At 38.5% G+C, this 850,084-nt stretch overlaps 82 protein-coding genes, 12 long non-coding RNA genes and 8 other non-coding genes across 225 annotated transcripts; 47 read left to right on the plus strand and 55 right to left on the minus strand.

The window, feature by feature from the left end:
- Window positions 1-2,568: 2,568 nt before the first annotated feature.
- Window positions 2,569-7,727, minus strand: Bcat (Branched chain amino acid transaminase). Its single transcript, XM_017068755.4, has 6 exons — window positions 7,382-7,727; window positions 5,494-5,919; window positions 4,515-4,745; window positions 4,143-4,449; window positions 3,538-3,692; window positions 2,569-3,472 (listed from the first exon to the last, which is right to left on the minus strand). The coding sequence occupies exons 1-6, from the start codon at window positions 7,409-7,411 to the stop codon at window positions 3,284-3,286; spliced, it is 1,338 nt and encodes a 445-aa protein (XP_016924244.1). The 5' UTR covers window positions 7,412-7,727; the 3' UTR covers window positions 2,569-3,283.
- Window positions 7,728-18,429: 10,702 nt separating this feature from the next.
- On the minus strand, window positions 18,430-19,521 carry LOC108005169 (mpv17-like protein 2). Its single transcript, XM_017068344.3, has one exon. It carries the CDS (start codon window positions 19,259-19,261, stop codon window positions 18,527-18,529), a length of 735 nt encoding a protein of 244 aa, XP_016923833.2. The 5' UTR covers window positions 19,262-19,521; the 3' UTR covers window positions 18,430-18,526.
- Window positions 19,522-19,934: 413 nt separating this feature from the next.
- Window positions 19,935-22,018, plus strand: Ype (yippee zinc finger protein). 2 transcript variants are annotated; one of them, XM_017068665.4, is made up of 4 exons: window positions 19,935-20,125; window positions 20,285-20,511; window positions 20,569-20,728; window positions 21,486-22,018. In XM_017068665.4, the coding sequence occupies exons 2-4, from the start codon at window positions 20,394-20,396 to the stop codon at window positions 21,571-21,573; spliced, it is 366 nt and encodes a 121-aa protein (XP_016924154.1). In that variant the 5' UTR covers window positions 19,935-20,125; window positions 20,285-20,393; the 3' UTR covers window positions 21,574-22,018. The 2 variants fall into 2 exon arrangements, with proteins under 2 accessions (XP_016924154.1, XP_016924153.1); XM_017068664.4 differs by having other exon boundaries at window positions 19,937-20,130.
- Tim9a (translocase of inner membrane 9) lies at window positions 22,013-22,680 on the minus strand. Its single transcript, XM_017068666.3, has 3 exons — window positions 22,522-22,680; window positions 22,321-22,416; window positions 22,013-22,263 (listed from the first exon to the last, which is right to left on the minus strand). The coding sequence occupies exons 1-3, from the start codon at window positions 22,579-22,581 to the stop codon at window positions 22,132-22,134; spliced, it is 288 nt and encodes a 95-aa protein (XP_016924155.1). The 5' UTR covers window positions 22,582-22,680; the 3' UTR covers window positions 22,013-22,131.
- A 141-nt stretch (window positions 22,681-22,821) lies between these two features.
- Window positions 22,822-27,504, plus strand: Rbp1-like. 2 transcript variants are annotated; one of them, XM_036821212.3, is made up of 2 exons: window positions 22,822-23,394; window positions 24,090-24,797. In XM_036821212.3, exons 1-2 carry the CDS (start codon window positions 23,021-23,023, stop codon window positions 24,436-24,438), a joined length of 723 nt encoding a protein of 240 aa, XP_036677107.1. In that variant the 5' UTR covers window positions 22,822-23,020; the 3' UTR covers window positions 24,439-24,797. The 2 variants fall into 2 exon arrangements, with proteins under 2 accessions (XP_036677107.1, XP_036677108.1); XM_036821213.3 differs by lacking the exon at window positions 24,090-24,797 and adding an exon at window positions 26,781-27,504 and having other exon boundaries at window positions 22,826-23,394.
- Window positions 27,505-28,168: 664 nt separating this feature from the next.
- LOC108005350 (alanine aminotransferase 1) lies at window positions 28,169-41,318 on the minus strand. 2 transcript variants are annotated; one of them, XM_017068589.4, is made up of 7 exons: window positions 41,288-41,318; window positions 36,174-36,417; window positions 35,885-36,029; window positions 31,170-31,259; window positions 30,843-31,105; window positions 28,962-29,785; window positions 28,169-28,905 (listed from the first exon to the last, which is right to left on the minus strand). In XM_017068589.4, exons 1-7 carry the CDS (start codon window positions 41,301-41,303, stop codon window positions 28,757-28,759), a joined length of 1,731 nt encoding a protein of 576 aa, XP_016924078.2. In that variant the 5' UTR covers window positions 41,304-41,318; the 3' UTR covers window positions 28,169-28,756. The 2 variants fall into 2 exon arrangements, with proteins under 2 accessions (XP_016924078.2, XP_016924079.2); XM_017068590.4 differs by lacking the exon at window positions 41,288-41,318 and adding an exon at window positions 40,759-40,901.
- A 505-nt stretch (window positions 41,319-41,823) lies between these two features.
- On the minus strand, window positions 41,824-45,094 carry dmrt11E (doublesex-Mab related 11E). Its single transcript, XM_017068591.4, has 3 exons — window positions 45,005-45,094; window positions 43,640-44,369; window positions 41,824-42,233 (listed from the first exon to the last, which is right to left on the minus strand). Exons 1-3 carry the CDS (start codon window positions 45,092-45,094, stop codon window positions 41,926-41,928), a joined length of 1,128 nt encoding a protein of 375 aa, XP_016924080.3. The 3' UTR covers window positions 41,824-41,925.
- Syt12 (Synaptotagmin 12) lies at window positions 45,068-54,073 on the minus strand. 2 transcript variants are annotated; one of them, XM_017068595.4, is made up of 6 exons: window positions 53,898-54,073; window positions 50,746-50,986; window positions 49,139-50,418; window positions 48,925-49,069; window positions 48,510-48,863; window positions 45,068-47,514 (listed from the first exon to the last, which is right to left on the minus strand). In XM_017068595.4, exons 2-6 carry the CDS (start codon window positions 50,932-50,934, stop codon window positions 47,128-47,130), a joined length of 2,355 nt encoding a protein of 784 aa, XP_016924084.2. In that variant the 5' UTR covers window positions 50,935-50,986; window positions 53,898-54,073; the 3' UTR covers window positions 45,068-47,127. The 2 variants fall into 2 exon arrangements, with proteins under 2 accessions (XP_016924084.2, XP_016924083.2); XM_017068594.4 differs by having other exon boundaries at window positions 50,746-50,991.
- A 24,245-nt stretch (window positions 54,074-78,318) lies between these two features.
- LOC108005164 (nuclear speckle splicing regulatory protein 1) lies at window positions 78,319-80,262 on the minus strand. The gene is made up of 2 exons (XM_017068339.4): window positions 80,114-80,262; window positions 78,319-80,049 (listed from the first exon to the last, which is right to left on the minus strand). Exons 1-2 carry the CDS (start codon window positions 80,233-80,235, stop codon window positions 78,885-78,887), a joined length of 1,287 nt encoding a protein of 428 aa, XP_016923828.2. The 5' UTR covers window positions 80,236-80,262; the 3' UTR covers window positions 78,319-78,884.
- Window positions 80,263-80,656: 394 nt separating this feature from the next.
- RpS15Aa (Ribosomal protein S15Aa) lies at window positions 80,657-82,658 on the plus strand. Its single transcript, XM_017068341.4, has 3 exons — window positions 80,657-80,764; window positions 80,832-80,867; window positions 82,045-82,658. Exon 3 carries the CDS (start codon window positions 82,047-82,049, stop codon window positions 82,437-82,439), a length of 393 nt encoding a protein of 130 aa, XP_016923830.1. The 5' UTR covers window positions 80,657-80,764; window positions 80,832-80,867; window positions 82,045-82,046; the 3' UTR covers window positions 82,440-82,658.
- A 4,072-nt stretch (window positions 82,659-86,730) lies between these two features.
- Window positions 86,731-89,000, minus strand: Prx2 (Peroxiredoxin 2). The gene is made up of 2 exons (XM_017068346.4): window positions 88,842-89,000; window positions 86,731-87,595 (listed from the first exon to the last, which is right to left on the minus strand). Exon 2 carries the CDS (start codon window positions 87,593-87,595, stop codon window positions 87,011-87,013), a length of 585 nt encoding a protein of 194 aa, XP_016923835.1. The 5' UTR covers window positions 88,842-89,000; the 3' UTR covers window positions 86,731-87,010.
- A 10,009-nt stretch (window positions 89,001-99,009) lies between these two features.
- LOC108005225 (uncharacterized) lies at window positions 99,010-101,339 on the minus strand. The gene is made up of 2 exons (XM_017068415.4): window positions 100,614-101,339; window positions 99,010-100,552 (listed from the first exon to the last, which is right to left on the minus strand). Exons 1-2 carry the CDS (start codon window positions 101,005-101,007, stop codon window positions 99,135-99,137), a joined length of 1,812 nt encoding a protein of 603 aa, XP_016923904.2. The 5' UTR covers window positions 101,008-101,339; the 3' UTR covers window positions 99,010-99,134.
- Window positions 101,340-101,740: 401 nt separating this feature from the next.
- Window positions 101,741-131,603, minus strand: IP3K2 (Inositol 1,4,5-triphosphate kinase 2). Of its 6 annotated transcripts, none has more exons than XM_036821100.3 (6): window positions 120,022-120,291; window positions 115,885-116,520; window positions 104,621-104,870; window positions 104,170-104,438; window positions 102,663-102,773; window positions 101,741-102,599 (listed from the first exon to the last, which is right to left on the minus strand). In XM_036821100.3, exons 2-6 carry the CDS (start codon window positions 116,296-116,298, stop codon window positions 102,249-102,251), a joined length of 1,395 nt encoding a protein of 464 aa, XP_036676995.2. In that variant the 5' UTR covers window positions 116,299-116,520; window positions 120,022-120,291; the 3' UTR covers window positions 101,741-102,248. The 6 variants fall into 6 exon arrangements, with proteins under 6 accessions (XP_036676995.2, XP_016923982.2, XP_016923984.2 ...); XM_017068493.4 differs by lacking the exons at window positions 115,885-116,520; window positions 120,022-120,291 and adding exons at window positions 105,946-107,005; window positions 112,821-112,967; XM_017068495.4 differs by lacking the exons at window positions 115,885-116,520; window positions 120,022-120,291 and adding exons at window positions 105,946-106,728; window positions 106,794-106,931.
- Window positions 131,604-136,851: 5,248 nt separating this feature from the next.
- Window positions 136,852-139,748, minus strand: LOC108005123 (pre-mRNA-splicing factor 38B). Of its 4 annotated transcripts, none has more exons than XM_036821101.3 (6): window positions 139,588-139,748; window positions 139,373-139,525; window positions 139,166-139,290; window positions 138,938-139,073; window positions 137,979-138,085; window positions 136,852-137,896 (listed from the first exon to the last, which is right to left on the minus strand). In XM_036821101.3, exons 1-6 carry the CDS (start codon window positions 139,697-139,699, stop codon window positions 137,168-137,170), a joined length of 1,362 nt encoding a protein of 453 aa, XP_036676996.2. In that variant the 5' UTR covers window positions 139,700-139,748; the 3' UTR covers window positions 136,852-137,167. The 4 variants fall into 4 exon arrangements, with proteins under 4 accessions (XP_036676996.2, XP_036676998.2, XP_036676997.2 ...); XM_065867971.2 differs by having other exon boundaries at window positions 137,767-137,896; window positions 137,968-138,085; XM_036821103.3 differs by lacking the exons at window positions 139,166-139,290; window positions 139,373-139,525; window positions 139,588-139,748 and having other exon boundaries at window positions 138,928-139,073.
- Window positions 139,749-140,121: 373 nt separating this feature from the next.
- On the plus strand, window positions 140,122-142,358 carry LOC108005295 (N(G),N(G)-dimethylarginine dimethylaminohydrolase 1). 2 transcript variants are annotated; one of them, XM_017068497.4, is made up of 5 exons: window positions 140,122-140,281; window positions 141,037-141,359; window positions 141,419-141,516; window positions 141,910-142,134; window positions 142,207-142,358. In XM_017068497.4, exons 1-5 carry the CDS (start codon window positions 140,247-140,249, stop codon window positions 142,330-142,332), a joined length of 807 nt encoding a protein of 268 aa, XP_016923986.1. In that variant the 5' UTR covers window positions 140,122-140,246; the 3' UTR covers window positions 142,333-142,358. The 2 variants fall into 2 exon arrangements, with proteins under 2 accessions (XP_016923986.1, XP_065724044.1); XM_065867972.2 differs by lacking the exon at window positions 140,122-140,281 and adding an exon at window positions 140,334-140,476.
- Window positions 142,359-142,879: 521 nt separating this feature from the next.
- On the minus strand, window positions 142,880-149,544 carry Remo (Remoulade). Its single transcript, XM_017068491.4, has 3 exons — window positions 149,045-149,544; window positions 148,755-148,973; window positions 142,880-148,308 (listed from the first exon to the last, which is right to left on the minus strand). Exons 1-3 carry the CDS (start codon window positions 149,407-149,409, stop codon window positions 143,415-143,417), a joined length of 5,478 nt encoding a protein of 1,825 aa, XP_016923980.2. The 5' UTR covers window positions 149,410-149,544; the 3' UTR covers window positions 142,880-143,414.
- A 354-nt stretch (window positions 149,545-149,898) lies between these two features.
- Window positions 149,899-151,818, minus strand: LOC108005168 (putative inositol monophosphatase 3). The gene is made up of 2 exons (XM_017068343.4): window positions 150,975-151,818; window positions 149,899-150,731 (listed from the first exon to the last, which is right to left on the minus strand). Exons 1-2 carry the CDS (start codon window positions 151,501-151,503, stop codon window positions 150,193-150,195), a joined length of 1,068 nt encoding a protein of 355 aa, XP_016923832.2. The 5' UTR covers window positions 151,504-151,818; the 3' UTR covers window positions 149,899-150,192.
- Window positions 151,819-152,292: 474 nt separating this feature from the next.
- HDAC4 (histone deacetylase 4) lies at window positions 152,293-178,299 on the plus strand. Of its 7 annotated transcripts, none has more exons than XM_017068525.4 (14): window positions 152,293-153,058; window positions 155,838-155,901; window positions 163,446-163,558; window positions 169,604-169,711; window positions 170,448-170,717; window positions 170,800-170,870; window positions 171,767-171,897; window positions 172,739-172,885; window positions 173,783-174,723; window positions 174,791-176,002; window positions 176,065-176,184; window positions 176,250-176,684; window positions 176,756-176,889; window positions 176,954-178,299. In XM_017068525.4, the coding sequence occupies exons 2-14, from the start codon at window positions 155,868-155,870 to the stop codon at window positions 177,006-177,008; spliced, it is 3,771 nt and encodes a 1,256-aa protein (XP_016924014.2). In that variant the 5' UTR covers window positions 152,293-153,058; window positions 155,838-155,867; the 3' UTR covers window positions 177,009-178,299. The 7 variants fall into 7 exon arrangements, with proteins under 7 accessions (XP_016924014.2, XP_065723932.2, XP_016924016.2 ...); XM_065867860.2 differs by having other exon boundaries at window positions 152,293-152,757; window positions 170,418-170,717; XM_017068522.4 differs by having other exon boundaries at window positions 152,294-153,058; window positions 170,418-170,717.
- Window positions 178,300-179,451: 1,152 nt separating this feature from the next.
- On the minus strand, window positions 179,452-183,523 carry comt (comatose). Its single transcript, XM_017068528.4, has 6 exons — window positions 183,285-183,523; window positions 183,116-183,204; window positions 182,822-183,040; window positions 181,122-182,750; window positions 180,903-181,061; window positions 179,452-180,185 (listed from the first exon to the last, which is right to left on the minus strand). Exons 1-6 carry the CDS (start codon window positions 183,291-183,293, stop codon window positions 180,053-180,055), a joined length of 2,238 nt encoding a protein of 745 aa, XP_016924017.1. The 5' UTR covers window positions 183,294-183,523; the 3' UTR covers window positions 179,452-180,052.
- A 1,802-nt stretch (window positions 183,524-185,325) lies between these two features.
- On the plus strand, window positions 185,326-243,905 carry mew (multiple edematous wings). Of its 2 annotated transcripts, XM_017068597.4 has the most exons (9): window positions 185,326-186,023; window positions 231,928-232,055; window positions 233,259-233,291; window positions 237,412-237,524; window positions 237,865-237,998; window positions 239,505-240,898; window positions 240,973-241,112; window positions 241,189-242,268; window positions 242,334-243,905. In XM_017068597.4, the coding sequence occupies exons 1-9, from the start codon at window positions 185,809-185,811 to the stop codon at window positions 242,577-242,579; spliced, it is 3,483 nt and encodes a 1,160-aa protein (XP_016924086.2). In that variant the 5' UTR covers window positions 185,326-185,808; the 3' UTR covers window positions 242,580-243,905. The 2 variants fall into 2 exon arrangements, with proteins under 2 accessions (XP_016924086.2, XP_016924087.2); XM_017068598.4 differs by lacking the exon at window positions 233,259-233,291.
- On the plus strand, window positions 189,082-191,666 carry LOC108005354 (kinesin-like protein KIF23). The gene has a single exon (XM_017068600.4). The coding sequence runs from the start codon at window positions 189,082-189,084 to the stop codon at window positions 191,101-191,103; it is 2,022 nt and encodes a 673-aa protein (XP_016924089.2). The 3' UTR covers window positions 191,104-191,666.
- Window positions 219,048-219,756, plus strand: LOC108005355 (uncharacterized). The gene has a single exon (XM_070997615.1). It carries the CDS (start codon window positions 219,148-219,150, stop codon window positions 219,577-219,579), a length of 432 nt encoding a protein of 143 aa, XP_070853716.1. The 5' UTR covers window positions 219,048-219,147; the 3' UTR covers window positions 219,580-219,756.
- Window positions 243,906-244,441: 536 nt separating the features above from the next.
- REG (proteasome regulator gamma) lies at window positions 244,442-246,364 on the minus strand. Of its 2 annotated transcripts, XM_017068345.4 has the most exons (4): window positions 246,286-246,364; window positions 246,092-246,136; window positions 245,519-246,022; window positions 244,442-245,288 (listed from the first exon to the last, which is right to left on the minus strand). In XM_017068345.4, exons 3-4 carry the CDS (start codon window positions 245,898-245,900, stop codon window positions 244,921-244,923), a joined length of 750 nt encoding a protein of 249 aa, XP_016923834.1. In that variant the 5' UTR covers window positions 245,901-246,022; window positions 246,092-246,136; window positions 246,286-246,364; the 3' UTR covers window positions 244,442-244,920. The 2 variants fall into 2 exon arrangements, with proteins under 2 accessions (XP_016923834.1, XP_070853673.1); XM_070997572.1 differs by lacking the exon at window positions 246,286-246,364 and having other exon boundaries at window positions 246,092-246,154.
- Window positions 246,365-246,696: 332 nt separating this feature from the next.
- sno (strawberry notch) lies at window positions 246,697-266,033 on the plus strand. 2 transcript variants are annotated; one of them, XM_017068586.4, is made up of 13 exons: window positions 246,697-247,258; window positions 253,659-253,776; window positions 256,989-257,423; window positions 258,153-258,467; window positions 260,429-260,899; window positions 260,978-261,363; window positions 261,429-261,835; window positions 261,904-262,338; window positions 262,401-263,601; window positions 263,663-264,149; window positions 264,223-264,361; window positions 264,420-264,807; window positions 264,935-266,033. In XM_017068586.4, the coding sequence occupies exons 1-13, from the start codon at window positions 247,256-247,258 to the stop codon at window positions 265,163-265,165; spliced, it is 5,016 nt and encodes a 1,671-aa protein (XP_016924075.2). In that variant the 5' UTR covers window positions 246,697-247,255; the 3' UTR covers window positions 265,166-266,033. The 2 variants fall into 2 exon arrangements, with proteins under 2 accessions (XP_016924075.2, XP_016924076.2); XM_017068587.4 differs by lacking the exon at window positions 258,153-258,467 and having other exon boundaries at window positions 246,698-247,258.
- On the plus strand, window positions 258,811-259,833 carry LOC108005348 (uncharacterized). Its single transcript, XM_017068588.4, has one exon. It carries the CDS (start codon window positions 258,942-258,944, stop codon window positions 259,692-259,694), a length of 753 nt encoding a protein of 250 aa, XP_016924077.2. The 5' UTR covers window positions 258,811-258,941; the 3' UTR covers window positions 259,695-259,833.
- Window positions 266,034-266,316: 283 nt separating the features above from the next.
- Window positions 266,317-268,323, plus strand: Coq5 (ubiquinone biosynthesis protein COQ3, mitochondrial). The gene is made up of 3 exons (XM_017068366.4): window positions 266,317-266,588; window positions 266,650-267,068; window positions 267,889-268,323. Exons 1-3 carry the CDS (start codon window positions 266,393-266,395, stop codon window positions 268,189-268,191), a joined length of 918 nt encoding a protein of 305 aa, XP_016923855.3. The 5' UTR covers window positions 266,317-266,392; the 3' UTR covers window positions 268,192-268,323.
- Window positions 268,324-270,187: 1,864 nt separating this feature from the next.
- LOC108005181 (uncharacterized) lies at window positions 270,188-273,934 on the plus strand. The gene is made up of 3 exons (XM_036821201.3): window positions 270,188-271,347; window positions 272,015-272,975; window positions 273,649-273,934. Exons 1-3 carry the CDS (start codon window positions 270,547-270,549, stop codon window positions 273,822-273,824), a joined length of 1,938 nt encoding a protein of 645 aa, XP_036677096.2. The 5' UTR covers window positions 270,188-270,546; the 3' UTR covers window positions 273,825-273,934.
- Window positions 273,935-275,028: 1,094 nt separating this feature from the next.
- On the plus strand, window positions 275,029-304,947 carry Lgr4 (Leucine-rich repeat-containing G protein-coupled receptor 4). Of its 3 annotated transcripts, XM_017068745.4 has the most exons (18): window positions 275,029-275,264; window positions 290,933-291,376; window positions 291,577-291,688; window positions 291,828-291,899; window positions 294,020-294,097; window positions 294,272-294,343; window positions 297,728-297,799; window positions 297,864-297,935; window positions 298,010-298,153; window positions 298,226-298,297; window positions 299,433-299,576; window positions 299,668-299,784; window positions 302,883-303,118; window positions 303,201-303,315; window positions 303,611-303,755; window positions 303,813-303,967; window positions 304,060-304,133; window positions 304,193-304,947. In XM_017068745.4, the coding sequence occupies exons 1-18, from the start codon at window positions 275,246-275,248 to the stop codon at window positions 304,480-304,482; spliced, it is 2,433 nt and encodes an 810-aa protein (XP_016924234.2). In that variant the 5' UTR covers window positions 275,029-275,245; the 3' UTR covers window positions 304,483-304,947. The 3 variants fall into 3 exon arrangements, with proteins under 3 accessions (XP_016924234.2, XP_070853968.1, XP_070853969.1); XM_070997867.1 differs by lacking the exons at window positions 275,029-275,264; window positions 290,933-291,376; window positions 291,577-291,688; window positions 291,828-291,899 and having other exon boundaries at window positions 292,787-294,097; window positions 294,219-294,343; XM_070997868.1 differs by lacking the exons at window positions 275,029-275,264; window positions 290,933-291,376; window positions 291,577-291,688; ... (3 more) ...; window positions 298,010-298,153; window positions 298,226-298,297 and having other exon boundaries at window positions 292,787-294,097; window positions 294,219-294,343.
- On the minus strand, window positions 280,351-284,843 carry LOC108005455 (chaperone protein DnaJ). 4 transcript variants are annotated; one of them, XM_070997869.1, is made up of 3 exons: window positions 284,772-284,843; window positions 284,241-284,711; window positions 280,619-280,686 (listed from the first exon to the last, which is right to left on the minus strand). In XM_070997869.1, exon 2 carries the CDS (start codon window positions 284,693-284,695, stop codon window positions 284,312-284,314), a length of 384 nt encoding a protein of 127 aa, XP_070853970.1. In that variant the 5' UTR covers window positions 284,696-284,711; window positions 284,772-284,843; the 3' UTR covers window positions 280,619-280,686; window positions 284,241-284,311. The 4 variants fall into 4 exon arrangements, with proteins under 4 accessions (XP_070853973.1, XP_070853970.1, XP_070853971.1 ...); XM_070997870.1 differs by having other exon boundaries at window positions 284,812-284,832; XM_070997872.1 differs by lacking the exon at window positions 280,619-280,686 and adding an exon at window positions 280,351-280,596 and having other exon boundaries at window positions 284,274-284,785.
- On the minus strand, window positions 282,145-283,190 carry LOC139353495 (uncharacterized). The gene is made up of 3 exons (XR_011604799.1): window positions 283,043-283,190; window positions 282,338-282,416; window positions 282,145-282,284 (listed from the first exon to the last, which is right to left on the minus strand). It is a non-coding gene; the product is annotated as an uncharacterized lncRNA (long non-coding RNA).
- On the minus strand, window positions 304,763-306,657 carry LOC108005454 (26S proteasome non-ATPase regulatory subunit 5). Its single transcript, XM_017068746.4, has 2 exons — window positions 305,416-306,657; window positions 304,763-305,359 (listed from the first exon to the last, which is right to left on the minus strand). The coding sequence occupies exons 1-2, from the start codon at window positions 306,561-306,563 to the stop codon at window positions 304,990-304,992; spliced, it is 1,518 nt and encodes a 505-aa protein (XP_016924235.2). The 5' UTR covers window positions 306,564-306,657; the 3' UTR covers window positions 304,763-304,989.
- Window positions 306,658-307,234: 577 nt separating this feature from the next.
- On the plus strand, window positions 307,235-309,322 carry Bap60 (Brahma-associated protein 60). Its single transcript, XM_036821122.3, has 3 exons — window positions 307,235-307,469; window positions 307,536-308,819; window positions 308,880-309,322. The coding sequence occupies exons 1-3, from the start codon at window positions 307,362-307,364 to the stop codon at window positions 309,033-309,035; spliced, it is 1,548 nt and encodes a 515-aa protein (XP_036677017.1). The 5' UTR covers window positions 307,235-307,361; the 3' UTR covers window positions 309,036-309,322.
- Window positions 309,323-309,365: 43 nt separating this feature from the next.
- On the minus strand, window positions 309,366-311,867 carry LOC108005427 (lipid scramblase CLPTM1L). The gene is made up of 2 exons (XM_017068705.4): window positions 310,856-311,867; window positions 309,366-310,730 (listed from the first exon to the last, which is right to left on the minus strand). The coding sequence occupies exons 1-2, from the start codon at window positions 311,750-311,752 to the stop codon at window positions 309,951-309,953; spliced, it is 1,677 nt and encodes a 558-aa protein (XP_016924194.2). The 5' UTR covers window positions 311,753-311,867; the 3' UTR covers window positions 309,366-309,950.
- Window positions 311,868-312,057: 190 nt separating this feature from the next.
- On the plus strand, window positions 312,058-314,295 carry Sap30 (SIN3-associated polypeptide 30). Its single transcript, XM_017068761.4, has 2 exons — window positions 312,058-312,603; window positions 313,264-314,295. Exons 1-2 carry the CDS (start codon window positions 312,211-312,213, stop codon window positions 313,390-313,392), a joined length of 522 nt encoding a protein of 173 aa, XP_016924250.1. The 5' UTR covers window positions 312,058-312,210; the 3' UTR covers window positions 313,393-314,295.
- Rrp45 (exosome complex component Rrp45) lies at window positions 314,117-315,970 on the minus strand. The gene is made up of 4 exons (XM_017068760.4): window positions 315,424-315,970; window positions 314,646-315,239; window positions 314,424-314,576; window positions 314,117-314,356 (listed from the first exon to the last, which is right to left on the minus strand). The coding sequence occupies exons 1-4, from the start codon at window positions 315,878-315,880 to the stop codon at window positions 314,316-314,318; spliced, it is 1,245 nt and encodes a 414-aa protein (XP_016924249.2). The 5' UTR covers window positions 315,881-315,970; the 3' UTR covers window positions 314,117-314,315.
- Window positions 315,971-316,726: 756 nt separating this feature from the next.
- On the plus strand, window positions 316,727-320,814 carry LOC108005125 (HUWE1-associated protein modifying stress responses). 2 transcript variants are annotated; one of them, XM_036821305.3, is made up of 5 exons: window positions 316,727-317,367; window positions 318,996-319,085; window positions 319,152-319,338; window positions 319,406-319,636; window positions 320,409-320,814. In XM_036821305.3, the coding sequence occupies exons 1-5, from the start codon at window positions 317,187-317,189 to the stop codon at window positions 320,530-320,532; spliced, it is 813 nt and encodes a 270-aa protein (XP_036677200.1). In that variant the 5' UTR covers window positions 316,727-317,186; the 3' UTR covers window positions 320,533-320,814. The 2 variants fall into 2 exon arrangements, with proteins under 2 accessions (XP_036677200.1, XP_036677201.1); XM_036821306.3 differs by having other exon boundaries at window positions 316,730-317,367; window positions 319,409-319,636.
- A 223-nt stretch (window positions 320,815-321,037) lies between these two features.
- LOC108005311 (NECAP-like protein CG9132) lies at window positions 321,038-326,622 on the minus strand. The gene is made up of 4 exons (XM_036821307.3): window positions 326,421-326,622; window positions 324,768-325,164; window positions 324,169-324,374; window positions 321,038-323,981 (listed from the first exon to the last, which is right to left on the minus strand). The coding sequence occupies exons 1-4, from the start codon at window positions 326,501-326,503 to the stop codon at window positions 323,930-323,932; spliced, it is 738 nt and encodes a 245-aa protein (XP_036677202.1). The 5' UTR covers window positions 326,504-326,622; the 3' UTR covers window positions 321,038-323,929.
- Window positions 326,623-326,898: 276 nt separating this feature from the next.
- On the plus strand, window positions 326,899-328,209 carry LOC108005309 (rab-like protein 3). The gene is made up of 3 exons (XM_017068519.4): window positions 326,899-327,011; window positions 327,091-327,609; window positions 327,673-328,209. Exons 1-3 carry the CDS (start codon window positions 326,966-326,968, stop codon window positions 327,948-327,950), a joined length of 843 nt encoding a protein of 280 aa, XP_016924008.2. The 5' UTR covers window positions 326,899-326,965; the 3' UTR covers window positions 327,951-328,209.
- Rai1 (Rat1 Interacting Protein 1) lies at window positions 328,108-329,603 on the minus strand. The gene is made up of 2 exons (XM_017068517.4): window positions 328,828-329,603; window positions 328,108-328,757 (listed from the first exon to the last, which is right to left on the minus strand). Exons 1-2 carry the CDS (start codon window positions 329,517-329,519, stop codon window positions 328,328-328,330), a joined length of 1,122 nt encoding a protein of 373 aa, XP_016924006.2. The 5' UTR covers window positions 329,520-329,603; the 3' UTR covers window positions 328,108-328,327.
- Window positions 329,604-329,947: 344 nt separating this feature from the next.
- Window positions 329,948-332,261, plus strand: LOC108005310 (uncharacterized). The gene is made up of 2 exons (XM_017068520.4): window positions 329,948-330,259; window positions 330,320-332,261. Exons 1-2 carry the CDS (start codon window positions 330,030-330,032, stop codon window positions 331,497-331,499), a joined length of 1,410 nt encoding a protein of 469 aa, XP_016924009.2. The 5' UTR covers window positions 329,948-330,029; the 3' UTR covers window positions 331,500-332,261.
- Window positions 332,262-332,941: 680 nt separating this feature from the next.
- Window positions 332,942-337,612, plus strand: ppk28 (pickpocket 28). The gene is made up of 4 exons (XM_065867862.2): window positions 332,942-333,135; window positions 333,989-334,655; window positions 335,880-336,474; window positions 337,055-337,612. The coding sequence occupies exons 1-4, from the start codon at window positions 332,942-332,944 to the stop codon at window positions 337,420-337,422; spliced, it is 1,824 nt and encodes a 607-aa protein (XP_065723934.2). The 3' UTR covers window positions 337,423-337,612.
- Window positions 337,613-340,638: 3,026 nt separating this feature from the next.
- Window positions 340,639-362,437, plus strand: LOC108005475 (scoloptoxin SSD14). Of its 3 annotated transcripts, none has more exons than XM_036821071.3 (7): window positions 340,639-340,944; window positions 356,265-356,474; window positions 357,223-357,326; window positions 357,702-358,269; window positions 359,457-359,870; window positions 360,155-360,796; window positions 361,593-362,437. In XM_036821071.3, the coding sequence occupies exons 1-7, from the start codon at window positions 340,886-340,888 to the stop codon at window positions 362,092-362,094; spliced, it is 2,499 nt and encodes an 832-aa protein (XP_036676966.2). In that variant the 5' UTR covers window positions 340,639-340,885; the 3' UTR covers window positions 362,095-362,437. The 3 variants fall into 3 exon arrangements, with proteins under 3 accessions (XP_036676966.2, XP_036676968.2, XP_036676967.2); XM_036821073.3 differs by having other exon boundaries at window positions 340,642-340,944; window positions 358,017-358,269; XM_036821072.3 differs by lacking the exon at window positions 340,639-340,944 and adding an exon at window positions 349,423-349,663.
- Window positions 345,664-347,202, minus strand: LOC108005267 (uncharacterized). Of its 3 annotated transcripts, none has more exons than XR_010654888.2 (5): window positions 346,633-347,202; window positions 346,516-346,574; window positions 346,243-346,302; window positions 345,823-346,181; window positions 345,664-345,764 (listed from the first exon to the last, which is right to left on the minus strand). It is a non-coding gene; the product is annotated as an uncharacterized lncRNA (long non-coding RNA). The 3 variants fall into 3 exon arrangements; XR_010654889.2 differs by having other exon boundaries at window positions 346,516-346,550; window positions 346,633-347,200; XR_011604694.1 differs by lacking the exons at window positions 346,516-346,574; window positions 346,633-347,202 and having other exon boundaries at window positions 346,243-346,463.
- A 764-nt stretch (window positions 362,438-363,201) lies between the features above and the next one.
- Window positions 363,202-373,485, minus strand: LOC108005488 (uncharacterized). Of its 2 annotated transcripts, none has more exons than XM_017068794.4 (3): window positions 373,262-373,485; window positions 364,844-365,252; window positions 363,202-364,104 (listed from the first exon to the last, which is right to left on the minus strand). In XM_017068794.4, the coding sequence occupies exons 2-3, from the start codon at window positions 365,249-365,251 to the stop codon at window positions 363,898-363,900; spliced, it is 615 nt and encodes a 204-aa protein (XP_016924283.1). In that variant the 5' UTR covers window position 365,252; window positions 373,262-373,485; the 3' UTR covers window positions 363,202-363,897. The 2 variants fall into 2 exon arrangements, with proteins under 2 accessions (XP_016924283.1, XP_016924282.1); XM_017068793.4 differs by lacking the exon at window positions 373,262-373,485 and adding an exon at window positions 366,218-366,279.
- Window positions 373,486-373,631: 146 nt separating this feature from the next.
- On the minus strand, window positions 373,632-374,090 carry LOC118878364 (uncharacterized). The gene has a single exon (XM_036821075.3). The coding sequence runs from the start codon at window positions 373,722-373,724 to the stop codon at window positions 373,632-373,634; it is 93 nt and encodes a 30-aa protein (XP_036676970.2). The 5' UTR covers window positions 373,725-374,090.
- Window positions 374,091-378,190: 4,100 nt separating this feature from the next.
- RSG7 (Regulator of G-protein signaling 7) lies at window positions 378,191-386,393 on the minus strand. Its single transcript, XM_036821332.3, has 7 exons — window positions 385,066-386,393; window positions 384,020-384,267; window positions 383,781-383,964; window positions 382,861-383,147; window positions 382,671-382,784; window positions 382,457-382,582; window positions 378,191-381,781 (listed from the first exon to the last, which is right to left on the minus strand). Exons 1-7 carry the CDS (start codon window positions 385,753-385,755, stop codon window positions 381,454-381,456), a joined length of 1,977 nt encoding a protein of 658 aa, XP_036677227.2. The 5' UTR covers window positions 385,756-386,393; the 3' UTR covers window positions 378,191-381,453.
- Window positions 386,394-386,706: 313 nt separating this feature from the next.
- LOC108005385 (uncharacterized) lies at window positions 386,707-436,839 on the minus strand. Of its 3 annotated transcripts, none has more exons than XM_036821330.3 (6): window positions 436,700-436,839; window positions 414,773-414,839; window positions 404,928-405,312; window positions 392,801-393,417; window positions 389,331-391,383; window positions 386,707-388,615 (listed from the first exon to the last, which is right to left on the minus strand). In XM_036821330.3, the coding sequence occupies exons 3-6, from the start codon at window positions 404,964-404,966 to the stop codon at window positions 387,758-387,760; spliced, it is 3,567 nt and encodes a 1,188-aa protein (XP_036677225.2). In that variant the 5' UTR covers window positions 404,967-405,312; window positions 414,773-414,839; window positions 436,700-436,839; the 3' UTR covers window positions 386,707-387,757. The 3 variants fall into 3 exon arrangements, with proteins under 3 accessions (XP_036677225.2, XP_036677226.2, XP_036677224.2); XM_036821331.3 differs by lacking the exon at window positions 436,700-436,839 and adding an exon at window positions 429,826-430,330; XM_036821329.3 differs by lacking the exon at window positions 436,700-436,839 and adding an exon at window positions 427,711-427,988.
- On the plus strand, window positions 436,472-437,988 carry LOC108005384 (ketimine reductase mu-crystallin). Its single transcript, XM_017068645.3, has 3 exons — window positions 436,472-437,445; window positions 437,506-437,703; window positions 437,803-437,988. The coding sequence occupies exons 1-3, from the start codon at window positions 436,644-436,646 to the stop codon at window positions 437,874-437,876; spliced, it is 1,074 nt and encodes a 357-aa protein (XP_016924134.2). The 5' UTR covers window positions 436,472-436,643; the 3' UTR covers window positions 437,877-437,988.
- Nprl2 (Nitrogen permease regulator-like 2) lies at window positions 437,934-439,625 on the minus strand. Its single transcript, XM_017068644.3, has 3 exons — window positions 439,294-439,625; window positions 438,723-439,229; window positions 437,934-438,589 (listed from the first exon to the last, which is right to left on the minus strand). The coding sequence occupies exons 1-3, from the start codon at window positions 439,477-439,479 to the stop codon at window positions 438,035-438,037; spliced, it is 1,248 nt and encodes a 415-aa protein (XP_016924133.2). The 5' UTR covers window positions 439,480-439,625; the 3' UTR covers window positions 437,934-438,034.
- A 144-nt stretch (window positions 439,626-439,769) lies between these two features.
- Polr3I (RNA polymerase III subunit I) lies at window positions 439,770-440,888 on the plus strand. Its single transcript, XM_017068301.4, has 4 exons — window positions 439,770-439,913; window positions 439,983-440,097; window positions 440,163-440,315; window positions 440,380-440,888. Exons 1-4 carry the CDS (start codon window positions 439,906-439,908, stop codon window positions 440,812-440,814), a joined length of 711 nt encoding a protein of 236 aa, XP_016923790.3. The 5' UTR covers window positions 439,770-439,905; the 3' UTR covers window positions 440,815-440,888.
- On the minus strand, window positions 440,824-442,004 carry DENR (density-regulated protein). Its single transcript, XM_017068640.4, has 3 exons — window positions 441,757-442,004; window positions 441,414-441,675; window positions 440,824-441,085 (listed from the first exon to the last, which is right to left on the minus strand). The coding sequence occupies exons 1-3, from the start codon at window positions 441,874-441,876 to the stop codon at window positions 440,898-440,900; spliced, it is 570 nt and encodes a 189-aa protein (XP_016924129.1). The 5' UTR covers window positions 441,877-442,004; the 3' UTR covers window positions 440,824-440,897.
- Window positions 442,005-442,503: 499 nt separating this feature from the next.
- LOC108005377 (uncharacterized) lies at window positions 442,504-445,413 on the plus strand. Of its 2 annotated transcripts, XM_017068637.4 has the most exons (3): window positions 442,504-442,618; window positions 442,761-443,303; window positions 444,185-445,413. In XM_017068637.4, the coding sequence occupies exons 2-3, from the start codon at window positions 442,815-442,817 to the stop codon at window positions 444,785-444,787; spliced, it is 1,092 nt and encodes a 363-aa protein (XP_016924126.2). In that variant the 5' UTR covers window positions 442,504-442,618; window positions 442,761-442,814; the 3' UTR covers window positions 444,788-445,413. The 2 variants fall into 2 exon arrangements, with proteins under 2 accessions (XP_016924126.2, XP_016924125.2); XM_017068636.4 differs by lacking the exon at window positions 442,504-442,618 and having other exon boundaries at window positions 442,655-443,303.
- Window positions 442,710-452,212, minus strand: LOC139353344 (uncharacterized). The gene is made up of 2 exons (XR_011604588.1): window positions 447,502-452,212; window positions 442,710-447,430 (listed from the first exon to the last, which is right to left on the minus strand). It is a non-coding gene; the product is annotated as an uncharacterized lncRNA (long non-coding RNA).
- On the plus strand, window positions 445,544-447,472 carry LOC108005378 (uncharacterized). 2 transcript variants are annotated; one of them, XM_017068638.4, is made up of 3 exons: window positions 445,544-446,261; window positions 446,479-446,841; window positions 447,112-447,472. In XM_017068638.4, the coding sequence occupies exons 1-3, from the start codon at window positions 446,190-446,192 to the stop codon at window positions 447,271-447,273; spliced, it is 597 nt and encodes a 198-aa protein (XP_016924127.2). In that variant the 5' UTR covers window positions 445,544-446,189; the 3' UTR covers window positions 447,274-447,472. The 2 variants fall into 2 exon arrangements, with proteins under 2 accessions (XP_016924127.2, XP_016924128.2); XM_017068639.4 differs by having other exon boundaries at window positions 445,558-446,255; window positions 447,112-447,471.
- Window positions 452,213-460,090: 7,878 nt separating the features above from the next.
- On the minus strand, window positions 460,091-464,531 carry LOC118878365 (uncharacterized). 4 transcript variants are annotated; one of them, XR_010654867.2, is made up of 3 exons: window positions 464,142-464,531; window positions 463,023-463,397; window positions 460,091-460,979 (listed from the first exon to the last, which is right to left on the minus strand). It is a non-coding gene; the product is annotated as an uncharacterized lncRNA (long non-coding RNA). The 4 variants fall into 4 exon arrangements; XR_010654868.2 differs by lacking the exon at window positions 464,142-464,531 and adding an exon at window positions 463,624-464,127; XR_010654866.2 differs by lacking the exon at window positions 463,023-463,397.
- LOC139353343 (uncharacterized) lies at window positions 463,892-469,531 on the plus strand. The gene is made up of 3 exons (XR_011604587.1): window positions 463,892-464,026; window positions 466,559-466,964; window positions 468,232-469,531. It is a non-coding gene; the product is annotated as an uncharacterized lncRNA (long non-coding RNA).
- A 3,080-nt stretch (window positions 469,532-472,611) lies between these two features.
- Window positions 472,612-498,591, plus strand: LOC108005458 (UNC93-like protein). 2 transcript variants are annotated; one of them, XM_036820998.3, is made up of 6 exons: window positions 472,612-473,619; window positions 488,403-488,528; window positions 493,770-493,904; window positions 494,583-494,988; window positions 495,370-496,223; window positions 496,825-498,591. In XM_036820998.3, the coding sequence occupies exons 2-6, from the start codon at window positions 488,481-488,483 to the stop codon at window positions 496,999-497,001; spliced, it is 1,620 nt and encodes a 539-aa protein (XP_036676893.1). In that variant the 5' UTR covers window positions 472,612-473,619; window positions 488,403-488,480; the 3' UTR covers window positions 497,002-498,591. The 2 variants fall into 2 exon arrangements, with proteins under 2 accessions (XP_036676893.1, XP_070853371.1); XM_070997270.1 differs by lacking the exon at window positions 472,612-473,619 and adding an exon at window positions 484,792-484,957.
- Window positions 497,013-501,331, minus strand: wus (TM2 and DnaJ domain-containing protein wurst). Its single transcript, XM_017068374.4, has 2 exons — window positions 500,987-501,331; window positions 497,013-500,374 (listed from the first exon to the last, which is right to left on the minus strand). Exon 2 carries the CDS (start codon window positions 500,354-500,356, stop codon window positions 499,136-499,138), a length of 1,221 nt encoding a protein of 406 aa, XP_016923863.2. The 5' UTR covers window positions 500,357-500,374; window positions 500,987-501,331; the 3' UTR covers window positions 497,013-499,135.
- A 252-nt stretch (window positions 501,332-501,583) lies between these two features.
- Window positions 501,584-503,399, minus strand: LOC108005128 (zinc finger C4H2 domain-containing protein). The gene has a single exon (XM_036821209.3). The coding sequence runs from the start codon at window positions 503,095-503,097 to the stop codon at window positions 502,084-502,086; it is 1,014 nt and encodes a 337-aa protein (XP_036677104.1). The 5' UTR covers window positions 503,098-503,399; the 3' UTR covers window positions 501,584-502,083.
- A 997-nt stretch (window positions 503,400-504,396) lies between these two features.
- RhoGAP15B (RhoGAP_ARAP and RA_ARAPs domain-containing protein RhoGAP15B) lies at window positions 504,397-519,617 on the plus strand. 2 transcript variants are annotated; one of them, XM_070997473.1, is made up of 9 exons: window positions 504,397-504,919; window positions 511,920-512,637; window positions 514,410-516,687; window positions 516,749-516,875; window positions 516,944-517,584; window positions 518,005-518,100; window positions 518,164-518,298; window positions 518,371-518,894; window positions 518,949-519,617. In XM_070997473.1, the coding sequence occupies exons 2-9, from the start codon at window positions 511,928-511,930 to the stop codon at window positions 519,082-519,084; spliced, it is 4,647 nt and encodes a 1,548-aa protein (XP_070853574.1). In that variant the 5' UTR covers window positions 504,397-504,919; window positions 511,920-511,927; the 3' UTR covers window positions 519,085-519,617. The 2 variants fall into 2 exon arrangements, with proteins under 2 accessions (XP_070853574.1, XP_070853575.1); XM_070997474.1 differs by having other exon boundaries at window positions 504,398-504,919; window positions 511,920-512,514.
- Window positions 510,810-511,544, minus strand: LOC108005394 (uncharacterized). The gene has a single exon (XM_017068657.4). It carries the CDS (start codon window positions 511,234-511,236, stop codon window positions 510,910-510,912), a length of 327 nt encoding a protein of 108 aa, XP_016924146.2. The 5' UTR covers window positions 511,237-511,544; the 3' UTR covers window positions 510,810-510,909.
- Window positions 519,618-519,973: 356 nt separating the features above from the next.
- Ubr1 (Ubr1 ubiquitin ligase) lies at window positions 519,974-535,219 on the minus strand. 3 transcript variants are annotated; one of them, XM_017068561.4, is made up of 11 exons: window positions 535,081-535,219; window positions 534,005-534,251; window positions 527,843-527,860; window positions 526,927-527,261; window positions 526,102-526,434; window positions 525,345-526,032; window positions 524,130-525,276; window positions 523,966-524,077; window positions 523,775-523,903; window positions 522,313-523,711; window positions 519,974-522,250 (listed from the first exon to the last, which is right to left on the minus strand). In XM_017068561.4, the coding sequence occupies exons 2-11, from the start codon at window positions 534,180-534,182 to the stop codon at window positions 521,106-521,108; spliced, it is 5,484 nt and encodes a 1,827-aa protein (XP_016924050.2). In that variant the 5' UTR covers window positions 534,183-534,251; window positions 535,081-535,219; the 3' UTR covers window positions 519,974-521,105. The 3 variants fall into 3 exon arrangements, with proteins under 3 accessions (XP_016924050.2, XP_036676959.2, XP_036676960.2); XM_036821064.3 differs by having other exon boundaries at window positions 534,005-534,432; window positions 535,081-535,218; XM_036821065.3 differs by having other exon boundaries at window positions 534,005-534,437; window positions 535,081-535,218.
- On the plus strand, window positions 527,257-533,018 carry LOC139353387 (uncharacterized). Its single transcript, XR_011604674.1, has 3 exons — window positions 527,257-528,976; window positions 529,065-529,320; window positions 532,078-533,018. It is a non-coding gene; the product is annotated as an uncharacterized lncRNA (long non-coding RNA).
- Window positions 535,220-535,347: 128 nt separating the features above from the next.
- On the plus strand, window positions 535,348-540,405 carry LOC108005374 (uncharacterized). 18 transcript variants are annotated; one of them, XR_011604666.1, is made up of 6 exons: window positions 535,348-535,380; window positions 537,138-537,296; window positions 537,355-537,413; window positions 537,612-537,686; window positions 537,748-538,091; window positions 538,150-538,245. It is a non-coding gene; the product is annotated as an uncharacterized lncRNA (long non-coding RNA). The 18 variants fall into 18 exon arrangements; XR_011604668.1 differs by lacking the exon at window positions 535,348-535,380 and adding an exon at window positions 536,618-536,895; XR_011604662.1 differs by lacking the exons at window positions 535,348-535,380; window positions 537,748-538,091; window positions 538,150-538,245 and adding exons at window positions 539,937-540,229; window positions 540,289-540,405 and having other exon boundaries at window positions 536,911-537,296; window positions 537,631-537,686.
- A 341-nt stretch (window positions 540,406-540,746) lies between these two features.
- Window positions 540,747-649,580, minus strand: LOC108005373 (inactive dipeptidyl peptidase 10). Of its 3 annotated transcripts, none has more exons than XM_065867938.2 (10): window positions 646,881-647,248; window positions 625,910-626,198; window positions 548,669-548,882; window positions 548,514-548,608; window positions 548,350-548,435; window positions 547,147-547,692; window positions 545,373-546,542; window positions 545,112-545,306; window positions 544,890-545,050; window positions 540,747-544,820 (listed from the first exon to the last, which is right to left on the minus strand). In XM_065867938.2, the coding sequence occupies exons 2-10, from the start codon at window positions 626,018-626,020 to the stop codon at window positions 544,474-544,476; spliced, it is 2,925 nt and encodes a 974-aa protein (XP_065724010.1). In that variant the 5' UTR covers window positions 626,021-626,198; window positions 646,881-647,248; the 3' UTR covers window positions 540,747-544,473. The 3 variants fall into 3 exon arrangements, with proteins under 3 accessions (XP_065724010.1, XP_036676963.1, XP_036676964.1); XM_036821068.3 differs by lacking the exons at window positions 625,910-626,198; window positions 646,881-647,248 and adding exons at window positions 557,690-557,819; window positions 562,113-562,313; XM_036821069.3 differs by lacking the exons at window positions 625,910-626,198; window positions 646,881-647,248 and adding an exon at window positions 649,481-649,580.
- LOC118878363 (protamine-like protein 99C) lies at window positions 571,221-682,098 on the plus strand. Of its 48 annotated transcripts, none has more exons than XM_070997477.1 (7): window positions 571,236-571,385; window positions 571,461-571,532; window positions 571,591-571,649; window positions 571,865-571,888; window positions 571,941-572,000; window positions 572,062-572,393; window positions 572,453-572,671. In XM_070997477.1, coding segments are annotated over exons 4-7 (396 nt in total). In that variant the 5' UTR covers window positions 571,236-571,385; window positions 571,461-571,532; window positions 571,591-571,649; window positions 571,865-571,885; the 3' UTR covers window positions 572,454-572,671. The 48 variants fall into 48 exon arrangements, 20 of the variants coding, with proteins under 20 accessions (XP_070853595.1, XP_070853587.1, XP_070853592.1 ...); XM_070997482.1 differs by having other exon boundaries at window positions 571,615-571,649; XM_070997478.1 differs by having other exon boundaries at window positions 571,253-571,385; window positions 571,439-571,532.
- LOC139353333 (uncharacterized) lies at window positions 582,848-583,546 on the plus strand. The gene is made up of 2 exons (XR_011604583.1): window positions 582,848-583,050; window positions 583,129-583,546. It is a non-coding gene; the product is annotated as an uncharacterized lncRNA (long non-coding RNA).
- LOC108005129 (probable serine/threonine-protein kinase fhkB) lies at window positions 612,527-613,749 on the plus strand. The gene has a single exon (XM_017068303.3). It carries the CDS (start codon window positions 612,706-612,708, stop codon window positions 613,690-613,692), a length of 987 nt encoding a protein of 328 aa, XP_016923792.2. The 5' UTR covers window positions 612,527-612,705; the 3' UTR covers window positions 613,693-613,749.
- Window positions 614,382-615,067, plus strand: LOC108005372 (uncharacterized). Its single transcript, XM_017068630.4, has one exon. The coding sequence runs from the start codon at window positions 614,433-614,435 to the stop codon at window positions 614,826-614,828; it is 396 nt and encodes a 131-aa protein (XP_016924119.2). The 5' UTR covers window positions 614,382-614,432; the 3' UTR covers window positions 614,829-615,067.
- On the plus strand, window positions 626,846-632,158 carry LOC139353491 (uncharacterized). Its single transcript, XR_011604795.1, has 2 exons — window positions 626,846-627,171; window positions 631,625-632,158. It is a non-coding gene; the product is annotated as an uncharacterized lncRNA (long non-coding RNA).
- LOC139353388 (uncharacterized) lies at window positions 674,488-676,454 on the minus strand. Its single transcript, XM_070997498.1, has 3 exons — window positions 676,300-676,454; window positions 675,991-676,248; window positions 674,488-675,611 (listed from the first exon to the last, which is right to left on the minus strand). Exons 1-3 carry the CDS (start codon window positions 676,366-676,368, stop codon window positions 674,568-674,570), a joined length of 1,371 nt encoding a protein of 456 aa, XP_070853599.1. The 5' UTR covers window positions 676,369-676,454; the 3' UTR covers window positions 674,488-674,567.
- On the plus strand, window positions 676,922-677,774 carry LOC108005371 (uncharacterized). Its single transcript, XR_010654843.2, has 3 exons — window positions 676,922-677,194; window positions 677,256-677,596; window positions 677,654-677,774. It is a non-coding gene; the product is annotated as an uncharacterized lncRNA (long non-coding RNA).
- Window positions 682,099-683,717: 1,619 nt separating the features above from the next.
- Window positions 683,718-693,511, minus strand: wcy (WW domain-containing adapter protein with coiled-coil wacky). Of its 6 annotated transcripts, none has more exons than XM_070997786.1 (15): window positions 693,321-693,511; window positions 692,617-693,099; window positions 691,436-691,472; window positions 688,369-688,732; window positions 688,023-688,307; window positions 687,876-687,950; window positions 687,732-687,807; window positions 687,545-687,630; window positions 687,387-687,482; window positions 686,877-687,295; window positions 686,585-686,814; window positions 686,044-686,519; window positions 685,794-685,975; window positions 685,580-685,701; window positions 683,718-685,513 (listed from the first exon to the last, which is right to left on the minus strand). In XM_070997786.1, the coding sequence occupies exons 2-15, from the start codon at window positions 692,655-692,657 to the stop codon at window positions 685,435-685,437; spliced, it is 2,568 nt and encodes an 855-aa protein (XP_070853887.1). In that variant the 5' UTR covers window positions 692,658-693,099; window positions 693,321-693,511; the 3' UTR covers window positions 683,718-685,434. The 6 variants fall into 6 exon arrangements, with proteins under 6 accessions (XP_070853887.1, XP_065723625.2, XP_070853886.1 ...); XM_065867553.2 differs by having other exon boundaries at window positions 685,580-685,707; XM_070997785.1 differs by having other exon boundaries at window positions 685,580-685,707; window positions 693,316-693,511.
- A 673-nt stretch (window positions 693,512-694,184) lies between these two features.
- LOC108005207 (uncharacterized) lies at window positions 694,185-695,652 on the plus strand. Its single transcript, XM_017068395.4, has 2 exons — window positions 694,185-694,358; window positions 694,436-695,652. Exons 1-2 carry the CDS (start codon window positions 694,284-694,286, stop codon window positions 694,952-694,954), a joined length of 594 nt encoding a protein of 197 aa, XP_016923884.1. The 5' UTR covers window positions 694,185-694,283; the 3' UTR covers window positions 694,955-695,652.
- LOC108005131 (uncharacterized) lies at window positions 695,236-703,750 on the minus strand. The gene is made up of 6 exons (XM_017068304.4): window positions 701,006-703,750; window positions 699,908-700,355; window positions 699,257-699,771; window positions 696,434-696,795; window positions 696,150-696,339; window positions 695,236-695,976 (listed from the first exon to the last, which is right to left on the minus strand). Exons 1-6 carry the CDS (start codon window positions 703,674-703,676, stop codon window positions 695,813-695,815), a joined length of 4,350 nt encoding a protein of 1,449 aa, XP_016923793.2. The 5' UTR covers window positions 703,677-703,750; the 3' UTR covers window positions 695,236-695,812.
- On the plus strand, window positions 696,976-699,088 carry LOC108005210 (uncharacterized). Its single transcript, XM_017068399.4, has 2 exons — window positions 696,976-698,229; window positions 698,404-699,088. The coding sequence occupies exons 1-2, from the start codon at window positions 697,121-697,123 to the stop codon at window positions 698,930-698,932; spliced, it is 1,638 nt and encodes a 545-aa protein (XP_016923888.2). The 5' UTR covers window positions 696,976-697,120; the 3' UTR covers window positions 698,933-699,088.
- Window positions 703,751-710,617: 6,867 nt separating the features above from the next.
- LOC108005396 (proton-coupled amino acid transporter 1) lies at window positions 710,618-718,196 on the plus strand. The gene is made up of 6 exons (XM_017068659.4): window positions 710,618-710,918; window positions 714,948-715,081; window positions 715,929-716,289; window positions 716,357-716,808; window positions 716,878-717,050; window positions 717,111-718,196. The coding sequence occupies exons 1-6, from the start codon at window positions 710,907-710,909 to the stop codon at window positions 717,365-717,367; spliced, it is 1,389 nt and encodes a 462-aa protein (XP_016924148.2). The 5' UTR covers window positions 710,618-710,906; the 3' UTR covers window positions 717,368-718,196.
- Window positions 718,197-721,939: 3,743 nt separating this feature from the next.
- On the plus strand, window positions 721,940-727,206 carry LOC108005398 (proton-coupled amino acid transporter-like protein CG1139). The gene is made up of 5 exons (XM_017068660.4): window positions 721,940-722,092; window positions 723,881-724,405; window positions 725,177-725,634; window positions 725,735-725,910; window positions 726,677-727,206. Exons 2-5 carry the CDS (start codon window positions 723,926-723,928, stop codon window positions 726,916-726,918), a joined length of 1,356 nt encoding a protein of 451 aa, XP_016924149.1. The 5' UTR covers window positions 721,940-722,092; window positions 723,881-723,925; the 3' UTR covers window positions 726,919-727,206.
- A 187-nt stretch (window positions 727,207-727,393) lies between these two features.
- Arpc3B (Actin-related protein 2/3 complex, subunit 3B) lies at window positions 727,394-728,856 on the minus strand. The gene is made up of 3 exons (XM_017068434.4): window positions 728,700-728,856; window positions 728,431-728,604; window positions 727,394-727,894 (listed from the first exon to the last, which is right to left on the minus strand). Exons 1-3 carry the CDS (start codon window positions 728,703-728,705, stop codon window positions 727,550-727,552), a joined length of 525 nt encoding a protein of 174 aa, XP_016923923.2. The 5' UTR covers window positions 728,706-728,856; the 3' UTR covers window positions 727,394-727,549.
- Window positions 728,857-729,842: 986 nt separating this feature from the next.
- On the plus strand, window positions 729,843-760,318 carry LOC108005412 (pleckstrin homology-like domain family B member 1). 3 transcript variants are annotated; one of them, XM_017068672.4, is made up of 11 exons: window positions 729,843-730,355; window positions 745,394-745,508; window positions 746,786-746,870; window positions 747,959-749,534; window positions 750,329-750,504; window positions 750,570-751,249; window positions 751,743-751,878; window positions 753,939-754,122; window positions 757,799-758,253; window positions 758,316-758,448; window positions 759,227-760,318. In XM_017068672.4, the coding sequence occupies exons 2-11, from the start codon at window positions 745,394-745,396 to the stop codon at window positions 759,401-759,403; spliced, it is 3,717 nt and encodes a 1,238-aa protein (XP_016924161.2). In that variant the 5' UTR covers window positions 729,843-730,355; the 3' UTR covers window positions 759,404-760,318. The 3 variants fall into 3 exon arrangements, with proteins under 3 accessions (XP_016924161.2, XP_016924162.2, XP_036677223.2); XM_017068673.4 differs by lacking the exons at window positions 729,843-730,355; window positions 745,394-745,508; window positions 746,786-746,870; ... (2 more) ...; window positions 750,570-751,249; window positions 751,743-751,878 and adding an exon at window positions 753,298-753,464; XM_036821328.3 differs by lacking the exons at window positions 729,843-730,355; window positions 745,394-745,508; window positions 746,786-746,870; ... (3 more) ...; window positions 751,743-751,878; window positions 753,939-754,122 and adding an exon at window positions 756,422-756,610.
- On the minus strand, window positions 759,860-769,306 carry LOC108005441 (uncharacterized). 5 transcript variants are annotated; one of them, XM_070997731.1, is made up of 7 exons: window positions 767,783-767,923; window positions 767,404-767,559; window positions 766,061-766,327; window positions 763,775-765,983; window positions 762,150-763,717; window positions 761,854-762,086; window positions 759,860-761,790 (listed from the first exon to the last, which is right to left on the minus strand). In XM_070997731.1, exons 3-7 carry the CDS (start codon window positions 766,234-766,236, stop codon window positions 761,471-761,473), a joined length of 4,506 nt encoding a protein of 1,501 aa, XP_070853832.1. In that variant the 5' UTR covers window positions 766,237-766,327; window positions 767,404-767,559; window positions 767,783-767,923; the 3' UTR covers window positions 759,860-761,470. The 5 variants fall into 5 exon arrangements, with proteins under 5 accessions (XP_070853832.1, XP_036677222.2, XP_070853831.1 ...); XM_036821327.3 differs by lacking the exon at window positions 767,783-767,923 and adding an exon at window positions 768,964-769,114 and having other exon boundaries at window positions 762,150-765,983; XM_070997730.1 differs by having other exon boundaries at window positions 762,150-765,983.
- A 2,517-nt stretch (window positions 769,307-771,823) lies between these two features.
- On the plus strand, window positions 771,824-774,242 carry LOC108005240 (uncharacterized). Of its 2 annotated transcripts, none has more exons than XR_001767269.4 (3): window positions 771,824-771,976; window positions 772,105-772,327; window positions 772,746-774,242. It is a non-coding gene; the product is annotated as an uncharacterized lncRNA (long non-coding RNA). The 2 variants fall into 2 exon arrangements; XR_001767270.4 differs by having other exon boundaries at window positions 772,751-774,242.
- On the minus strand, window positions 774,094-779,064 carry RpS5a (ribosomal protein S5a). The gene is made up of 5 exons (XM_017068797.4): window positions 779,026-779,064; window positions 777,479-777,881; window positions 775,626-775,742; window positions 775,215-775,313; window positions 774,094-774,281 (listed from the first exon to the last, which is right to left on the minus strand). The coding sequence occupies exons 2-5, from the start codon at window positions 777,878-777,880 to the stop codon at window positions 774,213-774,215; spliced, it is 687 nt and encodes a 228-aa protein (XP_016924286.1). The 5' UTR covers window position 777,881; window positions 779,026-779,064; the 3' UTR covers window positions 774,094-774,212.
- On the minus strand, window positions 774,364-774,502 carry LOC118878416 (small nucleolar RNA psi28S-1192). Its single transcript, XR_005014977.2, has one exon. It is a non-coding gene; the product is annotated as a small nucleolar RNA psi28S-1192 (small nucleolar RNA).
- LOC118878415 (small nucleolar RNA psi28S-1192) lies at window positions 774,540-774,675 on the minus strand. Its single transcript, XR_005014976.2, has one exon. It is a non-coding gene; the product is annotated as a small nucleolar RNA psi28S-1192 (small nucleolar RNA).
- Window positions 774,711-774,846, minus strand: LOC118878414 (small nucleolar RNA psi28S-1192). The gene has a single exon (XR_005014975.1). It is a non-coding gene; the product is annotated as a small nucleolar RNA psi28S-1192 (small nucleolar RNA).
- On the minus strand, window positions 774,875-775,015 carry LOC118878420 (small nucleolar RNA psi28S-1192). Its single transcript, XR_005014981.2, has one exon. It is a non-coding gene; the product is annotated as a small nucleolar RNA psi28S-1192 (small nucleolar RNA).
- Window positions 775,446-775,589, minus strand: LOC118878419 (small nucleolar RNA psi28S-2876). Its single transcript, XR_005014980.2, has one exon. It is a non-coding gene; the product is annotated as a small nucleolar RNA psi28S-2876 (small nucleolar RNA).
- Window positions 775,849-776,002, minus strand: LOC118878417 (small nucleolar RNA psi18S-1854). Its single transcript, XR_005014978.2, has one exon. It is a non-coding gene; the product is annotated as a small nucleolar RNA psi18S-1854 (small nucleolar RNA).
- On the minus strand, window positions 776,192-776,345 carry LOC118878413 (small nucleolar RNA psi18S-1854). Its single transcript, XR_005014974.2, has one exon. It is a non-coding gene; the product is annotated as a small nucleolar RNA psi18S-1854 (small nucleolar RNA).
- LOC118878418 (small nucleolar RNA psi18S-1854) lies at window positions 776,535-776,688 on the minus strand. Its single transcript, XR_005014979.2, has one exon. It is a non-coding gene; the product is annotated as a small nucleolar RNA psi18S-1854 (small nucleolar RNA).
- A 783-nt stretch (window positions 779,065-779,847) lies between the features above and the next one.
- On the plus strand, window positions 779,848-781,728 carry Chchd2 (Coiled-coil-helix-coiled-coil-helix domain containing 2). The gene is made up of 2 exons (XM_036821059.3): window positions 779,848-780,036; window positions 781,031-781,728. Exons 1-2 carry the CDS (start codon window positions 779,990-779,992, stop codon window positions 781,491-781,493), a joined length of 510 nt encoding a protein of 169 aa, XP_036676954.2. The 5' UTR covers window positions 779,848-779,989; the 3' UTR covers window positions 781,494-781,728.
- A 1,805-nt stretch (window positions 781,729-783,533) lies between these two features.
- Window positions 783,534-792,042, minus strand: xmas (RRM_XMAS2 and SAC3_GANP domain-containing protein xmas). The gene is given in 7 exon segments (XM_070997300.1): window positions 783,534-784,730; window positions 785,525-786,552; window positions 787,066-787,161; window positions 787,164-787,277; window positions 787,713-790,185; window positions 790,244-791,798; window positions 791,876-792,042. Coding segments are annotated over 7 exon segments (6,507 nt in total). The 5' UTR covers window positions 791,920-792,042.
- A 1,385-nt stretch (window positions 792,043-793,427) lies between these two features.
- On the plus strand, window positions 793,428-794,150 carry LOC108005133 (trypsin alpha-like; the record flags this gene model as incomplete). The annotated part of the gene is made up of 1 exon (XM_017068306.4): window positions 793,428-794,150. A coding segment is annotated over one exon (708 nt), but the record flags the coding sequence as incomplete, so codon positions are not given.
- A 668-nt stretch (window positions 794,151-794,818) lies between these two features.
- On the plus strand, window positions 794,819-802,634 carry LOC108005480 (type-1 angiotensin II receptor-associated protein). Its single transcript, XM_017068781.4, has 4 exons — window positions 794,819-795,415; window positions 797,407-797,553; window positions 801,695-801,764; window positions 801,862-802,634. Exons 1-4 carry the CDS (start codon window positions 795,368-795,370, stop codon window positions 802,074-802,076), a joined length of 480 nt encoding a protein of 159 aa, XP_016924270.1. The 5' UTR covers window positions 794,819-795,367; the 3' UTR covers window positions 802,077-802,634.
- LOC108005479 (uncharacterized) lies at window positions 802,463-813,046 on the minus strand. 2 transcript variants are annotated; one of them, XM_017068780.4, is made up of 6 exons: window positions 812,884-813,046; window positions 805,040-805,348; window positions 804,306-804,422; window positions 803,441-803,727; window positions 803,226-803,385; window positions 802,463-802,893 (listed from the first exon to the last, which is right to left on the minus strand). In XM_017068780.4, the coding sequence occupies exons 2-6, from the start codon at window positions 805,246-805,248 to the stop codon at window positions 802,731-802,733; spliced, it is 936 nt and encodes a 311-aa protein (XP_016924269.2). In that variant the 5' UTR covers window positions 805,249-805,348; window positions 812,884-813,046; the 3' UTR covers window positions 802,463-802,730. The 2 variants fall into 2 exon arrangements, with proteins under 2 accessions (XP_016924269.2, XP_036677043.2); XM_036821148.3 differs by having other exon boundaries at window positions 812,878-813,046.
- A 1,803-nt stretch (window positions 813,047-814,849) lies between these two features.
- On the minus strand, window positions 814,850-816,099 carry LOC139353458 (uncharacterized). The gene is made up of 2 exons (XR_011604741.1): window positions 815,999-816,099; window positions 814,850-815,942 (listed from the first exon to the last, which is right to left on the minus strand). It is a non-coding gene; the product is annotated as an uncharacterized lncRNA (long non-coding RNA).
- Window positions 816,100-817,234: 1,135 nt separating this feature from the next.
- Window positions 817,235-839,433, plus strand: Chpf (Chondroitin polymerizing factor). The gene is made up of 6 exons (XM_017068740.4): window positions 817,235-818,009; window positions 831,459-832,121; window positions 835,408-835,563; window positions 836,204-836,806; window positions 836,865-837,360; window positions 837,806-839,433. Exons 1-6 carry the CDS (start codon window positions 817,587-817,589, stop codon window positions 838,141-838,143), a joined length of 2,679 nt encoding a protein of 892 aa, XP_016924229.2. The 5' UTR covers window positions 817,235-817,586; the 3' UTR covers window positions 838,144-839,433.
- Window positions 822,081-824,083, plus strand: Fer3HCH (Ferritin 3 heavy chain homologue). The gene is made up of 2 exons (XM_017068741.4): window positions 822,081-822,292; window positions 822,875-824,083. Exons 1-2 carry the CDS (start codon window positions 822,158-822,160, stop codon window positions 823,298-823,300), a joined length of 561 nt encoding a protein of 186 aa, XP_016924230.2. The 5' UTR covers window positions 822,081-822,157; the 3' UTR covers window positions 823,301-824,083.
- An 849-nt stretch (window positions 839,434-840,282) lies between the features above and the next one.
- On the plus strand, window positions 840,283-843,004 carry LOC108005228 (inward rectifier potassium channel irk-1). Its single transcript, XM_036821202.3, has 5 exons — window positions 840,283-840,603; window positions 841,001-841,199; window positions 841,395-841,787; window positions 841,877-841,983; window positions 842,436-843,004. The coding sequence occupies exons 1-5, from the start codon at window positions 840,395-840,397 to the stop codon at window positions 842,827-842,829; spliced, it is 1,302 nt and encodes a 433-aa protein (XP_036677097.2). The 5' UTR covers window positions 840,283-840,394; the 3' UTR covers window positions 842,830-843,004.
- A 139-nt stretch (window positions 843,005-843,143) lies between these two features.
- Window positions 843,144-845,824, minus strand: LOC108005208 (probable alpha-aspartyl dipeptidase). The gene is made up of 3 exons (XM_017068396.4): window positions 845,278-845,824; window positions 844,088-844,648; window positions 843,144-843,475 (listed from the first exon to the last, which is right to left on the minus strand). The coding sequence occupies exons 1-3, from the start codon at window positions 845,376-845,378 to the stop codon at window positions 843,415-843,417; spliced, it is 723 nt and encodes a 240-aa protein (XP_016923885.2). The 5' UTR covers window positions 845,379-845,824; the 3' UTR covers window positions 843,144-843,414.
- A 413-nt stretch (window positions 845,825-846,237) lies between these two features.
- On the minus strand, window positions 846,238-849,399 carry lic (dual specificity mitogen-activated protein kinase kinase lic). Its single transcript, XM_017068334.4, has 5 exons — window positions 848,996-849,399; window positions 848,533-848,923; window positions 848,319-848,451; window positions 848,056-848,258; window positions 846,238-847,045 (listed from the first exon to the last, which is right to left on the minus strand). Exons 1-5 carry the CDS (start codon window positions 849,049-849,051, stop codon window positions 846,827-846,829), a joined length of 1,002 nt encoding a protein of 333 aa, XP_016923823.2. The 5' UTR covers window positions 849,052-849,399; the 3' UTR covers window positions 846,238-846,826.
- Between the last annotated feature and the right edge of the window lie 685 nt (window positions 849,400-850,084).

The following is an 850,084-nucleotide window of genomic DNA, read 5'->3' on the forward strand; positions in this document are numbered from 1 at the left end:
AACCACAAAAAAATGAGTATTTTTGGCCAAAATCAGAATTCCAAAAATAACTGGTGTACCCCCTTATAAAAAATGCGAAAATGGGTCAAAAAATAAATGTTCCTTACAGTGATGGGGATCGATAGCATTTGTAGCAAGGTGCTCAAAACAGTCGGTCTTTTAGCTGTACGCCTGGATTTGGCTGAAATTCCATCAGAGAAATTATGAAAAATTAAGGAATTTAACTTCGTTGTCAAATTCCAAAGTCGTGGGCAATGGTTCAAGATAGGGACTACTTTTTAGCAATGCCGTTATGTATTGAGTGTGTGTCAGCGAAAATATTTAAGATAAGCTTAATTATATAGGCCACATAATTCAAAATGTGGGCATCGGTTTTTGTATTCCTAGCTATATCGCGGAACCTGTATTTTGTGCTTGTGTGTTATTACTTAAATTTTTGGTATATTTTTTCATATTTGCAGTCCCGATAGCGATTTTAACTAGTATTAATCGAAAATGGATGGATTTCGAGCGTAGCAGATAACGGTCATATCGTTTTTACAGGACTCCAGTCTTGATTTGACTCAGTCTGAACAAGTCTCTTAAGCACTTCATTTATTTTCCTCACCCATCAAATATATTTGCTACACAGGAGAACGGCCTTTCAATTTATATTTTTCTTTTTGGGACCTTCTTTGAAATTCTTATTTTTCTAATATTTTCTAATAAGTATGGTACTCAATTTTTCTCTCGACAGTGGCAATTGTTCGCAACAATTTTAAAAGCTGTATGCGAACTGGTCCCCTGATATACAATCGCTAAAATGCAAGGCCTTTCAATTTATATTTTTCTTTTTTGGATCTTCTTTGAAATTCTTATTTTTCTAATATTTTCTAATAAGTATAGTACTCAATTTTTCTCTCGACATTGACAGTTGTTCGCAATAATTTTAAAAGCTGTATGCGAACTGGTCCCCTGATATACAATCGCTAAAATGCAAGGCCTTTCAATTTATATTTTTCTTTTTTGGATCTTCTATGAAATTCTTATTTTTTAAATATTTTTAAATTATAGTTACTCAATTTTTCTCTCGATAGTGACAATTGTTCGCAACAATTTTAAAAGCTGTATGCGAACTGGTCCCCTGATATACAATCGCTAAAATGTAAGGCCTTTCAATTTATAATTAATTACGAAATTAATAAATTTTATTAAAAAAAAAAACTTCAATTAATTACTTAACAGGTTAAAAGGTTAACAGGTCTTCTTTTTTGATCTCAGCTGTATGCTTAATTACGAAGTTAATTAATTTTATTAAAAAAAAAACTTCAATTAATTACTTAACAGGTTAAAAGGTTAACAGGTCTTCTTTTTTGATCTCAGCTGTATGCTAAATATGTGGAAATTCACATAAATTCTTCATGCTATTCTTAAAATTCTATGCTTATTAACCAATATAGGAATCTATAACATTATCACACTTCATCAAACATCTTTTGAGACTCTGAATTCGTGAGCTCCGAAATCTTGTAGTTGCAAAGTTGAGGTGTTGTTGTGGCTCCGCGGACCACGCAGTATTATTAACTTACAATAATTTGATGTACTTTTGGTGAAGTTCATTAAATGTTTTCATTTCCGACGTAATACTGCTGGTAAGAAGCAGTGATCCCGCAGCAATTTTAAAAGCTGCATTCGAACTACTCCACTGAAATGCAGTCGCTGAAGCGTAACCAAGTGGAATATTTTTAAAATCTTTTGGAATTTGCGGAACGCAGCAATAGGAATCTGACTCATTGCTGGTGATAATTGCGTATCGCCGATCCTCCGGCATAACTTTTGTGGATGTATGGGAAGGCTCCTCCCTCACAGCAATCACTGTCACGTTCCTTTAAAGGGCAGACCTAGAATTAAAAAAAAAACATGTTTTCATACAAAAAAATCCTAGAAATCTAGTTTTTCCTGATAGCTACTTAATTAAAACGCTTCAATTTAAGTAAGCCCGTAAACGTAACCGAATTAGTTATATCGGTGATAACCGATAAAGCAACTTGAACGGATATTTGATTCGGTTTAAGTCCTTGATATTTATCCAACACTATCCTCCTGAGATAGCGAATACACTCTCCTGTTAGAGAATTCTTCCACCTAAGGTGCCAGCCACCTATTGGAGGAATCAAAAAACAGAAAAAGAGGTGGAAAATCACCTACTTTCCAGATACCCTACATTTTGGCCAGATGGTAAATGGGTTTGGCTGGAAAGAGCGGGTTTAGTAAAAGCTTGAGGTCTTCCAGATATTTTACTATATTTTGCTGTTTTAAATCGTATAATCTGCAAGGGTAATACAAATTCGGATTGCCAAAAGCTTAAAAGAAAAATAATTTGATTACGTCGTGTAATAAAATTATTAGGCAAGGCTTTATCTTCTGGCGAGAAGGATCAGTTGCATTAAAATTAAGAAACTGGATATTATGGACAAATACCCAGCTAATAGCCCTAAAGAATAGCCAAACATGATTTCAATTCGTGTCTAAGATATATCACATTTTTGAATCAAAAATCTTGTTTATAAAAGATTACACCACGACATATTTTCGTTACTTTTCATCGTTTATTCATCGCATGATTCGCTTAATTTCTAGATTACAGGTATGGTATACAGCTTGATTCGGTTTAGGATCTACAGCCTAGGCCTAGGTTCTACTGACGGGTTCAGGTTCAGATTAGCTTTAGTCACAGCTCTCACTGCTCTCGTGCCGCTTTTACCTCCAAGAACGCTTCGATTTCGATCACTTACTGACTAATAAATGCATTTCGCCTCCGGTACGTTTTCAACTAATTCCGCCCACCTTTGGGGAATTCTTCTCCACTCGATCTCCTTTTTTTTCTAATCTAAAATTTGTAGTTGGTAATTTTGCTTCGCTTACGATGCTGCTTGGAAGTAAAAGCGCAAAAAGACGATTCATAGCTTCAAGAAACATATACATAGAAAAAGTTAAAAATATAAAAAAAAAGTAAGAAAACTATAAATAACATTGAACCAGTTGGAATTATGTACAATTTGAATTTCTGACATAAATAAATAAATATACAATTAAATGCAACTTAAACGAATCGGCCCTCGACTTATCATACTATATTATATATATATGTATATTGGTATATGCATGCATATAGCTAAATGCACAATAAACGAAACAAATTCGAGCACATTGGCAACCCACAAAGCACTTGTCAACTAAGTCCTACTAATACACGGTACGGGGAAGGGGATAAGGAAGGGATAACAGATGTGGGGTGGGTCGATTAGTCGATCACCACCGACCACGGGTGGTCCACCCGACCGTACTGGATGTCGGTGAGCGTCTCGCGGATCAGCTCGTGAATGGGCTTCTCCTGCTCCATGGTGGGTATGTACAGATCCTGGCCGAGGTAGTTGATCCTGTTCACCGGACTGACCACACACGCCGTTCCCGCACCGAAGAGCTCCAGTAGCTGTTGGTGTGGAAAAACCATATTAGTTGGTTCCTCGGGAGGTGCATATCTCTAGGATTACTTACTCTTCCCTGGTTGAGGAGGTCGCAGACCATGGGCATGGTGATCTTCGCCTCGCTCACCTTGAACTTGCCCCACTGACGGGTCATGTGCAGGATGGAGTCGCGGGTGATTCCGGGCAGGATCAGGCCACTCAGCGGCGGGGTCACCAGTTCTTGTTCTGTAAATGGAAAAGGGTGGACCATTAGGTTATATCTATAATAGTAAGTTTAGTTTTTAATTCTGATGAACACTTTAGATATATATCATGTATTATGCTTATCAGGTCCAAGAGATCAGTGTAATCATCTTCTACTGAGGTAACTTTATTTAATTTCTCAAAAAATATCATAGATTATGCTTTCTAAGGTCCAATATATCAGTAAAGGTTGAGTAAACTGACTTGATGGTATTTAATTTCCCAAAACATTATATATATTATGCGTGTTAAGTTCCAATAGATCAGTGTACTTATCACTTACTGAGTTAACTGTTTTAAATTCCACTAAACCTATCACATATTATGCACCTATCATATTATATTAATCCTTATTTAGTTTCACAAAGAAGAACACGGGTTCAGTCTATAGTTTAGTAAACTAACGATTCACTCATAAAGAAGACAACCTACCTCCTTGATCGTTCACGTAGAACATGAAGATGTTCATGGTGCCCACTTCGGTTAGCTGGTGATCCTCGCCGTAGAGCCACAGAACCTGCTGCAGTCCCTTGGCCGCCGCTTCCTTCTGGACATTGATGGTGGGTGCATAGTTGGAGCCCATCTTCCGGTTGCCAACGCCGCCTGGCCAGGCACGCACATGGCTGGGATCGGCTAGGAGGGAAACGGCTCCGTTGGAGCCCGTCTTGAAGTAGCTGCCCACCGGACTGAGGATCGTGTAGAGCAGGGCCGAGTCCGAGGAAGCCACTCCCAGCGTGGGCTGTAAGTCGAAAAGATTCAAGTTAGCCACGTTAGCCGGTGTTTAGCCCAGTAAGCTATACTCACATCAATGCCAATGAGTGTGGGGCGGATGTACAAGCTGGCAGTGTTGGTGTGGGGAACCCACTCGGAGTCGATGGTCAGCAGGCGGGACAGGCACTGGACGAACTCCTTGCCCTCGAAGGTGGGCAAGCCGGATCGCTGGGCAGCCAGGTTCATGCGGTTCATGTTCATGTCCGGCCGGAAGATGCGGATCTTGCCGTCGACGCCCCGGTACGCCTTCATGCCCTCAAAGAGCTGCAATGGATCGAATGGCATGGGATTGATAAGACAACATGGCACCATTGGCAACAGTCTGGTTTTGATTTGGATTCGGATTCTGATTCTCTACTATACTATATATAATAAGTCGGATGACGTCAGCTTACGGGCCACACGTGCGACTTGTTTACAGAGATTACGGGCTGGGGATTACGGGATTTCAAGTCGCTTTCAAGTCACGTATGTAAATACTCGAGAGTTCAAGAACAAAAAGTTTCTTGTGGTTGCCATAATTAAGGTACTCAAAAGAAGATCTAAGCAGTTAAGTTATGCAGGATATTTAAAGAAGTCAAATACTCTCAGAGTTTTGGAAATCGAAATACTTATTTTATTAATATAATAAGAGTTCAGAATTGGTTGAATCTTTTCTAGACCGTCTAAAATGTACATACATCTACGAAAATGCTTACGTTATTTATTTTTGGTTCTCAAAAATAAGACACTTCATTAAAGTTTTATATACAACATTTTAAGACACTATTATCTAATTTCATATGATACTTTTGAGTATCCCTAGTTAAGATCCTCTGAACTAAAAAGTTTTATTAAAGCAGTTATTCTGAAATCAAAACTAACTGCACTTTTCCAATTCAAATCCTTTTGATTGTTCTTTAAATAAATTGGCGCCCAACGTGGGATTTTAAATATAGAGGAACCGAAGCAAATCTATGTTGTGTTTTATCTTGGGTTTAGGATCTTTGGTCTTTTTGGTGACCCCGCTTACCTCAACGGCGTAGTGCAGGACCTTGGCGGCCGGATGCATGACTAGGTTCTCCAGCGGCGTGATCTCCGGCCTCTGCCAACCGCCCAGGCTCTTGTGGTAATAGATTTTGAGCATGTGGTCGGTGAAGAGGCGTCCGAAGCCTAGCTCCTCGTCGTTATCCGGCTTGGGCTGCAGTTGCTCCGGGGCGGCCAGTCGAACGGAGAGCTGGGAGGCGCGGAATTGGTGACCCAGATTCTTGTCATGCTTGATAGGTTCTGGGGCACTGGTGTATTGGGCATCCACCGAGGCGGTGATCTGGAAGTCCGCCGACGACTTCTGTTGCTGCTGCAACTGGGCAGCCTGGGCCGCCTTTAGGGATTGGTTGCTGCACAGCCGGATTGACTGGGCGATGAAGCGAATCAGGCGGTGCTGGTTGCGGAAAATATCCTGTAAATAAAAAGCAGATACCACGTTAGACACTCAATGATTAGGTACTTATAGATACGATTTTGAGATGGGAAAACAATAAATAGAAGTATTTATTTTAGGATCAGCAACATAAAAATTCTATATTTTACAAAAAAAGCTATAACCTTAAAATTAAAATCGTTGACATAAAAAAAATAATTTTTTAAATCCTAAAAAAAAAGTTTTTAAATAGTATTCAAAAAGGGTTCTAAACTACATAGGAGCTCTATTCCTAAAACTAAAATAAAATGTTTACGTTCACATAAAAAAAACATTTTTTTAAAGTTAAAAAAAAAACAATACAGTTTGTTAACCTTTAAAGAAATGTAAATTATAAATTGTTCACTTTATTTATAAACGTTAAGTATATGTACCCAATATCTACCCTTTCCGCCTCTGATAGTATGCTAATTCGGGTCTAGACCCTAACCAAAATCGTTGAACTGCCGAAAATGATTTGCACATTAATTAATTTTCAATTTGCAAGGCAGACGATCTTGTTTATGGAGCTTGGACTGATGTAACCCCCGGCTATACGGTGTAGTCTACATTCCAGGTCAGACGAGAAGTCAGCAGTTTAGATTCGATTCCGGCTCCGCTGCGAGACAAGATTTAATCAACAATAGTATATGTCATTTTGTTTGATGTTATTATACTCCAACCGATGCCGTTCATCTCTCCTTGGCCGATGGCTGATGAAATCGGCCAAACTATCGACTAAGCCAAAAGCCGACAGCCGAAAAAGAAAAACGCCAAGTTGACATCGGTGGTCGTCATTGCATCAGCCAAAAAGAGCTGATTTAAAATACTTTAAAAACCTAAAAAAACCACCAGCAGAGCACGTTTGAAAACTCGTTCGAAAATTGGACTACAAAAGACCCGAATATGTCGTCTACAAGTCTGCCTGCCCATATGGCTTATCGCTGATTTTCGAGTGTGTGGGGAGTGGGAAGCGATAACAACAGGCCATAAATGTCCAAAATAAAGCATTAATGGGTTCTATTTATACGTAAAGTGGTCTGGAGAGCTGGGAGCGTGGCAGGTTGTTCGAAAATAGTCTATCTATAAAAAAGAAAAGTCTGGAGATAGACCATCCATCGGATGCCACAGCATTCCAACTTTTCGTAGCCGCTATGTTTTATTATAATTTAAATGAATTCCTATTTATAGATAAGGCAGACATTATTTAGAACTAGAATTTTTTGAAACGACAAAATCGAATAAAATAAATGTTAAAATGTTTACGTTTAAAGTGCAAAGTTTAGAACGTTTTAAAACAAGATTATTTATTGGTTCTTCAATTTTTGTTCAAGAAAACCAAAGGATCTGCCTAATTTATAAGGGCTATAAAAATATTCCGAATTGAGTATGTTGCTAGCTTGTCAAAATGTTGATTTCTGGGCGGCGCTACCGATAGTGATCAGAACTTTTGATTACAAACCTTAGCGTTAATTGCCATTTTGGTCGTCATCTTGTTGATAAAAGTTGTGGAACTTTCTTTCCCGTTTTTTTTTTTTTGTTAAATATCTTTGTGTTTGGACTCTCTTTCTTTGCGAATCGCTCTTTCAGCGTCTCTTGCACTTGCACTTTGCCGCACTTGCGCGTACCGGTAGATATTGTATTTCTTGGTTGTATTTTGCAAGAAAGGAACTGCACTTTGCACAGTAAAAAAAATTTGTTAAGCACGCAGTTGTATTTATTTCGGTTATCGATTGGCTTTCTTTTTCGGTTGGGTTTCTTTTCTTTTTAGCTCGATCTTTACGGCACGAAGTCTCTGCAAGAAATGAGCTGCCTCCGCTGATATAGTAATATATATAGCCGATCCACGGGATGTGTGTGTGTGTGTGTCCGAATCGTATGATTACCGTTGGAGCGCCATTTTAAGAGCATTGCGCAGGAATGACCGCTAAGAGAGCGGAAGAGAGGCGGAGTACACTGCGATAAGAATCATATACTTCTACTGATACATATATCAGTTAGCTGTATTTATATAGCTACCGAATCATATATAATATTAAGGTTGGAAAAACAGTTTGTCAGCAATTTTAATTATTTTATTATTAATAATAAATATTATATGGTAGCTTATGACTGGCAAAATAATATAGCTGACATTTTAGCCACAACCTATCATCTGTTTAAATAATCAAAATATGCATCTATAGGTTAGTATATATTTACATACTTGTAAGCTTTTTTTATAACCTTAAAAATAATTAAATACCTACCTTCTCTAACTTTTAAATCATTAAAAAAATTTTTTTTAAAATATATACTATGTATTTCTACTAATTTTTTCAGGCGGCTTTAAGCCTATAAACTGATTAATTGATTTCGTGACACAGCCATTAAAGAATTATACAGAAGCCCTTGGTTTTAAATTCAAGTAGTTTACATACATAGGTGCTAAAACTTAATTTTCATATGGACACTGAACAAAAAGTTCTATAATAAACATTAAAAAAAAATATTAACAAATTATTAGAGCTCAAAATAAAAAAAACGATAAAATCATTCGATCTGCAGTTCTTTAAAAGACCAACTTCATATAAACAAACTAGAATTAAAATGTATGCTAAATATTTTATTGAATTACATTTTGAGCAGTGTAGCAAAAACACAATCTGCCGAAAATCGAATGTTTTTTTCGCTCCCTTAGCGAATCTCTTGCTGAGACTTTTCGGGTTTTTACGATGGATCGATCGGCTCTACGTCTTGTTGCTGCCCCCAAAAAATGGGGCTTTGGGAGGGGATAGGGGATTCACCCCACGTACCCCCCATGGGCTGCGTACTTATTTGGGCGCAGCGATCGGCAATCGGCGATCTCAGCCGACAGCGTGCTTTTATTTCTCGTTTTTTAGCTGCCTTCTTTTATTTTGTTCGCTTTTTTTTTGCCTCAACAATTTCGGGCAATTATTTTCTGGTGAATTTTTTGCCTTTTTGACATATTTGCTTCGAGTTGAGTTTCGGATTTTTCGATGGCTTCTCTTCTGGTTCTAGTTCTTTGTTTGCGCCGCCCGATCGGGTTTACTTTTCCATTTAATGTGAGTACACAACGATGTGTGTACATAGGTACCAGGGGATATCTATATAAGTAAGTATCTATATATCTGGTTAAGTTTGTATCTGAAAGATAGTTCTTCGTTTATCATTGCGTTTTATTTTATTGTTATAAATATATATTTAGCTATCTATGTATCTGGTTAAGTTTGTATCTGAAAGATAGTTCTTCGTTTATCATTGGGTTTTATTTTATTAAATTTAACTTTATATTATATTTTGTTATAAATATATATTTAGCTATCTACATATCTGGTTAAGTTTGTATCTGAAAGATAGGTCTTGGTTTATAAAGGAATATCATGGGATTTTTAATTTACATTAAATGTTATATTACATTTTGTATCTGTATATGAAAGATAGTTCTTGGCTTATAAGGGAATATCATTGGATTCTTAAATTAAATTAAATTTTATTTGATATTTTTAAACAAATATATGTATAAGTATCTACATATCTGGTTAAGCTTGTATCTGAAAGACAGTTCTTGATCTATAAAGGAATATCATTGGATTTTAAAATTAAATGAAGCTTTATATTATATTTCTTTGGGGTTTTTTAGGCTGAGAAGGATTGCAAGCTTAAATTTGATCAAAAAAGTGATTACTTTGTTGGAGCCAAAATTTTTTAAAGTTTAAAATCCTTTAGCCTATACTTTTTTAAAGACATTTATTAAAATTAATATTTTATAATACATTTGTTTACACATTTGTTTTTATGAAGCACTGAAAGTGATAAAAATAATTCAAAAGATTTAAGAGTTCCTAAGTGCGTCTGTTTAGATTTTGTTTTGGAAAATTTGCTTTTTATGACGCACACATGGTTCAATATCAGGCACTTCCTCCTCCACTTCCTGCTACCTGCTCAAGTTCTTGTTCTTTTTAACCACGCAAAAAGATTGGATGGTACATGTGGAAAACATGACGTGCACGTTTTTTATTTTCCTGTTTTCCTGCTCGTAGTTTCCCAACTGATAACGTTCCTCGGTTTTGGATCTGTTGTGTTGTGAGTTTTAAACAGATTGTGCAAAAAACACAGAGGTGAAATCCCTCTCTAATCCTGGCTGATGCAATATCTAAATTAGCTACATCACGATCGTTGGCTGTCGCTGATAAGAGAAAATCGGTGTTTTCCTAAGGCGATTTTTCACACCATGTGGCTGTAACTTAAGAGCGAGACGATCTGGCGGAAGAGATAGGTTAAAAAATATATACATGTGCGTATTACATGGCTCTCTTGGTATAATTGTAATGCTAGATGCTTCTCCCTCGCTCTCGACTGGTTGATAAACAAATAAATTAGTGGCTTTCAATGTCAATGTACGCTCTACGAGATAGTTGTCGATGGTCGATGGTGCTCAATCTCACTCGGTCACCCGGTGACCAGTTTTATTTCTTTTTATTTTTTTGGTTCCCTGGTCACTGGGTCATCCGGATATTCATCTTTTTTGGCGGGTGACCTTGTTGCACCTTTTCATAAGGACCTGTATTTTTTTTTTTTTTGCACCACATGTTCAAGGTAAAAATATACATTGAAGAAAATATTATTTTCCTTAAAATTGGTTTTTTTGGTCCTTTTTTGAAGATCTTAAGAAAAAATATTTTTTTTTAATCATCATTACAAAGAATCTTTACTTTTTTTTAAGATCTTATGAAAAAATATTTTTTCAAAAATCAGATAACCTTTTTTTCCCGGTTTAAAATCTAAAACTTTTTATCATAACAAAGAAACTCGATGGGTTTCTCATAAAAATATGGTAAAAATGGTATTGGCAAAAAAAAATTTGAGCAAAACTAAAGACTCTTAATTTTCAGAAGGGGTTACCTCTTTCATAATTTTTTTTTTTGAATACCGAATCCACTGCTTTATATGGCATGATAATTACAACTTTAGAATAACAAACCCAACTTATATGCGACTGATTTTTGAGAGTGGTCAACAACAACAGCAGAATCTGGTAAAAAGAAAAACAAGTTGATAAAAAAAAACGATTTCCAGCGAAAACCAAGTAACAAACAAGGCAACTTGCCTTCACTGAGAGAAAAATAGTTGTTTTTGGTTTTGGGTGGGTTCTCTTGGAAATCACTTCCCAATCGGTTTGTTACATTATAATTATCTGACCTGTAAAACGAGAGCAAAAGTCATTGAACCCCATTACATTGTTTTTGTGAACGATCAAGGACGCTTTAAGAAATACAAACGAGTGTGGGTTTTTGTATCTGTGAGATGAAGGGGTGTGTCCCGTATCTCGCTCTCTGTGTGTGAGTGTTTTGGAGGCCCGCTCGCTGAAACGGGCCCACTTTTCGTACATTCACAGATACAGATACAAACACAGATGCACAGATACACACAGCTATGTGCAAAATAATAGTATCTGCAAGCTAGGAAAACTATATAGTTTCATAGCAATTTCAAACTATTAGTATATGTTATGGGTTAAATATAAAAAATTAAAGATTGTAAAAAATCAGTATAATTAGTATATATTATGGATTAAATATTTAAAATGAAATATTGTACAAAATCCCTTTGAAAACGTACTAAAATATATACAATTTTAGTCAATTTTGTATTAAAAGTTTTAAATTAAAGTTACAGTAATATTATAAAACCAAATATTGGATGATAGAAATAAAGAGTTATTATATAATAAAATAATTATAATATTGCATAGACCCTTTACAACTATTAACTTGCAGTTAGGTGTATGTATCGTTATTGATCGCGTACCAAGCGGCGTATACGCAATATGATCGCCTTAACCCGTTGGTCACCTTTATTTTTGCCGGGCTTGGGTCGATTTGTTTTCATCGTTGGCGTTACAATCATTCTGTTATTGTTATTGTTTTGATGCCTTTCTGCGAGAAATTGTTTTCGTTACCTTGACGGCCGACGACCGCGTCATTCGAGCCCCTTGTTTTCTTGTGGCACTTGTTCCCTTAGATATTTCGTAAATATTTTCGACCTGTGTCGCATCGCTGTATTTATCCCACTGTACATCAGTGGCAAAAATTACGCACTCGCAAAAAGGGAGCCTTCGGGGGCCAGGGGCGGACCACCGGTGACGTCAAATCAGAGCTCTCAGTCGCTTTAATCGCGCCCAACTGTGTCGAGGTAATTGCAATTGCAATTGAATCGAAATCGATCACGCGTCGCTTAAATTCAATTCACAAATTCAAAACACAAAATACCCGGGGACTAAAGGGCTCTCAGGGTTCACTGACAACGGCGCAGTTCCAATCGGCCGCCTGTTATACAAGACTTAATATCCAAGTCTTGAGGATTTCAGCGAAGAATTTCACATCCTATAAGCTCAAACTTCTTCCAATCATTATAATTTTCAATTTGTTAATGTTATTATGACAATTAGACATCTAAGACATCATACAAAACCAAATAATTAGGGGTTTGTTATTTAACTATATAATACTTCTGTAGTTTATAACATTTTATAGAAGAAAAAATAGGGTTAAATTTGATATTTGCATGGAAATTCTATTTAATTTACTAAATCATCATAAGCATCAAAGTTCTCTCAAATCATATCTTATCAATGGTTTCTCTGTGTAGAACAAAGTTTTGAATTTAATTTTAAAACATACTTATATTTTGTACTGTTTAAAATAAAATGTTCTTAAATAAAAAATCAAAATGATTTGTATGTAAAAGAAAACAAGACTGTACCAAGTAAAATTATATATAAAATATTAACATTATATTATAAAACAAGGAAGAACGCTATAGTCGAGTACCTCGACTATCAGATACCCGTTACTCAAAGGGAAATGGAGATTTGCAAGCAGCAAAGCGAGATTAAAATGCGCCACCTACCGGCGGTAGACAGATTTAAGCGTTATGGGCGTTAGAGTGGGCGTGGAAAATTTATTTTTGGATCAATCGATAGGTATTGACGACACCAATACATTTCAGTTAAAATTTCTTATCTAGCATGCAAATTGTGGGCGTCACAGGTTTTCGCGGTTTGTGGGCGTTTAAGTGGGCGTGGCAAACTTTTTTTTAGGTCAATCGATAGGTATTGTTGAGAACAATACATTTCAGTTAAAATTTTCTATCTAGCATCAAAACTGTAGGAGTTACAGTTTTGGGCGGTTTGTGGGCGTTAGAGTGGGCGTGGCAGTCTACTGAAACAAACTTGCGCTGCGTAAGAAGCTCAGGAATCTGTACGCCAAATCTCAATAGCTTAGCTCTCATAGTTTCCGAGATCTCAGCGTTCATCCGGACAGACAGACGGACAGACGGTCAGACGGACAGACGGACAGACGGACAGACGGACAGACGGACATGGCTAGATCGACTCGGCTAGTGATCCTGATCAAGAATATATATACTTTATGGGGTCGGAAACGCTTCCTTCTGCCTGTTACATACTTTCCGACGAATCTAGTATACCCTTTTACTCTACGAGTAACGGGTATAATTATAGGCAACTCCAAAGGACTTACATTTCTGTTATTATCCCAAATGGAATGTCAAAGACTCACAGAAAAAATTTTTAATTGCGGTCATGTTAAGTTTTCAAAGACAGAACCTTTATCAAAAATTGTATTTGCAGTAGAACACAAACAGATGGTCTTCAGAGTTTTTTGTAAGCTTCTCTGGCAGGGTAATCATATCTCTAGGGGGGCTTATCGATCCATTGACGTCAGGGTCTGGCACGCCCCCCGAAAAAATAACTCTGAGCAGTTCTTTAAGTTATCAGTTATCACCTCGCTGCTCCTCTAACTGCCACTCCCTCGTACGATCACAAGATACACGTTTCCGGGGCTTTGACTGTCATAAGAATAGAAACCCTTCAAGCCGTACCACCAAATACCAGGAAAAGATATACATAGGTACATACGGTTAAGGGAGCAGCTACAGGAGCACATGATCGTGATCGGTTAGTTAGGTTGATGAATGCGGTTTTATCGCCACACAGATAATACCCACTACTGTCCCATCCCCCGAATAATCATTCACGGGCAAAACAACAGTGATAAGGCATTTAGTCATCCGCTGTGATTACGGATTCGCAAGTCATCTTCGGATATGAATACGGATGTCAAGCGGCGGTAATTTTGCTCAGGCGATTTCTGTGATTTATTTGCTTTTCTCTGAGACCGGCTGTTATGGATTGCGAATTTATTCCGACGTTTATTAGGCAGTTATTTGTCTTTACCATACAAATGTGTTGAATTTAGATGTTCTTAATACGCTCTTATGGGGTTTGTTATGTGATATCAAATAATCCCTTAAACTACTTGGTTACTTTGTATGCCTTTGGTTAAGCGGGATAATTTAGTCTTTCCTTGATATAAAATAAAATTATTGTTATTATGGTTATCGTCAACGGTTATGGTTACCATTAAGTTAAGATCTTGCTTATAACTATTAAACTCTTAAGTAGTTTGCTCTTAAAACTTTTATTAAAAAACATTTTTAGCTGCCTTAAAAGTAATTTGTAATTCAATTAATTTCTTGAAATCCTTAAAAATCCACAGATCTGGAAAAAAATCCCTTAATACTTTTTCCTTTCACTTTTCGGTCAAAACACATTTTTAAGAAAGCACATACACATGTATTCCAATATTTATGATGCTCAAATATCGTGGGCGTAGGCAAGAGATTTATCTGCTTACGCGGGCTTTCTTTATTTTCTTGTCCGCATCTTCGAAAAGATTTTTTACCGCTCAAGGTCCCAGGCCCCATTAGAATTTTCACTGTCGATCTTTGGCATTCAAAAATAGCGCAGTGCAAACAAAACGAAGAGTTGCGATTCGGGGAAAAAAACTGAGTTTCTGCTGTTTACCAGCTGCCCCGACTATCTCTATAATTGATTTCATTTCTTTTTTGCTAATGCATACCCCCCCGAAAATATTGCTTACCCGTTTTCAAGGTTGGGGACGGCTACCAAAAAAATAAATAACTATATTATAGAAGAGGTAGATAAAAACAATAATAATAACAATAATACCGCCACAATCTTAACTTTTTACGATCTTTTTAACGATCACTCTTTGGGGCTCAACTCGTGACTAAGTCGCGTGCTTGAAACAAGCCCCGAAAAGGAGTAAGTTCCATTGGGTGATATTTATGTTATTGGATGATATTTATGGGCAAGTTGGCGGCACGTGTTGCTCTCCAAGTCTAAAAGTCTAAAAGGAACACCAAGAATTTGCCAGAAGTATACATACCAATATTTGTTTTTATGCTCAAATATACGGGTCTGTTTGTAGGTGTGCTATCTGCTATAAGGCTTTTAGTTTTTGGCCGACTTTTGTTGCCGGCATCTGAGACTTCTAGGGTATTAAAAGGGAGTATAGGGCAAATTAACCGAAATGATGACTAATTCATAATAAATATAATATATATATTCGTACATTAACTAAGAAATATAATATCTTATGTTTTTTATTTATTATTTTTAGTAGAAGTTGCAATAGTAGTAGTAGTAGAATTAGTAGTAGTAGTAGTAGTAGTAGTAGTAGTAGAAGTAGAAGTAGTAGTAGAAGTAGTAAAAGAAGTAGTAGATGCAGTAGTAAATTTAAAAAAAAAACTAATATTTTGCCAGACTACTGATATGATAAATCGTTGGAACATATTGTTTAAGTTTGAATTTTAAATTTAATAAAATACAAATAATATTTGTATTTTCTTTTATGCATACATAGCCTACTTTTGAGCATCCCTTCGATAATTTTTTTAAAAAGTTTTATTTTAAAGAAAACATGTTAAATAGTGATATGTTGTTCTATAGCCTACTATTACTATGAACAGCATCTTAAACTTCAATGAGAAATTCTTCGATGCTTTTCACTTCTACTTAAATGATCTTAGTATAGTAAGAACCATTTAGTTCATCATTCTACTTCAGAAAATCTCCCGCCATCAAAATGTATGCTAAAAAGTTACACACACACGCCCACCATTTTGCCGGAGTAACAATATTACTTGCGCGTGGCTGCCCGGCACTCGAATTATACCACAAAAAAAAAAATAAAATATGTAAAAAAAACCCGAACCCACAGAAAAACGAACACCAAGGCACCACAAAAAAATTTGCCAGCTAGCAGAGTCAGTCGATCAATCCGTCAAACCGTCGGATCGTGGGATCGTGGGACACTAGTGTCCAATTTGAATGCTATACATAGACGCCGAAGCACCGCCATCGAGATCTCCAGGGGCTAGAGTACGGGTAGTGGTAGGGGCACCTGTTCACCAGTTGCGTAAATTTGTATACTTGCTTGTATATATAATCACGCTCTTTGCCCGACGCGACTCTTTGAGCTCTTTTACAAAACTTTTCGCAGTCTGGCTGCGCGTGTGCTGCTCTCCACTTGCCGCTCTTGGCTTTTGTTATATAACCAGCATGCAATATAGCCATACACAGCAAGAATTAAGATTATTTTAGATCAAAAAATATCCAGTGTTGAAAAATTTTAAAAAAGGTGTTGCAAATTACACTACGAAGCAGGAAGATGAAGTTATATTTTGTACAGCATACTTTCAGACGCATTTTAAAGTGGTTTGAAATCTCTAAGGATGCCCAACTTCATAATGTTCCTTTTAAGATCAGTTAAAAATTTATATATTTAAAAGAATTTAAAAATTTGAATAAAATTTTTAAAAATTTGAAACATTTGAAAGTTTTTTTTAAAAAAAATATATAATATTGAACTTTTTATGTTTTGTGAACTTTCTGCACATATGTTAGTAAATATCAATATTTCTTTCTGTGTATTTATATTCTGCATCTGTATATTCGTATTTTTATCATTATGGCGAGAATAACAACCGGACGAGCCCTGAATTCCGACCAATCCGCGAGCTCTGAGCAAAGGCAGTAGCTTATCTCACGCATTTATGCATGACAGATGACGCAGTGCGTCAGCAGATATGATCCAAAAAGAAATTGGGACAGATGACAAGTGAAACCAAAGAAGTCTTCAGAATGTGGTTGAACCAACCGGTTTTGATTCTCATTTACTAGGATGATAACCATGGTTTACTCATCAAGTATACGCCCAGTATGCCTGAACATGTGTGAACTTCTCAAATATTTAGCTAGAATATAACACCTATACGTTAAGCATTATTATATTTAGAAAATTTCAAAAAGAAAAGGTTTTCTTTAAATGTTATGAATGTTTATTTAAATGTTCGTTGAGATAACGGCAAGCAAACTCTCATTATAAATGAAATTATATATTCCAAGCGGATTCGATTACAATTTTTTGCACAAAGCGGCCCCAAACAAACAAGATTAGGTTGCTAGATAGCGAGACGAAATCGAGAACTAATCTTCTCAGCCAAAAAACTGGTTCGAAATGGTCCCAACTGGTCTTGTTTTCTGATTCGCAAGATCAGACACAAATACATTTATGCAAAAAATTAAGCAAAAACTAAATTCAAATAAATTTCAAACGAAATACATAGAAATCAATGCGAGGCAAAGACAAAAAACTTGGAATTTTTATGGTTTTTTTCAAAAGAAACTCGATTTCGTTGCCATCCACATGGCATTGAATTGAGTCTCTTTTTTATTTGGCAACTTTCATTATCAATGTCAAGCACGATTCTAATTAAACGCTCTTGAAATAAAAAGCGAACTCAAGCAGATAACGTCTGGCAGCTGCTCATTTCATAAATGGATATGAGGAAGAAACACTTTTTATAGTACATAGATGACAGTCGTGCAAACGAAGGTGCTGGAGACTGGATGACGTGTTGCCAAAATATTTTTAGGACTTGATAAGATTGTTTTAGATGTAGTAGTTACATTAAAAAAATATAAGATAATGTTATCCAGCGCACAGAAATTTATTAGGATACTAAATAATAAATAACAAACTATAAAAGCTTTTTCATTATTTATTTTATTTGATATTTTAAAATTTTTTCGCCATGTGTAATCTTTTACCTCCTCGAAGCACCTCTAATTAATTTCACTTAGAATCTTTGAAAGTCAAATCAGCAGAATTGGAAATTCGTGAGTTCAGTTATAGCATAGAAACCCTCACGTGTCCATCTATATTTATAGCTATAGATTTTCTAATGATGCGTTCCCTAGCCCCTTATCATTGCAATGGTTATTATTTCTGTAAATTATTTTTAAGGCGGCTGCTAAGCAGAGCTTATCAGGTGAAAAAAACTCTAGAGGTAGGCCTGGCAGCACCTCCAATCTCATCGCATCACACCGCATCGCCTGTTTGTTAGCACGACTGTTGCTAGAGGGAATCTTATCACCTCCGACCAGCTAGATGTGCGTCACCGGCACGGGCTTCCTTTTCTGAGTTTCTTCCTCGCTCAAGATCATCATTACTTGTTGGTCAGTTGTGGCCAAGACTTTCAACAGGTTGCCAGTGATCAAAATTCCAACCGAAAGCCAATATGTAATGTAACCGCATGAATAACATAATGCACACTTGCTTGGTCTCTGTACACGGTCTCGTCTGTATTTACAAGGTTTTCGCTTTGATAATAAATAGTTACAAGGAAAGGAGGAGAGGCAGAGGCTGGCGCAGGGTTAGGGAACCTTCTTGAGGTGCGAATGCGACTGTTTGTGCTTGACCTTCGAGGTCAGCACGTCGTAGCCCAGACTGATGATGTTGTCGTAGAAGATGCGGTAATGGGTGGGGATCCAATAGAAGTTCACAAACTGCGCCACCGGCCACACCGTCCATTCGGCAGCGTACAGCTTCCAGGCCTTCTCCTTGATCTCCTCCCACACTTCGTGCTTATCCTTCCGCTCCAGCAGGCCCAGGGTGACGAAGAAGGCCGTAATGTAGATGGGCGAGCAGATCAGCTGGTCGAGCACGATCTTTTTCGCCACCACGCGCATACTGCGACCGGGTAGTCGTTTGTCCAGCATCTTGTACCAATAGTGACAGATCACGCCCACCGTCACACCGCTGGTTGCCATGTGGGCGGTCCGGGTGGACTCGAAGCGTTCGATTTCGCCGCAATAGATCTCCAGATGCTGTTCGAGGATGTCGCCCACACAGCTGAGGGTCAGGGAGATGCCCACGTTGGTGAAGAGCAGGAAACGGCTGCTGAAGGCATTTGCATGCCATTCCCGCAGCTTCTGGAGCGCTCCAAGGCCAACGGTGGTGGTGGTGGTGGTCCCGCCACTGGGTGCTGCTCCACCGGCTCCTCCGGCTGTGCCGCTTCTCCGTGGCCAACTCATCCGCAGGCTGCGCTGATCGCGAATGGCCCTGGAGAGGATTAGGCCACGGGCCGGGCAGCTGCGCAGGGATTGCATTGCTGTCCGGCTGGGGATTTCTCAATCTTCTAGGGGGTTGTGTTGTGTTCTTCTCTTCGTTCCGGTGGTTTTTCAATATTTACATGCCCTCCGCCGGCGGGCCAGCCATAATGTCAACGGTGTCCAAAAACGGGATGTACTTTTCGGGTCCTGGGGTGAGTTTATAAAGGTATACACATGGTTTTTCGAATTTTGTTATTTTGATTTGACTTTTGAAAGGCAATTCGGACACACGCAACAGCAACAACAACAATAACAACTATCACGTGTAGCGCACAGCTGGGCTGACCAGGGCTGGCTCAAATGTGTTATCGATAGTTGAACAGTCGCGGGCAAATCATTTGAAAACTATTATATCGCGGGTACCTATTTGGATTGTTTTTCTGTTAAGAATATGTATTTTAAATGTTTCGATATTTTTACAGAAATCAAATAATGTCATAACTAAAAAATTTATGTTTTAGGAAGCAAACAGTTTGTTGCAAAACAACCAATTAAAAGAATAAATTACAAATTAAGTAAGTAAAAATATATAACAAGATGACTTAAATGCAATTAAGCAAAATAGATAGCATATAAAGCAATTTAATAAATTTTTAATTGCAAGTGTCCTATGTGCCATCCCTGAGCCCACTCACTTTCGATAGTCTTGCATCGATAGCGCAGAACACGGCGACAACCCTAGAAAGCATTCCACAGTGTTTTGTTGTTTTTTTGTGCAAGCGTCGCATTAGCTCTGTTCTAGACCCAAATCGTGGATATATATCCAGCCTATATCCGATTGCAAGTGCGCAGGAGCCTAGGGAAAGTGCCCGCGAACCCGTGACGAGGGTTCTCCTGGTGGAAACAACACCAAACAGCTGAGTAAGGTACTGCGTTGTTGTTGTCATTCCTGGGTTGTGCAAGTGGGACGCAATTAGTGGTGGAGTTCCAAACAAAAGCGCATCGCAGATATTGATAAGGAGTATTACAAGGCCAGGAAGTAATCGGAGTAATACCCGTATTATTCCCCGCATTTAATAGGAACAAAGGAACACCAGCACACACACACACACACACGCAAACGCACGCACCAGAGAGAGCGAGTGAGACGGGGCGAGACTAGAAGAGCGAGAGAGAGAGAGGAGGCACTATGGGACGCATATTTCTGGAACACCTCGGCGGCCTGAAACTCTTCAATTGCGCCCAGTGCCACACGAACCTGACCAACCGCAGCCAACTGATCAGCACCCGATTCACGGGCGCAACAGGTGAGTCCACCACCCCAACTCTGGTTATGCAACATTAACACCTTGCCATCTCCACAGGACGCGCCTATCTGTTCAAGCGAGTGGTCAACCTGACCTTCAGCAACATCCAGGAACGGGTCATGCTCACGGGACGCCACATGGTGCGCGACGTCATGTGCAAGAACTGCGGCGCCAAACTGGGCTGGATGTACGAGTTCGCCACCGAGGAGTCCCAAAAGTGGGTAAAAGCAGGCGGGAAATCCGAAGTCAGGGATTCTAGAAATTCAGGCATCAGATTAGAACTTGTCGTTCGCCGTTTTTATCGTCAATAGCTTAAAATGTCCTTGCAGATCACGGATCTTGAGGTTCAGATAGTGATGTTAAAGTAGTTGCTCATAGTTAGTCATATTGGTCAGTTTTCTCCAGCAGCTACGACTCTCTTACTAATTATCTCCAATATTTCGAGCTACTTTTGCATTAGGACTTTGTCCTTCATTATTGAATCAGTTATCTTTGGCAGCACCGCTTCTCTCACTAATGATCTCCAATATTTTGGTCTACATTGCATCTGTAACGTGTCCGTATTAAGGATCTCCAATATAAGATCCCTTAAAAAACATAATGGGATCTGCAGGAAACAGAGTCTAGAAGCCGTACATGCTTAGTTTAACCAAGGACACATTTGTATGCATTTCAGCCAGTATTTTTTAATGGAACTACAGAATATATCTATACCTATTGAGGGACATACAAAAAACATTGTGAACCGCATCGAAGTGTTTGATGACGGTTAAAAAAAACCAAATGTTGAAGATTTGTTAGAATCATTTGATGAAAACTACAATATAGAAATTTAAATCATCCGAAGGGTTAACGTTTTAGTTAAAAAGTTAAAGTACTAAGAGTTTAGGAAGAGAATTATTGTTCACATGGCTTTTGCGACTGGCGGCCTTATCAAACGAGAATCCTCACTAATTCCCTATTCCATTCCCCAGGTACAAGGAGGGCCGTGTGATTCTGGAGTACGCCCTGATCACCGAGGCGGAGGGCTTTCCGTCGGAGGCCGCCACTACGAGTCATTGAGCCGACTGAGCACCCAGCCGGAAAACGAGAACCACGCATTGGCGAACCGTGTGTAGCCCTAAGTATTGAGTAGAAGGCCACAGGCGATGGCCTCTATGCATTAGACCTAGTTTAGAGATTGCCGTAGTCAGGCTCCGAGGACCGGATACCGGAGTACACGCTGCACATCCGGCACGGAGCATCTACGCCTACGGCTCTGTCTTAACGTGACTTAAACGTAGTTATAGGCACATCTAGCACGTAAGCAGCTGCGGCGCCCGATTCTATCATTAACATGTCATGAGGCTGAAGTGCTAAAAAAAAAGATAGGTCCTTTAACTCAGTTCGAACTGATCCGCAACTGATGATCCGATGATCCACACTTGTGTCTTTTTCAAACAAGATCTCTAGACCGTAATCAATCACACCAATCAAATCAGCAATAAAGTCGAATAGTATATAATAATCGTCGGGGTACCGTCAACTCGTTTCTTTACTCAGCTATTTTGACAAATGCAGGAAAAATGCATCATCTCAGTTGTCTAAACTAGTTAAGATTGATAATAACAACTAAAACACCTATAGTTTGCCAGTCTTTTGGGCCATGGCCAGGGCGTTTTCGTTGGCGATGACCTGGAACTCCTGGAAGCGCTGCGAGACGCGCTGGTTCATCTTCAGGTACTTCTCCATGCAGTTTAGCGAGCATTTCTCCTGCAAAATGGATGGGTTATTGAAGTTGGGATCGCGGTTTGCCTCATTTTGACTCACCTCGGAATCCTTGACATCACGCGACGTAAAGTCGCGCACACAATCTGTGAAGCACATCTCGGACAGCTTATTATAGGACATCAGGAAGTCGGAAAACTGAAAAATAGAAGAATATAGCAATATTAAATAAAAACCACATTGCATCACTTGGCAGAGCCGGTCTTTTGTGGTATATGAAACCTCCACGCCCAACCCACTCACCGTCTTCATTTGGTCCTTGTCCAGCTGATCCAGCGCTATGTTTTCCGGGCTCTTGGCCATCTTGTGCGGCAATATTTGATTCAAGTTTCTTCAAACGAAAGCAAAGAGCAATAATAATGTGCCTATATTAAATAATAGAATAGAGGTGGCAAGACAACGATAACATCGATAGGCTGTCACTCAAACGTCAGGTAGGTGTCTTTGCTCACATAGCCGTGTCAGCCACCTGACTGTTTTCAGCATGACCGTTTATTGAAGCCATAATTCACCGCAGCCATTTGCAACACTGCAAGGCACGCCATCTTTTTTTTCACCACAAACATTTTTTCTCGTCCTGCTTTTGGGTGTGTTTGCTGCGTAAAAAAGCGATAAAATCCGATTAAAACCAGCAGGAAAACCCTGAAAATAAGTGGAAAACCCACAGAGAAAGCCATTGGGCAAGGATTTACATATTAGAAGGAGCACACACACACACACACACACACACACAGCGAGCATAATGCCACGCTACCGGGAATGGGATTTGGCCTGCAAAGTGTACGTGGGCAACCTGGGCTCCTCGGCCTCCAAATACGAGATTGAGAACGCCTTCAGCAAATACGGACCCTTGCGCAACGTCTGGGTGGCCCGCAATCCGCCCGGCTTCGCCTTCGTCGAGTTCGAGGATCGTCGCGATGCGGAGGACGCAACCCGCGGCCTGGATGGCACCCGCTGCTGTGGCACCCGCATCCGCGTTGAGATGTCCTCTGGGCGATCGCGAGAAGGTCGCGGCGGTGGCGGCGGAGGCGGTACTCGGGCTGGCGAGGGGCGTGGCGGCGGCGGAGGCGGCTCTGGAGGCGGTACACGGGCTGGCGATGGCGGCGGTCGCTATAGGTGAGTACAGCAAATGGCAAATCCACATACATATGAACAATCCCCCATCCAAACCAAACCAAACCAACCCAACCCAAACCCCCTCTCGATTATGAAACATCATAATTTTGGCCATTATATGCAAGAAAATATGCAGAAACACATAGATATATATATATAATATATATATTTGATGATCTGTGTCGTGTGTGTGTATGTATGCATGTGAAAAATCGATTTGCGTATACATACAAAAGCGGGGGCCAGCCAAATTACACACTCTCCCATTTAGTGGGGACACCACTGTAAGCCACACATAAACACACACAGTGGCGTCCGTAAAAACAGTCCTAAAGCACCGCGCGGCGCGCGCCAACCACACAGTGGCGTCCTCCTTGGCAAACAGTCCTGGTTGTTTTTGCTAATCAATCGATTTTCTAGCTTGTCTTTTTTTATGGGAAATCTAGATATTATTACTACCCCATTTCATTGCTCATTATATTGCACCCCGAGGTCCATAGTTTCAAGTTCAAAGAGTATAGCTTTTACCTAGAGAAAACGTTTTGTTTGTTGTTTTTTAGTAAAAAAAAAAAAATATACAAAAAAATATAATATATTTTTATATATTTACAAAATATAAAAAAAAATCATAGTAAAAACAAAGTAAATCGAACGCTTGGAGCCAATTTTAATGTGGTCTCACAATCATTTTGCAGGATAAAGTCTTCTTCTTCTACTACAACAAGCACAACAAGAACTACTACAACAACAACATCAATAAAAATAATAATAATAATTAAAAGAACAACAAAGAAAAGAACAGCAACAGCTACTACTACTAGAACTTCTACTACTCCTCTTCCTTCAACAAGAACAACAACAACAACAATAAGAACAACAACAGCTACTACAAGAACAACAACAACTAGTACAACAGCAGCTCCTGCTCCTCCTATTACACACATTTCACCAACAACAACAGCCACCACCACAACCACACCACCATGCAATAATTTGTTGTGCGGCCCTAGTCTGAAATTCAACAAATTCGATATATTCCGCTGACCACAGAACCGAGAACCAGAAAAAAACCGAACGACTGCAACACTACACCCCCTCCACCACCACCTGTTCAGCTTCAGCTCGACCCAGGCCAAAAAATATAGAAAATGCATCATCAGCAACGTCTCCGGCTGCGCAGCTATAAGAATAATGCACCCAAGACCAGCCCAAGCACACCCACAGCCACCCAACTACATCCCACTACAGGGCAAACGATCATTTCATATTGCATTTATTAATAACTTAGAGACGAGGGAACTTTGATGGTTTTTTTTTTCGAATGAATAGAGTACTTACATTTGTTTTTGTATAATTAAAGTTTCATTAATATGCTGAAAAGGATTCAGAATCAAAAGTTTAGTGCTGTTGTTGCATAGAAAATTAATCGTTGATTTTAAATTTAAATTAGCAGAAATGGTGTACTCTGTAGTCTAAAATGTTAAATTTTGTAATTTTATCAAACATCTTTCATGTAACTTAGACTAGCAATTTTTAAAAAGAGTCCTGGTTTGGTTAACAAACGTGATCGTATGCCCCACAGTGCAAACAGTTTCACATCATTTCTAGTCTGTTAGTTGACAGCATCTTCTGACTACACCACGAACACACACACTCTGCCATTAACCACACTAATCACCAAGAACCACAGCGAACCGGGCAGCATCGGCGGCAACAGAGCAACTCCATCAAGAATCTAACTCCAATATGTATCTATGCATATATATTTATATATATACACACTCACCAGTCCAGCAACGCTTCAGAAAGTCAACTTCCTACGCCTCCACGTTGTGCGGTTGTCTTCAGCCTGCTTCCTTCGTCCCCAACAAACCAACCAACCACCCACCACCTCATCATCCGTCATCTTCAGTGCAGCTACAGCATCAGCAACAAGCTACAGCTACAAAGACCAACTGCAACAACAACAGCTTCTACTACTTCTACTACAACATCTGGCAGCTAGTCAGCAAAAGTATCTCAAGGGGTGACAAGCCCTGCGTAGATCTTTTGTTGGCTCCACCACTCAGTAGTTGCACCTTTCCCTTGCAATCAAACAAGATTGAGGCTGCTTCACGCTAATTCCTTCAATCGCAGCAAGTATGAAACCTTTGGCAGCCACCAACCAACACTCTCCTTCGAACCGAAACGAGAAACGTAACGTCTCTAACAAAATCCGTTTGTTATATTTCTAATTATGGTTTCTGCTAATGTTTTTTTATCTTTCGTTCTTGTACTCTAACCATCTACTGAGATAATGTTGTTCGCGCTAACTGTCTGCTCTCTGTGTATATATACCGTGTTTACTGTGTTTATGCATTGATCCGATCAACCCGAACTCAAAGTCAGACCAACCAAAAGTTAACCAACCAAACGACCCCACCACCAATCGATCAATCGACCAAGCACACCAGCAGCATCAGCAGGGCAGGGTCTTCTTCAAGCTCGCCTCTCCACAGCGCGGATGGTAGGAGCAGCACCGCCACCACCACCAAACCACAACCACCACCTGATCCTCTCTTGCTGCTAACTGATGCTTCCCCACCAACTGCTTCTTCATACGACCTACGTTCTTCGGCTGCTGCAACAGAATAGAATGATTCACCAATATATATCTCCACCTCAACAACACACACCAAAAAAAAAAAAAAAAAAATTAAACACAACACAGCCACCCTAGTCACAGTCAATCAGCTCAGAATCGTATCGTATCAACAGCCCAAACTACAACAATTCAACAACAAGAACCTACTACTACTACTACAATTCAACAACAACTACAACAACAGTCTTCTCAGTCTGCTCTGCTCATCAACCAACTAAGCAACCTACCAACAAACCAATCAGCCAACCAATCCAACCAACCACCACCAATTACTTTATGTAAATGTCACACCAACGCTTTCGTAAAATGGGGCCAAAAAAAAAAAAAGAAACTGAAACAAAAAATATATCAGCTATATCTCCACCACCTTCAAGCACCTTCAGCCACCAAAAAAAAAAAAAAAATTACCAGAATACAGCCAGCTCTCCGCTCTCAGCTCCGCTCCGCTCAGCTCAGCTCAAATTAAAGCTCCAAAATCAGCTCTCCGATCCGTATCCGATCCACCAGATCCATCAGCCCAAGTTGTGTGTTGTTTGATCGAGACCACTCTATCAACTTTACGTATCTTAAGGAATTGTTATCTTACTACACGTCTAGTTAAGTTACTTGTTAGTGCAAAATCTATTTAATTTGTATTTTCTCTCTTTCTCTCCTCTTTCTCTCTCTCTCTCTCTCTCTCTCTATACCCTGTCTGTGTGTCGTGCCCAATATGCTTTCCCCAACGCCACCCATTTCTTTGCAGATCACGCTCACCCCGCCGCTCCAGGACACGCAGCCGCAGCTTCTCGCGGGATCGTCGCAGCCGCTCCGACTCCAGGGATCGCCATTAGATGAGGATCTTTAGGAGCAGCCCCAATCCGGACTACACACCTACACACAGATATATATATATATATATATATATAGAGAGATATATAACATAGCCACAGCGTTGGGGCCAAATGTGTCTGTTTTTTTGCCCACAAAGAAAGGTCCACAGATTCCTTAGTTTGACTCAAAAAAAAAAAAATTCGTCCTATATCTATCCCCCCTCCCCAAAAAACGAAAAGTGAACGAGCAACTCCACAAAAGACCACCACACAACCCAGCCATCTCCGATCTGGACGGATCGCAAGTATAGCCACAGTACAACTACGGTACATATTGGTATTTAGGCTTTAAGACTTTGGTAGATTTTAATTAAAAACAAAACAAAAACAAAAACGATTAATGCAACCACTACAACACACAAAGAGTGCGGCATCCGGAGAGTAAAAGTTGAAGGTAAATGCTATTCTACACGCATCCGCGGATCCACATTCTTTATCCATTGGTTTTTCTTCGAATCTGTCGCAACACAAAATGTCAAAAGGAAAATTGATGAAAATAAGTAAGAAGTTTCTATATACATACGATTGATTGACGAAAGTGCAAGTAATTAAGACGTGAAATGAAATCAATAAATTGAACATAATTTAAAACCAAAATACTTCAAGTGGCTTCTTTATTTTCGTTGGGAAAAGGTACTTTCTGTTGAAGCTTGCAGCTTAAATTAAGAAGTTACATAGGGCTTTAAAAAAATATATTTTTTAAATTACTTTAAGTTGTTTTGTTTACACTTCGAAAACTAATTTAAGATAAATAGTCTTTAAGACCACGACTTTAAAACCGGTGGACACAATAACTTAAAAAGTTATGAACCGATGTACAAAATATTTTTTTTAAATATTCAGCATCTCAAAAGCTACTGCCTTATAGAAGGATTTTGAAATAGATTAATTTTTACTAAATTTAAAAACCAAAAAGGCTTCTTAAAATCCTCGAAAAAAATTTTTTCCTAATTACTTTGTTCAAGGTGTAGATTTTGAGATACACTAAGAAATAAATGTACAAAATTTTCTAATGATCCTGTCAGCAGTTATGTCCACCAGATGGGTACTTTTTTTTGAATCTCCGAAAAAATGGTGCCTGTATATTAATAAAAACATGCATCTAATACAAACATGTATCTAATTTTTAGATTCTAAAATGTTCCAAATAATGTTATCTTAAACTATCACTCGATATATATAAAAAATCATGAAAAAGTTCTACTTTTTAAGCAAAAATCCCTTAAGAAATCCTCCCAAACAATGTTGAAAACGGTTCAAGGCTTGTTTAACAATAATATTTATTTTCATATTTTTTTGATTCTTTTCTATAACAATTAGTAATGACTTGAACGCACACACATCGCATGTTTTCGTGATCGATTTGGGATAAGCACATGCAGGGCTATATATATGTGGATAAATATGTAGGTATACGTATACACAATGCAAATAACATTCGTCTAGAACAATATCAGAATTTTTAATTTTGCGCCGACCAACAAGTAATAAACAACTTTTGGCTCTAACAAAAATTATTGTCACTTCTCCGCCAGGAGAATTCAATTCAATTCAAAAACGAATCAAGGACTACACATAGGTAATTGGGTTAATTGCTAACTGGAAACCTGCGCGGTATGGGTGTACAAATCAGAGGGATGTCAGAATTTCACACATTTTTATATATATTTAATATATAAAGAAGAGTATAGTAGCGTTTCGTTATGACACATTAACAAAGAGAGAAAAAAAAACAAGTATGGTATTTCATATTTTAATCCTAAGCTGGAGGATCGACACTTTTAACACAGGGATGGTGGGGGGACGGGGGGGCGTGGCGCAGGAAGTGGACAGCGGTTGATTACCGAGTCTACTTGTACTTCTTCATGAAATCGGAGTGGAACACGCGGAACTTCTCCATCATCAGCTTCAGCTTGTCCGTTTGCGGGAGGATGGTGCTGCGGAAATGCCAGGTGCCGGGCTTTTGGCCAAATCCGCTGCCAGGAACAATGCAAATGCCTAAGGAAAATCAGAGATTATATAAAGGAAACCCACTTATAGCAAAGAACACTTACCGCTCGTCTCGAGCAGCTCAAATGCGTAGAAAACGTCGGGGGCCATGCCCTTGGCCTTAGCGGCCTCGACGGCCTTGGGCGGGATCTCGATCTGGGGGAAGACGTACATGGCGCCCTGCACGGGGTTCACCTTGTAGCCCTCGAAGCTGCTGAGCGTCTTGTGGACGAGCTCGGCCCGCTCTTTCAGGGCGGCCAAGATTTCGTCACGCTCCTGCTTGAACAGCTCGTAGGAGGGCTCTCCCGGCTGTGGCGGATTGACCAGGGCACTCACGGCCACCTGGCCGGCGGTGGTGCTGCAGAGCGCCGCCGTTATCGACTTGGTCAGCATGGCCTTGACCTTGGGATCCAGATTGAGCACCTCCATGTAGCCACCACGGATGCCGCACTCGCCCAGGTAACCCTTCGAGGTGGACAGGAAACTGACCATCTCCTGGCTGCGGTAGGGTTCGCCCATCTCGTAGGCCACCTTCTTGAACGACCAGAACTTGGAGTTCTTGTCGTACACATTGTCCTGGTACACCTCATCGGCCAGCAGCAGGACCTTGTTGTCGTGCGCGAACTTGATGATCTCCTCGATGTTCTCGCGGGTGAGCACCTGTCCGGTGGGATTGCCCGGATTGATCACGACCAGGGCGCGCGGATTGCACGTCTTCTTGGCCTCGTCGAAGGAACGCTGCAGCTCCTTCCTGCCCAGACTCCAGCCGGTCTCCTCCTCCAGGTAGTAGTCCACCTTGGTCATGCCGTACTCGGAGATGGTGGCCGAGTACAATGGGTACTGCGGAATGGGCACCATCACACCTGGAGGCTTGCCGTCCACCTCGGAGCTGAAAGGAGAGGAATGGGTAAGAAATTGTTTTTAACTAACTTATATTATATTAAATGGCTTCATTAAAATTAAATTTAAACTCTTAATATGTCACAATCAATTGATAAAGCTTCAAATAACATGTTCTATATTAAAATCAAACGATCAAATGAAATAGGATTTGAACCATATAAACATAGATACGATTTTGGTAACTTTTTTTTGGAAATCTCTTAAAAGCAAACCATCTCAGTATTATAAAAGCAAAGGGAACAAGCTCATAGTCATCTTAATTGCTAACAAAACTTATAGTAAATGTTTAGATATACAAATTTTTAGTTGATATCTAGGTAAAGTTTTTACAAAAAGCCCTAGCAATTTTGAGGCTCTTCTGTAAATCTATTAATAGCCCATTTAGATAAGAAATCCAATACCTATTATATGTTTTTATAATATTATGTATGATTATTTTAAGAGCTGTTGCAGTCTTTATCGTTATATCTTTATGGATATAACAATTTTTAATTGATATCAGGGTCAAGTTTTTACAATAAGCCCCTAGCAATTTTAAGGCTCGTTTGCAAATCTAACAATAACCCATTAAGTTTATAAATTCAATACCTATTATATGTTTGAATACCCCATTTAGTTAATAAATTCAATTCTTATTATATGTTTAAAAAACCCATTTAGTTATTAAATACAATTCCAATTATATGTTTAACTAACCCATTTCCTATTCCTATTATGTATATGTTTCTTATAATATTTTCCTTTATTATTCTAAAAGCTGTACAAGTCTCTCAAATTAGATAAGATTCCCTGCTACTAAAATTGTGGGAACACCCAGTAGTATTCCTACATATACCAAAATGAGGTAATAATACCCTTAAGCTATAAATCCGTAAAAATTATTATCTCACAGGCTGCCTTAAAGAGTAAGTCTGCTAAAAGTGGGACACTTTTGCCCAAATATACCCATATCTCTGGCCTTATGAGATATCTCCCGAGAGAAGCGTCTTATCTTGAACCATCAAAAAAGTGTTTTTCCGGAATTGAGTCGACCTTGGACCTACTTGATCATGGCGAGAATGCTCTTGATGCCGGGAGAGGCGCCGGCGGTGAGATAGATGTCCTGCCAGTCGCTAGCGATGCCGCCATCGCGCCTCTCGATGTACTGGGCCACCTGGCGACGCACCACCTCCAGACCAGCGGAGTCGGTGTAGGAACCCACCGACTGACCTTGGCAGCCGTCCAAAATGGCACAGGCGCGCTTCTTCACGTCCTCGGGATAGTCGGGTGAGTCCAGCAGACGTGTCTCGAAGGTCAAAGCCATCAGCTAATAAATAAATCAGTATATAGTTTAAATAGTTGCTAATTAACTCAATCAAAAGCCCACTCACCTGTCGCAGGAAGGTCAGGGGCTGCTGACCCATGGCATGGCAATCGCCAATGTTGGCCCGAATCACCTGGTCGAACGGCTTCTTTGCTCCCTGCAATCAAATTCAATCGAAATGGGTTGGTAAATTACTCGATTGTTTACTCGGTGGTTCAATTGAATTACGATATATACCCCCGGCAGGCAAATCAAATGAGCTTTTAATCTGTGGCTTTCCCTATGCAAATTACCCTCAAGTGGTTTCAAATCGGAAATAGAACAAACCCTGTAATTGGTGACAAACACTTGAACGCATGGAATATTCACAAGCAGGGTGAATTAATCGATTCAACTGCAATTTTAGTTAAATATTTATCAACAATGTGTCATTGGGGAAACAGTTTTCTATTTGGAGTTACTTTTTTTTTACTTTACTTGTTATCCACAATAACTAGGATAACAAGTAAATTAGAAAAATTATAATCAATATGGCTATCGATGGAACTGCAACTTTAATTAATTTTTCTAATCACTAGTGAGTCATAGGGGGTTAAAAAATACTTTATAATGGACTTAATGTGGATTATACTAATAATTAGACATCGGATAATATGCAAAACAGTGGTATTAACATTCGAGTCTAAGCTAACTTTGGTGAAACATGTACAATTATTTTTCAAAAAATCATGGTCTTGAATCTAGATATGAATTTTATAAGAACAATTTCATTTTAACCAAAGCTTTGCTTTAATTCGAATGTTGCAGAAAAAAATTTTGAATATAATTCAATGTCTTCTTATAATAATAATCCAAATTTTGCACGATTTTATAAAGTTTTTTAAATTTTTATTAATGTCTACTGATAATGAATACCCACATTTGACAGGGTTTTATAAAGTATTTAATTTTCCTTACTATGGCTAAGAACATATTGGGGTTCCACTGTTTTAATAGAATAGTGCATTAAATAAAACAAAATTTGAATACTTTAGAGTACACCCTTTAAATCCATTTCAGTGGTTTCGTAGAATTGATTATACCCCCTAATTGCTATCTAAAAAAATAAGTAAATACAGCGAAAATGGATCAGTGGCATACAAATTCAGTTCATTTTAAAGAAGACTTGGGAAAGTAAAGTTACGTTGGAAGATAACCAGATTATTATAAAAAAAGGGATGTAAAGGGGTGTTTTATTTGGTTCTTAAATATATTTCTAGTGTTCCCAGTCAACTTCAAAGAACACCCAGTGGTATTCCCATTCCAAGCTAGCCTCATTATACCCCCAAACACCCATCACTTTCCCGCACGAATAGAGGTCACACTAATTCGCTGTGGAAACTGTCAACAGAGTAACACACAATTTGCAGGGCACATGCAAGTTGCATTCATTAAAGGCCCCATCGTCTCGGGTTCCATTTTACCACGCTCGACTGGGCAATTTACCACATAATATCACAGAGGGTGGAGGAGCTTGAGCTGGGATATTGTGTGTGTGTTCCGGGGCCTAAATAATGGAAATTGCGCCATGTAAGTGAGCTACATCGCAGTCGTTGACGTCATTAGGTACTCGAAGTGTGTGCCTGACAATGTAATTATTGGAAAATTAAGGAATTCACAGCTCAACACGGATGTATAATAACCAAATATTATGATACTCAAATGGGTAGCATTCTTCGCAAACTTCTCGCGGTGCAAACGTGTCCACAAAACCCATCGCGCCACCTTATCGAACCTAGTTAATTATTTCTTTTTTAATTTCGAATATTACTGATAAACGACTCGTTGCCAAGTCGCGGCAAATGGATTGCACCAGCAGTTTGCGGTGTGCTTGTATTTCATATTTCACTTGGAAATATCTATAGAAATGGGCTCTATCGCACCTCACAGAGAACAATGCCGGTGGTTTTACTAGACCAAACGAGGGATATACTAACTTAAAACTAAAAAAGGGTCCCCAACCACAGAGGTTTTACTTAAATTACTTGCTTAAAGATCAATTTACAAGCCATACAAAATACTAGTCAAGTTATTAGCATCATTTGGTTATAGCTACTAATCAATTGACCCCCGCTGTTTGCGCTTCTAGAATTATTTACAGATTCGCTCTTCCATATTTTCTTGCTACTTATACCAACAACCCTTCAATCATTTTGCACTTGAAATCGTTGTAAACAAACGTTTTTGTGCTAAGTGGCAATATAATTGATAACTATATACCCATAGACTCGTATATAATCGTATAATCATATAGGCCTTGTATAAAAGGCGTTGGCAACCCAGACTTTATCGCCGAACGAGCCAAAAGAATAATAATATAGTATGTTATACCGCTCAACGTAGCGTATTTTAATGTCAAGTGGAAGTGAAAACAAAGTATATACTGCTATGTTGATAATAGAACCAGTTATAATATGGAATAAGGCATTGTATTGTTTGTTAAAAACGGAAATATAAGAGATACAAATTGTATCTTTGGGATCAATTAAGATATGATATTTTAGATAAAGTTTCTCTGTGATATATTACTATTTAACCAATTGAAAATGGGATTCTTCATTGGGAACAGGATAAAAACCCATAAATTCAAGTGATAAGAATGTCTGCTGCTGTCAGATGATGGGTTTTCCTTGGCACTTTGCCAAATCTGTATCGTGCATCTGTGCACAAGCGGAGGAATTTGATAAAACGCAGAAAGAACAACACCAGATTCAGTCGTGCGGATAAGGAAATCAATCGCAGCGGGAAAACTGGGGGGAAATCAACTGGCTGTCAGCGGCATTAAAGCACACAAACACACACGTTGAATGTGAAAAGTCAGCGGGGCCAACAATGAATTTAAATATGTGCACAATATATTTTCTTATATATTACGTACATATGTACGTCTTGGGTCAGCAAAGTTCGAAGAGAATTTTGCGAACAAGAAACATCCAAAGAAAGCATGGTGTGTACCACATATTCCCATGGCTCATGCGCATGTTCTGCCTTTGTTATGATTTTTCACTTTCCCACTGATAAGGAAGAGCTCCACAGAATCATACCGCCCACCCAGAATTTCCGCGCTTATGTAAGCCAAGTTGAAGGTCGTTCAGTGAACTTGTTTTGGGTAAGATACTCCTCTACTTTTATTAAAGAGTGCCAAAGTCTAAGAAACGAAATTTGGAATAATTAATCGCCTTCATTATCAATTAAGTTTTGGTCTCGTTATGAAAAACGGAATAAAAACTCGGGTTTTGAGATGAGAAAACGGGTAAGCGGCCTTTGGCGAGCTCCCTGGGGAAATATCATTCACACATGCGAGCAGTGCTTAAGTTAATTAGTTTATTGACTTGTTTACTCTGCCCCAAAAAGTGTAATTCCCCCAGCTCAAAGTCCACTGCAAACATTTTCGGCATTATAAAGAATATGCTCCGTTTCAGATAAGTTTCGATAATTTTATGGCGGCGGGAATACAATTGCCCCGGGCTATCTGAACTTTTGGATTACTTTTGATAGCTTTAACTACCTTACATATTTTTGTTGAAAAATTTGTTTCGTTTTGGCACAACCCTTAATTTAAAATTTAAAAATTACTAAAGTTTTTGAAAACTTTGCTTTCACTTTTAGGTAAATTATGTTCTGGTTTATTTTTGGCATTTTTATTTTGCTTCAAGTGGTTAAGTTCAACAAAAAACTCATATGTATAATAGAAAAAAAATACTTAAAGCTTAAGGCTAATTAAATTTTTAATGATCAATATTAACTAATAAATTATTTCTAGTTTCAATTAGATATGTATATTTCTTAGAGTGCCATACATTTCTCCTAGTGTACATACATATGTATCTACTAAAAACAAACAATTGTTTTGATCAACTTTGTATTATTCTTTGGTGAACATTTTCGCTCAAAAAAAAAAGATATTAAACATATGGCGAATAAAAACAAGTAGGTTCCATAAATGTTGAGCACGTTGTTTTTGTAGGCTTTTTTTTCAAACTTATAAAAAACATGACATTTTTGGAAGTGCTTTGTTTTTATGTGAAGTTTTATTTACAAAACAAAATCGTATCACTCAAAATCTTTGGAACAAAAACAGTATTATTATGTGGAGCTTTTTTTTAAAATAGTTTAGAACAATATAAAGGAATATTGGGACGAAGGTCTTAAGTTTCCAGCGCCTCTTCCTTTACAAATATTAATTTTAGTATTATATACTAGCTTTAATTTGTTAAATAAAAATAATAATAATAAGGGAATATTTTATGAAACTGTTTTGAATGTTTTTTTGGGAACCTATAATAAAACTAAAATATATTTTATATTATATCTCAGTAAGCTCTACATTTTGTGGAACCGATTTGCGTGTTTTACCCTTGAAATACTTTGATAGACTTTAATTACCTATTTTCGTGGGTAGACTTTCAACAGGTGTCCTTGAAAGTGGGGCTTACAACTAAGCAGTGAATGATTCAGCGCAGCGTTCCCGCCCATTCAAGCGTGAATGAAAAAATAAAAGGGCGGCAAAGCGGCAAAACAAACACAGGCACAGCTCACACTTTGTGTACATATGTACACACAGCGACATACCTATATGTAAAGATATAGCGTGCTTAGACATTAAAATGCGAGCTTTGAATTGCCATTAAATTGGGGGAATCAAAGGGGCATGAAACGCTAGATAATGGCGTCGCATTTAGCGCTTTGTTGGGCCCTAGTTTTGGATTAATTCCAGTAGTACCCATGTAGTATAGTACTCACCTTTGCCAGCTCTCTCTCGATTTCTCCGGCGCGAATCACCAAAGGACCGCGAACCGCATACTCCATGGCTATGAAGTTGGGATTGATGTTATTTATTTGCAGCGCTTTCGACGACGACGGCATTTTGTGGCTGGTGGCAAACGAACTGAGAAAAAAAAGGAGGGAGGGAATTCACGTTTTATCAACACCTTTGTGTAATGTTATTTTGTTTCATATATAGGATATAGGATAGGATATCTTTATAATATCTCTTTTCCACTGTCTTTTTTTTCGAGCGAGCGAAACTAACCGGCGGACGTCTAACGGTTGAATGAAATCGCCGCTTTTTCGCGTCGCTGCCGCTGCTGCTGCCGCCGTCGACGTCGTCGTTGTCGATTTCGCCGCACGTCGAGTGGCATTGTTGTTGTTGCTGTTCTGCAGGAACGATTTCCAGCGGCGAATGACGTACTGCTGCTGATGGCGCTGCTGCTGCTGCTGCAAAGCGGCCGAAACTGTGGCAGCGGCGGGCTTAATTAGCATTCGACTCATTATTTCTGCAACAAGAGAAAACCAGTTAATTGTTACTAAAGGTAGAGCTTAAAAAACCAGCGCCTAAATGGCAAAAAATTAGCACAAGAGGAAGAGGAAGCGAATGAGGAACCGAGGGTGTATGTGCGTGTATAAGAGACCAGCTCACGTTTATAAGAGCGGCGAATTCGGCAGCACAGCTGTTATCACTACACCGATAAAAAATAAGCTGCACATTAAAACAGAAATTTAAGAAAGTCCAAGAAAAAACAATTTTACGTATAATACTCGCCGTAGAAATATATATCTATTCCAATGGCTATATAATATGGTTGGTTTTAAAAGTTTAAAAAACATGCGTATTTCAAAAGCGAAAAATTTAAACCTTTTTCTTGAAATGCTGGTATGTGATAAATATTCAATCGAAATTCGCTATTTATTTAGACAATTTTTCTGTCATTATAAATTGTTTTGTTACGTTTAAGAAATCACAATTTTCTCTGTGTGTAACATTTTTGATCTTATCAAACCGGGACAAATTATCAGTAACATTTTTAGGGCTTATCAATGCCAATGCAAGTGGTTCGATAATTTATGAGGTTTCTGCTTATATGAAGTCAAAAAGCAAATATTTTTGAACTTCGGGAATGGTTCCACTTAAATTTGCCGCTCTGTTGCGGCGAAATGCATTTAGTTAAGACGCAAACCCCAATAGATGCAGTTGGGCGCGCATTTCGTATTATCATGACAGATTTTGTACAAAATTAATTTCTAACTCCTAGAGTAAAAGGGTTTAGTGTATTAGTGGGAAAGTATAAATATATAAATATACATATATAAATATACATATATAAATATATATATATAAATATATAAATATATACCTATATAAATGTTGAGAACAGTATTGCATTATTACTTTAAAAATTATAACTAAGTTAAACAGACTTTGATATGGACAGTGGCATCGCCATCCTCCGCTAGGTGGCGTGGCACTGACATCAGTAGGAATTTTATTTTAATGGCAATTTTAAACATACCAGATTTTAGCCTACTGACCTTAAATTTAGCAATACAAATAGGTTTAAGTCCATATAGACTGCTATATGGTCTTAAACTTTTTAAGGTCAAGTTAGTTCCTAAATATAGGCACATTTTTGGGCCATGTACAGCCATTTTTAAACATTTTTAGTCAATTTTTACCTAAATTAAGGTCAATGGACTAAAGTCAGAAATTTGTTATGGGTGTGAAGGCACTTGACTACAGCGATTTTTCTAGTTATAACTGCAAAGTTTAATCTAAGCTAGAAAACACGTGTGGTGGTCTGTATGTAAGTACATATGTACATTTGCACATATGTATGTATATAACTTAATCCCATAATATTTATGATGTTAAGAATTTACGCACAGGAAATAATAAAAACAAGGAAGAACGCTATAGTCGAGTACCTCGACTATCAGATACCCGTTACTCAAAGGGAAATGGAGATATGCAAGCAGCAAAGCGAAATTAAAATGCGCCACCTACCGGCGGTAGACAGATTTAAGCGTTATGGGCGTTAGAGTGGGCGTGGCAAAATTATTTTTGGATCAATCGATAGGTATTGACGACACCAATACATTTCAGTTAAAATTTTTTATCTAGCATGCAAATTGTGGGCGTCACAGGTTTTCGCGGTTTGTGGGCGTTTAAGTGGGCGTGGCAAACTTTTTTTTAGGTCAATCGATAGGTATTGATGAGAACAATACATTTCAGTTAAAATTTTCTATCTAGCATCAAAACTGTAGGAGTTACAGTTTTGGGCGGTTTGTGGGCGTTAGAGTGGGCGTGGCAGTCTACTGAAACAAACTTGCGCTGCGTAAGAAGCTCAGGAATCTGTACGCCAAATCTCAATAGCCTAGCTCTCATAGTTTCCGAGATCTCAGCGTTCATCCGGACGGACAGACAGACGGACAGACGGACAGACGGTCAGACGGACAGACGGACAGACGGACAGACGGACATGGCTAGATCGACTCGGCTAGTGATCCTGATCAAGAATATATATACTTTATGGGGTCGGAAACGCTTCCTTCTGCCTGTTACATACTTTCCGACGAATCTAGTATACCCTTTTACTCTACGAGTAACGGGTATAAAAATATATGAAATTAAAAATAGCAGCAATAAAAAGTAACTTGATGTGCCATCTTTAATTAAACTTCTTATCGCAGTGGACGCTTAGTTTCCAGCGGCAGTCAACGGATTTTTGGGCCATTTACTCTGGCATTATGTATATGATTTAATAGCTCTATTTCTCCATAAAATTCGTGGGGTATCATTGGTTGCCCCTATCAGTCTAGTGTACTTTTGACTTTGAGCTAAATCCTAGGGGCTTATCAGTGACGTCCCATTCCCAGCTTGCGATTCCTCAATTCAATTTTATACATATAGTGTATTTAACGTTTCTGATTTTTGCACTTTGGATCGCTAATTGCGTAATGCAAAAAAAAAGAAGACGAAAAACGGACAAAGAATCTTTTAGAAACATGACAATGACCAGAAATCGCATTACCTCCAATATACTATAATTTTTCGCACTGAAATCAAGCGTCAATCAGCCGCAGATTGTTTGCTTTCTTTTTAGCAACAGCGAATTTTTAGAAATTAAAAACATACTAAATACAAGTCTGAAAAATACATATTTATGCCGCTCTATATATATTTGTATGCATGAAAATAAATTTATACATAGGTGGCATATAAAAGCCGTTTTGTTTATTCAAGTCAAGTCAACACACTCAAACTCGTTGGGGAATAATTTTTCGGTACGACATGAAGATTCTTTGAAAACCGGTTGCTTTTTAGCTGGGATAGAAAATGGAAAAAATAAAGGGGAGTGTGTTCAAATTTGCGATCTAAAGAGGGGGACAAACATTTGAACAGTGATCTCTGCATAAGTTATTCCAAAGACTATCGATGAATATGCAAAAAAATTAAAGTATATTATTGTATACTTAATATAAAAAAAAGAATTGTCATTTGGTTATGAATTATTTATTAGATCAGCCAATTAATTATTGGATATATTAAATATTTAGAAAACTTGAACTGAAATGTGTATATTTGATTGATTTAATTTTAAAAGTATTATAATACTTTATAAGTATTATATACTTAGTATAATATACTTATTATGCATATGTACTTATAAAGTATTATCAAAAATTTGAACATGAAGACATATTTATTTATAAATTAAATTAAAAGCCATTTATCATAACGACTATATGATTTCAGAACTTTTCCTCTAAGATCACTCTTTTTGGGTTTATAAAGTTTTTAAAGAGAGCAATCCTTTGGTTTAAAGATTAGATACCTTTGTGAATATATCTTCAGCACTTATCTTGTTTATCACTGGATATATGTATATTTATGAGTATATGATTTTTTTGGTATACCAGATTGATTTTTAATAAATATGATTTTTAAACTATTGTATATATTTTAGGATCCACTAAAAAATATTTCTTTTAAACTTTTCTTTTAATCTTGCGGCTGCACAACTTTTGGACGCACTGTACCCCTTTTGTTTGTGATTTGTTTTGACAACAAACCGCCTTATGCAACAAACTTAAAAACATGTGAATATTATGTATGTGGACCTAGTGCACTTTGCTCCCTAGCTAACCCCTGCCCCTGCCTCTGCCCCGCCCCTTTAACCCCCCGCAATCTGGATTATCAGACGTATTTGCCCGCATCCCAACTGGATAAGATAGTAACGATAAGCAATCCAATTAGAACCTGGTCATTTGGATTCACTATATTTGTTCTAACCAACTTGTAACTTTATTTATTGCTAAACGTCAGCAAATTGGAATTAAATTGTAACTCGATTGACACGTAGATGGGTGCAAAAACAACAAAAAAAATCATAATATAATAGATGAAGGGGGTGTTGCGATGTGCTAATTGGCTTGCTAAACAGCTGTTAACGCCGCACAAATTGAACAAAAAAAACAAAAAACAAACACGGCACGCAATTCAATTAAGGAAACACGCAAAACGATAAACAAAATCAGTGAACTACTGTGTATTTATTATTTTGGGCGCACAAATCACTTTCACTGTCACTTCCTCAGCGCTCCCAATTAGAATTTCTCGGCCACGGTGTTTAAATACATATGTAAATATATCCACACATATATATATATATATCTAAACATATGTAGTTCAAGAGCGGAAAATCGATTTTTCGCTGCACTTTTTAATCGGTGTTCACCTTGATGGGCGTAGCGCAATAAGTGGGCGTGGCGGTTATCTAACGGCGTTTGTTGTGATCCCAAAAACTTGCAATAAACTTATTAATAAACATATTATATACCTAGTGTGTGTGTGTGTGCGCTGGGCGAGTGTGCGAGTTCCAATCAGAATCGAATCAGAAAATCAAAGCTCCTTGGCCGCTAGACGCAATTAAACAACTGAAATGAAACTGAAACCGAACCGAAATCGAATCGAGGGTGCTGGCAATGTTTTTAGTTGTTGTTCTTAGTTGATTTACCGACTATGTGTTTTTCTTATTGTTGCAGCGCGCGTGGAAAAGTCACGATAATTAGGTTTTAAAAATATCACGCCTGCAGCCCTCGTTAATGGGGCTTTCGATAGAATGCGATAGATCGATACCCGATTTTTAATTGCAACATTGGAAAGCTCGAAATGTATTTCAAAAATAACGGAAAGATGTAAAAATATCACTAGTTTAAAACATTTCGCAATTAAATGGATATTGAAATGTCACTATTTTTTTAAACAAATCAATTAGAAATTTGGGTATTTTTTTATATTAAAACATTAATGAACATACATTTGAATATCACAACACACAAGTGATCGCTTGTTAAAGATATATTTACCTCGATTTTTAAACATCTTTGCTCTTGTTGCTTCCAATCATATATTTATACGAGTCATAAAAATGGTTAATTTTGTAGGAGGTTCCAAAATATTAGAGGATTGTCGTTAGCACTTAAGAGGTATAGATCCATTTACGTGTTCCAATGTTTTGTATCCAGAGCCATGAGGTTCAATAGAATGACGGGGCCCACAAACTCAGGGATGTTGTTTGGACCTCTCTAATTTTATGTTTTTTCCCGATCTGTGAAGTGTCGATCCTGGTCTGTATAATATAAAAATTTGTAAAGGTGACAAACAGCCCTTAAAGGCCTACTTTGGTCTGAACATAAATGTATTGGAACTAAAAGTTTGCTTGAAATATTATTATTTATAAATTGGATTGTATCAGTATTTTAATTCAATGGGTCTTCTGGTAGAGACTATTATTTTTGTTGCTAAAGAAACGTCGAAATTTTCCATATAACGTTCTGAAACAGGTGATGTCAAATAAATATGATATGCAATATAAACGTTCTCATTTCCCATTGTTTTATTTCAATCGAAACTTATAGCTAGTCAAAAAAAGTCGTATAATTCTAGGGCTATGTACAGAGTGTATTTTTGGATGGGGATGATGATACACCCGCTGGAACCTTGGCTACGTGCTGATCCCCATGATGGACTCAATGGAGAAGCTCAGCTTGGGCTTCTTTTGGGAGACGGATGAGGGTGTTCCTAGGGTCGGGGGATTACTGATGGGCGGGATCGTCGGCGGCACTGGTACTGGGTGATATAGCTGCTGCTGTTCCTGGTGGACCGCGGCGGCGGCAACGGTGGCAAAGTACAAAGCGTTCCCGCCCAGAGTCGCCTCCATCACGTGGTTCAGTTCCGGATCGGCGAACGCCCGTCGTTTGCGCATGCGCTCCATCAGGGGCGAGCTAAACGTGGGAAATCGCTGCTTGTATTCTGGAAAGAATCATAGAATGAAAGGCAAAATTAGTGAATGTTACTAGGGGGCGTTATCACTACAAATTGCCGCGATTCGTCATGAATTGAACCCATTTATTATTGGGTAACCCGAGACACGCGACGTCGAGCCAGACAGTCTGGCACCGGTTCGATTTTTAGGGATCGCCTCGCCACTTATTCGGAAACCAGATGGAAAACCCAAAAAGAAGTCAATTGCTCTGGCTGTTGCCACATTTTTGCTCTCCTACTCGAAGAGGTTTTTCCGTTTTGGTCGCGTCTCAGTTTACCGAATGCGACTCCCTCAAGTGATTGGAAAATGTGCGTACACACACATTTCGAGGCATCCGATTTCAATTGTTTTTCGTCAGTGGGAATAATTGCTATTGCTATTGTTATTGTTGCCAGTGTTGTTGGGCATCAGTCATTTCCTGTCCACGTCCATGGATGCCCATGGACAGCAGACAGAAGACGAATGGTAGGAGAGGATCTCCAATTACGGACGGGCCAGACAGTCTGGCACCGTATGGAAAACCAGGGGGAGTAGGGCCCTGAATATCTATCATTTCAGCTGGGCTATCTATGTAACTGAGTCCAGAGATTTACAAATTGGAAAGTGTATTTCGAACATTTTATTAGGTGTCTGGGATTTAAAAAAAAAACCTATTTTCGAAAGTTCTCCAGTATTTTAATTTTTACTTATACCGAGATATGTGAGGGTTTCAAATTAATAGTTTCAGGAATTAATCTTAAGACATTTTAAAAGGTTTTTTAATTGGGCAATAATAGTTATGTTCAAGATTTTCCAAACACTTTAAAAATCAATCTGATAAGCAATTATAAATTTCCATTTAGGCATCCATTTATCTTTCATGGTATTATATCTCCTATTTTCTTTTAAATATTTGCTTAAAAGGTCAATAGTATGTTAAAGATTATTTCAAGAGTTACGCTTTTTGAACTTCAATAATAATGTGTTTAATTTTCTTTTTTTTACTATTAATTCTTAAATATTAGTTTAAAAATAAAAGGTAAATGAAATGTCAAAGATTATTCCAAGAATTACGCTTTAAGAACTTCAATAATGATGCATTTTAAATTATTTTGTTGTAATTAAATTTTAAATTTTAAAAATTAAATAATTTTATATTTAAATAAATTTTATACCTTAGGAGTACTTAAATAATTTTATACTTTAGAATTTTTCAAATTAAAAATTCATTCCTTTTATGATCAGTTAATATTCTAAATGTAAGTTGATCTCAAAAATGAAATAAAGTCAAAATAGGCAATAGCTGGAAAAAACCTTTGTTTTTTAATCCACAGTCTAATAGATCACTTTTTTCAGGGTTGTAAATGGGAATTTCCAATCCAATTTCTTAATCCAAATGATGTAGTGTACTAACCTTCCATGGCAGCCGTGATGTGGAGCGTGGACTGCTGCAAACTGCGTAATCTCTGCTTATAGATCCTCTTTTGGGCCATGAGGGCTTGTCGGGTGGCGGATGAAGAGGAGGTGGTCACAGATGATGCAGGATGTAGATGTAAATGTGGGTTTGCCGGCGGTGGTGAAGTGGAGGCCAGGGAGTCTTCGCCCTCGCTGCTGGAGGTGGCATTCACCGGCGGCATTCTCGGTGGCCTCGTGGATGAGGACGTGGTGGCCTCCAGGGCCTCCATGGTTTGCTGGCGGCGCAGGGCCACCTGGGCGGCCATGACCCGCTGGCGATCCACCACCAGTTGGCAGTTGGGGCAGCAGCACTCGCGCCAACGGCACAGTCGCTTGTGACCCTTGACACAGGAGATCACGCCGTGATTGCGGCACCTGGCACACTTGGGCGTCCTCAGGAGACGTCGCTCCCGCTGGCAAATTCTGGCACTGGCGTCCTTGCTCATCCTGACTCGCTGATCGACTAAAAGGATGCGAACTGGGGCGCGAACATTTAAACACTGGCCACCGCAGCTACTTGTCGCCGTCAGACAGTCTGGCAGCGTCAAGTGGTTTTCGGTTTGGTTTCTTTTCTTTCGACTCTCCCAGGGGATCCGAGGTATACGCACGTATTGCCCGAGTATTCGAGTATCTGAGGGATCGCGCTGGGTATTGGGCTCTCGCCTGCCATTGGCTGCTAATCGCTGGCTCTAAATTTAGACGATCCAATGGCCGCACAGATGTCTCCCATCAGCATCCGAAAGATACGTTCTGCTACAGGAAAACCTCTCTAAGATCGTCTAAACATTTTTGAGACAATATATCCCACTTTCTTTCCTGATAGCTCTGATAAATTGAAAATATTGATATGATATTGGTTCAAAAGTGCTTAAAAGCTATTCTACCTATCAATATACCTTTAAAGCTGTTATATACTTTTTAATCGCAGTTTTTATAAAGGCACTAATTTTTAATAAAGTATTTTTGGGTTTTACTTGATAGTATTGAATATCTGTATATAAAAATAAAAAGTTCTACATTTGTAAATAATTTAATTACCATTTAAACATTTGAATATATATATGTTTTTAAATTTTTAACAATAATTCAATCGTAATAATCATAAATAAATATAAAAGGATTATAAAGTAGACTAATAAAAATTTTACAATAAATAATTGGTATTATAATTCTCGTGTTAATGAAATACCGTATGATTTTTACTTCTTATACTCCGTATTCCCTTTGGTATTTTTTTTCAAACATTACCTGAACATACGCAAGCCAAATTGCTCTATAATTCCATATTGATCATCTGGTTCGACTTGAAGAAGCTTGACCGTACTTTTCCCATTCGGACGTCTTTGTTTGGACTCTGTATTTCGTGAAAGTGCATATTGATTTCTGGCTGTCTTCCTTTAATATCTTTATTCATATATTTGACTCAATTTTGGTTTACTTGTATAACAATTTGTAGCATTATCTTATATAGCACGTACATTTATATATATATATTTATATCCGTATAAATACAAATTCAACACGAGTTAGCTTTATCGTTTCATTAGCTAATAGTATGTAAAAAAAGAAAAAAAATTCTCAGCGGTTTATATTCTAGTAAGTGTTTTTGGGGGGAGGACTTTCCATTTGATGCCTTTTAAATGCCTTCTCTATATATGTTTGTGTATATATAGTTATATATTTCTGGTGCAGAGCGTTTCACAAGTATCAGACAGCTAGGCTTTAAAGTTTTCGGAAAAATTATGGCCAACTCTAGGCGATTGTCAAATATTAACGAATTCAGCCAGCTTTTAATCAGGATATGTAATCGAACTCACCATTAAAAGGTGTAAAACTGGAAATCTGGTTCTGCAAAACCGAATAAATATATCATCTCATCTCACTCTTTGCTATTGTGAAACGCACTGTCCCCGTAAGTATATAATATACGTTCATTTAGTAAGTGTAATTCAAAAAGTTGACCGAGTTCTATTAGAGGATTACGTAGATTAAAGCTTCAGCTAGAAGTGTGCCAGGTTTTCGATTCGATTGGTTTGGTCAAAATACAGGTGCGACTAGGAAAGGACTGCCAAGTGCGTTCTATTAAATTCTACAAAGATCCAGCGGACAATCTGGTGATGGTAAACAGCGAACTTTGATAAACGTTCGATAATTGGAATTATAATTACTTGATTTACAAAGAATCATAAATGCTTGCAAAGTTATTGTCCTTTACTGTTCAAAAAACGCTCTCTAAATGGAAATCTATATGTGTCCGTATTGGTGTGTGTATATATATATCCCCGTTAAAAAGTTTTTTGATCCTTGAACCAACTAAATCTAATTACAAAACACGCGGCTCTACAAAATTCGAACGAACGCAAATCACAAAAGTACAAACTTCACGCACATATATATAAGTATATGTATTATACGATATCATAATATATCTCGGCTATGGATTGTAACTACCGTAAATACTTTTGATTTCCTTTCGATACGATTCATCGCTCTTGACACAGACGCACTCTGAATTCACTTCATTTGCTATTATATCACAATGCTTAAAGGGCTCACCGCTTCTCGATTTTCGACTTTTAATTTCGATTTCGATCGGGCTTCAAATTCAACAACGATTGATTGCCAAACGACGATCTATCTATAGAGTTTACTAGTATAACAGGCTCACTGGTCGCTAATCTATATCATACAGCTCGCGAAATAATTGTATTACCTTGGTTTAGTGGTCTTTTATGATTTTACCACGATATCCCTTAGTTTCCTTTGGGTTTTCTTATTGAAGAACTATACTTAGGGAGTGGGTATACCATTAAGTGGGAAATTTGAGAGCCCAAGTGGCAGATGATCTTCAATTATGAAAACAATTTGAGAATGGAACTGTAAGATTTGTAGGGTGTTTTGGTTTTTACTTTAACATTTTGCCTTTTAAATCTTGTAATCATTTGTTTGCTATAAGAAAAACCCAGCAATACCTAAAATTCCAGACCCTTCAAGTTCTGCAATTATTTCGCTTGTTGTATGCGACAAATTTCAACAAATGTGTGTGAGTTTTTTGATCGAGGCTGCATCTATCAATAAAAATCCTTACATCGAATTTAGTGCACGACAATATGGGTATATTGTATAACTAGTTAATAGGCTCGTTTGTCCTTTGGTGCGGGTTTTTAGATTACATGGCTCTATAATAATACTTCTGGTTGTGTTGGTAAGCAGTAGAAAAGTAAGAAATTCTCATGGCTAAAGTGTGGTAAATGCAATTTTCCACAAGGTTTTCTGTTTTCTTTCTTTTTTTGGTTTTCCCTCAAAAGGTATCTCAAAAGGGGTTTTTCCAACTAAAAGGCGGTAAATTGAGTGCCAGCTAAGCGGAAAATTTCGCAGTTGGTGCGGGGAAGCCGCCTGTGATCTCGGTGATCTCGATGATCTCGGAATCTCGGGATCTTCTGATCTCTAGACGATGCTGTTCCGCTTGGCGGTGGAGCGCTGCAGGGTGTTTTGCATGGCGGCCACCACCGCCTCGGCGCCGCCCGTGAAAATCGGCTGATTGACCGCCCGCCGCAGGACATGCCACATGGCCACCGGTTTCCTCAGCGAGGAGAGCATCTGGTGCCAATGGCGCAGGCCCTTGCCCACCGCACAGCTGCCGGCCACGATGTGTCCCAACGGGGTCACCCCGTTCGTGGTCACCCCGAACACGGTCACCCGCAGCTGGGCGGTGGTCAGACTGGGTGGCGGCACGCTGAAGATCATCGACTCGTTGAAGATCGGACTGCGATCCTTGCGCTTCAGCGAGGTGCGCTTCTTCAGCACCTTGCGGTCGTTGTCCATCAAGTAGACCTGTAGGCAAAGGGGAGAAATAAGGGATAATGAGTACTACAGGTCGGAAAATCCATTTACGAAGTGAGTTGATCAAATAATATATGTAACAAGGGTCAGAAATTGGGAAACTCATCTAACTCCCATAAGCCAATCTGTGAATCAGCTGAAAATTGTAATTGGTGACCCCGATTCTTGTTTTACTAATTCTGTTAGTTTAAAAATATTTGTAGGGTCAAAGAATGAAAAATAATTCCATTGCATTATTTAAATTAACTAAGACTATCTATGGTAGCTAAAGGCTGCATTTGGTGACCCCGATTTGTGTTTTACTAAATCTATTGGTCCAAAAATATATGTACTAAGGGTCAGAAAATGAAAAAGAATTGCATTCCATCATTTAAATTTACTAAAACAATCTATGATAGCTGAAGGTTGCATTTGGTGACCCCGATTCCATCACATGAGTTAATTAAAAGTACACAACCTAATCCCAATCCAAATCCAGTTGATAAGACTTGATACATATATTGTAGTTATGTACTAATTCCAATAAGATATTGGGAAAGAGTAACATTCAATCTGTTAACTCCTTTAAGCAAGTCATACGCAGTTGAAAATTGTAAACGGTGCCCCATATAATGATCTTACAGTGTTTAGCCGATATAAGAGCGGATGATATAAAGTACTTAAAGTCAAAACGTGGAAACAAATGAAGATAGTTAGTAGTGACTTATAGTCTTTCTGGAGTTTTCTAAAATTCCCAACAAGCCCCATTTATAAATATTCATAAATCATAATTGAGCGGAAATCCGAAATCTATTTAGGCAACAATAAAAATATATATATAGTATAGCAATTCATAGCTAAGATGGAAAGTAACATTCTGTATTGGGTTTCATCTTCGATCACCTGAAGTTTATAGTTGGTGACCCCGACACTAGTTTTTTCTTCCCGATGACAATAGTATTTTACCAGTTTCCAAGATATAGTAGAGGTAAAAATTTCGAACCCACCTTGACAAAGACGCTGTGCACGGTTTCCGAGGACTCGGGCGCCGGTTGATCCCCATCCAGCTTGAGGTTCCTGGCCTTGACCACCACGATGGTCAGCCGCTCCGCCGTGGGCAGGTAGCTCAGGGAGAACATCAGCTCGCCCCACCGGGCGTTGCACTTGCGGGAGTCGGAGAGCGGTATCCAGGTGGTGATGGGGCGTGGCAGCTCCCCGATCTCCATCTCCGCCTCCCCGATGAGCGTGTGGGCGGGGCCGTTGTGGTACAGATGGAACCACAGGGAGTGGCGAGCCTGTCGCTTCTGCAGCCAGAAGTTGAAGCTTTCGTTGTAGCTGGGTGTTAGAGCGGCCTTGACCACCTGGATTAAAGTGTAATTTAAGAGATTATGAACTATCCAATAAATCTAGACCAGTTCCCACCTTGGTTTGCATGGCACCGGGATGATCGGGCACTAAGTAGATGCGCACAAACGTGTCCAGAGACTCCACGCTGAAGGGACATATGAGTCCCTTGGCCTCCAGGACACTAACAGTCAGTTCCATGCCCTCGTTGTTAATGCTGTTCCTTAACGAAAACGAAAGAATGATCTGTAAGATCTAAATTTCGAATTGGTATCTCTGGGCAACAACTCACTTGTCGTAATTAAGGCCAATGCACAAGTAGCCGGTTATTTGAGTGTACGGCTGATCTAATTGCTCCAGGAAGAACGTTGAGTCTGAAGTCACGGAATCGCACGAGATTGCCCTCTCCAGATTGATGCCCTCCATCGAATTGGCCACCGATCCCGAGCCGGAATCCAGGGATATCTGTGAGCTGTTCCTTCGGCCCAAGCCCATGCCCAGACTCAAAGTGGAGTCCTGTCGCAGCAGAGAACGTCCAAAGGACCAAGTTCCATTGCCATTTCCGTTAACATGACCAGATCCCGATCCGGATCCGGTTCCATTGCCATTGGCCATGGGACTGAAACCATTGATGCCCAACTTCCGGAACAGATAATCCTCGGAGATGGTTTTTTGCAATAGATGCGGACCTTTGACTCGTTGCGAGAGACCAGTAAAGGGATTCGTGGTGTTGTGGAGCTTAAGGAGTCTACTGGAGAGGCTTTGGGTTTCCACAAAGGGATTGCCATTGTGATGGGTGGTTGGAGGTTCTACTGGAGCAGGAACAGTTGGAGCAGGTGCCGTGTCAATTGGAGGTTTTGGAGTAGCATTTGGAATTCCGGAAATGGTGGCATTCTGCAGAGAAGCTACGGTGACTTCTAGAGGATCGGAAGTGGGATTACTGGGCAACTGCTCCGTGGACTCGCACAGGAAGGGATTGGTGCTGGAGTTTCGACGCTTCAACGCGGGGGCTTTCCTCTCAACCTCCGGCGTCGGGGTCACCACGGTCTTCTCCGGCTGACCACCTCCATTGATGCCCTGTTGCACGGACACCTGTCGCTTGGCAATGGGTCTGGGTATGGCCGTGCCCGAAAGGTTCACTGGCAAGGCGGTGGTGAGCCGAGCTGGAGGAGGTGCCTCCAAAGGCTGGGGCAAGACACCACCACCACCACCAGCTCCACCCACAGTTGCAGCATTTAGACGAAGGCAAGAGCGACGCTCTTGGTCAACGGGATTCGGCATTTCGCTCGTCGTGGTCACCGTGACCTCGTTGACCTGGCTAAGGGCAAAGGTCACCGTTTTATTCGGATGCGGAGCCGGTCGATTGGGCGGCGGAGGAATTCGGATATTCGAATGGGGCAGGTGCCACATAGGTGTGGTGGCCTCCAGAACGCCACCGTTCATCAAGAGCAAGTGCGTCTGCGTCTGTGCTTGTGCCGACTGCTGGGAGCGATGGTAGTCCTCCTTGTCGATGGTGTCGAAACGCTTGAAGCTTCCACTGGTGCTCAGCAGGAACTCCGAGCCGGATTGGATCTGTAGGGGGTAAATGGGGAATGGGATTAGCCTATTAACTCATAAATCAGAACTTAACTTAACCTATGGATTGTAGAAGTTAAGCTAATGAAATTCTCAACTAAAGTGTACTTTGCGTTTGGTATTATTGGTACTGTCATACAATTTAATTTTGACCTTATAAACACTCTTATAATTCTCAACTTCTTTTTTCGATCATAAAGGAAAATATTATTTTGTTAGTTCATAATTAAATAAGTTAATTTTTGATAGAAGTAATATTTGTAAGATATATTGTGGTGTCCCAAATATCTTAAAGTCTTAAAAATACCAAGTTAGAACACCTACACTGGCCATATAACCGTTGGCATGGAAGAGCTTTTGCTTGTGGTTGGACAACCCGATCTTCTCCTCCTTGCTGGATCGCATCCGCATCCAGTTGGCGGCCCTCGGACCAAGACAATGGCAGGCGAACAGGATGCCCAGGATCAGAACTGCCAGGAGCAGTAGGGCCAAGGAAATGGTGAAGCTCATCATATCCAAGCGAGTGCCATGCGTGTATCACTATCAATACAGATTCATCACACAGCTTTCCTTAAAGAAATAGAAAGAAATATATTTGATTATTTTGCTCATTAAATAAAATAGTTCTTTAACATTCTATATATTTTTAATGCTTCTAATGGTAATTTAGATAGTTTTTACACTTTTTATCAATGAAACAAAACCATTGTATTAAACAAATTGCACAGTTTGGTATATTGGTTACTTGGTCTACAATACTCTTTAAAACTATAATTGGTTTATAAAATAACAGAGCGGATATTTAAATAAGCGAGTGAGATTTTAGTGAAGTTATGATAGAGAATCGAGGTCACCATACTTAATACACCAGCAATCAAAGTGCATTTCCTAGTTCTACCGCACAAGTAAGGCAGCTGACAATGATTCATTTTTCAACAGTTTATCCTCATCAAAAAACGAAAATAAAACCCAAATGTTTTCATCGGAAACTGATGACAATGGGGGTGGAGGTGGGGTTGGTATTTTAGAGATTTTGAAAACACTTTCATCTAGCATCGCTTTACACTGAGCAATTTGCCTCATCATTGCGAGGTGGGCGTGTTTGTGGGAGTTCGGACAGGTGCTCGTTCTCGTTCTCAATCACAGACTTTGACAGTTTTTCAATTGAATTTGTAACCGAAGACGCAGCATTGCCACTTCAAAGCGGAGGCGACCAGAAAGGGTGATGAGAAGAGGGGATGGTCCACCATGACATGACAATGGATCATCCGCTGACAGACTGCCGAAACTCTTTATCACATACGTTATCATCCGCATGGTACTGACGTCGGCGGGCCCTCAAGGAACTTAGGTAACTTGGAACTTGGGACTTATGATGGATTACAGTAGAACTTCCTTAGAGTGATAAAATAACTGGCACATGACAAAACCTACTTGGAGGTGCAGAAAGATATATAATGTAAGCCAACCCATAAAGTATTTGTCACAAATACAAAGTGGAAATAACACATCTACCCATTTAAATACATATAGGTAATATTATAAGATGTCTTAAAATTTCTTAAGTATATTACTTTTTGAAGGTGATTTTAAAAACAGCAGATATTTGAACTCTACCTTAAAGGAAAAGCTTTTATTTTCAAAGTCAGTCCCTAGATACTATTTTAATTACGATTAAGAACAATTTTAAATTAAAGAAACAGTTCAAGTTATTTTAGTTTCACTGTACTTGGCCAAGTTCATTAGGTGGAAGTGTTCGCTAAGCCTTGGTACTTATTTTCCCACCATTCTGTCCACATTAATTTGCCCGGTAATGCCCGCTAGTGCATCGCATCCAGTTCATTGAGCTGGGCATTAAGTCGGCTTAATTAAATGCCTCGGCATAAGTGCAACACATTTAAAAGCGAAAACGGGGGATCGTACAGCGGATACCCTTTAATAAGGGGCCAGGGTTCCTTCAATTAGCATGGTACACCCGGCTAACTAAAATGTGTAATAAGTGCTTAATTGGGCGTTCACCCTTAAGAGTGTTTACAGTGCGAAAAAATGCTGTGATATATTTTTTTTGAAGAAAAGATTAGATGGTAGATTATAAAAAAAAAACCAATTTAAGAAATTCATTACAAATAACAAGGCTACGATTTATTATAATTAAGGAAACAATACAAAATAGGTTGATTTTAAACCTTAGGACGATTTTAAAGCTTAGAATTTCTAAGAGTTACATTTTATGATAGGGTATATTAAATATATATGTATATTATAGATAGTGTTTATTATAGAGTTACAATAAATAAGGGTAAAAAAAGAACAAAGCAATTTACTATATGATAAACAAAATACATAAAACCTTAAGCTATATTATACACTGATTATTATTTATTACTTGTAGCGTTAGGAAGCCTAAAACAATAAATAATAATAATTATTATAAACTGATTAAAAATAACGTAGCAAACGCTTTGATTTTATATTGTTAAATTGGTAAATGCGTTAAGTAAATATAACATTATTGTGTCTATTATTCACTACCTTAATTCCAATATTATTATATATAATTAAGACAAGCAATTTAGTATGCTTTATATTATAAAAAGCTTTGTGTAATATTTTTATTTTTATTAAAATACAAAATACGAAATTTTCAATGCGACATATATGTATTTATTTAAACAAATTAATTTTTTTATAACAGAGCACATTAAAAAATAGTGATGAGTTAAGAAAATAACTACTGTGAAGGGGTATAAAAAATCTGGGTGCCTTACCTTAAATAAACGTACTAAAACGTAGGTAGTCTAGGTAATTGCTGTCGTAATTGGCCGTTAAAATTTGGCTAGTGTAGGGCCGAGATGGCCGCACATCGTGGTGGCTTAGGAGGTCTTTTAGCCGGGCCAAGAGGCAGCAGCCAGCAGAAGTGGCACTTTTCATTAACCTACTGGGAGGTCATTCCACTGGCTCCGCTCTGTCTTTTGTTGCTGCAGGTGCACACACTCACGCACGTCCCCCGATATCTCATATATATATACACTACACTATATACTATATATACTATGACATACTATATATGTACCATAGTTTTGGGCCTGAAAGTGTCGCCCCGAATTAGCCAGAGATGACCTCTTTTTGGCGTCCTCAAAAATGGGACAAACTGGGAAAAATGAATGCCAGTCACGTCAGCGAGAGACAACTGTAGCCCTTAGCCCATTTCACAGGGAAAAAAAAACGAAAACAAAGAACGGAAATCAAAAAGTTTTCACTGTGAAATGGAGAGTGAAAAGCAGGCGAAAGTCAAAGTAATCAGAAATGGGGAAAGGCAGGAGATGGAGGCTCAAGATAAAAGGCCAAAAATCTAGAGCAACACACACAGACTCACACACACACACACACACATATACAAAATAGCAGCTCATTTGGATTTCCCTGGGCTTTCCCCATTTAGTTGTGCACTACAAAAAAAAAGAGCATCGCCTTACCTTATTCAAATCAGTTATTATTCATTTGGCCACTTTTTAGCAACAATTATTGTATCACTCTGATTTAACAATAAAAATAATAATAACAAGTAGCAGCGCTGCGGAAAGAGGAAGAGCAGGAAGCGGAAGTGCGGGCGGAAAATTCGCTCATTTTCGTAGACCGTTCGGTGCCAAAACTCGCGGCCAACTGGGAGAAAGCTGGCCAAACAGCAACAACTTTGGTCCACTTTCACCGCTTTTCGCATGCTCTCTTTGAAATTGGTTATCTGAACTTTAAGCTTTGCTTTGAAAGCAATTTTAGTTCCTATTTTGAGGTTTTAGTCTAGGTAAAAGCCTGATTTCGTCCTGTTTCAGAACAAGCTTTTGCCATAAAGGATAATTATGGTAGCGGTCGACTTGGTAAACAGCATGATTTCGTCCTGTTTTCAGTCCGAGGTCAAACTTTTGATATAAAGGATGATTATGGCAATGTTCACCCTGGTGAAAAACTTGGTACAGTGTTTTTTTACATTTGGACAAAGCTTTCGCCATAAAGGATAATAATGGAAGTGGTCACCTTGGTGAGAAGCTTTATATCGAATTATTTCAAATTTGGGCAAAACTTTTGCCATAAAGAATGATTGTGACAATGGTCGTCTTTAATTTTTTTCTGTTTTCAGTTTTAGGACAAGCGTTTGACACAAAGAACGATTATGGCTGTGGTGAATAGTTAAATTTCGTCCTATTTTCAGTTTTGGGAAAATATTTTGCCATAAAGTCAGGTAGTGGTCGCCTCGGAAAAAGTTTTCTTTTATTTGGTCCTGTTTTCAGTTTTAGGACAAGTTTTTGGCATAAAGGACGATTATGGCAGAGGTCGCATGGGAGCAAAGTTTAATATCGTACCATTTTAAGTTTTGCGACAAAGTTTGGGCAGTATAGTAATATTTTATCATATATAATTTTTGGGACAAGCTTTCTATATAAAGGATAATTATGGCAGTGGTCACCTCTTTGAAAAGTTTAAGTGCATCTAGTATTCAGTTTTGTGAAAAACTTCTGCCATAAAAGATGATTATGGCTGTGCTCTCCTCGGTAAAAAGCTAAATTTCTTTATATTTTGGGACAAGGTTTTGCTATAATGAATGATTATGGTAGTGGGTGAAAATTTTATTTCGTTCAAGTTTCAGTTTAAAAACTAACTTATAAATTTACAAAAACTTACCATAAAATGTTCATAAACGGGTGATGAGAAATTTTTAAGATAAGCTTTTCGTCACGGAAATCGGCTGCGATTTTAGTTAATATTTATTTGGGATAGGTTAAAAAAATTGTAGATAAGAGAAAAATTTCTCAATACTTATCTAATATAATAGTTATATAAATAAATCTCGATTTGCATAAAAATAAGAAATACAATGAACTTCAGTTTTTTTACCAGTTAATCAACTTTTGACACTCAATGCTAAGCACTTGGCATAATGTTTTAAATTAAAAGACGAAAAGAATTTTTTTTGATATCAAAATATTTTAGTAAAATCAAAATGAGACAATAAAACCAAAGTTGGAAAGATGTGTTTTCGATGAGGCGATATTTTCCAGTTGCCTCGTGTCACGCCCTTCCACGGGGGCATCTTCCTCGGAAGTTGCTTGCTACAAAGGGGAAAGGTCAGCATGGAAGGCATATAACAGAAAGCTCTACCGTTATACCCGTACCTGTACAATGCACCCGGGAAGAGCTGTTAAGCAACCGGCTTCGGGTGGTCTAGGTACTAGATAATACTGCTCTACAGCATCCCCTAGCTCTGGGCCCCTGCGGTACCTGTACCTCTAGCTCTGTTAACCCCATAACATGGGCACTTCGTGCACGTTAACCCCTAGTTAAGCCTTTCTCCTCCCTGTAAACGCTGGGGAATCTTTTTTGGATCGCAAGCTATATAACACTTTGACCTTACTCAATGTTACTGCACTCTCCCTAATCTTGGAATTTTAACATTTGCCGAATCGCTTAAAGCGGATTAAGAAAAAGCGAAAAAAAAATGAAATGATAGGGGTAGGCCAGAGGGAGGGAGGGGTAGGCAGAGAGGGGGGGGGGGGGGGTCTTAAAACCTGAATAATAGATAGATACACACACAAGGGTCGGCCTTTCGGGCCGATAATGGCTTTAATTCGTGGTCAATCTAGCGTGACTCCCCAAAGGATGCTCGGCGCGAAATGTTTTTACATCTCTCTCAAAGCCCCGGAGCGGCTAATAAATTTCACATTTCGCAACTTGCCGCATTTTGATTTTGCGGCCATTACGCAATTTTTGGCAGCACAGCGAAAATCCAGCAAATCCAATACCCAATGCGCCACAAAATGCCAAAATGCCAAAAGTGACGATTAAGAGTATACGCGGTTTTGGATAATTTTGCACAGAATTATTTCACAATTCCTCTGACAGCCGCAATCAGCAGATTGTTGGCCAAATCGAATTGCATTCAATCGACACTTTTGCAATGATATTTCCACCGGAAAAGTGTGTGGGTAGTAGGCTGGTCCGGGGGCTCATTCTCTACTCGATTGTCGGTCAAATCTTGGCCTGCGCCTGCAATAAAAGGAACCGCATTCGAGGCTGAAATGAAACAATAAAAATGAGTGGTTGGGCAAAAAAAAAAGGCAAGGTCTAAATTGAAATGAAATGAAATGCCACGGAATGAAATAAAAAAAAAATACAAATAAAAATATAACAAAAACAGAGGGCATTCCCGAGTTGAAGAGTCAAAGGCAAAGCAAATAAATTGTGCAAATTGTGGTAAATTGCAACTAACACAAACAGCAACTATGTTGTGAGTGCTTCTGTATAGTATGTATAATAATGCCAAATGCCGAAATGATTTCGAATGCAATTTCAATTGAATTTGCAAACAGGCTTTTCCTGCTTTTCCAGCCCGTTCCGATTCCCCTCCCCCCCACGTTCTGATCGGGCATTACGAAAAAGTTTTAGGCCATACAAATAACGGCAAAAGTCCTCCCACAGCCCAGAAGCGCACCCCCCATCGAATGCCTATCAACGAGCCCGTCAATTCATGGCAAAATATTGCACAAATGTTAAGAGACAGGGACGAAAAAAAAAAAAGAAAAAAAAACACAAAAAATGGGGGAAAGAGGAAAGTTAAGTAAAGGAAAGGGGTAAACGCGGGAGAAAAGCGGGTGAAAACATGGAAAAAGGATTGGGATATCGGGGGGTTTTCCTAGGGATACAGCGGCAGATGCAGCCTGCATGGAAACTCGTTGGCCAACAAAGTTTTCCACCCTTTTGGGCCCTTCCAATCCCATTACCATTACCAGCCCCAACAAACCCCGTCCACCATCCCCCATCCACCATCCACCATCCACCGTCCTCCATCCTCCATCCTCCATCCTCCATCCACCATCCACCACTTCCAGTTCCCGTTCCCGTTCAATTGACAGTCCAATTAACCGGGAATTACCCGAAGTATGTGGGCCCATGGAAGTAATCCCCATTCAACGTCCCGAGTCCCATTTATTGCCTCTCAACTGGGCCTCTTAGAAGTGTTGTAATTACATAAGCACTGCCATTTTTTCATTTTCATTTCCCCCCACCCACCCCATTTTTCCCACTGCAGTTTGCACTTTTGCAATTTGCCATTTTCCCGCCCACGCGGAATTGTTATAATTACAAATGAAAAGCTTTAAAAACGGGCACAACACTTTTTTCATCATCTCAACTCAGTAAGCATAATTAAAATGGCACAACACTTAAAATGTATATAAATATATACCTCTATATATAGTATATATATAGTATATATAGTATATGCAAGAGTGGAGTTCATTTTGCCAACGGTTCAATGAACTTCAACTGAGATTTTAACCAACTGCACAGACATTTTTTCATCTCCGCTTTGTCTGCCATAATTATAAATAAATGTTTTTAAAGGAGCTGTGCAAGCACAGGAATTTGAGCAGCTTAAATACACGAAATTGAGTTTACTTTGCCCGCTTCCCGGAGATTCAATAAATGTCAGATGGAACATGATATTTTCCCAGCTTATTTTCCCCCTTTTCACCGAGTGGCCATGGCAATTAAATATTTTCTGAGCATAAATGTAAACACACGAAGTACATACTTATATCTATTTGATTAAAAATAAATATTTCACAGAGTTTTGTGCATAAGCACGAGAATTAAAAATTCAATTCTGACATATCGTATTCATTTTTCAAATCACATATAAATATTCCATTGAAAGTTATATAAACACACAAAAGCAGTTAACTTTGTTCAATTCGCAAAATGTAAACACATGAAATACAAATACAAAATGCATAATATCTCTTTTCGATTATAAATACATTTTCCACAGAGATGCAATTCCCGCATTTGGTATTTATTTTTCAAATCACAAATAAATATTCCAATGAAAGTCCAGTTCGCCAGGGTTCAATGAACTTCCTGTCGTCGTTTTTAGCCAGCTATTTTCGAAAAGTGTCAACAGCGGTAGCCTTTTTTTTATTACTTCCGAATTTAATCAATATTAGCGAGCTGCAGCCATCAAAAAAGTTGGGAATTTAATTTTCCAAGCGAAGGAAAGTGAGTAATTTAAGTTTCTTCGCACAAACTTTGGCTAAGTGATAAACTGTCACGGAAGTGGCCCAACAATTTATCAGTGCGTCCTATTAAAAAACAGTTGAGTGGCTGTTATTAATTTACCAGCCATTCTTCAAAGAAATTGGAATGTTTTAAGTCTTCAAATTTAATTATCTTTTAATTCCTAAAGCCCCAAATATGCAAGTTGTGGTATGAAACATGTGCACACAAAAAAACTTGTAGGTACAATTTACCAATACAATATAATTTCAATGTGACCAACAAAATAGTAACTCCTCCAAAAACAAAATACCACTACTTACAATTTGTTGGTAGTCTAACTATTGAGTTTAATGGAATAAATTTACAAATTTTCAATTTTACCGAGAAAATAGTTACTCTCGCAACAACGAATTGTAAGTGTGACCAACGAAATAGTCACTCTACAAATATTTTTCCATTTTATGGTAGACTTACTATTCAATAGTAATCTAAGCAACAATAAAATACACTTCACTATTTTTAATAGTTGTTAACCTCTTTTAACAGTAACGTTACTATCCGTATTGGTCAATTTTACCCATAACATTTTGTTTTAAGTGTGAAATTCCCAGGAAAGGTGTATATTAAATCCATTGAGTTTAATTGAATAAATTCATAAACTGATCAAATTGTCAATTTCACCAACGAAATAGTTACTCGCTCAACAACGAATTGTAAATTTGACCAACAAAATAGTTGCTCTCCCAACAACAAAATACAGACAACTTACAATTTTATGGTGTTTTTACTATTAAATGGTAACGTTAGCAAAAATAAAATACACGTCCCTATGTTTATTAGTGGTTAACTTTTTTTTACAGTTACATAACTATCCGTGTTGGTAAATTTTACCTATATCATTTTTTTTAAGTGTGCAATTCCCAGGAAAGGTGTGTTTTTAATCCATTGAGTTTGAGGAAATGTCCGTGCATTTCATTGTGCCTATTGCGAAACACAAAACACTCCATGTTGCAAAAAGAAAAAACCGGGGGGGGGGGGGTTTCCAAAGCCTTTCCCCTTTTTAATTTTCCCCAAAAACTAGTAATGTAAGTTTTCACCGGCTCAAAGGCGAATGAATATTACAGAAATTTCTGTAAATTCAATGACGAGCCCACACAGAGCCCTATATATTTTTTAAAGACCCCGAGAAAGCCGGCTCTGTGATAAGCTTTCAGGGCATAGGCGGGATTAGTTTCCATTCATGATAATTCTTCCTTTTTTTTTGCGCCCCCGCATATATATTTTTTTCCCTTTTTTTTTTGAGCTCGTTGCTCGTTTTTGCGTTCACTCAGTGGCACCCCTTTTTGCCGGGCTTACCTTTTGCCGCACAGGCAGACAGGGGTTAAGGGTCTCTCCCCCATGGGCGCGCCCCTGAACGGCCCCCTTTAACCCCCCCTCCCCGGGGCCTTCATTATAAGCGTAATCTAGTCATCGTGCCTTCAAACCCGTCCATTGATGCAGTGACTCTTTGTGTCTTTCATTGCCAGGCGGGCACACACATGCAGGCGGAAAAAATGCGCCCAGAATGCGGGTTAATCTGGTCTTATTTCAGATTTTTCATAAAGCCGGCTTAATATATTTTTAATTGGTGCTTCCTGAAATATTTAAGTAGTTCAATGCGGCGCAACTACTGGCAATATGTTCCTTGTTAATGGGTCAATAGATCATATTAACTTTTAGACATAGCTGGCTGTTGAGATTCCATATTTATTAAACAACGTCAACACTGCGTATGAGTGATATTATTATTAAAGTTCTTTATTGTTGTCTAATAATAAAATGTATAATTTTAAATTTACCAAATATCTACTAAGCCTTCATATTTAAATCAGTTTGAAGGATAACGATCGTTTTATTGTGAATTTTTAGCTATAAGTTTGTTTAGCTTAATATTAAGATACAAATTTGCTAAGAAAAGCCACAATTTTAACAAAAGTTTTATTTTGAGCGTAAAAAATATTTATCAACAATAGTCATTACTTCTAAGATTATTTTTGTTTAGTTGGGAAAAGCAATTAATTTTTTAAGAATTTAGTACAAATATTTAGCTTAATATTAAGATACAAATTTGTTTAGAAAAGCCATGATTTTATTTGGGGCGTAACAAAATATATATCAACAATAGTCATTACATCTGAGTTTATTTTAATAAGTTTAATAATTTTTAGAAATTTAATAAGGGATAGTAATCATCAACATTAATCAGGTGACTGTTTTACAAACTACAAAATCTTAATGGAAATAAATACATTGACCAAAGAGGTTCTTCGTGTTTTCGTTTTCTTTGTTTGTCGATCTTAAGTGGTTGATCTTTTTACTTTTAATATAATTAATTATTATTTGCTGTTCTTTATAAAAATTTTTTGTTAGCATACACATAAATACAAAAACATTACGATACTTTTATTGTGTGTAAAGTTCTAGTAAATAAGTAATATATGGTTAAGTTACAACTTAAAGGTTATTTTTAAATTAACCAGCTAGTTTAAATATATATGGTTGCTTAGAAATAGATTTAAGAAACTGTTTTCACTTCATAAAATATACCCATAAAATATATTTCTAAAATTCAAAGGCTTAAAAGTTTAAAAAACCAGTTATACAAAAAGATGTTTTATCCTTACATATGTATTTATTTTTTGCGATTGACAGATTAAATTGCTACTTGATCTGCGATTACGTTTATTTTTCCGTGTGCAGGTACACATGTAACCAAACTAGTTTTGAGCGGATGAAAACGAGGGGCGATATAGAGAAACTGGGGGGCAGGACAGATGGACAGATGGACAGGTGGACAGGTGGACAGATGGGACAAATGGATGGGAGATTGGCGATGGGAGTGGTGGACCAGGTGGACCAGGTGGACCGGGTGGACCAAGGGGACCAGGTGCATTTCCAAGTGCCAGATGACGTTCCCCCAACATCGGCATATCCGTTGCCCGGCTGGCTGAATGATATACCAGTTGCCCTGGACAATGGACAATGGACAACCTGACTGCGGCTGGCCCCAGCCACGCCCCTCTTTTTCCGCTACACCCCCTAGCCTTACACACACACACAGACACACAGACACATTCACGCATAGAATGATTTGTCAACAAAGGCCAAAAAACGAGAAGGGAACCATATATACAAAAACCAAAAATAGGGAAAAAAAATAAAAGTAGAAAGGAAGCCCCGCAAAGAAATGGCAAAAAGTGCGCCGGAAAGGTGGCAAGGAAGTGGGCATTGTAGGGTCCGTGGCCGGATTCGCATTGCGACTCCGGTCCGGAGACCATTTGTCGTCGGCAGGGAATCGGTGGAGCATCTAGCGACGGACATGTGTCCTCGATGGCCATCGATGTAGACGTCGATGTCAGCCAGATGGCCCCTGATTGTGGCCGCTTTTCATGACGACAGTTCCCGGTCCCCCTCCTTTTACCCCCCCCCCCCCCAGTAGTATCCACTATCCAGAGTCCAGTGTCCAGAGTTACCAATGCCCAATACACCAGTACCAGCACCCCCAGCTGGCTTTTCCCAACCATTTTCATTTTGATTCCAATTCTAGGGGGGGTGTTATGAGAGGGGGGGGGGGGTTGGTGCCCCAATGGTAGCCCCATTCAAACTAATCACTGCTGACGTTGGCGTGACTTTTGTGACTTTGGGTGTGACCCCAACGGAGATGCGATGATTGTTCAAAGGGGGTTTTAGCCATGAGATTTATTCGGCCGGAACTGAGAACTGAACTGAACTGAGCACTGGCACAACTGTGGGGATTTTATATATGTTTGGTCGAGCTGACGAGCGGGCAACAAGAAGAAAAAAATAATAGGACAAAAAGTAGGTGGCTTTTTTGCCGGAACTGAGATTTCATATTCAGCCAGATGGCAATTTACAGCGAACAAAGTTGATTTGTCACACGAGTATCCCGTGGTCTTTATTTACTTTCGGATAAATGCGGTTTTTATTAACTGGGCATTAAGTTGCCCGAATTTTTCGCGTTCCGAAGCGGGTCCTTAAATGTCGAATGTTTATTGTGTACTACAAAGATGTTACAATAAGAGGTTTTTATACCCTTGCAGAGGGTGTGATGATTCTACTCTTTGAAATATCATTTCTTAATATTTCGAGTTAAATTATAAAAGAAATCGAAGGACTATATCATATAGCTGCCATAGGAACCGATCGGATAAATAATGGGAATATATTTATGGCTTTGTTATATTTTATCATACTATATTTTCTACTACTCCAGTATATAGCATTTTTTTTATTTCAGAATTACGAATAAAATTTGATACAAATCGGACTACTATATCATATAGATGGCATAGAAAGGATCGACCTGCAAGGGTCTTCTCTAAACTTGAGAGCTAATATTTCATAAACACTTAAAATATATAATCCTCAAGAACTTAATTTATAAATTTATTTTTGCTTTCAAATAAAGAAATATACGAGGGTGAAACCACTTATAAAGGGGCCTAAAAGTATGCCACAATATTTTTTAATCCTCATCCTTACGTTCACTGCATACTTTTGAACACTTTTATGAATGATTTTAAACAGTAGAACATTTTTTACCCTAAATATACATATATTTTTTTTATTTCTAAAAAACATTTCCTTCAAGAGTTTTTAGTCACACAATCTTTGACTTAAGCCTAAGTGCTTTTGGCATTAGCTTTGTGTTTTCTAACAGCCTTGTTCCACTAAAATATTTTTTGGCACATTCGAAAAGTCAAAAATTGTGCACAGCATTTAATTTTTATTGTCGAAAAAGTCCAGGCCAAATATTGATTTTCCGTATAGAAGGGATACGGAATCTCAGAAGCGGACAGGAAGAGGCAAAATAATTATATGTACTTAGGACTGTTGTCTCAGGCTTCGGTTAAGTTGAAAGTTGAAAGTGTCAGGTAGAGCAGTTTTCGGCTTGCATATACATATAAATGGAAGGCCATAAAGTACAGAATATAAACAATCGGCGGGGCCAAAGGGAATGGGAAGGGAAGGGGAAGCGAATGGGAAGGGGAAGCGAATGGGAAGGGGAAGCGAATGGGAAGGGGAACCGAATGGGAAGGGGAAGCGAATGGGAAGGGAACCCACCTACACATTTCATAAAAATCTCCTTTCTGATATAAAATTGCTGGGCAAAAACACACAGCTCATCGCCGAGCCAAGTATTGTGGTGGGAATTGTCCTGGAGAGGGTCCTCCAGCTGCTCTTCAGCCACCATGGATGTGTCAGCATAAATAACAAGTGCCATACACTTTCTGCCTTTTGCCGGGTTTAACTGCAACATTAAGCCCAGCTGGAGCAGCGGAAAATGGGCCTTAAAATGTAAACAACAAGTTGACAGACAAATGACATAAACTACACTCGAAAGTCGTCTTGCACTAAATGTAACTTTAATTTGATGCTGACTTTTTAGGGGGCCCGTGGGAGGAGCACTCGACATGGATTTTCTACCATTGTGACTGCCATTAAACGTCCTCGTGAGAATCCAACAAAAACCCATTGGGGAGAACGACAAAAAACCGAAGCTAGTTTAATTTATGAAGTCATTAAGTCTTTATAGTAATTTATAGTGCTTACTTATGCGTCGGCTATTTGCAAAATAAAATATATTTTATAATAGCATGTATAATATACTTGAAGATGGCACATGAAATATGGATTTTCAATGATTTTCGTAAGGCAGTACTTGAATACCTTTTACAAATTAAATTCTGGAATTTCCATTAAGTGGAAATTTAATTAATATTTAACTCTATTTATTTTAAGATTAGTCCACCTGCGAAATAAAATATTTTATAATACTATACATCACATACTTGAAGATTGCTCTTGGGAATGAATATGGGTTTTTAATGAATTTCGTAACATGGTACTTAAATACCTTTGATAAATAAAATTCAGGGATTTCCATTGAATAAAAACATAATTAATATTTTATTAAATATAAGTCCTCCTGCGAAATAAAATATTTTATAATACTTGAAGCTGGCACATCCAATATGGGTTTTCAATGATTAAGTACTTAAAAACCTTTTATAAATCAAATTAAGGGATTTACATTAAATGGAAACATTATTAATACTTAACACAATTTAATTAAATATTAGTCCTTGTGTTTATTTTTTCACAAAAAAGCACTTGCTACTAATAAATATTTGATTAAATAATGACTTTGATAAAAAAAAAACTGGTGGCCAGTGCAATTTGTATAATTAAATACAATTACGTGCAATTTTTAATGAACTCGTTTATTAACTTTACCAGCCAAAAAAAAGAAAGCAAACAGAATTTGTGTGTTTATCTTTCATTTTGACAGTTAAGCTCTAATCAGTGAAATGTAATGTAGTTTTATTGGCGCAACCAAATGTCATCATTATTATTTCAGCGAACTGGCAAATTCAATTTATGAAAGTTATTAAGTCATGGCACATTTAAATGCCACCCCACATTTCTTTTTAATTAGAACTGCTAATCATTTTGCATTTGCTGGGGGGGGGGGGGGGGATAGGAGGGCATTGTTATTTGTTATTTGCTAATAAAAAACAGACAACGATGACAGTTTTATTTGCAAATAGGGCGTGTTCCATTTGTTGACTGTCGTTGTCAACAATTTCTATTTCTATTTCTATTTCTATTTCTATTTCTATTTGCTGCGACATGTAAGTAGGCAAGGCAAGTCCCTTCATTAGTTAACCAACTTTTATGCTCTCATAGTCGAGAGCTCTTCTGTTTATCTTTTCATGTAAGCCAATATTCCGGCCAAAACTTTTGCTGGCACCGCATAATAAACGAGGGAAAAATGGGAAAAAATGGGGGAAAAAAAAGGACAAAAATGCGACATACGAATGCGGCAGGCACAACTTGATACTGAGAGATACTGGGACACTGAAATGCTGAAATACTGTAACTGAAACTGAAGTAAGGCGTACATGCTGCATCTTTAATGGGCCTTAGGAAAAATGAGGCGAAATGAAACGAAATGAAATGAAATGAAATGGACTGACAGTAAGAGCAGCTGAATTTATTATACCAAAAGCCGGAATGACTTATGTAAGTGTCGGGGGCAACAGTAGCATATTTAACCCAACTGTGGAGGAGGAGATACAATATCTGTGGGATGCCGCATCTGTGGGATGCAGTATCTCTCTGTGGGCCAACGCCCCGAAAATCCATCGATGAGCGTTGCATACTTATGTGGGCTGGGCCAAAAGTTATTAAAATCAACAGCAATAAATTAGCATATTTTATGCTTTCCATCCCCCCACCCCCCCCCCCCCCCCTGCTGCCGTTTTTCATGTGTGTTTTTCTTGTTTTTTTTTTGTGTGTGCAAAGTTTTGGCTCACTACTCAGTGTTTAGTGCTCAGAAATGTGGCTGGCCAAAAAGCTGGGAAATACTGATACTCTGAAGCCGGGGAAATGGCCAAGAGACCGACCGGGCGACAGAAATGCAGCAGGCACATAAATCAGGACAAAGCAAAGACAAGGGAAAGCGATCGCCCCCCCCCCCCCCCTGGAAAAACCCCCTAAGCACCCACAAAAATATTAGGAAAATGGAGGGAAATGCAGAGAGTTTCGCTCTCTTGCCAATGGACAAACAAGTGAGGATTTTACATTTTGCTGGCCAAAAAAGAATTTATGCAAAACAATTGTCAACAATGAGGGACAGAGTTTTCCCAGCTAGAACAGAGACGGGAGGGGGGGGGGGGGGATTAGTTGGAAAAGCAGGGGGGGGGACTGAGGGAAATTCTAGGGTGGGGCCAAAAACGAGTGCATTGTTCTCGTTACCCAAGCAGCACTCCCACTTCTAAAATCACCAGAAAAATCAACTGCAAATGCGTAACGCCTTCGCAGCCCACAAATAAATTCACCGTCCACCCACATTTTTGCTTTTGCGACCCTAAACCGCACTGCAATGTGACATTATCTGCTTTAATTGCATAATAAAGCACTTTTAATTAGGTTTTTACATAAGAGCCCAGGCCAGAGCACAGCGGCCACGCCCTCTCGAACCCACGCCCCCTTCCCCAAAAAACCGCACAAGTCGTTAAATGCGAAAGGAGTGATGCAGGGGGGGGGGGGGGGGGGGGTCTGGGAATTCGACTATAGGATCTGTGAACATAAAACAGAATCTCATTTAAAAACTGCTTAAAGAAGAAGCGGTTTGGGTGTGGTCGCTGCACCGAAAAAAAAAACAATCTAATTAAATTGATAGGGGATTGTCCAAGAAATTTTGGTTATTCTGATTCTCGATTTATTTTAGATAACACCATCATTTCAAGGGGGTCGCAAAGGGAGACCAAACTTATAAACACTTGGAAAAATAAATAAAATAAAACATTTACCTTAGATATTTTACTCTCATACTTTTTTTAAGAACTTTTAATAATGATCTGTTATAATCCAACAGCCAAAAAAATACTAAATTTGTACCATCTGAAAAAATACTTATTTTCCATCACTAAAACTTGTTTTAAGAACTTTTTAAAATGATTGTTAGACAAAAACACGATCTGTTATAATCAGACACACAAAAAAATACTAAATGGTATAAACCATCTGAAAAAATACTTTTTTTCTATCATGTAGAAAACTAAGTTTACATAGAATTTTGAAGAAATCTCTATACATTTTCGAAATCTTTATAAAAATTCTATAAAATCGACAATAAAATGACAAAAAGTGTAACAATTTACCAAAAATATACTTTTTTTTTTAAAATACCATAAATACTTCTTCGTAGTTTCTCCACAGCTTTGCTTTTCATTTTCTTACAGTTGAGAAACAATTTCCTGATTTGCCACTGTTCACTTGATTTGCAAATCTCCTGACAAAATTGCCACGGCAACAGAGTTTGATTTCTTTCGGAATTTTATGGCAGCCAGATATTTTTCTGTGACAAACCTGAATATTTAATGGACTGCAATCAAACGGTGGCACTCGTAATCTCAAAGTAAAATAGCCAAATAGCACGAGGCGGCTGCAACAGTTCAATTAACTGAAGTGTGCAAAAGCCAATGGAGTTTGCTTCAGTTTTCATTACCCTTAATACCAATCAATCGATTTAAAAGCAGCCATTTTGCATGTTTATTTTTTGCCTTTTGTTTGAAAGAACATGCAAACATGTTGCCGGCAAATAAAAAAATAAAAAAAAGGTAAACAACCAATAACCAACAACCCACAATTCGTGTACATTTTTTGAAGTATTTAACACCTCCTGGCAAACACACAATCCAGTGCTCTTTTATTGACAATTAATTTCGAACCTTTCAGCTGCTTTTGGCATTACATTTTCCATTGTTTATTTATTGCGATTCCTATGGCATGGATGGCAGTGGATGTAGTCTAGTACCAGGGACCCAGCTGGAAAAATAATTTTTATATTTGTCAGCGAGGAAAATCGATTTGATGACAAATTTTCGATGTGGCGAATGCGAGATGGCATTGTTTTTTTTTCGACTGTGTCGTGAAAAGATGCGGGCTGTGGAAAAAGGCGTGACACAAAACTTTCGGCTGTGGCTGTCTATATTCCCATATCCTTTATATCCTTTATATCTTTTCTTTTTCGGTGCGCAAAAAACAACGAGGACGACGAGAGAGCGGGTGAAAAAGTGAAAAACTTAATCCAAGTCCAGTCGAGCTGCATGCACGCAATGTTAACTTTTGCCAAAAGGCGTGGTGACAGGGGGTGGTGTTTGGGATTCAGGACTCAGGATCCGGGGTTTTGGGGTTTTAGGGGGCCAGGGGGGCTGGGTTGGCTGGTTTGGCCCGGCCCAAAACGACCTTGCCAGCCGAGGCTGGAGCTCCGGTTCTGTCGCTGTTTGTGCTTCAATTATGCCAAAAATGCGCACTGACACGTAAAAATAATGCATACTTCAAGGCGCGCCACCAAAACCGCATACTACAATATATATGTGGATGCAGTGGGACCTCCCTAAGTGCAACCCATTCCCTTCGCACAGCAAATCGAGCTTTGGCGTTTTTTTTTTTTCACTTTCTGTTTTTCAGTTATCATTGACATTTAAGGGCATTTCTGGTCCAAATTTATTATTATAATAACATATATTGATATAATATGACATTATATTAGATGCTTAGATAGTAAAACCATTTAATATTAAAGAAATTTTTTCTAGATCCGGTTTCGGGTTCAAACAAATATCTTGTAGTGATTTACAATTTTTTTAAAATATACCTTAGGGACTTCTTTAGATCTTTGTAAGCCTCATTTAAAAAAAAGATACCAAATCTTCTCAGTTATAAGGCAAATAAACATGAAGTTTCTCATTTTAATGTAGACTTTCAAGCCTAACATTTCGTTGCACACTCTTAGGCGGTAAATTAATTTGCATTAAAATTTGCAGAGATTTTTGAGAAGGTTAGGAAGTTCAAAATAAAGTTTATTTTTTTAAAAGATACCAAATCTATTCGGATATACAGAAAATAAACATAACAACATGATGATTTCTGTGGTTCTTTGTATAACTTATATAATAAAATATATGTAATCTACTTAGTTCTAGAGCAAATAAAGTTTCTCATTTAAATGCAGACTTTCAAGTTTACAATTTCGTTGCTCACTTTTAGGCGGGCAATTAATTGCTTTGAAATTTCCAGAGATTTTCAGGCAAGTTGGTAAAACTTTGATTTGCAGATTAGGAAAGTTCGAGTTATGGAAGTTGGACCGTAATACATATACAGAACATATATTTATGTAGCACATGGGCATGGGAAAGAAAGAGGGACCGGGTTGACAATGCCCGAGGAGACGGACGGACACGGGAAGAATCGAGGAAAGGCAGCGAGATGGGAAGGTGGAAAGGAAGGGGTTAAAGAAGGGGTGAAAGAAGGGGGTCGCTGAAGTGAAATGAGGAAAACCAGCACCGGCAGCCATGGCAATGCATATAACATTTTAATTTCCTGCTTATTAGCTGGGCCACACCCACAAAAGGCGGCCCACGCAAACTAACCCGGCTCACAACCACACACTCATGCAGCCACACCCACACGAAACCCACATGCACCCACACTAACACGCCCCTAAGCACACACACTCACACACACACACACACACTGCCAACGCACACATACGGCTAACGAGCCCGCACCCGCACACACACAAGGCACTCACCCATACCCGCACAAATAATACAATACAAACAACGACTTGGAGTGCACTCTGCGAAGAGATTAAAAATAGATTTGAAGAAAGCGCTTAAATGGAGCAAATATAAGCCGAGAAAGCGCAGTGGAAAACCTCGGAGGAGGAATGGAAACAGCAAAGAGACGAAAGCCGATAAGTGGCAGAACAAGAACCTTCAAAGATTTAAGGACAGTCCCTCAAACTATATGATAAACCGAGCTTAAAGTGCGACGACATTTTAAAAATATGGTGCATGGAAAGTGTTTACTATGACACCTTGAAAGTTTTCTAATATTTTTTGAAAAACATGTTGAGGTGCTATCTTTCAGTTTTGAAATATACCTTTAAGAGGTATTTTAGGATTTTTTGAAGTCGATCTTTGGTCAAAAACAATAATTCCATGCTGTATAGATATAAAATTTAACATTGCATACTTTTGAGCACTGCTATAAGTGTTGGAAAATTTCTGAAGATTAGCTTATGGATTCAGGTTATTCATAGTTACCCAATAACGAAAATGCATCAATTAATTATAAAATATATAAACGCCTTTTCTTATTAAATATAAATGAATGAATCCAAGCTGAATAAAAATAAAATATAACATTGTCTACTTTTAAGCACTGTTATAAGTGTTACAAAATCTCTGAAGATTAGCCTTTGGATTTAAGTTACATTCATAGTTAACAACAGACGAAAATGTATCAATTAATAAAAAAAAATGTGTAACAACCTTTTCTCAGTAAATTTCCCTACTCTAGCACTCTTTAAAATACATTCAAATTTAATATTAAGCCCAATTAAAGCCCAAGAACAGGGAGTGGCCCAAGATAAGGCGGAAAAGCGGACAGAAAAAACATGGCCACTCGAAAATCGTTGAGAACAGACGGCACAAAACCGAAGTAGGAAAGAAATCCGATAAGTAGACGGGCAAGAAATGGCAAAGATTACAAGATATTTGCCCATAAGCAGATATCTTTTGCAGTTTTCTTTAAATATTACAAGTGGGCAAGGCAAAAGTAATAATAAAAAACGCAGCTTTAAGGAAGAAACACATGGTTAGTCTATATATGTACATATTTTTAACATATTTTTTCAACTTAATTAAAGCAAAAGGAGAACCTTTAGAGCGAATTTGAAAATATGCAAATAGATACTCTTATCTAAAATTTGCATTTCTCTCGTGTACATAATTTTGTACACCAAAGGGCATGAAGTTTACTCTAAAGTTTTTTTTTCTCGTTTTGGCTCGGGGACTATGTAGTATTTTTTACAAAGTACTACAAAGTGAATGTTAAGAGAGAAAAAGTCTTCAGTTTATTTGCCTTGTATCCATTAGTGGTACATATGTATATTTAGCCATTTCTGCCTTAACCAAAATCAAATAGTTTCTTCTCGAAAAATGTTGTATAAATAAAAACAATGTGGGGTAAAAACATGGTTTTTAATTGGCTGTACAACATTGACCTGGCGTACGTGACGTATGAGTGATATTTATGTGTATTTGTGAATGACTTGCACAAATAGCTGAGAGAAATGGCCGAGAACAAGAGACGGTTAAATGCCGACCAGGAAGAGGAAGGGGATAAAGATGGTGGGAAAAGGAAGGGGTTACGGAAGGGGTGAAGGAAGGTGTTGTGGAAGGGGTTATGGGAAGCAGATGGAGATGGAAAAGGAAAAGGAGCCAACGAGGAGGACGAGAAAATCCACTAGCGAATCTACCCGGTGACCCAGGCGACTAACGGGACATGCGAAGATGCAGTGGCAAAGATACAAGTACAGGCTGACAGGGCTCCTCATGCACACAGATACTCAGCTGCAGGATACACTCACTCACACACACTCGCGCACAGGCGCTCACAGACACACACACACACACCCAGAGCACATAAATGCAGGCATTAGTACACTGCAGAAAAAACGTTGCATAACATTGGGATTATTATAGAAATATATGTATTGGTACTAATATATTATTTAAAATAAATATATGTATCTGTTAAATTGCATAATAATTAAGGATACTAAAAGTTACTAGATACTAAGATACTTTTAGGTATCAGTATACTATAAATATCCCAAATGATTACTCTTAAGAAATAAGTTCTTTCATTGGAGATTCTAATCATCATAACATAACTAAGAAATGGATTTTCTATAAGCTTTTAACTCAACCTATAGAAATCCAATTTTATTTGAACCTGCATATATGTTTTAAATGTTGTTTGTAAGTTTTTATAATCAAAATTCGGAACACTCGATGATCTTAATTATCCATTTAAAAAGACTTACAAACAGATGACATATGATGACTTTTTTATTGTGTTCCAATAAGCATTATTAGGAACAGATTAAGAATGTAAGACGATCACAAGGTGAGCATAGAAGGTCTTATATTATGTTATGGGAAGTAATAGAAAGTGATCTTTGGTACTGAAGATAGTTCCCATCTCCATTATAATGGATGCTATAAGGAAATATACACTTATTTTATTCACTCATTGATATTGCTTATAGGTTAAAGGAATTTAAATGTGAGAAACCTGACGATATGATGGCAGGTAATTTAACTTTTCATATAATTAACCTAGTTTTAAATGCTAGTTTGATACTGATGACAATGGCATTCCACTTTTTTCGCGGTGTGTGCGTGTGTGTGATGCGTTTTGTTTGTCATGAGCGCGGTTGGCATCCAGCCTACGAGACCCCACATCCGCTTCCCGCTCCCCGGCTCCCTGGCTCTTATCCTGGGAGGAGGACCTCCGTCTCCTGGCCACATCGACATCCACACATCCCCACATCCTCACATCCTCACTCCATACCAAATGTCCCTCTGCATCGCTCGTTTTCCTGTCATACCCCACACATTTTTCATTACACACTCTGTCCCTTGCAGCAAACGAAATTTTTGGATGCGCCTCGCGCGTCTTGCCACGGCGGCTTGTACTTTGCCACACTCGCATCCACATCCACACTCACACCGGGGCCACTCTCGCCACACACACAGCATACCCGCACTGGAACAGAACACACACACACACACACACATGTGGCCAAACAATATAAATCACCAGCACTCACACAATCGTGCGCGACAGTGGTGGAGTTTTGAGGGGCGCCGACCAGGAAGTAGGATGAAATATCGATTTAATATAAGCCGGCGAAATGTATATACATATTTGGAGAATTATACCAAAACGTGACTGAAACATATACAAAAAGCGAGAGACGAGCTGGTCAAAAACAGCAAAACGCCCCGTTACGTAATCTGCCGCAATGAATATTTTTTTCCCCATTGGCCGCACAAATTGTGCCATGCGATATCCCTAGATATATATATATATATATATATATATAAATGTTCTATATATATATATCTACAATTTTATGCACGTTTTTCCCCCATTTTATAGGCAATACATTTAGTTTTTATTTTTAATCCGCAGCAATAAACTTTAGTTTTCATTTGAGAGTTGCAAAACAAAAACGGGCAATGTCCAGGTGCAGTTTGTATACACTTTTTATGAACCCTCCTTTTTTTGGTTTGATATTAAAATCAACTGAAATATATGGGAACGGAAAATAAAGACCATTTTTAAAATTTAAAAGAACAGGAATTTTAAATTTTAAAACTTCTAGCAGTCTTGGGAACTCGATGTTTCTCTTGTTTCCACAACATGTTTACATTTAATTAATGCGTACACATGGCTTAAAAGCTGATTATCCTTAATTAGTGTCGTCTTTGGCCACACATTTTACCTGAGAGCATTTGGCGTAGGCCAGATTTCACCTGGCATACGTGGCGTATGAGTAATTTTGGCTCGGTGTCACTGGTATTATTCGTTTCTATGGCAAAAAAAATTGAGCACGCTCTGAAATTAATTGCAATTCCACATTTAATGACGCCATAACATATGTGAAGATTTTAAATCGTAAATCTCCTGAGATACAACGTTTTTTCGCTAAGTGATTTAGCTTATTTGGAAAACCCGAACTAGAACAAGAACACAGAATCGCTTAAAGGATCGAAGTCGTTTTAGAAATCTAATTTTTATTTTATATTTGAAATTTTAAAATAACCATTTAGAATGGAATATTAATATATGATAAAAGTATACATTGCGTTTTCTTAACCTTTGTACAATAATTCTTATTTTAGTATTCATTTTTTGGAATCATAATAATTGAGAGACTAATAAAACAAAACAAATGTTTATTTTATTTATTTGTTCTTTGGAAAAGTAATTTGTTTACTTAACACTACAAGTTTAACCCATCCCGAAAGAGACCATATTTTTATAAATTCCATATGTTTACATATATTTATGATAATCATTAAAAGCCTAATTAAACATTACAATTGAAATATAAAGACTCATTTTTATTTAAGTATCAGAAATCTTAAGTTTTAAAATTAAATTGCCTTATTTATTGTGCCAGTTACGAAAGATACACTATTTTTATAGATCATAATGTTTTCAATAGAGAGTAATATATCATTGGAATGATAATAATTAAAAGCCTAATACAACATTAAAAATGTTTTAGTTAATTAATCAAATCATTTAAAAATGTATTTATTTATTTTATGTGCTAGAACTACAAGTCTACAATATTTTTAAAAATTATAATATTTTGAATGAAAATAAAATGTAATAGAAAGCATTCCAGTTTCAGTAATTTATTTTAAAATTGTACTATGGTGTTGTACCTACTAATAAATAAAAGGATTGTTAGTATTATACTTCATTTCATTTTTACAAACGTAACTACTGGGTACTTTCGGTTCGAGGCTCTTGCAGTCACAGCCTTTTTATGACTTCCTTTCCGGCATCCCCCCGTCGACCACGCCCCTGGACAAATGCATCGTGGCGAAGACTAACTGCCAGGTCACCAGGGTGTGGTGACCGCACTCACTCCGGTTCCGAATCCGTGCTCCCCCCCGCCGGGTTTCCTCTCCCTGTTCCGCTTGGAGTCCCGGGTGCGGAGGCATTGAAAATGTTGATAATTGAATTCACACGTGAACGATCACAATCTTGAAGCCTTTACCAGGGCCTATTGGCCTGCTCCTCTACGGACCAGGACCTCGTCTTCAGCACCAGGATTCGGGGATTCGGAATTCGGGCTGTGGAATTGGGATGGCCGGATGGTTGGTTGGATGGTTGGGTGGTTGGATAGCTGGATTAATGGGTTGGGCTGGACCGCGTGGCCTGGCTGCAGGAGGCTGGCCAGATTGAATCGCTGGCTTTTTGGCAAAGGAGCAAAGCGAAATGCGAAATGCCAAAGCCAAGCCCAAAACCGAGACCAAAAGCCAAGTAATTATGATCGTAAATTGATTAGGCAACGAGAGGCATACACAAACTGGGTGCTCAAAAGGGGGTTTAAGAGGGGGTTTAAGAGGGGGCATTGGAGGTACGGACCGCACAAAGGGGGTTAATGGAATTAGTGTTACATAATCTCTGTTGTTCCACAGCCTGCACTTGCCTGCGGGTCTGATGATGATGCTGATTTTGCCAGCGGGTTAACCCACAAACGGCCCAACGGCAGCCCTTCTTCAAATCACCTAAAAACTTTGTGGATGGCTTAACTTTTTTATATGCACTGCGCTCTGTACAGCTCTATAGCACTTTTCGCATAAAAAAGATAACAACTTTTATTGACCTCAAGAGTCTTACCGAAAATGGAGGTACACAGATTGAGATTGAGATTGAGATGGAGAATGGAGACCACTGAAAACTTCAGCGCAAACAAGTTCAAAAACTTCAAATTGTTTATGGCCGGAGGTAACGAAACAAGTATTTGCCACTTGAACCGGAATTCAACTCTTTGGAAATGGTGCTCTATAAATGAAATGGTAAATATAAATGAATTTGAAAGGATGGAGTAGGTATTGTGTGTAATGTAATGCAACCTAAATTAATTTCCTACAAAAAATATGGTTACCATGGCCTGTGAAAAACTTTTAAAAATTAAAGATTATAAAGATATAAAATCATTCATTTATTATTAAATGTATAAATGGTTTTTAAAATTTCAGTGTTTTTAAGTACATCCATAAAAAAAATTCCATACAAAATCTGGATGAATTCTGAATATATTTGATTGATCTTAAGTATATTTATCAGAAAAAAAACTCTGCTTAATTATAGTATTTGTATTCCTATTTATTATTTAGATTGCCAAGCTTTGCCAAGTTAAAAATGTCACTAATTGATTATTAGAAAGGATTGGGTGTTATTAAGAATTACATTTAATAACATATGGATTTAATTATCCATAAGATAGTTAGATAGATTATGTCTTTATTTTTATTTGTATTTATTTGAAATAAAATATTAAATTAAATGGAACAAAAGCTACAAATATAAAGATTAAAAGATACAAAATATTACTCATCCGCCTTGTGGGCCCTTAGACGATTGTCTTGAGCATTTTGCAAGGGCTTCTTGTGCACTCTATCTATCAAGGGAATTTTTGAATTTATTTCACAAAAACCACGATGCCAATGGGGTAACCTTCGTCGCCTGGCCCACAAAAATAACCTTTTAGCGAATGGCGCCCTGAGAGAAACCCTCGAGACCTCAAAAGGGTTAAGGCATCGCACTTGCAAATGCAGTGTTTTTGCACTCAACTTGAGAGCACTCAATTAGAAACGTTAAGCTAACGACCGCTCCGATTCGATTCGATTGAATTCCATTCCATTCGATTCGAATCCGATCGGATGGTATGATATCGTATCTGGGCGGTACACGAACCCGAGGGGGATAGAGCTCCTCCCTCTCTCTTTCTTCTTCGATCTGCGACAATAACGAATAACGTACATATAACGAATTCCATTCCAGCTCGTATCGAATTAATTTGCCTAAAATGTGGCACAAATCTCAATTGCAGCAGTGCACATCAATAAACAAAAACGCCAGAAAGGAGCAAAAACGACGACGAGCAAAGGAGCAAAGGAGCAAAGGACATGTGAGATTGATGACACAATCGAACAGGTAGAAGCGAGACAGTCAAATACACTCGATGCCAAGTGCAAGCGAGAGGGCCAGAGGATGGGTGAGGGTCGCTGACTGCCAAATGGAAAATGGATTTCAGTATTAATTTCGCTGACGACGACGAGGACGACCAGGAGGAGAAGGACCAGGAGGAGGAGGAGGACGACCAGGACGAGGACGAGGCGAAGGCATGTTGGCAACATCAAAAGCGAGGCATATCCGTCTTGACATTCCGTCCGGGCTGCAGATGCAGATGCAGATGCTGTAGGATGCTGGCGGTTTCCTGGGGGTGTTACATCCCCATCCACGGAGGATGGCGATGGGTATAGGAATGGGGCTAGGATGACGGAATGTAGAGATGAAGAACCGGAGCAAAACTGCGGTTTGCCATCTCTGCAATGCGCCGGACCCCGTGTAGCCGGAATCTAACTTCAATGATGGGAAAAGTACAAGGTATGGGCGAAAAAAAATATACGTGGGTTAGCCAAAAGTGATGGTGAGGGTACCGCCTTTGGTTAAACCCCCAAAAAGGGTACTAGGTACACGGGATGGCAAAAATAGGTAACGTATCTTGATATTTTATCAGATTTACATATACTTTTAATGTTAATTTACATTATTCCATACATACACACTCTTATCTGTTCTAAAATTATACCGAAAACATAGAAAAGATCTTCATATCATAGAAAACTTCAGTGAAAGAATTTAGGTACAATTTGGTTTCGCTATAAAGCTACCACTGTAAGTATATTAATTGTTCAATATTACAATATCATAAACTGTCTTACTATTAACGTATTAATTAATAATATAAAAAGACAGCCATAAAAAGACCTAAAGAATTCGCGTTTTTTTATTTAACAAGGATTTAATACTAGACGATTAAGGTTTCAACACAAATAGGCCATAATATCTAAAGCTGCCTAACTAGCATTGTTTTTTGAAGAAATTGTGTGTTATTTGTTGCATCATAAACAAAAAAACCTAAAGAATTCGCGTTTTTTGATGAAGAAAAAGTTTAAAGCACTGGAACTTCTTGAATGATCGCAATTAACCATGGGTTACAGGATATTTTAAAAAGCATAACATTACCTATTCCAAAAAAAGTTCAAAAACATTAGGAAAAAGTACCTAGCAACCTTCTAGACACCGTCCATCACTGATCCTAACCATGTCAGCCGTGCTACCCGCGCTTTCCGTTCTCCTTTACCGGGGCTCAGGTTCCACCGCGCCGCTACCCTCCTGGTCCATTGGTTTTTCGCTTTTATGGCGCGGGCACACCTATTTTCCAAAAGGATTTCCCAGCATTTGCGGCAAAATGAAGCAACAACAATGTTGCAAAAACAAAAAGGATGGCGAAAAAATAAACTAACGCCAAGTTGGCTCTTTATTATTTGGGCGTTTGGCAAGTTTCTCGGTGCCTTTCCGTTTTTATACCCTTGCAGAGGGTATTAGAACTTGGATTAGGAGTTTCCGGCTCAGTGAACGAGATATTTGTGAACCTAAAAGTCATTTCTGCATAAGCTGTCTGCCTCAGCGCGGATTTGTCCGGGAATATAAAATCAATAGGGATGAATTCTTGCACAGCGTCGTACTTTGCAGCGTTGGAATATTTCGATTGGTATACGTATGTCGAAATCAGTGTGCCCCAAAGGCTATAATTTAACAAGAAGCTTTTCTATTAGAAAACATTATTTATTTATCTAAGTTCAATTAGGTTAAGTACTTCAACAAGAGCTGAAAACATGAGATTTAAATAATAATGAGCGTTCTTTAGACCTACTCTGCATCCCATTTAATTAACCGCCTTTTTATTGACCTACAAGGGTATTTCTAGTTTCGTTTCCCACTGCCAGTAGTTCTTTTTTTGGCTCTCCTACTTGTCGTCGTGTCGTCGTCATACAAAATAAATGGAATATCTTCGCGTTCTGCTCCTTCAGGCACTTCCTCATCCTCCAGTGCTTTTCCCCCCACTTTTCCTGCGGTTCCATCCGTCATGCCTTGTACTTCTTACCTATTTTTTTTCTGTTTTAGATGAAAAGTGGAAGCGGGCTGCGGGCTGCTGGGGACTCTGTTGCAACTTATGCAAAATATTTGCACCGAAAAGGGTTTGCTAAGAGCGCTGGCATACACATAAATAATTTATGAGCACAGGACAAATTGAAATTAGCATAATAAGGAGACAATACAGAAATCACTGGTTTGTTTTTCCATCTACTCGAACTTTAATTGGATGCATTTTAGCCCCGGCGAGCCCGTTTGCGTTCCTGATAGCGAGCCAAGGCAGCCTCGAAGACCTCGCCCACGGTCCTTTTGCGCCAGATGAGTGTGCGGTCCACGGGAGGTTTGGTGACTGTCGGCACGGGTAGATCCTTCTCATCCAGCTCGGCATCGGAACTTTCTTTCTTAGAGGGGGATTGCTCTACAGATGCCTCAGGTTCCTTGGCTTTTGTGGGCTCTGAATTTTCCTGGGGCTTTTCCTTCTTTTTGCCCTGGGACTGCTGCTTCTTATCCTTATCCTTAGCCTTCTCTTTCTCCTTTTCCTTCTCCTCCTCCTCATCGCTGGAATCGTCTATGCTGAAGTCGGAATCGGCATCAATATTGTTGGCCAAGTGAGCCTGGGCTGGCTTGCTTTCCGCCTGATTCGTTGTAGGAGTGGGCTCTGGATCCTGGTCAGACTTAGCCTTGGTCGGCTCCTCCTCCTCGGATGAACGACGTTGCCGATAGCTTCGGTGCTTGGCGGCCTCCGCCTTGATGGGTTTGTACGAGACCTCGTCGGTTGAGGGCGCCGTCTTGGGTTGAACCTCATCTTGCTGGGCGGGGCCGCCCATCTTCTGTTCGTAGAGATGGCGATAGAAGCCGCCCAGATCCTTCTGCTTGGTCACATCGCCAATGGCCTCCAGGTACTCATCGCGCTGCTCCTGCTCCTGCATCTGGCGTATGGACTCGAGTTTCTTGCGATAGGCGGCTGTCACATATGTGTCCTTGTCCTTGTACATTTCGCCCTCGGCCTCGCGATCCTTCTGCACCTGCCGCTCGATGCGCAGCTCCTTCTCCAGCTTCCGGCGCTCGGCGTGCTCCATCAGCCTGCCGATGTACTTGGGTTTCCTGGGCTCCTGGCTCTTCGACTGCTTGGCCTCCTCGCGCTTGCTGTCCATGTCGTCGTACAGCTCGTCGTACTGGAAGATGGTGGGATCCTCGGCCAGGGCTTTCTCCTGCTGCCGGCGGGCCACGCGGCGCTCCATTAAACTGGGTCCACTGGACACTGCACTGGTTTTTGGCTTCAGTTGTGGTGCATTTCGGTCATCGTCGCTCCCGGAGGCGCTGCTCTCGTCGAAAATGGCGGGCTTTACGGCCGGTTTGGCGGGTGCCTTCTTCTGCTGCCCGGGGATAATGAGGCCATATCTGGGTGGGGACGAAACAAGGTTTAAAAGCCTGTCAAAATGCCTGTTATTAACAAATTACTCACTGCTTAGACATTTTTGTTTGTTTATAAATTGTTAGTGCGACCGTTTCTAGTGGACAGGCAAATACAGAATTTTTGCTGCAACACTGATGTTCGGAGCAGCCCTGAAAGAAAATTGCTAACATATCGATAGGGAGCACATTCGATAGTTTGAGTAGTAGAGGTTCGAACCATGAACAATAGAAGAAGTTAAATATTCTTTTAAATAACTTTGTAATTTTCATTGGTCACAAAACCAGCAACATTGAAAATTAGAGAACATGACCTTTATTCGTTTCACATTTTGATTAAGTAAGTTAGTTATTTTCACTGCCAATTAACTTTGACAAGGTAAGAACACATCGAAATCAAATTCAAGATACTACCAGAACAGACCTTATCCACAAAAAATGAATTAATTACTTATATGCATTATAGAGCTAGAGCTCTATGCATAAGTTAGATAATAGTTTTAAACTTTAAGTTAGCTTTATATAAATGAAAAAAAAAAGTTAAATGTTTTTCAAAAAGGTCTGTGCCAAATTAGCCAAGTCTCCAACCTGGGAACTATCGATTGCCGCGCCGATTTTAGCCAGCATTTCGACCGCCCGGCCACACTATCGTCCGTCTTTTTCCTTCCGTTTCCCTTTCTTTTCCCTTTTCACGTTTTCGTGAGTGCGTGTTCTCCGCGATTCTGTTCTCCGAAATTGTACTAAAACCATTTTATTTCCTCTATTTACAGCGGTCGTGTAAATCAGTGTTTGCAAACCAATCCCAGGTAATTGCCGCTTACATTGGACCTGTTTTCTCCGCCAAAATGCAGCCAGATAAGATTTGCGGCGAGCGCCGGCTGAAACATGTGCAAATACTACCCACCTCTTCTATTTTTTTATTACAAATTTTTTTACTGTGGGCCAAAGAGCCGAAATTAAGTTTCACCACTTGGCGCTTCACCAAGTAAACAACACATAAGATGCATATGTATATATATGTACATTATATGCTCTTTTTTTTTTGGTTATATATTTTTTTCTGTGCAAAAAGAGTTCAAGTGAAAAGTTGACCAAAAAGTGTGTTGCACAGTGTTGTTGATGTGCATGTGTGTGTGAGTGGCTAAAAAGTGTGGCAAAAAGTCAAGAATTCGTTGAAATTAAATAAACAACTAAAAGCCGGCTAAATTTATTACATTTTGGAGTACTTGAAATGAAAAACTAACCAAGAAACGTTGTTGTTTACAGCCACTTGCACACACACACAACCAAAGAAACACAGACAGTAACATTTTTTTTACACTGGTATTTTGCACGTGTTTTGCTTGCTGTTTCAATTTTTTTTAATAACCCGTTATTTGCTAAAAAAAAAAAGTAATGCCAAAAAGTATCTATATTCAAGATCATTAAAAACTGATTCTAGATAGCCAAATTCGTCTGTCCGTGCTAACAAACTGTTAGATATCAGTGATCTATAAGACCTAGAATTATTGGAAAATCATATTCTTGTTATAAAGATTGGCCATGCAAGAAAATTCCAAAATCAAGAACCCTTGCAAATAAAGTTTTCATTTGAAAAATCTCACCAGATAATCAAGAATGACATGAGGAAGTTTTAAACATTTGCTGTTTCCTATGAATACTCTATATATTTTAAACATAAAATTGCTATTATAGGCCACATGATAGTCTATCCATCTTAAAGAAAGTAACCATTTTAACTTTACCAGTCAACATGTGCTAGATCTTTTAGGTTCTTTAAAGTACCTTTTTGAGCTTTTTTTCTGGAGATCTCTTACTCCCCCTTCTTATAGAACACTTCATTTGATAGTTTTGATAGTGCAGTGAGTAATGGGTTATCCATAGTCGTGGCGCTCGACTATAGTTTTCTCTTACCACCTTTTTTTTTTCTGTGAATTCTGGACCTTTGGCAATCGACTAATTGTATTCCCAACCCATTTGCAGCCATGGTGCGTATGAACGTATTGGCCGATGCCCTGAAGTGCATCAACAACGCGGAGAAGCGTGGCAAGCGCCAGGTGCTGCTGCGTCCCTGCTCCAAGGTGATCATCAAGTTCCTCACCGTGATGATGAAGCACGGCTACATCGGCGAGTTCGAGATCGTCGACGATCATCGCTCCGGCAAGATCGTGGTCAACCTGACCGGTCGCCTCAACAAGTGCGGCGTCATCTCGCCCCGTTTCGATGTGCCCATCAACGACATCGAGAAGTGGACCAACAATCTGCTGCCCTCCCGTCAGTTTGGCTACGTTGTGCTCACCACCTCGGGCGGCATTATGGACCACGAGGAGGCCAGAAGAAAACATCTGGGAGGCAAGATCCTCGGCTTCTTCTTCTAGAGCCATGAAATTTTTGATATCGAAGAGATCTGTGTGTGCCGAGAGGAGTTCATATGTAGATTGACGTTTTATTTCACCGACATACCATGCAACCAACTACGTTTTGTATACAGCAAACCAGGGACGAAAACGCTGATGCATTCATTTAGACAACCAGCGAAAATGAATGTTCACAAAGAAACGCGAAATAAACTGATTGATACATAATAATTTTAATAACCATTTTGTTTACGATCCATGAAATATGTAAGCCGTACAGTGATGAAACCATAGCGACAGTAAAACGATCTGTTAACATAAACCGACTGTGTGTATAATATAACCTAGAGCGGAGATACCGAGAGCTAAACTTAGTAGTCCTGTTGCTTCCAAAATCGAGGGGTCTAAGAAAGCCACAGGTGGACCATCCCATGCGGTTGCTTTCGCGGCAATTTCACTTAGCCAGATATACGTGCTTGTCATAATGAGTAAAGAAAGCCGAGGACTTGAGTAACTATGTGTGAAAATGTTATTGGAGTTCATACAACATGTATCCTAAAGTACAAGGGAATTAGTTTTTCGGGATTCGTCAGATTTGTCATTCTAATATATTATCGTGCCACTGTGCTATCTCTTTGAGCGTCTCCTTGCAATCTTAATCTTGGCTTTGAATTTACCTCTTTTGTTAGGAAACTAAACATTAAAATCTTTTATGCATGATATGTTCGTAGTGTTGGGCTTAACTTACAGAAGAGTTGGCTTATTCATGTTTTAGCTAAAAATATGAATTAATACAAGATCAGCCTTCCTACCATTATTTTAAACTTTTAAGTAGACGGTACATTTTCAATTTTAATGAAAAAGAAAAACGGTTGAGTCTCGACATTCAAAAAAATTAAGATAATTCATGATATGAAAATAAGAAAAATAAGTCTCAAGAATTAGTATAGTTTTTTTAATCTTCTGTGCATTTCAAATACTCTCAAGTCTACTTCAGGAATATTTCTGTATAAGCATGTGAGCCCATTTCTATTAACCTGTGTATAATAGTTAATACTGACAGTTATCGAAAAAGTCAAAATCTAGCAAAAAAAATAATTATAGGGTTTCAAAGATTTTGTTGTAATTTGAAGAAGGATTTTAAAATACTTTTTTTATAGTCCTTTTTTGAAACTAATGCTTCTTTGAAACTAATGCTTAACTTGAATTTCATACTTTAGGAAATATGGATTTTTGACATTGGTTGCTATCAACATTTCAAAATTGGCGGGCAGTGAATATCTAAAGTAGCAGCCCTCGAATTAAGTGCTGGGTAATACGTTAAAACAGTGTGCTTGAATAACACCAATTACTTTGGTCTTACCCAACACTATTTATCAAAAATTGACAGCATACTTTGCAGCTTGGACAAGATAAGCAGACAGTTAAATTTGAATTGATTGCATTGGAAAATTCAATTATCAAGAGTCCTGGGTCAATTGTTATGCCATTAAGTGCAATTACATTTCATATTGATTACCGATCGATATCTGTGTTGCGTGCGGCTTAGAATAAGTATAATTGATGAGTCTATATGAATGTTATCTTTTTCTGGAAGGGGCCCACCTTTAACTAGCCAATTGTTTTGGCCAACACACCCCGTATACACCCCCGTATCCTTATCGCAGAGGTAATTGAAAGGTCGAGCTTAGCCCAATATGGCGGAGGTTGCCATTTCCAGCATGTCATTCCGCACGACCCATTCCCACTGATATCACTAATACCGTAGAAAAAGCCCCCCGATTACCACTTATCAGTCTATAAAATAATCAAATTACGCCACAGACAGCTCTGTAGCATAATAGTAAATGTTGTTGTCAGGAAAATAGTACCCGCTTTCAAAAGTTTTCATCAAATAATTTAAATTGACTATATAACTATAGTTATCACTCTTTTCCTTCAATGATGTTAGATGATATATCATGCTAAATAAATAGGTATATTTTAAGTTTATAAAAAAAAAAAAACTAAAAGTGTGTGTTTTTACAATATTATATGATATATGTATGAAGAACCTAAAAGTATGAACATATACTTCGACATTTTTAGATATTACTTAAGACCTTATATCATAACCCTTTAAAATGGTCAATACTGATTGGTTATTTTAAATTATAGACGGTAGTTAGAAAAACTATTCAACAGGTGTTCAATAGTGTATGCAATTATTTTCCTAATTTTTTTCTTACCACATTTATGTGTACTTATAATACTATTGTTTTTCCCGGAGCTGTATGTGTATGTACTTGTGTTCCGGGTACTGACTTCTAGCGATTGGCATATTGGAAATATCAGAGTTATTTCCCACCCATTTGCAATTGCTGCAGCATTCGGGTGGAATTTCATTAAAGCAAGTGCGTTTTTTTTTTGACACCCAATAATTATCGATTCGGAATCACATCCATTGAAAGTCACCGACAATGACATTTGCAACGCCCTCAATAGGCCCGTTGGCATAGAAATCGGGCTCAGACTGCGATTATTGTACGTTTCTTTGGCTTTTTGTACCGTTTTGGGTGCAATGATTCAGCAGAAGCAATCTCTTTTTGCAGCTGTCGTGCGGCTGATGAATATGAATAGAGCGTTTTCTGTACAACTGGGCAAACAAGCTCAGGTAAAAACGATTGGGATCCATAAACTTTTAGGGAATCCCGAAGTTGGGGTACTCTTTCTTGTGATTCTCTCAGATAAAACATAAAAATCGTAAAGTCCTCAAAACTCCTTCATAGTACTTTTAATAATAAAAACCCTAAATCCCTAAGACTCGTTTATAGTACTTTTAAAACGAGTCTTAAGAATTTCAGGATTTTTATCTCCTATCAATGACGTTACATTCGTTTATTATCTTTCCATTTTGAAGACCTTGAGTAATGCTTGTTTTTAGGTAAAATACTATATAAATTTAGTTATAAGAAATGTAATATATATAATATAATATTGCTCATACGCAGCGATGTCCCATCTTTTGAACCCCCTAAATAACTTAACTGATTAGAACCTTTAACAGCCTAAATTACAAAAATGTTATCCTAGTCGGTCTCTAAAAATACCACATTCCATTCCAAACTAAAGGGCACTAAAATTTATGAACAGGAAAGCCCATTGTAGGGGCTATTATCTTAGCGTCCATTGTGTGTGAATTGAACTTGAGTTTCCTCGGGCAACCGGCGCAATTAGCAGACTGATAATGATAATGACGGACCATCAAGTCGGCTATACCCCGATCTAACAAAAAAAAATATAATAAAATGGCAAAAACTAACGACGTAACGTTCGCAGCGATCAGATCGCACCACTTGGCGTTGAGAAAGGGTTCTTTTTCTGTTTCCAGTAGGTTCCAAAGCTTTTTCGCTGCCTCGCAGCTGGTCGGTAATATGGTACCAGGTATAAATGTATACGCCCATGTGTGTGACTTGGAGAAACTAGTTTTGGTGGACGAGACCCGATCCGCAGAAGACACGTCGTGTGATTCGCCGCCAACTACACGTAATAGTTGGACCTTAGATCGGGAGGGGGACTCAAAACCGGGAGACTGGGTAACGAATACCTATACCTATATATGTAGAGTCAAGAGCCGCTTAATATGCAAGGCATCCACGTTGACTAGACGACTCTCGCTTGCACTTAACATTGAAATGGTGGCAAAACGGGAATTGTGCACTCGGTTACTGTGTCACCAACAGCTGTTGCGCTGCACTTGGAAAAAATTACACCTATATCAATACAATATTATATACATTTTATACAAATTTCAATCAAATTTCAAATCGGACCATTGTGACTATAATATTGGGAATTTTTTCATAATTTTTTCTTGTAAAGGAATATTATATATCATATCGTATGAAATTAATGAAAAGAAATCGGATGTTTTAAAGGGTTGGTTCTATTTTGAGCCTTATCATAAGATGGTTATAAAAGCGAATTTCACAAAATGTGGCTATTTTTGCTGATGAATCATGAAAACTCTGAGTTCTTGCCAAATAGTGAAATTCATAAATTACCGAATGGTTTAATATGATATGATACTTCATAGAAGACATGCCTGATTTCTTTCTGTGCAGCTGCCATGTCGTGGATGTCTCAGCGGGACATTCTTTTCATTCTGATTCAGTTTATTTCCCCATTTCGCAACTGCCAGCCGCAGACGGTGATAACTCGCTCGCTTCTATTTCTTTCCATTTTTTTTGTGGAAATGTTTACCGGGCTGATAAGCCCAGAGGTTTGAGGCGAAAGTCCGCCCGCCACCCCCTGATAAAGACCCACGTGCGCCTTCTTCTCTTCCGTACAATCGTTTATTGTGGTGAATTACAAAAAAAAAAAGCACACAAAAAATCACTTTCCGCTTTGCTTCTGCAGGTGTTTTCTCATTTCGGATTGGTGGTGGTTGCAGGGAAAAGTGCCTCACAGTTTCCTCTTCTCTCTACGCTCTAGGGTTAATATGTAGGATATATAATATGTATATGTTTTTGGACGAGGGGCGTTGCGATTCGAATCCGCTCCCACTCGCCAGGAGCAGCCCCCCCGTCCAGCAAAACAGATAGATAGCTTCTTTAGGAGGTGGTCTCGAAGTACTCCTTGGACTTGGTGGGATCGGCCACCATGGTCTTCTGGCCCGGCTTCCAGTTGGCTGGGCAGACCTCGCCGTACTTGTCGGTGTACTGGAAGGCCTGGACGAGACGAAGGGTCTCCTCCACGCTGCGACCCACTGGCAGATCGTTGACGGTGATCTGGCGCAAGTTCTGCTTGTCATCGATGATGAACAGGCCGCGGAAGGGGATGCCGGTCTCCTCATCGAGAACGCCATAGGCGCGGGCCACCTTCATCGACTTGTCGGCCAGCAGGGGAATGTCCATGCTGCCCAGACCGCCCTGCTTCCTGGGCGTGTTGATCCAGGCCAGATGGGTGAACTGGCTGTCGGTGGAGCATCCGATCACCTCGCAGTTGATCTTGCGGAACTCGGCGGCGCTCTCCGAGAAGGCAATGATCTCGGTGGGGCACACGAAGGTGAAGTCCAGCGGGTAGAAGAACAGCACCAGGTACTTTCCCTTGTAGTCGCTCAACTTGATGTCCTTGAACACGCCGTTGACGACGGCAGTGCCGGAGAATTCGGGAGCGGTCTTCTGTAGCTGGGGCATCTGTGGAGTAGGGTTCACAAGGGGAGTTAGAAATCAAGTTTCAAAATGGCGACAGTTTTAGAACAAAATGGACACAAACTGCAGAGTGCTCTCAGCGTATTTTGCAAGTCAGCAACTCAAAGTTCCCCTATCTTAAGAGATTGAACTAAAAAATTACACGTATCAAGCTTTAAAATCATGATATGACTAAAATCTTTTTAACTATTTTGTGATTTTATGGACTTACTAATTTCTTAGTTTGATACAATTGAATTTTTTATTTATTGCATTAAAAATTTGTTTAATTTAATTGAAAAAGCGAATTTTAATGAATATGAACAACATACACCCATAATATTCTGACAATACTCCACACTATTTATAATGGGGATATTATAAAGTTCCATAAAAAAATGGATTTTAAAAAAGTCTGTTAGATGAATTTGTATTAAAATAGTAAAACTTATTTTAATATAGTTCAATTAATAATATTTAAATATGCCAACTGTTTTTAAAATATTATTAAAAAAATACTTTTAAAAAATAGAATTAAAATAAATCTATAAAATGGATTATTAAGAAATCAGTAAATCTTCTTTCTAACACTTTTTTTTAAAGTGATAAAGTATGAAAGCTAAGCTAATATCCCACTTAAAGTCGCTATAAACCCAAGTTCTAATGAGGCAATTACTAGAGTTAAAGTGTAATTGCCCTTCCAGATATTTCGCAATAACTAGAGGGGAGGGGGGGGGATCAAAAAGAGAAGAAAAGCTGAACTCTACAAAATGGCCGCCAGACGAAAGAAATGAAAGAAACCCGGAATAATAAATTAGCCAAATTTTCGGCTGTTCCCATTTTGCCGATTGAATTTATTAAACTTTCGGCACGTTCGCCATTGTAATGGGATTCCAATTCGTGGCGAATTAATTACAAATCACAAATATTTCTGAATTGCCAAATATTTTCCTCTCGTTTTGATTTCATTTTGTGCCCTTTTTTCTTATTTGCCGGCTAAGTGTGTGTGTGTGTGTGTGTGCGACGGACGTGCCAATAAAAAAAATAGAGGAAACTATGCTCCCGGTGCTGTGCTAAAACTTGTGAAATAATCTCAAATCTCAAATCATTATCTTTTGCATCCACATCCACATTCACATCCACAACAAAAACACAGAAATGGAGAGATTCCAAGTCCTAATCTTACAGATCTCTCCAACAATTTCTCCCTGACTTTGCCCAGTATCAACGACCTGTTCATCGCAACACTCACTTTAGTTAATTTGCTTGGTAAATTCGGTAATTGCTCGACTTCCGCGTGGGTATTCTTTTTGCAGCGGCAGCTTTTGCACAACCTTCCGGCACGAGTTCGATTTCGTTTTTGCTCGTTCGATTTTGTGGTAGGGAGGTGCAAACTATATCAATATATCGATATCTTATTTAAATATATTTTTCGCGAAACAGACAGACCTGGGTATTTTTTTTGGCAGCATTTTGCAGCGGTTGGCGGATGGTCACACCAGCTGATTTCGAATTTGCCATCCCCTTTTCATTCAACGGAAATGTTAAGATACAACATTGTCGAACATTCTTTTAATAGACCTGCGCTAACACAAAAAAAAAGGAATTTTGATACTAAAATGTGTAGTTTATAAATGAAAATTATTAACTATACATTTCAATATCGAAATTCTTTCTTTTATTTAATTTTAAAGAGACACTTTGCGTCATGCAGCTTCGCGTGTCAGAAAACTATACATATCAGAACCAAAGTTCCATTGTTAGTAATTTAAGTCTCTCACATACGTTTTCAATATTTTTAAATTTGAGTGTTAAAATAACTTTGGTTTTTCCGTATAAATATTTTCCGTATATAATATTAATTAGCATCAGTGGAGACGCAGTAAATAGTTTTACAAAATAAGTTTTTTTAAAAGCATGTGTGTTCTCCCCTTTCAGGCAATCCTTTTAAATAAAATAAATAATAATAATATTTTATAAGATATAACGTTTCTAAATTACTTAAATATGTTTTTAACAAAGTCATAAAACTATGACCTCTTGCGCTTTCGGAGGCTCATAAAGTACACAGTTGCTCAGCACAATTAAAACAAACATTAAGAAATATAAAAACTTGATATAGCGATATAGTTAAAAATATTTTTGAAATATTTGGCTGTTGGCTGCGTCACGTCGGAGAACATCTATCGATAACTTGCCATGTGGCAGCGCGGGAACAAGTGATGTGGTGGGTGTACTCGCTAAAAAAGGTACAAGTATAAGACTGGTAAAAAAGCAAGGATTAAGATTTAAGCCATGAAAAACGACCCGATTTTTGAACAAATAAAAAACAAAGCTTTAAACTCGGCATGTCTTTTTTGACATTATAATTATTTGCTCTACAAATTGGAATGGAATATGGAATGGAGTTAATCAATTGCTTCAAAGCATTGTGGTAATCCTAATTTTTCAAATCCTCTCACACATTCTTAAACCATCTCTTTGGCTAAAAAGTTTGGAGACAAGTACTCGGGAGCCATGACTACGATACAGAACACATCCGATTTTTGCTGCGCTTCAGTCTTCTAAAAAAACGGGATTAAATAATAATAATAAATGTATGTTTCCTAGCTCATGTATGATGTGTAAATGTTGTCTGCAATGTAATTGATGGATAAACTTCCGTTTAGCTCCAACGAACGATTTTGTACAAACTTTCCATATCGACGTGAGTCCTGATTACGGGAAAAATAGTCAAGGTTGGCGCAAATAACGGGATCTTGGAAAATAACTTTAAAAACTGTTATAAAAATGTGAAAATGGTTCAAAAAAGAAATGTTCCTTAAAGTGGTGGGGATCGACAACATTTGTAGCAAGCTGCTCAAAACAGTCGGTCTTTTAGCTGTACGCCTTAATTTGACTAAACTACGACTGAAAAACCACAAAAAAATGAGTATTTTTGACCAAAATCTGAATTCCAAAAATAACTGATATACCCCCTCATAAAAAATGCGAAAATGGGTCAAAAAATAAATGTTCCCTACAGTGATGGGGATCGATAGCATTTGTTGCAAGCTGCTCAAAACAGTCGGTCTTTTAGCTGTACGCCTTGATTTGACTAAACTACGACTGAAAAACCACGAAAAATGATATTTTTTGACCAAAAACTTAATTCCAAAAAAAAACCGATGTACCCCCTTATAAAAAATGCGAAAATGGGTCAAAAAATAAATGTTCCTTAACGTGACGGGGACCGATAGCATTTATAGCATGCTGCTCAAAACAGTCGGTCTTTTAGCTGTACGCCTGGATTTGGCTGGAATTCCATCAGAGAAATTATGAAAAATTAAGGAATTTAACATCGTTGTCAAATTCCAAAGACGGTGGCTATGGTTCAAGATAGGGACTACTTTTTAGCAATGCCGTTATGTATTGAGTGTGTGTCAGCGAAAATATTTAAGATAAGTTTAATTATATGGGCCACATAATTCAAAATGTCGGCAAACATCGGTTTTTGTATTCCTAGCTACATCGCGGAACCTGTATTTTGTGCTCGTGTGTTATTACTTAAAATTTTTGGTATATTTTTTCATATTTGCAGTCCCGATAGCGATTTCGAGCGTAGCAGATAACGGTCATATCGTTTCCCCGGACTCCAGTCTTGATTTGACTCAGTCTGAACAAGTCTCTTAAGCACTTCATTTAATTTCCTCACCCATCAAATATTTTTGCTACACAGGAGAACGGCCTTTCAATTTATATTTTCCTTTTTTGGATCTTCTATGAAATTCTTATTTTTCTAATATTTTTAAATTATAGTTACTCAATTTTTCTCTCGATAGTGACTATTGTTCGCAACAATTTTAAAAGCTGTATGCGAACTGGTCCCCTGAGATACAGTCGCTAAAATGTAAGGCTCCTACTTCTCTAATCATATGGAATCTTTTTAGCAGGAATTGGAATCTTGTTATGTTTTTCATGCCTTTCCTTCCCTTCCTGGTTTTCACAGGCTTTGGTTTCATTATTTTGGGAGAAATCAGTATAGTACTTCTTCGTTTTGGAGGTTTCTTAACCTGAGGAGTATTAGCATTACCACGAATGGAAGTTGGTTTTAGTAATGGATAATCAGTATAATTACTCAATTTTACAGAGGCACGGAACAACGAACGTTCTTTTTCTTTGTCCTTTGCCTTATCCGTTCTATGACCAATCTCTATTTGATGTATTTTTAGCTCAGTAAACTAATTTGGATTGTCGAAGTAATCCTTCTGCGGTTTTCGTCCAATTTCTTCGCATCACAGCAATCACAATCGCAGCAAAAACTACAACCTTCCATATTTGAAATGAGGAAATAAATTCGAAAATGTATTTGTATGTTATAATATTTTTATTTTTTTTGTTTACATATTTTTCGAATGTCAAGTAAATATTATAATATATAATATTGTTTTGTTTTTCTTGCCTTTCCTTCCCTTCCTGGTTTTCACAGGCTTTGGTTTCATTATTTTGGGAGAAATCAGTATGGTACCCCTTCGTTTTGGAGGTTTCTTAGCCTGAGGAGTATTAGCATTACCACCAATGGAAGTTGGTTTTAGTAATGGATAATCAGTATAATTACTCCATTTTACAGGGGCACGGAACAACGAACGTTCTTTTTCTTTGTCCTTTGCCTTATCCGTTCTATGACGTATTTTTGATGTGTTTTTAGCGCAGTAAACTAATTTGGATTGTCGAAGTAATCCTTCTGCGGTTTTCGTCCAATTTCTTCGCATCACAGCAATCACAATCGCAGCAAAAACTACAACCTTCCATATTTGAAATGAGCAAATAAATTCGAAAATGTATTTGTATGTTATAATATTTTTATTTTTTTTGTTTACATATTTTTCTAATGTCAAGTAAATAATATAATATATAATATTGTTTTGTTTTTCTTGCCTTTCCTTCCCTTCCTGGTTTTCACAGGCTTTGGTTTCATTATTTTGGGAGAAATCAGTATGGTAGACCTTCGTTGTGGAGGTTTCTTAACCTGAGGAGTATTAGCATTACCACCAATGGAAGTTGGTTTTAGTAATGGAGTTGCTGGTATAGATAGTGTTCCCGAAATTGTTGGAGTATTGGGTACAGCTTGGAATGCGTTTGTTAGAGCTCTAGGAGACATGGGTGTCACAGGAGTCATAGTACTTAACCTCATTGAACGTCTTTGTGCAAATGTTGAGCGAATAGCATCTAATTCATTAGAAGTAATAGTTAGAGCTCGTCTATCTGTTCGTCGAGTACCTGCAAATTTAGGCAGCTCAGGAAATGTAGGCAGTCTTTGTAAAACAGAAGCATCTATTTCATTAAAAGCAGTAACAGTTAAAGCTCGTCTATCTGTTCGCCGAGTACCTTACAATTGTCTTGTCTTGTATTAATCATCCGAAAATAATGGATATATCGACTATTTTTGGTATTTTTGCTATGCTATGCTATTGTTTTTAGTATTTTTTGGGAAGCTGACCATGGAAAATTTGAAATGAAAAGAAACCTAGATTAAAATACCAACCGTTTATATAGGATTTATCTTTTTCTTTTTAATTTAATCCAGCATTCTTTTTCCTAAGAAATTGCGATTCCATTCCGAAGAATACTTTAAGAATATATAATCCGTTTTGTAATTTCAAAAATGAAATCACAAAAAAAAGAATTGTTGTTGTGTTGTTCGGCATCGTTTCTGATTAGTGTGACCAATTAGGAAATATTAAAAATATATATTCAAAAATAGCGATATTAGGCGAAAAAGAATATCACGATATAAACATATATTTTTGTTCAAAATAATATTGATATATTGATATTTTGATATATTTTTCACATGCCTACATTTGACTAAAGCGTTTCTTTGTGTTATACCCGTAACTCGTAGACGAAAGGGGTATATTGTATTTGTCGGAAAGTATGCAACAGGTAGAGGGAAACTTCTCAGTGACTCGTCTACGAGTTCGGATGATTAATACAAGACAAGACAATTGTAAGGTACTCGGCGAACAGATAGACGAGCTTTAACTGTTACTGCTTTTAATGAATTAGATGCTTCTGTTTTACAAAGACTGCCTACATTTCCTGAGCTGCCTAAATTTGCAGGTACTCGGCGAATAGATAGACGAGCTCTAACTATTACTTCTAATGAATTAGATGCTATTCGCTCAACATTTGCACAAAGACGTTCAATGAGGTTAAGTACTATGACTCCTGTGACACCCATGTCTCCTAGAGCTCTAACAAACGCATTCCAAGCTGTACCCAATACTCCAACAATTTCGGGAACACTATCTATACCAGCAACTCCATTACTAAAACCAACTTCCATTGGTGGTAATGCTAATACTCCTCAGGTTAAGAAACCTCCACAACGAAGGGGTACTATACTGATTTCTCCCAAAATAATGAAACCAAAGACTGTGAAAACCAGGAAGGGAAGGAAACGCAAGAAAAACAAAACAATATTATATATTATATTATTTACTTGACATTAGAAAAATATGTAAATAAATAAAATAAAAATATTATAACATACAAATACATTTTTGAATATATTTCCTCATTTAAAATATGGAAGGTTGTAGTTTTTGCTGCGATTGTGACTGCTGTGATGCGAAGAAATTGGACGAAAACCGACAATCCAAATTAGTTTTCTGCGCTAAAAATACATCAAATAGAGATTGGTCATAGAAAGGATAAGGCAAAGGATAAAGAAAAAGAACGTTCGTTGTTCCGTGCCTCTGTAAAATTGAGTAATTATACTGATTACGTTACACAAAAAAAAAGAATATGATTCAAAACCCTCAAAAAAAAATATATAAATTGAAAGGTCGTTCTCTTGCCAAAATAAAATCATTAAAGTAGCTTAAGAGTCTCGACCTATCCAGACTGTGTTAGACTGGAGTCTGACGACAAAGTATGCCCGTTTAATTGGTACGCTCTAAATCCATGTCTCTGTATCGATGCGGAAAGATATACCAAAAACGATTTGAGACGTACTATCGTTTAAATTGGTAGATTTGTGAAATTTTACGGCTATCTATTTTTATTGTTCCAATGGCAGCTTTATGATATTAAAGAAGCTCTTTACCCCAGAGTAGAAGATAGTATAGTCAAAAATAATACATACATGAATGAATGAATAATGAAGAATAGTTTTTTTTTAATATTTTGGATAATTTCTATGATAGCTTGCTTATACTTATATACCATCTCCAATAGAAAAAAAAACTTAGGGAAAGTTTCATTCCGATAACTTCAATACTAATAGACTAGACGGACAGGCAGGCGGACATGGCTATATCGACTCGTCTTCTTATGCTGATCAAGAACATATATACTATATAGAGTCGAAACCGTCTCCTTCAATGTGGTGGAAACTTCTGACTGAAATCAAAACGCTACCGAAATCTCCTTTATCGCCCTAGTCTAGTAAAAAGTCACTTAATATAAAATGTATGATTTTGGGTACTATGAGATTTGTCATAGAAAGGATAAGGCATAGGACAAAGAAAAAGAACGTTCTTTGCTCCGTGCCTCTGTAAAATTGAGTAATTATACTGATTACGTTACACATAATACATAAATGAATGAGTGAATAATGAAGAATAGTTTTGACAAAGTCCAACTGAAATCAGCTGCACTATACAAGTCGCCCCTTCAAAGGAATGTGCCATTGATTGCTGTACACGAGAGTGATGCCGGAGGATCTGCGATTACAAGTGCGTCCTGCAATTCCAAAGATTCTAAAAGGTTTCCATTTGGTTGGAGAAGAAGGGGGTTCCCTGCGCTTTGGCGAGTGCTTTCCAGGGGAGCACTTCGAGTTCAGCTTTTAAAATTGCTGCGGGATCATTGATAACCAACAGAATTACTTCGGAAATGAAAACATTTCATTTCCTGCACCAAAAATACTTTAAATTGCATTAAACTAATATTGTTCAAAAAATAATTAAATAGAAAAGCCACAAAAGAAAAGTATAAATTGAACGGTCATTTATTTAAGTTCACCTTTTTTGAATGTGACATTGATTGCTGTGAGGGAGGAGCTTTTATTTTTTTATTTTAATTCTTTGAACTTTTATTAGTTATAAATTTATTTGATGGCTTTTGTGGTTTTGTTTTTATTGGCGGGTAAACTCAGAGTCATGAACATGCACTCAATTCGTTTCGTATAATTTTCTCATAAACTTTCCGATCATTTCTATGGCAGCTATAAATATCTCCAATTTAGAAACACATCTTGAATTTCTTTATCTAAAAAATAGTAAGCACTGTAATAGAAATGACAGAAAATATCTCCTTAAGAATTAGATCAACTGCCTTAGCATCTGCACAAAGACTGCCTACAATTCCTGAGCTGCAGGATCGGCGATACGCAGCTATCACCAGCAATGAGTCAGATTCCTATTGTTGCGTTCTGCAAATTCCAAAAGATTCTACAAATATTCCAGTTGGTTACGCTTCAGCGACTGCATTTCAGTGGAGTAGTTCGAATGCAGCTTTTAAAATTGCTGCGGGATCACTGCTACTTTCCAGCAGGATTACTTAGGAAATGAAAACATTTAATGAACTGCACCAAAAATACATCAAATTGTTGTAAGTTAATATTAGACAAAAAAAATATTTAACTGAAAAACCACTAAAGAGAAGTATAAGCTAAACGGTAATTTATTTAAGTTCAACTTTTTTGACTTAAAGAACCAATGTGGAAAAATAAGTTACGTGGCCGTCATATGCGAAGAAATTGGCTGGAAATCGCTGCAATAGCATATATATATTGACTTGTCATGAAAGTAAAAATATTTATTTATTAAAAAACAAAAGTAGCGAAAGAAAGAAACAGTGGATCTGATGAAGCTCCGGGAACTCCGAGAATGGGGGTTCCTGAAAAAAACTTATCATTCGAAACAAATAAAAGATTTCAAAATAGTTGCTTCAAAAGACCTTTAAAAGTGCAGGCGATGGCCCAACTGAAAGAAAGAACATCCTACAAGACTGTCCTTTAAAAGGATGTGAGGGAGGCGAAGTCTTCCTCAACATCCACAAAAGTGATACCGGAGGATCGGCGATACGCAGTCGTCATCAGCAATAAGGAAGATTCCAATTTCTGGTAAAAGATTCCATATGGTTAGAGAAGTAGGAGCCTTACACTTTAGCGACTGTATTTCAGGGGACCAGTTCGCATACAGCTTTTAAAATTGTTGCGAACAATAGTCACTATCGAGAGAAAAATTGAGTAACTATACTAATTTAAAAATATTTGAAAAATAAGAATTACATAGAAGATCCAAAAAAGAAAAATATAAATTGAAAGGCCGTTCTCCTGTGTAGCAAAAATATTTGATGGGTGAGGAAAATAAATGAAGTGCTTAAGAGACTTGTTCAGACTGAGTCAAATCAAGACTGGAGTCCTGTAAAAACGATATGACCGTTATCTGCTACGCTCGAAATCCATCCATTTTCGATTAATACTAGTTAAAATCGCTATCGGGACTGCAAATATGAAAAAATATACCAAAAATTTAAGTAATAACACACGAGCACAAAATACAGGCTCCGTGATATAGCTAGGAATACAAAAACCGATGTTTGCCCACATTTTGAATTATGTGGCCTATATAATTAAGCTTATCTTAAATATTTTCGCTGACACACACTCAATACATAACGGCATTGCTAAAAAGTAGTCCCTATCTTGAACCATTGCCCACGACTTTGGAATTTGACAACGATGTTAAATTCCTTAATTTTTCATAATTTCTCTGATGGAATTTCAGCCAAATCCAGGCGTACAGCTAAAAGACCGACTGTTTTGAGCAGCTTGCCACAAATGCTATCGATCCCCATCACTGTAAGGAACATTTATTTTTTGACCCATTTTCGCATTTTTTATAAGGGGGTACATCAGTTATTTTTGGAATTCTGATTTTGGCCAAAAATACTCATTTTTTTGTGGTTTTTCAGTCGTAGTTTAGTCAAATTAAGGCGTAATATTGATATATTGATATTTTGATATATTTTTCACATCCCTACATTTGACTAAAGCGTTTCTTTGTGTTATACCCGTAACTCGTAGACGAGTCACTGAGAAGTTTCCCTCTACCTGTTGCATACTTTCCGACAAATACAATATACCCCTTTCGTCTACGAGTTACGGGTATAACACAAAGAAACGCCTTAGTCAAATGTAGGGATGTGAAAAATATATCAAAATATCAATATATCAATATTATTTTGAATAAAAATATATGTTTATATCGCGATATTCTTTTTCGCCTAAAATCGCTTTTTTTGAATATATATTTTTAATATTTCCTAATTGGTCACACTAATCAGAAACGATGCCGAACAACACAACAACAATTCTTTTTTTTGTGATTTCATTTTTGAAATTACAAAACGGATTATATATTCTTAAAGTATTCTTCGGAATGGAATCGCAATTTCTTAGGAAAAAGAATGCTGGATTAAATTAAAAAGAAAAAGATAAATCCTATATAAACGGTTGGTATTTTAATCTAGTTTTCTTTTCATTTCAAATTTTCCATGGTCAGCTTCCCAAAAAATACTAAAAACAATAGCATGTTGCTGAGCAACTTTTGTAATGTTGACCAACAAAGATACTTATTTTTGTGGGCTTTAGCCAAAAAAGTAATTGAAACAAAACATACCAAAAATAGTCGATATATCCATTATTTTCGGATGATTAATATTTTACTGACTATTATATGTTTATCGACATTATATTTTATACAAAATCGAATAATCTCGTAACCAAGTAAAAACAAGAAAGTTGCTTAAATATTATCTTGCAATTAAAATCATACATATTTTATAGAAACCCTATATTCGGAAAATGTATATAAAAATACACCAATTATTAAAGCTGTATGACATAGTCGTCCAAGTTCTACATACAAAATTTGAAATTCTGAAATCATAAACATTGCTATACCCCAGAGTAGAGGAGAATATGATCAAAAACAACGAATAATTTTGGCGGTGGCAGCTGTATGATATAGTCGCCTGATTAAAAAACCATTTTAATCTAAATTTTGAAATCGTAAAATTGAACTGTACCCCAGAGTAGAAGCAAACATAATCAACAACAAAATTGCTGGAATTATTTTACCGCTTGTTCCTATGAGAGCTCGATATAGCTGTCGGTTCGACTAATATACCATCTGTTAATAAAAAGAAGAAGTTTGGGAAAGTTTCATAACGATAGCTTTAAAAATGAGAGATTAGTTTGCGTAGAAACGCAATTTTAAACCAGACAGACATTATTACTTTAGAACTTAGAATGGTCAAAGTCGAAGCACACTTTCGACCAACGCGTTTTTTATATTGTTTTTATTAATAGCGCCAAGAATATTTTAAAATTGATTTAAGTACTTCTATCACATTATCGCTGATATCAATGACTGTTTCAGTTTGCTAAAGTTGTGCTTGATATATTTGTTCAACTAACAGTGATTTTTCCAATTCAAATAAAAAACAGTGTTAAACAAAAATACAATACATTTGTAGAGCAATGTTGTCGGATTTACTCAGACTCGGAGCGATACTTCCAGGCTGTGGTCTTCTCCTTAAAGCTGTATTCGTTCAGCATGTTCTTAAAGACCTTAAAAAGTTTTGTTAGCGGAGGTTCGAGAAAATCCCCAGGCAGTGGCTCTACATCCATTCGCAGCTCCTTGTAGTCCTTACTGGCCAGTAGCGAGAAATAGCCACGCATATCGACCGCATATTCTATATTTTCCATTCTGGTCTTTTTGAACTCGATGGTCTGTTGCAACTGGTGGGCATAGAAGGATTGGCCAGCGCCCCGCTGATAAGAACGTCCTGTCCAAGTGTCGTAGGAGCTGCTGATGAGCCACTTGAAGTAGTGCGGCGACTTTGATTCCTTTAGTTCGATTTTCATGGCAAAAAGCTGTGTCAGCACATCCCTGATGACATACACATAGCAGTTCAACCAATTGTAGTATATAGTTAGGACCCCCGCCGGTTTTGTGCAACCGAGCACACCGGACCTCAGGCATTTGAGCTCATTTCTGGTGGGGGTGATCAGGTGCGATAGCCCGATGGTTGGGGCCAGGGCTTTTTCCAATTTGATTTTCTTCCTCCCGTCGCCGGAAACGTCTACCTTTAGCTCCTTTTGCAGAGTGGCCATCTCTGTTTTCTCAGATCCTAACTTATCCGCTATGCCAAACAATAGGTAGTAATATAGCTTGGCTGGTTGCGAAATCAGTGCTCGATTGCTGCATCCTTGGGCGGCCAGGACAAGACACTGTCTGAAATAATGTAGCTTCGAGGGACCCATTGACCCGGCCACGTTGCGGTGCAATTCGAAGGGACTCTGTACACACATGGCCCTATCGCGTCGAAAACCCTTGTCCAGACAGCTGCCCAAAAAGGCGCTCAAAACACTCTTGCCAAAGTCCACCGTAATGTAGTAGTCGAAGAAGTGTTTGATTAGTTTCAGAGTGGTCATCTGTGACGGAATCGTTGGCATCTGGTTCAGATTGTAGGCGACGTTAATGCCCGACATATAGACTGGTGGACAAAGCGTTTGCAGCTCCTTTATGGATGGCACCAGTCGTAGTACTTGCAAACTAACGATGATCAATGTTACCAGGCAGTAGCTTGACATATAGCCCTTACCTATGATCTTGAGCTTTTTGGCCCAGATCTTCAAGAACAGTGTGAGCTCACGAAGTCGCTTATCGTGGGACATTAAATCGCGTACAAATTGGGAGTTATGTACACCATACGGATTGGAAATATTTATGTCTATATCGATTCCTGTGGGCTGATGCCTGCACTGTATAATGGGCACAGCGGCACGACGAATGTGGAACACGTTCGTAAAGGATTTGTTGCGCCGTAGGAATCGTTCAACCTGGCCGAACAGCTTCTTGGGTTGCTGCACGCTGCAGGCCTCTAAATACAAATCGATGTCGCTTCCTAGGGAAGGCGAAGGGGAAGCGTATTGGGCGCCATTTACAACTTAGTGGTAACCACTTACCCTTCACAGCCAAGTCACTGGCCAACGAACCGAAGGAAGTCACCACAACCAATCCCTTCATGCTCTGCTCAATGTAGCTACTCACATAATCAAAGCACAACTCCATTTTGCTCAGATCCGCAGCGAAGAATTGCAACACCTCGAGCAATGGGGCCCCGCGCTTCGACTTATCGAGGGCATCTCGCAACTCATAGCGCTCGGATTGGGATAGTTGGCTGCCCGAGGGGTTCAGTCGTTGGCGCAGCCCCTTCTGCGGCAAGCTCTCATGCTCCAGCAGCTCGTGGACAAGGCAATCCGTGTTCCTCTGGAAGGGTTCGGAGCATATCACGCACAGAATCGGATTATCGGCACCATCCCCAGGCGGGGTAGAGTCATTCGATGCGGAGGCTGCCATTTTTTCTCTCTATTGTAAATATTTAAATTATATTAACGCAAGTTAAGTTGTTCCTTCCGGCACGGCTTTTTCAATAAGAATGACTGGAAACTTGGGGGCTGCCCCGTTTTCCTTCGGAACGATATTATCGACTGGTCCTTATTTGACACAAAAACCTAAAATATATCGGGAAATAGGTTGCTCTAGATGGTATTATTCATAAAATACTATGATAAATAATTTTGGTTAGCCGTTGTGTGTTATAAAACGTTGGTGTGTTGAGGTGTTGATACTGGTAGGGTAACACTAAATTTTAAGTTTAAAAGAAAAAATTCCTTTGCTTTTGGAAGGGATTTTTCCAGAACAGACCTATTCAAATGCACCGTAAATTTGTTGACACTTTAATAAAAGGTTCTTAGCTAAAAACATAAAAAGAAGCTAACCGAAGTGGATATTTATTACCTTGCAGCTAAACAATAACATGCTGATCATACATATATACAGAACCCGTATAATCGGAAGATTTTTATATAAATATTATATATATATATATTATATATATTATTACTAGTCCGATTTTTATTTCAAAAAAATCGGAAGTTCCCCAAAGTAAAAGACAATATGATCAAAATAACTAAGCTATAATTTCATTATTTTCCGGTCGTTCCAATAGCAGCTTTGTGATTTATTCGTCCGACTATATCCTTTAAGCCAATAGTATAGCTTATCCCGCAGATAGAATAAAACAAGTACATTTTCTGGTTTAACTGAATTTAATAGTGCACAATTAGTAGTATTTAGTAGGTAGTCGCATAACCATTATATTAAAACCTTAAATTAAGCTCTTGTTGCTGTTGGGTGTTCTCAGTTACTTTTCGTATCGTTACGATTGACAGTTTTGCCTGCCTGCGGGTATTCTCCAACTATTCGGGTCTCTCGGGGTTCGCCAAACGTGAATTTTTTGGATAAATAAATTACACTACAGTATCAGCACATATACGGCTATATATTTCCTATATAAGTAGGCGTATATCATATAGTAAAAGTATGTATGTGTATGTACTATATATGCTTATTGTGGTTTCAGTCTTTGATTTTAAACTTAAGGGGTTAAATGAAAGCAAATTGTTGTAAAAAAAAAACAAAAAAAAAAAACTAGGTAACTTATCCTAGGAATTGGGGATTAATCGATTCGGGAAGTGGAAATGTCATTGCTTTGGGGCCCAGCCCCAAACCCCCGTAAAAAAAAAAAAGAATTCCCTTCAGGGTTTGCATTCTTCTGGCTCTTCTTTTTCATAATCCCCGCCAGAGACTGGCGATGGAACAGATGCTTCCGCATTCAAAGATGCCTGCAGCTCCACAAAGATATCGATGAGATTGTTGATCCCGATGAGATAACCATCCTCGTGGTTGCCCACCTTCCAGGCTGAGTAGTGATCGATCCGCAGTTGCGGCGGCAACTCCACCGTCTTGGCGAAGTCGATCAGCCAAATACTGGCGTGGGTCTGATCGTGGACGAAGAGCAGGGAGCTGCCGATGACCTCGTGGGTCTGGAAGAACTCCGATACCGCCAGAGTGGCCCTTATCGCACGCAAACGCTGGATGTATCGGGGCTGTATAAAAAAGAAACATTAAAATTCTCATGTTTCGTTATTTTTATATCTTTTAGCACTCACCAGAATGTGGGGATGGCCGCTGAGGAACTCGACAAAGGCCAACTTGATTTGTTCGCGTGACTTCGTCGTCTTGAAATCTTTGGAACTGGTGCCATCGCTCTTCTTGATGCCCTGCAAAAGGCGATTATTAAATGTTATGTTTGGTTTTTCATTTTTAACTTAAAAACAAAGGTCTGCTTTTGATTTTTAGTGTAGCTATATAGATAGACCAACTTCTGTTTTCGAAGCTGCCTTCGGTAGTGTACCAAAAAGAACTTAAGCTTATCAGCGAACATTTTCGGTAATAGAAATAAAGAGGTTATCAAAAATATAGTTTTAAACATGTTTGAAATATGATCGGAACAAAAATGAAAAATATCGATAATAGTGATATTTCGCCCTAATTGCGAATATAAAGTGGTTAACGTTAGCTCGAGGTCTAGTATTGGCTTCGACTTGAAGAAATAAAAAGATTTTGTAAATTTCCGATATTTCAAATTCCGATATTTTTCGATATAATTATTATTTTATTATTATTATCTAATGCTAACTTATAGTTAAAACTTTAAGCTAACAGTGGGTTTATTCTAGATTGATCGTCAATATATCATATCGAACTTTTTTTCTTGACATATTGAATGTACAGTCCAAATGCAAACCTTTTCATGGAGTAGCCATCTATGGCCGCAGTTTTTTTTTTATACCCGTTACTCGTAGAGTAAAAGGGTATACTAGATTCGTCGGAAAGTATGTAACAGGCAGAAGGAAGCGTTTCCGACCCCATAAAGTATATATATTCTTGATCAGGATCACTAGCCGAGTCGATCTAGCCATGTCCGTCTGTCCGTCTGTCTGTCCGGATGAACGCTGAGATCTCGGAAACTATAGGAGCTAGGCTATTGAGATTTGGCGTGCAGATTCCTGAGCTTCTTACGCAGCGCAAGTTTGTTTCAGTAGAGTGCCACGCCCACTCTAACGCCCACAAACCGCCCAAAACTGTAACTCCTACAGTTTTGATGCTAGAATAAAAATTTTAACTGAAATGTAATGTTCTCATCAATACCTACGCCACGCCCACCCTAACGCCCATAAACCGCCCACAAACTTCAAAAAATCGTAAATATGAACGTGGATATCTCGGAAACTATCAGAGATAGAGAATTGGGATTTCAGATTTAGATTCCGTAGCCTTATACGCAGCGCAAGTTTGTTACGCGAATATGCCACGCCCACTCTAACGCCCACAAACCGCGAAAACCTGTGACGCCCACAATTTTTATGCAAGATAAAAAATTTTAACTGAAATGTATTGGTCTCGTCATTACCTATCGATTGGTCCAAAACGCTTAAATCTGTATACCGCCGGTAGGTGGCGCATTTTAATCTCGCTTTGCTACTTGCATATCTCTATTTAGCTGAGTAACGGGTATCTGATAGTCGAGGTACTCGACTATAGCGTTCTTCCTTGTTTTTAATTTATACTTTTCTCTTCCCAAAAATTAAAAATTCGAATAAAAAAAGAACCCACCTCGATGCGGAATCCCAGTGTGGCTGTGCTGGAGATGGTCTCCCGCCAGACCATATATCGTGGCTTGGTCACCGCCTTCGCCGCGTGCTCCTCGGCGGTGGGGGCGTGGCTGTCGATCTGTATCATCTTGTCGTACATATCCTTGCGCAACTTGGGCTTCTCCTTGGCCTTGGACAGCTCCTCCTCCAAATAGGTGCGAACGCCCACTTTACAGTCCATCACGCACGGCTGTACGTAGTCACTGAGAAGATCCTGGAGCTGCAAATAGACTGGACAAATACCAGGATTAGGTGGATAAGGGTAGAGAACATACATCAAATATAAACTTTTAAAAAATAGTTGAAACTATTGTCGTTATATATTATATAAACATATAAATAATAATCTTCAAGAAGTAAAACTAAGGTAATGTAGAAATGAAAAACAGAGGTTATTATAGTTCCAGACTCACGTTCGCCATCCTCGCTGGTCACCTGGCCCTTGTAAACAGGCACATAGGGCCTCAGCAGATCCTGCATGAGGATCTGGAAGCACTCCTCCTCCTTGGGGCATAACTTCTTGAGCACGGTGCCCGGTTCGGGACCCGCCTTGAAGTTGCCCTGATGTCCGGCCAGCTGGACCCATGGATATCGCTGCTTCTTGTACGTCTGAAAGAAGGGCGTCCACTGGACGATGTTGCGGATCTTACGCCAGCCGGAGCTCTGCAAAGGTGAGGGGTAAATCAATTAATCAAAGGATTCCATTGGATTGACTTTTTTGTACACATATTGAATGTTCCTCGGAATGCTGGAACATAGTTAATCTGTGATTTAAAAATATATAAATTTGTATCTTATAGGTCTTATATAACAAATGGTTTATCTTTCTATATGCACACGTATTTTTAAAATGTCAGAATATAATTATTTTACGTAATTACTGAAATATTCACGCCTACTGTGCCTTTTTCTTTTGTTCATCTAATCTTATTTGAACTAGTTTCTCCCTAATTGCTTACAATATTTTCTTTCGTAATAATAGGGTCTACAAAAATGAAAGGGTTAATATAAGTAAAATACATTTTTTACAACACATGTACGAATGTAGGTCAAATTTTCGGGGTACTAAAATGTAGCTTCAGTTTGTTCATTCATTTTAAAATTATTTTGTTTTGTTTATTTAAGTTTAAACAGAGAAACAAATTGCTTGAGACAGCTGACAACTGAATAATGACCCATTTCATGCCCTGATTTTTTTTTGCTGAGTTTTCATTACTTATACTACATGTTTAACACAGGTTTAAGTTGATCAGTAAAAAACTCATGTGGGAAATATTTTTTCTTGGTCTAACAATTTGGCTGCAGTAATAGAAATATCTTAAGATTGATTACTGGGCTGGAAACTTTTAGTTTGTTATCTCTATATTAATGTACAATTATTAATAATATATATATATATATATATATAATATAATAATAATAAAATTGTATGATATATAGTAGTAAAGATCTATAAAAGGTATTTGATATTTTTTTAGTGGCCGTTTGTAAGTCCTTTTAAATATTGACTTCATATATTGATAACGCATATTTATTTTAAATACACCTAAATAATATACCTAAGTAATCTTAAAACTGAAAACGGACTTATAGTAGCTACTTAGATATTCTATAGGTTCTTTTCAAATTCCTTATTCAGTCTGTAAATTAAGGTATATTTATTTAGACTTGCTAGAGAGTTACTTTGAGTCCCTAAGTCCCTTGACGGTATCACTACTTTAAGGAGTACCCATCCTACCTTCTTGCCAGCGGTGGCCTGCGATGAGGAACCCGATCCCGATCCGGCCGAGCCGGCCGCCGAGGTGGACACATCCGAGTCCCATTCGGAGCTGAGATCATCGCTACTGGCGTACCCGTAATCTCTGGGCATGGGCACCTCCAGCAGCGACTTGGAGTACTGGATGTAGCCGGGGCACAGACTCTGGCCCAATGGCGAATGGGATCGTCGGGGTCCCATGTGCGTCGGCGACGGTGAGATGGGTGAGGTGCTCAGGGGCAGCGAGTGCTGCTGCGATAGCTTTCTGCCCAGACCCAGACGAAGGCCACAATTGTGGGCCACATGGTCACCCGAATTGGCCGTAATGCTAATCGTTGGCATCGAGAGTTTCTTCTCGGCCCGCTGCCGGATTCCATGGGCCTGGGCAAAGGCCAAGCTGCATTTCCGGGTCTGCATATTGTTGCCGGATAGTTTGCGGCGCAGGATCTTCTTGGAGGAGCTGGAGGAGCTGGAGGCCACTGTCTCCACTTGACCCCTCTGCGTGTCCGTTTCACTGTCCGCAGAGGTGGGTCTGCGTCCCGTATCGCTATCCTCATCGGCCTCATCACCCCTATCCTCTTCGCCACCATCTTCAGCCCCATCATCCCCACCATCATCATCATCGTCATCTTCGAACTTCAGTTTGGATATCTCCTCGGGCGGGACGTCGGGAAAGTGCAGCAGCTTCACGGTCACCTTCTTGCCCGCCTCATTGTAGTACACCTCTTTGGCACTCATCCTGTCAAAGTCCTCGTAGATCCGAACCTGCGGAGAAGGCGGCGGAGTGGGTGGCGTTACGGAGCCCTTGGCCTTGCCGTTTAGGGTTATACCACTTTCGTTTCCGTTTCCGGTGCCGTTTGCGGTTGTCAGCGTCGGTAATCTCGTTGTCCCGTTCTTTTGTTTCTGATTCTTGGAATTCTTGGGATTCTGCGGCTGCGGCTGGGTGAGGGCGCACACGGACATCTTACATGGAATCTGGCCCAAGGCACTCGGGCAAGTGCATCGGTGGAGTGGAGCGTTTGCGAATGGAACTTAACTACGTCTGCAATGTGGGTACCAAGAAATTCGGAGATATAGATAGAATTGGAGGCACCGAGAGGGAGAAGCCAAAGCCAGAGAGTTTGAGAGACTGTCGCTGCATTTTGATTTCTGCGCATTTGCGAACCCGTTCGCGCCTAAAAACCGCATCATTCCGATCGGGCTATTCCCCTCCCTTTCCAACAGACAGCCCAAGCGATCATAACGATCGATTGGGTCTCCTTGCCACCCAAATACCCTTTAATCAGATCAGGGACTTTAAAGTACTAGATTAGAGATAGAGAAATAGAGATAGAGAGAGATAGGAACTAGAATCCTTGGAGTTTATAACGATCTGCTAACTCTTTGACTGAATGTTTCTTTAAAATGAGATTATAAAGAAAAGTAGGTTTGTACAATTATAAAACGTACGACTTAGATCTAAAGAGATAAGTCAGAACATTAATCAATGATTAAAAAATCATTTTTATTATCTTTATAGTTAATAGTTAGGAGTAGTGGAAAAAATGGCGATATAAAAGTTTACAATCAAGTCACATTGTAAAGTTACTCATACTTTTTAACAGCTAATAAATCATAGATATAAATTAAACGGTTAAGCTATAAATATTATTTTTGTAGGGCTAGTTATGGGAGTACGTTTTATAATTGTGCTGATATAAACGTAATTAAGAACAAAAACAATACTAGAATGAAATCATAGAGAATCTAAATGTCTTAAAACAGTCAGTTTGTATATATTTAATAGTTTGTGGAGATAATAATATTGTCTATCCCTAGAATCAGTTGAAGCTGCTTGTGATATTGTAAATATGATGCTCATTGATGGATTTGAAAGGAATTTCCAAGCGGAAATATTTTTCTTTGGGGATTGCAAAGCTTACTTTCCCATAAGTGTGTAGGATTTCTGCAGAAGTCACTTAGTAATGACCAAGTTTTTTTAAGAACTCTTCAGGGGAAATACCATTTACTTTAGCGACTTGGTAAGCTAAGCTAATCAATCCCTTCCGAATCAGGGTATTATCGCTTCGTTGCAGCTGGGTCTTTGACTTTTGGGTCTACAGAGGTGTTTGTTGCTGTTGCTGTTGTTGCTGCTGCTGCTGCTGTGGCTGCTGTAATGCGCACACATCAATCAAAATTGATTAAATTTAATACATACATATGTATGTGCCATGTAACACGGTCCGCAAAAAGTAAAGACAGACGATACTAAGTAGGCATTGTCGGAGCGTGTTGGCATCTTGGCAGCTCCATCTGCGGCATCCAAAGCTAGAAGCTGGCAAAATGGGGAAACTGGCAACAGGCAACCAGCAACCAGCAACACCAGTAACTAGCAATCAGCAACCAGCAACTAGCAACACCAACCAGCAACTAGCAACCACTAACCGGCGACCACAAGCGAAACCGCCCAGAGTCGGGCAAGGCAATCCAATCCAATCCGAAACCCAAATCGAACAGCACATTATGATAATAATGGAAATGCCAGCGACGCGGCTATCCAGTTACGCCAGTGCACAACAGCAACAATACCGAATATACATATGTACAACACACTTGGGTACAAGTCTGTTGGTATATATACATATGTACATACATATGTATCTCCGGCCATATATACGAACTGAAATTTCTTTATAACATTTGACGTCATTTGCAAATGTTGACGCCGTCGCCGCGAGGCGATAACGAAGCAACAACAGCAACAACAGCAACACCGGCCGAAAGCAACACCAACAGCAACATGAGCAACACGAGCAACAGCAACATCAACATCAACAACAGCAACAACCTTGTGGTTCTGCTGTCTGGAGAACTTTGGTACTCCCCATATCAATAGATCTTAGTCTGTAACGTTCCACTTAGCGGTTGCCTACTATATATATTTGGCTTATCTAATTCCGATTCAAGTCAAGGGTTGGCATTGCAAGGGCTTGAGTACTAAGTGCATGTAAGTAGGACAAGGGTTTCGCCTATAGGTATCAGCTCTTCCAGAACATTCACAGGTCCCATAGATTTAGTGGAAAACGTTGTTTCTATCACTTCATTGAAAGGTATTTTTCTTTGGGTTAATAATTTATGATAATTATCTGGGTATCAGATTATCAAGTAAATGCAAAAGTTCTTATCGGAAAGGTTATCTCATCGAATTAAAGTTTGTGTTAGACTATTTAGAATGCTGATTGCTTGGATTCAAATGTTTTTAATATATTAAGACAGTTTAAAGTTCTACGGTAATTTTATATTTGTCTATGAAGAGCTCCAAGTATTGAAGTACTAAGATCTTCCAGTTAAGGGCTCTACTTACTGATGTTAGACTAAATACTTAAGAGATCTAAGTCTAACTACAGTTATGGAAAGGCTTCAAAAATAAGTTTATGTCGAGGGCTATCTAGCTTTATATAAGTCTTTAAACGTTAACTCTTTTACTAATATATAATGATATATATGTTTTATAAAAACATTTTTACTGATTATAATCGATGTATGCTTTAACTATTTTATAGCTCAAACTTCTTCATATAATTTTGACCGTATACCTACTCTTCTTTATTTGTTTTTTTTTATTAATAGATCCGCCATAAACTACGTATGTGTGATATTTCATTATTGAGTGCTACTTTCTACTGGTGTATATTAATAGCATTTAATAAATACCCAAATGATCTACAATTCAGATAGCTACCAAAGTTGGAAAGCTTAATCCTTATAGATCCTTTCAATTAGTGCATTCCACATTTTTTGATATATCTAAAATATTCCATTCCTTCTCTTATCTTGTTATATCATTTCAATATATTTCCATCTAGCTGGGCTTGGTATCGGATTGCGATCCATCCTTAAGTACAAATTTGCTCGTTATCTAATAAAAACAATTGTACAATCTTCGATGCCGTCAACACCAGCAAAAACAACAAAAACCCAGAGACCGACGTCGACGATAACGACTCGATATATCGCGCTATGTACTGTGCATATATGTAGATACATTAGATCGTGTGCTTGGGTGTGTGTAGTGGGGGGTACGTAATGCCTGCAATCGCCACCCCCACTTGGCTGCCATCCCCCGGAGGCCCCTTATTCCCCGCATTCCCCGCATTCCACGCTCAAATTAACAGCACCACCCACACTCAAAAATGGACACTACGCGCTTAATGCGCCCCATTCACATTCGCATAACAATTTCTCTCAGTATTTCTTCACTTTTTTTTTAACTACCAAAAGCTTAAAATTAATAAAGTAAACAATTTGTTGTCAACCTCCCTCTCCGCTCTTAATCACCTCTGTGCTGTTTCCCTTTCTCTGAGTGTGAGTCTCTGTTTCTCTTCTTCTATTCATACACTGTAAATTGTTTTGGAAGCTTTTTAAATTTTAATTTAAATGTATTTTTTTAAATTGGAAGAAGTTAATTACGATAAAGAGTAGAGAAAATACTTTTAAATTTTTTAATTGGAACTGTTGTTAAAAAGTTTCGAAGATAAGATATCTTTAAGATCTAACATTAAAAAAAGCTGATCTCTCAGTCAGGAAATTAAGTTGACTCATTTTAAACGATTAATTAAATGGATTATTGGAATAGTTATGAATTCGTATTAAAAGGATCTGATTGAATAAAAAAGTATTTTTTCAGTTTTTTATTTTGAATGCTATAAAAGTATTTCGATATTATACTATCAGCATATGGGAGAAATGAAAAAAGGTATTTATCTTATAGCTATCAGGCTGGAAGTTATCACAAATCCATATAAGATGGTAATAATATAAGATATTCAGAAGTAAATAGAATATTTTTACAATATTTCAGAATTATCTTAATAAGTGGTTCAAAACAAATCAAAAACTGCACTTTAAAATGAATCCATTCGTTTTACTAAGTGGTTCTGCCCAATTAAATTTTATAATCGGTTTTTTGAGAGTGATAGCTATACAATCTATAAAATTTGGCATTTTTAATGTACCTTCTAATGGCAACCCAAAATTATACTCTTGATTTTTTTTCCAGTGTGCCATTGACGCACAGAATGGATTTTGGTTTTGGTTTTAGGATTCGGTTTTGGATTCGGATGCGGTTTTGGGCCTCGAAATGTGAGTGGGGCTGTGAATGTGGGTGGTTGGGCGGATGTTATTGAAACGATCAAGCACCAATTAAGGCGGCGGGGGAGGGGTGATTTAGTTCCATTTTCGGCTACTTAATGAGCTTCAATTGCCGAATTCGCTGTTCGTACGCAAATGAACACGATTGGTGAAGGTGCTGTTGCTCTTCAATTATATAATATATATAATTTTTTGGGTTGGGGATGTTGGGTGGGTGGGTGGTTGTTGCTTCCAAATTGCGTAGCACTCAATTTTGGACGGGGTTTATTTGGGCGGGGTGTCTGGCGGTAAGGGGAGGGCGTTCCCATTGACGTCGTCGTTTATATAGTGTGTAAATGTTTACATAAACCTGAATACTCGAATTTTCGGTTCAAAAGTCAGTTCGCTATTTCAGTCATCTAGTATAAGAGTTCTGTCTTCCGTCTCCCTCTCACGCCCTCTCCCCTCTCTTTCGCTCCGACTCTTGCTGTCTCTGTCTCACTCTTCTCTTTGGGGGCTTTTTGGCGCGTGCTTCAATTAACACACTTTACAACGACAGCAGCAACACGAAACAGCAGCAACATCAACAGCAGCAACACATTGCAGATTCCCCAACTTGCCACTTGATTCTTTTGAATTGTTTAATTAACTTACAAATAAAAAACACAGTAAAAAAAGAACACACGCAGACTCAAGTAATTTATTTTGATTAAAAATGAAGACGCCAGAAAGTATTTAATTCATTGTTATTTCGATTTTATGTTTGCATATCCTTCAAAACAATATTTATTGTACATATATTGCGAGTTTATTAGTTATATATATTGTTGCTTTTAAACGATTTGAGATTTTAACTTTTATTTTGAAAAAAGCCTTTTAAAATATTGATCATTTTATTGAAAACAGTAAGTAAACACTTGGAACTCAAATACGGAAATGATGTATTCGTAAAAAATAAAAGACTATATTTTAAGAATTACTGCTTAGCAATTACTTGTTATTTTTTATTTAATTATAATTTTTAAATCTGATTGCTATTGGGCTTAAAATAATGTTTATAAATATTAAAAAGATACAGGATTGTTCTAATTACAAAAAAAAAAAACACGCAATATAGCAGTTAGCGTTCAATTAAGAATGATTATAATTCTTGCGCAATCATTTGTGCTATCTTCTTTTAGATTTTATATACTATTATAGGCATAGGGTATTCACAGTTACATGTAAGTATTTTAAAATAATTTTAATCAAAGAAATTGAAACGATTCTAATGAAATAACGAACTTATTTCAAGAAACATTAGTTTGAAAGCGTAGATCCTTTAGATTTTAGTTCTAAAATAAAAAGTTTAAAGAACACATACACTTTTCAGCAATTAACTGTTGATTAAGAACAATTATAAATTTGGTGTAATTTTTCCAGCTTTCTTCCTGTTGCCCTTTTGTTTAATAAAAAGTGAAAATACATAATACGAAAACCACACGCACATGCCAATCAAAATAAATTTATTTAAAAAAAAAAAACTGGCAAAAAATTATAATAAATTTTGGAATACGGCTCTGGTTAAATGTGCGGCTGCTGGTTTGTGTTGTGTTGCTGTTGCTGTTGCTGTTTATTATTAATTATTAAATTTTTTTTGTTTTTTGGTGGGCCGTTTGACGCGGTCTCTGGCATTGGCTTGACACACAGAGAGGGGCGCTCAGAGCCGCGGTGAAAACACAAACATATAGATATATATATATATATACATATAGAGGCGGCGAGAGATATGTGGAAGCACACGCGGAAAGTCGGCGATACGATACGGGCAATAGCACAGCCAATAGCAATAACAATAACAATGACAAAAACCCAGAGACGAGACCCCGAGCCAGCCGCACGCGATCGCAGCAAAAGCTCAACTGGTCGACTCTGCTCTAAAAAACGGAACCCAAACGAGCCCAACCGAACCGAACTCGCTGAGAGCTCCGCGGGCGATGAGCAGCAGCAGCAGCAGCAGCAGCAGCAGCAACAGCACGGCAGCAACAGCACGGCAGCAACAGCACAGCAGCAACAGCAACACGGGAGCAACACAGCAGCAACAGCAACATCAGCTCTCTGAGACGGGAGTCCTACCAAAAATCAAATCAAAATGCATTTCCAAATCCAAAAACTCAGACTGATAACGCAGATTTGGGGGTGTCACACACACAGAAAAAAATAGTAGTCCACTAATAACAACTTTCAAAAACTATCAAGGGGTATACATTTTAGTTGTTCATATCATCTGCATTGGGAAACAGAAATTCGAGTTCAAGTGGCATCCCTTCCAAAAAATACATCTTTATAATATTTGAAAATCCAATAAAATATTTTTAATCAAAAAAAAAGAATAGCTCATACTGATAAAAAAAACAACTATGAAGAGGTATACATTTTAGTTTTTCATATCATCTGCCTTTGACAAAAAAAATTTGAGTTCAAGTGGCAACCCTGAATAAAGAAACCATCTTTATAATATTTGAAAATCAATTCAAATATTTTAAAACCCTAAAAAACTTCCCCTTAGCTTTAATTTCCAACTGATATAGTCTAAATTTCATGTCAAAACTTGATTATATTATAAAATTAGTTTAATTTGAAAGTATGATTATCAGTTATTAAAACTCCAGAATGAGGGGATTTTTTCTGGGTGTACCCAGACACAAAATTATCACCTGGAAGAGAGAGAGGGGTCCCAACCCGGGGAACAAAGCTCATTAGTTGGCCTAGACTCACCCGCAATGACGTAGTTAAATGATCAAGGCCACCAAGCCGTGACGTCAATGATAACAAGATCCTACATTTGCGGAAAATGCCATTACGATATGGTCATAGCTCCTTGATATTGATCAAGGAAAAAACCATAAGACCTTATGGATTATGATTACGAGATTAAGAATTTAAAGGTTTAGTTTATAAGCCGAAATAGTATATCATTGAGGTATTTAGTAAAATGTATAGTTTGCACAACTTGTGTTTTGTATTTCTTTTCTACGAAAACTTGTAAACACCACCCTATATAGTGTTTTACCCAATAATGTCTGGTCATTGTTAGACACGAATAATTGCATATCATTGTTTATTCGTGGGAACATGGGAAGTTGGCTTTGTAAACCAGCGAACATGAGCTTAAATGTAAATAAATAAAATTGGGCAGTGCGAAAGATGTACAAAAAATTAAGATTCATTGAGAAAAATCCACAGCAGAGCAATAAAAGAGAAAAAAAAACTTTCTTAAGATCGTCAACAAGATCCTTATTAAATATGAGTCACAAATCACTTTCACCAGGAGAAAGTTTAGGGCCATTAAATACGAAAAATATTTATAAATTGCATAAGCAATAGGGATCTCCAGTCGGAGGAATCTTTTTCGCTAAGCTTCCTGGGAAGAAGAGTGTTTCGTAAGATTGCTCTCTTCCGAATCTTCCGAAATCTCTCAAGGCCTCCGCCCACTCCCCAGCCTCCCCCCCCCCCCCTCCATTTCGCTTATCAGTTGAACGATCTCATTTTCACACGATCCACGCTTTACGCATGAGCGGCTTCTCCCCGTCCCGCTCACTCTGTCTCATGCGCTATCTCCGTCTCAGATGCCAGTGACGTCAATGGGATGGAAGTGGAGCTTTCCGGCTGGACCGGTCCAAAAGTCCAAGCTAGCGCTGTGGTTTTTGCCAGAAAATGGCTGTCAAGAAACCAGCTTTTTTACGTTCTAATAAAAAGCTATACTATGGTACATCCGGACTTCTTTTAACATATTTCTTTAAATTCAATTTTCAAACCCAAAGTACCATACATCCCATCCAAAATTTGTATCATCTCAGTTGGTAATGCAGTTGTACTGATGAATTGTCTTCTTAACTTAATATATAATGGGTATTTAAACAGTTTTAGCTATTTTCCTTGCATATGATGATTTGTAGCCAGTAATTTCTGGCAACACTAATCGAAACCCCATACCCGGTAAAGAGCTTAATTATAGCAGAGACAACATCCCAAGGTAAAGCTTTTCATGGGGGCCTATAGTAAGCTTAATAACTTTCGTGGGGATCACAATTAGTTTAAAACGTTAGTTTAAACTTAGATCTCGGAATTATTATAAATACCTCTTATTTCTGATATTTTTGGCTCCTACAAAATTTATATATCTTATATTATAATATCATTTACTACAATATAAACATCTTATTTCGGATATTTTAGACAATTACAAAATCTATATATTTCCTATTATTATATTATTTACTTAAATTTTTAGAGCAGCACAAGTTTACAAAATTAAATCGACCAATTTTTTCCAGAGAACAAAGTTTTGATATCCTGATAAGTTCGTCTTAATTCATAAAATGTTGTGCATGGTAAAGTTTAAAAAAAGTTTCTATAAATGCACGCATACAAATCCAAACTTTTTTTTTTACCCAACTAACATTTTGTATAAACTAAATATATTTACCATATTACCAAATCTATGAAGCTTGGGAAGAACAGAGCTTAATCAATAAAATAGTACAGTTTTTCACAACATTAAACATCTGTATAAAATCGAACCGTGACTAGGGTCTTGTTATTTTGGTCAAAGCTGCATCTTTAGTTAAAAGCAATAACATTAGTTTCGGTATATTGACTACTTTTGACCAAAATTGTAGTACCCATTTCAAAATTGTAAGTCATATTTTTTCGATTAGGGAGTTCTGAGTTTGATGCTATTTGATTAGATAATGGGTGTATTTTAAAAGGAAACCTTAAAGTACACTGTAAGAAATCCCCCCTACTTATGGTATAACCATGATGAATTACCTTCTTCTTGGCCGCCTCGGCGGCACTGATCACGTAGAGATCGACGATGCCCAGGAGGCAGTCATCGCAGCGGCAGACGTCCTCGCCGAAGGCCAGCGAGCCCAGGCTGCTGGTGGAGTCCAGGGAATCGGTGCGCCTTAGCCGACTGACCACGCCCATTCCCAGGCCCAAGCCCAATCCCAAGGTCAGGGGCATGGGCATGGGCAGCTGCAGACCCATGCCCATACCCATTCCCCCAATTCCCGGCGGGTTGGGCGATGTGGGCGAGGGCGTGGCCGAACCGGAAGCGGTAGGAGAGGCGGGGGCAGCGGCAGCGGAGGGAGCTCCGCCCGCAGCGGCGGCCGCCTCAATCTTGCGGGCCAGCAGCTGCTCCATGAGCGTCCGCGGCCGCGAAGAGGAGGGGAACAGAGCCATGTCCGCCAGGCGATTGCCACCCACAACGGCCGCGGCTCCTGCTCCTGCTTCCGCTCCGCCCCCCGCTCCCTCTGCCGCTCCGCCTGGTCCTCCTTCGTCCACCTCCGCTGGCGCCAAGTTCTTTGCCTAAGTCTTTTGTTTGCCCGTTCGATAAACGCTATGTTTCTTATTCCGATCGAGATTCCGGCAATCTCTTTTAGCTAAGCACAAGTTGAAACATACCTGCAAGATAAAAATAAAGAGTTTTAGAAAGTTATAAAAACTATATTTATGAGAGAAAAAGTAATTATAACTATAAAGAATTAAAGAAATCATATAAATCGTAGAAATTCTAATGGAGAATTGCCATCTGTATTGAAAAAATATACCAAAGGATTATACGTAAAGTCATTTTTTAAACATTCATTTTCCCGCGATCCTTGACTGTTTGGAAATTTTTTTTATAAATTGAATTAAGGATAAAATTAATGATGATTATGATAAAAAAAAATGTTATAGAAAATAGGATTGTTAAAAATGATTTTACGTATAAGTGGCCGTCTAGTCTATTTTAAACTAAAATTTTTGGTATAAACTGGTTAAAACGTTCCAAAACCGTTGTATTTATAAGTTCAAAATTGTATTCAAAAGATTTCATTGCTTAAAGTAGTAAAAGTACAAACGTCTTTCAAAAATGTTTAATATCAGTGAACATAGTTCCTAAAAAATACTCCACTCTATATGTTTCTCCCCTCCCAAAAAGGAAATTTTTCAATAAATCAACCTAATCTGTTATGGTTGACATTTAAAATTTCATTATTGAACTCCACAGCCCAAAGATCTCGAAACACACTTATCATCTCATGACTTCTTTGGACAAGCTATAATTTATGGACCACAAGAGATAACTTTAATTGATCAACCATTAGAAATAATTCGTAGACGCCCAAATATGCATTTTTACGTCCCACTATAGTTTATAAAATTTAAATTAATGACTTCCATCTATCTCAGCTGTCTAGCCCTGTATAAATATTATATGCATAACTTAAAAGTTCGTGGAGATCACTTAAATTAATCATTTCAATCTATTTCTTTAGGGGACTTCCATTCAATTTATGACTTTACCAATAATTTCTTTAACTTCTATAGAAAATAAGTTGCCTATTTATTAATGTTTATCTCCCCTTGGCAATTTCACAATCTAAATCTACGATTTTTGAACTGTATCAATATTGTATGAGGTATCTTATAAATGCGGCAAATTAGATTAGCCAACGCAATCTTTTGCGACCGACATGGCCGGTATCAATATGGAATATGGAGTATTGAATTCCGTCACACGATCTCCGCACCCAGGCCAATCTTATCTCCCCGTGGCTTCTTTGGACATTCGAAATTCAACAATTTATGGACCACAATTTGTTGTGTGTCGGCGCTTATCTGAATGGATCAATGGATGGAGAAGTGGAGTGGTGGGCTATACGATATTATATCCGCAGCCAAATGGATAAAGACTCAGAGGGATCTGGGGTTGGGGCGTTAGAAGTGGCATTCGCTTAATCGCCGAGCTGATAAAAGTTTCTTGTTAATTAACATGAAAGTGCAGCAGACACGGCAGAGATTTTTTTCTTTTTCCTTCAAAACGGAAAATTGAAACCCGTCGGTCTGCAAAAATGGGGGGGGGGGAGGGGGGTAGTGGTGATTTAAACTGGCTCGGGCTCCTTAGCCAGTTTTCAAGTCGTCATCGGCATCATATCGCCGCATTTATGCGCACATAAAAGTTAAATAATAGATCCAAAAGATACTTTTGCAGAGCCCGAGCGACTCCAACTCCAACTCCAACTCCAGATCCAACTGCAGCAACTCCAATTGCAGCGCCGACCAGTTGTTGTTAGCCAAATGATTTATAAGCGGCTCTGGTATTTGTTGTTGCCTCGCTTTTTGGCCGTTGTTATACCCTGACCATAAATCCGAAATGGGTAGTACAATTTAATAGCCAGGCCGACGTAGATCATCTAGCCCAATAAATTTAGTAAGTCCATAATTGAGCAGGCAGACACAACCCGGGAAAAAGGTGACCCTTAAATGGTGGGAACACTAGGATTAAACGACTTTGATTTTAAATAAGATCTTATTACCTCTAACATTAAGATTAAAAGCTAATAATTTTGTTTACCAAGCATGCTTTATTTTTTTGATGCTTAGTCTCAGATCTCAAACCTATCAATAACATTAAAATGGAATATTTTATTTTCAACTAAGAAATGTTTATCAATTTTCATTTGTATTATATATTCGCAAGCATGTTTTTCTTTGATGCTTAGTTTTAGGATGAACAACTAAATAATTTAAATATTTTAGTAAACCTACTCCAAAGCCAAAGAGTTTTCGGATAGATGTACCCCCAAAAATATTATAAAAAATATTATATTACACCAATTTGGTAAACTTTATTAACAAACAATTCTCATATAATATCTAGATAATATCATAAAGCTATATTAACTGATAAAAGAACACACCTAGGCAAAAAAAAGGGAATGTCTGGGGCTGGTAGGCCCAAAAAAGGGTTGAGAATAACTAATAACTTTGTAAAAAATTATTTCATTTAATTTTTAAAATATTAAATACCTTAAAATTTATATTTATAATCAAATCACATGATAAACAACTTTTTAATTGAATAAAATGAGAAGAAAAGGCTGATATCAATGCCAATAAAATGGTATATCATCGTATACCATGCTCAATAGAGCACACCCAGTTCGGGTTGTTTGGACTTATAGCCCCCTCTCCATTTCCCCGACATTTCCCCCCGCCAGCCAGCCAACCAACCATTGGCTTCGCTTTAGTTTTTCCAGCTTTTCCAGCCACTCCCCCTCCTCGGGGTTTTTCCCCGGCTCGTTTGTGTTTGTGTTGTATTGCTTAAGCCAACTGTCTTGTACTTTTATGGGCGCTCGTCTTATCAATAATTTATGTCAGATTATACCGTTATGTCACAATAAATTAAAGTTGGCAACTTATTTTCCAGACTCCACACTCGGTTTGTATTTGGCTTTTAAATTTTTTATTATGGCCAAATCTGTCAGTTTAGTGGCACATTTGGAAAAGTGCTTGCTCCCTGTGCCCCCAACCCAACCCTCCCCCCCCCCCCCCTTTCTTTATCGATTTACTGGCTGATCCAGTTGAGATCGGCGGGACATCTTTGGGATACCACTATATATATCTGTGGGATATATGTATCTATATTCCACCGTTGGCGTGCGGTGGCAAATTTCACTGTCACGCCTCGTTTTCAATTAACTTGTTGGCGGTCCGCCGCAGTGGCCATAAATCAAATGAGTGCGCCTAGGTAGCAAGTAGAGCCCCATCCCAAATCCCCCCCCCCCCCCCCCCCCCCTCTAAAAATAAAAATAAAAATAAATACGGCTGCTCCTTTGGCCCGCTTTGATTTATGAAGATCGCTTCATTTGGCTGCCGCTAGCCGATTGCATGTCAAAGTTTATCGACTTCTGATTAATGTTGCCTTTGTCGGCGCCTCACAGAGGCCTCACTGTAGGCTGGTGTCCATAAAAGCCAAAAGGCAACTGCAACTGCAACTGCCACTACTGTTTATGGTAGTTGCATGGCATGTCTGCAGTGGTCAGGCCCCTAGGGTCAGTTTATAAGATATATATCTATAGTATCTGGCAGATGGATAAACCTGCTGCACACACACACACGCTGAAAAAACCCACTCACTGCTCACTGGGAATCCTCCACCTCCGCGGAAAAAAACACTCACAAATAAATATATAAAAAACGAAACACCGCCACGCAAAGTAAATAATAATAAAAAAAAAAAAAAGAGCCGAACAAAAATTGTTTTTCACGAGGTTTGGCTATTTCATTTTTTTCTTTTTTTTTTTTTGGTGGGATCGTATCGTATCGGTGGTTAGACTATATATGTTGTCGTATCGGAACGGCTTGGAGCGGCGGCGATCGACCGCTTGTTGACTTTGGAACGGCACTCGGGCAACTGAGGCATCGCCGTTACAGCGGCAACAAGCAAAGCTCCCCAACTAACAACCGATTGCTGCCGCAAACGAAGTTGAAAACCGAAGTGATCGCCGTGGAAACGATCGTGTGTTTATGTGGGGGATCGTTGGGGGGGGGGACTGAATCCATGGGAGAACTGTCCTTAATCCTGGCCACTTCATATCCCCAGAAGACCTAATCGCCACATAAATCAGGCGGCGACACAGCGAGAACATGATGGAATAATGACGCTGATTGAAACATGCAAAAACCCAGGATACAGAAACCCTCGCTCAGTCACCGGTGCCAATTCCTTTGGTGCACTCAGAAAAAATATTCAAACTGAATTGCATAGTATTTTACAGAACCCAAAAGAAATTGGGGTTACTTAAGGACACTTAAGAACCGTTTATAATAACTTTCAAGCAACTTTGTTTTTTTAGGTATATCTCATTAGGATTTTCCATGCTATAAACATTGTATTTAACAAACGAAAATATTGGGTCTGTCTAAAATAATCTTTAATCATACATGATCTTTAAAAAACGAAATTAAAAATTTTTTTTTAAAAATTGAGAGATATTAAATTTTTTTTAAGCGAAAATATAAAAAATATTTAGATGTTAGACATAAAAGAAAAAATGCGTTGAGAATTTGAAATGTCATAATGAAATAACAGAAATATCTTTATTAATTGGGGGTGCCACACAAATCACAAAGGTTTCAAGTGTCATTTGTAGGTGTCTAAGAATATGCAACATTATATTTTGACCTCAAACGATCCATGAATTTATTTAGAAAGTCCACTATGCTTTGTTCACTGCATACTTTTAGGCACCTTAAATGACATTAAAGAGTGATTTCAAGTATCCCCGTAATATTTTTTGAAGCCCCTATATTTTCTTAATGAGAATTAAGCAAGTAACAATAAAATTAACTTTTAATTCGAACATAAAAATTGAAGATAAATCTATGTTTATATTTTATTAGTTAATCGCTTTCGATTATCAATAGTTAGGCTCAACATAAAAGTCCCCATATAATTATAGACCACAGCCTAGTTTTTTCACCGTGTATGGCCCAACTCAGAGTCTTTGGCTGAAAAGCCCAAGGCGGACTCCTTGTCGCCGATCCTCTGACAAGGCGACTAATTGCGGCGGCAAATTGCCGCTGGCATTTGATTTGCATAATGCAAATTGCCGGCGTCTCTAATCGGTAGCTCTCCATCTTCGCCGCCCTGCGATACATATGTATATATATGTATGTAGGCATGGTTAGCCCCTCTTCCCCAAAACTTTGGGGACCGGGGTCCAAGAACTTGGCTTTATGACGAGCGCGGCTGTCACAATATTTATGTGCTATTAATTGACCACTTGACGTCCGCCCCCTGCCAGCCACGCCCCCCAAATGGGGGCATACTAAGTGTTTTATGGAGTCGCACTGATGGCTTGAAGCGATAAGCAGGCAGCTCAATGTGGCTGTGGATATTGAGACAGAGTACCAATTCCAATTCCAATTTCAATCCCAATCCGAATCCCAAACCCTAACTACGACTCATAGGCTGTCATATGGTCTCGAGTGGATATGGAGTGGAAAGGCCGCAAAGATGCAAAGATACATACGGAATGAGGCAGGGTCTTGGAATGGGAATGGTTCGGTATCGCAAATTGGTTGGAAAATTAAGTGTTCTTTTATCACGACCACGGACGGAAAAGTGTATCATAAAATATGATATATCTGGAGAATGACATCCTATACCATATTTACTATGCTATACTTTACTGAATTTGTATTTGTTTACTTTGTACTGATACTATCATGGCAATAAGAAAAACAGATATTTTAAGTACTCATTATACCTCTGCTTAATATCATGTGATAATATCATAGTTCCAAGTTTACATTAATATAAATTGAACGTTAATAATAGATTATTTTTAAATGATACTATATACCAGTTTGACCAAAATGAAAAGTAGTTTGTTAGTATTACAACCGTGTTTTCCCTGTGTAGCCATAATCATACTTGGAGCCTCATCCCCTCCCTTCTTCGATCAAATAGACCTATCCAATTTCTTTATCTGTTCTCCTGTTATCTCCACTGTGACCATCTAATATTAGAAGACGATATCTATTGCCTTGTACAAGTGCTCTTGTTTTGCCTTATCGGCAATTGCCAGAACATGTTAGCATTTAGGGAGCGTCTTTGGGGGCCTTACTGTACTAGAAGATTCGGTAATGAATTTGGAATAGACCTTCATATATTTGCTAATTATTTTATTGCCTCGTCAAATCACTGAAATGCCATGGAAAAGTACAATATATCTATTTTTGGCACTGTTTTATGATTTCCTACCTACCCATGCGCCGATTTCATTTATTTCCCCCAAAAGTTTTATCTTTTGTAGAATTTGGAGATAGATACCATACAAAATAAACATTCTTTTGACTTTCCCAGTTTTATAATTTTCCTTAAAAGGTAATTGATATGATATATTATCTGAGTACACAGCATTGTTTTTTTTCCGTTTGTTGATGTGAAAGAAAATCGGTTACAGCTGGTTTGGTAAATGTTTTGTTAGCTCTATCTGATTTTGTATAATTTTATTTCCAAGTGTTAGTCCGCTCGCAGTTAATTTACTGCAGCTGCAATTAACTGGAATCGAATAAAGCAAATATTTTTGGTTTGTTTTGGCGATTACGCCCCTTTGGAAACCAGGAAATTCTGGTTATGGCCGAGCCAATTCAGTTAAGAACTAAGAAAAGCTGTAAACGGAAACCCGGCTGTGGAGTGTAAATCAAAACCCACATCCCACATGTATGTTGCATGTCGCATGTTGCTGGTGGCGCGTGTGTTTCGGGTGCCATCGCTCTGGGACATGCGACACAACAACATAACCTTTAAGGGGTCCGAAAAGGGGCAAGAAGGGGTTAAGAGGGGGCAGGAACTGCCTGCACTTACAGGAATGACAAATATGCTGGCACGCAAGCTACATTGCACAGAAAAAAGTATTCTAAGAGAAATATATCACTACCACTTTCAAATATTTGTTTGCCATTAATAAAATGTTGATCTCAAAATCTCTAATGATTTTGAAACTCTCACTGATTGCCCAAAAATATGCTTCTTTATACAATTATAACTATGGTCACACTACATTTTAGTATAAATTTTAGTATTAAATTGGTTACGTTAAGTACTGCGTATCTTTAAACAAAAATTCATTTGAGATTGAGGTATATTTGGCTTCTCAAAAATCAGATCTCCTCAAAAATGAAAATTAGTCAAGGATTTCTTTCTGTGTAGATTTCTGGTCCCACAAGAGCGACGACTCGTATTCAATTCAGTGGAAATTGCAAACGCGAAACAAACAAAACCAGCCATGGAATCGGGGAACCAGCTGAAAAACAAAACAAAAATTGAAACCAACAAACAACTTCGACAAGAGCAAATGACGCAAATTGCGCACACTCGAGAATCGAAACCAACTCCGAAGGGTCTCCGATCTGGGTTTGGGACTGGACCTTGGATGGCACTACAAAACAGCTTCTTGAGTTCACTCAAAACTGTTTTTCAAGATACACTGGGTAAACACGAGACTTAACTTCTGTCAAATGTCTCCTCACTTTAAAAAAAGGTAAAGAGAATGTCTAGTTTAACGATTCATAAAATGAACCTTTTTCCAAAGCTAAACTTATCGAAAATCGCAATTTATTATACATTTTGACAAGATAAAGTCATCGATTTTATTATTTACCCAACGGTTTGGACCTTTTCTAGTTAATCGATCATTCAGTGTCAAATCTGACTTTAATTACCGATTGTTTCGATTGCCGGCACACTAATTGATAAAAACAGATAGCTATGAAATGACTAACTTTAATAATCGATTACTTCGATACGCAAAACAGTCGACAGCAACACATGACCCCATAAATTTATAAAACTCTAACCGATAACTAAAACGATAATATACTTACTTACTTAAAATTCTACTCGATTAATAAAACAAGTCCTGTTGGCACAGTTTTGGGGTAATAAAAGAGATTTAAAAGGATGCTAACTTCAATTGCCGATCATTTCGATAGCCAACACCTAATTCGATAACAACGTTTAGTTTTACATAAAATAAACAAACCTATAACATGATGACTATTTTGCGTAAAGATAATAGGTCCTCAAAGTATAATAATCAACAGAAACCTTAAAATTGTATATCAGATAAACCAATAGACAATGACTAATTGCTATAATGATTAATGTTTCTTTAAGTTCGATAGACTTTTGATTATTCAACGATTTAATTTGGTTTAATGGAATAAATAAAAGTTCGGTAAAACCACGAGTTTAAATTGATATTTTAGGGTATCCCAAGCCGGTTTTTAGTTCCAGCGGTTATTCTCTGCAGCTTCCGGGGGGTACGAAAAGGGCTGGGTGGCAGGGGGGCGTTGGGGGAGGAATGGGTGGAGGGGGGCTTGCGGCAATATAATTTACTTGCGACGATCTTCGCCGCGATCGCTGATGGGCGACAGCTGCTGACGTCAACGGAAGTTGTCGCTTGAGCGAAGGTCAACGGATTGTACCAAAAAGTACTCCCAGATCCCACTTACAACATGGTATGGGGGTTGCGAATGGGGGTGAGATACCAGAGGAGAGATCTCGCCGCTAAATCGATTTCTCACACAATTAGTGGGCGTCATAATTCCCATTTCCATTTCAATTCCTCTGACGAATTCCCCCCGATTACCCCGACTTTATACCCGTCGCTGTCGCCGATGTGTTGATTAGATATGACGCTGGGAATGGGTCTGGGTCTGGGTCTGGAAATGGGAATGGGACTGGGACTGGGTCTGGGACGGGCTGATCAGACTGTGACGGATGTGCACGACCCGCAGAGACCATAAAGGCTATTAAAAAAAAAAAAGAATATAATAAAATAGCACCACACGATCCAATCATAATGGTAAATGCCGTTGGACGTCAGTCACTGATCAGCTACGCTTCTCTCCAAAAGGGTGCTATCAAAACTAGTGTTTACCACATGAATAGCCATTTTTATGATATCTCGAAAATCCTAAAATGGTGTAAACCTTACACAGGAGTACTAACTGATCCAGTTAATAACTGAACAAAACCAATGAGGACCAAGCCAAACCGCTTTTTCCTGCTTATAACAGATGTGTTAAATAAAGCCACACGTGCCTAATTAAATAGTTGCGAATTTAGGCTAAAACTGGATTATATTCTATCCAAAACTAATATATTTTCATAGAACACCATTTAGGAAACTAATTTATTATAGGATTCTATCTATATAGACAGTTTAAATTAAATTGGCTTAAATGCGTGTACTTTGTACTTTATTGTTTATATTATTTATCAGTGTATGATTAAGAATTCCCCATATTGACAATATCTTATAAAAGTATAAAATATAAATCAAATTGTCTTAAAAATTGTTAAATTGCATTCTTATCAAATACAATAAATGAGCTCATCAATCGTGGAAAAGTTTCTGTCTACTTTATCTTATATAAATATAATCATAATAAGTAAATCACAGAGAAGACCTATTTATTTAAATGGAGTGCCATTAATAAAAAAATATAACAATTACCTTTTCTACACAAGCATTTTTTAAGGATGTATAAATATTTTTAATAATGGTAATTTTTTTTCCAATTATATATACATGAAATATGTTTATTTAAAAGGAGTGTCAATGATAAAAAAGTATAACAATTATTTTTTCTACACAACCTTTTTTTTTACGATGAATAAATAATTTTAATAATGGTTATTTCTTTGCAATTGTTGTAATAAAGTTTTATCAATATTTTTCCAAGTGTATCCAAGATGCTTATTTCGTAAGGAAGTTTCTTCAGATTTAGTTTATATTGAAAGGCTGATAAATAATGTACTCTTATGCATCCCATATCTGCGTCATATTTCCTGTTTATTATGATACAATTTGTATCAATATTTTGCGGTCCATAAAGAAGATATTCCCGCCCATGAAGAGAATCTGTCGCTGACTTTGCACTTCAGAGCTGATATTATTAATGATCATGACTCGGCTGAAGAGCAGGGAGTAGATCGGATCGGGGGGATAAACAAAGGGGCCCCAGTGACGTCACAGCGACGTCAGCGGACCAAATGGCGATATTGTCGGTGACTTTGGGGCACCCACACAGGGGCTTTATCTTTAAGTAAGCAAAAGGCATTTTCTATGAAGCCCACGCCGCAGTGTCCACAGAGCCCACAATAACAAAACAATGCGAAGACAGCCTCGGGGCCTTCAGTCCTCAGTTCCCATCTCAATGGAAAAAAAAACAGAAAACCCCATCCATTCCATAAATGGAATGCGAAGAATAACTAAACAAGATCGTCTCTCGGGGCCTATACCCCCCCCCCCCCTTTTTTTGGGGTGAAACCATAATGACAACTGTGATAAGGCGCGGTGACAGGCGGTCGTCGGCTGAGTAGGATACCAGGAAATAAGGGGTCCAAGAATGCCAAACACTGGAGATATCGGGCGAAACTAACAGACGCCCAGCATCATGTGGCTCATGATATATGTATAGTATGTATGGCTGATAATGCCCCGACTTCTACGACTCCAAATATGAATGAAACTTGAGGTCGTTACGAGAAAGTACCAGGAATCGAGGAAAATGGAAAAACCCGTTGAAATATGCCCCAGTAATTGGAATTTCATAGCTATACTTGAAGAAAATAAACCCAATTTGGGATTATAAAATATAAAATCAAAAAAATAATAATACATAGTAAGCTTTTTGATATATTCCGCATTTGGCAAGGGCATATTCACGAGCACATCTAAAACAAATCAAAGGAAATTCTCATAACAAATAGAGGCAAAGACGGAAGTTGAATAAGAATCGTATTCAAATGGGTATGGAACTTGTAATGACATGCTAATAAAATTGGAGTTTATCTTACAAAGCACTGGAGGCTGAATAAGAAGTGTATGCAAATGGTGCTGAAACTGAAAACAAAATGTAGTATAAACTGGGTCAGCAATTAAATGATCCAAGCTAGGATTTGATATATGAGATGAAAATGTATCCTAACATAAAAATAAATATAATCCTATAATGCTGACACCCAAGACGTAATTTAATGTGAAATAGCACTACCAAGCTTGCAGAAATTACTCCATCTCAGAGGCATTTTATCAAGAGTGGTAATCGTAAACATGGAGTAATCCCCTCCGGATCGAGGGCTCGTGTGTCATATAGACATATATACATATATACGGGTCTTAGTGGGAACGGTGACGTATGCGCGATATCGCCAAAGATCGCTTATCGCTCATTACCCAGGAAAATAAATATATCCGTAAGACAGAGGGTTATACAATTGACTTAGTCTGACGGCTGGGATCATCACAGATATAACAACCTATATGGTATATGGTTTTAAGCACACTCCACCCTCGTGGGTTAAAAAAAATAAAAGAAGAACGGGCCATTTCTGGGATCCCTCCGATTATTGCTTTTGTGGCTCGTCGGCGACGAGGGCATATACATATACTATATAAAAATGCCAGAGAGATAAACCCGCTTGATAAGCGCGTAACATTATTAACCAAACACGCACACACACACACACACACACACAGCTCAGACAACACACATATCCATATCTTTTGCCCATATATGTATGTACTTATAGTACATATAGGCGACGACATATCCAGGTGGATGGCTTTATTATCGTTATCACGACTCCGAAAATTCGGTTTCTAATACTTTTATTTGCTTTACAAACTTTCTGCCGTCTGTTGACAACAACAAAAAGAAATAATCACAAAAAAGATGCCATTATATAAAGGTAAATATGTGCTGGCTTATATATGTACATAATATATATCTATAATACAATATACAGTTAAATAAGATAAGCTTTTTTTCGTCGCTGTCGCTGCCGTTGCTTTGTGGTTGTTCCAGTTCTAGATAAAAAAAGGAATGAGAACGATCCGACCCGAGGTTTTCGTATTTTGGTTGATATATGTATGTATGTATTTATTTTTTTATCAAGGCACCCCTTATTTTTTTCAACATCAGCACCACCATATCGTTCTCATTCCATTCATACACGCGCAAAAAAAAAAACACAGAATAATAATAATAATAATTGCAAACGGAAAGCGGAGAATACAAAAAAGACTTCTCCGAGCAACAGAACCTCATATTTTGTGATAAGATAAAAATCAAATTAATTAACAGCCTTTTAAGCAAACGCATACACTCGCACAAATTCCTGCATATACACGGTGAGAAAACGGCACGCTGATAAAGGGGATTACCAATCTTCAGCTGTATATCTTAAAGTAATATCAAAGGAACTCAAGGCTAGAAGATTTGTCTGGAAATTGATCAAAGCAAAATAAGGAATCTTTTCTTCAGCACTTGGTATATTTCCTTCAGAGAAGTAATACAAGGGATTTTCTTTCTGTTTTATATTTAATAGATATATAGTATAAGTCTTATTATAATAGTCTTTTCCTTTTGGTCTTCTTTTTAGTTATAAAGGTCTTGCAGTTAATAAACTAGAATATATGTATAATACTGCTCTAAAACAACATAGATAGGGATTTTCGCACAGTTTCTAAAATAGTTCTGGAACTTAATGGGGATCCCCCTTGAAAGCACCCATTTCTCGCTGTGTATATGCACCAACCTGCTTATCTCTTTCGCTGCCATTCAGACCTGCCCTCATTCACTGCCCTTTTATGCCTTCGAAAGTAACAACAAAAAAAAAAGGTTAACATTAAGATCTACTAGACTGCTCTCCACGTGGAACGTGTCCTCTTGCCACCCGATGCGAAACTAGTCTAGTCTGAGATTTGCCTGATTTGTGACGTCGTTGCGGGCGCCTACCTTCTTGGATCGATCCCGCTGGCGATCGCCAAGCTGCGTGGCGGCCAGGAGCTCGCTGATCTGTCGCTCCCGTTCGCGTTCACGGTCGCGATCCCCCCGCTCGTAATCCTCCTGCTGGAGCAGCTCCTCCTCGTCGCGATCGCGATCTAGATCCTCCACATCGGCATCCTCCTCCTCCTCCTCCTCGTCGCCATCCTCCTCGCCGCTTAGGCTGCTGCTCTGGGTGCTGCTCTTCCTGGCCAGAGCCACTCGGATTCCATTCACGATGCACTCGCCACCGTCTAGGGCGGAAATGGTGGAGCCACAATAGTAGAGGTTGCTGCAACTGCTTGCCGCACTGACATCCGACTGGCCTTCGTCCTTGGCGCATCCCGGCGCCATTCCCGCCGCTCCCACTCCTCCATGTCCTCCATGTCCATGTCCATGGGCTCCGCCATGACCATGTCCCGCTTCCAGGGAGCAGCGCCGCTGGCAACGTGCCCGCTGCAGTCGAAAGTACTCCATCTCCTCCATGCTGATGCCGCAGGCGGTTATGTCATCGGAGTAGTCGCTGACCACCACGGAGGGGGTGCGTACGTAGCGCACTCCCAGGGGCAATCCACTGCCCCCCAGTTCGCTGTAGGAGCTCTGGGTGGATTCGCGTCGCGATCCCGGTGCGGCCACCACCCGCTCCTCCAGCAGAACCTTTGTGGGCACACCCACACTGGAGTTGGCTCCGCCGGTGGGCGATGTCAGGGGTGAATCTGGCAGGGCAGTGGGTTCGGCCAGTGGCAGAAGAGCCGGTCGCAGGGGCAAATCCGTAACGGTTAGAGTGTTTCTCCGCTGAGGTGGTGGTATCATTCCCACATCCATGCAGACATCGTCCACATCCAGACCCAGAGCAGAGTCACTGCTGGCACAGCGTGTGACCTTCAGCTTCCGCTGGCGCGGCGACAAGGTGTTATCCTCATTGTCACTGCTATAGGGACTCAAGCCTCCGCCGGTGACATTGCAACCCTCGTCCGAATTGGATGCAGTGGCTCCGGGCAGCATCTTGGGCTCCCGCTCGTTCAGCTGTTGCTGCTGGACAATCATGGCCTGGAACTGATCGATCAGCTGTTGCACCGGCTTGCCTGGTTCCGTCTTGCAGCTGGGGTAAGTGGTGCGGTAAGCGGTGCTGCCGTAAGTGCTTCTATAAGTGCTTCCGTAAGAAGGGCTTCTGCAGGTGTTACTATCCTCTTCTTTGGTGCCAAAAAAGGCCGCTTTCAATTGAGCCTTGCGAAGGGCCAACTTGTTGGAGAGCTCTTCACATGGATTACTAGCGAAGATCTCGTTTAGTCCAGTTCTCGGTTTCGTCTCCGGTTCCTGGGTGGGTGTTGTCGCTTTAGCTCTGGCTGTGGCACTGGCTATAGCTTTAGTTTTAGCTCCTATCTGCTCCGCTGCTCGCTGATAACTGAACGCCGTTGCCTCTGCCGCCGGCCATTTATTTTCAATTTTAACCGCTCTCGTCGTTTTCGCCCGCGCTGCCGACGCCAGCATAGGCGTCACCGTCGACGGCGGCGTCGTTATCTTTGGCATGACATCGAATTGGAAAGCGGGGGCGTCAGACGTTCGCGAAACCGTTCCCGAACCGTCGCACGCACTCATCTCACATGGATGATAGTTGGATCACGGGCAAGGCGGGGAAGGGGTTTTGGAAGGGATTGGGAAGGGGTTGGGCAGCGGGTGAGGGGAAGGTGTTTGGCAGGCAATGCCAAAAGGAAGCAGTTTTACGTAAGAAAAGAAGGTGATTTAAGGATATAAAGGATAGTGTTAAAGGGAACAGTGAAAAAGAAACATTGACAGGGGCAGAGTTTATAAATAGAATTAGGACACTCGATGAGATAGTTTGGGAAGGAAGGTGAAGAGAGTGGGAGAAGAGTTGATAAAAAAGTTAGTAAATTTGAAAGACTGTGGTGAAAAGGATGTTATCTGAGGGACTTGAAAGAGGTAGAGAGCTGGAAAAAGGGAGGAGTTGGAGATACAAAAAACGTAGAAGTGTGTTTCAGATAAGAACGAGCTAATTTATTAGGAAACAGAGTAAGTGGAAAGAGTGATAGGGGTTAAAGTCAAATAGCTAGTTGAGAGTTAGGGGTAAATGTGATGGAAAACGATTTAAAGCCGAGGTCCCGTAATAACTCGTTGCAAACGCTGGCGTCCGGACAAATTCCACCGGATTTAAAGGTGAAAATGACTGCGGATTCCCCGGCAAACATTCTACGTCCGCACTTTCCGAATGGCACCTGTGCGCTGTCGTCGCAGAACTGAAATCGCTTTCTGCGGCTCTGCAGCTCTGCCCGTTTTCAGAGGGGCGGAGGAGAAGAATCGCGAAGAGCCAGAGGGGTGAAGACGGGGGTGCTACGAAGAATTGTGGAGAAGAATTGTTCGGCGGAGGAGTGGTGTTGGAAGGGGGAGGAAAAGCAGCGAGCAGCTGTTGCGGGCGGGCTTATTATTGTTGATAGTTTTCTTCTATAATTTTTTTTTTTACTTTTTTTTTTTTTTTGGTTGCTTTGCCACTGTTCTCGTAATTCAGAGGTTGGTGCTACGACTGCTACTACTGTGGGGTAATTGTAATTGTGATCTTGAAACGTTGACGCAATGTGCAATGATCCCGCACGTACACACGCACACACCGGTAACTGCTCCAATTGCCGCGCGTAATTGTAAATTGCATTTAAGCACAGAGGCAGACACAGATACGGCACACAGACGCACGCACGCACACCAGCACACACAGTGACAGACTGACAGGCGATGCGACTGAATGCAACAAAGCACAACAGCACCACCACAGGCCCACAGTCACGCAAACACCGACACTAACGCACAATGGGACGAAAAGGTGATTTATCGCCCCGAGTTGAGTCAAAAAAAAAAACAGCTAACTGTGAACTATTCCCAGAAAACAATTAAACAAAAAAATTTTTCTCACGAAATCAGCTTTTATGGCGCTTACGCAAGTAACTGGAACAATTATATTTAAACACTCAACGTTTTTTTCTTTATATTTATTATAGTTTTAAGATCTTATAATTACATCCTCTAAAAATGACTAATCTGCTTAAATAAGTGACTTATGCCATCTGTTGATTTATTAACCTAGTAATAAATGTGAGTACTATACAGTAGTGTATACAAATTAAGTTATTGCCTGTAATCAACACTTGAAACATTTTCAAAAATAGAGATGGGCAACTTTATGTTTATAAATAAGTTTCCAACTGGGTTTTTTCATAGTTATAGCTATTAGACTTTGTGACGCAAATAATAACATTATATTGATTTAATTCAAGTTTTCTGGGGAACAGTATTATTTATATAAAAAAAAGGAAATCAAATGGATCCGATTAAATTCCTCGAAAATAAATCCGGGAATAGTCCACTTGAAACCGTTTTGCGTACATGACTTACGAAATAAGTCGGTACATATGTACGTAGAACTAAACCGCAAAACCAACGACCTACGTCAAAACTGATTGCAGTTACAGAAATTCCGTTGAGGGTTATATAAGTGCCATCAGCTTAAAAATGGTTTTTAGACCTTTGTGATACTTCCCCACAACATATGCTTATGCACTATAAAAAACAATTTCCCATCGACAGGTTTATGGACTAGAGGCCTATGTTTATTATCTGGGGATTTTGACATGCCCTATGATAAGCACGTGATTCACCTGGTGCGAAATGCCCACCCACTCCACGGTGCGATATTGATGATGATGATATGATGGCCGTATAATGTTTATAATGATGATGATGATGGCTGACCCACGGTGCGACATCGCACTTTGTCCAAAACGCCAGCGGCTGTGACGTCAGTCGCCGACGAACAACGCAGACGCAACAGCTCAGACAGAGTGTGTTTTTTTTTTTTTTGGGGGGGGGGGGGTTGTGATTACTAAGTAGACAAGGGCGCGGTGATTACTCAACTCCTTACCAAGCCCCTCACCCCATCGCTTCCTCGTATGTGGTATAAATAACAAGGGGCAATTAAAAAATGCAATTTTTTTTTATTGTTTTATGTGATTTTCTGTGTTTTTTTTTTTTTTTTTGTTCTCGCTTGGTGTGCGTTGTTGTTTCTCTGTCTTTTTCACATATATTTTTTATATATACTTCATTTCTGCCGACTGACAAGACGCACGGACGCTAGTTGCTGACGCTGATAGGCACCGGCGGAATGACGTGGTAACAGCTTAAAGTCAGACACCCCCCGGCTCTTCTGCGGTTGTGAAATCAAAACCACTTTAGGTTTACACACCTGCGATCGAGATCGATATACGGCTAAGTTTTGCGCTCGGGCAATTACGTCAATGCATTTGACGAGAGACGCTGGTGGTAAGCAAAAAAAAAAAAAAAGAAAAAACTTAAAACTGAAAACTGAAAAAAAGGTGAGCGCAAATAAAAATAGTGAAGGATAATGACCAGTTGCATTCTCGCACTCTCGCCTGCTCTCCGAATGCCCCTTCGTAACGCCCGATGATTCTGGTGCCCCACTGACCGAAATCGCGGTTCCGAAGCTCGGAAAGCTTTTTAAAGTCTCCTTAAGATTAGAGCTACCGGGTCGACTTTTTTCCAGATAGATTGCTACACTAATCTGCCACCGTAATGGGAATCACTGTATCTACTTATCTAATTAGAATATTGTTTATAACTTACACACGCCCTCTTATAAAATAATAATATGGTTCTCTATAGAACCTTTAAAAAAACCTAACTCACACTAATTATTATTTCAAGTGATAGTCTAAAAGTTCGCCCAAATATTACTCATACGCCATGTGACGTATAGAACAAAGGCCACCTTGCGTATGAGTAATATTTTTTCAATTGAAGAAATTCCAATGAAATAGCAAAATCGAACTCTCATTATCTTAAACAGTAAACTTATTTAAAGCAAAAAAACACCGCCCTGGATAATACTTTAACGTATTAAAATATTACTCATACGACACGTACGTCAAGTGTGATTTGCTATTTCACAAAGGCGATGTATATATTAAAATGCAAACTCAGGTTTTGGGATAGAAACCTTAATAAGCTTGTAAGCATTATTAAATATAAAGCGACAGTAAACTAACGTTATAAGGTCTTAAGAACTTTTATGACATAAAAAATACTAAAATACAATATAAATGAGGGAAGCTAAATTTTCATATCCTTGCCGATTTAAGAACTTTAATGTGACTTAAACATGTATAATATTTACAAAAGGTTAAGTATTATACAGGGAATTATATGCAGATATCATTAAAAATATTCATATTTTTGATATTCCACCCTATTATTCCAACGCTAGCTAGAATTGGCAAGAATGTGAATCCTTATGCTAGTAACGAATCCAAAATTTAATTGTAGGGGGTTATAAAAAAAAAAGTGTTGAGTGAAATCAAAAATTTGGAAGAAAGTGCATATTACATAAACTTTTTAACCCGAGTGGTTAAGATCTATCCATATACATATATCCTCTACAATCCTAACCCCCTCCCACCCGTGGATCCTCGCATGCCTGATCCATACAAACAAGATTTACAACGTTTTAAAGATACTTTCTCAAAAATCTGGATAGTGTACATATTTAAATGGATAGTTCCTAAGGCAGCTATAGGACATAGTCTCCGGTTCGAAACCCGCTAGAACCAGCTATTTTCCCGCCACAATCCGACAGCTCTGTCTTGAGCCGAGCTTACAAGCCGAGGGGCAGATAGAGAAGAACAGAGAGCGGAGAAAAGGTGCTGGCCCAGCCATAAACTTTGCACATTTGCTTTCGGGCGCTATCCAAGTTTTATGGCCATAGGCATACACACACACGCACACACACTGGGGCACAGCACAGCACACACTCACACACACACACGCACAATAGCCCGTTTTCCCAAAATGGTCAAAACGGGCCATTTGACGCGCGCATTCGCACACGCGTGAATTGTGTGCCGTTTACTGTTGCCCGCTCTATCCACTCCGGTTTTTGTTTTTTTTTTTTGATTTTTTGCTTTTGGCCTGACATTGATATCATATCATGGTGCATGTCTGTGTGTGCTGGCAGGGGCTTGGATTGGATTATGGTTCGGATTTGGTGGCTTAAGTGGCTCTGTTAATGGTGCTGGCACATGCTAATTACATTTGATTCGCCGCTTTTCGACTGCTCGTCGACGGTCCGCCCGGCGAACGCTTTTCAGTAACGGTCGGCGCGAGAGGCGACAACTCGGCGCAGGCGTTGCACACTAACTGATATTCGAATTTCGGCGACTCCGGGGCCAGGAGGCTTGGCCGTTTGGCCGCCTGCCTCACCTGTCTCAGCTGTCGCACCTGACCGATCCGAGCTGCCATTAATCTGTGCGCAGCACTGGCGATTATAATTCAGCTCTCGGCTACACAGCTCGAAAATCCTGCTGCCAGTCGAGCTGGCTTGTTCCCCAACTTTGGAGCAGGATGGGACATACAAATCATAGATAGATCCCCCCATTTGGATTAAAAAGTCTACTCAACACATTTTTTATATATCCTCCACAACCAAATTCAGGATCCGCCACTGATACATACATATATGTATATAAAAAACCTCTAAAACTTTTCTAAAACCGATGGACACTCTGTAATACAAACTTTTAAGTGGCGCCCGAACAGGGACCATTGAATTTTTCTGGGTGATTATAATTAGGCTCTCTATTCCATAGCTCAAAAAATTTTGGAACAGGATGGGACATATGTACAAATATAAATATATATACCTATAAAACTCCTCTGAAACCGATGGATACCCTATAATACAAACTTTACAATGGCGCCCGAACAGGGACCATTAAACCTTTCTAGGTGATTATAATTCAGCTCTCTGCTGCATAGCTCCAAACACTTTTGAGCAACATTAGTTTATCTGTTTAGTTTACACAATCTACGTTCTTCTAATTTCCATGTATTAGATTTTGAGATTCGGAAACTAAAGTCTCAGTCACCACGGCGGTCTTCGTACTTATAATTTGCGCAGCACTGACAATATTCAAACGAAAAGCTTATACAAGCACAGCTTCAAAAACAAGCCAAGCATTTAAAATCCCTGCAAACAAACCAAATAAATATTTGTATGCTCTTTCAGAAAGTATTATAAATCAGAAGTTTGCAACGCGATGAAGGAGACATTGCCGATCGTATAAAGTGTATGCATATATCCTTGATCAGCATCAACGGCCTAGTCGACCTAGGCATGACGGTCCGTTTCTAATCAAACTAGTCCTTAGCCCTAAAGATTTGAGCGGAAAACAATAGGAAAAATGTTTTTAGTTTGTAATATAATCAGTACTTTACTTGCTAGTCGCACTTACCCAAGAAGCTTATTAGCGAAGAGCTTGATCAAATAATATGCATTATAATAAGAAATAAATATAAATCATTACTAGAAAGGGTATTCCCAAAGGCATCCTTGAAATAGGCAGCACATTTATGAAAATACTTAATTGGTGCCTGCTCCCTTTCGATACTTACCTTATTTTATTCCTTTTCGTTTAAAATAACTCATTTTTAGATTCACAATTCCAAAGAAATTTTTTACATAAAATCCTGCTTTTCTGATCCTAAGCATCATACCTACCTATACCTACCTAAGAAATTTAAATAAATTATACTGAGTAACCGTTTTAAACAAATTATTTTGACTTTATTTGCATAAACACAACTTGGAAACTATTTTATCAGCATAAGTGTAGTCACAAATTACAAAATATAGCCTTGCTGCTGTGTCTGAGTGTGATTTAGTCTAGTTTTAGTGTTAGTTGTGGGACATTTTGGGTTTTGTTGAACCTGAGTAAGAAGCGCAACTGACGATGGCGGCTTCCAAAGTGTAGGTAGGGATTGACAAATAAAAAAAAGTGTAGTTCTATGGCGGAAACAAAGTAAGTTAGTAGTAAAAACAACTGAAGGAGTGGGTATGTTTGGTGGGTGAAATCGGTCTCTACCGATGGCGTCGCTCCCGCTCTTCGTAGTGTTCGTTGTGCCGGCTCTTGCTGCTCCGTTCGTAGCCACCTCCACCAGCGCCATCTCGCTTGCGATCGTGCCTTTCGGAGCGGTGGCGACTCCGGCTGCGGCTTCTGCTGCGACTGCGCGAGCTTTGTCTGTGCTTGTGCTTCTTCTTGTGCTTGCTGCGATGGCGGTCGTAGTCCTTCTCCTTATCCCGCACCCGGTCTCTTTCCCTTTCCCGCTCGCCGCCGGCACCGAAAGGCATCTGTGGCGGCAGTGGTGCCGGTGGGTAATCCTCGTAGCCGCCGCGACCACGGGCATAGGACGAACCCGAGGCGGCGGCATAGTAGTCACGATCGTCATGATCGTTGCGGTAATTCATCGGTGGGGGGTAGGCGTTGGGCCGCGAGCCAGAGCCCGCCATGGCATGACCACCGCCACGACCGCCGCCGCCTCCACGATCCATGCCCGCACCTGCCTCCTGGTACTCCTGGTAGTCGACATCCTGCCCAGCGGCTCCTGGGCCGCCACCACCACCAGCGCCCTGACCCGCCGCCGCCCGGCCCGTGCTCAGTTGGTTGACGGTCAGACCCTGCTCCCTGCAGTATTGCTCGATCTTCTTCTCAATCTGCTTCTGAATCGGCACGGGAATGCGCGGAAATAGCGTGGAGAACCAGTCCAGCTTGGTCATAAACTGGTAGACCATCTGACCGATGGTTAGGACCTGCAAATTGCTCAGTTAGTACAGAGATCGCTCCAAAGTGGTGTTGGGTACGTGTGATTGGTGGCTCATACAGTTGACTCACCTGGCCGCCGCCCGCCTTCACGTCGATCTCCTCCTCGTCCTGCAGATAGTCTTCATACCAGTCGTACAGGTCACTCGGTGGTTGCGTGTATCGCAAGTACATGAAGCCTGGGACAAGGAATGAAAAGGAGACACTTGGGATTAGAAGCGTTTTAAGGAGTCGAGCTTGTGGTTGGCCAAAGGAGGATGTGTTTCATGGTAGGGTGGCTCGATTTGTTTGACGGAGAATTCTTGAAACCCAGACAAACAGTATTACTTTAAGATCAATATAAAATATTCGAAGAGAACTCAAAGTTCCTGTGCGTTTTCAAATATTTTTAGTCTTGCAAATTTTATCGATTCCTTCTCATTCAAATTTATTGAGTTGCTCATCCAAGACATGCAACACAAATTATGGAACAGTAAACAGTGGATTTAAAAACGAAAAGCAGTTTTTCAATAAATGTACTTTTTAACAGGCAAATTTTTCTTGGATAGGAAAAGAACTTCTATATGTATATAAGAAGTTCTGTAAAAGCAAGGAAATTCAGGATTGAATTGATGAAATTGAAATTATTAAAGGGCTGAATGAATTACTTGGGAAAACTCAGCACAAATATGGAAGGTAATCGGAATGCTTTATAAAAATATACGTGTTTTCACTTAACAAGTATGATATCGTTTACCTTCGCAGGCAGATGTAAGGAGATGCTAGGTCCTCTTCTCGCACAAGGCACAACTTGAAATTGTAAATGAAACGAGCCTGTTGTTCAGTCCATAGAATACCTTCCACCACGCCGATTCAATGGCCTTTCGGCTGGCCTTCTCTTATGTATGTGGCTTGCAACCATCCAAATCGACCCACCCTGGTTGTTTATTCTTTTTTGGGGTGATGTTTGGTGTGCTTTTGGTGTGCTGAGGGAGCAGGAGCAAGCGACGGCATATGTGACGGCTGAACTCATGCGACTTACCAACACCTACCTAGTGCCCGGATGTAGGCCGAGTCTGTGTGGTTGAGCAGTCCGTTTATCTGCTTCCGGGTCAACCGCAGCGTGTATAGCTTGTAGAGAAGGCAGTATGCCGTGGACACGATGCCGCCGGCGCCAACGCCGCGCACCTGGAAAGGATTAGGGTACAGAAATAAGTATGTTCATGGGGATTCCTCGAAGCATCGCCAACGATTAGCGCTACATTTCATAAACCACTCACACCGCCGCACATGCCCGTTTGTCCGGACGTTTTGCGGGATCCGCGCTCCCAGGGCTCCATGTGCTTCACCTGGTAGTAGATCTCGTCGACCACTTCATGGTAGGTTTTCAGCTTGAACAAGTGGACTGTTTTCGGAGCAGATGGAGGCGGAGGGAGAAAAAGGCGGGTTACACTGGGAAGGCAGCTATGGTTAGAGGTAAAACGCACCTTTGAAGTAGCTGGAGCTCTGGATGTTGGCCAGGATCAGGGGATTCAGGTTCATCGAGGTCTCGTTGCCCCAGAAGGGCAGCGTGTTGTGCTGCTTGCCCACGCCGGCCTTCTTGCCACCGCCGCCGCCGGCCGAAGATGACGCCGAATAATCTGCACGAGACGCCGCCATCAATGAAACGCTCGCGGGGATTGGCTCCGCCATGTCTACTCACCCTCGTCCATGCCTACTGCTTGTCCACAACTGGTCGCATCAATTTCACGGCTGCCGGAGTATTGTGCGCGCGGGAAATTGCGGAAAATGCACGCACTTTTTGCAATTTGCATGCGAGAAAATGCCCAAACCAAATTGGCGATGTGTATACGTTAGTTATCGGCGAGTTATCGATATCGCTAGAGCGGGCTACTTTTAAGGTCACTTCTTTGGACGTGACCGTTCACCCAGAGTCACGTTTTTGTTGATATCACAAAATAAAACGTTTAATTGGTAAATTAGGTACAACATTCCCAACTCAAAATTCTTACAATTGTGGTAAAAATCAATTTTAGGATAGGTTTTTCTCACTGGTTACTGAGAGTTTTCTAAAATTATTATATATTCCAAGTAATCAATTTACTAAGTTATTTGTTTTAAAAAAAATTATACTAAATTTATTAAAGAATAAGCTTATTCATGTGACAAACTGGAAGACTTTGCACTATTTAAATTGTATAATTCTTTTAAAAATATTCCAATAACTTGCAGAGTGACCAGATCAGACGGAGACGTGTTTTTATTAGCTTTCGCCAAGAGGTCACATCTAAATCCGAATCCAATCCGCATCTTCGCATCCGCATCTGCATCCCCGTCGAGGAAGTGGCCAATCCGCCGACCATGTCGCCCAAATACACACATGCGATTGTGGCCAGGTGAGTGGAGCCCAGATCCTGATCCATTTCCTCTGCAGTTCGAGTGGCGGATCCGATCCGAAGGAGGGAGTGCCCCAGTGGCGCGGAATTAGGTCACCCAACCAATCGTTCGTGGGTACACATGCCAGTGGGTGGGGCCACACCTCCACCTCCCAACCACCCAAATCCTAGGAACCAGGCTCTATGATGCATTGGGTATATCTTATTATCTAAAATGTTGTATCCCTGTTATTTTTCCAAGTGATTTTGTTGATTAAATATTATCCTCCCAAGTTATGTCGTTAAAAAGGGTTAGATTTCAAATTGTATTCCTTTAAGTAAATAGGTGGTTAATTATTTCTGTCTATTTTTTGATTTAGTAAATAGAGTTTAAAAATTACAGAAGTTCCTGAAAATCAAAAGGTTCTGTGCTCTAAAATAAATCAAAAACACTCATATCCAGTATTCAACTTCTAACCCGCTTTCTGTACTTAGTTTATATCCTTTTTTTCATATTTTCCAAAACTAAAGCTTCAATTTTATATGTGGTTAGCTCACCCAGATCCATCATAATCAGCCTATTAGCATACTTATAGTTTAAATAGCATATCAAGCTTAATTAGGGTGCAACGACCTGACCAAGACTGTCTGTAATAAGCATACACTTAGGTATATTCGGTACATATCTCTATCAATTACTCGTTTACCCACTCAGACGCTCTGGCATTTCCCCTCAATTGATAGAACCATTGTTAACCGCTTTAAATCCGCCGTAGAATCTCGGATGCGCTGCTGGAGAACGGGAAGTTCGACGTGCAGCTGGCCAAGCAGCAACACGAGGAGTACTGCACCCTCCTGAGAACCATTGGCCTGGACGTGATCGAGCTACCGCCGGATGACCAGCTGCCCGAGGGCGTCTTCGTGGAGAACAGTGCCGTGATCTGCAATGGAGTGGCCTTAATCGGGAGATCGGAGCATGCCAAGAGGCGACGCGAAGCCGAAAGCATGGCCATTATCCTCAAAAAGGAGCTGGACATTCCGGTTATCGAGCTTGACGACCTGAACGCGCAGCTGGATGGCGGGGATGTACTTTTTACGGGTAGGTTTTGTTCAAAGAATCCCATTGGCTGCCAAATTTCATCATAAATATTATTTTAGGACGCGAGTTCTTTGTTGGAATCTCTGGTTTTACCAACGAGGAGGGCGCCAGGGCGGTGGCCATGGCCTTTCCCGAGTATCCTGTGACGCCGATTCGGGTAAACATATTATATATCTTCATAATATTATCTACCAAGTCAGCAAACATATACAGATACTATAAGTATCTTATAGATAAAGTGAATTACTATACCTCTCGTCTATAAATATGATCATTTTAAAATTCTTATAATCATTTAACAGCACGTTTCGTTTGTTCACTATACATATCTTATATATCTTATCATATTATAAGATAAGATCTAAAGTCTGATCTCCATTTCATCTGTTCACTATACATACCTCATACATCTCATTATATTCTGGGACACCTATTTGGATATTAGATTGTCTATAAAGAGTCTCATTTATTTGACAACACGTTTCCTTTGTGCACTACCCATACTCGTACATGTTAATACTAGACCCATCTCTGTACCCATCCCATCCAGGTAAACGGCTCCAAGAGGCTGAAGTACTATGTGACCATGGCGGGACCGGATGTGCTGGCCGTGAGCACTAGTGCCACCTGCCAGGACATCGTGAAGCGGATGGAGCGCGTAGGTAGCTTCACCTACCAAAAGTTGACGTTGCCCGACGAGAAGGCGGCTAACATGCTGTACATCAACGGAACGATCGTACACAGATCGCCGACGGAAATTCCAGAAGCCTACAAGGTCAGCATCATTCGTCACCTCGTATTAATTAAACACCGAGCTAATTGATCTATCAACTTGTTTTTCGGACAGACTATAAAAGAGAAAATCGACATTCCAACACGCAACATAAATATTAGCGAATTTAGCCAATATTCCAGCGGACTGACCTCGTCGTGTTTGTTGCTGCGACGCTGGAAGTCCATACGGAGCTTGTGAATCTCTGGGAGCTGATAGAGAATCACTTAACTGGAGTGAGAAGAAGCATTGCCATGAGAAACATGCACAACAGGCCCGGGGAGCAGGTGCATCCTGCTCTGTCCAGGCATCAGCAATATCGTATTATCTTATTATAGTTTATACACATCTCTTGTTATTGTTACTATTTAAGATTAAACACCTAACGCTAATCAAACTGATTGTCGAGCCGATGCTGCTAATGTTACTTTCCAACTCTGTGTTACTCTATAAGTTGTAACCAGTGTTGGAAAGTGGCGTCATCCCCATCGAGATGATCAGAACTCCTCACACTCCATGACGATGTTGAACAGATATCATTGTATTATTATGATAAAATTGCTATTATAAATTGTATCTACTTTACAAGTAGTTTGTTGAATGTGTTCAGTGTCTGTCCCTATAATAAATGCAACATTTGTAATCTCTTTATAAACCTAAAATCGCTCCTAAAATGTTTTAGTTATTCGTTGAAAGATCATTTGGGAAGTTAACTCTTTAAATACTATATACCTATTAAAAACGTTAGTTATTTTAAGTGAACATTTCATTTATTTATATCTAAATATAAACTTAGCCTACATTTAAATGCATTTTGCTTTATCAGAATTTAAAACTTATTAAATGTGTGTAGGACTTGGTGTGGGATGGTGATTTCTAGACGTTGTGATGAAATGCAGTACGATGTAGCCTAGGGACCAGCTAATGGACTCTGATTGGATGAAGTTTTCTCCGGTGAATTTGAAACTGGGTGCGTTTAGTGGAGTAATACTAGTCATAATAAATAGGGGGGGCCTTACTATAATTACAAGTTCAGTTAGCTGGGTTTTGAGTGGGCGAACTTAGGATATAAGCACTCTGGATATATAAAAGTCTGATCTAGTCTGATATATGTCGGCGAGTGTCAGTGGGTTGAGTACAAAACGTGGTAAAGGAATACTTTGGCATTGGCACGTGAACCATTTGTTTGCCGGCCAAGCGGGGAGGCGGGTGGGATTTCGGGTGTTATACATCTTGTATATATTCTATATACATCTAACTAGGGGTGGGCTGAGTGGGTTGAGCTAGCTGGGGAAGGGGCGTGGCTCGTTGGCTGCCCTGGGATCGATGTACGAGATCACGCTGCTCTGGCTGCTATCGTCCTCCATCGTCTCGTTTAGATTTTCGTTGTGGGAATTGCTCAGCGTTTTGGCTTCCATCTCCTTTTCACGTTCTCGCTCTCTCTCCCTTTCGAAGCGCTCGACTGCCTCCTGTTTGCTCCTCAACGGACTGCGGCACTTGATGGCCTCGTACAGCTCATCAATGGAGGTGTCCTGGTCGTGGTCGTGATGGTGATCCTGCTCGGGATCTCCCGCCACCCTTTCACCACCCGTGGCGGCCACAAACTCGTCGTCGAACTCGTTCAGCACATCCACATCGGCATCGCTGGCATTCGAGGACTGATAACAGCGGAAGTCATCGGTTAGGGTCAAATTTAGATCGTTGTCCGCCTGGGGAGCATAGAGTCCATGACTACGGATGCTGATCTCCGAGTTCTGGTAGTTTAGATCGCTCTCGTTTGTCGGACTGCCGGATAGCAGGCGGCCATCGTCCTCCGTGTCCACCGACGTGGCCGGATGGTGCGCCTTTAGCTGGCTGAGATTGCTACTGGAGCAGGAGTACACCTGGCGTAACTGCTGCTCTTCCAGCGTGCTGGCCTCGTTGACGGACAGCTGGCTGGACTCTTCCTGGTCGCCCAGGTTATCCAATCCAGGCGAGTTTACGCCACCGCCTCCACCGCCAGCCAACATCTCACTGATATTATTCAGCGACTTGGATTGCTGCTGCTGATTGAAACGGAGGAGGACACTAGGAAAGTCATCGTCCAACTGGATGCTATTGCTGGTGGTCACTTGCAGCGAGTTTGACACATATATTTCGTGCTTCTGCAGGAGCGGTTCTTCTAGGCTAACCTCCGGCAGGCCCAAACTATTCATGGCTTCCAAACTGGGCTGCTTGACGGGTGTGGAGCTGATGGGTTGATGGGATGGTCCTCGGTTTCGGAACAGGCTGCTCATTCCGCTGGCTGGTGGCAAGGTATTGGCATACAAAGGAGCATGTTCGTCCAAAGAACTGGCATCTTCCTCCTCGAGTTCGGGCTCGGGTTCCTCGACCGTTGCCGCCGCCTGAGCGTGATCCTCCTCCTCCTCTTCATCGTCATCCTGCTCGTGCAGAGTTTCGTCCAGCACGGAAGGTGTTCTGGTGCGACCATTGGCCCTGAGTTTGATCACCTCATGCTGAGGAGTCAACGTCTCCGGGATATTTGTGTAGATATTGGCCTGCATGATCTTGGACGCCGACGAGGCGCTGGTAGGCACAAAGCGCTTGAACTGCATGGAATCCCCGCCGGAACTCATGCCCATTCCGTGTTCCTTGGGAGCTCCTGCCATGGGCGAGCCTTGGTTCTTGTAGTGCAGATTAGTGTTATTTATCTTGCTGCCGCCCGCCAGCAGAGTCATGGCATTGTGGTGTCTGCTGTACAGCTGCTCCGAACTGGCATCGCTCAGGCTGTGCTGGCTGTGGAGCTGCATTTGCATCTGCATCTGGAGCTGCATCTGTGGCATCGTCTGGCGCTGCAGCTCGAAGTTGTTCCGCTTGGCCAGGCGCTTCTGCTTCTTGAAGAACTTTCGGGCCACATTGATTTGATTGGGATTATAAAAGATCTCCGCCGAGGGTATGAGGTCGTGACTGGAACCATGTAATAGGGCATTTAGGCTGTGAGGCGGGACTGCTCCTCCTCCTCCCGAGCCAGATACTCCACCCGCTGTTGCTCCACCTCCGGCTCCCTGCTGACCGCTGGTGTTGTTAATGATAGTAACTCCCCCTGCTCCATTGGCCTGAAGCAGCTGCTCCTGCTGGCTCCTCGTTTGACTTCTCGTCTGGCTGCGCATGCTCCTCGAACACTGGCTATTCGAGCGTGATCCCGCCGAATTGTTTGCCTCGTACAAGCTGCCAGGACCGGGATTCGCCTTGTAGGCCACAATGCTGTTGCTGATCATGGCCGTTCCGGGTCCGGGCATCATTCCCGACGGGTGTGCGCCCCTCGCCTGACTGCCATTGTTGTAGGTCACCAATTTGGCAGGTCTGCTGCGTCCATCTCTGCCCTGCGACCAGGCCTGACGGGCATCGTTCCGGCTCAGGTTGTAGAAAATCAGTAGGAAAATGCCTAGACACGAACAGCAGCCGGCAAAGGATATAACATAGAGCTCCTGACCACCATTTACGTAAGCGGCGGCGGATAACCAAGCGCCGGCATACAAGACCAGAAAAATGAAGTGACCACGCAGATGGGAAAGATTCGAGCGCTCGAAATCGTCCACAATGCTGCTCAGCGGATTGCTCAGCGTACTGTACTGCTCTTGCATGTGATCCTGCTCCTTGCGCCCGCCGTGGTTGCCGGAACCGCCTCCAACCGCCGCTGTGGTGGCACTACCATTCGCATCCAGCCAATCCAGATCGATGTGCTCCGTGGCCTGCGTGTTGTTATCCGAGTACTGGCGATGCTGCTGCTGTTGCATTTGCAGTTGCAGCACATTTACCGCTTGCTGACTCAGTTGATAGTATATGCACAGAGCCAAAATGCCGCAGAAGATCACGAGAATGACGGCTGGCACAAGGAGAGCGTTCAGTGTGGTGGCACTGTGCAGGAAACAAAAGTCGTAGGTGGCATATTCCGCCAGATTTACGGCACTGCTGATGCCACAGATGAGCAGGGCGATGCCCCAGCCCACCAGGTAGATGCCCAGTATGGGTTTTCGCTCTCGCTCCCGCTGCGGCTCCATATCCTGGCCCTGGCACTGTCCCTGTCCCGAGGTTGTCGTCTTCGTCAGCCGTTTGTACATGCTACTCAGGCTCACACACACCCAAAGCAATACACACAGGCCGAGGTAGTGCATCAGCAATCCCAGCAGGCGGCACTGCGGCTGGCTGGAGGTTTGATAGATTCCCAGCGAGAAGGCCAGAGCCAGAGCACCCAGTGCTAACCAGGTATTGACCAGAGCATGCCGCTGCACCCTGTTGATCCGCACAGCTCTTCCAAAAACAGCAAAGGTCACAGCATTGAAGGCGCAGCAGGCGAAGAGTAGTCCGCATCCAGCGTAGACCGCAGCCGGTGGATGCCGGAATCGGGCGCCCGACTCCTCGCTTCGAAAATCATTCAGATAGCGACTCCTCTGGAGCAGGCCATAGTATCCCGTGCGACTGCAACTGAACATGACCAGGGTGCGATGCTGATAGTGCTGCTGGCAAACGCTCGGCTCCCAACGCTGCTCCTCCGCATCCCACCAAGCAGGTTGGGGCGCACTCAAAGGATTGTGATACGGGTGTGCCCTTAGCATCACGGTCACCCTTTGCTGGTACACGTCCTCCTCCGGATCTAGCTCGTTTTCAGACCGAAACTGAACAGCTTCTCCTTCGCTGCTGTACGCCAGAATACCAATGATGGCGGAGGACAAGGATTCATTGTGGCTTCCCCTCAGATTGGGCAGCAGTTTGCCATTCCTGTGCAGTGAGATCATCAAGCGGAGACTGCGGATGGGCGAGACAGTCGGTGAACTTGCAGAGCTATTTCCAATCACGCTGTAGGGCAGCTGGATGGCAGCATCGATGTCGCCATGCTCGTACATGGGTATGGTGTCATTGGCGCTATTGCATTGGAAACCCCGCGGACTCTGCTCCAGCCAAACGCAGGACAAGCTAACAAAGGCATCCAAACTGATGTTGAAGAACTCCACGAATAGGTTGCGCTGCTGGGCCAGCGATCCACGCCAGGGTATCATCTCTGCGGGCAGCGGTTCCGCCTGGGTGCTGGCCAATGCCAATCGCATGGCCGACGATTCCACCACGTGCAGCAGCCGCTGGCCAGTGCCCTGCTCGGATTGTGCGGCTCGAAAAAGATGCGCCGGTAAGTTGAGAAGCTGCGAAACGATGTCCATTAACAGATGACTGATCTCCTGCTGCTGCTGCGGCTGCTCCAGTTGATCCAAATACTTGACCAATGTTCGAGCTATGTACTCCAGGTCCATGGGATCTCGTATGCGATTCAGTTGGGTCTGCGCCTGCGTAAAGTTGTGCAAACGGCGTGCAATCTCCAGGGCATTCTGACCCTTTGTCAAGGTAAGATTCACCTTGGCAAACTGCTCCAGGATGCGTGTTGTCTCGCTGACGTAGACACAACTCTCCGTATCCAAATTAAGCCACTCCCCGGAGGGTCCGCACTCGTGGGAGGCTCGACGGGCTTGGGTGGCATCGCTGGGCTCCTCCACGCACTCCTGCAGCACAGTCTCGCCCCGCATCGTCCTGGGCCAGTGGTAAGTGCCCTTGTTCGTGTGCACCACTCGGGCCTCACAGTACAGTGTCCCCTTGGCCACCACATGAAGGACGATGGCCTGCGAAAGATTCGCCTGCTGGCTGCGCAACGTGCAGTCCCACATGCCCGTGTGATTCTGGGTGAGGCTAGCGATACGCAGGACCGACTGCAGAATGCCCGAGTCCGTTGAGTGACCCGTCTCCAAGTTCACATCGCCGAAAACCTTGATGGGATCCTGGTAAATGATATCCTCGGTGGAGTTCTTGGCACGTATTTTCTCCGACCATCCCCAAAACACATAGGCCTTGGTGGGCAAATCCTCGCTCTCCCTGGGAGCTCCGATGGCCACGCGCGGGGCATAGCACTTAAGCTGCAGCTCATCGCCCTCGAAAGCCACCTGATTCCGGCTGGGAATCAGCTCGAGCAACGGCTGCAGCAGCGTCTCGCAATGGAAATCCTTGCCCACACGCAGTTTTTTCAGTGGCATGCCGCGAAAGTTGCTGGGGGAGTCACATTTAGGGGGCGGCTGGAGGCGCACTTCTTTGCTGGTCGACCAGGCAATCAACCAGATCAAGCCGCAATCGCAGGCCAAGGGATTTCCAGACAGATCGCTGTGAATGGTAAGGTGAAAATAGATTTAGAGAGCTTATCATAATGGTCGAATTAAGATTTTGGTTTAGGTCTACTTGTTATTGAGATACAAATTATTTTATCAATCGGTCCTTATTAACCAATCCAATTACCAATTACCCAACCAATTCTTAAAAACAGCTTTAACTAAACGTAATAAAAGGCCATATTGTGATGTAAATGCTGTTAGAGTATCCATCATCCTAGCTTTTAGACTGTAAAACATAGCTATCATCGATCTACAATCGTTTTATCTACAACATACATGAGATCACGTTCATTAAACTCAACCAATCTTTAAAAACTGCTTTACCTAAACCAAATACAAGGCTATATTGAGCTGTTTATGCTATAAGAGTATCATCATCCTAGTTACAATCCTTATTTCTACAATGTAACCCACATATATCCGTATTATCCAACTTACAGCAGCCTGAGCCTGGTCATAAAATTGAAGGTGCCCTCGTAGATGTGGCTAATGGCATTCCCCGCCAGCTTCAGCTTCTCCAGATGGCCCAGACTCTTGCCGAAGGTTTCCTTATCCAGTTCGGTGAGGAGATTGAAGGACAGATCCAAGCGCCTGAGTTCCGTAAAGTTTGCAAAATCCAAGGCGGTAATCTGCGCAATGGAGTTCTTGCTGGCATTGCTATAAAGAGGGGAAGAATTAGTATCTTCAGTATGGGGAATCCAAAGGGGAAGACCCAGGTCTTGGCTTACATGCTGACCACGCTGGACAACACATCCTCTCCAAATTCCAGTTCCCGCCAGTTGGTTATCTGCTGCTCATCGCAGCGAACTTTTAGGCTGTGTATGTTTTCGGATATATTGCGGCAGCTGCATTTGCGGGGGCAGGATGAGGATGCCGATCCTGAACCGGTAGAGATGGATGTTTCCGGATTTTGGGGATTTTCCGTTTCTGGTTGCGACTGCACCTGACCCCCCTCTGCCGCCGTCGCAGTCGACGTCGGCGTCGCAGTCGGCGTCTGATTCAGGAACAACAACAACAGCAGCAGCAGGAGGGGCAGCGACGCAGGAGGAGGAGGGGGGCGATCTCCACGCCCCTCGTTCGTTTGGCCGCCCATTTTCAAGCGTGGCGATTGATTACATGCCGGGCGTGGCGCACATTTAATTAATTAATTTTGTAGTTCAACAAATGCATAATAAACAACACACACTGCGCTTTTTTTTTGTACAAAAAAAGTGTTACCCTACGCTTCAAAGGTTCTAAGTTTTAATGGCGGTGGGAGTGTTCTTGTACAGGCGTGCTATCGATAGTTGTGCCTAATCGGTGTATCGATACTTCAGTGCCTCGCAAACTGTGGGTTGTGTCTTTGCTAAGGGTGGTGGGAAACATCGCTATTTGAAAAAGTAAAAATTAATTATTAAAATAATTAAAATTGAAATTGTAACAAAAACTAAATTATACTCATATAATATATTGTCAATACATTTTGTGGAAAGTATGCTGTTACCTGCACATCTAAAAAAAGCTCCCATTATTATTAGATTAATTTAGGGATAATTAGCCACTCTTATTTTAAAAGCCCTATTAAAAGTCGCAAAAAAGGGCGTACAATTTAAAATTAGTTTATTTTGAGCCAACTGGGCGGCTTGGTTCGGTCCGGGTTCATGACCCCGCCGCGCCGCCGCACAACCAACGTAATTATGCAAAAAAAAAGAAGCACACGCACAAACAGATATCGAGATTACGAAAAAACAGGTTTCCATCTTTAGAACTTAGAGCTATTTTTGAATGTTGCCTAAACGATGATCAGTGGAGAGGGGGTTTCCTCTGGAACAGGGGGTGTGGGGAAAGGGGGTGTGGCTAACCCCCTGGGGGTCCAAGTGCTGGAGCTGGCTAACCCCTACGCCAGCTTGCCATTGTGCGCCGCCCGGTACTTGGACAACTTGTCCATGTACTCATCATGCCGCTCCAAGGTGGCCAGCAGACCCTCCGTATTCACTGGCGATTCCTCTGGGCCATAGTTGATCAAGTGGTCATTCAGCGTGGTCATTGTGCCGCCCAATGCATGCAGTATGGCATCACCGGCGCAAATATCCCACTTCTTGATCTTAGAGGTGTGCAGATAGGCAGTGGCATTGTTGGCCACCACTTGGAGCACCTTGTAGCCAGCACCCGCCGCCGTCAGCAGGTTGACATCCTCGCCAAAGATGCCCCGGGCCAAATCCTTGGCACCCGCCGTGTGGGAACGCGACACTGTGATGATGGGCGCCTGGTTGTCGGGCGCATGCTCCGGGTGCAGACTGGCCAGGTACTCCGACATCGAGTTGCCCACCCAGGCCCAGGCTGTTTGGCCATTGAATGGGCTGTGGATCACGCCGATGATGGGTCTTCCTGCCACCGCCACGCACACCATGGTGGTCACGTATTCGTACAGCTCCTCTGCGGAGGGGAAAGCAAGCAATTAGTGGGTTTTATACTTGATATGTCATTTTGCAACATAAAACATGAAGAAAAATAAAACCTAAGAACTCTTTTTAGATTTGACAGACAAACATTGAAAGTTAACATTTTACAAAACATAGAAAACCATTCGAAATGCTTTAGAACATATCGCTTGAAAATATATGCAAACTTAAGGCCTGGCTTTTTGAACTTTGGCGGGAAACCCCTGCCCATCCTCACCGGTGAACTCCTTGGTGGCATCCAGGGGATCCACCCAGACCGTGACATCCTGCGCATTCACAGCCACATCCGGGATCTGTGCGGTTTCGTGGAGCACGGTGGGATCCAGATCGTAGCTGTGCGCCTGCTTGCAGTGCTCCTTGTCCTCCTCGGAGAAGATTTGTACGCGGGGGAAGATGCGCTGCAGGCCCTGCTTCATCACACAATGCGAACGGCCATCGGCGTCCGTGATTGGATCATCGACGCCCTCGTCCGTCTTGCCCTTGCTGCGCTCCTTGAGCTTGCGACTCCTGGCCACATCGAGGACCTCTAGGCCGCCACGCTGGGCCGCCTGAATGGCTGCGATCAGCATCTTGCGAAGATTAACCCGATTGGGATTCTCGCTGCGCAGCATGCCATAGATTGCCGGTCGCTCCTCCTGGTGGAAATTGAGGAAATAGACCAGGACGATGGTCAGCAGGATGGCCACAATGGTGGCGGGCAGCCGGTTGATGCGTATGGAGCGTCCGTTCATCTTCGCCTCGCTCATGGATCGCCGGATTCCTATATGCGCGCTATCTGTGTTTGTATATTTGTGCGCATTTGCCAGATCATCAGATCGCGATCAACCAGATGCTATCTTGAAAAAACCCTCTCGAGAACTGAAAACGAAGTGAAAAACACTCGGTGGCGGCGGCGCGTCGGTGGGCGGGGGCGCACAGGTGTTTCTCGTATCTTCGGGAGGGGGTGGAGCAGGTGTGCGGTGCGCCGTGAGCTATGCTCTGTGCTGCTCTGTTCTAGTCCACGTCCACGTTGCGCGTTTTTCCCCCCAACCAACATAACAAAGGGGGCCCAAACAAAACCAAACAATAACAAGCTGGCGATGGCCTGCAGTCGATAGTTATGCGAGGCTATCGATAGTACTGCCAAAGGTGATTCATTTATTAAATAATTTGAGCATTTAGTGTTAAACAATAATAAATAATAATTATAAAAAATATATACATTTTTCTATGGTCGTAACCTAAATTATTAAATACATAAATATTTTTCCATCTCTATAACACTCAGAGTGACCGCCACCTTCATTCAATCAGAAAAATACCAACTAATATCATTTATAAAATTTAGTGATTCCAGTAATACAGAGAACAAAGAAAGAGATAATTGTTTAATAAAAACAAAATTAAAATAGCTTACATTTATTTTAGGCTTAAACAAAATGAGAGAATACCCTCTTTAGAAATCCGCGCCCAATTTTAAATACCATTATATGCCTGTCTAGTATTTACTCCATTTAGTACATTTTGCTTGCCGGTATTTCTTGCGGCACTGTTGCGGTCACACTCGCCGCCTGGTCACACGAGTATTTGCCTTTTTATTTTAATAAAATAATCAAATAATCGTCGCTTCGGTTTCGGATTCGGAACATAGAAATTTGTCGCCCCAGATAGTCCAACCGCAGATCGCGCGTTTTCCCCCCAAATAAAAACCCGAAAATTCGTCTAGGATATTTTCTTGTTTTTTTTCTGTTTTTCCACGGCAAAAAAATTTAATTTTTTTTGAAACACCAAAACAACAACAACACAAAGTGCGTGCGCGTGCAAAAACGGCGAGAAAACGAGAAAAAATAAATTGTGGGCGAATCAACAAGCAAAAGAGAATGAGCGATGATGAGGAGAAGAGGCAAAAGCAGAGGCAGTTGTCGTAGTACTAGTACCAAAAAGAAACTGCGAAATGTGAAGTGACAAAAATAACAACAGCAACAACAAGTAACGAAAGAGAAAAGCAAAAGCAAAAGAAGGTAAAAAGCAAAAAGGCGAAAAAGAGCGCAAAAATATACGTCTACAAAAAGCAGCAGCAGCAGCAGCAACAACACAAAAATTAACTTAAAAAAGTCGTGAATTCAACGTACTATATATATATATATATATATACGAATACACCAACACACACACGCAGTGTGAGGAGGAGAGAGCGAGAGCGTGCGTTATTTATTTTATATTTTCGTTAATCATTTTTCGCATTTTGTGGAACAAGTTGGAAAAGCGACAATACAAAATACAACAAAAGCAGCAGCAAGCAGTTTGCACCACTTGGAAGAGGTATTTATGTTTGTTTGTTTGTTTGTCCTCGCCCCGTGTATTCTTATTAGATCAGCCAGACTTCTTTTTCGTCTGTTTTGCTTCTCACTCGATTCGCCGTTATTTATGTAACAAGTGTGTGCGTGCTAAATGAAGTGCTCTCGCTCTCTCCCCCACCTCCCCATCTCATTTTATTGCTTTTTCTTTCCCCCTCTCTGCATTTGATGATTTGATTTTGTTCACTTAGTAAAGTTGCTGTAAATGTGGCTGCCACCCAAAAAAAAAAAAGAAGAAAAATAAATAATAAAAGCTCCACCGCAAAGCGCATTGAACTGGTTTATGTTGTGCTCGCTTCTTCTGCTCTTCTCTCTCGCTCTCCTCCTCCTCCTTCTCTCCATCTACTTCTTCTCCTTCTCTTTTCTTGGTTATCAACATGATGCCAGAAAAAATAAAACAGTAACAACAACAAAAGCAACGGCAGCAGAATGGAATTTGCGGATCTTTTGTTGTTGTTGTTTCGTTCGCTTTGAGCCGAACTTCTCATTCTTCTGTTGGATCTCTCTTCGTCCCTCTCTCTATCCTCTTTATCCATTTATTTAAATACAGTGGTCACCCATTAAGCGTATCTCATAAACCCTTTCAATTCAAATTCGAAAATAAAAGTTTTAAACAACTTCAAGTTAAACATTTTCCAATTGGGCAATTGGGCTGTGTTCCTCTTTCAAAAAAATCAATGCAAATTGTTTTTGCAATATAAAAAGATTTTTTAAAATGTTTATATTAAAAACTATATTTTAAAAAAAATGTTACTATAATATATGTATATTAATATTTTAGTAGTAGTATCCCAATTTATTTGCCAGATGTTAAAAGTTTTCGATCTTTATCCCACTGTACACATTAGTTAGTTCAATTGAAATTAGGTCAGATACAAAAGCAATCTTTTGGGAATTATAAGAGCCCGGGAACTGGTCACCTGCAACCAGGATCGTAAATCATTTAACAGGTCCAATCGATTCACTGTTTATCTAATTTTTTCTTACGCTACTTATTTCTGTTTTTAAACTACATATTTTACAACGTAATTTGTTTTTTGCTTATGTCGTCTCAGTGGAAAACACGCATTTCTAGCTCACAATGCAACCCACTGATGACTATAATTAATATGACTTGACTCGCCACGATAAATAGAGGCTGCCAACTTAGTCTTCTAGCCACTCTCCGCCCCTCGACTTAATTTGTTTATTATGTATCAAAAAATTAAAGCTGAGGAAAGTTTCCATCTTGTGCTCTCATGGCGGAAATTTTGTTTTTATATTAAAGTGGAAAAACCACAGGACAACATGTCAAGTCGTATAGTAGTATTAATTTGTAGTATTTAAAGCGGGCACACTCAATTTGACATTTGTAAAATGATAAAATTGAATAAAAGTGAATTAAACTTGTCTTTGTTTTAGTCGTCTTAAATTAAGAAAATGTTATCTGTTATTTTTAAATAGAGAAACGCTCAAGAAAGCCTCTAAACCACATTTAATTGTTTTGTATTTCGATTTGTTTTGCTTCATTGTTGTAGAGCAGGATTTTTTTGTGCGTCCTTACAGTGTGGCCTTGTTAACGTTTATTCGGACTTCATTTCCAGTGTGACCTTGCCTTTGGTAGTATGAGTAAAGCAATTAAATTAAAAGTTAAATTAATAATTATTCTAAACCAAAAGACGTAAAAGCCAAACATTTGAGGCGTTGGACAGTGTTGGCCTTGAATTTATAATCGCCTCCTTTTCTAAGAACTTCCACGTCACCTTCTTACTTTTCTTTCATTGCAAGGGACCTTCTGGAATTAATTGCTTGAATTATTAATGAATAAAGTCGTAAGGTATTGTACCTATTTGAAACCGATTTAACCGTAATTTATTTACAATGCAATTTCTGCCATTTGGGTTTCTGGTTGGTCGCTTATGTTCAGTTTGCTCGTGTAATTAGTGAACGGAAATTGTTTTGTGCGTCACATATGTACATATGTACGTTTGTACATATGTATATTTTTGTGTGGGGTATGTGAAGGTCAATAGGGCATATCGTTATCGTTCTTTTTTTTTCAACCACGCCCCCAAAAAGGCGCACCTAAAAAGAACATTTAAATTATTTCCGATCTGCAAAAATTCCTCTATCAAGTGCACTCGACTGTAAACAAAACAAAAAAAAAAACAGAAACAAACAAGAATTTATTTTTGCATATCATTATCGGAGTTCCAAAAATGACAACAAAAATTTTCCAAATATTCTTGGCTTATCAGGCACTTGTTGTTCGGTTTATTTTTCCATGTTTATCTGCTTCTCAGAATTTATTTTGAATGAAATTTTTGATTCGCATTCTGGCGGAATCATTCATATAAAAGAAATATACACACAAATATGTATATGAAATCTGTTCCTTGTTTTTGTTTGAGTAAGTTCGGAATTTCCATGGGTTAAGATTTTTCTCAGAATGACTCAGGCGTTAAGTGCAGATAAAAGTAATCTTTAAGTTTTAAGATAGCACTGAAATAAAGTTTTTAATTTTGTAATTATGTATTTCACATTTTAAATTTAAAAAAGAAGATATAATTTTAAATTAAAAATTCTTTGTGTTAGGCTATGAATTTATCTAATGGAAAATAAAAAAATGCTTAATGATTGGGGAACTAGATCTTGCAGTGGTTATAATTCCTTTTTCTGGATAATAAAACAAAGCCAATCCTTGTAAAATGTTTAACTTAATTTTTTTGGCATATTGTTTAATTTGATTTTCTGATTTGTTGCAGGTTCCGCCCTCCCCCAATTCCATATGCAAAATGTCTAGTCCCGACGATAGAATACCAATACACGGTAAGTGGGAACGAAGGACCCTGCAAAATGCCCCATCCCCTAGATATATATTGGGTTCTAGTTTAGGGCACTATTGGTTGGTTATTATATTATATCCTCGATTGTTGGCTGTTCGTATGTAACCTGCATATAGGCTATAGCATTAACAACATTCGGAATACATAACTCAAAATGTACACAGACCTCACACATACATGCTCAAACAAAAGCTTACACAGTCTGGCTGGGTGAGTGTTTTGTGTGGCAGTGTGTGTTGGCTTCCAAAAATAACTGTAATAAGCACATACACAAAAGCGGGCCAGAACTGCGTTGTCAATGGATGATGCACATTGGGCTGAGTTGGCAAAAAAAACGGGATTAAAAGCTCTGCACAAACTGGTTGGGAATTATAAGGGAGAATAATGAGCAGCGTATTGTCGAAGCTGGTCACACTAAGCACAGTTTGCCAGTAAATGGACGAAAAGTTATGACCAAATTGCTTTGGAATTAAAAGGCTGAAAGAATTGTTTAGCTTATGTTCAAAAAGTTTTCTATTAGATAAATGCTTTTAGATAATTCAACCTTAAACTAAAACATTTTCCTTTAGATACGAAAAAACAAAAAAAATATAATTATGTTGTGGCTGATTTCTTTATAAATGTAAAATAGGTAGATCTTTAAGTTATATAGTCATTTCAATCTTCTTATCGTTTTTTCTAACCAAGAATTATTTTATCTTCTCTACTTACTTTTTTTTGATTTCAGTCATTGCATAAATTTAGCAAATGTTTAAATCCCCTACATAGGTCGAAAACAATGACTTAAACTCTTTTAATTGTATGCTATTTTATGTGGCAGATGGTCTATTCAAATTCTTTCCCTATCTCGAGAGCAACTTCATTGCCAGCCCTCAATCAAATCAGTTAAATATTTGCACAGCTTGAACCACTGTGCGTTTGTTGCTTCTCCCGGGTGGTTGATATAGGGTGGAGGGGGTATGCCTGTACAGTGGGATCTACTAACTTTTTCGTCCCGGGCAGGCCGAGAGCAACAACAAGAACGTTGTCCATGGTCGGGTCGCCTCTGCGCGGCAAACAGAATAGATATAGGGGGCGGGGAATTATACTTGGGTGGTTGGTCTTGGTCCTGACCAGTGCTGTCGGGGTCTTCTCATCGCCACTACATCAATTTCTATAAGCTTGAAAAATTATATGTCTGCTAGTATCAAATATTTTGTAAATAAACTTCCATTCAGCTTACACTTCCAATTTTTCTTCAAAGTCGTCTCCATTTCCCTTTTTTTGTTGGGGTTCTTGTGGAAAAGAGTATATTGTATTCGTCATGCAGACGGAAGCTTTTACGACCCTATAAAGTATGTACATATATATTTGTCTATCCCAAGCCAAGTTTTTTCGTATGAACTCTAAGATCTCGGAAACTATAAAAGCAAGAAAGTTGGGATTAAGCTTACAGATTCTAAGGGTTCTTAAGCAGTGCAAGTTTGTTTCAGAAAAGTGCCACCCTCTCTCCAAAGCCAACAACGCTAAAGTCTTTTTGGTGCCCACATTTTTAAAGAGTTTATTTAAGTGCAAATTGTAATAGATTTTATTGATCCATACCTATCTAAATGCTGAGAATCGTAACAGTCGCCTAAATTGTTCAAATGTTATGAACAACTAAATTAAAAAGGCTTTGGCATAGTTAATGGTACCGCTAGCCTCCGCTAGGTGGCGTGGCCGCACCAATAGAGATGGCCTAAAATTTTTTTAAAATTGAAATTTGAAAATAGGCACTAGACTTGTTTCTTCAACAGCTCAATAGTTTTTGAAAAAAGCGTAACGTAAACGAGTTTTAAAGTCATTTTCTAGGATACCCAAAATTCGTATATTTCAATGGGTAATTATTTTTATTCTCTATTTTATAGTTTCGAAAATTACTTTTTTTTTTTATATAAATTGACTTATGTATATGAACTTTTATAAAACTAAAAATATTAAAAAAAATTTAACTAATCGAATTCAAGTGAAACATCTTTTTGAAGATGAGTTTTTTTAAGTGTCTTATTGTATCTTGGGGTATTTAAGCCAGAAAATAGCTAACTGCTCAGCTCCAATCCTGGACGCTTTCCTTTTTGGTCATCCATCGAAACCACTGCCAATGCCAAGCACGTGGATGGACTGGAAAATGGGTGGATGGATGGGGATGGGGAAATGCGAGAAAGTGGGCGGTGGTGGGTGGTGGGTGGCGGAGGAGATGGATGGTTTTGGAGCCCCGTAATCTTCGCTTCGTGCTCAGCTCTCTCGCTCCACGATTCTCGTGCTCGCTTCTGCTCTCCGTCCGTTTGTTTGCAACCAAAAAGAAAAACATTCGTTTATCGATTTTCGTCTATTTTTAGACACAAAAGCAACAGCAACAAAATTTACTTGCCTTTCAAATGGATGGTGTAAATGTATGCTGTGTGTGTGTGTGTGAGTGTGGATTGTTGACTGACGACCGGACCCGGAGACCCGGAGACCCGTAAAGCCCGTGAAACCCGGAGAACCGGGCCACGTCTTCCCTCCCTCGTTTTCTCTGTTTTGTTTTTGCCACGTGCAATCCGCCGACGCTTCCATAGATTTCAGGGGATTCCGGGGATTTCGGTGATTCTCTTCGTCGTCTCTAGAATCATTTTCCAATCCGGGTTTTAGGATCTCTGTCTAATTGCTTGGCAATAACGTTTTTCCAGTGAAAGTCCAGCTGGCGGGCATGGATATTACATTAAAAATTAACGAAAATTACATTTTTCCGTGACCAAGAACTTGTTGCAAAAAAGCATTGAATTATTAATCAGTAAGTTTTGCCCTGCCTTGGTTAATAGCTATTATAATCCACTTATTTTGGGGGCGGACATTTAGAACATGCAAATTTCGCAATGTCAAGGGTTGATTTTATAATTAGCCTTTACCTTCATCCAAGGACTTGTTGGTAGAAAAAATAAAAGCGGGGTGAATTTGTAATCATGGGTTTTGCCCACTGTTTGCTAATAGCCAAGTTAATAATTAAATCGTTCAATAATGATTAGCATTATCCACTTATTTCGAACTGAATGGGTCCCTCATCTGAACACAAAATTGAGTTATTGCTTATACAAGGTTTTTGTTGCAAAAGGTCCTTTAATTTGTAGTTCATAGTGCCAACTTTACCCATTATAAAGTTCTAAAAACTATTTTACATTATTATTATTGCACTTTGTCTGCAAAGCTTAACTTTAATATCCAATTTATTAAATTGAAGGCTAAAGACTTTGTTAAACTAAACACATCAATAAACACTTTGCAACTTTTCACAAACTTTGCAAACTTTTGGTCCAGGGGATACTTCTGAACTTTTGTAGTTGGCCCAGTTACCCTTTACTAATTCTTAAGTAAATTAAAACTTTAATAATCTTTACGACTTGTAGACCCATGGACACTTTATTTGTTGACATTGTTATTTATTATATTGAATAATGAGTCTCTTGTTTACAGAGATCTCTTTATTAAATCTATACAATGTTTTTCCTGAATATTTCCTTAGATTAATAATATTTCCGTACTGTTCTGGCATTCTTTCGGAAATGAACTTTTGGGGCATATTTATATATAGAAATTAATTGCCCAGCTTTGCATTAAAGCACACTCACATCGCATCCCCATGTGGGGCAAAATTGATTGTCTAAGACGCAATAAGTGAAAAGTTTTTCCTTTAGCTGTTTTGTTACTTTTGTTTCGTTTGTTGTTGTTCCATTGTGAAACACGCAGCACCTGCAAGAAGGTCGAACCACCCGAACCACCCAAACCTCAACAACCCCACTTATTTTGTTTTCTCCAGTGCCAGTGGAGCATTTATTGTAATGGCATTCCAAGAATAAAACTCGGTTCGCTGTTTGTGCCTGTCTCTGTGTGTTTCAGCTGTTATATAAAATCGTTAGGGTTTATGTATCGCCCTTGTAACCCCCACCCCACACAATCCACAACCCAAAACCCAAACCCCCGCCCAGAAAACCCCGGCACGCCACTGTCTTCACCATGGGGTAGTATTATTGAAAGCGGCGTCGTCGTTGCGTTCATTTATTCATTTCGTTGTAAAGGAAATGTTACCTTGTGGGTTCTGCATTTTGCCACAAATTAGATGAGTCATTTTTGAAAATAAATCCCAAGTTTTAATGTGACAGTTCGATTAGAAGTAAAGTAAATCACTAAATATACTCTATATAGTAATTAATGTTTATTGAAACATATCTACATGGGTTTGTTTCAATATTAGTTCCTGAAATCAAGCATTTCTAGATAAGAAAAATTATTTATATCAACAAGGGGTATGTACTACATATTTTTTATGGTTTTTTTTGGTTATTGTCGACCTTATCTGAAGGTTAGGGGACGGTTACAGCGATACGCCCAATTAAAGTTATTAAAATTATTATATTCCAAAGTTCTATTAATTCAACTTTGACGTGCTCTATTATCAAGAAATTTGGTTTATTGGGTTGAACACATTTCCAAATCTTAAGATCTTGTAATCTATTAATAAAATACGATATTATAACCGAAAGATAAAAGCGGAATAGAATAACTACTCTGGTTATATTTATCTTTTTTATGGTGGGCTTTACATTTGTCAAGGTAAACCCGCAGAATCGGGGTGTTTTTATATTTTGGGTGTTTTTTTTGGTCGAGTTTTATGGCCTAGAACTTTAAAACATACAAAAAACCAACAACAACAACAGGAATGTACGTATTTGTGTTCTTTTTGGCCTGGCCCAAAAGTTTAGCTGTTGTTGTTTCTATTTTTAGAATGCGCGCGCTGGAAATTTACCCACACAATACTCATACAACTGCACACACACAGATACATTGAAACCGTGCTATCACTCAAAACAAACTTATTGAGGAAGGAATAAATGAAAGAGAGACAAAAAGAGAGAGAGAGCGCGAAACAAGGAGTGTGGTGGGGGGAGGGGGTGGTGTGGGTTTGATTGGTGTGGGGGGGGGGGCGTTTGGCGGAATATGTCAAGCTGCTCTCTCACTCTCTGTTTTCGTCGTATCAATTTCCAATTGAATTTCAGTTTCAATTTCAATGACAGCAGCGCCCCTCTCATAAAATTTTATACGGTTTTTATTTTTGTTTCTGTTTTTTGTTGTTGTTGTTTCTTCTGCGACCACACTCATACACGTGCTTTTGTTTTTGTTGTGCCATTTGGTTGCCTGGTTTCTATGTCAACACACGAATTGACCTTGAAGTTGGAAAAAAGTGCTTTAGAAGAGGGGGAGTTAGAGGTAGACAGAAGGAGAAAGAGAGAGATTGAGAGCGAGAGAGAGGGGGCGGCTGATACGCATTTGCATTTATTTAAAACGGCATTGCCAAAAAGAAATAAAAACAGCTGATTGCAAGCCACTCTCTTTCTCTCGCCTTATCCCTCTCCCACTTAGTGCACCTGTAGTTGCACTCTTGCCGTGTCTCTCCTTCGTCTCTTATCATCTTTTTGAAAGGGCTTATGAACTTGGAAGTACCCTACACATGTAAACCAAAAATTTAAGGCTCTCATAAGTCGAAAATGTGGATTTAAGTCGCTTTTTAGTTAATTATGCAAAAATGTTCTTTGTGTTTTTTTTATCTATGTATGTAAATATGTATGTTGTGTAAAAATTTCATCATCCTAACTTTAGATAGGAAGATATTTTAAAATGTATGTAGCTCTTTTTCCAAAAAAGCATTATGTAAAATAAGTTTATAGTTGGCAAAAGGGAATCGCAAATTCGCATCTAATATTCATTTCGCGTTTGATTTCCTTTGAATTTTGCCTGAAATTTCCACTTGGATTTTGTCTTCACGTTTTAAGTTCACACAACACTACAGATACTTATGTACATATGTACCTAAGCGATGTTGTTTGTGCTTTCCTTTGTATTTTATCTCGTTTCACTTTTTGTACTTGTTTCTCTGTGTTTTTGTGCAATATGCACTGCTGTTGTTGTAGTTGTGTCTGTAGTTGTAGTATCTGTGTGTTGCCACTTCTAAATATACTCCCCAAAGCCATGCACGATTTATAAATGCGGCTAAAAATAGAACGGCCAAGCAGAGCGGCAAGCAGCGCAGCAAGCAGCGCAGCAGGTCACGGCCTGTTCAGTTAGATATGCACCGACACACACACACTTGTAGACACCCCACCCACAGCTGCGGCCAAATAAATAAGGCCAAAGGAAAAGCAAAAAGAAAATATAACTTAGTTTGGTTATTTATAGGTCAGGATGTGCGTGATGTCCTTTATTTAAAAGGTTTTACATTTTTAATAATACGTACTGTCAAAATTATATACTCAAAAAAAAACTCCAAATCAATAACAAATCTATTGAAAAATTATTTCGTTTTTGTTACAAAATAATAACGTAGATAGTTCTATTAATTTTAATTTAACTGTAGCATACATATGTACATATTTACATACATTATGCACATGCGTTTGTGCTTTTGTTTTGTTGCTGCTTTTGGGCTTTGCTCTTTTTAATTCTATTTTTAGCCCCACCACATAACAGCTCAATATTCAATTAAAATCAATTTCTAGACCAAAAAACTTGACTTTGCTGATTAGATCAGCGCTTGTCAGAAACAAAAAGAGAGAGAGAGAGAGAGAGAGAGAGAGAGAGGCAATCATTACTAATTGGACTTTTCGGTTAGTCATCTCCGCATTCTTATTGGCGCGCAATTAGTCCAGAAAAAGAATGAAAAGAGAGAGATGGGGAATAACATCTCCTCTCTTTTAGCTTTGCTACCAGTGTTTATCAATGAAATATTTTCCAACCGATTTTTCCTGATTTTTTCGATTTTTGTTTCGTTATTTTTCTTTGGCAGCAAATCAAAATTTTTGAGCGGGCCAAAAGAGAGGAAGACAGAGAGAGAAAGATAGAGAGAGAGGTAAAATAAAAGTTGCTTGGGCGTCACGTGCGACAAAAAAAAAGAAAAAAAGCTTAAGCAAAAGTCGAGAGGAAATCGTTGTAATCGCTGTTAACTTGTACTGTACAAGGTTACTATAAATAGTTATACACTGAGAAAAACTAAAAAAGAAGATCAGTCTAAATATCCCGAAGAAATTCTCCAAAACAATATTTTTTAAATAATCAAAGAGACATTTTCAGTATTCAATAAATGCAGTAAAGTTCTCCCAATTTTTCTTGAATATTATATATCTGGTAGTTTAAAAAAAAACATTTTTAAATAAATTGGTTTTTTTATATCGAAACATAAATAGAATATATTTCTTCCTGTGTAAATACACACATTTACAAACAGAAATACCAACCATCGAGGGTCCAACGCGTCGAAAAAAATACGTTTTAGATTTATTTTTAAAAGCGTCTGATAAGCGCCGCCTTATCTACATAATCGGTTCGGAGAGCCAGTCACACCTCCTCCAAAATCCCGATAGAGTCTCTATCTATATACGTGTATTTATATGTGTATATAAAATATACACGAATCTATATATCCCTCTCCGAAACGTTTCAATTTCGCTTGCTCAGTCGTGTGTTTACATTGTCAATTCGCAGATCTGCCATCAGAAGCCGGAAGCGATGAGCGATTGCTGCACATAACGCCGGGCACTCTGACATTGGACTTCAAGCCCCATTCGGCGGTGGATATCGATCAGCAGATCATGGAGGTGAGTGTTCCCAACATCGCTATGAATCGATCTAGACGTTCCCTGATGAAATACCACCATGGGTAGTTTGATTTCGGGAGGTTTTTTCATAATATCACACGTTAATATACCAGGTTTAGGGATTTGCTACATTTGTAACATTATAAATCATCAGATCATCATAATTACTACAGAATTATTTATAAAGTCATTACAAATGTATGGTTCCTGATGCAGAAGCAAATCCTAATATAAGCTCAAGTAAACACTTGTTTCCATGGGCAGGTTAGGAAAAATCAGTGAGGTTATCAATATTTTATAACTCCGCAGCCTGGCCTGAGGTATTTTAAATATAAAACATGTCGTCATCGTAGTCGTCACAGAATTTCATTAGTTTTCTGCGATTTGTGCTGTTTGAACAATGGGTTTCGGGGTTTCTTGTCATTATATTGTGAAATGTTGATGATAGGAAAGATAGATGGTTTATAAAACATCTGTACTAATAGGAAAGTTATTATCAATAACATAATAATATCATGACAACAGTATATATTTAAAAAAAATAGCAAAGCATCCGAAACTCAAAGATTAGTTCAACTTAAGGATATGTATCTTATAGATACTATCTATGCATACTAAGTTTAAATAAAAATTCCAACTTTTAATTCGGAAAAGTAGTATTCTAGTTTAATGAACTTGCAATCCTGTAGGATCTGGACCACCATTTCGTATTGCTGGCCAGCTCTTTTGTCCAGTTTTTCCAGATGGGTTTTCCACATTTTCCCCTTTTGCTGTTTTATTTTTGTTGAGCTTTTCGTTCGTTTTCCGCTTTATTTATACTTTATTGGCCTGGCTCTTGTGTGGTGCGTGTAATCAAGCGAGTGTGTGTGCCGATGCCGATGCGATGCTGCTCCTCTTGTTGGGAGTCTAAATTTAAACGCGTGTACAACTTAATGATTCTATATTTATTGTTTTCACTACGAAAATATGTATGAGTTTTTGCGCATTTTTTAAATAAAATCATCTAAAAATAGGCAGAAACCGAGTCAAGAGAGCCGCACAGCGAGCGAGAAATGTTGGAGAAGATGCGAGTGCAGAGGATATATAGATGATACTGCCTATAATGGACATACGAGTTTTAAAAAAATATTTAAAATAAGAAAACGATTTAATTGAAATTATTTGGGGGTCGTTTTTTTTTTTGGTACTAAGGTATTATTTTTATATTATAAAAACATTTATGTTAAAATAGATATGATGTTATTTGATTAAATGTGGCAGTGTTTCCAAAGGTAGCATTATATAAAAATAAAAAAAACTAGTAATATTATTTGTAGGATTCAGATTAGCGTATTATTATATTATTAAAAAATACAAAAGAAGTTAATCCTTACAAAAAATTTAAATTAAATTATGGTGTTATATGGGGTGGTCAAGAGATCTCTAGTGATTTAAAACCACATATCAAATAAAAGCGTTGGAAAGAATTATACTATATGTTTTTACACAAATTATAAATATGTGTTTAGAAAAAGAAAAAGAGTTGTTAGTCCTTAAAAATCAATAAAATTAAATCATGGTGTTATATGGGCCTGTCAAGAGATCTATAGAGATTTAAAATCATCTATAAGAGCGTCAGAAAGTATGCTATATGTTTTTACTGGAATGTTAGGAGGATGCCGTCGATCATTTATAAAATCATCCTATCTGTAAAAAGATTTTAGCGGTTGTTTACTGTACCGGGACAACATTTATAGGCATTTGCGTTGTCTCTCTCTGACTTGTGCCCACTGTAGCCGGGCACGATGGCCAGCATGTGCATTTGTAGCAGCCCACCTGCTCGACCCCCTCTGTACCCCTGCCCCTGCTCCTGCCACGCCCCTCCCCCTCCCCCCAACGCCCCTGTTCTTTGAGGAGCGCTGCTGCTTCTTCGTATTTCTGGTACTGCTTGCATTCAATTTATAGTCTTGGGGATTTATTTATGCCTCGATTTTTGGCTGCAGTTTGCTTTCTTATTTTTGTCGTAATTTTTGGTTTTTATTTTTACTTTTTTTTCTCGTCGCATTTCTTTTGTTTTGTTTTCGTTTGAAATCGTTATTTTTAGCGTCAAAGAGTGTTTTATATGCAGCATAATGTTCGACGTGTTCTTTTTTTCTGCTTGCCACAACCCGCCGCCCACCTTTTTTACCCTCACTCTATGCACTAAAAAAAGTAGGCAGCATTATTGCAAAAATTAAATAAAAAATATAATAAATAAATCATTTTCAAGGCAAGGTTTTATTGGTATTTTTAAATATTGGTATTTATTTATTGGTATTTTATATAGTATTTTATTTTAAAAAATTTGGTATTAATTTGAAGTGTTGATAAAAAGTCTATTTAATGAAATAAAAATACCCAAATATCCCTAAAAATTAAGATTGATAACGTTTTTTTTAATATGATCACTTTTTTCTTTTCTGTGTAATTTGCCCATTTTCCTCCCATTTGAACTGCCTTCGGTTTTCATCAACGCGTTTGCCGTTTTTGTTATTTTCGGTTTTTCCTTTGAATTTATTTTTGTTCTTTTATAAACTCTGCGGGTTTTATTTTTAAAAAGAACACACACACACTCACACACACACACTTGGCTGGTTAGATCACGCACACACAAACAATTGCCAATCAGTGAAAATGTTTTATTGAATTCCTCAGTCTATTTTCCGTTAGCATTTTGTGTTCTGTTTTCGTTTTCCGTATTTTTTTTTTTCGGTTTCGGTGGCACGAGCAAAATGCAAATTAGCAAAAATTGATGGGGGGAGTGGGTGGTGGGGTGGAGTGGGAGGGTTGACAAGATCTTAATGAAGATGATCATTGATCTTTGATCTTCGCGCACAAATTGGGCAAGAATAGTTTGGCATTTTGGGAAAGAGAGCGTAAGGATTGGAATTCGATGGCGATGGGAAAGAAAGATTTATAAAACCCAGAAACAGTTAAGATACTTTATAAAGTGGGTGCAGCTAGTCCCATTATAATACATTAATATACAATACAGAAAGTCCTATAACTATTACTCTGAATCATAAAATTCAGAATTTCCGGAATTTTTTTTGCTAATTTACAGCGAATCTTGCTTACAACATGGGCTTGTTAATATTATTAACCTGTTTTTAGATACCACTTGCCATTATAATGATCTTCTTAAAATACAAAACATTTTTTTTAAACAAGTCTAAAAATAGAGCAATCTGTGATCGATTACTAAAGCGTTTCCACTGAATCTATTATCCATCCAATTTCCGGAAATTCCTCATTCGAACCAATCATCGTCATCATCACACTTGGATGATCATTATTGAGTCAGGGCAGACATTGCATTTTTCCGCTTTCATTTCATTTCATTGGATTTGATTTAATTTGTTTGTGTCTCCGCCCTTCTTCTATTTTACATTTTTTTTTGTTTTTAACCCGCTCCGATCCGCACTGTTTCTATTTATATGGGCGTGCCTGTGTGTTGTCTTATGCCCTGCTATAATTATAGCGCAGGTATTTATAATTATAGCATTGGCCATAGCAACTGGCGAATGTTGTGCAAGCGGGCGTCGCTGCAGGGGGTGGTGGGTGCTTTTGGGGGGTGGGGGATTGCAGTTTCCTAGAAATCTATGAGCTATGTGGCATATGGTAAAGACTCTGTTCCTCTGTAGGGAGAAATCTAGTTTTAGCCGATCTGACCTTTGGTCAATCGCATGTTTTGTGCCTGGGTATTTTCGTCTATCAATGTATCATGTCTTCAATATTGAATCAATCTTAACCAGGATGATTATGCTACAATATTTAATCTTGCTTATAGAATATCTTCAATATCCTACAAATGATGGATAGTATATATAATACTTAAATGACTCAAAAATACATTAAATACATTGTAAGAAAATACTTTATTTCAGTTTATAGCTAAAAAATACCGAAATTAAGTATTCTATAGTTAGATGAATCTATACCATTGAAGACTAGAAAATCTATCCAACTATAACCCATAGAGAAAATATAAACCACATACAAAAATGAATTGAATAATTTAAAATAATTTAAATGAAACATATTAACTACTAAGCTCATAAATATTGCAATAAATAGGTTTATTTACGATTAATTCTCCAAAATATTCAAAAAAGCTGACATTTTTGGTATTTATCTAAAACTCTTTGTCTCCAACTTTTGTAATATCAGTGTGCCATTGTAGCTCTATTTTTTTTTTGCCGTGTAAGATGCGATTGTTGAGATGTTTGAGTAATCATTTTGTTGACGATCCTCTATCGAAGAAGCCAAACGCCCATTTGTCTACCCAAGTTTTCTCTCTCTGTCGCCCGCTGTCTTCTGCTTGCCGCTTTCTTCACCTCTCTTCCGCTTTGTGCTCTTCTGGCGGCGCTCTTTCTCTGCCATCCATTCAGGCATCCATCGTAACAGTTTCGAAATTTGTGTTTATATTTGATTTTTTCGCCAGTTGGGCCAGTCGGCCGAGTGAAACTGAAATGAAAGCGCCTCCCTCATTTCCCAGCAAATGCCGAGGCCAAAGCGAACGCGCCAAACACCAAAAGGAAAATACAAAATAAAAATAAAAATACAAAATAAAAATAAAAATACAAAAAAAAAAAACAGAAAAAAAACAGAAAAACTAAAAACAGAACTAACAGGAAAAACTAAGCATCAGAAAACTTAAAACCAAAACAGCATTCAACGTAATCCAAACACGCAGTTTTCGGAAATTCTATGAAAAAGTGCCAAAAAGTGTATAACCAAATATCGAAAGCAAACAGGCAGAAACTACAAAAAAATCTTAAAAAAATAACAAAAGTGGCAGCAGAAACCAAAGATTATTATTTATTGAGTGAAGTAAGCCGAAAAGTGTGAACACCTTTTTTTCCACCTGAAATTCACAATGCAAGAAGACAAACCAAATAAAAACAAGAGATAAACATCAGTTGCTGTATTTATTTATTTATTTTCCGTTTATTTTTGCATGTGTGACTGCGTGGGGGGTGACACTCACACATACACATATAACCACAGAAAGAAAAGTAGAGAGTATAAGAAAGAGAGAGGAGAAAGCATATGGCTAAGGTCATGGGAAATATGCAAATATTATGACACATCCAAAGAACACAAGTGATCAGGAAGATAAAAACCAAAATAACCAGAGGATCAAAAAAAAAATCAAATAACAATCAGTGTTACTTTGCAAATTTAATCGATGATCGTATTTTTGTTATCGCTGATCGGCTTTCTTTGATTAAAATCGATATTTTTATTACACTCTATCGAATAATCATTTATTAGAAACATAAAAAATATGAAGTGCAACTTTATCAAATAATAATTTATTAGAAACAAAAAAAATATTAAGTGCAACTTGTTAAACTAATCGAACGTTTATTAACGCTAATCCTCTATATTTAATTAAAATCGATTAAGTTTCTGATTTTAATCTTAATCGATAAACTTTTGTTTATCTCTGATTTGATTTTTGTAACTGGTAACCTATAAACTTTAGTGAGCAATAAATGACTAAAATATAAAAATTAGTTATCAATGCCTAATCAAAATTCCCGTTTAAACATAAACCAAAATTTCAATCAACCTTTGAGATTAAAATAACATATTTGTGTGTATCTCAAAAATATACAATCCGATTGGGATTTTTTCCATACAAAAAATATTCAAATACATTTTTCTAAGCCGCAATCAATTTAAAATCATATTTACAAAGATGCTGTTATAATATTAAATATTTTATTTGCTAAATAGCTTACAAATTAATGAGCGTCGTATTCTTAAATATGTAATTAAGCATATTACATATTTAAGAATATAAAATCTAACGAAGATATTAATAATATTATCAACTCAGATACATCAGGTAAAAATTTATCTGTTAAATTTCAGATTGATTGTTTGTTTCTAAGATAGCGCAAATTGATAACCGATGAGTATTTCGTCATCTAGCGTGTAGCGATTCCTTCTAAATATATTTTTATACATTTTTCCGTAACACTTACTTTAATTTTTTATTTATTTAATTTTTTACAGCTCAAGAAGAGCCAGGAACTGCAAAAGCAGCGGCTTTTACACACGTTTCAGGAGCAATCGAAGCAAATGGAATTGGAGCATAAACTCCAACTGGAGCACAAGTATCAAGTGAGTAGACGACGCAGCTCAGTTGATGATCTACAAGTCTTTTGGTTGCTGTTGCTATCTATCTACTTATTTTTTTTCTGGCTCGTCTTTATAAATAATAATAATAATAATGACGATGATGATGAGATGTGAGTATGTCTATGGCTGTGTGGGGGCGAAAGACAGAAATTGAAAAAAAAAATATTTAAAAAAATGAAAACAAACGACAAAGTAAAAGAGAATTGAGATGAAATGAAATTATACATATGAAATATATTATATTATCGTGCCGGAAGTGTCGGAAGCAGCTTGTGTGATGACTAAGGCCATCGTTAGCACTCTATATAGCCATGTCACACAGGTCTTTAATGTTCCAGAAAATGTCTCGCTAAATCACTGACGACGATCTCTATTTTGACCCACGTTTATATTTTGCGCATTCAAAGTGTTATAATATCTTTAGTGTGTCGCACGATCTAGAATTAGTCACCTTTCTTTTTTAAAAGAAATATTTCCGGGAAATATCAATATAAAATGTTTAATATCTAGCTAATTTTGAATTTTTTAATTGAATATTTGCTAGATAGATTTACTAAGTAGCAACAGCAACAATCATCGAACTTCACCAACCAAAAATGCATAAATTTCTATTACTTTCCCCAATCACCTTGATAAGAAACAACAAACAAACAAACGATTCTCTCTCGAACTTATTGTAATTATTCAGTTTGCGGTGAATTCACATGGCGCTTTCCAGGAATTGCGAAACGAGAGCATGGTGACAGCCGCCGCCGCAGCCGCCGCGGTGGCTGAGGAGCAACATCGCCAGCAGCAACATCATCAGCAGCAGCAACACCAGCAACATCAGCAACACCAGCAGCATCAGCAACACCAGCAGCAGCAACAGCAGCAGCAGCAGCAACACCAACAGCAGCAGCAGCAACAGCAACAGGGACGCGGCAGGGACGGCATGAAACTCAAGCAGTGTAGCGCCAATGCCAGTCCCGAGGTCAAACAGATTCTCAACGTAAGACATCCAATCTCTAGTCCACATAGTACCCAAAGTCCCCAAAGGATCCGCTCTGATCAAATTCCCATTCCATTGACAGTGCTTCATCATGAGCAGGAAGTCGCAGGCGGCGCAATCGAATGGCACGACCACGTCGCCCTACAGGAATCGGTAAGATGGGTTCTTTTAGACTCTATAAACACCTTGAGATATAGGGTATACATTTCAAAAAATAAATAGAACAAAATAGTACTTCAATTTTTTAATATATTTAGTTTTAATTGATTTATTTCTTTATACTGTACATTTCAATTGTCGAATGGTTTTAAAAAACCTTATTCTTACAACCTCATAAAAAATTCAAATCTTTATTTTAAGAGACTTTTCTATCCCAGATGTTAAACTAAAAGTAGGTTTTAAGTCTAGAAAATGATAGAAAAATAAAAAGTTTAGAGTTTAACAGCGTTCGAAAGCTTTCTATTAAGCAGGCAGAGGAAATAGCTCTAGCTGGTTCTCTGCCGCCACACAAACAGTGTACTAGAGCGGTTAGCATACGCACATCGATAAGCTGTCCGTGCAAATAACTCACACAAATTAAAGCCAAAATGTCATTTTAGTTTAACTTGCAGACGAGAAAATGGTCTTTAGACAAAAACAATCCATTTTAAATTTAAAGTATAAACACCTAGTGGGTGGTTTAATAAATACATATTATTATAATACAAATTTCAACCACATTTTTTTTAAAACAGGTGAAAAATAAGGATGTATCAACGTACTTATATCGACTAGTATAGTTAAGTTCAAAGAAAAATATGAATACATTTTTAGTTACAAATAAGTTTATCACCCCAACGATACTAGTGTTATACAAGTTCATTACACCCAAATGGGCTTAACACACAAGAGATAACTACCGAACACAAAAATTGCAACTTAAATGGGAAAATTCCACAGCAATGACCGTAAAAATTCCTTGAAAATATATCTTTATATGCACGCCCACCATTCCCATCACTCTCCCGCCATGGCTTATCATATATAATCCTTACGTATTTCTTTTGCAGTGGCGTGGTGAAGAGCTCCTCGGGCGAATCCCTACCAGCTGGAACCGTGACCAGTGCGCATCCGTACAAAATACCTCAGCCGCCCTCCTCACTGCTCAAATACGAATCTGATTTTCCGCTGCGGAAGACAGGTGAGTGAAATAACCAGCCGCCTGCCCTTGAATACTACGATGTGTCATCCAGGTGGGATGGGTGAGATTCGAGATTCTTCCGTCTCCGAAAGCCCAAAGTCCCCCTGTGAAGAACGACGCAATGAATGAAAGCCCTCGCCTGAGTTTCTATTAAAATCCGTTTTTTTGCCTGACACTGCTGCTGCTGTAACTTCGATTTATTGTCTAACCACAGAAGATGTTCACAAAGATAGGGGGTAACCAGAAAAAAATATATATTTTGTGGGGGTGCACGTAACTAAAATGCCAGAGAGGGAATTGTTTAGATAATATTCGTTGGGTAATATCTGGTTATAATGGGTTCTGTTTAAATTGGGTAAGATTGGATAAGTTAGCTTATAATCCAGAACAAGAATCGTGTTATAAAATGTGGATTTCTGGTACTTGTGTACATTTAAGTCAGAACTTTGGTCTCAGAACAAAAGTTACCTAAAATTTCTTTAAATAAGAAGGGATTTGTTAAGAACACTATTCATGATCTATAGATTTTCGATTTGTTGTTCAAATCGAATGTATAATTAGAAAAACGGCTATATATTATAATAGTTTACAATCATAAAGCGTATAGGGGTTTAACATATAGGGGTTAAACAGTTCGGTTAAATATTTTGCAAGCTGTTAGTGGTAGATAAAGACTCGTTTCGATATAATTGAAAAGTAGTAAGCAGCAAGCATGGCTTTCAAAGTGAACAGCTAACTACTAATTGCAAGTTTGTTTTAAACGCCCTCACCTGTAATTATAAGCCCAAAGCTCTTAACCCCCGAACTAACCCAACACGTGTGTGAACCGCTCCCAAAACAGCATCCGAACCGAACCTGCTGAAGATCCGGCTGAAGCAGAGCGTCATCGAGCGCAAGGCCCGAATCGGCGGACCGGCGGGAGCCCGGCGCCAAGAACGCCTCCTCCAGGCGGCGCACCGCAGGCAGCAAAAGAACTCCGTTCTCACAAGTACGTATCATCCATCCATCATGTAACATCCATCATCCAGACCCATCAGAACTCAAGTCACATTTTCAGAACCTCGTGACCGAATGATCAGTTCGCTGAGGATATATAATAGAGTAGTAGTGTTCATATTATCATAAATTATTCAAAAACATTACCATTTAAATCAAGAAGTGTAGATCTTGTTAAAACCTATCAGAACTGAAATTAGAACTATCAAATTGATACCAAATGATCAGATCGCTGAGGGTATACAAAAGAGTAGTCTGCTGGTAGAATATTATAAAGCTAGTATTCATATTATCATAATAATTCATACTAAATTATTCAGAAACTTTACCATTTAGATCAAATACGGTAGATCTTCTTAAAACCTTTCAGAACTGAAATTAGACTTATAAAATTGATACTTAACATTTAGGCATATTTCTTTTTTTAAAAACCTTTATCCCTTAACATTTTTTATGGTAATATTTATGTGATATCTAAAAGACTATAAAGTACAGAACCATAGTTTTGGATTTTTAACAAAACTTAAAGAACCTGTGAGTTGTACAAGTTATAGTGAATTATTTGGAGCTGTCATTAAAGGAACCCTGTTCCTCAAAATTATAAGCATAGTAAACACTCAGAACCCAGACAAACGCATAACACATACTCAAATTACAATTAAGTATTCAGAATTAAAGTTAATTTGTAATATATTATAATTGATTAATAATGTTTTATTTTTAATTGTTGTTGTTATTGTTAAATTGTTGTTTATCGCTGTTGTTTTTACTGCTCCTGTTTAACTAACTCTGACCATATCGCTCAGCTCAATAAATGTACTCCTCCTAATTTTATCAAATCGTTTGTACAATCCTTATTAATCAGTGTTTTATAAACCTAAATCCATAGACTGCAACAGTACACCGGATTCGGGACCCAATTCCCCGCCCTCGGCAGCCGCCCTGGCGGTGGGCGTGGTCGGGAGCCGCGGATCGCCGACCAGTGCACCCATCCAGGAGGAGAACGAGGAGGGCAGCCAGTATCAGCCGGGCCAGCGGAGCAGCATCAACGATTTGCCATTGTTCAGCTCGCCATCGCTGCCCAACATTTCGCTGGGGCGACCGCATTTACCCAACTCGGCGCAGGCGCACGCCCAGGTGAATGCCCAGGTGGCTGCCCAGGCCCAGGCGCAGGCACAGGCGGCTCAGGCTCATGCCATGTTCGCTGCACTGCATCAGCATGTGGCTGCCGCCCAAAGTGGCTGTGGACAGCCGGGCTACTACAATCCACTGGGCATGGCCTTTGTGGGTCGCCAGCCGGCGCCGCTGGCCATGATTCCCTCCACGGGGATTGCGCCGCAGCAGCCGTCGCCAGTGGTGCGCAGTGCCTCGGCCACGTCGACCTCCTCGTCGCAGGCCTCGCTGGTGGGCGATGTGGCGCCGCCGCAGGCCCATGCTGCCTCCACCATTCTGCCCTCGTCCTCGTCCTACATGCAGCAGCTGGGCGGCGTGGCCGGCTCGGCGGTTAATCTCCATGCCGCCGCAGTGGCTGCAGCGGCAGCAGCAGCAGCCGCCGCCGGATCACTGCCGCCGACCAATAGCCATGGCCATGGTCACGGCAACCATGGCGGCCACGCCCATGCCCATGGACACGGGCATAGCCATGCCCTCTATGGCGGCCACCAGCACAATGTGCCCATCACGGATGCCCAGGTGGCGCAGGTGCATCTGCACAAGCAGGGCCACCGGCCGCTGGGACGGACGCAGTCGGCCCCACTGCCCCTGGGTCATCCCATGCTGACCGGAGCCGGGCAGCTGAATGTGGCCCAGACGCACTACGAGAATAGTGAGGTGAGTGACCTGGTTTTTTATCCTCTTCAACAAAGAAACCCTTTAATAATGCCCCATTTTATTTCAGGCGGAGCGTCAGGCGTACGAGCACCAGGTGCTGAACCAGAAACTCCGCCAGACCGTCCTGACCCGCAGTGGAGCAGCTGCAGCCGCCGCCGCCGCTGCTGGCGTGAATGTGGTGCGCGAGGCGCAGCTGAAGGAGGAGGATGACGACTCGGCCGCCGAGGTGATGGACCTCACCGACAAGAAGAAACCGCCGAAGACGGTGCTGACCAGCACGATAGCCACCAGCACGTCCCAGAATCTGCCCGAAGCATTGGCCGCGGCGGTGGCAGCAGCCGCCTACCGTGCCCCGCCCTCCAGCAACTCCGCCTCCGTCACCAAGTCCGGCATCAAGCTGCGGGATCAAGAGTATCTGCAGCAGCAGCGGGAGCAGCTATTGCTGCTGCAGCAGGAGGAGGAACTGGCCAAGGGTCTTATGCGACCGCTTTCGCGGACGCTTAGCAGTCCGCTGGTGCCGTTGGGTCCGCATGGTCTTAGCCAGATTCCGGATACCGGGCAGCAGCCGGCGCCCATAGCCACATCCTCGTCGGCCGATCATATACCGCCCGTGAACCTCTCGCTGCCGCATCGCCAGCACCGCCAGCTTATGAGCACCCTGTATGCCAGCCATTTGCGCAACCACCAGCAGCCACCGGCGAGTGGTTCGCCGCCGCACAAGGTCACCACCGGATTGGCCTACGATCCGCTTATGCTGAAGCACTCGTGCATCTGCGGCGACAATGCCCAGCATCCGGAGCACAGTGGTCGGCTGCAGAGCGTGTGGGCGCGTCTGAATGAGACCGATCTGGTGAAGCGTTGCGATCGCCTGCGCGCCCGCAAGGCGACCCAGGAGGAGCTGCAGACGGTGCACACGGAGGCGCACGCCATGCTCTTCGGCTCGAATCAGTGCCAGTTGAGCAGGCCCAAGTTGGAGAACACGTTGTCGGCGAGCTTTGTCCGTCTATCGTGCGGAGGTTTGGGTGTGGATCTGGATACCACGTGGAATGAGCATCATACGGCCACCGCAGCACGAATGGCCGCCGGATGTGTGATCGATTTGGCGCTGAAGACGGCCAAGGGGGATCTGCGGAATGGATTCGCCGTTGTCCGGCCGCCGGGCCATCATGCGGAGGCCAATCTGGCCATGGGCTTCTGTTTCTTCAACTCGATCGCCATTGCGGCCAAGTTGCTCCGCCAGCGGATGCCCGAGGTGCGGCGCATCCTCATCGTCGATTGGGTGGGTGTTTGTTTTTGAATGTAAATCACTAAATCTTTAACTAAATCCCTCTCTTTTTGCAGGATGTGCATCATGGCAATGGCACACAGCAAGCATTCTACCAAAGTCCCGACATTCTATATCTTTCCATACATCGACACGATGACGGTAACTTCTTTCCCGGCACAGGCGGACCCACAGAGGTGAGTTTTGGAACTGCAATGAAGTCATATGTTCAACATTTTAATGGGGAATCTTTTGTTTATAGTGCGGCTCCGGTGCTGGTCTCGGCTTCAACGTGAATATCTCATGGTCTGGGGCACTCAATCCGCCGCTGGGCGACGCCGAGTATATCGCTGCATTCCGTACCGTTGTGATGCCCATCGCGCGGAGCTTCAATCCGGACATTGTGCTGGTCTCCTCCGGCTTCGATGCGGCCACCGGCCATCCGGCTCCGCTGGGCGGCTACCATGTCTCGCCGGCCTGCTTTGGTTTCATGACCCGCGAGCTGCTCCAGCTGGCCAACGGCAAGGTGGTGCTGGCCCTCGAGGGTGGCTACGATCTGGCCGCCATCTGTGATTCCGCCCAAGAGTGCGTGCGGGCGCTGCTCGGCGATCCCGCCGCCCCGATAGCCAAGGCCGAGCTAGAGCGGCCGCCCTGCCAGAATGCCATCAACACGCTCCAGAAGACGATAGCCATTCAGGTGGTTATGAGATACCCCCTCCATTTGGTTATCCCCATCTGATTGTTGTGTTTCTTCCTTGAATTTTTTAGCAAACGCATTGGCCCTGCGTCAGGATGCTGGAACACACGGTGGGTCTGTCTGCGCTGGAAACGCTCAAGGTGGAGCACGACGAGTCCGAGACGATCAACGCCATGGCCGGCCTCTCCATGCAGTCGATGCACAGGTGGGTGGTCCAGAATAAATTGGAAATCTATTCGAAATCTAATGATGATCTATGATTTCAACAGAACCCTATCCCGCGATGATTCCGAGGAGCCGATGGATCAGGATGAAACCAAATAGGAGGCAACGCTGGCGGAGAATGGAGGCGGGGACAAGGAGGCGGTGGGCGTGGCGTGGATATGTGGGCGTGGCACCGGGGCATGGCGAGAGGGCGTGGCCGCAAGCTGCTCAATGCACATTTAGTTATTTGTTGTAGTTGAATTGATTGTTGTTGCTGTTGTTGTTGTGGCGCTCGCTTGCAAATTGTTGTCGTTGTCATTGATCGTCTATAGCCACATCTATCTCTCTCACTCGATCGATAATTATAATATTATATCCCAACCATCCATCGCCCCCCAAAAAAGAAAATGGAGAAACATCGAAAATAAAGTAGGGGAAAATGCCTAAAAGTAGCAGAACAGGGCCTAAAGTTCAAAATGGTGGCTGTGCCTCCAAAAAAGAAATAATTATAATAATTAGAAAGAAGAACCCCTGGGAAACTGGGGAATTTTATATGAATATATATAGTATATATGGTGAGAACTTAGTTGTAGAATTCCTTGAGAGATTTTTTTTTTGTTTTTTTTAGGGTGAGAGGAGAAGAGGTATTTTAACGCACACACGAAACACACGCAACTCAATGTATCTTATTATTATTAATATTATTATTCTTTAAGTATGTGTGTTAAAAGGATATAGAAGCACTAACCTAATGGTAAATCAGTAAACTATATAAAGTTAATGTTAAAAGAGAAGATCAGGTGCAAGAAGCGTGTGTTTTTTTAAGGTAAGGTTCAACCTCAAAGTTCCCAAAAATATAAACCCCACCACGCCCACTTAGCCCGCCACCCCAGATGAAGATCGAGGGAGAGAGAGGATTACGTGTTATGTAGAATGCTTTAGTTGATAGATAAGATATGAGAAAACTTAACAGCTAACAAGTTGAAGAAGGAAAAGCGAAAAACTGAGAAAATCTTTTTGTACAATTTATAGTTTAGTGCAAGTTTCAAGTACAACATACTATTATTTAAAGAATTCTATATATATTTAAATATATATATTGTGCAATAAATGTGAGAAAATGAAAATCGAGTGCAGAGCAAAAACAAAACCACACAAAAACAGAAACTAAAACGAATAAGAGAAAATTGTTGTTAAATGTTGCCGAGATCTTATATACGTATGTATACCTAATAACTGTTACAATAATAACCCTTTATATATATACAAGTATATATATACATAAATGCACACGTGTGTGTAACGATAACGATGTTCAACAAATGTCTGAAATGAAGTAAAACTATTATTATATGTAAATAAAACACAAAACAAAGTGAACAATTTTAATAAAAAAGAAAAACCAACAAAATATACAAAATTCGAAACATTCACGCTCACACAAAAAAAACATAGTAGGTCCTGAAAAGGACCTAAAAAGCGTGAACCGGGAAAATTCTGGAATACCCGTTTAAACGCTAACCGTTAACTGTAAAACCGCTGTAATTGTATTTGTACTCGTGTACCTTTAGCTGTCTATAGCCGTCTCTCTCTAACTCGCTACCTAACAGTAAAGGAGCACCTCAAAAACGGAGAAAGGAGCAACAGACAAGGATCAAAAATTTTGAAAGGAGAAGAGAAAGTGGAGGTATAATGTGAAGAATAAGCACAACGAGAGATGGACCGATTGGCTCCAACTGGATGAAACAATTGTTAACAAATCGAAACAGAAACTAAAAACTAAACTTAAAAATGAAATCACAAATGTAACTATTAATCTAAGCGAAGGAGGAGATGCCATTGTCCTTTTATTTTTGCATGTCTGTCCCGTCCTTTTTTTTTTTTTTTTTACACAGAGAGCGGTATACGAAATGATCATTGAAAAAGGGTTTCTTTCGAAAAAAAACACGTTACTGGAATAAATTAAAAAAAGACCCTAAAAACTAATTTTGGTTTTAAAAAAGTATTGAGACGCTTTAAAATACCAACCTAAAATGTCTTTGTTCTCTGTGTTTAATCTATGATTTTCACTTTTTATTTTTGGTTTTCGAATTCGAATTTGGTAATGGCCCCGAGGGTTATCTTAAATTTCCAACCACCATCCATCCATTTACCTCTCCTCCTGATAGAACGTTTTTGAAAAAAACCTTTAAACTGATAACAAGAAACATTAACAAATTATACTAATAAAAGAAAATATTGTTGTTGCGCACTGCAAAAAAATAAAAAAACATAAAATAATTCCATAAGCTGAGAAATAGTAAAAAATGATTTTAGAAAAATGAAAACAAAATCAAATATTTATATTTATATTTTGTTTATTGTTGCACAAATAAGTCCAAGGAACAAAAAACATGAAACAATTAAGAGTAATATTGTGTGTCGCTTTTTCTAAACGAAATAAATCGAAGAAATCGTCAAGAGTACATTTTATGGAGGTCTTCTTATTTTATTTCTCTCTAGTGATCCGAAATAATTGGACTGTTTCAGTAAGTATACCCCATATTTATAAAAGCGAATCAGCTAAGATGGAATTTGAGATCGTTTTCTTTATTTAAGATATATGTATAACATTGGCGGTTAACAGTATTTGATTTAATACATATTGAATTAATTAGTTCAAAAATTCACAATGCCAGTGGCAAAACATTGGTGTTTTCTCCCGCTCTGAGAATGTACCGAAGCGAATCCTAAAATTAAAGGTAACGAGAAAGATTATTATGCTATTAACGAATTATTAGCTACGCGTGTCATTTATAAATTTAATTGAGTATCTGTCCGTATTTCGCCGTATTATGCTTAATATGCCATCATCTTCAGGTCACGGGTCTCACATATCTGTCTGATTTGATTGAGCTCTGTGGGGGAGAACTCGGAAATATAGGAAACTCCTTCGGGATGTGGATTTTCGATTCTTCTTTTCTTGGTTTGGGACCGAACAAACAACGCGAAGCCTGGATCGTATATATATATATATGTCTTTGTATCTGACTAGTATAAGTTTTTGCGGTGTATAGGTGTACATGGAGTCAACGCTTCTGATTCGGAGTCATCTCCTGCCCGTTCTTCTGCACTTAGGAGCTAATAATTGAGACTGCATTCGGGCACATCCAGTTTCATATTCCTCACTGCCTCGCCACCATGTCCAGGCCACCCTCCTCCTCCATCTTGGACAGGAACTTGATGGCCCGCTGCGACGGCTCCGTCTGACGTGCCATGTCAATGAGTCCCAGGAGCTTCTTGATGCCAATGAAGACGCTGGACAAGATGAAAAGGAAATGAATACTTATAATTATATTAAATTTAGTTTAATATATAAAAGCCTTACTATACAAGGTAAGTTGGTTTATATTTAGTTAAACGAGAGTTTTCTACCAAAAATAACTCTTTAGAAAACAATATTCGGAATTTTAGCCACCAATTAATAAAGTTGCCATAAGATATTTTAGTTTTTTTGCCATTTAATTCAAAAACATGAAAGTTTTCAAAAATTTGTTATCTAGGACAAAATAGGGAACTAAAACCAGAACCGTTAACCGAAATAAACCGATTTGATTACCGGGAACAGAAATTAAATCGGTATTAATTCTTTCATAATAGGTAAATGGATAAAAGATTATTGACCAATTCAAATTTTAAAAAAACCAATTCAAAAGTAAAATAAATAAAGTATGCTGTACCGATAAGTATTGGTTTCAGAACCAAAACTATATAACCAACATGGAATCTAGATAAAACTATTTCATTTTTAAAGAAATTTCCATTTTATAATACAACATTTCTCATTGTTTGTTCAAATTTCTCTTTTTCAAAAAAAAGAATATCTTAAGATATCAAGAACTTGGTTCATAAGGATATCCTAAGGGAACACCTTAGTAGTAGTCATCTATGTATACATTTATAAAAATTGATGTAATCATTGCCTAAGAAATAGTATTTCCTCTCCAAAAATATATGTTGAAATCAAAAACCTACCGTTTTCCAGACATCTTCTTGCCAATCGCCTGGATCTCGCCCTTGCTAAAGATGTCCGTGTGCTCGAGCACGGCCAAAACGTGGTCCGGCTGCGAGAGATTGGGCACGTGGAGCACCGAGGTGAAGGCCGTCAGCATCTCCATCTCCTCCAAAACCTCACTGAAAGAGAAATACCATTAAATAGAGATAATACAAGTGGTAATTCCAATCCCCGCTCACCGTCGACTCGAGGTGCACAGGATGAGCAGCTTGCGACCCTTGGGTGGCTGTTTCTTGAGCAGCACCAGCAACGCCTGCAGTGTCATATTGGAGTACCGGGGACCAATCGAACCGTAGTCCAGCAGACGCTCCACATTGTCCACCACAATGCAGCTGAGCGTGGAGCGATAGGCATCGTCGAAGATCTTTCGGATGTGCAGACACTTGGCCGACTCAGTGTAGCCGACCATGTCCTCGGGTGAGCAGACCTTTACGAACGGAAAGTCGGACATCTTGGCCAGCTGGGCGGCCAGTGCCGTCTTGCCGGAGTTGGGGGCACCGGAGACGAGTACGGAGACCAGGCCACTTGACTCCGGAGCCTTGGCCTGCTGCACGTACAGCATGCCGTCCTCGAGGAGATGGCTAACCGGGGAACCCCAATTGATGACACCCCTGGCCAGCATATTGTCCAGTATCTCCTGGGCGGTACCGAATGCCGGCTTAATGTCGTTCTCCAGCGAATGCATGAAGTCATCCCGATTGACCTTCAACTTCTCCATGGCCTCGGGATCCACAGTGACCTTGGCATCGGCCTTGATCAGGCGATTCATGGCACTGGACTGGGCGGCACGCACCAAACCCTCCAGCTCGGCTCCGCTGAAATTCTTGGTCAGCGCGGCAATCTCCTTGTTGTCCACATCGTCGTTGATCTTATTGAAGTCGCGCATGCGCTTGGTGTGGATATTGAGGATCTGGACGCGACCCTGTTCGTTGGGCAGGCTGATCTCCATTTGGACCTCAAGGCGGCCGGGTCGCAGCAGAGCCTCATCGATCATGTCCCTGCGATTGGTCATGCCAATTACCAGAATGTTGTTCAGCTGATCAACGCCATCGATCTTGGTCAGCAGCTGGTTGACCACGGTATCGTGGACACCACTATTTCCGGCCACGGAGCCACGCTGCTTGCAAATGGCATCGATTTCATCGAAGATGATGATATGTAGCCCACTATTGGGTCCCAGACGCTTCTCCTCTTCCTCGGCCTCGGCGAAAAGGCGTCGCACATTGGCCTCCGATTCGCCCACATATTTGTCGAGGATCTGCGGTCCATTGACGATCTTCGGCTCACGGGCATTGAGCATGGTGCCAATTTGACGGGCCATCAAGGTTTTGCCAGTTCCCGGAGGACCATACAGCAGGATGCCCTTGACGTGCTTGCAGCCCAGTTGCTCGACCAGCTCTGGTGGAAAGACACGGGAGGCAAAGGCTCGCCGAAAGATCGAGTTGAACTCCTTGTCCAGACCACCAATGCCCATCTTGCCGAAATCCCAATCCGGATTTATGATGGACTGACGGACCACCTTACCCTTGCTCTTGCCCTGCAGATTCAGGGAGCTGTTCTCGGCCTTCTCGAACTGCACCACCGTGTTGCCCAGAATCCGACCAAAGCGGACATTACGCATGGCTGTCTCCTTGCCCTCGCCCAAACTCTTGGGATCGAGGGCCTCCAGCGACTTGACGGCCAGTCCAAGTAACTTTTTGTCCTTAAAATTGAAGACCAGGGATTGTCCAACGGTTAGGGCCATACCAGCGAACTGCATGATGAACTCCTTGGCCATTTGATCGGAATCGTAGGGCTCCTGGGAGACACTGCAGGAGATGGTATATTATAATCGATATTACATAATCTCGGGATTTTCTATACTATATGCAAAACTTACGTTTTCTTCTGCAGAAAGTCCGTTTCGAAGGACACACAGGTGATGACATCTGAGCTGGCATCGAAGCGATAGGGACGCACCTCCAGTTCCTGGTTAATGGACACCATGGCCCACTTCCTCTGGACCAGGGAGAAGCCCACATAGCCCCTGGGCACCTCAACGGTCTTCTCTAGGGCGAAAATGAAGTGCTGTCCTGCAGCTGGCGATATGTCCGCATAGCTGGGAATGGGGAGTATACAAATGGGTCTATTTAGAGTACCAGGACACATGTATCCATATCGCAGGAACACCTACTTCACTTCGTCCGGAAAATCGCCAACATTCACTATGGCCCGATTGGTCAGGGAAAGCTCGTCCGTAGGACATTTTGTGGCCTTCAAGCGCTGTGGAAATCAATACAATCCATTAGTAACTACCAAAAAAAACATGACAAATCCTTATAAATATATAAAACGCAACTCACATAAGACATTTCGTTAGATTCTGGGTAATTTTTTCAGAGATTCTTTGGGAACTACCGAAAAATCGATAATCTTTCAAAGGGAGTCCTTTAATGGCTAATAGTCGCACTTTTACGCGCGAATTAACCTTTTCTGATATTTATTACTGCGTCACTGTTTTAACATTACTTAGATTTCAGTCAATACAGAATCAGTACTATATCTTTTCTGAAGTTTCAGGACAAATGGTTTTAATTGTCAATTGGACATGCGCGCGGTCGTTTTCCACAGTAATCGATATTTTTTGGGAAAATATTCTTATCGTCAAATTTTGTTGGCCAAATATGAGGATATCGATATTATTTTGTATTGTTTTTTAAAATTAGAAATGAGCTTCAAAATTAAATGATAAGTTTACGAATTTCTAGCTTGCATTTTAAACTAAAATTTGATTTTAACTCTATATGTCCGTATGATTTCTATATTTAAAACCTAATTTTATGTTAGCATGCGGACGAGAAAACGAGCTCTTAATTTTATATAACATTTTTTTTACAAGTTTTTTTTTTAAAAACAGAGTGTGATACGATTAAAAATATACTTACCATTTTTAAATGTTGTTTTTCGGGACATTCTAAATTTTTTTAATCAGAAAATTTTTGATATTGTCTATTAAAAGCGACATATCATCAATAAGGTACGATTTTTAAATATTTCCAAACGCTTATGTAAAAGAATTTAAATATATGAACAAAAACAGGGTATGTTCTTTATAGTGGATCAGAAATATCATTAAAAAGTATCTATTTAAATTCGTCAAAAAATATATCTTCACAAATAGATAGTTATGAACCAAAATTCATTTAAGTTTCGGTCCTTCTTAGGTGTAAAATGGTCACTTAACTCCAAAGTAATAAACTTTTGAATTTAGGAATCTAGTAGTTACTGCAAAGTCAAAATCTAATGTCAGTTTCTATCATTCGGTTCATTACAGAAACAAATCATTGTCGTTTTAGATTTTAGGCCCTCAGAGCTGTTCAAAATTACTAATAAATTTTATACACGATTTTCAGTACAGAGGACAATAAGATTTGGTTACTTTTCTAAACTAACGATAAGTTTGAGGAGGAATCGCAGTTTACCAGTGCAAAAACAGTGAGTATTGATGGGGCACACAATATATGGTCAACGTAAAAACGGGTTCTTAAAAGAAGTGTTCTTTAAAGTGATATCAGATTGTCCTATTGAGGTCAATAACAATGATTTGCTAGTGATTACACGAATTTTTGATGCTTCAATGAGCGTTTTGTGGTCCGCACTTTAAGCTAACTCCACATTTTCTGCTTTTAATTCAACAAGCGGACAAGAACGGCCCGAAGTAAAGTAAAGTTGTTTAAATTTTTAAGTTTATCGAATAGTTCCTCTTCGCGGCCGGCAAAGTTATCGTTTGACGCAACCAACGAACCTTCCAACGGATTGCTCGCAACATGTTCGCCGTTCGCTTGCAACTGGCTGCAACACAGCATTTTTAAAAGTAAAATAACGGATATTTAACAGAAAGTTTTTGAATATAAGTTTACGTTTTCCTTTTTCGACTTCAAAACTGACAGAAGCAAAGTAAATTTGTTGAATAAATGAATATATATTTTTAAAATATGTAATATATGTATGTTATTATCAATAATGTGCAGTAATATACATATTATTTTTTTATTATTATTTTATTTATATTTTTTTGGTCAAGACTTGTTTTAACTTGAAAATAAAGTACGTTTAAAAATTCCCAAAACCTATTTACAAATTTTTTTTTTTATTTTACCCAATACAATTTTTTTTTTAAGATTTACTTTTTTAGATATATAATTTTTTTTAAGATTTCCTTTTCTAGATATATAATTTGTTTAAATTACTTTATACCTTTCTTTATCCTTGAAAGAATTGTGACCGTGTCTAGTGTAGTTACAAATCCCCGAACTTTGTATCATAGTGTCGAACATGTCGTCATCCAGCCGAATGTTTGATCCAACCCTATATAACATACGTACACTTTTTCGGCGATGTTATTGCTAGTTTCGGTTTCGAGTCGCTTGCGTCCCACAAAAAAAGAAATACCTGCGTCGTGTCCGATTCCGACAATCGGGCGGAATTCGATTAGGAAACCACGAATCTTTATCAAAATGAATGCGTGTGGACTGTGTTTACGTAATAGTATTATAGTATTTTAACTTTTACCGCCAACGGATCTATTATTTATTTTTTTTGCTGTGAGTGCGTGCGAAGAGAGGAATCGTAAAACGATTAAAATAAAAGAAATAGAAAAAGAAAAACTGCAGCGAGCGGAGAAGAGCGTGGAAAATACGCGGACTACCTGTTGATCCCAAGATCCCAAGATCTCTACGGATCTAGTGTTTTTCTTTTTTGTTTTTGCCGTTTTGCCAAAGGTCGCCGGCTGTAAAACCTTTCCATTTGCCGTGCCCGGTGCACGTGCATTTAAAATACAAATATTTTTTGAATATTTGCGTAAAAAAAAAACAAAAAACACAAATCATGGAAGAGTCTTCGTACCGCTCCACACTATCATCTTTATCCATCGGAAGAAGGCTACAGATTTGGTTAATTCTACAAATTGTGATCCCTACTCTCTGCTTTAACCTGGAACAACGATTGCCCATAGTGAAATATGGGCATCCGAAGTCAAATTTTGGCTACTCGGTGGCCACCCACACAATTGGCGAGGTCAATGGGCCCAACAAAACAAATTGGTAAGTGGCGCCCCGAAAATTATTATCTTTTAGAGGTTCCAAAAAAAAAAGGAAACGTACATACTGGTTACGCAACTCAAAAAAGAATCATTAGCAAAAGTTCGATTAGGTAAAGCAGCTGGAGAGTTAAATAGTTTCAAGCGATAAGCAAATTACCCTTAACAAAAGTTGTTAAATACTAACGTGTAAAAAATAACCTTTAGTTAAATTTATATTTGTTGGCAAAACAAAAATTTCATTTTGAAAATATACAAGTTTTCAAATAATCAATTGGGAAGTTTTAAATGCTAAAGATATTTAGTTCACTTTCTTACCTGACCCAAAGTTGTTATATACTAATATGTAAAAAATAACCTTTAGTTAAATTCATATTTGTTAGCAAAACAAAAAAATTATTTTGGAAAATTTACAAGTTTTCAAATAATCAATTGGGAAGTTTTAAATGCTGAAGATATTTTGTTCACTTTCTTAGCTAATATAACATTTGGTTAATTTGTTTAAAAATAGTTACCTTTATTTTACATTATAGTAAATACTTTTAAATTCTTTTAAATTCTATCTTTTTTATTTTCTTTATTTATGAAGATTCAGAAATATTACAATAAATGTATTTAGGAATAACAAATGAAATCAAATTTGTAAATCCATTTTCAAATATAAACGCTCTTTAATGATTTATTTCAAAAATGTCTGGTTGCTGAAACTCTACTTTTCTGAGGAAAAATTTTGGGTAAACAGAAGATCAGTGGAGATCAGGTAAAGCAGAATCGCCAGCAACTTGTCTTCTCTAGGTAAAAATTCGCATACGAATCCGAATTCCGAATTCTTGGCGGCACGCGGGGAATCTCCTCGGTGCGAAAACAGGTTTTTATTTTCGCCAAATCGATTTCAGCTTAATTGACTGGCATTGATTGTTATTAATCAGCAGCACAGACAGCAACAAATAATAATTTGCATTGCAATCTCGTTGTTGTTGTTATTATTGTTGTTATTGCTGTTGTTGGGGCTTTCGATGTTTGCTAATGCGAGAAACTTGTTTAGAATCGTGTTTTCATTGTTGGATTACCATAAAGTGTTGGAATATTGAGTATTTCGAGAGATGATGCCAGGCTTTAAATAGTTTTCCGCCAAAACGCAGTGGATTGGAACGAATCAAAATAGATACAATAATCTAAATGCATTTGCTTAATGCAAGACAGATGTTGCAATATGGAGCAATTAATCAGATTATTTAGTATTTAAATTATCAAAAATAAATCTGCTGAACTTTGTGAAAAAATCGAAACCCATTTAATTATATTCCAATTTAAAGTTCCGTTTAAAGTTCATTTAAGGAAATAAAATAAGAATTCATATAACATATTTCCAAACTTTTTCCAAAAAAAAACCCATTTTATAATATTCCAAAAAGTTTTTGAGACATTAAAAGTTTATTTAATGGTGTAATCTATTTCTAAACTTTTTTCCAGACAGTTAAATATTCCAAATAGTTAGTTTCAAAGCCATTGTAAGTTCATTTAATATAATAAAATAGGAATTCACGTTATCTATTTTAAAAGTTTTTCAAAAGAGAACTCATGTAAAAAAAACCCATTAAAATTAGTCCAAATAGGTAGTTTTATTCACTAAAAATGAATCACTACAAATATTATTTAAGTTCTCTCGATTTATTTTCATCCCAAGTTATATGCTTCTTGGAAATTGTGAGGACTCATCGACGTTTTATGCGATCTATTTATTTAGCGATAGGTTAATCACTTATTTGCCCTCCAGTATTTGAATAAGGATTTGCTCTGTTGGTTTTTGAAATATTTTTTGAGTTTTTGGTTGTTTATTTTACATCTTTTATTTTTGCAAATATTTGTGAGTACGCTTATCGACTTTTTTGCCTGGTATTTTTTTATGGGACAGATAGCGAGCGACAGATAATCGCAGAACAGTCGAAATGTTTGTTTTCCTTTTGAAGAGCCCTGCCCCTTTAATATTTTCCGTACTCAGTTTTTTTATCTTTAACTTAACCCTTTAATGTTTGCTTTTTCTGATTGGAGCGGATGTCGATAAATTTGCATTTTTCATAGGCTTGCGGACTCATTAAAGGTGCCATTGGTCGGGCCTAAATGTCTGCACTCCCGAAATGGCAACTATGCTTGTAAGCTGGCCTCCTCCTTTTTCTCTTTATAAACACATATATATATATTGGCCAAACCAAACTCGGTAGACAAAACGGAGCCAGACGGCAATGACCATAAAAATGGGCAGACAACAAATCTGGAATCAATACAAGACGCGACTTGGATGCGCCAATACACAGCGAAAAATTATTTAGTACTACATTTCAATCTAAACCAATGATCGTTTCCTTCAAAGTAAATTTAGAAGTTTTTAAAAGCTTAGCAAAATCCCAATTTTAAGCATTTTCGATAATATAAAATGGAGAAATTAAAATATTTTGGTTTTAAAAAAAAGTTTAAAACTTTTTCAATGCTGTTTCATCCTGATTTTATTTATTTTATTTATTTACTTACAACAAAATCATTAAATATAAATATTATAGCACTGTTTTTAAGTGTTTATTTCGATAAAACTACATGATTTAGGGCTGTTTTCTCGTCCTCATGTTAAATTTAAAGTAGGGTTAAAACCTTAAACCTATAGGAAATCAGAGTGTAAAGCGTACTTTAAGTTTAAGTGGACAAGAAAAAGGTCCTTGAATAGTCAAAATAAAATTGAATCGAAATAATATTTGTAATAATATTTATAATAATTGAAAACTAGAAATATGGGCCACTGTTTTCCAAGTGTTTCAAAGCAATTGAGACCCCCATTTTGGGATTCCCCCAGTTAATCCCCGGCCAGTTTGTATTTGCAACACTTTTAGAGCTGGTCAACTCCACTCCAGTGGGTTGTCAGTGGGTCAAAGTAATTACACTGGGTGTTGCCCCACCACCACCACCACACCACCGTGTTTGCCATAAACAGAAGCTAATCGAGATATTCCCACCGCCTTGCCCGCAGAGAGATACCTTGTCCAAAAGGCAGATCCCCCACTCCATCCATCATGAATCAGGGAAACAGGCGTTCGCAGAGCGTGAACCAACCCCCACCCTATACCCTCCATCGCGGCATCCGGAATATCTCGGAGTGCCGGAGATCTCAGCGGATCGATCCTAATCTGCTGGATCCTCTAGATTCGCGTCGCGTCCAGCAGCAATTGGTGATGGTCTATCTGCGTGTTCGTCCCGCCATTGAGCCCAATCTGGATTACATGGATCCGGGACTAACGGAGGAGCAGCGAAAGCGGCAACTCATGTACAGTGATCGCCCATGGATGTTGATTAAGCCGCCGCACACCATTCTGGTGACCCGAACTGCTCTGCCGGCGGCTCCGGGTGCAGCCACTGGTGCTCCGGGTGTGGGCACTGGTCCACCGAGGGCCCAACCCAATTATGACATCGAGTTCCGGTTCCGGCGGATCTTCAGCGAGCGGGCCTCGCAGGCGCTGGTCTATAAGCAGATATCGGAGCCGATCCTGCGGCAGATGTTCCTCGGCGGCAGTGGCCTCATCCTGATTACCGGAGCCCCCGGCAGTGGCAAGACTTACTCGCTTCTTGGATCCCGGAATTCCCAGAATGGTGGCATCTTGCGTCGCACCTTGGAGTCCATTTTCCGTTTCGCCGGCTGTGACCTCGTGGAACGCTATCTCGTCCAGGCGGATAAGCTGGGCGCTGGATTCATCTGCATCCCGGCTAGAACTGCCCAGAAATTGGCCGCCCAGGAGGATCGCATGCTGCAGGGATCCCAGGAGTCTGGAACCACGCCGAGTCGTCCGGAATGCCATTGGCAATTGAATGGCGTGAAGATCCAAGCCAGTCATAAGCGGCGAGCCTGCTTTCTGGGCATGATTATCGTACAGGATGGCAACTTCTATGATCTCCTGGACCATCACAGTGAGACCGATGGACGTCCGCCAGCAATGAACCTGCGGGAGGATCGCAAGGGCAGGTGTTTTGCGGTGGGGGCCAACCGCCTGGAGATTCGCAGTGCCGACGAGGCGGAGCTCATGATCAAGGCGGCCCTGACGAAAAGGGAGGCATGGAGCCATCATGGCGGCAGCCACCTGGTGATCAACATATATCTAGTGGTCTACGATAATATCCGGCGAAGTGAGCTCCTCGAGTGCGGTCAAATCACAATTGTGAAGGTCCTGACACCCAGGCTAGGGTCCACGGCCAACACGCGACGTTCCTGTGGAGCCCTGAAGACGGTCTATACAGTGCGCAACTGCATCAGCTGCCTGCATAGCAATCAGTTGGACGTCCTGAAGGGCAAGACGCCCAAGAAGACGCCCCCTTCCAGGGAGTGCAGTCTCACCCAGCTCTTGAGGCACTTTTTCGATGTGAGGAACCTGGCCTGTGTCGTCTGCCTGGCCTCCATTAGCCAGGAACGCGGTCAGGTGCTGGAGAACATACGGGCCTTGCGATTTGCCGAGGAAACCATATACATTCAGGAAGATGGTGCGAATGACCCCGAGGATGAGGAGAAGCCCATGAATGCCGATTCGGGCCTGTTCGCCACATTTCTGGACAAGAACTACAAGCCCAACTACCGGGCCATTCGCACGGTTAGACCCATCGAGCTGCCTCCCTTCGAGCAGGCCCAATCCCTGATCGAGAATCTGAAGTCCCATATAGCAAGACGCAAGCAATTGCTGGTCTCCTCCAAGACCCTCAGCAAGGATTTCCTCGAGCGAATGCATGGTAAACGGGACGAGATCTTCGTCCTGCAGGCCACGGCCCTAAAGGAACTGAGTCAGACCATCTTCGATTCCTCCAGACTGGTGGATCAACTGGAGGTGACCCACGAACCGGTGCGCTATGGCAAGATCTCCGTTCAGGCCCAGCAGGCCGAGAAGCGGGCCCAGATTTCGGAAAACCTACTACACGGACGCAACGAGCAATTGGAACGACATGTCAGTCAGTCAGAGGGCAAGGAGAACTCTGAGCCAACTGGAGATGCCAGATGGCGCAAGGCCCAAAAGGAAGAAGTGGTCAAAACTAAACCTGTCTGGCATCACTACTAAGCACCTATCCTGATCTCAAGTTCTAGTCATGTGTGATCTCATCTTGGAAAGTATCTTCATTTCGAATTTAGATCTCTAAGGAATTTCACAACTATCACTTCTGAAGTCCAGAACAAAGATGATTTATGCTATTATACAGGAGAGACTATCTATCCACGAACCGGTCAAAAATCACCCTGTCTGGCATCACTACTAAACCTAGACACTCAAAAAATTCTGATCGCAAGTTCTAGTCATATGTGATCTTATCTTAGAAAGTAACTTTTCTACGAATATTGATCTCTAAGGAAATCCGTTACATACCATATCCACGATCCGGTAACTTATGGGAAAAGGATGAAGGGGTCAAAACTCAATCTGTCTGGCATCACTACCAAACACCCATCACATCTTGATCCCAAGTTCTAGTCATTTGTGATCCCATCTTGGAAAGTACTCTCATTTCGAATTTAGATCGCTAAGGAATTCACTTCTATATATCAGATCTGGAAAGAATGCTATCATGCTATTATGAAGGACAGACTATCTCTTTGGACTGGAAAATATTGTATTTATCTTGGAGTAACACAGCGTGTTACTAATGATCCTCTGTATGATAAAAAGGTCAATTGATCAAGTACGTTGAAGAGTAACTAGACAACAAATATATATTTTTATTAAAAATAGCACGACTTGTAAATGTTTTTATTGCCACGAAAGCAGTGACACACATTCCCACAGCTCAACGGATCTGAGTTCCCAATTTTTTTTAATCCGGGCCTTTACGTTTGCTTTTATACATCTTCCCTGGGCGAGTGTTCTGCATTCCCAGTTAGGTGGAATGCATTTGTCACATTTTGTCAGGCCCATGATCAAGGCTACGATCGGTAGGTGAGGGGGTCCAGGGTCCACAAAAAAAGAAGAAATATGAAACGGGGCTTGAAAGCCGCCGACTGCAATCAAAAATCCATTTACACGTTCACTCGCACGATCCGTGGTTGTCCGAAGTGGATGGCCCCTTGGCCGCCGGTCATGTGCCATGTGCATTGGGGCTTTTGATTTGCTGACAAGCCAACGTCATGTTCGTCATGCATTGCCCCCTCGACTGTCTGTCTCTTGGACGTGCAGATCACGCGCATTGTGGGGTCGCCGGAATGGGAACTTCAAACGACAAAAAAAAAACCGTCAAACCTGAACCTGAACCTGGTACCCCATTACTCCGGTTAAAGCTCTGGTTAAACGGAACGTGAGTAGTTAGGGACATTAGTCTTGCCTGTCTTCCGTACTCAGACACATCTGCATTCCTGGAAACTATAAACTATAAAACTCTATTTTACTGTACATGAACTTCGGTTAGAGTTCCGGTTAAAGTTCTGGTTAAGCCGAGCATGAGTGGGTAGAGAAAAGGCTTAGCTTATATCCTTTAATTTATTAAAATGTACTTATTACTTGTTATGAATTTCTAGAATAAATCAAGGCGTACAGCTAAAAGACCGACTATCGATTCCTATCACTTTAAGGAACATTTATTTTTTGACCTAATTTCTCGTTTTTTATAAGATTAATTTTGGGATTCAGATTTTGGTAAAAAATACTCATTTTTTAGTGGTTTTTCAGTCGTAGTTTAGCCAAGTCCAGGCGTACAGCTAAAAGACCGACTGTTTTGAGCAGCTTTCTGCAAATGCTATCGATCTCTATTACTTTAAAGAACTTTTATTTTTTGACCCATTTTCGCATTTTTTATAAGGGTTATTTTTGAGATTCAGATTTTGGTCCAAAATACTCATTTTTTCGTGGTTTTTCAGTCGTAGTTTATTCAAATCAAGGCGTACATCTAAAAGACCGACTGCTTTGAGCAGCTTACTTCAAATGCTATCGATCTCTATTACTTTAAAGAACATTTATTTTTTGACCCATTTTTGCATTTTTTATAAGGGGGTGCATCGGTTATTTTTGGGATTCAGTTTTCGGTCAAAAATACTCATTTTGTAGTGGTTTTACAGTCGTAGTTTAGTCAAATCAAGGCGTACATATAAAAGACCGACTGTTTTGAGCAGCTGGCTACAAATGCTATCGATTCCCATCACTTTAAGGAACATTTATTTTTTGACCCAATTTTTCATTTTTTATAAGGGGGTACATCGGTTATTTTTGGGATTCAGATTTTGGTCAAAAATACTCTTTTTTTTAATGGTTTTTCAGTCGCAGTTTAGCCAAATCAAGGCGTACATCTAAAAGACCGACTGTTTTGAGCTCTTCTCGATCTCTGCCGCCACACGAACAGTGTAGGACAAATGAAAAATGTTTATTGTATTTTGTGTCGACCGTTGATTTAAGGTGATTTTCGAGTGTAGATGTTTGTAGACTGTTTGCTACGTGTTTTTAGTAAAGAAATCACACGTTTGTAAAATTATAATAAAAATCAACAGCCCTTAAAAAAAAATTTAAATGAGATGCATAATATATTTTAAGCCTTTATATAAGAGATGGCTTTGTTTAAATAAACCTTAACCTTAAGGGTGACCCATTATTTATCAGTTTGATTTGTGTTTCATTTGTAAATGACGCACTTGAAATCGGAAGAAGTAGTAGAAGCTGCAATATCTCACCGGATGCGGACTTTATTTTTCCTCGAAGGCCGAGACGAATGAATATAAGCGATGCATTCATTTTCCTGACCGATAATGCAGTGCGAAACCTTGAATTTCCAACTCGTTTCATGCCCGCCTTTTGTTTTTTATTTTATTTGCATTCTGCGATTGTCGCATATTTGTTTTATTAATGAGAGTGCAGTACGCCAAAAGGTACACATGCAAATAATGTCACTCGCTTATCGCCGGCCCATCTTAATTTTTTTTTCCAGCACAGGCACATACGTGCCGCAATTATCACCCTCGATGATATAGTACAAATTGAGATACGATGCAGGGACGGTCGATTAAGGTATACGATTGTTTTCGTATACCCTTGCCGGCGATTTTATTAATCATATGGCATTCACAAATCCATTAAACGTATACTCATATATGGGTTGATTTTTTAATTAGCATCTAGAATCAATTTCAATGGTAACTTATTGCGAACTTTACTTAAAGTTTCGAAAATTACATTTTGTTTTATAAAGAGATTAATCTAAAGTATTTTCATTTTAGTTATTTAAATGTGTATTATTAGTCATGGTTTTCTTCTTAATTCAGAGTGGGTTCTTTATCCATATATATACTATACATATAAATACTATTAATTAGCATCTAGAATCAATTTCAATGGGAACTTATTATGAACTTTACTTAACAAGTTTTCTTTTCTTTTATAAAGAGATAAATCTAAAGTATTTTCATTATAGTTATTTATATGTTTATTATTAGTCATGGTTTGCTCCATTATACAATCTGTGTTCTTTATCCATATATATACTATACATATAAATACTATTATTTTGTTGGCTCAACAAACTAAAAAAAAAGAAGAATGATCTCAAATTTTTGTTTCTATTCATACATAAATGTGGAACAACCATATCGCTTTTTTGCTGACTTGTAAATCTCTGGGATTCCGGGGATCTCGTAGATCTTGTATATCTTGTAGATCTTTTTCTGGTTCTGCCACATCTTGTTCTTCGTGCTTATGCCGCCACCATGTGTTCCTTGTTTGCGCCAAAATATAGAAGAGAACTTAACTTAAAAAACTGTTCGGCGAAATGAGGTCAACAGACGCCAAACAGTCGGCAGAAAAGGGGGGGTTTTGGGTGGTTGGGTGGTGCTTTCTGGGGTGGGTTATCCACGGGGCTGGTCGACAGTTTATGGTTATTATTGTTGCTCTTTTCGCTGCTGGTGCGTGTGTCTGTCTATATCTCCGCCAAATAGTTGGCCCAGGCCCACCAAAAAAACGCAGAAAAAATAATAAGAACCCAACCCAAAAGCCCATTCCTCATCTCCCCACTCCACCATGCCCTTTTCCCCAATTTCCCCCTCGTAAACAAATGAAGCCAAAAACGCGAAAAGCGAAAAGCGCCAAACTAACAGCCGACAGGGAAATGGCCAAAAAACACTTGCTAAGGCAATGTAAGCTGGCAGACATGTGTGTATGCCATAAATATGAGCACTGGCACGCACAATTGGGGTCATTAAAATATTGATTTCTTAAGTGAACGTAATCTTATTGTAAAATCAGATTTTATGCTTTACTAAATTTCAATTTTAAATACTATAAATCTACAAAACATACCAACTACTTACATATTCCTTGCCAAAATCTTTACAAAAAATACAAATTACTTGCATAGTACTCACCAAATTTCAAAATAAAATACTGTAAGACCTTACAAAAAATACTAATTATTCATATATTCCTTGCTTAATTGAATGTAGTGTTCATGTTATATCAGATTTTATACTTTTAATAAAAAAGTAACCTTACCAAATTTCAAATTAAAATACTCTAAATCTTTAAAAAAATACCAATGAAAATACCAATAGTATATTCCTTACAAAAAATAATATATAAATAATATTTTCATTATTTAATTATATTATAGCTATTTTTTGAAAATTATATATATACAAAATATTGTAAACAGTTTCCACCTATTTTAGTGACCTCTGCTGTGGTTTTAGATGCCCAACAGCGATCGTGGGGTATTAAGTGCCGATTTTCCTAAGGCTGTCAGAGGGAAAGAAGTAGGAAGTAGGGGAAGGTTGGGGGTGTGACTTCTGGCAGCCAAGATCCATGAGAAAAGTTCACTTGTTCATTTTTAGCTAATCGAGTTCACAGTGTAAATGTATCAAAAATAATGGCTAAGTAAAAATAAGCCTATTTATTTTTGTATATTTAAGTTTCTTCAAAAATTTAGCAATATTATAGTGAAATTTGAAATAATATAATACTTGTTTTGTTAGATTCACAAGAAATATACACATTAGTCATAGATTTTTCTGCAACGTATCTATTTAAAAGTATTATTAACTTGGCCTTATTAAATAAACAAACCCGGAAAAAACCCATGCGTATGATCCAGCTGATGGAACACCACCTTTCAAGAATTAAGATCTTGTAATATTATTGATCCCACTGTAGACGGTAAAACCGCCTGCTCAGTGGAACGTTGAGCGGCCCATAAACATGCGTGAAAATTCAATTGATTTTCCGGGGAGCTGAGGGCAGAGTAGTTGGCATGCGTATTTATAGAAAATAGAGGAAAACCCGAATCCAATGCAAAAGGGGGGAGTCTACGAATAGGAAAAATTGCCCATTTTGGTGTGGGAAACATGAGGCTGGTTCGATTCGGATACGGATTCGCATAGGAAAACCGATATGGGAACTGGGATTGGGTCTTTGCCTAGGCAGCAGCATCTGTCGAGTGGCGAGATACAAGGCGGCGCAGATACTCAGATATTCAGATACATTTGCGAAAACCCAGGGACTTGCAACATAATTTCTGCCAGCAACTAATGAGACCCGAGGCTCCGAAAGTGTTGCCACAGCCTCGACTCCATAGACCTCACTCCATACAGCTGAAAAGAGCGTGTGGGCGGCTCTTGATTTATTGCCAATTGGATGGCAGTCGCACAGAAGAATCGCGCCGAAGAGCTGCGAAGATTTCGGGCGGAGAGTCGCCGCGAAATCCCAAATCCGAATCAAAATCAAAAAAAAAATACAAAAAACCATTGCCGCGTGGGTTAACAGCAGGAAAAAAATCAAACACGAAGTTGTGGCAACAAAAAAAAAAACACTCACGATGATTTTGCGCATAGAAATCAAAGAGCCCACGCCCCCGGGGCCTTTAAAGGGGGCAGAGAAGAATCGGCCCACTAGAAGAATCGGCCGACAAGAAGAAGCGACCTCCGAAGAATCGTCTCCCTGAGCCAACGATAAATCAATAAGCCCCAAAAAAATGTGGCAACCGCTTCCACTCTGCCACCGCTCGAAACTCCGACAAATTGCCCATTGGGCTGGGCAACCGCAATCTCGTAATGACGGAGGATGGGCTAAAGATCAGTGGGTTCGGCAGAGGATCTGCGGATCAGTGGGGAGCCCAAACGACAGAAAGGAGCGACAAAAACTGGGTAATAATCTTAAGTACAGGGTGAACCAACAAAAGCAGCGGATTAATATGGCCTTTAAAACCTAACCTGCACAATATTACTAAAATAGGTATCTCTGCGTGCAATGTATTTTGGTTAAAAAACTGTTTTCAAGAGATGATAAAGAAACTATAAGGTATTACTATCTACTACATAAAGAAAATTTATCTATTGACAAAAAGATATGATCAAGATCAAAAGTTTAAGGATTTAATGGGTCTTATATTATCATCTGATCAATAAAATATCTTATATACTAATGTTTCCCGATCCAAAAACCGGGTTAACAAGAAAGGGCAATATCAACTGGATCGGTTCAGTTAGATAACTGGGTTGTCAATGAAAATATACATAGGTAAATGGAGTATGGGAAAGCTAGACCTCGACCCAGACGAGGTGGCAACCGCAGATCTGCGATCAAATCCCGATCCCGATCCCCGATCGCTTTGGTGGCTCATCTCACGCAGATTCCCCGGCCGTGGCATTAACCCTGTTCGTATCGCAGTCACATGGGTGAGATTTATGGAGCAAATACCGTGGTTACCCCATCCAATTCCCCTCGATGTTTTCTGTTTGCCCCGGGGCTAAAATGAGAATTGTGCGAATGAAACTCGTTACCGGGGAAGGCGAAAGAGAAAGAGGGAGAGCGAAGCAAAGCAAAGCAGGCCAGACAAAGGCCGCAGATGGATCGAACCATTGCCAATACTCGTACCTGCCCCAGTCACCAAGATACACTGCAAGAAATGGGTTAATGTTATTTACCATTTACCAGACAAATATTTCAACACATTGTTATGTAACCTTTTAATACCCTTATGCTATGAAAAACACTTTCAAAAGGACCATTTTAACATTATTGACCAAAATATTCAAGTACCGAGTTCAACACCGACCTATTTACTATTTTCCAGAAATTTATTTCAACACATTGTTATGTAACCTTTTAATACCTTAATGCTGTGAAAAACACTTCAAAAGGAGAATTCTGACATTATTGACCAAAATATTCTAGTACCGAGTTCAACACCGACCTAATAATGGTACTAGTATTTCCTGAACCTTTTTAGGATACCAGATACCTTACTTTATTGCTGATATTTTTCTCTAACAATATTTATCTGATTAAACATATATGTAAATATCATTTCCTATACTATCCCTTTGTGAGAATATTACAAAGTAGGAAATTTTTTTTTTTAATTTTATTTTTGATGTTTTTTTGAAAAACCTTTAAATTTTTTCGTGTGTGCCTTACCAGTAAGCTGAAACTTTGTTGAGATCGCTCTCCATCTCGGCCATATAGCCCCCCCTGGCGCCCTGGTTCGCCGCCCCTGGTAACCTTCCCGTCCACCTCGATCCGGTCCAAGTGGCTTCTTCCCGCTCCTCGTGGCGGATCTGCGATCGTGTTGCTGGCTGTTGCTTGTTTCTAATGAAAAGTGACGCCTTGCTGGTAACTTAAGATTTTTTCATTCGGTTTCTTTCTCCCAGCTCCAGCATTTTTTTTCTTTTTACTGTTTGGCTGTTTTTTTTTTCGGGGGGTCTTTGCGTGCTGGGAGATCGCCAGGCGATCGGTTTTGTTTTTCTCCGCTTTTTTTTCTTATTTTTTTTACGGTTTTTTCGGTCTTTGGTTGTAACGATTTTGGCTGGCAGTTTGTTAAACATTTTGGGCCATTCGGGGTGAACCAAATGAAGATCGTATCGAGCCTTTGGGGAGTTTGCATCTGGAGTTGCTGCGGAGAAAGACCCGAATGAAATTGATCACTTCTGGTGTTATGGCAACTCTACACGAGAGCGGTAACCTTCTTTTGTCGATCGGGGTCACCCTTGGCATTATTTGATCAGCTTAAACGTTTCGGCCACTTAAAGTTGTTGGCATTTGTGGCTAAATGATCTTCACTCGTTGATGGGGTCTAATTGAGATTTTTCTTAGCCTCAACACTTCCATTTGATTGAATTCTTGTGTAACGTAATCAGGCGGAAAACCTGAAATTCATTGGTTATTTCTTTGAGGTAATCCTAAGGCGAAGATTGAAAAAAAATTTTCAACTTTTATATGGGGAAATTCTTCCTATTCATTCTAAAATAACATTTGAGTAAATGACAATCATTCTCAGCCAAATGTTTTATAAAAACAGTAACCTATTTAAAAATATATAACTTATGAAAATATTTTAAGGTCTAATAAAGATTTGTTTTCTTTATAATTTCTTCTACTTTAAAATACAATTTAAATGTTTGAAACCGTTTTGCCGCCATTTTCCTGAGCTAATTTATCCATCATGGAAATGCTTGTTTTGACACCGAAATCTATCATTTGCAGAGTTCTAAATTATTTCTTGGCATTTCCCTGGTCTTCTCACACTCTACTTCGTGTGTTTTTCACGATTTTTCTTCATTTTCCATTGGCTTTTCCTTCTGATGGTCCTATTTTTTTTCTGTTGGTCCCACAAATTATGGCCTCGGCATTTTCCTGCCTTGATTGCGAGCTGTTCGCTCTTGGCACTTTGAGGCGTTTGGCTTCGCGCAATTTGGTTGCAACTGCCACAAAGTTTTCCCCTCATTTTCCCTTGGTTTTCCCTCAGTTTTCCCAAACTGCATCTCTTCACCGGTTCTTTTCACATGCTGCTGCGAGATTTTCGTGGCTCGTTTATTTATTATGATTATTTATTTTGTTTTACTTAGTTTGCGGCTGCCTGCCACAGATGTTGGCAGTTCATCAGCTGGAAAAGGGGCGGTGGGCGGGGTGAGGAGCTACCCACACACACACAACAAGCTAACAAATACACACACACATGGGCTGAGGATTGATTAAATTTGTTCAGTTGAAGATTTCCCCGCTTTTTCTTCAATTTTTTGTTTAACTCTGGAAAGTTCAACAAACGGCTGCCACGCCCGCTGTCGCCCACTTTTGGGACGTCTTTGTTTGTCTCCCCCTTCCCGGCCCCCTTTTCCAGCCAACCCCATTTGCTTCTTGGCACACAGAGAGAAAAAAGGGGAAAATTTCTTTTTAAATTAGGTTTCTTGGACCAGTAGTAGCGCTTAAATGGGTTAGTTCTATCAATAATAGTCCTAAAAAATAAAATAAATATCCCTAATCATTAAATTAAAATTGGCTATTTATTATAAACAACTTTCTATGCCGAGCACTTTTTGCATTCTAATATTATACGTTCAATTATCCTTAAATATGTATATTTAATATTTTTTGTTGGGAAAAAATTGTTAAAAACAAAAACGAAATACTTGTTTATGCTTAGAATACAGATTTTAATAATAATATAGATTACAGATATGGATTATACATAGATTAAAGAATATAAATTAATCAATTTATAGTTCTTTATTTATATTTTACTAGGAAACGGTTTAAAAATGTGATTAATAATATTGAAAATATTCAAAGTGACAAAGAGTGTTGGAAAAGGTTATATATTTGCGATGTGATAATAATTTCCAATAAATGACTTTATTATTTCTCATATTTATTTTGCAATGTAAGAAAGTTTTGTTATATTTCCCACCAGATAGATATGTCTCACATATTTTTAGCTCCAGCCAGTTCGACTTTGCAAATGCAAATCCCGCCGCCAATCGACTGGCCACGCCCACCCGCCTTGGGAAACTGCGGCACGTGGGTGTTTGGTGGCATGTTTGCTTGACGAATTTTGACTTGGCTCCGCATCGAGTTGGGTTTCAGTTTTTCGGTTGGTGCAACTGCAGCCCAGCTGCAACTTCAGCCCCAACACCCAGACTACATAATATAAGGGGGGCCCAGGCTTTGGCTTGGGGCAACAACTTCAGCTTCAGCTTCAGCTACAGCTTTAGCTTTAGCCTCAACTTCAACTTCAAAAGCAACTTCAGCTCCAACATCAACTTCTTCGACTGCGTGTGGGCGCCAAAATCGAAAACTGCGATGGCGACACAACTCTTGATAAGAATAAACGAACACACAGATACACAGTGATGTTGACAAGCCTGCAGTGCGGCACTTTTACCAAAAGGCAGTAACAATACTCCACAAGAAAATAGAGTCGGGTCTGAAGTACTCTATAAGGATTTTAATATTATATTATTATGTTTTCCCTCACAATGGATAATGATTAAATTTTATATTTCGGAAAACTAGAGTCCAGCTGATATGAAATTTAAAATTTTTAAATACATTATAATTATACGTAGAATCATTTTTGTTTTTAGCTGAAATCTCTTAAGAACATCCAAATAGTTTTAAATTACAAAAATACCTTCTAACATTTTTGGCTTTTTAGAACATCAGTTAAAAAAACTTAAACTTAAAAAATTAATGTTCGTTTAGTTAAGACCATGGAAATACCATATATAATTTTACCCTATAAAATATTTTATTTTTGGTAACAATCTTAACTAAAGATAAAAGTACTCGTTAAATAAATTTATGTAAAATGTCCATCTTAATGATCATATATAATACACTATCTTTTGTAACAAATGTTTACTTTGTTTAGTTACAATAATATTCAGTAAATGCCTACCTCAATTAAATAAAATGAACTTTGAATTTTAAAAACTTAAAAATATATGAATCTTCTGTTTAGTTAGGACCGTTGAAATACAATTCATTATTTTTCCTATAACATGTATATATATTATCGATAACAATCTTAACAATACAGAGAAAAATATTGAAGTGCATTGTTCTTGAATTGAGAACATTCGTTCTCAAAAACTTTATAAGTACATTTTTCTATCAATGTTCTCAATATAAGAACGAAATAATGAAAATTTTAACCAACTCACTTAGATACCATAACATTGAGTAAATTCCTATCTCAGTCGAATAATATTAAAATGAACTATCAATTTTACAATACCCCTTCGGAAGAGAAGATCAACTTCAACCCGTTTCGTTGTTGTCCGCGTTGTTGTCGCCGTGTTTTATGCACTTGGGCTCCACTTTATGAGTTGTATTACTTGCAGTCAGTCCATAGACCTGCTTTTTCCGTTTGCTGCCTTTCTGTGGCTTATTTGCTTTCCAGGTAAGTTTATCTGGCGGAGTTGCAGTCATGGCACCAAACTGTCGTATCTGTGTGGGTCTGCAATTCCCCATGGGTTAATTGATAAGGTTATTGTTTTCAGTTCCCTTTTCGGAGGGCGTTTTCAAACCCCAGCCCCCCGTTTCGGAAAATCCAGGGGGCGTACTCGAATGGGGGCGTCGGTGCCAGAGAGCCAGAAAAAGCCAGAAAACTAGACTCTTAAAAACCAGAAAGAGGTGCGATTAGGCCAAAGGCGTTCAAACAGTTCGTTCAACTGACAGTTTTCTGGCAAAGTTCTCGGCTTTTTTTTTTACACTTTTCCATTGATTGATTGCCCTTATTGATGTTTCCTGACTCTGTTGCCAGAGAAACTTTGGGTGTAAAATGGAACAGTTTCTGTCAATCTAAGGTTTTTAATAGTTTTTACAAGTTTTATATATTACAATTTATTCTAACAATACATATATCATATAACCATCCTTTATTAAAATACAAATATGCCATAAATGTTAATGATATTAGGGTTTTTTGTCCTTGGTCCTCTATGAAACCCATGAAAATTCTCAAAATATTTCTCCATTATCCACATGGAATTCACAACTCCTTAATTTAACCAAATTAAGTCGCCAAGATCCACTTTCTTTAGCGGATTCCAGAGTCATCAAATTTACGAACCGTTGACGCCAGACATCATCAACTTCTTTGGGTCTTTTTAATTTTTTTTATTTTTTTTTGACTATTTTGACCGATGCTGGAAAATCATTCTGGCGGAAAAGCGTCTTTCTCTTTCATTTATTCTTTTTTTTTCACCCGTTTGCCGGCTCATTTTAATTTTTATATATTTTTTTCAGGGGCCGTAATTAAAAAGCAAATCACGTTTCGTTTTATGAATTCGTCGGGTTTTCTCGGGCTCTTCAGGCGTGGGCAGAAGTGTTGCTTTCGTTTCTTGTTCAGTGAAAGTCTCCGATTTCCCCCCTCCAATCTCAAACTCAGAGTATTTCCATTTTCCCCATTTTTTTTTTTTCGTAACTTCCGCCTTGGAAAATCTCACAGATAATTAATTACCGAATGCGCAAATCGCATGCAAAACTGAGGAAAAACGCACTCGAGCATGCCGCATTCAATGGGAAATTATGTCACATACTTAGAGTTCGTTTCCATGTGGCCAGTTAATTGGTGAAAATTTGGGGCCAGACGAATTTCCTATTGTCGCCACTAAACGGTTTCGCAATTTGCTAATGGAAAATGGGTATATGGCGAAAATTCATCAAGAGTTATGGTCGCCAATTTGCCACTTTTGGCCAGCTGGCATCATTATTTTGTTTTTTTTTGGACTACCGTTCCAAGGCGAATTCTCAATTTCGGCCCAGTTTCGGTTTTAATTTTGCGATCGCTTCTCGTTTTAATGGGCCATAAACATGATCTACATCGTCCGCAATTCGGTGATCCAATTTGGATGCGGTTAAGTCGGTAATTTTCAGCAGCCAGAGAAAGCGATCCAAATAACTGGGTGCTGTTTATTATTTGTAAAGCCATTTGCGTTTAGGGTCTTGAGGTAGATTAAAGTGATTACTATAAAATAATGATATTTAATGGGTTTGGAAGGGGTCTTAAATAAAGAAATAACTTAATTAGTAAAAGAACTAACTTAATTGAACCTTTACTTAATACTTGTTTTATTAATATTAGTCCATCTATAATATAATAATATGATAATGAATACACTTTCCTACTTCCGTTGAATTAATTTTAACATTTCTTGCGGAATTTTTGTGGGCTTATACAATTTTTTAAGAACAATAACTTTTTAAATTGTCTTTAAAATACCTTACAAAATATTTAGCGGTTTCATAAATAATTTTTTTATGTTATAATATATTTAAAGTTACAAATATATTATATTTTTATCTATAATTATCATCTCTTATATAATAACATTTTTTTCTTCAGCTGAATTAATTTTAACATATCTTGTAATATTGTTATGGGCTTTCAAATTTCCTAAAACAACAACTCAAATTGTCTTCAAAATACCTTAAAAAATATTTTCCGATTTTATAAACCATATTTATATATATATATATTTAAAAATAAAAATATATTCTAGTTTTTATGAAGAATATGATTTCTTTCTTTCGTTGAATTAATTTTAACATTTCTTATATTCTTTTTTGGGCTTATACAATTTTTTTAAAGCAACAACTGTCTTTAAAATACCTTACAAAATATTTATTGATTTTATAAACAATATTTATATACTTAATATATTTAAAAATAAAATGTATTTAAAAATTTGCTTTACGGGAAGCCAGTAACTTTCCATTTCTCCTACCAACTTTTTTTGTGGGCTGATTCATCCGTTGGGCAATTAAGGCGTTGGCAGCGGGTGGGCGTGGCACTTGGCACGACCCAATTACCAACCACCACCCACTCGGACACCCCGCTGATTGAAAAAAACAACAGCGAGTTGTAAGGGTGGGGGGAAAGCAATTAATATTTTCCCCCATTCATTTTCCGTGGCAAACAATTTTCGCATTACGCATACGCCCGGTGGTGCAGGCTAAATGTTATTAAAACTTATTTGTTATTTGGCGCACAGAACTCGTTTGTTGCCAGTTGACTGCTGCTGCTGCTACCTACGTATTTTCCTCTGATTTTGTGGCAGCTGCCTTTTTGGCCAGGACGGAATTGCTGCTGCTGCTGCAGTTGCAGTTGCAGTAAATGTTGCTGCTGCAGCTTCCGTTTCATTGGCATTTTCAACGCTTCGTTGACGCTGACGTTGATTGCCAATGCCGCAGGCAAAATCGCGATCGAGATCCCTGCAAAACCCAGGGCACAGAGCCCATGCCCAAGTCCATTTGCATCTCTCTGTATCTTTTTGCATCTGTGCAACCCGGCAATGGCAGCAATTTGTGGCAGCCACACGAGAAATTCCAATCAAATTGCCGTCGTTTTTGAACCGCTGTGAACCCGCTCGCCAAAGTGGCCCTGGCTAAAAGCAATTGTCTGTCATTTAGCCAGCACCTGTTGCTCTGCCGCCTTGATTGAGAACTTGTTGCCGCTGCAAAACAGCAACTGCAACCAGCAACTGCAACAGCAGCAGCAACAGCAGCAGCAACTGCAGCAGCAACTTCTACAGACGGGCGCGGCACATCAGCTGTCAGCAATTTGTTGTGATCAATTTATTAAAAGTCTCGGCTTGGCTCAGATCGAATGGGATCGGCTGGGGTTGAAGGACGAGGCTGGTCCAAGACAGAGCCTGGCCAAGATAATCACAGAGCCGACTCATCTGCATAAATGCCTTCGCCATCGCCTCCGGACCACAGCCACCCATCCAGTTCCCGGAACTCGCAGCAATTGTGGCACCTTGCCCTGGAATTTGTCATTGTTGTGGCACTACACAAGTACGGGCCTGCAGGTGCACTGAGAAAAAAGTATATATTTAAATATTTACAGCTTTTTATATCATACCATTAAATAATTCTGGCCGGCTATCAAGGAATTTAAATATAGTTATCATATAATCATTTCATTTAAAACTTCATATTCTATGCTGAATTTTAAGGTATTTGGTAGTATCGCAAGAAATAAATAGGAAAACTACGGGCCTGCAGGTGCACTGAGAAACAAATATATATCAGGAATTTATTTATTGTGTGATATCATTAAATAATTCTGGCAAGCTATTAAGGAGTGTATATAATTAGCATATAATTATTTGACTTAAAACTTCATTTGATATGATGAATTTCAAAAAAATTGTTAGTTTCACCAGAAATAAAGAAAAGGATTAGATATATAATATATTTATAATATAATATATATTATATTTAATATATATATATTAAAAAACAACTTTAATAAAGTAAAATTACTTGATTTCATAACTTTAGTAAACAAATATAAACAAAATATCTGACAAAAACCATTTAGGTAATACCATATAAATGTATTCCATAGGTAGTTCATTCCTCATTTTTTTTGTGAGTATATTAAGCAAAAGGAAACTGAACTGATGGCCAAAACTGCATTTACATGTTCGCCAGGGTTGGGCCAAGAACCAAGAACCCAGAACTCAGATCTCAGAACCCGTCTGCAGGGTTCTCTCGAGGGAATGCGGATTGGGGTTTGGAGATCGGTGATCGGGGAGTTAAAAGTGTCGGGCAACTGGGGACCTGAAAAACCTCTTCGATTTGCTACCAGCACTTTAATTCACTGGGATTTCAGTGATTTATACTTATATATGTACATGCTGAGTAATTTTTCTATATATTAGCTATTTCCTGGCAAGCATTGTCTTACTCATTTCTGAATAAATTTACTCATCTCACCTGTTTTATGACTTCTATAAGCCAACGCATTCTGGTGATATCATTAATGACGCTGATCTTATTATCTGGTGTCTTGTTTTTTCAAAGAAGATACGAATTTACTATGTTGTTGAGTAATACAATTGTTTTTAGAGAGTATATTCAATACATTTTCCTCTCCAAATTGTTAAATGTATTTAAGCATTTCCTGTAGAAATCAAGTTTCTAGTTTAAAATACACTTAGCTTTTAAGATATAATTTAAAGAATTTTCCTTTCACCTGCCTGAAATTGATAGAGCATTCCAGGCACTTGTTTTATTTCCAGTATTTCCCCTCTGCTAGCTCCATTTAAATCACTTTTCGCCCATCAATGGTTTCCTTTTGGCTCAGGCCACTCACATTCGCCACATTCCTGTAATGGCCCCCCTTTTTCAATTTCTCAGTTTTCCATCACCATTTCCCCGCTTTCCAATCACAACTTCTCCAATTCACAGCTCGCTAATCACTTGGCCACAGTTTCAGTCACAGTCGGGGTCACCACTTCTCGTTTCCAGTGAAGAAATTAGCAAAGTGCTGGCAAATGATGCGGAGCTGGCTCCGGGAATCAGAAAAATACGAATGCGAATGGGACACTTTGCAGATGGCCCGTCCATTGGGATACGATGCGGATGCAAGTCATGAATGCCACCACATTCATGACCAGTGGCCCAGTATCCAGTGCACAGTACCCAGTACCCAATATCCAATACCCTGCAATATCCAGCATCCAGTAACCAGTGCCAAAAGCAAAGGGCTGTCCGCAATTGATGCCACAGCTGCTGTTTCTGCAGATCGCAGATCGCAGATCACAGATCACGATGGGCTGTCCGCTCACGCTAATGAATGCTGATGATGACGAAGTGCATGCCTGCCCTCTCTGCATACACAGAAAGAAATAATATATTTCTGAAGAAAAAGTACCATTTATAGATATATTTTGGGATGGCACAGATAACGAAAATACTTTTAAAGTAGATCGTTTAGGTTTTTTTGCTACCCTTTTGTATACCTTTATATTTGTTAAAATTTCCTATATGCCTTAAACAACAAAATACTACAAGAGTGAATAGTATTTTTTATAAAACTTTTAATCTTAAGATTCTTTATTAGCTAGTGGTTTTTCTTGCAAATTTAGTTTAGGTACCTGCTTTGTAATAAAAGATATATTCATTGATTTTAGTGAGGTTATGTTTAAATGAGGTTTAAGTGAGGTTATGTTCAAATGAGGTTTAAGTGAGGTTATGATAATTGGGTTAATAATTATTATAAGGGCTTAAAGATGTGCTTTCTTAATTCAAGGGTGAATATTATTTATTATAAAACTTTATACCTTAATATTCTTTATTAGCTAGTAATAGAAGATATATTCATGAATTTTAGTGAGGTTATGTTTAAGTGAGGTTTAAGTGAGGTTATGTTAATTGGGTTAATAATTATTATAAGGGCTTAAAGGTGTGCTTTCCTAATATGAACTATTTTTTTTTCGGTGTTTAGTTGGTTGAAGTTCAGAAAGAGCTGGGTATATTGATGGGGAGACTGGAGAGGTAGAGATATGGGGAACGAACTTGTCCGGTTGATGTTTTTGCGTGCCGCAATTTCAATTTGTTTGGCCACTTGAGGCTTTCCTGCCCCCCAAAAACCGCTGTTGTCACCCCTTTTCCATTGGCATTTTCCCCGTCTGTCTTTCACTTTTGAGGCCGACTTGCGATCTGCAGAGCGACTTGAGCATTTTACTTTATTGGATAGATGCCGACCACTTGAATGGCTCGCTATGGGATCCCCTGAAGACCCCTCAAGGCCCCTGAAAATCCCCGAACCCCCTGATTTTCCACCGTTTGCCTTGACAGCTTGCACTTGAACTAAAATGCCTCAAACTTGCTGCTGCCGTTTTTTTTCAGTTTTTTTTTTTTTCTTCTTGTTGACAACACACAAATGGAAAGTACAAATAGAAACCGAGCACCGCTTCTTCTTTTCTGTTTTATATAGGTGTAGTTTTATTTTTTTTGTTTTTTTTTTTTATTTTGCTAACGGATTTTTGCCTGCTTGGCTGCATCTCAGTGGCTTAGCCTTGAAAAACATACGTATCTGCTGGATTCGACATACATATTCGATTTGGAGATGACTGTAAACGGAAATGCATCAAGCCATTTTCTCACCTCGTTTTCTTTTTCCAACTGGAAACATCGTTCTTGTCGTTTGGCCGGCTTTTTATCCGCTTTGCTTTTTATCTGGCTGACTTGTCACTTCGTGGTTATTGCTCCCGGTGACCCCCCCCCCCCCTTTTTTTTTCTTCTTCTTCGATGTACTCCTCTCACCTGTCCATCAAGGCTTATCTCTTTCTGAGGCAGGGGTGCTGGGGACTCCAGAGTTATAGCTCCATTTACCTGCTGATAAATCCCGACACTTCGCTTCCTCTCTCTACAATAAGATACAATACACAAGAAGAAATATCTCTGAGGAAAGGTCGGGAAAAGTTCTAGACCCAACCAAACTTTTAGGCAAAAATGACCAACATATAAATTACATATAAATAAACGTTCCTAACTCATCGAATTGTAAATTTTTACCAACGAAATAGATACTTTCCCATCAACAAAATACCCACAACTTACCATTTCATGGTAGTTTTACTATTAAACAGTAACCAAAGTAAATAAAATACAAGTCATTTTTTTTAATAGTTGGTTACCCTGTTTTATAGTAAAGTAACTAACCGTATAAAAAAATGTTACCCATAACAGGGAATCGAAACTACAGAATTACCTGCATGTTTTCTAAAAAATATCTCGTAATCCTTTAATGTTTTACTTTGGAATTATTTTAAATACAATTTTTAAAATGTCTTGAAAATGTTATTACGTAGTATTCTCTTAGAGTAATTTCGTCACGACCTTAATAGTTCTCTAAAATATCTTTGCAATATTACTCTTAATATTTCCTCCAAAGACCTTAAATGTATTGAGATACAATATATAATTTCAGGATCTAAAAAGTTTTCAGAATTCTTGATTATTTAAGAAATGTATTAATATTGTAATCTAGGTTTGGTAAGGATGACCCCTTTTTGTATACTGTTTATCCCAGCAAAATAATTTTTCTTCTCTGAAGACCTCATTTTTCTGTATCCCCCTTCTTTTTTTCAATTCCAGTTTCAGTTTCGTTGGTTATTCTTGTATTTCTTCTCGCCTTTGGGCGTTGCACCTTCTTCTGCTTTGCTTTACTTCTACTTCTTCTTTGTATCCACAATTTTTACTTATTTTTTTAATATTTTCAACATGCGACTGGCATTCCTTTCCTAATTTATCGCCAAATTTTAAGGCACATTCAAGGTCATCGAACACAAAAAATTCCCAAAAGTTAAGAATTCGATTAGGATGGCGGGCGTGATAAGTCGAAAATTAACTGGTTTTTTATCCAGAGTTCTCGATTCCGCCCCCTTTTTGCCTTTCAAACGCCCCCTTTTCATTTATATTGCTATTTGTATTTTATTTTTGCTGCTCAGCCAGCTGTGCCAAAATCAACACAGAAATCAATTGACTGACCAACTGACCAAAATCGTTGCAGGCTACTGTTTAATTTTCCTTTTGTCCGCGGCCAATCGAGGGGAAAATCCATCTGAAAGGGGGAAAATTCAGGGGGGAAAAGGGGGTGACACAGACGGAAGCGTCAACATCCATTAGCCACAGGCCAATGAGCCAATTAGCCAACTGCGAGCTATTCAACTGCCACCCCCAAGATCGATGGAAAACCACTCGAAACCTCAGGCACAAAATGCAACTCCAAGTGTGTGCGCAAAATGTTCACTGAAAAAAACAGAATATATTAAAGAATACGCACTTTACAAACGTAGATCAGAAAAAATCGAAAAATCCCAGTAAGATACTCCAAAAATATTATTATACCAAATAAGCATGTAAAATATATATATGTGTGTTTAATCTTTAAAAGATATTGTAAAGTATATTGAAAATGGGTATACCATTATAAAAGGAATAAGTAATATCTATCTAGAAATGGCGAAAAAACATTATAAAAGTTAATTATATATATATATATATATATATTTATTTATGTGTTTAATCTTGAGGAGATATTGTAAAGAATTTTTAAAAGGGGTATACCATCATAAAATAAATCATAATTATCCAACTAGAAATGGCGACAAATATTTTTAAAGATATATGTATATAAAGAAAGTGTTTATATGTTTAATTTTAAAAAGATATTGTAAAGAATATTGAAAATGGGAATACCATTATAAAAGGAATAACTATTATCTAACTAGAAATGTGTGTTATGTGTGTTTAATTTGGAAAAGATATTGTAGAGAATCTTAAAAAGGGGAATACCCTGATAAAAGAAATCATTATTATCTAACTAGAAATGGAGAAAACCCAAAGTTATATATATCTAAAACAAATGTTTAACTTGTTCCTAGACGATATACATATCTTTAAGGTCTTATAAATTGCATTCCCTTTCCAATCAATCTTTTAGCACTATCAATTACGACTGAAATCCGTATTTGATGGCAATGTTTTTCTCCGTGTCCCTGGAGGCCGAGCTGTCATCACTTTCGCTGTCGCCCGAAGGAAAATCTGGCCAATTACCCGAGGGGCGAAGAGGGTTGGCGGGTTTACTGGCTTTTTCGGACCTTAGATGGTCAGCTTTAATTAGCAGCCGGCGACAATCGAATCGCTGCGAATCGAATCGTATTGGATCGGATCGGATCGCAATGGATCGACCGCTTGCGCAGTTATTTCATCAATGACATTTAAGGCTTCATTAAAAGTCCTGCAAACGGGCGTGACCTTATTTGGGGCGGTGAGACAGAGAGGGCGATACAGGAATCGAAGGGATCCACATATATATGTATAAATGGAGGATCTCTAAGGCCGCCGCATAAATTTCATTTGATTGGACTTCGCTAACGAGCTCAGCGATGGTCACGTGAAGGAATTTATTTCTTCATTATTATTTCGATTTAAAGTTAATTTTAAAACATAATATTTGCCATCTGTCATAGAGCTATGTAGGCACTATATATACATTTGCTCTCTGCTCCAGTTTCCCTATCTTATCGCTTGCTTATGAATGTTTACCTTTATCTTGACGGGAATCAGGACAATACATATGTATATGAATCATCATGCGTGCGTAGTTTTCCGCAAATTTCATCATTCGCAAATAGAACATTCCATTCATGAAAAGCTAATATTGCTAATAGGAAATGGTATTCTCATTTATTCCGCATGATTCACGGTCATTAGGGGTAAAAACACAATCATATCATCCAATTCGGTCATAGGTATAATATTTTAATTGTGTGCAGAGTCTTTTCTGTTATCTCTGACATATCTAAAAATATAAATCTTTAATGTACCTTAATCAACGTGTTATTTTTACCTTATCTTATTATTTTATTTTATTTTTACCCTATCTTGACATATTTATAAATTAAATTATTGTTGAAACTAAAGTAACAACTTTATTATTTGATTTTGACTTAATATCAATCCATTAATTATGATTAATCTTATTATAATGGACAGGTTATTCTAAGTACCTAAGTAATGGTTTTTAAAATTCCAGATATTTCCGAAAATATGCAGAAAATTGTAGAACAGCAAAATAAGGTGTTTCAAATACTTAATTTAAAAAAAGTCACTTTCATATTATCATATCATCATAATATTTAAACCACTATAGATAGATGTACTATCGTGTCACGATTTTTGTACCATCGCCAAGGAGCAAATTCAGCTAAGCATCTTCTGGCCATCTCCTTCCAAACCCCTTCCAAACCCCTTCCCAACCCCTTCCCAACCTCTTCCCATCCCCTTCCCAACCCCTTCCCATCCCCTTCCAAATCTCCTTGGCCGCCGCCTGTGGCAGCACCATTAAAAATGCAAGTTGTTCGGCCAGTTGGCTCCGATGGGCTGTTGGCCAAGGAGCTTGGCCACGTTTCGTTAGCCCGTTTCGCTTTTACTTAACATTTGAAGCCTTTGCGCCGCTAATTGGCTGAAAATACCAAAAATGGCAATGCATGACGACTCCGTTGGCAAAAGGAGCAAAGGGGATTACGTGGTGGGAATGGGGAAAGGTATGTTATGTCCATAGGAATCGCTCTTGGGGATGGTCTTTGGTCTGGACACAGCAGTCGATAGTTGGTCCTAAACGCCGATATCCTGGTGGATATGGTGGTATAACCATCAGAAATGAGTAAAATATTTTATATTTCTATTGGAATTTAATATTTTAATGACAAGTTTTCTAAAACTATTTACCACTACAAAAAATAGCAACTGAAGAAACAAAGGAATGCATGAAAACTGATTGTTTCCCCCTTTTTTCAAAAATTCATTTATTTTGTACAATGGTACAATCAAATTGCTTGGCATACTTTCCTCCCCAGGGATTATGGCCCAGTGGAAGGGGAAATATTTATCGAAATTAAGAATATTTTGTCATTATTCAATTGCACAATTAACCAGAACGATAAGGGCCGTCAGCAATTTGTGTGTGTATGTATAGGCCATCCCCAGGGATAGCCACAGATCCCTTTTAATGAGCACCGTATCGTGCCTTTAAAGGGTTTTTATCCGCTCCTAATTGACAGTTCCCATTTCTGGTGGGCGTTACGCTCTGTGTGTGTATGTACTATAAATAAATAATATTTATTCGCGTTTATCGATTGCGTGGGCAGCAAAAGCGTGGGTGCAAAGCTCAAAGCTTGCAGCACTATTCTGCCCGATCGAAAAAAAACCCGAAACTGGCAAATCGCGGGGCGTGCATCTGCAGCATGCAACTTCGATCTGCGATCCGACGATCAGTGTTGCCACAAAAAGTGTCTTTCCTCGATTCTATTTTTTATTGCCATACTCTACCATTGCCACTTTGCTGGCCTTATCTTATCCGGGCTGAGATATCGAACCCTTCAATGGGTATTATCTTAAGATATTGCCACATTCCATGTAAGTAAGAGCTTATTGGAAAAAATATTATAGTTTGTGATATTAGTAATGTTATATTTTATTTGAATTTTGTTTTATGGAAAAGGTATTACTTTTCAAGATCAAATCTAGATAGACGATGTATTAAAAAAAATGTACTAAGTCATTATAGTTTTGCAGATTTTGAGGATCATTATACAGATGTAATTTTAAAATAACTAAATAAAATAAATATTAATGTAGTACATCTACTTAATGGAAAACTTGATAGTTTCTTAAATATCATCGTTTTCGAACACTAACATTTTTAGTATGTTGTGGCTATAAAAAAGCTAAATTTTCACCACTTTCAACAGCTTGGCTTTCTTTATTCTTTGGCTGCTGCAGCTTGTTGCTGTCAATAAAAAAGCGACGGCAAACAATTTAAATTTGAATTTAAATTAGCCTCTGCTGCGTCTGCCAGCAACACCAGAAAAACAAAGCAAAAAGAAAGGGGTTACGATTTGCATTTCCCTGCTGCGATTCTCTTTGAGCCGTTAACCAACACTGCCTATTTCTATTCACTATTCCAAAAATATTAATTGAACATTTTCTCCCTTTTCTTTCAGGTATGTACCGCTTAACCCATTAGCTGCAGCTGTGATTAATTAAGGCACAACCGTTGAGATATCTCATTGTGGGTTCAATAACAATGCAATGAATGAAATTCCAAAAAGAAAAAAACAAAAAAAATACCAGACCCCACTGACAGTTTGCATTTAAATGTCAATCAGCGCCACACAAATACGCACCACAATGGAAAATACTGACAGGGACATGGACTTATAAAGATATATATATATATATGTATAAAGATATACAGTTGGGGAGTGCGGGTGGTGCTGCTTTTAGTGGTAATGGCAACGGTGGTGGTTTCATTAAGTCAGCCGCTTAATGCGATTTTGACAAATAAATTCATCAACACTTCCGCTGACAACTGGCAGATGAAACAGAAATTGCAACTGCAGCAGCAACATCATTCACTAATGCACGTGAAATAAATTCTGGTTGCTCATTTATTTGGTAACACCTAATATTGTTATTTACAGAAATATAGTTTTTGGTTTTTCAATAATTCACAATTTTTTAAAACGGTTTTAAGCCTAAATTTGTTTAAAATATATAAAACAAAGATACAAAACTTTATTTTGAAGTCTTACTTTACAATGGTTTCTGGTACTTTAATTAATTGAAAAATTTCTTAAGAATCCATTTCTAAGTTTAGAACAAACCTTTATATTTGTTAGAATTTTTAAAACATTTATTATCTTAAAATATGCATCTAAAATAAATCGTTGGTATTTAATATATAGAAAAAATATACAGAAAAACCACAAATTTAATTTCAAGATTTATTTCTCTCAGTGCTTAACTTCTGCAAAATGTTAACAACGGCAGCAACAGCCAAACGCATTTGAAATTCAAATTTGAGCACATTTAACGAGCATTCGCTTGGACAGGATTGCAGTTGTAGTTGCGTTTGAGTGGTTTCACTGGAGTGACGATTGGGTGAGGGGGTGGTTCCCCAGGGGGAGGTGGGTGAGCGGGTTAGCCACCGTGGTTGTTGCTGTTCTTTTTGGCCTGCCATGTCGACGCTCATCAGGCTGACAGCTCTGGCAGAGCGATAAATTTGCCAGGCACCCACCGCTGCACCACTGCATACTGCACCACCACTGAGCCACCAAGCCATTCTGCACCACCGTGCTGAAGCAAAAGCACTCAAATTCACTGGAAGTTCGGCGGCTCAAGAATTCACAAAGTTAATTGAGCATGCAAGGGATCAGATTCCACGCCTGTAACACAGAAAAAAATTAATTCTAGTTCTCAATAATACTAAAAGAAGGGTATATTTGTAATTGGCCTGTTCTTAATAATACTAAAAAAGGTATATTTACAATTGGGCTATTACAAAAACTTATCCCCTGAATTTAAAAGGTCCATTAAAAATAGATCTCATAGTCTCTAGACAGTAAAAAAATAAAAAGTATGTAGCATCAAAAAATGTTATATCTGTTTTAAAAATATTATTGTCCTTTTTTGGTGTATTTAAATTCAGAATAATATTTTTTAGGCAATATGAGTTAGGATCTTTATGAATTTTGAATGTTTTCAAAAAATATTTCGCAGTTTTTCTAAACTTTTTAACTTTTTACCTCGTATTATTTTGATACCCTACCCCTAACTACTAATATTTTTTTCACTGCTGAGTTATAGTTACTGCCTGTGATCCATTGAAATTCTTAATGTCGTACTTGCGCCCCCAATTCGCAGAGTCAACAGAATTTTATACGGAAATGTGACAATGTGAGAGCGAGAGAGAGAATTAGGGGTTACGATAGGAGAGAGGGAGATGAAAGGCCCTATAGGGCCCTTAAGGGACAAAACCAAAGGGGTTATTTGAATATCTGAGAACACGAATGCCTGCTTTTTTCGAGTATTCCAGTATTTCAATATCCGTGTAGGCGATTCTCAGATTAGCCCAGCGATCACAGTCACCCATAAAAGTCAGCGGACCTAATGAACTTGCAAATGTTTATGGCTGTCGGAATTTGCATTGATTTCCAAAGCTGGCGAATTTGTAAGAATACGCTTTGATTCGCCATTCAAAGCTTATCGCAGTTCAAATGCTAAACCCACTCTAAAATTTTTTATGGCGAGGCTCTGAATGAAAATTGTCCAAGCTGAGATAAGGCTATGAATGACATTTTTCTGTCGAATAAAAGTTCATTGATAATACTTATTGCTTTGACTTCAATTTTTCTTGAGAATGCGATTTTATTTTCAGCTCATAATAACTATATTTTATGTTTTATCTTTTATCTATTATATGAAATATATCGATATAAGTAGTCTTTTTTTTTGCAAAAAATGGGAAAAGTTAAAAATTTCCAGGTCTGAATGCCAATGGATTGAAACTTAATCAACAAGGTATGACATTTCTCAATCTGACGTTTAGTTTTTTATGGTGCATTTTTAGGGCGAAAAAATGGGATTCCGAATTTGGTCAAAAATACGAGATTCAGATTTTAGTCAAAAATACGATTTTTCTTTCCAGTTTTTCAGTCGTAGTTAAGTCAAATCAAGGCGTACAGAAAAAAAAAAAGACTGTTTTGAGCAGCTTGCTACAAATGATATCGATTTCCATCACTTTAAGGAACACTTTTTTTTTGACCCAATTTCTAATTTTTTATAGGGGGTACATCGGTTATTTTTGGGATTCAGATTTTGGTCAAAAACACTCATTTTTTAGTGGTTTTTCAGTCGTAGTTTAGTCAAATCAAGGCGTACTTCTAAAAGACCGACTGTTTTGAGCAGCTTGCTACAAATGCTATCGATTTTCATCACTTTGAGGAACATTTATTTTTTGACCCATTTTCGCATTTTTTATAAAGGGGTACATCAGTATTTTTTAAAATTCCGATTTTTAGTGGTTTTTCAGTCGTAGTTTAGTCAAATCAAGGCGTACAGCGAAAAGACCGACTGTTTTGAGCAGCTTGCTACAAATGCTATCGATCCCCATCACTTTAAGGAACATTAATTTTTTGACCCATTTTCGCATTTTTTATAAGGGGGTACATCGGTTTTTTTTGGGATTCAGATTTTGGTCAAAAACACTCATTTTTTAGTGGTTTTTCAGTCGTAGTTTAGTCAAATCAAGGCGTACTTCTAAAAGACCGACTGTTTTGAGCAGCTTGCTACAAATGCTATCGATTTTCATCACTTTGAGGAACATTTATTTTTTGACCCATTTTCGCATTTTTTATAAAGGGGTACATCAGTATTTTTTAAAATTCCGATTTTTAGTGGTTTTTCAGTCGTAGTTTAGTCAAATCAAGGCGTACAGCGAAAAGACCGACTGTTTTGAGCAGCTTGCTACATATGCTATCGATCCCTATCTTTTTAAGGTAAATTTATTTTTTGACCAATTTTCGCATTTATTTAAGTCGTCGTTTTTTGCGAAAAATGCGAAAAGGTCAAAATTTCCAGGTTTGAATGCCAATGGATTGAAAATTACACAACGAAGGTATTACATTCCACGATCTGACGTTTAGTTTTTTTATAACATCCAAAAAAGTGATTTTTTAGTGCGAAAAAATGGAATTCCGATTTTGGTCAAAAATACGAGATTCAGATTTTAGTCAAAAATAGATACTACATTTTTATAGATTTTTCAAAACCCTCCCAAATTTCTGAATCAAATCTCTTGTTTTTCAAGTGGAGGGCAACATTGGATTCTTTTGTGAGCTAACTAAAAACCAAACCAACACCAAATCGAATTCAAAATTGATTGCCTCCTCCGGATGCGATGAATTTCCACTGATCGCAGCAACAATAAACGAAGAGCCCTCAAAAATAAACAATATTGAAGGCGTAGTAATAAGTACACTGGGGCATTCCATCCATAAAATGAGGCGATACGGATTAGAGTTCAATCGCGATGGACATAACAATTATGATTATTCCGAATCCAGTGGAATTATTTATTTCCCTTTCACCCACTGATAGTGTCTATCGGGGAAAAAAAGTTGTGCCGTATGGCCCCCAAATGTTTGACCCACTTACAATAAAAAAGGGGAGAATAGGAAGTATCTGGGATGCCATATACAATATCTATTCGTACATATGTTGGCCTAGCCCTACTCCATTTTCGATAATACAGAGCAAGTCCATGGGCCATGTGATATGAAATGATATTGCAGACAATTATGGTTAAGTTTGGGTTATAGATCGTTAGATCTTAAATATCTCAAAAATGGAAAGTCGTTAGCATATTTTTTTAAAGAACTTACTTTTTGTAATATAAATAAAAGAAAAATACATTCAAATGAGGTAGTTTTGGTGTTGCGGATTATCGAGAAAAATATCTGAGTAACACATATCTGCCAGTGTTTGAGGTTGAGTTTTATGTTTAAACAGCTGCCAACTCTCTTATTATCTTACCCCTACTCTCTTCCGCTTTTTTCGATAGCGTTTTGGGTTTTTTTTTTGCATTTTCGATAAGAGAAATACAAATATACGTTCATAAACACACGTTTGTCCTGTATGCATAACCGTTTCATATTTCTTGCAATTCCACAAAATACATATGTACATATATTTTAAATATTTTAAAATAATATACATATAATGTTTTTTTTAATGTACAAGTTTTTTTTTAATTTTGTAAAATGTACAACAGGTAAACTTGTTTATACAATTTTATAACAGCAAAAAAGCCCAGAACAGAATTGCGAAATTTAAAACCAAGTCTTATTGTTTACCTTGCAGTTTTGTTTATCATTTATCTCACACGTGTTTTTATAAACTTGAACTTTTAAATATCAAATTGTTTACTTAATTATATAAGAACCATATCTTTGATTCTGTCAAATGGATTAATTTTTTTATTTTTTTTTTTCAAATATCAATGGTATAATGTCGTGATAAAAATATGAAGTTGTTTTGAGAATATAAAGAAACTCTCGAAACGTTTCACAAAGAATCAATCGTATACTCTTTGGTTAAACCATAAAGTAAAGTCAAACCTTTTCAGAAATAAATGTCACATGTTTAAAAATAACTGAGAAATCAACTTAGCTTACCTGGAAAAGCCAATCCCCCACAAAATTCAGGACTGCCAGCTTAAACATGTCCGACGAGAGTTCACAGAGCGGAAGCGGAAGTGAGAACGGGGAGGGACCGGAAGAGGATGTGGAGCAGGCCAGGACGAGGAGCTCATCGGAGGATATGCGGAGCAATGAGTGGTTGAGCCTTCATGGCTTTCCACCCGGCAGCGATGACCATTTGTTGTCCATTTTTTCACGATTCTGTTCGTTGACCACCTATCGCAAGAGGAACAAGGGTCTGGAGCTGCGTTTCGCATCCGCGGAGCACCTTCAGCGGGGTATCCTGATGGCCAAGCGCCTGGTGGTTGGACAACTACCGATCAGCTGGCATTTGGGTCACCTGGAAGATGATCCATCGGTCCAACCGCCCCCTCAAAAGGGTCGGAATCCGGCGGGCAGCGGACTCAGTGTTTTCAGCAAATTGCGAAGGGCCTTCGCCAACTACTTTCAGTAATCCCAGTTTTTGTTCAGATGAGTTCTCCCAGATTAATTATATTTGTTTAATTTAAAGTACAATACAAAAAACACATTTGAACATTATCAATTTGATGATTATTTATATTTCCTGTGAAAGGCCAGCTTTTATTCTTTGGAAACTTATGTATCATCCACACAATAACACTTAAAATAAGCAAACAAATACAATTTGGGCATTCCCAATTTAATCATTTTTGATCATTGGCCACTGAGTCATTGTTAATCAAAATGTGACAACATTCCAAATAAGAAAATAAATTATAAAAAATCTTGATTTAAAATTCCCAGAACAATTGGCTACCAGTTGAAGTCCTTTTACTTCTTACCCTTAGTAAAACGTTTGGGAAATTGGTCCCTTTGGAAAAATAAACACCAAAACCTTAAAATTAAGTGTGATTTCCACCCACATAATCCATTTAATTTAATGCGCCTAACAACAGTCAACATAACTTATTCACCATATGGAAATTTAAAACCCAGACACCATGTTGCTGATCACATAAAAGTCTTGCTAACCCAGCCAACCCCCATCCCAAATTCCCACCCCCTGCAGGCGCCCACATGAGGCCCAAAATTATATGGAAATTTTTCAGAGGAAAAAAAATTAAAAACCAGCCATAAATTATATGCTCATATTGCGGACTCTTCAATTAAAACTCATTAACATAATGGCCTAAAACAGCACTCGACTAACTGCTGCTGAATGTGACAAAAATAAAGCAATAACAGTGGCGGCGGTTTTTCGGTTTTGGGGGGGGTTGTCTGCCTTCAAAGTGAATTTACTTGTCAGTGTCGACGCGTGTAATTTATGCAAATTTTATGCGCACACCACCAAAAAGCAAAGCACCAAAGCAAAAAAAAAATAAAACAAATTTAACTACAGCCAGCGAAAAACAAGAAAATAAAAACATTTAACGCAAAGCACGCAAAATTTTTCCATTTTTTTCGGGTTTGTTTTTTTGTTTTTTTAGGGGGCGGAGGGGTGTGTCGTTTTCATTTTAGTTTATGGCGACATAAGTAAAATTTATACGTCTTACAGCCCGCAGTTACTGCGAAAACGAAAGAGAACACCCCTTTTTTTGTAGGCCATTACAGTACAGTGATAACACAGCGATGTCATCGATCAAGCTTTGCTTCCCATATCTTATCAAGTATTTGGTAATACCGCCTAATCGAATAGAAGTGAAATCTGGAATAAAGTCATCACTGGCTAAAGGTGAATCTGATCAGTACCTCATTGTAAATTTATATAAATTTATATTTAAAAATATTTTTTCTTTAATACAGAAGATTTTTTTAATTATACCTACAATATTTATAAAGCAAAATCTACTAAAAGATTTTTAGAAGGTAAACAAATTGCATTGGGTAAAATGGTTTTGTTTTTAAGACCATCAATACATGATGTGTTTTTTCATATTATATAATATAATATTAATCAGTTCATTTTTTCTAGTATCTATGTTTGTCTTGACCAGTTCCCACTGTACTTAAATGAGTGGCATCAAAAATTATGTCAAAATATGACCTGAAATTGGGAAATCCTGGACCTACTCATAGTAGTTCCCTCTCTTTCTTTTGTCCTCACTATTAGTTTGGACCCGTCTCCCCATCTCTTTCCCTCCTGGCACTTTTCACCGTGTGTGGCCCCATATGTCAGTTGCTCTCACTCACTCCTCAGTCCTCTTTCTCTCTCAAGATTCTTTCAAATTCAAATCCAAAGCCAGACAAAAACATCACTAAATTATGAAAGAGGCGACTCCAATCATGTTGTCTCGCTCCCCAGCTAAATACACAGAAAAAATTAACATGTGAGGTTTAGTAAATATATTTAAATTAAGGAAAAATTAAGCATAACTTCAGTTATAGTAGTTAGATTCTTCTTACAATCCATTTTATTTACTTTAACTAAATAATTTCTTTAACATCCAGAAACCCAAACATATAATTTTCTTTCAGTGTCTTTCGGCTTTTCTTCCTCTTCATCTGTTGCTGTTTGTAATTTACCTGCCGGCGAGTTGTTTTGTTTACCTATGCCGGCATTTCCCTCTTCACCGGCATTCGCTCACCTTTCCCCTGCTCGTTGTCCTTCGTCTTCCCATTCTCATTCGCTTCTCCTCTGCCTCCTCCTTTTTTACACAGAAAAAAAATCGTTTAATAATATGCCATTAGATTTAATCTTTATAAATAGGACTTGTATTATATCTTTTGGAAAAAAATATCATTGGATATACCAATTTTTTATAAGTTAAATAAGTTTGCCTTGCCTGTTTTGAAAAAAGTTCTAAATTTTTGGTTTCCAGCTTTCAATACTCCACTTCATCATCATAGTATACCTATTTTCTTTCCGTATGGGTCCTTCTTTAGTTGCCTTCCACTCAGCGACCGCTATTAAACGTCATTGTCTCCAAGCCTTCTTCGCCTCTTCTTCAGATTCTTCTGGATATATGGATATATGGATATATGCGTGTATTTGTTTATGGTGCGGCTTCGTCTTTGTCATGAAAGGATAATAAAAAACGAAATTATGTTTAAATATGGCCATGCCCCTCTATATCTTCATGCACCCCCCGCTCTTCACTCTCTTTTGGGGCATAGGCGTGTTAACATTTTTATTGTCGCCATGTCAGTTCCCATAAATGTGCCACACAACACCCGTATAAAGTAAAAGATATATGGACAAGCCTGTTCCCGGACCTTCGTCTTCGTATCCCTCGAAATCCTCACAGCGGAGGGTATGCATACATTAATTTTTTTAATAAAAAAATAAAATGCTAGCAAAGGTTAAAAAAATATCTCAAAAATACAATCACTAACATTGAAAGTATCTTTACCTATTTGGTTACTTAAAATACAAAATCCTTTTTGCAAAATATCAAAATAGATTTCATTTTCATTATATTACCACATCTTAGTCAAACATTATCGATCAAAATTCCCCTTAAAACGATTATATCCAGCAGGTTACGATCGATTAATTGACTTCGATTAAGAGAACCACACTATAATCTTTAGTCTTCCGTATTCACTCTTTAAGGTCCATATCGCAAACAGTTAGAAATTAATTGGATTGCTTCCATTAACCAGCTGGCGATATTTATCGTTTGGTTTATCGAATTAATCAAGCCTCCCCATACTCTCTATTATCCCCCCTTTTCAAAAACTCTTGATCTTTACAAGGCCTGCAGCAACAACAATTTGTTTACCAACAATTTATGAGCAGAGTAAGCAAAAGTCAAAAAGAGGGAGGCGATCAAGTACAGTCAAACTTCATTAGGTGGCATTTTCTGGAACTGAAATGACATGCTCACTTAAATAAAATAATTTTGCTGCCCAAATTTGTAAAAATTAGTTAGGAAACTAATAGAGAGGCATATGAAAAGTTATCTAAAATAAATGCGTGTTTTATAGTTGAAGCAAAAGAGTTTTGACTGTAGAGATAAAGTCAGGCCTGAAGCTGCGCATGCGCATTTGCCAGAGACAAATTTCCGAACGCTGATCCAACCGCTTGACCTTGCCATCAATTCTCATAATGGAAATGGCTCGCGAGTTGGGGGAAATGGAAATGAAACCGCTGGGCCGCTTTCCCAACAGCAACAAAAACCAGAAAATCCAAATACAAAATGCGATAAGCTGCAAAGCCGCGGGCCAATTTGTGCTACTTGGGTTACGTTGACGGTTAAAGGGGCTATGGATCCCACAGTTGCACTGAGAGAAAATATGCTTTAAATACTAATCTTTATTGGGCACCTTTGATATAATAAATAAATAGGAAATTTTTCATTGGGCTTAAAAAAATATATATAAAACAGGAAGCTTTTAAAAGGATGCCCCACGTTGGGCGCCAATTTTTTAAACCAACATGGCTTAGCTACATTTTTCCCTGTGCAGATGGGCGAATGTATCGCTGGTGGGATGGTGGTTTGGTTCGATGGGTAGTCGTGTATCTGGGTAGGCGGTTAAGCGGGCTACCGCGGCAATTTAACGCTCCAGTGGTCACACACACACTCGGAACCATATGTAGATCAGCGAGATATATCCGTATACGAGCAATCATCTGCATCTGTGTTGACCCACAATTAATCAAAGCCGCACAGCTGTGGACGACGCACGAATTTTGGGCAGAGTTATCAGTTAACACTAGGCCCATCGGGGCTGCATTTCCTGTATCAATTTCCCATTTGGTTGGCCAAATTAACGAGCCGTGAGCGATGACCCAATCGAATGTGGAACGAGGTTGGCCCAACGAAATGCGCAGTTTGCTGATTTTCCCAGAGCGCTTTTTTAGGCCTTACTCTATTTTAATTTTAGCTTTAATTAGCCGGTCATTAATGGAAGTTTGTATGAACACAAATAAGTTGTCAACCCAAATACCATTAATAACTTTTATTATTATAATTTAACTGAAATGTATTGTACTTCATCAAAGTATTTCTATTGTAATCAAAATGGGCTTTAGAGCCCATTTAAATGGTAATGGTAAAAAAAGTAATTGTTGGACATGTATTGTGATCTTAACTTGTTAAATCTTTTAATACATTTAGGCATACAAAATTAAGAGACTTTCTAACCCACCGGGTTTTCTGTGTACCGAATACATTCTGACCTGTTTAAAGAGTCATGGGAACTTTATTAAACTACACATTCTGACCAAACTTCTTATGATGGCTTGTTAAGTGCTAAGACACGACTCCACCAATTTTTACGACCAACCGAGTATTTTATCCAGAGTTCTCTAAGGGTATGGTAGTGATTGAACAGGGTGTTAAACATTTCGGTCTTCCTAATTTGCGTTTTTCCGTCTGCTTTTTTTTGGAAGTTTCCGCACTTCTTGGCGGCGCCATCGATGGCGTCATCAACTTGGCCAGATCCCCACATTTTGTTTTTTCTGGCGTCTTGTTCTGCGATTTAATGGACACATTATGTTCTTGACCCGCAACGGAAACGCGTGCCTGCCTCCCATTATGGATTTAGATTTGGATTTGGATTTGGCTCTGTGCAAATTGAAATATCCGCGGATGTCAGCTAATGGGATCCGATATCTATAAACACAGTGCACAACAAAAAAAAACAAAAAAACAAATGATTAACTACCCAAAAGAAAAACAAAAAACAGACGAAAACCCTTGAGAGCCCTACGATTTTTGGGCATGACTTCATTCGGACAAGAAATCTCCGAGTCTTTTTTTGGACACACGCGTCATTGCGACACCTTGACATGCCACGCCCACCAAAACATCGCCGCCCAGAAAATGTATGACTTAACCAAATCCCATCAAATTATGCGCATTCGCTGACTGCCTGTCTTGAATTTTAAGCCCCGGCGACCCCTCAAAAAAAATAAACTCCCCATCAAAATGAAAGAAAACCCGAAAACCGACAAATTTATTGAAGTATGTTGTTTGTCGGATGTATTTTGTAGTTTCAGAAGTGACAAATCTCTCGGGTTATTAAGTTGGGTTAGGTTACGTCGCGTTGTGTTGAGGGATCCGATGATTCGAATAATATGCAGCGGCATTAGTGGGGGGCGATGAAAGGGAGTGCCACATATGGGGTTGAGTTTATAGGAATAATACGAAATCAGATGCCTGGAAATGTTCGGGAACGAAATATGAAGAATGTATTCCCAAACTTATAATGCTATAATGGCATAAAAATATGCTTTCCGAGAATAAAGTGGCATGGGAGATCTTTAAAAAAAGTTATACAAAACCGAGAGGGAAATAAAATAAATAATAAAACTCGAATGTGAAAGATATCATATAATATAATATGATATACTGAAATCAGAAACAAGGCATATTTTCTTCTTTCCATTGCTGTTTACTCCCTGTTTCAGTGCTCCAAAAAAACACAAACTTGATGGATGACTTTGACATTGAGTCCGAGTGTCAATCCTCATCGTTGAGTTGTCGACTTAATGCGCAAATTGAATTAGGCAATGGTAATTCGGTTGCTTCTGTTGCTATTGTTGCCGGCCTTTTTGTATACATAATTCGATTTTGGTTACTTTGGCTGTCAGTTTACAGGCCCCCAAAGCCAAACCCGCAGAGTGGGCAATCCACAATGGACAATCGCATTCCAATTTGACGCAAATGCTGCAAAGGCAGCCAGTTTGGACACAGCCTCACTTTAAAGACCTTGCAGTATGTGGTGTTTTCCTCTGGTTTTCAAGACAGCTGCAGGTAAACGACACCGCATGTCGCCTATCTTCGATTCCGATCGGACAGGTAACAAGAGTTCAGGTAGAGAACTCCCCATCCATCTGCGATAACTTCATCCTGTCACAGCAGGAAGTATCCTGCGAATCACGCATCCCACTCTCCGGCTATTTACCCTTAAAATACAAGAAAATAGAGAGGCATAGAGCGGGACGTGACTAACGCCGATTGGCCTACGGGCATAATTAGGCCCGAATAACATCACCTGGCAACACCTCAGCACAATCGGCACAATCGCCTCGGGGCAAATACCACATTGCAAATATAGAGTTGTAAAGTACGCGATAATCTGGAAAACTCACTGGTAAAAAAGAAAGCATACAAATCCACTGTATTTTTATGGAATATAATAATAATAATAAAATGAAATCGATAATATCGATAATTATCGATAGATTGGGTTCGAAACCAGTTCTCAAGACCAAAGGGAAAAATCTAAAAAATATATATTTCGTTACTAAAAAAATCCTAATTTTTGTATAGCCCCAGATATAAAACAAAAAAAAATCCTGTTTTTATTTGGAGAATTTAGAAATTATGTTGCAGTCTCAGCCAATTTTATTAGCATATATAACTGTTTCCTAAACCTTTACTTTGAATAAAAACTCTATCCACACTTATTTCCTTCCGTGTAACAGACCATTTATAATTGGTAGCACTCTCATCTTATCGCACTGGCGCCATAAGATTAGTTTTCCAAGTAATACACCCAGACCAGAATGCGAAATCGGAACGGCATTCGATGTCCGGAAACAGATCGATCCTAGAAGAGGGTGCTCTTCAGACAGATGAGACATCCCATCCCATATAACCACACATATATGCACACCATATACCATCTTTGTCCCCAGCAGATCCATAAATATTTACACCGCCGCGAGAGGGTTCACAGGGGTCACGGGGAGACGAAAATGAATTGAATTTTTGTGGCTGCTTTGGGGGGCAGACAAATGATAATAAATAAATATGCTGTGGAGTGGAGTCGAGCGATGCTGCACCACTTAAAGATATAATATTGGGGATTGGGCGAGGGCGAACACTTGGGAACACTTGTGATAATCATGACTAATAAGATACACAAACATCGGAACGAGTCTGAGCAACCGAAAAATACGGAAAAGAAGGCAAACACAGCTGGACCAGAAAGGGGCAACCAGACAACAAAGTACTGACAATTCTGGCAAATGCAATTCGGGGAGTTCTTCAGTTTGGAAGGGGGTTACGAAAATAAGTCTGGGGATAAGCTCATTTAAATGGAAACAAAAATCGAAGGGTGAGCAAGTGGAACAGAAAAACTAGAGTCGGGCAATGAATATTTGATAATATCATAGAATATGAGACAATTTCCAAGTCTAACAAGAAAAATAAATGGTTTAACATAAAAACTATATGTTATAAAGTTTACAATAGACAAAACCACAAAAAAAAAATGTTTTATATTTACATTTACTAAATTAAAAAATAGAATTACCATAATGTTTTTTTTAACTAATCTAACAGAGAAAGATATTCTGCATTACTCATAAGAAAGAAATTCTAATTCGTCTCACAGAAAACTAGATTATTCAATTGTTTTACAGTTTAATTTACTAAATTAAAAAATAGAATTACCAGAAATCTTAAATAGTTGTATCATCTCATGATGTTTTTTTACTAATCTAACAGAGAAAGAAAATCTGCATCACCCATAAGAAAGAAATTTTAACTCATCCCGCAGAAGAAGACTTGATTAATTTCTTTATTAAAAAAATACCCATATTTTCTACGATAAAAACAGCTCTACTACTCTTTTATTACCCCTTCCACTCCGCATAAGTAATAATTGAATTTTTCTATTAGAGTCAAGACATCAAGGGATTCGCCTTCTTCGTTTTTTATTTAATCAAACAATCAAATTCTTACAAGAGGCTCTTCAGCTGCGGGTGTTGGGAGGGGTGCATATAGAGATGAATGCATTCAATGGGTTATAGGAGGGGTGGACTTGCAGGGGAACAGCCACTTGAAAGGGTTTTCAAGACCCCGGCAATTGAGGCGACACGCGCGACGCCTTAAAGCGGCAATTAATGTTCAAATTTAATTAAATGCATTCTAAGTCGTCGTCGCCAATGCATCACTGGCATCACTCCCGACCCCTCTGTGCACTATACCCTTTAGATCCAGACCCAGATCCACCACCAAAAGCTAAAGCTAGAGGTTCGGCGTCATCGGGTTTTAATTGCACACGCACCAGCAAGTGGAGCAGTCTCTACACCGAGAAAAAATACCACTAAAGTATTTTATTTAGTGTAGATTTTGTAATATAAGATATTTTTAAGGACAAGGGTTTAAGACTGCATAAAATAAACGATTATAAATATTATTGGCTTATACAATTTTAATATATATTATACCTTTTTTTTATACATGATAAATATTATTTTCTAAATACATTTATTTCTAAATTCCATTTTAATGCCAAAACAAGTTTACTATTAAATGACTCGCTTAAAATTTCTTATAAATATAACCCTCTATAAATTTCTGTATTTAATCATAAAAGAAAAGTAATACTATATATTAGTGATTATTTATTAGAGACTAAGTTTTTTTTTTAAGTGTTCTTATTTGTTCGATTCTACGATAATTGAGGGGATCAATCCCCATTCTAAGCCCCCTTTGCACCCTGTTTCCCACAACTTGCCCGCTAATTGATAAGCTAAGTGGCAAGTGCCATAAAAAAACGAACTCGCTCCAGAATCCCGAAAGCAGCCCTAAAAAATCAAATAGCTTCGTTTTCCAACTCCGCCGCCCATTTCACAATGCCTTCTCCACGAAATCGAAATTCCAGCTAGATCATTAGGGCTGTTTTATGGACTTTGGGCCATGTCAAAAGATTTACAGCCAGCGGCGTTTGGTGACCAGATTTATGTGACTCGTGTTTAATGTCCCTTTACCAAGTATCCCTAGCACCTAGGGAAAATGCAGGCACCTGCTAAATGAGCACAGCCTCAGCAGTCCAAACAAGCTGAGAAAACGAGAAAAAGAGAGACATTGGACCGGGTCAAAAGCAAAGCCGGCCATAAAACCAACGAAAATGAGACAGGGTCAGGTCAGGTCGGTGGGTCTAGGTCTCAAGTCTGTTGCAATCCGAGTGTCAGCGTTAATGACCACAAGACAAACACGTGGAAATTATGGGAAAATGAAGGAAAAAGCAGGTCTTAACCCGGCATGAAAGTCGGACTGGCTTTTGATCTAGTTTTTTGGTTTGAGGGGAAGGGGTTCCCAGGGAACCTGTTCCTTGTGTTTTTCTCATAAAATTTAGTTTAAACATATGTATATAGTTTTTGGAATCCCGGACAGGGAGTTACATCACTAAAATGAACAAGAAAACGCGATAAATATGTATATCCTAAACTAATTGTGTATAAACCCCGTTTTCTCCTTTTATTAAATGTTTAATTGCTTAATTTTTGGGAATGCGTGTATTTCCACATCCAATAAGATCAGTTCCGGAGATTTGGAATGATTTATACTTCCTAATAACCAGTTATTTTTATGGCAATTGTTCGAATTAAAACACTCAATATCTGTATTTCAATAAAGTATCTTAAGATGATTAATTGATCGTAATATCGTTTAAATCCAACGCTGCTTGAGATTTACACTTATTACTTTGTTAAAGTAGTCATTTTCTAGTTATGAACCGTTCTTATAATCTTTTGATCAATCTTGACTCCAAAAACTTGAAGTTACTAAACATTCATTGTAACGTTTGTGGTTTTAAGACCGCCAATCGGGCAAATGTGTCAATTGCGAGGCGACAAAAGCGATAACTTGGAGAACGCCCATAAGCAGCGGCTCCTTCTCCTTAATTCTTTCTTTTTTTTGCACCACCTACACCCAACACACCCAGCACCACCCCCGCTGCACCCCTCACCCACCGTCATGGGCAATTTGGCCACCAGTTTTGCCTTTGGGCACTTAAAGATTTCTTTTATTTTCGATTTTTCTTCGGATTTTCTGTTGATGTTGCTGCTGTGACGGTTGATGGCTGAGGTTTAATGCACAGAAAAAAATTCAATCAAGATTAATTTTATCTATATCTTTTTTAAGAACAAAATGTATTTAAATCTAAAAAAGATTGAATTACAAAATATATCTATCAATACTTTAAGTAAAATTTGTTTACTGCATCACCATCGAGGAAAAATGATGTAGTTACTACTTATATTTCCAAATAAAATGACTTAGATGCGAGTTCGATTCCCACCTAGGCACTAAAATTTTTTTTTACCAGTTTAATAAATACATTATTTTTGATACTTTAATACAACATTAACATTAATTGAAATTCCAGATAAAATGACTAAGGTGCGAGTTCGATTCCCACCGCTTAACACTAAATTTTTATATTTTGTTAGTTTTAAAAATACATTTTTTGATATTTTAATACATTACTAACATTACTTGAAAATCAATATAAAATAACTGAGGTGCGAGTTCGGTTTCCACCGCTTAGCAGTGAATTTTTATATTTTGTTAGTTTTAAAAATAAATTTTTCTGAAATTTTAATACAACATTAACATTAGTTGAAATTTCTTACATGTTTTGAGGTCCTTTAAATTATTTTCCCTGTGCATGGGTCTTTGGTGGTGTGTAGGTGCCACTTAATGGCCGCCATAAACCCAATCCTCGCCTTCGTGTTTTGTAGTTGTCGTACATGCAATTTCAGCTGTTGTTGTCGCAGAAGTTGCAGTTGTTGCTGCAGCAGTTGTTGCACGTTGCATGTTGCTGTTGTTGCTGTGGGTTATGGCTGAGCTTACGGCTGCAGGATAATGAACATTCATGTTAAACACGTTAAGCGAGCGAACGTGGGTGTTTTTTATTTCGGTTTTTTTTTATTTTGTTGGTTTTTTTTTGGCAATTTAACCACCCCCTTTTTGCCGGCCCTACTTTGTTGCCATTTAGCCAGTATTTTTTGCCATGTTTTCGATGGCTTTTGGCAAAGTTTCGCCGGAGAAATGTCTTTCCTCTCGTGGTTTTCATGCATCGGCAATTAGGCTTATTTTAGTATTTCTCTGTCATGTCTTTTCATAATCACTTGCTTTAATTGTAATGTTTATTATACCATTTTGTAAGCTAATATTTTATTTCAGTCTGTACCCCTAAGATATATATTATATTTTACTTAAAGTCTTTTAAATTTTGTTTTGGTTGGCACCAGAACTAAAAGTATCTTTAAGATACCTTACCCTTTTCGCAACAAGTTTTCGACATATCCTGCTGGGATTTTCGCTACTTCTTGGCAATTTGACTGCTCATTAGCGAAATCTCTCGTGCAGACGCACCCAGGCCCCTGAAGACCCCTTCACGAATCTACACCCACCCATTGCACACGTTTATCGCCCGGAGTAATTACATTTCGGCAGGGCCAAGCCCCGAAAATATATAAAAATCCAAAGAGCCAACTGAAGTGCATTGAACCAAGTCGCAATTGTCGCTGAGTCTGAGTTGAACCCACCTAAAATCGATTACCATTCGGAGCCAAAGTGGCGACCCGCAATTAGTCGATAGCCATGGCTCTATATGTAACTATAACCCAGCAGATCCGAAGTGCGACTGACCGCAGATCGCTTGTCTTGGGAGGTTTTTGTGGTTGGCTCAGCTTACCAACACGTTAAGCTCAAATAAACATATGAGCTCAGTAAATCTAGCAGGTGTTTCGCATTTAAATTCTGTAATTTCCAACTTGAGCGGAAATCCCAAATATCATGTTAGTGTTAAAGTCTACAAAACGTTGCTGAAGCGGAATATCTAATGTATATAATCAAAAGTATCAGCCAACTGCAAAAGTCCACAAAGTTTGGCATTGATAAATGCCTAAATACATATTGATTAAATGATTGTGATAAAACGTAGATTGCTAGAAGTTTAAACCCATTATACCTGGCTATATTATGTTGAAAGTCATTTACAATTGAATAATATTATTGAATGATGATGATATGATGAACTTTTTGTGGCAAAAATTTTTATTCCAAACATTTAAACATCTTTTAGATCTTATAGATAATTCCTTCTTATAAATCAATTTTGTAATCCCCATTTTTCCTCCATTTTGTAGTGTTCTTGTGGGAGCCCCATTGGATCAAAATCGACAGCCAAACACCTCACATTCTGGCGCCCTCTGGCGGTGTCCCATGACACAAAGTTTCAGTGACTGCGAACAAGTGATCACCGATGGCAGGCGATGTAAGTGAATCATGTCCACGATGACTAAAAAAAATAACTAGGATCTATAGTCATAGATATAATGAAACTTATGCTCACATCTTAAGTTCCTAGGTTTTTATTTTTAGTTCGAGTCAAAATTACAAAAAATGATTAGAGAGTACGTAAATAATCTCAAGTTAGTCGATAACTCTTAACCAAGCTTTGGTATCTGTACCCCTATTATTTCCTATTCTAAGCCTGTATCCACATCGTTCCATTGGTGAAGGTTGATTGGTTTATACCATTCATAGTTATTCATACATTTACATGCCTGTCTATAGACCTAGATATTAGTTGTAGAGTGTCCGGTTGCGTGGTAACCCCGCTAATCCTGAATCCCGCTCCCAACTGCCAAGTGACTAACAGGAGTGCCAATGGGTCAAGGGTCAACCGGGCCAAGCCAATCTAACCGATTCGCAATTTCAGTTTACCCCAATCTTCTTTTGGATCCCAATTTAGTCTGCGAATTGTACATAAACGATTGCCAAATGCTGTACAAAGATCTGTGACTAAAAACATATCTAACATTTAATTAAACTCTTTTGCTCATAATTTTAAGTAGGAGGGAATGCTGTGATCGATAACCAGGCGACATTGCAAGCGATAAATTCGATAAATTGGAAATGAAAATTTAAGTTTCTCAAATCAATATGGCTACAGAAATTTCGTGTGATCAATCCCCCGTTTATTTAATCGATTTTCCCATCGAATATTTGTTCAATCGCTCTTATCGATCATTTGTTGAATCGTACGATTAACCTACAAAGCGATCAGTCCTTGAATCGTTCGTTCACATGATGAGCACACATTTTAATTACTCGTATATACTCGTATTATCCTCTAGTACCTACTGTATAGATATCCATTTTTGTACTAGCATCTTATCCAAAATATGAAACACAAATAATGTCGAAAACTACATTTAATTTAATTTTTAATTATTTGATATTTCTTTCTCTTTTTTCTTTCTTATGTTTTTTATTTTTCCTTCTCTTCCCCATTATCTATTTGGTTCCGCCAAAATCCAAATTCGTATTCGGTGCGCATAACTGGGAAATTCATTTGTGTCTCTGCCTCAACCTCAACCTGAAACCCTAACCCACCCAAATCCAACTGTCCAAAAATACTGACAAATCTTTTCGATATTTGCCATTCGATAAATCGAACGAACGAATCCCTTAGCGAACGGAACATATGAGATTCAATTAAATAAGAGTAAGTGGTTTTGGGTGCTTTAATTGTTGTATTGCCCACCAAAAACCGATCCCAATTACCCGATTCCCGATCAAGGATCGCCGCATCTCATTGCAACCGCTAACACCCATTCAGTATTCAATCGACCTATAAATATATAACCAGTATGCCGTAATCAGTTTCCATACTTTTGGTTTGCGCTTTGATTCGTTCACTTACCTATTTGATTTTGTGTTGAATTAACCCAGGCATTAAACATACTTTCAATTCAGTGCACCCATTCACGAATTCCTATCCCAAAAAAGTAAATAAATCGCTTGTACATAAATATCTATTTTGCAAATCTTAAATATCTGCGATCACCGAATGTACAGTCACGCACGCATGCCTATGGCCGCCATATTGCTTTCCCCTGCCTCCCTCACTCTTCTTCTGCCTCTCACTCTTACTTTTACTGTTACTTTTACTGACCTACAACGCATGCGCGCACTAATTGCAATCAGATATAATATACCTAAGAGACTTGACTAAAATTACACATCTAACTGTGGAAATACACATATCTAAGAATGTTTGAATATAAATATGCCTTACTATTATATTATATTGTATTATCACTTGTTATTTTTAATAATTAAATATCACATTTTAAATCACTTGGTCGCCAATATAGCTGGGAATGATTTTTCTCATATTAACTATACACTATTACAGTTCTGACATAGTTAGTTCTTGCAAGGGAACACTCAAATGGTTAAATAAGCTTTTATCAAGCTTATACAATAACTTACTGTTAAAACGTAACGTCTCATGAAGCTTTAAGGGGTTCTTTGATAAATGGAAAGTGATAAGTAAGTGATAAGTAGATGCTATAATATTTACTAATCAATCGATAACAATCTGACCAGTATAGGAAATATATGATATCATAAACCACCATTGGAAAGTCAAGATGTCTTTGGTATTGACAAAACTTTAGTTCTACAATGACCACATATGTTTGTTTCCCTAGACCCTTTGTAAATAAATATACCCCATAATTACACCCCGCCATACAGTTAAGCTTAAAATAATTACAAACAAATATACGATAGTATTTTTCAGTTTTCTGTTTGGGGTCTTTTGCACGCTTCGATTCCAGCGACAACTTCATTATAGCCGTCACATGTTAACCATTTCCTTTAGCATGCCCCAACTGATTCTCGGAATTTTCACTCTTTACCAAGGGGGAGTTTGGGGAAAGGGGCCTCTTGAAAAATCCCAAAGCCCCTTAAACGTGGCTTCACATTTTCGGCGGCTTCAATTGGCGACTCATTTAGCGCTAATTATAAAGCCCTGACAACTGGGTTCTTCACCCTAGTAGAGGGTGTCATATGATTTTCCAGAAACGCGCAATGCAGTCACATAAAGAATTGCGTCACTTAAAAATAAATAAGAAATACAAATGTAAACCATTTTTAAATATAATTTAAATAACTTTCCCAGCTCTATTACTTCAGTGCTTTTGGATAAAATCATACACCATTATTTGGTATCGTTTTTAGGAACCATATTTAAAATTCTTTATGAAAGGGTATTCAGTATTTTTGCAGTCTTCACTCGTATGTAAATCCATTTGCGCTTTTACCCTGCTGGGTGTTTATGGCCCCCTTTGTCACCCGAGTGTTAATATGGAACTGGGTCGGCTGCATTTTTTCGCCGCTATAACCGGGGTTCTTCTGTCGCTTCTTCTTCCTCCACTTCTTTTTCTTCTTCTTTGCTCTTTTGGCAATCAGAGCGTGGCCGTTTCAAGAAGAAGCATCTAAAAAAAATCTAAAAAACCTACAAAAGACGAAGAAGTGGGCTTTGCCAACGGCGCCGCCCAAGAACGTGACAAATTTCTCAAACTATGAGCACAGAAAAATACTTAAACGAAAAGCAGAACAACGGCTACACAAAAACAAAATTTACATTAATGCAAGATTATGTTTAACTGAAAATCAAAGTATATAAACTACACAAAAAACAAATGACATTCTAATAAATAAAACTGTTATCTTAGAAATTTTGTTTCATATTATTAATTTTTATATATTTATCCAAGAGATCTTAAATTATAGAAAGATGTGTATATTAAAAAATGTTTAAGTCCTCAGCCATTACCGAAAATATGCCTAGTTTGAGTTTAGTTTATCTAAAGTTCGCAAATTTTTTAAAAGATATTAATCAAAGAACAAATTTAGGAGACATTTTCTTGTAGTGTATGAATGCAATGCAAAACAAATGTTGGCAATGGCATAAAAATAACTGCACATTGTAAAAAATACAGCGCATATGCGAATTCTTGAGCAAAAATAGCATCGGCATTTTCGATGGGCGAAAAAGAGGGCGGTACAAATGGGGTATTTTGGGTGCGGTTTTGTTGCATTACTGCACATTAGCCATCCAACCCCTTTTCCCGCATAATTACCTTCAGAAGTCCGAATTCTTTTCGTCTCTAACCAATGTCAAAAACGCAGAAAAAGGGGAAATTGCTGAGAAGAAAAGTGGAAAGGGGGAGTGACAGTGGGCGAATCGTCCAGCTGCGCGACTTTCACTGCGCAGGCGCGACAGACGGGCGCGTTTAAAAACGCGTCAAACCCGTCAAGAACGACCCACGCCCCATGGCAACCGAAAAGATACGAAAAGAAAACGCTACAGCGAAAGAAATTATGATTCATATAAATATTAATGTTTAAAATTGAAATATTGGATTTATTACCCATAACCTTTGAAAAAATCTTTAAAAAAATGGTTAGAAATTCATTGAGATTATTTATTAACATCATTAACAGTATTGGAATTTACAAAATAAAATTTTAATTTTAAATAAGTTTTTAATCTCAAAATATTGGAATATTTTTTCTGTGCACCACAGCTCCCCCTCTCTCTTTCTCTCGTTTTCTGTCCCTCTTGCAAGTGTAATAATCATTTATCATTTTTCAACACTTTGATGCTTTAAAATGCATTCTAAATCAATTTCGTTCGGCTCTCTCTCGTTCGCGGCTGCGCTTTCCATTTTTGTTTTCCCGCTCTTTTGCTTCGTTTCATGCTTCGTTTAATCAACAATTTTTTGTTTACCTCCCCCCTCCCCTTTTTTTTTTACTCTTTGTGCAACTTGCCGCCAACGTTAAAAAAAAATAATCAAAAAACATGTTGCCTGAGAATCAGCTGTAAATAATTGAATTGTTGGGAGTTCGAAGTCGGTTTGAATTTGCATTTAACTGCTTTCGTTTCAATTTTGATTTCCAGTTGGAGTTGAACATTGGGGTGGACCTTCTGACCTACATTTAATCGTATAGCTTATAATAAATATATTACTATTCTTAAGAAACTACCATTTCTACCAAGGAAGAAAACCATATTTAAAATATATGTAAAAAAAAATTTTAAATTTTTGTTATATACCAAATTTATAAAATTACTATAATCCAACATTACATTAATCATCTTCTGCAAATACACATCCAAGAAAAATTCATTAAAAATGTTTGGTAAAATATAAAACCCATCTTTGTATGTACATTGTTCAATTTCAACCCCACATCAATAGGTACACATAAATATTTTTAAATCTAAAAAATCATAAATGTATATTAAATTGATTCTTCTGGTCTAACACAATTTTCAATTCAATGAAATATGAATTAACTAGTAAAAAATATAACATTTAAAATTAAAAAGACTCATTAAAATTGGTGACTCATACCAAAGGACCATTTATCAAGTAAATATCTTTAAGAAACACCAAGGTCCACCCTACTGTACATATGTACGTATGTAAATTTGTGAATGATTACTGTTGTTTTGCCATATGTATATAAATATACATTTCTGTATACTGTTGATAATGCATACTACTCTTAGTTTTTTAAAGTTATTAATTATTATTACCGTTATTGTTGTTGTTGATGTTATATTATTGTTGTTGCTGACATGCACACACACACACACACATTTGTAAACACACGCACACGAAGACACAATCACACATACGATCACACGTTGCAAATCTTTTTTGGCAATTTCTAACATTGGTATATCTCTCTGCACTCTCTCTCTTCCGTCCGCGATCTGCACAATCTTCGCCCTACGAATTCTTCGTTCTCCGTTCTTCGCTCAGCTTTCGATAGCGAAATCCTCTCACCACCCGGTAACGATGAGATCAAGGAGGACCAATGGATGGGCGTTACGGTACGATCGAGTCCCCTGCAAGCCAACGGTTCCGGAGGAAAGGTACGTTACTAATATCCGTAAACCCAAGAAACCTAGGATTACAAAGTACAAATTTAAAGATCATAATGTATCACCCCAGATCATTTTAAGATATAGCTACTTACTAATATCCCTAAACCCAAGAAAACTAAGATTATAAAGTGAAAAATCCAAAGATCATAATACATTACATTAGACTAAAATATCCAAAGATCATGTCCGGTTAAAATTTTTTTAGACTCTTACCATCAAATGGTATACAAAATCCAGCTCTTTATACCTTATTATCATTCTTAAATATTTCCACATATAGATCTATTTATAAAGCCCATTTGCCTAATTAACCTTTATTATGTCACAGGTGGTCGTATGCGCCCATCGCTATATGTACATCGTTCGGGAGAATCGCTATGGCCAGGGTCTCTGCTATCTACTGACAAACGATCTGCAGTTCGAAGAGGTCCACGAACCCTGCAAGGGACGACCTGTGCAAAGGTGAGTAACTTGATTCTAAAGGCTGATGATCAAGGAATTTAAGAGGTTTCATATTTCTGTTTGGGACCTTATAAAATAATATTTATATGGAACATTTAAGAGTATGCTTTACTTCCGGTTTACCGTCAACAGTATGTATATTTTTTCCAAGAACTTGCATATTAAATATGAAATCTCATTAAGTAGGGTAACTGATAAGGAGTGGTAAAAACCATTTAAAGCTTTTAAAAATTCCAAACAATTCATGAAGTAGGCAAAATATTTATAATCTTAGAAAGGAATCGAGCAATACAATTATTTTGGATACGAAATCGTGTGGTTTTTCTGCCTTAGTACTATACTTTTGAGATCTTAACATATGATATGTATATATTTAGGTCAAGATATTTCGAATGAGTTAATGCCAAAACTAATTTTGTATCTAAGAAATACCAGGTTGAGGTCATCATAACATCCCATTCCGCTTTCCTCCCAGTTGACAAGGGTCAGTTGTTTGTTTGTTTTTTATTCCTGGCAGGGAAACGAAAGACAAAAAAGAAAAGTGTCAAGGTGAATTATCTCCACCGATGAATAATACGGGGGTGTTTCGCCCAATTAGCATTCAGCGTGTGTGGCATTGAGTGGGGGGAGGGGGGTGTTCTACAGAGGTCGGGGCTGGGCCACTTCAAGTGTGACACCGATGACGTCGTTGCAGGCTAAAAACGCACACTCATAAAGGTGAAATTTAATTTATTTAAATGACAGGAACGCGGGGAACGAGAACTTTGGGGGGATCCCACACCCATATGATGACCGAAATCAAGGAGCGGTTGGGAACGGGGGGTCAAAGGTGGCGGGGGGAGGGGGTTCTGAAGGCCTGTCATCATTCTGAATATGCAATTTTTTATCGAGCTAGAAGTCGCGTGTCCAAACTCGATTCGTTAAGCGGCAGGGGTTATAAAATATAAAATATAATAGGGAATAGCTGGAAAGAGGTAGAAAACAGTAGGAAGTTGGATGGTCAACAGGCAAATGTTGACCCTGGTAATCCATTAATGTCCGACGCACAACTCCATTCGGGAATAGACAAATGGCGGGGAAATAAAGATACGCAAAAGAGTCCCTTTTGTTGACCATGGTCATCTATTAATGTCCCAATTCGGGATTAGTCTTAGTCATTGGGGTTATGTGAAAATGGACAAGAAATGTCCTTGGAAAACTGTCGTAAATCAGGAACTAACTAGAATATTAGTGCGAATGGCTTATCTTTATATCTACCATTAAATGTATTAGGAAATCAGATGTTAAGGCATAAATAATATAATATCTAAGAGGATCTACATATATAGTGTAGGTGTTATCTTGGAAACCAATGATTTTTGATGTTCCAAATAAAAATAGAGTTTAAACACTGAGAGTTAGGAACAAATAAAACCAAAATGTATGAGCCAAAATTAGAATAAGGTATGGGGATTATAATGATCGATGTAAAACCTCTTAGCCATCCTAACTTGATCTCACCCCCAGACAACACGAGGATTACGGACTGTGCCAGGCGGGAACATCGGCTGCTCTTTTAGACGATGACACCATGGTGTTGGGTTCCCCCGGACCCTATACGTGGCGTGGATCCATCTGGGTGACCCAGGTGGGCGGGGAGTACCTGCAGCGAGACAAGACGACCTATTACAATGATCACTCGGACACCACGTCGAAGGTGGAGAAGTACAGCTACCTGGGCATGTCCGTGACTGGTGGCCGGTTCTTTGGCCAAATGTCGTATGCGGCTGGAGCTCCACGTTCCCAAGGCCACGGCCAGGTGCTGATCTTCGACAAGTCCACCAATAATCCGATTCCCGTCCATTTGACGCTGGATGGTGAGCAATTCGGCTCGAGTTTTGGCTATGAACTGGCCACCGCCGATGTGAATGGCGATCATCGACCCGATTTAATAGTGGCAGCTCCTTTGTACTTCACCAAGTCGGAGGGTGGAGCCGTGTACGTGTACCAGAATGACCGGGATACGTTGCCCCTGAAGTACACCCTCAAGTTGACGGGTGCGCTGGAGAGTCGTTTTGGCCTGGCACTGGCCAATATCGGCGACCTGAACAAGGATAACTGCGAGGATCTGGCGGTGGGAGCTCCGTACGAGGGTAACGGTGTGGTCTACATCTACTTGGGTTCCAGCCAGGGACTGAATGCCAAGCCGGCCCAGAAGATACAGGCTTCGGAACTGGGTGGCATCCGGCCCACTGGCCAGCCCATTCGCACCTTTGGTATCTCGATATCAGGGAATACGGACCTGGATGACAACTCCTATCCGGATGTGGTGATTGGGGCATTTAACTCCTCGGCAGCGGTGATCCTGCTGGCCAGACCCATCATCAGCATCCAGACGAATGTGATCCGCGACCAGCTGCGCAACATGGATCCCAACAAGCCGGGCTGCCTCGCCGACCCCGCCAGCAATCTCACCTGTTTCACCTTCGAGGCCTGCTGCAGCATCGATCCTTATGATGAGAAGAGCAAGGAGCTCCAGTTGTCCTACAGCGTTGAGACGGAGACCTTCGATCACCTGAAGAAGTTCTCGCGTGTCTTCTTCGATCGGGATAATAAGCGGAGCAATGTGCTCAGCCGGAATGTGACGGTGCAGACGGATGGCAGGATGCACTGCCAGTCGATCACCGGTTACATCAAGGCAAATACCCGGGATATCCAGACTCCGGTCCGCTTCCGATTGAAGTACTCTCTAGTGGAACCACCACTGGCCTCCTCCGCCTTGGTACGCCTCAATCCCATATTGGACCAGACCCAGGCGCACATCGACTTCGAGGGCACCTTCCAGAAGGACTGCGGCGATGATGATCTTTGCGAGAGCAACTTGGTCATCCGGGCGGAGCCGAACATCACACAGTCCTCGGGTGAGTTGGGGTTTGTCTATAAATTGGGGACCAACCTCTCTAACAACTCCTTGTAACCCTTGCTCACTCTTTAGGCAACGATTACACCTTAATCCTGGATGAAACAGAACTGGAGGTCCGCATCAATGTGAGCAACCTGGCGGATTCCGCCTACGAGGCTCAGCTGTTCATCGTCCATCAGGCGGGAGTGTCTTATGTGGCCACCAAGAAGCCGGTAAGTGGTAACCAGGAATGCCTTGACCTGACTCCAAAGACTCTACCCCATCTCTATCTCTTCTTTTAACCCCCAGACGAATGCCACCTGCAACAGCTACAACACCACCCTGGTCGCCTGCAGTCTGGGTAATCCCATGCTGCGTGGCACCACCACTTTCGTGACCATACGCTTCCAGCCAAAGGGACTGGAGCCCAGCGAGAAGTCCATGCTGTTCCACATCTTTGCGAATACCACCTCCAAGTTGGTGGGACGCGAACGGCCCGAACGGGATCTTCTGGTCCATGTGGTGCGACGGGCGAAGCTGAACTTACGCGGTTGGGCCATACCCGAGCAGAGTTTCTATAGTGGATCATTTGTGGCGACTAGTCCGGCTGCCGGCACCGCCGTTTCCGAGATCGAGGGACACGGTCCCATGGGAATGGACGATGTGGGCTCCCAGGTGCATCACATGTACACCATCTTCAACGAGGGACCCTCGACGGCGCCCAAGGTCCAAATGGTCATCCATTGGCCGTACTCACTGTACAGTGATCCCCAGAGCGGGCGACAGCTTCAGTATCTGCTCTATCTGGAGCAGATACCCACCGTGGAGGTTAGCCAGGGCGAGTGCCACGTGGCCAAGGAGTATGTGAACCCCCTGAATTTGGCCAGTGGTTCGAGGGAGAATCCTGCTTACCTCAGTGCCCCGGCCCAGATGAGAATGTTCCCCTCGCAGTCCCGTCATCCGTTCAACAAGAGTATGATCCACTCGCAGAGGTCCTACTTTTCCAGCAGCCATCGGGAGGATCATGCGGAAGAACACTCGCAGGCATCCCGGAATCGGGTGCGTCGCAATTTCCTCGAACGAGTCACCCGCCTGGAGAGGCTTATGTACGATCCCGAGAGCGGCAATGCGGCGGGATCCGGTGGCAAGAAGCAGGACATCGTGGAGCTGGACTGCAACAAGGGCACGACGAACTGTGTGCGCATCGAGTGCGATATCCTCAATATGCCCGCCCTATCCGAGGCCCAGGTGGTGGTCAAGGCCCGCCTATGGAACTCCACGCTGGTCAGCGAATATCCCCGGGTGGAGCGGGTCAGGATCTTCTCGACGGCGACGGCCCAAATACCCGAGGACTATGGCGTCGAGGTGATGGAGCACAACAACATAGAGGTAAGTTCTATAAAGGATAATGAGTTTCAGGAATTGTTTATAACATATACTATCCCCCCTAACAGGTGGAGACTCGAGCCTATCCAGAGCTGAGGAACCAGCAGCGCGACCCATCGATACCCTGGCTGATCATCATCCTGGGCATCGTGGGCGGACTGCTGCTCCTGGCACTGTTCACCTATGTGCTGTGGAAGTGCGGCTTCTTCAAGCGCATCCGACCCACCGATCCGACGCTCAGCGGCAATCTGGAGAAGATGAACGAGGAGAAGCCCTTCCTGGGGCCGGCAAAGAATTCGCATAACGTTTTCTAACAAGAGGGCACCGTCGGCTGGGATTTGGTGCGCCGCCGGAGGCGTCGACGCCGTCTAAAGCTGCCACTTCCGGTTCCGCAGCGGCCACGACATGGCTGGCGGAAAACTGCGGAAAAATCCAAGAGCAGTAATAATAACAACAACAACAATGACAGCGATGTGGACGTGCTTTCGCTGACGCCGCCGCCGCCACCGCTCAGCATCCTTAGCTGGGGAAACGATGGCTACTACCAGGCCAGCGCCGCCTGGTGGGGTCACCACATGTGATCGGATGGGTCACCAGTGGGTCATGTGGGTTGTGGTTCAATGTGCCATTTCGTTTACTTAATGCAGCAGGCTTAGTTCAGTTCACCGGACGGAATTGGTAGCCGGGCTTCCGTCGCTGACATCAGCTAAATCTATTGCTTGGTCAAGGATTTAAGTTATAAAGAATAAAAAAAAACTTGAGACGTCTTAAAAATCAAAGAGATACTGTGTACTTCAAGGCTACAAAAGTAATCATAAGATCTTTAAATATTCGGAACTTGGAAAAATCCACCAGGTTTTAAATTCAAGTATTGCTTTTGCAATGGTCAAAATAGCCTAAAAGTTTTTTTTTTTTAATTAATCAAATTTTAAGATTTTTAAATATTTTTTGCAATAGTCAAAATAGCCTAAAAGTTTTTTATGGTGCTCTTAAAACCTCGACTTACTTAAAAACAACCAAGGAAATGAAATTGACTTTTAATTGTAATGTCCTAAAAAGTCCTTGTAAAAGTACGATCACAATAGTTTATAGCAATGCATTGTTATATGTTCAGCTGATGTCGGTACTGAGCTTTAGTCTAAAGATTAGCTAAGCACCCAAATGTAAAAATGTCCATTGTCATATATAGATTTAAGCCTAAGCTAGACTAAGCTGAAGAGGACGAAGCGAAAATTCCGAATATCTTACAGAAGAAAAAACACTGCCAATAACAACAAATCTAAAGTGCCTCGAAATCGAACCGTAATTCCAATGTACTGGACACGTCTTAAACAAAAAAACGAAAGTATTAGCACAAACTTAATGCATAGCTATAAATAATCCACGAGTAACAGAATTTAGCACACACAGGCAAGAATATATATTTTTTTTATAATTTTTCGCTTTTTTCGGTTAAATTAAGTTAGGATGAGTTTTTTTTAATTGTGAAAAACACCAGAGATGTTGGTTTTTGTTTGTATGTATGTGTGGGGTCAACATGTAGTTAAATTAGTTGTAAATACAAATTCAATAGTACTAGCTGTAAATAGTAATTATGTTTCTTTAACTATTTAATATACGATTCCTTTTTTTTAAGAAAATTTGATTTTTGAATTTTATTATTTGGCGGGAGTTCGAATCGAACATGTTTGAACGGGACATGTTCGACGGGGACACTCAAAAAAATAAAGTCACTATTCTTGGTCATATTATTACGTATTTTGATTTTCTTCAGCAATAATCAATGGCTTTTCTACTTCTTGGTATGTATAAGTGTATACTAATTGGAAAATATATATGTGTTATAAAAAACATACGTATACGCAAGTTTTCAAAACCTTTTAAGCTTGAAAATAAACTTTTGCCCTTTGTAACTAAAAAATAAATTTTTAATTGGTACATTTTGTAGTTTCATAACCAAATTGAAAAATAAGTTGTCTTTTTATTATGGTAATATCAATTATTATTATTTGTTCCAATAAAACTCCATTCAAAAGCCAAGTGCTGCCAGACTTTTGACAACCTTAAAATCCCAAGACATGGCCACGCTATATTTTTTGGCGCGAACTTAAAAAAAAATGGTTTACGCATAGTTGCGAAATCCATTTACCCGGAAGCAAGAAAAGACAACCAAACATTTTAATACTCTGCCAAAAGGTCACAAGGCTTTCTTTTATTACAAATTTCAAGTTGCTCCACCGCGCCGATCTATCAATCGCAAATGTTCTGGTTTTTCTTGCCCTCGGCCGACATCGAAGAGGCAACGTTCGATTTATTTATTCATATGCATAGCTATAGCTATTAGTGGAATCTATACAGCATCGGTTTCTTGTATTCTACGCTAAACTCGACATTACATTCTAGACGTAGTACAAATGGATCAATAGTCGATTGTTAGGCTACAGCTATTGCTTAATGGTTCTCTCTGCTTTTGACTTGACTGACAGCCGAGTTGGATGTCTTTAATGTTAAAACCGAAACTTAAAGGCTGAGCTTTTCGAGTAGCCGCCAGTACCGCCGACTGTCCGCTCTACTGGCTGTTTGTTTATTTGATTGTTGAACAAGTTAGTAGGATGATGAAAAAAAAAAAGTAGAGACTTGGGCTTAGGCAAATACCTAATAGAGGCTTTCGGTGTTGGAGGAGCGCGGCTTCTTCAGCTTCTCCAGGTTCTTAATCACTATGTCGTGCAGCGAGGAGTAGCGATTTCGCACCTCGCAGACGACCAGCCACAGGCTGAGGTACTCCTTCTCGTCCAACTCGACGACGGCGCGCCGATAGTCATCGATGTGCGGATACTTGGCTACCTTGGACACTACCTTGGCGCGCGACAGGAAGTAGCGCGAAATCTGGTCGAAGAAAGCGGCGGCCTCTGACTCCACCGTCTGAATCTCGGCCAGCGTGTCCTCTTGGATGGAGACGCCAAAGTTGTTGCCATCCTCGATCTTGGGGATCATAAAGGAGATCCACATCTTGAGCAGATTGGCTGCGGGAAAGATATTGCATTAGTAAATGATTTTAGGGGTATATGATAATGATATAAATCTTGGGATATGGGACTACCAGGGTTAATAGGACGGAAGGAACAGATTTCAAACGGCTTTTTAGGGATTATAAGGTTTACAAGCAGATCCAAGTCATGACGACTTGTACCGACAAGATTAGTTCTAGGGCTTTCTAGAGTTTCTAGGGGTACCAAGCACCCCGAGTACTTACAATCCTCCACCAGCTTCCTGATGATGGGCTTGACCACCTTGATCATCTCGCAGAGCGGCTTGTTGCACGGCACCGTTCCCGCGGGCAGCGCCAAAACCGGTTGTCCGGAGACGATGATGTCCTTGCGCTGACGCTTGGTTGGCGGATGATCGCCGTCCTCCGACTGGTTGTCCTCGTGGTTCTTAACGAGTACAGGCGGCAGGGCCGGGATGTTCAGGTCCTGGTGCACCTCTTCGAAGTTACGCTCGTTGAACATCGGCGTGGCCAGGAGCTCGTTCAGCTGGACGATCTTCTCGGGGAAGCGCTTGGTGATCAGCAGCTCCGCCTTGAGGATCAGCGAGTCCTTGTACTCCTGCACCTTCACCACCGTGTCATTGGGCATGTTTGGTTGGCTGTGTGCAAACTTCGACCTGCCGGATCCTGTCCTGATTCGTGCTTCCAGATCTTTCTACCGTTCCGTTCCGTTCCTTTCCTTTCTCGGCAGCGCACAGCGTTGCGGACACTCTGGAATCGAATTCTGGTAAGGACTTCTTCGGCGGATGTGGAAATTCGAAGCGGGAAAACCAGACTTACCGACAAATTTTGATGCCAAGCAACAACACACATGTGCTGCTAGAGCTGGGGAAAAAACTATTCGATAATTGCCGCCGTCGATGTTTGCAGAAATTTGGCAAGAATTTGCACGAAAGGGCCAAAAGGGCCGAAAACAAGCCACAGCACGAGATGAGCCGGTGCTTGGGTAGTTTTTATTTTTTTTACAAACTCACCATAAATTTTATGAACTTCTGTGTGGGAAATACAAAACGAAAGTGACAAATAGCAATATGGCATTAGACATCGATATCGATGCCTTTGTATCGATAGCTTGAACCGCGTGCCTTTGGTTGCCAGACGCTCAGCACTAATCGCGAAGCGTTTGCGATAGTTGTTATCGACTATAATCGAGTGGAATTAAATAAAACGTTTAACAATTAATAGAACAGGCTCACAAATATGGAAGCGATTTATTTTATATATAGAAATATTTGTTTTATAGTTATACCCAAGCATTTATTACTTCAATACTTTTAGTTATTTTAGGGGAAAACACGCCACCTAGAGTGCCACACAGATACTCATCGCAGTAACATCGGCAAAGTAATCAATTTGTTCAAGCGCCAATCGATGTTTTTCCAGCTCTATCTAGTTGGCATCTCGAAGTGCTGGCGATAGTTGGCATGTTACGTGTGTTTTCGGCTTCCTCGCTTCCTTCTCGTTCTCGTTTCCTTCCTCCTTGATTCCGATTCCGAGTGTTGTTTGCGTCGAGTGCAGTGATTGTGCGATGCAACAACATCCGAAATATTAGAAGAAGCGAACTTCAAAGTGAATCACCGCGTGCACCAACACACACACGCACGCACACATGCACACATACGGCGAGCAACAACAACAACGACGGGCATTATCGGGCAACAACAACATCTAACGCGTTGAAAACACTTATTGCGGAGTATATATTCTTTTTTTTTCGCTGCATTTGCTGACTGGCTGGCCGCACGATCGTTCCGTTTCCGCTGACGGCTCCGCGAAAGAGTAGCCTTTTGAACTAGAAAAAAGGAAAACACCGAAAAAACAAACAAACAAACAAAAGACGGGGAAAACGCGTGTGTGCGCGCGGTCTGTTGCTTATTTTTTGTGGTTAAAAGACAACGGCAAAAATTGGAGTGACAAACAACAGTTAGCAATTGGAGCTTCAAAATGGTAAGTTTGTTTGTTTGTTGTTGCCACCGCCGCAGCTGGCGTTGTTGTTGCGGCTGGCATGACTTAATACAATTTCTTTGTTGCTAAATTTTGCCATTTTCCACACACACACACACACACACGCACACGCATACCCACACAGGGACACTCACCCACACGCATTAAACAAAAACAAAGCGCCTGCAGAAGCGGAAGAAGAAGGAGAATAATGAGAGGAAGAAGAAGAGGCAACTCATTCAATAATTGTTTTTCTTTTTGTTGCCTTCGCGCTTACCTCTCCCTCTCCCACTTCCACTCTCTGCTACCCCACCACCCATCCACCCACACTCGCTCACCTTCCGCTGCACCTTGTTGTTGTTTCGGTTTTCATTTTTTTGGTTTTTGTTGTTATTTCGAGATACTTCTAAGGACGCATTTCGCTTCGCATTTTCGCGTGGCCTGGAACCATGTGTTTTGCCCTCCCTCTCTTTTTCCTCTTCGCTAGCTCCCTCTCTCTCCCGCACACGTTCGGCGTTTTTTTTTTCTGTTCCGCACACGAGTTAAGCGAATTCAGTCGACAAAGTTGCGCTAGGTTAGGGTTAAGGCCATGCGACTCGGGGGCAACATGTGGGTTAATACTAAGCGGGGGGAGGTGGGCGGAATTGTGCATCATTAAGATATTAGTTGAAAATGCCTTTTTGGGGGCGGAACTGTTTTCAGAATTATCAAAACTTTTAAAGTCTATAATTTGCATATTTGTATGTACTTATTGCTTTGATTAAATGTTGATTATCTTTAGTCTATTCCGGTTTTTGAAACACCTATGGCATTTAAACTTCATGAACTTCAACTTACTTTGTTAAATATAAATTATTAAAACATTATATTTTTTTTAATACCTATCATTATTATTATTTAAGTATACATTTTCAAACAGCTTTGTTTACATAGTTGTTAATTTTTGGGTTCTAAAAAACATTTATAATTTAATTATGAGTAAAGTAAGAAACACTGAAAATATACTCCAATTTTTTAAATAATTAAGTTGACAACTTTGGTTTCCCACAATTTGAAAAGCACTCGATCGTGGAATTGCTTAAATAGAGTTTGTATGGAACAGCTGGTAAACAGCTGACCGAAAATAATAAATTTTTAAGTTTATGGAATACCAAATTATGTACTTAACATTCGATTTTAAAGGAACAACCTTTTATTTTTGTAATATTGTTACTGTTGAGTTTTAAAGATTGAGACGCAAAGATTTTTCAAGGGTCCAACCTAATATTTCCTTATAGAAATGTACATATATATGTATGTATATCTTTTGTTAGTTTAACTTTGTAATTCTTTTGTATTGTACATTTAAACACAAGTTTGTGACCCAATGATAAAAAAAAACAGAATATATCCGTTTTGTCTAAACTTCAAATCGCATTCCATAGCTTATCAATATCGGATGACTTTACTTTATTTTATATTTTTAACATTGTTTTTTAAAGTCTCCAAGTTTTTGTGGTTAACTGAATGTAGGTTTTTAAAATAAAAATGGATAGGATAGATTTCCTCAGTTTAAAACCTATAGCAGACCTACCACTAGGAAATAAAAAGGCATATAAATAAACTTAAAAACTCAAATAGATTTTTAAAAATTGAAAATTATAAATACCCGCAAAAGGTAAAAGGGTATATTGTACTTATGGAAAAGTTTGTGAGAGGTAGGAGGAAGCGTTTCCGACTTATAAAGAATATATAAATACACATTTAGTATATATAGCCGAGTCGATCTAGCCGTGTCCGTCTGTCCGTGCTAACGCTGTTCTCAGAAACTTTAAGAGCTTAAGGGTTGAGATTTCTTATATACATAGATTCCTTAGCTGCTGATTCAGCGTCAGTTTGTTATTTTAATGATCCACGTCCGCAAATCGTCCAAAACAGAAATGTATTGGATTGCCACGACTACTCTAACTTCTATATCGCGAAAATCAGTCTGGCGCCCACATATTTTAAGATTTTGTATCTCCATTCTCTCTATATCTCAATCTCCTTTGCGTTCCCTGTATCTAATAGTCAAGGCACTTGACTATAGCGTTCTTTCTTGGTATAGTTTTTTTTAAAGCTTATCGAAAATATATAAAAGGTGTACTTACTAAATTTCCTTAAAAGCTGTGTAGGTTTCACATTATAAAAAGTATCAAGGTCAGTTTTTAAGGGTACTTTAAATATAGCATGTCTTGCATCGAATTGATCCCATTACGCCCTTATGCAAGGATATATGTAAATACTTTTTTATATTTCATGGTCTAGTTTAAAACAATCTACAGCCCTGAGTTCAAAGGAGTTCCATTAAAAAACACCAAAACTAATGACCTTATTCATCCATTATCATTTCTTCCCCTATTTTTTCTCGTTGTCCTTGTCACTTGTTGCTCAGCGGTGACGGCAACCACAGAGGAGTGAGCAACACCTAGTCGGGACTCGAACCGGTGACATGTACTCCCACTTTTTTGGGGGATTCCCCTGCAAGGGGTCTTCACTGTAGCTCTGCAGCTACTGCAGCTGCATCCGGGAAATGCATCTAGGGAAAAGCGAATTGCCCCTCCCACAAGCTGCGCTGCCTGTCCTCTGCTGCAATTCTGGGCCTTTCTGATTGGGGGGTGGGCGAGTGGTCCTTCGAGCCGTGTTATTTATCGCCATTTCCGCTTTGGCCACTGCATTCCATCTTTTTTGGCGCCTGCGCCTTTCAGCCTTTCTCGGCCTGGTCAACTTCGAATTGCCAACTCCCTGGTCCCTTCAAAAGCTGATTTTCTCCCCTCATTTTGTAACATTTTTCACGTTTTATTCCATTTTCCCTTTGTTTGTGTCCTTTTTTGTGCGCTTTTATCCGCACCTTTTGTTTTTATTTTTAAATTCGCCAACCCCCTTCTATAAGGGTTATTTTTTTTTTCGTATCATCTATTTTTTTTTTCGGCATCAACATGTTGATGTTGCTTTTTGTGTGAGTGGGTGGTGTGGGGGTGTGTTTAAAAACACATGTTTTTGGGCAGAGATTTCCAACATTTCCCTTGTTGCAAGGTCATTCGTTTTGATTTTATTTTGTGTGTCAACAAAAATGTTGCAATCTATAAATGGATTTGAGTGGGTGTAGATGTGAAGAGCTGGGCTTTATGTGGGAGTAAACATTAATTTTCCCTTGAAAACTCAATTGGAAAGGATTTAAAAGATGTCATTTAGGATACATTTAAGTTTCTGAGCTTATTAAACAATATCTAAATATAAATTATATTAAAAAATTATCATTTTATTCATGAAAAAATTAAAAATGATGTTAAAGCTTAGAATTAATATATTTTATAATATTTTAAATAATTTTAAAGCGATATACCTAGGTAAAAATGTTTTCTAAATGTTGCACTAAAATAATACAGACTATGTCGATTTGAAACAAAATGTTTATCAACTTTGAAAAACTTAAATAAGGTTTATATATTAGGTTTTTAAATCTATTATATTAGTATTTAAATTATAATAATATAAAAATAAATTAGATCTATTATTTGTTTCCTTACATACATGTAAGTAAGATTCAAATATATGATCTATGTATTCGGAATTAATTCAGCACCCAAGTAGATTTTATTTCGCTTAGTGAAGGGTCTGCTTTGAAGGTTGTTCTTAGCGAGGGCTCACTGTGTTCACTGCATCCATTAGGTTCGGCTCGTTCTGTTTGCGCTGCTTTTGGGTTAAGTCCCTCGCCAGTTGCTTGATCCCGGAGTACACAGCGGTACAAGGTATATATGGACGCATATAGCCAGCGAACGAGCCAACCAGACCCGTCGCCACCCTCCGGCCCCCTTTCCGCCCTCCTTTCTCCCCCAAGGACATGCCCACATCCACATCCGAATCCACATCCACAGCAGTCTGTCTTGCTCTAATTGCTGTGCATGCGCTACAGATTGCTGCTCCTCCTGTCCTCCAATTTTGAACCTCCCCTAACCTCCTGGCCAACCCCTTGTCCTCTTTCATCTGCCAACTGAGCCAAAACCCTTTTGTTCAAAGGGGTCGAGGGGGTGGTTGGGTGGTTGGTAGGGTTGCCGAAGGTGAAGGGGTGTATGGGGTATGGGGTATTTCTGGGAGCAGGAAACACATGCATATTCCGCATAAAGTAGACAACTTCGTATCTCTGCATGCCAAACATTTTGTTGCTGCTACTTCGTTGAATTTCCACGAGGCGTGTGGAGGTGGGTGTGGAAGTGGAGTGGGGGTGGGAAAATGCCAACCCCTTTTCCGGGCCAAAGTGGAGCACTGTGGTCTGCAGCAATGGTATTTGAAAAAAAGGGAGTTCTCGAAATTATTCAACCAGTGTATTCATTATAAAGTCAATTTAGTAGACTAGATGTGTTTCTGTAAATTCAGTTTATCTTTTTGCACACACATGATAATGAATATAATCATCTAAATAAAATAACATAAAAGTAATAAGCCATTAGGGAAAACTTTTAAAATATTTTGGTAGACATATTTAACAAATTTATTAATATAAAAGATTAATATTTAAAGAAACAACCTGTCTTATTCTAAATTTCTTTAATATTGATACACACAAAAAAATTGTATGGGTGAAATTGACCAATACATCTGGTGTCTTAACTGTAAAAAAGGTTAAAAAACTTTTAAAAATAGTGATGTGTAATATATTTTTGCTTTGTTAATAATTAATAGTAAACTTACCAAAAAATGGTTAGTTGTATTTATTTCGTTGTTGGAAGAGTAACTACTTCGTTAGTCAAATAGACATTTGGATGGGCTGGGACCATTTAATTATTATATGGGTATATTTTACCTTAAAGTTTTTTTTGTGTGTACTATACGGTAGTTAAAGGTTAAACATCGATGTGGATTTCTTAAAAAGAAATAAATATTTGAAGAAAAAATAACATAAATTAATTAAATTAGAATGAAACGCAGGATAATGAAAAATAATTAGGACATGTTGAGTCCACCTTAACCCACAGTGTACTTAGCATTAAGGGGGTGACAAGGGGTGGGCCTCTCGCGTTTGTTTATCGGCCTGTTCCCAGTTCTATGTTCTCCGTTCTCGGTTCTCCGTTCTCCATTCTCCATTCTCTGTTCTGGCTTGCCCTTCGTCGTCCTGACCGTAGAGAGATGTTGGCCAAAAAACCCACCCCATAACGAGCATAACACCCATAACACCCTGCTTAACCCGTTGGTAACCCCGTTTAACCCGCTCCCCTTTCGCTGGCCGCCGAAAAATTGCAGCCCGGCTGGATGTGGGATGTGGGATGTGCTCGCTGGGTGACTGGGTAGCTGAAATTTCCATTTTGGGCTGCTTTTTGGGGGTATTCCAAGCTGGCAAAGTGGCAGGCAAAGTGGCCCGTGGCTGCTCGCTCGACAACAACTCCGGTCTTCGAACTCCGGCCGAGGTTTTTGGGTAGTTGGCTCCCACACGAGCACCGAACCAGTCGCACAATTTCCGAACTCTGAAAAATAGTGGCCATCATTTGTGTGGACAAAAAGAGATTGTCCTTGGTTCTCCAGATCTCAGGAATCCGCAGAACCTCATCGCACCGGCGATGAAAAGCATCTGACCGCTGGTCTTGCGATTTTCCACCGAAACTCTGTGAGTGTGCTTCCCCCTATATATATTTTTTTATGGCCCCCTCACTTTCCTTGCCTTTATGTATATTTTTTTTCCTCTTGTTTGCTTTTCGGGGGTTTCCCCTATATTTTTTTTGAGCGCGGCGTGCGCATTTTTTTGCTCGTGCTTTTTGTGCCGTTTTTTCTAAACAATCGGGGAAGTCCCCCGCTCATTCGTTTGCCCTCAAAAGTGTGCTATGAAAATAAATGCGTTTTTTCAATGCTTTCTGTGTCATTTTTCATCTTTGTTTTCGTTTCGTTTTCGTTGTTTTTCTATGTGTGTGTGTTTTTCAGCTGTTTTTTTTTGTGCGAATCCCCCTGAAATTTTAGTGGAATTTTTTTTGGAGTGTTTGCTTTTTATCTGAACCCAGAAACTATGAAACTATCGATTTTAATTCGCGATGTCGTGGTTTTATGTGGTGCACTAAAAGAAATTTATGTGGACTTAAGTCTAGGCTAAATAAATAAATAAATACTGGTAAAAAAGATAAACAGATAATAAAAAAACTCCAGATAATTATGATCATATATTGTGGTATTTTAATAATTATAATAAGAGGTTAAAATTTATGTTGAAATACAGGTTTTTACCATCTTTGCATATTTTAATTACTTAATTATTCGTGTTTAAAGGTGTGTCACTCAATTAAAACAAGTTAAATGTATAGAATTACATGTTAAAACACATTAGCCTGATTTAAAAATATATTATTTGCTTGTTACTAAAACCTTTAACTTATATTTCCGTAATTCTCACTATTTACAGACATCGAAAAAAAGGAAAACGTTGTTAGACGCCGATGACGACGATGATAATTTTGAAGAGGAAGATTCGGGTTCCGATTTCGACGATGACGAGGATCCAGATCAAATAGAAGTACCCGGTGAGTCTTGGCATTTTGCATATCATTTTCGATGCTTTAAAGCCGAAGCCAAGGATTTTCGCCTGCAGTAAATGCTGAATGCTGAAAAGTGGGTTCATTTCGAAAGGGATTTGGCTGAAGGAGGAAAAGTGGAATGGTGGTGGCAGCAGCACGGCACTCGGTTCTCTATTGTTTAGACAACAATTTTATAGGTAGCCCCATTGTTGTGGGCGGAGTGAGACTCTGGGGGCCTTACTTTCATACAGGCTGTAGTTTTAGAGCCAAGTGGGAAGTTTACATAGTTTTTTGGCCTCCCTGACGGAGGGATTTTCGTTCAAAAATGGGAAAGAAGTGGGTGAAGAACTCCACCTACTGAAGGGTTTGGGGGTTTTGAGCTGAAAGCAGGCAACTGGCTGTTTTGAGGTGGAGTTCCTTTGGCAAGGAATAACTTATTCAGTTGGCGTTTCAATCAACTATACAGAACAAGTAAAGTTTCCGAGCACATTCCAAATGACCAATGCTAGATAAATATTTCCCTTTAGTTCCTAAAATAGTTAGGATATCTCACTTAGCTTGTGGCAGGCATTTTGCGTTTATTTCAAAGTTCTTTCGATTTTGACTTGGTTATATTGTCTAACTGAATAAAATCGTTATTCTAATAAAGTCGAGAGATTAAATATCGCATTACCTTTACTTGAAAGCCCACTTTGCGGTTATCTCAATAAATGAGAGACTTATTATAAATATAGTTAGACTGTTTTTGTTGTTGTCCCTTCTGAATTTTATATCTTTGGATAAAAAGAAGTGGGTTCTGAACCCAAACTTAACGTTGTTATCACTTCTTATTTTCTGCTTAAACATTCAAAGACTTCTTAACTTAATCAACAAGTTCGTAATATTAATAATATTGGAATTTCTTACTAATATATGATTAACTAATCAAAGGAATTTCATATGGACCCATGCCTTTATAGAACCCCCCTGCAAACAATCTCCTTCGTATTGCCCCTAATGAGTTATGCCAACTTGGCTGGAAATCTTGTGCCCATCCCTTGAGGCCCACCCAAGCAATTGATTCGCTATCTAACCACCATTAATTAAAACGCCGCTTGCATTAGACCACTGAAACATTAATGAAATTACCCTGCCCCATTCCGCTGGAGACATATGCAGGTGCACACCTGTCCAGGAGTCCAAGGATGTCCTGTCCGGCTTCGAGCTCTGTTTGCCTCAGATCTGCTAGATATCGGTGTATATATATTTGTATATACAACGGCCTATATGGGAATAATATATGCGCACATATGTGCTTATATTTTCGTCATTGTGCGTCACTCATATAAGGCGAGGGTTCCTCCTCCTGCCTCCCTGCACATAGCCCCGATTATATGGCCTTATCCGGGAGGAGCCGGTGGCTCTGTGCGTCATTAACCGTGGACTGGACATCTCGCGGTAAATTATTAAACTCGATTGCCATTCCCCATCGGTCAGTCGTCAATAATCGAAGGCCAAGTTATGAAGTCCTTGAACAAAAGGAAGAACTGTAATAATATCGTCAATTATTAAGAAAGCAACTTGTAGTTCCTATCGAGGGTTTCGCGAGTGTGAAAAGGGGTACGAGTTCCCTGACAGGTGTGTAGACAGTGAGAATAACAAATCCATATTGAATAATTGAGTTGTTAGTCGCAATTCACCGAGTTTTCAAATTGTTTTCAGTTTGAGGAAAAAGTTATACGTTTTTCCGAAAATCATATGATACTATAGTAAAAACTGTATATTTTAACTGTCTAGTTTAAACAAGATGACATTTGATTTTTGTTTTTTGTGTTAAAATCCGAAATGATATGATATACTATAGTAAAATTGTCTATTTTAACTGTCTAGTTTAAGCAAGATAGCATATGATTTTGGTTTTTATCACATAGTCTTAAGGAGGGTTTTTTCTTCGATAACTTATCGAAAAAATATAAGAATCTTCAAGTGATTATAATTATAAGTTCACAAATATATGAGAAAAAATGTGAAGAATTTTTGAGTTTTACATGACAATAATTTGTTAAAATTCCTATGATTTTGTATTATGATATTGATATCGATACATGGTAAATAACTTCTCATTGAGACCTTTTGACAGCTATGATTGCAGTACCGAGGAAATATTGTTGTTCAATTCCCTTCATCATATAATTATCTTGTATATGATTCCAAACTAAATTCCTATATTATTACTCTGATTTATTATCGTTATATCCTATTACGATATCCAAATTGATATAAACTAAGGAATTTGTGTGCTTTTGATAGCTGTGGTTGCAGTACCAAGGACATATTAATGTTAAATTCCCTTCAACATATAATTATCATGTATATGATTCCAATTTCATATTGGTTATGTACATTTTGGCTTGGTCAATTGTTGATTCACATGTATGTACATTGTACACATGCACAATGCGTTTTTCGTGGTAATGCCTGGATCTGAGTCCTGGGCATTCCGTGTGGATTTGTTGCCATCATCTTGACCGCGACGTCCATCTGGTGGGCGTTCCGGGGAATTACAGGCATTAACGCATTACGATTTCCTTACACGTCCAGTATATATGGTCAAATGTATGTGCGCAAATCTATCTGTCCATGTGTTGTATGCCTATCTGCACACATATAATTATGATTATGTATCAGCCACATGACCTTTCCCCTCTTATGTGGCACATAGAAGCCTTGCACATACTTAGATCCAGCGTATGTACTTCTGTCTTTGCTCATTAATTAGATATTTACCTTAAATGAGGGTGGTGCCGTGCTCTGGGTTTGGGTATGTCTGCAATTTGTGCAGCACACATGGGGAATCTCAGAAGCCTTCGAAGCATATCAATTGGTGGGGGGTTAATGTGTATAAATTTCATCAAGTATTCGCACACAAAAAAAGGTTAAGTGGGGAATCACGTGCTTCTGTGAACAAGGTAGTGATTATAAGGTAGTAATGATTCAATTTAAGCTCACTGACCATGTGGTTTAAATAAAAATATGGTAATGTAAATTGTTTTTTCTAGTTAAAGAGTAATATGTGAAAGATATTTTTGATTTATAGGAATATTTGAAGTTCTTATTAAAAAATGGTAATATTTTCTAAACCTATTGAAAATAAAATAGGAAACTTAAGAACCTTGAAATATATTATAAGACCTATCAAAACTTTCCATATTTAATTTGTTTCTATTTCTTCTTTTTAGGTGGTGGTCGCGATTTAAATACCGCTGTTACGTACGCCCAAAATATCCGAAGTGGGAGCGGAGTGGGCGTGGTTACCAAGGGTGTTACACCCATACCCATAAGTGTATCCAAAATTGTTAAGACCTTTAACAATATCAAGCCAATATCGTTGTTGCGGATCAACAACAATAATAATAACAACAACAACACCATAATTACCAGCGTTAACAGTAGCAACAACAGCAATAGCAACGGCAACAACAACACCAACACCAACACCGCTGTGCGAAAGATAATCACAACAGCAGCAGCAAAGCCAATAACAGGGGGCGGTACGCCAACGCTTGGAGGCGTGGCACTGGGCGGAAAGATCACAGCGATACCGATAAGAAAAGTATCACCACTAGAGAATAACCTTAACAATATGCCAAAGAAACTGAATAACGCAATAACGGGTAAGTTCAAGTTTTTTTTGATGTAATACAAAACTACAGCACACAGGCGAAAGTGAAAAACGCAATAATATTTACAGCAGTGTTGCCAATTCTCTAAAAAAAACTTACTCAAATAAAACTAGTCAAGAATAGCTTTAATAAATGAGTAATATCTATATTCTATATCTATACATATCTCAAAATAATACAAAAGACCTATAAACATATATTTAAGCTTATTAAGAAAATAAATGAAAACTAGTATTATATTGTTGAGCACTTTTTACAGCTATTACCAAAATAAATAAGTTAGAAATCCTTCAAAACAGGAAAACCATTGTTTTTAAACAAAATAATACCAAGTAAAAAATACTAAGATATGTTTTATATATACTTAGGACGTACTACATCTTTGAGAAATTAATAAAAGTTGGCAGCACTGGCTTTTTGGCTTTATAGAGATTGCTGTGATCACACTAATTAATGCTGCTTGTGTTGTTCTCTTCCTTTATCTTTCTCTATTTCTTCACTTAATCACACTGTATCTCTTGCTTTTCTTGATTTTCCCACGACTTATCTATCCCAACCAAAATATATATAATAATTCCCCCCAACCCATTTCGTATGGTTTATGTTCTGTTCTTTTGGAATTGGGAATCCGTTCTTCCTTCCTTTTTTTTTTTGTTTTGTTTTGTGGCTTCTGTTTGTTTTGTTACCTCCGATTTCCTCCTGGACATCGTGGTCCATTAGCCATGGGCAGTCCAGCGGCCAGGAGCAGCGGCAATGCTGGGACGACCGGGTCGTCCGGTGGTGGGGCCGTTGGGTCCACCAGCAGCTACTTGAACAGCCTCAGCACCAACGAACTGATGAACCTGGCCGCCTACGTGGCCGCCAAGGGTAGCAGCGCCCCACCGCCTCCGCCGCCGTCCACAGCCGCCAATTCGGTGAGGAGCTCGCCTCCGGGCGGCAATCCCAATCCCGGTGGCAATTTCTTTGGCGGAGCGGCGGCGTCCACCTCAGCCTCTGCCGCAAATTTCAATATGGCCGCGTCTTTATTGGCGCAGAGTAAGTCGATTAATGTTGGTAACAACCAAGAAAAAAAGCTCCTTTAGTTTCAAAACCAAAAAGTAATATTTGAGTGTGTGTTTGCAAAGTGTGTGAATTATGGTTGTGTGTGTTGAGGAAATTGTTCTATATATTTAATAGGTCCAAAGGTAAGATTGTAGAGAGTCGTATCTAAAGATCTGTAGATCTGAAGGTTAAAAAACTTTTGTTATTAAGAAATACTTCCAATCAGGTCTTCATAGTAAAGTTTAGAAACTAAAATAGCAGCTAAACAGTAGGCGTACGTCTTACATTTCGAGGGTTTACGTATCCAAACCTCAATCCGATAACATGCAGGAAGGTGAACACATCTAAAGAAAAAAAAAAAAAGAGAACAACGTAACGTACAATTTCAAAAAACCCAAAAAAAAAGAGTCAAAATTTCAAATTTGTAGTGGTACAAAAGTTGTAGTTTTTTTTTGTGATTTCGTTGCGATGGAGGACAAAAGAGCTGAGCCAAAGCCACTGGGACCGGAAGCTACGAACCCAAGACCCACGCCTTCTCTGAGCCAGGCGAATTGGAAGCAAGTGCAGCGGGAGATCCACCTGAAGGTGGCCGAGGCCATGAAGGACTTCTACAGTATTCACTCGGAGGCGCTGCTGCGGGTGGAGCGCATTCTCGAGAGGGACCTGTTGCCCAAACTGGAGAGCAATGCTGGTGGAGATCTCAAGGAGATTGCGGATTTGGTGCGTCGACTATTGCTACGGGTGGAGAACCTGCAACCGGTCTTCAAACTCCAACTGGACGAGGGAACAAGAAAGCAGGCGGTGGTCGGCAAGCTACTCCAGGCGACGAGCGGCTTGCCGGTGGCGAGCCCATCTTCGGACGCAGATGAGAAGCCGGAGTGGCAGGGCACTACCGCTGTCACCGTTGCTGTCATCTTCCGGAATCCACGCTGTACCGGCCAGGCTGTCAGCGAAAGGGAGCTACCGGTGGTAAACGAACGCAGGCGTTGCAAGATACAGCGCAGAGATGGCGGTGCTCAGATCCCCGAAACCCAGGAAAGGCGCCTCTACCGGGAACGCGAGCGTGCCCAGTTCGAGGTCAACCTGGTGCTGCTCAAGAAGTCGCTCTTCTCCCTGCATCTCAACCGCAACAATCGCTACTGGCCACGTTCCCGTCGGCCAATTACGGAGCCCAGAGGTCCCATCCATCGACCAATCGATCCAGCTCCGTTTTACGTCTGACCTACTGGAAGGAAATGTCGAATGTTTTCCTTTCAATATTTCACCCGTTCTTATGCTGATCGATTGGTAGCTGAGCTATAGTTAATGTATTGTTTTCTTGTAGTTCACCTCAGTTGAAAATACAAAAGGTTGGGAGGAATTCAATCGTCTATTAATAATGTGGGGATCAGAGATTTTGGGATATACGTCCATTTTCAAGTTGTTACAACTAAAAAAAGGGACTTTTACTTGTATAACCCCTAAAAACTATAAATTTATTGACAGTCTCGTTAGGTTTGTGTGAATGATTGTTGAAATATGGATTTCAATGTATGTCTGTTGGAGGAAATCTTGTATATTTTCAGTTAATGTTTCCATAAAGCAACATTTTGTAACTGATTTTATAAAGTGTGTTAAATCAGAGTGAGTGTTAAGAAAATGTGGTACACCCCAAACGAAACTTGTGTAGATTAAATAGATCGGTGGAATCCGTAGATTTCTTAGTCTCTAGTGATACTGAAAAGTAATGCCATCCTTGTTAATTACTAACTAACAAAGCTCTTTCTCTCTTTCTCCCACATCTGCCTCTGTTCCTCTGTCTCTTTCCAATCGATGTCTTCCCGCACCTACACCTCTCACTCACTCCGGTGTCATATATATATATATATATACAAACTATATATCAACTAACCACATCATTATCCAAACAATCCGCCGCAAAAATCACAACCAACCCGAATCCCTTTACCTTCCAGTGAGTTATGGGGGCGGAGTACCACCCATTCGAGCCATCAAGATGGCCGGAAATCCAGGTGGAATCGGTAACAACCAGAAGCCACCGATTGCCACGACAGCAGCAAGCGGCGGAGGAGGAGTAGGAGGAGGATCTGCCGGCGGAGCAACTGCAGCCGGAGTGAAGGGCAACCTCTCGATGTTGGAGGCCGTGCAGAAGCTGATCGCCATGAATCCGCAATACCTGACCAGCGGCATACCGAACAATGTATTCCAGCTGCTCATGAGTTCAATGCAACGAGCACCGCCGTCTCCGTCGCCCATGCAAAAGATGAATCCCAGCTCACACATGGTGACCAGTGGCGCTGCAGCAGCAGCAGCGGCGGCGGCGGCCCAAGCCTCGGCGGCCGCCTATGTCCAGCAGGAGGAGGATGAGGTCGACTACGAGGAGATGGGCGTGGCCGAGACCTATGCCGACTACTGGCCCGCCAAATGTAAGTGTCTCCCCACCTGCAGTGATTACTATTACACTTGAGATCGCCGACTAACAAGCTGTTTTTCCCATCCCACAGTGAAACTGGGCAAGAAGCATCCAGATGCCGTGGTGGAGACAGCCTCGCTGAGCTCCGTGGAGCCCTGCGATGTCTACTACAAGTTGTCCCTGCCCCACGAGACGATAAACAGCGGACATCTTAGTGCCCTGCAGCTGGAGTCCATTACGTACGCCTCCCAGGCGCACGATCACCTGCTTCCGGACGGAAGTCGGGCTGGTTTCCTGATCGGAGATGGCGCTGGTGTGGGCAAGGGTCGCACAATCGCCGGCATCATCTACGAGAACTATCTGAAGGGCCGCAAGAAGGCGCTGTGGATATCCGTGTCCAATGATCTCAAGTACGATGCCGAGCGGGATCTCAGCGACATCGGAGCCACGCGCATCGATGTCCATGCCCTCAACAAGGTGGGTAACTAGTGTATCCATTGCTCAGCAGCTCGCTTACACATTGTATATCTTTGTATCTGCAGTTCAAGTACGCCAAGATCAGCTCTGATGTGAATAACAACTGCAAGCGCGGCGTGATCTTCAGCACGTATTCCGCGCTGATCGGAGAGTCCAACAACAAGACGGGCAAGTACCGATCGCGATTCCGCCAGCTGCTGCAATGGTGCGGCGAGGACTTCGAGGGTCTGATCATCTTCGACGAGTGTCACAAGGCCAAGAATCTGTGTCCCGTCGGCTCTGGCAAGCCGACAAAGACGGGTCAGACCGTGCTGGAGCTGCAGAATAAGTTGCCCAAGGCGCGAGTGGTCTACGCATCTGCAACGGGTGCCTCCGAGCCCAAGAACATGGCCTACATGGTGCGACTGGGTCTCTGGGGACAGGGCACGGCCTTTGGCAACTTCAACGACTTTATCACCGCCGTGGAAAGACGGTAGGCTAATTTAATCAAAGTCTATTTAAATCCTTTTCTTACATATTCCTCTCTATGTATATTTTCAGCGGTGTGGGCGCAATGGAAATCGTGGCCATGGACATGAAACTGCGCGGCATGTACATTGCCCGCCAACTGAGCTTCAAGGGCGTCAGCTTCAAGATCGAGGAGGTGCCGCTCTCCAAGGACTTTCGCAAGATCTACGATCAGTCCGTGGAGCTCTGGGTGGAGGCCATGCAGAAGTTCACCGAGGCGGCCGAACTGATCGATGCCGAGAGCCGCATGAAGAAGACAATGTGGGGCCAGTTCTGGTCCTCGCATCAGCGCTTCTTCAAGTACCTCTGCATCGCCGCCAAGGTGAACCATGCTGTGCTGGTGGCGCGCGAGTCCATAAAGTACGGCAAGTGTGTGGTCATCGGTCTGCAGTCCACCGGCGAGGCGCGCACATTGGATCAGCTGGAGAAGGACGATGGCGAGCTCACCGACTTTGTATCTACGGCTAAGTAAGTGGTCTTGAACGCCTTCTGTTAAATATTATATAACACAAGTCTTCTTCTATTCGCAGGGGTGTCTTCCAGTCCTTCGTGGAGCGTCATTTCCCGGCACCCGATCGCAATCGCATCAACCGCATCCTTGGCCTCTACGACGAGACACCCTCCATCGCCGACTCCACCTCCAGCTTGGGTACTAATAGCAATAGCACAACAGCGGCTGCCAAGCGAAAGGGAAGTAATAACAATGACAACGGATCCTCCGCGGGTGGCAAGACCAAGAAGAAGAAGCGCAGTGGATCCTGGCAATATAGCGACAGCGACGATGAGGATACGGACAGGAAACGCAATCGGAAGCGGGACGCTGCCAACTCCAACAGCGACAGCGATGAGGCGAATAGTGATGAAGACTTCAGGAGCGACATGGATGACGAGGATGAGGACGACGAAGATCACGACGTGGACAGCGACCGACGGAGCGTGGCCAGCGATGCCAGTTCGGATTTCAATCCCTTCTTCAGCGGCAGCGACAGCGATATCGATCCCTGGGTGAATGCGCGCAGCAAGAAGTCCACCAAGAAGACCCAGAAGAAAACCAAGAAAAAGGTGAAGAAGGAGAAGGGCAAGAAGGAGGCCACCTCATCGGCGTCCAGTTCAGCTGCCACTGATCCCAGTGGCAGCGCGATGTCCGCCACAGTGGTAGCCGCTCTGAATGCGGCCAAGAGTCGCAAGTCACAGCTCTCTACGCAGGACAAGATCCAGGATCTGCTGCAGAAGAAGCAGGAGCTCAAGGGCACAGTTACGCCCGTGGGCGTGAATGGTGTCAAGCTGAACTACGGTCCCCCGCCCAAAGATGCAATCGAGCGAGCCTGCACAATGAAAGAGGAGCTGTTACGCAAGATCGAGCGCCTCGGTTCCCGACTGCCGCCAAACACCCTGGATCAACTGATCGACGAACTGGGTGGTCCGGACAACGTGGCCGAGATGACAGGTCGACGGGGTCGTGTAGTGCAAACCGATGACGGTAACATCCAATACGAGTCCAGAACGGAATCGGATGTCCCGCTGGAAACGCTGAACATCACGGAAAAGCAGCGTTTCATGGACGGCCAGAAGGATGTGGCGATCATCTCGGAGGCGGCATCCAGTGGTATTTCCCTGCAGAGTGATCGGAGGGTCTTCAATCAGCGGCGGCGTGTCCACATCACCTTGGAGTTGCCCTGGTCCGCCGACAGAGCCATCCAGCAGTTTGGTCGTACCCATCGATCCAATCAGGTGGGCTTAGTATAAATATATCCTTTGGTTTTCCGCATACTTATTAAATATTTTCGATCAGGTAAATGCGCCCGAGTACATCTTCCTCATCTCGGATTTGGCTGGTGAAAGGCGTTTCGCCTCCACTGTGGCCAAGCGTCTGGAATCGCTGGGAGCGCTCACCCATGGCGATCGCAGGGCCACGGAGACACGCGATCTCTCCCAGTTTAATATAGACAACAAATACGGTCGCCAGGCTCTGGAGACGGTGATGCGAACCATAATGGGTTACGAGTCGCCGCTGGTGCCACCGCCCACGGATTACAGCGGCGAGTTCTTCAAGGACATCGCTGGAGCCCTGGTCGGTGTGGGCATCATCGTGAATAGCGAGAGCCATCCGGGTGTGCTGAGTCTGGACAAGGACTACAACAACATATCAAAGTTTCTCAATCGCATTCTCGGCTGTCCGGTGGACCTGCAGAATCGTTTGTTCAAGTACTTCACGGACACCATGACGGCAATTATCCAGCAGGCGAAACGCGGCGGTCGCTTTGACCTGGGCATTGTGGGTAAGTGTTGATCAGTGAGTCCCTCATAAACCTGACAACTTGTAATCTTATATATAAACTTCTTTTTCAACAGATCTGGGAGCTGCCGGCGAGAATGTGACCCGCTGCCGACTCATTCGGTTTGTGCGCAAACATGCGACCGGAGTGGCGCCCACAGAGATGCACACGGTTCGAGTGGAGCGTGGCATGATCTGGCAGGAGGCCATCGATAAGTAAGTTAACTAATATGTCTGGGAATATGAACTTTGTATTAACCCGCATACCCTGCAGATATGCCGATTTGTTCAACGAGAACGAGGGCTTCTACCTGTCCCACCAGCTGCGCAACCAGAAGCGAACCGCCATCATGGTGGTGATCTTGGAGCACCAGCCTGCACGCAATAGCAGTTCGACGAGCAGCACCACCGACTCGGACGGTAGCAGCAAGAAAAAAAAGTCGCGCAGCAAAAAGGAGATCATGTGCCAGATCTACCGGCCGAACACCGGTCTCCAGGTGCGCCACGAATCACTCTTCGAGCTGGAGAAGAAGTATCGTAAGGTGGCCAGCGAGGAGGCGGAGCCGCACTGGACGGAACAGTACGATGCGTCGGTGAACACCTGTTCGCACGCCTACTGGAACGGCAACTGCAGAAATGTCAGCCTGGGCAACGACTGTGAGGTGAGTAGTGGGTTCAGGAAGGGGGTTCTTTAATCTGCTTCTAAGCACTCATGTATTAAACTGTTTGGTAGGATTTCCTTTAAGATATTTACATCTCTAACCGAGCGTTTCTTTTTTGCATTTTCAGGTGGGATTGCGTCAGCGGTTGTACCATGTTTTGGCGGGCTCCGTGCTTTCCGTTTGGGGACGCGTGGAGCACATACTGAATACACGTTCCAATAGCAAGATGCAAGTGATACGCATGAAGACGACCGAGGGTGAGAAGATTGTGGGCACCCTGATACCCAAGTCCTGCTTCGAGCCGTTGGTGGCCGATCTGCGCAGCGATTCGGAGAAGCAGGAGGAGTTCAACTACTAAGTGTGTAGGGGCACTGGAGATCTAGTTGTGTGATTTTGTTATGGCTACCCTTTTGAGACCGCTATCCCCCCGTATCTTCCAAATCAAGGCCAAGCAATATTGAATCCACAGCGGATGGTTAGGGAGCATGTGCAGCATGATAGGCTTTAACATAATATATATATATATATATAAATATATAAATACTACTATAGATAAACTTAAATACGTAGCATATGTGTGAAAGGACATGAATTATAAGGCTCCCGGATAGCAGCAAACGCTTGAGAAACCAACATTTTTTTTTTCCTAATTTTAAATAGACTTAACCATGTACAACCCAAACGCACGTACATACCATACCACCCCATCCATGATATAAATCAGACTTTGGCTCGTCATAGCTCATAAAGAACCACACTCTCATACAGACACCCGCGCAACGGAAAGATGATATGATGATATATAAAGAACGAAATGAAAACGCTTATAAATGGACTTTTCTCAATGATTTAAAGATTAATTTTAGTTACGATTAAGTTAAACACAGCGAACCGCCACATTTTGTAAACTATTTATTATTATTACTATATATATATATACACGTTTTTTAAATTGTTTTTAATGTAACATTTTTAAGCACCTTTCGATGGCTGCAGCGCAGCGCAGCAAAGCGAAACCCCCGAGCTAAGGCATTTTTTTTAATCAAACAAAAATTGTAATTAGATATTTACTTGTAATGACTAATCTTAAGTTAAAACCAACAGACATTGAGAGGCATCTGAAGATAGGATAAGAGATCGCGGAATAAATATGTTAGATGGAAACTCATCTGAATTGTGCAAGCATACGTACAATTAATAAATATAAATGTGCGGATTAAACGAAAGTTGTATATCAATTTATAAGGGGTTAAACATACTGCTAATATACATTATGGAAATTTTGGTGTTTAAGCGGCTTCATTTTTGATAACGAAAAAATTATGCAAAAACCGAATCCTGATTTTATTAACAAAATTATTGGAAAATCTGAATTTGACTATTTAAAACAATAAAATTATTTTCAAAGTTTAAATTAGGCGGTACTATCGAAATCGGATTATTGGTTGGTGATGACGTATCGAAATTCGATTGACAAATCGATAGGCTAACATATGGCCGCAGAACTCCCATCACTAACCGGCTGTTCTGTATTTTTGTTATTTCATAATATATTCTTAAGGGAAATCGCAATCAAATCGCCGAAATGCAGGGCACGAGGAGTACCCGTCTGCTGTCCCTGGCCAGGAGATTCGTCCACACCCGGACAGCAGCGCAATCGGCCCGGGAATCCACAGGTTCTGGAGCGGAGAAGCCGAAAGGCACGGATTCCACTTCCGGATCAGAGCAAACCACGCATTTTGGCTTCCAGACGGTCAGGGAAAGTGAAAAGGAGCAAAAGGGTGAGTGGTTATCGCAGGCCAATGCATGGACAACGAAGACTCACCCTCTTTCCTTTGCCAGTGCACGAGGTCTTCGAACAGGTGGCCAACTCCTATGACATGATGAACGATGCCATGTCCCTGGGCATCCATCGCGTGTGGAAGGATGTGTTCGTGGAGCGACTGGGTCCCACGCACGGGATGCGCCTTCTGGACATGGCCGGCGGCACCGGAGACATCAGCTTTCGCTACCTGCGCTACCTGGCCAACCAGCCCAATCCCCAGCAGCGTGGCAGCCATGTCACCGTGTCGGACATTAATCAGCACATGCTAGACGTCGGTGAGGAGCGGGCCAAGCGGCTGGGATTGACCTCCGACCGGCTGTCCAACTGCACCGTCGCCTGGCAGTGCGCCGATGCCGAGAAGCTGCCCTTCCAGGACGAGAGCTTCAGTGCCTACACCATTGCCTTTGGCATCAGGAACTGCACGCATGTGGACAAGGTACGGGAAACTCCACAGATGTACAGCTTCTATAAGCCCACAGCATGTTCTTAAAGGGGATAGAGCTTCTTAGTTAATTCTTTGATATCAAGTTCATCGGAAAGCTACATATGTCCTTCACAAGAAATCACTAGTTTTAATAGAATTTCAACATATTAGTCGTTACTAAGAAATATTAAGTTGAGCAAGCTGTATTCTAAAAGGCAATGCTCTTCTAAAAATATAGAAGGTTTATGTTAGCTCTTAGCTATCAACAAACAAAATCAGTAGAATGCTAGATATATGTCCTTTACATAATAACACTAATTTTAATAGCTATGCCATCATGTAAGTCGCTTTGCTACAAAATATTAAATTGAATAATCTATGTGTTCTATAAGGGAATACTCCTTTAAAAAGATACACACTTAGGGTGCGTTGAAGGGCATATGCTAAAGAAACTTTTAAACGATATTGTAAATTTCCTATTGTTACTTGATCATATATTGTTCGTTATTCAACAGTCGGTAAAAAGTATTAGACGATACAGGGAGAATAAGATGCATAACAATTTTACAAATTTTTTAATATATACATGTATTATTCTTATGATCCTAAAATTGGTGCTAAAACCAATGATTGGTTAAGATTTCCCAGCTTATAAGCAATAATATGATTAAAATCTTAACTCAATGTTAAGTTTTTACTGACTCGACTATTTTTTCTTGAGATGTAAATGCAAATAGGTATTGTTTTAGTTAGTTTAGATACTCTTAAGTTATATGGGCAAATATTTTTGTTATCTAGTGTTTAAAACAGACCTTATTATAACTCTTTTCAGGTTCTTTCCGAGGCGTATCGAGTGCTGCAGCCAGGCGGACGCTTCATGTGCCTGGAGTTCAGCCACCTGACCAACGAGACGATGCAGTGGCTTTACGACCAGTACTCCTTCCAGGTGATCCCGCCGATGGGTCAGCTGCTGGCTGGCCAGTGGCAGGCGTACCAGTACCTAGTGGAGAGCATCCGGCGGTTCCCCAAGCAGGAGCAGTTCAAGCGGATGATCGAGCAGGCGGGATTCGATCAGGTGACCTACGAGAACCTCACCTTCGGCGTCGTCAGCATTCATTCCGGCTTCAAGCTGTGAGATCCACGGATGATCTCCGTTGTTGGCGATTGAGAAACCCCCTTAGATGGGGCTTACCCTCTTTTGGTTTTTCGCTTTTCCCCATGCTGCTCACGTCGGGCAGGTCATAAAGCATCGAATTGAACAAGCTTTTCTGGCGGCTTTTATTTCTGTGTGTTTACATTTTGAGGTTTATGTGGCTCTTTGTCAAATATATGTATTACATGTGCCAAAAAGCCCAGCAACGAATTGATGACATCTCCGGCGGCAAGGCCTGGGAAAGACCTTGAGGATTGTGTGCCAGACCCACTTAGATGACCGGGCGATATGATAGCCAAAAAGCACCGAACTGTACCAGGTTTTGATTGAGTGGAACGATTGAAATTCCAAACACCCCGTGCGCAATTTCCAAAAAAAGTGAAAATCAATGTAGGCTAATCGAAAGTTCATTTACGTTTAGTGTGTGATATAATGCAGCACCAGCACTATGTATCTATGGGTTCAGTTCACCAGCAGATATATGTGGTGCAGGTGAAATTTATGCGTGTGAATGCTGAATTTTAACGAAAACCAAATAATAGCATTGAAATGCCATCAAAATAATTGACCGTGCCATGCTAATTGGTAATTGATGATTGTCGATGGTCTGCTTTGCTTTGCTTTTATTACAATTATGCTTTCACCCGGCGCCTGATTAGAGCGGTTTCAATGGCCCCATCTTGGGCGGATTATGTAAGCGGACGACACTTTTGATTTGTATCTAAATTGCAGCCAAATCATAAACCTTCGACCATCTCCGGCAGCCGAAAGTGAAAAGAGTCCGGCGATAAAAAACAAAAGAAGAAAAACATGCGGAACATGCAGGCCATTGAAAGCAAAAGTTTTGTGCGTGCGGAAACGTGCGGCGCATGCGTAGGTGGATTCCAAACAAATGGGAACAGTGGAGCGGGGCCAGGCAACCTGCCAAATTAAGGTAAGCATTATTGTTAACTCATTGAGTACAGTTTTATTAGTTGACAGGGCAAGATTTGTATATTGTGTCACCTTTTCTATGAATTGTATGGCTCTGAAATATGAATTTTTTAAAAACAAGATTTTCGAATCTTAATCTAATGGACATTGTTCGTAAAATACATTGTACTTATAATGTTCTTTTATTATTTCAAACTTTTAAAACAAACAAATATTTTAGGCTTAGGTTTTTTTTACTTGAATGGCCTTCAATTCCTAGGGTATTTAAAAAATGTATTTTATTTTAATGATTTTTTTAATAGTTGGCAGGGCAACATTTCTATATTGTACTACCTTTTCTATAAATTGTATGGCTCTGATATATCAATTTTTGAAAAACCAGATTTACGGATCTTAATATAAAGAACATAGTACATTAATTACATAGTAATTATAATGTTTTGTTTTGTTTAATTCAAACTTTTAAAACAAACAAATATTTAAGGTTTGGGTTTATTTACTTGAAGTCCATTTCAATTCCCAGGATACCAAAAATTTTTAGTTTGATTTAACGATCAGCTTTGAAAAATTGTGTAATATTATAATTTTTATTTTAAAACTCATTTATCTAAAACTATAAGTCAGTTGAGTGAGTTGTGTACAGAAACAAATTTTTGTGATTTCTATTCCTGGTATCCCTGAATGTCTCTACTAGTTTGGAAAAATTTGACATTTTAACTCTAAATTCTGGGACTTTAAAGCACTTTATATATATTTTTTTCGATAGTAAAGACTTTATCTGTGGTTTGTTTTATGTTTTTTGTTTAATTTACATGTAAAGTATACTTTATTTTTTAAACTTGAAATGTTTAAAAACCTAATAAAATGGAACTGTGCATTTTAGGAAAATATGAATTACGAATTTATTTTATAAATTCCCTATAAAATTAGTTAATTTGTATTGTTGAAACCACAGTGCGTGGTCAGAGGGCTAAGCATAATGAGGTGACGCCTTCGATGGGTGGAGTGGGTGGTGGGTGGTGTGTGATGGGAGGAGGATTGGTGGATCGGTGGTGCCCAGAGGGTAGGGGATTCGGAGGTGGCGGGGTCTTCGATTGCGGCAAGTGAAATGGCGGCGTAAAAGTCATAAACTGCCCAATTGCCGTACTCCATGCCGATGAGCCACCATCTGCGGTGCATTGCTAGCACTCGAGCACCAATATTCGGCGATTGGTATGCACAGTGGGTGCTTTCCGACGACGGTGGCCACTCCACTGTGCCGCGATGTCCGCTTAATAAATACAACAGCGACCAAGGAAGTTCATTTCATTTTCTTGGCGGCGATCGCAGCAATCGGATTAAACACGAAACGATATAACACACATATAGTAGTGCAACATCATCATCATCATCCACAGAAACAAGATGAATCTTTTGACCACTGCAAGGAGCCTCCATCTGCTGATGGTCTTGGCCGTAATCTTAGTTGCCCCCAGAGCAGAGGCGGGTTTACGTTTGCGGCACACCAGTCGATCGGCCTCGCCCCCCGCCAGCACTACGCCCACCATAACAGTGACCTCGGAGGAGGCGCCACCACAGGAAACCGTGGCGGAGAGTTCTTCTGTAGCCGCTGAAGTTACCGAACCGGAAACGGAAGTGGAGGTCACAACCGGAAAGCACAAGCGCGGCATTCTGCATGGCCACGCCCACTTGCACGGCCAATGGCCCGCTCGTACATATGCCGCCCACTACGGCTACAGCCTGCAGCTGCCCGGAGGAAGTGCCTTCCTGGCCGCCGTTCCTCCACATCGCCACTTTGTCAAGTACGGAGGACATGGAGCGGTGAAGCCGCTTACCCTGGTTTCCGGTTCCGGTTTGCTGCCCGCTCTTGGTCCGGCTCCCGGCGCCCTGCTGCCCGCTGTGGGAGCAGCCCTTCCCGCCGGATTGCCCGCTGGATTACCCACCGGATTGCCCACTGGTCTGCCCGCCGGAGTGGCTAGCGCCATTCCCGCCGGAGTGGCCACTGCCCTGAACACCGGCGTGGCCACCGCCTTGTCCACCGGCGTGGCCCCGCCCTCGTATGTCCTGCGACCCGGCAACGCCCTCGTGTCCTCGTACAGCGTCAACTATCCGCACCAGCACCTGCAGAAGCCAGTGGTCTTCCAGTCCGCCGTGAAGCCAGTGCACTTCCATGCTCCCGCCCACGCCCATGTGCACGCCGTGCAGGTGAGTCAGGCTGTATAAGAATATATTAACATACAAAGAATATTTTGTGTTCCTAGCGATGCTGAAAAGGCTTTTCATTAGATACTTTTTTATAATTTTGAGTAATTTTTTTTTTTTTGGTAAAAAAAGACCGTGTTCAATACCCACCCCTGGCCAAAAGATTTTTCAATTTTTTCTAAATATATATTATTTCATATTTTAATATAACATGCTATAAGGCATTTTCGGCATACCAAAATATTTTTTTTTTTTTCTTTAAAAGCGTTTAAGGTTCTGCGCATTATCTTCAAAGTATATCATTCATACGCACTGTTGCCCTCGATCAAAAGTTCATTTTAATCTTACCCAATTATTGGTTTTTTTGGGCTTCCATTATTTTTACAATTGTCCCAACAAAATTTGAACTATATTTTTAACTAACTTCTAAAGGGCATACGTGGCGTATGAGTAATTTTTAGGAACAATTTCAAACCATCGCGCAATGGGTAGATCTTAACAAACAATGTCTTATTATTTGAATTCATATTTAATACTAAAGAGTGAGAATAAGATTCGATTTGTTGGCCCACCCTAATGCAAATATATGCATGTAGGAAGTTAATCAATATTTTCTAACATTTATAGATCCTGTTTTTTAAAATGTTCTTGTATGTTTTCCTTATTGCAGCCAACTTATGTGCAGGCTTTTGCTCCAACGGCTCCCGCTGTGCCCGTCCAGCCTGTTCAGGCCATCCAGCCGATCCAACCGGTGCAACATCTTCAGCCGATCCATCCCATTCACCCTGTGACCCATCAGTACCAGCCCGTTCAGCCCCTGCAGCCAGTCACCCCAGTCCAACCAGTTCAACCCCTGCAGCCAGTTACTCCAGTACAACCCGTACAGCCCATCCAGCCCGTCCAGCCCTCTGTGGCTTTTGGGGTTCCGGCACCACCAGCCGTTGATCTTCCCGTGATCCCCCAGTTCCCTCAGCAGCCGCCGTTCTCCCAGTTCCCCACCTTTAGCTTCCAGCCTGCCCAGCCAGCGGTGCCCGCCCAACCCGCTGTGCCCGCCCAGCCGGCCACTCCGGCTGCTCCCGAAGCCCCGGAAGTGCCCCAGATTCCCCAAATTCCCCAAATTCCGCAGATTCCCCAGATTCCTGCCATACCGCAATTTCCTCAATTTCCGGGATTACCCCAGTTCCCCGGATTTGCCCAGTTCCCACCGATTCCCCAGTTCCCCCAGGCGCCGGCCAATCCGTCGGTTCCATCTGTGCCTGCAGTGCCAACGGTTCCGGCAGTTCCCACCTTCCCCAGTCCGCCCACCAATCAGTTCTTCCCTTCTGCTCCCCAACCGCCGCTGCCCCAGCAACCACCCACTTTTGGCCAGCCGGAGCAACAGTTCCCCGGTGGAATTGTACCGCTACCGGGATCCACGCCCGTGCAGCCGGAATCGGGAACGGGAATAGCCTCGCCGCAGATTCCCCAGTCGCCGGAGGCGGAGAATCCCCCGGAGGTGGCACCCCAGCGACCCCCCAGCCAGCAGCCATGGAAGCCGGTCTTCTATCAGCCACCCACCGAATCCGCGCCAGCTTCGCCCAATCGCCCTTCGATCACTCTGCAGCCGCCCTATGGAAGTTCGCCAGCTGAAGGTGAGATATAATCTACAGATACTGGTTTTCTACAAGAAAATTTCTAACGTATTCCGAATTTATGTCAGTTCCTAAAATTTCGTACTTCCGGAAAACTCCCCTAAAATTCATTCTACTTAAAAAAAAAAAATTTTTTTTGAAATCTTAAATGTTGTTTTCATTAATTTTTTTAATTTAGGCACATAAAATCTTTTAAACGTTTTATTCATTAATTTTATAAATTTAGTCAAACTCTTACCTCCATCTTTTTAAAATTATAAGAGATTATAAACCCCTTAAAGAGGTGCCCATAAGTATGCAGTGGATAGGGGTTAGCAAAATTTAGGTTTAGGATTATACACTAATACTCTATAATTTACATTTTAATTTCTTTAGATTTGGATCGTGTGAAATATATCTTAGGTTTTTTTAACATTCAAAAATAGTTTTCACTTTTTAAGCTTTCCTATAAGCAGGCTACCTGCTACCCCTTCTTAAAATTATAAGAGATTATAAGCCCCTTAAAGAGGTGCCCAAAAGTATGCAGTGGAAAACAGTAGGATTTTTTTCACACTCAAAAATAGTTTCCATTTCTCGAGCTTTCCTACTAGTGTTCAAAAATACATTATTCAAAATATTTTTATATTTATTAAAACACCATTTACTCACCCATTTTTCTCCCGTATTTAACCAGGCTACCTGCCTCCCGTGGGATCGCAGCCTTCGGCCCTGAGTTCGAGCAGTGCCGGAATCGGCAGCCAGGGCGGCATCTTCGACCAGCTGAGCGACGCGGAACTGGAGCACATCTTCGCCCAGGCCAACTTGGCGCAGCAGCAGCACCACCAGGCCCACAACTACCACCACTACTGATTGTAACACTAACTTAGGGATCTTGTTTACATTTTTTTTGTTTTTTTTTCACCGTTCTTTCATTTATATTATACTTGTATTGTAAATTATGTTATTATTAAATAAGCTATTTATCAAAGACGAGGGAAAATTGTGAAATTTGGACCCATATTTGGCATTGGTTTTATTAAAATCATGACATTACGGGGTTTTTGGGGAAAAATCAGAATAGGAGATTGGTTAAAAACATAATTTCTCAGTTGGTTATTTTTTTCAAGGTGTATTTAAAAACTTCCATCTAACGATTACTTTTGTTATAGCAGCCAAAAAACTAAATTTTTAGGGCGAAAAAATGGGATTCAGATTTTGGTCAAAAATAGGAGATTTACATTTTAGTCAAAAATACGTTTTTTATACCCAGCTTTTTAATCGTAGTTCAGCCAAATTAAGGCGAACAGCAAAAAGATCGACTGTTTTGAGCAGCTTGCTACCTATGCTAACGATCCCAATCATTTTAAGGAAAATTTATTTTTTGACCAAATTTCGCATTTTTTGTAAGGGTTTGTATCGTCCTTTTTTTCAAAAAATGTGAAAAGTTAAAAATTTTTTGGTTTTGATGCCAATCGATTGCAAATTAAGCAACGAGTTCAACGAGGTATGACATTCCTCGATTTGACGTTTATTTTCTTTGTAGCAGCCAAAAAATTGAATTTTTAGGTCGAAAAAAGGATTTCCATTTTGGTCAAAAATACGAGATTGAGATTTTAGCCAAAAATTCGATTTTTCTATCCAGTTTTTCAATCGTAGTTTGGCCAAATTAAGGCGTACAGCAAAAAGACCGACTGTTTTGAGTAGCTTGCTACCTATGCTAACGATCCCAATCATTTTAAGGAAAATTTTTATTTTCGACCCATTTTCTCATTTAGAATTTATGTGCTTACTTATATTGATTACAATTTAAAATTCAAACGTATTTTAAGTGCTCCATGGCCTTTTTTTATTTCCTGAGCTTTTCCGGCGTGCTTTTCCCCAAGGGCTTTTCACCTTGAACTTGAAAGCTTTTGCCTTTTGGCTTTTCATTCATAAATTGCCAGCCGGTTCGGTCAATGAGTACTGTGGGTGGAAAGTGGGCGGCTGGGTGGTGCCAGTGGGCGGGGCACCTGGGAAAGCCGCATGCCACATGTTGCAGGCGCTCGGCTTTTTTCAGCTCAGTTGTTTGTTATCGTTGGCAGCGAACGCGCGGCGCTACGGACGAAAAAATCGGTTCGGACCTATCCGTCGATCTATATATTTTCGGATCTTCGGAACGATCTCACGTTAAAGTGCGGCGAAGTTTTATTTTTTTTGTGTGTTTTTTTTTTTGCTGTGCCCTATCGAAGAAGTCTATATTTAAATATTGTTTATTGCCCGTTAAATCGGTGGAAGAGCGGAGAGTTCCCTGGATGTCAATAGCGATCATGCGTACGTCCCGAAAAAATAAACAATTCCCTTCTGGTTTTTTGCGGCCCCGTCTTGTATATTTATCGATCCAGTTATAGATGTCAGATATCCCTCGAATCTGCTTTATCCGCAATGTTTGTGTGGCAGTTTAAAGCGAAACGAAATAATAAACCCGACCAAGATATTGGCCATCTGTGGATATGCGAGTGTCGGGGATTTTGGATCGTTAGGTGGATATTATCCACGGGATAATGGGAATTTCCAAGAGGAAAATCGCGAAGATTTGTAAATAAAATGTGTGATTTTAGGGAATTCATTTCGCAGAGACTACACAGACTACAAGGGCATTTTGTGCTTATAAAACAGAACTTTATAATAATAATAAATTTGCAATTTAATACGGGAAGGAATTCTCCAAAACCACAGTTAAATTAAAATTGAAAATATATATAGGGTATCATATGAACACTTTTGTTTATTAAAAAATCTATATAAAATAAATAAATGTATAAACTAGTTATACATTAAAAAAGGATTGAGGACAGAGCTTCATAGGCAATATGTTTTCATTTAGAAACCTTAGGCCATAAAAGAACCATTCGTTTTTTGACAACAGTAAGAATGTTGCAGCGAAGTTTCCAAAGTTATATCCATAAAAAAGTGCAAAAATGATGAAAGAGCTGAATGTTTGACAAAGTTCAAAGGGCACGAGCAAGTTTTATAACTGAGTTTGTGCTTCAGGATACAAAAAATTGTTTAAGAATAAAAACAAATGCATTTAGTAGAAGTTTTTTCAGGTGTGTTAAAAAAGTTTCTTGCAAAAAAACAAGGGAATTAAGAATTGAAAACAGTGTTAAAATTAATGATAAATTTGAGATATATATTTAAAGCTTTAAGGCAAGAAGTTAAGAAAGTTCAACTGACGTAAATGATAGAAACCAATCAAAATCTAGATGATTGACATGAATACAGTTTGACAGTTCGAAAATGTACCGAATCGCCGGGTCCAAAATGTATTTTTACCGAACCGATTTTCAATTAAAATTCTGTTCCAATTTGCATATTAATTTTGTGTTATTAAAATGTGCCGGCGCCCCAGTGACTGGATATTCGCGCCCTCCCACACCAGCAATATCATCCATTCTATTTCCAACTCTGTCGATGGGTCTGTGTTAAATTTTTGTAATAAAATGTCATTAAGTGTAAGTGCGTGGTGCCGTTTAGATTTATGAGGCCGAATGAATTGCAAATGTCTAGGCGAAGGGTACTGGTTCTGGTAAGGAAAGGTGGTGCTGTGGGTGGGTTTCGGGGTGTTATAGAGTGATCCAGGGGGGTCCTTGTGGTTCCGGTGGCCAGGAAAATGGGCGCTGACCTGACAACCCTTGAAGCCCGAAAGTTCTGTTATTAGTTGTAACTGCTCTGGCAGCTTAAACAAATCCGTTCAGTCCCCCTCTATATGGCATAAAGCACCATGGCTACGGGAATTATTCGCATAGCCCCCTTCCAAAAACCCACGAAAAACCAGTGGAATGTGTCAATTATGTGGCGCAGATTGTCTCCACATTTTTCCCCCTGGAATTCTATTACATTCCGCTCCGCGAATCCTTGTGGCGAAACTATTCGCGTAAGCGGCTTTGGGTAATTATTAGATTTTCGGTATTTACAATGAGCTTATCTGCCGGATTGCTTAACCAGGGCATTATGTAGGGGGAAAAATAATAGCAGTTCTATTTTAAATATTTAATATTCATTATTAGGTAATAGGATTATATTTAAAGCATTGCAGCTGTAGGTTTTTAAGCTTGCTTCGTACATTTTTAATCAATTGTAAAATGAGCTTATCTGCCGGATTGCTTAATCAGGGCATTGAAAAAATAGCAGTTCTATTTGAAATATTTAATATTAAATTTTAGGTAATACGGTTATATTTAAAGCTGGCAGCTGTAGGTTTTTTAAGCTTGTTTCTTACATTTTTAATAATTTGTACAATGAGCTTATCTGCCGGATTGCTTTATTAGGGCATTATGTAGGGATTAAAATAATACCACTTCTATTTTAAATATTTATATTCATTATTATGCAATGGGATTATATTTAAAGGATGGCTGTAGGGTTTTAAGCTTGTTTCTTACATTTTTAATCAATTGTACAATGAGCTTATCTGCCGGATTGTTTAATAGGGGAATTATGTAACTTAAAAAAATAGCAGTTCTATTTTAAATATTTAACATTCATTATTAGGTAATTGGATTATATTTAAAGTAGGCTGTAGGTTTTTAAGCTTGTTTCTTAAATTTATATTCAATTTCCCAAGGTGCTTTTCTGCCGGATTGCTTAATCAGGGCATTATGAAAGGATTTAACAAATAGCAGTTCTATTTTAAATATTAAATATTCCTTATTAGGTAATGGGACTAAATTTAAGGCATGGCAGCTGTAGGTTTTTAAGCTTGTTTCCTACATTTTTATAAATTGTACAAATTACAATTATAATAATAACTGATAAATTACTTATTTTGAAAATCAATATAAATCTACAAAAAACTAGTTAAAATTTTGAAAAACCACACACGTTTTAGCTTATCTTGGCCTTTGACCTTATAATTTAAACACCCATTAATTAAGGAAGCCCAAACATTTCCTTTGCACAGAGAGCATTACGTCATGATTTCCGAAAAAGAATAAAAATATGAAACTCTAGTTAGCAAATGGCCCAATGTTAATTATAAATTTTAAAAGAACGCTCTGGTACCTTTCATAAGACATAATCCTAGTTACAAAGCTTAAGCCGGAGGAAAAACCTGACAATTGCCCGAGAAGCGGAAAAAACAAAATGGTAACTCAGGCACCCGAAAAAGTGAAAGTGTGCGATGCTGCCGCCCACTTACTCCTTTTTTTTGCCGCCCCCAATTTTCCACGATTTTTCATGACCCCCACACATAGACACAAACACTATGGGAATATGTGTAAGTGGAAACCGGTCCAGCGATTTTCCACTTAAGAACTTGTCGCTAGAGGCCAAGTTCAACCCGAAAATATGGGGATATCTGGCCAGGGGGTTGGAATATGGGTCCGGAGTGATAATCCCCATACACCCGTTCGCACCCAACTCCGATAGTCCGCTTTTAGGTAATTTGAATACGGCCGGCAATCGTTATTTATGGGCCGGGGTTCTACAATTTCAGTTGGCCCGCGTGTGGGTGCACTGCAGCGGATCCATTATCATCTAGCCTTACACTCAAAAAATTTGTTTTTGTTTACTTTTAAAGCCAATTGAAAAAAACAGACTTATCTAGTTAACAAGAAGATTTTTCCAGCACCTTTGCTACTGCTAAAAACCTTTTTAAAACGCTTTTTATAATTAAAAATAAAGTATATTCCAGTATTTTGGACCAAATTATTACCTTAAAGTGTTATGGATCAAATAAGATAAATAACCTTTTTTAAACTTAAAATAAAAACAATATAAAAGACCTAATGCTTCATAATACTTTTCCCTGTTCTATCATAAAATTGTATACAGTTTTTTTCCGATAGCCCCAATATTCCAAAGCATCTGTGGTCTGTTAAACATAATTTTAAAATATGTTAATTAACATCTTCATTTAAACGAAAAATACATTTCAATAATTAGGAATAATATATATATCCTGAGAACACATTCACACATGAATCAAAGAAATAAAATAAACTGTATTGAAATTTAAAAACAAGATAAAAGACCTAAAGTTTCATAACACAAAGACCTGTTCTATCATAAAATGGTATATAATTTTTTCCAAGTGGTCCAATGTTCCGAAGCATCTGTGGGCATCCTCCCCATTCGGTTTCCATCCTTATCCGTATCATTAAACATAATTTTAAAACTTGTTAATAGAACATTTGAACGTAAAATACATTTGAATACTTTAGATTATATTATTTTCTGAAAACACATAGCACAAAACACATAAAATAAGCTATATTGAAATTATTCTGAGTGGCCCAATATTCCGAACCATCTGTGGGCATCCTACCCATTCGGTTCCCCATCCGTATATGAATCCGTATCCGTATCATTATCCGGCCGTTGCTAATCGATGTCCAATGTCCAATGTCCAATTCCGATGATGTCCAGTGGGCCAATGAATTAAAGGCCCGCTATCAGGTTTCGGAGCATGGGTTCCCGGGTCCAGCGGTGCTTTTAAGTTGATCAACTAATCCATATAATTTTGTGGTGTTATTTTTGAGGCGTCGCATAATTGAATCGTCCATGGCGGCGGCAATGACAGTGCCCGCCATAAAGGTTATGCCTCATTAGGGTTCGCTCGGAAGTGGTTCAGCCGTTAAGGCGTTAAGCCATCCTACTCAGAATCCAAAATGAAGACATGGACATGTGAAACGGCCTGAGTGATTGCCAAAAACAAAAACCCAAGAACAGGAGGTCTGGGAATCCCCGAAATCCCCCAATGGGCGGGGCCATAGAGCTGTTATATGATTGAAGTGCGAATGATTCGATTCCTTATGTGCGTGGCGAAACGAAATCCCAAGGGATCAGAGGTCCTGCAAAAGCACGCAACTCGCTAATGAAGTGTGAACACATTAAGCCCTCAAAGAAAGCGAAATAGCGGCCTATAAGAGTGGGGTTTTCTTTCATTGGTTTTGTCAGGGGAGGTAATAACTGCAAAGTTTTCACTCAAAAGAAACCATTTATGAAGTATCACAAATATCCATTAGATTATAATAAAGCACTCCATTTACCGCTGATTTTCTATGAATCTATTCATCTAATTGATTTTTTTTGGCCAATAATTGATTCCCAAAATAAACAAGTATCAACGAACTTTATAAGAGAATTATGTTAAGTCACTGTTCAAAAAAGTTTTCCTTGCCATTCGAAAAGTTTTCGCACCAAATAAGTTTTGGAACTTTGGGCCAACTTGAATCATATATTCCAAGCTTGTCCATTTGAGAGTCTTTTTATCTGCGACTCAGCATAATGCAGGCAGAACTTATTGTTTTTTGTCATTTATAGCTTCATTACATTGCATGCACAATTTGATTAACCGACGAGTCAATTTAACGCCAAGTTTTAGTTAAAAAAGTTTACAGAAGCAAACAAAAAGTCACGCAATTACTGCAGCTCCAATAAAATAACAGCATTTTATTATTTAGATGCTATTATGCTAATTTGGTAATATATTATAGATGGATTTTTAGGTTATGTTTGTGGACAGCACTTTTTCCAGTTATTTTCATCTATGAGTCATTGCAATTACGGATTGGAATGTTGATAAGCAATTACAAACTAAGATTTATTAAAAAAAACTAAAATCAATGATGTCATGCTATTTTAAAAAGGTAAAAAGTAGGATCTATTCAAGAAAGAAATAAGTGTTATTTAAAAAAAATTACCCGAACTTTATTTAAATTTGTATGTACCTTGGAATAGAATAATATGTTCACTGGTAGAAAAAACATCGTAAATGTCACTATTTCGCCAACGTTTCAACTATTTTTCCCAGCGGTTTAGAACCTAACATGAAAATCGTAAAAACGAAAACGTTAAATAGTTGAATACTTTTTGAATAATTTCGTAGTAAATCCAACGATTTTTTAATTTCGATCAAATATGTTAAAATAGTACAAAATAATTAAATTAAATATGTTCCATAGTAAAAAGTATTATATTTTTATATTTATTTTAAATATTTTCATATTTAGTTCCAGTAAATAGAACATTTCATTTAAATGGTTTTTATAGTTAAAATAATTATAGCCCGCCTTAAAACTCAGCATATTTTTATTTGGATTAAATAATTCTCATATTTAAATCAGACTGGGATGAACTTTAATATAAATACAAATCGTATTTAAATTAAATATAATCCCCGTTAAAAGAACTGTACTTTATGTTTGATTTAAATATAGTATTTGAGCCATATTATTATGGTGCATATTCAATTTAAACCGATCCGTAGTTTAAAACAAGCGTGATTTATATTTAAAAAAGCCACAAATAAGTATGCAATGTGTTTTTATTGAAAATAAACTTAAACATATCATCCAAACAATTTTTCTGCTTACATTCTTTTTTTTTACCATACTAAAACGTTATCATTATTTTTGTTTTAAATACATTTGTACTTAACGTAAGTCTTAGAATTTATATTATACGTATGCATAGGGCAGCTAGTAAAGTCTTCAATGTTTTTTATTATCACAGATTTTTGTGTTTTGCCACATTCGTACGCCTGCATGTGCGTACAAAACTGTTTAATTGCAATATTATTACAGGCAACGTAAACTGTTTGTGTTTCCACAAACGCAAAAAGTATCTTAAATAATAAAAAGTTTGTATTTCTTATTCCCAAACAATAGTCTTTCTTATATGTTATACCTTTGTACAAAATATGCTCAGATATTTGAACATTTTCAGATGACAACTTATAGGAACTAATTTGTTTCAAGTATTCTTTATGTATGTCTTCATTTACAAAACTTATTACTTTAAAGTGGGGAGGAATTCCGTCCTTGTTCTTCATTAGAAAGTAAGAGAAACTAAGACTTTCTTTTATAGCGAGAGAACGACATTCAGCTATCCGCGACGTTATAGAACTTAAATATGACTTAGAGTTTCTGTGTTTAGCTTCGAACCTCATAACCCAAGATAGCTTAGGAGGTCCACATTTTCTTATCGCGGTCGGGTAGTGAACAAGAAAATGATGCTTAGGTTTCAAAGTTGGTCCATATAACGAAACATATAATTTATGATGAGCTTGAATCTTTCTATCGAGAACTTGTAAGTCAGCATCATTAAATTCATTTTGAAATAACATGTCAATAATTTCTAGCATTTGCGTGAATAAAATCCAGTTTTTGAAATTCTATTAAAAAAACCTTAGAATGTAATATTAAAAACTCTTTTTTTCCATACATACCTGTGATTTTTGCCACCCTAACAGTTTGTACCGAAACTCAGCTCGAATACCTATATTGCCAATAGCATCCCTTATGTCGTCCGCGGTCAAAAATTTGAGAGACTTAAAGGTCACACCTTTACCTGCCAAAAAATTGATTCACAAAAAATGTATTTTTAAAAAAAGAGGAACTTACGATTTAACTCTTCAAAAACTTCGGGCAAGCCAAAGGAGACGAGCAAACTTTGCAGCTGGAGTTCGTCGTTTTCGTCCATCTTTTACATATATGTGTAAAGGAATGTTGTTATATTTTTATAAATTCGAATTTATGTGCAAATGTTTTTTTAAATTTTTCGCATTTTTGATTTTATTGAAATTTTATTACGTACACTGTTCGGTATAAGTATTTTGACAAAACAAAAGTTAAATATACTCATAATTTGAACTTATTTCTTGTAAACTTTGGCATCAGTGGATAGGTAATTTAGGTAATGTAATTTCAGCCAAATCTTGATACACGTGTTTACCACTTACCGAATAGTATACGTAAAAAAAGGTGAAACGACTGCGCCACAGAGCAGAATGCAACGGCAGCAAAGCGTCTTTTTAGCGCCCTTTTAGAGTTTTTCTTCTCGTGCATTCTACTCCTTTTATCTAGCTTGGGCGGGTTTTCACTTAATTTTCTTTCATATTCTTCATTTCTTATCCACTTTATGTTTATTTCACAACCGTATGTCTTTTTTTGTTTTAAATGTAATGCTCTTTTAAGCTTTAATTTCTTCAAATGTAAATTATCACGAAATAATAACGCGCACAACAAAGAAGAAACTCAAAAAGGAAAAATGCGACAAAAAAAACGTGCACATGTATTAACTAATTATTGTTTTTTTATTTGACTCACCTTTTGCTTTTTGCTGTACTTTTCACTTTTTCAACTCTCAAACTCTCTCTAAAAACTCACTCACAAAACTATAAATCACTTTTACTTCTGATCAGGAGGACCGCTTGCTTCGAAGTGATCGCGGGATTCGCTACAAAGCGGAGTGTCAAAATATTTCGTGTATACATACATACATACATATGCATGTGTGCAAAAAGGACGGACAAATTCTGTCGCGTGCCGTTACTTTACAATAGAAGTCAAAGTAATGGGGAAGAAAATAACAAAATATGTACAAATAAGTCCTTAAGTTTAATAACTTGTATATGTCAATTTAGTAATATTTATTTTATTTTATTATATTTATATATTATAGTACCATATCTTATTGTCAAAACATCGATACACAAGAAATATTAATGTTCCTATGCGCATACATATTTTCTTGACCGCCAATGTACGAATGCGAATGGAAAAAGAAGACGCGCTTGCGTTTGCCGTTTTGCTTGTTCATATTTATCTCTAATTTGTCTGAATGTATGTATGTAAGTATGCACATTGTGCCGTTGGTTTTACGGCCCAGCGTTTACAATACACGCACCTTTTTTCTTTGGCTAAGCATGTTTTTGTACTTTTAATAGTAAATTACAAAGCCAAATCTTATGATAATTGTCATGGAAATAGAAAGAGGCTGCCGATGGTTGGGCAGCCGTAACTAAAACCATATTCTTTAAATATTAAAGCTGTTTTTCTTTTGCAAATTATTAATAATTTAAATTATGTTGTGAATATGGGTCACAAATTTAATACATATATGTACATAGATACATATACATATATGTAATTTGATTTCTAATTTACTATTATTTGGTCAAATACAAATTGTAAAAACGTTCTATATTCAAAATAAAAGAGTTCATATTCCGAACAAATGGAAAAAGTATTTACTCGAAATATAAAAAACCATCAAATATACTATGAATTGAACTACTTTTTATAATAGTTAAAACCAAGATGGCCACATTGGATTTGAATGTGACTAACTTGTTTTTAAATAAAAATCACTTTGAATTGAATATATACATATTTGACATACGGCTTAAATATGTTTTTTATTTAAATGAAAGGTTTTAATATTTAATATGACTATGCATGGGAGTAAAAAAAATCAAATAAAAATATATTTGATTTCACTTCGTGTTTTTTCTACCAGTGTTACAATATGTTTTGGATAAATTGCTATATGGTGTACCATGCCGATATTGTCCGTGTGTGCAAGTTGGGTTCCGCTTAGTTGTTGTTGGACGAGTTGAACATCTTGAAAGCGCTGAATCCCATAAAGAGACCCACCAATACACCGCCAACGGCACATAGTGTGGGAACTAAGTCGGGGGTTTCCAACTGATTGGTCTGCTGACTCTGGTAATTTGGATGGGTGCCCGCAGGCCTCGGATTCGACGATGTGCATCTCAAACTGCGATCGTAGTCGGCCCTCAATGTCCTATCTGAGAGGACTTCGTATGCGGCCCTGATCTTCTTGAAGTATTCCACCGTTCGGGGGTGATGGTTCTTATCCGGATGATATATGAGTGCCATCCGCCTGTACGCCTTCGTGATCACCTCCTCGGTGGCCTTTTGGTCCACTCCCAGAATCATATAGTGGTCTTCCTCCATTCTCGCTGATCGATATCTGGTGAAATAATCTTTTTAGTTGTGACAAAGTATAATAGCAATTTACGCTAAACCAGACATCCGCAAAGCAACAATTGTTTTGTTTGTGGTTGTAGTACCTATCGATGTATTTCGATGATCTTCCAAACCAGTTCTCGTGGCAAAACATCGCTTGAAATAAGAAGGGTATTCGGCTATAATCTAACTTAAAATAAATAATGGGTTCCATTTTTAATAAAAAATTAAAGAGTAGATTCCATTTTTAATATAAAATTATACAGTAGATTAAAAGTGAATAAATTATTCCCCTCGATATCACTTCATTTTACATATTATACTAAAATTACCTCACTAAAAATCGAATACATTAACTGCCAAAAAAAAAAGGTCATCTAATTAATATTATGCGTAGCTTTTTTGGCATGCCTTAATCTAGGTCAGAAAAAAGGGACAGAATTCAGACGGGGGTTTATTTTATGTTGGTTGGTAAAACAAACAGGAATACAAGATAAAACAGCGGCATTTACGTATGTGTTGACGTGTGTCTGGGTGTGAGTGATGTGACCTCTGACCCTGCCAAGTGGAAAAATGAAAAATGGCTAGCGTAATTCCCTGATTGAAGCCTAACTGAGAAGGGCAGATAAAAAAAGGAAAGGCAAATAGAAGCAATAAGGCAAATCGGAAGAGTGGTACAGAGAGAGAAAAAATATATACACACAAATTAAATTTTTTTTCAAATCTTTGGAGAAATCACTAGAGTTTTTTGAAGTTTCCTACAAAGGTGCCAAAAGTATTCAAAGAATCTGTAGAACTTGCGGGTTCAAAGCCTTGGGAATCTCTAAATAGGTTTGTACTCACAGAAATTAAATTTTTTTCAAAGAATCTGTAGAACTTGCGGGTATAAAACCTTGGGAATCTCTATAAACGTTTGTACTCACACAAATAACATTTTTTTAAAAGAATTTTGGAGAAATCAATAGGGATTCTTGAAGTTTCCTACAAAGGTGGCAAAAGTATTCAAAGGATCTGTAGAACTTGCGGGTTCAAGACCTTGGGAATCTCTATAAAGGTTTGTACTCACAGAAATTACATTTTTTTCAAAGAATCTGTAGAACTTGCGGGTTCAAAACCTTGGGAATCTCTATAAAGGCTTGTACTCACACAAATTACATTTTTTTTTCGAATTTTTGGAGAAATCACTACGGTTTTTGAAGTTTCCTACAAAGGTGCCAAAAGTATTTAAGGAAACTGTAGAACTTGCGGGTTCAAAACCTTGGGTATTTTTTTAATGAATATTTATTAAGTACATAGCAACTAATTTAAGGCCTGGCAACATTTTCTCGCTGTGCACCAAAAGCAGCCCCGAAACCGCTTAATTTTGCCAGGACTTCCCCCGTCTTCGTGTGTCACATGACCTATGACCCATCTGACCCATCTGACCCATCGGAGGCAAACGCATGGGCATTATCCATTTCGCATCGCATTTATTTCCATTTGCCTTCTGCTGTCAGCGGCAGTTCAAACAGCCAAAGCCGAACTATTGACAAATACCACCCACCATCCCTAATCATTAGGCTGGGAAAAGCTATGTATATCCAAAAAAAAAGCGATGAAATGATTAATTCCCATCGAGTAATTAAGTGTGGTAAACCCGAATGAATCTCTTGAATGGCATTGTCTAACATTGCCCCCCTAAAAAATAGAACTTTGTCAGGGATTTGCACGAAGTGGTCACTGTATATATATGAAATATAGTATATTCAACCCACTGCAAATGGGCACTTGAGCAGTCTTTTTTGTTTATCATTGGCCTCTGTTTTTATAATTCTTTTATTTCAATTTTTTTTTTTTTGTTCCACTTGCCCGCCCAGTCGGATTCTTGTTTACAACTTTGTTGTTAGCCCAAAAGTTTTTCTCGGTTTGCTCAGTTTTCGTTTTCGTTTTCCATTTTTGGTGGGTATAAAAATTCCATTCCAATACCGAAAATCGAACTCGGAATCTAAACAGTCGAAACGGCGCGGAGTGAATAAAACTTTTGGAATTTCTCAGCTGTTTTTAGTACATGTCGTAATGGGCAGAAAGCCCCTTACTCCCATCCCAGATCCATTTAATATGCTGGCCCAGCGATGTTTGTTTGCCAGATAAATCAGATGCCAATCGCCCCAGAGCGGCTGAAAAGCATTAAACAAACTATTTAACTGTGCTCATTTTTTAGAATTCAATATTTTTTTAATAATACTTATGACTACAAAGAGGTTTTCCCAGGAAATTATGGAATTACTATAAGAACTTACGATTTTTTTTTATATTTTGACTACAAAGTTAGCTTTTACGTTAAGTATTATTATTTTTTATAATACTTTTAATATGATAAAACCCTTAAACAAACTATTTAGCTGTTCTCATTTTTTAGTTTTCAACATTTCAAATATTTTATAATATAATATATAATACTTTACACTAGTACTTTTCTAGTCTTCCTATAGAAATGGTTCTTTTGAGGATATTATTGAACTATAAGAACTTACATTTTTTTCATATTTGACTACATAGTTACTTATTGTGTTTAATATTATTATCGAATAAGGAATTCTGATTCATCAGATGATCTAATAGATATTGATTCGGTCGACAGGGAGAATCTCGTATAATAGACATCGGACATCGAACTGCCGACAATTTGTTTACTTAGCCGTCGAGCGCATTTGACTTCTATTTTCGTGAATTCCTATTAGGTTTTCGTTTGTTTTAATTGCTGCCCTGCCCGAGTCGAAAGAAACTGGAACTCTTGCCTCTTGGGGCTACTTTCGACCGATTGTGGGCCAAGTCAGGTGGAGAACAATTGGGGCAAGGCAAGGGTCAGACTGAATAAACAAATCCGAGTTCATTTTGAGGGTGGTCTGATCAAGTGTTTGGGTGTGTCCGTGCACTGAAAAGAAGTCCTTTAGTTATTATTTGTTAATTATAAGCCTAAAAGAAAAATATAGTAACACTTGGAATTAATGTTGCAAATGCAAAATCCTATAAACGCCCCACAAGGAACGTTTAAAGCTACAAAAGATCCCATTTTCTCTGTATGAGCTGGTTTGTCTGTTTTTAATGCAACAGTTAACCGCTTAACCCTCAAAACATTTTTGTTTGAAGCTTTTGCTGTGTGACTACTGCACAGAGAAAATTCCGATGTTCTTATCTGAGTTGAAAGTGTTCTTACAAATATAACTACATTTTTGAAGTTGAGAATGTTTTCATTTTGCTCGAATCATATTGAAAACATTGATAACAAAGTGTACTTACACGATTTTTAAGAACGAATGTTCCCAATTCAAGAACAATGTACTTAAATATTTCTCTCTGTGTGGGGATTTCCAATGCTCACTTCTGCCTCAGTGTAAATTCCTGAATCGATGGGCTGCGGTAGAGGTGCGATACCAAAATGTACTTACACGGTTTTTAGAAACAAATGTTCTCAATTCAAGAACAATGTACTTGAATATTTCTCTCTGTGTGGGGATTTTCAATACTCACTTCTGCCTTAGTGTAAATTCCTGAATCGATGGGCTGCGGTAGAGATACGATGCCAAAATGTACTCACACGGTTTTTAAGAACGAATGTTCTCAATTCAAGAACAATGTACTTGAAATCTTCTCTCTGTGTGGGGATATCCAATGCTCACTTCTGCCTCAGTGTAAATTCCTGAATCGATGGGATGCGGTAGAGATACGAAGCCAAAAGTACTCACACGGCTTTTAAGAACAAATGTTCTCAATTCAAGAACAATGTACTTGAAAACTTCTCTCTGTGTGGGGATATCCAATGCTCACTTCTGCCTCAGTGTAAATTTCTGAATCGATGGGCTGCGGTAGAGGTACACCTCTTTGATTGGCTCAATGAGAATTTATGAGCTACAAAGTTGTAAAAGTATCTTTTTCTGAGAAGAGCGTTCTTGCAGCAGCCCCTGAGTGCATTCTCCATGGGGTGGAAAAGCGGGGTAGATAGGGGAAAATGGGAAAATGGGAAAGGGGGATGCCCCTTGCTGGGATCGGGCTCATCAATCATGGCAGTAGCCAGACGAGTCCAAGCCGCACACATCAAACATTTCAATTTGCCGCAAATGTGTTGACAAAACGTTGATACGCCATCGGCATTCGTCGGGTTTTGCGGGGGAATTGGATTGGATTGCATGGGAGGCTGATGCTCCAAGTAACCCCTATACCTTAACCTCTATTCCCATGTCCATCCCCATCTCCATCTGGATACCCATCCTCCAGCACATTAGCAACACGTGTCAAATGCGCAATGCCCTTGTCCTTGTCCTGGCTTTTGGATCCCCATTCCCGCCTTTGGATGCCGCGCTTAATTACACTTTTATAGAGTCGCATCCCCTCCTCATCATTTCCATTTCATTTTCCATTGTGGCAGTCCTTCTCCCGGTTGTCCTGGTTCTTCTGGTTCTCCTGGTTCCTTACCGTCACCATCTCCATTCCATCTCCATCTCCAGGGGTAATTGCAATCCGTTGTCCTTTCCGCCGCCTGAGTTATGACCTGCTATGCAATCGCCCATCCGGATCCCGGGGTCCTTGTTTACCCGGAAAAGCCGGGGGACAGGACAGACCATATGTTTTCCACCGCCTGGAATTTTCCATTTGTTGATCTGTGAATATGTTTTTTAAGCAAATTATGAAAAGCCCCTTTGTAACGAGCAGATATCCTTTGAACGACTATACGCCGTTTGGGCTTTGAGTGCATAATCCCATCTTATGCAAAAGCCTTTTATAAATATTTACCTTGTTTCCGGTAAAAACATAAACATAATAACACTTTTCCTGTTGCATTTGGAATCTTAATTTGCATAAAATTTCTTTAAAGTCTTATGATCATACCAATGTCCTTATATATAATATATACCTAACTATAAATATGATTTGTAATTTAATTTAGTTTTATTTAGTTATTACTTAAATTGCTTATTATTATAGCTTGAGTATTTATTGGCCTTTCAACTTGAAGACATAATAAAACATGTAATTGCCACATAGAGTACAAAAACTTCGATGGTATCAGCACCTCGTAAGCCTGATATTGCCACAGATCGATTTAATTTGATTTGCTTTTGTTTACCTTCCCGTTTTCGCATTGTAATTATACTTTTTGTACAGGTAGTTTTGTTTTTATGCCTTTTCCATTTGCTGTCGCCCATCAGAAAGTCAGCCAGTCATGCTGATGATGTGGATGATGCCTTATCGAAGGCCCAACAAAATCGAAAGGTTTCCGGGCAGGGGTATACACACTATACACACTTATTATGGGTCCGGCCGTGAAAAAATGTCCTGCCAGTTCTGCGAAGGGGGTTTGGAATTTCACGGACCATTTCATCGCCATTGGGCCACAAATGTACTGTGCATAATTTTTATTACAAACAATTTTATTACACATTTTACATATTTGCAATTTACAATTTCCAACTTCAGATATCGAATATTTCCCCCCACAGTCGCAATCGATTGCGATTCCATGTGGGCGCTGGAAATTGCGACGCATTAAGTGCAATCGTTAAAAATGATAAATGCACTGACAACCGCCTCAGGGGGAGATGAGTGTTTCGGTTCTTAGGGGATTGTTAATATTATATTTATCCTATATGTATTATATATCCACAAGCGCGTATTGAGTTCATCAACTGAAACATCAATGAGTAGGCCAAAAAACATGCTTTTCACCCGAAACTCTCATCATTTGCTCTGCTAATCGAATGCTAATTAACCCATTTAATTGGTTAAACAAATATTTCGGCCCCATTTGCTAAAGAAATTTATGGAGCCATATAGGCAAGAACATCTGTTGGTTCCGACGCATTGAGTTTCTTTTCTTTTTGCTGTTGGCCATAAGTTGAGCGAATGGTGCTGGGATTTCTACGTTTTCATTTTGAATGTTTAAATTCCAATTACTTCCTGGACGCTATTTTTATCATGGCAATAACCTTTGTAAATTATCTTTATGGTCTAGCAAAGTTAGGTGGTTTTAAATAAAATCAAAGATCATTTTTAAAAATAGTTTAAAGTGTTGAAACCAAACAATTCTCCTTATTTATTAGACTCATCTAAGAATTTAAACCAAACCAAATACTTATTCAAATCTTTAGTATTCAATAAAACCAAGGAATATAAACTTCCTAGCAAACTAATGGTTTTCTTTCGATAACAATCGTCTTTGATCGATAACGGCTTGCTGATCCCTTTCAGCTCGCCTGCCCATCACTATTGTTCTAACCATCCTGCTCGCACTTGCTTCTAATGCGGTGGAAGGACCAGAGGGAGCGACAAGGACGGCAACAGAAAGCACTCGAACGGGAATCGGAACGAAACCGGAAAAGGAAACGGAAATCGAGGTCACCAAAGTGGGGGAAGCCCCCGTTCGCGAGGTGATATCGCTGCTGGGCGCAATCGATGCTATGGAGTCCGTTATCCTGGTTCCAGACGCTGGCGACAAGTGTCCTGGCGGCTATTTCCATTGCAACACCACGGCGCAATGTGTTCCGCAGCGGGCCAACTGCGACGGAAGTGTCGATTGCGACGACGCCTCGGATGAGTTTAACTGTGTCAACGAGGTGGACGCCAAGTACTGGGACCACCTGTACAGGAAACAGCCATTCGGCAAGAACGACAACCTCCGGATCGGCGAGTGTCGTAAGTGCCTGTATCCAATAAAAATAACCAACCTATCGAAAATATAACAAGCTGATTTTAATCATATAATAACAAAGATCGTTTTATCGATTATAGACGACTGTAGTTAAAATATAGAATAAAAAGATATTGTATCAAAGGCAACAAAGTAATCCCTCTTAAATAGGAAGGAAACCTCTATGAACTCTACTTTTTTTCAGTGTGGGGCAACGAGAACTTTAGCTGTCCTTGTCGAGGTGCCGAAATTCTGTGCCGCTTTCAACAGCTTACCGTTATACCAGGACTATTGCCGCAGCACGATCTGGCAACGCTGTAAGTACAGTCGCACTCTTTTATAATAGTTGCATATATTGGATTTTTATTAATTTTTATTTACTATAATATTAACCAAAGCTTAAATCAAACATAGAATAAAATTCGTTAATGTAATAAGTGTTTTCATTAATTACAGCGATCTAACGGGCAATAATTTCGAAACCATTCACGAGACCTTCTTCAGTGAACTGCCAGACGTGGAGATATTGTAAGTACCTGTCCCACACCTTAGCCCTGGGCTAAGGAATTTTAAGCGGAGTCCATAAAGTATATATATAGAGGGTGTAATGGATTCTTGGGCGTCCAAAATAAACGAAGGGATGTTATAACTCCGGTGTGCCGTCGTCAGTCGGGCTCTTAATTAAAACGGAAATGCAAGCAGATGACTCTTACTGCAGCGGCTGCAAGCGATGGGGGATGTTCAAATTTTTGATGGGGGCCTGAGAGGGAGGAAGCAAAATGAAGGCCCTGACTTAACACAACAGACCAGTCCGGTCTCGACCAGACCAGACCGCATTGAATATTAGCGACATGCTGTGTCCTTAATGGTGCCTTTAAGTAGTCGTCGTCGTCGTTGTCGTTGTCGTTGTGTCAGTATCACTGGTGGCCATCACATGCTGGCGTACATACAAATTACATACAAACTAGACAGCCGGAAGGATAAGCCGGGACTCTCCGCCTTGCGAAGCTGGCAGAAACATCCGTAGATATTCCCATGTACATATGCAGGCCCAGACGGCATCGTGTTGCAGTTTATGTGTCACTGTGCCAAAGGACATTCTGGCCGGGCTTAAAACAGGCATTCGTGGTGCATGTCGTATCGCCAGTCACTGAAGATGGACATCCACGGTCCTCCGAGGGAAGCCTTGTTTTTGTAAGCTCTCGCACGATCTAGGTATAAATTTTAGCAACGAGGAGGACAAAGTACACTTACAGAAGGAAAACTGGGAAGCTTAAAGCTTCTAAGTCATTTCCACAATTTAACAGAAAATTGTATGCATTGTGGTTGCTATAAAAATATTTATCACTTTTTATGCCAAGGCATTTACACATACTCGATCAAATCAGTATGAAGGTGTCCAAAAGTATGCTACAATTTCTATTTAAGCCTTTATTTTACAGCATTCCTTTAGGCACCTTCGGTTATCTTCTTAAGATGCGCTGTTTTCTTTCTGTGCTCAAATTGCCTTAAAAGTTTTCAAATGACGTTAAAGTTTTAACTAATCTCAGCTCGAATTTAAATCCCAAAGTTTACCAAAAGCGGAGTTTAGTTTCTTGTGATTCCTTGAGTTACCCTCTGTAAACCGCTAATATGCAGCATCCTTTGGTTGGAAAAGGGGGGAGTACCAGCCGCAGGACCTGCAGCATAACAAGGATATTCCGGTTGCTCCAATTGCCTTCCACTTTATTTATGTCCCAGGGATATTTTCAACAAGTCATTCAATTGCATACATTTATCTTCCCACGATTTCGTGGGCAGATTTCGTGACGATGAATTTTTAACGACCTTCCGAAACCGAAAACAATGTTCATATCAGCCCAGAGGCTCGGGTGTTTCTTTTTTTTGTATACCCTCGACTTTCCGTTGGAGTGTGGGTGAAGTCTTGTTTTTATTGACGGCCTAGAGAATTCCTAGAAAAAAAATCAAGGACACAATTACTTCTATAAATAGGTGACATTTCTGTCCACGGGCTTATCCCACATTTAGACCATAAAACTAGGGGCAAAACACAAGCAGAACAGAAATATAAATTTATTGGGCCATTAAGTGTGCCAAATGGAAACCAAATTCGAGTTGAAATACAGTTTTTAGCCCCATGGAATGGTTTTGGCAATGCAGTTTGCAGGAGATTTATGTATTAAGATTAATAAAAATGTCGAATTGGATCCTAAACCATTTACTTAAGGTATAGTACTATCAAAAAAATGTTGTAAACACTTGGAAATATTTAAATAATTTTAAAATACAATTTAAAGTTTATCAAAAATGAGTTCATCTGAAAAAGTTTGGGGTCCCTGGCTTCTAATGAAGGCGAAATGCAAGTTGTTAGTGCCGTATTTGCACATACAAATGAGCCCCCGAAGTTTTGGGCCAAAACAATGACGCGTCGAAAACAAAGCGTATTATTATCCATATCTCATCCTTGGGGATGGGGGCTAAGAAGTTATGGGGACTATGTTGCTGTTGCTACGCAAGGAACTTTTTAGCCGACGCCCATTGTGCCAAGTTTACAATTGAATCTCATATTTATTACGTTTTATTCACTCGACTCGTCGCCCGGTTTTTGTTGGGTTTTTGTACATTTTTGTTTTTTTTTTCGCCTTCAGGGTCCTGAAGTTCTGCTCAATCCGTGAGATTGCCTCGCATGCATTCGATCGCCTGGCGGACAACCCACTGAGGGAACTGTGAGTATCCGTATCTGCAGCCTTTCGCAGCAACGTGACCCACTCCCAACAATAACTCATAATTAAGTCTCATTATTTATGTGCACTTAACAGTTTTTTTTTTTCTCACCCCATCTTTCAGTCGATTCTTTAATAATTTGCCCACTCCTACTTATGCTCGTAATGTCCTTCCAGTTATATGGACGATAATAAATTACCGCATCTGCCGGAACACTTCTTTCCCGAGGGCAATCAATTGGAGATTCTGTAAGTATCGGTATCGGTGCATTCGATATTCATTACTGCGGGTAATGCGGTTTTTTACTGGCCTTACTAACGCCACCTTCTTTATGACCGACTTCCGGTTGGCCCATGAATTTTAGCTAATTGTATATAATCTGCAAAAAATAGAACAATATTTTAAATAAACCACATTACTTTAATACAAAGTGAAAATTAAAACAAAAAAAGGTGTGTCGGGGTCACCAAAACATATCTTCACTGAAAGTTTTTCCATTTTTTTTATTTCAACTTTACATATTCCATAAAAATATTAAAAATGTTAAATGTTCATATAAAAATAAATTGCTTGCTGAGTTAAGCTAGTCTTGGTTTTGTTTGCATCAGCAAAATAGATCGATTTAAAGCAAACTTCCATGTGGTCCACATTTTAGCCCTGTTTGTAAGGTACTAACGTCACCTTCTTTATGATCAACTTCCGGGTGGCTCATATTAGCAATTGTATATTACCTGAAAAAATAACAAAAATATTTTAAATAATATATATATTTTTGACACTTTAATACAAAGTTAAATTTAAAACTAAAAAATGTAAGTCGAGGTCACCAAAACATATCTTTACTGAAAGGCACAAACGTCACATTCTTTATGACCGATTTCCGGGTGGCTCATGAATATTAGCTTATTGTATATTATCTGAAAAAATAACAAATATAATTTATATAAACCATATATATTTGACACTTTAGTACAAAGTGAAATTTAAAACTAAAATATGTAAGTCGAGGTCACCAAAACATATCTTTACCGAATGGCCGATATCCGGCTGGCTCATGAATATAAGCTAATTGTATGTAAGCTAAAAAAATAACTGAAATATTTATAATGAACCATACATATTTGTCACTTTAATGCAATGTGAAATGTAGGTCGGGGTCACCAAAACTAGTTTTCAATGAAAGTTTTTCAGATACTTTTATTTCACTTTACCATTGACTTTAAAATATTGAATTTTCATCTACTTTGCTTGCTAAGCTTGATTTATTTGTTTAGAAATATTTCATCGATTTACAGTGATTTTCCGTGTAGTCCACATTTTAGCCCTGCCTTAGTGGCTTTGTTATTTATTTCATCGATTGGCTTTGCCGGCTATTCATGTTAATATAAATAATTCAATTAAATACACAATTGCAAAACGATTGCCGATTTATGGTTGCGCAAATAAATGCTAATTAAACATAAATCAAATTAGGCAAAGGTAGCACAAACTTGGCTTAAATTTTCGCAATTTACCAATGCACAAAATTACCCTCACAACAAAAACAGAGTGCATGGCACAATTTCGAAGGGCAGAGAGATATGCGGCGATAAAATGCCATTATTTTTTGGCCAGCCGGAGGTGCTAAATGACAAAAATCCAGTAATTGCCAATAACCGTAGTGGGTCGATTATATCAGAACTCATATGAGATTTGGGCGGCGCAGTGAAAAACCCCCGCACAAACACACGCTCACCAGGCGATGCTAATCACAATCACAATTGCTGTCAACCTTTGTTGGCCCATAAAGTTGGCCCATTGTTGCCGGATTAAAGCCAACCTCTTGCCCAATCGACTGACAATGTGGCATCGCATTCTTGCCCCATTGTTCGGCGCTTTTCCCATTTTCCCATTTTACCGACCCCCTTTCCCTCAGCCTCGCGGCCTCGGAGCATAAAAATATTAGCACAGACGGTAAAAAGTTTTCAGCTTGTTTTGTGCATTGACTCGAGCGGGCCCACGCCCCCTTTCCCACATCCGCCCCAAAAGGCCAAAAACAATAACAACGCCAGCTGGCGAAGGGCAAGCGGTAAAGGCCAAAACAAGGTTAATCCACCGGTTATGGTCGAACCGGTACGCTCTGTTATGGTATTATCAATATTAAAATTTTAAAACAAAAATAAAATAATTTAAAATTAAAAAAAAATGTATTTACACAAGATATTCCGTATATTTAAATTAAAGATATACAAAACTTTATAAGTAAGTGTGTCTTATTATTAGATTTAAATTAAGCCGTTCTCTTAAAAAAAAGGCAGATATTTATTTTTGATAGTTTATGGACATCTATTTTAAGACTTCTTTTATGGTTTCATCCAGCTTTACATGACACAAATGTCAGGATTAACTACATATTCACAACTACATATCACGTTTACTATTAAATAACGTTAACTAGATATTGGAAATTGTATATTTGAATTTCTCAATTTTCGAAGATACATTTCCAAGTTGTAGGGGAATCGAGTTGAAAATGATCAGGAATTAAAGAAAAGAATATATTTTCCTATAAATTTATTGATCACTCTTGACAATTTAAAATAGAATACATTTTGAGTGAAATTTCTCTCTCGTTTTGAAAATACATTCCATATTTATTTATTTATCATTTTTTAATCAGTGTTTGCATTTAAAAATCCAATACATTTTGATTTATTTTATTCTTAATTAAAATACATTTTGAGTAACTTTATTCATAATCAAAAAAACTACCACCCAAAATTTCTCTCTTGTACTGATTTTTTACCTAACCAATAGTAATTTCCACCTTAAACATAGTCTTAGTATTATCTAGAAAACCAATTCATGACTCCAATCCAATTTCCCATCATTATACCCGTTTGATCACCCTACAAAATAGACAAAACTGCCGGCACACAAAAACACATAAACAACTCAGTTACACTTTTGCGGCGGAAGGCGGATTTTAAAAGTATATTTGTGTGTGTGTGGGGGGAGGGGGGAGGTAAGAGATATATCCGTAGTACTCCGTCTCCGGCGCCACCGAATCCGGAAGACCAGCTGCACTTGGCATTGGCCTGAAACTTGGCTCTGTCCGGTTGACAATTGTAGTACACATCAAGAAAATACTAAGACGATATGTGGGCAGGTAACATTTTCATTGAAGATTTTTAGTATCCCTTTTTAGAGGTATTATTATACCAAAATCGTGCATAGAGAAATCCAGAAAAAGCGTTAGGTACAAATTTGTAAAATCAAGTTTTACCCACACTTTTAAAACGTTTGGTATTATTTTTTAAAATACTTATATCATTTTTTTCCACCCAAACACGGCTATATTTTCTTTGAGTGTAGCTATGCTGTTTTTTTACGAAAAATATCAAAAAAAGTTTTATATACTTTACCATTTCTCTTAGTGTATTACTGAAATTTTGTAAGGGAACTGTTTCTCAGGGGTGACAGTGCATTTTCTCGTGGAGCGTTTGTTCCTTGCGCTTAATGGCTAATTAAAATCGAGATATATGTGCCGACTTTTCACTGGCTGGATGCAATTGCACGGGCTTTTGTTGCCAACTTTTCAGCATTAAAATTAGATTTTTTATCTATTTCATATGATTTTCGGGGGTGGTCAGAATTTTGGCACGCAACCGCCTGCACCACCTGAAACGGAGCGACTTTCGGAATCTACAGCATCTGGAGGAGCTGTGAGTGTTTAAAAATTGTTTTAAAAAGAGAAGCACACCCTAATGAGATATACATTCGTTGAAGGGACCTGCGCGGTAATCGCATTGGCAACTTTGAAGCCGAAGTCTTTGCCCAACTATCGAATTTGGAAAAACTGTACGTTGTGCCCTTTACGAGTTCCTTTAAAATACTTGTACATTGTATTGTTTTTCGTATCTCCATCCCCCAAGCTATCTCAACGAAAACCACTTAAAGCGATTGGATCCAGAAAGCTTTCCCAAAACCCTGCTCAATCTGTTCACTTTGTCCTTGGATCACAATCAGATCGAGGACATATCCGCCTACACATTCCCCTTTCCACGGCTCAGGCATTTGTGAGTAGAAATGAAACAATCCCCTCCTATACGAGACTACAAGTAAATATATCAAACCATTGCCGATTGCAGATATCTGGCTGGCAATCGATTATCCCACATACGAGATGAAACTTTTTGCAATCTCACCAATCTACAAGGACTGTAAGTTGTTTATTACTTAGAAAAACTTATCACATACCCTGTAAAATAAGAAGCTAGGATATAGGAGGCCTTATAGAAACACTTCCAAAGTGAGACGAAACGGTATTACTTAGTATCTGAGGATATATCCTAACTATACATAGATCAAAGGTTCTTATAAAAGTACTAACAAAGTGAAATGAAACAGATTTACTGAAATACCTAGAGATATTCCCTAGATCCAAGGTTAGTGGTTGTTATATAAATATTACCAAAGTGAAAATAGATTTATTTTTAATACCTGAGAACATACCTTAACTCTAATTATACGTTAGTTAAACTAATTAAACTTTTACTGAACTTATCTTATTTGATGTATTATATATTACTATATAGTTCTTTGTTCGAAAACACCCCAGCGATTCATAAGTACAGGGCATCGAACAAACAAGTGTCACTTCCCTGACCTCTGATGGATTTTTCCTTGTTTGGTTTCTGCCTCTGCTTCCATCTTCTATAAAACCCCTCTGACCAGAGGACTTCGGGACCTCGAACCACGCACCCTGATTTCCGATTTCTGATCCCTAGTAGAATGAGTAGCGGGACCGAGGGGGAGAGGCTGTAGCAGAAAGTGTCATTTGGATTTATTGCCGTTTAAGTTTCGCTTTGGCCGAGGAATTTAATTTATCAATAATGCTATGTGGGCTCATGTCTAAAGAATGCAAAGCCGAAAGCTGACAGTTTTTCATTTGCGAAAACTTATATACTAGCTACCCCAACCAGCATTCCACTGCCTTCATGTAATGCATATTGAGGAGGGCTTCAAAGATGGGGCCGGTGGAATGATTTGCATGCAGGGCAAAAATCAAAAACAGATATCCAAGATATCCAAGAAATCTAAGAAAAACATCAGAGAGACGGACGGACAAATAATGGATACGTGCCACGGCATCGGTGGCCCAACTTTAATGGTGAAACTTTGCCTGAACCTAAGCTCTAAGCTTTGCTCTTTCCATTCGGAACCAATCTCGAATGCAAATAAGAAAAAACGAACCAATACTTGGCTTTTATGCGTTGGCTCATAAACCCGCGCAGCTCTGATGTGTTAACCACTTTCACCCAAATATCCTGCCTCTTTCTCCGATTTCTCCAATAGACACTTGAACGAGAACCGCATCGAGGGATTCGACCTAGATGCCTTCGCCTGTTTGAAGAACCTCAGTTCCCTGCTGCTAACGGGCAATCGCTTCCAGACCCTCGATCCGCGGGTGCTGAAAAACCTGAGCAGCCTGGATTATATGTGAGTATGCTGGAGCCCCCATTCTCCGCCAGCCAAATTGTAATGGCATGATTACTCTTAAACCTAAAATACCTCTTCTTGTCTCTGGCAGTTACTTCTCGTGGTTCCATTTGTGTAGCGCCGCCATGAATGTGCGGGTCTGTTCTCCACATGGCGACGGCATCAGCAGTAAGTTGCATCTACTGGACAATCAGATATTGAGAGGCAGGTGAGTACTGAGTGTTAAGCCCCCGAACATAAGATGATTTCGATTTAATCAAGCTAAGAGCCCTTGCAAAAAGCCCGGCAAACTGGAAGGGCTTTGCACTGCGGTCTGTGTGTAAATCGGATTCATTAGTCTGCAATTAAATCATTGTCATTATGGCCCTCGAAGTCTGTGCAATTGCAAGTTCAACCAAGCTTGGGTGCAATTAGAGTGCGAGAACTGCATTGCCCTGCCTACGAGGAAAATTACTGAACACAGGAGCGAACTGAGGAATTTGTTCTTTGATTAAGTTAAATGGGTAGTGGGTAAAGATATGTTTAAGATGCCAGGAGGCTACAAGTTTATTGGCCCCACGTTGGGCGCCATTAACTTTTGTTTGCTTATTTATCGGGTTCAAGGTATTTTCTTTTATTCAATACTGCTTAATTTGACTAGCTTAAAATAACACAACATAGTATAAGTGTATCATTTAAGTTATGACCTAGAACAAGAATTTAGAAAGAACAATATATGACTCTTTTAGGTATGTACCACCTCAGTTGAATATAAATACATAAACTGGGACAAGACATAATTTTTTAAAATTAATATGTCAGGGAAATGAGTAATTTTACGGGTCACGATTTTTTGGCATAATCAATTATTTAACTTACGGTGAACTCCATAGCTCCTGGGCCCCACGTTGGGCGCCAAGTCCCCCGCAGTTCTATTTCTTGTGCTAATCGCTCAACACCCCAAAACCGAGCCGTTTGAAGTTCCTAGACCCGCTGTCTAAACATTGAGCTTGCGCCGTATTTGGTATTTTCGCCAAGTAGCTACTTGGCAAGACAAATAAGTAGACCCATCAACAACTGGGAACTGGGAACTGGTAACTGGCAACTGAAAACAGGGAACTCGGAACTGGAAACTGGCAACCGGCAGCCGGCAGTCGCTTGTCATCAGGACTGCTGAGTGATTATCTGGCTGGCTGCCATCGCCTCTTCGTCGGCGTCTAGGATGGGTTCCTGTTGAAAATGAAAATTACGTTCCTTCCTTGACGGTTGTTTGTTTGTTTGCCGTTTACACATTTTACACACGCTCTGCATGCCGCCGTCTTCATCTTCGTCCCACATCTTCATCTCCATCCACATCTTCATATCGGGGTTTTACCAACATGAGCACAAACACACACACAGCCAGACAAACATAGGGATGCTGGGATCCAAGGATACGAGGCTGCAAGGATGCCGGTGCCAGCGAGAATTTACTTTTGTGCTTAGTACATTATTTCATTATTCTAAGTTGACGTTTTCATAAAAATTAAATACTTTAGGTTTTCAAGTCGTTGGCGTGGCTTCCGTTTTTCCGGCTGGCTTGATTCCGTTGCTCTCAGGCTGTTCTCTACTTTTATTAGCCACCTGGAGACCCAGCCTCTGTTTACAACTGCACTCCCATCCGTTGCTCCGGAGAAAGTGGATGCTGTGCACCAGGGATGTTTTTCTAAAATTTACAACGTTAATGCGTTGTTGCTGCAGGCATGGGGTTGCCGGTAATAACCTTCAGCTTGTTTGATTGGGTAACCTCGATTTGTTTAGGGCCAAGAGAAGCTAAAACTCGAATTTCCTGAGAGCCATCAGCTGCTTTATTAAAGGGCGTCTTATGCTATAGCTTTTAGTCAAATATAATATACAATTTTATATAATCTTAACTTTTGGTGACCCCAAACAGGGATTATTATGTACCTTTATTAACTTGTACAGCTATCATAAAACTTTTCTTTTTGCTTTCATTTTTATTATCTTCTACTGTAAAGGATACTTTTTATTACCTTCAAGAGGAACTGAAACTCCTTTTAATTTAATAAGCATTTAGCCAAATTGGCAGCTACCCAGGCTGTATCTTGGGTCACCATTTGGTCAAGCCTGATGATGCTCAATCATCATCAAAACTCGAGTGTTGGCAATGAATGGGAAGCGGAACACTTGCATAAATTACAGGTCTCTGTACCACCAAGCATATAAGGCATCATGGCATAGTGTCTATAATTGTCATTGAATCACAGTCGACACTCACTTTTGCCATTTCTGCTCCTGTGAATGCTGATGTTGCTGTGCCGCTGTGCTTTGTGCTTCGTGCTTTGTGCTTTCTGCTTTGGGCCCACGTCTCGTCGCTCCACTCAAGCATCCTTGGCCACACCTCCTCGGTCAGCAGAACTGCAATAATGAGACACCCGGGCGGAGCAATTGGCAATTGTGGAAGCCACAAACGCAGAGGTCAAACACAGCAAGACTTAAATTTCCTTTAATTGCCCGAATTTATGGGTAGCTCCATAACGACAATTGTCCAAGTCAAGGTCACAAGTGATTTTCTTCTATATTTTTGCGTTATACACTTAAAAATGAGGATGCAAATGTAAATTTACCACAGAAACTTCGTAACTTGGGTTTTAAAATCACCTTAGATGTCTAAAAGTATGCAATAATATATTTTGAATCCGAAAGGGCGACATATTTGTTCCGAAAAACAACTGTAATTCCTTAGCTGCATACTTTTTAGACACATTTTTGAGTGTTTTAAATTTTCGTAGTGGAATAAAAAGATTTTTTACTGTTCTATAATAACAAATAATTAAAAATACTATCATCAAAGAAAGAGTTTGCATCTATGCTACTTATCCAATAAGTTAAGATCAGCTTAGGTTTAGTTTCGATTCTATATATATATCATCAAAATTATTCAATAATAATATAATAATATAATAATATAATAATATAATAATATAATAATATAATAATATAATAATATAATAATATAATAATATAATAATATAATAATATAATAATATAATAATATAATAATATAATAATATAATAATATAATAATATAATAATATAATAATATAATAATATAATAATATAATAATATAATAATATAATAATATAATAATATAATAATATAATAATATAATAATATAATAATATAATAATATAATAATATAATAGTATAATAATATAATAATAATGCTACTAATTTTTAAGCTAAAATAATATGAAAACCCATCAATTTTCGGAATATTTACTTTCATTTTTATCATATTAATGACAATTTCTCATCCCAAACAGTGTTTGGGTTATGGCCTCCATCGCCGTGGTGGGCAACCTATTGGTCCTGCTTGGGCGCTACTTCTACAAGTCGCGGAGTAACGTGGAGCACTCGCTCTACCTTCGCCACCTGGCCGCCAGCGATTTCCTCATGGGCATTTACCTGACGCTGATTGCCTGTGCGGACATTAGTTTTCGCGGGGAGTACATCAAATACGAGGAGGCCTGGCGGCACAGCGGCGTTTGTGCCTTTGCAGGTTCGTAACCTCCCGTCGATTGCCCTGACCCATCCCCTAATGGGATGCTAATGTGAGTTATGTATCCGCCGCTTCATCTTAGGCTTCCTCAGCACCTTCAGTTGCCAGTCGTCCACGCTGCTACTTACATTGGTCACCTGGGATCGTCTGATGTCTGTGACACGTCCCCTGAAGCCCCGAGATACGGAAAAAGTTCGGTAAGTGCTAGGGTATACAATGTATACTATGTTTATATATGAAATTAAAGTGAGATTCCCTCAAAGAACGATTTGTCTTGCTATGAAAAAAAAATTCTTGTTTATCCCATTATTTTAATTACTTTTTCACAAGCCTGTTGATTTGTTGACCACTCAAATATCAGAGACCAGAAACTGTGTTTACCCTCGAGACTTTGTTCCTAATATAATCATATTTGTCATTCATTTTAATAACATAAATTGCTTTTAGTTTAGTATTTGCTTGAATACTTTGATTATAAATGTGTTTCCGTAGGATTGTCCTGCGTCTTTTGCTCTTGTGGGGCATTAGTTTTGGATTGGCTGCAGCTCCACTCCTTCCCAATCCTTACTTTGGAACCCACTTTTATGGCAACAATGGTGTCTGCCTATCTCTGCACATCCATGATCCCTATGCAAAGGTAGCTTTCTTTGTTTTTGGACAGTTCCATTTGTTTATTTTACAAATTATATTAAAGGGCTGGGAATATTCGGCGCTACTGTTTATCCTGGTCAACACATTGTCTTTGGTCTTTATCCTATTCTCCTACATAAGAATGTTGCAGGCGATTAGGGACTCCGGTGGTGGAATGCGGAGCACTCACAGCGGTCGGGAAAATGTCGTAGCCACTCGGTAAGTTTGGAAAATACCACCTTTGAAGTATATCTAGAATATATATAAAAATATATTTGATTTTAAATTAAAACCTGTACATATCTATGCAGCTTCGCCATCATTGTGACCACCGATTGCGCCTGCTGGCTGCCCATAATTGTGGTCAAAGTGGCTGCCCTTTCAGGTAAGTTGATATGCAAGTCTCTAGTAATTTGGTTTACAAATCGATTGCACCTCCTTTAGGCTGCCAAATCTCACCGGATCTTTATGCCTGGCTGGCGGTGCTGGTGCTGCCCGTGAACTCTGCCCTCAATCCGGTGCTCTACACGCTGACCACGGCGGCCTTTAAGCAACAGCTGCGTCGCTACTGTCACACCCTGCCCAGCTGCTCGCTGATGAACAACGAGACCCGGTCCCAAACCCAGACAGCCTACGAGTCCGGGCTGAGCGTCAGCCTGGCCCACTTGGGCGGCGGAGTGGGCGGTGGGTCGGGCCGAAAGCGGATGTCCCACCGGCAGATGAGCTATCTGTAAGGGCTGATTCCAGTCAGGTTCGCAGCACGAGATCAACAGACTTACATACAAAAGGGGCAAATGGGGTGGGTGGCTTAACAATTGGACATTTCCAAGTAATTGGAGCCTTAAACTATTTGCTTTACACCTACTTAATATTATTTTGCAAGCTCTTTTTTTTTATAAGTTTGCATTCTTATTCCTGCAGTTCCTTATATAAATCCTGTTAGACTCAAGCTTAAGACATCTATGTTTCTTCATTTAATCATTTATTTTCCCCCCCCAGAAATACAAAAGTTAATGTTATAGCAATCGTTTTTAAGGCAATCCTCTTACAACTGTCCAACGAATATTCTGACTATTTGTTGCATCCCCATCAATTCGACCTGCCCCGCGGGGCATTGTTACATGTGATCTAATAGTTAAATCTTATTGTAATTCTATAAATACATATTCAGATGTTAGTTGAACCCGTCGCTGTACATTTGATTTTAAATCGGAGGCGGTTAATGCTTGGCACACCGCCCTCTAGGCGTTGCCCTGCGGTTCGGTGGCTATATTTACGTCCGCCTGGATGTGATATGGTCCCTCGTTCACATACGCCGTGAAACGCACAGTTTCGGTGGCCGAAAACTCGGCGCTTACGGCCAGCATCTCCATGATCTCCCACTTGAGAAACTTGACGTCCTTGTGCAGATCCTTCTGGCGCGAGAGCAGGAACTCCACAGCCCCTCCGGTGTTTTTCAGGGCCAAAATGCCCCAGGCGTACTTGCAGATGGTCTTGAGGAGTGCCAAGGCAGCCAGCTGGAGGTCAGGGAAAGGCGTGTTTATCAGGTCCATGATGGCATTGGCCTGTGCGCCCCCAGCGAAGCTCTCGTACCAGGCTTTAAGAATGGTACTGTTAAAGAAGGGAATCATTAGCAGGTTAAATGTAAAATATGTGGCGCAAATTACTTGATTTCCTTGGTAGGCGGTGTCTCCCCCGCCGCATAAATCACATCCAGCGAGTTCAGGAGTCGCTCTTTAATGGGCGCCGATAGCTTCTTGGTGTACGAGCCGTACATCTTAAATGACTCCTCCACGGCCGTGTTAAAGTGCAGGTGCAACAGTACCTTTCCCTGCGGAGTACTGGCCAAATTGGCCAGCGTGTCCATGGCTGTAGGCAGAATGGTTTCATCCTCCGACTGTAGCTGCTGAAACAAGCAGGCCAGCATGTGCGGATAGCCGGCGATGATCTTTTGCGGCTGGACGGCGGCAATCTTGCCGAAGAACTTCATGATGCTGGGTATGAGCAGAGCGTCTAGGGGATTCTCTTCGATGCGCTGCACCCGAGTGCTGATCACATCGAAAACGCGACGTCGCTCCATGAAGGAGAGGCCATGATTCTGTTCCGCCAGTGGCACTAGTATCTCCATCACACTGGCCTGCAGCAGCACATCATCGTTGTCCAACTCGCTAAGCGCCGCATCCAAGATAAACTCGACGGCGCTTAGGGAGGCGGCACTGCCCTTGGCCAGAGCCACGCCCAGTTCGTAGGCACGACAACGCACGATCTCATCCTGCTGCAGGAGCTGCACCAGCTTGGCCTGCACGCCGGCATCGGCGAGTCGCTGGACGAGCACAATCGACAGGATATTAATGGCCAGCGAGCTGCTTTCCGTCGCCGGCTGCTTCAGCTCGTCCAGAATGAGAAAGAGCAGCTCATTGTTTGGCAATGTGTTGACCTGACCGGCGTTCAACTGGCGGCGCAGCTCCTTAAGCAAACTGGCCAGCACCAGGGAACGCAGGGCAGGATTCGGGTGGGCTAGGCCAGGACCCAGCAGCCTGGGGAGCTGATCGTCGGTGGTGTCCAGCGGCAGCTGGTCGAGGCAGTGACCCAGCAGCTCCAGGGCCACGTCCACGGCGGGATCCTTGGGGGCAGGAGAGCCCACAGCGAGATTGGCACAGTCATACAATTCCGCTGCGGACAGCAGTCGTCCGATGATTTGGCGCGGAAGGGCCGTCTCCTTGCCGATCACCGTGTTCATCTTGGTCAGCGCCTCCAGGCGTTGAGGCTTTGTTTCCAGAGCCTTCAGATTGGCCACCCACCAACTCTCATCCATTTCTTGGTTCTTTTTCCGGATAAAAACGGCAAACTCGGTTTTAAAACGAAATGACAATTCAATTGTGTTTTGGCCAGTGTTAGAGGTGGATAAACAACGATGGTGGCTACGATATCGATGTTTTTAAAACTATCTACGATTTTATTGTATCGATATTACATTTTAAATTTATTTATTATAGTTTGTTTAACTTTACATTTTAAGTGTCGGCGGTTCCACCGCACAATGTACATTATAATATCAGGTTTTGAGTTTTAGTTTTTTAGCTGTTAAAATGTGTTGCAAATTATTATTACCACTCAATATATAAACTTAAAAGCAAGCCTAATCTTCATAGTTATTCATTTATTTGAATTTATTGAATCATACGATTTATGATAGTTTCGCCAATAATAAAAAAACAGCGCCACGATAACTGTCAAGACATCTATGTATACAAATTTATCCTAAGACTATATTGTAGTAACAGCCTTTTATTTGGTCAAGAACTGATATATAGAATAACCTTACTCTTCTCATCATTTTTAAAGATACCTTTTCTTAATTTTTTATGCAAAGCTAGTTTTATTTAAAAAAAAAACAACAGAAAACAAGGTTAATGCAGCCCTGCCAGTCGTACCGATAACTATCGCTCAGCCGACCACCTCTAGTGCAAGTGCAGCCCTGTTTTGACGCCATTTTACAGGCGAAATTGTGTGTGTGACGCGTTGTTGTATTGTGACAAAAATCCAGAAATTTTCCTCGGCTGCAAAAAGCGTCGAATTACGGGCGGAAAACCAGAAGGAGCGACCAGTGAAGATGTCGCAACGCTTCGCACCTGGCCAAGCGCCGGTGCAATCGCGGTACCAGCCACCGCCGCCGGCGCCCGGCATGCGTCCCTATCCGCCGCCAGGCGCCACTTTTCCGGTGAGTTTTCCACGGCTACTCCTGATGTCCCCGTTCTAAGTAATCATCTAATCTCATGCCCAACAGCCGCGCGGGTTTCCATTGCATCCGAACACCACGCAACCGGTTCCGGGCACAGCGAACGTGGCCGGAGTGCCTGGAGTTCCCGGTGTGCCCGGCGTTCCGGGGCCATCGCTGCTGCAGCGCGCCGCCCAACAGCCGGCTTTCCAGAGCGGCCTGCGGGGCACAGGTGCCGCTGGCGGAGGCGTAGGATCCGGCGGAGGAAGCAAGCGATCCAATGAGTCCCGCAGCATGGGCGGCGCGGGTGGCAAAGGTGATTTTGTGACGGCCAAGAAGAAAAAGAAGCTGGCGGACAAGATTCTGCCGCAGAAGGTGCGGGATCTGGTGCCCGAGTCACAGGCGTACATGGATCTATTGACTTTCGAGCGGAAACTGGATGCCACCATCATGCGCAAGCGCCTGGACATCCAGGAGGCCCTCAAGCGACCCATGAAGCAGAAGCGAAAGCTGCGCATCTTCATCTCGAACACATTCTATCCCAGCAAGGAGCCCACAAACGATGGTGAAGAGGGAGCCGTTGCCTCGTGGGAATTGCGGGTGGAGGGCCGCCTGCTGGAGGACGGCAAGGGTGATCCCAACACGAAGATCAAGCGCAAGTTCTCGTCGTTCTTCAAGTCGCTGGTTATCGAATTGGACAAGGAGCTGTACGGGCCGGACAACCATCTGGTCGAATGGCACCGCACCCACACCACCCAGGAGACGGACGGGTTCCAGGTGAAGCGGCCGGGCGATCGCAATGTGCGCTGCACCATCCTCCTACTGCTCGACTACCAGCCGCTGCAGTTCAAGCTGGACCCGCGACTCGCCAGGTTGCTGGGCGTGCACACGCAGACCAGGCCGGTGATCATCTCCGCCCTGTGGCAGTACATCAAGACGCACAAGCTGCAGGATGCCCACGAGCGGGAGTACATCAATTGCGACAAGTATCTGGAGCAGATATTCAGCTGCCAGCGCATGAAGTTCGCCGAGATACCGCAACGCCTCAATCCGCTGCTCCATCCGCCCGATCCGATCGTGATCAATCATTTCATCGAGAGCGGGGCTGAGAACAAGCAGACCGCCTGCTACGACATCGATGTGGAGGTGGATGACACGCTCAAGAACCAGATGAACAGCTTCCTGATGAGCACAGCCAGCCAACAGGAGATCCAGGGGCTGGACACGAAGATCCACGAGACGGTGGACACCATTAACCAGATGAAGACGAACAGGGAGTTCTTCCTGAGCTTCGCAAAGGATCCGCAAATGTTTATCCATCGCTGGATCATCAGTCAGACGAGAGACTTGAAGGTTAGTGTCACTTTCCTTGGGTCATTCTGTATTCTAAACGTTTTTTGTTCGCTTTTTCAGCTGATGACCGATGTGGTGGGCAATCCGGAGGAGGAGCGCCGGGCGGAGTTCTACTACCAGCCATGGACGCACGAGGCCGTTTCGCGCTACTTCTTCACCAAGGTCAACCAGAAGCGAGCCGAGTTGGAGCAGGCGCTGGGCATACGCAACGGCTAGGCGAATGCTTCGCCCATTCTCCTCTAGCAGTCAACTCCTGGCATCAACGCCAATCGCCGGCATCCGTAAGCCGTCCGCACGGCACGGCAAACTCTATTTCCTTCGCCAGTTTAGTTTAAGCTTAAAATATTTCCCATTTTTTTCGACAAGCTGAAAACCAGCCCGTTCCATAACCGAAATCCCATGTCCTGATGGCCTCAAAATACACACATCCAGCACAAATATTGGACTTAACAGTAAGCTAATAAAACGGCATACAAATATAAAAATCAATCTTTGAAAGTCGATTCTATTGCCTTTTCCCTTGGTTCAGCCTAGAAATACAGGGCATTTGTTGAATTGCATTTTTAAAATATGTGATTTTATTTGATTCTATATTTATGCAGCCTTTTGATGCTTTTGGATTCCTTTTACAAAATGCTTTTTATCTTGGTTAAATGTGTTTTTCTGAATTGCTGTTAACTGATTGTTTCTAAAATACACTTTGATCTAAGTTGGTTGGTTATAATGGTTTCGCTGTTTGACTGTCCAATCGAACAATATATGAGATAGGCCAGCATTTAAGTAAATACACGTTATTTCTTAATTTACACTTTAAAAGTATGCGATTTTAGTTGATTCCATAGTTTGGCGGCAACATTCTACTGTTCTTTGTTGCTTTAAAATCGTATAAAATGCTTTTTCGGTTGGGATCACTGCTTGCTAAGGGACAATGACTACTTTCGATTTATATTTAGCGTTAATTAACCATTTAAACACAAGTTTTAAATAGCCGAGTCTACAACATGGGGTTAATATCACTACAGAACTAAAGACGGAGTCGGATTACATCAAAACACGAATGGACTACAACTGAGGCTAGACCGGAAGCTATAGTCGGAATGTGCAATCTTTGCTTCTCTTGGCGACGCAGGATCAATTGCGCTTCTTGCGACTGGCTGCCGTGGCGGTCGAAGGGGCGTTGGCAGTGTCCGGGGCTTCGCCAACGGGCAGACCCGTGTCCACGCGACTCTTGTCCACCGGGTAGAGCCAGCGCTGGTACAGGTAGATGATGAACACAATGTCGTCGCGCAGACAGGCCACCCGATGGGCTGTGGGCATGGTGATGATGAAGGCGAAGAAGTCGTCTATGAAAGTGTTGAATGCCTTGTACATGAATGCGCGCCAAGGCAGTGCGGCCACGGACTTCAGCTTGTAGTTGACGAACAGTTGCGGCAACATGAACAGGAACCCGAAGGCGTAGACCCCATTCACCAGCGAGTTGAGCGTCCAGGAGTACCAGGAGCGATGTGGCTGGTAAAGCAACGAATACACTGCTCCGCCCAGGCAGAGCGGATATAGCAGATAGCGCAGGTACCGCATGCCCTGCCGATCGAACTGATCGGTCTCCTGCTCCTGCGCCAACTGCGGCTGCTTGCCGTTCCGCTGGTCCACCTCCTCCAGCTTGCGGCGAATCAGTCCGCTGAAGCTTAGCTCCAGGCGCAGGATCTTCTTGCACTTCCACAGCTCGATGAGGGTGCCCAGGCCGACGGGCACGAGGACCAGATAAGAGGTGTTCTCGTCCAGCAGATACAGGAAGATCACGATCTGCGAGAAGGCCCGCCACATGGTGGTGCGGCTGGAGAGGCCCTCGTACGACTGCTTCTTGCGCCAGAAGGCCACGTCGTTCTTGAAGCTGAGAAAGTCGAAGAGCATCTGCGGGTGGGGCAAAAACGTACATATATACAGATTACTTATAGGTAGAATGTTACATACTTTTAAGGAAATTAGAGCTGGAATTTACTATCTGCTACCCCAGAGATTCCCCCATTCCTACTCACATGGATGCTGGACACGAAGATGGTGCCGCACAGCAGGTACACATTGGTGTCCGAGAAGATGCCCTTCACCTCGTCGATGTCCTTGGTGGCGAATCCGATGGTGAGCAGGGCCTGAGTGGCGTGCTCCATGAGCAGCATCAGCCGGAGTTTGCCCACGCCCACTGGTTTGTAGTGGAAGCTGAAAGTGAACTCGGTGGTGTTCCGGGTGACGGGCACTAGATCCTTGAGCCGCGTGTTGAACGTATCAGTCTGCAGGATGGGCAGGATCTGTTGCATGCGATTCACGCGAATCAGAGGCGCCAATTCCGGTGGTACATCCGCTTGTGAGACGGAAAAGAGATCGGTGAGCAGGGTCACGTATACATTCGACCGGATATGGGTGCTGGGACGTCCGGAGGAGGCGGAGCCGGACTTCTTCCCCTTCTCCTGGACAGCAGCGCTGGCTCCTTTATCGGATTCCCCCAGCAGATTGAAGGCCTCCGCCCTGGGTACCATGTAATCCGTGAGACTCATGGTGTGGACCACGGTGGGTCCGTCTCGGCGCAGGCTGCGCCATTCCAGTGGCTCGCCCTCCAGGGCCACCACCACATGGAAGTACAGGGAGCCGTTGCGTCGCGTCTTTAGCGGCACATCCAGCTCAAAGTCGTGCTCGAAGCCCTGATCGTAATCGAACCGCTTGGCCTTGTACAGATCCCGCACCTCGGAGGCGATGGGGTTGCGGCTGAGCGAGGAGAACAGCGCCAGCTGGAGGCGTGGCCGGTCCGCCAGGAAGGACGTGTAGCAGGGAACGCCGCTGCACTGCAGCGTGGTGAAGAGCTGCGACATCTGGTAGATGGAGTGGCCGATATACGCCAGGAAGGCGACGCCCAGCAGCGTCGAGATCGAGGGCAGGGCCATCTCCACGGGTTGTGGTTTTCCTTGGTGGTGCAGCTCCCGGCGAACGGTGGGTGGTGGGCGGTGGGCGGCGGCGGCAGTTGCAAGCCCAAATTGGGGAAAACTGAAGTGTTTTCCGGCAGTGTTGCCAGATGGTGGAGCGGCTTTTGGAAGTTATCGAGAGGGTTGTTGTCCTCGCTATGTCGGGTGGGTGCATTCGATATGGCGGGTGTGTGTCTCCGCTACACGCTCCCCACAATTAAGTATGACCGTTTTGTCACCCATTTGGTATATTTGAATAAAGGGAAAATGGTACAACTTATCGATAGGTCCGCACAGCAAGCAAAGCAAAGGGAAAAACAGAGAAGAGAAGAGGAGAAACGGAGAAGAAAACAGAGGAGGCAGCAGAGCAAAAAGCAGGAAAGGATTGGTTTGTGTTGGATTGGCTAGGAAATCGGGAGAGAATCAAGGCATCGTACAGGATGAACAACGGATTCAGCACGGGCGAGGAGGATAGCCGCGGGCACACGGATCAAACCTGCTGCCTGATCGACGACATGGAGCGGTGTCGCAACCAAGCCGGCTATGCCAGCTACTCCAAACGCATCCAGAAGACGGTGGCCCAGAAGCGCCTGAAGCTGAGCAGCGACCCAGCCGCGCAGCACATCTACATCTGCGACCACCACAAGGAGCGCATACAGTCGGTGCGCACCAAGCGGCGTCGCAAGGACAGCGAGGACGACAGCAACGAGACGGACACGGACCTGCACGAGTTCCCAGATCTCTACCAGCTGCACGTCAGCACGCTGCGCCGCTACAAGCGCCACTTCAAGGTCCAGACGAGGCAGGGCATGAAGCGGGCGCAGCTGGCGGATGTGAGTAGAAAAACCAGGGGATTTCCTTCTTATTCAGTGACTTCCAATCCAAAGAAACCATGTAGATTGCCTGGGAACACTAGATAGTAGCTGGCGTCCTTAACCTCCATTGATTTACCAAGTGTTTTTATTGTCTTTAGTCTTGTTTACACTAGATTATAGCTGGGGTCCCTAAAAAAAAAACAAGGGAAATGATTCTTCTCCAGTGAATTCCTTTCCATTTAGTGACTGTAGTCCCAAGAAAATATGTCGATTCTGTGGGAACACTAGTTATTAGCTGGCATCCTCAACCTTCATTGATTTACCAAGTGTTTTTAGTGACTTTAGTCTGGTTTACACTGGAGTCCATAGAAAAAACAAGGAAAAATGATTCTTTGCCAACGGTTTCCTTTCCATTTAGTGACTCTAATTCAAAGAGACCACGTAGAATCACTGGGAACACTAGATTGTAGCTATTGGTTCAATTCTATAATCACTTTAGTAAGACGTTCTCAGCCTCCTTTGTGTTTAATGACTTTAGAAATGAACATCTATCATTCACTTACCTACAACTTCCATAAAGTCCAACAAGTTTTTAATTCCTCAAAACTTCAGTTAGTTATTAAGGATTAAAAAGCATATATTCAAGAAATTAAACTCCTCTAACCCTCTTTCGTTTAGACCATCATGAAGCACTTCAAGACAATACCCATCAAGGAGAAGGAGATCATCACATTCTTCGTGTACATGGTGAAGATGGGCTCGAATAAGCTGGACCAGAAGAATGGCCTTGGCAACGACACCACCTGAAGGCGCGTCGGCGGGCGGAGGGAGGAGGAGGACGCCGACGACGTCTACTCCTTTTAACGCTGGCCAACCGCCAACTAACACTTCTCACATTGTTGCTGCATTTGCTGAACGTCGGCATTGTTCACCCGAATAAGGAAATACGAAAATACTGATAGCGAAATGTCCTTCTCATCTGTAACCCCCTGTATCCCCGAACCTACACCTACACCACCACTGCCCGAACTCCTTTCCCCAGCTCCCCGGCATGCAATTATTATTGAAAGGAAATATGCAATGAAAGAACGTAAGGAAAAAGGCAACTGGTGCTCCCAAAAAATAGTATATCGCGATAAAACGTAAACTTAATCTTAAACAAAAAATTTACAAAACTAATTGTAGCCTTGGTCCGTTGTTAATAGCTCTTTATACACACATTACATTAAATAAACTATGTAAATTTACAAGAGAATTAACGGAAAACACAGCACACTGAATCAAATAGCAATTCGTACTCTTAGGCTTAAAGACATGGCGACGCGAATGTTGTTCATTTAATCGTTTGTATTATAAATCAAGTTAAGTGGGGATGGCTAGACAACAGTGAGCAAAACAAGACACCAATAAACCTTAAATGAATCGAAGCACAATTAGACTACAGTAAAAGTAAAATAGAACGGAAAACAACACAATATCGCTGTAAGAGAGTAAATGACATAACTTGCAATATTTAAACTTAAACATCGTCTCGTTTGCCCCGGCGGGTTGGAAATATATTTAGCGCTCTAGTTTAAGCCTAACTAAGACGAACATCGGTTCCATACATCAATTGGAATTCCGCATTAAACGATTTCTGTTAAAGCCTAGACTGATTTTAGCCATACATTTAAGCCTAAATAAAACTTAATAGAAAGCATTTTCACTTAACTACTTGACTATCATATCGGCTAGATGACTGGCTTGGCTTCCTCCTCAGAGTCGCTGTTATCTGGAAGAGATTTTGGGAGTGAAATCAAATGGATTCTACTTGATATATATTAGGGATGCCGGCGTACTTTGTTTCTTTGCTTGTTGCTTTTTATTGGCCTTGCTTTTGCTGCGATTTTGTTTGCCCTTGCCGGCCTTCGATGCGGATGCCTCTGAGGGTGTGGGCAGTTTCTGGGAGTCCTCATCCTGGGGCAGCCAACTGCTGGAGTCCAGGGGGGCGTCTACAAAAGGGTAGATCAATCATGAATATTGTATTGTTCCATCGCTAGATAATGTTGAATTTAGCTCACCTGTCTCCTGTTTGGAGGACTCTTCCTCGACCGCCATCTCCTCAACCCTTGGCTTTGCAATGGCCTTGGTATCCACATCCATTTTTTCACTTTGCAGATCCTGGGGCTCCTGCTTTTGGTGACCCATCAGTTTCCTAAAACTCAGCTTTTGCTGATTTTCACCAATGAGAGCCACCAGTCCCTGAACCAAACGACCGCCCTGCAATCGACGCTCTTCGTCCAGCGACAAAGCTTTGCGTATGAAATCCACCAAAGACTTGGCGCGAGTCGCTGCATTGCGGGCACATTGCATGATTGTCCGAACATTGGTGGGCGCAGTGCCTCCGGCATTGAGCGTGCACAGCTCCTGGTACGAATTAAAGCTCAGGACAATCACCGAATCGGCGGCGTTCTCCTCCAGCAGTAGTGGATCCACAATTGGCTGGCCACTGCTCTTGAAAATGCAATAGGTGACACTCACGGGATAGTGGAGGAATAGCAGAGGGATGAATTCCCGCTCCTTTTCCGTGTAGATGCGTAGTTCATCGTCCGCAAATGTGACATCCGGTCGCCGGAAGTGCATTAACGCAGCCAAAGTGGCTATGGTGCTGGCATCTACGAAAAACAGTAGGGATTTAGTGGTTTAAATAGTTAAGTAATAACAATTATCTTTTAAAACTATCTTAAATAATTGTTATTTACAAGTTATGTTGTAATTTGATGATTTATAAAGATGTTAAGATTGCATATCCCATAGTTTAAGAATAGTACGAGGATCCTGGTAGATTGGTGCACTTACCATACAGATTCCCGTCGTGATTGAGCACATTGATGTCCACGCGGATGCACCACACATGCTGCTCGGCGGCCACGCAGAGGGACTCCAGGTCGACGCACCTGGAACTGCGGAAGGTTCTTTCGAGCAGGGAGTTCAGGGTGAGGGACCTTTGGTCGTGTGTGCTCTGCACCTCGTCCAGGAAGGCCACGCCGCCGAGGTTCACGTTCAGCTGGAGCTTGCCCTCGTTGGGCCGGGATGTGGTCGGTGCGCCCAGGTCGCAGGTCACGTGGGTCAGTACCTTCGTCTCGCCCAGGGACACCGCCACAGTGCCCCAATCCGCGCCGAAGGTCAGCTCCACGTCGCGGCACTCGTTGGACCGCCGGCCGTCGAAGCGCTGATTCTGCTTCACCGCCAACTGGACGAAATTCCGCTCCGGCTTCGACTTGCCCGGCTCGAAGAGATTGGAGTTCATAAACATCCTGATTTCGCTTTGTTTTGGATACGATTCGTTTAATATTGGGCCGGCTTTTAAAAACGTGCAGACAACTGTTGCGGCGTTGCCACGTCTTTCGAAAAGTAAGCTGCTCCGGAACTAGTTGCTACGGAACTAGAACTACTTATGTGCGTAATAAAGTTACTATTTACGCAGTTTTTTGGAGTAGGAATGGCATTTGGAAGAAAAACAAAACAAACAAAAAACATGGCTTAGATCACCGATGTATGAAAACATAATTGAGTTAATAAGTAATAAGTTAGGAAACTTTAGTTTTGACTTTTTTATACAGTAATTTATATTAGAGGTTCAGCCTTTTTGTTTAATGGCTCAAAAATCTGAAATAAAAATAATGTTAATGAAATGTAGTTTATGAATATTATTGTTATATAAGTACATATATATGTACATATACATATTAAATGGCAACGTTTACCAGAATATTTTTTACTGGTTCACAAATTAAAAACGAACTAGCAGGGAATGTCTATCATTTAAAGTTTAAGTCTTAAACAATTTTTGGACACAATAAATTAATTTAATCGATACTCTTGGGTGGTGTATTTTAGCACTGAGCTACTTTATTTACTTTTATAGTACTGTTTTAAAACGGACGAATTTAGGAACTCTTTTTGAATATGAGAAGTTTGGAAATAGGTAAGCATTTATATACCACATACAATTGAATACTACATTTTTATACAACCCACTGGCATCCATCTTTATTTTCAAGAACCCAAAATTCGTGACTTGTTCGCCGCTTCAGAACTCGTTCCCAAAAATCGAACTAGAATGCCAGGCACTGGATTCGTTTGACAGTTCTCGCCCATCTGGCAACGCCATCGCTGAGTGAGTTCTTTTTTGTGCTGGTTTACAACATAAAAGTGCTGCTCGCTCGTCGTTCGTACAATAAATAAATTAAAATCATCTACAACCGGGCGGCCAAAGGAGCAATCGGCTTGCGAGGACGGTCAAAACGGTGGATTACCAGCCGATTTCCTGGTTAATTCCAAAATCAAAACCAAGAGTTGGTCCAAAGTGCGTGCGAGTGTGTTGGTGCGTTTCGTTTCGCGTGTGTGCCAGTGTGTGTGTGCGTGTGTCGTCGTAGCAGCAGCAGCACCACCAGAAGAAGAAGAAGAAGAACAAGCAGCAGCAGCAGAAAAGGAGCAGCGGAAGAAGAAGAGACGGTAGTCCAGGCCTTTGCCGGAACGGGAAAGGAACCGTAACTTGGGACACACTCGCCCCGACCTGACCCGAAGGGAGAGCGAGAGAGAGTGAGACGCAAAGAGAAATGCAACAACAACCGGAGTCGGGCGGAGAGGAGAGCTGGCTGGAGGAGCAGTGTCACCGCGAAATCCACGGCCAGCACGACGAGTTCGAACGGGAGTTTGTGCGTCAGCGGGACAACAATCTGAGCACCGTGTGGGGAGCATTCCAGGATTCGGCCACCGCCGTTGCCCAGCTTTACAGAGGTAAGGAGGGGGCTAGAGATCCCGTTATCCCTTCCAAGGGCGTAGGCTTCGGCTTCCATGGTTCAACAAATTCTTTCTTTTTTTTTTGTTACTGTTCTGTTCTTTGTGTTTCCATTCTGTCTGTCTATCTGTGTGTTGTTTGTTTGTGTGTGTGCAGTCTCTCTTCAAAAATAGTTTTGGGCGAGGTATTAATAGAACAGCAGGAAGAAGAAGAGGCAGCAGCCCGGCTTTCATGAAAATGCAACTCCCCTTCTCGCTCACTCCTCATACTACGCATTATCAAAATGCAGAAAGGGCTATATTGTTGTTTGTGCTGCGGTTGTTGTTGTTGTTATGAGTGGGTTGGGGCAGGGGGAGATGCAATAGAACAGGGAGCAAAAGAAAAAGAGAGAGGTCTAGAGAAGTGAGATGGCGAGAGGCAAGTGCAATGGAAAGGGAATAGGGAGAGAAAGAGGATGAGCAGGGCAGAGGCGTCGCCTCAAAGAATTTGTATCCCCTTTTTGTTGTTGCTGCTGCTGCCGCTGTCTATTTTGTTGTTGTTGATATCATTAATCAACATGTGCGTGCGTGCAGACTCATCTGACTGCCTGTGCTTGTGTGTGTGTGAGGGTCGAACAGCTGTTTTGCTTTCGTCATTGTTTTCGGCTTGCGAAATGAGAAATAGGAAGGGAAAATAAGTGGAAGATTAAATCTCTCTCGCTCTTTGCTGCCCAATGTATTTTTTGTATTTCATTGCAAATTACATATTTTTAGAGCCTATTGCCATCCCTCTTGCACCGCTTTCTTCCTCTTCCTCTGGGTCGATAGCAGCTCTTCTCGTTCTCTCCCTTCCACTCGGCCCCTGTCTCTCTCCCTCTTCCTCGTCCTTTTTTCATCCTTTCGTGCAGCAGGTGTGCAAGGAGCAGGGGAAAGAAGAGAGAGAGAGAGAGAATGGGAGAGCACCGCAGGGAGTGAATGATCGACAAGTCGGACATGTTTGTTTTTGTTGGCCACATTCCACCTAGAAATTGTTTTTGCAAGGATCCTAAGTCGGCCATTTTCCATTCCACTTTGTGGCAAGTTAAACAAGTGTCCCTATATAATAAACATTCCTACCAAAATATACCTCTATCGTTATAATACTGGAATTACGACCCAAATGATTTTTAATGTTATTTTATTGTTTTCCGATAATTCCTTTGTACATAAATGAGATAAATCCTAGTTCTCGACTCTAAGCCACGTCTTTCTAATGTTATAAATCTAGGATTGCACAATAGAAAATAATAAATTAAGAAGATCTAATAAAAAAACCATTTTTAATACATAATCTTCATTTACGATCTAAAAATTCTGTTGAAAGATTAATGTTTCAGTACTTGTTACGATAAGGACAAGGTCTTTAGACCGTCTCAGTTTATTTCATACCCTTACTTTTGTAAAATATCCGAAAATGCATTTATTCTTACATTTAAAAATGCCTTGTTTATATAAAACATAATATTTCCTTTATTTCTCAACTTAAAAGGCAATTGAAAATTACCTATAGCCTATGTTTTTTGCAGCTATAACTACTGTGGCCTTGAGCTGCATAAAACATAATACATTCATTTATCTAGATATTAAAGATATTTCTCTTTTTCCTGCAGAGCGCTCATCGAACACATTTTCCTCAGACACAGGAGCCCTTTGGCTGCCCTTCCAGACCGCAGCTGGCACTGTGACAACACTCTACAAAGGTGGGTTTAAATCGTACACTCTTAGTAATCTTGCATAACTAATTCCTGTCCTCCGATCCCTTCCAGAATCATGTGATGGTCTCAAACGCACCAGCGACGCTGCCATTCAGTGTGGCTACCAAAGACGCACTCGCGAATTGGCCGATTGGGCGCGCAGCAAAAAACGCCGGATGATACGGCGCGAGGATCTCCTGGCCTATTTGGCCGGAAAGCCCCTACCGCCATCCAACTCAAATCCACATGCCAATCGTCGGTGAGTCGTAATTGAAATTTGTCTCGAACTTGCCCGATTAAAGCCAGTTTCATTTCTCTGTTCCAAGCAGGTCGCCGAAACCGGAGCACCATCACCAGAGCGGCAGCGGCGGCTCTGGCCTGGGTTTTCACAGCTCCGGACTGGGCCTGCCCAGTGGTCCGCCCACAGCCGCCGGCGGTGGACACCTGCTGTCCGCCGGAGCAGCCGGTGGCCGGCATGAGGGATCGGCCGGTGCCCCTGGCGGCGGAATCGGCGATGATTTGCACACCTTCAAGGAGGCCTTGGTTTTGCGTCCACGGTTAGTTGAATGGTTCAGCAAACATTTTATCCTTACTGCGGCAACCTTTGAAAAATTAGTCATCTTGTTATTGTTGTTAATATTGATAGAATTTTCTGTAACTGACGTAGTCGAGTCAGGAAACGTGAGATTGCCTTTTTTGGCAATTGCATTGAATACCGGTTTTAGTGATCTTTCCAAAATGTAAAGACATGTGGATAAAACAAAAACCAAAAAGTAACTGCAATACTTTTCATATTATTAGAAACAAAAAAGAAAGCTAGCTTGGGCAAGGCGAAGTTTAAATAAAAGTGTATCTAAACATGTCGCAGGTTATTTAGTGCAAGCTACATTATCTTTAAAATTAGTGTTAGAACTTACCTGAAACAAGCTTTCGTCATGTTTTAAAATCTCTTTAAAACATATTTCCAATGCTAACCCCATTTCCTTTAGGTTATTAATGAGCTTTAAGGTTTTTTTTTTTTTAAATAGTTTTCTAAAGAGTAGTCTGATCCTTAAGAACTCACTATTTGTCAGGATCCAAGCTAATGACATGGGCGTGTTTCTCCTTTTTAAAGTAAGCACAATTTGGCAACAGTTTAGATATGGATTTTCATGCAGATCAATAATACATATAGTTTATAATGTAGAAAATGTCTCCTTCACTGCATTGCAACCTTCTGACTGAAATTAAAATAACCTATGCAGGCTGTATTATTTTTGACTTATTGCTGCTTCTTCTATGATTAGTGTATGCTGTCCAATTAACTAATTAATTTTCTTAATATTTCAGTGGCCCGGAACTATTTGCATTTGTTGCCAACGAGATAGCGCGCCATTGCAAGCGTCCCGGCAGTCCCATCGACGACAAAATGGATATTTGCCACTACAGCAGTAAACGCCAGCGCTTCATGTAATCCAACACCAATGGCGAACCCAGCCCAAAGCAAAGCTCCCGGTCATCAAAACACCAATTCACTTCACCTTCTTGAATCGAAACAGAAACACTGCGCGGGGAAATTGTTTGAACGGCCGAATTGATGTCAATGGCTTGCGAAACATAAAATGTAAATTTATGTTTAGTTTTTCGGTTTTCTAGTGGCCTACCATATTTTTTTTTTATAAAAAACCCTTTTTCCTCACTCCCTGCACCTACATACAGCAAATGTACGTAAAATACACAAAAATCACACATAAAATTAGTTAAGTTATGTTTTAGTTGATAGCACATAAGGAATAAGTCATGCTGATAGTAATGACAGCAGAGGATGTTTATGTTGAATACGAATAATGCCGCATATCGGGCACTATTACACAAACTGTTGATCATTGTCATCATGCATTGCACGAAACGATGTGGAGAGTTTAGGAGTACGATATCTGTTATATGCCAGCTGTGCGTCTGAGTTAAGATTAAGCGAAGCGTTATACAAACCACAAATGAAGCTGTGTAAATAACAAAACTAAGAGACACCACAAGAAAACCGAGACAGAAATGTAATGTTACGTATATATACTATTTGTATATGCTACTTAAAATCGCCTATCCCGCCTCATTTCACCCAATTTTCGAATCCTAACGCAGCTCAAGATGCTATATCTATGTGGTGTCTTCCCCCCGAAACAGAAAACTAAATTCCACCTTGCAAAATCTAATCTAAAACGAAAGTATTTCCATAACTGAATGAGGGTGGATAAAGCGGAAGTGAAGAACTTCGATCAAACCATTGCTGTTGATTGGTTCCAGTTTTGGATAAATAGTTCCCCGAAAACTGATCTCAGGAGATCGAAATATACGTGTGAAGTGGAGCCTGCAATGCCAATGGTTTGATCAAGTTAAGAGGTCGCTAAAACCCAAACGAAAACTATGATAAACAATCTGTGGTGATTGTAACTTCAAGCTAGCCAGGTTATACCATATACACAACATCTATTTATATGTAGCTATGTATATGAATAGCATACGAAGATGTAATATTGATCCACGTAGTTCGGCATATGGAGTAATGAACAATCCGGAAGCAGAAAATTACTAAAGCAACATATAGAAGAAACAGAATGCTGGCTAAATTAATTGTATATCGGCGCGAAGTCAAGCGGCAGTCGAGAGTCGGAAATCGAAGTCCTATGAAAATAATGCGTTGTAATTATATGTACTAAAACCTAATGAATTATTTAAAAAAAAAATCCATAAGAAAATTGAAAAAAAAACGAACATCATTAAAAAAGGAACAAAACAAACTACAAGGAACCCGAAAATTGTAAGTTAAATAAAAACGTATGAAAAAACAAAGAAAATTAAAATAAAGTTGGTTTTTACTTAGCAAGGGGAGTGAAAATTTCATTTAGAGGCCTGTATTTAATACTTAAAATCAGTTGAATCCCTAATTGCATTACTGAAAGGAAAATAATATACAGCTTAGTTTTTAAACTTCCAATCCAGTTTTTCCAATGAAATAAATAGCCTGCAATTTCACATTGAAATTCATTGCTATTTTTATTTCGTATTTCATTAATATTAATTACACTTTGTATATATCTTGTGTGTATATATATATGTATGTATATATAATTTTATTTTCATGTAAATTATGTTTCGTTTGTTGACTGCTCAAAGCTGGCGAATATGTTAGTTTCGAAGGTTATCTCGAGTGAGCAACGAAAAAAAAACGAGCCACATCGATAAAAGTAATGCCTAGCAGCTCTGGGATTCTCCACCGTAAACGCAAGTCTATGAAAACAGCATGTTTCACAACTATCGAAAGATGTTATATTTAAAAAAATAAGTTTTCGTATAAGAGTTTAGTTTTTGAAAAGATTAAAGCTTTCAACCGGATACACCTGTTATTCATTAGAATCAATCGATTTTATTGAGATATTTATGATGGGTTATTAGATATTCCGATTATAAAATTCAATTATACCAAAATAATAACCATATAGTTTGTGATATACATCCATTAAAAATAAATGAAAATTACCCAAAAAAAAGAAAGATATCTATTAAATATTACGAAAACCGCTGTCTCCAGTAGAAATGTGATAGGGGTTTCAAAGATAAAGCGATGAAAATGTGTGCCAGATGCAGCTCTTATTATAAACATTTATGGAACAAATAGAACTAGCTTTTTTTTGTAGTTTTTCTGAGTTTTGATCATCTTTCAACAGCAACAGAAACAAGAGACCGGAACGCAGAGTTTCGTCTAGCATAGTTGTAGGATATTGATTGGGGATGGGGGGATCAATTTCTCAGGGCTCAAACAACAATTCAGAGTTAGCAAGATTTCCTTCTCTACAATTATGTGGTTTATTAAATACATATGGATATTTCTTCATATTGTATATTATATATAATTCATTTGATTTACTTAATTGCTATGCATGTATGTGCCACTTTTAAACAGAAAAAAAAATATATTACCGTGTTCCCGATTGCTATTCTTTCAAGTTTTTGTGAAATCGAAATTACCATGTTTTAATTTGTAAATTGAACTTTCGATACATTGCATAAGCGAAACAGGCGTTCGTTGAATCATAGTAAATCGGCTTACAAATCACGATCTATGGCATATCGATTCGTGTTTTCTATCCTTAATTAAACCAATTTCGATCTCACACGATTTGATCGAAGTCGAAAACGGGAACAGGTTGATAGATCTGTATAACTTCATGTATTCCATTTAAGGTAGGTGTGAAACAAGTTGATCAGGGGGTATTTGGAGAGTTAACAATAAATTAAAGTGGTATGTAATGCGTCCCATCTGTCATCTGCGGAATGTCCTTTCACGTGCGTGTATGTTCGTGTGTAAGTACTCAAAATTTGAATATTTCACTTTAGTTTAGTTTTTGCAGTGTTTCGTGTTCGTGTATAACTTGATTTAAACTTAATTTGCATTTTTACTTGCATTATCTCGACGTTAACAAATTACATTTTAGAATAATTTCCATACAAATTATCGTTATCTTCATTTATACAATTAACAACCAGGCTAAATAGTTTGCTACAAATCCCCGCCCACTGAGAACTTGTCCCACTTTCATCTTTATCCACCAATTAGAGCGAGACGCAAAATTGGAGATGAGGAGAGGACAAGTGGTGGATGGGGAAACTAATACACAATTTCAATTTAATTAAAAAACTTTAACTTTAACGCGTGACGCCTATGCTGAATGTTCTGTTCAATCTTTTGGTCGTATTTAAAACGATAATAATAAGCTTGCAAATGGTGAATAAAAAAAACATCTGAAGAGTCTTAAAACATAAAGTTCTGGGGGGTAGAGGCGCAGCAGCAGCAGGAACAGGACGATGTCTATCTAGAACTGCACCCAGTTGGCATTGGCCGAGTTCTGTTGTCCTTGGTTGCCACTGAAAAAAGGAGAATTTACTATTATGAATTTGTTTTTGTAATATATAATAATTAAGTATGTAAAATTAGCATTATTATGAAAAGTCTAAAGAATTCGCGGTTGCGGTATACGCAGCATTTTAGCCCAATGTTATCATATGAGATATGATGCTTCCACGGAGTAAATAATCGCCTGCAAGCACTCACCCGGCGGATGCATAGTCGGTCCATTCGGATCCTCCAGCGGCGGGTCTGTGGGCGGGCGAGACGCCGGGACTTTGCCGTACCGTCGTGACTGCGGCGGCGGCCGGTGGTGGAGCGATCTTGCCGAGACCACCAGGCGGCGGAGGCAGGACGCCTGATGAGCCCTTGTTCTTGCCAGTGCGTGAGGATCCCTCGGAGCCGTCCTTTTTCTAAAACAATAAAGGGGACAATTTATTTAAAGTTGATTAAAGAATTTTTGAAGTTCATGATTATATAGCTTGTTTGGATTATAAACCATAAACATAATGATTCAATTTCAGCAGTTGAGATAAGCTGATTCAACAGAAAGAGAGGAATGCGCTCATCTTCATCTAGATGGCGTGAAAAATGAAAGATTGCATTTTAAAAAGACTGATGACATCGTAAATGAGACTGATAAATTGCAAACAGGAAATCTCAAAGAATTCCCCAAAGAGTTTTTAGATTGTGTTTTCAATCGGTTCAGGATTTTACCTATGTAAGAGGTTAATATCTCGATATAATGTACTTTATATGACTTTCAACTTAAATGCTTTTCTTAGATCCCTGGTAGCTGAACCTACCGTTATCCTCATGTTGATCTTGATGGTCTCGCCCTCCTTGAACCCCAAATCCAGCTCCTGCTTGGGCTCCGTCTTCTCTTTTTCGATTTGCTCCTGGTTCTTCACCCACTTGAAGTGATCCTGCAGCGCCACATTCAGATCGAAGGAGTCGGATCGATCTCCGAATCCGAGGCCGAGGAACGCCGATCGTCCATTATCGTCCTGCACCCGGATGACAAAGTACCTGGAGCTGTCGGAAACCGCCTCGATGGCCACGCCGGGATATGTGTCGATGGGGCAGTTGGCGAACAGGGCGCCACTGGTCTTGTCCTCCAGCTTCAGGATGACGGCGGTGCCCTTGGCCACCAGTCGCATCCTGCCCGTCCAGGTGGGCTCCTTCAGATTCCAGTCTGCCGCCCTGTGAAGGTTGAACAATGGCAAATCAATTATTAGAAACTAAGCATTTCTTTATTTTCATTTTCTGCGGAAGTAGTAAAATCTGTGATAAAGAGACTTTCATATATAACACAGCTACATATAAAAATCTTGCAGAACATAACCGACATTTGCTTTATCTTTTTGTTTCCTATGCAAATTATCAAGTTCCTATTGTAAGTAAAACTATATAAACAGTATAAATAATCTTGGGAATGGTGTCAGTTATCAGGAGTAGATACTTGTTCTATTTAGAATACCGAATACAAGCACGATTCCTATAATAAAACTACAAATGGTATCATCATGATGATTTTAAATGTTCTATATTATGATTCTGAGATGATAAATGCAATGGAGATGCAATGCAATTGCTATATATACCACCATATCTCATAAGATAGAGATAATTTATGAATGGTTATACTTGTTCAATTCAGAATATTGAATATTAACACGATTCCTATAATAATACTCCAAGTGGAATCATCATGACGACTTTAAATGTTCTTATATTATGATTCTGAGATGACAAATGCAATGGGAATCGTACATGTAGCCGATAATATATCACCATATCTCATAAGATAGAGATAATTGATGAATGGTTATTTATTACTTGGTATATATGCCATAAATACTGGGAAAACCCGGTAGAATGTGGTTCTTTTAGACTATTTCACCAGTCTACCAATCAATGGGGTTTCTGAGGGATATGTTCTTTCGGTAATACCCATAATACCCCCAACACTCGAGGTATTCGATTAATTTGTGTTATTTGCTCACCTGAGCGCAGTTAACTGTGAAATAAACAGCAACAAAAGGAAAACAAAGAGAGCAGCAATAGCAACAATTACACACAGGCCAGCGGAGCTTTTTTCTATTTTCCCCCTTTTTTCTTTACATTTTTTTTTTTTGGATACGTGTAAGTGAAAATGTTCAAACACAATAATTGCACGGAAAAAAATCAATTGGAATTGAACTTCAGAGGCACGGGAACAACAACAACAACAACAACAAGTCGGGGTGCCTTTAACCTTGGCTAAAAAACATAATTAATGCATTCTTGCAGCCCCCAAACACACATGATAAATAAATATATATACGCCCACTTACGTACGTGCATATATGTGTGCAATGTGGGGGCGTTGAAATGCACGAAAAACTTTCAATTTTTGGACTTTAAGAAAGGGGCGAAAAACGTAGTCACCGTTTTTCCATTCCGATTTGTCGACTCACCTATAGCCTCGATTGCTCGCACGGGGCGGTATTTTGTAGATAAACACCTCCGGCTTCACGATCAGCACACTTTCGTATTCCATCTTATTCGAAATTCAACTATTTTTGATTTTGTTTATTATCTGAATTTTGCCAAGTGTTTTTTTTAAGCTTTTTAACCAGTGTGACCGTCGAGCGACGGTTTGCTTATACCAGATGACCAGCAAAAATATACTGAGCGCGACTTAACTAAAACTAATAAATGCGTAAATATACATATTGTTGTTAGTTAATAAATGTTCTTCTTTCTAAGGTTTTTAAGTTGTTATGGAGGTGGTTTTTTTAAGAGCCCTTAATGGGCTACCAAAAATAAAAATTTAACAACTACATAATTGAAAAAAACAGAAATGAAATTTTATTTACTGTCGATAAGAACACAATTTGCATTCAGAAAATTTAACTCGCTGTTTATTAGCAATGTTTAAACTATTTTATTTGGCTCCTTGCTATTTTAGTATTTTTGCTAGAGGCATATTTGAAAACAGCAGCCACGGTCACACTACACAATGGCGATGAACAATCGAGTGCGAATTGTTGTCGTTGGAGATTCGGGTAAATAATGGCCACAAACGGCTCTGATTACTATCCTCCGCCCACTAATCCCGCCGAGAATCGGCTCCTCCCTCACCAGGTGTGGGCAAGACCTGCCTAACGCACCTGATCGCCCACCATGAGTCGCTAATCCGACCTGGCTGGACGGTGGGCTGCAACATCCAGGTGAGGATCCACGAGTTCAAGGAGGGCACTGCCCGCCAGTGCCCCTATTTCGTGGAGCTCTTCGATGTCGGCGGATCGCTGAGCCACAAGAACACCCGCAGCGTCTTCTACTCGGGCATCCATGGAATCATCCTGGTGCACGACCTCACCAATGGAAAATCACAGGAGCAGCTGCTCGATTGGCTGTACGAGATCGTTAACAAGGAGGGCAAGGACACGTACAAGGCGCGTGGCAGTTCCCTGCCCCCATCGCCACCCACCCCGTTGACTAGCTTCTCCTCGAACTCTTCCGGCGCCGACGGGCACATCCGGTTCGACATGGAGGAATTCATGGGGGCAACGCAAACGCCCATCCTGGTCATGGGCACCAAGCTGGACCTCATCGACGAGAAGCGGCATCCGAAGTCGTCGGTGAAGAAGGCGGGCGGAATAGGTGAGTCAAATAAATGACTCTGTCTGCTAGGAATATGTAAAATTCACTCCCTTGATCTCTTAGCCGACAAATGTGGCGCGGAGGAGATCTGGCTGAATTGCCGGGACATCCGTAGTTTGGCCGCTGGAACCACCGATGCCGTGAAGCTATCCCGCTTCTTCGACTGTGTGATCGAGAAACGCGAATCCCTGGGCGGCAGCGGCAGCGGCAGCCACGTATTTGGCATGACCGGGTTCTCCAGTTCACCGGGCACTCCGCCGGACAGGCGTCGTTTTGGCCCGACAAGCGGCAAACTGGAACCAAGCGCCGTTCCCCTTCTGGAGACCAACGACCTCAAGTGATCAGTGCATTCAGTGTTAGCTCTAAGTTAAATTGTACATATAATTCGTATGAGAATCATTAGAGTCTTAATGCAATAGCTATACATTTTTTGCAGTTAAATCATTTGCCTATTTAGCACATTTAATTTGTCTGTCATCTAAGATCTGAAAACATAAATTAGGCTTTTACTAAAAAGACTTTATTTTTTTTAAACAATTTTAAATGTTTTCAACATTTATTAAACTTTTCGTCAAGCTTGTCTAGTTTCATATCAAAGAATGCTTTCATTTCACTTTGAATTGTTTGAAAATTTTCCCAAAACATATTTCCTTATTTTACTCGGAGACTTAAGTGATTAATATAAATGCCTTATTTGGTGGATTGGCTACTTTGCAGCTCATCCCGCCTTGAGCATTTCGCGATACCAGTCGGGGATGATTTGGTGTTCCGGCCCGCCCAGCACTTCGTAGTTGGCCCGCCTGTTCCGGAAAGTCACCTGGACCACGGCAAACGGATCGTCAATGGCCACCAGCAGCTCCTTAAGCTTGCGCAGAAACTGCTCCAGGAACCAGGCCATGGCCGATGGGTTCCATGGCTTGTTGCGGGCCAGCGTGCGGACATCGATCTTCACGATCTCCTGCGCCATGCCCCTATTGTCGCGCAGTCCCGCATAGATCGTCTTAATGCCCACCAGGAATGACTGGCTCCACCAGTTGGCCGACTTGTAGTTATCAAAGCTGCGCTTTTGGTTGGAGTTCATATTGTGTGCGGTGGTCTTTAGCTCCACGAAAGTCAGTGAGTCCAGCACTTTGGGATCTTTGAAGTCTCTAAGGGGATGAGATAATTTGAAGTTGTTAAATTGCAACCCATAAGCGAATGCATGCCTGGAATACTCACACTTGCACCTGGCTGTCCACACAGTCCATTTCGGCGCCGTAGAGCAGCCTTATTCCGGCCAGGTTTCCACGGAACATGCCCAAGAACTCCTCCGCCTCGTTGACCGGCACATTGGTCACCGGCTTGCCCTGCGCCTGGGCGCTGGTGACGTACTGCTCGAACTTGAAGCCCCAGGAGCACATGTCCTTCTGGGCCTCGGTCATGTTCTCGTTCTCCAGCCGCTGCTCCGGCGTCGCCTCCTTGGCCATGTAGACGCTGCCGTTGAGGAGTGTGGCCTTGATGCGAAACTCGCGATACCGCTCATAGGACATGCACATGATCTGCCTCAGAATGCCGCGCAGCGTTACAAAGTCAATGTCCAGGCCCAAGCTTCCCGGATCGGATTTCTGCGGGCGGAGTAGCTGCTTCTTGTGGTGCTGTATGTAGATGAGAGCGAATTCCAGATCCTTGGTCGCGGAATCCGTGGATTTGCGGATTACATCCGCTATTCCAGCGTTCAGATCGAATGGCAAAGGGGGCCACGGTGGCGCCACCAAGTAGCTGGCACCGCTGGCGTCGTCCACATAATCCCGGCGAGCGTCGATGCTGCAGACGCCGATGCATTCCGGCCGACTTATCGACGGAAACTGCCGGTCGAACCGGTCGCCGAGTCGCTGCCAGGGCACGTTGATAACCCCTGTGTTCGCGGCCATCCTCTTCTCTCCAGGATCTTCGCGTCCAATCAAATATCCCGGAAAAAGGGGAATTGCTTATATTTTTTTAAAATGTAAACACTCAGTGTGACCGTCGCGAGGTCGGAAGTCCGATGCACTTTTGTATTTAATACTAGATTTGATTTGTTAAAATACAAATCAATAAATATTTTTAAAGTATACTAAATTAACAATTAATTGTGTTAATTCAGAACTTTGGGAATTGTTCACCTCATTAAAATTAATTAATAAAAACTGATATATTCGAAAAAAGGGGAGTTCAATTTTTTATATTCTTTAAAAGGTTGTACATTGAATTCTATACGCTAAATACTTTTTTTTAGTTCTCTATTTTGTTTGCATATATGAATAATTAGCTAAAATTTGTAAAGTATTTTATAATTATAACTGTTAGTGGAATAGTTTGTTTTCCATTAGGAGCGACGGTCACATTAACGCACCAAAATACAAACTGTTTTGTTTATTTGGTGCTATAAACGTGAGTGGCCAATGAAGCATCTCCTGGAGGACCCGTTGGTCCTGGCCGACCTGCAGCCGCTGCCAGAAAAGACCGGTATTGTGGAGGATCGACAGGAGGCGGCCAGGAATCCTGCAGCAAACTTCGCGCCCCTGGAGGGATTGCCCGATTCTGGGGAGGATTCGCAGCGAGAGGACACGCTCTGCAAGTTGGCCTGCAGCCTGCACAAGCTATCCAAGGACGATCACATAGTCATCGATCGGTGAGTTCCTTAATTCCTTAATTCGTCAGCACAACTTATTCACCCAGTAATCCTGTACAGAAAGCGCAATCAGGTGATTCGCACAGATGCAGTGACCCAGCAGATGACCATTTACCGCTGTCCGGATCCCGCTGCCATGGGAATCCGTCCGCCCACGGCAAAAAATGCCCACTATCCGCCTGCTAAAGTGGGAAGACCCCTGAAGAGAGCCAGCCCAATGATTGCCACAACTCCCGCGCCCAAAAAACAGCCGCCGGCGGAGGAGAAACCTGCCGCTGCTGAGCCACACCGCACTCGTTCCGGTCGCCAGGTGCGCAGCTCAATGGCACAGCCAGCTCCTGTGATCAGTGGCCCCCCTGTGGAGCCCAGTTCTGCTCAGATGTTTGAGATGCTGGTTGCAGATTTGCGTGACAAGGACTACCGGGCACCCATGCCCGAGCCGAAGACAAACGGCAGCAGCCAAGAACCTGTCCCAACGCCCACACCACGCGCCGTTCCCAAGAATGCCATTTGCCCCGGATGTGGGAAGATATTCCTGGGTCGCCGACTGCAGCGTCACTTTGTCAAATTCCCGGAGCACATGCCGCGTCTTGGCGAGCAGCCGCCAACTGCTGCAGCAGGAGCGCCATCCACCTCCACGCCTTCGCTTTTTGGCCTTCTTACCGCCCAACTTCAGCGGCATTCGCATCTCAGCGAGGAGCAGCGCTCCGATCTCTTCCTAAACGAACTGAACGACTTTGTGGAGCAACTCCAGCTGCGTAGCCAGCGGCTAATACGGAATACCTCAGGACTGCACTTTGTGAATGCTCGGGTTGCACGAGTTTTGGGCATACCCGAGGGTCAGTATGCACTGGATATGTCTGCCATGGAATCGCCGCAGGCTCCCATGCCGGAGCCAGAGGGTGGAGCTCTGGTTGCCGGTGGCGTCGGTGGCGGAGCCCGTAATCTGGTGGTCTACGCCGAGTTGAGCATGTCGCTGGACGATCCGCTCACGGACGAGGCTGCGCAGCGACTGAATCTGTCCGCGGGCGGGCAACTTCATCCGCCGTCGGAGGAAAGCCTACTCAGGAATGTCAGCGATCTCATGCAGCCGCCGGTGGCAGCTGCTCCTCCGACTGTAAATCATGGATACGATCATGCGAGCGACAATGCCGTGGAGGCCCTAACCATGAAGGAAACGCCCAACGCGGAAGCCATTCTAGATCTCAACGTGGACTTCTTCCAGTTCAATCCTAATTAGTCATGACATTGCATTTTTAGGGTTAGCCAAGTTCTGTGAAAAGGTTGGTGTTTTTTTTATTTAAACCGAAAATGAGAATCAAATGTAGGCAAACTGGATTTTTGGTTCCTAACATTATAACATTTTTAACTTCTGAATTTTGAAACTTGAAAGAGATACTGAAATTTAATTGTTTTTTTAAGCAACAAAATTTAATATAACATGCAGTGATATAAAAAGTTAAAAAAATGTTATTTTCATATGCATATATTTCTGAATGAGTTACTGAAATTTAAAATTTGCATTAAATTTCTTTCCCTGAATTATCTTTTCAAAGAAAATGGAAATGTATTATGTAAATATACAAATATGATGGATAATTTTAAAGTTTTTATGTTTACAAAAGTTTAAAATTCTAAACGTTTGATTGAATGAAAGCCATTGAAGAAGATTATGAAATGTTATTCGGTTATTCTTAAAAAACGATACATGTAATATTTTTAATGCTAGCGTATAATCCACATATATGATTTGCTTAATGAATGTAATCGGAAATTTGAATTATGTTTTTTTTTAATGAATGAACATTTGAAGAGGATACAAATGGTTTATGTAAATACATAAATAAGAGATTAATTATTTTTAAGATATATTTTGTATTTTTCTTGAAGATGGAAATTGAAACTGTTTGAAATACTTGTATGCGCACGTACCATCAATGAAAATGAAAATATCTTGCAATAAATCGGACCATGCTAATGGATGAGTGGCCAATAATGCCTAGTTGATTGAAATTATTTATGAAGTACTTAACTGGCACACGAAAGATGTCCATTAAATAAATTTTGCTCCAGCGAGCTCCGAAATGAATGCGTTAATATTTGCTAGAACATTTGGTGGCGATAAATCATCTTGAACAATTTAGTTTAATATAGCTTTTGCCATGTGATGTAGTTACTAGCTATCTATTTCTATTTGCGATTACTACACAGAACTTATTGGGATATTTTAATAGCATTTCCTATATTTTTTTAAACAAATTGTAAATTTAAATGAAATATGCAAGACTTTTTTGAGACCCAATGTAAATTATTTGTATGAAAAGTTCTATATGAGTTAAGAAACTAACCTAAATGATAGAAATACTTTAGATACTGTTTTAAATTTTTTTAATCACATCTAAAATTTTTTTGAGTGACTACTGTGCGTGCATCCTTGTTTACATTTAAGTGTAAACCATGCACTCGTATTTTCTGGCCATCTGCTTGATTTTCGAAAATTGCGGATTGCGAAGGTGGCCAAAATCAATTTGGTGGTTATCACAGCAAATGGACGACTCTGTTTGCCAAGGGTCAATATGATTAAAGCTGATGACTGCAATGGAAATGCAAGTGGAGTTGGCAGTACGGCATTGAGACCTCTATAAATACTGCCGATCCGCCAAAGTCGGGATACAGTGCATCATGAAGAAGTTGACGGACAGCAGGCGGCGTCCCAGTGGCTCCTCGATGTGGAAAAGGGATTCCGAGTCGGATAACGAGGAGAATACCATCTGCAGCTGTGCGGCGATAAAGAGGAGTGTGGTTTACTACCTGAAAAACAGCACTCTCCATGGCCTGAAGTACATCGCCGAGGAGAGCATCACCATTCCGGAACGGTTAATGGTTTTCTAGTAACTTACATATACGAATCTTCTGCAGGTTCTTCTAATTTTGGTCAAAATATATCATTTTGAAAAGACTGAACGAAATTGAAAGCGACAATAGAGCCAAAAAAAACTGTCCAAAACTTTTACGAGCTTTATGTATATGGTTCCCGATACGAAGAGATGGATTTCACATGGACAATGGCCTTCCGCAGTAGTCACACACCGGAGGGAGTTTATCCTTAGCATGGATGCTCTTCGGAATGTCTTCGAGTTCCTTTATAAGCGGCTTGAAATTGTACATCTCGGGTGATGGCGGTTTTTTCATGCCTGCGATATTATAAATCTCGGTTTCCATATTGAATATGCGTTAATTTATAAATTTTACTCGCGCTTATTTTACTGAATTGTTGTTTCGTGTAGGAAAATTTCCGAACTTTTTGTATTCCAAAATAATTTGTTGTTTTATGTCGTACTGAAATCGATGTCTGACTGAGCTAGGCAAGGGATCGTCGTTCAAATGATACCATGTCACAGATCTCTCAGGTCACTATATATAAGGCTTTAAACATTTTTGGCTTGCTGCATTTATTATATAAATGTTACTTACGAGTAATATCTTATTGTAGGTCATGAAGAAATATTTATTTGGAACTGATTGGGATTACTTGGGAAGGAATCAGAGTAAAATCAGTAGTAAAATGATGGACTTCTTATCTTCACTGTTTTGGGCTCTGCATTGATTCTTAAAATTTAAAGACAAGTTTTATATATATTGATGGTGGCACCCAGCTTTCTTATTTTTAGTATAAATATTTTTTTTAAGCCTTATAAAATAAAATCAATTCCTATTTCTTTTTTTTAGGGTCTTCTTCGGCATCTCCTTTGTGCTGGTGGTGATCCTTTCCGGGTTTTTCATCTCCAACGTTTACGTGAAGTGGAGTGCTTCGCCCATAATAATTTCGACCAGTGCCAAACAGAAGTTGACCAGCAACATGCCCTTTCCGGCGATTACCATCTGTAATCTCAACCAGGCGCTGCTCAGTCAGGTGGATCGCATTGCCCGGACCAGCACCAATTTCTCCCTGCTGATGGGTCTGTGCGATCAGGGCGGGGATACGACCATCTCCTACATCGGCACCTGGAAGTACTTCAAGGCGATCCTGGTGGAGGTGGCCCAGCCGTGCGAGAAGATGCTGCTGTACTGCAGCTTTGGTTCGCGGGCGGAGGAGTGTTCCCTGCTCTTCACCTCAATCCTGACCGATGATGGGTTGTGCTGCAACTTCAATGCCCTCGATCCATCGTATCTCATTCGGAATTACAGTGACGACGTGAGGTGGGAGCCGGCTCAGCCGAATTCCCGCTACGAGCCCATCGACTGGACCCCGGAGAAGGGCTATGCCCGCAAGTTGCCCGAGTTCTACTATCCGCGCACCTCGGGGGGCACTGGGATCCGGATGGGTCTGACCGTAGTGCTAAACGCCTCCATAGCGGAGTACTACTGCACCAAGTCCATGAGTGTGGGCTTCAAGGTGAGGCTGTGGTGTCAATATTATTATATTATATTATATTATATTATATTATATTATATTATATTATATTATATTATATTATATTATATTATATTATATTATATTATATTATATTATATTATATTATATTATATTATATTATATTATATTATATTATATTATATTATATTATATTATATTATATTATATTATATTATATTATATTATATTATATTATATTATATTATATTATATTATATTATATTATATTATATTATATTATATTATATTATATTATATTATATTATATTATATTATATTATATTATATTATATTATATTATATTATATTATATTATATTATATTATATTATATTATATTATATTATATTATATTATATTATATTATATTATATTATATTATATTATATTATATTATATTATATTATATTATATTATATTATATTATATTATATTATATTATATTATATTATATTATATTATATTATATTATATTATATTATATTATATTATATTATATTATATTATATTATATTATATTATATTATATTATATTATATTATATTATATTATATTATATTATATTATATTATATTATATTATATTATATTATATTATATTATATTATATTATATTATATATTATATTATATTATATTATATTATATTATATTATATTATATTATATTATATTATATTATATTATATTATATTATATTATATTATATTATATTATATTATATTATATTATATTATATTATATTATATTATATTATATTATATTATATTATATTATATTATATTATATTATATTATATTATATTATATTATATATTATATTATATTATATTATATTATATTATATTATATTATATTATATTATATTATATTATATTATATTATATTATATTATATTATATTATATTATATTATATTATATTATATTATATTATATTATATTATATTATATTATATTATATTATAGTATATTATAAGATACATATATATAGATATTTGGGTTCTTAAAAATACCGAAAATCTTTAAAATAGAGAATATGATTTTATGTTACAAATTTGAATTACATTATGTGGCATTTTAAGGTGCTTGCTTAAAAAATAACACCACAAATGTTTTTAAAAATAGATCAATAATTTATAACGATTCCAAAATATGATTTAAGGTTAGGAATATCTATTCGATTTTAAAAAATGTTTTTCATTTTAAGGTCCTTGTCCACAATCCTGCCGAACTGCCGAAGGTGAGCAACTATGGCTTTGTGGTTACCGCCGGACGAGAGGCCCGGATCCCCATCGAACCGGTCTACGAAGATGCCCTGCCCACGATACGATCCATCAAGAAATCGGTGCGTCGCTGCCTCTTCTCCGATGAGAATGATTTGGCCTACTACCGGACATATTCGCGCAAGAACTGCGAGTTGGAGTGCGAGGCCAAGTTGCTGCTCCGCGAATGCAGCTGCGTCCTTTACTATCTGCCCCGGATCGATCCCTTGGCCAGGGTCTGTGGACCCAACGATAATCAATGCACGGATCGGGTGCAAACGGAGATCGAGTCCTCGTTGACGAACCTATCCTGCGAAAGTTGCTGGCCGGGCTGCTTTGAACTCACCTACAAGGCAACCCTTTCGACGGCCTCCATCGTCTCGGATCCCCGATTTCAGGCCGGCGAGAATCTACCCGATTATATTTTCCACGGACCGTATAGCAACGCCAGCGAGATTTCTATCCTACACTTCTACTACATGAGCAATATATTCCGCAGCACCACCAAGTCGGAAATGTTTGGCTTTACCGAGTTTCTGTGTGAGTTGTTTTTATAATAATAATAAGTTTGCCTGTAAATTTTACATTATAGCCGAACCTTTTGTAGTAGTGTAGTAGTTTTGTAGACACGAAGGGATATTGGGGATAGATCCCCCCCAACGTTTTAAAGGTATATCTAATATGTATTGTATTCTAACTTTTTGATTCCTGCTCAATAAATTTGTTGTATATACCCCCGTAACCAATTTCTGGATCCGCCACTGATTCTAATATTAATAAAAGATATTTTAAATTAAGATCATATTTCCTTAAAATGTCCTATGGTTGGCTTCAACAAAATAAGTGTGCATTGTTTAGGATTTGATATTGATTGAGAACCTATTTTTAAATATTTTATGAATATATTTTCATGGGTAATAGTAATATCCTATATACCGATTTTTGAATATTTTTTTTCTAATATAAATTTATTATAAATACGCAATTTATTGGTTATGTTTTTCAATTTATTAAACACATGGAAATGTTATTTAACATTTTTTAATATTATATACAAAGTTTTAGTTTAAAATTTAAATACTATACTAATGTAAAGACTTCTATTATATCCTTTTTCCAGCTAATACTGGCGGTCTTCTCGGTCTTTTCATGGGCTTCAGCATTTTCTCGGTGATCGAGATATTCTTCTATATCACTGTCCGTCCGTACTGCGCCTCCCGGACTCTCCGGCAGCGCCACAAGCGTCGTCTGGAGCAGTTGCGCTGGCTGACTCCGGTCCGGATGCCTGGCCGCAGAATTCTACGCCGGAATCGAGGCCTTCTCAGCCGGAATTCCAATCCCCCGCCGCCCGCCTACAGTGATGTGCAGAGGAGCCGCGGGAAACTGGGAAAACCGGTGCCGAACAAGAGGAGTCTCTGGCAGACGTTGCAAGTTCGCCCAGTGGAGCGGGTGGATGAGGAACCACCCATCTATCCGTACCTGAATTGAGTATACACAGAAAGTATCACCTATCCAGAAAAAATATTACCTGTTTTAGATTATTTGAAATAAGCTGTGCTTTATAACTTTGCGTAACTAAAAATACTTTATCTTGTTGAACATTTTAGAAAGAAGGTATACTTAATAATATAATGATAAATCTAAGTAGTAGCAAAAAACTCGTAATAAATCGGTTTTGTGTTAATAAACATAATTCCCCAGTTGATAGTGCGGTTTCTCTCTCTGTAGCCACGTTTCCTTTAGGAACATATATGCTCTTATTTATTGTTCTTGTTGAGTCCAATGTTTATGGCCCAGAAAACAGTGCAACAATAAATAGTCCAGCGGCAAAAACAACAAAAAAAAGGCCAATGAACGCCGTATCCACGGGTGACGTGACCTCAGCCAGCACTGAAAGAAAATATTACCAGGAAATACAAAAATAACCCAGATTAATAACATAAGTAAGCTTTCAGGAATGGAAGCATAGTTCTTATAGGAAAGACAAATGCCATGGAGTTCGTATATTAGTGACCACTATTATCTACATACTTTTTCGCTCCGTGTTGAAGAGGAAAAATCGTTTGGAATGTGGGGCTGTACCGGAAACTTGGACTGCGCCCACTGCGATTGCGGATATCGGATAATGGCGCTAATCGCCACGCGACTCCAATTTTAATTGATACCTTGCTCGGTTTCACTGGCTGCCCTTACCAAGTTCAAAAAGTTGCTGGATTATAATATAAGATAGGAAATGTATTTTAGAAAATATTATTTATATAGATTATAGTATACGAAATTATAGAATTGGTTTTAGAAATATTTTAATTAACTAGATATTTTTATGTTACAACATTTTTTTATCTCATAGTTTATTTAACTGTTTGGTTATAAATATTTTAAAGTTCGATACCTAGCTGCAATTTGCTTTCTTTCATTAACCATATTATATTATATTATTATATTATGTTGTTATTTAGAATAATATCTTTCATATCCCTTACAGAGCATCCAGAGTTCGCCTTATCAACTGACTTGCCCTGGTTTTGCTTTTGGCTTATTGTGTGCCAATTGAAACTTAATTGAGAGACAATTTTGGTATTGGCCAAAATTCGTTACTGCTGTTGCTTTTGGCCAACGAAATTTGAACATGAAACGAGCAAGAATTTCACAGGGCTGATGTCACTTCATCGCTTTTTTCTGGGTTTTTACGAGCTATTTGCCGAGGAGGGACTGATTGTGGGGCCCAGTGACACCACTCGAATCGAGAATGCTCTGTGGGATCTCCTGAAAATCCTCACCCATCAATGTCAAGTGGTCGAGTGTGTCTGTTTCTGCGAGTTCTTGACTTTACTTCTCACATCGCTCTAAGTACATAAGTGCCTCGTTTTGCTATCCCCCCACTATTGTATTCTTTTATATTTAAGATACTCCCTCTTTTCTCCCCCACTTTTCCCGCGCGGCATAGTTTATTTTCTTTTTTTTCTTGTGGTAAACCCCGCCACCCCGCGGATCTTTATTACACGGCCAGATGGAATATCTCACATAGCGCTTGAAATTCGTTTTTCAATTTTCAGTTTTGGTTCTTCGATTTTGGGATTTTCCTCCTTTCGAATGGGGATTGTAAACAAACAAGTGGCGGATTGTTTATACGTTAAGTCAGAGAAGTAGAGGATAAACGGGATGGGGATATGTATAACCAAGGATCAATGTTAAAAGTATGATTTTGGAATACATATAAGGAATTTCTAGAAATACATAATAATATAAGATTATGATTTGATTTTAAGTATATACTTATGTGTTTAAATGCGCTTAGGCACCCCTTTATCCCTTTATATTAAGAATTCCCACTACGCTACTTGCTGTCCAGCCCATAAACTCTACTTTTCACCATTGTATCTTGTCGGTCCGCATAATCTATGTCTCAGACTATATATCCATCTCGGAACATTTCACTTTCGCTGGCCACTGCCTCCAGTTTAATGGGGATGTATTTTATCCGGCTGTGATTCATGCGATTCATGCCACCGCAGACATTCCCGCAAACTAACAACACATGTTCTTCGTGGAATCAGAAGAACTATCTGCCGGAACGGATTAAAGATCATGGATTAGTTATGGATTTTTATTTTATAGGACTGATTTTGTCTGCAATCCCTGACTATTCAGATGATATTCTCCCACACTTTCCTTACTTTTCATTGTTTTCCTTTGAATAAAATTGCTCATACGCCGCGTAGGTCTTGGGATGCTTTTTCGTTTTTGATGTTTAGAGTCGTTTAACTGTGGTAAAATAAAACAATGACATGCATTGCTCACCTACAGCGACAGTCATTTCCTTTTTGGTTATTTATCTTGTTTGGACAGTGCAGTTCGAAATTGTAACACAAGTGAAGGCAAATTTCAAAAAGAAAAGGTTTTTAGAAGTTTTACTTATTAAACATTTTCGTGAGTATTATAAAAAAAGCTTATATGTTTTGAAAAAATTCCGACGATACATAAAATATTTAAAATATGGTATAGGTATATTAACAAAATATTGGTAATCACTAAGAAAATTCAATAAAATTATGAAAAACTTATTTATTTTATTATTTAAACCCATCATATAATATGTTTTAGATTAAAAATATTGGTTCACCTTGGCCAAGAAATAACTATGTATAGATGTACAATGTCCTATAGCTATATTACAAATATATATATAAATATGATACAAATTTTAAATTTAGAACTCTTTATTTAAGCTGTCTTTAAGGTATCGAAATAATCTACAAATTAAGAAAATAAATCTATCTAAGTTATTTTTACAACTATATTAAAAATATAAATATGAATATGATACAAAATAAATTAAAAACAAAACCTATATTAAATATCCTCTAAGTTCTAGGATTTCATAGGCTTTATAGGTCCGTCGCGCACTGTATGTGGATGCTCGAATGTTTATGCTAACGGCAGCAACAATTGGCCGGCCCACGTGGGTGGATTTGGATTGGGATCTGTATATAGCTGCGGCTATAGCTATGAGGTGGCATGGAATGGTAATGGTAATGTTAATGGGAAATGGGGCCGGGCTCTGCCGCTGCCGGCGTCGCTGCCGCAGAATCTCCGGACGGCATCTCCGGCGGAAAGTGAGAATTCAGTCGGAAACTGAACGTCGCGAACGCCGCCGCCATCCAAAATTGTCGCTGCCACATAAGCAATCAGCAACCTGCAACCTGCAACCTGCAATCTGCAACCTGCAACATCATAACTTAAATCACAATCGAAAACCCACTCAAACACCTATTAAAACTCATTTAAGGAAATCCAACCGTGTCGTTCCTATAATTTTTTTCAAATTTTTTACTGTGCGTGCATCGGCATAAACGATTTGAATCGCCAGCTGGCGGCATCTAAAATCCAAAAGGTAGAGAGGAGGTGATAATCCCACAAAGAGCACAATAAAATCGGCGAAAGTTGCAAAATGCATTCCACGGCATGCGGCGTAGGTGCCTCGGCCACAAATCTCTCAACACTGCAATCGTAAGTTCAACTGGGGTCAATTAAGTGTTGGAAAAGTGTTTAAATAAATATATTTTAAAAATTTCCATCCAAGTGTCTGAAAAAAAAATATTGATAAATTTACAAAGAAGATCAGAAAGGTCAAAAGAATCAAATGATGTTTTCTACTTTATTTACCATAACTCTTTTTTTATCAATCCGTAAATAATAATTTTTTTTTTTTGGCTAGAAAGCTTATATTTTTAAATACTAAATTAAATAAAATATTTTTTCTTTCTGGTTTTTAAGAAATTACCGAGATAATCTTATAATATTTACAAATTTCAAGGTTTTTATGTTTTGTTTTCACTTAAGTGAAGTTCCACAAACTAAATATAACTAGTATAAACAAAAGTTTTTGATATTTTGGTATGTGTTCAAAGGTAACCCAAGCGAAATGTTTACATAAGTATCTTCAAAACGTTTGAGAGAATTCAAGGTAATCAAAAAACCGAAACGTTTTAAGATTGTTTACATTTACATGCCATCCAAAGATGTACCCATCCTTTTTTTTCCTGTGTACGAGTGTTTCCCTTGGATATTTTTGTTGCTGTTAGTTCAAACTTTAAGTTTCGTGGATGTCAGTGGACCGCAAAACAATCCATCAAAAAAAATGAAGGAAATGCGGGGCGTGGAAAAACCAACAAGTAAAATTTTTGTGTTGTATTTAAGGCGGGAAATCGGTGGAAATCCAGGGGGCGGGGTCACACGCTGGGCCGTAAAGTAGCTCACAAGAAGCGCAATGTAAACAATTACTCACTCCGCTCATTTCCCACTTTTTCCGCTTTTTCCGCTTTTCCTGCCCATCGATGTGTGTCAGACGAACCGAAAATAGTTTTTCAGGATGATTCTGGGCGGCGGTGGCGGCGCGGGGGGCGTGGCATGCCACATGAAAGCGCAACAGAATGTGGAGCACTTCACAAAAAAAATCCAAAAACCCGAGAAAGAAAACAAAAACATGGAGTACCAGAGGAGAACATTTCCACGACCATTTAATGAGCCTGCCAAGTGCCCCCATCTCGAATTTTCCATTTTCTTTTCTGGGGGTGGGGGATTATTGGGTAGTGCCAATCAAGTTGTTGCCCAATTCACAAATCCCACAACTGACAAGTGACAAGTTCAAAAATGCACTCGGAAAAATCAAAGGAACTACTTTTGCTGGGTTTTTCAAAGTTGACCATCATAAATTCATGTGATAGTTTTCCATATATGGTGTATACTAATTTTATTTTGATTTCTGAAGTTCATTTATTAATTCTGAATTGAAGAATTTTTATTAAAGACCATTTTTAATGGTACTAATGGTAGTCTATCTCGATATTTTATATAAACTTTTCTCTTCTCACCATTTTGTTCTAGTATTGAGAAATATTGATACAAAAATCATATTATACGGTTTTTTAAGAAAGAATGTTCTCAATATAAGAACAATGTACTTGAATATTTCTCTCTGGGAACATGATTCTTTTCAGGAAGAAATCATTCCTTAATACTTAACATATACTCTTAATCATTAGCATAATCTTTAACCGCACAAATTTTGAATATTTTTTTGAGTGTAAGCAGTAAAAATGCAAAAAAAATTAATCTTGATTTCCGCGCCCCCTTCTCAAGTGCGAGTGAGAGGGTAGATCGGGCCAAGGTTAGCTGGTTAAATAAATTTGTGACGTCATCGCGTCGGTGTCGCCAACAACCAACGCACTAAAAATAAAAAATTGGAATTGCAAGTGATGGATGTATATTTTCCCTCTGCATTCGCACCTAAAAAAAAAGCAACGAGAAACAAGCCATTTATTTAATTTGGGTTGGGCTTGTGACCATTGATGGGCAGCTTTGTTGGGGATCGTAGTTGCAGAGATGATATGTGTGCATATATGAGGAAACCCCCGCATTTCAATCAATGCTATTTTTAAATAACTGGGGATTGTCTGTTTTATTTTGAATAATAATAGTATAGAAGATAATATGATCAATGCAGATTTGAGACTCAGGCTAAGTTTGCTATAAATAATTGATAAAAGTCCTTATAATATTATAATATATCATAAGTTTAAATTGTTTAAGCCTTATCTTCAATGTTAAGGTACTAGTACAATAAAGTAGTAAGGTAAAGCGCTGTTATAAAATATTAAATAACTAATAATTTTGTATCTTTAAGTACTCAAAATATTAATCGTTAGCTTTATATATGTTATTCTTGTTTGTTAAATATTTTATATAACATAGTTTATAACTACATGTTTTACATTAATGTAAAAGAGTGGGCTTACCCATGTTAATATTAACAAACTACAAAAGCAAATGTCAAAACTATAATTTTTGTATAAATATTTATGATTTGTTTTATGAATTTGTACTCCACGACTACAGATTTTCAATCTTTTTTAAACAAATGGCCTACGCAAATGTGTGTTTACAGTAGCTGTTATTTAGTATGCAAATCGATGTAGAGTGGATTGGGAAAAATAAAAACAAACCAAAAAGGCCAGATAAAGCAGGGTCAAGTGTTGAGTTTTATTTTGTTTAAATAGTGGGATGATTCCTCGTGATGGATTCCCTGCAATTAGCCCATTGTCATGTGGATCGATGCGATGCCGCCCACTCCGCCCACAAGCGTGCTTTTCAAGTACAGTGAAGCCCCCTTATTGTGCAATATGCACTTACAAAACTTATGTTAGCATGTAAATTTAATATTAACCAATATATACATTTATTTTGTAGTTATTCTGTAAATATTTTATAAATAAAGGGCAAGCGCAAATATAATTTACAAATATTGGTAACTATTTTATTTATAAGAAGATCAAAAAATCCCTTAAAAATATAGATATATTATACACTCTTCGGAATGTCTCTCATTTTGAACTTTAAGCCTTTCCTGGAATAGATTAATTTTTCCAAGTATACCCAAACCACTCTCAACTACTGATAATTTGTGAAATTTCTTGACACACATTTCAGTTTTTCCGTGCGCTCTTTTTCGTTTGTCATTTGTCGTCTGGTGCCTTTTTGATTAGTCTCTGGATCCAGCTTCTATATAGCACATAGTATAGCTGCTGTGGCAAATTGCACGCTATAGCAGCACGACATCGCGCATGTAAAAATAAATATAGTCAGCATCTCTGTATCTTTGTGCAATTGACATGCTTCCATGATCACCATCCTCCTTTGGCGTTCGGCGTTTGGCGCTGCCTTTTGTCCACTGCAAAGCGCTTATCACAGACAGACAACTGCAAATGTCAAACTGCAGCGGAAATCTGCGTGCCCCCACAAAGACACACATCGGAAAAGTGCATGGAAATAAAAAACATAATAAAACAGCGCACACTGGCCAACGGATGTGTGGAGACGATGGCCAAACGATGACCACTTCAGCGAGCACGAACATCGAAGCAAGGTACACTCGCGGTCAAGTCAATAGCTCCGTTAAGAAATGTGAAAATTGATTTAAAAAAAAAGTTCCTTAAAGTAGTGGGAATCGTTAGCATAGGTCGCAAGCTGCTCAAAACAGTTGTTCTTTTAGCTGTACGCCTTGATTTGGCAAAACTACGATTGAAAAACCACTAAAAAATTAGTATTTTTGACCAAAATCTGAATCCCAAAAAATAACCGATGTACCCCCTTATAAAAAATGCGAAAATGGGTCAAAAAATAAATGTTCTTTAAAGTGATGGGGATCGATAGCATTTGTAGCAAGCTGCTCAAAACAGTCGGTCTTTTAGCGTTACGCCTTAATTTGACTAAACTACGACTGAAAAACCACAAAAAATTAGTATTTTTGACCAAAATCTGAATTCCAAAAATAACTGATGTACCCCCTTATAAAATATGCTAAAATAAATCAAAAAATAAATGTTCTTTAAAATGGTGGGGATCGATAGTATTTGTAGCAAGCTGCTCAAAACAGTCATTCTTTTAGCTGTACGCCTTGATTTGGCTAAACTACGACTGAAAAACCACTAAAAAATGAGTATTTTTGACCAAATTCTGAATCCCAAAAATAACTGATGTACCCCCTTATAAAAAATGGGAAAATGGGTCAAGAAATAAATGTTCCTTAAAGTGAAAGGGATCGATAGCATTTGTAGCAAGCTGCTCAAAACAGTCGGTCTTTTAGCGTTACGCCTTAATTTGACTAAACTACGACTGAAAAGCCACAAAAAATTAGTATTTTTGACCAAAATCTGAATTCCAAAAATAACTGATGTACCCCCTTATAAAATATGCTAAAATGGGTCAAAAAATAAATGTTCTTTAAAATGGTGGGGATCGATAGTATTTGTAGCAAGCTGCTCAAAACAGTCATTCTTTTAGCTGTACGCCTTGATTTGGCTAAACTACGACTGAAAAACCACCAAAAATATAGTATTTTTGACCAAAATCTGAATCCCAAAAAATAACCGATGTACCCCCTTATAAAAAATGCGAAAATGGGTCAAAAAATAAATGTTCTTTAAAGTGATGGGGATCGATAGCATTTGTAGCAAGGCTGCTCAAAACAGTTGTTCTTTTAGCTGTACGCCTTTATTTGGCTAAACTACAACTGAAAAACCGAAAAATATGGACCATTTTTGACTAAAGCTTGAATCCCATTTTCGCAAGAAATAATTAGGGTTTTGGCTGCCATAATGCAAATGAAGATCAAAATGAAATATTATGTTAGTGCTCGGGAACCCTAAAAAGTACTAATTTAAATCGCTTCATTTTTGTGCTTTCTTTTTATTTTAAAATTGTATGAACTCTCGGGCTCCTTGGAATTACGGCTAAAGCTTAAAAGTGTTTCCTATCCAGTCCTCACAATTCTGAAAGAAATGGTAGATTATATTGCTTGTGTAAGGCTTTAAATTGAGATAACTTTACCAAAGTGGGTTCTCCAATGGCTTGCGCTGGCTTCTATGCAGACGGCGCCAAATTCGAGTTGCCTTTTTCAACAGATCATTGGGAGCCATGTCCTTATTCATCCTTTTAAACCTGCGCATAAACGTTATAAAACCACCTGCGTTGGCCAAAGAAGTTGGCCAGCGTTTCTTTGGCAGAAGAAAAGGCGATCCGGCTTTTTTCTTGATCTGGTTCTTGACTGATTTGGAAGGCTTCCTTTCCTTTCTTTTCCTGGACTCCCTCTCACGGGAATACGGAGAGAGAACTGGACTATGTTTCTCCCGCTCAGATTTATCGGGGCTGTCCCCATGGGACTTACTCCCAAACACTTGAGGTTGTTTCTAGCACACGTATGTTTATAACTGCTACATATTGTTCATAACTAAGATATTTCTTACTTACCATATTTTTGAAGTGTTCCTTTTCCTGGAGGGGCAACTTGTTCCATTCTCTAGCAGCTAGCTATGCTAATAATTGCTACATATTTTCCATAATTAAGATATTTCTCACTTACCATATTGTTAAATTGTTCCTTCACCTGAAAAGTCAACTTTTTCCATTCTCTAGTTGCTAGAGAATGGAAAAAGTTCACCCTTCAGGAAAAGGAACAATTTAAGAATATGGCAGGTGAAAAATATCTTAATTATGAACAATATGTAGCAATTATTAACATACGTGTGCTAGAGTCTAGCTCCAAAACGTATCAAGTCCTGTGGGGAAATTCCGCAAAATCGCTTTTTGTATGTTAATAAGTACTAACTATTTTTCATAATTAAGATATTTCTTACTTACCATGTTTTTGAAACGATCCTTTTCTTGGAGGGGCAAGTTGTTCCATTCTCTAGCTCCAAAACGTATCAAGTCCTGTGGGGAAATTCCGCAAAATCTTTTTTTGCAATCGTTTAGGAAGTTGAGGTAGCCATTGATTGTAATATTCACTTCTTTCTGGAACTTGTAAATTGGTTTACATGTTGCCATTCCGTTCTTTTTTCCGTCCATACTTTTTATTTTTTTTTTTGTAAAACTAAAATGTTGTTCTCCTTACACGACACTTTTCAATTGAATACTAATACGTATAGTGATTCTGATTGAGAAGCTGTTCTCCCAGCTACCATGATGTTTTTTTTTATTTATTTACAATTTGGAAGACAGATCTCATACCTTTAAGAGTACAGTTTTTCCGCCCTTAAAAATCAATGTTTTGGCTGCCACTATGCAAAAAATGATCGGAATCAGGAATGTAATAACTCGTTGAGCTCGTTGTTTAATTTCCAATCCATTGGCAATTAAACCTACAAATATTTGATTGTTTTTAAAAAATGCGAAAATGGGTCAAAAAATAAATGTTCCTTAAAGTCATGGGGATCGATAGCATTTGTAGCAAGCTGCTCAAAACATTCGGTCTTTTAGCTGTACGCCTTAATTTGACTAAACTACGACTGAAAAACCTCTAAAAAATTAATATTTTCGACAAAAATCGGAATTCCAAAAAATACTGATGGTTCTTTTAAAATATTTATCATTTTTTTCTGCTACTTTTATTAATAAATATCCAAATCATTATTTTCGTTGCTATATTTTCAACCGTGACTGTACTCCAAAGCTGGCTTGCTTAGTATTATTTTACTTCACCTGTTTCAACACAAAGGCTGCCAAATCCATTGATTTTCAGAAGCAGACATCTGAGAGATACTAAAAGGAGCTGAAGAATCAAAGAGCAACAGATGGGGGGTACTTTCCCGATAATAGGAAATAAATCAAAGGTGCCAAGAGCATAAATATAGTATTCCCAAGCAACATCCTTCGTCCTAACTCATTTCCCCCGCCTTAAAGGCGATTGCAATTAAAGTGATTTGATGATGTCATTGAATTGTCTCACATTTTCGGATTTTCCCTCCATGTTATCATTTCTATTTTTTTTTTCCTGATTTTTTTCTATTGGTTTGGCTTGGTCTCGGTTTGTTTGTTTGGCTGAGCCTGTTGTGTCGCCTCGCTTCGCTTTGTGTGTCCATTTTTGTGTGTCACTGTCAACAAATTGCTCTTAATGGCCCGCCGGCGGGTGGGTGGTGGCCACGCCCCCCGGGACCCCCGGGAATGGGAATAAAACCAACCAGAACCCGCGAAACTAGCATCCAGAATGATGGCAATCACGGGAGCTGTTCGTCCATCGGGGTCGTCTAATTTTTTGTGATTTCCGCACCGCCAGCAACAATTTGCACTGCAGCGGGCAGCAACAAAAAAAAAGTGAAATATAGCAGCAACAAAAAAACAAAAAAAACAATAGCAGCAACAGCAGCTGCGCAGCGGCAGCGACGCAGTTTCGCTGCCCACTTGGCTAGACGAAAAGCAGTCGCAGTCAGAGATGCGAAAAACGCGTGAAAATAAAGCTAGAGAATTGGTGGGGGATATGTGTACAGTAGGGTGGGTCGATTTGGAGTTCTTCAAATCGTAGGGGTGGGTCAATGGTGATCTTCAAGACATAGTTTATTTGGCACTAATGCTTAGAATTGTCCATAGCTTACATTCCCCCTACGATTTATCACTTGTTTTGGGCTTACACAAATCGAACCACCCTAATGTATATATGTATAATAAATATTAACATACTTTCATATAAAATACGTATTAAATCCAAGGATTTCCGATTTAATTTAAATATTTTTTGGTACGTTTTTCATCTATTGCCGTTTTTATTTACTTTAAATATTAAGATATTTTATTTTAAGAACTTAGTTAATTTAACTAATTTAAAATGTGAATTTAATATGAAATTATTGTTTGTAATGATGTAAAATATAAGTAAATATGACTGATGTCAAAACAAATATTTTTTCTACCTTGATTTAAATATTTTCAAAATAAATCATGTAATTCATTATATTTTAAATTAAACATTTTGTTTTTGTATTTAGATCCCATATGTACTATATAATTCTGAGTTCAATATGCGGTTATTTACTTTTACTATTCCATTTTTTTGTGCAGTCTGTCCAAAATGAAATCAAATTATATGTATTTTTATCCATTGGTTTATATATTGAAAATAAGAACATGGAATTATTATTTTACAAAAAAGGATAAAAATATGATTTTTAAAATTCTAATACTAACATGATTATTGAAATGGTGTGTGAGTGATTAACTAATTATATAAACGTTTTTAATTTTAGTAGGGTGTGCATTAACTGCAACCTTTTTGCATGTTTTACACATATAATTTTTAAAAAGAAAAACAATTTATGCAAAAGGAATTTCTACTTATAATACAGTTTACCACCTATTTTATACTATCCCAGAAACTGAATAATACATTCAAAAATCATAAATAATCCTTACATTCTAAGTGCATTTATGTTTTAACATCCATCGATTGGACCTTAACAGGCTTAGATAACATTCCAGTAGTAACATTATAAGAACTTCAGATACTGAAAGTTGAAAAACGGAAACTTTTTCTTTTTTTTAAATCCCAAATGGGCGGGAAAACAGACAGATGGCCAGCACTCGCTCTGCCGACGTCCCCGCAAACGCTGCCGCAACGCCGGCGTCATCGTCATCGTCAGCGGCCGTTCTTAATTCAGTTGACCAACAGACGCAGACGACGTCGCAGACGCGACACGCGACTAAAAAATTGCTTAAAAAAGAGTTAAAAATATAATTCAAAATTATAGAATTCCTTCACATTTATATATAGCAGCGATATATATTTTCGTAGATCCCACGCGAAGAATCTTTACTGAGCTCCGCCAATTTTTTAGTGAACTGCAAAAAAAAAGCGCGCGTTTTCGGAAAAATCACACGATTTAAATTAAAAAAAAAAAAGGTGACAAAACATAATTTTTTATTCCATTTTGTTGTTGTTGTTGTGGTGCGTGTGCGTATCAGGATCGTAAAATCAAAATGTGTTTCATGTTTGTTGTATGTTTTTTTTTTTTTGTTTAATGCTGGGCCGGCACTCACCAGGTTCGCCCACCTGAAAAAAACTGTCCACCACAGAGACCAGAAAAAAAGCATAAAAAAGATATACATGCATATATATAAAAAATACGTTGGCAGCAACAAGTCCAAGTCCAAGTCTAGGGCCAAAAACACGGCGTGTCTTTTCCGTTTCATTTTGCAATTATTATATTTATAAATAACCGAAGAGTAGCGGCGAAACAAAGGCGTCGGCCAAAGAATGAAAACCAAATAAATGCCAGACGCCGAAAATGCCGCCAAATGCGCCAAAAATATTATAATATTTCAAAAAAACACTTGTTGAGATGCACTCTTGTTGTTGTTTTTGCCGAAGGTCAATGGAGTTTACTATATATAAACAAAAACTTAGGAATGGGTGACAATTTGTCAAATTCCCGAAAGGCCAAAAATTTCAGATTAAAATCATAGATATTCGAATTAAAAACAATTCCAAAACTCCATTGAAGAATGACATGGAAAATTAAAAATTTTTTGATTACATTTTCCATTTAACACATTTTGATAATGCGTTTTAAAAATTGTTTCTCAGTGTAAGCCTTAAAGAAAGTGATTTTCACTGATTTGTTTAAAGAAATATTGTATAAGTCTAGAAGTTTTTCAAAAAGAAAGTGATACATATTTTGTACATTAATAAAATATGTCAAATTTTTAAATAACATGATAATTTTTTAAGCTACCCAACTTTTTTTTTGTTATTAATGTATGGTTTGAACCTTTGAATCATTGTAGGAAATGTGATAAAGAAGTTTTTTGTTTAGTACAGATAGCAAATTTGTTTGCTTGCTTATTGAAAACCGGATGTTATGAGGAATTTATTAAATAATTACATGAAATCCCAAATCTGCATGGGTATTTCCAAAGTTTTAGCTTGAGTTTTATTGTGTTTTAACACACATATAAATATTTTAAATTAAGGTATTCTTATGAACATGCTATGGTTTGTATGTATTTTTTAATGCAGTACCAATAAAGTTTTTATACTTGATTGCATGAGGAATTCATAAAAAGAATTGATATGAAATCCCTAGAAAAAAGAGTCAGAGGAAGTAAAACAGGAAATAGAATTTCTTCTTTTATTTTATCGCTTGCATTTTAATGATCTTTGCGTTTTTCAATTATAAGCCACCATTAAGAAGCAGCTGCAAAAATATTATATGTCCAACGAATCGCGCAAGTAATTCAATATGTGACTTAAGAAAGCCAACAGCTTTCCATTTGTTGGGATTAGTTTGAAATTCTATGAGTGTCTATTCTTGGCACTTATTAAACCCCCCTAATCTTTTTATTGGGTTACAAAAAGCTGACCTTAACTTTGGGGATCAGCGAAAAGAATAAAGATAATAGAGGGAAAAGCACCAGAATAAAAGAACTGCGATGGGTGGGGTAGAGTTCAGGTCCCCTTTGTTTTGCGGGTTATCTTTTTTGATCCCGCATGAACTCCCTGGCACCCTTTCGTGTTTGTTTGGCCTGACTTTTGGCTTGTTTTCGGTTCCTTTTTTATCAAGCTAATTCCCAAGAGACCGCTCAATTGTTAGCTCAACAGATCTGGGATCGGGCCACTTAGTCGTCTAACAGTAATCGACGCTAAACGCCGCCTCGTTTCGGAGCTTCTTACTGATTGCTGACAACTTAATCAACGAAAAGGAAAAAATAAGAAATGAGAAAGAGAAAGAGATAGGCAGAGGCCATGCCAGCTAATATCTGGATCTGGGTGTCTATCTATAACACCCATATACACACTGCCCAGCCACTATACTATATATAGTATATGTGCACCCGCATTTAGACTGCGCTAACTTATCTGCTGGCAGCGCGTCCCTGAACTTTGGGCGAGATCAATTTGCACAGTCACCAATTTGGATTGGAAAAATGCGAAATGTGTCAAAATCCGTAAATCCGCGCTGAGGAGTCCCACAATGACAGATCTTTGTTCTAGATGTTTGTTCTATGGGAACTACCCTGCCTCCTTTCCATTATCTCGTCTCGTTTTGCGGCGTAGGACTGTGAAAATTGCCATTGCGTCGACTGAATTGATTATCTTTGTGCTGAAAGGGTTAGGAAAATAAATTAAAGTATATACCATGACATACAAAAAATACTAACTAATCTTTATTCATTAGTAACCTGTCATTAGGACTGTCATATCTAGCCTTTTAAGGACAGACCTTTTATTTGTTTGTAAGATATAGCCAGAGAAACTCTGTTTATATTACATTTTTAAGAAATCTATCCCTGCATAGAGAGATTTCTGACGTTCTCATCTGAGTTGAAATTGTTCTTTAAAATATAACGACTTTTTTAAAGTCGAAAATGTTTTTATTGTTCTTGAATCAAGTTGAATTAACGGTATTTACATTTTATGTCTCAAAAACTAAATTATTACTCCTGTCATTAATGTATATCTATCAAGAAGTTGTTAAATAAACTGAATTGAACTTTTATCTTCTCACCATTTCATTCTAGTATTGAGAACTTTGATACCAAACACGGTTTTTAAGAACGAATGTTCTCAATTCAAGAACAATGTACTTCAATATTTCTCTTTGTGTATAAACTATAGATTGTTTTTAGGGTTAAAAATATTGAAATCTTAAAATATGTAGATGTTTTATTAAAAATTAAAAACTTCAACATGTATTAACCGATTTGCAATTTGTATTGTATCTCATATTGGAATTTTTTTGTCAGAGCTTTATCAAAGTTATTTTCTTATTTGCTTTGAAATGTATCAGAGCAGCTGGGAAAATCTTCTAAGCTAGCCTATAAACAAGTTTTTTTAATTGGATTTAATATGGTTAGTCTCTTTACGATCTCGTAAATTTATGGTCGTTCTAGATTTTTTAATATTTGCTTTGGAGCATCCAAGCAAACAATCATTCAAATATTTTCATATTTTCACTACCCATTCGATTTCGAAAGATGTTTTTTGAGAAGATGTGAACAAAAGAGTGTAAAAATAGTTCCGAGCCGACCGACTCCTCGTAAAGCTGGGAATGGGGTCAGTTTGGGGTCTCTGCGGGTGCAAAAAAGAAAATGTTGCATCTTTTCGGTCAGCCTTTGGACATAACAATTTTTTATGCACTGTAATTTTGAAGATTTTTAGTGTGTTTGTCACCCGGCTTTAAATTATGCTCACTAATATAATATGTACGTATATATTGGCCCACGTCCCTAGTAGTTTTGATTTATTTGCGACGGTCTTCGTGCATTTTAATTGTATTTGTTTGGTCAAGTTGTTGATTTAATTAACCACCGAAACGATTCGCTTGGCATCCGAAATGCAAATTGGATTGGTGTCGCCATTTGATTGGGCTTGGATATGCCCGATCAACCATGATCTATGGCCATGTGCCCTTGTCCCCTTGAAAACCAAACAATTATCAAGTATTTTTTGTGGAAATGTACTCGAAATGGCATGTGTTTCATCAAGAAATACGGATCCAAAAGGTATTGCCCGGGGATTAAATATTTCAAGACTTTTGTTTTTGGGAAAGTGATGTTTTGTTAAAGGAAAACACTTTTTCCTACAATACTGTTTTGTAAAACTATAAAAATTTCATAATATATACGCAAAATTTGTACTCTGTACTAGCTGATCCATATCTTAATGTTTTCCTCTTCGCTCGATATTTTCTCATTTATTCTCTCTGATCCCTCGGAATTTTCATTATTCGATAAGAAGTCGGCCGAAGATGAAAGCCAGGCAATTATCATAGCATTCTTTTGCCTTGTAAATACAAAGGGTAATTAATATAATGTATACTTAGATATTTAAAACATATGTCGACATGTATTTGGGCATGGGTGTGCTTTTTATCGATATAGCTTGTCGGTCACTTCCCATATTAGTATTTGCCCACCCGGCGAAACTGTCCAATGGCCATAGATAGTTCAACTTCAATTCGGCTTTTCGAAATCATTGCTCATCTATTAGTCTTGACACGTAGTAATAATGACAGCCAATTCCAATTGCGGTTTTTAATTAGTTGGATGGCTGATAATTTGGCTTGAGGGCGCTGCGCATGCGCCAAAACCAACAAATATTTGGTTAGAAAAGAAGTTGATAGAGATTTAGTTGAAGAAAGGGGAATATTTTATCAAAGAAATTTTTAAATATTATAGTTAATAGTTAGTTAGTTAATAATATTTTACAATTGCTAAACGTATATAAAAATCATAATCTTAATTTTAAAAGGGCCAACAAACTTGATTCCTGTTCAAATTGTTTAAAAAAATGCTTTGTTAAAAACATGTAATGAATATTGTGATGTTTTCCCCGAACCGTTTACAAAACTTAGTTGCAATTGAGTAATTATCTTTGCCTAATGGCCACTACCAACACGCCACCTATCGTTCGCTTCCTGCGAAATAGCAATCAATAAGAGTGATGGAGAAAAGGGAAATGTTTGTGGGCACTTAATGAGCTATCGTCATGGCATCGCAACTCTATTTTGGTTCCATGTGCCATTTATCGTGGGCGCAGCGAGGAACAAGTGGATCGTAAACCCCAATTGCATTCCGAATGCCTCATAATTGTGGTTTGTTCTTTCAGCCCACCGACCATTTAACGAAAACGAAACGAAATTAAATGCAGTTGACCCAAAAATAGCGCGAATGCCTGCCTGCCCAGTTCGCGCAAAATCGGCAACAGCAAAGTATTATTAACCAGAATAAAAAAATGGGGAACATAAAAAAGTGGCCAGCCAATAAAGGGTCTTAAACTTAGCATATAGGGAAAATATTTTGATGGGGATCTACATATTGTTATCAAACGTTTAATATTCCCCTGTTTTTATAATATATGTACATCAATGTTAGTATATCTTGTTATTTTAATAACCAATTGTAGTTTATGGGATATATAAGTATAATTCTGTATCATGTTTATGGGTAGCATTTAGCCAATGCCCTGTAATAAAATGGTAGCCCCTAAAAAGTTGGAGTTGTAAACAAGCTAGACTAACTTTAGTGCCTGCATTTGAGTGTCTCTTTTTGGGGCACCCTGTTTTACGAGGGGCTTTCCCTCTTAAGCAAGTGTCGTCATCACTGTGAGGGGGTTACATACATGGGTGGGTTCAAGGGGGGTTTTTGTGAGTGCCAGTGGCGACGTCAACAATTACCAATGTAGCCCAGGTCAGGACCGGGGTGCAAAAGGTGCTGCTCTATCCGATGTGTTTTTTGCATTACTTTTTTTTATATATTTTTTTTTTGCCCCCAGCAATTAACCCAATTCCCGCGAGCAATGACTTTAAACCACCACTGGCCAACACCACCCATTTCCGCCCACTAAATCCCGCGGGCCACGCGAGCTCACAATCACAACATTCAATTATGGTTATGGTCGGAACAACAAAAGAAATCCGCTCGCTCGATTGAGGAAAATGCATTTCCCACTGCCTCTGCCTCTGCCTCCGCCTCTGCCGGCGTCGCTGTCGACGCTTGTCTGACCCATTTTTAAACGGGACACGCCCACTCAAGGAACAGGGGGGCGGTGGGCGGTGGGTGGTGTTTGGGTGGGTGGTGTCGGGTAGCCGAGCACACAATCCACATCCTGCCATCAAAGTTGGCGATGACGACAGCGATATAGTTGTTGTTTGAGTTGAAACAGTGGAGCTTCCCTAACACAAACATGGGTTCCCAGCAAGGGTTAGATATTATTCTGGTATATCTTAAAAAATTAGGAATAACATACATATATTTAATGAGGTTTCTTAAAATCATTCCTTAAGTAACTTAATTTACTGACCCTTGCTATGGAAGCTATATAATGTTCTATAGATTTCCAACCATATGATATTCTAAAATTTCCAATTTTCATTAATTTATTTTCGTAACCTCTCAGTAGAAAATAATAAAATTAAAAATATCGACAATAGAACTTTATTTTCAATATTTTTTCACCGATATTTTCTAATAGATCTGTAAGATGATATTGTGATCCGATCTGGTCCATTTCCACATCAGTACAAATGAAATGATATAAGACTTTTGGGAAAGTTTTATCCCTATAGCTAAACTAAAAGACTAGTTTGGCTGTTAATAATATGCTTTATGGGGTCGGAAATGTATCCCTTATAGCCCTGGAAATATAATCCTATCCTAATACCCTGACTTAAAATATAATACTCCTTACAAGGTAATACAAATAAAAAAAAACTTATATCTTTTTTAAGATATTTCATACCAAACCATGGTTTTGAAAGTATAGGGATTTCTTAAAGTATAACTTATAGAGTTCGACTTATAGAGGCCTCACTGTAGTTGTCGTTGCCGTTTGTCGATGGCTGAGAATCGCTTGAGATTGTCGGTGCTTTGAGCGCTTCCATTTGCTGTTTCAGTTGGTGCTGAAGCCTGCTGGCGAAAACTGTTGCACATTTGCAGGCGGCGAGGATATTAACTGTTGCTTCTGTTGACACCTGGTTTTCGCTTTTTTTTATCCCAACCAGCTCCATCACCATCTCACCGGGACCAGCGGCAACAGGAGCAGGAGCAGGAGGAGCAGCGGATGCCCACAAAATGGTGCACCACAGCAACGAGGATGCCATGAACAAGATACCGCTGAAGTCCGCCGGAGGATTGGACTCCGACGAGGAGAAGAATGGGGGCGAACTCATGCAGGACACTGCTGCCGCCGAGGAGGCGCGTCGCGAACAGATGTGAGCATAAAAAGGGGCATTAACAATGGCTTTAGGGCTACAAGTGTCCTTGGGGGATTATGTGGTCTGTTTACTGGAAAATCGCATTTAATAAACCTCTTTAAAGTGGTAGCAAGCAGCTTCAATAGTTTGAAGTTGGAGCGTCCTGAATTTGTATCCCTTTTTTAAAGATAGTCGAATGATATGTCACAAGTTAAGAATACTATGGCCTTAAAATTAAAAAAGGTGTCTAGAAGTATGCCTTGAAAAATTTAGGTCGTACTTTAAAATGCGTTCATGGGGAGAGCCACACAAATTAATTAATATATTAAAGGTGTCTGAAAGTATGCAGTAAATAAAGGATAGTCGTCTTTCTGAATGAATACGTTGTACTTCAGAGTTTAAAATATATTGTTGCATACTTTTAGGTACCTAAACAAATTACATTTGAAAGTGTTTTTGTAACCCAAGTCTTCATTGTACTTCAGAGCTTAAAATATATTGTTGCATACTTTTAGACACCTAAATGGCATTTTAAAGTGCTTTTGTAACCTTAGTGATTTGTGTGTCACCACTGTATAGGTATTTTTGATTTCAAAGCATACTTTTATGCACATTTATATGGGATATAAGCAGCCCTCGTATGTAAGTCTTAAATTTTTTTTAAGCATAGCTCTTTTTTTTTAATGTCAGTGCCGGGAAAACAATACATTTGTTATTAATTTCCTCATTATATTAACGGCTGTAATTTTGAATTTAATCCTCGCAGGCGTGTCAAGGTCTTGGCCTGGATGAAAAAGCTAACCATCGTGCTGATCTGCTTTATCGGCATTGCCCTGATCAGCTATGTGATCATCAGCCTGTGTTTCAGTGGTGAGTATGGGAAATCGGGCAAGGAATTTGGCCAACCACATCCAGCTAACAATTCACTCACCCACTGCAAACTAATACAAAACTCGTTTAGAAAATGATATTGTATGTGTAGATCTATTATAAGTATACCAACAGACAGACTTTTGGACCTTAAGACCGAATTTAGTTTCATACCCCTTGAAAAAAAAAATACAAGAAATGAAATTGCTTCTTTTCTGCATGCTTTTTCAATCCATCTTAACCAAGCACCTGGCATTTAATCTAGTTCAAAATAATTTCTTCTATTGTGGCACCAAAAAGTATTCACATGAACAAAACCCCAACCAAAAACTTTACACCCTAACTCACTAAACAACAACAACAACAACAACGAAGACTGGCCAAAATCGAATAGAAACAGCACAACAACAACGACGACAACAACAACAACAACCACAGAGGCAACAATAGCAGCAGCAGCAACAGCAACAGAAATTGCACTTGCAACAGATATTGCAATTAGCTCAGCACCACCGGCAACAGCAACAACAATAGCACCACCGGCAACTGCAACCAAATTTAGCACCACCACCTCCACCACCACCACCACAACAACAACAACAAGTACAACACCACTACCAACAACAACAACAACAACCAGCAGAACAGAAAGCAATCCCAGCCCCACACTTAAAACATTTCATTTAACAGATGAGCAGCAACATGAGGCAGCGGATACGGATGCGGCCACGGAAAGCGTTGGCAACCTGAATCTGGCCAGCACTCCGGCGGAGGACGCCCTGCCCAATGTGGCCGCCTCCACGTCGGCAACCACAGCGGAACCGCCCGCCTGGCTGGCGGATCAGATCAGGATCGACACCAGCGAGCACTTCGAGTCGGTACTCGGGGTCTACCAGCACGGGGCAGTGAGCTCCGACAACCTCGAGTGCAGCAAGATCGGAAGGTGAGGGAGTTATATTATAATTATATATATTATATACCTATAGATTTATAGGTTATAGGTTCAAAAATCTGACTTTTAGCCATGTGGTTCTTAAATTTCGAGTTGGGGGTTAGAGTTCTTGAAAAAAAAAAAGAAATTGAAAGAAAACCTAGCACTATAGTTATCATTAAGCTGGAACCCCCCACTCCCTATGTTTTTAGATAATACGGGTATAAGAAGAGCCCCTTAGCTTCTTTAGTTTAAGCATTGGCGCCAAAATAACTAATAGTAATAGTAATATTTCTTCATTTCTTCGAAGATTTGAATGGGGTAACATTATTAAAATTACCAAACACTTAAATTATCCTGACATTTTAAACAATATTTAAAATCCCAGCTGCGGTTTTCCGTGTTGCAAATTAGTTGAGAATTTTGAAACTTAGGATATACGCCACTTTCAAGTCGGTTTTTATCTATTACTTATCCACACATTTGTAACCATGTTTCTAAAAAGCTTGTTGGATGAGTACTTTCAGGTTTTAAAATTCCAACTGCGGTTTCTTTTTCCGTGTTGCACTGTGTTATTAAAGAATTAACAAGAAACAAGTAATAGGCCTTTGAAGTTTGATTTTTGGATCTCCTTTGCAGCAAGCTAGCGATAAAATAAGAAATACACACAAAACAATTTTGTTGGTAAAATTGACCAATGCAGATAGTTTAGTAACTATACAAAATATACTTTACTATTGAAAATGGTTGTATATGTATTTGTTTTTGCTTTTTTTAGTATTTATAAATTACCATGCCAACGTGAAGTATCTATGATTTTAATCGATACCTTCATCAATTTTATGGGTATATTTACTATAAAAAAATTCACGAATTATGTTTTCTGGGTTGGTTTACTATAACTACCATCCATGGGTTGGGCCCATTCTACCCTTTTATAGTTACATAACTATTTTGTATAGTAACCTGTAACTACTCGATGGGTAAAATTGACAATACGATGGTTGGGAACCGCTTTACTATTGTATTGGCAAATTTTACCAATCGATTTTTTTGTGTGTATCTTAAAATGATTAGAGAATCCTGTAACTTAAGAGATACGCCACTTTGAAGTCGGTTTTCATCTCTTGTAAAGGGTTTAAAGCGATTAACTATCATATTTCAATACCTAATATTGACCTCTGACCTCTTGCCTATAGCGGAATCCTGCAGAAGAACGGAAGCGCAGTGGACGCTGCGATCGCCGCCCTCCTCTGCAACGGACTGCTGACCCTGCAAAGCATGGGTCTCGGTGGCGGCCACCTGATGAACGTTTACGACCGCAAGGCTCAGCTCGCCACCGCCATCGATGCCCGCGAAGTGGCTCCCTACGAAGCCACCGAGGAAATGTTCGCCAAAGATCCGGACTCGTCCAACAAAGGACCCCTGAGCATCGCTGTGCCCGGCGAGGCGATGGGCTACCATGTGGCCCATCAGAAGTTCGGACGACTTCCGTGGGCGGATCTGGTGGCTCCGTCGCTGGAGCTCTGCGAGAAGGGCTACCATGTGTCGCAGCACATGGAACGGGCTCTGAAATTCCAATGGCCGTTAATCAAGGAGCACGAGCAGTACGAGTGAGTAACTAAACAAAAATCTCTAAAATCGGGAGTTCCACTGAAATATAATATTATTATGTAGTATTTTTTACTCGAATTTGATATGATTTCATTAAAAGTAATTCCCAAAATGTCCTGAACAGGCCTAATTGAGGTCTTAAATAATTTTGAAGTGTACCTTAAAGTATGCAATGCTGTTCACATAGCTATAATTACTTAGCATTCTTTTTGACACGTCTTGAAATGATTCCAAACCTCCAATTCCTATGATCCTCTTGATAACCTGTAGTATTCTTCCTTAGGACTTATCGGAATGCCCAGACTGGAAGTCACCATACCGCTGGAACGGTGGTGAAGCCACCAAAGAATCTCTGCAAGACATACAAACTCCTCGCCGAAAACGGACCCATGGACCTGTACAATGGAACTTTGGCCAAGTTGCTGGCCGAGGATCTGAAGGACGTGGGCAGTATTATTATACCCGATGATCTGGAATCCTATGAGGCCGATGTGATCAACTCAATCACCATGCATCTGGGCGAGGACACACTGTATGTGATTCCCCCAGTCAGTTCCGGTTCGGTGGTGGCCCACGCTCTGAGCATCCTGCAGGGCTATAATTTCACCAAACAGGATCTGGCCACCGAGGAGTTGAGGGCCCGTACTATCCACAGATTTGCCGAGGCCTTGAAGTTCGCCTTTGCCCAGCGCCCGGAATTGGGTGATGTGCATTTCATCGACACCCGAGAGCTGGTTAGCCGGCTCAATAGCGTGGACTTTGGGGAACAGAACCGGGCCAAGATCAACGACTCCCATGTCCTGCCCGATGCCCAGGCGTACGGCGCCAACTCTGCCCCCAAAGATGATCCCTATGGCACCTCGAACCTGGTTGTTTTGGCCCCCAACGGAGATGCCGTGTCCGTGACCAGCTCCATTAATCAGTAGTAAGTTAATAGAACTATGGAAGTTATTGGAACTTAGTTAATTACTTATGAAAAAAAATGTTGTTCATCTTGGTATGGTCATAAAGAAGAGAGTTCATATCTAGAAGTATGTTTGGTATTACAAGTAACATAGCTTTTTTAAAGCTCCTTAATAGTGTCTTTGTTAGTTAAGCAAACGTTCGAGCATATTTAAAAAAAAGTATGATAAATAGTTACACTATCATTTGCTTAACTTAAGGATTTATTGGACCTATTTTAAAAAATGTTTTAATCTAAGTTGAAAATGTTCTTAAAAATAGAACGACATTTTTAAAGTCGAAAATTTTTTTCATTTGCTCGAATCAAGTTGAAGTGGCAGTATTTACATTGTATATCTCAACAAATAAACTATTAGTCCAGTCAATAGTGAATACTTATCAAAAAGTTGCGTTCTAACATTGAGAGCATTGACATCAACATGTACTTACACAGGTTTTAAGAGCGAATGTTCTCAATTTAAGAGCAGTATACTTGAATATTTCTCAATGTGTTAAAAAGTTCCCTAAATGGCATACACTTAATTTATATTGGTAGCAGTCAGTAGTGTATACTTATCAAAAAGTTGTTAAATAAACTCAATTTAATATTTTCTCTTCTTACCATTTCCTTCTAATATTGAGAAAACTGCTTTTTAAGAACAAATGTTCTCAATTCAATACTTGCATATTTATCTCTGTGTCTATTCTAATATTCCCTCACTATCGATAAACCTACTATTTTAACTATTTTAAAATACCCCTGTCTTCATCCTTTTTAGTTTCGGCTCCGGACTAATTGGACCTCGCACGGGCATTGTGCTGAACAACGGCATGAACGACTTTTCGGTGGAGAACAACTTCTTTGGATTGCCGCAGTCGGCAGCCAATAAAATCGAGCCCCACAAGCGGGCCATGTCCTCCCAGTCGCCGGTTCTGCTGGCGGACAAGGCGGGCGATATGCGATTGGTCATCGGAGCAGCCGGGGGCAGCAGGATCATTCCGGCAGTGGTGGAGGTGGTCGCCAATGTGCTGTGGTTCGGCGAGGATCTGCGCCGGGCCATCGATGCGCCGCGTTTCTATCACCAGCTGCTGCCCGATATCCTTGAGTACGAGGAGGGTGGCTTCCCGGAAACGGTGCTCCAACTGCTGGCCAAGCGAGGCCACACACTGAAGCCCATTTCCAGGATCAAGGGATCGGTGGTCACGGCCATTACAAGGAATGCCACAGCCATCTATGCGAATGCTGACTATCGCAAACGCGGCGGCGTTGCAGGTTTCTAGGGTGTCACTCATCCATCCAAGCACTCACACAGTCACCCACACCTCACACACAACACACACACACCACACACACACACACACACCACACTGCATTGAGATTAGAGTGGACCTTCCCAAAAAGAAAGCAAGAGATAGAGCATTTTCCATGGAACAAGAGAGTCAGCGATCTAAAATCATTGGGCAGGTCTGGTTTAGAGAGCGGTGAAGCAGATCGATTCGCATCAAGTGAAAGTATTTAAGCTAGCTATGTCTTTTTTACATACTATGTATATCGTACGTTATATAAATTTATATGCTACTACCTAACTACTACCTTATACAATAAAAACAAAAAGAAAACCAAGCATTTTTTCGAAACTTTTTATCATAGGTTTCACCAACATCGTCCTTGTAGCTAAGATTTGTATTTTTTTTTTAATGATGCATACTGCGTTAAAACTGTGTTCAAAATTCTATTATAATTTAATATAATACAATAATATTTTTACTATTATACCAAGTATATATTGGTTATGTATTTTGTTATTATTATAATATTTTGAACATAGATGTACTCGTCTGAACGATTTTACAAGAAACACATTAATGTCTCCTAAGGACCTAAACAGATATTTTGAATTTTATAAGTGTACTATTTGTACTCAATATACAATATAGAATTAAATATACTCTTATATACATACATGTCCAGTAGATTATACAGGAAAATCACAAAAATTGCACAGTCTTAATGACTCAAAAGGATGCTGATAAAGGCTTGATAAGGTTCATAAACAATATAAATGAACCGTGGCGGAACTATCTAAAATATCCCTATTTATGGATATGTATGGCATTGGATATATACTGGAAACATAATGATTCCACTCTTTAGTAATCTAGTGATTTATGGAGTCTTGAGACTTTTTCTGACATTTATTTGAGAACAAAACAAACTTAAAGTATTCCCCAAAACTAACCTTTATATTGAATGGCTAAAACTAAGACTCATGGTTATCAAATGGCTTGAATGTCTACAATACAGAATTACCAAATAAACCATAAAGTATGCAGTGGATTGTTTTTCTGGGCATCCATTTTCCCATCCCCCTGAAAGATGCAAGACAATTTCGTTGGTTTTCAATAAACTTAATAGGAATTCTTTATTTCTGGAAAGCAACTCTGAACGTTTTCCGGCATTTTTGTTGGCAATTGACATTGCCATCGATATGGCTATAAAAATATTTGTAATCGTAATATACATAATTATATACAGGCTTTAGGCTAAAACTAAGACTAAGTGCTACCCTGTAGTTTTGTAGTTTGATTCCCGCCCTGCGTTGGCATTTAGTAAGTATATCATAATATTACTTAAAATGTTTCTATGCGCGCATCATGTGGTTCAGTTATCTCTTTTTCGGCTATATATACAACTTTGGACTAGATGCTGTGTGTTTCAAAGAACTCTATGTACAATGCGAGAGAATTGCTATTGATGGGCTCTACGAGTTAAAATACTAGCTGCTTAAAATCAAAGTAAATACAATGCCATAATGCTTTGCCAAGCTACCATTTAGCCAAACTTTTACAATAGATATACGGATATATGTCGGTATTCGACTGTGGGCTCTAGAATTTTCGCCTTGTGTAATATTTTTAAAAGACTCGAGCTGCCACAGAATACCGCGTATCGAAATCGTAGGTATAGATTTGTTTGCCTGTGGTCTTAAAGTGGGTCAAGTACAGAAATCCGTTGCGCTGCCAGTTGGGAAAAAATCTCTTAATTCTCTCTCCTCCTCCTTTTGCTCCTTCGAATACTCCACCCTAGATGTGAAGGATGGCTCCCGTGGTGGAGGTGGATCCCCCAGCTCCTGGCTTGGCGGAGGTCTGCGGCGGCTCCAGCTCCTTGGACTGATCCATGTCTATGACCAGGCAGTCGTAGGCAGGCGGAGGCAACTCGAACTTGACCACACTATCGTAACTCGGCGGCAGGGAGTCCACTATGCGCAGCACATCGTTCTGGGAGTTGATCTGGAAAACAATCAGGATTAGTTAGGGATTCTTAAAGGAAGTTCTTGTCAGCTCTACGTATATCATAAATGCTCTCTTTAATAAACCAATTGTCAAAGTTTAATAAGTAATACAAAGGTCGGGATGGCATTTTTTTAGAAGAATATATATTATAATATATTTTAATATCTCAATAAACACATAATGTTGTTTATTTCTGGGTTAGGATTATATAAAGTCTATATTATAAAAACATACATATTGTTTCAGGAACCAAAATAAATTAAGTGTATGCTATTAAGGGAACTTTTTTGTACAGAGAGAAATATTCAAGTACATTGTTCTTGATTTGAGAACATTCGTTCTTAAAAACCGTGTAAGTACATTTTAGTATCAATGCTCTCAATATTAGAACAAAATGGTGAGTAGAGAAAAGTTAAATTGAGTTTATTTAACAACTTTCCAACTTGATTCAACTGGATTCGAGCAAAATGAAAACATTTTCAACTTCAAAAATGTCGTTATATTTTTAAGAACATTTTTTACTCAAAATTTTCTTTGTGTAATTTTTAAAAAAAAAGATATTATTTTCTTGTAAAGCAAATTATATTATTTGCCGACTATCACCGAAAATAAAAAACCTTTTTAGCTTAAAAATGTTTAGAACGTATAACCCGCAATTGGAATGAACGATTTTCGGTGTTTTTATGGCTTTATTAGGCTGTGCATTCATTAATATAACTTTCTATTTTTGACTTACATGCGGCATGGCTCCATTGGTAGCCCGATTTCCCGCCTCGTCGATGGGTCCCGCCCAAATGCAGACGCCCATGCGGTGCGTGACATAACCACAGATGATCACGCTGATCACCAGCATCCCGATGCCCAGGGCGAAGACCAGCCAGCGCGATTCTACACTATTGTCTCGCAGATTCTTCTCCAGCTGCAGGGCGCAAAGAATCAGCACCGGCACGGCCACCATGGCCACCAGGAGGTCCACAATGGGACGCTGGGTGCTGGGTCCGGCGTTCAGAGGACTACGTCCGGATCCGGGTCCGTTGGCCAATCCGCCGTGGTTTCCCAGCGGATGGGAGCCAAAGTTCTGGCTGCTGCTGTTCGGCGTCAGTGTGGAGCGGGCCACCACTGTATTGTGATTCTGCAGCACCATTCTGGAATACAAAACAAAAGTCCAGGGTTACATGGTGAGAAAATAATCGAAATTGCTTCAAATTATCGATATTTTATGTCGATAAATTCGATAATTTATAAGTTCTTAATTACTGTTGAAAAAGTTTAGGACATATTTACATTGCTAATGTGTGTTATTTAGAGACTATAGATACATAAATTATATTTCTTATTAATTCTAATTCATTAATTAAGATTAATCTGAGAACAGCTGATTTCTGTTTGTTTGTTTTTCTCCATGTAGAGCCTAGAGGTTAATGTCTATTCGATGGGAATAGCGGGTAATTGGTGGGTCTCAATTGTTTATCCCCAATGAATAGGCATGAGAAGCTGTTCCGATCGCTAACTGTAATCGCAAAGCCAACTAGACAATGGGCTATTATATTTAAACACACACTTAGCTCTGGGTATGTTTCATAATTTTTATAAGAACCCATCTGGTTGGATTACCAGAACTTAAAAAGTGTAAGTGCCACTTTTATTTTTAATCGATTGAATGTCAGGAAGTGGAAATTATACTGCATTAAACTAGATCATTGCTATACTTTGTATTGCAACGTTATGACACGGTATTTTTGCAGTAGGAGATACAAACTTTGTTCACAATGGAAGAACACTTTCTTGCCTAATTGCTGTTTTCGATTTGTTTGGCAAATATTTTGTCGTAGATCTCATCGGTTTAATAATATAATAAACATTCGATAAAGGCCCCTCCCTTGCCAATAAAATCAACTGCGTCACCGAGGCGCAGACGGTGGAAACCAAATATTTGCTAAGTATTTCTCGTTTGGAGTCCAATTAACATTGGTTAGCATTCAATTACCCGGCAAGATGTATCATATTCCAATGTCTATATGTGTTCACTCGCCAGTGATTGTGATTGGGATTGTGGTCTATATATGTGCATGGGGGTATTATACCTACATATGGCGAATACTACTCGTACCTGGGATCAAAGGCGTTGCTCAGCAACAAGTCGTATACGGCGCGCATTTTGATATTGGTTTGTGTGAACCTATATAGCTCTTTCTCCTCTTCGATCGCCCTCTATTTTGCTTTTTATTGATATCAATTGGTTTATTTATTACTGTCTCAATATTGTTGTTGCCAGCATATTTATTCAATGATTTGAGTGTGACATTCGAGCTGAATTTCAGTTGCAATCTCTGATTTTGTAGCCATCGAGGACTTTTTTTGTTGAGGGTGGTTATGATGGGGAAAATTCAATTTAACGGCTGCCAAATTTTTGTAATTATTCAAATATAAATGATTTGATTAAATAAATTTAAATGAATTATATTAAAAACCGGGGATAATAAAGTTGAGATACTTAAGACCCTTCTCTTTAAAGCCTACTGATATCTTTATGGGTTTGTTGTAAAAATTTCCCAGAGTTTTATTTACTTTGTAGACCAAACCAAAATAAGTTTTACTTCATTTTAAAATTCGCTGACTTGTAAAGTTTCTTCGCTAAAATATACAAATCACAATAGTCTTCCTTAAATAAAAGTCTCAAGTAACTCTCATTTGAGAACCCTGACAAAAGCCCAATAGAAAGCAATTTTAGTTCCTTAATGATTCATTAATTAGTTTTATCAATTAAATTTAACGCATTTTTTGTAATATTTGCTTTAAAGACCTAAAGTGTTTAATTATACAAAAATAATTTGTATGGGAACTGCGATCTACCCTGAAATAACAACTGACTATATTGAATTTTTCACAACTGGAAATTAATACTATTTAATTCGTTTGTTTTTTTTTGTTTTTTCTAACATCTTTAAGTAAACAAAAACTGGCTGTTTACAATTAATTTATATCTATTTATATATGTGCTTTGTTTTTTATTTATTTATATAGTTTGTAATTTATGTGCATTTTATTTATGAGGCTGTTGTGAGGGGAGAGCTTTATGGTTGTGTTTTTTACACCGAGCCCGAGATAAGAGCGAAAACCAAGATGAAATGGGATTGTCGCCCCACCAGGCGTATACTTGATTTTCTAAACTAGGGGCGATAATTCATCGGAGATCTGTCTTATCAATATGCCAACTGCATGGGGGATTTCCAGTTCACTTGAACGATAAGGGCGGCACGTGATTATTTCTCGTTCTTGCACATATATTTGTTTCAATAATAACATATTATTTGCACATTGGTTACCAAGGCGTCTGTCAATTAACACTTCAGCATTGGACTTGACTTGCACAAAATAAATAAAGTAAAAAGCGTAGAGAAATGGAAAACACAAGTCACAATGGGAATTAAAGCCAGCTCGGACGGGCTGAAACCGATTCGTGGCGATCTGGGCCGGTCAAACGTTGGAATCGGACTGGAAAAGCGTCCCGCAAAAGTGGCCATATAGCATAATCAAAGTATGCTGTCAGCTAAGCCTCAAAACAGTGATCTATGGACCTAGGACATACCCTAGTGGTAGAAACTTAATGGGGAAAAATTAATGCGGAATAAAAATTTGACAATTTCATTTACACAGATATAAATATTTGAACACATTGTTCTTGAATTGAGAACATTTGTTCTTAAAAACTGTCTAAGTACATTTTGGTATCAATGTTCTCAATATTCTCAACTGGTAGTTTATTTGTTGAGATATACAATGTATATACCGCCAATTAACCTTGATTCGAGCAAAATGAAAACATTTTCAATTCAATTCAATTTTAAGAACATTTTCAACTCAAATGAGGAAGTCAGAGTTTTCTCTGTATATCACTTCATCTTTTTGAAACAGTGTTCAATTAATATCATTTTACTAATAGGAAAATTATAGGAAAATACATTCTATCAAGTGCCTTAAGATAATATGTAGAGTTTTAAATTTTTATTATATTATTACATTCATCTTTTATAAAATGTCATACATCTTTAGAAATATGTATTCCTACCTACTCAACTTATCTAAGGAGTTCATAGAAAATTCCATCATCAAGGAGTAGCAACACACGAACATAAAACTGCATTTCCAGAATGAAAAGCTAAGCAGAAAAAATCAGTATTTTGTCATTGCGAGAAGAAAAAAAAAAGAAAGGAGTGGAGAGGTGGTAATTGCCCAAGAAAATAATGAGAGCGGGAAAGTTAATAGGGTTCTTGTCATTCGACTTTATCTAGAAACCGGTTGCCAAGCATTGCTCCTTTTGATATTGTGAACTTTATCAGAAAGTTGTCTGAACTTTGGAAGAGATACCATATACCATATACCATATATACCAGATACCAGATAGCGTGGCGACAAGTCTTGATTAACGCTGAAATGCTTAAGATCTCTGCACAAGAGAATGCGGCGAGTTCCCAGAGGGGGAAAACCTCGGCGATCAGACAATGGGAAATTTGCAATTATAATTCCATCTGCGTCTGCTGAATGAATCGTCGTTTACAATAGATACACTTAATTGCAGTCCATATAGATTCAGATACAGATGCATCATATGACAAATGCAAATATGATATTATGTGTACATATATACGTAGCGCCATTATCAGTCCTCACTGATAAGACAACGACCCGACTTTACTCAAATATAAGCCGGTTGTAAAGAGTTTGTCATTGATTGTCCTCGTTTTTCTGCCGTTTCCCGTCGCCTCATTTGAATGATTTAGTGATGTTGTTAATTTATAAAGTTTGCTTTCTGGGTGAGGACCCAATTTGGAACGATTTGCGTAAGAAATCGGGGCGCATTAACCTTTTTCCAGGCTTTCCGTTGTCATTCCTATCAAATTTCATTCGGCGTAAATTCTTGCATCCCAAAAATTCTTCAAAAAACAAGCTCCATCTTTGTATTTTTAACTTATTTAATGGTTTAAAGATTCAACTTTATGAATGATAAAACTAAAATGTCCAAAACACTAATGTTTATTGCTTGTAAGATTGAAGAAGTACATCATTTTATAAACATTTTCTTTAATCAAGAAATTCAGTATACAATATTGTATTCATAATAATAAAGCAATGTGAGATATATGAAATCTACAGTTGTTGCTGATATTTATAAATGTGTAGAGATTATTTTTATACCTTATTTTTTTCAATCATCAGTACTCAAACCTGCAAGATAAAAGACTATCTTCGGCTGTGAACTTCCGTATTCTATACACTTCCGGTCCAGGGATGATATGCGTAGTAACTACGTGACGTGATCTGAATTTTGAATATTATTCGCATACTTCCATTCACAAATTGCATCAGCATCAGGTCGAAAATCGGAACGAGTCATTGACCAGTTGTTGAAAGGCACATTATACGATCCAGACGTTAGCCGTGTGATATGGGCATATATCTTTACCGGTTGCATGTGCACATTGTCAGCTGACTGGCAGTATAAATAAATGATTGCCTAAAAACACAAATTAGCTTGCGGCTACGCCCACAGATACGGGGAAAATCGAAAGAAAAGTCAGAAAGAAAAGCTGGCAAAAAGTAATGGGTGTAATATATATGTATACATCTAAATAAGACCCCAGACATTACATTATCGACTGAGCTTGACTTTGAAAAGAGAGACTTTGATCGCGAATCGAGCGTCAGCAGTGGCCCAGAAACCCAATTGGAGTACAAATCAGCCAAGTGCAGAGATCACCAGAACATTTATCGGTTCCATATAACATATATCGAATTTCTGATGACTCGACTTGAGTTATTTTCGAGAGAACTGCACTTTTGTTTACCGCTAAATTCGCATTAAGTGCTATGGTTCTTTATTTCATTTTGTTCTTAAGCCCTTGTATTTAGTTATTTCGATTTTTTTGTTCTCAGGTATGCCAGATTTACAGTGAATTAGCCAAGTCACAGAAAAAAAACAAAAACAAGGCCGTAAAATATATAATTCCTAGTAGAGGGGCGAATTTCCCTATTTGTTTTCTGGAGCAAATGCGTCATATATACCATATGATTCAGCCGTGCCCGAGATACTCGCTTATATGTACTTGGGTATATCCAGATTTGGCGGCTCTGCAGTTGGCCTGGAATCTTCTGGGACTTATCAACTCCCGATAAGGCGGACAGTGCAGCTCAAGTGCCACAAGAGATATAGTGGATGTGGTAATAGTACTATACATATGTACTTTGTGGGGGAATTTTTTTTAGCCAAGTGTTTATCGCACACATTTCCCATTAGTTGCCAGGGAAAAATGATATATTGTCGGTTGCAAACAATTGGGTTGCACTTAATTGGGGTAGATTTTCATCGGATTAAATCCGATATCATGTTTATAGTAAGTGGCGCCGCTAGGTCCTATGATATCATCTTTTTAGAAGCTTCTCGGATTTTCAAAAGCTTATTTTCGTAGGCTTATTCCAAGAAATTTCACATAAATAAACGGTACGAGTCAATGCCGTTTACCTCTAAGGTAAATAGAAAATAGAGAACCTTGAAGATTACTTAAAACAATTTAAGGTAATTGCATATTTGCCATTTTAGGAATATTGCAACTTTACGAAACTCTTGAACTAGAATTTATATTAATTACCAAAGTTTTCTTTGTAGCCGAGAACAATGCACAATTTAATTAAAATTCCTTGGCGATATTCCCGACCTCCCTCACCATTATCCGATGTGTGGCAATCTATATGGCACAAACACACACAACATACATAGCACAACAGTTTCCTTAATTGCCGCGACAAGAAAATCATAAAAACTAAAGCAGAAAAAGAAAAACTTGACGAAACTGACGCCCACAAAAAGCGAGGCAACGAATTCTTGGGAATTGTCTGGCCCACTTTGCAAGGGAGTCTGAATCGGATGTACCAGACGTAGTACAGCACAGGGCAATCTATTGGGGACCTACATTGGTCCTATGGCTATACTAATTAAATATAGATGATATTTTAAAAAAGAACTTCTTGTCAAGATTGCATTTATAATTAACCTACGGGTTAATATTAATATTGCAAATATTATATCATACTCTAGAAAAATATCCTAACTAGGGAAAACCGATTACCATCTTTAATTCTTGATATATTCCATATACCTAATAATACTACTTGTTCAGTAAATAACGAATTCTTGTAAAAAGATTTATAAAATCGTATCTTGTAAATATCTTAATATTAATATTACTAATCTCATCTCATGCCCTAGATATATATCCTAACTAGGAAAAACCGATTATCATCTTTTACTCTTGATATATTCCATATATATTATAGTACTACTTGTTGAATAAATAACGAATTCTTCTAAAAAGATTTTTAAAATCTTATCTTGTAAATATCTTAACATTAATATTACTAATCTCATCTAATGCCCTAGAAATATATCCTAACTAGGAAAAACCGATTATCATCTTTAACTCTTGATATATTCCATATATATTATAGTACTACTTGTTCAATAAATAACGAATTCTTGTAAAAAGATTTATAAAATCGTATCTTGTAAATATCTTAATATTAATATTACTAATCTCATCTCATGCCCTAGAAATATGTCCTAACTAGGAAAAACCGATTATAATCCTTAACTCTTGATATATTCCATATATATTATAGTACTACTTGTTTAATAAATAACGAATTCTTTTAAAAAGATTTATAAAATCGTATCTTGTAAATATCTTAATATTAATATTACTAATCTCATCTCATGTCCTAGAAATATATCCTAACTTGGAAAAACAGATTATCATCTTTAACTCTTGATATATTCCATACATATTATAATACTACTTGTTCAATAAATAACGAATTCTTCTAAAAAGATTTATAAAATCTTATCTAGTAAATATCTTATAACTTCCAGTAGTACACCCATCTTAACCGGTACTGTAAGCATGTGTGCATCAATATGTTTAAGTGCTTTACATGAACCAGAAACAAATGATACGATGACGTTGCCATGAAGAGGCATTATTAATGTATTAATTGATCGGATCTCCGAGTGTCGCTTAATTGTAAATGGGGGGTAGAATTTGTTTGTCGATGCTTTTTGATTGACTGAATTGGGGGAGGGGGGAGAGAAGCGGGACGGGGGCCTGTGACCCCTGTGGAGTGAAAGCTTCCCCAGAAAAAAAAAAGATTCCTCACTTGTTCGCCTCATCACTTCTCTATTTCCTGTTTGGTCACGTAGTCAAGTTTTTGACAATAATTGGTGGCCATCATAAAATAGGAATACAAGTGCCTCGGCTCGTTCTGCTAGTTCTTCTACTCTCTTCTTCTTTTTATATATTTTCCTATGCTGGACTGCGCAAGAAGTGTGTGTATACAACGCTACTATATATAGAAACTAATGATGAAAAAAATTTAATTTTTTTTTGCCTGCTATCAATAAATTTTATTTATCTGTTGTTGCTCTTGACGATTCTTCTCGTTTTTATGAAAGAAAAAAAAAAACATTTAAAAGTGTAGAAACGTTTTTTGTTTACCTTTTTCTCAAGGGGATTTCGAAACATTGCTTTGTTCCACTGCTGATAAGAGATGAAAACGAAAACACCTGTTTTTCAAGCGATACGATAGTTCATTTTTTTGCCAAACTGCATGGCCCACATAGAGGACAAAAAAATGTGAAAATACAAATATGCACATCAGCTTTTTGCCATCCCTTTCACTCCTTTGGCTTTTCCCATTTTGTGCATTTTATTTATAGCCTTGGAAATAGAGGGGTTTTTGGGGGGTTACTCGCGGTAAACATGTTTGTCGGCCTTTCGTACACTCGGCAAAAGGAACCCACTCTATAAGCGTATTATAGGAGATTACCATCTTAATGTTACCTTTAATAATGATAATGAATCAATGGAGACGTCATCTATGTTTACTATACATTTGACCTTTAGGAAACCTTTTGATAATACTGAATGGGAGTACTCAACTTATAAGATTAATAGGCGATAATACATGTGTATTACATACATGTTTTCAGGGGCCAATTCAATATATAGTGTGCAATTCTAGGTTGAACTATGGAGTTTTGTGTTTATATTATTAAATATTTAGGATCTTTAATTTTAAAATTATTTGTTTTCTGTGTACTCACTCGAAAATGTTATTTTGGCTGCCGATCTTCCACTCTTTTTGCTCTCTGTCTCACGCACTTTTTGCTCTTCTCGAGTTTGCAATTCTCAAATTCTCTTCTTCACATTTAAAGGAGCACAAAAAACCAAACAATAAAAAATACAAACAAAAAGCACCGAAATTTGTTTTTTTTTGTTTTAACAATTATGCACGCGTTTCAATTGTTCTTTCGTAGGGGCTTTTTTATTTTTTATTTGAAACTTATTTTTGTTTTGTTATGTTTTGATTATTTTGCGGTTGCAAATGAGATCGTTGGCACAAATATTTGCAGCAAGTTGAATGGACTTCTTCGAGGGGATTTTGGATGTGGTTTTTGGCTTTGAATTCGCAATTTATCGGTGCTGGCTTTGGGTGTACTCGTAGTGCTCCTTCCTGAAGTTTGGATCCTCGCCGCTCTCACAGAGAATCCAGCGCCTGTGCACCATTACAACAAATCTTCGGTTGATTCTTTCTTCCGCGCGCAGGACTCGAATTCGGATTCGGATTCGGATTCTCCGCCCTCGATTCTTCTTTTGTCCACTCACTGAACTTTGGAACTGTGGAACACAACGATGCTACGATGGACGACCGGTCTACGAGCAGGAACTGCGTTCATATACACATCTCGATCTCGATGTCGATGTCGGATGTCGGGTATATAGAAATGGATTTTTGTTATTTTCTGTTCTTCTGTCTTCTGTCTACCGCCTCCCCTGTTCCTCGGTCTTTATTCGGTCTTGTCTTTATGTTTTTCGGATCGGTTTGAAAATTTCGAACCAGAGGCGAAGAATGCTGAGAAGCGACTGCCAGATCGCCGTCGTCGCTGCCAGCGCCTCGGCTTCCTCTGTCGACGTCGGCTGAGGCGGAGGCGTCGACGTTGGCGCTGTTGTTGGGGCTCGCAAAGATGCTCTCCGCTCTCCGGTCTCCGTTCTCCATTCTTCGCACCAGAGATGCTGTGATCTACGATTATTGTATTTGTATAAGAAAGAAACTCAAGGGACCAAATCCAGCGGTACTGAAAACTTTTTTTAAAGCAGGGTTCAAAACCAATTTTTTTTTAGTTTTTATATATTTTTGTATTTGTATAGATGTATTTATTTCAATTAGGGACCGATATCATTATGAGTTTTATACATAATGAGTTTTATACATATACAAAGGAAACTATAATTATTATAACTGAAATGAGTTAAGTTTTATTATATAACTCATTTAAATTTTCAATTGTAGGATCAACTGAGTTTCGAACTTATACGTTTGATTTTTGAAAGTGGGAATTGATACTAAAACAAGGAAGAACGCTATAGTCGAGTACCTCGACTATCAGATACCCGTTACTCAGCTATATGGAGATATGCAAGCAGCAAAGCGAGATTAAAATGCGCCACCTTCCGGCGGTATACAGATTTAAGCGTTATGGGCGTTAGAGTTTTTATCTAGCATGAAAATTGTGGGCGTCACAAGTTTTCGCGGTTTGTGGGCGTTAAAGTGGGCGTGGCAAACTTTTTTTTGGGTCAATCGATAGGTATTGATGAGAACAATACATTTCAGTTAAAATTTTTATTCTAGCATCAAAACTGTAGGAGCCACAGTTTTGGGCGGTTTGTGGGCGTTAGAGTGGGCGTGGCACTGTGCCGAAACAAACTTGCGCTGCGTAAGAAGCTCAGGAATCTGCACGCCAAATCTCAATAGCCTAGCTCCCATAGTTTCCGAGATCTCAGCGTTCATCCGGACGGACAGACAGACGGACAGACGGACAGACGGACAGACGGACATGGCTAGATCGACTCGGCTAGTGATCCTGATCAAGAATATATATACTTTGTGGGGTCGGAAACGCTTCCTTCTGCCTGTTACATACTTTCCGACGAATCTAGTATACCCTTTTACTCTACGAGTAACGGGTATAAAGATACTTCTACCTACATACATATATAGAAACCCATTCAGCTTAATAAGCTTAAGTATAAGATGTACACTCATATATTAATGAAAGAGTAATATAGTATCAATTTTATAGCTAGCTGCAGTTTTAGTAAGAGGAAAATTATATAAAAAACCTTTAAAAAACTTTAAAAAAACCAAAAAAGTTATTTGTTTGTTCTTTCATTTGCTTTGTTATAAAAACCAACTTTCAAAATAGAATTAGGGCATTTTATTTCAGTTTAGTAACCCGCATATTGGCTTCTTAGTAATCAGTTTGCATTTCTTGCAGTTTTGTTCTCTAAATAGCTTTAACTAGACCTTGACGGAAACAAAGCCACCAGCTAGTGAATCAACATTGTTAAAAACATTTAAGATTTATAAATAAACACACATTTAGGTACTATAAGAAATGCATATTATCGCCAAGTATGATGTTCCTGATTTCATTTTCAAGGATTTGATCACTGAAAACGAGTAAGTGATCACTGATCAAAATCACAAGGATCGCAGCATCTCTATGTGCGATATCTGAAGAGCTAGTTGCGCTCTCTCCTCCTCTCACACACTCTAGGTCAGCTGTGTGAATCGTGACGCGAGCCGAAGACTGTCTTCGCAATTCTTCGTCCGTGTGCTCTCTTTCTAGTGATCGCTCTTTCTCGGGAGCCTGTTGATAAGAGATGCCGTTATCTGATTGCCAATGTGACACATTAAGGCGACGATGGGCCAACGCTTGTTGTTGTTGTCCCAGCTTTACGATCTGCACACGCACACACAAAAGCAATGATAAGAGAAGACACCTCTTCTGTCTTCTGTCTTCGGTCTTTGGTCTTCTGCACTCTTATCTACCTTTATCTTTATCCGCACATTCTTCGCCTGGCAAGTGGTGAAATTTTGCACTTGCTGGTATTTATTTGTGTCTTTTTTTGGATAGTTGGCTCCCAGAAATGTTTATGGTTCTCACCTTAATCGTGGGTCTTAGATTTACAATTTCAGCGGGGAGTATCAGGAACTGACTAAGATCCAAAAGAAGATTACATGTACAAGGATCGTGAAGTACAATAAATGGAAGCTACTGCATTAGAGGTTATACAATGTAACATGAAAATACTTCTGTTTAAATAATAAAGACGCAAAAAAATGTCATAAAAAAGTTGGAGCCATAAAGAGAACTTAAAGATAAAGAATTCATTCTGCGTATATCTTCTTTTTGTAGATACATACATACATAAAACAAGTTCCACTTAAAAATAGTTCTATTATGTATGCTTAAAATAAAAATGAGATTTAAATCTTAAGGGGTTTATTTTCAAGATAAAATAAAATCTCCTTTAAATAAGTCTTAAGAACTAGCACAATCATTCAGGGTTATAAGTTTACAACTTTTCTCATATTTTTTATGTAATACCTAAAAATCAGAAAATGGAAACGTTTTAAAATATTATTAAGAAGAGTCCTAATTTATAGACTACCTTACCTTTCCCGTTATCAGACTAATTTTTTTGATCTGTTAAACTTGAACAATAAAATCCTATTGCGTCATCCGAATATTATTTTGTTTTGTGTATTGTACGCGTACTCGTGATCAGTGGAATTAATTTAAAATAAATGTGGGTCAATGGATTATCAATGCCCCGAATGAGGCGTCAAATAGAGAGAATTACCCTGGATACGAAAACCTGGCGAGGGGAATGTGCCGTACCGTTACCATAGAGATACACAGATAGTTCGATGAACACATGGGCAGTGCAATGACTCGAGATCAGCACTCTTTTTCCAGGTACGCAGATCTGTAGAGAACGGGGCATAGAGGGGCATAGTCCCATTTAAGGTTTTATAGCGAAAACGTGATCGGGCTCCTCCGTGGCCCCCGTAGCATCCCCATACCCCTTGGAAAAACTTGCGCAAAATGCTACACACGTCCCATGTCTCTCTGTATCTCTATCTGTATTTGTATCTATGCCTGCATCTTTACCTCCACTGTCATTCGTATCTGTATCTCGACTTGGCCGAAAGTCAAAAGCCAAAGCCCTGCCAAAAGCAAATTAGATAAGTCGCGTCCCCCGGATAAATCTTGGCCATATTCATATTCCGGGAGACAAATTGATAATGGGGCAGCAGTTGCTTTATTGCCGCTCTGCGGGACGGGAAGTCGTTGTTGCTCAGGCTTATCTCGAGACCTCGCTGGTAAAAATATATGACAAAAAAATAAAATCACAAAGGTAAATACTTAGACAATCGTGTCAGGGTGTGGGTGGTGGCTCTATTGCCAACCGATTTGGGTTCGGCAGAAACAGAACTAGAACCAGAAACATAACCCAACGGAAACTCCGATTTCAGTCTGGGGTTTTTCCAGTATTTTCAATAGAACCACCTACTTTTATAACAGCTCATGAAAAGTTCCTAGATCTAAAGCTACTCAACCAAATTTCCTGGAAAAAATAATGTAAGCAATGTTCTCCATAGGGAGTTTAGGTTTTCTAAAAAAACAAATGCTACTTATGAACTCAATATACCACCTACTCTTATAGCAACTGATGAGCAATTTCTACATCTGAAACTAGTTAGAAAAAATTCCTGAGAAAAATAAAGTAAGCAAGTTTGTCCTTAGAGAATTGAGGTTTTCTAAAAATCAATTGTTACTTATAAGCAAAATATACATTAAACATTATAAACTTCGATGTACGTTCCCAAACTCAAAATAATATTATTATAATTGAAGTGTAGAGAGCTGTGATCTACAGGGATCGTGTAGATCTGTAAAATAAGATATTACACAATAGATATTACTTCAATAGCCTAAACTTCCTTAGCTCGAAGTCTCTGTTAGTCAAACTAGTTTTTTTTTTGTCATTAGATAATATAATATATGGGAATTCCATAGCTTAAACACTCCGAAACTTGAACTTCTATTAGGACCCAGAACAAATTAAACACAGGAGTTGTTTCTTGAAGTTTGTGTTTTAGTTAGTTTTGTGTCACAATTAAATTTCATTTATTTTATACCTTTGTTTTTGTTGCTTAAATTGCGCTTTTATTTATTTACTTCAGTTTTTGTTTTTCTTGCTGAACAATTTACAATAAACGCGGCCGCTTTTTGTGTTTTTTGGTTGTAGTTTTCCTTGCTTGCAGTTGTTGTTTCATATTTAATACTTATTGATTTGGTTGATGTGGTTTTTTATGTGATTTTTTTACTTTTGCTGCGGGCTAAACCTAAAAAGTTGTTTGCTGTTGCTTGTTGTGTACACGTACATATATCGAATATTTTTTTTGATTATTTGATTTAATTAGTGTTCTCCAAATCAAGTGGGAATATACCCCTGCTAACCCTTAGTTATCCATCGATTTTGTTTAGAGTTTTTATAGTTTCCGCTACATTTAATGGTTATTTTCGTTTAGGTGGGGGCGTTGGAACAGTTAAAAGGGGGAAAACAGTTGGCCAACAGTTCCTATATGCATATATGTAATTATATATATAATCTGGCAAACGATAACAGTGGCAAGCCAAAGGAAAATTGTGTGTGAGACGATAGGGATTTCCCAGTTTCTTCTAGTTTTAGCTTTGGCTATTTTGAAATCGATTTAAATTTGTCACTACCAACACACAGACGCACATCGAGATACATGGTTTATATATATCGTACTTTATAATTTTTACTTTTACTTTTCACGTTTAATTACCTTTACTTTTACTGTTACTGTTACTGTTACCTTTAATGAATTCTGTATACCTCATACTGTATAGTAATAGTTATTATTTGCTCGTTAATTTGTAGACACCATTTACAATTACAATTACAGTTACAATTAGATAGACACACACAATGCGATCCTAATTAGATACATATAATACGCCTGGGATTTTTCAACCCTTTCTTTTTTAGGCCCAAAAGTAGGCAGCATGAGTGCGTGAGTGTGTGTGTGTGTGTGCAAATTACATGTGTGTGTTTCATATAGTTCCAAGTTTCAAGTTCCAAGTTCCTTAGTTTACCTAAGTCTAATTGCTATTCCGAAAGATCCTGGGATCAGTTTGATGTTTCACATAAACATATATGTCTAGCTGCACCCACTATCATACAGTTGTGGTCAAAATGATTGTAGAATTGGCATTTTAAGATTAAATGAAGAGTACATTGCAATATCTATTTACAGTAAAAATAAAATTTAAACAAAATCGTTGATGTAGAAATCTCCAATTGTAAACATAAGTTGACAAAAAAGGTTTTTTAATATACTTTGAACCTATTTTGGTTTGAACCAAGGTGTTTTATACTTGGATAAAATTGAGATTGTAGTTTTTTTAATGCCTTTTAAGACCACTAACTTACAAATGATTGCTTTTAAGAGTTTTAATATTATATTTTTGTCTTAAAGTTTTTTTCTTGCGGCACTAATTAGAGTTTTTCCCAAGCCCCCAATGCTATTGTTTTGACCACAACTATATTAGTTATGTTTTCGGGGTTTACCCCGTTTGTCCAAATCCGAAAATGTTTAGAGGAGAGATTTTGCTGAGAGAACCAAGTTGGCTGGCCATCCCTAGTTTTAAGCCCCTTTATATTTTTTCGTAAAGCTCACTTGATTTTTTTTTTTGTTTGTTCTAACTTCCTATAAGCTATCACACCTTTGACCCTACCTATCCTACTACTTCAACGCCCTCTCGCCCAACCGAACTTGGTTCTCGCCCTCTCTTTTCCAACCTGCTATCCATTTACTGCCTATTATTAACATAATTTATTCTAAACATTCACTAAAAACAAAAACATTTTAGCCTCTTCCTCTAAATCACACACACAAAACGAGCACAGTGAGCGGCAAAAAAAATATTATGATTAAAATCTTAGTTTCTTTTTAATTTTCTGGCTCCTTAACGATATGTGAGTGTGTGTGTGTGTGCGCGGGTTGTGCAGGTGTGTGTGTGTGTGAGAGAGAGGGAAAAGAAGTGTTGAAAAGAGACGAGACACCTAATCACGGTGATAAAGGAACTTAATCCAAAGATTTGATTTTTTCGCATTTTTCAGTTGGGGTTCTTTATAGGGTTTGGGGATCGTGTCGAAAGCTGCTTAAAATGTTACCGGCTGAATAGCTGAATTGTCATCAATCGCTGACAAAAGATGCCTGGCATGTTTGGCCTTTCAATTTGTTTTTAATTTACGTAAGATTTCCGCCTTGGCTTCCTAGTCGTTAAGCTTATTCTCGTATTTTGAGTATATGTATGTACCTCTTAAGATTGGGGATTTTCTGCATTTGCTTAGTTTTGGTGTTTTTCGGTTACAGTTTGACATTTACTAGTGGTTTTCTCTTTGGTTTTTCTTCATATTTTCTTGGTGTCTTCGATTACGATCGTTATGCTTTTTGGCTAATAATTAATAATTCGTATTTGCTTGTATATTATGAATATGAGAATAAGGTCTCGGCGGTTGTTGGTGTTGTCTTTCGTCTCAACTTTTCGTTTAAAATAAATAAGGCTTTGCAAAAAATCTATAGATTTTAAAACAATTATTGAAGTGCCCTTAAGTAGGCTAACATTTGAATGTTTTGAATTTGGAATTATATATTTGGAAGAAATAATAAAAAGAACTACCGCAGAAATCACTCATAATGGTGTCCAAAAGTATAAAACTATGTATTTCGATGTGCCATAGTCATGTATTCTTTTTGAAAGACGACATTTATTTTTTACTGCATACTTTTAGACACCTTTAAGGGTGATTTCAAAATCTTAGTCATTTTAGTTTAATTTTTCGGTGGGGGAATTAGTTCCCTTCATCACAATACAAATAAAATCTATTGTAAGGAAAATGTAAAAGCAATCCTACTTTTAGACGACAACAAGTAATTGTTTTAAAATATCCGTGGACTTTACGTAAAACCTCCAGTTTTCGATTTTTGTAATCTTATTTAGGCCTTTGGCAGTTTCTTATTTCCATCTTAAGTGGTGTCTTTGCTTTTTGTCTGATTAAGAGGGAGACGGCTAGAGAGTGAGTTGTATACCGTGAGGGATTTTAGGGGGCACTTTGAGGTAACGCATAATCGATCAACGAACAATCAAATACAAAAATGGCAATAAAAAACGTTCAAAATCGAGAGAACACGCGACACAGTGGCAGACAATTAGATGAGTAACAACGTTTAAGTTCATACAAACTGGGCATACATATGAGTACCAAGTGCATATGGTAATTCCCCTGCCCGAGGCATCAAGGATTCTGGATCCTAGCCGACTGCGATGACGGGGAATCCCCGCAGCGTATCTCAACGTTTCACCCCGAACAGATTCGGTATGGACTTGATCTTCTTGCGTGAGCAGTTCAGGTAATCCTTGTACATGTCGGATCGCAGATACCGGGAGTACGAGTCGCTCTTCATCAGGTGGTAAACGTGCGAGGCGGCCACATCGAAGCACCACCGATTGGGGCCGCTCGGTGAGTTGACCGCCTCGCGGGCCAGCTCCACCGACTTGGAGTCCACGTTCACCGGGCAGGGGGCGTCGGGGGCCAGGAACTCCTGCCAGATCTTCTGGATGGCCTCCTTGATCTCCGACTGCGGCAGCGCCTTCATTTCCTGCACCGATTCCCAGAATCTGAAAGGATGTGGAGAGGTATTATTAGCTAGGATCAAGGAGTCAGGTCAACATTATAAAAAAATCTATAAAATGTATACACTTAGATTGAAGTTGTTCCATTGATTACAAAAATATATAGTATAAATATGAACAGTTGACTTTTAAAGCTGTATAAAAGTATGCAGTGAAAGAATAACTTCGTATTTGGAAATAAATCTATCGGGCATCCCTATTCAAATTATATTGTTGCATACTTTGAAACACCTTTAAATTTGATTTGAAAATGCTAGATGTTTTTAACAGCCTCGATTAATAATTTATAATGTGTTCATTATTTAGTTTTAGCTTTGTCCTCTTCATATTACAAATTTAGACATATTTTAGGGAACAAAAATTGTAGAGGGAGAATCGAAATCATATTTTCAGTGAAGGATAGGCTCTATGTAAGCTTTTGAATAAAAGGCGTTACACAAATTACTACGGTTTTGAAATCTCTTTTAATTGACATTTTAGGTGTCTAAAAGTATGCAGTTAATAAAGGAATTAAGGAACTCAAGAGCTTAAAATACATTGTTGCATACTTGTGGGCACCTAAAATTAAATTTGAAAGAGATTTAAAAACCATAGTGACTTTTGCCACCCCCAATAATACATGTTTGCAGCTCTTCGAGTTAAATCAATTTATGGACTCACTTGAGATTCTCGCCGCTGTACTCCTTCTCCAAAAACTTGGTGAACTGCTCCCGACCGATGCCATCGTTTAGCAACTCGCGCAAACTGAATGCCCAGCGCTTCACGCGACGCACAGGAACTTCTTTGCTGTGGTGTCAAAAATTAATTTTAAATAAATTATTAGGAATCTTAAAATCCATAATTATATTTCTAGAATATTGAAAAAACATCTCACCTATTTTTCTCCGTATCCCACATCTCGGTACTGTCCGTTTGCCAAGGATTCGGCAGCTCCGGCGAGGTTATAAAGTAATCGAACTCATTGTACTGATCGTAGTAGGCAACCAGACTGGTGACGATTGAATTTAAAATTACCGAATATTAATAGTTTTATTTATAAATGGTATTACTTATGGGCTACTTACGCCTCGGCCGCCTTTGACACCTTGATTGTCCGCCGCTCGAGCTTCTGTTTGCGCAGGGCGATGATCCGCGTCAGCTGCTCGACGGGATTCTTGGCCAAGGAGGCACCGGCGGACCCGGTTCCGTGGCTGGAACCGCCCCTCCTGTAGGCCTTCTTAATATCAATTTCGGTGGTGTTGACGCAGCCGGGCATCGGCCGGTGGACGTCCCAGAAGGCCCGCTCCTGCGAGTCCAGCACCTTCCGCTCCAGCTTGTCCCGCTTCTTGGCCACCTTGCTCTGCGATTCGGCCTGAAAAAAAATATATTTCAACATTATTCACCGGTCGACAATAGATCTTATTAAATAAGAAGCTATGTTAAATTAAGACTTATTATTTCTTTTACTTATATGAAAAATATGTAATGTTTTAAGACCTATGTACATATTCGTGGATATAATCAATGGATCAAAGAGGATTATAAAAAGGGATTAATACAATTAAACATGACGTTTAAAGTTTATAGTCATGATTTTAACATTTATCTGGATTTATCGGCCGAATTAAAAAATGTATTTGAATACCTAATTTTTAAGAAAAAAATATTTATTTAAATATTCATTTGACGAATAATTCTGCAATTCTAGAAATCTTAAATATGATTTAATGCATAATCAGGCAGTTTATTAAAGATTAGCAAATGTCTATAATTTTATAAAAATATCGAATTATCTAAAATTGTGCCAATCTCTCAATTATTTCTATCGTTAAAAAAATCAAAATGTGTTTATTTCTATTTCAAGACCGCTTCATCTCAAAAAAACAATCGCGAGAGTACTTTCCTCTTGATTTCAAGAACGTTTCTTCTCGAAAAAGTACGAATACCAGTTCTCAAGCCAAGAACCTTTGAGATTGGCTTTTTCCAGTTATTATATTAATATTACCTGCATAAATATAAACTCCCACTTCCTGGAGAACATTTTCTGCAGCTTGGCCAAATTCTCGGCTTCGTAGTCGGCCAACTCGAGTCGCGTCTTGTTCTGCATGGTGCGTTTGCAAAGGTAGACGGCATAGTCCGTATTCTCGGGCTCCCAGCAATTCGAGGGCCAAAAGTAGGGCGTCTGGAATCTGTAAAAAAAAAAATAATTAAAGATCGGAAGGATCCTATAGGATCAGCACTCACCTGTAGAAGGTGCCGTCGTTCTTGACGGTCAGCGCATGATCGTCGATGGGGAAAATGTAGCCATGGGAGCTGAGCAGGTGGGCGAAGTGCAGGGCCTCCGTCACGTCCTCCACATCGAAGTTCTTCAGGATCCAGGCCACCAGGTCTGCTCCCGTGAACACCGAGGGCACCTTGCTCATAAAGGCCTTCACCGTGCGCACGGCCACGCCCGTCGACTCCGCCTGCATCTTCTCGATAATTGCCTCCATCTGCGAAAGGAATCGATTCAATTATTGTCAATTAGTCGGCACACGCACAATCAATATATTGGCAAGCGCATTAGGGCCTTAGAGTCTTTTTAATAGTTATCATCATGCATTTAAATTATTTTGAAAATCTAAATTATAAATTAAGTGGCTCAGACAATTCTAAATGCTTAAATATTTTAAATTATAGTTTTTTTTAGTCCAAAACTAACAGTTTTCTAGTTTTTGCAAAGACTTTTTGTATCTTATTTATATTTCAGATTTTTAAATACCGAAAACCTATTAAATGTAAAATATAAAGAACCAATAATACTCTGAGAGAATTCTGACGTTCTCATCTGAGTTTAAGATGTTCTAAAACATATAAACCATTTTTTGAGTTGAATATATTTTCAATGTGCTTGAATCATGTTAAACGCGGCTTTCAAGAACGAATGTTCTTAATTCAAGAACAATGTTTTTGAATCTTTCTGCCTGTGTAATAAAGCTTTTAAATTTCTAACTAAAAAATAGAAATAAATAAAACCATGACCTCGATTTTACTATAAATTATACAAATTTAATGAAATTTTACATATTTTAAGAGATCAATTTAGTAGTATTAAAGCCAAATTTAGGGTCATTTGCTTAAATTGTATTTTTTTTTAAATAATTAAATATTTTATTACTATTATAGCTCAAATAATTTAATCTTTAATACTATAATAATTTAGACACTGGTAAAATGAAGGTAAATCTGAAAACCAGGTTTGCTTTATTGAAGTTGCACTGTATTAGGGGTAATAAAGATGAGGACATTACCTTTTTGTATACTAGTATATTGGGGGCATCCTCGTTCTTGCCGCCGCGCTGATGATGCGACGTCGCTGGGACCGCGAGGGCGGAGGCGGTGGGCGGCTGGGGCGGTTGGGCGGCCGACTGACCCGCCGACTGCTGCTGCGAGTGACCGTGGTGGTGGTGGTGATGGTTCCCGCTGACGGTCAGCAGGCCGCTGCTGCTGCCGCTCTGCTTGCTGCCCGCCGCCGCCGCCGTCGACGAGGATGTGGCGGAGGAGGAGGATGTGGTGGTGGCGGCGGCGGCGGCGGCGGCGGCGGCGGTGGTCTTGGCTCCCAGGGTTGTTCCCGTGGATGTGGATGTGGTGGCTGCGGATGCAGTGGTTGCTGGCGGGTTAGCAACCGATGTGGCTGCCGCTACTGCTGCTACTGATGATTCGGTGGCCAAGGCCGATGAGGATGATGATGATCCCTCGGTTTCCGGGTAAGCAACTCCATTATTACTGCCATTGGGCAATGGCGTTGGCGAGGGGGTGGCCGTGCTGGCACTTCCTCCACCACCTCCTCCGGCGGATCGGGCCTCCTCCAACTCCGGCGGAATGGACACCGCCAGCGGATCGCTGCTGTTGCTGCTGCTGCAGTCCGTCTTCGCCGGCGCCGCGGTGCTGCTGGCATTGGTGGCTTGTGTTTTGTCCGCCTCCGAGTTCATCGTTACCATTTTCTCGAACGGCGCTCCAGGGATATTTGATTTCCAGAGCTCTTTCTATTTTTAAACACAGAGTGCAGGGGCGTGGGTGCCGGCTGCTTGGCAAGAAGGGGGTTGGGGGTGGTTCTGCTCCTGCTGCTGCTCCTGTCTTCAAAAAGGGGGTGGTGGTGGTGTTGGTGGTGTTCTCCCAGCTCTCCTGTGTGCGTGAGTGTGTGTGAATCAATTCGATGGCTAATAGAATTTTTATTCAGTTTGTAGGGGTCATTTTGCCTTTTTTAATGCCATTTTCCCAGCGTTTACCACCCGCTCCACCTCAATTTTCACTTGGTTTTTCCTATTTCTGGTTTTCCGTTCCGTTTTTTCCTGTATGCTTGAAATGTATAGGAGTTATGGCACACACACACACACGCACGCACACAAGGTGATGAATTGTTTATTATAATGCCCCAGCAGATTTCCTTGAAGTCCTCTTATTGTTATATAGGTTTTTTTGAATTTTTCTAATTTAATATTTGCTATATTTTTAGCAGGGATTTTTCAAGTTTCGCTTGCTGTTGCTGTTGCTCCTTGTTCCCTCTCTCTCTCTCTCTCTTGCACTCTCCCTCTCTCGCTCTCGCACGACGTGTTTTTTAGCTTTTAGCCCGTAATCATTTTACGGCCCAAAGTCAATCGGCTCCTTAGAGCTTCCTGCTGATAGTCCTTCATCGATTTTTCGTCCTTCCTACCCCATAAACTCTCTCTTGGCCCACTCTCCCGCTCTCTTTTCGTCCTGCGCATGCGCAAATACCGTTGTTTACATCCAGCCAGCTGTTGTGTATCGTTAGAAAATAATCGATTTGATATCGATAAGTTTGCGATCTAAAAGGTTGCAAGTTCAAGGAAGATACATCTAAATATCGATAAATTATATCGATACGATATTTTCTCATTCTCAGTTCTTATCACGCCTTCTAAAAACACTCATTATTTTCAATTTGCTTTATTTCAATAATAAGAATTTGAGTCTACAAATTATTTAATTCGTTTAAAATTAACAAAAAAAAATATTTTTATGTATGTTTTACAAACTAAAGATTTATTTTACGCATAGTGTTTATTAGTAGCATAGCGTGATTTTAACTTATAGTGACCTTAGTTGTTATGGCTTTTATACAAAGTTTTGCAATGATTTTGGAAAACATTCAAAAACAGATTACAATAAATAGAAAAAAATAATACATATAGTGTGTGCAGGATAAAACAGATAGCTACGGCTAAACGAAGTATCCTTCGTTCCTATAGATATCGATAAAGTTTACATACATATATGCATGTATTTTACTGCCCCTAGGACTAAGTGGTGTCTGTAGCGCCTACACTCGTTTATTATTTACATAGGTTTGTGAATATATTTTTTACCGCATAGGGAGATATAGGTTCTTATATATGGTATAAATATATATGTATGTGTATGTGTTTGTTGCATCCCTATCAGCGATTGTCGATATATATCGATTGTCGATCACCATCGAGATTTGAGCAACAGGATCAAATCGGGGTTTATCTCTTATATGACCAGCTCTACATAACGTAACTATTTGTTAGTGGAAGAAGAACGCGAAATAATGTTGGATTGAGCTTGATTGGATAGATTTTCGTTAACTAAGTAGAGTTTTAATGAAAGTCAAACCGGAGAGGCAAAACAAGCTTTGTATAGATCCGAAAAAACTAAACAATTTTGAGATTAAATCATTTTTTTATGTTTTCGAGGAATATCCATAAATACTATTGAAAAACATCAATCACAAAATATGGAAATGTTGAAATACGAAAATGAGACCATAATCGGGGTTGAATGAATGAAATGGTATAACATGAAAGGACGATTACTACATATGGAACCATTAACATCTTGTCGTCTAGGCTGGGATTCGATAGCGGATTGGCCTCCCTATAGATCACATTTTGACACTACGTTTATCAATGACATAGAAACCATCATTATCGACATGATTACTCGGATTATGATATACTATTACTGCTGCTGCTGTTCCCTCGACTGCCTCACCGATCGCTCCCTGTCCCGATCCCGATCCCGGGATTCCCTATCGGACCACAAGGGTTGACCACTTTGGGCCTGATAGGATAGCGGTGGAGGCGGTGCCGCCAACTGGGCCTGGGGCACCAGTTCCGCCTGCGGATTGAACTGGTTGTTTGTGTTGTAGTTCACGAGAATGTCGCCGGCGAGGCTGTGGCCTATGTTCACGCTCCGGTCGGGATAGCCCTGATTCTGGGCCTGCACCTGGATGGGCTGGGACTGCACCTGCTGCTGCGGCTGGGGCTGCTTGTTCCTCCAGTGTTTGTGCTGGGCCACGGGCACCAGACGGTATAGGGGTTCCGCCGAAGGGGCACTGGGATAGCCTGGCACATAGTACGGCGGATAGTGGGGATGGGCATGGGGATGGGAATGAGGGTGTCCCTGTTTGCTGCTGGGTCGAACCCGCTTGAATTGCGGCGGTGGTCGCTGCCAGAATTGGAGGGGATTCGACTGGACAGGGGATGGGGGCCTCAGCTGCTGTGGATCGTCCACAAACTGGGGCACTGGCGTGCTGTAGATCTGAGGCTCGTAGATCTGTGGCTGCTGCTGGAGTTGCTGGAGCTGCTGCTGCTGGTGCTGCTGCTTGCCCACCCGGAAGTGGCGTCCTGGCAGGTAGGAATCCGGTGGAGAGGCCTCCAAGGAGGTGTCCAGCTGCAGCTGCTGTTTGCCCACCCGCAGGTGACGCTGTCGCTGGCCAGGAGGCTGGTAGACTATCGCCTTGAAGGCGTTCTGGTCCTGCTCATCCGCACTGTAGTTCACCATGGGCAGGAAGGGCTGCTTGTCGAAGTCGGGAGCCTGGGAATTTAAATAGATTATTAGCAACATTTACCACATATTTTATATATAAATATCAACCAACAGAAGTGAATATATTTTATTTTCAAAATTAGTACTAGTACCACCAAACAAACGCAGCCTAAAATTATGCAACATCTGCTTACTCTTAAAGTTTAAAACTTTTGGTTTTACTGTCGAATGGTTCGTCGGGTTGCTCATAGATGGCGCTTTGCTCAATTGGCAGATCGAATTTTCATTGCCTACATTTCAGCGCAGAGCATTTCAATCAATTGCTATTTAATTAAAATAATTGTGATGCCAAAAATAAAAACGCCAAGTGTACTTAAAATTTTAAAATATTTCTTACAACAAGAAACACTTTGTTTTCCTTTTTTTAAAAAGCTTGCAAAGTCTCTCGGAGTTAACGAAAAAATCTTAAAACATTTACTGTTGTATGATTGAGTTATTTTTTTAGACTAACCATTACCGATTTATATTTAGAATTAATGTTTTTTCAATGGATTTAGATTAAGACTTTGGGTGTTCCTTTGCTAAAACCAAGGACAAGTAAGGGATCTTCTTTAAATAATAAAAATCGGATTATAAATTTAAATTACACTTCAATGTTTTTTTAGACTAATAATTACACATTTTTATTTGGAATTAACGATATTTTTAATGGATTTAGACCATGACTTCTGGTTTCTCCTCTTTGGCTTCACCAAGGACTCACCTGGAAGCGCCCCGGACTGACATTGACTCCTGCCGGGGGCGAGATGAGGTTGCTCCTGAGCAGCTGGCCCAGGGAGGCCTCGTACTCCGCATGGAGCTGCAGCTGGGCGGTCCTCGGTTTGGGCGTGATGTTGACCACCTCGGGGGCCACATCGTTGGCCGGACTGGGCGATGCCTTGTAGTGCTGCAGGTGCTCCCGCTGGTGATGATGTGGGGACACATTGTTGTTATGATTATGGTGATGCCGCTTGGGCGGCTTGGTGGCCAGGAAGTCATCGATGACATTGGATTTGATCGATCCCGGCTGCCGCTTGGCCTCAAAGTATTCGTAGTAAATGGGATTGGACTTGGAGAGCGGTGGGTCCAGCGGCGGCTCCTGGCGACTGCCCTCCGTGGAACTGGGCACGAAGACCAGCTGGGGACGCGGCGTATAGTTGACTGGGTAGATGGGTATGGGCACTGCCACCGGAACGGGCACCCGCTCCACATACTTGGGTGAACTCTGCCTAGGCGGCGGCGGCAGGTAGGTGATCCCATTGTATTTGGGCTTGTAGGAGGTGCGAATGGCAGGCAGCTGCACTGGAGGTCGTGAGGTGGTAGTGGTGGTGCTGGTGCTGGTGGTCGTTGTACTGCTGGTCGTACTGCTCGTAGTTGTGGTGCTGCTCGTGGTCGAAGGTCTCCTGCTGGCCACACTGCCCTCCAGTCGACTGAAGTGATCCGGCGGCGGGGGCAGAACTATGCCAGGAACCAAAGGACCCGGTGGCACTGGATTCGAGTAGTTGCTCTTGTAGACAAACGTATAGGCCGGCGGATAATACAACGAGGGATCATCCTCGTCGAAGTCGCTAACATTGCCTGGGAGCGGAGAATCCCCCACCAGCGAACCATTGCCATTCAGCCCGTTGATCAGCCAGGGACCCAGGAGCGGTGGAGTCCTCAACAGACCCTGGGACGCCACCGAGTCGTTGGGGTAGAGCAGCCAGGGGGCATAGGGCGCCGGATAGACGTAGGCCGGGGCCTGGGCATCTGCGGACTTAGCTGCCGGAGATGCTGCAATCGCTCCCGTCCGGGCAGCAGGATGCGATGCGAGATTTTCACCGGCGGCGCCTTGGTGGCCCTGGTGGTGGGCTCCCTTAGCGGATAGCGTTGCATTGCCAGTCGCCGGACGGAGGATCTCGAGTTGATTATCTCGGATAAGCTGCAGCGGCCCGTGCGGCTCGAGCTGCACGGGAAAGGGAGGCGGCACGGCGGGATTTGCTGGCAGTTTGATCTGTCTCCCGGGCGCATCGTAGTCATCGATGGCCGGCCAGGGACCCTGCTGGTTGTCGTCGGCCTCCTCATTTAGGGCGCCGCCCTTGATCACCAGCAGGTGATCCTCCGCCAGCCAGATGTCCTCCTCGTTCAGCCCGCCATAGTTCCGTTCGTTGTCCAGCGGCACCTCCGAGTTGCGGGCATAGCTCAGCACCCCTGGCCGTTTGGGCACCCGGCGGAAGAGCTCCTTCTCGATCAGGCCGTACTTGCCGTCCCTCACCTGGTCGGCCAGCGTCTTCTTCTGGTCCTCCTTGGGCGGTTTCTTGGCCGGAGCCTCTGCTTCCTTGCCGGATCCGGCACTCAGCCGCAGGATGCCATTGTCCCAGTTGTCGAAGTCGTCGGGTTCGTTTAGCAGGGCCTCATCGTCATCGTCGAACTCCTGTCCCCTGAAGGGATTGGGGGTGTTGGATTTGGGGGGAGGCAGTGGGGTGGTGGTTCTCGAGGTGCTTGGCGGATTACTAAATCTCGTAGGGGCCGCTGTGCTGCTTAATCTCGGCCTGGTCGAAGGTTTGGCCAGGCGGTAGCTGCTGCTTGCCTTGCTCCTCACAGGAGGTTGCCTCGCAGTCGTCGTCGTCGTGGGCGTCGTGGAGGAGGAGGTAGAGGAGGATGTGGTACTCCTCTCCGTCGTCGAGGGACCATAGCTGGATGAGGAGCTGTTGGCACTCACCGCCGACACCTCGTAGGTGGAGTGTCCCTGGGCGTTGTGGATGTGACCGGCCACCAGGCGCTGGATCATGCGTGGCCTGTCAACGAAATTGGATCGGGAATCGCAATCAGGGAATGGAATATGACAAGTCTCCGTCATGGTAACTTAATCAAAAAGCGGCACCCTAAATGGGCAGACTCGTGAAGAGATCACAAAAGGAAAAACCACAATGAATGTGGCTTTGGTGATACGAACACCGAAATATCCTATAGATATTACACGATAATTATAAAAATCGTTGCTCCAGTAAGTACATTTTTAAAAATAAATCACTATAAGTCCAAAATGATGTTCTTACTTTAACTAACTGGGTACCTAAAAGTTATTCAATGATTAAAGAATGCTATATGTTTTTACCTAAGTCTATATAAATCTAAAAAGTACCACACCCTTACTTGAAAGGATTATTAGAATTATCAGATTATGATAAATTATATTATCAAATCGTGGAGAAGACAACATCTAATAATCACTTTAAAAAATAATACCCTGATCATAGGTAGGGAATTTTAAGATCCTATTAGAAAGATTGCCCTAGTTCTTGTTTAAACAGTTATTGATTAACTAATTAATATTTATGCTTGCAGACTATACATTTTTTAAGTGATAAGACTCTTAACTTGATTTAAAGAGAGTTTTAGACTCTAAATTCTTATACTCTTTACCTAATAGGTATCAATATCAAAAATCCTACCTAAAACTAACATACCAATAATTTAATAGGATTGCAAACTAAATCATTTAAAGGATATATATAAGTGAAGAACAATGTTCCTTAAGTTACTATCTAACTAACTATCTATCCTAACTATCTATCCCAACTATCTATCCTAACTATCAATCCCAACTATCTATCCTATTCTAACTATCTATTCTAACTATCTATCCCAACTATCTATCTTAACTAACTATCCTAACTACCTATCCTATATTCGTATACAAATGCTTCAAATGCTATTGATTTCCATCACTTTAAGGAACATTTATTTTTTGACCCAATTTCTCATTTTTTGTAAGGGGGTAGATCGGTTATTTTTGGAATTCAGATTTTGGTCAAAAATACTCATTTTTTAGTGGTTTTTCAGTCGTAGTTTGGCCAAATCAAGGCGTACAGCTAAAAGACCGACTGTTTTGAGCAGCTTGCAACAAATGCTATCGATTTACTCTTTTTAAGGAACATTTATTTTTTGACCCAATTTCTCATTTTTTGTAAGGGGGTAGATCGGTTATTTTTGGGATTCAGATTTTGGTCAAAAATACTCATTATTTAGTGGTTTTTCAGTCGTAGTTTAGTCAAATCAAGGCGTACAGCTAAAAGACCGACTGTTTTGAGCAGCTTGCTAAAAATGCTATCGATTTCCATCACTTTAAGGAACATTTATTTTTTGACCCAATTTCCCATTTTTTGTAAGGGGGTACATATCTCATTTGCTTTAAAATGGGGAACCACTCACGTTTTAAGTGCGCCTCGATTGGAAGTCGTACTGGAAGTGGAGCTGGAACTGGAACTGGAAATGAAACTGGGACTGGAAGTGGGCCGGTAGGGGGTGGCGGTGGGCTGGGCGGACTGCCAACTGCGTCGAATACTGGTATCCGGCGTATCCCGCGGTTGTCGCGGCCCCCTCACACTCCCTCGATCCCTGGAAGACCTTCCAGCTGCAGGAGTGCCCGCTGTTGTTGTTGTGGTTGTTGTTGTGCTGGAAGTGCTGCTGCGTCGTCGCTGCAACACCCGAGCAGCTGTTGTTGTTGTTGTTGTTGTGACCGGCGGCAGAGGCGTCGCTGCGCTGCCGCCGCGACCGCGACTGCGAATCGGGGTCACCGTCACCGTCACATCGATCGATTGCGTCGTGGGCGGACGACGCTGCCGCGGCGCCCTCAACGTCGGCGCCTCTGTGCTGGTCGTGGATACGGCCACGCCCCCTGTCGGCCTAGCTAACCCCTCCCCCTGGAAGGCGACGCCGCCCCTGCCGCGCTGTCGCGTCACTGTGGTTGTTGCTGGTGTTGTTGCTGTCGACAGCGCAGTCGACGCCAGCAGAGCTATCACTATCAAGTGCAAGGTTAACGATGCCATCTGCAAAAGTTACGAAAATTTAATGGGTGTTATTATATTGAAGAAAAGTTCCTGTTAAATGGGCATTAAAAAAAAAATTTATGAAACAAGGTACATTAGGTTCCCAATAATCTTTTAAATTCCATCATTACATCTTCTAAAATCACGAAAGTTGAATGAGTGTTATTAAATCGAAGGAGAGTTCCTGTTGTTGGGGGTATTCAAGGAAAAAACTTAATGAAACAAGGTGCAGTGCATTAGGCTCCCAATAATCTTTTAAACTCCAGCATTTTATCTGCTAAAATCCCGAATTTTAAATGGGTGTTATTGAATCTGAGGTTTCTGTTATTGGGGGTATTAAAAAAAAAAAACTTTATACAAGGTGCATTAAGTTCCCAATAATCTTTCAAATTCCATCATTTCATCTTCTAAAATCACGAAAGTTAAATGGGTGTTATTAGACCGAAGGATAGTTCCTGTTAATGGGGGGTGTTCAAGGAAAAAACTTTATAAAACAAGGTGCCTTAGGATCCCCATAATCTTTTAAATTTCATAATTTCATCTGCAAAATGACGAAAGTTGAAAGGGTGTTATTAAATTGGAGGAAAGTTCCTATTTTTTAGGGAATTCAAAGAAAAAACTTTAAGAAACAAGGTGCATTAGGTTCCCAATAATCTTATAAATTCTATCATTATATAGGCATTCCTTACAAATTTACAAGGCAATGCATTTGTATACTCCTAGTTTTACGATATTACAAGCTCTTATCTTTTATAATTTTGATAATAATAAAAACAAGGAAGAACGCTATAGTCGAGTACCTCGACTATCAGATACCCGTTACTCAGCTATATGGAGATATGCAAGCAGCAAAGCGAGATTAAAATGCGCCACCTACCGGAGGTATACAGATTTAAGCGTTATGGGCGTTAGAGTGGGCGTGGCAAATTTTTTTTTGGATCAATCGATAGGTATCGACGAGACCAATACATTTCAGTTAAAATTTTTTATCTAGCATGCAAATTGTGGGCGTCACAGGTTTTCGCGGTTTGTGGGCGTTAAAGTGGGCGTGGCAAACTTTTTTTTGGGTCAATCGATAGGTATTGGTGAAAACAATACATTTCAGTTAACATTTTTATTCTAGCATCAAAACTGTAGGAGCCACAGTTTTGGGCGGTTTGTGGGCGTTAGAGTGGGCGTGGCACTGTGCTGAAACAAACTTGCGCTGCGTAAGAAGCTCAGGAATCTGCACGCCAAATCTCAATAGCCTAGCTCCCATAGTTTCCGAGATCTCAGCGTTCATCCGGACGGACAGACAGACGGACAGACGGACATGGCTAGATCGACTCGGCTAGTGATCCTGATCAAGAATATATATACTTTGTGGGGTCGGAAACGCTTCCTTCTGCCTGTTACATACTTTCCGACGAATCTAGTATACCCTTTTACTCTACGAGTAACGGGTATAAAAATAAATCGCTTATAATTGGGGACATGACATGTGATTACGCGAAGTTTTACGATATCACAAGTTCTTATCATTTATAATTTTGATACAATATAAATAAATAGTTTATAATTGGAGACTAGTTCTAGAAAGGGCTTCGATTTTGATGGATCCTTAAAATTCTATCTTGTTCTTTGCTATACTAGAAGTTTCTCAAAAAAAAGTAACAAATTATATTACCAGTTCTACAAAAGTACTGTTTTAAAATATAATAAAAATGTACCTAAGCCAAAAACATTAACACTAATTATCAAAACGCACCTTAAAAGCTAGACAATAAAGTAATCTCTTTCAAAATAAGTTATAAAAACAGAATGAATTGATATTGTAATTAATTTTGGTTAAATTTTTAAATCCCTTTTTCAATACCCTATATTTTATCTCTTCAAATCCCTGCAAACAATGGCTCAAAGCAGGCTTATTCAGCCGTTAATCAATTGGAAATAGCAAAAAACAAGCGAGAAATGGCAAACCGCTCACAATCGTTTTTTTTTGTTGTTGCGAGCGGTTAATTAACATGAATGAGCGGATAACAATAACAAAAACACGCCGTAAAGTTTTCAGCACGCGTCGCTTGCAAAAAAAAATAAAAAAAAATAAAAAAGAAAAAAAGAAGACAAACGAAAAAACCTGAAGTCAAAATCGTTTTTTACCGATGCACTTGAGCGCATCGTTGGGAAAAGAGAGGGGTGCGATTTTGAGCTGTAAATACGTGAATTTTTGGCCTTTCGATTGCGTAATTAAAACTAGGAAAAGTCGAGAAAATCATGTTCACAACATAGGAAAATTAAATCGGAATAAATCATTATTTAATTATAGGTTATTTTATATTTCAAAGATTTTTCAAACAAGTCATGGAGTTTCTTTTTGATGAAAAAGCTGTTTTACTTTATTTAATATTGAAATATAGCAAATGGGATAAATGGTGGACCATTCTAGGAAATTTAATTTAGAATAAATCATTATTTATTTTAAAAAACCATTTTTTATATGAAGTTTTGTTACGTACAACTATAAATAAATAAATAACATTACATATCAATGATTTTTTTAAAAATAAACAAGCAGTATCTTTTCTATGAAAAGGCTGTAGGTACTTTACTTAATATCAAAATATGGGAAATGGGAGAAATGGTAGACCTTTCTAGGAAATTTAAGTCTGAATAGATCATAATTTAGTTTAAGAAACCCTTGTTTAAATAAAGGTGTGTTAAGTAATAAATAAGTAAGTAATAAATAAGTAAATAAATAATAACTATATATATCAAAGATGTTTTAAATAAGTCAAGCAGTATCTATTGTATGAAAAAGAGGTAAATACTTTACTTAACATCGAAATATAAGAAAGGGGAGAAAAGGTAGACCATTCCAGCAAATTTAAGACAGATTAAATCATGTTCTAATTTAAAGAACAATTTTTAAATAAATAAATAACTACATATGTATATCATTGATTTTTTTAAATTAATCAAGCAGTGTCTTTTAAAAAAAAAAAGCTGTAAATACTTTTTTTAATGTCCAAATGGTGGACCAATCTAGGATATTTAATTCAGAATAAATCATTGTTTCTTTAAAAGAACCATTTTCTTATATGAAAGTTTATTAAATAAATTCATACATATATACATCAATGTTTTTTTTTAATAAATCAAGCAGTATCTTTTCTTTGAAATAGATGTAAATACTTTATATAATATCGAAATATGAGAAATGGGAGAACGATAGACCATTTTAGGAAATTTAAGTCAGAATAAATCATTATTTTAATTTAAAGAACCATTTTTTTATGTGAAGGATTGTTAAGTATTACTATAAATAATTAAGAAATTAATACCTATATATATCAATGATTTTTTTAAATTAATCAAGCAGTAACTTTTCTATGAAAAAGCTGTAAGTACTTGATTTAATATCGGAATATGAGAACACCCGTAGAGACCATTCTATTTAAGTGTAGTTCCAATTACAGCTCTAAGGCGCCTTATAAATGGCCGAGAGAACCTAGGCTTGTCCGCCCATCAATTCAATACAATCCAATTCGATGGCAACTGGGCCCGTCACTTTCGACGCCCCGAAAATGCCAAAAGCGAAATCAAGGACGGCGCTTTGAAGAAATCGAATCATAAATAACATTTTACTTTTGGTCTTTGTGTTTTTCTCGACTTCTTGTCGCTGGGCATTACTCATACGCGCCGTGGCTAATTGACCAAAAACGCGACAGGTTGAAGACTTTTTCCCCCGTAATTCTCTGTTTTTTTTCCAATTTTTTTCGATTTTTTCTATACATATTATCGGCGCCCACAAGTGCAGGCGCCAAGCTTAAAGCGATTTTGTTGTTGGGCGCAGTTGCCAAACCCCGAAAACAAAAAACAATGCAAAGTGCAATAAAAAAAAAAATAGAAACAATCAAATGGAACGTGATTCGAAGCCAAAAAAAAAACCGAAACTGAAACTGAAACCGAGTCTGAAACTAAAACTAAAGCCAAAACTGGACTTGGACTGGACTTCGGTAGGAATGCGTTGTATCGTGTGCCTTGCGCCTGTCCACTGCGCTCCAATTTCAGCCTTTATTTTGGCTTTATTTCGCTTTTATTTTATTCGTAGAACCAGCAACGGCTGCCAAATTGTTGTTTGGCAATCAAAAAAGAAGTTAAAACAAAAAGCCAGCGAAACAAATGTGTCTGGCGAGACCACCAGGTGGAAATACCCTCAAAAGGTTCATATTTCTTAAATATTCCCCTTAAGATCCGCTCTTAAAAGTTTCTTATAAGCTTTATATATTAAAATATATAACTTTAAATGAAACTATTACTATTTTATTTATGAGACTGCTTAAAAATACCTTATCAAATCTAAAAATATATATCTTAGCGAGCTTAAGGCCTACTCCTGCCATAACTCTAAAAACAACCCTATGTAAGCTTATAGATTTAGCTATGAAATAGCATTATATAATAATAATAATAATAATAATTCTAAAAATACTTAAATTATAATAAAAATGATAATTCTAAAAATACTTAAAACTAATACTGAATTAAAATAAATACTAAAATACTTAAATAATAATAATGTTTTCTTATCTGGTCAGTCAAAAACCCTTTCGTATGCATATTTTTAGATAATAATATAAATATTCATAAATCTAAAAATATGTTAATAATATTAATGTTTTTCGAATACATTTCGGATGATTTTCTTTATAGATCAGTCAGAATACCACTGTCGTATGGATTCAATAGATAATATTAATAATAATAATAATAAATCTAAAAATATTTAAATTATAATAATAATGCTTTAATGGAATAATTTTAAGTTGATTTACTTTATGGATCATATATCATATACTTAATAATAATATTAATAAATTTAAAAATATTTTTATAATAATAATATTTTTCTCATATCGTAAATATTTCAGTTGATTTACTTTATAGATCAGTCAACATACCCTTATGGTATAGTTCGCTTTGGGCGTAGAGTATCATAAACAGTAAATAATGAAAACTGTTCGCGTGCGCAGTGGTCGGTGCCTAACGGTGCCTGTAGTGCCCGAACCCCGAACCCCGGACCCCAGTGCCCAGATCTCCGATCTGCGCCACCACCAGAGATTCGTCATAGAGGCGACCACGTTCCAGGCCAAGCCTTGGAGTCGCCGCCAGCCACTTGGAGGCATTTTTCATAACCGCAACGAGGGTACTACAAAGTGGCTTAATTTTCAAATTTGGCATTATTCGGCCAACGATCACGGGCTTAGATTTAATAAATACAAGACTTTTTTTGGTTCAGAAATGTTAATAAAATCTAAAATAAGACTTTGAAAAGGCATTTGTTTGTAGATAATACATAAAAATATAGGTAATATAAAGTAAACTAAAATTTAGATTATCCTAGCCGAAGTTCTAATACCCTTGCAGATGGTAGATTGGAGTATTTGCCCTGTAGTTCATCAGTTATAAAATTTAATCCCCCTATCGACTAGAATTGTACCCAGATCAGAATATAAAATCTATATATCTATACTATACTAGATATATAAAATAATACGATACGTTAAATTTCATGTTGATTACTTTTAAACTTAACAAATTCCTCCAAAATATAGGAATTTCCTCATACTAAACCGATTGTTCGTATGGCAGCAATATGGTATACCGAGAAATTTTACCGTGATCAGGATAATCATCTAGTAAAGCTAAAGAAGAATATATGTATATGCCTTATAAGGTCGTATAATTTTCTCCATTGCGTTACAAACTTCTGATAAAATTTATAATCCCTCCTTGCAGGGGCATAAAAACTGAATAAATGTATTATTATTATTATACCATACTACCTATTAATATATTGTTATATTATTATACACGATTTATTAGTCAGATTCAAAGTTTCAAAAAATATGTATCGTTTGTTTAAAGTTGAGGATAACCATTTATTCTATCAAAATATTTACTTCTTGGGTTAATTATAGTCATGAAGTTGTGTAAAAATCGCACAAGCTTGATATTATTATACTATTTTCTCAATAAACACTTAAAAAATAATTTATTCAATTCTCAAATCCATTACTTTAGATTTTATCCCAATTCAAGGGTATCCCAGTTCGGTTCCACTGAAACAGCCTGCCTTTCTTATACATTTTTTTCGTAGGCTCTTGTGTTTTTGAATGAAAGGCAACGCTGTTGTCTTTGGCTATTGGCAATAAATAATTCTTTGTTGTTGCTGCGCCTGTTGCTTTACTTAAATTTAATTAGTTTATTTGAAAGCAGTTTGGGGCGATGGTGTCATAGATTAAATTGGACTCAATTCATTTTTTCGCCCGCTGTTCGTGCTTTTTGCTCAACATTATCTAATTGTTCTTGTTACTTTTGAATTATTTCCCAGACATTCCTTTGGTTGTTCTCAATTTTAAAAAGTATGGTTTACCAACTCTATTTCCGCAACACTTCGTAACGCGACACAACTCAAATGAGAACTGATGATTGGAATTTGTGAATTTGTACTTTGAGGGGTGAATAATATGAAATTTGGGTTTAGAATAAGTCAATGAACGCTGTGCTCTAATTAATAGCTGGTTAAAAGAACAATAGAAGTTCCAACAAAAGGTTTCAAAAATTAAATATAAATGCTAATCAAAAATATATAATTCATGTGGGGATTTGGAGCGGAGAAAGAAATTTTCCGTGGAATTGTGTAAGCCCATAAAATGATTCGAATTAAAGTTTTGTAACAGCCACACCGAATCGGAGTGAAGGTTAATCGGCATTGGTCGATGATTGATAGGAATGGAAAGGTGCAATGGTTTATGGGCTGTAATATTTTATGGTGCCGGTTAATATTTAATTAATTAAGTTTAAATAGGACGGAAAAAAGATAGAGCTGCATTAGTTTTTCCTTAGTTAAGGAAGGTCTCCTTAGACTTAAATATTTCCAAAACTGCACCTGAGTCTGAGGCAAAAATTAAAAACCGAATCGAGGTCTTAACATGGCGAAAAGTAAGTCACTTGGCTATCGCAGGCCAAAATCAGAGACAGGAAAATGCAAGGCAGCCGAGTTAAAAAAAAAATGAAAAGCGCCACGAGGCGTCACTGTGGGGGCGAACTACCCTGGATATCGGGGGCCCCCAAGACCCCTCAAGACCCCGTACTCCCCATCTACGGAGTTGGGACATGCACTACAGGTTCCCCCAGCCGATCGTCGGTTTGCATACATATTTATTTTGCCGCCAAAGCAAAATATTTGTGCTGTTGTTTCACGTTGATACCTTTCGGTGAACGCCGCTCGCAATGGTCTGGAATTTTAAATAAATGCGATTTAGTTGTGCAACAATTTGCCTTGCTTTACTTTTTCCCCCAAACTTCTCTCGATTTTCTTGGACGCCACTTGCTCTGTGAATTTATGGTAAATAATTAAAGTAACAAAAAAGTGGCTTGTAGACAAGACAATAACAAAAAGGCAGCAATATCAGGGGCAACACAACTCCGAAATACCCCATAAATATTGGGATTTGAAATTTTAGATAGCACAATAATGGTGGAAAACTTTTTCAAATTATATTGCCCATTTTCGCAGTGTGATTAATTGTTGTTAGCAATTTAATTTTAACTGTGCTATAACATTTTGTTACCTGTTTCTTAGCTTATTAAATATGGGCTTAGCTTATCTAAGGTATTTTGTATTAATTAATAAATGATTGCCTAACAATTGAAGCATATAAATTATGATTTAAATAGTGCCTTTCAAAATATTTGTTTGAAAATTATATGATTTTAAGCAGTTCTATTATTATTATATTTATTTTGTGACTGACAGTTCTAAAGTTGTAATCCATTGAATATCATATGAAAATGTAATGCTAGAGCCGATGAGACCCCCAGTTTCTACAGGGTATCAAATGTACCTGTCACTTCCTGGCTTTGCGTAAGCTCTTAACAATTTTTTATGAAGTATTATCGCTGCTCTTTCGTTGGTTTCTGTTTCTGTTTATTGGCAACGAATATCAAGAGGCACTTGGCGCATTAACCAACCCAAGACACCAGTCAGCTAAATATACTCGTACAGCCGTGTTCAAAATAATGGTTATATTATAATTATTAAAGAAAAAAAGATAGTTGATTACAACGATTACAAAATTTCACAAAATTATATCTAAATGAAGGCTTACAGATTCTGATCTATGAATATCTATAAATGTTTCTAAAATGCTTCAACTTAAAGATTTAACATCTAATTAAAATAAGCAAATAAATTTGGTATCGAAAATAAATCCAGATAAACATAAATATTTTTTGAAACATAGTTAAAGAAAATAGCAAAGATATTGAAATAAAATTGAAAGCTTAAAAAATGAGAGATATAAATATGAGAGATATAATATATATAGAAATCATTATGTTTTCCGAACTACTGGACAGCTTGAACAAATATATTACAAATATAATATATATGTATAAATATAAAATAATTAAGATATTGAAATATGTTTGAAAACTTAAAAAGTGAGGGACATAAAATCTAAATGAAATCATTTTATTTTTTGAGAACCATTGAACCTTGATTAAACAAATACTTAAACCATATTGAAAAATATTATAATAGGTACAACTATTTATTTAGATAAACATATATAAAAATATAAAACAACTAAGATATTGAAAGGATTTGAAAACTTAAAAAGTAAAATATATAAATTATAAATGAAATCATTTTATTTTCAGAACCAAAGAACAGTTTTTAAAAAATCTCAAGCCCTGTAGTAATGTTTTATTAAGCTTTATAAGCAAATAGATTAACTATATTTTCTAGGTTAGCCCTCAATCTTTTCCCTGGGCCCACAACTATTATTCTGGACCCGGCTGTCTGTATATATATTTCATTCTGTATTCCGACGGGTCTGGTGTGAAAGCGAGAGTCCGTCGTCGTTGTTATTATGGGTAAAGTTATGCTCGGCGCGTAACTGGGCCAGCAACAACAACGAGAAATGTTTACAAAATATTCATTGATTTAAAATGTGGTATTTCTGAGTTTATTGCTATGCTTTTTTTTTGGGGGGGCATTTTTATTGTTGTTGCGGGTTGATTGATCAGCCTGCAAGAGTGATGCAATTATGAGGGAGTTCGTTTTTTATGTGTTACAATTAAGAGTTGAATTTCCCTTGTTTTCCAATGCGGCGTATGCGTAATCTTGGGCAGGCATTCCACGAATTGCGCATACGCCGCGTGGTCCAGCAGCCAGAAAAAGAAGTATTGAACCCTCAATTAAGCGCGGAATCTTGTGTCACTCGTATAGCGACATCGGGCGTGTCTTTAACTCCAGTCGAAAATTGCAGAGCCAGCGCGAAACAAGCAATAAAAAAAACACTTGATTGGGGGGGAAAATCGGTGGAATTGGGGGCTATAACTAGGGGAACTGGGCGTGGGAAGCGTGCAGCAAGAGTTAAACCAAACAACTTTATTATGCAAAGTGCCCAGAATGCCCCGCGTCGTGGTTCACCATTACCCCAAACCCCAAACCCCTATTTCCCATTCCCATCATGATTTTGCCCTAATGACAAGCTGCCTACTTAGCCATATATATATATATATATATATATTTAGTCTACGAACTCGAGTTCCCACTTATAAAGCCGTTCGATTCGTGTGCCAGTAGTTCAAGCGGAAAGGGCGACAGCATTTGCTTCGATTTTATGGGAACAGAATGGATATCTTAGATCATTGGTGGTTATAAAATTAAATGCTATAGGTAAATTGAAATTTTTAGGTCTTTTGGGGGTTATTGATAGGTAGCAATAACCCCTGTATCCCAACATATTTTGTATTGTCGGCTAGTCTTATTGATGTGACACCTAGACCCATAACCCCCAACTCTACAAAATATTCCCACCTGAAACCGCAAATGAATCATGTACGTAGCTCCCCCCCAAAATCGAATTGCCCGCGGGTCTGCGACATGCAACACATATTGCATGTTGCATGTTGCATGTTGCTGGTCGGCTTGGCCGGTGATTGACACCTTTTAACTACCGTGACGCAATGGGGCGACAACAGCCGGTCTTTGGCAGCCAAGTGACACATTTCCACGGTTTTCACCGCCACCCGACCAGTCGACCACCCACCGACTCTTCCCAGGGGAAAAATAAATGCCTGCCTTCGCGAAAAACTCGAATTTCGTACCGAATTTTCACCCCGATAATCTATAATTATAATTGCCACTCACTGGCGGCTCAGTTCAGCTGAAAGCCAATGAAAATTGCCCAACCGCACTTATGCAACGTCGATCTGGAATGGATCGGTTTGGATCAATCGATATCGAGACTATATGGCCACGCCCCGATCTCCAAGTCGATCTGGATCTCGATCTCGATCTCGAGGGCCTCCCGTCGAGTGGAGTGTTGCGCGATTTAGTCTTTAGTTAGCATAATTCGCTGTCTAATTGTCAACGACAGGCGAAGAATGCGGTTTCTACACAACAAAGATACATTTAAAGAGATTAAAGATACATTTCTATACATTTTTTCAAAAATGGTTTGCACTTCAAGGACTTGTGTTTGAAAAACCAAAGGCTGAGATAAGCTTTGTGGGAAAATAAAAATAGATTAGGAGAATAACAATTTTATTTTATTTATTTTAATTTATAATATTAAATTATGTATTTTTTATAACATTATATATATATTGTATGTATTATTGTATTTTTTTGGTTTTTTTTTACATTAGAACCTACAAAATGTATTTAAAGTAATCAACATTTAGTAAACTTTCTTTAAAAATATTTTTTATTAATTTAAAAAAAAAATCATATGTTGAAATACTACTTTAAAACTGCTACTACCTACACTTTGCATCAAAACATTTTTATATATTACCAAAAATAATCTAAGAAATTTTGTATATTAGCTGGGTTTTTTTTCAGTGCATCTAGATGGCTGTCATTGTCAACACACTTTTTGCAATGTGGTTCGGTTCCCATTTCCAATTACAAAAGCAAGCTACACCCACCGTCAGGTTGGGACGCAACATGATCGACTAATTACTATATATACGGCCAGAACTCGTAGAACCGATCAAAACCCCATCATGTCGTATGGGGGACAACCAGTGCGATAAAATCTAAGCAGGAAACTTATGGGAGAACAAAATGGGGATTGAAAAATGGGATTGGCTGATCTATGGAATATATGAAAGTTGAAATTATGAATTTATAAGTTTAGGTGTTTGTGGCAAAGTGTATCATTTGTTAGCAACAGCCAATAATGAAGTCATAAACACGCTCATTAATTGTTCATTAATTTTGTTGATTGGATGGGTGTCAAGAGTAAATTAATCTTGCTATTTATTCTGTATTTTAAGATCTTTGTTTGAGAACTTATAAACTAGGTAAGTTTGAGTTTTCAATTTTGGCTCCCTCCTTTACCACCTTGATAGCTAAAGGTTAATGCATTTCCGTTTCCGCAGGCCAAGTGTTTTTATTTCCACCTTTGATTTCCTTTTGGAAACCTAAGTTTGTGTTTTGTGCAACTCACCTTTGGGTCTTGAGATATCACAGAATGGTTTTTGTGCATAAGAAAACGGCGACACTTGCTGTTGTTGCTCTGGTTGTTCCTATAGTTGTCGTTCTGGAATATTGTTGGTATTTCTGGGTTTACTTGTTTTGGTGTGAACCAAAAGATTTCCAGCAATTTTCTGGCTATTTTCGCGCTTGGCCTTTGTGCTTTTTTGTCTTTTTCGCTCCACTTGGATCTGGCAGAGCCGGGAGTTATTTACGCTACTTTTTTATGATTTTCGCAAATTACTTTTCGTTGGGCAACTTTTGGTGTTGTCTATAGTTGTTGTTGTTGTTGTTGCTGCTGGACATATTTCCGTTGGCAGCAACAACATGACGCAGCGTTCTGACCGTCAATCAACGAGCTGCAAGAGGTTAGGGAAACATGGTTAATTATTATCAAATAAAAACAAGCTGTAAATATGAAACTTTGTTGATAAAAACAATTAGTTATAACCAATAAATAGACCGAGTTTCATACAAATCCAGCGAGAAATAGCCCAGTTACATGGGATTAAACAAATCAAGGCGATAAGACACTTAACGATTGTTATGAAATATTTACAACCGATGTATCTCAATATTTGTTGGTCAAAACCAATTAGTTATAAGCCAGGAATGCCGCAAAATTCAATCAATTCAGACCACAGAATTCCTATACATGATATAAGATCAACAAGAATGGTAATGAAACCACGCTGGCAGCACAAAAACCCCATCCAAAGCGTAATTACGTTTTTAATTAGGGGATTTATAAGCGGAGGCAGCGGGTTCTACGATTTCCACAGCATTTTCACAGGCGAAAGGCGGAAGTCCATAGTTTCGCTGGCATTTTTTTTTTTTGGCTTTGGCTTTGGCTTTAGCTTTGGATGTGAATGCAACACCTGGCGATAGTCACCATCCATTGGGATGAGTGTCCATCCGCTCCCCTAATTGCCGCATTAAGAGGAGAAATGATAAATAAGCAACTATATTATTCCACAGTCGTTTGGCCCGGTACATCAAAATTACATTAGGCCGACCGTGTGAGCACCGACTGACCCATTTATCGAGTGCTGTCCGTCGTCTCACCCAGTTGACTATGATGTGTTAATTAGTCAAATGTTGGTCAACACTCAACTCAACACTCTTGGCGTTGTTTGACTTGCGTTTCAAGTGGACTTTGCATTTTGAGAGGGGCGGAGGCACTTGGAAATTCATTTTTTACACAGCTTAAACAGCAGATTACTCTTGAGATTTATTAGTGAAAAAATTGTTAACAAGTTTGTGATTTTTAAGTAGCATTAAGTGCTGTTTAAATTTGGTTTTTAATAATAAAATACTTTCAGATTTACTTGAGGTCACTGTAAAATCTTCTTCACTTATTTATTATGTAGAATAAAATTTATTAAATAAAGGAGGGTCTTTAAATACACTTGACTTAAACTATTCCAAATCAGTCTTTACCAGTGAAAAACTGTTAACAAGTTTGTGATCTTTAAGAAGTTTTAAGTGCTGTTTAAATTTGCTTTTTAATGATAAAATGCTTGAGCAAGATACTATTCTTTATTTTCAGATTTACTTGAGGTCACTGTAAAATCTTCTTCTCTTATTTAATATTCTGCTTAAAAGTAATTAAATTCGGTTATAAATCTTGAGATTGGTCTGGTAAATTTAGTATTCCAAATCCGTCTTTAGAAAAACCTCTTCCTGTGTTTCCCAACTCTCTTGTTTTAGCTTTCATATCAACTCCTCGTAAATGGGCAATCAATCTCACGTAATATTCCTCCCTTCTTCTTCGCCTCATTTCCTTTGCATTATTTTTCAGTTTATTGGGATTTTGCAATATTATTTCTGGCATCTGCCAGACTCTGTGCATATATCGTTTGGGCCTTTTCCTGCGTGCAGTGCTTTTGTATGCCAGGCACAAAAATGCGAGGCAACAACCAAAAAAAAAAAGCTGGCAAAACCGAAACAAAATCGGCAAAAATGATTTAATAAGTCGCCGGACAGCGGAGCCAGGCAGCAAAACCCACTGGCAACCGGATATCGGAGTCGAAGTTGAAGTTGGAACTGAGTAAATGTTTTGCAATTTCCCTAAGATTTCCATGAGTCGACTGGTATCTGTATCTGTATCTGTATCTATAGTTATTCGCAGATACATTTCGGTGTATCTGTGTGGCATGTTGCAAGCGCGCATGTGCGTGTGCCATACGATCGGCGGTTCCTCAATTAAACAGCACTTGCATATATACAATTTTATTTGTTTTTACCATCGATCGTTAAGCTCCCGAAAATTAAGTCCCGCCAGAGCCGATTAATGCTTAAGCGTTTTAATGCCCCCCACTCGAAGTGTTGATCATCCCGAGAGCAGCAAGTGGACACCAAACACTGCGGGCCGATGGATATTACACTGAAAAAATAAATCTACTAAAGATAATATTACACTTTCACTCCTTAACTTATTGAATATACAATTTTGAACCAATTTACTAAATATAATACATCATTTACTAGATATAATACGTAATCTACATGATATAATAGTATTATCTTCGGTACATAAATACATATGAAATATTCTGTATGCATCTGATATATGTATTAAATAATTCATTTTTATAGTTCTATATAAGTTGAAATATTCAACATTTTCCATATCACCTTATAATAATATATACACCTATGTCAAAACCTACAATATCTTAATAATATTACACCAGAAAAATAAATCTACTAAAGACAATATTTTACTTTCACCCCTTAACTTATTGAATATAAGATCTTTGATAATTTTACTCGATATAATACATAACTTACTGTATATAATACGTCATTTTCTAGATATAATACGTAGCTTACTAGAAATAATAGTATTATCTACGGTACATAAAAACACAAGATATATTCTTTATGTATCTGTTATATGTATTAAATAATTCTTATTTATGGTTCTATATAAAACATAAAAATTCAACATTTTTCATATCACCTTATAATATTATATCAATCTATATAAAAACCTACAACATCTTTTATAACTAAGTACAAAAAAATCAAATGAAATACTCTTTATGTATCTGATATATGTATTAAATAAATATTTTTAACATTGCTATATAAATTATAAAATTCAAAATTTTCCATATCACCTATTATAAAAACCCACAATATATTTTATAACTAAGTACCACAAAATTGTTTTCCCTGCACCAAACACCGATCGGCGGACAAAAAAAAGCACTTGATTTACGAGTTCCGTTCGCAGAAGCTGCAACTTGACGTCGTGAATGTGGATGTGAATATGGACGTGGATGTGGACGTGGATGTGGATGCCACTTGACTCATTTGCCGCACTCATCCACTCATCGAATTCATTCATTACGGGACAGCCGCTCTGCCGCCAATAATTGTTATTTTATTGTTTAATCGCCGGCAACGTCGCTGGATGCTTTGATTTTCGCCGTCGATTTGCCCCATGAATAATAGAGTTGTTTTTCGAGCCATGAGCGGAAGGCATAACGATTGGGGATTCGACTCGAACATGATTCGAACATGATTCGTTGTCTGGTCAAGTACCATCGCCCCTCTTTTCTCCACCGCTCCCCGAAAACCAACGATTTGATCTCGTTTTCATGGCGTTTGATTGTGGCAAGGTCAAGTTGGCTGGATTGGAAGCGTAGGAAAGTATCTGATATCTTTGGAAACAATTAATACCATTTCTTATGTGTATCTAGGGGTTAAATATTTTTGAAAACATTATCTAGTATTATTAATAAGTAATGAAAACTTCAAAACATTATCATTACTAGACATCAAATATTTAAGTAAAAGCTTATTATGATTTTATAATAAATTATTATAAGCAATCCAGTATCGCATGTTCAAAAAAATATCCAACGACTATATTTCTCCGTTATATATGTTATAGATATTGAAAAATTATACCGTTTTACAAAAAAATCACAGAAACAATTATTAAAATAGTATTATATCTTAGTAAATACGATCTTTTAGTTCTTTAAATGTTCCTAAAATTACCCACAGTTCACCACCAGAATGGATATATGATTAATAACAATTTGAATAAGTAGTCCATTTACCAGCACTGATATTACGGCATTGCCCATGCCAATTAAGAAGCACCTCCTTTCAGATTCCCAGACGAGGTAAAAACCCAAATTAGAATATACCCCCGATCATTATGCAAATGCGGGTAATGAGCGGCATCCCATCTCGTATCTCGCGTTTGTGGGTCGACAATTGCGGTTCGCTTTTACTAATTCGGCTTAATTAAGGCGTTGCGGCGTTAATGAACCGTAAAACAAAGACCAGGCCAAAAAAAAGCACCGGCACAGTGGGCCTAATAGCCTCGGTTGCAGTTTCCAGCTGTGAGTTTTTCTTTTCCCGCCGAGTGAAAGAAGGGCAAAAGCCAAGGGGCTAAAAAACAAACGGCAGCCAAAGAGGCAACTTTCCCGCTGTCAACAATGGGCAGTCGGCTGCCAGGTGGGCGTGGCCCTCGAGCTGTTCACATGTGTCTGTTTTCGAGTGTCTACTGTCTACTGTCTGCCCTCTGCTAATGACAATGGCTGGTTGGGTAAAAGTGCCGTGCCGCCAGTGAAATCCTAGCATTCGGATTCGGATTTGCACAGAGCTGTGAAAGCTGCGAGAAGCCAGTGACTTTGGCCCCCAGAATCAAGTTATCATATGCACATGCAATGGGGCACAAACGATCTAGAAAGTGACGGCATAAATTGTAGGAAAGTTTATAATGTTTTTGTGTGTGTGATTAAAGAAATACCCAGAGGAGAACTACAAGAAAAATTTTATAAATTAAAGAAGTTTCAAAAGGAAAGCTTCAAGAAAAATTTTATAAATTAAAGAAGTTTCAAAAGGAAATTTACAAGAAAATTTTATAAATAAGAAGTAACTTTTAAAAAAATACGGAAAATATAAACATTATTATAAGCATGCCTAACAATAAAAAATAAAACAAAACAAGGGAGAACGCTATAGTCGAGTACCTCGACTATCAGACACCCGTTACTCAGCTAAATGGAGATATGCAAGCAGCAAAGCGAGATTAAAATGCGCCACCTACCGGCGGTATACAGATTTAAACGTTATGGGCGTTAGAGTGGGCGTGGCAAAATTTTTTTTGGATCAATCGATAGGTATTGACGAGACCAATACATTTCAATTAAAAGTTTTGATCTAGCATGCAAATTGTGGGCGTCACAGGTTTTCGCGGTTTGTGGGCGTTTAAGTGGGCGTGGCAAACTTGTTTTTGGGTCAATCGATAGGTATTGATGAGAACAATACATTTCAGTTAAAATTTTTTATCTAGCATGCAAATTGTGGGCGTCACAGGTTTTCGCGGTTTGTGGGCGTTTAAGTGGGCGTGGCAAACTTTTTTTTAAGTCAATTGATAGGTATTGACGACATCAATACATTTCAGTTAAAATTTTTTATCTAGCATGCAAATTGTGGGCGTCACAGGTTTTCGCGGTTTGTGGGCGTTTAAGTGGGCGTGGCAAACTTTTTTTTAAGTCAATTGATAGGTATTGACGACATCAATACATTTCAGTTAAAATTTTTTATCTAGCATGCAAATTGTGGGCGTCACAGGTTTTCGCGGTTTGTGGGCGTTTAAGTGGGCGTGGCAAACTTTTTTTTAGGTCAATCGATAGGTATTGATGAGAACAATACATTTCAGTTAAAATTTTTTATCTAGCATCAAAACTGTAGGAGTTACAGTTTTGGGCGGTTTGTGGGCGTTAGAGTGGGCGTGGCAGTTTACTGAAACAAACTTGCGCTGCGTAAGAAGCTCAGGAATCTGTACGCCAAATCTCAATAGCCTAGCTCTCATAGTTTCCGAGATCTCAGCGTTCATCCGGACAGACAGACGGACAGACGGACAGACGGACAGACGGACAGACGGTCAGACGGACATGGCTAGATCGACTCGGCTAGTGATCCTGATCAAGAATATATATACTTTATGGGGTCGGAAACGCTTCCTTCTGCCTGTTACATACTTTCCGACGAATCTAGTATACCCTTTTACTCTACGAGTAACGGGTATAAAAATAACTATATTTATACTATACTTTTGCTTCCTTTCCACTGAAAACTTACAAAAAAAAAACCATATTTATCAATGCAAAGATTAAGAAAGCTTATAACTCTGGTTTTTGTGTGTGGAATAAAAAATAGCAAGAGTAGAACTTTAAGTAAAACTTAATACATTAGAAGTTACAACTTAAAACAATTTTTTTAAATTTAATTTGGAGTCTGTCTTTGGGTCAATCATTAAATGTTATAATTTATTATTATATTTATATTAAATATAAATTTGCTTAATAAATTAAAAGTTACAATCAAAAACAAAAGTATATTCTTTCAATTTAATCTTTGGGACAATCGTTAAATGTTATAGATTTGTATTATATTAATTAACACAAACAATACTTCCTTTGGCTAACATTTAAAAAGTAAAACAAAAAGTAAACCATATTTTTTGTGCTTCTTTTCCTCTATTATATTTATACTAAAAATTAAAAAACACAATTTGTTTATATTCAATTTTAAGTTTTTTACAAATTTCTTATCGTAAATTTATAGAAAATATTTAGAAAACAATTTCAATAAAATATTGTAAGCACTAACCCTACATTTTTTTAAATTTTGCTTCAAGTTCGTTGCCTAAGTCTTTTGATTTACATATATTCCTGCCAGAGCTTTAAATTTTTGCCTGTCCGTTCTACGGTCTAGAATTTTGTGCTGAATCAGCGGCTTAAGCAAACCTGGCACCCTTCTAAAATTGTGAAAGGAACCAATGACAGATCATAACACCGCCACCAAATGTTTTTTCGCTCCCCGGCTGTTTTGTCTTGGCGAAATCAACCCACACACACCGCACATCGCACGATTAAACGTTAAATAAGCTAACGCACTAACGGCCTGCGACATGATCATTATGCAGATTTATGACTTCAACACTTGCAACTGATAGTGCGGCCAGCCCCCTTCTGGGGTTGGGGACCCCCTCCCCCCTGCACCCACACCCCTGCCCATTTCGTTGTTAACAAAGTTGTTTGTTTATGAGGCGCTTGGCTTGAATTATGGCTGGAAATTAACAACAATTTAGCGGCTCAGACTTGTCGCCAGCTTCCACAGCCATTAGCAACGACACTTGGCCGGATCGGTTGGGTTCGGATCGACTGCGATAAGTACCGGGCATTATATAGTCTAGATCGAAGCATATGTTGGGCCCATATCTATGTAGGCCCCAAGTGGGCGTCTCGAATTGCCTTTAATTAATCATTTTGTCGTAGTACTCAGCTCTAATTAAATTCAATTTCAAGAATCGATCACTCGGTCCGTCAGATTGAAAAATGGTTATTAAACTATTGCGAAATCTCGTCTGGGCCAAGCGCTCTAATTGGTATCACTTTACTTTGCTGCTATTTTTTACTGCCTTATAATGTCCCCGATAACTGTTTAATTGCCAAACGTTAACAAGGAACCCACTGAAAACTCTGAAATCTGAAATGGTTGCATGCAACTTTGTATTTTTGGTTTAGTACAGATCGCAACAGTTTGTAGCAAATGCATCGTCGGCCGTACCCCTAGTGCCACGCCCCCTCGATAAGACGGGGGTACTGGGGCGTTACAATCTGTCGGTCAGCCAAATGTTTGTTTAAACTGCGCTTTTGCGGCCAACGAAATGGAAACACCAAAGGTTACCGTGGGGCAAGGCATTTAAAAAACATAGCATTAAAAGGTATTTACAAATAATGTCAACAATTTCAGATTCTGAAGGCAAAAAGGAGTTCAGAAAATAAAATATCTACCTATCTAAAATATTATTACTGGATTATATATGCATTTGATATATTTTAAATTATTTAACGAGCCAATCTCTGTTAAGCAAAAAAATGAATCAAAGTTAGCTATTAAAACGGTATCTTTATACGATGCAAAACGTAAAACGGTAAAGCTAAGATTAAAGTCAAGATTAAAAAACTTCTATCTTAAATAATGGTCACTGTTCTATTGGGTGCGTGAGATAGTAATCTCTCACCTCCACCCTTTCGCAATATCATTATTTTTGGTGCACAGGAAAAAATTTTGAAGTTAATTAAATTATGAAATTTATTATGAAAAATATGTTTACCCCAGCTTTATATATTAAATATACCAAAAATATACTATATAATACTAGATATTGTAAATTCAGGAAAATTAAAATATCTATAAGTCAAACTATAATTTCATTAAGTATTTTCTTAGCATGCTACATGAATTAGGCTATGAAATTTTTTTTTAAAAATATTTTTGCCTCATGTATAATACATAAAATATACGAAAAATATACCGTATAATACTAGATATTGTAAATTCAGGAAAATTAAAATATCTATAAGTCATACTATAATTTCTTTAAATATTTTCTTAGCATTTTCGAGCTAAATAATTTTGAGATAAGTTAGGCTATGAAATTTATTTTTAAAAATATTTTTTCCTTATGTTTTATATATAAAATATACTAAATAATGCTATATGTTGTAAATTCAGGAAAATGAAAATATCTATAAATCATACTATAATTTCTTTAAGCGTTTTATTAGCCTGCTAGATGGCATGTATGTCGATTGCAATTAACTAGCTGGAAATATGACCGGGCCAAGAACCAGACCCCCTCCCCCCCATCACTACCCCCCTGCCACTCCCCTTTGACCCGATGGCTGACTGCTTTGCATTTGTCGCTTGTCGCTCGTCTGGTTTATTGCACTTTTGGCAGCTAATATTTATTAACCATAATTATCGGTTGCCGCCGGCCGTTCTAACTGTACACGATCTTTTGGGCACGGCTTCCGGGCCAGGCCAACTTGCCTTAATTGCCAGCCACAGCGGTAGTAACAGTAACAACATCATGCAAATTACTTCACTTGGCTCTGGATCGAGTGGGCTGGCGAAATTGAAGTCAAATTGATAGATGGGCCGAGGTGAGGACAGGCCACTCTATTGTGGCCATGCAAAAAATAAAAAGCGCCGACTCATCTTTCACCACAAATCCATTTTCCCAAACGTGGAAAAGCGGCACGGAAATTATGAGGCGCTTTTCTTTTTGGCATTGAATGAAAATGCGAAGGTAGCCAAAGTGAATGTCTGATTTTGATGTTGATGTTGATGTTGCCACTTGCCACCGTTGGTGTTGCTGGTTGCCAGTTGCTGGTTGCAAGTTGCCAGTTGCCAGTTGCTACTGTTGCAGGTGGGCCAGCGAAATCTTTTGGCCGGAAGCATCGACAAATTTGCACTAAATGGCGCCATGGCACGCGCATCATCATCATCAACATCGTGATCATCGTCTTTTGGCCATTCAGCAGATTATGCTGATGGTTTTATTATATTTTTCTTTGGGTTTTTTTTTTTGGGCAAATGCCTGCGCTTCGTGATTTAATTTTTTTCCACCTGGCTTGAGGGTTGCTTAAATTAAAAGGCGCTCGTTCGGATGTAGTTGGTTGGAAATTTGAAAAAAAAAGAAATGAATAAAGCTCCAAATTGATAGATAAACCGATTTTATGGTCAGATAATAAACGAGTATTAAAAAAAGAGTTTAATTATATTTGGGTATGGGGAAAAATAAATAATCGTTGAAGAGGTAAACATTTTGCCAAACATTTTTTGGCAACTATGATTTTGAAAGGGGTATTATTAAAAAATAAACAAGACTTCAAATTGTGTTAAAAGGAAACCATTAAAGAGATGTTTGCTAAAATAAGTCTATTATATAAAGCATGCCGAATATTAGTTTACATAAAAATTCAATTAAAAACTTACTTAGTTACTCATGCCGAAAAACGAAGTGCGAAGTGAAATCCCAAAAGTATTTAATTTATAGATGTTCCTAAAAAGATAGAAAAATTATTTTTAAAAATTAGTTATGAACAATTTTTACTTATTAACCTTATAAACAAGTTTTTATACTTAGAATTAGATAATATAGATTCATCCTAAAACCCTTATAAAAATTATTTTTCAAAATTAGTTACGAATATTTATTCACGATTCTTACTTATTTAAATTATTAAGAATTTTTATACTTAGAATTAAATGATGTAGATTAACCCCTAAATCCTTAAAATGGCAAAGAGTACCAGAGGTACGACCCAAAAATATGAAATGTACTTCCCTTTCGCAGTCAGAATTTCCCATCTAAACAATTCGAGTGGGGCGAAACAAAAGACTTAGGACACAAACTTGCCAGCTATTTCAGCTTACGCGCAATTGAAATGACAAATGCCACAATGCACATATACTAGATGACGCAAGTGGCCATGCAGACCCCCTTTTAGCCACTTGGTCTGGTTTTTTTGTTTTTTTGTTGGACCCTCTATAATTTACCTGGTATGCGTGCGCGTTCAATGCATTTTTCCTTTATTTCTCTGCTCGGCGGCACGATAATTTTCATTTTTTGCACCGCTGCCGTTTGTTGCCTGCCAATAAAAGTCTTTGTCAACGGTTTTGTTGCTGTAATCAAGTCACACGCATGCGCAACGAAGGCAACAATTTCAGATATTTCTGCGGCGGCTCTCTTCATTTGCATTTAATTCCAGCGAAAGAAATAAAACATATATTTCAATTTCCATTTGGTCACCCCGCCTCCTCCCCGTTTCCAACCGACTGATAATTAAATCGCATTTAATTGCCCCCCCAACCGTAATAAAAACAATGTGTGGCAATTGTGAGAACCCGCAGAAGCCATTGACATATGGCATCGACATCGGCATCGCCATCGGAATCGGAATACGGAATATGGCAGCGATTGCAAAATATATTGCCAACCATTTGTCCAACCTGATATTGTTCGGGCTGAGTTATTTGCCTTTGCCGGCGCACAAGACAAACGATATGCATTCATTGCTTATGACAGCAATGGATGCATATTTCAATGGCCCTTGAAATGGATTGCAAAATGACAGGAGGGGGGGATCCACAATGGTTTCCGCTCAGAATATCATTGATTTATATCATCATCTGGCGGTAAAACCAATTAAAAGCCTCCCTGACTTACAATGGTTTTCTTTAAGATTGGTTTGTTTGCAAAGCAGCATAATCAATTATAGTAAATTAAATGTAATTTAAATTTATTGATAATAAAACTAAGAATAAACTTTAATTTTTAGCATTCATAACATTTTCATAGCAATAAAACTTTAAACTACCAACCAATAAACCATTTTATTTCAAGTCTATTTCAACAATATTTTACTTAAAACTTAAAACAGAACTAAATATATATTATAAATAATTTTATCTGCCAGTTTTTTTTAATCAGCTCAGAATATCATTAATTTCCATAATTACCTGACAAGAAACAAAAATGTAAACGGTTTTCGGTTATGCTTTCATTATAATCGGTCATCGAAATAATCGATTAAAGTTATCGATCATTAAACTATTCTTTTTCTGCTAAATAAATTATAAAAATTTGGTAATAATTATGAACACTTGCATAGCAAATAAACATTGGACAATTTTATTTCCCTCTTACGTGTTTTTTTATCCAAAAATATTCGATAACTACTACTACTTCCAGTATGATTTATAAAGATAACTTTCATGCTGACATGTCATAACATGTCTTTTTAAAGTTACCCTTAAACCTAAAAGTCAATTTAATGTTCAACTTTTTTTCCAATTGAATACAAAACCACCCATTAAATTTGTAATAATATGTCATTTAGTTGGACATTCGCAGATTTCCTAGCATTAGCCACACGTCACATTTTCCCCAAGGGCTTTTCCACCAAAAAAAATACTTGGAAATTTTCATTGTCAACCCCACTAAGCGGCTACTTATCGCATTTAATTGTGATTATAATTCGTCTGTTTATGGCGGGGACCAGAGCTGCAATTAGCCGGCTGTTGATTAACAATAATTGCGATGTGAAACACTTTAAAATGCCATAAAAGAGACTTATGAGCAGCATGCCAAACGGAGTTGGTGGGGGGATTTCATTGGTGTTGCAGAGATCGCAGAGAATGCCCCACATTTGGTCAGACCCCCAAAAGTGGTCGAAAAATGTGTGTTCAACAGGATGCAATCAATGTCATCCGACATGAACAGCCGGCTATATAATTAAGTCGAGAATGCCAAATAATTGAAACCAATTGATTGGACAGGAAGCGCATAAATTGAAATGCAACACAAATCGAACAATTGTCAATGGAAAAAATGAGAGCACAGAACTTATGACAGCTTCATTGTAGGAAAATAGAAAAAATAAAACTCGGAAAAGGCTAGAAAAAAAAAACAGATGGCGATACGATCTTATCGCTGGACATGCGACAACTTGATCGATCGATGGGACCACACATCGGCGACCGCCTGTCGAACCTATCGTTATCGATTGGCAATCGGCACGAATCGGACAGTCGACATGTGCCCAATAAATCGAACATTGACAGACACAACACTTGGGCGGTAGTTGGGTATAAATTATCTTTTCGGTCTCCATAATTTTTCATATTTTTTGGTCCAACAGTTTCCTTATTTGCTGCGCCAAATAAATTAAGATATTGTTAACACAACCATGATCTTAAATGGGGGAAAAACGACTGAAAGAAAGCAATGAAAACTGGGCAAACACCAAATGATGAATGTGGCCAGATAAATTCAGCGAATTATTAAGTGAAAGAAATTTTGTTAATGCCAAAATATGGCTGCATATTAAGCCTAATTGTGGATGAAATGATAGAGTAGTTAAGCGCTTAAACAAAATGCTTTAAATGCTTTTTGCCTAATGAAAACATGTAGTTTTTCCAGTCATTAAATATTTTTTAAATGTCTTAAGAGATTATAAGGCAATTAAAAGGCAAGACTTTCTTTTACTTGGCTTTTACTTTTCTTTATTACAACTTTTAACACTTTTTTTAACATATGAAGTCACAGAAATTATTCAAAAACTCCATTCTGCATTCCTTTGAGCACTAAAGCTATTGATTAATTGCCTTGATCTGTGGACTCCTCGATTCCGTGATTCATTCTCCACTCCAGATATTTGCATTTTACAGATCGTCTGACAACGGGGAGCGTTCGTATCCATATCGCATATATATCGCATATATGCTGTCGGTTTCGCATAAATATTTGCTTATGGTAACCTTGGGTGCGTGGTTCAAACCCGTTACGACCGGACGGACATTATCTCGCTTTGGGTGCGCATTTTCCGAGACATGCCTGCGGGGCATAATTGGGTTTTAATTGATACCAAAACGAAAAGCGACTGAAAAACCCCACAAAAGGCGGTCGAACTCAAATCAGAGCCACGAAAAAAAAAAATCGAAAGTCCGATTTCTGAAGTCTGCATGCAAATTCTAGCAAAGGGAAGTGATTAATTTTGACGTTGCGGAGGCTTGGCTTAGTTTTCATTTTTTAGTTTTTATTTTTTATTTTTTCTATTCCAGCCACATATCACATCATATCGAATTACCAAGTGGCCTTAACAACACAATTAAGACCCGTTTACAATTTTTTGGCTTTGGTTTTTATTTCCATTTTCCCCGCGGCCAATTGAATTGGCCTAATGAGTGCAACGAATTTGACAGCATGGATATCTTTGGTTATATGGATATATGGTCATATATAGTGGCGCATTCGGATCTGTCGATGCAGCTAATCCGCGGCCGCTGATTGTTCATTCCGAAAAAAATATGTGAAAGGGCCGTCGCCGGGTTGTCAACGCGATTCGAATACACAAATATAGCCACGCCGATATGCAGATCGACGCTTATATAGCCACGGACTACAAATCATTGAGTCACGCCTATGAAATTTACATAAATATGAGCAAACAAAATAAAAGAAAGAAAAACGATTGAACGAACTAAAGGAATCCCGCTGAGTGATGATTTTTTAATGCTCTTTGACTAAGGAAAATCATTCAACAAATCAATTTGAAATAATTTTATAAGAAAAATGTAGAGCTAAAATATTTAAAAAATATATTTTAATTCTAAATATTTAAATTAAGCATGGCTATTATAATAAAATGTTGAAGCAATACAAAATCCATCATTTTGTTAAATTATTCGTTGACTAATCTTTATGCTACTTATTATTGAAATTGACTTTAAAACAAGATAAGTTATGTATACAAAAATCGTATTCCATAAATTCTGTTCCACTTTAAAATTTTTAACTTAGTCCAACTTTAAAAGTTTCCTAAATTTCCTATCATAATCAATGGACTATCGCCATTCACGAATTTTGTAAGGGTATGCAAAATGCAATTCATCAGCTGGCAATAAGCATAAAGCCATAAAACCATCGACTGACTTAATGGAGTCGTTTGAGCGACAAAATTGTTTAGTGCAGCTGAATGAAAAAAAAAAAAGATTGAATAGCCCCCCTTCGCCGCCCCTTGATTGAGCCACGCCCCTGGCATTTTTTCAGTGGGGGCAGTGGGGATAAGAAAATCCGCAACAAAAATAAAAGAAGCCGAGGCGAAGGCAGAAAAAATGCTAAAGTTCGTTTCTTAAGTCTTTCGTTTGGCGGCGCTAAAAGATTGCGCAAAAAATTGGGGGAACAAAAACCGAAACAACTCCCGAAATCCCAAAAATTCAACTTCGTGCCACAACTTAAGCAGTTTACAAAAAAAAAACTAAAGCCAGTAAATAATATGACCAGCGGCTTGAGGATAATTGTTTGGTTATCTCAAATATGTTTCTTGGTTTTTCTTTGCCTCGATTACTGCTCCAATTTAAAATATCGCCGAGAAACCAATCCCAAAATCAAATCAAATCAAAAAGTTGCCAAATGTTGCAGCAGTAATTATTGTTTCCAGGCTATATCGACTATATGTGGGCGTGGCAAAATCAGCCTTAGAATGCGGTAGAGAAAGCAATAATAACAATAACAACTACAAACGGCACGAAACAGAAAATAAACAGAAAACCAAGTTAGGCAAAGTAAGGCAAACAAATTGGTGCCAAGGTTGCCGCGGGACAAACAAATAGGGTCCAAAGCCATAATTAGATCAAAAGTCATAATTTTTCTGTATTTTTTTAGTTACCTTTTCGTTGCTGTAACAACAAACAAACAACCACAAAAGCTGCACAAAAAAATAAAAGTACGCCAAGCCATAAAGAAGCAAAGCCAAAGCCCCGACCAAAAAAAAAATCACTTTAATTTGAGCGCATTTCATTTTGTCAAGTCGCTGGTCTGGCTTTTATAGAAAGAAAAATAAAAACCAAAACAGCAACAATAGAGCACGTTTTGTAGGGCGGTCAGAAAAAACAAAAAAAAGGAAAAATTCGTAGCCAATTTAAATGTCATTGCGCCATTTTGATCCCCACCCCCAACCCTTTCGCCTGGGCCAGCTTTTAATTCGAAATTGAAAACCGAAAAGCACAAATCTTATCAATGGATTATCTACAACAGCGGAACAGCATCGCAAAAATCGCCTGAAAAGGGGGAAAGGGGTAAAGCGGGGGTGTTGGGTGAGAGGTGAGAGGTCAGCGGTGGTTCACGGAGGCGTCAACTAGCCACTCACAAAGTGATTGGATCCCGATCGATTCGGCCAGATAAAATAAACAAAACCCACCACCGGCGAGCTCCGATTCGAAAGTGAAAGCCACCCAAAGCGAGCGTTCAGTGGTTCTGGGCTGGGTTGTGGGTCAAAAGGTGAAGCCATCGCTTGGTTGGTCCACCACAGATGAAACAAGTGCAAAATATAGCATCGGAATTGTATAACAGATACAAAATATAAAACACCACAATATATTACTATAGTACACCAAACAAGATTGCCCTAAAAGATATTTAAGTATCTTATATTGAAAAAATCCAAGCCTATTGCAAAAATCCTTTAGCAACATCTTTTCAGTTTTAAGGTTTAATCAAGTTATCAATTTTAGTATAAAATTATATAAAAATCCTTTAAGCAACATCTTTCCAGTTTTAAAGTTTAGTCAAGACTTCAATTTAAGTATAAGATATTGGCTTATATTTATATAAGTCACTTAAAGATTTTTATAATATGGCTTGTTTTGTCTATATAAGATATTTAAATATTATTTTGTAGCTATCGTATCAAATATTTGTAATATATACCATTGTTAACAAATAATTTTTAAATATCTTACAAAGACAAAACAAGCCATATTATAAAAATCCTTTAAGGAACATCTTTCCAGTTCTAAGGTTTAATCAAGGTATTCATTTAGTTATGATAATAGCATATAGCATAGAAAATGGTATAGCAAATAACAAATATCAAACATATATTGCTATAGTATTGCTATATTGCTATTGCTGTATACAACTGCTATAGTATACGGAATACGATTGCCTTAAATGATGTTTAAGTATCTTATATTGGCAAAATCAGCTATAGGTATCATAAAAATCATTCAAGCAATATCTTTCCAGTTTTAAGGTTTATTTAAGGTATTAATTTTAGTATAATATAAAAAATCCAAAGTTGAAATAGGCATTTAAATATTGCCGCGACAGAACGACCTACAGATTCTCGCTCCAAGGCGAATAATCGAAGTAAACTTAACTGCATCTCCGTGCCACCCATAATTATAATCTAGATATTGCTCCATCTATAAATTGGCAGTTAGTTGGTAACTAAGCCAATTTGCGCCACTTCATATCGGGCAATAAAAATAGCACCGTATGTTACAATTTTTTACAAGCTACATATCCTTGTACATTTGTTAATTAAAAACGATAATGAAATAGCTTGATATTGATTAAACAATTACAGCTTAACAATTTTTTATTTGTGACAGCCACACTGATTAAAGTCCAGCTGAATATCAATTACACGTCGAACTAACGCGTTTAATCTCCTTTAAACTCGGCACACAGCACCCTGGGGTGTCAGAACCACCCGCTGCACCACCCTGCACCACCCTGCACCACCCTGCTCCACCCTGAAACCACCTGACATCTGACCCTGACCCAACCTTGCACCGTCAGTCAGCCAAGTGAATGCCAGGCAACCCGCATTTGGATCTCCACTATCATCGAATCTTCCATCGGTGACACCACCGATCGATTGAACCGCCCTGACTTGCACCACTGAACCACCGAACCGAACCGAACCAAACCGAACTGAACCACCGCGGGCAAATAGAGCATAGCCATGCCGAATGTTTGGCCAACTGTGTCTGCACAAAAATTTGAAAGTAATACTTGGGTGCTTAAAATAAATATATATGTAAGGCGAGTTTATATCAAAAGATCAAAGTGCGTTATAGATTCTACATCAATGCCAATCACAAAAAAAAAATAAACAATATTATTCAATTGATTAATTGCTTATCCAATTTTGAAGTACAACGTACTTATAAATGTTGTTCTTTTAGATACAATGAAAGATACATAACAAATTAAGTTATTACCATATCATATCATATATCATCAGTTTCCTTTGTCTTTCCATTTTCGAAAAAAGGAATAATGAAAAATACCATTTCCAATATAAGCTTTGCCATATTGAATGGTAAACGTTATAGATATATGTATATCTGATGTAACTTTTGAATATGGAATTGATCATGATATGGAAAAATATGAGATCGATAAACTCGTTTGGAAAAACATTGCCTGTACATATATTTCTGTGTGATTACGAGGCGGGATGGTCAACAGTGGAGCACAATTTCGACTTATGCAAATGTGGTGCGTCCTTCTAGCTGGGAATTGACTGTGGTGGGGGTGGAGACTTCTCAACTTCTCAGCTTGACCCACGCCAGTTTGCGGGGACTTAAATGCTATAGTTTTCGAAGCATGTGGCGCGAGGTCTTGACATTGTACCTTGAGCATTGTCATGATTTGTTGTCATCAGCGGGTTGCAAATGAAAAGCTGCCAAAGCAAATCAAATGGCAAACAGCAAACAGCAAACGGCTAATAGCAAATTGTTTTGCCAACTTGAAGGCATAGGCATGGCCATCCAGCATCGGAATCGGACGTCTCCACACCCAGTGGGCGTTGCACATGTGGTGCACGTTGGCTGTGGCTGTTGCTCTACTTTTTGCTAGATATTTCTTCTCGTGAGTCATGGGGGGCCTGGAGAATTGATGGGAGAATCGACTAAGCCGAGGCGAGTGCTGGTGTTTGAAAAGAAAAATATAAAGAAAAACACAACTTGGGGCCTCTGAAAATGCAATTGCGCAACACGGCAGCAACGCGGCAACAAAATTGATAAACCAAATGACGCGCTTGAGTGGTTGTTGTTGCCCATGGTTGCGCCATGGAAATTCTTTCCAAGGTTCATTTAGCCGAACATGCCTTGCGCCTTGCTTTAATTAAACTTTTGCCCACTAAATGTTTTACTTTTCGAATCGCTGTTCGATGGTTCGGTGGTGCAGTGGTGCAGTGGTACGGTGGTGCGGTGGTGCAGTGGTTTCGCCTGCGGTTACCCTTTGAAGTTGCCCAAAACGGGGCGCGAGCCATAAATGAGGCATCCCACCATCGAACACATGTGGGTGGCTGACTGATTTGCATCGCATATTGCACAATCCGCTAATTAAAATGTAAGCTACCCATTGGGTTGGGTGGATCGGAAAATGTGGGAGGAAAATTTAATTTTCCTACATATGCCACCTTCCCATATAACAAGTCTAAAAGTGGGTTTGAAATGTACGCAACAAATCTTAATGATTACATTTTCCTTTTTGCAAATCTAAATTATTTACATTTTCCCACGTTGGGCGCCATTTATTGTTAGCCTGCCTAAATTGTGAAATATATCACTTGCTTCAATTACATCTTTTAAACAGAATGATTTGATCTTCTGAATTCCTAATTCAAATCATTCGTCCCTTTTATTAGCTTTCCAATAATTTTAAGGAATGCTTTTGCATTGCCCCACGTTGGGCGCCATTTATTGTCAACCTTCTCGAATTAAATGTTCCTTAATATAAGTTCTTAAGTTAAATTTTAAAACAAAATGAAAACTTTCCAGTTAACTTCACTGCATATCCTACGGTCAAAAAGCTCCATTTTACCCCTTGAGTTACCCAATTTTTTTGTTTTGCTACCATTATGGCTGCCGCTGCCTGGATGTGGCACTTTGTCATCTTGCAGTGGCATTTCGGAGATGCGAGCACTCAACACCGACACTTTGTGGCATGTGGGCGAAGCTTATCTTTTGGCCGAGGGCCCAGAGTCGGAGTTGCCACAAGATAAACATGGCCAAGGTGTCCGCCACTCGAGGCTCTCGCCATAATTACAAGAAGCTGTTGTCGTCGTCGTCTTTTGTCCAAAAAGGCAGAAAGCAACTAAAAATGAAGTTGGACAAAAAAAAAACCAGAATGGAAGTTGGAAATACCCTAACAAATTTAACTTAAATTACATGAAAAGTTGGAGAAAGACCATACACAAAATAATGAAGTAACTAAGAAGTTGAAAATAAAAACACAATTCTAAATTTTTGGAGAACAACCTATAACACCTATACATTTCCATCATAAAATCATTTAAATTATTCACAGACTAGTAATACCTTTTGCAAGGGTATGTAAGGCAGCAATAGCCGCGCAGACAGCGAAAAAAATAAAGTTTGCAATAAGTTTTGGCTTACAAATTTGCCAAACAATGCAGATCGCTGGGCACGACGTTGAGCCGGGACTTTTTGGCTTTGTCTGTGGCTTTAAGTTGGCCCAAAGTCGCCAGCGCTCTGGACTGGAGACTCTCAACTCTCGACTTGCTATTTGCGATTTGCGATCGGGGACTTACGACTCCTCGAGTGGCTGATGGAACTCTTTCCCTCGTGTGTGAGTGCCGGCAATTATGGTTGGACCGACTTGGGGATTTGATCGCACTCGACTCGTGCCACGCGTCCGCATTTACAAGACCAACAAATTATGGGGATCCCCCGACCCCCCGTTTCGGGGCCCATCAAATCTGGCGGTACTTCTACTCCAATCTCATCGCATCTTATCAGATTGACTGCTGGTTGGAAGGCTCCAGAAGGAGGTCATACCAAGCTCGACTCCTTACTAAACTTCAGCTCATTAAATACTTAAATCCTGCTCAAGGAAATACACTTAGTGCTGATGTAAATGAGGAATTTATACCCAAAACTCTATTATCAGCTTTTTAAAACATCCTTTCTATAGGTTATAAATAAAGCTTTCTAGACAAAGATCAGAATTTTAAAGACTTCTAAGTTCATTTCGGTTCAGTAAGAAAATAAAATCTAAGTAAAGAAAAATAAAACCTGCCTATTTCGTAAATTTTCGAAATATATTTTTAAAACAGTTTGTTTTGACTCAATTTTGTAAGGATATTTTTGGACTTTGTTGCATAGTGATTTTTGTTTATAACTAAGTTCTACTGTATCGATCGCTTGACTTTAATATATGTATATTCAAATCGAAAACAAAGACAAAAAGGGTTCGCTGATCTCCGAAATGGAGCAACAATTTTTTTTCTTGTTGTATTTATTGTGAAGTTAAAAAAGTTTGCAAACTTTTGCGGTTGGCGATTTATTTTCGGTGGTTTTTTTCGTTGTTGTCGCTGTGGCAGGTTCACAACGAACACGACCAGAGAAAAAGAGAGGGGCGATGGGGTGCGAGGGAGACGGGGATCGAGCGGGACGGGCCGCCAGTGGTAACGGGAAACTGTCCAAGTTATCCAGTTATCCATGTGCCTCACGCAGCAGTCGAAACGAGAGCAAAAGTAGCCACCGACATCGCTTGTTTCGGTGCATGTTGCCGTCGCACAGCGAGAAATACTATCAAAACTTTTAAAAATTTTGAAAAAATGTTTAAGAATTCAATTAGTGAACCAAAATGTTTTAGAATGACATTATGTCTTTTATTTGTGTGAGTAATTTGCAAGGGGGACGACTGCTGTTGTACGCTGTACGTGTGCCGGCAGAGGCTAAGCAGACCGCTGTTTTAAAACAAACTGAGAATTCAGCAGCCTATCAAGTATGTCGATTTTATCTTTTAAAAAATTTAACATTTAATTAAAATAAATATGAGAAATTAATATGTAAATATGTAAGGTATAATTAAGATTAAAGTGGGTTTTAAAAAATATATACAAAACTGCTTTAATTAAAAGCAAGGTCACACTGTTTCTAACAGCTGACAATCAGCTGGTACCCGAGGAAAACTCTTATCTGTTTCAGGAGTCATTAAACTATTTAAATCTTTGCACAATAATGTTAAGATCTTTCTGGACCTAATACTATTAGACCCATCAAAGATGAAACTTCAAATATTGATAAGTTTAAAAAAATCTTTTTGTCAATAACACATATATTCAATCATACCATTTCAACCAGTTATTTTTGGTTTCAAATTTTATGCTTGGGGAAAAGCTGGCTATTGTTATTTTACCTTCTAGTTTAAAAAAAAAGCGATTCGATAAAACTTTTAAGTAACTATACATCAAAGTAATGGTTTTTTGTGTTGTTAAAAATTTTAGATTAACACATTTAAATAAACATAATATAAATAGCTATCAAGCAAACACTAAGTATGAAAATAAAGAAGGAAACAATAATATTCTATATTTCCAGTGTTTTTTATTATATCTGAATGGGGAACGTCTAATGGAAACTTTTTAGGTTTAATATAATTTTTCTCATGTATGTATAGCCAGATAGTAATTTTTTCCAGTGTGCTTTGCCTGCTGCTTTTCGCTTTTTGTTTTCTTAGCAGTTTAGCGCCCGCTGTCCATGATTGTCCCCATGCCCCACTCAGGTAGCCCCCTCCCAGCCCCTGCCCCTGCCCCTGCCCCTGCCACTCCCCCCGCCCCTCCTCCCTCCACCCTCCGCCCGGAGGAGTGTGTCCACGTACCAACATTGGCCTAATGTTGCACATTGTGTGCTGAGCCTGATCTTGTTTATTATGCAAGAAAGCTGCCAAAGTGAGCCAAAGCCGAGCGACACACCGATATACGAGTGCCGAAGCCAAACGGCAACAATCGCAGAAAGTAAATTTACAAAAATTTCAATTGAACAAAGTGCTGAAGACTCTTGACCAGCGACAAGAGAAATGGGAAGCCATGGGGACATGGCCGGGTTGTGTCGAAAGTATATCTCCATGATCGCAGAAAACGAAGGAAACGTATTGTAGATCGCAAAGAGTTCCTACTTGGATAATACCCGAAATGCAGTTGAAGTAAACTGAAGACATTCGCATATAACTTTATGTGAAATAGTATACGGAAAAATAAAAACATATATTATAACTAATCAAAGGATTCAATTAAATATTTAATAGATAATAAAAATTTGTTAACCGAAATTTCTTTTTAGTTGCTTTCAAAAAGTTTATCTGTTAAAAATGCATCAAGTTCTTACAATGATTAAACAGGTCTTTCTTAATTATCTTACCCAAATTTGTATCAATTAGAATTATTTGCTAATTTTGAGGTTCAGCAATTAACATTAAAATATAATCCAGACAACTCAAATTACCAAATTAAAAATACCAATCTGGATTATATTTGAGAATGCCCAAAACTGGTTTTTAATCATTCCAATATTAACAAGAGTAACAAATGTAAAACCATATTTCAAAGTTAAAAAGTCACAACAATTATTTTCCTTTTGTTTAAATATCCAATGTGCTTGTTGTATTTATAACACATTTTTTATGCAATTGAACACTTTTAATGTTAATTTTTTCTTTTTAAATTCTGAAAAGGTTGCGTTCACTTTCACAAGCACACAACACTGTGTCCATATAAAGTGGCTAATTTTTGGGCCTGTATCATCACTCTTATGTGTATTACGCATACCTTTTGCTAATTTATGGCTTGTTTCACTAAATGGATGCACCTTGTTTTTATTTTTTGTGTATTAACGATCGATCGGCGAAATAAACCCAAAAAAAATCACAGCTTTATAGCTGATAAAAATCACATTTATAGGCAGTTTATGCCCAGTACCGTTAGTCGTTTTATGCGTTATTTTTATTGATAATATACGAAATTCCCATTTTTTGCAGGTTTTCGAAAAGAACCGCCGTCGGAAAACGGTTGAGCGATTAAAAATTGCTCCGCACAGCGCGCACTTTGAATTGCGACTGATCGCTTGGAGTTGAAGTGCTGATAAAGCAAAGGCGGAACGATGCGTAATGGAACGGGGAAACGGGCGGAATGGAACGGGGAACGAGTGGGATGGCACTTTTGCGGCGGCACAGTCGCAAAGTGGGCGGCACTGCGCGTAGGCCTAAATGTTAATGCAATTTGCTTTATGCGCATATGGATCAACGCGATCGGGGGTCTTGAATCTTTTTTTTTAGGAAGATGAGAGGGGAGGGGGGGTGACGTTTATAGGGTGCCTTAAATGGAGGAGTGGAGGCAACACCAACGAGCCACAACCACCGACTGACGCTGTTCTTTTGTGACATATGGAACTGGGTCGGGTCAAAAGGTAAGTGCTTAAAATGCTCTTTAATGCCGCAAAAGCTGCCAACTTGTGGTCATTGCGGGTCCCTTTTTCCACTCCACTGGATGCAGCCGAAAGTTGGGTAAGCGATGGGGTAACCCCAATACGAAAACCATAAATAAAGAAGGTGTTCAAGGAACACTTAAGTCGCAACAAAGATTTGAAAGCCTAGAAAGTATATATACCTATTTTTGTGTAAGAAAATGAAGGAAATATTTTTAATAATGACTACTCAAAATATATTTTCTGTATTTCGATTGGAATATTTTGCAAAAGATTGCACTCGACCTTTTAAAGGTTTTATTTTTAAGAATATGTATATCTTCTCTGAACTTTTATCCATTTTATCATTTTTTACTTTGATAAGAAATACATTTAATTTGGAAAATAAATTTCGAGATATAAACTAGTATTTATGGATGGAGTTTAATGATCTACAAATGATACAATAATAAACAATTCTTTTTTGATTATTAGAAGTATTTTGAAAGTGCATTGTGAAAATAATTGGGATACTTCAAAGATTCCTAAGACTTATAAAGTACATTATGTATTAGTATTACCAATTTGTATCTCAATGTTTTTGTACTCATTGTATTGTTTTAAGAGAATAATTAATTCTCTGGTTCTAATCCCTAAATTTCAATATAAAAATATATTTACTGCAAAACTGATCAGAATTGAATGTTCAGTTTTTTTGATAGAGACCAACCCGTTGCTTCAATTCCCGCACTCGATCATTCTTCATAGTGCAACGTGCTTTTCCTCAAATTTCATATATAAAAATATATTAACTGCAAAACTGATCAGAATGTTCAGTTTTTATAGAGCTTCAACTCCGCCACTCGATCATCCTTTAAAACGCAACGTGCTATTCCTTAAATTTCAAATATAAAAATATATTTACAGTCAAACTGATCAGTATGTTTAGTATTTATAGATCGCAAGACCTGCTTAAACTCCGCCACTGGATCACTTTTGAAAGTGCAACGTGCTATTCCTCAAATTTAAAAAGTAAAAATATCTTCACTATAAAACCCTAGAGTATCTTCAGTATTTATAGAGTCCAAGACCTTGCTTCAATTCCGCCACTCATCCTTCAGTCCGACCGGACTTCCTCCCCCCAAAAAGCATGGTATATAGAGGCCCTGGTAGTGGGTTCTGGTTCTTTCATGGGCAAGGCCGTCTTTCTTCCATCTAGATGGTTGCGGTTCAGTGGGATCGGAAGTGTTTTTGGTTTTGGCTAATGCTAATGCTAAGCCAAAGCCAAGTCCAAGTCAACGTAGCAGAACTGCAGCCAAATCAGATCAGAAATGGGCCAGGGTCAATGGTCATTTGGTTATAACTTACAACAATAGGGGGAATCAGATCATTCAATTCCATTAGCGATTCTTTATCGGAGATGTATTGCGACGCATTCGAGCAGAATATGCATATGATTAGGCCAAAATAAATCAGCTTACCTCAATCGCCGGATCCAGCCTCCATCAGAACAGGTTCAATTTTCATATAATATTTTTTTGTATATTTGTTTTGGGACTCTTTTTATTTTTTTTTTTTAAATTCTTTCGACTGCACCATAAACAAAATTATTTAATTTGCATATTAGAATTTTTTGTTTCTCTCGCTTGGCTTTGTTTTATTATTACTTGTTGCTGCTGCCGATGTATTGTATTTCATATTTCACTGCTAAATAATTTGCTATATATTATTTGTGTATTACTTGATTCACAAAAACAAAAAGGAGTACAAAAAAAATTAACTAAGGTATTCTCCGTTCATTAGCGAAAAATCTGTTAACAAAAAAATGTGGGTAATTCACATATGTATATATATATATAGGTAGTGATAAATTTGATCAATTCATAAGTCACTTCACTTCACACCCGCCAAGTTTTTGAACGATTCTCCTGCCCGTTTTGGCCGGGCTTTTTGGCGAGAAGAGGAAATTCGTCAGCTTTGGCCGAAAGCGAAACACTGACTGACTGGCTGATAAAGACAGACCCGTCTGGAAGCGAACCGAGTTGAGCCGAAAAATCCCAGACGAAGTAAACCGATCGTGGCCGAAACGACTGAAAGCCAGTGGAACGACTGAAAGCCAAGTTAGTGGAAACGAAACACGGCTTAGAGAAGGGGGGGAAAAACTCTTGGGCGGGGGGAATATGCTAATCATAGGCCTCTGAAATATTAGGCCCTGGATTAGTCAGTGGGCGTTCGAAAAAGCCAGCTGAAATGAGTCGGGCAGTTGAAGTGCAGCAATTGCAGCCATAAAGTCTTATTAAGGGCCAGCGCATGAATATTATTTACCAACCCAGGATATTTGCATTTTTAAAGCCTTCAAGTACTCTAAATATGAAAGCGTTTCATTTAAAACCCAGGATATTCGCATTTTATAAGTCTTATAGTACTCTAAATAAAAAGGGTTACATTTAGAATTTAATGAAGGAACCATATACTAAAGTTATTTACACAAAGTTGTTTCATAAATATTATTTATCAACCCAGGATATTCGCATTTTATAAGTCTTTAAGTACTCTAATAAAAAGGGTTCCATTTAAAACTTATCAAAGGAACCATAAAACTAACCATTAAACTAAGTTATTTTTTAAATATTATTTACCAATCCAGGATATTCAAAATTTTGAACTCTTCAGGTAATATAAATAAAAAGGGTTCCATTTATAATTTAATAAGGGAACCAATTATTCCTAAACTAAGTTATTTCTTAAATATTATTTGCCAACCCAGGATATTCGCATTTGTTAAGTCTTCAGTAACTTTAATTAAAAAGGGTTACATTTATAGTTTAATAAAGGAACCATTTGTTCCTAAACTAAGTTATTTCAATAAAATATTACTTATAAAAAAAATTCTCAAATTTTGAATATAAATTTAGTTAAATCAATATGTTCACATTATCTAAGTTAATATTGTTCACATTATCTAAGTTAATATTAATTGATATTATGATAATCATTGATCATTGATAATTTTAAATTCATAGGAGAAATAAAATTAAAACAAAAATTTGATAAGATTCTTAAAATTGGTTTATATTTATGTTATCACTTTCTAAAAATGTCTTATAAACGTTGTTAAATTTTTAAGCAACCACCACTTGCTCCAGCTTTTATTTGACTTCATTTCCAATTTGCATTTGTTTTCATTCTAGCATTTTTATGCTCAACGCAAAGTGCACAGACGGAAGTTGTAAAATGGAAAAAAAATATCTACAAAACCCGAGAAAAAGGAGGAAAATAAAACAAACCAATAATCGAAATCATTAGACAAAGGCGAGCTAAGGCAATGGCTGCAATGAGTTCGACAACAATAACAAGAAATAATACTTGCCGATCGAATCTAATTGGTGGAGCGGGGGGTGGGGTTATTGGGTGGGAGGGGGCGGTACAGGGAGGTGGGTAAGGGGAGGGGAGGGGAGGGGGAACGGGAGCGGGAGCGGGCAGCTCAGTGGAGTCCATTGGGTGCGGCGCCAACGCTAAACATAACGGCACAATTATAGCCGTCGTCAGATATGTGCACACATATAGCTCAGCACTGGAAAAAATTATCACCCCAAGTTTCACCAATTTTTTTAATAATTTTTTTTTAATATTTATATAGTATTTAAACATTAAAAAAATCAAAATTGTGTTTCATTCAAATCTTAAAACATTTTTTGAAGACTTAAAAAAATAATGAGTTTTATTTTGGTATTTTTCTATATAGCTAAATATTTTTTAAAAATTGTAATACACTTATATTTTATGTGCACACATATATCTCAGCACTGGAAAAATTATAACCAGCAAGTTTCCGTATTTCATAGGAATTCAAAAGTATTATTTTTTTTCATAAAATCATTAGAATTCGTTATAAATATTTATATTACATTAAAGCATTAAAAAAAACCAAATTGTGTTTCATTCTAATCTTAAAACATTTTTGGAAGACTTTAAATTATTCAGGTAATTTTCTATATAGGTAAAAAAAATTTTTAAATATTTAAATACGATGTTCACACACATATCTTAGCACTGGAAAAAATTATCACCAGCAAGTTTTCCTATTTCATTGGTATCAAAAATAAGTAGCCTTTTTTCATACATTAATTAGAATTTTCTATAAATATTAATATCTCATTAAACCATTAAAAACTAAAAATGTAGTTTTCATTCTAATCCTAAAATATTTTTGAAAGACTTCAAATAATAATGTAGTGTATTCTGATAATTTTCTGTATAGGTAAATAGTTTTTAACATATTTTAATACACCATTTTATTATATTCAATTCATTTTTTATTTAGTTTGAAAGTTAAAAGAATAACAATTATAATTGATAAATATCAATGAAATATATTTAATGTGATGACAAAACTTCTTAAAAACTAATTCATTAATAATTTAGTCAGGACTTGTCAGGAGCGGTTTTGGGGTGTAAGAACTCCTTTAAGATGAAGTCCTAGGGAATTGTGTTGGAAAGTATGCTGCATAAAATATGTTCCAGAATTCCCTCTTAATGAGTTCAGTGCACTTAAGCAAACAAATCGTAAAACACATTTTAAACTAGAATGAAGTAGTTACTATAGGTTTTTGAGGGATAAAAAAGTTATTGAGTAATTAATGTTAAATCTGGGATCGCAATGAATTTTTCCCAGTGCATTTCAACGGTAACAGTGCGCATATGTATATTATAATTTTACAATTTTTTTCCATACAATTTTTCTATCTTTTTTGCCACATTCTCCAAGGACAAACAACATTTTAGTGAGCGACGACGTCGCCGGCGGCTAACGGCACAAACCCATTCCAAGATTGATCTACAAAATACAAAATACAAAATACGAAACTTCGGGCTCTAAGTTTTTCGCGTTCGTCGACTTTCCTTTTTCTAACCTACGAACTGCGCCAGTGTGAGTGTGTATCTGTGTGTTGGCCGAGTGTGCGGGCGCGCACTAAAACAATAACAAAAATAAAAACTAAGCAAAAATAAGGCAGTAAAAAAATTAAAATCCAGCTCCGCGAAGAAAAGGTGTGGCAACGTTCTGTATCTGTGTGTGGCTTAGTAGACTTTAGCCATTACTATTACTATAACTATTACAGTTACCGTTACAGTTACAATTTCAAAAGCCGCCAGCGAAAATGGCTTAAATATAAACAATTTTGGTTGGCTTTTCAGCAACTTTAAGATAAAATCCTAGAAACTCAGAGTGGCATTATCTAAAGTTTTCGAAAATGTTTCTAAAAGATTTTTGAAAGCTATTTCAATATTTTTGAAATTTTACCACAATTTTAATTGCAATAAAAATATATTTCAAAAATAAAGTAATATTATTTCACTCAGAATTGAATTTACCTACATATTTATTGAAACTTTACTTTCTTAAATATAGTATTATAAAAGAAGGGCCTAAAAAAACGGAAAGTATCTCCTGCAGCAAAACAGGTTGCGATACAAATCTAAAAATCATTTCATAAAATAATTTTAATATATTACAATGTGACTGAATACCAATTCATTAACATTAATAAATTAACAGATACATGAAGAAGGGATAGATAAATATTTAAAATATCCATACATGAAAACTAGAGCAATAAGTTAAATCGGTGTAGGTATCCTCCGGATCCATTGAACACCTTAAATCTATAGTTGGCCAATAAATGCAATCAGAGTGCGCCTCGTCATTGATTTTGGCCAGCAAATTTATGCTCGCCGAGGCGAAATCCTTTTTGGCCATTAAGTTTTGGCGCTTGCCAAATCGTTTAGCAATTTATTCAAAGCGTCGGCGACAATTCACTTTTCGGATATGGATTCTTGGGATTGGAATTGGAATCGAAATCAGAATCGGGGCGTTTTTTTTGCAGCAGCAGCCTGGCGGTGGCTTTTGCGCAATGCCAAAATTTATGGCCAGCCACTTACCCGCCAGCAAGGTCAGAACACTTAGAAGTGGTGCTGCCGGTGGTGCGATTGGTGGTTCTGGTGGTTCTGCGGCGGTGTGCCACCGCCACGGTTCCAGGAGTGGGGCATGCAACAGGTCGCCCCAGCAAACCAGGAGCCACTCCAATGAGTCAGCAGCAGCAGGGGCAGCAGCTCGACTTTGATTTGTGGCACTCCGGGGCGAATATAAATCAGCCAGCAACTGCACATTCCCAAGGCCGCCACCACACAACCACAACAAAAGGCTCCGGACCCACCCGAAACCCAAGCCCATGCACTGAGATAAATTTGGAAATATCCCTAGGGAGGTCTTTAAGATCCCAGGCAATTCCATTTTATTTATAATCTTTAAAAAATCTGACAATCTTAATTAATTTGCCAAATCAATGATATTATTATTATTTTAATGAACACAGAAAAGAAATTTTCAAAATAAATTGTTATTTTTGGAAATCTTTAAGAATGGTTCTGATAACCGAAAGTAAAAAAAACCACAATTTTCAAAATCTCATTTGTACCACGGTCTAAGAACTAAAAAAATAATTCAAAAATTTGGATAAACAGAAGGTAATTTTATAAAACATTATTATTATGATTCTGATAACCGATAGTAACCAACTCCTCATTTTTGGAAACCTTTAACAATGGTGTTATTGCCGATAGTAAAAAACACATTTTTCAAAATCATATTTGTACTACGGTCTAAGAACAAATAAAAGGTATTTTTATAATAAATTTATTAATATTATTATTTGAAACCTTTAACAATAGTTCTGATAACCCTCATTTTTAAAATCATAAAATCATTGTACTACGTTCTAAGAACTACAAAAAAATCAAGAATCTAATAAACAAAGAAAATGTATTTTTATAATACATATGTACATTATTGGAAACCTTTAACAATGGTGCTGATAACCGATAGTAATAATCCCCTAACACAAAATCCTATTTGTGCTACGGTCTAAGAACTAAAAAAAAAATAGTTAGAAATTCAATTCTTAAGACATGTTTCAAAATACTTCAGGGTCAAGTAGTTTCCTAACAATTTTATCAGGTACTATAATATAATATCTATGTATATATAATAAAGAATCCTTGAAAAGTAAAGTACAATTTATTTCCGTGCACTTTACAATCTTTGCTGTGAATATGATTCAGAATTGGTAGGCATTTCCAAAATGAGCCAGCAAAATTCGCAATGACAGTATAGAATGGCGATTTTTTCGCTAGTGCATGGAAACTCATGGAAAAGCCGCGCAAAGGTCAAGTCAAGTGAAATTGGTTGGGACAAAGGCGAGAAAGCAGGCGACGGAGGCGAACAGTGAAGAAATTATGTCAAAATTTGAATTAGCAGCTGGGAAAATAAAATGGCTCAGGCCAAAAACAATGGCAAAGCATAAATTAATTTTTCCTATCAGCTGCAGCCGCGGAAAAGTGCATTCGCTTTTCACTTTCGTGTCGGTGGCTGGGGTTTTTCAATTGGATGGGATTGGACGTGGATGTGGATGTGGGATGTGGTTCAGTTTCCAGCTGTTTGCGAGAATTATTTCAGCGCGATAAAGCCGTTGACAGAAGCGGTTTCCCTTTTTTGAGCTGCGGTTTCGCCCTTGGCGTGCGGTGAAAATGCATTTTCCCAGCGACGCCGAAGAATGGGGAAAACTGCATTAGAAATGAGGAAAAACAGTCGCCCGTGAAAATTGGTTTTTGGTTTTGGTTTTGGTTTTGGCCGGTTTTGCGGGAACATAAATTGACCGTCAACCTTTCGTTATCAGAAAACTTATAGTATTATGCTTGATTTTCACAATTTTTACCAAATAATTAAGTTGATGGTTCATTAATACCCTTTTTATTGCATAACTTTTACTTCCATCTCCTTATTTAAACCATTTAAATTTTGGCGCAATTAAATATTTTGACAAAATAACGGTATTTTTTAGTTCATTTGTGATCGAACAAACAGTGCTGCCAGAATTTCTGTAGAAATTGACTTCTGTAACCAAAGATTTGAATATAATAAAAGTTGAATATAAAAAAATTAATTCAAAAACCCCACTTTTGTTGTAAAACTAAGCAAACGTTTTTGAAATCCTAAAGATTATATTTTTTTCATAGTTATTTACCAACCAGTTTTTCCACTTAAGCTAGCATCACTAGTCAGCTGATCTTTAATCTTTAAGATTATCAATTACAACCTGATTTTCTAAAAGTTACATTTCAAACTCCACAGCTCTAACCAAGTAAATATTTTATAGGTTAGAATTTTAAAAGAAGTAGATACGAATATAAAATCTGCAAGGCTGAGAAGATACCCTACTTACAAAGTTAATTTCCTACAAAAATGAGTGGCAGTTCGCCAGTTTATTACAATGCGGATACAGTCCGTCGATTTCTTACCTGGCCGCTGGTCAATGAAGCAGTGGAGTCGGCGCTTAAAGCCGTAGTTAAATCCCAGGATCTGGGGACCACCTCCTCCTCCTCCTATGCCATCCAACCGAAGAGAAGTTTCACCACCTGCGGCAAGGAACCTGGCAAGATTCTGTTGACCATGCCCGCCTTTGTGGGAGACTACAGCCTGGGATCCAAGGAATACACAGGGGACGTGGGAAATACCCGCTCCACTTTGGCCTGCAAGTTGGTGACCTCGTTCTCGACCAACTCCCAGCTGGATCCTCCGCTACCCTCCATCCATGCTCATGTCCTGCTCTTCAACAACCAAACTGGTCAACTATCGTCCATAATGGAGGGCACGGATTTGACCACCTGGCGCACTGTTTCCGCCTCTCTGGTGGCCACCAAGTATCTGTACTTCCGACGCTTTGGTTCGCAGGCCGAAAAGGAGAGGGAGATCAACGTGGCCATCGTGGGCTGTGGCGTTCAAGGGCAACTCCATGCCGCCGCCTTTTGCGCCAACTTCCGGGCGAAACAGCTCAGTCTGTACAATCGCACGGAGGCGAAAGCCCAGAAATTGAGGGAGCAACTGCAGCGGGAACTGGGCACCGAGAGCGAAACACAGATAATAGTTTGTCGGAGTGCTAAAGAAGCTTGTCAGGATGCCGATGTCATCTGCGTGGCCACCTACTCCAACGAGCCGCTCGTCCATATTGAGTATCTGAAAGGCAAACAGAGCGTTCACATTAATAGTGAGTCTGCGACTTAAGAGAGACTACAAGATATTTACCTTTATAAACCTCCAATTTCAGCTGTCGGTGCCGGCGAAGTCCACTTTTCGGAGTTAAGTCCCGACATCTACCGCCAGGCTAAGATCTATGTGGATTGCTATGCCAATGCCGAGGCCGAATTGGTGGGTCTTCCAGGCCCCATCACCGCTGAACTGGGTGCCATCATCCTCAACAGAAACTATCCCGGAAAAACGGACATCTCCATTTTCCAATCCTTGGGTGCGTTGCTTTCCTTATTTTCCAACTCACTTCATTAGCACCTTAGAATTTATGGCTATCTCTTTCTTTTCCACATGTATGTGATTTCTGTACCTTCAGGCATGGCTTCGGAGGACGCCTGTGTGGCCCAGGCAGTGCAGGATGCCATCCTCTCGAGCGCCGAGCGTTCATGATTGCCGTTCAGCTGGAAAACCAAGCCCGGGATCAGCCCAACTCAAACCACCGGCTCGTTAACCTTTCATATGTATATATGTGTATATAAAAAAGCTATTGGAAACATAACAATCGGTTGGCCTACAAACTACAACAAACCCAGACGCCTTCTCCTTCGTCACTTCCAGATCACAGTCACATTCGTATCCTTCTCGATGTCCCGCTCGATGGTGCTGGGCGAGAGGCCCGTCTTGCAGCAGATCTCGTCAAAGCTGATCAGCCCGGTGTACATCTTCTGCCGCCCGGAAGGCACTGAGCCCGTGAACACCGGGTACTTGTGGATGCAGCGGATAAACCGGTGCTGCAACCCAAAGATTACCATGCGCCGCTCATCGATGTTGTGGTGCTGGGGGCCCAGTCGCTGGCAAATGGCCCGCAGGGTGACGCCGTGCGTCATAGAGGCGTAGAACTGGAAGATCCGCTGCACACTGGGCAACGTCTTGTCCGGTCGTAGGGCCACGTATTTCCGGCAGGCGCCGCTTAGCGACGCACTCTGGATGAGATGTTTCAGGTTCTGCGTCATGTAGACGTTGCTGTACTTCAGGATGGGCAGCAGCTGGACGACGCCGTAGTAGACCAGGTTTTGAATGCACGACTTCACCAGATCCGTTTCCACGTCCGCTTCAGCGGCGATCCGGGCAACGTGATTGATTCCGTTGATATAAGGCAGGATCTAGCGAAGAAAACAATGCAGTCCAATGAGATTATATGTTATTCAAAAGGTAAAGTGAGGATGTAGTTAGATTTGGAAAATCCCTGCCAGGGTGCTAGCTATGCCAGCGTTATTTCTAGACTAAGTCCCTCACCTGTTGCGTGGTCAGGTCCCAATTGTCCAGCGGAGCGTCGCGCAGATTGGCCAGCAGCAAGGGCACCATGTGGTCCTTGACCGGCGGCGGATCCGGCTTGTGCATGACGATTTTCAGGTAAATTGTGTTGTCGCCCTCGACAATGGTGGCGACCTTGCGCTCGTTTAGGTCGCGCAGGACCGTCTCGAAGATGTTCTGCAGCCGTCGCTTGTCGTCCTCGCGCGACAGGAAGCAGGACTCCTCCTCCATCATGATAAGGTACTCGGACAGCTTCTTCACCACCGGCTCGTACTGAACGCTCCTGGCCCGCGAATCGCAGACAAAGCATAGGTTAAACAGGAAGGCGTTGCGGGCGTACTTCTGCTGATCCTGGATGCCCACCGGATAGCCGACGATCTTCACGTCCATTGCGTTGACGGTGAGGATGCAGCGCTGCAGATGCTGCTTGGGTATGATGTAGACATTGATGGCATCGAACACATCCTTGGATATGTAGTTATCGGGAACCTGTGGGCCGTGGATTATTGTATTGGATTATCTTATCAGGCAGTGTTCCTGGGAACCGGCTCACCTGGCAGCTAATCTTACAGCCCGCCGTGGCATGGAACTCGCTGAGGAAGATGCACCGGATCTTGCCCTCCGTGCTGCCATGTGCTCCTCCACCTCCACCTCCGCCTCCTACCGATACTCCTGCTCCATTCGTGACCACGCCCGTCGCTGCCGCCGTCTCTGCCGTCTCGTTCGTGTGGGAATGCATGCTGTGGATCCCAGTATCACCGCATCCGCATCCTCCGTCTGCACCCGCAGCCAACTGTGGACTCCAAAGGTACCGAGATTCACCCCTGTGCGCTTAACAGCAGGTGTCACAACTCCAATAACAGTGGCGGAATTCGCTGTTATGAACTGTACTGTTAAACTCGACGCCTTTGTGGTGAGACCGTCAACGGGGCTCTCAAAAATATACCAGAAATACCACAGATAAGCCACGGTATTTAATTTGATTTGTAAATTTCGCAACAGGAGAAGTTTTAATGATCCTTAATTGCTTGAATTTATAAAATTTTTAAGCTTTTACTTATTTTTAAAATTAGGAGTTATAGAAGTAAACTTACCGTTGTATTGTTTGGCATGGTATATTTCAACACCCGCCGCGCGGTCATACTAAAACTGGCCGACTCAAAAAATGGAAACGTGAGAATTGTTTTGCTTTGTTAATAATTAAACATTGAATGATATCTTAAACCCTTTGTTCCAATACAGGATCAACCCCACGTTCTCGTATCTCACCAACCTGGAGGTGATGCAGATTCTGCAGAAAATCAAGAGCACAAAAAAGAAGTTTGGCATGCGAAACTTGGCCACGGTTACCTATGAGGTTTGTTGATTCTTCAAAATACGCACCTCTATGATCGTGAATTAACCCGGATTTTGATTCCCCAGGCTCTTCAGTATCTGGAGGAGTCGCCCTGCAAAACCCAAACCCGCGAGAACATCATGAACTATGTAAAGGACCTTTCCTCCTATCGACTGAAGTCCCACGAGGTCCTTCAAATGATCAATGATCCGCCAACAAGTGCTCTTCATACGCAGCTGGTGAGGATTAGTTTGGGATATATCTATATAATATACATATAATAACCTTATTCTACCTATCCAGCTCATCGACGACAATAAGGCTCCACTTACCGATGAGGAGAACGAGAAGATAATCCAGCTGAGCTACAAGCACTTCCATGGTGGAGAAACTAAGGAGACTCCGGTTGAAAAACCAGCAGAAGCAACTGGGAAGACAACGGGCAAGCAATCTGGGAAGCGAGCTAAGAACAATCCAGCGGCTGAATCCACTCCAGCAGCTGGAACTGCTCCTCTAGCAACGGAAGCCGCTCCAGCAGCCACAAAAACTGCTCCCCCACCAACGGAAATCGCTTCAGCAGCCACAGAAACTGCTCCCCCTGCAACCGAAGCTGCTCCCCAAGCAATGGAAACAGATCCGCCAGCCACTGAAGCTTCTCCCCCAGCTGATGCTGTTCCCTCAGCAGCGGAAACAAATCAAGTAGATGCGGAAAACCCCCCGGAGCCGCCAACTAAATAACTCACATGCTTATTACGTTTAACGTTTCATATTTTTATGTTTGATGTAGCGTATAAAATAAGCTAAAAAATTGATTAATTTATTTATGTTCGCTTCTGATCGCCCAAATCCTCGATGACATCCTCGTCGATTTCGGCCCACTTTTCGGGTATGACATCGAACAAGTCGTCCTTGACGTCGCCCTGGATAACGATCTCATCGTCGCCGGTCACCGAAGAGCCGCAGGCGAACTTGGTGCCAAAGAACTTGGCGGCCACCTTGAGATCAATGTCTGGAAAGGTGGGAGAAGTTATTAATCAAGGAGATAAATGATAATTCGATGGTTTTTCTAGGTCAATAAATGCCTTAGAAATCAAGTAAAGAATATAAATATGTTGTGGCGGGACTTGGTTAGGTGGTGTATCTTAAAGGGAAAGTATTATTGTTTTCACTTTTGCATAGGTTTTGTGGAAACGAAAGGGAACCGGTAAAATCAATAGGTAACCAAGTCATTAATATGTAGGACTTGTAGAAATAAAACCAGAGTGGGCTAGTCCCATCTCCTGGTAGCTCTTCCTTGGACTGACAAGTAAAAGGTGTAAGCTGGTAATAAGACCCACCGAAAGTGCTTAATCCTGTGACCACGGTCACGGACTTCTTCTTGCCACGGGCCGCCCGGGAGACGCAGATGCGCTTGGGCACATCCTCCTTCTTCTTCACGCGCAGCAGTCCCTTGCCGCCGCGCTTCTGGCGCTTCTTGTCGTCATCTGTTCCGTCGGCGGCGGCCGCCTCCTCCTCGATCTTTAGGCGCTCGAAGTCGTCTGGCATGTGGCGCTCCAGCCATTCCTTGCACTTCTCGTACTCCGGATAGTACTCGCAGTACTGCGGATCAAGGGCAGGATATGAATACATGTGTGCGCACAGGAAATATGGATTTTCCCCAAGCCTCTCCAGCTAACTCACCTCAATGGGCATCGTGCAGTGGCCGCAGTACTTCATCTGGATGGGATAGGTGACGCCCTCGCGCGGACCCACCTGCAGGCGGTCGGCGACGCTGTTGGTGCCCACTTCCTCGTTCGTCATTGCGTATCGGATCGGATTGACTGGCTAACGCTCGGAGATTAATTTAATATTATAATATATTGAGAATTCGGGACGAAGAAGACAGACAGATGATTTTCAACGCAAGCTGGCCGTTTTCTGATTCGGCGGGAAAAATATACTGACTGTGTAGATATACCGTAAATATACCACAGAAAAATAGGGTTATTCGAAGGTGTCACAGAAATCTCTTCGGGCGAAATATACGTAAGCATCAATACTAATTTCTCCCAAATTCCGCCCGAAAATATTTTTGTGACACCCACGATTATAAGCTCTATATAGGATCAGTGACCAGTTTTCCAATATTTCGAAAGTGAAAACATGTGAAAATGTTTTTTATTTCTTAAGATAATGCCTACAATTATTTATAAGGTAAAACTAACTAAAATATTATTTTATAATTGATTTGATAATGGTGATACAATAATGTTTTTAATAAAAAATGTTGACAATTCTGGTTTTCACCACCCTCAAGGTTGTTGATTTGCTGAAATTTCTGCAAATGGAGTTTATAAGAAGGTGCTGATAAACAGCCTATCAACATTCAGCATATCAACCTTTTAGGGAATACCCTAAATAGTTCACAAGCTCTAAATAAATTTGATTTAAAATACTAGAACTTCACATAAATAAACCGTATAGAAAAAATACCTAAAAACGTCCACACTATGAAGCAGCATTTAAAATAATTTACCGGTTGCAAACGCTAATTTCCAAAAAAGTGAGTAAAGTAGGCTAATATTTTTCCTAACTTGTCGCCGGATACGATTCTGGCAGTTCCATTGGTTGTTTCGGACAGGCAACAGCTCCAATTTTGCTCACACACTAGTTTTATTTCATACATTTCCAATCTTTTTCACAAGTTTGTATCAAACTCACAAAATTTGTTGCCGCAAAGTGCGAGTAAGTGTTTACATATGGCCACAGACAAGACTCCAAGCCAGGGTGCCCAGGCCCTCCACAAGAACAGGACGCGATCCGGCAGGCGGCGAGACTCCAACCACGAATCCCCCAAGACCTGGAGAACAGGCAATAGTCAGTTGCAAAAGCGCCTCCGTCGCCTGATTGTCGCCGAGCGGAGCGGCAGGAAGCGGTCACGCCGTGACCAGGAGGCGAACATGTCCGTGTCCCGCAAGAAGATGCCCATGTGGACCTGGGGACCCATTGTCCTCATCATCTGCTCTGGACTGGGTCTGTGCCTGCAGTTCAACAACAACTCGCCCACAGTCGGCAGATTCCTGGAGAGCTACACAAACCAGTACCATTCGATCGTCAACAACCGGGACAACTTCTGCGACCGCTCCCAGCGACTGGGCAGCATCGTCTCGCACGCCCGGCCCCACGTGCTGCACCAGGAGCAGGCCTTGGACCAACTGGAAGTTGCACTGGACAGTCCCAATCGCCAGGTGATTAACGGGGACTTGTGACTCCTTATTATGGTAGTAACTTTACCATAAGATCATCCAGATCAGACCTTTCCCATGCCAGTTGTGGACACACTTAGTCTTACTTGTCTATAGCCCCAACAAAGCTTTAAATTGTATAGTGTGTAGTGAACCTAAAAGCTTTTAACGTACCTTTGATGAGAGGTACTATGAAATCGGCGGGTGATTTACGGGGACTATTATAGTAGTAACTATAACATAGGAACATCCTGGCCAGACCTTTCGTGAACTATAAATTGTATAGTGTCCCACATAAACACAAAGTCAGGAGCCTAATGCATAGGAACTTAAAAGCTTTTTACAGATCTTTGATGAGAAGTAATCTGACATTCTGTAGCATCCACAGTTTTCAGGTAAAGAATACGTATAGACTAACCAAAAAGAGGTTTGCCACCCCCACTTTAACGACCACAAATGGCAAGCTCCAGTCAGAGGCTCTGTTTAACAGAGAAATGGGTATATGATAGTAGGGAACTCAACTAAAGCGTTTCCTTTTGTTTTGATTTGAGAATCTCGCGATATGCACCGGTCTATTTGCTTATATCTTTGAGAATGGTCAAGCAACCTCAGTACTATTTTAGCAATCAATTAGTTAAATATGCCTTTTATATGGTCGTCTTTTATTTGCCACCTTAACTTGATCAGAAGAGAAGATATGCGCATTTAGACTTTTAAGTCAGAGCAAAATTGAAAGTGTCAATTGGCACGAGGACACGTTATATTCCTAATTTTTGATATACATCAGGTTTATGTAAAATATTCTGGAACCTCTACTGCTATGTATGAATACTTATATTTATAATATTTGGTTTTATAATGACCCTCTATTTTTTCTCAACCAGATCATCGCTTTGGTGGGCTCCTCTGGCGTGGGTAAGAGCTTCACGGCGCAGCTTGTGCGCAATCATTATCCATGGCCTGAGAATGTCAAGACCCTTTCGTGGAACGGCGACCGGTCGATGGTCCGTGTGCAGAGCATGCTTTCGCATCTCGTTTATTGCGGCCAGAATCTTATCCTGATCGACAACATGCTACCCGAGGATGCCGAGTATGTGCCTGTCATCAGTAAACTGATAAAGGGGTACGAGGACATCGCCAACAGTACTGAGCAGCCGCACCTGAAACAGTTGTCTGTGGTGCTCATCTTCAGCGTTAATCGCCTGCAAGCCGACGAAGACTATGAGGTAGATATGGAGACGCTTAAGCAAATGCCAGGCACCCATGTTATCACCTATGCTGAACTGGAACCCGACCATCTGGTCGACTGCATCCGCCGAGAAGCAAAGATTGCGAAGGTGCAGCTGGACGACGAACACATTGAGGAGATAATCAGGGGAAGCGATGCTCGCTCTTCTGGTTGCAAGTCCATTCTGGCCAAAGTCCTGCTCTACGGAAAGCCACTCCCAGAGGCTCCAAAAACTCCCATAGACCATCCAACAGACTGATTCAAGACTATCAACACGCCAAAGTGGTTGAATGTAAATTTTAGTTAGGCCATATATCAAAGACAATTCTGAGAACCAGACGTGATACGTTTTAAGAGAAGTTATAAATCTTAAGTTAAATTTCGCACAAATTCTACAGTGGAAATTCTGTATCGCAATTCAATTTCGAATCGTAAATCAAGTAATGTTAAATGAGCAATTGAGCTGCAAAATGTGTCCATGCCAATGTGAAGTTCTGTGTTTCTATGTAATGTAAATGTCTATCGGTGACTTTGCAATTTTGTACAAAATAAAAATGTTCTTGTAAGTCTGGAATAAAATGAAGGACTGTAAAAAATATTTCCAAAAATTCCAAGACTACCCAACTATTTATAAGTTATTTAAATACACTAGAATGTTAAAAAGAAAAAGCTATAACATGAAATAATTGGAACTTGTTCATATAATGATTTAAGTAATTGTAAAAATTTAATTTTAAAAGCTTATAAATTTGTTCAATCTACTTCTAGCATATATTTATAGTTAAGACTTAAACGTAAGCTTAAAAAGTTCAACAATTTTAAATGTCTACCAAATAAGTAGGTAATAAATGTTTAATTAGTAGGTGTATCAAAAAATGCAGCTTTGTCTTTAAAAGAAGGAAACAAGTATTTCCATTTAAACTTGTTTTTAAAGATTAAAGTTTAAATGCTACTGCCGATAGCCATGATATGTTACTTGTGTTAGCTTTAAGCACATCCCATAAGTATGCTACTGTATCGGAGCACTTCGTTCCACTTCCAGGCCATAAAAACGAGCAATGGCCACGCGTTTTTGCTGCTGTTCTGGCTTTTGCCTTGTTTTGGCTTTATGGCCATTGCGAAGAGGCTCTCTGTTATCATCGGATAACTCGGATAAGGGGCGTCGTGTGGCGGCCCAATTTTAATATTTTACGGCAGCCATGGCCTACAAACAGAATCGGCGAACGCGAACGCGAACCAAGCCCAAGTCTGTCGGTTGTCCAGGGTCAAGTGCGTTTGCTTATTTTATTGGCCAGTCGCGCTCGTTGTCCCGCAGGCGCACACGACGTATGCGTGATGTGCACATGGGTGTTCCATTGAGACGGCGACCCACTTCCGGACGAATCCGGGCTCCGACCTTCCGGAATACGCCTGCCGAATGCTGATTCTCCTCCTCTTGTTGTTTTCAGTGTGCTTTGATCTGTTTTTTATTTTGTTGAGGGTGCTACGATCGGTGAATCTGAATCGCATTTTTGACTATCTGCATCGGCAATTACACAAAATATGTACAACTTAATTTGGCAATTAGTAAAACAATGCGAACAGCGTTGGCTAATTGATGGTCAATTAGTAGAGGGCTCTATAAATTGTGGCAGCTGCCGGAGATCTTCTAAAGCCACGAAATGGAGCACTGGATCGGTGGGATTATTGGCTTGCTTTGCATCCTTCAATTCATACAAGGAAGTCGGGTAAAAGTCGGTTGTAAAAACATTTTTTTTTAAAGGATGTTTATAAAATTAGCATTTTAATATTCAGTTCAAAAAGAAATCGAATGTTAAATATTTATATTTGTATTATTATTACTAACGAAATCCCTTTAATACTTTCAACTTAACTTAAATTTAACGAAATTAAGTGTGTTATATTTGGTAAATGTAGGTACTATATATGTTCTAATTCGAAACATTTTAGAGCACCACCTACGAGGTAATCGGCGATGAGAAGACCATGGACATCGTTTGCGAAGCTTCAGAAGACAAGGGTAATACACCGATTCGAGAAATTTTGGACATAAGCGGATTGTCCTTCGAAGTGGCCGACGATCTGGAGACTTTGTTCTACAGGGGCGACATCAAGATGCTGATGGATTTGCCAAGTGGTCCGATTGGCATGCAGGTGGATGTATTCCGCTGGGAACGGAGCCAATGGCTTCCAACTCCTCTTAGCCTGAAAAGGGAGAGCTTATGCAAGGCCTTGATCAATCCTTGGGAACTGTGGTATCCCATTTTTAAAAATATCCCTGAGATCGAGATGATTTGTCCTCCGGGAAAGGGGGTAAGTAAATGTATTTGGGTATTTAGGTTTGGGAGCACAATATAAAATATTTGTTTTTACTTATAACATCAACATTATTTTATGTTACAAAATGTATCTTAACTCCAAAGTTTTTTATTCTATATACACTTTTCTTCATTTTTCAATCATAATCGTAGGTAATTATTAGGGCATTTTAGTTAAAACGTTAAAATTGATATAGTACACCTAGTTTATAAGGATTTTAAATCATTCAATGACTAATTTGTATTGTTTTTGTCCATTTCCCAGCATATCTACACCCTGAACAATGTGAGCAACCATGAGTTCATAAAGAACATGCCCCATGTGGACATTGCTGGGGACCTGAAGGCAGTGGTCCACCTGAGCGCCGGGGATCTAAAGACCTGTGTCGTGCTCTTTTTCAAGGTCTTCAAGGTCTCCACCAATTGAGGGGGGCTGTGGTGGACCCTGACACTGGACTAGTGGGTCTCGAGGAGATCCCGCTGTTTGCCTAGTTTATAGTACGCGGCTGCTCTGCTTTTTTTATGGCCTGATTCGGTGGTGTTTGCTCGGCTTCAATGGCGCGTCCCACCGTTTATGGCTCTAACTAAATGATTTGCAAATAAAGAGAAATACTTCATATTCATGCACTCGAAACAGAATGCCAGAAATGCCTACTCTTCCTCAGTCGGTTTTTTTGGTTATTTCTGGTGGCGCTGGCGATAAGCCCCGCACTCGAAATGGGAACTTAGCCCAGTAATCCCCTTCTGGTATTTGCCGAAAGATCAGATGCGGCGCCATCCCCAGATCACAGTCACCTCCACCGCCATCGTCCATCACATTCTACATTCTCCTCAACGTCCAAATTCACTGAACTCATTCGCAATTGCGCGTGACGATTCCTCCATATAAGGTGATTCCACCCTGCCCACCTGACTTTGCAGATCTCGGAAAATTTACAATGTTTGCGCATTCGGGTTCACCGGGTTTTCTTATTAAACGAATGGTTAAATGCACGTGGTTTGCATTTGTCATGTAAATCATATGGGGGTTCGAAATTAAGCAACTTAGGAGTGCTAAAATTTTTATAATTGCTCATGGGTCATCTCTATTACTTAGTCTTTAATTCAGTAATATTTCCGTGATAATAAAGTCATTATAAACTGAAATAATTAAAGTATGATTAATAGTTCATGTTTCTATTGATTTAAATAAATTACTAAGATGAAGATCTAAGTATTCACTTAATAAAGAATAACATATGTAATTTATCTTAATAATTAATCTTAGTCTTAATAAACAAGATATAGTATCCTTTTAACTGATGTCCTTGAAAAAAAGATTAGTTTGATTGGTTCCAGTCTAGTTATCGAATCGCACAATTGTGTGCCAATACTATAGATGATGAAATACATCAACCTGTTGGGAGTTGTTAACGTATAGTTTCCGCTTTCCATGAGATGTTATAGAATACGTATGACTCTATTTGTTTTCTGGGCCGCTATCTGTTTGCCTCGCGCAGTGTCGTAATAACAATAAACAAGCGTTTAGCTGCGGAAAGTCAAGTCACAACAAACGATAAATTGAAAATATAAATAGTAATAAATCTGCACTCGACCAGGTATATTCTGACTGTTTGTATATTCTATTTTGAGTGCTATTTAAGATAGATTTCAGATCAATCCTAGGTGCAGGGTACTAGAGTATTCGATAAAAATCGAAATGGCTGGCACAGCTGGTACTATCAATATGCGATTGAGATCGATGCAATGCGATTACAATGCCCTGGACTAAACTATACGGAATACAGTGCGGTTAGACACTGTAAGGATGTTTTTAAAGATACCTCAATATATTCTTTTACAAGTTAGGCTCGTATATTAAGGTTTTATAGCTTTTAAAATATTCTAAATAACTTAATAACAATTTTTAAAAATAATTGAAGTCATTAATTTTCCAGATCTTTACCATCCTGAAACGCACTGTTTGAATGCAAATTACGAACCGAATGCTCATGCAAATGCAATATAATCGGAATTCATATGCATCAATTACAATGTGTATAATAATGGTCACAGCTGATGTGAGCCGATCGAATGTGTTTGCATCATAAACACCCGTATTAACTAACCAGCCACAAAGACCGCTTTGAACTGGTGTTGACCCGATTTGACTAGATTCAATGGCTAGAACTTTATATGGTTTATATGGATTGGGTGAAAGGCTATTTAGAAGCATAAGAAGAATCCCTGATTATAAGGACACAAATGCTATCGATTCCCACCACTTTAAGGAACATTTATTTTTTCAATCGTAGTTTAGTCTAATTAAGGCGTACAGCTTAAAGACCGACTGTTTTGAGCAGCTTGCTACAAATGCTATCGATCCCTATCACTTTAAGGAACATTTATTTTTTGACCCATTTTCCCATTTTTTGTAAGGGGGTGCATCAGTTCTTTTTGGGATTCAGATTTTGGTCAAAAATACTAATTTTTTAGTGGTTTTTCAGTCGTAGTTTAGCCAAATCAAGGCGTACAGCGAAAAGACCGACTGTTTTAAGCAGCTGGCTACAAATACTATCGATCTCCATCACTTTAAGGAACATTTATTTTTTGACCCATTTTCCCATTTTTTGTAAGGGGGTGCATCAGTTATTTTTGGGATTCAGATTTTGGTCAAAAATACTCTTTTTTTTTGTGGTTTTTCAGTCGTAGTTTAGCCAAATCAAGGCGTAGAGCTAAAAACTGACTGTTTTGAGCAGCTTGCTACAAATGCTATCGATCCCTATCACTTTAAGGAACATTTATTTTTTGACCCATTTTCGCATTTTTTATAAGGGTAAGTGTAGCATGAGAACTCTACTTAAAAAGTTGTTTGACCTTTTAACAGTAAATAGTAAGGACCCCTTTCATGAAAAAAGGTTAGGACCCGCAATGGGTCGGTTGGGTTTCTAGGTGGTCTTGATGGTCTTGAGCTAGTTTACTCCATTTAAAAAATAAAAATAAGGTTATTTCGTAACTAGTTTTAAGCTAGGTGATTCCAGTTATTCATTTTCTAATGATAAAATTTCTTAAAAAAGCAAGAAAAACAAGAAAGCGAGGAAGACATTGTTCACTTACTTTATGGGTTGGGAAATGTCTGCTTCATTGCGACGCAAACTAAAATCATTTAAGCCACCCTCTTCTAAAAACTTTCCTGGCATTGCTAAACTTGTCATTCAAATTTAATCACATTTTTAAACATTGCTTTTTGTTTTTAATCCAAGGCATTTATTGTTACAGTCTGTCATTATCAATGCACGATAATGCCTAATAGATATTACTCCCACCAATTATTGAAATAGACAACTAACGTCGAAATCTAGAAAAGAGAAAACACGAACGCGCTTTGTGATTGATGTGAAACTATTTTAATCTATATATTTATTCATTTTTATACCCTTGCAGAGGGTATATCTTTAGATTTCAGTCAGAAGTTTGAAAGGAATTTGGTCCTATAAAGTATATTTATTTTCAATCAGCATTGTTAGACACAAAAAATTTAGTTTTGTGGTTTTTGATCTTATCCCTTCTACTCTGGTATATAGTGTTCCTTTGGTATTTCAGAATTTGTAATAAAATAGTTTTTAATCGGTCGACTTTATCATATAGCTGGTATGGAAATAATCGAAAAAATAATGCAAACAAATTACGAAACAAATTATAGATATAAAATTATCTTCAACTTAGTGGTATATAATTTTTTATTATTATTATTTTATTAATTTTGATCAGATGACTATATCATAAAGCTACATTAGTAACATAAGGAAAATTAATATGAAGATAATACTAAACAAAATGATAGCTTCGTTGTATTCTCTTTTACTCACATTTTTTTTTATATCAAAACATCAAATTGTATTATATTAAATTTATTATATAGTTGTGATTAGAACTATAGGTCTATTTTTTAACAAATCTTCCGTTCTTGCCTCATATGTATGATTTTATTGGCAAAATAAGGTTTCAGCTGCAAGGGTATATGAACTTCGGCTTGCCAAATCTAGCTTCCTTTCCTGTTACATCTATATTTCCACATGTATCTGTATCTGGAGCTAAAACTGAAACTGCATCTCATCCGTTTAGCTGTATCTTTTGGATTCGTGCGCGACATTTAATGCTTGCTAAACGCAGCGCTGACATTCTATTTATTTGCATTTCGTAACATTTTTGCCAGCTTTCTTTGTACATGTAGTTCCCATATTTACTTAACTTTAACGGTCAGTTATATAAATGGGATAAATAAAAGGCGCCTAATTCATACAATTTAGCAGGCAGTGCCAATGCGACATGCATATATTGTTTATATAGAAGTATAGAAGTGCAGATCTGAACGATGTGCACACAGGGCACTTGACTACCGTTTCGTATATAACTCTATAAACTTTGTTTGCTCGCTCGTTCTGTTTATTTGCCTGTTTGCACTTCAAACTATTCTCTCGAGGGTGGCAGTGCAAATAATTAGGACCCCGAGATGTATTTTCATGATCAAATTAAACAATGCAAGCCCTAGGATTAAGTTCAGAAAAACACTGCTTATATACCAAAATTATTTTTAGTTTTTATGGCTGGGTTTAAGGTATAGCTTGCTATTTTTTAAGCCATAAAAAGGTATTATTCTCCTTTATTTTTGCGAAAACAAGTAGCTTATTGACCAAAACTAGTAAATATTTAGCCAAGCTTGTTTATAGTTTGGGCCTAAGCTTATAAGCCAACTCTTTTTTGTCATATTTGCACCATGTAAATATAGCTCATACGACCTGTTGATTACAATGTTAAGGGACACATATTTATTTGCTTTAATTTTCTTTTTATCGCCCTACAATCTTAAATACCACCCCTATATTAAGAATAAAGCATTTCAGTTGTTGGGCAACGAAATTGCTTGGAAATTCCCTATCAAGGGCATTCAGCCCATGGGGTTCGCTACTCCACGATCATTTCCTGCTTTTTGACGATGCAATTTTAATTTGTAGCATGTCGTTGCCATTACATCTACTCTCCAAAATAAAAAAACCCATCCACACCCAACCACCCACTCTCATTTGATTAAATAAAGAAACAGCATTTAATCAAAATGAGAAGAGCAAACACGCAGAGTACACACTGTGGGCCATTCGTCGTTCGCATTTCGTTTATTAAGCAAATAAATGCATGAGAAGAGTATTAAATTAATTAAATAAATAATATTTTCAGGAACAAGTAAATAAATAACACATTTTATTGCGCAAAAAGGCAAGCAAATGAATGTGGAGACGACACGCAAAGGGAAGATTCAGTTTCCGATGGTCAAGACTTAAGTGGAAACCTTTGGATGCTCATCCCAAAAGGTATATCATAAGAAATTAAAAAAAAACTGATTAAAAAATTAGAGTCCATTATAATCTCTGGTTTGATCTTTGTTAATATACACATTTTAAAGTCCCAAAACTATATTTCTATGCCTTTAAAATTAAGAATAGATGCACTTTGAATGGTTAAAAAACGGTTCGTATTATACGAATCGTATACCCTTGTATAATGACGAAAAAAAAAAACAATCACAAATTAAAAATTAAAGTCCATTATAATCTCTGGTTTGATCTTTGTTAATATACATATTTTTAAGTTCCAAAACTATAATTCTGTACCTTTAAAATTAAGAATAGATGCATTTTGAATGGTAAAAAATGGTTTGTACTATAAAAATCGTACACCCTTGTATAAAAACGAATATTCCCAGATAGTTGCGGATTCCGGATCATGGAGTTACGAAGTTACGGAGTTACGGATCACGTGCCCCTGACTTGGACATGCTTCGCTGACTTGTCTTTATTATTTGCCTAAACCATTTTCAATTAGTTGTATGCAATAATTGATAGATTAGCTAAATATGGCAATCATGCAAGCGCTGATGAAGGTTGTCAGAATTGCCGGATTGGCAGACTCGTACTCCCTTTCGGCTCCCGGGTAATTTGTCCGTAATTACGGCCATCACCTAATTGCCCAGCTATCATTGTGTAAACGGTACAGTGGATATAGGGAAGTGGCTGGAACCCGATCGGCGATCGTTTAGCCTGGTTGAGATCTCGTATATCTGAGGTTTTGGAATCCGAGAACCGAGAATACCCCATCATGCCTCAGTGGAGCTCCGTCGATGATCAGTGATTGAGCTAGTTGATTGAGTAATTAGGAAGTGCAGGGATCCCTCATCCAAATCAGCGGATGGTTTCCAGCATGATCAAGTATCTGTATCTCTGTTGATTAGCTCAATTATAATTTATTTTCAAAATTAAATATTTTGTTACAAATTAAGGAAATGGGTTAAGTGATGCGGCAAATTATAGTAAATATGAGTTATATATATTTGCAATCCAACATTTTGCTAAATTCAGTTTAAGTTAATTGTACAAAATAATTTAGGAATTTCTATAAACCCACTGAACAATAGAATATCTATGCCATTTGTGTTCTTGAACTTGAAATTTGCATTTAAAATACAATAAATAACTAATCTGCATAAAGCTTGGAATCATTTTAAACGAATTTTTGTTCATCTTTATAATCGAATATATATTTAATGATGATTCATTCAAACATATTTTTAACTAATTAAGACTTAATGAATTCGAACTCTTTTTTATTCCCTCTTTCTTACTGAACTTAATTGATTAGAAACTTGTTTAAAATTATGCCAAACGAACGTTCTTGATTTATGGCCAATAAAAAAAAGTTATGCCTTGGGGGTTTTTTTATTGGATATTATTAAATTTATTATGGCTAGATGATTTTTGGGTGATAAACTAATTTAGAATAGAATCCGGAAATAGTAGAGTACCATTAAAAGATAATAAAAAGAGGGGTTTTCGCACAGAGATGAACAGAAATTAAATGTTGGGTTGTTTATTTTTTAAAAAATTACAAATACTAAATAAAAAATGGTAGGTTTTTTTTTAAAGCTGGATTTCAATTCGAATTGCATGCTTTTTGTTTACCACTGTAGGCGGAAGGTAGGATTTCGACTATAGAAAGCGTTAAGCCCCCTTTTGTGATCTTTGTCTCAAAGTGTTAAAGCAAATTGACTGCAGCCGCCTGGGCGTCATTCCTTAACCCCCTTAACCCCTGATGGCCAATGCTTATACACACACCCACCGGCAGACGCCAAAAGCCAGCCGACCATGGCAAATAATAAAATGTAAGACGCTCGGCAAACAAAAAATGGCCCCTCAAAAATGTCACATTTGCACAATTGATTAGCGAAGCGTTTACAGTGGCCCATAAAAGTTTTCGGATGCCGGGCGTTAAATTGCCATTTATGGCAGGGGAAGTTCGAATTCTGGATGTCTAATCTATTAACTGGTTAGGTCTGGTGGCAAAGTTCCCTCGCAATTGCTTTCCACACATTTTATTGAACCTTAGATTCAATTTTCTAGCATTTACTTGCGAATAGCAAACATTTTCGGCGGCCTTTTTATTTGGCGATGGTGGAAAATTTTCGCCAAGTTCGCGGTTAATTAATATGCAATTAGAGGTTGAAATCAATTTGCGCAATGTACAACCAATAAACGCATTTTATTGTTTGTTTGACAAGTTATTTTTTTTCAAATTTGTCTGTAAATTAGAGCAGAAAGAAATGTCGATTAGCAGGTTGTGCAAATTATTTAACTTTCCATTGAATGGAAAAAATTTTAGTTTTCTTTAAAATCACCTTGGTATTTATTTGCTTATGGTATAACTAAATTTGATAAACTAATAATCCTTAGAACTTTCTGGATGATAACGAAAAATACTCTTTTTAATTTTTTTTTGGTATTGGTATATTTATTTGGTATATTTACAATATTGATCAGTATTTGTCATTTTCTTTAAAATCACCTTGGTATTTATTTGCTTATGGTATAACTAAATTTGATAAACTAATAATCCTTAGAACTTTCTGGATGATAACGAAAAATACTCTTTTTAATTTTTTTTTAGTATTGGTATATTTATTTGGTATATTTACAATATTGATCAATATTTGTAATTTTCTTTAAAATCACCTTGGTTGATATTTGCTTATGATATTTCTAAATTTGATAAACTAATAATCCGTAGAACTTTCTGGGTGATTACGAATAATATTCTTTTTGATTTTTTTTGGTAAGATTTTTTTTTGGTAAGAAAATTGGGTTGCACGAATAATACAGTATATTTACAATATAGACCAATATTTACCATGATGTTGTTAAAAATACCTAGTTTTCGTGTTTTTCTGAGTGTTTAAAATTCTGAAAATTGAGTGTTAATTGGAAATGGGAGGTTTTTGTTTTAATATTTAATTGATTAATTATATTTATTTAAGTTAAGCCAATCATATAATGCGGTTATATATAGGGGATTTTCCCGCCTTTCCCTTTACCACAAAGATCAGAGATCGTGCATCCGACATATGGCGGCCAGAATCCCGCTGGGGGCTTACTAGATCCAACTGGATTGTGTTGTGCCAGGTTTTCCTATCGAAGACCTGGCTCCCCAACCCCCCCACAAATCACTACTGCCACCTGGCACCGCTGAGGTAAGAGTCGGATATAGACATTTCAATTGAATTGAGTCAGTCATTGGCAATTAACACTATGGACATACATTAGAGCCCGGCAAGAATTTAATTGCCAGCCAGGCAATCACCTGTCTTAATTGATCTCTCTCCCCCTAGATCTACGTATTCCCCAGATCGTAAGAGGAGAATGGATAATGGTTAGTGGATACTGGATACTGGATGGTTGGGGAACAGAGAATCGGATCGCGATGGAAAGCGTTTGGGGGTGCGGCTTTCGGGTCTCAGGAATGCCACCACTTTGGTCACCATTTGAAAACCAACTCTGTAACAGGTTCACAGCAAATAAACGCAAACAAAGTGACCAAGAAACATATATGGAAGTTGGTAGGATAGCTAGAACGACTTGCAGATACTTTATAAAAGGTATTATGAAGAGGAACATATTTTAAAATATATTACTTTACTTTATATGCGTTTACTTTAAATCGTAAAAAATTGATTACAATTCATTAACAAAATAATTCTCGCTCTTTATGAAAAATCATACTTGATATGAAATCAGTTTCAGGATTTTAAAAACTAATTTCTAAAAAAATCATCTATTTAGAATACAAAGATTAAGATTTACCTTACATAATATTTTAGCTAGTTAAAAAAGTGAGGCTAACCCATATTTAGCACTTACCTTAGTAGAGTATATCATTTCGTAAGCCACTAAAAGCCTCTTGGTGTTCTTCTAAAATATTTTCAATTATAATTAATCTAACAGAAATCGAGAGTGGGCAGATGTAGTTAAAAGTCGGAATGTGATTGAGAGGGGTGAGAATTGAAATGACAGATGAAAGTGGCAGATGTTGAGAATGTGAAAGGATTGGAGAGATGGGGAGAAAGTCGGTCGATTCAAATGTCAGTTTTATAACCTGCTAAGAATGCTTACACGAGGAAAGAATATCTAAGTCTCACTTTTTTATTTCTTTTATTATTTTACTACCAGTTTTATTGTTGATTTATGGCTTTGATCGACTGACCCTGCTAATCATGAGTTGCAGTATCGTATTGTTGCTAAACTTAGTCGCAAGGTTATTCTTTAACAGAATGCATTCCACTTTGATCGGCTGACGGAGTCTTAGAACCTGTATCGATCAGTTCTGGCTGGCTTCCTTCTCTGAGTTACACGATAGTTAAAAAGGGTGGACCGCTAATAACCAGTGGTTAAATACAAATAGCATACACTCAAGTTGTAACTTTTGAGCAATTATTGTGAAACAGATTAATGATTTAGGAACCATCAATTATTAGCATTGTAGATACCTACTAAGAACATAAAACTAAGCTTTAGAATATAATAGTTAAAATCGTTTAAGGAATTATCAAGCCTTAAATAAATATTTATTCAATGGCATACTAAAATAAAAATAAATATTACAATAAAGGCTATAATTTCAATCTATAGAACCTTTAATAAGTTTTCAAAATTAGTTAACAAGTATTTTAATATATAATATTATAATATACAACAGGTAGAATGAGTGATAAAGTCACATTATGCCCCTTTTAAACCCATTTTAACCTGCCTTGTTTAATATATCTACTTTTTTTGGTTCACCCCAAGCCGCCTGCTCTCTCGCCCTCTCTTTCTAAACCCGTAGTGCTCTCTCTTTCACCGGCCGCTGCAGAAACGTGCGGCTAAGCCCAAGGCCAATTGGCAAATTGAAAGCGGAGTCGGCGTTCTAATTGGAATCCACTTACAAGCGCCGCTCCGCTGCAGAGAATCACTCAGTTATATGGCAAAAAAAAGTAAGTATATAACAAATTATAACTATACAAAACAATAAAAGCAGGAACTGCGAACGGGGGCTGTGCGGATCAAGAAACTGCCAACCCTGAGAATCCGAATGAGACACTCTTGTCAGCCGGTTCCAAAAATAATAATAATGCCATGTGCACGCATACCATACCTATCCATATACCTCCTCTAACCTATGCTTGTTTTTCTATATTTCTTGCGACATGGACACTTTGAATTTCAAGACCCATCTTATTAAATATTCTTTGTGCCGCTGCTGCCTCTCAGATTCTTTTTTTTTTCTGAAGTAAACAAATCGGTCAACGGGCAACGGACTCGGGCACGTTTTTGGCAAAAAACGTTAAAAAGAAGTATATTTTGGCAGACCAAAGCTGATATACCCTTTCAGGTATAAGCAAATAGATAAGATAAAATAGATAAAATTATTTCGAAACACAACAGGGTTGTTAAAATTTGGAACAATACATATTCGTTGAACTGAGCGATTAATTCTTTAGAAAACCGATGGATAAGTCAAGAAAACCATGCTATCAAGCTATTTTTTTTGTTAAACCTAAACAAACACACACCTCAAAAAACCATTAATCAAAATACCCTTTTAAAGGGTATACAAATAAGAAATAAAACAGTCGTATAAATAAAGCTTCCGCAATGGCAAAAAACTCTCGGCTCCTCTTATCGTTCACCAGATGGCCTTTTTGCCTTCAACTGTGTGTGTTTTTTTTTTACCATTTTTTCGCTCAGTGATGGCGCTTCTTCTTGTGTTGTCAGCGGGTTGGGCAATTTTTCATGAGATCTCAAAAACCCCGACGAGTTCGAAGAACTCCGAAATCGAAAACATAAACAATATCCGAGAGATATAAAAATTTGCAAGCAAAATGGCCGACAGGTTTGGCTCACATTATAAACTATTAGAAGCGGTTCAGGTTAACGTTGTTGGCCAACTTCGAGTCGGCCGACTGCAGAAACAATAACAAATACTGGCCGAAACCCAGGCAACAACAACAGCTGAGAGGCAACAACAAAAGAGCTCGGATCACTGGTATTTTTAGTATGTGGCGCTGATTTACAAGGTGAACGGGTAAGGTAGCCAAGCCAGTTCAAAACCCCAGCTCGGGTCGCTTCGCCGCCCCTCTCGGCCACCGAAAAGCCCCCAAACACCCCCTCCAGCCACTTCAAACCCACCTGCTCAACAGCAAACATTTCGGCTGTCGCATTATTTCAGACGAATTCCTTAACCGAAACAAACCCGATACGAACCGTTTGGAATTCCGTTTCACAACTTTTTTCAAAAAACCAATTTCTACGATTCAAAGCAGAGCTCATTATACAATAAGAAATATAATATAATCTAGTTAAATTTTGATCAATAATACGATACGATACTACACAAATTCCTTAACCGAAACAAACCCGATACGAACCGTTTGGAATTTCATTTCACCTGCAAACTTCTTTTTTAAACAAACACATTTCTGGGACTTAAAACAGAACTCAATCAAAAATAACAAATATAATCTAATTAAGTTCAATTTTGTTCAATAATACGATAGTAAACATTTTGGCTGTCGCTTTATTTAAAACAAATTGCTTTACCGAAACAAACCCGATACGAACCGTTTAGGATTCCGTTTCCCATGCGAACTTCTTTAAAAAACTAATTTCTGAGACCCAAAACAGAACTCAATACAAAACAAGAAATATAATATTATTTATTTCAATTTTGTTTAATAACACAAAAACAAACATTTTGGCTTTCTCTTTACTTTGAACAAATTGCTTAATCGAATTAAACCCGATACGAACCGTTTGGGATTCCGTTTCACATGCTTACTTCTTCCAAAAACAAACTTCTGTGAGTGATATTACCTATTATTTGCCTTTTTCACCTTAAATGGGACTTCTTATCTAGTTAATTTATAGTATCCCTTTAAAAAAATTATAAATACAACTTTATTTTTCTAAGTTATTTCATATATAAACAACTCATAAATAAATTGGTATCAAAAAAATGGTTAAAAATAGTTTCATAATTTATATTTAAAACTGTATTGGAAGGTGCTCTTGTTTTAACCTTTGCTGGCATGCAGATTCCCATAAATCATGGGAAATTATTAGCCAACTCATTAAAGCCTTATCGACATGAGGGCAATTATCATCCTTCTGTTCCTATCGTTCAGAGACGTTATCTTTTTGAGGTGAATGAGTTTTTCCCAAAATGTTTAATTGCCGGCAATCGAACGAACTATAAACAAACTATATAGATAAACTTGATTTGAAAAAAATTTGTTTAATTTGTTGATTAAGGAAAAGACTATCTATTTGCGTTTCCGGAAATATCTGATAGTATTTTGAAGGGTTGCTTACTTTTTTTATAAGATTTTGAAATTACGTTTTGGAAGTCTCTAGAAAATATAACTAATAAGTTAAAGTAATTTGTTTATTATTCAGCCAGTATTTGGAATGAAGAAGAGCATTTTATTGTTGCTGACTGCGAAACTGATATCTTGTTTCCTAATTAATGACGTGTGCATTTCTGGATGTTTTCGTTTAGAGGAATCACACAAAAAAAAACCAGACGAGCAGAAGCGCAGAGGGTAATTAATTAAGAAATAAAAATGCAACTTGAAATGCTTATCAGAGTTTGATTGAAAATTATTATTCTTATTATCTGGGGGAAGGGATTCATGCGAATAGATAGGATAAAGATCACGGGGGAAGCACCTGCGTTGATCCAAGGCTTCTATAGATTTCAATTTGGCACCTCTTCAAGATGATCCCCAGACGTCTTGAGACTGACAAATATGATTCTCCGAAATTCCTTTATTTGTGCATATCATCTTCAAAGCTGAAGCTCGTGCCAAGTGCTCAATTGAGTGTCTAAATATAAAGAATTATAAATAATCGGCTTAGTCAACAATTATTTGTTTATTGTTCTGGCGTAATTGTCTTGAATTTTTTTTGATTTCGCCTTTGATAAGAGCCCCCTCTATATATAATACTATAGGTTCCATCGGCGATAGGTGGGGTGAGGAACTGCTCGCAAATAGGAGTGGGAAATCCCTTGACCCGATCATGTGTCCAGGGAATGGCTGGTCGTCCTTGGCCTTCACATACATATGTTGTTTCTTCCTCTCCGAAACTCGTCTGCCTTGCATTGTTTCTGGTCTACCCTATAAATAGGGTTTACTTGATTTTACAGTCGATTTGGTCGCAAAATATCCATGGGTTCCCTACTTTAATGTCATTGTTTAAGATTTTTATATAGAAGAACAAATGTATACAGCTACATATGTTTACAAACCATTGTTTAGCTTCTTTTTGTTGCAAATGTTTATTTATTTTTTCTGTTGAATGAAATCGTTATATCTCTATAGTTGTTATTATAATCTTACTTATTGAATATTTATTATATTTTTTCACATTTAACACCTTCTTAGCTATCGTTTATTCCTCTTTAAGGTGTTCGCACACCAAACATTCATCGAAATGTATACAAAAATGTTTATGTTTCAACAATTATATTTGTTTTTCATAACAATAAAAGTGTATTTTGCGAGAAACATATGGGTAAATAATTATTTTGGCGCTTGCAATATATTTTTTTAAGCTTAAAGAGCTAAGATATCTTATTATAATAAACAGGTAAAAATATTTGGAAATGTTTTAGAGTGCATCTGGGCTTCGTGGGGTCACCAAAAGTGGTAACCTTCCTTTTCGCTGCTCCCGTTGTTGTCGCTTCTGTTGTTGCCACTGGATTGTTGATTGTTGAATGTTGTTTTTGGACGTGCTGCGAAAAACCAACGAAATTTCAATTGTGGATCTTTCGCCGTTTTTATTGTAATTTATCGACTCGGATGCTACGTGAGTGTTATTGAAAATGGTCATTTCGTTGGCGTTGCTCGTACTGTCGGCACCTCCAAGCACCCCCAGGCACCCCCAAGCACCTCCGAGCACCCCCTACCACTCGATAAGTCTGGCCTACCTCCATCTCCAACCCGTATTATCGGCACAGCCTGGGTTTTTAAGTTTAATGTATTCAAACATTGAACTTTTATTTACTGGGCAAGTGACCATAATGATGATGAGGAAGGGGAGGGCGTGGTCGCAACGGTTGTTGATTGCGCCTCCCATACGGATTTTTGCATTATTGATTTGTAAACACTTGTTTTCATACTTTTATGCAAACCCCCAAGGAAAATTAAATTAAAATTCACATGCAAACGCCGAAGCATAAATATGTGAACAACAGAAAAAATATGTTAACAAGATCTATACTATATAGATGAACGGAATTATAACTATTTGGGGCCCTAAGATCGTGGCTGTTGGAAATGCTGTCAAACTTACATATTTTTATACATTTTTTACAGCACCCATAAATTATTGTGTTTTATGGTGTTTTTGGTTAACCTCACAATAAATATTCAGTTGCGTTTTCTTTTTTTTTTTTGTATATTTTGTTAGACAAGAATTTTGCACTTGGGTGTGGTTATATTGACAGAATCAACAAAGATAATTTTTTGAAACTGCCAACATCTAAAAATAAGATTAATTAGGGTTTCGATGGTTAACAACAAATATAAATGTATAAATGATGTGGGGGCTTGATAAAGTTAAAACTAAGTCATATAAACGAACAAAAACTGTTGTTAAAGCCATGACTATTTTTAAAATATTACTTATTATTATTTTTGAATTTTACTTTATTTAAAAAAAAATAGTAATGATAATTAGTTATAACAATTGCAAATACATATATAATTATATATACTAAGTTAGTGCGCAATAAATGGTAAACTGTCTTGCTAAATGTGCTAAAATGGCTGAATTTAGATATTACTTTCCACGTAAAGCTACAGCATTCTATTTACGCCCCGCCCCAAAAGCCGTATAACTCTGAGTGGGGACAGACAATAAAATGAACCAAATTACGGGGAACGTTCAACATTTGCTGCGCCACATTCATAAATAACCAAGTGTTTGGCACATTTTGATGGATCGCCAGTCATTTGTCATAATGCTGGGTATAAAAGCCACAACAGAAGAGCCGAAAATAAAAACCGGATTCGATTCTCCGGCCAGAAGATCGAATATTTAAGACCGGCCTCCCCCAGACGCAGCCCCAATTTTCGGTATCAATTCCCATTCGAATTCCTAGATTAAAAACCCAACAATACATATTTATAAAAACGAAAAAATGATGTTTCGCAAGATGCGACTTTTCATTGATTGGCGATAATTAATCAAGGGTTGAAGGGGTTTTGACCGGCCGAAAGATGAGCACTTAGCAGAGCCGTGTTAATGGTCCACTCTAATGTCGTACATTAATTGTCGCGATGACTGATCACTCGCGGAAGGCTATGCAAAGTCTGGTCTGGATTACGGATTCCGGATCATCGGTTATTGGATTGTGGGATTACGGTTTGTAGACTACGAATTTCACCTGGCGCAGCTCAAACAAATATGGGGCTTATCAATTAGATAGTTCGCAAATTGCTGCTAATTGCAATTTACTTTCGGGTTGGAAATAAATATTGTGGCATTATGTTGGAAAAAAACTAAATAGTTTTCTCAGCCTCCCAGGCTTTTTGTTCAAATTTTTTTGCAATAATATTTATATTTGTATTTGCGCTTTTCACGTACTTAGCTCAATTTTTTTTTCTACTTCTTCTTCGTCGTATGCCTTTTTTTTTGTCATTTTTTTTTTTTTTTTGAAGCAGCTGTGCTAATTTTTTCCCGCTATTGTTTGGAAAAACTTACCCTGAGAGAGACGAACAACGGCGAAAAAAATACAAAATAAATAAATATTAAGTACATAAATGGTATTTACCGCCAGTTGGAAAGAGTTTACTACGTCAATTTGTGTGGCGTGTGGCATAGACAACGCAGGCACTACGGGGAAGGTCGTGAGCACGGCTTTGGATCGTATCGTATCGTATCTAGAATATATCTCGAATAATAACCCCAGATGTATCTGGAAGTAACATTGTGTTCGTGGATGGGGGGGTACTACGGGTGGCGACATTGAAATGTAGTTCGCATTTGATAGTCAAGGTCCCCAAGTATTCTTGCGATTATGAAACGCTTTTTTGGACGGATGTTCGGGGCGGTGCCACTGATCTATTGTGGGAGAAAATCGCTTGTCAAGTGTTTTCTCCATAACGCCCATTGTTGGGCCTCGTTTAACTGGAAATTTGTGTAACACCTGAAATAATTACGCGATTGAAAATTATATCATGATGGCAAAACCTAACGACACACGTGAATATTTAAAAGGGGGTTACAATTTGTATTTAACATTTTTTGTATTTATAACTTTTTGATCTTCTGTTTAAATATTTACACAATCTTTCTGCAAATTTTCCATCGTAAGTCCAAAATATGCTTAAGAAAAGGCCCTTAAAGTTTTATATTAAAGGGGCCATACTTACAAAATAATAAAATCAATAAAATGCAATCAACTGGTACAGATCGAAAAAGATCAGACCAGATTGGTGTAATATATACGCATATATGTTTTTATGAACGGCCTTGCGATAAGAGAGAGAATTGAGCAAAAAACACAACCGAAATTCAGCTCCCATTGTTGGCCAATAAAATGTGGCATAAAAACGCTGGGCAACGAAATAAAAATTGCAATTGAAATAAATCCGAGCAAAAAGCGACATTCTTGTTTTTGGGGTGTGGCTGCTGTTAATTCAAGATTTCAGACTGGCCACCGACCACCGACCATCGACCACAGAATATTGCGCATACGCCACGTGCAGCCAAGTGAGCAATGTCAGCACAAGAAAAAAAAAAGAAAAAAACAAACGCCAGCAACGGTTTAGAAAGGTTTTACCAACTTGTCAAACCAATTAATTATTTTTGTGTTCTAAATTATGAGTTGAGTCGAGCTGCATTTTTACATAATAATTTTTCAGACTTTTGTAAGCACTTAACTACTTACTTTTGAGCTTTCAACATCGGTGTTGAAGAATTATTAATAAATTTACAAATTTACTTTTGATTTCCTTTCAGTCTTTAGTTATTTATATGTTCTTTATTTTTCTGGTGGGTATAAGAAATCCAATGATTCAAACTTTTCTTATAAATATTCATAGGTTAGACGCAGTATTTGTTATATCTTCTTTAAAAATTCTTTGTACGAATTTTATGCATATCTTTGGCTTATAGATTTCATATTCTTTTTCCGCTTAATTTTTTAATTCATTTAATTATGCTTTTCCTCGTGCCTTCTTGTTTACTCTGCTCACTTAACGCGCAAACTACCTGTCGCGTTTATGTAATTGTCTGCCTGGCCTTTGTCTTCACTGTACCCAACCGCCGGACCTGGTTAATGTACGTCCTTGACCATCATGGCTGCCAAAAACAGCCAAGAAATGACTTTAGCCGAAATATACTGATGTTGACGCGTTTTGGCCGTTCTTCGGCATGCAACTGCAGGCCATTTCGTCTCGTTACGTTTCGGTTTGTATCGGAATGGATCGTATGGGATCGGATCGGATGGGGGTTTTTGTGTTGGTTTTTGGATACGGTACGAGCCCCGAGTGGACAGACCAGTTTGCGATTGCATCGAGAGATTTATTTATAGACACTCAAACTGGCACTGCACCGACTGCACTGGCTCTTAACCTCCATTTGGGACACGCGGCGTATGAGTTATGCCGATTGCGGTTCACTGCAAATTATGCGACACGATTTGCAAACACCGGCAAGAGGGGCACCTTGTGCGATTGCCAAACCAGCGGTTATTGCCTGAAAAATGTTCTGTATTTCTGGGAAATCTTAAGGGAGAAGCAATACCTTTACGATCAGAATAGTGTTTGCCTAAGAAAAGCTTGGAATTTTCTTTTATTAAATAAAATTGAGAGAAATACAATCGTTTAGAATGCTAATATATATAATATAATGGAATATACGAATACAATTACAAATACTTATTCAAATGCACTATAGGAAAACGTTTGAAATGTTATTAGATCCCATTTTTAAGTTTCTAGATTTGGGTTCATTGATCTTTATGTGGTTTTATTTCCTACAACATATATACATTAATGTAGAGCTTAAGGTAAAGTCATTATTGGCTGTTTCCTGGGGCTCATGTTAATATAAAAGTAGGTTTTAATATCTAAGGACCGTTTTCTCATCCGTATGTTAAACTAAGAGTAGGTTTTAGGCCTAGAAAATGTATGGGAACTCGGAATTTAAAAGTTACTTTTAGTTTAATATGTGAATAGGAAAATGGTTCTTAGCTTTCATATGATTTTACGCTTTAAAAATGATTTGGATCTGTTATAAATGGACTTTCCTTGCATCTGAAAACCTAGCAATATATCGCACCCCTAACGGGTATTCCTTAGTCGTTATCCTGGCGAATGTGAAAGCACTGGAAAGCTTAAGAACCCCATATCATTATCATATATTTAAGTCAGCTTAATGCATTTCTTCGGCGACCATGTCAATAATTTGTAGCCTTTGGGGGCATCTTCGTCTTGGCCGATTCTGTTTCTTTGTCAGGTGCTGGCAAAAGTCGGTAAATCTTGCGAATCTTGTCGCATTTTGGCCAGCTGGTTAGTTTTCAATGTCCGATGCCCGCAAATCGTCTTAATGGGCCGATAACCAAGTCGAGCCCGTCTTAACTTAGCCCGACTTAACGCAAGCCAAGTCAACGCAACCCAGCCCAACCCAATCCAAACCGAAACCGAAACCAAAACCCAACAGATCCGAACTGATCCGAACGGGGTCCACCGATCCGAACCACCGATTCTAGTTTTAACCGGCCCCAAGCGGTTTCGGGCTGTTTTCTGTTTTCATCGACGTCGCCGCCTTGCCGGTTTTCAACAATATTTATTTACATACCCTTAATGAGGGTACTCCGCTCACAGCTCCGTACTTGTCACCAATTTCCACGCCATTCAGATCTCAGTTATATTTCATTCTTGGAATGTTGAATGGTGGACCATGTTCGTTAGATGATTATCGGCCAGAAAACTGTTTCCTATTCAGCTTTATCTATTAATTCTTCGAGTTGTAGCTTTTCGCTTTAGGATGAGTTTTCTAATTTCTATTTGATCTCTAAACTATTCCAAGAAAGTTATATATTATGAATTTTTAGTTTATTTATAATATTCTATAAAAGTTACCGGTTATGTTACTTTACTTTGTTTCATACAACTTGTAAGTGTAAATCGAAGTAGTTGACAAAATGCTATGACTCCATTAGTTAAAGTGCCAATCATATATCATATTTTTAATGTTTTTAGACAAATATATGAAATATCTCATTGCTATTAACCTACAGACATTAACACACTACAATTTTATAACTCTAAATCTATAAATATTTTTTTTTTAATATTACAGATATATTTTCCCAAAAATGGCGCTAGAGTATCTAGTTTTTTTCAAATATACCTCCGGGTCTTTCGCACTTGTTCGCGGGGCTCTCTTTCGATTGGGATCGGATCAGATCGGATCGGATCGAAGGGGCTTAGCTATGGACACAGACAATTGGAAGATTGATGGCTGCGCCCCAGTGCTGGCTAATGATTCAAAGCGGGCCGATACTGAACCAAGATACCATTCGATACCATCGACCATCCTAACTGTCGGTCCCCGATCTAGACTGAATTACCGTTGCGGCCCCATGGACTTCTTGGCTTCGGCTCGCGTGCGTGGGCTTAAATGGGTTGGGGTTGGGCAATTGGCATTTCGAGTCGAAAATCCAGTTGCGCCGCAGAAAATTCTAGCGAATAAAATGCAAAAAAAGGTAGCATTTTTCATCGAAAATAATTAATATTTAAATGGCGGTCGCAATCAGTATTTCCCATACTCAATCATCATTTGACTTAGGATTTCTTTTGTTATTAATATCCATTAGGTGCTCAGATCAGCTCGTGTGATTTATGCCGTTTAGTTGAGTTCATTATTTAGCTATCTTGATTCACAAATGATTCGAGGAGCTGACAGAAAATTGTTATTTAATTAACTGTGACTTGGTAAATAAAAACAAAAAAAGTTTTACTCGCTTCTTGGGGATCTATATTTATAATTTCCAACATTTAGCACCAGAACATCATTCACCGCAAATAACAACAGCTGTTCAAGCGGTTTAATGACTATTTACAATATTAACGAACTGTTTACGCTCAAATGGATGAAAATACTATGTCTACCGTAATTCTTACAATTCTTTGTGAAAAAAGCGAATAGCGACCATCCATATTGATGAAATTGCTGTATTAAATAGTGATTCACACCTACCATAACTGTTCAAGGCTCGATTTTATCTGTACACTCACCCTACCGAAAAATATCATAAATCAATTTTAAATCAATTTTACTATATTTAGAGTACTCCACTTTTAAGTAGTGATTCACACCTTGTCTATTTCAAATTGAGTACTTGAATGCCACGAAAATCGTCCGATTTTAATTAAAATCTAGCACTTAAAACGTAATCAGAGAAATTTAATAGGTTTTTGCATTACTGAAAAAGGTGTCCAAGGATGAGTGAGAAAATCGGCTCTTTAATTTACCTATTGGCTTTGAAAGTGGAAATTCACTGAAGTTCGAGATATTTCGAACTACTTTAAATACATTTAATTAAAGGTTTATCAATTTTACTAAAATAATCTTTATTATGCTGTATTTAGAATAAGCCAACTTTTCGTAGAGGAAGTTCTTTCCCTAATAAATTTAAGTTTGTAGATTATTTTTAAGCATATATAACAGTCTATCTATTTTTGAGTTACATAACTTTTTAAGTTCCTTATCATTTTAAAACTTCACGGAGAGAAATTTTCAAGTACAATGTTCTTGAATTGAGAACATTCGTTCTTAATAACCATGTAAGTACATTTTGGGTTCAATGTTCTCAATATCAGATCAAAATGGTGAGAAGAGATAAGTTAAACTGAGTTTAGTCTTTCTTAGTTTAATATGTTTTACTATGATCCCTCAGCAATATCTTCACTGTTCTAGTGAATGACTTTAAATGTCTCCGCAGTTCAATGTAAACTCTCCCACTCTTTTAGGGTCTATCGATGTCGTTAAAACTTCCCCAGATCTCTGCATCCGCAGCCCTCAATTCACACAAGTAACGAGCAAAAAATGAAAATAATATACGAGTGAGACAGAGGAGTTGGATGGATCGATGGATCGGCGGATCGAGGCGGATGGAAACCAATTGGGTCCGGAGCAGAGCGGTCTGCCGAGTGCAAATGTATCTGTATCCCAAGCTATATCTGTATCTGTATCGGCTTGGCCAAGTGTTAATTGTTCTTAGCCATTATTAATTGATTGAATTAATGAATGAATGAATGGCGGCGACGATAACGAAGTCGAACCGAAACCGAAAACGAAACCGAAACACAAATCGAATCGAATGTTGCTGCAGATGATGAAATGCTGAGGTTAGGACAATAAACAATGATTATGATACGATGATACGATGATACGACGATTCGAGGCAGTGAACTTGAAAAGGTTATTAAAAATTCAAGTGCGGTAGCCGGGGCGCTAAGGCAAATACTCGTACTCGTATATATTCGTCGCTGTCTGACCCACATGGGTGTCGCTAGATCACCCAGATAAATGGCCCTATATATGCACAGATATAGCCGACTCTTGTCGCTTTCGTGGCACTAGATTTACAGTTTCCAGAGCTCATAAAGTGATTTGCAATTTGCTAAAGCCAAACACAAACAGCGGAGTATGGTCCACGAATTCTAACGCACTCTTATCTCCAGAAATATCCATAAGATTTCACAGATCTGTGAAATTTTTCACTGGGTTAGTCAGAGGCGTGGGTACACTGTTATTGGATTATATGGATTTAAATTGTAAAAATATATGTTTTTATAAATTCTAAGTCAGTACATTATGCTAATACAGCAAGCCCAAAATCGTTTTTGTGAAAGCCTTTTAGAATTCTTTAAAGATACTACTGGAACCATAATAGATGATTCATTTCCAGGTTTATTGTCTTTATCTTTAGAGACGCTAAAGTCATGCCAATTAGGGCCCTAAAGTTCCGACGAGATCTATAAATACGCATAGAGGAAATGATACATCCAAGAGAGTATCTTCAAACTTTATAATCCCCATTATTTGTAAAATGGAATTTAGCCTGAGACGAATATGTAAAGTCAAAACCAATTATCATATTAATGTCTATCTAATAAAATACCGTTTGGGAAAACTAGTTTACATACCAGACGAATTCTTTGTAACAACATTTGAATACATTTTCCATAACCCGACTTTGAGCTGGAGATGTTCGTCTATCTTATCATGGGGGCCGGGGCTTATCTTTGGCGTTAGTCAGCCGCGAAGAGCTAAGTATCTTGTGATGACTGGTGAGGATTTCGTCTTTGTTTTGGGTGCTTTTCTTGTCATTGCCATTTGGGCGGGGGGCTATGGGCGTTATGCAACTTCACACAGATTTGATTAATAGGTGGTTCTGAATATGGCGTATAGCCTATAGCCTTTAGAAGATATTTGCACGTGTCGCGCCTCCAATTAGCGCCCCATCTCGTAGTTACACGGGCTATCATGTGGTGTCTACCGTAATTGCATAAGCCATTATGGCTGGAAGTCGCATCGGATCGGATCGGATCTCCCATCCACCCATTGGCATCCGGGTGACGCATGGAGGAGGCCAAATGAATCAGTCTGAGACACATATATACATTCCATAATATACATATACACTAACTCGATCTTAACCAAGTCAGCTTGGGGCAGATCAGTGCAGATTGTATTGTGTCTTGGGTGTTTAATTGAAATGTGCGGCGGTTCGGGATGAAGGGAACTGAAGGGAACTGAAGCGGGTATTGAATCGCGATGTCTAATAAATAAATTGACAATTAAACGAGGGACACCATGGCGCTGGCCCCTTTCCCCCGATCCCAATCACTCCCTATCTATGAGATACATTTTCACGAGATACACGAGATTGATAAACGGCGGTGCTGTTTGTCCGCCTGATGACGTCGACATGTTTAAAGCAGGCCTGCACTTTTGTATTATTCCATTAGGATCAATTGCGCAGTGCAAAAGGCGTTCAAAGAGTGGGCATTGACAAAAAAATAATAAAAATGCTTTTATGATCTACAAATACAATAGAGTAAAAGAGTTTCGAAGATGATAACGATGAGTTTGCAGTTTATAAAGTTTGAAGTATGGTAAGATGAATCAAATTCTTCACAAACAAATAAACATTAAATAGTTTCCAACCATCTATTATTTATAAATTGGTATACAAGGTATATGATTTTCAAAGATATTTCAAAACCAGCTATTTTCGAATAACAAATGTGGGTTATACGTTGGCCTTGAAACCGGGTTTAACGAACCTAAATCGTTCAATAGCTCATTCGGGGGCTTATTTACACAAAATGAGCGTATGTTTGTGGGTATTTTCTGTTTGAACATAAAGTTGACAAAAACCGAAAAATGAAAGGAACAGTCAGTCGCTCGAACAAATGTTCTATAGGTTCTTAAGAAGCAAGAAGGCCAAAACATTAAGCGATTGTTCGATTATATAGATGTAGGTATATAGATTCATATGTATATTTGGATGGTCCCCGCATCTGTTTATCAACATCAATATACTCTTACTCGTTTATAACCATATCATATCCATATCGTGACGTCGGAATACCGAAATTGAGACACAAAAACCGCGAAGCGATGGAAAGACGACAAAAAACGACATCGTCGTTCGTTTAAGCAAACAAATAAATAATTAATAAATTAAAAATGAAACGATAAAAATTGCTTGACGGCTTGTCTGGCTCTTTTGTTTTTGCCCATACATATATGGTCTCATTGGAAGTTGGGGGGCTTTTGTTTTGTTTGTTCATCCATCCATCCGCCCGTTTGTTTGTCGTTTTGCCCCAAACAATTGCAGCCACGAAAAAACCCATATTTCTGATATCCCCCCCCATATATCATATCCCTCGGTTTATCAATGGCGTTGCGCCAATTGTTGTCTCATCCCCTCCATTAACGGCAATTATTGGCAATTATCGAATTAAGATGTGCTAAAATCAGGGAGGGGGTGTTTTTTTGGGGTCGGGGGGTGGTGGCGATATCGCTGCCGCTAAATCCAATTTCCAATATACCTATATATATATATGTGGATATAGGTACTCCACGAAAGTGGGCGTGGCGTGGGCATCCGATAATTTCTAATGAAAGTTGAAAAGCGCCGCTCGAAGCGATTGGCTGACGAACTGCGAAACAACAACAACAACTCGACTTCCGCACAGTGGGCCTAAAGTCATAAACTCCAATTCAGCTAATTACATTATACCAAAAAAATTGTTCAAAAAATTATTATTATAATTATTACGAAATGTGTTCTAAATAGTTGTATAATGTACAAATAGCAATGTACTCAGCACGTGTTCGCCATTCACAACTATATTCATTTATCTAACAAGGGATAGTGATGGTATATTATAAATAAACTGAACCATTCGTAATAAGTAAATTTCTTGTATTTAGTATTTATTTTGTAAATGATTTATCTTATATACTCTATATGCACTTAGCATTAAAGATTATTTAAGAGAATAAATAAAATATATAAAATTCAAGACCAGGTAGAACAAATATCGGGTGAAATATTACCTTTCAATACATTTTTTAAGGCTTTTCCCTTTGACGGCATTCGGCATTTTATTTATATTTGATGTGAAAAAACGTAATGGGCCACTTGCCAAGTGGCTACTGTTTACCAAATCACTTTGATTAAGTTTAATTTGTGCAGCAAACAACTAATTTGCATGCAAATGTAAGAAAAACAGAACGGCCCTGCTTCTGATTAAAATTAATCATTATTATATTATTTATATTTGATTTGTAAAACGTAATAGGCAATTTGCCAGCTAGGAAATATTTACCAAATCAATTTGATTAGATTAATTTGGTTGGTCAAACATACTGCTGCTCTTTTACAAAATTCAAAGAAGACAGTAAAATTCGAAATACGTTTTCGAAAGAGAAAGATCTTTGCGATCTTCAAATTCTTACGATTCTTTAAATAGGTTCTTGTAATATTTGTGAACATGTTATTTTGCTCTTCATTTATATTTGATTCGTTAAAACGTAATAGGCAAATTGCCAAGTGGCTAATGTTTACCAAAACAATTTGAATCAATTTTTTTTGTTTTTTGCTGGGCAAACGGCCAACTGGCATTTTCCGCTTTTGGCCCACTGTGCGAGGTGGGCCGAAATGTAAGACAAAAAAAAAAAAAGCTCGTGATCTCTGTGCTCGCTCTTCTCTCCTCTTGATGATCTCTTCGCGTCGCTCTCTTCTGCAGCGGACTGCGACGCCGGCAGCGACGTCGACGGCATGCAAACAGGATCTGAGCGTATATTACGTAGCGCCGGGCTTTAAGCCAACATCATTCCCAAGCGAACGGCCAGCGATCAACGTTTGGCCCACCAGCACACTCGAGAGCGATAACGAGCAGCTGATTTTGCCTGATTTTAGCTGATTTTTTGCCATTATCCACTATCTGGCATCGCAGCAGCAGCAGCAACAACAACAAGGGCATCGCATCTCTTCGCATCGCTCTCCCCCGCAACAACAACAACAACAATTATAATAACGATCTGTGACAAGACAAGGCAACAACAACAACAACAACTACAGCAACAGCAGCAAGCCAAAAAGTGAAGTGAACTCTCGGGCGCTCTCGTCTCTCCTCTCGCGCCTCTCACGCCTCGCTCTTTCGGCAAACTTCGGCTCGGGCTTTTCAACTTCGGCTTTTCGGCTCCGGCTTGTAAATTACTTGCAAAGTTAATTTTAGTCTCGGCTTTTAATACCGTTTTAGTGCGTTTTCAAGTTGGTCGTGTGCTTTTCCCTCTCTCCGTTAAAAACGAAATAAAAAAAAATTTTTAATTTCCAAAAAAACAAATTCCGAAATTAATCCAACGCACCATAACTAAATAGATCAAATACCTAGCTGAATGTGACTTTCTTGGTGATCCTCGTATATCCTCGTGACTTTTTTTTTCGGATCCATTTTTTTTCCAACGGAAATGTAAACCATTCGCCCCAAAGCCCCTCTTTAAGCTTCCTGCTTCGAAGTCCAGAACACAAAAAAAAAAGAAAGAAGGCGACAAAGTCCAATTACATAACATTTAATTGTCAAAAACCAAAAAACAATAAACAAATTAAAAACAATAATATCATAATTCAGGAATCCCAAAGCGCGCTCACCCATACAAAGGCGAACGCATTAAAAGACGGAAGTGCATTTTTTTTTCGTTAAGCGGCAAAGCAGCGCATCCTGTTTTTTGGGCCGTCCACACACGCTCACGCACACACACGCAACGCGAACACAAGCACACACACAGTGACGCCTGGGAGACGCTCTCTCGTATAAGAGTTGCAGATCCAAATAACGGTAAGTCAAGGGGCCTATTTAAGGGTAATATAAGGATCTTAGTCTTTGGGATCATTTAGGATTTTTAGAAGTGTTAGTTTATAAGGTCCTATACCAAGATTATACGAAAATAATAGCGAATTCCATCAAATTTAAGGGAAGATTACAATTTCTGGTTTATTAAATATTTTAGGTGTTACGTAAATTCGAAACTTTTTTGTAAATTCCTATAATAATGAAGCCTAAAAGCTATATGTGTTGGATATAACTAAAGTTATATCTTTATCCTTAAAAATATTTCAAGTGCCAAATTTAGGACATTTTTATAGGGTTATATAATTCTATGAAAACGTTCCAGAACGTTCCTTGATTTAAAAATATTTTATAACAATATTTTATTCAGTACATGATAATATATAATATATATTATATATTATAAACAAATTATATAAGAGTAAATTCTTTAGAAAACGAATACATTTATATAACCTATCCCAAATTTGCCATTCCTTGAAAGTAATCAAAGCACTTAGACATTTTTCGCCACTATTAATCATTTTGTGAAAATACAACAAGCCGTCTTAAGAATGAGAACTCATTTGCAGGGGCGAAAAACCCAAGACCCCAAAACAACTGGCTGGCGCAAATATAAATAAACAAATTGCATAAACTTTGCGGCTTAGTGGGACCCAAAACAAAACCAAATAGAAATAAAAATAAAATGGAACCAAACAAAGCAAAAGTGGAAGTTGTTAGGCAATTCTAATGAAAGCCAAGTGGGCGTGGCAAATGGGGTTGTTCCCCCCTTAAGTCTAGAGCAGAAGTTGGTCTAGACCGATCGAATACAGTTTAGGTTCCCCTAAAATATTCGCAATATTCATTATTCACACAAATACATTTGAGTTATGTGTGGGCTTTGAGTAATCCCTCTAAAAAATGTTGAAATACGGCCAGTTTGTGTTACAACCCAATTTTTTGCACCCAATTTATTTGTGGCCAAGCTTACGATAATCACTTTTCACTTGCCTACAGAGACTTTCAACTAAAGAAAGTGAACAACTTTCAAATGAAGGGCGATTTCAGTTAATGACACTGAAAATGTTAACAGTAATGTAAGCTATAATGATATAAACTTATATCCTAGATAAAATATTTAATAAATACTGGGATAAAAACTTATATTACTTAAATAAAAGTATAGATATTATAATAAATATACTAGATAGAGCATTGCTGGTTTTAATCAATGACATTTTTTAACTGGATCATGTCAAGATATCGCAGGAAATATTTAGGTCGTGTTCAGTTTTGAAAACCTCAGACAGTTGAATTCCCTTACGTACACCCCGCCTCGTTATGTCGGATAATTTGGCACAAATGGCATTTTGTGGGTGGTCCACACCCACACGCCCATCTATGGCAGTGTGACGCGTTGTATCTGATAGATACTTTTTGGGATCTGGGATCGGGGGGGACTTGGAGGCCTCGGGCGGGATTCGGGATTTTGAATTTTGGCATGCGTGATGCAGAGACACGGGCGTTATTTAAGCGATGGCCGCGCATGCGCAGCTTGTCAATCGGCGTCGGTGGCTTACGGGGCCTAAATATATATATATCTTATATGGCTTATATGGCAGGCAGCTCACATCTGGCGCCCCAGTACAGCATAGAAAACTTTCACTGAGATCCACAAGCGCCTTTTTCGCTTTTTTTTCGAATTTTTTTCGAGAGCCAAGTCGCATGAAGATGCGTTGCAAGCGGATTTCCGCACACAAATTGCCCACTTGCAATGGCAATTTGCATAAATGTTGCGATAACAAATCACCTAGAAACAACTGCCGCCGCTGCTGACAAACAGAAATACTAATACTAAGTTCTAATTAAAAGTGCTGGCCGCCCGGGGAAAAAACTAATTAACATTTTTCGAGCTCCGCGCGCTGCGAGAGGAGAAGCTGAAAAAGTTAAGTAAATAAAGGTGAGAAAATCAATTCATGACGACAGCGGCGAGTCAAGTGCCCACTTGAGTGGAAAATCAATGCACTTCCGCAAAATAAAAAAAAAAACGAAACAGAAAAACATCGAGCAGCAAACACAGGCAAACACAGATACAAATCAAACTCTATTTTTAATTATGAAATATTTATGGCACAATACGTCGGGCAATAATTGTAAAAAAATTCATAACGGTACGGGCAATAGAACACGATTATAGTTACCAGATTTACTAAGACTTATTTAATTATCCGCTTTATAATTATCCAACCAAAAATATATATCCGAGCAATTAATTCAACGCTTTGCAGGCAATTAAAATTGGTTGCTTAATTAAACTATAAACTAAACAATTACATAACTGAATATTCAACGATGGGAATTTTAGTCATTTTAACTATCAATATGCTTAATAACAATTGTTAGAAATATTTTACAATTTTGTTGATTGCTGAAAATTAATTAAAATCAAATTACTTTATTACGATGAAAAACATCTTGATATTAGAACTAACAAACCTTGATCGCGTTACATTGTAGTAAAAAGATTTCGATTGTCAGGGCAAACTGGAAATTAATTAATACATCAAATTAAGCAACATAATTTATTGTTATGAAAAAATCCTAAGAATGACAATTCATAAATTCTTGCCATTCAAATTATCAACTTGCGGATCAGGAACTGGGCCATAAATACACGCTTCTACTCGCAAACATGGCCATAAATTGAGCACCCCTGGAGTAATCATCATTTAAAATAGATGAAAACAAATACCCGAATTATTGTTCTTAATGACGAACGAGTTTCTCAGATAGTCGGTCATTAATCAATCAAAAATATAGCCGACAAAGCGATAAAAAAATGGCGGCAACTTAAATTATGGACTCGACTAGGAAAAAATTGGAGCTCATAGGTTTATATATAGTTGGCACCTTGTTGTTGGGTAAACATTCATTTTTTTTTATATTATTTTTGATTGTTTTGATAATTTACCCATAGGTAAATACATTTTATTTATTCACTTTTTTTGGGGCTGTTGACGTTGCGGATATAAAACAAAAACAGAAACAATAATCACAATGCTGATAATAGCGTCTGACTTCTGCGGCTGCTATATCTGCTATATGGCAGCTATACCTGATATCTGTTGTTGATATCGTGTTGGGATCGTTTACACAACGACTTCGCCTTGAATGACAGCCCGAAGACAAAAAGCGCAGGCAGCTTGACTTTATTACTCATCCGCCCCGTGGTCGCATCCTCGTTGGCACGACCAGTGCCAAATGGCCGGGCAAATATTGACTGCCGTCTCGTTAATACACTGGGCAAATCAAGTTTATGTATACTGCAAATTAGCATCGCTGCAAAAAATAAAGCCAAATTGGAGCGTCTTCTTGGCCCCCGGACACTGTGTGTTGTTATCACTTCATTAAAGTTGGCAACACGGCAAACAGGCGCGCCCATCTTCATCACCATCGTGAATTTGAATCTAGACATCGGGTTGTAATTAGTCTTGATTTGCATTTTTTTTTGGGGAAGAGACTGCTCTACTCCACTCCCCAACCTGATAAAGAAGTTAGCAAAACTGGTTAACACAATGTGATGATGGTTAAAAAAAAGTATATATATCAACAACTGGGCAAAAAGGCGGCTTGACAATCGTGCTCAGACTATAGAATTCACTGAAATTCATGTTTGCACGTAATCGTTTATTTTCCCGGAATACGTTATAGCATGATTAAATAAGGAGAATAATATCTGATAAAATGCGCCACTTATTCACCTCTTTTATAACGCACTGCTTTTTAGCTCTAATCCCCGCTTTTATTTATTACACAATTTAAGGCTGCCCTATATATATATTTACTTTAATTGTAATGTTATAACCACATTTGGAGGAAGGCTGCTAGATAAATTCTAGAGTTTAACACTCTAGATAAACAATTGCTGAGATTATTATTTTAATGGATTATAACACTTGATAAGGCTTTATTTAGATGGTGGTTAGGGAAATAAGCTCTTTTGTTGGGTTTGTTGAATTATGAAACATCCTGGAGATATTATTTTACTAGGCTAAAGCTTAATAATCACAGTGTTTATTATAAATATCATCATATATCATATAAATATCATATCATATAGAACCCTTTTTCTGGCCAAATCTATTGAATAGCCAACACTTTAGTGATAAAATCCAAAGCCAGCATTGCATAAGCCTCGAACAGCGACAAAAATAAAACTAAAACTTGTTTACATCCAATATGAATTCATATGTAGATATATATGGATCACATATATGTTTGTGGGTTTCCTTTTGTTGATCGCTGACGAGTTTCTTTTGTGAATGAGAAAACATGAGACCGCTTGTAACCTCTAGAATCGGAGTTTCAAGGCGCTGGGAAAACTTCCAAGTCCGAGTCAAAATTTTCCATTAACAGGCTCAAACTCGAACTGGATTTTTGTTTTTTCTCATAGGGGGGCTCTCCGCCCCCCCCTACAAAAATGATATAGGGGAATACAAATAGAGGAATACAGAAGAAGAAACACGGTAGCCAACCGGCCAGCGATCATTATCGTGATAAGGGGTGCGCTGTGAGTGAGTTTTATGATCAGGTTTTTATTGTTATTTATAGCCAAATAATTACCAGCTCCCCGCGATAAGAGCCACCGTATGACCGGCCACGTAGCTGATGAGCCCGAATCCGATTCGGAATCCGAATACGGGTATATAGCATCCAAACTCGTGCCCGCTGCTGATAGATAAGATTTCGTATTCGTAGTCGTATTCCCGCTCGCATTTCATAATATCACAGAGTGATATGATAGTGCTAGAAGCGTCTCAATGGCAAACATTGAACTTTGATGTGCTCTGCGATTATATAACACGTTCATTATGTCCCATTATGCCCCCCTTTTTTTTTTTTTCTTCTTTTCTTCATTTTTTGATCAACCGGCTTGGGAAAGACCCATGTTTTGCCACGCAGAAAAACACGGACAAAAGCGTAGAAATACCAAAGAGCCAAACAATTGAGTTTAAGCCGCAGGCTGAGCAAACACTTAATGACCGAAAAAGGCAGAGGCGGATTTGTGATTTTTGATTTATTCGTCGAATAAATACAAGCGGACAGGTGACAAGGCATTATTTCCCTAGCAATCTGTTCACGCTTAAATTCTAGCATTCATTTTTTTAAGTTTCGTTTTGGGAGATGATAATACACTGCCTTTGTGACAGCCCTCACCAAAAAAAATCTATAATAAATATATAGATTTGAAAGCCCCCTTTTCCATTAATTACTTTTAAGATTATTTCTATCATAAAAATCGCTTGCATTCTTATATAATGAGCGTATTTTAGAGAGTCCCTTTACGATTTCTGATTTATTTCGCTACAAAAATAAAAGCAGACAGGTGACAAGGCATTATTTTCCACCCATAATCTTTTCACGCCAAATTCTTGCCGAAAATAAATTTCATGAGCAAAACACAATGTGGGTTAAGTAAAGAACTCGCAAAGTCCCCTCTAATTATTCTTACGATCGTAAAGAGACTGAAGCGGAAGTTATTATGACAGATAAAAAAAAAAACAAAAAGCCAGGGCAAAAAAATGAAAACGACAACTAACTGAAAACGAAACTGTGGCGGGCAGAGTAAAAAATTGAATTGAAATTGAACAGAATGAAAATGAAGCTCAATGCAATGTTTTGTTAGAACACTTTTTTCACAATTTTTTTTTTATTTTATTTTTATTATTTTTGTGTTTGCTGTGCGCTTGCTGCCACTAATTGCATTCTAATCGCGGACGAAGGTCTCGGTCTTGGCCATTTTTAGTTCAGTTTGCTGTATTACGCGGTGATTTGTTGGGTTTTTTTGTGTTTTGTTTATTTTTCGCTGCTGTGGGAAGCAGTTGGCCAAGATGTGCAAAAAACACACGCGGCGTATGAGCAATGTTTGCCCGGGCAGCGCAACGCTGCGTATACTTGATGTAAAAGAGAAAAGGATTTCTCTTAATGCACTCGCTATGCATTTTTTTGTTTGATGATTCGCTTTTAAATATTTAAAAATATAGAGAATCTTATTCTTGAACCTCAATATAAGAGCAGGAAAAACGGAAAAAAGCCAAGTAAAAGACGAAACTATTTTTAAATCGAAGGAACTTGACCTTTCGCGCGGCCAATACTAGGTGATATATTATTTTGCTTGAGACTAGACGGATTCCAAAGGCTGTTCACATGCTTTCTAGAACCTTTCACTTTCTCCGAACACCTGCCGAAACCCCTTTGAGTGCCGGATTTTCCCCCAGACCCAAGGGTCTCTTCAGAGTCACTTCCTCTTTGGGAACTAATCCCTTCTATATATTTATGGCACATTTTTTATTGTATAACGCTCTATAAACGAGCTGCTGATAGCATAGCGATACGAATCAATCGATTTATAGGTAGCGTGCGGTAATCTTTACGGCCGCCGCCAAATCAATCAATTTAAATTTGATTAAGCCGTGATTTCTGATTCCTGCAATGGGTATATTGTATATATGGCAAAATATATGATATGATGATATAGACGACGACATCGGCATGCCGATTACAGCCTGGTTATACCAATATAATATTTTATTATGGCCAGACAAATCACGCGAACTCACTCGACGAGGTTCAAATTGGCGGGGCGGAAATTGGCTAACCCGAGAGCCTTAGTTCATATAATATCAAAAACAAAATAATGCCCATATATAACATATATATATGATGTATGCCACGAGGGACTCTGGAAATCATTGTTATTAATACGATTATTGTGTGCACAGTTGCGTGTTAATTTTCGCTGTGATTTTTGCCTGGGAGAATCTTTTTTTCTCTATGTTTTTTTTTCTGTTTTGTTTTACTGATCTCTCTGATTTGTGGCCATATATTTCGCCGCGTTTTTCCCATTTTCAATTTGTGCCCCACACACAATGCAAATCGCTTTGGCCCCCCTCGCAGATTAACTGTTATTAGAGGCCCTTCCTATCGAATCTCAAAATCAATCCGCCTTTGTGGCAATCTCGTTGACATTCGGCCACAATTAAAAGCCAAGATTTTAATTATATCACACAGAGATATGGCCGAATGTGTGGAACGATGTTGTTATTATTAAGTAATTGTCGTACAATTGCGTTTGCCCGGTTCAATCAACTCGGCCGACAGCCAACAAAGCGAAACCATTTTGCGGTTTTGGCCAAGTTTGAAGCTGGTTATTTTGGCTACGCTCATAACATATACACAGATATTATACAAATAAAAAGCTGTTACCTTCATATTAACCTGTGTTTTTTTTGGTTTTTTTTTTGTTGCTCTGCACCTGTTATAAGTATTTTTTAATTACCACTTTTCCGTTATCAATTTCGTTGGCTTGGCCAAGTCTAATTTCCTGTAGAAACATCTCGTAGAAGTGCCTAATCAGAACTGGAATTTCACCCCTACCGAAATCCACTGCCAAAATGATCTATACAAATCGCTCATACGACATGTGTGCCGCAATCTGCAAATCCCCTTAGACAATTTGTCGCTGGTCGCCGATCACTTAGGCGATTTGTGTTGTTACTTTAATTAAAATACATATATAAAACGACTAGAGTATCGGACACTCCAGTAATGAAATGAAATCAGCAGCTAAAAATATTGTCTATAAATAGGCAAATGGCCACAAAGTGGCAAAAGTGGGCAAAAAGCGTATGCCCACAATTGAGTGTAAGGCAAAACCAGTTGGGTTCCCAGCATTTTTTTTCGAGACCCCTCGAGATCCGTGCACGTGACCAGCAAAAAATTGTCATATATGTGTGGATATTTTGTGCCTTTTTTCTGGCCATAAACCTGATTACTTTACCTCACAAAAAATACAAACGAACAAATTTTAATTAATCAAATATCAATATCGATAGAAGTCGCACCGCAGGAGCCAAGAATAGGCATTTCATCAGTTGTTATTCGCTTTTGACCCATTTGGTTAGTTGGTAACACAGACCCTCAAGTTCCCCTGAGTCATTTACATTATTATATTTCCCAGTTGGCTGCTTTTCCTGTTTATGTCGTCTATCACAATGGTTTAGCCTTCGATTTTCAATGGTTGTTGTAAGCGTTATGCGACTGCCATTGTTGTAGCCGGATTGATAAGCCGTCTCTATCAATCAGCCATTGACTTATGTCGATGGCCTCTCGTGGCTTTAGGGCTTAAGTACACACCGAATCGAAGATTAATTGATTTTAAACGATCTATTAGACTGATATGGCTGTGGTTAAAAACGTGTACCTGCAATTTATGGCTTTTTCGAAGGGGATCTAGGCTAAAACTAAGGGTTCAAAGGTCTGTCAAAACTGATGCAGGTAAAAGTGCATTTGTTGAGTGGTTAAATTGAAAGTATGGCTGAAAAAGAAGCACACCCACATTAGGTTAATTACCCAAAAGGCACTCACTTATTTCACCATTTTAATAAGCCATATAAAGTGGGTATAAAAAGGCAATTTGTAATTTATTAGATCATTCCACTTGCAGTCATTTCAAATATTTAAATGCAAAGCTTAATAATTATGGCAAGCGGCACTTTCTTAGATATATTTTGGAATATATTTGTTAAATCAGTTCATCAAGCTTCTTTAATGCTCAGGAATTATACGACAAGCTTTACAAACAATTTTCTCTGCCATCATGGGCTTATTCAAATGCTCACCAATGCCAATCGAAGTGTATTGTTTTCATTTTTTTTCTTCACTCTTGGCATTTTTTATTTGGTTTTTGGGTCGAAAACTGGGTCAGCCAAATAGCAAATACTCTGTGGGGGCTTTGAGCTGGCTCTTCCCTTCGGGCCAGATCCGCTTTATGGCTGATAGCTTTATAGCCGACTTACGGCCGATCCGATCGGTGTGTGAATAAACCCAGGCATGTGTCAAGTGCGATACCCTTCGACGCGGGCATCATACTTTTATTGACACAACTGCTGTGCGGCGACAGTTGGCGCTGACTGTAGTGCCTTTATGGTCTTTTTTGGCAACTAATCGTTATGCTTTACTCAGATGCACAGCGACAAAAACCCCATTCTTTCTATATAGTTAAAAAAATATAAAAATATTTTCGAGGCTTACAAATATAACAAACTTTTTTAGAGCTATATAAACCCTATATAAATGGTATAATACCAAATAGACCATAAAGAAAATCTTTATACGTTCACAATAATACCGAAATTTAAAAGACTATATAATATATAAAATTTTCAGTATGATCACAACAGAATATATTATATTGAGAATTGACTACCCATTATTGCCATCTGTTTCTGACAGTGCACTTTTACTGAAACACTGATCCCTATCTGCGGGGCAATTTCATCCGTCATTCTTCATTAGCGCCTGTCACTCGATTCTCGACTCTCGAGTGGCCGAAATTATTGATATCCCTATATATGCCACAGCCCCTTAGTCACAGACACTTCAACCACTTCCACCTAGTATACAAAACTAATGGCCATAAACCGTATGTAATTAAACGAAACAAAGAAAAACGGTAGCGAGTAAGGAAAAAGTCCCTAAAACCCGTGGTCTCAAAGTTTTATTGCCTCGTTTTCTGCGTAACTGGCTTCCCAATCAATATGAAATCGAAACGAATATTTACGATCGCCGGCAATGCGGCATCGAAATCACAGTCCACATAATCACGCGCTAATAACCGCGATAAGTTGACCACAAGGCGGGCTACCGAATTCTTTGATAGGATGAGCCATTAGCCACCCAAAAAATACCGAAAACCCCATTACCCACCGCCCTCCGAACGCCCTTCGATCAAAACAGCGCCCGTTTATTAATTAGAATTTATGGTCCGGTTATTGTCGCGTCCATATAGAGACAATAAATAGCCGTTGTATATGTTTTCTCGAACTGGAACCGCCCTATCTTATCGTCCCGGCTCAGCTCTTCAGTTCTTCAAAAGGGGTTTCGACAGGTGAAGAGCCCTAGCTCTCCCTATCGCCCAGGAGCGGTTGTTCCACCAGATCCGACGAGATCTAGGCGATACCAAGCCGATTAATACACGGCATTATTTATCTCAAAGGGTTCGCATGAATATGAAAGACAACAAAGTACTTCAGGTTTAGATTAGGATTATAATGGAATATTCGAGTTCGGGGCAACTTATTTTAATAGGAATTGGGTGATATGAATATAATAATATTTCCAATGAATTACTTTTATAAGAAATATGATATATTATTTGAAGATACCCCAAAAATCTTAACATTAAAGACTGAATTTTATCATATATCATCGATATATCATTATCTTGATTTCATTTAAATTGGAATTGGGTGATATAAATATTATAATATTTCCAAGGGATTACTTTTGTAAGAAGTATGATATATTTTTTGTAGATTTCCCAAAAATCTTAAAATTTAAGAAAGAAATTTATCATATATCATTGATATATCATCATCTTGATTTTATTTAAATAGGAGTTGGGTGATATGAATATTGTAATATTTCCAGGGGATTACATTTATAAGAAGTATGATATGTTTTTTGTAAATTCCCCAAAAATCTCCAAATTAAAGAAAGAAATTTATCATATATCATCATCTCAAGAAGATGATTTTCGAGAATGAGCCGCTCCTGAGATCTGATATATTTTTTGTAAGTTCCCCAAAAATCTGAAAATTAAAGAAATAAATGTATCATATATCATTGATATATCATCATCTCAAGAAGATCATTTTCGAGAGTGAACCGCTCCTGAGATCTGCCACACGCCCCGTAGGCAATCGAAGATTTGAGTGCCACGCCCACCTGCCACCCAGTGCACACCTGCCGCTGCTTCTTCTCACCGGCGGTTATCTCGCAGAATTGGCAAACGCAAATCGCCCAGCAAAAAAAATCTGGCCAAAATGAGTTAGCCAAGTGGAAAAACGAAATAAAATATATATATTAAAATGCGGCTGGGGCGGTATGGTCGTCGCCCTATCTCTATCTCTGTCCGATTATTTACAGTTAGCTCCGGCCAGGCGATAACCTTGCCCACATATATCTTGGCCAGCTCTTGGACCGCCATTTGCGATTACCTGGTGGCGACGGCGACGTCGACAGCGACGCCTGCCACTAATCACTCCAATTAGCTAGAAAGTGCTTTTCGTTTTAAATTCGCACGATGTCGCAGTTTCTTGGCATTGTACTGCGAGGCTCTGAGACAGCCACTTGGCCATTTGGAGTTCCCTTTTGTTTGGTTAAGGCTCAGGTTCAGGCCGAAACTCAAAATCCAAAATTCGAGTACCCGAGTTCCCGATTTCCCGAGTTCCGTGTCCCGACCGAAGGATCCGCATTTTTTTGTCGCCCAAAAAACCAAATTGTGAGTGTGTACCTCTGCAAAAGTGAAGATCCTGCTAAACATATACCTAAAAAAAGCTTATAAAAACTTATAAATACCAATATAAATAAAAACCAAGTTTATAAATGCATAACAAAGCCAAAGAGCGAAACAAAAACCATCACAAATAACCAAATTCGAATGCACAAAAAATAACAAATTGAACAAAACTGTAGTATGTAGTAATAAAAATCAAAACAAGACATTTGCAAGCCGACAAACTTGAGTTACTCTATAAAGAAATAAATATACAACTCGTTGAACAAGTGCTATAAAGTATACAGTTTAAGGTTTTCCACTGGCATACAAATAATGTTATAGATTTTTTTTTTCGATTCCGGAAACTGAAACAGTTCCGTGTGTCTGAAATAAGATAGAAATATTTAGTTTTTCTTTTTTTAAAATTTATTTCTTGCCTAAAATTGTGTCAGGAATTGAAAGTTAATGATTTTACATTTTATTAAAGTTATTTTGAAGGCTTTAAAAATATTTTTGTAGCCATTACTTGTGATTTATCCTTTAGAAAACATTTTGATATTTGCTAAGCAAAATAAAAATTAAATGGTATATGGTTATTATAAACAAAGATCAAACTTTGCCCCTTCAAATCCCTTTTACTTCGAACTATAATAATTTTATCTAAGGTCAAAATACCTTATAGATCTTGCAATACTAAAAACCCATCTAAGAGTATTCCCAAAACGTGCTAAATTCGACCCAAAGAGGCAGCTTAGGTGAAGGGCCCCATAGCAAAATGGAAATAATAAATAAAAGCGAGCGAATAACAATACAACTTTTGGCACCAGCCAATTTGTAGGCCACTTAAGTCCCGATCTACGCGCGGCGAAGATAATGCAGATTGTCTATAGCCGATTTCGAAACGCGATGGAAAGGGAAATACTCGACGAGTCGTGTGTTATGGAGTTCCCGACTTTGATGAGTGCGTTATTTCGCTAGAATAATAATTGAAATTGAAATGCTTTTTTTTTTAATGACGTTTGGCGCGTGTCGCGGTTTTTATATGTATATGATATATATATAAAATTAACCCACACGCAGCAGCCATAAAAATCTTTGGCTTAAATGTAGAGAGAACTGGCAATTGCCAGCCAAATGCGGACAGTAGATAGTAGAAATATCTACATCTATATATACATATATAACTTTTATATAATCCCGATGGCTCATCAGGGGAAATCCGCCGAAAGTGTATTGCATATCGGCTAATTGAAGAGCTCAAAAAGCCAACACGTGCTGACCGAATATTCTGGTGTATATATACTTTTTTCCAGCTGTTTAGCTTTAAGATAATTAGCATTAGACGGCGCCGAGTTTGTTGTGGTGACGTCAGTCTATCAAAGTCGCCAGTAGCAAGTTCTTTATGGGTTCTATTAATTATGGCCAGGTTCCGTGTGATTTCGTTTCTGGATTTTTGCGTAAATATTGAAAAAACACCGAAAAGCCCAAACTACGTCGTATTATCTGACGTATTATCTGCGATAATAACCGAACCGAACCGAATCGGTCTCAAGCTCTAAATACAAACTCATCGCAACAGATACTTATACCCAATAATCGATTATGGTATGGGGATATGGGTAAACCCCTTTCAGTCACTTTTTTTGCCCGTACAAATGCATGTAAATATTAGATCAAATGCACTGTTCACGCTGCAAAACTCAACTGTCACTGTCATAACACTAAGTCCCCATATATAATGGGCTGTGAAGTCACATGTCGGACAGTGACGAGTCACGGATTGCATCACGAATAAAGTCAGGTTATAGCCGCAGTGACTTTTAAAATGTTCGGGACACTTGGGACTGCATTATGATCGTAATAAGTCGTGGTTGAACTAATAACTCAAAGGTTTTCTAATAGAGTAACAAATTACATTGTCTGTCAATTGATGGGAAAACGAATACGTGAGACAATTAGTAACGCTGTTTTGACTTTACCGTAGTAAAATGTCATGGTTAGGCCAATCACTTGATAAAGAAAATCCCACATTACTTGAATTCAAGGGTAAATATGGTAAATGCACTTAAGATTTCAAAAGAAACCCGAAATATATTGACCTAAAAGACTACACATTAAAAAATAAGTTATTTTATAGTGAGTCATAAAATATCAATTAAAAATTTTCAAGAACAGTGACGAGTCACACTTTATTGGAAACCCTAAAAAAGTTGCCTCAATTATAGTCTCAGTTTAATAAGTGTAATAAAAATGCATCAAGTTCTAGGAAAAAGATAATAAACTTTTTTAGTAACAGTTCAGTGATCCACACGTGACTTCAGATAGCAGTCACTAGCTAGGCCATTGATATTTCATAAAATATCAATTAAAACTTTTTCAAGTACAGGGACGAGTCACACTTTATTGAAAACCCTAAAAAAAAGTTCCATCAATTATAGTCTCATTTTAATAAGTGTAATAAAAATGCATCAAGTTCTAGGAAAAAGATAATAAACTTTTGTTTAGTAACAGTTCACTGCTCCACACGTGACTTCAGATAGCAGGCACTTAGCTAGGCCATCGATATTTCTGGTCTATATCCTAATCACCAGTTAAAGTCGTTTCGTTTTTTATTTTTATTAGTTTTCCTACTTAGCATAAATGAATATTAATTTATGGAGAATTGTAAAAAGAAACCGCACCCGGCGATCATTATAAGTCGTAAGGTTTTTAGCATTTTTATGCTGGAGTTTTGTTTATATCTGTTAGCATTGTTATTATCGTTAATTTTTGCTGTTTATTTCCTTTGAGAATTTCTATGCCAATGTCTGGCCATAAAAAAGTTTACCCAATTTTTTTTTATTATCATTACTGGTTTTTATTTTTGTGAGTGTGTATTTTATGTATTTTGTTTGTATCATCGGGGATTTCATTGTGTTTTGTCGCTTCAGTTGAGGGGCCTGAATAATAGTTTCGGATACCGCCTAATATGCAATTAATTGGACATGAACTTGAACTGCGGCCGCAACGGGGGCGGGGTATGTCAATTATAAACAATTAGACAATGGCAAAATTGGTAACCAACCGATGGGAACGCGGCCCAAATGAGTGGGGAAGACTTTGGCAGAATGCTTCTGAATCTCAAACAGATTCGCAATTGTTCCTGGGTTATAGTATATCTACATGTTTGTGTACTCTATGTACATTCTATCAGTCAGTCAAGCAGTCAGCGCCATCAATTTGTCTACGAAATTTCCAACAATTATGGCTCGGTCCAGGCAATTTTCAATAACGAAAATCTTTCTGTATTGAAGTGATTATTATTATTATTATTATTTTTTATTGTTATTACCTTCGCTGAGTACACACACGTACATTGGCGTTTGCTTTTTTGTACACTCGCATTTACAACAAATTGCTTTATAATCGTCTAATGGTTTTACATCTCTTTCTTTTTACCTCTTTGCAGCACTTTTCCCTTGGGTTAATTGATTAACCAGGCCCAAATAAATACAAAAGGGAGCGGAGAACACAAAGAGCCAGCAAGATGACTGGTTTCACGAACGCCGGCTTCGAGAACGATGAGCCCGTCAAGGTGAGTGTTCCGTAGTGCCTTTTTTTTTTTTGGTTGGGTCTGGATTCCGGGGTCCCAAGTAGTTCTCTCCCCGGGGAATGCTTACCTGGCTGCCACCTCCTCATTCATCTTGAACAAGTGCTGGACACGTCAACGTACCCATAATGAAATCACCGGCCCACAAATCTTTGTAAACAAAGGCTGGCGAAAAGAAATCACGAAATGCGGCTCATTATTTCGAGTTCTGCATAATTAAACGACAACTCTTCCTTAATTATTTTACATTTGAAAGCATCAGGAAATCCTATACCAAAGATAAGGCGGGAACCCCAATGCGTTACTCAGTTCAATGGGTTGATTACCAACTAATTCCTTGTTTTTTCCTTATTGCGTGCGCCCAAGGCTTTCGGACGCCGAGTTTCATAAAAATAGCTCACAAGGTTTCTTAGTTCCAACAGAATATCTAAGTTTATCACTATTTAAATAGTGGTACTACTGTAATACAACCCAGTTTATCCAAGAGTTCCATTAGCCCGGTAATTAGGTTTAGTAGGGTAATTACAAAGAGATCAACTAGTTTGCACATAGTTATCTTAACTGGTTTACCAATTTAATGGACCCACCAGCACATAGGAAGTCATTTCAATTAGTTCAGCTTTAATTGCAGAAAGAACTTGGCACTTTCTGCAAGCAGTGGTCTGGAGTGGAAATACCCAACCTAGACACACCTAGATCAAGTTTCAATCATACTACTTGGGTATTTCCCCGGCTCGCATAGAACTTTTCGAATTGACCATAAACGCGGCCACTTGAAAATTGTTGTCACATTCGCACATAGTTGGCCGTCTCGTTTTTGGCATTCATTCATGCACGGAGTGATATAGCATATGGCTTATAAGCTGGATTACACTTATCGTTTTGTGTTTTTTTACCTTTGGTTTTTTGTGTAGCATTATATTTTGTTTTGATGTTGAGTTAATGGCTGTGTTTGCCTTCGACAAAGAAATCATGTTTTATAATGACACGCGTCACAGTTTCTATGTTGGCCCTGTTGGGGAGGAAGTGTCCAATAAACCGAAAACCCGGGCGAACTGATGATGATCATTAGCATTTCGTTTGGCCACTCCTTGGCTTTTAATGAGGCGAAATGAATTTCACCTCAAGAAACCAAAAACCAAAAACCCAAAAACTGAAAATCAAAAACCAAAAACCAGAGACACAAAATCGAAAGACCCACGCGAGAAGGCAGAGAAGCAGAAAAAGAAATGTGACAGCAGAAAGCGCTCCCCACACACATATTTATGGACATGTCTTAGCCACGGACTTGGCCAGCCAGCTGATGGCCAACCGATTTGGCAATAAATAAGGTAACCAGAAACAGAAGAAACTAAAAGCCAGCCGGGCAAACAAACAGCAACTAACGACAGACAAAAACGTATTGCACAATTAAAGCACCGACAAGGTTTCATAATAAAATATTGCCAATTTACAATGGCCCCACCCCCTCCGCAAGAGATACCCATGCCCCACCCTGTAATCGGTTCTTGAGAGACATCGAGTCCGAAACTCGTTTTCCTCGCTTTGGTCAACGCAGAACCGCAGCAGCCAAAAAATAATACAAGATTATAAAAGAAACCAGAGAACGTCCAGCAAACATCAGACTTACAACGGCGGTCAGCAGACCAAGATTTTAGAAAAGATATAATATCTTTTATGGGTAAACTACTACAGATACTTTCTCAGATATTTTTGTATATTAAAATATCTATTAAAAATGCAGGAGTCTGTAAAATATAAAATATATTTACAACGGCGGTCAGCAGACCAAGATTTCGGAAAAGATATAGTATCTTTTATGGGCGAACTACTAAAGATATTTTCTCAGATATTTGTTGATGTAAAAATATCTATTAAAAAACAGGAGTCTTAAAAATCTATATAAAATAATAACCTTTATCTTACATAGTTCAAAAATCTTAACTTACCTTAAAAAATAATCTTATAACCTTTATTTCAAGGTAATCCTTTTACTATCATCTGTTATTGATCTAATTTTAGTCATATTTTTATATGATTCTACGTATCCCTTACAGTCCATTCTTATATGATTTTTTGAGGCCATACTGCTGACCGTTGCTGTATGTAAAACACCAAAGCCAAATGGCATGTAAAATGGTGTGGTGAAGGGGATTTTCAGGGGGAAATGTGAGCAGAGCAAACACGAAACGTGCCGCGTTTAAAAATAAAACGCAAATCTCGTGCGGCGCAGCGCGTGCGCAACATGTTGCAGTAGGTCGCTGGCAACATGTTGCCGAATTGATAGACTGTACACAGAAAAAATAAGTAAATGTTTTTGGTCCAAGATTTATAATTATTTAGCTTTAATTTTGCTTCGAAACACTTTGTTTTAATTCAATATATTGTATTTAATACTTAGAAATTTTTCATATAGTTTTCCAATAGTCTACTACAAATATGGTTAAAACGTTCTTGAAGAGTTCTCGAATATTTCATAATTGCTTGGCTTCAAATGTATATTTTTTAAGAAGTTTTGAAAATAGCTTTGTTGTTACCATTTAATATGTTGTATTTAATAATTCGAAATTGTTCATTTCGTTTTAATAATTGTTTTCCAATAGTCTACGATCAATTATTTAAAAATAGTTCTTGAATATTTCATAATTGCTTGATTTCAAATATATATTTTTCAAGAAGATTTGAAAACAACTTTGTTGTTGCCATTCAATATGTAGTATTTAATATTTCGAAATTCTTCATATCTTTTCAGTCAATTTTTTTAAATTGTTTTTAAATAGTCTACTACAAATTACTTAAAATAGTTCTTGAACATTTCCAATATATATTATTCAAGAAGTTTTGAAAACAACTTTGTTGTTGCCATTCAATATATAGTATTTAATATTTCGAAGCTTTTAATTTTTTTTTTAAATTAATTGTTTAATTATTGTTATTCAACAGTCTACGATCAATTATTTAAAAAAACTTCTTGAATATCTTTCAAGAACAGTTTGACTGAAATTTCGAGTGCCTAATAAAGTGCTTCGAATTTCTTTCGGTGCATCCAAGCAAGCACACTTAAGAAAATGTATACAAAATCAACACACACCTGCGGCCACACTCGAAGCGACGGTCCGCTCACCCGGCCGCTTTTAACTGGTTTGCGGCGGTTTTTGTTTGTCTCGGTCTCAACTAGCGGCGTCGCTGCCAACACTCTCGCATATCATTATGGCCCGTGTGCACTGGCATTATTATTACGCGCACTTGTTTCAAAGCTCCGCTTGCCGTTTCTTTGAAAAAAAAAATTAGTAAAAAAAAAACTAGAGAAAAAATGGGTGAACAAAATTAAATATCAGCTGTTAGCGGGAAAAGCATGCCACACACACACACACACACTCGAAAGGAAAAACAAACACAGACAGTCGAGAGTGGTTTTCCAGTTGGCTTTTTGTGCATTGTCATGTTTGTTGCACCTTTTTTCACCTACTTGCCATATGCTAGCCCACATTTATTTGCATATATTGCATTTGCGGTCTAACAATTGCCATCGATAGCAGAAAATCCCTTAGAGTCTATTAAAACAAAACATTTCGCTGGAATTCTCAATTACAATTAGCAGAAAAAGGCAGCTTCTGACCAACTGGGTGTTAATTACTTGGTTTATTAGTATATATTTTAATATATTAAATATGTAAAATGTTAAATACTTTGAGTGTTAACTGCATTTTACAACTATTCGATTGTAATGGATTTTTTTTTATGAAGCTTATATGCCAGCAATTTTTTATTACTGAACACAGGGCGTATGAGCGATGGCCGAAAGCTTTCTGTTTTTCTCCAGTCTGGGTTGCACTTTTTTATTGGCTCTTTTCACTTAACTTTTAATTCAGCATTGCTGCGTTTTTTACTTGCCAATTAAATGCGATATTTAAGAGTTCCAGGTATTATATCTTTCTTTTTTCCCCGCATGTGTTTGCTGACGTTTTTAATGGTTTTGCCATTTTTTCGGTTTTTGTTTTTAATAAAAATTTAAATGCAATTTTATTATGCTGATAAGCAGCGAGGGGATTTTTGTATCTGATTTCAGACAGATCTGCAATTTGCATACAAACAAAACGGGGTTTCTACAGCCCCCCAACTCGTCCGATCTATTGATTTCCTTAACTTTAAAATCGTGTGAACAGCGGTAACTATTATGTGCTGTAATTAAGTCCATATTGTTGCCAGCAAGTGGAAACAAAAAGTCAAGTGAGCTAAAATAAGCGAAAAAAAAAAACAAATTGTAATCGATTGGGAGACTTGCATAACAACGCGTGCGGGTTAAACCGAACCCCCTTGCGCAGCCGACGCCCCTGACTGCCGATGTAACCTTCTTGCCCTGTGCGGTGCATGCGAAATCGCCATTTTCGGTGTGGCTTTGGGCCCGGGTCTTGCTCTCTCGGTCAGTTCTCGGGACTCACCGGGCACTACGTCCATTTTGATGGCCGTTTTAGAGGTAATACAGGCGATAGAGGCGAAAAACGGGACGCGCCACGCATGCGCAATGCGAAAAACGCGCGCGAAACGCGAGCAAAACGCGTGCGGGCTTTTTAAATTGTTATCGGATCGGTCCAAAATTTTTCCCCCTCGTGGTGGTTTTTTAGAAACTAAAAGCGTAAAATGCGCCAACACATAAATAATTAATTATTGTGTAGTGCGTTGGGCAGCAAAACAAGACCAGAAAATGAAAGCTGTTGAAAGGAAAGACGAAGTGGGAATGCTCTATAAACAAATATAGTAAAAATATAGATCTTAGAAATTAGAATTTGAAAAAAATCAATCAGGGAATTTCTTTTTCCTTGGATTCTTTGGAAACCTTCTTTGTTCTTAAATAGAAAATTCAATTTTTATTTTTGTAATTTTTCTAAATTTCTTTATTTCCTACCATCCCCATTTCTTGCCGTGCATTTTGTTTTACTGCCCAAAAGAAAATAAGTTTTGATTGTCCAGCATTTAAATAAATTTGCTTAACATCTGAAGGCATAACAAGAAAGTTAATGCTGCTCCGAAAATGCGGAGATAAGAAAGAAAGTAGGATCATGATCATCCATCCATCCACCGCCCCTTTGCCTGGCTGCACTCCTCGAGATGGGAGATCTGCGATCTGCGATCCAAAGATCTGCGGCAACCAAAAACGAATACCGATCTGTTGTTGCCACTTTGCTTACGATATCTTTTCTTTGCTTGTTTTTCGTTTATTTTTAGCCAAAAGCTGGTTTCGAGCCCGACACCGCCTCGCTGCGAGAGAAAGTTGTGCTGAATCCGGCCGAGAAATGGCGCATCTTAAAGAATATCTCGATCATCTCGATCGCCTTCATGGTGCAGTTTACAGCGTTTCAGGTGAGCCAAAAAACGATTTCGAAATTTTTGCCCATCGTTATGAAAAAGTGATAAGTAAAGTTTTTATTGCAAAGAGATATTATAAAATCAATTTTAACAGAAATCAAAATATGGTTTTTATGTAATGTAATGTCTGTTTGTGTGTTATATAAACAACATTTTTAATATTTTCATAAATTTTACACTGAAAAAACAATGGAAAAATCAAAGTAAATATCTGAATATTGAATTTAAAGTTTAATATTACATATATGAATTAAAAACCAAAACATAACTCTTAATACAAATCATATTAAAATGCTTGATTTAATTTTAAGATATTTAAATCAAGTCAGAAAATGTTTCATATTATTTTATTTATTCATTTCTTTAAATATGTTCTGTCATCAATCAATGTTTAAAATATTTGAACTAACTATTCCATATTAATTTATTTTATTTGTATTAAAAGTAACGTTTTTGTATTTAGTTTAAATATGTAACTATTCCATATTAATTTATTTTATTTGTATTAAAAGTAACGTTTTGGTATTTAGTTTAAATATGTTATTCAAATCTGTGAATTCATTTATTCCATCGTTTTTTTCATTGTATCTATTAAAAGCATGCTTTTCACTATTTCGAAATGTAGTGATATATCACTTTCCAACTATATGCTAAATGGGTTTTCCATTCTAGGGTACGGCCAATCTGCAATCCTCCATAAACGCTAAGGATGGTCTGGGCACAGTCTCGCTGAGTGCGATCTATGCCGCTTTGGTGGTCTCCTGCATCTTCCTGCCCACGCTGATCATCCGGAAACTGACGGTCAAGTGGACCCTGGTCTGCAGTATGCTCTGCTATGCCCCCTACATCGCCTTCCAGCTCTTCCCGCGATTCTACACCCTGGTGCCCGCCGGCATCCTGGTGGGTATGGGCGCTGCACCCATGTGGGCATCCAAAGCCACCTATTTGACGCAGGTGGGACAAGTGTATGCCAAGATCACGGAACAGGCAGTGGATGCCATTATCGTGCGGTTCTTCGGCTTCTTCTTCCTGGCCTGGCAATCCGCTGAGCTCTGGGGCAATCTCATCTCCAGCTTGGGTGAGTTGATATATTATAGCCATTATAAGAAAACCATACGAAATTCCCTTTAAAGATGGTCATAAATATTGCAAAAAGTCAGCGACAATCTTATCAAATTATAAAACTGTAAAGATTGCCTAGACTCTTAAATTAATAAAGTATTAGCTTGTGATTTTGGCAGCTACCGAAGATCATAAAACAAGAAACTACGTCATTTGAGAGTGATTACAGGGAATTTTTTACCAATCTTCGATAAGCGATAATCTAGAAAATATGAAAATTAGTTCAGAAAAGGCTTGAATTAGCCATTTAAGGGCATACTGAAATATGTTTTTATTGCTAGGGATTTTTTAAAAATATTTTACCCTACTAACTTGGTATCCCCCGTGTCCTTTTCAGTCCTCTCAAGCGGCGCCCATGGCGGCAGCAGCAGCTCGAACACCACCATCAGCGACGAGGATCTGCAGTACTGTGGAGCCAACTTCTGCACCACCGGAAGCGGCGGTCACGGCAACCTGGAGCGTCCGCCAGAGGATGAGATCTTCGAGATCTCGATGATCTATCTGTCCTGCATTGTGGCCGCCGTTTGCATCATTGCCTTCTTCCTGGATCCCCTGAAGCGGTATGGTGAGAAGCGCAAGGGATCCAACTCGGCAGCGGAGCTGTCCGGACTGCAACTGCTGTCCGCCACCTTCCGTCAAATGAAGAAACCCAACCTGCAGCTCCTCATACCCATTACTGTATTTATTGGCATGGAGCAGGCCTTCATTGGAGCCGATTTCACCCAGGCGTATGTGGCATGTGCCCTGGGAGTAAACAAAATCGGCTTTGTGATGATCTGCTTCGGAGTGGTGAATGCCCTCTGCTCAATCCTCTTCGGTTCAGTGATGAAGTACATCGGACGCACGCCCATCATTGTGCTGGGCGCCGTCGTGCACTTCACTCTGATCACCGTTGAGTTGTTCTGGCGCCCCAATCCCGACAATCCCATCATCTTCTACGCGATGTCCGGACTCTGGGGAGTCGGCGATGCCGTTTGGCAGACGCAGATCAACGGACTGTACGGGTTGCTCTTCCGCAGGAACAAGGAGGCCGCCTTCTCCAACTACCGTCTGTGGGAGTCCGCCGGTTTTGTGATCGCCTACGCCTACGCCACCACGCTCTGCACGCAGATGAAGCTCTACATCCTGCTGGCGGTGCTCACGCTCGGCTGCATCGGCTATGTGATCGTCGAGATCCTCTACAGAAAGAAGGTGAGTCCGGAAGTGGTGATATTATATTTTTACTTATAATTCTAATGAGAAGCTACGGAATTTACCGCTTAAAGCAAGTATTTAAAAAATGTTAAAAAATTCTACGTCTTAAATTTAAATTTTCTTCTTAATTTGTAAATCATTGATTGTTCCATTTCTTTGTTTTTTGTTAAATGTTTATTGAATTGTATAAGGTTTTGTCATGAATAGTGTGCCCAAAAGTAGGCAAGCTTTCGATAACTTATTGCAGGGAAATTGTTGTACAGGAAAATTAAAAAATAAGACCATTTATAAGAACTAGTTAAAGGTGATACGTGATTATTTTTCTAAAACTTATGTGATTGTGACTATAATTTGTTTGTTAAACGTTTATTAGATTGTATTTGGTCTCGCCTTAAATAGTGTGCCCAAAATTAGACAAGCTTTCGATAAATTATCGACTTAACTATATACAACCATGTATTCTTTTTCCTGACTGTACTAGATGGCAAGATTTTTTTATTTCAAGTGCCTTAGAGATCCCTTCTTTAAATACCCCAAGAAGTAGGCTAACAAATTTGTATCTACTGAAAACTCACCATCTTTCCCTTATCCTTTCCAGCAACGCAAGGTCAAGAAGCAGGAGAGGTTGGAGGCTGCCGAGAAGGAGAAAGAGGCCGCCGCCGCCGCTGCAGCCGCCGCCGCCTTGGCCGCCGCCGAGGCAGGACCTGGTGGAGTCGAGGAGACCGACGACGAGCTGGACGATCTCGAGGAGGACATTGTGGTCACGCGCCTGTAAATGTTTTATTCTCCCCCCCCCAAGTACACCCTCAATGCCCCACAAGTCCCTCACACACCCCACATTCCATCAAGTTATCGATAGATCGAGAGAGAGAGAGAGAACGAAAGCAAATATCAGGAGCGTCATCGATACAAATGCAAAAAAGACAACAAGATTTAAAAAGAGAAAATGGAAAAAATTCTATCGATAAAAATTAAAACTAGCATACCTATCGATCGACAAACACGCTCCGTGATCGATAAACAATACCAACTAGCGCCGATAGAAGGCCGGAACGCGTTGCATACTTTTGTGGTTGTAGTTTTGTAGTAGAACATTTGTACCCCTCACACCCGGAAACCCGCTCCAGCAAGAGAAAAACCATTTAGCTCAAAGTCCAACCGAGTTTGGCTTAACTTTAGTTTGTACATACAGAGAAGAGATCGAAAAGGGCGAAATGCAAATAATGCAAAGGCAGTGAGAAACCCCGAAAAATGCAAAACTTTTGTGTGTTAGTCTAGGTGTAAGCACACTCGTACTTAGTTAATATGCACGCCTTAGTTTCAAATGTTGATTTATCGATGCATACTTATCGAAAAGCAAGTGTAGATTCTTTATCGATATATATTGGCAAAGTAATTTTCTTGTTTCCAAATAAGTACGTCCCAAAAGCTTTCACTGGTGAAATAGCAAATAGATATTTGAAATTCAACAAAATGTGATTATCGATAAATTAGGATTTGCAAATAAATCGTTCGTATGCACTTGGTATCACACAACCATACAAACACACGCACACACCTACACACGAGGCACACACACTGCAGCAGTGTGTGTGCTTACGATGCCTAACAAATTGTTATTTTATTTTAAAACGTATTTTAACTATAGTCTATCCCTAAACGAAAATTGTAATATTCCCCCTTTTTGTAAATTGAGTTTTTTGTTTTTTGAAAGAAAAAAACGTGATAATCTACACACGCCCACACGAAACACAAAAACAGTCACAAAAAAAAACAATTATATGAAAATAGTCAAATTTGTAAAGATAAAATGAAACTGGCCTTAATAAGATATATATATTTAAAAAATATATATACTATAGATCAGTGCAAAAATGAAAAACAAACAGAACGAAGAGCAATTAATTAATATATAAAAATATCTTTAAATAAAAAAAGCAAAAAATCTAGTAGGCAAAATGTTATATACACATTTTTTGCTCAGTATTATGTTTTAAACTAAATTTAAGCGAGTTATTGTTTCCTGTTTATATTTTTTTCGTAAACCCTATTGTTACGATTTTTGGTTTTTCAATTTCGAGTTTGATTTTTCTTATTCTTCAACAAACTCCCTGCGATGGCAATTAAGATTAAAGAGAAATCTAATGATATACCATAAACACATCTACAAACCAATATATATATATTTTTTTCGTTTTATTTAAACGTTTTACTTAAATATTAATGGAAAAAATACACACACAACACATTTGTGAGAAAAAAAAATTACAATAAATATTTTTCTTTTTTTTTTTTTGCTTAGCCTGTTAAGTAGTTCATTATATTATGTAAAATATATAAAATAAATAAATGAATATAAATCTAATTAGAATGAACTCTTTTACTGGGGAAAGTAAACGTGATTTGGTAATGTTCTGTCGTCACGCCCTAATTATTTAAAATCGTTTTTCTAACGGGCGACACGTAAGCGCAGCTAATTTTATATTATTTCTACCTACATTTTTGTTTCCAATTATCATGTCGATTTCACCGACTGTTTGATACCCAGTACTGGGTTTTATTTAGTTCTACATCATGTTTTGGATATATTGTTTGATATTGTGGCGATTTAACATTTTTTAACATTGGATAGTATGTGCAGTCTTAATAATTGGATAACAATGATCTATTATACATTTGCATGGAAAAAAAAATCAGAACATAATTATATTGGATGATGAATAACATATTAAGATTTTGCAACTTGTGCTCAAACAGCTTTAAAGGTAACATTATTGTCAATGGTCCTATTTAGTAGTAAGACTCAACACAAACATTTTAAATTATATTAAACGTAATCTTCGATTTATGCTACGAGTACTGGACTTCGAATTGCCAGCTGATTTAGTCTAGATGGAGGACAGCTGCTCTTAAAGAACGATGGCCTCGTCCTCCTGGTATTGCTTGTTCTTGCGCCGCCGGTTGGACTTAATCTTGCTGAGCACACTGTACGCCTGTTGGATCTCAATGAATCGCTGGTGGGCCTGGGCCCGCAAGCCCTCATCCTTGACCTTGTCGGGATGGTACTCCTTGGAGAGCTTCCTGTACGCAGCTGTGATCTCCGCCTGCGAGGCGGTGGCACTCACGCCCAGCACCTTATACGAGTTCCGTTCGCCATCTACGTCCATGCTTTCGAACACCTCCTTCCAGGTCTCGTACCAGCCGTGGTGCTGCGCATAGTTATAGGTGTCCTGCAGGGCCTGCTTCAAATCCGTCCACCAGGCGGAGGCCAGGAAATTATGGATGGCCTCGTGGATGGGCACTTCGCCGCCGTCCTCGTCCGAAATGGTGCCATTGAAGTACAGGAAGCTGCCCCAGAAGGCGCAATAGATGATAACGGCGGTGGTCAGCTTGAAGGTCCTCTCTCCGGCGCTTCCACGTCGCGGTGGTGTCCGACGCCACTGCTTGGACAAGCCATCAAAGGTCAATGCCGACACCAGTCCAGTGAGCAGCAGGGAGTAGGTCTCGTCGTATATCAGATACCGGGCCGGATACGCCAAATAGGCGGCCAAAAGGCAGTGCCACCACACGCCCTGCTCCCGACCAATGTTGCCCACCAGCCAAACGCCCAGGGATACAAAGAGCGGTATGGCCCAGTGCAGGAAGCTGAGGTCCAAACCGCCGACCAGCGTCTCCGGGATGGCCATGGAGCACACCTGACCGAACAGGTGACCGATCATCACCTGGCCCACGAATCTCTTCGAGGAGTATGTTGGTTTTGGATACGCCTGCAGCTTGGCCACAAACATCTTGACGAATCGCGGATCCTCGTTGGCATCCCGCACATATTCGGGGATCAGGAAGAGCTCGCCCATCCATCCGATGCCCATGTAGCCGCCCAGGGTGCACCACCAAATGAAGGCGTGGCGATCGCGATGCAGGTACAGATGATGCAGTCCGAAGATCCCGCCGAAAAGCCAGCACAGATAGGCAATCACCACCGATTTCTGGGGCGGGAGAACATTCACCTCCTTGTTTTTACCCTTGCCCTGGATCAGGCTGCCATTGGACTTCAGTTTCGAGGGTGATCCGCTGGGGGAGTCGCTGGTTTTGGCCTTTCCCGTGGGGGTTACCGTCTGCTTGATGCCCATGGTGCTCCAAGGGGTCTCCTTCGATGAAAAAAGGGTAAAAACTGAATTATAAAGTGGGTTATACGGAATATTGAAAGCTTTTTGCGGGGCTACTTATACGAAGAAAATGTTGCTTGTAAGCAAACTTGGTGTTTCATTATTACTTCTTCTTATAAGTCTAATTAAGCAATCTTCAAATTGGGAGCTATTTTCCCAAAGCTGTTGTAAGGTATTGTAATAAAACAGTAGATTCAGCTAGAAGTGTTGAGGTCTGCAAACGGTAGAGTTATCTTACAAATGAAACACTTGCAATAATAAGTTCTATAGTCTTTAAGAAGAAATTGGTCTAACAAATTTAGTTTTAAAACCATCTTCTCCAACATATTATTTTAAAAGTATTTATACATATATATGGAAGATAATAATATCAGCACGGTATGAGATTTTAAGTGTAATATACCGGCTTTAATTTATTAAAGATAACTTAGGCTAATTTTTTATGTAAGTCAAAATAAAGATTTGCAGTTTGAAAATCAAGTCTCTGTATTCTACATAATTATATTTGAAGATATGTTCCCTATATTTAATTTATTAAAAACATCATTATTTAAAACATCACTTTTTGGGTCACTTTCGGCAGGAGGTACTTACCCACACTCAACCGACCTCAATTTCTTGTGAAACTGTCGCTGCGCAGGCGCAACTTCTTGGCCACGACTGTGAGTATGGTAGAAAGAGAGGAGGCGAAAGAAGCGATGAAGAACTTTCTCTTTTCACAAATTCTACGCACGCAGCCGCAACAAAAGCAACAAATGGAGCCACAAGCACAACAAATATTAAAACACGTTAACTAATGCTTTCAATGTAAAATGGTTCTTGGTCGATTCTCAGTAAAATAATAGTTAAAACGACTAAAATAAAAGCAGCCGAAACGAATTTGCTGTTTTGCGGGCCGGAATTAAAAATTGAATAAAAAATTCTGTTTTCAGTCAAGTGTGGCCAAAGCACAAAGCACAAAAAAATACCACAGATCTAAATGTACTAAAAAGTTTTGGGTGGTATGTATTTATTTGTACATGAAAATAATTACGGAAAAAAGTTTTTCGTCGGTTATTTAAATACATGAATAATTTTTCAATACTTAATTATTTATAAAGAAAATAGAATTTGATACAACTTTTTACTTATAAACCAAAACCCACAATAATAAATATTATATTTATATATGAAATCTTATAAAAACACCCATTTAAAAATGAAATACTTTTATTAATTCTCGGTTTTTGTTTTCCACTTAATATGGCATACTTGCATATTTTGCATGGCTTACGTTATAAAAGAACTTTTGTTTTCGATAATTTGACACATTATTTGAGCTTTTACAATAAACTTAGCCTATGATTAAAGTATTAATAAAAATCAAATTCATTGGGATTACCAACTAAAATTGTTATGAGAAATTGTTGATGGCAGATGTTAAATGAAAATCTTTTGGAGATTTTAAAATCATACATTTTGTGTCAAACATTAAAATTATAAATTAATATCTTGCGTTCTTCAAAACTTTTACGACCTTCGAAATCCCCAGAAAATAATCAGCACACCTGCATACTTGTGTTGTAATACTTTCCTTTAGGATTAATAAATAGACGAGGCAAAAAAAAACACATATCCGTTTAAGGGCTAACTTTCCGGAACCAGCTCCGGATTTAAGATGAGTGTAGATGCTGGTCTTGAACGGTCGTCGCTTAGTTGTTCTTCTTCTTAGGCTTCTTGGGATTGCGGGAGCGCGACTTGGCCTTGCAGAGCGGACAGATTGGCGCATTCCGGTGGATCTGCTGGTGGCAGGACAGACAGGACTTCATGGGCGGCGGCTGCTGGCGGAGATTCACATTAAAGTCGGAGCGGAACGAGGGATGGTGGCCGATTCCAATGGAGGGCGATTGTTGAAGTCGATTGCTGGGTGGCGGCGGCGGCGGTGGTGCTGAGAAATCGCCCTTGCCCAGACGCACTGCAGCAGCGGCTGCGGCGGCGGCGGCAGCAGCACTGCCAGCTCCCGGCGGTGCTGGCGGCATGAAGGCGTGTCCCGGATTCCCGCCGCCGGCTCCACCGCCTCCCACGGATCCTCCGCCACCGCCTGCTCCTCCGCCACCGCCGACGCCTCCCTGCCCACCGGCCGAGGGTAAGGCCGTTACCGTGGCCTCCGGCATCAGGGGATGCCTGGCATGCGGACGGGCCAGCGATGAGTTCTGATTAACAGAGGCCGCCGCCGCTGCTGCAGCTGCTGCTGCTGCCGCCGATTGGGCAGCCACCTTGAGGAAGTTGGTCTGAAAGCGATCCTTCGAGATGGGGCTGCCCTCCTCCTCGTGCAGGTCCCGCAGGGGACTCAGTCCGAGGTAGTCCCGCCGCATGTGATCGATCTGATACTTGAGCGCCAAGTACTCCTCGTACACCCGGTTGGCCATGTCGAAGGAGCGCGTCTGGTTCTCCTTCGTCTGCTTGATGATGTTCTCCATGTCGTTGATGTCCGCATGGATCTGGCGCAGCTCCTCCACATGCGACATCTTCTCCTCGAGCAGGTGCTCCATCTCCTTGCGGTACTCCTCCAGGCACTTCTCCTCGTCGTCGCTCAGCTTCACCTCCTTGATGATCCGCACCTTGAGCTTCTCCAGGGACAGGGTCTTGTCGCGAATGTCCTTGATGGCCTCCAGTTTGGCGTAGTAGTGCCGCTCGTTAGAGCTCGAAATCTCGCTGGTGGCCATTGTGGATCCCAGACGCTCCGTGTGGTATTCTTCGGCTGGAGAAATGTGTATTTTCGGAAGACTCTCGAGTGTTCTCACTTGGCCCCCTCCCCTGGCCGAATGTTTATTTTGCACTTTTTCACTAGCCTAATGGTTTCGGATGGGTTTCTTCGACTGCTCCTTAAGCATCTGACGCAGTGGATTCAATTTGGGGCAGTTGTCCTGTTCAATGAGCCGCTTTTTATTTATTTCTTCCCTTTTTTTTATTTTTTCGCTGCTCTGTTTTGTGTATAGTAGTTAGTGATGTGCAATTTTCTCAATGTTTTCGTACTATCGATATGATGCATCCATGTTCTAAGAAAAGTCGGCGGTAAAAATATACCAAACCTATTGCAAAATAAATTATTCTCCAGAATTAAAAAACTTTGTTGCTTTCGAAAATGATAGTTCGAAAGTTTTTCTATATTTAAATTCTAAATTGGTTTAAAGAGTTGATTAGCGCTGCACTACCAGTATGATCTTCCTATCGGTTCAATAAGGCACTGTCGAGTTGTCTATCTATGGTTGGCGCCAACATCCTAAGTCGATTTATGTATTTTCAAATATAATATAATATGTAATTATAAACCCTATAATACCATTTTAAAATAAAAAAAAAGTGCACTGGTTATAGTAATAGATACAAATGTTATTGTTTTTCAATGACATAAGGTGACAACTCTGATTTTCAGTAATTCAACAGTTTCGAGGTTGTTAAATTGCTGAAATTTTTGAAAATAGAATAGCTTTATAAGCTGACCAAAATTAAACAAGTCGGGAACACACTAAATATTTAGAAAATCTGTACAAAATTCACCGCACATTGGTGAAACGCCGAATCGAAATATTGCTAAGAAAGGCGACAAAATGATTCTGGCAGAAAAATGGGGCCAAATGATACCTCAACATTACGATTATAATTTTTATTTTAAAAACCAAGCCTGTGAATTATTTTTGATTTTTTTTTCAAAAAGATCCTTGAAAAGATTTATTTGTGATTTTATTTAAAAAAGTCAAAGATATTAATTATTTTCAATTATTATTCAAATGTTTCAAAACTACAAATTATTTGGGAAACTACAAAGTGTTTTTGCTGTAGCGTCTTCAGTTACAAAGATATTGTTTAACACCTTATAAGGCTTATATTTAAAAAACCGCTAAGGTTAATAAGGGTATTCTGTAAGCTGTTGCTGAATCGTTGAATTTGGTATTTAAACGGTATTTCCTGAAGCTGAAGTGGTATTTAGTGGTACTATTCTTCGGGTATATGGTATTTTCGAACGTTATCGGTGCGGTCACGCTACTGGTTGGGCGGTCGGATCGGTCGGAAAATCGGGATTGGGATCGAAAAGCGGGGTTTGGCTTGGGACAAAGAGTCTTGTTCTGGTCATGGTTTTCCATCCGCGAATTGTCAACTTTTGTTGCGCACGTAAATGTTGTTGCTGGCAATAAACACAGCGATCGCGAGTGAAAGAGAGACAAACAATGCGTGCTGCGCGTGTGTGAGTGAGACATTCCGCAAGTGATTCATTCCGCAAAAATAATAAATAAATAAATAAATAAAACTAGCGGTGCAAACTGGGGCGAAATGTTTGTGGAAATGTGTCAACAAGTTGGCTCCGCAAAGTATCTGTGCAATATCAATATGTGTGGGAAATCGTTTTGATTTTTGAACGACTCTTAACTTCAGCCTTTGTTTTCGTTTTTTATTGTTGTGCTGTGTGTTGTGAATAAAAAAAAAGGGTAACTTAAGTTAACCACGCATAAATTGCATACGAAATTTTGGACAAGGAAAAAGCGAAAGGTAAAAGCGATTTTTAAGTGGATTTTTTGAAAGCCGACGTTTCGTTGGCTCTCTTTATTTGTAAGGTTTTTGTATCTCTCAAATGCGTTCTAATCAATTCGTCTCAAATATACGGGTAGTGTGTTTAAGTTGGTGGGTTTGGTTGATCTTTTTCGACACAGCCCTCTGCAAAATATTAGAAACACCCAAAATGCATGTACTGGATTATTGGTGTTATTATTATTTAAGAAATTTTAAATTTATCAGATAAGTTTAATAAATATTTTGAAAGATTTTTATCCTTATTTTTACAAATTATTGAGATTTTTAAAATATTATTTTTAATATTCGTAAGTCATTTTTAGACTACCTAGCTAGTTTAAACTATTTATTTTTTAGGTCTTTGTTTATATTTACTAAGACATTTTCAGACTACCTAGCTATTTTTAACTATTTGTTAGTATTTACAAAAATATAAAACAAATATATTAAAATAGTATTTATTAATTATTTTTTTTAGACTACTATTATTTTGGTCACATCTGTGTTATATGATAATTTTTGACACACATATATTTCGCTTCTAACTGCTTATCACTCTTATTTGGCGATAGTGTGTGTGAGGGAGACAGGTGTCACCTGTTGCTTCTCTTCTCTTCTAGCCCTCTCTTTCCACGCATTTTATTGGTGTTCTTAATTGTTTGGCAATTAAGTCAATTATAAACATATTAAGACAGCCGACACACATTCCCCGATTTAGTTTAGTTTTCAATTTGACTTTCGCAGACAAACCAATAACCCATCAATTCAAGGGAAAAGTCACGAAATTGGGCCAAACAAATAGAATCGCTCTTAAGATCTCATAGTCATAATAATAAATAAACACACATTCATAAGATACGGAAAGTATGTCTAATAAAAATAACCCATGAATTGGCGAATATTCTAAATTATTTTCTGATTAATACTTTCTAAATATTCTATTTGGTATCGAAACTTAATAAAATATATATGTAAATATATAGTTAAATTAAAACTTAAAAATGTAGAAACTATTGAAATATTATAAACACAAGATTAGAAAGCTATAGATTTTTCTTGATTACAAAATAATTGCTCAAGTATAAGCGTTGTTCAAATTTGTAAACATTTTTATATGATAAGAAATACAACTTTGGAACTCTTATCTCTTAAAATACTAATATTTCATATCATAATGGATTTTCCTTGCTGTTAAAACTTGACCATTCATCTTTTTCTCTGCCACTATAAATGTCATAGCATTTAGAATTTCTCTATTAAAGATCGCTGGCAAAAGGAGTTAAAGATGAACGTACTGCCTTCACGTATTCCCCCTTTAATGCCATAATGGTAATCCAGGTAATCAAGTGTCTGGGCCCTCTGCTACTCCATCCCCTCCAACGATCATTTGGTAGACTCTTCTTTCTACCTGTCTTTGCTTTTTTCTGTGTGTAAATCAAATCACAAATCGATGGCAACTTACATACGACAAAAAATGCTGTCAAACAACTTGGAAATCGAGTCGCGAGATCGCTTAACCCCACTTTGCCCCCCGATTCTTCGGGGCTCCGGTCTTATATAATTGGGGCCATGGAAGCGTTAAGTCGAGTGTGGAACTATCTGTGCCCATTTCCTCCAGTTTTTGTATTTTTTGCACCATGAATACGATCCGGGAATGAGGGACGAACAGTTAACTCAGCTTATTTTTACTGTCGCAGCTCTTATCGCGCTTATAAACATAAACAAAAACAAAGCTCGAGCGCAGTCCATGAATCACACAGACATCTTTACAATGTACTTATATGTATATGCATATATAATCGGAGAAAATATCATACCATCTCTGTCCCTAATCATCGATATCCGTCGTAATACCAATATAATCAATATGTGTTATCCTAAGTATTTTCATTTTATAACATCAATTCTTTTTTAGAACTTATGTACGTCCTATTATTTAAGGATACTTAAACTTTCAAATATTTGTAATGGAGCTGTTATTTGATGATATTATTTATTAACTATTATTTTTAAACTAAAAAGTCAAAAATTCTTGAGATTTCTTTCGTATAATACCAATATTATTACATATTATCTTAATTATTATACATTTTGTAACAATTTTTTTTTATAACTTACGTCTTATTTGTTTAATTTCTTTAACACTACATTAATATCCCAAGATAAAAACCATTACTATACTTAAACTTTTAAATATTTGTAATAGAATTGTTATTTGATGATCGTGTAATTTCGTTCAAACTAAAAAGTAAAAAATTCTACAGATTTTTTTTGGTTTACTGTCGTATAATACATTGTGTTTTATCAATTGCTTTTTATAACTTACGTCTTTTTTATTTCATTTTTTTTAACACTACATCAATATCCCAATATAAAAACAAGGAAGAACGCTATAGTCGAGTACCTCGACTATCAGATACCCGTTACTCAAAGGGAAATGGAGATATGCAAGCAGCAAAGCGAAATTAAAATGCGCCACCTACCGGCGGTAGACAGATTTAAGCGTTTTGGGCGTTAGAGTGGGCGTGGCAAATTTTTTTTTGGATCAATCGATAGGTATCGACGAGACCAATACATTTCAGTTAAAATTTTTTATCTAGCATGAAAATTGTGGGCGTCACAGGTTTTCGCGGTTTGTGGGCGTTTAAGTGGGCGTGGCAAACTTTTTTTTAGGTCAATCGATAGGTATTGATGAGAACAATACATTTCAGTTAAAATGTTCCATCTAGCATCAAAACTGTAGGAGTTTCAGTTTTGGGCGGTTTGTGGGCGTTAGAGTGGGCGTGGCAGTCTACTGAAACAAACTTGCGCTGCGTAAGAAGCTCAGGAATCTGTACGCCAAATCTCAATAGCCTAACTCTCATAGTTTCCGAGATCTCAGCGTTCATCCGGACAGACAGACGGACAGACGGACAGACGGACAGACGGACAGACGGACATGGCTAGATCGACTCGGCTAGTGATCCTGATCAAGAATATATATACTTTATGGGGTCGGAAACGCTTCCTTCTGCCTGTTACATACTTTCCGACGAATCTAGTATACCCTTTTACTCTACGAGTAACGGGTATAACAATTACATATTTGAACTTTAAAATATTTGTAACGGATCTGTTATTTGATGATAGGTATTTCTTTGAAACTAAAGTCACAAATTCTACAGATTTCTCTCGGTGAACTATCGAGTAATAAAAATAAAATCAATATGTATTATCTTTTGTCATTTAGAAATATCACTTGTTTTAAAACTTACTTCTTATTAATTAAATTTTTTTTAATGTTGTTTTTCAAATTTTTTTTTGTAACGGAAATGTGATTTTATGCATTACTTGCAAGCTAGAAAGTCGCAAATTCTTAAGATTTCTTTCGGTGCACTATCGTATAGCCATTGCACTTGGTCCATGGAAACTGCTGTAATTAGCAAAACAACAATGCAACAAAAGAAGAAAAGCATAAATAAGTAAGGGGAGAACGCAAGTGATTCATGCGAGTAAATGACGATCCAATTGCAAATGCGCATGAATGCATCACTTTATTTGCATGCAAACATATAAAAATGAATTAAGTCCGTCGGTTTATTTATTGCACATATAGATAGATATATATATTTGGCCAGGTCAAATATTATCGCAACGGAAGTATGGCTTATTAGATCTTATAATTGCGCAAAATATTAGGGCAGGGAAATATGATAATCGATATGTATGTATATCAACGTTGGCTTAAATCAGCTCAAAATGGATTTTTACTCATGCCAGTAGTTATCAAAAAAAATAACTTTCGAAATGAAAAAATATTACATAAGTTAGAAATCTGAGTGGCCTTTCATATTTTATTAAAATTAGAAGCTATGAATTACTTAACTTATAAGGTCAAACACACACAACTCATTTGAAAAAGCTTCGTAAATATTGCGCCATCGATTTTGAAACCGCTGATAATGTTTTCCAATTTTAATTGAGATATTTCAACATTTCCCGACAATAATGACAGGCTGATAAGTTTTAAAGTAAAGCTTTAAAAGAGGAATAGTCTTGTGACCTTAATAAAGAGAGATTTCTGAAAAGTAATATTGAAATCAAGAATGTATTGATGTTGCTTTATCGGGAAATATCCATTGAAAACCCCTATGGGACTTTCAGTTTCGTTTTCAATAATGCGCATTGGGGAAATCAATCAAAATAATTGCAGTTTCCATTTTGTTGATAAAGCAAGAGTTTTGGTTTGTGTATGGATCCACCATAATTCCAAAGGCAACTGTCTATAGCTGGTCATTCATGATCTATACCGGCACTCAGCGCTATATAATTATCATTGTTGGTTGGCTCGACATTGTTATCGCTCTTTCTGCCTGGCCACTAAAAATACGAACGATATCTGAACAAATGAGTATATATAGGGAGAGAGTTTTATACTATAAGAGCTATATGCACAAGGTACAATTCGTAACCATCTCACCACACTAAAGTGTGACACATTTTTGTTCTATCTATGGGGACGATAAATGGAAAACAAATAGTTAATACAGTTCCTAACACATTTTCTAGTTAGGAAATTAAAATATTATGAATTTGCATCAACAAAATCAAAGGATTGATGAGTTCCTAATAGATGGATATTATTTAGATTGCAAAATCATATAAACTTATAATTATTTATATAGAAGATATCATCTGAGAAAATTTCCATGGTGTTTAAAAATATTTTATTTTCCAAACTTAAACCTATGAAACGCACTGTACTCGGAATTGGGTAGTGGAATATGGATTGATGAGTGTGTGTGGCAAAACAATTGATTCACTTGGTCAGCACTATACTATACTATACGAGTTCATATTCTACGTTGTGTGAGAGAGTGAAATTTGAAATTCGATTAATCATCGAAGAGAAGACACGAAAAAGCGACGTAGAAGTAGTTCTAGTTGATATTCCCGGAATACAATATAGGGTCCCATCCAATGTGAGTCATCCATCAAGTTCATTCATCCAACTTATCCGGCGCAATGGGCAAAGCGCAGAGCCCCAGCGACAATAACCGCAACAATGGATTCGTTTAAACTTTAAACGTTTATAAACAAAATCATCGAGGTTAAGGGAAGTGGACTTGTGGAGGAAAACTCCCATTTGAAGTGGGGCGATCACTTAAGCGACAACGACAGCAATTCCCGGGCTCCCCAGATGGTCCATCTGATGCCATCTGATCCGATCTGACATGGTCTGGTTTGGAGCCCCCACTTTGGACTCTGTCGAGAGTTGAAAAGTTCAGGGAACTGCAATGGACGTACGACGAAACAATGGGAGGGCCCGAGGAATTAAGATCGTCAATGAAGTAGTGATGTAAACAAGTCTCAAATGCCAGATCCTTCACTCGTAAAAATGTTATTGCATGAAAGTATACAGTGGGTCGGCGATATGAAAAATGTATTACAGATCCTATAGAGAAGTTTATTATTATATGAATGAATTTATAAACATTCAAAACCGCATTTATTTATTGTAACAGGAGATTTCTTCACTATGGGAACTGTACTCTTTATTTCTCATCTTTAAAGAGCCCCCTAATTCCCTATTTGTTTATATTTCTTTAAAAATGGCTGGCTTTCTGTGCTGGCAATCCAAAATTTGCTGATAATTGCACTTGAGCTGGGATAATGTTTATTCAAATCTCTGTTGAATACCAACTGAATAAATAATCCGCTGAAAATGCTGACTTTCAAAGCGGAAAGTGAAAGCGCCTCTGTGAGTGGGGGGAAAAATGAATGATGACCGATCGAAGAGGCGATTGTTGATCGTCCCAGAAGAAATGAAAACACGTGTCTTTAATTTCCGCACTCTCTGCGTTTTTTTGTATTGTTTATTTGCCTCGTTGGCACTCATTATGTGACCACTTAAAAATTGCAAATACTTGGGCATAATCTAAGCGTAAATTATAAATCTAAATAAATTATGAGCTAATTGTTCGGATTGTTTAACTCGAGTACTCCAGCCGCCTACGGGCGAGGGCCAATCGGATGAGTCTGCGCTGCTCCAGTTCCTGCAGTTGCTGCTGGACGAGCAGGCGATGCAGTAGCTCCACTTTGGCGTACTCCTGGGCCTTCAGTTGCACCCTCCTCTGTTGCTCCTCCGCAAAGGCCTCCATGGTCCTGGAGATCGCACTGGAATGCATATGTGGCTCCTCCTGATCCTGTTTTGAGTGGTTCCAGCAATTGATCTGGATGAACTGCAGCAATAGATGGATCAGATGGCTCCAGAAGGTCAGTAAGGATTGATAGAGCTCGGATAGGCTGGTGGACATGTCGATGGTTCGGTTGACTGGTGAAGAGTGTGAGGTGTCAAGATTATTATAGGTCTTATATACTAGACGGGGTTACCTAGGAATCTCAAGGAGGTAGGTACCAAAAGTCAAAGGGATTACCTGTAAGACAAAAAGTTTTTTGGGGTAAACCCTTTAAGACATCCCCAAAAATCCCCAGGTAATCCTGGAAGTCAAACAGGGATCTTAAGTAAAATTAGGTTAAAACCCATTTTCTACCATATGTAGGATTCGACGGATTAACCTTGTAAGGCTAGCAATATTTGAAGATATTATATGGATCAAAAACACTTTATTACCTTAAAGTTATTTCAAAAGTCATGTTTTTGCTTGTTGTCTAATAGGTTCTACCTACTTATATCTAGCTGGTTTCGATTTTCAGGGTACTTCCGCGTATTTATTAGGAGATATTTCTTTAAAACGGATTTTCAAGATATAGTACTCCATAGTTTTCCACACGACCTGTGTATTAATAATAGTATGATGGAATTTGTACTCAGCAGATTATAATAATAGTAATTATTACACAAAGAAAATTTCTTAATAATGAACATATAAAGCGCGTCATTTGACCTCTGTTACTTTTTTAGTAAATGAGCGATATGTATTATTATAACCAAAATGATGTTATATCTATTGATTAAGTTATTTTGCGTATTTTTTAGGTTCCGCCATGGAGCCGGCACGCCCTGTGCCCGCCCCCCGCCGTCTTTATCCGGAGCTGCGTCCCGCCAACTATGAGAACATAGAGATCCGACCACCCAATAGTGGAGGAAACAATATCAACAACAATAACATCAAGAAGCTCAACATAAATGCCGAGAATCTGCATGGAAATCTGGCAGAGAAGAAGCTGCCGTCGAGTGGACAAAACAAGTTGATCCTGCAGGAGAACAATTCGGACAGTCAGCAACCGATCTATGGTCCGGATGCCAATGAGAATGTCCAGGAGCCGGTGTATGCGACACCAAGGCCTGCTCCACGCCAGCGATTGCCGCCAGCAGAGGATCCGGATGCGGATCCGCAGGACGAGGAAGAGGTGCCGCTGAGGATTCTGCGTGCGGCGCCACAAGTGCCGCCCAAACCACTTAACATCCCACTTGACCAGCGAGCCTCCATCTGCAGCGAGCTATCCACCACCAGCGTTCAGATGCTGGGCAGGGCTGATGAGGATCGGGAGGGATCGCGGTATGCATCCAATGCGTCGCTGGACTGCAGCGAGAGCTCACACAGCGGCAAGTTCAAGTCGCAGTCACCTGGGTACGTAGACGCCATCGATTCATCCATTCCGCAGTCACCGGATCCAAGCGGGGAGGATCCACAGCCAGATTCATCCGCAGAACAGTCCTCCGCCTCCGGCAGCCAAGAAGGCGACGATGACAAGTAAACATTGACCACCGTTTCCACGTTTCCACCCTTTGTCTTGCACTCTCCTTAGTTTTTTGATGGGTTTCTCTTTGTTTTTTGGGTTCGAAAAGGAAACTAACAATACACAAAGTATTTTTTGGTATACTTGGTTGATCCCATTTTAATACAAATATTTAATAACAAATATTGAAACTTTCTTAGTTTTTTGATGGGCTTCCCCTTTGTTTTTTGGTTCGAAATGGAAACTAACTATACACAAAGTATTTATTTGGTATTTGGCTATACACTTGGTTGATTACAACATATTTTAAAATATTATTTTTCTAAATATCTTATTTTAATACAAATATTTAATAACAAATATTGAATATATCATCAGTTTTTTGAGGGTTTCCCCTTTGTTTATTGGTTCCAAATGGATAATAACAATATACAAAGTATTTATTTGGTATTTGGGTATATAAATGGTTAATTACAACATTTAAAAAATAAATGTTTGTAATTATCCCATTTTAATACAAATATTTATTTCCGTGCACTCAGAAAAAACGGGAAGTACATTTTCTGTTAAGGCTAAAGTAGTTCGCACAAAACAAGTTTTAAAATAATAATATTAAACATATTTCAACACTTAGTATATTTTACTCACGTTGCCTATCTTTGCGATAACGGTTTCATTGGTTTTAATGTTTTTTTAATTTTTGGTTATGGTTTTATTTAATGTGCATCGACAATACAAACATAGCTTTAAGTAAATATTTGAAGCCAAAACAAGCCTCATAAAATAATCACTTTTTTGTTTTGGCGTTGCAAATTTACAAATTTGCTAGAATTTTTATCTGGTTTAATGGCCTTCTTTTGGATGATAGTGGCTTATCGAGAATTTTTGAGAATGTTAAAAACGTATATTAAAATAGAGAGAGACTTAATGTGGAACATTTTACAAAACATAACCCAAAAAGACAGCTGTTTCCCAAATCATTTGCGTATCATTTCCATTGTCTAGCGACTATATTGGGACTAGGATAAACCCCTGAATTGGTAACATCCCTTTTGATTAATGTACAATTCCAGCGGAACTGTAGCGTGTGCCCCTGTTTTCCCCTCCTATTTCTGGGTATTTCTTTCCGAGATCACTTCCGCCGCCCTCTCCATCGGTAAATCAAGTTGGGCCCGTCAAGGGATCCGTCCTTATAAATAGCCTGGCGTCTGTTCAAGATCAATGACAAGCGGTGCTGGCTAAAAATAGAGGAGCGGAAAATCTTAAGATCGTTTTTCACACTCCAATCGGAGTTTTGTGTGGTCGGAAATGGTTTTCAAGATCAATCGTTGGGGATTCGCGTAGAGGGAAGGAACTATCTGGGAATCGTTTGAAAATAAACAAAACACTTAGAGGTATAAGGCAAAAGCGTTATATTTATATTTGAGAATTGTTTTTCCTATTTTTTTTTATTAACTCTTATATGGGTGTATTTTTTATGGGTAAGGGAAAAGATTTCTTGATAAGACATTTCTTGGTTTTGGCTCTTCATTTAAAACACTAAATGTTTTCTTAAACCTTATTTGATGAATATTTTAAAGAAAATAATAGTAATAATTACCTTGGTTTCCAGACTCACAGATTTATGCTGTTGAATATGATCCCCCATTGAAAACGATACTTTTTGTGGTCTAACAATTTTTGCTTGTTTTCTTGGACATTTTTTTTACTAACCTCACGGGATCGGGATACTTTTGAGCACCCAAAGCCAAAATAACTAATGAATCATTTGCTCCAAACTCCTTAGCAACCTACTGCGCTCGCTGGGCACCACTTCCAAACTGCTGGGCGAAGCCATCGGCGAGCGGATCCAGTTCAAGGCCAAGGGAGCCAAGAAGCGGCTGGACAGGAACCTGAAGAGCTCCACGGAGGCGATCAGCACCCTGGGCGCGGACGCTGGCCGGAGTTTGAAGCACGCCGGCAAGAGATTCGGCTCCAATTTCAGTCTGGGCAGGAGCAGGGACAAGCCAGAAGTGGGCGGAAAGGCGGAGGGATCAGGGGAAATGGATCTGGACAGGCGGCGGACGATGCCCAACACGGAGGTCTTCAATGCGATCCAGTTCTCCAGTCCACTCAACCGGAACGGTGGTCTCTCCGATCTGCGGGAGAATGAGTCGAAGCTGCAGAAGGAGGCGGAGGAGGATGACGGCTGCTACGAGGTGCCCAAGACGCAGGGCAAGCCGCCCAGCTACGACGAGGCGCTGCGGTCACGACCCTCGCCCAGTGCCTCGCCGCTGGCAAAGAATCTCGCCCAGGAGGCCGCCCAACAGGTGCAGTTGCGCAGCCAGCGCCAGCTGAGCACCAGCTCCTCGAACGGGGACGACTCGCCGCGCCTGCCCATGCCCGCCTTCCCGCCACCACGGCTTTCCCAGCAGCCGGAGCAGTTCCGCCTGGATGCACTGCAGCCGCCAGTGCGTCAGAAGCGGCGCAAGAACTACGAACACATTGAGCTGCGGCGTCCGCCCGTCGACTCCGCCCAGCTGGAGGAACTTAATCGGGCGGCAGCGGCCGCAGAGCGCGAGGAATCTCTGCTGATCTCCGCCAAGATTGCCGAGGAGGAGGCCAAGGCCCCCAAACCCGAACGCAGCGATTCCTGGGAGTTCTACGGCGAAGACGAGAAGGAGGAGGATGACGAGGATGAACAGGACGAGGGCAATTCCTCGCCCGAACCGGTGTACGCCAACCAGGAGGCTACCTATGGAAAGCTCTTTGAAATGGCCACCGCTGGCAGCAGTCGCAGCAATGTGCTGACCCCCAGCCAGGTGGCGGAGCAGCAGCAGCTGGCCTGCATCACCGAGGACGCGGAACTGGATGGCGGCGAGGGAGCTGTGGGCGGAGTTCCGCTGCCACTGGCGCTCATCCAAGAGTTCGACCCGCTCAGCAGCAAGAGTTCCACCCTGGCCAGGTCCAACAAGAGCAACGAGCTGTTGCTGCTGGAGCATCTGCTCGAGGAGGACACCTACGGCACGGTGAAGGCGGAGCAGGACGACGTGAGCATGTGCACCTCCGAGGAGGAGCCCACGACGTCTGTTGCCACGACAACGAAGCCACAGCAGCCGCAAATCGTGCACCAGAATGCCCACCTCCTCAGCGACAGCATGGAAAACATGCTGGACTCGGACCAGGAGCGGATCAGGGACGAGGAGCGAGCCAAGCCCTATCTCAGCCGAATGCCGGAGGCGTCAAGCAAAAGCGGTGGACCAGTGGACTTGGCCAGTGCCTCAAGGAACCGCACCAATTGGTTTGTGGCGGAAAAGGCGGGTGGCTCTGACGCAGCAACACCGTCCGGCGCCAAAACCACATCAACCATCGAGGGCGACAGCCCACCCACCTACTTGGAGGCCATCGGGGGCAGCAAGGATGCAGCCGGCGGTCAGGAGAAATGCTCCACCATCGGGTCTCGCATCCGGCAAACCATGAACGCCATCTCGAATGTGAAGCTGCGCATGGACGCCATGAAGCGGAAGGCCAGCTTCCGTGGTGCCAATCAGCGGCAGTCGGACGTCCGGGTGGCCCTCCAGATGGTGCCCCGACCCAGTCTGTCGCCCCTGCTAGTCCGCTACGAGGGTCCCCTGGTGCGTTTCCCATCCGGCGTCGTGGAGGACATACTTAAGGAGATGCAGAATCGGAAGGCCATCCTGAGAGACCGCCAGTTTCAGACCTTCCTCGACCAGGAGATGAAGACGCCCCGGGAGATGATACCCCTGGACACGATCACCACGCTGCAATGCGTGAGCAACAGTCGCGTCACGGACACGGCCACCCATTTCTACTGCTTCGAGATCACCACATCGCAGCCGAAGAACGGCAATGGAGCCGGCGACACCATGTCCTCGAATCCCAATCTCCTGATGACCAGCAGCTCGTCGGGCAATGTGAAGCAGCAGCGGGTCTCGCATCTGTATGGCGTCGGCAAGGAGTCGGAGCGCGGCGTCTGGATGCAGAAGATCCTCGAGAGCCTGACCAACAGCCTGCCGGTGAAGTACACCTGTCACTACTATCGAGCCGGATGGTGTTACCTCAAGGTGAGTTCTTCGATTCTCCCAACTGACCTTTTTAGAGGATTCTAATTTAATTAATTCGCAGAACTCCATCACCTCGGAGTGGAGTGGCACCTGGTTGGTGCTCCGCAAGAGCCAGCGACGCCTGATCTTTGTGACCGAGGCCAATGGCAATGTGGAGAAGATGGACCTGCGCAAAGCCCGCTGCATAGGTAAGGGATCCTTGAGAGAAACCCAAATAGTCGGCCCAAACTAAACGCAAGCATATCTTCCAAAACAGTGCTGAAGGAGAGCGACGAGTCCATTGACAATCTGCACGTGGAGAGCGGTCCCATGCTGATGATCGACTGCCCACCGTACGCCGTCTACATGATCATGAGCTCCGCCCGGGAGACGAAGATCTGGCGGCACATCATCCGTGAGGTGGCCCACAACAATGGCTTCTCGTTGGGCGATCAACAACTAACGCGCTACGATGTGCCCGTCATCGTGGACAAGTGCATCAACTTTGTGTACATCCACGGCTCCATGTCGGAGGGCATATACCGCAAGTCTGGCTCGGAGAATTCCATGCACAAGCTGATGAGCGCCTTCCGGGCGGACGCCTTCAACGTGGAGATCACCCGCAACGAGTACAACGAGCACGACGTGGCCAATGTCCTGAAGCGCTTCATGCGCGACCTACCCGAGCGATTGCTGGGCAAGCTCACGGACAGCTTTGTCTTTGTCACGGAACTGGCGGTGGCCACCGAGAAGATCCCCATCTACCGGGAGCTGCTCAACAGGCTCTCGGCCATCGAGCGCGAAACGCTTCGCCGGATTGTGGGCCACCTGGTGTTCATCAGCTCTCAGCAGGCCAAGAACAAGATGAGCGTTCAGAATCTGACCATGATCTGGGGTCCCACGCTGCTGGCCAAGAAGGTAAGGAAGGGTTTAGGTTTAAAGGGGAGGTTTGAAGTAAGCAATCTTTGTGACTTTTTTCCATTGGTTCCAAATTTGTAGAGTCCATAACTCTTTCGACCCAAAAATGGGGACTATTTTTTATATTTTTCTTGATTTGGCATTCATTATATACAATAATTCTTCAAAGTTCCATAAGATATGTATTTACCATTACGTAAGTTGTTTACGCTTCTAGTTGGTAGTGAAATGATTTACTATGGAAGCCATAAATACATATATCAGCTAGAATTGTTTAAAAAAGAGCTTAAAAAGGTTCTTTATTGTATTTGTTTTTAAATTTAAAAAGCAGTTATTGACGTTTATGTTTTAGAAATATAATTAAAATTGCTAATTTGTATTCAACTTTTACTTAAAACTTACCCAAAATTTAATCCACAGAGCGACGAGCTGATCTACTCACAGAAGGAAGCGGATGTGCTGAGCGATCTGATAGTGCTCTACAAGAATCTATTCCCCTGCAGTGCCGATGAAATGGTGTGCTAACCAAAAGATTGATTTATAAATGTGAGATATATCTAAATTGTATATTCCTTGCAGAAACGGGAGCAGGCCATGCTAGCATGTCTGCAGAAGTATTATGCGGCTGCCGAAACGCTTAAGGATGCAGTGAAGCAGTCCGGGGACATCAAGATCTGGATCAGCCTGAATCCCAATCCTGACAACAAAACAGAGGTGAGATCTAAGACCCTTTAACCACAGCAGTGGAGAAAGTCATATTAATTCGGAATTCATTTCCCTGAGCAGGAGAAGACGCAAGTGAACGCCACCATTTCGCCCACCAAGACCGCCTACGAGCTGTGCCGCGAGTACTCCTCGAAGATGCAGCTGCCCACCCACCAGCTGACCCTGTACGAGGTGATCCTAAACGACAGCCTGGAACGACCGCTGCACCACGACACCAAGGTGTTCGATGTGATCCTAAACTGGTCCTACTGGCCAGAGGAGGATCGCAAGCACAACTACCTGGTGGTGCGTCCGGTTGAGATGCTGCGCGAGATCCAGCGAGCTGTCAAGAATCTGGCCACCGTAACGCCCGGCAAGGAGCTGCGCTTCGCCGACTCACGGACGAAGACCTTCAAAACGCTACAGTGCGAGCTGCGGGACGGGAAGATTGTGGTGTCCAAGAAGGACAAGAACGACAAGACGACCATCGTGCGGGAGGTCTTCCTGCAGAGCAGCACGGCCTACTTGGGCTGCGAGCGCAAGCGGGACTTCCCCTGGAGTTGGGCCATCACCTTCGTGGAACGCACGCAGGCGCAGATCATGAGGTTTACTAGTCAGATCTATATGTTAACTTAAATAATAACTTATGTGCCCCACAGATCGCGAGATGCTCCGTTCATTGGCCACGTCCTGGCGGGCAGCGAATGGGTGGATCGCACCATCTGGTACTCCAGCATCTGGTACTGCCTGTACAAGGACAACATCCTGCCGCCGGCGGAGATCATCATCAAGTAGGATTGGGCCCCTCTCCCAGCTGCCAAACATAGTTTTAACCTTACTATGCTGTCTTGTGCATTTTTCTGTAGATATTCTGAATTTATTCGCAATAATTAGGGAATATATACACTTAGCAATTTTTTTATACAAAACATTTTGAGAGTTTTCCAATATTTCGAATAGGTTTAGCCAACGAAACTACATTTTTTTTTCCAACATTTTCTGTATATAATCATGTTCTCTTTAAAACCAAATTGTACATAACCTTAAGGAATTTTAATTTGTATCATTAAGTATATGCCATTTGTCTTCAACATAGCTCGTTCTCTGAAATATCTAACGTTTTAATAGATATGAGTTAGACACGGCCACGCAGAGCATCAAATTTTAGCCTAGTTACTGTTTTCGTAATGTCTTTGATGTAATTTTTATACGTATTTGATTCAATTGGTTTTGCATTTATGTATTGCTTATTTACATTTGAAGCCATGCAATTGATTGTCTAGACAACCCAGAGTTTATTAGTAAACAATAAAATATATTTACAAATATTTCTCCAAGTGTTTGTTTATTTAAAGACATTTCTGATCCTGTAAAGTATATATATTATTGATCGACATCACCAGGCGAATCTATATATGTAGCTATAGATCTAAAAATGATCTTAAAGCGGCGGTTGGCGTAATCTCATTAATTAAGTGGGCATAGGGAATATCTCTGCTCAGCCTCTGCCGGCACACGTACAGCGTACGACAGCGGTATTCTTTTGCCTGGGGCACAGCATTTTTATAAGACTCAAAAATGTTGAGTTTTATTATATAAGAGTGATTTTAACACCCATTGTCCCTCCATAAAAAAGGAAATTTTTATAATTTTCGGTAAGCCACCAATAAAAACGCACACACAATTCATGAATATCACTAAAATTTTGCAAACTTTGCATTTTATTTCTGTTTCTTTTTTTGCTGTTTCATTTTGTAGATTTACTTTTTCGAGAACATTTTTTTTTTCTTTTTGCTTGAACTTCACATACATAGTCGATTTTGTTGTTTGTTGTACAATACATAAAAAGAAATATGCGTGTTATGTATCTATAATATATATATATATATATATGCTTGCTATTATGTAAATATATAGTCGTATAGGGGTTGTTAAGTATATTGATCAAGTAAACATGATTTGACTAACTTTACTGTGTTTCTTGGGTTAGACTGAGATGGGGTACAAAAGCAGGGTTCTGAAAGAGAAGGCGAGTGTGTGGGTGAGTGGTGGGCGGAGGGGGAGGTGGGAGGTGGGAGGTTGGTTGTGGGTTGTTGGCTGGTGACTACGAATCTAAACCTCTACTGGAAGGAGGACAACAAATTTCGGACATACTCTTAATCGGTATCAATATTTTTTACACTAACTAAATGTACAAATCAACAAACGCCAAAAGTAGGACCTCAACACGGTTAGGATCGGCACTCAAAGATCGGGACTATATATACATCAAGTGGGGCCGCGCGAGCCAGATCAAGAGAGAGCAGGACATACAGATTTTTGCTTTTATTTTAACGCATTTTTCTTCCTTTAGCTGCTGCGACATTTGAAGTGCTGGCAAAAGTCTAACCTAGTCGTTATATAGTTAGCATATGATATTATATATATATATATAACTAGAGGAGGGCACTGGGCCGCTCAAACTATCAACAAGTATTCTAACGTTAGCTCAAAAAAAAAATAATATAATCCATAAATATTAATTAATAAGAAGAAAATCATACAATCGTTACAATTGTTGGTTAGGGGCCGCTGGACAGGATTGGGAGGTGGTGGCGTGTACGCGATCGTTGCCGGTGAGTGTAATGGATGGATGGTAGTGGTGCAGGTTGGGTGATTGGTTGGATGAGTGGGCGCTTCTTCCAAAACGGATAAGTAGTAAAATGCTTAGACGTATAAATAGGCTCTCCTAATGTTAGTATGTAATAATCACATTGACTGCCGCCATTGCCTGTTCGCTGCCTGCCCTCTGCTCCCTCCTCAGTTTCTGCGGAGGACTACATGTGATGCCACTGCGTCACTGCCACATTGGTGTTGTCGTTTAACCGGGCGATCTCCTCGTGCAGCCCATGGCCCAGCCACTGCAGGAAGATCCTGCTGTAGGCCGCCTGGCAAAGTCGCAGCGGGTTTCCGCGCCTCAGGCCCTGATCCGTCTCGCCGTACTCGTCCAGGTACGGTGGCTGGACAAAGCATCCCTTGCCCCTGCCCAGGTAGACCACCTGGCAGTCGCGGATGCGTAAGAAGATCCCAACCTCGGCGCCACAGGCGTGAGCGTGATGGGTGCACGCACCCACAGACGACTTGCCCAGCTCCGGCTGGCAGCAGTACGACTGACCGCACAGGATCACCCCGCAGATCAGACACATCGTCGGCGTCTTCATCTCCTCGCGCTCGTTGTTCGGGCAGAATATGTCCGACACACTGTTGATCAGATCGCTGTAGTCGTCATACAGCTGCTTCAAGCGCGGCAGCGGGCGCAAACAGGGCTCCAACAGCACGGACCGACGAACATCCGGCTGGCAACGCTGCTCCACCTCACGGGTAATGTCCGGATGCGAGGCAAACGAGTTCATCATCGTGGCGTAGACCGTCTCCATGTCAAAGTACACGCCCAGCTGAGGGTCTAGGCCCAAGTACTGGCACATCAGATCAAACCGATCCGGCTGATCAGTGGGAAACGTGTCCGGGAAATCCACGTCGGTGAGACAGCGATAGAACAGACAGGCGCAACGCAGGAACGAGCTCATCTTACGCTGCACGTACTCGAGGAGCAGGGCCAAATGATGCAGTTCGCATGGTATTACCACTGTCTGCTCCTGCTGCTGATTCTCATCCTTCAGCTCCTCCGCCAGCTGCTTCTGCATGTTCTTCTGCACCACTCTGGCGGGGATGTTGTAGCGGCGATAGAAGGCTACCATATTGTCCCGAATCCTGTCCGGCAATTGTTCCAAGTAGTCCCACACCGATTGATTGGCATGGCGCGACTCTTGTTCTTGTTTGGCATGGGGCGTTTCTTCTGCTCGTTTGGCCTGCTCCTTATCCACATCAAAGCAAAGGACCGCTTTGGTCAGGTGGGCCAGGAACATAATCTGCAGGATGTAATAGTCGAACATACTGCCGCTGGGTATGATGGTTTGATCGGCTGTAAAAGGAATGAAAAACCAAGTGAATTACTGCCGCTTAAAGGATGAATTTCAAACTTACCATTATCGGCCGTCATCAGATTGAGCACACCGAACTGGAACGGCACAAGCACGCGGAAGGAGTCCCACTCCAGCACACTGGTTCCCTTCTGATTAAAGATGGTGTCCAGCAGACGGGCGGCGAATCCCGCCTGGGACCGCAACGGCGGCGGCATCGGAAGATCGCCAGTCCTGTTTGCAGCCGAAAAACGCGAGCACGCTCTCACCAAGTTGGTGACACAGCTCTGGTGGCGCATAGGTAGCTCGGCCTTTAGCGGCTTCTGGACCACGAACAGATAGATCTCCAGCGCCTGCAGCGTGTAGCTGCACGTGTCCCATAGCATGGGTACCAACTCAATGTTATCGGGATCCAGGCCTTCAATCAAATGTGGCTGCTGACTCTGCATGGCGTTCAGTAGGGCCTTCCTTAAGAAGATCATCACATCGCTGTAATTTGAATGCAGCTTGGGAGGATCCTTGATCAGCTGCACGCTCCGCTCGAATTGCGCCATATCCGCGACCACACCGGACTTGCGCAGGATGCTGGACACACTCGGAAGCTGGCACATTTCCTCGTCCTCAATGGCTCGCAGATCGGCGGCCAGTGCTAACATGATCTCCACAAAGCTGTCCAACGGTAGATAGCTATCGGTCGAAGAAGGAGGCGGCGAGAAAGCGGGCAACGCTTCGGTCACCGGCAACACGGTGTTGCTCAGGGTCCGGCAATACGGACAGTGGAACTCCACGTTGTTCGCCTGACTTAGGGCCGCGCGATTGCGGTGCGGGCGACGCTGCTCCTTAGACTCCTCGTTGCTGTAGTACTCCTGCCAGCAGCTGTGGTGCATCACATGCCCGCAGCAACTCATATGCAGGGCGCTCTGGCTGGCACGCATATTGGGCGTGGTGAGGATCACCCGTGAGGTCTGGACGAAGGCAGAGCTGACCAATGGCGGACCGCTCCGGCTGATGGCACAGTTTTCGAAGCACAGGATGCACTTAAAGTCCGCCTCGCTGCCCTGGTAGAATTTGCGATCCGGTCCCAAACACGCCACGTTTGGCTTCAGGGCCACTGCCCCCTGCTCGTCCTCGTCCGATATATCCTCCCAATCCATGGCACCTGTGGCTGCCGTATCCTCTCGGGACTCCTTGTCGGTGGCCGCAAACATCTCCGCATTGCTCTTCATGAAGGACTTCTGGGCACTCTGCATCTGTGCCATGATCATGGCCCGGCGTTCGGCCGCCAAACGGGCGCGTACCTCCTTCTCCTGGCGCGCCTGCTCCTCCAAACTCAGGGGCTGCTCCTCCCCGGCGCTCTGCTGCAAGCCACTGGATTCTGCTCCGCCGTCACTGGGCGCCTGCTTGGCCTGCAGTTCCTTGTACAGCTTAATGGTCCACAGCACAAAGTCGCGATGAGCCTCCAACTGGCCAGTCGATGTAAAAGAAAACAATTAGATTTTATTTTTAGGGGAGAAAATGCGACTTACCCTGGGACAGCGGGCGAGTTCGTCCAACTTTTCCAGGATACCGTACTTCTGGGAACGCTCGTAGAAGCTCAAGAAGGGATAGTGCCCGCTCAGCTCCTCCTGAATGGCGAAACCCATGAGGTGGAGGATCTATGCAAAAATGGAACACATAATAAGGCTTTTTTCAAAACACACAAATGCATTAAGATTACCTTCTGGAGATGTGATTCGGTGAAGGAGCGACTTCGGGGATCCAATGCCCGTTCCATAATCAAGGTGCACGTGTGGAGGAACACGGTGCATTGCAGAATGTTGGCCATGGATCTGAAAGCGCCACAAATAAGTACGTGCGTGTACGTAAGCTCGGTAAACTCACGTAAAGGCTGGTGTTAGCTGTGGCAGCATCGGCGGTGGACAGCAGACTAGTTCCTTCTTGGCCTTGCGCCGCTCCCGCTGCAATTCCTCGGCCTTGGACTTGTCCTCCTTGGTGTAGTGATAGAAGTAGACGTTGAATTCGTCAAACAAATGCTCCTTCAGCTCGTACACCCCCTTGCTTTCGACGCCCACGGGCTTTTTGAACACGGCCACCGTGTTGATGACGTCCTCAAAGATGTTGTCGCTATTCCCGCTATTGCCGTCCGGCAAGGCCCGACTCAGCTCTGAATGTGAGTAGGACTTGGTGCACAACAGCTGAATGATCTCCTTACGCAGTCGATCCTCCTCCGTAACCATCGAAACGCCCGGCATCCAGCGCTCGCCGATGATCACGATCAGCAGTTCCAAGAACTCGTCAATCATCGACAGCTGACGCATGAACTCATCGTCCACAGGATTCTCCAACAGCACGGTCTCGTAATTTGAATGCGCCCAGGAAATTAGATTGAACTTATTTAACACATGGATGAGGAACTCATTGCTCTCCATCAGTGATGCTCCAATCTGCAGGCAGACTATGTCCCTGTCCAGCATCTCGACGCGGCAACGGACGTTCCGGTAGAAGTACAGCTGGTGCAGCAGGGAGTAGCCATTGCGGCGCCACATACCCGCGGCCACCTGGGCGATCATAGCATGGGTGCATAGGACCGGTTCGATGATCTCCCTGGGTGTCAGCGTATCCGTTTCGGCCTGCAGGCTGTCGTAGGTCATATCGTGGGCACCCAGATGCAGATAGATGCCGGCGTAAAATCGCGACAGAGGCAGATGGATGGACACCGGTTTCACCGATACATCGTACATCAGGCAGGTGGCCAGGTGGCCAGCCACAGTCCTCGCCTCCGTCTTCTCGCCGCCCACAATGAAACTGTTGCTCACCAGCGAGCGCACCGTCATCTTGTAGAGCTTGCGCAACAGCTTCACATCACTGGACGCCCACTCGATGACCTGGGAAATGGTCGTGGCCAGCTTGATGTGCAAGTTAAAGGCGCACTCCCACTCCGGCTCGTAGTCCATGTGCTGACCCGTCTGCCTAGTGATCGACTCCATGCCCTGCATCACGTTTAGCACGCGCATCAAAGCACGGCAACCTGTGGGTGAGAATGGGTGGATATGTATTCAGATATGGTCACAGATCCATTTAGCTGCCAATGCTCACCTTCTAGAAAACCGCTCCTAAGATCGTCGTTAAGCACCTCCGGCTTAAGGCTCAGCAGATACCGCAGATCGTAGAGGATGTAGTTGGCCCGCTTGAAGAAGGTGAGGCTGGCGATGTTCTTGCTGAAGTGCAGCGTCTTGTTCACGATGAACTTCTCGATGGCCACGTGGTAGAACGTGTGCAGCAGCTTGTCAAAGATGCCCTCATGTGCGATCAGGTGATGAGCGATGCTGGGCACCGTGAACAGCTGGACGCTGAGGGACACTATCGAAAAAGCGTGGTCGTGGTCATCGCTGATGAAGTCCTCCACAATGGTAGCGTAGCGCCGTGAGAACTCCTGGGCTAGGACCATTTTGTTGTCGTACTCCATCAGCATGCCGGAGATGAGGAGGCGGTGCCAGCAGGTGCGCGCCGTCTTCCACAGCTTCACGTCATACTCGAGAATGTGCCGGATGCAAAAGGCTTCTTGCTTTCGCTGCACCAGCTCGGCGAACGTCTTCCGGAAGAGGTAATGGCGCACCAGAAACTCTTGGAACCAGCCGAGCAGCTGCAAAGCGAACTGCTGGCAGGCCACGGCCCCGATATGCAGCACCGATGTCCTCAGTGACTGGCTGTTGCGCGAATTTGGCAACATGGCGGACGCCGGGATCATCTGATTTTCAATGGCTTTCTTCAGGTCGTTACACTCCTAAAACAGTATCCCGAATAAATAAATGAATGCGATGCTCTATGGGGCATGTTATGACGCTATGCCCACCTTAAAGGTATCGCACTTGACCACCGCCCGACCCTCGCGATCGATCGCCGCCACGATCTCCATGGCGTCCTTCTTGTTGCACTTGGCGATCTTGGTCAGCGTCTGGATGACCTGGTCAAACGTGTGCGACTCGTCGTTGTAGAGCACCGTGCAGTACTGCGCTCCATCCTCCTGGTCGCCCTCCACGTCCCCGTCCAGGCACTGCAGACTGGCGTTCGGCTCGATCTCCAAGTAGTTCACGCAGAAGGCGAGGATCGCCCCAAAGCAGACTTCCGAACGTTCCAGCACCGCGTCGGTCAGGATCTTACTCTCCAGCGGGTTCTTGCGATTTGCCTGGATGGGGAAGTGTGAAGATTAGTAAAGGAAAACTCTTTTGCAAGCCTATAAAATGAAAATACCATTTATTCAAACCTGGAGATTTCATTTTGAATGAATTGACCTTCTATTAAAAATTGAAATTAACACACGTAAACTATTATCTTTACTTCAATCATTATAAAACTATATTATTTTACAGCATTTGGTATCATTATTGCTTTACAGCAAACTACAGTCTTCACAAAATAAATATTGACTTTGATAATTCAGTAAGGAGGAGTCTTGAGTGAGCAATAAATTATATTATTTTGATTATCTAAGGTGATTGCATCAAAGCGAAATGTTAGAAGTGTTTGTAAGACTGTTTAAAGTGACAGTAAATAGAGTCTTCTTTTGCAAATCATTAAAGGTTGAACATATCCTGAGTATGGTGTTTAGAAACCATTAAACGGCAGTTCTTAGTGATGCAAATATGCACGGCTTTAAAAGTTTACTTTGCGTACTGACCAGATGCAGCTGACAGTAGTGATCCTTCTTCCAGGCCTCGTCGTCGCCGCAGTCACAGCAACCGCCGCCGCCGGAGGTGGACATCTTGTACTTGTGGAAGCGATGCGCCGAGCGCTTGAAGCAGTTGACGCAGAGCACGCAGGTGGGATCGACGCCGCACTCGCGGCAGCTGTAGGTGGGCTCCCCGTTCTTGAAGACCTTGCCGCAGACGGTGGCCGTGTTGCCCTCCAGCCGGAGCTTCTCCAGCGCGGAGGCGGGATTGTCGCCCAGCATGAATTCCACCAGAACATCGATGATCTCCTCCTTGGCCAGCGCCTCCTTGAACATGCACTTGACTGGAAAAGAGGACACGAGCCATTAGTTTTATGACAAAAGCAAGTGGTATCCTCGTTGGAATGCGGAATGAATTGAAAGCCAAGCTGATGTGTGTGGACGCGTCTCGGTGATCCGCTCCAGACTTACGGGAGCCACGAATCGGACCGTTCTTGCTCTGCTGCAGCCGCTTGATCTCCTTTACCAGGTTTGCATGATGAAGGGCCGAGTGGAACAGCACATAGATGCGCAGGTTATCCGATCCCGATATCTGATGGCCAGTTATCGCCAGACGGTTCGCCCCACCACTACCCGCTCGGTATGAATTGGATCGAATGGGATGGTTGATGTTGGACGGGTTTGGATGGTTGAATTGGTGGATTGATGGATGGATGAGTTAGTGGGGAAGGATGAAGGTTATGATTAGTGCGAGCTTGTGCGGATCTGTTAAATAGTGTGTGTTTGTGTGTTGTTTTCCATTGATTTTTAGTCGTCGTCTTTATTGCCTCCAAGGAAGTGACCAGCGGACGTTGGTACTCATTCTCAGAAATCCTTTTCCGTTTTCAAGTTTCTTCCGGAAGATTTACAAATATATTATACTTACGAGTTAGGGCATTGGTATCTGAAAGATCAAAAGATATAAAAGAGGGTAAATAAAAATGAAAGATATTTTTAATATGTACATAATGTCATTGCATAAAATATCTTGAAAAATGTAATTAATAGGAACAAACTACATTTTCAGTGCAAGCAAACTGTGTGTCAAGTTTGCTAGGCACTTCAATATTGCCTTATCTAAACTCAAATTTGTTTGTCTTGTTTATTTTCTACCCTTCTTTATGACCTTTTATAACCTTTGAAAATGGGGAACTTTTGATATAACTTATGTTGTAGCTAAAAATAATCATTGTATCATAATGATAGAAACGATATCGCTTGATCGGATTCAATTTCTTATGTGCATCAATAAAAATTCTACTCGAATTCAGCGATAAGCGGTTTCAGTTTCCAATATACAAATAATACCTATTATTACATTATTTTTGTTGGTAGTTTTGATAGGCCCACATATCTTTATGATAAATGAAATTATAACTGGCTTTAAGACTTCGCTTATGAAGATTATAAATAAGCATACTGAGTCATACATTGTCATCTTTTGTTTTTATTTCGCTCTGAGGCCGTGAGTAATGCAACCCGATCATAGTCCGGCTAAAATATCATTTAAATGTTTAGAACAGGTCGGACCGCAGCACATGGAGATAATGATCGTGATCGTGATCATGATCACCACTATACTACCATATTATCGGGGTTGGGCGACCGCAAAGAGAACCGGAGATGAAGACAAGAGAGACCTTCGGGCTAAACGAGTTTTCGCAACCAGAAAACCCGAATGAATTCAAAACACACAATACGAATTCGGATTTGGATTTGAATTCAAATTCAAACGCAAATACAAAACACAATTACAACACATGCAGTTCAAGGTCGCCTCAATCGCTGTAAAACCTCTGCAGCGCCGAATCGAAAAAGTCACAAGAAAAAGTTAGCGATAAGTTACCATTATAATCTATTATCAACGCATCTGACGTACCTTCAGGGCTATCAGTAAAAAATAAAAAAAATCTACCGACTACAAAGTAAATAACGATAATTCTGGAAAATATATAATTGACTTTGAGCTATAGGATAAAGTGCAATAATAACTTCTTGAAAAATATACCAAACAAATCTAGTGAGTAACTCGATATCCGATTAGTTCTTTTTCTGTATTTTCTTTAAAAATCTTACAACCAAGATTTTGACCTTAGCCATATTTACAGGTATATGGGTGCCTATATAAATGCATATAAAACTGCGTGTGCGTCAGTTTACTGAGGCGTAATAGACTGGAACAAAGAAGGCGTCTGGAACGGAAAACTGAAGAAAGAAACAGAATCGAACTGAAATGCACTAAATAAAAACTGAACGGAGCTGTCAAGAGAAAGAACACCGAAAAGAGGCCACCTCATCGGCCCATGAATCACAGCGATTTGTTTGGGAGCAGCCCACATGCAGTTTTACAACGATAATCAAAAAGTATGTATGTACTTTCATTGATTATTTAATTTTTTTGTAGTAAATATTTTAATGTAAAATTGCTTGAAATACTTCCTGAAGTTCGTGCTCTACAAGAAATCACAACTGTAAAAGGTGTTGAAATTAATTTGTTATACAACACTGGCTTTTAAATATTTTTTTATAGAGAAATAATATAATATTTAATAGGAGATATTTTAATGCAAAATAGCTTGAAATACTTCCTAAAGTTTGAGCTCTACTAAAAATCACAATTGTAAAAGGAATTGAAATTAATGTGTTATACAACACTGGCTTTTAAGTATTTATGAAAAGAGAAAAAATAATATATATAATATAATATTTAATAGGAAACATTCTAGGCCTTAAACAGACAGTTTGACATATCCCAACATTTTAATGAGAGGGTGACAGTGATCTTCACATAAAGGAATCCATAAAACTCTCAAGACAAGACGCCACCAGAAGGTGATTGAATTCCAAATATATACACATTTAAACGGAATTGAACCTAATTACGTACATTACCCGTAATTACAGGTTTCAGAGAATGTTATTTTTTAAACAAATAAATCAGTATGATTATGGACTTAATTTAAATGAATTGCATATTTTTGCAATACAACAAGCTGTCGGAAATTGGAAGGCGCCTCAAAAAAAAGAAATATCAAAAGAGCAACGAGAGCGCCAATGATCGTTACAAAGAGAATTTTTGCTTTCTGCAAGGGTAGGTGGGCGATCGACCTTATATAAATCACGATAAATGCAGGCACCTACACCCCTGTAAAATATAATATATGCCTAAAATTGTGTCAGCTGTGTTGTACTTTGCACAAAGAAACGAAAGCGAAAACAGAAAAAGCAACAAGACATTTGCGTATGGCAAGTATGATGAAGAATTACAAGAAAGATAACAAAGAAAGACCACTTTCGGGATCCAGTGTCTCAGAATACCCTTTTAAAATACTAAAACTGTTAGTTTAAGCGATAAATAATGAATATATGCATTGAAGGCATAATACATCAGTTTCCAAAGTTTAAGCAATTATTATCAAGATTTATCGCCAGATATCTAAACTTCGAGGAAGAGTTACAAGAAAGATAACAAGAAAGAGCACTTTCTGAAACCAATGGATCAGAACATTCTTTCACAATACTAAAACTCTTAGTTTAAGAGATAAATAATGCATATACAGTATTCAATAAATGCATAATGCATCAGTTTCCAAAGTTTAAGCAATTATTATGAAGATTTATCGTCAGATATTTAAACTTTGAGGAAGAAAGATAAGAAAAAAGACCAATTTCGGAAACCAATGTCTTGAAATACCCTTTCCAAATACGAAAACTGCTAGGTTAAGCGATAAACCGTCCACATATAGCATGCATAAATACATCAGTTTCCAAAGTTTAAGCAATTATCATCAAGATTTATCGTCAGATATATAAACTTTGAGAAACTGCAAAAACTGGATACATCAGGCGGCTGTGAAGGGCCCTTCAGATATGCGACTGGACCAGATAAATGCAAGTTGAATAAACTGCCTCCGAATACATATTGCTTTATATTTAGCTCTCTGCCTTATCAGTCGTCAGCCGAAGTCTGGTGTTTCGTTTTCATTGCCTGCGGAACCTGTCAATCTCATCTTCGGCTTGCGTCATTTTGCATCAACATTTGAATGTAGTGTTTGTCTACAACCAATTAGACAGCAGGCAAATATCAGCGAAGCTGTACATGTATAGGGGCTATATAGCTATGGCAACCGCAACAACATCGGTGGTAGCCATGACTTCCATATGTTTGGCAGCTGATAAGCCGGGGGAGCCGTGAAAAGGGTAAGAGCCCGATTAGCAAAAGCGGAAAGCAAACATCGTTGGGGATATTTAAGGTAGTATGAGTAGCACCAAACAGGGATTAATGTTTGAATCCGGAATACAGGAGTGTTGGAAAATGCACGACGAAAACAAATGTATTCCAGTTTTAGGAGAGGTTTTACAGCAAACATAGTTGGGGATATTTGAGAAAATACAAGTATTACCAAACAGGGATTAGTGTTTGAGTGCGGAATACAGGAGTGTTGGAAAGTGCACGACGAAAACAAATCTCTTCCAGTTAAAGCAGAGGTTTTATGACCTGAAATATCATATCATATTAAATATAAAGGTATTATATCAAAGGTAAATGTATCATATCATAGAAAGTCAAATCAAACACTTAGTTCATAATTAATATTTTTAAGCTAGTGCAACCGATACTTGATATTGCTAGCTTCCCAGAGTAGACAGTTTATTCTATAGAATCCAAACAAATAGTTTTTCCTGACATTTTCTTGGTAAGTGCACATCTGCCCCCACCCATTTTTATTCGTATTTCCTATTAAATCAATATGTTATAAACAGAAACTAGACTCCAAATTAGTAATGTCGCAAAAGTTTTCCTAGGTTCTCCCAATTTGTTTGTTTCAACAGTCGCGTTTTGCCTTTAGCTTCGGGTAATGTGAACTTCTGGCGGAATGTGGTGCAAACGAGTTTGTTTACTTAATATATTTGTTGCCAGGCCAGGCCAGGCCAGGCTTTTGGCTTTTGTTGAAACAACTTGCAAGCACTGAGCGAAAATCAAATAACATATACATATCTTTTTTGGAAAAATACTTGAAGGGTTACTTAAAAGCATGGATTTTCTAGTTTTAAGAATTATATATCAATACAAACCAATTAACCCCAAAACTACTATATTTTTACTATATTTTTTTGCAGTGCACAAGCTGTGAGAGTGCATAGAAGGCGAGACAGGTAGAAAATCGAGAAGGTGGACAGGTGGGAGGTGGGCGAGCGTCGGTGGGGGGTGGCAAAACTTGGAGAGCCAATTGAAAGGAAAACCTGGCGTTGCGAAAAAAAAAACAAATTCGCGGAAATGCGAAATAGACAAAACATGAGAGCAACAACAAAATCAACAAAAGCGTGCAATTGTTCAATGGCAATAAACAAAAGACGAAAGCAGAACGAAAATAACACTAAAACACACGACGAATAATGATAATTCAAGAGCGAGAGTTTTTAATAGGATTCGCCCAACTTTTGACGCCCCATCGATTTGGCACACTCGCCCATTATTCTCAGTTTGCTGATAAACAGTATGGTACATTTTTCACAATTCAATAAAATACAAAAGTTTTCAAGGATTTTTTGACATTATAAACATATATGATACCAAAGGATTCAGATTTTAATGATTTAAAAGTTTTCAGTGTCACTTGTGTAACAGTTTGCTATGTTTTCCAGAATTCAATAAAATAATAAGATTTTATAGGATTTTGGATTTTGGGTAAATGTTGAAGCTTTTTCAATTGACTTTATTAACATATTTGGTAACGGAGGATTGACCATTTTCGATTTTAAAGTTTTCTTTGTCACTTGTGCAAAGGAAATTCTTTATGACAATATTCTCACATCACTCCTTATTAACTTAATAATTTAAATACAATTATTTATCTGAAATACAAGAACTTGAATTTACTATACTATAACTACTTATAATATGAAATCGTTTATTATTAAAACAATAAAGGCACTAAGACCCAAGGATAGCATTCCTTTGTTATAATGAGTTCACAAAGAGCCTATTTCCTTATCAACTTTTGTGACGAATAAATAAGTTAACATATTAAAATGGTTTGTTTTGGCAGTGATTTCATATATTGTCCTTAATCTATCTACATAAAATAATTTAGGAATTTTTTTCCATCTTTGCTGGGGGACTTTATGACTTTGCTTATTTACATATACCATAGAAATATAATAGTAACATTTTGTATGTCATAAAGTGCTGAATTGTGGAAAATTTCAGCATTCCTAATAGTTCCAGTTGCTTGAAAATTTCAGCATTCTTAATAGTTCCTGTTGAATTTTCGAACAGTTCAGATCAGCTGCCAAATTTTTCGGAGCTAAAATCACGTATAGATTTATTTCTTATGTTAGTTTAAGAAAACTAATAATATTTAAGAGTAAATAAATAGCCAATAATTTTACTAGTATTTTACAAAGTTTCCGTGTCTTTTTGATGAAAAAAGATGACACGCGAGGTTGTTAAATTGTTGAAATCTGATAACTTAATTTGTAGGGAACAGCTGATAAACAAATTACTGAAATTCAAAGAACCAGCAATTCAATAGTGAAGGTATAAAATCCAAATAGGCATTTTGTTTTTTGATTGTGCTATACATAATATTCAGAGATTTCATTACTATCCTTTTAGAGATGAAAAAACAGCTGTAAGTTGTTGGTGAACCTTGAGGAAGTATGAGTACTACCAAACAGGGATTATTGTTTGAATATGAAATACAGGAGTGTTGAAAAACGCACAACGAGAAGCAAACTCTCCCAGTTTTTACATAACATATCATATGTAAACGGATCATTTTAAATGAAAAGTAAAATCAAACACATTCTAAATAAATACTTTTAAACTAATACGACTAATACTTGATATTGCAAACTTCCTTAAGTAATTTAGGACAGTTTGTTATCATTTTAGAGATGAAAAAACAGCTGTAAACACTAGAAACATTAGCATATCTTCTTGCCGAGTGCAATAACGCAGCTATGAGGCGCTTCTGATAGCAGATATAGTTTCCTATCCCTACATGTAGAGTATAATAACAGGTGGAAAGGGGTTACGACTCACCTGTCTCCGTACCGCCGGTCTGGTAATCAAAATACTTGGGCGACTCGCGCTTGAAGAACTCGATGAAATCGGAGCGGGCTAGTGTGCCTGCCTGGCGCTTGAGGCGCCACTCCTTGAGCGGCGAACTGCACTCGGCAGGGGGCGCCACCACGACGTCCTCCATGTCGTAGCGATCCATCGTTGCTCTCGCTCGCACTTGCACTTGCACTCGCACTGGCTCCTGCTCCTTCTCTATCTCCTTCTCCTTCTGGTTGGGATGACAGAAACAAAACAATTGCAGTGAGTTTGTCTGCGTGTGTGTGTGTGTGGTGCCGTCTCTCTCTGGCCTGCGCGTGGGTGTCTTGTTTTGTGTCCTTGTCCTTGTTATTCCTGTGTGGTTGTTGTTCTCCTTGTTGCTTTATATTTATTTATATATTTATTTGCCTAAACTTTGCTACCAAAAATTGAGAAACGAAAAACGAAAAACAAAGAACGGAGTAAGGCAAGGATTTGGAGACAAAAGAAAAAGATTTGTATAATGCAAATGCAAAACGCTCTCGCTCTCTCCTTTCCGTTGCTCTTTCGTTGTGAAATTTCGATTTCCTTTTGTTTGGGAGCTCTCACTACGCCCGCACACACTTATTCAATAATTTATGTTTACTATTGTGGAAAATTCACAAAACTGACAATCGAAGCAAGGAAATTGAAACAAAATCAAGGCGCAGTTTGCAACAGTTGCTTTGCCGTTTTTCCTGTGTATCCGCCATGTGTGATTGTTTTTGCTTTTAGTTTTGGCAGCAAAACAAAAACAAAAAAGAGAGAGAGCGCATGACAAAAAACGAAAAAAAAAAAACAAACACCCACACACACAGACACCCACACACATTCACTTTTTCGGTTTTATTTTTATAATAATCGTTTATTATCTACGCCTTTTTGTTGTTGTGTTTTTGTGTGCATGGCACTTCGAATTCAAAATCGCTCTTCTTTTTCTTATTTTTCACTTTCCGAAAATCCACACACACGCACACACACACATTCACATTCGCTTAACTGCGTTTCGCTTTCGTTTTGCCTTCGCAAATATTCGCACGTACTTTTCGCTTTACCGTATGGCTCTTGGGGAATTCACTAGTAATTTACACTCGTGTTGTTGTTTATATCTATCTATTTATACTGGCAGAGCGAAAAAACTTGTCTGCTATGCTATTTTACAAATTTCGTAAGTCCCCACTTTGACTAGGGATGTGCAAAGTACATCAAAATACAATACATCGTTACTTTTGGGTAAAAATAAATATTTATATCGCGGTATTTTTTCACCGATATATCGATGTTTTTGCGCCGCTGTCACGTCAGTGCCAGAAAACGTAAATATCAGCAAACGTACGATCCACGTAAGTGCCAGTAAAAACAATAAATCCCACTTTTCTCTAAGTAAAATGTGAAAAATACATCAAATATCAATACATTGTAGTTATTGAATAAAAATAAATATTTATATCGTGATATTTTTTCACTATTCGTTTTTTTTTTTGCGCAGCTGTCACGTAAGTGCCAAAAACGTAAGTGTCAGCAAACGTAAGAGCCACGTTAGTGTCAGTAAAACAAAAAAACCCACATGCCTCAAGTTAGAGATGTGAAAAATACATGAAAACATCAATATATCGGTATTTTTTGAATAAAAATATATATTTATATCGTGATATTTGTTCACCTGTTATATATCGAATATCGCTATTTTTTTAAAACATGTTTTTGATATTTTTAATTTATAGTGTGAGAAGTCCGACCTGAAAGTAAAAACGCCGCCAATTTTTCGGCGACTATCTATTCGTGTTATTTTAAAATTTACGCGGGCTTTTTAAATAACTAAGTACAAATGGTTCGAGCCATCGCTTAATATCGATAATAAGATTTGAGTCCTAAATATAATTCTCCAATTATACTCAAGACCCAACCCTTGGGTTGAGTTCTGGGATAGCCGTCGGTATGATTAAGGTGACCGTTTTTAAGCAGATTTGAATTAAGGCTGGAAAAACACCGATCTTAGCGCTGATCATACTGTGATCATCGATGTTTTCACATCACTAACGGCTTTTAACATCCATAATGGCAAACTGATACCATAAAACTTAAGGATAATCGATTATATATTATGGCAGTAAGATGTTCCCACTAAGAGCGGGTACTTGTACCCATAATTGTTCAAATTAAGGTATGTTTTAAATTGTAAATTGTAAATGTGGTTTTTCAGTCGTGGTTTAGTCAAATCAAGGCGTACAGCTAAAAGACCGACTGCTTTGAGCAGCCTGCTGCAAATGCTATCGATTCCCATCAATTTAAGGAACATTTATTTTTTGACCCATTTTCGCATTTTTTATAAGGGGGTTATGGGTTATTTTTGGGATTCAGTTTTTGGTCAAAAATACTAATTTTTTAGTGGTTTTTCAGTCGTAGTTTAGTCAAATCAAGGCGTACAGCTAAAAACCCGACTGTTTTGAGCAGCTTGCTACAAATGCTATCGATTCCCATCAATTTAAGGAACATTTATTTTTTGACCAATTTTCGCATTTTTTATAAGGTACATCGGTTTTGTTTGGGATTCATATTTTGGTCAAAAATATTAATTTTTTCGTGGTTTTTCAGTCGTAGTTTAGCCAAATCAAGTCGTACAGCTAAAATACCTACTGTTCTGAACAGCTTGCTAAAAATGCTATCGATCCCCATCACTTTAAGGAACATTTATTTTTTGACCCATTTTCGCATTTTTTAAAAACAATCAAATATTTGTAGGTTTAATTGCCAATGGATTGGAAATTAAACAACGAGCTCAACGAGTTATTACATTCCTGATTCCGATCATTTTTTGCATAGTGGCAGCCAAAACATTGATTTTTAAGGGCGGAAAAGTAAGTTATAAAAATTTTCACTGTCCTCTTTAAGGTATGAGATTTGACTTCCAAATTGTAAGTAAATAAAAATATATCATGGTAGCTGGGAGAACAGCTTCTCAATCAGAATCAGTATACGTATTAGTATTCAATTGAAAAGTGTCGTGTAAGGAGAACAAAATTTTAGTTTAACAAAAAAAAAAAAAAAAAATATGGACGGAAAAAAGATCGGAATGGCAACATGTAAACCAATTCACAAGTTCCAGAAAGAAGCGAATATTACAATCAATGGCTACCTCAACTTCCTAGACGATTACAAAAAAAGATTTTGCGGAATTTCCCCACAGAACGTGATTCGTTTCGGAGCTAGAGAATGGAACAACTTGCCCCTCCAAGAAAAGGATCGCTTCAAAAACATGGTAAGTAAGAAATATCTTAACTATGAAAAATAGTTAGTACTTATTAACATACAAAAAGCGATTTTGCGGAATTTCCCCACAGGACTTGATACGTTTCGGAGATAGACTCTAACACACGTATGTTAATAATTGCTACATATTGTTCATAACTAAGATATTTTTCACCTGCCATATTCTTAAATTGTTCCTTTTCCTGAAAGGTCAACTTTTTCCATTCTCTAGCAACTAGAGAATGGAAATAGTTGACTTTTCAGGTGAAGGAACAACTTAACAATATGGTAAGTGAGAAATATCTTAATTATGGAAAATATGTAGCAATTATTGACATAGCTAGCTGCTAGAGAATGGAACAAGTTGCCCCTCCAGGAAAAGGAACACTTCAAAAAGATGGTAAGTAAGAAATATCTTAATTATGAACAATATGTAGCAGTTATAAACATACGTGTGCTAGAAACAACTTCAAGTGTTTGGGAATAAGTCCCATGGGGACAGCCCCGATAAATCTGAGCGGGAGAAACATAGTCCAGTTCGCTCTCCGTATTCCCGTGAGAGGGAGTCCAGGAAAAGAAAGGAAAGGAAGCCTTCCAAATCAGTCAAGAACCAGATCAAGAAAAAAGCCGAACCGCCTTTTTTTCTGCCAAAGAAACGCTGGCCAACTTCTTTGGCCAACGCAGGTGGTTTTATAACGTTTATGCGCAGGTTTAAAAGGATGAATAAGGACATGGCTCCCAATGATCTGTTGAAAAAGGCAACTCGAATTGGCGCCGTCTGCAAGCCATTGGAGAACCCACTTTGGTAAAGTTATCTCAATTTAAAGCCCAACACAAGCAATATAATCTACCATTTCTTTCAGAATTGTGAGGACTGGATAGGAAACACTTTTAAGCTTTAGCCGTAATTCCAAGGAGCCCGGGAGTTCATACAACTTTAAAATAAAAAGAAAGCATAAAAATGAAGCGATTTAAATTAGTACTTTTTAGGGTTCCCGAGCACTAACTTAATATTTCATTTTGATCTTCATTTGCATTATGGCAGCCAAAACCCTAATTATTTCTTGCGAAAATGGGATTCAAACTTTAGTCAAAAATGGTCCATATTTTTCGGTTTTTCAGTTGTAGTTTAGCCAAATAAAGGCGTACAGCTAAAAGACCGACTGTTTTGAGCAGCTTGCTACAAATTTATTTTTTGTCACATTTTTTCATTTTTTGTAAGGGGAACATCAGTTCTTTTTGGGATTCAGATTTTGGTGAAGAATACTCATTTTTTCGTGGTTTTTCAGTCGTAGTTTGGTCAAATCAAGGCGTACAGCTAAAAGACGGACTGTTTTGAGCAGCTTGCTACAAATGCTATCGATCCCCATCACTTTAAAGGAACATTTATTTTTTGACCCAATTTCTCATTTTTTGTAAGGGGGTACATCGGTTTTTTTTGGGAATCAGATTTTGGTCAAAAATACTAATTTTGTAGTGGTTTTTCAGTCGTAGTTTAGTCAAATCAAGGCGTACAGCTAAAAGAATGACTGTTTTGAGCAGCTTGCTACAAGTGCTATCGATTTCCATCACTTTAAGTAACTTTTTTTTTTTGACCCAGTTTCGCATTTTTTATAAGGGGGTACATCGGTTTTGTTTGGGATTCATATTTTGGTCAAAAATATTCATTTTTTCGTGGTTTTTTAGTCGTAGCTTAGCCAAATCAAGGCGTACAGCTAAAAGAATGACTGTTTTGAGCAGCTTTCTACAAATGCTATCGAAATTAAACAACGAGCTCAACGAGTTATTACATTCCTGATTTCGATCATTTTTTGCATAGTGGCAGCCATAACATTGATTTTTAAGGGCGGAAAAGTAAGTTATAAACATTTTCACTGTACTCTTTAAGGTATGAGATTTGACTTCCAAATTGTAAATAAATAAAAAAACATCGTGGTAGCTGGGAGAACAGCTTCTCAATCAGAATCAGTATTCGAATTAGTATTCAATTGTCGTGTAAGGGGAACAACATTTTATTTTGCACAAACAAAAATATAAAATAAAAAGTATGGACGGAAAAAAGTGCAGAATGCCAACATGTAAACCGGTTTACAATTTCCAGAAAGCAGCGAGCATTACAATCAATGGATACCTTCTTGAGCGAATACAAAAAGCGATTTTGCGGAATTTCACCACATATTTTCCATAATTAAGATATTTCTCACTTACGATATTCTTAAATTGTTCCTTTTCCTGAACGGTCAACTTTTTCCATTCTCTAGCAACTAGAGAATGGAAAAAGTTGACTTTTCAGGTGAAGGAACAATTTAAGAATATGGTAAGTGAGAAATATCTTAATTATGGAAAATATGTAGCAAAGTTGACCCTTCAGGAAAAGGAACGCTTTAAGAATATTGTAAGTGAGAAATATCTTAATTATGGAAAATATGTAGCAATAATTAACATACGTTCAGGAAAAGGAACGTTTTAAGAATATGGTAAGTGAGAAATACCTTAATTATGGAAAATATGTAGCAATTATCAACATAGCTAGCTGCTAGAGAATGGAACAAGTTGCCCCTCCAGGAAAAGGAACACTTCAAAAATATGGTAAGTAAGAAATATCTTAATTATGAACAATATGTAGCAGTTATAAACATACGTGTGCTAGAAACAACTTCAAGCGTTTGGGAGTAAGTCCCATGGGGACAGCCCCGATAAATCGGAGCCGGAGAAACGTAGTTCAGTTCGCTCTCCGTATTCCCGTGAGATGGAGTCTATGAATATAAAGGAAAGGAAGCCATCCAAGTCAATCAGAAGCCTGGTCAAGAAACGCGGGCCAACTTCTCTGGGCTCCTCGGGTGGATTTATATCGTTTATGCGCAGGTTTAAAAGGATGAACAAAGACTTGGCGCCCAACGATCTGCATAAATGTCATCGCAAACCAATTGAGAGGACACTTTGGTAAAGTTATCTCAATTTAAAGCTTTACACAAGATATAATATCAACCTTTTCTTTTTAGAATTAAGGGAACTGGATTGAAAACACTTCTACATTTTAGTGCAGTTAATATTTGGCTAATTCCAGGAACACTTTTAAAATAAAAAAATAAAAATTCAAGCGATTTTAATTTTGATAATGAGCTTTACTTTTAGTGTTCCTGATATCTATGTTGTGTATTATTAAGCATGTAAGTTATGTGGGGTTTGAGGAAGTCCATTCAACCCTTGATTTCTGGAGCGAATTCTGAGAAAATATTTTATTGCAATTTTTTTTAGAAAGTTTTTCAATAATGTCACTGTGAAATAGGTTTGTATTGACTCAGAAACAATTTTTTTTAATACAGATTAAATTTTTTTTGCCATTATACACTAATTGATAATTGTTTTCCTATTAATAAAGCGTATGGATATAAAAAAATGTTTTTTTTTTTAAATTCTCTCCTTTTTTTAAGAACCCCCGAAAACATTCCAACTTCAAAACATTTTATTTGTTTTTATTTTGCATACACACAAAAATGTCTTTATTGTTTCGTTTTGTTCGTTTTTTAGTTGCTTTGGATCTCTTTGTTGGTATACTTGTGTCTGGTTGTTGGAAATACATAGTTCTGTTCTGCATACGTTTTCTCTAAATCTATTTGGATTCGGTTCGGTTTCGGCTTGAATACTTTATGCTGAGATGTTGTCTTGAAACCAAATCACTTCGTTAAATACTGTCCAGCTTTTGGTCTTTTTTTTAGATGGTGTGGCTTTTGGGCTCAACTGAAAAATAGGTTTTCCTTCGTTTCCTTTGTACTTTGGGGAAATGAGTTGTGTTTTGTATTTTGTATTTTGTATTTTGTATTTGTTGTTAGCTTTGCGTTTACATTGTTTGGTTCCACGTAGTTAATGGTTTCTTTTTCGCTTCGGTAGCTTGGAATACATTAAATTCTGCCTTAGCACAATTACATATATAGTTTTCCTTTAGTTTATTATAGAATTCTTGTTTTAAACATTTATAAATATGCATTTATCGTTTAGTTAAGTTTAACATTTATTTATTCTCGGGTCTGTTTTTGGGCATACTCTTTGTTTTCTCATTAGTTTTTTGTTTTGTTTTAGTTAACTTGGGTTTTTATGTGGTTGCGACCCCTTTTCTTTTGTGTACAACATTTAAAGCTTGACTATATTGGTTTATTTGGGTTTCTTAGCTTTAGTTGTTGGGTTCCGGAAGTCGGGGGCCCTCGTCGGCCCCGCTACAATAAAATTTCGCTTATTGACGCAACATTTAACATCTAGGCATTTTGACAACTTAATCCCATTTCATATATGGAATTCGCTTCGTTCCGTTAATGTTAATGGTAAAAAAATCTAAAAAAAAATGTTTTGCCATTTTTTTTGGTTCTCGCTTAAGCACACCTATGCATTCCCCCCTCATATATACCATATAATATATATCTATATATTTCGGATCCAATTCGATCGACATATATTTAGGGGGCTGGGCAAGCCTGGGACTTGACTTTAGTGTGGCACAATCTCATCTCCATCCACGCTCAATTTACAATTTAGTTTTAAAATTAGATCTGTTTTGGATGCTAGACACCTGGAAATACCCTGTATCCAGAGCATTAAACGTCGAATGGATATGAAGTTTAAAGCTTTTTCCACACCGAAAGTCGGTCGAGAAGGAGATTCGGGTTCGGTAACTATCTAAGCGATTCGTTTGGAGTACAGGGTATTTTATAGTCGCCTACTCTCGACTATCACAAACATTCAAGGGGCCATAAGCTTTGGGTTTCGGTTTCTCTGCTCGATTATACGAACTACTCGCAAACTGGTGGTTGGCTATTTAAAAGATACACCCTCCTCCTTTATTTCTTGGACATGAATTAATTGTTTCGTTTAAAATTTAATCGTTAATATATACAAAAAAAATAACGTTCAGTCAATTATAACTATATATGTTTATACACATCGAAACGAACACGTAAAGAAACAACAATGAGGCCTAAACAAATTACACACATGACACACACACACATATCGCTCTGTATTTGGTTGGCAATTGCCCTTAGCAATTTGGTATATCCCCTACTTTTTTATCCTTACCTCAAGGACATCGACTCTCCACCGCCTCGTCACCCCCCTCGCACCATCAGTTTGGTTAATTATTTAATACACATATGTTAATAATCAGTCGCATAAATGAATCACCTTGCTTTGGTTTTGTTTCCTAATTCCTCTGTTTTCTCGATAATCATTCACACGCGATTCCCGCCGGCAAATCAGGGAGTTGAAAGGACATAATGATATAAGGTTTAACTTTAGGTTTTGTTTGTAACGAACAACCCACAGCCACTTATAGTGACTATAGTGATCTACAAGAACCGATAATAAAAGTTCCTTATTAATTTTCTTTCTTTAAAATAAATCCCAAACAAAATTTTACAGTACATATAAAATATTTAAATCATATGATCATCATTTAAACCAATATAAATCATTTTGATCCTGGCTCTTATTAATTAATTAACAAATTTGTATCCCAAAAATTTTCAAAAATGCAGAATCATTTTGAATAAATTCCTCAATTTTAACAAAAATATCATTAATTATTTTAAACAGGTAATCTGGCCCATTTTCATTACTGAGATTTTTCAATGAGTACATTTTTTTCTTTTAAACTACTTATTTTTTGGCAGATACCATGTCAGTAAAAGTTTTCATCTTTTACTGGTCTCAAAAAACAGAATACATAAATATAAATGCCTTGGGAGAATCAACACTTGCACACTAACAGAACATATCATGTTTTCACTTTCGTTAAAAAATTTGCGGAACTTAAAATTACTTGCAATAAAATTAATTATAAATAAATTAATAAATATCCCTATCCTTATTTTTATCATGTTTTCACTTTCGTTAAAAATTTGCGGAACTTAAAATAACATGAAATAAAGCTTAATTATAAATAAAGTAAACAATGCAGCTATCCTTATTTCAACTTTCATAAATAATTTGCAAATGTTAACTAGCATAAATTTATATCTTCTTAAATTCAATAACATTCATTACAAAAAATTGAATCTTATGGAACCATTTATGGAGTTCTAAATTATTAATTCTAATGTATCTTGTTTGTATATGTTTTATGTGGAAAACAATTGCGCATTCTGCTTTTGAAATATTAAATAATATTATAAAAAATATTTAAATTATTTAAGGTTAAAGTATAATGAACTCAATGAAATTAATAGACTTAATGTTTAAAAAATATACCAAGCCTACTTATCGCTTTTAAAATTTTTAATTTAATAAATCTGAGAACTTAAATTAAAAATAAAATTTCAGATTGGCAGCACTGAACAAAATAAATTTAAATACCCTTAATTTGTATGGAATTGGTTGAAGGCTTCTAATGTATCTTATTTGTATATGTTTCATGTGGAAAGCCCTTGCGCAAACTCCTTTTAAAATATTAAATAATATTATAAATAATATTAAAATTATTTATGTATTAAAGTATGATGAACTCAAGCAAATTAATGGACCTAATTTATATAATCATTTTTAAAAAATACACCAAGTCTACTTAAAGCTTTTTAAATTTTTATAATAAATTTGAGGAAAGCTTAAATTTAAAAAAAATATTTTTTCAGATTGGCAGCACTGAAAAAAAATGTAAATATACTTAATTCGTAGGGAATTTGTTGGATTTAAAAATATAAACAAAGTGTACAAGGCTTCCGCAAACTCCCGTCGAAAGTGAGAAGAGGATGGATCTGCCCGCCGGGGACGGGGACACTCGGACACACACACGCTGGACGCACGGAGGATACCCATTCCCATTCCTGGAGGAGGAGGAGGAGGAGGGTCCTCTAGTGCTGGAGGATGCGCGACTTCTGGGCGAGCACGGCCTCCGACTGGTGGAGCCGCCGCTTGCTGCTGTAGTTGCACAGCTTGCCGGCGACCTTGCTGAGGGTGGTGGCCGTGGAGGAGGTGATCAGGTCCAGGGACTGCAGCCGGTTGTCCAGTTCGTCGAGCGCCGACAGCGAGGCGGTCGTCGTGGTGGCGGTCAGCAGGGTGGACAGGTTGCTGCCGGCGCTATCGCCGGACGGATCTGCATCCGCATCCGGATTCGAACCGCTGGCTAGGCCGATGCCATCGATGTCGCTGAGCTGGTTGGCCAGCGGATCCTCGTCGTAAGGATCGTAGGGGGGTCTTAATTATTGCTTGAACACGAACAGACCCGTGGGGTCCCACTCGTTGTCGTCGACGGGGCCGAAGCACTCGTCGAAGTACCATTCCATCGTCTTGTAGACATGGCTCAGTGACCTGGCGATGGCATGGTCCTCGTCCGGATAGACCTGATGCCGGAACTTCACCTGCTGCTCCACCAGGGCACGGACCAGCATCAGGGTGTGCTCCTGGTGCACCAGGGTGTCGGCGGTGCCGTGCATCAGCATCAGGTTGCGACCCTTGATGTTGCCCGCCTTCATCGTGAGGTCCGCCTCCTGGAGGGCCCGCAGGTAGTCGCCCTTCAGCGGGATGTAGCGCTCCGTGAAGAAGGAGTCTGGAACCGAGGGGATGCCCATTAGTAAGGTCTATATCAAATTTCAGTTTGCTTAACCATATAACTCACAGTGAAATCCAAAGTTGACAATGGGGTTGATGGCCACCGCGCACTGCAGCACCTGCTGGGAGTCGTCGATGAGCATCATGGAGGAGGCGTATCCCCCATAGCCCCAGCCAAATGCGCAGATCCTCAATGGATCGATGAACTTCAGGTTGTCCCGCAAGTATCTATAGAATACAAGGCATTAAATGGGCATATATCCTATAAACCAACTTATTTTAGACTTACGTGAGGACTCCCAGTTGATCCTCCACCTCGACGGTGCCCAGTTTGCCATGCACCTGGGTGCGGAGCAGTTCACCCTGGAAGCCACTGCCACGCCCATCGATCTGGGCCACGATGAAGCTGCGCTGGCTGGCCAAATACCAGTTCCAGTCCACATGGAAGCGTTCTGTTACCAACTGTGATCCCGGCGAGGCATCGCTGGGGATTCAAAAAGAGGTTACATATTAATAAGGATCTCGACTTCAGAGAGAAATAGAGACTTACACATGGAGAACCAGTGGAAAGGCCACGTCCTCCTCCTCGCGCATTCCGGGCGGCAGGAAGAGTCGCACCTGGGCATGGAATCCATGGCGTATCTCCACGCTGAAGGTGCGCGACTGCGGAATGGCCAGCTGGGACAGCCGATGACGCAGTACGTCGCCGGCATTCAGGACATAGATCTTATCATTGCTGGCCGTCTCCACCAGGTAAACACTCGGCGCCTCCGGGCCCAAGCACTCCTGCACATAGTAGCTGTAGTCCTGGCTGAACTGCACCCGATTGTACAGGCAATTCTTGGGTATATCATAGAGGCAGTCATCCGGCTCCAAGCGAGCCACAATATCCTCCCAACGATCGCCCCTCTGCGAGATTCTGGCCCTGTGGAGGCGGTATGTGGACTCCGTATTGTCGCATGTGAGACAGGTGGGCGATGAGGAGGTGATGTATGTCCTATTCGATTCGGTGACATTGAGCTTCAGATTGATCTTGTACAGATGCCGTTCACCCGGTCTCTTCTCCGGCGCGGCCATGAAGTAGACAATCTCATGCGGTTCATCCCAGCCGACGATTTCGGTGACCTCGAACCGGCCCATGGTGAGGGGAACGGGTCTGCGGTCCAGTGAGGATATGAAGACCACATGGCGATAGTGTCCATGCTCGCCATCCCGCACGGGCAGGCGCTTCAGCAGATAGCCACCATTGCTGATCTCATGTGTTGTATGCATCTGGCCCTCCTCCGTGGCACTCACATTATGAATCTCCGGGTGAACCTCCTCCGAGTTCGGGAGCAGCTTGGCCAACTGCTTGTGCATCTGGTTGCGGGCCGAGAAGATGGGTCGCTCCGACGGCAGGACCCAGCCATCGTTGATGGTCACCTCCGTGTGCACCGCCTGGCAATGGAAGTGTGGGGCGCGGCAGAGGACCGTGGTGGCCTTGGTCTGCTCGCGGTTGGTCACCGTCACCGAGAGGTCACTGGGCGAGGCCCAGGTCAAGCCGCCCACGTAGCTCCCATTGGACAGCTCACTGGGCAGTTTGATTTGCGTCGGGAATATGTACTTGATCACCGAAAGATTAACCACGTTCACCGTCACATTCGGATTCTGGGAACCCGTCTTCGGATAGCGCTGACTCATCACCGCCGGGTACTTGATATCGTCGCCCATCCAGGTGTATCTGAAAAATAACAAAAGTGTCATACATAATAAGATCTTACTTAGTTTTGTAAAGTTATTTCTGCTAAAGAATTTGCGGTCCCCTCTTTTTTTCAACTTGAACTTGCCAAAGGCAAAAGCTGCTAAAGAATTCGCGTTTCAGTCACTTTTACTTTTACTTTTGACCTCGCCGTCATGTTTTCACTTTTAATATGCAGATGGCAAAATATGCTAAAGAATTCGCGTTTTCAGCACCCTGTTGTCGTTGACCTTGCTGTCATGTTTTCAATTTTAATACGAAAATAGGAAGAGGTGCTAAAGAATTCGCGTTTTAACTCACATATACTCGTAACCTCGCTATCATGTTATCAATTTTAATATAGAAATGGCAAAAGATGCTTAAGAATTCGCGTTTTCGCTCATGTTTTCAATTTTAATGAGCAAGTTGCAAGAGATTCTAAAGAATTCGCGTTTTTATTCACGTGTACTGATTGATCTCTCTTCCATGTTAAAGATGCTAAAGAATTCGCGTTTTTATTTTTTTGTAATTCTAAATCTCGATGTCATGTTTTCAATTCTAATAAGCAAATGGCAAGAGATGCTTAAGAATTCGCGTTTTCACTCACTTGTACTCGTTGACCTCGCTGTCATTGTAACTGAGGAAGGCCAAGTAGAGTCCATCCGGCGAGAACTGCATGCTACTCCTCCGGCTCTCCAGCTCCGGCACATTTTCGTACGTCCAATCGGGAACCCCATTGAAGACCACCCCCGATGATTCCCCCTCCGGCGATCCGGAGCCCGACTGCGTTATCCGGCAGACGAGTTCACCCTGCACCTTGGGCTTGTAGTAGATGTCGTTGTGGTGCACAAAGGCGATGGCTTGGTTGAGGGAATAGCCACCTGGTTTGCCATTGGGATTTGGGCCAGCGGAGCCGGAGGATCCCGTGGCAACTGGACCATTGGCCGCCCCAGCCAGGCTGTTCAGGATTATGCTGCCGCTGGGCAGTGGGGCCATTGTGGTGGTACTGGAACCACTGGGTGGTGGTGCTCCAAGCGGTGGTGGCGGATTCGCCGGCGCCCACACCACGTGCTGGAGGCGTGGGGCCTCCGCTATATTCTCCGTTGGTCCCAGCGGGAATGTGTTGGCCGTCTGCACCTCGTATACGTGATGTCTGTTCGATAGAGAGGCGGAAAATAATTTTATTTGATTTAATTCGTGCTTTAACAGCAACTAATAAATGTATCATTACAATTTAACTAAGCTTATAGTCATTATTTTACCATAAAGTGATTTATAAATTAATTATGAAAAGGCAATATTGAGCAAGTAATGAATATTAAAGAATATTATTTTAAGAACTCTTTTTATGATAAGGAACTCAAATGAAATATTTAATTAAAAGTATTATATTATATATTATTATATACCTATTATTTTATATGATACTATAATATTATATTATATGATATTATACAGTGGCGGAACCATAAGTTGGTTGTGGGGGGGATATAAAAAAAACTTTGGAGTAGGAATTAAAAAAAATTTGAATAAAATACATAACACATATACTTTTTAACACGAGTGGGGGATCTATCCCCTTTATCTTCCCTCGTGGATCCGCGCATGATATTATATTATATTATATTATATTATATTATGTTATATAAAGTTACATATATAATATTATATTGTATTGTATTATATTATATTAAATTATAGTCTAATAGCGAATTTAAAAACTTATAGATTATTTTTTAGTTTGAATATTAAACTAAACTATAAGTTTTTATAAAGTTTGTAGCTCTTAAGGATGTACTAGCTTACACACCTGGAGCCCTCGGCATTGGAGTCCGACTGGAGGAGCACGTATTTCTGGTCAGGAGCCACTAGAAACGATTCTGCATTCAATTGGCGCTGGAGAATGAATATAATAGATAATATAAATGGTGTTATATATGTATTATTATATTATATATCTTAGAGCAAACTTACAAATGTTGAATTGGTCATAAGAATGCGTGTGGTGAGATCGGCCATGTTGAGAATGGAGAGGCCACCCGTGGGATCGCGATAGATGAGCTCACGACCTGCAGAGGAAGTACCTTGAGTAAATGGATTAAACATATATGGTGGACCATAAGTCTCACCATTGCTCCAGGTGCCGTTGAAGGGCTTCCACTGGAGGCTCCTGCCCAGGATATCGCTGGGCAGCATCCGGCGACCCCGGATCCTCAGGCCCTCGTCCTCCGGCGACAGCAGGAAGATCGAGAATATGATCAGGCTGAAGACGGCGGCGATGACCAGCAGGGCGATGAAGATGCCGCGCCAGTTGCGGCGCTCCGGAGAAATGGCCACAAGTTCCTGTCAAAATTCAAAAAAAATTTCAGTTAATATTGACTTTGTAATTAAATGAGGTGTATTAAAATTGGAATCAATAAATAATCACCAGTTCCTGTGAATATAAAAATACAATCTTAATTCAGCATTGAATGCATAGATAAGTGTAAGGAATTTAAAGTAGTATTTAAATTCATACTCCATAATTCAATAATTTAAATTAAGTATTTTTTCATTTTGTGTTTATATAATATATAATTATATTACTTAATTATATATATCAGAAAAAAAAGGATTATTTTTATTTTGTATAGATTTTATCAGATATTTAATATGTACCCCCCAGTTTATCCCTCTGCATAGCTTTTATTATAAGTGCTATTATTCTGAGCAGCTCGTTCAACTGTATAAATAGGCAGTGAGCTAGTTGTTCTGGCCATATCAATAAGGTATATATAAATACCATTACACAAATATTTGGTTAGCCGACTCCTGCTTTTCACTCTCTTTACCCATTTCATCTTTCACATTTTTACATTTCCCCATTTTCCCTTTAATTGGTTAATTGCATTAGACTACGCCTTTTTTCGGACTCCATACGCTTTAATTAAACTAATGGTCTGACATTGAGTATTTAAAAAAAAGGGAGCATGGGGGAAATATTTGGAGGTTTGTCAAGGAAAGCGTTGGGAATCATTTATATAGATGGGCATATTATCAATTATTTTTAACCCCATATTATTGATTTACTATACGAATTTCTTCAATAACATGTTTGGTATTCCCTTAAAATATGTTTTAGTTTGGTTATATATTTATGAGTATACCTATTATTTATATATTTTTGAAAGAATATTTTTCCTTGATTTGTTATGTTCTAAAAATATATTTTAGTTTGGTTATGTATTGAGATGAATACCTATTTTTATATATATTTTAATTATTATTTTTCCTTGATTCGGCATTTCCTAAAAATATGTTTTAGTTTGGTTAAATATTTAGTTGTATACCTATTTTTATATATTTTTAAATGAATATTTTTCCTTGATTAGGTATTCGGTATTCGCTTAAAATATGTATTTACTTAACAAACTAAAGCTAGTATACAAAACTAAAATTAATATTTGTTAAAGGTGGAGCGCTGAAAGCTAAAGTCCTTCGGCTCTTTAGTTTGCTTATATATTTTTGAGTATACCTATTTTGATGTATTCTTAAATTAATATTCCTTCTTGATTCCCTTGGGGCAAGTGACCTTGCGAAAGTGCCAAACAATTTAAATGCGTTTTGCATGTGGGGCAGAAAGTGCCGCCCCCATTTGTCCTACCCACATAATCCCCTGCCCCACTCGACTTCCACTTAGCCAGGACTCGGATTTCTTATCGAAGGACTTCGGGCTGTGCATTTGGATATGGTCTTGTGGGTCTTGTTCTGGTTTTGCCCGTTCGTTTTCCCTCTAGCATTTTGCAAATTCGATTCCGGCCGTAGTCCCCGAAGTGGCTTACACTCGCAATCAATGGCATTGCTTGTGCTGAAATTGAATTAAAAATTGATATGCACTTGGCCGGGGAAATGTGGAAATGGAAAATGGCAAATGAAAGCGCAAAATAGGATTTCCCGTCGTGTGGGGGGCGAAAGTGCTAATTGAAATTAGTTGCCCGGGCTGCAGAACAACAAATTCGCTTCGCCATGTAGAGAAACTTTTGGCCGAAACCAGATATCGCTGCTGCACTTTTTATGGCCGCATTCACATTCATTTTATTTCTGGGTTGATAAAACCACTTTATGTCTTGGAAAGTGCCGTCGGACTTGTTTCCCGTTGACGAGCCATCAAAAAGTTTGGAGCTCTATGTGATTTTCCACTTTTATATGGGGTCATTAAATCACTCAACTTAAACTCGATTTTCGACCTTCCTCAACTTTATGACTGACGTAATGAAATTAATCTTTTAGTAAGTACATAATAGGGGCCATAACTTATATGCAATTTCATTAGGTCCTATAACATGAAAGCTTTTTGTTACATTTTATATTTTTTTTTTGATAACTAATTACTTTTTACCTATTTGTATAGCAAAAATACCTTTTTGATGACAGCAATTAATTATTAAATTACATAAAAATAAAATCTGCTGGCACAAAATCAACATAAATCGCTGTTTTTCCCATGACCTGCTAAATAAAACATTAATTAACTGTTAAACACAGAACCGCATCATAATTAATTTGCTTGCTTATCCGCCAGCAAATATTGGGCATATTTCATTAATTCCCTTAATAAAATTAATCAAGCTTTTGCGCAAACATCAAGCCAATTCGCAATTACAGGAGCTGCCAAGGGCTAAAGTTGAAATTTCATGTGAACAAGTTTTTCCGTTTTAAACGTGGCAAAAACTGACAATTTAATTGTGGGGAAACACGATGCCGAATAGAAAATGCCAGGAAAAGCCGCAGTGGAAAGTCTCTTCACAAAACGAGACGGCGTCAATATATGGCCACAAAAAAGGGAGCGACAATAGCAAATTGTCTGGCATTTGATGGCGGCCAATTGTCCTTCGTCCTGCGGACTCCTTTATTGCCTCTGCCATGTGGCCGGGCCGTTGATGTTCCTTCATTAGCTATTAATGCGAGCCTGGCCATAAAAAGGTGTGACAATTGTCGGTGCCAACAATGAGAGTGGACCGAAAGTGGAGTGGACCCTGTTAATGGCACTCGACTGACGGGATACCTTTCAAGGAGGGCTATAAATGTATTTTAAGAACGTTAGCTACACTCCTTATCTTTGGAATGCTTGAAATAAGCATAGTATGCGCTAGATATTTGATATCCAAGAGAGATTCGTTTCTTTGGGTAGTTTTTTATCATTTGGTCCTTCGAGCCGGATACATTTATTTGAAAAACTCGTTTATGAGGTTTATTCTAATGCCATAGCATTTAAATGAAGTCTTGTGGTCTATCGAGCCGGATAATATTAATTGAAAACCTCGTTTGTAAAGTACATCCATCGAAATGGACTTATAGTACCTTTTTGTCTAATTGGTCCTTCGAGCCGGATAAACTTATTTGAAAAACTCTCTTATTAGGTACATTGTAATGCCATAACTGGAGTTATAATGCCAAGTGGTCCGGATACTATTATTTGAAACCATCGTTTAAGAAGTACATTTGAGATACCTACTGAATGTATTCAGACCTTTTATGTCTAATTGGTCCTTCGAGCCGGATGCTAGCATTGAAAAAACTCGCTTATGAGCTACATTTGAATACCATACTCAAGTCTGGTGACAAAATGCAACCTGACAAACAATTAAAACTATGTTTTCCGGTATTTTCTCTTGCTGTGCCAATATACCCGAAGGCCTGGCTCACGGGGCGTATACGTGACTAAGAGTGCGCATAATTTATGTGCAAATGAGTGGAGTTGTTGCCGACTTTGTTGTCGGTCGAGTTGTTGTTCCTGGCCACGGTTGTCGTCACATCGGCTCTTTTGTTGTTGGGCCTTGGGCGGGACGCCAAATGCAGGCGCTTTGCGAGTGCGTTCACAGCTCATTAAATGCCCATTGGGGGAAAGTGCAGGCCGGGGCCCCCGCCTCATCCGCCGTTTTATCGATTCAAGAGCAGCATTTGCATTCGGATCCCAGATTCCGGTTTCCGGTCCCCCCGTCACCATCCCTATCCCCATGTACCCGTAGTACTCATTCTGCGGCTTCGCATACTTTCCTGTAATTTTCCGTGATTACATCTCGAGTTGTCTTTCGATTGTTCAATGCCCGCCCAGCGAATGCACAGAGGAAAATAAAGGGCTATGAAAAATCATTTAAAAATATATTTCCTAAAACCACACTTTTGTACACTCGAACCACACATGAATGGCATAAAAGGAACCCATTTCATAGAAATGCTTAACCCTAGATTTGTTGCAAAATATGTTCTAATGGCATACTTTAACTATTAAATATTTAAAAAACATTTTAAAATTATGTAGAACTATCTAAAAAAAAGCAATTCTATAAAAGGTATTCATTCTATTCAATGTTGTTACAGATGTTTAACCAATAACGAAAAGCAATTCAAGCTAAAAAATCAATAACTGCCCTTTAAACTATTTTAATGGGGGCTTTAACTATTGGGTTCCCAATTGCAGAAAAGAATATCTGCCTTTGTGTTGGGGGAAAAAAGGAAAACCTTTTGCCGTTTTCTATGGAAGTATGTTTGTTTTTTTTTTTGCTCCATTAAACTGCAACCAAAGCCGACAGCTGACAAAGCCATGTTGGGATCGGCAGGGCTGGTCTAGTGGGCCAAGTTGGGTTGTTATGAGTTGGTCTGGTTGGTCGGGGTTAGGATGCATCTTTTATGGGCTGCCACTCCAGAGAAGATGCCACTGACAAGTGCATATGCTTGAGGAGGAAACATTGTTATTGTTGATTCTACCTCCACGCCGGTGTTTGTGCCTCTGTTTGTGTTTGCCTTTGCGGTCGGACCACAAAGGTTTGTTTTCCACGTATCCGTGTCCGGATCCCGTTTCCCGTTTCCCGTTTTCCATTTCCCGGCTGCCCATGATTGCATTTTCCGCCTTGGTCTGCGGATACCCGGCTCTCTCTCCAGTTGATAACTCACTTGCAGGATTATTCTTTTCCAAATAAAAACCCGGCATTCTGCTCTAGCCATTTTATTTTCCCATGGCAAATAATTACCTAGCACAAAGGATGTTCGATCAACAACAGAAACAGTGATGAAAAAATATGATGAAAGTGGAAAAAGAAATGAAAGCCAATCCAACGAGCGAGGGAAAAAACTTTAAAAGCCTGGAGAGCAGTAAAGTAATTATACAAAAATGCCTAAAAAATAACAATGGTGCTTCAATGACGCAATTTGAATGAGTGATAAATTAAATGAAAATAAAGCTCAAAGCTATTGTTATAATTCTGTATGTTGTGGGTTTTAATACATAAAAAGAAAAAAGAAAATCCATTAATAATTACCTAACTTGTGGTTAATATTCCATAGATTTTATTTAATATATTTAAAATGCTTTAAAAGTATTTATGCTTTAGGTTTTTGATAAATGAAAAGAAAAGATATAGCAAATGTGTTAAAAATTTCATCGATTTTTTTAAATATATTTAAAATGCTTTAAAGGTATTTTAAAAATTGTATGTTGTAGGTTTTAATAAATAAAAGAAAAATATACACCAAATAATAACTGATTTGTGTTAAATGTTACATAGTTTTTATATGATAAATTGAAATTCTTATTTTGATTTAAATACATATTTAATTTTAATTTATTTATGTATATTTAAAGTATTATTTTGGTGTGTATATATATTCATTGATATTGTCTACTTCACTTTACTTCAATGTTCAAGCTCTAAATAATTTAAAAAATATGAAGCAAATGAAGTAAATGTTTTAGTGCAACTATTATGGACCTTTTATTGTTGCATAAAAGCGGTTGTGTCCTTGTTCAAAAATTCATGTGTGAGACAATGTGGCGGTTTTGCCAGCTGCATTTTATGGCCCGCCATAAACATTTCCACTGAACCCACAAAAACCCAGCCAAAGAGCTGAAATTTGAGTATGCTGCATTTCGGGGGGAATTTAATTCCCGGGCTGTCCGTTGGCAAAGTGCTTAATTGGATTTCCGGAGGCTGGCCGAAAAACAATGACGAATTTGTGGCAGCAACTGCGATTGCTCTGGTTTTAGGCACCGCCTGCTGGCCGACGATAAGATTCGTGGCCACTTGTCAAAAGGACGAAATTATAAACCCTTTCGCCCCACAATGGACACTCAACAGGATGTAATAATTGCTGGCCCCAGAAAGTATGCCATAAATCATTTTCTCGCTCTTTTAGCTGGATTTTGTGCCTTAATTTTCTTTCGCTTGAGTGATTAATGCTTATTTATTTTGCTATCTATAGTTTCTGGAATCTTATTCATCAAGGCTTAAAAATACTTATCGACTTGTTTACTTCAAAATGCATTATCCTCCTGCTTGAAAGCTTCAATGTTCGCACTAAATCTTAATATTAATCGACTTTTAAGCCGGACGGGCGAAAACAACAAATCCGGGGCCTTGGGCAGGCGGGTTGATCCATACTTTTCGGCTGTCAGCACTCAACTAACTGACGGCTTTTAATTAGAAATTGCAGAGAAAAAAGTTATAGCCCTCGGGCTGAGGAAGAGGAAGAATAGGCGCAAATATTACGCAAACCAGTGGATATAGAAAATGCGGTGGGGAACTGGGAAGTATTCCGAAATGGGTCCCGTGAGGACCGGCGGAAAAAATCATTTGCAACATTGAAGGCAAGGCAAAGAATGTCGGAATGCTACACTGGAAAAAATGTTAATGGAGCAGTATAAAAATATATTTTAATAATTACTTTTCTCTTTAAAAGATCATTTAAAATATACACAGAGAGAATTCTGTCGATCTCATCTGAGTTGAAAATGTTCTTGAAAATAGAACGACATTTTTGAAGTTAAAAATGTATTTATTGTGCTTGCAGTAGTGTATACTTATTAAAAAGCTGTTAAGTAAACTCTATTTATATTTTCTCTTCTCATTATTGCGTTCTAACATAGAGAACATTGATACCAAACTGTACTTACGCGGTTTTTAAGAACGAATACTCTCAATTCAAGAACAATGTACTATGCAATGTAAAATGTATTACCCTTTACAATTATTACGAAAACTTAAGATCAAATAGGAATGTTCTAGCATAGAGAACATTGATACCAAAATGTACTTGCACGGTTTTTAAGAACGAATGTTCTCAATTCAAGAACAATGTACTGGAATTTTTTTTTATAAAATCCGAAAATATCATATATTTTTTTTAAATATTCAATTACAATAGTTTTATACACAGCATTATAAAAAAAAGTATTATAATGGTATACCATTTAAAATTACTACGAAAACTTAAGATGAAATAGGAATGTAATATTTTTTCCCCTGTATATTAGAAGAGATATAGAAAGGGGCTGTATAAGGAGTAAGGAGTGATAGAGGAAGGTACACAAAGTTTTTACTGCCCAACCATATACACTCACACACCATGGAGCGAAAACTTATGTCATTATGATGGACTTTGGGTCGTTTGGCCCATTTATATGGTGACCATTGCCACCCAAAGCCCATCGCCCTTCCGTGGCCCACATTTCCCTCATGCGTGGCTCATGGCTGACAATTATTAATGAAAGGGTAAAAACTCTAACCATCCAAAGCCCGGACTTTATGCTTATCGCCACTTTTGCCCGGCATGCAAAATTTACTGTCTACTTTTATTTATTGATCCAAGTTTGCACCACCGCTTTCACTTTGGCCATCGCCAAAGCCTTATCATGGCCACAAATTGCAGCAAAACTTCATGGACACCGGAGAAAGTTGGGGAAAGTCTGCGGGTTGTTTTGCAAAAACATGTGTCTGATTCAGGATCGAAGTTTAGCGAAGGCGTGGCTCTTTATTTATTCCAATTTGTTATCTCAAGCAACCCATCAATTAGCCATTTAAATCTTTTTCAATGCCCACAAAGCCGAAGAGTTATATTCAAATTTTCACCATCGCAGTCACAGTTTGAAAATAAGGATAATTAAAAGCGAATCGGGGGGTTGGGAAGTGCGTCTTAACCCGCTGAGCCCCTTAACCCTCTATGCAACCGTAATCAGCTTGGGGAAAACTTTTCCCCCATTTGTCGCCAGCCCCGGAGAAAGTTAGTCAGCTTAAAACGAGTTTGATAACTGGGGAAAGGGCGAGAAAGTGAATCAGTGGAAGAAATTAAATTTAGCCAGCCCGAATCCAAAGGGAACTGCTCAATTATTTTGCTTGGCGCTATAAATGCTATTTGTATTTTATTTTATTTTATTAATTTATGTCCGCTACTTCCGGCTCCAAAAAAATAAAAATGGTAAAAGAAAAGAAAATTGGTAATAAAGGGCAGGAAAGCGACGTTACGGACCACTTGTTTAAGGGAAAAATGGTGAAAAACCAAGAGGCGGCTGCTTTTGATGGCATTGCCGCAGGACTCTCGATATGGCAATCGATATGGCAAATCGAGTTTGTGTTTTATTTATGGCCGGACCCGAAATAATGAAATGCCAATCGAATGCCCTTCCCTTTCCCCACTCAATTACCCGCTCTTAAGCTGGAGTGTATAATTTGGAAATTTATAAACTGTGAAATCTGAGGGAGGGACTCAGGGCCATTCTTGTTTTATTTATGAATTCTGAAATTCTGAAATTCTGCAACACAAAAAGGGATCAAGGACCAAGGACGCGTCTGAAAGCAATTAAATGAGCCTAGAAAAAGGAAGCCACTTAATCCCTTCCATTCGTGTCTAGGTCCTCGACATTTTCCACATTTTCCCTCTCGAAGACAAAGACAAAAGCAAAGGCATTTGCATACTTAATTAACTTGGCTAGAATATTCCGGGACCCCGAAAAGACTTGTAGCCAAAAATGATATGTCAGAAATGTGGCAACAAATTGCTTTTGGCCTTGTGATGTACTGATCTTCAATGGAATTAAGTACAACAGGATATCTCATTTCATAAACATATATGTTTAAAATATACCAATTAATCCAAAACCTTTGCCTTTAGCTTTAATGCACAAACTAATAAGCCTTTTAAAATCAATAACCATCGTATATAATTTATACCTATTAAAATGCCTCTTTTGAGTGATTAAGCAGTAAGTTTGCAGCAATTAATCTATTCATTTTCCCAGAAATATGTTATTTTCCCACAAAGCAAATGTATGCAAATTAGCTGGAATTTTGGCGGGGGTATGGGGGTTCTTTGTGGCTCGTAATACATCCATTTCTCACCTCATCCTTGGGCACCAGAGTCACCTTTTTGATGGTCGGCGCACTGTTGTTAACAACGACCGTTTCCCGTTTTAGCGATGGTCGTTTTAGGGCCGAGTGCGGCTTTTGTATCTCCACCATGATGAAGATGCTGCAGCCGATGATTATCACACGATTGTTGGGGATCCATGGAGAAATGGAATGGGATGGGTTGTGGGATGAGGATGACGATGACGATGAGATGGTTATTAGTCGGATGGCGGAAAGTTGCTTGGCCGAACTGTTGCCAGCTCTTAGACATAAAAGCCCCCGACTTTTGGCCTTGAATTCGACCAGACCCGGGGCATCTTCAGCTGCTGCTGTTGCTTTTGGCTCATTAATCAAGTAAAAATGGCCATTATAGCATGCATTAGGGGTACACAGGCAGAAATTATAAGCAGACAACATAAGGAGTAAGTTTGTTGGAACAAAATATTTTATATTTATATTTATGTTACAATTTAAAATAATATTTGTTTTTATTTTATTATTTTTAATTCACATATCAGTAGTTATGGTATGAAAAGTATTACTATATGTATAGTAAAATATAATAAAAAAACCGGAAAATATAGGTTAAATATTTTATAATTTTATAATAATGTTTATTTGTTAATTTTATATTTATTCTTCGACTTATAAATATATTTTTGCAGTCCCTATATCATCCCTATATTCTGGTATGAAAAGTATTAGTATATATGGAGTAACATATAATAAATAAACAGGCAACTATAAAATAAATATTTTATTATTTTATAAAATTGTTTATTTGTTAACTTTAGATTTATATTTCCACTTATTAATATATTTTTGTGGTCCCTATATCATTGATTTTGGTATGAAGAGTGTTACTATATGTGGAGTATCATAGAATAAATAAACAGGCAAATATAGGATAATTATATATTTTTTAAGGATAGATTTCTTTTCAACTTAAAAATGTTGCTGTAATTCTATTTTCTTCTTATATTCTGGTACCAAAAGTATTATTATGGAGTAAAATAGAATAAATAAACATGCATATGTCGAGTAAAATCAAATAAAATAAATAGTTCTGTACTTTCTGACACCAATTCCATTGATCTTAAAACATTTTGAATGATTTTCTCCCAGTGCTGGCTTGTCGGATTTTCCCGCCCTGACTTTTGGACACACACACGCCATGTTGTGCGCTGGGCATTATCTAAATTAGAGATGTGCGTCGTAAAGATTTTCCCGCCCAATGCCGCTTAGCCCAAGATTTTTTCCGCCCAATGCCGCTCTTTTTGTGTGCGTGTCTCTGGTTGTGTGTGTCTCTTAATGAGCTGTTTATGCAATCATCAGGCCCAAAACCTTGGCGGCATTTTTGGGCAATAAATTGTGGCGCCCTTTTCCCGGGCCGCGAAAAAATTTGCATAATCGCGGAGATGTCAAGCGACTTAACCTGAACGCGTCCGCATAATGCGACCAAAGTCATGATTATAATGTACTATAATGTGCTATCCCGTAACTTTAAGCTGTTGATTCAATTTGCCGGCAGTGTTTGGTGCCAGATAAACGACTTAGTCGCAGAATGCCAAAAAAACAAGAATTGAATTACTCGATGGGGGAAAAAGGAGGTTGAGGAGCACATGTGAGGTGGAGAGATAGGGGAACTTTTTGCCGAAAGTATTAGCATAAAACTGGGAAAACTTCAACAGCGCCAGCTGTTCCAAAAAAGATGGGTGGAAAACTTGGAGAACCTGGGAAAAACTTGGCCCACTTTTGCAATTTGCATATTGTTCGGCTATGGAAAGGCGGTCAAGTGGGCAGGAGCCTATGCAAATGTTTGGGCCAACGTACAACACTGCGTATGATTGATGTGGCTGGTCACTTGCTTTCACAGGGGGCTTTCTCTTTGGCTTTCTCCTTCGATTTCTTCACCTTTTTTTTGTTGTTTCGGGGCAATCAATTTGGTTTCTGTGGCTCTCAATTTAAACCCTTCCCCCGCACTGGCCTTGAACAATCTTGTTGAATTTTTGGCCAGCTTACTTTTCGTCAGGAATAGGAAACTATTTGGCCAACTGGAGGGTGGTGAGCCAAGAAAGTTTCCGCTTGTAGAATAAGGAAATATAATTTTGGCAAGTATTCTTCAGCGGAAATTTGGCCAGGTCGGGAAGTTGCTAAAGGTTAAATACTTCCTTTCTCAATTATTTCAGCTAGCTTTGTTTGGTATACTTACATTTATGATTTAAATGGAATTCTGTCTTTAAAAACACAGAAAATCGAAAGATAAAATATATTTTTAGCCATAAAATGCTGAGTATATGTAAGTATTCAGCTTATATCGCTTAAAACTCTGATATGCAGGCCTTGGTAGAGATGTTTTCTACGTTCGAAAGTGCTTGGCCAAATTGAGATAATAGCCTGAACCTCGTATTATCCCCCAGCTCATCCGTCTGTCCTATCAGTGGCCAATCTCTGGTGCTCGGCACTAACCAAAGCTCGGGCATATATCAATGCCAGGCACACACACACCATACGGACAGGTTCTGAAGCTGTGTGCAAACAGAGAACATGGCCAAAAGGCGAACTGCCAGTGGGCCAAGATGGGATGGGAAAAAAAAAATAAGATGGCAAAGCCAGCAAAATATACAGCTCTCGGCTCTAGGTTGGGCAAACTTTTTGTCTTGGATATGGGAGGCATAAACAGGGCTGGCATATAGGGTTTACTGGGGGAAGGACATACGTATACAGGGTATGCAATATAAACAGCTGCTGCAGCCTGACGATATGAGCACGGACATTGACACACTTTGCCAGTTTGCCAGTTTGCCAGTTTGTCAGCTGTTTGTTTGCATTCTGCTCGCCATTCAGCAGGAAATTAAAAATGTCCACATGGATTTATGTGGCTGGCACGCACACATACTTAGGTGCACTGCGAAAAATCGGGCAGAAGGAATAACTAATTATCATCTTTCTTCCATTCAAGCTTCAAGGTAATTCGAATTTTTGTCGTGATGTTCGGCTTATGCTTGAATAATGATAGTTTTTGAGTATTTCAATTTATATCATAGAAATTATACAATGTTAGTCAGAAGTCTTCAACGTTGTGAAGGAGATTTGTGTTCTCTCCGTACTTCTTTCATCTAAACTAGCTGCTAAGTTTTAAAAATATTTGATTTTAGTTTTTGGTCATAATTTTTAGAATTAAGAATTTAACAGACTTTCGTTTTCTTACAAATGCGCATATATCTCGACATATGTAGGTATGCACAGTTAATTTTTTTAATTTAACCAAATAATTTGGAATTAAAAAAAAAATTTGACACGCAAATGATATAATTTCATAGGAAATGCCCCTATGGCAGTACGACTATACGGTTTTTGTAATATGATTTTAACTGCATGACTAGGGTATAAAAACTATGGGTTGCCAACACTATTTTTTAGTTTTTGGTCAAAATAGTTTTCTTAATAACAAAGACACTTCCTAATATTTTAATACACATATTGAAATATACATATATGGAAATGTTTGAGGTCCTACTCTCACTTACATGTATAGTTTTTTTCTCGGTCTAAATAGTTTTTCAATAATAAAAACACTTTTTTATATTTAAACATGTTTATACATGAAATATACATAGATGGAAATGTTTAAGGTGTGAAGCATTTATGGAATACCAAAAAAAAATCATTTTAGAGTCTGTGCATTGGCTTTAAAACTTATTACTTATACGTAATGATTTTTATGATCAAATATTTATTTTAATCTATTTTAATCAATTAAAACGTCCTTTTAATTTTTTCTATTGCTTGAACTAGAATTTTGTGTTGATAAGGTTATGGTCCTAAGACACTTTTTAAAGATATGTATTTAAATACATTTATTGCATATAAAAGGTTAAGGACAAATTATTTTCGTGGATACAACTAATGATTAAATTAACTTACTTGGTTAAAAAAAATAAAACAATTAAAACAGTACTTTTAAAAATGTCTTCAAATTATGTACAGCAAATAAATAAAATTTTAAACATAACTAAGAACATTTATTAAGTGATGTTTTTTGATTTCGTATTAATAGATGCCAAAATCTTCATAAAAAAGCATTCCTCTTTAACTCAATTCAATTTAAACCTTTAGTGGTTAATTAAAATTAAAACATATATTTTTTCCCAGTGAACTTTTTAATGGCTATTCATTTGTTGTTCTTCGTTCATTCTTCTCCTTTCTGTGTTGATTGTTTTGCTTTCATTGAGTAAGTTAAACAGAGGGGGGTATAATTCCAAGGAGGGGGTTAAATGGCGTAACACACACATGCAAGGCACGCACACACCCACACACACACACATAGTACTACCAGCACCAACAACAACAGCTGTTCTAATTTTTGTTGTTATTTCCGTTTAAGCAACTTTCCCCACTTTCTTTCTCCCACCTTTAATGGATGATTTCTTGTCACAATATATTCTCTGTGTTTTTTTTTTGCGGTCTTGTTCTTTGAGTTGATTACATTTTCCTCGGCTACACTGTGCGAAATAGTGACCACCAAAAACAATGACAACAATGACGAGGCGAGAGAGAGTCGAGGTGCGGGCGAGACAGAGAGAGACGAACGCGAGAGAGCGAACGCTTCCGTGCGGAAGTCAAACGACGACTGAAAGTGAAAATGAAACTGAATGCCAAAAACTCAATGGCGGAGCGAAACAAACGGTAAATTCCGTCCGCCATTTCTCTGCTGCGTCTGCGTGTGTGTGTATTGCTGGAGTTCGCTTGCACTGGTGTGCGTAAATGGGGCCGGGCGTCCGCCTTTGTTGTTATTGTTTACGTTTTCAGAAACGCACACAGACGCACTCACACACACACTGCTGCGTGTTTGGGCGCCAAAAGATATTGCCCCCAAAATCAGCTGATCGAAGGGAAAAAGCTTTCATTGTCCTGGCTAAGCTTTTCTAGAAAATGTTCATGGCTTTCCAAAATAAAGTTTAAAAGGGTTTCGAACTTCAGTATTAAACCTTTTTGTTTTGACATTTTGAAGGATTATAATTTCTCTTAACAGATATTTTAACTATCTAGAATATTTTTTGAAAAAAATAAAATAAAAAAGAAAGCTTACCAATTTTTAACTGAGAAGGAGCTTTCTACCTTTAAGAAAGATTAGCAAAGTATCTCTTTTCAGTTTTTAGAACTTTCCAACTTCAGTGTTTTTTAAACCATTTTTTTTTTTATATTTTTAAAATATTATATTTTGTCTTGACAGAAATTTAAGCTATCTATAATATGTTCGGCAATATTTTCCATTTTAATATGTATATCTATTAGTTTAAATTTATTTATTTCCTAAATTTAATATAGAATCAGAATTCATGTAGTATTATAGAAAGCTTATCTATTTTTTACTGAGGAGGAGCTTTCTACGTTTAAGAAAGTTTAACAAAGTATCTCATTCTCATTTTTTTTTAGAATACAAATAAATAACCTTTTGTAATTGTTTTATTATTTACTATTTTTAATTTTACAACTGAATTTAATTTAATATTTATTTATTTTATACAAAAATATTACAGCTTTCTATTCTTTGAACATAGCTTTTAGTAAGCCCAAACAAACTTTAAAAGCTCAGGAAAGCAAAAGTTGAGTCCCTCCATGTTTGCAGGACTTTAAAAAGCTTCAAAAAGTCACAACTTGTTTTCATAGATTTTAGATACGTTCCAAAGCTATTTAAGCCTTTTTGATGATAAAGTTTTGGTCCCAATCAAGTTCCCGTAATCCTTTTTTCTAGCCCCCCCAAACTTTTCACAAAGCGCGGACCTTGAGTCACAAATCCACGCTCGAGCTTTTAACAGTTTCTGGTGCCATCCTCCTTTTTTGAATTTTAAACCAAACAAGTTTTGACCGCAGCAAAATTAATGCCGTGCAGAAAGCGGAATGTGGATGTCCTTACCGCCCGAGTGGAAAATTGGAGGCGGGTGGTCGGCGGTTTGTGTGGCTGGAAATGCTTACGCAGCTCCTGCTGGCTTGAGTACTTTTCAATTCGCCGCATATGTCAAATGCAGGACTCGAAAACCGCACAGAAACCGCAAGGACAAACCGCTGACAGGGGGATATATGTATGTAGAAAGGGAGCCCAGGCAGTCAGGCATTAGGTAAAGCCATCCTGAACACATAAACCAATCCAATTCGGGCTCACCTCAATCGACTGTCAGTCCCAAGAACTCGATTAACATTTATTTTCCTTTTTGCACGAGCATTTTTTTTCTTTTTTTTTTTGCTTATTTCTTTCGCATTGGCGTGGAAATGTTGCAAAATTAATGCGATATCCAATGCGATTACAGATGTGACAACAACATGCTGAAGGCCCAAGAAAGAACATCGGGTGTACAACAAGAAATAGGAGCTACAACAAGTGTTACAACCACTTGAAGTCGGTTTGGCTCAAAGTTGATTTACAATAATCGCCATCGACAAGCGAAATGGCAACAAATAACAGATGTAACTGCCAAAGCTGTTGGCCATAAACACCAGATGCCGAACAGGGTGTTCTATAATAAACAATCTTTAATCTACAAAAGTTAATAAAGATATGCTCAGGAGTTTACATATAGAAAATAACAGTAGTTTACCCTAAAACAAGGTATAAATTCCTAGATTCATATAGGTATTTTCAGTGGGAAACTAGTTATTAAATAGATTTCACCTCCTAGTTATGAGCTTTCTGACTTATAAATATAAGTTTGGTATATATTAAACTCTTTAAGTTTTCAAAGATTTTCTGCGGAAACCCAAAGTCAAAAAGCCACCCTTTGTATCTTTGGGTGGCAGGTGTTTCTGGGTCTATATGTAAAACACAAAAAACGAGGGGAAACGGAAACCAGACACAAAAATGGAGGCGTTGAAGTGAGAGATATAAAGATTCCGTTGACCAACTCTCAAGAGCATATTTATATTTATCGATGGCAACACGCACACAGCCGCAGTCTATGCATATATGAATGAGAATATGTACAGTTGAGCTCAAAATATTAGTAGTGAGACCATATATTTAAAGGAATATTTAGGATGATTATAAAACATATCAAGATAAATTTAGTTTCTAAAAGAATAATGATTCTGGCACTAAAAATTCTAAAACTATATATGAATGAGAGATATGTACAGTTGAGCTCAAAATATTAGTAGTGAGACCATATATTTAAAGGAATAGTTTAGGATGAATATAAAACACATCAAGATTCATTTAATACCTAAAAGAATTAAGATTGAGGCTCTAAATAATTGCGGAATCTATAAAATACGACGAATACGACCACAGCAATGTTTGTAAATAGTTTATTCAAATAAAATAAATTTTTATTTGGTATTTACTTATTAATGCCTTATGGTACTACTATTATTTTGAAGTCGAATTGGATATGTGGGGTGTTGATTAAAAGACGCCTTAAAGGGTCTGCAGCTGGGATAGGAGTTTATTAAAAATGTATGCCTTAAAAATGGCTTTCTCATATTGTGGAAAATGCCCCTGAATATTTACACGATTTTCCCCGTCGCGGCTATATGTGTGTGTGTGTGTGTCTGTGTTGGTGTGGACTCGTAAACAGGAAACGGAAATCAGCATGCAGGCGCACGCAGCAACAACGAGGGGGAAAATCAACATCAGCAGTTGGATTATTGTTTTTCGGAGGCACTCACATTGCTGCGGTTGCTTGTGGTAAACATGTTTAATAACCGCACGAACACAGGGCCGCGTTTTTGGCCCAAAAACCCATTGGCCAAAATGGCAAAACTGGCCAAATCAACACACGTAACTAGACGGCTGGAGGGTTGGATTTGTAGGCCATTGTTTTCCATTTTCCAAAGGCAACTGGTAATGCTCGATGGCCATGCAAATATTGTTATGCAGATGTGGATGGACTGCGATCGTATATATGTTTATGAATGCTATGCATAAATATATGCGCATGTTTATGGGACAACAGTAATCAAGGCAAAGTATCTGAAGTGGCCAAGAGAGCCATTGATGGCTTATAAAAACTCCATGACCTTGCGTGAATTTGAAATCATAAATCAAAGGCAAACAATGTCAACATTATAATATATTTAATAATATAAATATGCATTATGGAAAAGCGACTAAAATCGATTTTATTGTGGTAACCTTCATTTGAAATTACTAATTATAATATCATAAATATATTTTAGTCTATAACCTATATAACGCATTAAATACCTATATTTTAAAAAACTTAATATGCAGTTGCTTAAATAAATTAAATGAAATAAAATTGCTTTCCATTTCCATAAAGAAAATTACAATTTTATTTCTGTCATCCGCTTTTCTGCATAAATTTATGGTTTAATAAAGAGCAAAAAAGTTTTCACGAAAACTTTTGACGTTTTTGTACTTTTATTAAAAAGCTATTCAGTTGACATGCATATTTTTCACAAAAATATATATTTGTTTGGCCATTTATGGAATTAAATATTTATTTTGACAGTTTTAATGGCTAAAATAAACGCACGAAAAGAAAAGATATTTATTTAGCATTTTTATGGGAATTTTTAAAATGCACAAATGGCAGCCATTTTTTCCCTTAATCGGTATTCGCTTGGTTTCAATGTCGCTTTTGGCCATAATCGAATGCAGTTGGCCATCAAAGAGGAATTCAATTTAGATGAGAAACTGAATTTTTTCACCGCGTTGGAGAATGGCTAAAGTTTGTTGCAACTAAAATTAAATTAATGCGCATAGGAAATGTGGTCAAAAGACAACAAAAACAGGGCTTAAAGGAGCAGAAGAGGGAGAAAGAGACGGGTAGACTAAGACAGAAAGAGACAGGGAGCCAAGTTAATTTATGTTCGAGTCCTTGCCATCTTATGCCTTATGTTAAGCCCTAACTTTGGAGAGAGTGTTTTCTAAATATCATGTAAATACAAGTGCCAATACAAGCACAACCTCACGCACACACACAGCAAAAAAAAACACCCTCACACACACACCCCCCTCGTGTGGCCCTCTTTGTCTTTGTGTGGGTGAGCAAAAAAGTTTTGCCACCTGCGTTTTTTCATTTACATGAGTAAGTTTCCACATTAAGCACAGGGAAAATGAAAAGAAAAACCAGGCCTTCCCCTATTTTCCACTTCCCCTCGCCTTTTTTTTCTCACAAACTTAAAGTTAAACTCAGCAAACAATTTGTCTTCCAGCAAAAATGAAAATTTAAAACGCCTGTCTGCGCAAATCCATTTTCATTTTTGTTTAATCAGCGTTAATTGTGTGTTAAATTTGTAATCGAATTTTTGACAATAATTAAATGAATTGTCGAGCACGCACTTTCATATACATATGTGTTTATACATAATTAAATGAAAGTCAGATGCAAATTGGATTTATATTTGTGTTTATATTAAATATTAAAAAGAATATCTGCATTCATTCTTTTTTGCCAATTTCATGTCGGGTGAAATCAAATGGAATTTCTTGATGACTTAACTTTGTCTGTTGGGAGGAAAAAGGGGACAGGAAATTTCTGTGAATTGTCCCTGACTTTTAAGCATTACACTTTTATAAAAAAAATTAAGTGAGGGTTTTTTCTAAATTTAAATAAAGCAAAAATTCTGTTTGGTATTAACTATTAAATGCATATATTAACAAATTTTAAAAAAATACCATTTTTTTTTAACCAATGCTCTCTAGTCTTGCCTTCTAAAATATTTTTAAAATCTAAAAATAAATTTTGATACTTAATTTCGAAGTTTAAATTTTGTAAAATAATATCTGCAACCCATACATTTATTTCCTAGTGCATTTACCGGTAACCAGAAAGTTAAGCACATTTCTTCTGCTCGCTTGGCGAATGTGAAACCAAAGTTAAATAAATAAGCGGCAGTTGATTAGGCAGCTCCAAGGGAACGGGGCGGGAACTGGGGGCGTGGCAGGGGATTCCCCACCTGGCTGAGCTGCTGAGCTGCTGAGCTCAGCATGCGTGAGGTGCCTGCGGCAGAATTCCAGGTGAAGAGGCATGGCCACGCCCACCTTCCCACCTGCCCAACCTGCCTACCAATTCTGCCCCTTGGCGAACGCCTTATTAACTTAACACAAATGCTGGTAACTGGATGACAGGGGCGTGGGAATGGGAAATTGGGGGGGCTGTGGAGGGGGACTTTCTGCTTGTGGCACCTGTAACATCTTGCGAGTCGCAGCTGGCTGCGCACTTGAATAATAAGCATGTATTTATCGGCCTAGACAGTTCTCAGATCTCTGCTCCTTTCGCTCGGATAAGATACTCATTTGGCCCAGCTTCCCCCAGAATTTCCATGGTATATTGGACTGGGGATATGACCAGAAAATATTTCCGAGCATCCATAAAGGCCCTTTTAGAAACCTTTAAGTTTTCTGTTTACTGGGATAAATTAAAAAAATTTCGAAAATAAATATAATTACTTGGGAAAAACATAAGACTCCAAAATGTATGCTATATAAAAACACACCTAAAATTGCGTATACGCCATGTGTGCCAAAAAAAAATTATGCTAAACGCTTTGTAAATTAATTGTGTGAAAACTATTTACAAGCATTCAACTTTGCTAGAATAAATTATACAATTTTCTATAATATGTATAAATATCTGGAGGAAACGTTAGACCCTTAAACTCTTACAAAATGTATGCTTTATAAGAACTCAACTAAAATTGCGCATACGACATGTGTGCCAAAAAATTATGCAAAACGCTTTGTAAGTTAATTATGTCAGAACTATTTATAAGCATTAAACTTTCTGGCCAGCCCGTTTTCAATTTACTAAAAAAAATTATAAAATGTTCTATAATAAATATAAATATCTGGGGAAAATATAAAATTGGGCATACGACATGTGTGCCAAAAAAATTATGCTAAAAGCCTTGTAAATAATTAAGTCAAAACTATTTATAAGCATTAAACTTGTTGGCCAGCCCGCAAGCATTACGTTCAATTCACTTTGCCTTAACTAAATGTACAACAAAATGTGTCAATATTGCGTATGCGTAATGAACTTTGCAACTTGGCGGTTTACTAAGCACTTAAAGCCATTTCTAAACAATTTATGTAACTTTTTAAATATATTTAATGCATTTTACTGATTTTTATTTAAGCAGATATATTAACTCCCACTTAGGGGTTTTAAAAGGCCATAAATTAACGTTAATCCGCCTGTCATAACCTTTAATAAGTATCATTGGGTCGAAGTGCCTTTGTGTTGATTTCAAAACGTAGTCCTGCCGCGTCTGCCATTGAAGGGACTTTAATCTATAATTTATTATAATTTTTATTGTTATTATTGTTCTTGTTGTTGCTGCTGGCTGCTTGGCAGTTTAACGGGAATTTAATTTGCCATCTAGCAACGAATTTTCCGATGGCATCGTTAGCGCGTCGCTTATTTGTTTTCCTCCCGAAAAATCTCTCTTCATTTTTCCACATACAAAGGAAAAATTCGGATGGGGGGACCTGTGGAAAGTTTTCGCAGATTGTCGAGTGCCACTAATTGTCTATAAGAGAGGGCGTATTATATGGTATGTACGTATATCCCAACATATATATGCAGCACCGGGACCATATTCACCCACATATACGATTCTCTGGGGACTTAAATGCCACATGGCGCCATTTGAATGGGGTTTTAAATGTTTGCCGACTTTGTGGCCATAAAAAGCGGGGAATGGAACGTGGGCATTAGTGTTTGCTTGTGCGTCCATTATGCAGCCGATCCAAATGCGCTGCACAATTTAATTGAGTTTTCACAGCTTCATTTTTGGTTGGTTCTGGCTTAAAGTGCTTACATTTGGCATATTGCTGCCGAAATTTCCCCGGGGAAACAGCTGCTATCCATCATTGTCTGGCATTGATTCGGAATATGTTGCCTTCAGCAGCTTTGATAAATTGCCCTGCCTTGGAATTGGTCAAAAACAGGAGAAGGAATTGAAAAGATTTTAAAAAGCATGGGCTTGTCAAAGAAATTGGAACTTTCTTAAAAGCACTCCATTTTCTCAAAAGAAAAATTGTTCAACTAATTTGTTAGAAATAAAATTTAAAATGTATTTCTTTTGCAGGGGCTATAAAAGAGCAGATGGGCAATTCCAGGTAACCACTCGGAATGTTCGTAATCATTTAAAATTGAAAGAAATGCAAAAAGAAAAGGTTTTTTATTGAATATTGGGCTTTACTTTTTACTGTTCCTGGTGTATTATTCTGGGTTTTGTCCCATTTTTAGTTTTTAAGATATCTTGAAAAGACTTTCGTAATATCTCGGGACAAAAATATAAGTGGGTTTTGCAGAAGTCCATTCAATCCTTGATTTCAGCGAATTCTGATAAAGTATTTTAATGCGATTACTCAAAAGGGCTCCTTTTATACGGTTTGCAGTTGTAGTTTTGCCAAATCAAGGCGTACAGCTAAAAGAACAACTGTTTTGAGCAGCTTGCTACAAATGCTATCGATTCCCATCACTTTAAAGAACATTTATTTTTTGACCCAATTTCGCATTTTTAATAACTGGTACCCAGTTTTTGTTGGGTTTCAGATTTTGGTCAAAATTACTAACTTTTTAGTGTTTTTTCAATCGTAGTTTTGCCAAATCAAGGCGTACAGCTAAAAGACCAACTGTTCTGAGCAGCTTGCTACAAATGCTATCGATCCCCATCACTTTAAGGAACATTTATTTTTTGACCCAATTTCGCATTTTTAATAAGGGGGGGGCTTCAGTTATTTTTGTGATTCAGATTTTGTTCAAAAATACTAATTTTTTAGTGGGTTTTCAATCGTAGTTTAGTCAAATCAAGGCGTGCAGCTAAAAGTCCAACTGTTTTGAGCAGCTTGTTACAAATGCTATCGATCCCCATCACTTTAGGGAATATTTATTTTTTGACCCATTTTCGCATTTTTAATAAGGGGGTACATCAGTTATTTTTGTGATTCAGATTTTGGTCAAAAATACTAATTTTTTAGTGGTTTTTCAATCGTAGTTTTGCCAAATCAAGGCGTACAGCTAAAAGAACAACTGTTTCGAGCAGCTTGTTAAAAATGCAATCGATCCCCATCACTTTAGGGAATATTTATTTTTTGACCCATTTTCGCATTTTTTATAAGGGGGAACATCGGATTTTTTGGGATTCAGATTTTGGTCAAAATTACTAATTTTTTAGTGTTTTTTCAATCGTAGTTTTGCCAAATCAAGGCGTGCAGCTAAAAGTCCAACTGTTTTGAGCAGCTTGTTACAAATGCTATCGATCCCAATCATTTTAAGGAACATTTTTTTTTGACCCATTTTTGCATTTTTTGTAAAGGGGTAGATGATGAAAAATTACGAAAAATTAAAAATTCCTAGGTTTGAATGCCATTCTTTATTCCTTCCATTTTTTGCATTATGGCAGCCAAAACACTGATTTTTAAGGACGGAACTTACTTTTACAATTTCACTGTACTCTTAACGATAAAAGATTTTTACAAAAATCTTTAAGATTTATCGTTTGTTATTTAAAACTTTAAATAAATAAAAAGAAGTATCGTAGTAGCTGGGAGAATAGCTTCTCAATCAGAATCAGTATTCACATTAGTATTCAATTGTCGTGTAAGGGGAACAAAATTTTAGTTTTACACAAATAAAAGTATAAAATAAAAAATATGGACGGAAAAAAGAGCGGAATGGCAACATGTAATCCAGTTTACAAGTTCCAGAAAGCAGTGAGCACTACAATCAATGGCTACCTTAACTTCCTAAACGATTACAAAAAAAGATTTTGCGGAATTTCCCCACAGAACGTGATTCGTTTCGGAGCTAGAGAATGGAACAACTTGCCCCTCCAAGAAAAGGATCGCTTCAAAAACATGGTAAGTAAGAAATATCTTAATTATGAAAAAAAGTTAGTACTTATTAACATACAAAAAGCGATTTTGCGGAATTTCCCCACAGGACGTGATACGTTTCGGAGATAGACTCTAACACACGTATGTTAATAATTGCTACATATTGTTCATAATTAAGATATTTTTCACCTGCCATATTCTTAAATTGTTCCTTTTCCTGAAGGGTGAACTTTTTCCATTCTCTAGCAACTAGAGAATGGAAAAAGTTGACTTTTCAGGTGAAGGAACAATTTAACAATATGGTAAGTGAGAAATATCTTAATTATGGAGAATATGTAGCAAAGTTGACCCTTCAGGAAAAGGAACGCTTTAAGAATATGGTAAGTGAGAAATATCTTAATTATGGAAAATATGTAGCAACTATTAACATAGCTAGCTGCTAGAGAATGGAACAAGTTGCCCCTCCAGGAAAAGGAACACTTCAAAAAGATGGTAAGTAAGAAATATCTTAATTATGAACAATATGTATCAATTATAAACATACGTGTGCTAGAAACAACCTCAAGTGTTTGGAAGTAAGTCCCATGGGGACAGCCCCGATAAATCTGAGCGGGATAAACGTAGTCCAGTTCTTTCTCCGTATGCCCGAGAGAGGGAGTCCAGGAACAGAATGAAAAGGAAGCCATCCAAATCAATCAAGAACCAGGTTAAGAAGAAAGCCGGACCTCCTTCTTTTCTGCCAAAGAAACGCGGCTTTATACCCTTCATGCGCAGGTTTCAAAGGATCAATAAGGACTTGCTGCCCAATGATCTGTTGAAAAAGGCAACTCGTATTTGGTGTCATCTGCATAGAAGCCATCGCAAACCACTTGAGAGGCCACTTTGGTAAAGTTATTTCAATTTAAAGCTTAAATCAAGCAATAATATCTACCATTCTTTTTTAGAACTATGAGAACTGGAGTGTTACCTAACACTTTTAAATTTTAGTCGCTACAAACGTCTATTAAGTACAACAAATCAAACGATTTTATTTGGATAGTGAGCTTTATATGATATTGGATAAAATTACAACAGAATAGAGGTCTACAAGTTACCGACAAAATACCAAAAAATACTCCTTGAGGATTTTGATACTACTTAATATTAAAGATAATCAAATTCAATACCAATTGCGTTGCTAAGTTGGGTATCTAATTGGAAACGTATACCAGAGAAAAACATCTAGTAATATCTCTTAGACAAGTTTAAAGCTTTTTGGCTTTGTGGACTTTCTGGTGGAAATGCCAATATATTTCTTAAATTTTCCCTGGCTTTAAAACCTTCTTTAAAAGTACTTACTATACAAGCAAGCTGTAAGTATTGTATTTAAAGTGCAGATAAAGTAATCCCACGTGCAGATCGCATCTCTTGTATATTTCCCCCTTTCCCCTTTGGCAAACTCTTAAAGTTTCGTGCTGCAGAGAAACTCAAATTGAAATGCTATTGAAAGTTTTTCCGGGTTTCCCGGCGACAGTTACACACATGCACACACGCGATTCAATTAGAGTTTTCAGTACTTTCATCAGCTGTTTTTCTCGTCCCCAGCTTGCTATTTGCCTTCATTTGGCTGATGAGGGGGTGGCTTTTGGGCCAGCTGGGGCGTGAAATTGTGCCAAGGCAGCTTTTGGGCCAACTAGGGCTGCGGATGTCCTTTCATGCTTACCTGCAAAGAAACAAAACGAATAGGGTGGGTATTAAACATACGGTCGGTCATACATATATGGGTGGGGAGAAAGTGACTGGAGAAAGTTGGGCTAAGCCAAAGTTTTGGCCATAAACACAAAAAGGCAAATGAATCATGACTCGGACAGCCATAAAACACACCACACAAAAAGTGCCTGGGAGAAGGTGAAAGCACCCAGATAATATACGTCAACATTGTTTTGTATTAGCCAGAATTCTATGGGGATTTAGCCAGTTTATTTTAAATTACCAAAGATGGGTGAAACCTAAATTAAGTCTTGATAAATGTGAGTTTATTGCTTTATATAATTGGAATTTATTGGAACTTGCCTGTGCTATCATTTAAATACATATTCCTTTCACATTTATGTCATTTTGATTATATCTTTTCTTTTCGGAATGGCAATCAGATGATTAAAAATATTTTTAAGAATTTATTTTGCCTTCTAAGTTACAGGTCTTCACTAAAATGGTATCCACTCTTTGAAAATTTTGCAAAGGGGCTTATTTTAAATTACTTGATGAGAGGTAAGCTCCAAATGAAGTCTTGATAAATGTGTGTTTATTGCTTCATATAATTGGAATTTATTAGAGCTTGCCTGTATTATCATTTAACCCTAATCTTAGTTAAAATAAAAAAATATGCAAGCCCCATTTAATTAACTTTTATTATATTCCTTTATACTGGAATGTTAATTGTATGAGTTAAAATATTTGCAGTAATTTATATTGCTTTTGAAGTTCAAAGTCTTAATTAAAATGGTATCAAAACTTTGGAAATTTCCCAAAAAGGGGTTTCGAAATAAAAGTTTTTAAGTAGCTGCCTATGTACATGCTGGCCAATTATTTTCTCCCCATTTCATTCCAACCCTTTCAACTTTCTAGATATGCCTATAAAACAAAAAACTTGACCAAACTTTTTGTTTTGGTTTTCAACTTAAATTATCTAAGCCGAAGGCCCAAATATCAAGTGGCTGCTGTTGGGAGGCGGGGTCAGGAGGTCGGGATGATACGGGGCTGCCCTGCCGAGTGAATCCCAAAAGGCACTTAGGCCACATGATGAGCTGGCTGACAGGTCGAAGAACCGGAGAACCGAGAATTGGAGAACCGGGGAACCCGAGAGCCGGGGAATCCGAGAAACGTAGAAACGTAGAGCCCAGGCTCGAGTGAATGGCGTTGATGGGCCACGACCTTGCATTGGTCATGGCGCTCTCGTCGGTCGTGTCACTCAGGCCATCAGTCCACCACCCACTCAGTCATCACCCAGTATCACCCCGAATCACCCCAAACCACCCATCCAAAAACCACCCATCTACCCATCCAAAACCCACCCACGTTCATCCTTCGCCTTCGTCGTCTTCCATGTCCTGTTGACAGTTGCACTAATTGCAAAATGCTGTTGTTTGTTCGCCTGCCATTGTCTGTGGCATACTTTTAGGCAATTTGCATATTTCGTTAAGCAGGCAGGAGCAGCAGGACTCTCCATTTGCAGCGGCAGATGTCCTGCTGTGACCCGCCTCGTAGTTGAACTCCTTTGCCTCGACTTCACTTTGCCTTCTGCAGCTGCGTAAATATTTTCATGCGACACTCTCTAATTGATAATGAAGGCCTAGGCTGCCATTTCACTAATTGACAACATGATTAATTGCCGGGGAATCGAAGTTTGAGCTGCGGCTGCATTTCATTAGGGAAATCAAAGCAAAAATATTTTAAAGTCGTGTGGCCTAGTAAAATAAACAAACGTGCCACAGAACTCATTAAACGTTTGAAATCTCCTTTAAATGTTATTTTAGGTGTCTAAAAGTATGCAATAAATAAATAATAGTCATCTTTCTGAATGAATTTGTTGTATTCTGAGTTTAAAATATGTTGTTGCATACTTTTAGACACCTAAAATAACATTTTAAAACCTTAGTGATTTGTGTGGCACAACCGTATCTAATTTCGAATTCGTTTGAGGTTTGAAATCACCTTTAAGTGTAATTATTGGTGTTTAAGAGTATGCAGCAAATAAATGATGTATTCGAAGTTTAAAATATGTTGTTGCATGGTATTAGACACCTAAAATTATATTTCAAAACCTTCGCGATTTTTGTGGCATTCCCATATACAATTTTGAAACCATCAAAAAGGTGTCTAAAAGTATGCTGTGAATTTACGGAAAATATATTTTTACATTTACTCTTCGCACAATCAGATTCAAAGAATATTTACGCATTCAACTTAGCAAGTGATTTTACAATTTTTATGCAAATGACAAACAAAGTTATACCTTTACATGTCGTATGCTCAAGAAATACTCTGAAATGTCATCTAATATTTGCCTACAACGTGCATTAAAGCCAGTTCCGGTTTTTAAGCCATTTCCCCCCTGATTTTCAATTAAACTCAGGCTGGATGAGCAAGAATTTTTCAGACATTTTCCCTTAGCATCCGCCCCATTTCTTTTTTGCCCTATATTTCATTCTCATTCCGAATGCACTTTTCCTGGGGGTTTTTTTTGCGTGAAAACGTGACCTCACACACACACTGGTATTTTATTTTTCTTTTTGTCTGTTTCCCTGCCTTTCTGTCGTTTGCATCTAAATTATGGCAATTGAGTGTGAGCCACATAAATCATATCCAGCTTGCACTTGTTTTATGTCCTTTGGTTAGCATTGCAAGGGGTATATTCACTATGAATACCGCTTATTTTAATTGTATGCTTCATTTATAATTCAAGTTATATTTTGGTAAGGTCTTTAACCCTTTTATCTTGAATAAAACAAAATTATTGAAGTCGTTGTTATTTTTTGTCTGATTTTAAAGGGTACTTAAGTGTCCATACTACAAATACATTTTGTGACTGATTTTCCGCCATATAAATACATTTTTTTAGCCAAAGCATAGCTTAGACTTAGGCTACTCTAGTGATTTTGGACCATATGCTAATAAAATAATATAAAAGTAGAGATTTTTATGTCTTACGAGGTTACTTAAGGTAAATTTATGGGAAGGTTTAATACCACAAATTGTTACAGGTGGAAAATAAAAATGAAATATTTGCAAGTATTCCATGGGGAATGGCAAGTCCTAATATAAAAATAAATGGGTAATAAAAAAAAATACAAGTTACCATAAAAACAAAAAAAAATATTTAATAGATACGAAAAAAAATGATGTTAAAATATATGGAGGGATCGTAAAAACTAGTGTGAAATATGGCACGCGAGGAGCGTTTGAGCTCGATTTTGAATGATTTACGACAAGTGCTCTTTTGATGTGTTGTCATTCCGTTTTGGCCATCAATTTGGCCCTGGCATTGGGCCAAAAGTGAGCTTAACATGCACGAAATCGCACGGATACGGATCCTCAATGTGACCACGCCACAAGGTCGACGAGCGTGTGTTTCGATTAATTTTTAATGGGAAACCATTTATGCGGCATCCGTTTGTGCCGCTTGTGCCACGCTTAATTAGTTGCAACTTCAATGGGATATTAATGGAAGGCGAATTTCGGCAGAGTGCAACAGCGGTGGTCTCATTATGGTGGACAGCCCGAATTTGGTATCATAATCGTTATGCCCGCCCCGTTTAATTAAACTTTCCAGCCCTTGAGGCTCGAAATTGTGGCCTTGTTCGGCTTAATTGCTAACACACACACAAACCCATACATATATATATATATATATATATTTATTCGCAATAGCGTTAGGACTTGGTTCTAGCCCCAAAAAGTATGCAATAAAAATTAATGAGCGGGAAAATTTTTATTGACGCGCCTTTGGCAATGCATAAATGAATAATGCCCCCGGGGGGAAAATCATAATGAGCGCCGCTTGTGTGTCTGTGTGTATGCTGGTATATATTTTCGGGGGCGGTACGGGTTGGTTCTGGCCACGCCCCCCTTGTAAAAACTAGGCAAACAACGTCATTGTTCGCGCAGCTGGGGCGCCTGAATAATCTCGGTTTGTTTGCCAAAAGAATTTCGCCCGCTCTGATTTGTGGCCACTAAAAGCTTCTCTGACATCAGTCGAAGGACATGTCGGGCCAGGACACTCAGGACATGCCATCGCTGGCCAAATAAATGAATGGACACACGTGTGCGGTCCGCGGCGGAAAGAGATAGAACCCACTGTAGTGGGGGAGGCACAGTGGGACAAGAAAGATAATTTGCTCTACAACTGCGAGAAAGGGTTGTTAAAATAATAATTAAGGAAAATCACACCTTCAAGATTTAAAAAATCATACATTTTTGAAGAACATTACAACGTTTTCCAAAGTGTTCTTATTCTGTCTACTTTAGCAAAATATTGAAGGTTTTTGCCTATATAAAGATAGTTTTCCTGCAGTGTTCCGAGGATTATTTTGTTTGGAAACTGTGATCGTTTGAAATCTAGCTATTTTCCCGCTAAGCTAACGAGCTCTTCAAAAAGTGTTTAAAAGATCGTCCTTTACTTAAGGTTTAAGCCTTAGCATATTAAAAATAAATTAAAGGATCCTAAGACAGACATCAATAAAATGTAAAATAAAGTGTTGCATAATTTTAAAATATTTTTCAAAAGCGTGAGATTTTTGTAGTTTTACTTTTTAAATAACATAGTCAAAGGTCCAATTTAAATATAGGGGCTGCGAAATTCTTAAGAGTAAATTTACCAATATACAAGTTAAATGGAGCCAACCTTTAAAATTGGCAATTTTATCCATGAAATAGTTAGTCTAACGTAATAAGTAAAATTAAAGGTTCCTAAAAAAAGTTAAAAATGCCATATATATGTAAGAAGGAACATAAGAAATGGAGTGTAGTAAGCTAAATGGTTGTGTAGTATGGAAATGTTACATAAGGGTAAAGATTTTAATAGTAACAAAGTACCATCACAAAATGCACTCATATGGTAATCTTAAATTTAAAAGCTAACCAAGCAAACTCAAAACTACTATGTTTTATGGTCAAAAAACGATTCGGATTGGTCAATTTAACCAACCAAGTTTATTTTGAGTGTATGAACCTCTATAAATCAAGGACCCTTTAACTCCACAGTGCGGCGCCATCGGTCTGGGCATAACAAATGCTCTCCGCCCAGCTGCCCTGCATCTGTTCCCCCTTTTTTATAACCCCTCCGCACCGCACGCCCCTGCTAATTGCAGTTGGAAAGTGGAAAGCGAAGCGTCAACATTGCGCATACGCCACGTGGCCTGCTGCAGATTTATGAAAGCGTGCTTTTCGCTCTTCAGCTGGAATTCAATCAGAGTGCTGGGCCATGTTTGCGCCAGTCATTAGCTGCCTAAAATAGCCGTCTAAAAAAGCACAGCTCAGAACACAACCGAAAATGGCATTGAAAGTGAAAGGAAAATGGGGGGCGAGGAGGCTGAAAGGTCGAGAGCAAGAAAGGAAAGGCAACTTCTTTATGACATCAGCCTGGCAGGGGGTCACGAAAGTCACAAAAGTTGACCGAAGGCCCTGGGGGGTGCGTGTGCGATGTGCGATATGCAAACTAAACGGAGGCACGTGACCATCGCACCAAACCAACTTTCTTCGGAACAACGCAGGACATTCCCGCACACGCGAACGCACAGGGCGAGTCCTTGAAGGGGCTCCAGGTGGACATGGGCACGTGCGGGTATTTCAAATAGACTGTGCTCCAGAAACGAATCAAGATGGGCCGCAAAAATATGGGATTGAATGAGGGCGGCCTAACGATATCCTGTGAATTACTTCGAAAATCATATAATCCTATTTTTAATAACACACTTCAGCCTTTTCAAATGAATTTTGTAAAGGAATGTCTTACAGGTAATATTTTCAAGAATTAACTTCCCAACACCACTAAATTGTACTTATTATATACTAGAAAAGGTACAAAAATACTAAAATAAAATTAAATTAATTTAAAATACTAAATTACAGTATTTGAACTACGAAACATATTTAAAAACATATATCAAAAGGAATGAGCTCAGGCTTTTAGAAAACATTTTGAAAGGTTACATTTTACAGGTAATATTTCTAAGTATTAACTCCTCAGCACCACTAAATTTTACTTAATAGATACTAGAAAAGGTAAGACAAATACTAAATTAAATAATACCAACTAAAAATACTAAAATTCATTATTTAAGCTACGAAACATGAGATCCCTCAAAAACAGACTCATATTATTTTTTTTAATGTCCCCAATATTCTACAAGTTTACAAAGAAAATACTAAGCTTGCATAAAGCTCATAAAATATTTGTAGGCTTGTTCTTGCATTCCAAGAACTGCCAAGTTGGCCTGTCGAAATTCCTCTAAACAAACAAAGTTGTTACTTTGCCACGTAATAATTATCCCTCCCGCCTCCGCAAAGAAAGGGATGTCTAAAAATAAACTTCAGTCTCGTAAATCGCGTGACCCAGGGGTTTCCTTTTTTTTGGGCAGCGGATATGGGGTCATCGGGCGGCGTTCAAAGGTTGCCGAGAAAATTTTTGAGTTAAATACGATGTCTCCTCCGTACGCCATTTATTATCTGCGGAAGTGTCCACCAGCGATTGCGTGTTGCATGCGCTGGCCATTTAGCCGGTTACGCCCACTTTTCACTCTTGAGGGCGGTGGGTGGTCCTCTGTACACCGCTAAATTTCCACAACGCTTACATAGCGTTCCGTCCTCTCCACAAGAACTCACGTAGTCGAGCGGTTAACACAACAATTTGCCGAAGGATTTTCGTTATCGCTTTTGGAGGGGTACCAAGTGCGGAAAATGGAGGAGTATAGGGAAAGAAAGTATGGGTACTGAATCTATGGTTTACTATAGATAAAGAAATAATACATTTTGTTTTATAAAAATATGTAAAGAAATTAAATTTTATATCAACTTATTGATTACGATTTTTTAATGGAACCCGAAGAATATGTTATGTAAACCTAGCAGATTTCAATGCACTTAATCTTTAGGGCTTTAAAATCTCTTTAAAAGGTGTATAAAAGTATGCAACACATTTTTAAAATTGAAAAATTCATTGGACTCATTCCGAAAAACGGCATTTTCTTTTGGATAGCATACTTTTACACTTTTATAACTGATAAATATAAACCAGGGTAATATCCTTTATATTTATATACAATTTTTTTAAGGAAACTTCTAACCCAAAAAAATCTTTTTAACTTAAAAATAAATACTCTATTTTAAGCAATTAAAACCACCTAATTTTTTTTCAAGTGCCTCAGAACGGATTTGTGCTGTGTTAACTTTATTTTTCGAATGTTTTATTGCTGCTTTCCGGGCATTCGTAGCACCTGTCGCAAATTGGCCAGCGAGCAAGGGCCGAACCGAGAATTGTTCAAGTCGATGTCACGTTCCTCCAAATATTCTGCAATTCTCCACAGTTTCCAAGTTTCTCTGCTATTTTGACATTGGTCTCGGTTTCGCACTGGGTTTCATTTTCAGTTAGTGTTCCCCTGTTTGTTTGTTTATTGCATACTTTTGACTAGAGCTTGATTTGGCCCGAAAGCAAATTGGCTTTTGCCTGGCACGTTTTTGAATTATAAACGAGTTCACAAATGGGCGGGGTCTTTGAAGGGGATGGCTGGCCTTCTGATTGTGCAGGCCCTCAATTATGCACACACGGCGGATGAAAGGGATTGATGTGGGTGAGGGGGGGTTTTAGTGGGGCAAACACGCACAAATCTGGAAATTGCATCCAGCAACTGCCCCATATTCCATCCTCCTATGCACTTTGAACCCCCAACTCCCCTCCCTCGTGGCCAGCTCCAAATGGCATAGCAAATGAGCCGGAGAAATTCGAGGAGTGGGCCGGGCCTCCTAGCCGGAGAAAGCTCCCCAAAGCAGGTAATAAAAATCTGCCACTTTGTGCCAAACGGAACATAATAAAGTTTAAGCCAAGGCAAGCGGCCAACAAAAATGGCTAACGAGCTCGGATTTATGGGGATCTAGGTATACAACATTTTGCGGTTATGCATTTTGCAGATTTCCATTCACTCTTGCATATAAATTTCTCAATAATTCTAAAATTTAAAAAAATATCTTACAGGGTTCTAATTACTAATCAAATGTTTAGGTATATATAGTGGAATATTTGATCTGAAACCTTTTTGGCATTTTTTCTAATATGATACAGTGCCATCGTTGACTTGCCCTGAAATCATATTGCCATTTCTTGGCCTGCTTATATTTATTTTATACGAATCCATATCCATATATAATCCCCATTATTCTCAGCTGATTGCCATTTGCAGGCACTCAACTTGATTTAGGTCCCAGTCACGCCCCTGGTCTCCCACTTTATCCCACATTCTGGCACTTTCTTCCACTTTCTCCCATGCCCCTTATGTTTTTTTTTTCTTTGCTCTCACCCACCTCGAGTGGCCATAGAAATTTGCATGAGACGAGAGAAAGCTTTTGGCCCATAAATTCATACAAAATAAACTTGATGCCAAAATGTCTCAATGGCGACACGAATGCGCGCATGGAAGTAGTCGCAAAAGTATCGAGGGGGTGGGACTTAGAAGGGGGTTGAGATGTTGGGATGTTGACCTTCAAAGGATGTTTCGAGAAATAGTCGAAGGACTTGAAACCGATTCCGGGCCACTTAATTCATTGCTTTCTTTGACTTGTACCCCCTCTAAATCGCCCCCTTTGTGCGCTACTGACCCCCACATGCCATCTTTTATACATAAGGGGCGTCTATTAATGAGTGCCACGCCCACACACGAGCCCCAGTTGACAGTCGATCATAAAAACCATAATGGAAGCATCCATGTGCCGCACATAAAATCAAAATCAAAGGCATAAGGCCGAGGAAATGGCAACTAAGTTGGCCAAGAAAAGTATAGGATTACGAAAAAGGGAAGGGGACATAACTCTTGTACAAACTTGTGATAATCTTGCAAATTAATATGTACACAAAAAGTCATTCAATGTCAATGCGACAAAGAGATCAAATCTCACATTTAGAAAAGGGTTCAACACATTGTTCTTAGAATTAGGAAAAAATTAATAAAATTATTCTGATTTTTTATATTTTATTTTTGAAACTAAACTGTTTCAAAATATTTAAATTTTCAGTAACGCTTACAAAAATATATATGTTTTTTCTTTTGATTTGGAAACTTAGTTTTATAAATTTGTGCAAATACCCTAAAAACAAATTGACTCAGGGTGGATACGAACCCACACCGTTTATAAAAAATTTTAGTCGATACTGTTTTTTTATTTTTTAGATAAGTAAAGATTACGTTTTGTTATAATCGCGCTTACAAAAGCTGTGGCGTTACAAAAAGTTTTTTTTTTAGAAAACCTGGTCACACAAATAATACTAGCAATACTTTTAAGAAGACCAACTTAAAATCAACGCCAATAAAGAAATTGGTTTTAGAGCAATACCCTTAAAAAGGGTTATATACAAATTTATTTAGTTGGGTCAAGAAATAAAATGTATTTTTAATGTGGACCGCGTAAATATTTTTCCGAATTGAGGGCATTAAATGTCGGTTTTGGGTGACCCTTATTAGCATAGGCACCAAAAACATATTCGATATTCGATGGCCGCTGGCGGTTGAGCGATTGTATGAATAAATCATTCGATTTATTCAAATGCCCTATCGATTTCTTAATGGTCAACTTATTCGGCATTGTTGGGCAATTTCACAACACGGTTTGCAACCGATGGCGAAATTAATTATGCGACGCGTTTTCCGGAAGGAAGGAAGCGAGGACTCGCCGCAAGGATGCGAGGTTGCGAGGATCTGAACAAAAACAGAAGGGCAGAAAGACAAACAGTCGATGGACAGGGGACATTGGACAGTGAGCTCCCTGGACAGCTCAATCAATTCCAGTGGAGCCATGGGTAACCCTCCTCCAATGGCGTAGAACCCAGTTCCCAACTCCCATCTCACAGATCCCAGATACCGCTTTTCATCCGCAGGTCACGCACACTGGGCAAAAGGCAATCAAACAAACGGAAGACGCCAGCCGGAAGTTGAACAGCCAAACTGGACACGAATGGATGGATGATGATGATGTGGATGTGGATGTGGATGAGGATGTGGATGATGTGGATGAGGACGATGCCATAACACAATGATGATGGCGATGAGGACATTTGTCTCTCGTGTCAAATTTGTATGGAAATATACCTCAATACATCTGATAAATTGACGCCCTTGCCGAGAGTTATTTTTAAAGGCAATTGAATGGGCTAAGTGGTCAAAGGCCAATATCTTATTTGTCCCATTAGCTGAACCCTCTTGTCAAATGCAGATGACCTCATAAAATAGTAACCTGTTATTGAAACTTGTATTTTGTATCCCTACTTAATAAACTTTTCTTGACTTTAAAATAAATTGTTTTGTTCCATCAATTAAGTAGGTATAGAAAATAGTTATACCATTATGATGTTAAGTAAAATATTATATTATTTTGATTAAAATAATCAACTAACTATTTTTTTATTTTAATTAATTTACTAGTAAGGTGTTTTTTATGAAGAAATTGTGAAGTCCATTTAAAAAAATCTTGAAGTATTTCATTTTTATGACCACATTTTTACATACATTAGTGACAACAAAAATAAAATATAATAGAAGAGTTATTCAAGAAAAGTATTTTAAAACAGGAAAATGCTACGATCATGTTAAATTTAAATAAATTCCACCCATTTAACGTTTTGTCTGGTTTTTCAAAACTACGCAGCTCAAGAAAATATCAAAAAACAAAGCAATTTGAACCTTCTGGGGAAACTGAAAGAAACACTCTTTCACTGATTCATCCCAGTGGAAAAGTGCGGCAATGAGCATGAGTTTGAACATGAGCGGAAATCAATTGATTGGCGGCCACAGATGTGAAATGAGTTTACGCTTGTGCGATTTCCGCCGGCTGCAATTAAATGTGCACGAGCTGTCCGCCGGTGCCACGCCCACTCCGCCCACACCGCCCACTTTTCCAAACACTTTCCCATTTTCTACCCGACTTGTCGCTTTTCGGCCCGGTTGAAAATCAATCACTTCTGCAGCTGCCAAAAGCGAAATGCCTTGTCATTTATATCCCTTAAATCGTTTTTGTATCCATCAAATGCCTGGGCACGCTCCGATTGTTGTTGAAAAATTGTCGGACATGTTCAATAATGTTTATCAAATGGCATCGCCTTGTGCGGCTGGAGTATCCACCACCATCAAAAAAAAGAAAAAGATACATTTTTTAGCCATCTTTGATTTGTTGTTTGATTTTCGCCCGGGGCCAGAAAGGTGAGTCCGGAAAGGGAATCGAAATCAAGAGCCAGATAGAATGAAATAAAATAAAATAAAGGGCGAAAAGCGAAAGTGTCAAAGTGCATTTGTAATGGCTTAACGGAAAGATGAAAGCGTCCCTGATTTATGGTTTCCTCGAGAAACCCCCAACCCGCTCAGCTGTAAATCAGGGAATTGAATCTGTCGCCCATCCGAACCATCCGAACCCTCGGCGGCAATCTTCTGGCTGAGCAACTCAACAGTTGCTGCAATTTCACTCTGTTGACCTCGGTTCGTTTCCTCTTCTTTTCTGGAGGGGGGGGGGGGGGGGGGATACATATAGATATCACTGAAATCCAATGCATACTTCTTGCTCAAGAAAGTAGCAGAGCAGCGGTATTGTATCCACTGGGTAGTTGGGTATAGATACACATACTTCGATGCCCTTCATGGGTGACAGTTCAATTTTAGATGGAAAGTTTGCAAAAAAAATACTATAAAAATCACAATTTTATATAAGGAATTATTATGATGAAAGCAACATATATTTTTTGAAAAATATACTTCTTGAGTACTACTAAGAAAAACCAAAGCAATAGACGTTACTTAAATACAATACAATATATTGTATAAAATAGTATTGTATCAAAAAAGACCAGAAAAAATTAAATCTGTATTTCCATGATCAAAAAAAGATATAGTACATTTTGTGAATAAAATACTTTTTGAGTAGTTAGACAAACCTAAGCAAAAGACGTTACTTAAATAGAATACTATTCAGATTTTAAAATATTTAAGCCACTTTGATTACAAAGTCACGCATTATTTTATGAATTCCTTTTTTTAAATGAAACATTTAAGATCAAAGATTAGTATTTTTAAAGCAATGTGATCTTAATATAATTTCATATATACATTGATACAATATTATAAATTCCAAGCTAAGGGATTACCTATGGTTTTAGGACAAAAACCAACACTGTCTCATGAATTTTAAATATTTGGAATTAAATTATCACTATATTTATTACTTATTAGATTTAATATATATTTTAATCTTTAATGATTTGGTATATTTTGGGTATATGTTTGCTTAGTAAGTTAAAATACTAAAATACTAAATATTTAAAAATATGGAAAATACTGAATACTGAAAAATACTGGGTGGGCACTTAATGGATCATCAGAAAACTACAAGGTAACATTTTTTCCCAAAATCGAATGCTTATTTGAAAAAAAATTTAGTATTATATAACACCGCTCCTGAAGGGCATTTAAATATTCCCATTTCCCAGGCCCACTACTTTGGCCTGCCGATGATATTTATTTTTGGGCTTGCTGGGGCAAGAACTCAACTTAACTCAACTCGACTTTACTTGACTTTGGCCTTGTTTGCATTGAAGCTCGATGGCTGAAAAGCGGCTACCAAGCTCTGTGCTCTGTGGTTTGGCGTTTGCTTTTTTGATAAGAGCTCCATCGAGGCGGTTCGAGTGTTTGCCCAAGGCAAGCTGTCATGCGCCGATTCCCCCGACTCCTGGCCACATGGAAAGTGCAGCTCCGGCTGGGGATTTCGAGCAGGAATACCCGAATACCCGAATCTCCGAATCCCCGTGCTTTAAAAGGCAATTTCTCATCTGGCTGCGCCACATTAAACATGTTCGTATGTGAGTGTTTTTTGAACACCGGCTGTTGGCTGGCCTTGGCAAGTGTCAAGTTGTGGGGCTTAGTTTCGACTTGGGTCCCCTTTCAATTAGCGTCCAATTAATTCAATTGCAGCCTTGCATTGACAGCTCATCGCTGACATGTGTCGCAACTCATGGTTCATGTAGAAGGGGGGCCACATGGCGTATGCGTGATAATGTTGCGCATACGTCAGCGGTCTGCTTACTTTCGCCACTCATCAGCCGGAAAACTTTCCCTCTTGATAGGTAATAGCAGCCACAAGCAGGAGCTCAGCCTTCAACTAGAAAGTTTTCGGCTTGATGATGAAAGTTTCTGCCAGCATTTGATGGTATCAAACACCCTCTTAACCAAATATTTTCCACGAAACTTGCACGAAATTGGAATGCAAATTTTATGGATAGGCTTTATTTGCACCGAAAACTGGAGAGGCACTTGAAGAAATTATTTCTCATTAAATGATGGGTGTTAGTTGGCTTTAGTTAGCTTTTCGACAGCGTATAAAAAATGGCATACAGTTTTAAGCAGGTTTTCATAACCTTAACCTATATTTCTTTCGGTTTTAATCCTTGATTTTAAATTTTAAAAATATATTATTTTTTGTAGAATATTCATAGATACATTTATTAGTTGCAGTGTAGTCACAAAAATATTTATTAAGCCCCAAACAAATGCAACAATTTTAAATTGCCCATTTAATTAAATGCACTTCATTCGATTGGATTTGTTTGCTCTCTCAAGCAGGCATAATATGCGGTTCAATTTCATAGCTTGGGTAAATATTTGACTGGATTAATTAAAGCCTAAAGAGCTGGTATAAACGCATTTGTGGGGATCTGTTAGCCCCCATTCGATATGCACATCTCTGCGGCAGCCAGGCGAATCGAAACGAAAAGCTGTCAGCCTAACGAAGCGGCACATCACACATCCAACCCCCCCACATGAGGGGTAGTTATGGGTAGTCCTTGGTATTCCTGGGTAGTCCTGGGTAGTTCTGGGGAAATGCTGGCTGGGGGCGGCACTCAGGAACGTTGGCATCTCAACATACTTGCCAAATTGTGTTGCACTTGCCAGCGATTTTCGGTGCGGCTTTTAAGTGCAGTTCCAGACGAAAATAAAGTGCGGAATACATAAATCAAGCATCAATCATTCATCATCAATCATTTACAGGGGTAAGAAGTAAAGGGGAAAAGCAGAACACACTTTAAAAAAATATAAAATAACAAAATGATTATATTACTCGTAAACCCTTCCAGAATTTTAATCATTTTAGTAAAGTTAATGATATTTAAAAAGTAAGAAAATCAAAGAATTATCTATAATTTATATAATAAATTTCCATAATACCCCTTCGTTAATGAAAAACATTGAGCACATCCCCAGCTTACTTAGTAGAATTTCCATCTTTTCCAAGTGCTGTAAATTTTCCTGGATGTTTATGGCTTCGAATTCTTGAACAAAAAATGTATGGACTCTGAGTTGTTTGTAATTTGAATGCCCAACGAGGCACTTGGTAGTGTTGGTATGAGTGGGTCCTTTGCCATAAATTACACACACACACACACTGCAGATATCCTGCTGTTGTTCAGGATCCATCATCATCATCACCATCGGCATCCCGACGCCATCATCATCATCATCATCGTCATGGGCATTCAGGTCAGGCAGCAAGTGCATAATAAAATTTTATTATTTTCTCGGCTTAAAGCGGAAATGAATGCAGCCCTCGCACACACGCATAAGAGGTCATACAAGTTAGCTCCTGGTCGGGATTCCAACTCGCATCCGCATCCGCATCCCCATCTTGATCCCCGATCCCCGATCCCCATCCACATCACAATCACCATCACCATCAACAGCAGCAAATTCGAGCTCGCAGCATTTTGCCCGCCTTATGCTCAAAGTAAATGGCAGCAAATTGCATTTTAATCACATTGTTGTGCTCATGTGGAATGCATGGCACTTGCAGCAGGACAACAGCTGCCAAGGACACTGCACGAAATCGGGCTGGAGTGGCAGGCATCTAAGTGAATTTCCGGCCTTCCTGCCCCCCAGTTAGCCCCAATTATACATGTCTTATCCCATCACAGTGTCACTTAAGCCTAACTCCATTAAGCTGCTGTTGGCCCGTCTGCACTGCAGAAAAAAGGGTTGAATTTAAGAAATTGGGTCGACATTTCCTAACAGAAAAATTCTAAAAGCCTATTTAATTAATATTAATAATTATTAATAATTCAAAGCACAGTATATGTTGTAATTTTATGGTATTTAATGTGTAGCAAGATAGGAAGCTAGCATCGGCAGGCCCAAGCATATAAACCCTTTAAGATCTTTCCTATAGCAGCTATGTGATACAAATAAATGTGGCCAGATTTAAAAAAAATATAATTCGTTGTTCTGATATACTATAATATATAAGTAGAAAAGAATATGATTAAAATCAACGAGGTTACACTTGTTTTCCTATTACTTTTTTTATAACTCTCTGACTGTTCTATATGACTATGTTATACATTTGGTACCCTTTCTAATTGAATTCAAATTGAATTGAATTCAGAACAAAAATACCAATGTCTTTTTAGTGTGACCTTTTTAAAATTTATTTTCCATTTTGTATGTACGCACCTACTAAAGAAATTAAAGTATGCAAATCAAAATCTCAATACGAAGCGGAATCACTTAGCTTAATGGCACTTCCTTCCAAATTTCGCCAGATCCTAAGTTATGACCCCAAGTTCGCTCCATTGGTTTCACCGTTGAATTCCATTTTCGAGTCGCAGTTCCAATTTCCATTACATTTCACATGCTGCTGTCAAGTGCAGAGTTTTAGAGAGATTTCCCTTGGATTGCTGCAGGCTGGTGGGGAAAGTGCCAGGAGAAATGGTGGGCGGAGAGAGCAGAGAAAGTGGGGCAGAGATGGCCAGATGGAGATAATTGCCGAGTGGCATGTGATTGCATTCGATGCAGATTAGTTTGCATTGTCCCTGCTTCAAACAGGATTTTTCCCGATTTTCCACTTTGTTATACACTCTTTATACCCATTCTCCATAGCTTTTCTTGTCCCCAATCTTCCGTTTAATCCGTTTGATTACACATTGATCGATTGTACCGACATACTGCGTGTATGCCACGTAAATACATTTTAATTAATATGCATGCCTCGCGGTTTTTCCACCTCAAGGCAGGGCTCATAAATTACAGTAAATATGCAGGGGACATGTGGGAAAAAGGGGAAGGGGTTACCAGGACCTGAAACACCGGCTCATAACCCTGCCCTATATTTTTCTACCATATTTTTTAGACCATCAGCAGCTTCTTTTACCTCTTACCTCTTACCTCTGTCAAAAATTCACCAGCAAAAACTTTAGGAACTTTTTGCCTTCGGGTTTATCGAGGACTTTTCGGTCATTATGAAAGCCTCAATAATAATATGACATGTATTTTAAGGTCATATTATAATTCCCAAACTATATTTATAGCATTCATTTAAAGAAGTTAAGCATTAAGACACCTTAAATTCGGTTGTCTGGTAAAAAAAACTATATTTTAAGGTTTCTTAAATATAAATATTATTTATAATATATCTGATACTTTAAGATTTTAGTTATAATAAATAAAAAACATTACCCTTTTTATGCCTTTTGAAAAAATTAGAGACCCAATTTGACAACTGGTATTCCTAAGACTTGCAGAAGTATGTGCTCATTACTTTCTTACTTTCTTTTTGGCTTTAAAAAACTTTTTGGCCAAAGTTTCTTTTATGTCATACCGCTCCTAATCCGTGTGGTTTATAGGGTATCCTTGGGGTATTCGCGGGCTCAGTATGGAATGCATGCGAAGAACACGAAACGGAAAACGCAAACTTTTCCGCAGCATTTTCTTTATACGCTCGCCGGGACCAAAAGCAAGCCAAGCGGATTTGTAGCGTTTTTATTTATAAATTCCGCTTTTTCCTTTCTTTTTTTCGTATTTTCCTGTATTTTTTTTTTTATTTTTACTTTTATGTTAAAGGGGCGTGGCAAAAAGGGGGGCGGGCAGTAGCTTTGGCAGGGGCTTTGGCTGTATCTGGATTTTGGTTACGTGCACGCAGTCAGAGATTAGCTAAGCAGAAATGACGACCAGTGCAGGGGGCTTACTGGATTGACAGGGGGGTTTCAGAGTTTCAGAGGGGGTGCCAGTGGGTGGTGGGCGGTGGGTGGTGTTCGTCCTTGGCGGTGCAGGGTGGCCTGCCTAGTGGCCAGCACCACCAGTTCGTTTGTTAGCTGCCATGCATGGAATTAGCCGCGTTAATAAAACGGCAGCGACTGCGGCAGCCAAATTGCCATTTAGGGATTGCCATCCGCCCCCTGGAAGATTCTATATCCCACCCACCATCACCCAAAGACACCACCCACCACCCACCGCCCTTAACTTGGCTTTTTACTTCCTATCTACTCCCCTCCGCCCCTATTCTATCCCTCTCTTTCAGACGCTTTGGGCAGCTCAAAAAACTTTTGCTCGTTAAAATAAATTTTGCCTTCTTCTATATACCAAAATAAAAATAATAAAATACAAAAAGAATAGAGTATGCTTGAAAGTGTAAGATGCAAATTTTCATACTCTTGTTAATGAAATTAAAGAAAATATCTTGCATAAATTAAAAGAGGTCTTAATATTTAACTAGGTTATAAAAGGTATTTCAAAAATTAGTTAACCCCACAACATTATTAATAGTTTATATTCTTTTATAATAGTATAATATGATAATATGTTATTATTTAAAAGGCAACTACTTTATATAGGCTATTTCAAAAATTATTTAACCCTACAAAATTATCAATAGTTTATATTACAATATAATAGTATAATATATTATTATTATTATTATTATAATATGATAATATGTTATTATTTAAAAGGCAACTACTTTATATAGGCTATTTCAAAAATTAGTTAACCCTACAAAATTATCAATAGTTTATATTACATTATAATAGTATAATATATTATTATTAAAATTTCAAAATTATTTTTATAAATTATGTTCTAATAATATTTGCAAAGCCCTTTAAATGTCATATCATCTTTTATGTCACAAAAGACTCGAACGATTTCAAAAACCAATTTGAAAATCAGATGGTGTTACAAAATCTATGGAATTTTTGATAGGTTATATCAAGTATCACTTGGATACTGATTTTAAATATGTTCTATACCTTTAAGATATGTTTTTGCTGAATATAAATCTTCAAAAGTAATATTTATAATGTTAATACCTTTATGAGATGTTTTTGCTGAATATATATTTTCCAAAATATTGTCCACATATAAGATATCTTATTCATGGCAAAACCTCTGTCTCTTTTCATGTCCAATTCATTTTACTGGCGCAAACATTTAGCCAATTTTATTGGACCCTCTGCGGGAGTGTATAAATTTCTAAATGTTTTTCTTCCTCATCTAGGGCTTTATCGTTTCTGTTGTTATTGTTGCTGCGTGAGAATTTACGCGCTTGAAGCTTTTATGGCTCATGAGGGCCCATTGCCGTCTAAGCCATTGTCTTCGGGTCCTGGCCATGTTTATGGACATTTTCGCCTGGCAATTAAATGTGCGCTTCCTGTATACAGCCTTGTTCAAAATGGTAGTAATGTGTATGCATTTATTATCTTAGGAACTTTATCAAGAAGAATATTACCTTAATTTATGTAATAACAAAATTGCTAGCAGTTTTTTGTTAACAAAACCTAATTTAAGCTTTTCTATGGGTATTAAAAGGTTGATATTTTATACTTCTTAATTCAGCAATTATCCCTATTACGTTGCACACAACTGTACTCAAACATATCCGTGTCTTTTGGGCACTTTTTCAACTGATTGAGTTGCAGTCGTGCTAAAAACTTGCTAACAGCAACGGCAGCAACTTTTCCGATCCGACTTTTTGGCAAAAAAAAAAAAGAAAGAAAGAAGAAAATAGCACACACTCACTGGAAAAGTTTGGGGAAAGTACAGGGACAAAAGGGTTCGGGGATCAATCAGCTGGGGAGGTCCTTGCGAAAGTTGTAAATTGTTTTTATTGTCAGCAGCATGCTACGCTTGTGCCACTCCTGTTGAACCTGCCCCAGTATTTTCGGCATTTCTCTGGAGCTTGCCAACAATTCATTGGCTTACTTAGCAAGTTTACTTGGCTAAGGGCGATCTCCCGACTCCGCTTGCAACCGGGATTTTGCTTACGATTTTATGGAGCGAGTCTCACAAGGAATGTCCAAAACAGAATTAGTTTCGGGGGATTTGAGAACTAAATAAAATTGTTTGGCAACTGCACATCCACAACTAAATGTATGGTATTAAATTATATATTTAAAACAATTTACTTACAATTTTAGGAGCGAATTTCACAAGAATTATTCAAAACAGAATTAGTTTTGGGGGATTTGTGAACTAAATAAAATAGTTTAGCTACTGATACATCTACAACTAATTTAATGGTATTAAATTTAGATTTTCTAACATCGAATTTTCGATTTAAAAAACTAATTTTACAAGAATTATCAAAAACAGAATTAGTTTTGGGGAATTTCTAAATTAAATAAAATACCTTAGCTACTGTACATTCACAACTAAACTAATGGTATTACATTTAGTTCTTTTAACATTTATCTTATGATTTTAGGAGCGAATTTCACAAGAATTATCCAAAACATAATTATTTTGGGGGGATTTGTAAACTTAATAAAATAGTTTAGCTACTGTACAACCCCAAAAAAATTAATGATATTAAACTGAGTTATTTAAACATTTAATTTACTATTTTTGGAGCGAATTTTACAAGAATTATTCAATACGGAACTGGCTTGGGGGACTTGTAAAGTTAATAAACTAGTTCAGCTACTACTATTTAGCTTCTACATTCACAGCTTAATAAACTGTATTCAATTCAGTTTTTTAAGATTATTCCCATAAATTCTGTTTTAATTGAATCAAAATCTATGAATAATATTAAATTATCCGCACACCGAAAAGAAACATAGAAAAGCAAATATTGTTACATAAATTCCACACTATTAAGTATCATTTTGGCGTCTATAAGATAAGTTTTAAATAAATACTTGCCAAAGCATAACATTTAAACTTTGAAACCACAAGTATTAATTTTATACAGCACACTTTTATGTAATTGGGGGGCCCCCCACTCGGGTAAAAATTATATGTAATATGTATTCTATTCCAACCTTTTTTATTTATACTCAACAAAATTTAGTTATATCCCCCAGCAAAATTTTGGATCCGCCATTATTAAAAATAATACCACAAGTCCAAATTCCAGACTCTTTAATATATAAATGTAAAAACTGTAAAGTATAGACATTATTTAGTATTGATACTATACTTTAATTTGAGTATAGTATACTTTTAATACAACGGGTATTAAATCTTAACTTTCTGTTTTTCTTTTGGGTGCAGTATTTTTTCTAAGGATTTTCACAAAATCCAAACATGTTATGTGTCAGATGGAATTTTTTTGTATTTTGCTTGTTTTGCTTTCTTGTATATTTTTTCGGCGCTTCTCAAATGATTTCTTTGGCAGTTTGTCTACACCTGACTTTGGCCACGATTTTCCCCCGCTGCCCTGGAAAAGCGGAAAAGCCTGCCCCCTTTTTCCCCAATTGATGTGCCCGTCACGTGTCGCCCCCTACGCGTATGCAGCACAAAATTTTAATGCTTTCTCCGCTTTCTCCGCTTTCTTTCGCTTTCTCTGCTTTTTCACCCAGACATGAAGGTCATTCGGCGGCAGTTTATTCATCTGCTGAACGCTTTTGTGCGCAGAAAAACAAACAGCGGACAAAAATGAAAATAAATTAAAATTAAAACGAAATAAATTAGAGAATAAAATGCTCGTTGCACAGAGGATTTTCGCACAGTTTTCACCCGCCTTTGTCGCAAAATCTCTCGTTGGTCACGTACAAATGACGGCACAAGGAATTTTTAGATCTTTTGTTTTAATCATAAATTGTAGGCCATTGGGTGGGGGGGGTGACAGTGGGTGGTGGGAAAACAATTTCGGGTGGTTTTCAGGGTGGACAGCTACAATAATGTTTTTTGCTTTGTTGCGTAGTTTGCAATAAATTTCCACACAGCCTCCCCAAAAGCACTTCACATTCATTTTGCATTTTTGGCTTTACGCTTTTTGGTGGCATTGAAAAGGGGGAGGGGTGGCTGTGGAAAATTGGGCTGGGAAAGTGGGTGGACTGCTGACAGATAGAGCGTCTGACCAACTGACAGTTTGGCTGAAAAGAAAGGGAAACCCGAAGGTTTTCCAGCCCAAGACAAATGATAAGCGTTGACATTTTCTTTTTTCCACTTTTCTCCCACTTTGAATACTCTCAAGTTTTCCCAGTTTTCCCCACTTTCCCCGCTGTTTCTCTGTGTGATAAATTGCCAGCAATCAAAATCCAAAGGCCAAATGCTCTCCTTCTCAAATGTAAATTTAATACTTGATTACCTGAAAATGCGATGGGTTGTCCTGGAAAATTCTGCGAAATTTGATAAGCAATTTTTCCTCTATGTACGAGTAGAAACAAAATAGTGAAAGGAAAAAAACAGAACAAGACAAATATCCCAGGGGAGTTGAAAATGTTTCGGAAATGCAAAAAAATGTATCTGTAACACAAAATGTTAATTTCAAGAGTAATGTACAGTGGGTCAAGTAAAAGAATGGATAGCCATGAATAAAAAATATATAAACCCAATATTGTAGCAAATTTATATACTCAATTTACTCAATTAAGAGTAAAAGTTTTATTTTTCTTTTGAAACTATGTGCTTAGTCGACAAGAAAATCCCTCAAGAAAGATGAAAGAACTTCGTTTGGCCCCACAAATTGCTGGATATTCATTTTTCCTCCTCCTTTTCTAATCCAAACATTCAGCAACTCCATTGACTTTCCCCATGAAATTTGTATCTTTTCATCTTGTTGGTTTTATCTGTATTTGTATCTGTGTGTCATCGTCGGCTAACCGCAAGCGCATATGTCATATGGAAACTGTCCCCGAGTTTTCCCTACCATTTCCCGTCTATTTCCCTCCTACACATGTCAAACTATGAGCCGTAGAAAATTTTCGAATTTAATTCAATTAGTTTTTCGTTCCTCCCTTTTTTGCGGCGCTCGTTTTTATGAGCAATTCAAGTAATGTTGTACCGACGTAACCTCAGTGCCATTCCCCCAACGTATTTGCCTGCAAATATTTAGAGAAAATATCTTGGCCCAGGCCCCCGGGCCCATTTTGTGGCTGGCCGAAAGGAAGCAAAGCAGAGTTGGCCAAAAAATGGACAAAAAAAATGTGGCTCCAAGGGTCGAGACTAGAAATATCCTGGCAATAAATAAAATATTCTGGAATTTTGTTAACTTTGTTTTTAAAATTCAAAGATAAATATAACTTTGATATAATGTGCGCATTATTATTAAATTACTTTCCGGAAATTTTTTTTTTCAAATTCCATTTCTCATCCTAGAAAAAGTTCCCATTTTTAAATGAAATAGTCCAGAATTTGGTTATAATAAAATTTAATTAAATTATTTAAAAATAATTTAAAAAGACAAAAAATATTTTTGCAAGTTCTATTTCTTATTCTAAAAAAGTTTCCATTTTAAAATAAAATAATTCTGAATTTGGTTACAATTAAACTCTTCATAAAGATAAAAATATTTTTGATATAATGTGCACATTAATATTAAATGAATATTCCCGAAAATATTTTTGCAAATTCCATCTTAGAAAAAGTATCCATTTTAAAATAAAATAGTCCTGAGTTTTGATTTAATTAAATTATTTTTTCAATTAATACAGATGCTGTTAAAGAAAATGCTATTATAACATTCTAAGATTTTAATTAAATTGCTTCTCCCCCAAACACTTACGATCCCATAAATCCTTCAAGAAACCCATCTAACTTAAAGTACCCTCAAAGAGGGTATAAAAATCGAAAGAAATGCCTGCATGAAGAGAAATTTAACATGTGTTCGGGGAGGATTTTTGGGATGGTCTGGGGGGAGCGACTTGTAGGCGGTATCTGACGAGCTCATCTTGTGGTTTTTAAGTGCTCTAACGGCATGTGCCGCCCCCTTTTTCCGGCCTCGTGGTTTTTTCCTCCCTTTGCTTTTTTGGTGATTTAAGAAAATTGATGGCTTGCTCTTGACATGACTTGCCAATGGACCAGTGGACGAAAACCCGCTCCAAAACCCAAGGGCGTGACATGGCTAAAAGGAAGAGGAAGTCGAAAAGGGGCGTAAAAAAATTGGGAGGAAGTGAAAGAGGGACCTTCTTAAAAATTCATAGATTTGATTTGCTTGTAGTGCCCATATAAAGATGTTTGCACAATTCCCAAAAGGATTAGAGAGCCAAGCAGGCAGCAAATTTGCTCAAAAATATGCCACGGCATTGGGATTTATTTGAGAGTCATAAATGTGACAATAAAAATTGTGGGAAGGCTCGTAAAACAGCAGAAGCTTTGATTTATTACCAGCTCGACAAGATGCAAACAAAAAATTCTGGGAATAGGAGATCTTATAAAGTAGAAGCTTTGTTTTTATTCGGGGAGATAAAGGCATAAAGCTTTATTTTATTTTTCTAATTAACATATCTACGCTGTATCTAAAACCAAAATAAAAACTGCATACAAATAAGATCTTATAGGTATTTATCTCATTCCGAATCTTATTTTCTGCCTGCTCGAAGATCGTCTCAAGTGCTAATTATCCACGGCACATTTGCAATGGAAATTGAGGTTGAGGCACTTTCCCCGAGCATTTTCGGGCTTTCCCGGAGCGGAAATTAGCTCACTGAGAGCCTTCGACCCGGATTCCGTCAACACTTTCACTTTGATTGCTCGGCGAAATGGGGTTCGAGATACCCTCACGCGATGCAATTGTGTCAACGCCCGCCCCTTGTGAAAATAAAAAAAAAGAAAGATATCCTTTTGACTAGATTTAATTAAATCCGTACAAAAAATAACGAATTTTCAGCATTTCTCGCTAGCGTTTAATTAGAAGCGCCACGCGAAGGGAGTGAAAATGGCAGCGCGGCCACGTGGCGTATACGCAATGCGCCAAAAAGGAAAACAAAGATGGAAAAGTGAAAGCTCGCCGAGAAATCGGTGTCATGTTAATGACCGATTAGCATGGCGTGTGCCCCTCGGGGTCTTAAGTTTTTTGGTATTATTATGGGTGGGTGGAGAGGGTGCTGATAGGTGGGTGGACAACCTGAACTGTGACCTGTCAGCCCCACTCGAAACGACCCATCAAACGCACTTCCTGGGGCAAGTAAAAGGTGAGGCCAAGTTACGGCATAGTTTAATTGAAAACCCCGGGGAGAGCAGGAAAATGTCGACCAGGAAAACTCATTTCCGCTCATTTATAAACGCTTGAGAATATTTATCAATTACGGGCGTTAATATAATGTCACACAGTTTGAAAGGTTTAATAAATTAAGGTTAATAATATACTTTATTATATACTTATTAGTATTCCCAACCTTTAATTTTCCCTTCTATATTTATAGGCATTTCTTCTAGGTTTTGGTTAACTTCTTGTGCCATATTTCCTTCCGGTTTTTTGAGCTTTCGCCCTGGAAACCACTGACCTAAGCGCATTTGTCCACATAACAAATTAAAATGTGGCACGCAAAAGGAATGCCCACCGCAATTTTCCCATTTTCGCAGGCCTCATCATACCACAAAATGGAAATTTGTGTCGCATTCCAAGGAAGTTCATATATATCATGTAAGTTTTTTTTGGGTTGGGGTGGTAGTGCTGCTAGGTGTAAGGTGGTGTGCCCATATATATATACACATATAATGGTTAAAGTAAATTGGATTTCGCTTTATGCAAATTTATGCGCACAGATTGAGTGACATTAATGGATGATGAAGTCGCCAGCCATGACTGAATCGCAATCGCACCGCGTTTGGGTGGTGCAAGGAGGCGGAGGGCCATTCTTTGTGGGAGGGCCTTGGGACCAGAACTTACTCCCCCGAGAAGTGGAGGCCGCGAACGTGCTTTCGCTATGACCACAAAAGCCGAACCACTCAAAACCACCGCCTGCCCCTCTCAAAAACACGGTTCCTGCACAATCGCGAATGGAAAAAAATATCTGCAAGTTCCAAAACCGAGCAGAACGACTGTTAAATCCCTTTGCAATAAAGTTTCAGTTTTTCTAAAAACATTTTCAAACGTTAAAATAATATTTAAGCATAATACATAAAAAGATATACAAACAACCTTTAATATTCTACGTTTTAAAAATGTTTTGAGCTATAAAGAAATTTGTAGATTTGTTCATGGTGTCACAAAAACTACCTATAAGGGCGTCTAAAACTATGCAACAAATTATTTAAAGACAACTATTTTTTCACAGCATACTTTTGGACACTTAGACAACTGATTCAGAAACCTTATGTGTAAAAAATATTTCTGAAATTTATATACAAAATATATAGGATAAACTTTGTTGTTATTTTTCTTAATGTTGTGAGATATAGAGTTTTTTATTTTAAGGTGACACAAAAATCACTTTTAAAGAAGTACGAAAGTATGCATATATGTTAGAACAACTGATTCTAAAATCTTATGTGTAACAAATATTTAAATAATATATATAAAACTATATACTATAAACGTGTATTGTTTTTATTGGATTTAGTTCAAGCTACCACAAAAATCACATATAAAGAAGCCAAAAAGTATGTAACAAAATATTTAAAGGCAACGACTTTTTTCACAGCATACTTTTGGGCACTTTAACAAGTGATTTAAAAACCCCAGGGATTTCAGTGTCTATTTTTTAAGACCCATTATTTACTTTAGATGTTTTTTTTTTCCCCTGCAAGCTTGTGACCATGGAGAAATATCCTGTGCGATGGCCTAAAATAAATAAATTCAACAAATTGCAATCAAAAGCTGGGGCAAGGGACCAAGTGAAAGGAGGAATTTTTGGCTTAATTAGGAATGAACAAAACAACAACCAAAACAAAAAAAAATGGGAAAATGGAGTGGGGTTTACGGTGGAGAGCTTGCTCATTAAGCTGTTGTTGCTTTATGGCCATTTAAAACATTTATGGCCAAGAGCGTTTGAATGACAGGTGCGATGGCAGCGGACAACCTTGCCCATTAAACGCCCCCCAAAAACCACCCACCGTTTTTAATTGTGTGTTTACAGGAGCAGAGGAACAACAAGAGCAACAAGGACACTGCGATCCTGATTGCCACTTTCCAAATGGAATTCTCACAGTTTAATTTTTAATGTCCGCTTGTTTGTTTGCCTTTGTTTAATTTATTCATTTACTTATAGTTTAGTTTTTATGGCCAGCGGAGGTGCGTTCTTCTCTGTAATGAAATTTAATTAGTGCCGACCCCCTTCCTTTTTTATTATGCCGTTTGTTTTGATTTTATACTCAGCGTAGTACAAAAAAGTTAATAAAACATTTAACCAGGGCTTTAAAGTAGGTATATCTTAATGAAATGGAATTCAGCTTGTTCAAACATTCTGAAAAATGTATGATTGTGATTTATACTTGACTGCCCTTAACCTAATTGATATTTTTCGCGTGTCCCCAAAGCTAATCGAATTGGTTTACTTTAATTTGCGTTTTTATTTTCACTTTGTTTCCATTTTTTGTGCCCTGATTTCCTTTTCTTTTCAGAATGAACGGCGTCACGTTTCAGTTCAGCCTGGCCAATTCAATTTACGCTCATTACAACTGGCGACACACAGGTCAAGCCTGCCACGCCCCCTCATTGGGTTCGCGCCCACCTTTTTGGGATGGCCAACGGAAGGCCTATAAAAAACACAAAGCAAAAGCGCTTGAAATTGGACCCTAAAAATGGTAAAGTATAAGGTAGGGAAACCATAAAAAAATGCAAATACCGAATTGTTAAGTACTCTTGTATATTACAAATTAAATATTTTATATCATTTAAAATTTTAATTGCTAAGTACACCAACCTTCATAATAAAATATAAATTACAATACAATACAAATAAAAAATATTTATTTCATAGGTATATTTAGAGATATGATATTTTATCCCATTTTAAGTTGAGTTTTTAAGTAAACTAACTTACAATATAAAATATAAATCGGATCACAAAAAAAAAATAATTTTTTAAGAGGGATATTTTATGTATGATATAATATGATATGATATGATATGATATGATATGATATGATATGATATGATATGGTATGATATAATATGATATGATATGATATAGTATGATATAATATGATATGATATGATATGATATGATATGATATGATATGATAAGATATGATATGATATGATATGATATGATATGATATATGTTATGATATAAAAACATAATTTAAGTGCTTACTATTATCAAAGACTCAAGAACTGCATACTTATTATAATATCTATATAGTATGCTGATTCGAGGAACAAAAGTTTTTGTTAAATCAAAAGGGAATTTCACAGAAATCTTTAAGTACGCTCATTCAAGAAAGTCGAGGACCTAATCGACTCTCAAAGGGTCGTCTTCTCAGAAACGTTCAAAGGGTATTGTAAATGGGGGAAAAAAAGGTAATACGTTTCGAATAAAGACCAAATCGAAGGCAATGAAAGGGAGTATTTTGGGTCGCAAGTGGACGCGCACTTTCAGTCGTCGTGGGTGGTAAATAAAATTTAATATAATTACCTCCATTTGGGAGCCCTTCTTGCCCATGGAACCACCACCACCGCCCGTGTGGCCGCCGCTCTGTGCGGCATTCATGGTGGTTTTTGTATCTGTATCTGCGTCTGTATTTGGATCTGGATCGCCAACGGTTTGTATCTGCGGTCGTGTGTCGGCCAAGTGTATCTACGTTTGGCTGGCCGCCTTAATTATTATCGTCGGGTGATAAATCCTACGGCCAGGCCTCCACTTCGACACTTCCAATTGAAATTTATGTGTAATTTGAGTTCGTTTTGCACTCTGCGTTGAAGTTCGTTGAAAGATTTATTGCATTATTTGAGTATGGTTTATTTGATTTGGTTGCTTTTGCCGTCGTCTATCTTTTGGTCCTGCACTTTGGCACGCACCGAATTATGCTTTACTTAAACCGGGCCTTACTTATTAAACACTGAGAGAAAATGTGTTTAATTGTCGGATATATTTATGATTATCTTGAAATCTCTAAATATTTAAAAACATTTTTTGGGGTGCCCAAAAGTAGGCAATGAAATATTTTAAATATTTATCTTTATAGATATTTGTATTTTCAGCAAATGTCAAGAATTTTCCCTTGCTAAATACAGTTTATAATTGATTTTTCTCTCTCTGCAGCTGCAATTTGGGAAAGTTTCGCTGACAGCTCCTTCATGCTAATGATACACAACTAACCGGGGAATCGGGGGACTTATGGGGCTGCTGGGTGCTGCGAATGAGATACTTGAGCACGTCGTCCGCCTTTAATACAATGTCTTTGCCGGGCGGACAACAGAAAACAGAAACTCAAGCCGAAGTTGAAACTTAAATAAGCCAACAGCAGGAACAACAACAATGGGGACAGTTGTGTGCGGTTAATGTAACTATATACGGGTACTTGACGTCCTTGCCAACATATCGCATGACTTGTCACCCAGTGGACAGGATGGGCGGTACGAGAAGGGGAGCGTTTGAATTCAAAAACGAAAGGGGAATGGTGTCCTTTAAAATTCCACAAAAGTCGCCCAGCATCCGCATACCAAAAACTAACAGAGCGAATGGCAAGTGGTACGAAAAATAATTGCTTGCGAGCCTATATTCTCTTCTATTAGTTACCAACAATGTTTATTTCTTTTATTACAAGCTCTTGTATCTATTGTATTAAATATTTGTTTTATATTTATGTAAATTTATGTAAAATTATGTAAACATAAAGTATAAAACATTTAACATTGAAAGATGGGCAAATATCTTGATAAACATAATATTTAAACCTATTTCACCCTATGATTTTCAGGGTAGTTATGGGATATAATCGCTCGATCGTATAGATTTTTGTCCTGATTAGGACATAGTAAGATCAATATGATGCAAAATATAATGTTGCATTTAAGGTTCTAAAATTTTTTTTTAAAACCAGAGTAATGGGCATATTTTAATAGGATAAAACGGACAGACGGAAGAAAAGATATACTTTATAGGTTCGGAAACATCTCTTTTAATGCGTTAAAAACTATTGACCAAAATTGTAATACCCTCTGTAAGTGTATAGAAATTTCTTCCAAAAATTTATTAAATTCAAAATTAGTTTAGGAAAATCAAATCCACTTTATATAGATACTACATATTTAATGTCTTTGATATATCATTTTATCCTTTTAAGCTATGATGACTTTAAGTTTACATTTCTCGAGCATCTCCAACTTTGGCCTATTAAATCAATAGCAGTGTGTGGCAGTCATCATATGCAAAATACATCCCAGAGTTAACCAAAAGATTTGTTCAAACTTGGTAAAGGCGGCCAGAACCCGCAACTCAGTGTCATTGTGTTTATTATGAAAAGTTAGTGCGAGTTTTGCTTGGTTAGACGTGAAAACTTTCGGAGATAATTCAATAACAGAACGCATGCATTTGCTTTAATTTAATTCCGTTTCGAAACTTTCCAGGGCCACGATATTTTTTCCTTTTTTTTTTTGAAGTTTTTCATTTGTGTGTTAATGCCACAAGATGACAGGAAATTTTAATAAACTTCGTCGTGTGTGTCGAGCATAGAAATGTGTGTGTCAAAAGAAACTTTCGGCTGAAAGGAGCGGGGATATAAAAAATACAGAGAAAAAATGAAGGGACCACACCAGTGAACGGGCGAAAAGTGAAAGATGATGAAGGCAATTTATTCGAACCCTTAAGCCTTTGATGGGAATGGAAATCCAGGGGTTTTGGGGTTCGGGGACCCTAGACAAGGCTCACATATGTGAGCCTGCCAAAGGCCTAATTGCTGTTGTTTGTCTGAGAGCCCAGCCTTCTTTTTCTTGGCCTATTAATTTGCCTAAAAGTTGGCATTGGCCCACAGGGATGAAATTAGAGATAGAACGAATCGCTTTGTTTTTATGCATTTGCTACGTGATTTAATTAGTTGACGCTGTTTGGCAAATTACCCAAAGCCCGACTTTTGGCTAATTACCAGGGCATTATTAACATATTGCCATTGCCAATGGGGAAAAGGACTAAGGGACTTGGAATGACTAAAACGATAAACATCACCGATAAGCGGGCAGCATTTGTGTCTCTATTCGGCTTCTATTTGCCATGCAAATATTGGCACAAGACAAAGTAACCGATTCCAAAGCCAGACAATGCCAATTCCCCAAATAAATAAGGTAAGGCCAAGGCATCAGGAATCAGCATTCACCATTCAGCATTCACCATTCGGTTTTTAGCAAAGGACAAAGTGCCAAGTACAAAGTACACAGTACAAAGGACAAAGGGAGGCCCACAAAAGGACCAAGGACGATGGCATTTTACGGGCTCTTGGGGCAATCAGCACGCAGCCAAACGAGAGAGAAATCAAAGATTTGCCAATCGGAATTCCTCAGCAATTTGTGTCGACTTTTTATTTTAGCAATCTCTGCAGGGATGGCAACAGGCTAAGTCCCAAAAAGCAGGCTAAGTTGGCAAAAGCAACCACGCGGCGTATACTTGATTTTTGGCTCTGCAATCCCTTTTTGGTTTGCTATTAATTTTATTACTTATTATTTATTTATTTCATGTTTTTAATCTATTTTTTAAAAGTCCAAATAACAAACATTTATTTTCCAAACGTTAAAGGAACTCTAGAGTACACACACCTTTTTAAATAAGATACTTTTTTATAAATTATTATCAGAACTGTCTTACAAAAATGTATACAAGTTTAATTAATTATTGAAAAAATATATATCCAAATCATTTAATTAGTCATATACATTAAACATTATTTATTTATTAACAATTAAACCAAACATTTAACTTAGCAAGTACTTATATTTTGGAAACTGCTGTGTGTTTTAAAGTTATGTCCTCATTTATTCATACTTTTGTTTTATTATCTATAAGCCATTTACTAAGTTAAGTGACTTAAACATGTATCTTTTTTTTAATAAATTATTTTTAAAGTTATTTTATAGTTTCATTAAGCAGTTTTTTAAACGAATGAACTTTAAACCTTTGTATTTGCTGATTACCACTCAAATCTGTTTCCCAATCCCCCTGCCTTAATTCTTGTTACGGCTTTTTTATACTTTTTTATACGATTTTTATTGGATTACTTTACGGCTTTGGTTGGCCAATTGTCAATTAAGCAATTTGCGCATTTTTATTTCACACTCACAGAATTTCCGCTTGAACTGGTTTATGGCACCGAAAAAAAAATACATTTAGATTTAACCAAAATCAAAAGGGGCGTGGTTGATTAATTAAGGATGAATTTTCCACAGATTTGAAGGGTTTTTCCGTTTTTGTTTTTGGGAAAAGCAATGGGCGCGCAGAGAGGAGTAGTTTCAAACGGGCAAAACGATGATCGCCGACGGACGAGATGCGCCAGGATTTAAAGGAGCAACGAGGACGAGCGACGCGATTTCCGCTCGCGCGTTTTCCGTGCGACTTCAGCGGTGCGACTTCAGCAGCTGGCGTTTTGGGCAGAACTGAGCGAAGACGCTGCGGAAAATCGGAAAATCGCACACGCACATGTCGCCTGGCCAGCACATTTTCCATTCGACATTTTCCGAATTATCGCAGCAGCCGCGCGCTGGCGAGCTTTCAAAACATCCGCATGAAAGCTGCCGTCGTTTGTGGCACCCAAGCTTTTCCCGTCACGTGGAAATGGAAAATCGGGCGGCAGGGCCAGGAAAAACGCGGAAAACGGCGAGCAAAACAAAATCGCCGAAAGCAAAATAAAACCGAAATTCAAGGAAAGCCTTAGGAATCATAAGAAAATTCCCAAAAAATATATCATAATGATTTCAATTTAAAAACATTTTGTTTCTGCATTATTTATATCTCATAATGCGAGAATAGGGTGTACTGTTCCCTAAACAATTTTAACTCCTTTCTTTGTTGGGTTTTCTAATCATTTTAACCAATTTGTTTTTTCCTTAATTATTTTTTAGTTGGAAATTAGTTAGAGAGACAGTTCTTTAAATATTGTCTGTTCTTTCATATGGTGTACTGTCCCCTAAAAAATTGTATCTCCTTGCTTTGTTGGTTTATCTAATCTTTTTTTAACTATAATTATTTTTTAGTTAGAAATTAGTTAGAGTTGGAGTTCTTAAAATGTTGTTTGTTCATTCATTTTGCTCCTTTTTGTACTTGGCGATTTTCTAAAGCTTTAAACAAACCAAGAACTTTTCTTTAAAAGTATAATGACAGAACGTGCCTAATGAGGATGGGTTTTTCTTGTAGTTACTTCTAAAGTTTTTGCCTTGCGGCACTTCTTTTTAAAGTTTTAACCAAGTCAGCAAAAGGCGATGAATTAGCGATGCGTACGAGGGACATTTAATATAAAAAATTGTTTTTAAAACTTTGCAGAGTGCTGAAAGTGATGATTAACTAAGTAGTCATGTCAGCTTTTCTAAGCTCGACCAAAAAAAAATAAGTTGAAGAGGTCTATAAACCAAATTAGAGCCAAACAACTTCATAATTGTTCAACTGAGTTTGGTTTAGTTTGGTATGTTTTACAAGAAGTTGGATATATTTTCACTTAGTTAATTACTTTTTAATTTACAGAATAGTGCAAATTAGGCAATCATTGGGAATACGTGTAGTTAATTAAACCTTTAAGTTTTTCTAAACCCTTGGGGTTTTATAAACTCGATTACTGGCCATTTTCTCAGCGCATACGTGTCCCCATTTGGTTGATTTTTGGGACCGTGTCAGAGGAATGAATAATGTGCACCTGGGCAAAAAATGGGGGTGATGGCTAAAAGCTGGAAGATGGGATCTGCAACAGACCCCCGGGAGGACCAAGGGTTAATCAAAACCTCTGATCAACCGCCTCTGTTTTTTTGTTTGTTTGTTTGTCCTGACTTGGCGTCCATTTAGCATATTTCATGTTTCCTCGTCCTGCGTCCTGTGCCATGAAAAATCCTTTGTGGCAAGTGAATGGAATAACCAAGCAGCCGACTTCAGTTTGAATGAAAGTCATTGCCTACATAAAAACCGAAAAAAAATACGAAATGCTTAACGCTTGCTTAGCTTTGCCAAGTTTTTCTTTTCAGCTAATGTCTAATAAGCAATTTTTCTCTTCGTTTTTTTTTTGGCCAATTGAAGTAAGTTTTTTACAAATAATGCTGGCCACGTTTTTATGGCCAAGTTACTGGGCGAAAACCCACAAAACCCACACGGGAAAAGTGAAAACTCAGCAACAGGCCCGCGGCCAAAAGTCAAAAGAAGTCTAGGGGGTCATAAATTTTGTTTCGCCAACAGCTTTTCAATGCCATTTTCGGAATGCAGTGGAAAAACCACACACAACGCTGTGCAACGCTGCGTATGCTTAACACTCCGCAGAGAAATGATTTATACGCTGCGCGGAGACAAAAAAAAAAAGGGGGAAAGGTGCAAAAAGAATGGAGAAAACGGAAAGAGAAAGTGGAAAGTGGAAAATTCTGGTAGCGGGAAACTTGATAATTTGAATATGCGAAGCTTTTCCTGAGGAACCCAAGCTCTTAAAAGCTTGTGAGGTTCTTAAAGCTGAAAAGGACATGCTTTGAAGCTGGCTTTAAGCTGGCATGTTGATAAACTTTTTTAAGCTTTATGGTTTGATTTCAAGGATAATAGCTTAAGGGCTTTTAGCGCAGCTTTTATGAACAGAAAGCTGGTTATGTTCCAACTATTTTTATAAACGTTACTTGGACGGACAAACGGACAAACGGACAGACGGACATAGCTAGACAAATCGAATAGTGATCCTGATCAAGAATACGTATATATACCTTATGGGGTCTGAGACGCTTTCTTCTAATTGTTAAATACTTTTCTTCAAATACAATATACCCTTTTACTCTATGAGTTTTTATACCCGTTATAAAAATGGTATCAATAAGGTATGACATTCCTCATTCTGACCATTATTCGCAATTTGGCAGCTATAACACTGATATTTAACCGCGGAATATATAAGATAAGATAAGATTTTACTAAAATCTTTAATATTTATCATTTTGTATTGAAAATTGTAAAGTAAATAAAAGAATATCATAGTAGCTGGGAGAACAGCTTCTCAATCAGAATCAGTATACGTATTAGTATTCAATTGAAAAGTGTCGTGTAAGGAGCACAAAATTTTAGTTTTACAAAAAAAAAAAACAAAAAAAATATGGACGGAAAAAAGAGCGGAATGGCAACATGTAAACCAATTCACCAGTTCCAGAAAGAAGCGAATATTACAATCAATGGCTACCTCAACTTCCTAAACGATTACAAAAAAAGATTTTGCGGAATTTCCCCACAGAACGTGATTCGTTTCGGAGCTAGAGAATGGAACAACTTGCCCCTCCAAGAAAAGGATCGTTTCAAAAACATGGTAAGTAAGAAATATCTTAATTATGAAAAATAGTTAGTACTTATTAACATACAAAAAACGATTTTGCGGAATTTCCCCACAGGACGTGATACGTTTCGGAGATAGACTCTAACACACGTATGTTAATAATTGCTACATATTGTTCATAATTAAGATATTTTTCACATACCATATTCTTAAAGCGTTCCTTTTGCTGAACGGTCAACTTTTTCCATTCTCTAGCAACTAGAGAATGGAAAAAGTTGACTTTTCAGGTGAAGGAACGCTTTAACAATATGGTAAGTGAGAAATATCTTAATTATGGAAAATATGTAGCAATTATTAACATAGCTAGCTGCTAGAGAATGGAACAAGTTGCCCCTCCAGGAAAAGGAACACTTCAAAAATATGGTAAGTAAGAAATATCTTAATTATGAACAATATGTAGCAGTTATAAACATACGTGTTCTAGAACAACCTCAAGTGTTTGGGAGTAAGTCCCATGGGGACAGCCCCGATAAATTTGAGCGGGAGAAACATAGTCCAGTTCGCTCTCCGTATTCCCGTGAGAGGGAGTCCAGGAAAAGAAAGGAAAGGAAGCCTTCCAAATCAGTCAAGAACCAGTTCAAGAAAAAAGCAGAACCTCCGTTTTTTCTGCCAAAGAAACGCTGGCCAACTTCTTTGGCCAACGCAGGTGATTTTATAACGTTTATGCGCAGGTTTAAAAGGATGAATAAGGACATGGCGCCCAATGATCTGTTAAAAAAGGCAACTCGAATTTGGCGCCGTCTGCATAGAAGCCAGCGCAAGCCATTGGAGAACCCACTTTGGTAAAGTTATCTCAATTTAAAGCCTTACACAAGGAATATAATCTACCATTTCTTTCAGAATTGTGAGGACTGGATAGGAAACACTTTTACATTTTAGCCGTAATTCCAAGGAGCCCGGGAGTTCATACAATTTTAAAATAAAAAGAAAGCACAACAATGAAGCGATTTAAAGTAGTACTTTTTAGGGTTCCCGAGCACTAACTTAATAATTCATTTTGATCTTCATTTGCATTATGGCAGCCAAAACCCTAATTATTTCTTGCGAAAATGGGATTCAAACTTTAGTCAAAAATGGTCCATATTTTTCGGTTTTTCAGTTGTAGTTTAGCCAAATAAAGGCGTACAGCTAAAAGAACAACTGTTTTGAGCAGCTTGCTACAAATGCTATCGATCCCTATCACTTTAAGGAACATTTATTTTTTGACCCATTTTCGCATTTTTTATAAGGGGGTACATCAGTATTTTTCGGAATTCCGATTTTGGTCAAAAATACTCATTTTTTAGTGGTTTTTCAGCGCAGTTTAGTCAAATCAAGCTGTACGCACAGCTAAAAAACGGACTGTTTTGAGCAGCTTGCTACAAATGCTATCGATCCCTATCACTTTAGGGAACATTTATTTTTTGACCCATTTTCGCATTTTTTATAAGGAGGTACATAAGCTTTTTTTGGGATTCAGATTTTGGTCCAAAATACAAATTTTTTAGTAGTTTTTCAGTCGTAGTTTAGCCAAATCATGGCGTACAGCTAAAAGAACAACTGTTTTGAGCAGCTTGCTACAAATGCTATCGATCCCTATCACTTTAGGGAACATTTATTTTTTGACTCATTTTCGCATTTTTTATAAGGGGGTACATCAGTTATTTTTGGAATTCAGATTTTGGTCAAAAATACTCATTTTTTAGTGGTTTTTCAGTCGTAGTTTAGTCAAATCAAGGCGTACAGCTAAAAGACCGACTGTTTTGAGCAGCTTGCTACAAATGCTATCGATCCCTATCACTTTAAGGAACATTTATTTTTTGACTCATTTTCGCATTTTTTATAAGGGGGTACATCAGTTATTTTTGGAATTCAGATTTTGGTCAAAAATACTCATTTTTTAGTGATTTTTCAGTCGTAGTTTAGTCAAATCAAGGCGTAGAGCTAAAAAACTGACTGTTTTGACCAGCTTGCTACAAATGCTATCGATCCCTATCACTTTAAGGAACATTTATTTTTTGACCCATTTTCGCATTTTTTATAAGGGGGTGCATCAGTTTTTTCTTGAGGATCCGATTTTGGTCTAAAATACTAATTTTTTAATGGTTTTTCAGTCGTAGTTTAGCTAAATCAAGGCGTAGAGCTAAAAAACTGACTGTTTTGACCAGCTTGCTACAAATGCTATCGATCCCCATCATTTTAAAGGAACATTTATTGTTTGACCCATTTTCGCATTTTATAAGGGGGTACATCGGTTTTTTTTTGGGATTCAGATTTTGGTCCAAAATATTTTGTAAAAGTACGTTTTTTGAAAAAAAAATGGGAAAAATAAAAAAATTCTAGGTTTGAATTGCAATGGATTTGAAATTAAGCAACGAGCTCAACGAGGTATCGCATTCCTGATTCCGACCATTTGTTGCATTATAGCAGCCAAAACACTGACTTTTAAGGGTGGAAAAGTAAGTAGTAAGCAATTTCGATGTACTTTTTACGTTACTCGAAGAGTAAAAGAGTTTATCGGTTTCGGGGAAAAGTATTTAACAGGTGGAAGGAAGTATTTCCGAACCCATAAAGTATATATATTCTTGACGACCACAAATCAGAAAAAATGTTAACTAAAATGTATTGTTCTCGTTAATACCTATCGATTGATAAAAAAATAACGCCCACAAACGCCCATAACGCCTAAATCTGTATGTCGCCTACATTTCCATATATTGAAATCGCTTGTAGGTGGCGCTTTTCAATCTTAAAGGCGTCGCTAAAAGTCAAAATGGTTATCATAAAGGATATTATTCCAATCTAAAGATGTGGACAAAACAAACCTCAGAGACTTTTGATTAGAAATGACATATACTTCATCCTCCCTACTTTTCATTGCTAATTGCCTCTGCCAGTTAGAGGGTTTGTCATTTCCCATTAAAGTTGAAATGTCACTGAACTAAAGCTCCCTCTGGCCAACTTTTCCCCCACTGATGTGCATTTTCCTGCACTTGGAGTCTCCCCCGGAAAAAGAATCAACTCCCCAACGACGACTGCCATCAACTGCAGCAGTTTAATTGCAAATTGCAGGGAACTCGCCTGGTCGTGCAATTACAAAATGCTGGGATGGGGTAGCGGAATTAAATCAAATCTCTGGGCGGACCGAGAGCTCATAACTGTGGGGCAAAACGGGTTAAGCTCACCTATACACATGAAGAACTTTCGGGCCGAAAAGGCGAAATATATATTGAAAACCCAAAAAATACATAGGTAATAAATTATTGAAGGGTATCAGTCAGAAGTGTGCAATGCAGTGAAGGGAATATACAACGGACCCTATAAAGTATATATATTTCGGTTTTCAGCAAACTAGTCTCTAAGTTCTTTAGCTATCGGTATAAAACTTTCCCAAAAGTTTTATTTATTGCACACGCATATTGCAAATCCTTAAATAATATATTATATCATCGTTGTTTTTAAGCATTTAATTTTTGAATAATATTAACCCACTCTGGAACATATCACTTTTTTAGTATTTTAGAGTTACCGTTTCTTTCATAGTAAATATGTAAATTTACGCATTCTTATAGATCATTATAATAAAAAGTAATGCTTTGTAAAAGATAAGAAACAAAATAATTCAGAAAGACAATGAAGACTGCTAATCCAAAATCATAGTACTATAAAATATGACATATACATTCACATATAAAAACAAATTTAAGACTTAAATAAACCTTAAGAACATCTTTACAAAATCAAAACTAAATTTAATTTTTTAATTAAAATTTAGGCAATTTAAAAATAAGTTTTCCGCAAGGAATTCAAGCTATTTAAAACTTTTTCCTTCAGTGCATGGATGTTTTTCCATTTTGCTCGGGCATAGAGACATTTCAGGGGGAAGAGACTTTGGAAATGCATTTTCCATGAGCGGGACTCATCATCCCCCGTCCACCGTCCACCGTCCCCCCGGAATATCCCATAACTATCGCAACATCCCAGCTGCAGCTGCACCCTCATCGTCTTCATCATCGGGCACTTGTCTGCCATTCTAGTGCCGCGTTTTTATTTCTATTTCCATCCTCGTCGGCATCCTCACCATCCTTTGGAAACTTCCGCAACGCTGACGCACAGTGGGGTGTGATTATGCACTGGCAAAAAATACCACCTTTTTAAACAATAATTTTACGATTGGATAAAAAAATTTACTCCTCCGATATATCTTTTAGATTGATTAGATCAAATTGTCATTTGGGTAGCAGTGCGCTTATTAAACAATAAAAAAAATTGAAATATTAAAAAAAATCGTTATGTCCTTGCCATTGAAGAAAATTGAAAGTTCAATCCTTAAAAGCACGTTAAGTGGGCAGCATTTTAAAAAATTTTAATTGTTTTAAGCGCTTAGAAGGGCATCAAAAGTGCCTTTAATATTGTTTTTAACACCTTAGTTTAATTAAAGATTTTTTTTTTTTTTAAATAAATTTATGGATTTTTTTTCAGTGCATCAGCGGGTATTGAATGTTTTTCTGGGGGATGGTTAGCAACTTCCTTTCCGCTTGCGTAGGTGTTTCGCTCGTGGCCATCTTTTGGCCTCAGTTTGCCATTTTTCTTCATCTTTTGTGAGCGCTGATGAATTCGTTAGAAGCAACCCCCCTTAACGACCCCTCCTGCACCCCACCCCTGCCAGGTGGCCCGCCCATGGTCGCACCTTTGGGGCAATCGTGCCCAGGTTGTAAACAACAGGCGGGGCAAAAGAATGGAAACAAAAACCGCAGTAAGTGAACATTTCAGAGTCGCATCCTTGACGTCAGCGGCAGCAGGAAAATGCGGGAAAATCAGGGAAAATCAGGGAAAAACAGGTGAACAGCATCAGGAGATGAAGCCGCCAGAAGCCGCAGGAATGCCAACAGATGACATGCCGGAAGAAAGCCACAGGAATGCAAAGACTTACCGGTAGAATCGTTATGGATATCCCACACAAACATTTAATATTCCAAGAATGAGAAATGCATAGTGTTAGGAAGTAGCTTATAAATTACCAAACATCAACTTAGATTTGCTTTAAACGTCTCAGACTTCAGAACAAAAAAAAGAATATGGCCTGGATAAGAAAACTAAGTATTGTTTTCATCTATTTGCTGCACTTTCAATTGGCCGAATTGGTAATGCACATTGACGACGGCGATGGTCCTGAACACTTGAACCCCAGATTATATCAGCAGAAGAGGCAGAGGAGTTGGGACCTGGAGGAGGATCAGGATCAAGATCAGGATCAGTGGCAGATCGATACCTATATGGAGTCGCGTTCAGGCATCTGTTCCGCCGAGAATTCGCACGATGTGAGATACGAAAAGAACAATCGATGCAAGGCTCCCAAGAAAGTGGTCAAGGATGAGGACGATGATGATGAGGATGCCGATCCGGCGGCCAATAGCGATGACGACGACGACGATGATGACGAGGAAGATGGCGATGATGAGAACGATGAGGAGGGTAATGAAATCACTATGGAGGACAAGGCCTTTGTGGAGAGGATCACCTGTCTCCTGGGATCCCTTCACAAGCACACCAAAGCCATGACCGATAATCTCAAGATCCTGCAATCGCGTTTGGGCCAAAAGAAGAACACATCCCCGGGTACCATGTGTAGGAAAAATAACTTTGGCAATAGGCATCCCAATGCGAAGTGGCTCAAGAAACCGGATTTTTACGGGGAACAAGAGCCGTGTGGTGAGGAGAAATGTGATGCCCAGGAGAGTTTGGAACTCGAGGATGGCCATCAGCCGGAACATCCCTTCAGTGAGGATCAGCGTATCATCGTTCCACCACTTTTGCAATTGATCCATGGAGCTGCCTCGCTGCAATCCCATTTAAAGGGACGCCAGGAGAACACGCTATCAAGGCCAAGATATTGGATGCCCTCGAGGGAAGCTCCCGAAGATTTGCAGGCTCCATTAAATTCACTCCCTGAGGATAAGACCCTACTGCGGTACCAGGAATACGAGGCGAGACTAAGGAGTCTTATGGACAATCGCGATGCCATCGAGCGGAATGTGATGAAGATGATCAGCCCGCGGCGTTAGAAAGCTTCATGGTATATGGATAAATGTTATAATCATTTTAGTACGAGATTTCCTAATAAAATAAAATATTTAATAGTACGCAGTTGCCTTTAGAATTATTTGTAGCAAGCCAATGAAGACATAAAATGAGTTAGTAAGTAATAAATAAAAAATGTGGAATAACTTAACTTGATAAAGTCGGGCATTTTTTTGTCAAACAAAAATATTACTTTTAATATATTAAATTATAATATAAAATATTAATAATATAAACCAATACATATTATTAATTTAAAATGTATATTTTAATACACTGAGCGCTCCATACAAAATGGTTCGAGCGTTCCTTCATATCTTTTATTCTGAAAATAGATTTTTAGGCAGTGTTGGGAAGGTTCTTAGTGTTATTAATGCATCTATGATTTCTGCACTTAAGGAGCTTTGCCTCACATTTTAAACAAATTACAGTATCCTCTTTCACAAATAAATGAATAATACTATTCTTTGTATTATTTTCTAATTTGATCATCGTATTTAATCACAATAATCATAAAATATTCAGATTAGAAGTGTTTGTAAATAAAATGGTATTTTCCAACACTTTCAAATAGTTGACAAAGATTTGCGAACACTGGCTACGATTTTAAAGATGAGCAATCGTAAAAATTAGTAACCCCAGTAGGCCTACAGCTCTCCTGCCAACTGATTTGCTCTCCCTTGCTCATTCCGACTATAGTCATCGAACAAAAAACATCTCCAAAATGACTTCCATATATCTACTGGTTATCATATACGTTTCCATGGTAATATTCGGCTACTGGGAGGCCGAAGGAAGACGCCCCTCGAAGAGGCTGAACTACTACAACTACGATGACGATTCGGACATCTTCGAGAGGCAGTCGGATACGGAGTACCAACTGCAGCCGAAGTCGCACGAGGAGGAGGACCCCATGGACGAGGCACTGGACACCTCCGACCTGGAAATCGGGTTGGGCAATCGCTTTGGCCGGAAGAAGCACCGTTTGCAGCGCAAGCCGGCCAGGAAGTTTCCCAAATCCTGGTCCATGTTGGTCCACGAGGGTGAGGAGGAAATGAGGGAGGAGGATCCCTTCGATTCCGACTTTAAGATGCTCGACGAGGAGGACGAACAACATTAGGATGCCCAAGAGGCCACCCAAGTTCCACTATATACAATTTCAACCAAAACTAACCAGTTATTTGTTGCTTTTTGAGACTTCCTTATTTGGGATAATCATGTTCTAATCATCATTTACAAAAATACACCTCTACACCGCATGTTTTGTTTAAATATCTGTTGGGGATAATCTTAGAGTAAAGGGGTAATCGTATCTATAGATTTATATTTATGAGCTATAATTATAAATGTTCCAACGTTTCCATCATGTTTAACTTGGCTAACAAACTATAGGATAACTTGACAATATTTAATTCTTTTTTTAATGTTCTGTCTTAAAATGTTATAAAAAAATCAGATATCCAGCTAAGGGTTTACTTAGTCACAGCCGCTTAAAACAAGACTTATTGAGTTTTTTAAAGGTTTTATTATTATGAAATCGAAATAAAAGCCTATATTTAAGGCCTACTTGATGTATAGCTCTCTATCGCCTTTTAGAGTATTTTTACTTTTATTAACAAATTTAGGTAGGAGATCTGCTTTTTTAATTCGATTTCGATTATAAAATAGACATAAGTATCTTGGAAATACATTAAAATACCTCTGACAGCAATGAATTTTGTGAATTTCACTTCCTTTAAATTTAAAGCCAAAATGTGAGTCCATACTCGCATATGGGAAACATTCACTTTGTTGCTCAACTTTCTGCCACATCATCGAATCGAATCAACTTTGACTGATTTTCCTGTTGAGTCAGCTGGAAGTTTTCCCCTTTTTCCCCGCCCCCCGCTTTTCCCCCTCGTCCTTTTGTGTCGACTAAATGTGTCGAATGGAACCAAATCGAAGCTGGGAAACTTTGGCGGAGGTGTCAAAGCCAGTCAATCATTCAGTGCAACCGGCTGCAGGCCACCCACTCCGCCCACCGATTCCTGGCTGAGTTCTGTCAAATTAGTGCAGCCTATTTCAGTTGTCATAGCTCCTTGCCACGCCCACTATTGTCAGGCCACCGCCCACCAAAATTGAGGGAGTGTGAGTGCGGAAAAGCTGGAAAATTGTGTCATTTTAGGGGGGGAAAAATACTGAAAAAGAATGTAAGTACCCTTGAATATACAGTACTAGCGAATTTTAAAATAATTAAAAATAACTAATAATATTTATTTTGATAGCATTTAATACTCATTAAATTAGAATACTAATTAATAAATAGTTTTCATAGTTATTTGCCTAACATAAAATGAAACATTTCATAAAATAAATATTATATCCCATTTTCAATTGAAAACTTTATTGGCATTCCATTCTATCCCCACCGAACTTTTTTCCCGCTGACCATTTGTAAAGTGAAATTTCCAAACTTTCACCGAACTTGTCTCTGTGTGCGTGTGTGTGGGCCCTGCATGTGTGTGCGTGTGCGTGGGCTGGCATGTGTGTGAGCTTGTGGGTTTCCTTATTTGCCAAGCGCTTGTCGCTCGACTTGCCCCAAAATGGCTCAAAGCAATTTTCAAATTGTTTTCACAATCACAACGAAATCGATTTGCAAATATACACAACAGGCCCTTGGAAATCCACAACAAGTGCCACGCCCATTTGGGGTTGGGGATTTTTTTTTGGCAAACATGTCCTGCATTTGATGTCCTTGCTTTTCCTCTAAGATTCCTAGCTACAATTATGTCCAGTGCGTAGTTAAAATGTTTATGTGCTCAAGGATACGCAAGATTTGCTCCTCGGATTTCCGGCGATTTATTTCCGCTGATAAAGTGCGTTTCGAAGAGCGATTTACACAAACAAATCTCTTCTTTGTCCGCTCGGCAACCGATTGGTTTTATGGCCATGTCAATTGTTTTGTCGCCTTTTCCTTTGCCTATTTTTATGTGGGTCCCTTTTTATTTTAGGGGATCAGCATGGGTATAATAACTTATCGAGGGCTCAACGCTTGGCTGGCTAAGCATCTACAACTTGCCTGTCGGTTTTTATTAAATTTTTGCGCCCGCGACGTTTAATAAACGAGAAATAGCTGGCATACCAGCGCGCCACATGGCGTATACTTGATGTGTCAAGCGCGGGCGGGGAAAATGCGGGGAAAATGCGGGGAAAATGCGGGAAATGCGAGAAGCGAACCGCAGCTTAAATGCCAGTTTAAAGAGGGACGCAGGGCGGCCATGTCGGCCAAAACTGAATTATGAATGAACGAAAGGTGGAAAAATGCGGCAGCTGCGACAGAGAAACTGAGAGAAAAGGGGGATCAGTTGGGATAATTTGTCTATTTCTTAAAAAAAATAATGGAAATAGCCTTAAAGAACTTTTTAAATATCACAGAACTTGTGTACCTTTTAATGCACTTTTAAATTTTATGATTTTAAGAAATGTGTAAATGTACAAAAATATATATTAATGTGTACTAAATAAATATAGAAAGTAATTCAGAAATATATATAATGTTTATTAGATTAATATTATATTAAGAATCCTGTTTTGAGAATAACTATCAATAACTATTGAATTTCCTTAGAATAATGTATAAAAAGGTCTTTTAATTAATTTATTAAATAATACCATACTGAAAATAATAAAAATACCATAAATGCAATGAAATACCATTATGAAAAAATACCTTTTTATGCACATGTATATTTAATAATTCTTAAAAATGTGTATATTTATAAAAATATATAAAAATGTGGGCTAAATAAATATACTATATAATTCAGAAATATATAAAATGTATATTAGATTAACTCTATACATTAATCAAATTTAAGTTCCTAATTTAAGAACCACTTGTACCTCTTCACAATTCGTTCATAAAAGGTCTTTTGTAATTAATTTAATTTAAGCTTTAACTTTTAGCTGTAAAATAATACCAAAATTAAATAAATACCTTTTTATATGCATAGTATATATTTAACTTTATATCTTAATACCAAAAAATACCAAAACTATTATTGTTATTTATTTTTTACAGTGCAGCCACAGCATCCTTGCCTGCCTTGCACTTTGCACTTGTCTTGGCAAGGTCAGCGCGGGGGGTGGCGGTGGGTGGCTTTGGGTGCAGGTGCAGGATGGGCCGAGTGGGTTAAATCCAGGGGGTGGTTCTCGTTTGCAGCCGCTCTGAACTTGAACTTTGTCAGACCGAAAACAGATGCTCGCTGTCTGCTAAGTCGGCTTTAATTATGGTAGACAACACTTTGCACGCTCCTCGCAGGGAAATCGGGGGACCACAAAAAAAAAGGGGGGGGGGGGGGGGGGGGGGCTAAAAAAAATATTCACAGGTCTTCAGTTACCACCAAGCAATTAGAGGCGAGGCTACAAATTCTTCACACGCGCCGCACATAAATTCGCTGGCCAAGAAAGGGACACACGCAGAGCGAGTGAAAGTGAAAAAAACAATAGGGACAGGAGTCGGTGAAAGAGATAGATAGAATGAAATGAAAGAGAGGGAGAGCAACCGAGATGGCGACACGAATTCCGCGCATTCTGCCATATTTTTCGCTATTTATTTAAGGCCGAAACTCTTCCCCTCCTTCAGCTTGAACAACAAGTGAAATATGATGCCCGCCTTCGCGCCTTACCTTTAGCCCTAAATTTATATAGATATATATAGGTATGGCTCGACATAATCATATTCATGACAATATAATGGCATCGTTAGAAGTCGTTCGCCTGGAAGTCCTAGGCAACCGCAGAAGTCGCTTTCATTTCTTCCCCATTTTAGCCAGCGGCTGTCCATTAGCCAAGTCAGCGGTTCCGCCGAAAGTCGGTCTATAAGGGGATGGTTCCGGTTTTTCCACGCTTTTCCAGGTGGAGGCATTTAGCTTCGAGGGGGATGGATGGCAAGTTCATAAATTCAGCGGACACGTCGAGACTGTAAAGTTTTCCGGTGCTTCCGCTGAAGTCTCTAAATAATTTTATTACCACCGCGTTGGAGTACTTAATAATTGTAAACAATAATGGCAGGATGAAAGAATGGGCCTTATTATGAATCAAATAATAAAAAACAGAAGGAAGTGTGCTTGATAATTTGATATAATGCTAATAAGATAAATGGCTTTGTTGTGTTTTGAATAAAACCATTTACTTGATTATTCTAAACCACAATAATGGTCTGTATTATTAAATTAGGGCTAAATTTATTCACTTTGTTATTTGCAACCTATGCATAAATTAATTTACAAAAACCTTTTAGGAGAAATAATATTTAATTTCATTACTCTATTGCTTTTCATATTTTTCCATTATAATAAGCTTAAAGTTTTCTTGTTTACACCCGCGTTTTATTTTATATTTTTGATATATTAAAGTAAAATATTTGGCATACTTACCGAATGCTGCTTGTTTTATTTATTTGTTATTTTCAATCAAATTTTTTTTGGCATTTCGTGTGGGTATTTTTGGTTTAAAATTTTTTTTGTGTTGACACATATACACATAAGTACATACATATATACATACATATATATATTTCGGGCGTGTGTGTGTGAGTGTTGTTGTGGGTGTGTGCGTGTTTTCGAGGGGGTGGCGGGGGGAGTAGAAGAGAAAAAAGAAAAAAATATATAAATTTTTTTCATATCGGTATATTTATATAAATATTTATCAAATGATTGCACATTTAGCAGGATGAGATTTTTTTATATAATTTTTTTGTTTTTTTTTTTGGGGAAATTCGGGGAACATGAGACTGTTTTGGGTGTGTATGCGTGTGCGTGTTTAGAGGGCATGCAGGAAGCTAGAAAGAGACAGACAAAGGTCTGAAAAATACACTAAGACAACAAACAGCAATGGGAAAATTCTAGGACTTACCTGGGTCAAAAGTCACCGGCAGGGAGAATCGAATAAAACGAAAAAGCATTTGACAGGCAATCAGGGGTTGCCGCTGGCAGCTGTTAAACGCCGACATCTATTGATTTTGACAATAAAATATGCGTTTCGAGAGCGAGGTATGCACCCCTTTTTTGAGTATCCCCCAAACGAAACCAGAGTGAAAGATATTCTCGACCGACTGAAGATTCTACACCCTTAAAGTTGAAACAAAGTGCTCTAATTTCTACAATGTCCTTCTAAAATCGATGATAAAAACAGAAAGAATATATATTTCTTGAAGAGCAAACTTCTGCTTAACAACACCCCTCGGCAAGGGTATAAAAAGGGGTGAAGAACCCGAAACTTTATTCGATTGTTTGGCCCTCTGTTTCAGTTTCATTTTCATTTTCGTGCTGTGTCTCAGTCCGCCTGTTGCCAACCAAACCAAATGTCACGTTTCGTTTTTATTTCAATTTGCAATGCGAGCTGGGAGAGCCCCACAAATCTGATTTTGAACTCAATCAAGCGTGTCAGGGCCCGACTAACAGTTACGGCCAAGCCACGCCCCAATTCACGCCCCCACCGCCACGTTAAAACCACCGGAAAACCACAGTGGGGCAGGTAAATTGCGAAACAATTTGGCGACATCTTTAAAAAAGCACACGTGCTAAAATCCTGTTGGAATGCCAGCGGAAGGGGTTCCAGAATCATTTCCAATAGAAGCTGTTCTAAAACTAATAAAATAAATAAAAGGACACAGAAACGAAGAAAACATAAGAATTCGCGTGGTACATTAATTAAGTTTAGGTTTTCTCTTTTTGAAAATTCTCTCACATCGAAAGAGAGAGAAAAACAAGAGATAGTGCCTAGAATTAACAACTTGGCGACATCTTTAAAAGTGCAGACGTGGTTAAATTCGGTTGGCATTCCAGCGGAAGGGATTCCTGAAGCACTTCCTATAGAAGCTGTACAAAGACTAATAAAATAAATAAAAGGGCACAGAAACAAAGAAATCATAATAATTTTTTTCTCTTTGAAAATTCTCTCAAATCGAAAAAGAGAGAAAAACACGAGATAGTGCGTAGAATTACTCTGGGTCATATTCGTTCCATCATATTCGACACTATCTGCTATGGAAAAAGAGAGCCAAAAGCAAGATGGCGAAAATATATGTATCTAGATAAAATTAATACCGAATTTCAACACTATGATCATCATTCCTAATAGAATTTTGAATACCTTCTTATTATCTTAAAGATGTTCTTCAGACTTCCATAAGATTCGTTTTAAACGTTTTTCAAATATTTTTTCAAGTTTTCTAAAACAATTTTTTATAAATTCTTTTAACTATTATTGTTAAGTTTCTTCTAAATTTTGTTCAACAAAGGGTGCTTAAAATTTAAAATCCGCCTAAAAATGTGTTTTTTTAAATCTAAGCCGCCTTGTTTTCCTGACTTGCCCCACTGTGGCCGTGATTTAATGCATCCGCATGTGTTCATGGCCCTGACAATGGCTTTGGCCGGGGCTTTGGCCACTGCCTGTGGACACAACGTGCAGTGCATTTGATTCGATTAACGCCACCCAGCTGCCATGTCCGAGCCCAATCCCAATCCCAATCCCCTTTGGTTGGGCAGAGCAAATATTCCACCGGCATCGCCATCGTCATCGCCATCAGAATCAGATGCATCCATCATCCGGAGAGCAGAGGACAGCAAACTCAATCATTCATGAAACACCAAAATGTTGCCTATTATGTTGTTTTGCCAGACGTGTGCAGTACGTATCTGTGAGATACACTCGGTCAAGTCGGATCACATTTGCGCTCCATTGGTCCGGTTAGCGGGCGACCTTGAAAGCACCCACCATCCAGCATCCAACACCCACATTGCAAATCAATTTGGCAAATGGCACTGCACATTTGATACATATACGAGTATTTGGCCCAATATTGCGAATCAGAAAATCATTGCGCTTCGATTAAAACTGTTTGCCCATCTTGTAAACATTTGTGTAACACGCTTTTTGCGGGAAAGTACTATACGGTGGGAAATGCCGGAGTGGAAAATGTGGCTGCCTGTCGATGCACAAGATTACGGATTTTCGATTTCCTTCGCCAACACAGGAGCAGAAAAAAACCACATGAGCGCACTGGCGAAATCGTTTTCCTTTTAATATTTTCCCATTTTCTAGAATCGCAGAAAATGACGCCTAGGCACTTTAAAATACTCTTCAAATGCGATGGAAAGTGTAAGATATTCAAAGCTTTACCAAGGGTTTCTATAAGTGTTTCTAAGGGATTAGGTAAGAAAAATAGCTATACATTGTAAATAATAACTATAAATAAATGAAATAATAAAAATAATAATAATAAATGATTTAAAAAGTTTTCCTTTTAATATTTTCACACTTTCTCGAATCACAAAAAAATGGCATCATGCTCAAAGCCTTACCATTATGATCCATTAGTGTTTCTTAATGCATAAATTCTCGAAAAAATGCTATTCATTTTCGATAATAAATATAAGAATATAAAATAAAAAAAAGGAAATATAAATGACTACAATTGAATATAAATTATATAATTTGTTGAACAAATAATATAACATTAAAAAAAGCTTATAATTTTAGGTAAAACCTATAAATTAATATTATTAAAAATGCAGTAAATATAAATGACTAAAGTTGAAAATAAATTATTCAATTTGTTGATGCCATAATATAAGGTTTACTTTTAATTTAGATAAATATTAGATTGAAACAACGAAAGTGTGTTCTAATTTGTTGCGAGAGTGCTAAAAAAATTACAATTTTTTTACAAAGAGCATTTTATATTTTCTCTAAATGCCTGGCAATTCCTAGAAATTCCTGAGCAGCCTGACAAAGTGAGTCGCCGATCAATGGAAGCCGCTTAGCAGAAGGGGGAAAATGCAACTGCATCGTCCTTTTTTATCATCCTTCCTCGGAACCCCCACTTTTCTCGACACATGTTCTTTCTACACTTTTATGGCACATAATCAAATGGTTGGATTTGGCTGTTTAATGAGCTTGTTCCACATCAACTGGCCCATACTGACACACTTTCACACTCGTAGAATCACACTATATATGGAAGACATAAAAAAATATCATATTACCACCAAATGGCAAACTAAAAGGGGGGGTTTTTTGAGCTGGGGCTCTAATCCCCTTTCGCTATGCAGTAAAATTTATGTGCACATTTTATTGGTTCTAAAAAAAAAATTAAGGAAAATGCTGGGGAAGTGTGGAAAAGCAAAACATGCACATCAACTGGGAGATGGAAGATGGGCACTGAGATATGGGCAGGAGTCCCCGGGCTAGAGCTTTATTTTTAATTTGATTGAATTCCATTTCGTTGGGGTTTTAATTAAAAAGGGAACAATAAAACCCGAGTTACGCACAGTTTCTTTTGGGGAAAGACCTTTAAAGAAATTTGGAATATGCATTGAATATTTTAAATTTGTCTAGCTCCTTTTGAAATGTAACCAAAATATTTTACATAGAAATTTTCGCTTTATAAACTCATTTGAAAAATGGAATGTGCTTCTAAAATATATCAAAAAATATTTAATTTGCCTCTATCTTTTTGGAATTTACCCGAAAACATTTTACACAGAAATTGACGTCTAAAAAGTTCTTTCAAATATTATTTAAATGATCAAATATCAAAAAATATATAAAAAAATATTCAATTTGCCTCTCTATTTTTGCATTTATTAGACATTGTTGCCAGTCGATTATTTGAATGTGCTTCTAAAATATATCAAAATATAGTCAATAATAATAATTCAATATTATATTATAATTTTTTTTTGAGGTATACCAAAAATATTTACATAGAAATTTTCGACTGTTAAATTCGTTTTATTAAAAAAATTATTTGGAATTTATATATTTTTTTAAGATTTTATTTTATTTTCAGTAACAAAATGTAACAAAGAATTTTTGTTTTATTCTTCCTGATAGAAATGTACTTTAAAATCGATTGGCATAGATTTTTAAGTTAATCGCCTTAGTTCATAGCAATCTCTTACAGTATTATATCTTTTCTGCAAAAACATATTATTATTTTTAGAACTGAAAATGAATATGCAGTGGGTCCAGGGGCTTTACTTTTAATTTGATTGAATTTTGTTTCCTTTTTAATTAAAAAGGCAACCCAATAAAGCCCGACTTGCACTTACTTTCAGTTGTTTTGCGGCTTTCCCTCCGCAATTTATTTCCTCGCTGACTAACTTTCTGCAGTTGCGGGAAAACTAAAATGGAAATTGTGTGCATTGTGTTGAGGGCGGTTGACGGGCAGAGCCGAGAATGCGGAAAAGCAGGGAACAAGAGCCAGACGCTTAATTAACATTGGGCCAAGTTGGAATCGAGTTGGCCACATCAAAGCGGAAAACTCTCATTATCAGTTGAGGCCTTGGTCGAATTAAGAACGCTTCGACCCAAGGTTGTCAGAAGTAAAAGGGTATTTTTTGGATTTTAGAAATACTTCCAATTATACAAGAGACAAGGGCCAAATAAATTGCTAGAGGCTTAGGCTTTGGATTTTAATTTAAATAAAATATTGCAACTAAAGATTGCCATAATTTGTTTGTTTGTGGCTTGTAAAAATAACTAAAAGCAAAAACTACATCATATTGTCAAATTAAAATCAGATTTATTCATCAGCATGACCAACTTAATTAGCTAAACGAGTTTACCTTTGTCTCATTTGCGGTCACATCACCTTCGTCGACAATGTTGTGGATATTCAGAACCATTTTTCATTTGCACTAATTCCATTCGACATTTATTGTATTATTTAATTTAAGGTTTTCGCAGGGTGAAAGTGTATGAGAAAGTAAAGCTTCGTTCGGGCTGGTCGAAAAGCAACTAACTGGCAAAAAACGCAGTTCATTCAAATAAATACCTCCGAAAAAAAAGAGTTAGATGGGTAAATACTTACGCTTTTATGGTACGCTCAAACCTAGTCTAAAAGTAACCTTTGTATCTTAGTTATAGGAGAAAGTGAGAGAGCTTGCAACTACTATTCAGCTAATGACAAAAATTGTGTGAGCAGAGTGAAATAGCAGAGGAAAGTCTTATATTTTTAATATTTTTTGTTTTTTGTTTTGCTGTTTGTTGACGCCCACTAAAGCCGTTTTCAACTAGTTAAAGAATTCGAGAGGTAAAGTGTGAACAGAAAAAGTAGAGAAAACGGAAGCCAAGCCAAATATTTGTCTAGCTAAAATGCAAAAGGCAGTGAAAGTTATGCGCTTCAGTTTGGTTTGCCTGCTTTCTTTTCATTTTTTATAATACCCTTGCAGAATATTGTGCTACTCAAGAAAAAAAGTTAACAAAATGATTTCAAAAATTATTTTACGAGTGTAATCTTAGTAAATAACATTGCCTTACTAACTATTCTTTATAATTTATTTGTTTTATCTTTATATACAAAAGTGTTGAAATCCAATAGCCAAAACCAAAAAACCTGCAGTACTCAAAATTGTGTCTGTCTTTTTTAATGTGATAAATTGATTTGTTAAGCAACCTAATGCGGTTTATTTTTAAAAATTTATTTAGGTTTTTGCTAGAAACCTGTGTTTTATGTCATAAAAAAAGATTTTTAATTGATAAGTTTAAAGAATTAATTCGTACGTACAATGCAATACATTTTACATTTAAAGTCGGAGGAACTTTAATTGCATCATCAATACTCTTAAATATTTTTTAAAATGTTAATATTTGAAAAATATATTCGTTTTATATATAAGTCGATTTATTAGAAATCCGATAGACAAAACCAATAAGCCTACAGTACTTAAAATTGTGCCTATCTTTTTTTAATGTTGTAAATTGATTTGTTAAGCAATCTAATTCTGTTTACTTTTAAAATTTAAAATTTTTTAAAATTATTACTTAGCTAGTTTATGTATATTTTTGCTAAAAACCTGCATTTTATTTTGATAAGTTTAATGAATACATATTTTTAACATATAGAGCACTACATTTTACATTAAAAGTGGGAGGAAATTAATTTTCTCATCAATATTCTTTAAATATTTTTTAAAGTATAGACTTAGATGGCATTTTCAAAGGTCTTTCTGCAAGGGTATCCGAATCTTTAAGTTCTATCATTTTTGGTAGTTGGCTTGTTTGTTTTTTTGGCAGTGAACATCACGCACTTTGCTACTTAGTGAGGGGAAATAGTCAATGTTTTTGTATGTGGTTCGCTGTTTGTTCGGATGAGGGGCGGTGGCAGTGGATGGGTGCTTGATTCATGGGTGATACCCGATTCGTATTACTCACCCCAATCCTGCCGAGCAGCAGGGCGTCCATCTCGCCGCCGTTTTGGGCCACTGGAACCGTGGTTATCACCGATATGGTCGGCTCCTGCTGACCACTCAAATCGACCGACATGCCGCTGGTTTCTGGTTTTACTCAACTACAAACGTACGTAATTCCCGATGGTTGTACTTGTGCCGAAGTATTTTTTGTGGCCGACGGTTATGGTTATTATTATTTTACGTCTACTTTTATTATTGTTATTATTCACCGGATACTCAGTCGTCGTTTTTGGCAAAGCGTAGAACAGAAGCTGCAGCAAAATTCCATTGAATTGGTTTGAGGGAACTTTTAATTGGTTTACTAATTGCTAGTGACAGCTCGGTGGAGAGAAAGTGAATCAAGGCCCAAGTGGAATATTCGACTATTAATTGGCAGTGGCACGTGCCGATGGCCAACACAAGTTGGCCAAAAAAGTTGCCAATAACTATTAGGGAGAACTGACAGGACCGCAAAAAATATGATGGTCAACTTTTGTGACAACAAAGGATGAACTTCTAGCAGACCAAGTTGGTGATTAACATTACTGCTCAAAAAATATATTCTTTTCATTGATTGAATTTATCCATAAATGTGTTAAAAAGTATGCTACACAAAATTGACTCAGAAAACCCCCCTCAAACAAGTCATTGTCTTTTAACCTTGTTTGAAAACTTTTTTCAAAATTCTAAAAGGACTTTTTTTTAAAGGCCTAACATTTTCAATACCAGAATGTTATAAGAAATTGTCTGTAAATTCTAATATTTTTTCTTTCCATCACCAAAATATATTAGCAACTTGAGAAGTTCTTAAAAAGAAATCAAGTAACACTAAGACAAATTAAAAATCCACTCTTTTGATCTCCATTTCAGCAATCCAATGCTCAACGGCTTAAATTTCGAATTAAATGCTTCAAATCCCATTAAAATTCCGTGTAGATATTAACCCACCAATTGAATTCCCCGAGAAATTACATAGCTTATAGCCGTTTTCGTTGGCAGCTTTACAGGGTAACACAGGATGCTGACAAATAACAATTCCAATAAGCCGCAATTCTAATTAAACATGACGAGCGATTCCCGGAGGAGGGGAGAAAGCAGCAGAGAAAGCAGTGGAGAAAGCAGCGAAGAGCAGCGACCCGGCACGTCTGTCAATAAACCCGAGAAGACGCATAAGACATATGACAACTGACAGTCCCTGAAGACAACAGTGCTCAAGATAATAGTACTTAAATTTATGGCACACAAGTAAGATAGTACTTTACTTTCAGAACCTTTTAAACATTCCTCTAGAAACATTCCTCCTCTTTATTCAAATGTATGGATATATTTCCTTTCTGGAATTCGGATTGGTTTTTTAGCTCGGAAAAATATCTGTCAATCATACAGTTTTTCAAAACCAAATACAAGTTTTTGATAATACACAACTTTCATATTTTCCATTAAAAAAAAAAATACTTTTAAGAGTCCTCTTAAAAAAGGATTGACCATACTAAGTTTTCTTAAAAACTAAATATATAATTTTATTTATTAAACATTTATTTATACCCATGCCTTTTAGCATTATTATTTTGAATACATCTGTACAGATATATATATATTTTTATACCATAAACCCAAACTGCCATATAGCCCATGGCGGCTGCTGCTGACACGTTGAAAATTCCATTTTCAAAGCTGAAACGTCTGTTTGTCCCCAATGATTATGCCCACCTTTTCCACCTGCACCACGCGTCGTATGCGCAATTTGTAAACGCTGAAAATTTGTATTAACGGCATTACACACGCTTTACGAGCAGCCAGGGAGATGGAATAAAAGCCAGAACGAGCCACAGCAAGCAGGCAACCCACACGGCAACAAAAATTAAGTGTTTTGCACTAAAAATAATCAGATCTACACAGAGAGAATTATTTAAGTAATTTGCACTCAAATTGAGTATTTTTGTACTCAAAAATTCAGCATGAACAAAAATTCTCACATTGAGTGCAAAATACTCACTTTCAGTACAAATTTCTCAAAAAATTTGTACTAAAATTGAGTACGTTTGTGCTCTTTTTTGAACATTTTTCCTCAATATGAGTACAAACTGCACTCATTTTAAGAAATAATTTAGCTTGAATTTTAGAATCGAGTATCCCCTTTTCTCAAACTGAGAAATTTCTAGCGCTCAAAATGAGGAACAAGTTCTTGATAGTGAACTTATAAATTCTTAAATGAAGAACTTTTGCACTTAAACCCGCTCCACCCATTCCCAGAAAAAAGGTAAAATATTTTTTTTCATTTTATTTTGTAATACAGTTATATATATACAAACATATTATTTTTTATTTAAGTTTATGTTCCATGTTATGATATTATTCCCTTAGCTGTCTGGTCTAGCGAAAAGCAAAGAGGCTGAAAAGAAAACGTTATTGTTAGCAAATATTGTAAATATATATGCATATATAAATATGAAACAATAAAAGTAGAATGTTATTAAATGTACATTTAAAATGCTTGTATGTATGTATGTACATTATACATAAAAAACTAACAAAACTAGACACGTGCTTCACGCCACTTAAAATCACACATACATACATATTGGTGTACACGCTTTGGCAATATTTTTGCAGTGTTTGTTTATTGTATCATTATTAAGCACATTATAAATACAGTTAAAATTATAGAACTTACCCTCGAGGTACGGAAGGGTCGCACGAATGTCCAGTTCACTACAAAAGTTTTTTAACTTTGTGTTACGCGCACGTCTTCACTTTGCTAAATCACACGGCAAATGACAGTCACACAAATGCGGCGCGTACCACTTTACACACCCATTAGTGAGAAAGAGACAACCATACACGCAACGAACTAAAGACCGCTCATCTCTCGTCTCGTTCGCAGAACGGAATTCTCTAGAACCCATTATGAGAATTCGCAACTCATTTTTGAGTATATCGTTTACTCATATTCAGAATATTAATTCTCAAGATGGAAAATGAAGAACACATTTCCTCAAACTTAGAATTTTGTGATCAATTCAAGTTATTTTTCTTAAAATGAGTGCCACTTTTCTCAACATGAGCTTTTTCCACAAACTTTGTACTTAAATTGAGTACATCCTCAAAATGAGAATACAAATTCTCAATTTCAGAACGTCATAATTTTCTCTGTGTAGTAACCCACATACTATATCAAGTGGAAAAATATTATACAAATATTTTTAGAGCTACTAAAAAAGGGTAACTTTATATATTAGTATTTCCAACTTCATTTATCTTAGCTTTCTTGTCTTGCAAACATTGTTAGATAAGATGTAAGGTTTCGAAATATTTTTTTCAGTGCACCTTAGGTGACAACTAAACGGCTGTGAAATTGTATTTGTTTTTTTACATTCACTTGGCGCCGGCAAAAATGTGTCACCTCAAGTTGAACAGGCCATCGAAAAACAGCATGAAAGTGGGAATATAAACTGAACTTTCGACAGAATTTTGTTTTGTCGCAAAACTTTCTCGATGGTTTTCTCAATGGAAAAATGATTGAGTACATAAAAAACATAAATGCCGGAAAGGTGTAAACTTTCGTTGCGAAAATTCGCGGCTGGAAAGTTATGAAGAGTGTGTGTGCACACTCCATCGAAAAAGCAATTCGAGTTGACAATCGAATGATGGCGGTCAAGTGGAGGTGCAAAAGAGTTAAGACTGTCAAAAATACACACATTCAGATAAAAATCCAACGCCCACGCACTTGCTAATTTGGCTTTAATTTGCATTTTAATTCGCAATATTCATAATGGGTCCAAGTCAAACAACGAGGCGCATGCGTGATATGCGAAAGTAAAAAAAGGGGAAAATAAAAGGGGACGCACTCGTATCATCAGCATTAATATGCAAATCAAAAAATGGGCCCAGCAACGCACTGCATACGTAATTATGCAACCGGAACGCGGAAAAACGGAAACAAGGATTCAGATACGGATTCGGGCGAGGATTCAGACTGAGCCAAGTTAAAACCAGATGCAGTCAACGGATTTCGCACACACATGTCCGCTGCGCACAGTGGGCCATGATTTTGGGTTTACATTTAAATTTTAATAAAGCGATGACCATTTAAAAAATATTTTAAGTTCTTTATTGTTTCATAATTATATTAAATATTATTTAAGATTTTTACAGATGATCTAAGGTTGTCTTTAAGGGAAATGAACTCATAGCAAGAATGTATATACCCCAAGATTTTGGGTTTAAATGCAAATTTAAATAGACTAAGGACCATTTAAATAATATTTTAAGTTTTTTTAATGGAACTATTATATTAAACATTATTGAATATTTTTTCAGATTTTCTAAGGTTGCCTTTAAGTAAAATGAACTCATAGCAAGAATGTAAATACCCCATTTCAATTTAATAATTTAATAATTTAATATTAACTTTCCTTTGACAAGTACCATAAGTACTCTTACCATCATTTACTATTTTTTTATTGTTCCATTAATATATTTTTTAATGTTTTTACAGAAGATCAATAGAATGTAAATATCCCATTAGAATTAAACAATTTAATATTATCTTTCCTTTGAGAAGTACCATAGTTCTCACCATAATTTATCATTTTAAGTAATTTTATTAAAATATTTCTTCACTCTAAAAATTAGTAATTCACAAGATCCCATTAAAGCATGTCTTTCCACCGCCCATTTCTGCGCCACCTGCCACGCCCCCTCACCTGGGGAACCCCCTCCTCAATGTCCTCATGCGTGTCGAGGTCCTTTTTGTATGGGACAGTCGACAGTAAAGCGAAGAATATGAGGGGATACAGGGCAAATAGGCAGGAGATGGTAATTAAATCAGAACAAGTGTTCCCCACAGATCCCAGAAGCAAATGTGGAAGCCCGGTTTCATTTGATTTAACTCACAGAAATTATATTAGAATGAGATTAAAAGCCTGTGAAAAGTTAAAGGACTTGAAATAGGTTTTATTCGATTTGAAAATAGTCCACATCAAGTTCCTACGAAATGGAAGCTATTTTAGCATTTTAAAAAGTGGTTCTTAAGAAAACTAGAAATTGTATAATATAGACGAATTATTACACCATGCTAAAATACCATATGGTTCCAAACAAAAATGTTACCTGTTATAATACTAGTAACATTTAATTAATATAAAATGGTAACAATTTTAAAAGTGTCTCTTAAAAAAATTCAGAAACTGTAGGTATAATTTAGATCAACTATTTCATATTTAAAACATCATATTGTACCAACCTAAAATGTTATCTTTTTTCTTATTAATTATTAAGTTAATTCATTAAAAACGGAAAATATCATTTCAATTTTAAAAGTGGTTCTAAAAAATTCCAGATATTGTATAATTAAGATTAATTATTTCACATCTAAAATACCATATTGTACCAAATTATATCTTCTAGTAATACCATATTGTACCAAATTATATCTTCTAGTAATAGTTAATTCAATGAAACTACTTTACCATTTTAAAAAGTGGTTATTAAAAAATTCAGGGATTGTATTATTTATACGAATGTCTCCACATTTAAAATATCTTATTGAACCACTTAAAAATGATACCTCTTATTTAATAAGTAAAATGTAATCATTTTGAATTGAATGCTTTCCAAATCCACTTAAAAACCGGATATGTGTATTCATGTACAAAAAACTAAGTAATTCAATACTTAAACTATCACTTCTCCTTAGGATGATCATAATTTGCGGGGTATTCCCGGAGTGCCATAACCATTAGAAGCACCAGCCAGCTGAGGAGAAATAGAAATGTGGTGGCACGACAGCCAACAACGAAATGGTTTCGGCCAGTCCCGGAGAAAGTGAAGTGGGAAATTATGCATGAGCGCCTCACTGCTCCGCAAGTGGAAAAATGCAAAAACCCCCCTCTAAACGCCGACCATGTGCAGTTGAGAGAACGCTTTCAACTGTCAAGTTTCCCATGGTAAAATGCAAATAATTGACAGGGACTCCCGGCAGTGGCCATACACCCATACAGCCAAGCCCAAGGATCCAAGGATCTAAGATCCGGCAGCCGGATACGGATTCAGATTCGCATTCGGTGGCTTTCTGGTGTTTATTTACTTATTTTCTGGCCTCGTTCAAGCGCCATTAGCAGTGGCAAGCGGCTCCTGGCCAGTTCTTAATTTGGCCATATTTTGTTTCCTTGCCCCACGGCTTTGTCTCCCCCCCGAAATCAGAAAAAATAAAGAAATGGCCGCAACATAATTTCCGCTTTGGCTGCTTTGACCAACATTATTTCCACTTCCCTTTCTTTTTTTATATATATTTTCTTGGCTTAATTTTCCTACGCTTTTCTTCTAATTTTCATTTGAACTTTTCGACGGCGGGCCAGAGGAAAAATGTTTGGCACGCTTCGTTAGTTGTGGATGGGTGGGTGGACGGCCCTTCTCGTAGGGCGCGAAATTTCCACTTTGTTGGTCTTAATTAAATTGCATTGAGAAGCTGGGGAGGATTGGGGCGATTCGGGGGATTCGGGGGTCTTAGAAGGAAGCACTTAAAGTGCCAAAGTTGGCGACACTGCTCCTCCTTTTCAATTGCTGCGGCTTCGCTCCGCCAATCGCTCATAATTACAAGTGTTCCCCAATGCCCACGTTCTCGGAATAGAGCACATACCATCGATTGAAATTCAGCTGGGGCAGTGCAGGGTGAAAAGCGGGGAGCCACATGTCCCAGTTGCCAGGAAACCGAGTCTAAAATACAACATTTAATGGGAATTCCTGGCGCACATTTGGACTGCCAGGGCGACAAACAGTGGGCCAGAAGTGCCCAAAAAGGAGTTTTAACAAGCCCCTTTGTTTGATTAAAAGTAAAATATAAAATCTTGATTTTAAAATATATTTATAGCCGTAAAACAAAATTTTAACGCAAAAAAACAACAGTTCTTTAAAGCTATTAGGGATACAAATATGTTGTGTGTTATTATTATGTTATAAAACCACTGGATATTTTTAAAAATAGATATACAACATAAAATATAAAGCTTGATTTTAAAAAATGTATTACCATATAAAAAATTTGAAACGAACAAAAAACTAAGGCTATTGAGAATAAAAATATGTTATTTGTTATCATTATGTTATAAAAACCCCAGGATATTTTAAATATACATTTATTATATACTCAACATATTTTAATTTTTACAAGAACGGTTGGTCTATTTTTTAATAGGAGAAAAATGTATTGTTTATCTATAACATTGATTTCAAAATGAAACTTAATTTTAAAAATGGAATATGGAATGGAATAAATATGTTATATGTTATTACTATGTTATAAAACTCCAGGATATTTGAAATGTAGATAAACACCATATGTTTATCTGTAATAGCCCTAAAGAACTGTTGGTTTCTTTTATTTAAAATTTGGAAAATTTAAAGTTTATCTATAACATTTATTTTAAAATGTAACTCCAATTTAAAAATGGCTTGCAAATGTTTCTGATAATTTCTCGCACTTAATAACTTTATCTCTGGATTTTATATCTATCATTATTTTATTTTATATCATATACAACATATTTTTATCCATAATAGTTTATAGTAGTAGTTTATTTAAAATATAATTGATTTTAAAATTTAAACTCCTCTTTTAAAATGGCTCTAAAATGTTTATGATAATTTCACGCAATGAATAACTATAATTGTTGAATATATATCTATCATTATTTTATTTTGTAATATCATTATGTTATTATATAACACATTTTAATTTTTGTAATATCATTATGTTATTATATAACACATTTTAATTCGAAACAGCCCTATAGAACTGTTGGTTTGTATTCAAAGTAGCGAAATTTGCAGTTTAAATATATAATAATTGGTTTTAAAAATTAAACCCATATTAAGATACTTTATTGATTTTGAGTTACCAAAAAACGTTAGTGGCCCCCTGACAACATGTTTGCGTTCACATTTTCCCCTTGATTTGCAAACTGATTGCCAGCGTGTTATTAAACATTCCTGGGGCAGTGTTTTTTATGCCGCATGCCCCGTATGCCACATGCAAATTGAGTTTCGCTCTGGTTGGATCGTTTGACATGTTTAGCCACAGATTTGCAGTTCGGATGTCACGGATGCGAATGCCGCAATTGGGCGTTTAATTGAGCGGAAGGTCGCCGGAGGGGAAAAAAGGGATTCGCTGGGAAAGTTAATTAAAATGCGCTTTTGAGTTATTCAGATATTTATTTGCACTCGACTGACGCCATATGAGAAATGCATTTTTAATGTGACACCACCGAAGGAGTGTGAGTGTTTTGGGCTTGGGCTTGGGGTTCGGGTCAACTGCAGTCTGGAGCATTAATTGCTCTGTGGGTTGACCTTCGGCCACAACCTACAAGCGACCTTCGTCTGCCTTTCCAGGCAGCTCCTCCCCAGCCTCCTCCTTTTTGGAAACTTATCCATTGTCGTCCCGCCCATGTTCCGCCCACTCCATGTCCTTGGCTCGATTCCCTGGCCACCTGCAGCAGCTGCGGGCCATTTGGGATTTTCTACGAGAGCTGCTGCAGCAGCGGCAAACAACTAAAAAAGTCACAAAAAAAAACCCCGAAGAACCATAAAAAACAGCTTCAGATGCTGTTTCGGTTTGTGCAAGGATGGCAGGGCAAGGATTGCCCAGGATACCCAAGGACAACCCGTCGGCATTGACGGATTGTTTCAACAATTTGAGCAAATTTGCCCAGTCAAACAGAAAGCGAAGGTTTTTTTTTTGGTATTTTGATCAAATTTAGACAACACCCAAACGTCTTGCAGTGCCAGTGTGGCCAAACACTGAGAGAAATATATCAATAGATCATATTTGGTGACTTGGCAAACATATTTTAAGCTGGAAAAAGCTTGGTTATGGGAAAGTTAATCCCTTTAGAAAAGTTTTAACCCTAAAAACATCTTCATAAAGATAAAAACAAATAGATGTTTAGTATTTTTAATAATAATAAAGGTTTTTTCGATGGTAGGTACATTTTTTGTGCTTGAAAATGTAGGTTTTTCAAAAATTAGCTTTCCTGAAAAGGGTTTTTACAAAAAAAATGTTATGTCAATATTATTTATTAGCTAACTTTGTTTAAAACATAAAAGTGTTTTTAAAAGGTATTTTTAAAAATGTTTAGTATTTAAGTAAATGTTTCTAGAATATTTTAAAAATACTAGAAATACCAGAGCATGAAAAAAATAAAGTTTTCGAAAAAATAACCTTCGTGTAAAAAAGTTAAATTTTTCTTTAAAAAATTAAAAGAAAAATTATCACTAAATAGTATAAATTTTTTTTTTAAATACATAAATGTTCTTCCTTTAGAGCTTTTTATTAAAAAAAATTCGTGTTCAAAGCATAACAGTGCTTTTGATCGGTGTTTTTAAAAAAAAAGTGTATTTTTAGAGAATGCAATTAGGAGATTTCTAAAAATTAACACCTTTACTTCCAAAAATTGCCCAAAAAGTAACGACACCGAACATTTTTGACTGTGTTACCGTGGCAGTAGACACCAGTGGCAATAGAAGTAGCACTCGCTGATTGCTTTCCATGGCCAACTCAAGTTAAGAGGACAGCAGAGCCGCAGGATATTTCAGTGGGTTTGTTTGGTTGTTGGGGAACCCAAAAAGGAAGACGAGGAAATGGAGAAGGAATCAAGAGATTGTGTAGACTTCAGGCCATTTGAATGAACTCGGCCGGCAGATTTGAGCCTACAAGACCGTAATATAATTTGTAAAATTTTGAAAGATGCATTAAATTGGATTTGTGTGTGCTCCATGTTTTGATTTAGATCTCGTTATCTTGTGGTCTACTTTCGCCTTATTACGTATTCTTTTCTAATGTTTATAATCGATTAAGTTTTTTTTCAGCCTTATCAACAAAGTCTTTGAAGGCTACGAACAAAAGTTCTTTAACCGAATTGTTGACCCATTTATGCCGCTAACAACGTCTTTGACTACAATATCCTCATTAATAAAACAGAAAGAAATATCCCAGTGATCTTTAGGTGTTTAATATATATTTTAATATATTTAAACCAAACCATATAAATTCAAATTTTATATTTGAAAAACCTGATAAAATATTATATATAAGCTAGTTTTTAGGGGTTTTTCAATCAACTCTAGCACCTAATAATTAATTCATCTTAGTTATATTTTTCATTAGTATTTCATACGGTCACATAATTTTTGATTCTCGTTTGTTATATTTTACTCGATAATTTTAACAAAGTCTAAAAAGCTAAAATTGTATTTGGCTTCAAATATAATATTTGAAAAGGCTAAGAAAATATTATCTTAAAGCTAGCTTTCAAGGGTTCTATAACCAACTTGAGTACCCAATAAATAATTTATCTTAATTTATTCGTTTTTCATACGCTCTCATAATTTTTGATTATCTTTTGTTATATTTTAAAAGATAATTTTTATAGAGTCTAAAAAGCTAAAATTTGATATGGCTTTAAACATGATATTTGAAAAGCCTAATAATATATATCATACAAGTTAGCTCTCAATTCTTTTTCAACTAATTTAGGTACCTAATAGTTAGTTAATCCTAATTATATTTCTAATTAGTATTTCATCCGGTCATCTAACTTTTCATTGTCTTTTCTTATATTTTACTCGCTGTGCACCATCATCGTCGTCGTCATCTTCATGTAGTCATCGCTCGATGTCGATGTCGATGTCGAGCAAATCACTTAAGCGCACTTAATTATTTGCACAAGTTTCGTTTGGCTGCTGATGCCTCCATGTCCTTTTGGCCCCCTTTTCGGAACCCAAGCCCCCCCCTCCCCCACTTTCTGGGGCCCAGTTTCTGGCATCCTGGTCCTTCGTACCCCCGCATCCTCCTGGGCACGTTCCACTTGCGTTACATTTCAATCGAGTCGACTCGAATCGCATCGAATCGAACGAGGGGCGCACAACGGCGCGTATGAGTGATATGACACGTAATCAATAAATAACGGCAAACGCCCCTAACCCCTCCCCCAAACAGGGTACTGAGGGGGGCGTGGCACATCGATAACTCGTGGAACTAGTTCCGCTGGGAAACTTGCCTTAATTGAATGACGGACTGGGCAAAAAAAATGGGAGAACATTAATAAGTTATGATTCAATCAGAAAGCGTTCGATGCATGGTTTGGGAATAAAAATAATTGCAGTTGAACTAGTTGCTCGAGGAGAGTTTATCAAACTCTCATCATCTAGAAACTAAATGAAACCAAAATATATACATTTCTTTGTGAAGAAACTAATTGATAAGTTTTGTTGATTAAATGGAATGAAATAACTTCTACTAAAATGTAAAAAAAGGATATGAAATAAAAAATAAGAACCAGAACTGGTTGGAAAAAAATTGTATTATGAGTTCCAAAAACTTGACTGATCTATAAACTTGTTTTAAATTCACAACTGTTTATAAATAAAACATAAGTAATTTTTTTTGAAACTTTAAAAATAGTTCCCTGAGAAAAAAACAGGAGCTTTTCCTGTTTAATCAAGTTTGTACACTTAATATGCAATCGCCAGCTGGGCTGCCCGTTTTTCCCATTAATAAAAACCAGTTCGCCCACTCGATGAGCCAGGGCCAACACTCCCCATTCGGAGAACCCATCCAAACATCCACCCGTTTATCTACCCACTCGCTCCACTATACCATGCATAATTACTTTTTCAAGCGTGTCTCGAGGGCTGTTTACTTTGCTAAATGCCTTGAAATTTTGAACAAGATTTCTGGCTTGATTTGTTTTCTCTGGCCTGTGATTTTCTGTTTTTTTGGGGGCCAAAAATAAGGGCCGCGGGGCGTATGATTAATATGCGAGAATTAAGTCAAATCGAAACGAATCAATCAAGTCAACTGTGGGGCGAGGGAAGGGAAAAGCAAGAAAAATGGCCAAGCAAATACGTATAAAAACACTTAATCTGCATGGCCTAATCACGAAATATACAGACTTCCTGCACACACACAAAAAAAAAAAAAGAAAAAAAGAGCCAAGAAAGCACAATAAAAGTAAGGCTCTAAAGTGCCGACTTCCGGTCAGGGCTAATGCAGGAAATAAAAGGGTGGCAAAATGGAGACCCGCAGAGCGACTGGGGCAACAATGTGACACATACTACATTTTTATTACAACCCCCTTTCCACACACATCACACACACACAGAGTCTGAACTCGACGCACTTTCAGGCACTAATGCAACGACATTTTTATTACGGCCCAAAAATGGCAGGAGTCTGAGGTCCCCAGTCCTGAATCCTGACTTCATAGTCCAAAGTCCGTCGGCCTTTTACGGTCGGGTATTCTGGGCAATCGGTCCTCTCGGCGATGGTGTCAATTTTTATCATGTGCTCTGGCCATGAACCTAGAGAAGGAAACCCTACCACAGTCCCCATTTCCCATTCCCCAGATCGTATCCCTTTCCATTTCGACCCGAGTTGCCCTGTCCTGCGGCCCTAAATTCGGATTTGGCCTTGTTTTTGTTGACTGCCCTTTCCCAAGAAAGGTCATGGGGATTTTCCAGTCTCACTCGCTCTATTTCTCAAAAAAGCAAGACTTTACCCTTACAGGACATCCTCAAGCAGTTCTCATAATTCATTGAAAGGAACTTAAAAACTGGATGGGTTTTTTAAAAGAGACTTCTTTAAATGCATTTTAGAAACTTCAGTCCTTCAAGCATACAAAAATCATTATGAACCAGTTCATACTATGAACTATACTCCCTTCAAAAAGAAGAAAGACTTTACCCATACAGGACATCCTCAAGCAGTTCTCATAATTCATTGAAAAGAACTTGAAAATTTGTTAGTTTTTAAAGCGACTTCTTTGAAAGCATTTTTTAAGCTTTGATCCTTCAAGCATAATAAAATCAATATGAACCAGTTCATACTACAAACTATACTCCCCGCAAAAAGAAAGAAAGACTTTATCCATACAGGACATCCTCAAGCAATTCTTAAAAGTCGTTGAAGAGAACTTTAAAACTGGTTGGTTTTTTTAAGACACTTCTTTGAATGCATTTTGGATACTTTGGTCCTTCAAGCATAATTATATAAATATGAACCAGTTCGTATTATGAACTATACTCCTCACAAATTTGAATTATATTCGTATCAATGAATTAGATTCAAGTCAACATTATTTAAATGTGAATAATATTTTAACCAAGTTTAAATTAAACTTGGATCAACTATGGGCTATATTAAAAGTAACATTCACTATTTTTTAATTGAGTAAGATTATATCATTGGCCTTTTTAACAAAAAGTGTAATATACCTCCCAAGATCTTGATGTTTAGGTACCAAAATAGAAACCAAAAGATAGTTTTTTGCTTTAAGGAAATATCTATAAATGTAACCCCTTTTTATAAAATCATGAAAAGGGTATTGCAACGTAGTAAAATCCCATTTCCGACCTTACAACTGACATAGAACAGAACACTTAGTTGTTCTGAAAAAAGTATTCAAGATATAGTTCTTTTATAAATCAACAAAATTTTTATAACTTCAAGAGCATATAAAAATCGGCTCGCTGGAATTAATTTTTTCTCCTGTTTTTCCTGTATTTTCTTTGCGGATATTTCGCAGCAGCTTTTTTTTCCCTTCTGTTGTGTTTTTCAGCTTAGTCGGCGTTTATTTGATTTATGGCCAGGGCCGCTAAGATTTTTCGGGGGGGTCAAAGCAGCCGTAATGATGTCCTGTCCTGGTGTCCTGTCATTCTGCTATCCTGCCATCCTGCTGACCAGTGATGTGATGTCCACTGGCCCCGAGGGTTTCGGTTTCGGTTTTGGTTTGGGTTTTGGTTGGGGTTTTGGTTTTCTTTTTGGTTTCAGTTTGGGTTGGACTGGCTTTGGCTTTGGTTGCGGTTCCAGTTTGGCTTCGGTTTCGGTTTCTAGAGCCCAGGGTTTCAGGTCCGGGGCCCCTAATTAAAATCGACACTAAAGCCGGCCGTTTAAGCCGGCCCAATTTGCTGACAATGAAAAATGAGGTGGGGGCCCAGAAACATTTTAAACGAATGAGTATGCCTGCACTTTAAAAAAATAATTAGCCAAAAAATGTAGCAATCACTTTTAAATGTTAAAAAAAAATGTAATGCTTTGTCTCAAGTCAAAACAAAAATGAAAAATGAAATTATGAAAATCAAAATAAAATCATTGCTTAAAATTGAAAAAAAAAGCCCAAGAAAATCTAAAATAAATGCTAACGTTCCAACATTTTTTGGGATAGAATTTAATTTTCCTTTTTCTTACTTATCCTATAATTATATTTTTCCCAAGTGTATACCTAGCCGTCTTTAAGAACTGATTGAAATTCGCGACGAGTAAATAATGTAAATAATTGCAGCCGCAAAAATGAAACATCAGCAGTCTATGAATTTCAAATTTCGTGTTTGTCCCAGGTCGGAGAGTATATTTTGGGCCGTCTGAAGATCTTGGTTTTGTGCCCTTTCTATTTTTTTTGTTTTTGGGCCCCCCCAAAAATTTGAATTTGAATATTTTAATATTCATGAAAATTGTTGGGATTTTCTGGGAAGGAGGAAATGGCGACGGCGAGAAAAGTTTCTTCTAATTTGCGGCTTGTGCTAATGAAAATTAAATGGAATTGCTTAAAGAGTCTGAATTAATGTTTGACTTTATCTAAACGAAGCTTGGCACACATAATTAAGCAATTTTCGTGTGCAGTCGCAGGAGGCAGGGATCGGAATCGGAGGTCCTGGCTAGAATGCATAAATCAGTTTGGTGGCTGACAGGCTGTCTGAATGCTGGATTCCCCACTTAACCATTCTCGAATTGCCTAGTTGGCTCGGGGCCCCAAATCCTTTACATCTATCTGCAGCACCTGCTCATCGCCTGGCCAACCTCATCATCATCCTCAAACCTGACATCCTTTCCATCCGAACTCACTCGGAATCCCTTTTGGCCAGTGCCCGCATAATTGTTTGTTATTTATGATATGTTGTATATGTTTTATAGATGCCAGACCCTGTCTTTGATGTCTGAGGCAGACTCATTTGAATGCTGGAGTCTGAGTCCTGAAACCTGAATCGTGAATCCTGAGTTCTGATGCCAGGACCTCTTGCTGGCATTCATATGTAGCAGTTCATTCGAAACGAATTAATAACAGGACTTGCTTAGAAATGGGAGAATGTCTGGCGTTGAAGGCTGCCATCGATGGAAATTCGTGGTGGGGAAAATCAAATGAAAAGCGGCGTGGCATAAAGTTTTCACAAACTTTTTGTATAACCATTTACTTATAACCATGGCAACTGTTGTTATCTAGTTTAAAGAGGTTATTTTAGAAACCATAGTTTAACGCTTTATGATTTTAAAGACTGACTTTATGAATATGGAACTATAATTAATCAATAAATTGTTATTTGTTGATTGAACTAGTGATTAAAAAGTGACAATAACCCTAATAATAATTAATAAAACCCCTTACGCATTTCATGGAAAGCAGTTTTATCACACAACCTTGCCTCGTTTAAATGGAAACCATAAATATTTATTTTATTTATTGATAATACGTATTTCCCGCTCTGCATTACAGCTATTTAATCCGAATTTTCCCGGCAATTATCGCTCATTCCTCTGCGAGTGCAATGTTAATCATACGCACCGTTGGCCCAGTGCAATTAAAAGAGGACCAAAAGAAGAAGACGGAGAAACTTCAATTGGTCAATTGCTGTAAGCTAATTTGATTATCGGATCATTACGATGAAGGGACCCTGGGAAAATGGGGGAAAAGCCCGGGTGCAGGGTGGAAAATCAATGCAAGAGATTAACAATTACACGCAATTGCGGTCACCACTGAATGGAAATGGAAGTGGAATGGACGCAGAGGTGCCACAAGAGAAGGCACAAAGGACTCACTAACTGACTGAATGACTGACTGACTGAATGACTTTCAGACACAAAAGACGTTGGCCATAACGATTTAATGTTGGTCTATACAATGGTATCAACAATATTGTTGAGAACACTGAGAAACACTGAGGAAAAAAATAAAAATAACTTATATATATTATAAGATCTTTAAAATTAACAAACAAGAGAAATTTCAAACCAAAATTCGTATATCCCTTAAAAAACTTCTAAACTTGTTAAATTTCTTCCAGAAAATGTTTAGAGACCTAATGCAAGGTGAATAAAAATTTATGAAATTATCTTTCCTATTCAAAAATATTTTATTTTATTATAATATTATTAAATATTATTATTTATTTTAAGTTGGTTAGTTCACAGAAGCTTCATTGGTGAAAATTATCAACAATTTTTGGAAAAGTCAAATCTTGAGGAAATTTTTAAATAATAGCCTATTATGAGGAAATTTTTTTTATAATAAGGTATTATCAAGGAAGGAAATAATAGGGTATTATTTGAAAATTTCCTTAGAATTAGGTTTTTCAAAAATTTGTTTATAATTTTCAACAATAAAGCCTCTAAGACCCAACCAACTTAAAATTAAGAAATAACCAAATAAAATAATAATTATAACTATAAAAAAGAACCATGTATTAGTATGACTATGTGTTAGTTTAAAATCAATATTTTTTTAACCTAATTTTCAGAGTCTTGTCAGCAGTTGGGTAATAATAAGTATTTGCTTGTATCGCTGGTATCAAATATTAAATAAATAATAATAATAAAGAGTTCCTAAAAATTTAAAATATATTAAACAAATAATAATAATATAGAGTTCCTAAAAATCTTAATTCCAGAGATTATGAAAACTTTTTATGTCCCAATATGTTAGCCCAATTACCTTTGAAGAAAATACCACCCACCTATAATTAAAGTGGTATTTCAAAAATGTAATTCTAAAAACATAAAGTTATATCCTGTTACCTATTATTTAAATATAATTTATATTTTTTTTTAAAGTGTACTGTGACGAGTGGGTGTGTGCGTTTTATTTTTTTCTGGCTACGATTTATTTCAAGTGCGTTCAACACTCGATTGCAGACGCTGGCGAAGTGAAAGCCACAAGGACGCGACGCGAGACGGGCCAGCTTTCTCCACTTTCTCCTGCTCCTGGCCATGTTCCATGTTCCTTGGCTTATGCTGCTGCTGCTGCTGCTGCTGCTTCTTCTTCTGGCCCGTTATCGATAGTCATTGTGTAGAATACCCACACTCTCGAGACCCAAAGTTCTTTATTGATGGCGAATATTACGCCAACTAAGCAAATTAAATTGTTTACATTGACAAAGGCCAAAAGGAGAAGACCACCAGGACAAATGGCGTGGGTGGATGGATGAAAAAAAGGGGGGGGGGGAGGTGTTCTATGTGGGCGTCCTTTTGGGGCGTGGCACATGACGCACAGCTTGCCAAAGAGAACAGGACGGCACAACAAGTAACACACAATGGGAACAGCCGGGCAAGCCAAGGTAGCCAGACAACAATGGATAGCATTCAGTAGTCCTGGCCCCCCATTAAACCCCCCCCCCTTCTTAGCTTTGTGTGTGTGTGTAGCACCCCCCTCCACCTCCCTTGGAAGACAAAATAGATGCACACTTTTCAAACAGCGATGGACACACAGGACGAAGGACGAAGGACCTGCGACGGAATGCTCCTGTTGGCCACTCAGCAGGTCGGAATTATGCACAGTGAACGGTGGCTAAGTGGGCCGCCAGAAAGTTGGGCGATGAAAAAAGTTGGCAACAAGCCATACTGTATGCTTTTCACCTCGCATATTACCCACATTAAGGCCAAAAGTTGTGGCAAACTTGTGTTATATGCCTTGATTGCGGCTCATTAAAAACTCAATTGATTTCAAGCTCATAACTTGATCATAATGAAAAGAAGAGTTAGCCTGCTAGTTGGGGTATGAATTTATTTGGCAGTGGCGGATCCAAAATTTGGTTGTGTGGGGGAATATGAAAAATATGTATTGAGTGGGAATTAAAAATTTGGAATAAAATACATATTACCTATACTTTTTGAACCGGGATTTGAAGGTATCTATAGTCTATATGCCCCCGTATATACGCTTAAGGTGTTTGTTTTATTTTAGCTTTTAAAATATTTAATAGAATTTTGAAAGTTATATTTTAACCAGTCAAAATTTAGCAGGAACCATTTTATCAAAGCACCATTTTACCTTTTCATCCAATTTAGCTATTTTTATACTGTTCTATTTTTAAGCATGTTCAGTTTTAACATAGATAATACCATTGGAATGACACATATTTACACAGAGAAAAAAATAGATAAGATGAGATATGATGGTCATTTTGATGTTATTGAGCATCAATTCTGTTTAGATTCGATCTATCACTTTGGTATGTTACTCAAAATAATGTTAGTCGCCATCTTGCTTTTTCCTCTTTTTTTCTATTTCAGAGAGTTTAGAATATTGCTGTCTCGCTCTTGCCCAGAGTAATTTTAGGCGCTTTTTTCTCTCTTTTTCGATTTGAGAGAATTTTAAAAGATATCAATCCTTTATACAAAATTCACAGTATTCAATGGTAAAAAGGATACCTAACTAAAATATAAACATCATATTGATCATTTCGTGTGTATATGTTAACCAAAAATGGTTCACGAATTATTTAATTTAAAAGGATTTAAACTTATCATCTTTAAGCAGGCCCCACTGTACCAGTCAGTCTGAAAGCGAGCTGCACATGTTTTATATCCTGCCAAAAACACTAGGTGAAATGTAGGAGCACGTCCTGGGATGGTGGAGATGCCACCAAGGATAGGCTTCATTTTAATCGAGTTGATTATAAGTAGAGTGACAAGTTTCAACAGCATTTAAAACTATGTCCCAACAAGGATCTGCCTGTGTGTGTGGGGGAGGGGGGGGGGATATTTATACAGGATACAGGATCCCGAGACTTACACACACAAGCTCACGGCGATTTGCGGCTGGCAGCGTTTTGGGCCCCAAAAAACAACCTACATTTCACATTTCACAGCAACTTTGATGGCCTCCGAATGCAAACAAATCAACACAAAATTCAATGGGGATACTAGTCCTGAAATCTTGTTTGGGGGAAAAAGGGGTGCTGAAGCTTGGGTCTCGGACTGGCCAAAATGCTCTTTGGCTTTCCGTAATAAACTTGGGCCTAAACGGCTTCCTTTTCATTCCTTTGCCCCATAAAAGGACTAACGTAATATGATAATCAAACTGAGTGCCAACCACGAACAAGTTGAGTGACCCCCGCTGCCCAGGGGCGTGCCAAAAAAAGGGGGGGCCAGAATCGAACTCTTGGCAACCTTCTCAATGAGCATTTGGCCATTTAAAACAATTTCATTTGATTTGCCAAAGCAGAAAAACGAAGGCAGTAAAATAAAAGTGCTGCCAGAAATGAGTCTATTAAACAACTATTCAAATCGAGTCGACTTGGGCATTCTCTTTAATAAATACACTTGCATTATTATGAGAAGTATCATATATACATATGGTTTACAAATTAGGATCTTAAGTCAAGTACCAATTCTTTATTTTGGTAATTAATCATCTAAAAACATACAATGTAAAGAATATTTCGTAAATTGTGTGAATATTACTGAGTTAGGACTTTTATTATTACACAAAAACAGAGATTTATTAAATAACACTTTTCTTTGTCAACTTCTATATATCATAGGATATTTCAATTTATCTAGTACTTTAAAGTCTTCAAAAAACAACAGTCATCCATTTGTCAAAATTGTCTTTGTTTCAAATCCTATTAATTTAAATATTCCAGAATTCTAGGCTTTCTATATGGGATTAAGGTATAAAAATGGGAGTCACTTATATCGCTTAGCGAACCCAGTACTTTTTTCAGAATTCGTTGCCAATTTGAGGCCCCAACCTTAATCGATTGTGCCACTTTAGTGTAAGATTGGCAGAAGGAAGATTTGACCAGGGAATTTTGGGAGGACGACCTGTTGTTTGTGGATAATATGTTCATGGCAGGACCGTTTAGAAGTAAAACAAGCAGACATCCTTGAAACTATCTTTCAGCCGGGGGAACTGGAAAAGACGGAAAAACACCCAGACCGGCAACTCAACTCCACATATTTTAGCCAACTGCATTCAACAAGCTGCAAGAGTCGACCTCCACGGGTCAGGGGTCAGGGCCAAAGTCATCCGTCGGTTTTTGGGAGGTGAAGGACTCACCACGGTTCGCTTGACTTCGTTTTCGTTTGTCAAGAGCTGCAGTAATATAAAGAGTCCCACAAAATGTGCTAAATAAATTGAAACGCCTGCGGGACATTTAGCCAATCAATCTTCAAAGATAAATCAGTGTGTTTTTGGGAAAGTTATTTCTTATTGCCGTTTAGCCAGAAGAATTTCATTTTAAGTCCATGATGTTTGAATTTATACATTTTTGCAATGTGTATATACATTTTAAGGATAACCCTCAAATAAAACTTAGTTAAATGGATTATATCTAAGGTTTTTCCTAAATATATCTTTAATAAAAAATTATACTACATCAATCACTATGGATATCTTTATGAATATTGCCTTGCCAGAATTCCAAACTTTAGAGACCTTTATGACTATCGAAACACATCCCTGCATTGATGCATTTATCGAAGCAACTTTTTGAGAACTTTACCACTTGCATCTGAAATCTGCTTGAGAAGTTTTTAGCCTTCGGCAGACATTCGAAACTGTTGTTCACTTTCACCCTAGCTACTGTTTATGCTTTGGACCCAATGCAATGACCTCGGGTGTGCCGACTTGATTAATAATCTCAATTGCCCGGCAGTTAAATGGGGTACAATGCTCAACAGCTCGACAGCTGTTATCGGGCAAAATATTATATATTAATTTCGAAAAGCACACACACACACACACTCACACACCCAAGGACCTCCTCTCGCATTTCAATGTCCTGTCCTCCAAAACAGACAATTAGGATGGAATTACGAAGGGGGCCTCAAGGCTGATGGGCTAAATTAATAATCCCATTTCGAAGCCGAACGATGGGATAATAAAAAAAGATTACTCTTCGCTTACAATGTTCGAGTGTAAGCAATAAAATATCCTTTTTTTTACGCTAGGTTCCTTTCTTTTTCAGCCAGCTGATGAACGATGAACGAAGTTTATTTACGCGCCAAACTCGAAATGCCGGCCCACACACAGACTTGCCACTCATAAAATATATATCCGAACTTCATTGGCGGCGGCGGGTGCAGAATTTACTTTACTTTTTTAATTACTTTCTTGCCACAAAAACACCAAGCAGTAGTACACTCGAAGAAAAAGCAGAGATGCGAAAATAGGAGATGGATTTGGATTTGCTGCAGCTTTTGAACGGATAAGATGGATAACGGCTAAAAAGCGTTGGGGTCGCCCGTCGCGGACCGAACTTTTCGCATGTCAACACGCGCCAAAATGTTGCAAGCGACTGAGCAAAAAAGCGGAAAGCGAAAGGAAAAGCAGCGCCCACGCTCGGATTTTCCACCGCACCCCCCCCCCCCCTGCGGCGTCCCTTTCGGAGAAAGGTTCATTGAGAAAAGCCAGTCAGCTGAGTGGGGGGGGGGGGTGTTTTCCCCCAGTGGGGCGGTGGACAAAACAAAAATCAGATGGCCATTTTCGCCGAGAAATCTGCACGAGCAGCTGATGCTGTGCGCGAGCTTTCAGCTTTTCCTGCATTTCCCTGAGCTTAAAGCTTGCGCCACTGCGCATGCGCGCAGCCTGCAAAAGCTCGAGAGGCGCTCTCTGCGAGTAACACTTGTTGCTTCTCCTTCAAAACTACTTAATTTTAAAAGAAAGTATCCAGAAATATAGAAAAATATATCTGAAGTTGTAAGGAACTTCTTAATTATTAGTTTAAAAATATCTAGCTGAATTTAGTTTAAACATTTTAAGCATATAAAAAGAAAAACACTTTTATTGCTTGGACTTTAATGCGACATTTGACAGGCAAGCTTTTGCAGACTGAGTCTGCAAAGAGCTTTTACCCATTTACCCAGTCAACATATGTTTGGAAAGAAAATTACACAGATATATGAATATCTCATTCTTTCCGAAAATATGGTAACGCGAATTCTTGAGAAGGCCCAATATATTATATATATATTACAAGGCGTTTCATCATACTACTTATTTATTATTTTTTTTCTCCATTAAAAAATGAACGTATAGTAAGGCAAACAACAAGTATTGTCTATTACCAATTATATTATATAATATTATATTATATTATATTAATCTGAAGCTGTTAGATTTATTTAAGCTACTAAGCTATGATAATTTAAAATGGTCTGGTCTTTTCTATTTAATTAGATTTCTTAGTATTACATATAAAATTATTTTAACGTTGATCAACCAAGTTAATGGCTATAATACGGTGTCACTATTTAATTAAAAAATTGTTCAAGACTATTTTAATTATCAGTAATTATTAGCATTGTATTTTTCAAAACCAATGATATATTTTTCCATTAGCATTTCTTTTGCCAGAAGTAATAAAATATTGGTTATTCATTGAACTCGAAAGTAATGAGTTGTTTTTTCATTTGCAATATTTTGTTTTAAAGTTTGTAATGCTAATATATTTTAAAGTAATGAATTATTTTTTATAGACATTACTTTTTCAAAAGTAATTCATTATTAAGCATTAATAATATTAAAACCCGACTTCATTAGCCATAACTTTTAATGCTGATGAAAAACTTAATCAAAATTCAGATGCTTAATTCATGCTACAGGTTTTCATGACTCTTAAAATTAAATTTAGCCAGTTAGTTGTAACTCAATCAAGTGCCATATTGCTCATTTACTAATAGGTTGACATATGTCAAATAAATTAAGTTAATGAGTTAATGATGCTGAAATGTTGGGTGTGTAATAATCTTTATAATAATCAACATATGTCAGTTTAGGCATTCTATCTTTAATACACAAGGCAGGTGTTAATTGAAAGAACGATCGCTTTGTTGCAAAACCTTTTGAGCTAAAAACTTTAAATGCTATTTCTTGAGATACGTCCCTCTTCTAGTAAATATGCGATAAGGCCCTTTATTGTTTTAATTTAATTATTTCATATAAATTCGAAACACAATCTGGTAAACTTTAAAATATAAACTTAAAGTCCTAATAAATATACCTACGTTTTAAAAACTAGCCACCGTGAATAATATTTATTCTACAAAAAATTACACTTGTGTATTCATGTGCCTGACAACTTGTCAACCTCTATTAATAAATTTTTATGAACACACATTGCGGGAGAGCATTTGTGGCGTAATTTAATCTAAATAAATGTGAAAATTTCGGTCGGGACGCGTTTGGAAAATATGGTAAATTGAATTAATGACCATCATGGTATGGACAAACAAATCAAATCATGAGCCGCACACACATGATCCTGTCATAATTAATTAAGTTCCAACCTTGTCTGGCCGGCCATCAAGGAATCACCCAAAGCAACCGGCAATTCAATTTGATGGCCCCCAAAGGCAGACAGGATGGAGGTTCAAACTTTGAACTGTAATTAATATGCCTGAAATGGGAGTGAATGTTTTGACTGCTGTGGCCGGGCAGGATATCGGCCAGGATATCTGGATGGCCTGGATGGCATATCAAAGGACATGTGCTAAGTGGGCACTCACCTCGATGGTGATGTGATGGCCCCGGGAACGGAAATTGTCATCGGTGGTGCGCAGATTCTTCGAGTCGATTTGCACATTCGTCTGCATCTTGGATACGTGGCTGAAACGAGACGAAATAGATGAGAATTTATGGCGCTCGTTCATAAGTGAAATGCTACCAGGAATCCCCCAAAAACGCACCCATCATAAAGTTTACGTGATTGGGTGCGTGGAGAGGCCTTTGAGCCAATGATGTGTGGTCCCGATAAAGATGCCGAAAAACAAAGTACGAGCAACGAGCCAAAAAAAGTGAAATGGCCAACAAATGGCCCTATGAAAATGTCGGCCATAAAATCCAAATGGAACCGCTCAAGGAATTTACTTTATGCGAGCAACTCGCGAAGAACTTAAGCATGGCAACAAAAAATCTGACAAAAAAGGGCAGGCATATAGGCACCCGAAATCAATGTGTTAAATGGTACATTAAAGGGATCAAGATATATCCAAGGGCTTAAAAAAGCTGTTCCATAAACTTACAAAATAAGATTAAAGTTCTGGTGATTGAAGGTTGAATTTTTTCACATTCAAAAATTCTGAGCAATAGATGTTGAATTTAGATCAAATTAAATCAAGAAATCAAAGTAGGTACATGGTAAATGATACTTCATCGAGATTAAAATACATGGAAGGACTTTGAAATTTATATTCTTGTAAATAAAAAAATTTTGACATTTTTAAAACTATATTTAGGTTCAAATATTTTTCTAGTAATTGTTGTTAAATTTAAAATGCGGTAATATATTTTTTATAATCCCAATCACCACAAAAAGATTTTCAATGTTTATAATTTTACATATTGGTTATTTAATAAACCAGATCCCCAAAAACAAGGTAAAACTAATGTCGAAATACGTATCAAAAATAATAAAAATTTAAAATAATTTATGTTGGGTTTTATAAGAATATAAAGATATACTGTAAGACCATGACAATGTATTTATCTTTATCTTTATATCTTGTATATTGTATCTTGTAAGAGCATTACAAAATATATATCTTTATCTGTATAATGTATTTAAATTTTATTTATTTATATTTAACTTTAACTATTTTAAATTTGTGTTCAAAATATTTCGACAATAATTTCACCTTGTTTTGGGGATCAATATTCAGATCACTCCGGCATGCAACCAAACCCCAAAGCAAATCGAGCTGCCTTGTCATAAAGGATGGCTCCGCAAAGGGAAAATTCCATAAAATTTCATGGAGAATATGCCAGGGAATTATGTGAGTAATTTTCATCAGCTCCAGTTTATAAGGCGGAAGTCTGTTCTGCATTTGCCATCTAATGAATGTCCTCCGGAATGCCGCAAGTTGTGGCAAGGTGGCAAGGAGGGGAAAACCCATCAACCTGACGTGGATTTTTACGCTGCTGTCATTGACAACGTGTTTTATCCACTTTGGGGTTTATGTATTCCTCTTTTTTTTTTGGCTGCTGTTTTTCCCATTCTATTTGTTGTTGGCCAAATCGAGAAACCGCATTGCCGATTAACAGCAGCCAACAAGTGCAGACATGGCAAATCCATTCGGGGCACACTCCACTTCAACGACACCTTCGCAGCATTTGTGGCAACAAAATTTCAAATTTAATTTGCGCCTCTTTATTTATGCAGCAGCTCGATGGCGGCGAAACTTTAACATGGATTCCCGGATTCCCGGATCTCTGGGTTCCTTGGATTCCTTTTTGTTTTCCCGCCACCCCGAGTGACAAGCCAAAGCAATTGTGCATCCAGCTCAATTTAGTTGCCCAACCGCCCTGGGGCAAATGGGATGGCGGGAAAGCTAGCCCTCGGAAAACTCCGACTACGCCAGCTACAATAGGGAAAAACTGGGAAATATTCAAGGAAAAATTCCTCTGGGTGGCAAGCTGCACTTTCGTGCGGCAAGTAGCTGGGAAAATCATTCATTTATTCATTCATTCAACCCAAGCAACGAAAACGGGGTTCCCAATTTTCACAGCTTTCGGCTTATTACGGTCAATTAAAGCTAAGAGCATCAGAAATTGCTTGTTTTCATGAGCCCTAGGGTCTACACACAATGCTATGTAAGCATTTAAACATTTTTTTTAAATCTATTTAAAAGATATCATCAAGCGAAAAAAAGTACAAATTTAACTGACCTATATTGTAATTTAATTCCCATCCCCATCAATTGACAATTGAAGCATGAGCTAATTGTATTATTTTCAATTAATGTGGCTGCACTTCGCCCCAGGCAAAGAAGTTAAGTGTGGCCGTACTCTTGCTTAATGAAAGAAACGCGACGAGCACAATCATGTAATGTAAACCTTAAAACATTTTTGGAAATATATTAAAGTGATATCATTAAGCGAAAAAAATAACAAAGTCAACAGACCTATATTGTAATTTAATTCCCATTCCCATCAATTGACAATTGAAGCATAAGCTGTTTGAATCATATGCAATTAATGTGGCTGAACTTCTTCCCAGGCAAAGGAATTAAGTGTGACCACACTCTCGCTTTATAAAAGAAACAAGACATACACAATCAAAAAACGTTTTTAAAACTTTTTTGAAATTTATTGAAAAGATATTATTAAGCGAAAAAAAAATACATATTCAACTGACTTACAATGCAATTTAATTCAAAGGTACACGCAATAGCACTCTCATTCCCATCAATTGACCATTGAAGCATAAGCTTTTTGTATTAATGTGGCTGCACTTCTCCCCAGGCAAAGGAATTAAGTGTGACCACACTTTCGCTCGAACACAATCAACACAGCCACTTGCATATGCATGCAACGTTTTCCGTTACCCATTCACCAACATTGTTTTCACTATTTTACAGTGTGTTTTTCTTTCGGCCGCATTTTCACGGCCCTTTGGGCCAATCAAGTTGCAATTGTTGCCACTGTCAAACAGCAGGGAAATTCGTTGCATATTTGAGCGGCCGTTGGCCGAGTTTTTCGAACGCAGTTTTTCGAGCCACAGCGAATGCGTTTGCATAAGTGATTGCGGATGGATTTTCCTCACTTTGGTTGGGGTAAGAGAATTCTGTGGAGTGTCCTGGAAGATCCCGTTTAAGCGATTTTAACATCACTGGTCCATTGCCACTGGGGATTGTTAAGGTTTTCGCGGTGGCTTTGATTTCAGTTTCAGTTTTGGTCTCAGTTTCGCTTTGGCTTTAGTTTCACGACTGTCAAATGGTTCTAGGGACAATTGTAGGCCAAAATGTGATTTTTTCCCTTGGCCAGAACCATAAATAGTTACCACCCACTGTCTATTATTCGCAGCATTTGCATCGGCATGGGTGTGCGTGTCCGGAATGCGTATGGCTCTATCTCTATCTCTATATCCATCCGGCATTTCCATCTGGTTAGTGTCTGTATGTCTGTATGTCCCTTCATCTCTATTCCCTCGCTGAATGGCAAATATCTGTGAGTAGAATCGGGAATTCTGGGCCGACAATCAGCATTCACTCACGCACTTTTCCCATTCGCGCCTAATTCGATCGACGTTAACGTTAAAATTCTCTTGAATGACTAGTACGGAAAAATATACCCTTCCTAGGGCTTTTTGTTTTAGAAAACCACTCCTAATAAAATCTCAAATAAATACACCGATATATTTCTTTTTCTATAAAACTATAACTCTATAAATATGATTTATTTTTGGAATAACATTTAGATCTGGTCACATTAAAATATAGTATACAAATTTATGAGTTAGCTATTTTATCCCTAAAATTAAAAGGAATGGTAGTCTTTAAAATTGCAAGTTATAAACTCTTTTAATTTAAAATTAATATATTCTAAGCTCCTGTATCTCTTTTTCTCCGATGGTTAGTATAACTAGTAAGATGAACTAAGATGTTTAATCTGACTAAAGCTTAAATCGATTTTTAAATCAGTCTAACGCATTTCTACGGAAAGAAATTAAAACATTTTATAAAGTATTACTTGACAAATCGCGGTGAGTGACTGAAATATACCTCCGAATTTGATTTGGTTTCTTAGAATGTTCCACCAAATACGCTTTGTATCCGTGTTATTCCATGTAATCATTGTCTAGATAATAAACAGCCTTAGATATTTCATTCAAACATGCTGAGATACTTATATACACAGAAACAGAAACCGATATGGATGGTAGTTGGTAAATGGGGGTGCCTTGGTATCATAAGCATATGACTGGGCTGTCAGGCCCACCTGAGGGTTAAGGGGGCGGCGGTGATAAGAGGGGGGCGTGGCATCCTAGATTGGAGTGTGGAATATAGTCGCTGGGAGTTGGCATTGTCATTGTGGCGCAAAATGACTTTGTATTTCATTATTTATATTTTTATTTGTTGCTTTTGCTTTTGCTTTGCTTGCTGCTTTGCTGCTTTCATGCTTTCTGTTTGCTTCGTGCAATAAAACAAGCGCCAGTGCTACGGAAATCTTAGCATGCTTAAGTGGCCAAGGGGCGTAAAGCGAAATCAGGGCTTTTGTGGGCGTGGGCGGTGCAGCAAGTACTGCAAGCAACTACCAAGAACTGAGTACCAAAGATAGCAGCAAGTCTGCCAAGCTGCTCAGCGAGCAAAAAAAAAAGGGAGGGGGGGGGGGGGGTCTGAATTACGGACCCTTGGCTCTGGCTCTGAATGCGAAGACAATCCGATTTTGTTCTGGCCACAACAACAGCTCAGCGGCACTTAGAGAAAAGAATTAGGAAGACCTACTTATTAAAACTCACTTTCCGTATTTAATAAAAGATTTAGAAAAATGAGATTGTTATTTTCAATAATGTCAAAATTTATATTGGTGTAATTTGCAGATTTTTAAGTGACATTTTTCAAAGTATAAAACTATATACTTTTTGTTGTCAAAGCGTTAAAAAAAAAGGTAGGTACATTGGTAGCCACGTTTCCGGTCGAATAAGTGGTCCAAAAAGGAAGAAATCTTCACAATACATGAACTAAATAAATTTTAAAACTTTAACAAATAAAAGATCGACTTTATTCTCAAAAAACTTTTGAAATTAAATATTAAAACAATCGTTTGACAGTATATTTACAATAAGTGATGGATGTGATTTAAAAAAAGAGAATATTTTTAGAAACCAAAACATGGGTTGACCACCCTTAAGAACTAAATAAAAATCAATATATATATTTAATAGCAATTAAAAATAAAATTAGAACATTGCAATTTAAATACAAAACCTTATTTAGTCCTTCTTTAAAATTTTAAAATATACTATTATACATTATTTATATTTTTCTTATTTTTTTTATTATTATTAATTTTTATTTTATTATAATATCTTATATTATTTATAATTTGGAAGTGTACATATATTATTTTTTTAATGTAATTTCTTACAGTTTTTAAATGTACTATTTACATTATTTAAAATTTTTTTGTATTATTTTTTATTTTATTTTAATATTTTATATTATTTATAATTTGAAAATGTATATAATATATAATATATACTATATACATTATTTTTAAATGTATGTTACGTTAATAAACCATAAAAATATGCCTATTTTTTCCAGTGTAATTCTCAAACATCTCAACCAACACACTACAAATGTGTATGTACTTTCATCATGCCCAGACCCATGCGAAAAATGAAATAAATGAAATGAAATAAATACGAGTTAGGAGTGAGACAGAACAGTAGAAGAAAAAACTGAGCAGGAAAAAATGTATTTCCAAACACAACTTGCAGTTTTTAGGAAGACCAAACAGAGTGAGGGGGAAATTGTGCCCAGTGTAGTGCATTCAACTCAGTGTTCTTGAGGATGATTGCCACCAAATGATTGACAAATGAAGCAAACACCGTGAGGTGGCGTGAAACTATTAAACAATGAGCCAGCAAAAAGCGGAAACTTAAGAGAGGGCAGAAAAAGGACGAAGGACTCTCTAAAGTGTTGAATAAATAAGTTAATCAGATTTTATAAATTGGATTAAGGCAGTCGTGGAAGGCAGTGGCAGATAATTGTTATTGATTGAATTGTGGGAATGTCTAGTGGAGAGATAAATTTATAGCACCATTTACTAGATTTATTGCTCTAAATAAAATAAATCTAAATAATCGAAGTAACCATAAATCAGGATAATTATTATAAGTTAATAAATAAACATAGCACATTAATAAGGAATTGTTTTGAAAAACTCTAGAGATTCCTGGACATAAATTTCCGATTTGTAAATCTTAAGTACCATAAAATACTTGAAAGGTCTTACATTTTTATATTATCCTCAGAAATAGTAACCTACCATTTCTATTTGCATTTTTATAGCCTTGCAGTGTTGCATTCAATCCCAGCCTCATTTTCAGGTGCTCAATGTTCCCCCGTTGATAGATATTTTTCAACCACTTTTCAGCCTCAACCATGCCCACAATTTACCCACCTTGGTTGGGGGAGTTTTCCTTTCAATTTTCCTGACGCTGGTGGCGAACGAAGTCGGCAAACATCATCAACAATGTGCGAAACAAAAATTAATTGAAATAGCGGCAGCCTCACAGCCAAGAGACAACAGCCAGGAAGTCCTTCCTGTTTTCCCTTTTTCCCATTTTCCCCACAACCCAAACATACACACAACACTTTTCCTCAGAGCAAAAAGCCGGGAGGTAACGAGTACATAATAATAATCGTAAATAATATAAAAAAAATGTGAACACGAGAAATAATGGAGAACACTGAAACCCTTAAAACGCGGCACTATCGTATATAAACTCGATTTATGGCTGTGAGTATGGACAAAATGGAGCATACTTTTCAGGGCGACCGAGTGGGAAATAAATTAGAGGTGCAATTTTCTCAAAAGGCCCACTTTCAAGTTCACCAAATTCCTGAGATTCCCCTTTAAAATCCAAATGGGGGAGAGTATAAGGGAATTTGAACGCTTGGAAATAAAATATTTTCCTGTTATTATATTTACACTTTAATAAAAAAAAAATTTTAATACATTTATTCATTTCTTCTAGCTTATTTAGTATTAAATAATTCAAAATTCCTAAGATTCCCATTTTTAATACAAACGGTAGAGAACATCATTGAATTTTAAAGTTTGGAAATCAACGATTTTCCTGTTATTATATTTAATCTTTATTTAATTTTAAGGTAAAAAATTTAATTTTAATAAATTTATTTACTTATCTAAGCTTTGATCCCAAGACCACAATTTCTAAAAATCAAATTATTTACAATTTCAGTTTAATTTTAAAACAATTTTGAATTTCAGTATATTTAATTTAAGTAAAATATAATAACTGTGCTCTATAGCTTATTATTCTGTTGTTTTCTTTTTATAGATCTTTAAAACACATTATTGCCATTATAAATACAACTTCAGTATTTAAAAAAGAGCAATAAAATGCGAAGATACATCGCATTAGTCTAATTTTTTAGTGTACTTTAAACTTCGTATCTGTCTTCACATTTCGAGTGATATAATGGGCACATCTCGACCTGCCGACCCATAAGAATGTTTCATTATTGTTGTCTTAATGAACTTCGCTTCAAGAATTTTTCGGTTCGCCTTTGTGTGAGATTTGTTTACATTTTTTGTGGGTTATCCTTTTAAAGGGGGACTTCTTTTTTGTTAACCCTCTTCAGATCTTTTGCTCGGCTGACCGGCGGTAATTTGAAAAGTGTTAATCAGCAGCTCGTATATGTATGAACGTATCTGCGGGGGAGTTTATGGCCGAAAATTTTCCATCATCAGGTGCAGCCAATAATTTCGTTATTCAAACCTCTTTTTTTCGGTGAAACAAACTTTTTTGGCCGCAGCTCGTTTATAGTTCAAAAGGATACCAAACTCGTGGCTCATGAAATTGCTTGACATTCGGGAAAAATACAGAAAAAAAAAAGATACGGAAAAATGTCGAAAAGAGCAAAACGGCGGAGGACAGGTCGAATAAAAAGTTTTGCCCCCTTAATGGAATTGCCAGGCATCCGGCAGAAGTCAGGGTCACGACATACTATACATAATACAGGTAGTAATATATGCTATACTCCATATATCGTATGTAACATACCCCCGAACCCTGCCCACATATGCAAGTTAATTTCCATTGCCTGTCTCTGCCGGCAGTTTGCTCATTTTTGGGGGTCACAACTTGTCGCCTCCGCGATATGCAAACTTCATCTACGGCTGTACTTCATCTTACCCACTAAAATACACAAAAATACACTGCAAAAAGGTGAACACTAGACGTTTTGATATACCATTTCAAAGGTTCTCTGGGAAGAAGTTAGACTTTCATGCTCAAATGCACTTTTTTATAACCTTGCAAAAGGTATAATGATTTCAGTCAGAAGTTTGCAACGCAATGAAGGTGACGGAAAGATCCCATAAAGTACATTTATTCTTGATCAGCATCAGTAGATTACTAGATCCGTCTGTCCGTCCGTCTGTCCGTATGTCCGTATGTTCGTATGTTCGTATGTTCGTATGTCCGTATGTCCGTATGTCCGTAAATCCGTCTCTACGCAAACTAGTCTCTCAGTTTTAAAGCTATCGGGACAAAACCTTCCTAAAAGTCCTATTTCTATGGCAGGTATCGGACAACTATATCCTACAGCTCCCAGAAAAATGATAAAAAAATATTTTTTTAAAGATGTAAAAAAATATATCTATACTGTATTTTGATATATTAACTTTTACTCTTGGGAATATCATTCTTTTAATATTTCAGAATTCCGAATACAATTTTTCAAAAATCGTTCGACCTTATCATTTAGCTGCTATACGAACGATCTTATGATTAATGTCAAAATATTATAAAGGCCGTTATATTTCGTTTTCGGTAAACATATACGGTAGTAAATTAAAATGGAACATTATCTCAAAATTTCTGTACTAGTTATTCGTTTTCTATGAATGAATTTTAAATAAATATATTTTAACTATAATTTATAGAAGGTTATCTATGTAAAATAAACCTTTTAAGCTTTGGTGTTCGCTCTCCGATTTTTTATTTAATTGTTTCATTTTATATAGGGAATACAATATTTCTATCAGTGCCTTCGTAAGCATCCCATTTCAGGCGACGGCAGGCACTCAGCTCGATTCCATTTGCCTGGCATCGCAGAAACTCTGCAACTGTTGCACTTTGCGCACTTTCTAACCCTTTTCAAAGGGCCCCCCCTTGCGGAACCCTTTTACCCCCACCCTTTTTTGGGAGATTCCGGCTGGGGGAGCTATGCAAATACAGCTCGCAATTTGGATTCCGAGCGGCTGTTGGCCGAGAATCAAAAATGGCAACAAATTCGAATCACAAATCTGGAAAACAAAAAAAAAAAAGATGAGGAAATGTGGCAAAATAAAAGTGCTCATCGAGTGTGCTGAGGCAATGGAAACAATGTCAACAATGGCGTCCAATTTCCTGCACTCCTCCGCTTTCACCCTTCCACCCACAAAAAAAAACCCACCTTTTTTGACCTTACCCACCCAATTTCATCCAATCTTCTCTTCAAACTCTAACGACAACGGGTTCTCCTCTTGCCGGCAAAAATATACTAATTTTAGGTGAAGTAAGATCTACAAGGAACTGGACTTTAAAGTAAGAAATTTTAAGGTGATATACCATATTACCATACTATATTATTTTGATATATTTTATGAACCAATTTAAATGCATAAAATTGTCCTGAATATTTATTCAAAAATATAATAACAACTACACTAGAATTTGATGTTTTAAGCATATTGGAAGGCAGTGAAGCTGAAAAAATAATTTAGAGAAATGCTATATTTGGTTAGAACTCTTCTTTGAGGACGGTGTATTTTGGCAATTGCATTCGTCGTCTGTCGCAATTCAAACTTAAAAAAAACATGTATGCAAAGCATTTATAGAAATATGGAGGAAAACAAAGAGCAAACCATTTAATCGATTTGACTGGCGGCGGAATTTATAGTTTTTGGCTACTCAATTATGCAAATGCCCAGCGAAAACATCCATTTCTGTGCACCGCAGCACAATGAAACAAAGCCATCTGAACAGCAACAGAACCACCAGAACCACCGCACCACCACAGACCATTTAATAAAACTGACACAAAAACAAGCCAATGAACAATGAACAAAACTTTTGAATGCATTTCGGCGAGGATGCGGGGATGAAGGCCTTAAACAAATGGAAACCGAGATGGTTCCGATTCTTTGTGCGTCGCATTTAATATTATATTATATCCCACGAGGTTCAACTTCCAAAGCACTTGTTGAATAATTTACATTCAAATGGCATCGTTATAAATTCGGTATCACGCAGTTTTTGGCGAAAATCAAGGCTGATGAGTTGGATTTTGTTTTCTTTAGTCGGGCTAACTTTTTGAATAAGCCAACTTAATGGAATTCGGGGATAAGGATTTTAATTTATATTTATTGTGACTATTAAATTAGCATTTGACTTTTATGTGGTCACACATTTTCAATGCAATCATTCAATATTAATCTTTGAATTATTTTAAGCATTTACATTTAGTTATAAAATGCAATAATTTAAATGTTCTATTTTATTGTTGATTTATTATTATTAAATGCATTTATGTACACAGAGAAAATATTGAGTTGAAAATGTTCTTAAAAATAGAACGACATTAATATATCTTAACAAATAAACTAATAGGCCAGTCAGTAATGTATACTTATCAAAAATTTATTAAATAAACTCAATTTAACTTTACTCTTCTCTCCATTTCGTTCTAATATTGAGAACAAATGTACTTACATGGTTTTTAAGAACGAATGTTTTCAATTCAAGAACAATTTACTTGAATATTTCGCTCTGTTTACTGCTCTTAAGTACCAAATATCAGTTTTTCCCAATCACCAAAAGCACTTAGCTTGAAAATATCACAATACATATATCACAATCACTTTGGACTATTCGATTGCGTTTAATCGCAATTTAAATGGCAGCTTGGCTTTCGTTTGGCCACACATTTTCCGCCCATCAATTAATCGGAAAATTCCACCCAGCTCGTTGGCAAGGCAAACCAATTAAGCTCAGACGGTTAAGCCAATAGCTTTGGTAAACATTCTAGGATGCGGGAATATTGTGTGAACCAGGCTCTATATGACATCGGAACCTGATTTTTTTTTTCGGCCATCGATAGTCTTTGGCATGTGCGTGCATTAAATATTCAGCATATTTAACATAAATAATGCGACAAGCAGCTTAACTCGTATTTTGCATCAAAAGCTCATTAAAATTTCAACGTTTCGAGGGCTGCAAAAATAAATGAAATGCCAATATATATTGAAGGTGTTTCGAGTCGAAGGGAGGCCATACATCGCATATAGGGGATAATCAATCATTGGCTTCGCACGGAGCTCACCTGAAACTCATTTGTTAAGCATTTTGCACCTGCAGGCGAGCGACAAATTTGCCAATGCTGCTTACCTTTGATAAATGTCAAAACATTTCCACTCGCCGCTCGCTGCATAACAAATCAAACGTTTGACAGTTGTCACGGCAAGAGACAAAAGGACGACCAAGTCTAGGGTAGTAACTGGGCATGATGAGCCCTCTGTCCACTGAGAAAATTTTTTTAAAAATCAAAGAAGATAAAAATAATACAAATAGTGAAAACAATGAGAGAAATCCAGCTTATTCTCTTTTTAAAATGTTATAGATTGAACCGGATTCACTAATATCACTGAGGACGGCACTCCACGTAGTGACGAATCGCACCGTGAGTGTCCGTGAGAAGTTTAGTATATATAGACCAAAAATTATAAGTCAGTTACTATAGTCCGATCGAAATCTTGCTCAAAAGCATATACAGAGAGAATTATTCAAGTACATTGTTCTTGTATTGAGAACATTTATTCTTAAAAAGTAAGAACATTTTGGTATCAATGTTCTCAACATTAGAACAAAATGGTGAGAAAAAAAATTAAATTAAGTTTATTTAACAACTTTTTAATAAGTATACACTATTGACTGTACTAATAGTTAAGTTGTTGAAATATACAATGTAAATACCGCCAATTCAACTTGATTAAAGCAAAAAGTCGTTTTATTTTCAAGAACACTTTCAACTCAAATGAAAACGGCCGGATTCTCCCTGTGTAATCATTTGTAGTCACAAAACTTAATATTAGATCTTTACGAGATTTGTATCTTTTTAAGAGGTGTTTTTGATTTATTCTAAATATAGTACCTTCATAAATCATTTTATGCAAAAATTATTTAGCAAAAAAATGTATAAATGTAATTACTATTCCATATAATAAAGCGACAAGACACATGATAAAAATAATTTTCCACTAAAATAAAAAGAGTTTTAGCTGATTTACCGAAATGCTAGCTAACTAAAATATTTTGTTAAACTAAAAAGGGATATCAAAGATGCCCAAACCCATTTAATTACATATTTATGAATTGCCGTCCAGTATGCATTCATGAAACGTACAGCTGAAAAACAAAAATTGAAATGGCATCTTGTGATTACCGTTCGCAATTAATTAAATAATGTTTATTTATGACTGAAGAGGACATTACGCATTTAAGGGGGCAGCGAGTCCTGCCACTCAATTAGCAAAGCCATGTGCCAAATGCATTAACGCAGGACCCCTTCGCACATTTTAGGGGTTAAGCTGCTTAAGTTCATTAGGCCATAAAAATAGCGCTCATTTGGACGCCTTGCAATTCCCGGGGTCATGAAAGTTGAGTGCTCTGCGCCCCAGAAAGTAGCAATTTTAGGTCCTTAGAAAAAAAAAAAGATGACGACTGAAAGGGGGAAAACACAAGCTGATCCTGTAACTAGAATTCGGGGTAGATAGGATGAAGTCACTTACTTCCTTACTCTTTTGTCTAAAAATATGTTTACACTTTTAAAAATAATTTTTGTGCTTTAAATTAAGTCTTGGTTTTAATAAAAAAGAAAGAAATTTTTTATTTTCCTTGTGCATTTCACCTTTTCTGCCTTTATCTTGCCACTTCAAGTGCGGGTTTTTCCCTCTATATATACCTCTGTGTGCAATTAGTAAGGACATAAATAAACAAAAAATAGGAGATGGAAAATTCTAAAGGCTTCTTGTTCTTTTTGCTGGCTTTTTGCCCATTTGGCTGCTATTTTTTTTTTAGAGTTTTCGCACTTTCCAGGGAGCGGCACTTTAAAGAATGGCTTTGGAGTTGCTGTTTCTTAACGGTTTTCTAATGAGCTCAACTTATGACGCCCCAGGATAAGCCCAGGAGAATATGTCCTTCCAAACCCCACACACCCCCCCCCCCCCCTCCCCCCTGACAGGATGCATGAATTCCAAGCAATTTAAGCTGAGACACACCAGCAACACAACCCAACCACCCACATGTTGTGGGCAAAACAATGGGGCACTTTTGGCCCTAACTAAGTGCTCGACCCCCCTTTTTCGCCACCCATGGAGGTCCTGGGAATTGTTATTCTTTAGGCCCTATGTGTGCTTGTGTGTGAGAGAGGTGCGTAGTAGATAATTATGCCCAAGGATAAATATTCAAGATATTGTTGTTTAGTGCTGCCAGGCTGAAAGCCACGAGATGCAATCGTTTATCGTCTCCGGAATGTTGGCTAAAACTTTAATGGCAAACGAAAAGAAAATGGGGAAATTCAATGGAAAACTGTAGAAGAAAAGAAAGGGAAATTGAAAATCTACATAGCCAAACAAAATTATTTATAAGATATATAATATTTATATAATATTTAATTTATTAAATATTTTTTTACTTAGAAATAATAATATTTTTTGGAACTAAATATTATTTATTAATAAAAAGTGGTACAAAATACATTTAAAAAATGTTTAAAAAAATTTTAAAAAATCTTAAAAATAAAATAATTTAAGTAAAGTCAATTCAAATAGAACCCGAGTGCAATGAAGCCATCTCAAGCACTCCACCAATCTCACTTAGGAAATGCCATTACAAAAGCGCCCTAAAGCTGATAAATTGAATTGTCTCCTCTCGGCCATTATCCCCAAACCCCCCTTTTTCCAAGCCCCCCTTTTCCAGTTTTGATGACTGCAATTTGTGGCCAAAGCGGGGCGAAGTTTCAAAGCAAAACTTGGTCAATTAATTCAGTGCAAATAGAACAACAACCAGAAAAGGGAGTAAAAAAGGGAAAACAATTCTGATGATGACCACTTGAGGGATACTTTTGTTTTCCTGTTGTCCTCTTTTTTTTCACAATGGCATCTCCTGTTGCGTTCCGGCCACATTAGGAATGAGTTTATGTCTTTTTTCTCAGATTTAAGCTAGCAAATAAAAAGATACTTTATAAAAAATATAATACAAATATTCCAAATGAAATATTGGGTTGAATATTATTTCCATAAGTAATGAAATAAGTGGTAATGTTTAATATTTAAAAATAAAATAAACAAATAAAAATATTTTAAAGAGCACATATATGGTTTCATAGCTTATCACTTATGTGCAGTGTGGTCAAACATCAGTTGTTTAAATTGGCGTACGTGTCGTATGAGTGATATTTTGCATAAATGCATTTATTTTTACAGCGATTTATAAAGTTTACAGCAGTACATTAACACTCAAAACTATTTAAACTGTTTACCTTAAAATAAAAAAAGAGAAACCCCTTTAATTTTTAAATCGGCGTATAAATGTAATAAAAGGAGTCAATTCCACACCACCCATATTATTTCCTGTTCTATTTTCTAATTGTTATTTTTACCCGCTTTTTGTTGATTTTCCATGGGCATCACTTTCCGCACACACATGCTGCGAGGGGGGGCGTGGCTACAGAAAGGGGGGCGGAGAATGAAGACCAGTTTGTTGTCCTTGTCGGTGCCTGTGGCCTGTCCATTGAATTTAATGCCCGAGTTTAACTTTTCACCCCCCTCCCAATACAACAAATACTCCCGCTGACAAATCCGTGGACCCCCCGCTCGCCCTTTGTGGGGGCGCCCCTGGAAATGATGGACATACGTGACCGGAATCCCAACAAGATGGAACAATCGGGATGCACACTAGACCGGTCATCGCAAAACTAATTTGTCATATATCATATTTCTCGGCAAATTTTTAACTGGCATTCTTGAGGCTTTTTTGTTGTGGCTTGCATGTTTGACAATGTCGGCTTGCATTTAAATTCACCTAAATGGTTTAGCAGATAAGTGATCAAAATTGGTTTAATATATTGTTTAATTACTCTTGATACTATAATAAATCTAATATTATGGAATTTTATATGTCTTAGGCAAATAAAATATAGCTATATCTACTTTAATGTTATAGATTGCTACCTTTTTTTTTACATGAGTGTCTAAATAATTTTTTACTTTGCCCAGATATTAAATATTTTCTACTTAAAGACTTCAGTTAATAGTAATAAAAAAATTAAAGAGATTCCGAACTGCTTGTTAATTTTTTTTCTAACATATGCTATGTTGTTATGCCCAGATATTAAATATTTTCTACTTAAAGACTTCAGATAATAATGGTAAAACATTTATTCAAAACTGAAGAGATTCAACACCGCTTGTGAATTGTTTTCAAATATATGCTATATTGTTATGCCCAGATATTAAATATTTTCTTCCTAAAGACGTAAGTTAATAGTTGTAAAACATTTATGCGAACTTAAAGAGATTCAGAACTGCCTGTGAATTGTTTTTAAATCTGTGCCATATTGTTATTACAACTTCATAAAGCTGTGCATAAACTAGTTGATTTTTAAAGAATTTCCTGGCATGTCTCAAGTAGAGACGGCACTTGATAAGATAATTGGACTGGCTAACTGACTAAACATTTCTCTTAGCATTTCCAACCGGATGTCCACTGAAAGTTCAATTGTTATTTTAAGTTGGGTTTATCTTTCGGCTCTCAGTGCGAACAAGTTCAGCTGCAATTTAGAGACACCAACAGGCGATAAGCTTACACACAGGACAAGGGACAAGGGACACAGGAGGCAGGACACAGGACACATGACATTTGACAGGGGCTTAAGGGCACAAAGCTTTAAAAGCCAGGCTCAATTCTGCTGCTGCCCTAAGCTGCTACACGGTAAAAACCACAAACTGTCAATCAAAAAATAAAAAAAAAAAAGTTACATATCAATCTAAACAATTGGTAAAAAAATTATAAAATATTCTACATGTTTTAAAGACATATTACTTAAATATCCACGAGAAAACTATATAATTTGTTGTTGAAATAGTAATAATATATGTAATAATGAAAGACACAATTAACTTATTTAAAAAAATAATAATTAAAAAATAATATTTTAAGTTACTTATCAATCAAAAATATTGGTAACAAAATATATAACAAATTCTACATGCTTTAAAGACATATTACTTAAATATCCATGAGAAAACTGTATAACTTTTTGTTGAAATCGTAATAATATATGTAATAATGAAAGATACAATGAAGTTATTTTGAAAAAATAATTGTAAAATATTAAAAGGATATAAAAAATGCTGATTAATAGTTTACAAACAAATAAAGGTCAGTTTTGAACTGATTTTCTCGCTGTGCAGCCTCTTTGGGCATTTAGTAGGGGTGGCCCCCTTGGGCCATAAAAGTTAAGATGGATTTTATTGGCAAGAATTGAGCGGGCCACACACTCTCAGACGGACCTTTATTGGCACATAATTTGTTCGTCCATAGATGGAGTGGCATCTGGGGAGTCCCAAGTCCTGAATCCTCAGTCGAGAGTACTGGGCTCTGAGCCCTGAGCCCTTATTCCTGGACCAAAGGAAGGGCGTATCTCAAACGGAAACGGAAATGCACAGCACAACAATGGCCGATAAGAGGCGTAAACAAATGCATCAAAGGAAACGTAGATAAAAGCAGAGAAAATCTGTTTCCGGTCCAGTTAAGTAGGCAATGCCGCACACATTTCTATTTGCAGGAACAAAACCAAAAATCCCTTAAAGCCAACCGAAAATTCAGATGCAAATTCAACAAAAATTGCAACATTTCCAGCACACAAAGAACAAGAAAAAAAAGGGAATTAGTCCTGGTCGGGTCTAAAAGCATTTGCTGTGTTCGTTTGGCACTTTGGACCCAGGTCGAAAATCCCTCAACCCCAACCAAAGCCATTAAAAGCCACGGGGCCGAAACTTGCCGCCAAAAAACAGCTAAAAAAAAAACAAACAAAACAATGTATATATATATAAGCTATGACAAAATCTCGGCGGACTTACCGAAAAGGCTTAGCTAATGACAATTTAAGGATTTTCTGATTTTGTTATTAACATAAATTTACTTTCAGAGTAATGGGAGGCGGGTGGATGAGGGGTAAAAGCGTGTAATGGCCTAGCGGATAAAGTGTTTTTCTGGCCCTGCTCATCGCCCTCAAATCTCACTCAAAAGTAACCAACTTAATCGGGGTCACCACGAACATCCAAGGCCCTTAAAAAATTATAAGGTAATAATCTATCATGAATTTAGATTGAATATATATTTAAAAAAAAGCAAGTGAAAGTAAATTCCACAGTTCTTTCTATAAGTATTTAAATATATAGTATATATATATAATTTTATATATATATGCAAATCTCACTCAAAAGTATCCAACTTAATCGAGGTCACCACGAACTTTCAGAGCCCTTAAAAAATAAGAGGGTAAAAATGTATCATGATTATAGATTAAATATATATTTCAAAAACAAGTAAAAGTAAATCCCACAGTTCTTTCTATAAGTATTTAAAAATATAGTATATATATATATATCAGTAACCATTTTAATCGGGGTCACCACGAACATCCAGAACCCTTAAAAAATGAAAGAATAATAATTTATCATGATTATAGATTAAATATGTATTCCAAAAAAATGTTAAAATAAATACCCAAGTTCTATAAGAATTTACAAAAGTAAATATATTTTAAAAGAAATACTAAACTTTAAATAAAAAAAATTAAATTAATACTATATTACTGGGGACTACAAATATTTTTAAGCACTTCAAAGTAATATCCTTGTACAAAAAGCATCCCAGAATGGAACATACCCCTAAAAAGGAAGTCCTGTAAATACACAAGCACAAATGTTCCGAGTTGGCTTTTCGCACACATAAACCTTAATGCCTTGCACACTTTAAATGTATGTGTGCCCGGGTTTCTTTTTCTTTTCGCAATTTTTTGTTGTTTTAGAAAAAAGTAAGATGTACATTGTACATATATATACTCTTATATATGTGCGCATAACACCTTGGTGACATATGCCAACTTACGACAATGACATGCGAAACATCAGCCCCCCCCCCTCCCCATTCCTGCCACGCCCCCTTTCCATGTCATGAGGGGCTGTGGGAAATGATAAAGAAGCAGAAGAACAACAACAATCAGATATAATCAGCAAAAAAAAAAACAATTTACCAATCTTAGATAAGGGAAATCCGGACGAAAGACCTGGTTGTTTAAAAGTGTATGAGGAAAAACCATTATCGGAGGATTGGTAATCGATATGAGAAATTGAAGGAGTAATTTCAAACATCTGTTAAATAATTTGAATTTAAAGGGGTGAACTTGTTTTACAAATGTTTTTATAGGTTTCTGTTAGATTACAAAGAGGTGACCCCGAGCGGAACTTATAGAGAAGGGATAATTTCAAACATCTGTTACAAAATTTAAATTTTAAGGTGGGGAACTTATTATACCCGTTACTCGTAGAGTAAAAGGGTATACTAGATTCGTCGGAAAGTATGTAACAGGCAGAAGGAAGCGTTTCCGACCCCACAAAGTATATATATTCTTGATCAGGATCAATAGCCGAGTCGATCTAGCCATGTCCGTCTGTCCGTCTGTCCGTCTGTCCGTCTGTCCGTCCGGATGAACGCTGAGATCTCGGAAACTATGGGAGCTAGGCTATTGAGATTTGGCGTGCAGATTCCTGAGCTTCTTACGCAGCGCAAGTTTGTTTCAGCACAGTGCCACGCCCACTCTAACGCCCACAAACCGCCCAAAACTGTGGCTCCTACAGTTTTGATGCTAGAATAAAAATTTTAACTGAAATGTATTGTTCTCATCAATACCTATCGATTGACCCAAAAAAAAGTTTGCCACGCCCACTTTAACGCCCACAAACCGCGAAAACCTGTGACGCCCACAATTTTCATGCTAGATAAAAAATTTTAACTGAAATGTATTGGTCTCGTCGATACCTATCGATTGATCCAAAAAAAAATTTGCCACGCCCACTTTAACGCCCACAAACCGCGAAGACCTGTGACGCCCACAATTTTCATGCTAGATAAAAAATTTTAACTGAAATGTATTGGTCTCGTCGATACCTATCGATTGATCCAAAAAAAAATTTTTTTAATCTCGCTTTGCTGCTTGCATATCTCCATATAGCTGAGTAACGGGTATCTGATAGCCGAGGTACTCGACTATAGCGTTCTTCCTTGTTTTTATAATGTACTGTTAAAAATTATTACATTTTTTTATAAGTTTCTGTTAGATTAAAAAAAGATCCCTGACCTTGACTTAGCGGTTTCCGAAAGTGAAAAAGACAAATCTCTAAAAGTTTGTCTTCTTATTCTCAAAAAATATACATTAAATGAAGGTATATTTTTTAAAGTTTTCGATGACTTGTAGAAAGGTGACCCACAACATATTTAAGCGATTAAACTGACTTAAACGATTCCGAAATGGCATATGTCTAAAGGTTTGTGGCTAAGTGCTCTAATAATCGTAAATAAATCTACATTTCATTAGCAATAACTGAGAATATAAAAATCCCGAAAAAACAATAACATTATCATAATTTCCACAATATTAAAACCTTGCCTTTGCTCGTTAGATTTTACTATTTTCTTAGGCCAGTGCAAAAACGATAACATATTCTTTTACAATCCCCGCCTCGCCTCGCAGAATCATAAACAGTTCATTTATACTTATCCCACATTCGATTCGGACTATCCCCAGCGCTCTATATATTTTGGCTAGCCCCTAAGCAACATCTGTAGACCCGCCTATAAAGAAAAGTCCGCATAAAAATGGAGGCCCGAAAAGTGGGGAATCACAGCCAAATGTTTACGGTTTCATGGCCATGTTTCTTTATTTTGGCCAAGCAGTACAGTTGTGTTTAAAATTATAGTAGTGTGTCTGAATACTATAAATAGGAATGATAACTACTTAAAAACACAAAATCAGTATGCCTAATTATCCAAGATTAAATTATAAAAATATTCAGTATATTATCATATAAAAAGTATTTAAAGTGGTATTAAAGTATTAAAATACTATACTAGTATATATAGTATAAACAGTATTTAAAATGGTAATATATTATATTGATATTTAACTATTAATATAGTAATAATAATATTTAATTATTTAAATGGTTTTTGGGATATGTTTCTATATTTATAAGCATGAAAATGTGTAACTATTATCTCAACCATAGCTGTGTGTAAAGTAGGGTGCTTCTTTTCATTTTTTTTTTGGTGTTAGGTTGAAGAGAAGTCTGGATAAACCCTCATAAAACACACGGCTAAAAAGATGGGGGCTGGGGGAAAATCCTCTCGGCTTTAGTTTGCTGACGATGTGTTTACTGCGTTTCACTTTCCTTGCAGATTTTCGCTTACTTTCTTCTTTGGAGTTGGCAAAGTTCGTAAGTCAAAAATGCTACTGGAAAACTCCAGATGATAAATGCAATTTGTGTAAGTGTCAGAAAAGATGGCAGGGGATTGTAATGGTGCCCCCTGACTTTGGGCCACTTCTATTACTTCATTTAAATCGTACCAAAACATTAGACCAAAGTCATAAAACAGGGAGAAAACCATTTTTTTCGGGCCTGTGTCGTAGGCGTCCGGGAGGAAATAAAAATGTAAATGTAACCAAAGGCCAGCAAATGAAATTATAACAGGGAGCCGTGGGGTTTCTGTTTTATTTTTTTTGGGCTGGGAAATTCCCAGGGAGGCCCATTGAAAGTTTCCCCATCCAGAAACGAAAAACAAAAAAAATGGCCAACTAAATAAAATGCGAGGGGCCATAAAATTGAGTGCAGTTGTCGAAACAAGAGCAATAAGAAATCGCCAACGAAAATGAAAATGTTTGCCAAGCACGAAACAACAGCCCCCATCCAACATATTTAGAAAATTTTGACCGCAATGCTGGCAAATGTTGGGGCCATAAAGAGAAATCCTGCTGAACAGGAATCTAAATCATCAAGAAAACCAACGACAAAAAGTCGCAAATGAAGGCGAAAGTGAAATACATGCACATAATTTGAATAGAACCCTCCTCTTGATTTACCAATTCTCGACGAAGGTCGAACCAGAATTTGGTTTTACCAATTAGAAACTGCGGTCAACTGAGGTTGTGGTTATAATATGGGATTGGGAATTGAATTGATTCGGGGCTTAATCAGCTAAATAAATAAGGAGAAAGTGTTACTAAATTTAATTTTATAAAAGATACTAACAGAGAACTTTGATGAGGAAAAACCACTATAAGAAAGTTTAGATAAGGATAAGAAATATCTTTGAAGTAGCATACTATGTTTGAAACCTTAACTCGAGGATTGTTTTTGATTTCTGGGAGTTTAATTGATTCGGGGCTTAATCAACTAAATAAATGGAAGGAATATGTTACTAAATTTAATTTGGTGAAAAATAACTGGGAACTTTGGTGAGGAAAAATGACTAAAAGAAAGATTAGGTAAGGATAAGAAATATGTTTGAAGTAGCATACTATTTTTAAAATCGTATCTTGAGGATTGTTTTTGATTTCTGGGAGTTTAATTGATTCGGGGCTTAATCAACTAAATAAATGGAGGGAAAAGGTTCCCACATTTAATTTAATAAAAGAAAGCGGGAACTTTGGTGAGGAAAACAACTGAAAGAAAGTTTAGATAAGGATAAGAAATATCTTTGAAGTATCATATTTTCAAACCTTATCTTGTGGATTGTTTTTGATTTATATTTTCTATGCCCCCCATAAGTTTGAGTTTATAAAAATGATATCTTTAAGGTTCGTAGTCTTGGTCTTTAATTGGCTTTAAGTCCGAAAAGAAAACTTCAATGTCTTGGGAAAACTCAAGGATGATCGTTGAAGACCCTCCGGCCAAAAGGGGAGACAAATAATAGCTGCAGATTAATAATGAAAATAATATTATTATTTTTGTTTGCTGCACATTTCTCTTGCTGGCACTCAAATGACCGCATCAGCTCGTCACCCTCGCCCCTGCAATTTTCCTCTATAATTTTCCCCCGTCCCTCGGACAATTTTCCCCTCTGAGGGACCATCGACGCATTTTGTTTGCTGTGGATGCCAAAAGGACTTGGCGGCGTCAAATTTATGGCTCTTGACTCTCGACTCTTGGCATTCCAGAACGCTCAGAATGCAGAATGCACCATTGTCAATAAGGTCCTTCCGCCCAGAACTTTTACCCCTTTCTCTCCCTCAATTTTTTCGCATTTTTTCGCTTTAAGAACGCTTTGCAAAATTTTGGCGGGCGAACGAAATAAATTTTGAATGCAGTCAGAAGTGCATAAAATCATACACAATAGGCAAAAGAGCCGCAAATCATTTCGAAGGATATTCTAGTATCCTTGGACCCTTCTCTAATTAGCTTACTAGAAATGGATGGGAAAAGCGGGAAGGCAAATGGAACAGAAAACAAATCAATGACAGATGATGAGTGGTCGCGACGAGCATTCAAGGGTGGCACACTTAAAGAAAATATGGGGTAAATTGAAAAATTACAACACAAATATCCACTGTTGTGTTGCTACTCATTTCCACTATTGTGTATTTTTATATTGTATCACTTAAAATGTATACTCAAGTTTCAGGACTAATGTATTTTTTCTTATGTTCCTTTATTTTTATTGTTCTATTTTAAATTTATACTTAAGTTTCAGCACTAATTTCTTTCAGACTTGAAAATATATTTATTACTTCAGCCACGTGGTATAATATATTACCTATATGTATTTAATCTCAAACATATTTAAAGGTTTTTGGGTATAAAAGTCTATTCACAATGTCATGGAAAAAAAAACTTCGTCTCTTGTTAAAAATGGATAGCAATTTTGTACACCAATTTTAAAAAATTTATAACGTTTTTACCTTGGGGACACATTTTAAACCTTTTAAAATTAATATATATTATTAAATTTTATTCAGAACTACACATTTTCTTCGAGTGCAATAAAAGGGTTACGAAGGGAGCGATTCAAGCCTCCACCCATAAATATGTATTCGTATATTCCCCCGCTGGTTCGGTTTATGTGACAGTCTCAAAGTGCATTCAAAATAAAGTATGCAGGAAACCTTTTTGTTGCCTCCGGTTTTGAACTGGCTTTTGCTTGTTTTTTGCCTAGTTTGAATGTGTTGCAAATGGAAAATCGCAAAGGGAATACAAGCTTTTGTCAAAAAAAAAAAATAATTTCAAAAAATATAAACCCCGAAACCATAGTTTTAGGCTACTTTTTCTGATGTATTTATCAATAGCTAAAATAAATGGTAAAAAATATAATCTGGTATCCATGTCGAATGAACAGTTTTTTAAAAAGCTATAAGCTATCGTATAATGTTCATAGGAATATAGTTTAAAAGAAGTTTAAAAAATGTGAACTAAATAATCTTCAGTTGCCATGAAGACACATAGCAATATAGAAAAAAAGTATATGTTGAAATATTCTATGAAAAATCATAGTCCACTTCAAAAACGTTGTGCATTTAATTTGTGTTTCCTAATTTAAAATTCTGAGATTTATTTCTGATTTTGCGTAGATAACAATGAAATATTGTACCTACATTAAAAACCCAAAAAGTCCGTACAGTTGAACAAATTGCAGACTTTCTTACAAATTGATACTCCCAGTTAGGCTTTTGATGACTGCACTATTTGACCATTTTTATAAACTACTTTAAGCAGTCGAACTAAACATTTCAACACTTTTAATTTAACAATTAAATAATTTCTGAATTTTTATATATTTTTTTAAATTTGTAAATTCAATTTTTAAATTTCCCTTGCTCACCTTTGGCAGTTTTGGTTCTTGAACTTTCACAACAAGTTTAGTTTGCAAGTATTCCTCACTCGCTTGATTTTTCTTAGGCTTTTCACATACGAAACACTCTCAAACAAAAATAAACAATTCGAAAATATCCCCAACCGTTAACCGATACTCGGCGATTTCGAAAACTGAACCGTTTCGCTGTTGACCCGCTAAGTTCGGCCTGTGTCCGCTGGCAAGCGAACGCTTCGAATGCTGAACTGCTACTTGTTGGCGTTCCGTCGTCCTCCGAAAACGAAGCGGAGATGCTAGGGCAATGCAAAAAAACGTAAAGGAAAAAAGGAAAACAACACAGATACGCACGCACACAGGCACGAGCACTTTTCCGGCCCGCCCGCCCCCTGGGAAAGTTCATTTTTCCGATTCATTTTCTACGAATTCGCTGCGCTGCCAATTCGTCTGTTGGGTATTCTCGAGCTTCGAGCTTTTCCAGTGGCTTTTCCGGCCGAGCTTGGCGCTCGCTGCAAAGGAAAAGCCGGCTATAACGCACCAAAATGAGAGCGATTCGGAGAAAGAGAGAGCTAAGCTTTCACTTTGGCGCCCATTTTGGAATTGGACAAGGACTTACGAAAAAATTCCCTTTGTTTATTTTGTATCTTGGTTTTCAAAAACTAATAAGATTTTCAAAAATGATTAAAATATGTCCATACTCATGAAAAAACACCCTGCCAAAATCAAGTACAAACAGCCTTGATTTAAGAACGATTTCATTCTTACCATTCAAGAACGTTCGTGCTGAAAAAGTCCACATTGAGCACATTTTGGATCTAAATATCTAATAATTCCCAACTGTTTATTTTGAAAGTGCTCGGTATATAAAGCGCATAAATTACAAAACCCAACTTAAATTTACAACACATGTATATTGATTTAAGAATTATTCGTTCTTAAATAATGCCTGCAACTTTCTTACCTTATTATTTTCATGCTTGGCAAAGTTTTGACAGCGAAAATGCTTGATTTAAGCAAGAAATACTTTATTTTTTTTCTGAATGCATCTAAAATGCAAGAAAAAATGCAATCTTGTACTCCCTGTTACCCCAATTTTTATTATACAAAATATACAAATCATAAACGAAGCAGTGTAAAAATTAAACCGATTTTCATTTCTTCTTTCCAGCCGCTGCATTCCTATGAATTTCGTCGATCTGTGCGGGCATCTTTTCCAGCTCCTCCATCATGGTCAATTGTCTTTCCCTAACATTTAGAAACAAGCGCTGAAAATGCCTTGTCAACGGATTATAAATCGTGGTTCTAGCAATATCATCGGCATTTATATGGAAATCCATCTTGCCAGGACTTGGTTTTGTTGGCATAGATTTCTCAGACGTATCACATTTATTTTCCTGTATGTCGCGATCTGTTGTTTCAGGAATAGTTTTTTTAACAGATGGTATTGCCAATGTCTTCGATTCCGCTTTTTTAGCCATAGATTTGATTCTCTCCAGAGCCTCTTGCTCTTTAATCTGCATTAGAACGATAGCTTTGATTTCTTCGCCACTCCTCAGATAAGTCATTGGCTTGGAGCTCGTAGTGCTGGGTTTCCCTCGAACTTTTAAGTCTTCACGATTCTTTTGGTTGCCGTTCTCTAAAGAATTCTGCGGAGTTGGGAATGGAGGTATATTTTTTGGAGTCCTTAAAGATTCATAAGATTCATAATGCTTTAAGTCTTCGCGCTTATTAAAATTCTGCGGAGTTGGGACTGTAGGTCTATTTTTTGAAGCCCTTAAAGAATTGTCGCTTTCATAATGCCTTAAGACTTCGCGCTTATTATTATTATGCGGAGTTGGGACTGGTGGTTTATATGTTAGAGTCCTTGAAGATTTTGCGCTTTCATAATGCTGTGATTCTTCTTGCTTATAAATATAACGCGAAGTTGGAGCTGGAGGCTGATTCGTTGGAGTTCTTGGAGATTGGGCTCCTTCATAATACCTTAAGTCTTCGTGCCTATAAAAATGATGCGGAGTTGGGGCTGGAGGTGTCCTATTTTGAGTGTCTGATAACATTCTTCGGGACATGGTCTTACAAATCTCACACTCTATTTCTTCCTCATCTTCATTTTCTGAGTCTTGAAGTCGAAGCTCGGGAATAAAATCCCATTCGGTATTTTTGGAATCCCAAGGACGATTTGATTCCTTATGAGGACTCTACAGGTTAATTTTTAATACATGGAATTAGCTAGTGGTATGTGACAGTGGGAGAAAAAAGAACTAAAGAATTCGCGTTTTTCTAACAATTTTTAAACGTCATTTGATTCCTTACGAGGACTCTACAGGTTGAATTGTAATACAACAGGTTAACTACTAGTAAGTGAAAGTTAAATAAAAAAGAATTAAAGGATTCGCGTATTTCTAACATTTTTTAACCGTCATTTGATTCCTTACGAGGACTTTACAGGTTAATTTTGAATACAAAGGATTTACTAGTGGTGACAGTAAAATAACAAGAAACTAAAGAATTCGCGTTTTTCTAACATTTTTTAAACGACTTTTGAAGAAAAATAAAATAGTTAAACTTTATAATTACCCGATTTTGATGAGCCTGTAGATCGAAAACGCGGTCCGGGTTCCACAAAGGTGAGTCCAGTTCATGAAGGGTTCGCTGATCGAGAGTAAACGAACACTTAGGATCTTGACACTGGCAAAAGCGGTCCTCGTTATGGTTATCTTGTCGTGTGTAAATTGGCTCAGTCCGGGAAGAAAATAGGCGAATGTTTTCTAGACAATTCTTCTCCCGACGCAAGCGACTTGTTTCATAGGCGTAAAGCGGGAATTGCTCATTGCGCTGCAAATCATAGATAAATTATTATGTATTATTCCCATTGCAGAGACTAACCTTTGAATATGGGGAGCAACTACAAGTGCACCTTTCCGGGCTCTGGAAACTTTTATCGTTCTTAAACATTTTTCAAGCAATAACTGGAATCGAGTTTATTTGAATAGTTTTCTTATGACTTCTGTTCACGACATCACTTTTTAAAGTAATGTTTTCATTTGACATTAGTATCCAGTATCACTTAACAAGAACATCCAAAAAGGCAAAGGGATTATGAATTTGAAAACAAATAAAACAGGAAAGTTAGCAAGCTTCAGCAAGTCGAAGTTTAAACCATATCAAGAAAATAAAATCACTTCGAGAAAAATGTATCTTTTGACCAATTTTCCCATATTTTGTTTCTTGGCGAAAAATGGCATAAATTAAAAAGTTTTAGGTTTGAATACCAATGGATTGAAAATTAAACAACGAGCTCAACGAGGTATTAAATTCATGATTCCGATCATTTTTTGCATAATGGCAGCCAAAACACTGATTTTTAAGGGCGTAAAAATAAGTAATAAACAAGTTAAGTGTACTATTTACGATATAAGATTTGTATTCCAAATTTTAAATAAATAAAAAAAAATATCGTGGTGGCTGGGTGAACAACTTCTCAGTTAGAATCAGTATTCGCATTAGTATTCAATTGTCGTGTAAGGGAAACAAAATTTTAGTTTTAAAAAAAATAAATAAATAAATAACAAGTATGGAAGGAAAAATGAGCGGAATGGCAACATGTGAACCAGCTTACAAGTTCCAGAAAGCAGCGAGCATTACAATCAATGGCTATCTCAACTTTTTGACTGCATACAAAAAGCGATATTGCGGAATTTCCCCACAGGACGTGATACGTTTTGGAGCCAGAGAATGGATCAAGTTGAGCCTCCGAGAAAAGGAACGGTTTAAAAACATGGTAAGTAAGAAATATCTGAGGTATGATAAATATATAGTAATTATCAACAAACGTGTGTTAGAAACAACCTGTGGCACCTCAAGTGTTTCAGAGTAGGTACCATGGGGACAGCCCCGATAAGTCTGAATGGTTGAAATGTAGTCCAGTTCGCTCTCCGTATTCACGGGAAAGGGAGTCCAGGAACAAAAAGAAAAGGAAGCCTTCCAAATCAATCAAGGACCAAATCAAGAAGAAAGCCGGACCTCCTTCTTTTCTCCCAAAGAAACGCGGCTTTATACCCTTCCTGCGCAGGTTCCAAAGGATGAACAAAGACTTGGCGCCCAACGATCTGTTGAAAAAGGCAGCTCGTATTTGGTGCCGTCTGCATAGAAACCTGCCCAAGCCATTTGGGAACCCACTTTGGTAAAGTTATCTCAATTTAAAGCCTTACACAAGCAATATAATCTACCATTTTTTCAGAATTGTGAGAACCGGATAGGAAACACTTTTAAATATTAGTCGTGTTTATATATGGGTAATTCAAGGGAATCGCTTCGGACCTACGTACACATTTATAATAAAAAAAAGACCAAAAATCAAACGATTTTAATTTTGATAATTGGCTTTACTTTTAAGTGTTCCCGAGCTCTTTAATTGATATTTCATTCTGACCTTTATTTGCATTATGGCAGCCAAAACACTGATTATTTCTTGCGGAAAATAGGATTCAGACTTCAGTCAAAAATTCCCCCTTTTAGCGGAGTTGTAGTAGTAGTTGTAGTTTGGCCAAATTACGGCGTACAGCTAAAAGACCGACCCTTTATTTGCAGCTGGCTACAAATACTATCGATCCCCATCACTTTAAGGAACATTTATTTTTTGACCCATTTTGGGAATCAGATTTTGGTCAAAAATACTCATTTTTTAGTGGTTTTTCAATCGTAGTTTAGTCAAATCAAGGCGTACAGCTAAAAGACCGACTGTTTTGAACAGCTGGCTACAAATACTATCGATCCCCATCACTTAAAGGAACATTTACTTTTTGACCCAATTTCTCATTTTTTATAAGGGGGTGCATCAGTTATTTTTGAAATTCGGATTTTGGTCAAAAATACTCATTTTTTAGTGGTTTTTCAATCGTAGTTTAGCCAAATCAAGGCGTACAGCTAAAAGACCGACTGTTTTGAGCAGCTTTCTACAAATGCTATCGATCCCTATCACTTAAAGGAACATTTACTTTTTGACCCAATTTCTCATTTTTTGTAAGGGCGTGCATCAGTTATTTTTGGGATTCAGATTTTGGTCCAAAATATTCATTTTTTAGTGGTTTTTCAGTCGTAGTTTAGTCAAATCAAGGCGTACAGCTAAAAGACCGACTGTTTTGAACAGCTGGCTAAAATACTATCGATCCCCATCACTTTAAGGAACATTTATTTTTTGACCCATTTTCGCATTTTTTATAAGAGGGTGCATCAGTTATTTTTGAGATTCGGATTTTGGTCAAAAATACTCATTTTTTAGTGGTTTTTCAATCGTAGTTTAGCCAAATCAAGGCGTACAGCTAAAAGACCGACTGTTTTGAGCAGCTTTCTACAAATGCTATCGATCCCTATCACTTAAAGGAACATTTACTTTTTGACCCAATTTCTCATTTTTTGTAAGGGGGTACATCGGTTTTTTTTGGGAATCAGATTTTGGTCAAAAATACTAATTTTGTAGTGGTTTTTCAGTCGTAGTTTAGTCAAATCAAGGCGTACAGCTAAAAGACCGACTGTTTTGAACAGCTGGCTACAAATACTATCGATCCCCATCACTTTAAGGAACATTTATTTTTTGACCCATTTTCGTATTTTTTTAAGGGGGTGCATCAGTTATTTTTGAGATTCGGATTTTGGTCAAAAATACTCATTTTTTAGTGGTTTTTCAATCGTAGTTTAGCCAAATCAAGGCGTACAGCTAAAAGACCGACTGTTTTGAGCAGCTTTCTACATATGCTATCGATCCTTATCACTTAAAGGAACATTTATTTTTTGACCCAATTTCTCATTTTTTGTAAGGGTACATCGTTTTTTTTTGGGAATCAGATTTTGGTCAAAAATACTCATTTTTTAGTGGTTTTTCAGTCGTAGTTTAGTCAAATCAAGGCGTACAGCTAAAAGACCGACTGTTTTGAACAGCTGGCTACAAATACTATCGATCCCCATCACTTTAAGGAATATTTATTTTTTGACCCATTTTCGCATTTTTTATAAGGGGGTGCATCAGTTATTTTTGAGATTCGGATTTTGGTCAAAAATACTCATTTTTTAGTGGTTTTTCAATCGTAGTTTAGTCAAATCAAGGCGTACAGCTAAAAGACCGACTGTTTTGAGCAGCTTTCTACAAATGCTATCGATCCCTATCACTTAAAGGAACATTTATTTTTTGACCCAATTTCTCATTTTTTGTAAGGGGGTACATCGTTTTTTTTTGGGAATCAGATTTTGGTCAAAAATACTCATTTTTTAGTGGTTTTTCAGTCGTAGTTTAGTCAAATCAAGGCGTACAGCTAAAAGACCGACTGTTTTGAACAGCTGGCTACAAATACTATCGATCCCTATCACTTTAAGGAACATTTATTTTTTGACCCATTTTCGCATTTTTTATAAGGGGGTGCATCAGTTATTTTTGAGATTCGGATTTTGGTCAAAAATACTCATTTTTTAGTGGTTTTTCAATCGTAGTTTAGCCAAATCAAGGCGTACAGCTAAAAGACCGACTGTTTTGAGCAGCTTTCTACAAATGCTATCGATCCCTATCACTTAAAGGAACATTTACTTTTTGACCCAATTTCTCATTTTTTGTAAGGGGGTACATCGGTTTTTTTTGGGAATCAGATTTTGGTCAAAAATACTAATTTTGTAGTGGTTTTTCAGTCGTAGTTTAGTCAAATCAAGGCGTACAGCTAAAAGACCGACTGTTTTGAACAGCTGGCTACAAATACTATCGATCCCCATCACTTTAAGGAACATTTATTTTTTGACCCATTTTCGCATTTTTTATAAGGGGGTCCACCAGTTTTTGTTGGGATTCAGATTTTTAGTGGTTTTTCAGTCGTAGTTTAGTCGAATCAAGGCGTACAGCTAAAAGAATGACTGTTTTGAGCAGCTTGCTACAAATGCTATCGATCGCTATCATTTTAAGTAACATTTATTTTTTGACCCATTTTCGCATTTTTTATAAGGGGGTGCATCAGTTATTTTTGAGATTCGGATTTTGGTCAAAAATACTCATTTTTTAGTGGTTTTTCAATCGTAGTTTAGCCAAATCAAGGCGTACAGCTAAAAGACCGACTGTTTTGAGCAGCTTGCTACAAGTGCTATCGATTTCCATCACTTTAAGTAACTTTTTTTTTTGACCCAGTTTCGCATTTTTTATAAGGGGGTACATCGGTTTTGTTTGGGATTCATATTTTGGTCAAAAATATTCATTTTTTCGTGGTTTTTTAGTCGTAGCTTAGCCAAATCAAGGCGTACTGCTAAAAGAATGACTGTTTTGAGCAGCTTACTACAAATGCTATCGAAATTAAACAACGAGCTCAACGAGTTATTACATTCCTGATTCTGATCATTTTTTGCATAGTGGCAGCCAAAACATTGATTTTTTAAGGGCGGAAAAGTAAGTTATAAACATTTTCACTGTACTCTTTAAGGTATGAGATTTGACTTCCAAATTGTAAATAAATAAAAAAACATCGTAGTAGCTGGGAGAATAGCTTCTCAATCAGAATCAGTATTCGCATTAGTATTCAATTGTCGTGTAAGGGGAACAAAATTTTAGTTTTACACAAATAAAAGTATAAAATAAAAAATATGGACGGAAAAAAGAGCGGAATGGCAACATGTAATCCAGTTTACAAGTTCCAGAAAGCAGTGAGCACTATAATCAATGGCTACCTTTACTTCCTAACTGAATACAAAAAACGATTTTGCGGAATTTCCCCACAGGACGTGATACGTTTCGGAGCTAGAGAATGGAACAACTTGCCCCTCCAAGAAAAGGATCGCTTCAAAAACATGGTGAGTAAGAAATATCTTAATTATGAAAAATAGTTAGTACTTATTAACATACAAAAAGCGATTTTGCGGAATTTCCCCACAGGACTTGATACGTTTCGGAGATAGACTCTAGCACACATATGTTAATAATTGCTACATATTGTTCATAATTAAGATATTTTTCACCTGCCATATTCTTAAATTGTTCCTTTTCCTGAAGGGTGAACTTTTTCCATTCTCTAGCAACTAGAGAATGGAAAAAGTTGACTTTTCAGGTGAAGGAACGCTTTAATAGTGTGGTAAGTGAGAAATATCTTAATTATGGAAAATATGTAGCAATTATTAGCAGCTAGAGAATGGAAAAAGTTGACCCTTCAGGAAAAGGAACGCTTTAAGAATATGGTAAGTGAGAAATATCTTAATTATGGAAAATATGTAGCAATTATTAACATACGTGTGTTAGAAGCAATCTCAAGTGTTTGGGAGTAAGTCCCATGGGGACAGTCCCGATAAATCGGAGCCGGAGAAACGTAGTTCAGTTCGCTCTCCGTATTCCCGTGAGATGGAGTCTATGAAAATAAAGGAAAGGAAGCCATCCAAGTCAATCAGAAGCCTGGTCAAGAAACGCGGGCCAACTTCTCTGGGCTCCTCGGGTGGATTTATATCGTTTATGCGCAGGTTTAAAAGGATGAACAAAGACTTGGCGCCCAACGATCTGCATAAATGTCATCGCAAACCAATTGAGAGGACACTTTGGTAAAGTTATCTCAATTTAAAGCTTTACAAAAGAAATAATATCAACCTTTTCTTTTTAGAATTAAGGGAACTGGATTGAAAACACTTCTACATTTAAGTGCAGTTAATATTTGGCTAATTCCAGGAACACTTTTAAAATAAAAAAATAAAAATTCAAGCGATTTTAATTTTGATAATGAGCTTTACTTTTAGTGTTCCTGATATCTATGTTGTGTATTATTAAGCATGTAAGTTAAGTGGGGTTTGAGGAAGTCCATTCAACCCTTGATTTCTGGAGCGAATTCTGAGAAAATATTTTATTGCAATTTTTTTAGAAAGTTTTTCAATAATATCACTGTGAAATAGATTTGTATTGACTCAGAAACAGTTTTTTTCAATTCAGATTAAATTTTTTTTGCCATTATACACTAATTGATAGTTGTTTTCCTATTAATAAAGCGTATGGATATAAAAAAATTAATTTTTTTTTAAATTCTCTCCTTTTTTTAAGAACCCCCGAAAACATTCCAACTTCAAAACATTTTATTTGTTTTTATTTTGCATACACACAAAAATGTCTTTATTGTTTCGCTTTGTTCGTTTTTTAGCTTGCTACAAATGCTATCGATCCCCATCACTTTAAGGAACATTTATTTTTTGACCAATTTTCGCATTTTTTATTAGGGGGTTATCGGTTATTTTTGGGATTCAGTTTTTGGTCAAAAATACTAATTTTTTAGTGGTTTTTCAGTCGTAGTTTAGCTAAATCAAGGCGTACAGCTAAAAGACTTACTGTTTTGAGCAGCTTACTACAAATGCTATCGATCCCCATCACTTTAAGGAACATTTATTTTTTGACCCATTTTCGCATTTTTTATAAGGGGGTGCATCAGTTATTTTTGGGAATCAGATTTTGGTCAAAAATCTCATTTTTTCGTGGTTTTTTAGTCGTAGCTTAGCCAAATCAAGGCGTACAGCTAAAAGACTTACTGTTTTGAGCAGCTTGCTACAAATGCTATCGATCCCCATCACTTTAAGGAACATTTATTTTTTACCCTTTTTCGCAATTTTTATAAGGGTGCATCAGTTATTTTTGGGATTCAGATTTCGGCCAAAAATACGCATATTTTGGTGGTTTTTCAGTCGTATCTTAGACAAAATCAAGGCGTACAGCTAAAAGACCGACTGTTTTGAACAGCTGGCTACAAATGCTATCGATCCCCATCACTTTGAAGAATATTTATTTTTTGACCCATTTTCGCATTTTTTATAAGGGGGAGTACATCAGTATTGTTTGGAATTCCGATTTTGGTCATAAATACTCATTTCTTAGTGGTTTTTCAGTCGTAGTTTAGCCAAATCAAGGCGTACAGCTAAAAGACAAACAGTTTTGAGCAGCTTGCTACAAGTGCTATTCCTATCACTTTAAGGAACATTCATTTTTTGACCAATTTATGCATTTTTCATCTTATTTTGCGCAAAATGGCAAAAATGAAAAATTTCTAGGTTTGAATGCCAATGGATTGGAAATTAAACAACGAACTTAACGAGGTATGACTTTCCTCATTCTGACCTTTATTTGCATTATGGCAGCAAAAAAACTGCCATATTAAGGCAGAAAAAAGGCATTGGAATATCCATATGCACTTTATTGGGTTCGAAACACCGCGCTGAAAACTTCTCACTGAAATTATAATACCCTCCGAAAGTGCTTAAAACATGTAAAATTATTAGTTACTATGTTTCCCATTCGTGCCAGTGAAATAACCATATATGATTTGTTGTTGTTGTATTTTTTAATTAATTCATAATAAAAGTTTCTATTTTTCGGTTGGTTTTTTTTGTTTTCGACGCTTAGCTAATATATTTATTATATATTATTTATATGTATATCTACAATAGGTATTAGCATTATCATTATTAAACTGTTGTTTGCTTTCTTTTTGTTTCGAATCTGCATAATTTGCAGATCCATTTCATTTGTTTGTTGGTTTGTTTTTAGACAAGTTAAGATTTAAAAAAAACTCAAAAGTTCGCTTATGTACGTGTTAGTTCTTCTTTCCCGCGCTCCTCACTCGTTTCCGCTTTCGCTTCGCTTAAATAACAAAAAAATTGTCGCTTCTGCCAAATAAATTATATATGCATATATAATAATAAAAAAATATATGGTCATATACTTGGTAAGACGTAAATGTAGGGCATACAAAATAATTAAGCTAAAACAAATCTTGCTGCAATTTCAATCGGAGGTTAAAATAATTAGGTGTGTATAAAATAATAAAATTGCAATTTTGGGTGTGGCCGGCAAGTAACTACAAATTAGAATCGTACAAATACCAATTAGCAGGATCGTAAGCCAATAATCGAACGTATTAAACAAACACTTGCGATCGCACAATCAAAATAAATATTAAACGGCGTTGGGTCGTAGGATGCCCAACCTATATATATACAATATATATATATATATAAAATTGTCGATTTCCTCGTCCCGAGAAGCGTGCTTTCTGCTCGCCTTGACTCGCATTTTGGTTGTCATCGTAATCATTTTATCATCATGATTCTCATACATAATTATGTTCGGTTGTTGTAAATATACAATCTTTCATATACTCTATTTATATATATTTATTTATATATAATTTGTATATAGTTTAATTAGCTTTTTATTGCAGTTGAGTATACTATGTTGACTTGTTTTTTTGTTGGTGTTGTTGCTGGTGTTGTTGATCCTATTTTGTTTGTTTATTTTCTTTTGTTTTTGTTTTTCTTTTTACTTGTTTTTGTTTCTTTTCATCCGTTTCGATTCGTTACGAGGCTTTATCCATATTGCTTCTTGATCTTGATAGGTTTTTCTCGGCTCTATTCTCCATTTGTAGTTATCTTGAGTGGTGTATTTCTGTGTTTGTGGCTATTTCCGTGGCTTTTCCTCCGCCTTGCTTCATGCTTATTTAAGTTTACTTTTGTTTTTAATTTACGCTTTGCTAATTATAAATTATGTTTTAGTTTTTTGTGTTTTTCTTGTTGGAGTTCTTGTTGCAGCTGTTGGTTGATTTATCCTGATTTGTCTTGTGCCAAGTTCATTTAGTCCGCCCAAGCAGTCATATGCTGCCACCATATAGTCGCGTTTGGGGACTGGAACTCGATCCGAACACAAGTGAATCGCGGGCTGGTGGTGGTGGTGGTGGTGGGGAGTGATGCGTCGCCCAGAGGAGAGAAGTTGGAGGATGGAGCAGGATGCACGCGGTTTCTCAGTCATTGTCGTGGGCCCCGCCAGTCGTCGGTCGTCATCATTCAATCCCTTCCCAGATGCCCATCTAATGATCAGGGTTAAATCCGGGCGTGCGAAACGAGGACAAAGGCTAGCTGCTGGCGGCGGCCACAATGGACCAATTATCATCGCAATCATCATCAGCTGCGCCAGAAGAAGCTCTTTTTGAGCCTGACAGACAGCTTGCGATGTACGCGCAGCCTAACCTGCTCCTGATCCTAAGTATCGTCCGACATGAACGCGTTCTGAGTCTTCGACTCCTCAATACGGCGGATCTGTTGGCGCAAATACATGATTCTGCGGAAAGGAATAGAACGAATAAGAAAACATAACTCCCATTGAGTTGGTACAGCTAAAACTCACTTTTGTTCCTGCAGGGTGGCATTGATCTCGGTGCTGCGAACCAGGCTGCGGGCGCACTTCAGTTCTGCGCATATCCTCGTGCAGGTGATGTCGCCAAACAGGTGCGTATCCTCACAGCACTTCTGCGCCTTCGTGAAATAACAAGACATTTACAATCAGTTCGAGTCCTCAGTTATAGGCCAATGTTAGTGAGTTATACGCAGGCAAATCCTACCTCACAGCTTACCTGACGCTCCAGCACCTCCGCCTGCCAGTTGGTCACATGCGCAATCAGGTCGGCGCGGAAGTATTTGGCCAGCTTGGGCGATATCTCGGGACCGCGCAGGTTTGCCGCCTGCCCCGAGGAGCCCACGCAGCTCTGCAGCGAGCTCAACGTGGCCGACGAGGTGCCATCCACTGGAAGAACATTAATGAATATCCAGTTGGTGTGCTCAAGTTGGGAGTACCCCATCATTAAGACTTACATTTACGCTGCTGCTGCGCCTGTTGCGCCGCCTGCAGCTGAAGACTGGCCGCTGCCGCGGCTGCCGCTGCGGCGGCCAACTGTTGCTGTTCCAGCGCTGAGCCGCTCAAGTCCAGTTCCTGTGTGGGCGTGGGCGGGCCCTCGCCACCCGCCGCCGCCCCACTGTTGCTGCCCATCGAGGTGATCACACTGATTCCGCTGACGGCGCCCAGGCCGGGCACGATGCTTTGGCTGCTATTCGCTCCACTGGAGCCGGAGGAGGCATTGCCGCCGGGCGTGGCCGGTGAGGCGTTCGCCACCAGCACTCCGCCATCGGAGGTCGTCTTGAGGCCGAAGGGTGGATTGCAGGTGTACGCATTGCTTACATTATTCGTGTGGCCCACAATCGTCGGGATGGGACTCTTCGTGTAGCTCAACGACGGCGAGAGGCTGTGGTGCGGATGTGGCATGTACAGCGGGGAGTTCACACTGTTGTCCCTGTACATTTTTCATCAATTAATACAATTCTCTTATAAAAATCGATAAAAATTTAATTTACTTACCGTAAGCTGCCGGAGATGACCGAATTGAAGGCATGATTGGCCACATCTGCCGCCGAACCGACCGAGTTGACGCTGTGATGTGATTGCACATCGAGGACGCCCAGGCCCAGGTGCATTTTCTGGCGCATTAGCATCGCCTGTTCCTTGCCCTTGGCACCCGGTGGCAGTGGAGCATTCGAGTTCAGATGGTGCTGGTGCGGATCCTGACTCCCCAGTGTGGGCACAGTCGTCTGCAATGCGAAAGAATATGGTGACAACAATCTAGAGGTGCTTTGACCTAAGGCAAACTTACACCGGAAGTGGAGCCAATGTGGCCGACAACAGAGTTCCTGCTGCTGGCATTGTTGCTGCTGCCGCCGGCACTGTTGCTGCTGTTGCTGTTAACCATTCCCGACGACGAAAGTCCGCTGGTGGGCAGCATTGTGGCGCCCGTCACTGGGCCACCACCCGCTCCGCTACCGTAGTGCAAACCCGCCGCCGCTCCAGCGCCTGTCGCTCCAGAAGCGGAGGAGTTGGCATTCGGGTGCGAGGCCAAACGGGGCAGGGCGTTACTCATGGGCTGATCGTTGCTGCCACCGCCGCCACCACCGGGACCTCCTCCACCAGGTCCGCCGCCATGTGTTGTGGGCGTGCCGCTCAGCGAGTAACTGGCCTCCGAGGTGGGCGTAGAGTCGCCGCTTATGTCCATATCAGCATTGTCGTTGTGTCGACCTGTGGGGATGATTTATGGATAAGGCATTAGTTACTTTCTGGAGTCTGGATGCCTTTATAATCTTTAAAAGCTCCAAGGATAAAGACTTACCATCCAAACGCCTTCGATGGCTGGGCGGACCGCCATCGTTGTCGTAATTCCATCTCAGTCGTGAATTGTCCCGCGAAGAATTGGAATGTTTGTATGCTACAAAACGTAAATAAAGTTAAAACATTGTAATGTATTTTAATTTCATGGTTTATACTTACTCGATCTGGAGAAACGATCATCGCGGTCGCGATCGCGATCCTTGTCGCGATAGTCCTTCTCACGATGCTGATCGCGCGGCAAATTTCTGAAAGCATATAACGTGTTAATAGGGTTTTGGATGGTGAATACTATAAAAAGACCATCTGGCTGTTCTCTTTAAAGATTCTTATTGAGGTTTGTGTTTACCTTTCTCTGTCCACCCATTCCTTTGGTTTCTCCCATTGAGAGATTTCCGTCTTGCAGTTGTAGTAATACATTTTGCCTGAAATCAAACCAAAATTATTGGTCCAAAAGCTGGAGAGGAATAATCTCTGGTGTAGATGGACTCACCCGATGAGCTGACATGCTCGCTCCAGTCGCCATAACGCGCCGTCCGCTCGCCGCGATCGTTGCGTTCGCGTTTGTCTACAAAAAAAACACAGCAAATAATCTCAGTAAAGTGTGAACATTATAAGAAACAAAGCGACTTGGACCTACCTGCATACTTGTCCTTCTTGTACATGTCCCTGTCGCGATCGGATCCGCGATCCCGCTTATCTCGCAGATCGCGGAGGTCCCGATCCCTCTCCCGATCGCGATCATCGGACCCCGAGCGTTTGTCGTTCTCCCGCGAGGAGCACAGCTTGCCGCTGGTGTTGCCTCCGCCACCGCCTCCGCCTCCTCCGCCGCCACCTCCTCCGCCACCGCCACGCCGATCCCTGTCATGGTTGGTGCGGTACGACGACTCCGAGTCGCGATCGTTGCCACGCCGATCACGTTTGTCTAGAATAACAAAGTGTTTTAGATACAATTCCTAGTGGGCTATAGCTCTATCTGAACTCACCTGAATATTTGTCCTTCTTGTAGACATCCCGATCTCGGTCCCGCATCTTCTGTATGAAGCTGTATCGCTCGCCGCTGCCGCCACGCCCATTGCCACCTCCTCCACCGCCACCGCCCCTATGATCGCTGCGATCGCGCAGATCGTGCGAACGGGACGAGGGCGAATCAATGTCCGGCGATTGGGAGCGGTAGCTGTTGCCATTGTTCAATGGTCCGCCACCATTGCCGCTGCCGCCCCCGCCGCCGCCTCCTCCAGCGGATCCGCCGCCTCCTCCACCGCCAGCGCCTGGCGACAGGTCGCGATCGCGATAATTGGAGGAACGATCGCGTTCGTAGTCGCGCTTTGAACTGCTGTACTTTGAGCTCTGCACGGGTAAATAGAAGCGCACACAGTGTTTAGTCGATTTATATTCCCAAAATTAATTGCACAGTGCTACAAAATACAATTTTTGTCAAGTACTTTTCAAGAAATTCCAGTGGGGATTGAAGATGTGGTCGAGAAGTTGTCAGTTATAAGATAAAACTCTTTCTAATTGTTAACAAATAATGATTAGGGTGTATAAAAAATATTATAACTAACGTTATGCATTTAAAGCAACAAGTTATGGTTAAATATATATGAAAACTTCAGAATAAAGTTTGGAAACATACAATATATTTAAGTAACCTTTCGACCACACTTAAAATCTCCACTGACTCTCTTGAATGATACGGATTCACTGCAATGTTCAGTGTTACATCCTTTGTAGCGGTTGATTTAAGTCTCGGTTAAGTTATAACTTGTCAAGTTATTTTATTTTTTGGGGGCAGGGTTGTTAGTTGAACTAAATCTACTCAATAGTGAAATCATAAGTAAATGCATAAATGCCAGCTACTATTGCCAATGTTCTCGCTTGTGATTATTGCCAATGCAAACGAACATAAACGAAATGAGAGTTAAGTGAAATGAAATTCCGATGGTTTCGAAAATCAAACGTGTTATCGACAAGAATTTTGAAATATGTCAAGTATTTGGTTTGGTTTTTCGTCTTTTCAAGACTCGAAATTATAATATCCGAAATTAGTGTGAGTTTTTGTTCAATTTTTCAGATAAATAATATTATAAATGAAAAATGAGTATGAACCTTGTTTTTGGTTATTATTTATTCATAATTTTTTGCATTATGTTAATACTATGTTTGGTAAATTAAATTTAAATCATAGTAGTTGTCGTTCATAAATTATAATACTTGTTTATTTTTTTTGATTATTATAAACTATAATTCTTGTTTATTTTATCTGATTATTATAAAGTCAATTATGATTCTTCCATTTTGTAATATTTCAGTTCATAAATTCACTTTTAATCCTGGCTTGATCTTAAATTTTATAATAATCCATATATAGTTTCCATATAATTTAGTGATGTCTTTTTCGTTTAATATTGTTGTAAAATAATAAATAGTTCTGGTCATTTGTAATGTTCGTTTTTTAATTCAAAATAATTAAATCATAATTTTCAGCGGCGTTTTGTGTGTTGATTTAGACAGATTTTTGTTTATAAAATACACATTTGAATAAACGATTTACTGCGGCTCCATTTTCTTAGGGTTTTCTTGGGGGTTTTATTCATTTATTACTTGAACTTGTATTTATTTATTTTACATTAATATTGATTTTTTTCATTGCTTTCCAGATTATTTGCTTTTGTTTGAAGCGTTTGCGATGGGTTTTAATGGTTTTTGGGTACTTTTTTGTCATGATTTTTTATCATTTATTTTTTAACCATTATTTTTTAATGGATTTTTTTATTTTACTTACTTCTAGGCGACAGAGGCCCACTGCTGAAGGCGTCGACGTTGCTGCCGCTGCGCCGCTTTTGCTGTTCGCATTGTTGTTGATATTATTATTATTGTGATTGCTAATGTTGCTATTGCAATTGGCAATTGTTGTTGTTGAAAGGGAGAGATCAACAGCCATTTTGTTGTTGTTGTTGCTGCTGCTGGTGGAGGAAGTGTTGTTGCTCCTCATAGATATTTGTTTAATTAATTATTAAATTATTTTTGCTTTTACTAATAATCCAATTGGTCGCTTTTTCAGTGGGCACAACTTTAATAAGTGTTTGTCTTTAGTTTTTGTGTTTATTTACTTCCCATTTCATTTATTTGTTTGGCTTAATTGATTGTTGTTGCTTTTTGTTTGAGGCACATTTGTGTTTTTGTTGTTGGTTTTGTTGTCGTTGATATTTTCGATAAATATTCTTGAAATATATTTATGTTTTTTGGTTGCACATACATTTTTTGTTTGTTTTTATATTGGTGTATAATTGTTTACTACGTCGTTTTGTAAGGCTATTTTAGTTTGATTAAGTTTTGTTTATTTGTTAGGCAGCGCTTATAAATTGGTTATGAATTTGATTTCTATTTAAAATAGTTTGATAAATGTTTATATACCTTCGCTTTCGTTAGTCAATTAATAGTATATAATTCGATTTAAAGCATATATTTGTGCTGTTCGGTTAGAGATTGTAATTGAATAATTTCTTTCTAAATAGGATATTTTGTTGATAACTATTTCTCGCTTTGTTGTATACCGACCTATTAAGCTATTAATCGAATTTGTTTCGGTTACTTGGTTTTTTGTCTTTTTGGCGTTGGTGCGTAAAGATTCGTTTCTCAATTTAAGATCAGTTCAGGCTGCAATGCCGCGTTTTTGAATGGGTTAAAATGAAACACGATTTGGTCAGTTCAAAAATGGATGAGGTTACGGGAAAAGTAAGATCTGGGATGCACAACAAACACAGCGATTGAGAAAGTAAGAGAAATGTGAACAGAAGAAATCCAAAAATCCAGACAATACAATTTGCAATTTTGTTGATTTTTCAGTGATACAGCTACGTACTAAAATATCAGCAAATGACAAAGGGGAAATCGATGGTTCAAGAATCTACGATTTACATTGGCTTGTATGATTACTTTTTTTTTTTTGGCTCTTGGGTGCACTACGAAACAAAATATGACGACTAAAAGCTGGCATACAAAACGTGATTAATTGCGGTTAGAGGAGGGATCTGGGATCGGTCTGCTCACCTGGTATGATGTGTGGCTGGTATGCTTCTCAAAGTACCTGAATGGAGAGGGGAAACATAAATAAGAACATTAGTTTTTTTTTGTCATGGAAGTGTAAATAGAAAACACACTTTAAAGCGCGCTTTTGTGTGCTGTTCTTGCTCTAAATTGAGAGCAACCATCTTTAAAGGTGTTCTTAATGTGAGATATATTTTTAAATGATTTTTTGAAACTGGCAGATACTGTCACATTCTTTAAAGGAATTAATCAGACTTTGTAAATTTAATTATTCACTTTGATATTAGGCACATTTGTAGGTTTTGCACATATTTAAAATGGTACGGCTTAAGTTTCAAATAAGTTAAAAGAAATAGATTTATAATATGAGTTAACCAGGATTACAGGATATCCATTATTTCAAATAACAAGGTAGAATTTTTAATTATTCTTAAGGTTGCCTCTGTGAAAAACACCATTAATTAAAGTCTTTCAAGTTAATAATGGTTTAAGGATTATTAAAAACAAAACCGCAGTAATAACACACACAATTCCTTGTCGTTTAAAAAGAAAAACACCAAACTCAAATCGATTTCCCTTTCCTATTGAGTTTTCTTTTATCAATAAAAGCGCTTATCAATGCCGGCATTGATTTGTTGACAGCGATTAATGTGAGTTGCCTCGGGTTCAACGGACAATCGATGGCCGGCTAAAAAGCGATGGTAAATAAACAAACTAAATAAACTCAAATTCGAGTGATAAACAATGGATATTTTACTTATTTTGCAGTTCGAAAAGCAAACGGTAAATGTGACAAGAATATTTTTTTTTCTGCCTTTTGCCAGCTGAGCGCGTGCGAGCGAGAGGCAAGAGTGTGTGGTGGAAAAGCTAGAAAACACAAATATTGCCATTACAACAAAAGCAAAGGGGAAAACTCAAAGCCACGAAGTTAGGTGAGACTAAAATATTTATGAAAAACATTAAATTAAGGGAAATCAAGGAAATTGAGGACCAAAAATGAAAAGCGGGCCGTGGCTGAGACTGCGAGTTCGAGCGAGATGGCGATAGAGCAGAACGTAAACAAAAAAATATACAATTACGGGTGTGTGTGTGTGTGTGAGTAAGCGAGTGTGTGTTGGGGATCACTGTTATTGCCGATACTACGGTACATTATCCTTTATATTATATGCATATATATATATTACCCATCGTTCATACGCTGCGGTTTTCTAGCATGCATTACCATCAATGCAAGTTTTTCGCCAAATACGCTGCTGCTGCTTCTGTTGGTTTTGCCTCCTCTTCCTCTTCCTCTTGCTCCTCCTTCTTCGGCTGCTGCTTCTTCTTCCGCTGCTGCTGCTGCTGCCGCTGCTTCCTCTTCTCGTGCAGATAATGCAGCCTTATTCCGATTTTATCCAATTTTGTGGGGCAATTGGCGCCTCCTTTTTGCTCCTTCTGCTGCTCCTCCTCCTCCGTCCTCCACCACTTCTTCTTCTTCTTCTCACCTGCCAAGGCACGCGCGCTTGTATGTGTGTGTGTGTGTTGTGGTCTGCTTGTATGGGAGGCTCTCAGTGGCATGTGTGTGTGTATGTGTGTGGTTGTGGGGTCCGTGACTCGGTGTGTGTGTGTGTTGTATGAGTGTTTGCCCAAATTGCGGTCGCCGTTTTATCGGCTTATTTCGCTGCCTCCTAAAAGTACAAACATTCAAGGCAATCCTTTAGCAGCTTCCTCTCTTCGATCTCCTTAATGCAATTAGCATGCGAAATGCCTTTAATTTTTCACGTTAGCCACACACACACGTGTGTGTGTGTGTGTGCGATTGTGTGTGCGTGTGAGTGGTGTCGCTTCATTCGTATTTCGTTTGACTTTTTTACTTTTTTCTTCGCTTCGCCTTTACTTCGTACCTTACCGCAATTCGTTTGCCGCTCGCCTTCTTCGGTGCGCTGTAATCGCCGCATTTAGTTGCTCCGCATCGAACGACAATTTGGTAAATTATACGCCGACTTGCTGCGTTCGCTTTTTGGCCTCTATACTTGATGATTTTTTTCAATTCTTTTGCATTACGCTTTGTGCGGTCTGTTCGTCGGCACGGCTGTGTTGAGTTTGACAGCCATCGGTCGCTGTTGTCGTCCCGCTCGCACATTTTCGGAGCGGTGTCAACGTTTGTCCCTTTCCCGCTGGCCGCTTGGCGGGCGTGCGAAGAGTCCGGCTATAGGTCTTGAGTGGTTAGTTGGTGTGGTGGACTCCAGGTGGCGCGCCATTTTGTGAGATTTTTTAGTATATTCTGGCTGTAGGCGTTGGACGACTATGACAAACGGTCTTACAGCGGGAAAGGGCTGCCAACTTGTCCAGAATTTTCATCCTTTTTTGAATTATTATATTAGTAAAAATGATATATTTAGTATGGCATTCCTATATTATTAATTAATTATAGCGAATGATAATTCGAAAATTGGTGTAAGTTATTTTTCATTGGGTTTTAAAATAATCAAAACAATAGAGAACACCGATAGTATCGCATAACCACACTTTGGCAATCGATAGACCATAACACTACCGTTGTTGTTGTAAATACAAAAATATGAAAAATAAGTTTAACGAATTCGAAGATTTTAAACATTTTGGACAGCTAAAAAAATAAATATCTGATCAAAATTAAACATTCCAACAATTTATCCGCTCGATAAAATCCCAAAATAATCGAAAAATCTAAAATAATAGCTAAGGCAGCTACAAAATAGTCGGCGACGTACTCCGAAAACAGCTAGAACTGGCTACAAAACAGCTGAACTGGCACCTCTTCGAGCGGCAGGCTGCTTCCTGGAAATTCCTTCAATATTAAATTTTTGATTTTAAAGCATTTTTGCAAGGAATGAGTTTGGGCGACTGCGTGAATAACTTTATATACCTGACGGGCAGCGAGGATTACGCGCTTAATCTGGCAAAGGTAAGTGCAGAGCCTTGGATTCAAGTCACCTTTCAAAGGAATAAATTGGTTTTGTGTATTTTTTTTCGTTTAAAAAGCTATGCGAACGCTTTGTTTTGAAGGAAAAGCGCGTTTTCCTGATCACCAGTCGCCAGCGGGAGATGGCCAAGCGTTTTGCCCTGAATTCGCAGAGCTGCAGCAAGTACTTGGCCATTTTGCAGGTGCTGGATGTTGAGAGCACCCCCAACCGAATGTTGGAGCTGCAGGACAATGCCGAGTCCCTAAGGAGCCCCGATTTAATAGTCTTCGACTTGCAGTCCCTGGTCCTGGAGGCCCTGCTGCGCCCCGTGATGCAGCAGTGCTCCACGTCCCAAATGGTGCGCCACATCGCCAAATGCTCGGCCTCCTTTGTCAACTACCGCGAAATCCTGGCCAGCTCGGAGCTCCAAAAGGCCGCGAAGCCCATCGATACCATTGTGGTCATGTCGCAGGAGCCGTATCCCATGTCACCGGCCCAGTTCAAGCTGCTCATTGGTCTCTATTTCCACGGCAACGAGTGTCACACCAACTTTGCCCAGCTCTCGTCCAGGATTTTGGTGTCCCACGGTTTCGACTAGCCGTGGATGCATCAGTTTGCCACCACCAGCGTGCCTTAAAGAGCTCTAAACTAAGTATTCCATTTCCCAAGATCCTCAATGGGCAACGATCTTTGTTATTTACTCTATTTTGGTTGTATGCTCTCACGCATTTTAGTCAATAAGTTAGTTAACATCCCTGCCAGACGAATATTTGCCGGGCTTCAAAGATATTGAAACACTTTCGCATAAGAATTGACGAATATTTAAGTTATTTATGTAAAAAGAAGCAGTGGTTGGAACTTTAGTTCCACTGAAAAGACTTTAAAGTTATCAAAACCAATTTCCAAAAAAGATACCATACGGAATTGTTGTTAGGCTAAAGAACAAGCAATTGTAACATGTTGAGAGATATTGTACCCTTATTATATAGAAATATAATACTGCGATAGTGCGAGTCTTTCGACAGAACTAACGAAAGTTACATGGCATCCATGCAAAATGTATACGAAAACCAAGAAATCGAGTGCTCGATTAAATATAGACTTTATTTTAGGTATACTATTTATTCTAAACAGGTTTACAACTACAAAAAAAAAAAAGCAGGTAATATTTAATTACAATACATATACACATAACAATAATATTATTATGCTAAAAGAAATCTCAATTTAAGAAAATTGTGTAAAAAAAAGAAAGCGGTATTGAGAAATGAATAAAATACATAAATGCAGGTGTAATATTATTGGAGAATGTATTCCGGAAATGTGGCAAGTGATCTCCGGAACACAAGCCGCCAAAGCCCGTTTAAAAAAAAAGGAACTAAAACTTTTTCACATATAGCCCCCAACCAGAATTCCCAAGGCTTCCGATTTTGATACCCCCAGCCGAAAAGGAGTCTCAAATATAGTCCAGCATGCCGCTTATGATCTCAAAGGCATCCCGAGCCGTGGGCTCGATGGCGCTGCTGGGCAGCAGATAGCCATGCACTCCATTGTCCGCCAGTTGGAGTGTGTAGCTGAAGGGTATTCCGATTTCGTAGGCGGCAAAGGCATCCGCACAGCCTGGAAAAATCGAGGTTAAGAAAGGATTAGCTAAAAAATAACCCTGAAATTTACTTATAGACATTATGAACTTATGATAATGGGTATATTATAATAGTTTTTTATGAAAACTTCAAGTTCCGTTCAGAAAATAATCTTCTAGGGATATACTTTCTTATAAATATAATACGCACCCGAACGCTGCTCTATCAGATCGTTGGATGCGTCGACCTTATAGCGGGATTTACTGCCCTTCTTGCGCAATCCATCAGTCCCCACCATTGCCACATCCAGAAAATCATCCAATCTTTCTGAATTGAATGTGGAATTGGCCTTGACCGGATAGGAAATCACCTGGCCATAGGCCTGCAGGGATATATACAGCTGAAAAATAGGAAATTTTATAATACCATTATAATAAGTCATACGAAAATTTAGCATAGTAGTCCCAAGTAATTATAGTTATTTCTAGACCTACCTTAATCTGCGTTCTATAGTCCATGAGGAAGTCGGAGACAGCTTTGGTTTCCGGTTCAGAAAATGGCGCAGGACCTGCGTAGAACTCGTTGCAGGGCGCCTTGGAGCTGCCCCGCTTGCCCCAATGATACAGCCAGTTCCTGTCCAGATCCACACCGAAACATACCTTTTCTGGACCCTTTTTCTGCTGGAGCCACGTCATCGCCGAGTCGAGAAGACCACTGGGTGGCGGAGTCTGGTGCTGCGATCGCGACTTCTTCCAGAATCGATCGTACTCGTGGCTATACGCATATCCATCCGGATTCAGAACAGGCATTACGTACCATGTGGTGTTCCGAATGAAATCCACTTCCTCGTTGGACTCTGTGGGGTTGGGTTAAGAAATCATTAATTTATATTTTTAATATCATAATAAAATACTATAAAGCTTTGATCTATCTTATATTGGTAATATTGAAAGCAGTTTTTATTAATAAAGGGACTGGAATCGGAAAAGTTCTCTATAAACTTAACGATCCACGTAGCCCCATTCCCTCAACTCAGATTATGTTAGTTACCCCCTTGTCAGTCCGCCAGTCAATACATTTGGAGCACCGAAAGTCGAGAGTGCTGTGTAAGAACTTTAGGCATCAACAGCTCGCCACTTGTCCTCCAGTCAGATCCGGATCGGGATCAGGATCAAGTGGCGATGGAGAGGCGAAGGCCCCGAAAATCCTCGCGCCATTTCTTGCGCTCCAAATCGAATCCTTCTGTTGGCGGGGGAGGAGGTGGTCCGTCATCGGCTACCTCTAGAGTGAGTCAACACCAACAGCCAAATGGCAATGGAACCCCCACCATCACATCCCTTCTAGGCGGACGCCTAAAGAGGGTTTCTCGCATCACCAGAGCTCCGCGGGCCATGCATGTGACCGAAAATCCCGATGAAGGTGGTGTGGGATTTGCACCCGTAAGAGATTCCGATCAATCGGAGGGCTCGGATGTGAATGCCGGAGAGATGGTCGTTCCGCCATCGGCAAGTCCCCGGGGATCGGCGGTGCACGGACCACTGGTAGGTGTGGCGTTCGGCAGCATGGTCAGAGATTCGGATAGTCCCCGGATATCGGAGGAGGTGGAGGAGATCTTCAGGACCTCTTCCCAGCGCTCCGTATCTGTGGTGGGAACGGGCAATCTGCGCTTCGATTCCACTCCCGGTGGTCGTGATGAATCCACTATTGGCAATATCAATTTCGCACCGAATTCGTACTACGAAGAGAACAGGCATAGCAGCATGGAGTCCGATGAGTCCAATGACAATCGCAATGGCAACCGGATAGACAGTACCCCGAGCTTAGGAGCCTGCAGCCATGGCTGGACGCAGCAGCAACAGCAGCCCGCCTCAGGACATGCCGGCCGGGACACTTTGGGGTTCGCCATCCATCTGGGCACCGCCACCATGGGTCACAATCGATGCAGCTTGGGCGTTAATTGCGATGAGGACTGTGGCTATGGGACCGGGTGCGATGCTGGATGCAGTGATGCCCATGGCATCGAACCTGGTAGCTTCGCTATACCAAGACCAACAGATCCCGGCCCATCTTTGGTTATGTCACAGGGAGGTCCACCTGTGAGCAGTGCCCTGCGTGGTGCTCAAGGACCAGCAGTGGGTCCTGCTGGGGGATATCCCGCTGGAGGATATGGCGCTGGAGGAGGCTATAAGCCCATCTCCCCTGGACAGCGGGGATCCATGGGGACAGATTTCGGCAGTGACCAGTTGAACTTCTTCATTACCTTCCTGCTGGAGGTCCTCGGCGTTCTAGTGTAAGTATGCCTTAAAAGATTGATCCACCCTCATCTCAACAGCTAGGCACCAAAGGCTTAGACATTTATGTCCTTCATAGCTGATGCACTGTTACAACAATGGTTTTAAGATCACACCTAACTCTGAATAACACCTTACTCCCTTTTTAACTCTTGAAAACCTTCCACCCCCAGATTCTTTGCCATCTGCACCATTACATTCTGGATCACTCTAGGCTACCATGTCGTCCAGTTGCTGGTGGACCTGAAGAACGCCGATCGCAACGTTCAGGTGGCGGTGGCCATTGTATTCGGGCTGCTGCTCATCGCGTTCGCCATTTCGCAGGTGACCCACCGCAGTGGTGCCTGCTGTCATTCACGGGATCGAGCCCGTTCCAGGTCCAAGGGCGGTGGCATTTGCCCGTTCCACAGGTCCACCAAGTCCAAGGCGAAGGCCAAGCCCAAGAGTTGTGGCTCAAAAACCAAGAGCTGTGCTTACAAGCCGAAGAACAAAAAGGCGCCAAACGATGGAGGTGGCTGCAGGAAGGGGAGCACTTGCGGAGCCAAAATGGATTTCCACTCGCACCGAAAGACACGCTACACCGACTGCGAAGGACGGGCCATTTTCCTGAGTGCTAGGCGATATGCCATACCCACGGAGATGAAGCAGCCGCCCACCATTGTCCTCTGGCTGCGTGACGCGGTGGCCCACATGATGCGGTAACCATCAAGGACCTACTGCCCCACGTTGGGCGCCAGAAACAGAACACCATGGTAAAAATGACTACAGACTGACTGGGTGGACCATTAACTGCAAACTACACGCTACAAATTCGAGAATATGTTTCAAAATTGCAGGTTCAATAAATTTTCTATAAATGAATACCCAATATTAGATTGTTATAGACTAAAGCCCCATTTCATACAAGTGGATCACAACGTTGACTATCAATAAAACAAAAAAATGTACGGTCTATAATTGGAGAAGTAATGGACTCTAGAAGTGCCATTTTGGGTCACTTTGGGAATAAAATTGGCTTCTACTCACTGTTTGTCTTCATCAGGCGCAGAAGCTCGGCTATCATCCAGGTGGCCGTCGCAGGTCCGATCCAAGCCAATCCCTGAGCTCCGGCCTCGACGAACACGGCGTTGGCCTGGCCTGTCTTCCGCTTCCGCTTGGGTCGCTTGATGGTGTGAAGACTGTCGCTATTCGCCGCCGCCGCCGATTGTTTGGACTCGATCTTCACCACAATCAAGGGGCGGCCCTCGTAGGAGCGACCGATGTGGATGAGCTCAACCAGTTGCGGGTGACGCATACGCACCGTCTCCAGATACTTGATGATCTCATCGTGGTTGTGGTAGCGATTCCAGTTCATGGGCGGCGGTACTGTTGGTCGCGGCTTTGAGGGACGAGTGGTGTGGAGATAATCCTCTTTGGTCAGCTCGTAGGCAATGGCCTTGCCCACATCGAAGATAAGCACTTCGTGGACGATGCCCTCGTAGTTCAGGGTGCCCTGGAAGTCTACGAGCATCTTGGGCGGTACAAGGACATCTGTGAGTCCTCTAAAAGGATGAGAGGGGTAGAATGATTTCGATTAAGATAAAATCTGCTCATTAAAATGATTTTCAAGTGAAGCTTTATGTAATATTTTTGACAGACGCGAATTCTTCAGCACCAACTGATTTTGCAGCAACTCACCTGAGACTGGGTCCCTTGAGCCAGTGCATCTTTACCCCGTCCTCGCCCTTTTTGAACTCCTCCAGTGCTCGAACCTGCTCCTCATCCTGCGGCTTTAGCCGCCAAATCTGGTACTTATCATAGCTGATACGCCTGGGAGCTTCCGGTCTGGATGTTGTGGTTGTGGTGCTAGTGGTTCCCCTGGTGGTCATCCGAGTGGCCAGTGCCTGGAGCAGCGGATTACTGGTGGTTGTGGAGATGGCATTGCCAGTGGAATTGACAATATGATGGGCCAGTATGCCAATCCAGTTTTGAGGATTCCTGAGGGGATCTACAATGGTCAGGATGGGCACCTGCGCCGCCGATGGTGTGTGGGTGGTCGTTGTGGTTGAGGTGGTCGATGTGGAGGTGGTGGAACGACGCCTGACCTTTCGCTTCGGCCCCGAATCGAACCAGCTGGAAAACCATTCTGTTGGGAGAAAAGTCATATATTGGCTTGGGCTGTTTTTCTTTCGTTTTTCTCTGCGGTGCAGAAAGCGTGAAGGTAAACGAGAACCCACACCGTTAGCCAATTAATGGGGTTCTGGGTTGTCCCTTTTATCTCCCTGCTCATTCAGCCAATCTCGCTATTAACTCAACCGCTCAAATAACAAGAACTTTGTGGAGTTTGCTTTTAATTGCAGGGTAATTAGATGTTAAGGCAAACTTATAAACGTTGTTGGTAAATAAAACAAACATTCTAAATATAGTAATGAATAAAGTTGAACTTGCCAAATCATCGTTACTATATTTCTATCGAAACTAGTCAAGCTTGAGAATTTGGCCTCTTGGTTTTTCTATAAACATAAGGTTTCCCTATGAAAATTGCATGAAGTGCTATATCTTTTAATTAATCGATCTCTAAGCTTAGATCCCTTTTAAATGGATAATATCCTCATAAAAATTGATTTTGTAGATACTTATTTTGGGTTTCAAACTATAATCATCACAAGTTTTCGTTCCTAAAGCGTTTTATTCAGTTCCGAACTTCTTTTTTTGTTGTACCATCCTCATTTCCCATTTCTAAGGTTTTTTTTAATGGGTTTTTCAGTGTTTTGACCTCTTTTTGGTGCTACTCACTGTCATAGTCATCCTCGGGGTCTTGCTCCGTGGTGGTTCCTCCGAATCCGAACCAGGACCCCAGCCAGCCGGCTGGCTCCTTGGTGGGTGGTGGCAAGGGCGCTGGCATCGTGGTTGTGGTCGTGGTGCTGCCGATCTTCTTGGTGCGTCGCTGCAGGCCAAACCAGGAGCTAAACCAGCTGCCCAGCGAGGAGGAGTCATCGCCCTCGTCATCCTCATCCTCCGGCTCGGCATAGGCTTCATTGCTATGGGCACTGTGATAGAGGGTATAGCTGGGATACTTCGAAACGGGTGGACTGGGTGGCTCCTTGTCGTCCTCCTCATCGGCACTGCCAAAGCCATCCATGAATCGCGACATGGCCATCTGAACGGGGTAGAAGATCATGCGAAAGAAGCCACCTATTCCAGAGTCTTCGTCATCGTCGTAATCCTCTTCCGAGTCCACTGGTCGCCTTCTGATGCGAATCTTTTTCTTGGCCATGGAGTTCTTGGTGCTCGAGGTGGCATCGTCCTCCTCGCTGCTCGATATGGTTGATGTGGTCGTTATTTCCTCCTCCACCATCGCTCCAAAATCAGCACCTTCCTCTGCGGAACTGCTTTCTTCCTTGAGATCACTCTGGGCCTCGGTGCTGCCACTTTGATTTTGGTCTGGTTCGTCCTTGTTCTTCTCCCCATCCTCGAAGTAGTAGTCATCATCTTCCTCCTCCTCCTCATCCTCGTAATCCCCATCCGACATGAGCTCGAATATATCAAAACTGGGCAGCTCGGGGCGTCCACGCTTGCGTTCTTTTGTTTTAGTTTTAGTTTTAGTATTATTTTTGTTTTTATTTTTCTGGATGGAACTTAGGTTTACTTTGGGGGTTTCATCCTGGCTGTGGTTTTTGTGGAGCAGATGCAAAGCAAGGGGCAAGTGGACCCCACCACCTGAGTTTGTGTCCTTCTGAGGGCTGGTTTGTGGTGGTTGTTGTTTGGTCTTTCGTTTTCTAGAGTTTCCCTTTGGAGAGCGTCTTCTAGGCGTACTCACTCGTCGTGCTGCCACTTCTTTTTGGGATCCCGTTGATAATATATTTTGTGACTTCTTTGTTACTACTTTTTGTGATCTTTTTGTAGCTTTTTCAGTGTTTTGTTTTATAGATTTCTTAATTCCCGAATCATAAGGCTTATCCAAAGAGCGACGATGTCTAGGATGGAGAATTCCAGAAGCATCACTTTCTTCTGGGTACTCATTTGTTTCTAGATTCTTCACAAAACCTTGTCGTTTAGAGTTTTTTGAAGATCCTCTTATTTCTCTTCTTTTCCTTGACTTTTTAAAAACATTTTGAAGCATTTTGGTTTTAGTCAGTGTGTTTAAAGAAGGTATTTTTAGATAAAGTGGTTCCACTAGTTCTGCTCCATTGCCACCCTCTACTTCTTCAATTCTCCCCGCCAAATCTTCCAGTGAGCGCCGTTTTCTAAAATTTAGTGGTTCAACCACCTGATGGGTTTCCTGTTCTTCCAGTGAAACATTTTCTTCCGGTGACTCTTCTCCAGTTCTAAGTAGATGCTGACTGAACACATTCGACGTGGGCAACGTGGCCTGTGGCATATGTGGTTTCTCCAATTGGGTATAAGCCGGCGGTGGTCGCGTGGTGGTGCTGGTGGTGCTGGGTCTCTTTCCCAAGACAATGGGCAGGGCACCCTGGGTATTTCTGGTATTATTACCCCCATAACCCGGCCTCTTTTTAATCACCTTAGTCTTATTCTTTGGTTTCTTCTTGCGCTTCTTTCTTCGCGTATTTGGCCTTGAAGTGGTGCTGATGCTGGTGGTGGTGGTGGTGGTGCTGCTCCCATGGTGGGGCAGCTTGAGCAGCTGATCGCTGACGTGATCTATGGGTCCACTGGTTACCATCACAGGTGGTGGTCGATGACTGGGCTTGGGTAACTTGTTGCTGGGTTTGCCCACTGGATTTTGTGGCTTCTTCAATCGTATGATCTGAGGTCTAGCGGTGGTTCCTCCATTATGCACTGGATTCAGAGTGGATATTACTGTGCCAGGCGGTATAGATTGGCAATGCTGTTCGTACTGTCTGCGCAAATTCTCCAGATCGGCATCGTATTGTGCCTTGGTCACATAAATGGCAATGCCATTGCTATCGTTGCGACTTTGAGTGGGTGTAACACTTGGATTCGGACCCACTCCCACTTGACTGATGGCGTAGACAATCCCAGTGGTTGGATGGGTGAAGTATATGGGAAATGTGGTGCCGTTTCCCGGGGTTTGTGGCTTTGGTTTGGGTTTTGGACTCGGACTTGGCTCCTTGATCTCCAGCAGTTCGCTCTGCACATGGAATTGATCGGAAATGGAGGCTGCCGGCTGACTATCCTCCACGGACTCAAACACATACGGCTGCGAGTGCTGTCCTGAGTCCTGATCGTGATCCTGATCGAACAGCTGGAATTCCAATTCGGGTGGTGCGAAACGAATGGAGGTCTGGTGCTGGTAGCGCGGCACGAATCGGCGATCTTGGACGCGACGCTGGAGGAGATCGCGACCCCAGCTCTGGCGCACTAGGCTGTCGAACTCCTCGGCACTCGGATGGTAGCCGAAATCGATGGCGCCGATTTGATGGCCCAAGACCCAGACATTGACCGCGATAACGATCGAGAGAAAAACGGGCAGCCCGGTTAACATTCTCGACGATCTGACGATACTCCACGACGACCAAGACGATGACTGTTTGGCTGCGCGGCTGGTTGGCAAATGAAACGAGCCCCAAGTCGCAGGCCCAACTCAGCCGGTCGGAGAAAGCCCCGTCTTCGGGCCCCTTCGCCATCACAGTTCCGGCCACTTGGCTTTTGGCCCGTAACGCTGCCTCCTCCTCCTCTAGAGTCTGGGGCTCTGAGCTCCTAACCCCCCAACCTGTCGAACGTTCTGGCCGCAGTTCACTGGTGGCAACTCCCAACTCCCAACCACCAACTATCTTCTTAACTGGCCTTGCGACAGTTATCGAGGCATGCAAAATTGCCAATCTAATCGCCAATGGGCCAAACAAGGGTTAAGTGCTGGAAAAATTATGGAATCGAAAGTACTAAAAGAAAGAATACCAGAAAATGTGGGTATGTCTCCGTTGCATCCTATATAGGTGGCAATTTATATTGCTTAGCATAGACACACTCAGAACTACAAATTATCTCCGCAAAATATCCAGTTGAACTAGATAAGAATTGGATTTGGATAATCTTATAGTAAAAAAATATCTAAATTTTTTGTAAAAAAAAGGAAGGACAATAATCAAAATTCTTTTTACCAAATAAATAATACTTGATATTCTGAAATACTAAACTGAATTTCCATTAAATTAAAATCAACAAATTATTTTGCTCACGAAGTACTGCCATATATGGTAATAATACAAATTAAAAAATAATAATAAGTAAATTATATTCCTGTCCAATTGAAATTCCAAAATACTTTACATATTTAATTTCCATGTTTTCAAAATATTATAATACAAAGAATAATACTTGCATAGTATTTTTGGTATCTTTTTTAAGTTTTTAAAATTTCTTACCACCAAAATATACCTAAAGATTGGCGTGTTTTAAAAATGGGTTATAAGTGAAATCTTTTTATTTGGCAATGTCATATAAATATTTAATGCCTAAACTTATGAAAAAAATTATATATTGGTTTCTAAAATAAAATACTAAATATATATAAATATTAAATACTTATAAATTCTTTCAAAATTTGTAATGAAAATATTTATTAAATTTATTGAAAAATCCAACACTATCTATGATTTTCGCTCAGTGTTCATCTGAGTGCGCTTGAGTGTTCGCCAGGTAATTCGGCTTCATGGAGGCACGCATCCCATAAGATCGGATAAGCCAGCATGTGGTGGCAATCGCGGTCAGGTCATTTGTTTGTGGTACGAACTATGTGAATAGTTATAGTGTGTGCACGCAAAAAAAAACCGATGTCAATTTGATATTATATTGCAATCTAATAAGATTAATTTTTAATATTGATATTAATATTAAAATGTTAATGTGACATTAATTTCCCAATTTCTGTGCTAGTCAGAAAAAGAGCGGCAGATTCAGTCAGAAAGTGCGAGTGAGTTAGATATTATGATCTGTCAAACGAAGTGCCAAATTTATTTTAATCAATATCAACTTGATATTTATCGATTTTTTTATTATCAAATAGATATTAATAATGGCTAGTTTTAATAATCGTTACTCGTAGAGTACAAAGGGTATATTGTGTTCTTGATAAAGTTTGTAACAAGGAAAAAAAGAAGGAAATGTTGAAAATCCTATAAATGATATATATTCTTGATTGGGATCAGCAGCCGAGTCGATCTAGCCATGTCGGTTTGTCCGTCTATCTGTCCGTCCATCTGTCCGTCTATCTGTCCGTATAATTGTCCGTACATTTGTCCGTCCATCTGTCCGTCCATTTGTACGTCCATTTGTCCGTATATTTGTCCGTATATTTGTCCGTACATTTGTCCGTCTGTATGAACACTTAGATTTTGCAAAATATAAGAGCTAACACTTGGGATTGAGGATGCAGATGCTAGCAATCTATATCGGAACTACGGTCTTTATTTATAAAAAAAATTGTATATCTAATAATTATTTCAAAATTTCTTGAAACACTAGGATTACAAGTTAAAATATGGAATATAACGACGCATTTAAAATATGCATTCAAAATGTTAAAAATTCTTAACTAATTAACAGGTATCAAATAGTCGAGTCCCTCAACTTTAGCCTTCCTTCTGGCTTTTTCTGTGTGGTGTGGCCGTGGCATTTGTGACCCACTTAGGCGGCACCGCTTTTTGCCTTTCTGGAGGATCAGGCGCCGGAGGTGGGGCCAACAGGTCGGACTTGTCCATCGGTGGGCGGCTGTGGGGGAGGGGGTTCGGGCTCAGGCTCTAAAAGCCAACATTAAATTGCTGGCGATGACGACAATTCAATCCGATGGCTCATCCGATCACCCAGCTGTCTTTGGACTGGAATGGAATGGCTGGACAAGGCGATAAATTAAAAGAAAATTGTCATTAGTATGTGGGAAACAATTAACGATTGTAGTACATTGGTCCATCGGGGTTACAGGTCCCTGTTCATCAAAATAAGCAATGGAACATGGTATAAACTAATTTATTGGTATAAAATTGTTTGTTTTAATTTTAAATATTAAGATACTGTACTTTGAATAAAATGAATACATTGTATAAAAATGATATATCATATGATTATAATATATCTTCAGTCATACGTACATGCAATTTCAAAAGTAAAGATTTTAGAATTTGGTATTCTTAGATGGTTTCTATAGATATTTTAAGGAAATACCTTTATTTTGGTGTATATAATCCACCTTGCTTATAATTTCGCTTTCATATAGGGTGACAATGGCGTGAAGTGACTTGGAACAGTAGCAGAATGAGTTAAGAGATCGAGATTTCGAGTTTCAGATACGGCGACAATGTCTTAATCCACCGCCGACTCTTCAGATCTTTCACTTTCTACGCATTCTGCAATTAAATATCATATTTTTTGTGTTTTCATAATTTTCTGACGACTTCTTTTTTTTGGCTTGTTGTTGGTGACTTTCGCCGAGGGGCGGTGACCCCGCCCTTTAAAATCAGGTATGTCTATATGTCGCTGGGTAATTACCAGCACTAAGACAATAATATTCTCTGGTTATTCGGACTTACTGGAGCGTTACTAAAAAACGTTTAACGTTTCAAGACAACGGCAATTGACGAAAACGCTTCGAAAACGCCTCAAGCGAATAAAAGGGGGACTGTCCGTATGACTTTTAATAACAATAATCCACTGAATAATATAAACAAAAGCCGCACTCGCTGGGGAAAGACAAACGAAATAAAAGCAAAACAATTTTAATTGCAAGTTTTCTATTTGGTCGGCGATCTAAACAGAAGCCAAGCATGTCAGGGGTTCCACATAGATGTCTAGATATCTTATAAATCTTATATATGTAGGCATGACAGAAGCAGAACTACCTGTTTTGGATGAGTTAAGAAGTTGCAAGACTTAGTGCGACATTAAAAGCGAAAGTCACCAGGAATTCGAAGGGGGTTACATTACTCGACGGGTATTTAAAAAGGAAAATATATACCTTTCGATTGTATTCGATCTTTTACTAAAATACCATTTCGATCTGATAATAATACATGATGACTTATTATATTGTTTTAAATTGCATTAAAATTATTTTTAACATATTTTTTTTAATGTTGGTTCAACAAAACGAATGGTTGTCTTATGTTTTTAAAATTTTGGCACGCGATAGTGGAAAATTTTCACGTGCTCTCATAAATCTAGCTGTCTTAAAAGCAATAAAAAAAACCATATATTTATTTATACACCGCTAATGGAATGGCCCACCCTCAAAAGATAATCCTGCTTAAAATGATACAAGTATTGAAATGATAAAATATTTCTGCAGCTAATTCGGAATATAATTGAAATCCATCAGTAGAAGTTCATCGTCATTTAAATGAAAACAATACATATATAATTTACTAGCTAGCACATTTCATTCATTTTTATACATTTATTCTTGTGTTGTTTTGAAAGAATTAAGAAGCATTGCAAATAATTTATTCCATTTAGTGCTGAACGTTGAATACACTATTGATTTTAGAAAATTTGTTTAACACATAGGATTAAAATTTTTAGAATTTTCTCATGTATATAGTGTTATCTAAAATTTTTACGAATCAGTAAGTTTAGAAATATAAAATTAAATTTTGAGGAAATATTTCTTGGTCATTCCTATATTTTATAGCCTAATGTTTTGCCAAATGTGTTTATCTTTCGGGAGAGTATTATGCATATACATATTCGATCCACACACGTTCTGGCTAGATGGTATTCGTCATTGGGTCGGCTGACCCAAAATGTGAATCTTTTTATAGTCAATCCCACCCATCATCCGAAGAACAGGCGAATCATGCCAAATCAGAGGACAATGTTCGATCTCTAGGCATATATCTATGGCTTTATGGACTGTCCATCTAATTTCAAGGCCAGGGACAGGGTCTCAGGGTTGAACTGGCGCTTCTTTGTGTTCTAAGGCAGCCGCCAGTCTTCAATTGAGCGATCTGCTCAAATAGTTGGCGTGTGTCCCGCAATAGAACCCCATGGAGGGAAAATGCACTGGAAGAAAAGTGAAAGTGCCATCACATACAGTTTACAAGGCAACCAGATAAATAATATATTATACTTTACTTTTACTTTTCATCAACTTTTATTTACATTTTAAAGTTCATAAAGCATTCCAGTGACTCAAAAAAGTGTCTTTCATAAATTGTATACTTGTTTTTAAATCTTTTAAAATTTTTATAACAAACCATGTTTTTTTAATGCAATTTTAAAATAATATATTTCAAATGTATTTCTTTTAAATTAGGCAAGCATTTTTTATTGTGCAAATTTATTAATAGTGTCATTTTTCTCTTGGCGCCTTAGTCTTTTTCTTTATATAATCTATGAAAATTGTATACAACATTTTTATTAATTAATAAATTTAATTTTTATACAAAATGTTTAATGCAATTTTAAATCAATAATATTTAACTTGTATTTTTATAAAGTTAGGCAATAATTTTTTGTTCTGCATATTTATTAATGGAATTCTTCGTCTCTCACCGCCTTTGCCTTTGGCTTCAATTGATTTTTATACAAATCAATAATAATAAAGCACAGCTTAAACGGAGCAGTCATTGTAGATTATTTCTTTAAATAATTCAAATTTTATTTAAACTAACGCAGTTCAATATTGCAAATCTATTTCTATGCAACAGGGGTAATACCCCCACCTTTATCACAAAAAATAGCCAAACAGTCATTGACCTTACCATGGTGTTAGGTGGTCTGCTAGAAGCAGTCAGAAACTGGGAAGTCTCAAACGAACACTCTTTCTCTGACCATAGATTTATAGAAACCACTTTATCACTAGACCCTCCTACTCCAGCTGAATTCGTCAACTATAGAAGTACCAACTGGCGCGCTTATATGGAAGCCCTACTAAACATTCTTCCAATAGAACCCCCAAATGACAACAGTGATATACTCAGTCTTGATAACATAGTAGGGATGTTCGCGAATGTCTGCAACTCGGCTTTCGAAGCAGCCCACCCTAAACGCAAGCCGAGAGGAACCAGAAAGCCTCCTTGGTGGACACAGAAACTTTCAGAACTCAGATCCAGTTGCAGAACCCTTTTTAACAGGGCAAAAGCAGGAAATGAGGATCTAAAATGGCAACAGTACAAGTTAGAACTAGCCTCCTACAAGAAGGCCTCCATAAGGAAAGTAAAAAGATCAGCTTGGCAGACCTTCTGCTCAAACATAGAAGAAACAGCCGATGCAGCTCGGCTTAGGAAGATCCTCTCCAAAACAACCCCCTCCTTGGGGTACCTTCAAAAACCAGATGGCTCGTGGACAGACTCTAGTGAGGAGTCCCTAAGCCTACTACTAGACACCCACTTTCCGGGTAGTCTCCCGGTAGAACGTCTCCCAGAAAATCATGCAGGTCTAAGCATTGACTTGGAAACGCTTCTTTCCGAACGCAACATAAGTTGGGCCATAAACAACTTCAAACCCCTCAAATCACCAGGACCCGATCATCTCTCACCTGCGCACATCCAATTTGTATTTGTAAGATTTGCAGTTCCTAGTTCTTCTTAATTTTCCTAATTGTTCTGATGTTTTCTTATTCGCCTCCATCTCTCTTAATTCGCGAAGCACTTAACTTATTTGTTCCATTCATTAATTGACTTCATTCACTTGTGGCAACGCCACCTGTGGCTAGCTATTGGAACTATGTAATTTAATTATACCAGCTGATCGACAACCTGTTAGCAGCCCTCCCTTTCGCACTCGAATTTTTTTATAATAAGGCAGCAAAGGAGTGAGCGAGAGAGGGGAAAAGAGGTGAAGTGGGGAGATGCTCTCTTTCACTTGTACACTGGTAAAAAATTCTTACATTTTCATTCGTTTCCAAACTAGAATTCTTGGAAATAAAATTTGCAAATACTGTGAAGACAATCAAAAATTTGTTATACTGTCCAAAAGTTGGATATATTTTTATTAAAATTTTGAATGCATTTTTAATATAACTTTAAAATTAATTATAATTTATTGCACTGAGATAAAGCCACTAAATTTTATAAGTAAAAATTATGTTTCGGAATCACTTGTTAATAAAATGTAAGTACCTAATCTTTAAAATACCACAGATATTTTTATATTACTTAAAATATTTTTGTATATATATTATACATATATATATTTTTGAGTATATTATATATTTTTGAATAGGGTCTATAACTACCAATTTTTTGTAAGTGTCTAATTGTACAAAATATATTCCCAAAAATTATAAAATTTAATATTTTTAATGTTAAGACATTCAATACAAAATGCATTTTGCCATATGTACTTCTTTTATATAATCGATAACCTTTATTTTTTTGATTTTTACAAAATTCCCTAATTGTCGGGGATATTTTGTTGAGTGTACCGCCACCTATCTCACTCCCACTCGCTGCCAGTCCGAATAACCAAACGATTGTCGCCGCTTTGCCGGTCGTCAGTCTTGAATTTTTCGTGGAGCGATTAACACACAGTGAACACAGATCGCCAAAGGCTGAAAAGGCCCAGAATCCGACCGCATCCGCATCCTCAGCGAAAAATAAATAAATAAACGACAAACAGCACTACTGATCGGTGGCTACGAAAATAAATCATTAAGATCAAGAACAGGCAAATTGCGTGTGTGTTTTCTTTACATTTTTTTTTCCGTTTGGTTTGCCCAATTTTTTGACCGACTTCTGGGACCAGAACAACAACAGGAAAACCGAAGAGCCACAACAACAACATGGATGCCGAGGTGTGTAATTAAAATGCAATCGTTAAATTTAAGCCACATGCCTAAAAAAAGAAAACCCAAAACGCAAAAGTGAAACCCAAATAAAAAACCGAAAAAAAGAGCCAGCAAAAAGCCGAAAAAATTACGACGCACAACAAAACGAGTTAATTATGCCGGTTGTCAAACAACAACAAAAACTCAAATTCAAAAGTCAAAAGTCAAAAAACAAAGACAACTTCTTTTGGTAAAACCAAAAAAAAAAATCAAGTGCAAAGTCAAAAAAAAAATCAACAAATGTTTTAAGACAGCTGTTGCATTTTTCTTGGTCAAAAAACTGAAATTAATAGCGATAAGCCGGTTTAATAACAGCAATTTACAAATGGAATGTGGTAAAATAATATTAATGGGAACTCATTAGGCATGCAAACAGTTGTACAAACATCGGAATGATGGGAATAATGACTAAGAAGTTTGGTTTTCAAAGGGGGTTACAATTAATAATAATAAATAATATTAGAGCAATATCTTAAATAATTTAAAATTAATTATCAAAAATATTTTATTGATATTTTTAATGGGTCCTATTATTATTTCTTTTCAAATAGTATTAGAACAATATCTTTAATCATTTAAAGTTAATAGATCTTATTATAATTTCTGTTTATTTACACCTTTCCTTAATTATAAATGGAGTTTACCTAAATAAATTAAGATCCCATAAAATATATTATATATTTATTATAGGGCTTAATTTTTCTTATCACCTTAAGCCTTTAATTTTGGCATCAACTTCCGTTAAATTAAACCCTTGATTAGTGCGAAATTGTGCTTATCTTTTGGCTTGGATTTATGGAAGGGCTGTCACTTATTGTCAATATAAGATAACCAATGATTTATGTCATTGAACAAAAAAATCCCTTTTAGCTTACACCCCTGAATTTTGCATAGTTACGCCTGAGGTGTTTAGTCTTTTTTGCCGCTTCAAAATGCAAATAATGGAAAATGAAAATTCACACACTTTTATGCATTTGATCAAGGTCAGAACTTGTTCTGGACCAGACACCAAGCACTATTTTACATTTATCTCTATCTATAGGATTTTACACTCAGCTAAACATTTGAAGGAAAATCACACAGAGAGAATTCTAACTTTCTAAGCTGAGTTCAGAATGTTCTTGAAAAAAGAACAACATTTTTGAAGATGAAAATGTTTGCATTGTGCTCAAATCAAGATGAATTTTTACATTACATCTATCTCAACAACTAAACTATTAGTTTAGTCTTATTGAAAAGTTGTTAAATAAACTCAATTTAACTTTTCTCTTCTCACCATTTCGTTCTAATATTGAGATAATTGATACTAAACTGCACTTACATGGTTTTTAAGAACGAATGTTCTCAAATCAAGAACAATTTACTTGAATACTTCTCTCTGTGCAAATGCTATAACAAATAACTGAAGAAATTCCTATTAATCAAATTAATTAACTTTTCTCTTTATTTAACTTTTCTCTTCTCACCATTTCTTTCTAATATTGAGATAATTGATACTAAACTGCACTTACATGGTTTTTAAGAACGAATGTTCTCAAATCAAGAACAATTTACTTGAATACTTCTCTCTGTGCAAATGCTATAACAAATAACTGAAGAAATTCCTATTAATCAAATTAATTAAAAAGGAGCCTTTTTAATTAATTTGATTAATAAGAATTTCTTCAATAATAATAAGAAAAATCAAAGCAAATATCAAATTTCATGGAATTTTTTCCTCGAATGCATTCGTGTGGCGGACAAAAGCTTTGCCAATAAAGGCCAATCAAGGTTCCCTTTGAGCTTGCCAGATTTCCGGCAACATTAATAAAAGAGAAATTAAACATTTTTGTGTTGCTCCCAAGTGCAGTGAACCCTCGACAGACAGACAGACCGACGCACCGTCAGCCGTGGAAAATTTTCCACTCGAAGATATTGCTCAATTCAAGAAGCAAAAAAAAGTACAAGAAATACAAAAAAAAAAGAAGGGAAATGAGACCGCACATAAATAATATCAGTGCGGCCCTGTTGACAGTCTGCCAATGGGGACTGCCCATGGGCCAAGAAGAGGGGTTTTTTTGGGGGGGTGTCAGGGGTGGACCACACCACGCACTTGAAGATTGTTCTATCTGGTGTTATCTGTCATCAATTGACGGCATGCCAGTCTGCTTGTCCACGGTAGAATCTGGTCTAGATTAAAGTTAAAGCGGTTCAAGGGTATGGAAGTGCCCTCCACTTTTCCACCACCCCCTTGCCCACGCCCATGTCCTACCTCTATAGTTGTTTCTTACTTAATTAGTGACAGAAGAAAAACTTTCTCTTCAATGCCGACTCTTTTTATACCCTAAAAAAACCATATAAATGATATTATTTACAAAGAAATTTATTAACTTGAGTCATTTTGAATACAATACTTCTCAAAGTAATTTCTTATTAAGACATATTAAAATATTAATAATTAAATACAAGTATATTAAGATCTGTAAAGCAGAACTATTCCATTAGAAATATATAGTATTACCAATAATAATCCCCACATCATTCAAAACACCTTTCACAATCCCAATACCTAGTGGGCAGTGTAGGACCATAACAATTTATAGTTACTTTGTCTTAACTACTTTAACTGCCGATAAGCAACGAAATTAATTGTCTAGATTTACACAAGGTTTCATGTGAACTATGTGGAGTACCCTTTTAAATATCACGTATACGTCGGGGGCGCCATGTCCTCCAGTTGATTGCGTATACCACATGTGGGACGGTAATCTAAGCGTGCTTATGAGACGCGAGGCAAGTGATTCGCAGCGAAAGCAAAATCAGTTTGATAAGTAACTCGTTATTTACGACACTTAAGATTCACTTAGACCACTTCATAGATATAGATATATATTAGGTAGCTGGCAACAGGGATTGAAAAACGACATTGTAAGACTTTCGACAAATTCATTTGTAGTCCAACTGACAAAGTGCACAGTAAATCACTTACCATCTATCTCAATTAATGCATCATATGTTCAATATTGCAGTCATAATTCGTTGATAACAACTTATCAAGGGTGATTTAAATATTGTGAATGAACGTGGGTTTTTCCAATGGCAGTTACCAGTGAATTATCACAAAAGTAACGAAAGAACGTGACGGGATTCTATTACAAGGCACGACTTTATAGAACATTTTTTAAATGAGTCAAATTTACAAGCAGGTTTCTTTCTTTATAATCAAATAAAGGCATTCAAAAAATATGTATTAATTATTTTAATAACTTCCTGCTTTTGTTTTGGATTTATAGGTATTTTTTTAGTTGTATCTCTTTTATTTCTAACTCATCATTGGAATTCTGACAACGCAGTTAACAGGTGTCAACGTTTTATAACAATGTAAACGCATTTTCGAGATTATCGGCAAATTTCAATTAGACCCACCGAGTTTCGATGTTCGAGGCAGGCACGTGCAACATATATAGATATAGATATCGGTTGGTCTGTTGGCAAACGTTCGGGTGTCATCGAAAGGCCACTTATCTAGCCGATACTATATATAGATAAAGATATAGATAGCATTTAATTTGCTTTGTATTTGGCTTTTATGAATCCGTTTAATTGGCTCTGATTTAGTTTGTGGCCTTATTTATGGCCCTAACTATCCCGAAACATAGGCCCTCTTATCACTGATGCAGGGAGAACTTTTCCATCTGTCGCAGTGATGGAAATCCCCGATTGAATTTATTACAGTATACTAAATTGTCCAGTCATGTGGAATTAAATATGTGCACGAGTTGATCTGTGATTCCCCGGATAAGATCTCCGTCTATGAACTTGATCATGGAGACTGACAGGCGGAAACACTTGAGAGGCTTGCGTTTTTATCGGTCAATTGAAAACTATCAACAATTAAATCGGGGAAAACTATCCACAAATGGCGTTTCCCTTTCTACGTATTTTAACTTTATTTTTAAGCCTTTGTTTTTATTTATTTTTCGTACCTTTTCATCAATGAAATATATAACTTTAAAGGCGCCAAAAAATCAGACTGTAACAGTTCCAAAACAGGAAACTGTGACTGAAGGAGCGGCAGGTGAAACAGCAGGTGGAGCAGCCAAGGTCGCCGAGAAAGAAGAACACGATGCGGAATACCATCCACCTACAAGGTATGGATGCTTGTGGAAAATCCTCGATTTAACTGTGCTTCCTCAACTGCTTGCTCCTAATAAACTATCTACTAAACCTACCCCCAACAAAAACCTGAAAATAACATCACAACTAACTGAAGCCTCAAGTATACTAACATTTGATTTAAGATTAACCATATGCTTTAGCTTAAGTTAATGAAACCAACTTAGAAGCTTACTCTCCTACCTAGTTTAAATTTTAACCAACCCTACAAAAGCTTACCCAACTCCTATGCAAATCCTGAATTCCTGCTTTAACCAACTAACCATGCTTTCAAAAATAAACCTTCCTGAATCGATCCCGACTCCCAGCTATAAACCAACTAATATCAATACTGACAACCTGCAAAAAAATATTAACCATGGACCTTTTCTACCAGAAATTAACCACGTTCCCGCAATAAAACCAACATCGTGCAACCCTTTATCCAAAAATATACCCCGAAGAATCCCAGCTTTAAACTAGTACATCAATATATAATGCAAATATCACCGATTGCCACCTACTAACTTTGATCCCAACAATATCTCTCCCCATGGAATACCTATTGCATCCAAATCAAATCATCAAATCCAGATGATCAAAAAAAGTAATCCTATAACCCATCTGATCCTGTTCTCATTCGTCATTGGGTGCCATATTTACAAAGATCCTGAATCCCAAGCGAAGTCATCACCAGTTTTAACCTACTAACATTGATCCCAACGATAACCCTGCGAAATTTTAAGACTAATGGAGTTACCATATCAACCCAACAACACCTAACCCAGTTCCCCCCTCAAAGAACCCAAAATCCAAAGATGATCTATGTTCCTGTAATTCAAGCTACCTGGAGACCATCGTGCACCTGTTCAAGGGCAACATTGGACCCGGTCTGTTCGCCATGGGGGATGCCTTCAAGAACGGAGGTCTCCTGGTTGCCCCACTTCTAACCGTGGTGATAGCGGTAGTGTCCATCCACTGCCAACATGTCCTGGTGACCTGCTCCAAGAAGATGCGCGATCTCAAGGGAGAAACTGTGTGTGCGGACTACGCGCAGACGGTGGAGCAGTGTTTCGAGAATGGTCCACCAAAGTTGAGGGGCTGGTCCCGAACGATGGGACGTCTGGTGGACATATTCATCTGTGTGACCCAGTTGGGCTTCTGCTGTATCTACTTTGTGTTCATTAGCACGAATCTGAAGCAGGTGAGTTTTGGCTACGAGCAGGAAGGATGAGATGAGAGGAAACTAAAGATGGGTTACACTTTCGAAGATCCTGCAAGCCTACGACATTGACATGAACGTCCATCTGGTGATGCTGCTGGCCTTTGTGCCCGTGCTCCTCAGTTCATTGATCACGAACCTGAAGTGGCTCACCCCCGTCTCGATGTTCGCGAATATCTGTATGATCGTGGGACTGGCCATAACCCTGTACTATGCTCTTAAGGACGGACTGCCGGAGGTGGAGGAACGCGCCCTCTGGACGAACGGCTCCCAGCTGGCCCTCTTCTTCGGCACCGCCATCTTTGCCTTCGAAGGCATTGCCCTGGTGATGCCGCTGAAGAACGCCATGCGAAAGCCACACCAGTTCGAGCGACCTTTGGGTGTGCTCAATGTGGGCATGTTCCTCGTCTCCGTCATGTTCATGTTCGCCGGATCCGTGGGCTATATGAAGTGGGGTGAGCAGGTCGGAGGCAGTTTGACCCTCAATCTGGGTGATACCATGTGAGTGAGGGGCCTCTGGGGTTTGCTACTTAGATCATCCGATTCTATGGAACTCTTCATCGTCCACAGCCTGGCCCAGTGCGTCAAACTGATGGTCTCCGCTGGAGTTCTACTGGGTTATCCTCTACAGTTCTTTGTGGCCATCCAGATCATGTGGCCCAGTGCCAAGCAAATGTGCGGCATTGAAGGACGATCGCTGGTCGGAGAGCTGGGCTTCCGCACCTTTATGGTCCTGGTGACTCGTAAGTATCCGGCATGAGGGACCATTTTGAAAAGGGGAGTCTTACAAGGTTCTACTGCAGTTGCCATCGCGGAAATGGTCCCGGCCCTGGGACTTTTTATCTCGCTAATCGGAGCACTATGCTCAACGGCTTTGGCATTGGTCTTTCCACCCGTCATCGAGCTGATCGCCAGGAGTGACCTCAACAAAGGACCGGGCGTCTGGATTTGCGTGAAGAACCTGGTCATCTTGGTGTTGGCCTTGCTGGGCTTCTTCACCGGCTCCTACGAGAGTCTCAAACAAATTGTCAAGCACTTCGGGGAGGAGGAGGTGCACTGAGGAAGAACTTCCTTTGAAGAGGAATCTACGAAGGCTTGGGATCCTCATCAAAGACCCCACGTGAGAAGAGTGGAGCTTAACCTCGCTGAAGATAATCATTATAACATCGAACTTCAAATACCAGAGGATCTTCCAAAATTGGTGTTAAACTACAGAAGATCGACTTTACAATACCATCTTCATAAAAGAGCTGACGATCAACCCTAATCTACAAAGGATCACAACGATTATTCACTCAGCTTGCCAAGGAATCAACAGAATATATATTAATATGAACATCCCTAGATTGACAACTATTATTTATGAATGCCAGAAATCCAAATTTTAATTAAAATGATGAAAAAGCAGTTAAGACGCCTTAGACGAACAACACAGGAATAAGAAGCAGAAGATCATCAGTATCAAAAATCGATAGTCGATGAAACCTCAATATCAAAGCTTTAGTTAAATATAAAAAAAAATCGAACCGCAAGCCATAACAAATATTGTAAACAGAATTACCAAAAAACAATGAAACATTAAAGGATTACTTCATTTTCTTAGAAGTATTAGCAACATGTCACAATCAAAAACATTATGGTACAGTTAAATGTGTACCTACTCTTAATCCTTAATTATTTACATACATAAAAACATAACATATTTGCGAATTTATTATTAAAAATAAATACCCATTTATACACATAAATATATATCTAAGTGCCCCTTTTTGTGTCTTAGCAAGCGTGCAGCGCATTTTACTTATTATAATTGATTATTTTTTTCATAGATATTAAGTGAGAATAAACGATGCGACGTTCGTTTTGACGTCATCGCAAAATGACAAAAACTTGACAGATGTGATCTTTGGGGGAGGAAAATATCAAAAGAATAGAAATATTGAAAAGTGATCATGAATTCCCATAAAATACTCAATTAATTAAAATTCGCCTTCTCTGCGCTTCTCAAGGAATCCACTTAGGTCAATTCATACCACACGCGTAGTGGTACTCAAATAATGCTTAATCACGTAAAAATGTTAAATCACAAATCTTATGTTGTTTTTTCGCTACAAAAAACGTGCGAATAATAGTTAAAAAATAAATGAGACGAATACAAATAAAGTTGCGGAACGGGTTCTTTAAGATTCACGAGTATTAAAATATCAAAAGAATAGAAATAATGAAAAGTGATCATAAATTCCCACAAAATACTCAATTAATTAAAATGCGCCCTTCTCTGCGCTTCTCAAGGAATCCACTTAGGTCAATTAATACCACACGCGTAGTGGTACTCAAATCATACTTAATCACGTTAAAATACTAAATCACAAATCATATGCAGGTTTTTCGCTACAAAAAACGTGCGAATAATAGATAATAATAAATGAGACGAATACCAATAAAGTTGCGGAACGGGTTCTTTGAGATTCACGAGTATTGAGCTGGCAGCGATTTTAATTTCGCTTCAATGCTCCAAATTAGTTTTGACATTGACCTCGTTTCAATAGAATCCATAAATTGTATTCCGATGGATATCGTATGTCGACTTTCGCTTTCATCTGGAGGAAACTGGTTAAGAGCCATACCGGGAATCATATCTTGGGTTCTATCTCCCTGTATGGGAATTACACTAATCTAATCCAAACCGAACCAAATCAATCTAATCGAAACCGTTTTGCCAACGACCTTCAACTCAAACGATGAATGGAACTGCGGACAATGTCGTTGGATATGCATAGCGGAAGTCAGGGGCGTCCGAAAAGGGGGTCCAATATTAAAATATTAAGATCATAGATCAGTAAAGATCATTGTAAGCTGAATAATATATTTTTTATATATTAAAAATATTTGATTTATATAGATCAAAGATCTAAGACTATAACACTATTTTAACTATCTTGTTGTGATATAAAAGATATATTAACCCTTGCGGGCGTCCCTGCCATTTGTTATGCATTTGTTTTTAGTACCCCTTATATAATCCAATTGCTGAATTCCGTAAACATCGATCGATCGATCGATCGATCTATCGTTTGATTGGAAGAAGTGAGATGCAGCAGCCGACCGGAGAACTTTGATTCCGTGCAATTCATTTAATCGGCGCTTCTTCAATCAAGGCGGTAAATTTCCGTGCGTCTTCGATTGGTTGGCCCCAGGGGGCAGCAGGGGGTTAAGGTAAAGGTGTAACGGTCACGAATGCGGTGCGCTTTACGTTATATATATATATAATATTTGGAATATTCATGCTACGCTCAAGAATTCGATGCGATGGGCACGTGCCGGTTTAAAATCAAGTCGAAAACCGAATTCCGGAACGCGACCGGATCCTTGAACCTGATCGAACCACTTCCTGCCGGTGGAAACCCCCGACCACAACCCTTTTTTTTTATAATACCCATCTATATATCTGTACCCAATGTCATGACGCAATCAGCGTTACGAATCCAACATTGTACTCTTAAAATACACTTGAATAGCCGACAGAGAGAAAATAAATAAATTAACTATCTTTGAATGATGAATGACAACATTTTTACTGCCCATAAATGTACGCCGAAGTCGAACCTATAAATAAATAGGGTTTTTTTTCGAATTTCTTTAACTTAAACATGTAGAGCGCATTGAACACGGCTACTGAACAAAATTTTAAATAATATTAACTGTCTAAAAGTTTGTTCGCTTGTAATCCAAGTGTATATAGATTAGTAGTTCGTACTACTTTTCTTTTTATAAATATACTTACTACATACTAATTACTTCTGGTAAATCACGTGCCACAAAACAATATAGAATTAATTTCTTTACAAATTCCAATTACGTTTTATATAATTTCCGAATGTAAATAATAAATAAATAAACTAACATTGCATGACGACCATAGATATCAAAAGTAGAGCAGTATGTTTCGTGGTTCCTATTAATGAATGCAATAACCACGTTTTGGATATTTTAGAAGAGATATACGAAATTACTTTGGCACAATGTATGTTCTTATAGATCAGTTAAGCGTTTTTAATTACATCAGTTAAAGTACAACGTCACTAGATATTAATTTGCATATAATAAAATGAGTGACTGCATTTCTGCTTAGCCAAGGTAATAACTTTATAAAGAACAGAAAGGTAAGTTGAAAGCAGATTTTTCCGGTAAACTCCAAGCAACATGCCGCATTAATTGCTTCAGCAATTAGCATATTTATATAAAAGACTCTAGCAGTGATAGAAGTTTAAAAAATAATTGGTTTGATACTATAAATTAACAGCTTTTAACTTTCCTAGAAAGAAATATCATACTTTTCCTGTTAAAGCACTTAATAAAATTAATTTGGATTAATAAGAAATAAAATAATTCAATTAATTTGGATCAAAAAAGATTATAAACCCTATCAAATCAGTTTTCTTTTGTTTGTTTTGCTAATCTGATATTTATCTTTACGAAGTATTCCTCTGAAATTAAATAGGTTTCTAGGGGGTTTTTCTTTACTTTACTTCTGTCGAGCTTGGAATACTAATTGTTCATTATACTTTCGATTGTTTTGATGATTTATTTTGCTAAGCTTGTTAATAGTTTAGCTATTAAATGAAGTACTTTAGTCTAGGGACTAGAATTATTCAGTGATCCATGACGATCTTTTATCGATGAGTGGCTACCTGCTATTTTCCATCTCCCTTCGGTTCAATGCATTTCCACTGTAATTTTCCACTCACAAGTGACAAGTCCTCGAGGGAAAGTGATTTCGAAATCATGTTGAGTCAGCCAGACCAGTTGCAAATAAGGCTTTCGAAACAATTATCAATAATAGGATCGGAATATATCCCACACTCCCTCAGACTCCCACGCAGCTTAACCCATTAGTTGTTGCGGATTTGCAAATTTTATTGTTTGGGAAAAATTTTTAACTTTTAGGAGTTAGGAATTTTTATTAAATATATATATTTTTTATTTTACTTTGAGTATTCCAGCATTTTTTAATCCACAGGCATGGTAAAAAATCCCGTTTTTCAGCCAGATACTCCATGTAAACCCATAAAAAGTAAATTTTATTGAAATATCATAGGCACTTTTCAATTCGAAATGAAATCCAATAGAAGGGCTTTCGAAACAATTATCAATTGTAGGATCGGAATAGATCTTGAACTCCCTCAGTCTCTCACGCAGCTTAACCCCCTACTTGTATCGGTAATTTAATTTCATTATTAGTGAAAAATTTGTTGTGATATTTCTTTAAAGAAAAATTTAAATTAATAAGAGTTAGGAATATTTATTAAATATATATATATATTTCTAATTTTGATTAAAGTTCCAATGTAATTTGGAGTACTCCAGCATTTTTTAACCCACAGCCATGGTAAAAATTCCCGTTTTTAAGCAACGAGTTCCCATGTAAACCCATAAAAAAGTGAATTTTATTGGGATATCATAGGCGCCTTTCAATTTGAAATGCAATCAAATAGAAGGGGGATACTTTTCGAAAAGTGCAGGGGGTTAACGTTATGCGCATTTTTGCATTGCTCACACAGACAGACGCCCGCTCTTTATATTTCTATTTTTCTATTTTTCGTATTTTCGCTTTCCGACTTTTGCCGCTTGCAATTTTGCTATTCGCTTCTGTTGGCCAACTCGAGCATTGAGTCTGGTTTGAGTTCTTGCCGCGAGCGGTCCTATTTTTTTGCCATTTAGCCATTTTGCCATTTTGCGATACCTCGGCGATACCTCGACGATACCCATTCGCAGCCATCAACAGGTGAACCTGAACAAACAGTCATTTAATACGTATCGCTTATCGGTGTTTGGATTAATTAAAGCTGCGGAATCTGTGCACAGAACATAAAAATATTATGAAATGCATAACTCCCGCAATCCGCACTCCACACGAATTGTGAATAATTAAGTGCTGTGGCCTTGACGGTTTAATTTCCCACTTCCCGGTTGTTAAAAATGTTTTCTTAACCTAAGTACCCGCGAGAGTGCGCCAATAATTAGCTTTTATTTCGAGTGTGTGCAACAACAAATTGTGAATAATCAAATTAGACTTAAAGCTCGTAAAACAGTGATCAGCGGATCTTATTTTTAAATATTGTTTGAAGATCTTTACACATACTATATGATGTGCTTTTAATATCACCCGTTGTCACATAATAAATATTTTGGGGAATATCCGAAATATTTTCTTATGGCTTGGACTATTTTTTTAAAAAGTATATTTTAGAATAAATAACGATATTTTTCAAAAATATTAAACAATAAAATAAGTACAGAAATATAAATATGCTGAAACACATAATTTTATCACCTGATCGGCTAGGACATTTACACTGCGCAAAATGTTTTTTTAAAAAATCCAATTTTTAATGGGAGCTACAGGATACAGGGTTCCGATTAGGGCATACAGAAGAATACGGCTATATACACTCGTTTTATGATGCTGATCAAGAATATATGTTCTCATCTGAGTTGAAAATGTTCTTAAAAATAGAACGACATATGAAAGTTGAAATTATTTTCATTGTTCTTGAATCAATCCAAATTGACGGTACTTACACTTTATATCTAAACAACTTAACTAATAGTCCGTCAGTAGTTAATATTCAGTAGTTAAATATTCAATTTAACTTTTACCTTCTCACCGTTTTCTTTTGGTACTAAGAACATTGAACCCAAAATGTACTTACATGGTTTTTAAGAAGGAATGTTCTCAATTCAAGAACAATAGCATTAAAGGATAAAAAAAGTCTGCTTCAGTATGCCAAAATTACGCTAATCTTGCAGAAATATTTTACCTTTGCAAAGAAAATTCACAGATCGAATCCATAATTTTTTCATCTCCCTATATTTGATTAGCTCTGACATTGATATAAACGAGTCGAAAAGCGATTTGAATTATAATGGTTTAAACGTATTTAATTGGCAATCAGTGCTTTATATGAGTTAATTAACATATGGTCAAACAATTATCAAGCGGCAGCGTTTTTACTGCTATGAATTTCTGTTACTATTTTATTGAATGGTTGTAAAAAAATCTATTGAAAAGGTAAACATGAATATCAAGTATCCAGATTTCTGATATTGATTATATATTCGCTTTTATAATTTGAACAGTATGCACATTTTTCCTAACGATTTATAAAACTGTTTGAAAATGGTGCAAATACTTCGATATGTGCGCTTTCTAGGGTTAAAACACGAGTTGGTAGGAAGAGCATTGAAGACATAGAGAGATAAAGAAAATGCAGTTAAAATTTAAACTTACTTTATACAAAACTTTACAGTCTTATTTTATTTTTATAAGATATTAATGGTATTAACTATTTCTTTATTAATCGGTACTTCTACTTTCTGAATATTTTACTCACGTGTACTTCCTAGGGTTAAAAGATTGAGGTGTGGGAGACAAAGAAAGATAATGCCAAAGAGAGGGATAACTGTTTTTAATCGCCCTTTCTCTCATTTAAGAACCGTTAAAGCTTTTTTTAGGAACAAGGAACCAAAAAAAACCCCGAAGTAACTCCAAAATTTTCCATTTAACCCACAGCAACAGCAGCGCAGCGATCAAAAGGCGATTGAAGCTGCCGGCGAAATGGGAAGAACACTGGAAATAACCGGAAGACAGCAGGAGAAGAATGTGGAGAAGGGTCAGGAGAAAGGTGCCGATCCCGAGAATGGGGATCCGGTGCGCAGGCGTGGCCATGAGACCAGTGAACTGGAGGCGGCCACCCATCTTTTCAAGGGAAGTGTGGGTGCAGGACTCTTCGCCATGGGAGATTGCTTCAAAAATGGAGGATTAGCGGGGGCCACCATCCTGTTACCCATCATTGCCGTGATGTGCGTCCATTGCGAACGTATGCTGATTCGGGGATCCGTTTTGGCCGTGGAACGGACTCCGGGCGTCGATTTCCTCGACTATCCGGAAACGGTGGAGAAGTGCTTCGAACACGGACCACGCCCACTGCGCAAAATGTCGCGAGTCATGAAGCTCGTCGTCGAAATGTTCCTGTGCGTCACGCAGTTTGGGTTCTGCGCCATCTACTTTGTCTTCATCACCGAGAACCTTCACCAGGTGAGTTTTGGTTAAAATATATTATAAAGAGGGATGAGTACCAAAAAAGAATACTTTCCAACATCCTAAGAATAACTACTTAAACATAATTTTAAAATTATTAACAAGAGTAGTGAAGCCTTTTATAAAATGTTATAGTACCCAAATTTTATGATGCGTCGAAACCCTAAAATTAAATCATTTTAATTGTATAAGAGTTTAGATGAAAATCTGAATGTTAAATTTTTTTCATATTATGAACAATACCTTAGATTATCCATGGCCTTGAATATGATGGACCTTAAATAAGTTAATGATTCCTTAGGTCAAAATTTAGTCCATATTACCTTAATTTAAGTAAATTTGTTGGGTTTTTAGTCCATATTTTTTCTGGGTGCATAAAAATCAAATTTTAAGATTATTTTAATCAGTTCAAAAGGTATAAACCAAAGATTGTTATAATCAGTTCAAAAAGTATAAGCATTTAATATTATTTTTACTCAGCAAGATGTGTAATATAAACACTTGAAATATTTTTACGCATTACATTTTTTACCTTAAAATTTTTAAACGTAATTAACCCTTATCGTAATGATTCTTATGGTTACCCCAAAATATCCCTATATTATATTTCCATTTAATACTATTTTTACTCAGCAAAATATGTACTGTAAACACTTGACCTCTTTTTATGTATTATATTTTTTACTTTACAATTTTAAAATGTAATGACCCCTCTTGGTAATGAGTCTTATGGTAACCTCAACAAATAACCCTATATTATATTTCCAGGTCCTCCAGCAGAATGGCATCGATATCAGCATGAGCATGGTGATGCTGATCACTCTCCTTCCGGCCATGATTCCCTCGCTGATGACCAACCTCAAGTACATCTCACCCGTATCGCTGTTCGCCAATGTGGCCCTACTTTTCGGACTGATCGCCACCCTGACCATAGCTTTTTCGGATGGACCAATGCCGTCGGTTGGGGACAGGCATCTCTTCACGGGCGGCGCCCAGTTAGCCCTGTTCTTTGGAACCGCCCTGTTTTCCTACGAGGGCATTGCCCTCATCCTCCCACTCCGAAACTCAATGCGCAATCCCGACAACTTTAGCACCCGGTTCGGAGTCCTTAACTCCACCATGTTCTTCACCACGGGTTTGTTTATTTTCACCGGATTTGTGAGCTATGTGCGATGGGGTGAGGATGTCGCCGGCAGCATAACGCTAAATCTCGTCGTGGAGGAAGTGTAAGTAGAACAGTCTAGAATTTTTACAATTTACCTTATTTAAGGAACTCTATTCATAGAAACTTGATCATTTGAACTTCTTGTTTGATTTTTTTTACAGATTTTCCCAGGTGGTGAAAGTAGTCGCCGCCTTGGGCGTGTTCCTTGGCTATCCCATCCAGTTCTTTGTGATGATGAAGATCCTCTGGCCGCCACTCAAGCGGTCCAACAACTGTGCCCAAAAGTATCCCATTACCATGCAGGTGTGCCTGCGTTTTGTTATGGTGATGATGACATGTAAGTCGATTTTGAAATGAACAAATTATATATGTTTCAACTTAATCTTATTATCATATGAGACACAGTAAAAACTTAGTGATACAAGAATTTCATACGAATGTTAATACTATTTAAAAGTATAGAATGGAATATTTATGTGACTTTTATGATAATGATGTATTGTAGTTCTTTGATATAATTATATTACGTGTTTTAGGGACTGTCATTATTATAAAAGACAACACTTTTAGTTGATCCCAAGAGAATTTCATACGATTTTTAATACTATTAAAAAGTAAATGTATCTTTGTTTTTTTGAATGGAATAGTAGTGTACCTTCTACGATAATGACATACTTTGACATACTTATATTATGTGCTTTAGGGATAGTTTACTGTAAAGAATTTCCAAAAAAGCACCTATATCTCGATCCATTATATAATCCTTTCGTTCGATTCAACTTAATATCATTATCATAAAGACTTAATCATAAAAGAACTTTCATCGAATTTTAATACTATAAAAAGTATGGAATGTTATATAATCCTTTCGTTTGATTCATCTTAATATCATTATCATAAAAAGACAGTAAAGACTTAATCATAAAAGAATTTTCAACGAATTTTAATACTATAAAAAGTATGGAATGGAATAGTTATGTGACTTTAATGATAATTATATAGTTCTTTGATGTACTTCTATCACTTGTTTTAGGGATCATTTACTGTATAGATGTTCCAAAATATCTCCTATATTTTAATCCATTTTATAATCCCTGTTTCAGTTGGGGTTGCGCTGGTCGTTCCCAAGCTAAATCTGTTCATCTCGCTGATCGGGGCACTGTGCTCCACCTGTCTGGCCTTCGTGATCCCGGTGCTGATCGACTTTGTGACGCGGGCGCCGGTGCCCAAGGGCCTGGGGGCGTGGTCCTACATCAAGAACATCCTCATCCTGACGGTGGCCGTGCTGGGAATTGTCACCGGTACCTACCAGAGCATCGTAGAGATCGTCAAGGAGTTTAAGTAGGCCCTAATCGCTAGCAAGTATGTTTTTTTGTACATAAATTATGCTGTCATTCCTGTAAAACTCTATGTGAATGCCTTGCCCTGGTGTATTGTAAGCTTAATTCGTATACCGTGTACTTTTTTTTCCATTTTTTTGTTGATAGTCTTAAGTTCTGCATTTGTATGTATGTATAGAAACGTTTATTGGCATTCCAAACACCAAAAAAAAGGCATAAAAGAAAATGATCTGCAGCAAAAACCGATTTTAATAAATGATTACCTATATGGCTTTGATTATTTTAAAACCTTAGCCTGAAATTAATTGTTATTATTATATGTAAAAAAAAATTGTTTATTGTCGATTTTATAAATATAGTGAGATTTATATAAAGTATTAATTAGCATTCAGCAAACAATGTTTAAAATCGCTACTAGCCATTAAGTTTCCTAAAATGTGAATATGCGCTTTTGAAAGCGTACAAATCAATAAAAACAACTACACATAAAATGATTTTTTAATCAAAAAACTATGTAAAAATTGTAATGATATAATATTGGTTTTTTTTTTTAGCTTATTATAATATTTTTTTTAAGTCGGCAGTATATTTTTGTATTATTATAGAGTATATATGGACGAAAATGGACCTTTTTTTCTACATTCCTGGTCCCGAAAGACTCTTCTCCATGAACTTCTTCTTGGCAAAGCATATCCACCACTTGCTGGGTTTGTCATCCGGAGTATTAAAGACCTTTTCCAGCAATCGTATTCCGGTTTCCTGGCGCAGTTGCAGGAAATACTGACGCATAGTTTCAGGATCTTCGGGCTTGGTGTATATCGCATTCAGGGGGAATCCCGGATCGCCGGGCAGATCGAACCGAGATATAGCCAGACTATGCAGCTCCTGTTCACCCTGCACTTTGCTTGTGCAGCGGGCCAATCGCTTCAAACATTCGGTTATGTACAGCGTTATGTAGATAAGCACCCGATCCACTTCCGACTGCGATTAGATATGGTATAGGGGTTATTTAGGCAACGAAATAAGAACAACAGAAAAACAATTCATTGGTACATATTTACACATAATATTGTGATAATTCTAAAACGATAGAGTTCAGGAAAGATACTTTTTTAATAAGGGTTGTAAAATTGTTTGCTTGTCTTGAAGATCTTTTTTATATTAAAAAAAAATATTTTTATTTTTTAAATTCTCATAAAGGAAGTTATGATCATACAAAATAAAAACAAATTTTTGTTTTACTTATTTCTTAAGAGTGTATTTTCAAATATATTTTAAAATAGACTACAACCATGCATTTTTATGTTGATATCAAATCTGTAGGTATTATATGCAGGTAAAACTTCTCATTAAATTATTGACGTTAAAAGAACTTCATCGAACTAAGAGATTTTGATTTACGTTTTTTTTTCAAATATTTTCCATTTTATACCGATCATTTCTCAGTAAAAAATTAAATGTGAACTAATAATATGGTTTGTTTATCTCGGCACTCTTTTCTTTGTTCAGTTACTAACCTTAACTTCATATGTTCTAAAGAAAATGTTTGACTTCCAGTAGTACAGTGACTCATCGATGATATCGTTGGGAATATCAACGTTGGGCGCTGGTCCTCGGACTTGAGTACGTAATGGTAGGATGGCCATATTGCCCACCGATCCTTGGAAGTCCTGAATCTCCGAGTGAAAGGCCTGGAGAAATTAAAAAGGCGGGTTGTTAATTTATTTTTTAAACAAGCATGACTCATTGTTGTGTGTACTTATTTATTATTGTTCAACTTACTCACCGGCATTTTTCTTATATTTTTTTCTTCTTCAATTTCAAAGCCAATGAATAATAAAAATATATTTTTTATCAGTACTTCTTAGGGATGTGAAAACGTTATCTTTTTTGAAGTTGAATAAACGAACCATCGGCGTTTCTTTACTCTAGTACGTTTCCCTTCAATGCTTAGTGAATAACCGAGTTTGCTACCATGGTTTAAGTCCGCGCTTAAATATTCTGCGATATTAAGAGAATTGGACTTGAAATATTTTTTAACTATTTAAAAAATATGTAAACATTTAATTTAATTTTAATACAGCAATATACCCTATAATGTGCGAAAATGAATTAACAATACAAGCTTACAAGTTTTGATATTCTTTTCGAAGTCAGCGATAGCGAATGACAATAAAAAACCATAGATTCAAGCCCCAGAAAAAAGATATACGACTTTACAAAAGGACCAGCAAAAAGTCTAGCCAAAACCCTAGCAAAAATCTTAAAAAACCTTTAAAAAAGGGTCAAAAATTATCCCAATAAACTTAGCAAAGAGTCAAGCAATAAGGCTATTAAAAAACCCTTACAAAAATAATAATAGTAAGCCAGGCAAAAAACTTAGCTATTAGCCTACCAAAAAATACAGCTAAACGTCAAGCGTAAGCATATCAAAAAGCATTGGAAAAAGCGTGTAAAAAGCCAATCAAAACTTTCGAAATTTAGATTTAGAATGAGTCTAATGTAAGTTTATAAATGCAATAGCACAATTAAAATTAACGTATTTTTCGCCAAAAATCAGATCAACTGCAGCGGTTGATTGGTTTTAAATTAACTAGTTGCGCCAAACTTTGAAGAAATGGAAACAAACGATAGGCAGACATTTTTCCTGAAAAAAATGTATTTTTGTGTTGTTGAAGAATAATATTAAATTGTATTGTTTCAAATCCTTACAAAAACGATAAGCGACGATTTTTTCATTAAATTGAAAACCGATAACAGACGATAACAAATAGCAATTAGAGATGGCCCAAAAATCATTTGATAGGTGTGTGCATGCGCTAACTTAGCGGTGTCACTAACCTGACATTTTATAAAGACCTAGCTTTTGGTATTTTGAAGAATGGTCACACCAAACGGCATTACCTATAGATAGTTTCGCGGGTCACACTGTGCAGTGTTGTTGCTTTTGATGCGTTGCTGAATTCGGTTCGAAAGTGAATAAGTTGAATATTCTCAGAAATTACAGCCATCGTCGGCGTTTCGTGCGTTTATTTACCTTTTTTTTGCGCCCAACTCCTGTGTTTTGTTTTGTTTTTTTTTTCCCCAATGGTCTGCCTGTTGCCTGCCATTTGCACTGAGAGAAAATAAGGCATACGATAATGCGGGCGAGGCGGTGGAATTTATTTGCAAATCGCATTTTATCCTTGGCTGATTGCGGTTTCCTTTTCGCCGTTGTTGTTTTTGTTGCTGTGTGCAGCAAATAAACTCGTTTCACGCGCTAGTGTGTGTGTGTGTGCGTGGAGTGCGTGCGTGTTGGTTTGTTTGTTTGTTTGCGCGGCTTTTTTTTGTGATTATTGTTTTTGTTATTATTGGATGCAAATTTGACAAAAACTGTGACAATTTCAAGGAATTCACAAAACACAACGCACAAAAAGCAACAGTTGACGCAGGAAGTTGTAAGGTGAGTTAATTATATTGTCAAAATAACTTGGCAAACAGGGAAAATATTATGGTCTTAAAAGCTATCTTATTTATATTTAAAAAAGTCATAAAAAAGGCCCTTGACAGTCGAGTGAAATGCAGTGCACTGAAAAAAATTCAGGAATTTTAATAAACCAATTTTACAAAAATATCTATAGTCCTTATAGGCAATTGGAACAATAACTTTTATTTATTTAGTTTTTTAACAAATTAAATCTGGTATATTAGTTAGTATTAATTTTGTAAAATTTACTTTCATCTTAAATAAATAAAATAAATATAATACTACAATTAATATTTGTAAAATAAGGGAAGCTGGAAGCTTAAGTCCTTTGAACCGGTGAAAAATAACTATATGTAGTACTTAGACTACATAAAATAATAAATCAAGAGTACTTGAGACAATATTAAATAACTAATTATGTAGTACTTAAACTACATGAAATCAATAATTACCTCAAAAAATACTTAAGACAATATTATATAACTATTGCACATGGTATTGTTATTAAAAATTCCCTTTAAAGTACATATATCCCTTTAACTATAAGGTTTAATCAACATCTACTTACAATTTGAGAACCCTAGAATTTGGTTTTTAAATCAAAATAAGCTTAAGATAAACATATTTAAGAAAGGGAGACAAAAGAGATAAGATTATTCAATGGGGCTTATTCATTCTCTCAGTTTGTACCACTCTAACTCTTGCCAAAAAAGAAAAAGTAATATATTTAAGGAAGAAACATGTGGATTTTCCAAATCCAGTTCCAAATGATGTTTAAAAGGTAAAACAAAAAAACCCGTTGAGTTCCAAAAAGGCAATATGTAAATGGCTTCAGCTAGTGCATTTTTTTTTAATAACACGTGGGAATGATATTATTTTCTCGCCGTGCAGAGAAAGAAAGAAAGAAAAGGCGAGCCAAGAAATGATGACAAGAAGACGAGGCTTTGGCTCTTGGCCCGACTTCCAAATCAAATGGAATTTAGCCGGTTTCCATAAAAAGCAGCTCAGACAGGCGGGAAAGAGAGGTATTCTCGACTGAGTGGGTCAGTTGTAGTGGCTGCGGCTGGCGAGGGTTAAGCGGCTGCCTTTTGGCGGGGGCCATCGGGGGGTTAAGGCGGGACGGGGAGTTGCGAAAGTTCAGTTGCGCGTTTCTTTTGCCTTTTCCTTTGGGGCGTGGCCGCCACTGCGATGCAACAACAATGAACTCCGAACTGGCTTTAACCTCGGAATGGATATGGATGCACTCTATAAGCACGGGTTCCGATGCGGTTCCGTGTTCCATATGTGTATGCACCTTGATATCTTTAGGATAGGCACTTTTTTTTATCTATTACTACTGTTTATTATTGTTACTTTTATTATTTATTATTACCATTTTATTTATTTAGTTAGGCACTTAAACTATGTTATCACTTTGGAAGGCAGTATTGAATTATAATTTTAGAAAGTATATTTGTTTAGTCCGTAGAATAATCATTTTTCAACACAAAATTTGGTTTCAAAACCTTTTTTTGTTAAAGAAATGTGATCGTTACGTTATATTACCTCGATAGAATCCTTTTTCTTCGATCTTATAAACAACTTTTTATATGAAAAGATTGTATATACTATTTTATTATTATTTTTAAATATGAAATAACACATTCAAAAGTCAAATTTTTGGTCATTTTTATTAAAACTAAATTTTATAAACCTAATAATAAAGTTATAAATTTTATCCTTTTTTATGTCGTATATAAAAAGTAATTTGACTACCTGTTTTTGATTTTTTTGAAATTAGTATTTTTTTGATTTTTTTGAAATTAGTATTTTTTTGATTTTTTTGAAATTACTATTTCTAAAAAATTAGTATTTCTAAAATTGAAGTTAGTATTTCTAAAAAATCAAAGGTATGAGCATTTTTGTAAGATCAGAAGATCACCAAATCCAAATAGAACTAGATTCCGGCTTGCCTCTTACTTTTATGCCTACTTGAACTAAAATCCAGCTAAATTGAATTGAAAATGAAAAAGAAAATCAGCGTCTTAGAAGTGGAAAGCAGATTGTAATTACTGCATAATGCCTGTACATTTCCGCCATCTGGTATGACGTCCAAAAGTAGTCACTATTACTATTGGATTGGGCCACAAAACCCATTCCCAGCGACTGGAATTATGTAAATTGCTCAAATTGGCATCACTGGGAATGGCAAGGCCAGCAAATGAATAGCCAGGCTAAATACACAAATAACCAGCGAATATAAAGAGCCGAGATACATATTTAATTATTTACCCGAGAACTTGTTCAGGGCTTATATTACCCGCAGTTCGCTGTTCTTTTTATTGTATCTCTTTTTTTATATATCTGCGAAATTTCAAACGCGAGTGGAACGTGTCTGAGATCTGAAAAAAAGGGCAAATAACAAAGGAAGGCGGAAAAAAAGCAAAGCGAAGTTCAAGACGAAAAATCAACGTTTGACTTGGGTTATGAATACATATTGCCATTTATTCACTATCTCAGGAACGAGTTTAAGTTACGTTTAAGTGCAAAGAAGGGAAAAAATAAAAAAACAAATATAAATAATTGTCATGATATACATAATGTTAAAATGCTTAGTTTAAGCTCAAAATTTCAAACTCTAGTTAAAATAAATTAAAAGGATGGTCATTTTACAATCTTATTTATGTAAACATTTTTTAAAGCTTAAGAAAATAATGTTAAAATGCTTATTATGCTCCAAATTTTAAAGTCTAGTTAAACCAAATTAAAAGTCAGGTAGTTTTACAATCTTATTTATGTAACCATTTTGTAAAGCTTAAAAAAATAATGTTAAAATGTTTGTTTAAAGCTCCAATTATATTAATAGGCAGGTCATTTTACAATCTTATTTATGTATCCAATTTTTTAAAAACTTGTAAAATGTAAATTTAAATTATTTAAATCTAAACGATGTTGTATTTAATTTGTATTCAAATTAGTACAAGGGCAATAAATGCAGCAACTTTCACACTCAAACTGTAGTTTATTAGCTTTTTGTCGCTTTTAATTAATGACTACCAATTAAAATAACTCTAAATGGTATTGATCGATATTCGTGTATTCCAATATCAGTTTTAGAGCATTTTCAATTCGATTTTAAGCGCTAAATTTCACTTCCTCTGCCTTTTTCTATGCTTTTTACAAACTTTTTGTTATTTTTATGTTTGCTAAATTATTGCGTTAGGTGGGCTGGATATTACTGGCTCGAATTTGTTGATTTTCCTTCGCTCGATTGTTGTCATGGCCTTATATTAATTTGTTGCCTTAGCCGGCTCACCTAACAATTGTTTCTTTTTTGCCGGGCTTTTTGTTTGCCTGAGCTGTTTGCTCCAAGAAATGAGCTCAGTTTAAGTTGCAGACTCTCAGCCCACGTTAAAAGGTATTTTATTAATTATTCCATGGGGACTTGGGCGCCAGTGCACAGAAAATAAAGATTTTTTAAACATAGATTTTTGATTAATACGAGAAAAATATTTAATTTTTAAAAGGTGTGCAAAGTGGGAAGATAATAATATAAGAATACTTTGTAAAATATTCTCAAAAAATACTATATTAATTGAGTTAAAAAGAATTCTGAATGAAAAATAAATATATATAATAATATAAAAATACTTTATTAAATATTATGAAAAGATACTTAATTAAAACTAAAAAAATTTTAGATCTTAAAAATAATATATAGAAGAATATTCTAATATAAACACATTTTGTTTATAAAAAAAAATACTATTTTAACCAAAATTAAACGAATTCAGACTGGAAAATAAATATTATTTATTCGAATGAATCGAATCAATCCCACAAAAACATAAAAAACAAACGTTCTGTCATTTACCTCGTCTGCGGACAGCTCGTTTAAACATCAACACAACATTGGCAAAGAATAAAATTGAAGCATAAAACTCTGGTTTTGGCCTGCAGTTTGTGTGTCAACAAATGGGCCAACAGATGTGGACACTTACACTGCCTTCCAGCAGAATGCTGACCAGGCAAAATGAATGGGATGAAATGTGATTTTGCCGACACTTTTATTTGCCCAGGGGGTTTCACATTCGACGCCCCGTTTATTTTTTGCATCCTCGGTGGGTGGCATTCCGTTCCTGAGAAGTTTATTTGCTCGACGGGCATTAAATGGCGTCGCATCAAGTGCAAGATGGATGACGGCGTTCTGGGGAATCGTATTTGGGATACCATCCTCCACTGCTCCTCACTCCTCGAATTTCACGCCTCGGCAAAACAAACGAAAAATAAAAACAATAGCGCTTGTTGTGCAAAAAACCCTATATGAATTCTCCAGAATAGCCTTTGAAGATCTGGTTCCCAAAAGTCCAAAAGTCTTATAATGGGCTCTTCAAATTTCCGCAAGCCATAGAAAATGATGGGTGCATTTTTGGTTCTCTTTTATTTAGTCCTTAATTAAATTTCATTTGTAAAATTAATTTTTTTTGCTTTGAACTTGTAGTTTTATACCATTTTTGCAGTATCTTTTTTTAATTCCAAAAGTCTTGTAAGAGGCTCTTTAAATTTTTGCAAGCCATGGAAAAGTATGGGTGCATTTTTTGTTCTCTTTTATTTAGTTTATAATTAAATTTCTCTATAAAATTAAATTTTTTAAATTTGAATTTATAGTTATATACCATTTTTTCAGTATTTTTTTTTATATTCAAAGGTTTGTTGTCTTTTATTTAGTCTTTAATAAAATTAAATAGTCTTTTTAATAATATTCAAAGGTTTGTTGTCTTTTATTTAGTCTTTAATCAAATTTCGTTTATAAAATTAAAATTCTTTTCTTTGAATTTGTAATTTTATACCATTTTTTCAGTATTTTTTTGTTTAATTGTCAAGTATTCAACTTTTTCACGTATTTCTTTTCATTTATGAGCCTACTTTTTGTCCCTTACCCACATATTTTGTTTAATATTGAAGAAACTTTTTAAGATCTTGTATTGTATTTTTATCACTTCCTACAGTCTCTTAAAATTTTCCAGTTTGGGAGGAGAAACCCACGTTTTTAGTATTTTAATTGTTTTCTCGTTCCCATTCAATTAAATTTAATTTTGGAAATTTCCAAATGGGAAATTTAACGAGCTTCCGTCTCGTTTTAATATTTTTCGTACTTTAATGATTTAACACTCTGTGACCCACTGTGCCGCATTTCCACGGGCAGCCAGCATATGTTTTGTTCTTCTGCCCCCTCCCTTTTGCCTGCTTTTTTAATGTGTTTTTCCATTTCACACTTTATGGTGCTGCAGCTGGTTGGGAAAAGAGTGGAAATGCTGGAAATGGTAGAAGCAGAAGCAGAAGCATTTTCCACCGCTGCACATGTTTCAATTTCGATTTCCCTCCCTGCAAAAAGTGCATTGCCAATATTGTTTTCTCCCCCGTTTCGATGACTTTTTTCTTTCTCTATCTCTCTTTGGCTCCTCCCTCTCTTTATCAGCCAGCTCCTTCTCTCCTCCTTCTTTATCCCCCTCCTCCACCCACTCTTCGTCGCTTTGCACATTTGCATCCGACACTTTTTGAAAACCGGACGCACTTTGTCACCGTCGCTGATCTTTAATGGTTCGTCCATATTGGTGTGTGTGAGTGATGAATATGTGGCTGTGCACTGTAAAAAACTGCAGTTAAGTAACCCCATTTCTGTAATGTACCATGACATATTAAAACTCTCACATATAAACTAAAATACCAACAAATACAGAGATCATTTTTCATTTCTGCTACAATCCAAAAAATCTATTAGATCAAATTGACCTATATAATAGTTGAATGGGCCCAACCCTTCGAATTGTCAATTTTACCAATGAAATAGTTACTCTAACAACAAACAAAAAACACACAACTTAGTATTTTTGGTATTTTTACCATTAAATAGTATTTTGAATAGTTATACACCTTTTTTAATGTTACGTAACTATCCACAGGTCAATTTCACCCATAACATTTTTTTGTGTATAGTATCAAAATTGTAAATATCAATAGAACAGTATTTTACTATTTTAAAATGGCAAAAATAATTTTTATATAGTTTTAAGACAGGGAAAATGTGTAACTCAAAATATACCAACAAAAACACAGATCAATTCTCATTGCTGCATTTTATTCTGTCAAAAAAAGGTTTTTATAAAGTCTTTAGACAGGAAAAATGTGTAACTCAAAGAATTCTTAAACATTTATCAACAAATTTGTACAAAAAAAAGTATTTTCTTAGTATTTTAATTAATACAAATATATATATACTATTGTATTTTTGAAAAGTATTCCGGAGTATTTACTTTCTTTCAATGATAAATCTTTTAAGGCAGGTTTCGAAACCAAACGATGGCAAAGCCTCTTGAGATTTCGGTTTTTTGAGGTCATTTGAAAATACATTTTCCTAAACTAGATCGTGGTTATAAAACGTGATTAGACAGGGCAAATGTGTAACCCAAAAAATTCTTGAATACTTATCAATATATTTTTTTGATAAAAAGCATTTCTTCAGTAGGTAAAATAATACAAATGATCTACTGAAGTATTTTTGAAGACTTTCTTAAAACGATAAATCTTTAAACAGAGGTTTCAAAACCAAACGATGGCAAAGTCTCTTCAGCTCATGTTCCTAAACTAGATCGTGGTTATGAACCAGAGATCCGTTGGGTTTCTCCGAGTGTACGTGTCATGTGCGACATGTGGCGATAGTTGGAGGCGACACCTTTGGCAACGGCATCGGTGCTCCCATTGCAGTGTCACCATGTCGTTCCATTTCGCCGCTTTCTAGTCGCAAGTTCCATTCTCTATGATATTCCCTATGCCATTCACCAGAAACAGTCGTACATATGTGGCATTCCCTATAGTCCCTAGCCCATAACCATAAACGCACATTCATAATTCTCACAATGGGCAGCGCAGCATAAATGCAGACAATAATAAACAATACCGAAACAGTCGCTTCCGTTTTCCGGCCGTAAACAGTGCAAAAACAAAAAGACAGGGGAAAAAAGCGTAGTTTTTTGTTGCCCTTTTTTGTTGCTATTGTTGTTGATGTTGTTGTGGCGGCGGTGGAGAGTTCAACAAACCCCCACCATTAACCCCTGTTCGCCCCTGGAAGCCACGCACTTTGCGTGGGACAAAGATGGCCTTCATTTTCATCTTGGGGCTTGACTTTAATTAAACGCATTGCTCAAAGTTGAATTTAATTGAATCAATAAACTAAATAAATTTAAGCAATGACGCCCACCTAAAAATAAAAGCAAAGATCCATGGCTTCTTAAAATTTAATAAATAATCATTTTTATAAAACCAAACTCTGGATTCTTAATCCTAAATGAAAAATATTGGCAGCTTTTAAAATATATTCGTATAGTGAAAATAAAGTGCATTCGGCTTGAAAACAATATTACATCTTTCTTATTATAAGATATAACATTTGTTATTAGTTTCGCGGTTAAAAAACTGCATTGAAAATATATAAATAATAATTATAGGTTTGCATAATGGGTAGATTTTTTTAATTTGTAGTTTGTATGCAATGAATGTGTGGATGTAAATTCGCTTTGTTTTCTGCGTGTTCCGTTAATGAAGTCATCCAGTCAAATCAAGTTTTGTTGTTTCACTTTGCCTCACTTTACTTTGAATTACTTTACCCCCCACACAGCCACATACTCACAAAAACAAAAACCATAAAAAAATAACAACAATAACACGTACACTGAAATAAAATTTACTTACCTGCATTATTTTATTATTTTATAAACATAAAACAAATATTAAAAGTTTAATTTCTGGTGATCACTAAGTCAAATAAAAAAATGTTCCACTAAATTAAATATATATACTTAGGTGATACATAAATACATCATTTTGTAAAAACAAAAACTTTCTAAAGTATCAATATGAAAATAAATAATATATATAAAATATTTAGGTGATAAAAAATACATGGCTTGTTTATAATAAAATCAAACTTTACATTTATATGCTTCAAACCCAGCTCAAATAGTAAAATTGCGTGGACTCTACCCGTTATAATATTTATTTTTTACCTTTAAAATGTTCCTTTTTTTCACAAGTAGTATCTTAGAAGTACACGATAGAGAGTTCAAAACAGTTCTCAAAAACTTAAGCAAACGCGTTAGCGCCATTGTCGTTTACAAGAATACCAACGCTCGTAAAAATACTAACTTGAAGTGTGGCTGCAGTTTCTGCTAACATTTAAACTTTATTCTAATCCTCACCAACAATTGTATTATATTATATTAAAATATATTATATTATATTATGATATTTTATATTAAAATATATTATATTATTTATACTTTTTTACTTGGAAACCATTAATTTTCCAAGTGGTCTACAACAACTTGGCCCGCTGATTGTGGTACCCGCTTTGTCTTCGTTGTTGTCGTGTTAAATGCAATTGCTTTGATGTTACTGCCTTTTCTGCTGCCTCTGTGATGACATCACGCATTTGTTTGCATTTGCATTTGCAGTTGCCTGGCACTCTTTCTGCAATTTCCCCCTTGATTTTGTTATATTTTCCACAAATGATTCATAAATGGTGTCCCATTGTTGTTAGTTACTTCAATTGAACTCAATTGGTTGGAGATGAGCATCGGCGAGTCGAGCGACTGAGAATTGCCTGAAATTGTGTGTTAATTAGATTTCTTTTTTTTTTTTTTGTATTACCCCAAAGACGCTCGAGTGTAGTTTCCTTTTCTCCCCATTTTTGGGTAATTCTCTTGAAGTCATGAGCATAATTAACAAGCCACTTGACACACAGAGAGGCCCCCACATAACCCCATCGAAGAAATAGGATTGGAGATCTAGAGATGGCCTGGAAATCAGGTCTATTAATTAATTTGGTTCCAGCTGTTGTCTTTCGAAAATGTAATTGATCACTTATTAAGTAGATTATTATTAACTGAAATCTTAAAATTATTATGGCATTGTTTATTTAATAATATGCTATATACATATTTTTGTTATCTATAACGAGGTAAATATTTATTTTAAAATTTTGTTTAGCAAATTTTAAATTAAAACCAACTATGTGATGACAATTTTTAAAAGATTGGTTTCTGAAAGATAAACAAATTTCTAAGATACTTAATTTATTTGGTTCCAGCTGTTGTCTTTCGAAGGTGTAACTAAAGAATTATTTACAAGATTATTATTTACTGAAATCTTAAAATTATTTAGGCACCCTATGAAATATATAAATATTATATGTATGTTCATTCTTAAAAACTTAAACCAACTAAGTTAGGATAATTTAACTTTTCTACTACATAAAACTCTTAAAAACTTAAACCAACTAAATTATGACCATTTTACTTTTCTACTATATAAATTTTAAAAGTATGTTTATTTTTATTACTAACAATTTTCTAAGATGCTTAATTTAACGTTTATTGTTTCAAGTTCCCACTGAGATTAAATTTACGTTCAAAATTCTCAACAATGATTACTTTTTCGTGACTTTCATACTTATACAAGATTCCTTTGTTTGCTGTCATCTCTGTAAGTTTTTTTGTTTGCTGGCCTTTTGACAGTCCCAAGTGGCGCCCACAATTCACAGTTACCCTTCTCTTTGCGTGGGTGGAGTTTTGAACATGTTAATAGTCCCAAAACTATGTCACAGCCATAGAACAAAAGGGGGACAAGTTGGAAACCCTTTGACAATCATCAACTTTGCGACAGGTAAAATAAACGCGACGATAATTTTCACACATTATTTATTACTAAGCGGAAAAAGGGGGCGTGGGTGGGGGCGTGGTGCCAAATGTGGGTTGTATTTAGCTATTCACAAGGCATGGGCGTACGTCCCCCATTTCACCACCACTCCCTGCTGTCTCTGTTATTTATTTATGTTTAATTTTACGCACGTAACTGTGTCGACTGACCTTCGCGAAAAAATAGCTGGCTATTCGGTCTTAAATTAAATTACAGGTGAACTTTAAGAATATGATAAAAAAAATAACGCTTCCTAAAAAAAAGTAATCTAAAAGTTAATAGTAAAGGCCTACATAAATGCATATATTATTTTTGAAATATAGATTTAGTGGTTTCAATTTGGTAAACTTTGTTATTTAAATTTGAACGTTCCACTGTACTTTTCAAAATTTATTTATTGTGGTTTTTATTCGAATCTGTTTTCTGTTTTCTTGGGTTCCGCCATGCAGATGATTTTAATTTACAAATTACAAAAAAATAAAATTGGTTTATTTCGGTTTGCATAGATAATTATGTTTGCATATGTGCTCGCAATTGTGTCAGCCATATGAATGTGTCTCTTATTCGGTTGTTAGTATGAAAATCGTGTTCCACATTTGACTTTTTATATTATTTGATGTCCCCGAAGGTCTTGAGATATTTAAGGTACCCAAATGGTTGAACATGAGCATTTATTTATGGTTCGTGTTCTCAATATGCTGTACATAAGATAAGGTGCGGTAAACCTTTAAAAGTTTTCACATTTTTAGAGGATTACACATGGAATCCATGGGTTTCAGTGAGTTTTCATTATATGAGTATAAGTATTATAATAATTCATATCTTGTATAAGATAAGTAATTTACAACAAATCACAGTTTGTAGTAATTATGAATTCATAACAATATTTCAAACAATTTTTTCCATTATTAATTTGTGTAACATTTTATAAATACATGCAAATTTAAAGATCAGTTTTATTAGCATATTATAATTATTATATTAAGGACGGATACTGACAGATCTTTATTTGTCTTCTTTTATTGGTTGTTTAACTAGTTAAATGGGTTTGAAATATAGTTTGATGTACAAAATTTAATTATTATTTTTTTTATCCACTCTTCTCAAGGGTTTTTAATAATTTTTTGTATAACTACTAATTTATAACCATTTTATGACACGTTTTCAAAATTTTTCCTTGAACGTGCATTGGAACCACAAGTTGTACTTTTAGGTGGAGTTCCAATTACCGGAAGTTCTTACTTATAAGTATGTTACATCCAAGGGTCTTAATTCCCTTGTTCAAGTCACGTCTCAAGCTGAATTCCAAGTTGGCTTATGTACATTTGGCATTTGTTTGGCTTTGAAACAGCAAAATGCCATTAGCAAACGCCCTCGGACCATGCCCACCAGCCCCCGCGAAAAAAGAAAACTTGTCTGCGGAATGCGTTGGGTTTTTGGCACTGAAATGGAGCCAAAACTGACAGCAGCCCCAAAATTAAGCAAACAAACAAACCGAGTTTTTTGCCAATTGAAAATATTGACAGTTGGCCTGGAAATGCACCTTGCATATAGCTTTTACACTCTAAATAAGTTAGAAACCTATTTATCAAAACAAAAGTATTACAAAAAAATACTACTAAACTTAATATACTAAAATAAATCTTATACTTCCATCAAAATTTACATGGTTGTATGAAATCAAATATGACACACATTAGAACTAATGGGTCAAATTGATCTATATAATAGTTAAATGGGACCAACCCTTCGAATTGTTAATTTTACCAATAAAATAGTTACTCTCACAACAACAAAATACACGACGCTTACTATTTTATGGTATATTTACCATACCAAATATTTATGGTATATTTACCATTAAAAAGTAACCAGAGCAACAAGAAAATACACATCACTATTTTGAATAGTTGTCAACCTTCTTCTTTTACAATTACTTAACTATCTGTATTGGTAAATTTTACAATTATTTATTAGTAGTAAAAAAATGGCAGAATACGTACGTTTCTCATAAATTCAGTTGTATTAAATTCAAAATATCTAACATATAACATACTTAAAACTAAAATGTTCCCTTATAATACCAGCTCCACTCTTATCTAAGTTTTTTCCCTGTGTACCTGATGGAGGCGAAAGGGAGGTATATTTACCAGCTGTGTTTGCTCTCTATAAATAAAGTCAACTAAAAATGGCAAAAATGTATTCATCATCAGAGGGAGCTCATCAGGCTAAAGTCGAACCATTTGTGGGGGATTTCGAAAAAGCTAATGGGGGGGGGGGGGGGGGGGCTACATTAAAACAGGGAGGGCCTTTGAATTTCAGATAGGTCGAGGGGTTAATGAGGGAAACGGGGTGGCACAAATAAGGGAAAAAGGAAACTGTTAATTGCGTTGACACTCTTTTGTTTGATTATTTGTCTTGTGAGTAAGATGCCCCATCTTTATAGACCCCATACCATATTTATCAGTTCCTTACCCTCCACACACGTGCCATATAATGGATGAAAGCTGAAGTACAGCAGGGGTTAAAATAATGGAGTTTCAGAAGTGGTTAATTGGAAAGAAGGTATATTATTTAATGGTCTGATATCTAAAACATTATTTTTATTATCTTAAGAGTTAAAAAAAAAGAAATAAAGTATATTTATTAACCGGATGGAGAGTAAAAAGTATGTTTCTTATCGCCCCGGAGCTTTTACATAATGCAAGTTATGCGGCATATCTCGGTCGACTCTTTCGATGATTTTCCGTTTGCCTTTATCTTATCTCAATAAAATTGGAATACCTTTGTTGTTGGCGGTACTAAAAAGCCTACAATAACACAAAAAAAATCGTGGAAAAAGGAGGCAATTGTGGGACGCATCTCGGGTCGCTTCATCTGACTCACTTTTTTGGTTTTGAATTGGTTTTTGTTTGCACCGATCCAACTATTCCAGACCATTTGAATCACTTTAAAAACGCCTTTGTTGTCTCGCCTTTCTTCGGTGTAATTTATTACACGTCTTGTGGATTTTTCTTTAGTTTTTTTTTGTTTTTCCCGTGCCTAGTCACACAAAATGACGTGCCACAGAATTTGAGGGAAGCAAGAAGAAATGAAAATAAAATAAAAACAAAAGCTAAAATGCATTTCGTAATGTTTTGTTGTAATGATCGGTCGATGTTGTTGATTCAGCCCCCAGAGTCACTCATCATCGTGATTATAATGATGCTACAATACTGATGATGATGATGGGGCACCAAATAAAAAATCGAAAGAAAAACCGAAGAAGCGTCTAGACGGAAAGCGAAAGTAGCGCTCAATGGGTTAAGAAATTGAATTTTGGAAGCTGACATGCAACTTAAAAGTGCATTACAAATTGCACAAAAAATGCCAATAATCAATAGGAGATTTCGCCATTGATTTATTATCTAATATTGCCCCTTTTGGTAAGCGAAATATTATGCAATTATTTAATTCGTGGTCTTAAAATATTTATTTCTTCAAAATACCTACATATATCTTTATTGCTAGAAGAGTGGGAATATTGAATTCTTATACCTTAAGTAATTGAATACCTTAAGTATATCTTATACCTTACCTATGTATATCTATACCCCTGTGATATGGGATATGTTCTAAAATATATGTTGGCTTGAATCATTGTAGGCGAATACGTTATGAGCCTAATCAATCAACAATAAACAAATAAATGAAAAATGCGGCCTTTTGATAAGGCACACATACACTCGCCGAAAAAAAGACATACAACAGGTATAAAAAAGTGTGCGTAGGAGCGGAAAACATGAAAGATACATATGTACAAGTATGGAGTCGTAGCACTGGGCACTAAAACTTTTCACTTTTATTTTTGGGGCGCGGAAATGTTTGTGTTTGGGGGTATCCCCCGCCTCAAATTTTTCGAAATGTGGCCCCCTTTGGCCCCATCTCTATCTCCCGGCCAGTATTCCCCCTACCGTCACCCTCCCCCGAAAATCTGAAGTGAAACGGAGCTGAAACAGTCCGATTTGGGTCATAAAAAACAAAAGTGGTCGACAGCGTTTAAGTGACGGCATCATGATCATCACTGTAATCCAGTGGCCTACCCAGGTGGATTTTTGGGGGCTAATACCCCAGCTTAAGAAAGAAGTTTAGTATTTATTAGGTATCACTTTATTTTCATTAAGCTGTTATACACCGCATTCAACTAAGATAATAGATTATAAATTATAGTATAAACCTGACTTAAAAGTATTTTTTTTACGAAAGATTACATTTTTTAATTATCTTTTTTGAATTTTATTGTTAAATGGAAAAGAAAAGATGGTTGTGCATACATATATAGGTCCCAAAGGTAAAACTATATAAAGTAGTTCCCCCTGTTAAAAAAATCCACCTCACGCCCCTGTTGAAATATGAGTTTATGGTCACCATGATCATGTCATTGATAATTCCATAACTTTGGTATCACTGTAGTGGTTGGACCATCGTGTGTGGCGACCATAAAGATGACCGTTCCACATTGTGTGTCCACATTGGATAACTGGAAAATGGGAACGCACGTTGCTTGCCCGATAAAGTTTTCAATCTATAAAGCAAACGAACATAACCATATATTCATTCATATTACTGCGCATAAATCATTTTCCACCATTTCTTGTCGTCGCCTGATTGTTGTTGTGGCTGCTTTTTCCATTTTTTTTAAATGTACATAAGAGTGCAACTTTATCAGTTACAAGTGCGTAAGTTTGAGTCATAAAAAAGATTGAAAAGGGGGGTAGTCATTCCATATGACATCATTCGGAAGTTGGAAAAACAATTTTAACGGCCTCAGGTGGTATTAAAAAAAGGGGATAGTATAAAACGTTGGTTCCGAAAAAAAGAGGTAAAAACAATTTTAGTAGTATTGTAAGCAGTATCGTATTATTATATTATTTAACAAATTTTTAACCATGTGTTAAATAATATCAAAAACTATTTTGATAGTCGGAACTTGTGGTCTTATTCATAAACCTAAAATGTAAATATTTTTTCATCGTGTATTTTATGTAGAAAATATTAAAAATTCATCACAGCTGTGGAATTTTCTCCCTTTCAAGAGCACGTGCTGGCGCAAACACATTCATTTATAATGAGGGAACCCCTGGAAATCCCTTAACAGTGTGCCAAAAACCAAAAACAAAAAACATAGAGAAAACCCAATAACAATTACCGACCAGCTGCCCATGGAACTCCCAAATGACACGGGCATTCCTGGTATTCATTCGAGCGCCCCTTTAATTCCCGCTCTTTTTCTCTCTTTGCAGATGTCCTTGACGAAAAAGGATCCGTCGCTGAGAGTCGCCGCCTCGGATCCGCATCTCGTTTCTCTGGGCGGCGGTAGATTGAGCACCGCCGTTACCATCCACTACATACACATAGGTGAGTGTGAGTTCAGGTCAGTCATGTGGTGGGACCTCTTTTCGTGACACGGAATTGATTAAGATTAACCTTGTTTAGGTATAAAATCAATCATAGTTATTTACTAAAGACCAATATTTTAAGCTAGAAATACTTTTCATGGCTTCAATGCTGATCTATATTAATTCAAAAACTTTTTAAAAATTAAAAAACAATTTTTTTATATGTACTATGTAACTTTTTTATTGTCTACCGTACGAAAAGTTAATTAAATAATTTTGTAAATATAAATTTAATAATAAATAAAATAAATAATAATTTAAAAATATGACATTTCCGTAAAGTTAAGAACAGATAGCCATTTTAATTTCATTTAATTCAAGAAATTCCATATCTAAAGTATCTGTGATTCGTGACACGCTGCAAAAGTGATCGAGTCACGAGGCCATCTCTAAAAAGTACACTGGACACGCACCGTTACTCGGCTGCGTTCCTCTCCCTCGCACGCGTGTCATTTGCGATTTGTTTGTTGCCGCGGCCACGCGTGCGCGTTTTTCCTCTCTCTTGCTCTCGCTTTTTCTCTTTTATGTTTTTTTTTTTTGCCCCGGCAAGGTCACTTGTAAAGCGATAAGCAAAGTACCGAAATAAAGAAATAACAAAGCGCACACACGAAAAGAGTCTTGCGAAAGCGACGCACAAAAGACAACAAAAACGGTGAGCAACTGCGATAAGCTTTTTTTTTAAGTTTACAATGGGATGAAAAGTATTGAAAAGAATCAAATAATTAGGGTAAATTAATTAATTATTGTGAAGTGGTTAGTGGAAAAAAAGAATAATAGGATTAAACGTTTAAAAACAAACTGGAATCAAAAATAAATAAATTTAATAAATGTTTCTTTAATAATAACAAATTTTAAATTAATAAATAAAATTAATAAGATGAAAACAATAAATACTGGATTTCTAACAATAAATATAATATCATTCATTATAAAATCTTGCCTCATCAAATAATTAATTTTTGTAAATGAAATTTAATAGGGAAGGTTTTATTTAGGATTTAAAATTATTTTGAATATTGGTTACACCTTCCACTGTACCAAAACAGAGAGAAGTAAGAATAAGCTGTTTGTTCCCAAAAAATCAAAGAGAGATGTGAAAAGAGATAAGGAATTGTGTTGAACTGACTGTTGAAATATTCCAACCTCACATTACCGAAAACCACTTCAAACGCGAAACTTTCGGTTTTAAATCCGAGTTTTAAATATGTAATATTGACTATTTGCATTTCCGTTTAGGTGACACCACAATTGGATCGGCAGCCAGTTGCAGCATCTCATTGAATGGAAGTGGCGTTCGTCCACTGCACTGCACCATCTACAGGTATTAAAACCTAACTTTTATTTACCTTGTATACACAATTCCCTAGATTATCTTTGTTAAAAGACTCTGTTTCCAAGTTTTAAAATATTTTAAAACCTTTTATAAAGATTTTTTTTAACATATCCTAAAATACCCTACACTTCTGTACATTTGCAACAAAGCCATGTGATTGATAGTAATTACAGATGGTATAAACATATAATTAAAGTATGATACTGAAAAACTCTTTTTTCAATTATAAATACATACATAACTTAATAACAAGGATATTAAAAAATTGGTTCCACTATAATATAATAATCCGAAATCGATTCATCCTAATCCAAAAAAAAAATTTTATAAGGGGGTACATCAGTTATTTTTGTGATTCAGATTTTGGTCAAAAATAGTCTCTTCTTTTTGTTGTTTTTCTGTCGTAGTTTAGCCAAATCAAGGCGTACAGCTAAAATACCGACTGTTTTGAGCAGCTTGTTTTAAATGCTTTCGATCCCCACCACTTTAAGAAACATTTATTTTTTGACCCATTTTCGCATTTTTTATAAGGGGGTGCATCAGTTATTTTTGTGATTCAGATTTTGGTCAAAAATAGTAATTTTTTAGTGGTTTTTCAGTCGTAGTTTAGCCAAATTAAGGCGCACAGCTAAAAGACGAACTGTTTTAAGTAGCTTGCTACAAATGCTATCGATCCCTATTACTTTAAGAAACATTTATTTTTTGACCCATTTCCGCATTTTTTATTAGGTCAAAAATAGTAATTTTTTAGTGGTTTTTCAGTCATAGTTCAGCCAAATCAAGGAGTACAGCTAAAACACCGACTGTTTTGAGCAGCTTGCTACAAATGCTATCGATTCCCATCACTTTAAGGAACATTTATTTTTGGACCCACTTTCTCATTTTTTATAAGGGGGTACATCTGTTTTTTTGGGATTCAGATTTTGGTCAAAAATACTCATTTTTTTGTGATTTTCTTTCGTAGTTTAGCCAAAAGATAATAATCTTAAATCGAATCTTACAAATGTAAATAATAAATTACGTTAAATATTTCTAAAGTTTAAAATATAACTAACTATACGTATACCATTTTGCAGGAGCGACGCCAACGAAGTGACCCTGGTTCCGGAAAAGGATTCCCGCCTGCTGATCGACGGGGCTCCGATTCTGGAGGAGACCAAACTCAGCCAGGGGGCGATGATCACGATCGGCAACTCGAATTATCTGAGGTTCAACAATCCGGACGAGGCGCAAATGATGCGCTCGGCAATGGGCTCCAACGAGAGGATTTCGATGCCCCAGATCGATTTCACACAATCGGCGAGGCAGGCCCACGAGCTGAGTCAATCCCTGGAGCTGGAATCCTTCTACGAGAGCATCATCAACCCGATCAATAACCCCTCCACCTACGAACTGGAGTGTCCCAAGGTGTTCTCCTCCGATTTGGTCACCGTCAACATGCCGGCCAAGGATGTTTTGGGCCAGAAATACGCCAGTTTTGCCCGTAATCTCGCCGAGAATCATCGCAACGAAAAGCAGCTGAACAATCAGTTTGCCAAGGGTGTGGGCAGCAATAGTGGTTACTGGAATGTGCCCAGCAATGCGGCGATCTACAAGGAGCAGCAGCAGCAACTGGCCTCCTCGGATCTACTGACGAAAGTGAATAACGATCGCTATGATCGTTATCCCAAAGCGGGTGGCTTGCAGATCTACTCCATGAATGGTGTGAATAGCGATATCAATAATGGTCCAGTTTCCGGCCAAAATTCCAATGCCGGAGGAGCCGAACTTGAGGATATGCTAAAGATCTGCACGGAATACGCGGATAGAAACAATTCCATGGCTCCTACACACAATACTTCGAATACATCCAGCATTACGTCATCCCCAATTGTCCAGAATCGCATAAAGACCAATGGCTCATTGCCGCGGGACAAGAATAAGTCACCATTTCCACAGCCAGCAGGAGCAGGCAGCAATGCCAATATATCTCTGCTGAGCAGTTCCTCGGGCTACGAGAATGTGCGATTACTGGGACCCAATCGTGTGGAGATCAATGGTCAAATCCATGTGCCAGCTTCAGCAGGAGGAGGAGGCGGGCTATCCAGTGGAGTGGCTCCGACAGCGGCGGTAAGGGCCAGCCATGAGAATCTTAACCAGAACAACTCGGCCACTGCAGGTGGCAAGTATGTGCCACAGAGTCCGAGGACTAAGATTCGGACCAACTGCATGTCACCCAAAAAGGATGTGTCCTTTGGCAACGCCTTTGCCCTGGCCATCAGTCCACCACCCCAGGCATCTAACGCTGTGGTCTCCGCATCCAAACCCATACCCATTCCCAGCCTGGTGAAGCCTCCATTGGCACCCAAACCACCGGCTCCCAATCAGCAACGCGACTACGAGCAGCTTTTCAAATCCTTTGAGCGGAAGCAGCAGCAATTGGATCGTTTGGTGCCCGCCAAGCGGAACAACAAGAACATCAACAATCTCACCCTGAATCTGCAGTCCGTGGAGTCACTGACTCAATCCCCCAAGCCGAGCAGGAAACCAGCTCCGGCACCGAGAAGCATCCATCTGGAGCAGCGTCAGCGCCGGGAGCTCATCCAGCGGCGCAAGCAGCTCAAGCGGGAACTGGCCGAACTGCCGCCCTCTGCAGGAATCGAGGGACTCGAGGTTAGTCCTTTGGGCAACAAAAATTACGAAGATCTCATTAAAATTTTCAACCTATTATGATAAAGCTTTTGGTGGTTCAGGCCGTCAGGTTCTTAAAATTATATTAATTTCAATATTATAATTACACTGCACAACTGTTTTTTTGTTTAGGCCTATGGGCACTATCAATTATCAATTATGTTGGTATAGTTGTATATAAGCACATATGTATATTTAGTTTTCGACGCGAGGTACGAAATTGAAGTGTAAAAAAAACAACATTTAATGCTTTGATCTAAGATATTTTCAAGAGTTGATAACTAAATTTATTGATACGCATATCAAAAAATAGCTCAGATTCAATTCTACAGATTTGCATTTAAAGTTTCATTACATTTATTAATAAAAGAAAAGTTTTTCTTAGTTCAAGTTTTATTCCCAAGGCATTCGATGTCTTGAACAGGCTTTTAAAAATGCAAATTATAATATTTTAACTAAACTAAAAGTAGCAAGTATCAATAAAAAGTAGTACTGACTAGTAGGATTGAAAACTAAGTATGCATATAAATCTGCATATATTAACATTACTTGGTGCCCATAGGCCTGCACCTTTTAAAAGGATATATTTTATTGTTTAGTGTTATTGCATCCTTTCTTTAAATAACAACATTTGTAAATGGAACCAAGTTTGTAATTTTTGAAAACTGTAGTCTGTATAACCCAACCTGAAGCTATTGTCATATCAATCAGAACTGGTTTCCTTTTACGAAAAGTCTTCAAGCATCTATTAACGAAAGTAAACCCCTTTCTTATAGCTGGAACTGGGTGAACAGCCCCTGGCCGCCAGTGCCTCGCCACGCTTGCAACTGCAGGCCCTGCAGAATCGAGTCCGGCGCCTGGAAGCCCAACGGAATGCCACTCGCGTCATGGAGGAGAATCAGCAGGCCAAACTGAAGCAGTCCATCGAAATGAAGCAGGATCAGTTAAAGAAGTGAGCTGCCCTATGGATAAAATAAAAAAACATTTCAATTACATACATTATTCCTTACTTTTCAGATTGCGTGCCATGCTGAAGCAGAAACCAAACAATGCCTGCCTGAAGGAGGAGCTGCAGCTGGTGTGCGATTCCTTGGAGAGCGATAGAAAGACTTTTGAGGACCTGGAGTTTCAGTATTTCGAGGAGGAGTCCGAGCATCATGCCAGTCATGAGGAATTCAAGCGGCAGGAGCAGCGTCTCACCCTGGAAGCCGAACTGGCCGCTCTGCGCATTCAAATCGGACCGGATGAGGAGGAACCCGGATCGCCCACCTCGCCGGGTTCCAATGGCAGCAATCTGGTCAATGGCGTCATGTCCCAGTCTCTTTTTGGCTCCGCCGAACTGCTCTGTCCGAAGCGACGAAACCAGGAGGATCTGATGTCGAAGAGTATAAACGAGAATATGTTCTATAATCATAAAATCGAGGCCAACACGAGTACACCCAAGCGATTGCCGCTACAACTTTTCGAGGATCTCGGTGGCGGCAGCTGTGAGCAGATCAGCTTCAATCTTTCACTGCAAGGCGATCGGTTCGAGGTGAACCCGCTGGAGCGACGTGTGCCCTCGCAGGACGACATCGATCGCAGCTGCAAGGTGGCCAATGATGCGCCCATCTCCACCAGCCAGGGCGCCAGCACCAAGATCTTCGACAGCATCAAGGAGATCGAAAGGAATCGCAAGCTTCTGCTGGCCCAGCAGGGTAGGAAAACAGTCTATTATTTGAATCTGCAAAGTGTATCAGAGATACAGCTTTTAAAGCTGACCAAATTAGTTTTGTCAAATCATTTTATATTAGAGCGTAGTAACCAAAATTCTTGTTTTGCCAAAGTAGACAAGAATACATTAAAAACTAGTATTGCTACGCCTCAGTGGTTCCTAAAACCGATTTTTTTACCTCTTGGTTTTGGTTGACAAACAAGTTGGTACTTAAATTGGGTTCATTGATCACCAATACTTCTTGATTTCAATTTCTTTGGAGCAAATTTTATAACCAAAAATACTGAAAAGTATAATTTATGTCCTATAAATAAATACTTATATACGCTTATCAAAGATTTAACTGAGAACAAGCTTACCTAGTGTCATGAATAAATTTTTGATAGATAGATTTCATAGATAAAAAAATATTTTAAAATGTACATTTTTTTTTTTTTATTAAAACAATTACTTAAACTATTATTTATGCTTCACAGGTCATCAGGTCATTGAGCACGAGCGCCAGAAAATGTACGATCTGAAAAAGAAGAGCCACGACGAAGCCCGCACCCAGTATTTGCTCTCCACCCAGCAATCGATGGAGCAGCAACAGCTGCTGGATTCGGATGCCAAGTGAGTTGACCCCCATTCGGAACCCATCCCTCCACGCCACTGCTCCCCAGCTAATTGAAAATGTGCTCCCCGTTGAGTTAATTACCCGAACTGTGACAACAAAAGTGCACTTCGAGTGCAACTTACACTGGGATGCCGGGTTGGGATTTAAATCCGACAGAAAACAAAAAAAGTTGGGGCTTTCCTAAGTGGAAAAGCTTAAAAATCCTGAGTTAAAATTAATATTTTATAAACAAGACATTAAAATCATCACAATAGAATACGTATCTTTATAAGTTATATTTTTTTTTATTATTATTTCCTTTAATCAACAAACAATTTAAGTATTTAAATACCAATTTCTTTGGGTAAAGTTGTATTATAAAGAGCTCAACTTGTATAATACATGCCAATATTGCTATCTATATATTTGCATTCAGTTTTGTTTTGTTCGGTATAAATTATTTAATATCTTATCGTTCACATTGTCCAAAGTTGAAGCAAATTGATTGTTGATTAATTTTTAGTCAATATATAGCACAAGTGCTTTTAATGAATTAGCTCTTGATTGATTCTGATTTATTAAACTGGTTAACCTTAAATGTGACAGCAGATTAAAGTAAATTTTTGCCTAGGGAGAAACACTCAAAGTTTGTTGCCCAGTGTAAGGTTAAAATGCCTTTTGGTTTACTCATTGAACTCGCGCCTCTACAATTAATCAAACTTTGTGGCTAATAGCTAAACAATGTGTGCCCACCACTCCAGCCCTTGAAAACCGGTTACCAAATCACTTTGAAATTTGAATTGAAAAACCAAACAATAAATACACACCAAAATCAATAGAGGCCGCGACGACAATCGTCTGGGCAAACAATAAACTTCCACCGATTGGAGTTTTATTTTAGTGCTCATTTGCCGATCGAACGGCGACGTCACCTGAGTAGCTTTTCTTTTGATTTATTTTCTTTAGTTTTCTCGGTTTATTTGCGCTGGGAAGTGCTTGCAATTTTTTCTTTACACCGAAAAAAATCTGGAGAAGTTTTTATAAAGGATTGGGTTTTAGTTTGTTGTAAAGTGTAAATTTGAAATTGAGATTAAACTAGTATTGTCAAAATTAAAATGCATTGACTAGCAGTTAGGAAAAATAATTACAGATTTTTAAATTAATTTTTTTTAATTATATAAATTTTTTTTATAAAAATCTCTTAGGGATATAAATTATTAAGCAGAAAAGTTTTGGTTTTTTATTAGGATATGTATTTTTTTTTTTGTTATATAAATACATTTTATACAATGATATAGAACATTTCTCTCTGTGCACCGTTGCTGATAAGCTTATCAGCTGATTGCCTATGACAGTGTGCGTTCGCCAGAGTATCTATGTGTCCGAATCGTTGGATTGTGTGCCAACTGTTGCTTTCGGATTGTGCATTCACATCCATTCCGTCCGCCCGCTTAGTCAGTTTTTTTTCGGCTTTCGGTTTTGCAGTTGGAACTCGAGCGTTACCGAAATCGGAATCGGAATCGGAATCGGGAATCGAAGTCCCCCCGGGAATGAGTCATTCTAAATAAACAATGTATCGGATCAACGCGATGATTCCCTGCTGGTATGATGATCAAATTATAAGGAAAAAGAGTGACAGTGGTTGTGATGCAAAGTATACGTATAAGAAAAACCACAAAGCTCTATTAGCTAGAGGCTGTATTATGCTTAATACATGGTGAAAAATGCTTGAGAAATAAATTACCATACAATATATAGTAAAAATACGTTCTATATTACTGATTTGTGATAAGAAATCCAAAATATATCCAACAAGATTTAATTTGTTCATAAAATTGTCCATCTAATGATGATAATATAAGATTATTTGAGTTTGTAATAAACCAAAAGTCAACCAAATCAACTGTGATTCCATATAATATCCAATATTAACTGTGATTTCATAATTACTTTCATATGCTGAGTTATATTTTTAATACTCAAAAACCTCCCTTCGCTATAATTTTATTTAAGATATAGCCGTTTATTTTTCCATATAACACATATTTATTCTCTGAATTTCTCTTATTTTTTGCAGCGGCGGCAAAGATGCGAAATTATTCGAAAAGACCGAGATGCAAAAGCTCAGTCAAAAACCAGGTGACACAGTGGTTGACCAGGTGCAAAAAACCGGTGGCGATAAGGAGAACAATGTGCAGAACAGAAAATCCACCGGCAGCAGTCCCACAACAGCAACAACAACTGGAACGACACCTCAACAGGTGAGCAGAAAAGTCGGAAAATAAATTTAGAATTTGACCCCAACGCGAAATTGATGACCTAGGCCAAACAAAACGAAAGCTTTTCAAACTGTTTGTTATTGTAATATTTTTTCCACGCTTTCCGGGAAATTTTCGAAACTTTCGGCGTTTTAAACGCAATTGCCAGTGACCCCATCCATTTGCACACCCACCATTTTACGAGCCATTTCCTTTCTGACCATAAACAAATCGTATTTTGTGAAGAGCTTGATTAATTTGTAATTCCACAGAACCATTGATTAATGCTTCTATTAATTTCCCATGACGGGTTTGTTTGATTTTCAAAATAATTGCTGTTGATCTGATGGCCTAAACTTAAAGATTAAAGATTTAATATAGATTGAATCAATTTCTAATTGCTAATAATCTGCTTATAATTGCCTAGTACTAATTTTCCTATAGTAAGTGTTTTAAAGTACACAGATGGCAAAGTGCACTGCGTATGGGGTTTACAATTGCGATAAGGCAACGTGTGCATTTTTGTGGGGTTTATGAGAACACCTCCGCTCAGATAACGAAATAATGTAAATAAATGGATCCAGAAATAGGGCTGATAACCCATAATGACTACATGATGACTACAAGTGTGATTTTTACCTTGAGGTGGTTTAAGTTTGCCTTGATTGGAATTCACTGAATTGCTAATTGAAAAATTCCTGATGAGTATCTTATAGATTACAGTTCTTCAGAATTATCTGCTAATTTCTTTACGAGCTACTAAATTATTGCCACTTAAGTAGTATATGAAAAGCTCACAATAAAATCATAAAGGAGTTTTTTTGCAGATTCTATTAAAGTAATAGTCAAAATACTTTTGCGTTAAAAGCAAATATATTTTAACGGACAATTTGGAAACACCCTACGGAATTTACTTCCGTTTGGATACAATTTTTACGTCTTATCGTTTTCTGGAAGTATTTAAAAATGAATCACCATTTAAATTTTATTATAAACACTTTTTAGTTTGTTATCGTTGATGTATTTTTTATGCACAATCATTTTTTGGAACATTACCATTTGTAAATGGGAAAAATACAAATATATTTGATTATTTGTTTTCGAAGCTTTCAGGGAATTCTCTGAGTAATGTTTTTTGTTTTGCTGTGAGTTCCTCAGAAAATCCCCCTTTCAATGATTTAGACATCCATTCATAATAGTTTTGTTTACGATTTTTGGTGGATGGTTTGTAATTTTCTGAAATTAATGCGTTACAATTTTTAATATTTTTGAATTTTGTTCGTTTTAATATTTTTAGTTTAGCAGTTGGACTGTATTTGCCCAACCTATTAACACTGAACTACCCTATTATTTATGATTCGGTTTTCAAGATCACACGATCTTGAAGACATAAGTGCCAAGAGCTTTAAAGAATTAGGTTAAGAGTAAGAGAAATAGTGGGAGTAAGAGTGTGATCCTGTGCGTAATTTTAGAAAGCATATTTCTCTTTGAAATGCACTGAAAAAAATGTAAATAATAAATATTTAGATATTATAACTTTTTTAATATATTATTAGTTTTAGAAAGGGTACACTCGCTTACTATTATTTTTTTTGCATTTTTTATTTAGGGTATAAATATTACCCTTATTTTCTAAGCTATACTTTGGAAGTATCCCATTTTCTGGGTCGTACAAGATGGTTTAAGACATCTATTTTGGGTTTTGTTTTGAGGGGAGGGTATTGCTTTTTTTTTTTTGCTTGAATTGAGTACTTTTTTCGAGTGCACCTCTTTCATCCTCCTGGATGACGATCAAATCTTTCGCCAGCTCGTTAGTCACGAGTTGTTGGCCGCCTCGGCATTCCGCTTGCTGTTTTATTTTAGCCAGTGTTTATTTTAAAAGAGCCACCCCACCACCTCGCCGTGCTCTCAATTGCGGATTCTATATGGACTACACTTATTAATAAGTTTAATATTTGCTATGGTCTTTGTTTTATTTTGGTTGTCCATTTGGCGGCTCTCTCTTGCCAGCGCGTTACGTGTGTGCTACGTATCTTTTATTTTTTGGACCGTGTTTACATACGTTCTACCTCGATTTTTAGACCATTTGTTTACACGTTTTCCGATCTCGCCAATAGACTGGCCATCGTTATCTTCTCCCGTTCATTGGCCACAAAAATCCGCGGCCCATTACGGGTATAATTACCTCGATCTGGTTCTGTTTCTCGATCCTCCGGCTGCTGGACAATGTTCATGTGCGCGCCCCATTCGCGATCCGACGGATAGTCTGAAAGTCGAGAGTCGCAAGTCGGCCGCCCCCCACATCATCTGCGTTTGTCGGAAAATCGCTTAGTTAGTTGCCCATTTCCACTGGAAGCGCAAGTGATTTTCAAGAATATTCCCCATCCGGTTTTTCCGCCCATTTTCGTTCGATATGTCCGTGTGGATGACCTATGTGCAGCATCGACGCACGGATGCCAATGCACGCCAGCGCAATGAGCTGTACTATCTAGTGAGTGGAGTTGGGAAAAGAAAGCCTGTGGTTTACAAAAAAGGTGTACAGTTTTTGAACTCTATTTTTGAACACGCCTCTAGAATTTCTTAAATCTTTATCTAATGAATGAAGTTGGAAACTCCATTTTTAGGGCGACTCTACCATTTTTCAAATACATCATGGATTAAAAAATTAAATCCTAATAGTTTTAGGTGCTGATTTTCTATATTTACCGCCTAGTGTAACAAAAATAATTTTGAAATCTAATTTTCTTTTCATTTTCTCACATAAATCTATTTCAACATGTTTTGTTTTAAGTGTTGATAAAATATTAATTTAGAAAAAAATGTGCGCGGTATTCGAACTCTATTTTTAAAGGCGCCTCTAACATTTTTAACGTTCATCACGAATAAAAAAAAATTAAATCAATTGCAAAAACAAATATTTTCCTACTAGTTTTTAGTGCTGATTTTCCATTTTTACCGCCAAGTGTAACATAAATAATTCCGAAATTTTCTTTTCTTTTGAAATTTTCAAGATAAATCTGTTTCAACATGTTTATTTTAAGTGTTAATAAAATGCTTATTTAGAAAAAAATGTGTAGGGGTTTCGAACCCATTTTTTAAAGGTGCTTCTACCGTTTTTCAAACACATCATGGATTAAAAATTAAATCAATTGTAAAAACAAATATTTTCCTACCAGTTTTAACCCAAGTGTAACCAAAATAATTTAAAATCTACATTTTGTTAATTTCCCTCACAAATCTATTTCAACATATTTGCTTCAGTGTTGACAAACTATTTTTTGCAATATATGTACCACTTAAATGTGAAGATATCCTACTATTTATGTAAAATTTAGGACTGGCAAAAATATTACAAATTAGACAATCAAAATAATTTGAACTAGGTAAACAAAATATTTGAAAAATACTTAAATGCAATACGCATTTTGAAGAAAGAATATTACAAAATTAATATGTTGTTTACAAATACACATAAAAAATTCTTCACAAGTGTAGACAGAAAACAAACAAATTTAAAAATAATGTACAATTTAATCGTAAAATAAGCTTGCTTTAGGGGTTATTTGAAAAGTATACGACATGCTAAGGCTATTTAAAATTGATTGACCAAATATTATTTTTAGCAGAAATACAAAGCAGTGAAAGCATATTAAAAATTGATTTTCCTTAACAATTTCAGCAACGCCATTCGCAACCAGAATTGGAGCACCATGCCATTGCCCTGGGCGTAGGAGGCGGCGGAGGAGGAGTAGGAGGAGTCGTCGGTGGTGGCCAAATGGTAGTCCGTAGTCCACGCCCCCTCTCCGAGGCCAACAATTGCGATGCAACAATCGAGGCGCCCAAGTTTGGCAATGGAATGGACTCCTCCTCCTTGTCGCCGGCGACGGTGGATAACAAGCGGGCCAGCAGCAATTCACAGGATACGGCTTCGGCGGGCAGCGGAAGTGGGAACAGCGGCAGCGGCGGAAGCACCGCCAGCGAACGGAAGCGCATCCTGCCGAAGCACCAGCGCCCGCTCACCCGCTACCTGCCCATCTTCTCGCCGGATCTGAATCTGCGGCACCACATCGAGACCGCTGGCCACCAGATCGATCTGTGTCCGCATGTCTTTGTGGATGCGCACAGTTGTCGCGGGTAATTTTTAAGATTTCCCCTCTATATCTCGGTAACCACTAAATAAAATCTTCATTTTTTAGTTACCTCCACAAGCTGGGAGCCACGTTTCATGCCTGGTCGAGGCGCTGGTTTGTCCTGGATCGCCAGAGGAGCGCATTGATATACTACTCCGATAAGTCGGAGAGGAAACCAAGGGGCGGCGCTTACTTTGCAGTGAGTTTGATCAAAATATACCTTTCAAAGTCCCTAAACAATAAGAACAAATCAAGCCCCAAATACTATACTATTTTAAGGATCGTTACCTTCTCATAACTAAATGAACTTCATAGAAACAGTTCAAGCTTTTAGAAAATATTTCTTTATTACAACAAAATTAAACTAAATTTTGATCCTCGTACATTATTGGTTTTTCATACGTACTTTCCAGTGAGTATGGCCAAAATATACCTTTCAAAGTCCCCAAACAATAATCAATCCCCATTAATCAAGCCTCAAATACGATACTATTTTAAAGATCGCTACATCTCATAGCTACAATTATTTAATGGAAACTGTTAAACATGTTAAGTAATTTTTTTTATTACAAATATTTAAAACCCCTATATTATTTGTTTTTCATACTAACTTTAAAGTGAGTATGACCAAAATATACCATTCAAAGTCCTCAATAAGAACAAATCTAGCTCCAAATACTGTACTGATTTTAGGATCGCTACTTCTCATAACTAAATTTACTTCATGGAAATGGTTAAACCTTTTTTAAAAATATTTCTTTATTACAAATAAAATTAAACATTAATTCTTTTTCATACAAGCCCCAAATATTAGGTCTATTTTTAAGATTCCTAAGTCTTAAAATGGCAATAGTTAAAACTTTTTTGTAAATATCTATTTTTGTACAAATATTTCAAGCACCATATATTCATTACTTATCCGAATTTATATTTTATAAAGTATTTTAACTAAACTATTTTATTTTTTCTATTTACAGACCATCGACGAGGTTTATCTGGATCACTTGAATGCCTCGAAGAGCGGACGTCCACATTGCACTTTCATTGTCAAAACAAAGAAGCGAAGCTACAATCTGCAGGCCGCATCCGATTCGGCGGCCCGTATTTGGATCGATGCCATCATCACTGGGGCCCAGGGTAACCTGGACTATTAGAGGATCCAGCGGAGGACTCCAAAACCCTTCAGCCCAGTGCACAGTCTCAGCATTAAATGGGAAAGATTTTTTTAATATATAAGCTCAAATAACTATAACAAAGAAAGAAAAGAAACCAGTAGCCATGTAAGACCAAAAAACAATTGCTCACCACAAAGTGGGCAAAGAAACCTATAACTTTCTCTTATTTTGGCGAACTAACGAAATCCGAGATTTCAGTACTGGACCAAAGTCAAGAACGTATTTTTTTATAGAACTATATAATGTATGTACATTTTACTTTGTCATATTCTTGTTAAGAACTATTTTTCTATCGCTAGGTTTAGAAATGAATGTAAATCAAGGACAGCCCCATGCTACTAACACCGCCATTTTAAATCCTAATCATATGGATATACTTATAGTGCTTTGACCAATAGTTGCAGTGCCCCTATATTGCTGAATTCTTATTTCTTCTTTTGTTTCTTTTTTTTGGAGCCCTGCTATTATTGGTCAAACATCTATACGATCGCATATATATCATAAACACTAGACTATAACGATATACATATATACAAATTGTATAACGATTTAAATGTAACAACCAAAATGACTCCTGAACACTTGAAGTTTCATCGTGAATTTACCTATTAACTTTATAATTGTGTATGCCTATTATATTTTATAAAAAATATACCATATATTTTGATAAATGTATAATTGGAAGAATCAGATCGAGAGTATGGGGACAAACTATTTGCCCATCACTACGCCCAAGACTAAAACTGAATTGAACGATTTGCTCAGGCAGCTGGAAAGGATAATCAAAAGCAAAACAGAAACTGAGAAACATGAAACTAATTCTAAGCAATAGCTATAAATATGTGTAACAATACAAGCTAGTTAATAAAAATAATTGTTTTTTAGATAAACAAATGAGTTTTATTTGATTAAGAAGTTTAAAAAAAAAAACAGTTTTGGTGTCTTAAAAAAGGTAAAAAAAAAGATCTTAAATTAATATTTTGTTTCTACAAAATTTGATTTCATTTTCTAATGAATTGGGAAATTTAAAGTACACTAAAAAAGTTAGACTGATTAAACCAATTAAAAAATTACATAACTAAATATTAATAGAAAAAGCGAGAAACTATTCAAAAGACTTCATAAAGTAAAAAGCCATTTTGTCAAAAAAATAAATGATTTTGTTATATTGTTTTAAACCAATATCTGTGTGTGCTATTTTTTAAATTAATAATATTTTCCACAAGGCAGTCTATTCTTTCCTTTTTTAAAGAACTTAAATCTATAGATATATAAAAAAAATTTAAGAACTATTCACAGCAAGTTAATATCAGGTTCTAATATATCCTGAGAAATATTCTCCGTTATCACATTTAATATCTAGGGTCTATTAATAAAAAGATAATGTATACTCTTGGTTACACATTTAGTTTAAATATTTTTCCAAAAAAATTTTGTAGCCCTTCACAAATAGAAGGGCTTTAACAACTATTCACAGCTTGTATTAAATCTAATATCAGGTTTGCATTTTTTCAGAGAAACATTCTCCGTTATCACATTACTAATATATAGATCTATTAATAAAAAGAATGTATTCTCTTGGCCACACATTTAATTTACATATTTATACCAAATATAATTTTGAAGTGTTTTTCAAGTTTTCCGAAAGATGACAAAAAAATGGGATGAATAATAGCGATTAACAGACCGATACAAGAATATTCAAACGATGGCTTTTGATTATCGCGCACAGAACTTTAAGAGCTATCCGCGATCGCTAGGCGATATACACAAAACATATACCGAATGAATCAAGTGGAAAGGTGTGGAAAATTGATGTTTATAAATTTTGACGTTGCTTGAGAACGTTTCAGGCAGTTCGTTTTACGTAAATAGTGAATACATTCGAGGTAGTATTGTCTGGGCCCAGGGCCGATTTTGTTTACAAACACAAATGTTGTAAATTCATGTGTATAAATCTACAAAACAGTATTCAAAATGTTTCAGTGAGCACAGGTCATAAATCTACAAGTAGTACTAAAGAGTATAGCATTTTCCTCCAACTGCTTAGGGCATGCCCCAGCTATCGGTGCGTCGCCGCTTGTCCGGCTGTATTCCCAGGTCCTCGTCCTCGTAGCGATCCAGATACTGAAGCAGCCAGCGTGCGAACTCGTTCATGTACGGATCGATGCGGGCGATCACATTGAAGGTGATCACCGCCGGCGGAGCAAGGTGCTCGTTGGTCCCGTAAACACGCTGTACAAAGTGCTCGCAGTGGAAGATCGCCACACAAACGTCGGATTCAAGGACCTCCAGTCGGAAGGCCAGTTTGGCAAATGATTCCGCGAATTGCTTAAGCACAATATACGTCTTGCTGGAGAAGACAGCTGGAAAGAAGAGTTGTCGCCAATTAGAAGAGCACAGCAAATAAACGCAAATCCTCGACTTACTTGGTCGCTCTTTCCTGGAGATCACATAGTACTTTTGCAGCATCTGCTGGGCTCCATCGCTGAAGGTGGTTTTGCGCTGGTGCAACAGATGGATAAGCATACGCATGTCCTCCTCGTGAATGTTTAAGCCATCGTTTACAGTATGTTGTCCCTCTGCGCTGTGCTGGTGGATTATTAAGTTCCACAGGCTCTCGCTGGCATGATCACCCATGTAAATGGGCAGCCCGAATATTCTGGAACATTTATCAAGTTAAATAATATTATTTTACAAGCGAATTTTAAAGTTTTCTCCTTACGGGCACAATTTGGAGAGGACTTGGGTCTGATTGCTGGAGTTATCCGGCTGCCACTGCGTCCAGACGGCTGCTTCCAAGGGCTGATCAATTTGCAGCTGAGGCACTGGCACTGCTCCGTTTTCAATGCACTTCTCCAGCTGGCATCCCTGATCCTTGGTGAGGCGAGACCAGTCCCCCACATAATAAACCCCCTGCTGGGCCATCAGCAAGGGACAGGCCACCACCCAGTTGAAACGCGTGGGCAGGGCACTGAAGGTCGGGTGCAAACCATAGTCGTGTGGCCCTAGGAAACGTGGAGCCAGTTGGCCCACTTTGTTCATGAGGTGATTAGCAATTAGGCTGTCGGTGGCGATGATGCACAGCGCAATCGGAGCCCGTACCTCCTCGGTTTCAATCGAAACAATGCTGGCCAGCAGCACCATCTTCAGGTAAACGTAGCAATCCATGGGCACGCAATCTTGGCTGAGCTGAGCACTCAGTGCGTAGACAAATGAGTAGTCGGAATATTGCGATGAAATCAGGTGATATAGCTTCTTAATGCTGGACGGCACGCAGTTCAAATCTGGCTTGGGATACTCCTGACCTTGCTGTGATGGGGCACGGAATATCTGGTGACGCTCAAACGGTGCTCCTGTGTCCTCAACGACGACGGCGTTTGGATTGCCGTGAGGCCCGTCGACGAGCGGCGGCTGAGAGGCCTGTAACTCCGACTCCGACTGACACCCCGATCCGTACTCCCATTCCTGGAGATCCTGGTACGCCTGGTACTCCTCCTCTTCCTCTCCCTCCTCCGACTGGGTATCCTCTCGGTCCATATCCAATAGGGGCCTGGTGTACATAAGGTCCTCGTCCTGGTAGATACTCGAATCTAGCGGCTCCTCCTGCAGCTGCTGCTGGTCCTCCACCAGCGGGGGCGAACTGAGGGTATGGGACCACTGCAACTGGCTCGGGCCGGAAATACTGGACGGTAGGCAGCTCGGGCTGTGGTGGGGCGGGCTGGGGGTGGACCATCCCGTAAAGAAATCCGTATTGGGGGTGCCCACACCAGTGCAAGGGAGGCTGGCAAGCCGAAAAACCGACTGGCTGGCATTCCTGCTCTGTATTTCGATGGGAAGCTGTGGTGTCGGGTGGCCCCAAATATTCCCCGACTGGGGATTGTAGAAAATTAAGGGCGGCGGATTGCTGCCGGCATTTACCTTGATCGTTTCTGGTGGTACCATGACTTGGATTGGTACGCTGCCTGATGGTTGTACTTCGACCTGCGCTTGGGGCATTAGTTGTAGTTGCGACTGGGGCTGGTATTGGAGTTGGGATTGCGGGATGGATTGTGGAAGGGTTTGAATAACAGGTTGCGGCAGCGATTGCGTTTGGGGTTGCATTAGAGTTTGCTGTTGCGTTGCAGTTGCAGGAGCATAATGGTAAACTGGGGCCAAAGGCGGCGCACTGCAGTTGCACCTGGGCTGAATCATGGGTGTGGGCAGCAGTCCAACACTCGGTGTGCGCGTGGGCAACAGATGCGATGAATTATTATGCAAGGAACGCAGAAATCGCTGGCGACGGCGTCTTCTCTGTCGTTTCGAAGGGAAAATGTTTACAACAGGATTCTTATGTGCACTACAACTTACGCTCATTCTGGACGGGCGACGTTGTCGTCGTTGTACTTCCTCCCTTTCTCCTGGCCCTCCCAAGGCCATTTGCGACTGCTGATTCGATCCACCGGCCACACGATGCTCCCTTGGCCGGAACTCCTGAGCGTTGCAGTTCAAGCTGCTGCGCATGGCTAACTGTCGGATGTGACGGAGTGGCTGGTTTCCTGGCAGGCGCTTGACCTGCTGCGGGCTCATCTGCTGCTGCACATATGTCTGCAGCTGGCGCGGCACTGCCTGGTCCTCCTGCGATTCCTCCGGCGAGGACTGCATAAACTGTTGACTCATCGACTGAAGGCTGCGGACCAACCGTAGGTTATTGTTGCTGCGCGGAAATCTCCACGACATGAGTCTTTGACTTTGGTACATCGGTGTCGGCGGTATCACGTCGTCGTCCTCATAACCGGCGCTGTTGCTACCCGGAAATGGAGTTTGCTGCTGGATGGGCTGATCGGTGAAGACGGGGACTGGTATCGAAGCAACGTTTTCGTCATCACGTGGTGTCTTTGCAGGACTCTTTGGTTGCTGGCGGATGGTATTGCCGGAACTCTTTGGTTGCTGCTGTTGCTGCTGCCTGACAGGACTCCTCTGATGTTGCTGCTGGGCAGAACTTCCAGGACCTTTCTGTTGCTGTTGCAATGACTTTGCAGGACTCTTCTGACGCTGCTGTAAACCAGACTTTGGCTGCTGGTGCAAATGATTGCCAGAAGTCGTCGGCTGCTCTTGCATGTGATTGCCTGTAGACTTCTGAGGCTGCTGTAAAGGATTGCGAGGAGATTTCGGCTGTTGCTGCGTGGGATTGCGAGGTGACTTCGGCTGTTGCTTCAATTTATGGCCAGAAGACGTCGGCTGTTGTTGCATGTGATTGTTAGTAGACTTCTGTGGCTGCTGCAAATGATTGCCAGAAGACTTCTGCTGCTGTTGTATTTGATTGCCAGTAGACTGCTGTGGCTGCTGCAAAGGAGACTTTGGCTGTTGCTGCATGGAATCGCGAGGAGACTTAGGCTGTTGCTGCAAAAGATTGCCAGAAGATGTCGGCTGCTGGTGCAATATATTGCCAGACGTCTTCTGCTGCTGCTGGTGCAATGGAATCCCTGACGTCTTTTGCTGCTGTTGCAAAGGATTGACAGAAGACTTCGTTTGCTGCTGCTCCAAAGGATTGCCAGAAGACTTATGCTGCTGCTCCAAAGGGTTGCCGGGAGTCTTCTGCTGCTCCAAAGGATTGCCAGGAGTCTTCTGCTGCTGGTGCTGCTGCTTGGCTGGACCCACAGGGTTTTTCTGCTGTCCCTGAGGAAGTTTGCTAGGAGACTTTTGCTGCTGATTCTGCTGCTGTCGCTGAGAACTAGGTCCAGGACTCTTCTGCTGTTGCTGAACTGGATAACCAGCAGGCTTCTTGCTGACTTGCTGCTGTTGGGAAGACTTTCCTTGACTTTTCTGCTTCTGCAGGCCAGCATTTTCCGAGCTCCTCGGCTGCTCCCAAATAGAATTTGTAGGACTTTTCTGTTGCTTTAGTGAAGGACTGGCTGAACCCCTTCCCTGCTGCTGTTGGACTTTGTTGGGAGTCTTTTGCTGCTGCTGATTGGTAGTATCAATAGCTTTCTGTTGCTCCAAGGAAGCAACAGGAGTATTGTGCTCTTTAGTTTTGGGTAGATTTTTCCTCTCCTTCTGAGGGGAATGACCAGCATTTCGCTCGTGCGGCTGGGCAGAATCCCTTTTCAGCAGACTAATCTTGCTTGTAGTAGAATCAAGTGTATGATCGTTGTCACCAGGACGCACTAAAGTCACCCTCTTGGCTACAGTTTGCTGCTTGTTGCTGGACACTGACGGAAGTACGGCTTCCGGCAGGAAGTTGGCCAGAACTGGCGGATCGATTATGCGGCCGCGACGTCCTCGAAGGCGCTGAGCAATATTTGGCGAAGAGATGACTCCACCATCATTTGAATTTGTCAAGGGCGGCGTCGGTTGCTTACATCTCTTCGAACGCTTTCCCAAATCCGGATACTCCTCAGCATCCACGTTATAGTTGGCCTCGGGCTGGGTGTTTTCCACAGCCGAGAGCCAGACGTTGATAGTTGGTTTTAAAGCATGTTGCTGCACTGGAGGAGATGCCTTCTCCTGATCTTCGCTCTGTTGTGTGGTCACAACAGGAGTCACATCGCTCTCGACAAGGCCGCTCAATGGAATGGTGCTAGGAATTAGGAATTAGGACAGACATATGTATATTCGCAGATATCTGTAACTACTTAAACAAACTAGGAATCTTACCCTATGGAGCTTGCATTATGAGCGTTTCCATTGGATTCATTGCTATGGAACTGGGACTGATTAGAAGAAGGTGTTGTTTCTTGGAGCTGCTCGTCATCGCCGCGCAAGAAATCATTGAGCTGAACGGCATTGCGGCGACGACGGCCTCTCTTCTCTAGATGCCTCTTAGATGGCATGCTTCCAGTTGATAGGTGGTCGACGATCCAGTGAAGTAGCCAGTAATGAGATAGCTTGATCCTAACTTTAATTCACAGTCGTGGGCGTGAGCTTTTAGAAGGAATTGAATCAATTTTGAAACGCAAGGAACAATTTTTTTTAGTAAAGTAACATGTCTAGAAAATATTTCGATTCTGTCTTGATTGGTTTGACATAACTCAAATGATTGCTTTGTTTTATTATATTCGGATTTATTTACACTCATGGGTGCTTTAATTTTCTTTTTTCACTCACAAATAAAAAATTGGTTAAGTAAGGTAATGCAAGTGTCTTATTTATTTATGCCTTGCTTTAAATAATTTTTCGGACTTAATTACACAGGTCGAAAAAATCCGGACTTTTTCTGGGCCTTAGACTAAACGCTACAAAATCTGAAAAGATTTTACTTGTAGATTACTACCCCAAAATTCGAAAAAAAGGGCGTCACAGTTTTGAGAAAATCGTGGTCAAAGTACCAATATTTTGACTCTAGACATTTTTTTACAGCTTAATAAAAGGTAAATCATTAATAATCCACCACCAGAATTTAGCTAATATGGTACTTTGACCTTTAACTTCAACAATTACCAGTCATTTTTTTTTATAAAAGATAAATTAAAAAAGTTGTTTGTCACATTTTCCACCATGTGTTCTGTGGGTCCAGCTTTAGGCTTAGTATTCAACCTAACAAAAAGTCGTCCAAAACCAAAAATTGTATATGCAAAAAACGCCACAAAAATGTTGTGACGTTTTTTTTATATGAAGTTTTTGGTTTTTGGACTACTTTCTGTTAGGTTGAATACTAGGCCTAAACAAGGAAAATATGAGGCTACTATAATTGAAAAAAGTGACAAAATCAAATGTAATACTGTCAACGATTTTCTTAAATTTTTCTTAATATGTTTAAAGTTTTTAAGTTTGGGGTTGTAATCTACAGGTTAAATCCTTTCAGATATTGTAGTGTTAAGTGTCGGATTTTGTTTAAGATCGGTGTTATTATTAGTTTTATAATGATTAAAATGAATTTATCAATAAAAGAATGCGAAATATAACATCCGTATAATTATACTTCCTATAGCCTAGAAAACTAACCCCACATACGTTTGTTTTTTTAATACCCTGGCAATCAGAATATCAGAATAACTCACCTCTTAGGCGGATAAGTTTAGGGCGATGTAGGCAGCCCTTGATTCGGGGTGTTTGTACTGCAGAACTGGGCAGGATGGCCAGGATTCGATAGGATTCGGTGACGCGCAACTTTTGGTATTCACTCATGGGCCGCGAGCAGCCCGAACACAAGGGAGCTGAAAGATATAAACAGAAGGAATTAGAAACCGTCACCAAACAGATCTTCTACAGAATTCTGTGGGAAGTACATATATGGAATGTGACGTGCCAATAATGGTATAGGAATAATTTGATGGATTCTGTGGAAAATTTTGGAAAGTGGTAATGCCAATGGTGGTTGTTGGAGTGCACAAATGACTTGGTTGGGATTTCTGTGAGATCCTAGCCTATAGGACATACCATCCGTTGAGCTGGTCTGTATGGCATTGCGCATACAGCCGCTGCCGCAGTACCAAATCGATTGCAGGCTGTATATGGAAAATCATAAAAAATAAGTGTGATTCTTCGGTTAGCTAAGCTTGATACTTCCTAGCAGCGAAGCTTAGAGTTTTAGAATTAAGAAAAATAAAAATAAAATAAAAAAAAAGAAAATAAAATGAAATAAAAAAAAGTTCATATTCGGTTAGTAGGTTTTAAAATAATATATAAAAAATAATCTTCCCAATAACCAAAGTATTTTGATTAGTTTTCAATACTACCAAAAATAAAACTTATAAATTTCTATTGATCTTGTCTTGTAATAGAATTAGACGAAGCATGGAATAGTTAAATAGAATTCGACTTAGGAAGTATGGAAAGGTAAAATAAATATAATGCGGTTAGTTTAAGAACTCAAAACTTAAATTCCAAAGGACCTTTAAACCATTTTGTATGATAGATACTACATAGCTTAAGAATTTTGATAGAAAGAAACTAGGAAACTGGAAAACTAGGAGACTAGAGTTAACGACAAGCAGACAGACTGGTTTTGGGTACTTGTGCTATTCTCTGCAAGGACAGGTGTAAACTAAGGAACTGACACCAGTGTCTCCTGCGGTGTGTAGGCTGCCAGGATGCCCTGAACCTGGGACAAGCCCAGGCGCAGCGACTGATCCCGAGGCTCGAACTGGAGGCCCGGGCTGAGGGGCAGGCCCACTAGGCGCCAATGGGCGTGCAGCTGGTTGATATCGATGGGTTTCAGGCCGGCGTCCTTGAGATGTTGCCTGACCAGGCCGTAAACGGAGTACCGGACGGCCTCCTGGAACTGCAGCGGTTCCTCGACGATCAGTTGAAGCAATTTGGGCGAGATCTCGAGCAGGCGTACGTAGTCGAAGTCGAGGCGCAACTGGATGGGGGCCAGCAGGTCCTCCGGCCGCCGGGTGTTTCTATAGTTCGCCACAAACCGGCCAGAGGAGCCCTCGACCAGCTTCAGCAGCTGCGTCTGCCGGCAAAAGTGCTCCACCAGCTTCTGCTCGTGGAATCTGCATTATACATCGGTGATAGATTATCGTATCTTGTGTATTTCATGTGTCACATGTGCCAATAAGTCTTAAGCTAAAAATCATCCTGTTTTTTTGTGGCCAGGATTGCCATTTACTTACTGGCTATTTACTGGAGTCTCGTTTGGTACTACTGATTCTGCACCGGCATCCACTGTAAACATCTTACACAAGCTTGAAAAATCGCTGGGGAGAACTTAACTGAACTCAAAAAATTTTTAAGATGGTTTGTCACTTCGAGCCTAAAACAAGTTGAAATCGATGTCAAAAGGTGTCTGGATCAATCGGGCTCCCTAGTACTTCGATATCGAGCGGCGATTTTGTTCTCGGTCTATCGCCCCTATTAAACATCGATATTCCGAGTTATCGGGCCGTATTTTCCGAGAAAATTGATCACATTTTCCGGAAATTGGTCCGTTTTACATTAATGCATTTTTCACCTGTAAGAAGCTTTGAAACCGCTTTTTATGTGCTTCGGTTTTCGAAAAGTTTTCGTTATTGTTTCGTTTCATCGTTTCTTTCTGCTTAAAGCCTGTTTACACTAAGGTGGAGTTATGGAGTTTTGGGGCTATTGGCTTATACTCTTTTCCCAAAGAGTCCATCCGTTGGAAACGGTTAGGATTTTTGACAAGAAGTGAAGCTCCGAATTACTACAGATCACATCCACCATCTACCATTCGATATGAGCTGATCTGCACAGCTGTGGCTTATCAAATCATAAATGTTGCCTCGGCGCCTTCCATTTTCAAATGTTATCATTGCTAACGTTATCATGGTGAATGTTTCAATTTTCAATTCAGAGTTGCAAATTTGGATGGTGGAATAATTGGAAAATTTTCGGAACGGCAAACCCTTAAGGTAGATTCCAGATCCCTCTCGTCATACTCGGCCACGAAGACGCTGTTTGACCTATGAAAGGAAAACATTGAAAAAACAATTGTTTGCCCCAAGTGTTAAATTCACATAGAGAATCGCTGAAGCGAACAGCTGATCGGGATAAGCAAACCGTATCCGAAGAAGACGTGCATACTTAGTTACTCCGAAGAAATTCAAATTAACGCAAAACGAAGTACAATTTAAGCGCTAGCATGTGGTATGTTCACAGCGCCAAATGATAATGAGATTTTCTTTCAGGACTATTGTGGGTCAACTGTGAAGCCCTTTCCTCGCATACAGTTCTTCTTGTAAAAAATGCTGAGTGAAAATGCTGGAATTTCGAATTGATTTGCTTGTGTGGTTCCATTTTCCACTGAAACGAGTTGTAGCAACTGTTTCTCATCTCTTCCTTGCACTTTTATTTCTTAAGCCTAGTACTCAGATCGGCTAAGAGTTTCACTAGTCGAAAAATCTTATTCTTTGTAGTGTGACCGAAGTTTTCAAAGTTCACCCGCAATGCATGTAGCATGGTCTTACTGTCAGTCAGTTGGGTTTGAAATTTAAATGTAAAAAGGAGGAGTCTGCTGGTACACAAAGATATTAAAATAAAAATAAATGGAATGTTCAACGAATGTTTTTATTTATGTAAATTAGTAGTTTAAAGCTTCCTTCTCGTCCCACGAATGCTTCGCCATCTTTCCCGCTCCACCGCATTCCAGCTCCGAGTCTCGATAGGCATATTGGACCTTGAGGAAGTGGGAGCCGTATTGGGAACGGGGTTGATCCGCTGATGCTGCAGGAAGTCGCCCAGCATCCTGGCAGTGGCTGGCTATGGCTTCTCCAACTGTTCTTTAGCGGGCGCCCTATTTTCCTCCTCCCGATAGTACCCGCTCCTCCAGCTCCGCTTAAGCTGGCAAGTAACTGGTGGTGGTGGTGTCCGGATTCCTATTTGAGAGGTCGTCGGAGATCGTATTACTGGTGGTTCTGCTGAAAAGATACTTCTATTAGTACAACGCGACCAAATTCTTTTGGCCAGATCTTACTTTCTTTGCGAGGAGGCGCCCGGCACTATGTCCATGTAGAGATCGAAGTCCCACTCGGCATGTTCCTTCCCACTGGGATTCTCTAGTGGATCTCCTCCAGCACTTCAACTATTCTGCGAATTTGACCCTTTTGTGGAATTGCTTCCTGTCGGTGAAATCCCGCAATAAAGGGCATAAGCTTGTATTTGGCGTCCTATTTCATCTGCTCTGATCTTCTGGATTCGATTTTGGGGTTTTTCTCCCATTTTTAATTTTTAGTTTCCACATCGCCTTTGCACGAACACCGCCAAAGATCAAATTTCTTATTCTTTGGGCCGCGGCTAACGGCGTTCATCGAAAATTCACTCGCAAAATCTGGTATTTTTTCTAGTATTTCCTTAGCTCATCTGAGTACCGCGCTGAAAAACAGACCCGACGAAAAGCGTTAGCCGCGTATCTGCCTCTCGCTCACTCCTATGGTTAGCTCGCGGTTTTCGTCGATCTGAGTACTAGGCTTTATGGAAGAAAAAGTCGCTGAAGCTGATTTTGGTCGCTGAAGCGGAAACCCCTCTGTGCGAATAGGGTATTACTCTTCATTCAAGGGCCGCGTTCAGCAGAGCAACAGATCACTGATCATTGTTATATCAGAAATCAGTAATCAAGTTTATTCTGCTAGACGCTTATTGTACATTATGACGTCGAAATATGTAAAATATGTTATTCCAAAAATTACGCGAGACATTTTTTAATTGTTTTTAAATTATTCATACAAAAAGTTTTGGTATTTACATATATACTCGTAATTTCTTAAGTTATATGCTTTTATTTTCAAAAACAGTAAAGTTAATCCGATCATTTCTATGGCAGCTATATGATATAGCTGTCAGATCCGCGGGATTTGATTACTTAATATGCGTTTTGATACAAAATATCGATTGGCAATGCTTTATTTCTATATATTTAAAATTAAGGGAGTTATTATTTTGGACAGTAATAGTGGTAAAACGCCCATAGTGCAGGGGTCTAAAATGAAACGATATTTGTCTATCCTAGTAGGCCTTTAAAACTGTCTCCCTACTAGTGTTTCTTGTCAAAGAAAATTCAGTGAAAATGTTCAGTAGTCATTCAGGTGCGAACGAAAAGGGTTCTCACGGCAAAGCATATTTTTATCCTAATTTTAGGAAAAATTTTCCTGCAAAATTTTCATTAAAAAAGTGGTTAGTTTTTGAGTTACACTATTACACCTATTGAATAGGAATATTTTGAGGTCCGCCGGTTCAATCTTTTACATGGCTGCGAAAAAAACCTTATCTAATTTATTGCTCTTACCCGTTTCGCCCGTCAGGGTTACCTTTCGACCAGAATCTGCTACATCATTCGGCGCGGAACTCGAAATCCCAGCGAAGGCGTTATTTTGCAGCCCCTTTTCGGACCTATTTCTGGAACTGTACAGTCCGGAGTGGTACTACTTTAAATTCACGGCCACGCAGAGGACGGGTTAATTTGGCCGCAATCGCATCTATTCTATACGATATCCGCCGCTTCTGCACTAGTATCCTGTCTTAAAGGTGAGTTATCCTTTCCCTTTTTTTTTAATTTATCTCCTAAAAACACGAAAACCCCAAATCGAATCTAATCGAACCACTTCATTAATTAACAACTCCAAGAATGGCATCCCTGAAAAAGTGTTGTTTTTTCTGATGAAAAAGTGCTAAATAGGCGTTGAAAAGGTGAATCATTTGTGCCAGTACTGTGCAGTAATGAATCGTAGGACATGCCTACGTTAAATTCTTTACCACCTTTCATACATAAACCACTAGTGAAAAAGCGCTTGGTGATGATCTCTATTGCTTTTTCATTAGCAAATACATCACCCTTTCAGCGCCATTTTAGAAGCTTTTAGTTGCTAGTGCTCTATTTATAAGTTAGCTAATAGTCTTACATTTTAAGTTAAATAAATAAATAAAATATTTTTATATTCCTTAGCGTAGCTTATCAATTGGCCATGGGAATGGCCCTTCAGTTGTCGGGATGACATAGAATCCCGGTCTACTTCAAGAGTTTCCTAATGAGGACCCGCTGATGCTTGCGTTGGGGAAATCACATTGTTTTCCCAGGATGGGATGAGATGACTCTGGAGCATGTCCATGTCCATGTCAGAAACTGTCAATGTTGCCCATTGGTGATCGCCAAATGCTCTTGACTTTCTCTAGAAATGCCATAAGATTCACCGACATATGATTGACTATCTAAACTAAGTGAGTTTAGCACATGAAGGCTACGTTCTGCCCCAAATGGCACTGGCCCAAATCCACCTAAGGAACGGGTAAGTGGATAAACCCAAGACTTGCCTTCAAATTTTCCTCCTTGCCGAATGAGTCAAGTGCTTTGTGGCGTTGGCCAAAATATATCTTCGAAGAGACTGCCAGGACAAACAGATAAGGCACTTGAGATGATGCCCGAGGTGAAGGAAGAACCGTCTGGGGACCTGGAACTCCATGGCTGGTTGAGCATGGTCTTTCCATATGAGCAGAAACGGCTCTGGATCTCTGGATTTGACCCCATGGTAGCCATTAATAGCGGACGTCTAGAGCCTTTTCTGTTCATAGGCAAAGACCAGCTCATCCAGCTATGGAATTCTGGCGACCAGATGGTTTTTTCTCCATTCCGGGCAACATCTCAATAGCCTTTTCTGTTTGTCCTGGGAATCTTTCCTGGAGATATATTCTGGCCAACCACTCACTGCACTGGACTCGTTTCGCAAGGAGCAATATTTGAAGGCAAATCTTGGGTTTACCCACTCACCTCGTTCATGAGGTGGATTTGGACCAGTCCCATTTGGGCATTCGGTATAGCAAGTGCGCAAGGCTTCGATGAGGGGATCGGATGTATCCCGTGGATGCACTCGACACCCTGATCGGGGCCTTTGTCCTTTTGCCAGCCTAGTGAGCCACTCGAGCAGGATCTGTAGTTCCTGACCCAGGCGGATGCTTTTGCCAAAGGTTCCAACGACTGCCAAGACTATCAAGATCGGAAATGCAGAAAATTTACGACGAGGAGCACGAGGAATCCAACTGGAGATGGACGCCTTCATTACCCAATAGGAAAGTTATGAGCTGAATACGAAAATAAACTGAGTGTTTTACAAAATTAACTGATTTACAAAAATAAATACAATTTATGGGTATCATTTGTATCGATATACAGGATATAAGCTTAATTTCTTTCTAAAAAATCCATCTGAAAACAGAATCAAACTCAAATATTATCAGTTAATCTCTGACAACCAAGTTTATTCATAACTAAAAACTATTAAAAAAAAGATTGTTCTACATCGGGTTTTTCATCTTGTTGTTTATTTTAAATTTAGTGTATCATTTTGCAGTGTACACACGTTATTTGTATAAAAAAAAACAGACACAGAAGTTTGTTTTTGCTGGTGGTGATGTCTCCTTAACGGTTGGACTTGGCGACACGCTCCAACTCATCCTTCTTCTTGATGGCGTACGAGTTGGAAGAGCCCTGGAAAAATAAAACAATTGAGAATCAGTACATGTGATATATATGGTGTTCAAGTCTATAAAGTTATAAAACAATTTGGAGTCTTTGTTCTTTTACGTTTCTCATGTTCATTGAACTGGAATGCTGTTACAAGAACAAGGATAATAAAGGATGGGTATTGATCTGGTCCAAAAGCGAGACTACATAAATAAACCATCATGCAGAATTAGACTGGACCCATTTACTGACCGATAACTAATTTAGATTTCTATATTTGTACAATGTTCTTTTACGTTTCTCATGTGCATTGAACTAGGATATTATCACAAGCACAAGGATAATAAAGGAATATTAATCTGGTCCAAAAGCGAGACTACATAAATAAACCATCATGCAGAATTAGACTGGACCATAACTGCCCGATAGCTAATTTAGATTTCTATATTTGTACAATGTTCTTTTACGTTTCTCATGTGCATTGAACTAGGATATTATCACAAGCACAAGGATAATAAAGGAATATTAATCTGGTCCAAAAGCGAGACTACAAAAATAAACCATTATGCAGAATTAGGTTGGACCCTAATAGAATTAGATGAATATCTTAACTTGATCAATGTTCTTTTACGTTTCTCGTGTGCATAGGACAGTAAAGTGGCCACTAGCACAAGGATAATAAAAGATTTGGAGTTTGATCTGGTCCAAAAGCGAGACTACATAAATAAACCATGATGCAGAATTAGGTTGGACCCATTTGAATGACCAACTGTGTCACTAGAATAATGAAATGAGCAGTAATGAAGGCCAATTCCTGGGTTAATTCCCAGTGCGGAACGAGGTTCTCGATCTGGTCTACGAGCGAGGCCAGGCATTTTGATTATCTAATACCAGGCATAAAAGTAGACCTTCCCTTTCCCAGTTTTCTTTCTCCCTTTATAATCCATATTTACTCACCTTAGCAGCGTTGATCAGCTCATCAGCCAGGCACTCGGCGATGGTCTTGATGTTCCTGAAGGCAGCCTCACGAGCTCCAGTGCACAGCAGCCAGATAGCCTAAAACAAATAGATACAGAATAATGTCAGCAAATGTATAAACAGGATAAAATAGTAGCAAGACTTTTGGGGTTCCAAAAAAAAAATTATGCTTTTATTTTTTGAAACCCCACCAAACAGATTACTTGTTTTCAAAATGTCTCTTCGTTTCATACGCCAAATGTCGGCTAAATTACACATTATGACGCTACGGATATTAGATAGAATTTCGATCTAGCCAAGTATTATAAGCCTGCAGTCTCCACCGAACCACAAGCCATAGCTACCGGCCAATATACACATGTTTGTGTCACATCCTCTAAGTAAACCCACCTGGTTGACGCGACGCAGGGGCGACACATCCACAGCCTGGCGACGGACGGTACCGGCACGTCCAATACGGGTGGAGTCCTCACGGGGTCCGGAGTTGATGATCGCGCTGACCAGGATCTGCAAGAAATAACAATATCAAATTTAATAAGCTGTCATTTAGATCTTATAAAGAGATTATATTTAAAACGTATGGTATAGAGTTAAACCAAGCATGAATTCTAAAGAAAAGGGTTTGTTGATTTATGCTTTATTAAGGTTGCATCTTCAAGCCAATGCCCTTAAGAGGAATAGCTAACCATGGGGTTTGTTGTGGTCCAATTGAATACCACAACGCTGTGGAAACCAACGCTACAGTTTTAGTTTTGGACGGATATTACCGCCTAATAAATATTTTTCAGTTTAAGTGTTGTTTTAATTTCCAGGAGAGCAGGAAGTGGTTTTAATCTTCAGGCACAAGGATAGTTAAAACATTTATAATTAATATTAGTCCATTTTAAAGATGCTCAGTACGACAAGGTGTATTCAAACCGTCTGACATTGAGGTGGACTAAAAACGTGCTCTGAGAAAAAGGGGTTTGTTGATTTATGCTTTATTAAGGTTGCATCTTTAAGCCAATGCCCTTAAGAGGAATAGCTAACCTTGGGGTTTTTTGTGGTCCAATTGAATACCACAACGTTGTGGAGATCAACGCTGCAGTTTTAGTTTTGGACGGATGACAATGTCCTCAATAAATACTGTTTAGCTAAGTGTTGTTCTAATTTCCAGGAGAGCAGGAAGTGGTTTTAATCTTCAGGCACAAGGATAGTTAAAACATTTCTAATTAATATTAGTCCATTTTAAAGATGCTCAGCACGACAAGGTATATTTAAACCGTCTGGCATTGAGGTGGACTAAAACATATTCTGATATAATTGGTTTTGTTGATTTATGCTTTATTAAGGTTGCATCTTTAAGCCAATGCCCTTAAGAGGAATAGCTAACCATGGGGTTCGTTGTGGTCCAATTGAATACCACAACGCTGTGTAGATCAACGCTGGAGTTTTAGTTTTGGACGGATCAATAAGTCTTCAATAAATACTTTATTTCTAATGTTGCCTTAAATTCCAGGAGAGCGGGAAGTTGTTTAATCTTCAAGCACTAGGATAATTAACACAGTTTCCTCTGAGTCTGTTATAAAATATGCTTTAGCTGGGATAGAGTTTCCTTCAACTAGCATTGAGGTCGACTCATCAAGAAGTAAATCCCTATACTTCATGATCTTATATCGATTCTAATGTTGAATTAAGTTCCAGGAGAGCGGGAAGTGGTTTAATCTTCAAGCACAAGGATAGTTAACACCTTTTCTATGAGTCCCTTATGAGTTTATGCTCAGTTTGGCTGAAATGTACCATCAACTGGCATTGAGGAGGACTACCTAAAGTAACATCTCTAGTTTCAATTGTAGCTTTAAGTTCCAGGAGAACCAGAAGTGGTTTTCTATCTTCAGGCACTAGGATAATTAAAACTCTGGTTCACTATTAGTCCATTTAAGAGTTATGCTTCGGAAAGTATGTATTAAGACCTAACCAGCATTGAGGAGGACTTAAAACTATATCTCAATTCCCATCAATTCCTACACAACTTGGTTGTTATATAATCTAACAGAGGTGATTGTCTTGATATTGTCTTGTAGTTTTAAGTTCCAGGAGAACGAGAAGAGGCTTGGCGATCTTCAGGCACTAGGATATTAAAACCTTGGGGTTACTCTGCGTGCCCATTCTACCCATGGCCGAGTGGCGATGATCTCTGGCCACAGTTTAGCATGGGACGCTCTTTGGGGGAGGATATCGATGTGTATATGCGGTGTATGTACCTGCAGAGGGTTCTCCCCGGTGAGCAGATGGATGATCTCGAACGAGTGCTTGACGATGCGGCAGGCCATCAGCTTCTTGCCGTTGTTGCGACCCTTCATCATCAGGGAGCAGGTCAATCGCTCCACAATGGGGCACTGGGCCTTGCGGAAACGCTTGGCGGCATAACGTCCGGCGGAGTGGGGAAGGTAGCGGGCGAACTTCTCCTTCACCGAGATGTAATCCTGCAGGGAGATGTCGTTGACGGTGACATCGTCGCAGGACCAGCGTCCGAAGAGCTTGATCTCCGGCAGCTCAGTGGTGGCCACCACATTCGTCTCCAGGATCGTCTCAGCGACCTCGGCTTCCAGAGGTGCCGCTGGCTCCTCGAAGGTCTCCACCACGTTTTCAGCAACTTCAGCCATGCTGCAAGAGTTTTCCAGGGAAGGTATGTTAGTCACATGTCTATAAATCGATAGTTTACTGTGGGATATCTGGGGGCTTTGCTATCTGTGAGACATTTCTATTCTTTCTATTTTGAAATCAGTTTGTAAAATAACGATGGTCAGCCTATGTAAATGCACGTGTGGATTTATTGGTAATAATATTTAAATATTTTATCATTTTTTTTTTTTATTATTTTGTTGCTTTTTTTTATACAAAACTAATACCATATTTATAAAGTCTCGGGTAAGCCAAGAAAATTAATCAAAAACGTGTTTTTTTATTTGTTTATGGAGAAGACAATTAGATAATATTTTGTTGGTAGTATTTTCAACAAATAATTCATTATTATTTAAAATAATAAAGTGCTTATGGGCATAACTAAGTAAATACATTTACCCATTTTTTCGAAATTATTTATTATTATATTTTTTGAAAATCTCTTTTTTGAAGTGACAAAGCAACAAAAATACGAAATAATTAATGAGTTTAGATAGTTTTTTCATTCTTAAATCTGAAAAACCTTTGAAAAACAAACAAAAAATAAGTTGTCGTGAAAAAGGGTTTTAGTGCCAAACAGATATGATATTTAAAAAAAAGGGATAGATGTAATAATTTGTACTTTATAAGATATAAAGATTTAAATAATATTTTTTCGCATTGCTAACACGTTTTTTTTACAGTAAGTGCGCCGAAATTTCACATAGACACAACCACCGTACAACACACACACGCGAGTTGTTGTTGTTGACCTGCGGTAGACCTTTATTAAGTTTTAGATCTTTGGAGCGATATTATGGTGAGGAATATAAATCCTCGGTTTTTGATTTAGTTCAATATATATATAGCATATATATTATTTACTTTCGCAGCAGGCAAATAAAAAAATACAAAAAAAAGGTGAAACCAACACGTGTGACGCACTCACACTGCCGCACTCGCGCACACACACACAAACAAAAAGCCGCCCGTCTTTAACCTCATTTCGTTGGAAATTGCATTTTTCTGCAGATCGCCGCAATAAATTCACAAAACCCTCAGTATCCACACTTGGCCATAGCTTTAAGCCGTCTTTTGGCCCAACTCTGGCCACAATCCACACAGTAAATCGTCGAAAATCCCTTACTTTGTCACAGAAGAATCGAGATACGATGTCAGCGCAAAGGCAAACGCCTGAAAAAGAACATCTTACGGCAGTGTGCGGCAACGCCAGAAAGTCACATTTCCGCCGACACGCGCACGGTTGCATTTCGGCAGCCAGGGCTGCGAAGCGAGCGAGCTATCGATGACTGTCCAGCGGCGATAGTTGGACATTATCTCTTGATTTAAATACCCTGGTGAATGTATTTACATCTTGGGGTATACATTGCTGTCTATTAAAGAGTAATGTGCTTTAATATAAAGTATAACACTAGTATTTAACCGATTTTATCAACCGCGATGGCTGAACTTTCTATCGATATCCGGCATTTGCCCGCGTTGCCAGTCACACCGCTGAACGAGATTTGCCATTCACATCGCAATCGAATATTTGCAGTCACGGTTAAATAACGGTCACTCTAAAAACAATAAAAATAGATAATAATATTTAACAAACAACATATTTAATTATCTACGCATATTTCAAAATTAACACTTATTATGCTTAATATTTTTCTTATTTTGCTATGGTAATAATAATTATAAGCATTTATTGTAAATAAATGGAACTATATTCATTACATTTAGGAACCTTTACTTGAAACGAAATCATAAAATAATATTTTCAATTATATGGCATGCTTGATTAATAACTAAAATATATATATAAGCTATACGCAAATATTATAATTTTAATATTTATCTAATTTCACTAATTTAGCCATTCACTGTCACAGTCAGCTGTGAAAACCAGGGCTAACATACCAAAGTATTTATTTTTATATATTTTTCGGTATTTTAACGGGTCACACTGCAAGCAGGCCGAGAAGTTTCCAATTGGGAATATTCAGGATTTCTGAATTTCAGTACTAAATCGTCATCAAAACAGTCACAACTGTTAAAATCTTGCGTGAAACCGAGTCTATAAAAAACAAATTAAAACAAACAAAATGGTTCGCCGTGGACGTTCAGCCAGCCCCCCGCCCTCCACTCGTCGGTAAGAAAATCTAAAGATTTAAAGGAAATTCGAGGAAAATGGAGAAAGCAAAGCCGCGGCAGCGAAAGCATTTCGTAATCACTGGCAGGTCAATCGAATGATCTGGCTTTATCTTATGGAGAGCATTTCGCCTGCCGCTGCTTTTCCGGCCCTGAATTGGGTTAAGGTTACGTAACCTTAAAAAATAAGAGGAGACCCAATAACATGGGATGTTTTTTAGAAGTGCTGTCGATCTAACGGGTTTCCCGTCAAATCTCGCTTTTTTTTGAGATCCTGAACTGTTCAAAAACACCGGTCTTTTCAAAATTGAAGCATATGTATCAATATATATTGATAAGGCAATAACTACTTTCACGATTTTTCTCGAATTGATATACAACCTTTAAAAATTAGTCAAACATCTAAAACATCTAGAATTCCTACAATATTTAACATCCTTTCAATACCTTGTTGCAGATATTGCCATTTCCTATACCTTAAATTGTAATCTTATAAAACATTAATAAGACTTTCCATATTGCATTTTCCTAGAATTTATTTTAATTATTAAATTATTTTTTAAAAATTTTCACAATGTAAATTAATTAATGTTTCAATAATTGATATAACAACTTAAAAATTTAATCAAGCATCTAGAATTCCTACAATATTTAACATCTCTTTTATGTTTTGTTGGAGATAAAGCCAATTTCTTAAAGTATAGATTTAAAGATTTTCTATTTTTTCATATTTGTAAGTTTTTATTCCTCTGCATTTTCTTAGAATTTATTTTTTACATTGAAAAATTTGTTTAAACATTTATACAATATGGAAATAACCATTAAAATAGAAGATACGCAAGAAATGCCATTAATTAACACTTTGTATAACACGAAACCCGGCTGTTGTACCTGATTTCCACCCAAAAACCCTTATTTCGTCACAAAATAATCAACCCCAGCGCTTAAGTTCAAAGTCCAGAATAACAACCGATTGTTTTTGTTTTCCCCAACAGCACCGCACCTGTGCAGGCCCGAGCCCCCGCTCCCGCAGCTGCAGCCGCCCCTGTGCCGGCTCGTGCCGCTGCCCCGCCCCCACCGCCGGCGCCCATGAGTGCTCCACCCAGCGCCGTCGGCATGCCGGCACCCCAGCAGCCATCGATGTTCCAGCAGATGGCCGCCACCGCTGGAGGCGTGGCCGTGGGCTCAGCCATTGGACACACAGTGGGTCACGGACTGACCTCGCTGTTCAGCGGATCCGGCGACAAGGAGGCAGCTGCTCCGGCTCCGGCGGCAGCCGCTCCCGCCCCCCAGCAGCAGCCCTACTTCGCCCAGCAGCAGCCCAACGAGCCGCAGGGTGCCTGCGCCTGGGAGCTGAAGCAGTTCATCCAGTGCGCCCAGGGTCAGGCGGATCTGACCCTCTGCGAGGGATTCAACGAGGCGCTGCGGCAGTGCAAGCAGAGCCACCATCTCCAGTAGAGGACCGAGGACCCATCTCCCCGGATCAAACCCATCCGACCCCTTCGTTTAGTTCTTAATTGTTTAATCACAAGCATCTAAAAGAGAGCATTGTTTATATGTAGTGCAAAATGAAATGTTGAATAGAAAATCCCATTGGCAGCCCAATTTGTCCCTTTTCCTAAAAAAAAAAATATATATACTATTTTGAAAACTAAGACCCGCGGGCTGTCAATGCGGGCCAAAACAAAACACAGTTTTCATGAGTTTTTATTCTTGAAAAATATGGAACAAATCTAGGAAAAATTCGTATTAATTATTTTACTTTTAAAAATACATTGCATAGAAATTGATCAGCCTAAAATTATTTATTCACCTTTAATGTAATACTTTAAAATCACTAAAAAAAACATTTAAAATTTGAAATTTACATAATGCAATGCATATTTCTAGAATCTTCTAGACGAATACTTATGTACGTTTGACAAATCTAGTACAATTTTCCCTTTTCCGCCCTTCTGGAAAATGCAAATTTTGCATTCTATTGTGAAATGTGTCTTGCTTGTGGTTGCCAAAAATAAGATTGGTGACAATGCACTTCTATAAATACGCAAATCGATTCACTTCCCCTGTATATTTTCCACCCTTTCTGTGATTTCTTTGTCACGTGTTGCCTTTTCTTTTGTTTTGCTTGCAATGTGCTTCTGTTTTGTTGAAATTCGTTGGTAAACAGAGGCAAAATATGATAAACATGTTTACCTATTTGTTAGGCTATATATGGAGGGGTATACTATATATGTTCCTATGTTTACGGTTGATCGTAGGATTAGTCATACTATGATCTGTTTCCTACTTGTCAAAGTTTGGTAACCTTTGGATCTTATGAAATATTTCCTACAATACCGAAATATCTATAAAATATTGAAGGAAGTGGAATAGAGGAATACTTGAGGTATACGGAAATGGTTACCTTATATTTTATGTTGGCATAATATTTTCTTTCCTCTTTTATGATATTAGAACTATAAACCATTTTAAAAAATAATTTTAAAAACCATTGCTTCGAGTAAATTCAAGATGTATTATATCGTAATATCTTAATATGTTTAAATAGATTTCAGAAATTATGAGACCGTTAATTTATATGTGTTCTTTGGATCCTATGAAATATTTCTTATATCAAAATTTAAAATATTTGAGAAAGTGGAATAGAGGAATACTTGGGGTATTACAGAAATGGTTACCTATAATGTTAGTTATCTTTTATTAAAAAAATATTATATAAAGAATTAATATTTTGTGTGGGCATCAATAAATATATTAAACATAGAATATATTATTTTCTCTATTATGATAAAAGAGCTTTTAATCTTAAAAAATTTTAAATCATTGATTCGAGTAAGTGAAAAATGTATTAAATCAAAATATCTATAGAATAGCCTAGAACCGAAACCCCAACCAAATCATTCGAAAAAATAACTCCGCCAATTTCGAGACATTCCATTGTTTCCGTTTTTATTCCAGAATTTGTACATAGTGTCACTTCTGTCCATAATTATAAAGCGTATTGAGTTTGACATTTTTTGTTAATGGGCAATACGTATGTAACAACTACGAATTTGACACCTAGTAACACTAATTCTCAATTTAAACGGTATTGAAACGGGCGTCTCTTATTATCCAAAAAAACAGTATCTATATAAAAAAACAAAGCCAAACAAAGAGTTTGAAAAAGAACTACTAAGAATGAGCCAAACTTGATGAATGCGATCATTTTTGAGGGCAAGTGGTCCTTCCAAATTTTGGAATTTTCAATTCTGAAAGTGAGTGGGAATGGTTCGAGTGGGGATAGTAGGGTCTAAAGTGGGGGGTCTTCCGATTCCAAAGAGGTCTCCGGGGAAGAGCATCGATTCACCAGGTGTGTGTGTATATATATATTGTGTATGATTGTTGTGTTCACTGCTCAATTTGGAATTCCGCTTCGAATGTGGATTTGCCTATGATTGTCCGGGTTTTGCTAGTAAAAACGGGTGATGTATATATTCGTTGGGCTGAGGACGTTTATCTCCAGAACTTGGCGGGCTTAGTGTAGGGATAGTTGGAGGCCTCCTCCTCGTCCAGTTCCTCTTGAGATTTTTGCTTTCGCTGCACGTTGGGCACCTGAACCTTTGGACTGACCATCGGCTGCCTGGGTGGTTTGACCTTTCTGGAGGATCCCGGTGCTCCCCTAACCGCCGTCGACGAACTGCGCTTGGCCAGGAAATAGCCCTCGGTCATGTCCTTCGTGGAGCTTCTCTTGCCGGGATAGGCGTTTCCCCTGTAGGATGTGGACGCCTCGTACTTGTAGTTCCTGGCCACATGCGCCTGCTTCCAGCTGGCGGCCACCTCCTTCTCCTTGGTTCGCGGCTCTTCGAGATCCTTGAAGGGATGTGCCGCCTTGCAGATGTCCAGTTTGCTGGTGACCTGCGGCAGTTTCTTGATAACCACATTGTGGAAATCATTAACAGACGATTGCGGTTTGGATTCCCAAGTGCGCTTGGGTTGGGCCTTGACGATGAACTCCAGGGATGAGGCATTCCTGACCAGGTGACGCAGTGAGGCCTCCTTTTTAGGACGCACAGCCACCGAATTGGACCTCTTGTCGACGCGTCGGCCATTGTGGTCCCAGTTGACGGCCTCCTGCCGGATCACAGAGAGCAGCGATGGCTTGACCACCATTTCAACGGGACGCGGTCGTTTGGCCCCATCCTTGCGATGCAGCGTGGTTACTGGCGCCCGACGGGGTGACTCCCTGACCTCCAGATCGGCTGCTTGGATCAGCGAATTGGGCCGTGGGAACTGCAGATGCATCAACTGATCTCGGCGCAACGACACATGGCACTTGCCCTGCTCGAGGAGCTGCCGGGTGGGTGCATTCGGTTGATAGCCAATGCGAAAGGAGCCGGGATCCTGGACGTAGGCCAGCAGGTCTGCGAGATGTTGCTTGAGCAATTCCCGCTCTGGCGATCGTTTTGCCACCCTTTTGCCTCCTCCGGTGGGACGATGTCCGGGATCTGCCTCATCCTGCTCCGCCTGAGGCTCTGGCTCACGGGGTCTATAGACCACCTCCTTGGTGATCAGCCTGTGGTGCTTGTTCCGCGACTCCTGGGCCAGCAGAAGAGCCGACTTGGCCGCCCGGATGGTGGGCATTCGTCCCGTCTGGCTGGCGGTCTCCTTAGTGCGACCCCACGGTGCCTTCTCCTCCGGCTCCCAGACCATCTGCAAGGAAACGGGGAAGTTAATACTATAATAATAATGTTATTGTTATAATATTTATTAATATTATAATATAATAATTGATAGAACCTTCGCGTGTTAAGCTAAAAGTATTTTTTAGGCTCCCAATTTTCATATGATTTCTAGGTTTCAATAGTTAATATGCGGACTAGAAACCTAAAGCTATTTCTAAGTGTCACGTAGAAAGGTGACCCAAAACTATACTTATAAAGCGTAAAGCTGTGTCAATTGTGTATAATTAATAGGCATTTTGTTAGGAATAATTATATCTTATATTGTGCATACCAAATTTATTTTAATGGTGTTTACCTATTTGATCCATTTTTATGTTAGTACTATTAAATTTTAGATGTATGGCAGAAAGGTGACCCCAAACTGGTTTCCTAGATCCTTTTCAGCATCTCTAAGGTTTCGTGGTTTAAATGCCTAATTATCTACAGTAAAAATTTTCATCATTTGTATGATACATTGATATTTCTAACTTCCAATAGCTTGCATAAGGGATACCCAACCAGCATTTAGCTTAAGTAATGGGATCTTAAAACCCTTTTCAGTGCCAGTAAGAGTATGTGGTTTAGTTCTCTAATTATCTACAAGCAAAATTTTCATAATTTGTATGATACATATGTAGGTATTTCTAACTTTCGCTGGCTTGCAGATAGGATATTTAAAGTTTAATTTATGTAATACAATCTCCTATAAATAGGACTCTAATCCTAATTAATAGAACCTTAAATCCCTATAAATAGGAATTCCAACCCGTAGTAGGAACTCACTTTGCTGGTCTCCTGGACCTCCTTCATGCTCCTGGCGCTGGTCTTGCAGCTGGCGTGACGCAGGTGCTCCTGCTCGGCGGGCTGGCCCTCAAAGACGGGCACTGGCTGGTGGTTGGCCGATCTCCGCCAGCCCTCCAGTTCGGAGACGACCTGAACCCTCTGGTTGCTGGGCTGACGACTGCGTTGTCTCCTGTGATTGCCGCTGACCCAGGTTTGGGTTGTCATCCGGACAGTTGGCAGAGTCTTCATTTGTTGCTCGAGATTCAGCAGCTGCTGCTCCCGGTGCTGCTTGGCAGTACTGTTGGTGGTTTGCCACTTGCTGGCCATTTGGGGGGTCATTAGTTCGCTGGGCAGATAGGCCTGTCGATGATGCACATTTTTCTCCCTGCGCTCCTGGAACTCGTCCTCCTCCTCCGCCACCTCCCTCGCTGGCAGCGGAACCGGCAAGTGTTGATTGCGCAGGCGACTGCCATCCCTTCGCCTTTGGAGCTGCTGCTCCTCCTCCTCGGCCTGCTCCCTGGTGATATTCAGCTGGGGCACCGCCTGTCGTTCCACCTCCTCCTCCTCGGCGGGTCGCAGCCTGGGCACATAGAAACGCTGACTGAGCACACCCGTCCACAGATTGGACGAGGGCAGGAGGAGCGGTCGCACCGAGGAAAGGCGCCAAATGGGCCACTCCCGTCCCTGTACCGTTTTGGGGGCATAGCGCGTCTTCACCGGCAGCACACAGGTCGAGGCCCGCGTCTGCGAGCCCTTCCTGGCCAGACTCCGGCCTAGGAAGTTGATGCTAGATCCACGGCGTTCCATGGCGCCGGACAGTTTGCGGGTGAGGCGTGTGTTGAAGTTCATGTACGGCCGCCACAGCACATCAGTTTCCTTCTCCGGGCTGCCGGCCAGCGACGCCATGTGCGGCGTCCAGCGGATGTCCACCTTGCCAGCCGTCATCCGGGCCACCACCTTGTACACCGCGCTGGTGTTCCCCAGAGGATCGCCAAGGGAACCCTGCACCACCGACACCAAGCGGGACACTGGAAGAGGTATGGGTATGTGTTTAGCAATAAGATACTAACTTTCTTAAATCTAAAATAATAAATTTATACAAATTTACTTATATTATTCAATATATTACATTATGAAAATTTATAAATATTTTAAAAATTGCTTTATTGTATTACAAATATTAAAACATTACTAAAATTGTTCAATTAATATGAGTCTAATCTTAATATGCATGTAGTTTTAACTACTATTACTGGCTATTATAGTTTTATTTTTATAAGAGTACTTAATTTGTATTATATTTTAATTACCGCTAAATAGACAAACATGTTATAAATGATTTGATATATATTATAAATGATTAGGAATTGAGTATTCTTAAGATTAATTATACCCTCTATGGGACACACAATACAACACCCTCCTCCTTAGCTTAATAATGATGGTTATGACTCGGTAGCATTACTAAAAGGTAAACTCAGAGGCGGATATGGACAGGCGCACTACTCTGGACTCCAGATCCTCCGGATCCATTCACTCACCCTTCACCGGCCGCAGCTGGCTTTCCGTCTGAGCCACTATACTCTTCATGTTCCAGGCAAATCCTTTTGTGTGGTTTTGAATGTAAAAAAACCTTAAAACAAAATAAAAAACGGAAACACAAATATTTTGGATAAATGGATGCTTTCGCCTCGGAGCTGTTTAGTTGACTGAGGGCGACATGGCCTGTCAATTGGCAAGTCAAGGCCCACTCAATACAATAGATATAGAATCAAGAGCAGCCCGATTCTGGTTTAAAATGTATTACAAAGCTTTAACTATTTTTAAAAATACTTTTGCTACCACACTTATGGATAAGTAAAATTGTGACTGACTCGCTCTTTTTGGCGCTTGCTATGCTGTCTCGCTCATGCTTGAATTTTTGCTCTATGGACTAGGGGATTTTTCGCTTAAGACTAATAGATTTTGATCTTAAAAATAAACTTAACTAGATTTTTTACAATTTTTGCTTTGTCTCTCTATTACAATCGACTATATTACAATTATGGGGTTTACAGTGAACATAAATTTAATAAAACATAATAAGTTGGTAAATTTAAAAATTCAAACTACTTCAAGTTGGGGCGCTTGCGCTTGGGTTTGTTTTCCGCGTCAGTTTTTCGTTCCGATTTGCCCTTGCTTTTCCTACTTTTGTGTGACCCATTGAGGTCGCGCAGTGTGTGGCGTTCTTCCTGACGCCGGCGGCATCTGTTCAGGACAGCCTCCGCTCTGCTCATGATCTCATTGTAGTCCAGTTGTTCCTCCTCCACATGCGTTGCTTCCTCCTCCTGCTCCTGCTCCAGTTCCGTGTAATCCTCGTCAGCTGAGACCGAATCGCACGTCTGCGGCTCCTGGAACTCGTAGTACCAAGCGCTCAGGAAACAGTTCTTCATCGTCTGCGTTCGATACACAATTCCCCTGGGCAGATTCTTCTCCTCCCGCAGTGCATACTGCAGTCTTTCGCTCGCCAGATATTCCACAAAGTTCAGGTAACCGTCATTTTCGTTCGATTGCAGAATTTGTATGGCCTGAAGGGCGACCTGTTCCACACAGTCCTCCTGCTGACTCACTTGTGCGTAGTCCAGGACCCACTGGCATTGGCCCTCGGCTGGGGACGAAGACCTCCGCAGTGGCGGCATCCTGGGCAGTTTACTGCGCTCCAGTAGCTGCACAATGCGCTGTCGTTGCTCGCGCAGTTGCCATCCGGGCTCAAAGTGCTCCAGGCGATTGGTGGGCAGAGGAGATTCTATGGGCAGTGGCTGCACAAAGACACGCAGCTCATCGGGAAACTGGGGACAATCGCTCAAGTCCTCACCGGCCACCAACTGTAGGCGATGCACTGCCTCGTTGAAGAGGTCGGCACAAAACTGCGGATACCGCTGGATGCCCTTTCTGATGGCACTATCCTGTTCCGCTGCGTGTTTAAGTCGGCGAAAGAGTTCCGATCCAAGATTACCGAGCAAATACTCGCAGACATCCACTTGGTGTAGCTGTCCCATGGGTGTCTTTTCCATTGCTTTGGCCAAAAACTTTACAGCCGCTTGCAATTCAATCATCAAACGCTGGCGGTTGTTTCCAGAGTGTCTCAAGGGGAAGATCTTAAATGAGCGCAGACCCACGTCTTGCAAATGCAGCTCGGGATTCTCATAAACGGTATGGGCTGGATGCTGCACAATTAAAGCCACATCTTGACACCGGCTTGCTTGGACCAATTGCTTTAGTCGCTGCGGCAGATACCGCAAGTCTGCCAGGCCAGCCAAGCAAACAATGCCATTGGCTTGGGCCACTTCCGTGGGTTTCCAGTCCTGGCAATTATCTCGGATCTTCAGCACACTAAGTCCTATGCCTTGGGAGAAGCCCCTGATGTAGCCTCCATCCACCACCTGAGCATCCGGCGACTGGGGCTGCTGCAACAGTCCCCTGTCCAGGTCGTAATTCAGCTGGAAACCCTCTTGACCGCCGGGCAGACTCAACAATAGCTTGAAGAAGCGTCTGGCACCTGGTTGCACTTGCGGAAGGCACTGGTCCAAAACGCGCCACAGATCCAGCTTTAGCCAACTCTGCTCCTCCAGGCCAGCCAGAAGTTTTCCATAATCGCAAGGTTCGCCAAGTCTATAGCGCCTGATGAGACGCAGTGAATCCTCGACGCTGCGTTCGTCCACCAATCGATCACGGTCATCGGCCCCAAAGCTCAGGGGCAGTTGGTTGAAAAGCGTGTCCTTGCGCTGCTGGACTCGCCGGTAGTTTCGCCAACGCCTCATGTAAACCCGCATGATGCCCAGTTCGTAGAGGGATCGCTGCATCTGCTGCTCGACCAGGCGACGAGTAAGCAAGTCCACCAGGGATTCGTAGGAGCGGCAAGCTTGGGTATGCATCTGATATTCCCGCTTGCAAATCTCTGCGAGACTTTCCTGAAATATCTCCTGGTAGTACTCCAGAGTCTTGACTTTTTTCCGGGCCTCCCTTTCTTGCTGCTCCAACAGAGCCAGTTGAGCCAGCTTTTGTTGCCGCTCCCGCTCCAGCTGGAGTTCCTCCTGCTCCCGCAGGCGTTGCCTCTCTAGCTCCTCTTGCTTTTGACGCTGCTCTTCCTGGCGTTCCCTCAGCTTTTGCTGACGCACTCGCTCGGCTTCGGCCACTTTGGCCTCGTGAATGGCCGTCAGCTCGGCTTCCCGCTGCTTGGCAGCAGCAATGGCCAGTTGCAGGGCCTGATGCTTGGCCTCTTCTTGTGCCCGTCGCTGCTGTTCGGCCAGAGCCTGCTCCTGGAGCTCTCGGGCGCGTGAGTTGGGCAGGACAAAGCTGAAACCGCCGCTAGGAACGGCTGGCGAAACACCCGCCGTGGCTGGAGCTGCAAAGCCGGGTGCCATTCCGTTTGGTTGCATTGGCACCTTGAAAAAGTTATCGCTTTGGGCTGGCATTGCTGGTGGCTGCGATGGGATTTGGGGTTTCATCTCCTCCTGCTGCATCCCAGGCAGCTGATCCTTGGCCGCCCAGGCGACGCTCTTTAGCACTCCATGCTCGTTGAAGCTGTTGTGCGGCCGGTGGTTGAGGTAAAGGTCTCGTGGCGGCAATGGTTCTCCGCAGATGACTTCGCCCACGCTCTGTATGCGCTTCATTTCCACCAGCTGAAAGAATTAAAAGGGTTATATGCTTTAACTGCTAATAAGCATGCCCCTGACTCACATCAATCTGTCGCGGCAGCTTGTAATCCGTCTCCACCGCGTGCATCCTGCTCAGCACCACTCTGCCCGCCTCGTTCACCTCCAGACCGTAGTGCTGGACAAAATCCGCCGCCTCCTGTTCGCTGACAAAGCTCAGCATGTCGGTGATGTACGTTAGGGGCAGTGAGGACACCTCATCCTTTCGCGGCGCCCTGTAGGCCTGGATCAAACGGTGCAGGGCCAGGACACGCAGTCGCGTGAAGTAGGTGACTAGAATGCAGGCGCTCAGGTAGCTGGTCTCCTCGTCCGTCAGCAGCTGGAAGAATCGCACAAAGTTCGTGTCCTGCAGGGCCAGATAGAACTGAATGGCCTGACGCACTTCCGGGCAACTCTGCAGCTCCCCGGGCAGCTGGCCAATGTCCCACAGGAAGTTGGCGTCGGCCAGATTTAGCAGCACAATATAGCCCCGGAATTCCGCCTCCCTGGGACACTGGACACCCTTTAGCCGGAGGTCATGGTACATGTACTTCAAAGTCTGCAGGCATTTAGTAAGATTCTCGGCATTGATCTTGCTGTCAAAGACACTGGGATCGGCGGCCACCAAACGAGCGGCACAATGGATGTGAAAGCGGGCGCACTGCTCCACCAGCTTGACGGCGCCCAGCGAGCACAGCTCCTGCTGGGTGATCTCCTTGCGGATGGACCTCGTGCGGTCCCACACGAAGTGAAACCAGTCGCCAAGATGGCTCTGCGGATCCTGGCGCTCACTGATGTCCATGATCTCGTGCATCAGGTAGCTCATGGTCATGTGTAGGGCGTTCTCATTGCGCAGCTCGTGCGGCAGTGGGGTCTCCTGGTCGGCACTGCTGCGCGAGTACTGTTTGAGCGCTCTTTCGTGGCAGATGAACTCATCGGAGCCCGGCTGCAGCTCATAGATGGCCACCTGGCGCTGGAACTCCCTCAGCACGCGCTCCTTTTCCGGGCACATGTCCGGGCAATGACCCTGGGTCGCTCCGGCCAGCTTCCGTTGGCCTTGATGCAGGCGCATCAGCTTGTCGCGGGCATCCAGGACACGGTACTTCTCTTCGCTTGTGTGGGCGGGTCTGCGCATCACGTTCTCCAGATCCCGGAGCTGGGCGGGCGCTCGCTCTCTGGCGGCAGGCGGATGTGTCTTTGTGGCCACCGTCGGAAGGGAGGGCGGCGTTAGTACACCGCCAGCACCTCCTCCCCCGCCACCTAAACCTCCGCCCGACGGTGGCTTCTGGGTCTTACCCGGGGCATACTCACTCCGCCAGCCCGACTGCAGGGCACTCAACTCCGCCTGGACATCGGGATCCACCCACTCCTCCGTTTTCTGGGCCGGCGTCGTCTCATTCTCCGCAAAGCACATCTCGAACTGGTGGCCCTGGAAGGTGCCGCCCTCGAGGAGCGCCCGCTCCGCCTCCTCCTCGCTGGCATAGCTCACGGTGCAGGTCATCCGTCGCGGCCGCAGGACGAAGTTCATCAGGGTGCCGAAGCGGCCGAAATGCGAGCGCGCCACATACTTGTCGAGGAACAGCTCCGGGATGTTTGTGCATCTGGTGGGGGTGTGGATGTGGAAGGTTGTTGGTCAGTTGGTCTGGTTCGCGCGGATGCGGGTGTGCCATATACTCACAGCAGGGTCTTGTAGTTGTAGGCGCCGGGGCGGGGTTCTGCCATCGATCGGATATTCAGTTATATATTTGCAGTTTTTTGCAAAGCGTACGTTTCTGTTTTGTTGTTAGGATTGCCGCCAAGTGATATCGCGATCAGTGTTGAGCACTGCATGAATTCACGTACCTATTTTCGTACCCTGGTAACCTTATGTGGTACATTTCACCTTTACTAGGTACATAATAATGTACTAGTATTTGAGTGGTTAAATTTGAAAGGTTAATAGCAGTATTATAGCTTAATACTGTACCAATGTACCTTTTTTAGCATTCCTTATTTAGGTACATAAAAAGAGTACCTTTCCCAAAACTGATCATGAGATGCAATCAGAGATGGCCCAAAATGAATCCACAAGTGGGTGTACTCACTAGGTCTCAAACGGCCTTCATTGAAGTTCGGTTGTTCGCTAGTCTTGATGTACAATTTCGGTAAGTATTCTGGTATATACTAAAACTACCGACAATGTTCCGAATGCGGTCTCACCAAAATGTTGTAAGGGTGTCCTCGCTAATCTAGCCGATACACCCTCCTAATTTAAATAACCATAATATTTATAGAAATATTAAGATAGTGGTACATTTCAATTTACTAGCGTATACGTTTTGCCGAAAGCAAAATATATCAATTTTCGTTTTATTTTGACATTAATTTTGCGATGCCTCCTATGACAGCTTTTTTATATAGTAGTCTGAACTTTATATAATTAAATTCGTAATTCTAAAAGCTTTATCTGTGTTTCCATTAATTATCCGATGGGTTTCATTTCAGATATAGGTTATGGTTGTTCGATTTTTGTTTTTTAATTTTTTTTAATTTGAAATTCTGAAGTATTACAAAAGGTATATTCCTAAGAGTCAAAAGACACCGAGGCTATAAAATAATAAAACAAATTTCGCATTATTTATTGATTTTAGAATCATTATAATATATAAAAATGTATAAATGTTAATCCTTTTTTATAGTTAAACCGCATTTCCTAACAACATAATAAGATGTAATATATTTTTGAAGATTCGCTTACAATTTGTATTTGTTGGAATATTTATTTTTTTTGTTTTTCAAACCAAAACTGATATTTATTTTATACTACGTATTAAAAAAAAATGTATTACATTGCACCTTGCATTAAACTGCGTTACTAAATACAATTGAACAAAAGTATAAGGCAAAGTAAATAATATTTTTCATTGAAAATTATTTTTGTAACTCGTTGAAAGGTTTGTAGTCTTATAAGCTTATGGTTTTCACTTCGCTCGCTAAATATAGAAAACCAATAAATTCAATAGTTTGTCATAAGTGATAATGTAACACCTATAATAAGCCTAACTTTTTCATTACCTACATTTTTCAATTTGCTCAGCGTTAAAGTGAAACCTAAAACATGATCGGAATGTTTCCATTATACAATTTTAGAACCGGGTCTAAATTTGGAAGTGTTTAAAGATAACCTCCCCCAAATAGTGATGTCCGTGGCCTATAAAAGACCTATTCTACTCGTAGTCAAGTCATTGTGATCTAAAGTCTCAACCAAACTTGTCAAGATGTTGTTCAGCTGCTTTGTACTGCTACTCGCATTTGATTTCCTGTCTGCAGGACGAGTGCCGCAACCGGAAGAACGCATTATCGGAGGAAGTCCCATTGAAATCGAACAGGCTCCCTGGCAGGTTTCCTTACAATTTCAAGGAGAGCATTTATGTGGCGGCTCCATTTACAGCAAAGATATTATAATCACTGCTGCACATTGCATTTTTACATTGGATGAACGACAACTTGAGGCCGAAGACTTTGAAATTCGCGTAGGATCCGCATTAAGCGATTCCGGCGGAAGACTTATCAAAGTTGCAGCCATTAAGTCCCACGAGTCTTTTGACATGGGTTCAAGTACCGACGACATTGCTGTGATGCGATTAAGTGAACCGCTGGAGTTCAACAACAAAGTACAGTCGATTCCTTTGGCCGAGAAGAATCCAGCTGTTGGATCGCCCGCATTCCTTTCTGGCTGGGGAGCCATGGCGGAGCCCTACTTTATGAACTATATATATCCTAGAAATCTTCAAGGCATATGGCTCCAGATTTACTTGCCGGTCTTCGCTGAAAAACTATTTCCCTCACGTCAGAATGTAATTTACGCCGGAAAAAAAGACAAATATACAAAATCAAAAAATGTTATTTTAGCTTCGTTGAAATGTTCAATCTTTCAAGAAAATATCACAAAATTTTGAATCCTCTAACTAGACTACGGAAGAAATGATAGGTTTTTGCAAAAATTGACCCAGTGTGCAGTGTATAAAAGTATGGACCGTGAACTTTATAATAATTAGTTATGCTCAAGTCTGGTTCATTAGGCATTTATGACTTTGATTAAAATTGTTAATATTTCAAATCATCATTTAAAAAAGATTAGCGATTTTTTAATCAAAACCGATAACAGCCGATAACACGTCGATAAGAAATATAGATGTGCTAACTTAGCCGAGACACATTCCCAGTAATCTTTCACGTTTTCGTTTGAAAAGTGGTAACACTCTTTATCTTTCGAAGCCCATACTCAAGTTAATTTATCCATTTTATTATGTTTTTAAGCTAAGAATGGTATAATATCCAGCTAAAAGCTGGAAGGATGAGAGCATTGCATTTCCAGCGTCAACGAGTTTTTTTTTTATCTTCCCAAGAAGTACTTTTCAGTATTTTTCTGTCAGTAAAATGCGATATATAAGATTTCTGCTCTTGCTTCGAAAAGCAGCGCTCTGCAAATCTTAACATTAAAACAACTTAACATTTCTGTTGAAAGGAGAGGGATAGCAAATTTGAACTCAGCTGGTGTGACCATCCGCCAACCGTGGCGAAATGTAGAAAATAAAAATACTGGTGTCTTTTTTAGCGTTTTTAATTTCAGGTTTGGTTTTCTCGCCTAGCGCAGGTCCAGATACTTTTTGAATTTCATTTCGCAGCGCAGTAATCAAAGCTGCTCGTGGGTTTTTTCGTGCTGTTGCGCCGTTGTCACCAAACGTTTGCAGGGGAGGACAATATACACTCTGTTTTTTTTTTGCGCCTGGCTGATAATTGTTGCTGTGCACGACCACTAATTTCTCGCCCTTTACCGTTAACGCCCCCCGCAAAAAAAAACAACTGTGATTGCAAAATAATTGCAATTAAAAAGAAGAAGAGGAGGGAAGACCAACAAGTGCGCTCACACACACAGTGAAACCATTGCGAATGCTTGTTTCGCACCAATTGAAAGTGAATTGCAAGTGAAAATAGACTCGAAGTGGAACAATTTCAGCAAATTGTTGCACACGAAAATAACGAAACAGCTGTGCGCCTTTTTTTGTTATTTGTTTTTGTTCTCGCCGTCGCCGCTGCGTGGGAGAGCAAAAGGAGCGAGTGAGAGAGATAGCGGTGACCGCTGCATCTGCATCTGCTGAGCGAGAGAGAGAGAGAGAAGAGCCACATCATGACCGACCTCAACGAATTGATGGGATCCCCTTTCGTGCGTGTGAAGGTGAGCAAGCAGTGCATTCGCTGCGGGAGGCCAGGCGCCGCTCCTGTTGCACTCCAGCATCCAGCAAGCAGGGGGTGCAGGTACAGCTGCGGCCGAACAAATAGCAGTGGGCGGATATCACAAATATTTCTGGGGAAACATGAAGCGTACGAAATAGATAAATCCAGTCTAATGAAATATGTAAAAAGGCCACAAATCCGGTCGAAAAAAGCCGTGGGTCAGTATATAAAGTAGATAAAACAAGATACAATTGCGGCCAACAGATTAGCAGTGGGTGGATATAAACAATTTTTCTGGGAATAATGAAGTGGATAAATTCAGTCAAATTAAATATATAAAAAGAAGACAAATCCGGTCGAAAAATAGCTGTGGGTCAGTTTATAAAGTAGATAAAACAAGATACAGCTGCGGCCAAAAAAATAGCAGTGAGGGGATATTAAAAGTACTTCTAAGGAGAAATTAGGCATACAAAATATATTAAAAAAATGTACAGATCTGGTCGAAAGAAACAGTGGATAAGCATACAAAGTAGATAAAGAATGTTACATCTGCGACCGTAAAAATATCAGTAGGCGGATGTAAAAAATAAACACAAAAAATAGATAAGTAATTGCAGAGCAGCGACCAAAACAATGACGCCGGAAAATAAGTTCCATATTTTTGAGGCAAAGATCTTTGTACAAATCCGGTGGAAACAATAGCAGTGGGCGTTGAAAAATACATATTTTTAAGATGCAAAAATATGCATGCGAAATTAGCAAATAAAGTAGCTATAGCTGCGGTCGAAATATAGGCAAATAAAAATGCTATACTTTGGATGAAAGCAAAAAAATATATATATACGCAAACATGTACAGCAGTATCCATCATAAACTTTAAACTGCCTTGTAAAAATCTTTATTTATACAGCAAAATTAAGCCACAGAATAAATGACATATGTGTGTTTGCACAGCTTGGTTGAAGCACCAGCAGTGGGCGTAAATAAATGTTTCAATAAGCAAACGAATACACAAATTTACAGCTGCGTTCTGAAATAATTGTTCAATGTTCAGCAAAAATCTTCACCTATTTACTGAAAAATTACAGCATTTAAAACATTTAAGAATTTTCAAAATTATTCACCATCAAGAAGATTAGTTTTACTATTTTCCCCTTTGCTATAGGCACATTTCTGAGAAATAAAATACTAGTATAAAATACCTTTGACTAATAAATGCTTATTTTGAACTTAAATGCGTAATATATTTGTAAACCAGTAAAAACTTTAGAGAGAAATAAATTCCTAACACCATTTAGAGATAAATTGTAATTGAAAACACTACCTTAAAATTTGATTACGTTTTAAATAACGAATTTACAAAATACAAATTAACTAAAAAAAGGGAGATTTGCAAATTTCTGCGAGAATATTTGAAGGTTAGGCTTCAAAAAAGACTTTAAAAAAAGTTTAACCTACGAGTATACTGCCCATGATAAATAAATTTACTTCTAATTATATAAAATGGTTGAAGAAATAGTTGAAAGACCACTGGATAAACATATATCGTACAACTTAGATAATATAAAACCACAAATTATAATATCATACGTGAAAGGTTGGTGGGAATACATTTCTGAATAACTTGTGGTTGAATTTGATAAACCAAGTTTCCAAATAAAAAATTATAACCTAGTTAACTCCACATAGGGCTTTAAAAGAAAGTACGTCGCTGCTATTGCGATGACCGCAGCTGTGCCTAACTCTCACTTGTTGGGCCTCCTTGGGTTAATGGCCAGTCGCTGGGGGCGATGATTAGCGCCCCGAGTTAACCGCAAGTGACAACCGATACGATATGGACTGCAATTGGCAACTCCTCCGCCGGATTCGTGGGGCTTCACTTGGCACTAACCCGCTTATGATTATGCCTATATGCTAACCAGATGGCCACGCATAACCATATTGCCACATGCATTCCCCCACCTAATTTCCCATTTCCCAACTCTGTTGCAGCTGGTGGCCTTTGTGCACTTCTTCTTCATCTCGAATGCCATGCTGGGCACCTGGGGCCATGGGGCGTATGAGTTCTACAACTTCCTGTTCCTGATCGCCATGTTCTGGACGATGCACAGCAAGGACTCCATCGAGGCGGTCCAAACGGTGAGTTCGGTCAATTGATATAGGTTTTGATTTACACAATTGAGTCTGCCCTTCAATTAGTTCCATTTATTGGCTTGTTATAACCTTAAAAGGGGGTATCATAACATTGAAAAGAATTTATTGCTTGCACAAAGAATTATTGTAGATCCACTATATTGAATATTATTATTCAAGAAATTTTAATATTAATTTTTACTGATTTGGTTCCAAAGTTTTGTCATCGAAATAATCAATCAATCTTGAACATTATGTTATACATTTTTTTTATTAATTGAAAAGCAATTGTTATATTGTTTTTATTATTAAAATAATAATAATGTTCAGTTTAAATACATTTATTTCTTATAAAAGTTTTTTTTAAAATAAATTTTAACAAAATTTAATTTTAAATAAAAATTAATAAAAAAAAAGGTTAAACAATTTGAAGTATTTATTATGTTTTGGTATTTTTAGGAATAATACCGAATACCGCTAAAAGTATTTTTCACAATTTCAGACTATCTAGCCATGTTTGATAAGATAGATCAGGAAAGATTGGTGAATGGAATTATAACTTCGTTATTTTTACAAATTATAATACTAAACCTCCGAACTTGAGCGCTATCAGGTTATTCTTATGAAATTAAATGATAATCATAACAGTGCAGTAGTCCGATTGCATTGGTATTTAAGACTTTGATATATGACATTGCATTCCATTCACTGCCTTTTGTGACTCATGAAAGTATTGTTGATCGGTCTGTTTTGAAGATAAGGGCTCTTATAGTACTGTATAAATGTCTGTGCTGATCCAACTAATTGAATATACTCGTCCAGCACTTTCCCTTGGCTTTTGTGCTGGGGCCTTAATCAAATGCTAGACGACTCACACTGATATCACCTCGAAATTTGCTAAATCGGTCAAACCGGTTGTTCAAAAAAGCGCCCATCGGCAATTAGCATACACATGCAAAATATAAATAACAAATGTTCTCACTAAAATAGTTTTGACGAGTCGCAAATGCCGGAGAGAATATCGAGATTCAAACAATCAAATGCAGTGATTGACTGATTGCGATGATGATGATGATGCAGTCACTGATTTAATACGATTAATCATGGCAATAAACCTAACTTACAGTGTAATTTGGGTTACAAAAATAGAGTAATTCAATTTGAATTTATTTACTAGGTGATTCAAAACATGTCTATATAGGTGGAAATTGCATAAATCTTCAGAACTATTTTCTATTTTTTTTAAGTAGCATTCAAAGCTTTTTAAAATAATAGTTAATACAATCTCAATTAAAATTTATTTACTTGGTGATTCAAAATATGCCTACTTTAAATAAAAGAATTAAACTATTAATTATTATATTTTCATACATTAATAACTGTTAAATCCATGAGGTTTTAGAACACTTTTACTATTTATTTCTTAAGTAGCATTCAAAGCTTTTTAAAATATTATTTAATACACTCTCATTATTAAAATAGCTCTCATAAGAAAGAATATTTAAAAAGCAGGGCAATAAAGCTAAGATTAGGGTAGAAAGAAAGATAAATTCCTATAGATAAGATACCGCATTTGGGTTATCCAAGTACCAAAGTCTGCCGTTTCACAATGTGACTTGCAACTGGGATTTCGGCATATAAATTTCTTACTTACTGGCATAAAAGCCGTATAATTCTAAAGGGAAAACTCTCGTGCTGTTTTGGTTAATACCAAAAGCTGCGGCACATTTATGGCCAATCAATTTGCTCGCTTATGGGTTAACTTGGCCATAACAGGTTTTCCGCGCGGCCCGATCTTTAATCTCTAATGTTCTGCTCCACCCCCGACTGGATTTAGCCCGTCAAGTGGCATGGCCAAAATAATAAAAAAAAACGGAACCAAATCCCAATCTGAATGCGTGGGGGTATGCTAATGAAAGTGGATTTTATGCGGATGTACACAGTGAAAAAAAGTATATGGATTTATAAACACTTCTGATTAAAATATATAGTTTTTGGAAATTTAAAAAAAAGTTTTGCAAGGTATAACAAAAGTATTATAACGCAGTAGCATTATCATTATTTATATCAAAGTATAATATTTTAAATTTATGAAAATTGTAGGTATTTAAGAATATCAAAATATGATGATAAATTTAAATGTCTGGTCTCCCTCTCTTTTTTGGCAAAACATAAGAAAAAAAGTAATATAACGTAGAACTTATAGAGATAAAGTAGCATTATCTAGATCAAAATATATTACTTTGAATGTATCAAAATTCTGTTTAAGAATATCAAAATATGATGATACATTTAAATGTTTGGTCTCGATTTCTTTTTTTTCTAAAATAGTAGAAAAGAAGTATTGTAATAAAGTACTTATAGGGATAAAGTGGCATTATCTAGATCAAAAAATAAAATATTTTCTTATCAAAATTATATTTAAAAATATCAAAATATGAGGATAAATGTAAGTGTTTGGTCTCCTTTTCTTTTTTTGTAAGAAAAACTTGATTTTTAATCACTGATATTGTTTCAGCTTTTCTCTTTTCGTGTGGGAATAAATGAATATAAATATTTTCACATAAAAGTCCTGGTTTTTGGAGGATTGCGTGTGAAGTTTGGGGGCATTCGTGTATTAATAGATGAGTTAGCAGTAAGTAAAGACGGTGAATGGCTAAACTTTGACCTTAGGCCGACCGAAAAGTGACCACCGCCCCCGAAAAGCCGACATTTGAGGGACCCACAACTGCCCCCAGTTACTGGCTTGGTTTTTTCCCCATCTTGAAGGACCCTCGGCACGCGATTGCCATTTCGGGTCACAGGCCCCCGGGAAGGACTATATAAATCGGGCACTACGACAATTCCCATTTAACGAGGCTTCTAGCCAGCCATGAAGGATTTCCAGGCATCGGCGCTTGTTTTGTTTGCTTCCTCGAAAGCCATTAGCAACGCCTCTTAACCAACCGAACTCAACGCAACTCGATGTCAAATCCTTCGAAAGCCAGAAGGTATTTCATTTGTTTTCTCCCGCGGCCTCTGGCCAAACTGCAAAAGAAAAATCAATGAACATAATTTATTTAATTTCAAATATGTAAATTGTTGTTGGCAATAACTTGGAGTTCCCCAAAGAGTCGTGCTGAGTAATTCCCGGGCAAAGTGGGTGAAGGATTTGGATGGAAGGTTCTGTGGTCTGGGAATTTGAATTTTAACATATGTTGTCCACTTGGGTTTACCAACGTATTATTATCAGAAAAGGGGACGTATGTGCAAATGTTGTGTGCATAAAAGATGTTTTTGCCAACCACTGGTTATTATTTTAGATTTTTTAAAAACAAATACATTTTGTATGTGCTTCTATATTGTTAAAATATCAAAAAAAAAACATCAATTCGATGGGTTTACACCTCTATACTTGTTTAGAAAAACAAAATTTCTATAGGTTGATATTGTCCATTAAGAAAGTTTAAATTTCAATTAGTTTTCTTTGAACTTTGCTTTGCATTTATAACAATTATATTATTGGGAAAATATTTAGCTGTTCAATTGTCTTAATTTTCTTTAAATAATTTAATATTGGTTTGTAAAATTGTAAAATTGTAATTTATTACTTCTAAAGTGGGTTTACGTAGTGATTTCAGGTAACTTACATTTGCTTAATAAGCCTAAAAGTTTACTACAATAAAGGTTTACATTTTCCAAAGATGGTAAACCTGTGTTCATAAAAATTAAATGCAAAAACACTTTAAAAATACCAATAACTCTTTATCCTTAATCCCAACAATAAATAATAATAAACCTGTTTTTATTAAAATTAAATTCAAATCCACTTTAAAAATGTTCACGTTTTTAAAAACTATTTGGGGGTATGGAACAGCTTAAACTGTTTATCCCTATGTTATGGTTATGTTATAAAACACAGTCTCACTTTTAAAATGTATACCAGTTTAAAACCTATTCGGGGGTATAAAACAACTTAAATCCTTTATTCTTAATCCCACCATTATTTAATTTTAAATCTTTTTTAATCATAATTTAATACAAACTCACTTTAAATATGTATACAAACTTAGAACTTATTAGGGGTTATAAAACAGCTCAAACTCTTTATCATTAACCCCAGCATTCCCTCCAAACTCACGTTGTACCATTTCGTATCTCTTTGCAGGCGCTCGTCATCAACGCTTCTAGCATTTTCTTTGACATAGTCAGCATTGCTCTCCATTATGGTATCATGAGTAAGTCATTTACACCGCTCTATCGACACACCAAACAGATGTACGATCCTAGCCAGACTCCAAACTAATATCACCCTTCTTTTTCAACCACTTTCAGATGGCTGGGCCGTGGCGTTTAGCATCATCAATCTGATCCTGCGACCCGTGAGCGTGGCCCTGCTCTACAGGGAGTTCAACACGAGGGGCGGCACCCTGCAGACGGGATCGGTCTTCCCAACCAGCCAGCAGCGCAGCTACCAGGACATCGACCGGCCCACACAGCCCACACCGACCAACTCGCAGCCCGGCCCCAATGTGGCCAGCATCTTCTAGGCTCTCCAGTCGCCCTTCCAAGTACCTAGACCCATCACATCGCTAGCACTAGAGACGGCGGATCGCCAGGGATCCCATGATGGAACAGCAAAGACAACCCATATATAGAAAGACTCCACTAGTCAGTGTCGCTGCCTGCTGAAGACGAAAAATTCCCCGTGAACGCGAATCAAAATTTTATATATATACAAAAATCTGTGTGTTGTTTCTTTGTCGAACATTGTTTTGTTAGTGCAATATTGTGAGAGAGACAACGATTAAGGTTAAGCATTGTAGTTAAAGATGGAATCGGAATTTCAAAAAGAAAACTGTGTGCGTGTTTTTCTTGTCCCTTATATACATACTTTTTTTTTTACGTTGGTAACGAATAAAGACGGCTAATCAAATAAATTATACATATATATATATATATTTATATTCGTATTTGTATTTGTATAACAAAGATTGCAATTTTACATAATACTTATCCTAGATAACGTTAACGCTAATTGTAAACTGTAAACCCAACAGAATATTCGAAAAATAAAAAGCGGGCGTCATCATTTGTAAAACAATAAATAGAGCGACTCCCTCTCCATCTCTCTCTCTCTCTCTGGTCCCCACCTCCTGTACAGTGAAATGAGCTACGAAACCCCCGATTTCTGGCTCCCCTACTTAGAATCCCTCCTTGGCCGCCCGGAACTTGTACGTATTGCTCCGCCCGTCCAAACAGGGCACCTGCACCAGGTTGAAGTAGATGGAGCCCATCAGCTGCGAGGCCGAGGTGTTTGTCATCTTCAGGCAGGAGAACAGCATGTCGTCGCAAATGCAGTGGGATCTGAAGAATATGGAATGGAAATATTAGATATATCTTGGGATTACGGTTCAAATAGAGTGGTTCAATTGGGGAACAAGGTATTTCAACGATTATAAAGAGATATCTGTTTTTAAAATTTTTATTTTGAGTAGTAAATGAAAATGTTTACGTTTCTGATATGAGTTAGAAAATAACTATAAGCATCCTAACATCTTAATATTATAAAGGCCTTAGTTTTGTCCTTAAAAGTTGATATATCATTATTATAAACGTTTCCGGTTGGAATATAGTTTAAAGTAATATTTTTGGGGATGCCAAAAACCGAACCACTCCCAACCACTTTCTTCACTCACTTTGTGTACAGCGAATCATTCATCAGTTCGTATTTGTTCTGATAGGCTCGGATCTTAATAGGACATAGATCATGTTGGCGACAGCATCTATCCATGGCCATTTCGGTTCCAAGATCGCTGTATGTCTCTGCTATATCGCCAGTGCCACACCATTTCGTGCCTGATGAAAAAAGTTATTAAACATCATTGGATAATCTTTTAGTTGACCAACTTACCTGGAATAATTCCACTCAGCAGGGAGAAGGGACTGCGCGGAAAGATATTGGTGGCCAGTTTGAGGGCCACTCCATCATTGGTTCCACCCGTTGAGGATGAGTCGCCTCCTCCGCCGCCACTGCTCCGCTCACCGCCCTCCAATTCGGATCTGTAACGAGAGGCGTAGCTCAGCTTATCCACATGCTCACACTGGTCCATCAGCTTGAGCATTTCGTCGAATTTTATTTCCAGAGGGCGATTATAGTGCGATAGACCCTCCAACAGCATCTTGCCCTCCTTATCGTTGCTATGGATTAAGGAGAAAGAGAGGAATAGCATTAGTTAGTAAGCCTTTCTACGCGATTCTCATATTTCTTAGCTAAGAGCACCCACTATGCATTCCTTCACGATTTCTTCTGTTATCAGAACAGTGAACCCATTTTGTGTTTTTGTTTTATATGTACATATGTTATTTTATTTATTTATTATTTGTACGCGAATAACATTTGTAATACCACAGCCGGACATTTCGATTTTTATAAGCGTGATAAATCGTGTGCCTAATCAAATATTCAGGGTCTAACCCTCTGGATTTTCTGTCTAATCAGCTGTCCACGTAAATCAGTCAAAATGCTACTTCCGGAAAACCTTGATTTCTTCCAAACAAAGAAGTGGACATTATTTGCACACAACATTTAATTACTTTATGTTTTTTTATATAATGCTAATAAAAAAAATATTTTATTTAAGTCTTAGTCAAATTATTTCACATTTAGTTTATATCATGGCTTGTGACCATGGTGAATCTTTAAACCACAATGATAAGTACTACTTTTCAAATTTGTGGATTTTAGAGTTTAATACAAAATATTAGAAAATACTTACTAGATTTCGATCAGCTCACAGCCGAGTAGCAGCTTCTGGGGTCCCAACTCCGTTACGGCTATGGTCAGATCGTGATAGTATATCATAATGAGGGAGTCGTTGCTCACCCGCTTCCCGCTGCGAAAAAGAGAGTGCACAGGAAAGAAAAATGTAGAATTTATACTCATTTTTGATTTTATGAAATTGTTTAATATTAATTAAAATTAAATCTTAAATACTATTTAAAATGATACGAAAAGGCAAAGGTAAACATATATTTGACCAGCGCATTTGCATTTTCAATTAAGCTCTTGTTTTTTTCCGTGCATATTGTGGGGAGGGCTTTGAGTGAGAGCTGAAGCTCGAGCCTCATGCGGCGGCTATGGGCACATGGCCAGGCGTCCGACCGTGCGGATACGTGACGTCCATGGCAATGGACTCGGCGGGCGAGTGAAACCCTCCAGACGATCGTTGCTTGACTGCTAATCACAGCCCGGATGGAATGGATCACCATTCACTTGCACGTCTTCATCTGGCGCGCGCTGCGCTGCTCTATAGTGCTCTATGTCTAGTAAGTACGCCTTTCTATGCGCTTCTCAAAGTTATTAGCTAAGCGGGGGTCAATAATTAAACAAATGTCTTAAAAACTAAACTTAACTATGTACTTAATAAAATATATATTGAAGATGAAAAACTAGTTCTCTATTCCGATTATTTATTAGCGATATTTTAGGTTAGTCATATTTTATTCTCACCTGTACGTCTTCATCTGGCGCACACTGCGCTGCTCGATGATCTGCTGGGTGAAGGACTGGAACGAGGGGAATCCCTGCAGGCCTTGCGGCAAGCTAAAGGATAACGTGGGCTTGGCCACCGCCTCCGAGGTCAAATAGCCCAGGAGGCCGCAGAAGAGGAGCGAGGCCAGGAGCTGGAGGCGCCGGCGCAGCCAGAGGTTGTAGGGCATCTTGGCGTGGTGGTGTGCTTCAATCTGGAGGAGCTGCCACTAAGGCATTGCCGGCTGGACTGAGTCGCTTCCCAAAAACACGGGCAACGTGTCCAACCAACTGTTCCCAGGGCGAAAGAGAGGTATTCCACTGTTGTTATTCTTTAATTAATCAGCTGGAGAAGTTCGCGCTGGTCTATAGCACTGCTATTTACCAAAAGATAGGGTTTATGGGTCAGGGGGCTTGGCTGTCTGGGGCTGCGTGTCAAAAGTTGAAGGCGTCGCCAAACGTTTCTAAATAATTCAATTGCTCATACGCCTTACAAAGAAGTCACTCGACCAATCGTTATGTCCTTCCCTTATTTATTGAACAGAAAAATAGTATTTACCTGTTTAAGCTATGACTTTTTAAATTCAAAGTAACTTTTGTACACCAAAAGAAAGTTTGATAATTTCAAATGCAATGTGCCAAAGATACATTGTTTATTGCATGAAAATATGCATTACAAAATTGTTGTTTACAGTAGGTGAAAGTAAAATTGTTGCTGAATTACAAATATTGTGGGTTTTAATAATGACGCCCTTCTATGCGCTTCTCATAATTATTAGCTGGGAAGCGATAAAAAAATTCGAAAAAATTTTTTTAAATGGTAAAGAGAGAAGCTTATTTCTTTGGATGTCACGCGTCTTGGTGTTTCTTTTAAAGGTTTATAGTTTAAATAAAAATAAATAAAATATAATATATTTATTATTATTTCATTTATAGCAGGTTTATTCTCAATATTTTTTTTGTGTAAAAATGATAAGACCTGAAGAACCGCTCACAGGTTGGCTAGCTTCCCAGCATGGCGGGCGGAACTACTGTGGCAGGTGCCAAAAAACTGCGACTCAGGTGACCCCGTTCCCAGCCGCGGGGAAAAAAGCAAGAGGATCGAGTTATTGGCCCCCAAACAATGGCCAGTGACGACATGCCCTTCTCTACTCCATACTCCTCTCGGGCATATATATATGGTATATATCATGTGTTGCATCAGGCCGAGCCCTTAGCCAAGAATCTGCCACGCCCTGCCATTAGCTGGCAAACCAACAGGGCGTATACGTGCAACACACATTACGTATACGCAGCGTTGACGGCCAGACAATGGGCCATCATTGTGGCAATACGGTTGGCTGGGCGGATTGACGAATATGTTGCCAATTACTCGTTACTGGGCAGGTGGGCATGGGAATACAGATTGCAACTAATCGGTTTCCCAGACGAGGCTGACTTGCATATACAGTGTGTTGTATTAAATTAAATTGGGGCTATATATAGTATATAGTGACTCCGAAAACAATTGGTGTATTCAATTTGCCTTTGTTGATTAGTTGATAAATCAAAGCTTTTATACTCCTGAATCACACAACGTCAAAGTTGCATTTTTATGATAATAACTGATTTTCGTTTTGCTTCCAAAGGAATTTAATGGATAAGCATTTTAGTTTTAAATAAGAAGAAAGAGCTACCATTAAAAAAATAATATTAGCCATATAAAAAAAAACTAATAGTTCTTATTTATTATTTAAAATTTATATACTGACTCCGAAAACAAGTGGTGTTTTCAATTTGCCATTGTTGATTTGTTGTTAAATCAAAGCTTTAATATTCCTTATTAATCAACCAATGTCACAGTTGTAATTTTATAATCATTATGATTAGAATAACTGATATTCGTGTTGTTTATAAAGGAAATAAATGGTTAGGAACATTAATTTTATATAAGGCGAAACAGCAACCTCTAAAAAAAGATAATACCCAACAACAGTCATTTTTATATATATTTTTTTGCCCATTTAAAGCAACACAGAACCTTATTCCAATGTACTTAAACAATTTATATTAACCCAGCTTGCTTAAATATTTTAGCCACATTGATTTTATATTTTACCTTTAACCTTTAAGGGTATTCAAAATAGCTAAGCCTTGGATTGCTGATAGGTAATCTGATGAAACCATTGCAATCTCGACGCCAACTGACATCATGGCTTGTGGTCGAAGGTCATGGGCTAGTTGTCCCTTGACCTTAGCGTGGTCTGGCGTTTTAGCCACTTGAATACAAGACGTTGAACCACCAGAAAAAAAGACCCTGTTAATTTAACCCATGTCTTGGCAAATGGCTGGAACTCACGCACCGCAAACCTGCTAATAAAGCTGCCAAAATGTCCCCTATAACACCTTTTTTCCCTGTCCCATTCATTTATTGTTATTACTATTATTGTTTTGTTTTTTTTTTACCTGTCATCGCACAAACATATTTTTCGTTTTGAAACCACGAAAGTTTACGCAAGTTTTTTTGGACAAGAGGGTAAAGAAAAGGGGGGGAGGGGGGTTTGAAGAGGTGGCCCTGTAGGTGAGCAAAGTGAAAGTGATTCGATTGGGGAACGACTTGGCCGCCGATTTCGTGCGATTTCAATGGCCACTATGCATACAGCTAATAAATGAGATGACGGAGCCGGCCAAAAAAAGTGGCGTGTGTGGCAATGGACCTTGCGTGAAACTACGACTCCACCCACTCCACTCCACCGCCTCCAGCCACGCCCCCTCCCCTTGAGATTGCCAGAAAACAAGGCTTAAATACACCGAAAAAAATTACATAACAATAGGCATTAAAAAAAATGTACTTCAATTAAATTGATTTTTCAAACGAAAGTTAAGTATTTAAAATAATTTTAATGTATAAGTAAAAAGTTTTTATTTAAAATTTTAGTACTTTATATTATAGGTATCTATATAAACTAATATTTAACATTTTCCAATGTAACTATTATTCAAAATTGATAATACTTTATATAATAACTATATCAATATTTATACAAATATTTTTTATACTTTAAATCCAAATAAATATGTGCAAGTATACAAATTTTCATGTTTCGAAAAATATTTAAATTGTAGGTTGAATCGCTCGTTTATTTTTTAAAAAATTAATACCTATATCAATAATTATATATATATATATATATATATGTTTTTTATACTTTAAATCCAAATAAATATGTGCAAGTATACAAATTCCCATGTTTCGAAAAATATTTAAATTGTAGGTTGAAACGCTGTTTTATATTTCAAATAAGTCTCACATAAGTTATCAATGTTAGGACTAACCGAAAAATATTTTTTCATAAGATAAAAACTTGTGACATTAATATTTTTCTATTTAAACCCAGATTTTCCCATCAAAAAATTTTAGTTTTAAATTATTTCAATATATATTTTTTTAGGTGCATAGATACGAAATATCACCAAGATATGTGTGTCAAGTGGAGCAGTTGACGACTGATCACTGGTCAGTTCAATGCTAAACGAAAATGCAAATAGCCGAGCCAAAAAACACGGTCGAAACGAATCTGCAGAGGAAAAACAGAGGTCCAGTCAGAGTCCAAAATGGTCAATAAAGTAATTGTGAAACTTCGAATTCCGGAATTACTTGTATGACAATGGTTTTTATTATATTCATGGTGAAAAATAAAGTAAGAAGTTATGATACTACACATTTTCATTACTCACATCTTCAGATGCTTTTTTTTTCAAATATTTAAACAAAAACCTATTATTAACATTTCCAGAATTTCATTAATTTCCATAAAGCTTCTGGTTTTGGCTTAAATTACTTCTAACATCAATTAAGAGCTGACTTAAATTAGCTTAGGTCAGATTTTAAATGGTTTTTAAGCAATTAAAATTTATAGAACAAATTATTAATGAGCTTGAAGAATTTTAAAAGCTGTTAAAAATATAAATAGCCTTACAAAACAGTAGCAAAAGTAATTTGGAAAAAGAAATAATTAATCAGGCTAATTATGAAATGTTACTTAGAAAACACTTAAAAGTTTTTAAAAATCAGGAAGTAAATCATATAAAACGAATACAAATATTTCCTGAAGTGTTAATCATACTATTTTTATTATTTTTGTGGAGTTCGAGTTCTATTTTGCTAGTCTTTTTAAGTCACCCCAGAATAATTTATGAATCATACTAGTTAAAAACGGGTTAGGATAGGTTTTAGCACATTTTCTAGTCTAACTTTAACTTTGGGTCAAAATCAATGACATTTACTTCCTATGATTAGGTTTTTTCTTTTCCTATATTTAGCTTGGCAAACTAAATAAAAAGTGTCAACTCATTAGGAACTCATTCCCAGTTTCCAAGCCCATTTCTTCAACGGAAATGAAAAGAAATCAAATCAAATCGAAGTCAAATAATAAATGGGTTGAAATTGCTCTCGAAATTTCTAACAGTTTTCATCGCTGATAGCGACTAATGGGAACCAAGATGCTGACAACGATAATGACAATGCCGTCGAAAAAAAAAGATGATCATCATAATGAAAGAGCTGTGTTTCGGTTTAATTTCTCCTGTATTTCGTCTGCTCTTTTTCCACCTTTTTCAAGTCGTGATGGATCTGTGGGTTCAGTCTGTGGGTCGACGAGATCATCTCTAATGTGCTGGTCCCTGCATTTTTAAGTGCCCCTCGATGAAGACTTCCGGCGGAGGAGCTCCAACAAAAAGCCAAACGAAACTTGGCCAACTTGAACTTGGTCGGTATGTGTATACCATGGTATCCGCGATTTTTTTCGCTCGCCAACATTTAAAAAGCCGGCGAGAGTTTTGTGGTCGAGTTCAAAAGTGCAAAAGAGAAATAAAAACGCGGCATCAGCTGCTCGGGGGCCTTGGCATAGGTCAGTGAAGCGTATTATGGCCCAAACCCAAGCCCCCTGCTAGGTTTTCTTTTATTTTTAAATACCCTACAAGGGAGTCCATCACGAATGTTTCTTTTAAATTGTTTAGTATTTTAAATTGATATTGTATCAAACTGTAAGCTCAAAAAACAGACCAACAAGATCAGATACGTATTTTAGGCCCGTTTTTTAAGGACTGAGAGTCCAGACACAACAATATAAAGAATGTATCACCTTTATTTTTGGTTCTAAAAATGTTTAATTTTAAAAGACATGAAGGAAAAAATTAAAATAATTTTCTAAATCAATATTAGGAATGTATCACGTTTAAAATAAATAAATAACATGTATACAAATTATAAGAAATAAATAAATCAATTATTTTTAAAAGATCACCCTAAGAGAGGGTTTATAGACAATGATTTAACCCCAAATTGTACTACCCAAAATGTATTTTTTATCATTTTTGTAATTTGAATTTTTTTAAAAGCGATAAATACAACAAATAAATAAAACAATTTTTACGAAAGAAAACTCAGCAAAACAAAAAATGTGGCTTAAATGAAATTAGCTGTGATTACCTTATTTTAGTATTAATTCATTTTATTTTTAAAAAAATATTGAAAAATGTCATTAAAATAAATAATAAATTCTATTTAAATATATTTAATATTGCATTTTTTAAAAATTGTAATAGGACTTTGCAGCTTTAAAGCGTCTAGAAAATCGTTATGTACTTAAACTTTAAATTTTAAGGTATAATAATAAAATGCCTAGGGTATTCCAAGTATCGGTTTGCTAAGATAGCTTCGAATGCTGGTCTTTTTCTTTATTTTTTTTTGTATTTTTCCCGCGGCCGAGGGAGTGCAGTAAAAGTGGCCATGGCTGCAGATGAGCCACAATACGGCGAAAAAAATAAGAAATAAAAAACAAACGACCACCACACCAGCGGCTAAATACAGAAAATAAAAAGAAGCAACAGGTTTCCAGTGTTCGGATCTTCGGATCTGCCTTAACTTTCACATTGGGCACCTAATTGTGGGCTTTAATCTCGGTTAATTTGCTCCAGTTTTGATCTGCGCTTGTGGCACACGGAAAGCAAGATGCGAATGAGAAATGTGCACATGGATGGGTTTGGAATGGCACCTAAAGCTCCAAAAGCTCAATGATTATGCAACTGGAAGGGGGAGAATCCATCAACCAAGTCGCACTTCACAACTGCCCGCTAATCCGTCCCGCGATTGTCATTATGGCCATTCTCGTAAAGCCATTATAGCCATTCCCATTCCCATTCCTGTACCCATTCCTAGAGCAACAGACCCCAAAACCCAATCCATTGTGTGCACGGCCAGAAAACAGTCATATTGTTCACAATGCATAAAATGTACCATATAAACCAGGCACAGACATAACCAAGTTTATGATCCGTATCATGGTCAAACCAAAAAGCAACAGAGATCTGCATTTATGCTGATTACCTATCATTTTTTTTTAAATATCGCTTACTAAAATATCTCAATGTTTGCTGAAGTTTTGACCTTTGAAAACTATTAAAAGTTAATTAATTAAGTTGTAATTTAAAAAAAAGGGGGTAGGTTGCTTTAAAGCACACTGACATTTAAATAAAACAGGGACCTTACTTTAATCGTCAAAAGCTATATACCAAAAATAATAATAATAATTATTTATAATAATAAGAATTATTTTTGAGCAAAAACAATTAAAAAATCATGATTATTGCAGTTTTATTTTCCGACTATTGTAATGAATAATTTTTTTAATAGAAGAATATCAAAAATAATGATTATTTTCGATCCCTGAAATAAAATCTGTAATTAAGCAATAGCTTTATTATCTTTTATGTTTACAGTTTATAGTAAAGTGGTTCGCATTTTAGGTGAATATTTTTAATATTAATAATAAGTATTCCTAATTATACTTTTAATTTTAATCCTATAAATTTATCAAGAAAATTTCAAGAAAAAAAAATAAACATTAAATGATAAAATAGATTATTGTTTAAGATTCCGCTCACATAAGAAGTAAAATGAGTGGGTTGGGAACATACTAAGTGGATGCAATTGAAATGCATGTTGTGTTGTATAACTAAACCATTAATCGATTGCGCAGTTTTCTTTATTTTTTGGAATATTTTCCAGTGTAAGACTCTGCAACTTCTTGATCAAGTTTGGCCATAAAAGGTAGCAACGACAACAACTATGGGAATTTGCCACAGATCCGTGGATCTCCAATGAGTGCGCACTTTTGAACTTGCGCGCCATTTTTATGGACAACATTAACCACAAATGCAACATCAGAAACAACAACAACAACAGCAGAAAACAAGACAAAAAATGATCAAAACTTTAAATAAATTCACACATTTTTAAATATGCTTTTAGCAAAAAAAAACCTTTTTAATTTTACGTTTTAAATTCACTTTTCATTATTTAATGCAAAAAGAAAACTATAATAAATTATTTTCATTCCTACAAAACTAACACATTTAAAGAAATTCAAATAATAAGGAACATTGCATTATAAACATTTAAAAAAAAATATATAGACACATATAAATAAATTTAATTGATGTGCCATATACTTTTAAATACACTAAATCAACTTGGAACATCAGAAAATATAAAAATAATAATAATAAAATAAATATAAGCTTTTTAAATTAAGAGCTTTATTACTTAAGAGTGCATGTAAGGCAACTATAGGGATCTTAATTTAGGATCTCAATTTTTTCTAAGAAGAATGCAACAACTTTAAACACAGCAGCACCATACAAAAGACTTTAAAATATCAGTCTAATAAATAGTCTATATTATCTTTGACCATGCACCACGCAAATTATGCACTCAGAACTGTTTTCGGTTTTTAATTTTCGGTTTCTTGTACTGGTCAGTTTCACTTTTCCACACTCACACTCACGTCAAAAAAAAACAACCAAAAGAAGGCTTATATTTTTCCACCGATTCCGATGGGGCGCATGCGCAACCGCAGTGGCAATTCAGCGATGTGCGATGTATGTAAGTGGATTGAACAACCGGCACAGCAATCGCAATGCAAACCGCTCGCTGCCGCGCAAAGTCAGCAACTAACTGATCGATCGGGCCCAAAACCAAAACCAAAAGCCAAGAGAGCCGAGAAACTACAGACAACAAAAAACTACACAAAAAAGCAGAAAAAAAAAGAAAAACGACAACTTTGAGCGTCGGCGGCAACGAGACAGCCGCGAAAATGTGTCAAAAGCAAAAGCTGCACCGCGGCAACAAAAATCACAACAACGCACAGAACGCAGGTGAACGGAAAAACACCTGTTGATACCCTGGAAAAAAGAAAAGCCCAAAATTTAATATAAAATAAATAAGCCAAAATATTAAATGTATAAAATAATAAAATACAAAAATTAACATATGTATATTTAGGCAACCTGACGATTTTTAAAATTGTTAATTTGAAAAAAGATTTCCTAACCCCTTATCGTATTTAAAAAAATATTTTCTAATTTTTCTAATTATAAACAACATGATAATAATTTAAAAAAATAACTATTAAATTCTGAAGTTTTTGTGTACTAATTGGAAACAACATAATTTTTAAACATTACTAGGTATCTTACAAGCCCTTGATGCAAAATTCTGTTAGATTTGGACCCATAGATCATGAAAATGTCATAATATAATTTTTCGATAGCAAATTTTTTTTAAGATTTTTAATTTTTAAATGTTACTTGTCACAGTGTTTCCTATTGTAACTTATAATTTTAGTTGTAGCCAACCAATTCGGCTTGTTTTAATATATTTTTGATGACAATAGATCAGAACTTCATTTTCTCCACAGAATAATATGTTTCGATAAGTATCTCCGACGCAGGAGCTCAATGAAGAAAAAAAAATTCAACTTTACACGACTTTAAGTCCGATGTTCATGTTGTAAAAACTTAAAAAAAATCCGTTGAAAATGTATTATTGCTTTCAAGTTGAAGTTGGCATCTTAGCAAATCGAACAAGCAGTTTATGGATAAATTGATGGTAAAAAAGATTTATTGTGGATTTTTAAAGTAACATAAAATGTGATTTATATCCCAACATACATTGGTAACTAAGTCTTACTGGCATATCAGAAAATAAGCTTATTAGGATTAAAAAATTGAAATTTAAAAAAATATACATTTCATACAATAAATATTTTTCAGAATGTTTTGGTAATTAAACTTTTTAAATTTTTTTAAATTGTTTCTTAATTAATATAAGTCTGTACTTAATAGGTAACAAGACAGTTGTAAACCCCTAGTCTCCTGCATCTTTTGGCAGCTTCGATTGATGATGAATGGAGTGGGCGGTCTGAAGAGCCAACTTGTTGCTGCCGTGATGTTGCAGTTGCTGCTGCGATGCTGCTGTTGCTGCTTCGATGTTGCTGTTGGGAAGTTGCTGCTGCTGCTGCTGACCCATTTTAGAGTGCCTCCGCGGCAGACGCATTGCATTGCCAAATGGCTATCATCGGCAGCGCGAAGATTTCCCATCGCATCGTCGTCGTTTTGGCCTCCAAGTCCAAACGGACCATCAATTGTGGTCGCTGGCAAAGTGAAAACAATGGCAAACAACTTTTACAATGTCCGCGGCTGCGGAGCCGAAGAAAAGTGACAGTGGAGCAAGCAATTAAAAATACGTTTTACGCGCCTAGCCGAAAGCGACACACAAAAAGGTAAACACTGCCCTTGGTTAAAGGTGCTGATGTGCAGAGGCAGTACAGCAAACATTGGCTGGGCTAGGCATACTTTTATAACACTTTTTATAGGTGAAAGGTAAGATAAGCTTAATGAAGGAGCCGCAAAGTCCTCTTAATTTAAAGAAAAGGCTCTTTCATCTTATTTTTGACAAATTAAAATAAGCTGTTGCTTTTAAAGAAAGATTAGCGTGATCATAAAACTGTCAACCATTTTTATTACTTTGGTTAATTTATGTACATTTTTAAAAGAAATCCCGGATTCAGTTGGATTTTAAGAGAATACATCATTTAATATTAACTAAAGAAATACTTAGTTTATCACAAAACATATGGTATTATTATATTAAATAAATTCCTAAACTAACATATTAGTAGATATCTTAAGTATTTTTAAAATGTACTTATTAGGGTAACACGTCAAAAAACTCATTAGTTTTCTTTCTTTGTCTCTCAACTTTTCAGTGAAGATTTGAAATCTAGATAAAGGGTGTTGGTTCGAATAGTAAAACCATGTGCTTTAGCAAAGATCGCTTAAGACGTGAATCCTTAGTAAAGGTTCTCAAACAAAAGATTCACTTCTTACAAGTGTGGTCGAAGATCTTAATTAGTTTTGGATGTCTCTTAGAAGTGGGAGCAATTTTTCGATCACTCTGTAACGTGGATACACATGTGTACCTTTAGAATTTTACCATTTTTAAAGTTGTTGATGCCCTGGAACACTTGGATGGCCGTTCATCTGTGTGGTATTGAAAATGTTGTGTTAGTCTTCCATTCGTTGAAGAGGCTTTTGACAATAAGGACATTTGAGCGAACAATTGTAGTTTGTTCTGTACTTCTCCCTGTAAGTTATCACCATCCACTTAAAATTCGTCGTCTGAGATATGGTAATATTCTTCCCTGAAAATGTCTTCTTCATTGGAACTAGTAGTCCTCGATGCTCCAAAATGCTTGAACTTATTCCTCCTTAACGGAGCCTTCGTTCTGTCAGGTTTCTTTTGGCGCAATTCGATCCCTCTGATATGGATACCTCCTTCCCGATTTAGTCATTCAGAAAATCCTTTGGTGACTCCTTCCACATCCTCTATCCCAAACGGATATGGTGCATCCTAAAAACAAGTCTATGGGAAAGGGATTCCGACCACTTAATAGCCACCCAATTGGGATAAATATGTAATCCCCGTTTTTGTATTTCATCAAAGGTATTGATCATGTTGTCATAATTTACTAGTCCAGTATGACATGCTCACAGCTTCATTGCTCTAAAATTATATAATCTATAGATGATCTCCATGATAAATTATATTCAAGATCTTACCTATTATTTTAGTATCAGTACAAAAACCACATCAAAACAAATTAAACTTTGTATTAGTGATGTGAATACGGTGTTTATTAATATCGATAGACCCCCTTGGCTGATCGATCGAATATAATTAACTGGAGGCGGATTTTTTAAAAACAACATTAAAAAAAAAGCGCTCTATTCATGAAAAAAGGATCTTGCATCTCCAACTGTTGTTATTTTATTTGCACAATATTACTTGAATATAAGTCACATTGATCACTATTCCCAAAAAATTTAAATATTTGACGTGCACTAGCTGAAGCGAAGTGAATCAACATCCTGATATTTCACTATGGTCGTAGTGTAATAAAAAAATGTATTCATTTATTGTGCTGCAAATATTGGAACACACTATTTTTTAAGTATTTTACTTGTGTCAAGCTTTTGCATCCTGGGCAAATGTGTGAATGGGTCGAAACCACTTTTTCCACCTCCTATGTTAAAATGGCAGTGCGAATAGGCTTTTAAGCTCTTTTTGCATAACCAGATTTTAGTAAGGTGGGGAGGTAAGTAGCATTTTGTCAAAAGACCTGTAAATCACATTTTGGTTATACATATGCGTATTTGGAATTTCGCACAGTGTGAACACACTATAATTGAGACTATCGATGTCACTGGCAGGAATATCAATATACATCATTGTTGGCTCATATCGATGATAGGGCGGTCCGAAAACCGGCCTTGTAGAAATATAAAAAATCGTATTCATAATAAATCATTGTTATTAAAAATATCAAATGGATTTAATATTAATCACCCGAATAATATCGATATATGGAGTATTTTTAATATTTTTAGTTGAATTAATTTTTTGACTTTTTTTTGCAGCATGGCAGGCAAGCATGTGATGTCTTCCTAAAATCACAAAAAAATAATTTTGGTGCTGATATGTATAATTTACATTTAATAACAATACATTTCAGCATCAACATTTCTATTTTTGTGATTTAAAAAAAAACCCAAATACACGATATAAATATTTGTTTATTTAAAAAAAATCACTAACTTGGGCAAGTGGGATTTTTTGTCTCCCTCTTTTACTAGTACTTACGGTTTCTGCCACTTACGTTTGCTGATTGAGGCGCAAAAATAGCGATAGTAGCGAAATATCAGGTGAAAAATATCGATATATATATATTAATTTATTTTTATTAAAAATATCGATATATTGTATACTTTTCACATCCCCAGCCATCCCACCAATTGTTTACTTTTTCACTTTGCGCGCAGCGGAAAACCGGCCGAATTCACCGCTCGAATTTTTTTATTATTTTTTTTCGCCCTTGCCGCCGCCTCTTGCCGCAAATTGGTGTAAATAAAGGAAAAGCGATCGAACGAACGCGCGCGGATTTTTTCAGTGAGTGAAAATGTATCGAAAATGAAAGAAGCGAAGAGGGCGCAAAGAGAGCTGCTAAAGAAGTGCGTGCCGAAAAAAGAGGAGAGCGGCAAAAAGTGCCAAAAATAAAAAAAACAGGCTAAGGAGAAAGGCGAACCAAAGGAGAACGACGGACGAAGAGAGAGGCGAAAGCGACAGCAACAAGTGGCCGAAGATGTGCAAATGACAAATTGGTCAAGACTCCTGTTTCCCTCGCTCTCTCTCACGCACTCCCACTCGCACTCTCTCCCTCGCACAAGCGCACGCACATCCTCGCCGCTTGCCATCTCCCTTGCACGCGGTGGTGGGAACAGTCGGCGGTCAAGTTCAAGTGGGAACGGCAGCGGAAACGGAAGGGGAAGGGGTAGAATGGGAATTGGAAACATGCGGAGACCCGTTACCGCCTTGAATCGGAATCACTACTTCGTCATCGGCCTGATCCTGGGCCTCCTGCTCAGCTTCTACATTCCGCAGGACATCTGGGAGCTGGTGCAGCAGGAGGAGTGTCCCCAGGAGGCCGCCGAGAACCTGCTGATCGAGCGATTCGGCCAGGAGTTCGAGCCCCATTTGAACCTCATCAACAAGCCGCTGGCGGCCAAAAAGCCGGTAAGTCAACTGTTCCCAGTGCTGAAAACATACAAAAGTAGAAGTCCCACACGATCTTTAAATCACTCGATCCCAAAAATATTCCAAAAGCCCTTGTTCATAATCTGTAAAAGTTGGATATTTACCGGTAAAACCTTAAAATACATTATAAAATTATAATATAACCATCGCTACAAATTGTAAATATAAGAATCTTTAAGATTTTTTTGCTCATAATCTGTAAAAGTTTGATGTTTAACGTTAAAACCTTAAAATATATTGGGAATTTACAAAAGTTGTTTACATAATTTATAATATTCCGTAAGAGTTTAACTTGTCGATTCGGCATGGAAAACTATCTTGTAAATCTTATAAAAACCATTTTCTTCTTTTATATTTTTTAAATAATAACTTAATATTTTCAGATATGTACTTATTACCATAATTTTTTGATTATTCCCAATAGTAGCCCATTTACTTAAAAGTGTCAAATATTTATTGAATTGCAGATGCGGAAATTTATCCTACATCCTGCTTCATATACGGTAAAAAATGCTGTATCATAGCTATTATTAGATGTAACAATGTAATTAATATTCCTAGTTTTGAAGCATTATTGCCATAATTTTAAACACTCTTTTAAAGTTTTAATATTCTAAAATATTTTTAAAATTTGACTTGTGATTTATAAGGAACAGGTGATATTATTTAGCCGACTTATGAAGGGCTTTTAGAGATTAGACCTTAGTGTTGATGGCTATATGAATATTTACAAAATTATCATTGACTTTCGATGTAATACATATAAGTTCGGTAGATGTTCTTAATGGATTTATTTATTTATTAAGAAGTTGAGGTGGTCTAATGAAAAAAATAATCATATGCGAATCCACAAAATCAAATTTCTTGGATCGCAACCCGCTTCAATTTGCGGCGCCTCCTCGGTTTGCTGTGAAATGGTAGCCAAAAAAATGCAAATGTTTAGTCGACGCCGGCATCGAGCCACATGTCTCATATATCAGGCATCGGCCATCGGACAGTGCTGATAAGGTTTTATAGACCTTCCTGCTTATCGCCGGAACGCCACACTCGACTACCCTGAATTTCTTCGCTCAGGATTGATTAAAGCTAAAGTCACTCTAAAAGCCTAGGTAATATTATAAATTAAAAGACCAAATGTTGTAAATCTTTACCAGATAATCGAAACAATGATTAGAAATAGATATAAATATCTAGAGTTGTACAGATCCCCTAGCTAATAGGTAACTCTCTTCTAAAACTAATGAACAACTGGTGTTGTTTATATAAAACTTCTGATCGGTGTATATTTAGGTCCCAAAAATTATTTTAATAAAATGAATATCTACCTAATAGGAAAAATCCCAAGATACCATCACACATGTCGTTGAAATCTTCTTAGTTCCTTGGCAACACGTGTGCCTCATAACGATTCTTCTAGTTTTCAGAGAAACCTCTTAATCAACAAGTTATAGTTTCCGAGCGGGCACTGTAATTAACACCGAGCATTTGTTTCACATATTGTTTAAAGTATTTCCCGGGAGCAATGACCCATTCCACACCGCCTGACCAGCCTATTGTAGACCCAGTGCCCAATTTTGCTTCAATTTTCAACCACTTTATATACTTTTTGTCCACTTATCGATGAACTCCTCGCACACAAACTCAAATTCCCGCTCTTGGACTTATTTTATTATTTATTTTTTTCCATTTCGTGCAAAGCTCGACTTTTAGCGTGACTTGTGGAAAGTTCTCAAATTGCCCCTGCCTCACTTTTTTTTACTACTATTTTTCTTGACCAGGTCCCATTTCACAGTTTTAAATGCACTGCCACTATAAATTCCAGACGATTGGTGGCTCGTAAATTAAATTTAAATAAATAAACGCATTGGAAATTATGGCCCACAGCAAAAGTAAAGAAATGTTAACTGATACTTGGTTCGTATGTATTGTAAATTCTCCCCATGTTGGTACGGCGATCGAAAGCAAAATTTATTGAATTAAACTATGTGCGCGAAAAAACACGTGATATTTTCAAAAGGTCGAGCTTGGAATACGCTTTAAAACTAAACAATTATTTAATCAGAGCTTAAAAAGATATCAGATCATTTTTTAAATATATATCAAGAGATATAAAAGTATTAAACGCAATTCCATAGTTGCAAAATATTGATTTTAATATTATCAGAAATATAAGTATTCAAAAAAATTATTTTCAATGATTAATCAGAAAATCTTGAAAATCGCAGTATTTTATTTAGTTATATTATGATGATTTATTATTTTTATCTCAAAATTAAATTCTAAAATTAATGAAATGCCTGGAAACTTTCAGAATAAGCTATTCACCCTTTGAAAGAGTATCATCCCGACAACAATTCAAATCGATTAAATATTTTCTTATGGCGTACGCTTTTTTCGACCTCATGTTCAGCAAATTATGTTGACTTTTTTTGATTTCATATGCTGACGTTTGAGTTTTGTTTAACACGTCGGATATATATACATATAATTTTTTGTGACGCCGCAGCTTAATAAAAAATGTTAATAATTTGTTGCACGTTTTTATGACATCGCAAACTGGATTGTTTCCATAATTTTGGAGGTAATGTAAAAGTGTCGCCGAAGTTGCCATACATGTCCCAATTTGAACTTTGATGGGTCTACCAAAGGGGAATTCGTGAATAACTGAGTTTTTAAGTGGATTTTCATATTTGTAGAAATACAGATCATATGTATTAAGTATACTTTATTCGTAACCACACAAATTTCTTTTAAGTTTTTTGATAATTGAACACCATTATTAAGTGAAAAAGTTATTTTATAGTGACTATGTAGACCTGTTTGATAATTATCTTAATATGATAATTGTCTCTATAACCATTTAGAAAATTTCTCAATTATTTTTTCTTTGCTCGTCTGTTGGTTTTATAGAGTGACTTAGATTATTATTTATCATAACGTAAAGATTTCGAAACTCTTGAAGTTTATGTTATTTTATCATACCTAAGGGCAAATAATATTGATTAATAATCTTAGGTAACACTGAAAACCATACTGAAATTCTATATTATTTCTAGAAATTGCTTGTGTCCAGCTTAACGATGATTTGCATAACTCTTATGTATTTTTTTGTGGTTCGGTTTTTTGTCGGTGAAAATACTTACTTATATCTTTATTATTGCCTTTTTATGAGGCGCACATGGCTCAAGAGTCACCATTTTTTTGTTGGTTTTTTAATGTGCGTAATGAGTGGATGTTTGTAGTAAAGTACGGGTGGTTGGGTCAGTTGGATGATCGTAGAAAAGGTTTCGGAACTCTATATCTTTGATATTTAAATTTCCAATACCCTTAACCTAAAGCTAGGATTAAAATGTATTTTTTAACGAATTAAACAATTTATTATAAAATGGTACATTTTATAATTATGATAACCCCGGATATATTATTCTTTCGTTTCTGGTCAAAACGTAATGTTGATACATCCGTAATTATATTGATAAAAAGTATTAATTAAATTGACCTAAGTAAGGATCTAAATAAAATTTTTTTTAAAATGTTTTTTGGAACAATGAAATTACAAAATTAGTTATATCTTGACCTAGACATATCCTCAGTTCCAAACAGGTCAACACCCTGTGAAAGGGTATAACGAGATTATACAAAACTCGGACAAAAGTCGTCTTCCATTCACTTAATAAAAGACAATAACTGCGTTTGCTTAGTGTGTCCGTGTTCGTGTGTACTTGTTGAAGTTAAAGCAAACATATCTGGACACAGATATATATTTATACGTACTTATATATGGTATATATGCGAACGGACCGAGTGCGATTGTGTGTACACACTATTGCTAAGTGGAAGTTAAGTGAAATCAGAGCCGGCAGCACTTTGAACTCCAACCCACAGTTTTGTTGTGGATCATCACCTTTGGGATCCCGATGATCGATGTTGGAGATCTGGGTATCCGGGGATCTGGAGATCAATGAACGGACTTGAATGGACCGTTTTCCCATCTCTCGACACGTGTCCAAACCGACCCAGTTGGCATTTAGACATACTGTTTGTGTTTTGGCTTTCAATTTAAATTGTTTGAGTTTCTACATTTTTGGAAAAAAAATAAAAAAAAAATTGGAAGAAAGGGAAAAGACATGGCGTTGTGCTTCCGCAACATTAAGCGCCACATGTGCATGCTGATGCGTCAGAACTTCGCCAAAAGTTGCGAGAAAAAGCTGAACGACCAGATCAACATGGAGTTGAAGGCCTGCCATCAGTATTTGGCCATGGTGAGTGGTCCTGGAGCCGGGATATTTGGTATGGGATATAATAACGGATCAGAAAAGATATCTTAAAGAACCCCCTAGGGATATCTCATAGATCCTAAGCAATATTTCGTTATCCGTCATATATACAATAACTTTAAAAATATTCTGGCACAAAACGTGTGGAAAAATTGTAAATCTTAAGAAACTTAAAAATGAAGTATGCATGTTGGATAAGAAAAAGAAATAATATCAAAAAAAATCTATAATTTATCAAAAATCTATGATTATATTGCCTATTTAAAAATGTCAAGGAAAAATTCAAGATTATCTTAAAAAAAAATTTGTTATGTTAATATTTTTATTAATTTATATAAAATATATAACGTACTTACATAAAATATATTTGTATTATAAAAAATATTATACGTACTTATATAATATATTTGTATTATATAAAATGTATTATGTATATGTTATATTTTTTTATATAACATTAAGAAACTGTACCTAAGATCATCTTACTCCTTGTTATTTCGGCTATGTAAGAACCAAATATTGCAGGGTTATAATAGGGTATATAAATACAATGTCAAATCCCCTCAGGCCTACCATTTCGATCGTTCGGATATCAGTTCCCCGGGATTGTACGGATTCTTTTTGAAGTCCAGCGCCGAGGAGCGGGAGCACGCGGAGAAGATCATGCAGTACATGAACAAGCGCGGAGGTCTGATCATTTTGAGCAGTGTACCGGAGCCGCTGCCCTGTTTCGCCAGTAGTCTGGAGGCCCTGAAGGTGGCCCTGAAAATGGAACTGGAGGTCAACCAGCATCTGCTGGACCTGCACACCCTGGCGGGCAAGGAATCGGATCCGAATCTCTGTGACTTCATCGAGGCGAACTTCCTGCAGGAGCAGGTCGACGGTCAAAAGGTCCTGGCGGACTACATTTGCCAGTTGGAGAAGGCCACCAGCGATGTGGGTGACTATCTGTTCGACAAGTATATGGGTTCCGGAATGCATAAAAGCAAATGAGGCACTCAAAGTGGTCCACCATCCGAACAAAAAAAATCCGTTCATTAGATTTCCCCATGTGTATTGAATAAAGATTCGTTGCCCCTTTGAATGATCGCCTTTCTGGCCGATCAATGGGTTTGGTTTTCATGGGCCCACTTATCAGCTGGCTAGCGAAGCACTATGTCTATAAATATAAACGCTTATCGGGTGTAGAAGTTGCGCAAGATTCTAATTGAAAACGAAACCGAATCTGAAACCGTAGCCCCCCGGAATCAGAAGTTAAAACCGGTCCGATAACCGATTTGTGTCCAACTTTCTTGGATTACTTTGGCAAACAAGTGAATCTATAACTCTTTGGGGGCAAATTCTGCCACTCAATTGATAATCCTGTGACTCAAATGCTCTTTGAAACCCATGGTGTGACAATCTTGCATCTATAAAGATAAAAGTAAAGTATCACATAAAATAACATTAGTTTCTTCGATTATATAATCAAACATTTGAAGCTTGATAATAAAGAATTGTCTATATGATAAGAATTTGTGACGTATAAATAGGTTATCTATATAGAGGAAGATCCCTGAAAGATCAGCAGGGCAAACTAATCTTCAATCTAAATAGATTGTTAATTATATATGTATTGTATCTGATTTTGCGGTTCTACGAATTTTGAATAAGGAAACTATGTGATTACCATTTGAGATTTAAATACAATATTAACTAAATATACTAATTTGTAAATTGCAAACTGATTTAAGCATTTTTCTATAATGAGCTTGCGTGATCTAACAGTAACAATTTGCGTTTGCAATCGATCAACTAATCTGTTATCTATAAAGTTAAGACTGCAAAAAAAGTATAAAATCAAATAAACATTTCTTAGAAAACATATACCGATTCATTCTATACCGATTTAAACAATATTTAGACTATTTTCTTTGGGATACTTTTTTATTTGAAAGTTTAAACCCTTAACCATTGCTTAACCTGGGATTAAATCTGTCTTGAAAGAATTCTAGAATTTAGCATGCCTTTGCTTAATTTATGTAATTTAAATCTATTTCTTACTTACTTAACTTACTTTCTTACTTTTAGAATGGAAAGTTATTTTCTTATGTTCAAACCTTTAACAATCACTTAACCTGGGATTAAATTTTTCTTGTAATCACTCGAGTGTAGCAGGCATTTGCTTAATTGATATAATTTAAATCTATCAAAATTACTATACCGATATAAATAATATTTAGGCTCTTACTTAAACCATTTATTTTAAAGTTTAAACCCCTAACCATCGCTTAACCTGCGATTAAATCTGTCTTGTAATTACTAGAATTTAGCAGGCATTTGCTTAATTAATATAATTTAAATCCATTTATGCTATTAGCAGAGGCTCGAATTAAATTTTCCATGATCTAATACCCGAAGTCATTCATAATGAACAGAAGCAGCGGGATGCGGTCTCTATGGGTGACGATCCCCTTGGGAGTTTTGTGGGGCATTCCCACATTTGCCACTGAACTCGCCCGGAATACTCAGATCATTCAGATCGTTCAGATCTGAATGGTAACATCTTGGCTGGGGCTTAATTGAAAAGCGCGTCGCACTTCCGGTCTGAAGTCTGAGGATCGAGGCATTTATTCGGAGGCAGACTGTACAGTTGCGATACAGTTGGCGGCCCCAATAAATTGCCATAAGCCTCGGACTAGACGATGGACCATAGAGCATAGTATTCCTCCCCCGCGGGCGTTAGAAAAACTCGGTGTCTGGTCGACGGCGCACTTGTCCCAATTAAGATTTCTGTCCAATCCAATACAATTTGCAGCTGCACAGCTCTACTGGACATGTAAAAAAGCTAAGGCCCGAGATTGCCAGCTGCCTATATAAGCTATATGTACCTGATCCGTATGCCAAATCTCTCTGGGCACTGCATATACTTTATTTATGATGCAAAGGTGTCGACTTTGCTTCTGCCGGTGCGGCAATCAATTTAAATCCGATTTTAGGTAGGGTCTTAAGGTATTTGAAATCAGTGGTTGAGCTAGAAAATAGCAAAAGTTATATTCGTAACTGAGCAAAATTTATTATATATCTACTTGTAAGTTAACCCATTAATATAAATTATATAATATTAGAAAATCCTATGTAAATGAATTTTTGTATTTTTATAAACAATATGATACAATGATTTCAGATACATTTCAAATACATTGCAAGTTTAATGATCTATCGACCCTAAAAGCCGTCCATTTGAGCTATAAAACGACAAACGTATAATTACAAAACGATTTGATTTATAATTGAATCAATTACCGAGGGGTATCTCAATAGCTGATTCGTTAATTTAAATAATTGATTTTAAATGCGGTTCATTGACGTCTTTAAGAAGTCAATTCATTTGAGGGCATGACAATTTATAAATTAAACACAATGTGTTCAATAAAAATCAACGCAAAAGCTTTATTTTAGGGAATAAATATAAAGAATAATTCTTTCTTTATATAACGAACTTTTACTTCACAATTTAAAATATATATTACCATTTTAAATTTTAAATAACTTGCTTATGCAAGTCCTACAATTAAATCATTCAATTCATTAATTCTAAACAAAATAGTTTAATACAGTAATTAAATCATTTGCAATAGAATCAATTCACATCAATTAATAGATCATTTAAAATTGATGGAGTTAATTAATCACCTGTGCTTTGCGAAATCATTAATTTCTATTGATAAATATAAAAGCTATGGAACTTGCAAATAAGTACAATTATAGCCTTAAATCTTGAGTATAGAAAATTACTCAATTGTAATTGCTGGCAAAATATTTCATATGTATTTATTGACATAATATTTGCTTAGCCCCGTACTAAATCTCATCCACGCTCCAGATGTTATCCATTCGGCTCATTACACTTGGCTTAAAAGGGCAAACACACCTTAAGTAGTCGGCCATATAAAATAGTACACCCTCGGGGCTATCTGGAGATTTATTACACCCGAATGCCGACGACGACAAGGGCCATATAATCACTGTAAACATTTTATCGCGTCCTACGTTCAAGTTTAACCCACTCCCCTGAGTCATCAAGCCGAAATCTAAACCAATATTTGTCGATATTGCAAAGTGTTTTAATGTCGGTAATATTCTTGGTTAATATTGTTAAGTTCTTGAATGTTTTCACAAGGGTTATTCTTTGTTTTGGCAGGGATTCAATGGATTTCTCTGTTAGGCGTTGGTTGTATTATAAGAAGTGGCCATATATTTCAATAAAAGTTGATTGGCACTGCTTGTACATATTATAATTTAATATTAATGATTTCCAGGAATAACACTAAGTTTATGTTGAAGAATAACAATATAGTCCTGAAAGTAAAAAATATTTATTGATATGTAAAATGATTTAATGTCTAATATAAAATATAATATAATGTCTCTATACTTTTTTATATTAGACATTATATCATAATATAACATAATATATTGCTGATTCCTAAATATATTTCCATTTTTTAATGGAAAACCGCTGAATACCAAATCTTTCTTTTTAAACCAAATCCCTATAGATCACAATCCATATATCTATGCTGGGTGGGGTTTCCAATAATTGTCATGGCGCTATTTTTTATTTCTCTGACGAAAAGGCTGCCTTTACTGCATGCCACCGAGTAAACAAACAAAATAAAATCCCTATCTGTGTGTGTTTAATTAAATTTTAGCAATGGAAAACGAAATTGAAAATGCCTTTTGTTCCCATTCCCGTTGGCATGGTGACGTCGTCTTAGCCATATCTACTGATAAGGCGGCCCTATCGATAAGGCGTTTAGCTAGTTGGCTCCATTGCCTTGCGTTCTGGTCGTCAATAAATTCTCTTCTTAACTCTTTGGCTCACTTCCGTTATTGTCATATTACGTCACAAGGTTGTTGGGAGCGTTTTTCTTATCTAACCGGCCCATAATATGGCCCACGTGCCCCAAAAGATTCCCTCGATCGGTGCCGGAAATTTAGCCACTGGCTAGAAATTTATTTGCCATTCGTTTGGCGTATGGTTTATGTGGAATTTGGATCAAAGATGCGAACTCATTGTTCAGGTGAACAAACCTTTTAGTGAATCACATATTCGCCTGGCACGGCCTTGTTACCGAATTGTTAAAAGCCGACAAGTTTTTAGGAACTGCTATACATAGCCTGTACAGTGGTCACTGCTAAACTAGCGAAAATCAAAGGTGGGGAAAATGTTTTTATATAAAATGGTTGATATTACAAAATATAACTTAGGATTTTAAAAGCATGTTAGATGAAAGAAGATGATCCAAAATACAATTTTATAATAGGTTGATACAAAAAAAAAATTTAAAAATAACAACATGATTATTTTTCTCCTAATAAATATCCCATTTACCATACAACTTATAAATAACATGGTACTTATTGGAATTATATCATATAAAAAATGATGTCTTAAACTTTAAACAAAAAATTTAATAACAGAAAGAGCAAATGTAATCCAAATTCCATTAAAATATTTTGTTATATCTTCTTTTTCTTAAATTCTTGTTTGAATTTCTCAAAAACATTTTTAAAACGTTTCCTTTTTGAAATAACAGAGTGTTTTACCTCACAGCGAGCACTGTTTTGATGCTGATTTCTTGAAAAAAGTTTATTCATTGAATTTCCCATGCATCATTCATATTTAGAAAAGCATTTTTATTTACCCAAAAGCGCTACAAAATATCCAAGCGAACAAACACAAAACTCGAGAGCGATCTCATCCATTTGGGTGTTGTTCTTTTCGGTGTTATTTTTACCCGTGGTTTATCTTTCGGCGATATTTACACATTTGATGATTGGCAAATGTGCGTGTGCTTCGTCCCGGTTATTTTGGATACACAGATATATCAGGGGGTATATCTGTGGTATTGGCGCAAGGTCAGATCTTGAACCCATCCACCGCGGATCGGCGGATCAAGCTGCGACCCCAGAGGGGTAATTAAAGCGCCACATGGACCCATTAAGTGGGCAGCGATTGCATACGAAACGATACGAGATACTCGGCGCTGCAGTGCCTGCAATTCAATTAAATCGAAATTGAAATTGGTTCTCTCGATCGCCACTAACGCGACTTTGATTGGTCGCCCACAGAGGAAAAAACCGGGTACGCCCACCGAAAATTGTCTTTGAAACAACTTTCAATTAAAATTCAAATATCAATTTTTAAATGATAAATACTAATACTTACTTTAAAAACCGATTTATAACTTAGATGTTCTTACAATATCAAAAAAAAACAAAGTTTATTATATATCTTCATCCAAAAATAATAATAATATTCGCCTCTCTTATAATTATATTAAATATAAACCATTTCGCTAATTATTTAAACCCATTTTGGAAACATTTAGTCCAAGTGGTCTTATATAATTTTTCTCTGTCCATCTCTCACTAATATTATATGTATTTATTAAAGTGATTACTGCTAATTGCCGGAGCAGACGAGAGTATTAGCTCATCGAGCTAGCAACAATTGGACACACTCCATTCCGCAACCCACTTCTCAGGTTTTCACCTCCAGAATCGCCGAACACTTGAGATCCATTTCGATCCAAGGACTGTGCAAATCTCACCAGTAAATGAAAAATATTATCCAATACGTCAGAAGATATCTTGAAATGAACCAACCAAAACTATGTATACTCTTGCATTTTTGCCGTAAATCTTTTAATCTTACATTAGATAATTGTGACTATTGTTTCCCAGAAATGGTTTGCAAGTCTAATTTAAATATCATGTAATATATAAAAAAAATTTTAAGCACAGAAAAATTTTCAAAATAATTTTTTTTTTGTATCAATACAAATTTGAAACATTTTTTTCTATATTAAAGCCTGTTGGAATTTTATGTAATACCCAAAATTATAACTTGTGATAGTTTTATGTAAACTTAAACATTATTTTTTAATTACGATCCTTGGAAGTATAGAAATACCCCTCGAATTCTAGGGTGCTCAAAAAACATGTAGTAATACCATTTGAAACTGACCCTGGCCACTCTGTTCGCTTTACGATGCCTTATAAACACGGCAGCAAACAGCTTGTTTGCCGTTATTAAAAATGTATTAGGAATGATTTTTAATTAGCCATAATTCCTGTAAACTGCACAAGCCCCTCGTCAACATTTACCTGGACAAAAATAAAATATAAAAAGTGAAAAAATAACACGGCGAGTTGGTCCAAAGTGCTTGCACAACTGGCAATTGTTTATTCAACGAGCTCAGGTGGAAATCGAGGTGAAGCCAATGGATGGGGGTGAACTTACCTTGCACGCATCTCTGTGGGTCAATAATGGGTTAAGATGGTCAGTACATAAATCAGCCAGTAAGTTGCATGTATGCAAATTGCGAAGGGCGGTCCAAACGCCCACTTAAATGCTAAACGAAGTATGTTTACCCATTTTTATTGTTTCTTTCAAATTACCCCGCACAGTGAGTCACAAAAGATTTGTGCGTAAAGCCATATTTCAATTCTACGGAATTCTGCCAATTCCTAATAGTAGGTAGTATTCCAAAAGCATAGAAACCATTAAAAGATTTGGTGCTATAAATCTTTTGAGTATTTGTTTATAGCTTCTTATTGACAACAGTTTTATGGAAGTCCCCACTTAAAAATACATATTATTTGAATACAAATAGTGGTCGAATGGTTAAGAATTTAACAACTGCAACAAAATAACAATTAACAGAAAACATTTCAACATTTGGTCTTCAAAATAATAAGTACAATCGTTTTTAAGAACCCATTTAATTTTTAATTTAGTTTAAAAAGTTAAGAAAGCAGAAAATCACTTCAATTTAAATATATAATGATATAGGAGTAGCTTAAAAATATTAAATAACGACTAAAACTGCCAAAAGTCACATGCTTCTCCTAAGACATAATAAATAATAATAAGTATTCCATACGACGTTCCCAGAGAATCTTGTTGTCAACTTTTAAAATCACATGGTATTAAATCCATGACCTGACATTATCATCGTTTTCAGGCATTCTGAGAAACGCAATCGGTAATATTTTTTTTAGCTCAGTCACGACCACAAGATAGTGGATAAAATTGCCTTTTGACGGGGAATTCCTCGTCCCCATGCCAAACTTTGAACAGTCATCTAATCGTAAAAACAAGAATTAAAACTTACCCTCAAGTGGGCAAGGAAAAATGGAACCACTTGAACGGGTCTTCTTGAGTACTTAAGCGTGGAGGAATAGATGTAATTGGGCAGATACAAGACCCTTAACGCACTTTTATTGGGTTGAGTGTATGTCAGAAGCTAAAAATAAGCAGGTGAATATAAAGAGATAGTATTACTCATTTCGCTGGAAGTTGTTGAATGTTAATAGAAATTGTAGAAAGCAGATAGAGGAATATTTTCCGAAAACATAGGTTAATTCTTTGGAACTACTTACCCTCAAATATAACTATCCCATTCCACGTGCTAGAAACAAAACCCATTCATTCAGTTATACATTTTAAAAATAAATCAGCTTCTCAAACGAAGTCACGTACCATGTTTGGTAATTGTAGAACCAAAGACCTGAGTGTTCCCCCACCCACAAGCAGATCGATCTACTTAGATATCAAGAATTTATTCACCCTAAATCATTGGAGATGTTTTCAAGATCAAATAGCTAGAGTAGAGCTATGAAGGGAATTCCTGGAACTGGAGAGGATAGCTCATCCTAAACATTCAGTTCTTCGGATTACAAAACCAGGAAGATCGATGAATTGAAAATTGAGTTCTTGATTTAAGCAAATTATTGGCAAACCAAAATTAATATTTATCTTTTGGTACTACATTCATGGATACGATAAACCTATAAACTATAAACTAATTTTTTAAATTTAACCATTTTTGGTATGTGGATTGATATGAAACTTTGCAAGTCGTTTTTATAACTATATATCCCGATCAGGATAAAATTTCTTAATGATTGGGAGACTATAGCTACCATAAAAAATAGTGTGAACTATGTAAAATATTTACCTTTTTCAAGATATTCACCTATATTTCTTTGTTTAGTATGCAAGCGCATTAAATTTCGTCTTGAGAAAGTAATCTTAAGTCATTGCTTTTATTTAATAACACCAATTCCATTTCATACTAAATCCTCTTCTCTTTTGCAGGTGAAAAATGTGATTCGTCCGCGCTACTACTCCTCGGAGCTGGGGATCCGCGAGAAGCTCTTCATCGGGGTGATGACCTCGCAGGAGCACATCAACACCTTCGCGACGGCCTTCAACCGCACCACCGCCCACCTGGTCAACAAGATCAAGTTCTTCATCTATGCGGACAGTGTGAAGACCAACTACAAGCTGAAGAACATTGTGGGCTTTACGGACACGCGGGAGAGTCGCCGACCGTTCCATGTGGTCAAGTACATAGCGGACAACTATCTGGATGAGTACGACTACTTTCTGCTGGTTCCGGACACGGTCTACGTGGATGCCCGCAAGCTGGTGAAGCTGCTCTACCACATGAGCATCACGTTTGACCTGTACATGGGTGGTGCTCGCATTGGATTGGATCCTGCTCCCGGAGGCAGTGCCTCCGTCGATGGCCAGTCGAATGGGGAGCCGGGGAACCAGGAGGAGGAGGCACCCGGAGCCAGCGATCGCAACTACTGCTCCCTGGAGGCGGGCATCCTGCTCAGCAGCAGTGTCATCCGCAAGATGCGCAACAATCTGGAGCGCTGCGTCCGGATCGGAAGCACCGGCGACCACAGCGTCAACATCGGGCGGTGCGTCAAGTACGCCAGTCGGGTGGCCGGATGCCAGGAGAGCTTTCAGGTGAGTCCCCCAGAAAAAAGTACCTTAAAATCTATCAACAAAAATAGCTTTAACGGATATCTAAACAATTGTTAAGTAATATTTACTGAAATTGTTATTCAATTGTATACAAATGTTTTGTGTGGTTTTGTTTCAAAGGCTGTTTAAAATATAATCTAATACTAGAATATTATATATATATTATTATATCACATATATAGATATGTACACCCCAAATTAGTGGGAGCTTAGTACCTTCTTAGCTTGCTTTCATCTTAATGTTGGAATATGTTATCCATCAAAATAACACTTGATATGTTATGTCAATAATAACATGGTTTATTTGAATAGAAGGAGCTAATTTGAAAACTAAGAATCAAATCGAAAAGAAAATGTTTTGAGTATATCTATGGATAGCTCAGCAATGAAAACATTTAGCAAAACCCACAAAATGTATACCCGAATGTACCAATGATTCGAGAACATGTTGTATGTGCCCCAATTAATTTGCCGGTAGCTGTCTTTTGGTTTTCCTAGTTCATTGCTATCGCGAAATCTGTTCTCGCTTCCTACAATTCTTTTTGTTTGTTTAAACAATTTGCTATCTTCTAAAAAAAAAGACATTCAGGCATTTATACACGCAAATATATCTGGATCTTTGGCCGAATTTTTTTTAACAAAAAGTACGGCCTTTTGCGTTAAAGGGATGAGAAATCAAGATTGTTTTTAAATTATTACGCTTAAAACGATAATATTTAATATTATACCATTGTATAATAATTTCTGACCACTAAAAGCAGTTTTTGTTGTTTCTGAAAACCCAACCAATACTGTTAAACAGTGACCCTGAAACGCCAAAGAAAATAAAAGAAAGAGATACTAGCTCCAACAACAAGGAAAAGTACTCTTACACAGTGGCGTGCATGGCATTTTATAGGGGGTGCTCAGAAAAAATTTTTAGGTGTTATTGGTATTTATTTATTTTGGAATGAAATGAGTATATAACCTGCAAAGGTTAAAAAATGTCCCTGCTAAATGATTACTTACGTTAGTAAATATGGGTCCTAAACATATGTCTTATTTCTTTTTGAATGAAATGTGTATATAACCTGCAAGGGTTAAAAATTTCCCTAGTATATGATTACTTACGTTAGCTCATATGGGATGTAAACATATGTCTTAAATTTTTTATTAAGTTATATTTATTATAAGCCCACTTTTAGATCTTTTAAAAGTTGTATGACCTTAAATAGTAGATTTTGAAAATATTTATTTAGGAAGTGTGTTAGACACAAATTTAATTTGAGTTTCTAGATCCAATAGGCATTTTATTATTTTTTAAGTGAGCAAATACAATTGTATAGTCTTCCTAAACATCCCTCTTCGTACGCCACTGGTCGGGAAAATGTGAATATATTTGTTAATTTAAATAATAGTTTCTAAATCCAATAGGAATTGGATAAATATTTGAGTGAACAAACCCAAAAAACTAACACAACACCGTTTAAAAATGCTATTACCCCCCTTAATCTCCCCTTCGTACGCCACTGGTCGGGCAAACACACTCGCATCGCAAAGAGCAGATGAGCAACCAAATTCAGAGCGAGACCAGAATCACTCAGTTGATGGACAACACAGTTTATTTAATTTCCAAGTAGCAACAAAAGAATTTCTTTGCCGACCATAAAGTGTGCGTAAAGGGGGCGTAAAGGGGGCGTGGCACTGGGCGGGGAGGCTGTGAATGTTGAGCTCTACGTCGTGACAGTTTGAGAGCAACTTCTGAAATTCTGCAGATGATAATTAAATGGTTAGAGGTCTATGAATTTGGATTTTTCATTTAAAGAAAACAGCATTTGGTACAGTAAAATTGTATTTTTACATAATTTTTACCACTTCTAATAAGATTTTTAAATAAAATTGCAATGCATTCTACCATTTTATTTGTTTTAACTTGAATAAATCCCTATTTATATTAAATACCCAATTGATTTGCCAGCAAACACTGTACTTCCTTTTATCCAAAACTCAGGTGGGTGTGTCTTCGTCATTATCATTTCTGATTATTGCTCTATTTACGTGAACTCGCAGTTTAGTTTGGCATAAACAGTCGAAGAGCCGCGAGTTAATGGAACTTTTTCCGTTGAGATGTTAGTTTCGCGTTCGTTTGATTTCGATTGGTTTGTTTGGATTTGCGTTTATTTATGCGGTGGGGCAGCATGGAATGATTTATGTCCTATGTGTGGTCTCTGCACATCAGCATACAGTTATAGGTAAATATACCACCGAAAATTAAAGCTATGAGTTGTATGTTTTAGCTGAAAATCATTTGTTTATTAAGGTGTTATATGTCAACTTTCTTAGGGAGAAAAAATGTGTTTCTACATTTTGAGAAAATATTTAAGCTTCTTTCAACTAATTGAAAACTATTTGAATTTAGGAAGTATCTGAGATTTTATTAATTTGGCTGATTCAGTTACTTTCTTAAGATCAAGGTCTTCCATTTTTAAAACTAAATAGTGAAGTAGATAGTGTTTATTATTAGGGCCATACCTACATTTTTTAATGTACTATCGATATTTTTGATTGCTATTTAATCGAGTTGCTTGTTAGACATAAACACGTGATATTTAATGTCTTTCCTTCTTAAAAAGTTAACTAGCTTAATGAAGAGAAACATCTTGTTAAATTATTTGGTGTTGATACTCACAGGCTATCATTAGGCAATGATCATTTTTCATTCCAACTTAATATCGATATAATCGATGTTTTTATTTTAAATCGATTATGCGATAATATCTCATAAACTCCCGCGAAAAGATATTTTCTGTTAATTGTAGAAGATGTACTTAATGTTTTTGTTTCGACTGCATCTGTCTAAACAAATGCGGAGATATGCAAGTGTGTTTCGCTTAATTAACTGGCCTAAAGAGTTTGCTTAACGGCGTCATCAAAGCTCCATTTTGCTGGGGAATTGATTAATGTGCGCGGGCCAATTAAAAATGCTCCGAATGGGAAAAAATGCACAGAGCAAGAAGGGGCCAAAGATATGAGCAAATCCGCAATCGAATGGGCGATCTTTGTTCCATTAGTGCGACATTGTTAATTTAATTATGCTCGTTCTGGCAGTCGTTGGTCTGTTATTTTATGGATCGTAAAAGGGATCACTTGAGGCGAGCATGTGGCATTGCAGTCGTGGGATCCCCAGACCGACTTCCCTTCCACGGAATCGAGCATTGGCGCTGAACTTAACCTTGACCATGGCCAACTCCCTCCATCTAAACGTATCTTTATCTTTATTGCTTTGCAGGGCATGCGGCAATATAGCTACGCCTTGGATGCGCCGGGCCGCCGACATCGCGACTTCAGCGAATTGGCCAAGGAGGAGGCCTTTCGCAATGCCAGCACCGTTTATCCCGTCCAGACACCGGAGGACTTCTACCGCCTGCACGCCTATTACTCAAAGGTAAGATTTTACGATGCTTCGAAATTGCAGATACGAAAATATCCCATCGCTAAGACTATCGATTTTAGCTATCGATACTGTACCGATAAATGTATTTTATTTTTACAATCCCCTATGATTGAAATTAACACGATATACAAATAACTTTTGGATAAGGAAAACAGGTCTTATTGAAAACATTCCATATTCATAGCTATTCCTTCTAACTTATATCGAAAATATCGGTATAGATCCCGATATAAAGATCGGAAATGTTTTACTAATCATTGATGCATGTTTAAGGTTTTATTAAAAATATTCCGCTTTATAATATTTATTTTATATCATTAAATCACTTAAAAAAGAAATAAACAGCTAATAAATTTTGAAAGTCTAAGCTCTAAAGAACAAAAATACCAGTTTTCATATCGATTATAATTTAATATTAAAATAATACTTATTTATATGACTTGATTATGATATACATAAAAATGATATGATAATGATATATGACTATATCACTTAATATAGACGAAGAAAAATAGGTGGAACCAATTATCGTTAAATGAAAAAAGTTACAAATATGTATAAAAGTTGTACATCAATTTTTAATAATTTCAAAAGATATTTCAACTTATATATAAATCCGTTTGCTTTGCAGCACCACCTGGAAAAGGTGCAGGAGCGGGGCTATGCGCTGGAGCAGAAGTCCTACCGCATCGCCAACGGGAGCATCTCGAACAAGATCCTGGAGATCCGGTGGCCACTGGGCGTACCCCCACCAAGTGCGCCAGAGACGCGCCACGACATCCTCACATGGCAGCTGCTGAACGGGACGCACAGCTTCCTGCCGCACGGCAATGCGGAGCACGCCGTGGCTCCGCTCTCAAAGATCGAAGCCCTGGACTTCGCCAAAGTCCTGGAGATAGCACTGCAGTATGCGGCCCTCAAGCATCCGCGTCTCAGTTACCACAGTCTGCACAGTGCCTACCGAAAGTTCGATGCCACCCGTGGCATGGACTACCAGCTGCACCTCAGCCTGCAGGAGGGATCGGGCCGGAGTCGCCGGCTTGTGGTCAAGAGCTTCGAGGTGGTGAAGCCACTGGGTCGCGTGGAGGTGGTTCCCTCGCCGTACGTCACGGAGAGCACGAGGATTGCCATGTTAGTGCCCGCCTTCGAGCATCAGGTACCAGATGCCATGCAGTTTGTGGAGCAGTACGAGAGGATTTGCATGCAAAACCAGGACAACACCTTCCTGCTGCTGGTGAGATCACAGATAGTGCCCATCAACGTTCCTTAATAAATCCTGTTGCTCCTCGTAGATCTTCATGTACCGCCTGGACTCGCCCAGCAAGGGTGAAGAGGATCCCTTCAAGGCATTGAAAACGCTGGCCTTGGACCTGTCCTCCAAATACAAAACGGATGGATCACGGATAGCCTGGGTGTCCATCCGGCTGCCGGAGCAGCTGAGTGAGCCGGTGGATCCGCAGGATTGGCTGCTGCACGCCTCCATGTACGGACCGCGCCAGCTGCTCAGCCTGGTAGTGGCGGATCTGGCGCTGCCCAAGCTGGGTCTCGAATCCCTGGTGCTCCTGGCCACCCCGGGCATGGTCTTCAAGGCCGACTTCCTCAACCGCGTGCGCATGAACACGATCCAGGGCTTCCAAGTGTACGCGCCCATTGGCTTCCAGATGTATCCATGCCGCTGGGCGCAGTTCTGCCGGGAGTGCGACACCTGCGATGTGAGCCAGAGCAGCGGATACTTCGATCGCCACAACCATGATGTGATCGCCTTCTACAGCCGGGATTATGTCCAGGGTGAGGGGTTATGTTGGGTTACTCAAATCCTAGTTTTTCACTCGAATGAGTTCACTAATATCGGTTGATATTGTTCAGTTGTTCACTTACTTAAATGAACATGAGTTCACTTAGTGAAATTAACAGAAAAGTATTCGCTTAAATCATATAAAAATAATAAAACTTGCTCTTGTTTATATTTTCTAGAAGACTAGCTTTGTCATTAGTTCAAATTTGAACTCTTTTTGTAATTTGATTTTAAAATTATTGGGATAAATAGTTTTTTAACTAATCAAGTGAAAAACTAAACAAATGAAACACTGAACAAAGGAATGAACACTGAATTTGTGAACCCACATAAAAGACAGGAACTCATCCTGCTCACTTGTTGGGAGAGATCCTTATTGAGATGTCTGTCAAAGATTATTTTCTTAACTTACTTATCGTTCCTTAATTTTCTTTCCAGCTCGCAAGCTGTTGCATCCGCAGGGACTGCCGATCATCCGCAGCGACCTGGACATCGACCAGTTGCTGCTGCAGCCCGGCGAGGAGACGCGACCACCGGGCGTGGAGAGCATCCTGGACATGTTCGTGGCGGCGCAGCACTCGGTGCACATCCTGCGTGGCGTGGAGCCGAATCTGCGCTTTGGCCAGGATGTGCGAAACCACCTGGCACGCGGAGGATCGCTGCCGGACAGCCAGCCGGAGTTGTGTGGCCGGGAGCAGTGCATCCACCTGGCGTCGCGCAAGCAGATCGGCGACGCCATCATTCGCTACGAGGACAAAAGTATTCTGCACAAATAGCAGGGATCCGATGGCTCCTTTCCAGCTCCTGCTCCTGCCTGTAATATCATCAGTTCCTTTTTAACATATTTCCATGTGTACATGAGCGCGTGACTGAAGTGTGAATGAAATGAAATGATGTGAATGTGATTCCGGGTGTGCGTGTGCATGTCGAATAGATCTTATACAGGACTTATGCCAACTCTTATACTCGCACCCAAGGCTTAAATTAAAACCCATTTAGGGACTGGGACCCAAGTATAAGACCTGTAGCGGACCTATCTCAATCCCCAACTTAGTGTTTAGGCCTAGGCAATTCCCGTTGTTGCTTGCTTTAAAGTGAAACTTTCAATGCTCAAAATGGTAGACAGCAATTAGTTAGTAGTTAACTAAAGAACTAATCGTAGTTTTAGCTGCCAAAACGTGTAGGACAAATGTAGGACAGTTGTTCGAGCCATTCAACAGACATTCGATTTTTAATTTTCGCTTGTAAATACTTAGCATACGCCACATATCTCTATTAATGTTTCCTAGTAAGTTAGGCGGGCACCATTGACTCCTATTTAAATGACTAGTTAAGCTAAGTGTTATACTACTACCATCTAAGTGAAACGAACGATGTGGCTGTACGAAAGAAACCAGATGCCGCCTTGCCTCAAAGTGTTACAATCCCTATAAAATGGGCTCTCTCAAAAACGGTGTGCCAAAAATGGAAATATACAAAAACTGGTCTAAATTAAGGAGTGCTTACTTGGACTATGTTCCTCTTATATAAAACTAAAGTTAAGTTGTAAAAAAAGTAAATATCAGCTAAGGGAAAATAATACCGTCTACATAAATCTGACAACAATTTGCCTTTCAAAAATCTAAAAAAGAATCTATTGTAAAGTATTGATCATCTACTTTTTTATTCCAATAAAATATAAAAAAAACCTTGTACATAAAAATGGTAATTAAAAATTAATATTATTAAGTCCTTGCCAGTTTCCCTTAGCCGATATCCACTGTAAGTTTCTACATGTCATTCATTTGACCATTTGCCAGCACATCAGTTTTAGCATCGAATAAGAAGTCTGCCAGTCAAATTCTTACCATTACGATTACGAAGGGAATCCGATTAATTTATTGAACAATTTATTATATTTACACTTCTACTTCCCCTTGTCCCAAAAAAACTTTTTTTACATTTAGTCTTAGCTTAAAATTACCATATCTGTACTGTTAATGTGTAGGAATTGTTGTTATTGCAGAATAATACAAATTATGTATGTGCACATGTACAATAAATTTAAATGTTTTTTTTTAACTCAATCATTGGGGGCTTCTTAGTTCTTTCTGCAGTAAGAAGCGGAAATTCGGCATTGCCACAGCTGGAAAATATTAAATATCAAAAATGTGAAAATATCGAATATATAAATCGAACAAGGGTTTCAAATCTTAAATACTAAATTTATTGCTGTACCTAAATTCGTAAAATTGTTTAAGTAAAAATAATATATCAGTTTCCAAGGTAAAAACATAGAGCTTCTATAAATAACAAGAAAGTAAATTAAACTCAACGACCAACTTTTATTTTAATATACGAAATATCGATCTCATATGAGTTCAGAAGATGGGCATGGCATTATAATTTTTTTAGTATATTAAATTCTATTGAGGAACTTGTTTTACAGTTGATGTCCTTTTCTTTAATCTGGCTAAAACTAAAAAATTTTCTAACTTACTAAAAAATAAAAATATATAGCAGTATTTTTAGTTCAGTTTGAGAGACTTGTGTAATTAAAACTATTTATTTTATACATAGTTATATATTTTGAAATAATATTTTCCAGGGTTGCAAGACCGATAACCCTTGTCAAGATCGATTACAAGCGCGCCAAAATTAAAAAGCAATCTGGGTATCATAGCAATATCTAAACTTTTAGCCAACAAACGCTATCAAGATCGGACTGCCTTCCTGGTGGATAAAATGTAAAATATTTGCCAGACTTGCGGCAATATTTGATCGTTCGCAAAATAAATACGCTGATAACGGCTAAATTCTACATAAAATCATGGGGCACATTTTGAGACACTAATCTCGGCGGAACAATCTCAGTCAAACAAGAGCTGACACATGCGCGAAAGTTCAGATAATAAATAAATCTAAATGCACATCTTCATTTTTTATAGTTAGTACCCCGACTTAGTCAGTGTCAAGCGGTCAGACAATCGAGTTGATCTCCTTCTATCGTAATCGTCGGCCAGTGCAGCCTAAATTTGAATCTCGGTCATGCGATCAAAAGGATCTTCCCTGGGATCTGCTCCCACTAAATCCCTTCTCAAGCAACCATCTACGTCCATGACCGTGAAACTCAAGTCGAAGCCCCTGTTTCGATCTGCCGATAAGGGGAAGGATTACTATCCGGAAAGTCCAAGTTTTGTACGGCGGAGAAAGTCGACGACCGCCGTGGATCAGCAGGAAACACGCAGCGAGCAGAAGTGAGTTAATTCTAAAACAAAAGGAGACCGTCTATATATCATATTCATATAGTAAACTTTACGGAGATTAAAGATTTTATATCCAAAATATGTAAATGTCCTATGTTATTTATTTAATCTCCATATTCTCAATTTGAGAATTCCTCTTCTCCACTATACGAGAATAATCGTTCTCGAAATCAAGAAGAAAAGACTCTCAAGTTTGTTTTTCCTGATAGATCAATTATAAAATATCGAGACGAAAGTAGTCTAGTAAAACAAGAACGCTTTATCTCGATTTGGAAATTAGGAAGATTATCGATCTTGGCTCACTATAGGGATCGATAATCCGGTTTTGAGAACGGTTTTTTCTGAGCGTTTAAGAAAAAAAAATATCTTTTCAAAAACTCACCTTCAGCTTTCCATGTACAAACGACTGGGCTGGCAGTACAATAGAGCTAACACCAGATGTGGGTTCCGGGCCGGGAACCTCTTCAACCAATGGACTTAGACGAAGTCTACATCGGGTAATCGAGAAGAACGGCAAGGAGAACGTGGTGTTCCGGCGAATTCCAGAGAAGTCCTGGCGTTACATGCGGGATCTAGTCAACACTCTGGTAATATCCTAATTCAGACCCAAGAATTCTCGGATGTATCGTTTATAACATAACATACAACAGAGATTGATCATTTTTACCTGAAGTCCCATCTTTCGAAGTAGTCCTGTAGTCTTATTTTTAGAATGTGTCGTCCATATGACTTGATCCTTTCTGTATATATTATACAAAGGCTATTCTTTTCGAATTACACAGATGGAGCTGAAGTGGAAATATATGTTGACATTGTTCCTGGGCAGTTACTTCCTCAGCTGGCTGCTTTTCGCCGCCCTCTGCTACGTGGTCGCCTTCTTCCACGGGGACTTGATCTTCGATCCTCTGACTGGAGAACGGACGGGCAAGGGTGAGGAACCCTGCATATACGGAGTGGAGAACTGGGTGGCCATGATACTATACTCGGTGGAAACGCAGACAACCCTGGGCGGTGGAAAGTACGCCAGTGAAGAGTGCCCGGAGACGATATTCCTGTACGTCATGCAGATGATGAGTTCGGCTTTGATCGAGGGCTGTATGATCACCGTGATCTATGCCAAAACATCGCGTCCGGCACGGCAGATTACTAAGCTCAAGTTCAGCGACAAGGCGGTGGTGAGTGTACTCCCCTGATTTGTACTCCCCTGATATTGGAGAGCAGTACCCCTTTTTCGGACCCTTCCTATAGCGATTATCTCACGCAGATCTGTTATCGCGACGGACAACTGTGTTTGCTCTTCCGCGTGTGCGATCCCCGCGAGCAGCAGTCCATTGAGTCCAAGATACGAGTCTACATTATCGTGGACAAACGGTGAGTCACTGTCGCATTTTCGTGGAAATCACTGATCTTTGGGCTTTACTAGGGATTCGTAAATAACTAATATGTCAGAGGTTTAGCAAGGAAAAGAAATACAAATATTTAATTTAAACTGAGATACTATTAAACAACAAGTTTCTCTAAAAACGGTTCAAAGGTTTTTTTCGCATAAATTTGTATAGTTACAATGTTGATTTATTTAAAAAAAATTCGTTTATTAATGTCCATTGTCATTAATTTTAGGAAAATGGACTAAACGAGATAAGTAATGGCCTTCAAAAGGGTCTCCCACATATTTTATGAAAAAAATTGGTCGATTTTTATGTCGCTTAGTACTTTATTCCTAGAATTAGTCTACTAAGTCAAAACTTGTAACTAAATCTTACTTTTTTATATGATTTCGATTTAATGCGATTTTTTTCATTACCTTTTCATTCCCTTGACAGCACTCGCGAGGGTGAGATTGTAAAAACTCACGTGGAACTGAAGCTGGAGGGCAATGGAGAACAAATAATCCTATGGCCCGATGTGGTGTGCCATGTCATCGATGAGACTAGTCCGCTGTTCCAGTTTACCAACGCCAAACTCTTCAACGCTGCCCAATTCGAGCTATATGTGTCCATAGTGGGAACTTCCCCTGCCACTGCCCAATTGACTGAGGCCAAGACTTCCTACCTCCCAAGCGAGATTTTTTGGGGCCAGAGATTCACCAATATTATCCATTACGACGAAGAAAGCGAACGCTACATCGTGGACTACAAGAATTTCAACACTACCATTTCGGTGGACATGCCCATGATTCTGCCGAAAAAGGATCAGTTGAAATCTGTAGCAATTTAGATCAATGGATCCTTCGTTCACTTACAAAAATACCTCTTTCAGCATCGGATTTACTTTTTACCTTGAGCTTTTAAATGAAATCCCTTTAAAGCTTTGTAAATATCCAGAAATGTTTCTTTCATTTTAAAAATACAAAATATAATTATATACAATACTAACAATATTGTAAGAAATTGTAATGATAATATTTATTTAAAGTACCAAAAGGGTTTTACTCACCGCAGGATTTCGTTTGCTCCTGTTCTTGATACAACTTCAATTTCCTTGGAGAAGTATTCAATATTATTAAGCAGTTGTATTAAATATATCCACAGTAGGTTTTAACTTGTTGTTTATTTAACCATTTCAAAGCACATCAATTTTTTTTCAATTATTTCTAAAAAAAAATGTATATTTAAAATCCCTTCTCTTGTTCCAAAAAAAATCTTATTTTTACATTTAGTTATAGTGTAAATGGACTATATCAGTGTAGTTTATTTGTAGGAATTTTTGTTTATGCAGAATGATACGAATTACGTTTTTGTATCATATGCACAATAAATTTATATATTTTCTTTGGCTCAATCATTGGGGGCATCTTAGTTTTTATTTCTGCAGCAGGAAGCTGATATCCGTTTGGGGAGCCAGTTCCTCGGCGCCGCCAATACTGAAAAAAGAAAATACCATATATTCAAACGTGATTATATTAAATTTATAGACCGAACCAGGAAAAACTTGTTTCCAAAAAATATAAACTTTAATGCTATAATACTTATTTAATTGTAGAAACATTATGGGAAAGGTATATGACAATTTCGATGTAAATATCTTAAGATGTCTGAAATAGTTACTAATATTTTATAATTTTTTATTTTAATTTTTAATATTCTTTTGCAGAACTTTAATTTTACTTTATGATCCTGTTTTATTCAAAATCTGATTCAAATGTAAATACTTTTTACATTTAATAATAATAATAATATTGTAAAATTTATATTATAACATTTTTAATGAGTAGTTTGATGATCTTGTTGTCAATGATATTCTAGAGATAGGATCTGGTAAAAATTAAATTTTTTTAAATTTTCTAAAATTGACTTTGGAACCTTAGCAAAAATTGGAAATATTTTTTTTTTTAAATTTATAATAATAATATATTACAGTTTATATTATAACATTTTTTATGAGAACTTTAAATACTCAATAATATTTAAGTATAGTATTCCTTACTTATCATAACGAAAGATTTAACCTCATCCCAAATGAAAATTGAACTTACGGCTTGAAGAGCTTGGCACAGCGATCTCCCAGGAGCGTGGCCTTCTCGCCTTGGACCCGGACACTGGTGCCCTCGCGAAGACCCAGGACGGGCAGTCCGTGGTAGGCCACGAACTCCTCGAGCCGCTCGTCCCGCGTCTCGCCCTTGTGCTGGCTGCCCGGCTCCGGTTCCAGATAGTGAGGATTGATGTTGAAGGGCACGAGGGCCAGGGCCTCGAAACTCGGTGGATAAGCCACCGGCATGTCGTTGGTGGTGTGGATGGATCGGGTGGCCACATTGGTGCCTGCACTGCTGCCCACATAGGGTAGTCCCCGCTGGAGCACCTGCTCCCGTATGAGATCGAGCAAGTTCAGCTGGTAGAGGGTGCGCAGCAGGACGAAGGTGTTGCCGCCGCCCACAAAGATGGCCTGTGCCTCCTTCAAGGCCTTTTCAAGATCCGGCTTCGTGTGCAGTCCCTCCACATTGTAGCCCCAGGGTTCCAGGGCATTCCGCACGGTGGCAGTGTACTTCTCGTGATCCCGCAGAGCGTAGGGCACAAAGAGCACCGTCTTCACACTGGCACTGCAATGGTTAAGGGGAGTATATTATTAAATTATAAAGGCTTTAACGTATTTATACAATAATTTATAAAATTTATTTTAGCCTGATCAGGTATTTTAAAAGTATTTATTAATTTTTAAGTTTGACTCTTCATATGTATATTGGAAAAAAAAATAAATTTTAACCTGATTAGGTATATAAAATATTATAAAAATGTATATGTAAAATATATTTATTCATTTTGGCATATATTTAATAATTTTTAAGTTTGACTCTTTTCATATAAGGTAAGCCAAATATATTTAATAATTTTTGCATTTGAATTTAGAAAAAGTTAAGCTTTATAAAATGTATCTGCTTTCGTAGGTTAATAAATTTCCTAAAAATAAAAAATAATTTTTATTTATAGTTTGACCGTATAATATTATTGATGTTTTGTCAATCAATCAATTAAATAAAAGATACATCGTTTTTTTATTATTTTATAAGACAAGGTCACCAGTATAATCACAAATTAGTTATACATACACACATATGTACCTTCAAAAGCACTTCTTTCATTTAAGATAAATTGACTTAAAATCATTTTAAAAACATAAACTAAAATGTTATTTTTTGCACTCAATACACTTTATATTCCAAACACTTACCTCTTGAAGAGATCCTCCAGTTGGACACGGGCATGCTCCAAATATCCATGGCCGTGCAAACGCGACGACGAGAGCAACAATATGTTCCGTGCACTGACCATTTCTCCAGCAATCTAATCGTGGGATTGGATGGTTCGCCCAGTCGGGAAGATTACCAGGGTTTTATGACCTGCCGTTAGGGATGGGTCCCAGAAGTATCGGAGTTAGGGCCTTCAAACAAACCTTATCACAAAACAACAGCAATGCGAGAACAGAGGGGTATGTGTAATTGCTTTTCAAGGGGTCGTTACACCCAGAAACTCAGATCCAGAAATATGTTTACTAAAGTAAACTATCAATTTTGATCATTATAAAATGTTTTTCATCCAGTTTATAACGAGTTTGTGTATGCATTCCTCACAATTTCTTATACAATTTTTTATTGCAAGCACTACAGTAAAATTTTTTAGATTAGCTAGCCATTTCTTGTGCAAATAAAAAATTCACCACCATATCTTTAATTTCCGAATGCTGTTCGTAAAACATTTACGATTACAAGCCTTTCTACAATTTTTTTAACCATTGAGTCACTATTTTCCGAAATATGTTAAAAGTGCAATGTAAGCTAATAAATGAAAACAATGTATGGGGGGTTTATTCCCCCCTTTGTCCACGTCGATGCATATGAAAAAAATGCACGCAACAGCTGAAAAAGTATCGATATAATATATATTCATAACGATATATCACTTGCAAGGGATGGATTGCAGTCAGTGCATCGTTGCATTCTCAATTTTTGATATCGAACAAATATATTTAAATTTAAATATTGAAATTCACCGCTAATAAAATATTGTTTTTCCCTTTTTTTCGAAAAAGCAATGTGTTTTTTATAATGGTTAAGCGATTTAATAGATTTAAAAGCAATTCCCAATCGCAATCATAACTCACAGTTATTAGCCATTCAAATTTCAACAATAGTTAGCTATTTCACGTAATATATATTTGTTAAACAATTATAATTACCATTACACTTTCTGTTCGGCTATTTTGGTGTTCAAAAAGTTTACAATTTATCATTAAAGTTTAGTACGTTTTTACATTCATTGTTTGCTTGCTTCTGTTCTTCTTTTTCGTTGACTAAGCTATTATTTGTTTAAAAATATATATTAAAATGGTATTACTTTTTAAGACAGCAGCATCGCCAGCTGGGAGGCACGGTTCGGTTATCCATTTTTGAGCGTTGCAAGGCGAAGTTTCCATGTTGCAGGTTGCATGTTGCAGGATTGCTAGTAACGGTTATGTTGCTGTTTGCTTCTCACTTAAATTAATAATTATGCAGTTTCCATTTTTTGAATCTTTAGATTAGCTGATTGCTGTTGGTTTTCCTTGGATTTCCTTCATATATATTGGTTGGCTTTGCTGGCACGCAGACGGGGGGGACACACACTCAACATGTACGAAATGCATGCTAGAAGAAGACGGCGGCAATTTACACGGGCACGGGCACGGCTCAAGGGGTTAAGGGGGCGCCATGGGTTAACCATTAACCAGCTACCCGGCCATTAACCTACTGCGCCGGCTGGTTGTCGGGCAGGTCCAGTATCCTGGCCACGAACTCCGAGATGTCCGTGTTGCGCTGCAGGTGGTCCACGATGAAGCTGTGCTTGAGCAGCTGCTCGTAGTTGGGCCGCGCCATGTACTCCTTCTGCAGGCTGACGGCGATGAAGTCCTCGAACTCCGGCGAGAAGGTTCCCGCCGTCAGACGCGGCGGATCGTCCTCAACCACCTGCAAAATGATAAATCGCAAAGTTATTTAAAATGCACTCAAGAGCTAAGATCTAGGTTATATTTTAATTCCTAGAGACAACCCTAACTTAGTACATGGAGAATGGTTATATTTTCTTGTTTATTTACTATACCAACTGAAAGATATTTAAAGAAAAAGTGAAGCTCTAGGTTATATTTCAATTCCCAGAGACAGGTCAAACATAGAATTAGGAAAATGGTTACATTTCCTTGTTTCTTTACTATACTAACAGAAAGATCTTAAAAGAAAAATACTTAAAATGTACTTCAAAGCGTAGAATTAGATTGAATTTCAATTTCCAGACAGAGGTATGGTCTAAGTTACTATCTTTGAACATCGTTCTTCTCACTTCTATAATTATTATACCACCTCAATGATCTTACAATATTATCATTGTATATACCAATTTTAATGGAATAAATGGTACCAATTGTTTCCTTTTCTTATAAATACAATTAATTTTTGCTAGTGATCAAAGGATTGTATATTATTTGAAACAAAAATTGGTTATACTTTTAATTAAGCTTGCTAATAAGTAACTTGTGGCAGCGAATTAAGTTATGTAATGGTAGTTGTTTTCTAGCGTAATTTTTAACAATAACAAAATGTACAGTTCATCTTTAAATAGATTCAAAAGTATTCCCTTTTACATAGTCCTACAAAGTAAGGTGTTTAGGAGGATTGCTATTAAGGACTTTAATGGTTAAACTTATTTTAAGATCTAAGTTTATTTTCGTTTTATCGGGACTGTTTCTTAAACTTCATTGTATTCGGAATTTCCCGAAACAGATTAGAGATTTACAATTCAAGTGTGGTAAATTCTATAGTGAAATATGCGATATCATTAGGACTCATTATTTGCTTTTGTAAAACCTGGGGTTTTCAACCACAAAATGACTAATTCTACTTTGTTTATCAGCAGTATATGCCATTAACTAGGGCAGATGCAATGGAAGGAAGGATTTTGACCTCCAATTTCCGACACTAACCTGGCGCAGCTGCTCGAAGGGCGTCCGCCAGTTGTCGTAGGGGTAGCGGCCAGTGGCCATTTCGATCATGCTGATGCCCAGCGACCAAACGTCCGACCGGATGTCGTACTGCGCCGGATTGCCCTGGGGATCGATGCGTTCCGGGGCCATGTACGGCTTGCAGCCGGCATCGATGGTCTTGGCAATGGAGTCCACGAGGTAGCCTGCAATTAGGGTCAAGATTAGGGGAATGTAGAACATGGAGATGGAATTGCAATGCCCACCTGAGATGCCAAAGTCACAGATCTTGACCTGACCGGCCCGATTGATCAGTATGTTCGAGGGCTTGACGTCCCGATGGATGACTTTCAGCTGGGCGTGCAGGTAATGCAGCGCACTGACCACGCTCATAGCAATCTGTGAAATGAACGTAACAGTAGTATAGTAGTGGCGATTCCCAGATAAGATTAGCCCCGCCCCCAATCCTCCCCAGCTGACCTTGCCCAGCACGCTCTCCTCCATGCGCAGATCGTGGCGGAAGACCTTCGGATAGAACTTGTCCAGACTGGTGCTCATCACCTCCATGCAGATCCAGACGTCGCCCTCGCGATACATCGCCCCATAGAAGTGGACCGTGTAGGGGCAATCGCTGGACCTCATCGATATGTCCAGATCCATGACAAGGCGGTGCTGTTCGCGAATATTAACGGTCATGGGTATGCGTTTAACGGCGAGGACCGTATCGGTTTGCCGGTGGCGCATCTTCTCCACAATCCCATAGGCCCCCCGGCCCAGATCGCAGATCTTCTCCAGGCTGTCCGCATCGATGTCGAAGGTCTGATCGCCAATTTGGATGGTGGCCCGCGAATCCAAATTGCGTGGTGGCACTCTGGAAAGGATTAGGGTAGGTAAGTGCCTAAGTACTAGGTCATTCTGGCGGGCACTTTGCCCATAAACTTACATGGCTGGCTCCGGCTCCTTGAGAATGTTGAAGGACAGTCGCGGACGTCGGGACATCTTGGCAATATATCCTATATCCTATACCATATATGTGGGGGTCCTCCTCCTCGACGTTTCTCCGGCGTTCTCCTCGCGGACTCTTCGATTAGGCTAAGTTCTGCAAGACCTGGCGGATCGGACGGTTGGGATGCGGCTATTTTTATCGCATTTGGTCGGGTCGGTGCAGGATCTGGAATCTGGTTCGGATGTGGATATGGATCGGATCGTCTGGCTGCGGCTGTGGCCCGGTATTTGCCAGCCAACCTTTTGCTTTCGCCTTTGCTTTCCTGTCCGCACTTTTCGCACTGTTTGCCGATCGCCTTTTTCGCTTCTCGTTTTTCTCGCTTTTCCACTAGCGCTGGACCACCGTCGATGGCCCTATCGATAGTTTTGCCATCGAAAGCGGCGATAGAATGGCAAGAGCAAGAAATCGAGGAGCATTTATTTTGTATTAACTAATTAATAAGGATTAATATATATTTTTAACAGGTTTTTAATTGATTTTATTTATCAATTCGAGAGCAAAATCATTATAACCGATGGGTACTTCGAGCCGGTACCTTTGATATCGATAGTTTTCAACTATCGGAAGCTTTGCTGCCAATATTTTAATTTGCTTAATTTGGTTATATCAAAGATATTAGGCATGCCGCTCAGAATTAAGCTATTTTTTGTTGGCTTAATTTGGTTATATCAAAGATATTTAGGCATATGTCGCTCTGAAATAAGATATATTTTTTGCTTTTTATTTTTAAGAAATCAGTATTTGTTGTAATTTAGTTTTTTTTTACTGTTAGCTTAAAGATAGTTAGCATTATAGAAGCAAGTACACATCTTTGCTTGGATTTTTAACAAAATATTTCTAGTATTGGAAAACCTTCTATTTTTTTGTATCTAGGTAACCTGTTTGCTTAGGCTCGGGTCCAAAACATCTAATAAATAACAATTTTGAAAATGGATAATTATATTATCATTTAACATAAAATATTAAAAATGCATATAATGACGTTGATACCTAGACTACCTTATTTTCGGAATAAATGAAAATGAA

The sequence above is a fragment of the Drosophila suzukii genome, chromosome X (assembly GCF_043229965.1).
Source record: "Drosophila suzukii chromosome X, CBGP_Dsuzu_IsoJpt1.0, whole genome shotgun sequence".
Lineage (NCBI taxonomy): Eukaryota > Metazoa > Arthropoda > Insecta > Diptera > Drosophilidae > Drosophila > Drosophila suzukii.

Bases quoted from the DNA above. Each gene is read 5' to 3' on its own strand.
- LOC108005458 (XM_036820998.3), top strand. From the start codon at position 488,481: ATGACTGGTTTCACGAACGCCGGCTTCGAGAACGATGAGCCCGTCAAG. The intron at 488,529-493,769 runs GTGAGTGTTCCG...GTTTATTTTTAG, and splicing joins AGAACGATGAGCCCGTCAAG to CCAAAAGCTGGTTTCGAGCC. The intron at 494,989-495,369 runs GTGAGTTGATAT...TGTCCTTTTCAG, and splicing joins CAATCTCATCTCCAGCTTGG to TCCTCTCAAGCGGCGCCCAT.
- LOC108005164 (XM_017068339.4), bottom strand. From the start codon at position 80,235: ATGTTAGCAATTTTCTTTCAGGGCTGCTCCGAACATCAGTGTTGCAGC. The intron at 80,050-80,113 runs GTGAGTAATTTG...GTCCCCACCCAG, and splicing joins CAAACAAAAATGTCTAAGCA to ATATGGCCTCATTATCCCCG.
- RpS5a (XM_017068797.4), bottom strand. From the start codon at position 777,880: ATGGCTGAAGTTGCTGAAAACGTGGTGGAGACCTTCGAGGAGCCAGCG. The intron at 775,314-775,625 runs GTGGGTTTACTT...TATTTGTTTTAG, and splicing joins CCCTGCGTCGCGTCAACCAG to GCTATCTGGCTGCTGTGCAC. The intron at 774,282-775,214 runs GTGAGTAAATAT...TTATTTTTCCAG, and splicing joins AGCTGATCAACGCTGCTAAG to GGCTCTTCCAACTCGTACGC.
- LOC108005427 (XM_017068705.4), bottom strand. From the start codon at position 311,752: ATGGCCCTGCCCTCGATCTCGACGCTGCTGGGCGTCGCCTTCCTGGCG. The intron at 310,731-310,855 runs GTGAGTAGGAAT...CCCCACCCGCAG, and splicing joins TCTTCGTGTCCAGCATCCAT to ATGCTCTTCGACTTTCTCAG.
- LOC108005377 (XM_017068637.4), top strand. From the start codon at position 442,815: ATGGCCACAGACAAGACTCCAAGCCAGGGTGCCCAGGCCCTCCACAAG. The intron at 443,304-444,184 runs GTGATTAACGGG...TTTCTCAACCAG, and splicing joins TGGACAGTCCCAATCGCCAG to ATCATCGCTTTGGTGGGCTC.
- LOC108005454 (XM_017068746.4), bottom strand. From the start codon at position 306,563: ATGGATGAGAGTTGGTGGGTGGCCAATCTGAAGGCTCTGGAAACAAAG. The intron at 305,360-305,415 runs GTAATTTGCGCC...CTTCTTTAACAG, and splicing joins CCGCCTACCAAGGAAATCAA to TACCATTCTTAAAGCCTGGT.
- LOC108005310 (XM_017068520.4), top strand. From the start codon at position 330,030: ATGAAGCATCTCCTGGAGGACCCGTTGGTCCTGGCCGACCTGCAGCCG. The intron at 330,260-330,319 runs GTGAGTTCCTTA...AATCCTGTACAG, and splicing joins GATCACATAGTCATCGATCG to AAAGCGCAATCAGGTGATTC.
- Prx2 (XM_017068346.4), bottom strand. From the start codon at position 87,595: ATGCCCCAGCTACAGAAGACCGCTCCCGAATTCTCCGGCACTGCCGTC.
- ppk28 (XM_065867862.2), top strand. From the start codon at position 332,942: ATGAAGAAGTTGACGGACAGCAGGCGGCGTCCCAGTGGCTCCTCGATG. The intron at 333,136-333,988 runs GTTAATGGTTTT...TCTTTTTTTTAG, and splicing joins AGCATCACCATTCCGGAACG to GGTCTTCTTCGGCATCTCCT. The intron at 336,475-337,054 runs GTGAGTTGTTTT...TCCTTTTTCCAG, and splicing joins TGGCTTTACCGAGTTTCTGT to CTAATACTGGCGGTCTTCTC.
- LOC108005208 (XM_017068396.4), bottom strand. From the start codon at position 845,378: ATGGTCAGTGCACGGAACATATTGTTGCTCTCGTCGTCGCGTTTGCAC. The intron at 844,649-845,277 runs GTAAGTGTTTGG...TAACCATTGCAG, and splicing joins CTGGAGGATCTCTTCAAGAG to TGCCAGTGTGAAGACGGTGC. The intron at 843,476-844,087 runs GTAAGTTCAATT...TTCTTTTTTCAG, and splicing joins TGTGCCAAGCTCTTCAAGCC to TATTGGCGGCGCCGAGGAAC.
- wus (XM_017068374.4), bottom strand. From the start codon at position 500,356: ATGGGCATCAAGCAGACGGTAACCCCCACGGGAAAGGCCAAAACCAGC.
- LOC108005309 (XM_017068519.4), top strand. From the start codon at position 326,966: ATGGCGATGAACAATCGAGTGCGAATTGTTGTCGTTGGAGATTCGG. The intron at 327,012-327,090 runs GTAAATAATGGC...CTCCCTCACCAG, and splicing joins TGTTGTCGTTGGAGATTCGG to GTGTGGGCAAGACCTGCCTA. The intron at 327,610-327,672 runs GTGAGTCAAATA...TTGATCTCTTAG, and splicing joins GAAGAAGGCGGGCGGAATAG to CCGACAAATGTGGCGCGGAG.
- LOC108005441 (XM_036821327.3), bottom strand. From the start codon at position 766,236: ATGCCATCTAAGAGGCATCTAGAGAAGAGAGGCCGTCGTCGCCGCAAT. The intron at 762,087-762,149 runs GTAAGGAGAAAA...TAAATGTTCCAG, and splicing joins GTCCTCTCCAAATTGTGCCC to AATATTCGGGCTGCCCATTT. The intron at 761,791-761,853 runs GTAAGTCGAGGA...TCTTCTTTCCAG, and splicing joins CTCCAGGAAAGAGCGACCAA to CTGTCTTCTCCAGCAAGACG.
- LOC108005355 (XM_070997615.1), top strand. From the start codon at position 219,148: ATGTCCGACGAGAGTTCACAGAGCGGAAGCGGAAGTGAGAACGGGGAG.
- Ubr1 (XM_017068561.4), bottom strand. From the start codon at position 534,182: ATGGATCGCTACGACATGGAGGACGTCGTGGTGGCGCCCCCTGCCGAG. The intron at 526,033-526,101 runs GTGGGCATAGCG...ATACTGTTTTAG, and splicing joins TCAAGTGCGATACCTTTAAG to GAGTGTAACGACCTGAAGAA. The intron at 522,251-522,312 runs GTAAGTTTGAAA...TTCCTTTTACAG, and splicing joins TCTGATGACGGCCGATAATG to CCGATCAAACCATCATACCC.
- Chpf (XM_017068740.4), top strand. From the start codon at position 817,587: ATGACAAATTGGTCAAGACTCCTGTTTCCCTCGCTCTCTCTCACGCAC. The intron at 836,807-836,864 runs GTGAGATCACAG...TGCTCCTCGTAG, and splicing joins ACAACACCTTCCTGCTGCTG to ATCTTCATGTACCGCCTGGA. The intron at 837,361-837,805 runs GTGAGGGGTTAT...TTTTCTTTCCAG, and splicing joins CAGCCGGGATTATGTCCAGG to CTCGCAAGCTGTTGCATCCG.
- Ype (XM_017068665.4), top strand. From the start codon at position 20,394: ATGGGACGCATATTTCTGGAACACCTCGGCGGCCTGAAACTCTTCAAT. The intron at 20,512-20,568 runs GTGAGTCCACCA...CCATCTCCACAG, and splicing joins CCGATTCACGGGCGCAACAG to GACGCGCCTATCTGTTCAAG. The intron at 20,729-21,485 runs GTGGGTAAAAGC...TCCATTCCCCAG, and splicing joins GCCACCGAGGAGTCCCAAAA to GTACAAGGAGGGCCGTGTGA.
- RhoGAP15B (XM_070997473.1), top strand. From the start codon at position 511,928: ATGGAGCCGGCACGCCCTGTGCCCGCCCCCCGCCGTCTTTATCCGGAG. The intron at 517,585-518,004 runs GTAAGGAAGGGT...TTTAATCCACAG, and splicing joins CCACGCTGCTGGCCAAGAAG to AGCGACGAGCTGATCTACTC. The intron at 518,895-518,948 runs GTTTACTAGTCA...TGTGCCCCACAG, and splicing joins ACGCAGGCGCAGATCATGAG to ATCGCGAGATGCTCCGTTCA.
- LOC108005378 (XM_017068638.4), top strand. From the start codon at position 446,190: ATGGAGCACTGGATCGGTGGGATTATTGGCTTGCTTTGCATCCTTCAA. The intron at 446,262-446,478 runs GTCGGTTGTAAA...GAAACATTTTAG, and splicing joins TACAAGGAAGTCGGGTAAAA to AGCACCACCTACGAGGTAAT. The intron at 446,842-447,111 runs GTAAGTAAATGT...TCCATTTCCCAG, and splicing joins TTTGTCCTCCGGGAAAGGGG to CATATCTACACCCTGAACAA.
- Rai1 (XM_017068517.4), bottom strand. From the start codon at position 329,519: ATGGCCGCGAACACAGGGGTTATCAACGTGCCCTGGCAGCGACTCGGC. The intron at 328,758-328,827 runs GTGAGTATTCCA...TCATCCCCTTAG, and splicing joins GTGGACAGCCAGGTGCAAGT to AGACTTCAAAGATCCCAAAG.
- LOC139353388 (XM_070997498.1), bottom strand. From the start codon at position 676,368: ATGTTTAAGAACGATAAAAGTTTCCAGAGCCCGGAAAGGTGCACTTGT. The intron at 676,249-676,299 runs GTTAGTCTCTGC...TATGATTTGCAG, and splicing joins GTTGCTCCCCATATTCAAAG to CGCAATGAGCAATTCCCGCT. The intron at 675,612-675,990 runs GTAATTATAAAG...ATTAACCTGTAG, and splicing joins TACAGGCTCATCAAAATCGG to AGTCCTCATAAGGAATCAAA.
- LOC108005210 (XM_017068399.4), top strand. From the start codon at position 697,121: ATGGAGAGGCGAAGGCCCCGAAAATCCTCGCGCCATTTCTTGCGCTCC. The intron at 698,230-698,403 runs GTAAGTATGCCT...TTCCACCCCCAG, and splicing joins GAGGTCCTCGGCGTTCTAGT to ATTCTTTGCCATCTGCACCA.
- HDAC4 (XM_065867860.2), top strand. From the start codon at position 155,868: ATGTCTAGTCCCGACGATAGAATACCAATACACG. The intron at 171,898-172,738 runs GTGAGTGAAATA...CTCCCAAAACAG, and splicing joins TTTTCCGCTGCGGAAGACAG to CATCCGAACCGAACCTGCTG. The intron at 176,003-176,064 runs GTGGGTGTTTGT...CTCTTTTTGCAG, and splicing joins GCATCCTCATCGTCGATTGG to GATGTGCATCATGGCAATGG.
- Sap30 (XM_017068761.4), top strand. From the start codon at position 312,211: ATGAACAACGGATTCAGCACGGGCGAGGAGGATAGCCGCGGGCACACG. The intron at 312,604-313,263 runs GTGAGTAGAAAA...TCTTTCGTTTAG, and splicing joins AGCGGGCGCAGCTGGCGGAT to ACCATCATGAAGCACTTCAA.
- LOC108005488 (XM_017068793.4), bottom strand. From the start codon at position 366,264: ATGCGCGCCGTATACGACTTGTTGCTGAGCAACGCCTTTGATCCCAG. The intron at 365,253-366,217 runs GTACGAGTAGTA...TTTGTATTCCAG, and splicing joins AGCAACGCCTTTGATCCCAG to AATGGTGCTGCAGAATCACA. The intron at 364,105-364,843 runs GTAAGTCAAAAA...ATTGTTTTCCAG, and splicing joins CCAATGGAGCCATGCCGCAT to ATCAACTCCCAGAACGATGT.
- Arpc3B (XM_017068434.4), bottom strand. The intron at 727,895-728,430 runs GTTAGTAACTGA...ATCTAATCGCAG, and splicing joins TTAGAACATATGAAGTTAAG to TCGGAAGTGGATCGGGTGCT.
- LOC108005129 (XM_017068303.3), top strand. From the start codon at position 612,706: ATGGCCTGGATAAGAAAACTAAGTATTGTTTTCATCTATTTGCTGCAC.
- comt (XM_017068528.4), bottom strand. The intron at 183,041-183,115 runs GTAGGTGTTCCT...CCCCATTCCCAG, and splicing joins GATTTTCCGGACGAAGTGAA to CTATGCGGACATATCGCCAG. The intron at 180,186-180,902 runs GTAGGTTTTTGA...CATCTTGTCCAG, and splicing joins AAGAAGATGTCTGGAAAACG to CGTCTTCATTGGCATCAAGA.
- LOC108005181 (XM_036821201.3), top strand. From the start codon at position 270,547: ATGAATCTTTTGACCACTGCAAGGAGCCTCCATCTGCTGATGGTCTTG. The intron at 271,348-272,014 runs GTGAGTCAGGCT...TCCTTATTGCAG, and splicing joins CCCATGTGCACGCCGTGCAG to CCAACTTATGTGCAGGCTTT. The intron at 272,976-273,648 runs GTGAGATATAAT...GTATTTAACCAG, and splicing joins TGGAAGTTCGCCAGCTGAAG to GCTACCTGCCTCCCGTGGGA.
- Nprl2 (XM_017068644.3), bottom strand. From the start codon at position 439,479: ATGCATTCCCACACGAACGAGACGGCAGAGACGGCGGCAGCGACGGGC. The intron at 439,230-439,293 runs GTGAGCCGGTTC...CACGGCCCACAG, and splicing joins GCTGTAAGATTAGCTGCCAG to GTTCCCGATAACTACATATC. The intron at 438,590-438,722 runs GTGAGGGACTTA...TTTCTTCGCTAG, and splicing joins GGGACCTGACCACGCAACAG to ATCCTGCCTTATATCAACGG.
- wcy (XM_036821092.3), bottom strand. From the start codon at position 690,377: ATGAGGAGCAACAACACTTCCTCCACCAGCAGCAGCAACAACAACAAC. The intron at 688,308-688,368 runs GTGAGTTCAGAT...TTGTTATTCTAG, and splicing joins CAAGAAGGACAAATATTCAG to ACAAACGTGATCGGCGTGGC. The intron at 686,815-686,876 runs GTAAGTTTGCCT...TTCGCATTGCAG, and splicing joins ACATTGGCTCCACTTCCGGT to ACGACTGTGCCCACACTGGG.
- Polr3I (XM_017068301.4), top strand. The intron at 440,098-440,162 runs GTTTGTTGATTC...TTGATTCCCCAG, and splicing joins TGGCCACGGTTACCTATGAG to GCTCTTCAGTATCTGGAGGA. The intron at 440,316-440,379 runs GTGAGGATTAGT...CTACCTATCCAG, and splicing joins GTGCTCTTCATACGCAGCTG to CTCATCGACGACAATAAGGC.
- LOC108005131 (XM_017068304.4), bottom strand. From the start codon at position 703,676: ATGTTAACCGGGCTGCCCGTTTTTCTCTCGATCGTTATCGCGGTCAAT. The intron at 699,772-699,907 runs GTGAGTTGCTGC...TCATCCTTTTAG, and splicing joins CTCAAGGGACCCAGTCTCAG to AGGACTCACAGATGTCCTTG. The intron at 696,340-696,433 runs GTAGGTCTAGAA...CCTATTTTTCAG, and splicing joins ACTATAGAACGCAGATTAAG to CTGTATATATCCCTGCAGGC.
- RSG7 (XM_036821332.3), bottom strand. From the start codon at position 385,755: ATGGTAACGATGAACTCGGAGGCGGACAAAACACAAGCCACCAATGCC. The intron at 383,148-383,780 runs GTAATATTAATA...ATTTTTTTTCAG, and splicing joins GGGAGTTTATATTTATGCAG to GCCGAATCGCAGAGCAAGGT. The intron at 381,782-382,456 runs GTGAGTCCATAA...ACATCCTTTCAG, and splicing joins TACAGCGGCGAGAATCTCAA to ATTCTGGGAATCGGTGCAGG.
- Chchd2 (XM_036821059.3), top strand. From the start codon at position 779,990: ATGGTTCGCCGTGGACGTTCAGCCAGCCCCCCGCCCTCCACTCGTCG. The intron at 780,037-781,030 runs GTAAGAAAATCT...TTTCCCCAACAG, and splicing joins CCCCCGCCCTCCACTCGTCG to CACCGCACCTGTGCAGGCCC.
- Rbp1-like (XM_036821212.3), top strand. From the start codon at position 23,021: ATGCCACGCTACCGGGAATGGGATTTGGCCTGCAAAGTGTACGTGGGC. The intron at 23,395-24,089 runs GTGAGTACAGCA...ATCATTTTGCAG, and splicing joins GATGGCGGCGGTCGCTATAG to GATAAAGTCTTCTTCTTCTA.
- LOC108005394 (XM_017068657.4), bottom strand. From the start codon at position 511,236: ATGTCCACCAGCCTATCCGAGCTCTATCAATCCTTACTGACCTTCTGG.
- LOC108005354 (XM_017068600.4), top strand. From the start codon at position 189,082: ATGAATCAGGGAAACAGGCGTTCGCAGAGCGTGAACCAACCCCCACCC.
- LOC108005207 (XM_017068395.4), top strand. From the start codon at position 694,284: ATGAGTTTGGGCGACTGCGTGAATAACTTTATATACCTGACGGGCAGC. The intron at 694,359-694,435 runs GTAAGTGCAGAG...TCGTTTAAAAAG, and splicing joins ACGCGCTTAATCTGGCAAAG to CTATGCGAACGCTTTGTTTT.
- LOC108005169 (XM_017068344.3), bottom strand. From the start codon at position 19,261: ATGCAATCCCTGCGCAGCTGCCCGGCCCGTGGCCTAATCCTCTCCAGG.
- REG (XM_017068345.4), bottom strand. From the start codon at position 245,900: ATGCCCAATGACACGGTGGTGAAGGTGCAGGAGTACAAGGACTCGCTG. The intron at 245,289-245,518 runs GTAAGTACTCGG...TCTTTCCCGCAG, and splicing joins CAGGAAGCTGGTGGAGGATT to CCAATCTGCTCAAGATGTGG.
- LOC108005385 (XM_036821330.3), bottom strand. From the start codon at position 404,966: ATGCACAAAAACCATTCTGTGATATCTCAAGACCCAAAG. The intron at 393,418-404,927 runs GTGAGTTGCACA...TAACTTTTGCAG, and splicing joins TGATATCTCAAGACCCAAAG to ATGGCATCGTTAACCTTGCA. The intron at 391,384-392,800 runs GTGAGTGGTTCC...TTTCGTTGACAG, and splicing joins AATCGAGGCGCACTTAAAAC to GCCACGCATGATCCAGCGCC.
- Coq5 (XM_017068366.4), top strand. From the start codon at position 266,393: ATGCAGGGCACGAGGAGTACCCGTCTGCTGTCCCTGGCCAGGAGATTC. The intron at 266,589-266,649 runs GTGAGTGGTTAT...TTCCTTTGCCAG, and splicing joins AAGTGAAAAGGAGCAAAAGG to TGCACGAGGTCTTCGAACAG. The intron at 267,069-267,888 runs GTACGGGAAACT...AACTCTTTTCAG, and splicing joins ACTGCACGCATGTGGACAAG to GTTCTTTCCGAGGCGTATCG.
- LOC108005480 (XM_017068781.4), top strand. From the start codon at position 795,368: ATGACCGACCTCAACGAATTGATGGGATCCCCTTTCGTGCGTGTGAAG. The intron at 797,554-801,694 runs GTGAGTTCGGTC...ATCTCTTTGCAG, and splicing joins CCATCGAGGCGGTCCAAACG to GCGCTCGTCATCAACGCTTC. The intron at 801,765-801,861 runs GTAAGTCATTTA...AACCACTTTCAG, and splicing joins TCTCCATTATGGTATCATGA to ATGGCTGGGCCGTGGCGTTT.
- LOC108005225 (XM_017068415.4), bottom strand. From the start codon at position 101,007: ATGGCAGCCTCCGCATCGAATGACTCTACCCCGCCTGGGGATGGTGCC. The intron at 100,553-100,613 runs GTAAGTGGTTAC...CGCCTTCCCTAG, and splicing joins CAGTGACTTGGCTGTGAAGG to GAAGCGACATCGATTTGTAT.
- LOC108005396 (XM_017068659.4), top strand. The intron at 715,082-715,928 runs GTATGGATGCTT...CTGTAATTCAAG, and splicing joins GAATACCATCCACCTACAAG to CTACCTGGAGACCATCGTGC. The intron at 716,809-716,877 runs GTGAGTGAGGGG...CATCGTCCACAG, and splicing joins CTCAATCTGGGTGATACCAT to CCTGGCCCAGTGCGTCAAAC.
- LOC118878363 (XM_070997483.1), top strand. The intron at 572,001-572,061 runs GTAAGTAAGAAA...TACGTGTGCTAG, and splicing joins AGGAACACTTCAAAAAGATG to AAACAACCTCAAGTGTTTGG.
- LOC108005168 (XM_017068343.4), bottom strand. From the start codon at position 151,503: ATGAGCGAGGCGAAGATGAACGGACGCTCCATACGCATCAACCGGCTG. The intron at 150,732-150,974 runs GTGAGGATGGGC...TCCCCTCCGCAG, and splicing joins TGCCACCAAGGAGTTCACCG to AGGAGCTGTACGAATACGTG.
- IP3K2 (XM_017068492.4), bottom strand. From the start codon at position 130,830: ATGAGTGCGTGCGACGGTTCGGGAACGGTTTCGCGAACGTCTGACGCC. The intron at 104,871-129,204 runs GTAGGCGCCCGC...TCACCTTTGCAG, and splicing joins AGCGGGATCGATCCAAGAAG to AGCTCCGGCTGGCGTAAGAT. The intron at 104,439-104,620 runs GTGAGTCTGGAA...GTATTTGTCCAG, and splicing joins GACCAGCGAGGATGGCGAAC to TCTATTTGCAGCTCCAGGAT.
- DENR (XM_017068640.4), bottom strand. From the start codon at position 441,876: ATGACGAACGAGGAAGTGGGCACCAACAGCGTCGCCGACCGCCTGCAG. The intron at 441,676-441,756 runs GTGAGTTAGCTG...CTTGATCCGCAG, and splicing joins ACTGCACGATGCCCATTGAG to TACTGCGAGTACTATCCGGA. The intron at 441,086-441,413 runs GTGGGTCTTATT...CCACCTTTCCAG, and splicing joins CACAGGATTAAGCACTTTCG to ACATTGATCTCAAGGTGGCC.
- mew (XM_017068597.4), top strand. From the start codon at position 185,809: ATGGAAGAGTCTTCGTACCGCTCCACACTATCATCTTTATCCATCGGA. The intron at 240,899-240,972 runs GTGAGTTGGGGT...CTCACTCTTTAG, and splicing joins GAACATCACACAGTCCTCGG to GCAACGATTACACCTTAATC. The intron at 241,113-241,188 runs GTAAGTGGTAAC...TTTAACCCCCAG, and splicing joins ATGTGGCCACCAAGAAGCCG to ACGAATGCCACCTGCAACAG.
- Lgr4 (XM_017068745.4), top strand. The intron at 294,344-297,727 runs GTAAGTATCGGT...GGGGGTGGTCAG, and splicing joins GGCAATCAATTGGAGATTCT to AATTTTGGCACGCAACCGCC. The intron at 303,119-303,200 runs GTTCGTAACCTC...GCTTCATCTTAG, and splicing joins CGGCGTTTGTGCCTTTGCAG to GCTTCCTCAGCACCTTCAGT.
- RpS15Aa (XM_017068341.4), top strand. From the start codon at position 82,047: ATGGTGCGTATGAACGTATTGGCCGATGCCCTGAAGTGCATCAACAAC.
- LOC108005372 (XM_017068630.4), top strand. From the start codon at position 614,433: ATGACTTCCATATATCTACTGGTTATCATATACGTTTCCATGGTAATA.
- Rrp45 (XM_017068760.4), bottom strand. From the start codon at position 315,880: ATGTTTATGAACTCCAATCTCTTCGAGCCGGGCAAGTCGAAGCCGGAG. The intron at 315,240-315,423 runs GTAAGTGCACCA...TGTTTTTCGTAG, and splicing joins TCACGACGGGAATCTGTATG to ATGCCAGCACCATAGCCACT. The intron at 314,577-314,645 runs GTGAGCTAAATT...ACCCTTTTGTAG, and splicing joins GTCCTCCAAACAGGAGACAG to ACGCCCCCCTGGACTCCAGC.
- sno (XM_017068586.4), top strand. The intron at 257,424-258,152 runs GTAAGTTCAAGT...GTGGTCCATTAG, and splicing joins ACTGAATAACGCAATAACGG to CCATGGGCAGTCCAGCGGCC. The intron at 264,808-264,934 runs GTGAGTAGTGGG...TTGCATTTTCAG, and splicing joins GCCTGGGCAACGACTGTGAG to GTGGGATTGCGTCAGCGGTT.
- LOC108005350 (XM_017068589.4), bottom strand. The intron at 31,260-35,884 runs GTGAGTACTATA...ATTTGATTGCAG, and splicing joins TCGAGAGAGAGCTGGCAAAG to GGAGCAAAGAAGCCGTTCGA. The intron at 31,106-31,169 runs GTGAGTGGGCTT...TTTATTTATTAG, and splicing joins CCCTGACCTTCCTGCGACAG to CTGATGGCTTTGACCTTCGA.
- LOC108005412 (XM_017068672.4), top strand. From the start codon at position 745,394: ATGTCCTTGACGAAAAAGGATCCGTCGCTGAGAGTCGCCGCCTCGGAT. The intron at 746,871-747,958 runs GTATTAAAACCT...ACCATTTTGCAG, and splicing joins CTGCACTGCACCATCTACAG to GAGCGACGCCAACGAAGTGA. The intron at 751,250-751,742 runs GTAGGAAAACAG...TATGCTTCACAG, and splicing joins GCTTCTGCTGGCCCAGCAGG to GTCATCAGGTCATTGAGCAC.
- Remo (XM_017068491.4), bottom strand. From the start codon at position 149,409: ATGGGCGGCCAAACGAACGAGGGGCGTGGAGATCGCCCCCCTCCTCCT. The intron at 148,974-149,044 runs GTAAGCCAAGAC...CCCTCTTTATAG, and splicing joins TTGTCCAGCGTGGTCAGCAT to CAATGCCAGCAAGAACTCCA. The intron at 148,309-148,754 runs GTAAGTTGGATA...TACCATTCACAG, and splicing joins ATGACCAGGCTCAGGCTGCT to CGATCTGTCTGGAAATCCCT.
- LOC108005475 (XM_036821071.3), top strand. From the start codon at position 340,886: ATGCATTCCACGGCATGCGGCGTAGGTGCCTCGGCCACAAATCTCTCA. The intron at 340,945-356,264 runs GTAAGTTCAACT...TATCCCAACCAG, and splicing joins AATCTCTCAACACTGCAATC to CTCCATCACCATCTCACCGG. The intron at 359,871-360,154 runs GTGAGTAACTAA...ATTCTTCCTTAG, and splicing joins AAGGAGCACGAGCAGTACGA to GACTTATCGGAATGCCCAGA.
- LOC118878364 (XM_036821075.3), bottom strand. From the start codon at position 373,724: ATGGTGCACAGGCGCTGGATTCTCTGTGAGAGCGGCGAGGATCCAAAC.
- Bcat (XM_017068755.4), bottom strand. From the start codon at position 7,411: ATGACGACCAAAATGGCAATTAACGCTAAG. The intron at 4,450-4,514 runs GTGAGTATAGCT...TTCGACTTACAG, and splicing joins CCACACTCATTGGCATTGAT to CCCACGCTGGGAGTGGCTTC. The intron at 3,693-4,142 runs GTAGGTTGTCTT...TTCCATTTACAG, and splicing joins CTACGTGAACGATCAAGGAG to AACAAGAACTGGTGACCCCG.
- LOC108005311 (XM_036821307.3), bottom strand. From the start codon at position 326,503: ATGGAATACGAAAGTGTGCTGATCGTGAAGCCGGAGGTGTTTATCTAC. The intron at 325,165-326,420 runs GTGAGTCGACAA...CAACCTTCACAG, and splicing joins GCGAGCAATCGAGGCTATAG to GGCGGCAGACTGGAATCTGA. The intron at 324,375-324,767 runs GTAGGTTCAGCT...TTATTGTTTTAG, and splicing joins AGATCAACATGAGGATAACG to AAAAAGGACGGCTCCGAGGG.
- Tim9a (XM_017068666.3), bottom strand. From the start codon at position 22,581: ATGGCCAAGAGCCCGGAAAACATAGCGCTGGATCAGCTGGACAAGGAC. The intron at 22,417-22,521 runs GTGAGTGGGTTG...TCTATTTTTCAG, and splicing joins ACAAGGACCAAATGAAGACG to TTTTCCGACTTCCTGATGTC. The intron at 22,264-22,320 runs GTGAGTCAAAAT...TCCATTTTGCAG, and splicing joins GTGATGTCAAGGATTCCGAG to GAGAAATGCTCGCTAAACTG.
- LOC108005295 (XM_017068497.4), top strand. From the start codon at position 140,247: ATGTCGCCCAAATACACACATGCGATTGTGGCCAG. The intron at 141,360-141,418 runs GTAGGTTTTGTT...ATATTATTTTAG, and splicing joins CGGGGATGTACTTTTTACGG to GACGCGAGTTCTTTGTTGGA. The intron at 141,517-141,909 runs GTAAACATATTA...CATCCCATCCAG, and splicing joins ATCCTGTGACGCCGATTCGG to GTAAACGGCTCCAAGAGGCT.
- LOC108005455 (XM_070997872.1), bottom strand. From the start codon at position 284,695: ATGGAGGAAGACCACTATATGATTCTGGGAGTGGACCAAAAGGCCACC.
- LOC108005123 (XM_036821101.3), bottom strand. From the start codon at position 139,699: ATGCAAATTGCAAAAAGTGCGTGCATTTTCCGCAATTTCCCGCGCGCA. The intron at 139,526-139,587 runs GTGAGTAGACAT...CGTCTCGTGCAG, and splicing joins AGCAGTAGGCATGGACGAGG to ATTATTCGGCGTCATCTTCG. The intron at 137,897-137,978 runs GTGAGTCAACTG...AGCAATTTGCAG, and splicing joins TGAAGGCGGGCGGCGGCCAG to GTCCTAACCATCGGTCAGAT.
- LOC108005128 (XM_036821209.3), bottom strand. From the start codon at position 503,097: ATGGCCACCAGCGAGATTTCGAGCTCTAACGAGCGGCACTACTACGCC.
- LOC108005398 (XM_017068660.4), top strand. From the start codon at position 723,926: ATGGGAAGAACACTGGAAATAACCGGAAGACAGCAGGAGAAGAATGTG. The intron at 724,406-725,176 runs GTGAGTTTTGGT...TTATATTTCCAG, and splicing joins TCACCGAGAACCTTCACCAG to GTCCTCCAGCAGAATGGCAT. The intron at 725,911-726,676 runs GTAAGTCGATTT...TCCCTGTTTCAG, and splicing joins TGTTATGGTGATGATGACAT to TTGGGGTTGCGCTGGTCGTT.
- LOC108005228 (XM_036821202.3), top strand. From the start codon at position 840,395: ATGCGATCAAAAGGATCTTCCCTGGGATCTGCTCCCACTAAATCCCTT. The intron at 841,200-841,394 runs GTAATATCCTAA...CGAATTACACAG, and splicing joins GGGATCTAGTCAACACTCTG to ATGGAGCTGAAGTGGAAATA. The intron at 841,788-841,876 runs GTGAGTGTACTC...TATCTCACGCAG, and splicing joins AGTTCAGCGACAAGGCGGTG to ATCTGTTATCGCGACGGACA.
- LOC108005479 (XM_017068780.4), bottom strand. From the start codon at position 805,248: ATGCCCTACAACCTCTGGCTGCGCCGGCGCCTCCAGCTCCTGGCCTCG. The intron at 803,728-804,305 runs GTAAGTATTTTC...CTTAATCCATAG, and splicing joins TGTGAGCTGATCGAAATCTA to CAACGATAAGGAGGGCAAGA. The intron at 803,386-803,440 runs GTAAGTTGGTCA...TTTTTTCATCAG, and splicing joins GCTGAGTGGAATTATTCCAG to GCACGAAATGGTGTGGCACT.
- LOC108005373 (XM_036821068.3), bottom strand. From the start codon at position 557,809: ATGGTGGAGATACAAAAGCCGCACTCGGCCCTAAAACGACCATCGCTA. The intron at 548,883-557,689 runs GTGAGAAATGGA...GAATTTTGACAG, and splicing joins CTCTGGTGCCCAAGGATGAG to GAACTTGTGGCCATTTCTCC. The intron at 548,609-548,668 runs GTGAGACTTATG...CTTCCTCTGCAG, and splicing joins CAACGGCACCTGGAGCAATG to GTCGTGAGCTCATCTATCGC.
- LOC108005125 (XM_036821305.3), top strand. From the start codon at position 317,187: ATGCAACAACAACCGGAGTCGGGCGGAGAGGAGAGCTGGCTGGAGGAG. The intron at 319,339-319,405 runs GTGAGTCGTAAT...CTCTGTTCCAAG, and splicing joins AATCCACATGCCAATCGTCG to CAGGTCGCCGAAACCGGAGC. The intron at 319,637-320,408 runs GTTAGTTGAATG...TTAATATTTCAG, and splicing joins GCCTTGGTTTTGCGTCCACG to TGGCCCGGAACTATTTGCAT.
- Fer3HCH (XM_017068741.4), top strand. From the start codon at position 822,158: ATGGCGTTGTGCTTCCGCAACATTAAGCGCCACATGTGCATGCTGATG. The intron at 822,293-822,874 runs GTGAGTGGTCCT...AAATCCCCTCAG, and splicing joins GCCATCAGTATTTGGCCATG to GCCTACCATTTCGATCGTTC.
- dmrt11E (XM_017068591.4), bottom strand. From the start codon at position 45,094: ATGAATAAAGATATTAAAGGAAGACAGCCAGAAATCAATATGCACTTT. The intron at 44,370-45,004 runs GTACGGTCAAGC...GTCTAAATTTAG, and splicing joins AAGACGTCCGAATGGGAAAA to AGCCAGCGATTAGCAGCCAA. The intron at 42,234-43,639 runs GTTAGTACACTA...GATTCTTTCCAG, and splicing joins CATCACGGCTGCCATGGAAG to AATACAAGCAGCGATTTCCC.
- LOC108005348 (XM_017068588.4), top strand. From the start codon at position 258,942: ATGGAGGACAAAAGAGCTGAGCCAAAGCCACTGGGACCGGAAGCTACG.
- Syt12 (XM_017068595.4), bottom strand. From the start codon at position 50,934: ATGATGAGCTTCACCATTTCCTTGGCCCTACTGCTCCTGGCAGTTCTG. The intron at 50,419-50,745 runs GTAGGTGTTCTA...TACCCCCTACAG, and splicing joins CCAACGGTTATATGGCCAGT to ATCCAATCCGGCTCGGAGTT. The intron at 48,864-48,924 runs GTGGGAACTGGT...ACTTTAATCCAG, and splicing joins CCGGTGCCATGCAAACCAAG to GTGGTCAAGGCCGCTCTAAC.
- Bap60 (XM_036821122.3), top strand. From the start codon at position 307,362: ATGTCGCAACGCTTCGCACCTGGCCAAGCGCCGGTGCAATCGCGGTAC. The intron at 307,470-307,535 runs GTGAGTTTTCCA...CATGCCCAACAG, and splicing joins CGCCAGGCGCCACTTTTCCG to CCGCGCGGGTTTCCATTGCA. The intron at 308,820-308,879 runs GTTAGTGTCACT...TCGCTTTTTCAG, and splicing joins GTCAGACGAGAGACTTGAAG to CTGATGACCGATGTGGTGGG.
- lic (XM_017068334.4), bottom strand. From the start codon at position 849,051: ATGTCCCGACGTCCGCGACTGTCCTTCAACATTCTCAAGGAGCCGGAG. The intron at 848,259-848,318 runs GTGGGCATTGCA...CCCTAATTGCAG, and splicing joins CTGTGACTTTGGCATCTCAG to GCTACCTCGTGGACTCCATT. The intron at 847,046-848,055 runs GTTAGTGTCGGA...ATCATTTTGCAG, and splicing joins CCTTCGAGCAGCTGCGCCAG to GTGGTTGAGGACGATCCGCC.
- LOC108005384 (XM_017068645.3), top strand. From the start codon at position 436,644: ATGAGTGGCAGTTCGCCAGTTTATTACAATGCGGATACAGTCCGTCGA. The intron at 437,446-437,505 runs GTGAGTCTGCGA...CTCCAATTTCAG, and splicing joins ACAGAGCGTTCACATTAATA to CTGTCGGTGCCGGCGAAGTC. The intron at 437,704-437,802 runs GTGCGTTGCTTT...CTGTACCTTCAG, and splicing joins CTCCATTTTCCAATCCTTGG to GCATGGCTTCGGAGGACGCC.